This window comes from Jatropha curcas, chromosome 10 (assembly GCF_041381405.1).
Source record: "Jatropha curcas cultivar XTBG-Jc1 chromosome 10, XTBG_Jcur_1.0, whole genome shotgun sequence".
In the NCBI taxonomy this organism is placed as follows: domain Eukaryota; kingdom Viridiplantae; phylum Streptophyta; class Magnoliopsida; order Malpighiales; family Euphorbiaceae; genus Jatropha; species Jatropha curcas.
This window is the reverse complement of record NC_143160.1, coordinates 2,665,635-3,749,784: the sequence shown is the minus strand read 5'-3', so window position 1 is coordinate 3,749,784 and position 1,084,150 is coordinate 2,665,635. Positions and strand designations below refer to the sequence as shown.

Genomic DNA, 1,084,150 nt, shown 5'->3' with positions numbered 1-1,084,150 from the left:
GTATGATTACATGGGAGGTCTAGAAGATATTAGAAAGGCTAAAGTGTGCATGTATTTCTAGCTTTATTGGTTTTCAATTACTTTAGGCAAGTCCCAGAGTTCATTTCCTAATATCATATTTTTGCGGACGTAGGTACGAACTGTGATCCCAGCAAGTAATTCTTTTCAAGAGGACTGTGGTAACTTCTGTTTGCAATATGCCTTGGTTAATTTTTTTTCCATTTAACATGAACACAGCTAACTGGTCCATGTACTATATTAGTTTTCAGAATACATGCACACGGTTAATTGTTAATCTTATGGTATTCATCTTGCTGTATGTGACTCCATTCTCTTTGCAGCTCGCATTCTGCGAGCAGTAAGAATTGCTGCCCGTTTAGGATTTCGCTTTTCAAGAGAAACAGCTCATTTTGTTAAGATTTTTGCTAGCTCAATTTTGAGACTTGATAAGGTATTCAACCTGCTGTCCTTACTCTAGAGTTCTGCAAACATTAAATCTACATTTGACTATCCTGGCTGACTTAACTCTAGTGCTGAAATATCCCAGGGAAGGCTTCTGATGGAAATGAATTACATGCTAGCATATGGTGCTGCAGAAGCTTCTTTGAGGTTATTATGGAAATTTGGGCTTCTTGAAATACTTCTGCCCATTCAGGTCTGCATGTGATATTTTAAATTTTATATGCGAGTTCTTTTGCAGGTCTAATATTTCTTCAACATGCAGGCAGCATATTTTGTTCGCCATGGTTTTCGGAGACGTGACAAGAGAACCAATATGCTTTTGGTAATTTTAGTACATATTATATTTTTTATTACTTCTTTGTGATTGGTGAGAATGTGCAAGCTTAAGACAAACTCGTTTGAAGGGCTGACAGAACCAGAAGTGCCTGTAAGGTGTCAGCTAGACAGACTGTTATCAAGGTGTATGAGACAAATGTGCAAAAATCTGTGCATAATATTTGACTTATTCACTTGTTAAGCATTAGGGAAAACATTTGGGGGAGAAAGGGCCTTCTTGGAGCTGGACACTGTACTCCTTTTAAGAGTCCTAATGATATTCCAAATCCTAAACTAACCTAATGGGGGTAACTCCAAATACATTCAAGAAGATGACAATCTCCTTCACAACAATATTTCTTATCTGTCCATATAGATATAGACTTGCCTGTGTTAGACATAATGGCTGGGTTGTAGGTACATCACACTATTTTACTTTGGAAGTTACAAATTTTTTGATGTGATGTCCATTACAGGAAGGCATTTTGAATTTGTATTCTGTCTCTAGTCAAATATTCTGTTATATGTTACTTGATCATACATGGCAATTTAACGAGCAAGTCATTGAATTGTTTGTTATTCGATCTGCAGTCTCTGTTTTCCAACATGGATAAACTTCTTGCACCTGATAAGCCATGCAACAGCAGCTTATGGTAAACTTTCGCATTGGCATATTTCAATTTTATATTTCTATAAATTGCAGCAGATTTTTTGCAGGATGTTTCCAATATGGCTTGATCACTCCCGATATAATAGTTTTTATTCACGTTATTGTAGATCATGTATTTGTTGGTTGAGTGAAACCTTTTGATTGTTATGCATTTCACAAAGAAAAGGTTTTTATGTGTTGTTCCCTTTTATTGTAATTTTTTTAGCAAGTGTGATAAATATCATGTTGAAGCATTTTGCTTGTGGCACCTCAGATATATGGTGCCTTTCAAGGAATTTGTAGATAACTAGATAATTCTTCCTGAGACCATGGAATTATTTGTGGCTTCTTTCAAATTGGTGGAACCAACCAGCGCTAATCGCAAGTTTGCACTTTCAGGGTTGCGATCTTAGCATTCCATAAAGCATTATCTGACCAACCAAGGGATCCTTTGGTGGTTGCGGTATTTTGTCTTGCTGTCTATAATGGCGGAGATATATCAGAAGCGGTAAACATTGCAAGGAGCATCACCAAGCCACATGATGTCACCTTTTATGAATTATCAGAACCTGGAGTTTTGGATTCAAAAGCATTGATCAATGAGGTTATGGATCTTGCAGCATTTATTAAACGCGTGTTAAATATGATGACTGATGAATATTATGTCTCTCAAGCAATGGCAGAGTATCCTAAAGCCCCGCGTTCAGATCTAGTAAGCACTTTCCTTTCTTTTCCTCTGTTACCCTGTTTGAGGCAATGGTTTTAGGGACAAATCCAGTAATAATTTCCTGTGAAATGGTTTTCTTGTCACTAACAATGTGTAATTTGATTTAGAAGATAGTTTATATGATCTGTTTAAACAACTTCACAAAAAGTTGCAGTCTTTTTAATTTTTAACGGAAGCGTGTTAAAAAACAAAATTATAGCTGCCTCTGGCGTCAACTAATTATCAGTATCATCAGCTTCTCTTCATAAAGTGTAGGATAGATGCCGACTGATCCCTTGCATCTTTTTAGTAGTGGATGCAACTCTATTTAATGTCTTCTGCTTTATTATGACTGCTTCAATGTGTTGTGTTTGTTTTCTGTGATTAGGAACATGCCTGATTCTGTCTCTAATGTGTGCAGGTATTCATTTCATTACCCTTGTATTTAAAAGCGTGCAGGATTTTCGACTGTGTAATACAGGGTAGAGAGAAGGGATTCGTCCCTAAACAAGGTAGGAAGATAAATTATGAATTATTAGCCTTAGGAAGCTTGCGTGAGATTAGGCATACTTTTGCAAGGATCGTCTTTGATACTGTGTACCCTCCCACTTTAACATAAACCAATTCTTTGTACTCTGGCTCGACAATATTCGTGTTAAGAGAATTATTTAAAAAAGATTAAGAATAATTGGAAAAACATCACTTTTTGTTTTTCCAATCCCTAGTTTTGTCTGCGACTCTTTGTTTCTTTTTCCTTCTTAGTGGGTAGTGTGAATTAAAAAAAGGGCTTTATTCCCTTATACTGTATGAATTCAAAATTTTTGTAGCGATAATAGAAGGACAAAGCTTTCGAACTATATTCTGTCGTTTAAATTATGCTCTCTTTGAATTTTAATGACTACCATCCTCAAAGAAAGAACCATGTGGGCCAATGGTCACAGGTGAACTATTAGAATTTTATATCAACTAGGTTTTACAATAAACTTTCTGATTCAGGACTATCAAGACAGCCATAATAACAAAAAAATTTCATGCTATTTATTTTCTGTATAGAAATCGAGATCCCAAGTAACACGAACTCACAACCTAGAGACGAAGCAGGATGGTATTAAAACACTCCTTTCAGGAAGGCGTTTTCAAAGAATACAGGGCCCACCATAAACTGATCCTACTATGGAAGGCATCAACTCAATCAACTATTATACATCCATTAATGAGAAATCACCTCACAAATACCGAATAAAAAAATATCATTAATGAGAAATCACCTGCCTGATAAACAATTTATCTTCTTAGCCTATCAGCTCTACATTCAAGCCTTAGCAGCAGCAGGTGGAGTAGCACCACCAGTAGTTGGTCTATAAAAGAAAAATGTCTTATAAGTCATTTGATTGAAGTAAAGCAGTAGCTTAGTCTTTCAAATTCTAACTTGTATAATCATTATAAAGAATACAGCAAAGTGTAAGACAGTATCGGCAAAGAAAGATAACAAGAGGGTACTTACAGCCCAAAAAACACTTTGAAAGAATCGTAGATACCCCATTGGACTCCAGTAAGGGTTCCAATCATGACAATCCGGAGAGGAAGACCGCGGGTGAAGAGACCCCACCATCCTAGCTTCTTGATCGCCTGTAGCAGACCAAAGCGTTAAGGAAAGAAATGCTGGTGAAAACAGAACAAATGGAGTAGAAACTCAAGTAAAAGAAAAATATTCATAAATAGAGAAATTCACTCACATCACCAGCAGTTGCCCCCTTGGCATTGTTCAGGAAAGACACCAAATTGTCAGCAGGATGCGAGACAACAGCACAGAGAACACCAGCAAAATATCCACCAGCAAAGCTGACTCCAAGCTGCAAACTTCTACTGCATTTGTCTTTTGGAGTTGGGATTGCATATTTGTACATCAGCTCCACTATATTCTCAAAGGATGCAAATTTCATCATTGTATCTGCGAATTACCAATTTTGACTTTTAGCTTCTAATGCAAGGGGATGATTGAAATTCATGTAATGAACACATTCATTTAAGTTCATGTAGGTGTAAACGGACTAGTACGCCACTGGTGACCAGCCTATACGTAGTTCTGAACTTCCAAAGGTTTCTAAACAAATTAGACAGTAAAAGGTGGTAACAAATGAATTTTACTTTATGCACAAAAAACTATATATATGCAACATGAAATAATTGAAAATGTTTCAGCTTACATGGAATCTGACGTCCCCAGAGTGGAACCAGCCCTTTGTATAACCTGTGAGCATTAAGAATTGATCATATAAATTCCTTTACAAGAAATCCTGAAAAATTAGTTAACAATGAGAAAACAAAGGATTTCAGATACGGATGCCATACCCAGCATAGCCTTCTGCTCTGATAAACTTGGGCATCCCATCGGCCAAGCCACGTGCAAAACCAGGCTGAGTTTGCACACGAACCTTCACTGCCTCCATAGGGCAGAGAGCAACATCAGCAATCACTTCAGCAGATGCAGAACCAGCAAGATAAATCAAAGTTTTATACTTGGTTGCATATTCAGGCCCAGCAATGTCAGAATAGTACTTCTTGAAAAATTCGTAGAGTCCATATTTGAAAGCACCCTGAGCACTGTAACCAAGCAGTGTAGGAGCCCATCCCCTAAATAAACCTCTAACTCCTTGCTCCTTGAGCAAGACCCCAAATCCAGATGAGATGCTTTTGTATTTTGATGGGTCAATCTGAAATATAGATAAAATCAAATGTTACTGCAGACTGCAGTTGTCCTAGTTATGGATTTGAGCCATTTGGCCTTGTCCTCTTCATATCCGTCACTAAATATTTCTTCTTTTTTTTTTTTTTTTCCTTTTGCTACTGGTGTTCAACACCCAATCTCATAAATTTCTGACCACTCCTAGCTAAATCTCATTGCAACTGTAACTAAATAGTGCTAAAGCACACAGAGGCATTGATGTTAATGTAATAATGTTGATCATTGTCATAATTTTTTCTTTTCTTGTTTTGTTTTTCGTTAAATTTTTTTCCTTGGAGCTTTTAATATTAATTCGACGTTAATATTGACCATCCACAGAAGCCATACACACGCTTCGAAAGAACAGCTTTCAAAATAACCCCGCGATATTGGAAGGCAAAAAATCAAATAAGAAGACCTACCGTCAAAGTCCACGGCTTTGAAAGCCTTGTTACGTAACTCCCGAATGACCGAGGAACCAACCAATACAAATATCCAATTCAATTTCGCTTTAAAAAAAAAAATAATAGTGTACCAAAATAAAAAATCATAAAGGCCTTCTACAGAACTTCAAACGGTCAAACCTAAAAATCAGAACATTCAAATTTCGCATACGAACAAAGCTAACTATGTTTGCTTTGCAAATTGAAATCAACACCTTAGTTAGAAAAGAAATTAATAGAAAGCATCAAATTAAAAATGAACATTTGAAATGCCAAATTAAGAGGGAAATAATTAAGAGAACTGAAAGGAACAAATTAATTAAATTAACAACCTGCATATTGCACTTGACGAGATCGAGAGGAGTAACCGCCGTGTGAGTAAGTCCACAGCTAAACATACCACCGGCCGCAGACGCTGCGTAGAAAGCCGGTGAGTACATCTCAATCTTCTCGTTTGGTGCCGGAATCACGAAGGTCTTCGACAATCCACTGGACTGCGATGATTTAGAAATGAATGGTGATTGATACAGTCCATGGCTGGAGTTCACTGAAGAGTCCAAGTCAACGAGTCTCTTTGATGAAACTGAAGGAGAGTAGAGAAAGTTGGGGATGAGAGATTGACGTGAGTAATCGGAGATGGCCATCGAATTGAATTTTGTTTGATGTTTGAGAAACTGGTAGTGTTTCTGCTATTGTGTTTCTCCAAAGAAGAAGGCAGAAAGTGGGAGGGTGTGGCTGGTGAGGAAAGGAAGTGTATATGGCGGGAGAAAGTTTAGCGGCAACGTCTGCTTTTCAAAGGACTGCCCTCCGTTTGCGTGCCACTTATAAGCTTCTACTGAAAATGTTGCCCTTCAAGTTTTGGTTGATTTACGTAATATTACTTTTATACCTAGTTTCTAATTAGGAGGCCTTACCTAATTTGACCAACATAATTCTTGGGTTTGTCTTAGGACACGTCTGTATATTTACTCGGTTTGTTCCGTTGAATTAGAAAGTTGAGTCGCAATGTCTACTTTTCAAAGGACTACTCTGTAAATTGTGCCCTCCATCTTTTGGTTGATTTACGTAGTATTACTGTTGTTATTATACCCTAGTTTCTAATTAGTAGGCCTTGCCTAATTAGACCGAGATAATTCCTGCGTTTCTGTTAGAACGCACCTGTAAATTTAATGAACTACCATCTTGCTATTAAAAGAATAAAAGCCTCAGCCAAAGCTATCTTTTGATATTACAAAAATATTTTTTTGAAAGCTTTATTGAATCTTTTTTTTTTATTATTATTATTAACAAGTCCAATGGAGCCAAAATAATTATTGTAAAAACTATTGTGTTCGATGACTCAAATTCGAGAACTTTCACTCTTCACGTAAGTGAAAAAATCAGTCAAATTATCACTGATTGAGTTAATTGAATCTTTTTAAAATTTCATTCGGTTAATCACAAGATCCAAATAAAAGCAACACAAAAGATTTAAAAATTTTGTTTGTGGAAATATAGATAATTTCAATTTATTTTGATTATGTACTTTGACTTTTTTTAAAAAATAAATTGTAAAGTTATGTCGTAAGAGGTCATTGGTTTATGTAATTTTTCATTGTTTTTTTGACTTTTTCTTCCTCAACGAAGCAATTGTAAAATTGTTCAAGTAAATATTCCAAACGTCGTAACTTTATTGGTGGCGTATTTGCAATAATTTTCAAATATTGTAGCATTTTTAGAAGAAAGCCCATTTGAAAATTCCCAAAAGCAGCGACGCGTATGAGAATATGTTCCACTAGACAATCCAAGTCTACAAGTAACCTTGCGGGCTACGGACTTGAGGGCGTCAGCTCTTTCGCAAACAAAAGAGTCACGCCCCCTTTGACGAGTAAAGGTTGAATTGAAGCTTCTCCTGCCATTGGCCTTAATTTTTTTTAAATGTATATAAATTCATTAGATGTTTAGTAGGGTATAATAACACTGTGTGGTATAGGATCAAATTATATTTCTTAATAGCCTTTAACATATGATAGACTACTACAAGAGAAGTTGTATTTATATTATATCATATTTGATTAGCTTGGAGAATTAACACAAGGAATCTATTGATTCTCTCCCAAGTAATTAGATCATATGTCCGATGATTTGGCCTTAATTCACCAGATTAGCGCTAAGCCCCATAAGGCCACATGTAATTGCAATTAATTCCGAACATTCAACATATTGGTCCCCTTAGTAGCACCATCTTGATGAAATTAATTATATTTCCGGATCAATGATCACTAGCCCCAGCAAAATTATTCAGCCATCTAATTAAATAAGAGATTGACTGCAAGTCTAATCCATTTTATAAATACCATGAAAAAAATAAAGCAAGAAAGAGCACTACTGCTATGCTGGCTACAGGCAATTTATAAGAAAAGGCGCTTAACTTGCAGTAGCAGATGGCCCACAAATCAAAACGCAATCCAAGTACACGGTAGCACTAGATAGGCCTTGATGCTGAGGCTGAATATTCTCCACTCATTTATCACTGCTCTCTTCCTTGCATTACCCTTTTCACTTTCAAATTGCATACTTGATAAACTTCTCCCTCTAATATTCAATCCAAATTGCAAACTCCTTTAACTTTAATAATTGCTTCTGCGCCTTTGTCTTATATCCTTCACTGTTGATTTGGGTCTGTGCTTCAATGGCTTCATTTTCAGCTTCTCTTCTTAGGTTCCAACCATCGCTTCATCATTCCAAGACTAGCCTGGTAAAAAGCACTACTCCCTTGTTCCTTTCAATCACATTACACTGCTCCATTTTTACGTTTACAGTTCAGAAATTAGTTAATTTTGATTGAAGAATCAAACAATTGAGTCCCATTTGTTAAATTTATGTTATTTGTGAGCAGATAGCAAGCAGACATAGTTTAAAGTTGGTTTCAGTCAGTTGGGCAAAGATTGGGTTCCCTAGCTTAAAGACCAATGGTTTTCGCGTCTCCTGTGCGGTAATTCTACCACATTTGCCTTTTCTCGGTAATGTGACATTAATTATTCATTTTATGTATACAATTCTTGTTATTAGCAGGCAAAGCCAGCGACGGTAGAGAAAGTGTGTGACATTGTAAGGAAACAACTTGCTTTGACTCCAGAGAAAGAGCTCACCCCTGCAACTAAATTCTCAGAACTTGGTGCTGATTCCCTCGATACTGTAAGCCCTTTTATTGTTGCTAGTCAGGTTCTATTCTGTCAGTGTTATTGTTAATTTGAATTGAAAATGGCGTCATCCAAATCTACCCAGGTGGAGATAGTGATGGGATTGGAGGAAGAATTTGGCATTAGCGTGGAAGAGGAGAATTCTCAAAACATAACAACAGTCCAGGAAGCAGCAGACTTGATAGAGAATCTACTTGAAAAGAAAGCTGGAGCTGGAGCTGGAGCTGGAAGTTAAGTTTTTGGAATGCAAGGGTAGATTTGCCTTATTTTATTAATTTCACCGTCTCTCTAGAAAGCTAGCTAGCTAGATTGATTGAACTTCAAGTTTTGTAATTTATTGGTTGCGGAAGTAATGGAGAATTTTCCTTTATCGGATGCATAATGTTTAAGCATAGATTTGCCTAAACTTAAGCCATAACTATCCATTTTGGCTTTTGCTTTATAAGCTTGTCTTGCATATTCTCGGTAACAAAAACACCTACACAAGTCTGAGTACTCAAAGTTCATACTTTTCACTTCTTATATATGGGATAAAACCAAATAGATCACACAATATTAAATTTGCTTTATATGATGTATACAAAAAATATTCGTATATTAAAAAAATATTGATAAAAATAAATGAATGTTTAACATACACTTTAAAAATAAATTTTATATATATTTTTTTTGAAGGAAAAAATCTGATTAGTTAAAGTTATAAAATAATAATTGAGGGTTATTAAAAGAAAAGATTTTACACTTACAAAATTCTTTTATAAGAATACCATTGTGGGCCCAAGTGTGGATATCACAGTGCTACAAGCAAACTCAACAAAGGATTCAAAATATATTTCATCACATTTATACTCCATTTGGGAAATAAAATCAAAATGTAAAATTCATTTTAAATTTTATACATGAATTTTTTCATTTTTGAGTAATTTAAAATAAAAAATTTATTTATTTTTATTTTTAAAATATCGTTAGCATAATAATTTTAAAAGGTTGGAAAAATAAAGAATTTACATAAAATTTTAGATTATTTAAATTTATGAAATTCATTTACGTCAAATAAAGCTGATTTTATTTCTAATGAATAAAAGATAAAAAATGATAAATTTACAAAACTCACAAACTTATAAGTAAACTTTTTAATTAATTTTCTTTATTTTATTACTGATTTTTTTCAAATATTAGTTCTTAATGGCTTTGTTTTTATGTTAGCACTTATTATATCATAGAAAAAAAAAAGCAGCTTTAATTTGTTACCAACGAGATTAGAGCGGTCCCACTTGTCAGGTAAATCAGGGGATGTGTGTCGTGGTATATCCAAACGGTTGACCAAATAATACAAATTTACCGCGCCGCCAAAGCATTTCTCTGTCCGAAACGCAATCCACTGGTCACCGAGATACCGGGTGAAATTGAAATAAATCGGCCACGTCACCACATTTTCGCTTTTGGATCTATCAACCATTGGGTCCCCCCATATTCTATCGGCACAATCCCTCTCCCGCGAAACTCGCATCGGCGTCAACGCAGAATCAAACGACTTGCCGTTTTAGGCCAAATCTTCACATTGCAATTTCATTTCAACATGAGCTTCCCTTCCTCTTGACCGCGACCCAGAACAAAACCAACTTCCATCTATCTCTATCTCTCTCACCTCTTTCATTTCTCCGATTTTATCGAAATAAAAAATCTAGCTTCCTCGAGATCCTCGCTTCAGTGTAACGTACTCGCATACCTATACGTACATATCTATAAATACTTTTTCAAATGGATCGGAGGAGGACCGCAAGCCCTGTGTACTCACGGCAGTGGAGTGGTAGCTCTAGCACAGGATCGTCTTCTCCGGCCATGTCGCCGGCGCACCCTAGCTCACGGCTAGGAACAGGTATGTCTACAATCAAGCGCACTCAAAACGTTGCCGCGAAGGCTGCAGCGCAGCGTCTTGCTCAAGTGATGGCGTCGCAGACCGCTGATGATGACGAGGAGGATGACGATCTAGGGTTCCGATTTCCTCCGGCACCGCCAGCTCCATCGAGTTTCAGTAGCAGTCTTAATCATAATGGAAGCAATAATATTACACCTGCTATTTCGCTTGCCAGACCTAATAGATCTCCTTCACCTGCGGTAATTGGGAGACCTTAATACCTTATACTCTGTGCATTTGAGTTTTTATTGAACAATTTGAAATGGAGTCAATGTTATTCAATTTTAGGGGGCCTCTATTGTTTGGCGATAATGATTGAAATATCTTGGACACATATTACATTTACAGTGTTTATGCATACCAGCAGAAATTGCAGTAGTGAAACTATGGATCTCCGTTTTTTTTCTGTGATTCCAAATATTGCCGGATATATTTTGAACGCATATACAACTCAAAAAAAAGTAATGTTTCTGTCTAATTTTAGTTGAGTTGAACTTCACTTGTGAGCTAATACTTGAGTTTAGATTTCGAATTTTGATATGTTTGCCTTACTTCTTATTTAACTTTGAAAAGTTTGATTGAGGTAATTTACATATTTAGATAAATGTTATGGTTGACGTGATTAAGACTAATTGGAATTTTGATATTTTTAATTAGTTAGGTCGGAACTTTGCAGAGCATGTTCCTTCTGTACGCTCCACTTCAGCAGGAAGGCCATCGATGTCTGTGCGGACAGGGACATTGGTAACACCTAGCAAATCGTCAATAAGAACTCCAATTTCTATACCTCCCATTGAGCCTCCTAATAGGACTAGAGAAAAAAGGTTATCAAACTCTTTATCTCTTGTATTTTTGTTTGATGTGGATGAATAGCATATGTGTGTCAATGAAAACTTCTATTGAGAAAGTCTTGAGAAGTGCCAAAGTTTACTTTTAAATGTGTAATTCTATGACATATGACACTGCACATTTACCTTGATGCAATTTTGTTGAATAGCCTTAAGCTGTAAGTCTCTCATTCCAATTCAATCATAGAAAATGATTATTGTCTTATCTTAAAATGCATTTGAATTCTGTTCTGTTAATTTATTTTTTGAGAATGCTGGGTGAGTCCATGAATAGTGGACATTAGTTAAACCATTTGAAAGGAGGAGCAGCAGCATTCTGGTACCCAAATTCGTAAACCATAAGCATAAGCTGATTTTCTAAATTTGGAATAAATTTGAATTTATGCTCACGGATTTTGACTATCCATTAGTTTATTGAAAATTATTGTTGCCTATTATTGCAGGTTTACTTCAGATGTGGGACACCTCAAGACAAAAGATGCAGTAGATCAGCGCGAAGCTTCAGCTCTTCGTGATGAGGTATGCCATTCCCACCAATCATTCATAACAAACATATACAATCTTCATGATTTAATGGTGATAACTATGGATGGGATAGCTAAGAAGTATGCTTGAAGCTAACATGAAATTTTGTGCAGCTTGATATGTTACAGGAAGAGAATGAAGTTATAGTTGACAAGGTAAACAACCCCCTGCTCAAATCTAATTCTGGCCATATTCTGTGATGTTTACCATTTATGCTCGAGTTTGCTGTACAGCTTCGTCGTGCAGAAGAAAGGCGTGAAGAGGCTGAGGCTAGAGCTAGGGAGCTTGAGAAACAGGTCATTTATATCAATCAATAAGAACATTTTTCTCATTTTTAATATTGTTCTTATATGGTTATGTTGATACCAGGATGAATTGCTACAATTTTTTTACTGTTTATTACCAAGTAACCATTTTTGCTCTTAATTGTGCTTGTGAAAAGACCAATAAGGATAAGAAAAAAGGTTTCATACTGTATGAATATGTTTTTCTTATGAATACACTTAAACACTCGTTTCTATTTCCAATTCTATGTTCATAGGTTGCTACGCTTGGAGAAGGTGTATCTTTAGAAGCCAAACTGTTGAGCAGGTAAAGCCTAGTTGATTGTCTGATGTCATTTCCACTGTTTGTTGGATGTCTGATTCTATTTTTATTATGCATTTGCAGGAAGGAAGCAGCGCTGCGTCAAAGGGAGGTGAGCTGGGTTTATCGTATGGCTTTGGAATGCATATGAATTTAATTTTATTATAGTTTCTTTTTTTTTTTTTTTTTTTTTTTCAATTTTATCGTATGGCTTTTTTTTTTTTTTAATTTTAGTATAATTTTTCATATGAATTTAATTTTAGTATAGTTTCTTTCATATTTTTTTTTTTGTTTTTTTTTTTAACCTTCTAGGACATTAAAGGCCATTATGAGAGCTGTTTTCCCTGATTCACATATTCTTCTTGCTTTATGCTATTTCTAATAGTATCAATAAAGACCTGCTACTGATAAAATGCCTATTGTCATCTTCCTTTTTCTGTTTTGGTGCTAAATTTTGATTTTGCATTTGCTGTTTTCTTCAATCATATAAAATTTCTTGTTGCAGGCTGCTCTTAAGGCTGCAAAACAAACTAAAGATGGGAGAGATGAAGAAATTGCAGCCCTTCGTTCAGAACTTGAGGTATAGTATGGTAGCATCGCTGGTTCTAGCTCATTGTTATCAAGTTATGTTGCAGTACATAAGGTGCTCCACTTGTTTTAATCAGAGCCTAAAAGAGGGTGCTACAGCAGCTGTGGAACAGTTTCGAGAAGCAGAATCGGAAGCAAAAGCTCTTCGAACAATGACACAAAGAATGATATTGACTCAGGAAGAGATGGTCTGTACATTGAAACTGAAGAAAGCTTCATAATTTGTTGTACAGATTGATAATTGTGTACTATATTTGCACTTTAGGAGGAAGTGGTCTTGAAGAGATGTTGGCTTGCTCGTTACTGGGGTTTAGCTGTACAGCATGGTAATGAACAGCATGGAATGTAATGATTATATTTTTATACTCTCTTTTGGTTAATAACTTATGAATCATTATCTTTTTGCTGCCTCTTCCTTGTTATGTGTAATGTTGTCATTAAATGGGTATTTTGTTCATTGATTTTGTGACCTATTATTAAAATCCCTTTTTGTGACTTGACAGTTAACTTTATCATCCTCGGTGGCTGATTAATTTTATTTTTATTATTTTAGCTTGGTGAACTAAAGGAGCCTATTGTTAATTCGTTCGCGTTGAGTGAATCTTTAGATATTTTATTGATAACATATGCTTTCTTCTGTGGCTGCTTTATAGGCATTTGTGCTGATGTAGCATCTTCAAAACACGAGCATTGGTCCGCTTTAGCTCCTCTTCCATTTGAAGTAGTCATTTCTGCTGGGCAGAAGGCTAAGGAGGAATCTTTAGATACAGGCTAGTATATTAAATGGTTATTAACTCTTTTTCCTGTTACTGTCTGCATATGTTGTTCATTTATTGCATTTGCTGGCTTTAGCTGAAATATCCATATTTAATCAGGTGGTGATGATCCAGATAGGGGTAAACTTTCTCGTGATTTGAGTGATCTAACAGGAGAAGGAAATATTGAGAGTATGCTTTCAGTTGAAATGGGATTAAGGGAACTGGCTTCTTTGAAGGTTTGTTTTATCATTTAAATAAAAATTCCATTTTTCTTAAGTTGGTTTAGAATTCCATCGAAGCCATTACTTGTGGGTTGCATTTTTCTGAATTAGGTGAGTGCTACTTCATTTTTTCTAAGAAGTCGTTTAGTGAGTATATGTTGTTAGTGATTTTGAGAGGTAGTACGCTTCCAATTTGCCCATCTACTTGATGCGGATTCAAAGGATTTTGGGATTGTAATGGTTTATATCATTTTTTGTTACACTTGACATATGCCATTTAATTTCTTGATTTCTTTTTGAAATTTATTTTGGAAAGTGTTCCTCAACATATTCTAATTATTTTCTTCTCACCCCATTTTTAAGGTTGAAGATGCAGTTGTGCTTGCATTGGCCCAGCACAGACGACCAAGTATGGTTTAAAATCCATCTCAGATATATCTATCATTCATATGTTGTGGTTCTTTTTTATGTCCTGATCATTAATCTGGTTTATTGAAATTTTTTCTTTAATCCTATCTGTTAACTATCTGAATTTGTTAAAGTCGTGTGCATTCCCTCTTAGTGGAATGCCTTTTGTCCTTTGCTCTTTTGGATTCTCCTAGCTATTAATTCTGAGATCTTCCATCTCAGGAGAATGTTTTGAACTACTTAATAATATGTATCTATATGGGATTTAATCAGTGTAAGGGGAATTTATTTGGAGATCTATGATTTTCATTTTGAGGAAGTCCATAGCTGGTAATAAAATTTACCTTTCCTTCCTGTTGTTTGGTTTTTCAGATTTGAGATCAGTCGATCCCAAGTTTACGGAGGCCTTTGGTAAGAGCATAATCTTTTATTGTCGTCGTAATATTATGCGTCGTGACTCAGTGGCATTCCTTTTAATATTTCACCCCCTCCCTAACTGCAGGATTAAGCGAAGGGGAGGCTGAAGATGTTATTTTCAAAGAGGTTAGTTATCTTGTTTATGAATTTATTTCATTTTCTTTTTCTTCATCTCTTGTTGGCAATGCTATGAGCATTTGAAGTGGTATGAGGTTATGATGTCTCTCTTCTTTGATCACAGACAAGATAAGGGGAATTAAGGATGAAAAGATTATTTTTCTTAATATGGTTATGGTGCTTTCTCTTTTTAAAAAATGTTATGCTCTTTTGTGATCTCTGTCTCTAGGCCTAGGATGTCAAGGTTATACTGTCAACAAAGATCCAAAAAGTTATTTTTAGGCAAGAGACAAAGGAATGCTAGGCATCAGTTCTCCTATGTTTTCTCTTTTTATAACTCTGGCTTGAAAGCTTAACCTAATCCTGCCGAAGTATCCTTGATTTGATTGGTTGATGCTGCCAACAGAAATGGGTCTTGCACACGGTATGATTTTAGTGGACAATAAAAGAAGAGCATGCCTTGTACCATATTAGCATATGCAAAACAACTGTCTGTTTAAGCAATCTGATATTGCTTAAAGTTGATATTGTTAAGAGGCCCTTTCAGATCTGTCTGTTATGGTGGTTTTTCTTGTCCTTTATCCACATACGTTTAATTAAAATTTTCAGTATCTTTTAGAACTAAGACCATCATAAACATTCCTTTGGTATCTTTCTTATTCCTTTGTTTTTTTCTGGATTTCATGGAAGCCTGCACTGTTTCTCATCAGAAACCTTTCAGTTTTTGTGTTGGCTTATGACATCTTGAGATTATTAAGTTGTAAAAGAAAGTTCCATATGCTTCATCTGGAATCATGATAGTTTGGGCAGTTAATTAGTACTTTATTTAAGTTGACTAATAAATTCCTAAATTATTTGATGTGCAGGCATGGCTAACATACTTCTGGAGAAGAGCCAAAGTGCATGGTGTGGAAGAGGATATTGCAGAAGAGCGGCTTCAGTTTTGGATCAGTCACAGTGGACAGTCCCCAACATCACATGATGCTGTGGATGGTAAACTATTAAACTTTTCTATTTTATGCTTCTTTCTAGTTATTTATAATGAATTAAATATTTTGAGTAAGCAGGCACTCGTTTGGGATTTCCTCTGCTTTCCTTTATGCTTTGGCTGGAAATATATATATATATGCAGATTATGCATGACAGATATACTTGTCTCACATATCTGTCCAGTGAGGTCAAGTGTAGGATGATAGAGCCTATTTAATACAGCTTATCTACTGTAAAACTTGGACATAACTCTGTAAAGTATCTGAACCATGCATAATCAGTTTCATCAATCTTTCAATTTCTACTGGTCCATCCTGGATGATATACTGAATCAAAAATTAAACACAATCAAGCATTTAATACCTTACAAGAAAGCATAAAGCAAATCCAGAATTCACATTTCTAAATACAAATAAAATATAAAATCTAGACCCAATCTTTTGGAATTACAGTATGTCCTCATAAAAGTGTCTCTTAGGTAAAAGAGGAAAAGATGTTTTATTAAGTGGTGAGATCGATTAAAGAATGTTTTGGGTTGAAAAGTAAGGGATCTAGGTTGATTTGTATCTAAGAACTAAGATTGTGATGATATGAAGTTTAGATTAGCTTGCACCTCACTTTAGTTATAAAATTATAAACCCATTGCAGTATTGCTGCCATATTAACTTCTTGAAAAATTCTCATCCATGGTAATGGCAGTTATACAGTTATAGAACTATCATGGTGAGGAAAGGATGAGTTATAGAACTATCATTTCTAAATAATATTTCATTTTGGTGTCATTACTGTAGTTGAACGAGGGTTATTGGAGCTGAGGAAGTTGAGCATAGAGCAACAGCTTTGGGAAGCATCTCGGAAGGAAATTGACCAGCCTTCTTATGGTTCAGTTGCCAATCACAAGTCTACGGCAAATTCGGAGACCTCTTCACATTGATTGTCACGCTTGGATTAATTCAATTTTCTCGCTTAATCTGTTTAGCCAGCTTGCGTCAATTTTATGTTTTTAATTTTTGTTTTTCTGTTTTGTTTCTCATATTCCTTCTACATTCAATTTGTTTTCTAGGAATTTTCCGTGTCACGTGGCAATGTCATAATTTGATGATATATAGTTGATATTTGGTGCTAAGATCAATGCTATAATTATTGTAGCACTTGACTCAGCTGTGGAGCCTGTAATTAAGCTGTTAATATGACAAATTGGTTGGAGTGAAATGCTTCGAAGTATATTATATGATCTATTCCAAATTTACCGGGTTAATGATGGGACCAGGCAGGTATACATGATTATGATATTGGGTCGATCCTATCAATTTTCAATCCTGACCCTTTTTCTTTTTCAATTTATAATTTGTGAACATGAACTAATTCTTATTTCTCCTTAATGTTTTCGTTTTTTTTTTTATCAAAGACATCTTTAGCGTGTACGCTTTTAAATAACGTTAAAGAGAAATCCCCACTTTGGGATGCAAGGTTCATATGTATATTTCGTACATATTCATGTCCTGCCTATTAATAAATGTATTCTTTTTGTTCTTTTCACCCGAGTTACCTTTTTCTCTTTAGGAAAATTAGTTAGAATACATAAGCTGAAATATTTTAAGAGAAACGGTATAGACTGTGGAGTGCGGAAGGCATGAAAATGAAATATTGGAACCAATCTGATATGGCTGGCAAGTGTCGCATGTGACATATCAGCCACGCCTAGCCAGTAAAGGGAATGGTCTCAATAAAATATAAAAAGTGGATTAGCTTTTCCCCACTGCGAATATAAATTGATATAAAAAGGAGCCAAGTGAAAAGAAAACAATAGAAAGGGCCAAAAAAGAAAAAAATAAAGATCTTTTGCTTTCAGTTTAAGGACACCAAAAGCCAGCATGAACACCCACTCTCATCCACTATAACACATTTTTCAATCCTGATGCCCTCAACTACTTATTATATGTTAAAAACTTTCAACTCAATTTCTCTTTCTATTATTTAAAAAAGCCCAGATTAGTCAAAATACTCTATTTTTTTTCTTTTCGGAATAATTATCACTTTCTAAGAGAATTTGCATTTCTTAGCACTGAAATTGGGATATCTTCTTCCCATACAATAAAAGTTCAAAAAGACATCGTCAATTTGTATAGCAATATTAGTGTGAAACGATGGAACATAATTCCCATAAACAAATGACGCTACTATGATAAGTAATTATGCAAATAACAAGACAACAAGCCTCGTACTAATAACAATTAATCCATTTCTTGCAAGTTGGATAGCCACATAACCTGCCAAACAAAGGGATAAATTTTGTCCTCTTGCTGTTTGTTTGTTGGCTTCTTTAGCTTTTCCTTCCCTTCTTATTGTGAACAGACAAGCATAAACCCCATCTCCCTTCATCCTTTCTGTTAGGGTGGTCCAAGAAATGAGTAACATCACATATATAATATAATATAAATCCTCAATTTTTTCTTTTCGCACATTATAATATCCATGTTAGGTTAAACCCTAAATTTTCATGCTTATTAAACTAGGGTAGGGAAACCGAACCACCACAACCTTATCTCGTCTCTTTGCCATATTTTATAAAAACTCATTATTTCTACACCAATAAAGAAATTCTCTAATCTGATTTTGTCAAGCTATGAGAGGAAGAGGACCCATTAGAAGCTATTATGGGTGTTTGTGCAACTATGATGGGGAACATGTGGCGTGTTTGTGAATCTTTCTTTCTGTGAGAGAAAATTTTGGAGTAGATGAAGGATGGAGAAAGAAACCTTCATTATATTATGTTCAGAATACCCATTTTACTAAAAAGTGTTTGAGGGAACAAATTCAATGTCGTATAAGTACAAAAAGAAAACTTAAGCAAAAAGAGAGTAAGTAGAGACTGAGGACTAGAACTTTTGAAAGAAGCATCATTTACTGTGACTTGTGTACATCACAAGAAATCTCATTACTGATCATTCTTTTCTTTTTTTTTTTTTAATTGTAGATAATCTTAGCATAAATAAATCAAAATAAATAAAATAGAAAGAATAGTTAATTTCAGATTTGGTGATTGCTATAATTAAAGATGCCTAAGCAATGTGAAAAAGATTTGTTCTGTCAATGAATCTTTAAGATTTTATTTTTCCCCCTCAAAATTATAAAACAAGATTTGGGATTGTACTTGGAGATAAAAAGGAAAGGTCAAAAACCAATCAACTGATTTGTTTGGAAAAACAAAAAGGGAGTGTAAGAACTGTTGAATCTTGCCAATACCCATCAAGGATATACATAACCACATTCTTTCAAGAAGATTTCTTTTCAATTTTTTATTTATTTTCCATTGAGAAAACTAATAATAAACACAGCCCTTTTTCTCTCATTTTCTGAGAAATAGAAAGTAAGCTTATAAAGCCACTTTCTGAAAAACACAATCTAAAAGAAGAAAATAGTTGCCTAAAATATTTGCGGATTCCTCCTTGTCTTGTTGGTTTAGCACTATTGCAAAAACAAAAGAAAACAAACTTAGCAAAGAGAACTGTAATTTCCGAAAATAAAATAAATTTTAAGTCTCTTGTAAAGCAAACTCAGATTCCATTCTCTCTTTTCCTTTTCAAAATGGCAACCATATTTGCTGACTCAGCATTTTACCCTACAATAAGCACAGACAGAGACCCGAAGCCTATTAGTCATTGAGTCTCTTACACATCTCTTTCAACGCCATTTTTAGGCCTGCATACAAAAAGCAGGAACTGTAATGATAATAAAATACAAATCTGTAGCTATTTATTTAGTGCTTCTAGCCTTACCTCTGTGTCCTCCACTGAGCAACATTTTTAAACAGCCCTATCTTCCCAACTTCTTTGTTCAGACATTTCTTTTCTTGCTTTTTTTCATTTCTGCAAAATTATGAATTCTCAAACATGGAAAACCTTGGCAGTTGTTCTGTTGTGGATATCTATGGAAGTGGAATCTTCTTTATCGTCTTTATCTCATCTTGATAAGATTAGTAGGCTTCCTGGCCAACCCCAAGTGGGTTTTCAACAATTTTCAGGTTATGTTACTGTTGACGAAAAGAAGCATAGAGCTTTCTTTTATTATTTTGTTGAAGCAGAATTAGATCCAGTTTCGAAGCCTTTGGTTCTCTGGTTGAATGGAGGTTTGCTTCAAAATTGAATCAAACCAGAAAACAAAGTTACATTCTTTGAATTCACAATGTGTGATTTAATTAATTTAAAAATGGTATTTAATTGCAGGGCCTGGCTGTTCTTCTCTTGGAGTAGGAGCATTCTCTGAAAATGGACCTTTTAGACCAAATGGAAAGGTTTTGGTGAGAAATGAATATAGCTGGAACAGAGGTATAATTATTACTGTAAATCATAAAATTCAAATTTCAAGTTTTTTCTCTTCATATGTATGTGTAAACTGAATAGAAATAAACATTTTAACGTTCATGAATAATAAATGTTGCAGAAGCAAATATGTTATATTTGGAGACACCAGTTGGGGTAGGATTTTCTTATGCAACTGATAGCTCCTCATATGTGGCGGTGGATGATGAAGCAACAGGTATAATAATAAATACTCTTTATTTGTAAAGTAAGTTGACATGGAAGAAGGGCTGCGATGCCTGGTTCCTGGTCCTGGTCAGAGACCACTGTGTTAGCGCCGAGATAGATTACCCTTCAAAACGAGCTAATGGGCTCAACCTATTAAATTCAGCACCTTCATTCCTTTTGTTAAGTGAAACAGACAAAAAAACAAAATAAACGCTGTATTAAACCATTTGCAGAAAAATTGTTGCTTTTTGTTTTTGTTTTTTTGATTCTTTGACCAAAAAGGCGAAAGTTTTCTCTTGGGAAATTTATGGTTTATTGAGAAAGTAGAATTAACCTGCATTTGCTTTATGAAATTACAGATAAAACAGTGTTTTGTCTCCCCACTGTTACTCTTTGGCCCAAAACGAAAAAAGAAATTAAGAAAAAAGTTCTCTTTTTGCTGTTTTCTGAATTTGAGGTTACTGAAAGCTATTATTTACTTGCATATGTAAGCTTTAAGCTGAAGTCTCATTATGAACTTCATTTGCTACTTCACATTCTATTAAAGATTTTTTATATATAAAAAAGAAAAAAGCTTTCTTTCATAAGGCTTTTATAATATATGTATATTAGTACATGCCTTCTGAAACGATATTTCGTTTTGTTTTCTTAAGCCAGGGACAACCTTATTTTCTTGCAACGCTGGTTCAACAAATTTCCTCAGTACAGGCGTAGAGACTTGTTTATAACAGGGGAGAGTTATGCAGGTAAAATTCAATTTCCAATTTTTTTTTTGTACCAAACTGTAAGACAAGTCAATTTAATCATTGCTGCTTCATTTATTTTCCTAACTCCAGGTCACTATATTCCTCAACTTGCAAATCTTATGATTGAAATTAACAAGAAGGAAAAATTATTCCACTTGAAAGGCATTGCAGTAAGTAAAAAAATATGTATATAAAAAACCTTTCTTCATTTAACTATTTAATCCATTTAAGTAGGATTAATGATAATTTACTAGTCTATCTGTTGCAGCTTGGAAATCCTGTTCTAGAATTTGCTACGGACTTGAATTCAAGAGCTGAGTACTTATGGTCACATGGTTTGATATCAGATTCAACATACAAAATGTTCACTTCTGCTTGTAACTATTCAAGATATGTTAGTGAATACTATAGAGACTCAGTTTCAAGCATTTGTTCGCGAGTTATGAGCCTTGTTAACAAAGAAACTAGCAGATTCGTAGACAAATATGATGTTACTCTTGATGTTTGTATTTCTTCAGTACTGTCACAATCAAAAGTTCTAAGACCACAAGTAAGTTCTTTCTGCAATTTTCTTACTTCCACATTCCTTTCAAGTCTATGGTTCTTTTTGGCATTTACTACTTGAATTACTGCTTAGAAAAGCATCTAAACGTTTAACATCTAAAATAGTGTTAAAGAAAAAAGCTGTTTCAATATCAATGCTAAAGAGACTATATATAAATATGGTTGCTTACAAATCTTCATTTGCAGCAAGTATCTGAGAGGATAGATGTATGTGTGGACGACGAGACGACGAATTATCTAAACCGAAAAGACGTGCAGAAGGCTTTCCATGCTAGACTTGTTGGAGTTAGTAAATGGGAAGTTTGTAGCGAGTAAGTTGTTCTTGTCCTTTTGATATATATATATAGCAAACACAAAAACAAGACCAAGAAAGAATTTTTTATATCAGCATATAGCTCTTCAAGGTAAAATTTCTTGAATGTTACCATTTTTTTTTTTTTTTTTTTGGATTATCACAGCATTCTTGATTATGAGCTGCTCAATTTGGAAATACCAACAATCTCTATTGTTGGATCACTAATCAAGGCTGGAATTCAAGTATTAGTTTACAGGTAAACTTGAACTTAAATAAGTTCTTAATAAGATCATTTATATCATTGTTGTGTTTTATAACAACAAAAATCTTACAGTGGAGATCAAGATTCTGTTATTCCCTTGACTGGAAGCCGCACCCTTGTTCATGGACTGGCAAAGGAGTTAGGACTGAATACAACTGCATCTTATAGAGCTTGGTTTGCAGGACAACAGGTAAAAAATATATAAAATTAATATTTACCATTAAGATGTATCTAATTAAGTTAAGCATATTTAGTAATAATATTAGAAATTAATTGTACTCTTTTCTTTTTATTAAGGTTGGTGGATGGACTCAGGTTTACAGTAATTTGCTTTCATTTGCCACTATAAGAGGTGCTTCTCATGAAGTTCCATACTCGCAGCCTGAAAGATCACTTGTGTTGTTCAAGTCATTTTTGCAAGGCAAACAACTACCTGAAATTTTCTAATGTGCTTTGCTTGTGAGGTTTAAAGTTATATACTCGGAGATATTTTTGTGTACATACATTAATAACTGTGGTGTTATAGTCAGTAAAGCATTTTTGTCTTTGCAAAGAAAAGTAAAGGGAATCATCAATCAAGGTTCAAGAATCTTGTATGAGGTTTGGTTAATGTAAGATCTTTGAAGTGCAAAAATCTTTTGAGCAGTGTCAAATTCACTTCTTCTTCTTCTTCTTCTTCTTTCATTATCAAAATCATCAAACCGTGTATTCTCAAAATGATTGGATTTAGGGTTTACAGAAAAATTAAATATCTAAAATTAATATAATCTTTTTTTTTAAGTTGTTTTTTCAATAGTTAAATAAATTTCAACGAGGTAATTTCAAGAACTGTACTTAAAATCCAAGATTCAAGAAATTACTATATATTTAAGAGTGAGAAAAACTGATTGAAACAGGTCCATACATTTCCATTTGGAATAACTCAACTTCGAATTGCAATTTTCATTACTAAAGTAAGCCATTATTGCTAATTCAATCTCACTTCTTATTGTTAATAAATTGCAAAGGGGACAACTTTATCATACTTAATTGTACTGTAAGTTCAAAATTTGACTTAAAAGTTCCAAACTTTATTACTTTCCTCTAAGCAAGGGATCTCATGTTCATGTTTTTTTTTTTTTTTTTCGAACTTCAAATATAATAACGTTATTTTGATCCATCACCGACCATAGGCACTCCAGTCCCCACCAAAATAAATAAATAAAATGAAATAAAAGAGCTTCCTTTTTTCTTTTTTCAGGTAACCTTGCCCCCATTGATGGGCATGACCTGCAAGTTACCAATGGACCATACTCAAGTGTGATGGCCATGATTGCACAAAACCAACGTAGCCCTTCTCTTTCTCTTGCCACTTCTTTTGCTTTTTCATATTACTTCCTTTCTTGCCTGTACGTCCTCTGTTTCTTTCTTTCTTTCTTCCTTCCTGTCGTCCAATAATCAACCGCCAACCCCACCTGAAAAAGCGGGAACTCTACTTTTTCTGTATTATTTTCTTTTTCCTTTTCCTTTTGTCAATGGAAAAAAAACCGCCACCAAAATAAAGCAACTGCCTGCCCAATTTTGTTTCTCTAATTTGACTCTCTCTAACTGGTTGCAGTACCAGACACAATAGTTTCCTCATATTTTTCAAAAGCAAAAATAAAATCCAAATAAACCAAGAAAGAAAATAAAAAAACATGGCAAAAGAGCAAAAGGAAAGCTCTGCATCAATTATCAACACCACCCTACAGGCCCAGGTAATAACCCTTTTTTCTTAATGCATTAATCATTATTACACATATATGTATTGATACAATATACATATGAAAATCACACCTTCATACACTTTTTCCCTATCTATCACATTGTCAAATATAAATTTGAAGATCCGAGGATTTTTGGGAAATTTGATTTTCGATTCTGCGGTTTATGTATGTGGGCATTGCAGGACAAAGAAGAAGAGGGAGAACTGGACTTGGGATCCGACGAGGCTGACACTCCTTTACCTCTCACTGTCACTTCCCGGGTAATTAATATTTGATGTTTAGTTTGTAGAGAATGAATGAAATTGGAAGTAGCATCAATCATAGATGGAAAAATTATGGATTTTTGCAGGTATTGTATATGTTGGGAGATATAACATCGGGTCCAGCATATCGGTTTGCGCAATGGCTGGAATTGGTTCGTAAGAGAAGTGTGAAACATCACGCCTCTGGGTTTCCTCGCCGCCCTCACGGGCTTGACACTATGACCTCTGGGTCTTGCATTCCTCTATCTCTCTTATCTTTACATTGCCATTTTTACCATAAAACTAATTAATGATCATCGACCGTTATTTTCATTTTAATTTTAGATAATTAGGTAATGGTATTATTTTCTCACAAAAAAAAAAAAAAAAAAAAGAAGTGATGGGATTATAGGCTGCGATTTGAACTAGCCTTTGAGTTTCTGGAACTAAATTTAGATTGGAATTGTAAGCTCTGGAATTGGGATACATGCCCATTCAGAACTGAAATTTTTCTATTATTGGAATTCAATCAAAGATTTAGCCTTTGACTAGTGGACTAGATTTTTTATACAAATTAATAAAAGTAAATGGCGGGAGTTTTACAAATCTTAAGTTGTATTTGTAATTTGAGTGAAGTTAAAAGTTCTTGATTTGGTTTATCTGTGGATTCTTGTAGAACTTGCATGTTGAATGCTTTTGCAACTTATATGAATGCATAACCAACAATTGGTCAAGTGATTCCAAATGAGTTACTCGGTCCTCACCTGCCTGTTGCGGTCAAATAAGTAAACAAAGGATATTTCAAGAAGCATTTTGGTCGTGCAATTAAGGAGTTGAAATTTGGTTGTTTTATGTTTCAGTGCTAGAGAATTGCTTATTGATCCAAAGAGTGATCCCCCTCCTGAACAAGCTTCAGAGATCAGTTTATGGGAAAGGCTTGGTAAAGCAGCAATATTGGACATTGAGTCGAGCTCTTTTTCTTGGGACATGCTCTCTTCACTCCACCACACTGAGCATAGCAGTAGCACCGAACAATCTGAAGATGAAATGAATAAAGCACTTGAGGTGTGTGATCTAATTTAATTATAGCATTTATTGAGTGTCTTCAGCCTCATACTTTATTTGAAAAACCAAAAGGTGTGTGATCTAATTTAAGCATGGCTGTTGCTGAGCTTCTTCATTCCCTCCTCAAAGTTCACCCTATGGTTCACACACACACACACACAGAGGTTTACCTCGCTTCTTATTTGGATTTCTTAACTCCACTTTGTCAATTGAATAGCATGAGATGGATCATCGGGTTATTGATAAGAAAGCACTTCAGTATTCATGTAAGAAAGTAGTTAGCAAACTAGTGTGTTTTGTATTTTATGCAATATTTTTGTGAAGACTTCTGTAAAGGTGCAAGTAGCACAACTTGGGGATCACTGTGAAGAGTGATGTGTTTCGCCTGTATATGGACAATCTCTTTCCATCAGCTGCCTCAAATTTTCTTATGTATTATGCATGTAGGTAACTGTAAATTCTGGGGGAGTTGTCTTTTTTGCTTTATTCAACCAGCCTGGAATCAATGATGCTCTTCCTAAGGAAGCAGCAGCAGTCATAAAATTTTCATCTTCAAGGATGGCCACACAGTCAGAACGTCTTGGCTATGAATTTGCGAAGTGGTTAGGAGTTAGAACTCCACAGGTTATATTGTTTTTCCCTGGTATTTTGGTGATTTATTACCATTACCTAAACCTTTCTTAGACATCCTGCCTGCATTCTCTGTTTCCTTGAAGATAGTGCTTATCCTGATGATGCATTGCAGGCTAGAGTCATTCATAATTGCAGTGCTGAGTGGCTCCAGATTAAGGAGGCTGCTGAAAAAGCAAGAGACACAGCAGCTTCAGAAGGAGATGAAGTTGGTGAAGTCACGTGTTCGGAACTTCTGGAAGCTCTTGAACTTAGCCGATGCCTTCTTCTAATGAGGTGAAGTCCAATCTGATTTCTGAATATAGCTTTCTATAGTAAAATGTTAGGAACCAGACTGTGGAATTAAAAATTTTGGCCCCACCATAAATTAGCCATTAATTTGATGATGTTTATCTGTCTTCTTGTTGACTGTTACAGAGTTAGAGAATGAGTACAAAAAGGAAGTCACAAATTTTCATTGATAATATTGAAAATAATTATGAGAATCAAAACAGTTACAAGAATCCATGTATAAATATCCTTTTTCTCTATCTATGTTCCCACGATTATTCTTATTATCTTCTGTTTTCTCATTTTCTCATTCCTGTGTTCTGCTGTCTTTCCTCGTTTCCAAATGTTCTTCCATGGAGATGACTTTCCCTAACTCTGTTGTCTAATTTTGGTCAATTTACTTGCTCTAATGGCCAAAAACTCCTGTTTTGCAGTTATATTCATGGATCTCCTTTGTTGGAAAGTTCAACTGCATTTGAGTCTCGTGAAACTGCAACAGCTCTTGGTAGGGTCTTGATGTTGGACCTTGTCATCAGAAATGAAGATAGATTGCCTTGCCGACAACTCAGATGGCGTGGAAATGCAGCAAATTTATTATTGGCTGATCAAATGGCCTCTGCAAATGTAAATGAATTGGAGGATGCTTTTGATTCTGCAATTAACCGATACCGACCAAGAGTTGTTAGAGCTCTTCAGAAAGAAAGGAGGGCAACTTCTGTGGATAGTAGATTGTCCTCTCATGAGTCAGGACTGGTATCACAGGGTTCTGATCTTTCTGATGTCACGGAATCCCCAAAATCTTGTTCCAAGAGCCTGAGAAGTCAAGCATCAAACGAGTCAATATTTTCTGAACTCTACAGGAGCCGCATTGTAGCCATTGACTCTGGTGTTCCTCGGAGGCCTCCTGCTGGAAAACGTGCAAATGACCAGGCAAATTACCCAAAATTGGTCGAGTTACTTCTTAACTGTTCCGATTACGCTTCTAATTTGTTATATGATATAACTGGAGGGAAATTAGGATCTCCTTTAGAAGACCCCAACATAACTGATATACGACCAACAGAAATTACTGCAGTTGTTCAAGAATTTCGTAGTGGATTTCGTGCAGCTCTTAGGGATCTTCAAAGTTTCCATATATTCCTTCTAACACTTCACCAAAAATTGGATGCCCTATTACGAGCATTTTTAAACATTACAAATAGAACTGGGGACTTTGACAAGGAAGATATAGTGGTTCCTGAGTCACCTTTGCATGGGGGTGTTCATTGTCCTTCTTCACCAACGCCAAGTAAGGACAGGTTCCTTAATGATAATAATTCAGATTTTAGTGATTCAGAATTGCAGAGAACAGCGCCAAGATCATCTTCAGGGAATAAAGAAAATTCAGACTCTCGTTCTCCCATGGCCAAAGAAGGTTGGCATGGAAAGTTTAAGGCGAGTGGGGAGCCCCTTCATAGCCTCCGTTTGACAACAAAGCTTCGTGACATCCATAAATTTGCCAAGGTTGGTATGCTAATTATCACTATTGAATTGTCTTTATTTCACACATATTCAAGATTCTAAATTTATTGAGTTAGGCAAATGGGATTATGTGTATTCTTATCCACCTTGCTAAGCTAACCAGTGGAATCTGCGCTGCATGTGAACACACAATTGCTTTTTGAAAAGTTTGATTTTCTAGAATGAGACAAGCAAAATGCATCAAAAGTTCTAACCTATAAATGGCATTAGATATAGTGAATTTTCAGTTTGGTAGTTGTTAGGGCCATTATCTGGCATTTGGCCCAGAAACTCAGAAGGCTTGAAGTTGAAACTTTTCGCTTTGGAAGTCAAATGTCAATTCTGGCCGCCAACCACCAGATCAAACAGCCTTTTAATATTCTGTTGGTCAAAAACTGAGCGTCACTTTTTCCATTTTTGCTTGATTTGAGATGTAATGATGCCACAGCATATCTCTATTAAAACTGTTACCAAGGTTCACAAGAGAAGAGATGGATATCAATACCTTTGACTTGAGACTTTGGAAGTGGTAGAAGAAGGAAAACAAAAGGGAGCCAAGACACTCTGTTCGGGACAGACAAAATGGGGTGTGGTTGAGGGGAGAGAGGAGGTGGTAGACTCGTGTCGTGTAATTATAAACTGATCAAGAGCGTTTAAACTATTAAAGATGATATAATATATCTTTGATGGACAGAATTGGTACACTACCCTGCCAATGGCTGCACTCACATTTGATGATACGGGTAATGAATAACAAGCTTTTACTTCAGAATTGTCATATGTTACTGAACCAGAATATCATTTTGTTTGAACAAAACGGTGTGTAACTTCTAACTTGAAATGGAAATGATACAAACAGCCCTAAGCAAACAAATAAAAATTTTAAAGGAGAACAAATAATTTGATTGTGCTACGCGAAACAGCATAAGATTTGCCTTAATTAAAACATTTTATCACTTGCCCTTATCTGTCTGAACTGTCATCATCACTCTCAGGTTGATACTGAATCAAATAAAGAACTGGAACAATGGAATGAGATGCTGAGAAACGATGCTATCAAACTGTGTCAAGAAAACAATTTCAATACCGGATTTTTCGAGGGCAGTGATAGTAACTGTGTTGTTGATGCTTATGAATTGAAGGTATGTCCCACTCTGCAAATGTGTGCATGACCATGCAGATGCAGGACCTGTTTTAAACCTCTGTGCAATATAGTTCGCCTATCTCACAAATCACATTTTATCTTCTTGTTTCCCTTCCTGGGTTTTAAATACCTTGTCATTTTCAATTAACTTACAGGTCAGACTAGAACACATCCTTGAGAGAATATCATTGATTTCTGATGCTGCAAACACAGAGAAACCATCTTCAATCACAAATAGCTTGTTCATTGGTGGGGCCTTAGCTGCTCGATCCATTTATACTTTGCAACATCTAGGAATTACTCATATATTGTGTTTATGTGCCAATGAAATTGGACAATCAGATACTCAGTACCCTGATCTATTTGAGTACCGAAATTATTCAGTAAGTGATATTTTTCCTTCTCGATTTTCACCAGGTCCATCCTTTTAGGGGAGTATGCTTTTTTGTTTTAGGCATTTAACTAACTCTGTATCACTCATTTCCAATATCCCAAAAAATTAGGAAAATTTTATTTTGCATCACAGCCAAAAAAAAAAAAAATCAATAAGCAAATTTGTGATATAAACAAATTTAATGGTAATAACAAGAAGAGCTATTAATAGTTGTATTTATGGCCTCACTCTTGATGAATTTTGTAAAGATAATGATACCTATAAATCCTATGACCTTTTTCCCTATGAGAAGTTGATTTTTACTTGATGGAAAGCCTGGTGTTTTGATGTTTCTTCTGCTATGTTGTCCTTCTGGGAAAAATTTCATAACACTGCCCATTTGGCGACAATGCTTGTGATTATTTAAATTCTGAACTCCTAAACCATCACGTTCTAGCATATGTCTGGAATTTGTTAATGATAAAAGTATTCGACTTGAACAGGTATATGACAATGAAGATTCAAATATTAGCAGCATCTTTGAAGAAGCTTCTGATTTTATTGATCATGTTGAATCAACGGGAGGGAGGGTTCTAGTTCATTGCTTTGAAGGGAAGAGTAGAAGTGCCACATTAGTTCTTGCTTACTTAATGCTCAGAAAGTAAGTGCATTTTACTTGACGGGATAGATAGAGTGCCCAATGTGGCTGATCCAATGCATGTTGTGTTTCTGGTTGATGCAGGAACTTCACGCTATTACAAGCATGGAATGCCCTGAGACGAGTTCATCGACGGGCTCAGCCCAATGATGGGTTTGCGAGAATTCTATTGGATCTTGACCGAAAATTGCATGGAAAGGTGTCGATGGAGTGGCAACAACGGAAGCCAACAATCAAAGTCTGTCCAATCTGTGGAAAGAATGCTGGTCTAAGCAGCAGCTCTCTCAAGCTTCATTTGCAAAAATCGCATAGGAAGCTATCGTCGGGGAGCGTTGACAGTGCTATGACTATGGAAATACAAAAAGCACTGGATGCACTAAAAATGACAAGTGGAAGCGGAAGTGGCAGTGTCAGCCCCCAACAGTCCTCTTCTGTTATGGATGACTTGGAACTCGTATAAATTCAGCACAACTAATTTTCAGATATTCTTCTCCTGAGGCCGCCTACATTTTTTAATCCATCGTTCGCATGAAAATTTTGAAATTTATTGCAAATGATGCTGGGGCATGGGACCGGTAGGAAGATTGTAAAACACATTATTGGTTGTATAGTGGAAGGAAAATATATTATGATTTGTTACGAGCGTTGTGTATCACCAATCCTTATCACAAATATCATTATACAGTGCACAAATAAAGTCTGGAACTGCCAATCCTTTGACGGCAAGCTCCAAAATCTAAAATTGTATGATGCAACGAGACTCCTCTTACATTGCAAATGCTACAGCATTAATTTCAACACCCATCGATAGCACTCGAAAGAAATGGGAAAAACTTAGCGACAGAGGAAAGACTGTATTGCAGGTTGAAACTTTACATAACAGTAACAACAACAAAGGAGTATGGGGGAAAAAAAAAAAAAAACTTAAATATAAGCTCATCAATGACTATCCGTTTATTATAAAAAGCTAATCAAAAATACCACGATCCCACTATCTGCCACCTAATTCAAATATCCATTGGTGATATGAGTACAGCCTTCAAATCCAGCCAGCAATAAAACATTGGCCCCAATTCTACCAAGTAGTCATTTTAACAAGACAGACTACAACTACATTGCCAATTTAAGTTACGACCATGCAGTACAAGCAACGCAGCAACGTGCAGGCAAAGGTTGCTGATTCGGACGGAGCTTTAGCCTACACAATGGACAATGCATCTGGCAATGACTCGGGAGACCCACTGCTACCATTGAGGACAATAACATTTCCATCAGAATCAACATCTACAATAACTGAGTCACCTTCTTTGATATCTCCTGCAAGCATTTTCTCGGCCATGCTGTCCTCCAGTAGTCTCATTATGGCTCTTCTCAGTGGCCTTGCTCCGTAGCTTGGATTATATCCTTCCTCAACCACCCTCTCTCTAAATCTCTCGGTCACTTGGAGCTCTATGTCTTTGCCCTTCAGCCTGTCAAACACCTCCTTCAACATTATATCAGCAATATCTTTAACCTCCAGCTTAGTGAGCTGCCTGAAGACAATCATCTCATCCAACCTATTTAAGAATTCTGGCCTGAAATACTGCTTCAATTCCTCAGTCACTAGGCTCTTAATCCTATTATAACTACTGTCCTTCTCATCATAATCAAGGTCAAATCCTATCCTGCGCCCTCCCTTCTCAATAACACTGCTTCCAACATTTGAAGTCATTATCAGAAGAGTATTCTTGAAGTCCACGGTTCTACCCTTGCTGTCAGTCAATCTTCCATCTTCAAGAATTTGAAGCATCATGTTGAAGACATCAGGATGAGCCTTCTCAATCTCATCAAAGAGCACCACAGTGTAAGGTCGACGCCGAACAGCTTCTGTCAACTGCCCACCCTCGGTGTAACCAACATAACCAGGAGGTGAACCAATGAGCTTGGAGACTGTGTGTCTCTCCATGAACTCACTCATATCAAGACGGATCATGGCTTCTTCAGAGCCAAAGTAGTAGGCAGCTAGCGCTTTTGCCAATTCTGACTTTCCTACACCAGTTGGACCAGAAAATATGAAGCTAGCAATTGGACGGTTGGGATTCTTGAGTCCAACTCGGGCCCGGCGAATAGCGCGACTGATGGCTTTCACAGCTTCATCCTGACCAATGACTCTCTTGTGCAAGGTCTCTTCCATCTTAAGCAGGCGGTCAGATTCATCAGTTGATACTTTCTCTACAGGAATTCCTGTCCAAGAAGAGACAATGTGCTGAATGTCTGATTCAGTGACAGTAGGACCAACATCCCCTGCCTCAGTCTCAGCCTTGCTCATCTCCTTGCCTTTCTCCACAATAGCTGCAATTTGTGCCCTTAGGTCCATTTCACGGTCCCGTAATTCTCCAGCCTGTCCAGAATTTTATGTACTCTAATTTAGTTAAATGAAATGCTAGGTACCAGCTATAAAGAAGCAAGGGGAAAAAAAAAATACTCGGAAGATTTTGGAGAGAGAGAAAAAGATGAGAGAAAGGAGGGAGAAGAAAAAGATTTTGGAAATTTTCACATTAACTATGTGGAATCCTACTGTCATTGTGAAATCATTAACCCTCATTAAAAAAATAATAATAATAAAGTGCATAGTCCTAGGGAACAAAAATCGAGCAGAAAAAAAAATTTTACCTTCTCAAAGTCTTGGCTGCGAACAGCTTCATCCTTCTCCTTTGTTATCTGCCTGACCTCTTTCTCAAGCTCCCTAGCCTCCTCAGGGACCTATAGAACAGACTTAGACATAAACAACTTGCATAAAGTTAAAACGGGTGATCATAGAATAGCTGGGTAAAAGCTCATGCCTGTGCGTGGCGAAGGCGAACCCGAGAACCAGCTTCATCAATCAAGTCAATTGCCTTATCTGGCAGAAAACGGTCACTGAAATGGGGAAAAAAAGAGCAAACACGAGATAATAAGAAACTTTCTGCCAGATTGAGCTTACAAGTGAAGTATAATACATTGCAAGGCAGTCATATCATTCACAGGAATAGTTCTAAGATCTACTGAGAAAATAATTGCTACCTTGTCACACAACATGCTGTGCATGGCCGTACATAAAACGTGCAAGTACTCAGAGAGCGGAAAAAAAAAGGACAAAAAAAAAGGAACGAGCTATTTCATAAATTGCAAACCTGATATACTGATATGACAACTGTGCAGCAGCTACTAGGGCTTCATCTGTATATCGCAGCTTGTGGTGTATCTCATATCGTTCACGCAATCCTTTCAGAATTTGAATAGTTTCATCTACAGATGGCTCAGGTACTTTGACTGGCTGGAATCGTCTTTCTAAAGCGGGATCCTTCTCAATGTGCTTTCTGTATTCATCCAGTGTGGTAGCTCCAATACACTGCATAAGTTAAGAAAAATAAGAAACCTGCAGACACAGGTTCAAGCATAAACAGCAATATACCAACAAAGCCACAGAGACTTGGGAGCTGTGATTACTTCTCTTATATAATCAAACAAGGGAGGGAAACAAAAGAAACCGTAACCACCCCCATAAAATTGGATACAACAATGAGATGTATGATAATAAAGTTAAACAATTACTTATTAGTCTAAAGGAAGAATGTGCTGCAACGGTTAGAAGTTAAGAACAAAAAATAATAGGAAGGTTGCAAAGGACAGACTAATTCAATTCAAACTTCGTCTCATGTCAAAACTAGTTGGAAGTACTATTTCTTTTCCCTTCAAAAGAATGATGCCAAAGTTACCTGCAATTCACCTCTAGCAAGAGCTGGTTTTAATATATTGGCAGCATCAATTGCACCTTCTGCTGCTCCAGCTCCAATTAACGTATGCACCTCATCGATGAAAAGAATAATTTCATCACTTTGTTTGATTTCTTCCATTAGCTTCTTCAACCTCTCTTCAAACTCTCCACGATACTTGGTTCCAGCAACCAAAAGACCCATATCCAGGGTAATAACCTACATTATAAAGCAAAAAAAAAACAGGCCACACATATGATAAGTTTTTTACCACAATAAGATGTTAATGCCAATCTCTCAATTATGAATAACGCATAGAATTATAAGTGCATGTATGCACATGTGACCAGGAAAAAAATTAATGTCACAGGTCACTGAATCCTCTGTCCAAAACAAACAGGATACCCGGTGTTGAGCATTTATTTCACCACCATGTATGGATCACACAACAAGCAATCATTTACAAGTTGCAGAGTGCAATCCAAATACATGTCGCACAGAGAAAATTGAAAGCAATTGTTAGGTAACAAAAGAAGGCCATTCTTATATAACCAAAAAAAATGTTAAATAAAAGCACATGAAAATAACTACTGTCCTATATAGCATTCTTCAATATATATATATATATATATATATATATATACTTTGTTTCAGCTAATAGCATCAGCAAGGCCCATGCTACAACCTTTTTTAGTTATAAGCAACTAATTAATAGTACCAAAAACTCAAAGGAGCACAAAAGTAATCTGCACCTGAACACTGAACCATGTCAATAGATTGACAATTACCCACCTTCTTTCGCTCAATTGTTTCAGGGACATCACCACTTGCTATACGCTGAGCAAGTCCTTCTGCAATTGCTGTTTTCCCAACCCCAGGCTCTCCAATAAGGCATGGATTATTTTTAGTTCTTCGACCCAAGATTTGGATGACACGCTCTATTTGTGGCTGTCTTCCAACAACAGGGTCCAGCTTACCCTGAAAGAAGAAAGAATATCCCCTAAAACAATCTGAAGAATAGTTAATGCATAAAAAAAGACAGATTAGCATTCACTTACCTCCTCTGCTAACTTAGTCAAATTAGTTCCATACTCTTCAAGAGTAGGCATCTTATTGCTGCCACCTCCTGGTCCAACAGGAGCAGGAATATTCTCAGTGCTTTCACCCACCATGCGAATGACCTAATCACAACAACAAAAGACATACTTCAGTTAGTTTTAAATATCATGCACACAACCAAGGATTCAACAATAAATACAATTAGGTTAATCCAAGTAAAAAATATGCATTGTTTACCTGTGTGCGGATGTTACTGGGGTCAGCACCTAAATTTTCAAGAACACGTGCTGCTACACCTTCACCTTCACGAAGCAACCCGAGAAGCAAGTGCTCAGATCCAATATAGTTGTGACCTGAAAGATTCATGGAAGTTGGATTTTCAAGTTAAGATAACAATATTTTTCTAAGAAAAAGTTGGAAGGTAAGCATTCATATGGCAATTTATGCCTGCCTATTCCCAGAAAGTTATAAAAGCATGCATGAATTGTTAACAATAAAAAATAAAAAAGGATAGAATGCTCATAACAGCACAACAAAATTTATTGAATCCAACAGCATCACAAACACACAAAAGGTCAGTTATTGTAACCTAACGACTCCAGTAATAATAAGCATTTTGAAAAACTCACTAAGATTAAATACTCTGGTAACTGCATGAATCGGAATGGAAAATATAGTTTAAATCGGGCTCCTATATTAACCCTTAAATATTTGAATTCCAACAACAAAGATAAAGGTTCTCAGTTAAAAGGCAACGACTAGAATCGAAGACCCAAAAAAACATTGCCAACCCACTTTATGGTAGAAAGCTAAATTTGTGGCAAGATTAAGGAGGGAGGACAGAAAAAGAACCCTACCAAGTTGGCGGGCTTCCTCCAGCGAGAGTTCCAATACACGCTTTGCACGAGGAGTAAATGGAATCTCCACAGCAACAAATCCACTACCTCTCCCTATGATCTTCTCTACTTCTACACGTGCATCCTTAAGATTGATTCCCATAGATTTGAGCACCTTAGCAGCAATGCCAGTTCCTTCACCAATAAGACCCAAGAGGATTTGCTCTGTGCCAACAAAGTTGTGACCAAGCCGTCTTGCTTCCTCTTGAGCAAGCATAATTACTTTTATTGCTTTTTCTGTGAAGCGCTCAAACATAGCCCTAGGTAGAAATCGTTTAGCTTTCTGTTGCCTACGGGACATTGAGATTGCAACCCTGGAATGGAAATCTTGTCCAGATCTTAGCAATGTATCTAAACAATTTGAGTTTCGAAGGCCTGAGAATCCTCTTAATGTCAATGCTGGCGGTCGTGTACTACACATCATTTTGGTGGCAGTCCTCCTTGATGTTTCAGATTCTTGAGATAGGCCATGTTTTACCCCATGAGATAAGGCAGGAATATTAGTTGAATGAACTAGAAGCCTCGCCATGGATGCCACAAAAAGATTCTGCATTTCACGAATAATGTCTTAGAAAAATACAGGTGAAGAAATGAAGAAAAATAAAATAAAATGCATAAGAACTATGACATTGACATTCCAAACCGACAATTAGGCTGACAACCAAACATAATCATAGCAAAATGACATCATTGAAACATACATACACAAACTCCTCTTCAACAATGACATGAAGAACAGGTACTCTTTCATTGTTCTCAAATAAATTTATGACAAGTCCAGAAAGCACAATTTTCAAAGGCTGGAAAGCAAATGATATGTACAGGTGCAATACATGCAACATTATTGAAGGCAAAGTCGTTAAAAATACAACTTTTTGATCAATGGACCAAGAAAATTAATTGCAAAGATATCCCGCAAGCTATTGGGAACAAAAAAAAAAACCTGGAAAGGTATGACATTAATTCAAACAAAATATCTCCATAGACTGAAGCTTCTTAATAAGAGGCGCACATGCTTTCATTTCACTTCATATGAACAATTCAGATGTCATTACGACCTAAATAAATATCCTTTCAAACTAGAAATTTACAGGGAAAAAAAAAAAAAAGACTAAATTAAGCTCAATAACATTACCAAACCGAGCGCTCCTGTGTTTCAGCAAAATAGCCACTATAACTAGCGCCTATTCAAAAAGCAAAAACTAAATAAGACCTATCGCAATAATCCAAAAATCCCTGCAATGAATATACAATAACCACACACTTAAGACCTACACACACAGAGATTGTTCACCTGTAATATAGATAGTATTGGAGAATTAAAATCATTGGCAATTAACCAAAAATAAAACCCTAAATTGAATGATCGAATCAAAGCATGTATCAATCGAAAGCAGGTCAAAACCCTAACTTCCGAAGCTGAAATACAACCAAAAAGGAAAAAAAGAATCAAAACCTTACCTAAAACTTCAAAGAGAGAGAGATGAAGAACAATAGAAATGAAAATATAAAAAATCCAAACGGAGAAACAGACCTAAAAGGGTCTTTCTTTTTTCTTTTTCTTTTGGAGAAGAGAGAGACCCTCTTTTATGGTCGGCCGATAACCAAGGATAGATATATAGATGATGTGGTTTTTGTTACCTTTCTTCCTTCTCTCTCTAGATTTTTATTTTTTTATTTATATCCATTTTTGTTCTTCTCTGTATCTGTACCGTAAATTCCATCAACTTTCATGGACCTTCGCGTTCACCTAACGAGCTAAAACCACAAAGTCGTTTTGATAATCAATCTCACTGGCGGCTATTCACCGTCCGATTCGAAGAATACTACACGTGGTCAGTAGAATTATTTATTGACGAGCGAGCGCGCCAGCCTTATCTGTAGGTCAAAATAACCACATTGTCCGTCCTGTCCCTAGATTTTTTCATGTACCTAATTTGCCCTTCACGTGCTACGTCGCTGTGAATTAGCCGTATACGAGACTTGAATCTCATTGCTATTCTACACACTACTATAATTTTATAAAATAAAATAAAATAAATGATTTTCATTTTTTTTTTCACGCACATGTTTCCAAAAAAAAAGTTATTCAGATAAAATCCTTTAAAGGATTACAACTTCACTCTAAATTAGTAAATTTCTCAATTACTTTATAAATAAAGTTAATTGCAATGGCTTTTGATTTAATCATTTAATTTTTATCCAAGAATATAAGATGAGAAATTAACAAAAATGAATCAATCAAAATAACTTATTCTATTTGTGTTAAAAATAAGTCCAATTTATTGTAAATTGATTATTAAATAAATTGTTAATAAATTTGATTAATTACTCTGATGCATAAAGTTATGAATAAATAAATATTTTTGATATTTAGAAATTATAAATTGAAATATTTAAAAGAAATGAAGAGATATATTAGATATTATGTGGATGCTTAAAATGGCAACTTGTAACAAGTAGGGCCTTACGTTTTAGTGAATGAAATGGGTAAGCTACTTGAAATATCTTATAGGAGAATAGAGTCGGCTGCCAAAATTTGACCGTGGTGTCAACCTGAAGCCCAATCTTTCTTTATCTTTGTGACCACTACCCTTTATTTTTTGAATGTTTTTATATATAAAATGCAGGGTTCGAGAGTTGGAGTGCTCTTACCAGCAAATTTATGAACTTTCATTCACTCAAATGAAGTGACCATTATAGCATAATTACACCAATAATATTATTCTGTTTTTATGCTTATGCTTGCGATATTAGTATAATATATCATAAGTTGGTTTGACGCTCATACGGCCCGCTTCTTGTTCTTGGGTGGAATTTTGTTTTGTTGTTCAAATGAATCAACTCTCGTTTCATTTATTGTACTCGTACATATTTCAACGATACGTTGTTTTACATGTTAATTAACAATGTTCCATTTATTTCGGCCATCGAACGACAGGTCCCAACTCATTCGTTGGAACTTGAAGTGATCGGTAGGATAAAAGATAACAATATTTTCAAATAAATATCTATATTCCATTTATCTATAACTATAACTATAAATATTTTCTATCTATCTATAAGTATAAATTTATAGATCGACAATAATATTTTTAAAATTTTTAATTTTTTATAAAAAAAATAAATGTAATTTAATTCCACTGACTATATTAGTTTTACATTTAAATCTAAATTTTATCGACTAATAAATAAAATTAAAAAATATTAAAATAAAATAAAACACTTTTAATATTAATTAATTTAATACAACCTTGAGAAGTTTTATCTGATTAAAATTTTAAATTAATACCTTATTATGGAAGTTTTATCATATTTTAATTAGGAATTATAATTTTATTATAGAAGCTAAATCTTAAATTAATGCCATATTATATATAAGTCTAGCCATGTCTTATTTAGGAATTATAATTCTATTCTAAAAATTGCAATGTCATATTTAGGAAATTATAATCCTAATATAGAATTAAAATATTAAATTAAAGCCATATTGTCGAAGTTTTGTTATATTCTGAAATATAATCCTATTATATAAATTTTGCCATACCTTAAATAAAAATTATATATCCTATATCATCAAACTATAGTAGATATTTTATCTAACTACGAATTGTTTTATAATTTTATTTATATTTTATTAATTATTTCATTCAATTGATTTTTACTGGGAATTAAAAATGAAAATGAGCATTATTCTTTATAAATAAAAAAACATTATAAATCAAATAACCAGTAAGTACAATAAGAAGCAACGCATCCTGTTCATAAACACTATTTAAAATTAAAAATAAAATAAATAAAATATCACAATTTTAAATTTAGAATTGTTTTGGACATGGTGAATTTTTTTATCAACTAATATTGCTATTAAATATATTTAAAAAGTAAAATAGATATAATATATTTATTCTTAAGCCCATAAGTTGGGCTAATGAATTGATCGAGCTAAGTCCAATTCAAAAGGAGAGGAGACTAACAAAGCCCAAGGACGGCCAATTACATCAACGCTCATGCAGCCCGCTTCGCGTGATGCGGAAGCTATTCGCAGCTGTGTAAACGACAGCTCGCTTCTTAGGCACAATTTGTTCGTCGTTCAAATAGACCGAGTTGGTCCGCACGTTTTAACGTCGTTTAGTTTTCGATGTTAACAATGGAAATTTTGTCCGTCGTCCGACGACAGTTTTCCACCCGTGCGGAGCTTGTACCTTAGCATTCAAAGTAAATTGAAGGTACGAAAAAATTGTTGATATAAAGAAATTTGAGTAATGATAAATTAAGGTTTTAATCTAATTCCCAAAAAAAAAAAATTATGGTTTTAATTTGATTGGAAAAAAAAAAGCAATATAATTCAACACCAAACAAAAAATAACTCTTAAAACTATTTATTTGACACAAATGTTAAAAATCATTTTTTAAAAACTACAAAAATTTTGAGTCGAAGTACTAACGTTCAGTTCATACAATTAAGTCTCCCAAAAAAAAAAAAAAAAAAGGAATATAGCACTGATTACTGTTCCCTTTTGATGATCATAGCTTTGCCATTAAAAGTCATATTTTGGACCCAAAAAAAAAAAAAAGTTAATTTCCACCTTCTTCGTAAGCTCAGCAGTTTCAATCATTCAGATCATGTTATCGAACTGTCAAATTTCCACTATGTAGCAAAAGGAATTTATTAGCAAAAGGACAACCAATTAATAGTTTCATATATATATATATATATATTAATGTGAACCACATAATTGCTGTTCCTTGAAATGTCAAGCTGCTATCTTCTTTATGTCGATGCGTAGGTTTGGCATATAGGATAAGGATGTATCAAAGGGGTATGAAATGAAGAAATTTGGAAATATGTTGTGCGAACTATATTCACAACTATGCTGATCTTTTTATTTCATTTTTACTTTCCCGTGCTAATTAATTCCTACGTGTTGTGTTAGTATCAGCTTATTGAATCTTTATTTTATTTGATAGTACAATAACAAAATAAATTTATTTATTTAAGCTGAATTAATAACCTGTTTATTAAATAGAAAAATTTATAAAATTACGGTATATCATTTTTAATTATTCAGCAATCAAATTTTAATATCATTTTTTAATTATTAATCTCATGGGCAGTTGATTCATATTCACATCCATAATTTAGCGATTCCACAATGGATTACACGTGATATCCAAACAAATGATGGTAAGTACAAAGTGATATAATTACTAATTAAAGAGTGAATAATATAATAATGTTAATTGCAATTTCGCTTCTGGGTGCATCAAAATTTGACTTTCTAATACTAAATTATGGCACTATAAAACAACTTTTGTTTTTATATTAAGAAGCAGTTAATAGGATTGTTTTCAGTAGTAGTTTAAGATAATAAATGCATGGGGTCGAATCGATGACATGACTATAGACTTTTATCATTATCACGCAATAAACGAATTTGGTCATTTGCTCAATTTATTAATTGAAATTCTGTTTCTTTACAAAATTACTATAATGCTTTCTACGGCTATTAATATAATCTTTCCTTTTTTTTTTTTTATAAAATTATTAGTGAGTGTAAAAACAAAAGGCATTAAGTGTAAAAAGTCTGACAGGAAAGTAAGCCGAATATTGAATAGCCGCTGCTAATCACATTCCAATGGCAAAGTGTCTGGTTTAGGGATTGAAGTTCATCGGTATCCATTTTAAATTACGAATTTTAAATTTTTATGTTCGTATTCATTTTAAATAGTCATTTAAGTATTTGTATTTGAATCTATTTAAAATACTCTTTAAATCGGCAGTAATATCCATAGTAAAATTGTTTATTATAGTAGATAATGGGTTACAGGTAACTAATGTCTTATACTCGTATTTTATCTATATAAATTGCAGATAGTAATTTCACTATTTTTATATCTTAAATTCATCTATAACTATTTATATTATCATTAAACGGATCGGAATTCTAGTGTAACCTTAAAATATCATTCTCATTTCCACCCTTAATTTGAAATTTGAAAAACTTTATTACTTCAATATTTATATCCGATCCAAATGTACAAATATGTGTGCAACCTGAAAAAATAATAATAATAATTTCTTAAAATATGCTCTTTTATTATAGAGAGAATATTCTTAATTTTTATTTTTGATTAATTAAAATTATGAATCAATTCTTGTACATCATATTTACTCTACTTATATATCCGATTAAAGATGATACAATTTCTGAAATTTAAAATTATTTAATAAGAAAAATTATTGTTTGAAACTTAATAAAAAAAAAAGATAATAACAATAAATTAATTCATGCTATTGCATTAATTTTTATAATTAAAACTACATCTTCTTTGACAACTTGATTTGCCACATATACACAGAACAATATGAAACTCCCACGTTTCATGGAATGTGATAAAACTGGTGTTTCTATATTCTTCTAGTGTCTGAAGTCTGAACTAATAATAATTGTGTGAATGTGAGTGGATCCCACAGTAGTAGTTAATTATTTGCGGGGGTTGAAATTTGAATCCTTTCACCTTTTTACCGTACCAGGAAAGATGTCTTATCTTATGATCATTATCACACTTAGGAGGTTAAATATTCGGTTTTGGTCCAACAAATTATCCAACAACAATTCGAATCAAAAAATAAATTCTAAAAATATAAAATCAACCGAACGGAATAAATATGAAAAACTAAATTTAAATATAAATTAAAATAATTGAAATTTTATACCACTTAAAATCAATTTTATTAAAAAATTAAATCAAATTAAATCGAATTAGTTCAGTCCAATCTGGATTTTACTCACACTAATCATTATATATTCCATCTAACCATGAAATTCAAGAACTGTTTGTGGGTATCTCTTGCAGATTAGCTTAGCCCTGTCAGTCCGTAGGACGGTGTGAGACCCATGCATGCAACTTGCAAGTCGCAAGGCCTTCCAAACAATTTCTTGTAATAAAAATATCAGTTAGAAAAGTTAAGAACATGATAATATCATTGATTGTTAAATAAAACTTGCCTAATCTAATTTAATGCATGATGCCTCTCTATATACAAGATCAAATAGCTATGACTGAATGACTCGTTTCATGTAAATGCCAATGGTAATTTAACAACTCATGCTTCTTGGAAGATGAATAAGTGAAGGAACAAATATTTAGTATTCGAACAAAATATTCTTAACTCATTGACAGCGTGATTCCTGCTAACGATGCATGGGAACAAATATATACTCGTAAGTGAAAAATTCATATTTGATTCCAAGGATTAATTAGCTTCTTTTTTTATTTTTAATTTATGAAAAGGTTCAATAAGATAAAATAACACAATGGACAGAGACATTAAAACTGGTGAACTCTTGCTCTTCAAACTAGAAAGAAAACAATAAAATCACGCTTGATTGGCAATTAACTGTGTTAACTTGCAGCATATATATATACACACTGAAGATCGGAAAATCATTACATGAACAAAAGAAAAAAAAGTCATACATATAAAATGATTACCAGTAGAAATGAACCACAACATAAATAAAAAACAAGACGAGAACTTGCACTTTAATCATACAACTTTATTCTTATGAAGAACACAATACAAAGATAACTAGGGCCCATTGTACTAGTAACAGAACAAATTACACTCAACATTTTGTGAACATGAGAAGAACTCCTCAGCAGATACTTGAACTGGAGAAAAGAATATATATGTTATATATATGCTTAAGTCTGCATTTTCTGAAGAACAGCAGTTCTAACGGTCTCTTCATCTTTTAACCCATCAGGAACCCTAACCATAACATCTTGAAGCAACATGTCCTTAATGCTTGACACACTTCCATGATGAACTTGACACTCCGCTTCTCTTAGAGCATCCATTAACCTCGCAGCTGGATGATTAACATTAGGGGAAAGGACTCGGATCATAGCTTCTGATGATCCTAAAATTTTTACATCAACTTCTATAACTTTGGCTCTGTGACTTGAAAAAGATCTGAAGATGTCATTGCCATTGTTAAGTTTATTATGATTATTATTATTCTTGGACATTATTATTGCTTGTTGTTTAGTTTCTAGTTCATCAACTTTGGCCTTGAGTTCTTTTATATAAGTCACCGCATCTGCTAGTAAAGATGCTTTATCCATTTTCGACACAGTAGGAACTACAGATCGAAGCGAATAGAATCTATGATTAAGCCTTTCCCTGCGTTGTCTCTCCGCTTCTACATGGTTTAGATGCGTTTCTTTACCTGCAGATTGCTTTCTTGATCTTTTCTTGCATGGATACGTACTTCCAGAATCAGAAGATGTTCGACCACCTTGTTGACTATTACTAACTCCATCTTTCTTTCTCTTTATTGATGTTTCTCCTTCATTTTTCTTTTCTTGACAAGTCTCCTTTTGATGAGAATCTGAAAAAATGCCAATGTCAAGAAAACAGGAAGAAGAAGGAGAAGCATTATTACCATTCTTAGGGATTTGAAGTTGATGAGAATTTTCTACTCCAAAAAGTGATTTGCAATGTTGCACCAGACTCCAATCTTCATTAATCAAGGTTGAAGATCCAAATTCAACAACTCCATTACAGGTTGAAATACAAACCAACGTTTGTATTCCGTGCATACGAGCTTCTTTGACCCTATCACAGTAATCATATAACTGTAACTCATTATCACCAGTCAACCAAATAAAATTCCCAGAGCCAAATGCCCTACTGAGGATTCCATCCCTATCAACAGCGTAGGATCTTGTTACAGATACCGTATAGAACCACTCATAGTCAATAACATCAACATCTGCCAACCCATCCATGTCCATTTCATCACTGAAAAGAGTTGGAAACTCTTTATTGCTATTAATCATTGTCGTCTTCCTCTTTTCTGGATTGAAGCCAAATTTATTGTGGTTGCTAGCTTTGGCAGCAAATTCTTTAGCGCCATGGAAACTACCATCAGCCCATGATAAAACAAGGGAACCAGTAGCATCCTTGGTTGCTTGCCAGAAGACGGCATAGAGCCAACATTCAGGCCGGCTTTGGAGGATGAACTGAAGGCGATGATGGAGAGGAGAAGAAGAATCTTTACGAAATGATTTCAATGAAGAAGAAGAAGAAGGGGACATTAAATCCTCCATCAGTTGATATATTATATGTTGTTTTATTTGTTTGGGTAGAGAGAGTGTCTTCGGATGGTCAATATATAAGGAAAGCTGGGGAAGACACATTTGAAAACTTTTTTTGTCTTAATCTTCCGTTCACCATTAATTATCACATGGGAAGGGTAGTTTTCTGGCGTTTAAAATCAAATACGCCGGTCCAAGTCCAAGAGTTAGTAAGTGAGTTTGTTACTTGTTTTCTCAATTACATAAATAAACCGAGGACGGTGATCTTCCATTCATTGGAAAACAAAAATTCTAAATTACCTTTTGCATAATAATTTTAGAAAGCTAACAGCATGGATAGCTTTCTGCTTTGAATTGTGTTAATTTGTGAAATTTATTTAGAAATTTGGCTTTTTTTGATAGAATTTTAATGTAATTATATTCAAATTAATAGAATTTGAATTCGTAAAATTTAATTCTTTACATTTTTATACCAAACGTAAAAATTTAAATTTATAAATGTGAAATTCATTTATTTCAAAAAGGGATTAAATTCCATAAAATATAAGTAACTACTTTCACCATTCAAAACTTTATTCAAAGAAAATTAATATACTGAAATTTTAATATATATTATATACATAAATTAATGCTAAGGAATGTTTCATGTGTAATAATCAAATGTAATTTTAGTAATAATATTTACACTAAAAATAAGTTTTATGACATTACATTATATTTCATTATAATTCGTGAAATGAACAGTAACATACCTTGGATATTTGGGGTAAATTATTTGGAGGGGCCATGAAATTAAATAAAAAAGGACAAAATTAAATTTTACAGCATTACATTATATTACTTTATAACTCACAAATAAACAGTGGCGGACAAAATTATTTGGATGGGCCATGAAATTAAACAAAAAAGGACGAAAAAATTGAACACTATTTATAAGAAAATCAAAAAAACAATTTTTCCTCCAGCCCTTGAGAAGGTCTTCCACTGTGTACGAGGGAAGTTCTCTTTTTTCTTTTTTAATTCTCTTTTTTTAGGTATATCATCTAAGTATCTATATAACTCAAAGAATAATGGTATGCAATTAGTCTAACTATTTAAAATAAATTAAATCTAATTATCTAACTAATAACGATGATTATAAAATAATACTAGCAATCTTCACCTGAAATTATATATATATATATATATATCTGTGTGTGTGCGTGTGAAAATGGGAAGGGAACATTAGAATTGCCGGAAAAAGGACACAGTTAGACATAATGGCAAAATACCTTTTAATTTCATTGCTAAAAATAAAATAAAAATGATTATTTCTAAAAAATCTTTAATTTAATTGAATTTTAATTTCATTCCTAAGGTTGCTGCTTCGGAATTTATCTCTCAGTTCAGGCTGATCAATCTTTGCAATGCCTTATTATAAGGTGGTTATGAAGGTTTTGGCTTTTCGGTTGCGGCCCTTTATGGATGGGTTGATTAGTCCTTTTCAGAGTAGCTTTATTCCATGACGTACTACGATTGATAATATTATTATCACTTATGAGCTTTTTTATTTTTTCCGGAGATCTAAGTCTAAAATGAGTCATTTTGCTTTGAAAGTTAATTCAGAAAAAACCTATGATGGAGTGAATTGGAATTTTCTGCGATTTGTTCTGATTCTTTTGGCTTTCCTAATTTATGGGTTTCTTTGATTATGGTGCTTTTGCCCAGTCATCTGTGGCAGTGCTTTGGAATGGGAGTCCTTCTGGTTATTTTGTGCCTTCTCAGGTCTGCATCATGGTGACCCTTTATCCCCGTATCTGTTTGTCCTTTGTATGGAGGGGGCTATCTTTACTGATTCAGTGTCAAATGGTTAGGAAAAAGTAGGTCCTGACCCGTGCTTCGATGGGTGGTCCTCCTATTAGTCATTAGCTATTTGTCAACGAATTAATTATTCTCGGGAAAGCTTTTGTGCGACAAGCTAAAGTAGTTCATGATGTTTTGGCGGACTTTTGCGGAGGCAGTGGGCAGAAGGCTAATCTGGCTAAATCTCGCATTTTCTTCTCCAGGACGTCTCTCGTCCTATGCAACATAGGCTCCAGCAGTTACTGGGTGTGATGGTTACCTCAAATTTAGGCAAGTATCTAGGGGTTCATTTACTTTATGGGCGGTCTTCTGTGGCACTGTATCAGGACATTATTCAAAAGGTGGAGGTTCATTTGGCGAACTGAAGGTCCCGTTTGCTTAGTCCTGTTGGTAAGGAAGTTCTTATTAAATCTTTTATTTCTTCTTTACCTGTTTATACTATGCAAACTGTGTGGTTACCTTCTTCTATTTGTGGGACAATTGATAAGTTGTCTCGTAATTTTTATTGGGGGTCTACGGTGGAGAGTCGTAAGATGCATTTGGTTAGATGGAATTGGCTTATCAAGCCTAAGAAGTTTGGAGGTTTGGATTTCCGGTGTGCCTGGTTGTTTAATATTGCTATAGTGGGTAAGTTGGGTTAGAAGGTTTTTATGCATGACACGGCTCTTTGGATCCAAGTTTTGACACATAAACATTGTCATGGTCGCTCTTTTCCTTCGATCTTGTGGGGTTGTGATTCTTGTACTTCGAAGGGGTTTGTTTGTAGTTTCCAACATCTCCAGTCTCATGTTCCTTGGCGGGTAGAGAATGATTGACAAATCAGTTTGTGGTGTAGTTCTTGGTTGTTTATGGGTCCTTTGGTGGATTTAGTAGAGTCTATTTCTAGGGGTGAGGAGCAGCTTCAAGTGGACGATCTTATTCATATTAATTCTTGAGATCTTTTTGTGTTACGTATCTGTCTTTCTGATGGTAAAAATTGAAAATCAAAACTTACTATGGTTTTGTTATTGTTTCACCCTCACGTACCTTTTTCAGTTAAAAAAAAAAAGGTCATTTTGTTACTGTGTGTATATCATTGCGGGAGATAATTGAAAAGAAAGGTAATTTACAGAATTTTTGTCAATATATTAGCAAATTGAATCCCCTTTATAGCTAGAACATGAAATTTTTCACCATGCAGTAACCAATTAGGACCATGACTTCGCTTGAAAATTACAAGTGTAACATCATATAAAAAATGAAGTCTCAAAAGAAGAAAAACTAATAGAAAATGAAATTAGTATATACATAGATATATTATATAACTTATCAGACTCGGTCTTCCATGAAATAATCACAATATAATTTTTTTTTCTCAATAAATAGTTAAAATTACTATTTTATCAAAAAAAATAATATATATATATATATATATATATATTTTATGAATATATTTAGACACTCAATCTAAGTAAATTATTCTCTCATGTACATTATTCGGAGAGAGAAATTAATTAAAGGAAAAGATAATATTTTAAATGTTTAATCTGTTTCTCATAAACATATCATGATGTGGGGACAAAATCCCAAATCAACGGCATCTCTTTCTTTTTCATAAAAGTATTTATTTATAAATAATTTTAAATAACATGGATTTGTGATTTGTTGCTTAACGACATATCGTTGACGCAATAATACGGCTGTGGAACTCAAAATTCCCGAAACTCTTAAAATCCAGGAACAAAGCAGTAGATACAAATACTTGGAGGATAAATGATTTAAAGACATTAAATTCTTTAAAGGACCAAGATTTCTTTCCCAAGATAAATTTTTACTTTTAAAAGAAAGATAGGAGGCAATATAGTTCCATCACTGAACAAAAATATTTCGAAAAATAATAATAATAATTGGTATCTTCTTAGACAAAAGTATTGAAATATGGATATTCACCGAGTTTAAGTAAATATTTTTCCAAATTTAATAATCTACATCGAATAGTTATAAATTCTCATATGTTACTGCTAATCGATAAATAAACCTTGAGTTGATATTTTTATGGGTTTTTAATAAGATTTTGATTTTTGAGCTCTGATTTTAAGATCATGTTTACCAAGTTTTAAAACATCATCACGACTAAAACATTTTTTTTTTTTTTTTTTTTTTGTTCTCCTCTCCTTCTCTCTTTAAAATTTTATCCATAAATTTTAGAAAATTAATTAGTATTTGGACAAAATACTTAAAAATTAGAGATAAACTCGAAAATAGAAATAATAAAATCAAAACAAATTTAGTTACAGATCACAACCCGAAATATTTAGCAATGAAATTAGTTATTTAAATAGATAACAGATCATTAACTGAAATTAACAACAGAAGGATAAATGCAATCACCTCTTAGCTAATTCTAATGTCTGCTTGAAAAACAAAAATGATAAGTTATTAATTTTCTGTAGCCCCAGTTGTAAAATATTTATTTAACATTCATTTTTTGAACTATTTTTAATTATTTAATTTCAAGCTTAATAGTTTTATTATTAACTTTGAAGTAATTAACAAGATCACAGATTAATCAAATATTAAACTATTTTAATTTGACTGCGCAGAAAAATTTGAAGTTCTTAATTAAAATTTTACCAAAACGATTATAATTATTAAGAACTAAATTGACAAGTATGACAATTTACTACTTCAAAATATTAATTTATCTTAATTTTAAAATAAAAATTAAATTATAATCCTTGCAACACACGGATACGATTATAGCTATAACTGGTCTCGGACTGCGTTGGGTTTGGGTTTCATGCACTGTTGATGGTGCAATTTTTTCACTCATCTGGTCAGTTTTTGTGTGCCTATTCTTCTTGGGCTTTTGGGGTATTGCCCTGCTAAGGTGGTAGAATTGTCCGGGAGGCTCTTAGTTGGCTTAAGCAACAACAATTTTTTAATATTGACTTACGAATGGATTGTCGGAAAGTTTGGCAAAATATTATTTCTTCTAATTTTCTGAATAATGAGTATTGGAATCTTATTGGTGAGTATCAATTTCTTATAAATGAAACCATGGTTTTAAAGCTAAATGAGTTATCATATTATAAATAAGATCGATGGTTTTAAAGTTAAATCGGTTCATCAGCAAGCTAATATGATAACTCATTTCTTAGTTAGTACAACTATTTTTTTTGTTCACCCGATTATTTGGAGAAATCCTCCATTTTTTTTGTCATTTTTAGTTTCTAATAATTCTATTATAAGTTTTTTCACTAAGAATTGAGATCTTTAAGTTCAGTTGTATAAGGTATAGGTCTATCGGTAAGGGTTAATTTGGATCTTTTTATTAAATTTTTGTTATTTTTCAATAAAATTTATAAGTTTAAAAGAAAAAAACAATTGATCAAAGAACGGGGAAAGGCTTTAAAGCTAACAAACTAGGAAAGAATGATAGAGGGAGGGGAAGGTTTTAAAGCTAATTAGAAAAGAACAAGTGGGTAATCATAAATGTTTGGAAACAACATCAAACAGTGATTTTCACAAAACAACAAAATTTGTATTGAAACAAGCTAAGCTTTTGTGTTTTTTTATATGAGACAGGCATAGGCATAGAGGTGAAGAAAAACAAAGCCCTTCTTCGTGGAAACTGGGAAGATGTGTATTTGTTGTCTGGTATATTGCACTATTTGAAATATTGCTCTAAATTCCAAATAATTAAAAAAATAGAATAAATAATTATTTGGAAGCAAATGTATGATGATGGGGTGGGGTAACCCAAAATCAAGGGCAGTTAGTTTTCTCTGTCCCATATTCACGGGGTTTACAAGAGAAAAATTAAAGGCATCTTCCTTTTCCTTAGCCAAACACAGCCTCACTGCAACTTATTTAAGATTCATGTCAACCCTTTGCTTCAATTTTCATTTATTTCACTTCAATGTGGTCCTTTTTTTCCACTTGCCTCCTGCTATAGGTTCCAATTTCTAATTTCAAGTGTGGAGAAGACTCCAATCCCGCTACAGCAAAGTTGATTAATTAATTTTATACATATGGGAACTAAAAACAAGATCAAACTAAATAAATTTCATACAAACTGTAAAATTATCACTGATAGATTGATTGTTAATAAAAGAACTTAGCGTTATTAAATCATTTCAAAATATGTAATGCTCGGTTAAAAATTAGCATTGATTAATTATATATTTAAGGCTTATTATTCTTGCTCCGTAATTATTTATTTGTCCCCTGATCAGATAAAAACTGTTAGAGCTACTATCCTTCTTGTTTCATAGACAATTTTACAATCTCTTGTTATTTAATTCAAATACTATTCTTGATTTTCTATTCTCACTACTATCAATCTCCTAAAAAGAAATTAAGAGTTTTTGTATTATATCTTCAAGTTAATCAAAATAGAGAAATTGTCGCTAGCTAATGCTGTAAATGGTTCAAACCACACATGGCCTTTCGAGCTACCGCAATAAGTTTAACAAGTCATGTTTAATTTTTCTCGTTTAGCTCATTTAATAAATTAATCGAACAGCCTTTCAAACTTTTTCAATAAAATTAATGAATTGAGTTCAATTATATTAATCAAGTCTATTTAATAAATAAACTGAGTTTGACTTCGAACTTACAAGAAAATAATTTATTTAATTATAAAATATAAACGAGCTTATCTCAATCTTTGTTTTTAAAGTTCAAATTCAAGGCTTGGCTCAACTCAGTTTTACGGTTTAAGCATTAGCTCAAATACATTTCTTGATTACTGATTGACAGGGCAGTTACGAAATGATCAAGGAATAATAGTAATAAGGAAGGAAAAAGGTGCAAATCGCAGAAAATTGGAAGGTGGAGATAGAGAGATAGACAAGTGTAGGGATGGGGAAAGTAACCGTTGAGCAACCAAATCCAAAAAGAAAAGAAGATGGGTTTAGAGAAAGACAGACAGACAAGTTAGGGTATTGATTGGGTATTAGGTGCGGTGAAGTAAAAGGCTTCACGAGATACTTGGGACCTCTCCCTATACTCTTACTCTTCTCCTACTGCATGCTATTGCTATACTTAATACGTTAAACATAAAATTATTATTTTATGAAATATTAATATTATAATGGTTCTTTTTTAATTCATAATTAATTTAGACATAAAAAAAAAATGTAAAGTTTAATATTCTTATGAGAAATAAATTTTAGTTATATTTTAATCTAATACAAAATTTGCAAGCCTTTCATAGTACAATAATTAATGCTTTTGATGGATTAAATCCTATAGCCCATAGTTTAAATTTAGAGAAAACGGGCTTTTTAGATTTGAATTTTTAATTTCTTACACCAAGCATTAAATCCCTCAATTTGCTTATTGCAATTTCTACCCATTTTGTTAGTATATTTAAATGATAATTCCAAGTTTAGCAGGTTTAAATGGTAATTTTTTTATATTTACATAAGGTATATAGGTCGTGTTTATTTTAACAATTTACAATAATTTTGACTAATGCCCTGCACTGTAAATGGTAATTGTCAGTTACTAAACATAGAAAAAATGATGATATATAAAATAAAATGGACCCACTAGAGAAGGATAAAGTAATTAGTTTGAGGGTTAAACTTTAACCGTTTTAATCATATGATATCACTAATAATAATATTGTCTTGTAAGGAGATATTGTGCCACTTTTGGTTATTAATTATAAGGCACGTGCATCTACTAACATGTTAATTTGCTTATTTTGCCCATATGAAACCAAAAAAAAAAAATGGTATCTAATTGAATAAGCCAAATGCTAATTGGGACCACAACTTAATTAAGATGCCTTATAGCACAAGTACACCCTCTTGGACTATACTTGCCTATAACCGATTCTATGACCTCAACCATAAATCAAACCAATAAAATTATTATTTTTTTAAATTTGTTCATATTTTATTTTATTAATGAGTATATAATTATAAATACTCTTATTTCAATTGGTCCATGGGCAAAGTCATAAATCCAATCTAGACAAGTCAATTCTCATAAACTATAGTTTAAATCTTAATAATTAATGATAATCAACATTCAAGTCTTCTAATAGCATAATGCATAAATTCATAAAAAAATTTTAAGATTTTAACCTGTGTCATCTTAAACTTTGTAAATAACTTATCATGTATTTGAAATTGCAAATTGCAGTAACATTACACCTATTTCTATAGTAATAACGATAATTTTTAAGATTTTTAGCTTTATGATTTGATGTATATATAGTTAGTATGATTTTTGTAAATATAATTTGATGTATATATAGGATTATCTTTTAATCAAATACTTCGTGCTAGAATGCCTCATGGTCATGCAATAGGTGATGAAAGATGGTAGATGAAATCATACTAAAATATTTATAATATTATCTCACTATTAATAAAATGAACAAAAAATTTAACTATATTTTGAGATAAAACAAATTACGAAATATTTGTAATATGTACTAGAAGTCACGTGAGATGAAATAATACTTTGTAGCTACGTGATAAGAGCTAATCTTTCTCAACACCGGTCAACTTATTAAAAATTCCTATAGTTTAGATTTTTAAAATATTAAAAATAAAAATACTATTATAATTTTGGTTTGAACTTGTAGAGGAACTAAGCAAATTGCATCAATTAAACTAATTGTTCAGTAAAGATTAAAACTGTGGACCTAATATTTATTAAAAAGAAAAAAAATGGAGAAAAAAACACCGTAAGGGTGAATATACAGCCAAACCAGAAATGTAGTAGTGATGATTAGAGTAACGTTCAAAGAGTAGCGTGTCAAATCCTTCTCTATAATCGACATTTTTCTTCTCTGCCTCTCACAATAAAAGCCTCCAAAAAGCCATTACCCTTTCGCTTCCGCAACGTCCTCCCTCTCTTTCCTTTTGCTCCTCTTACCTCCTTTTCTTTCTCTCACAACCTTTTTCAACAATTTGTTTTGCTTCCTTCACTTTCCAGAGAAAAATATAACAGAAAATCCAGAAAAGAAAAAGACTAAAAATGCTGTCTGGACTAAACGGCGCTGTCTGGATAGATGATAAAGAACCGCAGGACTCGACAACAAACACCATTAACATTAACGACAGTAGCTGTAGTATTATACAGAGTAAACAAGAGATGGGTTCGCTTTCTACCTTCAAATCCATGCTTGATGTAGAAGACGACTGGTATGTTGCTAACACTAGTATCCAAAATCATCAAGATGGTATTAGAGATATCACATTTTCACCAAATCTCGGTGACCCAGATAATCTTTTGCTTCATTCAGTGGATTCTTCCTCTTCTTGCTCACCAACCTCCTCTGTTTTCAACAATCTCGACCCATCTCAAGTTCACTACTTTATGCATCCAAAACCCACCTTATCTTCACTTCTTAACGTTGTTTCTAATAACCCTTTAGAGCATGGGTTCGATTTGGGTGACATTGGGTTTCTTGATAACCAGGCTACTAATACAACTACAACAACAGCAAATGCCTCATCTTTACTAAACAGGGGAGGTGGAGTATTAGGCAACTTTACTGATATGAGCTCAAACAATCAGATTAGCAGTTCTAATTTATGCACTGACCCATCCTTTTCTACTACCCGGATGCTCCAATTGCCTGAAACGTGTCCTGGGTTTGCAGGATTTAGGGGTTTTGATGAGAGTTCAGGAAATGCACTGTTTTTGAATAGGTCTAAGTTGTTAAGGCCTCTTGAAACATTCCCTTCAATGGGTGCACAGCCTACCTTGTTTCAAAAGAGAGCAGCGTTGAGGAAAAATTTGGCTGACAATGGGTCTAATTTGGGGGCTTTAAGTGGGATTGAGATAAATAAAGGGAAGAGAGAAATGAGTCAGATGGGTGAAGAGAATGAGAGAAAGAGAAAGTTGGGTAATGTAGATGATACTTTTGAAGATGTAAGCATTGATGGGTCGGGTTTGAATTATGACTCTGATGAGTTCACGGAGAACACTAAAATGGAGGAGATTGGCAAAAATGGAGGGAATAGCTCTAATGCAAATAGCAGTGTCACTGGCGGCGGTGGAGATCAGAAGGGGAAGAAGAAGGGGCTTCCTGCTAAAAATTTGATGGCAGAAAGGAGGCGCCGGAAGAAGCTCAATGATAGGTTATATATGCTTAGGTCTGTAGTTCCAAAGATTAGCAAGGTAAGAATTCTTTTTCCACAATTTTCTTGTGAATTCAAGTATGTTTTTTTTTTTCCTATTATATTCTTACAATCATTCAAACTGTGTGTGTATGTGAGAGAGGGTTCTCTCTGTATAATTCTTTGAAATTTGTTCATATTTTGTTTTGCATGTTGGAAAATTAATAAAATAGTTGCATTAATGCTTCTCACATGGATACTGATATACTGGTGCTTTACTTTATTTTTTGTGCCATTTCAAGGGATACAAAAGTTGTTGCATTGCAAATTCTTCGTCCGCTCCTCTTTCATTTATTTTTCAATGAAGCATGGGCAGATATTATCATTTTTTATTCAATTTGCATATGTTTGATTTTCTTCCTTCCTCTCAATAGTTCCACTTTCCCTCTTTGAGGTTTCATGTTCCTGAAAACTTTGAAACTGTCTGTTGTCCTCAGTCATTATTATTAGTTTTGCCAACAATATAAACTCAGGAAAATTACAGAAGAATGTAGCAATTGAAGAAGGCTGTTTTTTTTTTTTTTTTCTAAAGATAATTTCTTTTTCAAATTTAGCTGAATACATTAACTATTTTTCTCAAAACTGAGCCTAGAAAAGGAATATTATTCCACTGTCCAAACCAAACTCCTAAATAAACATGTTCAGAGCTTAAAAAAATGTCCTCTGGTGTGCTTCGTTAAAATAATATGATGTGAGTTGCGTTGTTGTTGTGCTGACAGATGGACAGGGCATCAATACTTGGGGATGCAATTGAGTACTTGAAGGAACTTCTGCAAAGGATCAATGACCTACATAATGAATTGGAGTCCACTCCTCCTGGCTCTTCTTTGACACCCACCACAAGTTTTCACCCTTTGACGCCCACTCCATCAGCCCTTCCCAGCCGTATCAAGGATAAGCTTTGCCCAACCTCATTGCCAAGTCCAAATGGTCAACCGGCAAGGGTAAATTTCTCTCTTGCTGCTCCGATTTTGTTATTGCCTTTCTTGAATCCTACATTCTTGAATTTGCTTGTCCAATTTATATTTAATCTCACGATATTTAGGTTCTGCTTCTAAAATGTTCAAGGATACAAACTTGGAACTTCCTGCTTCGTACTTCTCATCCAAAAGTTTTTGAAAATTCTATTTCTTTCCATTAACAACTCTGTAACATTTGGTTCTTTATCAAGCGAAGAATGTATACTGGTGCTTAACTATTTTGTTTTCCAATGCAAGGAAACTTGTACGAAACAGTGATAGGATTTATGCCTTGTTTTTTACTTCTGGCAGAGCAACTTTAGTTCAATCAAAAAAGGAAATATAGTTTTATTAAAAATAGATTAGGAATCTCAATGATACAGTTTTTGGCCTCTCTGAAAATACTAGGTTGAAGTGAGAGTGAGAGAAGGAAGAGCTGTAAACATACACATGTTTTGCAGTCGAAGAGCAGGTCTCCTGCTCTCCACTATGAGGGCTTTGGATAACCTTGGCCTAGACATCCAGCAAGCTGTCATCAGTTGTTTCAATGGTTTTGCCATGGATATCTTTCGAGCTGAGGTACATTTTCTTCATTCATCTTGACGCTAATTTCCACATGAATAACATCTTATTCCACCATAACATGTCTAAAGAAGAAGGTAAATATATGTGTGTGTGTGTGTGTGTGTCTTGTTAACCTAAGTATCCGATATAGAAGATCCATCAATTTGGTTTCCAAAATGAATCTTACATGATTACATAATAAGGATTCAAGAATGAAGTATTTCTCACCTTCCATTTAGGGGTGAGCATTTGGTTCAAACCAAACTAAATGGACCTGAATAGGCATGGAGAAATGAACCGGAAATCAATTTTATTTCTTTGTTAGTTTATCCACAATCCTAATGTGTTAGATTTATCCCTTGTATTTTCACCAGCAATGTAAAGAAGGGCAAGATGTTCATCCTGAGCAAATAAAAGCAGTGCTTCTGGATTCAGCTGGCTTCCATGGAGTGATGTAGCTCTCATCCTGAACTTGGAGTTAAACCTGTATCAAATGGACAAGCGAGAATTCATGCAGAAGTTATCTTTTTCTCATGCCATGAGATCCTTTTGTAATACTAGTTTTCTAGCAATAGTTCTTTTGCAAGAATCAGAAATCTGTAATTTTCTGCTCTTTAAAGCATTTTAATGAAAAGTCCCTTTAAAGCATTATCATTATTTATTGTTATTTATGGACAGCCGAGGATTAGTTCACTGTCAAATATAATTGCTCATAAATAATATTCATTTGGGGCAAGAAGAAAAAATTAATTAAAAAAATGTCAACCAAACAAGCATGATTTACTTCCATAAATTTGCGCAAATCATGGACTGTAAAATCCCTTAGACTGAAATGTAGGGGAGGACCCTTGCTTGCTGGTCCTTGAGTTTATACACCTTAATGACGTGGAAATGACAGTTTATCTGCTTGATTGTGATTGCTTCCTAACTTTTTTCTTGTTTTGTAGCACATATTTTCACTGGAGATAAAAAAGAGAAAATATATTTTCATTTCTATAAGATTCAAGAAAGAATTCAGAACCTTTTCTAATCTATATATGGGGATATACGTAGAAATTTGGAGTCGAAGAATGTCTGAAGTTTGAAGTCAGAGGAGAATGAAATCTGAAAACCCAACGACAAAAACATACTACTTTTGAATCTTTTATAATGATGGCAGCCTCTTTCTTGGTCTGAAAAAATGAACTTTAAACTCCCTCCCTTTTGTCCTTGCATCAACACGCTTTTGAATAAACACAAAGTTGTACTGCGAATGCGAAGAATGAATGGTCGTGGTCGTATTAATGGTTTGTAGGACTTTGATTTTCTTCTTTCCTGTTGTTTCCCCACTACAATGTCTGTCACTGTAGGCTTGCTTTTGGAGCTTTTCCAACGTCATCTGGACTATGCATTCCCATTTTTCCACCCCACAACCACAAATATGCTTCCACTTTCTCATATTTACACCAAAATTTTGACACATACCCTATCCGGTGGAATAAAGATTCAAGATTCATCATTCAGCTTTGTTTAATTTAATTTTATTTTATTACAAGGATTTTGCATTATCCATGTTATAACAACAACAATTAGTGACTATTCATAGTCATCAACCTATTAAAAAATAAATATATATATATACGACAATAATAATTAACCCATTTGTAAAGAGTTTTTCTTTTTCATCTCTCTCAACGCAAAGTAATTCATAATTTTACATTTCGTTGCAAAATAATAGAAATTAACTACTAAATGAACGGCATAATTTCTATTTTTGTTACCAATTCACCTTCCATCCTTTTTGCCTATAAAAATCCAATACACTAATCGAGGTTAAAGACAGCAATGTAGGCCAGGCAGACTAACAATTTGACATTGATTAACCTTGCACAATAATCTCGAATAAAGCAAATACAATTCCTTCCCAGCAGATACAAGACTGACAAGAAGCATTTAGAACTGAAATCAAGCACAATGTAAGTCCCATGGATCCAATCTGATAATATTAAAGAAAAGGCGGCCTCCATACCCTATAATGGCTGCAGCTAATAAACAAGTGAATCGTTTGACTGCCCAGTTCCATAAAACCTTATCTTGAGTGGGCACGACATGAACATGCATGCTCCCCCATCATTCATCAATGTGACACCCCACCAAAGGAAACACACCACGTGCAAAGGCAGCAGTCAAGTACTGAAATCCCCATCTATTTACTGGGTTTCATGAGCCAACAGGAATGGGTCAATTCCTCCTCACAGCCACTCCCTTCTTTCCTTTAGTACACAAATTATGAGCTGCCAGCTAACATTTTGCATTCCCAATTAAAACTTCAAGACAAATACTTGCACAATCGCATCCAATAAATGAAGAGCGCCACTAGTTAAAAGAGAGCATAAGACTATAAATATGGAAACCAACAAAATGAACATTAGAAAATTGTTGGTCTGCCAAAAAAACCCATTAAGATGACGTATAAACTTACTTACATTACAATGTGGGAGAGGGAAAAACAGTTAAATGTACAAGGTGGGATGGTTTGAAAAAAGCAGGGCTACCATTGCCTTGCTCAGGATAGGGGGTATATATCATTATTATATATTATATATTATATATTATTTATATATATTATGTATAACTGGACACCAATAATACTAACTCCATTAACATGTCCAAAATTGGGTATATATCATTCTTGCCATCTATTTCTGAGATACCAACAAGCGTCCGTCTTAGAACAGGTTAAGACTCGCACCCCATCTCAAATTTCGCAACTGAAAAGGCTATAGCAAACCTTGCTTTGCTGCCTGTCTCGAAAACCTGGCACATAAGATTCACAAAAGTTAATTACAACGGTATATTCAGGAATAATTTTAAGGAGCATCAATAACCATCCTGTATTACTTTTTTAATTAAACAAAAAGATAAAGCAAAAAGCTCTTGCATTGAATATTCAGCATAGCTAATTTGTTCACAACCCTCAAAAATTACCTAGAATTTTCAAGGTAGCCCAACCTAACAATTCTCGGTGCTATGTGCTGAAGGAAGTGGCAAACGTTTCACTTCTTTTGCATCCACACCGTCCACCTCCAACAAATTCTCATCCCCCTTTGAATTCAGGGTCCCTGGATTCATCTTCTGCACCTCCTCTCTAGTGTAGATGAAAATCTTCCGAGCCATGCCAACAAATTCCCTGATTGTCAACATGGACACAATCAGAAAGACGAGACTAACCATAAGTGACTGAAAAAAATAAACGTCTAAGGCACATTTTAAACAAATGGTAAAGAATACATACTGCCAGGGATCATCTCCAACAAGCATCATATCGCCTTCATCATCCGTATACACAATCAACCAATTCCTTTTGGGAGCCAGGAGTTCACCGTCAAACTCAAACAACCTATCCAATTCAGCAATCAACTCATCATAATTGCCGAACTTAGTAAGGTCAACAGACCTACCAAGTGCAATCCCCTGCTTTTGAACCTGAAAATTAAAAAAAAAAAAAAATTAAACGATCTATTTTCGCTAAGCCAGCAATATTCATGATTTTGAAAGATGAAGATATGCAAGTATAAAAGTAACAAACCTTAGTACAACTCCTTGTCGAACCATTTTGAGCTTTGCCTTGATTGTCCCTCGTATGCAGGAGACCAGCTTGATATTGTTTCTCATGTTCATTATCATCAGCCATTTTACAACCTTTGGACTGGTCTGACCTTTGATCTGACTCTAATACATGAAGTCGATGACTTGATGAATGTGTATGATTGAGAGGCTCACTGACCATGTTTCTATGTGAGGCTGCTGGCTCGGTTGTAACTGGATTACGAAACAAGGGAATGCCAAAGAGCCTACAATTTCCTTCAGCAGGTTTCCCTGTCTCATGTTCTTGTACCAATGCAGGTTTTGGCACCAATTCTCTCGCATGAGCATGATTATCAAAATGAGACGTTTGTGGGGGTGGCATCAACCAATTTCCATGCGATTGCTCCATCCTATGAGCATTAAGCATGGGATACTCACTAAATGCACTGCATCTCATATTCCCCCGTATCTGGTAAGGCAAATCACGACCTTGTAAAGTAGCCTTTGTATTAGATTCTGATAACTTTTGCGACAGACCTGATGACATTAAAGGCCACGGACTAGCAAGCAAGTTAAACTTGCCTTCCTGATCCAAAACAAGCTTTCTGCTGGCAGTTGTAGAAGACTGGTCAACAAAGGATGAACCAAACCCATGGGAGGAATCAGCATTTGCCCCAAAGCCTGATAACAGATCCGTGTAAGTTGGCTCCTGCCTCCCAGAGGGTATCCAACTCTCTGATCCATGTCTTCTTGAAGCAGATACCACATCAATCTTCTCATCATCTATAGAAGACGGCCACATAACTGACTTTTCAGCAGTGTCAGATTCGTTGCTCTCCACAACACTGCTTCTCAAGGTCGCGAATTCTTGACCTTGCAAGACCCTTGAATATCCAATCGGCAGTGTAGGGTCTGCAGTTACTTTGGATGAACCTAACCCGACAAGAGAAATCAAGGCAATTCAAACCTTTGATCCAACAAATAGATCTACATAAGTGAACAGAATAAAATAGTAAGACTACCTTCTCTAGCAAGAACAGAGGAGTCTGGAGATGAAGGAACCATGCTGGATCGAGGTCTTTTAGGTCTGGGCACTGGAAGAGGATTCAGTGCCGGAGGAGCCAGAGCAGGCTCTATACTCCATGGTGAAACTCTATCTGGACGAGGTATAGCAGAAGTTTCATCCCACCTCACCTAAAAGCAACATTTAAAACTCCATTCAGCACTTAACGCAGTTATATAAGAGACATCCTAATAACAAGAATAATACCTTAAGGCATCTCCATTTAGATTCTGGCCACCTTGTGGAATCAGCATCTTCAATTCCAACAATTGTGCCAGTAAATCTACAAGAAGAAAATTATGTATATACAATAAAGTGATGACAAATTCTAGGAATGAAAAATAACCAACAAATGCAACTTTAAGCAGTTATGAACAAATGAAAGAGGGTACTTCTTCCAGTCACACCTTTGCTCAGGAGCTTCTTCTCCTTCAAATCTCATTTTAAACCTCATTCCAATAGAATAATTGTTCTTGACAGACTCCATATAACGATCATATGGAACAATAAACTCAGATGGGCTTGTCCTGGAGCAAAATATTTATAAGAGCATTTAAAAACAGGCAGTTGCAAATTGATTCATATAAAAAATAATTGAGTTATAAAATGCCCTCAGAATATCTGTTGCAGTTAAGTTTGCATTTCCTTGATTACCAAAAGGTCCAGAACAATCAAAAAAATGAGGCGCAAATGAAATTATACCATAACCCTCTAAAATGATAAATTGCCCAGCCTGAAAACACCATCCTATTTTGTGGCATATCCTACATACCTTGGCTTATAATAAACGGTGAACATGGTTCCTGTAGAGACAGCATGCCATGCTGTAGCAAGCACTCCTAGATGCATGCTGTGACTGGATATTACAGAAGATGGAACATTTCCCTGCTGTCTCATTGCCCGTCTGACACCAACTCTAAGTTCTCCATTCTCACCTCTGAAACAAACCACACGTCAGTACCATCCAAGCATATAACACATTGTTTGTAAAATGAAAAGATAAGCCTCATTCAAATCTCAACTTTAGGAGAAGATGCAAACCTTAAAAATATAAAGGCATCTCCAGCAACAAGCCTTTTGGAGCTAACGAACACACTCCATCCACTTTGAAGCAAGTGCCTTCGCGGTTGCCCTGGGGTTTAACATTATGTAAATGAATCATATGTATAAAAGAATGCTACAAGGATAATGAGTTTACTTCAAATTCACATGGATAAAAGCAGTTTTTTTCAAACCAAGAAAAATTTTTAATCTTAAAGGTAGTATTATTCATATGTTCACATCAGGGAGCTCTACACGTATGGTAAGTGTAGAGCTCATAATCAAGCTTTTTTATCAAGTATGGATAGTTACCTCGAAAAATGTGCCGGAAACGCCATTCATTTCCATGCAAATCCTTCGCAACCAATTCCTGAGTTGGGGGCTGCCTTGACATATCCTATCATGCACCAAAAATAAACATCAAGTTTTTTTTATAGGTTCAAGTAAAAATAAAGAAATTTGGAAAAAAAAAAAAAAAGGAACAGGAATCACTATTTATGACCAGACTTGATACTAACCAGAGGTGGCAGACATTCATCAGCATGTCGCCTAAGCACAGAAAACCCACCATGAGTGCTTGTATCTGATGCAGTCAAAGTTTTACAAAATGAATGCACATGAAATCGGGGTGGAGGTGGCTTGGGAGACTCCTTCTCAACAGCATTCTCATCTTGCTAAAATTAAGAAACCATTAAATTATCAGAAAATACAGTTCCAAATTTAACATCACTTACTTGAACACCACATATCTGTAAGTCACAATGAAAACGCACTTACTTTGGCCTCAGGAACCAGTGTCACTTGGGCATACACCTCGTCCGTATCTGGTTCGGCCTACAATCAACAGTTGCAACATCAGCCAAAGTCCAGATTCGCAAAACCCTCTTAACAAACTAAAACACCACACTACCTTCAAGAGGACGTTGATAACGCTACATAAGATCTTTGATGGAAGATCATATACTGGCATCTGCCGGTCGGCCACCTGATTTGTTGACGCCTCAACCTAACCCATCACAGCAACCAAAATTAACCCAGAAATCAAGTCAGGGAACAACAAAAACGCGGTATGATAAAATATCTTCTAAAATTCAAACATCCTACTCTAGGCTTGCATTAGCGACCAGAAACCCCTCAAAAAACAGTGCATTGAAATTTTGATAATACAAATAGACGCCAGAAATCTCAAGAGTAGACAAATTAAACCTTCGAAAGTGCAAAGGGGCATAATTGAAGGAAAATCCACTGAAAAATACTATTGGAGAACTATAGTAGGAAGAATGAACCAGACCTGTTCGATATGTCCCTGAGGAAAGTAGAACACGCGCTCACCTTCACGAGGAACGGTTACCAAGGGACCGGCACAGGCATGCCACAGCTCAGTATACAACGCAGTTTCAGCGTCTGCACAACACGCGCCGCCACGGAGTTAGGAAACACAGCAAAATGCGGAAAATGTCAAAATAAATGACTCAGATCACACAAAATTCACCAAAACTTAACAAAATCTGCAGGAATTTTACCTCTTGCCGATGCCTGACGTCTACAATGACCTTTCTGCCCCTCCACGGCGTTAGGCTCGCTATAACCGGGAGAGAAGCTCTCTCCCCTTACGTTTCCACTGTTACCCTTTATTGATATCTCCGAAGAATCCATAAATCTCTCTTCGTTTAACACAGATCTCTCATTTAAATCCTTAAATTGAAAGCTCTAACTCCTATCAACTAAGAACTTGCCTCTCTAATCAACCATTTCTAGTCTGCTACCTCTCGTTTCTCTCTCTACAAAACTTAGAAACAGAAAAGCTAATAGAAAATCAAAGCTCTACCTTTTCACCAATAAATTTCCCGATTGAACAACCAAATTTGTCTCACTTCTCTTTCTCTTTCTTTTTCTTTCTAGTCACTTCCTTCTCTATCTTCCGCAACTAGAACAAGCTCCCTTTCTCCTTCCACCTATAGCTGTAGCAAAGCTCAGCAGGACATACAGTGGCCTCTTTCTCTCTCTTCTCTCTTTCTCAATATCTTGTCTCTCTCTTCTCTATCATTCTTGTCTGTGTAAAGAGTCGAGACTTAACCAGAGTGGTCAAAAATGGGTGCAATCATTTCAACCACGGTCAATTTTTAACCAGTCTTTCAACGGAACCGGCATTCACCGGTTACTCTGACCTTTTTAGCCAGTATACTCTATTCTGGACCAGATAAAAGCGACACGATCATGGTTAATTAATAAAGGCGGCTTTCGTCATTAACGGCGTTCGTTTTCTATTTTAAGGTTATCTCCATTCTAACCTATCAACGCTCTTCTTAGGTAACGGCCGTTTGCTTTGACGTTAGTGGGAAAGCTGTTCGGTTTTTAAGGGGAAATGGCTTTTGTCGTGCTATTAACGATGTGAAGTGGGTTAGGGAGGCAAAGAAGTGTTTGGGTGCGTAGCGAACACATACCAGCGCACGTTAACGTTGTTACACTTCTTTCGTATACAATCTACCGCTACTGGCTTTCGTGCGCCTGGGGGCTGTAGGGTACCACAACCCATGCATAGGCAGCAACAGCACAGCTGTTGTCGCCCACACTGTATCGTCTCGTTAATTTATCGTGTCAGCTTTTCGCAGGATAAATTCATATCGGGCTTTTCCTCTTTAAGTGACAATTTGATCATGAATTTTGCATTTTGCCACACTACGAGCTTTTTATTTTCTAACCTTTCTTATCTTAAAATAAAAACCCACCAGAAGTCATAATCTTACGTTGTTAATTACCAAATGTCAAGTGGTCTTCCCAATTGAGTGAAAATTGAAAATTTTCAAGTTTGAGTTTTATAATAATTATAAGAGTTTTCACTCATTTTTGTGAGTTATAAGAGTTTTTCTTTATTACATAATATACGATGTTATTCCAATGCTTCTCTATACATCAAAAAAATTATTAAACGTCAATTGATTTAACTGAAACCATAGAAGAATGTGACATTTTCTTTAAATTGCAAATATACATTAATTTTTTATGTTTAATTCCGAACTGATAATTCATGATTAATTTAACATAAATTATAAATACAACATTGAGTATCTGAAAGAAGATTAAAAAAAATTTGACTTCATAAAATTAAATATGAGATCAAATAATTATTACCAAATGTTGATTAACGTTTAAAGATAAATACGTATAATATTAGTTTCAAGCATGCAATTTTTTATTAAAAAAAAAATTAAAACTTCAAGTTTCATTAACTTAAATTATCAGAGAATGAAGCTTTATAGCTTTAGTTTAAAATAAAGTAAAGTGTAATACCAACTTATATATATCCAATTAACTGATAAAAAAAAAAAAAAAGATACGTGTCTTTTTTGAAGTAAAATTATTTTTCAAAATACAACAATGTTAGCTTAATTTTAAGGGACATATTATAGAAAGAGAATTGAAAAATGGTTGCAAAATGCAAAGGTGACAAATATCTCAAATTTTGGTAGGTCAATATTTCGTGAGTTAAGAAGTCTAAATAATGTTAGACAACACATTAATTGCACAAAACATCAGCTAAAAATGCAATTGCAAAGTTGAGTGGGGTCCGTTGCACGCAATATGTTGGTCCCCCTCAATTGGAGAGAGCTATTTTTTATTCTAATCAAAATTGAATTGAATCTGCACTATTTAATTAAAACGATAATTACTTTTGGTTTGATTAATTAAAATCGATTTGACGCAATAAAAAATAAATTATTTCTACATCCAATAATTTCGCGGCAAAACGCCAGAGCCAATGCAAGATACGAAACGAGAAGACAGAAGAAAGGGGTAAATAGTAAATAGCAAGTGGAGTGGGTAAAAAATAAATAAATGAATGAATGCAGAAATTACAAGCGGAAGGTAAGGGAAAGCAAGTCACGTGTTGGTGCAAAGGAAAGGAACAGTGGGAAGAGAAGAGCAAGAAAGGAAAGTCAGTGGGGGCCCACTTGTATTGTCTGTTAGCATTTAGCAGTTGTGTATGGTCTAAAGCAACACGTAGAGGAATCTTTGTCCCAATAAACCCCTTTTATTTTTATTTTTTTTATGTATATATTTCCCAATTTTAAAAAATATAAATTAAAGAGTGGAGGACTCATTTTATCCATAATAATAATAATTGTGCAATTTCAATTTTTTTATTATTCATTGAAACTAAATGAATTAAAATAATATTATAAATTACGTGATAAAAAATAGCTAAAGATCTTACACTACTTATATAAATCATAAGACCAATCAAATTACACGTAATGTAAAATTTAATTCATGATAAAAAAATATTTAGAATTCAAAATTTATAAATTAATGATGTCTAATTTCATTAGCTTTTCCATTTTTCCATAAAGTATAAAGAATGAAAGTGTTTCGATTTTAATTTTCTCGACCATAATAAAAAATTATAATGGTCCAAAGAGTTGTTATTTTATACATAAATTTATCCCAATAGTTTACGCAAATTTTCTTGTGTCATTCTCAAATTTGTGAGACATATCATAATTTTACATTTTCACATTTCAATAATAATTATATCTCTCAGCCAAATAGAATAATTTTATAAGAGTTCAATCATAACTCTACACTTTCACAATTTATTTCGATGATGAAAATATAAGGTTATAATAAGTATTGCAAACTTAAAAGTATCTCAAGACAAACCCCTAAATTGTAGAGGTAATCTATGTATTTGGACTTATTTTAATCACCCCATCGCATAGGCAAAGATGTTTGTGCCAATAGAAAGAGAGGCAAAGTAGAATAGGAAAATTTGATGGGTCATGTAGAAGATTTGTTTAGGGCATGGGACTGAATCAGCATTGTCATATTTTGGGTGGCAAAGAATCAATTTTTATTTTTGTAATGGTTTCTGCCTATCTTTTTACATCAGTACAGTAATTCCTGTGTCTTAGTATGGTTAACAGCAACTGGCCAGCCAATAGGACACTTGCTATAGTTTCATATTCCCTGTCCTGTCCTGTCCTGTCATGGACATTCTTTAATTATTTACTTTATTTACTATCATGCAATTTGTTTTGACAATTCATTCCTGTTTTAATTAACATAACATGGTTTAATTGTGCTATTCAACCAGAAACAGAAATTCTATTCTAAAGACAATTTTCTATTAGTAGGCACAGTCTTCTGCTCTGCAAGATTTACTAAAATTTTATTTTGATTTCTTGGGTAGTTTTGCATGAGGATAGTTATGTCTCAGTTAATTGATAAGTTGATTAGTTCTTTTATCTGCCTCAAGAAGTACATTTCTGGAAAAATACATATCTCGACACATATGATTTATACGTGTTTGCGGTATTTAATGATAAACGACTAAACTAATAGTATAATTTAATTAAGAGAGTCTAAATTTTCGAAAAACTGAATTGATAATGAAAATCAAAGACAAATAATTTATACACCCGAGGAACTTAGTTTTTTTTTTTTTTTTTTTTTTCTAGTCTACTTACCAACCAAACAATTTCGTTGCTATTTCCATTACGAAAATCAATAAACTTGGTATAGGTGAGGCTCTAATATTTGTTTCTTACAAAAAAGGAGAGAAAAAGAGATGGCAAAGAAGACATGTGACAGTAGCTATAACATGAACAAGTTGAGGCCAATGATTTTAAGATAGATGATACTTTTGACAATTCGAAAGAAATTGAATTAAAATGTGCGTTTATATTTCCCATCCAACCGTCCTTTGACAAAAATAGGGAAAGCTATTTTAAGCCAAACATTTTAAAGTGAACGGTACAGTTTTGGCTTTCACTATACCACTATGCATATCAGCTCTTTACTCCATATAAATTGCTTTATTTAATTAAAAAACAATGTGTATTTCACATCATTCATACGAAAAAAAAAATTAAATGGAATAATTTTTTTAAAAATCTTATTTTTCTTTCAAATCTGTAAATAGAGTATAAATAAATTTAATTCTTGTATTTATACATTTTTTTATTTCTTTTATTGAAAGTGAAAATGAACTATCTAAATTTAGTTTTCGATCCCATTAATGGACAAACTAATGATTTTTTTTTAATGAAGTTATTTTGAACTATTCACTAATGGTTTGGTTTACGTGTAGTACGCAAGTTTTAATAATTATCTTATATAAAATAAAAAAATATTCCTCAACCACCCATTGTGTTATTAAGTAAATTTTCTTATAGGTCAAGTGGTCCATGCCACTTCTTCCGCGGTAATTAGAAGCTTTGTCCATATACAAAGACTCATATGAATTCTGCTCATCGTGGGTGCCCTGTTGATGATGATGGATTGACTCATTAACAATGAATAACGAGAAGAAGAAAAATGCAATTCTCTCATTTCTTTCTTTGAATTTTATTAATTTTTATTTTTCTAATATTAATTTAAATGTTAATTATTACTATAAAATACGCAAAAAAGCTTAACAATACCTAGCGCTCTACTTTGATTGATTGAGTTTCTTTTCCCTAATGTCAAAGTATATATTTAGTTACTTTTCTTACATTGGAAAGCAATGAAATAACAGGACACAAAAAAATAATAATAATAATAATAATTTTTACAGGAAAGGTAATTAAATTCCCTAGATTATCTTTACAAATTCCTAATTCATACGTAGATGATTAATGATTTACTGAATTAGAAAAATAGATTTAATACAAAAATTGTTTTGTAATACTATTACTTAAGCACATTAATCATCTTCAAGCATTGTTTTTTAACTTACTCAACACGGTATTTACTTTGTTATAAATGCCGCACGTGCATGGTATAAATATACATAATGAAGGTACAAGCAATCCTAATTATGCAAACCAAGCAAGCAATAAGCTATATACGGAATTAGGTAAACTTATTAAAATTAATCTTAGCCCTTTACTAGTCTAATCTCATACGTTTTTGTTTTTCCACTATCATGTTAGTTACAATGCTTCCTTTAGCAAAGACAATTGGAATTTCTCATTTCATTTCCTTTTTACTTTTACATGTATTCCTTTTTTTTTTTTTTTAACTCTTTAATTATAAAATTGATCGAGCTTATGACTGTTTTTCTCTATAAATGCTTCTTATATTAGACGGATTTTTAATCTTATAGAGATCGTCCGATCAATTTAAGCAACTCTTATCACTCAAATCAAATATTATAAATGTCAAAAAAAAAAAAAAAATCAAATATTATAGTTCACGTATATTTTTTTTTTTTAGAAAACTATCTGGTATCTGGCACAACCGATTAATTCAAATTTCAGTTCTACAGAGCCCGGTTATGGAAGTGACTCTCCCAATTCAGTTTTTTCCATTTATAACGCCAAGCTTTGAATCCAGTGTTTTTTTTTTTTCGTTTTTTTTGATAAAACATGTAATTTATCTTTTAAGCAGTAGGTTATAAAAGTTTTTAAATCTTTCAGCAAGCGTGCTTCTCAACCAAGACATACTGATTCTTCAGTTTCCAGTAAATAGTAATTCAAGTTTTAACTTCAGGTTAAAAGTTGGAGTTGGTATATGAGAAGGTAAAACATCAGCGTCGGTGACAGAATGTAAAAGTCCCGCTTGACTGACTGACCGGCGTGCGAGCGTGTGGGATTAAAAAAAAAAAAATCCAAAGTTAAAATTGTTTAAAAAGTAAAAACTAATATCTCCTCTTTACGGGTCCCACAAAATGTCGCCTATTTAGCTAGCACTAATCCGAGTTGTGGGCCCAATCTTTCTTTGCCTCCTCTCTCCTTAACAATGTAGACAATCCCTTAACCTCTCTTCCCTTGATCCCTAACCCACAGACCAAGCCCTAACCTGCCCTTAAACAACTCTTTTTATTTTTCATTTATTTGAGTCGCGCCTTGTTAACATCACCCGCGGTTTTTCCATTCCTGCCACGTCACCACTCTTTTCAACACGCTTACGGAGTCGAAATTGAACGGGACTGTGTTAGGATCTTATCTGTATTTTTATCAATTCAACGGGACCTGAAAAGGGCATACTATTAGTTAGACTTTACTGTTTACAAGAAATGGACTTGCCTTTTGTTCTCGACATGGAGCAATGAGTTTCGGACACGTGTCCTCAGTGTCCAAACAAATGACACGTGGTCCTTCGTCTAAAATGCCAGATAGTGATTTTGGACGGTTTCAAAGGGTTTGTTACGTCTTGTCACGCAGGTTGCGTGACCGGTGGTTAGGTGCAGATGGGAACGTTACGGGATGACGTTATTTATAGAAGAAATACGTCAATTTTTATTAGAAAATCAGATTAATCCAATGATTATAATTCAAGAACTCATATTAAGTAATGTGTCAGGAGCTCCTTAAATCCTTCGTACCTTTTATTAATTTCTGATGAACTTTTTATTTATAAACTTATTCATTTTTTATAAATCAATTATTTAAATACAAAAAAGAAAACCCAACACCATCCTTTTTCCCCTTTTAAAAATGGCATTACAAACAATTTATGTTGGTAATGGAAATGAAAAAAGCAAAAAAAGAAAACGAAGGTGCTTACGTGGCAAGCTTTGTGATTATCTTGAAGAAGGATAATGTAATGGGAAACAAATAAGATAGAACTTTGAATAAATAAAATAAAATAAAAAGAAAGGGAAAAAAGGAAGCAAGTAAAATAATGAAAAAGATGACGGCAATCTTGATTGGTTACAAGGAAAAGTAAAACCAAACAAGGAAGACAGACAGGTGGGGTGTTAGGCGTGAGGGTGACGGAGGAATTGAATGCACAGCCAATGATGTAGAGAGGTTAGAGGACACAGCGCTGGTTAATCATCTTTAATTAATTAAAGTTGGATTATTAAGTATTGATCAGTCACTAACTAGGGGAAATTGGAGATTTTTCTTTTCCAGAAAATGCTGTATTGGCATTTCCTGGTTTGTGTTTAATTAAGATAATAATAATAAGAAGTAATGAGTAATAAAATAATGATGACCTTTTTACCATCACTTCTTTTTCTTGGTGGGTGGATTGGTGGGGAAAGATCGAGACTGGGTCTTAAAGGTTTTGCAAAATTCTTTTTTATATGGTCCCCTTTTTGTGTATATGGCCACATTAGCTAGCATTAATTAATATATTATCTCTACTCTTTTAATAGCTTATTATTAATTTAAAATTTAAAATACATGAATTTGAATTCTCTCCCTTTCCTATTTTTATACAAAATACAATAATAATCAGAATATACTTATAAATTTAAATTTTGAGATTAATTATTTTTATAAAAAGAGTTTAAAACATGCAAATGACTTAATTTATCTTATTTAATATGAAAAAAATAATAAAAAATGAAAACCCACCACTATAAGAAATTACCTTATTTTGATAAGAGGTAAAAGTCTTTATTAACATTTAGAAGGGGGTCTACATGCCATTATCAATTTTGGAAAAATTTAAATTAAATGATCCTTTAATGAAATTATTCCCTTCTTTTATAGAAGAACTTTAACTTAATTTGCTAACAAATAGCCATGTAGGGCTTAAACATTGACCTTGCAAGTTTTAATCCATTAATTAATTAAATATTTTAATGGGCTAAAGTTAATTAATTAAATCTATTTTAATCTGATTTTAGAAAGAGACAGAAACCTAGCATGAAATTTTAGATTAGCAATAAAACCCAATTAGCAAGTAAGTCCATACGTTGCATGCGGCTATATTTTAATGATTTAATCTTTTATTTCTATATAAGTACCTTTAGTGCTTTTTATTATTATATTAATTCCAAAATACATGTTTATTTTAATGTTTATAATAAAATATAAAATAATGTATCTAATACTAATAGTATAATAATAAAGTGGGTAATAAAATATTAATCACTTAATGAAAAACAATAATTAATATTATAAAACATGTATAGTATATATTATTATCTTGCAGTAATACACCGTAAGACTTTTACGTACACATGTATAGTATATATTATCATTTTATTAATATTATAAAACATGCAAAAAAAGGTTTGATATAAAGATCACCGTCCCTAATCCATATGCAGTCTTATCTGGCGAACCATGTAGCCAGCTATTCTTGAGGGAAAATTGGAAAAGACACTAACCTTAATTAGTTTTTTAATGGGGAAAATTAACAGATTTAATTCAAACCTCCAAAATCTAGTCATTACGTTTAATTCTGAGGTCATGAGATTCTAACGCGTTGTTTTTTTTAGCATGGGAGAGAAAGTGGATTCAAATCTAGATTTATTGTCGAAAGGTATATGCACTTATCATTAGATTATGTCTTGGTGTACGAGATTTTAACACATGATACATTATTAATACTTTTATAATTTTCTTTTTTCATTTTATACATGTCTATATATTTGGACCGAAAGAGATATTTAGTAAAACTCTAACGATACTAACAATTTTAAACTTCAAACTCCAACTTTACAGATAAAATTTATTTAAAAATATATTTTAAAAAAAATTATCTACAAATGAATTCATAGTATTAACGATGAGAAGTATAATCGAATGATTTTGCATTTTCTCGAACATAATATAATCCAAAACTATTATATCATCTTTTATTCATTGTCAATTGATTATCGCAATGTCATGAGTGATTTTTTATAAACTTGAAACTTCTAAACTTCTATTATCTTCATTAGAATAATCTAAAATTTTATTTGATAACATGAATCTTATCAATTTTATGTCAATCGTTTTCATGATAACCTAAACTTTTAATTATTATCTCAAGTTCATGAATGATTTATAATTGTAACATACAAAACAAGACAGAAGAAAAGTTTATTTGATGGTTTAAACGTATGTTGGTTGAATTGTAAATTTTATAGTTAATTAATAGTATATATAGAAAGATAGACACATGGGTATGGCAACACGTGTGGTCCATGGGGTATCCCACTTTGTTGGAAGAAATTATTTGACAACCTTTTATTTTTCTCGATTGCCCTTATTGTAACTCTTTCATTCTGAGAAGGCAACATGTAAAGTCTCTTTCACAATTCCCATGTTCAAAACTGGCTTACACTCTGCAATTAGATGCTTGGTATATGCCAAACCAAACATGACTCTATCTCGAAGACCAAATCAACCTTGATTAGGATAGAACTGTCCTGAGTTGGAATTATAGAGGATTTCTTCGGACAAAGTTGTCCTAATTTACATGCATTTCTTTGTAAAATTGCAAATCGATTAAACCTGCCATTGCTATTTCTGACATATATGACTTATGATGACAGCTGCCATTTAGTTATTTGGTTCGAGGTAATGACTCTTGTATTCTCATTTTAACACTTGATATTGATTTGTCCTTAATTATAACCCAGTTAACAATAGCTCAATTCGAGCCACGTGTATAAAAACTACGATTGTTAGTTCCTTGCAAGAAAAGCTTTTCAACTCATGTCCTTACATTATGAGCCGGACAGAGTTGAAGTCCAATAGATTTTCGGAGGTAAAATAATTTAAGAATATTAAGAGAACTCAATAAATAAAGATTAAAAGAAAGGTAGTTTAGAGGCATGGCAGAAGAGTCTGTTGTTGGTGGTGGTGATGGGTTGTCTTTGATCTAAATTGAGAAATGAACACATAAATAATGCTATCCTTATCCATATCACACCAAATTTAATCCCTACAGCCCACGTGTCGTATTTACATGTGTTTTTATTTTCTAGTGTGTGCCCATAACGTGGGCCAGGTCGTGCAGGATTTTAATTTCCGTGTTGAAACGTTAAACCCATGATTTAAAAAAAAAAAAAAAAAATACACGAGAGCAAAATGGGTCATGCTTCCTTGAACACTACACAAATGACCAAAATTAACAATTTATCTAATTAATCAAACCTTAAATTAAATATAATTATTATCCCTACAAAGCAATTTAATTGGTAAAATAATAAAATACATTTATATTTAACGAACAATATTTACGGTACTAAAAATTATATCAGCAAATATAGAAAATCACGGATCTTGAAATAGGATTAATTTCTGAATTAATTATTCATTATTAAATGAAGGACAAACTCCTCGGTATTCCACTTTTATATATATTATGAATTGCTTTTGATAATCCTTTTAATTATATAAGCTCATTTGGCCGACATTGAACCAATAATTATGGTATTTAGTGAAAAAATAATGAAATTTAATATTGAAAAAATGGGATGATAACTGAATAATTCCAAATCCTAAGTTGAAGGAGTGGCATTAATAGCACATAATTATATAGTTAGAGAAAGGGAGGCAGGGCAGGGGGCACCATTTAGCAATCTGTCTTTGTCATGTAGGGCAATGACATGCTTTACTTATTGAAACACAGATACTATCAATTACTTCCTTCATAAAATTAAATCCCACCGCCCCTCTCCTCTTATTACTATTTAAAAATGTGATTAGGCGCCGGCTACGCCTTTTTTCATTATTTATTATTTTATTAATATTTATTAAATAATATTAATTAAATGATAATGAGAAATAAAAATAGAAGAAGATTAGGATGAAGACCTAATAGTTTGTATTCTGTAATGGTTTTTTTGTATATTTACAGTAAAGCTATGTACATCAATTTATACAAAGAGATGAAGACTTTCTATATACAATTTAAGGAAATATGTGGTGATTCCAATATTAACGGGATCCTATTCTTAATACATATTTATGATAAATATTTTATTCCTTAATACTCCCCCTCAAGTTGGAAGGTGAAGATCATGAACCCCCAACTTGTGTCGAAGTATCAGAAAACGTTCCTTGCCCAATGCTTTCGTAAAAATATCTGCGAGTTGATATTGTGTAGGCACATACGAAGGCTTTACAATCCCAGCTTGTAATTTTTCTCGCACGATGTGGCAGTCAATTTCAATGTGCTTTGTGCGCTCATGGAAAACTGGATTTGCTGCTATGTGCAAGGCCGCCTGATTGTCACAAAGGAGTGTAGTAGGCAAATCACATGGCACTTTCAAGTCTTGTAATATATATCGTAGCCAAACAATTTCCAAACATGTATTAGCCATCGCGCGATACTCGGCTTCTGCTGATGACCTTGACACATTTGCCTGCTTCTTTGATTTCCATGAAATAATAGAAGATCCAAGGAAAATGCAATACCCAGACACTGATCTTCGAGTTATTTGACAACCTCCCCAGTCTGAGTCACAATAAGCTTTCAGTGTAAGATTATTCTTTGATGGCAATAACAATCCTTGTCCTGGTGATCCTTTAATATACTTCAAGATGCGGATTGCTGCATCCCAATGAGGTCGCCGTGGGGCTTGCATATACTGGCTTAATGTTCTTACAGAAAACACTATGTCAGGCCGAGTTACCGTGAGATAAATTAACCGCCCTACAAGGCGCCTGTATTTGGCTGGGTCTTTTAACAATTCACCATCATCCGGTGTTAGCTTTAGATGTTGTTCCATTGGGAATTTATCTGGGCGAGCACCTGTGAGTCCCGCATCCTGTAAAATATCAAGTGCATATTTTCTCTGAGACATGTAAATGCCAACTTTGGAACGTGAAAATTCAATGCCTAAGAAATATTTCAAGTCTCCTAGATCCTTGATACGAAATTGTTTCAGTAGGCATTCTTTGAGGTGTTGCATTTCTTTGAGATCATTTCCTATTAAAAGAATGTCATCCACATAAATCAAAATAGCAGTGAATGATGAGCCATGCTGTTTTGTGAATAAAGAATAGTCTGCTTTGGATTGCTGGTATCCTGCAGATTTAATCACATGGGAAAATGTCGAAAACCATGTCCGAGAGGCCTGTTTGAGACCATACAGAGATTTGTTGAGTCGACATACAATATTCTCCCCCTGTCGACGATGCCCTGGTGGCAATTCCATGTATATAATTTCGTGCAAATTGCCATGTAAAAAAGCATTTTGCACGTCTAACTGGTGAAGGAACCAATTTCGAGCAGCTGCGACTGTAAGGAGACATCTGAGAGTTGTGAGTTTTGCTGTTGGAGAAAATGTTTCGCAATAATCGACACCTTCAATTTGAGTGTACCCTTTTGCGACAAGGCGCGCTTTATATCTTTCAATACTACCATCTGATTTGTATTTAATTTTATATACCCATTTGCAACCGATGGGTTTGTGCCCAGCAGGTAAAGATGTCAATGTCCATGTTTGATTTAATTGTAGGGCTGTGAGTTCTTCATCCATTGCTTGCTTCCATTTTGGATCAAGGATAGCTTGAGCATAAGTGCTAGGTTCTTTGGAGCCTGTAATATTAGCAAGATATGTACTATGTGTAGGAGAAAAACGAGAATTAGAAAGATAATTTTGCATGGGATACCTGGTTCCATTTGGCCGTTCTTGGACAGCGGTTGAATGATTGGCTTGAGTTCCCACCACGTAATCTTGAAGCCATGAGGGTGGTTTAGTTGTGCGGCTAGAACGACGGACATTAGGTGTGGGTTCTGCTGGAATTTCTTGGGTAGAAGAAGGAAGTAGGGCAGTTGAATTTTCAGAGTCATTGTGAAGGGTTGAAATTTCTAGTCTTGGTTCTGGTATATCAATGTCAGAGGTGGGTAAAATTATTGGTGAAGGCGGTAATGGTTTTGGAGTAATCTGTTTGTAAAAGGGAAAAATATTTTCATGGAAAGTGACGTCTCTACTTGTGAAAAAAGTTCCATTGTCTATGTCAAAGAGCTTATATCCTTTTTGATTGTGTGGGTAACCAATGAAGACACATTGTCGAGCTCGGGGATCAAATTTTTGTTTGGGTGAGACAATGGTTGCGTAGCATAAACAACCGAAAACTTTTAGGTGAGATAGAGAAGGTGGCTGATTATATAGTAGCTCAAATGGGGATTTATTTTTTAGCAGAGGTGATGGCAATCGGTTAATTATATATGCTGCAGTTAAAACACATTCCCCCCAAAATTCTAATGGTAAATGAGATTGAAATAAGAGTGCTAGTGCTGTATTTAAAATATGTCTGTGCTTATGCTCTACTACTCCATTTTGTTGAGGAGTATAGACACAAGTACGTTGAAACTCAATACCATTTTTAAGAAAGAAATTGCGCATGGAAAGAAATTCTAACCCGTTGTCAACACGAACGGTTTTGATGGAAGTATTGAATTGATTTTGCGCAAAAGTGATGAAGGATTCTAAGAGGGATTGTGTTTCAGATTTGTGATTCATAAGGAACAACCATGTGCACCTAGTGTAGTCATCGACAATGGTGAGAAAAAAACGTTTTCCAAAATGAGTTGGTGTTTTATGAGGGCCCCATATATCACAATGCAAAAGATTGAATGGAGAACGAGTTTTTATTGTGCTTGATGGAAAGGGTAACCTTGTCTGTTTAGCTTTAGGACAGATATCACAACAATTATGATTGAGAATTAAATTTTTATTGATAGATAACAATGATGATGCAAGTTGCAAACGCGCCGGAGAAGGATGTCCGAGACGCTTGTGCCATAAATTAGAATCAGCAGAAATTTGAAAAGCATGTGCTTGGTTCTTTTGAGGGGATATGTAATACAAGCCTCCGTGTTGTTTACCCGAGCCAATCATCTTCCCCGTAGCCAAGTCCTGTAGCGTTTACAAACGCTTCACTTTTACTAGAATCATTGTTGATCAAGGCAACAGCTCTAGCCAATTGTTGTATTTGTTCAGCAGTGAGGCCTTGCACAAGATTCCCATTGGATTCATTGCTGTCATGTGGCATTCGAGAAGATTCTGCCATATTTGCTGACGGATAGGAACCTTTTAAATTCTTTTTGCTTCGTTGTGGTTGGCCATTGCGTCCATTTGAGCTCCATGTCCCTTTCTTTATTCGACACTTATCTTTCGTGTGTCCGTCTTTATCGCAGTGTGTGCAATGATACTTCAAAGTTCGACATTCATCTATGGTATGACCAGATCTATTACAATGTTCACAGAACTTACTTTTCGATTGCTTCCAGTTGGAAGTTTGGCCTTGTACTGCTGCTGCAATTGAAAAGTTTTCCCCATGGTCTGAGTTCATCTGCTGCTGTGTTTCTTCTTGTACAACAAGGGAGTATGCTTGTCGAACATTAGGCAAGGGATTCATGACTAGAATGTTGGATCTTGTTGTTTTGAATGAGTCATTCAATCCCATGAGAAATTGCATTAACTTATCTTCTTCTTTCTCAATTTGATGCTCTTTAGTTTGATTGCAGACTATGGGTGAACGATATAATTCGATTTCATCCCAAAATGCCTTGAGTTTGATGTAGTATGAAGCCACTGACATCGTTCCTTGTGACATTGTTGCTATCGCCTTTTGAATTCGAAAAATAGCTGGTGCATTCTTTTGACCGAATTGGTCGCGGAGGTCTTCCCAAACTTGACGGGCTGTCTTTGCATGAACTGTTCCTGCTGCAATTTCTGGCTCAATGGAGTGACTTAACCATGTGAGGATCAAGGAATTACATTGATTCCACAATTCGAATTCGGACGGATTTTTTTCTGGTGATGGCATTTCCAGCGTGCCATCAACAAATCCAAGTTTCTTCTTTGCTCTGAGTGCGTGAATCATCGCTATCTTCCAGGATTGATAGTTGACACCATTTAATTTAGTTGATACCAACATGTGTCCTGGTTGGTCTGAATGATGAACATAATAAGGATTGGTTGAATCCATGGCAACCAACTTTGTGGATTCTTGCTCTGATACCAAAATAAGAAATGATAATGATAATGAGAAATAAAAATAGAAGAAGATTAGGATGAAGACCTAATAGTTTGTATTCTGTAATGGTTTTTTTGTATATTTACAGTAAAGCTATGTACATCAATTTATACAAAGAGATGAAGACTTTCTATATACAATTTAAGGAAATATGTGGTGATTCCAATATTAACGGGATCCTATTCTTAATACATATTTATGATAAATATTTTATTCCTTAATAAAGCGTGGTCTGATTAATTTTTTAATGTAATTATATATATATATATATATATATAACCCAAGATGTAATCAACCTCTTTAAAAAAATAAAATAGAAGAAAATTTTGAATGACTCTTTGCTTGCCTTTTTGCAACACCTAATGTAAAAACAAATAGAAAATCTTAATATAATTTAAATTTTCTGATTATGAGGCAATTAGATTGAATTAGGTTTCGATGGAAGCAGCCTGAGTCAACTCTTCCAAACTCGTAAAGCTAATTTTTGCAATTGAGTTTTATTTTTTTATTATATTACATTACATTTCATGATAGTTTACCAGTCGAAAAACTTTGAATTTTATAAAAATGAAGAATTTAAAGGATTAGATGGATAAGAGGCAGCCAGTGCTCCACACTCCTTTTTTTTTTTTTTTTTTGTTTTTTGACCCTATGCACTTAGTGGCTTGGGTTTTTTAGAATGGCAACCGTTTTCATATTATTTCTTCCTCCATCGGTATTTCCATTATCATTGTAATGGTAAAATAGAATAATGAGAATTGTATCTAGATTAAAGAATTGAAATATTGTAATCTACAGTCTAAAGAGATTGAGATGACTAACCAACGAGATTTTCAAAATTTAAATATATAATAAGTGTTGATTTTTAACCGAACATTACATATTCTGAAATGATTGAGTAACGGTTAGTCAATTTTTAATAATTTATCTAAGGATAATAAATGTTAATTTGGAAATAAAATTATATATTAACGAGCAAGGGAAAATATTATTAATCAACTAATTAATGAGAAAATAAACAATTAACGAGTGATTCTATAAAAAAAGATGGATTTCCTTTTGTGGTGAATGATTTCAAAGGTGAAGTTGTAAGTCCCCATTTCATGTGCGATACAATCAATTGGTTGTAAAGGAAATAGTGTTTTGTTCTAACACGCCACTGGAAAACGAAAGACGATATGCATGAATTTGCACCGTCAACCAACCACACACCGTTTTTATATTTTTATGTTTCTCCAAAATTTAAATTTCCCTGTATCAATATATATATATATATATATATATATATATATATATATATATATATATATATTTAAGACGCATTTTCTCATATTTTATAACATTGTTGTTAAATTATTATTTTTTTAATAATATCGGATTCTAATTTATAAGAAGAGATTTTTTAAATTTAGTATTTAGGTATATGTTCCTTTTAATCTTTCAACGTCAAAGATGTATATATGGTCCAACAGAACAGTAACTGAGTGCATATGTTTATCTTCATCGTGACTAAAACGTGTGGGAATTGCATTCCACATGGTAACTTCTCAAAGCCTCTTGACCTCCTCAATTTCAGTTGGAATAATAATAATAATAATAATATCTTCAAAAACAACCGTGGAAAATTAAATTTAAACTCTCATTTTCCATTTATTTTACTTTTTTAGCATTGGATTTATTCATGTATTTTCTGGGCACTCGTGGCATGTGGAAGCAGTCTTCCTCATTGACAGAAGTTTACGTACAATGGGCAACATTCATGCACCTTCTATTTGATGATGGAAACCATTATCTTATAGTTGAAATTCATATTTCATATTTTGCAATTTGTGATTTTCTTCATTGACAAAAATAACTCTCGTGAAAGGTACCCGGTAAAGAAAAAATATTTGTAAAATAATAACACATTCTCCCTTTCAAATACTTAAAAAAACTCACGTTTTAAACTCAAAATATTGATTAAATAAGAAAAATTTTCTATAATCTCATCCCACATATCACATATAGTATTTATAATTTTTAGCGGGAATTAATTAATATTTGTTGAATGATATTGTGATTTACGGGAGAAAGAAACATTATTGCCACTTGCCAAACGCCATCGTTCCTGAGGTTTAAGTGCACGAGTTGCACCAGGATCAAGTACAACCAGAGCACCAATAAGTGCAGCAACTCTTGCCCTTTCAGAGCAAGACAAGAAAAGCCTTTGGGATTACCGATACGTTTCGTTGCACCGAAGGATAAGATATACAGCCTGCTTAAAATATCAATTATTTTTGGTGTTTCGTTACGTTTTTTATTTTTCATAAGAATTAAAAAAATAATTCAATCACCTTAATTAAAAGGAGATAATTGATTAAACTACTCTTCAATTAATATTTATTTAATTGAGATAAAATTTAGTATATTAATGTTACTTTAATTTTCTGAAAGTGTCATTTAAATGGAATAAAAAAAAGTAAAAATTATCAAATATAACGGAGAGATTACAATAAAAAAAATAAAAAATTAGATTTCAGATGGATGACCCGTGATAGACTATAATGTAATAGACTGAAATGCATTTCTCATGCAGTATAATTTTTATATTAAAAATATATTTAATTATATTAGATTATAGTTTATTACGGTTGTAGTTTTTAGTCTCTGTCTCAAATTCGAAACTGCACCATTGATAGATTAAATTAATGTGGACTTGGCAGCCCATTGATCATTTATGTTAAACACGCGGGCCTGTAAGGTTTTGGACATCGAAGCAGATACCACATCAATCTTCATCATCTACAGAAGGCGGCCACATAACTGACTTTTCAGCAGTGTCAGATTCGTTGCTCTCCACAACATTGCCTTTCAAGGTCGCGAATTCTTGACCTTGCAAGACCCTTGAATATCCAGTCGGCAGTGTAGGGTCCGCAGTTACTTTGGATGAACCTAACCCGACAAGAGAAATCAAGGCAATTCAAACCTTTGATCCAACAAATAGATCTACATAAGTGCACAGAATAAAATAGTAAGACTACCTTCCCTTGCAAGAACAGAGGAGTCTGGAGATGAAGGAACCATGCTGGATCGAGGTATTTTAGGTCTGGGCACTGGAAGAGGATTCAGTGCCGGAGGAGCCAGAGCAGGCTCTATGTTGGAGCAAACTAAGAAATAACAGAGGAAAAAAAAGAATATTACAGTGTACTGTATTTTTATTAATTGCAAATGTTCTTAAATACAAAAAAAAGTATAACAAAAATTCCTATATTTCAGCTCAACCATGGAACATGCCTCTACGTTTAACAACTCGGCTAGAAAAATGGAAATAATGACTGAAATGTAGTAGAACAAGTCAAAAAATAACAGAAAAAGAAAAAATGCAGCAACTAAATTGGAAGTGCAGCAGCTAAGTCAACTTCTTAACACTCCTCCTTGGCTTTGATGCTGCAAACTCCAAGTTTTTCCCTTAGAAACTCAAATTTGCTTCTTTCCAAAGATTTGGTAAAGATGTCTGCAACATTGTCATCAGTTTTGCAATATTTCAGAATAACAGAACCTTCTTTCTGCACGTCTCTAAGGAAAAACAATTTGATATTAAAGTGTTTCATTTTTCCATGAAAAACGGGATTGTTTGAGATAGCTATTGCTGCTTGGTTATCCACAAACATATATGTGCCTTCATTTTGCTTCAGGTTCAGATCAAATAACACCTTTTTAAGCCATAAAGCTTGATTTGCAGCAGCTGTAGCTGCAATAAACTCTGCCTCCGCAGTTGATTGTGCAACAACTTCTTGTTTTTTACAACACCAAGAGAACATTCCTGACCCCAGATTAAAACAATAACCTGAAGTACTCTTCATATCATCAGAACCACCATGATCACTATCAGAATAGCCCTGCAGAACATGAAACTGACTAGCACCGAACTTGATTCCATGCTTCAATGTTCCTTTCACATATCTTAGAACTCTTTTAGCAACAGAAAAATGAGTTTCAGTAGCACAATTCGTAAATCGAGATAGCAGACTCACAGAATGTAAGATGTCAGGTCTTGTGGCAGTTAAATACATCAAACAACCCACTAGACTTCTGTAAAGAGTTTCGTCAACCTTTTCCGCTACATCTTCCTTGCTGAGCTTTACATTTTTACCCATAGGAGTTGTAGCAATCTTGCACTCATCCATTCTGAATTTTTTCAAAATTTCTTTAGCATATTTGGTTTGGCAAATGAACACCTCTTTCTCCTTTTGTTGAACCTCCATTCCAAGAAAATATGCCATTTCCCCCAAGTCAGTCATCTCAAAGGTCTGTTGCATATCTTTCTTGAATTTATTCACAAGTTCCAAATTGCTTCCTATAACAAGTAAGTCATCCACATATAGGGAAACAACAACAAAATTGATCTCATCACCTTTGATGTAGAGGGTAGCCTCATTGAGACTTTTTTTGAATCCCAGCTGCATCAAATGCTCATCAATTCTGCTATACCAGGCCCTTGGTGCCTGTTTCAAGCCGTATAGTGCTTTTTTGAGCAAATACACATCATCTTCTTGCTCTTTCACAACAAACCCCTCAGGTTGTTCAACGTAGATCTCCTCCTCGAGAAGACCATTTAGAAACATTGACTTGACATCTAACTGGTACACTTTCCAATCCTTTTTAGCAGCAATAGCCAGCAGCAACCTGATTGTTTCGATTCTGGCAACAGGAGCAAATGTGTCAGAAAAATCAACACCAGGGATTTGAGCATAACCCTTCACAACAAGCCTTGCTTTATGCTTATTAATAGAGCCATCTCCATTCAGGTTTGTTCTGAATACCCACTTTACTCCAATCACCTTTCTGTCATCAGGTCTTTTTACCATCTGCCACGTTTTATTTTTTTTAATCATACTCAACTCCTCCTGCATTGCAGCTACCCATTTTTTATCTCTTTTTGCCTCCTGAAAATTTTCTGGTTCCAGGACTGCAATATTGCACTTCTGATAGATTTCAGAAAGTGATCTTGTGCCTCTGATAGGTTCATCATTAACCAAATCAGTTTCGGACAGCTCTAGCAACTTTAAATCTTGACTTGGAATTATACCAGCCTGGTCTCCTTTCCAACTCCATTTAGCATCTTCCATAAAATGCACATCTCTGCTTATTAGAATTTTTCTTGTATCAGGTTGAAAAACTCTATAAGCCTTTGAAACTGAACTGTATCCCACAAAGATTCCAACTTCAGCTTTTCTGTCGAGCTTGTCTCTTTTAATCTGAGGCACATAAGTGAAACACAAGCAGCCAAACACTCTTAAGTTTTTTAAAGAGGGTTTGTAACCATACCAAGCCTCAAAAGGTGTCTTCCCATCAACTGCCTTTGTAGGAAGTCGGTTCAGCAGAAACACAGAAGTGTTAGCAGCCTCTGCCCAGTATTCTTTTGGCAACTCCTTTTCATGAAGCAAGCACCTGGCCATCTCCATCACTGTACGATTTTTACGTTCACTGACTCCATTTTGCTGAGGAGTATATGGAGCAGTGAGTTGATGTTCAATTCCAGCCTCTTCACAGAACTCACTGAAAGTTGCAGACGTGTACTCCTTCCCATTATCAGACCTCAACGTCTGAATTTTGCAGCCACTTTGTGTTTCAATCCAGTTCTTGAATTTCCAGAATACACCAGCCACTTCTGATTTGAATCTGAGAAAATATATCCAGCACATTCTGCTATAATCATCAATGAAAAGCAAATAATACTTACTCCCATTAAGTGAAGGAGTTCTATGAGGACCAGCCACATCAGTATGAATCAATTGAAGCTTTTCTGATGCTCTCCAGGTAGCTTTCTTGAAAGGAAGCCTTGATTGGTTTCCATATTGGCAAGCCTTGCATTCTGGCAGTTCAACTTCAAGATTAGGCAAATCTCGAACAAGTTCATTCTTTTGCATATTCACCACTGCTCTATGATGAAAATGACCTAGCCTTTTATGCCACACTTCTGCATTCACTGTTGTTGCTGAGTAGACTGATTGCTTTGCCTGTAGAAAATCTAGTGCAAAACTCTTCCCTTTCATGCGCACTTTGAACATATCTTCATCTTTTGAGTTTTTGATTAAGCAATGATTGCTCTCAAAAAACACTTTAAAACCATTTTCAAGAAGCTGACCAACACTTAGCAAATTTTGATTAATGTTAGGTACAAATAACACTTCTTGAATAAACTTTATACCTGTTGAAGTATCTACTGCAACTGTGTCTATCCCTTTCGCTGCGATATATTCTCCATTACCAATCTTTACTTTGGAAATGAATGACGTATCCAGCTCCTTGAATAGATCCCTGTCAAAGGTCATGTGGTTGGTGCAAGCACTGTCAATGAGCCATTTGTCACTCGAATGACTTCCTGTAAGACAAGTAGCTACAAATAGTTGCTCCTTTTCATAATCAACTACTTGAGCAACATTTTTCTGCTGTAGATCAACTTGAGCTACAACCTTGCTCTTGCATATTTTCTGATGATGTCCCTTTTTCTGGCACTTCTCACATTTCACATCAGGTCTCCTCCAACATTTTGATGGTGGATGACCCTTTTTGTTGCAGTGCTTACAAGGAGGAAAGTCAGACTTTGATGAATCTGAACCTTCCTTCTTGTTTCCTTTGTACTTCCCGTTCCCTCCTTGATTTGTTTGCACCTTTGCAGCCAATGCTCCTTCAACAGAACCTTCACTTCTCATAAGCCTTCTTTGTTCTTGAGCCTGGAAAGCATGTATCAATTCTGCCAAGCAATCTTTGACAGATTCTTAGTATTTTCCAAAGAAGAGATGGTAGCTTCAAATCTTTCCGGGACAGTAACAAGAATTTTTTGAACTATTCTTGTATCAGCAAATTCAGAACCAAATAATCGTACCTTGTTTACGATATTGAGAAGTCTATCTGAATACTCTTTAATAGTTTCAGATTCCTTCATTTTCTGCATCTCAAATTCTCTAACCAAATTCAGCACTTGCATTCCTTTGATCTTCTCATTTCCCTCGTACTCCTTCTTGAGATAGTTCCATATATCAAAGGCTGTTTTCAAGGTCATGATTCTAGTGAAAATTGAAGATGAAACTGCAGCAAACAAACAGCTTTTGGCCTTGGACTTCCTTGCCTTCCTTTCTTTGAAATTCTTCATTTGAGCCACTGTAGGATTGTCGGGTAGTGGAAGCACTTGGTAGTCTTCCTCAACAGCCTCCCAAAGATCATTTGCATCCAGGTAAGTGACGCGGAACCCTATGGAAATAAATTCCATGAACTCTATGACAAGCTTTGGAAGAGATCAAAGATCTAAATAAACTCCCCTCTATGACACCCAAAGCTTAAAGAAGCAAGAACACCAATAATAGAGTAAAAGAATAAGATAAACGCCACAAAGAATTGATAAGTTTACCTTGATTCTTGATGCAATTAGAAGAATGCAATCTCACACCCTCTAAAAACATGAACACGCCAAAGGCATGAAAGAAGAAGATTTCTCTTTGATTAATTGATTGAATAATGTTAAAAAATTACAAAATAACAAGCTATTTATACTAATCTAAGAGGTCCAGATCCTTAAAGGATTTAGAGTTAGCTAAGGAGTAGGATTTAGCAAATCTAAACCAACTAAGGATATGACTAACAAAATCATAACAACTTAAGGATTTGGATATCTAATCCAAATCTACTAAAGATTGACTAAATCTAAACAAAATAAGGCTAAATAATCAAGGGTGACCGAATTATTGGAGGCCCAACCCATTTACATAGCAAAAACTCAAAATAAACTAACTAGCTTAATGAGAGGCAGGGGCTTGCACGGCCTGGGGCGTGCCAATTGGCACAGGCGTGCTTCAATGGTAAGGCTTCCTTCGCGAGAGGCAGAGGCTTGCACGGCCTGGGGCGTGCTAGTTGGCACGGGCGTGCGCGCATGTATGAGTTTCCCTCACGAGAGGCAGAGGCGTGCACGGCCTGGGGCGTGCTTCTTGGGCATGCTATTTGGCACGGGCGTGCTTCATGCAACTTGATTTTCCTCAGCAAATCAGAGGCTTGCACGGTCTTGGGCGTGCCACTTTGCACGGTCTTGGGCGTGCCACTTTGCACGGGCATGCTAACATAGCACTGTCTAGGCATGCCATAGGCTGGAAATTCATGTTCCAACTCAACATATGCTTCCATCAATGTGAGAAACTTAAGTGTTTTCCATGCTTTCTTGAGTTCTATGTTTGAGTGGTAGCCATTCCGTATCAGTAAGCCTCCATTCTGATTGCCCAAACTTTATAATTTTCTCCATTGAACACTGGAGGTGCAATGGCATTGAAAGGAGTTTCTGCACTCGAAGCCTCCATTTTGGTGAACATACACTCAAATTCCTCACAAGTCCCTTAAGAAGAGGGCTTTGATACCAGTTTGTTAGGGCAAACTAAGAAATAACAGAGGAAAAAAAAGAATATTGCAGTGTACTGTATTTTTATTAACTGCAAATGTGCTTAAATACAAAAAAAGGATAACAGAAATTCCTATATTTAAGCTCAACCATGGAACATGCCTCCATGTTTAACAACTCAGCTAGAAAAATGGAAATAATGACTGAAATGCAGTAGAACAAGTCAAAACATAACAGAAAAAGAAAAAATGCAGCAACTAAATTGGAAGTGCAGCAGCTACGTCAGCTTCTTAACACTCTATACTCCATGGTGAAACTCTATCTGGAAGAGGTATAGCAGAAGTTTCATCCCACCTCACCTAAAAGCAACATTTAAAACTCCATTCAGCACTAAACACAGTTATATAAGAGATGTCCTAATAACAAGAATACTACCTCAAGGCATCTCCATTTAGATTCTGGCCACCTTTGGGAATCAGCATCTTCAATTCCAACAATTGTGCCAGTAAATCTACAAGAAGAAAATTATGTATATACAATAAAGTGATGTCAAATTCTAGGAATGAAAAATAACCAACAAATGCAACTTTAAGCAGTTATGAACAAATGAAAGAGGGTACTTCTGCCAGTCACACCTTTGCTCAGGAGCTTCTTCTCCTTCAAATCTCATTTTAAACCTCATTCCAATAGAATAATTGTTCTTGACAGACTCCATATACCGATCAAATGGAACAATAAACTCAGACGGGCTTGTCCTGGAGCAAAATATTTATAAGAGCATTTAAAAACAGGCAGTTGCAAATTGATTCATATAAAAAATAATTGAGTTATAAATTGCCCTCAGAATATCTGTTGCAGTTAAGTTTGCATTTCCTTGATTACCAAAAGGTCCAGAACAAACAAAAAAATGATGCACAAATGAAATTATATCATAACCCTCTCAAATGATAAATTGCCCAGCCTGAAAACACCATCCTATTTGTGGCATATACTGCATACCTTGGCTTATAATAAACGGTGAACATGGTTCCTCTAGAGACAGCACGCGATGCTGTAGCAAGCACATCTAGATGCATGCTGTGACTGGATATTACAGAAGATGGAACATTTCCCTGCTGTCTCATTGCCCTTCTGACACCAACTCTAAGTTCTCCATTCTCACCTCTAAAACAAACCACACGTCAGTACCATCCAAGCCTATAACACATTGTTTGTAAAATGAAAAGATAAGCCTTGTTCAAATCTCAACTTCAGGAGAAGATGCAAACCTTAAAAATATAAAGGCATCTCCAGCAACAAGCCTTTTGGAGCTAACGAACACACTCCATCCACTTTGAAGCAAGTGCCTTCGCGGTTGCCCTGGGGTTTAACATTATGTAAATGAATCATATGTATAAAAGAATGCTACAAGGATAACTAGTTTACTTCAAATTCACATGGATAAAAGCAGTTTTTTTCAAACCAAGAAAAATTTTTAATATTAAAAGTAGTATTATTCATATGTTCACATCAGAGAGCTCGCAACGTATAGTAAGTGTAGAGCTCATAATCAAGCTTTTTGATCAAGTATGTGATAGTTACCTCGAAAAATGTGCTGGAAACGCCATTCATTTCCATGCAAATCCTTCGCAACCAATTCCTGAGTTGGTGGCTGCCTTGACATATCCTATCATGCACCCAAAATAAACATCAAGTTTTTTTTATAGGTTCAACTAAAATAAAGAAATTTGAAAAAAAAAAAAAGGGCACAGGAATCACTATTTATGACCAGACTTGATACTAACCAGAGGTGGCAGACATTCAACAGCATGTCGCCTAAGCACAGAAAACCCACCATGAGTGCTTGTGTCTGATGCAGTCAAAGTTTTACAAAATGAATGCACATGAAATCGGGGTGGAGGAGGTTGGGAAGGCTGCTTCTCAACAGCATTCTCATCTTGCTAAAATTAAGAAACCATTAAATTATCAGAAAATACAGTTCCAAATTTAACATCACTTACTTGAACACCACATATCAGTAAGTCACAATGAAAACGCACTTACTATGGCCTCAGGAACCAGTGTCACTTGGGCATACACCTCGTCCGTATCTGGTTCGGCCTACAATCAACAGTTGCAACATCAGACAAAGTCCAGATTCGCAAAACCCTCTTAACAAACTAAAACACCACACTACCTTCAACAGGACGTTGATAACGCGACATAAGATCTTTGATGGAAGACAATATACCGGCATCTGCTGGTCGGCCACTTGATTTGTTGACGCCTCAACCTAACCCATCAACAGCAACCAAAATTAACCCAGAAATCAAGTCAGGGAACAACAAAAACGCGGTATGATAAAATATCTTCCAAAATTCAAACACCCTACTCTGGGCTTGCATTAGCGACCAGAAACCCCTCAAAAAACAGTGCATTGAAATTTTGATAATACAAATAGACACCAGAAATCTCAAGAGCAGAGAAATTAAACCTTCGAAAGTGCAAAGGGGCATAATTAAAGGAAAATCCACTGAAAAATACTATTGGAGAACTAGAGTAGGAAGAATGAACCGGACCTGTTCGATGTGTCCCTGAGGAAAGTAGAACACGCGCTCACCTTCACGAGGAACGGTTACCAAGGGACCGGCACAGGCATGCCACAGCTCAGTATACAACGCAGTTTCAGCGTCTGCACAACACGCGCCGCCACGGAGTTAGGAAACACAGCAAAATGCGGAAAATGTCAATATAAATTACTCAGATCACACAAAATTCACCAAAACTTGACAAAATCTGCAGGAATTTTACCTCTTGCCGATGCCTGACGTCTAGAATGACCTTTCTGCCCCTCCATGGCGTTAGGCTCGCTATAACCAGGAGAGAAGCTCTCTCCCCCTACGTTTCCACTGTTACCCTTTATTGGTATCTCCTTTTTGCAACACCTAATGTAAACAATGGGTAAAAACAAACAGAAAATCTTAATATAATATAAATTTTCTGATTATGAGCCAATTAGATTGAATTAGGTTTCAATTCAAGCAACCTGAGTCAACGCTTCCAAACTCGTAAAGCTAATTTTCGCAATTGAGTTTTATTTTTTTATTATATTACGTTACATTTCATGATAGATCACCAATCGAAAAACTTTGAATTTTATATACAAACATATTATGTATATTTTTTAAAATGCATTAGAAAAAAAAGGAAATAAAAAAAAGTGCAGGCCACCTTCGTTTATAGCCAGAAACAGCTAATTCCACAGCACACGCAGTGGCTATGAAAATGAAGAATTTAAAAGATTAGATGGATAAGAAGCAGCCAGTGCTTCACACTCCTTGTTTTTTTGTTTTTGACCCTTTGCACTTAGTGGCTTGGGTTGACCGCCTTTTGAAATGGCAACCGCACTCATATTATTTCTTACAGTATTTCCATTATCATTGTAATGGTAAAAATAGAAAAATGAGAATTGTATTTGGATTAGAGAATTGAATTATTGTAATCTGCGGTCTGAAAAGTCTGAGATAACTAACGAGCGAGATTTTTAAATTTTAAATATATAATAAATGTTGATTTTTTTATCAAACATCGTATATTCTCAAATGATTGATTCTTAATAATTTATCTAAGGATAATAAATGTTAATTTGAAAATAAAGTTATACATTTATGAGAAAGGAAAAATATAATTAATCAACTAATTAATGAGAAAATAAACAATTAACGAGTGATTCTATAAAAAAAGATGGATTTCCTTTTGTGGTGAATGATTTCAAAGGTGAAGTTGTAAGTCCCCATTTCATGTGCTATACAATCAATTGCTTGTAAACGAAATAGTGTTTTGTTCTAACACGCCACTGGAAAACGAAAGACAATATGCATGAATTTGCATCGTCGACCAACCACACACCATTTTTATATTTTTATGTTACTCCAACATTTAAATTTCCCCGTATGAATTTTTTTTTTTTTAAAGACGCATTTTCTCATATTTTATAACATTATTGTTAAATTATTTTTTTAATAATATCGGATTCTAATTAATAAGAAGAGATTATTTAAATTTAGTATGTAGGTATATAGTCCTTTTATATTAAAAATATATTTAATTATATTAGATTATAGTTTATTACGGTTATAGTTTTTAGTCTCTCTCCCTCAAATTCGAAACTGCAGCATTGATGGATTACATTTATGTGGACTTGGCAGCCCATTGATCATTTATGTTAAACACGCGGGCCTGTAAGGTTTTGGACATCGAAGACTTTGCGAATGGGTCTCGAATTTGGGCTAGGCCCAATTGAACTGTCAGCTGCTAGCGGGAGATCTAATGGCGTCGCTTTACCAGGCTACACAGCCTATGCTGTACGCTTGAGGACATCGAAAGCTCTATGCTCCTCTTTCCCCACCATTACAGCCACCGTAGTCTGCGGTCTCCATTGGAATTCACAAAATAATGGGTCTAATCCCATACAAAAATTTACAGTTCTTCAAGAATCGACACCGAAATGTAATTTCAAGACTCAGAATCCGCTGTCTCAAATTCATCTCGTATAGTACCAGTAACCAAAACGACAGCACGGTCAAAGAAATCACTGGATTATTGAAGGAAAACAACTGGCAACACCTCATAGAATCTTCTACTTTATCAAGTAGGTTAAACCCAGATGTAGTTATTTCGGTTCTCAAACAAAACCTGGTGAATGATCCTAAGCGCCTGTTTGGTTTCTTCAACTGGGTCCATTCGAGAGTTGGTATACCTCAAAATCTTTATTCCTTTTCAATTACTGCAGTAATTCTATGCAATTCACAGCAGTTTGTTCCTGCAAATATCGTTTTGGAACGAATAATTGAGGCCCGAATGCCGCATTTGAAGATTTTGGATTCAATTATTACGTGCTTTAGAGAGTTTAATTGGAATAATTCAGTGGTTTTCGAAATATTGATTAATGCTTACAAAAAGAAGGGGTTTTTGAATGAGGCTGCTGGTGTGTTTTTAGGAGCTAAAAACCATGGCTTTGTGGTTGGTTTGGTTTGTTGTAATTCTTTGTTGAAGGATTTGTTGAAGGGGAATAGATTGGAGTTGTTTTGGGATGTGTATAATGGGATGTTAGAGGCTAAGGTGGTTCCTGATGTATACACTTATACAAATTTAATTAATGCATATTGCAGAGCAGGAAATGTTAAGGCGGGTAAAAGCATACTTTTTGATATGGAAGAGAAGGGTTGTAATCCTAGTTTGGTTACTTACAATGTGTTGCTTGGAGGGTTCTGCAGAGCTGGAGATGTTGATGAAGCTTTTAAGCTAAAGAGGACTATGGTTGATAAGGGTTTGTTCCCTGATAATTATACTTATGGTGCACTTATTGATGGATTTTGTAAACAAAAGAGATCTAGAGAGGCGAGATTGATGTTGAAAGAGATGTATAGCGTGGGTTTGAAACCTGATCCTATTGCTTATACTTCTTTGATTGATGGGTTTATGAAACAGGGTGATATTAGAGAAGCTTTTCAGGTTAAGGAGGAGATGCTTGCTCATGGAATTAAGCTAAATCTTTTCACATATAATGCACTTATTCATGGGATGTGTAAGGTTGTTGAGATGGAGAAAGCGGAAGCACTTTTTAGTGAAATGATTGCAATGGGAATAAAACCTGATACCCAGACTTATAATTGCTTGATAGAAGGGTATTATAAGGAACAGAATGAGGCAAAGGCAAATGAGTTACTGAATGAGATGATGAAAAGTAACTTGGCACCCACTGTATACACTTGTGGTGTGATAATCAATGCTTTGTGCTGCTCTGGAGAACTTGGAAGGGCAACCAATGTGTTTCGGTATATGATTTCTAAGGGTTTGAAACCAAATGTTGTGTTGTACACTACTTTAATAAAAAAGCTTGTCCAGGAAGGTGCATTTGAAGGGGCAATAAAGATCTTAGAGGTTATGGAGGAGCAAGGAGTAGTGCCAGATGTCTTCTGCTATAATACTGTTATAATTGGCCTCTGCAAGGCTGGGAAGATGGAAGATGCAAGGAAGTACCTGGTTGAAATGGCTAAGAAGGGATTAAAGCCAAATGTTTATACTTATGGGGCTTTTATTCATGGATATTGCAAGACTGGAGCAATGCAAGAAGCTGACAGGTACTTTACAGAGATGCTAGGTTGTGGTATAGACCCAAATCATGTTGTTTATTCGGCCTTGATTGATGGGCATTGCAAGGAGGGCAATACTGCTGCATCCTTTGCAAAGTTTAGATGTATGCTTGAGCAACAAGTGCTTCCTGATGTGCAGATATATTGTATTCTCATCCATGGCCTCTTAAGGAATGGGAAACTGCAGGAAGCAACAGGGGTTTTCTCTGAACTCCTTGACAAAGGCCTGGTGCCTGATGTATTTACATACAACGCTCTTATTTCTGGCTTTTGTAAGCAAGGTGATTTAAAGAGAGCCTTTGAGCTTTATGAGGAGATGTTTCAAAAAGGCATAAATCCAAACATTGTTTCTTACAATGCCCTGATCAATGGGCTTTGCAAGTTTGGTGACATCGAGAGAGCTCGTGAACTGTTTGATGGAATTCCGAGTAAGGGTTTGGTTCGCAATGGTGTGACTTATTCTACGATTATAGATGGATATTGCAAATCTGGAAATTTAAATGAGGCATTCCAGTTGTTTGATGGGATGGCAATGGAGGGGGTTCCACCAGATAGCTTTGTTTACTGCGCCCTAATTGATGGATGTTGCAAAGAAGGAAGTTTGGAGAAGGCTCAGTCCTTATTCTCACAAATGGTGGAGAAAGGCTTGGCCTCTATTTCTGCTTTCAATGCCTTGATCGATGGCTTTTGCAGGTCAGGAAAACTGATTGAGGCTTATCAGCTATTTGAAGACCAGTTTGATAAGCATATCACTCCAAATCATGTGACCTACACAATTTTGATTGAATATCATTGCCGGGTAGGAAGAATGAAGGAAGCGAAGAAGCTCTTCCTGGAAATGCAAAAGAGGAATTTGATGCCAAATATTTTAACTTACACAACACTGTTACAAGGCTACAACCGTATAGGGAGCAGATCTGAGATGCATACCCTATTTGATGAGATGATTGCAAGGGATATTGAGCCTGATGATATGCTTTGGAGTGTGATGATTGATGCTTACCTGCAAGAAGGTAACTGGATTAAAGCTTTAAAGCTGGTGGATGACATATTGTTGAAGGATGTGAATGTGGGCAAAAACGTGTATAATGTACTAACTGATATCCTATGCACGTATAATAATGTTCCCAAACTCTTGAAATTACTTAATGAAATTGAAGAGCAAGGATATAATCTCAATCTTGCTACTTGTAGAGTTCTAGTTTGTTGTTTTCACAGAGCAGGAAGGACAGACGAAGCAGTGAAGGTTCTAGATAGAATGGTCAGGTTTGGATGGGTCCCAGCCTCCACTGATATATGTGATTTTATCAATGAAGACAGTAAAAAGTCTGACAATATTGATGATTTCTCAAAGCAAACAGTACCTGGAATTGCTTGTCAGGCGCAAGCCTGATTGTTGCAGAAGAGAGTTTGAATTGTGTCTGGACAAGGTGTTACCGGAGTCAAGATTAAACTGATAATCATATGCCTTCAGAAAATTGTGGTAGCCCTTTGGTTTAGACAATGTGCAGCTTCCTTCTTGTGAAACAAATCAAGGTGGAGATTTGTCGAATGAAAGTCACTGGGTACTCAAAAAGGTACTAACACTTTCAGTATTCTGCATCTCTTCTTCAACTGAGTTCCCCCCTCTGTGTTTTAGCAGAAAAGTTACCATTGGGCAATTACCCACTGGTTGAATGGCGACGTTGTCGTTTAAAAGATCATCAAGTCAAACTGTAAATTAGTATTCTCCCTCACCCTTGATGAAGAAAAATGGAGAAAAATAGCTGCAAAGTTATTGCTTAGCAAAGTTTATTTAAATCAGCAATGATTCTTTTAAAGCTTTTTTCTGCCTTCAGTATAGATATTACATTCGCCCTTGCAACTATAGTGATTCTACTTTTTTCAGAAACCTATTTCTAGCACAAAAAGATTATAAGAAATGTTATCCATTATAGAATCCAGTCCCCTCTTGAATTATAAAATGCGTTCTCTAACTCTCAAGTCTTTCGTAGTCAGATTTGTAGTTACTGATCCTTTGCCTTTAAGTCATCTGCAGAAGATTGGTTGTCTCTGTGGGTTCCTTTTTGTGAATGTTTTAATCATCTATAAAATTTGGTATGGTAATTTTATTTCTTATATCACAGCAAAATTGACCTTTCTGTTGGTTATTGGCTTATTGCTGCATTTTTTTCACTACTGGATTGGTTTAACAGTGAGGTTGTCATGTTTGAAGTATATATACCTAGGCGCATACTTGATTCGTGGTTTTATAGGTATTTCTTCTAACTGATGTTTCACTAGGAAGAGATTAAGTGGGGAAGGAGTAAGAAGATAAGAGAGCAGGTGAACAGGAGGTCAAGAGACAGTGAAGTCGATTTGGTTATGTTGTCAAATGCCTCAGATGAAGATGGTGATAGTGTTGCCGGTGGCATAGGGCAGCAAACATGAATTTTGCAGATGGGGCTGCTCAAGCAGTAACCGAGAATGTCACCACCCAGAACATGTTCTTGATCTTAGTTTTCACTTTATGTAGCATCTTCTATCTATGGCTTTTACCAAGTTGTTTATTCTCTTGCATTTAAGAGAGTGCCGTTATTCATTTTTCATTTGTAACGTCTGGGTTTCCTGCAATATTTAATCTGATAGTGTAAGCATGGAAGTAATGCAATAATAGCACAATGCATTTACCTCTTCTCAGCATGTCTTGTTCTTAGCTTTTCTTTTTTGCCTTACCGACTTTGCTGTCATTACTTGAAACCATTTTATTCTCCGGCTCTGGTACAGTGGTATTCTTTCCTCAGAGCAAGACTCAAGAGTAACAGTTGTCAATACTTCTGGAATCACCGGGTGAAAAATTTCCAGTAGAATATTGGATTTTCAATTTGTTGTAATAATACACATTAAGCAGTTTAAGATAACGGCATATCATAACTAGTTCATACTTTGAAAATTAAATTGTTTTGCTCAGTACATTCTTTGAGCTGAAATGCCAATAGAGACCTATATGTTATCCTCCAAACTACCCTCACTGCGCAGCATCGTTAAATGCAGAAGTTTCAGAAGAGTCCTGTTAATCTAAGTACTGGTCTTCAGATCCCTTGTTACTGGAACTCTCAGATAACTTATATACAACTGTATAATAAACTATAAAAGTGCAACCTACCAGAAGCTCTGATGGGAAAACGGAGGCAACCTGAAAGGAAGGCACCTATATACAGAGACTGAACTCATATATACTTGTGGGGGGTGAAAGATTATACATGACCTACCAATCATCTTGCCAATTGCTGGAACAACAAAGGAACCAAGTCTATGGTTTCTAGCATTCAATACAAAATATCCCTTCAATCTGCTTTCGGATGCCTAGATTCTCTGATCTTGAGCAGTCATAGTTTACTTTGTTAAAAGAACAACCAGCTCACAATCATCAAGGGGTGATTCTGACAAAAGCTGAAATGCATTATTTCCTGATGTATCAACAGCTTGTGGATCTGCGCCCCTGCGTTCATCGGATTGGTAAAATCTTTGAGCAGCTATTTTCAACTTTTAAGGAAGATAATTGAATAATTAAGGTGTGAACATTAGAAAATGGGAGAAATATAGGACCTGAAACCTCTTCTCCACGAATGCTAAATGGAACTGCAGCCTTAAATAATGGTAATAAATAAGAACTGCTTGCCAAGACTATTCTATTATTTTTCATAGGCAACTAGGCAACCTGTGATCCTCCATATAATTATCTCTAGGTGAATGAACTGAACCAATCGAATTGGTTACTAAGGCCTTATGTTAACTGTCTTAGGCTATTGTTTGAATCCTCCCTTATTCTGGTGATGGTTGAACAGATTGTGAAGGATCAAATTACTATTTATTGTGTTGCATTCACATTTTTCTAAATTGACAGTAATTTTGTTTAATAGAAAAAGAGGATGCAAAAGATCCTTCTTATACCTATGCAGTCTACCATCTAGATTTTGCATTTCAATAGGTTTCACTACCTATAGATCTATTAGAGAGGCAACATTGGGTATAGTCTTTTGATTCCTAATCATATAGGCTCCTTTACACAGAATTGGAAGCTGAGAACTTCACAACATGGAAACAAGAGCCACCAAATATTGGTTGAAATCCTAGCCAAGCCTAAAATGTTTAGCAATATGAAGAACAAGTTGATCACCAGGTGGAGGATGGAACAAATTTATTACCAAAATGCAAAAAGCAAAGGCATGAGAATCTGAAGAATCACCTTGTGAGAAGCAACTTTGCAATTACAGGTCTCTGACTAATGATGCATTGATGCAGTGGCGTCTGACCTTTCGAATTAGAAGAATTTATATTTGCACCATATTGTAGGAGTAGCTCTACCATGCCAATGTCAGCAGTTATGCAGGCGAGGTGAAGCAGAGAACATCCATCAGAAAAATCCTTTATGTTCTGATCTTCATTTTTATTTAATGGTGTTCCATAGCTTGCAAAGGGCTTGTCTGAAGTGTCACCTGCAAATCAGTCAAACTTGAGGTCAAGGTTTTCTTTATCTTCCTACTGGATTACAAAGGTTAGAGATGAGGATGTACTAAATGATGCTTGCCCATGGATGGCATTGACATCAGCCAGTGAGCAGACAATATGGCGGTAGACTGCTTTCTTGTCATTGGCATGGACACTTTCCCACATTTGTTGTGCTGCCAAAAGGAGATTCTGTTTGTCCTTGATCTTGTGAGTAAATATTTTTTCTGCATACTGCATCATGAGGAAACTGTCAATTTTGGCTCTTAAATTATTTTATCAGGTTACTGCCATAGAGGTAAAGTAATAAAAATAAAAAAAAGTTTTGTCCTCTAATGTGATTAAACTTGATGCAAACATTGTAGAGCACATCCATAACCATAACAGGCACAGAACAACTGAAGGCTGAGGAGAGGCAAATACGAAATGTAAATTGCAAGGAATTATAGGCATTTAGTGTTAGGGATTCTCACTCTCGTATTTTCATTAAATCTTTGTATGTCTGTGTGTTCTCCGTGCAAGTGCAAATGGTTTACCAGTAATATGAATGAAAGTGACAAAATCAATGATAAGAAACCACAAAGACATCGTGTATGACAGCTAAATATTTGTCGCTTTACAACTCAGTTTACATGCATTCAGAAACAACAGGAAACAGAAAATAATTGTGATTAAGGCAGTATATGTGAAACGTAAGTTTGCCTTGAGTGGGAAGCAGTCCCAGCTTCAGATCCAGGCAATTTGCTTAGCTTAAGATGAAAGTATTTATGTTTTGATCAGATTTGTAGGCCCATCGTTTGACCCTCGATGGTCTAGAAGAATCCAAAAAGGTAGCAGCCTAGAGCTTCTATTCGTATCCTAGAAGGAGGCAAATCATACCTATGATCCTTAACTATGTTGAACCCAGTTAAATACATACATATATATATATATATATATATATAAAATACAAGTTTCAGGCTATAACAATAAGGAAATCAACTAGTTCATCAGACTCCAGAGCAGCCCAGTTCAAATAAGCAATAACAAATTATTTTACTTGAAAATTGTCATGTGTCCTTCAGATGATGTTAGATATATCTTCTCTTTGATAAAAAGAAAAATCCATGGTTATAGGAGCAAGGAGACGATATGTTATTTTTTTACGATCATATTGCCATTGCCTGGTTGGTTTACGTAGGTACATTAAAGTGATAATGAAAGTGTTCAAAGGGGAAAGGGACAAAGAAACAAGAATTGTCCAACGGGAGTATTGGAACTATTCAGAATATTACCTTTGCATGAATAAAATGCTCCTTAACAGAAATAGGATCATCATGACTTGGTTTTCTCAGATGGAAAAGCTTCTGTTTTTCAGATCCTGAAAAACTAAATCACAAAAGCAACCAACTCTTAGCATAAAAACCAAAAAAAAAAAAAAAAATTGAAAGAAGAGAAAACAGTTCTAATCATATCAAATGATGCACAACTTACTCTTTAAGCATTTCATCAGCAGTAAAAGGAGTTCCTGATTGTAGTAACTCCTCCCAAATTGAGTTTGCATAAAGGTTGCCTATTGACTGAAACAAATTTAAGACGGATGGTTCCCACACTTTGACATCAAGCGTCAGTGATCTCACCTGCATTGAAAGTTGTACAAATGAATGAGCAAACAGAAAACAATGGTGATCACTGACACCAAAGAGATCCACGCCAATATATACAAAACAAATAAAAGTTACCAAAAGCAAGTTGACCATTTCTTTTCTTTTTCTTAAAAAAGGAACAAATTCTTCCTTTGTTGCTTTCTTTCTTTTCTTTCTTTTTTTAATTTAATTTTATTTTATTTTTTAAATCCAATTACTGATTGATGAAGGACTACATTAAAACAAGACTGTTACAAGGTTTGCATCTCAGGAAACCAGAAGGTCCTGATGCCTATACTCGAGCTTTTACGGAGAAAAAGTGAAGACAACCTATTTGACTATGTAAAAAGCAATATGGTTCTATATGCGAAGCTTGATAGATTACCTTTGATACATGTACACCAAGATTACGATGAACACCTGAACATTCAATGCACATGAGAACACCAAGGTTTAAGGATGCCCAGTCCGGCTCAGGTGCACCACAATCAACACATTTGTCATTTCCAGGTACTCTTCTCAATATGTCAATCGGCTTCTCACTTCTCATAACAAATTCCTGCTGTTGTGAATTTTTAGATGAATGAAAATGACTTCTGCTGGTGACATCATCAACCTCTGACTGATCAATGTCAGAAGAATCAACCATTGAGCTGCTATCACTGACAGAAAGACGATCAGCATTTCCCGCAGAAAGATGCTGACAAATAATTGATTTCTGCTGATTAACAAGTATATAATCACAGGTTAAATTTTAATAGAAAAAAAAGTTATCAATATTTACTCCTTCAGCTACTTGAAAACTCAATAATGAGGTAATCACTCCAGTAATCTTTTCAATCCAGTCCATCTGGTCCAGTGCATTCTCTGCCTGCACAGGAAGAACATACAATTGCGAATCTGGGAATCTGAATGTGCAAGAAGAAAGAGGTAACATTAAATTTATCGATGAGTTTTGAGACGAATGTTCATGCTGAACTTTAAAAAAGCACCTGCAAAGTGTAAACTTTCGTTGGTGAAATAATTCTGAAGCAGAATCTTAAATCTGACTGATCTGCGTCAACCTTTATTGTTGAGGTTAACAGGTTTACAGTGTGACGTGCAACAGATTTTTCATCATGCAATCCACCATGATAATGAGCAGAAAGCCATCGACTCAGCAACCCAGGGCCATTTTCAGTGGAAACACTCCTCTGCACAGAAGATTGACTTCCACCTGTCTGAAATAGGGTGCTCAGTGTTCAGGGAACTGCTTATGAGGCCACAATTGATGGACTTGAACAGCCCACAACATACAAGCTATCTTTCATCTAGTGACTTACAGATACCCAGCTGAAAGGTTTGCGATAATAGTAGAGCATCCCTCGACTATCAAGGACAAAAAATCTTCTCTTCCAATCACCTCTCAAATTTGAGGAACGTTTTGATAAATATCCTTGTCGAATGGTTTGAACCTGTACAAAATGTAGTCTTAGTGAGCCCCTTAATTCAAACTACTTTACCAATGCTCAGAAAATCTAACCAATTCATGAAGAAATAATATTAAAGAGAAATAGGTAATATCCACTATAGAACTACCTTCCCTTTTGCTGCAGATTGCATGGCTGCCTCTATCACTTTATTTGAACTCCTAGGGAAAGGTCGCAAACACTCTCCATTGGGAGAACTGAGGCCTCCATTTAAGGAGTGCTTACTTTCTCGATCAATCTGCCTCATGTACTCTTGCACCCTTTCATTAAGAGATGCTTGCTCATAGTTGGAGCATTCTCTGGACTGTTGTGCATAAGCCAAGACCTGTAGCATAACATCCCAGGCTTTAGTAAATTAACATGTCAGAATAGAAAAGTTTTCAGGTAGAACTTGATGCTAATAGTCAACTTTCAATAGTATCTCCTTGGGAAAGATCAACAAGGAGAGAGAACAATTTGCTGGCCTTAATCAGATCTCATGGCAACAGACAACCAGAAACTGAACAGGCAAGGAGACCCACAATTTACTGCGTGATCAGAATCCGAAATAAAAGAGAAATTTAGTTCCTTTTATGGGTAGGGCAGAGTCGGTCAGGAAAGAGTAGGGTGAAAAGTTAGAGCAGTTACTGCAATAAAATCCGCGATTTGAAACTACCCGCCAGTAAACCAAAGAACAAGGACTTGTGTGTATTTTGTCATTTATCCTTACTCCTTTTCCATTAAAAAAAAAAAGCCCTATCTCAGGTCTATATGGACAGAGTCCCAGGTTCTGATGGTTCAAAGGTAACAATTATGGAATCTTAATCATCCTCGTGACATGCTTTTTCCAGTTACTTACAATAAAATCCAATGCACAAGGCGGTTTTCAACAGCATAAACTGGTTTCAAGCTAAAAGAACGACCTGAGAAGTAAGTTGTTAAACTTTGTCTTGGTATTACTTTCTTATTTATTTATTTATTTATTTATCACTTCTTCAAAAGCACAGACACATTTGGAGATTTTACATATGGGCCTATTCTGAAAATGGAAGAACGGAAAAAACTTCTTAGCATTTTACTTAGTGAGTTTTGTTAGTCCAGGAGAGATTTAACTGTTTAGAAATACTTTATACTTTCCTCTATGCTAAGAAACTAAACTTATTCTATTACAAATTTGACAGAACACAAGAAAACTTTGAAAAACCTGGTTAATAAAAGGCTCCAGCTGATGCAATAGCTCATACCCCTGAAAGAATTGAAAATTTTCAAGTCAAGCATATGCAAAATCATACCTTCGGAAGAATCATAGAATGATTATCATATGATCATACAGAAGGATACCTGCTTGAAGTATCGAAGGTGAGCATCCATTGTTCCACTAACAGCCTCTAGAAACTCAAATCTTTTCTTGGCCTCAACAATAGAAAGAGCACTAACCTGGAAATAGAAAAACATGCAGCATATTTGATATGAAACAGCTTCTGCATTGTAGATTTATTTGATTTGCATATTCTTGTATGAATCTACTTCTACTTACCAAGTGAAAACGTGCTTGCTCAAAAGAAGATCTTGCATTGTGTTGTTCCTGGAATGTCTCTCCACCAAATTAGATGTACACTGACAGTCTACCATAATTAACTATTGATAACTTATGTACCAGAATGAATAGCGATTAGAAGTTATAAGTAGGCTCCTAATGCATATACCTCCTCTATAGTAGTAGCTACATCCATCTTTGTGCTCTTTTTCAATGACAGAAACTTATCTCGTGCCTGTGCTACAACATGCCATTGGCATTAAGCATTGCAGCCAAGGAGTCATTGGTTAATATGAATCTTCAAAATTTAAATTGCATTGATAAGATATGATTATTACAACAAATATACAATCAAAAAGAGAAGCAGCTGTAAGAAAGGAAATACCAGACCATTTTACCATAAGGAAGTAGAGATTATTTGAACACAGGTTTAGCAAGAATCAACTTAAAGATCAAGTCTTTTTGCTGCTAGAGAGATTTTAAAATTTAAAAGATATTTGAATATATATCTATCACTTAAGGTCCCTAATTCTCTAAGTTCAATTTTCTTTCCAGTTCTGGATGGTAACCAGCACCTTAAAGATACTTCTACATTAAATGAATTGCATAAAACCATGTAAGGTCCCTAATCCTATCAGTTAGTTTTTCCTTCTCATTCTGGACCTTAACCAGAATCTTAGAGATCCACCTATGGTAGAAGTGTTCAATTCAGTGAAAAACAAAGTTTTCAAGGCTATGCAACCATGTATGGCAGAAAACATCAAAATGCTTGCGTACATCCATGGAATTCAAAGAACAAAGAAGTTGTGAAAGAGATAAACAACAAAAAATAGATAAATTGGAGTCACATAACAGAAGCTTGAGACACAATACCAACCTGATCATATACGAGGGAAGCTTTGTCAAAACGTTTTCGAGCTTCCTGCACCAAATGCAACATTCTTATTGCTATAAATTTGAATCAGAGAAAATCTTCAATAACTAACCTAGTCCAAATATTGATTACAAAAAAAGCATTAGTAACAAAGTTATTCATGGATTTTTGACCTAAAAGATATGATTAAATAGCATTAGTGGGCCCAATTGAGCAACCTTTGTCATGCCAATCACTCAAATATCTCAACTCTGAAACTGCTATTTGGAATAAAAATTTGAAATGAGATGTTTAACATTGAAAAGTCAACGATCGTCTGTTTTGCATAGGAGATAATGGCCACAAGAGTTTGTGCTGGTTTTATATTTATACATATAAATGCACTACATTTTTAACACAGATATGATTACGGTAGAAAGAAAGACAGACAATAACATTACACATACAAGAAAGCATCCATGCCATAAGATATACACAGTACCTTGATGTCTTGTAGGTCAACGCTCACAAATTGTAGCAAACGATCGTTTAGAATGTGCTCAATCTGACAAATACAATTAATAATGTTAGAAAAGGAAATCAGTTTCAACAGTTTTCCATCTTCTATAACATACTTTAAAGAATATTACTCTTCTTTGGAATATGATACCTGAGACCTAAGAACTTCCTTGTATGTCCCAATTTCTCTCAAAGCAATTGTAAATTTGCTCATCACTGGGCCTAAGATAAACAGAAACATAATTCTATGATTATCAGCAAAAAAATATATACATTGAGCTATTTATTTGGCTCCTGTGGTTGTATAAAGTAAACCATAGATGTAGATGCTCGAATCAATGTAAAAAACTAGATACCTCCAAAAGCAACACAAATAGGATCATTATGCCCTCCTCCAAAAGCTTCAAGAGCACTAGCAAAAGCAACGTCGGCATCATAACCCTCTCCAAGCCCTTCTCTGAAAATTTGAGAAACCAAGTATATATAAGATCCTTCAACGCATTTTCTACAATGAAATATCAGGTCAAGAAAAGAGAAATCCAAATTTACAAAAATGGACTTACGTGTACTTTCGAGATCCTTTGACGAATTTTAAACATCGTCCTCTCAATAGCTCTGCACTTTCTTCCATGCATTGTATCTATTTGGTCAAACAATCCATCAAATGATCAAAATAAGCTACACATAACAAAATACAATATGCATAGACTTAAGAACACAGACGTCGAATTACAAAATAAACGATAAAGAGAAATACGTGTACATGCAATGTACTTAGCATAAGAAAATGCAAGATCAGTCTAAAAAGTAAACAAAAAGTTTAAACTAACGAGAAACACAATACATTGACCATTAATTTCATGGAAAAAGAAGAAGAGCACCTGTTGCCGAAACATCGGCGAATCGTCTAGTTTCGCGAAAAGCATTTCAGATTCTGTGGAGCAATTCGTCTTGCTCGTCGTTTTTGCTGTTGTTTTCAGGGAAATGGAAGGTTGAGAGAGAGGGAAGGAAGGAAAGTAAAGCAAAAAGGAGAAACAGAGAAACAGAGTTTTTGGTTTTTTTTATATAAAATTGTTTGGTTTGGGATATGCTGTGTTTTAGTGTCGAGTGACTTTTCTTTTTTGGATAAATGGGCGCAATCTAAGGAAGGAAGAAGGTTTGTTTTTAGTGTTTTGCTTAGATTAGAGTGTTTCTGTTTGCGAACTTTCATGGCGTCGCTGAAAAAATATACCCACACCCGCCTTTTGTAACCAGGAAAAAAATAATCGATCAGGAAGGCAAAATTTGGCCCATTGATATGTGTCCGAGCCCATTTTGTTTAGCCACGTGGTGGCCGAAAACGGCATTATCTTTCATTTTTTGTGTGCCAGTTACCAGCTTTCCTCTTTTTCCTCTTCTTCATCTTCCATATTTTGTTTTTTAGAAGACCTGCTTTCTTCTTCAGACTAAAATGAACTAAACTTTGCCAAGTTTGGCAACCGTTTTCCTGTCTCTTAATCTTTTAGTTTCAGAAAAAGGGTGGACATGAGAAAAGGTCAGTCATTTTTTATTTTTCTTTAGTTATTTAACTATTTAGCTGGTTCCATGTATAATTACTATCTTGATCTTTTTCATAAATTATGCCAATACATATAATACAGCTAGCTTAGTGAAGTTTATATGCTTGTTAGCTTTAGCTCTTATTTGATTTTTGGGTTTGTTTTGCATTTTCAATTTGGAGTGACAGAAAGAGAAAGAACCGGTGTCTTATATGTTTCTTCCATTTGGCCATCACTTCAACAAAATATAGATATTTGCTTTTGGGTTTTACTGTGTTGCATGGTTATTTCAATGTTGAACTATTTCCACTTTTATTGTCCATTTGGTTGAGGATTACAAAAAGGGGAGGGGATACGGGTGTGCTATATGTTGATTTGATCCGTCGAAACTGGAAAGCTTGCAAAAGGGTTATTGGTGGAAAGATAATTGCTTTAACTTAGAATATGAAAGTGATGTTTGATTTCATCTCATCTTCTTATGGGTAACATGTTGTTTTACTCTCCAAATTCTGGTAACATTTTAGTAGTTATGATATTTTCTATGGTTTTGGTACCATAATCATCCCAAATTCCAATGCATGAAAGAAGAGTATGAAAACTTTTCCTTTCTCCTGATTTTAATACTTAAATTTTTCTTATTTTCTTTTAACTGTTTCTTGCCAACTTCAGCCCAGCCAACTGGTACTTAGTTTTCATGCTCTGAAGTTGAATGCTAGAAGTTGCTCATGGCTTATCTAGAAATTATTTTGATGTTCTTTTAGAACTAGCATTTGAAATAAGGAACAAGGTAAGAATCAAGGAATGCTGGAGGCTCTTGGAGAAAAAGAGGTGGCTGAGCAGATGATGATTTGCAATGACTTTGCCAATGCCAGAGAGCATTTTCTTCGATTGCATCAGCATTTCCCTGTGAATGAAAACATTGATTCTATGTTAAGTTTATGTGACATACTAACTGCTGCCAGAGTGGAGCTTCCAGGTTGCGGAATTGATCATTACTGGGTCCTTCAGGTTTGCCCTCTTCTACAATTGATGATATTAGGTGCCGATACCAGAAGCTTGTCACCTTGTTGCAGCCTATCAGCACAAAATTCCCTTGCACCCAATTGGCTCTGAAACTTATAAAGGATGCATTTATAGTGCTTACAGACCATAAAAAGCGTTCTGAATTTGATTTGAAAAGAATTACAAGTTGGGAGAATTATAAATCTTTTGATTTGCAAGCATCAAGCTATCAAATTAGCCTAAATAAAGAGATAATAAGTACTTATCAAAATTATTCAAGTCAAGTTTGTGATGGGGGTGTTAAACCATCTGAAATGCTTCCAAAGGATGATCAAGTAAATTTGCAAGGCTTGGATAAACAACAATTTGAAATTAATGTTGGAGAAATAAATTTGTCTCTTGCTAATCTGAAGTCTGCAAGAAATATTCAGGTAGATATAGATAAAAGTGTGGACTTTGTAAAATTGCCTACTGCATTGCAGCCTACAAGTTTGGAGGAGATTTGTTCTTCAAAAGCTACGCTGCAGCAAAGGTCTTTCCATGAATTCTACAACTTTGACAGTGATAGAAGATTTCAGAATTTTGAGGTAGGTCAAATATGGGCTGCAAATTACAGAGCTAATCTGTGTCATAATTATCGGTATGCTCGAATTGATTCAACATCAAAAGCAGCAACTTTTGTTACATGGTTGAAACCAATCCCAATTAGTTATAGTGAGAGAAGGTGGTGTGACGCAGGCATGCCTGTTGCTTGTGGATCATTTGAATTGAGTTCAGAAATGCGGATGAGCATTGAGGTCAGATGGCCAGAGATTGTATCGTACAAATGTTCTTGGACTTGTGGTGCAATGGACGAACAATTTGAAATCTACCCTAGAAAAGGTGAAATTTGGGCAGTTTATAAGGATTGGATCTTGAGGATTGGTCTTACAATCCTGACTCTGTCAAAGGGTGCAAATTTGAGTTAATTGAAATGATTTGAGATTTTTCAAAATGTTTAGGGGCATAAGGAGCATGTTTGGTTAAAGTAGATGGTTTTAAATGCATCTTTGAGAGACAAACAATTGGAGGAAACCCTGTTAGCTTTTATATTCCTCCAAACAATCTGTATATTTTCTCTCATAAGATTCTAGCATATAGGTTCAAGGGCAGGGAGCTTGATAAGGTGGAGGAAGGAATGTATGAGCTTGATCGCTCAGCCTTGCCAGATTATGTTATTCAAGATGCAAAGATAAAATATTTATCTAACTTTACGTTTCAAAAACAACTAACTCCATTCAAGTCATCTCCAGAGAACAAAATTTTGATGCCCAACTGGTCTCACAACGACTTCATTTCAGGTGAGGTTTGGGCTGTGTACTTGGGAGAGGATAATACGCCGCAAAAATATGTGAGAGTAAATAATGTAACATCAGAGAATCAGGTGTGTGTCACTTTCTTAGAACCTCTACCTGTTCTTGAACATGAAATTGAATGGACAAGACAGGACCTACCTATGGTGTGTGGGATATTTAAAGTTGGTGAAAGGAGTGCCAATATAGAAATATCTCTTTTCTGTTCTGATATTTAAAGTTGGTGTGTGGGCATCAAGTGCAGAGAAAGCACAAGCGATTCTTGCTACAAAATTTACCCACTAAAAGGAGAAATATGGACTACATATAAGGGGTGGAATACCAAATGGAAGACGGTTGACTATAAAAGTTACCAATGCCAAATTGTCCAAATTGTATCAGAGTTTTCAGAAGGTGATGAAATAACAGTATCCAGGCTGGAGAAGTTAAAGGTTGCTTGACTTTCTTCCATGCGCAAAAATATGATGGATTTGACTTGATTCATAGAGTTTCAATAGCAGACGTTCTTAGTTTTTCCCATCAGATTCCAGCTTTCACAGTTCCTGGAATTGGCCAGTATGGATAGCGGAAAGTTCTTGGCATTTGGGACCACTTGCTTTGCCCAGGATGACTGGAAGATAAATTTCGGATTATCCTGCTTTATTTTATTTCAGATAGTAGTTACAAAAATATCATTTCTAAAGTGGTCTTTATTATATATGTAGAGTAAGAAGCAGGATGGGGGAACTAGTTTCCAACCTTTCATGCAGTGTCCAATTATTTCACAGTAACTCGTCAATCATCGTGATCAACCATTGATGAACTCTTTTTTTTCTGATGATGACAATAACAATTGATGAGCTTAACATAACTTACAATATAACAAATGACTTTCCGTTCACAAAGGAAACATGTTAAATTAATTAACCAATATTTTTAAATGCACAAATATTAAAAGTGCTAAACAATAGGAGAATCTATTTTAAAGCTTCCCAAGTATGATAGAAAGTGAGTGTCAGACTTTCAACTGTTAAGCGATTCCTGAGGTTTTAACTCTCTGAAATTTAATTCACTCTTCCATTTCAGGGCCAAAAAATTTAACATGCTATAACATTCCGTTCTGCTTGTTCATTGAAATCTGCATAAGCCCAAAATTTTTCAAATAACCCAAAATTAAAAAGGTCAGTCCTTGACAACAATGCAAAACCTCAAAATCCCATATCAAAGTATTCACTTGCAGCTTTTTCTCCTGGATCAGAGCCTGCTCTACAAAACTCATCGCCAGAGCCTACTTATGAAGCCTTTCTTGTCCTTCTTCATCCTGTTTTCAATAGATGGGAAATCGATATAATTATAGGCAAGGTCTAGAATGATGGGATTGCGAGGTATTGCTCGGAAGGCTGGAGGAAAGACTTCAATACGTGGAGGAGCTTTCACATGGGGATCGCCGACTACAGACTCATAGACATCAAGTTTCTCAAGCAGGTATTTCTCCACCTGATACATTTAGATTAGCATTCAAACCAAGGTTAGGCCTATATACAGCAGAGACGCATTGATATTTACTCCAATATAATGCAAGTATGAAAAATATACAGATTGCTTCACTAGACTCTGTTAAGCTGACGTATGGAAGTAAAATGCACTGACAAATCACAATTATCAATTATTTCATCATATAATATGTCATGCTTCCCCACTTTGGAATCACCCCGAATTTTCAACTTGTTCTAAGTAGCTGCAAAAGACGTGATACAAAAGGCATCAAAAGTATTACTTTCAAAACGCTAAATAATCATTACACTATAATTTTCCACCTGCTACTCTAAACATATATAGACCATATTTTGGATATCATTATGTGAAAAACAACATTAATTCAAACCTTATCAAGACCATATAAACCACCTAATACTTCTCAGAATCAAATATTGTCTCACTAACACAAATTGATCCACAAGAGTGGATGGCCACGCAATTAAGTTCCTTCAACATTGAACTGGCATTATTTATGCCAGCAGTCTGATAAAGTCCAGTTTTCAAGCATGCAAATCTGTACAGGTCAAAGATGGGAACAGACTGGTTTCATAGAGATCATAACATACATATAGCAGACCGCGTAGCTAGTACATGAAACTTAAAGCATTATTTAAGTTGAGGGTAACTTGGAACTATTAAAATGTCAGCTTATGTTCCATAGGACATTAATAAACTCATGTATAGTGATAAATATACCATGTTCCTCCATCTAAGCTAGCCATCACTTTTGCTACACAATTATAGAATTCAGAATAAATAGGTTTGGTTAAATTTATAAGCAATAAAAGTAAAAAAGGCTCAAATTCTACCTTCTTGTCACCCCCACTTAATGATATAGCAGAAACTTTTTTGGAAAGGTTCTCTGGAGCCTTCTCTTCCTCCATAATTCCTGATGCATGCTCTATGCAAATATTAGATCTGCTCTCGTTGTATAATGCCTTCAGCTCTTTGATCATTACCTGTGATATAAAATGATTAAATAATCAGATAATTCATAGAACAAGCGATATGGCACAGAAATGATATAAAATCCATGAAGCATTACTAGCTATTTTTCTAGATGACTTTTCCCTGAAAGTACAGAATCCACAGCCACAATAAAAACCGACCGCTGATTTCAGTTAATAACGCAAAATAGTCAAAAAAAAGAAAGTTATAGTTCCCTTTTCAAGAAAAATCACCTCATCGGTGTTACTAAGAGATTGAAACTTTTGTAAAGCATTCTCAGCAAGGGAACGAGCTTGGCAGTATAAAGCATATGCTTCTGGTCTCTTTCCAGCTAAACTGTAAGACTTTGCTAGGTAGAAGCACCTGCAAAGGAATAAGAAAGATAAAAGTAACTCATAAATGGTCACCTTGTTGTCTAGACCTCAAACAGAAACAGAATTCATTAAATCACATCCTTTTCTCTTGGAAAAGAAATGTTGACATAAATGTCTTCATCTAAAACAAAATGGCATGAAAATGAGCAGAAATAATATTATGAGTAACAGGAACACATTGAGAAGAAGCTCACAGAAATTTCACGGCAAAGACTTGCAGCTCACAATAGCAAGAGATCTAGAAAATAAACTTGAAAACAGGTCCAATTAAATGAAGGCAAAAGATGGTAAAGATCAATGTGTTAACAAAAGACATGCCCATCTTTGAACAAAATTATAGAATATAATGACCATACCAGACCCAAAATAGACAGATTAAGATGATTTAGTGAGACGTGTATGAAATACAGACAACACAGTGAAATTAGTAGCAATATGTCATATTAGTAGGAGCTCAGGTATAACCTTTGTGCTCGAAAAGCCAAACTTCTAAGTTCACAGTCTTCAGAAAATGCAACTTCCTCAGGTTTTGTATCTCTTCCAGAACTAACTAAGTCAGAAAGATCAGATGTATTCTGCCAAAGGTAACATGGTTAAACAGGTTAGCTACTTAATTTGGGGTAGCGACATATATCACTTGCAGCATCTGAATCAATCCTTAGGAAGAAAGCATTTTGACAATAATAGTACAGAAAGATTGTTGACCTGTAATAAAAGATCATACAAGCGAACAAGCTCCTCAGGCTTAGTAACTTTCTCATTTTTGTCATCACGGCGCCTAGTAAGTTTACTCTTTGCAATGCTAACCAACAGCTGATTACGTTCGATTGTCCGTTGTCCTAGTACAGCACTAACAGCTTTATCAAGGCCACTTAAGTCATCTTTTACGCTATCAGCATTACCTGCACTGGCCTAGAAATGTAATATGTCAGGATACAAGTCCAAAAGATTGAAAGAATGAATCACACAGCTAAAAGGCTAAGAAAAACATTAAAAAAAAAAAAAAAAAAAGGTTTCTTGACAATGCAATACAATAAGAAGAACAAAAACATCTATTGTTAAATAAAATATAGTAGAACTACAGGCTGAAATTCCATACCAAGTCACTGCGAATGCAGCTTCTAGCCTCATGATATGCAGTAAAAATTTTGTCAAAGATGGCTAATTTTTTCTCTGCTGGGAGTGAATCAGCTGCAGGACCATGCAAATCCTTCTCCAGTTCTTGAGCTGATGAGATCATCAAACAACAAACAGAATTTGAGGATTGCTCAACCAATAAAAACAATTGCAGTGGAACAAAGACATGCAAGTATCACGCATCCAACCAACTCCAAATAAGCTTCTCTGATTAGAGCAACATAAAGACAAAGATACTTATTCCTCATTTTCATTCATAGTTTGATGTTCATTCATAGTTTGCTACTCATCAAAAGACAATAGAGGAGGAGAAACAATTGCAGATCAAATACTATGGTTCTGAAGGATGAACTGGATATGGACAGTTCCAATAAGATTTCTTTCTTGAACAAAAATCCATTTTTTGATTTAGCAATTATATTACTCTGAGACAACCTTTTAAAATGGAGACCCGGGTTTTTGCATTGGATATTGGAAATTTGTGACCAAGCCAATGAAACTCTGTCAGGGAAGCTGCCTGTTGGGACCTTGCCTCTGCCATAACAGCCTAAAAAACAAGGTAAAAAAATTAAAAAAGAACACGTAGGAAATCAATTCACATAAAGTTCTCAAATCAGAATTAACATGATAGGAAAATACAAAAGTCAGAAAGCTAGAGTTGTCAAAATTATTCATTTTTTATCTAGATCAGTGATAACAAAATCATCCATTCGATATTGATGAGGCTCAGTGTGAAGTTGGTTCAATTTAAAATCTTGCTTACACTGTTCAAGAATGTAAGATAAGTTTCATTATTGAATCTATAAGGTGACCAACTACAAGATATAGTTTTTTTTTTTTTTTTAAATAAGCAGCACAAGCAGACCAGCTGCTTTGAGAACATCTTAAGCAGACTAGAGAACATAAGAAATTGCATTGAAGACCAAAAAAGGAAAAAGAAAAAAGGAAAAGATTTGGCATCACAATTGAATTCCTGCTAAAATATCAATCTCACCTCCAATTTAGATTTGAAGAGGTCTAGTGCAGGACCTTCCATCTCACCAATTTGTAGAAGGTCAGAAGTTTTAATATTTGACTCGCCAATTTTGTGTCTGCAGTATCGAATACTGGGCTCCAGCTCCTCAACACGCTCACGGCATAAAAGCTGATTCTCTAGGTCTCCATATTTCCCAAGTTCCTCATAAACAGCTCTACATGAAACATCGATCAATTCAGTCAAGAACAACACCATTTTGTCCTTTTATTGTGGTAACTAATTCATGATACAGGACCACTGTCAGTGATTTAGATTTAAGGTTGATTAGTTAAAGTGGATGACACGACAGATAAAAACACAAAGGAAGACAAACACTATCACTCTGTCTATGACAAGTGTGCCAGAATTCAACTCAACAGATTCTATAACAGAATTCCCATGTTTGGATAAATCCTAATATGGTAAAATGCAATTTAACTCGATGGTTTAGAATAAAAGAGAAGTGAATTGAATATACAGTCTCCTACAAAACTTCTACTTAGAAAAAAGAGATTTAAAGGGCATTGTATTATTTCTGTTAAACCCATAACTTAACCCAATGAATTGAACTCTTAAAAATCTAGCAAAACAAACATGATAGAGGTCTCAAGGTTCATATATTTGACTCTTTACAATTGCCACAGTGTAGACGCTCGAGTATGCCTCCCACAAAAACCCATGCTTCCCATAACCCCACCCAAATAAGTTTCTGGTTACACCAAACACTAGCTATACAATTCTAACATGAAAGCAGCAATAAAGATCATTATGAAGGATGGACCTGGCACTTATGAAATTCTTCAATGCCGTGTCCCAATTCCGATCCTGTTCAAACAATAGATTGCCATTCATATACGCAGCATATGCCTGCAAAATCGGAAAATTCAAACTTTGTTGATTTAGGATGGATAAGTAATGTCATACTTTAGCTGAAGTATAAGAAGGCTCCAGATAGGGGTTACAAATCCAGCAGAACTAGTAGAAGAATATAAGATTTTTAGAACATTTTGGTTCTATTACACAATCAAGCAGATGACTAAGGGGTGCAGAATTCACATATCCTTTGAATCCTCAAACTCATTGAAATATTACATAATTGTGACAGAATTATAAAGAATGAACTGTTAACGCAAATGCCAGAGATGCTTGAGACTTGTCTCTTAAAGCTCTAATGCATAACTGGAGCTTATTATGGTTGTTTGCTCATGAATCCATCACCAGTGGTTCAAACTCAGACAACCCCCTAGTTAGTTACCATTCAACAGCAAAGCAATGCAATTAACTATTTATGATGATTGTAACCCCAAAAGTGTCACAAAAGTGCAATGAACGGCTAGTTCATAACTAGAATTGAGCTAGCCAACAGAAAGAAAGAAGCAACATCAACCATTAGCAACCATTGGAAAAAAAAATTCAATATTAAATTCATTGAGCTTCTAACAACAAGTGCTATCCAATGAAATGGTAAAATCACTAATGCTATGCTTGGGAAGATGGAGGAAGTAAAATAAGAGTGTAAAATGACACTACTCACTTTCCTCCCAAAATGGAGAGAAAATTAGACTAGAAAGATGTAAAATAATTTATTTTACATCCTCCTTAACATTTTCAACCAAAACAAATAAGGGATTTTGAAAATTCCAATGCATTTTCACCCTCTATTTTAACATTCACCTATGTTTTACCTCCATCCAAACAGCCCATAAACGCTCAAAACTCATGCACATTATTTGCACAAAATTTTATTACAATAGTTACAGAGATACCAGAGACCAAAAAATTGCAGAAATGAGTTGAAATAACCAAAGCAAAGGCACACCTCAGCTTCCAAAGATGTTCTGGAATCTCCCTTGGCAGCACACAACCGAGAGAACAGGTCAGCCCATTTTACTGCCTTCCTCAATCTCCCAATCAAATATATGCGTTGCCGTGCATTTGGACCATCTGGAAGCTGTCGTTTCTCCATGGCATGGCTCCAAGCTCTCTCCGCCATATAAAAAACCAGATGCAGAAACCTATTTCTCTTTCAAATAAATAAATTATAAACCCAAAATAGAATTTTACTCTCACTATTTCACAAACATTAACACCAATAAACTCAAAAGGTTCACTTCCAATTTAAGAAACCAATTAGCCATAACCTTCTCCAGAAAAGGGTTTTCTTGTGATGGAATTAGGCATTGTGATAAGAAATTACCCTCAAACACATGAACTTCATATTTTTATGAGTTTTGACCCTTACTTCTGGATTAAAATTACCTCAGAACTTCTTGGCATTACAGTTTATGATTTGCAAAGATGGGAAAAAGAAAAATAAAATGAGCATTTCATTTTACTGTTGACAACATGGATCCCAACATAGAAAGCTTTTTTATGAGAATATAATGGATAATCAGCTACCAGCCTAACAAAACTGAAAAATTGGCCCAAGTCAAGTTCTAAAAATAATTACCCAAAAATGAATGAGAACTCATTCAGTAGGGTTATAAGAAGCATAAAGAGAGAGAGAAAAAAAGGTGCAAGCAAAAATGGAATCACATATACAGTGTTTGAGAAGAGCAGAATACAAGCTAAATCAACAAGACATACCTAACTTCAGTAACAGTGGATTCAGTTATAGCTCTACGACTGTATTTACCACGTCCATGGGTAAACTTCAATGATTTATATAACCTCCTCAGCCGAGCAGAACAATACCTCCTGCGCTTGAATCAAATTACTAAATTCAATCACAAAAACCTCACTACAAAAAGCTCATATCAAACAACCAGACCAATAAGCAATCCATATACCGATAGCGTGTATAATCCCCATGCCGCAAGCCATGCTGCATCTGCGCAGACTTCAAGAGCTGCAACACTGATTTTGTCAAAAAGAAAAAAATATATATTAATACCTCAAAAATGCCAATGAAATGTTAATCCATAAAAAGAGGGTCGCAATGTATTTCTGTTTATAAAGAGGAAGTTACCGTTGATTGAATATCTAGGATTGATCTGATCAGAACTGTTCGATTTTTGAGCATCAATTTCCATGGCCGTGGTTTCGCTTTCCTTCCCCATCAATCCTTCAACTGAACATTCACCAGACAAAATCACATTAATCGAAGAGGAAATGAACAATAATCAGTACTGCTATTTTATATGCGATGCATAGAGCAACAAAATTAAAGCAAAAAGAAAAGAGAAAAGGGAGATTTGATCGTTGCAGTATTGCACAGCTGTAAGATCTAATCAAATTTGGTGTGTACGTACCTGTTCCTAGGGATTCAAATGGTGGTATTGTTCTTCTGCAACTGCTGTTCTGGGACTTTGTGTAGCGTTTGTGCTATGGGTTTCAACTTTGTTATGTGCAGTGATAAGATGCAAAACGGTACCCTGCAATGCAACGTCAAGGACTGAGACGAGTCGGATCAAGCGGACAACTACGTAAACGACTAGTCATCCGTCGAAAACCGAGTTTTTGTTAAAACTGACGCGATGGAAAAGTTTCTCCACCTTGCAACTAGAGCAAAGTTTATCGGTCGTTAAGCCTCCTTTCTAACGAGTCTTGAACTAGAGCTTGCTTGGTCACGTGATCCGTAGGACTTAAGCACTTGAGCCCGAGAATGATTCGACCATGGGCCGATCGTTTGAGCAGGCTGGAAGTGGTAATTTACCGAACGACATCAACAAAAACCGCTAGATTCGGCACGGTTGATTCTCATCAATGTAGTTGTCGTTTCTTAAAATAAAGGCCGACCGTTTTGAGCGGATAATAAACGAGACGCGCCGACATATATGATATATAACAATCACTAAATTAAAACATTTATGAGAATTATGTTAATGTGGTGGTCTGGTTAGTCTTTTCAGAGATTTACGGTTATTTTTACCAATTTAGTGAGTGAAATTGAGCACTATCCACATATTTCAATCCATAAAAACTTCAAATGAATTAAAAGAAATACATTAAGTTGTCAAGAGCCATCTTTAGATCAATAACTACTTCTTAACTGAAATTAGATTTTGTTTGGCTGGTGAGAATTTAATAGAAATGAGAACAAAATATAAAGAAAAGGGACTGCCAATCAGACACTAATTTCTTGAGCATACCTAGCTAGGTTTCAATTTTTAATTGATTCTAGATCCATAATTTAACTAGAAAGAAAAAAAAATGATGATCTTGCTTCCTCATTTGTGTTTAAAAAATGAGATATGGAGAAAAATGCAATAATAAGTTTATGAAGATCAAATCAACTGAAATTTATTAATACATATAGAGAATTTACAAGCTTTTTAGTTTTGATCAACGTTCTAAGAACTTGGACCTAGACTGAATGTTTTTTGCCCTGTAGTTGATCATTTCTATTCAAAGTCAATAAGGAAGGTGCGGATTTCCATTGGAGCAAGTTCAACAGCTAATGTTAATGGATCTACAGGTCCTCCCCTCTTCACCTTGGGATTGTTTCCAAAAGAGCCTTCTACTTTCCAAACTAGTCTCTTCCTCTCCATTTCCGACCTTTCTTGGTTTGCAGATAAACTTGTTTCTGTTACTTTGTTTATCTGTTAGACATAGAAGATTGAATAAGTATTCTTTATCAGCTATAAGCAAATCAAGTTATTATCAGGAAGTCATTTTTCTACCTTCTTGTATGAGAACACCTTTTTCAATTCTACACTTGCCAAGACTGACAGATCCTTGTCCTCTCCAACCTTGAAATTAAAGCATCAAAGGAAACACAGTTTTCAGGATTCAGAATGAATTGGGAAAGAATGAAAATCAGTCTGTAAAAGGGAAAATACTGCCTAAGTAATTGATGAACTCATTCAGAGTAATCAAAACCATTATTTGAATTGTCTTCCTCATAATTGGATTTTATTGAAAGAAACAAGACATTAGACAACTTGATCAACATTTTGAAGCTGGTATGATCGATATATAAGTATGGAAGAGAAACTCCAAACCTCATACAAGTGTGCCAACCGAATCAAAACTTTTCCATCATCCAGTTCCTGCAGAGTTACAGAAAAAGTAAACTCTTCAACTAAAGAATGCAGAATCATGTATTTTTATTATTTTCGTCTTAAAAATATACTAGTCCCGTAATTGTTTCAATCGGGGAGTAGAGAGGACTTGATGATTCACTCAAAGGAACACTTATCCTCTTTGTTTATTGTTCTACAGAAATCGCGTTTCACTACTTTTTTACTTCTGGTAATTTATTTCTTCAAACAGCTTTAGGAAAACAGTTCCTCAGAACACAGAACAGTTCTCTCTCTCTCTCTCTCTTTTAATGGTAAATAAACAGGTTTATTTTGTAGTTGTTTTTGAAAAAGAACAATTTAATACTTCTGATTTCTGAGAGAAAAGGAAAAATGTTTTACCAACCAAACAGCCCTAGTAGTTGTCTTCACCCTTCCCCTATTGTCCCCACTAGCAAACTAACCCAAGGAAAAAGAAATGTGTTATATAACAAGGGGAAGAGAGAAAAACACCTGTAGAGTTATTATTGCGACATTATCTGGAAAAACATAGGAGGAATCCATTGCAGAAAAGGTTGTTACATGAGAGTTTGTCCAATTGTCTCCATTCTGGAAAAGGAGGATAATATGTGTATGAGTTACAAATAAACCCAAAAACAGGAACAAGAATGACTCAATGTCTTATATTCACCTGCTCTGCAAAGGCTAGGAGTAAGGGAGAATATATCTCCTGACCATATGATCGACGCCACTTTGCACCCTCACTTAATGGATCTATTCTTAAATAGTACTTCCCTGCGACCTGTAAATTTATGCTCATCAAGTAAGCTACATGTCACAAAATGAAAATGCACTAGAATTCAAATACTGTGCAAAATCTAAAAGCTAAAATGATTTAGCGTGTGCTTACAGTCAATCCTGTGCATTTATCAAGAACACAAACTGTTTCATTCAGTGCTTCTCCCACTCCTCGAGAATCATCTTTAACTAATCTCCTATGGGGGATTAAAAAACTTCATATTTAAATATACCCAGATTATGTCATCTGATACTCACCAATACAATATAAATATAAAATCAATTTTTCCATAAACAATAAAGCACAAGCAGCAGGAAAAAGGAATAAACCTGTGGAGCATTAGTTCCAATTGCCCATCCACGATACTCGATCCACCAACAGGCCTATCAACTAAGACTGAGAGCTCTGAACTACCATCTTTCATATAAATTCCAAGATTAATCTGAATGGAGAATAAAAATACCATGTAACTTGGTGGCCGAGGAGAATGGTCAACCATACACATCCATCTACTGTATACATGTATTAAACTTCAAATTTAATGCTTTGAGCTGTCAAGTATCAGGAAGAGGCTAAAATATTTTTTAATCACTTAATTGAAGTTACCCATGCATGCTAGGATAACAAGTTATGACGTTGTCATTCTTCTTGATCTTTCCTATAGTACTCAACAATCATAATCACAACTTGTTTATGTCTTGGAGGGACATAAGCCCATTTAATTTTGAAAAATTGAAATCAGTTTATTCAAGACGTATTCAGTATCCACCCGTGAAGATAGATTGTGTTATGAAACTTTTTTTCCCATGTAAAGATCGCGATCTAACTTTTTACAGTTGTTGAAATTTAAGAGTAAACATACAGGGTAATAATTTCCTGCAACAGGTTGATTCACTTGAAGGTCCCAGTCTTTCCTGTAGTCACGAATCTGCAAAGGAATGCTTTCTCTAAGACATATGCACAACTACACAGTTCAAAATTCCTAGAAAGAAAGTCATAAACATACCCTTTCTACAAAATCACGACCGTTTGAATCTGTATAAAATGTTTTGTTGTTTTCCAGTGTTGTTGTGATCTTGGCTATGACCTCTTTGCCAATTCCATCACCAATTGATATTGGCCCAACCTGAACTTAAGAACAGCGTTGATAAATAACAATTCCTATATGAATAAATGGCTCTTCAAAAGATTTTGCTTATAACAAGAACAAAACCACTTACAATGAACTCAACTTCAGCATGTTCTTTCTCCTTGTACACTCTGGTTATCTGTTTATTTCATGTGAGTGTCAGTTTCAGATACATCCCTCGAAGTTCTGACATTTGCAATCTAGGAGAAACTACAAGTTCATAGTTCTACATTTCTCTATCATATGCAGCGCAGGAACTTGAGGATCACTAGTGCCAATAAGAAAAATTACAGCCAAGTTTATCTGATGAGATAAATTACCTGATATATCCATGAGTTGATCCTCAGATGTAGTTCATGCAATAGAGGTCCTCGCAAAACAGTGAAAGCAACCTGAAATTGTCCAGCTCCTTAGTTTCTTGGTTTACAGTGAATATAAGCAATTTAGTCTCTGATCAAGCACTTGAGAGAGGACCATGTGTACCTCCCCTTTGGAGTCAATGGGATATGAACCATTTGGGCGAAATATGTATGCTCCTGAGGCCTTCAATAAGTTAAGCAAATAGTTACTAATAGTTTTCCACGCTTTACCATATCTAATCACTCAACAATAATATACCCATAAATCATGGTAGCAAGGAGACATGAAAAACCAATGTCAGAAGCTCCAACAAAAGGAACATAATACCTGTAAATCCTTGCTTCCATCATCTCCAGCATAATAGCTATATGATTGCTCTACGGATGCTTTGATCTTCAATTGTAAATTAAAACAAAAACTAAAGGCGGGTAAATTTTATGTATAACTAACAAATTTATCATGTTACTTAACGTTGAAGACTGAATCATTTGAGTTAATTTGCCATTTGGAAATGCCCATACAAACTGAGCCAATTTTACGTACCGAGCTTCTGCTATTTATATACCGAGTAAGTTTTCCTTGAATCCCAGAATATATTAGTTTCAAGTTCCCGGGCCCTATTTCAATTGCATCATTTTGGGTCACTTGTGTCTTGTATACTTTTTGACTCTTTGAAACAGCAGCTGTAGTCAGAAGTAGATAAACATGAACTTACATTCTCTTTCAATATAATGGGAAATTTGACTGCACAATTTTCTATCCTAGAATGAGGTTTCAAACAGAGCAGTTGCCATTCTGACCTGCTCGTTCAGTGGCTGAGGCGGAATTGGAAATAATGTAAGTGCTAAAACCAAGAGGGGGTACAAATGCAGAAAATGCCAGCCAGTACTTAGGGGTCACATTTGGGTAGCTACCCAAGTATGCCAAAGTATGGTAATTTCTTAAGCCAACAGACACATCCATCAGAGGCAATAGCTGTGATTCAACTTCTCTTCCTTCAGAATCCTTGACATTGACGTTTTCATTAATAACCTACACCAAGTTATGTAGGTTAGCTGATAAGCATAAAAATCTATATGTTACAAAATGAAGTGGTTTTTACGTGAAAAATTGGTTTCTGCATATCGCTTTCAGAACAGATACTTTATGTGTAGCTTGATGAAGAACACAATCAGAGACGTACGCATGCACATGTATTAAAGGAAACTGAAAGAAAAATGTTTTTAAGGCATCTTTCAAACTGCTATACTAGCTAAAGATCGTGAAAATGATCAAAACAAAAGCACTCACAGGAATTCTTATAACATCCTGTCTTTTCCACCCCAGAGAATTGTAGACAACCACCACCTACAGAAGAGGGTCCATCAAGGATGATATAATCCAGGTGAACTACAAATTATATGTTCTTTTCTATTTTATCTAAAAATAAGTGCAAGAAACAAAATTTCATTGACATTCTCCTTACCAGGCTTTTTCCATTTGACAGATCAACTTCTGATGCAGGACAGTAGCTTATATTCAGCAGGGGACACTGAAATAGTGAAATAAAAATAAATAAATAAAGGAAAACAAATATGAACAGATATACATGCTAATTTCTCAAGTTATATACATGCCAATTTCTCAAGTTGCGTGTATATATATATATATATATATATATATATATATATCAATTTTGTGTTTTTAGTATTGTATTTGCCTGTTGAAACTTGTTTGTTATATCTGTGCAATCAGTCCTTGAATTTGACTCTGCCATGCAGGAAAGTGATGCTCCAACTACCCTCTCAGCCTGCAAAGAAACAATTATATATTTTGTTTTGAACTAAAGCATAGCAACAGAAACTATCAAGAGAATACAGAAGAATTCGAAGTTAAACCTCCTTATATCCTATTGACAGACGCTTTGCATAATCATCAGCCACATGCTGCTTCTCCGTCCCAGTAACTGCATCATGATGTTGAGCAATTGCCAAAGCTTCGCCCAGAGAATCTGTATTTAGCCTTGCTTTACTCCTTCCCTTAAAGTGTTCCAATTGTCTTGCTGCCTGTTTTTTTCAAGTGCTCGGTAAGAATCATTTATTCAATTTCTGCCAAGATACAGTCACATAAGTCTTACCAAATAGTAGCCACTCATTTTTCTAACATAGCCTTTGATAGCAGGCCTACTTGAAAAGTACCCAGTCCAGTAAGCATTTACATCGTCTGCATATCTGACATTTTCAACAGTCAAATAGTAAATGCTTCGACAGAAAAGATTAGCAGCTAAATGTTACTCAAAGCAATTTCCAAATTTTACACTCACGGAAAATAATCATCTGTCTTTAGCGGCCAGGAATCTTTTGTTGCATATTTAGCATCCGTGTATATTGATGGAGTTGAATACAAGGCATTCACACGCCCATCCTGCGGAAATTCCAATCCAGTACTTCCATTAACATTGCAAAATATCTTGAGCAAATTGAAATCAATGTGCAAAACAAAGCTGAAACAAAATGTAAGACGAAGAATAGAGAAGAACAGGTTCTCTAAGAAAATTTAGTCAACCTTCAGAACATCACATTTTCAATTCTTTCTAAACATTACACATAACCACGTGAATTTCCCACTTGAAGAACCAATAGCATAAAATCAAGCCTATTCTGCAATCAAATGCGACATCTGAATATTCAGCGTCTCCCTAGCTATTTAGTGCACAAGTACGATCTCAGGGAAAACTAACTTGATTCACGTAATGAATAAATTTGTCCATCTGCTTGAACCACGTGTGAGCATACTGGTACTTGAAATCCGTCCCCATAGTCCACATAATGTGATTTGTTCGAGTTATGTTAGCCTGGAAAAAATAAGATAAAGAGCAGCTGTGATATGCCTTAACTAATTTGAACTCTTTCATTAAATATTCTCAACACAAATCTCTTTCTAGCTTGCAAATCCGATTTTCTAACACAAGAGTAGCTTCAAAATAAAAGAAATGAAATCTCATTGAAGAGCATCATTAAGGCAATGGTAATAAAAATTTGGAAGGTAGGTGACAAATTAACACCATAATCTTACTTGAGTCATTGCAGCAGATACAAATTCATTTACACGATCAGGCACATTGTAGTCAAACAAATTGACATCATCCTTCAAGATAACAGAACAATAAAATCACGTAAATAGTACACTAATATGCATCAAACGTGCCATCAACGCTAAGCTAATGATTTACCTGAACAATGGGAGACTCATCATCAACTTCAAAGTAGAAGTTGTCACTTGGAGGTTCATAATTCTTAGGGAATGCGCCTGCAAATATCTAAAAGAAAGTAATTTGGTGAGAGAACACACAAATCCATATCAAGAAAACAAGTTGGATTACAAAAAAAAAGTTCAATTGCATTAAAAAGAAACTGAACAAAACAATCATTTTCTTTAATGTCCACATTTAAACAGGTTCAATTTTATGATAAAACAGAATTAGAATAATTAGAAATATTCACCTGTGCAGAGGAACCGAGACTTTTAGAGCCTTGCCATACAACTTCGAGACTCTTCTTGTCCTTCCGCTTAGCTCTGTCTTGATAGTCGATTCGCGCAAAAAACAAAGAGTCAAATCCGACCTGAGCCAACAACAGTATTATCAAATAAATTAGTAGATAATGGGCGTGAAAGTGAAACTTCACAGGGCTTGTATTTTGTGAATTTACTTCCAAATTATTTGGTCCAATGTCTCATAACTTCAGCAAAAGAAAAAGTCCTAGCATCACAAACTGTTGAATTATACAAAAATGTATATACTGTTTAATATTGACCTGGTTGGAACCAAGATTTGTGGAGAAAACCATACCTCTGCCCCCAACAAATATGACTGCACTGCAGAATGTCCAAAAGGATCAATTTGCCAACCAATTCTTGGTGTCACATTAAATTCTTGTTTGATAAATCGATGCCCTAAAGTTGTTTGATCAATCATATCAATGTAATGTGTAGTAGCCTCATCATGCATGCAATAGCCCCCATTTCTGCGCACCAAAATTTGGAAACCACAAACCAAATGACGAATGCCAAGAAATTTCATTAATACATGTCCAATATCAAGCAGTGAATGAAATAAAAGTTAATGGAAGCCGCCTTGATGGGTCTCCTCACTATTTTGTTTTTGGGGAGAGCCTCACCACTCTACCCATAAGGCTTTGCAGACACAACTTAAATGCATTAAAATATACAATTGGGTGAATGAGTTCTGTTCTATACACTACATTAACTCAAGTTGACCAGAGCCGACAAGCTTCTTGACTATAGTTTGAACATCCTCGCTCTGCTCTCTCCACCAACGCTGGAAAAATGCCTGCATTTGTGGGCAAAGGGAATTTTCATGGATTTTATTATCTGCCATTTCAAGGGATTAAAAAAACTTGAAAGTATTTTTCTTCTTTCAAATTCAATGCCTCAGAGAACAAAAATTTTTCAAGTTGACAAAGTGTAATTATAGTAACCTGTTCAACATATATGAACTTGCGATTTTTATCTGCCAGCAATGCTGGCACTAAAGAATCTAATACATTTTGCACACATGCTCCCTGCACAACATTGAGCAAATACTCAGAATCTGAACAAAATGAATCGCTATCAAAATCAATTCACATACTCCAAATCAAAAGAAAGTTATACCTGAATAGAATTGTTAGATCCAACGTAGTACTGATCAATAGTCTTTAACCAGCCAACATCATCATGCGTGTGAGGCACCAAATGAACATTGATCTTCCCTGGAACAATGCCCGACGTGGTATTGTAAGATATATACTTGGATTCCACATATAAAAAGCTTGATAATATCATCAAGAAACATGCTTGAATTTCCATTATGATCGTTGTTGCTTATGAGTGATCAAAGCAGTTTCCTATAAAATACAGAGGAGAGTCAGGAAAGTAATGGTAACAGCATCAAATCCAGCGCATATCAAAGAAGACCCACACAACTATGCAATTATGTAATTTCTTTTGTTTGTTTGTTGTTGTTTGAAGACAGTAAGTGGAATTTTATTGGTACATGAAGAATAATACATCACTTCCAACAAAAAAGGACCATAGGGGTATATGAAAAAATGCTATAAAGAAATGGCTTGTTTTGTAAGTTTCTGCTGCATGTTTCAGTCTAATATAGCCAAGCTTTGTCGTCGATGGTTGACTCAAAGTATGACGTAACCAGTTAATCTTATCTAATCTACTCGAGACTCGGTCATTCCAGCTCACTCACTTCTTCACTGATTTATCTTTTAAAGTTAGTTTCGGTTAAAACGCCGGCAACAGAGGACCAACAACGACCATCGTCGGTTGGAGCCGGTGCGCGCCACAACCCTTTAACCTTTGAATACGTAATTAAGCTCAATCGTCTACTTGAAGCATTATTAATTAAGTGTATTAATTAATCAAACGCATAAATTGAAAGTGGGACCCATGAGAATCGAGAGTGATAACTCATCTTATCCGGTCCGCACAAGATAATGAAAATATCATCAAAAGATTACCAACGAACCATTTCTCCAATCTCCACGTATCTACCCTCTCCTCGCCGGCCGGAGAGAGAACAACTAAAATGGCGTATACGTCGTCTCTATTCGCTCCAAATACTTTCCACACTAACAACCTGAGATTCTCTCCGCTTTCTCCCAAACCAAAAACAAATAGAAGCATAACTGTAGCCGCCATTCCGCCTCTTACTACTGCCTCTGCGGCAGACCTATCTTCATTCGACAGTACAACACTCGCCGTCATAGGTGGAGGCTCCGTGGCTGCTTTAGCCGCGGCGTTATCCCTCACTGACCCCGAGCGTCGGCGACGGCTCCAGGCAGAGGAGGTCGGGGGCGGCGACAAGGAAGTGGTTAAGGAGTACTTCAACAACTCTGGCTTCCAGCGGTGGAAGAAGATTTACGGAGAGACTGATGATGTTAATCGAGTGCAGCGCGACATTAGGCTTGGCCATTCAAAGACGGTGGAGAATGTATTAATGATGTTGAAAGACGAAGGCTCGCTGGAAGGAATTACTGTTTGTGACGCTGGTTGTGGGACCGGATGTCTAGCGATTCCATTGGCGAAAGAAGGAGCGATTGTTTCGGCCAGCGACATCTCGGCTGCTATGGTGGCTGAAGCTGAGAAGCAAGTAAGTGGTCTCCGTAATTTCCCCAATATTTTCCCATAATTTGGATAAATTACAGAAAAACAAGTACGTAAATTATTTTGGATAATTGCATAAATATATCTAACAAGTAAGAAATCTGATACTGAGGTGTCTCCGTAAAGGAATGTTATAAGGATAGCTTTTATAATCTATTTATATATAATTTTTGTAGGCAAAAGAGCAGCTTCAAGCAGTAAACGAAAATGCATCACCTATATTACCGAAATTTTATGTGAAAGATTTAGAGAGCTTAGATGGGAAGTATGACACAGTGATCTGCCTAGATGTTTTGATACATTATCCACAGAGTAAAGCAGATGGGATGATTGCCCATCTCGCATCATTGGCAGATAAGCGACTAATTTTGAGTTTTGCACCAAAAACATTTTACTATGATCTACTGAAGAGAATAGGAGAGTTGTTTCCAGGGCCTTCAAAGGCAACCAGAGCATATCTACATGCAGAGGCGGACGTGGAGAGAGCACTGAAGAAAGTTGGGTGGAGAATAAGAAAGAGAGGTCTAATTACTACACAATTTTACTTTGCGAGACTCGTTGAAGCAATTCCTGCATAAAAAGGAAGAGAGGTTAGATTTGAATTTTTGCTTTTATTATCTTGTTGGTAGAAAATGTTAGAAAGTTAATTATTTTTGTAAAGCCCTGAATTTTACTTGTTTCACCATCATATGCTTGTATTATTTGTATCTTTAGTGTATTTTTAGATGCTCATGTATCTCATATGCAATGCACCAGGGCAAAGTTTTTTTGCCATTCACCATTAACTTGCTTATTGTCCTGGTAATAAATCCATGACATGAAACTACTCTAAGAAAGCCATCAATCCTTTTTTTATTTTCTGTTTCAACTTTCTGCTTGCCATTTAGGTGCAAGATAACTGATTCCTTGGGATTCTTAAGAACCGTACTACTGAACATAACTTGTGTTGATGAAAATAATCTCTGATACCGACACATATCATATTGGTTATTACATGAATCAGAAACCAAAAGATAGTCCAGTTTACATTGATAGGTTCATAATGATCAATTGCAATCCCTTAAAATGTATGTTCCTATGAGTTGCTTATAACTTCTCAGCAATTCTTATTAGACCATCTGTGAGTTTCTGGAGAACACCAACTAAGCTAGCGTTTTGCTCCTTCCTTTCATGCCTGTCCAGTTCAAGATTTATGTTCCGAGCTTCTAGCTGAGCACTTAGCAGGTTGCCATTCCTCTCGAAGACTTTGATCAATCGATCTGTGAGATTGGTGTCCTCACATTCATATGATGATAGTGGCCTCTTCTTCCATCCTTTCTGGGATATCAATGTACCAGGATTTTGTTCTTTGATTGTGCCTGCAGGAGAGTAGAACATATGTTTCTTATGTGCTCTGAGGCTTTAGCCCTTAGTTTGTGACCAGGGTTTAAAAAGGAGAATTTTGTATTAGTAAAAAAGGGAATGGTCTGTTTAGTTGGCAATTCAGACAAGAGTGAAGAAAATGAACGGGAAACTTACTTGAAATTGAGTTACCAGATGTCGGCTGTGTCCTTCTGGGATCCTCAGCAACAACAGTTTCCTTCTTAGAGGTCCAGCAAATTTCATCCTGCTCTAATTCTTTATAATCTGAAAATAAACCATCTACTGTAGCCTCTTCATCCTCTTCTTTCTCTGCAGCTGTCAATCTGGCTGCTACCTCATCTCCATAAGCATTCTTCATTTCTGTTTCTACAGTAATAAGTCTCAAGGGGATTGCTTCAGTAGCAAATGGCCTTCCATCCAAGAGATTATAAACTTCCCTGTCAAAGAAACCAGGCAGCCTCCTTTCTCTCCTGAGTTCATTCCTCATCTTCCAAAATGTTTCATCCTCATCTTTCCTATGCAACTCCCAATTTTTTATTTTCTTAAAATCACAGAGCAAATTACTCCATCTTTTCCGGCATTGCTCGGGTCCTCTATTGACAGCATGCTGTTTACAATATGATGAGACAGAATCCCACTTAGGTTCAATCTGATCTAACCCCAATGTAGAACTGGATCTACAACTCCGGTAAACTCGGTTTTCAACAACTTTCTTTCCCTTTATGAGAATGAAGGTTTCTTCCTTACTCCATCGAGGATGTCTTGTGGCTTTAAGTCCATTATCAAATGCCTGTTGTTGAATTTTATCAGATAGTGATGTCAACTGTTGTGCGTCAACTGAATCTGGTGCCATCACAAATGGGCTTCAGTGTCGCAAATTTGACTGCCAGGATGTTAAAAGAGTTTACTTAACTTGCAGCTCGAGTGTCTGGGAAATACAAGGTGGGTGGGGGGCAGGTATTTGGTTTGGTGCCCTTAGGAAAGGCTAAAATGGAACCTGTAACATCAAATTTAACTTCCTACTATAAATTGAACTTCACCTGCCCCATAAGTAATTAAGAGTCCAAATAAGGTTGGCAAAACTGAATGGGCACTCCACCATTCTGTCACTAGTGAATTTTTTAGCACAAATGAGAAAACTGAGGGCTAATGTAATGAAATTTCTAAATAGAGACATCACTTTCTTTTATTCCGGGGGTGGAGGAGAGTGTTGAATCTGTGAAATTAATATAATACTATCTTTAGAAAATGTATAATGGAAATGTCCTTTGAGGTTGTTTTACGATGTAGATTTTTGGCGTTACCTGTAGTTAAATTTTATGCTATAAATACGATATATATTGTCCGTTACTTCAGAATTTTCAATCTTGCTTCCATGTATGGCCCTCCTTTGTCCGTTTGTTATGCCTGTAGTTAATGAAGAAACCTTTTCAGGGGAGGGAAACCTTTTCAGCCATGTTTTCCTATGTTCTGAGGTTTTTCCCTCTGGAGGTCGCTCACAAAAAACTAAAGCTTTGTTGGAAAGAGAGAATTTTTTGGATGAGATAAAATAAATCTCTCTAAATTGGAAAGAAATCACATTGCTCGATATGAAATACAACATATTTCATTTTGTAGAGAATTATGAATAATTTTTCATTAATTAGTTGAAAGATATTCAAACTAACAACAACAAAAAAAATGGTGATACTTCTTATAAGAGTTTTTTTTTTCTTTTTTTCTTTTTTTTTTCTTTTTTTCTTTTTTTTTTTAAAAAAAGCGACTTCTAATAAATTTATTTATTGTACACTTCAATCATGTTTTACAAATTTTTACCTTTTTTTTTTTCTTTGAGATTTACAAATCTATTATTCAGAAGCTGCAAATTGGTATGTGATAGTTTTGTAAGTAACTAGATGGGCAGACAGATATATAAACTCATTCCCAGAGAAATTTATTGTATCTAATTTTATACATAAAATACTAATTTTATGTGTGATTAACATAAAATTTTAAACTAACACTTTTTAAATTTTTTAATCATATTAACCTGATTTTATAAATTAAAATATTTGAATAATCAAAATAACTGTTGAAAATATAATAAAATTAAAATAATAAAATTGAAGTGTAAATTCATAAGCATCGTTGTTAGAATAAATAAATTATCAATAAAACAAAACAAACTATTCATTGTATCATATGTCAAGAAATAGATACTTTCGCACAGATAATAATTGCTTACACCTGGCGTAGGAGACCGTTCATATATCAAGCTAGTAATTAAAAAAGGTTGTAACGCTTTTTTTTTTTTTTTTTTAATCTCAGCTCCATCTATTAACCACCTCAAACTCAAAGCAGAAATTCTTACTCCGGATTTTCAAAAAGGATAAAATAAATAAATAAATAAATATTAGTTTTTTCAAGCATCGAAACGGCGTAGAATTCCTGCGCTTTATAGCGCGAGTAAACGGCGTGTTAAATCGGTTCCCGCGCAATTCCCTCTTTTTACGATGGATAATTGATGAATTAAACCTAGATCAAAATGGAAGGAGGACATGGAAGCGATGCGGAGAGAGAAGAGGACGATTCCGTAAGCGAGCTGCTTCGAGACCGATTCAGGCTCTCGACCATCTCTATCGCTGAAGCTGAAGGTTCAGTTTCTTTACCTGAAACTCTTTGGCTTAATACTTTCCTTAGCAATCGAGTAGATTTCTTTTTCCTGGTCCAATTTCACTAGCTGGAAATAATCTATTGCAACCAGCAAAGAAAATTGGAATGGACATATCTGAACAGATAATTGCTTGCATCTCCGATTTAGCCTTCAAATATACAGGTAAAATCTCGAGCTAAACCTACTGTTTTAACTATTTCTTTTGTTAGTACAATTTTCCATGTACGGAACTAGAGATTTCCGATATTGCTCTGCCCCTATCAGTTGCGCATTTTATCTTTTTCCTGTACATATTTTAATATTTCTGTATGATAAGTTTCTTTCGATGTATAAAACTTTAGCCTATGCAACTTGGCGTTTGTCTACTTCTGACATTTGCGAGGAATGTCCGTTGTTGACTGAAGTTTGGTGATTACCTTTAGTTGCAAATATAGAAGTTTAATTATGATTGAAAATGATATGTTTACTGAGAGTGACTTTGGATTTAAATTTGATGAACTCCAATTATTTATTGAAGTTCCCTATATAGAAAGATTGATGAGATTTTAACCTTGCCGATAATTATAAGGTGGGAAATCCCGCATAATAAACCTTCAAAAGAAGATTAAGATGATAATAAATAGATAATTCAAACTATGATTATGCATTTTATGTGCACATTTATTTCAAAGGTGAGAAAGGTGTTTCCTTGATGTTCGATCTTTGTTCACATTACTGCTTTGGATTAAGTTAATGACCGCTGTACTTTTTTTGGCAATCAGAACAACTGGCAAAGGACCTTGAGCTTTTTGCACAGCATGCTGGTCGTAAATCTGTGAACATGGAAGATGTCATACTTTCCAGTAAGTTTTCTTAGTCATCCAGTTTGCATTGAACATTAATCTAATTAAAACCTTGTGGACCTCTTAATTTTCTAGTTTGATTGATCACCCCATCATATGGGTTCTTCAATGTTCTTTGGTCTAAATTACTCTGCATTTTGTTATGATGGTGATAATATAGAAAATTCGAATAGGTTTATGGAGTTGTACAGGGAGAAACTCATTTCTTATCAAAGTCGATCTCTCTGTCCTTATCCATGTCAAAAGAGGTTTGGAAGGAGAAAATCCTTTTCCCCCAACTTCTTTAACATTGATAAAGTAGCTTCCTTTGGTACCTTGGATCTGCTGACACCTCTTCTTTGGTTTCAGCTCATAGAAACGAGCATCTAGCTGCCTCAATGAGGTCCTTCTCCAATGATTTGAAAGCAAAAGAACCCCAGTCTGAGAAAAAAAGGAAGAAAATGTTGAAGAAGGAAGACAAAGCAACTACAAGTACAGTACATATTCCTGATATTTAGGAAATGGTACATATCTTTTTTTTTTTTTTTCTTTTTTTTTTTTTGAGAAAATTGTGTGTTATTGCATGCTAATTGTTGAATACAAAAGCTCACTACCTCAGTGCCAAACCTAGACTTAATGCTTCTGTGCTTTTAAGCAATTGGACTTTCCATCAATATTCTGCGTCTGTCTTTGGTCTATAGCTTTATGTTGACCTAGTGGATCCAGCCTTTTGATGATCAACTTGCACAAGAATGCAGGTGTGTAGTCCTCAACAGCTTTTGCCCTGCCAAAGTTATTTTTCTTTTATAGTTGAGACCTCTTTTGCAAACCTTGAATTCACCCATGCTATTGATGAATAACTCATCGACCTCTTACATTAATTACATATTGGCTAAAATTCTCTTACTGAATGATACTTGCAATTTCTCCATCTATTTTGTCTCAAGGAATTCTTGCATTGCAGAAGGTGAGGGAACTCAAATTCGGGTATAGAAAGTCTCTTATCTCTAATCTAATACTCAGTATGTGCACTGTTGTTGCAAGTTTGAATGCCTTGAATTACCCAATTTTTGGGCCAACGCCATACATTTGCAGTAATATATATTCTGTTCTGGCCTTTCTATTTTTGATTTGTGCCCCTTGCCTAATTCTTGCTTTGGGCCTAGGCAGGGAGGTATTGTGATCGTGTCAGCGTCCAGGGTCCATCACTCCACCTAATGAAAGGGAAAATGGTAGCGATTTGTAGTTTGTTTTTTTTTTTTTTTTTTTTTTTTTTTTCCTCAGTATTCAAAAATAATATTTTACATTAATCTTTTTTTTTTTTCATTTGGGGAAATAAATCATTGGCCTTTTACTAACTTCATAAAGATGCGCTACTTTTCAGAAATCATTATGAACCAATGTACTTTGGTTGTGCAGTCAAGGGGATGGCCATTAGAAAATGCCAACTTGATTTTTTGGTGACAAGAAGTTGTCACCTTGACAAGGCCAACAGTAAAACAAAACACTTACTTCTGTTCACATGATGCAACTTGCGTACTCTCTAAAACAATTTGGAATCAAACTTCCATGATGATATGAAATTCCCGTGAAAGAAACTTGTAAGTACTAATATCATAATGGAAAATTATATATATTATATTTGTTACCTAATTTCTTTCCTAGGATTTCCGACTTACATGTACATAAACAATCAAATTTCTTGTAAAAATAAAAGTTAGAGGTGAAATGGTTAACGCGTGCGGTTAATCAGCGACATTGATTGATTGATTCTGAAATGAGAAAGGGCGGGAAAATTGTTTGCAGTTTGTTTTTAAAGCCGCGACTGCGACTCAGTCAGTCCCAAGACCAAAAAATCTTGAAACAAGAAGGGATTTGGATGTAGTAGTACTGTAGTAGTAGTAGGTAAAGAGTAGTAGTACTAGAAGGAGAGTGCAGAATCTGAATTTTTTTTGGCATTTTCTCGAAAGCCAGCAGAAATAGCAGAATCAGAGAAAGCAAGAGTCACAAATACTAGAAGACAATTGAGGATAAAAAGTCTTTTCAGTTTTCCTCCAAACGTCACTCTTCCTCCCCACTTCAGCGCCTAAGATGAATAGATAGAGGTACTTTCCTTCTTTTTTTTTTCTGCATGATATCAGATTGAAAAAAAAAAACAAAGGAGTTAAATAATAAGTTTAATTTGTGAAATTTAACCTACTTAATTACTTAAGCTCTCTAGTTTAGTAAATACATTGTTACTTCAAACTTGATAACTTTCAAAAAAAAAAAAAAAAAAAAATTGGGCTCTTTTAGCCACTTATGATGCATCTTTTAAAACTTTTCTGCTGCTTTATTAGTCCTTACAGTACTTGCTCTTACAACATTGCATAATCAAAAGAACAGTGAGGTTATTGTCCTGTTCTCATCTCGGGGCCCATTCTACAGGAAGGTTCATGATTTACAATCACATGGCAATGGTACTTTTAAATACTACTTATATATATATATATATATATATATATATATATATATATATATATATATATATATATAAGTGTCATCAATTAAACATATCAACTAACTGGATGTGGAAGTTTGAAGTTCTAAACAAAACAAATAATAATAATTCATAGTTTTAACACTTTTATATTAATTGGAGTAGATAAGATAACCTTGGCCCATTAGAGCTGGAGGGACCAAATTTTAGGGCCTGATGATATTTATTTGCTCAAAACCTTTTTATTTACTTTTATAGTACTATCTTTTTTTTTCTTTCTTTCTTAGTTATAATGGAGGAAAACGATAAGGAGCGGACTCAATGTAATGCATAAGGACCTTTACCGCCAAACTAAAACCTACTTTCCGATTATTTAGTACTTTAATTTCCCTAATTAATTAATATTTAATATGCACTTGACAAATGATTGATTTGATGGCATTGTTTTGCTATTGTATCGTGTTCTGGTTTCGCATTGTCCCTTTCTGATTTGATGTACACCAAAGAAAAATTCAGTTCCTTTTTTCATATTTTGAGCAAAAAATAAATTTAAAAACAGTATTTTTAATCTCATAAAAATTCCCAGCAAAACCAATTTTGCCTTCTTTTTTTTTTTTTTCTTTTACCTTCTCTAAATTATAACTATTTAAATTAAAACTTAAAGAATTTTAATTGAATATCACTTTTGGAACAAATGTGAAATTACAAAATATGACTAAATAAAATAATAAAAATTTAATAGTATAATGTTAATTATATTAATACAAAATTACTGAATTGAATAACATATTCAATATTCTCCGATCTCCACCCTTCCTTTAACAGGCGAATGGTTGGACTATGAATGATAGCCCATGCCTTCTTGAGAATAAAAGATCGTGCCACTAATTAAGTGACGCGTGGATAAAACCTCTTTTTTGAAATGTCAAAAAATTGTTCTCACTCGGCTCCATAAAAAATAATGCCCACTCGGCTGTCGTTTTCATGCAATACAACCAGCTTGTAAATCTAAGACTCATCACGCCACCATTACCACGTGAACCTTTCTATCTTTAACCGTCTCTCTTTAATTCTTTTCTTTTTCCCCTCTCTCTATCGCTTTCATAACAACCGTCCGATGCGCCGGAAATTTGTTAGAAGCTGCAATTTCCAGACCTTTGCCTGTCTTATATATGCCCTAGCAGAACAAAACAATCAAATGCGGAACATGTTGTGTGCATATATTTGTATATAATAAATATTAAAAGGATACTGTAAATTTTTATAATCAAATCCCAATTTGCTAATTAAGCCAACTCTCACAATTAAATTCAAGGAACAATGGAGCTTAATTCTCCATGACTTGTTTGAAGTTTTCTACCGTAGGATCACACTGATGTAACTTTGCTTTTGCTTTAATCTCATCTTCTTTTCAAAAAAAATTCAAGGAACAATGGAGATTTTTTTTTCTTTTTTTTGCCTTATTGTCTTTTAAATAATATGATAAAGAGATTCAAATCGGTCATGACTAAATTTTATATGTATTTACGATTAAATTATATTATTATTTAATTTATCATATGCATTACAGGTGGTTGCCAAAATCAGATTGGTCTCATTAATTATTATTTATTAGACATATGATTAACACCAAGTCTAATTTCTATCTAATTTATTTATTCATTTAGAAAATTCCATTTAAGTGGCTTTCATAAAATAAAGGTAGAAAACAAGGTTAAAGGCTCAATGAACTTTCAAAATTTTCATTTGTTCATTTAAACATACTTTTAGGCCTAATTAGAATTGATAGACTATAATTAATATACTAAGGACTAGTCTGTAAATGTACAAAAATATTAAATGTAAAATAATATGATACCTCTATTTACATATTCAAAGGATTTTGTAAAACTCGGTCAAAGAATATTTTAAACGTCCGAGTGCTGCTCAGTCATTAAGCTTATGTCGAGCTCAGAATAATGATTATATACTTTCTCTATAAAAGCTTCACTGCACTCTATATGCAATAATTATTTATTCAATTTAAATTAACTAAATCTAATATTCAAAATAAAAATGATTTTAAGAGTATTACCAAATGAAAGTATTTAATAGCTATATATCAATTAAAAAAAAAATGAATCGCTGGATTTTTAATTCAATTATTCACATTAATTAATTCAGTTTGGTTATTCATATTAACTGATTTACTTCAACTTATAGTCTTAAATAATTTTTACTTTTCAGTTTTTGAGTTATTTAAAATAAATCCAATTTATCTACAAAATTTCGGTTCAGTTGATTTCAATTTAATTTCAACAACGAACCCACAATTTCACCTCCCTAAATTTATTTAATCCTTTCCCCAAAAGATAATGTCCCCATATGATCTGGCAACTCAAGACACCTGGCAGATACACAGCATAATCTATATTTTTTTATCCAACGGTTTAAATTTAAATTTATTACTAAATCCTGAGGGCTTCAATGCTTCATCATATTATCAAGAACCAAAACAAAACCCAAAAGGCAGATAAAGAATTTTTTTTTTTAGCAAATCATTATTTTTATAGTATAATAATAATAATAATTAAAAGGGGTGGATTTGCAGAGGGAAATATGAAAAGTCATTGGGTCCCATGTTTTATTTAGATCTCTCTGGCCTAACTATTTTGAGAAAAATACTAAATTTGTAATTGCAACCATATATAAAGTTAATATACTTGGTATTTCATAAAGTATTTAAAATAAATAATTTTTAAATCGTACTAATGTTTTAAAAATAAATAGTGGTTCTTTTCTTAACTTATTAAGTTCAATTAATAAAACTAAAACAAAATTAGAATTAAACCGATTCGATTATTATCCATGTCGTTAATTGGGTTTAATGTTGAAACTGATAATTTTACTAACTGGGTGAATTTAGTAACTTATCTTGACCGATCAATTAAGGAGTTTGTTTGTTAAGTAAGAACTCGAACTTGCTATTCATTGACAAGTTTCATAGTTTTCAAATGATTGATAATGTGCTCTTTGCCTTAGAAAAGGAATAAAGGATGAAAAGGATTGCAATTTCATTCAAAGAGAGCAAATACTTCAAAGAAGAGGTAATGTTGATAGGTCTAACTAACACTCCCATGTCACTAAAATAGTTAAAATGGAAATACTAATATACATAGATAAAATTTTTTTATTATAGAAACAATACCAAAAATATTTTTTGAATTTATGTAAGATTTAATTAAAATTAAATTTTTAAATCAACTTTAATGTAAAATTTCAATAAAAATACTAATTTATACTCTTTTTTAGCGGTTTAAATAAGTGTGAAATATAATAATTAATAAGAAAAATGTCAATAATTTACAGATATTAAATGATTTAGTCAATGCTCGTATTAAAGTAAAAATATGAATTAATTAATTTTTTAATTGAAAATTGATAAAAAATTATCAAATAAATTAAAAAAATTAACGTTAATTTAAATTAGAGAAAAGAAATCACAGCCACCGAGGAGACAAAAAAGTAAAGTGAATATGTGATCCTTTTTACTTAAAAACAAAAGAAAAGATTGTAGAGACAGAGTATCATAACTCTTTGAAGTTTCTTAAACAGCTTTCTAATTATATTAGCCAATAAAAGAAAAACACGTGGAATCCTGGAGTACAGTACCGCGAATAAATGCTTCTCTAATCCATTACGCAGTGACCAGCATTCAAAAATTTATGTGGGGCCCTGCCCTTTGACGACGGCTCGGCCTGGCTCTCTGCTTTAACGGCTAACGGCTTCACATTCTCTTTCTTTCCTTTCTTTTGGAGCAAAAGACAGCCTCATATGATCGGATCGGATCGGATCGGTTTGGTTATTAGGTGGCGATTGGGTATGTAAACACGTTAAAGATATAATAAAACTGATAGCTAAGCTTTTGGTAAATTGCAAACAGCCAAATCCCATTATTTGGAATTGGATTACGTTGTTCATGTTCATGTGTTGAACCATTATTCGTCCTTGCCATTTGTCATCAACACAGCACCACCTTAATTGGACTTGGAGCAGCAAAAATCTCCTTAAGAGGCCCACTTAAACCATACACATGCTCACGGAAGGACAATTTTTAAATTATTAATGAAGTTTAAAAAATCAATTTTAATTAATTCTTAAATTCAATTTTTTTTTTTAATATACGAAATCAAAATTAAAATTATCGCATTAAGTTATTTTTAAAAATAACTTTAGTAAACCAAAACTGTGGATCTATTAAACTGCCATGTTACAGGTGGCCATGCTTATATGGCAATTATTTAAAAAAAAAAAATTACTGTTTGTAGAACAGAGTGAGATTAATTTTTTAAACTATTCAGAACATGATAAGAATTGACAATCTACCAACAAATTATTAAAAATAAAATACTACGAAAAGCTGGTCCCTGCTTAATTAATCTAGTGCTTTTGGGTGTGAATTGTTAACATCTATATAGACATGTCGGATGGGGACGGCATTATGATTTTTTTAGGCAATTAAAATTACCAAGATACACAAAATTTATAAGAAATAATTAAAATAATATGCTGTCAAATATTCAACATGTAAAAAAAAAAAAAGAAAAAAGAATTATTTACGAGTCAACCTAAAATGATTGGTACTAATAATTTTTTATATTAACAATAAAAAAGAAAGAGATTGGGCATCTTAGAGGTTGGTAAGTGTCATGAAATGTTGCCAGCGATAATGGGTTTTATGTCCACACAAAGTGATAAAGATTAAAAAAAAAAAAAGTATAAAGTCCTTTAATAAATTAATTTTTATATAAATTAATATTTTTTAATACAAATGAAGGTATTCTTCGTAGAGTACACATGAGGAAGGATCCTAAAACGACAGCCTCATGAGTTTGTTCTCAAATCTATATACATTTCGTACACGACACTCATTTTGTGCAGTTTTTAGAAAGATAATGGCACGCTTTACAATTCACAAGTTTATGGATATATATTTTTTTTTTCCCTTCAACTTTTTTTTTTTAATATTTATGTATTTGAAATATAAAATAAAAGCAAATGAATTTAATATTTTTAAATTATTTTAAATATAGAAAATTTATTTAGAAATAAATTCAATCTAAAATTTTGTATTTTCAATTCATTTATATTAAATAAAATATTTATTTTTTTCCAGAAAAATAGTTTTAAATTTTGATGCGAAGCATATTCTAGTTTGTCCGACAGTGAAATCATAATGTGTTTGTTTGTTAAATGCAGAAGACATACAAATGGCATGTGACTTTATAAATTGTAACTGCCCATACCAAACTCATCCAATTTCTTAATGACTCTCTTTCTTGCATAAGTGTGGAAGAAACTCTTTCTCCCAACGACTGTGACTCACGGTTTATACCATTTTAGCATTTTTGCTCAATTTCAGGCTCGGTAGGTTTTAATTGTCTTTCTTCTTTTTATAGTTTTGTCTAATACCGTTTACCCATTTGCATTTATCGTATGCAAACTAGAAAAAAAAAAAAAAAAGTCTTTAGTGGTTAGAAGTTGGAATGCAAGATAACATTTTTAAATTTGAACCTTAACGATTTTCACATACTAAGTTATTTATTCGTAATTGCTTAAGTTATTTTTACAAAGTTAAAAAAAAAAAAACTGCAATTAACGGTCTTAATCACACGTTAAAATTCATTATAATAAGTCTTATGTAATAATTAACGTAATTGACATTTCACGTACATAGAGATTTGTAACTTTGTAGTTTTAGTGTTCACACATTGTAGAGTTGTAGCTTGCATTGATTAACAATTTAACACGCAGACACGAAAAAGAAATATCTTACTAACAATTTTTTTTTTTATCATTGTCCAGTAAGGAGATATTTGATTTCTTAAAAATAAATAAAAAAACTATTTGAAGCAACAATAGAAAGTCAAAGCTCCATAAATATAATTTCAACTTGTTACTTGTTTTAAATGCTTCCGTAACTGTATAGAAAGAGTTAAGTGTAATAAAAACTTATCGTCAAAAAAAAAAACTTATCCATATTTATTAAAATTAAATTTTTTATTTTTAATTTAGCGGTAAATCATACGACGATAAAGAAATATTTATTTATAGTATGCTTTTCAATTGTTTACAAATAAAATTAAATTAAGTAAATATTCATTAGCAGTTTTAACTTAACTAAAGATAAAATCAATTATAAGGAGATAATAGCTGTAAATTTAATTATAAAATTTAATTTCAAAATGGGATTTCATATTTTATGAAATTGTTGTAATATATCTGATTTCATTTAAATTTGAGAATCTTGTAAAATTGTTATTAATACTTAATTATTCATTCATATTATTAGGAAAATAGGAGCTGTTAAATTATTTTAGAACGACTTGGACCGGTCGAAAACCAACTCATCGAAAATAAAAAAACATTTTCGTGATTTTAAAGCATTAAAAAAATAAATAAAATAATTAGCTCGATCAAGCCAAGAAAGAAGCCACTCATCAGCTCAAAACTAGCTGGCAGTGGTCAGTACAGCCAGCCAAACACGCAAGTGTAACGCCGTCAATTTAAACGGACCCGAATCTAGGAGCACTCGACTTTCAAGGGAACGGGTCTGCGTCTGATATAATTCACTTCCGTTTATCCACAATTTCATCCACAACGCCCAACCCCCACCCCCAACCCCACACCCGCCTATTTCTTTTCTCTTCTGTCTTGTTTTCAAAGCCAACTAACATTAACATAACATAACCTCTCTTCTCCCTCTCCCTTACTGACCAAAAACCTCTCTCTAGAATTTAGCAACTTGCCGGCGAGAGGGAAATCTCGCCGGAAATTTCGTACTGACGTCTCCGGAATCTTCGTAGCTGCCGATTTCCAGCTCTGTATCGCTGGCTACGAATGATGCTGCTTCAAAAGAGAGAATAAAAGTGAATTCTGCTAATTTTGATTTTCTCTCTCTTTTTCTCTTGTTTTTTCTTTTTTAATAATTATGATTAGATAAAACTTAGAAGAAAACAAAAAGGGAAATATTCTCTTTCTTGTGTGGTGAGCAATATAGCTTGCAATGCAGGGGAAAAAGAGGTTCTCTTAGGGCACATATCGGAGATCCATTGCTCTCTCTTCTTTTTCCTTCCATTTTTATCTCCTTCTTCTTGATCCCTACTGCTTAATTGACCTTCTTCTTTCTTATTTTGTACTTCTGTCTTTCTGCACCTTCCTAATCGCGTAGTTTTGCTCAATTTCGGAGAGAGACAGATTAGTGATGATGGAGATGTATAATTTTTTTCAAGGTGCGTTTATCTTCTGTACTCTAGGTCAAATTATAGTCAAAAAACGAAACTCTTTTTTTTTATTATTGTTTTCTGCTAATAATTAATAAGTCAGAAAATTTTAGCTTAATTTTGAGACAGTTTCTGCATAATTCTGTTCTTTTAGTGGATTTCGGATCAGATCGGATTGGGGATTAGTTGAATTTAGTTCTTTAGCATCTCGGTTGCTGAATTATGTTTTTAAAATAGAAGCTGAAGTTTCCCCAACTCCCTTTTGTCTTTTAAAAGATCCCTTAATTTTTCTTTAAAATAAAAACCGTTGTTTTCCTCCATGTCTTAATTTCTGGAAATGGAAAATCTACTTCAATTGAGTCTTAAAGGTGTATGGTGGACATTTGTGGTTTTGTCTACTTTTCGTTTCTTTTTTTTTTTTATTCTTCTTTTTGTTTTCCACAAATAACTAGTAATTTGAGAATTATAAATTCTATTTAATTTCCCTTTTCCATTTTTCTCAGCAAACAAACGGTGTATTTGAGTTTGAGTTTGGTCGTTGGTTGGTAAGCCAGTGGCTTTCGTTTTCATAACACTATCCTGATCTATGGTCTTCTTAAGTTGTTAAAGAAACACGCTTTATTTTGGTATCTAACCCTTTTAGGTTGCCAATTTAATTATAAAGTGCCTACCTTTGTTCCAAGAAGAGTCACAAATTTTGGGTTTGTGCTTTCTTAAATTAAATTACAGTTTTCTTATTTTCACAAGGTTATGTTATGTTCCTGTATTGGATCGTTTGAAAGCACCGGTATTACTCTACTGTTCAAGTCTTGTTTGAATCAAAGTCTTTGTTAGCTTCATGATTTACCAGTTTGAAGATATTGATCTTCGAGTCCTTATGCAGATGAAGGGCAATGAACGTTGGACAGAGCCTGCAAATTTGATACAGCATCTCCATTGAAGTTATTGAAATTTTTGGGCGTTTAAATCACGCTATGCATTTTGAAATTATGGATGAAAGGGGTGGAAATGCCTCGTCTCACTTTTTCGAGGACTTCCAGACTCCTGCTGAGGTACTTTTAACTCGGGCAAATTTGTTTTTGATGTAATTTTTGACTTCTTTCTGCCCTTATGTGCTTGTAGCTAGCTAGTTCTCTGTGTTCCGTTGGATTATTCTCTCTGTCATTGCACCTCAAATAAGTACTCTCTCATCCTTATTTATGGGTTTAAGTAATCTGTTAGCAACTTGTATTGGGCAGAGACAAATTGGGTTTTGGAAGCCGCATTCGATGCCTGATCACCAAAGTGAGTGCCATTCAGTTTACTTTCTGAACTAATTCAATCTACAATGGTCTTTTTTTAAATGTATTCCCCAATCGTAATTGCCTTTTGATCTGAGCCCGAGCAATTTTGCTAAAGTTGGGTGTTGGGCCTTTTAGATGTGAGAAAGTAAAGTCACTAGAAACCGTGCATGTCCATACTGGATGGACTTTTTTCTATAATGACTATGGACAGTTCTGTCTAAATCATTTTAACCTCTAAATAGAATGATTAAGTGTCCGTAGTAGTTCGTTCATAAGTTTTAATGGCATTTATATGGTTAAGTAAAACTCAAAGTTATTTGTTCTTATTTAACATCTTACTGCCATTTAGGTTTACTTAGGCTTGCTATTCATGCAAGCTACTACACTAGATGAATCTTCCAGGTTGTTTTCCTGCTCCTGTTTCTGTGTTCTGTGTTCTGTAGGATCCATAATGTCTGTAGACTATATGAAATTTTACATTTCTGATCATTGAATACATGCTGGCCTTCCAGTAGGAACAGGTGGAATGGTACCGATTTCTAACAGCAAGTTGGTTGCTTCATCACCTTTCGAAAAACTTTCTCCTGGTGGGCCACTGTCTGTGGATTGTGTGCAGCTGCCACAGTCAATTCTAGCTATGGATCAAAAGGAAAAGCTATCTATTGGGGAAGGAAGTGCCTGCATGTTGAAGAATTCATGGAATTCTGTGGATCATCATACAAAGTCATGGTCAAGTTTGTCTGTGCAGCCTCCATCTTATAGTTTGGGTGGAAATAGGATGGGTATTAGTGCAACTCGTTGGGAAAGCAGCCTGTTCTCAAGTTCATTGTCTGAAGTATTTAGTGGAAAGTGTAAGTTCACCTTTTCATAATGCTAAGCTTTTTATTTGCAATTTGTGCTTTGATGCATGCTCTTCAATATCATTATTATAATGGGAAAGCTGTAGTTATTACCATCATGACCTGGTAAACACGTGTAAAACAAGCAAACATTCCCCCTATCATTCTGAATTTTTTACATGTCAAATTGGATCCCATGTCTTTTTTTAAATCTATTTCGTTTATACATTTTTTTTATGCATCTTCTGTTATAATCATTCCCTCACACATCTTCTGTTATAAACATTTTTTTTGTGCTCTCTCAAAATTTTGTATTGCTCAATGCCATCCCCTATTGCTATTTGTTCAATAATTATTCAATGCATATCTGCAGTGACATTATCGGAGAATGATGTGCAATCTCATCATTCTGCCAAACCTGTTGCTTCACCACACAAGGAAGACCAGCCTTTTGAATCTCTTGAAGAACTCGAGGCTCAGACTATTGGAAATCTCCTTCCTGCTGAAGATGATCTATTTTCTGGAGTGCCTGATGAATTGGGGCATAATGCTCATGCAAATAATGGGGATGATCTGGAAGACTTTGACCTGTTTATCACTGGAGGAGGCATGGAATTAGAAGGGGATGACCGTTTCAGCACGGGACAAAGAAACTCTGATTATGTTGGGGGAGTTAACAATGGTCAAGGAGGTTCTAATGGTTCAGTTGTTGGTGAGCATCCTTATGGTGAACACCCTTCTAGAACACTTTTTGTCAGAAACATCAATAGCAATGTTGAAGATTCTGAGCTGAAGGCTCTTTTTGAGGTGCATTTTATTCTATTTTTGTTTGGTCTTCATGCGAGTGAGCCAATCCAGCTTATCTTGTATGCTAATTTGGCTTTTGCACTTTGTTCTATCAGCAATATGGAGATATCCGAACACTGTATACAGCCTGTAAGCATCGTGGTTTTGTTATGATTTCTTACTATGACATAAGGGCAGCTCGAAATGCAATGAGATCTCTTCAGAATAAGCCATTGCGGCGTAGGAAACTTGACATACATTACTCAATCCCAAAGGTGCATTGCTTCTGTGATTATTCTTCTCTTAAACATCAGTATTCTTGACTTTGTTGTTATTTCTGTAGCTGCTTTTGTTTAAATGGAATTTCTCCTTTTTGTATTTCCATCTGACAGTTTCTTGGTGCTTTTTGGCATTCTGTTATAATCAGGACAATCCATCTGAGAAAGATATTAATCAGGGCACTCTAGTGATCTTCAATCTTGATTCTTCTGTTTCAACTGAGGAGCTATACAAGATATTTGGAGTTTATGGAGAAATTAAAGAAGTAATTTTATGAACTGAACATCATTTGCATTTTATTGAAAATAGATAAAAAGTATATCCGATTTATGCAGTTATTATTTGTGGTTAGCAGATCCGTGAGACTCCACACAAACGCCATCACAAATTCATAGAATATTATGATATTAGAGCTGCAGAAGCAGCCCTTTCTGCCTTAAACAGGAGCGACATTGGTGGGAAGCAGATCAAGCTTGAGCCAAGCCGACCTGGGGGCACAAGACGGTATGGTCACTTTTATACTTAATAGTATTTAATTATAATTAACCCTGCTAAATCTTTTGTGGGTTGTTGTTCCTGGATTTCATATTTTATTTCTGAATTCAGACGAGAAAACAATGGATTATTTCTTGCTTTATGTTTCTTTAACTTTATTGCTTCTGCCTTTGTTATGCTGTAATTTCTTGGTGACTGATGTAGCTACTTGATTGCAAGCTACATTAATACGCTACTAAGACATTTCAAATGGTTCTGTACCCTCCCAATCTCTCCTTTATTTATCTCTCTGTATACTGGTCATTAATTAAATTTTGTTTTACAGTTTGGTGCCAAAGCCTGAGCAGGAGCAAGATGAAACCAATCTTTGTCAAATCTCTTTTGATGACTTACCATCTGGACAATTGGGTAGCTGATTCTCTTTAAATTTTTGTTCATGTTTAAAAAGCTCATCTTTTTCAAAACAAAAAATTTTCCTTGTCCTCATACTCTGTCTTCTCACAGCATCATTTTCTCCTGGAGTAATTGCATCTAGCTGCGTGGATAATGGATCGACCCAAGTTTTTCCTTCTGCTATACAGTCGCCTGTGGGTTCATTTGTTGAATCTCATCGCAGTTCTAGTGTTCCAAATAACTTGCCCTCTCCAGTGACAATAGCCTCTGTTGGCAAACAATTTGGTCTTCCTGAACTTAAGCACTCTGTGGATGAAATGATGTTTGGCAACTCATGCATTCCAAGTTTCCACCCTCATTCATTGCCAGAGCATCATGACAGTTTGGCCAATGGTATTCCATATAACTCCCCAAGCTCTATTGGAGGCATGGCTCGGAGTGTTGGTTCCAAAGTCACAGAAGGAATCAATGGCAGGCACATTCAAGGAATAGGCTCAAATGGGCACCTGTTGGAACTTAATGGAGGGGGTAAGTTCAGATTATTATGTGCCTGGTTCTATTCCATATTGCTTCTTTTCCTGCATTTCTATGATGACAAGGGATGAAAGTGACTCACTAAAGGTAATCAGGAGATAGATTTTAAGGTCTTAATAGTGAAGACAGCTATTGGCTGTAAAACTGTGGTATTTGTCTCTAAAACGCGCAGAGGTGCGTTTGGTGTATGGAGATGTGAACAAGTAACGAATATGAACACACATCAGAGACATCAGATTGATGCAAGTGGGGAAATTTTTTTAACGGGAACCTAGATACCTAAAATTGCTTTCTCAACTGCTTAGATTAAGCCTGCTGAATTGAAAATGTGTCCTCAAATTAGTTTGTTTTTCAGTTGAAAATGGTTCATGGGAGCAGGAGTTATTCATCTGATCTATAATTCATGTTTAACAATTCAAGTTGCCATTCTACTGCAGAACGTGCTTGAACTTTTCTGTGACGTGTGTAATTTATAGCGGTTGCATTTTGTTGCCTTGGATATAATGTCTCTTAAGTGGTTTGCACCGGAAGTAAGCTCAAAAAGCTGTGGTCTAGTGTTTCGGAAGTGGGATTGTTTAACCTGTATATGTAGTGCACATCTGTAGTTGGCTAAAATTGTTTCAAATTTTTTGGTCGTATTAATTTCCTGTAAGATGGAGTGCAATTAATTAGAGTGTACTTTAGGGAAGTTATTGATGCAGGGTAGCGTTTTGTACCTAACATGTTATTTTACTATATAATTCAGCATCAAGATTTTAGTAGACCAAAAAGGTGCTTCTCTTGTGGGATTAAAAATCCTTATAAGAATGTGTAATTTAGACTTAAAGATGGAATGTTTCATTAATCCTACTATGCAATGAATTTGAGGCCTCTTCATTCCAAATTTACTGTTGACTCTTTATTACTCTGTATTTTCTGAAATTTTTAATGCTTTCTGAATTGAATTCGGCTATGTGATAAATGGAGTTAGAGTTTATTGTGGCTTATATCTCACTTGCCCTTTCAGTTAATTGGAATCCACCATAGCAGGGGATTAATTCTATGGGATATCATACTCTATTCTTAAGCTAATTATGTTTCTTGGGTGAGATGTTGATGCCTGAAAACAAAGCCTACTTTCTTCTTTTGTTTGTTGTAGATAGCAGAAATTTAGGACCAAAGGTCCATTATCTTTCTCTAGTGCTTATATTTTTATTGTAACTACTTGGGAAATTAATATTTTTCTGCCTTGGATATCATTTCACTTTGTAGATATGTGTAATTTTTAATTGAACCCATTATATATTCTTCAAAGAAAATTTAATTCAGTTTACTTTTGTTATTGGAGTTTTAAGTAGATAGCCTCATCTCCAGATTTACTGATCATTTTAGTAATTGTTTCTTGTCTCTCTGTAGGTTTTGGATCTTCTGGAAATGGGAGTTGCACTCTTCCTGGACATCATTATATGTGGAACAATTCCAACTCAGGTCAACAACATCATTCGAACCGTATGATTTGGCCAAATTCACCATCATTTCCCAGCGGTGTTCATGCTCATCACCTTCCACATATGGCTGGATTCCATAGAGCACCTCCAGTTATGCTCAACACAGTACCCGCACATCATCACATTGGATCTGCGCCAGCTGTCAATCCCTCGTTGTGGGAAAGGCGACAAACTTATTCTGGGGAATCTCCCGAAGCTTCTAGTTTCCATATTGGTTCTCTTGGGAGTGTGGGTTTTCCTGGTAGCTCTCCCCCACATCCTATGGAAATTGCTTCTCATAACATATTCTCTCATGTCAGTGGAAATTGTATGGATGTAACTAAAAATGGTGGATTACGCACTGCTCAGCCGATGTGCCACATTTTCTCAGGGAGGAATCCGATGATCTCAATGCCGGCCTCTTTTGATTCTCCTAATGAACGTGTGAGAAATCTCTCACACCGTCGAATTGAATCAACATCTAATAATTCAGATAAGAAACAATATGAACTTGATATTGACCGGATTTTACATGGTGAAGACAATCGAACCACATTGATGATAAAGAACATTCCAAACAAGTAAGGAAAAAGCATCCTCCATATTGTGAAATTTAGCTTAAAATGTGATTAAACTAAATATTTCTATCTGCCGTGATTTTATCATTTTAATAATAAATATGTTGGCACTTGGCTTGATGCTTTGTCTTATTGTCTTTGGAGTTGTTGGCTCACTTATTTTTCTGGTAGGGAATCCCCAGTTTTCAGAGGGTGCTTGATATCATTGAGATCCTGCTGTTCAGATAAAGGACCAAACCAAAAATGAACTAATTGAGAATAGAATAGTTTTTGGTGCTATACATCCCATTTCAATTATCTATCTCTAGTATTTTATTGTCAATGGTCATCCACTTCAATCATTTTGAACATAAGTTAAAACTTTTATTAAGTACATGGTGGTTAACATTTTATTGTAAGCCATGATTTACTTTGTTAGGTCTTTTATTTTTCTTGCCAATGGAACTTGGAGGAGCTTAGGCTGTTAAAACATGCATCTCCTTTTTCTGTCTTCTGTTGTTTCATCTTTTGATTTCTTTCCAGGTATACTTCTAAGATGTTACTGGCTGCAATAGATGAGCACTGTCGAGGAACTTATGACTTCATTTACTTGCCCATTGATTTCAAGGCAAGTGAACTTTCTGGTGGATCCTTTCACATAGACATGTATACAGTGCATTTTTATTTTAAATATTTCATTTATGTACATAATTTGAATTAACAATTATGGTTTAACAGAACAAATGCAATGTGGGCTATGCATTCATCAACATGATTGATCCTCAACAGATTATTCCATTCCACAAGGTTTGATGCAGGCTTTAGTTAAGCGATAGTAGTGTATTTCATGACCAAAGGAAGTTAAAAAGCTAACAGTATAGGCAAAAAAATCTTTTGCAGGCATTTAATGGGAAAAAATGGGAGAAGTTCAACAGTGAAAAGGTGGCTTCTCTTGCATATGCTCGAATTCAGGGAAAAGCTGCTCTTATTGCTCATTTCCAGAACTCTAGTTTGATGAATGAGGATAAGCGCTGCCGCCCTATACTCTTCCATACTGATGGTCCAAATGCTGGTGATCCGGTATGACGTTGCAATTATGCAATGTTGCTCTTGATGATATCTTAAGATCTTCTAAATGGATCACATGATTAATATTTGCGTTTATGGCTTTCTAATAGAAGAAATTATTTGTACATTGTTATGAAACAAATTTTCTCATCTATGTAGGAACCATTCCCTATGGGTACCAATATCCGATCAAGATTGGGCAAACCTCGAACAAGTGGCACTGAGGAGAACCACCACCAGGGGAACCCTTCTACTTCAGCAAATGGAGAGGATTACAATGGAACAGACTCATCATCAGGTTCCGATTGAGCTGTATGTATCCTCCAAGACGCTAACTCTAAAATCTTGTATAAGACTACAGAAGAACCATATCCACCCCAATTCTGTAAATTAGGGGTGGGCTGACAACTCTCTTTTTGGCTATAGAGAAGCTCTTTTACAAAGTTCTGGATGCCAAAGTGCACATTCAGAGCCAAGTGGGCTACATCAAAAGTTTCTGTTACAAAAATTTTCCTATCTAGGCCAAATATGAGTATAGAGAATGGCTTAACAAAGGCTTAAAATTTTGGGTAGTCATTGACTAAACAATATTGCGATGTACAGAAAGTTCCCCTAGTTGTAAACAGGCTTAAGAGGGATCTTCTGTGTCATCGTCTTCAGTTTTGTATCTCTGTGTCTCTGTAATTTCAATTTTCCCCGAGGTGTTCTGTGTCTTTGGTTCGGTTTTTGTTTATGGCCAGGTGTGATTGCTCAAGTTCAAGGAGGGTCACAACACATCAATGTATGTACCCTGGTTGTGGAAATTTTTGAACTACTCTTCTCTATTATAACCATGATGATACTATTTAACATTTTATCAACTCTTGACATCTTCTTTGGTTGCTTACTGATTCTTCATAGCCTAGGTGTATGCCTGTATTTCCTGTTCGATATCTGTGTTGGGATTTGCACGATACATGAGTATAAACACAATGCTTGCAACAAGGGAACTGCCAGTATGCTTTTATATCATTCTATTTTTCACAATATAAATGTATACACACATGCACCCAATTTTGTTAAAATGTATTATTATGTTAAAATCCTTGATATATATTAAAATAATTTACTAGGTTTTTTAATTTTTTGAAATTATGCAGCACATTGCCAAATATTGTTTTAAGTTAAAAGGATTTCACTTGGATTCATTCCGTTCCTTTTTTTATTACTTTATTTTGACTTAGTAATGAGTAATAATATCTTAAATTTTAAGGTTCATTACAATTGTATTTTACATTTTTTTTTAATTCATTAGAAGCTCAATAAATCAAAATATCATCATGTCGAGAAAATTTGAACTTGAGATCTCTTATTTTTTACATAAATAAATATATTCTAAATAAATTTGAAATCAATTACATTCCACCTTTAAAATTCATAATAAAAGAATTGTTAAAATGTGAGTTTCACGATTAAATTTGGATTGATTTAACTAGAGATGGTTACTAGGTGAAGATGTTGTGTGGAGGTCGTATTTTATCATACACATATATATATATATATATATATATATATATATATATATATATATATATATATATATATATATATGTGTCGCAATGACTCGAGTTGTAGAGCGGGTTGATTTTTTTTTTTTTTCGGTCCAATATGTGCCCGTCCCATTGGAATATGGTATAAGTTTTACCTGTTACGTTTAGGCGGGTGTAATGGATGGGCTAAAATGAAGCATCACTTAACACCTGACTGAGCTTGTACCAAAATGGCACCCCTGTAAGAAAATTACATGGCAGTACACCTTAAAGCAAAGCCAGAAGAGGGCAAAAACCTGCCATTAGAGACCCAAACCGTAAAAATACAAACTCATTCTTTCCTTAGTTGCGCTCCCTTTCTCTTTTGATGGTCTCTTCTTCTTTCAATTTCTATTATATTATCTACAAACCAGTAGTATCGATCAGTCCCGTATATATCAGTCTCATTATTTTTATACCTCTATTTTCTTTTTCTTTTTCTTTTTCTTTTTTCAATTTTGAGTTGATTCATTTACTATTTTTTGTCGGTAACAAGTTGATTCGTTTATTGATCTAGATTATTTGGGCTTTTGTACCGTGGGATTCTTCAATTTATTGACTCTATTTAGGTTATTTCCAGTTGGTTCGCTTTCTGTTTGATAAAAGTTCTTAAACACTCCCCATTTTTGAAGATTCATTTTTTTTTTCTTTTTTGGATTACTTGGAAGTGAAACATATACCCAGTTGTTAGAATCTATTTGACCTCGCCCGCTACTTCATTTTGAAGTATTAATGCTTATGGGTTTTCATTTTGACAAATGGGTATTGTAGATTTTGTGGTGCATAAGTTACGAGGTTAGTGCATGGTGATGTTTCAGTTTGACGAACAATCCAGAACATGCTCTCTCGGGTATGTATTCACAGATTCTGCTACTCTGCTACTGCCATTGTAGCGATAGTCCTATAGTGTTTCTAATTAAGCAGACGGAACCTTGAAGGGATCGCATAACTTTTGTTTCTTTCCTTTTTTTGATGCCGTGTCGTCTTCTTATATACCGAGATACCAAATGTCACCGTGCCAGAATGTCGTAGCCTTTGGCATTCGTGTGACGCTTAGAGACGCTTAGACGGAGTTCATAATTTAGACCCGTCATGTATATTTTGAGGGTCTTTGTATAACATCCGATTGGAGGACTCACCTTGCAATATATATATAAGGGTCTGCACACCGTATAAGAGCTCAAAGCCTTAGTGCATCTCAGACAGCATAAGAGTGCCTATACCCAAAAATCACTTGCTGAGAGATGCGAACTATAGCCCTCTTGCCCTATAGTGGCCCTAAAGCTCTTTCTCTTCGGAGACATCAGCCCCTTTTGATAGAACACGATGCTCACACCTTAGCTCACTAGAAGGTCCTGCGTACTGAGCCCCGGGGTGGCAGAGAGCAATACCCAGGTCTCTCCTCTCATATTCTTGGTCCAAATACCAATTCAACGTGCTATTCTTGGTATCAGCTTAAATTTTGGTAATTTGGCTCTACCTCTTCTATCAAGCGAAGTCCCAGCAATTATTCCACCAGCAAAAAATGCAGAGAAGGATTCTATCTCACCATTTCTTCTCCAAAAGACTGCATTCCCGTTTTAATCAAAACCTATTTTTCTCATCTGAAACAACTCTAACCCTAGGGTCGCACAGAGATGATCCTCTCTACACAGACATACCCAAGCCTCGCAGAGACAAGTCAGAAAGAAAGCCATATCTGACTCCAATGAAAGTGTTAATCCGAAGAGCAAAGCAAGAGAAAGAAGCTAGAAAAGTCCAGCCTTGTCGGATGCTAGAGCATCCACCTGATAATGGATTATTAGTCCCTGAACTTGTCGAGGTGGCTCACCGAGTTTATCGAGCTCGAGAATCGCTCCTTTGTGGTCTGACTAAGCTTGTTAACGTCATTCCGGTTCAACGATGCAGGTATCAATTCAATTTTGAGGTTAGGGTTTTTTACTTATAGGATTAATTTCATTAACTAAATTGCCGATTCTTGTGCTTGAAAGTTGAAATTTGATTCCTTAATTCAATGGTGTTGCTCTTAGGTTCTGCCATGAAGTTCATATTGGGCATGTTGGTCATGAAATTAGAACATGCACTGGTCCAGGAAGTGGTTCGAGGAGTAGTACTCATGTTTGGAGAAGAGGAGGAGTGCATGATGTAGTCTTTTTCCCTAAATGCTTCCATCTCTATGACCGTGTGGGTAAGCCGAGAGTTAGGCACGATGAGAGGCATAGTGTCCCTAAACTCCCTGCCATTGTAGAGCTTTGTATACAAGCTGGAGTAGACCTTGAAAAGTACCCTACAAGGAGGAGGACAAAGCCTGTATATTCTATTGAAGGAAGAATAGTAGATTTTGAGCTAGCAGTAGAAAAATATCAAATGAGCAGTACAGAATCTAATTTCGGGACTGAATTTGATGGAGTAACAACAAATTTCAAGTTGGAGAAGGATTCTGATTGTTTGAAGGAATCAAATGATAAATTTACTGACTTGAAGGTTTTAAGCATTGGGACAATGGACTTATGGTTTGAAATGATTTCAGGAGCTAAGAAGATCATGGATAAATATACCGTGTTAACTTGTGGATATTGTCCTGAGGTTCAGGTTGGTCCTAAAGGACATAAGGTCAGGATGTGCAAGGCAACCAAGCACCAGGCTCGTGATGGTCAACATGCTTGGCAAGAAGCAACTATGGAGGATCTTGTTGGTCCAAATTACGTTTGGCATGTTCTAGATCCGAATGGTCGTCTTTTGGATAACAAGTTGAAGAGGTATTATGGCAAGGCTCCGGCTGTGATAGAGCTATGCGTGCAGGCTGGTGCACCTGTTCCAGATCAATATCGGAGTATGATGAGATTGGATGTTGTTCCTCCTGAGAGAGATGAAGTTGATCTTGTTGCCTGAAATGCTGTTTTATGTTGGTAAAATGCCCATGTATTTCAAAGCTTAAACAAGCTGTGGACGAAGAAATTTTGTGTTTAAATACTTGTATACGCCATGTAAACACATCTAATAAAAATTTGTTGGATTAATTTCTGTGATGTAAATTTTAGTAATCTCTAAATTAATAAAATTTATTGTAATTCGAATTCATTCTAAACGTATCAAAAAATAAAAATCTTTTTTTAATTGATTTATTATTATTTTTTCTGTTCTTTATTCTTGCTGGAGTCATGGAACTATAAATTTTTTTTTTCCATTTCATCCTGATATATTTTACAAAATAATTTGGTAAAACTTATTACTTATATTAATTTAAATAAAAAAAATTTTATCAAAAACCCCCTAATAAAATATAAAAATATATATAATATCTTATTTTTGATAGAAATTTGATTATTTTTCTGTTCTTTTATATGAGAAAATATATTTTGTCAAGCCATATTGGAAGATCGGTATCTGTTTTTCTCCAAAGATTTAGATACGAAGGCTAAAAATTTTATCATTGGCCTATTGTTATTTTCTCTCACTGGAAATAAAAAACCACGATTGGGTTTCCTCTGCCACGTGCCCACTACTATATAGTTTCAAACTCCGTCATTTCTCTCGCGCTAGCCGAGCAAAAGCAAAAAGCTACTGTACAAAAGCAAACACGAAGAATTTCAGTTTTTCCAGAGAGAAAGGAGCGATTTATGAGCGCGGCTCCTCCGATTTTCAAAAAGCCTAAAGTAGAGCAAGACGGCGACGGGGAAGAGTTAGTCGAAAACGCCAAGTCTATGGCTGAACAAGAGAACGGAGGAGAAGGTGAAGAAGGTACGAGCAGAGAAGAGCAAGAGGAGGCTTTGGTTGCCTTGATCGAGCACCGTACTAAAGAAGTAGAACATCTCAAGAAACGTATCTCCTATTACAAATCTCAGGTTGTTTTCTTTTCTAACCTTTATGGTGGTATTGCGCTTTGGCATTTAATGGAGTCTGCAATTACATTTTGGGGTTTTTGCAATGCTGCTATTATAATGCGATCGCTACTATATTCTTATGTTAATAAGTCAGCAAGAGTAGCTTTATAATTCAATAACTCGATTAATATCATATATACTATCAATGTTAAGTTAAATCAATATAACAACAATAACAACTAAGTCTTAATCCCAAACTAGTTGGGTAGGCTATATGAATCCTTTATTTTCATTCTGCTTTGTTCATAATTAAGTTTACGTTGATGCCTTTGAGACAGTTTCCCTCTACGTGGCCCTTTGTACTAAATTTTGATATCTGATAAGGATGATATGTTACAGTGAAACTGTTTTTTCAACTAATTTTGTTATGTTGATTAATGAAAAAAAAACAGAAGATATTGTTATGGAGGGTGTACGCCGGTGCTAGTTTATGAAGTTTAATGAATTAACATGGCAAAATCTGCATAATTTTTGAGGAAATTATTGGCTACTTATTATTCCTTTGGAAATGGTTGCAGCTCCAGGAAGCAGAGAAGAGGTTGGAAGATACAGAAGCTCGATTGGCTCGCCTACGTGGAAAAAGCAATTCAATGTCATCTAAAGCTTCTCAAGGAAATGGGACTAAAAGTTTGAAGATGGAGGGAAGTAGATCAATCAGCCCTATCCATGTTACTGAATGTTCTTCTGAGAACCAATCTCAATCCAGAACAGAACTTTTAATTCCTGCTGCAAGTCCGAAGATCTTCCAACCTATAAAATCATCAGGGTCTGTTGCCAAAGCTTCTGGTGTCTCTAGCACACAGTCAAGTCCTTCCATCCACATTTCAAAAGTAAAAGCAGAAAAGTCTTACAGAAGTTCTCCTGATGTTGAAGAAAGGGGAACAAAAAGGAAGCATGGTAATACTGTCATTGGATGTATGGTCTGTTTTTATTTCATGAATCTGGTTTTTTTTCTTTTTGGATACTGGTGGTGTCATATATATGGAATTGCATTGTGGCATTTGGCATCACAGGTACTCTGTTAAATGTCTCGAATTTGTTGTTTCCAAGATTCACTAAAATTTTCTGTATATTTTTTCAGAACCGAAAGAAATACAGAAAGAACACAAGGAACTGATCCCATTGCTACGCAGTAGCACTTCACCATGCACAATCCGCTGCTATACAAACAATCACATCCCTAGTCAGCACAAGAGAAAGTTGAGAAGTCTTGCACTTTGTCCGGTAAATGATAAGCTTTTTGTGACCAGGTGATTTACCACACGACCTGAGTAATATGTGAGAGAGAAAAAGAAACTATAAATAAGTGGAATTTATGTTGTTGTGACATTATTGAAGACCTGTGAATTTGTTGTTCTCACTTTGTATTTCTAGGTAACTACCAACCAAATAACAGAAAAGGAAAAGAAAATATTGACTCCATTTCCATATTTTTTGTATCCTTTCACTTTCTGTGACTTTGATATCACTTTCCACATAACCACATGCTGTCCAACGTCCAGTGGAAAATATGTATACAATTATTCTTTTAGTTCTGAACTTATAGAACTATAAAGCACTAGGCAATGATGGTTGTCAGAAAGGTGAAATGAGTCAGCAAGACTCTGAGAAGTGCATCATAATTCAGTGGAGAAGTTGATGATCTTTGTTAGTGTTACATGTCTGTTCACATTCTGCTATTCTATTGAGGTGAAAAGGGGAACGAGGAGATGTATTAGAATTTTAAATGGATATGGAAATATATGTTTGTGATATTCAAATTCATTTGTCTTTGAATTACTGAAATCTTAGGTTAATTGTAACTCATCAAGTGCACTTGCACTCATGTTTGAACTTGAAATGGAGTTTTGTTTCTTTTAGAAGCTTTATAGTAATAGGAAGAATATACATAACTGCTTGTGGTTTAAGGAGGGGTAATTTACCTCAGGATCATGGATGTTTTCCTGTTACTGAATGCCTTTTCAGCTTATAATGTTTGCTATATGAATGTGAACAATAAACTTTTCTGGTTTTTACTTTTCTTATTCTCATGTATCTACATTGACTTCTATTGTTTTGGAATATATACAGTGCTTTGGATGGAATGATCCACTTATGGGAAGTTCAATCTCGAGGGTAAGTGTGAAATTTGGTTGTGGTTTATGCATAGTTACTTTGGTTTTTTTATTTCTCTTTTGTTTCCCCTTAAAATAGCAATTGGATAAGGATACTTGGATAGGTAACCTTTGATACCTTGAATTTATGGGAAATCTATAAATTGGAAATCGGGGTAACCTGACACCTGAATGCATTACCCTATTTCATATCTGAGTTCAAGTAGAACAGACTTCATGTACATTTTCCTGTAGAAGCCCATATAATTGCTTGACAGATGGATATGCATATTAGTGAAAAAGCACATTTACTTTCCAGTTAGTTAACTTATAGAGAAATATGTACTCCATGCTCAACTCTTTCCTAGTTATCTGGATTCTGAATAACGTGATAAGTAAACTAGTGGAATTTTGAGTGATGTTTGGCCAATAAATTTGCTAGGTTTGCTTACATGTTTTAGGAGGTTGAATAAAGGAATATGAGTTGAATCCAAGTCTGCACCACTCTTGTGGACCTTTTCTTTTCTGATTGCTAGTTAATGTTTTACTATTCAGAGTTTGGTTGATTTGGTTTTCAGTGATATGATCTATTGGTGCTTGAATTGATGACCAATTGGTTTTCTCCACTTTTCTGTTAAAGGAACTCACTCAATGAAGAAATCTTCATCCCTTTCAAGAACCCAGTTTTATGATGAATTTCATAATTATACAAGCCTCTGCTCTATTTGTCTATAGTTTCAGTGTACTAGTCTAGATCAATTATAACTTGTGAAGAAAAGCTTCCTTAACAGAAGCTAGTGCTAGGATCAACCATTTTAAAATTTTCTTTTGTAGGCTACTATCTATCCTAAAATTCTGAATAGTTGTTTTTTCTGTTTAGGTGAAACACAACGAATAAATTTCCAATTCTTCTCAAGCTTTTTTTGCATCTTTGGGACACTTCATTATCGTTGTGCTATTTGTCTCTTTGTTGACAGTGGGTGATTGGTTATAGAGAGGAACTCGTGGCATAATATTGATTTCTGTCAACTAGACAAGCATATTTATGGATTTCAGCAATGGAAGCCTCAGTTTGGCTCAGACATGCATACATTACCTAGTGACCAGATTGCAGTATCTTTCACAATTGATTTATATTCTTAGAGCTAGGGAGTGAAAATAGTATGTTAAAAATATTGCTGTTATGTACATGCTAAACAAGAGGAAGCACATAATTGCTGCAGTGTGCAAGGTAAAGAAAGGATGTTCATAATTACATTCCTACCCAAAAAAACATGCTAACTTTCCTTTCCTTTCCTCTCTGTTTTTAGTTTTCCTAATTCTAACGAGGGCTTTGTAAATGCCATTTAAAAGCTTAAAGTAAACACCGATTTTTCATTTGCGTCTAATGCATCTATAATTCTACATGCACTCTATCAGTCTGATAAGTATGAATCACTTTCTGCATGCATTTGAAGCCTTTCGATGTTTAGTAATTTTGCAGTTTTGTGATGCAGAGATTCTCATTTCCCATTTTTGTTTTTCACATAAATTGCAGATCAGGTGCCTCTCTTCTTAGTTCTACTGATTGCATGTCTTCAAAGCATAGGCGATGGCCTGAAGATATTGTTTGGCACCCATCAGGAAACAGCTTATTCTCTGTTTACAGTGCTGATGGTGGGGATTCTCAGATATCAATCCTAAATTTGAATAAAACGCAAGGGGTATGGATCCTGGCTGAGATTTTATTTCTGAATAAATATGCTAGTGGCATTTGTAAATTGTGTTCAATAACTTCTTGTACAATGATGGAGTTGACATATCCTCGATTCAAGCAATTATAAAAATTTGACCATTCTACATCCATCTAAATAGGCTTCATTTTCAGTTTAATGAATTCTTTCTATGTATTTGCTTTGGCAGAAGGCCCGTGTAACTTACTTAGAGGATAAGCCTCATCTTAAGGGCATTATTAACAGCATAGTTTTCACGCCCTGGGACAATGCCTGTTTTGCCACTGGTGGCAGTGATCACGCTGTTATACTATGGAATGAGAAAGATGACATCTCATGGAAGCCAAAGGCATTGCACAGAAATATGCATTCTTCAGCTGTCATGGGAGTTGCTGGGTTGCAGCAAAAACATATTGTACTGTCTGCTGGTGCAGACAAGAGAATTATAGGGTTTGATGTTCAAGTAGGAAGAGCTGACTTCAAGCACCAATTAGATAACAAATGTATGAGTGTTCTGCCAAACCCATGCGATTTCAATCTATTCATGGTCCAAACAGGGTGAGTTCATCCTCATTGTTTTTTTGACTTGTGCAGCTGTACCATCTTTGACTAATTTGCTGATTAATGTTCGGCCTTGCTAGTTCTTTCAGAAATCTACGTAATTAACACACTGGCTGCTCTTCCATCTGGTGTTTTAATAAGGCATGTTAGCTTTAGATTTGGAAACTGATGCCATTTTAAGATGGTAAAATTTGGGAGTTATGTTTGGTCTCTAAGTAATCCAAAGCACGCAACACATAAATTATCTTAGAGATTGCAGATTCATGAATGAAATTTATTTCCATCTTTATTTATGTCCATCTTTCCAAGAGAGAGCTTTCCTCTGTTACAGTTTTCTGGTTTTTGTCTGTCACTCGGAAGTTCTAACCTAAGAAGTGTCATGTGCAGGACCCCTGAGAAGCAGCTGAGATTGTTTGATATTAGACTTAGGCAGACAGAGCTTCATTCTTTTGGGTTTAAGCAAGAAAGCAGCGACTCTCAATCGGCTTTGATCAATCAGGCATGGTCTCCTGATGGTTTGTATCTGACATCTGGTTCAGTAGACCCTGTGATTCATGTGTTTGATATCAGGTATAATTCCAATAAGCCATCCCAATCTATAAGAGCTCATCAGAAACGGGTTTTTAAAGCAGTCTGGCATTACTCTCTCCCACTTATGATTTCTATATCTTCTGATCTGCACATTGGGTTGCACAAGATCACATGAAAGCTTTGCCAGCATTTTGGAACCTTAAGGCAATTTCTTTCATTACGTATTTTTTCTTTGATGCGCCTCCTTTTGAGAAAGTTGGGCTTTAAGAACAGCAGCCGGGAGCATGATTGGGCTAGTCTTTCAAATTTTACCTTTTGGGTGTAGGATAAGGTTACAGAAATTTTTGAGAATGAACAAATAGTTCAAAAGGGATAGATGTTAGTTGTTATTGTGGATAGCTATTCTAGGTTGCCACATGATTTGACAGGCAATTGAAACTTAGTTTACTGTAGTGCTAGATGTATTTTACTTTTCTTTTGGAAAAAAATATAGACATTTTTACTTTTCTTTTGGAAGAAAAGATACGCAATCTCAATCTCATGGAACATGTTCCTTGCACATATACCGTGCAGAAACAAGAATAGCTTGATACTGGGCCTGCTTTGAAAGTATTTCCTCGATCCTTTGCTACTCTCTCTAAATTGCTTATTCTCTCTCTAACAGAACCCACGTATGATTTCCTGAATCTCTAACTTTTATTTTGTCCTATCAAGCCTTCTTATGATATAACTAGTTACAAATATTCAGTATAAATATGAAACAATTAAGTTCAAATTGATGAAAAAATTACCAGTTGTATTTATACTTCATATTTGCATTTAAAGTAATCGCCAAAACTGAGATTTTACTAATGCCTAAAGTAGTGGTCCATTCTTAAAACTTGAAGCGAAAGAAACAGGAAAGCAATGATCTCTAACGCACGTTAAAAGGCCGTTTAAAAAGAGGGCCAGAAAACTGGAGCGACGAACGACGTTAAATGACGTCATTTTTTAAGAAGAAATAAGTTCTTTTTAAAGAAGGAACGGAAAGTACAGATAGCAAACGACGTTTTATCTTGAGCAAAGTCGTGGGTCGTTTCCAGGGGGCATCGGACTTGAATTTTTTGTACGACATGAATGACGGAAACGTGCGAACGAGGCACGTTTACTTTTTCCTACAAGTATTAACAGTGACCTATCCCCTTTGAAAAAAAAAAAAAAAAATTGTCGCTTTAAGAAACGACATTCATATATAGGTTTGGTTGTTTCGTTCTAGTTTATTAAACCACGCTCCTTTTCACCCATTTCCTTCGCGCTTAAACCGTTACTGCACAGTCGCGAACCTGAAAGCTTCTCCTTCAGCCTCAGGTAATTCCTTTTGCCCTTAGTTTGTTGCTTATATTTTCTACCATTCTAAATTTTTGCTTGTATTCTCGTTCTCTTCCTGCAAAGATGGTGAGATATTTTTTGCAGTGCGTCGTTTGATGAATTGCCTTTTTGAACTCGATTGATTGGTGCCTTTAGTCCACCTATTTAGCCAAAAAAAGGGGAAAATTGAAACGGAAGCACTGGGCAGGGGTTTATTGCGCATTGTTTAAAATAAACTTGAGGAATGCTTGTCGTTTGCTATATAATATAGGGTGTTTGATTGGTTTCACAATTATAATATGGAGTACAACACAGGGGTGCTTCTGCAGTATGTAGATTTCCTGCTCTTTTCATCTGCTTTAACAATCTAGGGCAACATAAAATTTCTGTTAAGATGGCCAACTGCTTTGCAGCATGAAACGCTTTCCCATTTGTTTTATGAATTGGTGCAACAAAAGCATAAAATTATCACTTTCTTTCTCTTTCTTGCATGCTGATTTGTGTAGTTGCATGACATTATTTTGATTATTTTTGGTAATGCATCTAGCAATTGGCTAGCTAGATTGCAGAATCCAAAAATGTATAAACCATTCTGATGTGCTAAAAACATGGTTTACATGGTGAAGCTCGTCAATCAAAGATTAAGGAGTTGTTTAGTGAAGAGAAAAAAATGTGGGCTTGTGTTTGTTTGTGGAGGATGATAGGTCTGCTGGAGAAAATAGACTCTTAATTCTGCTGTATGAGAAGCTCTTGGAGTCTGTATGATCTTTTTTTTCCCCTTGTGCTGATTTCTTCTTCATCCTTGCAGCCTGCTAAGGGCAGCTTCTAGATAGTTTGCTTGCTTATCAGCAGTAATAATTATTTTAAGTGGTCATTGTGTTTAAGGATTCTTTTTATTTTTCCTACTTACTTGTGAGAATTCATATTCTCTCAACCTTTCCTGGTCATAGTTTCACGTCTTTTCCTCCCTAATCATTTTGTTTATTAACTTTATTCTGCTTATGTTCGCCTTACTGATTCCTGGTTTTCATAATATTGACAGTTTCATCCAACAATGAGAAATGGAAGGTTGCAAGCCCCCTAATTGCCAAACAAACGGTATAGACTGAAGATAAGAAGATTCATTCTCTTCGGTCTAAACGTTTGTGTGCCCCAGTTCCTGATTTTCATGCCAGTGTGGTGTGAATGCACTGGAAGAATATAAGCTATGGACAAACTTTCTGGTTTTATATTTTTGTGTAATGGAAAAACAAAGCCAGAGTGTTACATGTACCGTGTTTTTGGGCTTCCGGAGGGACAAAAGGAAGTTGTAGAGAAGATCAAACCAGGGATGAGGCTTTTTCTTTTTGACTTTGAACTGAAGCTTCTCTATGGTCCATATGAAGCAAACTCTGTTGGAAAGCTGAACTTGGAACCTTCTGCTTTTGGTGGAAAGTTTCCTGCTCAGGTATTATTTATTTTTAGTGCACATATAAAACTGTGAGCTGTTGTTGTTTAAGATCTAAGCATAAGAAAAACAATTACCTTTCAACTTCCACACTTAATGATTTCTAAAAGTGCTTGAGGCATCATGCTGGTACATTACGATGATACACTTGTAGAGTTCAATTTCTATCTTCTTTTTTTTTTTTCCCTTTTTTGCACAGGCAACTCCTTTAGAAATTAAAAAGCATTAACCCAGTGATGGGCTCTTCAAAGATGCAAAGCAGGGTTCTATGAACATAAAATTGGTTGTTAAACAGTATGTGTTATGTGTATTTGGTACTGTGCCAATATGAGGCTTCAGGCTTTATCATCTGGCTTGCAATATCCTGTTGGGACTTTGTTCTGGGACTGCATGGGATGAATTTGTTTGGGAGACTGACCTGTTGCCATTTGTGTGACAATGAACTTAAGGTAATAAAAGGATCTTATCATAAGAATAGTGGCTAGCTAGAATGACTTTACATCTTGGAGGTTGGTGTCTTTCTAGAAATGCCGCTTAAAGGTTGTTTTTTATTCTATATTTTAATACCGTTGTGCCAAATAAAAAAAGGCAGTCAATTTATTTTATTATCATTTAGAGATTCTTTCCTGCTTGATATTTCTATCTTTTCTTTTTCTGTTTCCCCATTTCAGTTAGGTTGGAGTACACATCTCTTTGCAATCCACTTGAATGGATTTTAAGTCTCTTGACCATTTTCCTTTTGACCCTTTGCTCAGGTGAGCTTCAGAATTTGCAAGGATTATTTCCCTTTGCCTGAGAGCTACTTCAGACATGCTATCCAAGATAATTACCGTAAGGGAAAATTTAAACAGGAACTAGATGACCAGCAAGTAAGTTGCATTATCAAGTGTGATCACATGTAATTGAATTTTATCATTATTGGTAGGGATGTCTTCTGTTATTTATTTGTTGTACCTTTTAATCTAATAGCATTTGCTGTTGTTGTGCAGGTAAGGAGTCTCTTGTCGTTGTTTCGTCCACTTTTTCCATCTGGAGCAACACCTGTTCCTCCTAAATTGCCTAGTGTATCCATGCCGTTGGCAATACCGCTTCCATCCATAGAGAATCGGTTTCAGCCCCAAGGAACTCTCCCTTCACGAAATGCTCCATACGTAGCTGGGATGCAACTTGGTCATAACCCATCATTCTTGGAGTCTCAACATGCTCCATTGACGTTGCAAGGCCCACAATATCCTTGTTCTGGATCCTCAAGACAGGAACATCTATCAATGAAACTACAATCTCTGCTAGCTCCAACACTGTGTATGGAAGATCCATATGTTGCTATGATGCAGCATCATCATGCCCCACAAGCTTCAGTGAGTCATCATACTGACCAGAGGGTCTTACCAACACAACCTGCTTCATATGGAGCCAAGAGGAACATGGGCTATGGCCATCATACTATGGAGCCACAAACTCTACCAGTTCCAACTGCCTCATATTACTTCCCAGACGCTCAACAAGCATATTTGCAAGGGAACCCATACTACAGGTATTTTGTCCCCATATTAAATAGGGAAGTTAAATTTTGTATCTTGCAACCAAGCATACTAGTTTGAGGATCAAATCAGTTTTGATAATGGATTCTATAAGATGTATTTTTGTTTGATAAATTACACTGAGAATTGATCATAGTTGCGGGGCCTTCACATTGTAGGCATTTCAAAGTAATACATTTGATGTTTCAGGATGCATATGAATTTCTGAAGTTTAAGTTAATGAATGAAAAGCTAAGCAATCAGTATCTAAGCAAAGTATTCTAATGCTTTCATTCTCTACGTAATTCTGTACGAGGAAATCTTTTGAATCTTTACCTGCTTGCTTAGTTTTCAGAATAGCATGTCACGTAAAATGCATTTCTTTTCTTTTTCATTTGTTTTTATGGAACCTTTTTATATGAAAGTGATTTTTTAGTATTTCCAGTTATGGCAGGCATGGGCCTGGTGGAGAGACCTTTTATAACAATCAATACCTTGGCTCTACAAATACACATAATCAATTGTCCCAGAGGAAGCAAGGATTTATAATGCATCAGGAAAACACTGTTCAGAACTATGGTCTCAACTTGCCTGCAACTGCACATACTGTACAACATGTGCAATTGGACACCCAAGCATCAATGTCTGGACAGGCAATAGGGAATATTCCTATTCTTCCTTCATATTCACATGGTGAGGTCACTTCGACGCATTATCTTACAAGTTGAGTTTTGACCAGGCCCTCAATTTCCTGGAATATGATTTTGCCAGTTACATCTACTTTAATTTCATTACTCTACCAAACAGTGAAACTAAAGAACTCCTCCCTACCTTTAACATTAGATAGCTTATTGTGCCCCCAGCCCCCTATTGTAAATTTCCATATTCATGGGAGTTGATGTTTATACCTAGGAACTATGTAGCAATTTCTAGCAAGTAAATATATTAGTGGCCCAATTGTGGTTTTTGAAACTGAAAATCTCTACAGTACATTAATGGACCTTGACCAAGATACTGACTCAGCTTGACACAAGCCATTTTCTTCTCCTAGGTGAAGATGGAAGACTTTGGTCTCTTTAAGGACTTGACTTCAAATTAGTGCGTCAAGATTTATTTGGCCTTCTTTCCACTAGAAGCCAAAAATGAGATAGGAAATGAGATAATGTTCTAATCCAACATGAAGTTAATGACCTTAAGCCAGTCAGTGTAACTTCTAGTGGTTGACTCCTGACCTTTGTGCTCATTGACTCTGACAATTTTGGAAACGTCAAACAACCTTAACCTGCATTACCTGTTCACTTGATTTGCTGATCAGTGCAAGAATATTGCAGGGGCTTATATCTGAATGATATTTCCTCACTAGATTTGAAGTTATGATTAGATAATAAGTGGGCCATATATGCCGTGGGCAATGCTTCTGACTGAAGAATTAATCCATCCATTTATCCCACCATGCAATATTATTGTTGTTAAATGGCAAATGGGGTCAAGTTATTATGTTATGCTTTTAGGGTATTAGTAGTTAGCATGATACTGATTTGGACACCCTATCTCTCACAGATGCTTTAGCTGTATCTTGTCATGTCTGCTGTCTCCCTCCTTTTCCATATTTAAAATTTAATTTAGATTGAGAAAAAGTAAACAGGAACTTCATTGTTGGCTTAGCTTGTGGCCCCAATTTCAATTTGTTGTCCATCTCCCTAATGCTTGCCTCTTAGCAAGCACAACCTCATTCTCATTGACTTCCAGCGGCAAATGCTTGCATGCTAAAACATTTTAACTTGCCCTTTACTCGTGCTCATAGAAAACCACAAAGAAGAACAAAAGTCATGCATTGCACCTCATCATTGTCTTGTATCCTAATTGTCCAAATTAGCTGCCAACAAATTAGAACCTATTGATATAGCCTTTTATTTTGGGGTGTGGCCTCAAATTATTTTACTTGACATAGCCGCAAACCTATTGTCTTAACACTAAGTACAGCGGAGGGTTCATTTTTGTTGTCTATTTGTTGTTCCAACAATATGATTATCGTTTACGCTTTACATTTTATCATGAGCTTGCAAAAGAGATGTAGTAGTGGACACTGTACATGCCATTGCTATTATTCTCTCCTCTCTTCTTTTTAATTAATCATGAGACTTAAATATGAAATCTCATAATTTTGAAGGCTTTGAGTTGTAACTCATTGATATACATCTCCTATTTTAAGGTCCAACACGCAGGCAATGTGTGCGGCGTGGGTTTTTTGGTGTGACTTGGAAGTTATCTGTTCGAGCTATTGAACCAGTCACTGTAAATGTAGGGGAAAAGAATACATACGTTAACTTTTCTCAGAACCTATATTTAATATGAGATATTCCATGCATGAAATATGTTAATTAAAAAATAAATAAATAAATAAAACTATGTCATGTCTGCTTGTGAAGAATTTTTCTTCATTTTAGTTTCCGGTTACTGAGAAGGGGAGATGCAGGGTTAAATAGTTTTTTTTTTTTTTGTTTACTCGTATATTTTTATGTCTAAATCGAGAATGATATTTAAATAATAATTAACAGTCTTCTCGCTAGTTATGGAATCGGAATCCTAAGTTTGATGAATAAAATGATTAAATATTGGTGATTTGGTACAGTTTTCAGGTGAGGGTTCCACTAATTGCACCTATTATGAATCAAGACATGTGATTAATATTTAATTTATGATTTTAATGGATGGTTTTGAACTTCCTATTGTAATAAGAGTCTCTGCTTTTCTATCTATATTTTAAAGACCTGGAAAAGGTGAAGTCATTTTAAAATAAGTTGCAAAGATTATTGTATTGACAAATTGAGTTTTTCCCATTACTTTTTTTTTTCTTTTTTACAATAGACATTATAGTTAACTATTTTAATGGCCCACTTAGGTATAAAATAACACAAATTGAGTAATTTCCTTTGGAAACCATAAGCTTCATGTTAAATTAATTTTTAACCTTCTCAAAAAAAAAAAAAAAAAAAAAAATTTGCACCTCTTAATTTTAATTAAATCTTATACTAGAACTTTGAAAATTTATATTTTAACTAATAAACTTAAATAATTTTCTATCACAAATATACCTATTTTAGATTAAGATAGCATCTGTTTGGGAAGATTGATTAGGTCAGGATTTCATTTCTATAAATGAATTTAAAATATAAAATTTATTTGGAAATAAATTCTAGTGTTAATGAATTTTTATGTTTAGTATGAATAATTTAAAACGTGTAATTCAATTAAATTCTGCATAATCATGTATGAAATAAATTTATAATTGAAAATCTATTTGCATTTATTTACCAAAATATCATTGAAATATTAATTTCACAAAAATAAATAATAAATACCCATTATATTTATGGTATGCTATATATTTTTTTATATTTTTATTAAAATAAAGATATTAAATAAAAACAACACTAATAAAATTATTACATTTAATTTAATTATAAATATGTATATTTAACTTAAATCTCTCACATCAATAGTAATAGTAAAAATTTACCAATCGCCAATTGCCAATCGGTCCATTTCACGCCGTCGGCTATTTACCGAGCAATCGTCGGAGCCAATTTCTGTCTTTCATTAGTCAGTCAAACTTCAAGTCGTTGAAGCGCGTTAATCGGTCATAAGTCCAAAGACGGTTAATTTTTTCCTTGCCCACTCACTTTGTGCGAACTCAGGGTTAAACAAGTAAATTCGAGCAAGGTATATAGAATCTTTGAGCTACTATTCATGCCACATGGCATAATATAAATGGTTTATTTGATGAAACCTCAGATCCATCTAGATTCCAGCCCGTAGGTGATCAGAACGTACAGTCTTCTCTGCATCTAGGAAATACCATATCAGTAATCACGTTACGTACCAAATGCGCGTTTGTGTCTTTGTGCTCTCGACAAACGCGTTTTGTTTTTTTAAAAAAGTACTGCAAACGGATAGACCAAGACAGGACCAGGGAGAGAGGGAGGGACCCGCAAATGCATCAAACTTCACTAACTACACAATTCACAGATTGGATACTCTGTTTTTCTCTTTCTTCCTTACTGCCATTTTCTATTTTCTTTTGTTTATTTTTTCTTTTTAGTTTTCGTTTTCTACTATAATTGGATATTTTTTTATCGTACTACGCATATATATATTTGGGAGCTAAGCTGCTGAGTTGTGTTTAGAACCGGTGGGATGGGGAATTGTTGCTCGGACGAAGCCGGCGGGAGGGCTGCCGTCGGTGGTACGGGTACTGCTTCCGCCGGCCATACCACTACTGCTAATGACGCTATTGATTACTACCTCAAGTCTCGTGGCTTCCGTGGCATGTTCTTTCAAATCGAGGTAGTTACTAGTTTTTGACTCTTTAAGTATTTTCGGTTATTTCGTTAATAAGCTTGGATGAGGTGGTTTGAAGGTTGGTTCGGTGTAATTGGATCGGAAGCTGCAAGTAGTTATATTCTACTACTAATAAGGTTTTTGGAGTACATTTTGGAGTTGTAATTAGCTGAATCGGAAATCTAGATGTATAGGAGCGGCGTTCTATATCTCCATGTAGCGCATTGTGTAACCAAATAGAAACGGAAGATATCAAGCGGAGTGGCGTTCGGAATTTTTTATTCTTACTATTTTTGGATAGATAGCGTGGTTTTGATATAATTATCAATTTGATTACTCATGTAATAGGATAATTGTTTGATTGTTTAGCATACAAAAATTTATTTTAATTGAAATAACCTTCCGAGCTATCAAGTTTGGAGTAGAACTATAATTAACTTACTAAATTATGATTTTTCTTTAAATTAACGACGACAAATTTGGGGTGGAGTCTAATGTATTAGCATGTCAAGCTCACTTTGTGATAGCAAGGAAAACTTGTTACGCATTCATTTTCCAAAGTATTTTCGTTATTTCAATCTACGCATTGATTTCGTCTTTAGCTTACTCTTTGCATGTTTTGACCCCTTCCTGTAAAACCCGTATATATGCAGCTATCATTTTCTGCTACAAATTTGCGGGACCGGGACGTGCTATCCAAGGTTTGTTGCCTTTCTTCTAATTGCATTTTGATTGATAATTTTTTTCCTGTGCTACTGATGGATATGATGAATTTATAGTTTGTCATAAAAATTACTTGTTTAATCTTTAATATGCAGCCGTGTAATTTCCCTTGAAAAAAACTCTCACTTTTCAACTGACACAGGATTTTATTTGTTGGGAGCTCTTGGCCTTTTGCATTTCAATGCAAAGTTTACTTGATATTCTGTTATAGTGGACCTTTGAATAATTTTGAGATATTAAATTGGATGGAAGAATTCAGAAGTTCTATGACGATTTCACATGTTTGATGGATGGAGGGAACTAATTGTCTTGCGTCCCAAGCTCATCACTGGTTCTAGTGTAACATGAATGGAATGTGCTTGTACATTTGGGCCAGAAGCCTAAATCTATGTTTTAGCAGCCTAGCTAATTGCTAAAAAAAGAACAACTGTTCAGTTAATATTTGATGCTGTGTTGGAGGAAATTATTAGTTCTACAAGGCACTATAAAACATTGTTCTGTGACTCTCAGTAAAAAAGCTAAGATATCATATTATATGAAGACCGCAAGGTAACATATGTGAGAATTATCCAAATCTTCATCTTGGTTTGGCTTTTATTTCCATTTTTCATGTCCTATATAGACCTAAGAAGAAGTTCTGCCACATTATTGTACTAGTTACCCTTAACATAACACCAGATATATATTCTGGAGCTCATTTGTCTCTAACATGATGCTCTATCTCATGATATGGCCCTTGAATATGGATTTTATTAATTATTTATTATAGAAACTATAGGTGCATTATGACTTGTCACTGCTACTTATCGAGCAAGCACCAAAGATAAAAAGAATGTTGGCATTGGCTTAATCACCATAACCTCATGTTTACTCAGTTGCCATTCAAAATTTAACTCCAGATTTATTAATATTTTAGGAATTATCTTTTGTTTTTCCCTCTCGAGTTTGAATCTTCGGGAATTTGTTATTGAACTTATAGGTGGTTGTCCAACAAGAGAAGCTGTATGTAAACTCCTTTTGTGCAGACATTTTATGGCAATAGCTTTTAAGTGTTGTCCATTGCATGAGATTCTAATATACTCATTGAGGGCCGAATGCCGTCTCATTTTGTTTTTATTTTATCATTTTTTTCATATGATGATTGCATTGAGTCCTCATAAGAATCTGAAGTCAGCTTGGAAAGCTAATCTTCTGACTTTTGTTTTTCTGGGAGGAAAACCTGAAGTTGCTGTGCCCATTATCTGGACTTGATTATAAGAAAAGAGCTATATCACTAATATTGAGATCATTATTTTTGTACACTCTTAAATTGTGCAATTGCCCAAATGTTTTTTCACTGTTCTGTATCTTTTGTTTCTTATCGTATAAGTTTTATTTGCTTTAGAGTGATCCTATGGTGGTTGTTTATACTAAAGGAAGAGATGAACCACCAACAGAAGTTTTCCGCACTGAGGTAGTTCTTAATTCATTGAATCCCACATGGATTACGAAATACTCTATCACGTTCCAATTTGAAGTTGTACAAACTTTGCAGTAAGTTCAGAATGTGAAACTCATATTTTTCTCAACCAAATATGTACTTTATTGGTTTGACTATGAATTAATTGTGCAATTTACCACAGGTTTCATGTATATGATGTTGATACGCAGTTTCACAATGTAGACGTAAAGGTATATTTTTATTGTTGTGTTTTCTCTTTATTCTGTCCTTGTTATTGAAATGGAAATTGTTGTGGACGTCATGTTATCATGAAATGTATGTGAAACTATAATCTAGCTGCTCAAATTAAGTCCATTCATAAGATTTCTAAAAAAAAAATCTTAAGATGCAACTTAAAGATTCTGTGTTTCCTTTTTTTTTTTTTTTTTTTCCTTTGATGATATGTCTGCTTTGTAAAATATACTGACCTATTTAATGTCATTTTTATTCTATCAAATTGGTGATTGTGAAGCCAACTTCATTGATTTGAATCATGAGCATGAGATAGATGAATGATCATTAATATGAGTGATATTTTTTCTTCCTTTTTCTTTGGAGAAGACCTATATATGGACTTAGTCTGACATAAGGTGAGTGTCTTTGTGCCATAATTTAGTTTTTGTTGCTTGTTCTTTGTGGATGTAATGTAAGTTTGCAGAACATGTTAAGCTATGTGAAAATGTTATATGTAGAACAAAATCTGTTGAACATTCTTAAAGATGGCTAAATTTTCTTTACATCAGGTGATATTAATTTGGCATTTTTAGACATGAATTAGCAAATGTTGGGGTAATTTCCTGTGATTTATCTTTCTACTGATTATGGCCTCCCCAAGTGATTACTGTTTAAGTTACAATGTAGTTTTATATGCATGTACTACTTGAATATCAAGAGAATAAATTCAATGAAAAATATTTTCCAATTAACTCTGCTGAAAGAGTTCTGTTACTATCATTTCAGTGAATAAATAACAAATGATTTAACAAATGCAGATGCTCAAGCTAGATGAGCAACAATTTCTCGGTGAAGCATCTTGTGTTTTGTCTGAGGTATAACATTCTGCTTTCTTGTAGAATTATTAATGAATGAGAACTTTTATGTCAGTTTACTGAGATGTGGAAATCCCTGTAATTTTAATTTATCCAGAGAGACTTTTACATTCCATGATCAAAGCTGAGATCTCATTCTACATTGGGTAGACCATGAGTCCATGATAAAATGTAATGTAATAAAGAAATGAAGAAGAATAATGAAGAGGAAATCATTACATTACATTACATTCCATTACACTCTATTGTAGTCTTAACAAACATGTTGTAAGCATTTTCAGTTCTCAGTAACCAGGATCCATATATAACATTTAAATCATTGTACTGAAATTCATTTTGAATTGATTAATAATCTATAATATTGTCTCTGTCTGTCAAGATTGTGACCAGACCAAATCGAACGCTGACTTTAGATCTTGTACACAAAGATTCTACAATATCAAGCCAACCCCGATGTGGGCAGCTTGTTGTGCATGCCGAGGAATGCATTAGCTCAAAGACTACAACACAGATGACATTAAGGTGTTCGGATTTGGAACACAAGGATCTGTTCTCAAGAATTGTATGGATTACTAATTTGTATTTCTAATTATTCTGTATGATATTTTATGAGAAAGATTTATAATTTTTGGTGCATATTTTATCTGCAGAACCCTTTTCTGGTAATCTCAAAAACTGTCGAGAGTGGGATGCCCATTCCAGTGTGTAAGACAGAAGTCCTGAAGAATGATCACAGCCCAGTATGGAAACCAGTGTTTTTGAATATTCAACAAGTTGGAAGCAAGGTAAAAACAATTATTTGCTTTCAGGTTGTGATTCTGCATTACCTGGTAAAAATCCAACATCCTGTTGTTCAGGCATACCATTTTCAGAAGAAAAAGTGAAAAACAAAAAACGGAAAATGAAATTTTTAAGCATGCTTTTTTGGATTGTGGAACTTTTGATTGGTTATTTCCAATGGACATGCCTTGATTGGAATGCTAAACAATAAATTGGTCCTTCCATTTCTTTGCACTCTCTTTTTCATCGTAAAATTCCATGAGACGGAAATGGGATGTAACATTTTCTGAAACAAAATGTATTTGGAGTTCTGAATTGGCAAACAGATTTAAAAGTTCAGATTTTATTTTATCATAATCATTGGTTTTGATTTGTGCTGAATCACCTGTTATTGGTGAAGTTCTCAATTTTCCTTTATAATTTAACCTGCAGGATAGTCCATTGGTGATAGAATGCTACAACTTTAATAGCAGTGGCAAACATGATTTGATTGGGTAGACAGAGAGCTCCCTTTTCTTCTTTGATTTCTTTTGCTCAACTCTTTCTGCCTAAATGTTGATGTTGCTTCCATGGTTTTGTTAATTCACAGAGAAGTTCGAAAATCCTTAGCAGACTTGGAAAAGCTTTGTTCTACTGGGGCTGGTCAAAATTTATTTTTACAAACAGCTGTTGGGCATGATCACAGCAAGGTTCGATTATATAAGCATATTAGTTTGAATACTGAGGCTTTCTGTCTTTAGCTTAAACTTCTCAAGTGTGCAGGCACTAAAGAGCCAGCTATTTGTGGATAATTTTTCCGAAAGCATTCAATATACTTTTCTGGATTATTTGAAAGGAGGATGTGAACTGAACTTCATGGTGGCCATTGATTTCACAGGTACATGTCTTTTTAACTTAGTGTAGAATTAAAATGCCTGAATTTTTTTTTGCTACAGATTAAACTATCTTGCTCTTAACAACTTTGATCCTATAATGAAAATTATTTTTTGTTCTTTTGGTTTTACTTAGGTCCTGAATTATACATAAGCATTCTTGTGTTTTATTTTATGCTCGCTAGCTTCCTTTCGGCTCTGCCATTTCTTCTTATTTCATCTCTTGATTTGCAAAACTTGAACTGCAAAATGATCCAAATTGCTTATCATTACATATGGGAATTCAGTAATGATCCAAACGGCTTACCATTAAACATGGGGATTTGTTATATTTCATCCATAACCATTCTTTTGACATGACTGGTGGGTTATAAGTTCCCTAATATGCTATTAATGCTTTTCATTTTCATCTTCAGCTTCAAATGGAAATCCCCGCCTTCCTGATTCCTTGCATTATATTGATCCTTCAGGGCGGCCAAATGCTTATCAGCAAGTAAGAAATTCTTGCCTTCCATATTTAATTTATTTTTTTATAGCTATTATTAGTGGCCAAAATACAAACAACACTAACACAAAGAAGAACAAACAGAAATTACAGATAGAGAGGAAAAGAAGTGAGACGCTATAAAACTTTTACATGGGTCTATGAGGTGCCCAAGTCCAAAATGCCACTTACATTATTTTTGCATTTGAACTGTGAAGGAGAAAATTACAATGTCCTTACAAAGTCTATGGCTTTTCCCTTTTTTTACAGACATGTAGGGGAAAACCTGCAATTACAAAATTACTTTCATTATTAAAATCGCATCATGTTTTGCCCCTCTAACCGAAAACCCCTTCACCCAATGCTTAATTATATTCTCTAAATATGAACCACAACCTAACATGGGAATTTGTATTCAAGCAATTCTAACATGTTTATTTTGCATCCAGGCAATCCTAGAAGTTGGAGAAGTGCTGCAGTTTTATGATTCAGACAAGCGCTTTCCTGCCTGGGGATTTGGAGCACGGCCAATTGATGGTCCCGTGTCTCATTGTTTTAACTTGAGTGGAAGTACTAATCACTGTGAGGTGAAATACCTAGCACTTGTTTTATCATCCCTGATGTTCCTACTTGTACTCACTGCATGCCTATTTATTAAGCATCATATCTCTCAGGTTGAAGGAATCCAAGGAATTATGACATCATATACTAGTGCTCTCTTCAATGTTTCTTTAGCAGGTCCTACGCTTTTTGGACCTGTGATAAGCAATGCTGCACACATTGCTGGCCAGTCTATTGCAAATGGAGGGAAAAAATACTTTGTTTTGTTAATAATTACGGTTAGTGTTTTTTCTCTGTCTAACATGATTATCAAATTCCATATGATGAAATTTAGTAGCAATTTCCACTAGTAAAATTTCCACCTTTTTAAATTCTTGCACCGATTATTTGCTCTGGATATGTTGAATGCACCACTTTTAATTTGTGCACTATTATTGGCGTCTTTAGGATGGAGTTGTAACAGATCTCCAGGAAACCAAAGACGCCATAGTGAAGGCATCTGACCTACCATTGTCAATCCTCATTGTGGGAGTTGGAGGAGCTGACTTCAAAGAAATGGAGGTATCTCTCGGACGCCACTTTGAATATTTCCATTTCCATGCTGGAATATGTGATTATACAAGTTATAATGTTTTCTTTACATTCTAGATGCTGAAGTAGAAACCCAATTATCTTATTGAATTCCTCAAGATTTCTGAAGTTTTTACTGTTGTTACACAGATTTTAGATGCTGATAAAGGAGAAAGACTGGAAAGTTCTACCGGACGTGTTGCTTCACGTGATATAGTTCAGTTCGTACCATTTCGAAGTATTCAAAGTAAGAAATTTTATTATTCTGACAAATGAAAGGTCAACGATTAGTTTCAGTTCATTGGTAACACATAATAATATATTTGCAGGTCAACAAATTTCTGTGGTTCAAGCACTTCTAGCTGAATTACCAACCCAGTTTTTAACCTATATGCGATCCAGGAATATTCAACCAAATATTTGATTTGTAAAGTTGTACATATGGAAATTAATTGTCACTGTGTGGATTTCATGCAATGATTTTCCTTTTTTAAGGCCGTGGTGCCAAATGCAATCATGGTTTGTAGGTAATGAGAGGCCTCATCGTCATCTTTCTGGAAGAGGTAATATATGCAATTTTCACAGGTTTATCAATTCAACGAGACCTCATGGCAATTGGCTAGGGTTAGCTGCACCGTCTTTTGTCATGTTCATAAGGGCTGGACAAATTTTAAATTGTTGCCAGCTTGAAATGGTGGCAGCTCTTCTTTGCTCAGAACAGATTGAAATGGTGGCTTTTCTAGAGTTACAATCAGGTTATAGAACAATCATGGAAGAACTGATGCACTGAAACCAGCTAATGAACGATCAGAGAACACCCTACTCTTTGTAAGAAGGGGGAACTGAGTGGCCACCCTTACCCTTATCTTGCATAGCAAAAAAGAAAAATGTTTTGCTTTCATTGATGCCTTTTGGCGATTTGTAGTCCAAATATTTCTTGTTTTTGTCCTAAATCCACATACATTGTTCAGTTTGAAAATGATCCACTAATTTCTGTTCCACGCCTTCTTCTGTCTCCCTTAACTTTCTTTTTAATGTCATTTTTCCCTCAGTTCAATCTTTCTGAAAGTCCTTATTAATTCATACTGCTCCTTCAAAGGTTTAATTATATTATTCTAATCTTGAGGGACATTTTTCTGTTTTAGTTTGATCTCACTAGCTTCAATACAAGTTGGCAACACAGTAATTATAATTTTGGTATCGTACCTGGTTATGGATTTCTGCAGTGGATTACACTTCTTTTACATGTAAATTAGGGTAGAGGCTTCTAATATAGAAAACTCAATTAATAACCTCTTTTCTTTGCAATTCACTTGATATTTTTATTTCAAAAAATATATATTAATTAAAATTTTCTTCTTTTCTCGTGTTAATTTTAGTGTAGATTAATGAAAAAATTGTTGAAATTTGAGTAGATAGACGAAATAAAGAGAAATTTAATTAAATTAAAATATATTTTATTATAATTTTAATCGACTTAATATTTTCTACCCATCGCATAAAAACTTTAAACATCCAAATGACATGTAAAATGGTTAAGTTGACTCTATTTTCTTTTTTTTTTTTTTTTTGAGTATTGGGAGATAAATTGGTTCTATCGTTTTTGAGTATTTAGGGGGCAGAGTTTTGAATTTAAATCTATTTTTAAATCGTATATACACTCACCACTGAATTATGTCTTAGTGTAATGAGTTCACTCCATCGTTAATATTCTGTTATCGTCCCAAAAATACGGTAATGGCGTGTGTAACACATTACCAGCATATTTATATTTGGTTAATTTGAGTATGACTTGCGAAGTTGGTCGATTCCAGTGCGAGGACTTTGAACTTTGAACAAATTTTGGATCCCGTTTCCACGTCTTATTATTTGGTCTTTCATTCATGTTAAAAAAAAAAAAAAAAAAAAAAAAAAAAAAAAAAAACTCTTATTTTAATTTGAATATAATTTGGGGCTATTTTTGTCTTTTTTTTTTTTTTTTTTTTTTCAAACCGAAGGTTTAGGTTCAAGGCTGATCGTCAAGTGTCAGCATATACAAAACTTTAAGCAAAGCGACGCTTGAATGTGAAGGAACTTTTCGCAAGTAATTAAATAAAGTTGAAAGCTGCTTTCAATAATAAATATAATGTTTAATTCAAATGTCAAAAAATAATAAATATAATGTTGAAAGTTAAGTTCCACGTACGACGTCGTAAATGTAGCAAATGTGCGTAATCAGTGACCAAATACTTTACATTTTTCTAAAAACCGAGTGGTGCACGCTCAACAATCATGTTCATGCCTTTTTCGACAATTGCTGCACCGTTCAAAGTTTCAAGTTTACGTCGCTTGCATTTTAAACTTTTTTTCCTCTTAGCAATTGGAGAGTAAATTCAAATCTAGATTTATAATTAAATTATTTATATATTTATTATTAAACTATATCTTAATATGTCCATCAGCTAATAATTGATTTATATTTATATTATATATTTAGACTCTATTAAGATTGCAAAAATAACAACCATTAATTTTCTTTTATCAATATTTTTATATGATAATTTTACTTATAATTATTTAAAAATAATAAATAATTAGTAAATATTATTACAAAATTCAGTGAATATTTTTATTTTTACAACATAATTTATTTACCTTAAAAGTTAAAAATAATATATAAGATACATGATAATTTATGAAAATAATTAGAACTTTAACACTTATCTCATGCTTAAACAGTAAATAAAATTTTACTAAATAACAAGTATTTATCAACTAAAAGTTATTAGCAAGTAAATAAAATTCTGAATAGAAAAACGCATAAAACAAACGGAGATTGGAAATTTTTTTTTATTTTTTTGCCTCATAATTACTCAATCATATGTATATACATATGACATATATATCCATCCCAAGCAAGCATGGTTTCAAGTTAGAAATTTGATTTTTAAATTTTAATTAATTATGACATTATATTACTTTAAATTTAAAATATAATTCACCTACAAGCATGGTAACACAGGCTGAGCGTATGGGAAGAACTCTTCCCGAATTTATTGTCCACTAAACGCATTTACAGGGAAGGACGAATAGTTTTAACTGTGACTAAATTCCAAGTCAGATTAGACGGTCCCTAATGGGTCCGGATAGCGGTGATTACACCCAATAAAAATTCACCATATAACTCTACAATGATTTCAAGTGATGGCCCAGCTCACAAGCATAATAATGTTATTTCTCCATGTTTCATGTAAAAATAAATTAAAATGGGATCATAATCAAGTTATGATCGCTTAAAGTTTACATGCTACACAAATTTTCTGTATACAACATGTATAATCAGTTCATCATGTCACTTAATTTCAGTTTTTTTTTTTTCTTGAAACAAAGGTCTTTTTTTTTTTATTCCTGATATTATAAGTATATACTGGCTCTACGAGAATATTAGATTACAAAGAAATAAGATTTATTATTTTTAGAGGGTGAAATATAAAATAGTAAGAGTCTGTTCTTTCTTAATTAGAAATTTCGGTTTCGAATTTCAAGTATAAAGTATTTTTAAATCTCAAGAAAGACCATTTCGCAACTCTTTGGAAACTTATCAAAAGTGAAATTGGATTAATCGAATTAGTGTATTTTGGATAAGGGGCTGTAATAAGTATATATAAATATAATATTTATGTCTTCTATTTTAAAATTCTTTTATTTTTTCTGTTCTTTTTTTGAAAATTAAAAATTCTTATTATTAAAAAATGGGAAAAAAATTTAAGAGAATATATCTAAATCAACCAAGGCCTTCCTCTACACTTAATTTAAGATCGTAATATTAAGTGGAAAATATATTTTATTTAGTGAAGAAATATAGTAAGAGACATCAGACATGCATTATTTGAATGTAATGTCTTTCTTACTTCACAAATTTCTAATGACTTTTTATCTAATTACGTGAAATTACAAGTGTGATTCTTTTAATTTTTTTTTAGGATAACAGATCTTAAAATTTTTGTTCTAGATTAAAATGGAATCTAAACTGTTTTTGTAGCTAATGAATCTTACCATCCTTTATATATATATATATATATATATGTGTGTGTGTGTGTGTGTGTGTGTGTGTGTGTGTGTGTGTGCATACAAATACAATTAAGGATATCCATGAACCAACTTACCAAAATTATTGTGAAATTAATATTAAAAAAACAAACATACATAATTAAAAACTAAATATTAAAGAAAAAGCGTTATGTTTCTTTTTCTACTGAAAAAAATAAAAAGAGAAAAGAGAAAAGAGAAAAGAGAGAAAAGAAATGGCGATATTTTTTGAACTTAGACTTGGCTCTATTCGTGACTTTTGTTCACACCAATCCTTGGATTTGTAACATATATATCTAACGAAAGCCTTCAGCTATAGAGAAACCCTATCTTCTTCTTCTACGTCTTGTCCCACGACCTGCTTTGTCTTGACATGATAATTAAACCTAACAGGGCAAAATTAAATGTTTAGCAAGAAATAGTTGTGATTTTGTTTAAAGCTAGAGAGTAATATAGGAAAACTACAAAGTGGATCGTAATAATGGGAAAAGGGCCCTTCCATTCGATGAACCGGAGGAGAAAGAGGAAGATTACATCTTCCCAGTCTACTCGGCTCGATCTCAACAAGATATGACTGCAATGATCTCTGCCCTTGCTCAAGTTATGGGAAGTAGTACCCAAAATAATCCAATTCATGATATTCCATTAGCTATACCACAATCCAATACACAAGGGCTTCATCCACCACAACCACAGACAGTTCAAGACCAAGGTATAAATCTTGCACATTTATTTGATTTCCTCTATTTCTTACTTTGTATCTATGATCTCTTTTTAGAAGAAAATTTTCTTTATTAATTAATTGCTTTATGATTTCATGTGTTTCAAACTTATTACCTTCCTGTCTATGTTGCTTTTTTTTTCTTTTCAATTTTATTATTTTCACTTTAGTTCTTCTGTGTCTTATCTTTTAAAAGGAAATTAATTAGCATTCAATAATGGCTAGTAACTTTTAGAAACGTTGTTAAGTATTATTTATGAGACTTTTTTGCCCTAAATCTTCCATAATGAATAAAGATTGTCATCAAACAAGTGTGATTTATAGTTAGTACTATAAATGAGCTAAGCTTTATTGAGCTCGAGTTCGGCTTATTAAAGATATACTTGAATTTCATTAAAGATATACTCATATTTGATGTTGAGCTCAAGCAAGATCTCAAGCTCCATTTCTTTATAGTTTATAGATAGAAAAAAAAAAAAAAAAAAAAAAAAAAAAAAAAAAAAAAAAAAAAAAAAAGCCTCTTAAAGGCTTGAAGCTAAGTACGAGCTCAACTTGTTTAATTATCAAATGATTTTAATTCATTAAATTTATCGAACAAATTTGTCTGAATCAAGCCTGGATTGGCTTATGATGATTTCCAGCACTATTTATACCTAATATGCATCTATTGAGCCAGAAACTAAAAATGACTTGCCAGTACCTTATATTTAGTACTAACTATGAAAGGCAAAAACCATGCATGCGGTCTAATTTGATAGAAGGGAGCACACGGAGAAGACACTATAGAGGCGTGAGGCAAAGGCCGTGGGGCAAATGGGCTGCAGAGATAAGGGATCCAAATAAAGCAGCAAGAGTTTGGTTAGGTACTTTTGACACTGCAGAAGCTGCGGCACTCGCTTACGACGAAGCAGCTCTTAGGTTTAAAGGATGCAAAGCTAAGCTCAACTTTCCTGAAAGAGTGCAAGGCAGAACCCAGTCAGGTTTCTTGACTAATAATCGCCAACAACAACAACAACAACAACAACAACAAACCAATAACATTACACCTCCTCGACACCCACAATCACGACAAGAAGTTTTTCAGTATCCACAATATCTTCCAGGCGGCTTAATGAACTATTCTATGCCGCCTGTGGGTCCTTATTATAATGCTGGAAGAAATCCAGTTCCTTCAACAACTGCATCTTCCTCTTCAGCATCATCGGTACCTTCTCATCATGAACAAGAAGAGCTACTACTGAGACATTCTATGCAGTTTGGAAGTCCTTATTCTCATTCTAATCCTTCTACTGATCACTCATCAAGAGAATAGAAGGCAAGGGAGCTTCAAGTAATTTCTGATTATGATTTCATAGATGTTGTGTTTCCTTTAATTATCAGCTATTGCAATTTTTTGCTTTTTACCCCTTCCTAGTTCATGTATTCCCATTTGGGTAATTGAAGTCAAGAAGAGTGTTGTTTTTAGTTCCTGAGAAGAAAGAAAGAAAAAGCAGAGGCCACTACATATTGTGGTTCGTTTTTAAATGTTTGCTTCTATATGATATATGAAAATGCAGAAGATAAAAACATATATACTAGAATTAAATCTATTACCTCTATCACTTGCCTCTTTAACTTTGTTTGTGTACTTGGATATGTGCAAACTGAGACTCAAGTATGAACAGAGTCTTACTTTAAGCACTTTAACACAAACACGTAAGCGGCTGTCATCGCCATGCACTTAGAAAACCAGCTGAAAAGTAAATACACACCAACTTCTGTATATTTATATTCCCATAGCCATTCTTGCATTTAAAGTGCTTCCATGCAAGTATTTAAAGAGAGATATATATCGATCAAAGAGTATGTATATATTATATATACACATAACTCCGTATACACACACATATACATAAGTGTGTAATAGATATTTCGATCTTCTGGTATTGCAGAGTTTAGAGCTGAAAATGATGATATATAGACAGGGATTTGGTGTGAAAATCCTAAAATTGTCATGGAATTCGGCTGAGTTGACGAAGCTGAATTATTTTGATAGGACAAATGGCAAACGCGTTATGAGCGAAGTCAGCCCTTCTCACCAAGAATGACACTGAACATGCATGTGTCCAAAACATATACAACTTTAATCATTCTTCTTCTTCTTCTTCTTCTTCTATAATTTGAGCTTTTGACTACAACAGGGATTTTGTGAGATTTCTTTGGTTTCAACGTAAATATTTGTCCGATTAATAAAAAGATTAAGAGAAGACTGTTGTTTGTTAAAATATATTATGACATGTTTGAAATCAAAAACGAAAAATATGCAATAATAATTTAAATGCTTCGTGTGTTGCACATTCATCAAATTGAATAAAAAACGATATATATATGTTAGAATATGAAATCTATCGAACCCAGATATTGACCGTGTGTTTAATTAAATATAGACACACAGATAGTGCATCAATAGGAAGAATATAAAACTTAAACCTTAAGCAACTTGTTTAATAATACGAATAATTGAAGGTATTTTTTGACCGTTTAATTTCTTTTATTGGAATTAAATTTTTTCTATTTCCACATTCAAGAATATATTTATATATATATATATATATATATATATATATATATATATATATATATATATATATTCATTAATTAAATTCTTATAGTGGATATGGTCCAAACTAGTTTTGAATTGAATAATTGACGTCAAATCATGTTTTTTTTTTTTTTTTAAAAGTTTCAAATCAAAATAGTTAAAACCTGAATATAATAATTTTTTTGTTTCAAAGCGAAATAGAAATATTTTTTAGACACTTTAATTTCAATTTCTTTGAGCAAGGATAATAAAATAATTGTGCTGAAACAATAGTAAAAAATTAATCAATACCACTAGAATCATCAAATTTTGCACCAAATCTTAAATGAATAAATTATTAATGTCAGCATCAATTGGAATATAATCTGAATTAGCAATCGTAATTATAATATTGGCATATGCATATATTAACCAAATGGATAAATACCCTTTAAAAGATTGTTATTTTTTTCTTGTGAAAAAAAATATTAATATCTACATTTATCTTATATATGTTTTTATTAAATTGGTTTGATAAACCATAGATAAGCTTTAGATATTGTGTAGAAGAATGTAATTTTTTTTATTTTTTTGGAAATAAAAAGTTGTGAAAGTGTAAGTGCATTTCCAAGGAACAATCAACATCCAATGCTACCTTTTCATTTTAGTCCTTTGTAATGTGAGTTTGGCAGTCCAAGTTTTTAATCAACGTTGTTGAAGGTTTACACTTACTTAAGGTAGCTTTTCGGCACCGCTCACTTTGAAAAGCAGAATAAGACGGTGAGATCGATAATATAAACGCTACACGTGGCATGCTTTTTTTTTTTTTTTTCTTTCTTTTAAAAAAAAATGAAAGAAAACTATCAAAATGGAAAAATAATTAATAAATTGATGAGATCCCAAATTCTGCCTTTCAATCATTATTATTTCCACATTTTAGCGTCCAAACCGCGTCAAATGCAGGAATCACGTCAACGGGTGGGTCGGAGCCGATTGTGCCTATCTTACTCTACTCTGAAATAGTTCAATTTCGTCTTGTCTTTGTCCCATACTTAGATGGGAATAAAAAAATTCCATTCACTTCTTACCCTAACAGGAAATTAAAATCCTGATTCGTAGGTCCTCTCCAATTTATTTTATAAAAAATAATAAGTTCAATTTATTACAATTTCATTTTATTTTGATATTTTTATAGATTTTATTCCAATTTTGATTTTTTATTTATTAAATTTTTATCAAAATCACATAATGATTTAATAATTGAAAATATATTTTAAATGTTTACGAATTTTCATATATTATATGTTGAAGAATGATCATCTTTTGTTTTGAACTCCAAAATGCAATCCATTGCAATAAGCTGAGAAAGCGGAAACGCCATTCACGAGACAAGTAGGCAGAAAGGTAAACTAGCGTCTTGCTTTTGAAAAAATTATAATGAATGTTTAATAGGAAGAGTCCTTTTTGCAGTTTCTTTAGGGTTTTGAGTTGGAACATGTCTTGCTTTTGAGTCGGATGTTCTAGATCCATTACATGTCCTGTCTGCTGTCTTTCACTTAACAATAGGCTTTGGTGATTTTCATGTTCCCTGCAAAGTTAATAAACTGGATGCTAAATGAACTAACTAGCTACCACTTATAACTTTTCTTTCGCTGTTTCAAATTCTGAATCTTTACTTGTTACAAGTTATTTTAAGACCAAGTTATAACTACGGTATTAAAACCTTGTACTAAAACGACCCAATAGGTTATCAAATTTCTATTTAAATAAAAACTTTGAAAGTCAAGAGTATTTTTTGGTTCTATAATAAAGTCTTCAAACTTCAAAAAAAAAAAAAAGTCTTCAATAGTACACATTTCTAGATTTCTTTTGTGTAAAAAAAAAATAAAAAGAAATGAGCAAAAGGATGAAGATTTTATAGAGACGTGTCACATAATGATTGGGTTATAGAAACAGATGGTGTAGTGGAATAATGTGGAACCAATTATGACTTGAGCAACCGCGGCGGCGCCTCTCACAGCCGGTTTATAGTGATAGTGTCGGTTTTAAAGTGTCAAATTTTGCGGCAGCTATTGACTTTGTTATTGTCCATATATTCTTGCAGTGTAATTTAAGTTTGGCTTTACCTTTTCAGCTTCAAATATCTTTAACTTAATTGTACAACTTTACAAGAGTTAAGTTTAATAGTTGAGGTTGTCTTTGGAGTTTGCCCTAAATCTAATGGGGTCCAATTTTCATATCATTAACAACTTTTACAGCACGTGCACCTTTCTAATTTTGATTATATAGCTATGTGCGACTTGTGACCTGTGTTTTCAATGCTATTAGGATATAAAAAAAAAAAAAAAAAAAAAAAGAAAAAAAAAAAAAAAAGGTATCTATGACTATATGTATGATTCCATGTGAAACATCAATCTACTAGCTCAGAAACCCGAATAAAAAATTTCAAATTAATAACAATTTATTTCATAGCGTTAAAAGGCAAAAATACACGAAGAAAAAAGAAAAAATGAAGGCCCAGTGCTCCGCGTCCTCGTCCTCCTCCATGAACATCAGCATTCGACTTCACAGACGTCGGTCCAATCCACTTTTTGAACGGAAGCCCAGCTAATCAGGGAACGACGCAAGCCCAAAGACTAAGATACAACTTCAAGTTAAAAATATATGTAAAATCAAAAGACGTTAACAAGTCGAAGCCCAAAGCCCATCTGTTAAAACTGCCCCCTCAGTCAGCTCGTCTGGTTCTCCCTCCAAACGCAACTTTCCACCGGCAAGCTCATGCCCAATTAAAGGAATGCTTATGCAATATCATGAAATTAAAAGTCGGAAGATAAGTTATCAACATTTCCCGTCTCGCAAACTCTATTATCAACCAGCCATTTTTATAGCACTAGCAAGGAGTTCATAGCATTCACATGTTCCTCGGTCTATTAAAAGAAACTGGTTCTCTCAGGGCTATACCGCAGCACTAAAAATTTATTCCATTAATAGAGATTACAACCAAGGGAACAAAATTGTTTAAGAATTTAGCCTACGTAGCATTTGGTAGTCATGCTATAGTAAGATATTCGACTAACACCTATTAACTTTACATTATATCCCCAAGGTAAAGGAGAAATTTGATGAATGATAAATTCCTAGGATATCAAAAAGATGTGTAGATGCCACTTCGAACCAATGGACGCCTGAGGTGCAGACTGATGCAAAAACTCACGCATTAGTTGCGTTGTGGCTTTTCTTCTGGTACGCTGCTTCTAAGCATTCTTTGGCTCTATGAACTTTTGACTGGAGGTAAAAGCTTCCATTCTTGGCATTCTGCTCAAATAAGTTATCATATTTCTACATCCAAGCAAACAATATATTAGTACTCTAATGATAAAGAGTAACAATCAAAATGCAATTGCACCATTTTTAACACGGCTCCATGTTTATTATATATACCTTCAAGATCTCCTCCCATGTTGACTGTTCAGTGACACCTAAAATCTGCCTTGCCTCTGGTTCAGCCATGATTTCGCCTGCTCTCCTAATATTCTGCACTGTTTCTTGGGCAACACCAGATTTAGACGCATCTGCAATAGGTCATAAAGCAGTAACTTGTAAACCCAAAGAAAGCTGGAAGGTTCAAGCCAATGGACCAAAAATAAGCTTTGACAGTACACATCACTTATGAAGAGAAGTTGGCAAGAACCATACTTGCAAGTGCCTGTCGGTACCCTTGAACAAATGCCCTTGCCAAGATTCCAGAACCCATCACAAGCAAGTTCGCTAGAAGCTTAGCAGCCTGGATATAAAAATAAAATCACATTAATATATAATGATTTTTCTTCAATGTTCTCCCTTTGCTTCTGAAGTATCTGAATAGAAGCGTGCTATATCGTGCAAAACTAGAGATAAATGTAGCATCTCTATCACCAATGCTCACCCAGAAAGCGAATGACATAGTCCTACAGGAATGATAAACCAGTACTTTCCTTTCTTTCAAGGGATGGAGGATTCGCAGGTGGGTGTAGTGTAGGTTTGGATTTCTTTTTCTTTGGTTGATTGGGTGTGTATAAGTACTGTTTTCTTTTTTTTCTTTGGGGAGTTCTGGTGGTTGTAATTTAACAACTAATTACAATTGTCACAACAGTGGTTAAAAACAAACATAATAACACAAGCCAAACTAACAGAAAAATTACAAGTCATGCACAGATAACATATAACGAGGCCATATAAAATAACAACCACTTGAGATGCATAAAAGGGTGGACGCCTAAAGTTTCTTCCACCATGGATCATACTATGTGAACTTTTCACAATGCCCTTAACACTAGAGGGTGGTTCTAAATTGCTGTTCTATGAAGCAACAGCCAAGTAACTTGAAGAAAAAAGAGGCTTAAAACAGATACACCATTTGGCAGCTTACCAGCAGGCCAACAATATCTTAAACACAACCGGCAATGAAAGGAGATGGTGGGTGAAAAACCTAAAACCTATAACTGTGTCTATCAAAGTCAATAACAACCAGAGAAAAGAAGACAACGCATAGAGGGGTTTAAAGAAAAAGAAGAAAAATTTAACACATACCATCAGTTCAGGAGAAACAAATGCAACTGTTGGAACAGCAGGTACCAGAAAGATTGCTTTGAATTCTTGGAGCCTAAAACAGCACAGAAAACACATAAGCTAAGAATTTAAAATTGAATAATCAACAAACAGCAAATGTTTAAACCATGATAAGCACAACTGCAAGTTCCCCTTCGAAAACATGTTATGTTCAATCATTTTCTCTCACAATATTATCTGAATCAGGGAAGTAAGCCAACATGAAGCACCTAATAATCGCATCATAAGCCACAAAATTCAAGCTAAGCGGTTCCAACTACAATAATTGATAAAATATTTTCATGACAACGCGCATTTTTTAAATCGAATCAACTTCAAAACCAGAGAAGAAGCAACAAAGGTTAATCGTGCAAGTTCTCAGCAAAAAATAATTTAGCAAAAATCCCCAAAAAAAAAAAAAGAATGAAATCTAAAAAATAAAATAAAATTTAGATAAAAAAAAATTAAACAGAAATACAATGCATCGGAAATAGGCACAAAATGGCACTGCTTGGACGAAAGAAGCATAAAATTGCACTTACAGAAAATGCAAGTTTGAAGCTGTTTTTGGTGCTCCCTGTTGCTGATGATTTCCCTTTTTTTTTTTTTGCTTCATTAGGGTTTTAACTTTTAAGGGAACAACAACGTAGAAATGTCCGCCGAGCTATACAAGTAGAAGGGTTGTCCCCAAAAAGGCGGTTACTAACCGACCCGACCAGAGGTGAATGTATGCATGTGATTGTGCTATGTCCTGCGGGCCATATTTTTTCTTCTCGGGCTTGGACTCGTAACTTATTACCCATACGGAACAGAACCACAATTAACGTAAATAAAGGTAATGCCGCGAAATTTTTTGCCTACATTGGCAGTGTGTATTCACCTATATAACAAATTAAAATCATAAATAATGATTCGATTTAAGTGAGAGTATTTTAAATTATACACTGAAAAAAGGAAAAAATAAAACAGTAATATTTTAAAAAAAATCTTAAATTAATTTTTGTTTATCTAATTAAATGCAATTAATTTTTTATTTTTTTTCCAACCTCTTCTTACCAATTTAGCTCATTAAGCTGTTCCTTTTTAAAAGAGTAATTTAGTAAAATATTAGCCTATTAATTATCTTGCATGATTTTTTTAATCCTATTCCTAGGTGAAAAGTGCAAGAGAATCATCTAAATTTTTTCCCATTCTTGGAATGGTTTAAACTTTAGCAGAATGAAAAGTGCAGAGGTGATCGAAGTTATGCACACCTTTCACCACTTGAAAGAATATAGGGAGGGTTTATAATTAGGCCCCCATCCAGTGCTTTCCAGCCTAGTGGCCAGAGGAAAGAGAGTCCTGTAATCGCAGTATCCAGAGTCAAAAGTCAACAACTATTTGCTACCAATCTAGCAATCCTACAGCTTAATTACACAATATGGATTCAGGGAGTTATTCGCTTGTGTGAAACAGCTTGTTGAATTGCCACCGAAGGCGATGAGCCCAAAGGAATGCAAGAATTCAAGGGTGAAGTTCGCGGACCAAGCCCCTTCCTGCAACCTCTGGTAATTTGTCTGTGATCCAATGACAGCCTCATATCGACCAACTTAGGATGCCTGTTATTGCCGTCAAAGCATAGAAGCCCTTCGGGTCCCATGGGGCTTGCTAGTGCTTTATGTTTTCTTTTCTTCTTCAACAGATTCCATAATAGCTTCTCATCTTTTGCTTGCTTTCCCTCCATGCCTAAGAACTGAACAGAGAGAAGGAGAAAATCATGAAGCTTTTATACCTAAACAGGCATTAGTAAATCATGTATATGGATACAAGTATAAGTTTGTATGCTTACTAAGTAAAAGCATGTAGGACAGGGAACACCAACTCTTGTTGATTGATTCGTTTGAAATGACAGGCTTTACTCCCATTTTGATAATTTAATTTAAATATAAAACCAATAATCATAACTCATACAAGTAAACAAATTGGAAATCAGCATAAGAAATGGATCGGCTAGCCACTTGCCTTGTGCGGAGTAGAAGGTTCTGTAAATCCAGCTTCAGGAAGGGAAAAATGTCCTCTCATTCTCATCACTCTTTCTTCTATTGTCTTTAACTTGCATACAGCCTCAATTTTCCCTTCTTCTGCTACTCTGACTTTCTTCCTTGCATCCTCCAACTCAAGCCTTCCATTGCTTATCATTCTTTCCATCTCCTCCACCATAGCCAATAAGCGCACGCATGTTCCATTCTTCATATCATCTTTGAGGCTTTTCACATACTCCACCATTGGATTACACATCTTTTCTGCCAATTCCTGCATTAAGTTATTGACACCACCCTCAACTGAGCCAAGAATTGCATCGACATTGTTGAACATAACTTGAAGGAGATTCAATGTTGTGAGAAAATTGTCACGGTTTTGACTATGAACGTCAGATATATAATGAATAGCTTTCTGGAAGAGATTGTGAAGGGATGCACGGTGGTTGTCAAGGGTCTCGAAAATTTCATCTTGGTGACAGTTCACTTGGATTTCAACTTGTCTAAGGAGTTGCACTAGGTGTAACAAGTTTGTTTGTTGCTTCTCCATCAGTTCTTTGCCTGCTATGGTAGCTTTAGTAACATAACTTTCTCCCTGCAAAAATTTAGTGGATGAAACATATGAGGTGCAAGGTCAAAGAATCATTTTCTATGCTTGTCAGGTGGCCATTCTCTGACCAAGCTTAGCAATTATGAGCCTCCAGCTTTCAACAGAATTGTAGAGGCTCCAATTGCAATCTTCTAGGACCCAAAAGAAAACTTTCAGGATCAGATAACAATAGGAAATGGGCCAATATTTCCCAGCCCCAAAACAGTCAAATACTTCTTGCAGTGCATACCAAGTAAGCTAATGAGCTAAGAATCAAAGCCAGTTGGAATTTCTAATATTAGTCATAAGCAAAGATCTTAAAAGTAAAAGAAGTATGCTGCAGTGATAATATAATCATTTAACAAATAAAAAGATTACATGATTATTGAAAACATTAAGTTGAGTACTCTCAGAAAAGAAAAAATAAAACTAAATTGAGCAAAAATCAATTCCAATTTGTGGCATATGTCATAGCTCTCCTAAACTCAAAAACTAATTCTAGTATTTACCAACTGAATATCTGCATTAAAATCTTTCTTCTCCTTTATTGATTACAGGAATTTAAAATATTTACCTCCAATATTTCAATCTGATTCTCTCGCTCTCTTCTTGTAGTATCATCTAGCAATTGCGGTTCCAGTCCATTTCTCCGGCATCCCTGTCAAAAATTAAATACGATATTAAAGCCATTCTCAAATTAACTTATTTTTTTCACTAAACAGAAACTATTTACTTGAGAGAAATCATTATCAATGATAATGGTGGTTAAACGTCCTTCTTCAGCCATTTCCTTGGTTTTTAAACCAACCAGCTTTATCAACGGAACCGCCAAAGAAGCAAACACTTCTTCCGCCTGAAAAATTAAAATACCAGAGAATTTCGTGAAGAATTGAACACAAAAAACCACAAGCGAAATGAGATTAATAGGAAAATCCAACAGAGAGACGGCGAAAGCACTTCAAGTAAACCGGCGTTGATCTGAGTTTTGAGCTCGTGATAAGCGGTCTTCATTTGCTCGTGGCGAGATGTCAGCCTTTCCAGCTTGAAGAAAAGCTGTATCCTCGACGGAGACGAAGTGATTTGAGATCTCTGGTGTCGATTCACCATTTTTGGCGGGAATGAGCTCATCTATGCCCACTGCGGAATGTTTATTGAAGTCAATTTTCAAAATCGGGGGAAAAACTCATTTTGAATTCGATTCATTGGAACGGAAAGTAAAAACACAAAGGCCTACTTGTTAAATGGGCTTTTATTTTATTGGACCCAAATAAATGAGATTGACGTTCGCAAAATAACAATGAAAATAAAAAAAGCAGCATTCTGTCGTCGAACGCATTGTGTGAATTCAAAAAATACTGCAGTTTAAACGTTATGCCGTATAGTGATGGACACGTGTAGAAAAGATACGCATTCCTTTCCCTCGAATAAAAAACTTTTCCGACCACAAAAGTGCTTTTCCGTCTCCAATCCAATTGGTCCAGATACTGCCTTGCCCCAGCAGGGAAAATATCTATAGGTCAACGTCAACCTCGCAGGACCACTATTGTAATCCGATTCCGATGTGTTATTCTCTTATATTCTTGTTATTCACTTCAAACAATCATCAGAATTCAAAGAAACATCATTTCCATATCTCCTAATGGATAGTACAAACGAAGACGCTCTCCGCAGAGAGCTGGCGGAGAAACAAACGGCGATAGCGGCGCAAGCTGACGTCGTCAAGGAGCTAAAAGCGCAGGGAGCAGCGAAGGAGATTATCGATGCCACTATCGAAGCTTTAAAAGCATTGAAAGCTGAGAAGGCCTCAGTCGAGCGGCGGCTCCAAATTGTTATTCTAAGCAACACCGCTTACCAAAATGGCAACGCCTTCATTAACAAAGATGCTTTCCGTCAGGCTGTCGTTAATACTCTGGAACGGCGTCTCTTTTACATCCCTTCTTTTAATATATATGGCGGCGTTGCTGGGCTTTATGATTACGGTCCGCCTGGCTGTGGCGTTAAGTCTAACGTCCTTGCATTCTGGCGTCAGGTCAGCTTCTTTACTCCAATTGTGGAACGGTCTGATTTGACCTCAGGGAGTTTTGTGGTTAAGTTATTAAAGAATAGAAACAGCAACCGTTTCAATTCACAATGAATTTGGTTTAGAATTGTTTTAGTGTGAACTGTAAATTGTCGTCTCAATTTTGTAATTTTGTGCCGCTAATCTATGGTGGTATAATTTCAGCATTTTGTGCTGGAGGAAAACATGTTAGAGGTGGATTGCCCATGTGTGACGCCGGAAATTGTATTGAAAGCATCAGGTCATGTGGACAAATTTACTGACCTCATGGTCAAGGATGAAAAGACGGGGAATTGCTACCGTGCTGATCATTTGCTGAAGGATTTCTGCAAAGATAAGCTGGAGAAGGACCTTAGTATCAGTGCTGAGAAGGCAGCAGAATTGAATCATGTTCTTGCTATACTAGATGATCTTTCAGCTGAAGAATTAGGTAATAAAATTAAAGAGTATGGCATTACTGCTCCAGATACCAAGAACCAACTCTCTGAACCATATCCATTCAACTTGATGTTCCAAACCTCGATTGGGCCATCTGGTCTGAGCCCAGGGTAAGTATTGGTCTTTATAGATGCAAACATTAATTGTGACCTGCAAGGATTTTACATTCAGTGGTTTATGTTACTCATTTTAAATTCAGAATTATTTTTGCCCATTATTTCCACCAATGGTATGATCTGTACTAACGTGCAGATATATGCGCCCTGAGACAGCACAGGGCATTTTTGTGAACTTTAAGGACTTGTACTATTATAATGGGAGCAAGCTTCCTTTTGCTGCAGCTCAAATTGGTCAGGCTTTTAGAAATGAGGTACAAAACCAGAAACACTTTCATTTAGCATTCCATTTCAATGTGGGTCTATATATGTCCATTTATTTCATGGTCTCAGCTTATCTTACTTTGATCATTGAAAGTGATCTTGTTAATCAATTTTATGCCCCGCGCTTGTGGTGTGAAGGCTTTGCTACTTGACCTCTTCAACAAAAAGATTTTCACATGGCAGTGCTAGGATCAATGGAAGTTTTGTTGGTAGAATGTAGAAAGATGGTTATAAGAGTTCTAGCAGTATTAGTAGTTGTATCCGGTTCTTCATTTTTAGCCTGCACTTTTTTCGTTCAATCTCATTATAGTGTGCTGGAATTAGGACAGTTATATTTGTGTTATAACATTTTCACCATCACCGGCAGATATCTCCACGACAAGGCCTCCTTAGAGTGCGAGAATTTACACTTGCCGAGATTGAGCACTTTGTGGATCCTGATGACAAGTCACACCCAAAATTTCCTGAAGTTGAAAATTTGGAGTTTCTAATGTTCCCAAGGGAAGCACAAGTGTCTGGTCAATCAGCAAGAAGAATGCGCATTGGTGAAGCTGTTTCAAGGGTTAGTTTGATTTATTTCCACTTTAATTAGAGTAACACTCCCTTCATTTTTCAATTATTGCTCTGATAAGATTTTGTGGTACATCATTGACCAGGGCATCGTCAATAATGAGACATTGGGCTATTTCGTTGGGAGAGTATATCTTTTCTTAATATGTCTTGGTATTGGCAAGGAACGCTTGCGTTTCAGACAACACCTTGCAAATGAGATGGCCCACTACGCGACTGACTGTTGGGATGCTGAGATTGAATGCTCCTATGGGTGGATTGAATGTGTTGGTATTGCAGATAGATCTGCATATGATTTGCGCGCTCACACAGTGAGTGTTCAATATTTTAGAACTAGCGAGTGTTTAAAGCTTATCTTAACTTTGTCTCTACACACCAGTATTCTGTTTTTTATTTTATTTTGTCTGTTTTCTGTATGCTCATAGTGGATTTGGGATAGCAAACCCTAAATTACAGATAAATTGTTATTTTTGAATTTTATTTTTTTACTCCTGACCAGGATAAGAGTGGCGTTTCCTTGGTGGCACAGGAAAAATTTGCAGAACCCAGAGAAATAGAGGTATTTCTCACTCGATACTATCATGTTACATCCTAATAGAGTAATAATTTTATTATTTTGGACAGAATTCAATGTTTTATGCAAATGACAGGAACTTGTAATCTCTCCAGTGAAAAAGGAGGTGGGTCTTGCTTTTAAGGGTGATCAAAGGATGGTCATTGAAGCATTAGAGGTAAACAGCAAACAAGAGTAGAATCTATAATTTACAATTGTATTATTTGTTGCATATGTAGCCACTTGCCTTGGAATGACCATTTAGTGAACGGGTAAACATCTTTTAAAAAACAAGGAATCTAGTGATGCGGAACTCTAAGAATAGTGTTTTGACATCCCAAATCAGATTTGATATATAAATCTAAATCCCAAATTAGGAATTTCCTGTTAGATGGAATTGCAGATCTTGACCCACAATTCAACTAAAAGTATGAACCAAAGATATCAAGGTGAAAGATGAACGCCACAAGGATTAATTATCATTCGAAAACAAGTTCAATGAAGAACCACAGACAATTCGCCCCTCTTGAAATAAAACGCATAAATTGAATTATCCCACAATGCTTGATAGCTAAGTATTTATATGTAGGAAATCCTAAAACTAATTAAAATATAAAGCCCAATTGAAGTAGGCTCAATTATATTAATTTAAACATAAGCTAACTATAAGGCCTAAGGTCCATATATTTGGATCATGCGAACTAGCCTAGGATCTTCTTGCAAGTCGATCTCTTTATTTGGCACTTTATCATTAGGCTCAAATATCTTACCAATCCTTCAAATGTTTCCTTAACTTTCTAAGTCCTTGCCCTTGTAATAGGTCCATTTGAGAATAGAATATCCTCTTGTGCAATTAGGGTATGTGTGTTTGTATCATCTGGCTTGAGGTTATAATAGATCAAGTTATTTTTGTTTATAGAATATCCATCACTGAACTATGATCCTTCGCTGACTTTCTTTAGGCTATGGATGAAAGAGAAGCTATGAAAATGAAAGCTGCTTTGGAGTCCCATGGAGAGGTACGGTTCCGAATTTGCACTCTTGATAAGGATGTGACAATAAAGAAGAATATGGTGTCTATTTCCAAGGAAAGAAAGAAAGAACATCAGAGGGTTTTCACACCATCAGTGATTGAACCGTCTTTTGGTATTGGGCGGATTATTTACTGTCTTTACGAGCATTGTTTTTACACAAGGCCCAGTAAAGCTGGGGATGAACAGTTGAATGTTTTCCGTTTCCCTTCCCTTGTGGCACCTATCAAATGCACTGTGTTCCCACTGGTCCAGAACCCAGAATATGAGCAAGTTGCCAAACACATCGCCAAGCTATTGACTACTGCTGGAATTTCATATAAAATTGACATGACAGGTAAGTGCCCACGAGAACTATGACAAACACAGGAAGTTTCATTTTTCTAATGGATGAAAAGATAACCAACTACTAAATATCTTTGAAGAGAGGGCTAAATTGAACACCATATCTATGTTTTTGCTATCTGATAATTGACATGGTTGTAGAATTAGTCTGTCGTGCAATGTGGAGATAAGGTATGCCATAACTCAATAAGACTTATCTGAAGCAAGTTTTTCTTATTTGTCATGTCCCGTCCTCTTCAGGTACATCAATAGGGAAACGATATGCCAGGACAGATGAACTTGGAGTACCGTTTGCAATTACAGTGGATTCAACTTCATCGGTCACAATAAGGGAGAGGGACAGCAAAGTTCAGATCCGTGTTACTGTGGAGGAAGTAGCAAGTGTAATTAAAGAAGTTACCGATGGTCAAAGCACATGGACTGACGTACTGTATAAATACTATACTCCAGCGCCAGCACTTGTGTCTGAAGAGGATGAATGAAATATTGAGATTTGAAAGTTCTATACTTGAATTTTGTATCCGATTCTGTGTAAAATGACACTTTCGCGATCCAATTTTGCTATACATGCACATGACAGCACGTGTTGTTGGATTAGTCCTTTTAGCAGAAAGTATAGGCTTTCGCAGTTATGCCTTCTGTTTTGTCGTTATCAGTCAATAGTAATGCTGGGTCCTAGACTTTGACGTTAGTTCCCCTCATTTAAATGTACTAATTTAGTCAATAATTCATTAAAAAAGGAAAAAAAATGTAGTAAAATTATGAATATTCTAAAATCAATGATAATATTAATTGATTATAAGCGAAATAGTACTTACCCTTTTAAGTAGCACATTTTAAACTATGGATGTCAACTGCAACCATCCATCACAAGCCATTCATCCTAACCTACAACAATAAACAAACTGTTCTATACCTAACATATAAAGCCTTAGAAAGGCAAGTGATCGCCCCCACCAGAGACAGAGACAGAGCTAGAAGCAGTAGCACTATTGCGCTCTGCATGACAAAGTTGACGAAGCTTTGTAGGAACATACCAAATGGCTAAACGAGGATGTGCATTGAAAATGGCATCTATATCCCATCCTTGGCGTGCTGCGATGGCCACAAGTGGCTTGTAACATGCCTGTCTCCATGCTCCAACATTTTCTCCTCTCTCCTTGAAAACTCTCCTCAGTGCATTTGAGGCTTCCTCATCAAGACAGTGAAGGGCATAGCAATGCACATAGTGTCTCATTTTAGGCTTGTTGATGTAGCTCGCTCCTGCCTTCTTTGCGTACCTGAACACCTGATTCGTCACCTACATTAAAAAAAAAAATTATAGAACCAAAGACAAGTGTTAATGTAACAGTAAAGAGGAGATGACGTTTTCTGGTATGTCTGAGCAGGAAAATTTTCAATTTCAAAAAATTCTCTCTGTCGTAGAAAATCAATTATCTAATAATCATTTACATTCAATGCAGGTTTTTGTATGCTCTGTTATAGAAGCATTATAAAACCCAGCGGACAATGGATTCGGGCCCAATTCCACATCGCTGCAACAAAAGCGCTGTTAAAGCCTGAACGTGCCACGTCGTTGCACGGGCCGTAGAAAATCAAATGTTAATTGAAGAATTACAAGTAACCAATTTTCTGCAATTTAGGCCTGAAATAAATGACCGGCCCACCAGATCGTACATGACTTGTCACCTTTGCTTGGAACAGCTGTCCAAGTCTGTACCCTGGTTGTGGATCCATGAAAAGACTCGTCTTAAGGCCCATATGTGGGGCCCGGAAAAAGCAGAAATTTTAACGTCCCAGATGCGTTTTGTGTACCTTGGTGGGGCATTTTTCTCCGCGCTCTTTGGCAATGTTCTGGACTTGTATCAGGAAATCGCGACACTGTTCATAGAGATGGAAGAGGTAATCAAGACCGTTCTTTTTGCCACGTGCCACTTCCCCAGGCTCCGTCACGATAAATGGGTGCTCCCGCTGTCTCTCATACCCACCATTTTCGTCGTTCTCGTTTTCTTCATCTTGATCAATATCGACCGCCTTCCTCTGCCCTTTCCTCCGCCGCTGTTTCTGCTGTTGCTGTTTCTTTCTTTCTCCGCCTGCTACCACCTCCCATGTTCCCCCTCCGCCACTTCCCGCCGCTTCTTTCTCTTGCTGCACTGGTTCCTCTGATAACCCTGCCAGCCAAAGTAACACCACACCCACCCAAAACAAAAACAACAAGAAAATAAAAGAAAACAGAAATTAAGAAGATTAAACATACTTTTGTCGCTAAGAAAATATTTATACGTGATATATACGGTATTTATCCAAATGTAACAGTTCCGAGCTATTTTTCTAAGTATGAGAACATCGATAGCAAGACTAAGATGCAGCGCGTTGAAACTATGCAATCCAAAATAATATCAAAATATGAGATTGCACTATAATTCATTTCATAACGTAGTGTAGGTGTAACCTGAAAATTAAGCAAATAAGGAATTACTTCTAAGACTTGAATGATGCTACAAGCAACCAAATCAAGAAAGTAAAACTTTATAGCTGAAACCCTAAAGCATTTTAATTTGCATTCTTTAAAGAAAAAAAAAACTTAGATTGGTAAATGGTAACTAACCTTCTTGAGAGAGAGCATCAAGAGCAATAGTGGTATCTGCTGATAATAAATGCCTTCGCCGAGAATCTTCCTCCTCAAGCCGCCTCCTTTCAGCTCTAACCGCTGCCTTGATACCATATCTTTCTCCAACAAGAAGATCCCACCGGAAAATCTGACACAAGCTGTTCATCATCTCATCAAGCTCCTCATCTTTCATATTCAAGAGAGTGTTGACAGTGAAACCAAGCTCTGCTATCTTCGCTGCTGTGTAGTATCTTATCCCATACGCTTGAAACAACTCCTCCAGTCCACACAGCTCCCTTGGCTTCACTGCATACCCCGCCGCCGGCTGTGGCAGTTGAGCCACCGCTTCTAGCTGACGGTTTGGTGGTGGCACCAGTGCTCGGGGGTCCCACTTGAACCAACTCGCCGTGAATGCCTCTGGATCCATGTAAGTCTCTCTCTCTAAGTAAGTTGAACTGAAGATTTTGCTGCTATGAGGGTAGCCGAAGTGTGAACTGAGGATTGATAACGATATAAAGACAGGTGTTTGTTTTTGCGCCTTTATTTCCTAAACTACCCTTGTATGTTTTTTTTTTTTTTGGTTTTTTTTTTTTTTGGTTTGTTTGGTCTTGAAACTAACAGAGTTGGAGGCTTGATGATGTTTCGTTTGGACTTGACAGTTGAGATCGAACCAGTCAGATTGTATGTCATTCGGTTCCCTTGCAGTTAGTTACATTCTTTGCAAGGAAGTTCCAGTCTCCAGTCAGTTTTTTAACACCCAAGCTTCCTAATTGCTTTTTCATTTTACGTCCTCAGCTTTTGTACTTTAGTCAATTGAGTCCTTTTATTTTAATTCGATCCAATTACACCTCTCAAAATCAGACAACAAGACTTGATGAAACAATTACAGATTTTGGAAATAAAAAAAAAAAAAAAACAGAGTCCCTCTTGTACAAATATTTCTAAGTTTGATTAATATCAGAGAGGGCGATGACGTGTCTTCCTAGAGATTTAATTGACTAAGAGTATAGTTAACCTAAAATAAAATAAAAATATTTAAATGAAATTTCTGAAGGAAACTTTCTTTTTTCTTTTCCTTTTTTTATAATACACACTTGAAACATTTTAATTATTCTTTTATGGATTAACTAGACTCGAACAAGATCTAATTATTGTAGTTAAATGAACTAAGAATTCCTATGATAATACTAAAAAAATTAAACAAACGTAATCTTTTATGCATGTTTAAAACAAAGTTGATAACAAATAAAAAAAATTATCTTTATTTTTGTAAATAAAAAAAATCTTTTAGTTAAATTAGTTTGATCATGCATGTAAATTATATTTTGTTGCCATAGAAATTGAAATAAAATATAATCTTTAACAAATATTTTAAGCTTTATTTAGCTCAAAATTTTAATTTTTCTGAATTTTTTTTATCTAAATGATTTGAATTTATTTCAAAATGACATGGATTTTTAATATTATTATTTAATTTAGAGTAAAGTTTTTGTGATATTATGAAAATTTTGGTTGGACTGGCCCGTTTGATTGATTCTAGTTGTTCAGCGTATAAAACAGCTTTTTACTTTTTCGCCGTTGGATTGTTGACTGGACAGCTCAACAGTGAGATCTTAGGTTGCGGTTTACTGTAAGCATCATGCATCTCAGTGTCCCAGATAATGTCTCCTTGACTTTCTCGTTACGATATGGAGGTTTTCGATTTCGCTGGAGTTGCGTGGTCTGTCTTCGACGTCCTCGTTAGCCTTGTCAATCATTCCAAAGTGAACGAACGAAATTACCCTCTTCTTCAGACGACGACAATTTTTACCTCATCTCCCGCTCTTTTCTTTAGGACTGCAAGCAAGCTTATAAGATCTTATTTCAAAATTATATTGTAATTATCTATTTTTTTCTATTAATTATTATACTCAAAATAATTGATAATTTTAGTACTCAGAAAATCAAACTAGATTCCTAAAAGAAACACACATCTAGAGAAATAATTAATTGGTTTTGTAATTAAATAATAATTTTGTTTTGGTCCAAATAAATAAATGTTTTATTGTAAAATTTAAATACTTCTTGAGTTAGGAGATAAAATCATTGTATAAAGTCACATTTAAGGGGCAATTTAGATAATAATTTAATAATTAAACACCCACTTACAGGATCTTACAAGTTAATTTTTACATGTTACTTGGAAAAATAATTTATCAAGCGAAGTTAGGTGTTTCTCAACTATATTTTTCAAAAAAAAAAAAAAAATCAAATATGATTTTCCCGTCCTTTGCATAGCAATTTAAGGGAAAAAGAAAATATTGAAGGAAAATATATAAAATAATGTTTCCTCTCCATATTTGGACGTATGAGAGTAAAATGAGCAAAAAAAGTAATTTTAATAGAAGTGAAATATGAATTTAATCATTATTTTTTGTTTATAAAAGTATAACAAATAAGGTCAAACTGTAATTTTAATTATTCTCTTTCAAATTTTTTTTTTAAATTTTTGTAAACCACCAATATCTAGATCCTATCATCATTAATAATATTTTAATATGTATCCGGATCCTATTATCAGGAATATTTTAATCTGGCTCAAAATTTAGTCACAATTAATGTTTTTCACTCCTCTCTTAGATATATTTAATAGGATCGATCGAACCTGATAGTTCTTCATATATGCTTAAACTGCGTTATCAACTGAATCACAAGCTATAGATTTAAATTTTCTTGTAAATTGGAGAGAAAATAAAATGTAGACTCCAAAATTTATTCTCCCTTCCTATTTTCTCCATTCTCAAACAAAGTTGTTTTCCTTTTCAATTTTCGTTTCTTCATTTTTACCATCAATCCAAACATAGTGATATCACAACCATGTTTGAATACAAAAGTACAAAATGGGCCTCTGAAAAGCCACTGTGACTGAAACTCTGTGCTAAATCTGCACAATCCATTTACTGGGCAAAGTTTGCCAATTATGGGGCTAAGAAGGTAATTGAACTATATATATATATATATATAAATATTATTTTTGTTTTTTGTTGGTCAATAAAATTAAAGACATTTAAAAGTAAAATACTATTCCTTGGCTATGGAAAAATTAAAATGCAGACAAAGTACAGAAACCGTCAGGTGTTTCAGCTCAAGTCAGCTGCCGAAGCTCTTCCCGTCCCTGAAAAAGGCTGTTTTTGTACTTTCAATGAAAAAATCCAACAAAGCCAGTAATTCTTTGATTGATTTTCGTGCTGTAATCTACTACTCCCGAATCTACGTGAATCTTTGTATTAAATTCACATGTGTGGTTCATGATCTGGACTGTGCAATTATTTTGCCGCGTGTCAAAGTTTCAGTGGCCGTATCAGTGCACGGCTGCACGCTTAAGAACAAAAAAAAAACAAAAATATATCTTTTTCTATTTTTCAGAATAACAAAATCATTAGAAAAAGAAAAAAGAATAACAAAAAAAAATACAGTCAACCGCACAGTACTTCAGAACTGCCAATAGAATTACGACACGTCATGTCGCCTGTGATAGATGCTTACAACGTGACAGTTGCTTACGATGTGCCAGTTGCTCAGGCTAAAACACTAAATAGTACTCTCCCTTTTACCATCCCCTCTCTCTTCATTTTACAATATATATATAGGAAAGTATATCTTTTATGCAATTATAAGTTCACCCATCATGCTATATAAAATATATACATCTTCAACAATTTATAAGAAAAGAAGAGATGAAATATTGGAGATTTTATCCCCAGAAAAAATGACACACCCTGTAATGTTATAATTCTTAATTTATTTTTATAATTCTCATTTTTCTTTCCAATCCATTTATTTTCTTAAAAGAGCAATTTCCAATTTGACTCCTCTAAATTTTTTTTTCTCCTAATTTATTTTCAAATATAATATTATGATTTATATTAATAAAGGGTATGTTCTATCTTTATCATAGATATAACTTTTCTTAAAAAAAATTATGATATTCATATTTTAAATGAATCAATAAATAAATAAATGAGGAACAAAAATAAACAATGAAAAGACTAGTGGGCTACTAATAGCAAATTCTAAAACATAAACTTGAAAACTTTTTGAGTTTATGGGCTGCAACAAGTCAAGGGCCTAAAATGGCCCATTACTGGAAAGATCTATTCTTGTAGTCTTCCATTTCCTTCCCTCCCAAAGGACGGGCATGCAGAGGTACGGAGCAAGAAGACTCGCTGCTCAGACTCCTATGGCCATCAACAAATGGACCGGTTTCAACGATTCACTGTCATTCCCTCCTCACTCTCACCACGAAAACGGAGGTGCCCACTCGCGCTCTCTCTCTCTCTGTTTTTCGCAATCTACAACTGGGTTTATATGTATATAGTTTTTTTTTTTTATTCTTGCCTTTTCTAGAGTCAACTTTTGGTGATGGTTATGGTAATGGTATGGTTCTTAAAAATTCTTCCAGATCATCAATTGTTTTGCGATCTTCTTGAAGCATGCAAACTATCTCAAGATATAAGAACTGCAACTGAAACCCATACAAGAATCATTAGATTTGGTTATGGAACTAATTCATCTATTGCAGCTTCTCTGATTTCAACCTATGTAAATTGTAATCAACTTAATCTTGCTTATCAAGTTATCCGTCAAGTTTTCTCTTGGACCGTTAGTTTGGCGGGTTTGAATTTGGTTATTGATAGTTTCATGAGAATTGGAGAATATGAGATTGCGAAGAAGGTGTTTTGTAAAATGCCTGACCGAGATGTGGTTACATGGAATTCAATGATTGGAGGTTACGTTAGAAATGGAAAATTTGAGGAGGCACTGAGATCTTTTCAAGCCATGCTTAGCTCAAATGTTGAGCCAGATAAATTTACATTTGCATCCGTTATTACTGCATGTGCAAGGCTTGGAGCTCTTAACCATGCTCAATGGTTGCATGATTTGATGGTTCAGAAAAGAATAGAAGTTAACTTCATTTTGAGTTCTGCGTTGATAGATATGTATTCGAAGTGCGGTAGAATTGAAACTGCAAAGGAAGTTTTTGAAAGTGTCGAACGAAATGATGTTTCTGTTTGGAATTCATTGATCAACGGGTTAGCAGTTCATGGTCTTGCTTTAGATGCAATGATGGTATTCTCGAAGATGGAAGCAGAAAATGTTTTACCTGATTCTTTAACTTTTCTTGGGATTTTAAAAGCATGTAGCCATTGTGGTTTGGTTAAAGAGGGTCGCAAGTATTTTGATTTAATGGAAAATTATTATTCAATTAAGCCACAGCTTGAGCACTATGGAGCAATGGTTGATCTCTTGGGTCGAGCTGGGTTGCTAGATGAGGCTTATGCCATGATTACAGCAATGCCAATGGAGCCAGATGTTATTGTATGGAGAATACTTCTTAGTGCTTGTAGAACACACAGAAATACAGAGTTGGGGGAAGTTGCTGTTGCAAATATATCAGGCCCTAAGAGCGGAGACTATGTTTTATTGTCAAATATCTACTGTTCCCAGAATAGATGGGATAATGCTCAAGAAGTGAGAGAAATGATGAAAGAGGAGGGAGTTCGTAAGCGTCGGGGAAAGAGTTGGTTTGAATGGGAAGATGTGGTTCACCGATTTAGGGCAGGTGATAAATCTCATCCTGAAACAGAAGCATTATACAAGATATTGGAAGGTTTGATCCAAAGAACAAAGTTGGAGGGATTTGTGCCCTCAACAGAGTTAGTTATGATGGATGTTTCTGAGGAGGAAAAGGAGGAAAACTTGTATCATCACAGTGAAAAGCTGGCATTGGCCTATGGAATCTTGAAAACTAGCCCTGGAACAGAAATCAGGATTTATAAAAATCTTCGAATCTGCTATGACTGTCACAATTGGATAAAAATGGTTTCCGGGCTGTTAAGCAGAGTGATTATCATAAGGGATCGGATACGTTTTCACCGATTTGAAGGGGGCTCATGTTCTTGTGGAGACTATTGGTAGTGTGTTTTTGATAACCAGAGACAGCTTTAAGTCTTAACCAATGCTTGCACCAAAGTCTGAAATGGAAAGAAAGATTATTTTATTTCATTGATCACTTTGTCACTTGATCTGGCTTTTACAGTTTTACATAAGTGGTAGGAAGAGTTCAGAGATTGATTGAAGAGATCAATCCATGCTTCCTTTGTAGTCTATTTATACGCGCTCACAATGCATCCATGTGCTGTTTATTTATTTATTTTTTCTTGTTCAGCGTAGTATCGGACTCGACAGGTTGACCATCAAATCTATTGTTATATTTGATCAGATTCAGGATACATTTTGCTCATTGCATAGGCAAATCTTTCGAATATGGATTAATAGTTTCTTGATACACTTTATATACTACAGGATGCGGGTGGTTGATTGATTAGTTATCTTGGATAGGGACCAGTGACATTTTCCCTCCGTAGATCTCCGGAATTTGGCTCTCATCGATGTCTTCAAGTAGAGTGGACTTCAGCTTCTTGTTCTCCACAAATACTATCTGAGAGGACATCAAGGAACAGCCTCTTATTGTTAACAATCAGAAGACAGACACCTAAAATATTTCCTTTTTTTTTTTTTTTTGCCCCCTACCACATGGGAAATGGAAAATGTTTTTTTTTTTTTTTTTTTTTTTTCTAAAAAAAAAAAAAAAGAAAACTGTAATTGTTTTTTAAATTTCAGTTTTCATTTCAAGAAACCATTGTAATTTATCAAGTAAACATATCTTTATGTCCAATTCTTCTCCACAACAAAAAAAAAAAAAAAAAGGAGAGAGAGAACTCACCTTTTTCTTGGTGGTGTCGTCTATAAAGGGGTAAATGATTTTCCAAACTGCCATAAAAATGTGTGGTACATGAACCAGAAACAACTTTCCTAGCCTTTCTGGGTAGTAGTCCTGCAATAACCATTGAAAATAGTAAGTTCTTGTTTTTCTTTGCTTATAAGTTTCAAGTAAAGAAACCATAGTTACCGCCAAAATGGATAACGCAGCAAGATATCCACGAATATCGGTGTTCGCATATCCCCAACCTTCAAGATCTCCGATCCCAACAAATTTCTCTTCTCCTTCCGGCATCCTGATGCATCAAATTAATCAAGTCGTCGCATCAAATATATATATACCTCCAAAGAATATATACTAATCAAGGAATAATTAATTACCTTGAGCATACTTTATCCAGGCTGAACACTACATAACCTGCACATATGTACATACACAAGTATAATTATTAACAATATTTATAATTACTGTTTTGTTTTTACATATAACTAAATAAAAGATAATACGCTTGAATTCGTCTAAACTCTTTTTGTTTTGAAAATGTCTGGCACCAAAAACAACTGCGATAGGACGTCCTTTCTTGTCAGATCCTTGCAGAAACATTTTGTTCTGTGCAATTTCATTAGAAACTTCTGATAAAGAAATGAACCCATTTGGAACAAATTCATTTCTCCATTTAAGGTATTTGAGAAACATTACAGAAGCTTTCTGTATATCTAAATCACGTGCTCTCAGAAATCTTCTCAGTGTCAGGTCATCAACTTCCTGCACAAACATTGTAGGAATAATAAATTTATCTTCTTGTTCCTTAAAATGACAGTGAAGTTCGGTAGGTGGAAATTAAAACTACCTTTGAAGATGGATCACGAGCTTCAACTGTGTCTCTCATGAGACAGATTCTAGAGTGCTCAGTCTTTTGATAAATATCATCACTTTCTTGTTCCATTGTTGTTGTTTCTCTAGTCTTCAGTATTGGCATCATGCTTCTCTTCTTTGAAGAACAAGAGCTAGCTTGTATGGAAAAAATGCACTGATATATATATAGAGAGATTATAACATCAAAAAAAAAATGTGGTGTATTAATTTGTTGATCTCCACGTCGCAGAGTAGAAATGAGAAATTAATCCTGTTTTGTCGTGAGATGACATGTGATGTCGTATGCAAATTAAGTTCAACAGGATCCGGTCGTTAACTAGTTATTATTACTTGTCATTTATTTATTTATTTATTTATTATTTTGATATTTACAGTATGAGGGTCTTGGTTGGGTTTGATTAGATTTTTTTTCCAAGCCATTTAAGGACCTATCCTAAGCAATTTTAAGTGTATATACCCTCATATCCACTTTGTGCATTCAGAATTATTTTTTTCAAATAAATTTTAAATTAAATAATTTTTAATAAAATCTGAATCCTGAACCATAAGAAAGAGGAGCACCCATCTTTATCAATAAAAAATCCATTAAACGTAGTGATGACCGCAGGTACGAGAGCCATAAACACAATACTCTGATATTAATAGCGAAAAGGGTGGTGGTCTAGGAAATTGACAAAATTAGGTCTTGAAAGGTAACGAGTTGTTCGGTCATTTCCAACTGATTTTAATTACAAAATTAAAAAGGAAAATGACATGACAGAAAGGAGCTGAAAACAAATGGAACCAAAATTGGGTTGGAGCAACCAAGCTCCAGTGGTGTGGGACACAGTTTTCTTGCGTCCGTGAATCCAACTTTAGATTCATCAACTACCTCTACGTAAAGATATAAATGAGCTGACTCCACCTTTGTAGCTACTCACTATTTATGTAATTTTCGGACATTTTTACTTGTGTTTCAATTAATCCAAAATAGATTATGCAATTATATATATATATTTAAACAATTATATAATTGAGAGAATAATCGGTGAAATAAAAATTTATTGAAAAAAATTGTTTAATAGATTATGAAATAATCAGTCAAAACAATTATATTTTGGTTTATAGATTATGAAAAACATTGACAGTGAAATGAAAACAATTAAAAGTAATTGATTCAAAAACTTGGACCATTTGGTTTGTCCAACAGTCCATCCACCACCACACATATGTAAGCAGCAATTGCGTGGCCTTAGGCTTCAACCAATTAATGTGAGGATGGAAATGAAACAATTATTAATAATTAATTAATGGGCTGTTTTCCAAATTGCAATAAATTAATAGCTTGCAGTTGCAGATAGTTCAACAACCCACATTTTATGTCCTCTCATTTCTGCTTCTTATTATTGTGGTTGAGAGAGTAATCAGTTTTGCGATTAAAATTTTAATGCAGATATTTAAATTATATAGTCTTTTTTTTTTTTTACATGAATAATATAATTTTTTCAATTCATTTATTATTTTTTTCTTTGAGTTTGAAAGATTTTAATTTTATGAGCTCGAAAAGAAAATATTATATTTTTTTCAATTCACCCTTTTCAAATAAATAAAAATCTTTTCCCTTGATATTTTTCTCATATATTTTCTTTTCCAAGAGGAATATTTATTTTTTGCTTTTAATTTTAAAAACTAAAATATATATATTTCTTTATACGGTGTCAAATTAATTAAATTAGTTGGAAATTTATATGTTTAGGTCAGTTGCAGCCTTTTAGTCTCTGTTTGAATTGAATGAGTGGCATTCAAAACCAGCAGGCCCCCGTTCACGTATATGTATGAACTCAACAGCTCACGGCCTCATTTATAACGTACGAGTGTTGAAATTTTTTGGAAGTATTGTATGGATAATAAATGAAGTTTGATAAATAATATTAAAATTGTTTTTAAATTATAAATTGTGAGGGTTTGTCTCAAGTTAATATAAACAGGCTTAATATTTTCTTTTCTTTTTTTTTTAAATAGGGATTAAAGTCACTTGTAATAATTAAAACCTCTGCTTCTTAATGTAATAATATCTACGTAAATTTCTGTCAACCACCACGTGCATGTTGGTTACACTTTTTACAAACATGTGAAGACGAAATTCCTGCAAGTACGTGCGAGGAGAAAATTTTTAATTTGTTATTGTGAGCTTAGGAGCTGTTTGGGCCAGGAAAGAAAGGGAAGAATTACGGAAAGTCTATATGAATCTCAAAGTGGACCCAATAGAGTGAGAGAGCAAGCCCATTCTTTTTTGACCCAAACTAAAATGCATCACACATGTTCTCATGGCTGAGAAGGTGGCAGTGTCACCCGAAACTCGCAAACTGGACCCAAAATTAGCTAACGAGAATTTGACCAAGCACCGCCTCCCTCAAACCCCCATACACACAAATCAACAACATAACAGAGACAGAGGCACAGAGGCAAACAGCGTAGCCACTTGCCGGTGAGCAAAATATCACTGCAATTAATTAAGTTAGCACAGAAGAAAGAAAAAAATGGGAAGTAAAGAGCGAGCAAAGGAAAGGAGAGAAAAAAGACTCCAAGAGATTTCCCTTCTCCGTACCATTCCCTATTCCGATCACCAAAGGTACTTTTCTCCATTTTTTTTTTTTAATTTTCTTTTTCCTTTGGGGTTTCAGATCTGAAATTGTAATTTCTGTTTGGGGAAATATTCCTAGGTGGTGGTCCGCAGAAACAATTGCGGTGGTGACTGGTGCTAACAGAGGAATTGGGTTTGAGATTGTAAGACAACTTGCAGATCATGGATTGACAGTTATATTGACATCAAGAGAAAGTAGTGCTGGCCTTGAAGCTGCCAATATCTTGCAAGAATCAGGTCTTAATGTGGTATTTCATCAACTTGATATCTTAGATTCTTCGTCTATCCAACAGTTTACAGATTGGATACGAGAAACTTATGGTGGAATAGATATTCTGGTAATTGGGTTACTTTAAGCTACAATTTTTAGATGTTTATTCTCTTTTATCTGGCTGATTTTAGTTCTATTTTCGATGTTTCGCATCATTTTATTAGCTGAGAAACTATCTTGAATTTGTTTGATGTATTTATTGTTTATGTTTTGCAGGTGAATAATGCAGGTGTTAATTACAATCTTGGGTCTGATAATTCTGTTGAAAATGCCCGTATGGTTATTAATACCAACTATTATGGGACTAAAAATGTGATTAAAGCTATGATTCCATTGATGAGACCTTCAGTTGCAGGTGCTCGTATTGTTTGTGTAAGCTCACGGCTGGGTAAAGTAGGTGGAAGACGTAATGTAAGTAATGCTTTTTCATGTCTCGTATCACCCTTATATTTAAGAAATTATCTTTTAAGGGTCCTTAATGCCACATTCTCTGATCTAGCTTTATCTATACACTATTTACAACCTGCTTGCTTTGGGGGAAAATTTTGTATGTTTGATGCATGTGCAATAGAACTTTTAATAATTTATTTGGAATGGTAAATTCAAGCACATTCTGATGATGGGTTCTTGCAATTTAGTTGAATGTGTAATTTTTTGGTGCTGAATGGAAAACAGGAAGTCCATGTTCTTTATGGCGAATCACTTACCTCTCCATTCTGTTTGTCTCTTTAAAGAAAAGAGATTATGTGCTAGTTTGCTTGATGCTTTTAGTTTTAGATACCAATTGTTTAATCGCTAACTGTAGGTCACTTACCTGACAGAGGATTGGAGATGCAACTTTGAGGGAAGAATTAACTAACCTAGAAACACTATCAGAAGAACTCATTGATAGGACTGTATCTACTTTCCTTCAGCAAACAGACGATGGAAGTTGGACATCAGGCGGATGGCCTCAGAATTTCACTGATTACTCGGTGTCAAAACTTGCAGTTAATGCTTTCATTCGGTTAATGGCAAAGGAACTCTCAGACCGGCCTGATGGTCAAAAGATCTATATCAACTGCTACTGTCCTGGCTGGGTAAAGACTGCCATGACAGGTTGGGCTGGTAATGTATCAGCTGGGGACGGGGCTGATACTGGAGTATGGCTTGCCCTGCTTCCGGACCTGTCAATATCAGGAAAATTTTTTGCTGAGAGAAGGGAAATAAACTTCTGAGGCAATTATGGTGATTGCAATTGCAGGGTTTGTTGTCCAGTTCCCATCTCCTTAACTGAGAACAGATTTGTAACATTCAAAGGGGAAAGATGAAAACCAGTTAGCTTACATTTCTTGACCCCATATTTGAGAGTCTTCCCCTTTGGCTTTTATTTTTGTTCTTAATTGTTTTTCCTACCATCAATGTTCTCATTCATGCTCTGTATACAATGCAAGTGAAGGTTATTCATTTCTTCCTTAGATTTTAAAGAAATTTTACCACATAGTATGTGAAGACTATATATATATATATATATACACACACACACTTTTTATTGCAACAAAAAAGGTAAAACCAGGAAAAGACTCTGGCCCTAGCCTCATAAGGCTTCTGGACTGGTAAAAATGGACGTGGTTGCTTGCTTGATTGTACAGCAGGTTCAGTGTAGGCTTTTATTTTTCTTTGAAAGGCAAATCATATACCTTGTTAAAGGGTTAAATAAGAATATATGCAAATTTACAATTTTTTACACTAAGAATTGTACAAATTCAATTTATTCTTTTTAATAGCTTTTCATTCTCAATGTAATTCACATCCAAAAGCACGATTATCCCAAATCACACATAAAGGGAAATAAAAGAAAAATAATAATCCAAACTTATCCCAAAACACAAAAATAATGAAGAAAACATTAACTATATATTTTGGTGTATATATATGTAGTTTGTATCAGGAAAAAAAAAAAAATAGCGAAACACCCACATGGAGTGGAATTAAATTTTATGAGTGACACCGGACTTAATTCTTTGTGGATCAATTAAGGCCACGATGCGACGACCCCAACGAGGGCCTGCTAGCGGCTGCCTTCTCCGTTCCATTAAAGCCCACGACACAGCGTCTCCACGCCATCTCTTTCTCGCTTAAGATTTTAGTTTTGTAGCTCGTTTTCTGCAGAAATCACAAGTCGGATCAAGAAAAATGGCGAGCTTAAGGAAAGCTCTGGTTAGCGCCCACCGTGTCCTCAATTACTCCGCTACCCTGAGTCGGAGCTCGATTGCCACCCTCCCTCCCATTGGCGGAAGAACCCCTTTCAGGTATCAACCTAATTAATTCCCCCTCACAATTCGATATCTTGATTTGATCGTAATGAAGAAAAAGAATTTCGGTTAACTGAATTCATTTGTGTTTGTTTCTGCCAGGTCTCAATACGGTTGGTTATCCCCTTATTCAACTGTTAATGATAGTGAGACGCGATCTTTGGATATTGACCTCTCCAGTGAAGAAAGCAAAAGGCGTTTATTTAACAGGTTTATGTCGTTTAATTTATCGTTAGTTTAATTCTCTTCTGAAGAATTTGGATATTATACGCAGAAAACCTGATAATCCTGTTTTTGTGGTCTCTGTGTTAAAAGACTGTTGTATAGGAGTAAACAGAGAGGGTTCCTGGAGCTGGATTTGGTTTTGGGGAAATGGGTAGAAGAGCATATTTCTTCCATGGACGAAAATGGAATTAAAGCACTTGTTCATCTTCTTGACTTGGTAAAGTTTCTTATTTGCTCATGTCATAAATGAATTGTCTTTGCTTATTTATTTTTGTTATTTTGCTTTACTACTTAGATTATTTATTTTATTTTTCTCCCCAAACTGCATAAAGTTATTTGTTAAACTTATTAGTGAGTGTATGTGGATTCTGAAATACAAATTGCTTTAAATTTCTTTGAAGTAGATTCTCAAGCTGAACATTGGTCTGGCCTGATATCGTTATTCTTTAAGGTGGTTTTATGCCTCGAGGATTACATGATGGGTTGTTAATTCCTTGGAGAATGTATACATGCATAACTGCTTGTGCATTTAAATAATTCTTATTATCTAATTATGTGACCGTTTTTGGTGCTTAGATTGTGCTCTATTCATGCACTTGGAGAGTTGGAGTTTAAATTATAAGTTATAACTATAGGCCTTGGGCTAAATATGGGTCATAAGAGGCTCTTTCATTCAGTCTCTACCTCAATGTTGTGCTCGTATCTATGGGAGCCAGAGTATTCTATAAATGCATGCATATTAGGAAAATCCTTGCCTATACTGTTTGGAACTTGAAAAGTAGACCATTGAGCATTTCTGTCTTATCTGCATATTTGATTCCAGTAGCATTTCAGCTTGAAATATTTACTGATAAAAGAGAGAATTTTATGCTTGCTTTGACATTTTACTTTGAAATTGCCTTTGATGAATGTGAATCACTTCAAGAATAGAATTCCACACTATCATTCCTATCTGGTAAGGTTTCCTAGACGGGTTATGAGTTATGCCTTTGATGAAGGATTTAGTACGAGACGGGATTTTACTCCATTATATTTTATCCCTGCTTTAATATGTGGATTCTGTTATGCAGGAAAATCCAGATCTTTGGAAGTGGTTAACTTGTCAGGAGCAACCTCCAGAGGCAGTGAGCACAAATCCTGTGAGTTCCATTGGTGTTCATCTTGAATCTCTCTTTGCCTTGTATCATGCTGCATCCTTACGTTTTACATTTATTGCTGTAGGTGTTTTCTGCAGTTCGTGACAAGGTCATGAACAACCTCAACCGCCATGCTGCTCCAGAGACACGTGCAATACCCGGACAACCATGGGTGAGAGGGTGGGATGATATCAAGAAAAGTCCTGGCAGTCCTGTAGCTGGGAATCAGTAGCTGCCGGAATGTTAAGCTGGAAGATTATGGGTTGATACTTATCATTTGTAACAGAAGAAGATGAAGAATAGTATATAATTTGTCACATAATATCGTCTTTTCCTTCTCATAAATACTAATATGATATGAACAAGATAAATGCTGCTGGCTGTAGTGAAGCAAGAAATTTAGCAGCCTCACCTGTGGGCTCTGCCCATTTGCTAGTCAAATATATCGTTTTGTGAAATTTATGTTATGGGTTGATACTTATCATTTGTAACAGAAGAACATGAAGAGTATATAATTTGTCACATAATATCGTCTTTTCCTTCTCATAAATACTACTGTGATATGAACAAGATAAATGCTGCTGGCTGTAGTGAAGCAAGAAATTTAGCAGCCTCACCTATGGGCTCTGCCCATTTGCTAGTCAAATCCTCTTTTGAGATATCGTTTTGTGAAATAGATGTTATATTTCTCAAATTGCATGTCTTTGTTTATGCTAGTTCTCTGATTACCCACATTGTCATATTGTGAGAGGTGGCAATCCAAAATGGTTACAAGCGAGGCACAAACGGAGAAAATAAAATATCACAGGGCAATAGTATAAATAAGTCTAAATTTTGGGTGGGTAAAAATAGAAATTCTAATACTGGAACTCCTGGAACGGAAAATAGAAAAGAATTGCGAGGATAAAGCATAGACCCAATACGAGGAGAGGATAGCATATCCATGGCCTCAGTAATTAAACCGGTTTCCTTCTCTCTCCAAGTTCTTCTCTTGCTTTCCTTTTTCATTGTCTTCTCAGTAGCATCAAAGACTGCAGACCCAACACCAGCGCCATGGCCTCTCCAATTCCACTCGATACTCTTCATGAACGACAGCACCGGCCAGCTTCAGGTAACGGACCTCTGGTACGACTGGCCTAATGGCCGGAATTTCAATATAATCCAGAATCAACTAGGAAAGCTGCTTTATGACCTGGAATGGGATAATGGCACTTCGTATTACTACACCCTGGACTCCAATCAAGAATGCAAAGTCCGACATTTCCCGGTGGGTATTCTCCGACCGAACTTTCTGGACGGTGCTACCTATTTGGGTCAGAAGCAAGTTGATGGCTTTCTCTGTAACGTATGGGAGAAGGTTGATTTCATTTGGTACTATGAGGATGTGGTAACAAAGAGACCAGTGTACTGGGTCTTCTACACAGGTATTTATTATTATTATTACTATTCTGGAAACAAATAAATAGCTAAAATTTTTCATTAATTTAAATTTTATAATTGAGTGCCTTATTGGTAGTTTGTTTTTCAGGGATGGTTATTCATGTGATGACCTTCGAAGTGGGAGCAGTGCTAGAGGATGAAAAGTGGCAAGCTCCTGTTTACTGTTTTAAGGAGAACAATCCTTATCCTGTAATTGAATCTTTATCTACTGTTGGTAGTGGTGGATCTTTCAGGGGTTTGATGAGAGGAGCGTTTGATGATTAAATGGGGCAGTAATAGAATTTGCTTGTTTGTTTTCAGATTCATATCCAATGGCATTAACAGTTGCATCTTCGTAATCTATCTGTTTCAAATGAATAATAATTTTGCGTTGGACAATTGAAGACTTGAGAATATCATATTCCCAGAAGTAGGCCAAAATTGCACATAAGCCCACATTTACGGTTCAATTCTTGGCGATTCGCCAAATAATATGGAATAAAGAGAAAAATAATGATATAATTTTAGTTTAAATTTAAATGCGAAATAATTATTTAATAAAATAAATTTATAATCTTAATTATTAAATTCAAATTTACAATCAATAGACAATTTTATTTTAAAAATTTGTTCAAATTATCATAATCCTTGAATTGAAAAGTTTTAAAAAGGTTATAGATTAAAATCGCAAATACTCAAAGTTGGTTTATAAAAAAGGTGTCCTTCTCAAGGAAAACCAAAAAATTTTGGGGGGCGTAAACGTCATTCTGCAACCTAAAATGAAAGGATGAGAGCGGCCCAGGTAATCTGCCTCGCCAAGAAAAATGAAAGCTTGAGCCTTTGAAGTGGCTGACGAAGCCCAAAAGCACTTTCACTTGCTAGTCGACAATCAATTGCAGATTAATCTGGAATTACAACTGCTTACTTTCTGGTTTCATTGATCATTCAAACCAAATCCTCTTTTATCATTACAGTGGCAATCACATAAACACACAATTAGTTTGCAGTTTCTATTTCTTCGCCTCTTTGCAGCCGATTGTTTCGTTTTACGTTTCAGTTCAATTTTGGAGCTGAAGAAGCTAGTGGTTGGTGTTTATATGTGGGTTAGGATATAAAATTACTCAAAATGGGCTCGGGCTCGGATTCGGAGTCTAATGGATGGAGCCGAGCTCGAGGATTGGTGGTAAAGACGCTGGTTTTGATTGGAGGCGCGATTCTGGTTAAACGCCTAACTAAATCAACTACTCGTTGGGACCATACTCGAATTGTAACTCAATCACTTAGCGGCGAGAAGGTACTGTTTAATTATGCTATTGTCTTTTGTTTTTGGTTCATTATCACTTGCGTTGCTTTTCTAATTGAAGTGTAAATTTAATTTGTTGGGTTAGTTCTCGAGAGAACAAGCATCCAGAGATCCTGATAATTACTTCAATATTAGGTATATACATTGTCTCTCTCTTTTTTATCCTGAATTGTAATGAAATTTGATTAAGCGATGAGCCACTATCAGATTTTGCTTTGATGGTGGATTGTGGTGAGTACTTCCAATGTTTTAAGTTTTAGGAATTTTTATGTGCAGAATGCTTACTTGTCCAGCAGCGGATATGGTGGATGGTTCCAAGGTTTTATATTTTGAACGAGTTAGTTTAACAGACTCACTGCCTTCACTGATTTTTCTTTTTTGTTCATCTATTTAGTTATTTATTTATTTAGGAGATACTCCTTTTTCATTTTTTAAATTCAGTTGATCTTTTCCGTTTGGTTAGGCGTTCTGTAGGACTCCTCAAAAGCCCTTTCGACAGGTAATCTACCCCATTTTCATACTTTCGCATAAAGTTCTGAAATTTGAAAAGTTTATGGTTTGATCATGTAAATTTATGGCCATTGAATTTACATTTTGCTTATATTTGAACTTTTGATATCTTTATATCTTGATCATTCATTTTATTAAATTATGGAATTGGATGAGCTTCCAAGCAAGGATTTTGCTTGCTCTTAGCATTTTTTAATGACACTTTTTCAATAAAAAATTCTAATATACCTATATGGTTGCAGAGGTTTTATATGGTGAAGCCTTGTCCAAAGGAGTTGAAATGTGATGTTGAGGTGAGCTTATATTGCAGTTGATTGTTCTTTAAGAGCATTTTTTACCTGTTTGCCTGCATTGGGGATTAAGTACTTGAAAAATGTCTTTCCATCACATGCTAGGACTAACCCTAAGGAATCAACAGTGCTCCTAATATCATTGTTGCAATTGAAATGTCTTTCCTGGGCTAGTTATTAGTTGCAGTGTTCTTATGAATACCTCTTGTTTCCTCCTTTGCCCATTGCTGGGTTTAAATCATTCTCCTTTTTCTATTTCATGAGAGAGCATGAGAAAGTTTCTAGAAGCACATAAAACAACATGCAAATCATTTCATTCTTTCATTAATGGACAGGTGAGCTCATATGCCATTAGAGATGCAGAGGAGTACAAAAATTTCTGTGATCGCCCGAAGGACCAGCGTCCATTGCCTGAAGAAGTTATTGGTGTAAGCTTTCTAGAGACATTAAGATTTTGACTTTAATTCATCATCATTTTGGTATTTGATTCTGTTGAATGAGTTTCAGAACATTGTTAATTGTAAATACACTTTCTATCTTTCTTAGAGGTTTTAGATTAGGTACACTATCCTTCAAGTTTGAAAATAACTCTTGAACTTGCAAGTTTCAACCTCATCACCTTGAAGTTTAATTGGGTTACAAACTATGATTGTAACTGGGACAAATACTTTGAAACTTCTAACCAGCTCATATCAGTTGAAATTTTTTCTTTCTCAATAAATCCTTCAAGTATTTAAAAAGCACAGTATTTGTCCAAAATTACGTGTGACACATACCATGCTGTTGATGTCACAAATGAACATCCTTAACTTTGGGACTATTATGGAGCACTTTTAACAAGGACTTAATTGAGAAATCATTATAAATTTTGGAGGTTTTCAAGGGTATTTATGCTGGTTGTTATCTTTGATGCTACTGATGTGGACTATCAATGCCTGAAAGCATCTGTACTTCCTCTACAATGCCTATCTATTTCCATGCCCCATATTTTTTTCCTTGGTATATTCTTATTGTATATCCAAGTGAATCTGTGAAATAATCTTTTCATTTTGGTAGGCTTGTCCTTTAGGTTAATGCTGGTTGATAGGGATATTTTAGGTTCAGTCAAAATTTCCAGCAGTTGATTGTTGATAATAGCCTGTCTAATCCTTCGTTACCAAAATGGATACTATTCAATTCTGTGGGTGAATATGATAACTTGGCCTCTGCTTATTTAGTCTCATCAGTTGTCATTTTTGTGCAGGATATTGCAGAACATTTGACAACAATATATCTTAAACGTTGTGACCGTGGAAAACGCTGTTTATACGAAGGTTCTACTCCCCCTGGTGGATTCCCAAATTCATGGGTACTTGCATTTCACCCTTCCTGTTATCAATGAATTGATAATTTTCCAACATTTGCTTGTGGTTTCTGCACCTATCCCTGGAATTATAAATTGAAGATAATTGATTTTTGGAAGAAAGGGACAAGTTTAATTGTAGTCATCACTAATATTGACAGAATGGAGCAACCCACTGCACTTCTGAACTTGCAATTTTGAAAAACAATGAAATACACACCTGGGATAGGGGCTACGACGATGATGGAAATCAGGTCTGTTTCATGGCCTTGCTTTGTCTAGCGTAAAATCTATTTGAAAATGAAACGAAAGCTCATATTTTGCATTATTTTATTAAGATTGCCCCCGTCTGTAAGTTTGAAAGAGTCTATTCTGCTGGTTGCAGGTATGGGGAGTGAAGGATGGACCTTATGAGTTCAAGCCTGCACCTGCCTCTAGTGTTAATGGCATGCTTCCTGCTTTGAATTTCCCTCCTCCACATTCAATGGAGAAAAGAATAGAGGGTTCTTTTGTCTTGCAAGAATGATCACTTGCTTGCTACATATATAGCCCATGTGTAAAGTTGCAAACTTTAATTATTTTATCAAATTACAATTCTCTAACCAATAAGAGTATGTATCCCATCAATTTTTTGTTTTGTTGGGCTTGAGAGATTGTGACATTGGTGAAATCACAGACTGCATTAGTCATAGTGTTTGATAATGGAGATTTTTGAGAGATTCCAATCGTTAATAAGTTTGGGATTCTGGAGTTGTTTGATTTTTTATTTTCCTTCCAAATTACAAGATTGAAATTACTGAATCTCGGAACAAAGGCAAAATAGAAAAGGTTTATGAATTCCCTCTTATGGAATTAATAACAAGAATTGCTCTGTTCTATGAAAAACATTAACATGATAACACCTGCCATATTTCCTACGTGGATTCTGCTACCATTCAACCTTGAAAGCTACCGTTCAGGTAGAAGTATAAACCGGCAAGGGCTACAGCTCCAACTGCAATTCCTATTGGCAATGCTCGCCTGAGATAGTTTTCACGATATAAGATTCTGAATTTCAAAAAATAGTAAGTTAAAACCACAATAAGTTAGAATAACGCATACCCAATTGCCTCATCTCTCTGTAATTGTGCTTTACGTGCCTTTCGAACATCTGTTTGATTATCATTTTTGGTCACAGTAGGAGCGTAAGGCTTAAATCTCCTTTTAGGAGCACCACAAACTGCAGAAACCAAATACCGAATGGATAAGGAAGGCAATTTCAATAACCCATACGTAAAATTAATGGTACTCACCAGGGCAGAAGTACTTGTCAGGCAGTTTCTCGAAAGGAGTCCTCTCATTGTAAATATACCTGCAATTATCAGAAATTATAACTAATTAATAATTGTACAGAATAGAATTGAATCATATATGTATATATACTATTAAGCACCCGCAATCGCGACAAATATAAGCTTGCTTGGAAGCAACGCGCATGGAGTATCTCGGAGCAGAAGATGCCAGAGGCTGCTGGAGTTGATTAGAATTAGCAAGCGACAAGAGATAAAGAGAGGGAGAAAAGAAAGAAGATTTCAGGGCAAAACGATCAGATGGGGCCCGAAGACCAGCATTACTTCCATTTGGAGCTAAAAGAGAAGGAGAAGGCTTTCGAGCTTGAAGCCTCGTAGGTGCTTGCAGGGCCATTTTTTTTCCAGTTCTCTTCTCACTGAAAGAAGGAGAAGAAGAGATGTGGTGGAGATAAGACTTGAGAAATGAATAGAGAAGTAAAAATGAAATGAGTAGACAGTAGTGTGCTTTTGGCTAATTGGACAACACGTGGAAGCGTGGCTTTCACGTAGCCCACAGAAAAGACTTAGTTTTCTTTCTAGGCCTTTCTATCATTCCATTTCTATGTACGTGTCCAAGCTTTTTTGTCGCTATTTTCTTCTATTACTTTTGCCTCCCAATATTAAAAAACAAGAAGAATTTTATGTACGTCATGCATTTTTTTTTTTTTTTGGGGAAGAAAACTGATACTTGTATCAACCTGTTCCTGACATTATAGATAAACCTTTCATCTCGGTCTTCATTTCATTCTTGAAATTTCTAAAACTGGCTAAATTTAAGCATCAAGCATCCATGATCCATCCGTATGATTATGTGGTTAATACTTCAGCATGGATCGAGAGATTCAATATTCGTCTGACAATTCTGAGACCAGAATAAGACTTGACAAGCTTTCAAAGTTTTTAAGTCCAAGATCATCATAAGCTACAATGAGGTAACTAAATGAAGTAATCAGAGAGAATTAGCCCTGACGAGAAGTTCCTTTACATAAAACAAAATATTACAACCCACAACTTCTAGTAATGCCCCGAACCCTGCCAAACAATACTTTTGCATTATCCAACGTATCGTCACAGAATCAAGATTTACACTTTGTATAAGCTCTATGGGCAGCACCAAGGGAATGACTGCTCAGAATTTCTTCAAGAAACCTGATGTTATAGCTGCTACCACGGTTTCAGGTCACCAACAGGACCTGCAGTCCAGTTCAAGATCTTCTCACCTGGCTTCAAGTAAATACTTCTGTCATGTGGCAATTTACGTGCAAGTCCATTCAAAACTTGATGAAAAGCATCTCCTGGTTGGACAGGCTGTGGGAATAGCATTGCCTGTTTCATTGAGGGGTTTGCAAGCAATCTCTGCTTCCTCAGTATTACTTCAGGTGGGATTGAGGTGAGAATGGCATCTAAGTTGGGCACATCTTTCTCATCTACAAACACCCCAATTTGTTCCCATGGGATTGCATCCGCAAAAGGCAAAACAATGTCATCTGCTATGATAACAGGAATGCAACCAAATATGACAGCTTCAACCAATCTTGGACTCCATGGAGCCCAGCCAAGTGGACACAAACAAAATACAGCCCGTTGCATGTCTTCATAGTATGTTGATGGGTGCTCTGTGGATATGTCAAAAAGTGGGTTGTCCTTAAAGTTCTCCCACACTGCTGCTCGTGCGCCTCTGCAAGATTTTTAAAACATTCATTAGAGTTATACTGAAACGTCAAATGATTTATATTGAATCTTTCTTTAAATTGGACAGCTCAAGTCATAACTTCAAAGATAAGGTTTTTTACTGAGAAATTTCATCAATATGGTGCCAAAAATGAATTTGAGCCCTTCAGTGCTAGGAGAACAAAATGAAGTAATTTAAAAACATCTAACACTTTCCAGTTAAGATGTAAACTACATGTGAAATACCTTGCATAATAGCCACCTTCTGGGTCGTTTCCCACATCATAAAACAATCCTCTGAAGTATACAAAGATGGATCTAGGAGTTTTCTCAGGAATCAGGTGGGCTTGCATTTTCTGTGGAGGTGCATATGGAGGAATTGTGATTGAACCATCTTTTAAGCAAACGTGATTCCGCTGTCCAAAAGTTTGAACCAAGGTAGCGCGTTGGAGCAAGGGAAGAATTCCTCTTTCAATGGCCTTCTCTTCCTGCAAAAGCACATAGATGAGGAACCATTAAATAAGAGTAAGTACATAAGAACGAGAACCTGGCATAATATAATAACTTGATAAGGAGCACATTAGTACTATACATTGACAAATTTATACAGAACAGAGATTTGAAACAGTGTAGGGCTATCAGAATTCATAAAATCATGTCAGATTGGTTAAGATGTATTAAACAGCCTGTAGCCAGAATCTTGAGGATACAGTTACCAGGAAAGATGAACATGAAACAAATGGATTTGCTCACTTGATAATGGAAGCATGCTCCAAAGTCATGTGGTACTACAAAAAAGTGATCAGCTCCTTCAGTCCGATTCCAATATGGCCAGTTCGAAGAAATAAGCTGGATTGCACTTCTCATCATTCTTGGTGATTTGAAAGGCAAAGGGAGGCCATTTGGTGTCAAGTCACAAGTGGTGTATACAGGAGTATAAAACCAATCAGCTTCCTCGGGATTGAGAGTTCGAACAGGACTAGATAAGAGGAACCGATGCATAAAGATCTCAGCAGCAAACATGTGGGTGAGACATCTTGAATCCTTTTGTAGAATCTTCTTATTATATTTGCTTGGAAGTTCATAAACAAAAACTTTTAGTCTTCCAACAGGATCATCTTCCAAAACATCACCAGCACTACCTACATGTTACAAAACCCAATCACGCTTAAAGATTTCATGCATAGGACTTTACAGAGAGCACATTCAATCATTATCAACATAATAAACTTAACATATCCAAAAACATGCAAGTTTCGCTAGAAAGAATAAACCTCCATTTCCCTCTTTCCTTGCTTCCAGCTTTACCAAATCATGCATCCTTTCACTAGACGCGTACAGGTCTAATCAAAGATGTTTTTATGTCCACCACATAATTTTTTGATTCATAATCTCCAACTTAATACAAAATGAAGCATCAATGTAATATGGGCTTTCCAATGCTTTGGCACTTCATCTTCCTAGTTTAAGTAGTATGAAGAGCATTAAAGATGTAGGACGAAGAGCTACCTGTAGACGAAGAAAGGAAACCTATTCTCTTTTTTGCATAAACTCCTACAAATAGGCACCCATTAGCAGCGATTAACTACTGCTAGAATGGCACCATGGCATAATTAACTTGAGTTAAAATGAAATATGTACTCACTTGACATCATCTCCTTCCACCTATTTTCTTTTAGATACCTTTGTCTTCCTTAACTATATTGACACATTAAGTTTCATCCTCAATTACTATAACGCTAGATAAGTCACATTTTGTGAGGCCACTTTCAGTTAGTGGAGATGCAAACTGTGTTACTTCAGAGCTCCAAATTATTGCTATGTCATGGCAAAGAGAGGCATAGGCAGCCCACTGCTTACATGCATTCTAATTTTGGATCAGTGTTCCAAACTCGTACAATTCTTAAAGCTGCACTTAAGGAAAACGAATACATTTTTGTTTAAGAACTCATAAATTAATAACGAGACTTCAATCAAAGTCAACTGCAGAGAATATGCTTTGACTAGCGTTATACAGAAAATAAAGTAAAGCCAGTAATCAGAGCAAATCCTTAATTGAGCTTCAATTCAAGCCGATCCTCAAGAAGTCTACCATCCAAACAATATTACCTGAACTAAGAAACCAAAACCCTAACTTCAATTATTTAACCTATATCACAGCTAAAAGCTAGAAGAATAGCATAAATTCAACCATTGAAACTGCAAAATAGAGATTCATATACATTAAACATGATATATCTAACACCAAAGATATGTAGAGTACCTGAAATCCTTTCAGTGGGTTGACTCCTTCCCAACTTCACAGCACCAATACTCGATACAGTGGCCGCACATAAAAGAATACCAACAAAAGCCCATTTCCAAATCCTCATTCTTTCAAGCAGACGAGAAGGGAAATTAAAATATCAAAAGAAATCTGACGAAGAAACGGCTGAAAGAAGAATCCGAAGAAGCAGAAACGATGGTTCTCGAGGATATTAGCTGCGAGAGAAAGAAGAAGAGGAGATTACAGTTGAAATGTCACAAAAGCAGGTAGTTACAGGGGTTTTCTTTGAACTACAAGAAATGAGTTTCTTTCAATAATAGAGAAACAGAGACAGAGGAAGAGACTGATGGAGAAGGGCAAGCAAATTTTGGTTGAAGAAGATTCACATGCCGTTCTTCAATTTTTTTTTATTTAATTAATTATTTATTTATAACGGGCATTGTATTGCTTTTTATAATCTATGCGGTGGTTTGATTTGATGGAGAGTCCACCTCATTACCAGATCCCAGCTACGTTGTTCAACCTTCAACCTGCTCTCTCTCTCTCTCTGTCTCTCTCTCTCTCTCTCTCTGTCTCTTAATATATTTAATTAAATTTGCTATTTATTTTTTATTTTTTGTATTAGGAAAAGGAAAACTTTATCAAATCCAATCCATGTAATATATAGGAAAAGTATAAAATACTGGAAATGAATTACATTACACCATTTTTTTTATTTAATTGTAAAGTTCAAAGATATATTTGTTTAAAAGAGTTTAAATATAAAAAATAAAATTAATCTAAGTAATCAATTAGTTTAGAATTTAAAGGTTAAGATTACCGGCCCAAAACTTAGACCTTACCTTATTTAATAATTATAATATGTACATAATGTATAATAATATATTTAAAACCTTCAATATCAAGACATTTTGGAAAAAAAAAAAAAAATACTAATATAAAATTGCGGTTCAGTTGTCACTCAATATATATATATATATATATATATATATATATATATATATATATATATATATAGAATAAATGAAAATAAGGAAGATTCATTTAAAGTGTATTCATATAGATATGGGGAAAAATTTAATGAAAATACATATACAGTAAAACGGTCAAATTCAGACAGCTAAAATCTATTCATATACATAGGGAAAAAAATTGGTTTTTTAATTTTTAAAATTAAAAATCAATAACACAGAGTAAGAATCCAAATAAATAAGAACCAATAATATGTGCCCTACAAATGCATTTAAAACCTCAGTAATGAAAATTTTATATATTTAATATTAACTAAAACCATAAAAAATAATTTAGCTAACCTTGTAAATATTTTATTTTACATGTAAAAATAAAATAAGTTTGTGATTTTTTTATTTTTAAAAAGTAATTTAGATAACTATTTTGAACCTTTTTGTTTATAGTTTTTTCTCTTTTTTTTCTCTTTTTTTTTTTTTTTTTGAAAGGAGACACATATTTTAAGTTATTTGATTAATAACATGTTATGTACATCAGCATACTATATACTTTCAATAATCCATCAAACATTTTACATTATTAGATGAGAATAATTTTTAAAAAATATAGATTTATTCATGTTCATAATTTATATATATATAAAAGATGTTGTTTGTTTCCGATTAAATTTATTGTTTTTCATTTTTTCTTTTAAAAAATAAACAAACATATTTATTTAAACTTGTTTAACTTTTTTTTTCTTTGATTTTGAGAAAACTGTTTTGAAAACAAAAAATAAATTTTATAAAACCACAAATAGTGGTTTAGAGAATTGTGTTTTATATTTTTAATTCTACATTTCTCTTTTTTTCACTTTATAAGATTTATCTTCGTAAAATTATTGTTGTCGTTGTTGTTATTATTACTATTATTTTCTATATCTATGTAAATCTAATGTCATTTTATTTATCAAAAATACACAAATATATATATTTTTATCTCTATTCAAATTTTCATTTTTTTCCATCTCTTCTCTATTTAGTATTATTTTTATATTTATTGTTATTTTCTCTATGTATATAGATCTAATGTCATTTAGTATTATTAATCTATTATAATATTTGGATATTATATTTTTATTCAATATAATAATCAATAGTTACTGTAACATTAAAATTTTAAAATTAAATTATAAAATATTTTTAATTATTTCATTTGAAATTTTGGATTTTGTTTAAAATTTATTATTAACTAAAATCTTTAATGATTTAATAAGAGAATTTGATAATTAGAACAATTTTTCACGCTATGAATAACAAAAAAGACAAAAATAAATTTTAGGAAAAACATATCTGTTAGAAAATAAATAATCAAAAATAAAAAATTATTTCATATTTCTAATAAATAAAAAACTCAAAATAAACATCTACAAGAAAGGCGTTAATTACAATAATTCTAGAGATTAAAAGTTATTTTTCGTTTGACGAGGGAGTATGGACAACGACCTGCCCGTCATTTTCTATGAAAACGGAATGGTGGAAAAGACGGACACGCCAATTCAGCAATTAAAAGCCCCGGGCTGGTAGTGGTGGGAACTGGAAAGTGCAAACAAAGAAAGATTTGCTTCCTTCCTTACTTGGCGATTGCATTAACTACAGCTTCTATATATTGAACTGATAAGACTCTCCTCTTCTTATTTTTTTTGGTTAGAATTGGATATTCGAAATTCAGGAGCATACAATTCTCGTTTAATTTTGGGTACTTTTTCTGTTATCGGAGTTGTTTTATTTCTCAATTTTAAGTGAGTATAAACTGTGGGTTTCATTTCATTTGCTCTGTTTTCACTTCCATGGAAACTTGAAAGAATTCTGTTCTATTGCTCATCCCTTAAGTATGATCCTTCGCGTTGTTTTCCATACTCCATATTAGTCTGTTTGCTATTTTTGTTTAATTATGCTTGGTTGTTCTGTTTTAGATGTTGGATTTTCCTTTTTTTCTTTTAGTAGAGGTTATGGATAAGATGAAGTTCAATAACTGGTAACTTACTGAAATTTTTTTACTGAACTTTTACACCGCCTTTCTTTGTTAGAAATTTTGAAGGGAAAGACTTTGTCCTTCCCAAAAGGGGGGAAGGGGGGGGGGGGGGGGGAGAAGAAAAAAATTTCTTTCAAGTGCTAATTTCGAATCTGTTGACTGTGTTTATACTTTCAATTAGATAATATGCAAATGTTCCTTGGACTAACCTCAGATATTGGAATTGGCAGGCATTATGGCACACCGGTTGACCGAGAGCTTGCTTCTGTTATCAATATTGATCTTGGCATGTGACACATTATACTCACAGGCCTTACTAGAAGAGGGAAGTAAGGTAAAGTCTGCCACTTTTCGATCCCCTATGTTTGTATTGGGACCAGGATCAGTTGAGAACAGATATTATTTCAATATTAACTTCCCAAGGGGTCATATTGCTATCAAGAGTTTTGATGCTGAAGTAGTTGATGCGGCTGGAAACCCTGTCCCCCTTCACGAAACATATCTGCACCACTGGGTTGTTGCCAAATACTATAAACGTTTGGATGTGGAAAATACTGATAAGGACAAGTATATTTCAGGAAACAACAGTGGAATATGCCAGGGTCGTGTTCTTAGACAGTATTTTGGCCTTGGATCTGAAACAAGAAGAACAGATACATATGTTCCTGATCCTTATGGAATAGAAATTGGTAATCCTGCTGAAATTCCTGTAGGATATGAAGAGAGATGGTTGCTTAATGTACATGCAATTGATACAAGAGGTGTTGAAGATAGGTTGGGATGCACTGAATGTCGGTGTGATCTATATAACGTCACAGTAGATGAATACGAACGTCCTTTGAGGTCAGATTATAACGGAGGGTTACTTTGTTGCTATGACCGTACACAATGCAGAGTAACAGCAGGTTTTGAGGGTGCCAGGAGGAAACTCTACCTCCGATATAAAGTGAAGTGGGTTGATTGGGATAGTTCCATTATTCCTGTCAAAATCTTTATCTTTGATGTCACTGACAACAGGGAAAAGCTTAATGGATCAACAGGAGTCAGTCTAAGGAATGGTTGCCAGGTAGACAACTTCATAGTGTTGTTACATGAAAATTTGATCTGGTTTTTACGTTTAATATTATATATGGTATTACGTCTAACTTCATATTGAAGTGAAATTCATGATAGATGCCCAGTATGTAAATATAGATCTGTCAAATGCAGACATACTAAATTTCCAATTGCAAGTTGTTACAGTCATATGTGAAAAGGCCTAGGCTTATTAAACGATCCTTTGTTTTATACTATATTATATATATGCTCTATCCTTGGTTTTGTAGTTTATGCGCTTTCTCCACGTATCTCTGGCCTCATGTTAAAAAATATCCATGGTGTTGTGGTGCAAGGAACATCAGTAGGATTCTGTACCATATATAGACTTCCATTATACAATGATGCAGAAGCAGTTGTAATTAGAAAAGAGTGATGGATAAGTCTATCGTTTGATTAATTGAAGAGGAGGGGTATTTAGTCTATACTCTATACAACTTAAACAGTAGTGAATTTACGTCTTGAAGTTCTAAGAAACAAACAGTAAAGACGGACTTTTTTTTTTCAACAGAGTAATTTATGTTCTATTGCACAATGAATCAACGAACTTTTTTCTTTTTGTTCAGATCGAGTATGAAGTTGAGGCTTGCAGCACAACTGGTGTGACCAGTAATGGGTGCACTGACATCAAAAGGACAAGCCTAACCATGCCAACAGGTGGTTTTGTCATATATGGTGTAGCGCACCAGCACAGTGGGGGCATTGGTTCAACGCTGTATCGGAAGGTGATTATGAAACTTAAATTTCTAGTTTTTAATGCTTCCACCTTCGTGTCTACTTAATTTATGATATTACAATACTAACAAGCTGTTTATACTTGCAGCAACATCCTTTGTATGTATGAATTAGGAAATTTCAGGTGCTTGATGTATAATTTTCTTATACTCATAAGACCATGACATCTTTTCTCTATCGTTTAACGTGGACTGGAAAATAAGGGCTTTTGAGGGATTGGCCACATCCACAACATACATTGCCATGTGGAATTTTCAATTTACTTTGATATCATTTTTTCTGTGTTTCCTAGTATATATGTTCTAGATATGTTTCAATGATTGCTCTTGGATGAATCTGATCCATACAAGTTCTACAAGAAAAGTTTACTTGATATTGATATTCCCCCTTTTCTCATGTGGAACAGAATAGGTTCACTTCGTAGTGGTCTTTGATGTTACCTTGTCCATCAATCATGATTTGTGCTCCCGGCCTACAATTGATCACACATCGTAGTATTCACTTCAGAGTTTCTGATGCCATATGATAGTAACATGCTAACATGATCTGTTTGGTGAATTCAGGATGGACGTGTTATATGCACCTCAGTACCAACATATGGGAATGGAACGGAGGCAGGAAATGAGGCAGGTTATATTGTAGGAATGTCCACCTGTTATCCTAAACCAGGGTCTGTCAAGATATCAGATGGGGAGAATCTGATTCTGGAATCTAAATACAGCAGTGCTCAAAGGCACACTGGAGTTATGGGGCTTTTCTATATTTTGGTTGCAGACCGAACACCAAGGCATTCGCCTTTCTAGATTCTCTTGCAGACTGAAAACACAACTGGCAATAACTGTTGCTTCTTGGTTAAAGAAGGGGCAAGATAATGGCTACCAACCGGTTACGATGTAAAGTTGGTGTGCAGTGCAGCCTAAATCTTCATTTGGCTTACTAGCATATGAACGTAAATAATGTCATTAAACTGCTTTTGCTCTTCCCTTCTGAGCTTTTTATTCTCTTCTATGAAAGCTATATTGTTTGCTGTATTTTCTTGGCTAAAACAGGAGCTAATGTGGTAAACATAAATAAATAAACTGTTGTGCAAGAGCTCATTCTTGGTCGTATGTTCTATCCTCCTCCCCAGCATTCTAATTGTAATTTGTAGTATCTGCCCTTATGGGTTGAGCTGCCCTTAATGGGCTTTAATGTAATTTACATTTGAGAATGGAAGTGTGTAAGTCTGCTTTAATTGCAGTACTGTCTGTAGAGATTGTAGAGTATCTCTTGTTCATAACAACTAATGGCAAAAAAAGAGAGCTCCTTCTTGACTGTTAGTAAAATGAGCTATATTAGCAGTAATGAATATGATATATTTCATTTATAATAATAAAAAATTAAAATTAATCATTTGGACTTAAACTGTAATTTTCTAATTTTAGTTTCTATTATAAAGATATTGCTGCCTTATTTCTGAAACTTTTAACAATAATAAGTTGAGAGATTTTGGGACAGGTTTTTGGCACAGGGAGTGCTCAATAATTTTAGCTGACATTTATGTATATAGGTACAAGTGCTGCTACAGGGTCAATGTTTCTTTATTACAACATAAATAGGAAAAGATATGAAATGAAAGTATTTTTAAATGAGAACTTAGGCTGGCCCAGAGCCTGCCACATACAACTGGCCCCAGCCACAAGGATATCCCGTTTCGGTCCCCTGCCTCTTGGCTTTGTACTGTGATTGAAGAACTAGCCAACTACAGCAAGGCGAAAGGACAACAACAAGGCAGTTCCTTTTCTCTATCTCACACACGCAAATGCACAAACACATGGAAGACGATAGACGTTGATTGAGTGTGCACTTTGTATTCAACCATAGCCCCATCCCTCATCAATTCCAATAAATCTCATCAATCACACGTGCCAATTGAAACTCCCGATTGACACGATACAATAGTAATAATATCTGCACAATATCACCACCTCTCTACCACCATCACCTCCACTTCCACCACCTCGCTCTCACCGCCATTTGCGCACGGACTATTGCCCATTTTCACTCGTTACATTGTAAAACGAACCTCCTTTCTTCTACATTTCCTTTTGACATTTTGACTCTTCCTTTCTTGTTCAAATTCACTAATTCGAGTCAAATTCAATATTTTTTTACTTAACTGGAAAGCCGTTTATGTTTTGATTTTGTCCTTATTAATTACCTGGTCAAACACTGAGATCTGTAGTTCTAACCACTTTTTTGATGCAACTCATGTCCACTGTTGGCGTTTAAGCAAATTTGGGAATTTTATCATGTCCGGAGCGGGTCACGCCGTGGAGCGCCGCGTTCCGTTTCCGGAGATGGAGGCAAACTCGGACAGCTGTGGTTGCTGTAACCCGGTTAAAAAGCCGGGTCCTATAACCATGGATCATGTGCTGTTGGCATTGCGAGAAACGAAAGAAGAGAGGGATGTGCGTATACGGAGTCTATTTAATTTCTTTGACGCCGGGAATACTGGATACTTGGATTATGCGCAGATCGAGGCTGGGCTGTCAGCGCTACAGATTCCAGCAGAGTATAAGTACGCCAAGGATTTATTGAAAGTTTGCGATGCAGATAGGGATGGAAGGGTGAATTATCAGGAGTTTAGGAGGTATATGGACGATAAAGAGCTGGAGTTGTACCGAATATTTCAGGCAATTGATGTGGAACACAATGGTTGCATTTTGCCTGAGGAGTTATATGATGCACTTGTTAAGGCTGGTATTAACTATATTTTTGACTTTAAAATGCTTGCTTTCTTTTGGGTACTGGGGATTACATTGATCAATCCCCTCGATAGTGAAACTATAATGTTAATTCATATAGCGTGTGATTCTACAATTGTTAATTATAAGTGTGTGATGATGATGGTATGGTACTATTCATATTATAATGTCCTGATGTTGTTTCATTTATGATTGAAAGGAAATTATCATTCTGTTTGTTGGAGCCACTTGCATCCATATTAAATTTGAAAACTTTATTTGTGATTGCTGCAGTTGATCATATTGCTAGATTAGATATTCAGAATAGAAGTATAAACTTTAGTATATTAATATTAGGGTAAAAGAAAAACAGGGACAATGATGGTTGCAGTTTTCATGTGGTTAGCAAAGTATGTGTATGTATTCTCTGCATATAAACATTTCTCTCTGTAACGAAGACTGAAGCTTTAGTTCTCCTAATATATATTTTTTTGGATGGCCTCTCAAATTTTGTTATTCATATGGATTATATGCTTACTTTCTTGCTTTACAATTAGTTGATGGTGCACCATAGGACATCATTTCTGGGTTTTTGCTACCAATTTGGTTGGCATGATCCATATTGTGAATTTGTTGTGTCTAAGCTGATTTCTATGTTTGTTTCATTACAAGATGGATAATGTTCCTTGTCACCTTGTGTATGAATGAGTGAATTCATTTTGTATGGTTTTTTTTTTAGAGCTGCTTGTTGCCATCACTTTCAGTCTTCTACATCCAATAGAAAATTTTCTCGTCATTTACCCAATTATGTAGTGATATATTCCAATGATAGAACTAAGCTGTTTTATTCAGGACCCTGGTCATTTGAGTAAGCTAAGTAGCCCCTGCTTTCACGTGCGGGTGTTTAGATGTAAAGCCAACAGTTCCCTCCTCTCTTTTCCATTTCCTTTCTACTAAAATATGCACAGTCCCGAAGATGATAGGACTCTGAAGAGGATTTTGCATGATATGGTGTTTGCAGTAGCAATTTGTTAGGTTATCTAGGAGTTGCCACTTTCTTCCTTCCTTTTTTTTTCATTCCTCTGGTGCTCTAAATTGAACCTTTCTATACAAGCTCTTTTTTCTTTTCTTCTCCCCATTTCTTATACTATTATTTTATTATACTGAATTAGATGTTTCAGCGATATAAGAGAGCAGTCAAGGATTAATATATTACCCTTGGTTGAAGATTTTAGTTAATACGTGCTGTATTCTTGATTTTCCTTTTTATTTTTCTCTTTTTTTGGATATTTCTGTGTAATCCAGTATGATACATTTTGATGTTAACATGTATTTCATAAAATGGATTTACACAGAATTAATGGGTATATAAACAAGAGAAACAATGTAGCACTTTGAGCTTATGCGGTAACTGGTAAAGTATCTCCATTGGTGCTTTTTGTCAATGCTTGCACAAGTTCTTTTGTGGCTACCTTGTTGCCGAATGCCTATAACATTCAATTCATGTCGATTGTGAGATGAGTTCAGTTTGTTTTCATATGGTCTTAAGGGCTTGGTATCTACAATTGGGCCATCCAACTCTTTCATGTGCTTGAATTTTCTTGATTTGAAGTGTGCTCTGTCATCTATTGTAGTTGTGTTGAACTTTTGGATTTTATAAGGTTTTAGTCTTGGATTCGGTTGGTGATTTTGACAAAATGCAATTTGGAAATTATTTTCATCTAGTGCTATGTTGAAGTTCTTCTGAGATCAGTATGTGGGAATTTTAGTTTATTTTGAGTTAATTGTGTTTTCTGCAGTGATGGATCCTTGTGATAACAATTACTACTTAGTCTATTATATGATTATCTGAACATGCCAGTTCTTTCTATGCTTTATTGCTAGCATTTGCTAGCCCCTGGCTTTGAACATATTTGTTGTTTTCATCTTATAAGCCCTGGCAGTTTTGCTTCACAGGGATTGAAATAGATGATGAGGAGCTTGCTCGTTTTGTAGAGCATGTTGATAAGGATAATAATGGAATTATTACTTTTGAAGAATGGAGAGATTTTCTTTTGCTCTATCCACACGAGGCTACAATTGAGAACATATATCAGCATTGGGAAAGGGTATGCCTTGTAGATATTGGAGAACAAGCTGTTATTCCAGAAGGCATAAGTAAGCATGTCCATAGGAGTAAATATTTTATTGCTGGGGGAATAGCTGGAGCTGCCTCTCGTACTGCAACTGCTCCTCTTGATCGCTTGAAGGTGGTTTTGCAAGTTCAGACAACCCATGCTCATATTGTTCCAGCTATAAAGAAGATATTGAGAGAGGATGGTTTCTTGGGTTTCTTCCGAGGTAATGGATTAAATGTTGTGAAGGTAGCACCTGAAAGTGCTATCAAGTTTTATGCTTATGAATTGCTAAAGAATGTTATTGGAGATATTAAGGGGGGAAGCCAAGATGTTATAGGTCCGGCTGAGAGACTTTTTGCTGGTGGTATGGCCGGTGCAGTGGCACAAACTGTAATCTATCCGTTGGATCTTGTGAAAACTCGATTACAAACTTATGTCTCTAAAGGTGGAAAGGCTCCGAAAGTTGGAGCACTAACAAAGGATATATGGGTTCAGGAAGGACCTCGAGCATTTTATAAAGGTCTTGTGCCATCTCTACTTGGGATTATCCCTTATGCTGGCATTGACCTTGCTGCCTATGAGACATTAAAAGACATGTCAAAGAAATATATTGTGCATGATAGTGGTACATTTTCTCACGTCTGTTGTTTACCTTCTCTCTAAGTTTTATGATTCTATTGACTGTTGGGAGTCATTATTCTGAAAGCTTTACATTTGCTATAGAACCGGGTCAACTTGTGCAATTGGGTTGTGGGACCATTTCTGGAGCCCTTGGAGCAACATGTGTTTACCCCTTGCAGGTTATCAGAACCAGGTATTTTATGTTGTCTTAAACGCTACAAAGTTTTCATTTTTTGGTTGGGAAGGTTGAATCTTCCATCTTTTCTCTGTTTGATTCCAACCCGTATTTATTACCTTTGTTATCCTTCTTGATGAAGTTACTTAGTTCTTTCTTTTCAAAAAGAAATCGCAATGCTTTATTTTTTTGCTTTGTTGTTTCCTCCTCAGATTGCAAGCTCAGCATTCTAATTCTGCAGCTGCTTATAAGGGCATGTCTGATGTCTTTTGGAGAACGCTCGAGAATGAAGGTTACAGAGGTTTCTATAAAGGACTCTTTCCAAATCTTCTGAAGGTTGTGCCAGCTGCAAGCATAACGTATTTGGTTTATGAAGCCATGAAAAAGAGTCTAGATCTTTGATTGGGGAGCACCGTAGTCTTGTCTCCGATTTGTGCCTGCTGCAAGCAAAACGTATTTGGTTTATGAAGCTATAAAAAACAATATAGCTTCTTTAATTGGAGAGCATTCTATTCATGTCTCCCATTGCAACTGAACTGTTGATGATGAAAATAAGAATAGGATTACTAGTCAAGTACGCAGTACAATTATTTGAGTAATAGAATAGACGGTAATCCCCTTTTATAAATTGGGGCAAATAGTTTTGTCAGTCGAAGAGTTCTTCCAGGAAGCTTATTTGGAGTGTTGGGAAACAACAATTATACAACTTCACAAATATCTGACTGCAAGGTGATGGGTCTTCCTTTTCCTTCCTAACCCGACCTACTTTGTTTCACACGTCTGATTAAACTTGCTCTAAGATGCAACGACTTAAACTTATTTTTCAGTGCTTTTTGATGTTGATGAAATATTAGAAGTTTTATGCATGCAGCCAGCAGTAAATGGTATGGCATGTGATGATATACCTGAATGGAAGATATAAAGCATATGGAATTGAATGTGACAGCCAGTTGTTGCATTTGATTTCCTATTGCCTTAAAATTGCTATTAGGTATTATTTGAGTTTGTACTACATTTGATCTGTTGAAATGATCGACAACCTCTATGGTTTTTGCTTAATTATATTTGCTTGTTCACATTTACAAGTAAAGTGTCATGTCCTTGATAAAATCTGGTTAACCACTTAACCTTGTACAAACATGCTGATCATTTTGATATGCTCATGATTCCATAGAAGGGTAAATTTAGTTGGATGCTTTGTCATATCACGTACATGTATTGGTGTTTCCCACGTGTAAAGCTCGATGACTTAAGGGGTTGCATTTTTTTTTTTTTAATGCATTTTTGTATTTTCATTTTTTTTTTTTTTTTTTTTTTTTTTTTTTTTTTTTTATGAATATATAGGTTGCTGATGAAAAGCAGGATGCTGTACATTGGACATGAGAAATTTTGTGGTCCTTACTATATGTTAGCTGTTGCAGCAATTGATGTAATATATGATCTTTTACTTTTAAGGTGTGAATAATCAACTTTCTTTCCATCAAAGTGGAAGAAAATTAATTAAAAAAGTTTTCAGTCTCTGTCTCTCTGCCAAGTGTGTTGTTCCAGATGCTAAATTTGGTCTGGAAATTACCATTGCGGTGGCTGTACCAATATTAGGTACCGTCTGTCAACATTAGACTTTGTAGATACGGTTTAGCTTACAGTAAGATTGGCACTAATACTGCAACAGGAATCAGCAACTTTCTTGGAGAGGACAGCCTTCCATTTACTTTAGAATCGTGTTAACCTATTTGCAGCAGGTTATATTAGCTCCTAAATCTTCACAACATATTGGAAATTTCTTTCTTTTTATCTCACCCACCCACCATAGGAATGAATAATTCGATTCAATTCAGTTGAGTTCGACGGATTTAAGAAAATAATAAGTTGAATAAGGTCAATTATTTTTAAAATTTGCAAATTAAGTTAGATAGTGAATTCATTAGATAAATAAATATTATTATTATACAATATAAAAAAAAAAAAATATTGATCCATTGATCATCACACATGCTCTAAATCAATCAACCCGAGTTGGATTCAAAAAAAAAAAAAAAAAGATAGAAATTATTAGATTTAGTTGACCTGTGCTATATATATGGAGTTGGAATTTTGAACCACTCAAAATAACCGAAGAGAAGATAGTTAGCATACATCAAGCAAGCAAACATGGAGGAAGCAGCTATCGTAATACAAAGCATATATATGCATACAACAGCTATTCGTTACAAGCATCGGACAACTCCTGAGTTAAATAGCTAAAACCCAGTTTATGTAATATAATCAAAAACAGAATAAACAACAAACCCGGAAGAAAGGCATGACCTTCCCTTTGCCTCTTTGACTTGCCTTTTGTCCCCTTTCTTTCCATTCCACTATAGAAAGAGGAAAACAGAAAGGGGGAAAACGCTTACCATCTCCTTCTTTTTTCTCTTCCTCTTCCTCGACATATTTTCTTGGAGTCTACACAAAGCTTTAATTCACTTTAGAGAGAAATTGATAATTATTAAGAACTGTGGGAGCATCATTTAAGTTGCTTCTTCTGTTTCTAACATTCCATGTGTATATATAGTGGCCGTTCGAGCCAAAGAGACCTCAAAAGTGAAGAACGTAGATTCCAAATTATTTTAAATAAAAAAATATTAATACTTCTAAAAAGTCGTATAGTTTATATTCATTTTTTTTTATCGGGTCACCATTCACCCGATTGATTTAACTCAATTTAAGTTAAACAATTAAAAACATAAAAGTACTAATAATTAAAATTAGAAATTAGGTATGGTCTAGAATTAGAAGTCTCGAGTTCGAGTTCTCATCAATTTGGTGAGTCCAGGGAAGGGCTACTCTCTGTTGTACAGCCCGCAATATTATTTCGCCTAATTAGATATTCCAATACCGAAAGAAAAAATTTCTTTTGTTTGAAATAAATTAAACATATTCAATCAGATTTTGAACTATTAAATTTGCTCTTTATTGAATTAAACGGTTTGGTTTGATTCGAATTTTAAAATATTTAGAAAACCAAAAGAGATTTAAAAAGAAAATCATACTGGAAATGGACTATAAAGGCATTATTCTCTTAATGGAATGGGACATGCTTATCCCACTAAGAATATTATTATTCTTCTACTACAAATAAATTAGATGTATAAACAGAGGGAGAGAGCCTAGTCATTCTCCATGTGGAGAAAAGCAGCTAGAGAAGAGAAGAGAAAAGAAGAGAAGAATCCTTGATTTGGAAGAGTGCTTTGAAAAAGGTTTAAGTAACAAGTGGAAGGCTCCTTCTTCAAATAGACAAATTATACTATAAAAGAAAAAAGTAGTTAAAGGTAGTTTATAGCAGCATAACAATAATTGCTAATTAGTAGTTTATGGAAGTAGATATGGACTTTCCTTTTGTTTTTTTTTTATTAAGGTATAATTGTTTTACACCGTCCACGTCTTACCCAATTTGCATATATATGTCAGAATCTATGTGTCGAATAGCACTAATCCATCAAAGTGGGAAGGATTAAGCTGCTAATTGTGGAAAGGCAGTTTCTAAGTTGAAAAAAAAAAAAAAAAAGGGTTTTTCCGTAATATCCTTTTTTAAATATTAGTGGTGAGGAGGAATTTCTTGTACTTGTGTGTTTGAGTTGATTTTGTGACCATCATGTCTCTTGCAATAATATCGAAGCATGTGCATGTTTTGGATATGCTTTTCTTTTCATTCGTACAAGATAGTGGAGATGTTTCTTTTATGTACAATTTCTTTTGCTTTTTTATTCATTCCTCAAGATTTCTTTTACGGTAACAAAAAAAACTCAATTACAAACTACTAGCATTTTTCCTTGTTTTCAAGAATGTATTTGTATAGGATAAAAATTCAACATATATATATATATATATATATATATATATATATATGTTGAATTTTTATCCTATACAAATACATTCTTGAAATATATAAATATAACGGAGGGTTGCATCTAGATTAGAAATTAGCCGTAGCCATGCCATCCAAACTATGTCAGCATCAACAAAATTTCGAACTTTGGACACTAATTCAATATGTTTACATTAAGAAATTGAAAAATTTTATATTATGAATTTAGGTTGCTCTTACGCCAAGCTAATCCAAGGAAAATATATAGGACGTCTTTTTTCTTTTCTTTTTTTTTTTTTTTTTTTTACATTCTCAACAGTAAATTTATTTTGAAATAACAGTTATTTGTTGCCTTGGTGTATGAATAGGTAAGTAATTTACTATTTATTTATCACTATTGGATTGGTTTGAGTCCACCCATAATGGAAGCCCAGCCCATTGACTCTATTTAATTGAATGACTGATAACTTGACAATCTGCCATGTGTAATTTGGTGGAAAAGCCCATAGTCAAACGCGGCCCAAATTCAATTTTAGCATAGAACAAGCACACACGCGCCAGTAATTTTGCTATGAACTTGAAATCTTGGAGGCTCTGCCAGCAATGAGAAGGAAGGCACAGAGAGCCAGGGCGAGAGAACACCTTAATGCAAATCATCGATCACTTACATATACATTTTCTTTCAATTAACAATCTCATCAAACAATGCAAAACGATTCACCATCTCCACCAACTCCACGCCAACGCTATCACCAATGGCTTCCTCTCTCTTAATTCTTCTTCTCAAAAAATTTTGACCAAAATTCTCTACTCCCTTAACGCCACTGCCACTTCTAAATCATCCACTTCTCTGTTGCAGTATGCGGTCTCAGTATTCAGTGCTATCACTAACCCATCACCTTTTTGCTACAATCTTGTCATTAGAGCCCACACCCTCCATTCCTCTCCTCTCTCTGCCCTCCGGTTCTTTCTCCAGATGCGCCGTTTCTCTATTCCTCCTGATTTCCACTCTTTCCCTTTTGTCTTCAAAGCTTGCTCACAGCTTCGCGTTTTTTTTTTGGCCAATTCCCTTCATTCTCAAGCTTTTAAATTTGGGTTTATGTCGGATTTGTATGTGGTAAACTCTCTCATTCATGTTTATTCAGTTTCTGATCGTTTATGCGACGCTTATCAGGTATTTGATGAAAGTCCTCGCAAAGATGTTGTCTCTTACAATGCAGTTATTGATGGGTTTGTTAAAGTTGGTGACGTGGAAAAAGCACGGAAACTATTTGATAGAATGCCTGTGCGAGATTCTGTGTCGTGGGGTACTATTATATCGGGGTATGCCCAAGGAAGCTATTGTAAAGAGGCAATTGAATTATTTAATCTTATGATGGATTTAAAGCTTAGACCTGATAATATTGCACTGGTGTCTGTTCTTTCTGCTTGTGCGCAACTAGGTGATCTGGAAAAAGGAAAGGAAGTTTATTATTATATTGAAAAAAAAAGGATTTTATTGGATTCTTTTCTGTCAACTGCCTTGGTTGATTTTTATGCAAAGTGCGGGTGTATTACCGCTGCTTTAAAGATTTTTGAATCGAGCCCTGAGAAGAGTTTGATTACATGGAACGCCATGCTAGTTGGCATTGCAATGCATGGTGATGGCCAGCTATTACTAAAGTACTTTTCAAGAATGGTGGAGGCTGGGGTTAAACCTGATGGAGTTAGCTTTTTAGGAGTTTTAGTAGGATGTAGCCATGGTGGTCTAGTAGATGAAGCCAGGAAGCTTTTTGATGAGATGGAATCTATTTATGGTGTCCCCAAAGAGCCCAAACATTATGGGTGTATGGCCGATTTGCTAGGGAGAGCAGGGTTGATCAAAGAAGCTGTAGAGATGATAAAGAGTTTGCCTATGGGTGGTGATATGTTTGCATGGAGTGGTTTGCTAGGAGGGTGTAGGATACATGGGAATATTGAAATTGCAGTGAAGGCAGCAAAGCAGGTAATGGAATTAAAACCTGAAGATGGCGGGGTTTATTCAATCTTGGCTAATGTGTATGCCAATGCAGAGCGATGGGAAGATGTAGTGAAGATTAGGAGGTCAATGAGTAGCAATAGGATAGTAAAGAAAAATGCTGGTTATAGCTTGATTCAATTAGATGGAGTTATACATGAGTTTCTCGCAGGGGATAGCTTACATGCACAAAGTGATGAGATATACTTGGTTTTAGATGGAATTAAGGAACATCAATGTTTTTAAGGCGAGGCAAAAAATACTGTTATACTAATAGTATGCTGCAGTTAGAAGATATCTTATCTTTAGTGGGAAAAAAGACGCTTTTTTTTTTTTGAAATGAACCGTAAAGAGATATCTTACTGAGGTGCAATTTCATGAAGCTTCGGTTTTGATACTGTACAATTCTCTAATGAGTAAATATTATTACTGAAGCTTCTAAATTGCCTTACGTGATTCCAGAGCTCTACCTCCCGCTGCCACCTTCTATAAATTCAAGAACATAGCTAAAAGGCAACTCCCATAAGCAAATCCAAGGATCCATAAGGAATTACTCTGATATAAAGTTGCTACTCTTTACAAACACATCTTTCTCCCTCATCTATCCCAATCATGGCTTTCAGGTTAACTGTAAGTCCTCAATAATAAATACTTACTCTTCTTGTTAATTATTATTGCATATTGTGCTTATAGTTTCTTACTTGGCTGCTATATGTTACTATAGGGTTACTGGAAATGGATGGTGAATCGCTTAAGAGGAAGTTCAACATATGGCACCTCAACCTCACCAAAAATGAAGGCATATGTCCCAACAGCTGATTTCAGCTATAATGTTGGCGAAGAGCATGGTAAGAGTAAGATACAACTGAAGGGTGATTTTGTGCCAGTGTATATAGCCCTTGGCTTGATAACTTTATCAACTATGATGGGTCTGCACACTGCAAAGCAGCAGCTCATGTATTCACCATCTGTGCGTGTAAAGAAGAAGTTAAGGGAGACAATTCCTGAAGTTGTGTATCCTGATAAAGTGGTGGATGAGGCCCATAAATTCATTGAGAAATCATTTTTTAGGAAGGTTGCCCATATTCAAGAGTTTGAAAGTGGCCTCCAGTCTATTCCTCATCCTATTTGTAAAGATTTTCATGCTCACCCACCTCGGGTTGAAACTCTCAAGTCTATTGGAATAGATCCCACCCTGCCCTGAATCCACTCTTTCTGCTGCTTTGTAAATTTGTTTCGAGTATTCATTTTCGTTTTTTTTTTTTTTTTTTTCTAGCTCGTTCTGTACACAACAAAATTCCTGAATAAAACGATGCTGTTTCCTAAATCAATCAGTGTTATTATTTTTTATTATTTGCCAGATTGAAAGACTCAGTAAAAATTCTGATTTGCAAGTGGTTCTACTTCTTTCTATATATAAGGTTCATGACATGCAAACAAAAATAATGCTTCTGTCGTTACTCTTCTTCCTAATTTATGTATGGCGGCTGTTCCTTGTCCATGTTCTTATCCACAAGAAAATAAAATAATCTTTTATCCAAAAGCTACTGTAGCGGGATGTGACGTGTCGCTTCGTGAGCTTTCTAAGTTATGCTGTCAACTGTCACTTTCCGACAAGTGTCAATTACAAGTGTCACTCAATTTCTAGACTCTGAAACGTAGCTCCAGAATCTTCTTCTACAGATTACCCTCTGCTATATGTACCATCCCAATACTTAGCCCACGGTACCCTAACAAGAAATAAAAATTCTGTCTCGTCCAATATTTGCGATCATGGCTTTCAGATCAATGGTAGGTTTGATATCATTTAATTATCGCCTAATTTTTTAATTTTTGTTTCATTGTACTGTTAATTTCTGTAATTAAAATTTTGATGATACGATGATCTGCAGAATCTTTGGAAATCTATGGCTAATCGGTTGAGGGGAAATGCAACATATGCAACTTCAACTTCTCCAAAAATGGCGGCGTATGCTCCGACAGCAGATTTTGGTGATTCTCATCACCAAGAAAAGCATACGAAGAAGACGATAAAAGGAGAGTATGTGCCTGTTTATGTGGCGATAGGACTGATTGCTTTATCGGTCTCTCTGGGTCTGTACACTGCAAAGCAGCAGATATTGCACTCGCCGAATGTGCGCGTGAAGAAGAAGAGAAGGGAGACGATACCGGAGGTGGAAGACCCTGATAGTGTGGTGGATGAAGCTGATAAATTTCTGAAGAAGTCTTTCTTTAGGAAAGTAGCGCATGTTCAAGAGTTTGATAGTGGACTTCAAAGCTTGCCTGATGCTAATATTCATAGAGATGCATTTGCTTACAAGCCACACGCCGAGACTCTCAAGTCTGTTGGGATTGATCCTAAGCGGCATTGAGCTACGCGACATGTATACATGTTACTTTATTTCTCTTTTAAGTTTGGTTAGCCCTTAATTACCTTTTGCAGAAGAACGAGGAAGATGTGTATTTGAACTTCCTAATGTGATGTAATTACAAATTAATAATGTTTTTGTATATAATGGTGTTGCTTAGCACAGCATGTTTCTGCTAAATGGTGATTTCCTTTTCTATTACTTGTTAGATTGGAAATGATAACGATATCTCATCTTTTGGGACTAGGGCTCAGTTGTTGTTATGAATGGCAAAACCAAATGGGTTCTGTAATATTAAAAAAACAGAGAAATTCAGTTGCGGTTGCTAATGCCAAAAAGCCCAGTTGTTGATGGCAAAAAGCCAAATGAATCGATACGCGAATGGAATCGATAAAATGCGCATCCGGGGAATCGAACCCCGGTCAGTACCGTGGGAGGGTACTATGATACCACTACACCAGATGCGCCTTTGACGAGAACTACTTTCAGATAAAGATCATAATATCATAGGATAAAAGTAGAACCAGATACATTATCTTCAGAAAACTTTGCTAAAAGCATAAATCAAAATGTTAAATTGTGCAATTTTCAAATAGTTAACAAAAACTATGATGCTATGCGTACGGAATCTTTTTGGATTCTTTTTTTTTGGTTGTAAATGGGCTTTTTCTGTTGTTATAATATCATTTTATTTTGTTTTATTTATTTTAGACCGTTTTATTTTATTTTAATGAGACGAAAGTTTCGCTTCTAAGAAGAGTTTTATTATTTTCTTATTATATATTGTATTAGTGGTTGTTTTTTTATTGTATATATAAAAATTATAAAATACAGACTATAAATTAGAATGGGCACATTCATGCCATACAATAAATATTAGTTAAGTTCTTTTGCGAATAAGCTAAGAGAAAAAGAATGAAAGATACAATAATAATAAAGATATATAGAATAAAATTAGATAATTATTATAAATAAATGGAAACAAAAATTAAATTAAACTATCCAATCTAAAACTATAAAATATTCAAAAATTCAAATATAAATATGGATAATTATTTTAAATGAGTAATAATTTTAAACTTTAAACTAAAAAAGGTATCTTAATTTTCTAATATTTAGATAGTAAAATTAAAAAAAAAATAAGAATATAATTTTCATATAAATGGTAAAGTATCTGAATTTTTTAATTTATTAAATATATATTTGTTTAATTTATGAAATGTTATGTTATAAACTCCTTTCTTTATTTTAAATGTATTTAGTACAGTTAATGTTTCTTTTCTTTTTTTTTTTCCTTTTAAATTAATTATATAAATATTTACTTTGCTACATTTCGATGGTAAAGAGATCTCTCTTTAATCTTCTACACTCGGAAGCAAAATATATAAAAAATGTCATAAATAAAGAGAGACTAACCTTTCATTCACAAGTATAAAAATGACAAATAAGTATATATAGATATATGTGTATAGACGTAGATAAGAAAAAAAAGTCAAAAGTTGTAAATTCAAACATTAAAAAGTTTTAAAGTTTTAGATTATACATAGATTAGAATAAGAAAAATATAATAATGACAGTTTAACTAACGAACCATTGGAGCCTACCAACGAGCAAACTGCATAATGATAAAACTGAAAAAGAAGCAAAATTTCTATCCGGAGAAAAAATAAAAGAGGCATTAGGTCCTTTTATAATAGTAATAATGTCCTTCTCTAGCTTTTTCTGGAACAAAAACGAAGAAGAAAAACAGACTGCTCAACTTTTCTTTAAACGCAAGCATTTTCTATTAAGTTTGGTGGTTCCACCACACCAACTGATTCATTAAACCCGATTACTTACGGGTTTGTCAACTCTCACACCTAATATATCTTCTCCTTGTCATCCGTAGCACCTTACCTTACATATCTCATTACTGATATTCCAACCCAAATCTCTGCTGGCTAGTTTAAAGCTGAACTCAAAATTTTCATTTCTAGCCATTTGATGATAGCATAAATGAGAATTTCAAAAATTTCAGCAGGAAATTCAGATTATCGTATCTGGGTTCTTGGTTTTGCAGTGAGTGTAATTGCATTGATGGCAGTGTGGCAATCTTGGTTTAACGATGAGGTTTCAATTCCAAGTAATGAAGATTTTCAAGTTACAGTTACAAGTAATATCATCCCTTCAAAAGGGCATGGTTTTCCTCCTGTTCTTGCTTACTGGATTTGTGGTACTAAAGGGGATGGTAAAAGAATGCTAAGACTGTTGAAAGCAATTTATCATCCAAGAAATCAGTATCTATTGCAGTTGGATGCTGATTCATTTGACTATGAAAGGGCAGAGTTACTTGTTTCAATCCAATCGGAAACTCTATTTAGAGCTTTTGGAAATGTTAATGTTGTTGGAAGAAATTATGGTATTAACAAGGTGGGATCTTCTGCTCTTGCTGCAATACTGCATGCTGCTGCCTTGTTTCTCAAGCTAAATAAAGATTGGGATTGGTTTATTAATTTAAGCCCAGTTGATTACCCACTAATGACTCAAGATGGTTTGTATAATTATGAAATTCAATTTGCTATCATCTAATTATAGCATCTTTGATTTTAGATTAATGATGATTATATATAATTTTACGCTCAGATCTCCTCCATGCTATCGGTTCCTTACCAAAAGATCTCAACTTCATAAAATATCATTCAAGCCAATCAGAATGGAAAGAGTAAGTTTTGAACTGTGTTTTTCATTCTTCATATCTAAATTCTGAATTTTCATAATTGATTCTCTAGTTTGGCGCAGGAGGCGTAGTGTAGACCAAATTGTTATAGATCCTAGCTTATATCTTGAAAAGAGCAGTGATCTTTTTTATACTGTAGAGAGACGAAGACCAGACGCTTTTAAAATCTATGGAGGTTAGTAAATTTAGTAGTAATTACTCAATGCTAATGTCAACTTTCTCAATTAATATTCAATTACAGGTTCACCTTGGGTAATTCTTACAAGAGGTATCATGGAGTATTGTGTTCAAGGATGGGACAACCTGCCTAGAAAACTAGTAATGTATTTCAGCAATGTAGCATACCCAATCGAATCCTATTTCCATACAGTTTTATGCAACTCTCCAGAGTTAAAAAACAAAACAATAAACACTGATTTAAGCTACAATGTTGCGGAGGAGTCTGATTATGAGAAGATAGTAGTATCCAGTGGAGAAGCTGCATTTGCCAGACCATTTAAAGAAGGTGATTTAGTATTAAATAAGATTGATAATGACATCTTAAATCGCCCACTTAATGGAGTTGTGCCTGGGAATTGGTGCTTAGGCCAAGCTATAACTATGAATTATACAGAGGAGAAGAAGACAACAGAGAGTTGGAATTTATGTGAAACATGGGGCAATGTTGATGCTGTCAAGCCAGGCACTAGTGGTGTCAATCTTGCAGTTTTTTTGTCTAATCTACAAATTGATGCCAACAGTCACTGCCATCCAGAGTAGTAAAAAACTCTGCAAGATTTTCCTATACACTGGTGTAAACTTTTTTACACTAATGAAGAGCATATTTTTCTTTACCCAACTGAAGCATCCAATTTTAAAAGCACCATCAACAATGCCTATAGCAGTTCAGGCAACCAGAATAGAAAATTCTAAATGCTTTAAATTTCATTGTTGCAGCTGATAATCCAAGACATCTGTGTAAAGTCCTTCAGATGTTAAAACTTTATGAATTTGCATAATTGTGTTGTTTATGACGTCTATTTGACTATTTGATCCATCTTCAGCAAAGAATTCGTGAACAAAACCATTTATTTCAACAAAGGAGCAACCGGGTTGCTTATTTGTCTTTTGACGAGCCATACGCTTCCTTACTATGTTCATATCACCCCACCTTGAAGCTAAAGCATAAACATGGGATAGTAGAACATGTGCCTCAGACCTTCTTGGCTCCAATTCCTCAATTTTGTTGATTGCAACCTCTGCTGATTCTATATTCCCATGGCTCCTGCAAGCAAAGAGCAGGGATCGCCAGATAACAATATCAGGTTGAATAGGCATTTCCCTAATAAACTTTTTAGCCTCTATGATTAAGTTAGCACGGCCAAGAAGATCAATTATACACCCATAGTGTTCAATCCGAGGGGTAAGATGATGAGTTGCGCTCATAGCTTTGAAATATTGAAAACCTTGATCAACAAAACCACCATGACTACAAGCAGACAACACACCAAGGTATGTGACTTCATTTGGCTTAACATTGCCTGATGTTTCCATATGTTCAAACAGGTCCAATGCTTCAATGCAGTTCCCATTCATGGCTAAACCAGAAATCATTGCAGTCCATGAAAATACATCTCTTTTGATCATGTCATTGAAAATTTGGCGAGCCTTTTCAATATCTCCACATTTTGAATACATATCAATCAAAGCATTCCTGACAGAGAGGTTCATGTCAATGTCATTCCTTTCAGCGTAATTATGCACCCATTTTCCCAGATCCAGAGCTCCCATATGTCCACATGCAGAAATAACAGAAGCAACCAATGCAGCATCTGCAATTACTCCAGAAAGTTGCATCTCCCTGAATAACTGAATTGCTTTCTTAAACATATCCAACCTCGCATAACCTACTATGATAGAAGTCCAACAAACTAGATTTCTTTCAGGAATTTTGTCAAATACCTTCCTGGCATCCTCCGTTTGCCCACATTTTGCATACATGTCAATCAAAGAAGAACCCAAAAACACATCTAAAACAAACCTATTTACTATAATCAATGCATGAGTTTCTCTCCCTAAATCAAGAAATCCCAGCCTTCCACAAGCAGTGAGTGCATTAATCAACGTAACCTCATCAAACGTCACACAATTATCACCTATCAATTCACCAAATAACTTTAATGCTTCCCCATAACAATCACACTGTACATACCCAGAAATCATACTATTCCAAGAAACCACATCTCTAACAAAAATTGGAACTTCATCAAAAACTCTACGTGCTATTTTAAGTTTACCACAAAAAGAATACATTGAAACCAAAGCATTTTGCACAAACACATCATATTCAAGCCCCAGTTTAAGGCTCAAAGCGTGAACTTCTTGACCTTTATTCAGAGCCAAAAGACGCCCACATACCTTAAAAATGAATGGGAAAGTATAATTATCAGGGAAAGTTCCATTTTTTAGCATTAAATTGTAAAGAGTGATGGCTTCTACAGGAGTTGAGCTGTGAGAGTAGGCTTTGAACATGAAGTTATAGGCAAAGATATTTGGGTTTTGGATTTGAGAAAAGAGGGAGTGAGAGAAGGAGAGATCATGGGTTTTAGAAAGAGAATAGAAGAGGAGTTTGCTTGATATGAATGGGTCTGAGAAGAGACCCGAAACGATGGCATGAGATAGAATTTGATTGAAATGATCTTGGCATTTGATACTTTCTAAATTGAATTTATTACGGTTCGAGAGAAACGGGAGAGGAGCATATTTCCAAGATTTGCTCATAGATTGTGGATGCAAAGAAATCAACTCCCTAGCTATCAACTGAAAAAGAACTAAAAGCAAGTTTTAAGACATCTCCGATCTCATTCAAAGAGAATGGCGATAGGTGTACTAAAGAACGGCATGTCGTAGTATTCCCTTAATAATAACCAAATGCCGCTCGCCGGACTTGTCTTTCCACGACCATGAAAATAGGTTTATTGCAGAAAAAATGACGGAAGTTAACAGGCAGATGAAGTCAAGCTGATGCAGCTAGAATGACAAGTGATATATACCACCAAGGCAACGTCCTGTCGTTGGACGATTGGACAAGAAAAACAAAAGAACAGCACAAATCGCAAAAGAAAACCCAAAGACCGTGTTTGTTGAACGCTTGTCGTTTCAAGTTCTAGACTACGAAAGTTTGAATTTTTACCATCTCCGCGGTGTCGTCCAGTGCACGAACCCGACACCATTGAAGTGTTTATTTTACATCCAAGATAAAGTGGCCAGAATCAAACTTAGGGAGAGGGGGGGGGGGGGAGGATTTTAAAAAATTTAGGGATCAAATATCCAATCTTTTATTTATTTATTTATTTATTTTTGCAAAATCAGATTGGATGATTTGGCCAAACCCATAAAGGTTTCTCATTTGTTGCAAAATCAGAGTATCGCCCATGTTCAGGTTGTATTGCTATTTTGTTTCAATCTACAATATTAAACTATTTTTCATTTTTCATTTTTTCTTTTCCATTCGAATTTGATATCATTATCAACTTATTGTTTGTATTCCTGAAGAAAGCAATATGTGCAATTAAACCATGTGCTTCAGAAAAGATATAGCTGACTTTTGGCCCTTCAAGAGGGCATCTGTATGTTCTTGGCACACAAATTTAGTGGATATAGACTTTATCTTCATTAATAGTTAATTGTTTATCTCCATTGCTAAATCGCAGGAATATACATTGACCAAAATTGAAGAATTGACAGGAGGACAAGTTCCATCTTTAATCTCTTAAGAATCAAATCTTTGGATAATTGTGAATTTATGCCTGTGATCTGTCGCATAGTTGCTAAACCTAATCCGGTAACTATCAGGAGAGAGCTGGGCAATACACACGTCGATTCCTGGAAAATTAGATGCGAATTAATTAGATATATATGCTTCCCTTGTTTTAGGTAGGGATGAACAGAAAGTAACATAATACTCTCATGAAAGGTCACCATTTGATTCTTCCATTATTTTAAGAACTTCAGTTTGACTCTTGTTATTATCCTATAACTAATCATCAGTATCTGATCATGCACGAGGGAAAATCAAAATTTTTTATCTCTACTTTTGAAGATATGTTTGAGTAAAGATATTCTATGCAAGATTTGATTTAGAAAGCAAGTTTCTCTCAGTTTTTATGCGCTGAGACTGGGTGGTGCTGAATGTAGCTGGTTGTTTTACTGGTTGGAAAATAAAAAGATGTTAGAGTATTTTAAATTTGAAATTTTTATTGGTACTGCATGCACTATTTTATAGCTAGATGATGTAGCAAAAGAAGAATTTGCAGGCGTCATTGCCTCTTTCGTAATGTTCAACAAGTCAGATAAAAAAGCACCATTGTTGGTTCCATACTAATTATCTAAATAGAAAATTAGGGTTCTTGGCTTCTTGCTCCTGAAAAGAGTAACTACATATAACATTCTATGTATATGTATGCACGTACGTATACATTTTGCTATTCCCTTGTTGAGGGTAACAGTATATACATGTGTGTGTGTGTGTGTGTGTGTGTGTGTGTGTATATATATATATATATATATATATATATATTTGCTATGGATTCCATGCATATTATCATATATGGATAGCCAGTGGCAATTTATTTCCATTAATCATTCTCTGTTGACCTTTGCAGTGGAGAATGAGTCAATTAGGGATCTGTCTTTATCATGCATTCTCCCAAAGTATCTATACATTTCAAAGAAGCTGGCAACTAATTACTGCTTTTAGATTACAGATATATACATAGTTAGAAAAAATAGGGAAAAAAAAATCTTTAGTGAAGAATATTGACAAACAAATTGCATAATTATATGTTTATAAATTTGATGTATTTTCAACTGAGAGATAAGATAATGCAATGTAATATAAAATAACAACTGGGGTTATTGCATGTATGAAAGGATTCTGATTCTAAGAGAATAAAAATATACAGCAATTGGCCAATAATCCAGCCTATATAAACACAATGGGAGGTTTTTATATTTTGTAAACCTACAAACTAGACAATAGAATTAATTATAATAATATTGCCATACAATATTTATGGTTGGAGAAGCTTCCAATCTCCCTCAAAGGCTTCCAATATCCCACCTGGAAGCTCTATATGGGTGGGTTTGTTGGAAACCTTTGGGGGGTCTGAAGGCTTACTCCCCATCATCAACTACTCTTTACTGTGAAGAGATTTGCGGTTCCTGTCCAATAATTTTTCTGGGCGCAAAACAGCAACCAAATTATATTCAAACTTCTGAAGGTATTATTAATTTTTATACTATATTATTACTACTAATGTTGTTAAATTGATCTAACTCGGAGTATGCAGATTTAGGGGAACTTAAACACTAGTTTAAAGATTGAAAATCGTAGAATTAAAGAGAGACAAATGAGGAATCCTTGTTGAAATTCCCTGCTAGGACCAATCTTTGACGTCGTCGTCTATGTAAAGAAACATATTTGTGTAGGCGTCGAAAGCTAAGAAGTGGAGTGGAGAATCTGTTATTGAATGGAAACTTGTTCTTGACGCCCTCCGCAAAACACATAGCCCCTTGAGATTGTTAAAGGCCATATTAATTAGCGCTTGTAGTTGCCGTTTGTTTTCAGAATATATTTTGCTGGAAAACATTTTTCAAGTTTCGAGTTAATGTTTGAAGTGCCTAGAAGAATCAGCCAATGAAAATGGTTATCTCGATCAAAGAAAAAAAATTAAATATTTAAAGCAAATTAAGACTTTTAGCTTTAAATCAAAATATTTTAGCTTATGGGGCGACACGTTTTGCATTTCTTTAGTTTATGACAATATTGAGAGACATAGATTAGTTCCTGAGTTATTGAAATTAATGATGTGTTTGTTGTGATTAGTGACATACTTACGAATACATTTGTCACTACTCTTTCCACCTTCACTGGAAGTAACCATTACCGAAGGTCGTGCTTTAAACAAATGTTTTCCTTTCCTTTTCAGCCTCAAATTCTTCTTCGAATATGATAGACAATGTGCATGAAGCTTCCTCTTGATTCTGAACCTATCTTGGGAGAGTCAGATAGTCGTTGTCTCGGTTCAGAAGAAAAAGGAATTCAGAAGTGGAAAACAAATGCATCGCTATCAATCCCTCCACTTCCAACCTGCATAAATACTACAAATCAGCAATTCTTTCTCAGCAATAGTTCAATCTTCAGACATATTTTTAGTTTCAAGATTTGAAGACCTAACTTTCTCTGAACTCTCCCCCTCAACGGCTACTATAGCTTGGCAAGTGTTTCAGGGTAGCAGTTGGGGTGGCGAGTTCAGCAAAAGTTGGCTTTCAGCTTTTTAAACCCTCCACCCCTCATTTTCACCATGCTAAGGTATTGATATAGCCAATTAGCCACAGTTTCTTACATCAGGAAATGTTAATTAATTGCTATACTGCTTTGATTAAATCAGCCCATAATGATTAGACTGGTGACAAAAATATCTTTCCTTTCTATAAGGTAATTGTACTAATAAATCTCTATAGTAAAGTAATATATTCTCTTACACTGTGAAGAACTGAATTTCACCGCATGTTTGTAAGCTCTGCAATGCAAGAAGAAAAGAACCAAACCGGTTTTCCTGTTCAACGAGAGGGTCCATTGAATCCTTAAATTCTTGTACTACCAGCAGCGGCACCGTGGCACTTGTTCTTATCCCTGCAAGACACAAAGGAAATGATTTGGTTGAACCTGCTAGCTAGTTCCATGCTTGCTCTAGCCAGTTACCTGTGTTTCTTGATCAAGCAATGTTTATATATGTAATGTACTTGATTAGCAGGTTTTTTGCTCCAAATATCTTATTCATGGTAGCTAGGACATGAAGAGCCAACTGTCGCCAAAGTCCTTTCCTGCTTCCTGAAGGAAATTATACATGCAATTGTTGTCATAAATCTATGTTTTAATGTTAATTTAACCTTACAGGTTTAGCTATCTTTTTATTATACATTGTGTATTAATTGACTGCCTCCTATTTTTATTTTAGATTGTCCAAAACGTTCCTATAAGAAATTCGGATTATTTTTTTCCCGATCCTTTAATAAAATGATTCATTTTATTCAAATGCATTTTTCAGCCCTAAATTATTATGTAATTTCACGAATTAATTAAAATTTAAAACTCATTTAGCCAATTATATATAATTGAATTGAATTTCTAACATGGAAACTGAAAACCCACAAATAAAAAAAACCTACCACCAATTTTTAGTGGGTTTGGTTGGAGCACTTTTCCAATTTTGTTATATGTAATCTTCACGTATTTTTGTTAAAAAGATAAAATAATTAAAATCAACGGGTTCCCTCTCATGAACTTAACTTAATCCAATGGACTAAGAACACTTATGATATAAGCACAAAAAAAAATAATTACTGTAAAATAAATTGATCCGTTAGTTGACCAACCTACTGATGCTGGACCCTAATTGATGTCCTAAAATCATATAAGTAAACGCTGGGCCCATTTTAAACAATACAACCTAAAAAACAATGGGCCTTGCCTTCCGTAGAATATTAGACCGTTTCAAGTCCGCAACGAGGAAAATATTTTCCACAAGAACACACTGCTGGAAGTGATTACGTGGCAATAATTGATTGGTTAATCTCACGTGGCTTGTATTTTGATTGGAGGAAACAACACAAAGTTAGTCTCTCCTAAGATCTCTATAGCACTATATGTATACCCTCATTTCTATGTGTCTCGGAAGCAAATCTACCATCTAGTGATTTCTTTCTTCTGTTAGATTTTAGATTCAGATTTACAGATCAGTCGGTTAAACCTAGGGTTTAAGATCTTGGGATTGATTGGTAGGAAGAAAAAATGGGAGAAGCGAAACGCATCTCTTTGCGATTGGCTGTTGTGTTTTTGGTTGCTTGCGTTTCCTTTAATCAGCTTCTTGCCTCTGATGACGACAAGGTAATTGACGCTTTTACTCTAGAAATCATTTCGGCCGCGTTTTATTTGATAATTCATGAATGTAATGCATTGTTATGTTGAATTTAGATTTTCTACGAGTCGTTCGAGGAGTCATTTGAAGGGCGATGGACTGTTTCTGGGAAAGATGATTACCAAGGTATTAGATTGTTTTCTTTTTTTTCTTTTTTTTGGTTTTTTATGTTTATATGATCTGGTTTAAAATATTTTTTGCAATAGATTTGAAGTTGAATTTTTGTTCTGTTTTTTGCTTGCGCTGTCTATGGTATTATTGCTGATGTGATACTGTAACTAACTTGGATGTATTCAGGTTACTTTTGCTGAAAATATGCATATATGTTTTTAATTAACTTTAAAAATTACCTGGTTGAAACAGCTGCGATGTGAAAATGATTACATGTTCAGTTCCTGCAATATCAGAAAAATGATAGGTCATTATTGTATCTTTTGTGAGAAATTAGAAATTAATTGGTAGTAAGATTGTTCTACTTGCGTAATGCTGTGCTGTTTAAATTGGATTAGATAAAACAAATATATTTTTTAGTTTATTTGCCTTGATAGTAAAAAGCTGCTTCTGCTTGGTGATTAATTGCTATTAATGTATTAGAAAAAAAGAAAAAAAAGTCAATTGGGTGAGGTCTAGAGACAAAGTTGAATTATGCACTATTAAGATAGTTAATTGAATGGCTAAGTAATATCTATTTCCTAGGTAAGAAGTTGATGATTCATTTATATATTTATGTAGTGTTGAAGTCAGAATTGCCATTTTTGCTCCAATTTCTGGTTTGTATAGACACACCAAGCCACCTAATTTTGTTTTGTATCTCTTTTTGTCTTGTCCCTTTTTTTTTTTTTTTTTAACTTATTGCATTATCAGTTTCTTGTTTATTGTTTGATAGTATTTGAAGGATGATTAAAACGTTTGACATGGAATTTTGAAGGTTAAAGGATGTAGTTTGGTATATTTTTAAAAATTACCATATGCTTAAGTTTATCATGCCTATGGGTTATTTACTTAAGTTAGAGTTGTCATTAGTTCGTGAAGTTGTTTGCTAAGTTGAAACTTTGAAGGAAGTGTATTTTGACTGTTGTGGTTTGGTTTTAGGTGTGTGGAAGCACGCAAAAAGCGAGGGTCATGATGAATATGGCCTTCTTGTAAGTGAAAAGGCTAGGAAGTATGCCATAGTTAAAGAGCTTGATAAGCCTGCGAGTCTCAAGGATGGAACCATTGTTCTCCAATATGAGGTTCGTTTCCAAGAAGGGCTTGAATGTGGTGGCGCATACCTTAAATATCTGAGGCCCCAAGAAGCTGGGTGGACACCTAAGGATTTCGATAATGAGTCTCCTTATTCAATAATGTTTGGACCTGACAAATGCGGGGCTACAAACAAAGTGCACTTCATCGTGAAGCATAAGAACCCAAAGAGTGGGAAGTACATTGAACATCATCTCAAGTTCCCACCATCTGTCCCGTCTGACAAGCTTACTCATGTGTACACTGCTATTCTGAAACCTGATAATGAGCTGCAAATTCTGATTGACGGCGAGCAAAAGAAGACAGCTGATTTACTGTCAGCAGATGATTTTGAGCCACCTCTAATTCCTGCAAAGACGATTCCTGATCCAGAAGATAAGAAGCCGGAGGACTGGGATGAGAGAGCTAAAATTCCTGACCCTAATGCTGTGAAGCCAGATGACTGGGATGAGGATGCTCCAATGGAAATTGTAGATGAGGAAGCTGAGAAACCTGAAGGATGGTTGGATGATGAACCTGAGGAAATTGATGATCCTGAGGCAACAAAACCGGAAGATTGGGATGACGAGGAGGATGGTGAATGGGAAGCACCAAAGATTGACAACCCAAAGTGTGAGACATCCCCTGGTTGTGGTGAATGGAAGAAGCCAATGAAAAGGAATCCAGCTTACAAAGGAAAATGGCATGCTCCACTCATTGATAACCCCAATTACAAGGGTATTTGGAAGCCTCAGGAGATTCCAAACCCCGAATACTTTGAGCTTGAAAAGCCTGACTTTGAGCCCATTGCTGCTGTTGGCATTGAGATCTGGACAATGCAGGATGGTATTTTGTTTGGGCATATCTTGATAACAGATGATGAGAAGGTTGCTGAGTCACTCAGAAAGACAGCATGGAAGCCAAAGTTCGATGTTGAGGAGGAGAAACAGAAGGCTGAGGAGGCTGCTGCTGGTACTGATGGTCTTGCTGGCTTCCAGGTAATGTTTATGCAGCCTTAGTTTCAGATAGTTTTCATCTGGTCTGTTGCTTCCGTGATCTGAGCTTTTCAATTTCATTTAACAGAAGAAGGTGTTCGATCTCCTATACAAGATTGCAGATATTCCTTTCTTAAGTGGGCACAAGGACAAAATCCTTGTAAGTCTTCTCTTTCTCTCTGTTTTTATAACTTTTTAGTTGCTGCGGTGGATGTAGCCTGAAGTATGACTGTGCTTTATGTAGGATGTCATTGAGAAGGCAGAGAAACAACCAAACCTCACTATTGGTATTCTTGTCTCCATTGTTGTGGTCATATTCACAGTTCTCCTTAAAATAATTTCTGGTGGAAAGAAGCCAGTAAGTTTTGAAACTCTTTCTCAGTTGCTATTATTTTCTGCCCTTACTAGTGCACTTGCAGCAGCTTCTCTGGAATCTAATTACGGAGGTAATTGTGTTGCAGGCAAAAGTAGACAAACCTGCACCAGCCACCGAGACTTCCAACAAAGAAGGAAGCAGTGGGGAGAAGGAAGAAGAGACTGAGAAGGAGGATGCTGCTGCTGCTGCTCCTCGCAGAAGGCAATCCAGACGTGAAACCTAAACAGATGTTTGGAAAGGCTGATCGGTGTCCTATGAATTTCACTTTTGTTAGATCTTCAGTTTAGGGGATTTTACACTCTTGCTGGCTGGGTTCTTGGCTATTCCTAATTTTTTTTCCTTTTTTCTTTGGCTTTGTTCTGGAGCGTCCAATGTATGAAGACTGAAGAGTGTAAATGACATTTTTATATGTGAGGCTTCCGTAGTTTCATTCTCCTGCCTCTGAAGCAAAAATTAGTTTGGCAAGGATTTCAGTATTCAGAAAACACTATGTAATGATGAAAGTAGTCGGTTTAATGATTTTTCTGATTTTTGATATAATTTTCAATACCATGGAGGAAAACACTTCTTCTGTTCTGTTTTTTCTTTTCTACTACTAGGGAAAGGGAAATGGAATTTTATTTTGAAACATTACTTTGAAAGCAGTTGTGCATATTTTGGTGAGAACGTCGGACATGCACAATAACAACAGCTTGGTATTTTACCCATTTGGCGCCTGCATTTGGTCACTAGGTAAAATGATTGTAAGAACCAAATCGTGTTTCTTTAACTACTTTTACCTTTCACCTGTGTAGAACTCGAATCTAATCTTTCTACTCTCGCAGTTTTTCTATAATTGAGCTCTTCATTTTGCTTAAAAACAAATATCATTCTTTTGCTTAAACAGTAAGGATTTCAGTTCTCAAATATGGTTTATCAGAAGTTAATCCTTGGCCCAGAACAAAATAAGACACGATGACGGCTGGGTTACTCTCTTTAGGCGAAAAAATATCTTCAACACAATCTGTACCTCCAAACCTAATGTGCGAATTTTGTATGGAGAGAAGGAGAGCAACGTGTAATGCCTTTGAGCACTAGATAGGGAAAAGGGATTTCGTACGAGTAAGATAGAATTAAGTCATTGGGTTATTTGATAAGAGGGTTTGAAGGAGGGAAACGTCTTTTTCAGTCAGAAATCCTCTGACCTTCCATTTTTTGAACTTACCAAATTGGGAGATTGAAGATAGTTAAAAAAATTTAGTTTACCATGTTATCTATAAATATTAAAAAAAAATCCAAAGTGCCTCTTTATATTTCCTCAAAAAAAATTGAACTAATTTATATATTTAAATAATCATTTATAATGAGAGTATTTTTCTAATTTTCATATTTTAGTTCTAGCATTTTCAAACTCTCACATAAGTGAGAACCAATCAATTACACATAATTAGCTTAATTTTACTTTCAAATACCTGTAAACCAAAACAATACAATGTGAGAAATCATCTACACATGATTAGCTTAATTTTAACCTTTAAACCAAACAATACAATAGTACGTATAAAAACTACAGTTAAACCAATCTACATTTCCCTATAATAGATTCTACTGCAGAGAAATTTATTCAAGTGACAATTTCTGCCCAGGAATTGAAACTCGTGCACGGACGAGTGCATAATTTCAATATGCTAGATTCGACATATATGGAGCTCGAAGGAAAGAATAATTCTAATGGACGTTTGAGTGCACACTGCTTGTTTTTATTTATTATTCAAAACATCATTTCTTTTTTTTGTTTTCTTCAAAATATTTCGGTTTAGTAAATGATTTGAAAGTCTTTGACCTCTATTTGTTTTTCCAAACGTATATGCTTTCAATTTCATTTGACAAACTTTAAAAATTACCCTTTAATAGTAATAGAATATTTATTTTCAAATAAAGAAAACTTTTTTCTTAGTTTACATCCATGTTATAGATTTCTCCCACAACACCCACCCAGCTACAGTATTCCAAGAATGAGATCCAGCGATATATATCCATTGCAAAAGAAAAGCAGGCAGTAAGACGACGAGAATACTGACACACTATTAACTCCATTTCGCAGCAAAACTTGTTTATAATGTTTTCACATAGCGACTGGACCAAACTGGATTTAGTTTACCTTATTAAGGAATGTATGAAAAAATTGTCCCCTCAACTACAATGGAAATTTTAGAACAAAAAGAAAAAGGAGAAAAAAAAAACAAAAAAAACAAAACTCCAGTTTACGCTGCAACATTTGTTTACTCTCATGTTCTAAAATGGAACGACATTTCCTATAACTTAAATCTCACCTCGCGCCAATCATGTCTTCTTGTTTTTTTTGTTCCTTCCACTTAATCCAGTTTATCTAAGTTATAATCATCGGCGACCACCAGTCTTTCTAACTGGAGGGGCCATGTCTTCATCATCTGACTGGATATCTCCATATACCCATATTCCACGTCTAGCAGAGCGTGCTTCATCCTGGAACTTCTCCAAATTGTCTAGGGCCACCTGTCTTTCCTTGGAGTCCCACTTCTTCCTCTTTTCTATCCTAGCCAATCCTTCCTAAAAAGTTTGAAAGGACCCGAATTAGCAGCTATTAGACAAAGCACAAACAGAAAGAAAGTTCATTCGAGGAAGTGTACATATTTCATATAATTTACAGAAGAATGCAGTCTGTCTTTCTGTTATTTTTTCCATCTAGTATTCATTTTGACCAAAACTATTGTCAAGTTTATAACTCAAATGGCATTATTAGAATGTGAGTGAAACTTCTTTATATTTATGTAAACAAAGGCCAACTTCGAGGAAGTATGATTAAGCTATCCACACAATAAAATTCTGACATGTTCACAAAAAAAAAAAAAAAAAAAAAAAAAAAAAAAAAAAAAGGAAAGGTAGCTAGCCCACTGCCCGTACCTGTACCATGGCTGCATTTACACTGATCTCAGAATCCACAGCAACCAAAGTTACGATAAGAACTGATCCAGTTCCCTGTCCTTTGACTTTTCCTCCAGAAGTATCCCTCTCCTCTACCTTTGCCATAAACTCTTTTGAGGTGTTTAATGTATGATCACTCAAATACTCAGCTGCTTCTGGACCATAATCCTCTTCCAAGCTTGGAACCTTAATATATGCAAGACTGCACAGCTGAGCAAGACCAGGTGCCAGCGAGACTGATGGATCAAGGGGCCGTAACTGACTGTACATGACCTCCTCCTGATTTCCATAATCAATGTAGAACACCTCAAACCTGTCTTTCATGGATTCCACTGCTCCACGAGGTGCAGTCACAATCTTCACAAGTCACATAACAAGAAACAGAACAAAGAGAACATCAGCATCACAAGTTAAATGGACTTCAAAAAGGAGGGGAAAAAAGAGATGATTCTAATTGGTTAGCACTGAAAACATAAGATTGCCCCATCTATGAAATAATTGCAGTAATAAAAGGTATATGAAATGAATTCAATAGTATGAAAAACAGAAATAAAATTAGATAAGAATGGAATTGATAACTTAGCAGATAGGAGATCTGAGACTCACCATTGCTCGATTCCATGAATTATCTGCACTGAACTGAGCAAGTACAATGTCACCTTTCTTAGGATTAAAAGCGCCAATCACAGGAGCTTCTTGGAGATTCAGGGAAGCAAGTTGTTGCTGAATAGAGGCAACTTTTTGATCCCCAACAGCCTGTACATAGAACTTGCCACCACCCAGGACTTCTGAAACCACCACCTGAAAAATATATTGAACAGCAAAATTCACAAACCATGTTATGACAAAGCAGAAATATTATCCAATTATATCACAACTACCTTTAGCACTTCTTTCTGTTTGCTTTCAACAGCTGGACCATTAGAGACTTCCTCTCCTTCAACATAATTCTCCCAAATCTGCAACGAATTTTTCAGTCTCATCCTAAGCAGAGAGACAAACATTATTATGACAGCAAAATATATCACATGTCTGACTTCTTACTTTCAGTTTCTTCTTTTTTGCAGACTGCTCAGCCTGTTCAAGAAGATGAGCATCACGAATCCTGTCAAGGCCAAAGGAAGTTTGCAACCTTGCAAGCCCAGCTTCAAGAAGAACTGTTGCCATGTTAGTCTTTGCTTCCCACAGGGTTCCCAAGAACGTTCCAGTTCTATCAACAGTTTCTATTTCAATCTACACAAAATAAACATTCATCAAAAGAATGTAATTAAGTATGCAGTAAAGTAACAGGCCTAAACAGGAAGAGCAATACCTCAACATCCCTCTGCATTATCCTTCGTCTCATTAGTGCAATTGCCTCATCTGAATATGGCTCATCACGACCGGGACACCTAACACCAGAAAATGAAAACGCAATGCTGCATGTCTCCTTGGGACATAAAACCTTAAAACGGTGACCACTGAGCACATATTCCACTACAGCAGCAATTTTTCTGCCCCGGTGCAGGAAAGGCAAGTATTCTTTTGCTTTCTTGGATGATTGCTGAAAGAACCATATTAAAATTGTAAGGAGGACATCATAAACGAAGGAAAAAGAAAAAAAGATAGCATGGGGGAGGGGGGGGGGTGTTTGGTGGGTGGGAGTGCAAAACAGCAGTGTATATTCCTAACCGTGGTGAGATCTAGTATATGCGATACTGGAGACTCCTTGCCAGAATGCATTCCTTTCTTCTGAGCAATAGCCCGTGATTCAGCAGCAAGAAGGGCATCATAATAATTTGATCTTTCCTCAAAGTCCCTATGCCGAATCACAGTGGCAAAGCCACGGGAAACCATCAACTCACCAACATTAAGCCCAGGTTGCTGATTGCTACCAGTTGATGAAGCTGCTGACACTTCATCACCATCACCGTCAGAGGAAGACAACTGGAAAACTGATCCAAAATCCATTATTCTCGAGTCCCCAGATCCAGAAGCAGGCATAGCTCCATCTCCCATGGTAACCTTTCTAGAATATTCCATTTGCACATTCACCTGAAAAACATATATTGTATAATATATAACATAACATATATACAATCGTGATGAGATGTGACAGCTATAGTTTTCATACTTGCTGCCCAATAAGGCGACGTCTGAGAAGATCCTTAGCTTCCCGTGCATAGTTCTCTGGCTTTTCATCTCTGCGAGGATTTCCCATTTTCGGGCACCTAATACTCGAAAGATTGACCCGTCTTTCTGCCAATGGACTTCCATATGGGACGGAATCATCGGCCACAATGATGCAATCACCACTTACAATCTCCACTACCTGGAGGAAAAATTAGTTTGCTGGAGATCCATGCAGAGAGATAAACAATTGTGTAGAAAATAATAGTTAAAAATTTTTACCTTTCCTGTGAAGTTCTGGTCATGAATTGCTTTTGAATTTGTTGGAGGGGGCACATAGTTTGTCCAGATCCTCAAGCGGTTTTTCTTAGCTTGAAGTTCCGCATTCTTCAGCCGGCGTTTAGCATCATCTTCCATCATGTTTGCACTCCATTCAACATATTTAGCTAGACCCTGCATGTGAGAAAGAGAGAGTGTTATTCAGAATCTCTATAAAAGGAAATAGGAAAATATGACATCTGATATTACTTTCGAGTATTTTCAATGCATAAACTACTGAGAAAGTTGTCAAATCTAACAAGCTAAAAGGCAATTGATCATTCTCTACTTCTACTAGCAACTAACTTAATAAAACACAAACATTTTATAGGTTAAAGCATCAACAAGTTTTACAGGAATCATCATTTTGTATAGACTAAATAAAGACTTCTACAAACATTTATGCAACATGCACACACATGTACATAGTTTCACTGTCAAGATTCATTTTGCCATTAAAATAAGACATAAGCTTATATTTCAATCAAAGCCCCTTGTTCTAAATAACTCTCTATGCCTGACAGGGCTGTTTCTTTCCATTTATTTTCCCAATTTTTTGGCTTGGGATGAACAAACAAACCTCAAGCTCTTTAACACGAAACAGGCACAGCAGAGATATGAGAATAGATCCATACAGAAAATAGTGAAACCATGTGAAGGTTAATGTAGAGAAGCAAAGAAAGACAGGCCAATTTGCTAGCTCTACAGATATGATTAGCATGTGCAATCAACATAATCTGGCAACATTAGATCATATACATTTTCCACAAGCTCCAACGCCAAGTCCTTTGCCGATTCCCCATCCTGATAATATACTGATCCAATCAAGTTGCTGAATTTGTCAACTCCTTCCAAGACAATACGGACCTGCAAAAACAAAAGTTAGATCAAAAAGGAAAACTAAAATCTAGATGTCATGTACAGGAATCTGAAAACAGCAATTTAACTTACATCTCTATTTAATACACGTTGCTCAGTAAAGTATTTCGCTTCCAGTGCAAATGGATCAGGAGCAACTTCTGATGATGTTGCTGCTGAGACTGCGAGTCTCTGTGCTGACGTTAAAGGGGCTCGAGGTTCAGAAGCATCTCCATTTTGCTCATCAGAGTTTAGGACTTTTTCCGCAGCAGTTTCTAGTGTAGCTCTTCTACCCATTGATGGGCCCTAACTTAAACAGGCAAACAATAGATGTTTAGGGAGCATAATAATGATAGCAACAAGTACAACTATGCTAACCACAGTGTACCTGGATTCCTGCAACAAACACCTGGACAAACTGGAAATCTGGAAGCAAATACACACGAACAGTACTGCCATCACGAACTTGCTCAACAATACCTTGCATGGGCCTGCCCTTGTTTGCAGCAAGCAGACCCATGGCATCCAAGTTACTAGGATCACCAATGGCAGAGGGAGGAAGATTTCTGATGGATGCCTCAGCAGCACCAGGTGTCTATGGTAAGAAATTTGGAAGATCAGAACATTTAATGAATATCTATTTTGTACAAAGTAATAAACAAAGACATCATTGTAATTCTTCATATTAGACTTGCCAAATGCAATAGCAACTTTTCACTATTTGAACTGTTGGTATAAACAGCCAAAATTTAAAGATGAACCATATTCAATATAATCAAAACCATATCACAAAGAACAGGTATTGCAGTTTGCAGCTCCACAGAAGGTGGCCATGCATCACCTATGGATAAAATAGTTCAACATGGAGCACTCTGATATTATTTTTAGAGATCAATAATTCACTAGCCTTAAGTCCTAAATGTTTCCATTTCACTTGGAATACTAAATTATTTATATTATGATGATAGAAGCATCAGTAAGAACAATGCAACTAAGCCATTGATATTGAGGTTGATAACTGCTTTTAGAAGTTGTTGCAAGAAGCAAATTGAAAATGTTGCTTTGGGTTTTTTATGCCTAATCAACTAACCTCTAGCTAGCTACGATGAATCAACATAGCCAACACAATGCTTTTTCGCTAAACACAACCTAAGTATTATGTATAAGTTTCTTTGACACTCTATGGATAAGAACTTCAAGAAGAAAAAATAGAAGGCCAAAATTCAGATTCACAATTGGAAAGAAGAAAAAGAGAAGCACCAGTATGCCAGGAACCAACCTTACTCCATCGACCTAGACCCTTTTGCTTTGCTTGTTCTTCATGGACTTGATATTCAGCAAGAAAAGGACTGGCATCACCTTTCGGCTGACCCTGCTCCCTGACCTGCACTAGCAGATTCAGAAAATGCCCACATGGAAAAGATATGAAATCAAAACCTGACAAAAGAATATAACCTTTGCCCAGCCTTCTGAAACCATTATAGTTCCAACATTTCGGTCATCTATAAACACAATTCCAAATTCTCGGCCAACGTTTGGTGCAGTGGGATCAATCTTGAACGTGACATCCTGTTTCATAAGATTAAGATGTTAGCACATGAATCCCCCCCTCTATACCCAATATACTTTACCCAATATAAAAGCATACCCCCAACAGCAGCAAGAATAATACATTTTAGTAATATTCACCTTTCCTATGCAGAGTTTCCTCAAAAACTCTCTGCTCTCCCAGGCAAAGGGTTCATCAACACCACCTCTTCGGGCCTGGCTTAGTCATAACAATTCAAAACATTAGCCACAGGTCGAATTTAGCATTTATAAAACCAAAGACGGTGAAAATGAAAAAATGAAAAAGTCTTTCAAACCCTGAGATTGTACAACTTAGAACCTCAATATAACTCCACAAACTAGATAGCCATTCAGCTATTCACTTAAGCAAGTAATCAAAAGGCATGCAACTTACATAATAATGCACGGAAAACAAAATATAAATCACATGTTTACCAGTCTTGGAGCGACAAGATACGACAAACTAATGGTCCTCTCAGGCGGAGGGCCAGGCCTATTGCTAGACTTGGCCGTTAATACCAAAGTGTCCCCTGACGGAACAGCTTTCACTTTTCCACTGTACCATCCAGTTGAGCCTTTTGCTGTTGCCATTTCAACAACTAAGATCTACAGGCACAACAAACCAATTCAAGTAAATAAATAAAAGAGATTTGAGAAAGAAATTCAACACCTTCACGACTCTGTTCACATAATTGCACAAAAAGAGTGAATCTTTTGTTGATCCAAAAGCGTTAGCAGCTATATATATCATATAATAATCAATTCTCCATCCCGATCATCCAAAAACGAATCCATAAAACATGCTAAAATTCAAAATTAAGGCCAAAAGCAATACAGAAACTTCAGATCCGAAGCATCGAATTCATCCAAACACAAAAACAAAGCCATTGAACAGGTACATACACAAAAAAGATCTGTAAACAATCACAGTATTAGACAGCCGCACAGCTTGATCTATAGCATTCTGAGGACAATCATATATTCCTTGTAATATATCAAATAACATGTTTTCTTTTGAACAACAAGTGGATCAGGGAGCTAGAAAATTTTCACTCCACACACATAATATAATGAACACAGAGACAGATCTGCTACAAAAATGGCTATTACCTGGATCTCTCAAATGAGAGAAAGAAACAGAGGAAAAAAAAAAGTCTCTACAGTAAGAGTCGAACAGAGAGATCTTTGCCAAGTTAGACGGCGGATCAAGGAGAGAGGCAGAGAGCAAGACTCTAAAATGGGGGGGAGAGAGGAGAGATATAAATTAAAGGTAGAGGGTGCTGACAATGAATATACCCTTCCTTTTCGGGTGAAATTACAGGAGTACCAAAAGAGATTTTGACGAGCACAGCTACTGTGTTGTAACAAAATCAATAGAAAGTTTAAATATCCTTTTTGGATTTTCCAAAATTGATGTCTATCCTCCTCCTCTGTTCTAATCCTTTTTGGCCTGAATTAGGAAATAACATTAATTAATTTCTTTCTTAAAAAGAAATATTATTTTTTTTAAATAAAGGATTTGAGATTAATTTTCTGTAAGAAACTTAAATGTGTTTTTATTTGGAGGGTTCGTGCTTTGATGATGTCATTAAAGCTGTTCTTCCATTACTCACCATTGCTCCATTAACCTATAGGCCTATTAGGCAAAATTAAGATTAAATGATACTGAAAAATTAGTCATAACTCGATAATCATTTTATTTTTATATCTTAAGAGATCAAATATTATTATAAATTCAAATTTCAGATTTTAAATATTTGACTAGATAGATGGAAATGTGATTGTGACGTATGAATTTTTGAATTTAACTGATTTTTTATAATTTTAATTTTCCATTAAAATATATGATATTAGTTTTAAAAACATCAGGGCTCTTGTGTAAAGAAAATTCACTTGTAAGGGATTTCTCTTCCGATTGTAACTTTTGGTGCACACCAAAAATTTTTTTGAAAAAATTCCAATTAATTTTTTTTTTTTATATAAAATAGAGCTTTTTTTTTTGACATGATTGATAAAATAGAGCTTAGCATATTTGTAGTTTAAAAAATAATCATTATCATTAAAACAAATAAAAATAATTACTTTTTTTTAAATGTTTACCATACAATCCCTAAAAAAAGGCATTTTGCCATTTTCAGTGTAGCAAAACATGGAAAAAAAGCTGCTCACCAAACTTCAACTACACCTTCAAAGCAACATTTATTAATAAAAAAAAAATGTTAAAGATCAAAAAAAGAATTCTTACTTCATCAGGTGATCTCCATTGCTCCACATGAATTTCCCATTAATGTAAATTTTACTGATTTGGAGAAACATACATACTTTTTTTTTTCTCTTATTAATAGTAATTATATTTATGGCCCAGATTTGCAGCAGTAAAAAAAAAAAAAAAAAAAAGATTTGCCATGTAATCGTAAAAAACGCCAATTACTGTTGGATTTTACCTAAAACGCGTGGCAAGTGCCAAAGCACAACCAAAAGGACAAAATATGAGAAGAAACTGAACATTTTAAGATAGCATTTGCGCATTTGGATCCTCTAAGAATGCAGATAAAGGAAAAGGACATGACGTCAATGACTTGTTTTCCTCATCTTACCGTTTTTGCTTTACCTGAAAATAACAGAACAGATAGATAAGTTACGTACAATACGCGGTAGTTTCTTTTGCCTCTGGAATATCCGCCTTTCTTTTGCTTTAACTCGAAACAGTAATCTCCAATTCGAAAACTCTCCTCGTCAAATCAATAAAATATAGATCAAATCACGTGTTATTGACTATGTATAATTTAGTTTATTGATTCAAATAATGAATTTATCAAAAAGCATTTTCTTTTTGAGAATTGGAGAAAATTGATTTAAATGTAAATCTATTGTATATAGATTTACCGTTAGACTGTGTCTTGGTGTGCTTTAGAAAGTAATTTAATTGGTAAATTTAAATTACAATTTGATATAAATTTATTTACAATATCAAGATTAGAAATATAAAATTACTATTATTGACAAAGTTTTATCTAAATAATACTCTAGAAAATGTGTAAAACAGAAATAAAAAAAGTACAATAATTTGGCAGTGGGTGATTCAATTGAAGTTGCAGCCACGTATGGTAGTGATATCATTTAGCACTTGGTCGTATGTGGAAACTCGCACCAAACGTATGAAAAATTTATTGGCCCGTTCCACTTGGTTTACTCTTTCTGGTATTGTTAGACTGCAGTTCCCTGTTTTCAAATAAATAAATTTTCTATTGTGCTCTTGCTCGATGTTAATAAATTAGAAGTTTGAATTTCAAAAGTTATTATAAATAGAAAAAAAAAATGTAAAAAAAAAAAAAATTAGTAAACGAAAATGTATGAAGATCTTTATGTTTTAATAGACTTGATAAAAGGTATATAACCATCAAACTATATATGCATTTATTATAAGTTATATTGAAGCGTGCATCTCAATCATTGAAGCTGGGAAAACCCCTTTTCAACGGTGTCAATCGAAGAATAGATCTCCTGTCGATCAACGACCACGTGTTCTGTCAACCGTTCCTCGCAAAAACTTGAACGGCATCACTACAAGACGTTCATTCTGTAGTTTTTGAACTAATTAACATTTGTTTTACCCTCACATTCTAATACGCTTTAATCTTCTTCTTCCCTGAAGAGCTCAAAAGGTTGTAACAACATTTGCTTTGTGATGGAATCAAGATTGTGCACAAGACACTAGGGCTTCGTGGCTTGTTACTAGAAGCCATTCTGTTCTGTGCCGGCCAGAAACCTAATGTGTACAATTTAGCATTTATAATCTTCATAAAAGTGGAGAAGTAAAACCTCAAGAAAAAGGGCACCATCGTGCTACTTGTAGTGCTAAATCTTTCCTTTCATCCACTGTAATTTTCATTTCCCTTCATACATATATGAACAAAAATAAAGATGTAGACACAAACACTGTGGGATTTCCCAAACATTTATTTGTGCAACTTCCTAGGAGGGATAATGACCGTAGGTGGATCGGGTATCTTGTCATTTGGCCCAAGATTGTCAATTGGTGGATGCTGCTTATGATGATCAGTGACAGATTGGTAAGCCATTGCTAATGCCAGAGCCTGGACAAAAGGTAGACACAGTTATTCAGCTCAATAGCAAGAGTCTTACATCTACACCTTGTATGCAACACTTTTTTTTTTTTTTTTTTGTCAACAGAAAGAGGTAAAATTATTAAAACTTAACATAATTAAGGAGCTTACAATGTGATCATGGTTAGGACGAGCATAAATGCCAGTGTTGATAGTGGTTCTCCTTCGGCTTCCTCCAGAAGGTGGATTAGATATATTTTTAAATCCAGTTGGAATCACAATTACAGGCAGACCCACAAGATTCCCCAGACAAACCTTTTCCCAGTCAGTTGCATTGCCAATGAATGCGTCGACACTGAAACTCTTTTTGACTTCCTGAATTAATTTTCCTCGTGCCCTTTGCGCCTATGGAAAAGATTATCTCAATGCGAATACATGGTTTATTCTAATGCATGAAATTTATTCCAATATCGCTGACTATGTGTTCTAGACCGGATTGAGCAAAGTTTATGCCTGCTATGCTCTTAAAAATGAATGACAATGCATAATTTAAGATATTAAAATGATAAGCACTTCCAAGGTTGTCTTAGAGAGTATTGCATAAAAAAAAGGCCACGTAACTCCACCAAAGAACTTACAAAACCTTCGGGGTGACAGCAATTTTTTTTTTTTTCTTTTTTTTTTTTGCTTTTGGGGAAAAAAAAACAGAAAGAAACAAATGGGATGTATAATGCTGTTAGAAACCATATAGATGTTAAGGCTATCGATTGATCAATTGATAACAGAAAATATACCTGCACATAATCAACTGCTGGAATTACATGTGAACGACCCAACTCAGTGGGCCATTGATCTTGAGCTTCATAAACATCATCCTGACCAATGCGTTGCCACTCATCAAAGTGAGCCAACATTTCAATGTCCATTGTGAAATTTAATATTCCTTGGACAGAGTCAACAGTGTAATTCAGTTTGAAAGGAACCATATTAACACCTTTTTCCTTTAGCACATGAACAACCTGCCATTGCCGTCCCAATGAAATTCACTCAAAACTTTGATTGGAAGGGAAAAAAAATCAACAGAAAGCCGCCAGCGTCATGAATTAAGTTGGCTGATAAAAGTGGGTGCCATTCGTAATCTGTTTGTTGAACAACTTCTGAAATCAGTAATGTGACATATACAGCAAATGAATAGCCTACTAACCTCCATTTCAGCATCATCCATATATCCAACAGTAAGCTGTGTAATGTCAACAGAAAATGGATCATTAAAAGGAATATCTCTTGAGGAGACATCATCAGTATCCTTCCCCCTAATAGCATCCAGAACAACTGCACAATCTGCAGCGCTTCTGCAGAAAGGACCAAGCTTATCCTGTTAAATAAATGCAATTTAGATTCTACAATTGGCGCACAGCTAATGAATGGAGAAATACTATTGACATGAATAACGTAAGGCATCACCAAGCTTTCTGCTATGCTCATTACACCAGTTCGACCAACAGTACCAAAAGTTGGACGCAATGCTGTTACACCACAACGAGCCGCAGGGTATGTAATTGAGCCAGCTGTTTCTGAACCAATCGCAAATGGGACCATACCTGTTTATGGATAACTAGTTCTTAATTGCCAAAAAAGTTCATTAAAAAGGATACTTGTCTTGTGATTTTATTGAAATGATATTGGTTCAAGATTTCAGTGCAAACTTAAATAATTCTTGAGATTGTTGAACAAGTACTCAAAATCCTATAAAAATTTACATGATCACAATATGGAAGGGAATGTAACTTTGAAGATCAAAACCCATAAGACCAGAAGAATACCGGCAGAAGTGCAGGCAGCAGGCCCAGCTGATGAACCTGTTGAAAATTCCTCAATGTTCCAAGGGTTTCTCGTTCTACCCCCAAACCAGATGTCATCATATGCCAGTGATCCAGAAACAAGTTTTGCAACAAGAACTGCCCCTGCTGACCTTAACCTGTATTCAGCATAGCAATGAAATTGCGAAATAATTTACTTTCTGAATGCAATAAAAGTACTTTCACATTATACTCGATACCTCTTGTAAACCCAAGCTTCAATATTAAGAACTTGATCTTTGAAACTTTTTGAACCCCATGTTGTCTTGTACCCAGGTACTGCTATAATATCCTTCAGTCCATAAGGAATTCCATGGAGAGGTCCTGTAAGATGAAACCATTATTTAAATCTAGAGTCAAAGAAACAATTTCACAATACTTATAAAGAAGCAACATTAAGAATCCGAATTACAACATGAACAAAATCAAGGTTGAATCATTTTGATAATAATCAGTTTGATCTGTTTTACCAAGGTCTACAACGTTTACTAGACAAGCTTATCTTTCCCACCTATCTACCTGAAAGCCGCTTAATTAAAACCCTTTGAAAAATGCATTTCTGGCCAATGGCATTAACTTAAGAATTAAAACATCCATTTGATGGAAGGATGATACTAATACTTTGATTATGTTAATTGTGAAGAGATAAGATACCCAAATATACTCCTTTCGCAAGCAATTCATCAGCTTCTTTTGCTTGCTTATAGCCTAATTCGTCTGTAAAAGTTATCACAGCTTCAAGAACAGGATTGTACCTACGCATTTCAAGCAATTGATCATTATTAATAAAAAATAACTTGAAACTTACAATGAATAACCACCACGCTAATTTCTTTGACACACCTTTTCAACCTCTCAAGGAAAATTCCCACAAGCTCCTGAGATGTAATTTGCTTCGTCCTAATGAGTTCTCCTAGTTCAAGTACCTGCCATAGTCTAGCCAAATTGACACAGAGAGAGAAAAAAAAAAGAGAAAAAAAAAAAAAAAAAAGACATTTGATAACCCACAAACAAGTAGCAACTAATAATCTTACACTCATGAAGACAATATCTTTCTCACTTTTTGGCTTCTGTATGCCAACGGGAGCAGGATAGTTAAATCTTTTGCTTGCATTTTCCACGTGCTCAGGAGTCCACTCTGGATTAAATACTAAATAAGATGGGTTATGCAATCCTCCATTTTCAGAAGCAACTAATCTCCGATTAGCTCTAATCACGGGCAAATTAAACTCCACCGCACCCTTTGCAATCTCCATCACCTAAATGAATTTTTTTTTTTTGTTAAATAAACAAACATAATTACATTAAATAGAATAAAAAAACGAAAAATGGAGAAGTTCTACACAATCACCTTAGCATCATTGAAGAAATTGGCATCTAGAATCTTAAATGCGCATCTAAGTTGCGAAGCTTCAGTTATCTTATCTGAGCATCTGCTATTTCTCTTACTATCCTGCTCATTAACAACAATGAAACCATTAAGCCATGTAATATATACAGAAACAAGATCAAATTATCTATGATCCTGCTTATTTCTAATTGCTGAGCGTCACCTTACCTGCACAAAAGATTTACGGGAACAAGTACCAAATTTGTCTCGAAACGTTACCCATAATTTTCTAAAAGGCCTAATCTGATTTTTCAATATATTGAGGAAAACCATTACTATAGAAAAAAAGACACCAAGTTTCAAATTTTCAGAGACAGCGAGAAAGATACCATGGTCACGTTACTTTCAGCGAGAAAGCGAACGGATTGCTTTGAAATGGGCGAATCAGAGGTGGGATCGTTTTGGGAGTGTAAGCAGACACAAGACCCAGCTACATAAAACGACATGGAGAGTACAAAAACGACGCAGAGACTGAAGCGTGTCAATCCAATCGGAAAAGAAAGACAGAAGTCAACCGCCATAGCTGCCACGTTTCAGTCCTCAATGGGTGCTTTCATTGGTTTCTGCACTTATACTAGCTCATCAGATAACTGCATAATATAATACTATTAGTATTTGATCTGAGTTGTTGTCGCTGATTGGAGAGACTGAGTAGCACCGGCATTGTCAGGTCCACCGCCAAAACACGGTGCCAGTCTTTTGTAAGCTCTTTGACTTTGCTGCACAAATGCCTGTCTCGGCCGGCCATCAGTAGTGGTAAATAATCTGACCGATGCTGGTGCTATAATTAACTAACAAAAAATCGAATCTGCCGTAAATGGTAATTTGGCTGACTTTGACCAGTCCGCATCTGATTCCCATACACTTGAATGTATTTGATTCTTTTTGTCATAAATCGAATTGCCTTTTCAAAAAATAAATAAATAAATAAATCCGACATGAAAACTCTGTATTATATATACAATCCACTTGTATCAATCGGCCGAGAATATCTCCAACCTTTTTAGCCTTTTCTGGGACCCATCCGCTTCGGTTAGCGTGAGAAACTCCCTCTAAGCAATTTGCAGTTTTCTTCTCAGAATATGATCGATCTAATCCTCGAGCTTGAGCAGTGGATTCTCTAAAAAGCTGTAAGTTAATTTTGAATTGTTTCATTTGGGATGTTTGTTATTCGGCATTGTATTGAGTGAGGAAAATATTAAAATTCAGGTTTTTTTTGGTTTCTGTGCGATCGTGAACGTATTTTGAAATTTTTTATTTTTTTTGAAAAGATTTGAAATTTTTTATTTGCTGATCTTTTTTTTTACTATGTACTTTGTGCTCCATGTATATTCTAATTTATTCTTAATTTATGGGCTTAGAAAATTTCTTTTCTTGAGCGATAACGGGAATTAAGATAGGGCTTCTGGGTTCTGTAAATACTGTGTGAATTAGGAGATTACGAACTACCTAATTTTTCAATTATCAATTTTGCTTCTTTTCTCAACTTTGAGTAGCAATATTCTTCATATACCCTCAGGAAGTTCTTGAGAAAAGTATTGTTAGAATGGTTAAAAAGACTTGTTAGATTTTTGCGGTGTTATTTCTTGTGGTTCATTTTCCCAATTTTGAGATTCATTTTCACATGGGATTTTGTCATAATAAATTATTTGAGCATCAAATTTAGGAGCTTTTCTTTCATAATAAGCGGAATTGGAAGAAAATTTACCTGAGCTTTTTAAGGGAAGACAGAACATGCAAAATTTCATGAATATGTAAGGTCAAATTTTCATTTCGTTTACATTTGAGGGATTTGAAATAAGGAGGTTAAAATTTGAGAATGTGTTGGTTTCATTTATTGATTAAATATAAATTCATGAATCTAACCAATGCAAAAATTCACTTGGATGTGTGTTTGTAATAACGATAAAAAGTGTTAATTCAGATCCATCTGAAATAATTTCTGAATCAGATAATTGAATCTAATCAATTGAAACTGTCATCAAAACGGTTTGAACTAAAATCATTTTTAAGTTACTCATTTGAAATCCTTTAATGCAAATTGGCATCCACTTGGCTTCATTGAGGGTCTGATCCCAATAAACGGATAAGTAAAGAAGCACGATTCATTTGTAGAAAAGTGGTGCAAGCCGGTTTTGTTCTCCCATTTATAGTCAGTTTTTCTATAGTTAGCAACTTATTGGAAATGTTTGTTTCTTGTTCTTTGACAGTTTTCAGCATTACACATTTTATAAATTTGTGGTCTTTATAATGTCTGAAAGCATTAGCATGGGAGAGCTAATACTCTGGTAATTTGCCTGAAATTTGCAGATTGATTATCCCTTCAAACACATAAAGCTCAAGGGAAGAACTTTTCTTTGTTGTAATATTCTTCATTAATCTCACACACCATGCTTAAGATCCCAAAACATCAAGTTGCTGGTCATAAAGCATCTGATGGACTGCTTGGCCCTCTCATAGATGATTCAGGGCGCTTCTACAAACCTCTTCAGAGTGATGAGCGTGGCTCCAAAGAGGTGGCCTTCTACACATCCTTCTCTTCCAATGCAATGGTCCCAGAGCACATCCGCAAATTCTTTCCTATCTTTTATGGTACCCAACTCTTAGAAGCATCAGATGGATCTGGGTTGTGCCCCCACATTGTCTTGCAGGATGTTGTCTCAAATCTTTTGCATCCATCCATTATGGACGTTAAGATTGGTTCTAGAACATGGTACCCACAAGCACCTGAGGACTATATACATAAGTGCCTTAAAAAGGATAGGGAAACCAGCAGCTTGTCATTGGGTTTTAGGATATCTGGCTTGCAGCTATATGGCAGTGAAGAATCAGGATTCTGGAGACCTGGGAAGAAGGTTGTCCAGAATCTTAATGCAGATGAGGTTAGAGTAGTTCTGAGAAAATTTGTTTCTTCCTACTCATCTGCTGATCCAAATTTTGTACCAGATTGTGCTTTTGCATCTAGTGTTTATGGTGGTTCAACTGGGATTCTGGCCCAGCTATTGGAGCTAAAGTCATGGTTTGAGGATCAAACCATCTACCATTTCAATTCCTGTTCAGTACTCATTGTGTATGAAAAGGGGTCCATGCTTAAACGTCCAAGTTCTGGTGCTGTAGTTAAACTTGTTGACTTTGCTCATGTCACGGAAGCCAATGGTGTTATTGATCATAACTTCTTGGGTGGCCTTTGCTCTTTGATAAAGATGATCTCTGAGATTCTTACCAGTCCAGATGAGTGCCGAACCAAAAATGGTTTGCAGGACTCCGACAAGAATTGTATTTATATTGGCGACAGCAAAGGGGAGTGAACACAGCATTTCAAGGTGCTGAAAGATCTGGACAAAAATTACTTTTTGCTAGGAGAGGCCTTATTTTTCTTTTTGCCTAGCTCAATGAGACTGTCAACTAATATGCATTGACCTGTTGAATAAATTCTGCGTAGAGTTCCACGGCTATTATTTGTCCTTTTAGCCAAGTGGAAAAAAAGAAACAAACTTAACTGTAAAACCTATTTTTTTGTTCTCAGTCCATTATTCTGTTAGTTCCATTCTCATTCCAATACACAGATTTTTTCGTGATTCTGTGTTTATGTGATGGAAAAACTAAACTTATGCTATTATTGTTGTTCGTGTGATGTGGTTTTGAGGTGAAAAATGGAAAGTATGGCCTTATTATAGTTCTATTATAGTTCTAGTAGTACTACATCTGACTTCTTTAGTCGCAGACATGAAACTAGAGTCTCTCCTCGAAAATTTGAGTGCACCGAAGAGGTCTTGAAAATGTGAATGTGAGACAGAGGATTAGTAATCTGAAGTCCTCCCGTATAATAGACTCTCTAGTCTTTTTGTAGTTACCTAAACAATTAGATTCAGTGCAGGAAAGAGAATTAATAAGACAAACGGAGTACGTTAAGGCTGATTGCAAAAGCTTCTTTATATGCCACTCGACCACTTTCAGCTTTAATTTTACAATACATGATAAAGAAAAAATAGCTGCCAACTTGCCATTAAATATCATTTTGGAGCTCTTTCTCATGGCAACTGACTGAACAGCCTTTTTAAATTAAGTAATCAATCACATTTATTTAATTGCAATTAGCTCCAGTATCCTGCATCCTCAAATTACTTTCAAAATCCCAAGGTAATGTGTTGCATTCAGTGGAGTAAATTGCTTTCCTGAACAAAATCTTTATATAATGAAAATAATTAAGGACATTTCCATCGTGACTTTGATAACATTTCTTTCAAGCAATGCTATTATTTAAATCTGCTTACAAGATAATCTATTTGAAATCTAGCAGTGAACTCCAAGCCTGAAAGAAAAAAATAAAAACTTCCATTTCTTGCAATCTCTAAACAATGCACACACATATATAAAACAAATAAAAAAGCAATCAGTTATTCAAGACAGATAAAAAACACTCATCTGCTCCAAAAAAGCTAACCAAGATGAATTCCTTCATCCTCTTTTGCATGGTCTCGAGCGTTTGTATTAAAATATGCCTGGCAGACTTCGATAATCTGCAGGATGTTTGTCCAGCAGAATCTACAAGCCAGCAGACAATCTTCATCAATGGCTTGCCTTGCAAGAACCCAGCAACCATCACTCCCTCAGATTTCAAGTCATCGAAACTAAGTCGCCGTGGCAATACAGAAAACTTCTGTAGTTCCTCGACAACTATTATCACAGCCTTTGACTTTGCTGGCCTGAACACACTAGGCCTCTCAATAGCCAGAACAGACCTTGATGTGGATGGTGTAGTACCGCCACAAACCCATCCAAGAGCTACCGAGATTTTCTTTGTCGGCGCAGGAGTAGTGATTATTGGATTTGTCGACACCCAAACTCAATTTTTTCAAAAGATTCTCAAAGAAGGAGAAGTTTTTGTTGTTCCCAAGGGTATGCTCCATTTCTGCGCGAATGCTGGCAACGAGGATGCTACTGTTTACTCAGTATTCAACAGCCAGAACCCAGGATTGGTGAGTATTGCTGGTGCAATGTTTGACCCTGATCCGGAAATGATAAAGAAGCTTGTGAGAAAAATCAACTCTCTTCCTGGAACAGAAATGGAATGAGAAATGCTACACTATACGGGTGCAATCTCTTTACAACCAGTGATTAGAATGTTGAAATATAATTTGACAATGGAAGCAATGCTTCTCCTACGTTTATAAAAAATAATAATGCCTCTTTATTATTTATTATATATGCTGGTTTTACTTTCATCTTTTGTTGGATTATATGTTTTGGCTTCATGTATCGGCAACTGATGCGGTCTAAAATTTTATTTTTACAAAGCCATGTAATGTACTGGTCTAATTACCCAAAAAAGAAAACAATGGGATTTTTTGTGCTTAATTACTCCAAAGTGTCAATATCTAAATCTTCTTAATGATAAATTTTCTTCTGTTAATGTTAGAAAATAATGAAATTATAGCAACAAGCCTTAAGATCAGCAGAGTGAACTAAGTCATGGATTCACTAATAGATTAAATTATTGAAAAATATTTTTTTTTATTGGAAAGATGATGTTTTTGATCATATATTGAAAAAAAAAAAAAATTAAAGTGGATAATATTTAAAAAATTTTATTTTCATTTGTTTGGTCAGCTAGATAAGTCTAATCTTGATGGCATCTATAAGTACGGCCAAAGAAAAAAAAGAAAATAATGAAATTATTTTGTGCTCAAAATTCTAAAATCAAGAGATTTTATTATCATTTTCAAAACAATACACGGGGGAATTTCATAATTACTAAACATAGGGGGCAAAAATAAAATTCCTTACAAATTTGTTACTACCGTTTAAAATCGACATTTCATTTCTAATCATTCCGCGCCAAACTAGAAGAAGAAGAAGAAGAACAGATGGCAGTCTTATGCTTTGTGTTGGATCTATGTAGCCTATCGCCTCCATTGCTTCGGGACCTAAAGCAGGTACTAATATAGCTTCTCCCTTTCTCTTTATTGGACCTCTTTCTGGATATCGTATCGAGCTTATCTGTCCATCTATCTCTTCTGTGAAATTCTAGAGATAGTTTCCTTGTACAGTTGATTGATTCATTGATGGAATTGCAAATTTTCGTCAGTGCTTCTTGCAGCTCGCCAATTTATACGCAATTTCATCGCATTCGTCGTTTCAGCCTCCATCGGACTCCCTCAGGGACAGAATCGGCTTGTGCTATGTCTCCAATAATCGCATTTCTTCGTCTCATGAGGTAGTTTCGTCTTTTGATTCTATAGAGAAGAAAATGGTAGACAATTAGTAAATACAAATATATTGGCGTTTTTTTTTTTTTTTCCAATTTTAAACAGCTAAAAATCGCATATAGTCCTAGAGGAAATTTCAATCTCCGCGATTTCCATCATGCCGTTAACAACTTGCCTGGCGATGCCTTTTTGCCTGAGATTGACGATTCTGGAGCTCTCCTGTCAAGCGGTATCTCTCTGTGGAAAATTGTATCATGCATGTTTGTTTTTTATTTTAATTTATTTTGTGGACTGCTACTAGATGTAAAATTACCAAGCGTTTTGAGCGATCAAGTCCTATACTCCTGGGGAGGTAAAGATTTTATGAGAAAAGTGATAGTTTTGAGCTCCTGCTTAACTGAGAAAATAGACTCCGACATGAAAGGTATTCTCGCGGTAAGCCAAATATCATGCATTTTGTTTCTCTTTCATTTTTAGGCATACCGCATACATGCTTTTGCTTCTTGTTGACAAAACCTCCTGGTTTATTTTTTCGAACAGGATGCAGCAGACAAGTGTGTTTCAGTAGAGTTTGTATTGTTTGAACAAAGCGCAAGCTATCTCAGCAATGTGCAGGAAAATATCAACTGTTTTGCAACAAGTTTATCTGATCTTGATAATTGCTCCTTCCAGACCTATCTCCCAGGTTAAGTCCTCCCATCATGATCTCTAGTTTTTTCTATCATCCCATCCAAGATTGTTAATGCTTGACCGCATGATATTACCACAATTGTTGCAATAAGCTAAATTTTCCTTGAATTTAAATAGTCTTAGTTATATTTGCTAGGAAAACCAAAACAAACCAAAGTGTGAAACTCCTATATCATGTGTCATTAGTTTTGACATTAAAAATATTTGCAGATACCAGAGTATTTCATAGTCTGGTAAAAAGATGGCTACAGGATTTAAAAGATGACATGGAAGAGCCACTGCAAGCTCGTTTTATCTTTAAGTCCAACCTTGTAGGCTCTTTGAATCAAATAAGCTGCAGCTTGTCAATATCTGTCAGTCAAATTATTGATGGCTTCAGTGCTTGTCAGGTAACTATGAGAATCGCTTTATGCTTTACACATGGTTCATTTCTTCCCTGCTTCTTTTCTCATTCCATTTTCCTTCATGTCAACAAAGCAATATTATGAATCGTTTACTCTGCCCAATAGACATGCAGGTGTCATGGCATAGTGTTGGATAATGCAGTAAAAGATAAAGCTGATAGGCCTTCTTGTCCAGTTACAGGCAATGATCTTGGAACAGCTAACGTGATTGATAATTCTGTAAAAGTTGGAGACAAAACAATCTTGTTTATGCCCTCTTTTCAGAGCTCAATGAAGCTCCATCAAGTTTCTTCACCCATAGATTTCAATGTTATTGAGAGGACTAATCTGAGTTCTTTAAGTGAAGGTAATGTCATGTGTGGGATCTATCATCTGTTCTCTGTTGAATAGGACTGTCACTTTGCTTGTCCATTTTATTCTATTGTCATATAAGCAGTAAGGAAACTGTCATTGGGATGAGAGAAATTCTGCTTAATACGATAAAGCTGTTATGCTGAATTGGATTCTCTTTTTCCTCGCCATGGAGTCACATATACTGGTGTGATAGTGAAAATAATGAAATGCACACAAGCTTAAATCTGAAAAATATTGCCTCGAGCTGCAGTTTGAACAGATGACTATGTTATACATTTAAATATTATGAATAGATGGCTTCCTTTTATCAATTCATTTTACAATTTTATATTTTGACTCAGGGGTTATGTTTGGAACGTCACATTATGTAGCTCCATCAGCTTGCAATGAAATAGAAACCTCTTCAGATGAAATGTTCAAGCCTGAATTGAATTTTCAACGTATGAGGAATCCTCTCATTTGATTTCTCTTTTTTTTTTTTTTTTTTTTTTTGCACCAATAATCTATATGTAACAGAATTAGGGGTTTTCCCAGTTCCTTTGATTCACAATAGTATTATAATACCATATATGTTTTGAGCCTTAAGGTGATCCGATTTTCTGGGTGTATTTTGTGTAAATCTTTACGAACCTGTGACGTTTTCATCTTTCTAACTGAGGATGTGATTTGACAGTTTTTCAAGGGATTTGCAGTGCCCTACATTCAATGGATCAAGGGTTGATATGTTCTTCATATTGCAATGTGGAAACCATGAGAGAGACAGCATTCCATTGTTATTATATTCTTCAACCATCAGAAAATGGACCAATGCTCCTCAGGGTGAATGTCGATCCCCTTATTTCATTAACTAAATAAAATATTTGTTTCTTGTAAACAGTAAATGCCATTTCATATCATCTTTTTATTTCTCATACAGTCTCTTCCTCTCAGTTCAGTCCTTTTGCTTGTGTTTGTTTTATATTTTCTTCCTACGACTTACTTTCTTCTTTGTTCCATTTCAATAAAATACTCTACAATTTTGCAGCGTCTTGCTGCTCTAGAGGAAGTCTTGCCTAGGCCTGACATCAATCCATTCATTCATTCTTCAGTCTCTAAGGATATTCAGAATGCCATTCATGAATCTGTATTAAAGGTTGACTTTGTCCTAATTACTTCCTACTAAAATTGCCTTCTTGTTGTGGACTTCTTTTGCTTTCTTCTCTTATTTGTTTGCTTTAAGTTGAATGTAAATTTTTTTTTTTTTTTTTTCTGGGTTTGCATAATGTTTCTAGTCATGCTATGCCATAACCTCGAAAGACCAAGAAATTTAATTCTTGCTCAGTATTTTGAACTTGTTAAGAAATAGAGATTGTAGAGTGCATATATTTGGAAAGATTTTTTAAGTATTTACACTCGGAACATTTTGAGACTCTAAGAGCATCCAGTTAGTAATTTCTTGTTGTCAGTGCATGTGAATCAACTTAGAATAATTGGATTAGAAGGCTTGGCAGCTATAGGCATGACTTAGACTGCACCATTCTTAGTTATATTGCTTGAGGAAATTTTTCTACTGATTCAAACCATATACTTTTCTTAGCATGATGGTATCCGTACTCTTTTTTTTTCTTTCTTTTCGTCTGATCTTTTCCGTAAGTTCCTTTTCATCCTGAATTCCCACAGATTGAGTTGAGAGACTATAATCCAGTCCTACATGAGAGAGGGTTCCATCAAAAGCTGAACTTGCTTGTGAAAGAAAGCCTACAATTTGGGTATTGTTTTCTTTCCTGCTGATTAAAAAGTGGTATATGCTCACATATATACTAATTTTTTTGAAGTTCCAAGTTAAAGATATTCTAAATACAGGTAGAGTGAATAAAAAGTCTTAGTGCTTTAAAGAGATCACCAATCTTTTTTTTTGGGGAATTCCCTAAAATAAATTGTCTCGTTTTTCAGTTGAACTTATAAATAACAGAATTTGGACAGGACTCTTCTGTTACTATTTTTTCTTCCCAGAAGAGGCTATTGCCAAATTTCACAGTCATCCTTGTGCATTTAGAGAGTCTTGAAAACAATTTATACATTTTTTTGTTCTCCACAATTGTTTTGGCTCAGTTTTCTCACCATAGAATCCAAATTGAGTTTATTTTACATCTGCAAAAGAGAAACTTTTTTAGTTTGGGACTGAGCTTCGTTGTATTTTTCATGACTAAACTCATCAGTGGGAATGACCTCATTTCTGAAGTAATTTTTAACTTTCATAAGCTTGAGACCGAGCTTAGCTGGGTATCTGTGTTGTGTGACTAACATCATCAGTGTTTTAATTGTGTTTGGAATTTTTCCTGATATTTTCCTTGATTAATTGAATGTTCCAGGTCAATTCCACCTAAACAGAATGAGGCATCTGAACTGAACTCAAAGCAACCAAATTCATCAGAATTGAATATAAAACCAAATCGTATATTAGATACTATAGTTGTTGAAGATGAACCCTCACTGCTTAATCGGACAGTTAAAGAAGACAAAACCACTTCCATTGCAGAAGAATGGGAGCAGCTGGTTGTCAGTGAAGACCCCAGTATATATTCTCCCGCTTGTACTTCCAAGCCTAAGATTGATATATTAGTTTTATCCTCACCAGACAGTAATAAGCAGTTGGATGTAAAAACTTCAAAAATATTAGAGAGATTAGAGGTGCCAAGACAATTGAAAACAAAGATAACTTCTCCCATTCTCACAGGCAGCAGCCTCTCAGAAACAGGCATGCCAACCAAAAGGCCTCTGATCCCGTTCCAGCACACCCATGCAACAGAACAAAGTTGGAGTTCAAGCCAGTTAATGAAACCCAATTTCCAGAGGGCTAAAAGGAAACATAAATGAAAAGAAGGATCCCTTCCTGCGTAGCAGAGTTGTGCCAGGTGTCTCTGAGGTTAGTATATGCTTTCATTTTAGTAGGCTTACAATGAAAACTTTTTTTTTTCTTTGTATAGACTATCCATTAAGTAGCATGCCTGTGAAATTCTGTTATAATGATTCTCCTGAAGGCCGAAATTGAGAGCAACTTATCTGCTTCTATGAAATGGACTGCTTTCAAATATCCTTCTGTATCTTACCTGCATATTTTTGCCTGCATTCTTTTTTTTTTTTTTTTTAATTTGTGCTTGAAATCATTGCATCAGAGCCGCTAAGCTGTCCAGATTCTGACAGGTAGAAACTAAAGGTGACACCAAAATTTTTCGTAGTATATATATAGCTTTAAATGTGCTTACAGAGAGAGAGAAAGAGATAGATTTCTTGGACTTCGTAAATAGGAGCAGTGAGAACCAAAATGTAGCGAGTTTGAGTTGAAGCAGACAGGTAGACATTGTGGCTGGAAAGGAAATATACAGGTTCTTAATCTTAGGTATTGGATGAAAGGACTATTTTGGACAGGTGTGCATTTGAAGTATAATCATGCTACTTGTAGAGATCTCTGATGACAATTAATTATTAGTTTCGCTACTTGGAGTGGTGACTTCAAGAAGGATGATTAGTGAAACAGCACAGCAGCTTATCCAACATGCTGTAAATAGGATAATCTGTTCGCTTATGATAGTTCTGTCGGAACTTGGAGGTCTGTGTGCATAGTTCGATCATCATAATTTAGGAGTAGAATGGGGGATTTTCATGATTATGGCAGCAATTATAAGATAATGTCTCGTTTTGCAACATAATTATATTATGCAGATTACAATTTGTCTAAATTATTGATATTTGATAGCGTACAAAAATTTCTGTCACGAACAGTAGTGATATTGTAAAAGTTGAAAATTATCCTACTTTGGAAGGTTTAGTGGCACTTTGTTCATACCATACCATTGCAAAATACTGTCTATACATGAGTTTCAAAACAAGCTGAAAAAGCAGAACAGCAGGTTTGAATGATAGTAGGGGGTTAATTTTATCACATAAGGCTGAAACGAGAGTTAACCTGGTTGGAATAAAATGAATTTAAATTTGTTCAGTAACCTATGATCTGATCTGTAGGGAATTAGTTTCCTAACTAGAAGTCTTGAATTTAGAGTCTAGAGCGGTCATCCCATGAGGTTGGGCCTCACCCTAATCGGGCTGTCTTTTTGACATTGGATTTGGGCCATGATTGTGGACCACGCTCAGTTGAGGATTTAGCCGATGCCCGATTGTCATTTTGCGAGTACCCTGCTGCGGCCTTATACGGAGAGAACTATACTCGATTCATTGCTGTGCTCCGTCCTACTTTCTTTTTTCTTTTTTCTTTTTTCTTTTTTCTTTTTTTTTCTCAAACTTCGTGTGTTCTCTTGACATTTTGGACCTGAATTTCCTGGAGGTCATAAATTGATAAATCTTGATTCAGATATTATAAATTAATTTAAGAATATTTGACACGTTCAATTTCCTTTGAACAACAAAGAAAATGACATTTTCTTTGACATTTGTCCATACATCAACATCTCATTAATATAAATTTACATTATCAAAAAGAAAAACAAGAAATCATTTCATAATGATTAAAAAATAGTGATCCCAAAAAAATGATTAAGGATAGTGATTTGTGAAGCCGCTAACTAATAATTAACTAATATTTTTCTCTTAAAAAATAATAATTAACTAAAGCATAATTGATTTAAATAAAAAGAAATGAATTACAGTTGTCCTGCCAAATACTTTTAACATTGTCATTGCAAAATCTACAAAAAAAAAAAAAAAAAAAAAAAAAAAAAAAAAAAAGAAGAGAAGGGAGAAGGTGCTTTGCATTCCTCTTGTATATAGACATTCACATAGGTGATCACAACATGTAGCCACGCTCACATACACCTACTTTTTGTTGGTGCCTTGGTGGTGGTGGGCTGCCCCTGTCCCTTCAGTTCAATCAACCAAACGCACTATCCTTTGCGTGCATAATTTACCAAATTTTCTATCGACAAACGCAATAAACAATACATTATCATTTATCAATATTCGTTAAGGTCAACAAAAGGAGCCCAAATCTGTATAACGTGCTAGAAAGTGCGATCTTGCTGGAGCTAAAGAGGGACTCGTCAAGTGGGTTTTCTTTTTATCTCGCTTTTTCTTCTTATCCATTTAAAAATTAGAAGTTTTCTTTGTGAAAATCAAACTTGGTGTTTGTCTTGTGCGAGAAATCCAAAGCTAAGTGTCGTAGCTCTTTTGTTAGAGCTGGTGCCCCGCAGTAAAACACCCCTGCGAATAGGGAAAAAAGACAAATCAATATTTTCCTTCTATAAATAATGCATGACATAAAATAGTTTATACACCATCCTATTTGTTATACTCGGAAAATTTGTGTTTCTATTTGGACCCAGATAAAGAAATATCTCATTGTAAGAAATTATATAAAGAAGAAATAAATAACGAAAAAGATAGAGGAAACTCTTACTGTGAACTACAAACACTCTCTAACTGAAAATTTGCCAAGAAAAAGGTAATTAATCGTTAAGATAAATACTAATCTTTTAAGTAATGTCATCATTAGGAAAAAGCATTAGCACTAACGCTAACACCCATTATCAAGTAAAGTGATATCTCTGTCTTTTTCTTTTCTTTATGTTAATTGACAGAAAGAGCAAAGAAAGGAACAATAATGCAGAAAAAAGCTCTTAAACTGAAGATAAGCTTCAGAATGGAATAAAATTACTATATTTACTAAATACATGTAAATGCACTTGTCAAAATCACTATGGGCCGCTAGTCCAATAGTTGAGTTTTTATCTTTTAATGCAAAAGCTCAGGATTGAAATGTACTTACCAACTCGAGAATCTGGGTGGTTAAGGGCAATGCGCTTGTAGACATTTCGCCAATTAGGTTTGGCGAAATGGGACTTAACTCGAGTCCCAGAGACGATATCAACACCATTTTTGGCATGATGAATGGACTGAAGCATAGCAATTAGCGCAGACCTTGCATCTCCTTCTTCATAAACACTGGTGCAATAGTTATGAAGCTCTATGACATGGTTATCGTCTAATTCAGCCACTTCATTCATTATCCCTTTAAACCAATCAAAAGACCCTTGTTCCCTCGTCACCCAGTAAAAGTATGCCCTTCTTGTCTTGAAATTTTCTTTCCTTTTAAAAGTATTAGGACTTGGCGTTTTGGGTAATGTTCCATTTTCTATTGCATTCTCTTCTTCTTCATCCGTTGCCCTAATGTTACTCACTATGTCCTTTACTATACTTATCATTGGTGTTGCTCCAATTCCTAGACCCACGAGTAGAACCACTTCATATTTCTTGTAGTCTTGTGCTGGTGCACCATATGGACCATCAATCAGAACTCTTGGGAAACTGTTCATGATCATCATTACAATAATTGTAAGAATAAATATCATCTTGCACATCAAAGCAATAATTTTTCACTTTGAATTGAAAGGTAAATAATTTTCACTCCAAAACAAAAACCATTCGCATGTTTTGTTAGGTGTCCCTATAGTGGGACAAGTTAGTTGAACTTTTATGTATATGACAAATTTATCTATTTCATCAATTTTAGTTTGTTTGTTTCATTGTATTTAACTGGATTTTTGAGTGTGAAAAATCTTCTAATTGGATCATAGTTGGCAATCTGTTTCTTGGCTAATTAATTAAATTTCATAACCAAGGATTTCGGGAGTAACCAATTTTTATTAGCCTATTGTATAATTAAATAGGCATACTCTAGTCAGTCAAAGATGCTAATCCTATCTATCTGACTTCTGGTATATATTTAGTCACATGTATAGTTTGATTAGTTGATAAAGAATGCGTTAGAACCCAAATAATTGATATAGGTAGAGTGTGGTATCATGTGGCAAACAATCAGACCACTAGAAAAATCAAAGTTCGTAGTTAGCTATCAGGACCATTCTGAAGTGGACAGTCTTATATAATTCTAACCTGTAGCAAGAAAATGGGGGATAGAGATGACAGAAGATCAAATAATGGCCAACTTGTGGGCCCTTAATACAGGTGGAGAGGTGCTTTTTTTTTTGTCTTCTTTCTGATGTCCTTAATAAACAAAGTTAAAGGTTCTTTATTGTTACCCTTTTCTTAAATACTTGAAAATTTCTGGAATATTTGCGTATTTGATTCTATACCATTAATTAACTACTCCAAAAAAACTGCCATTAAGGAGTAGAAGCAAGCTAGGTAAGTTATCCTTACAAGGCTCATGTGATATTTTGCTCTTCCTGGGTAGTTACATCAGCAATGGATTGTTACACCTAATCTAACTGCCCAAGATTCGCTCGTAAACTAAAGTTGACCTTATGTAATAATGCCTTTCACGTTCACAGAATGAATTCACTCACCCTCTAAATATTGATTCCTTTTCAGATTTTAATAATAAATGTGGGTTCAACGTAAAATTTTATAACCTGTAGGCAAGCCAGTAAATATATAAAAAAAAAAAAAAAAAAAAAAACTTACTTCGGGTTGTTGTTTCCCTGAAAGCCATCAGCTCTGAGAAGTCCGCTTTTCCCAGTATCAGGTGGTTGGCAAACCTGAAAAAGAAAACAAGAATAGAAAATATTAGCCTCAATAATCGCCATGAAAAGGGGGTAATCAATAATCAATTAATAATCTCTGATTCTCCCAATGAAAAACACATGCCTGAGAAAATACTGTTCTGAGCTGCCTTGTCCAATCACCCAAAGTTCTAATGTGAACACTTAGATAATCATCTCCAGGAGCTGAAGTGATGGAAAATGGGTGCCTGTTGACATGTGAATTTTAATTACCCTTTAAGTAAAAGCAAAGCAACTACTAAACAGATCTTATAACAATTTAATAACTAATAACAAGAAAGAGGTTGAAAAAGTTCCCTACCATTCAAATGGAGAGACGGCGGCACAATTGACGAACATGTACTGTCCACTCTTGTATTTGAATCCTTGAGGCTTTGACATGTGAAGTGCCAACACATTTCCAGGGTAAATAGCCACCTTCAATGTCAAAATAACTACATTAACCACAATTTCCAAGAATGCTGTCCTTTTACACGTATTAATAGCAATAATGAAGTTATTTACCTTTTTTATAGTAACAGGCTTGATGCTAGACCTTAATGCCCTGGTCAATCTTTCACTTGCATAAAGAATTACTGGAACAGCTAAATACATCCAGGTCTGCAAATAAACAAGAAAGAGTCACTGTAATCACTAATCAAAAATATAAAATGGTTAGTTTGTAATTAGAGGAAGTTCTTGTGATTAGTCTGTAATTAGAGAAACTGCATAGTGCTTACCGTTTTCTTGTACCATTCTTTAGTCAAGTAGAGGTATTGGCCATGAACAATGAGTAGGGTATAGACTATGACAAAGAGATGGTGAGAGTACCAGAAGGCATTAAAACCAGTAAGCTTCTTTAGGAAAGTTGGCAAATTGAGCTTGTTTCTTCTAAACCAAGGAGCAGCTAATGTAAAAGCTATTGCCATCAAAACTACCATTATAATTCCAGTTACTCCCTCTACTGACTTGACAAAATGCCAATAGCTTGAAGGTTGGTCCCCAAAATATTTCTGCATAAGCTTCCATTTTTCTTCACTTGCTTGAAGAAGTCGAGGGAAGTCACATGTTAAATGAGAAATTGCATGTAGACCAACTCCCACTGAAATTGCAATTGCTATCACCTAAAGAAATGAGAAAGAAAAAATAGCATTTTAATTTATATCCAAATTTGTATTTTTATAACTCTGCTTTTTCTTTTTGAACATTAACTGAAATTTTTACCTTGTGGAAGTTGAGGTTGTCATCAAAAGGAACCACAAGACCTAACTTAGTTTTATTTCTAAGCCAGGTAAGCGTGTTTCTGCAAACAGGTAATAAAATTAAAGCCATATTCAATTTGAGTGTCTCAGCTCCTCCTTTGGCAATGCAGACACATGCTCCCATTACTTTATAAGCAGCTCGTCGTCGATACTGCACATATTTATAGGTAAATAGACCAGCCATAACCCCAATCCATAGAGCCATCACCCATACTCTTTGCCAATTATCTAAAAGGAAGTATTTGATGCTCCTGCACCATGTCTTTATTGGATTGTCATCTAGTGTAGGCTTAAGCTTTTGGCTGAGCATTTGGCTTAGATATCTGCTGTCTCCTACTCTTACAGATTGGTTTGGCCCTTGCAATAAAAGCATTTCCAGGTTCTCTATCTGGTTTTGACACAATAATCACGATGATTAGTGGGCTACGACAATAATTTGCAGAAAATTTGATAAAGAAGATACCGATTAGCTTGTGATTTTTTTGTTTTACCATGATATATCCATGTCTTTCTGGATCCAGCTCTTCCATGATCAAGGCTGCATATTCCTCTGCTTGTTTTTGGATATTTGATAGTTTATTTGCAGAAGCACTAAGAGTAATGATCTGTAAAATTACAATATAATTAAATTTAATCTTAATTAGTTCGAAATCTTCTTTTCATGTGAAGCACATGATTTGATCTACTGAAGTTAATGAAATGAATAAAAAAACTACACAACCTTTTATTTTCTGAATTAAATAAATATACCTCTCTAACTTCTTCTTCTGTGATTCTACCATCTGCATCTTTATCAACCCTGAAATTATTTCAACTACAAAATCAGAACTTGGTTATACTAATCCAAGAACAATAATCTTGAAATTAAACATTACATGTCAAAAAAGGTCTGAAGCCTGGAATCAAAACTCTGATCTGAAATTTGTTCCCAAAAATCCTTCAATTCATCTTTACTAATTGAATCGGCTTGTATGTTCCTCTTCCTAGCAAGTGCGTTAAACAACTCCCCTGCAAATTCCTTCGACTCTTTCATTCCTGCCATTACAAAAAAGTTAACATAAAATTAATTTTTATCCAAAAACAAGATAATAAACAAAAGTCGGTGTTGCCACTTATATATATACCTATACATTCACAGAAGCGCGAACGAGGAAGCAAGCCGTGGGTAGAAGCAGTAATTTCATCAAAACGCTTCTCCACTGCGGCCCATCCTGCACCTCCATCAGTCTTGCTAATGAACTCAAGTCCTTTCAAAGCATGTGCAGCCGCAGTTTTTGTTCTGTCAAGACGACTAGGAGGCTGCCTTTTTGAAAATGAAGCCAAACGCTTTATTTCCTGTCTGATTTTTGCAGAAGCATTTCTAACAATTTTAGATGCTGATCTTTTTTCTAGTCCTTTAGCTAGTAATGTCACTTCGGGATCTTCTGCAACACCATTTGCTGCTTTAACACTGTGGACTGCTACAGAATCATCACGAACATCGAGTGTAACCTCCACATATTGTTCATCTTGAGATGAACTAGATTCTGGAATGTTAAACCTTGCACTCTTTCTTGTTCCTCTTTTGTTAAGAGGTCCACTTAAAGGTCCACTGTAAGGTACCTTTTCGCCTGACAAAAGCTCTGTATCAGAATGATGATGCTGGTGATGGGGATCTTCTTCTCCCATTTCTTGAATCTAAGTTGAAGACGGCCCTTTAAAAGCTGAATTCTTGCAGACTAGATTTGTAAAGCAAATGAAAACTATAATTTTGTTTTGTGTTTTGTTTTGTTTCTTGTTCTTTTGCAGGGGGAAGTGTTTGTTTGTTATATATATATATATATATATATATATATATATATAGGAGTGGAAGTGAGAGAGATATTTTTTTTTAAAAAAAAATATTATTATTAATAATAAAGTATGGTGTGGACACATGGAATGAGTATGTCAGACATTTTATTTAATCATGTTGTAATTAAATAAAACCTTAAAGTTTGGTAGAGATTAATGATAATTATTAAAAATCAAATGAAGATTAGAAAACCATATGTTGTTGAATTAATTTTTGGCTACTTTCATTTATGTTATATTTTGAATCCTGAAAGAAACTTCCTTTTTCCTGCATAGTTTCCTCGTGGTGCTTGATTTCCAGTTTCTTCATCCTTTCCTAGCTGTCCTGGTACACATTCCCTTCACTTGCATTTAGCTTTTTTTTTTTTTTTTTTTTTTTTTTTTTTTTAATTTTAACCATCCAGTATCCGAAGTCTATTGGCTTGACTAATCCGGATTCGCGTCGAGCAGACCCATAAAGATGGCAAAGCGCTTCCTCCCGAATGTTTGTATTTAGCATTTTACTATATGTGGGATAAGATGAAATAATTGAATTTTCTGCAGAAAGTGATTTTATTATAGATGGTAAATTTGCAATTGTTATTAAAGGAAACAAGTGATTACTTAAAATAGATATTTGAAAGTAATTATACTGTGCATGGCATAACTGTGGACTGATAGCAATAGCTTTAACTAATTGATGAAATCAATTTCATTAATTTCAGGTCATCAATGGTGCTTATCGGTTTAATACCACACATGATAATTGGTCTAGTTCATGAATTGTCTTATAAAACGGATTTAGACAAGTTAATTCTATAACTTCTAAGCATTAAAATCATCAAATCTCCTACTTTCCAAACCGAAAAAGATCGTATATCTAGTTCATGTTAGCTGGTGACTTTCCATGAAAGCAATGCTTAGCTAAATTGAAGGTGTCACGACTTCACACAACCGTGTGATATTACTGGTCAAACATTGTGTATCTAAGGTTGACGACACATTAACATTGTTAGTAATTGTATTATCAGGAATTCAAATATCCCTGAACATGCCTCCTTAAATTTTTTATGAAGCTGCATTAGCTCGTGCCACCTGTCCACTTGTAACCTTCAATTCTACATATAATTTTTTAAACTTCGAGACTTTGATATATATAAAAACATATAAAATCAGATTTCAAAATGAAATTGGTCTCATAAAAAAAATGTAATTATTCATAGTCGCATTAATCATTTCTTTAACATCACAATACGTAATGTATGAGTTATGACTCAGTTGACAACGCAGTCTGGACATATAAAAAGAGCTATCGGATTTGATTCCCACCAAACACACCTGGAAGGAGGGTGAAAAACCTTAACTGTGATTAACCCCCAAGCCGAATTAGGTGATCTCAGATAATAGTGTCCGGATACAGGTGGTTTAAAAAAAAATCACAACTTGCAATTGGATTTATAAATTTAACAAGTTTATCCAATTAAAAAATAGAGAGAAAATAATTTATATTTGTTAATAGCCAAATTGGACCGTTAGTCTAATAATGTCACCCGCTGTCTGGTCTTTATTTAATCCATTAATTAATGATAAGTGTCATATATATAGTTCTTAATTAATTCATTTGATTATTTTCGAAAAAAAAATTAATTTGATTAATTTAACAATAATTAAGTGCAATAAACAACTGAAAATCCATTGTTTAATACTGATTACCGTACAAGATCTCTAAACGAATATTTTGCAATTTTCAATAAAAATATTCCAATTATTGCTTAAAGCTTCAACAAAAGATTAATTGTTGTTTTAAATTTCACTAAAAGATACAAACTCCATTATTTAATCCTATAATTATTAATATAAAATTTAATTTGTTTCAACCGCTGGACCAAACTATTTTGAGTAAAAAATTTCAGTTTTCAGTTAATTAACTAAAATTGAAATGAATAAATTTTTGAAGAAAAATTGAATCAATTAGAAATAAACTGAGTCGACTCGGAATCGAGAAGGGTGTAGATCTAAGTTTACAGCTAATAACAGTTGACAAATAAGAAATGGAATTACAAGGTGTCTTCGAAAAGAAAAGATCACATGACTCCACTCCTTCATTTTAATGGGCAATGGGCTGGCTGCCTCTTATTATTTATTTCCATGTTCGTGGTTGAAGCTGAGGTCATATATTTCTAATAATGACGTTATCATAATAATTATCTTTAGGCTAAATATCTTAGAAAATAATTAAATTACTTGAAAATATAAATGAAATAATTATTAATTTGAATAAGTTACCATCTATCTCATTTACCTACTTTAATATTAAAACTCCTCAATCTTCTTAAAAGAACATATACATTTAAATAAAAATGGTTGATATAAATAAACGGAGGAAATGATAAATAATTTTTAAACTGTACATATTTTTTAATAATCATTGAAATTTAGGAGTAAGTCTTACTTATTATTGTTGAAATTTGAAATTTATCGTATAATTATTATACTTGAGTAATAAAATTTAATGATTTTTATCTATATATTATATATAAATTTAAATTCATTTAAAATGATAAATTCAGTTTTAATTGAAATTTATAATAAATATAATAACAAACACTATGCTTTTAAATAATTTCATAATTTACGAATTTTAATATTTATATTATTCAACACTTAATTTTCAATTTATCAAATATTATATAAGTTATAAAATACTAAAATTGTTAATCCATCTCTCTCTTTTTTTTTTTTTGAGAAAAAAATTGTTAATCCATTTAATAAAGCTCGTCATTGATCATTTCATCAAAAGGGCAAAAGAAGAAAAAAGTAAAAAAGACAACAGTCCAAGTAAAACACGGGCTCAAAGCCAATAGAAGGCCGAGACAAAAAGCCCAATTGGAAATGAGGAGGGAAAATTAGAAAGTCAATTAGACCAAATTGATATCGAGGGTTTTCACGTTTTTGCTGTTACAGAGGGGAGAGAAGGATTTTCCCTCCAATTTTTGCCTCCTCTACAGAACTCCTCATACAAACCCTATGCCGTCACCTTTGTTTATTTGATTTTGTTTCTAGAAATGAAAGATTCGATCTTTTCTTCAACTAACACCAATAACAAGAGAACTGGAGAAGCTGATGCTTCACCATCAACTTCAATTTTGCCTCGCAATGTTAAGAAACCTAAACACATAACGAAATCGGCACTAATCCATCTTCAACTTTTCGATGTCCCTTTGATTTCGCATTCTGGCTCGCTTCTCGATTCAATCTGCCTTGAACCAGACCGACCGTACACTATTGGCAGAAGTCGAACTGACAGTGACTGCGATTTTTTGTTCAATGATCGCCGAATCAGTAAGCAACATTGCCAAATTTTATTTGACAGTGTCGAACGCAAAATTTATATTCTTGACGGAGCAATTCTATTGAATGGTATTAGAACTAGTTGTGTCGTTAGTGAATTTAGGAGAAGGTTATTATGTTATGGTCAGGTGGAAGCTGTGGAGGAAGAGAATGCGGAGTGTTCTACGATAAAGGCTTCTTTGAATGGAGTTTTTCGTAATGGGATTAGGGTTAAAAGAGGCATGGTTAGAGAGTTGTGCACCGGAGATGAGATTTTGCTTGTTTGTGGTAAGGATGGTTTGTGTAATTTAGGTGACCGAATTGGGTTTGTGATTCGGGGAGTTCTTTTCAAGGAGGAGGTTGTTGTGGGCTTAAATGATTTTCAGTTGGAGAGACTTAAGTTGTTTGGGACAACAACCTCCATGGGACACTCTCAAGGATCAGTGTCTAGTGGGAATAGGAACAAAAGAGTTTTTGCTGTTCGTGCAAATGAAGTTGTGTCCTCAATAAATGATTTTCCAAGACTGAAATCTGGAGGAGTAGTTGGTAGGGCGAAATTTTTGTTAAGTCAGTGCAGAAAAATATTGCATACTGATGACCCGATTTCTTATATTAAGAAATGTGCTTTGTCAGATTTCAGAGTGGAGACCACAGATGCTTGCAATAGCAAATTAAACTACAATGCAGGTTTGACCGTATATGATGCTAGTAAAGTTCGTGTGGGACATGAACTGGGAGAAACGACTGGACCATTTATTTTTCAGCAAGAAACACAGCTCTGTGAGAACTCAAACGTTGATCAAGTTATATCAAATACCAAGAGAAAAGGTGATGAAGAGCTCGTTTCTTTTAGAAGTGGCAATTTATGTCAAATAGGCATCTCTGGAGTCCATTCTGAGAGTGATATTGTGGATAATTGTAAGGATTCACCATTGAATTCTGAGGGCAAGGATAATTCCCTTCATCTTGGTGGGGTCCAAATGAAATACCGTGAACCACCTGGAAAGAAGTTTTACCTGAATCGCCTTCATTTCATGGACCATGATTCATCAATTCATCAAAATGTTATCTCATTACCAGAACTTCTTCACCCCGTGAGGAGTATTATACGGATGTTTGTTGCAACATTCACAAGTGATATTTTGTGGTAAATCTATATACTTTGCTCCTGTTGTCTTCTTTTGCTTTCATGATCTGGTAGTCTCCTGTGTAGAAAATATTGAGCCTTATTACTCATTCATTTTATAGTTAAATTTTCCGTCACAGTATTTTCAACTTCAAACCAATAATAAAAACAGTTATTGTTTTTTATGGCTGCTGCAATATGACTTCCTGGCCATTGAAATTAGCATATTTAAAATTTTGCTATTTGATTAGTATATTTCTTTGTTTAATCCCTATAATTTACCATGTTTTTCATTTTTTTTTTCTTTAAGAAAAGTACATTCTTTTTGTCAGGTTTTTATCGTATTGCGAGATTCCATGCCATCTGCCTGTAACAATTGCATGTCATGATACTGAGAGATGTTGGAGTGCCAGCCCTGATAAACGAATCTCTGTTCCATATTCAGGTTTTCCAAACTTAGTTGTATTGTAAGTAAAGTTTAATTTCAGTTGGTTGGTTTCGGTCACATGAATTTGTATTGTTTTGATATTTAACATGCATTAGTCCAATTGCTGAAATAGGTATCCCCCATTCCCTGAGGCTATAGCTTTCGGTAATGACCGCAAGAAACAAGGCATTGCCTGTCACCATCCAAAGTTGTTTGTGTTGCAAAGAAAAGATAGTATTCGTGTTATCATTACTTCTGCAAACTTGGTGGCCAATCAGGTGATTACCTCAAAGTCATTCCTTTACACCATTTAAGGTGTTCATCGGCAATTCAGCATGATATGGAATATCCACAGCATGTTAAATAATGTGTGGCCGCTTAGCATAATGTTGTCTGAATATTAAATATTTTAATGAAGAGTTTTCTATTCCAAAATCAGTTATTTCTAGGTTTTGTCGAAATGATTTTACGGGAAATGTTTGGGATTTGTTTGTTTAATTTTGATTGATGGAAATGTGTACATTTGTGTTTCTTTCTTTCTTTCTTTGTTTTTTTTTTCTTTTTTTTTTTTTTTTTTTGTCTGATATGTGCTACAATGAAAATATCACTCAATCATTTACAGTGTGCGAGATATCTCTGTATGATTGGTTTTTATGCTAATTTGGAGGAAAGCATGAATGATGCTTGCAGGATTATGTATGTTGCAGTGTTCTTTTGATTTTTCAGATTATTGCTTGCTTCTCTTATTTATCCTGCTAAATGCAACCTGTTAAATTGATTCAATGTTGCTCATTAGTTACCATGAATCTTACAGTGGAATAATGTGACCAATAGCGTATGGTGGCAAGATTTTCCTAACAGAAGTACACCAGATCTATCATCTCTTTTTATTCAAGTTTCTGATGGAGAAGTAAATCAAAAATCAAATTCTGATTTTGCTGCTCAGCTTGCTGGCTTCATTGCATCCCTTGTGGTTGATGTTCCTAGTCAGGCCCATTGGATTATGGAGTTGGCAAAATACAACTTCGAAGGGGCCATGGGTTATCTGGTTGCTTCAGTGCCTGGAGTTCATTCTTGCAGAACTCCTTATGTAAGATTTCTCATTTCTGATGCTTGCATGTATGCTTCGATGTGCATATTTTTGCTTGAGTGCAAACCTCATGCGATTGTTACATTTCTTTTGTTTGAGGAGTTCAAATCTTAATCTTTGCCCCTGAAACTGAATGACCCTAGTTTTCTCATTTTCTGCTCTTACTAGAAAAGAGGCTTGATAAAATAGACTTCTATCTTGCATCGTTGAATTCTTATCTCAGTCTTATCAATCTATGTTAGGGTCAACTGATTTGAACTTCCTGGGCTTGGTGGGAATCTCATTCTTTGCCCTTGAAACTGAATGACCTTAGTTTTCTCATTTTCTGTTCTTACTAGAAAAGAGGCTTGCAATACTTATACTTACATCATTGAATTCTTATCCCAGGCTTATCAGTCTACGCTGGGGTCAAGTGATTTGAATTTCCTGGGCTTGGTGGAAACATCTGTTGTTGGTTTAAGCCATCTTTTCCACTCTGCAGCTGACACAAATGGTGCCCTGCTTAAGCGATTAGCTGCTTTCCTTGGGAGATCTTGTGAAAATTCATATGAGATGTCAGAGATTGCTTTGAGAAGAAACACCAATGTGCCTGCAGATGTGAATGCTGTGAGCGTTCTTGTCCCCAATCCTGATCAATTTTCTGAAGGTTAACTTTCCTTGCTTAATTAAAACTTACAGTTGCAATATCATTATTGCATCAGTGACCTTTTTCCTTTCCCTCATGTGGTCTACTATTGTATTTGTGACCATATTTGGTCTGGCTTCGCAAAATGGCTGCAAAAGTAGAGTATAGCTTCACTGGAACTTCCCCTGACAGAAAACACACTGAATACAGGGCATTGCTGTTTAGATGCATTGTGACTGTTTTATGTTGCTTGGTTCTATTCTATCACCTGTCATAGCTTATTTTTATTATCTTAAATTTAATTCTTATGTTTGGTTTTGTGCGTGTTTGATGCTTGGTTGTTTCTTCATATTGTTTATACATGCATGTCCTATTGAAAGATGTGATTTCATGCTGTTAGCATCCTGCAATTGTTAGATCTGGAAATGTTTTGCTCTGGGTTTTAAATGCTTAGGGTAGTCTTACAAAAAGAACGGGTTAGGGGGTAAGACTGGCTTATACCATTTCATTTGTTGGATTAGATTGCGTTCAACTTGGTTTTCTGCCTAGACATGTTGCCAAGTGGGTTTCTCCATTGTGGGACAGTGGATTCTTCAGATTCTATGGATACATTCACCCTAAAGAAGCCCTTGCAGCTGCTTTAGGAGGAAGCAACAAGAGAGTGGAACTGATACTACATGTCTCACAGGCATGGTATTTCTATCTTTTACCTGATTATGGTTTTAAAGAAATTACAAGCTTGGATTTTGATTAGGCACAGCACATCTTAATTATATCATGCTGACTTGTGTAGGGGTCTTGCTTTGCGGATATGATGAGAATGATGCTACCAGAACATGTCGTTGCAATTTCCTCTCTCATTGCTTCAATTCCGAGGTCTATTGGCCTGTGGCGACTACAAGAGGTAGAAAATTGAAGTTGGGAGGATCAAAGCTTTTATATAAAAGATTTAGTTATTTGTAGCAAGTATAATTTTAAATGTGATTTTATGGAATGCCTTCATGCATGATCTATTCATAGAAATTTGTTTGACACTGGCCATCAGTGGTTGGAGATGTGATGTTGGCTCTAAGATATCATGTTTCTGCGGATGCCCAGATCTCTTTTTTCTCTTTTGACATGCTTTTTCATGGGGTTTTGGTGAAAGGAATGTCCTGAAAAATCAGTATACACATAACTATATGTATTAATTTTCTGTGTTTGACGCAGTAATATCTTGAACTGAATCTTAATTATGCATTCAAAATCACATCAAAAGTTTTAGGATCATGCAACCATTAATAAAAAGATTAAGGTGACAATAGAAATTAGATTGTTGGCATAAGGACATTTAGCTCAAGAATTAGTGGCTAGGATGCAATTGATTGTTTGTGAATGTCTCTGCTCTTATGATTTCTTTTTTGATTTCCACAAGGTTCTAGATCAATTCAAATGGCCCCAATTGGAACAATCTGATTTTCTTTATGGTGAGTGTCAATAGAACAATCTTAGTTCTTTTTCCAGGTATATATAGAATAGACTTTCTTTGTACTTGTGAATTCATGTAGATTCTCTTGTGAAGGCTCATCCTCCATTGGGTCATCAGTCAATGCACAGTTCATGGCTTCATTTTCAGCTGCCACTGGAAAGAGATCATTGCAACTCTTTGATTCAGAAGAATCTGATCCAGAGGTAATATGAATTGTCTCCTCTAGATATGGATGAAATATTGAGATCACAGTTGTTCGTATATTCACTAATCTAGTTTATTGATTCACTGGACAGTGGGGCTGCTGGACTGCTAGTCAAGAATTGCAAAATCCATCCATTAAAATCATTTTTCCTACAATTGAAAGAGTGAAAAATGCATGCAATGGAATCTTGCCGTCAAGACGCATTCTTTGCTTCTCTGAGGTATTGATGTCCTTCTGATCAGGTCATATTGTTAAATTATGATATTAATGGTTCTGCATGTGTTACATATCCTATTTGGAAGTAATGATGCAAATGGGTACAAGTCTAGTCTGATCAAGCAAGGGTTCCAAGTTAGCAGAGTACATGGCATTAAGTTGGAAGGTCTCCAGGCAAAAGCTATGGAGCAGCATGATTAGATTGTACTTTCTACTTTAACCCCCTAACACCATATTTTAAATGTTGAATTCATGGCTAGCAAGGGATTCAATGTTATAAGGACATGTTTGATCATATTATGTATGTGCTTAGCAAATTTTGCTGGCTTTATAAAGAGAAGTAAACTAATTGTTCTTATGATATTAATCAATAAATGGTAATATGGGACAGATATAGTCTATCATGGAGATATGTATGTGAAGGTACTTCACATTTTTGCTAGCTTTAGGGAAAGGTGAAGGTTGCTGGGGAGGATTCTTGAATAATAGTTTCTTAGATTAAAAAGTAGAAAAAGAAAGGTACACTTGTGGTCTGTGTTTTACTTGTCACAACATGGACGAAAATTGGGTTTATTTACAGTTTCCCCCCAGCTCGCTCTTTCTCTATCTTTTAATTGTAAAGTGTGAGTTTGACTTTGGAATTTGATGTCTATTTCTGTGGTTATGTTTTCTTCATTTGAGAAGGTTGTACTAATGCCATTACTTTTTTCCGTTTGTTGCAGAAAACATGGCAAAGATTGAGATCTGCGGACATTCTTCATGATGCAGTTCCTTATCCTTACGGTAGAGTGGGGCACCCAATGCACGTCAAGGTAAAAGCATTGTTTTAAAATAAATAAAATCTTTATGAAATGAATGATCTCATGAAGTCAGTTTAAGATCATATCTGGCTTTTGGAAAAACAGAGATGATGACACAAATTGTCGCCCCCCCCCCCCCCCCCCCCAAAAAAAAAAAAAAAAAAGTTTCTATATTCATTTTTGCGCATGCAAGTGTGTTCTACTTCTGATGCATGACTTCGATACCCCATTCACTTATTCACCATGGCACATACTTACACTCCGCATTATCTTTCTCCTGTCATACAAATCCTTAGTTTGTTGTTCGTATCATAGCAGCCACTGAAATTTTGTACATGAAAAAAAAAAAAAAAAACTGAAAGACAACTTAAGCAGGTGGCACGGAAACGCTTCCAGTCTAAGGCAGATGCACGTTCTTTTGGTTGGGTCTATTGTGGGTCACATAATTTTAGTGCTGCTGCCTGGGGACGGCCTATATCCAATCCATTTGGTCTAAGGTCAGATGAACCTGGGAAAACCAATTCTTCTCCGGGTTTGAGGCTTCACGTCTGCAACTATGAGATAGGTATTGTTTTTGTCTTTCCTCCATCAGGGACAAAAGACACCGGTAACAAAGATCAAGCTAACCTGGATGATATTGTTTTGCCATTTGTTGTGCCGGCTCCAAAATATGGGCCAACAGATAAGCCTGCAACAAAGCGGGCTTTGAGAGAGGCATTAACTGAACATATTGATCGAGAAAAACTTGCAGAATCAGCAAATCTAGAAGAAATGACAGAAGAGATTCCAGATGAAGAAGAGGAAGTTGTCGAGGCAGCTCACTATGCTGTAGAGGAGAAGGACGAAGAAAAAGCTTATGCTGAGATGCTATGGAGCCAGGTTGAATCCTCTCAGAGCTGTTGATTTCTGTGATAACACCCCCCCTCACAAAAAAAAAAAGATTTTCATCATAGGCCCTGTGATACAGGGAGAAGCAGCTAGTATAATCTTTATTCAAAATGACAATGGATTAAGCCCTAGAAGAAAGTGGTATAATTCTTTGTAATCTGGGGAAAAAAGCATTATTGATTTGCTGTCACAATTTTATTATTGTAGAAATTGTACATGTATATTGAGATGTTAGTGGACTGTATGCATTGTTCAATTTGAACAGTGGAGAATGACAGAGTTTGTATAGTTCGATTCCTTTTTTAGTAGGGACTGTCATCGCGAACAAGGTCAGCAATATCTCTTGTATTCATTAGTCTTTTTTTTTTTTTTTTTTTTTTTTTTTTCACGAGTTGTATTTTTAACAGAAGAAAATAAAGAAACGAATGAGTTCTAATAAAGAGCAAATTTGCTTCAGTGCTGTTGGACCTGTATTTTTTTGTGCCCATTTTTATTGGATGTGTTTCGAGCAGGCAAAATTTATTCTTGTGTTTAATCCTCTGTACTTGCTGTATGATTCTGAGAGTGGAGAAAAAGAGAACTTTTCTTCTTTTGATGCGCAACAAAAGGAATGCACCGCGGGGGTTCATTGCATCAGCACTTCTTGTCAGTTTCTCATAAATCTCTCTTAAGCCCTTGCGCTTTATATCCTTTCATCTTCAACTGTACTTTTAGCTACTCTCCTAAGTCGACTGAGATCTTCTACGACCATCTTCTAAAGTCCTGCGATGTCTTGGCCTTTGTCAAACAGATACATTCGGCTCTTGCCACTAGATGTCTCGTCAATGAAAGCCCTCACTTGGCAGCTCAAATTATCATTAAATATGCCCAATTTGGTGACCTCGCTAGCGCTAGATCATTCTTCAATGAAATTGTCCTCCCTGATGATAAATCCAGTTCTTTTCTTTGGAATACGATGATTCGGGCTTATGCGAATGCTGGCTATTGTTTCGAAACGTTGGAGTTGTATTCCCTTATGCGCAGAGCCAGTATTTCGCCTAACAATTACACTTTCCCTTTCAATTTAAGGCCTGCGCTTTGAGCTCGTTGATTCTTCCAGGGAAATTAGCTCATGGAAATGCTCTGAAGACTGGATTCAATTCGGATTTATATGTTGAGGCTGCTTTGGTGGACATGTACGCAAAATGCAATCAAATTTGTGATGGTCGCAAGATATTCGACGAAATGTCTGTCAAGGATTTAATTTGTTGGACAGCAATGATTACAGCCTATGAACAAACTGAGAAGCCTGAAGAGGCGCTCATTTTGTTCCAAAAAATGCAGCAAGATGGTCATTTGACTGATTCAGTTACTATTGTGAGTGTCGCCTCTGCTATTGGTCAATTAGGGGACGCCAAGGAGGCTCTAGCAGTTCATGCCTATGCAGTTCGTCACTTATTTCTTGAGGAAATATTTGTTGCCAACTCAATTATCGCTATGCTTGCTAAATGTGGAAATATGGACAAGGCTCGCTTGGTCTTCAATGTAATGGATGAAAGGAATGTCATATCGTGGAACTCTATGCTTTCAGGCTATACACAAAATGGACAAGCCAGTCAAGCTTTGTTACTTTTTGATGAGTTGCAAGATTCTGGGTGTGATCCTAACCCAGTGACAGCATTGGTCATGGTTGCAGCCTGCGCTTATTTGGGCTCGCACCATCTTTTAAGGAAATTCCATGAGTTTATTCTTGATAGTAATATGGAAATTGACATGAATCTTTGGAATGCACTGATGGATATGTATACCAAATGTGGAGATCTAGAAACTGCTACAGAAATGTTCAGTACTATTCATCCAGGTGAACGAAATGTTAGTTCTTGGAATGTGCTAATTTCAGGGTATGGCATGCATGGTTATGGCAAAGAAGCACTAAAATTCTTCTCAAGAATGCAAGAGGAAGGTGTTGAGCCGAACCACATTACTCTCACATCTATTCTTTCTGCTTGTAGCCATTCAGGCCTCATCGATGAAGGGAGAAAATGTTTTGCAGAAATGATTAAACTATCTATGAAACCAGAGATTAAACATTATGCTTGCATGGTTGACATGCTTGGGCGAGCTGGGTTCTTGCAGGAGGCATTTAGTCTGATTAAGTCGATGCCATCTCCTCCAAATGATTCTGTGTGGGGTGCTATGCTTTTGGCTTGCAAAATCCATGGGAATATAGAACTAGGGAAAATTGCAGCTGATAATCTATTTCAGCTTGAGCCAGACCACACAGCATACTATGTGTTAATGTCGAATATATATGCAGCATCAAACGAGTGGCAAGAAGTTAGGAAGCTGAGGCAAGATATGAAGATTAAGGGATTAAAGAAACCTGCAGCATTTAGTGTGATCGAGTATGGAAAGGAAATTCATGGGTTCCACACAGCTGATCAGGAAAACCCATATTGGCAAGAGGTTTATAGGAAAGTCGGAAGCTTGGCTGTGGAAATGAAGATGTTTGGATATATACCAGATTTATCATGTGCTTTGCATGATGTGGAAGAGGAAGATAAGGAGCACATCCTAAAATATCACAGTGAGAAGCTAGCTGTGGCTTTTGGGCTTATGAAGATTGATTCAGGAACAATAATTCGTGTAACAAAGAATCTTCGGGTTTGCAACGATTGTCACTCGGCCATTAAGATTATTTCCTACATATATGAACGGAAGATTATTGTTCGAGATACAAATCGGTTCCATCATTTTGAAGCTGGCAGCTGTTCTTGCAAGGATTATTGGTAAATAGCCATAACTAATCCTTGATGACTGAGCTTTTAGGTGAGGTAGCCTTTGAAGTCTTCCAGAAAGTTCTTGTGAAGTTTAATTTTCAAATATAAATTAAAGTTTCACCTTAACAGATGCGTAACTAGCCTTTTGCCATAAATGCCTGGTTTGTGCTGATTCAGTAAATAAAATAATGAAATGAAGCTTCATAAACTTCGTCAGAAAGTGAAGCCTAAAATGCAGCTTCCGTTGCCAGATGGTGATCAAAGCTATCAGTTGTTGATCCTGTCATTTAGAGGTAAGAGAAGACAGGCATAGTACTGCCATCAACATTTGTTACATAAATTACAGTTCACAGATTGTCCGACACTCACATCTTCCATGTAAGAACATGACTTGGTACTGATATTAGGAATGAGCCATTTTGTTAATCAAATAAATGATTTTTAAAATAGGCTATGCTATTCTATTTTAATCATTTACTTTATTCTCTATTTTTTTTAACTGGATGTGATCAGTGGTCAACGACGACTAGATTTTTTTTTTTTTTTTTGGCATATGCTTAGCCCCAAATATTTGTTGCACTTCAATTGTAGTTTCGAAAAAACCAGACGAGGTTGTTGTATTTTGATTAAGTATTAGAAATATCTTAAAATGAGATTTTTGTGTCGAAATTCAAGTTGGAAAGGTAGGCTGAACTCTATGGGGTCAACACAGACAAGCCATGAGGTTGACAACCAAAGGTGGCTTGCTAGTTGTAGACATTGGTGAAATAATGTTGGCTTCCGTGAGCGACCAGGGCTCTGAGCCACGTCTACTTTTCAGATGCTAGCAACCCAAAGTTCATGGAAATTGGACTTTTATGGAAGTACACCGTTGCATTAAATAACCCCGTAAAACCAAGAAATAGGAACATAAATTATAGAAGAAGAAAAACATAAGAAAACACGGATCATCGCTTGACGTGTTAACCAACCCTTTCTTCTCCTTTTTTCGCCTTTTATACAAAAAATTCCTTCCTTTTCTTCATCCAGTTTTTTTTCCGATACCCAGTTGGAATCAAAGCGTATATTTTTATGTATAAATTTGTTATTATTATTAACATACATCGAACAGACTGGTAATCAATTGCTGAATCATTTTTTTGACAGTGTAAAAAATGGAAGTTCTGTCTTCCTCGCCTTTATCTGTTCATTCGAGATGGGATTTGAGTCCAATTCATCCATCCCGTGCACATAGAAATGATCATCTCTTCACATTTATTTCGAATAACAACACAAACACAATTTCCTCTTCTTCTTCTTCTTGTTTTGGCATTTCTATTTCACATGAACGGCACCCACATCATCCTCTTTCTTTTAGAAGTTCTCGTTCGGGTAGAAAACGAAGATTTCTTCCAGTTTCTGCAGTTTTTGAAAGATTTACAGAGCGAGCAGTGAAAGTTGTGATCTTCTCCCAGAAAGAAGCCAGAGCTTTGGGCAAAGGCATGGTTTTTACGCAGCATCTCTTATTGGGTTTAATTGGAGAGGATCGTGACCCAAATGGGTTTCTTGGGTCTGGGCTTAAGATTGGTAAAGCTCGTGAAGTTGTTCGAAATATTTGGAGTGATGATGCAGATGCTGATGGAGCTAACGCTTCGGTTTCTGGTCGTGGTACTTCCTCCACCTCCACGGATGTGCCCTTTTCTGTTAGCGCGAAGCGGGTATTTGAGGCTGCTGTTGAATATTCGAGGACTATGGGCCATAATTTTATTGCACCTGAACATATAGCCATTGGATTATTCACCGTTGACGATGGAAGTGCCACCCGCGTTCTAAAGAGGTAATTTTTTTTTGTTAACATTCGCTTTCTTCTTCTGTAAGAGCATATGTTAATGAATATAATTTCTTCTATTGTGGCTTTATTTTATATATTTTTACATTAATATAATGGAAAAAGATTGATAATGGTATGTGGTTCAAGAGAATATATGTGCATGCAGACATATAGCTAGTTTTCCAATCATTGGTCTTAATTAATGATTTTCAGATTGGGGGCAAATGTGGATCTCTTGGCAGCTGCGGCAGTCGCCAGACTTCAAGGTGAACTTGCTAAAGATGGAAGGGAACCATCTGTGGAAGCCAAAGGTGGACGTGAAAAATTCTTTTCTAAGAAAGCTGCAGCATTAAGATCCTCTGATGGAACAAAAGGTGAAATATAGTTTCTTGCTTTCTCTCTTTAGTTTCCTAAATTTGTGCGAACAAAGAGGAATATTTTGTAATTGATTTGTGTTTGATAGAGAAAAGTGCTCTGGCACAATTCTGTGTGGATCTTACTGCTCGTGCCAGTGAAGGACTCATTGACCCTGTTATTGGGCGAGAGACTGAAATCGAAAGAATTATTCAGATACTTTGCCGCAGAACCAAAAACAATCCTATTCTTCTCGGTGAGAGTGGAGTTGGAAAAACAGCCATTGCCGAAGGACTAGCAATTAGTATTGCACAGGCAGATGTTCCTATTTTCCTCTTGGTATGTTTTTAGCAAATAATTGCTGTTCCTACTTTTATTTTCTTGAAAATATTTTTGTGCAGACATTTTTGTCTGTGATGACATACAATTTTGATTTTCCTCTTATTCTACTACACAGCCAAAACGTGTAATGTCTTTGGATATGGGACTATTAATTGCTGGTGCAAAGGAAAGGGGAGAGTTAGAGGCACGGGTTACTGCATTAATCAAAGAGATTCTGAAAGAAGGTAGCCTCATTTGGAATTACATTTCGAAATAGAGATTTTTAATTTTTGATCAATGCTCACCCATGAAATATGTGGCTTGCAGGTAATATCATCCTTTTTATAGATGAAGTTCATACACTTGTTGGGACAGGTACAGTCGGACGGGGAAACAAAGGATCTGGCCTTGACATTGCTAATTTACTGAAGCCATCTCTTGGGAGGGGTGAATTACAGGTGATTTTTCTGATATAATCATGTTAATGAAGACCTAGCATTTAAACATTCTTCATCTTAAATATATATATATATATATATATATATATATATATATATATATATAATCATTCTATTCATTTTATTGAAAGTTGCCCTGGATGATATAATTCTAAGATGTTTTTGGTCCCATAAACTCCTTGTGAAGTTCAGATTAGGAGTGGGCTGATAGAAGCTGAATATGCTAAAATGGAAAGAGGAAAATAAAATTGTGGGCGAGGTCTAAAAATTTTAAGACTTTTTTGCTTATGATAGAACAGCAACCACTGACGAGTGAAAACCAACTTTAGCTGAACCCTGTTTGTCTTCGTGAAGCTCTTTTGGGTTTTTAAAATGATTTTCATTGGGAATTAGAAATAAGCTCGTTTATAGATTACTTGTGTCTGTATGTTTAACAATACAGGCATGTCTTGCAGTGCATTGCTTCCACCACGATAGATGAATACCGGACGCATTTTGAAATTGATAAAGCATTAGCACGAAGATTCCAGCCTGTGGCAATTAATGAGCCAGGCCAGGTTGATTTCTTGCACTTCCATTTAGTTATACATTTATTTCATCACGTATTTCTTAATTATTCTACTGACATGTGCAAAAAATATTTAGGAGGATGCAGTTAAAATACTGTTGGGTCTACGTCAGAAGTATGAGGCCCATCACAACTGCAGGTTCACCCTTGAAGCCATAAATGCTGCTGTTCATCTGTCAGCAAGATATATAGCTGATAGGTATCTTCCAGATAAAGCTATTGATCTCATTGATGAGGCAGGAAGTAGAGCTCGTATTGAGGCCCATAGGAGGAAGAAAGAACAAGAAACCTGTATCCTTTCAAAGTCACCGGATGACTATTGGCAAGAAATAAGAACAGTTGGGGCCATGCATGAAGTGGTAATGATATTGTTTCTGTGGAACAATTGCACAATTCATTATCTGCTAATAGCTAATAAAATTATTAATTTCCAATTTCTAATATAAGCAGGTTCTGGCAAGTAGGATGAAAAATGATGAAAGTGCTTCAAGCACTAATTCAGGCGAAATCATTTTGGAGTCCCCTGTACCCGCCATGGCAAATGATGAGTATGATTTTTGGACTCTGCAATTATGTTTATGGACAAAAAAGGCTTTTTTTTATTGACTTTCTGCCTGTGACTCCTTTCAGACCAGTGGTGGTGGGGCCTGATGATATAGCAGCAGTGGCTTCACTCTGGTCAGGAATCCCAGTTCAGCAGCTCACTGCTGATGAAAGAATGTTTCTGGTGGGTCTAGATGATGAGCTCAGAAAACGGGTCATCGGTCAGGATGAGGCTGTTGCTGCGATAGCTCGAGCGGTTAAAAGGTCTGGGGTTGGGTTGAAGGATCCTGATAGGCCCATAGCAGCAATGATGTTTTGTGGCCCCACTGGGGTTGGCAAGACTGAGCTAGCAAAAGCTTTGGCAGCCTCCTATTTTGGATCGGTGAGGCTTCTTACATCACTCGCTCAAACTTTTTTACTTAAAATGCAATGGATAAGATTTGCTTTTCTCTTGTATTAAGTATTTTTTTCTTTATGCATGTTGTCTATTTCCATAAGACACTGGTTTGCACTTGCTGCATTATTGGAAAGTTAAAATGCTTGTTTCTATGGTTACAAAAAGAAACACTGTGTTTATCTGTCAAATGTGTAACCAAAAAGAGAAAAGAATCATGGATTTCTCATTGTAATGAGAAATTTGGTAAAATTTTGAGAACTTTAAGGGACTCAGCATCCTACAAGAATTGCTGGCACACTTGAAATTAGATTATGATCCTTAAATCTTTAATTCTTTGGTTTAACCATATGATTCTCTTTTTGCTGCTTCTTTGTCACATGTGTTGCAGGAATCAGCTATGCTGAGATTGGACATGAGTGAATATATGGAACGACACACTGTGAGCAAATTAATTGGAGCTCCCCCAGGTTATGTTGGTTATGGTGAAGGGGGTACTCTTACAGAAGCTATTAGAAGAAGGCCTTTCACTTTGGTTTTGCTTGATGAAATCGAGAAAGCTCACCCAGATGTATTTAATATCCTCCTCCAGTTGTTTGAAGATGGTCACCTTACAGATTCTCAGGTATGTGGAATACTATATAACATTTATTTCAGATAGTAATTTCGAAAAAATTGACGGTATCTAGTTCTATCCAAAACAAGGAAACATCAAGATTTCTATTATCTTTTTTACAAACTCCCAAGTTTCTTATCCTGGAAAGACTGGATTTGACAGGGACGGAGAGTATCATTTAAAAATTCATTGGTAGTGATGACCTCAAATGTGGGATCTACTGCGATTGCAAAGGGTGGACGCACCTCTATCGGCTTCTTGATCGCAGATAACGAGTCCAGTACATATGCTGGAATAAAAGCATTGGTAATGGAAGAACTCAAGTCATATTTTCGTCCAGAGTTACTCAACAGGATTGATGAAGTAGTGGTATTCCATCCACTTGAGAAGGCTCAGGTTTGTAACTGATCCTTGTTTGTTAATTGCATCAATGTCTGCGGATAGAAGTCTGTAACCTTAATTTGTCGGGTCCCTGTCTCTCTGAGGTCATACAATTGATAATTCTTCTTCCCCTTCTAGTATGATCATGAGTATTACCATTCTCTTGTTTGAACTCAAAATATTTGAGTTTTCCAGTGAACATGATTAACCCACGACAATTGAACTTTCTAAACATTGGCAGCAAGCTTAGGATTTATATTTAAGCATAGCCATTTCACACCATCGGTTTGTTTGCAGATGCTCGAGATTTTAAATCTGATGCTGCAAGAGGTGAAACAAAGGCTAATATCTCTTGGGATTGGCTTGGATGTTTCTGATTCGATCAAGGACCTCGTGTGCCAACAAGGCTACGACCAGGTTTATGGTGCCCGACCTCTTAGAAGGGCAGTTACTCAACTAATTGAAAATCCCATAAGTGAAGCGTTACTTGCTGGAGGTTTTAAGCCTGGTGATACTGCCATGGTTGATTTGGATGCTTCAGGAAGCCCAGTCGTCATTAATCGATCAGATCAGAGTATCCAGTTTTCGGATTCAAAAACTATCTTGTAATTACCTCGTATATATTTGTAACTCTTATGATGTAATCTTATAATTGTATATAACCATTTAAGTTTTGTGTTGTAACACAGGGCAGTTTATTGATTCAACTGTAAATAAGAGTAAAGCATGACAATTTTCTCCTCTTTTGGAAGAATATGTCAGATTCTGTAAAGCTTTAGCTAATATTTTCTGTTGTAATGGCCAAATAAAATCCTATAGGCTATAGATAAATTAAATACGACTAAACTTCTGTCAGTGCAAAGAAAAAAAAAACTAAACTTCTGACAGTGCAAAGAAAAAAAATTCGATATGGAATTATGGGGTTTTCATAATTTCAAAAAAGTATATAGTTTTTCTAGAGTAAACCTATGCCAATTTAAGGTTTATCACAATTCTCTGAAGTACTGTGTTGGTTGTAGTTGCTAGTTATTAGAAAGAATCTGCAAATTGTTAGAAATATGCTCCTTCCTGTTCCTGAGTAATTGGAGTGGATTATTGACGATGGAATTGTTTACTCTGTGTGGGCGGAAAAAATTCCCTATTGAAAGAGAAGTTTCTTTTCTAGCTCCTTGTTGTGCACGTGGCAGTGGGATATACGAAGCGATTCGTTGGACGGCCGGGAAAAAACGCAATAGCATTTATTAACTTATTAGTATATTATTAAAGATAATATGAATTTTAACTGTCATTAATTATTATTAAGACTAGTATTATTCAGTAAGATAAGAGGAAGGGTCCTCCTGTCTGTTTATCTCCGTCCCTTGAAAAGAAATTAGGGCACAAAATTCTCTTCAATGGCGAGACCTCCCAAGCCTATTGTCTTCAATTCAGCCGAGCACGCACCTCCCGTCGCTCACATTAAACAGGAAAACCAATCCACTTCACCTCCGCAACAACAACAACCACATCAATTGATACCTCATGTCAAAGGCGAACCGCAAGACCTTCCGGTCGTTGCTCTACAAGTACCAGATAAAGCTCAAATTTTGCAATCAATTGAACAACTTAAAAATCTCTCCACCTCCATTAACGAATTTTATCGCAGATACGACGAATTGCAGAATCATCTCGATTTTATTCAGAGTGCTATCTATGCCCACTCGAAAGAACAGCGACAACAAGAACAACCAATTCAATCGGGGGTGCCAGCTACGGCTTCGGCTCCCGCGCCGGTTCCCCCGACAACGCCAATTATTACTGCAAAGGAAAAAACAATAGAAGCAGTGGAAACAGCAAATAGAAAAACAGAAACAGACAAAGCCGTAGTATCAACAAAATCGGAGCTTATAAGTCTCTGTGAAGTTATGTGTGGTAGAGGCCTCCGTAAATATCTAACCTCGCATTTGTCCAATGTCAAGAAGCTACGAGCCGAAGTTCCTTCTGCGCTAAAATGCGCGTCGAAACCTGCTAGGCTAGTCTTGGATTGCATGGGGAGGTTTTATCTGCAGGGAAGCAGGGCTTACACTAAGAATTCTCCCATGATTCCTGGAAGAAAAGCCGGCATTTTGATTTTGGAATTCTTTCTGCTAATAATTGATAATGACATTGAGTTCGATGCCTCTGTCAAGCAAGAGGCAGAACAGGCTGCTGTGGCATGGAGAAAAAGACTTGTGGCTGAGGGTGGTGTTAGTAGAGCTAGTGAGATTGATGCCAGAGGTTTGCTACTTTTTGTTGGTTGTTTTGGCATTCCAAAGGTTTTCAGTAACGAGGATGTTTGGGATTTGATTCGGTTGAGTAGTCCTAAGCAGATTGCAGATGCTCTTCGAAGATCCCGCTTTCTTGTTGCTAGGATTTCAGGTACATTTGCTTCAGTATATTAGATTTCTGATCTTTATCACCCTTGATGCTATTCAGTTCCCCTAGTTTTTAACTTAGAAATGGTAAATCATAGTTTATATGCGTCTTGCTTCGCTTGTGATAACTGGAAAAATGTACAAAGAGGCACGAACTAGTTGTTGGGGAGCATATTGGGTATAATAAGTTTGCGTTGGTTGGAATAGTTCCCATGGAATAAACATATCATGGGTGCCAGAAAAACTGATAATCTTTGTAAACATATGGAAATGGCTCCATATCCGCTCCATGCCTTTTTCCGGCATACCACATAGCTCATTGTCTATATTTTATGATTAAAAAAGCGGTCTTTTAGTGACGTTGACTCTAAATTTTATCATGGAGCATTATTGGTGGATCCTTCTAATTTTGTTGTATCCATATGTGCAGTTTATGCTCCTAAATTTATAAATTGGCTTCTGATGACTACACAGTAAAAGATCTGCTGTGTGGACAGATACGGGCCAAACATTTTACTTAGGCTGCTGGTTGCTTGTGTGGATCCTAAATTAAGCAGAAGATATATTTTATCAAGTGTATCACAAGTCTTTACATTCTTTAGTGGCTGGACTGTTGTGGTGGATGTTATTTCACTGTGAACTTAGTTCTTCTTGGGATTCAACAGAGGTAGATACCTTGTTGCCCGCTTTTCAGTCATAAAATAGGTGTATCTCTATGAAAACATCTTATGCTGCAACGGATAACATCCAATATCAACATTAGGTTGTGTTTACATCTTGGTTGTTGTCTGGTTTCAAGGAGTTAAAAGTGTAGTCTATGGAAGGTTCCAGGCTGATGCATGTAATTAAGTATTCTGCCTATAAGTTTAATCAAATTTCATGCTATGGGAGCATATGTTAGAGATATGGACAGTCATGAACTTTCTCGTTTTATTCATCTTTTAAGGAAATTCTTTTGGTATTGGAGTCATCTTGTTCTATCCTCATTCCTGAATTTTCCTTTACTCTCAATCTTTATTCTTGACAAGTGCACTTTTGTCCAATGGCTCTTGTTTGCGGGACAGTACAGGAACTTATTTAGTTTTCAACAATTGAAAACTTGTTTTGTTCGCAATATTTGAAAAACTTGAACTGCAAATCTTGCAGTTGAGCATGGTAACTATATTAGTTATTTGAGTTGGCTACAAATATGAAAGTATTATTTTTTTTGGTCAACATAAAGGCTGCTATCCTATTGGATATTTTGTTTAAATATAATACAGAAGCAAAAAGAACTACATAGTTAAGGGGGAAGTGGCCATGAAAGAGAGATGAATCAATGTTCTTGTTGTCTACTTAACTGACATTAGAGGTTTCATTTCTCGAATGTGGCAATCTGTATCTTTCTCACTTTTGCTATGCTCTACTGGTCATGCATCCATGAGCACTGCCTGGTTAGCAGTATCAGTGGGAGGTGAGAGACTTAGAGATATAATTTGTGTCTTTGACTTTGGAGCCGTGTAGGATATGCTCTTAGTTTATGTAGATTGACTTGTGTTATATGTTTTGTCCTGCCATAGTGTTCATTATTTTTGTTATTTGAAGCAAGTTGCGTGTGATCTTATTTTTCCATCTATGAGCATTTGATAATACCATGCTTGACCTTATTCTGTACCATCTTTGACTGTCCAGATATCCTAGAGAGAATGATGAACCATGGAGCGAAAATTGAAGCTGTTGATGTAGCTTATACTTTTGGGGTTGAGAAGAAGTTTCCCCCTCAGAAACTTCTAACTTCGTTCCTTCGAGATTCTAATGAAGCATTGAAGAGGAGAAAAAGAGAAGCAAATATTTCACCTATTGTACTGGTATCCACTATATTCTATCTTAATTAAAATGCATACCATCCCCCCACCCCCCCCCCCCCCGGGTTGAGTTAATAGTTCAACTTTGTGATGACCTTTCACAGAAAGAAGCAAGTGAGAAGCAGGTGGCTGCTCTCAAAACTGTAATAAAGCTTCTTGAAGATCGCAAGTTTGATCCAACAAAGCTTCTTCCTGGGTGGCAACTTAGAGAAATGATAGACAAGTTAGAGAAAGAAATTGGTGACATCAACAAAAAGATAGCTGATAAGGTGACGCCAAAAAGAAAAGCAGATGAGAATGAGTTTGCAAGTAATTTGAGGAGTCAAGAAACAAAACGTTCAAGGTTTACTGGATCACCCTTGATATCGTCTCCAAGCATTGGGTTGCATGAACAAAGAGCTGCTGGCCATGTGGATGGGAATAGCTTATTCAGTGCTTCGTTGCGAATGAACTTGTTGGATGGTGGATTTTCTGGTCAAACCAACAATCCTGCTTCTGCGGGACCTATGCCATATGGATATAGTGTGCCGTCTTTGCCTGAACATGCCATTGGCATGGTGAAAGGAGGTGGAAGTATATTGCAAGGTGCTGGAGTGGGTCTCTCAACAGGCTATAGCGCGCCAACTAGTTCGTTTTCTGGAGTTCACAAGGAGATGCTTGACCGGAATGGGCAAATAATGGGTAGGAATGGTCCTCCATACGGATGGCATGGAGTTGGGGGAAGTTCGTATGTTGATGGACCACACGGGCAGAGCTTTGTTCATCAACCTGCATCTGGATTGTTTTCACCATCAATTGAAGGCTTTGCGGGTCTACCAAATTCTCCACCTACTGGTGGGGCTAATCGGAATTCAACCTCTGATCTATATCGGTTTGCTGATGCTGTTAAGTGAGTACATACTCAGCAAGACTGGCCTTGATTTTAGTGCACTAAACAAGTCTCATTGCCTGGTTTTGATTTGTACAGTACGGTATTTAATTCTCTTGTTGAAAATGGGTGCTTTGTAACAGAGTGCCATTCAGCATGTTAAACTTATCTGCCAATGCATTAAGTGGTCATATGGCAAACATAATCCAATTCACATTTACCTAATGTAGATATAAAATGCGTTGGTCAGATGTAAGTTTCAGGTCTTTCTGCAATACAAATCCTTTGCAAGTTGGAAAGGGGAACCTTTGTTTGGAGGGAAAAAGGCTTGTACATCATAGAAATGAGAATGGGCTTGCGAAGATTTTGAGTTGGACCCTGTTCTAAAATACAGGGCCTTATAAACTAAAGCCTAGCACAACAGACCAATTAAGCGTGGGCTGCGAAATAAAAACTCAGATTTTCCAACTCATATCCAAATGCAAGTGGTGCCGGTGCCAAGATTACCATATCATAAAATACGCACCATATAATAATACAGTTAATACAAAGAGATGTTTCAAAGTTTATATATACAAACAAATCACAAAAGAAACACAGAAACAAGAGCGATCGTGCTTCCATAGTCACGCTTATTGTTTGCAGACAAACAAAGTTTTTCGTCGGTTTTTTTTTTAAATTTTTTCCTCCTTCCATCCTTATGAAGTGAGAGAGAGAGTGAGATGTTAACTTTTTATATATACCCTAAGGAAGATGAAGGTGAAGGCAACAGTGTTTCTCAGATTAGCCGTTGGGCTCATTTTAGGAAACTCGTGCCATGGTGCTCTACAAGTAGGGTTTTACAGAGGCAAATGTGGTTTTGCAGATGTCGAAGCAATTGTTGCTGGCGTTGTCGCTGCAGGCTTCTTTAGAGACCCTACAATTGTTGCTGCACTCCTACGTTTGCAGTTCCATGATTGTTTTGTTCATGTAAGCTTTCATTAATTTCTATTTTATTTATATTTACCCAAGTAATTAATTAAAAATGGGTTTGCTCTTAATAATTAATTAAAAGCCTAACCCTCAACTATCAGGACTTGTCCTGTCCATGCAAGATTCATGTAACAAGAAGCATGGATGATGCATTGGTTGGTAATTAGCAACCTTTTGGTGAGGTTGGTGATAGTTGTTTATATGCATGATTAGTTTAAAGTAATATTTATAATAATAAAAAAATTGTAATTAAGCCTTGTATTGTATGCTTGGCAAATTAATAATTGTAAAAATTGACTGACTGTTTTGTGGAAATTAATAATGGTGAAAAAAAAGGGCTGTGATGCATCAATTCTTTTAGATGGAGTCAATAGTGAGAAAACAGCACCACCAAATCTGAGTGTTAGGGGATATGACATTATAGACCAAGCTAAAGCTGCTGTGGAGAAATCTTGCCCTGGCCTTGTCTCTTGTGCTGATCTCATTGCCATAGCCGCTAGAGATGCTGTTTTCTTGGTATATTCCCCTCTCTCTCTCTCTCTCTCTCTCTCTCTTTCAGCATATACAAGGTTTAAAATTTAGTGAACTAATGATGTTCTAGTTGCAGAGTGGTGGAGGAAGATATGAAGTTCAAACAGGAAGAAGAGATGGTCTAATTTCTGTGGCTCAAAATGTTAGTCTGTTAGGCCCTAAAATCTCAGTTCCTGGAAGCCATTGCAGCTTTCGCTGATAAAGGCCTCACTCCTTTTGACATGGTGCTTCTCCTAGGTAAATCAAAATTTACATATGTTCTTCTGAAATGGGTATCAGGGTTTCAGTCATCCTGATCTCTTGCATTACAAAACAGATAATTCTTGAGCAACTAATCCTAGTACTCGCAGGTGCTCATTCTGTTGGAGCTACTCACTGTTCTTTAATCAAAGACCGGCTCTACAATTTTCAAGGCACAGGCAATCCTGATCCAAGAATGGAGCCTTTCCTGCTAAACACACTGAGATTAAGGTGTCCTCAGGTTTCTCCAGTAGACAACACAGTTAATCTTGATCAAAATCCATTTAGTCCATTCTTGACGGACATTTCATACTACCAGAATATAATGGTACATAGAGGAATTCTTCAAATAGACCAAGAACTGGGGCTGCATCCACTGACTATGCCTATTGTGAGAAGTCTTGCTACTGCATTTGATTTCCGTTCCTTGTTTGGTTCTGCCATGGTTAAATTGGGAGCCATAGGAGTTCTTACTGGCACTCAAGGAGAGATTAGGATATCATGTAGAGCTACTAATTGACCACCTCTGTCTACTTAATTTTTAGTATTGGCTTCTGAAATTACATAAATTGTATAAATTTTTAAGCAATTGTTGCCAATAATAATGATGATGATAATAATAATAATAATAGTTGTTTAAGAGTGGCTTCAAAGTTGATAATTTATTATTATATTATTTTCTTTTGTTTTTTAGAATAAAAAAATTAGGAAAAACTTGGTATTGTTTTAAGATGATTTATCTTACGAGTTAATTATGAAAAAAATTTTAATTTTAATTTAATATGAGCTGTTAAAATTCCAATGAAAATCGCCGTCTGTGGGAATCGAACCCACGACCACATGGTTAAAAGCCATGCGCTCTACCGGCTGAGCTAAGACGGCTCGCTGTCAAGATTACTATTTTAATTTATATCCCTATTATTAGTATTAATTGTACCACGCATTACAGAGACAACGGTTTGGACGCTTTGGCGGGAGAGACATAAAAGCTATGCTTACTGGAAAATTGGTTTTTTTGGGTGTTTGATTCGTTCAAATGGATCATAGCGAGAAGACAATAGTCCAATCAGACTGGTACATTCCGAGGCGACTTCATGACAGCCCCACCAAATACGACTTTCCGGTACTAACCTCTCTCTCTCTTCGTTTTCCCTTTCTATCTTTTCAAACACAAATATAGCCAAACTCTGCTTTATTCAACAACTACTTTGCTTCTAATCTTGTTTCTTGTTTTGATTTTGCAAAGGGGGATCGGTTTATACCAAATAGGAGTTTGATGAATCTTGATCAAGCCCACAGTTTGTTGACGAATAGGACCAAAGAACTACCCAATTCCAAGTTCAGTGTAAGTCTCTTGCAACTAACTTCGGATTGTTCTTCATATCTTTCTGGAAATGGGATTTTGTTTTATAATCTAATTTGTTCAAGGTTTAGATTATTAATTAGGGTTTGCAAATGGTAATTCTCTTTGAAATTTTTAAATGGCTATTTTAATTTTTTTTTTTTTCTTTTGTGGCGATTTAGGTTCTTAGTCTTTAGATTAATGTATATGCATATTTTTTCTCCAGTGGTTCAAGGATAAAGATTCAGTAATGTATATGTATTAGGTTCTAATTTTTATTTTTTTCCCTTTGATGCAGGAATCATATAGACAGAAATTGATTGAAAGCCTAAATTTGGACACAGAAGGAAGACCATTTAGGATGTTAGTGTTCAGAGGAAGCCCAAAATCAAGTAAAAGGTGCATTAATCATATTGATGAGATGCGAGCGGAAGCTGAAGAAGCATTGAGAAATAGTACAAAGAAATATGAATGTCGTCGTCAGTTGCCTAAGGTACTCATTCTAGCTTCTTGGCACCATTTTGTTTGAATTTCTATGCCATTAGACTTTAACCTTTACTATACCTGACGAACTAGTACATCAATTTTATAACAATTGCTAGCAGGAATTAGGAACAATCAGTTTAGTTCTTTTACTTCGCTTTGTCAGGTACTTCTTTGTTTTGAGAATTTAAGTTGTCAATGAAAAAAATTTTATCTTTGAGAGAAACGTAAACATATTCGAGTAGTTGAATTTCCAATGATGATAATGAGATAATGTACTCTGCTTGCTACCATCTCTTTATCGAACTGTGCAAAAAGGTGAAATTCAAAAAAAAAAAAAAAAGGATTGTATAAAAAGGTAATTTGTGTTTTTCATTCATTTAAGTTCTTCAATGGAATCTGCAGAAGGAAGCTCGGGTTCTGGATGCACCACAGATTAAAAATGATTACTATTTGAACATGATAGACTGGGGAAAGAATAATATTCTTGCTGTTGCATTAGGCCAGACATTATACCTATGGAATTCAGAGAACAAAAACATAGTTAACTTATTGGAGGTTCAAGATGATAATGACTACCCATCAAGTGTAGCCTGGTCTGAGAATAGCAGAAGTTTGGCAGTTGGATATATGTGCTCCAAACTTCAGATATGGGATACTGAGACTTCTAAATGTGTAAGATTTGTATTCCTTCTCAATACTGAAAAGCAATTCGAGAGTTTGAATTATTAGGAATTATAATTTATATCCATTTTTGACTGACAGATTTGTTATCTAGAAGGCCATAAGGGCAGGGTGGCAGCACTTTCATGGAATGGTCACACTCTAACATCAGGAAGTCAAGACAAATCCATCATCAATCATGATGGTAATTGGATTAAATTGCTATGCTTTCTTTGTTAATTGATTATCATCAAATGTTAAGAAAATAAGATGATTTAGACTTCCATTTTTCATGTACTTTTACCTTTTCTGATAGTTAGAATGCGCCATCCAACTTCTAGTATGCAAGCGCATACCGAAGAAGTCTGTGGCTTGAAATGGTCAAGAGAAGGCAATGTATTGGCAAGTGGTGGAAATGAAAATAACATTTACATATGGGAAGCTTCCAAATTGAGCTCGTCTAACTTCTTGCATCGATTCACGGAACACAAAGCTGCGGTCAAAGCCCTTGCTTGGTGCCCCTACCAATTTAATGTGCTGGCTTCAGGAGGAGGTACAAATGACGGATGTATTAAGATATGGAATACACAGAAGGGGACATGTATTGGCAACATAGAAACCAATACACAGGCAAGTTGATGAATTCACTCTCCTCTCCCTTCTTTAACAGTTGCTATTTAAAAGACATCTTTAGGGCTAATTTTGGATTGACAACTTTAATTTAATGCTGAATTTGCTCAGATTTGTGCATTGGAGTGGAACAGACATCACAAGGAGTTATTAAGTGGACATGGGTATGGTGTGGGTGAGCTACATAACCATCTATGCTTGTGGAAATACCCCTCCTTGACTAAAATGGGGCAGATAAGAAGTCATAGCTCCAGAGTCATTGGTCTTTCTCAGGTTTGACTGCTTGAGTTAACTAGTGGAATATTTGTTCTTACAGCTAAAAATCCATGAATCTTATTTCCTTACGTTGATTTATTACAGAGTCCTGATGGATTAACTGTTGTATCAGCTGGAGGAGATGAGACACTTCGCTTTTGGGAAATATTTGGACCAGCTAGCAATAAAAACTCTGGCTTCTCAGATCTTGACAGCCTTTTATCACTGAAGACATCGCCCATAAGATAATGGCTTTTTTTTTTTTTTTTTTTTTCTATTGTTCTGGAATTTTTTCTTGTCTGGATGACGAGATTCATGCTATTTTACTACATATGTGAGGATAAGTATAGAAACCACACGCATAGGATCATAATCTCCTGGTTGTAGAGTAACTGGCAGTTTTGTATGTTTTTTGGTGTTCACGTAAGAAGAGCAGTTTTGTTAAGTATGAAGGATATAGCATTGCAGACATATCTTCTCTCTAATTTGCATCGCTTATCTTTTCTTTATAAAAACAACAAAATATAAATAATAGTAGAAGACTGTCATTCATTTATTAAACCGCCGTTCATAAATCCAATTTCCATCTGATCCAAATCCATGTTTTTCACTTTCCAGTTTCTCCTTTCAAATAATCTTGGGACCATTGCAAACTGCGATAAAATGGAATTTAGCTTGAAATCATCTCATTTCATTAATAGATTTCTACAGCGTTCACAGTTCAACAGAGGGTGTTCGTAATACAGAACCTTGACTAACTGAAAAATAGTCCCCAGTTACTCGGCCTCAGAATCTTCACTTTCACTATCCACATACAACTCTGCAGCTTCGCTGCCTGGCACACTCTCCTCTTCCTCCCTTTTCCTCCTCTCTTCTTCTTTTTCTCTCTCTGCAGCTTTAGTCTTTGCAGCTTCCAACCTTGCACTAACTGCTTCCCATGATACAAGCTTCTCTATAAAGGTTGATATATAATCAGGCCGTCGATTCTGTATAAACAAAAAAAAAAAAGGCAAAAGGTGGTTTTTAAGACCTTCACACAAGTTGAATAGATGAAAAAAGAATTATTCTAAGGAAAGAAAAATGGGGTCTCACCTGAAAGTCAAGGTAGTAAGCATGCTGTTGAAACAAAGTAAGATTCAAAAACCAAATGAGTGATCAGTTGGCTCAAATTCCGGTCACTAAAAGCAGTACTTTTAAATTTAATATAAGGGTGAAAAAAAGAGGTATACCTCCCAGACATCAATAGTAAGGAGTGGCTGCAAGAAATCAGCAACATGGTCAGACCAGACGCATATATAGCCAATAAGATAATGTAACGTGTATGTGATGCACTATGCATAAAAGATCAATTAAACAATTGTTGAGCCATAAAATACTTACAGAGTAATCCCAAACAAGTGGGTTTACAGCATTGGGACTCTTCACCACAACAAGCTTTTTGTCCTCTTCTGACGGGCGAGGATTTACTGCATTTTCGACATTGAGCCTATTTGCTTTATCTAGATGAAACAAAGGACTATGCACTAAAATTAGTATAATTTAGAGAGTAAAAAGTAGAAAGTAAAATAACTAAGCAATGCCTTCTCTAAATGAAGGGAAGGATCACTCACATGCAAGCCAAGCCCATCCAGATCCAAACTGTGTAGCTGCAGCTGACCTAAATTCTTCCACAAATTTTTTAAAGGAACCAAAGTCTCTTTCAATTAATTGCAGAAGCTCTCCTGATGGTTTTCCTCCACCACCTGGTTTCATGCATCCCCAGAAAAACTCATGGTTCCAGGCCTGCAATTGTATAAATAAATCAATAAATCCAAGTAATGCCAGAAAGAGGGGAAGATGCATATGTGAATGAACTTATGATACTTTTATTTATATCAGGTTATACATGAAAATGTCACTAATTAATTTTAGATTATTCAAAAAATCCACCACATTGTTAATGAAATTATTAAAATGAACTATAACCCAAGTTACATATAATGGTTCTAGTCAAACTCTAAACTAAGAACAACCTAAAGGTCATGATGAAAATGTGAACTTGCACCTAGCATACCTGCGCAGCATTGTTGAAAGCTGGAAGAACATCACCTTTATTGTAAGTAACAATTACAACATCTTCTAACGGCAAGCTATCTAGTTCTGTTCCTACAATTTGCTTGTTCAAGTTATCCACATAAGCCCTGTGATGCTTTCCCCAATGGTACTCCAGGGTATCCTTGCTCATATGTGGCTCCAATGCATTCTGCCAAATTAGCATCAAGGTTTAAAAATGTTATAAAACAATGAAAATTGACTATTTGAAACTAAAACAGTGAGCACATAGACATTAGATACATGAATTCTGTCTTTCAAATCTTACCAGGGGATATGGAGGAGGTTTCAGCTCAAATTTTGCAGTTACTATAGCAGAACCAGTCTGTCTCCTGACGTGCCTCTGAAGCATTCAACATTATCATGAAGAAATAAATATAATATTGAAGATAATTTTTTTAAAGCATCTAACTCGAACACTTAAGCAAATAGATGGAGCAACAAATCTGAAAGCCTGTTCCTCAATGCTTAAAATTTCTAACTACCAGCTCCGTGTGTATCCTAAATAACCAATAGACTTGTACTCTATTCTTCAATTAAAGATAAATAACACGCCAAAATCACAACTACATTTTAATAAGCTTAGATGCACCAATCCTTCTCCTAAATTTTTTGTTTTCTGGCAACTTTTTAATAAGCATTTCATCGAACACCATCGATGCACACTCTGCTAGGCGAATTTCTAAATCACAGTACACAATACCGAATGGTGTTTATGAGAGAAATAAGACGATAACTATCTGTTTTAGTTTTCTTAACTAAAGTGGACGAGAAAACGAAACTAGTATTTCGACCATATATGCAAATGCAGCTCAACTAGGCAAAAGATTTTAAATTTGGTTGTTGGTAAAATAAAAAAGTTTCAAGTTACAGCCTTTTTCTCCTTTATCAAGCTAAATTTTTCTGCGCTACCAAAACAGTACATAAGATAAATGAACACACGCATATATATGAATAGCATTAAATAATGGACTAAGCAAACCTCCTTTCTCCATTTGAAGGCACTAGTTGTTCGACTAAGCCCTCCTGCATACAACAGAGAAGTCAAACAACTGCATGAGATATTGAAGAAACAACTAAAACGAAAAGAAAGTAAGATGAATGCGCATCAGTGACAACCATGGTGGGGAAAAAGTGCACAGGTTAGTGAGGTGGCTGTAGTAGTTGTTGCTACCATTTCTCCTCTCTCTCTCTCTCTCTCTCTATATCTGATGATTGCTTCCCGTAAGATGGGAACCGTCGAACCAACGCTATTCGAACTTAAGTATTAGGACCCGAAGGTATTAAATTTATGAGATTGCAAATTAGAAATCTAAATTAAAATTTAATTAACTTGAAACAATATACTACCAGCTGCAAGTAGTATTAGTAGTTTTTTCTTCGATGGTACGATCCCTGAGGCAACGCAAGTGGGATTAAAAGGTGTTTTTAGATTTATACATTTGAAAATGTTTGGATGTTATATATTTGATTAAAATTCATTAATTAAATGTCAAATATCTATAAATTTGGATCTGAATAAAATCCATATTTTTGAATACTAGGGAGGGGGGATTTGATATTAATAATGTACTTATTACAAAATTATGTTTTGATATGCGAATAAAATCCATATTAAGTATAGATTTATCATTTTCAAAAATATTTACACTTCAAAATCTTAAATTTTAATCAAATACTTGAATTTCTTTAAAAGTATTGCATTCTTTTTGAATTGCAATCAAATAAAATAAAGATTATTATACACATTGCTTGAAGAAGATAATGGAGAGAACAAAGTTTCCCTATAATTTGCAACAACATCAGCCTCTGTAGTCAGTGGATGCTGAAAGCTGAAGCCACCTTATGGATTAAGAAATCCCTTCAGTTTCTCCAAGAAAAAATGAAATTTTCTATGCCCACACTCTTTTTCTAGGGACAAGATCCGAAGTCTTTATTTCATCCATTTTGGCAGCTACAATGAAATCATTCATACTCAGACCTCCTGCAATTCAATTAGAATTTATGGTTCAGAGCTGTATAAGAAATTGTGCAAAAACCTAACATTTAGAAATTGAATCAGAAAGAAGGTGTTGGAGGCTACTCAGAGGGAAATGTAAGGGAGAGCTTACCAATGGATGATGTCCACAGTTCAGCTCTAACCTGATTGGTATCTACCAAATGCAGATCTGGGAAATGTCCAGAAGCTTCTGCAACCTTGTAAATTCTATTGATTAGTTCAACCCCACATTTAAAATCTCTCAACTTCCATAAGCACTGTAGTTTAAGTCCATTTTCTTCCTCTAGAAGTCTCCAGCCAAGAACCTATAGATAAAAGAATAACCTTTTGAGCATAAACAAACACGGGAATGATTTATTGATGCTTTCAAAATGAAAAATAAGGAAAGAAGTTGAAATGATGCATAGGATGATTTTTTACCAAGTTTTTCTACGTTCATATTTGCTTTTGCTTTCAAAAGTAGATCAAGGCGCCCAATGGCATTGAGGCATGAAACAAGTTCAGAAAACATAAAAAATTATTGGAAAACAAGTCAGCTTTCTCTAGCTGATTCCTATTGTGGGGCAGAAAAACTACGCACTTGACAATTGAGATACTCAAAGAGGTTAATGTATTACTGTATACAATGTGGTATAGCGCACAAGATAAAGTGCTCCTTCTGACTTATTTGAAGACAGAGAAAGTAAGAATCTTGCATAGTTTCTCCGAACAACTCTCAGAAATACAATGCACATAGACCTCTTTGCACATTACCAAGCATCTCACCGGACATTGACGATTAAATGTTCAACAGAAACTCTATAAAAGAAAAAGAAAAGAAAAGTGGGATACAAGATCACCCAAATTTGCAAACGAGGAAAAATGTTCATTTCCTGTAAACAGCAAGATTCTAAAACAAGGCAATCGAAATCCTTCTATATTCTGATTCTAAAACACAACCCCAGTAACCACAAATTGGTACAGAAAAATTGCTGTTTCGTCGAGGCAAAGATTCTAAAACCACATTATTAAGCAATATGAAATGCTGCATCTGAATATGACATTTCCAGAACTGCAGATTTAATTTTCAAGGCAAGTCATTTGAAACAAAATCAAGAGAGCATTCTTCATTTCCTACTATTTAACATGGATTATGAACATGATTTAATATGTTTATTATTTGAAACAAAATTGTCAACTTCTAAAACATAACCAGCTGTAGCCTGTAAGTCTTTGAGTCGATGATGTTAATCTGTAGAGCTTCAAATATGAAGATTGAACAAAATCAGCAATATGCAGTGTAATTTTTAATTTTTGAATAAATAGTAATATTATGCCGTCAAACATATTAGTTCCAGTGTATTAGTAACTCAATTTCGCATTTCTCAAAAAGAAAAATTTCATGAAGCAATCTAATTTAAGCACACAGAACCTAAAGGAGTTTTAAATTTAAATGATAAGGGGAGAAAATCATTAGGGTACTGAAAATTCACCTTCTTCAAGAGCTTTTGAGCATCATCCTTATCTATGGGCGCTTGAAGAGGAGAGACAGGCGTGCACTGTTGCTGGGCAAGAGAGAGAGCAGAAATATTGGGAATAAGAATCTTATGCTCAGTATCAACATTTCCTACCACTTTCTCCGCAAAACCACTCTCTATTTCTGCAGGGAATGGGTCTCTGGCTCCGAAATCACCCAGCAAGTCCCCTGCCGCAGCCCGAGTTCTGACGGCACGCATTCTAGTCCGAGTCAAAACGGATAACTCGAACCGGTGGTTGCCTCGAGGAGACAATTTAGGAAGAGAGGGAAAATAGAAGGAGAGGTTAGTGGTAGCCATTGATAGAGAGTGTTCTTGCTCTACGCGAGTGTGACTTTTTGTGATGATAGGAGCTGCTTAGACCGAGGAGGAGCTGTGTCCTGTTGTAGTACTGTGGGCTTATCCGGTGGTCAGCGTTGTTTTGCTGTGGGACCTAGCCGGGGCGGGGAACGTCGTTTTTAGACTTTTTAATTTATACTACCCTATCTTCTCACTCGTTTATTCATTTTTAAAAATTTTATCAGCCGACGTGTCGTTTGCTTTGTAGTCCATTCGAAGAGTTGCGGGGAGTAAAAAGATGCGACTTCTCATTGACATTATTACGTATTACTCCCTATTAACTATCGCCTGTCATTTCATGATTCCATCTACAGAATTAGTATTTCTTTTTGCTCATTGGCAATGGCTGACTCGCATTTAGTAGAAGAAACTCCACTACCATCCATGCCATCGGCTTCCAGTTCCACGCCCCTCCATTTGTCTGGCTTTCTCAACGGAGACACCATCCAAGTAGAGGGAGACACCGGCAGTTTACAATTCTCCATGCAATTCAATATACACAGGAAGGATGTTTCTCGGAAGCACTTCAAATTTCCAAATGCGAATTCCTTTGAAAATAACCACACTACTGAGAATACTTCAAGTTTCTCTTCCTATATGACTCCAAACAGTAATTTTCACGAAATGGAAGTGGAAGATCGAAATGCGCAAGCAGACGCAGCAACCGTTGAGAACAATGAGATTCTGGAGACTGGAGAATGCAACACAAGAAACGTAGTTGGCATATTGACTAGGCTTAGAAGTGGGACTATTTCTCCAGTTAAGTATTTTCCTCGCGTTTCTGCAACTTCTTGTCAGAAGTTGAAGCGTATTAAGAAGAAGAAAGACTTGTTAGAAACCTTATTGAGAAGACACAGTCTTCCTGTGAGGCCTTGTAGTTCTTATTCTTTCTTTGTAATGGCTAATTGGGGTTCGGTTAAGAATTCTTCATTTAGTGAAGTGAGCAAGACGCTTGGTCAGATGTGGGGCCAACTTTCCGGCCAAGAGAAAAAGGTTAGCATACCAACACATTAATTATATATTTATATATATAAATATATAGCATAAGCAACGTAGTATTTTTGTTTTCAAGAACAAGCAGAGGCTCCATCATTACTCTGTTTCTGAAGTATCATTTGAATTGCATTGATATGATGTAGGTGTTCATGGACATGGCCTCGAAGGACAGTGCAAGATATAAGAGGCAATGTACGCTGTTGAAGCATTATGCTAGAAAGAGGACTGGCAGGAACAGAAGAGTGTAGTTTTTGTTATATAGTTTAACTTCTAATCATTTTTGTTTTCAATTTTTTACCAACTCTACAATGAAAAAGAGAGGGACATCAATTTCTCTGTGGTAGTCAGTTTGAGAATTAATCAAGGGTTCACATAGAGTGACAGCAAGAAAAGGGAGGCTAGTTCATTTTCAACGATAGGCAGGCCTGAACTTTGAATAAGAATATAAGATGTACCAGAATATCAGTAAAGCAATGTAATAAGCATGTATCACTCCGTGCATAAAAAAAAAAGATAAATAATAATGGCAATTATGAAACTAGCGTTGATATCATATAAATTGATAATCACCATAGAAAAATAAGACCAAAACCAAGCTTTCAAAATAAATAATTTGCTAGCAATCAGATGCCTGGTTTTGGATCTTCCAAAAAATCTGCATTTTCAGATAAAACGGAAAAAAAATGAAAAGAAAAAAAGGTAAATGATGGAAATTATTTTTTACTCAATAACTGTACATGGGAACAACCTCAATCAGATAGAAAGCTAGAAAATACAACAGTATCTCTGCTTGTTACAAGGAAAAAGGTTTTGAATACACATCGAATGGTTCGTTGGCAGTCAACTGTGGTTCCTGCAGCAAAGTTTAAATAACAAACTCAGCATAGCACAAAATATGTGATGGTTTTGCCAAAGTATGTATTATATGAACATGCATTAACACCATGTCAAACAGTTTAAGGTCTTTTACAATTTCCATAGGCATTTGACTGTATAGATCTCCAATAGCGCTATGGAAATTGCAAAGAGCAGGGGAATCAAGAAGAACAGCAACAGAACACTGTTTTATGCTGCATAACTAATCCATCCAGAAAATAGGACCTCTAGTCACCATAGGAACCCAAAAGGTAAGATATCAAAGGATTTGTATGCAGAAATCCTCAATTTTCATGGCTTTTACATTCTTTACACAGTCACTACAGCTTTTATAGTGGTGATTGGCATGCAGAAGAAAACAACAATACAAAATAGTAGTGAAAACTTACCTGTCTAAGCCCACCGGTGAGACTTCCGCCTGTTAGGAGCATTGTGAGAAGAGATGTCACAATGCCACCATCAGGCCCATTGTCCGTATTTCGAATGGTTGAGCGCATTGCGTTTAACATGTCCCCGTATGTAGTTCCATGTCCACGCTCAATGGCTTGGATGAAAGAATAAGTCATCGCACCAGTTGAAGTAATTTTTGAGAGAGCCTGACCATAACGTTGCAGAACAAACATTTTCAGTCCCTTTTGAGAAGAAAAGAAACTGCATTTTTCACTTGAATTATAAAGTTTATTCATCTGTATATGCCTAGGACTTTACCGAGGTGTCAGCAGAGGTTTGATCATCGTCACAGCCACTAAAAGAGATAGCCTCTCCACCACTTGTTCCTTTCCATATTCCAGATCGAGGGCGATGGTCCTCCCAAACGTATCTCCCACTCCTAGATCAACAATGTAAGCACAATAACGAAGGAAAGAATAACCAACAAACAATCGAGCAATATTAGGACTAACCGGTCCATTCTGCAAAGAAATGGTAAATCCAACACAGTGCCACTATGGCAAGCATCAATTATGGCGTGAAGCTTAGCCCCACGAGGAAGAGGTCTAACAATTGTGGCATTGATCTCATCATCAATAATCATTCCCTGTGTTTCAAAATCAGTTGGACAAAGTGTTTCATCATATCCATCCACCTCATCTCCCGAGTAATTCCTCTGCTGTGAACCATGACCAGAAAAGTGAAACACCAAGGAATCTCCAGGCTTGCAACCCTGGACAAGCCAGTACAATGCCATTCTCAAGTTGTGCTTGGTTGGCCGCCTATAAGGATCAGTTTCTTCTTCTGCAAATTGTCAAGTGTCGCCATCAAGATTATGGTCTATAGGTTTTTTTGGATCAATAAAACAGGAAAGAAAAGAAAAGGTCCAAAAGAGTATGATCTACATACTTCTAGACCTTGAATTGAAATTACAGGTAATTATAGAAATTGAATGGAGCAGGCCAAAAGTTAAAGAATTTAAATGAAAATGCCTCAGAGACCAAAAAGAACACGGCAATTTACTAAAAAATAATACGGCACTATTTGATATTAAACTATCCGGCGATATAAACTAAGACAAAAGAAGACAAGTAATTAAACCTAACTGAGATAAAAGCTAAAGAATTGAAAAAGAAAAAAGAAAGTACCATTGAGCATAAGAATGGAAGATTCCGGGAATTTGAACCTGTTAATCAACAAGTATTTCATACATTTGGCGTCATTAAGACATCCCTTGAGTTCATTCCTGGTGTTCTTATAAGAGACTCCGCAAATCAGAGCACGCTTGTTACCATGCGGTGAAGGTGGCGGCCCAGGTGGCGCGTGGTTGTACGGAGACGGAGCAACCGCTGGCAGATGAGGAGGTGGGGGCTGGTAATTGTGGTAACCAGAAGAAGAAGAAGAATAAGGTGGAGGTGGTGGAACGGAGCGAGGATCAGCAATTAGAGTGATGGCGTGGCAGATAGCACAGCGGATTGACTTGGCTCCTGGGGGAAGCTGCAACGGAGTATGGCAGTTTGAACAATCAACTAACATATACATGGCGATACACAGAGAGGTGAGAGAGAGAATTTGTGAGTTGAAGCTCAAAAATTGTAACAGTAGATATGTCGATGTGAACGTCAATGGCTTCGGGAAAGGAAAAGAAAGGAAATGGAAGAGAAAGAAAACTGGTTATGATCGGTGGAGAGGGAGTTGTAAAAAAAAAAAGAGGAAGAAGAAGAAGGAATTGAAGGTGGTAGGATGGAGGGATGAGGAAGGGGAGGGAAAATGGAAAGAAAGAGACGGACAAGAACTTTGACTTGCTTCGCTTGAGCGATTCAATAATTGGACGATTGGCCAAGAATTGAAATAACGATTGACGAATGAGAAAGAACCTAATGCCGTGTCCAACAGTAGGCCCACTAAATATATTAATAATAATAAAACATAAAATGATAAAAATGTATTATTCGCTAACAACATAATAACCTAATGGAGTATAACTATATAAATTCTAAAACCTTTATCTAATTCCTATTCCCCTTCTAAAAAAACATTCCTATTCAAAACTTTTTTTATTTCTTTTTTTTTTTTTTTTGAGAGAGATATACTATGATATAGACTATAGAAGTATTGTAAATTTACCACAATAACTAGAATTACAGGGCAAAACATTCAATTAAAAATTTACAAGAATAGAGGATGATATTTAGCTATATTTCTTTTTTTTTTTTTGTGTAAACCATGGATATCCGGATTCATTATTAGAAGCTGTCTAATTTAACGGTTAAAACTCTTTGTCCCTCCCTGCAGATGCAACCATATTATCTTTTTGGTCATAAGGAACTCACCTTAGTTATATAGGCTAAGGATGATTAGTTTTGTATTTCTTTATTTTAATTTGCATTTACATATACAAACTTATTGTTTTACAAATCAAAATAATTAAGGTATGTTGAATCAAAATAGATTGAATCACAATACAAATATCATTTATAAAATTGCTTTTTGTGTTATTGATAATTAAATTGTGTAAATATATTTATTAAAGATTAAGATATAAAAATTAAAAGCTTTATGAACTTAAATTAATTTGAATGAAGCTGACGACTGAAAGTGGAGTTGTTGGGAATTCACATCATCTGCCTGTTTTATAAAAATGGGAAGATTAGAAAAGCCGTCTCACGACAAAAAAAAAAAGCACGTGACAAAGTCCTGCATTGACTCTATCGTGCAAGCACTTGTTTTCTTTTCTTTACAAAAAAATTATGTGCTTAAATTAGGAGCTCAAACTTAATTTTATTTTTTATTTTTTGCTAAAATAATATAAATTTTTTTAAAAGCAAAGGATCCCTTGCAGATTTTTTTATTATTTATTCGATGCCAAAAAATTAAAATAATATTATAAATAACAAAACTTGTTGTTAGAAGTTTTTTTTTTGGTATAGTATACATCAATGTATTTATTATATTTCTCAAAGAATTATAATGTATCAAACAATTCACTTTATTTAAGAATAAATTATCATTTAAAACTTTAATAAAGGCACGATTGAAAAAAAGGAAAGAAAATCAGTTGGAAGTTATAAGGCAGAAAAAGTAATGAAGGAAAAACAGAACAAAGAGAAAATAAAGCAAGCATGGTAGAGAGTAAGTGATCCCAAGCACTATGTCAGAGAATAGAGACTAAACAAAAAAGGTTGATGGAGAACTCTATGTCAAAACTTTGGAGCTAAGGTTTCATCCATGTAGACCATCATTGTCCAGGGTTCTTGATTTGGGTTTGGGGAGGCCGATGCATGCAGTCGATTTTGATTGGTGTGTTTCGTGGGTATAGGCAAGTAATTTCCTGCATGTAGAATGTGGGTCAGTGCGTGTGGATGTAACGTGTTTGATGAAATGCTTGTAAGGCATGTGATGACTTGGACTGGGTTAATGGGAAGTTGTTTGATGGTAATTAGGAAATGGCGGCTTGGACTACAGTGGTTATCAGTTTTGCACGGAATCTGAAGCCCTCTAGAAGCAGTCCTTTAGATTGGAAAAATAAAGGGGAAATACTCAGTTTATAATTTAAATAAATCCGTTATTAAGCTTTTGACAGATGATGCTCACCCATGTGTGTTAGGTTCGCTAACAACGCGTAGGTTCCGTTGGCCGCGAAAATGGAAATGTAGAAAATGCATGATTCCTCTCTAAAAGTGCTTTCTCAATTAGTAACGTGCTATGGTGGAATTCTGTGGTGAGTTCAGGACTCTGATATATAATTTAAAATATTATTTCCGCCCATAATTGGACCTCCAAGTGTATAAAAAAAAAAAAAAGGGTTTATAGATAATTTAAAATAAAAAAATTAGGGAAAATTTGTCTAATTAGAAATAACTAACTTGAATTTAAGGATGTCAATTAGTGAATAAAATTCTAATAGCACTAAACTAAATACTCATCAATGAATATTCAGCTCTCTTGTCAACTCTCGTAATCAATAAACTAGAAAAAGAACTAGATGGATTTTTCAAAGACCACCCATTACAACAGCAGCAACTCTATTGCTGCTTTCTTGGTTTTTTTGTTTACTGGTTTAATTTTTATCTTCATGTCCAGCCCGACCGGATCCAAACCCTTCCTTTCATTCCAAGATTATAACCTTAATTGCCCATCTCCGAATGCAGTAACAATCTCTTTTCTCTTTTTCTTTTCTTTCGATTGGATTCTTGTATATATAGTATTTTTTAGAGAATCATTTACTAATTAGACTTTTACATTGTAATTGTCATTTTTGTGCATTACAGAGCGACGGGGCTAGCCATGGCTATAAAGATGACCTTGAAGCAGCTTTGGCAAAGGCATCAACTGCGAATAAGAGCGTAATAATCGCAATGGCAAACAAGGCCTATGTAGAGGGAGATAAGCCAATGCTAGATATGTTCTTGAATAGCTTCTGGCTAGGGGAGGATACGAGAGATTTGGTTAATCATCTTCTACTAATTACAGTCGATCAAATGTCGTTTGAGCGATGCAAGTTCCTCCGGCTTCATTGCTACAAACTCGAAACTGATGATGAAGGTTTTGACAGCGAAAAAATGTACATGTCCGACGATTTTATCAAGATGATGTGGAGAAGAACTCTGGTTCTTGGAGACGTGCTAAAAAGGGGCTACAATTTTATTTTTACGGTACGTTTCTTAGTTTCTAGTAGTTATCCATTAGTGCATGAACAACTAGATAGATGATCTTGCGTTCGTGATTCAAATTTTTAACGAGTAAGGCGGAAAATATAATTATCTTTTCCCGGAAATATATATTTCCAATTTATTTTCGGTTTTGGTTGCAATATTGAAAGTTGACTTAAAAAATATTAAGAATTTTAATTTAATTTGGAGATGATAAAAACATTTAGAATTATTGAAATTTTATATTAAAAAAATTTATTATTAAATATGAGAAAAAACATAAAAAAATGATACTATGGCTGGCCACAAGTGATCAGTAGTAGTTATCGATGATTAGTAGATTAAAATTATAAGCTTATAAAGTTATTTAATTAAGTTTATGGAAAACATTTTTCCCTTATTCAAATGACTTTTTTCAATTAGAAAAATATTTTATGTTAATTAATTTTCCTAAGCATCTATTGAAAAGTCTAGAAAATATTTTTTCAAACGTAATGTCAAATTGGTTCTAATATTTATTCATTCATTTTTTTTTCAAATAAAAGAAAAAATTCTATAACTTTTAACACTTTTACAATTTTAACTGGTTTTTAAAAAAAGAATCCGTTGGTTACCAATTACTTATTTCTTTTAGGTTTTCATTCAAAATTTCACCACATGAAAACAACATGCAATTGGCTAATTTACTAAGTCTAACTTTATTTTAATAAGATAATTCATTAATTAAATTTGAATTATAGAACATTATTTTTCAAATTGAGGACACCAAATTAAACTATATTTGATATAAAAATACTATTTATTTATAAATTTTAGACTTATATTTTATTTATTATAAAAGTCTCAATTTTATTTTATTTTTTTAAAGAAAATAATGAACCTAAATGAAATGTAACCCACTCCTTCAGAGTTAGTAGACACGTCAACGATTTTGAATGAAAATCTACTAATATGCCACTGTTATTTATCCATACTAGAATTTTTTTTTTTTAATTAAATTTCATTTATTGACAGGACACCGATTTAATGTGGTTAAGGAATCCATTTCCAAGGCTGAACTTAAACGAGAGCTTAGATCTTCAAATCAGTACTGATAGTTTCAATGGAAATGAGCGGTCAAAAGCAAACCCAATAAACACAGGGTTTTACATGATAAGATCCAACAACAAGACCATCTCATTGTTCGAATCCTGGTACGCTAGAAAGAACAGCTCCATTGGAAAGAAAGAGCAAGATGTTTTGAACGAGATGATGCATGAAGGTGTGTTTACAGAGCTAGGGCTTACAGTAAGGTTTCTGGACACACTTTACTTTAGTGGGTTTTGCCAAGATAGCAGGGACATCAAGGCTGTTATTACTGTTCATGCCAATTGTTGCCGAACGATAAGTGCCAAGATTGCTGATCTGACGGCTGTCATTGAACATTGGAAGGGGATCAACACCTTCCCGTCGGTCAACGGTACATCCACATTTGCAAGTTTGAAGCATGAAGCCTGCAAGAATTCGTGGATTTGACCTTCAATTTGGATAGGTTTATGAATTACATACTATTAATTGATGAAAATGGAAGTAAATTAGGTTCAGCCAAGTTTTTACTTAATTCAATTTTTTAGTATTTTTAATTAGTAACATATATTAGTATTTTTTCAGTAACACAGAATAAATATTTTTTTCCAAAAATAAAATAAATGTAGTGGAAAGACAGATCTAGTATGTACACTTTAATAGATATATAGATATAGATGCATTATATTGAAAAAAGATTTATGTTTACTAAAAAAGGAGTAATAAAATAAAGAGTGTGACCGGTGCGATTAATTTATGAATCAGTTGACTATAAACCCTAGCCTTCCAAGCTAGCGATGCGGGCTCGATTCCCGCTAGTTCAACTTGCTCGTGGTCTTGAACCAGCGAAGCATATCTATATCTATATTCCGAGAGAGGAAAAAATAATGACTATGTATAATTAGCTTTAGGGACGTTTTTCACAGTTTCAGAATCTCAAACCTCAAGAATTAGTTTTCTGACTCTAAAATAAGACGAAGAAAAAAGAAAACGAAAGCCCTCCATAGAAAACAATATATGTACAAAATAAGAAGAGGATGCAACGGACACTCATGACCTCACGTACTTTAAGGTTTCCAAGTACTGGCCTATAAATTGCAATCTTCCTAAATCAATTAACATCAAGAAAAACAAATAAATCAATCTTCACAAAATGGTTAAACACCTCTCTTTCACAGCCTTTCTCCAATGTACCATTCTTTCCATTCTTCTTGCAGCCCTCACGGTTTGCTCTAATGATGCGACGCCAATCCCTCCGGATAAATCCCAAGTACAAAGTTGGTTTGCTGCCCATGTCAAGCCACTCGCAAGCCGCAAGGGCACCCTAAATAGCACCCTCGAAGCAGCCGAAGCTAAACCAAAGACCATTAAGGTTAGACAAGATGGAAGTGGAAACTTCAAGACTATAACGGATGCTGTTAACAGCGTCCCAGCGAAAAATGCGCAACGTGTGATTATAGATATCGGACCTGGAGTTTATACTGAAAAAGTCACGATTCCAAGAGAGAAACCCTTCATTACATTTCGTGGACCACCTAAAATGGCAACCTTACAATTTGGTGGTACAGCTGCTAAATATGGAACAGTTTATAGTGCTACATTACAAGTGGAGTCTGAGTTTTTTGTGGCAGCAAATCTCATTATTAAGGTTAATCTCTTAACTTGTGTTTCTTATACTAGTTTTGTTCCTATATACACAATAATTACATTTGAATTTATGGATTTGTTGTTGGTTTAGAATACTGCACCACAGCCTGATGGGAAAAGAAAAGGAGCCCAAGCGGTAGCTCTAAGGACTGGTGCCAGCATGCAAGCTTTTTATAATGTAAGACTGCTTGGATTTCAAGACACACTGTGTGACGATAAAGGTTTTCATTTCTTCAAGGATTGTTACATCGAAGGCACTGTCGATTTCATTTTCGGAAGTGGGAAATCCATTTATCTGGTAACAAATCTTTGCTTCAAAACTCACTAAATCTGTTTACATAGATGGATCTAATATTAATTTACATATGAAATGCAGAATACACAGTTATATGTGCTCGAAGAGAAAGATGCTCAGATCATAACAGCACAAGCAAGGGAAAAAGAAGGAGAAGATATTGGGTACTCATTTGTTCATTGTGACATTAAGGGAGTAGGAAATAGAGCATTCTTGGGCCGAGCATGGATGGCTATGCCTAGGGTGGTGTTTGCTTATTCTAGTATGAGCTCGGTTGTCCATCCAGAAGGATGGTCTAATAATAACCATCCAGAACGTGAAAAGTAAGTAATGTTTAAGTTAAATCAATTTAAATCCATCAAATGAATATACATATATAGCTCATTGTTAAAACTGATGGCTGGAAAATGAAGGAAAATAGTGAAATTAGAAACTGAAATTTTTCTAGCAATAGAAATTCCAATTAACCAAGAAGCCATATCTAAAGAAAGTTAAATAAATTTTGCAGGAATCTTTATTTTGGAGAATTCAAGAACACTGGACCAGGATCAAATCCAAAAGGGCGTGCTAAATTTAGCAAGCAGCTAAGTTTTGAAGAAGCCAAACCCTTCCTTACTCTTGGCTTTATCAAGGGTTCTAGTTGGTTGCTTCCTCCTCCATAGATATAAAGAGTTTATTCATAAATATATATACACACACTATACAATAAGGACAAGATGTCTGCAAATCTCATGCACTAATTCCAATTTTTTGCTCTTGTGTTTTCCTGAGTTTATACCTTGTAAGCAAACAAGATTGCTCGAATAAATACAAATCTGGTGTTGAATATATTTTCCTTTTGTAAATGTACAATGTTGACAAGTTTTTATATTTTATGATTCTTAATTAGCTCTTGAAGATGCATAAAAACTATATTATTTTATTATGTTTAATTTATATACACTAAAAAACAGAGAAATCATTATAAAATTCTCAGGATGCAAGGATAAAAATTTTTCAATTCATGTCTTTCATATGTTTTTAGGAAAAGTTTGAAAAATTTTGAATTACAATATACGAGACTAACATAAAGAGCTTTGTTTGAACTTAATTAAACTTTTATTATTGAAATATGTAATAATAAGATTTGTTTGTTAAATTAACATTGAATGAAACCAATCAATTAACCCATAATTGTTAAAATTTCGATACGATACCGCATCATATAATGAGATAGAATAACAATTCAACAAAAATAAAATAAAATGCCTTTTAAAAGTATAAAAAAAAGACATTTACTGAAAATTTAATCCACGTATTTTGCATATATATATATACTGAAAACAAAAAAGGAGAAAGAAAAGCTACTTTGATGGGTCAATAGTTAATTAAAATATTTTTTGAACTTTGTAAATTAATTAATAATATTGATATTAGTGAAAATTAAATAAATTTATAAATGTATTTTATTAGAAGAAAAAAAATGTTGAATTCATGCCAGAATTCCATATAGAAATGAGAATGTACTACACATGGTAATTAACCATGCAGAGGAGAGGGGAGAGCAAGGAAGGGTATTCAAATTGGAATGCTAAAGAAAAAACAAAAAAAGAAATGGAGTTTGTTAAAATGAGGTTAGAATTAATGTTTTAAAAAATTATTAGGATAAAAAAAAAGGAATTTTTTTCTTAGTTCCATTCCCAGTATATTACTTTTTTTTTTTTTTTTTTTTGTGTGTAAATATATTTGATTTTTAAATAAAAAATATTCACTCATCAATTGTTTCATAGCCCATAGGCCCAGTTTAGATTTTTGATGGGCTTAGACCTAAGCCTTTGACTAGACCCTAACATTGGGTGGAATCAGTGGGCCTGAGAATAGATATACAAAAGTAGCCAGCTGAAATTCGTAAAATTACAAATTAACCTTTCTCCCCCAATCTGTCGAATCGATCAAAGGATATCAGTATCACATGCTCACGCGCACACCCACCTCCCGATCCCTAGCTAGTTTATATGTTTTATTCCCAAATTTAAAACCCCAAACCCAAACCCTATTAGTTTCAGAAACCAATTTTCCACGGGAGAAGAGAGATGGATCCGCACGAAGAGCAAGAGCATGAGGTGTACGGAAGTGAAATTCCAGACGAGGGAGAGATGGACGCCGATATCGATATGTCTTCTAGGCTTGAGGAAGATGAGGACCAGGGCCCTAACTCCAAGGTCGTTCTCGTGTTTTTCTCTTTCTCAGTTTTGTCTAAGATTATAGGTTTATTTACCTGATTTTCTCTGCATTTTCCTCATTTGAATGGATTAGGATTTGGAGGACATGAAAAAGAGACTGAAGGAGATCGAAGAAGAAGCTGGCGCTCTTCGCGAAATGCAGGCTAAGGTTGAGAAGGAGATGGGCGCTGTCCAAGGTAGACGCTTCTTATATTTGTGTGTCTATGTTATATTCTTACTTCTAAATTTGTTTGACTTGCGGAAAAGAGTAGCTTGGTTTATTCTAAATATTTGTGGATCTTTAAATTCATATTTTATCCTAGTCTATAAACTTTTGTATAGTCATAGATGTTCACTTTTAGATAGCAATGTGTGTGTAACTTGTTAATTTCAGGTGGCAATTGATTGAAATTTGGGAATTTTGAATTTATATTTCTAGCTAACTTAAGAAAGGGTACTAGCAAGTGCATAACTAGCACATTAGCTCATTACTGGATATATACTGATGTCCTTTTAAGATTTTATATTTTGTTTAACTTACAAGCATTTCCTGTTTTTCTTCTAAATTTAGATTCTACTGCATGATGCAATTCTTTAGTTAACAGTTCAACTTACTGTTGCTTATACATCTCTTTCCCCCTTTGAACTTGTGTAAAGATTCCTCAAGTGCTTCTGCGACTCAGGCTGAAAAGGAGGAGGTGGATGCCCGCTCTATCTATGTTGGTAATGTGAGGGTTAACTATCCTTATTCTTCTTGTTTTTTTTCCTTTTTTTTTTTTTTTTCCGTAGTTAGTGTCCTTGTTCTCTATGATGTTTAATTTGTTGGTTTCCACTGGTATTTGCATGAATCATTTGGATTATGTTCATCTATTTTGATATTTAAAAATTTATGTCCTGTATTTAAATAATTTAGCTGCTCAAATGGTGCTTTGTCTATTTGTTTCTGGCTAAGTCGTTGTGTCTATCAATCTCTCATGTGTGGACCAATACCACACACTGTATTATCAATTATTTATCCTAACTGATGAATTAAAAACATCTATATTAGTGCTAATGCTTATATTTTGCCATTGATTAAATCTCATTTGGGTTAGTTGTGTTCTTTCATGTTCTGATGTTTGTACAAGTTTAGAGACTTGAGCAAGCATATTTGAGAGAGTGGAATATGGTTCCAACTTCAATTATGTTTTTCACTTCAGGTAGACTATGCCTGTACCCCTGAAGAAGTCCAGCAGCATTTTCAATCTTGTGGAACCGTTAACAGAGTGACAATTTTGACTGATAAGTTTGGTCAACCAAAAGGATTTGCTTATGTTGAATTTGTAGAGGTTGATGCTGTTCAAAATGCCCTTTTGTTAAATGAATCAGAATTGCATGGCCGTCAGTTAAAGGTATTTTAACTTGTTCTCTTTGCTGGTTATTGTTCTGTGAACTTGTTTATATGATTATAGTGGTGTCTTGTTTATCCTTAGGTCTCTGCGAAGCGAACCAACATTCCTGGAATGAAGCAGTATCGAGGAAGGCGTCCAAACCCTTATTTTGGGTTCAGATCCCGAAGGCCGTTTATGCCTGCTGCCCCATTCTATCCTCCATACAGTTATGGGTAAGCATATAACCCTTTTGGTCACTTGGGATTATGAAGGAATTACGAGAAAAAATTTTATCTTGCATTTCTTTGCAATTTACTCAAGTCCATGCATGTTTAATTTCTCACGTTGTTTAATATATAATAGATGGTGTAATTTGATAATTTTTATGCCTTTTTTCAGCTGTGATTTGAACTTTTCTTGCCCAAAAAGGATATCTTAATATTTTAAGGCAGGATTAAAAGGCTTTTGGTTCACAATCTATAAGAAGGACTAAAGTTTTGAGATACTTTCTCAGTTTACAGTTTCATTCTTTCTATTAACTACGAATTTTGAATTTTGGATAGAGTACTGGACAAACCTCTTAATTGGTAAGATACATAACCAAGGTATTGCCAGTACATTGTTCTGTAGCCCATGTATGGGATTAGGTTGTTCAATTTAATGAACTATACACCTTATTCGCATCTTAAAAGGGACAGCAAATTGTTAGTTAACTTTGGGATATGATATTGTTTTCTTCATTAGCATTCATTTATTTCAATATTTTTGGTTCATGTGCATCAGAAATGAGACTGATTGTTTGTCATAGTCTTTTCTTGGGAGAAGCCTCAGTCTGGAGGCTTTTCCAGGTACTGTTGGATTAGAAGAAGAATTTTCTTCGTTGCATTAGCATTAAAGAACATGATATCTTTTCATTGGAGAGTTAGTAGTCCGTTAATCCAGACTAGAACTTCTGTTGCATGAAAGTAATTTAAAATGCTGGCTACTATGTATATATATATATATATATATATATATATATATATATATAGCCTTTTCCTCTTTGATAGCTGGAAGCTCATCCTGATGCATCTTGTGAGTGCAAAATGCAGTGAAATATGTATATTCGCAGTGATGGTTCATGTTAATTTAATCTCATGTGCAGGAGGGTTCCAAGATTCAGACGACCTATGCGCTACAGGCCATACTAGTGGAACCATTTTGAAAAGGCCATTGATTCATGGATTATGATGGTCACATCAACATTGGGGTTTAATGAAGGGACAGAAGGACTTGTATCATCATTTGCATGGCGAAGGCCAGTCTGATTTTTCTCAAATTAATAGCTTGCAGGCAGGAGTGCTAGATTCTTGTGAATCGAACAAATTACTTGCTTTATAGGGGATAAAGGGGCGCCAGATGTGCAAATGTTGTGGAATGTTATTTTTTCTTTCATGTATTTACGAATTCATGATCTAAGATTTAAAGTTTCAGTGAGGTTAAGTTCAAACTTCAGGGGTTATATGATTGGCCACGTGATGCCTTTGTAGTTCAGAAATCATATTGGCAAGTTAGTTATTTTACAGATTAGCTATGGCCTGTTTGCCTCTGGCGATTTATTGTTCAATTTCATGTTTTAATCAAACGTTACTTAACCGTGATGACTTTGGCATTTCAACTAATATATTTGACTACTCTGTTTAGCACCTTGTTTAGGGGGTGTAAAATTGAGTCGGTGTGTCCAACTCGGATTAACACAAACACAATCCATTTAGAATGTGGTAAAATGAGTTATAGTTTAGGGGTGTAAAAATGAGTTGGTGTGATCAACTGCGTAATCCGTTTAATTAAATGGATAAAGTAACGGTCCATTTAATTAAATTAATAGAATAATGGTTTAGATGAGTCAATTCGTGACACATTCATTTATATTGTGTCATGTTCGGATCATTGTTTATGATATAGATTCATTTTTAACCCTTTGGATCACATACAAATTTATTTAGCTCAATCCGGACTCATTTAATTTCCATATAATTCGTTTAAACTCAACTCTAACTCATATAACTCAAACTCAATCCTAAGTCATAGATAATTTCTGCATTAGGTAAACAGAACTCGATGGTTGAGTAGATTTGATTATTGATGTAAGAGATGCAATTAATTAGGTTACCTTAATCACGGTAAATCATGGTAGAGTGATCTTGATTTTTTGAACTGCATTGGGTTACTTCTTTCTTTGGGCCTCTGTTTCATAATCCTCTACGTTGTTGACAGAGTTTAGGGCCTCAGGCAGCCCAACCTATTCTTAGCACCAAAATAAATTAATTAAATTTTTTTTAAACGAAATCCACTGTGCTTCCGAAATCGAAACTCGCTTCCACGCTCTATCTCTCTCCCCGATTTGATTTTCTGGGAACCGCGACTTTTGAATTTATCTTATAATTGAGGTAATCTCTAGCTGTATTTTGCAGTTCCTTCGATTTCTTTTATGTTTATCTTCGCTAATTATGCTTACTCTTTTTTTTTTTTTTTCTGTAAAAGAAGGTTTCAATGGCTTCTTCTAAAGAAACCGATGATACTCTCGATAATCCATCATCGTAAGCCTCTGTTTCTCTTTATAAATTTCTTGTCAACATCCTTTTCTTTAACATTTTTTTATTTATGTTAATTATTTATTTTAGTTATTAATTTTAATATGTTGTTGTTCATCGGTTTAGATTGGGTTATATTACTTAAGTAGTTTATTTAACTTAGTGAGCTGAGCTTTTTTGCAAATTGATTGCTTTTCTGTAGAAAGTTTGCTTTTCTTTTCTCTTCTCTGTTGCAGCTTACAGCCCTCTTTTTTTTTTTTTCTTTCTCTTGGGTGGTGGGAGTAATTTTTAGGCCAAAAAACATATACAAGGATCCAGATGATGGACGACAACGATTTTTGCTTGAGTTGGAATTTGTCCAATGTCTTGCGAATCCCACTTATATCCATTGTAAGTTCATGACTTCTTTTTGAATTTCACTTTAATTTTGGCATTGAATACCCTCTTAAATCACCTGTATCTTCAGCAATAATATATCCCCTGGCCCATATTCTTTGAAATTTGAGTGTTGTAGGTTTTGCTTTCGAGTGCTTAAGTACCAGAAATGCTTAATTGCGTCAATGCATTTTTCAAACTCAAAGCAAACTGATTTTAGAGTGTCTTGTCTTCCTGATTTTTTCCCCGAGAGTTATATATGAGTTATCCCCTTTAAGATGTCAAAGCATCTGAGATATTTTTCAACCAACTTTTACCTTTTATTTCCTTCTTATATCTTGGAAGCTTCTATCAGGATGCAACTGTTAGTTAAAAAATTTAAATACATTGCACCTGTTCATTTGTTGATTTGTTGCTGTCTGAATCTTAGGAGTATGAGTTAACGAGTTCATGTATTTTAGTTGCTCTTTTATTGCTCAGGCATCAAAATTCACTTATTAGCACCCTCATTTGCATTTCATGCTGATGCTGGTTTCTCAAATTTTTTAATTGTAGATTTGGCTCAAAATCGCTATTTCGAAGATGAAGCGTTTATCGGCTACTTGAAATACCTTCAGTACTGGCAACGACCTGAGTACTTGAAATTTATAATGTGAGCTAATCTGTTAAATGCATGCCAGGGTATTGTTACTTTAACAAACTTTGGCTTTCTGATTATGAAATGAACTAAAATGATGTGAATTTTATTTTATTTTTTATTCCATTTTTTTACTTTTTTTATCCATGTGATCACCATCTGATGTGATTCCAGGTATCCTCATTGTCTATATTTTCTTGAACTACTTCAAAATGCAAACTTCCGCAATGCAATGGCACATCCTGGCAACAAGGTTAGATTCTTGTGTTTTTTTATTGCCACCTTGAAAAATAATGATGTGAATAATTATCATTTATGCTTAGATATTTCTTTAATAATTAATGCCTGTATAAGAGTTGGCTCTTTCCAGTTTACAAGCTCATTCAACTGATGCAGATTTATTTCAGATGGGATTCAAAATGGATACTCTGAGATATTAAATTTTGTTTCTGCTTTTGCTTTATATTTTTATTAATAATGTTAGCATCTGGCTCAACATTTCCTGGCTTATTAACTGATTAGTGACTGGAGACTTGATCTATGTTGTTTGCTCTTGAGGAATCGTGCCCTAGAGTTTAGTTATATCCTCATCCTGGTCTACTGCTATTCAGTGAGTATCTTGAAAGTTGCTATTAGGTAGAATCTTATGCATTTTGAGTTAGCGATAGCTCAGGACAGATGAGGTGATGGCGTCTATTTTTGTAGGGTCTTCTTGTTTCTAATTTCCATATTAAAATGACTGTCTAGAAGGATAAATTTTAATCTTTTCATTGTCCAAGAAATATGCATATTTTTTGTTTACCATCAAGTGATAACTCAGTTTTATGTTTGTTCCGGGGCAATTTTAGTCTTACTTTCTTTTATGTGAATCTTTAGGAGTTGGCGCATAGGCAGCAATTCTTTTTCTGGAAGAACTATAGAAACAACCGATTGAAGCACATTTTACCTAGACCACTACCTGAACCTGCGCCTGCACCCCCAGCTTCTGCTCCACTTCCACCTCCTGTGCAGCCAGTACCACCTATGCCTGCAACAACCATTCCTGTCCCAGCTGCTCCTGCCTCAGCACTTTCTCCTATGCCATATGGCATGGCACCTGGTTCTGCCCTTGCAAAAAATGACATGAGGAATGCTGGAATTGATCGAAGAAAAAGAAAGTATGAAATTTATTGATTTTCTGATTCATTAGTTGGGCAATTATACTGATTTCATGCTCTCTCTCTTGTCTATCATAAAAGATCATGACGTATCAGCATTCTTATGCACATGTTGCTTCTTTATTGCAGAAAAGAAGTTTAACCTGCTATCAGCTGACTATGAAAGCAGTGGGGCAAACATATCTGCTGAGGTAGCTATACATACTCGTCCATTTATTTTATGAAACTGAAAAGGTGTGACAAAATCTAGATCATGATTGTCCATTGAATGATTTGTGAATTATATGTTCTTTTTTTCTAGGCATCAATCATCTGTTTCGCAACTGTTTGATTGCCATCTTCTCATATTATGCACAGTGAAAAATTGGCTTACCCTCAAAAGTTTTGCTGAAATACTTGTCAACTGAATGAATGTCATGAAAGCCTCAAGAAATTGTCAGCTCCAAAGTTTTTAGATGCGGTCAGCATCAATCTGGAATTGCTTACCTTTTCTATTGCTGGTTTTCAGTGTATGTTTGTCTTTATATATTCTTTGCAATAATTTCAAAAAAATATTTGATTGCTCTAATCTAACTTGTTAAGTGAAAGGGATCTTTTGCGGAACTATCGGAAAAGGTATCAGAGATTAGTTAGTTTACCATCTAAATTGGCTTTTACATAGATGACTGGCTTAACTAAGATTTTAATATTGATTTTTTACCTGAAATTTTTATTGAATCTGAAGCCCGAGCTCTGTAAAATAGTGGAAACAATTTCTGCTCTGTGTGATGGAGAAGATAATATAATTCTACTCTCATATGAAAACTCCACTGAATAGGGTATGTTTGGGAGGATGGACGGAATCAAAATGGGTCAAAAATTTACCCAGCTAATAGTATATAATCAAAAAACATTTTATCCTTTTTAAGGTATTGAGTCAAAATATTACAAACCAAATACGTTTTTCACCCTTCCAAACGGTCATAATATTGGCGTTGAAACAGTTGTGTATGGTGTGGAGGAGTATTTCAATTAATGAATGACATCTTATTCACATGGGTAATATAATATTGCAACAGGCTGTTAAATAAGCGTGGAAACACGTGTATCAAAAAAATATAAAAAATAATTGAGCTGTTTTACTAATCTCCATCGCTTTCATGTTCTTGGCGATAAGAGCGTAAGATGCCATGCCACGTCATTCTGCGTCACTGCTTTCGCTTAGACGCGGCGAAAAAAACACCCGCGGCTCGCTACGTCAATCGCCTACCAAACTTAAGTTTTCTATTGAGCCAAAAAGTTGTTAAAAACTAACCAACTACTTCCTATGTGGATATGTGATTGGTGACTCAGATGAGTAACGTAAAGCACTTGATTTCCTAATATGAAAATAAATGGATCATGGTCAACGGTCCAGATTTCCCCAAAAATCCTGGACTCAGTTATATACGAATAGATTTTTCACGTCCTGAATTTCTGCCCTTCTCCGTCTAAAATTTGGATTGTCCTCTTTTGCACGTTACGCATCATTATCCTTTACACATTACGTATCATTTGTTTTGAAATTGAAAAAAAATAAACCAAAAAGTTTTTTTTATTAATATACTAAATTTATTATAGAGCTATTAATTATTAAATTCAATTATTATATATAAATAACTAAAATTTATGCCTTTTAACATTTTAGAATGTAATGATAAAAACACAAGTATTAAATTTATTAATTGTTTGAATTTTTAAAAATAATATAATACAATTATATATTTTGCACAGTACGTGGCACATAATTAGCTTTTCAATTAATAATTTAGTCAATTATGGATAACACCTCATCCAATATTCAATTTCAACTATACCCAAATAACCAGGATAAAGGAACAATAAAATAAACATGTCCTTGTATCTATTTAATTTTCTTTTTTTTTTAAGTATAGGTAAATAAAAAATAAATTGATTATGGACAGCAAAATAAAGAATAATCAAACTTTGTCATGTTTTCAAAAAAAAAAAAAAAATCAAACTTGTCAACTAAATTAACCTTAATATTTGTGCTGCCACGTAACACCTCAAAGTGAAAAATAAAACAATAAATTTAATTATTTACTTTTTTGGTCATTATTTGAAATACCAAACTAAGCAAAAGCAAATTAGAAAGGTTTAATGACAGGGATATTATTGTAAATTGAAGTTTTTTTTTTTTTTTTCCACTAAACGACTCTCTCTCTCTCTTTCAGTCTCTCCCTTTCTTTCCTCTCTTTAAAATCACGATTATCCAGAGAGTTCACACCCCAATGGACCAGTGATATACGTGCTCATTCACTACCTTCCCTTTATATTATCGGTCTGCCAATTCCCGTTTCTAATTCATATTTGCTTTTTCTTTATCCGGTTGCTAATCCATTTCAGCAGTGGCGTTGTATTTTGTTTTTCTGGATTCTATTGTTTTCAAGATTCTGTAGGCAGCAGCTATGAACGCTCTTGCAGCTACAAACCGAAATTTTCGAAACGCCGCACGGATTCTTGGGTTGGACTCTAAAGTCGAAAGAAGTCTTTTGATCCCATTTAGAGAGATCAAGGTATACAAATTAGAAAATTAGCAAAACAACTGAGTCTTTCATTTGTAATTATTTGTGGATTTTGCACAGAAGGATTCTGTTTTTGATTATGCTGTGGGTGGCTTGATCAGGTGGAATGCACCATTCCTAAGGACGATGGAACTTTGGTGTCATACATCGGATTCAGAGTGCAACACGATAATGCTCGTGGGCCCATGAAGGGAGGCATCAGATACCATCCTGAGGTGTTTGATCGCAATATTTTCTGCTTTGTATTCAAAATTAGTTTGCTGTTTTCGTGTTTGAGACTTTACCAATTAACGTGTATTGGGATGCTTCATGTTAATTGTTTAATTTATTTTTCCACCTCCTATATTTCCATCGGTGATCCATCTTGTTGGTTTTCAGATTTAGAATTTACCAAATTATGATTTCCTGTCCCCTTTCCTTTTCCAAATTATGAAGAGCGATTTCACTTGAAACTGTTTCTCCAAGTCCTCTCAGATTATTTCATAATGTTATGATTTAGAATTGATTTTGAAGTACATATTTCCTTTTGTTTCCCCCTGGAAGGTTGATCCTGATGAAGTCAATGCATTGGCTCAACTGATGACATGGAAGACTGCTGTGGCAGACATACCATATGGTGGAGCGAAAGGAGGGATTGGATGCAGCCCGAGGGAGTTGAGTTTAAGTGAGCTAGAACGACTTACCCGTGTCTTTACTCAGAAGATCCATGATCTCATTGGTACTCATACTGATGTTCCAGCACCAGATATGGGCACTAATTCACAGGTATTTTCATCTGCACTGATTTCTTTTAATAGTATATTTGTTCATATGTTCACTTTCTCGAATTTAATTAATTTAGTCATAATTAGATGATAAAATATGTAAACAGACAATGGCGTGGATATTGGACGAATACTCAAAGTTTCATGGTCACTCACCAGCTGTTGTGACAGGAAAGCCTATAGTAAGTGTTAAAGACTGTTATTTTCCAAGTGTTTGTGTGTTAAATTTGAAACTGTCATCTTAAAGCAGAATAAATAATGCTTATCTCCTCATCTATCTCTTATCCATATTTGTTACTAGGATCTCGGTGGATCACTGGGTAGAGAGGCAGCAACTGGTCGTGGAGTTGTTTATGCTACTGAAGCTTTGCTTGCTGAATATGGGAAATCCATTAAGGGTTTGACATTTGTGGTTCAGGTAATCTCGAAAAAAAATTTCATTTCTGAATTTGGTTATCATTTAAATTACATTCTTTTATGTGATTGTTATTTCATTAAAATATTGCTAATTTAACCCTTTTAATTTTCAGGGTTTTGGGAATGTGGGGTCTTGGGTAACAAGGCTCATACATGAGAGAGGTGGGAAGATTATAGCAGTGAATGACATCACCGGTGCAGTCAAGAACCTGAATGGACTTGATATACCAGAATTGCTCAGGCATAAAGAATCCACTGGTGGTTTGACAAATTTTCACGGTGGAGACTCCATGGATCCTAATGAACTGCTGGTACATGAATGTGATGTGCTCATCCCTTGTGCTTTAGGTGGAGTCTTAAATAGGTTAGCATTTTAACAAGCAACCTGTTCTATGCTTTTCAGTTTCCTATCAAAGTATTGCATGTCTTTTTCAATTTCTAATTGCTACTGCTAGCATTCCTGTTATGTTCTTGGAACTTTATTGTAGTTCTTCCAATTTTATTTCTTTTACTAACAATCACATGAACCTCAGCTAATTTTGCCTATTTGTCCCTTTGAAGGGATAATGCTTCAGATGTAAAGGCCAAGTTCATAGTAGAGGCAGCAAACCATCCAACTGACCCAGAAGCAGATGAGGTAACTTTACACCTCTGCTTTTGCTGTTTACTACAGAAAGGTGGAGAAAGATTTTTATGGTTCTTATTTATGAGATTTTGATATTGCAGATTCTATCCAAGAAAGGAGTTGTAATACTCCCTGATATATATGCAAATGCTGGAGGTGTGACTGTCAGCTACTTTGAGTGGGTTCAGGTAACATATTGAAAAACTAAGATGGATTAAAAAATATATTTTCTTCTTGATATTATATTATCAAAGTTTGAAGAGCCTATATACACTGATCATCTGAAACTCCACTTGGAGGCCTAGAATGTTATTAGATGGTAGAAAAATGAAGCCAATTGCCTGATTCCCCAAACATACGACTTCCGGTGGAGTGCCACATAAATATTCTGAATTGTTTTGCTTTATTTTTATACCTAAAAAGGATGAATATGTTCCCATATATATATATATATATATATATATATATACAGAACGAATATGTTGATCAACTTCCTGGACAATTTATTACTCAATTTTGGACATTGCTTATTTCTTAGTTCCTTATTTGAGAAGGTAGAGGACATAGTGAATGGTGCCTTGAATACTGAAAATTTCCAATTTTGCAGAATATTCAAGGTTTCATGTGGGAAGAAGAACAGGTGAATAAGGAACTTGGGAGGTATATGACTCGAGCCTTTCATAACATCAAGAACATGTGCAAAACATATGACTGCAATCTTCGGATGGGAGCTTTCACCCTTGGGGTAAACCGAGTTGCACGCGCTACTTTGTTAAGGGGATGGGAAGCTTGAATCAATGTCCTGTTAATCTCCAGTCTCGGATATAACCTGTGGACAACTGAAGGAGACAAATTGGACGCTATTGTTACCCGCTGCTGAATTGATTTTTTTCCCCTTATTTATTTATTTTTTTTTTTTGGAAAAATTACTTCTGGATTAAAGGGTGCCATTTGATAGGGTGGTTTTTATTTGAAAAGAAATGAAAATTATAAAAATTAGATTTTATTCTTTTTGAACAAAAATTGAACTTATATTCGACCAACAGGGTGATTCTTGTAATTTGTAAACCCAAAATCTTGCTTGCTCCTAGTGCAAGAATTTATTTCTCAAGTTAGTTAAAGTTCAAATTTCAAAGAAGATATAATATGTTGTTAAAAGAGTCTCTTTCAATTCTAAAGCTTTTTAGAGTTTTTAGTTAAATTCTTCCAAATAGTCTTAAATCAGATTGTACCTCTAAGAAAAAAGTTCGCACTTTGCTTTCCTTAATGGCAAAGCTGCAATTATCGATGGATTTTCCTTTTTCAGATTTTGCCATATCTTTGGAACCCAACAAAAGATTCAAAAGTCGGGTTCCAGAGAAGCCCATAATCTCACATGAAAAATAAAAGGAAAAAAAAATTGAGGAAAGATAATATTTTTTATTACAAAGGCATGGGCATATTTTCTGCTCCTATCCTCCCATTATCACTAACAGAAACACCAAACAAGCAGAAAAACAAGTCTCCTTGAAAATCCATGGCTTCCATTTCCATTTCCCTTTCTGCTTCATTGCAAAGCGCTTGCAGCTCACATCATTTCACCAAGAAACAACAGCCTCAAATCAAACCTTCACGCTCTTTGGGGTCAAAGCAGGTCACCCATGTTGTTACTCTAAATGTTGAAGATCAAAATAAGGGCTTAAGCATAGCTAAACAACAGGAGAATCCTCCTTTGCACACTCAAGAATTAAAATCAAAGAATTCTGATGACAAATCAAAAACAGAATCCTCTGCTCCAAAATTTATAGATAAGCGCTGGAAGAAGGGAACTTGGGATCTAAATATGTTTGTTAAGGATGGAAATATGGATTGGGATGGTCTTATTGAAGCAGGTAAGTAAATGCCACTTAGATCTTATATGGTTTGCTTTTACTAATTCAATCTATTCAATACTCTGTTTCTTTGGTGTTGCAGAAGCAAAGAGGAGAAAATTTCTTGAATTATACCCAGAAGCATCTACAAATGAAGAACCAGTACTGTTTAGGAGCTCTATAATACCTTGGTGGGCATGGCTCAAAAAGTCATATCTACCAGAAGCAGAGCTACTCAATGGTTTGAAGCCTTAAAAACAAAAAATTTCCAGTCCATATTCTTTCATATTGATCTTTAAAATTGGCACTTTTTTTCATAAATTTTGATGCAGGTAGAGCTGCAATGGTGGGATTCTTCATGTCATACGTTGTCGATACATTGACAGGGATTGATATGGTTGGCCAAACTGGAAACTTGATATGCAAAGCGGGTCTTTTTGTAACTGTTATTAGCATAATACTCCTTAGGCGGACCGATGATTTTCAGAGGCTGAGAAATCTAGCTGATGAAGCTACTTTGTATGACAAGCAATGGCAGGCTTCATGGCAAGACCAGGATGCAACAAGCAGTGGTGTATCTGAGAAAAATGGAAACTAATTGTTCTTGTTGTAATGTATTATTACTTGGCAGAAAGACAAAGAAAAAGTTTATATTGCTTCTTGGAATTACTCTGAAACCTGGAACGTATCCAGTTTTGTATGATGTCGAAGTTGTTAGTTAAGACAAATTGAAAGATCTCTCTTTCTTTTGTAAACTAGAACTCAAAATCAATTAATTGCTTACCATTAAAAAATGTGAAATCCTCTACTGGCTGTGGCTTATACTTCGGTTTCATGCGCTCCGATGTTCACAGTAGCTAATAAACATTTTATCTCCAAGAAAACCAACTAGGAAATAGAAGTACATGCTATATATTTGTAAAAAGGAGATTTTCGTATATTTGTTTTCACGTTAAATCATATTTTTACAATATGAGTCTATTCGGCAGAATTAATTATTTTGATAGTTATTAGTTGTTTGAATAACTTTTCATAAAATTCTAAAAGCTAAATGTTACATGAATTAACTTATTACAAAACACTACGTTAATCTTTAACAGTTAATTAGCTCTATGTTACCGAACACTATAAAAAATAATGTTTAAAATAGCTGCTGCGTACTTTAAATTCTATAATATCATTTGTTTGTTTATATATTTAAAATATATAAACAAAATAAAGGGCAATTTTTAAATAATGAAGGGATTTAAGAATTTTTATTTTCTTTTAAAAAATGTTCTTTAAATTCATGTCAACCAAACAATGGAATGTGAAATTACAAGATTTTATATTCCATTAATTAAAAAAAATATTAAAATTTTTTATAAAAAATGATATAGTAAGACAGTAACATTATATTAGCCCCGTGAGTTTGAAATTACAATTCAATGAAAATAAGATTTACGTTCAAAATATCAAAAGAAGAAAGAAGACAATTATAGTAGTTAGATGAAAGCAGAGAGGTGAGATAAGGGAATGATAACTCACATGAGAAGAATTATATTTCATTTTTTAAATATTTTTAATTTTAGTGGGAAATTAATGAAGAAGTATATTAATTTTAATATAATTATTTTTTTAAAAGCGCCTAGTAAAAGTGGTGGTAGGGATTATTCTCATTCTACGTTGTCTATTCAATTTAAGAAAACATCTTTTTCATGTGATTTCTGATATGCTATCCTTTTCAAGTTGTCTAGTAGGGCTAAAGTGCAATAAATGTAAATTAGGAGGGGAAAATAGAAAAAAACCAGACAGGGAAATACACAATGTGTTCGATGAGCTAATGTAGATCACAGAACAGAGCACCAAATTTCAAATCCAAAACCAAACAATGGAAACTGAACTAGCCAAACAAATCCTTCCTCTCTTCAGCCAATCCACAATTTATATAATCGAATTTCGCCGCCGAAATAATCCCAACCTCCACTAACCTCCACCAAAAAGACGACGCTCTAACTTACTTCTTTTTTCATTTCTTACCCCTTAACTTTTCCTTTTTGTCAATTTCACCACATACTTTCTGTTTGTTGCTCCAAAACACACAGACGTTAAACAGCTCTGTGATCCTCCCTCTCTCTCTGCCTTCTCTTCAACAAAATGCCTACTCTCCCCAAATCTCCGCCTTCGCCACCGTCTCCTCCCCCTCTTCTCCACCAGGATAACTCCGATGCCGAGCGCCGCCTCCGTGAGGCGGAGGAGCGGTTAAGGGAGGCGATAGAGGAGCTCCAACGCCGGCAGCGTAGAGTGGCTCGTGATGGTCCTTATCCGCCTTGTGATCATGCGCCTGACGAGTCGTGCGTGGCACACGCTATCGGCAATCTTTGCCAGACTTTCCTTCTCTCTTACGGCGTTAGAGTCGGTGTCGGAATCTTGCTTCGGGCTTTCAAGCTGGCTAAAAGACAGTCTTACTCATCTCTTCTTGATCTAAAGGTTTTCACTCATGGAAGTTTCGTGATTTTGCACTAGAATTTTGGTTACTTTGCTAATGATCCAACGCCTGAAAATCTAAAGGTGAATTTTTTGTTGGCAGCAACTTGTGTCGGAGAGAGATTTAATAGTGAGAGAAGAAGCATGTCGTGTAGGTTTATTATTTGGGGGATTCACGGGGTCTTATCATGCAATTAGATGTTTATTGAGAAAATTGAGAAGAAAAGAGACTCCATTTAATGCGTAAGTAGTTATATTTCAAACTTTTTAGCTTTATAATAAGATGATCCTATTCCTTATTTATGACATTGTTTAAGGGGATGATGTAGCAGCATTTTAGCAGGTTCGGTTGCAGGGTTGTCTGTTTTAGCATTAGATGATTCTAACCGGAGGCGCACTCTTGCTCTCTATCTTTTGGCAAGGGTGGCTCAGGTACCTTTACATTTTGGAATTGAACTAATAAAGTTTCAAGCTTTATTTTTTTTCTCTTTCTATGTTATTGTTTGATGCTTGTTGTCAGTGTGCATATAATTCTGCGAAATCCAAGAACAAATTTCACCTTTGGGGAAGCCATTGGAGGCACGGCGATTCTTTGCTCTTTGCTTTGGCATGTGCCCAGGTAGATCAGAGCCCATTGATATATTGAATTAAGTTATGCTTATGATTAAATGCCATACTTGTTATTTTACCTGCTATAGATTTGTTCATGTTTTTGACAATTGGAAGAATTGATCTTAAATAGAATTAGGGAGCAAGTGATTAAACAAAGTTGCATCTGATTGCTGTTCTTGGCTAAGAAACTTCTAAGAAGCTGCATATTAGTAACATAGCTCCATTGCCGGTCATGTCTTGTAGGATGGAGTGCTGGCTGGTCAAAATAGCATTGAGGATGTCATGATTAGAGTGCTAATATAAGGTGGCTTAGGTGCAAATAGGGAAAAGGGGGTTATATTTTGTGTAATGTTTGTTTGAATTGAAACAAGTAATTGGGTGTAAGTCACATGTATTTTTGTTGATTCCATGGCTCCATAAAGATGTACCTAAACCAGTGAGGAGTGTTGCAGTTCAGGTTGAAAGTTCTGCTAAGTCAGGGTAGGAATTAGGAGAGAAAGATTGCAAAATGAAGTAGGGATTTGTTGTATGATAAAAGTATCATCATGTTAGTATTTAGTAGCTTTGAGTAATTATGGATTTTGTTGAACTGACTTGATTGGATAAATGTACATTGTATGGTTCAAAGTATTTGAAAACCAAAAGGGGAAATACTATGATTTAATCTTTATTTTAAATGTGAAATGTCATATGAGAAATTTGGGGCTGTTTGCAGCCTGATATCAGACCTTAAAAACATGAAAGCTGAGGATGAATTGAACTGCCAAATTATGTATTTAGTTATTTCTATTTTTGGGTGATGTATATGTTGCCTGATTGACACTGCTAAGATCTATTACTCACCCGAGAAACTCCGTATTTTGCTTCTTCTTGTTTTTGGCAAGTGAAATAAATATTGCTACTTACAACAGTTTTGCACTTATTTGCTTATTTGGACTCCATCAACTTTCATGCCCATTTATCATTTCACTGATTGCCATTATTTTCTCGGGATATTTGAGTGGTAGCTCTCATTTCTTCCTTATTAACCTTTTCCAGGTTATGTATGCCTTTGTAATGCGTCCTGAGAGCTTGCCAAAATCATATCACGACTTTATTCAGAAGACAGGGCCAGTTGCACAGCCTGTATACAAGGCTGTGAGAGATAGCTGCAGAGGTGGCCCAGTAGACATTGCTTCATTATCAGCTTATTTATCTAGCAGAGGGAAACTAAATTCTGTGAAGCTGGAAGAGTTCCCTTCTATTATTCCTTGTAACATTATTCATCCAGACACAAATTCGTGTGTAACTCATAATGCCAATGCAGCATCAGCTACATTCAGGAAAACTTTTCCACTTTACTTCTCTTTGACTTTTGTGCCATATGTTGTTCTACACCTTCAGAAGGTAAATCTTTGACTCAAGCTAATTTCATTACTTTTGAGCTTTCCTTTTATTTGTTTTTCAATTGTGTCTAAATCAGAGGTCAATGATGTGCAAAGACACTCATTTAAGGTCTAACATTTATGTAGACATCACACTTTATATTTGTTTTGCCAAACCAGAACCATTAAGGGAATTGTGTGGTCGTGCTTAAGCAGGGTCTTGGGAAGGAAACTGAGGAAACATAATCACCTTTTAGCAAAATTCAATTTTAAATCTATGATGAACGAAACTATTTGTGGTTTTTTTTATTGTATTTAACTTCAATGATCCATGCCCAGATTCCATCTTTTTCTCTTGTTTTAATTTCAGAAAGGAATTTCTTATTGTATCCGTCTGGTTGTTAAAATATTCTTGAAGTTATTAACTTCCTCTGTTTTGTATTCAAAGGTTACACAAGCATCTCTGTGTATTGCTTCTTAGTTCATATAGATGGTTATTCAATTTATATGAGGCATACCATGGCCAACAACCTTTGATACTAACATGTGATAAACCATACTTTGTGTCCTTTGAGATGGATTTTTTATTTTGACTAGTGGATAATGGGGAATGGTTTTTTTTTGTTTCTATTTAGTCAAGCATGACGGTAATGTCTTACACCTGGGACTAATTTTATCTTTGTTTGCATATTTTTATATGATTGAAGTTCATGGAAGCACCTGCTCGTACATGTTGGCTTGCTTTTAGAGATGCAGTTCGCTCAACAACATTCTTATCTGCATTTGTTGGCATTTTTCAGGTGCTTATTTACTTGGTTTTATTTAAATTTTCTTTTTTAAGCTGGTGAATGTGTTCTTAGTATTTCATGGATGATGCAAGGGGGTGATATGTCTGCATAGAAAAGTTGCAATGGTAGACCACAAGCTTGTGTATTGGGTAGCAGGAGGAATGGCTGCCCTTTCTGTACTGCTGGAGAAAAAATCTAGACGTGCTGAACTCGCTTTGTATGTTATGCCACGAGCTGGAGATTCATTGTGGTATATTTTAATTAACCGCCACTTGCTTCCAGATGTTAAGAATGCAGAGGTATTTCTTTTGTTTACCATTGTACTCTGGATAAAACTCCCTGAAATTCTCTCAAGATTTGCCGACAACCTGTATTCAATTGAAAACTAGGTTTCTTTCTTTATTCTAGTGATTGCTTGCTTCTTTCCTGTACCAATCATTAGAAGAAGGCTACTGACTCAGTCAATGGTCCAGGATTTGGACTTTTATGTGTGGGGAAACATGAGTTTCTGAACTAACTCACTATACACAAATGACAAGTTCTACTAATAGTTGCATACAAAAGAATTACTGGCTTTCTGATGTTACAGGTTGCCCTATTTTGTGCATGCATGGGAGGAATAATGTACTACTTGGAATATGAACCAAGCACTATGTCTCCATTCCTAAGGAGTCTGATCCGTCGCTTCCTGGCAAGCAGAATAAGCAATCCAAGCCCTCCATCTAACCGAAATGCTTCCTACACATATTTGCAGACTCTTGATGCTATCAATCCACCAAAATTGCAGGAGAGCAAAGAGGCTAAAGCTTCGTCAACACAGAAATACAATCTTGAGTCTATTCCAGGGCTGTAAGTGTATTGTCGTGGCTCTTAGGCTACTGCTGCCAGAATCTCATCCCAACCATTCTTTTAAATTCAAATTATATATCAGTTATTAGAAGGCAGATGAGTTATTCTTAGTACAGTAGAATTTAACAAGGAGATCAATAATCTTTCATGCTTCAGATTATGGCCCATAGAAAAATGTTTTGTGACCCATACAAATATGTTGAGAGAGAATAGGATTTATTTTATCCAGATAGAGGGTTATATTTCCCCTTATGATTGTATTCTCCATCAGATCAACAGTTTTACTAGGAAGAGAGGCTGAAGCTTTTAAGCCATTCTGGGCTCTGGGAGGTTTTCTGCTTGTAAATAATATTTGCCCTTTTAACTATTCTCTACATGCTTTGATGCTTTGTCTTATTTTGTAATCTGAAATATTTATGATTTCTGGCTCTTCCTGCAAAAGACTCGTCTATAACAGTGATGTTAATGGATAGTAGTGAAATTGAAAAATTATAGCATTCAAATATAAGGTGTTGGCCTAAATACCCTTTAGCTGTACAAATCCAAAACTATATTAAAATTTTCATATACTGGAACGCCACTGGTCAGTTCAATTACATTAGTAATTTCGCAATTAGCATTATAAACACAAGGGTGACGGCAGGCAAACGACACTTGGCTGCACCATGGGCGTGAAGAAAAGTCTAGGAGCCATTAAAAGAGGCATGTTCCTTCTATCTACAAGAAAGTATTTCCCCCACACCAACTTATTCTTGCATCTTTTGTTCAAGAACCACATTCTCGCATAACTGTACAAGAAGCTCCATTAGTGTATGAGAATGGATACAAGATGGCTGGGGGCAGCTCAAACTGGAAACACAGATTATTTGCACCAATTACTTGTAGAAAATCCTCTCATCCTCAACAATATTGCATTATTCTCATCAGAAAATCCTCTTCATATTGCTTCCACTGCTGGACATGTTGACTTTGTCAAAGAGATTTTAAGGTTGAAGCCAGAATTTGCCGAAGAAATAAACCAATATGGGTTTAGTCCTATGCACATGGCTGCGGCCAACGGGCATGTTGAGATCGTCAGGGAGCTGGTGAAAGTTGATAGGGGACTGTGTCGTTTAGAGGGAAAAGATGAGAAGACTCCTCTTCATTGCGCAGCTATCAAAGGAAGGACTGACATAATTTCTGTAATTCTCTTGTCTTGTCCTGATTCTGTTGAAGATGTAACTGTTCAAGGAGAAACTGCTTTGCATCTGGCTGTTAAAAGCAGCCAATTTCAAGCAGTAAAGGTATTGGTGGATTGGATTAGAGAAATGAACAGGGAAGATATTTTGAGCCCCAAGGACGAGTTAGGCAACACAGTTCTGCACATTGCTGCCTGGAAAAAACAACGTCAGGCAAGTTTCAATTTTTTTGTTTTTCATTTTTTCCTGTGAATCCTAAGTGAAAGATCAGCGATCAGCGATCAGCGATCACCGTGACAAAACAGACCTGCTACTCTGATCAGCGATCACCATGACAAAACAGACAGCTGACTTTGGTGTTTTATATGTTATTTAAAATTTTTAATCTCCACCATATATCAAGATAAGTTAAATAAATAAATCTTAGGAAGACTTTAGATTGATTTGACTATATATTTACAGTTGGGATTTGTGAATTTAAGTGAAAGACCAAAAACTAACTTAAAATAAATAAAATTCATTGCAGGTGATGGATTTGCTTCTTGCTAATGGCACTAATAATGGAGGCATTGTGGAAGTGAATGCCTTAAACAACAGTGGCCTCACTGCCCTTGATTTGCTACTGATTTTCCCAAGTGAGGCAGGTGACACAGAAATGACAGAAATCCTTCGGCGTGCTGGAGCTATACCAGCGAAGGACATCAACCACTCTCCCATTTATTCATCTCAATCAGTCGATCATACCTCAATAAGCAACCCTACAAGGCCACAGACTTGTCACACACAACAGTCAAATAACTTGCTGGATTATTTCAAGTTTAAGAAGGGACGAGACTCTCCTAGTGAGACACGCGGTGTACTATTAGTCATCGCAGTTCTAGTAGCAACCGCAACCTTCCAAGTCGGAGTTAACCCTCCAGGAGGTGTTTGGCAAGACACGTTTATACCAGATCAAAATAACAGCAACAAACCCATTACCATAAAACCACATTATGCAGGAGATTCGATTTTGGCCACATCTAATCGAGTTGCATTTGCACTAATCGTTATTTTCAACTCTATAGGATTATCAGTCTCTCTTTTGATGATCAACATCCTCACAACTAGGTTCCCCTTGCAATTTGAGCTACAAATGTGCATAGTTGCAATCTATTCCACTTACAACACTGCATTAATAAGCATGTCACCAGATGAAATAAAGCTCTATGTCATATTGACCACTACAATCTTGTCTTCACTGACAACAGTCCTTATCAGTTTTATAAGACGGCATGCAAAAAAGGTTATAAAGTTTATTGTTGACAGGTTTAGTTGGTAAAATTAGTGGTTTGTGGTACATGTAAAACTATCTTTTGCCCGACCAAATGATCAGTCTTTGTTGATGCATTTTGAGGGCATTTTGTGTCAATTACTGTAACAGCTAGTGGTGGTAAAATCTCTGGTGCCTGCTTTCAAGGAATTCATTTTGTAACCGTTTGCTTGGCAGAAAATCCAGTTCAGAAGCAAATTCTCAAATGCTTTCTTTGTTCCTCATTGATCACCCCTCATACAGAGGGAACAACTGGTGTCTGAATCTCGATACACTTCTAACACAACTCAATAAGAAAATAATCACCAAATGTAAATGGCATGTAGGTGCCACTAATTGCAAACTGAATCTTGTCGACTTTTTATTATTCATCATAAAATTTACAAATTTTATATGTTTTATTACCAATCCTACAGTCAATGCCACTGAATTTACAAGTAAATATACGTTTCTGTACTGAACCCCCAATGCCTGGCCTCTTTATTTCTTCTTCAACCACTCTCTTTAAGGAATCACTTATGTCCCCCAATGCCCAAGCCAGTGATATATGAGGGCGTGGATCCTACAACAGTGCAATAACCTTTTGTGAGGGTTATAACTTAAACACAAACACATGCACAAGCATTCACTTCCTTTTTAATTGGCAGAAGAAAATGAGTATAATATCCTCACCTTATAAAATTCAGGAAGATTGTGGAGCTTATAAACCTCGTTAACAGATTGAATTTGCTTAGTAATCTGTAGAAGTTGACAGTTATATAGTAAGATTACAAGTTACAATAATTTGCAGATTAAAAAATTGAAACAATTTAAGCATAATAACAAGAGTAAATGAAGAGACCATGTCAAGCATGAAAAGGCTATCATACGGAATATGTTTATCCAGCATACCTCAGTCAATCCTCCTGTAACAACTTCTATTGAAAGGAAAGAGCGAGTCTGATCATCATTGACAAAAACCGCCCACTTACTAAAATCAATCCAATATCTGTTTGCAAAAAAGAATGTGCTATATTGGTATCTTTGCAATTTAATAAGATCAACCGAGAATGCGTAGGTAAGAGGCTATGGTTACAACTGACCTTTTCTGAAACTGAAGCCTCTGGTGAAGCATTGTAATCACGGAATCAATCTGATGCACTCTAATCGGAACAGTTCTTCCCAAACTAATGTGGAACTCTCTTCCTAATGCTACTTGTTCAAGCTTCTGATCATCCTTGCACAGAATGTCAAGTGGAACATCAGCATCCACAACATGAAGACCAGACACAAGGGATGATACCCTCTTCAAAAAGCGGACTATCTCCTTCTTTGATGCAGGCGGTATATAAACTGGAAGAACATAGTTTAATAATGCTCTAAGCGCAATGTTTAATAGCATTTCCACTGTACGAATAGAAAATAATCTAACTTCAAGAGTATAAAATCCTTTTTTGCTATTTTCTATAGACGAAAAAAATTGCAACATTTTGGGAAAAAACTGAGAGTAAAAACAAGAAAATTTGAGAGGTAGAAGAAGAAACCTGGGATGTAAACGTGCAAAGCATAGTTGCCTTCAACGTGGGGAAAGCTCCTCAGTCGGCTTGACTGGCCAGCTTGCAAGTAATCCAAGGCCCCTACATTGACAAATCGTCGAACACTTTATCAGCAATGGAAACACTCGAGAAAAATCCAGAAAAGAGTAACAAAATAAATTGGAATTAAAAGAACTCTGTGGCTACATACCGATAGAATTAGGAGGAGTGAGAAGTGATATAGGAGGAGGTGGCAAAGCTACAATTTCCGCTTGCGCATTTGAAATCGGGACAAGTTCGGTGGTTGCCGTTGTTGGAAGAGCAGTATCCGAGTCGGAATCTGATGATGCGTCGCCGTATGAGGCTATCAGAGCTTCCATTTTGTCTCTCCGGCTAGATGAAGTAAGAGGATAAGGACAGTAGCCGTCAATTTGAACCCCTGGAGTCAAACGACGACGTTAGACCACCAAATACAGGACCAAAGCCCAACCATCCAAATTCGGCCCATCGATTTGAAACTTTTGAAACGGTGTGCCTTTGGGAGGGAAAACAAAATAAAACTTCTCTTCTGCACTCTTGCGCCTTCAAAGGGTTTTCAATTTCATTTACCATTTGCCAGTCCACCTTATGCGTGGCTAAACTCAGGTCTGGAATCAATCCAGTGGCGATGCCGAAGGAAAATGGTTATGTGCCGAGTAAAGTCATCACGGCGGAGCAGAGAGCTCGAATTTCACATAACTTCAGAGCTGCAAAGGCACTCCTTTCTCGCAAACGGTGCCGTGACTCCACTCCTTTTCCCCCTCAATTGCCTATCAAGTAAGCACCTTATTTTGCCTTCTTTTATTTCGAACTTAATATCCAAATCTTTAGGAAATAATTTTTGCATTTTTAGGAAACATTGCAATTGCTATGGATAGTCGTTATACTCTGCTGTGTGTCAGTTCAAGCTAATTGATTTTGAATTTAATTACTAGGGATGCAGAGGGAATCGAATCAGCAGCTCAGGTTACTAGTATCAAGAGAGTTCCTCTTGCCGAGATGCCTATAAACACGCCTTCTCCTTTTCGTGCAAATAGCAATGAATCAACAGATGGTGAATTGTTTAGAAGTGTTTTGTCTATTGAAAAATCTGATCCTAGGACTAAATTAATCAGTGATATTTCTAGTTCAAGGACAGTTGCTGCTTCCTTAGGTGATGAATATTGTTTAGATTCTTTTAAAACCCCAATAAAGCATCCAAAATGCGTAGGTTCAAGTGATTATTTATGGACTCCTACTCTTCTAGATGATGATTTTGATGAATCCATTTTGAAAGAGATTGATGCTATATGTCAGCAGAATTCTTCTGCAAAAGAAGAAACCCAAAGCTCAAATAGCAGTCTTCCTGTGGAAAGTAAATACAATGAGGAAAATAGTGGTGATTTTGCTAGTTCAGAATCAATTACTGAAAATGAGGAGATAAGATCACAACGTGCTGTGGAATTTGGTTTTGATTTAGAATTTACAACTGAAGATAAAGATTCCCAGATAATTCAGCATGGCAATATGCCTGAAGAATACTCAAAGTACTTGCGGTCTTTGAATGATAGGCAACAAGAAGCAGCTCGTAGTGATATTTCCGTCCCTTTGATGATTGTTGCTGGTCCAGGAAGTGGAAAGGTCTCCCCGTGGCTACCCTCACACACATACCCACATAGATACTTGTATGCATGTGCACTTGAGGGTTGCACACAAACACAAGATCAAAAGTGTTTTATCTTAATTTTTGGTTAGTAAATCACATTGTTTTTCCATTTCATGGTTAGAGCTGAATTTTCTGTTTTTGATGCTAGACTTCCACAATGGTTGGGCGTGTTCTGATGCTGCTCAGTGAGGTATTGTGCATTTTTAGCTGCAAATAATGTTTGCAGCATTCATATGCTAATATCTTTGCTTCACATATTGCGTTTTCATTTTCTCGTAAAATCTAAATAAAATATTCTTATCCTTCCTTCTTGGTTCTCCACTCAAAGCTAGTTGATAATGAAAACTAATTGGGTTTTCTATCTACTTTTCTTATTGGCGTTGCTAATATATGTTTTTCTCTGCTTGTTTATTATTTATATTTACTTTTCTTTTTCTTCTCTATATGGAACATGGTCAGGGCATTAGTCCAACAAACATTCTAGCAATGACTTTCACCACTGCTGCAGCTTCTGAGATGAGAGATCGGATTGGAGCAGTGGCTGGGAAGGCAATAGCTAAAGAGCTCACAATCAGCACATTCCATTCATTTTCTCTGCAACTTTGCCGTTCACATGCAGAGAAGTATGCTCATTCTGAGACTGTAAACATTTACATGTATTTTCTGCGTTCTATTCCTTTGCCAACTCAATGAGAAATCAATTAGTGTCTGCTAGCACTCAGAAACCATGGCAGGTCATCCTAACTATTACAAGAATATATAAACATTACCATCTACTGTTGTAGATACTTGGTTTAAGTTTAAAATTCTTAAGCACCTGTGGTTTTTGCATATTGTAATTGTTGAAGTTTTTGGTTGTCTTACATGGTTCTGGGCCTTCAAGGCTTCTATAATTCTTTTAAGATCATGAGAAATTTATGGCTCATGTTATAGGTTAGGGCGCACAGCAGAATTCTTAATATATGGGCATGGGCACCAGAGAAGAGCAATCATTGAGGCTGTGCGCCTATTAGAAAAGGAAAAGACTGGTGTACAAAATCATGATGCCTGCAAACTTGCTGAAGTTTCTAATGGTATAACGTCTCCAGAGTATTTCAAGGATAAGTCGAAAAAATGGCAAAAGTTTGTGACTCAGGTTAGTGAGAATGAACTTACTTATTCTACATTGCGAAATGCTGTGGTTTACGCATCTTATAGAGTTCTGGTTTGATCTGTTCTTCCCTTTTTAAATTTACAGTCCCCACCCCCATTTGAAACTTTTATTTGCTGGAATTCAGCTAAATGGCTCGCTACATTCTTAGTTCTTGTACAGTTTGTTGAGTTGAAAATTTGTCCTTGTTCCTTGTAAATTGATCACACAAATAAATTGTTCTTTGATGATGTACGAGGGAGAGGTTACCCCTTAGATGTGTTTTTTTTTCTTTTAACTTTCGTCAAGCATTTATCTTCATTGTGTGCCAGAGATAACAACTATTCCTTATTTCTGACTGGCTAAAATCACTCGTTGTTTCGAAATAGCAGAACTATTTAGGTTCTGATTTGATGCCTGCTTGTTTCTGATAGGACATAGTGTATGAGTATGACAGTAAGGCCTATTCTACAACCACCGTCATGGATAATATTTTCAACCACTGCATTCTCTTCACCGTTACACTGAAATACTATTTATCTGTTCTCTGCATCATTCATTCATTTGCTCCATTTCAGGCTAAAGCTTCGGGAAAGACACCTGCAGATTGCCATAAAATGGGCGACAGTATGGGAGTAAGAATGAATTTCAGGTTCTGATATCATTTTGGTATTCTCGGTTTCATATCTTTAATTCTTTTACTATCTCCATATCAGGCTTCAATACTGGGGAACTACAACAACATATTGGAATCTTGTAATGCGCTGGATTACCATGACTTGGTCATCTGCTCTGTGAAGTTGCTCACTGATTACCCTGATGGTGAATATTATCCAAGTATATTCAATCAATTTATGCCACTTCTCATTATGAGTTAACAATTTTATTTGTATCCAATTCAGTATTCAAGGAGTGCCAGAATTCATGGAAAGCCATCGTGATAGATGAGTTTCAGGACACAAGTGCAATGCAATACAATCTTTTACGACTTCTTGCATCCCATAATCATTTAACTATTGTTGGTGATGATGATCAGGTCTATATTTTATTTTCTATGACCTTCCATTGCAGAAAGTTTACTTTTTATTTTTTATGGTTCTTTTTGGTGGACCCAATACCAAAGATTACTTCATTATTTATTAAAGAAACTTCAACAAATTTTCTGCAGTCAATATTCAGTTTCAACGGAGCTGATATGTCAGGGTTTGATTCATTTCGTCTAGATTTTCCAAATTATAAAGAGGTCTGCACCGTCCTTTGGCTATTGCAGATTAAATTTTTATGGTGGTTTTCTTGATTATGTAATAAAGGAGTACATCCGTAATCTCACAATTGTTTTCTGGAGTGTTGATAACATCATGTCGTTTAGGTTATTGAAACTTTTTACACCATTGTAATTTAGATTAGACTCAACCAAAACTATCGATCCACGCGCTTTATTGTTGAGGCGGCGTCTTCTCTTATTCAAAATAATATGAAGCGATGCGGTTTCAAGGATGTTGTTACTGATAATTCTTCTGGATCTAAGGTATTTGATACTGCTAAAGTAACTTATCATTCTTTTCCTCTCTTTTTACTGTTTCTAGTTGGTAACTTAATATGTGCATGGTTTGACTCGCATATTACAGATAACCATCAAGGAATGTCAGAATGACCATGCACAATGTTCATTTGTTGTTGATAAGATCTTGGAAATGTCATCCAATGGACCTCCTGCTAAACCGTCTTATGGCAGCATTGCCATACTATACCGGAGGCAGGTCAAGCCTCATAATCATATCTTTTAACTGCACAATAAATCATTAATCACCTGCGGATCAATAAAGGTTTCATTTTTCTAAACAACAGGTGTCAGGAAAAGTCTTCCAGGTAGCATTTCGTGACAGAAAAATACCCTTTAATGTTCATGGTGTCGCCTTCTACAGGAAAAAGGTTCGACCTTAATTTCTTTCCCTCCAATTTTAGTAACAGTAGTAATCCCAGCAGTGTCAATAAAGGAAATTGTTACCATGTTCTGATGAAATAATGATGTTGATTTAGATTGAAATTGTATTTTCATCACCAATTGCAGTAAGGCTGTAAACGAGCCGAGGTCTTGTTTATCTGCTAACTTGCTGTCTGACTTTAATTTTAAGAGCATTTGCAGGCGTAATGGGACTTGACGAATGGCCTATAATGCCTGGAATGTTCTTCAGAAGTCAGTTTTTGTTTGATCGTTCGGGCAAAAACAACTGTAGTATTGCGTCCACACTTTTTCTAATTAGTGCACAACTAAGTCTATCGATTGATGGTTGCTTTAACATGCATGCCAATAAAACTAAAACTAAGTTAGTGGCCAATCTGATGAGCACTAATTTGTTTTAGGTAGTTAAGGCCATTATTGCCATGCTTAAGACAACATTGCCAGGCTGTGATGATGGCCCTTATCGTCAAGTTTTCAAGGCTATGCTTCCATTTGAGAAGGATGAAAGAAAGAGGGTATGTGCTATTTTATTTTTTGTACCACTTATGTATGTGATTGTTGATTTGTTAGTTTGTGTAAGGCTATTTTACTAAAATCTCTCTTTCTGTTTACAGGTTATTGACCATATTGACAAAATCTCGACTGTTAGAAAATGCGGCTTCATATCTGCTGCAAATGACATTTTTAGTGCAAAGATTTCTGGTACCTTCAAGAGGTTTTTGCTACTCAAAATTTTCTCAACTATCTTCCATGGAACTAATTGATCTCAATTGAGTCTAAAATTATTTTGTCAACGTTCGATAAAAGAGAGTAAACTAACAAGTTTCATTTGACAATTGAAATTTTCAATTTTACAATTATTACTTTTTTTGAATGCAAAAATTCTAAATTTTTGAACATCAGAGGTTTGCTAATCTGAAATATGAGAGTTTATCTCATTATTTTAGTAGCATTTTTCTATAGAAAAGGAAAAAGGACATCGTTGTTGGTTATTTCATAAGTTCATTACAATGCAAGCTACTTGAGCATGAGAATGTCAATCTCTCGCTTAATGTGTTTCATATTTTCTTACCCTTGAACCCTGTTATTGACTACAGGAGTCAAATCAACCAAGGACGCAAAGTGTTGATGACACTAGAAATGATATCAAAACTTGTCCGCAAGGTAAATATACAAGATGCCTTCAAAAATTTTGGATTTGTTTTATGTTTTGGAATATTGATTCTCTATTGCTGAAAAGGTTTTAAAATGCTGGACACTAAAGGATTGAACCATAGTTTATTTTGACCTCATTTTAGTTAACCATCCAAAACCTTGTAACTTGCTTTGTTATATGAAACCTTGACTCAAGAAAGGTGCTTTTCATTTTCTCCAAGCTGTAGGATTTTTTAGTAGCCAGACAGTGACGGTATGGCTTTGGACAGTTTGAAACAAATTTGAAAACCAAACTGTAAATTACAAATTTGCAATTTGTATATTCTTCAAATTGAACTAATTTGTTTGACATAAAACCAAACTAAAACGATACGGTTTAGTCTGGATTTCTAAAACGGATTGGAAAAATAGATTTTATTTAAATAAAATATTCTTATAGTTCTCTTTTTTTTTTTTTTTTGCCAATTTCAATCATTTTTTAAAATAAAATTCATTATTTATATCATTCAAATTAAATGAATTGTTAGGTTTTAAGTTCTGATTCAAATGAATAACATCAATTATATTTATGATGGTCATTCAGAGTACAAACCCAGAAGAAAATCATTCGATATATCTTAATGAATGTCAAATTTTTTATAAAATTTAAAAACCAAACTGTTCTTTTCCAAGAGTCCAACCAAAGTTAATTGTTTAATTCAATTTGGTTCATTTAGTTTAACGCTTTGTCCTGGATTTCCTAAATACGGCTCTTTACTGTTGTTCAAACTGTGGGAATTTATTTCATCAAATCCTATAAATGAGTTAATCTAACTCATGGATGTTCACAGGAACAGTCACTTTCAGCAGTCATAACTTCAGTGGCAAATATAGTACCTCAGGTTTGTTTCTTCTCCTGCTTTTTAAGTCATTTGCTGTGTGAGTTCATAGATTTGCAAGTACTCTTGGAATTTGGATGGTGATAATTGAACATGAGTGTTGTTTATTTGGTAGCACTTTAGAAGCATAAGCCATTCATTTTAGTTGTAATATGGATGTTTAACTGATCTATGCCGTAACATTACAATGAGCTCGTAACTTCTCTGGTTCGGTCACCTTTTTTTTCTCATTGTAATACATTAAAATGTTGATTTGTTACTAACATATACCTTTTAATCTTAGAAATACCTTCTTGATCAGCGAGCCATAGTTGATGTTGATGGAGGGAAACTGTTGAATGAGGACAATGACCTCAGATCTGTAAGTATTTTCTGCTGACCCAGTAATCTAGTTCGTAAGTGTATCTTATTTATTTGTAATAACTAGGGATGGAAACAGATCGATGCTCGCTTAAAATGCTCTATCCAAATCCGCTTACAAATTAGGTATCCGAACTAGTTAAAAATTCATTTTTACTGCTCGAATCCGCCCTAAACCCAATTATAATTATCTGTTTAAAAATTCGAACCATTTAAATACCCATTTTGCATTAAAAATGTTTTTTATTTTAATTTACATTAAAAAGCAAATAAAAATTATTAAATCATTTATATTCACTTAATAAAAAATATAATAAAAATATTAAATATAATTATAGCATTAACTATAACTAAAAAAGTGTGTATATGTGATTTTTTATTGTAAAAAAATAATTATTTCAAATATTTTTTGAATATTTATTAAATAGGTAAAGAATAGTGGAAACTTGAGTCTTTGAATCCGAACTCGACTCGAACCCAGTACAGATAGTAAAAATTCTGTCCGAATCCGTCCTAACCCGTTTATTTACTACCTAAACCCATTAAAATCTGATAGGGTACCTGCCTTGTTGGGAAAATTTATCATCCCTAATAATAACATATAGTCCTTATAAGGATACTGGCTAAACAGAATTATTATCAAAATATAAAATGCGATTAGAATACAAGTATTAAAACTTAATGCATTCTCAAAAAAATAAAAAATAAATACATTAAAATAATTTACAAATAGAAGTGCAAATTTTTTATCTTTGTTTTTTTGGCTTAAATTTATATTCTTTGCTAGTGGAATTCTAAGGTTTATGATGACTGTACAAGGGCAGCCATGTTGCGTTCGACTGTGTGTTTCTACTGGCAGTTTGAACCCATTAAAATGCTTTGCAGGTGCTTCAGTACTTATTGGATGACGTGTCTGATTTTTTATCAATGCAATATGCTGTAAAAGAAGAGGTTGGAGAAAAAGAAGAGAAAGGTTGTCTTCATTTACTGAAAACTTTTACTGACTACGTAGCAGAGCGTGAAAAAGAAAATTTTCATTCTCGGAGACATGATAATGAAAACTCTGTTACCTTAACTACCATTCATCAGGTTGTCTCCATATTCGATAATCCTCCTTAACCTTATGAATGGAGTTTTGCTAATTCACCTTAAATTTCCTTTAATCTTGTTCTTTTTCTTCGTGCAGTCTAAAGGTTTAGAGTGGGATATTGTTTTCATTGTAAAGGTAATCGCCTGCTTCATTACTTCTTCTCAGTGAACCTGGCTATGTTTTCTTTCCATTATGACATCTATTTTCAAGCATGAGCGCTTCCCTAGATCATTAGTATAACAAATACCATAATACTTACAATGATGCCTTGTGAAGCGATTCATTCTCAATCTCTTGCCTTCTATGCTTGGACCAATGCAGGCAAATGAATCTGAGATTCCTTTGTTGCATGAGTTCAATGGCACTACAAGGGAAAATGGGACCTCAATTGAAGTAAACTTTTTCTTGCACTAAGAATTTTATCCTGTTGCTTCAATATAAATTATTTTATTATGGTGCTGTGCTAATCACCATCATTATGAATCTTTAGGAGGAAAGACGTCTATTATACGTGGCAATGACTCGTGCTCGAAAAAAACTATTCATTTTGTATGTCATGATGGATTCAAATTGGCAGGTTTAATCTTTCATATATTGACTGTACTGGTTTCTTCTTTTACTGCCACTTTTAATTAACAAAGCAAGTCAATACAGATGCTTCAACCATCACGGTTTCTCAAGGAGATTCCAGATTACCTTCGGGACATTCAGGTGCATTTTGCTGGTTTTATTCTTAAGTTGTTCCAATCTCCGCATCACCCCCTATTGGGATGGAAAAAGTCTACTTGTATTTGGTTGATGGCATGCTTGTACAACTTTTTTTGGGGGGGTGGGGGTTTTCTTTCAAAACTGGCTGAACAGGATTGTTGTTACTGCTAATTGTTTGGTTGCTGCTCATTTGATTGATCAGAGGACATTGTGAAAAATATCTCTCTTGAAAATCCTTTTCCATGCATTCACGGGATTAGATTAGGTCAAGTTTTTTAGTGTTTTTTTTTTGTTATTCATTCATTTTTTTCTGAATCAGCATATTAAGTAATGCATCCTCATGTTTTGCACTTCTTTGAAATTTGGACCCAATCCAACTGATAACAGGCCGAAGTATGTGTACAAGATTTGCAAACAAAACCTCAAGATATTCCAAAAGGATCTGTCTACTTTACCACTAATTTACCAAGAGAAAAGCAACCTTCTGACGTGGATATGGAGCCTAATGAGTTCCTGAACATTGGAATCAATAGTGCCTCAGATGAATCAACTGGGCCAGTAGATACTTGCATTGGAAATATTTTCTTAAAAAGGCATCCTTCAAATTTTGATGGTCATTTGAAGTTGTTTTCATATAGTGCTTGTGGCACAGAAAATAGCTTTAACTGTTTCCTTTTGCTGTTATACAGATTTACTGTGGAGGACAGATCAGTTGTTTCCCACTTATTCCATCATTGGGCTAAGAAGAGAGCATTCCAAAACCCTAAGAGGCTACTTGACAAGGTGACTTTTGACACTTTAATGATTTTTACCAGCTCTGGATAGTTTGAAGTTGTGGTTTAGATTTCAAAGCGAGGTGTGCCATGAGGGTTTGATTCTAATTCTAGGTGTTGTGCTCATCATGGTAGTTCCTCAGTGCATCTGTGTGTATATAGAAGTATGGACATTCAGATTCAGGCATTATATCAAATCCAAAATATTCTCCTTCATTCTTTTTTGGTTATTTGAACACACTCGAACTTTGTTGAGATTTTCCGAATAAAAAGAAGACAAAAGGGTAGATTTTTTCAGTGGAGTTTGCAAGTGAATCTTAGTTGGATCAGCAACTATTTCTCGGGTGATACCTATTTATGTGACTTTTCCCATATACACATGCGAAATTTTGAATCAGATCAAGCATTAATATTTCATTAGATGTTATTAAATATTAACCCTCTTAGAGCCTACTTGGGGTTGTGATTGAACTGCTTTTTCAGAATAGCATTATTTTAGGTGCTGTTGAGAAGTAGTTTCATACTACTGTTTAACTGGTTTGTAGTTTTTATAACTAGTGTATTTGAAATTCACTTTGAAAATAAATTTGTGACCTAGATTAATATTTTTAAAGTGCTTTCTCCGAACTAACAGCCAAACAACAATGTCGAACCCACCCTTAGTATCATTTGAATGGCTTTCTCTTTTATTTACTTTTTGTAAGGAAACTGCTTCTTCCCAGGTCAGAATTTTTTTTTTTTTCATCACTGTTGCAATTTAGTATAGTAATATAATCCTTTAGCAAAGGCAGTTTGAAGATTGGGTATGGTCTAACCTTTCCTTTGGAAAATAAAGTTGACCAAGTTGTAAAATAAACAAGTGTCCTCTGTTGTTTCTCTTGTTTTAGATAGCTTTTCTTGTACATTTCACGTTTAGGTCGGTGTAGTTGTTTCGATTTTCATGTTAATTTTATTTCATTTACATTACAGGTTGGCTTTGTTGTTGATGAACGACTAAGAAACAAGAAAAACAAGCACAAGGTGATAAAACTTGTCCACTTTCATTCGATAATGTGTTTATATTTCTTATCTTATTTTTTTTCCCTTGAACTATGATTTTGTCATTGTGTTGTGTGTAATTGTTATGACAAATTTTAGCAACACATAACTCAAAAAGTTACTTCTCATTCATATTTGGGAAAGTAAATGGGTAATCTAATGGATTCAGAATTCCAGTTGCTGAGATGATGTGTGCTCGCATTTTAAAAGCGCTGCTTCTATTGGCAGTTATGAGTGTATTCAAGATCGAATGTGTTTTTTCCTTTTTTGCATTGTTGACAGGGGGCCTAGGACTCTTGGATAACTTACCCAACTGGCCAACAATTTGGATTATGGGTTCAGAACTGCATTATGATGTTCCTGCTGCTTTGATGACTTCTATCTGTTATGAAATTGAATTGTATCGTACTTCCAATATTTGTACACTCATAATTCCAATATTTACTCGGTTACTATACCTGTTATAATCTATACAAACGTTTGCGTAATCTTTATCTATTGATAGGATCATCATTCCTGCATAACTTTTCAGGATGTTTTGCGTTCATTAAAGGCATGCTTGAGCTGTGATGAAGCATTTCAATACGCAGAACATGTAAGCGTTATGCAATTTTTTCACAATTGTTGCTGATTTCGAGAAATAACTCCCTGTTAGAATCAAATGAAGAATAGTTAGATAGATAATTTTTTTGGACCATATGCAGGTTTTATTCACTTTGTTAGTTATTTGTCTGATAGATACTGAGATGGGAGCAAATTCCTGCTGATGAACGTGCCCATTTGATGCGAGAAAAACAGGTTTATTTCAGCTCATATCTTTGCTATTCTATTCTTATCTTCTATTTTGAATCTTTTAATGGCATTTTTAGTTTGGATGCTAAAAGTTCTAAGCACAAAAATATGGTTGTGAGAAAGTAATTGCAACTCTAAACCAAGGCCATTTCCATGCTGTTGACATCATCTACGCTTAGTAAATTAGTGATTCTCAAAGGAATGTACTCTGTGGATTACCATGTTGTTTCACAGCTTTTAGCCATAATTTGAATAAAGTAATAATATGTTAAAGGTAACATTACCTGATAAAACTAATTTAAGCCAAGTACTGTCTAGGTGATGTTGCTGGACGACATAATCTTTTTACTTGTTTCAGTGGTAGATTTTTCTGTTTAGTGTATGATAACCTTGTATCAACTACCAAGAACACCAATGATGTAATTTATTTTATTTCTCATTTCAGGAGCATTTCCAGAAACTAAGGATCGAAAATTCAATGGGCAATTCTGCGCCAACGTCCAAACAGGTAATTATAATAGATTGGATGAACAAGTTAGATCAATATACAGGGTGTGACTTTTTGCATATGTACAACTTCTCAGTTAAACTACTTGAGAATGAAAATCTTGTACGATGGCAGATTGGGTATCTACAAAATTTGGGATGCACTGTGGTTCCCACGTCGCGTCTTCATGCCTCTCGTTTGATCGAGCAATATAAATCGTTGTGACTAAAGGTTCTGATCTGAAGATTGTAAACAAACGGTGACATGATCATTTAATATAATTTAAGTTACATTAGACATCCAGTAAATTATAACAATGTCTTTTTTGAATTCTGTCGAATTTTCTTGACAATTATTACCGCGGAAATGGAAAATGAAAACGTGGCAGGTTGCCACTGCATGAGAAAGTAGGGGAAGGACAATGATTAAACGTGATTGTTTATCAAATTAAGGTAAAGTATTGACATGTTCCGCTATTAGTATTACAATCCCCGCGCATTCCACCTCACATTATAATTATTGGAAGTGAAAAAGATGAATAAGGAAAAATATAGTCTTACGCTCTTCAGCCATTTGTCTCTAAAGATCCGTTTTCCCTTGCCCCATCCAAAATCTATGGCGGAGAGAATTCCACTCGTCCAGGAAAAGGTAAATCCGTGGGTTGCGTTAACTTGCCATGCCACTCCAGTGGGAATTATGATACATGTCGTCTAATCAAAGGGATCAATCCGTGGGTCATGTTCACTTGCCATAGCCATTCCAGTACAAAGGCATGTGGGACACATTACCTGCCAAATATTGAAATTCAAAGTGTATACACAAGATAGTGACACGAAAAAATCGTTTCTTGTATGCTTATGACTAAAGTAAAAACAGATGCCCACACAACTTAATTAATTGCTTAATATATGCAAAAAAATAAGTAATTTGACGTATGTCCAACCTTTCCAGATCCTGAACAATTTGAACATCTTTCTGTTTTGGGTGCTGATAATGGCTGATCACTGCTTCTGACTGTTGATACTGGTTCAATAAGAACAAGGGCTCCAGTGCTTGAACAACGAGCACAAGCAAGATATCCTGCAGTTATCCAGTATAGATAGGAAATAAGTACAATAAGTCCATTCTCATAATCTTTTAGATTAAATTCATAATACCATAATAATGATCGTTGCCATATATATTGGCTTGAATTGCAAGGAGTTATGTACTCCAGTTAGCCATATATAGGCAGGAACTTCAGCAAGTGGAAGCTATGAAGGTACTAGGAGAAATATTTTGCCAATATAGGAAGAAAGAAATTTATGGTATTTTCATTCCTAAAATACACTGACTTTACTGTCTTGTCTTATGAAGAATCAAATGGAGTAGAAAGGACACTCACTGAACAGGTAGGAGACACAGCTTCCTCATATTAGATATTGAAACGAGAGCATAAGCTCTTTCAAGCAGACATGCCCAATATGGATAAAAAAAATGGGAACTATCAATGGTCTAATTGAAACTCAAGCAGATATCACGACGATGGAAACAAAATTTTGGCGAGCATATTATATAAGAAATGCAGCTCTAAATTTTGTTAGATGGAAACTGATAGCCACAGCAGCACCATACTCATAATCTCTATCATCACCAACCCTATCTGTCTGTATTAATTACAAGTAATTTTGAAGATAGTCATCCAGATCAGAGCTGAAGAAAATGAAGCCAAGACAAAAATGCTTGCGGACACAAAAGCCAAAAGAGAGGGGGAAGAGAATCAAGGACACACCAGTTCCAAGACAATATTTGCATCTTTTATGTTCCTGCTGTTTTACATTGTTTATCTCAACTACCATCAAGGCTGAGATAACCCCAACTGCTCCTCCGGAGAATGATGCCACTATAGGATCAACCTGACTGCAGTTTACAACAGTTACGTTGGTAAGTAAATGGACCTTAAAAACAGTAGTGTCATAACATAATCTACTCGGAGACCACATCAAATACATCATGGAAACAACTAGCTCAGTAGCAATAGAATCAAATCAAACTGAAATAGTTATAATTAAATAAAAAAAAACATAAGAGCAGCCATAAGGGTCCAGCACATGACCGTACCTCAATTGCATGGGCAGATGCATACTACGGATGAAATCTTCATATGATGTTCCTCCTAGTCCCAGCTTAAGCTCCAACTGGAATGTGAAAGATCAAAAAATACGAGTCATTGTTGCACCTCCTTAGCTTAGTAGTCACAATTTGTCTTTTTAATGGGTGTCCTTGCGCATTTTCATGTTTAGACCTTGGATAAGTTCTGATCCTTATTTTAATGCAATACATGATTCATGCTGCAATTCTTTATAAAAGTTAAGTGCACATGGTAACTTACAGTTGGTGCTAAAAGGCCGCCAAAAATAATAATCCCAGCAATAAGAGAAAAACAAGTAGCATAATAAAGCTTAAGATTTGCTGCACTCTGCAAGAAAAATAGAAATTAATTGATCAACATCTTAATAGAGAAGAAAATTACATTCCTCGCGATGTTAAATGTGCAAAGATAGATATAATTACAAGTAAAACAAGTTGAAGTGAACGGAAATGATTTGCAAAGAGAAATCATTAAAAACACAGGAGAATAAAAGAAAGCTCACCAAAGGAGGCAAGAAGGGGATGAACGATGGAAAGTTGGGAAGTTCATTTTCTTGGGTTTCATTAAAAATCCCAAGTTCAGCACTTTTGATTCTCTGTTGTATCCTCAGTCTACGAACCTACATGTATAGGTATAGCATCACCAAAGGAAGAGTAATTGTTAAAGTAAAAAAAAAAAAAAAAAAAGAAAAAAGAAAGATCATCTGCCCTATAGAATCAATCTGCAAAATCTGATATTACGCAAAATCGGTAAGATCAAAGGCCAAAGCAAAAGGAGAGCTAACAACTAAGAACAGTAAAATTTCCTTTCTCTTTCCGTCCAATAAAAGATTTGAAACAATCAAATCATGTAACATAATAAACAAAATAGAGAGATACCTCCTCCATATGCAAGAAAATTTTGTTTCGCCGACTTCGAATATTATCTTGAATTTCTTGGAGTTCCATTTTGGCGAAATCCTGAACTGTTTCAGGCCCTTCTATAATACAAAAACTGCATTCAAAAGACAAATATATACTAGTTAGCAAATTTTCTCCGATTCTCTGAACCAAACAAGCAGGAGATGAGACGGTGATCATAAATTGGAAACTCATCGTACTCATACAGTTAACTCAAATCATACTCCTTACTCATCCGGTTATCATCATGTTTCACAAGTACATGAAAAGAAAGAAAAAAAAAAAAAGAAAAGAAAAGAGCAGTACCCGGCTGCGTTTGAATCCGAGTCAACAGAAGGCGTTAATGGAGAAGATTCGAACTCAGACACCATAGATCGCCATTTCGAGCTCAATTTGTGATTAACGCATAAAAATCTACAATCAGATTGATATGAGCAAGGACTGTACAGGCATAGAGGCTTTATAGGGTAAGAAACCGCTAAAACGCGGCCCAAAGTGCCCATCATCGAATTCTTCCAAATCTCAGTTTCTGTTTCTTCCTTATTGCCTGGTATATATATATATATATATATATATATATATATAGAGAGAGAGAGAGAGAGAGAGAGAGAGAGAGAGAAAAGAGAAGGAGAAATTCAGTGAAGTTCCTGTGTTAGTGTTTCACAGCGACAACATGCAAATGTTTATTGGCAGAGTCAAATGAAGAAGGAGAATAGAGACAAAAGAGTAAGCAATGGAGTTGGGCGCAATTCCTGAAGCTAAAGTATCTTTTAATGGTGCCGACGAGCCGTGGTGGGAAATGAGGTGTTTGCCACGTGGAAGGCGAACGTTGGTCGTTTAAAAAAAAATGAAATTTTGGGTGGAAGCGATTTTTGTGGGCTTCTAACATAATATCCCTTCTGTTACGTGTGTTTGATAACAGCGACGTCTTAATATGGATAAATTAATGTGGATAACATAATCTCCTATTTATTTTTTATTTATATAGCAGGCTTATTTCTCTTTTTATAGCAAAATAAATTTGTTTTATTAGAATTATAATGTCTATTTTTAAAAAAAATTATCCAAGCCTATCCCACGCAATAAACCTCTCATTCACACCCAATGAACTTATTTCTATTTTTATATAAACTAAACAGTTTATTTAACAGTATTGCAACAATAAATTCTATTTATATTTTTCTGATATACAAACTATATTAATATCCATTTATTCCCGTAAAATAACTTGAAAAAAAATATTTTTCATAATTTTTCATTGTTTGGGGTGCTCGGAAAGATAAGTTAACGGAGAATATTTTCTTGGTCCAAGAAAAATCATTTTTAAGGTAATCAACTTTCCTTTTTTGAGAGAGTAAAATATTTTTTGGACATTGAAAAACTTTATAGGTTCATATTTTTTAATTTATTAATCATCATAGTCATTATCGTCAGTCACTATCTACCACCGACCACCACCACCGACCACCAACGACTTTCATAATTTAAATTTTCTTTTTGCATTCTTTTCATAATTAACAATAAAATTTTTAAATTATAAATTTTCTATTCTTATTAAATATCAATGGAAAATATTTTTAACGTAAGTCATTGAAATTAATTTAACATTTTTAATATACAATCAAATAATAAAAAATAAGTCATTTTCAGCAAATTATTTTACGGAGACAAACGGACGTTAAATATCAATTTCTCAAAAAACCAAACGTAAATATCAATGTGAGAATTAAATGAAAAATTATTTAAGCCATATTAAATATAAGAGTATATCAAAACATTGAAATTAATTCCATGTTTAAAAAAAGAAAGTAACTTACAGGTTAGAGTAAATAAACAAAAGAAAAGTAATACTCCCTCCGTTCTATTTTATTTGCTTATTGTTCTTTTTTTGAATGTCTCAAAATATTTATAAGTTTTTTAAATTTAGATATATATAAACAATTATTTTTTCCATAATAATTTTTATAATTGTTTATTGAATGAAGGATTTTTAATATCTTAATGAGTTGTTAAGGTAAATAATAGTAAAATAACTTTTGTTAACTAAATTCTTAATATGCATATTTTGTCAAATCGTGCAAACAAAATGGAAATGAGACGGAAGAAGTATTTAATTTTAGAAGAGGGTTGGCGTATTATAGGTTTAAATATTTTCAAATCTCTGAAATATGATCAAATTAATACTTAAGTCTCACAACATTTGAATAATTATTTTGAAGGACTCAAATAATGTTGCCGTTATATTGTAAGTTCCTTCCATCCAGATTCCTACATTTTTTTTCCATTTATATGGCTGACAAGTAAATAATTACTTAAATATTAAGGGACCTAAGTGTTATTTTGATCATAATTTAGGAACCAAAAAATATTTAAACCCCCAATTAATATTCGTTTTTCACCACATATAAACGGAAAAAAAAGCTAAAAATTTGGATAGAAGGGCCTTACATAGTAACTACAATATTATTCAGATCTTTCAAAATAATTATTAGAACGTTGAGAAATCTAAATATTAATTTGATTATAAATTAGGGATGCGAAAATATTTAACCCGTGTATTATATACTGTGTTGTGCTTTTTCATTAAAACAAAAAAAAGAAACATAGAACAATGGGCGTGAAGAGTAATGGATCCGGCCCAGAGCTTCAAGTGCTTGAGCCCACAAAATTCTATTTACGGGCTTAATGACCTGTTCGCTACAGACCGCAGGTTTTATTTGTAGAAAAATGTACGGGCTGGACGCGTTGGGCCTATAAAATTAATTTACATTGAAGCCCGCTAAGTTTGTTTCCATAGCTGATGAAAATGAAACCCTAGTCGTTATTACTATAAATATACGGCCATTACAGTCCATTGGCAATAGCCGCTGGTCTCTATATTCACTGTGCCTTCATTGTGTTTCAGTTTTCTCTGCTCTTCTGATATTATTTTTAAATTTTCTTTAGTTTTTAGTTTCAATGAAAAAATGTTTTGTGGAGGAAGATGAGATCGCGGTGATGACTCAGGAAATTCAAGCTCAACAGACCGGAATGCAGGCTTCTCTTTTTTCTAGAGAACTTTGCGTGTCGACTTTCCCGCTGACCTGAGCGATCTTCCTTCGCAATCTTTAAACAGTTTTTCTCTTAATTTTTAGCCGTATCAAATTGACTTATTGTTTCTTGTTTTGGAATTGATGGAATTGGGGAAATTAAGGTTACAATGAGGATTCACAGCTCCCTCTTCTGAGTTAAGTTGAGGAAATCTGCTGGCAGAATCGAACCTAAGACTTTTAGCCATCACTGAGTAATCTTCTTCCCCAATAATTTTTGTTTCTATTTTGGATTTCGATTTATTTTGAGTTCTGTACTTTCTTTTCAAATCTATTTTTTAAGTTTACTGTTGCTGGAAATCGGAGAGTGCTATGAGGATTCACAGCTCCCTCTTCTGATCTATCATTTGAGGAGATCGGCTGGCAGAATCGAACCTATGACTTTATTTGCCATTGCTGTGTAAACTCCTTTCCTATTTTTATTGTCTTAGTTAATTTTATATCATCATAGTTGTGGATAAGGATGAAGCGATAATACTATAATCCAACACTTGATCTGAGACTTTTATTGTCAAGTGATGTTCGTGTATTGACTTCTGAATCTGCTGACGAGTGTATTGTATTGTGTGCACATTCACATGAAATTTTTGCTGACAGTTACTGCATTGTTGGATTGGATTTCACTCCAAACAACATGAATATGATTATGAAGCGTGTTTGAATGACTTGGATTTGAGTTTGTTTAAAATCTATAATTTGAAATGTCAAGCGCTTGGTTACTTGGATTTGAATGAAATTTATTTAAATGCACTTTGAAACGTGCCATTCCAAATATACTCTACACAGTAGATAAATTTAATATCTTAACGTTATAATCGTTCATTTTACTCATATTTTTATGTAGTCAGGTATGTTTATCGATTAGTGGTTGAAATGTTGTTTATTGACATGTTGCTTAGCTCTTTCATCGTATGTCTATCAAGTTGTTATTTGTACAATTGAACTACAAACGTTTCTGAATCATCAAGTGATGAATCATGGAAAATCTTAGGACACCTTCCTACATAGCTTCTTTAGCTATGGATGAGATTAACATTTCCGTTCTGATGATGATGATAACTTTACTGTTATATATTGCATTGTGTTTTCTGTGCATAGGTCGCAATGACGACATTTAAAATTCAAGCTCAACAGACTGGATTACAATCTCTCTGTATGAGAAGATTGTGTGTCGACAACCACTTCTTTTACTGAGCGATCTAATCTGCTTTTGTTGCAGTATTTGTTTTTAAGATTTGGGTATTTATGCTTTTAATTTGCATTTATGTGTTGCAAGATAGAAACATATATATTTACCAAAATGTCACGTGCATTTAGTTTTGCTGAATGTCTCTATGGTTATTTAATTTTAGATGGATGTAGCATTCAATGAAACATGTATATTCTTTTATTCTGTCAATCAACTCGTTGAAGTTTCTGTGCTTTAACCTTTTTGTTTACTATTTCTGTTTGTGAATTTCTGTTGGCTTCTGTATCAAACTACCCAACATCTGTCTATGCATTCTCTCCCACACTCAAAAGCACAAGGCTGGCTTCCGTATCTGCAGGCTTCATTTTTAAGGACTTGGCATTGCAAGGTTGAAGTGGGCATCTTTGTAGCTTGTGCATTTGCGAAGTTAGTAATTTAAAAGATTAAAATAGTGCAGTGAATCAAACCATATGAGTTGTTTGCCTCTTAGATGAAGTCACGATGCCTGTTCAGTTTCTCTGTTCTGAGCTGCCAGAGTTAAATTCCGCTTCATATGGATTGGGGATTTCTGTGGCACAATTATATGTTTTAATGAACAAGGATGCTGATTGCCTGGTTATGTAATTGGGAAGGATTTGAAATGTTGATATATCGTGCAATTGTTTAGTTACATTATACATTCAGATTGACAAATGACAAGGACTTCATTGAATTTTATGTACTAACTGAAACTTCTAGAAATGTAATACGAACCTTTCATTCTTATCATGAGTTCATTTATTATTCTATTTATTGTATTCGTGTAAAAGTTGAAGTAATTTAATTTAGCAATTGTTTGGTTTTGAACGTAAAAAATTGAAATTCACTTTTAGTTGAATATTCACGCCAAAATAAGTTTAGAAACGGACTGAATTTTTCAGTTTGGTTCACATCGGTTTGGTTTTACTCATTAAAGAAATGTTATACAATAATCGGTCTTAAATTTGAAAATCAAAATTATAAAATATTTAAAAATCGAAATTATAAAAAAAAATTGAAAATTGAAATTGAAATCGAAAAATGAAAAATAATTTGGTTTTCGATTTTTGCCAAAGTTTGGTCACACCTAATTATAGATATCCAACAAGCTAAAAGGTGAATTTTGCTTAGAATTCATGGGTTTAGATCCATAATGATGTCCCTTTCAACTTCCGGCTCATTGGCCCTTCGGTGGATCCAAGTTATATGAGGGCTATGCTGGGCTTAATACAGGGTCCAAGCCTAGGTGCTAGTGAAACCTACGAACCAGCTGTGCAAATATGATGTTTTACTCCAATTTTAAACAAAAATTAAATAATTTGCTAGTTTTGTAATATGATTTTGGGAAAATCAAATTCATAGTTTTTATATGTGATCTTGGATGCCATATGATCCTAATCGCAATACAAGGTATGGAATTTAAGCTCTCCATTTTTCTTTTTTTACAAAGAAATGTATAGCTTTCGAGTGGTAAAGTTTTTTCAAAGTCATATAAATTAATATAAAAAACAATTACAGGTTCATTGCGCTGCCCCAGTCCCATTATTATTTACATATATAAAAAAAACTGTTACTTTAAGCATTATATTGCAAGTTTATATTTTAAAATTAAATATTATTTAAAAATTAACCACTGTAGAAATATAGTATTTAAATCTAATATCGTGTTTGAAAAGAGGATGAAAGTAAAATAATGGTGTAAAAATTCACTAATCATTCTCTCAAAATAGAGTGAAAATAAATCAGAAATAATGTAAAATAAATTTATTTTACAAGATATCTCCGCGTTTTCACTCAAACGAAATAAGAAATTTAAAAAATCGCAAAATAATTTTCACTCTCCATTCTACAGCCACCTATATTTTAAACATAAGCGCATTTTAATTGGATTTGCCAAAATTGTGTCAATGAAAGTAAATTTTCCATAAATGGCGGACTTTTGACATTATGTAAAAAGATAATGTCTGTCAGTTTGAAGGTCTGAAGTATGGGCGCAACATAACTAAGCTATCAAAAAAAAAAAAAAAAAAAAATCTGATATAGGTTGGACCCTTTCCACCATCTTAATTTCCTGTCCACTGAAATCTTGTTTGCCACTTTGTCTGATTTCTCATTATTTGGGTGTTTAGCTACTAATTTTAGGTGAATCTACAAATTAGGTCATCAATGTATGAATCTCATTTTAAGATTCCACTTATGACCAACAATTAAATCACAGATGGACCATACCAGATTTCTGTTATATAACAGAATAAAATGATTGATGGCAACTTCCACTTTCTTTAGTTAATGTTCATAGCTATCTCATACTCCCTTTGGTACAAGCCACATAGCTTTACAGGAATGGACATTCTTGTGTTTGTTTGCTATTAATGTTGGAATTTAAGTTGATGCCTTACCAAAATTTAAGTTTCTGTTTTAGTATTCTTAGCCTAGTTGGGAAAGTGAGACTATGTAAGAGTTCAATATCATCTTCAAATTTTGATTATGTAAAAAAAAAAAAATATATATATATATATATATATATATATATATATATATATATATATATATATATATATATATATATTTGGATAATTTTAGAAAAAAAAAATTAACATTATTTTTGAATTGTTGCAACTAAGAATACGTCAAAAACTATAAATATATATATGTATGCACCCTCTTTCCATAAAATATTTGCTTAATAATTTAAATTATACTTTCAAATTTCCTCAAAAAATAAAACAATTTCATTTTTATTATTTGTTGATTAATGCTACATATACCATTTGAGTATGGAAGGAGAGACTTATCTATTTTTAAAAATTTCGTTGACAAATTAAACTATTAAAAAAAATTAGAATATTATCTTCCTTCTATTCGTGTGTTGTTTAAGATAATTACACAATGATTAAAAATTCATAATACAATTTTAATTAACTAATACATTTTATCTATTTTAAAATATAATTAACACTTAGTGGAGATAACATATAAAGGCAAAACTAAAAAGAATAATTAATTAATTTTTGAAAATGACAAATTAAATCGACAAGAGGAGAGAGTATTATATTTATATAACCATTTAATCAAATTTGATTAACTCGATTAATGGAAAATCGAATGCAATTTGGTCCACTTGTGAAATAATTGTGTCAAGTATGAATTATTAATATATATATATATATATAAAAAAGAATTATGGACAAGTGGATTGGGCCGAGACGATCAAGTGATCCGTTGAAGTTGAGGAGTTATGGTCCAACTTCATGTGAGATCTCAGAACGACCCCACACGGTTTGGGCTAAATGAAAAATCTAGTCACCTTTTAGGCTTATCGATTAACGACGCCTCTCTGAAGGGTGCATGTCAGTTTCAAATAGTAACGTACCTAAAGAGTGCCCTACGTTTTTAGATTTAAATATAATATATTAAAAATAGAACAATTAAGAAAATTAATAGATTTTTAAAGTGGTTAATTAGACAAATTTTTTGAAATTATATGGATATAACATGATTTGAATGTTTAAGGACTAATTGCTTATAACAAACACAAAATTTAAACCGGGTTTTAAAAACTAAAATCATTATCTATTGAACAAATTCTCCATAAAACCATACACACATCTAAATAAAAAACAAAGCAACAACTTCACATAGAATAGGGATATCACAAATTTCATAAAAGATGGAAAAGTCACTAAGAATAAAATACATCGTATAATAAAAGAATAAATAAATAATATGAACTTGAGCACTAATCAAGTATGGTATGATTAGTATTCTCACTTATATAAAGAGTGAAAGATCTCAAATTTTGACTATAAATTTTTCATTAATTTAGTGAATTAAATGGAGGGTTATCCCTATATTGTGTTTCGGTTCAGTGGGCTTCATAATGATCAAAAAATAATACGAGCTAGGCTAAAAGTTACGTAAAAAAATTATAAAATTATAAAAAGATGATGAAATTCTAAGAGACAAGTATCAACTCTTTTCCCACATCGACATGCTTAATTGTCTGCTCTGATGGAGAAAAAAAAAAAAAAAAAAAAAGTAAAGCTAGGATTCTAGTGGAAAAGAAAAGGAAGGAAGAGAGAGCACTTCAAGTCAATAAGCTTCATAAAAAACTGAAAGGAGAAAAAAAAAAAAAAATCAAGGTATTGTGGTCCAAAACATATAATTGAGCTCAGATATTTGTAAGGTGCTGAAAATATATGATGATGAAATTGCAAATACAGTTAAAAAATGAAATGTGACCTAAAAAATTTCCGCTGAACGAGAAAATAGGAAGGGAAAAATGAATACACGTTTCAGGATCATGTCATTCTATAAAATCAAGAATGTGCAAATCAAAATTTATTTCTATCACAACTCACTACAAAATTAAATGATAAGAAAATTTAAATTATTTCATAAGAGGGGAAAGTGATATATTTTGAATGAGAAAATTATTTTTTTGAGAATAATCTGAACGTTTGTAAAAAAATAAAATTAAATGGAGAGATGTGTGGATAAATTTGTCAATTCATCACTTAAAATAAAGAAATGAATGCAAAGATCTCTCTGTCCGGTTAGTAATTACTGGCATTAAGTGTCCATGCTTGTATTGCCAGATGTCCTAAGTGGGCTGGCCGGCCGGTTAAAAGACGATTAAAAGCTACTGCCACTACAACAATTCATTCTTGCTTTTGGACCAACCTTCTTTTCCATCACTTGTTTGCTTCCCCAATTTTGGTTTCTTGATTTATTCCAGCCAACATTAATTTTAATATTTATTTCAATTCTATTTTAAAACCTAAATTTACCTTTTCAATACTATTCTATTTATCCACTTTTATTTATCATTTTTAAAAACATTATTTTGTTGTTAGGAGTGAAGCCATGAAGGCAGGCAGTAATACATCTTTGATCTTAATATCGAATTTTCAACTCATGAATTAAATCTTTTGGAAAAAAAAAAAAAGGAAATAATTCCGTACTCAAGCACGTGCTTTTCTTGCCTCAGTTAGAGGCACTTATCACGCTAAAATAGGACGACCAATAAATGAATACATACATATATATGTTCTTTTATTTTTTTTAAAAAGTTATTTTATTATTTATTAATGACAATTATAAATATGTAACACGACATGGATCTACTATATGAATATATTGTATACAAAAAATATTACATTAAAATCAAGTATCTATATGTTTGGAAGTGCTATAAGTCGCAAATTTTAAATTAATTGTAAATGAATAACCCAATACTTTTTTTTTTTAATTTTTTTTTTTCTGTTTATGATAAATCTCAAAGGCAGTCATAAAGAGCAATGTCTTTAAGGTTGCTGACGATAAGAACACGTTATGTGGTCAGGAAGCAATTAACTTGAGAAATATTTTAGTCCAGGCGGTGGTGCGAATCTGAAAAACGTGTTAGTGGCCGTCACCGTGACTCTCCAGTTCAATTTCTTTTCTTTACCTCACAATTAAAATTTTTTAAAAATAAGGCCAATAAGATATATTATAGTTGTTTTTTTCACATCCTTTTTATGCTCTACACTTGTTTATATTGTATATATTAAATTAATTAAATTATTAATTTTATTATAATAGAATATTGCTAATTATACATTAGAAAATAAAGATAAAATAGAAATAATTTTTAAAAAATTTTATTTTTATTAATTTAGTCTATGGTAGAGTCATAAAACCAATCTAAATAAATATTTTTTCTCTTTTTTTAATATAAATATACAATATAAAAATTAGAAATCTTAATTTTGAATTCTTAAGACCGAAGTTACCTTGTATCAAGACTCTTTATTAAAACCTTAAAAAGGACTTGCTTTACCTATACATAACCCTTATTGTCCATTCAAGAAAATAAAAGGTGTCTTCACTATTCTGTCCCCTTGCATTTGCTGTTTAATTTTTGACTTTGTAAATTTAAATCCTATTTTCCCCCTCCAGGTCATAAATTTCACCTACATGATAAGTTTAGAAGAGAAAAACTCTTATTATACACTCTCTCCCTCCCAGAAAAACACTTCATCTTTTTTTTTTTTTATTTGTTCAAAATATATTTCACTCTTCGTTTTTACACTGCAGTTAATTTTTAAATCATTTACAGTACTTTTATTAAATTTTATATCAATAACTCTTATTAATTTTTATTTATTATTCTAATATAATAAGTACTTATATATTATTTAAAATGAACATAATAGAAAAATTATTAAATAAAACTGTTCTTTAACTATAATAATTGCTTTTTTTTTTTTAGTTTATATGAAAATAAAAAGTGACCTAACGTTTTTGCAGGAGTATCGTTATTGCGATGCATTAAATCTCTCTGTGGATAAAAAAAAAAAAAAAAAAAGACCTCTGCTACTAGCGACCTGACATGTAGAGTATGCAAAAGAGTAAATCGGATCACGGGTGGCCACTCGTCAACATCAAAACCCACTATATAAACCCACTTTCTTCATGTACCCTTATCATAAGGTGCAGTATCTCACCATAACTCACAAGCCTACTTTGCTTTCCCCTTGAAAAATATGCAGCCCAAGCAGTTTCGTTTCACTGTCTTCTTTCTGTTATTGATCATTGGAGTTTCTGTTGGTGGCACCGCTCCTGAAATGTCTACTGAGCCTAATTATGATCAGGGACAGGGTGGCTCCTCTACTGGGGCTACTGGCCACGGTCATGGCCCCAACTATGATTACAGTTGGGGCTGGGGGTCCAGTCCGGGCAGCGGATATGGTTATGGTTCGGGTTCGGGACGGTCGCCAAATGGGTTTGGTAGAGGTTTTGGGTTTGGGTCCGGGACTGGAAGCGGATCAGGATCAGGATATGGTTATGGGTACGGAAGTGGTGGTGCACATGGTGGTGGATATGGGGCTGGAAGTGGGTCCGGCAATTCTGGCAGTGGCGGTGCTGGTGAAGGAAGCGGTGGCAGTGGTGGCTCCAGTAGCAGTCACCTGCCCGTTGATTCCAGGTCCAGAGGTAAAGGCAACCACGGCAAATGATACGGATTTGAAGTCTTGGGGTTGATTTCTATCTTTATATAAGTCTCCGCATGGTGTGTAAGCTTATGACTGATATATATATATATGTATTTTTATATGTATTTTTAGTGGCTAACAACGTCTGCTTCTCTGGTCTGTAAAATTTCACTTGCCTGAAGTATTTTGTATTCCATAATCCATAACATATAGTAGAACGGAATTTAGAAGAATTTCCACGAGCAACATCATCATGCATCAAATCACCATTTTTTTTTTTTTTTGTTCATGTTTCGTTTTTGAGTTGATTTCCGAATTTTCTTTTTTGTTTCTGTATATAAATTTAGATTTGAAATTGTAAGGTTTTAATGTTTGTTTGATATTTTGAAAATTTTTTTTAACGGACTTAATTTTTTTTCTCATCTAAATAGGTACAAAATTGATCTTTATAGTGTAATTATAGAAATTTAAATATAAAAAATATACATAAATCATTGATATTATTTTAATTTATAAAATTTTTTAACAAATTCACTAAACACAATTGTTATACGTTCTAAAAAATTTATTTTTGACCAATAATAAAATTTATTATTGTAATTGGCTTATAGCATTTTTTTGTTTGTGGTAAATTTGACTATTAATTTCTAACGTTTGACTTAAAATATATTTTTAGTTTATAAACCAATTTAAAAAAGTAGTTAAATATTTGATATAATTATTTAATTAACAATTGTTTTTAAATAGTTTAAGCGGTTGGTTTATAGGAACGTTAAAACTAATTTTATTTATTATAATTACCGAAAAGGATATACTAATTAAATAAAAAAAATTAAAAGAGTTCAATAGAAACGAGGATGATATTGCTATTTTTAAAATCTAATAGGATAAGATTTTTTACTTAACATTTATTTTTATTATATAAGCATTTATATTAGTATTTAGAGTTATTCTTACGTTTCATGAAACGCTAAAAAGAATCTATCGAAAAATTTAATCGATAATCCGTCACTAAAATTATTTAATATTTTTAATTTTAGAAATAAAATTTTTCAATAAACATTTGCTAACAACTACCAACAAAAATTATTGTTGGTAAATTTTTATGTTGAAGATCTACTAGGTAAAATTAGTTTTTTTTTTTGTTTTTTTAGAATAGATAGATTGAGGGATTTGAATCCCTTGGTAAAATTAGTTATTAGTAGTTGTTAGTTGTTTGAGTAAATTTTCATAAAATGCTAGGTTAACGATTTATAAAATGCTATCTCTAAAATTTTTTTATAAAATTTTACTTTAGAATTAAAAAATTAATTCAAACATTATGGTGCCTAATACTATAAATAAATAACATTTAGTGTTTTGACTGGTTTCACTATTCAAAACGCTAAAAACTATTTAAAATGTTATTATCGAACACAATCTAAGTGCATATTATTTAGTAACATAACATTCATACCGGTGCAATGATGGAAGCAAACATGTACTTTAATGATGATATGAATGGTTACAAACCAAGGAATGAAATGAGTTTGAAACCAAAGTACTGAAATGGGTTTGAATTCATAATAAAAGCTTCACTGACGACTAAAAAATAAATTGATAATGCAAAAAATATAAAGTTTTGTAAAATATAAAAGATTGCTTGGAAATTGAAAATAATGTATTGCCAAAGATAGCAACTTTAAAGAAAAGGTGACAAAAAAAACTGAAAATGTAATTTATTTTTTTATTATACTCTCATTGTAGAGATGCTTGTTTATCTAACTCTTAAAACGCTTAGGAGGATATGTAAGTTCAATCTCCTCATCATCAAGAGTTTAGCTTCGGTTGTCCTTCAATTCTCCTTAATTGGAATTTAAAGATTAGTTTACCAAATTCACCTCTTTCTTGTCGTTCCATATTATTCTTAAGTGCAAGGGTTTCCATGTGCGAATGCTTGGTCTTGGAGTGATCGTTGATTTTGAACCATTGGATTTCCACCTTCACCTATATAGACCAAACAATCAGATGAATTCATATGGACTTGTAGCAACAATACTTGTGGCTAATTTAGTTCCATCTTCTATCGCAAGGTAATCTATTCCCTTAACGAGTTGATGATGAAGACCTATAATAAATAATTGAGCTCTAAATTGAAACTCATCACCCATCTTTACTCCTGGAATTGCGCCTAATCTTTTTATTGGGTTCATCCAATCACAAGTTTTGATTATCGTTCCAAATTATATACATAAGCACTTTGATTATCGTTCCATTCTTCTTTTTCATCATCTTTTAGGATACAACTGCATTCTTCTTTTTTATAATCGTCATCTCCTCTCAAACTTGATACACGGGCACTTTGATTATCATTGCATTCTTCTTTTTCATCATCTTCTAGGATATCGTTGCACTCTTCCTTCTTATAATCATCATCTCCTCCCAAACTTAATACACGAGCTCTTTGATTAGAGTTCCATTCTTTTTTTTTTTTTTATAATCATCATCATCTTTTTGGATAGTGCTCCATTTTTCCTTCTTAAAATTATCATCTCCTCCCAAGATTGATACACAAGCACACTCCATTTTTCTTTCTTATAATCATCATCGTGGTCTTTTAAAATTGATATATAAGCACTACAATCTATTGCAAACTTTTCCTCAATAGATGCAATATCCTTAAAAATAGAATGTAGATCTTGGTCTACTTTGGAAAGCAAGAGAGGTTCTTTGTCATAATCAACGATAATTTCCTTATGCAAGGGAAAATCTCGTCTAACAAAATCTCCTTTCAGATTTCTTCGAGGAGGATATTATGTTGGACCATATTTCGAAATATCTTGCATTCTATCGCACCCAAAAGCGGGAGCAACTCTTTGTTCTGTACATATACGTGTTGATGAACAATCCATGGAGCACCTCTAGTTCCAAAATCTATCAATAAAAGATAATATACGTGTATATTAAGATAACGAAGGCATAAAATCTTTTTGTAGTAACATTAGTAGTCTGAAGGATGAAAAGACAAATTTAGATACTTGATTGGTGGAGATAATTAACAAAATTAATAATTTAATTTGGCTAAAAGTAAAAAATTTAGCGAACACTAAATATATTAAAAGTGAAAACAAAAATAAAAATATGACTAAACATCTGTTCAGCAAAATTAACTATGTTACCCAATATTATACTGAATATTTTAAAAAAATAGCGTTTATCGTTTTAACCAATTATTTAAAAAAACTGTTTGCCGTGAAAAGCATATATACTAATTAACAAATTGAAAAATCACCATTAACATGTAAATAAAAATCAGAAGGCCAAAAAAACCATCATTAAAAAAATTAAAATAAGAATAATAAAACCTCAGTTTCGATTGATCAATAACAAAAACGCACCAGTATTCGTCTTCCTTCTCAGTTCTCTGTCATCCAATAGAGTCTGCTCGCAGCTGCGGATTTAAAGAATGATATTGAAACGTTCCCTTTTATAGGCGAATTCTGCTTGGACACCGAGAGAAAAAATTGTACAGCTTTGGAAGTTTGAATTCTAAATAGATTCGGAAATCCGTCCGTCCTTCTCTATCTCAAAGTCTTAATTTTCGTTAAACATTTAAAACATATGAACGGCTGCGATTTTAATTCCATTCCGATTAGGAACTCTTCCAGTATGATGAGCTTGGTCTTATGAATCTAACGTCTGGAATCAATTTCAATCCTTGGTATCGTATCGGACTGAATCTACGACCGTCAAGCCTTTTCATATTACTTACTAACAGTGTTTAAGTCCTAATAAGTGTGAATTTTGGATTTTCAATTTTCTTGCCTGCGAAGTCGCATCGCAAGCAAGGCTATCTTTCTTCTAAGAAAGATTTGAATTTCGAAAGCATAATTTTCTACTTGCTATATAGGAAAGAAAGTATCGAGTGATTCTTACCTAATATTCCGGACTCCATAATATTAATAACCACCTTCTACAAGTATTTCCCTGTTTTTACAAGTTAAACTGCAGATTCCTGGTCTGTGCTCTTCACAGACAAAAGAAGAAAACTAAACACACTGATCCAGAATAGCAATAGGAGAAGTATTCAGATGCAGTTCAAGCATAATTCACGTTTTCATATATTATAAATATAAAAGATGCACCATCTGGACTGGACATAAACGTGCATTTCTTCATAATTAATAAATGCAAAAAGAGAAATCGATGAGAAAAAGATGCATGAGCAGACATACTAATCATTTCATTAGCTCAGACAACATTACATTCCATATACACACTCAACATTTTATCGACCCAAAAAACTAACTTATCTATGCATGTCAGCAACACTTTGCAACAGTGAGATATTAAACATATAGTCCACCCAAAAAAAAATACCTTTCTTTTTCTATTCAGTAAAACTTTCCAACACATTTAAGAGACGAACAGAAACATTCCTTCGCCTTAAAATTCCCATTTATATGACAAAGTTCTCCTAACCTGTACTTGTAATCATACGTCAACTCCTTGGAGGGAGGCATGTTCTTCTTGGCAAGTAGCATTATGTGAGGTATTTCAGGATCATCATAGAGGACTTTTTCCACATAGAGATTAGGAGAACAACTATGATTAATGAATCTTGCAACATTACCATATTGAGCTGCATCAATAGCAGAACCTCCAATATCTTTCTCAGAGAAATTTGAAGGACGAGATTCGTATAGAGGTATCCATTCTTCTTTAAAATTGCGATCACGGCAGTTATCTCCTATGTGAAACAAATATTCATCCCTGCTGCCAACCCTTTGCTCTGCTTCCTTGGCTGAAAGAAATTCTCCAACATACTCGCAAACAAAACTTCCAGATGGAATGTATGATCTGGATTTGACACCCAATCCTTTTGATTTCGTCTTGAACACCTCGAGTTGAAACTGGATGCCCTGTTGGCTCACTCTATTAATGCAAGAATCAGAACAATTGCAAGAATTACCACATTCATAAACGTAGGGCTTTTCCTTAATAAGATGCCTGTGATTGTCATATGGAAATTCTTGCCCATTCTCGATTTTGCATTTACAATCTACGGACTTAGAGCATTGACTAGTACAATGACAACCAATTAACAGAGAATGATTGTTCAATCGCAGATAAGTTACCTTGGCAACATAAGTAAATGATGAAGGTCTCTGTTCATCAACTTCATTCACTACTGCAATCGGCATCTTCTCGCTGCCTCCAGAGATATCACTAATTAAAGGACCCCTTTTACGGGATGCTACATTTTTGTGTGTGCCTGGAAATCCTCGAGTTAGCCCCGGTTTCCCTGAAATTCTTCTCGGCCCATATTTGAAAACAAGTTTACCAGACTCCCCTCTTTCCTGCCATAACTTTTCCACATTGTATAAGCCATCATAAACACATGTGGTGGCTAAATTCTTCTGTTGATTACCTCTAAGAGCAGATAGCTTAGACCTCTTACAATTTTCAGATAGAATAACTCTTACAGGAGTTAACTTGCTTCATGCTATTTTCCCATGCATGATTTCCTCGTTCAAGAACTTGATCTTTAATTGGTTTTCCACTTTTAACATTTGGGTTTCCACCTTCACCACAGTAAATCAACACGTCAGGCGATCTCATTTCATTGGCATACCGATTGGTAGCAACAACGCTTGTGGCCACTATAATCCCATCCCTCTTCATGTAATCTATTCCTCTCTCAAACTGACAATGAACGCCAACTACGCGTAATTCAGCCCTACATTGAAATTTTTCACCAATTTCAACTCCAGGAACTGAACCCAGCCGTTTGGCAGTGTTAACCCATTTGTTTTAATCTCCAGTGCTAGCATCTCTGTAAATTTTGGGATTTCTTACCAGATTTGCTTTATTTTCCTTCAAGAGCTTCCTGAGGGTCTCACGGTACAATTTCAGAACCTTAATCACTTCATCACGGCTCGCTGTTGACTCCCCACTATAGCAATTAACATCAGCACTAGAATTAGCGGCAAATGGTTTCTTGCCCCCAACAAACTTGTCACTTGCTGGAACAACTTCCTCGGAAACAGAATAAGGATCGTTTTTCGTTGGAAGAGCGGTTTCAGGGGGAGGGTTTTCACTTTCGCTTGGGTTCGCCTCCATGGCCGAGACTTCATGTCCGTCTCGGCCATACTAGTAGGCCTTCACCACAATCTTTGGGAAATTGGCGTAAAGCGACTGGTCTTGCTCGCTTAAACTTAGTCTAGGATGAAACATGCATAATGCATAAGAAATTTTACTTCGTTTCTTGGAAATAATTAAACCAAGCTCACATTGTTAGGCATAAGCTCTTACACCTGTTATTGTGCATCAGCTCTGATACCACTTGTTGGGCGTTCATAAATTACGTGTTCACCCTCAACTGTTTAGGGGTCTACGGGACAAGCTCCGAATCATTCTTCCACTATTAAAAATAGTAAGTACACAATGAGAGTAATACAAAAATAGTGGCACTTGTTTTCCAAAAATACTCCATAATAATTTCCTCACTATTTTTCTCTCCCCTTGTTTAGGAAACCCTTCCTAAAACTACATAACGCTCACTACATTTTTTTTTCTTCGTTTCTGCTGTGTTTTGCTTGAGGCTTTGCTACCTCTATAACTCATTCATGGCTCTCCATTTTGTCAAAAGAATTGCATGCTTTATTAAACTTTCCTTTTTCTTTTCTTTCTTTCTTCAAAGAAACACGTTTTCCTTCTTTTATTTTATTTTTTTTTCAAACTGTGTGTGGGTCCCACATGTCGGAGGGACCCACAACAATTCTCTCCCTCCCAACGATATGGTGGGACTCTCCATTCCTGCTGCTTTGACACACAGCTTGGAGTTCTCATTTTGCCTTAGTTGTTCACAAAGCAAAACACTTCTGTAATCTTGACTGCTACGACACGGCTCCCCTGCAAATGTGATTGGATATCATGAAAATCCATTTCACTGCAGTCCAATGTTTCTTTCTAGGATTTGAAAGAAACCGACTCACTACTCTAACTGAGTGAGCAATATCTAGCTGTGTACAAATCATGATATTCATCAAGCTTTCAACTGCTGAAGCATATGGAATCTTTTCCTTTTCTTCCTTCTCTCCATCCCTAGAAGGACACTATTTAGAACTCAATTTAAAGTTATTATTAAGAGGATAACTAACAGCTTTAGCGTTTTCCATTCTAAACCTTTGAAGTACTTTCTCAATGTACTTCTCCTGTGACAACCATAATTTCTTGGCTCTTTGATCTTTATGCCAAGAATTTGCTTTGCTGGTCCCAAGTCTTTCATAGCAAAAGACTTACTTAGCTGTTTCTTCAAGCTAGAATTCTGACCAACAATCAATATATCAACCACATAGAGCAAAAACAATATAGTCATCATCAGAGAATTTCTTCATAGAAACATAGTGATCTAAAGTAGTCTTTCTGTAGCCTTGCTCCCCCATAACAGACTCAAACTTCTTGTACCACTGTATCAGTGCTTGCTTCAAGCCGTACAAGCTCTTCCTCAGTTTGCAAACACAATTCTCTTTTTCTACAAAATCCTCTGACTGCTCCATGTATATTTCTTCTTTCAAATCTCCATGTAAGAAGGTAGTCTTTCCATCCATTTGCTCGATTTTCAGTTCAAAACTAGCGACCATTCCGAGCACTGTTCGAATGGACGTCATTTTCATAATTGGTCAAAATCAATACCCTTTCTTTAATTGACTCCTTTCACAACCAGTCTAGCTTTGAATCGTGGTTGGGAGCTGTGTTCTTCCTGTTTGATCCTGAACACCCACTTGTTCTTCAAAGCTTTCTTGCCTTTAGGCAATTTCACCATCTCAAATGTTTCATCCTCATGCAAGGACTTCATTTCATCTTGCATGGCTTCAATCCAGCTCCTCTTGTGTTCATTTTCCATAGCTTCTTCAAAGCTTTCAGGTTCGAAAGCTTCTCCCCCGTCAGTTGTTAGTACATACTCATTGACTGGATATCTAGTAGATGATTGTCAGACTCTACTAGATTTTCTTAATTTTTGAGAACCTTCCGGTGTTGGTGGTTGAACATGAACACCATAATCTTTATCTGGTTCATTCTGATTAGGAACTTCTGGATTTTCTAACTCTGGCAGTTGTTCTGTGGAACATTTTCTTCATCTCCAATTTATCTGCGTTCTATTGGAGGGACTCTCTGTATGTCTGTTGAGTCTTCATCAGATCTATTGGAACTTTGCTTCAATATCTTCAATTGTCTGATCTTCAAAAATACAGCATCACGATTTCTTATAATCGTCTTCTGGATTAGGTCATAAAACCTATAGCCACATTGGTCTTGGCCATAGCCAATGAATACACACCGTCTAGTCTTGACATCAAGCTTAGATCGTTCATCCTTCGGGAGATCCACGAAGGCTTTGCAACCAAACACTCGCAGATGATCATAGGAAACATCCTTTCCTAACCATACTCTCTTTGGAGTATCATACTGTAGAGGGAAACAGAGTGAACGACAAACTACTGTGAGTAACGCTTCACCCCAAATTTTTAGACAACTTTGCATGTGAGAGTAAACATCTGACTCTCTCCACCAAAGTTCTGTTCATCCTCTCAGCCAAACTGTTCAGTTGCAGCGTCTTGGGAGGTGTCACTTGATGTCGAATGCCATACTCTTTGCAGAAAGCATCAAATGGCCCAGTGTATTCTCCACCATTATCTGTCCTGATACACTTCAGCTTCTTGCCTGTCTGTCTCTCAACCAGGTTTAGAAGACTTCAATGTGTATACCCAGGTCTTCCTAGAATGGTCATCGATAAATATCACAAAATATCGATTTCCACCATATGACATTATCAATGGTCCACACAAATCTGAATGAATCAGATTTAATACATTATTCATTCTAGAAGGAGGGGCAATCTTGAAAGCTACTCTGTTTAGTTTTCCCACCATACAATCAGGACACTTGTCTAGGTGAACTTCATCCAATCCAGGTAGTACGTTCTTTCTTGTCAGAGTTTTCTTACTCATGTAGCGTAGTCGTTTATGCCACAATTCAACTATACTGTCATTCTCCGCTACACTTAAAGTGTCTTGGGAGAGTTTCGCATGCATCACGTACAACTTTCGGTCTTTAGCTACCGCAAATAAACCTTTTGTGAGCTTCCACTGACCATTTCTGAAGGTGCAACAGAAACCTTCATCATCAAATCTGCCAACCGAGATTTGGACGCATGCTCCAAAGCCCGTTCCTCATTAGTCTTCTCTTCCGGTTTAGTTCAACTAAACCCAGGCAAATGCATTTTAATTACCATAAGGAGATCTCTCATTTCTCCATATATGGTAATTCCCGCCATTTAAACTGATCATTTTGCTTGTCCATTTTGCTTTGCGCAAAAAATTATCACCAACATAAACCGTATACGTGAACAGTAGTATACGTAAATAGTGACCATGAATAATAATAGTATACTCGAATAGTAACTATATACTCGAATAGTAACTATATGCATGAATAGTAACTGTATACGTGAATAGTACTATGCGTAAATAGTGCTGGGCTTAATTGACGCAGCGGAAAAATAGAAATAGGACACACAGAAATTTACGTGGTTCACCTTCAACTATTTAGGGCTACATTCACGGGACAAACTCTGAATCATTCTTCCACTATTAAAAAAATAGTAGGTACACAACGAGAGTAATACAAAAATAGTGGCATTCAAAGTGTTTTTCAAAACACCCCATAATAATTTTCTCATTATTTTTCTCTATCTAGTTTTAAGAAACCCTTCATAAAACTGTTTCATAAAACTACATAACGCTCTCTACATTTTTTTTTTCTTCGTTTCTGTTGTGTTTTGCTTGAGGCTTCTAGGAGAGTTTACTAGAGAGCCGTGTATAACTCATTCACGACTCTCCATTTGGTCAAACGAATTGTATGCATTGTTAGAATTTCCTTTTTCTTTTCTTTCTTTATTCAAATAAATACGTTTTCTTCTTTTATTTTATTTTTTTTTAAACTGTGTGTGGGTCCCACATGTCGGAGGGACCCACAACACACATATTTTTGCCTAGAGAATCGGAGAAGTGAAATTCAAATTGAAGACAAAAATTCAAACAAGCCGAGTATTACCGAAGAGAAAGCTCTAGAACAAACTCTAGCCCAAACCGCCATTAAAAGTGGAAAAAAAACGAATAAAGAAATACACATGCATATACGAATACAACGAAAACGAGAAGGACTAGAAGCAACGGGCCAGAAACAGAGAATGTCAAATGTACCTGAGAACTGTAAAGCTTAAAACCGCCTCGAGTCCTGGAGTTGGAAATCATTTATTTATTTATTTATTTTTTTGTTTTGGGAGAGCGAAAATGAAACGAAGAGTAGCATAACATGGTACAGCTGGTTTCAGTGATCACGCGCCAAGACGACTAATGTTGTGGTTGTGCCCCATTTTTAGATGCGGCAGAGTTAGTAGGGCCCATTAATTAGCTACGTGTCTGATAGTGATAAGTTATTGCTGAGAAGGCCGTTTATCCACGTCACCAATTGATTCTTTTTTTTACTTATTTATTTTTTTGAATTCAGTTTTGATGAAAATGTGAACAGTGCAGTTATAGGTAATAATAATAATATCATGATGCAGCCATAAAATGTGAAGGATCAAAATGGCAACCTAGAAGTTCTAGCACGTAATCACTTGCAGAAAATAATTACACGGTCAGGTAAGAGGATTTCTTCTCCAACCAACTCTCTTTTTCTTCTTGAACTTGAAGTTATTGAAGCATCTTTTGACAGTCAAAGAGATCAGAAAGTCATCATTGACAATGCAATTTTTTTAAAAGACGTAAAACGCATAGAGACCACTATCAATTGCAGTATTAGTTTTAGAACTAAAAATAAAAGAGGAAAAACCTCAATTGCAGTTTTTGATTTTTCTTGATATTTCTATGTACAATACAATAGAGATAAAGCATTATCTACTTGCCCAATTTGCACCTAGTTAATGGCTATTATGTCATTAAGCTCCAAATAAAATTCCAATTCACAATATCTCAAACAACTATAGCAAGTTTTGTTCAAAAGATTCACTATTTCAACTGAATTAACTGAGCAAATCTTGATAATGACAAGTTTTCCACTGTACAGAAACTGCGGGCAGTATTATACTCTGTAATAACCTTCAGCTTGCACAAAGTTCTCCCCTGTTTTGAGAAGATAAAATGCAGATTCCTGATCTCTATTATTCACAGATAAAGAGGGCATTAAACCCAGAGAGAGAGAACAGCAATAGGAAAAGTCTTTTGCGGTTCAAGCATAATTCAATTTTTGCATATATTATAAATATTAAAATAAAAGGCGCCATCTGGATATAAACGTGCACTTCTGCATAGTAACTAAAATGCAATAAGAGAAAGTGATGAGAAAAAGATGCATTACATTAGATCAAAGAACAGTACATTCTATATGCACATTCAACATTAATCCACCCAAAAAACTACCTTATCTATGCATGTCAGCAAAACTTTGCAACAGTGAGATATTAAACATTTAGTCCACCCAAAAAAATACCCTTCTCTTTTTCCATTCAGTAAAACTTTCCAACACATTTAAGAGATGAACAGAAACATTCCTTTGCCTTGAAATTCCCATTTATATGACAAAGTTCTCCTAACCTATACTTGTAATCATACGTTAACTCTTTCCAGGCAGGTATGTCCTTGTTGGCAAATAGCATTAAGTGAGGCATTTCATGATCGTCATAGATGACTTTTTGCACATGGAGATTAGGAGAACAACTGTGATTAATGAATCTTGCAACATTACCATATTGAGCTGCATCAATAGTAACTTTCTCAGAGAAATTTGAAGGATGAGATTTGCCTAGAGGTTTCCATTCTTCTTTAAAATTGCGATCACTGCGGTTATCTTCCATGTGAAACAAATATCCATCCCTGCTGCCAACCCTTTGCTCTGCTTCCTTGGAAGAAAGAATTTCTCCAACATACTCGCATACAAAACTTCCAGATGGAATGTATGATCTTGATCTGACACCCCATCCTTTTGATTTCGTCTTGAACACTTCGAGTTGAAACTGAATGCCCAGTTGGCTCACTCTATTAATGCAAGAATCAGAACACTTGCAAGAATTACCACACTCATAAACATAGGGCTTTTCTTTAATAAGATGCCTGCGATTGTCATATGGAAATTCTTGCCCATTCTTGACTTTGCATGAACAATCTATGTAATCAGAGCATTGACTAGTACAATTACAACCACTTAAAATAGATCGATTCTTCGATTGCGGATAGGTTACCTTGGAAATATAAGTGAATAGTGAAGGTCTCTGTTCATCAATTTCATTCACTACTGCAATCGGCATCTTCTCTTTGCCTCGAGATATATCATTAATTAAAGGACCCCTTTTACATGGTGTTACTTTTTTGTGTTTGCCTGGAAATCCTTGAATTAACCCCGGTTGCCCAATTCTTCTCAGCCGAAATTTGAAAACAAGTTTACCAAATTCCCCTCTTTCCTGCCATAACTCTTCCACATTGTATAAGCCATCATAAACATATGAAGTGGCTAAATTCTTCTGTTGAGGAGTATCTCTAAGAGCAGTTAACTTAGACCTCTTACAATTTTCAGAGAGAATAACTCTGACAGGAGTTCTTTGTAGCATGCTATTTTTCAATGCAAGATTTCCTCGTTCAAGAACGTGATCTTTAATTGGTTTCCCACTTTTAAAATTTGGATTCCCACCTTCACCACAATAAATCAACTCACCAGATGATTTCATTTCATTGGCATACCTATCGGTAGCAACAATGCTTGTGGCCACTATAATCCCATCCTTCTTCATGTAATCTATTCCTCTCTCGAACTGACAATGAACGCCAACCACACATAATTCAGCCCTGAATTGAAATTTGTCACCAATTTCAACTCCAGGAACTGAACCCAACCTTTTGGCTGCTTCAACCCATTTGTGTTGTTTTTGAAGAATAATTGCAGCATCTTTGTAAATGTTGGGATTTCTCACCTGATTCGTTTCATTTTCCTTCAAGAGCTTGTCAAGCATCTCATGGTACGATTCCAGAACTTTAATCACTTTCTCGCGGCTAGTAGTTGGCCCCCTAGCGGACTTCATGTTACAATGTGAGGGAGAGGCCGACTTCATTGAAACTCCTCCTTGCAAAACCCCCGGCAGAGAATATCTTGCAGGAGCTGTTTCAGGAAGAAGGTTTTCACTTTCGCTTGGGTCCGTCTCTGCCTTCGTCTCTGCCACACGAGTAGGCCTTCCATAATCTTCAGGAAATTGGCGAAAAGCGAACGGCCATGCTCGCTTAAACGTACTCTTGGTTGAAGAATGCATCACCTTGACAAAGTGCATGAGAAGTTTTAGTTTGTAATAGTGAAATATTCATCAGAAACTGAAAAAAGAAAACTCTAACACAAACCGGCATAAAAACATTTTTTAAAGAAAAATTCAAGCACAAACTGCCATACACGAAAAAATAAAAAAAAAAAAAAAAGCTAAAGAAATACAAAACAAATACAGATACAAAAAAAGGACTTGAAGCAACGGGCCAGAAAGAGAGAATGTCAAGTGAAATATGCAACTAGATCAAAAGAAAACTCTAGCATAAACCGCCATTAAAATTTTAAAAAGAAAAATCTAGCACAAATCGCCATCGAAAGAAAAAGGAAAAAAAAAAAAAAAAAGCTCGCATATAGATACAAACACACGAAAAGAACAAGAAATATTGGGCCAGAGAGAAAATGTAAAGTGTACCTGAAACCTGTGAAGCTTGAAATCGCCTCGAATCGTGGATTTGGGAATCGTTTTTTTCAGTTTTGGTATCACTGGGAGAGTGAAAATGGAAACGAAGAAGGGTAAAGTAAACAGTTTAAAAAGAAATTGAAAAAAAAGAAAGGAAGGGAGACCCAGAGTCCAGCCTAGCAGTCTTCAATTATTTTCACTTTTCAGTGATCACGCGCCGGTACGACTACTTGATATGCCCCGTTATTCAACGTGACAGAGTTAGTGGGGCCGATTAATGAGCTACGTGTCCAATGTTGACTGAAGAAAAATAAAATACTTCTCTGATAAGTTATTGTTGAGGAAGCTATTATCCAACGTCACCAATTCATTCTTTCATTTTGAATTCGGAAACAAGCCCTTCTGTTTTTTTTAGCGTTTAAACGACAACGGCACCGGTGTCCAACTGGGATTAAAACGGCGATGCTGCAGTTAATAGCTAACAATTAAATGATGCAGCCATAAATGTAAGGATTAAAATGGAAAAACAGCAGTTATAAGCTCATAATCGCGTGCAGAAAATACTTACGCGGTCGAGGACTTCTTCACCAACCAGCTTGTCAAAGTATGCGGCCGCAAAGTTTTTGCGGCTGCTGCTTCAAGAATGACTGCTAATAAATTTGAGCAGCAATTTACACATTAAAATATTTTGCCTATAAAAGCTACTTCCCCATTTGTAATTAATTGTGTGCAGATTAGCAAATCGTGAAAGAGAGTAATTGTAAGAGAGAAAAAAATAAAGGGATTATCAAAAAAAAAAAAATCTAATTTTTTGGATATTATTAGATAAAGGATTGTGAATTTTTATAAACACTTTATTTTTTTTTTCTATAAAAGATATGCGTCAGTCCAAAGATGTATACAAGATTGGCCGAACTCAGTTATTAAATAGTGTGTGTTATTATTTTATTTTGCTCCCTCATAATTTTACTTATCTGGAATTTTACGTAATTTTTATTTGACACAACTCTCTTATTCTTGAATTATAAGTTAGCAGGGGTAGCATGGTCATTCAAAGATAATACAATTTCGAGGGGTGCACAAATCTCTGAATATACAAGATTAATTCAATATTGTTATAATTAATTTCCTTGAAAATCTAATTTTCTGAATATTGAATTAATCTTGTATATTCAGAGATTTGTGTTGCGACCCCTTGAAATTGTATTATTTTCAGGAAAAGAAAATAATTTTCAAATGAATATTAATTAAGTTGTGATAACCAATCATACAAGACATACAAAATTAGAATTAGCAAATTTAACTCATTTACAAAATACAATACAAATCACAACTAATTTATCAAAAGCAAACACGTACCTATTTTGAGAATCGAAATCAATGCTTGTGATGTCTTTGAAAAAGGCTTCAACTATTGTAATTACTGCATAAACAAATCTTAAACACGCCGTATTAGTTTTGAAGTTATTATCTACTTTTCTTACATAAAATATGCATTTACGTGATGACACGAAAAACACATTTCTAATTTTTATTTTAAAATCATTATTATTTGCTTCATACAATACAATTAAATATATTAATCAATGCATCTATTTTAGAAAATAATATTACAAAATTTAATTATTACATTAATTTTTTTTTATTCCTGACGAGCTTATATTAGCTTTTAGCTGGTGAGTATTTATATAGTGCTTTAAATTAAAAGTGTTGATAAAAAAATAGTTTACTAATTAGCTGTTTAACTTAAAATCACAAAAAATGATATTAGTTCGTTAATCAACTGAATTGGGATGAAAAAAAAATGGGTATGATTGTCAAAAAATTTTAATTTAAAGCTAAACTTTAAACACTAGAAAAACTTAAATATAATATGATATTATATTCTTACTACATATAATGCGTAGCTTGTAAAATATAATATGATCAATCAAAATTAAATTAACTTTTTTTTTAACGGTAAAATTAAAATCCTTAAAGATATTCTTATCATACTTATTATATGTATTTTTTTATCAGCAAAGTTAGTTTTGTCTTATTTATATATATCGGCAAAGAAAAACTTAATATATCCAAGAAAAACTTTTGATCACACATATAATGTGTCTTCCTACTCACTTGTGGCCATCAACTTTGTGCCACCAATTCTTCGCACTGTGAAATAATTAAAGCCTAACAATAGTTTGAGCGTGCCTAAGTATTGAATTCTTCGCTACCTAAGCTTCTAACCAAAGGACTGAAATGGGTTTGCAACACGTGCACTCCTTTTTTTTTTTTTCTTTACTAATTTGTTAATTCATTCAACAATCTTTTAAGCTATTCCATTTTATCAATCTTTTCATCTTCTTTGTTTGATCCTGATTAAACCAATGGAGAAATCGACCATGATCTCTCAACCCAAGTGCTCAGAATCGAAGACCAAGCTTATACTTGGGAGTAAGCTAGCTGGATGGCTGTATTAATTTCTCATTTCTGGTCTAATTATTTTATTTTGTAACACAAATATAATTGCAGGGGAAACAATCTGGATGATCTTGGGAGTGTTATTTTCAGGACCAGGCCTTACGGGTCTACGGATGGAGCTGGGAATTCGGTTCCCGTATTAAAGAATATGCTAATATGTACTCCTCTATTCTTCTTCTCGTCATTGCTGGCTTTGTCTGCATATGCTGCTCACAGATATAGCGTACATGTTCAGGCTCAGCCACATGTAATTGGCAGCAATGCAAAATGTGCAGACTTTGTCGTTTCAATGGCTGCCGCTGTACCTGTGCGCGTACATTCGCGTTTGGAACGTGTTACTACACTTTTATCGCTGCTATCATGCACCATACAGTTGCATGCAATTATAATCCTCGCATATAAGATTTTAGATAGTAGCTTTCTCGATATGTTTTTCATATTACTATTGCAGGCTCTGTTTTACCTAGCATTAGACTATTCTTATCTAGAAGTTGGCTTAGTTTTGATTTTTTGTGGTGCTCTTATTCTTTATCACTATTACTTCTACAAATTTCCCGTTACTTTCCGTAACACGAACTCGACTTAGAGTTCATCATGATATAGTACATTGACAAATGATAAATGAATCCTTCTCGTCTTCTCAAGTACCAAAATCAATCATCGCTCTTATCATAATATGGAAACCACAAAGGCAATATGTGAGAGCACCATGTTTAAATTAATGCATAAGCATAATCGTTTTGTCATTCAATTGTGTGTATTATATATACTAATTATTTAGTAATAATGTATGCTTCAAAAAAAAAATATTTAGTAATAATAATTAACTAATTCATTTATTATTGTTGTTATCCTACTAATTTAGCTTAAAATCTTCAGATTTTCTTCTTTTGATGTGACTACTACAACATGTTTAGAACTCTCTAGGGTCAACAAAAATGGACATTCTAGGGTGATTCTTCACTGAAGCTTTCAGCAGTCGCTACGGTGGAAGTTTTGGCCCAAAACTTCTCTTCCAATTATTCTGTCTTCAGCATGTGCCTTCCATATATAACAGGAGGCATGAATTCGGACAGCATGGCCATTTCTTATAGCTGCATTCGAACAACTGGTGCGTTAGTTAATGTGCTTGGACCAAGAGCATTTGCTGAGCTTCCTAGAATAATGAAGAATGTGATTAAGATATCTCATGAAATGTCTTCCCGTGTTGGTGATGATAACGCCTCGTCCAGAGAATCTTTTATGCATTCTATTCTTGTTGCTTTGGAGGCAATTGTGGACAAGCTAGGTGGTTTTTTAAATCCTTATCTTGAGGAGGTTACAAGACTAATGGTGATTGGTCCTGATTATATTGCAGAATCCAAACCAAAGCTAAAACTGAAAGCTGATATAGTGAGAAGGCTTCTCAGTGAAAAAATCCCTGTAAGACGTGATATAACTTTTTGTTCTCTTCATCTTATCTATCATGGCTTGAGGAATGTTAAACCTAAATTTTGCTTCCCTAGGTTCGTATTGCTCTGCCACCCTTGCTGAAGGTATATTCTGATGCTGTGGAGTCTGGGGATTCAAGCGTGGCAACGACTTTTGAAATGCTACTGAGCTTAATTGGTAAGTTGGATAGATAATCTTGTTGCAGGTCTCTCCCATATGTGGGACCCACATATATTTGAAAAGAAAAAAAAAAAACACACACGTTTTTTTGGCGGTCAAAGAAGAAGAAAAAGGAAAGTAAAATTGTCATGCAATTTTTTTGACAAAAATGGTTAAAGAAAAAGGAAAAAGGAAAGTAAAACACACCTTATACACGGCTCTCTCGTAACATCTCCTATAAATAGAGGTAGTGAAGCGTCAAACAAATAGCAGAAAGAAGAGAAAAAAAAATGTAGAAAGAGAGAATTATCTAGTTTTAAGAAGGGTTTCTTAAAATTAGGTGAGGGAAAAATAGTGAGAAAATTAATTTAGAGTGTTTTTGAAAAACACTTTGTGTGCCACTATTTTTATATTATTCTCTTTGTATACCTACTATTTTTAATAGTGAAAGAATTATTCGGAGTTTGTCCCGTGGACGTAATCCTAAACAGTTGAGGGTGAACCACGTAAATTTCTGTGTGTCCCATTTCTATTTTTCCGCTGTGTCAATTTTTCTCTTGATTCTTTGCGAGGCCCAACAAGTGGTATCAGAGCTGATACCCCAACAACTGTTATCAGAGCTAATGCCTAACACATCTGTTGGCGGTAACTGTGGAAAGATTTTTGAACTCCGCTTGCGTGCTCTTGATCTTCGTCGTCAACGTCCTGTTTCAATTAAGAACATTAATATTGTTGAAACAAGTATCGTCAAGGCTACGGCTTCTCTAACAATAAAACTCACCGAGTCTATGTTCAAGCCTCTCTTCATCAGTAGCATCGATTGGGAAGAATTTTCCAACGAGGGTGCATCTGTTTTGGAAACATTTCAATTGTTTTAAGTAGTAGTACAGTCAATGATTGCTTACGTGGTGGTTTTACTAATGTTTCACTTTGGGTCAATCTCCATATGCTTGTAATCAGTGCATTTGCACCAGGTACTAACCGATAGGCATAGAACAAATATATATACATTTCTTAATTTTAACGTTTGTATGAGCAATTACATATATTATTACATTCAAAATGTACACCAATATTTTATTATGGAAAAATCTGAGAACACATGAGTAGTCGCTGGAAAAATATTTTTGACATAACGTGTAACATCGAGACTGTAATGCCTTTGAAAATCTTTTAACGGTTTCGGTATTTTTGATGTCACACCAATGATGTAATTATAAATGCAAGCAGGCAATTTCAGCAAAGCTCTACTTCCCATTATTATCAAGGGACAATATTGTAAGGAGATGTGTTTGTTTATGCTAGCTCAAAAAGCAAAGTAGATTTCTGTTTTCTACATACTGTTTATGTTTCTTCAACAATAATTCACAACACTTGCGTGATAGTAGGTACAAGGGTACAACACCTTCTCTGCATATCTGCTTATATCAGGCTCAGTTCATTTATTTTCTCATTTTCTCTACTGCAAATTTAAAATTAAAATTTTTGGGGTATAAATTAGTAATTATATTGTATTTTACCGGGATAGAACACTCAAATTTTTACCTGAAGGAACGGAATCTTTTTCACTCAAACCAATCCCGTTGATCTTCCCATATAAATATTTTTAAAACTGAGAAAATATATATTTTTTTTATAATAGTTATTCTAAAATGAATTATGGGAAAATTATTCCTATAATATTAGATAGAATAGCTAATTGAAAAGGAAAAATTAATGTACCAAGAGAAATTTAAAAAAGAACATTGGCTGAAATCATGGAAAGCCAAAAGGAGAACTTTGACTAGATGTCAAAGCAGAATTTCAAGTGGAAAAAATACCCTAAATTCCACAAGATTCAGATTCAATACAAGAGCCAGCAAGAGATCTAATGCTGAAAAATCTACTTACACAGAAATCAGTAATCCATCTTTCCTAATTATCCTAAAAAAGGCATAATTAACTAAACAGCAAGTTGCTTCTGATGGGAGGACTCATCATCATTAAAACAACAATGGATTTTTAGTGGTCTAATTGTCATATTTAGAGGAGGTTCTACTAATTGAACAGGAGATTGCATCAACATTTCTCTTTGAAGGTAAGAGCAATAAGTGTGGAAAGTAGTGGGTGCCACGTTTAATTGAAACCCTAAACCAAACAAGAAATCCACTTCAAGAACATTCATTTCTGCTGTGCTGATCCCTCCAACTTTAGCATAGTAGGCATTATTGTAATATCTGCAAAAAAAAAAAAAAAAAAAAAATCAGAAACCCATTAAACATTAATTCAAGATTTCATATATTAAAAGTTAAATATCTTCTTTTATGTGAATTTTATGGTCACATGCTCTGATGCGCATTTATGGGAAAGAACAGAGCAAAGAATTACAGACAAATTACTAAAGCAAAGAGGCCTGTGACAGTCAATAAACACAGGCAAGTAGGGCAGGGTTCTGTTAAAAGAGGGCAGAAACTTAAAAATATATATATATTAAAAAAAAAGGTAGCTAGCTAGTGAATTTTTTTTAAGAAAAACATATGAGCTTGATTGAGCTGTCACTGACTCTGAATAGGGTATAATGATAATGACACATGCTTGCAAATTGCTCTAAATAGATGGAATTTACAGGCATGCCTATGTAGAAATAGACAATATCACCACCAACTTAGGTGGTTCCATCTGTCTATTAAAAGACGGATCAGGTTTTCACATGGCTGTCTTCTTTTACTTACGGTGGTTGTTCCTACTTGTGCTCTTAATTTTGCATTCATTTTATTAATTATAGTTCATGATTATACAAAATTGGATCCTAGCTGGTAATTACTGAGTTAGGCATAAACTCGAAATGAAATGAAAAGTTATTAAAATTAATAATTCATTAACCATAATCATAGATCATTTAAATATATGCATTTTTCAAGAAAATGAATGAAGTTAAAGATTGAATTGAATTTTGAAGAGAACTTACATATCATCCATGAACTTGGCAGAAACCAAGACACTGGTAATAAGCAGTCTATGAACATTGAAAGAATTGATAGGAAGAGAAGGCTGTCTCTGGGCAAAGCGATCGAGATACACATAAGCAACCACAAAGCAAGACGGACTACAATTGGCATATTTGAAGATTCTCTCGAGATAGGTTTGAATGGATATGTTAGGCCTGGTTAAGCCATGAAAAACAGATATCCTCTGCGGGTATAATTGACTCCTAAGATCGTTAGACTCTGCCACTCGTTGAAGAAGAGAGGAGAGGAAGCTTATTACCTTAGGCATCGCCTCCGACGCTTCTAAATCTGCCATTTTTGATTTTTTTTTTTTTTTTTTCTCGGCTCTGTGTTTTTCAAAAAACACACGGCTCGGTTTTTATTTTTTGTGTAGCGTGTGAGGAATTCTGTGTAGCGTGTGAGGAATTCTGTTTAAAACGAAAGCGAAATGGCCGTTCATTAAAATGCTTAATTTACGATTATCTTGCTAACTTTTTAAATAATGGCAGGTATGTCCTTCCAAGTGGAGATGGGCCATGGGCTTTTATTTTTTACCCTTGTTTTTTGGCTACAAAATCAATAAATCATGATATAAATGTTCAAACAGATTGGATTCAACCACTGATGACATGAAAGGTGGGACTTTAAATAGTACAGTAATTAGGGAAAATTAAGATTTTAATGAATGTCTCTAAGTTGCTAATGACATGCATTAATATATAATTTATTTCTTTATTGCTGGGTAGAGTTTGGCAAGAATAGGAATATGATGACAATTATGTCCCCACAAGTCAAATTGTGTTTTTCATGCCACAAAGAGGTGCCATAGAACTTTTAAATTTGAAAGGGAAAATTAAAAATGAACTATCCTTTGTTCAATTAATTATTAAAATGTCTAATTAAAGATCAATGATTTGCTGGCCACCAAATGGAAAATAAAAAGTGATTCATTGGTTGCTTGAAAGTGTAAAAGTTGGATTTTCAAATGTATCATACTGAGGAAACTCCTATTTGTATCGAGTAATTTCTAATATAGACAGTAGACATTCTGTGTGTGTGACCACCATAGTAATCTTAAGTAACTCTCCAATATTAATAATAATGTGTATATATACTGATTTTACCAAGATTAGGATCATAATAATTAAAAATTTATGACAGTTGGCATAAATTAGAGTCTCAGAATTGAATTTTGTACTATTGATAAGGAAAGATGATGTCCATTAGTATTATTTATTAGAGATGGAGTCTACATTGGAGATTTGAGCTGTGATTAAGCAAATAATAACATTGTCTGTGTTAAAAATGGAAATGGTCCAAACCAAGTTCTAGATCTCTGATCTACATCCATTTCAATAATAATATCTTGTCTCATTTCTTTTCACTAAAGAAGTAAAGGTGAAGCCATAGCTTAACTTAAAGCAGAATTCCTATGAGGTAAAGGTGAACCCTAAACATAAGAGATGAGATGAGCAATCATCAGAAAGCCATATCTTTTGTTTCTCAACTTTCTCTTTCTCAGAACATCTGATTTAACTCATTAATTATGTAATAGATGGTTGATTTGCACCAAACAGTTAAGTAATTAGTTTAATTTATATACATATTTGCAAGGATTATTGAAAAAATAATGATTAAAGGGCAAACATTTCAAAAGTTTAGTTGGTTTATGTTAGGATTACATTGGTTACCCACCATACTAATAATTGCTTGCTGCTAGCATTTCTTGCTTTCTTGTAAGACCAGGCAAACCACAGCTAACATTCATATGTATCCATAATTTCTTCTTAAAGGGTACATATGGAAAATGTTAAAAAAAAGGCACTTAATGTCTTAATCATGAATATTAGTAATTAGTAAATAAAAACACAAGTAAGCTGGAAAAAGTCAATCTGGTTATTAAGGCTAAACAGCTGCTTATAACAAGCTGGCAACCCAGTGCAAGTTCATGCTCTGCCTTGTCTGTTCCGGCAAACAGGGTATTTAATTGCTTGTAATTAAGATTAATAATTTAATATGCTCTTGTTGCTTTGGAGTATCTTGAGGAAGTAGATTTGCAAATTTTTTTTATTATTGTAATTGAAGTTTTAATATTATTATTATTATTATTATTATATTCTAATGTTTTAATTAATGTGGTAAGATAAAATGCATTATGTTGTAGTACGACCTGAACTTAGGGACAGCCTCTTGGCTTGTGCCACGCACGTTGGTGAGGTATGTGATGCATGTCAACATGTTGTGGTAATGCGATGATAGGTGTCATTCTGTGTCGCCAGCCAAAATGTAGTGCATGTCAACAACGTTCTGATTGAGTTGGGCCAAAAACTAATAATCGGAACGGACCCGATTAATAGGGGTTCAACAAGGCCCATCCAATAATGATTAAGTTAAACTTCTCTTTGGTCTCTCCGACGTTGCCGTCTTGTCTTGTCTCCACTTTAGTCTCCTCACCAGCATTGTCTAATCAGAGCAAAACGAAAGATCGAAGTCGAAGAAAAATCGAAACATGGAGCAGAGTTTCATCATGATCAAACCTGATGGCGTCCAACGAGGCTTGGTCTCTACTCTCACTCTGTTCTTTTTACATACATGTATATATTTACAGATTATTTTTCGTTAAGATTGTTTAGTTTAGTTCAGTTTTTTAGACAATGAACTCTTTGAATTTGCTTTTCTCTTATGGCTTATGGGTTGATTGCTTGATTTTGAAAAAAATTGTACTAATACTGAAGGGAAAACTTTGACTTCAATTGTGCCAAATCGCTGTTTCGAACATTGAAGTGCTTTCTGGCTGAGAAAACTAAATAATTGTTTGGCGACTTAATTATCATGAGCTGATGGATCAGCATTCAGAACTTTCTTTTTTTTTGTGGTAACAATTGCGGAATATTTAGAAAAATGGTTTTATTGATAAAGTTATCATTTTCAGCAATAGTAAATTGTGAAATTTTGTTGAGTATATGCTGTTTTAAGGAAAAGCTAGGACAGTGAATTCTTTTGGTGTATATGATGGTTATCTGTCAATTTGTTTTGAAAGGTTGGTGAGATTACTAGCAGATTCGAGAAAAAGGGTTTCTTGCTGAAAGGTAAGGGCTCAAATTGGTTATCAACTGTAGTTTTTTCAACGCTTTGGTTTTGGAATGTATTCCATATTTTTTTTTGTTCAAATTTAAGGCTTGAAGCTTCTGAGTGTTGAACGGCCGTTTGCTGAGAAGCACTATGAGGACCTTTCATCAAAGCCTTTCTTTGAAGGTCTAGTTGAGTATATTATTTCTGGTCCTGTTGTTGCTATGGTATGGGAAGGTAAGAATGTTGTTGCAACCGGTCGAAAGATCATTGGTGCTACTAAACCATCAGAATCAGCCCCTGGCACCATTCGTGGCGATTTTGCTGTTGAAGTTGGAAGGTAGTCAACTGATAATTTGGTTCATTGGCTTATTTATTCTTCGTTCTTTTTATGTCCATTTTTCTGGTTTTATCAAGAATTGAGTTTACTTTCTCCTTCAACAATATAATTCAACATCCAATTCAGTCTTTGTATTTGTAAATTTTTTGTGGTACGTTCTACTGATTTTACTGTGAGCATATTTTTTGGCTATGAATTTGAAATGAAATATTTTGCTTTTTCCTCCTTTTGCTAGTTAATGTTTCTGATAATGTTTAATTAATTTTACTTGAAAAATCTGGCAGGAATGTCATTCATGGAAGTGATTCGGTGGAGAATGCTAAGAAAGAGATAGCTTTGTGGTTCCCTGATGGCACTGTCAACTGGCAGAGCAGCCTTCATCGCTGGATCTACGAGTGAAATTTTCTCTTCAGCAGGCTGCTTGCCATACCAGCGTCGCGTCGTTAGGGTGTTTCTCTGTAGGAACCTTGTTTCAATTACTATACGTACAATCTTAAGAGTACTAAGAATAATAATGGTGAAGGGAATATCATAATGGATCAATTCAAAAGTGTACCAACCGGATTAGAGGTGGAAAGATGATCTGAAGGCCGCAACAAATCCATTTGGATGGAAAAGAACAACCTCTTTCTGTCGTTCACTTTGTTTAATGTGATAAAAAATCCATCGTCGTTTGAAAAGAATAATTCCATAATAGAACAATCCAGGATTGCAGTAGTACAAGAAATGGAATGCGGTAAAAGACTCATTTGCTTTGAGCTAATTGAAGTCGAAGTTTGTTTAATTCAGTATAATAGAAAATATTGGAAGTAGCGCAAGCATAATTCCTAATCAACATTTGTGCATCATAAAATGCCTATTATGCCACCATAATGCCTAATCAACAGCAAAAAGCTTACTTTTAAGACAGTAATCGATCATGGGCAATTGCCTTGTACTCATGCTTCAGATGGAAAGGCTAAGTGAAGCTTAATGCTCATGGACAAGCCTTTCATTTGCCTTCCCTCTTCAATTTTACACAAAACAGATAAAAATCTTTATTTCATATATATACCAACTAATCTGCCTCAGCAACTTTACACAAATAGTAAAATGCAAACACCTTATGTGTATAGATTATTCCAGATCCATTTCCTGGAAACTTAATACAATACATGCATAACCCAGCAAACTGTATAAAAACTCGAGCACATTAATAAAAATAACTGTGGACTTAGCCATAGCATCTAATGGGATCATTGCAGCCTTTCTCAGCAGATTGCTTAAACCCAAAACGGCCCCCTTTTGCAAGGTATTGCTGGTGGTATTCTTCAGCTCTATAGAACTTCTTGGCAGGTAAAATCTCAGTAACTATCTTCCTGTTCAAAAGCTTTTGGTGCCGTTCCAGAGACTCCCGTGCTGCCTTCTCCTGCTCTGGAGTGTAATAGTAAATTCCAGATCTGTATTGTGTTCCCACATCATTTCCCTGCACACCAGGATTAACATGATATCAGAGCGTCGAATATATGTATAACTGACATCAGTTTACATTACTAGATTTCTATTTATAATTCCATGTTTCTATCCAAACCTACACGTCTTCGTGTTAAGATTAACATCTGAATTCGACGAGTTAACCAACAAAAGCATAACAACTCAAGGAAGTGAAACAACATGGTGATATGGCCGCTCAATAATTGTTCTTTTGATTATCAATTCTTCTTCTGCTTGTAGTTGCATGATAGTTCAAATCTATTACTTATCCAATTATGGTGATGCATTCAGCTGGAAAGCATATTTCTAGTAATGCAAGGAGCTAAACTTCATGTAAGGATTCATATGGACCATACGTCCATTGTGACCTTAAACTAAATTTTTTTTTCTATCATACCTATTATAGCCCAGAGTCCGATCAACTGTGACTGCCAAATTTCATATGGCTAACCCAGCGGTTGCGATAATTGCAAACAAATTTCATGCCATTTTCTTTTGAAACTAACAATAGAGTTTAATAATTAGGAAGCTATTGATGTTGACAAACCAGAAGAAATAACAGGAACTAATAGTCTGGAGAAAACAGAAGATAAGTTGCGAAAACAAAATTAAGGAGAAAAGAAACTCCGAAATTATTACCAAGGCACATGGCAGATTAAACAAACATATATATTAACCAAAACCAGTCAAAACGATAAACTTCCAAAAACCCCAAATTATCAATGATTCCATCGAATTAAAACGTGTAGCACAAATTAAAACAGACATACTGTGAAAGGAAATCCAATAAAACTCAAGAAGAAAAAATCCCATGTAATCCCATCAGAACCCACATAATATCAACCACCAGCAATCAGAAATTAGCTAGAAACATGAAGTATGCTAATTTTACCAAACCAATTCCAAGAAACTAACCTGGCGATTTAAAGTAGTAGGATCATGCCTGGCCCAGAAAACATCAAGAAGAGCCTCATAGCTACACTCCTTAGGATCAAACTGCACTCTTACCACCTCGCTATGATTGGTAGTTCCAGTACAAACATCCTCGTAAGTAGGATTATGCAAAAGCCCCTGAGTGTAACCCACCTCGGTCTTTGTGACACCAGAAACTCTCTGGAAGGCCAATTCCACACCCCAGAAGCAACCAGCTCCAAACTGGGCGAACTGCTGGCCAGGAGCCGGTACGTCGTCGTCTGGACCCTGAGGGATTGTAGGGTCCATGGTGGAAGGGTCTGGAGACTTGGTGCCGAAACCGAGTTTGTTGAGGATATTCATCGGAGGCCGATAATAGGAGATGGGTCTCGAGTTTTGAAGGGAAGTGAAGCGGCAAGAACAAAATTGGAGTTTCTTGGAGAGAGAAGAGAAGGGTTTGGCGAGGGAAGAGGAGATGAGGAGGAGCCGTGAGTTGGCGGTGGCAGAGGAGGTTGCTAGATTGTGGAGCATTTTCTTTTCGTGCGTTTATTGTGTGACGTGTTGAGTTAAGTTGTGTAGAAATTCCATTTTCAATTTCCCATTCCATTTTTTTTTTTTTTTTTTTTTTTTTGGTTTTGTGATATTCCGTCGTGTCAAATTCATTTCATAATCCTATTGTTGTGATTGGGAGTGAAAAAAAAAAAAGAAAATCTGCAATAATTAAATATAAATTAAATATATTTAAATTTTATTTAAAATATATTTAATTACATTATATACAGACATTACATTTAAAAGATAATTATACTATATTATATTTCATTTGCAGTCAATTTAATTTGTAGCTTTTTTTGGTTTTATAATTTGGACCTTTCACATAAAATATAGTTAACAAAAATAAAAAATAAAAAATCTTGCAAGAGAACAAGGAAGTTTACGTGTCACGTGCTGGCTTGAAGACCCTTTAATGTGCGAGGAGAACTGGCCAATCGTGTGGTTTAAAATTTGAAATGTGGTAGGAAGCCTGTCACTGGCAATCTTTTCGGCTTTCAAAATTACTTGACTGTACCAGATTCATAACATTATGATGTAAATCAATTATTGTAAGAATTTTTTAAAAAATATTATGATTTTATTTTTTTATTTATAATATATAATAAAAAATATCATTATTTTAATAAAGAAAAATTTATTTTCGACGGTTTGATCCATACGTACAATAGGTAAAATTTTTACCGACGGGCCTTTGCGCTCGGAAAAGCAAGACCCACCTTTGGATATGAAATTCTTTTTGGTTTTTCACACTTTTATAGAAGCTTTCCAGTACGTACAGAATACTAACACCTCAACAAGACACATTTCATTGGATGGAATATGCATTTTCTAGAAAATGCTGCCAAGAGCTATCTTTACCTATTCGAATATGATTGAAGAAATGTGCTGGACTTTGTGAAGGTCTCCTCCTCTAAGTCTCTCGACAAAGACTTTTGGCATCTCTTCAATATGCAACTCTTGAAGAGTAGTCAGACACTTCAACTCTTCAGGTAGCATTTTAAGTCCCATGCATTTGATAATTCTAAGACTTCTAAGCCTTGGCAGTGCACCTTGTTCTACATTCAACTCTTCCAACGATCCCAAGCTGTTAAACTCAAGGAACTTCAGTTGAGGAAACCCATTACCAGAAATTGCCAATTTCTCTTTACTGTATGACTGTGCTTTTAATCTCAGAACTAATAATTCTGGAAGCTTCTCAAGTGTCTCTATTGATTCTTGCTTGAGACGGGTGTGTTCTAACGTCAACTGAGAAAGACTTGGTGGGAACTCTTCTATTCTCGGTGATTGTGCTATCCTTCCTCTCAAATGCAACTTGCTCAGGCAGCGAAGAGAAGCAAGTTGAGCCAGGGATGGAAATCCAGATTGTTCTGCTCGCAGATTCAGAGATTGAAGTTGTGATAGCTCTGCAAGAGACTTGAATATGTCATCTGTGTTCAAATTTAAGTTTCCTCGAATTCCCAATTTTCGGAGACTTAATAAACTTCTGGATTTGTTATGCTTCCATCCTTCAACATGTATCTCCGTAAGAGTCTGCAAATGCTTTAGGGTGTCAATTTGAAGATAACCAAGTTCATGTCCGCACATGTAAAGATGCCGCAAATATATCATATTCCTTATAACGTTAGGAACTATCCGAAGATGAAGGTTTCCTGCAATATCAAGAGTCTGCAGGTTTCTCAAAGAACCTATTGCTGAGGGAAGCACTTGAATATTAGTCTCTTTTAATCCCAAATACTTCAAATGAACAAGGTCACCTATTCTGCTTGGAATGCTACTACAAGATATGCCCTCTAACTCTAGAACTCTTAGCAGTTTGAAATTCAAGCTAATATACTCAAGATTGGCAGCTGATAGTTCATAAACATCTGTAGGATTCCTACCACGTAAGAATTTATAACGAGCTTGACTGACAACTCTAAAGAAGAGGAGGGAACGGAGATGTGGAGAGGAATGCTCCAATGAGGACAAATGAGAGCTCGAATAGATTGGATGACGGCGCGGCCCATAACTAGATGGGGAAGAGCTTCCGTTTATATCACTAGGAATTTCAAGAAAATTCTCTATCTTTGCTTTCGAGATGGCAAGGTCTCGAAGTAGATCGTGCAAACGGCATTGCTTGACCCTGTCAACGCTCATTCTTGCAACTTGAACCATATTTCTGTCAATCAGCTCATTCAAGTAATCTTCTGCAACATCTTCCATCCTTTCTTGTTGATCCGGAATCAGACCCTCGGCAACCCATAATCGAAACAATTTCCGCGTTGTAATTGCACAATCTTCTGGAAAATGACCTAAATAAAGGAAGCAAGCTTTCAAATAATATGGCAAGTCATTGTAACTCAAAGCTAATATTGCAGAAACTCCAGTCTGGTCTCGGGCAAAAAGCGAGTACATGTTATTAAGAACTCTTTGCCATTCATGATGATTCCTTTTTCTGGAAAGCAACCCACCAATTACAATGATGGCTAAAGGCAAACCAGCGCATCTCTCCACAATCTCTTTCCCAATTTCCTCCAATAACGGAGAAAAGGTATCAGTTCCATCCATAAATGCTTTCTTGCTGAACAACTCCCAACTGTTCTCTTTGTTTAGGAATTGAAAATGATACGGAGAAGTTTGAGGGTCAGCGAGCAGAGCAATGTTTTTATTCCGAGTTGTAATCAACAATCTACTTCCATTATCTGTAGCTGGAAAAGCCTTGGAAAGGGAATTCCAGTCATTGATGCTCCATATATCATCCAAAACCACCAAATAGCGTTTCCTGCATAAGTTATCATAAAGCAATCCCTCCAATTCTTCTTCTCCCAAAGTTTGGAGTTCTTCTCCTACTGGCATAATTTGTTTTATAATTGATTGAAGTATATATCTGACATTAAACTCCTGCGATACATAAATCCAAGCGCGAGAAGGAAAACGAACCATGATTTCGCTATGATTATAGACTTTTCTAGCAAGAGTAGTTTTTCCAATTCCTCCCATTCCGACTATGGAAATAGCACGCCAACGATCTCCCGACTGCACAAGCCGGCCCACCAATTTTGCAGTCCCTTCCTCCAAGCCAACGAGATCCCTTTCCTCGCCGCGAGGAGACGATCTTCTCAATTTCCTCAGCGTCTCACTGGTACTTGTCGTTCCTTCTCCAATATTTCTGATACCAAAAGTTTCACGACTTGCAGAGATGTTGTCAAGTCTTTTGTGGATCTCCTCGAGCTTGTATGCAATCTTGGACCTAATTCTCCAGTCAGTGTAATAAGAGGTGGATCTCTTGATGAAAGGCTTTTTCCTCAAGGAATCGACCTTCAAGATGAATGTATCGATGAGATCTTCAGCTTCATAAGCAACACTTCTGATTTCGCAGACCCAATTGCGAACTCTGTCATCTTCGTCTTGCTTTGCGTCGGCGTCTCTCAAGAAGCAACGCATCCTTTTTAGTTCGTCTTCCAAGCGACTAATCTCCTTACGAACATCGGTGTGAAAGTTAATTTGGCAAAGCAAATCAGTAAGCTTTTGTGCAACGAATGATACAGCAGCTTCAGCCATGTTAGGTTTTCCAGCTCTCTTCCTTCCTCAAATAGCAATTTAAGTGTAATATTATACAGTTGATATAAGATTTTCTCGCTTCCTTTGTCATAAAAACATTAGTCTCATATATTGTTAAGAATAGAAACTAATCAAATCAATCATATTAAAATAAAACAATTTATAAATAAAATGAAAAAAATTATGTAAATAATGAATAAAAGTAATAAAGTAAAAATATATTATCAAAACTAAAAAATAAAGGCACTATTAAAAATAATATAGAAAATAAAAAAATAAAAAAATCAATCAATGTATTTTTGTTTTAGGATTTTATTCATCCTAAATAAATAAAATGGATTGCTAGAAAATTAGAATTTAATATATTGAGTTCTGTCTCTATTGAAACATTGTGTTTTTCAACAGATTTATTAAATTATTAAATAAGGAGCTTAAAAGTTGACTTTTCGTTTCTCAATTTGGTATACATTGTTTGTTTGTTTGGAATCCAAATATTTTTATATTTAAGCTAATTTAAATTTTTGTTATGCAAGTATGTTTTTTGACTACATTTCAATATAATAATAATTTAATAATTGCGTTTTAACATTTTTTATTGATGGCTTACCTAAGCCATTACGCGGAGTTCCACTTTTGTGGGGGCTGGGGCTTTTATTATCTATTAGGCTTTTTATAAAATAATATTATTATTTAAACGCCGTATAAAATCCACGTGTAAATGGTAGGACTATTGACTAGACTACTTTAAAGTAAGGGAAAATTATTATTTTATCCTTGAGGTTTGCCATAATTATTTAAGTAGTCCTTGATATTTATACATATATTTATAACGTCTCTGAGATTTGCCACCCTCATATTAATTGGTCCTTCCGTCAAAAAAATACACTTTGTCTGTTAATTTTGAGAGGAAAAGACGAAATTATCCTTTGAAAAAAATAATTATTTCGTCCCTAAGATTTTTCATAATTATTAAGTAGTCCCAGACATTTATACAAATATTTATAACGTCCCTGAGGTTTACTTCCGTCATATTAATTGGTCTTTCCATAAAAAAATACACTTTTTCAGTTAATTTTGAGGGGAAAATACAAAATTATCTTTTATAAGTTTTCATTGACATTATTATTAATCCCTTTCCTCTAAAATACCTAAAACTCAAATTTTCACCATCTTTCTCAATCCAACGCGGTCTTCATTGCCACCATCGTGTCTCTGTCAAGTATCATCTCCATAACCAGATCACCAACAAAACTAAAAGGGAAAATAATTATTTCGTCGCTGAGATTTGCCATAATTATTTAAGTAGTCCCCGTCATTTATATAAATATTTATAACGTCCCTGAGGTTACTGCCGTCATATTACTTGGTCATTCCGTCCAAAAAACACACTTTTTGCTGTTAATTTTTAATAAAATGACCAAATTACTCTAAATCCTCTAATCAATAAGAGAGAGATAAATGGATGAAGGGTGATGATGGCTTGATTGAGTTTGGATGTTGGGTTTTAGTTTTGGTGGTGTTCTAGTTATGGAGATGATAGTTTTCATTGACACGGTGGTGGCAATGAAAACCGCTTTAGGTTGAGGAAGATGGTGAAAATGTGAGTTTTAGGTATTTTAGAGGAAATGGATTAATAATATTAATGAAAACTTATAAAGGATAATTTTGTCTTTTCTACTCAAAATTAACGGAAAAAATATATTTTTTTTTATGGAAGGACCAATTAATATGACAGAAGTAAACTTTAGGGACGTTATAAATATTTGTATAAATATCGGAGACTACTTAATAATTATGGCAAATCTTAGGGACGAAATAATTATTTTTTCAAAGGATAATTTTGTTTTTTCCTCTCAAAATTAACAGAAAAAGTGTACTTTTTTTACGGAAGGACCAATTAATACGACGGTGACAAATCTCAGGGACATTATAAATGTATGTATAAAGACGGTGACAAATCTCAGGGACATTATAAATATATGTATAAATATCGAAGACTATTTAAATAATTATAGCAAATCTCGGGGACAAAATAATAATTTTCCCTTAAAGTAATTGCTGTAAGTAGTATATCCAGGAAACAGAACATAACGGTTTCCTTCCTCTAATTTCTTTTTCCATTTCCCACCTACAGCCATGAAAATTACTTGCAGCTTTGTTAATTTTTGGGTTGGAGTCCTTCTGATTCAAGTTTACATTGCTTGCTATACTGAGGCTATGACGAACAATGTCACAGATCAAACCGCTCTTTTAGCACTAAAAGATCATGTCAGTTACGAACCAAATAACGTTTTGACAAACAACTGGTCTACCATTGCGCCATTTTGCAGTTGGGTAGGTGTCACTTGCGATGCCCGTCAGAGGGTCACCAAATTGGATTTCTCTAACATGGGACTTGAAGGCACCATCCCTTCCCAAATTGGAAACTTGTCTTTCCTAGCTTTCCTATCTATTAGAAACAACAGTTTTTATGGCTCTCTACCAAACGAGTTGACTCAGTTGACTCAATTGAAAATTCTCGATTTCGGATTCAACCATTTCAGTGGAACAATCCCAAGTAGTTTACTCAAGTGCGAACAACTACAAATTTTATCACTGTCTTATAATAACTTGGCAGGAAGTATACCAGCAGCAGTTGGCAACCTGACTATGCTCAAAAAATTATATCTTGATCATAACAATTTCAGTGGTATGATTGTGCCATTTTTTCCTTTCATTGCTGAGGACTATACGTTGTTTCTGATTTTATTTTTCTTTTGTGCTAGTTATAGAAATTTTCAAAATTAAAATTGCAAGGTTTTGCAGGTAATATTCCACAGGAAATAGGTCATCTTACTAAGATGGAGAATCTAAGCATGTCAACCAACCACCTCACAGGTCAGCTAATTTCACCATATAGACGTGTAAATTTCTTCTTGTTGTTTGTACAACAATGAACTTTGATAATTCTGCAGGAAGTATACCAAGCAGTTTAGGGAACTGTACCTTGCTTCAAGAGATAAATTTCAGCGAAAATAACTTGGCAGGTAATACCCATGGAAATTGCCACCCACCTGTTTGATAAAAGTTCTCTCTTAAGCTCTACCTGCATATCATATCATTTTCACTCTGCTGTTGTTTTCTGCACCAAAGCTCAAATTTGTAAAATTAAACATAGGTTAGGAATGCAATGTTGTTAGGTTCCTATCTTTACCATCAGCATAGGATGCCAATAGTGTTAAGTTCCAATCTTCTGTGATGATTTTATAGGCTTGACCACTGTTGTGTTTTGATATATGGCCTGAAGACAATTAGCAAGACAAAATTGTGCAGCACAATCTCACATATCACTCCACCAAAACGAAAGCGTGTTAATTCTCGAAACTCATGCAGTGTATGTCTCATTGTGGCAGGTGCAATACCACTGGTGATTGGTAACCTTGGCAGTCTACAAATTCTAAGAATCACTGATAATGCCTTAAGTGGAAAAATTCCACCTGTGCTATTTAATATCTCAACAATGAAAGCCATTGTAATGTCTACAAACCACCTGTCAGGCTCTCTTCCCTCAACCATGGGCCTTTTTCTGCCTAATCTTACGGATCTTCTACTAGGGGGCAACAAACTAGATGGAATGATCCCTGGCTCTATCTCTAATGCAACCAAGCTTGGGTTCTTAGATTTATCTGATAATTCATTCACGGGCTTTATTCCCAGTACATTAGGAAATCTAAGACATCTCCAAGGACTTTATCTAGCTAACAATCATCTAACCAGTGAGTCTTCAACTCCAGAATTGAGCTTCCTCGCTACGTTGGCTAATTGCAAGCAACTGAGAAAGGTAGTGTTGTCAGGCAATCCGCTCAACATTACACTGCCAGTTTCCAGCGGCAATCTCTCCAATTCTCTTGAACAGTTTCATGCAAACAATTGTAACTATAGGGGTATCATTCCTAGAGAAATCAGCAACTTAACCAATTTGATAGCATTGAGCTTGGGAAATAATCTTTTGACAGGTAATGTTCCAAATACAATTGGAAGATTGGAAAAGCTCCAAGTTTTGTATCTAGAGGGAAATGGATTGCAGGGAACCATCACGAATAGTCTTTGTGGCCTGGGAAGTTTGGCTTACTTATCCTTTGGTGGTAATGAGCTTACTGGTTCCATCCCTGCATGCTTGGGTAATCTGACTGGTCTAAGATCTCTCAATTTAAGCTCTAACCACTTGAGTTCCACAATACCTTCTCCCTTTTGGACCCTTAAAGATATCTTGAATATTAACATGTCGTCAAATTCTCTCACTGGTATTATTTCATCAAATATCAGAAATTTGAAGGTAATGGAAATTTTTGATTTGTCAAATAATCACTTATCTGGTGAAATCCCATTCAGCATTGGGAACCTTGAGAGTCTAACACATCTCTCCTTGGCCAAAAATGAATTGCAAGGTCCAATTCCCATGTTACTTTATCATCCAAAAGGCTTGGAGTTCCTAGATCTCTCTCATAACAATCTTTCTGGAGTGATTCCGGATTCATTGGAGAAACTATTATATCTCAAATATTTTAATGTCTCTTTCAATATGCTTGAAGGGAAAATTCCTACTGAAGGACCTTTCTCGAACTTCTCAGCTAAATCTTACATAATGAACAATGGACTTTGTGGTGCGTCTCAACTACTTGTTCCACCTTGCAAATCCGGTGCTCGTCAGCATGATCAGGTTGTATTCCTTCTAAAAATACTCATACCAATTCTGTCAATAGTACTCGCTTACTACATATGCTTGTGGTTAAAATGCACAAAAAGGAAAATGCCCTCGAGAGCACCCACACTTGCCCCAGTAACATCTTTCCCTTCCACAGAACAAATTAGTAGAAGATACACATATCTAGAACTTCAGCAAGCAACAGATTGGTTTAGTGAAGACAACCTAATCGGCACTGGACATTTTGGTTCAGTATACAAAGGAATACTTAAGGACGGTATGATAGTTGCAATAAAGGTGTTTGATGTGGAAGAGGAAACAAGTTTAAGGAGTTTCGAAGTTGAATGTGAAGTTTTGCGCAGAATATCTCACCAAAATTTGATCAGAACTATCTGCATTAGCAATAGCCATAATTTTAAAGCTTTGGTAATGGAGCACATGGCAAACGGAAGTCTTGAGAAGTGGCTTCATACACACAACTACGATTTGGATATCTTTCAAAGACTCAACATAATGATTGACATTGCAAAAGGGCTTAAATATCTCCACCAAAGAAGCATCATTCACTGTGATATAAAGCCCAGTAACATCCTCCTAGATGAAAATATGATTGCATATGTTAGTGATTTTGGTATCTCCAAGTTTGTAGATTCAGTTTCAAGGATTCCATCAAGACAAAGCAAACTTATGTGCACCATTGGATATGCGGCACCAGGTAATTTTTCTTGTTCAATAGTTGGACTTATGTTGCAGGTTTTTGTCAGCATCTTTAATTCCTTTCTTGGAATCTAAATTTTGCAAGAATATTTCAAATTTAGTTCAACTTTATTTTGTCAATTCTCAAAATGCAATTAATAAAATTCAATTCTTTCTCAACTTAAAAGAAGCGATTTTATGTTTGATTTTGCAAGAAACTTGATTTCATTAGATTGGACCAATATATAGTTGAATTGGGATTTATATAATCTGTACCTAATTTTACAGGATGTTAGTATTTTTTAATTTTAACATGGATTAAATGTTTGAAAAATATTCTTACATAGTATTCAGATTAAATTATTTTGTTATTATAAATCCAATAGATTGTTGTACATCATTTCTTCTGTTTCATCAGTTTTTCGTCCTTCCTTTTTCTTTTCAGTCATAAAATAGATTACAACGGATATTGTATGGCCAATTATAATCTTAAATGCAGAGCATGGATTGTATGGAACTGTCTCCGCAGCAACGGATGTGTATAGTTTTGGGATCTTGCTGATGGAAACATTCACGGGAAAGAGGCCAACAGATGAAATGTTCACGGGTGAAATGAGCTTAAGGGGTTGGGTTATGGAGTCATTACCCAGCGGAGTAGAGAGAGTGATCGATCCCTCCTTGTTGCAGGCTGACGAAGAACGTTTTGATCATCAAAAGAGGTTCTTATCAAGTATTTTGACGTTGGCTCTAATTTGTTCTGCAGACTCGCATAACGAGAGATTACATATGAGAGATGTTGAATTACGACTTGTCAACATCTGGCGCTCGCTCAGCCGGACGGACAGCCACTTTACTAAGATGTAAAATCAACTCCGACGGAAGTATGGGTTGTGGCTTTTTCTAATTGTCAAATCAGAGAAATAGACACTTGAACAATAATATCTTTTTCCAATGCGATTGTCTATTTAATCTGCTAAGTTGACGTGTAAAAAAATAAAATAGACACTGTGAACCACACTCTCTACTTTTAGAGAGTATGTTAGACAATGTAGCTCAGGTATTTAATTTAATTTTTTTTACTATTAATTTTATTTTCTTCTCTCACGCTAAAACTTCTCAGACTCAATTTATTTTCTTTTATTTTAATTAGATATAATTTTTAAAAAATACTACACATCGTCATAAAATCTTATTCTAATTAGAATGCATTGAAGAATCCTTTTTCAAATTCAATATTCACAAACAAATTTATAGACATGTCACCGTTAACATCTTCTATTTATGCCATGTAAGTTACAATTCACAATTACATTGGAATTGCTCTAAGTAGTCAAATGAAAGCATTAACAATAAAAATAATCTCGATTCAACATTAATAATACTCTAATGTTATGTAAAGTTAGCTTCTATGATTCAGAAAATATATAGTTTTATTCAAAGAAAAATCTATCCAAGGGTAAAAAAAATAAAAAGGATGAATATCTACTTATATTTATAGATATTAATTCTATTGTTAATTATTAAAAAAAGTGAAAGGTTATTAAAATGTTAATAATATTTAATTTTATTATTTTATTTAAAAAATGAAATTCTATAAGAGTAAAAAAAAAGGAGAAATATTAATGATATACTTACATGAACATAAATATTAATGAAAAACTGTAAATTATTAAAAAAAAAGTAAGTAAAAGGTTTTCAAAAATTTTAATGATATTAATTCAAGTTGTCTATAAATTATGTTACAAAATAATTCTCTCACAAAAAAAAAAAAAAAAAAAAAAATCAATTTCAACTTAGCAATTATTTTAGTATTATGCCATATCAGCACCCTAATATCCTAAAGTTGTATCACATAAGTTTTGAAGGTTGAGTTTTTATTTATCAATATAAATAGATAGATATATAATAATAAATGCAAGATACTTTGTTCATTCATAATGAAAGATAATTCTATCAATCAGTGGTAGTTAGTTGATCTTTTCACCTATATGAGGAGTGAAAAGTCTCGTTAAAAGAAGATACTTACCGGTGTTTATTATTTCCACTTATAAAAACTTTGAAATTCTTTTTCTTTTGTTATTTGAAGCGGTAAGGAATAAATTATTGACGAGGAAGGGATAAAAAAATTAGCCACAATTAATTAGTCATGTATAACACATAATTATGTTAAAAAAAAAAAAAAAAAAAACGTTTCCATCCAAATTAAAGCAATAAATAAAATAGTTATACATATTCAAAATGAGAAACAACCTTCAGATTATTATCCTGTCAACTCAGCAATAACAACACAGTAGCCGCAAAACCAAAAAAGACTTTTCCAAGATAATTCTTTCCGCCATAAACAAACCCTGAAGAAGTAGGAATAGGGTTATTGTTCTTTGAAGGCTGAGGAAGATCATTACTTGCCCCTGGCTGCCCTTGAGGAGCAGCCACCGGAGAATCTGCTTCATTTCCTTGTACATTTACTTGAAGTTTCATTCCTCCTAAGCAATATAACCTATTCCCAGAAATAAAATACCAAGCTCCAGGTCTTGTTAATGTAACCGTCGTGTTCCCATTATTTGTATATGTCTTAATAACCTTGGTGGTGTTGCAACCGTCATAAGCTTCTTTTGTCACTTCATTCACACTATCTGACGACGAGTATTGGAAAACTATATATGTACAAGCATCAAATATTAGCATTTAATTAATAAGTTTTAGAACCCAAAAAGATTTTTAAAAAATCTGATAAATGTACTTACTTAGAACATCTCCAACGGTGAATGTCTTGTCCTGCGCCCAGGAAGCAAGATCAGTGCTAATGTCCCAACCAGAACTATCCCCCACAATGTAATTTGTAGCTGCACATGATAATGTGAAGCCTAGAAAAAGAAGAATAGAGATCAAAGAAAGCTTAGCCATTGATGTGAGAATTATAGGTCAAAAACATGAGAAACAAATGATGGGTATTGGTTGTATATATATGTGAGTGTGAGGGTTGATTAATATTAGATGACCTAACTTCCAATTTGCGTGTCTTTTTGGTTTTTTGCATTCTTTAAATTAGATTTTGCACTTTCAATCAATATTTTTATACTCGATAATAAATTTACGTAATTTTTGGGATAAAAAAAGGGTAGAGACTAGAGATTTTAGAGACCAGCTGCTGAAGTAATTGGTTAATGTAGGTGGTCTATCATGAGGAATGCATGTTCCTCCATTCTAGAGTACGATGAATGATCTAGATATGATGGGGTTAATCTATGATCAACATAAGACTATTCGTTGAGTTGGTGAGGTGGTTAGAAGCACAGATTTGTTGTTGCAAGGAGTTAAACCCCTTCCAACTCCAAACTATTGATTTTGACTTTGTAGTTTAGCAAGTCCCCACTTCCACTTGATCAATATTATTATTTATTTGTTTTTTGAAGAACTTATTGTAGAATATAAAGATTAATTTTCAATTAAAGAATAAAAGACGTTCAAACAAGGTCTAAATTACATGTTTACGATAACTAACTCGCCTAATGACCAAAGAAAAAACGGACATAGGGTTGTGGTGATGGGCCTCCAATACCTGTGTCTGAAAAGTTCGTCTCTTGGTCGCAATCAAGAAGCCCATTTATTATATATGGATCAACCCGAAACTCATTGGCCCACCTTGCAATTCAAGATACCAAAATGTTGGAGAGCGGACTGGATACTCTGTCACTGAATCTATTACTAGTATTATTATTTTAATTATTTATGTGAAAGTGCATTTTTGTCTAGGCAAGGTTGGCCACAAAAAAGAACCTTCTTCCTGCTTCTTTCATTCTTTAAAAGAAAAATAAAGATCATCCTTCATCTAAGAAACATATATATAACAGATAAGATTCCATTCATCCAATTAAACAACAAAGATACGATCCCAAAATCCAAAACATCGTTTTGCCAAAACCCAGGTTTTTGCACATTCTTTGTATTGTCATCGAATATATGAGCGTTTGACCTCATCAGAAACCCACTTGCATACCGCTGTTTCAAGGGATATTATTATATTGATTCTTTAGATATGATAGTTTTAAACTATAATAGAAGATCCAATCAAAAGCCTAACCGTTTGACCTGCTTTTGATGATGTAGCTAGACCACACTCAGTGGGATAAAAATAACCTTTGGTTATACAGCTTTTCACTTTTTGGGTTTTAGTACCTCTGGTCATGGGACTGGTGTACATTCAGATATAGCTTACAAACTTAACAAGCAAGTCGACACCGTCACGTATATAATATTTGCTAGTTGCCGGCTTCCCTCCTATATAAACCTTGTTCTCCTCTGCTTCAATTCTTAGATTGTTCCTTTATTTCTGAGGCATTTCTGCACATAATTAAGTTGTTTTAAAATGAAGGGTGATGAGAGATCATGCTCATTCACAATTGGCAATACTGCCCAAGAGAAGGGATTGTCATATTTGCCTGATTGTTATGTAATTCCATCTTCAGAACGATCGAGTTTGACTCCTGAGACTGCCATTATACCTGTTATTGACATTGCCGAATTGATACAGGATGCTGTCTGAAGGGCTTGCGTCGTCAAAGAAATTGCAAATGCTTGCCGTCATGTCGGTTTCTTTCAGGTATATATGCACTCTATTGTACTACGCTAGAAGTTCCTTCATTTCCTTCAAGATTTTGTGAATGACCCCAAATAATATTGCAAGGTAGAACTCTCCTGCGCTCACCAAAAACTCGAATACAAACTTTCTACTCTCTACTTTCCATATTTTTTTAGAACATCAAAAATCAATTATACTGTGCATGATAGCCTCTTTCTAAGAAATTTTTTATATATACTGGACAGAATATATATTTTTTTCTCTTTAATATTCAGATTGTAAATCATGGAATTTGCCAATTGACGCTGGATGAAGCTCCATCCGTAGCGACGGATTATTTTGAATTACCGACAGAAGAGAAAATGAAGTTGATGTCTAATGATGTGTATAAGCCAGGAAGGTATGGAACAAGCATTAAGGACGGAAATGACAAATTCCAATTTTGGAGGGTCTTCCTCAAGCATTATGCATATCCTCTTTCTGACTGGATTCATTTATGGCCCAACAATCCATCGCATTATAGGTAATTTCCGTTCTCCTCTCCTTCCAAAAGTATAATTTTTTAAAATTCTTACTTATCAAAATTAGGTATATCTAGGTCACATTAAAATCTTAATTATGAGATGAAATTTGCATGCAGAACGTAATAAAAAATTTGATTGCTGATATAATGAATAGATCATATTTTATTGATTCTAATTATTTAATAAATGGGAAAATGGAACTTATTGTCTATTGTTGTTGCAATAAATAGCTTATGCTTATCCATAAAACATTAGATATTCAAAATGAAACGTGAGATAATATGTTCTGCTTATTACTATTCTTAAAAATATCGAAAAGCAAATACATTGAGTTTGGACCAGGACAAATTATTATATAAAATAATAATATAATATTATTAGTGTATAATCATTTTTTTGTTAGATATGTTTATGTTCGAAGCACCCGTCTGAAAAGCCCACTACAAAATGTCATTTCCAGCAAACAAATTGATCAATTTGACCCTTCTTAATACCTTATTCAGAAAATAACCCGATCTGATATATATATATATATATATATATATATATATATATATATATATATATATATATATATATATATATATATATATATATATATATATATATATATATATTCTTTTGGTTTTTCTCTTTGACAGTCGAATTTGATTGTTTTGAGAAAATCAGAAAGCATCTCTTATTAATATATGCGAATATGTTATGTTTCAGGGAAAAAATGGGAAAATATTGTACAGAAGTGAGAAAGCTAGCCCTAGAAATAACAGAAGCCATTACAGAAAGCCTTGGGCTAGGCCCAACTCACATCACCAACAAAATGGAAGGAGGAGTACAAGTAATAACAGTACATTGCTACCCACCATGTCCAAGCCCACATATGGCACTTGGGTTGCCACCTCATTCAGACTACAGTGTTCTAACCATTGTTCTTCAAAGTTCACCTGGCTTGGAAATAATGGACGCAAGGGATGACAAATGGAAAGTAATACCAGAACGTCATGGCGTTCTTCAGGTCCATGTCGGAGACCATCTTGAGGTGCTAAGCAATGGCCTTTATAAAAGTGTTTTGCATAGAGCTACACTTAACTTTGAAAGAACAAGAATGTCAATTGCTAGCTTACACAGTCTGGGCATGGATCAGAAAATGGAACCTGCAAAAGAGCTTGTGGATGAACAAAATCCTAAGGGATATAAAGAAAGTAGTTTTAGAGATTTCTTAAAGTTTCTTTCCAGTAATGACATTGCACAAGGGAAGGCTTTCAAAAATACACTGAAGATCATCAAGACTTAGAATGTTTTCTTTTCTATGTTTTCAAAGAGAAGGGAATAAATTAGTAGCACTGGCAAATCTTTCTTTGTCGGCCAAAAAAAAAAAAAAAACAAATTATTTATTGAAATTATTAGTCCTTCTCAATTTTAAAATAAACTATTTAATTCTTAAAAATACAAAGACTAAATATTAATTATTATTAAATTGTTTAACTGAAAATAAAAACAAATTGAAGATAGTATAATTGGACGAAATCAAATATTAAAAGTAATAAAATCATCTATACTTAATTAGTTAATTGGGTTAATCCCTCCACTGTATTAAAAAAAACATCTATACTGAAAAATAAAATAATTAAATAATTAATTATGGGAAAATATGGAAATAAAAGAGTAGTAATTATCTCGGGAAAATAAATTGTCTAAAAAAAATGCTGGGCTGCTCTATATTATATCATCATAAAAAATTATTTTCATATGAAATTAAATCTCAACCGTTAATTAAAAAAAAAAAAAAATCTAATATAGCACACCTGCCTCGATGACTATAGAGACGGTCAAGGCATCAAATCATAAACACAGATTTCTCGCGAATCAAAGCCGTTTCCCGTGAACGAACCTAAACACAAGATCGAACACAAACTCTTTCACATTCTATGTCCTGAGAGTAAACGATCTCTCTTTTCCCCCCTTCACTTCTCATCCTCAATTATTAATTATTATTAGCATAATAAGAAGTAGAAAGGGGAAAAATGCATCGATCGGCGAGCTGGAACCGGGTGACCGACGATTATTTCATTCACTCGTCGCCAAAGGCAGCGACGGGGTTGAGAATGACATCTTCAATGGACGAAAATGAATTACCAGCTTATGATCCACTGATGGAAAACGTGAAAAAGGACAAGTCACGTATTAAATTTGCAGAGAATGCTATTCATGTCATTCCATTCGTGTTGCTTTTGTGTGCCTTTGTTTTATGGTTCTTCTCTAATCCAGGTATTAATCACTTAATTTCCTATCATTAATTCCTTCACATGGAGTTTAAATGTCGTTTAATATGCAGATGTGGAGGTGGGAATTAAATCCGATTCGATAACAGCCAGAATTGAAGGATTGAGAATTGAAGGAGATATCGATACTGATAGTGATGGTATTCAAACGGGATTTTTACCGATTGATTTGGGAGATATGGACGCCCCCAAACAAACGAGAGATCATGAAAAAGTTACAGAAAATTGGCGAATTAAATCTTGATAATCGTACTTTTTTACAGAAGAAATGATGATTTCTTGTGTGCTTTTGATTCAGAAACTTGTTGCCTTTCCATTTTTCATTAGCAGCTCATCTTTGATTAATTATGAAGGTAGATTACACTTGTGTGGAAATTTGTACTGGATTGGTTGAAAGCTCGTGTTTTTAACATTTTCGTTTTTTTTTTTAAATTACGAATGATGAATTTGTAATTAATGTATATATATACACATTAATTGGTATGAATGAATGATTAAATTTGAAAATAACCAATGGCGAAACTGTATACTTATAAAGTTACCTTGGATTTATATTTTATATTTTATATTTATTTCTAATTTCTAATGGGATCTAATAATAGAAGAACAATGGGAAAATTAATTGGATTTTTTTTTTTTTTTTTGAAACGGATAAATTAATTGGATTGATCATAATCCAAGTGGTCTTTCCAATTTTGTTAAAATTTAGAATTAATGTGATAATATTTACTTAAATTTATCTAAGTTTTTACACGTAGACTAAACCGATAAAAAAAAAGACGTATTAATTTTTAATGGAATTTCCACTTTAAAGCAATTTTTTATTAAAATAAAAAGCTGACATTAAAAAAAAATATTTGTTAAAATAATCAAATAACTTGGATTTTGCATTATCAATTTGCCTTTTTAAGTACCAACTTGATAGGCAAACAAACAAACTTTAAAAGAGAAATACAATATTAAAAAAAGATATTGATCTCTGATGAAGTTGAAACAAACAATAATCAACAGTAGAATATATATTATATATTATTTTTTGTAATTATTTAAAAAAAATCCGGAGATACTCAACGAATGAGTTGAGAAATAAATTATCGTGTGTATATATATATATATATATATACATATATGCAAACATTCCATGATGATGTCACCATTTAAATATTTGAAATAAGCTGTAGTAACGAAGGATGGTGCGCCCAGAAATTGAAATCGAAAATTAAGTGGAAAATAAAGAAAAAAATAAAAAATAGAATAATGAGCCAGCTGTGTTACCACAGCAATTCGTTGTATTTGTTTTCGGGTAATTAAAGGCGGGATTTGGACGGTCCAGATTTACGAACATAACATTACTCCGTAGTTGTCGGTTCCATTAACACTTCTTATTCATTTCCTTTTCTTCTTCTTCTTACTTTCACTTTGTTTATTTCTTCATTACTTACGATAATCCCCTTTTTATAGTCTCCCCTCTGTCTCTCCTCTGCTTCGCTCTTACCTGTAAATTCCAGTTCAGTTCCCGCCTGGACCGGTCCAATCCGGTCGAATTCATCGTGATGAATCCTGAATAGTGAGTCCCCTCGATCTCATCCCTTCTTTGAATTTCTACTTTTAATTTATTGAGATCCGCTTCTGAATCATGTTATGATTGGATTAGTTTTTATGTTCCGATGTCTGTTTCGATCTGTTATAGTGGTGATTGTACTTTTGATTTTTGGTTTCGACCTTTATTCAATTTTATGGTTTGTGATTCACAAAAATGGCAAACCTTAATTTGTTATTTGTCTTAGATTCACCTGAGTTTGACCTTTTAGGGTAAGATTTTATTTAGATCTCGAATTGCGATTTTCGGGTCGTGATAGATTATTGTTTCTTTTGTTTTTAATTTCTATTGTTTTTCTGTCATAGTGATTATCTGTTCAAGCTTTTGCTAATTGGGGATTCTGGAGTTGGAAAATCATGTCTTCTTCTGAGATTTGCGGTAAGCTCGATCCTCTTTAATTGCTCTCTCTCTCTCTCTCTCTCTCTCTCTCTGTTCGTTCTTTTCTTTTTCTTTTTTAGATACCTAGTTTACCTATTTAGTGAATGTACATAGGTTGAAAACTTCGTTTCTTATTCATATATCTGTTAGTATCAGCTGTGGAAATTGATTCTACATTTTTTGTTGCTATCTCTTGCCTGAAGAGGGAATTGAGGACCATTTATTAGTCTGTAGCCACTGAATCTTATTGACAGCACTAAGGAACTTATATTAAATACAATTTTCTTTTTGCTTGGATTTTGAAAATTTTTTAAAGGTTATCCTCTAGTTAATTACATATTTCTAGCTGTGTTTTTGTTTGAGATCCCAGTCCAAGTGTAATGCTGACCGTGTGAGTGCTAGAAGTAGTGGCACCTAGTTTGTTGTAAGTTCCAGCTGAAATTAATAGTAGCATTTTTGAATCTTGATGGACAAATACTGCGTGGTCTTTAAGGTAACTGGGTATTCATTAATGTAACCGAAAATGATTACTTTAGTTTAAGTTTCTATTCTATGGTTGAAATTTTTCTTTCCTATGGGTTATGGCTGAATTTATACCTATTTGCACAAGCTTATTAGTTGTCCATTTCTTCGGAACAGGATGATTCATATCTGGACAGTTACATAAGCACAATTGGAGTTGATTTTGTAAGTATTTGTAGAGTTGTAGGTTTATACAAATTGCACTTAGTTTTAAATGTGCAACACTGCAACTGAGATGATTTACTTAATTTTCTATTCCATAGAAAATCCGAACTGTGGAGCAAGATGGGAAGACAATTAAACTTCAAATTGTAAGATTCTCTTTCCTTATTTTTTTTTTTTTTTTGTCACAGAATAACTCTCACAAATTTCTTTTTGGTGCGAAACTAAATTAGAATTGTTTGCTGCGAAAGTCTTAATTTAGTCTGGCAGGATGAAGTTTTGATGAGCAGGAGTTATATAGCATGATTGTATTCTTAGTATTTTGATATTGTTACTTTTACTTTCATCTCCTGTTCTAGTATCTATTCCTTTTTTTTTTTGGAAGATTTTTATTCTTTTAAATTTCAACCATATGTTAACTGCAATCAATTTTTAACTTGTTTTCTTTGGGCCTACTGACCTTGCTGAGAAAGTAAATACCAAAAAATGATGCAGTTTTTGGGTTATTTAGTACTTATTCATTGTTTCCAAATGTGAATAGGTATATGGTGGTAATCTGTTTTTCTATTTTTCAAGTCTCTCTTGTCAGTTGTCACTGATGTTTTCTCCGGTTATCCTTTCCCAGTGGGATACTGCAGGGCAAGAAAGGTTCAGGACAATCACTAGTAGCTACTACCGTGGGGCACATGGCATTATAGTGAGTTTGTTGCCCATTTACATTATTGGCATCATGTTCATGGTTTCCGGAATATGCTTTTTAATGTTTTCACATGTGGCAGATAGTTTATGATGTGACAGACCAAGAGAGTTTCAACAACGTTAAGCAATGGTTGAATGAAATCGATCGTTATGCAAGTGAAAATGTAAACAAGCTCCTGGTTGGAAACAAGTCTGACCTCACTGCCAATAAAGTTGTTTCTTATGAAACAGCAAAGGTAAACTAATCTCCCTATCATTGCCTGTTGTTACATTTTATTTCAATTCAGCTTCTGAAAACTGATTCTTACTATTCATCTGTGTTTCAAAAGGCATTTGCAGATGAAATCGGCATTCCATTCATGGAGACGAGTGCAAAAAATGCTACGAATGTAGAGCAGGCTTTCATGGCAATGGCAGCTGACATCAAGAACAGGTAGGGTTTCGGAATGTCATTGTTATTTCTCTCTATTTCCGTATTATAAACATATTGTTAGAGAAAAGATCAGGTTGTGGTGCGAGACATTTGAGGCGAGAAACAGAACGACATGATTAGGCTTTTTAAGGATTTAACTTTTGTATTTGATTGAGTAATGCAATTCTGAGCTGCCTTGCTTTAATTTTTTCTATGTAATCCTGCAGGATGGCAAGCCAACCAGCAGCAAACAGTGCAAGGCCACCTACTGTGCAGATACGTGGACAACCTGTTAACCAGAAGTCTGGGTGCTGCTCTTCTTAGTTCGCTCTTGACTGACCTTACATGGCATGTGCATCCAGAAATGGCTTCTGAGTTGTCTTGGAACTATAGACTGAATCCACATTAAACCATAAAATGATTTGCTTTATCAGTTCTGTATGCAATTCAAAATATTTTATTGTTTTCTGTTTATCTTATTGTTTAATGTCCTGTACAAATGAAATGATGCATTGGTTGATGGTAGTAAATGGTCTTGTCATTATTTTCCTCCACAAAGTATTTCGCTTGTTAAAGTTTGCAAATCATAAATTTTTGTTTTTTGTTTTTCTTGGTAGTTAGCTTAAAATGGGTGTGTTTGAGGGAATGAAGCAGCATTCCGATATAACACTGCGTTAGCTTTTGTCCTGCTTGAATGAACTTTTGTTTTGTTTTTGACTTGTCGATGAGATTTTGAATCCAATGTAAAACACGGGGGTCGACTGTCGTTTTTAAGTGTTGCCTTTTGCTTTTTGGCTGTCTTTTAAATGTCTAGAAATTAAATTTGTTCCACTTCTTTATTTTGTATTTAACCAACCTTATAAATAAGTATTCGAGGGTTGCAAATTTCAAAAAAAAAAAAGGGGGAGGGGGCCGGGGAACGTCTTTTATAAATGAATAATGAATAAATTTATAAAAATGATTTCCAAAATAAGTCATTTCATATTACACTATTTATCGAATACAATATTTATTTTTGGTCATGAATGGACATATAAACTTTATTATCATGGGAATGGACAGCCAGTGGATGGAGGGTGAAAAATATAGAAAACTTTGTTCACGCACAATGAAGAGCATGACTAGCAAGTAGCAACCTGAGGTGAATTAATACTATATCATATAAAAATCTAAATTTTGTTTATGGATAGTAAGTGACTTGTACTCTAAGACTCTATTTCTCAAACAAAGACCAAAATTTCTCATATCACACTGATGGGACCAGAAGCCTGGGGTGACAAACTTGCTTCTTGAGGGGATTGAGGCGGAGGAGGTCCAATTTTAAGGTCCAGCTCTGGAGGATTTTCCTTTTTAGTTGGTGAAGTTGATGAACCTTGTTGCAAAAACCCGAGGGGGTACGATCTTGGCGCGGGAATACCAGAAGGGTGTGCAGTGAGAGGTACACAAGTAGCAGCAAACCTTCCTTGGCTATTAGGCGGAAAAGGGTAGGCTAATCTTGAATAATTATAATGCATCATTTGGAGTAAAGGCGCAGCTGATGCAGTTCGAGCACCCATAAAGCTCCGCCCATCGTCGGGGAATCCTAGCTGTTAAAAACATGGAAAATTCAGTATGCTGCTTTGGCTAGGAAAAATTTTCAAACTAAAAGCAAATTTTTCGTCACCAATAATAAGTACTGATCAGTACCATGTAAGGGATTCCAGTATAATTTGGAACACTGGTAGCTAAATATGCAGGACCGATCGCTGGCGTATCCAAGCAAAGATGAGGGAATCGGTTCAGAATCTGAGCTGAGGTAATAGCCTGTATAAAATAAAAAAGAAACTATTATCACTAATAAGTTCTATCAACTAATATATATACAGTTGCTTGTTAGAAGAGACATGAACCATACACGTGCCGGAATATCAGTAGTCGTCCTCAATGGTAAAGCTAAGGAGCTGCTGCTCGCCTGTTTTACTTGTGATGAACTGTTAGAAGGCAAAATTGGACGCTCCTGAGACGTCAAAACCTTCTGGAAGTTAAAATATCAACTTTAGACATATCTAATACAATAGAAGAGAATGAATTCTATCAGTGTATATGGTTAATTAACTAAGAAAAACGTACAGGTTCTTTGAGAGTCATATCAAAAAGACTTGATCTCCGTTTCTTTATATCAGCTGAAGCCTGTCTCAGATAATATTTCTGAGCATGACTAGCAACCTGGGTTGGGGTTCTAGTGGTTACAAAATTCTTCGAAATGCCTCTCCAATCACCTTTCCCCAGCTTTTTCAATCCAGCTAAAAATGTTCTATGTTCCTCCTCAGTCCAAGGCTTACCTGAGTACAGCAAAGGTACACTTCAAAACTGGCCAGAGAAAATATTATTGGAAAATTTCAGATACTTCATTTCCATTCTTGGAAATGATGGCAACAGTTGCATAATAACTCACTCTCTCTCTAACTTTACTTGGTCCAGGAATCTCTCTCTTAACGCTTCTATCATCGGTTACTCTTTCAAATTAAAGATGAAGTGGACTAACTAGCAATTCCCCTATTTTTTACTATCAAACAATTAATTTTTGTCAAACATCCTCAACTGACATCATTCACCATTTATTGACTCTGAATAATTACAGAAAATAATGGGGTGTCCTCATTTTGCCAGAAAATAAGGCAGTCTTATAACCAACAACTATTAATCAAACGAGGCAAATCATTGTGTAGCCAACGCTACTGCCTCAAAAAGAGGAACAAAAGTAATATATATATATATATATAAACACAGAAGCTATCTCTACTTCAAGGATTTAAACACAATTGCATGATAGATTAATTTGAATGCAAGTACTTTTTATGCATGTTTATGATGGTTAAAACACAGTATAAGGCTTAATAGAAATTGAGCTCAAGTGCACCAAAAGCAAAAACAACAAAATATGTAATGTATGCATGTGTGTGTGTGTGTATATATATATATATATATATATATATATATAACAAAAGAGAGCATTTTGATTACTTTTTATAAAATACAATAATTTTTTAAAACAAAAAAAAAAAAAATGCATTCGATCTCTTGCACACTAATCAGACTCCATAGCAAAGACATTGAAAAAAAGATCAAAACAAAACTCATACATACATACACAAATATATAAAAACACTTTCTGCAGAATTCCATATAAAAAGTAAACAAAACAACAAAACACAAAAACAAGATTATTAAGTGAATTCAAAATATATATATACCCTTTTTCCTTTCATTGGCTGCTTTGCCTCTTTTGAAATTGATATACCCATCTGATAGATAACCTTCATCTACATGATGATGAGCATTATTGTCGATCAAGGACTCTAAATTGCCCAAGCTTGCACTTTTTTTCATGGGTTGTTCTTGTTTTTCAAAAATATTCACCCCAAACAATTTTACACCAGCTCCTCCTTTTCCATGGTTGCAGGTTCTCGAGTTGTGACCATTCTGCCCACAATGAGAACACTTTCTTGTTCCTTCCTTCACCATATTCGATTTTATATCTAGTGGCTTCTCTATTCGCAGAGAAACCCACTACAGATATTTATCTGATTCACAGTAATCAATACTACAATCTCCATAACCTTATTAAGGTTATTAGGTATTTTATAGGATCTTCGCCTCTCTACGATAACCCACGTATCTATCTTAAAATTTGCCAATTGGAATAGGAAGATCTGGTCACTTTTAAAAAGACATAACTACCCTTTATTTAATATTTCAATCTATTAAAGTCAAAATAGAGAATCCATCTCTATTTCGGAAGTTATTTCAATGGTTGAGATTTTATCGGATTTTAGGAATAAGATTATATCAGCCATTGAATGCACACTTACTTTTATGTATACTACAGTTTGAGCAATCATGTGATGCCACGTGTGCATCCTCATAACTTCTAATTATGGAACGGTATTGTGGGATCACAAACTTGCTTTACATGCCTTTTTTAATAAATGGGAAAAAAAATTATTACTATATAATCCTGTAATTATTATTAATTATTAAATTAAAATATTGGGCTTGCCATCTATTTTTATGGTGATGGGTTAATTGTAATTAAAATAGTTAATTAATTATCCAGCTCATGATTAGCTAAAAATCCCAAAAGATTAAGATATACATAAAGATTAATGTAGGGCAGATAAAGGTAATCTCAAGCAGCTAGAAAATAAAAAATAAAAAATGCGTAAAATAAAGAATTTGATATTTCAAGAATTAATATAAATTCATATATTATCTGCACGAAATAAACATTTGGAGTGTATGCTCAAACCATATACTTAAAACAAAGTTATTTTTCAGATTGCCTAAAATGGATAAATTTGTTTTACTTCAGTTAATCACTGCCTAAATTTACGTAATTTATAATATTTCCATCACAGTTTACTTGGCTTTGAAGAAATGACTCCTCAAAGTTTGAAAATTTATAAAGATTTTCATTTCTCGTTTTATCACGGTTGGCTATTTCAGCTGAATCAGTTTGTATTTTTTTTTTTTTTTTGAGAATAAAACAATTTTTTTTATAAATTTTTAAGCGGAAAATAAAACATAATTTTTAGTACTTGGGTAAGATAAAATGTAATCTTTTATTATGATTTTTTTTTTAAATGTTAAGGAAAAGCACATTATGGCATACCTCTTGTACTTGTTTATATTTAATCTGCAGCTAATATAAATCTTAATCAATTGTTAATTACTTTGTATTTATATTATATTTAATTATATTAATCTTACAACCCTCGATAGATATTTTGTTTAATAATATTAAAATTATTTATAGAGAAAAAAGACATCAAATTTGAACCTCAATTTGACAAAAAAAAAAAAAAAAAGAAAAATATTTACAGCTCGTTTGAAATGATGGATATGAAATACATAAATTCTTCAAAATCTATTAAACATAAAATCCATAGATTTTCAATTCATAAATTTTAAATTTCATCATTTTGTTGTAAAATAAATTTCATGGATTAAAAAATATTTTCACTATAAAATTAAGTTGTTTAATTTTTATCATTAATAAAAAAAATGAAGTTAAAAAATTACTCTTATATGATTGGACTTATCCATCAAATAAAAAAAATACAATAAATCTGTAAAATGTTTAAATTTCACCACTTAAATTTTATTAGGCAAAAAAAAAAAAAAAAACTACCACTATTAAGTAATAAAAAATAAAATGTTGCAGATGTTAGGGGTTAATTTGCTAAAACTTCAAGTTGTCGGGTCGAAAATTAAACAGACAAAATCATTAAGGCTTTCATTACAATTTTAAACAATTTAAGGAATTAACTGGCGGTGCGAGTGGATAAAATGCGAATAAAAGAGGAATGGAAACAAATGAAATCATTTCTATTTTCTCGTTGTCCTCTCCAAAATCTATCTGGTGTCTCCTGGGGTCTCTCTCCTTGTCTGTCGTTTGGTCCGATTCAGAATCTATTTACTGTCGTTTGGTTCTCGATTGTTCAAACTCAAACTGTGTCCGCTTCAATTATGGAATATTGAACCAAACAACTCCCATTTCCCAGTTTCGAGAGCGCGAACCGCAGGCTTTCTTTAGGGTTTTTCTTTTTCCTTCTATTTAGATTACTCCCAAATTGAGACGAAACTATCCCCTCAATTTTAATACGCGCATTAGGTATCTGTTCTGAGCTCAAATTTTGTGCAGGTTTTTCTTTTTCTGCTGAGTGAAACTGTAGAGAACACTGTTATTTATAGCTATGAAACTGTTTACGCTGGAAATAGTGTAGCCAATAATGCCGGGCATCCCTTTAGTAGCTCGCGAAACCTCATCGTACGTTTCTCTTCTTTATAAATTATAAATCACGTGAGAAATTTTGAAGTTTGTTCTCTTTGAGCGGATATGATATGGGGGCTAATAGCAGGTATACAAGAAGCACGGATCAGATGTGCCGTGAAGATGGTCGTATGCATTTATCCGCAGAAGAGGAAATGGCAGCTGAAGAGAGTCTTTCCATATATTGCAAACCTGTCGAACTCTATAACATCCTCCAACGTCGCGCCATAAGAAATGTAAATGTTGCTTAATAGATTTGTATTTCCATGTTTTCAGCATCTCATGTTTCACTTGTATGAATATTATAGAGTTTGGAGTTCTTTTGAGTTTGGAGATTATGACTGTTGGGTGTTATAGATACGTTAGTATTCAATTTCATCTAGTTTGAACCCTTTGGTTTTCTTTTCTCATTGTTGAATTTCCGTGTAATCGGCTAAAATCTTTTGGATAGCAATATGCATTTGCTCCTTTTTCCAATTTCTTCTTGTCGCATATGTCACTCTAATTTTTTTACTTCCATCTTTATTTTTCTGATGTAGCCATCATTTCTGCAAAGATGTTTGAACTACAAAATTCAAGCAAAGCACAAAAGGAGGTAATCATATTTCAGTCTGACTTTTCTTTTTCTAAGTATAAAGGGATCAAATATAAGATAGTTTCTTGACGTTGCATAGAATTATTTGAGAAGTTGGCACTGTGAATGTCGAGGAAAATTGGTTTAGGAGTGATTTCTTTATAAAGTTTTCTTGTTCAGAGGTTATATAGCTTCGACAACTTGCTTGAAGTATACACACACACACATTCACACATACACACGTCTTCCTTTTTCAAGTTGTCTCATGGAGTCTTTGATGTGTTTCATTGGTAATTCACACGAGTTTATTCACTGAGTATTTCCATTTTGTCTTTTCTTATGGTTATTTTATTGCCTAGTAGTTTGATGATTCTGGCAGCTTTTTAGTTGTTGAAATGGTTTCTTTTCTTTAATTAAATTTACAGCGCAAGAAATTAGTTTAATTCCAGCACACAACATTAGCTTGTCACTAAACAAATTTCATTTGGTTGAATGTAGAATACAAGTGACTGTCTCTCTGTTTGTGACTGTGAATGGAAGTGCACTATCTCGTAGTCTGTTTCCATTATACATTTTATTGGCGAGAACAGCTTCAGGCATGGGAGGCACAGAGGTTATTTTTTTCAGTTTTCTATAAAGCCAAATTCATCAAGAAATTGGAATTGTCTCTTGGGTTTACTCATTCATTCTCTACTATGTTGATTTTTTCTTTTTTTGTTCCATTCCAAAATGAAGTATACTACAGTATATCGCTTTCATCGGGCATGTGTGTTGACCAAATTCTCTGGAATCGAGGGAAGTACCCAGGCTCAAGCAAATTTTGTTCTCCCTGAGATTAACAAGTTAGCATTGGAGGTCAAATCTGGCTCACTTGCAATATTGTTTGTTAGCAGTGGTATGCTTTCAAATGATTGATATTTAAGAACTTATCCATGAGCCTCATAAAAAAATTTCATCGGATTGTTTGTTTTTCTTTCAGCTGGGTCCCAAAGTTCAATGCATGGAGTTGATTTGATCAAGGGTCATTCGGGTATGGAATTATTTGCATGTTAGATATGCTTTTGTTACTTAATTGTTTCTTGGATGATAGCTTGGTGAAAAGGTAACAATGTGTGCCTGCTATGGGACAAATTTAGAAATTAACACACACGTTTTGTTTTTTGTTGGTTCCTAAATTTTTGGGATTTAAGGTATAGAACGTCTACAAGCAAGAAAATACATATTGAATTTGTCATGAGAAGTGAGAATAGATAGGATTGCTGTAAATGTGAACATTAAATTTCCAATTTGATGTGAAGAAGCAGATGTGGTATTCAGTAGACACATATGTTAAATGTGCAACTTTTCTCTTGCTAATCCATCTCATGGTTAGTAAAACGTTAACATGCTACACTGTGATCCTTTGAAATTTTTGAGAAGTATTAATATATTATGATTTTTAAGTATCTTCTTGAGAAGTTATGAGCTGCGAAATAATGATATGTTTATGGAACATGACATCTTATAAGTTATAAGCGTTTGTTTTCAAAGAGCTAAAACTTATTTGCTCTCTTTAATCTCAGTTGCTTTATTAAGATACACATATAATCTCTCCCATTTTTTTCATGGCATTTTGACATCCTATTAGATAATGTATGATGTATTTTAGCTTTGATGAAGGTTACAATAAGTCAATATTTCCTTTATGTATTGTTCCTCTGAATAAAAAGCATGCTTTATAGTTTTATGCATGTAAATAATTGTTTGGATTGCCATGCTATGCTGGTTATGGTGTGGTAATTGGTAAAATACAAATATCAAGGAAGTTGTAAAGTTGGATATGTAATCCTGCTCTTTTCTCGAAGAAGTGTTATATTTTAATTTTTTCTATCAAGTATCAAAATTAGTCTCCAGTTTTAATTGGATTTATGACACAGAAAATGTTGGAGGATGCTGCCTATTGGGCACAATACCTCTGGAATCGCTCTATATGTCATGGGAGAAGTCTCCAAACTTGAGTTTGGGACAAAGAGTGGAGGTGCCGTCGCAGGTTGACATGAAATCATGCTTCTTGAAGGTATGGCATTAGGTAACTCTGGATTGGTTATTCCTTTTATATATTTTATGGTAAAGCTCTGGTATTGGACTGCATGCCATGTGTTGGCAGCACTGAAGAACAGTTAACTTCTCCTAAGCTTGCACAATTTTCTCAAATTTTTTCAGTTTGACTTATAATTATCCAGGAGTTGTTTCATTTTTGTCATATATTTAATGTGATGCAGTTGAACTGCTATAGATATCTTATTGTTCATTTCATGCAAATTTTATTTTGTTTTCAAAAGATTCTATTTTTCTGACTTTATAAGTGCCTTTTTGTGTTTCCATGTGCAGTTAAATTATTTGAATGATGAAAAATGCCTTTCAGTTCAAACTCCATATAATTCTGAAACCGTGGTTTGTTCTCCCTTGAACTCTTCATTTTGATTTTGAATTATCTGTTTTAACCCACATTATTTGCTAGATGAACTTACTGACAGATAGTGCTGCTTTTTGGCTTTTTGGTTTTCCAAAGAATATATCACAACGAATACAAGTCAACATTTCTGCAGAAGAGGTTGGGGCCAAGGAAAAATCTCCTTATCACTCATACACATGCAGCGACATTTCTTCTTCATCATTTTCTCATATAATTCGGTAATCCTTGATGTATCATAATTTCACTTTTGTCATCCTCCCTTTCAACTCTTCAATTTCATTCTTGCTTTGTTTCTCCATTCTTAAAGTCTTGAGGTGGTAATGCGTATCTTTGGTTGCATTTCTGTGATTTGGCCCTTTGTGCACTAATAATGTAGAATTAGAACTTATTTGTTACCATTTGAAGTTCCTGATATGATGGCTTGCTGCTCCATGCATGGAACTTTGTCATATTATTACTGTTCATGTTACTATAGAATTGAAAAAGTTTGGTTATTATGTTTTTTGTGTTCCACATATAGTTTTGTTAAGTGAATAACAGTTCCCCTTTGCAATTCTTTCTGCACTATTCTTAGTGTAAATTGAGTTTACACTCTGAATAGGAAAGGTAAGATATGGTGTGTATTATTTATCAAATGTAGATTAGGTTCTCACTCGATGTTTTAATTTTCATCTCCTGTTGGTATTTTGAATATATGAAGTTCTGTGCAGTAGAAAAATTTGGCATTGGTAATATTGTTGTGTATTTGGGTTAATCCTGATTTGAGAATTTGTCTGACAATGTATAACTTATGTTTTCGTAACTTCTATTTTTTAGGTTGAGGGCTGGAAATGTCATTTTCAACTATAGGTATTACAATAATAAGTTGCAAAAGACTGAAGGTACTGTTGATTATTTAAAGACATTCTATTCAATCTTGTGTGATGTCTATTCATTTCCTTTTCCTAAAAGGTGCTTGGTTGTGGAAATGTTTCTGGAGATATGTAATCTCTTCAATGATCAATTGACTTTCCAAAGCAGAGGATTGAACAAATTTTGATCATCAATTGAAAGCCGTATAAAAATATTGCTTTCAGCTCAACTAGTGGACAATAATTGATTTATGCGATTGTAAAATCCTAGTAAGAAGGTGCTGGAATGATTAATGGAATCAGAATCATTGATTTTGAAATCTATCCTGCAGTAGTCTATTTCAGAGTGAAATGGAGTTAGATATTGATCTCAGTAGTGGTCCATTATTGTTTACCTAGTCTCAGTTTGATATAATGTGCTCCTTCAAGCTCAACGGCATTTGCTTTCCTTGATAATTTTTTTTCTAGAATATACACATTGGCCTTGGCAGGTGTCATGAATCAACTAGGAAGCATGTCTAGTTCTTGGGATTGTTTCCTTCCGTTGTCTGAATTTGACTTGTTAAGACTTTTCTATCCAACTTGGCTTATGAAGGCATGGAATATAGTGATTGTTATATATTTATGTATTAGAACTTCATGAAATATTTGGGGAAAGAGCCTGGGTTTATTTTGAGTTAGAATTTTCAATGATATAGTTAATTTTTGAATTTTGCCAGTAAGTTTTGCTGGAAGTAACTAGGTTTCAAATTTTGGCGTGAGCTGAATGATTGAGATCTTCAGCCTTGAAGAAGTATGGATTTCGTTTTTACACATTTCGGTTCCTTGATTTTTGGATATTTTGCTTTTTGGTAACTGAAATATTATGTTACTTTTTGCTTTGGTTTTTGGTTCTTCCTGAAAATGAGATTTACAAATTCTTTTTCTTATTCTTTCTTAACCTTTCGGATCTCTATCTTTCAGTAACTGAAGACTTTTCGTGCCCATTCTGCTTGGTAAAATGTGGAAGCTTTAGGGTAGGAGCATTCTTTGCTTCTTCATTGTACTTCTTTTCATTCCTTTTCCTTCTAATTAGAATCAGATCATAGTTGCTGGAGTTTGTTTTATGATGCTTTTCTTATATTTCTTTTGTTTCCTCCATTTTTCTTTTTGCTGAGCTTTATATTGGACGCTTACATTTTTCTTTTCCTCCCTAGGGTCTAAGATATCATTTGCCTTCGTCACATGATCTCTTCAACTTTGAATTTTGGGTTGGTAATCTTCAGGAATCTTAGTGAATTCCGATCATTTATATTTTCTGGATTATGACTACTAAACTAATTCCTTCGATATTTCGTAGGTAACTGAAGAGTTTCAAGCTGTAAATATATCAGTGAAGACTGATAACTGGAGATCTGAGGTTAGAATATTTTCTCCTTTAATTTGCAATTTTTCTAAGAACAATAATGTTAATTTGTCAGTAATGGCTTCTGAAGACCATAGGTGAAAGTCCCTGTTCTAGGCAAGCATTGTTTATTGCTTTGAATATTCTCGGACTATTTTAAAAGTGCAATCACTACTATCATGAAATCTGAACCATTACCAATTTTCTTTTATAGGAAACTTTGTTTGAGCTTGGCCAACTTTGATGACTAATTATATCTCCTTTAGGAATATATTCATGCAATATGTCTACACCCATTTTACTATTAAGCTAATCCTTCATAAGTAGGTCAATTAGGTTGTTCTTTGTAATCATAAGATTCTCATTATGATAGCAAACATGGTTTAGTCTGTGATGAGTGTATTAATGACCCATGATATATTTGTCAAGCAATGAATTAATTGTAAAATGTGTACACCAATTATTGTCTTGCCAGTGTTCTGTACACACAGACGTTACTTTCCCTGTTTCAAAGGGGAGATTAACTATGGGAAGTTATTTTATTTTCGGCGGGTGGGGGGAGATTCTCATGATGCTCAAGTGGCAAGCCCTTATTTTTATAAATTTGCATAATTACAGAAAATGTAATATCATTTTACAATTTCTGCTATGTATTCATAAGTCATGTATACACGATGAAATAAATACTATTGGAAAATTAGGAAGTACATGCTAACTGCTGAGTATGAAACTGAGGGAAGTGTTATGTGCTCTTGCTAACTGCTAATTATGAATTTCTTCCTACTTGCTGCTCTTGGAATTTATATGCCAACATGTTTTCTTCAGATTGTTGCTGATGGTGTTGATCCAAAGCAACAGACATTTTTCTTCTGGTAAATCAGATTATCTTCCCTGAACTCATAGGCTGGTTTGGCTGTATGTCCTTTTTCTTGATATTTGAGAATATAACGGGTTGAATTGGGTATGTGTATTTATTTGCAGCTCAAACAAACCAAGGCACAAACAAAAACAGGACCTTGTTCAAAATGCAAAGCATGTACATCCATTCATCCTTGAGTCAAACCTGCGCAATGGAGCCCCCAATATCCTTGATAAGGCTGATGGTATGCATTTATACGCCAACTCTGATGGATCATTGATGCTGCCCTCTAATTTGATTATGATAATATTTGAAGAATCAGTTTATGCATGTCAACTATATCCTTTTATTTGTTTTCTTCAATTGATTCGTTGAGGTTTAAATTTGATGAATGGTGACATGCAAGAATTATAAACACTGCAAATATTGGACAAGAAATTGAACTAGAAAACATATAACCAATTTCTCCATGAATGATCATATATCAGTTGTTTGTACATATTCCCGGAAGCCAAATGGCACTGATGAGGGAGATAGGTGGGGTTTTCTATCGTTTGGACCCTCTGAATTTTTCCACCTATTTTCTGCCATCATAGGAAATGGATTGCAAAATCAACATATTTTAGATCATTTTTCATCTAGGGTTTAAAGAACTATTTGAGAGCCATGTGGTGCTACTGACATAAAATGGGAACACAAATGACCGCTATATTTTATTTCTGTTGCATGGTTGTCTTTGCGTGCATGCATAATGTGGATGTATCTAAGATAGTGCCTGATAAGTTTTTTCATGCCTATGAGGAAATTCTTCTGTGTATATCAGTTTTTCTCCAACAGATTCATCAACAGTGTTGATCTGTGGATGATTTCAAAAAAATTTTTATTTGATTTTCTTTTAGTTGAATCTTGTACTTATTTTTTTGCATGGTTCATATCTGATGTTCATATGATGGCTCTTTTGGATGCTTGTATCTCAGGTAGGAAGGATTTGCCTATTGCCAGCTTTGGTGCTGCGTCATGTGCGGAACATGTTCCTTCCAGCTTTGATGTTGTAGGGGTTTCGGGTTCTGCACCACAAGCATATCCTGATCCTGAATGTGTTCAGTCAGCATCTGGAAATAACTTTGCACCCCCTGCCATGTTGCAATTTGCTAAGACAAGGAAATTATCCATTGAACGGTCTGACCTGAGAAAGTATGTTGCAGTTCTTCTATGTTTTTAGCATATTCTTGTTAGTTCTTTAGGCAATGGAAAAATGCATTAATTTAATTGGATGGCCATTGTCAGGCTTTGTCAGGAAGGTAAAGCATTTACTGGATGGTTTAAATGCCATGTGTGTTAGGCTGTAATAGTTGGTTGAGAATAAACTATTGACTTTTTTTTTTGAACTTAATTGACTATTCAGTATACCCATGAAATTGCTGCTACTTGTTTGTCAAATTGCTTGTAACAAGTATGGTTTAATCTAATATGATCCTTTTTCCAGCCGTACCCTCCTTCACAGAAGGCAGTTTTTTCACTCACATAGAGCTCAGGTGTGTAGTGGCTTTATCTTTTGACAAAAGTTTCATTTTTTTTCATTTGTTTTGCTTGCTAATCTATGTTTAATTCAGGTTATCATGCATATTAGGGAATTATCTGCCTTATCAGTGTTTCTTGAAATTGATCAACCCTAGAACTTGAGTTTTGTTTTTGAACTACATATTGCATTTATTTAATTGGAAGAGTTTGACATGTGTGAGCATGTGGCGCGTCCATGCATGTGACATTTTGAAATATCAACTGCTCTTATACTAGAAGACGGTTATTTCAATTTTGATTTGTCTGTACTTGTGTAGTGATATAGATATCATTTACAACATTTTTCAAATCAGAAATACTGCCATGTCCATATTTTTATTGTGGAATTTTCAGTTTAAATTCTATAAAACTGTTGTTGAGTTTATAGATCATGGTTATCTAATTATTTCCTGCTTATCTAAAGCATTTTAGATTCACTTGCCAACTTCACAAGCCATATGAATTATAAAAATTGTGTTTCTCAAATATTGGAAGTTTCTCGTAAATTTTGCAGTCATGTTTTCTTTTGTTTGATTGATTATATGCATCAAAATAATTTGAAATGAATATTTTTATTTTTGTTATTTGTTATTTGAAGCCAATGGCAATTGAGCAAGTATTGTCAGATCGGGATAGTGAAGATGAAGTTGATGATGATGTTGCGGATTTTGAAGATAGAAGGGTATGTTTCATTGTTGAAATATAATATGTTGAAATATGTTTTTGCTTGTAAGTTGGTCCTCTCCATTAGCTTTGGTGACATCTGCTTTATTATGCTGCAGATGCTTGATGATTTTGTGGATGTTACTAAAGATGAAAAGCAAATGATGCACTTATGGAACTCATTTGTGAGGAAGCAGCGGTAATCATCTCTTTATATTCTGTTTTTGATTGTCTATTGATTCTATTCTGTTTCAATTATGGTCTCTCTATGTTTGTTGCTTTTAAGATGAGGCCTGATTTGTCAGGGTGGCGTTATCTTTTGGGTTGATTGAGGTGTTGTTGGGGAGGTATGCAGGGAATTATGAGTCTTTAGTTTAATTGGCTCCAAAGAAATTTAACTCTAACCCTTTGTCTGGATGAGAGTTTTTTTTTTTTTTTTTTTAAGGAAGGAAAATAACTATGAAAATTATCTAGAGAAATGTATTTTCCCTTGTTTGGGAAAGAGGGGAAAAAAATTGAAGTAATATTTCACGCACCCTGGCCACATGTTCTGAATCTCTCCAATTTAGAGAGAAAATAATGGAGGAAAGTGAGAATTTCACTCATTTTTATTAAATTACCCAAATACTCCAAATTAATCAACAAACTTTAATCCTTTCTTAAATATCTCATTATTTAGGTGAGGATATAATTGTCGATTTTCAATAATAACATTTTCTTTTTTCCAATATTTTTCCCTTTCCAAATGAAAGAAAACAATATATATCCAAACATAAGGGTGGAAAATAATTATGGAAAGGAAGTTAACAATTCCTTATTATTTTCCCTATCATTTTCCTCCCTCTCCTTTCCAAACAAAGGGTAAGGGCAAGTGCTCTTCTGAGCAATGGCAAAATCAACTATTGTGATTTGGAGGTCATGTGTGGGAACTAGGGGAATACCCTCCCAGGGGAAGGGGAATGTTGTACCATACTAACCTCCACAGAGTGGGAAGCTTTGTGTACTCTTTTAGAATACTTCTGGACATTTAGCTCTAACTAGAGCCATAACCTGGGGCCTGATTTTTGTCAACTTTAGAGTGACTTGTTTTATTTCCTTGCTCATGTGCTTGACTTTTACGGGTCCTTCAAGTTGAATAACATCCTTACGTGTATTTTTCATCTGGGGCTCTCATTGCTACTCACATGAGTATGGCTTTTATCAGTATGTTTCTTATGAAAGGTTGTTTATGTCACTAGGATACATATTTGATCCAGGCATGTATGTAACTCAATGATGTAGTATTTAGTCTAATCTTTAGCAAGTTGATTCATTTTGGTTTATCTACAAGTTAAAGTTCATGACAAATGAGTTAAAGCTTGCCTTTTAAGATGTTGAAAGGGGCTCCTGCCCTTGTTGACATGTAATTAATTGATTGTTTGCAAATTATTGTTTTAATAATATATTTGTGGTTTCAATTTTGTCTTGTTTTGCATGGGGACAGCGTCCTGGCAGATGGCCATATCGCTTGGGCATGCGAGGCATTCTCAAGATTACATGGGCATGATCTTGTCCGAGCCCCAGCCCTACTTTGGTAATTCAATTATTTCATTTGGGAATTGCCATAATGCACATAATCCATCTAAGTTCCAGTTTAGTTCTTCTCTGCTTTTATAGGAATTTGGTTTTGCGTTGACAGGTGTTGGAGATTATTTATGATAAAATTATGGAATCATGGTCTCCTTGATGCCCGTACCATGAACAGTTGTAATATTACCCTTGAGCAATACCAACAGCAGGTTTCAGATCCTGTGAAAAGCTAAAGAGAGATGACAAAACAAACAAGTTTATTTTTGTTGGTGATCAATGAAATGAGAAGGCAAAGAGGAAATGCTTCCTTATCATTTACCAATGAAAGGCAAGGCGATTCCTGCTTTTTTCGCTCTGGAGGTTTGATGGCCTACTTTGCCTCCTGTCTTCTTGTAATTGTTATGTTGTACCATGTTTTTCCCGATCGATAATCATTTCAAAGCGCCAAAATCATTGAGAATCAATTATTATTATTATTATTATTATTATTATTTATTTATTGGTAATGATTTTAAACCTGCTTTAATTGTCATGTGATTATGTCTACTTGATAACTTTTGCTTATATAGCAGTGTATGTTGATTTACCTGAGTTTCACTTGAACGTGTGTGTATGTACTATTGTTCATACATTAGTTATATACTTTCGCAGATTTTTTTTTTTTTTTTAAATATTTTGAATATCAATGCACATTCTCTCTCTCTCTCATTTATGTATATATATATATTTATATATAATATACTATAAACTGTCTTTTAGTAGTTTAATGAATTCATACTAGCCTGGAGACCATATCAAAAGTAAAAGAAATATACAATGAGCTTTTTTGGTTTTTTTTTTTTTTTTTTTTTTTGCCCTTTCGTTTTCCTGTTTCATTGAATTCCTAGCATTAAAATGGGTGGGTCAAGTGAACCCACTGATAGTCTGATATTGACGTGGCATGGACCCCGCGGTTGCCAATGTTTGATAAAAGACAAGTTCTGACTGAGAAGGTAGTTAGGTTGTGTTGTCGTTTTGCCACCAAACCATCAAAAAACGCTCGCTGAATGTGAGGACTCGCTTTACTCGCCGAGTTCGTTTCATTTCTATTACTATCCGCAAAACGATCTTTTGTCTTTTTTTACTTACCCTGTGCCACGTGTCTGTCTGCATGCCATTTTGCTTTTATTTTATTTTATAAAACGAAAATGCCGTCATAAAGTCAAGACCTCGAGGTCATTATCGTGCCACGTTTTGATGGAAGAGTTATTTAAGGATGTTGTGGGACCCATGAATATTAATTTTAAAAAGGCTGAGCAATGATATGCAAATTATCCTGTTCGAAGTTGCAATACCACGAGCAGAGACCAATCTAATTAAAGCCACTTTGCCAAGTCTCATTAATAATTATTAGCAATACTATTTTATTTAATATAAAATGAAATTTGAGATGTAAAAAAAAAAAAAAAAAAAAAAACATTTCATTTCATTATTACCCAATTGAGATATCAAGCTGGGTTTTAAAATAAGAGAAAAAGAAAAAAGGATGACAATAAGTTTGTCACTATGTTACCAAAAAAGAAAAGAAGAAACGCTCGCCAAAATTGAAGACTAATAATACATAACACGCGTAGTAGAGAATCCCATGTCGTTTTTGTCCTAATATAAGTCGTGCGGCTTATCATCTACACGTGTGTTTAGCCATGCACTATTGCTCTTTGCCCCTTCGCCACATTTCTACCATCTTTTACTATCTTGGCCCTTCATACGCTGCCGCTTTGTCCAGTGCAAATTTGCAAAGTACGGCTTCCGCTAAATTTATATACTTTTTCACTATAGGATTGGTAAAAGTTACATTCACGCTTAGGCTTAGATTTTACTCATATTGTTATATTACCATATATATATATATTAATTTGGAATTAAAAAAAAAATTAATAGTTCCAACCATATTTGTCAATTGCATTATACATACACTCATTAATTTTAAAAATAAATTTATTAATTAAAGATAAAAAATTATTTTTTATGATAAAATTGCTAAAATTGGCCAACAAAAAAAGGGCACGGAGTTGATGAATGGAAGAGAATTGCTTTCTGCTTAGGCTAACAACTGTCTTAAAGAGGTAACAAATGTGCTCCCAATGGCTGCAGAGAAGCACTAACCATTGTCCAGGTCACACCGTAAGATGTCCGTTACCGTTAGATGAAAGGTCAGATATATGGAGTTTAAATGTAACTCATGATGGTTAGCTTTTAACTCAACAAAATAGTTGAACTTCATTGCTCTATAAATGCCATTCTTTATCTCCATCTCTTTCACTACTGCACTTGAAACTCCTCTTTCTCTTATATAAACATAAATACATTTATTCTTTATTTTCTTTCTTCATATTTTCCTTCTCTGCTCTTGTAATTATAAATAAATTCTTCTGTATTACGAAGAAATTCAATTGTGTACTATATATATACATGATATTTACAATCTTTCTTTGTCTATAAAACCCTACGAGAAGGGTTTTTTTATGTGCATGCAATTTGAATAATCAAACCCCTTTTCTTTTCTCTTCAAAATACACAGTAAAATGTTGACCGGAATCAATCCCACTGATTACACTAAATTCTACGATTTCGGCGATTATGCATTCTCAGGGCTAAATGTAACACCACCTCATTACGATAACATCCACGATGCCATCTACGGCTCCGATGAGTTCCGCATGTACGCTTACAAGATCAAACGGTGCACCAGGACTCGCAGCCACGACTGGACGGAGTGCCCCTACGCCCATCGCGGAGAGAAAGCGACTCGTCGAGACCCGCGAAAGGTTCCTTACGTAGCCATCGCTTGCCCTGGGTTTCGAAACGGGAAATGTCATAAAGGTGACACGTGCGAATACGCACATGGCGTTTTTGAGTACTGGCTGCACCCTGCACGTTACCGTACACGTGCATGCAATGCGGGGCGTTTTTGCCAGCGTAAGGTTTGTTTCTTTGCTCACACGCCGGAGCAGCTCCGATCGGAGAAGAAGTATGCGTGTCCTTTTGTATACAGGGCGAGAATGAACGGAGGGAGTGAGGAGGGTTCGACGTCATCGGGTATTAGGATGGATGAGTTGCTGAATAGTTTGAGGAATTGGAATATTGTGGATGAAGAGAAGAAAGGCGGCGGAGGAATTGAGGAATCGGAAGGTGAATTGGCTCATCTTGATTGGATTTCTGAATTGGTTAAGTGATCTTCATTTTGTGTAATTTTTGAAACTATGTTTAAATTAAATATTTAATTAGTAATTACTACTGTGATTATATATATGTTATTGTTAAGAGGAATCGGAGTATTATATTTTATTTTATATATATATATATATATATATATATATATATATGACCTTCGCTATTAGATTAATGTGTGACTCATTTTTAATTATATATAAATATATACATATTTAACCTTAGAATCTGATTAATTACATATTAGAATAAGTAATATTATTATTATTATTATTTTTTTTTTTTTTGAAAAGAATTATTATTATTATTATTATTACTATTGAGAATCACTTTTTGGCTGTCTGGTGATCTAGTGGGCTTGGGCCACAAATGGGGTTTAACTCAAGAACTGAACAGAAAATTATTTTTACAATATACTTTCCTGTGCTAATCGATTCAGGAATTATAATCAAATGCTTAACAGAAAAATACTTGTAAGAAATCACTAATCAAACAGCTTATTAAGCTTGGAAGGCCTACATTTTCCAATGTAAAGCATATGGTAAGAATAAGATCTACGTCTTCCCAATCAACAGAGCCCCAATTAAAAGGCGGAGCAGGCACAGTCCGGAGACACAGTCTGTGTTTATGAGCTAGTAACCTTTTGTGAGCGAAGACAGAGTAAAATTTAAATAACGCAGTACTTTGTTTTTGTCTAAACTTGGAAGCCGTATGGACAGAGGGCAAAGCTGTGTCGGAGAATTTAGGAAATTGCCTTGTCAAGTATTTGCTCCCTTGACTTATAATTCCAGCTTCGGCTGGGCGCCTGGATAATAAAGCTGACACAGATGAACCAGGTGAATAATCCTGAAATAGAAAATAAATAGATGTGTTTTTTTTGTACTTTTTATTATGTTTAAGTAACTCAGATTCTGACAAACAACCTGTAAATTTAGTTCAAAGTCAGAAGAAAACTGAACTTTTCTGGTCATTCTCGAAACGCAGCAATAGTTTTCCTTGTTTTCCTGCTCGTTCAGGAAGTCAAAATATAACTGAACTTTCCTGCTTATTCTTTCTGATCTATAGGAAGAGCATGCCCTTCTTATCTGCTGGTGGCGGAACTCTTCCAATACTTGTACTAAACCCGATCCATGGCTCCAGACCAGACCCTCCAATGGTACAATACTTGTACTAAACCCGATCCATGGCCCACTCATGGACCATTTGGTTTCTTTCCCACGAACCCAAATCAATATTATTAATATTATCTTCCAAATTTTAGACACTAATTGTGGATTATAAAATATGTTGCTTTGATGAATTTAAAATTGACAATAATATTAAGAGCTCAATCGTACATCGACTTGAAGAATTTAAAGATAATATTTTTTTATCAAAAATCTGAAAGGCACACGCTCCATTATAATTTTTAAACTTTAAAATATTTTGAATATTTTTATCAAAAGCCTAATATTTATGTTGGAACTTCAGTTCTGATAAAAGAGACTAATATTGTTGGACATGGGTTCACTGGCAGCAGCCCAATCATAAATCTATTCACTTTGGCAATGGACAAACTTCATCACAAACCGAAACATGATAGGATAGTGTTATACAGAAGCCGATAAAGAAAAATTTAACCTTTATTCATCTTTTCAAATGATTTCAATTTTTTTCCCCTCTACGTCCGCATATGCATATAACAAGTGTCATTTATAATTGCCACGCACCAAGACACGTGCCTCCTCCTCTTGTTCTTAAGATACACTCCAATTAATGGGAACTAATTATTAATTAAAACCAAAAAGTATGGAAACATCAAATTCATCAACAAACAAAGTAAGACTTGATTACAGAGACCTTCAACACATGACAAGAAAATTATTTTAGACAGCTCTCAAAAGAGGGAAGACCCGTTAACAAATTACATAGAAGAAACAAAAAGATTTAAGCGAAAAAAGAAATACACCAGACAAGCAATGGCCTTCCATGTTAATTAAAGGACTCATATATTTTTATATATATATCAAAGCCATTTTATGTTCTCTGCATCAACCACCAAAACCCACTTCTCTTTTAAGTCTGTTGACCTGTTACATGCTGTCCAAACTGCTCAGCTCTGTCCTTCATCTCTCTTGCCTTTCCCGCCAACTTTAAGCGTGCCTGGTCCAGACTTTCTGCTCCTGGTGGATGCTTTCCAGTAACATACCTGCAATTCATGTCTCCAATGTCAAACATTGTCTTTTTAATATTATGCGTTGAAAGAAATGAAAGGAAGTAGGCAAATTTCTTTAAACCTATAAATCCAGGACAAGACAGAAATGGCAGCGACGCCAAAACCGCCTGAGGCTAAAAACCCTGTGATTATCAAACAAACTGTGATAACCGCAGGAACAAGAACCGGACTGAATATGACCAGCAATGGAGTGGCTACGGTCAGTGCAATGACCGTACCAGCAAGGGTCAAACCGGAGAGAACTAGAAGAGATCCACCGGCAGTGACTGCAGTGGCTGCCTTCACTACTTGGTGGGATCGTGGCTGTTGGCCAACATGCTGCGACTGTGGGTGCTCCGCCATTGACGCGATCGAAGCACAGAGTAAATTCAATGGAGGTTTACGATCAGTGATATTTGATATACGGTTGTAGGTGATTGAGTTGTGAAATTACGGTGAAATTTATAGGAGGAAAGGAGAGATTGGGTCCCAAGAAGGATGGCACGTGTTGAAGAAAGAAGGGGTACGTGTTGAGGAGGTTTTCATGCAAGGGTTGCATGCAACGAAATGGATCTGTTTTAGGACACGTTTGTTTTTGTCTATTTTGAAGTTGTTGTAACAAAAACGATAAATGATGAGACAAAATTGAACAGTCAGGCATTGGCATTGCACCACAGTCACAATACACGGGGCGAATTGCATTTTACATAACTTTTAGGCTACGCTTGGTGCTCATCCACCATATCCTTATCATTTTTTCAATTTTATTTATTTATTTATTTTAATTTCAAGGTGAGTCCATATCTTCAATGTAATGATCCTATCAACAGTTGAATAACATCTCGACGAATACAACTTTGCGTTACTATTTTTAATTAAGTTCATTTTCATACAAGTGTATCAAAAAATATAAATAAATATATCTTATAATTTGCACATGTCAAGTTATTACTATAATATTTATTTATTTGCATGTGACATTTTATCTATGAAATGAAATACTCTTTTCTTTTATTCATGAAACATCTTGAAAGCTCTGCTGCTTCTCTTAATATGGGCCGACCTTGCATATATAGACGGCCCAAGCCTCAAGTTCTTTTTCCTATTTTTGGCTCTCAATTAATATTGTATTTAGATAAATCCTTTGATTAATAACTGGTATAATTACAAGATTAGTTAATTAGAATACATACTTTCGCCTTTACGCTTTACACATAGGGTAGGGATTAATCATTACAGAAAGGCTCATTTTTCTCATTCTCACTGAAAACTAATTAATAGAAACATTAGTTGGTATTAATCATTGATAATCACACTTTAATGTAAAAAACACCATTGGGTAATTTTATCTCCACTGTAAAGAAGTCAACCACTAACAAAAATGGACCGTCAAGAGCTCAATTTTCCACTAATTGTTTATTCCTTTCATATTTAATCATATCCATAATCCTTTAATTAAGCATGATTAACAGGATACGAGAATCACCATTGTGTTTGTCGAATATCATTAATAAAATTAAAATGGCTAATCATCCCTCTGTTATTACGGTTTTAATGAATATTATTATGGTTGATTAGGTAAACATTAATTAGTTCTCTTCTGTGTTAAGCTTAAGCATATGAATTTATACCAATCAACTAACCCAATTTAAAATAATAATAATGAAAAGATATATCTTCTTGGAATAAGGTAGGGAATTCATTAACCCCAAAAAAGAAAAAAAAAAAAAAGTATAGTTTGAAATTAAATTATTGAATGATTCTATTATATCTCCTTTAACCCCAAAAAAGAATAAAAAAAAAAAAGGTATTATTTTACTTTATAATAGAGAGGGGACCGTGTTCAATGTGTAACCCACTAATTATCCAGCAAATTACTACTAATTAAACTGTCTTTCCAAAATAAAATGAACTAATAATTAATGCATATCTGTTTTCAATTATTTTAAATAAATATCTTATAAAAGTTTAAAAAATAAGGATACAGATGAGCCATGTGATTTGGAAATTAGATTCTATGCTTGCTTGGATTGGATTATTTAACCAAAAACATAGTTATATATATATAAAAGAAAGAATTAAGTAATGTCAATTAAGGGTGGGTGGATCCAAATTTTCAAACAAATGATAGGCAGGTGAAGTTAGGACAAATAGTTCAGGTCCAGAGTGTGGTGGGTAGACATTCCATTAGTTATTAATCTTTATTTTTTTTTTTTTACATATATATTTAATTTATAATAGTCTCTTCATAAAATACATAAAGCTATTGTGAAAAAAAAAAAAATGTTGCTTGATTTCTATTTATATGTGGTAAAACTATTGGGAAATTTTTGATATTTAAGCATTTCGTCAACAAATAAAACTCATTTTCACTTGACTTTAGTGAAATAGAAGAAAAAAAAAAATTCCTTTGATATGGATTCCTTTCTAAGTCTAAAACAATTTTTTTGTTTTTTTCCATTCTTGATCTATGACTTGATTAAAAAGACATAGCTAACTAGGTCAATAGTTCATAAAGACTTTTGCCATAAAAATATCAAAAAAATCTACAACTTAAAGGTATATCAGCTAATAGTAAATATGATAAAGAAGGAAAAAGAGAGTAACGTTTGCTTTTCTTTTCTTTAATACATACATACATATATATATATATATATATATTAGATGATGGATGTGCATAAGCTGACATGAACGAGCATTCCATCTCGTTAACAATTTGTTATTATTAGTTGTCCAATGATCAAACTGTAATTTTTTAGGCTAATTTTTATTATTTATTTATTAGAAAAAAGCTCAATCCCCAAATAACACTGTACACTTAATTTCATCCCACTTTATCTATCAAATTTACTATTTAAAAGAAAAAAAAAAAAAGTGTTTTTTAATTAATAATATAGGATAGAAATTTGAAGATCAAGACCGAACTTAGTAAAAACAGATTAACCATTCAAATTAATGACTTCATGATTGTGTATATATGACTAATCTCAATAATGCTGGTCAATATCTCAGTGTGCATGCATCCATTGACATAGAAGAAGAAGAAGATGATGATGATGGCGACGACGACGACGACGACGACTAAAAAAACTCATTCTGTTCAGTATTCACACGCGATACATCCAAACAAGGCACAGCAAGTCAACAACCCAAACTTAAAAGTAATTAATTGACCAATAATTGTTCGCCAACTGGCATCGGTCCCACATGAAACACAACATTGTGTCTTTTTTCCTCCCTCTCCGGCTCCAACTCATTAGCTTCATCACCGGCCATAATTTTCCTTCGCTTAGCCGACGCGGCAATCTCTGTCTCACTGCGTTTACTGGTGATTCTCACCGGTTCAGGCTCATTTGACCCAATCTTGTGTGGAAAATTTAGCAGAGCCCTCGAGCCACGCATCCTAAAAGCCGCTCTATCGTAAGCCAAAGCAGCTTCCTCCGCCGTCTCGTAAGTCCCGAGCCATACTCTGGCACCATTTTTAGCCGGATCCCTTATCTCAGCAGCGAACTTACCCCACGGCCTCTGTCTTACTCCTCTGTAATGCCTTCCTTTGGAAACCTTCTGATTTTGCTTTTTTAATAAATCAGTACCCTGGCTTCTATTTTCGAGAATAGGAGTACTCTCAAGTAATGCTATATTTGAAGCAGCTTCTTGAACGAAGCTAGCCGGCTCCACCTCATCCGTCGGTTCAGTTTTAACAGCAGTCGTGGGTGTTGCAGAGGCAGGGGAGGACGTAAAATCTAACGGAGACCAACCGGAACAAACGGCATCGCTGAGGAAGTTGTATATGACCATATCTTCAGAGTCGTCGACTTTTAACGGCAAGTCGCCCCAGTTGTCCGTTAAGCAAGGAAAGAGACTGCTATAAGTTGAAGTGGGAGTAGAGCAATGGGACAAATTAGAATCGGATATGATGGCTTCATTCATTTTTAAGAGAGGGAAATTGACAAGATGCAGGAAGAACAGAGGTAGGATAGGATGGAATACGTTCAGAGGAAAATATTTATATATATAGTACAAAGAAATTAGTAGTAATTAAATTTTAAACTGTAAATAGTAACCGTCTTCCGGACATTGTGCGTAACTTCACTGTCACAAGTGGGCAAATTGAGGAGCTGTATCCTATATCTCATCTCATAGTGGTAGATATTGTTAGAGGGTGACGTCACCAGCTTGTGTAAGCCACTCGCCATGATCGTGAGACTGACGGCATTTGAAAACGAATAATACTATTTCTATTCGGTTAATTATAAAATCATTTTAATTTTTCAATAAAATATTTAATTCCTAGAAAAAATAAATATTAATTAATGACATTAATTTTTTATAATTAAAAAGAGACAAAATTTAGTAAAAATATCTAGACCACGATAAAATTAAAATAAAATAATACTATTTTGATTTTCTAAAAATGTTATTTATATCACCAATATTTAGAAAATGATTTCTGTAAATCAAAAATTTCAATTCACAAAAACATACTTATGGCGATTATAGTTATAAATTCTGACAAGATGATAATTTATAACCTTTAGTAAGATAAGCAGTGAAAAAACGACAGTGTTTTATTCCTTTTTAAAATTCAATGCTTTTTCAAAACGACTGTGTTTTATTGTTGTAGGGTTTTCAATTAGTGATCTAGCTAGCATTAGAGCTTATAAGTTCCAGATCTAAGTATTAATTTATGGGAGTAAAATTATCACATGGAAATTGTTTAATGGGATTAGTTGAAAATTAATTAATTATTATAAACAAAATGAAATTTTTTTTATTTTTATTATGAATATACTTTTTTTGTTATTATTGAAAAAGAAAAAAAATTATAATAATCGATCAAGGTGTCTTTTATCACAATATAAATTAATCATTATAATAACGAGAATCCAACGTGCTTTCTATTTCAAATATACAATGAAAATTTTCTTCTCTTACTCAAGATTTAAAATTCAGAACTCCAAATAAAAAGTCTTACGTTTCCTATATATTTCAATAGTATAATTTTGCATCTCAATACATAATGAAATTAATTACCATCCGCCACGTAGTTTATTTGCCCTAAAATGAGGAATTGTTGAGATCAGAAACAGTGAGTTGATGAGTAATGGTCAAATATTCAAAATGTTGAACTTGAAATTGAACAGTAGGTCCTGAGTTTGACTCGACGATCTAATGCTTTTTTTTTTTTCCTTTGGAAATATGATCCTGATGCTGAGGGTGCTGTGCTGACTAGTTAAGTGCCGCAACTTTTACACCTTCGTGGCCATTTTTGACTCTTCGTAGCCATTTAAGATTTAACTTTTGATTTCTTACATAATACGTTTGCCATTTTCTTGGAATTCAAATTGCAGTCATTTGGGCCTCTGATACTCCTTATTACTACTGTTGTAAATGAAACCGTTGCTCTATTACCTTGTAGGTATGTGGTATGGAAGTGAAACCTTCCGATATTTATAACTCCAGGTTTCAAACTCTTGTATATTTGCTCTTATTTAACTGTCTCTCAATGATATTATTATTACTAGTAAAAACATATATTATGTTTCATAGCTTAGTATAAACAAACAATCTATATTAGAGAAATTTATTACAAGGTTTCAGATTTGGTTATTAATTTGAAATATTAAAAAGAACATTATAAAAGTATTGAAAAAAAAAAAACAACTATAAGAGTCGTAATTTCGTAATTCGACATGCATACATTACGTATGATTCCTCTCTTTTAATTCTCTGCACGCAAAGATAAATGAATTAATTAATAAGCGCTGTAAGTAAGAAAGCCGATCAGCTCAATCCAACACATCTGCCAAATGTCAGCCCGTCGTTATCAAAGGATGTTGTTTATCTTTTTATTAAGCAATGATTTTGATTTTAAAATTTTAAATGTCATTTTCGACACGTCATGACAAAAAACAAATCCATCAATCAAATTAAAGAAGTTAATACAAAAAACCAAAAAGGGGCCACGTTCATTCCATCTGATCGATCTGAGGTGGCCAGTGGGGGAGCAGCGGAAGCAAGTTGGTGATGCTAGTTGATTGATCATATCAGATCAGATGAGCCTTCCTCTTCCTCCATGTCCGTGCAAGGCAAGTTCGTTCGTTTTGCTTTGGAAAGTTTCATTCTTAAAAAGTTACTGTCTTTTCAAGAGACAGAAATGTCAAAAGTCAATCCACATGGTTTTTGAAAACGAATTTTCAGAGACAGAGTCGCAGATTTTGGTTATTTTTCTCAAATACTTTCATGTCATACTCATATGGTACTTGGGCTGTAGATTTTTATCTCCCAGAGGGTATATCCTTGATTTTATTTATTTTTGATTCTTCTAATTAACTCTAATTTATCTAGATTGATTGGCTGGCACCTAATTAATAAGACATCTTTAATTTTATAGAAATGAATTAAACAATCATTAATGGACAGCAGCCTTATCAAAAATTTTAACTGAACTTTTACTATATCTATTTTGAATATTATTATAAAATTTATATAAGAACGCAGTGCGATAATTTTCATATTCAAAAATTGAATATTTTGCTATAAAAATTTTCACATTAATAGTGGATTTGTCGTATTTAATGCTTTTTCAAAGTTTTGGATACATTGAGCTGATTTGTAGATTTTTATATTCAACCTATTGTCGGCTATAATTATTCAAAAGATATTTTATTTTATTTGAATTATTTAGTTAGAGAAAAATGAATGGTATTGGTTATATAGACAAGACAGCTAAACGTTGAGCAAGTCCCAATTGAAGGTCAGGTATATGTCATTAACTTAATTTAACTAATAAGTTGTCGTTTAATCTTTGTTTTTCATCTCAGCTCTTTTATTTCTGCTATCTCTCTTCAGAATCATAAATAAATTTAATTTATTTTTATTTTATTTTAGTAGTATATTAGAAGAGGAGAATTCCAAGTTGAATGAAAGCAATGCTTTGTTTTGGGAATTGCAGTAATGTGGGTTAAGTCATAGTCATAGTCATAGATTAGCTAAGACACCTGTACAGGACAGCCATTTTTAAAATAAACCTTCCCAAACTCTTCACGGCTTTCTCGATCAGAACAGTCACCTACAATTCTGCCCGTGATATGCATAATAAGTTTCAAATGAATAGGAGATTTTTTTTTTTTTTTTTTTTTTAACCTCGCAGATCTTCCTGTTCGTTGAAAGTGCAGCATACAGTATACCCCTGTTTCCATGAACTTTCCAGATTGTACAGTATTCAAACTTCACTTACAGAGATATGAAATCTTAATCACTTTGGTGACAAGAATTCAAAATAAATGCATCACCTATGTGAATTGTATGCCTCGTTTTAGAACTCGAAAACCAAATCTTTTTAGGTTAAGGAAGAATGATTGAATTGCATTCTTTTGTCATAAATGTTAATTAATTCACTCTTTCATCTTTCTACTGAATCAAAAGCTGAATTGACAAAAATATACAAATGTTCAAGAAAGCCAATGATAATAGATGACTTTATCGAATTGGAATAATAAATAATTGAGGGTACCCTTTGAAATCCAAGTCCAACATATCTGCACTCTACACTCTCTCTTTTCTTTGTCAATAAAGATATGCAAAATAAAAGAAAGAAGAAAAAGGAAAATTTTTAAAATACTAAAAATGCCCTTGTTGGTCAAAGAGTCAATATGTGTGACTTTGTAGGTTGATCTTGTAAATATTAGATGCATGTAACAAAGGAAATGGAAATTTATATTAATAATTTAACAAAAATTTTAAAATCAAAAGACCCATTTGTTGCGTCAAGAACGTAAAAATTATTAAATCAACCAAATTTATTTAAAGAACATTTTGTACAAATTACAAGTGGAAAATGACATTCATCTCCTTGTCGTATGACCAGACGCATCCCTTAATTTCTTGTATACTTGGAATTTCAGGGGCTACCACTTAGCGCCAATCAAAGCATGTCTTAGTGATTTAAAATTCTTTTAAATTTATTCTTTATGAACTAAGCTTTAGCTTTTCTAATGAAAAATAATTTAATTATATACAAGAAAACTTTAAACATTGAACTAATTATGGGGCTAAATGTAATTATTTTTCTAATTTAGAGTGTACATATCTTCTTAATTGTTCTTTGAAGTAGAAAATAAAAGCCCAATAAGAAGGGGAAAGAGGGACGAAGATCACAAATCGAAAACTGGATTTACGTTAAATCAATAGAAATCCTAAAATAATATTATAGTTAAGCTGTCTGTCTGTTCTAACCCGAACCCTGCAGGAAGCAGAAGCTGTGAATTTGGACCCTCCAGTCTCCGCCACGACAATAAAAATCCACTAAAAAACAAAACAAGAAAAAGGGTATCTTTTTATATTTTAACTTTCCACTACAGGAGTTGCGAAATGATGCTTCCTCTCACCATCCGAGAACCTCACTCGAAACGCTACCGCTTCCTTATTTCTCCTCTTATATATATGCACACGTCCTAACTCTCTCTTTTCCACTCATAAAAATACCTTCTTTTCTTATCCCCTTTCTTTCAGACTTCAGTTTCAGTTTCTTTCTTGCCAGTAAACTCTCCTATTACTGCTGAAAACAAAAGAACCTCCTCTCATGGCGTCTCCCAATGAAGCTTCAGCTTTAGATCAAATTAGGCAACATCTCCTCAGTACTGACTGTGCTTCCTTTGATAGTTTCATCTCCACTAGTAATAATTTCTTTCTCAAATCTGAAATTCAAGATTTTGATTACTTGCTACCAAATCAAACTCTCAACTTGGAATTCAAGTCCCAGCAGGTAGTTCAAAATTCCAACAATTCCCCCAAATCTTCCACTTTGAGTCAGAGGAAACCCGCTATGAGTAAAATATCGATTCCTCCTCCGGCAACTATGAACGTGATGCCAGTACCAGTGGTGGCAGTAGCTGCTGAAAATAACAGGTCTTCTGATCATTCTAGTGAAGAAAAGCATTACAGAGGAGTTCGGCGTAGGCCATGGGGAAAATACGCAGCGGAGATTCGCGATCCTAATAAGAAAGGAGCTCGTGTTTGGCTTGGGACTTTCGATACCGCCATAGAAGCTGCAAAAGCTTATGATAATGCTGCTTTTAGGTTACGAGGAAGCAAAGCGATTCTCAATTTCCCTCTTGAAGTTGGTAATTGTAATTCAAATCCCCAGCGAGAATCTCAATTAACAGAAAACAATAACAATAACAACAAGAAAAGGAAAATTGAGGACGCAAAAAGTGAAGGAAGTAATGACAATATTAAGATGGTGAAGAGAGAAAATCCATCGCCGGCAGCAGCGACGGATCCATTAACGCCGTCGAGTTGGAAAGGATTTTGGGATGGGGAAGTTACTGGGATATTTAGTGTGCCACCGTTATCGCCGTTATCCCCACACCCTACCATGGGATATTCACAGCTGATGGTCGTCTGAGCAAGAAGAAGTTTGTTTGGATATTACAGTACTAAATGAGGAATGATCATCTGAAGGCGAAAAAGTCTGAGATGACGTAGAGATTTAGGAAATTTAGGGCAGTGAGCTGTTTTTTATATGGTGTGTATAATTAGGGTAGTGAAGCAGTAGTAAGCAACAAGCAAAATATACATAGTTGCTTTGCTTTTGTTGAAACATATATATATTATATATATTAAAGATTTCCAGATTGTATTTGTTCTTTCATTTCATTCATCTAAATCTTAAACCTATGAGTTTACAACATCATTGGAGAGATTGTTAGGGATTTAAATTGCCTCTATAAGTCAATTTACTCAAAATGAAATTGAATCAACCCAATTCAATTCGTGTACTATCCAATTTTAAATTCAGACTGCACGAATAGAATTTTCAAAAACCATACTTGATTGGTTAGTTGCTAATTAAAAAACATAAACCAGCGCCATCATCCTAATATAATAATTATTTGGGTTTAAATTATATATTAGTTTCAGTATATAATACAAAGAATTAACCAACCAATAAAATTTAAGAACTTAATTTTATATTATGAAATAGTTAAAGGCTGCTTGTTGGTATGGAAATTAGTTAATAATTTTTAATTACATAGTAATTCTTCTTAATTATACAAGTACTTAGCTCACAAAATGGAAGATAAGATTCAACTTTAACAAATATTTTAATAAATCTAATTTAGTAAATCTTCTTATATATGAAATTAAGCATTTAATTTGGAGATTGCTGGCTCTTGGTTATCGATAAAGATACAATTTTTATGAAATGGGTACTTGAATTACATAACGGAGTAAGTACTCTTCACAAACCTTCCCCTATCTACTTGCTAAGAGAAACAAATTAGATGCAGCACGGACATGGTCTTATGTCAATAATTTTAGAACAAGTTGCTTAAAAGGAAACTGCTTCCTGTCTTTTCAAATTAGTTAAGCTAAAAGAGAAAAACAAGTGTAATAGATATTTGCCTCCCTTTGCACAAACTTACAATATCTTCAATAACAACGTTTTCCTATGTATATAAAAAAATTTCCTTTTTTTTAGTTGGAAGGTCCAATGGATTATAAAATATAAGTGGTAATAATTTCTATAACGTGTAGGATTTGAATTCAAAACATCTCTCATAAAATGTGAGAAAATAAAATAAATACCGCTTGATTAACCGTAATTATAAATTATAAAGCCCATTAACCGGTATTAGAGACCATAAAAAAAAAGATATAAATTATATTAAAGTCATTACATCACCCCAATAGGGTAGAAGATCATTTGCCTCTATAATGACATTTATTTGTATTATAAATTGTAATTCAAAGGATTTGAATACCATTTTTATATAAAAACGTTGTTATATCAATTCATTTGTTTTATAGGTATATGTATGCTCTGTAAGGTGGGGGCACATGACCCCGTGAGTGGCAAGTGGCAGCGACGAGGAACCACATGTTGAAAAATCATCTCAACTGATATCCCATGTTTTTAAACTTTCTAAGGCTCCATCATCAAAGATAAGTTTTTTTTGACTGTGCCCTTTTTCTAAGTGCATGAATGGATGGCTCTGTTGGCACAAATTCGTACCAAACCATAGGAGCTTTTGGATCTGGTGCTGACTTGTCAAGGGAAACAATTGCATGTGGACCCCATATATAATTGCAAGGTTGCAACATATGGGCCCTACCTACGTTACACATGTTAATTATAACAAAACAATTACAAACAACAACTCCACTGTGGACATGTAATGTAATAGATGCAGTTAGCACAAGTTGTGGCTATATGCGTATCGTGGCACAAACCAAACGCTCAACTTCAAAAATTTAACCAAAAATAAATAAATAAATAAAGGGAAAAGATTTAATAATCTGTAGCATTAATGGAAATGGATAAGGCCATCTCATTTCCAGCTGCAAAACCAGGGTTAAAACCGTGTGCATGTTTATATATATCTACAGATATTTACAATCTTGATCAGATGATGAGTGAGTCCCACATCAAATTGCTACTAGTATTTGGTTAATATAAATTCCTGCTTTCTTGCTTCAACAAACTCATCGTATATCCATTTTCTTTAAGTTCTGAAAATGGCAACTCCCCAAGAATCCTCTGCTCTTGAGCTTATTAGACAACATCTTCTTGGAGACTTCACTTCTACTGATGTCTTTATTAGTAATCTTGATTCTCATATTTCTTCTCTTGTCCACAATCTCCAACCCGTTAAACTTGAAACCCAAGATGAATCTTTATCTGGGTCTGAATCCAACTCCTCTGTTTCCGACTCGTTTCAATATACCCACGAATTTGTTGACTTAAAATCTCAAGAGTATTCAGGTTCTGGTTCGGTAAAGCGGTCTTCGACACCTAAAGCCAAACCGGCTGATGATGATGAGAAGAAGCATTATAGAGGGGTACGGAGAAGGCCTTGGGGCAAGTTTGCAGCGGAGATCCGTGACCCGAGCAGGAAGGGCAGTCGGGTTTGGTTAGGAACATTTGACACTGATATAGATGCTGCAAAAGCTTACGACTGTGCGGCGTTCAGAATGAGAGGCAGAAAAGCAATCCTTAATTTTCCGCTGGAGGCTGGACGGGCTGATCCGCCAGCAAATACTGGCAGGAAGAGAAGGAGAGTCAAGAGAGAGGATGTTCCGCCGGAATCTGGTGACTTGTCACCGGTTAGTTGGGATTCCGGTTGTGTGGGAGGGGAAGGGGAGGGAGTTTTTTTTTATGAAGAGCAACCGTCACCGTTATTTTGCTGAAGTGTTAGTGTATGATTGGTGTAGAGTTTAAAAAGGGCCCCATATCGAACCTGCCCCACTTAACGCCAATAAATCGCTTGTACAGTATGTTAATATATGTATTGACTATTGAGGAAGATGTTAATATTAAGACCTTTATTTAAAGTAAATTGAGTGCATTAAATAATTTCTCTTTTTATTCTGACTTTCATGGCATTTATTATTTATTTATTTTTTTAAAGAAGCAAAAGCACTGAAAAAAAAAACCAATCACATCACACATTATACAAATTGCATTTTAAATTTTAAATATTTTATATTCAAATTCAGTTTAAAAGAAAAAGAAAAAGGAAAAAAAGTTTATAATAAATTGGCTACTAATCAATTTGAAAGTCCACATTGAATTACCAAGCTAAAATAATGTTTGACCTTTGGAAAAGAATTAAAGCATGTGAGGCAAATTCTCATACATCTCTTACATATTTCTTATTTCGAAAAGTATATAATGAAAATTCTTGCTTGAATCTTGACTTGTTTTTTAGTTGCTACTGGTTTTTCTTTGCTTGACTAGTCACTTCACTGGCTATGGAAGCCATTAACCTTATCAATTCTAACGGTACAATCATTCTAACTGGATATTGGATTCAACTCTTTGAACTCAGAAAGAGACAGACTTCCTAATTTTCATCTAGCATTAATTATGTCATACTATTGAGATAGACATTTCTCGATTCTCTTATGGGAATAGTATTCATTAGTCTAAGTTCATTCAATAAATTTTTTAATTTGGAGCCGGAACTTTAAGCTCCATTTTAATTGTATTAAGAGAATCACTGAATTACTAATCCAACAGTGAAGTGAGGTGGAAATTGGGATATCATTAGATAGACTTTTGAGTCTTGAATTGGCTTAAGAGCAGAACAAAAATGGAACTTCAAGTCAACTTGATCGATAAAGACAAGGACCTGGATGCATTTTTTTCTTTCCCTTGGAACTGGGACCGGATGTCATTTATGAAGGTTCATGTACAGGAAAAGTGGGCCAATAATTGATGGGTTGCGAAATACTGGGAACTTAGCCATCAAAACAAGGTTCTATTTTAGCCAGCCCACGTGATCAGAATAATAAATTATGGTTCTGCATAAAGAGAGATGAACAAGTTGCATCTGATTGGAGGTCCCCTCTTGGATCCAATTGCAGAAACTTTGTTTCCCAAACCTGTAAATGTCCAAATACAATTTGCCCGTCGGAAGGATTGCACTTTTATGAAACTGGTGGTACAAAACCAAGTTGTAAATGATAGGAATGGGAAGCAACTTGCAACTCTTAGGAGGACGACAAAAGATATTAGGTGTCGTATTTATAGACAGCGTTATTGGATTTTGTCTTAGATGATCTCATTATTTTTGGATTTTTTATTTTCTGGAATTGACCCTTTTTATGGTATTGGCTAATGTTTTATGTAAGGACCACAGAAAATTGAGACATATCATATCCCTAAGCTTGTATGCACCTTATTAAGAGAGCATAAATTGGTTTGAAAACCAACCTCCATTGACAATTTTTATAAAGAAGAATAGACATTCAGAACTAATCCCATTTTATTATCTCCAGTAAATTACAACCTATACTACCGTAAATGAATGAGCCATTGCAAAGTTGGCGATTAAATGATGTATGCAGTCTACCTTCTTAGAGGCAGTAAAATTTTATATTTGCTATGCTTCCCAGGACTCATCAAATTTAAACAAACTGACCTTCATGTTGTCTTGGTAACTGTAACAGTCTCTCCATCAATTGATCTTTCTTGCAACATGTCGTTGGAATTCAAGAAACTAGGCTGATTTGTAGAAGCAAGTAGTCTAGCCCACATCCTATCTGTCAACTTCACTGTGTTTGTTGCCTCAGTCACACGCTGTAATGTAGCACCGTGCCGTTAATATACATTCCCAATGGGTAAGTTGCAAAATCAATATGATGATGGCAAAATATACAGTTGAAACCTTTTTCATCCAAACTAAATTATATAATCAATTTTAGTTTGTTATTGAGCATGATAGGTTTTGGTCCTAGTCAAATTTTGATCCATTGGTTCACACATCTAAAATGAAAAACTAACGATATAGGAATCCAAAGTCTTCATCCTTTAAAACAAAGTTAAATCTGCAAAATTGCGTTCATAGAAGGTCACAGTCATGATACAACGAGAAGCAAGGGCTTACTGAAATAGGAATATAAGCATGTCTGCTGTTCACTGGTCCGACTGTGAAGCCAGTGTACCCAGCCATGGCTCCATGAACTGCACTGTGTGCTAGAAGAGTGCAATAAATGTTGTCTGATGCATTACTTGGAATGGCGCGTATCATGTATGTGGGATCTGCAGAGAGAAATGTGATTGTATGATTAAGAATCACTTTGTTCAGTATATTTGTTCTTGATTCTTAGTCCTAGAATATGCTAACTACTAGTCAATTTTCATCATAGAGACCTTTCTGATCTGACCTCAAAACGATAAGTAACGTTATTGCAAATTTTTCAAGAAAAGAATTTCCCGCACAACTTTTACGTATATATCTTCTTTGAAACAAAATCCTAACGAAACTATTCAGGAGCTAATGTTTGTATAACAAAACATCGCCTGAAATTGTTGGAAAGTGTTAGTAGAATTACATAAGGTACCACTGCATAAGAAAGGCATACAAAAAAGGTAATCCTGTATTATGGAAGGTACCTATATATTTCATGTTCACTTCCATCTTCCGAACGTTCACAAAATGATCCTGTGCCATTATATATAAATATATAAAAATTATACAATAGACGATGAGAAAGAGAACATATAAAGAAGTGAAGTGATATGGCTCAAACAAATCATAGAAGCAGCAAGACTGCATTAAATTTAGTTGTTAGATGAATTCCAGAATGTGAAGTAGAAAATGACAACCCATTTTCCTAATGGAATTAGGAGCCAGTTGGGCATGTTCTGACATCCTGCAAGAGTCATATCTAACTCCAAAATTTTCTAAGCTTTCTGTGTTGGAATGGCCAGATTGGTCCATCATTTTTTTTTTTCCAAGTTCTGTGTACTGAAATGGCCAAATCACTAAAAGATTCAAAACTTTTAGATTTTCGTTTTCATTTTTTTTCATGCTTGGCCAAGCATTTCAACTTGAACGAAATTTGCTGACCAATTCTAAGCATCATAATGTCCATCTCTAGTTTTTTGCCAATGAAAATTATTTAGCATTTGGTAATATATGAATTTAGCAAAAATTAATTCACAATGCTCAATGGTTATTATTCATGAATCCAACAAACTATGCAATTATTGCACGTATTTGGTGCTGGCCTGAACTGGCAGTAAAGGTTAGGCCAAAAATTACAAAACATTTTAAGAAGACATAGATGTTAAGGTAATTTTGCCCGTTTAAAATTAAGACTTGTGTAAAGGAATATTGCTCAAATTTATTGGTATTGATATCGAGTGAGTTTAAAGCAAATAACTAGGTGGTATAGAAAAGCTTCAGTACATGATGTATACATTCATATACAAAAATGTGTAGTTTCAATGCCCAAAAGCCTAGTGACAGAAGAGGCCATGTTACACATTGATGTATATATTCATCAAAATAAAGATCAAGGAAGAGGATGCAACTTTTTATACTCTACCTTAATTTTCTGAGATAACCAAAGACCAACGTCAAGAAGTAGCTTGTTTCCTGATGCATCTTTCTCATATGCTGCATGTGTGCTCTGAGCTACATAGTCCTGCCCAGCTCCTTCTGCTACCACAATGACCAAATGCCCATTTTCCTTAAGCCGTAGCTCAATATATTCAAACAGCCCATCTGGTCCTTCCAGATAGAATGGAGATTCTGGAATCAAGCAACAATCCTATTGCATTCCAAATACTATTAATAGTATTAGTAATACAGGTAACATTAAGGAAACATATTTCAAGCACCAAGTCTTTTCTTTATTTGGATAAGGAAAGAAATTATAGATTTATAATTATAGAAGTAGAAATGGAGCTAAATATATCACTGTGAAAAATATAGTTACAACAGAAAAAGATGCAAAAATTTCATTCACTAATTAAATAGTGAAATACTAAAATTTATCATTCTCATAAAATCCTGCACATCATGATATGCAAATTTTGTAGTAAAGTCTGTCATTATTTTCAAATGATTTTAACACTACTCATCTTGAAGGACTATGTCTATGTGCATAATGAAGATATACTTTAACATGGAAATGGTGAAAAGAGTCTTTTAACAGCTTTTAAACCAGAATGAAAACATACATTGGCAACTGGACATAAAGAAATTAACAGCCCGCACATTTTGAAAGGGCAAAAGGTGAGCACAGAATCATCATGCCACAACTCAACAAAGCACAATGACTAAGTCAATTACATTGTTTGCCAACACCAATTTTTAATCTTAAACCCGTGTGCAAACCAAGTCAGCTAGTCAATAGTAGCTCTTTTCTTTTCCAGTAAGAAGCTTCCTTATTCAATTCATAATATTTGACTCCCTAATGACACCAAAAAGTTTAAAGTGTAAAATCATAAACAACAGGAAGAAGGTTTTACCACATCTCTACTTGCCAAAGTAGCATGTGTGGCGATGAAACCTGCAAAAGTGAAGAGACAAGGCAAGGCAACAAGAGTATAAATGCGATATTGTGACAATTTTAACAGCATAAACATCCATTATTACTGTTCAGAAAACATACCACAGTATCTGCCCATCAGTTTAACTATTCCAACTCCATTTTCCACACTTTCAACCTCCACATGAGCAGCATTAATTGCTCTCTGAGCTTCCTCAACAGCAGTATCAAATCCAAAAGATTTGTCTATCACCTAAGACCACACATATAAAACATATATCATATGTAAGGATTCAATCAAAGTCAGCTCAGCCATCCCTCATGCCCAAATCATTATTAGAAATGTTTCAAGAATAATATGAGAGGCCTTGATACTTGTTTCCAAAGTGTCTTCCAAGGTTTTAATGATGATAAAGAAAGGTTCTGAACAAACATGAAACATGTTTGCAATTCATTCATCAGCATAATACCTTATTTTCACTGATTAAAATTAAAATATGTTTACAGTTGACATGTAAATAAAAGGGAGAGGCTTTTGCAAGCATTTAACTACAAAAGAAGTTTTCTACACATCAATTATTCTGCAAAAAGTTTGAGAAGCAGTAAAGCACCTTGTTTCATCTTCTGCAAGCCCAATCATATGATAGTGCAACTAAGAGAAAAGCTAGCCCATTAAAAGTTGATATATAGGATTGATATATGAATCTAATGCAGTATATGGATATGAAATGATCAATTGATTCTTGAACTGACAGGAAAAACTCAGCTCAACTGAACCAAACATTGGTTACAACTTACCAACCAGTTAGATTCATTACAGGAACACTTTTATTCCATCAAACTGTTCTTTCTGGAATATTTGGAGATCAAATACCTCTTGTAACTTAAACCATTTGTAGCCTATCTTGAATCTTTTGCTAGCATTCAGTTGATGTACATCTTGATTCATCTAAGGTTTTATACTGCACGTGGCCAAACAATACCTTTCCTCAACTGTCTCTAAATTAGCATCAATTTTGCCCATGGTTGTTTGTGGTCATTCCCCATTTTTTATTTAATTCATTACCACATATCCATCTTAATATTCATGTTTCAGACACAATTAGTGTTTACCGTGATTACCAACATCAGAGGGAGAAACCAACATCAGAGGGAGAAAATATAGTGCAGAGAAAATTAACTTTAGCTAACAAGATATTTTCCAGCAAATAAATAAAGGCAAAATCCTAAATACAAACATCTTCTATGAAGGATTACTTTTAAAAAGAGAGAGAATTTTTATTGCAGTGGAATTAAGTTTCCTCCAGGATTCTTAGCATACCTTATTTGGTGCAAAATTGTCTATCTTTGACAATAATTCTCCTTTCTATGTGCAAGTAATAAGATATAAGACAATACAGCTAGAGCTAGAAGCTGCATCAAAAACCTAAATGATGAAGTTGCCACACTTCTTTTGAGTACCTGGTTCAGATGTTTATAGCAGTGGCGAGAACACAAAGATTTACATAATGACTCATGACTAGCCAAATACCTAGATAACTGTGCATGGACTACGTTGTTTTTAACTTTTAAGCATAAAAATTTGAGCATAGTTGATAAAACTTACAGCGATATCATTATCAATTGTCTTGGGGATACCAGCAACTGCCACTCGAAGACCACGTTTCTCAACTTCCTTAAAAAAGAAGTACAAAGAAAACACAAGTCACAGAAAATAAAAATGAGAAAGCATGCCAATCTCATGTCATACCAAAATGAAGCATGCCTTATCAGAAGCAAACTAACGGAGAAAAAATTCCTCTGTTAGGAATTATTCACCTTGTAGATTAGTGCTGCTCCTTTCTGGGTGCCATCACCTCCAATAATATATACCTAGAGTGCATAAAGGTTAGTTTATCTTATAATTCTTATTCCTTTCTCTCCCTCTCCCCTTTTTTGTTCCCTGAAAAAATTCAAGTACCCCAAAATATGCACAAGAAACGTATATCCACCTGATTTATTCCCCTATCCTGAATACTATCAACTATCTTGTGGGTATCATGACCTCCTCTAGAGGTGCGAAGAAAGGTGCCACCGCGTTTATGTATGTCATTTACAACTTTAGGAGTCAACGTCAAGGTGTTTTTGGAGTAGAAACCTCTATAACCTCCCTGGATGTTTCAAAGGGAGAACAAAAAAAAAAAAAAAAAAAAAAAAAAGAAGAGATAGAGAGAGAGAAGGTAAATTGAGCAATCAAACAAGAAGAACCACAAAATAGCCATTTAGGCCAATGAAACTCACCTCAATGCCGAGCACATTATCGACACCATACATATAGTTCAATCCACAGACTATCTCCCGGATGACCGTATTGATTCCCGGACACAAACCCCCACAAGTCACAATACAAGCACGCACTTCCTCAGGCGTAAAATAGACCTACCACCAAAATCTCTATATCTATTATCACTTACAATTTCAAGAGGACGTTAAGTAAATTCAGTTAGAAGAGGGTACCTTCTCGCGAGGCCCTGCACGCCTAAAATGCACTCCTCTGGGACTGTTTCTCTGTACAACAATCTGAAGGCAAACAATAAATAGAGCTCAGAAAGACCCATCGAAATTTAGTAAAAATGCGTTCTCTACTTACCTTTTGCGCAACCACATCTTCTGATGTAACGAAACTTTGCCTGGACAAGAAAAAAATTATTAAGAATGTAAAATTTATCAGCCAAGGTTTTAAACTTTGGTTTCCAAAGAGCCAGTGAAATGAATACACATACTTGACAATGGCATATGCTTGACTCTTCTTCAATGGATTTGAATACGACTGGAAGAAGACGAGATAAAGAAGTAAGACCATCACAAGCACAAATCACAGCACAATATAATAGATAAAGGAGATATTGAAGAGTGAAATTACCGCTAAATCAGGGAGGAAATCAGTCAAGTGAGGGACATCTTCAAGGACAAAGACATCGTCAACATTACCGCTGGAAATCTGAGATCTGAGATAGTTACAATTTTGGCGCCAAGACAAGGATTTTGAGGGGAACTTTCTGGATTTGAGATTGAAGTAGCTATTAATCGGAAATGATCTCAGTTTCTGGAAGTTCGAAGGAAACAAAGGATGAAGGAGAGAGTGCGAAGAGAAGGTTTCAAAAAAAGATGAAGGGATTGACAGATCCATCTGAGCAAGCTAATAATCACTATTTGTGAAGAGAATTAAAAGAATGGAAATCACTGTAGAGAAAGGAAGTTATGTCTCTACGCCCCCAATAATTCTGGGCACCTAGTTATGCTTTGCTACATATCAGCTCTCTGCCAGTCAAATCAAGACAAGCGTACTGTTTGTGCTGAATTAAACTGTTAAATCAGTCAACAGTCTCTTACAGATTAAAAAAAAAAAAAATCTGAAAGTTTGGAATGTTTCCCCAAGATTAAAAAAAATTAATTATAGATATTGGTGACATTAGAGTTAACTTTTTCCCCCAACAAAATTACCTTCTCTCTCCAAAACTTAGCAACCGAAAGAAAAGTATTTCAACACAGAAATTAGGTTATAAATCGAATCGCCCTGAAGAACTTTTGTTCTGCAATTTGTTTCTGCTTCCCAAAGACTACGACCAGAAACAAACTTTGATTTGTTAAATGAGGGAGGATGAATAACTAGTAATATAGGAAATTTCATTTGCGATGAGGAGGAAGCTGCGATATAATAGTGATCGGCGCATAACGTTATTCAGAAATTTGATTGCGGAAAATCGGAGGAATTTGCGAAATCGGAGGTCAAAATTGAATCAGGCGCGAATAGTTGTCTTGCGAAAAAGAATTGATGTCGTAGCAATGAGCACGTTTCGAATAGTAACTGAGACGCGTGGTAATTGATGACATGGATTAGGCAGAAGTCGTATGATGTGTGAGGAAAATGAAAATGTGGCAATTCTTTTTTTCGGGCTGCATGGGAAATTTCTCCTGTTTTGGTAACGGATGACGTGGAGTAAAGATACACCTGGTGTTATTTGCTGATGTGGTGTGTGATGACATGGACAAAGAAGTAGACATCCTAATTAATTGTTGATGTGGCTGCTAATGACATGGAACAGAGAACACGTGGCAACACTTGGATGACATGAATCGAAAGCACATCTAACAAGAAGAAAATACTTTTTTTTGTGCAAATTATTGTCAGAGATTTACAGTGTTTATAGAGGAAAGTATTTTTTCTGACAGTATACAATTTATGATGATCTAGTATATGGTGATAATTAACATGTTATATAGTTCTCTCTTTTAACTCAAACACAAGGATATTGTCACAAAACCCGATTGAAAGAGAAGTCCCCTGGCTTCAATGCATGGTTAAGCTCTCATCTGATGAAGCGGATCTCACTTCCTTACTCATTTATATTACTGCACAGTGCAGTTCAACTGTAATCAGTTTGAAATGCACCGTACCGTTTAAGAAAATTACAACACCCCTAAGTGCATCCAAAGTTGCATTGAAAAAGAAGGGAAAAAAAAAAAGAGAGAAGGGATGCGGCACAGAATTTGTCATTTGACGCATTTATTGATATTTTTGGTTTTATGTAATTACAAGTAGCAATGAATGAATAAAATTTCCCTTAGTTACTGATTATAGTCACAGATTGTCGTGTTCTCCTTCACCAAGAAAGTAGACAAACTTCAACCTGCAACCATCGAGGGACTGATTTCAGCAGAGTACTCGTTGTACCTCACTATATAAGATCTTGCATCCAATGGTAAATGTGTTACATCTAGGAGGCATTTGTCTCTAAAGAAGGAAGTGGTCAATCATATGTTGTATGACGTCTGCACCTTCTATATGCATGATCTGATCCTTGACCTGCAAAGCATCCGGAATGTTTGTTCATTCAGAAATGATATAATGAAGTTCCTTTTATGTGTTTTGGTTGCACCTAAGCCTACAGAGTAGAGGCAACATTATTATACCGAGAAATGATTTCCATTTTAACATCAGTACTGCAATCAAAATAAAAAATGTGAACATGCAACTTCCAGTGCAAACAACCGTATGTACATGTATGCATCTATTTGTTTAACCATGTTTCTCAGTTTGTGCATCATATGAGAGAGAAGCAGAAAGCATGTGAAGAAACCTGTATGACGCTATGAGCGGCAAATCTATTTCTGCAGGTGTGGAAGCTAACATCTACTTTTTCCCAGGACACACGGGATAGGCCAGTTACTAATTCCTCTGCGCAAAAAAATTCCAATTAACCATCCATTAGAAGCATACATGATACACCATTGGAAGGGGGAAAAGAGCAGTCAAATATGATAGAAATGTATATGAAATGTCTTCATTTGTTGAATTGGTGAAAGGGAAAGGAAGCTAGCATAAACAAGCAAAGTGGTTGACATTGTTAGCTTCTATTTGGTGAGTCGTAATGGAATAGAAAGTAATGTAATTTAGTCACGTCTATTCCTACTGCAATGTTTATACTAGAATTCTGGAAATGCATTTGATTACATTAACTTCCATTATGGCTTACCAAACAGAGCCGTAGTTTCATTGGCACATACCTTCTAGCTTGTCAAAGCTATTATCTTCTGTCGAAATAAGATCAGATTGTTCAACATCATAGGCTTTGCAGCGTTCTTCATATACAATATGTGGATATTTTTCATTCACATAATACTCCCACTGACATACAAGAAATGTCGATAAATTCCAGAAGAAAGTCAAAATTTCAAAACATCAAATATTTTAAATAAACACACAAAGTTCCAGCACACGTACTTTCGGCAATTCATTGTTACGCCTAATCGATGATGTTCTCCAGCCCACTATATCTGTATGGTTTTTCATAAAGGAAACAGAAAAAAAATGACAACTAGAAAATTTCAGACCACACATGAATAATATTATTATAAGCACTTAAAATGAATTAAGGATACGGTCATAGCCCACATTTGAATACACAACACGACGTTTGAAAGTACGCAATGCAGACCTGCATATTGTGTTAGATGCTTTTGTTAAATTACATATATGAAAATAGAGATGACACCTTAAAAACATCAATGTCAATAAAGCAATTCATAGCAATTGGATCCAAAAGGCATACATGAAAAAACAATCACCATAATCTTCTATCATGCGTTGAAGCAATGGAGGTTTCCCCTCATCATCATCAGTAAGAAAAAGGTGTCGACCTGTTCTCTTAAATATCCAATGAATAACAAGAACTGCAGCTTTCTCAAAGGCGGGTACACCAAAGAGAAAAGGTACCTGCAAATGGATGATTTTTGAACAAAATAGATACATTGATTATAATGTAGTCCACAAAAATCTATGAATAATGATTAAGATATAGCAGTTTACATGAAATAGCATTTACATTCCAATAATTAGTAAGAAAATGGATTGTAAATTTAAAATGCATTGCAAAGAAGTAACACTAACTGCTGATACAAATCCATAAGTGATATCAACCATATTTGTAAATGATTTGGGTACCAATGTTGTCCTTGCCCCAAGGGGCAACAATGGAGCATAATTAGGTCCTCTTAACTATCCTTCCAATAAGATATCACCAGACTTGTCTAACCAATTAAAATTACCTAACACGATCATCATGATTTCTAAGTCCACTTCAAGAAAAATGAACTCTGCTCTAATTGGGCAAGAGAGAAGGAGAAGTTCTAACATGAATTCCTCTTCACGTAAAGCAGGCGAAAGATAAAACTCCAAGCTAGCAAGCAAGCTGACAGCATAGTAATCTACAACAAAGAGATCCTCATGCTGGATTACTGTTAAACTTATTATCTTTCTCCCATGAAAGTGTTTCTCTTCTTACCATCAAGGTTTTATGTGATATGAATTCAGGAACTAAGCCAACCGCAGTCCATATTCTCAAAGATAATACTATGGAAGCAATTGAGAATCACTTTACATTCTTTTAGCCCAGAATTCAGAATAATCTACTTATAAACCATTGGATTTTTTCTTCTTTCTTTTATAGTATCAAAGAATTTCAAATTACTCCATCCCTTTCTCTAAAGCGGACAAATTTTTGTGCAATCAACTTCATCATATGTTTTCTCAAGTCTTATAGAGCGTATTGATCATGTTTGAAACTTTAGATGAACAGAAATAGTTAAGATATCATACCTGTTTATTCCCTCTTGAGCCAAGGTGAGGCGTAGCAACAGTGATGAAGTTCATAGCCTCCAAACCACCTACTGTAGCCCTTAAGGTCTCTCCATTTGTATTATTTGTCAAATCATCTGCATTTTTCTCCTGGGGTGGTCTATACAATCTCCCAATCGCATATCTTGCAACAAGTCCTCCCACAGAATGAGCAACAAAGGAAATCTTTCGTAAATTTGGCTTTCTCTGAATCACTTCAAGTACCTGGAATTCATACATTCAGTTAGAAACAAGACAAACTGTGTGGCAGATGCACTTGATTTTAAAGTACTCGGATTTGGTAATTAGCAATAGTTAGAGCATGAAGTAAACATGCATCCCATATTCCATAACATTAACAAAATACCAACCTCCTCAGCCAACCGCTCGCCCATTACATCCACACCATCTAGAGTCAGCCGCGACATATTTCGTTCACTACCTATAATTCAAATAAACCAATCTTAGTATTCCATTCTTAGGGGGAAAACAGCAGCAATAAAACAAAATTTGCTTTAAATTTAAACTCAAACCCAACAAAAGAATTAATGCCAACTAAATAGGTTTTCTTTATAATTATATAATTCAGAACACCAAATACTCCTTACAATGAACAATCACTTTGTCTGGAAGATTTCGAACAAACTGCTCAGCTGCAAACTTCCAATCAGAAGCACTGCACAGAATTGCGTAAATACAGTCAGCAAATAACATAAGCATAGAGTCCTCAGCTGAGAAGATAAAACATGCTTCGCTGTTGAGATAGAGGAGAAAAGGGGAAATCAGAGTCTTAAATTCAATAATTTACAGTAACTGAGATTGAACAAAACAATACACTGCACAAATTAGGTGTTAAAATTTGACTTCATAATTTGCAAGTTCCATAAATTATGAAGTCATATGATAAAATAAGCCTCGAAGAATGTTTCAGATTGTCATTCATGAAAAAACAAAGTTAAAGCAATCTAATCCTGGAAAATCAAGCAATTAACTTGTGTTCATTAAATAAAGCCAAAATAAAAACAAATCCCTGAAAAGAAAATCAAAACAATAAATGAATATCAATAAATTTTAGAATCTGACCTTCCAAGAATCCCGTGGACCATGATAACGAGATGATCAGCAGAAGAAGAGTCAGAATCCTTACAACTCCACACATCGCAGCTTCCATTGACCGACTCCGAGGAGCAAACTCCGTTGTCTAAGCTTCCGCTTTGTAGAGTACCATTCCTTCCGTTCTCCATAGTTGCTTCGATTTTCACTTCTGTCGCTCTCAGGTCAGCTAATTAGGCATTTGAATTTGAAATCAAGAACTATAAAATCAATTGAGAGGTGTTTGACTTTGTTGAGGAATTCTCTTGAAAATTGAAGAGCTTGGATGGTTCGTTGGAACTATGGAAAAAGAGAGAGAAATGCCAGAGAGCTAAGAAAGCTAAAAGCGAAGCGAAAAGCCTACCAACTGAAAAAAAGTCGTATTGTAGCGGATCATTTCCTGCGTTGGGTCCGGTTATCCGTGACAGTACTCCACGTCAGCATTTTATTTTATTTTTTCCCTTTTATCCAATTTGCAATTTGTAGCTGATTAATCATTTAACTGTAACTATTGCTGTCCAATAATAGAAAGTCCGGTAGCATACATAGCATGGGATTTGGATGAGTATTTTTTAGATTTTTTTTTTAAAAGGGTATCTTTTTAGATTATTGCTTATAATTTTTTTTTTCTGATTTAACTTGTATTAAGATTAAGAAATTTTAATTATTATAATTTTTCTTTATTTTTTTTATATACTCTTATATAGTATTCCATTCAAATTAGATAATTTATATCAAATTGCTCTTACAATAAATTAAATTATAATTAAATATTTAATTAAGTAAATTTTTCTTAAAAGATTAAATATTTATATTTTATTTTTATTTATATCAATATTTAATCAATAATTATATAGTAATAGTAAATTTTAATATTATTTACCTATAAATAATCAAACATGACAATAATTTGAAACAAATGAAAATGAAAAATAATCTTAAAATAAAAAGGATAGGACAAAAAAAATTATGAAACAGATCATTCAAATTTGTTTAAAATTTTGTGTAAGTGTCAGCACGTCGGTGCGGCGCGTCGATGGTCGGTAACTCTGATTAGTTTAATCTGATATTGAATGATGATGATGTGCTTAAAAAATTACCGACGTTTCGCTATCCTCTTTCAGTCCTCCTTGTTCAGCCTCTCCAGCGGCGGAGGGAAAGAGGCCGCCTCAAATTTTCTTTTTAATTTACTTTATTATAAATTGTTGATTTTTTGATATTTTGTCTAATTTTACAATAAAAAAAAAAAAAATCAGCCTTCTAGTATAGTATCTTGGCTCCGTCACTGTTAATTATCGCTGATTCGATTAATGCTTTAATATGCAGTTTAAACGAAAGAGAAGTGCAAGGGAAGGATTCAAGTGAGGAAATCCTATGGCGTCAGCTGTGGAGTGCAGATATGGATGTGATGATTGAAAGATTATCAAGCAATAGCAAAGACCTGTCGAAACTTGCAAGAAAGCTCCTGCGGTTCATTTCAAGCAACAAACTAAAATTTGGGCTTCAAAAACCTGCAAATAATGTTTCTATTCTAGAGCAGAGGTGAGAAGACTGAACAGCGTTAATATGCTGATGTTGAAATCCATTTATGTCCCAACAAATGGGAAAACGACATTTATGAGCCCACAAAACTCAGTATAGATAGAGTTATCCTTTTCTTAATTACTTTGCCTAACTGATTGTCCCCAGTGAATGGTGTTTTCTTCCACACCTTTCTATTTCAGAGTTCCCTTTCCCTACTGTAAAGTTGAAATGAATTCACATGCCTCACCCACAATATTTGTTCTATAGTTTCTGGTTCTTTCTTTAGCTTTAAAGATAAAGAAATTCCAATTTAAGTAAGGAAAAGTGAGAATCAATTGTTTTTGTACCAGTTTAACCAAATTATATAAGCAGTTCCAAGAAAATTTAATTTTCTTTAAAAAAACTATAATTCTATTATTATTCTGAAAAAACTCATCTAAATCTCAAGATTTACTATGTTCTAAGATGATACCCATTGATAGGATTCGTGAAGATGGAACTCTATGATCAAGAACTTAAGATGTATACTGTAAGTATTAAACCTCGAAAGTCTAAACTGAACATATACAGAGTTTTATTTGCTGTCTAAGTCTGAACCTTTGCACAAGAAGATGTTGATTAATGCAACCCAAAGGGATGGGATGATGATTATAAGCCATGCCCAATTCCTGTATTTCCGAAAGCTTCAACACTTGGATGATCCGGGTCAAAACTGTTAGCACTAAGGTGACACTTTACGTGAAGCTTCTAGACTTCCCTAGATTCAACCAAACTGCTAGATCATGCTTCAATTCATCCTGGAGCTGGACTATATCAGAAAACTTCTCTTCGGCTTTGGATAACAGGGACCAGAACTTAAAGCAGCAAAAACATCACCATTTGGAATGGAACTACTACCAGAATTAACAGGCTTCCAATTGGTGGTGTTCGAGGTTCCGGAGCACAATTTTTGCAAAAACTTTGGCTTCAACAGGACCACTTGCAGCAGCAGCAGTAGCTCGTAAGGTCCTTGGTGCTCCTGCATTCTGTAAAAGGCTTGCGTGATGAAGCGCATGTCGTCCTCCAGGCATGGTGAACTGCAGTGATGAGAAAAACATTGTTTTTTATCATGATGGCTTCCAGTTCCACCAAATTTCTTAAGGGACCAACTTAAAATTTCTAATTGTAACATGTGCAATGTAAAATGGCAAGAGCAAGAGGTTGGCTTACTTGCAGAAGTGCAAAAGCAGAGCACGCCTTGAGTATAGAAGATTGATTCCGTAACATGGCAACAAATCTTCCAATCTCTGCCGCACTGAAAAGAAGATTAAAAAAAAACAAAAGAGATAAAGATGTGAAGTTAAGGTCAACAATTGAGCAGCTTAAATGACAACTTATGAATAAGTTTCTGATAGTCTTACTGCAATGCAGCAAGCAGTGATGAAAATTATTTTAGGAAGGACAATTGCCACATGCATTACAAAATTCAAATGGTTTTTCCAAAATTTTCTGTGCAGAGATCCTAAATCAAGCCCATCCACTGGAAAAGGCCAACAGTTCTACCACCGGAAGAAAACAGACATACTATTCATTCATCTAAAGTTTAAAAGCATGGATCAGATTCAACTGAAAAGCATACAAGGGAGCACGCAAAGGAAAAATGGGATTTCTACTCTGTTAATTCATGATATATTCCAGATAATGTTTACCAAGTTCTGTACTTACATATCTCAGATAAAATACTTCTTAATTGCAGATGAATGAAAATGCAACAACAGAATTTTATCTAAATGTTTCCCATTGTCCAGTTATATACACAGGCCATGAACTATAACTTTCAGTTATTATCAATATGTTTGTTCCTTGCAGTTACACTAATAACATTGTATGAAACTCCAAACTTGCATTAAGAAGGAGGAGGAATCATGACAAAAAAGAAACCTGCATCTCAGGAGCCCAGCTTCTGGTATCCGTGCTGCTTCCGCTACTTGTGAAAGAGCATTTGGGGTAGATGATACAACCACAGAGGCAAGGGTTTGTGAATCAGAAAATGAACGCACAAATCCTTCCACGTGTTTCAGGGAAATCCTTTTAATAACATCTAAGCTCATAAACTTTGAAGCACCTTCTGTTAAAGGTCCTGCAGCTACAATTTCATCCATTCTGCATATAACACATTCACTCTCAAAAACTTTTGGATAAGCAGACACGGAAAAATTGCCATCCTATTTATTAACCAACAAGTTGATCCCATAGTAAACAGCAGGGCACCTGTGCTAATCTCCAGCACGCGTTAATTCACTAAGAAACATTTGTGTTTAGTGTATGTTTGTAACAGATAACAAGAATTTTGAATTTTACCTCCTGTCGAAAATGTATGCCAGTGCCAATGCGGCCATAAAACGTGCCATTTTTGAAAGTGAAGAAGTACAAAGATGAACAAGGGCTGGAACTCCTCCATCTTCCGCTATGCGACGTGCATTACCAGGATTAAAAGCCAGATTCCAAATAGCCCCTGCTGCAGTCTCATGGACATCCTGGCGATTGAATCATTTCATATTTATTTCATCTTTAAGTTAAACTAAAAGTCTGGCAGCAGGCTTCTCCAGTTAAAGAAAAATTAGAGTTTTCCAAATCCCCCCTCTAAAATAATAAAAGCCAATAGTAGGACAAAAAAATAAATAAACAGAAAACAGAAAATTGATTAATTTGTTTGGGTATCTCCCAAAACCGAAATAAAAGTGAGGACTTGTTTAGTCCTTTTTCCCCATTTATCAATCAATAATTTAGTATGATAGTAGCACATAAAATTGAAAAAAAAAAAAAAAAAATCAAGAACGTTACAATTCACCAGCGTTCCAGGTTTTATTGAATATAACAAGCATGATGAACTCAAGAACAAAAATTCCTAAATGATACTGATGATTCTAGTTAATCTAAACAAGTAGTGAACTTACTGCAACATCTGAGCGAGCTAACGCAATAAGTGGAGCTACACCGCCAACTTGTCCAATAGCAACACTAAGTTAATATGAAACAAAAACAATATATTAGCAAATGTGGAACATATAGAAAACAAGCAACTTTTCCTATCAAGACTGTTAGCCGAGATTAAAATATTATCAAATGAGTTTATGAAATACAATAGGGGAATGGAAAATGAGGACAGCCTTTTGTTCGGAGTTCAGGCATCATATATTTTAACTTTGTAATTTTTTTAACATTTCTAATTTTCTTTTAAATTACACTTGTTTACAGGTAAGGGAAAACTGCGAATCAAAAGTTCAGAGAAGGCAAACCATGCATTTACAATTGCAATAGAGGAGTTGTAATGTTTCAAATTCAATCTTAACATTGCCTTCATTAAAATGAAAAGGACTAGAGGCAAGGATCTCTAAATTCAAGGCAACCAAAGCAAGACTGAGAAATTTTATATTTCATAAGGTGTAACTCAGAGCAGCATCATATTAACAAGAACTCGTTACCTGTTAGCTTCTGATACTGACAATCCCCACAGAGCACCTGCAGCCCTTTCTTGAAGACCCTGGGAGGAATTCGAGCAAGATTGTGCGAGAGAAACCTAAAACCACAAATGCACTAAACATCAACTATTGTTCATAAATGCATATGACACCATCCCAAGCCCCAAATATTATTTTAACATTTTTTTTACTTTTCTAAAAGAAACATGCATTAATATTGCAGTTAATGCCTGGTTAGACCAGAGTGTCATATTGACAATCTCAATTAGACCGATGACAACCACCATTCAAACTTAATTTTTAAGTGTCTCCAGAAAAATATAATGTGAAACAAAAGAAAACAGAGAAAAGGAGATGAAATTTGTACCAACGGTAGAAAAACAACAGAAACAAAATCATATATTGGGAGACCCTCAATGCTTGAAAGCATGTAGTATATTTTGGTGCTTTTTCTTTACTAAAAACCATTCCTACAATAAAGACCAAGATTTTGATAGTTTAGTTTTGATATATCAAATGAGTGTTCCTAATGCATAAGGCTCCCTGCTTTGTGATAGAGGGGAGGACCATCTTTTGTAAGCACCAAGTGTGAAGCAAGAAAAATTATATATATAAAAATGATTACAAGAATTGGAATAAGATTTTCCGTGCAATTGTAATGCCATACCAAAGCCACGATACCACCAGCTGCTGCTATCGCTTCTCGATTTTTGTCATCAAATGATAAATTCCACAGAGCACCAGCAGCCTCATGCCTGTTTATGGTCATAAAAATTCAAAAAAGAAAAAGTTGCAATATTAGTAGCACACTAAGTTGTGAAAAGAATTAACATTCTATGGCATTACAACAACAACAGCTACGCCTTAGTTCCAAACTAGTAGGGGTCGGCTATATAAATCCATATCTCCAAAATCCATTCTGATCAAATTAATATCAACATAAAGCAAAGTACAAGTCAGAAAAAAATTTGAAATACTTTTTGTAGAAAAAAGTTTTGAAGGGAAAATATTTGAAAATGAACTGAACTTCAAGATCATAGTTAAATTATGAGCCTATTATGCGTTAAATATTTTAAAATGGAAAAAATTTAGCACAAAGACATTGCTAAAGGAGAAGGTTGAATTAACTTGCATTATCTGAAATACATAAGCTATTTGGTTATTGATTTGAGCAAGACATTTGCCATTACTATAATATTCATACTGCAGGTAATAAGAAGAAATATAAATTACCTTACACCTTCATGTTGAGAACAAGTTAGTTGGACCAACGCTTCCAGTGCACCTGCCTCTTGGCCAACAGCAGCATTATTAATATTGCTATCTCCATGAGCAGCCAAATTTGCCAATGCACGAGCAGCCTAGTTGAGAAGATAAGAACATGTGAATGTCACATGTCATATTTAGGGTTCTCTTTCAATCTGGTAGATTAATCATATACCATTGCCAGGAAAAAGGCTGTTTATCCATCTTTGAAATGTCAACACATGGAACTTTCAGTAGTTCCACTGGTTTTTTCTTTTCTAATAAAAAAAATTGCTACTTTTTAAAAAAATATTAAAAAATAATAATTCACCAAAATAGCAGTTCCACGATTTATAATAGATATGTAACAAAGAGGTCCACAATTCTGTTTTGAATAAAGGAAAAGAACCCAAGAAGACAATTGTAGTCCTTTCTTCCTGTTTTCTGGGGTGGAGAAGGAAGCAATGGCATCATGGATCTTGGAAAGACACTTTTAAACTAACAGAAAGAATTTTTGGGGCTAGATTAGCATGATTCAAGAGATATAAGCAAAAAAGTTTCATGGTTCTAAAGGAGTATAGAAGGATAGGAAATCTAGCTTCGAAGAAGATAAGTTGGGCATTATGTTCAGGGAATTTAGCGAGGACTCGCTTCACAAATGTATTCTAACTGTAGAAACATTTCAACATAGAAAAGAGGTCACAGTTCTGATATCCATTTCATTGATTAATGAAACTTTGCCTGGTATAGCCTTCAGACAAAATGAATTTTCCGTTATGATATTAACCCAAGAAACTTTTCTAACAAGTGTGGATTACAAAGGTACTGAGTGGCTTATTTTGCATGGCAAAAGATGACAAATACTAATGTCAATGCAACCAATCCACCGGCAGCAAAAGTGGAAAGCACACAATAGTATTCATTACCATGATCTGATACTGAGAATGCCATGTTCACTTAGGTACTTCAATTGGATAAGCATTGTTTTAAAGGTGAAAATCAGGGGGCATACCTAATATCTTCATTACCATGATCTGATAGTGAGAATGCCGTGTTCGCCTAGGTACTTCAATTGGATAAGCATTATTTTAAAGGTGAAAATCAGGGGCATACCAAATATCTTCTGTTGCAAAACTCTTTTTAATAATACCAATGCATAATCTCTTGAAGAAGATCAAAAATAGCCTACTTCATTACAAAAAAAAGCAACAACCAGAAAGCTCCAAGTTCATCAACTCCATTCAAATGGCATACAAAAGTAGGTAACAAACAATATAAACAAAGTACATGTTCATTCTATTCATTCAGGTATTATAAAAATGATTATAGTATGTATATTAGAAGCTTAACTAGTATCACCTGCTCTTGCACTCCTTCAAACTTGCAGGACTTAGCAAGCATTACTAGAGCACGGACACCACCAGCCAATGCTACTTCCATGCTGCACTTGTCATCAGCAGCCAAATTTGCAAGCGCCCCAGCTGCACGTTCCTGAGAACAAGCACCAATATGGGCTCACATTTAGCCTTGCAATGCTGTGATAGTCATAGAATCATAAATTCATAAGCATAATCCCAAGCTTACAAGAACTCCATCGCTACTAGAAGGCCATTTGAAAATAAGATCAACCAAAGCTTTTATGCCACCAGCCTCAGCAATGGCAGCCTATAAACAAAATGGAGTAAATGAAGCTGTCACTTTTGAGTTCAATAAATAAGAAGACCACTTTAATTTGAATAACCTTGTGCTCTTCTCCAACAGAAAGATTCCATAGGCCTCCGGCAGCCTCTTCAGCAACCAATCTATTCATTGACCTAGCTAAATCGGCAAGGATATAAATTCCACCAATTTCAGCAACAGCCTTTGCTACTTTTGAATCGACAGATAAATTTGCTATTGCCTGCAAATCTCAACATTTTAACAGAAGGGTCAAGTAAGATTTTCAACTAGTAGGAAATCAAAATGACATGATGAGGATCATATAAGAATCAGAATTTATGCAGTGGGTACAAAAGATATTTCTGAAACCAAATTTGGCCTCAAGTCATTTCTAAAATCTCTCTCAATTTTTCCATTTGAAAATTTGCTACAAATTGTCAATAATGTTAAGAGAGATTATGATTCAAATTCCAGAGTGATTAAGGACCAATGCCTAAATACATTATCCTTACCTTTGCTGCTTCAGATTGAAGTCCCTCTTGACAAGATTTTCCAAGGTCCAAAAGCAACTTTATTCCACCATTCCGCATAAATGCCTCAGCCCTTCGACAATCAATAGTGGCATTTTCATCATCAATGACAACAAAAGTTGCAACAGCAGTAGCTGCTCTTTCTTGAACATCTTCTTCTGAGCTTTGCAATAAATGAAGCAATAATTCTGCCCCTTGCTTGACCCAGAAAAGATCAAGCTCCTTTGGATTGTTCTCTGCAATACGTAAAAGCGAATGCGAGAGTACCCATTCAATCCACAAGACAATCTCATCTAAGCTTCTATCCATGATCTTTAATTTCTTCCAAGAAGAGAAAATTTTGCTTTCATTTTCAGTTGCATCCGCAAATAAAGAGGTTATTGCCTTGGAAATGTCATTAAAAACAGTTAGCAATATTTTACCCTTATGAATGTATACCATGTCATTATCAACTTCAGCTTCAAAAACTGGACAGTTCAAGGCAAACAATACTTTAAGTTTTTCTGATGATGACAGTATTCTCCTGATAGAACTCAAACTTATATCTGTTCTTGACACATCTAACCCCACCAAATAGGGTAATTTACTCCAAACTTGCGAGGCAAAACCCCATTTGAGGTTTCTTGTTCCAGCAACTGACAGAAATCGAACGGAAGCCAGGTTTCCCAATGCCACTTCATCAACAGCATCTGATTCCATGAATGCAACATCTAGCAAATTCCTGCAGTGCCTAGCTAGAGAATTTATGGCGTCTTTGCTAACTTCTCTGACACCTGAAAGCTGAAGCCTTCTCAACAAAGGGCAGCAAAGGGCTATTGCTTTGATTGCATCACTGCTGATTCTTTCACAAGCATTTGATCCAAGTTTGAGGCTCTCGAGCATCTCATGACGAGCTGCTATGATTGAAATCGTAGCATCTGTAATATCCCGACAGAAATCACCACTGATTTCACGAAGTTCCCTAGCTTGAAGACTAATTATTGCATCAGCAGACTCTGCTCCACGAAACCTGAGCTTCCGGATATTTTTGGATCGAGATTTAAGTGACTCAGCTGCTTCAATGTCAAACTTATGAGACCGGAGGTCAAGTGAATCCCATAAACAAGGGGAGGAACCTAATGATCTAAATGTTCGACATGTTGATGACAAGCTAGCTCGGTCTCGATAATTCAAATAAGAAAAGAGTTGAATAGCTGTGTCATCAGGCAAAGTTGTCCAATCAAGGTCACCTATAGTATTCAAATGCAAACGTCCGCCATCTGTAATCTCTGAATTACTGCCTACAATTTCCTTGTTTTTGCCCAAGTGTGACAATTTCCTCCTCACCCTTCTTGTCATAGCTCAATCAAATTAGCTCTAACGTAGTGATCACCAGAAACCCTTTTGTAGGAAAACCTTCAATTTAAGATACGTGCAACTCGTCAATCAAACAAGCTTCAATTTTTTTAACCAATGCAGGCCAACAACAGCCAATTTATGAACCCATTAAAAAAAAACAACTAACCATGAAAGGACGCTCCTTTCCTAGTGTCGGATGAACAGCCTTCAATACATGAAAGGAATTCAAATATTCAATCAAACAAACTCGAATTTTTCAGGTAGTCAATATCTAGCATTGGGCAATTCTGATATTTAAGGAAGCAAATATTCAATGAAACAAACTTCAATTCAACAATCACGACAAGCTCAAAACTCAGAAATCAATGATTTAATCAAGCAACAATATTGAAGCAGAAAAAAAAAATTACAACCTGAAAAATATTTTAGATAAAAGCCAACCATCATCAAATACACCGAAAATTGAAACATAAACGAGTAATGATACCCGTATAGGCTCTGATAGTTGTTAGAGTCTACTGGGTTGGTCTTTTGAAGAGACCTTTATCCCTGTAAATATAACAAAAGCCGAATGGCGGTTAAAGTGTAAAAAGAAAGGTGTAAAATTGAAGGTTTGGATCATCTGCTTCTGATGGGTTCCTCTATAGAGACAAAAACCTTTGGCATACATTGAAGGGATTCACTTTCTCAATTGTTTGTTTATATGGAATGTGTTTACCATGGCCATGTGATTTTAGCAAATTTATAAGCTTATTATCACTTTCTCAAATATTTCTTTTTTTTTATTATTATTTCTCTATAATGAATGTAACTTAATTATTACCAAGTTTAAACATTTCAGAAACTAATAATTTGAAAATTATGGAAAATAATAATAATAATAATAATAATAATTTGAAAACATGGAAAATAATATTATTGATTAAAAATATTTGAAATATTTTTTTTAAAGATTTGAGAGAATATTTTGAATATATTAAACATACTTGAAAGAATGTACTCTTAAAATTATTATAGAAAGAGATTTAATTTTAATATATTTAGGCACTCTTTTTCAATTTGGTGTGTATATAATGTGACTATTTTTCGATAATGAATGATAGTAAAGTTATTTCTTATCATTGTATAGCTTAATCCAAATATTCTTTTTTATTTGAATACAAAAGTGCATTAATTAAATATAAAATAATGATCAATGAATGATATTTTCATTTAGAAAGTTCAAGTTCATAATATAGTCAAGTCATTTATTACTTGGTTCAACAGGTTTCTACTAAGATTTAAGTATTTACAATTTCTCAAATTTAACTTTCAATTGCAATAATGCCATTATATTTTGCAATAACATCTCAAAAAATATTTTCCAATCAAAATGCCTAACAAGTAATAACGTTTTATTATTAATCTCCACGAATTGCATGCGGCAATTGGATTCCTGTGGTTACATTCTATCAAACACCTGAACATCGAGCCGAAAGCATCTCCTGAATTGTAGTTCAGATTTGTCACAACAACTAAGATATGAGCAAGTCTTGATCTCGTTTTAACTTGTGAAGTCAAACTTAGGTTTGCCTGTTGTTGGAAATGGCATATCTATTTCACTTTCTCACTTTCTACATATGCCCAAAAATAGTCAAGAACAAGACGAGCAAATCCCAATCCCACATGATACAGATTCTATCCATGCAATTTATGGTTTCTGATTTCGTTGTCTAGTGAAATATTTGCCCAAACTCGAAGGCTCGTACCATGTAGGTTAAATGGTAAATACAAAGAAGTCATATGATCATGTTTCCATACATACATATAAATTCATCCATGCATGAGGTTTTTACCTCCAAGTGCTTGTAAATGTTGTTTGCTTTTGTTTTTTTCCTCCTCAAGCCGCTCCGCAGCTCAGAATGGCCAAAGCCTGTTCTCTACGAGCCAAACATGGAAGGCTCGAGGCAAATAACAAATGTATACAAAATTGCAAGGCAAGAACTGAAAGATATTGCTGAAAACTTGGCATTTCCTTGGAAATTTGAATTTCTTTTCTTGCCATTTTTACACGCAATATCCACTCAATTTAATTGGCAGACATGCATGGGAATTGTAAATAATTTTACAACACAGAAAAACTATAGCAGAAGTCTGAATTACAACAAACAGGAGCCTCCCACATACAACACATTGCAGCAAAACACGAAGAGAGTTACAGCTGCCTGGTTGATCACAAGTGTCATTTTACATTTTCTGTATGCTAATTGCAAGTCATCTAGATTAGAAGAGTAGAGATACCTCAACCATCTGAGCTATATTCACTAGATTCAGGCAATGGGGGCACAGCTGCACAGCAAAATGACTCCTTGTCCTTGAGGAGAAGACAACTTCCATCTGAATTCCACCTGAGATCAGTTATGTTAAACTGTGGTAGAGGATTACTCACACAGTAAGCACCTGAAGGAGTCCACATATACAAGTGACAGCTACCAGTGCATAGAACAAGTCGTGTGCATGTTGGATCCCAAGCAGCTGCTCGAATAGGATCCTTCTGCACCAAAATGGCAGTCAGCTCAAGGTGATGTATGTCCCATATCCAGAGAGCAGTTGGCATGCTATCATTACGAGTACAAATATACTGGCTGTCACTGCTCCATGACATAAGACCTATCAATAAAGGTTAAACTCATCAATTACCAAAATATAAACTAAAAGCAGAAGTTTATAACATAATTTAACTGGGTTGATGCCATTAGGGAAAAAGCAATAATAACTTTGGGAATAATGTGTTTTCCGACTCAGAATCCTAGTATTTGAGAAAGGTGAACTTACCAATTCCTTGTTTAGGGTTTGGTTTGTCAGAAGGTGGTTTCTGAAAAGGCAAGGTAATAGGCACTTCCATAACCTCATACCTAACTCTGAAGGGGCCTTCTGCAACATCTTTTTAGAAGGAAAAATGCTTGAGTTTATTAAAATTAATTCAAGATAGCAAAACGTGCAGAAATTTTACAAGGCTGTATCATAGTTTAACATAATTGATAATTATGCTTACCAGAATTGCCTTGGAGAAATTCATCACTTAAACATAGTTCAGACATATCAAGGTGCAGGGGTTCATCCACCTCCTGGCAATATGAGGACAGCAAGAACTAAGATGCTTGTAACAAATAAAATCCTCGTGTATAAGCACATTAAACAAAGAAAACCAATTACCTTGAAGACAGCAGCACAACACGGAGAACGAACAGTAGATAGATGCATGAGTTCAGCAAAAGTCTTCCAGGTCAAGTGGTTCAGAACCCGCAACATCTGATCATAACTACCCACAGCTAGAAACTGACCACAAGGAGACCAAGAAACACTTTTTACACCTAATCCACTTTCATATGCCTGGTACTTGAACAAACACCTTCCGTCTGGGGAATAAATTAGAACCTGTACCAAATTACCCAGGATGAGCTCTTAACTTTTCCATTAAGAATACAGCTTAAAATAAAACAACAGCACATGCAAAATTAACATTCTTCTGGATTAACGCTAAACCTTACATATATTTATATGCAGCGTTCCATACCAGATGTTACACAGGATTCATTTCTAAATAGCAACCTAGTGATAAGCTATGAATTATCATAAATGTCACATTTCCACCACAAAAATAGGAAGGGCAGGTTAGGGATATTTTTCTGATCCCTGAACTGATTTTTCTCATATTTGTGAAATTCAGTGCTCTTATGAAATAGAGTGTGGCCAGCATGCAATACAAAGACAATGAAAAGCATGAAGTTCACCACCTTATATTCAAGAGGAGAATCCCATATCACTATAGCGCTATCATCAGGTGACCATTCAATATCAGCCAAATCCAATGTATCCACATAAAAAGTACCCATAATCTCCCATGTATAACATGACAGCAAATTGATGTAATCCTTGCAATCACGCCTTGTACAAATTGCAGTAAATTTCCCATCTTTTGTGAATGAAATCCCCTTAGAAGCATGTTTTGGCCACTGCACATGAACACATGCTGTGTTGACAAGTGACCAAACCGTTAAACGCAATTGAAATTCTGATGTAGTTAGTATGTGCCGGCTGTCAGGACTCCATCTAGCATAAGAAATGCCAGCAGGACCTTCATCAATTTTGCATGTCCATTCAGGTTGGGTCAATGACCATGCCTGTATCATTGGTCTTTTGTAAAGACCACATAAGATGTATTCAGAATCAAGTGCCCATTCTATATAGCTTATCTTATCCAAGCATGAAAACAATTGCACAACCTGCATCACAGAATACAAATTCAAAAATTTAACAGCTATTGCTACAATTTAAATGAATAAGAATTCAGGAATTGCAAGCAACCTAAATATTCAAACTTTAAACTCAAGTTGATAATTAACAGCTCAATTAATAAATACTCTCTTCTAATTTTTGCCAACATTGTCAAAATATTCAAATCATACTGTATTCAAATTTTCTCGGGAATAGATCAAAGCATTATAGAAAAGATACCGAGAACATTTGAAACGAACTTCAGCAAGATTCAAAAGTACCTTAAAGGACAACGTATCACGAATGACCAAGCGATAATCGACGGCGACGGCGATATATCTGGCGTTGGGCGAAAAACAACAGGGACCAGTCTGCTTATAAGCCTCGGTGAACTCCATTCTCCTGATCTCTATAGCATTCTAACAAATCAAACGTGAGGATTTCTTCATTTCTAATTTGGATCTGCTAGACTGCTACTGCTCAGTATTTGCAGTTTAAATTTTCAATTTTCCATAAACTCGTTACGCGAGCGATTTTTAACAGTGGCTGTACTGTTGATTTTTACCGCAGAGATCCCGTAATGCCTTGATACTTTGTTATTTACTTTTGATTTTTTTTTTTCCTTTTCTTTTGAAAGCCTGTTGATCCTTATTAAGGCCCAAGTTGAACCCAAACATAACGCTAGATTCACTTTGGGCTCCAACAAACACACAGTTTGTTGGGCCAAATGGAAGTTAAGGCACATTTTTAGCTCAGCTTGTTAGGCTCACTACGAGCCCAAATAAACCTATTGTAAACCCATAATAGAAATTCAGGCCCAATTTTGAAGTGCCTATTATGAAAAGAAATTGTATTAGGTATTCCAGTAAGACATAAAACCATTCATTCATTTGGTATATGACATCACAAAAATCATCCCTACTCATCAAACTTTTAACTTCTTTCATTTAGCCCATATAATATTTCCCACACCACATTAATTTCTTCATCCTCTTGAAATTAATTGTTCTACTTCTTATGTCTTCTAGCTTCTGTCTCATTAATGCAAGTAGCTCTGCACATCCTTCTCCATGGTTCTTTCACTGAATTCGACAACAGCTATCCCAAGCTCTTGTGAATGCAGTGTAATTAGCTAAGACCTTGCTAGAACATCGGTTAGTGCTTTTTTAGTTTCAGCATAAGTGGCTTCTCTCTTTCAGATAACACTGCTATATTAGCACCAATTTCATCCTCCCCAACAGTAGGCTCGTCACAAAACCATATATCAAACATCATTAGTAGTAGGCCTTCACATATAGGCCTCCACATAAGGCAATGCCTTTGCTGCTCCAATTTTTTAGCCCCATGGTGATTGATGCAGCCATTTCAAAAATGGTGAAAACAACTTTAAAGTTTTGTTTGAACCTTAACTTCTGAGAGAAACAAAAAAACCAATATAGTTACAATAACTTGAAATTTAACCAACTTGTCATCTGAATGCGTCTTAGCTAAAAAGCAACAGAAGATACAAATTAATTTGTTAATGCGCTTAATTGCATTTCACAATACATGAGGCACAAAACACTAAACCATAATCTAACTAATTTAAATAGATACGTATCTTAATTTTTATAATTTTGTAAATGAAAAAAAAAAAAATATTCACTAAATAAGCAACAACTATTTATATATATCAAGATATAACTTAATGATAAATGCATATCTAACTTTAATAAATCCATGTTCAAATCTTCTTCCTCCAATACTCAATATATATATATATATATATATATATATATATATAAAATTAATTAATTAATTAAAAAAATAATTTAATCAATTACAACTTTTTCTTAAAATTAAAATTGTTTAATGACTTTGTTAATATTTATTCGATTACTTTAAACGACACTTATAACAAGAAGGAATTAATAATTGAATGTCAAAAGTTCAAAAAAATATAAATCTTAATATTTAAAAACTGACAACTGTATCAATTACTTTATTAGATCAGCGTTCAGATGATATATTAGCCAGTATTCAGGGGAAAAAAATTCTCTACATTAACAAAATCAACAAAAGCACGTCAGCCATTTCTTGATACAGAACATATATTCCTTGCACTGCTTAAGCCACGGCTATTTCTCCTAATCTCTTACTCGAACCAACTAAGCTTCAACTTGCTGGTTGTACCTAAATCCTATATAAATATGAGATTTACAATATACACTTCTCAAAAAACACGGAATTACAGATGTTAGCTCTGACCACGTGGCTGCCCGCATTCGAAAAGGGGCACCCGCTTTCCATATCATTGGAGGTATTGCCTAAGATTTTCACCACTCATGGACTCCATCTCCTTGAGAATTTCCTGTGCTAGAGATTTAACAGGTAGCTCCACATCCTCTAGCAGTTCACCCAGGAAGGGAATGGTTTCCGGCAAGAATACCAGGTATTCTTCTTTCAAATTATCCAGAAGGTGCTTGACAATTCTCAGTCCTAAAATTCGAGAACGCATCTTTTCGCTCCGAGTTTGCAGCAATACCTGAAAAGTTCAAGAAATAAAATTATATGATAAGAGCCAATCGTTAATCATTGCCAAACAACAAGAAATGTAATGAGGCTGAGAAAAGAAAGTTTCAATAATTAGAAAGGAATTGCTTCAATACACCCCCACACATGCATAAATAATTCAAACTTAAAAGATCCAACCCTTCAAATCAGAGAATGGATAAAAATGTTGCACAATAAAGGAATAGAGATTCTAAAAATCACCTCATGGTTCAGAGCTTTCCATAGAAGGTCACTTCCTGCAGCAACAGCCATTTGACCAATGCAAACTACTAACAACTCATCAACTTCTGTAACAGAAGGTATATTTGGATGCTCTCCAATAGAAGTAGGCGGTTCTTCAACAAGCTGTGAGACAAGAGGTTTCAATAGAACCTGCAATGGCATTCAAAACCATATATCAGAAAAAGCAAATGACAGTTAACGAAAGAGAATCAACGGTTGCTTCCAAAAGAACATATTGCTGCTCGGAAAATATACAGAATGAATATCAGATTATCGTCAGACATTCAAACAATAGACTCAGTCACTTCCATTGGAATATATTTGACTTGAGAGATCACAAACAAGGAATACTAAAAGCTAAAGTTTTGATGTGTTCTTAACAAAAGCAAAGTAAATCTAAACAATCAACGAATAATAAAGGACACAATGTTACTGGAATTCAGTACTTGAGTCTTCCCACATCAAAGTATTGACCATGAAATGTCAAGGTGCAAATAACAGCAAATAGTAAATGTTCTATGCCTATCTGTTAGTACCTGGTCTAAGTGCACTCATTACAAGCTTATAGAGATGGACCCAAGTGAAACATTAGTAAAACCACCACATAAGCAATCATTGACTGTATTACTCCTTAAAACAATTAAAATGCTTCCAAAACAATGAGAACAATTGACATGAATATTTAACTGACTGACCAACGGAAGATCCATCAATGTCCCAGCCCATCCCATAATGGGAGTACTAAGATACATGTCCAGTTGCACATGAAACCACGCAACAAAATCAGTCCGATGGCATGTTTTAAAACTGGAATTTGTGACTAGCCACATCAAAGAGTTTTTATGATTGTGCAAAGTTAAAAGAAGGATATCTATGAGCCCATAATGCAGCATCATAATGAGCTGTTCCTTAATATTAATATGATCAAAATTGAGACCTAAAAAGTAGATGATAGAAATAATAGATCCAACTCTTTCTTTTTTAAAATAAATATTATTGAAAGACCTCTAGCATAAACTACATGTAACAGAAAGTTAAGTGCAAAGTTAGAGATGACTAGCCTGAAAATTTGATGAGTCCAGAAATTTCGGGTTCCCGGTGTCATATAGAAAACATTTATGTAAAGCTGATATGACTAATGCCCTTAGATGCCAGTTTTTAAGTGATGATACATTGTTCTTGTCTCTTATATGAGTTCCAGCTTCCTGAACCTTGGCTTTCTTTTTCTTTCGAACACCTTTTGCATCTGCAGCATCAGAGAGATGCCGAATGCAACCCTCAAGCAAGTACTTGAAATAAGGGACAAAAAGAGACCTGCATTTGAGGGATGACTTTAGATAGCTGTCTCTTTACAGAAAATAATACTACGTAAATCATATTAAGAAACTGCCATTGGCAGCTTGTTATCATATCCTAATAAAAAGATGTTGATATAAAAAAAAATTCTCTCCAAGAACTTCCAGTGATCAATTACATGCATAAAAGCAAGATAAGGCACAGCAAAATAATTGAATTGTCATAATTTAGAGCCACAATTTGATGAACGTAAACACCAGTGACATGGACCAAGAAACAGCTATGGACAGGCAAACAATATGAAATTGTAGGTTATGCTATTGTAGAGACCGAAAAAATTAATTGGAAAATATGTATCAACTCACCTATGACTCTCAGCAAATTTATTCACCAGACCATATAACGCAATGGATCTGTCCACAGATGCACCCTCATTGGAAATTTCTGCCACAGGTGACTCTGCCCAATCGATGCTACTGATGAAGAGAGGTTTGAACATAGACTCGGTGAGTTTCATTGTTAGAGAAGCCGTAGCCTTGATGACACTTGTTTCAACAATATTAATGTTCTTAATTGAAACAGGACATTGACGACGAAGATCAAGAGCATGCAAGCACAGGTCAAAAATCTTTCCACAGTTACCGCCAACAGATGATCTATCCATCTTACCAATTAAGCTCACTAGCATTTCAAAAGTCATTGCCACGCTTGAATCCCCAGACTCCACAGCATCAGAATATACCTTCAGCAAGGGTGGCAGAGCAAGACGAACCTAGGGAAGCAAAAAATAGGCTTAACATTCCTCAAGCCATGATAGATAAGATGAAGAGAACAAAAAGTTATATAACATCTTACAGGGATTTTTTCAGTGAGAAGCCTTCGCACTACATCAGCTTTCAGTTTTAGCTTTGGTTTGGATTCTGAAATATAATCAGGACCAATCACCATTAGTCTTGTAACCTCCTCAAGATAGGGATTTAAAAAACCACCTAGCTTGTCCACAATTGCCTCCAAAGCAACAAGAATAGAATGCATGAAAGATTCTCTGGACGAGGAGTTATCATCACCAACACGGGAAGACATTTCATGAGATATCTTAATCACATTCTTCATTATTCTAGGAAGCTCAGCTAATGCTCTTGGTCCAAGCACATTAACTAAAGCACCAATTGTTCGAATGCAGCTGTAAGAAATGGCCATGTTGTCCGAATTCATGCCTCCTGTTATATATGGAAGGCACATGCTGAAGACAGAATAATTGGAAGAGAAGTTTTGAGCCAAAACTTCCACCGTAGAGACTGCTGAAAGCTTCAGTGAAGAATCAATCTCATCCATCTTACTATCAATTAACCGAACAATTTCCAGACACATTTTGTTAAAAGATTCAAGAGAACTATCATCCATATGGAGCCAATCACCATTTGATTTTACATTCAGTTCCCTTCTTCCCAGGTGCTTCCATTTAATTGATTCATGGTCTCTTAATGTCTCACAAAGAAGCCCAAGAGCCTGATTGATGTAAAGCAGAGCAAACTACATTAGAAAGATCCATTGTTATCATATATGCAAAACTAGGGATTCAAACTAATTGGAACCCCAAATATTGAAGTATCTTGTAACACATGTATTCAAAGTATTCATGTATGAATATAGTGATAAATGGACATTTCTCACATGAAATTTGCGCATTACATTATTCAGTGAGCTATTTTAAATAAGTCATTAGTTTGTCTTCAATCATATCAATTCCATTAAACTTGTCAGCATCAGATAAAAAAGTAGAGAGGAGGGCCACGGGTCTCCATTCCAATTGATTCAATATCTAAAAGTCACTTTTTGACTTGCAAACCTGATGCTTTATGGAGAAATTAGAGGGGAGGGGAAGGGGATTACCAAATAAAGATTTACTGATTTCTAATAACAGTGAAAACAAAATCTTTCCAGGACCTTAGATTAAGTCCAAAAAAAATATTATGTCTCTTTTTTGCATTTGATGACTAAGAAGATATGGCAATACATGACCACATACCTTCTTCTGCACATTTCCATCTGAATGGCCAAGCAAACTGATGATCCCTCTGAAGTATGTTGCAGGACTCATAACTGCCGTGATAGCTCTCAAGACGGTATGTGCACTCTCTTTTAATTCTTTTCTAATTATAACATGGATGCTTAATTGTTTTCTCCTTGAGTCAATGACTTGTAAAAGAGAAACAACATGCTCCATGAGCTGTTCAAGAGTTGTCTGTAAACACCAACAGTAGTCATAATCATGCTAGCCAACAGAGAAACGAAATCAGAGAGAAAGATATGGAATAACCCAGGTCCTGTTTTTTATTTTTCACCGTAACATTCAAATGTATACCCTATCTAGACAGAATCAGAGCATAGTGAGAACTAGTGTTCCAACAAAATGTAAACGATGCTCTACATGATTGGAAAGGAAAAGTGTAGCAAGCAAAACTTGAACTGCATGAAACCAGATTTGAGAGATCTATCATAACTTAATTAAAGTGGGGGTAAACAGGTCTCTGATTATGGAACCTTCAGAGAAACGAGTTAGCTTATTCTCTGGCAAAATATTTAAAATTTTCCTTGTGACCTTTGATAATCCTACAATTCCAAGATTCAAAAGATGAAGAAACACTACTTGATAATAATATCATAGTGTAACACACAAGGTCTTAAAAAATGCATTATTCTGTAAAAAAAAATTCTTAACATAGAAGCATGCATCAAAATGTTAAAAACAAATGAATAACCACCTGGATGCTATCAGAATCTTCACTTGATTCGAGCCTGAACGTGAATTCTGGTTCTTTCAATTTGTGTAAAATGAATTCCATAGTAAGCAGCAATACAATAAACACTTCTTGGCATAAATCATCAATTCCTATAATTTGAAGCAGCATAACAATGGATGGAAGCCATATCATGCATGAATATTGATCACATATCTGCACAGAAAAGGAATACTCCCACTCTCTCTTTATAAAAGATGTAAGACCATGTGAAGTATGTGCATCATCAAAAAATGGTCCTTTCCTTGAAATTGACCGAAAAAGGAGGACAAGCAATGAAGCCAAGCTATTACGTTCTCCCAATGTCCTGTGAAAAAGCATGTGAATCAAGCAAAAATTGAAAGAAACAACAGAAGACTTAAAATTTTAGTTTATGATACCTTAATAGGTATACAATAACTGTCAGCCTCCTATGCTCTGCAACTGAAGGCAACACGTTCACAAAAATCTGCAGAAAATTCAACCAACATGGAACATCGATTTCAAAGGAAACAACTCCATTGTAAAGGATGTTAACCAGAGAAGAACAATCTCGTAGATTACCTGAAGTAATTTCTCTGTGTTGTTTGTCTTAGCCAGCCAACAGGGAACAACAGAAGATATAAGATCCTCAAACACATGTTGCGAGTGGCTGTCAATCTACAAATTTGGAAGAAATTATCTTTTCAGTGGCTTCAAAGAATCTTCCAAACATCCAAAAGAAAAAAAAAATCTCTCCAAGCAGATTAGACACCTAAAAATAAGAAGGAAAATGTACAGGCAAGTGCAAGCACACGCAGGCAACTCACTCCAGACAAAAACCAGTGAATAACATTCTGTACAAAGGAAGAAGATATGTAACAAACCTGAGTAACAGTTGATTCTCCAATAACAGTAAGTATATCTAATATGTCCTCCAATATCTTGTCCGGAATGACCTTTGCAATTGAAGATAGCAGTGAGAATACATGGTTGCGTGTGACTCCATCCTTTGCAGAACGGGCACACTTAACCAACATTTTGATGTCTATTTTATTTGTTATGTCATCCTGCAATGAATAAGAGATACATCAAGTCAAACAAAGCAAACAAGTAAGCATTCCCAGCTAGTATTTTTCCAACTTTAAAAACAGTGGTATACCTTTAGAGGAACAGCATTTATAAATGAAGCAATAATATCTTCCAGCATCAATAAAAGTGCTTGTTGAACATAATGCACTGTACTGGACATGGTCTGAGAAATGCCAGACGAAACTTGGATCCACTTTTCATCTTGGGCAAGGACCCACTCATCCGAAAAGATTTTTCTCAGGAGATCAAACAGGGGTCCAATAAGAGATTCCCTACAACATTAAATTGCATTAGCATAGTAGTTATTGCAACAGCAGGCAAACTTAGAAACTAATCATTCTAAATTACACATTACTGAGCAAACCTGTTAGCCATATCTTTCTTCAGTGCCAATATGTCGAGCAAGGAGCTCAGTAAGCATAATGCAGTTACTCCTTTACAAACCACATTACAATCAGAGGTTTGATGAGCAACTGGTTTCTTTTTCTTCTTTCCATGAGCTGAATCAGTTTTATGACCATCCTGTTTAAATATAAAATCCAGTGTCTGCACCACTGTAGAGCAAGTAATCTGCAAAATCCAGAGCATATAGCTAATCAAATTACTGCACTTCCAAAAAATCACGAAATTTGTAATTCAGTTCACAAAAATTTTAGCAAACTCATTGAAGCAAAAATCCAACAAGCTTCTAAGGTCAAGCAAGAACAAAAGTCAACTTAGATCCTCCACAAGAAGAATCCAGTCTAGAATTTATTTTCTTATTCTCATACATATTTCTTTTGGTTTCTAGTTTCTCCTAGAAAGTAGACATTTGAAGGTCTAACATTAGGTGAGCATGTTCAATCAAGTTCTAGAGAACCAATCATAAATATTCCTTTGAAGGGACTTTATAAGCAGTTTACACAGAAGAGGAACTCATAAAGATCTCATGCTCATCCTGCAGCCCATATCCTAAAAAATTACAGCCTATCAAATTTAGATTCTTATTAAAGAAACACTGAAGCAAAACTCGACCAACAACTTTGAAATGCAATCCATCAAATTCAAAAGACCACACCACAACCTTACATTCAAACAGTATGACACATCATGTTATTGAAAAGCTGGATAGAACATCAAAGACAGGCATGAGTGTTTTCAATCTATTGCAATGACAACCGCAACATCTCACGTGAATTAATTCCCACAATTTTTGCCAGTATAAATTTACCCTATGACGTGTAAAGCAAATCCTTATAGAGCTTTGAAATTAGCAGAAAGAAATAGGCCATACTGTTTTACAGGGAAGAAACAGTCAAACAAAGAAGTATGTTCTTTACCAGAAAATTAATCAGCTGTCTCAATTTTGTCAATATAAGCATACTCAACAAACTCCATAACTAGTTTAATCCAAGAAATGTTCAGCAAAACACTTAAAAGCAATTGTATAAGAGAAAAATGAGAAGACAGAACAAGCTGAGAAAAAGGGACACAAACATTTAAGCGCAGCAAGGCCTCTCTAGTTGCGTTATGTATATCACCATTAGCATTTCGGAACAAAATCACAAGCTCACGAAACAGAAGCTCCTGCTCAAAACAAGGAAATGATATTAGGATGACCACTTCTAGTCTGTAAATGATAGATATCATGCAACCAAGTGATTCTTCCATTGCTATTTCACAGTTAAGTAAGAACTCTCTATGTTATTCATAATATAAAATATAATTTTATTTGTTAGTTAAGCAACACAACTTTCAGTGAGGTCATGAAACTTTGTTTTGGCAATTCAGAGCATAAATTTTCAGTCATTCTGCAAACCTACATAACAATGCTGCAGATAAAGGTTTCTCAAGAGAACTAGCACATAAATAGAGCTAACCTGTTTCTGAATTGTCAAACCACTGTAAAATTGGCCAGTTAACTTCTGCAAAACAGTAATACAAGGTTCCATGACAGCAGATTCTTCTGAAGAGAGCCCGCCCAGCTGGAAAAATCAACAAAACAAAGGGAAACATTAACACACAAGGTAAAAGCATCATATAGAATATTAGAATCATCCCAGCAAGTTGCAGATAGCTTCTTACTTGCAGAGCACTTAATAAATAATCTTCAAAAGCATATCCCTTGAATGATAAAGGCTGCGCAGCACAAATCTATTGCAAACCAGAAGATCGAGTTATCAGAAAGCAGAAGTATGAGATGAACAACACAGTAAGGTTAAGAAACACAATACTGCTGATTTACCTCCAGTAAAAGACATAAAAGTTTGACTTCAGTTCTGGACAACTTCTGGAACGACTTGTCAGCCTCAAGATAAAATTGTCTGCGTCTTCTCAGAAGTTGAGATAAAAAGGTCTCAACCTCTTCAACACACATTATGGTAGTGCCCAATCCTTTGAGCAATGATATAACCCTCAGCTGCCATAAATATTCACCCCAATCAATTTTCATACTACAAAAATTTTTTTCTAGCAGCAAGAATAGTAGAATATGATTAAGAGAAAACTGAGAAAGAAAAATTAAGATAACTTTCTGCATCTAGAAGTGGAAAAATAAGAGAACACATCGAAGAGCCAAACCTTAGCAAATGCAGAAAGTTGAAGAGCATAACCCATGATGAAAGCAAGGATTTTTTCCTTTGTAGGTTGATCAAATCTGAAAAGTTAAAAGCAAGCAACTCACTGAATAGAAATTGCAATTACGATCATAACACTAATTTATATAAAGATATACAAAAGAACCCAAGAATCATTTGAAGTTCATAACTCAGCACTGAACTCAACTATGTGTTTATCCCAAACTAGTTTGAGTCAGATACGAGGATACTTTCCTATGATCCAGCCAATGTAGGCTACATTTTCAAAATTAACCTTACATATAGCCTGGGAACAGAAGTTTCATAGTAACTTATAACTAGTAGGGAAAAGAGCATGATTGAATTCCAAGCTTACATATAGCCTGGGACAACAGTATTCAACATAAAGCATGAGGGAAATAACTAATTGGAAAATACCTTTGTTCAATATTTTGTGGCACAAGAAGACTACCACAAGATGAGCCAAGCAAAGAGGTCAATAATGAAGGTAGTAAGTTCTTGTCAGACAATATGACCCTTTTTTGTTGGACAATTAAGCCTAAAAGTTCATCAAGAAAATGACTCCAATTCGCATTGTTCCCTGTCATTCATACCAATTACAGCTATGAAGAAGTACAAACAAGGGAACCAATTTTTATCGCATCAAATTTAAATTGCAGTGACATACCATTTTTCTTACTTAAATGGTCAACTCTACGTGAAAGTGAATAGAGTCCTTCAATGCAGCCCATGGCAGCAATTCTTATATCCTGTAGGCACCAACAGATTCTAGACATCAAACCAAAAGATATACTAAAAACAAAACCAGAACATGAATCCATGAGCAGCAGATTAAAAAAAATGATTGTAGACTAAGTAATTAAATTGTTTGACTGTAACACCTGACTATCACAAGCAAGAGGAACAAGAAGTGAAGGAAAATTGGCTAGTAGTTGAAACAGCAATCTATCATCGGGCTCCAGACAAAGAAATGTAAAACAGTGAAGACTCTCAACTTGGACAGGAACAGCAACATCTGTAGAATGAAAAAAAAGTAATAAAAAAAGATGCAATTGCATAGCAAACCTTCAGCTTATTATGGCGAATTAGACTCATATTTTCCTGTACAGTCCTCCATAATTTACACAGCCAGAAAAATCAGTTCATCAAAAAGTATAAGAGAAGAAGAATATAAAGCAGTACAAAAATGAAACCAAGAACCATGGAAAAATAAAGTGCAGACTGAATACTTAATTATAACAAACGTTCAACAAGATAATATCCATTACCACTTCACTTCTACAACAACAATTATAATAATTAGAAAACAATTTAAAAAATAAAAAATAAAAAGACAAAGAAAGAAAAGAAAAGAAAGAAGAAGAGGAATACCATGTGCCTAAGCATTTTTGCATTTTGGGGGCTATAACTTTTTTCCAGGGTACCAATGTGATACTTGTGGTTTTCATCTATTATCATTCTTATTCATATTATGCTTATATAGAGTCCGTATAGTGTTAAAAAAACTCATTATATTAAAACAAATGGTTTGTTAAAAATCTGTATATGCCAAGAACAAATATTAATATCTCTTCTTCTTATATTATAGTAAATTTTTATAGACTATAGAAAGAAAAAAAAGAAGTGAGATAATGAACTTGCTCATTCACACAGATGCCCATTGATCATACTGTTAATTATTATTTTAAGACATGATGTAATATGTATATATATATATATATATATATATATATATATATATACTTCATTGACATCAGTGAAAAATGGCACTACAACAATAACAAGCAAGAAGCAAAAATACTGTAATGATTTTAAAAGGGCAAAAAACCACACCCTTCAAACTAAATAAGTGGTAAACCACAAGGTATGTTTTCCCTAACAGTAAAATATCACTCTTCCAAGCCAATTTAAGTTCCTTTGCAGTTCACATACTGTAGTACACCGAATCAAGCATCAACATCCCACAAAATGATAAGCACCTTTATTCAGCAATCTATTTTCATGTAATTAGTTCTCTCTAATTTTAATTATGTTTGTCCATAGATAGCTATATGACAGTCTTATATTAAGAAGAAAAATACATCAAATAAAAGCTGCAAGCAATGGTGAACTCATAATAAGCAGTTAAGCACCTTCATCCATGAAAAACCCAGAAAGAAAATCAATAGAAGAGATCTTGCATTTTGTAACAAGATAATGAAGATGTTCCTTGAAGACATTCTTTGAATCAGAGGTTGCAAAAAAGACAAATAATTCCCTAAGTGCGCTGCTAATCAACTTCCCATTATCATCCTGAAAGAGAAACACAAGTCAACATTTCCAACAAAAATGAGCATAGGAAGGGGAGTAGTAGTGATAACATAAAAAATTAGCCACTTATAAATGTCACTAACCAACAGCATATCTGTGGGAGCTGCTGAAAGAATAGTTTCCAATAACCTCCAGAAGAGAGAAACTAGGATGTTTGCATTTAATGCATTGACATCATTATAAAATAGCTGATCTAAAAATCTTCGGCAATCCCAGGTTATCATCTCTTTATTGAACTGTCAACCATTAAAAAAGCAGGCATACAAAAATTGAGGGGAAAGATCAAGAATAACATCAAATCAATAGAAAATGCAATACCAAACCATGTCTACTAACCTCATTCTGAGAAACATCAGCAGCAGATTTGAAATTTTCCCACTGTGCCTTTAAAACAGGGAAGCAAGTTTCAAAAAGTGCCAAACTTTGCCTACTCTCTGTCATCCAAGAAAATGCAAAACAGTCTATTGTTAGGGATCTGAAACTTAGCAGTACAAGCAATATAATCAAGCATTACAGCAACTAATGTCTAAACAAATGCATGTGCACATTACATACAACATAATGGAGCTGATCTGGCCCACACAGAAAATTTAAGTCCTTCAATGGGTTGTAAATCAACCTTAACCTCTTGCATTTATATTGTTTCTCCATTTCTATGAGAATATATTATTCTTACTTTGAAGCCACTCCAAGGCGGTTTAATGGAATTTCCAGTGCGTATGTTCCAAAAAGATAAAGGAATTAGAGAAGAGAAGGGCTAGAGGAAATAGACAGAGTAGAAGAGAGAGAATCCAGAATAAGTTGGGATGAGAAAGGCTTGAAGCAATATTGATTGTTGGAAACAAAAATATCAGCAGCAGGCAACTCAGAGGACTGGTGGTATGGCTTGATTACTGCAATGACAAAAGTAGTTCCAGTATATTGTCACCAGAATCTCACAGATTGAGAAGTTGAGTCTACTGGAGGAGGTGTTTACTAACAATGGAACCAGATGGCTTTGACAGCTTGTGAGGTGCAACAAACGTGCACCATGATTTCAGCGGCTTTTGCACCTTAGCAATACCTCAAAAGTCAATTAAGAATTCTCAAAATTAAACTACCCTAGAATGGGTTTCAAATAACATTCTACAGTACGAAAGCCCAAGGACGAACACTTTTTTACTGGAGGAGGTGTTTACTAACAATGGAGCCGGATGGCTTTGACAGCTTGTGAGGTGCAACAAATGTGCACCATGATTTCAGGGGCTTTGCACCTTAGCAATACCTCAAAGTCAATTAAGAATTCTCAAAATTAAACTACCCTAGAATGGGTTTCAAATAACATTCTACAATAAGAAAGCCCAAGGATGAACACTTTTTTACAGGAAACATACCATTCTTTTGATTCAGAAATGATTCCATCACAACCAAGAAGAAAACTGTCTTTGACAAACTGAAGTCATTGCAGCTCTCTATAATCCAAGATATATGTTCGTCAGGCTGCATTGTGAATGTTTCTGCCAAGCTGCTAATAAGCTTCATATTAACTGCAGATATGATTTCGCTTTCTAATTTCTGCATATTTTCCACATCAAAGATCAAAAGTCATGTAGCTAATAGAGAATTAAATATAAAAAATAAGAAATATCTAAAACCTAAAAACAATGGAAGTGAATGGAAGAACTACAAACTAAAAGAAAGAATGAAGATCAGCTGGAAAAACACCTCATCTGATACAATTTTCCCAAATTCATCAAGATACTAGATACCATGAAGTCACATAAGGCAATATTAGATCACTCCAGCCATCTAATGCTGTCTGATTGAGACAAACCTAATAGAGCATTTAGATCTTTGTGCCTACAAACTTCTTTAGTTATATTTAAGGATAGAAGCTTAACCAATAACGGAAATATAATGATGAAAACAAAACATTAAATTTACATTTTAAATTGCATAGTGTCAAGTAATAACAGCTGAACAAATATCCCACAATCAAAAACCATTATTCCATAAGTCCTGTCTTCTTTAAGTCCAACGCTAACTCAGACATCATTCAGACTTTTATTCCTTGTATAAAGCTTTTAAAAGACATGTTCTATGGGAGTTCAACATAGACTCTTTTAGTCCTAGTATAAAAGCTTTTAAAAGACATATGCGACAAGAAATTAAAGTTTCAACTGAATGAAGAAATTAAGCAAGTACTACACCATTTCTTCAGAGGGGATATCACTAAGATTATGGTACAGCGGCCAGTTCATTTCTTTTGCCAACTCCAAAACCTTCAAATTTATCCTCTGAGTCTGCATGCACAAACACGAACAATTAAAATCCAATAAGAATAGAAGAAAACATCTACCATGTCTTGATTGAAACAAAATGACCAACCTAGAAGCTATTTAGAGACATGAGCATGAAAACCACAGACCTTAGGTAATATTAGGAGAAAAGGAAATATCCTGGCAGCAACTTTCTTTGAATAATCACCCTGGTCATGCAAACTTGAGATAGCAATCTTCAGGAATGAAACAACAATATCACCAGCCAGAGTAGATGAAGCTGATAAACCCGCAAACGGTAGAAGCAAATTAGAAAGAAACTGTAAGTAACAGTGCAAGAAATTGCTGCAAAAGTTCAAATAAAATGTTTTCAACCAGTTGAGCTACAATGAGAAATAGAGTTTTCCAATTAATTAAGTGAAAACTTACAAGTATGTACAGGACTATGAAGCCAAATGACTATAAAAATGGTGTAAGGACAAAGCATTCAGAGCCAGTCATACTCACTTGAATTTTCGCTGATATCAAATCTTTTGAGTTGTTTATCTAATGATTCAAGAAGATCAGAAGCGTTTATTATTTCAGACAATCCCTCAAGAGACAGAACTGCTTGAATAACTGTTAGATCATCATCATCAAGCTGGCACAAAATTGCATTCTGGATAGTTGTAAATCTCTAAGAAAATAAGGCATCACTCAAGGGTGAGAATATTTCCATTCTTGGAACCAAAACAAAGTGATTGCACCATTTGACAGACAGATATAATTGTAAAGGATAAGAAATAAAGTTCAATAACTGCTGCTGCTAATATCATTTATTGAAGCAATCCACCAAATCAACCATCACACCACAAACAGACACAAAAAGTCCTTAAAAACAGTAAATCTCAATGGTAAAGTTCTGCACAAGCTGAGCAATGTTACCAAAGGGGAACAGATTGAAAGGAACAAACACTTGATCCTGAGGAGAACAATCTGTTATAAATAAATAAACAAGGGCTACAAGCCCTTCAGGCTGAGAAAATACGGGGGAAAACCAAAAATGGCAACAACAACAGATAAAAACATATGATCTATGATCTAATACTCGAGTTGATTCCATGACTATGTCTGTTCACTATCTGACAAGAAGAAACAACCTATATACTTTCTCATCATGAGAAGAGATCATTCAAGCATATTAAATAACATGTTATAGTCAGAAAGGAGTTTTTCCCGCATTTACATCCTATAATGGGACAGGCTAATGTACTTATACATTATGAGCGATTATTCAAGCATTATTAATGGGATGTAGTATTTACATAATTCTATCTTCCTAGTTACTCTTCATTTCAGACAGAGTTGTAATTAAACCCTTTCCTTACGCATATCTTTCCTCATTTGGAGTTTATTCTATTCAACTAATTGAGATTTCATCAGATCGTGAAATGGGTTTAATGTTCCAGTTTTTTACCAACAAAACAAGAAAGGGAATGGAATCATTAGTAAAACTGAGGAAATACTGCAGATGCCAGTTGTAGGAGGAAAAGGATAGCAATCAATTAATCAATGAAACCATCCATATGTGAAGGTGCTCGTAAAGTTCACAGAACAAGTTGAAGCAATTAGCTTGTCATTATGAATTCAACCAACAAAAATTGGCAAAGAAGATTCAGAATCTAAAAAAGTCAACAAACAACACCTTAACAGGCATATTTTTATCCATTTCGCTTCAACACCAGCTTCCCTATATTGACCAAAAAAATGCAAAAATTGCTGCTTAACAGAGGTAACAAGACAATATACCCAACAAATTATAATGTTTCAAACAAAAGCAAACCTTTAAATGTAGAAGCAACTTAACTATGAAAATAACATCTCAAGACAAGAACTCAGAAATCAGAATTGAGCAAATCAAAAATAGAGCATTGAAAGTAACAATTGAGTTCATAAAGAAAAACAAGTGGCCATTAACAAGTTATTTTGAACAAAATCCATACCAGAAACTATATCAGTGCATCAGGAATACTAAATATTGCAATTTTAACATGCTTAGCAGCAAAAACCACAAAGAAAATATAAAATAAAATGCTCCAAATATTACCTGTGAATCAACATCCGAGGTTTTAAGGATGCCAGATGTCTTTAAACTGGACAATGCAGCACGTCGGACCTCTGCCTATGTAACATTACAAAAGCATAAGAAGGCTTGACAAAATGTTAAAAGGAAACAACTGCCAAATATAACTGATTACTCAAGGAATTGCCAACAGATGATACCCTAGGATGGTGCAGAGCAAACCAAATTTTGGAATCTGATTTAGCCATTGAAAAATCCAAGTTCCCATCCAATATCTTACATAAAGTTTCAAATACTGCTCCATCTTTATTGGATTGACCTTTGGTATCCTTTCAACAGAAGAGGAAAGATCAGTAAAACCAACGTGTTCAAGTGAGAATGACTGAGAGAGGAACAGTAACCCAAACCTCCAAAAATTTACGAACTGCTTGATGAAGTTCCAATGGATAATTCTTACTAATAACCATCAAAATCTTCTTTGCCCAGCTCCCTAAAAAGCCCAAAATCATGGTAAGAGGCATAGAAAGAAAAATAATCATAACCAAGGTAAAAGCATATTAAAAATAAGTAGCCCCAGAATAGAGAAACATAAAGATAAAGTTGGTAGAAACGAAAGCTAAAAGCCCCAGCATCAGTACCGTAAAATTAGAAGAAGAAAAAAAATCTGGGCAGCAAATAGTAAGATAAATATACATAAGACCCAGAAATTAAACCTCTACTTAAAACCAAAGCAGTGAAGAAAGATAAGTCCCGTGTGACTGATATACCTGATTCAGAAGGGGTTGAATCAATTCTCTGTCTCATTTTTATGCAAGACATGAGGACCTTTGAGACCACTTGTTCAACAAAATTCTTCACCGGAACTATCTCTATTATGGATATCAAAGCACGACAACTTGCATCATCTTCAGAACTACCAATAAACAAAAATCAGTTTAGATTAATTACTGAAAAGGAATTCAGTTGGTCAGAAACAATTATCTCATGTTTACCTGTAGTCAACTAAAGATTCCAAAAGCACAACCAGGAACCTATCGATATTGAACTGTTTAGACAATTCTAAAAGAACCTCAGCAATATCCCTGCAGAGAATAAACAGGGTAATCAGAAATGGATAACCAGTATATATAACATTTGGCACTGTAAATTTACAAACATATAAAGCAATTAAAGCCTCACCTAGTTTCTTTTAAAAGCTCCAAGGAATTCTTTGGGAATGTATGGATTGATTGCAACTGAAAAATTGCAGAAAAAAGTGAGAGGTGCGAAGAAAGGGGCAGACTACTAAATCAAGAAATCAGTTGCAATTAACTGTTCAACATATTGTTCTTTTTACTTTCTATTTGATCTATAAAATATAGATAGAGATAACATCTGCAAATTTCAGTAAAAAATTCAGAAGAGTACTTCAACATGGAGAAGATCAGCACATTGGAATGAAAGGAGGACTTTCTCAATGCAAAGAAGTTCAGGCAAGTCAAAATTACGAGCAATGACAACCAAAGTTTCACTTCTGTCAATACAGTGTAGTTAAAAAATGTCTTCACATCATTAGAAATACAAAAATGTGATCATTGATGACGCAGATAATAAATAAGAACCATGTTGAGAAATGACAAACAAAAATCAGCAAATCACATTTAATCTTCAGAAACACAACACAATAAAAAAACAAACAAAAAAGGCAGTGTCAAAACAAGTGAATAAAATAAATTTGCCATTATCACCACATATAGTTCTGCATTCTCACATATAGTTCTGTGCAACAGATGAACTAATTGCATGTTGATTCACAAGGTAGTACCTGAACAAAGTTTATTAAAGTCATGATGGATAAACGAAGCCATTGCAGATCACTCAACTCTTTAGCATCTTCACGAACCATCTCAGAAATTGACCGAATCAAACTCTTAACAAGCTTAGGAGCCAATGAAACTTTATTTGCTAGCAAGCCCACAATCATCAAAGCACCAGCCTACATAGAGGGACAAGTATTTCCAACTTTTACCAATTGAAAAGCTAGAGAATAATTTAAGAAACAAAATATATTTGATTATTCATCCAGACTTTGAACACCATCTTTAAACTTCACCTTGTGATCTGAACCTCTTCTGGAAACAGGTTGAAGTCCAGAAACTACAAATGGAAGGATTCTCTTCACAATATCACTATTGATAACAGTCATAGAACCCAAAGATTCAATAATAACTGCCACACAAAAGCTGATGACAGGTCTTGAAGGTTGAAACTTCTTTGTTGGAGATGCCTGCAGCGAAAAAGATTCACTATCTCTTACCACCAGTAATGACAATACAGTCAAAAGAGCCCAAAACTACGAAAAGGACACTCACATAATTGCACAGAGTCTCCAAAACTCCCATGTCACGAATACATTGCTGCACTATAACATTTCTAGGAGGTGGCGCACCAGAGACTTTAACACCATCCAAAAACTTCCATTTACTATTTCTACACCAAAAAGACATAATAATTTGTTTTTGTACTGACTTAGCAAACATACAAGGAATCTCTTCTTTTGTACCTTGTGTCAATTAACTGGACTATTCGAACAAATGCGTGGGTGTCATGATAAGGCAAGGCACATAAAATCAAATCCTCATAGTTGTATACATGAATCCTGAATTTTCAAACATTGCCACATTATCATACAAATAAAAAGTTTTAGAACGTGCCAGAAACAAAAATAATAATAATAATAATAATAAGGCAGAAGAAACTTCTTACTTATATCTGCGTATCAAATACTCGAGTGTCTTGTGGGAAGCAGGAAGTTGAAGATGTCCAGAAAGCAACCTTAAGAATGAACCAATGGTTGCATTTATACGGTTGTTTTCATCTTCACGCATCAATTCTCTATTCAATTCTTTACTTTTATGACTGAACAGATCATTCTTATATTTTTCAAAACGTTCATCCACACTTACAATAGCCTCTAGACCTGAAAAGCAAATGTACAAGTGTACACAAACTTGTTTAAACAAATGATCATACAAACTCTTAAACTCAAAATGAAGTGAAGCTAAAAAAAATGCAGCTTAGCAATAGATTAAAACTGCAATTTTCTCAATGTAGACAATTAAAGTGATACAAGCTTCATTTAAGAGTTCCCCGTGAGACAAATGTAAATTTGGCGGCAAAAAGAAACAAGAAGGACGAAAGACAGCTAACCTGAAAGTGCAATACTGAGTATACTCTCAATATCGATATCGGCAGCTTCTTTAGGATCGAACAGGATAGAGGGCCGAGTGATGGGTCGCTTTTGAGGCGCGGAATCGGTTTGTATGACTGACCTAATTGCTTCCAACTGAGAGGCTATGCTCGTCGCCATGTTTTGGTTCTTACCAGGAAGAATAATGAAAATAGATTTTAGAGAAAGATAGTTAAACCCCTTAAGAATAAACCTGATAAAGTTCGATACGTTTGCCTTAAACCCTAATAAGCTCAAGTTTAGCAGGTTTGAGAATCAATAACAAATGTAGGCGGTAGGGTTTTGGAGGTGGTGTGTATTCGAAAATATTGGAATGATTCAGGGGTGCAAATGTCTTTTTATATTTTAAACCGGATCAAACCAATTGGCCAGACCGATTACCAGTAAATCAGTAACCTTTTGTACCTCATTCGTTGTAACTTCAATACATCAATACCCAAACGCCACAGACACGCGTACCCAAGTACTAAAATGAAAAATTATAATATGTTCCGTATTATTTCAAAATTAATTACTCTATCTTTTGGCAAAAAAAATTTAAATGTTTTGTTAAATGGCTTGCGAAAAGACATAAATATCCTTAAATTCCTTTTAAATTTATATTTTCTATCAAATCGAAATGAATTTAAAAAATTAAAAATTAAAAAGAGTTAATGCTACCCTCACACTCCTTCGCACGTATGGCCCGACGTTGGCTCGGTTATTCTCTCGATGTAAAGAGACTGCAATGTATTTAATTTTTGAAGGTGGGTGTAAATTTTGGCTATATTATTCTCTTGATATGCAGAGATTGCAATTTGTTTAGTTTTTTAAGCTTGGTGTAAATTTTAATTTCCGTTTCTTTATTTACAGAGGCATAGTAATGAAATAATTACTTACTTTCTCCATCTTTTTTGTGATTTTTTTTATTTTTATTACTGTTATATTTTTGTTTTTGTATTGTTTTTAGGTGCTAGCGTATAATTATGGACATTTGAAAGTATCGAGTTAGCAAATTAATTATGTGGTATTTGCTAATTAACGGGAAAAGGGCAGGGAAGAACAGGGAAGGGACAATTGACAAAAGGGTAGTTTAGTCCTTTTTTATTTTTTATAGTGAAAAGGGGAAATATTGATGAAAAGATAAATAGTTGGACGAAATCAACATATGAAAATAAAATAATGTATTTTTAAAAATAAGAGGATAAAATAATTAATTTTGGTATAATATATGGACAAGTTGATACTTTTTCCTACTAAAATTGTTCAATCAAGCAAACAAATTATTAAAAATATGACTTTGTTTGTAAACTGTTGAGTAATACGCGATTCAATTAATAGATACACCTTTTATTTCACAACAAATAAGAAAAATTAGTTATTTTAATTAAAAATGTAAATTTGCATGTATTTTTCATATTATACCTTTTTTTAACATGAAATATGATTTTATATTTATTTTTAATGTTACGTATAAATATGAATAATAATAATAATTGATTTTAAATATTAATCATTAATGTTATAATTAATTATAATATTATAATTAGAATTAAGTTGGAATATTAGTTTTTTATTGTCAATTGCAAAATATTAATTATTAAAATTTTAATTGAGTTGTTAAGTTCAAATATTTGTTATTTAATAAATCAATTAATTATGAGGAATGCATTTTCTAAATCAAAAAAAATTCTAACTATAAAAAACTGTTTCAAATTTTATGTTGAAACCATTTCTTACATGTATCCAGTATAAAAATTTAGAAAAAAAAAATTCAAAATCATGTAAAATTTTACTCTATAATATTTGAATTCCAAAAAAATTTAGCATTCAAATGTGTAGTTTTATACTTGCGCCTAATTTTAGTATTAAAAATGAGACCTTATATGTCTAAAATGGACAATTTGCCATTATAACATAATCTAACAAACTAATGAAGTCATAACTTAAAAATCATTTACGTCTAAGTTTGAACTACTTAACTTTTTTATACAAGTAATAAAAACTTAATTTTTATCATTTGATTAAAATATTTTAAATTAATTAAAATATATTAAAGTCTATAACTTCAATAGAAAAAATAAAAATTGATTACCAAAATCTTTAAGAATATCATTATAATGAATTCACAAATTATTTATGGCGAAATTCAAATAAATTTTTTCATGGCTAAAGGAAAATAAATCGGTGATGATCCGAAATTGCAATCCGAAAATAGGCTTGGTGAGAAAGCCCCATCACGCCACTTTCGGACTCTCCATTTAAGGCCGAAGGAAAACTAAACCTACCACCATAGTCAAAAATCAATGTCCTTAACCAAATCGGACTTGGAATCAACTCTAGCAACTGGCTTATTTACAGCGCAATCTCCTTTGGCAACAGAGAAAACCTATAAATCCCACCATTTCTATTGTTTCAAGCTATTGTTATTTTGATCTTGATCTCCATTAATTTCTTACAGTCATAATGCTTTCTTCGTCGGAGGAGACAGTTGCCCACAATCGCCTACTTTCTCCTTGTGCTCTCTCCCTGTGTAAGTCGATTTTGTTTAAAAAAGCTGAAGATGAGCACCCGATTGATGGGCCCTTCAAAACTCTAGATTTTGTTTATGACCCGTTAGGTATACAAATTGCTGGTTCTTGTAATGGTTTATTATTGTGTTCCAGTTTTAAATATTACTCACCTGAAGCAAAACATTACGTTTTTAATCCTACCACCAATCAATTTACTGTACTTCCTCCGCCAACTAAAAGTGCTAGTGGAATTCGCGGCAATTTTTTTATAGCTTTTGATCCTATGAGATCGCCTCATTACAAATTTATTTGTGAGAGTCAGTGCATGCTTTCTGAACCTGATTTCCGGATGGAGATTTATTCATCAGAAACTCAGTAATGGAAGGTTTCGGATGCGGGTTTCACCGTAGACGAGTCAAGCATTGCAATCCATGGTGGTGTTTTAGAATGGTGCTATTCATTGGTATACTAATAAAGGTCCATCTTTTTATTTTGATGTTGATGAAGAACAGGTCAAAGAAATGCCAATGCCTGCAATTCCAGATAAAAGTCAATGGAGGAGGGTAGAGTATTTCGGGGAATGTAAAGGACATTTATATCTGGTTGAGATTGTCAAGTGCAGGATTGATCTTGATGAGATGATCACAAGCTATATGGATCCTTTATTTTCTGAGGATCAAGTGTTCCAAATAATGTACATTGTCAAGGGAGAAAGTGATGATGATGATGGTTCGTATTTGGTGCTGCGCATTCCTACAAAAATCATAAGATATAATTTGAAGGATGACACTGTTGAGAAGCTTTGTGATTTTATTGCTCCTTTCGATCCTGGGGATGGATTGTATTATTTGGAACCTTACTATGCTTATGAATATATTCGGAGCTATTCTTGTGTTTGACCGGGTACTTAATCTTTTGGTTTGTTTCTTGCTATAATATTCGGGGAGCTTATTTCTGTCAATGAACTACTATGGATGTATTCTTAAAATGACCACATTTGTTGAGATTACTGAACAAAAGAGCTGCGTTTTAATTTATGCAGGGATGCTGTTTTTCTTGTCTTGTTCTCTGAGTCCTGTATTTGCATTATTTATTTCTTCAGAGCTTGGTCTGTCAGTACCAAGTTGGCTTGTTAGCTTGTTAGCTTGTTAGGAAAGAATCAGTACGAGGCAGAACATCTTCACATGAATAGAGAAGCAAAAAAAAAAGTCATTAACTTTTAAGCAAATAGATTAAGAGATTTCCAATGCACGGTTAACCTTTGAAAGCTCATAATCAAGGTCCGAACTTGGAAAAATAATACTCACAATGATGATTAATGGTCCGAACCAGTGGTCCGACTCTGAATGCGCCACACGTTACCAGTTAATTTATGTTAAATGGGTCCAGTGTGGCCCATAGAGACTACAGCCATAAAGCTGTGAAAAGCACAGAAGACCATTGACCAAAACTGACATTATTATAAAGTAGAGGACTAGAGAGGGCCTTAACCTTAAGTTCAAGATGATCTCTCATAGTTGGACTTTCGAACCTAAATCCAAAACCCACCCACCACCAACCATTGCCAGCTAAAATATAATAATGCTGATAATAAAGAACCCTCAATGCAAGAAAGAATGGTAATGAAATAAAACCATATGAGCTAGTATGGTTGACAAAATGAAAGCCTTTCCCCTTTAAAAATTATATTCTTAAATGCTCTAAATTGATAAAATAACCAAAGTATGAAAAATTGGTACTAAAATAATTAATATCCTACACAGTTTTCCAATATACATTTAGCAATTGAGGTCCCTCACCTGGTAATAGTAACTACTATGCCAAAACCGAAAAGCAAAAGCATCACCGAGAATAAATTAACCACCAGTTTCCAGAAATGCAAAAGTACCTCACTACAAGGTCAAGAAGATGCCGGACTTTTTGGCCGTTTTGCAAACAACATATACCAATCCAAATAGCTGAAGATGCGACCCCATATGTGTTTTGGGTTTAGAGGTACATTTGCTGAGGCAGCTAAGAGAAATACTGACACTCTTGTTGATAAAATGGCATTTTTCTAATAAACTTATATGTCTTCACAGAACAAAGCTGGGGACCATAAAAGATTCACAATCTTTTGTTGCTCTTTCTTTTGGCAATAAAGATTTTCCAAAATCCGACAATGTCAATCGCAATTTCACTATTGTTGTTGGATTTTGTTCAAAACTTCAAATGTGCAACTTTGCTTGAAATCAGTATCCTGGCTTGATTTGGTTGGAAGCTTCTGCATTAATGCATACATCACAGTTTCCACAAATCTTGTTAAGTAGCCAAAATTCTTAAACTTTTTTGCTTCTAGATAAGAATCATTGTGCTCTCTCCACATATGTCTATGCTGTCATTGTCGTCACTGCTGCCATCATCAAACACCATTTTAGAAAATCAAATTGAAGAAATTTAGCCCGCAATTAACTCCACAATGGCCTACCATCAGAACTCATATTTCCACAAAATAGATAAAAGATCTTATCTTCCAATTTCTTCAAGCTTCCAGAGAACTTGCTTAATGTTCGGTCTAAGAGAAGGCGAAGGCGAACAGCAAGCCATGGCAAGCTGAAAGAACTTCAGTACACATTCCTCAGTAACAAGTTTTTCGTTATCACTTTGATTGCTAACAAGTATGCCTGGATGGTATAAATCTGTAATTCTTCTATCAAGAACTGCATTTCTCATGTAAGTTGGTAAATGAAAATCATCATCCGGAGTTGGATTCTCATTGATTGGTTCTTTTCCCGATATCAACTCAAGCAAGATTATTCCAAAGCTATATATATCAGTTTGCTCGCTAGCATCCTTCATTTTGATCAGCTCAGGAGCTTTGTAACCATCAGCTGCAGAAGCTTCTAGCATTTCTTGTGCAGCTGTAGGATTCAAGAGTAGATGCAGGCCAAAGTCTGATATGAATGGTAGGTGACTCCCATCCAACAATATGTTTTTGGATTTCAAATTACCATGAACTATAGGCTTCTGCAATCCTGTATGAAGATAATCCAATCCTTTGGCTATGCCAATAGATATCCTATAAATGATTGTCCATTTGTGAGAGTCAGCATTTCCATCTGCTCATAAAAGAAGAAAGTTTGACCTTTTATTGCGATTTCAAAGTATTTAAAGAGCAGGAATTTACAAATTCCAGCAGCTAAAATATGTGTACAAATTGAAACACCATATTAAAATTATCATTATTTTTCTAAGAAGTGGAGAGGGAAAATGACAAAATGCAGGTGCCGACAGATATAAATTAAGGAGTGAAGAAACCAAAAAGGGTTGGCGATTTGTCTACTAAAAGATCTAAAGTAATGCAGGCAAAACAAGATTTTGAGTCCAAATCACGGAAAAGAATATTAAATGAAAATTACAGCTTAACCACTCAACATCCAAGAAAAAAACAGATAAAAATAAATGAACATACTTGGAAGATAAACTTAAAAAGGTAAAAAACAAACACCTTATTCTAGTTTATCTGATTCTCCAAGATCTATGAGAGTTAACAGATGCCAAACCAAACTAACAATGAATAAGCAACTCAATTTATCAATCAGAATTCAGGAGCATTGTTGCAGAATTTGCTAAATTTAATTTACAAGTCCAAACTCCAAAGGGTTATTGCCAATTCTATTTTTGTATATTTGTTGAGTAATTGCCAAATACCATTCAAGCTAAACATTAGTCAGAAAAGAGAATCCAAAGAACTGAGGATTAAACAACAAGAAATTTTATGTCTTATAGTTTTAATTTTTCTCTAACTCATGAAAAATAATCCACTTAATTGCGAAAAAAAAAAATCCATTTGTTAGAGAAAATATACACAGGAAAAGAAACTATTACACACCTTCTTACTTACCAAACAGCAAATCAAAATGTTGAAGAGGAGAGGAAAAAAAAAAAAAAAAAACATACCTCTAATGAACTGAGCCAGATTGCCACGTCTAAAAAATGGATGAACGAGAAGCTTTTCCCCTCTAGACCCTGCATAGAACCCCAAAAGAGGCACCAAGTTAGGATGTCTAATGCAACCCAACAACTCTATCACCTGCCCAAAATCTTTAGCCCTTGCAGTGCAAACTGGCCTCAAGAACCTAAGCAGCCTTACACAGTTGCTTCTCTGCAACAACGCCTTGTATAAAGTACCATAGTTAGATTTTCCTATCACCTCCCCTGGAGCATCAAGAATGTCAACTATTGTAAGGTCTTGCCCACCTTGAAATATCACCAAGTCCTCTGTTTCTGTTTCCTCTCCATTCCTCTGTTCAGGGCTTTCTACGTCATGGTTGCCATTCTTTGCCATTATTTTAAAATGAAGAAAGAGTACTAGAATGAGACTGATTAACAGAGTAACTGAAGTCAATCCAAGGATCAGTATTATCATATGGGTGTTATTCATTTCTACTAAGTTACGATCTTTTCCAGGTTTAGACTTTGGACTACTAAGAACTTATGAAAATGCAGGAGAGACGGAGAATTTAGAATTAATTAAGATCTGGGTACAGTGCAAATAGAGAGAGAGAGAGAAAGGAAGAGAGAGTGAAAGCTTAGTGTAAAGATTTGTATGGAAAAGTGTGAGGGAGAAGACAAGAAGATGAAGATAGAATTCAACTTTGAAGAGGGTGTGGAACCCAATAATTATATGAGCTATTAAAGAGAGAAAAAGAAGAAAAAAAATATGGTTTTAAAGAAAATTTGAAAGAAAAAAAAAAAGATCAAAAGAAAATGAAAATGGAGTTTGGATCCATGTTAGATAATTGAGGGTGTTGGATGGCAGAATGAGAAGGGAAGAAACAGCGCAATTATGGAGAGCTAAATGGGGTAAAGACAGATCTAGCCATGTGATGTTTTTATCTATTTTGACTGTCTTGCTTGGGCTCTGTTGTGAAAGTTCTGCCAAGCCATTACTGGGTTTTTTTTTTTTTTTTGACAATGATAGAGATTGTTCGTTTCCTCCATTTACAAGTTTGTATTTTAATTTTTTTTACAGGTATTATTCTTACATATCAAATCGACGTGACAAATTTCCTTTTTCTATTCCATTTCTGTTAATATGAAATATTATATTTAAGCTTTGTTATAAAATAGCAAATGATTCACATTTAAATCTCTCGTGGTTTAGTATATGATTTTCATATAGAAAAATTTTTTTATTTCAAACTCATTCTTCGTTGCAAGTAGAACAATTAAATCAATCATTAAAAGAAATAATTAGATAAATAACCTAATTTTTACTAAACTAAAAGTAATCATCAAAAGGATGGCAACGGGGGTTTAGGGGTGGCGGAATTTTTTTATTTTTTTTTAGAATTCACCCATAAAATATTAAAACATTTTTATTTTATTTCCTAAAATAGTAAATTTTTTTTAATTTCGCCTCTCCTTAACTTTTGAATTTTTTTTTTGCTCCTAACTTTAATTTCTGAGTCTGTTACTAAGGATAGTATTATTATCTAAAAGCAAAAGATATCATTACTACATGAAGATATATTTTTTTCATTAATTGACTAAATTAACCAATTTCATTTGAGTCAAATATAATTTATTTATTTCCATTGGTATTTTATTATCTTTTCAATATTAGAGCAAAATATTTGATTACAACATTAAATTTGATCAAATTAACTTTTAAAACCAAATAGTTAATTTTTTCATTTTTCTTAATAATTTTTATTAATAATTTGCTGCTTTTATTTAATAAATAAATAAATATTTATCTATTTTATTCTTAAAAATAGAAAAACCATTAACTAATATTATCACAAGGGCAGCAAAAATTATGGTTTGTTTTAGGATTCTGCATAGAGATTGGTTTTCTAACTTCACAACTTTGTCTCGTTTTCTTTTTTTCTTTCCTAACTTGGAGTATATAATGTAATAGAGCTTTTGCATTTTCCTACTTATTATTATATTATTTTTATTAATTTTAATGATCATTTCATTTATTCAATTTATCCTTCCATAACAAGAATCAAGGAAAAGAAGAGAACACAAAAAAATAGTTAAAAAAAAAAAAGGGAAAACTATTCCTAGGATGATTTGTATTCCACATGGGGGCCATTTCAGAATGTCTATACTGAAATCATTATCTATTAAACAAAAACAAAATAAAATAAAAGGATGACCGTACGATTTGAAGACGCTCCAGCTGGAGAATATAAATCAGCCTACACGTGTAGTAAACGTTGATTTGTTTTGACATAGGCTAATTCTCACCGTCGGACCAGCATAAACTTCAATCAGATCATAATCCACGGTTCACATTATCTATTGAAATATGTGAGGAAGGTAGTTGACACAAGAATGTAAATTGACGGCAGAGATTGATGAGATGTTAGTTAGGAAGACCCCACAGTACCAAAAGCCTATTTTCTGCAACGAAATCAACCGTGTGGGACCCTTTTCCGCCACGTGAGATATATCATGGTCTCCCCAAAAGTGAAAGACAAATATGCCCTACATGGTGTTCTCTGTTTTAGCTAAAGTAATGTACTTTGAAGTTATTTCGCAACCGGAGGTTATTTAACGGAACCATCAAAATTTAGGTTCTAATAACTGTATTACTTTTTTTTTTTTTTTTTTTTTTTTTTATCACCAAATAAATAAATTAAAGAGCCACCAATCAACTTTATGCGCTGTCTAATTGGCTTCTTTGGTGTTTGTATAATCAGCATCCCAATAGCCCCACGAGGCCATAATAAAAAAAGACAAAGGCAAATACACTTTTTAACTCAAAACAATCACAATTTTTATTATACTGATTGTTGGAATTGAATGTTCCCCACTACTTAATAGAGGAGAAATTCTTAGTGTTTCTAATCAAATTCTTATCCTTGTTCAATAATCAGTGGAAATCATATTCAAATCGCATTTTTTTTTTTAATTTTTTAATTTTTAGCAGGGAGAAGAACGTGAAATGAGAATGTTGTTTTCTTTTAACAAGCATGTATATTTAAACTTTTACTATTGCAATCAAAGTATTTGCTACTGATTCAATTATTTGTTGATTCGAAAAATATTGTTTTAGATGGCAAAAGAAAATCACAAAATCAAAGAATTTTTATGCAGCAAAAGTGAAAAATCAGGATCCAGGTGTAGCCAACATATAGACAGACTTATCTAAGATCCACTTATTGCTCGATGATGACTTTCAACTAGCAAATGTGTAAGTTTATAGTGCAGCTGCCTAAAGAAAAAGGCAGACAGGGACCAATATATGAATAGCCTGAATCTTAGTGTAGAAGTGGGGATGCTGCTGACAAAGACAAAGTGGTCCTCTTTAATAATGCACTCAGAGGTTGGAATCTGCGGTGCCTGTTAAAAAGCACCGCAAAAGACACCCTCATGGAGAGGATTTGAAATAGGATGTGTGAAATTGAGGATGAGTCACCACTCACCACCTCCCATGATATTGGCATCTGATGTGAACACAAAATCTAGTAGTCTCTGTCTACTACTGATAAACAGAGAGCTTACTCTATATCAGGTGAAATTATTAAATAGGATAGGAATTTGTACCAAAAATAATCAAAGTTTGTATTCAAACTCTTATAACAGGATAGAAGCTTATAGGGGAAAAGCACTCCATACTTCGCTGAAAGTGCATTGCTTAAGCATAAATGCAGATTCGAATCTCCGACTCTTAATGCTACAAGAAAAACAACTTTATTTTTTAATAAAGAATGTCACCATACAAATGTAATAGTAACATTTAGTATGGCATCATAAATTACAAGGTAAAATTATATTGGAGAATATTAGATGCCTTTACAATTTCACAATACTGATATTCCTATTTAGTACACAATTACTTACTTAGAGTCAAGTAATTCAAAGAACAGTGCTTTGTCAAGCAATGTAATACATAGGATTTGGAAGCTTGAATGAGCGAGTTGACATGGAAGAACCTAGTAAATCGCTCCATTGGTCACCAGAGTTTCCTTGAATACGATAACCTTCATTCACCATCTCATTCCTCTTCTCAGATTTGTATGTTGTTGCTAGTTTCCCATGGTCATCAGAGGCTCTACACAGAATGACAGACAAAGACTTCATTTACAATCAGAAAAAGGACTAGTAAGTAACTCAATTATTAAAACCTCAAAAGTAATTGCATTGGTTTCTTCAAGCTAGAAATTTCAATGTCCATCACGATTGAGAGAATAAAGTAACAGGAAAATAAACAAAGCACTAAAAAACTAACAGAAAATGTCAAACTATCATCATGGTAGTTTTCATGATAGTTACCAAAATTTCCCCATTTTCTCCATTTTTCCTTAACAATTCGGCATGAAATTCATGTCGAAACACAATTAGTTACTCGAGTCCTAATAGGAAAGAAGCACTGATGAAGATCACATGCAAAATAAGTTGTGATGAGAGCCTCTCCAAAGTGGACCCTCTGTTTCATCCATAACTGCTCCTTTAACCAAACATTTTTAACCCAGGAAAAGGCGAGTGTAATTAGTGCCTTGAAAGTTTGGACCTGGTTGACTCTGTCTTCAGAAAAAGTTTCTAGCTCTATGATTTGAATGCACCATCAGCCTTCAAACTGATTAGGCAACATTTAAGGAACGTTGAATTGAGTTCAAACTCAGAATCTACTGTTCCAAGTTCAGAGAAAATAAAATGAATGAGGCATAATTCCCGTGTATAATCAGTTTCCTTTTTAAAGAGAAGTATGTGGCAAAATTAATACAAAAGAGTTGGACAAAAAGGCCTTCAGATTGTTCTGATTTATAAAACAAACTTGAATGTGGCAACCTTCTGTTTCATTACTGTTTATGATATTGGTATGATACCTAAGTCCTCTATTGAATATAAACTTCTGTTTCTCCTCCAACATGAACCAACTTTCCAAGTTGGTACTCGGTATACTCCAAAAAAAAAAAAAAAAAAAAAAATCCTGTCTTTCATAACCACCTAGTTTGTACTTGGTACAACCCAAAAAAACACTCTCTTTCACAACCACCTAGGAAGGCAATCCCTAGAAGAAAATACATTCAAGGTACGGAACAACAAACAATTTAAACATGTGGACTAAATACTGGATTATAGAAAAAGGTCAATAGGTCACAATGGCTACCTATTCTACAATAGAAATATGAAACACAGTAATATGACCTCATGAGGCATCCTAATTTGAAGCATATCAAAAGAATGAACATTCACCAGAGCTAGTTTAAGGATGTACTTCCAACAAAGGAGGAGTTATTGGTCTCCCAGTTATACAAGATGTAAAGGGAATTAAAAACTACCTATGTCAGGATATCCAAGAAAGGGATCATTTTGCTAACTACTTTTAAGACAATTATTATATTTGATAGTTATGCAATGTAACATCAACACTACATTACCGTAATAATTTTCATGTGCATCCAGACATAAAACAGAATGTTTGAACAGAAAAGATGCATTGGAAGAAATCCCGCTGGAGAAGTTGCTTATGATGATAGAATGCACATCACAAAGGTGCTAAATCATCAATAAGTTTTACTCTGTTATAAACTCAGCATATTTTGGCTTAAGATAATCAATATGCATTCATTTACTGTTCAGAATGCTGGTCATTATATATAAGTAAAACAATAGCAAATGGCATATGAACCAACATATTTATCCATTATAAAAAATAACACAAAAATGAATTCAAAATTCAATCTATTGTCAATCACAATCACAAAAGCTTCCATACTCACCTCAAAATAAGTTTGTCCCAATTCTGAAACCCTGCGTTGATCAAGTTCTCTTCAGTGACACTCCTTTGCTTCTCATTGCGTCCTGTCAGCAAGAAAACCTTGAAGCCCAAACCCAGAATCTCCTTATAGAGTTTCAGACTTGGTTCTATAGCTGGTGCCATAGCCTTCTCAACCCACTTATCAAATTCCAATGGATCAAAAATCTCCAAGCTAAAAATTGCCAAAATGAAGAAGAAGAAAAGGAGGAGGAGAATTAACTATTTGTTGCAAAATAACCTTCCCAATGAATCAAATTTAACTAAGAGCTATTCGATTCTTACCCCTTTCTGATAGATATGGTACCAATAATTTCAGAGAAAATTAGATATGAAACTTATAATTTACAGCGTTCAGTTTTCAGACAATAATAATTGAAATTCAACTTCTTTACACGCATTTTCTTTATCAAAAGCTCCAAAAGATGATGATTTTAAGTTTCAATATTTTTAATTAATACTTTCTCAATCTGTTCTAAACATAATGTAGAAACCGTTGGAAGACGAATTCAAGCAACCGAAATTCAAGAAAGTCTAAATAACCCCAAAATAAACCTTACCCATAACCATGCCCAGTATAATAAGGAAGATTGGAGAGCAAAGTTTCGTCAACATCAAACACCCAAGCATCCTTGCCATCCTCATTCAACTGGACACTCTTGGCATAAACTCCAGCTTCATTCGACACTCTCTCGAGATCAACTTGATAACCTCTTCCCATCATGTAATTTCTCACATACTCTGCACAATCCTGGGGAATTGTTTTCCACGGATTCAAATTGTTAGCCTCCACCGCAAATCTCCAGCTGGTACACTGCAATTGGAGCTCATTTTCCAATTCCTTGAATTGGTTACTTTCGATTATGTTTTCTGGGTACTCGAGGATCAAAGGCCTCGGTAGAAGGTGGGAGTTGAAGTGTTCATTAGAGAATGCGAGGGGAAACAAGGAAGAGAAAAGGAATAGGATTGGAAAAATCATGATGTGTATTTTGATTGGCATTCAAAGATTGTATAGAAGTAAAACGATTGGAATTTGGGGAAGATAATTTTGACAGGAATTTATAGAAGGGAATCTATAGAAAAGTCAATCTAAAGAATTCGTCTTTTTCTTTTATTCCTATTCTTTTTTTCTCGGGAAACCAAAATGGAAAAAGGTGTTTTGATGAATAAGATTAGATAAGAGAATGTTTTTTCTTTGGTGAGGATACGAAAAAGTTTTGAGAGCCTTTGAACAGGAAAGTTACTTTGCCGGGTTTTTGGTTTGCAGAGACACAGAAATTGGGGGCAAGGAGAGAAGTGGTCCGGTAGCGTGCGTGCGAACGAAGCGAAGGAGGTGAGAGGAGATTTTCAGTAACGGCACATTGGGTTTTGAATATTCGGTTTTTGCAGCTTTTTATTGTGCTTTTTTTTGTGTTTTCTGATGTGGAGGGAAAATTGCAGGAAAAGAGGAGGTCGGGTTTAGTAAGAGGCGATGTGGAATTGCTGACGTGGCTGGGTTTGATTGGCTCGTGATGAATTTATGGTGGCCTTTTTCTTTTTGTTTCTTTAATAATTCAAAGATTGACCATATAGAATAATTTCTTTTTAATTATAATTAGCTTTCATTCATTGGAGATTGAAGTTGTGGAAATAAAATAATACTGTTGGGTTTAAATATAGTAAGGACTTTCAAGTTGAGATTTTTTCATTAAAAGGAATCAAGGAAAGATCACACCAAATTTTAATAAATTATAATTAATTATAATAATGCGATCTATATATTAATTTTCAATGTAACGAAAATTTTTGAGTTCGAATCATATTTACTATGGTAATTAAAAGAGTTTTTAAATTTGAAATTTATTTATTATGATGAATATAATATTATTTCAGTTTATTAATTACTCATATATATATCCAATTGATATAGTAAAACAAGGCGCTGAATTCTTTAAATAATATTTAAGATTCGAATCTAAATTCGGATTAATAGATTATATCAGTAGTTCGAATATTAATTCGAAGTAATCTATTGTAACGTTGGTACTGGATGGTTGGTTTAACGGAAAAAGAAACATAGACCACGATGGGTGACATTCCAACATCCTCTCATCCACCGACCACGCGTTTTTCTTTACAAAATCTTAGAATCCAGCCTAAAAAAAATTAAATTTTTTTGTCTCCAAATCCTATTGAGCGCGCGGATACCGAACGAGCTTTAATAATATCCCATGGGCTTCGGTTAAAATTGCGGCCCAAGTCCAGGCCGAGTCAAATCGGACTCATTGTAGAATACAAATTACAGTTGGGCATGAAAAATTATCCAAATCTAGTATTTTTGTCAGGCATCCAAGCCCAATGATCTGTCGTTCTAATGATTTAGAAAAAGAATTTTTACCTAGCAAACGACATGTCATCTTCCACACAACGATTTAATGATCTAAAGCTGTTCCTTTAGCTGTGTGCCAGTAGCTAACGATGTGATCTGATTGGTAAAATTTAAAAGATTGATGTTAAGATTTAAATCAACTCAATTGGCAAGGTGAACTTTACAATTTTGGGAACAGTAGAGACAGATATAATCAAACGAAACACAATTTTGGGAACAGTAGAGACAGATATAATCAAACGAAACACAATCTACTCGAATCAATGAATCAATGAGACCAATTCAAAACCCTAACCCAAGTTCTGAGTTCAAAAGCTCTCAAATCTTCATACTGGAACCACTAAAATAATTATGTACAACGTCATTGACAAGCTATATTCTCAATTTTCAAAAAGGTATTAACTAGAAAATGCATTTACAACCCCCCCCCCCCCCCAAAAAAAAAAAAAAAAAAAAACCATTCAATTCAAGCTAGGGATCTTTACAAAATTCTCCTTCATGTGCCACTTGAACAGTGAACAGGAGGAAGTCAATTATTTGTTATTGGACTTCCACTCTATGATTGCAGACAGAAGTGTGTAATTTGGTAAGACAATCTTATTTGACAAAGGCAGGTTTGTTATTGGTGATTCATCATTCTCTTCGAGCCATTTTTCGATTGCTTTGCGGTCATAAGTGTATCCATCAGCAGCAACACAAGGCTCCATCATTACATCCTGTAAAAGAAACCAAAGTTCCACATTCAGCAACACGATTACTTTGTTTATACTTTGAAGAACTTTAACTTTTTGGAAAATTGTGTAGACATTACCTTAAGTATTGGGCAGATGAAGTGGTTAGGAGGTGTGCATTGAGCACTGGAAATTATATTCCGGGCTCTATCAGCAACTTCCTTCAATCTCTCAAGTGCAGGAAGTACTTGCTCTTTCAAGTCAGGTCTGTCCTTACGGCGCAACTCTGCACAACTTAGTCCCAGTAAAGCCAATTGTTTTGTCTCTTCAAATGGCCAGTTCCCAGCTGATGAATCTAAAATCTCCGCCAAATTACCATCCTCAATAGCTGTTTCCATTATGTGTGTGAGTGCTATTGCTGGTTTTGCAGTCAGCAGCTGCAAAATTACCATCCCAAAGGCATAAACATCAGATTTTGGAGAAATCAAGCCAGTCCTTTGATACTCAGGATCTATGTAGCAAAGCGTCCCAACTGGCCCTGTGTCTTTAGACATAGTGGTTGCGAAGGAAGCATCTGAATGAAGCATTGTTGAAAGCCCAACATCACCAATTTTGCTTACAAAGTTACGATCAAGCAAGACATTAGCAGGTTTCAGATCCCGATGAATGATTGGCTTTGGCCTGGAGTTGTGAAGAAAAACAAGAGCTGAGGCTACTTCCCAAGCAATTCGGTACCTTTCAAACCATGGGATGGATGGTGTATTGTTCACCCTCAGTAGCCTCTCTTCCAAACTACCATTCTCCATATACTCATAAACTAGGCAACCATGATCAGGACAAGCACCAAGGAGGATAAGTAAGTGCGGGTGACGAATTTTACTTAAGACATCAAGCTGAAAATCCAAGAGACAGCAAAGTAAGTATTAATTTAAAATTCAAGGGTCAGGAGTCAGGACAGCTCCAATTTCCAGTGTAAGATAATTTCATTATACAATTTTTTTTTTTATGTAATGTTGTTCTTGTCAGTGAAGATCTATATTTTCTTCCATAGCAATGAGACTTCCCATACCTCCTGCTGAAATTGCTTAGAATTGCGATTCTCTTTTGAATGAAGAACTTTCACTGCTGCAGTCGTGTGATGCAAACTACACTTGTAGACAGTTCCATATGCTCCCATCCCAATTTTAAGATTTTCTGAGAATGATGAGGTTGCAGACACAATATCTTCCCATGTGAACTTCTGGTATTGCTGCACTGTACCAGAGAGAACATTGTCAAGCTTTTCCCTTTCTCTGGCTTCACGCATGGCTTTAAGCTCAGCTTCTTGCCTTTGTGAAGCTTCTCTTTCAGCACATTCCCTCATGTATTCAGCTTCCCGTTTTGCAGCTTCACTCCTTTCCTTCTCCTGTCTTGCTAATTCTTTAGCTTCCTCCTCCCTATGGTTTATTTCCTCGAGCTTTATTGCTTCCTCAAGACGGCGTTTATTAAGATCATTCAACTGAGAAAAAGAAGTGGTTGAAGAACATCAATCTATTTTGAAAGACAAAGATTCGGAATTCAAAAACAAAACTAGAACAAGTCCCATCAATCAAAATGACGTATAAGGAGTTAATTTCTGGTTGACAGGAACTGAATATCCCGTTGGATCTTGACCAAAGGAACTACATGCTTGAATTTCACCAAAACAAGGATACCAAAACTAACCTTACGAGAAGCATCAATAGCCTCGCTTTGAGCCATAGCATATATTCCTTGGACATGTCTAAGTTCAATCCTCAGCTTTTCTAGCTCAAAGTCAATATTTTTCTGCATATAAGATTAAAAAGCAAAATGTTTAACTTCAGTAATCAGTGGTCACATGCACCAGATGAAGAAGCCAAAAGAAAATGCCAATGCTACCTCACTTGCAGATGAAAAATCTGTGACTGTAAGTGCATCTGAGGAGGAAGCTTGATCAGAAACCCATGACTGGTAATCAGTTGGCAAGCTTTTCCAACTGGAACTCCGGCTGAGTGTATTTCCAATTTCCGAACTACTGGGATAAGAACTTGCTCTGTATTTCCCTTCCTCTGTGTCCAGAGACTGGCGTCTGGAATGATTGGTTTTAATGGAATTTGTTCTTGCGTGAAGAAGGCCCTGGTTTATAGTTGAGAGAGCTTGGAAGCGCTGCATCGGTAAAGAAGGAGAATGGAATTGGCAGCATGAGCCAACTGAGACATCTGCATGTTAGACAAAAACAGAAGCAGAGATATGAGAGAAACAAGTTTCTTATGTATTTCTTTTGCTGGAATTCATAGCAGAGTGAGTGTATCACAAGGAAAAAAATGCTAATTATACAGTTGATACACGAAGTTGATTATCAGCGGAATGCTGATGGACCTGAATATATGCAAGTTCTTACAATAATAGAACCATAAGAAAAGTAGCACAGATGAAAATGAGAATTAACTGATTGTTTAGCATCAAATCATCATGGATGCAGCAAAGGAATCTAATGCGGGTTTAATATCAGATATTTTACTAATGACTCGTGATCAATTAAAAGTTCCAAAGAACAAAAAGAAGGAAAGAAAAATATTACAGTTCCATTCAGTATTATCAGAGACAACAGCCAATGAGACATTTGAATCTTTATATTAACCCTTCCCCTAAGAAGTACCCTACAAAGTACTTTGTACAAGCAGATTAGTTAAGTGCATTCACCACACACAGATGCAGCTCAAATCTTAAGTACAATTACCTGTTTGAAAGCTCAGAATGTGACTTGTTGAGCTATTACTATTAGTAGAAGAACTAGTGACACTAGTGTCATCTCCAATACTTCCCTTCGTCTCCAAGTCAGATGGTCGGATGGATGACAATTTTCCTTTTGAAACAACATACACCGTACAAAAAAGTGGGATGCAAGTAGAGATTCTAGAGGACAGAATATTCCCCTCGAGTTTCCTGAAACAATTGCCTTGTTAGCTGGAGAAATTGGAAATAAGAATCCAAAACAAGTGTATAGTTATGGTCAGACCACTTTCGTTTTCTATCTCAAATCAATGTGGGTGTTATATACATACCTCGTAAACAAGCCACGAGAAGAAGCTCCTATAACAAGCTTCTTGATAGTGCACTTAGCTACTTCCTCAGCTATTGCATTGGCCACATCATCCGACTCAATTATGATTACATCTGCTTGCACCTATACGTGAGGATTTTAAAGTTCTAGTTTCTAAACGTTAATTTCACAAAATTCCTACCATTAATACACAGAGGAGAGAAAGAGAGAGACCTTTCTCCGAGTACAAGTTTTCTTAAAGGGAAGAAGCATTTGACTTCTCTGCCACTCCATTTCTTGCTTATAAGCTGCCGCTACATCATCACGTACTTGTGATATAGGAATGGAATTGCCCACTGAAAAGAAAACAAAAACCAGATGGCCAGAGAGATAGTTAAGTTTAATTATGAGTCGCTTAATCTTTCTCTTTCTCAAATTCGATGTCTAAAATTGTTTTCTAGGGAATATTCCCATGAAAACCAACAATAGAAAATCCTTCCAATGTATGTTCAAGTCATTGGCAAAAATACTAACATCATGCATATAAGAATTCTCGAGAAAAGTAGCTTACTTGGTGTAGGGACAGCGGTAATCTTTGGGCGGACATGTAACAACTTGAACACAACCTTTTCCTCGCGAATGAAATTCTCCAATGCCCAATTCACTACATATTTACTTTTACTTCTTCCATTGATAGCTATTCCAACAGTTAAAGGCAGGGCAGGAGGCAAACCAAGTATTTTTTCAGACTCGACAATTTCATTTCCCTCCATTACTATCCAGTTCTATGTAGCACCAAATTGTCTATGCCGCTGCAAGAAAAGTCATAGCAAAAGTAACGTAAAATAGAAAGTACAGAACCAACCATTTCAACACACACTGCAAAAGAGGTGGAAGATGATGTCTAAAGAGAAAACGATAAAGAATTGCGAAATTATGAAAAATAATAAATTTATTTACTTCAATCAGAAATCTTGTGAATATATCCTTTGCTCTGCAAAAGGCGACAACTTTCTAAAAGCAAATAAGTTGTATTCTGACCACCAAAATCCCAGAATTTAACTACTTCGAAATGAAGTTTTCACTTCAGCCTGCAAAGCAATGATATTCAACTCCAAAGTAAAAGGAGAAAAGAAAAACTGAAAGAAAACAGAAAGATGCAGAAAAGAAGAAATGGCCAAAGAAAGTCAGAAAACAAGAAACAGAGAAATTATACAAACAAGAAATTCAGAACATCATTTCACATGCCTTCAATAATCAAATTCAAACTTTTGAATAAATCAATAAATCAAGAATTCTGATTACTTCAGCGGAGGCAATGACGAAAACCAGAGCACCTTACAATAAAGCCAATATCCAAGGCAACCGAGCCGTGAGGCGTTAACTCGTCTCTGACAGTGACTTCTTGTTCATGCTCTTTGCCTCTTTCTATCTTTTAAATAAACAAAACAAAAAACAAGTTGAACTGGGTTTCGTTGAAACTTTGTGATCTGACGATTATTTAACAGGCAATTTGTTTTGGTTTTCTTGTATTATAGAACTTTTTTTTTCTCTACATGGGACAATTCTTGTCTGATACCAAATTTCAAATTCACTATTAAATTCTTTCCTTTTCGTCTCAACAGTTTGTTCAACTGCAACTCCTTAATTAACACTACCTGCGTACCATTTCAAGTGTCATTGAGCTAATCAATAAATAATTAAAAAATTTATTAAATGATTCATGTTATTCTATTCTAATTAAATGATTCACATTAAATTATTTTATCAAAATTTAAATTTTAATGTAAGGATCAAGGTAATTAAAGTTATGAAATTGATTACCAATGCAGAGTTAATCTAAATAGAATGAATTTGGTTACTTTAAACAAGTGACTTTAAGTACGATTGTTACGTTGAGAAGATTAATCTTGCTTAAACAATATTAATAATGACTTGGTTGATAGAGATGAATATTAAATAATAGTGAAAATTATATTCAAAAAAGGGAAATAAGATTATAATAATTTGTAACAAATGGGAAAGAAAAATAAACAAAAATTAAGAGAGAGAGAATCAAATATTTTCAATTGAATAAAAAAAAAAGGTTGCAATGGACTAAATTACATTTTTATAAACTCTCAAAATAGTTAATGCTTGCTGGTAATGAGATACCAAAACGTAAAGATAAAATTGGAAAAGAACAAATTTTAATTTTTTCTTAATCTTTGATTAAGGTAATGATTTACATGTTTTTTTGGATTACAAGTCGTTGGGATCTCAGCAAAAATATTTTGATAATACTAAACCACCCTTGTATTTATCTGAGACTTTTCCAAGCAAATCAGGGATAAACTTGTCTCTTTCTTCTTCAATACAGCCAAAAAAAAACCAGTGAACTACAACAGTCTTTTTTTGCACCGTTCATCACATGAAATGAAAGGTAATCTTTCCTGGAAAATAATTTCTGCCAATCAGGAATTTTCTTTTCTTACAGAGTCAAAATTGACGAAGACGATGTGAACCTGTTGAGTTGGTGACTTAATAAATATTTTAATGAATACAGGGCAAAGACCAAAAATGGAGAGTCAAGAGTGAGACCGGGTCAAAGTCGTTGTCCTATTAGTAAAATTTTAATCTAATTTTGAATATTAAAAATAATAAAATTAGATTACAAATACCAAATTGGTATAGAGAAATGAGCATTTGGGCCTAAGATAGAGTGCTGGGCTTGTCCATTTTGGGTATAGGCTGGGCTTTTATACAAACCAAGCCAGGCTCTTAAATCGTAAACTTTGACTATTATAATATTAATAGTTGTCTACATTAACAAACAAATTTGGAACATCATAGATAATAATAACATTATTATTATTATAAGATTAATTTTCATCGAGGTAATGAAGTCATGGTTCGATGCAGAGAGTGGTAGTCGTAAAAGAAAAGGATCCTATTGGCCTCCAAGCCGATGACTTCTTCCGCGAAAAGCCACTCCATCAGTTGAACTATTATTAGGCCGTCCTGTTGGTTGTGCTTCTTCCTGTGTAGGGCTTGTCCTGGTACCGTTGAGACGAAAGCTTCTTCCGCGGAAAGCAACTCCAGCGTAAGGATCGCTCTGCACTGGGGCATTCACTTGTGTCCCTTCACCCCAAAATGCTACCAATTTGTGACTTGGAAGAAGAAAGTTAAGGATTATGCAAATAAAATTTCCAAAATCATTAGCAAGAACAGGTTTTTAAACAAAACAAATGGAGGATACACCCAGAAAGGAGTCTTCAAAATGTATTTTCCACCAGAAAGAGGATGAAGTACTGTTAGAAAATAGTACAGATGTCCAGCAATCATTCCAAGAATATCAGGCTTCAATGGGTTCCCAAAAATCAGATCCAGTGCTAGCATTGCCCATGGAAGATAGAATCCCTTCATTTCAAAATCAATTACTAGTCCCATTCAGAAATGTAGTTTAAGTATCAACATTAAACAAGAGTAATTCCCAAGCTACCTTCAGTGAGACAACACCATATAAATTGATACGTGCATTTGGGAACTCGCGTCCCCATATATAGATGATCATGAAAACGAGGGAAACTCCCATGAAAGGAGACCACAGCAGAGGAATAGCAGCCATCACCTACATGATATCAAAAACATGAGTAAAAATGATAGTATCTTTTTAATTTTAGAGTTACCAATCTAATTACTTACCAAAAGGGAGAGTGCTCCAAATAAGAACATCCATACAAAATCTGCAGACCTCTTATCAAAAGGTCCTCTCTCCAATGAAACCCCATATTTTGCTCTGCAAAATTTAACTTTTGGATAAATTCCTCTGCTAATCAAGAGGTAATTTATTGTAGTATATGAGCATATCGTCTCTTACATAATTATAAGACGAAATGCAAAAGGGAATGAAAATGGCCCAAGAAAGAAGAAATTGGTAATCAACCTCCAAACCTGCACACTTAATTTATTACATCAGCACAACCGAGCTCCAGGATATATATATATATATATATATATATATATATATAATCTATAGATTTATACGTACCTGGAACCGCTTAATTACATCCTCGTAAAAAAGTGCTATGTTCCCGAGGTTGTAAAGACCCAGATAGTAGGCGGACGTGGTCATTAAACAGGCCACCCCATAGGCCTTGCTTACAGGTGGTAAAGAATGATAGTATCTAATGAATTTCGAAAACAGATGAATTAATCAATTTAATCAATCATACAAGATTGTTCATTCATATAATAATATTTTAGAAAATAAATATCATATGAACATATAATTATTCAAGCATGTGATTAGAGAGGGCAAGAGGGATTACTCGGCTGGTGTAGACATTTTGCAACAACTGACAGTGTAGTTGGTTTCTAAGGGTTGAAGAAATAAAACATCTTGCAGCAACTAATTGCGTTCATCGTCATTGACACCTTCAATGGTGGGGTGGGCCTCATAACATTGAATCTTCAAAAAAAACAAGAATTTGACCCTTGGAGCCGTCTGTCTTACGCTAAAAGTCAAGAGCCCCTAGAACAAGTTAATCATCTTCCAGGGCTGCATAAGTGCCACGTGTCATTCACAAATTGAAAACTGAAATTTTTTTTTTCAAATAAATAATACTCGCAAAACCAAGTGCAACAGAAGAGAAAAGTAACCTTTAACTCAATAATGTTAACGTTAAAGGTAAATTTGCATATGGTTACAGAACATTCAATTGTTCCTTTTCTTTTATTTTTTCACTCTCTTCATGTTTCCTTGACTGTGTACAGTATACATAAGTTACAACATGACATCATATCCCTAATCTTACTACTGATTTTAGAAATCTGTCCAAAGAAGTGTATAGTAACATAAAAGTTCACTATTTCTGATGCTGAGGCTGCTTGCGAAGTTATCCGAATACAAAACTGCAGTATCGAATAACTTGATTACAGACTGCGAGATCCATCTGGAAGGTAGTCTAGCTAAACTTCAGGACCAGATGCAAATAAGCTGATAAGCCCTTGAAATACTTGTGCTGAGAGTTTATGTGCAGGAAAGAGCTCACCATCCAAATTCCAGACACTCTCCTTACCAAAAGAAGTAAATGTAAACGCTGGGGTCTGTGGAAACAAAATAGTTAGAAAGTTTTCGTAAACATTGAGATACTGGACCAAATAAGTCAACTGACCTTATGGTGTTCCACAAACTCAAAATTCAGGGGCCTTCCACCTCTCTTTGCAAGCTGGGTAAGGTGCCTGCATGATTTGATCATGGTTAATGACGTAAAAGCATTAAGGTTATCCGGCAAGGCAAAAGCAATCCAAGATTCATTAATAAAATCAGATAGATGATAAAAGAGAGTTGAAAATATATAAGCAGCCATCTCTGTACATGTCTTGACATACAGCTGAGACTGCAATTATGTGATGAATAATTTAATAAGATGCATTTATGGATGTTCTCATTTATAAAGTTCTGAACTAGAAACAAATTAAGGGATTAATTGGAGGAAAATGACAAACAGCAAGCAAGTTGATTTCTTTTGTGCTTGGTCAAATGCATAGCATCACGTTATCATCTTTTTTGATTCTCTTTGTAGGCCTAATTTATTTCAGATGCCTAACCTAAAATATAATAAGCAGAAATGTGCTGTATATCCTCTGAAGTAAACTTTGTTGCCAGCAATCCATGAATCTCAATTGATAAGTATTAAATAGATCAAACATCTGTGCCAACCCAGACGACTTTCTACCTTATCAACCAAGTCAGGGGCGAAGCTGGGAAGTTATATTAAGGGGGCAAAGTATTTAACACCACAAACAAAGGGGGCAAAGTGGTTACAACTTGAAGAAAATTTTAGCAGATCCTGAGTTAGCACTTGAGTTGGATTTGCCAGTGGACCAAGCTAACAAGAGAAACCGAAGAAGGTTTTGAATTACCATAAATATAAAGCACGAGGACAGTCTCTAACCAACAGGAGATGCAGGAAACCATCGGAAAGGTGAGCATCAGCCACCAAACCATCAGGTGCTCTTTCATTTCTGTTAGAGATCACAGCAGCACCAATGCTAAGAAAATTTCCTTTGCGTCTTCGCCATCTAATTTCTTCCGGTCGTGAATAAGGTGTTGCCCTGGGACTCCTTGTAGACGTGTAAACAGGCTTTGTGTTACAGACACTACAGTTTATGCGACAAATCGCTCTATCCTTTTCAAGACCCCACACTGATTTCATTCTGCTAAGTAGATGACCTTTCTCAGCTGTTGGATTTTTCTTTTCTGCTTCAGTTTCTATGTATGCTACTTCTGCCTCATACGACCTGAACAACTTAAAGAGAATCTCAATGAGGAAAAGAGCAAAGAAATTATGGATATCAAACTCACATCGTATAATCAATTAATCATGTCGATCACAACCAGAAATTTATGCAGCTCAAATTCACCCTATGTTTAGAATACAACAATACCAATAATTGAAGGCCTGAGAAAATTCAATTGGTTTAATTCAAATTTGAAATAAAATCTACCCTGGATGGCTAGGCTGCCATGGGATTGTATGAGAAACACAATCTGATAAATAGATACAGTTGTTCAGATTTGGGGAGGCTCAAGGCAAAAGGGTTAAAAAAACTAAAAAAAAAAAAAGAAGAAAGAATTACCTGTGTCTCAAAAACACCTGTGTTCCTGCATAATCATATCGTTTGGGGCCCATCCAGCGGTATTTTTCACTCTCTGTTATAACATCTCCATAAAATCCATACCTGAAAATAATAAATGGATGAACTATGGAGTAACACAAAAAAGCATCTTAATAACGTGAAAAGGAAAGTGTATTTATTCTTTCCATCAATTTCCAGTCATCATAACTAAAAATTTGCAAGAGGTTCAAGAATAAAAGGAGGACAGGCCTTGGTAAAAAAAAAAAAAAAAAGTTAGCTATACTTGCATCAGCCATCAGGTCATGCATAGACCAAGACCAACTACCAAGGCCAGCCTTCATAAAAGAAGAGGAGAAAAACAATTGGAAACTACCCTGCAAAAGAAGCTGCATAGCGTATGCAAGGTTCAATATCTGATGTAGATGATGTTTTCCATCTCACAACTTGAGCTATATCAAGGTACACCCTTTTGCCCAAGACAATGTGCAAAGCAGATGTCATAGGATCTCGTGTTCCGGTTGTACTGCAAAATAGAAATTTTAATAGATATACTTAATTGCATCATCTAGAAAAAAAGAGGAGAAAATTAAAAAGGAAAGGAAAGGATATGACTCAACTATTTCTAGAACCAGACACATATCCCATCTTCTATTGACTCACCACAGAACGATGAGGCAAGGCTTTTTTGAAAATAGGAGGAAGAGGGGTGGGGGAAGCTATGTTTTCTGATAATTTGCTATGATCTTGATTGATATAATTTTTCAGTGCATACTAACAAGTTTTGCAAATAACACATAAACACAAGGGAATCAAGGGACATTTTCCCATTTCTTATTCCCATTTATTAATTTAGAGAGTGCTAATGATTTTATGGGCAAAAAACAAACTTGGACAAGATTTTAGAGTCGTATTTGACACAGATATTACCAGAAGCTGCTGGTCTATCAAAACCACCTAGCCAAAGTTATTGGGTGTATTTTAATTTCCAGATGAAACCCAAATACCTAAGTCTTGGAAAGCAAGTTTCTGGGGAAAAATATAAGAGATGTCAGTAAGTAGATAACAGGAAAATACCACATCGCAATTGCATCTGTTGAACCAGAAGGAATAATTCCAAACCTAAACCGTTTCCTGAGGTGATGAAACTCGACATCTTGATCTGTCGGTGGCCAGAAAAACAAAAGAATAAGAATCACATACTATGCATTGTTAAATGCAGGTGAACACATTAAATTTGCAGAAGCAAGTATTGGTACTGGCTTGATCAGCTTTTTGTTATGATGCTGCTGGAGTGGGATAAACAATTATAGAATATCATATTTCAGTAAACAATATCATGTAGCTTGATTTGGAGCTTACTAACCTGAGTGCCAAAGACCATCTTCAGATCCTGTAATTTTAGATCATGCAGTAATACATTAGAAAACCACCTGGTACAATTAGAAATTTACAATTTAACTCAGATATTTACTTGTATGGATATATAGTTGCTAAGGTACATACTGAAACTACCGAATTCTGGTCCATCACAGGTAGAACTTGAAATAAGAGGAGAACTGTCTCCATTTTCGTAAGCAGTTCCATGACACATCTCATTTGACTCATGGACTGAACCGTTGCCTTTGTTCTCATCAGAATGCCGCAAGTCTGAAGGAGATGGTGGGAAAGGGGCTTTATGCCTAGAAAGAAGAAATCCATTAAGGATTTCATTGAAGAAACCATCACCACCCTGGAAGCGGATGAAATAGCAAGGATCAGCAGTCAGAAAATAACGTTGAAATAAACGTAGCATAATGCAGAAACAGAAGAGCCCTTAAGAGGTCATATTAGGGATACAAGATGCCTGGTCTGCATTAAATTCAGCAGCCAAGTATTCACCCAAAGTTACATCAGGATCTCATCACACATTTGCCAACTGGCAGCATTAGTGTTTTCTTTTTATGAAAGTGCTAACCAACTAGTAAAAATGGAACCAAACACCACATTGACACTAAGTATAAAGATCTCAATAATCTGGAGGATGTCAATACACTTTAGTCACCGTGGTTGCATGGGATTCTGTTATTCTATCGACCTCAAAATCTTAGAATCAACTACTGCCTAGTACTAGAAAATAAAATAAATTGATCCTGAAACTTACTACAGCTATAACACCATCATATGAATTCAGTTCCTTGTTTGCAAGAGATGCCATCACATCAAATGCATGTCCTGCCTTCTGTGTCACAACCACCTGAGGATATATTCAAAAGAAATATGAACCAAGTTTATCACAAGTAATTATGTATTCCGGAAATATAACATTTACTTATATCTTCAGGGTGGCATAAGCAGTTCATAGACCATAGTCATTTCAGCTGCATGACACCTTGGACCTTTACCATTTGATTTAAGTGCAGGAGATCACGATCAAAGTAACATTGGAGGAAAAGGAATATAACAGATTATTATAGGTATGCTGACGAGATTTCACATAACTTGAGAACATCTGTTTAGAGATTCACTAAGCATGTACCTTTGTTTCAACACCAGCACGTGAGAAAACAGGAGCAACAGTTTCCCAGGTCCTACAGCCATTTGTTTTGCCACTCCTTGGATTAATGAAAACCTAATCAATAAGAAATAAAATCTGGAAACATTTTTATAACTAATTTATGCCTTCACAAGCTAAATGAAAAAACACAAATGACATAGCAATTAACTACTTGCAGAACAAACCAGAAGATTCTTTGGTCTCTCCACTTCTATCTTCAGTGAAGAATTAATTTGATTAACCCACATCTGACATGTCTCAGAATCCTTGTGACCAAAAGTGTAAGTGGTCAGGACCCACAGACAAGGCTGAGTCTGAGACTTTTGGACACCATGTACTTTAAAGCGATGCATCTGAAATAGTTTCATTTAAAAAAATTGTATAAATCAGGTGTACTCACCACATGATTTGAAAACAGTGCATAAAAAACAACAGAAATGAGAAATTGAGAACTAACCTGAGATTCATGAGACTTGCGACTCAAAATATACTTCCCAACATTAGGGTGAATTGATCCATGAATCAAACCATAGTTGATGGACTCCACACCATAAACATCAGAAAATTTTATCTCAGTTGCAACTTTGGGAACAAATTTAATTCCCAAACAAGTTGATTCATTCTGTAACTGAAAGTTTGAAAAGAATCACAAATTGAAAGTTGCAAAAAAAAAAAAAAAAAGAAAAAAAGATAAGCATAATACTAACATCCAGAGAAAACATCTACATGGCATAAGCTAAGTTTAGTTTCTAATTGTTTTCAGAAAGAAAAGAAAAAAAAAAAAAGGAAAAGAAAGAAAGAAATGAGAGAATGGAAGTTCATATGATGTATCAGAAATCAGTCCAAATTCCAATCAATCCTTTATGCATGCTCGGTCAGATCATAATGCCAATTTGCTGATAATTTGGGACTTCACAGAAATAAAGAATAGAAGAAGAACAACTTCCAGATGATTCTATTGAATTCCCAAGATTCAACTTCATGTTATAGGCGAAACCAAAAAATGGAAAGGGGAGCAAAATCAACCTCCAGGTCAACCTCTAAACAAACTTCTAAGGACTAGCACATACAACCTCATTTTATGCTGTGATATATCAAAACCATGTCATGAAAACTAAACATAAACTCTTAAACAATCTCTCAGTTTAAATTTGTTATCAAATCTCCTTGTCCCATCTAGCATCAAGAAAATGAGCTCAACAAAGCCAATAAACAAGCTCCTTTTCGTCCTCAGTGGATCATAAAACGTCAAAACAAAACAGGTACTGACTACTAACCAGATAATTCCTAGTCCTAGAAAATCAATGCAGTCACAAAGCAAACAAAAAATTCCTGAGCTCATATATGTCATTATCCCAAGGAAAAAAAAAAAAAAGGAGAAGAAAAATTTCGCTGTTGGAATCACTAAAAGAATTAACTTTACCAATCAATTCAGATTTTCATTTGAAAACAAAACATGACCAAATAGACCCACAAGCTGATTTGCAAAAAACAATATTCAATATGATTAAAAAGATAAAAACATTTTGGCTGATTTCTGTGAACTAAACATGCCTGACCAAGGTACTTACATTATCGAAGGAATCTAGCAATTTCCAAGACAACCCACCAGAATTGAGAGTGAGAAACACTTCCCCAACGTGATCCAAAAAAACAGTTGACCTCAAAAGCGGTGATGATGCTTCTCCATCTCCTACCTCTACGTTGTTCAGGTGAGATTTATCTCCTCCTCCACAGCTGCTACTACTACCATTGTCATCTCTCTTTATTTCCATCAATACAGACTTAAATTTGAACTTTTTATTTTTGCTACTAATATTTATACAATTCAACAAATTCTGAGTTCTCTGGTATGAACTCAGCCTGATTTGAAAAATGATTCAGTGAAAACTTTCACAATCTCATTTTCCGAATCAGGATCTTTTATTGATTTATTAGACAAAATGACGAATTATCTAATTGGAGACTAAGCATGGAAAAAAAATGGTCGCACATAACTATATAAATCCGAGTTACAAATCCGGATCCAATCAGTTTTACCAATATTTTGGGTCCCCATTCCTACTCTGGTATGTTTAGTAATAATATGAATAGAAATGTAAGACTTTCCTGCACCCATCCCATGCAGCAAATTAATAAAAAATTGTCATCGTTAATGTTTTATTTATCCTCATTTCAGAAGAAAATTATTTTTCATTCATTTGGATTAAAGTGGAGCTCATAAATCGGGTATTTGATACAGATATAGTTTGAACTTTTCGTGTACTTTTAAATAAATACTAGCATATCCGCCTTACTTCCAACCCGATCTCCAAGTATCTAAATCTAACCCACTAAACCGAATCCAATTGTTGACTGGTGGGTAGGGTCGGACTGGTAAGCAGCCCACAGTCTTATTATCCAAACCAAGATTTGCTCTACACAGTAAGGCCCAAATTTTGAAATTTTTACTTTTGGAATCCAAACCTGAACTTGCATTTTGTTAAAAAGATAGTCCAACGGTCATTCCGCCACAAATAAAAACGACAGAAATTTCCTGTCGTTTACTTATGCTATTATTGTTTTGACGGAAAAGGATTGGATTTTCTTCGGGCCCGTGAACGGCGGCTTCTATGTTTCATGGTGACAACAAGTTCCGGTCATCAACATGTTTAGGAGTGAAAATGAACCGAGCCGAGCTAAATATGCTAATATTTTGGCTTGGCTCAATTAATACATAGTATTGTTTGAGATTGGTTTGAGCTCAAATCATTTTTAAAGCACTTTGATCAATCTCGACTCAAATTACAACAATCATTATTGAGCTCGGCTCATTTGGATCCCTCATAAAAAATGACTTAACAAATAATAGTTTCACATGTCGTTCATCAATAAGCAAGGTTTAACAATGCTTGTTGCACATATTACAAGTTGACTTTCAATTAATTGATGTTTATAATCAAGTAAATCTAAATCAAAGAAGAACAGAAAATTAAACCAAATGAATTTAACTTTATAATAAGAAAATTAAAGACAAAAGAAAAGTTAAATTAGAAAATAAATTTGACCTTTTGGGTTATTTATAGTCATTCTTTGATATCTAATTAGTGAATAATCAAGAAGAAATTGAAAGATTTATAGTCATGCTTAATCAAAGAATCGGCAACAAGCTTAAAAAAAAAAAGTGAAATCTTTGAGTTTTTGTTCCGCAGCAGAGGGAAGATAGCCGCCACCATTAACAATAATTTATCAGTATCGTTACTCATTCCTCAGTTGCTTACAACATATTATCTAAATTTGAATCTTCTGATCGAAATTTAATAGTATCAGAATTTTATTTGAGTTGTAGTTTGCTTTACGTTTTTATCTCCGTATTTCCATCTAACCGTACATCTCCTTTTGCACATAATTGGTAAAGATACAATAGGTAAAATCATAAAATAAAAGCAAAATATACCACTTGTATTCCATGCATCAACTATTTATAATATTTAAATAATTTATTTTAGAAAAATCTATAAAGTTCATGAAAATTCGAGTCGAGCTTCTGTTTTCTCATGCTCGGCATGTTTGTAGCTTGAGCTTATATTTCTGATCAAACTCAGCTTGTGTACAATATGAAAGGATTTAAACGAGCCAAAAGCCAAGCCAAGCTCGAGCCAATCTCAAGCTACTCGGATTGTTTTACACCCCTAAACATGTTACTTGGAAGAAGCCAAAGTCCCCGCTTCTATCTATTCCATCAACTAATATCACGTCCTTGGAAACTGATGCCTAATACTACCGACCCGTCGTTTTCCCTCAAAAGGCTGAGAAGAAACAGTTTTTGATTTTTAAATGCCGATGAAGTGTTGAATCACTTAACTGATGGATGGCACGAAATAAACAAGCCTGTGAAAGTGAAACACGATTATGTTGCAACTTTCAACACTCAATTCTTTTATCTAATAACAATCTTTTACACAGCATTCTCCAAATTGTACAACTTACAGAAACATCTTCTGTTTTTTGCTACACACGCGCACAAATTAACGTAGTAATTTCAGTAAAGATCGAATGTGACAATGTGATTGGAGAATTACCAATTTATGGTATTGGATCCTCCAGAAAAATTTAATAAACTTGTAGTAATAAATTCCCACTTCAGGATCAGGGAAATACAGTGAAAACCTCCACATCGTCCATTTCTGGACTCCTCACTGAGTACTGAAATGTCCATCCATGACAAGCACCGGCATGCACACCACTCTTATTGACAGCAAAAACAGCTCCCACAAAATCTGGAAATTTTCTTGCTATTCGAGATATTGCATCCTCAGCAGCAACCCTAGGCTCCATACCTAGTCTCATGCTCTCCACGACTTGGTAACTGGGGAAAAATAAGAGGTCAACTTAGCTTCAAGCAAAATGAATCAACAAGATTATTTTAGTGAAGAAAGTAGAATAAGATTGTACGAAGAAGATATAATGCACAATTCAGTGGAATATCAAGCTTGAGCTGATTCAGAGAGGAAAGATACATAATGGCAACTTAGACTACATGAAGAAAAAGGCACATGCCTGAGCTGTGCCAGAACATGATAAATAGATTAGTAGTTTAGGGTTCATGAAAGCAGGGGAATCGAAAAAGTGGATGAAGTTGGCCTCTTACAAGCAGAGATCAAGCTGAAACGTAAGACAAACCAGTGCATATTAGCTTCAGGTTTCTAATAGCATATTTATTTCTGCTAGTGGTTCAAAGAGACAGAAAGTCTTGCTTAGCTATTTGCATGTTTTTGGAATAAAAATAACAAAATATTTAGGAAAATACCATGGAAGGAAGCGCATCATGATGTCACCATCCCCAGTTGCACCACAAGCACCAACATCATTATCAGCATAAGCTGAAGATCCTGCAATGGGTCCATCACCCACTCTGCAGTCAAAGTAAAATTTGCATTACATGGTATCTATAATATGAATGCATGTACTACATAGCAGTTGAATTTAATTGGCTTATATTTCGTTTACAAAGAAATGAACAGAAAAATATGCAATCTAATGACTCTGAACCAATAACTTGAAGCAGAGAAATACCCATTGGAAAAGTTGATAGTTTGATACACATAAAGAGGAAAAGTTCATCATCACTTTTTCCATTAATAGATATGCCCCAGAACTTCAACAATCAAAACTGAAGCAAAGAGACTCAGCTGATTATGGTTAATAATTTGTTGGCAGGTCCACTATGCCGGTCTTTTTATGGCCTCTTACTCCATCTACAACTAAAATTGTGAAGCAAACTCCTTATCTTTGGATACAAAAAAAGGAATTTCAAATGCATTATCTTGGGAGCAGAATCTTATTTGTCATGATCCAAGCTTCACACAATCCTCAAAATACACATTGCCAAACAATGTTTTAACCCCAAAGTCCATAGACTATGTATTCACCTTACCTGCCAGGGATCTTATATGTGGCTCCATTAGTTGACGTACCAACAGCTACACGCCCCATCTACACCATGAAATTAACTTTATATGTGGAAAATATAAGTGGGAAATGTGACTCCATCAAATCGAACTTGCTCTTGCATGAACTTACTTTATCAATAACAGCCATTGATATGGTGTCATGGTTGTGGCGACCAACATGAGATGATCGCGGTTCAAGGACTCCCATCAGGTTGATTTTGGGAAACTCCCCTTCATTGAATTCCGCAGTGCCCTTTGGATGGTAGGGGCCACAACTATCAGCAGGTACAACATTTTTCCAAAAATTAGGTCGGCAGTGGTTCTCCTTCCATTTGGTCCATTTCTCCATGGACTCTGTCGAACTCAGGTTTGTAGGTCCAGGGAGTCCCATTGAAATGGCAAAGGCTGACGCTGCCTCCCCGACAAGCAAAGTGTGCTCTGTGTGCTGCATCACTAATTTTGCAGCTCTGATACCATCTTTAACATACCTCATTGCAGCAACAGCTCCGACCTCCATTGTCACCTATGCATGTACTTAGCAAATTGAAGATCTCCATCATTTGTCTAATATAATCAAAGAACAAAGGAAAATATTAAGAATGAATGGCTGTTGATTAACATAACACAAGTAAGGTTATTACCCCATTCATGACCATGGCATCAATTGTAGTTTCTCCATTCTCATCTGGACTTCCACCAGGCCCCACTGTTTAAAACAGTTAACGTTGCTGATAAGCGATCTTAGCAAAGCTACACTAATGAGAGCATCTAATAAGAAATTTTCTGCTTATGATCATATAATAAACATTCACATGCAACTTCGACAAGATTATGTTTCTGTCGTACAAACCAACCAACTTTCAGAAGTGACCATGTGAAAACATAGAACTACTCTCATGGTCATTATATTGGGTTATATCACAATTTGAGAAAAATGAATCCTCCTGTAAATTCATTTCAGTACATTGTAAACTTGGAATCTGAAAATGTTGATATCAGTAGCAGTCTAGCACATGGGATTAATAAATATTAACTAGTCAGTTGAATAAAAACAACCCAAATAATTTGGGGAAAAGACTAAAAGCAACACTTACCTGTACCATCACACCTGAGTTCCTCACAAGCCGAACAACCCTCCACGATAGCATCGACAGCAGAAAGGCCACCATTAACAGCCCTCCAGGCAGCTTTGACAGCTTCTTTGAAGGGCCAGGTGGTCACTACTAGAGGATACTGCCCTGGGTTCCTATCCCCATCATCTGCTAGAACCTGATAAGCAGCAAGAATTAGAGGGAGAAGAAACAATAAATACCCACATCACGAATTGATGACACAATCAATAAGAAAATGGAGCTAAATGTGAATGCATAGGATTGGGGATCTCATTCCCATTTACTTTTCTCCATTTTATCATTTATTCAAACATAAAGCAAGTGAGAAAGAAGAAAGTTTTTGTCAATTATTATAATTACAGCGAAAAACAAGGTGAAGAGGTAGAAAATAATGGTAGGTAAGCTTCCGATGGCCATGGAATTGTTACGGAGAAAGAGAGAACACCACTCTAAATCGATGGAAACTGGAGAGTGGGAGTCTTGACTCGCTGCTATTGACAGAGGCAAAGCAAGGATAGGATAGGATAGTCTCGTGGGCCCGTTCCGCCGTAAAGGGCCAACTATAGATAGTTTTACGGTTTCTGAAAAATAATATACAGCACCTTGTCGTTCGCGGCCTCCCAAAATCTTTGGCAAACGTCTAAAATCCAACCTATTTGTTAGCGGCGAAGAACGATAGATCGTTTCGAGTTTTATAAATTTGCAAACGACTGGAAATCCTAAGTGGTCGTCTGCTTCCGGGGCTAAGAAACGAATTTTCGTTTATGGCTTGTTAACCATTTGTTTGACCTCACATTTATCTCGCAATTTTGTTTCTGGAGAGGCCAATTACTATGGAGGAGGAAATTGGTTTTAATATATATACAGTACCCTTAAATTTTTGTTTGGAAATCATTAACCCATTTTTTAAAAATTTGCGTTTCACTTAGAAAAATTTATTTTTTTAAAATTTATTATAAACTAAATTCTACAATTGTAACGCCAGCTTTTATTCATTCATTAATCTTAACTAGTTACAAGTTTATTCAAGTTAAAATTATTAGCCTTAATATAATATTCTTACCTCAATAACACATTAATAATTATGTCATATGATTAAAATTTATTTTCCATTAGATAAAGTTCTATTTCATGGTAAAAATCATGAAATACTAAGAAAATTAGCAGTGTTTATGATAGGAAGTTGGCTTTGAATCTCACCAAGTTGGAAACTTGGAATGGAAGAGTTGTTAAAAGAAACTTCTGTTAATCAAAAATCAACTCGAACCTTTTGCTCGATAGTATTTCTCGAAGCAAACCAGAGTTTCTATAGAAAGCAATTGCTGAACGTCACATTATCTTATTTATCAACCTTCTCCAAACAAATAAGTTGGGGCAAAGCAAAACAACTCTCTTTCAAATACTAAAGCTACTTTTCATGAACCATATGTTATCAAATGCTAGCGCAATATTGAAATGTTACACTAGAAAAACATTTGGATACGTTTTCCACCGTGGCTTGTCAAAAACATCCTAATAATTTTGAATACACAATTTCCTAACCACCAACATTCACAGAACCACATCGAATAGTCCCAGGTTTTTTCTAAAGCTGTAATAACCACTATCGAGCGATTGTTATATGGATGATATTCAGAAATTGAATTAATCGTTAGTATTTCAAACCGAAGGATATTTGGTCACATTGGAAATCCAGGAAACAGGTGCTGTTCAATGATCTTCAAGTTACCTCCAAACTGTCTCATTTGCGTCTGTAAAGATTGTGTTGTGCTGTTCTATGAGACACTGAATGACCTCAATAGCACTGAAGTCCACAGGTGTACCATCATCCAAGGGAATAGGAGATGAAGCATCCAGATCTTCACCCTCATCTGTAGCCATAGAATAGAAGAAAAACAAGCACATTAATTAGGGCAAATAGCTTTTACCCTTTCTATTATGCAAGCACAATTTGTAACCCATCTATCACGGTATTTCTATTTGATGGGTGAAAAGAAAATGAAAGTGCATATATTCTGAGTTTCATCTACGGAAAGAAGGTAGCTAACCAACGGGTTAACATGTGCACATTGCATATATAACAATGCAGATTCACAGAAATTATTTTCTTGTCTTCTTAGCTTCACCATTTGATATGCGAGTAGTGACTCACCTGAAAGCATGTCCCATGCACTGTAATTAGGCGCTGGGTCCCTGCTCCTCTTGGGAGGATTTCTAGATGCCTGACTCCAGTATTGCCTGTAAAATTCTGGTTTCTGCTCTTTCTGCCACATTACAACAGGGGCAATCTCCATGGCAAGGCTTCGTGCATCCATCTGCAGAAGACAACAGATTACATGTGATATTTATCAGATCCATCCACATCAACTTAACAATGCCATACGTCACTGGGTATATGTAAATCCAAAAATTTAACAAGCATGTTCAGAAGGTATTAAATGGCGGGAAAGCAGAAGGGGCATTATCATTTTGAAGAAGACTTGAGATATTCAGCTCAATAGTGAAGCAACTTACAATGAAATAGCAGAGCAAGTAGTATTTAAATTGCTTACCACTTAATGAGTTATGCACAGTTAATAAATAGAAACTATTTGAAAAGTTGAGTCCTAGACTGTTTGCTCATCAGTTCATTATGTATGCCTAACAGTGATCTAAAGTTAGGCTAACAAGTTGATTTGAGATCCATATTTTCAAAATACATGCATGCTGTGAAGGTAAAGAATCATAAATTCACATCCGTAAAATCTACATATAGAAGCATGCCAACCAGCAGATACTTGAAAAGATACCGCTTGGCGATGAGTCTGATGACCACGTGTGCACATGTATGTGCTTCTCTAACCCAACAGAAAACAAGAAAATATGCTGCAACTCATTTAATAATGCCATGCAGAAGAAAATTTTACCATCAAGCACAGTAATATACATTCATTTTGAACAACCACATAGATTACAAATCATATGCTTCTGAAAAATGATATAAAACAGAGCAGGTGAAGAAAAATTCAAAAAAAAAAAAAAAATGCAAATGGGAACCTTTTCAATCTATCCATCAAATGCTAGGGAGATGAAAATATTGAAAACATTTATTTATATATGAATCCTTTCTTATGCAGCCTCCTGCACCAAGAGGAAAGGGGGGGGGGGGGGGGGCATGCAGCTTGAACATGCACACATAAAGACACGGGGGGAAATAATGGGGATAGAGAGGGAGGGGTAGCTGTTTCTTGCCTTGTTAAGAAGTGACTTCTGGCTGACTCGGAGCAGCAGTGCTGTGATAAGCTCCAAAGTCATATAGTTGACAGTAGGAAGCTTCTTTAGGATATTTTTCATCGCATATATGCTAGAACGAGCACCTTTAATCTCATTATAGAGCTCAAATGTTGTTAGGGGTTCAGGAAGGCTTGCAAGATAACATTTTATTAGAGCTGCCACATCAAGTGGATTTACACCTTCTGGTAATGAAGCATTGGAATCTGCAAGACATTTATAACAAGAGTTAAATATAGTATCACCATGCTGAATTAAATAATTGTCATTTCTGAGAGTAGAACAGTCAAGATACCTTGGTTGTACACAGAAACCAAGTGCTGAATAACCTTTTTCTCTCCTTCAGCTTTAAACAAGTCCATTGAGTTTAATCCTAACAATGAATGCAATTAAAATTAATCCCAGTTTAGAAAGAGCACCAAAGTTATAATTGAATGTCTGATTTTCATATCAATCACCTGATAATATGAGATAATCTGCACATTTGACCAAAATGTGGGGAACAAGACTGCTGGATCGTTGCCGTTGTACAGTGACTTCAATCGGCACTCCAAATACTGAAGATACAGAGTTAATTAGCAGTAATCAATCTATACTAGCATGCACAAAGATTGGATTCAGTATGCAGCAAAACTACTTTTACTAGGATATATTAGAACCAAGCCCATACTCCCTTGCACAAAAACCTGTAAATGGATGAAGGCACCTAGAAATACTCATAATGAGTAGAAGGATTTCCAAAAAGAGAAAGCCAAACATTAGTTTCTTTAATACTAATTTTGGACAATAAATAAATAGTCAGCTACTAAAGGTAGTATTGTATGCAACCCACAGCTGAAATTCGCCCTTTTCCAGACAAATTTCCAATAAAAGAATCTGCTACTGATGGTTTCAATTTTCAACTTTCATGTAGGCAAAATGGAAAAGGGAAAAGGAAAGTGGTATTCTCATTAAACAGGGAAGACAAAGGAATTTTAATAAACTTACCATCAGTGCTGGCAATTCCCTGGAAATGGACAACAAAACGATAATGTCAAAACACGAAACTGAATGTAAAATTGAAGAGGGGGGAAGTAATGTAATAGGAGCAGCCTCATGATATTATACCTTTTGCCATCTTTCAATATCAGTGATAATTGTCTTACTTTTTTGAGCAGTCTTTTTTGCGGCCTGCCAGAAATGACAAATATGTTAAATCATCAACCTTGCTCTATACTATAAACCCATGTCAAATTTTATGCTATTGTAAGCCAGAGGAGCACCTTTGATAATTGGCTTTCCTATCTAATTTCATTAATTCTTATTTTGTATATTCTACCATTTTGTGTATTTTAAGTTCATCAAATAATTATAGAGAAATATAAACAACGGAGGATGCAATCTAATACTAGGAATTTGGTGGAAATATGTCATAAACCCACTGCTGCCTGTCCAACACAAAAATCAGGGTCTTCATACGAACTATGATGCATGGAAACTCTTAACCATGCTTCCGCATTTGCATTTCCCCCCGCATAAAATATGTTTACCCTTGTAAAATTAAATTTAAAATGTCATTTGCCCATATCGTTTCTAAGTTTCCACATCCCCATGTTACCGTTTCTATGCAACGTAGCACATGAGAAGTGAAAGATAACCTCTACAGTCTACATTATTACCTCTTCAACTTTTGTCTTCCCAACAGCAACTTTGTCCTTTGTATCTGATAAGCCCTTCCTCAAGAACATGCCAGTTGTAGCTGCTGCAGTTATCAAATTTTCCTGCAGAACATGCCTCGTTGATGGCTCCCGAAGAAACGCCCATCGACTTTTAACTGCTGATCCAAATCGTTCCGCTGCATCAGCAACATTACCTCTGGCATCCTTTGCAACTCCTCCCACATATGTTCCAGCAGATTGCCCAGCTTCTTTAAGCTTTGTCCCTGCATTAAAACCATAACTTAAGCACTAAACAACAACAACAACAACAACAACAACAAAAAGAAAGGAAAGAAAAAAGATGGCAGGCAATAAAGTCTAAAAAATACTTAGAAAGATACCTGACGAGGAAAAGAAAACAGTAGCCTTCTCCTGCCACTGAGGTGACCCAGCAGAAGGCATGGATCCAACTATGAAAGCTAATGTTGAATTTAAAATTTATATAAGAAATCCCTGTTTCCAAGCGGACCCATAAAATGAGTGTAGGCAGTAGTCAATACCAGCAGCTAACTTCAACAAATTTAAAAAGTACATAACAACAAGGACAGTTAGATTCTGCTCAGTATCAATTTCTCCACTCTTTTAAGCAGTGAAACAGATTCAGTACTCCCAGAAGTCACTCTTAGTCCTATCAGTAAAACTCAACTAAAGACAAAACATCTAACTAAACATAACCAGATATAACAGGTAACAGAAAGACAAATCACTATTTACATGCCGTGATACCATTAAAATTATGAAGAAAATCCCCTTTAGAATCTCGTTCATTGCTCTTGCTCCACGGTGATAAATATTAAGTTTCTACAGCTAAAACCAATCAATCAATCAGTCGCTGAAAGATGACCACCAGTTCAATTTTTGAATTTCATAAGCTTTGATCGTTTTCATAAAATCAATATAAGATGAGATAACTAAGCATCTAAGCTCAAAATAAAAAAATTATTTTCCCTCCATTTTCCCAGCAACCGAACAATAACAGAGCAAAAAGATCAACGATTAATCACTCAAAGGAATCGCTATTCACACAGGAAACCTAATTATATTAATCCTCCAATATAATATAAAGCCATAAACCAAAAATAAAAAAAGATGGTACCAATACAAAATCATAATTCTCACCAGAGAGAGAAGGACAAAAGAACAGCAAGAAGAAATTACCTGTTTATGTATGTCGGCCTTACAATAAAGGAAGCTGATAGAAAATGAAAAGCAGATTCGAAGGAGAGGTGTTTATGAGTCCAACAGGTAGACGAGAGGTGGGGAGAGTTCAAAAGTTGAAAGTCATTTATGATGGGCAGAGTCGAGAAAGAAAGAGAGAGAGTCCTTTTCTGGTATTTTAAGATTTTACGACTTTCTTTAAATTAGTCAGGGAGTCTGTTGAGGTCATTGCCTACTTAGGGTGGGCCACGTAGATAATTCTCCGGGAACACGCGTACAATTACCCTGTTTGGTTTTTGTTCCTTGATGCTTCTGGTTTCTAACGGATATAACGGCTCTCCGCTTGTTTCTCTTCAAAACTTCATTTTTGCAGTCCGTCTATTTTAAGATTTTATTCATAAACACCAGAACATTTTTTTTTCCTGAAATTGCTATTTTAGCTCCATTTTTTAAATTTCGAACATAAATTTGAAATAACGTTGTTCAAAAAACCAATAAAAATAAATTATCAATTAAATGAATAATTGAATTGCTAAAACCTCTTTTGATAAAATATGAGATTCCTTAGTTCAACCAGCTGTGCAGTATATTAGTTTGTAGTTAGTTGTACCTACCTTATATGTTTCCTGGAAATAAAACTAGATACAGGTCATCTCGTTATTTCATTTGTTCTTACATTATGCTTTCCATTTATGGCAAAACTAAATAGAATTACCAATTATGGGACAACATTGTTCATATTCATCAGGACCTTGTCATCTTCCAATGGGATTTTCTCCCACTTGCATAAAAATGTATCTTTGCATTTAAATCTACATTCTTTTGGTACAACATGAATTTTTACATAAAGCATGTAATTTTTCCAGATTTGAACGTCCGATCTACTGTAACTAAAACTCGAATATCATGCCAATTGAGGCTTATTCTTATCATTTACTTCTTCCCCTACAATTCTCTTCCAAAACCAGTGCTCTTTCCAAACTATATCCATTAACTCAATTGGCATATTTTTAGTCTCAGGCAACAGGAAGAACACAAATGCAGTCATAACAGCAACCCACCCTCCAAAAAAGAAGAAAATGCCGGACTTGAAGTAGCAAAGCATAGTTAGAAAAGTCTGTGCAACAACAAATGTAAAAAGGAAATTCACTGCCACAACAATACCTTGTCCTGCTGATCTTATCTCTAACTGGAAAATCTCGCTTGGTACTAGCCATCCCAATGGACCCCATGACCAAGCAAACCCAGTTACATATACACATATCATAATCAAAACCAAACTTGCATACCCTTTTCCAATACTTCCATGATCACCTAATTCAGCTGCCATAATTCCTCCAATCGCAATCTGTGACAGAAACATTTGTGCACCCCCAAATATGAACATTGCTCGTCGGCCGAGTCTGTCTACTACAAGCATTGATATAAATGTTGCAGTTGTGCCTGCAACCCCAGCTATAAGTGCAGACATGATTAGTGAGAGGCTTTCACTTAGACCAATAGTCCTGAATAGTATTGGAGCGTAAAATGAAATGACATTGATGCCTGTTACTTGTTGAAAAAATGGTATTGCTATTGCCATTACTAGTTGAGGCCTATATTTTCTCTGAATGATTTTCTTGAATGGGTGCTTAATTGAAATTGAACTTGCTCTAATGAGATCATCAAGCTCTGCTTGAACATTGGCTGTGCCTCGTATTCGTTGTAGCATAGCTTTAGCCTTTTGGTGATCATTGGATCGTTGAATTAAGCTGTTGGGTGTTTCTGGTAGGAAAATTGCACCTAGTGTTAGTATTAAGGCTGGAACTGCTGCCATTGCTAGAGAAATTCGCCAGCCCCAACCACCTTCAATTTTTTCAGTTCCAAAATTAATAAAATTAGCTGAGAGTACACCAATTCCAACACATAGCTGGAATCCATTGTTGATTGCTCCTCTATATTGTGCAGGTGCCATTTCAGAAAGGTAAAGAGGAACTGACTGCAGAAAAAATGAAAATTACTGTAATATACAATCACTGAGTTTCAATGGTACTAAAGTTGTCTCCAAATTGTGAGGTTATGAAGTCAAATTCCGGTTACAGCCTATATACCTGGTTTGCAAAGCCAACCCCAACTCCGAGCAGGACACGACCAAATATTAGCATGTACAAATTTGATGCAGCTCCATTTAAGGCTGAACCAGAAAGAAATGCAGCACCACCTGCAAGAATTGATGGTTTTCGCCCGAAGTATCTAGTGACTGATGAGGCGACAAAGGAAGCGATAAGACCAGCCAGATAGAGTGATGAAGTGAAGGAGGTTAAAAGTTGACTATCAAATTTGCAATAGTTGCTAATCTCAGTATCTTCTTTCATTTTATTGTAAACTTCTGGGAAAAATTTTCTGAGAAATGATTCCATAGATGTCACTCCACCTTCAAATTTATTGTTTAAAGAAATAACAATTAGTTTCACCTTCTGGATCACAGAGCAAGCAGCAATAACAGTTAAAGAAAACAAAACAGGTTTTGGAGGGTCTGACCTGAAATTCCAATATCATAGCCAAAAATAAGTCCTCCCATGGCAGCTACCATACAAGAAAGGATAACAAATGGGGTAATGCTGCCATTGTACTGCCTTCCTTCACTCTCTATGGCTAGTCCTCCTGCCATAGCTTAATCTCAAAGCACAGAGAGATAGAGAAAGAATCCAAACTGTAGATAATACAGAATAAAAGAGCATTTCAATTACAGATAGTAAAAGAATAGCAGTCTTTCTTGACTGATAGAGATCATCATCAATAGCATCACCGTAGAATGGTTAGTCAAAGTAAACTAATCATCTATACTGTGGACTTGATGGATGCACGCGTGGGTTAGACTCGTCAAGTTGCGGAATTTGGACTTTAATGGTTTTCTTTATAATAATCCTCGTTAAACAATACCTGCTGCTAAGTGCTAATTCACTATATGACAAATAGAAGATCAGAAAAGTTGAAACAGATGACTTTCTTTTTATCTGAGGAGGATTTTTCACATCTAGGTGGAGAATAAGGAGCAATTTTACCAATTGTATCACCAAGTACAGTTTTAGAATTTTGATAACTAGATTTATCAAAATGATGAATTTATAATCAGGAAACGAAATCTGTAATAAATTGTTCAATATTCCATTTAAATTAGTACTACAATGTCTTGCTTTCTTCAGCTAACGGAAACATAAGTAAATTACTATTTTCTGGTAAAGGACTAAAATGAAATTGTACAACAACAAAGTTTGAAAACGTAACTAATTGTATCAATTTCAAGCTGCTTCAATTTTATTACTTTCCTCGACAGTTTCCCCCACAATTCTCTTCCAGAACCAGTGCTCCCTCCACACTATTTCCATTTTCTCAAGTGGTATATTTTTCGTCTCCGGCAAAAACAAGTGCACGAAAATAGTCATCACAACAACCCATCCTCCAAAAAAGAAGAAAGTTCCGGACTTGAAGTGGCAAAGCACCGACAGAAAAGTTTGTGCAGTAATGAAAATTAAAAGAAAGTTCACTGCCACTACAATACTTTGCCCTGCTGATCGAATCTCAAGCGGAAAAATCTCACTAGGAACTAACCAGCCAAGAGGACCCCATGAGAATGCAAATCCAGCCACATAAATACAGATCAAAATCAAAACTATATAAGCATACCCTTTGCCTATACCGCCACGATCACCTAATTCAGCTGCCATGATACCTCCAACGATAATTTGTGACGCGAACATTTGTACACCCCCAAATAGAAACAGTGCTCTTCTTCCAAGTTTGTCAACTACAAGCATTGATATAAAGGTTGATAAACTACCCACACCTCCTGTTGCAACTGAAGACATAAGCGAAGCACTTTCCCCTAATCCAATTGTCCTGAAAAGTACTGGAGCATAAAATGCAACAACGTTAATGCCTGTTACTTGTTGAAAAAATGGTATGGTTATTGCCATTACTAGTTGAGGCCTGTACTTTCTTTGCATGATATTCTTGAATGGGTGTTCAATAGTTTTTGAGATAGAGCTAGCTTTGATTAGATCATCAAGTTCTGCTTGGACGTCATTGGTGCCTCGAACACGTTGCAGCATAAGTTTAGCTCTTTCATGGTCGTTAGTGCGCTGAATCAAGCTGTTCGGTGTCTCTGGGAGGAAAAGTGCCCCTATTGTTAGAATTGTAGCTGGAACTGCGGCCAGAGCCAGGGAAATTCTCCATCCCCAACCGCCTTCTATCTTTTCAGTCCCATAGTTTACGAGATTAGCAGACAGTATTCCAATGCCAACACAAAATTGGAAGCCATTGTTGATTGCGCCCCTATATCTTGGTGGTGCCATTTCAGAAAGATAAAGTGGCACTGACTGCAAAAATAAGCATATATGTCGTTTGAGGAACCAGATTTGAAAAGGAAAAAAAAAAAAAGGAAGAAGAAGACAGGTAGAGAATAACAAGTAGATATGTACCTGATTAGCAAAACCGAGACCAATTCCGAGCAAGATACGGCCAAATATCAACATATAAACATTAAAAGCAGCACCACCAAGGGCTGAGCCGGCAAGGAATGCAGCACCTGCTAAAAGAATTGATGATTTCCGCCCAAATGCTCTTGTGACCCATGACGCGAAGAAGGAAGCAACAAGACCAGCAACATATAGTGAGGACGTGAAGGAGGTCAGCAGTTGACTATCAAATTTACAGTAATTGCTAATCTTTGTGTCTTCTTTCATCTTTTTGTACACGTCTGGGAAGAATTTCTTGAGGAATGGTTCCATAGATGTGACACCACCAGAAATTCCAACATCATAACCAAAAATGACTCCTCCCATGGCAGCCATCATACAAGATAGAACAACAAAAGATGTCATTCTGCCATTGTATTGGCTGCCTTCACTTGTTAAGCTCAATTCCCCGGCCATGGCTAAACTCTCGAATTCCAAGTTAACTCACCAGTGTTTACAAGAGAGAAAGTCAAGGGCTTTGAAGCTTGGATGAACAATAGATGTAATAAATAATAGACAGAGCAGTTTTTCTTGACTGATAAAGTAGAGAGATCATCATTAATAGCATTACCGCGGAATACTGAGTCAAAGTAAACTAATCACATGTACCGTTGACCTGATGGGTGCACGGGTGGGTTAGACTCTTCAAGTTGCAGAATTGGAGTTTAATGGGTTTCTTTATAATAATCGTCCGCCAACAATATCTGCTGCTGAGTGCTAACTCAGTGTTTGACAAATAGAAGCCCATAAAATTGAAGCAGATGACTTTCTTTTTATCTGAGAAGGTTTTTTCCACATAAGCGAAGATTAGGCATGGAAAAAACCTCTCCAAAAAAGAAAAAAAATAGGGGAAAGCTGGGTACATCAACCCTTTCCAGAGCCAATATATGTGGATGTTTGGTGTATTGAGTCTCCCTTAATTGGAGTTTAAGGAGCAATTTTATCAATGTGAAATTCATAAAATGTTCAAGATTTCATTTAAATTAGTATTACTATGTCTTGCTTTCTGGTTTCTTCAGCTAGTGTAAACAAAAGTAAATTATGATTTTCTAGCAAAGTACTAAAATGAACTTGTACAACGATAAAATCTGAGAAAGTAATCCATTCTATCAACGTCAAGCTGCTTCAAACTTAGTACTTCCTTCAACAGCTTTCTGGTTTCTTCAGCTAGTGTAAACAAAAGTAAATTATGATTTTCTGGCAAAGTACTAAAATGAACTTGTACAACGATAAAATCTGAAAAAGTAATCCATTCTATCAACGTCAAGCTGCTTCAAACTTATTACTTCCTTCAACAGTTTCCCCCACAATTCTCTTCCAAAACCAGTGCTCCCTCCACACTATCTCCATTTTCTCAATTGGCATATTCTTGGTCTCCGGCAACAATAAGTGCACAAAAACAGTCATCACAACAACCCATCCTCCAAAAAAGAAGAAAATTCCAGACTTGAAGTGGCAAAGCATAGACAGAAAAGTTTGTGCAATAATTAAAGTAAAAAGAAAGCTCACTGCCACCACAATACTTTGGCCTGCTGACCGAATCTCCAGCGGAAAAATCTCGCTAGGAACTAACCAGCCAAGAGGACCCCATGACCATCCAAATCCAGCCACATAAATACAGATCAAAATCAAAACTATATAAGCATACCCTTTGCCTATAGTGCCATGATCACCTAATTCAGCTGCCATAATACCTCCAACCATAATTTGCGACACAAACATTTGCACTCCCCCAAATAGAAACAGTGTTCTTCTTCCGAGTTTATCAACTACAAGCATTGATATAAAGGTTGATAAAGTTCCCACAACCCCTGTTACAACTGAAGACATAAGTGAAGCACTTTCACCGAATCCAATTGTCCTGAAAAGTATTGGAGCATAAAATGCAATAGCGTTTATTCCTGTTACTTGTTGAAGGAACGGTATGGCTATTGCCATTACTAGTTGAGGCCTGTAGTTTCTTTGCATAATCTTCTTAAATGGGTGTTTCATAGTTTTCGAGATAGAGCTAGCTTTGATGAGATCATCAAGTTCTGCTTGGACATCACTGGTGCCTCGAACACGTTGCAGCATAAGTTTAGCTCTTTCATGGTCATTGGTGCGCTGAATCAAGCTGTTAGGCGTCTCTGGGAGGAAAATTGCACCTATTGTTAGAATTGAAGCTGGCACTGCAGCCATAGCCAGAGAGATTCTCCAACCCCAACCGCCTTCTATCTTTTCAGTCCCATAGTTTATGAGATTAGCAGACAGTGCTCCAATGCCAACACTGAATTGGAAGCCATTGTTGATTGCCCCTCTATATCTCGGTGGTGCCATTTCGGAAAGATAAAGTGGCACTGACTGCAGAAATAAGCATCTTTAAGAACCAGATTTGAAAAAAGAGAGACGGAGGCTAACAATTAGTACCTGATTAGCAAAACCGACACCAACTCCGAGCAAGACACGGCCAAATATTAGCATATAAACATTAAAAGCAGCACCACCAAGGGCTGCGCCGGCAAGGAAGGCTGCACCTCCTAAAAGAATTGACGGTTTCCGCCCAAATGCTCCTGTGACCAATGAGGCGAAGAAGGAAGCAACAAGGCCAGCAATATATAGTGACGATGTGAAGGAGGTTAGCAGTTGACTATCAAATTTACAGTAATTGCTAATCTTTGTGTCTTCTTTCATCTTTCTATACACTTCTGGGAAGAATTTCTTGAGGAATGGTTCCATTGATGTGACACCACCAGAGGTTCCAATATCATAACCAAAAATGACTCCTCCCATAGCAGCCATCATACAAGATAGAACAACAAAAGAGGTCATTCTGCCGTTGTATTGGCTACCTTCACTTGTTATGCTCAATCCTGCAGCCATGGCTAAACCCTCCACTTCCAAGCTCACTCACCACCGTTTACAAGAGATAGTAGATAAGTTAAAGCTTCAATGTAAAGTGATATAATAATTCATAGATGTAATACTAGAGCAGTCTTCATTGACTTAAACAAAATCAACATCAACGTAAGCCTTAAGTCTAATGAATTACTTAATGTAGATTTTGGACTTCATGAGCATGTGGGTGGGTCAAAATGTTTATTGGAAGTTAGCTCAGGCGGAGATTTGCCTAAAAAGAGTTAAGGAAGTCCACAATTATTACAACATTGCAGTCGACTACAGTCCAAAGTTATTGGAGGAGAATCTTTTGTGAAATTCTGTAAGAAATATGCTTTATATATGAAAATGAATAACTACAAGTTGGAGAAGACCAACTCAACTGTGCTGTATACAGTGTATACACACGGTTGACCAATAACACTGCCTTCCAATCACATACAGGCGGCTGATTAAAATATTATATCAAAATAAAAATTCATATTCAATGATGTATATTTATTGATTTATAATATTATCAATATTTATTAATATATGATTAATTTCAAAAGTCGTTCTTGCGACATATTAATTTTCAAGCTTAAAGCAATATGTTATTTGATCTCAATCAAAACATAAAAAATTCCTATAAGAAATAAAATACAAATAAGTTACTTTACTACATTTGTCAAGAACCTTATTTTTAAAATTTAAGTTGTATACTTATCTTATTATTATTATTTCGTTATTAGTTCTTACCCGTACATATAAGATAAAGACATGATTAATATTTATTTTTACTCTATATTTATATATATATTACTTATATATATATCTCTCTATGTATCTATATCTATAGGTATTGTATATCTATTTTTGTCATATATATATATATATATAGCAATATCATTATTAATATTCTATATCTATGTATATATTTATATTCATTTTTTTATGTATGTTTATCCTTTTTTTCTAAATGTATAAATAGAAATATTTTTATTTTAATAAAAAATTAATTAATTTGGTCTTAAATGGGCCATGGATCCGTTCCGATAAAATTTTCCCATTTTGTTGATAGCCGGTACGGGTCCAAAACCTTCGAGATTTAATTTACTATATTCGCTTTCCGGATTTATCCCTCTATTTTCACAGCCTCTCCATAACCAGCAAATCAAGGGTCAATTAGTTTGGTGATGGCGTAATGGGCTTCTTAAGACTCAAGTTATTGAAGCATAGCTCACTTTTGTTACCTAAACAGCTACTTGTTCCATCTCCGTCTCATTCACATTTTCATCTAAGATCATCAGTTCCTCTTCACAGTTTCACTAACCGGAGAAAACTAGTTGTGAGAGCGCTTGCTACAACAGCAACGCCAGAAATGGTCAAAGCTATTAGGGTTCATGAGCTCGGTGGACCTGAGGTCTGTGTCTCTCACTCTCTTCGTCACTTATATTCTTATCTGAAATAAATTTTATTGTCTAGGTTAATCAAATTATAAATTACACAGGCAGAATCATTTCATCTGTGAAGTAATTTATTGTATTTTGCTTTGATAGCAATTTTCTCAATTAAGCGTGAAAAAATTATGTCATTTAGGTGTGTTTTTGAATGTAACAGTGTTCATTGTTTGTTATTGTTTCACCTAAATCGTGTCTATGCTGTAATTTTTTATGCTTAGTGTTGCTTTTAGTTAGAATTTCTGTTCTGTGTTTATTAGAACAGCGGTTACTTAGCTTCACTTATTCATTTGTGTAAATGATGACATCAGGTTTTGAAATGGGAGGATGTGGAAATAGGAGAGCCTGGCCAGGGTGAAATACGTGTAAAAAACAAAGCTATTGGGCTTAACTTCATTGATGTTTACTTCAGGAAAGGGGTTTATAAGGCTTCCTCAATGCCCTTTACTCCAGGTTTGGCTCTCTCTCTCTCTCTCTCTCTCTCTCTATATATATATATATATATATATATATATATATATATATATATGTGTTTGTGTGTGTGTGTGTGTTCACTGTATGGTTACTGTCATTTCTATAGTTTTATTCATTGTTTGAGATGGCTGAAAAAGTGAAATTAGGCACTAGGTTTTGTGTGCTTTTGGTTATGGCTATCTCATAGTCCATTTATAAATGCATCACTCAATTGGATATACTTTATCTTTTCACGAATGTTGCTGTGGCAAACATGCTGGACGGAAAACCACCAATTATACACAGAAAAGGCAGAGCATTTTTCTACTTGTTGGCTGGTGATCATAGTTATGAATCTAATATTCTTCAATTTCGGCTAATTGGAATTGCACCTGTTCCTTTTCTGAATGAGACATTCTTTTGATGACATTGGTGTACGATGAATTTGGAAAAGATTTTCAAAAAACCGACATACAAAAGAACAAAAAGGGTTGGTGGAGGGGCTCTCGATTGCCAGAAGTGGACTGAAAATCCTCTTGATTAGAGAGGGGACCTGCCATGAGTAATTGAATGTTCTATAGCAAATTCTTCTGAAACTAATTATAGCTGTTTTGGAGATTGGAAGTAATGTCATGCATTTTGCAAATGATGCTTGTGTTTGCATAGTATTAGGAAGATTAAGGGGCCTGTTTGGCATTTATATTGCAAGTAGCTGAGTTTGAGCTAAAAATTAGGAGTAATCTGGTTGACCCAATAGATATATATATCATCATAGAATTTTCTATGGATCCTAAATTGAATTTGGGAAAAGCTCACATTCAAAATTTTTCTCAACCTCAGGCTCAGCTTTGAGCCCATAGAAAACTCTATTGCAATTAGCTATATATTTGGCTAATAAAATTACTGTTAAGTTTGGTCCAAAATGTGTTACTTGCAATAGCAATGTCAAAGGAGACCCAAATATGATATGGATTCTGTTTTTGGTTACTGCCATAAAAGCTTAAAAACTGAGTTGAAAACTGATAGACTTGCTTGATTGTATTGCAATTGACGGTCAATGGAAGTAAGAATTTTATAACACTCCTGGCCTTTGAAAATCAAATTTCATGAATGAAGAATAAAACGAGACTTCCCCCTTTTACTGAGGTTTATCAAGAGAATAATATAATCCATAAAGAATTAACTCAGGCATTAAAATTTGAAATTAAAAGATAGATATCCAACATTTAGAATCTTAACGTATCCAGTTGTAAATTGTCTTTTTTTATCTCTTAACAATCTGTTCTATAGTTTCAGAGACTGTAAAGTTGACCATGTATTCTTATTCTTTTTTCTATTCTACCTGTTGATATTGGGTTAATAAGCATTGGAAAGATAGTGTCACCTGAAACCATTGAAAACTGTTCTCTATTGAAGGTATGGAGGCTGTTGGGGTGGTGATAGCTGTGGGTCCTGGAGTCACAGGTATGAACGTGGGAGATATTGTCGCCTACGCGGGCCAACCTATGGGCTCATATGCTGAGGAGCAGATCCTTCCTGCAAACAAGGTTGTACCTGTTCCTTCTTCAGTCGGTCCTGTTATTGCAGCATCTGTTATGCTTAAGGGCATGACTGCTCAGTTCCTACTTCGTCGTTGCTTCAAGGTAGGTAGTATGTCTGTCTGAATATGGATTGAAGCCTTCATAATTCATACCAGGGTTGTTATCAGGCTTTTAAATTTGAAAACATAGAAATAATGCCACATGAGAAAAGCTGAAATTTGCCAGTTGATGACCTCCCTATGATTGCTCATGAATCACACGTGCATTCTTCTTGTTCTTGAACATTGCCATTGCATACACAACATGAATTTTATTCTGTGTGCATGTGAGTGGATACGTACAAGAACATGATTTTTATACTGTCTGCATGTGTGTGCATACAAGCATGCATATATATGCACCTATGCAAGACAGAATTGTGTTATGAACATGATCTTGGTTTCAGTGTGCAAGTTTTTCTCCAAACTTCTTTCAAGTTTTGGCTTCATGGACTCTAGTTTTGATTGGCTATTCCGTAAAAACACATCTTTGAAATAATTATTTGCATTAGTTGATTGTTGGTTCTTTTCAAGATGAACATCTGCCCAATTTCCTTCTGTATTGTAGGTTAAGCGTGGGCATACCATCCTTGTCCACGCGGCAGCTGGTGGAGTAGGGTCTCTGTTATGCCAGTGGGCAAATGCTCTTGGTGCCACTGTCATTGGAACAGTCTCATCCAAGGAGAAGGCCACACAAGCGAAGGATGACGGATGTCACCATGTGATAAACTACAAAGAAGAAGATTTTGTTGCCTCTGTCAATGAGATCACATCAGGCAGCGGGGTTGATGTGGTGTACGATTCTGTGGGAAGGGACACGTTTCAGGTAATCTATACTCTATTCTCCTATGAAATGGTTATTGTTTGTTTTCTGAGTTGGCATTTGTAATTGCTGGTTCATATTTATATCAGGTGCTTCTTTATGTCATCACATGTTAGAAATCAATGGCATTACATTAAATTTTATAGATCTAATTTTCCATTTTCCTTTATGTTATACCATCAAATGTTTTAAGGTATCAACCTAAGGACTACTTCAGTTGTATCATGATAGTTGCATCTAATCTAAGCGCAATTATCTCTACAAGATTTGATGTTTCAAATCATATATTTCATTTGGCTTTATTTGAGAAGGTTATACGACACATGGTAGTTAGGTATCCGTCAAAATTTAGTTAGCAGTGTAGCACTTTTAATTAATATAGATCCAAGTTGCATTTTGCTCTTAAGATTTTGTTGGTTGAGAGTTCTTATGGGCAAGTTGTGATATTCAGGGATCATTGGCATGCTTGAAGACTCGTGGGTATATGGTGAGCTTTGGTCAGTCATCAGGTACTCCCGATCCGGTTCCATTGTCAGCACTTGCACTGAAATCGCTGTTCTTGACAAGGCCTTCCCTCATGCAATATACTGAAACTCGAGATGAGTTGCTTGAAACAGCTGGAGAGGTATTTGCCAACATTACATCTGGCGTCTTGCGAGTTCGGGTAAACCACACATATCCTCTGGCTCAGGCAGCACAAGCACATGCGGACCTTGAGAATAGAAGAACATCTGGGTCAGTCGTGTTGATTCCATGAGGCTAAATGGTTAATTACCAGTTACACTGAGCTCTCCTTTGAGACAAGAAAACTGCTCTGGGTTAGTTTGCATATCAGACATGTCGGGCTGAGTGAGATAATGACTTTTTTTAATATACTTTATCCTATTATATAATAAAAAATGATTGAAATGGTTACAAAGTAAGCAGATGAGCTAGGCCAAGGCCCCAGACAACTGGGCCAAACTAAAACCAACAATGAAATGGTAAATCACTGTGGTATACATTTTCTCGAAGGATCAGTGGGATCTAACTGACTTGATTGAGCAATCTGACCGACCATATCTCGGTTAAGACGCGTCTGCTCATCAGCCTCCCTTCCCGTTCCCGGTTTAGTCCTCTTCACTTGTATTCGATCTACGTGCAACGAAACAAGGGTATATTAGATTGGGAATGGTGTCAAGCATAGTAAATGGGCTGCTTATTAAGGCCGAGAAATGTGTGTTCCTAGACCGGTCCAGTCCACATCCCCACTCACGAACGGGCCAATACTTCACTGCTACAGAAGTTGTGCTAGCTTTTCTTGTAGGTTCGGAATTGAACGAAATCTTTTTTAATATTAAGAGATGATTTGAATCTGAATATATTGTTATATTAAATAATACGTAAATATATATTAAATTTTAAAAGCTTAAATATGATGAACTTTATAAGTAATTTATAATATAGAAAAATATGTAATAGAGAAACATTAATTATATATATATATATATATATATATATATATATATATATATATATATATTATGATATTATGTATAATATATGGAATTGTTTCTGCATCAATCGCAGACCAATTCCTAATTCCTCTTTTATTAGGGGTATTGAATACACCCATAATTCTGAGCTTCATGTTACTCCTTTCAAGCGACATGTTAGGTCCGGGGCATCCCAATTCGATTAAATGGGATGACAGTTTTTCATTTTAAAAATGTAAAATCAAAATTTCGATCAATTTACACATCGCAGTATACTAGGCCCTCTAATTCTTTAAGAGGTTTATCTAAAAGATTTGCGATATAACTAGGGAGACGTTTCAAGTACCACACATTGAGTTACTGGATATATCAATTTAATGTAGCCCATTTGATATTTTAGTATCCGAGAATCAACAAACTAAACTTCGCATTGTTCACAAAATTTTGGATTTTCTTTTTCATTTCTGATTACTCGATAATTTCTACATGGGTTTGTAATGATTCGTTTTCGAGCTGTCGAGTGACGATTGCTCCATCTATTAAGAATTATTAAGAAAGGATGTAAGTGGCCTGTCTTATTATAAAGGGGTACTCTCTTCACAAAAGCAAAAGAAAGAAGTCAGTTTTCACATTATACAACTAGGAATTCCTAATATATCATTTTTTAAAATTATAAATTATACAATTATATTTCAACTATATGTAATTTGTGAGGTGGGATCGAGCCATTAGTGCCTACCCATCAATGTCACCGGAAGCATATCTAACGAGTAGTACTATAGTAGGCAAGTAGCATAAAAAAGACGGGGGGGATGGAGGGTAGAGCGGTAATTTGAGGCAACGGTTATTGAGCTGGGGACCGGAATCAAGCAACGAAAGCTCACGTGAGGAGCATCACGTATGCTAATCATTGCAAATTTGCTATATTCTCTCTCAAATGCACCATTGCTCGGTTCGCTTGTGCTCGTAACAGATTACGTTTTCTCTTTCTCACATTACACGAGTAACTTTTTCTCTCTTATTTTCTTGCTCTCCAAACAATTATTCACTCACAATCATCTTTTGATTCCAAATTTTTTTTGCACAGAAAGGTCTGCCATTTGATTCCATTTGCCTTCTCTTTGGATTTTGATCATCTTCATTGCTTGCGTTTTCTTTTATTTGCCTTTCCAATCTCTGTGTTTGATAAATACGTATCGAACTATCGATTGCAGGTTCTTAGGCTTAAAAACCATCGGAATTCATTGCTTTTGTTGAAAGGAATAAGCTTTTTACATTTTCTCTGTTTTCTTATGCTCTGCCTTTAACATTATGAAAAATCTCCAAATATAAACGTTTGAATCTTTTTTTTTTTTAATATATAATTTCACTTCTGGTTCCTCAATACAACTTTCACCTGTTTTCTCTTTGTTTCCCAGTAGCCAAACAGAGGCACTTTTTAAACTCAGTTTTTTCTCGCTTTTCAATGCAGAGCAAGAGCTTCATTTAAATCAACTGCGACTTTAAACAAATAAAGCTTTTCCAAAAAGAGTAAGCTACAACTATGCTTCATCCTTTTCAAGCTTCATCTGTATTCCATTTTTCAAGTCAAACCCTTGCATTAATTTACCAAGTTAGTGTTTGGATCACCCATTCACCCTATATACAAAGCCGCAATATTTAAAATAAAAATCCTTTACTAAACTTAGGAACCTTCCATTTTCAGTCCTTCTCTCTGCCCCAAAATTTTCTATGTCCTTGTCCTTTTTCTTTATGTCCTCTTTGCAAATTCTTCTCAATTGTCCTTTCAGAATTCAGATTATACAATTCAATGAAGGTTACAAGATTTTTTATTAAGGTTTTTAAGAGAGAGAATTAATTGTAGTCATTTTTCTGGTAGGTATTGCATTGCTGTCATGAAGATTGAAAACGCAGCTACAGGGCTCACTGTAAGTGTATCTTCTCTCTCTCTCTCTCTCTCCAAATATTCCAATTTTCTGTTAGTCATATGTTGATGCTAACCCACTCGCACTTTATTTCACGCGCCTGCACTTCCCTAACATTTTGATTCATAAGCCAATCGGACGGCCTATATGCACTACAGGAAACGACCCGCATTTAATGTTTTATTCACGCGTGCGATAGACGCGTACTTAAACCCACACGTCTGGCTCTTTTAGCATGTCGCGCTACCACCTTCAGCAAAGTTTACTTGAGAAATGATTACGAATCACAATCCGCATGATCATACATAATCAGAGAGCAAAAATCATTATAGCGTATATTCTACGTAGTGACGAGTATGAGCGTACGTAGTGTGTATACATCAATATAAAAGGATTTTGGTTGGTTAATAAAATGGTTATGTTGTATGTACGTGATGCAGGAGATATTAATGGGCTTGAAAAAGCAGCAACAAAGGCCTGAGAACGCCGTAAATGAAACAGTTCTGAGCGGACAATCGCTGCCAATATCTTCTCCTATTGGTGCTTGTTTTTGTTTGTTTTGAACAATCTGATTTGAATCGACTTTTTTCCTTGTCCATATTCGAATAACCAATCAGGATGTCCTCTCTTCTTCAACCTGATGAAAGTCCCACCAATCAGTGCAGTTTTATGCTTGCAGATCCTGCAGACCACATTAACGTAGGTTCATTCTATGAGATTGATCACTCAAAGCTTCCTCATAAGTTTCCAGATCAACTTAACTCAGTCCGGATTGTTATGGTAAATGAATAACTCTACTGTTTGTGCTTGCATGTAGTTATATTATTTGATTTGACTTTGTTTTGGTTCGTTTTCGGGTTCTATTTTCAGGTGAATGAGAAGACTAGAATGAGAGTGTCCCTGAGATTCCCGAGCGTCTACTCTCTTCGGACTTACTTCAATGAGAGTAACTGTAGTAAATCAGATGGAAAGAAGCTGCCGGCACTGGACGAAAAGTACACTATAGGAGCGGAAAGCGCAGCAGAAGCACTTTATAGGAGGATCCAGCCTCATGAAATTACGGATAAGAGAAAATTGTGGCATTTCTGGGCTGTCGCTTCGATGTTGCCTTCAAATTCTAGGTCTAGAAATACTTTTGTTTCTAAGAAAGGTTCTCTTTGGTCTGAGCTTAAAGGAACCGGAATTGTTAAATGGGGCCAGCGCCGGCAGGTCAGGTACTTGGCTAGGCATGTGGAGAATAAGCGTGACGTGGTTGTAACATGTAACGTTGTGAGAGAAGAAAAGGAAGCAGAAGAGGAAGAGAAGGAGGAGGAAGAAGAAGAAGAGAACGCATCAATGGTTGTACCTGACGAAGGCGAAGGAGATCAAAAAGAGACTGAAGAAAGTGATGGTGATGAAGAAGATGCTGATGTGAAGGCTGATAAATCACCGGAAACTAAGAGGAATCGCAAGAGAAAACACAATGGGCCTAACTATAAGACCCAGAAGAAGATCAAAAGGCCAAAACGTGAAAAGAAGAATCAAGCTGTAGTTTACAAGCAGAAGAAGAACAAAGTTCTCAAAAACTCAATTGACAGATGGTCCGCTGAGAGGTGGGGCAACGACTTAATCTTATAGTTCTTTTATCTTTTAGTTAATTGGTTGATAAACTTATTTTCTGTGATGAATGACTTTTATGCAGGTATAAGTTGGCTGAGGTGAACATGTTGAAGATAATGAAAGAACAAGGTGCAGTGTTTGGGAAACCAATTCTGAGGCCAGAATTGAGAACTCAGGCGAGGAGACTGATTGGGGATACAGGTCTGCTAGACCATTTACTCAAACATATGGCGGGGAAAGTGGCGCCAGGTGGTGAAGAAAGGTTTAGGAGGAGGCACAATGCTGAAGGCGCAATGGAGTATTGGCTGGAAAAAGCTGATTTGGTTGATATAAGAAGGGAGGCTGGCGTGCAGGATCCTTATTGGACTCCACCAACTGGTTGGAAACCTGGTGATAACCCTTCTCAGAATCCTATTTGTGCAAGGGAGATCAAGGAGCTCAAGGAACAGATTGCTAAAATGGAAAGGTAGTTAGTGGACATCATTTCCTCCCTCTCATTATCTTAATTTAGTATGCTTTTTAGTTAGTTTGTTAGTTCAGCTGATGTATATGTATAGTTAGCGCTCCCTTGTTTTTTCTGTTATTCTTGATAGCCAATTTGTGTGTGAACTGGCTAGTAATCAGCGATTGTCTTTTTGTTTGATGAACAGGAACATAGAGGAGCTAGTATCTAAGAAGCGTGAGGAAGAACTAGCTGCTGTGACCACCCCAATTTCGTCTGTTACTAGTCACAGTATAGAGCATGACACCTTATTAACTCCACTGAAGGTAAAAATCTGAACTGACCATATTTTTTTACCAACAAAAATTCTTCTCTTGACCTCTATTTGTTTCTTCTTCTTCTTCTTCTCTCTTTTTTTTTTTTTTTTTTTGGTAGGAAATGTATATTGATTTGGTGAATAAGAAGGCTAAGATTGAGGAACTATTGATGGAAATTTCACAATCTTTATGTGAGATGGAGGTACGAGAGCATGACCATTTAATTCCTAGTCTTCTTCTAAAAGTAGTGTATACTGCACAAGATCTATACAACCTAACTTTATAAAGATGGTGAATTGACCACCTGCTTTAATACATAAACCTCTTAGCCATTAACTCCTTAATTACATCTCCCCTTATATTGGCTGCTATTGATTGGGTAGTGATGTTAGCAGGCGGTGGATAGATTTTTTTGCCATCTTTAATTTAATGCTCAATTTCAAGACTTCATAACACAGAATTGAAAGTTCAACTGACTGAATGTGCTTCATGAATAATTTTCATTGTCCTTGTTAATTGATTGCTCTTGACTACTGTCTTGGTTATTAATGACACTGTTAAGAAAATGTACCGTGATGCATTAAATGATGTGAAAAATGATTAATACGATGATATTAGTGGTTGTAATTAATACAGGAAGAAATGGGGAAGCAAAAATCAACAACGGAAGAAGCAAATAGGACAGAATCATTTGAAAGACCAGCAATAAAGGGATTACCAGAATCAACACAACAAACAGGAGAAGAACACGGCAAGGCAGGAGGAGGAAATAAGACACCGCCAACAACAAAATCAGCAGTACAAACAGAGGACAAAGCAGCAAAAATAGAAAGGCTAAAGAGTGGGTTCAGGATATGCAAACCCCAAGGAACTTTCTTGTGGCCAAACATGGCTATCTCATCTCCTAATCATGTTATGGTCCAATTTGAAGACCTCTTTTCAGTCCCTACACCCCCTTCTGTCTCTTCAACATCAGCATCAAAGACCCACCTTCCTTCAGCTCCTTCTCAACACAATGGTCCCGTCCCTACTTCTCCGGTGAAGCCATTAGCTGAAAAAAGGCCTGTGAAAATTGCTCTATCCAAATCTCTCTCCTTACCAATTCCTTCTCCTCATGAGATCTACAGTGCTCAGTATGAGCCCAGCAGCATTGGCACTACATCTGCTATTAGCACCACTACCACTAAAACCACTCTAATCAACCTCAATGAACTCCCAAGCAATCAACACGACAATGGCTTTTCTCCTGGTCAGACTACTTCTACCTACCCTGTCACCTACCAAAGAAGAAGCCATCATTCTGTGACTACCACTAGTGCTACTGCTACGCCATGTGTAAGTAGTTTAAAAATCTCAGTTTAATTAATAATACCCAGTCCTGTGATTCTGACCTTGACTAATAATATGGGTCATTTCATGTTTTCTGCTTGTGTTACAGTTTATACCTGCAAATAAAGACACTAGCGATTGGGAAGGAGATGATCATCAAGGAAAGGAGGTGATAAGGTACTGTGAACAACAGCACAAAGGGTGCTGCTCTTTTAAATCTTCAGGCTTGTCAGTTGGAGTAGGTTCATGGTTGGCTATTGCTACTTCAAAGCAATCCTCGGAAAACAAATCTAAAAGGGGCTGAACAGTATTAATTATTGGGAAATTTATATTTTGGTATACACTCGTGAGATAAGTTTTTATATGTTATACCTTAGTTGATTATTGCTTCCATCAAGGAGTAAAGAAGAAAATGGGGACGAATTTTTGTTAAATAATTAATATAATTAATGATGATGACTCTTTCATTTTATGAAAGCATCCATTTCAATTCTATCAGGTCTGTGGCTATCAACCATGTGCTATTGCTAATAACTTTATATGATGTTTAGTTTGTCTAACTACTAACATTCACACTCCTCCAACTTCCTCATGCAATTGGTGCTGTATAATTTATGTATACACGACTGACTCATATACTTTAATTTCTCAAAACGCATCCAGCTCCCATTTGTAAAAAAAAATAAATAAATATTCATCATAATTTTCTTTTCCTTTCAGGAAAATAGCTTGGGACGAGGCTACAACTCTTTCTTGCTGAAATCATTGCAATAGATGTTAGGGTATTTCCCACCATTACAACCAATAAAAATCATGTCTAAAAATGGATGAAAAGCACATGGATATATTTCATTTTCTGCTATCGCTTGGCACAAAACGTCGTGCTTCAAAACCCACTCATATTCATTACAAAATGCAACCACAGAGCATACAAATTTGAAGATTCCCATCTTCCGCATTAGCATAATACAAATTTCCATTACTCACCCCTATGCATCTCTTCTCTCCTTCAGAACTAGGCAACTTGATCGCATGAACTCGATCACTAACACTAATTTCTTCACCAATTGAAAATTTCACTAAATGCCCTTTGTTAGATAATTTGTAAATTGACCCATTGAAGTAAATAGATCGATTATCCCATTCAACAACGTTTAATTCTTCCTCCAATTTCAAATCTAAAACTTTCCAACTCCCAGACTAAGATAAAAAAAACCCTTAATTGCCTATAAAAAAAAAAAATCTAATAAAACAACCTTATAGCTAGGAGATATAATAGGATCAAAAGCCAAGGAAGCATATAATCTATACCTAACACCACCCCTAATTCTCTCAAACTGTCCACTAATTTCCTCAAACTGTTTAGTTATAGGATTGCAAACAACCAAACACACTGGTCTTGGATATAGAAGTAATAGACCATTGCAACAATCTCTAGTAAATCACTTGCTATCATATGTTGCCGCAGCAATGGAGAACAAAAATTTCTCTATTATCAAAATAATGTATGTGGTAATGTGGAGAATAGAATATGAACTGCATACTAGTAACCGAAAATTCACCGTTAAATTATCCGGAAAGCAAATTTTATTATTTCATATCTTAGAAAGACACTTGAACCTTACTAGAGATTTTATAGAGGAAGCGTACACAAGATTTTTGAATTAATTCATTGAATTTGTCAATGTAAATTTTTCGCTCGTTGCAATAGTAGTCGGATTGTGCTCTTCACCTTCCAGGATTTGTATTTCTTTTGTAACACTGGTTCGTTTGTTTAGGTTAAACATAAAGGGAGGTATGTGTACTATATTGAGAATATTTATAAGTTTATGGGTGAAATCCAGAATTAAAAAAAGTACAAATAGTAAACATGAATAACGAAGGGTAAAAGAATAAATAAATGAAAAAGGAGGAGTGGGGAGAGGGAGACCCACTATCCCTGAAATTATCGTGACGGACACGCCCTCCCCTCTTCTCTCTCCGCATTTGAAATTTCTAGGGTTTTGATCTGAAAATTGGAGATGGTACTGTCGCAGAAGCTTCACGAAGCTTTCAAAGGTACAGTAGAGAGAATCACAGGGCCGCGAACGGTGTCCGCCTTCAAAGAAAAAGGTGTTCTTAGCGTTAGTGAATTCATTCTTGCCGGCGATAATCTCGTCTCTAAATGCCCCACTTGGTCCTGGTAATTTACCTCGTTCCTGATCCTTATGTTTTTCTTATTTCAGCTGGCCTTTCATTTGTACATATGGCTTTTTGTTGTTGTGCTTGTTGCTTAATTAGCCCCGATCGCATAATTCTAGTTGTTTTAAGCTCGATTTTGGGGGTTAAATATTTCGTATTTTAGTTTTAATTATATCTTCGCGAGTAAGTGAAATATCTGAATTTCGTTTTCGCATTTGGAACTTCAATTAGTATGGGTAAGAATTAGATTTTTCGTGTCGAATTTGCTATATGGATACTTTCAATGGAAGTCAAAATACATTGATAGGAATGCTAAGATAAACTTTCGGAAGCATCCTTTGATACTATTATTTGAACTCTACCTTCAATCATTTTAATTTAAAATACAATATATTGTTCTCCCTTCGCTTAATTACTATATTCTCTCTTTCCTGTATTGGAAAAATAAAGTTATTTGAACTGATTTAAGTCTTATGAAGGAAATAAATAATAGGAATTATACAATTTTTTCTTCGGTAATTGGTCTTTTTTGTGTTAAGGATGTTTTTTATCAGACATGGGTATGGTTTTTCATTCTTTCCTTGTTCCACCTGATTGTAGGGAGTCAGGTGAACCAAACAAGAGGAAGTCTTACTTGCCCCCAGAAAAACAGTTCTTGATTACTCGGAATGGTAAATAATGCCATCTCTGCCAGTTTGTGTTTGTATCAATCTCTGTCTAGTTATTATATTTATGAGTATTGTAATTATTATTAATATACATATTTGGCAATCACCAGGAATACTAGTTGTTCTTCTTTTTATCCAAAAGAACTGTTCGGGAAATTGCAAATCTCTTGGTTTTGAATGTAAAGAAAGATGCAAGTTTTAGTTATCTGAAACAGCCATTGTTTAATATTTACACAAAATTCAATTATGATAAAGTTCGACCCTAGTGGTTTTTTTATTTAACTCTAGCAAAGATTATCTATGATCACAATAAGCTCACAAGGAAGTATGGACTTTCTTTTAGTTCCTTGTCTAAGACGAGCTGCATCTGTTGAAGAAGAATATGAAGCTGCTGGAGGTGAAATTCTGCTTGATAATGAAGATAATGATGGCTGGCTGGCAACTCATGGCAAACCAAAAGGTAAATTTCTTTCCAAATTTGGATATTTCGCAACTTTGATTAATATGTTGATTTCATGCTTCATATTTCTTCTAGAAACTAAAGGTGACGAGGATGATAATGTACCTTCAATGGAAGCCCTAGAAATCAGCAAAAAGAATCCTATTCAACCGATCCCCACATACTTTGGGGGTGAAGAGGAAGAAGATATACCAGATATGGCAGACTATGAAGACCCTGACAATTTAATTGAAACAGATCCTGTAAGTTATCACTCTTTTGCACCTTTCTTGCAGATTTGTTAGAAATTTGAAACTTTTGACATTGTCTATCTACCCGATGCAGGCAACACTCCAGTCTACTTATCTTGTAGCTCATGAACCTGATGATGATAATATTCTTCGTACTCGAACATATGATGTCAGCATCACGTAAGCTTATTTTGATACTAGAGTTAGCAATGAATGTACCATTAGTCAATGTTATGATTTTTCATGGTTCTGAACTTCTGATCATCACACTTGCATTTAAATTCCTCCATTATGTTATTTTCATGTTTACAACATGTGTTCCTTTTGAAATCCATAGCATTGTTTACCAATTATAACATGTTTTTCGTCTTTATATTTCCAGGTATGACAAATATTATCAAACTCCTCGCGTTTGGCTGACTGGATATGATGAGGTTGATCACTCTTTACTAAAAATTTTTCATCTTTATCTGTTTCATAAGTTGGAAAATATCATATTCTTTTTTACGAAAGGATAATTAGTACAGAAAAACCAACATTCTGGTTCTGATCTGCATGAATTAACGGTTTGTGGAATTGATTGCTGAACATGGTTATCAGCTGCTATCAGCAACAACATGATGGATTGAACTGTTTCCGTATGTCAATTCATCCCATTGCTCAGCAGAAGGAAATGTATCTAACCAGTTGACTGTTTCTTATGACCAATGACAGTCAAGGATGCTTTTGCAACCAGAACTTGTACTTGAAGATGTTAGCCAAGACCATGCACGGAAAACGGTAAGAACTAATATAAGTGTTTTTAAAATCTACTCAAAATATTCTGCAAGAATCAGCACTGTAATGTACTCAAAAGCTGCTTATAACGTAATGGGTGCTCCTAGGCACTTTTCTAGCAATTTTATTTACTAAACCAAAGGAATCACTATTTTCGGAGACCCCAAGATCATAGATATAATTATTGATTCCTAATAATGTAGTTCTTAGAATTCTTCATGCTATAAGGTTAATTGCATGCAGGTAACTATTGAAGACCATCCTCACTTGCCAGGAAAGCATGCTTCTGTGCATCCATGCCAACATGGAGCTGTCATGAAGAAAATTATAGATGTGTTAATGTCACGAGGTGTTGAGCCAGAAGTTGACAAGTGAGTTCTGCAATTTTTTTTCTTTTTGATACAAATCTCCCAGTCTTCATTATGTTGTATTACAAGAACATGCATTGGATTATTCTTTCTTATTGTTTTTAAAATGAGGTATACTTTCTTATCTGTCACATCGTTTTTTAATCTGAATGTATCTGACTATTGGAAATATGTGCTTTGTAGGTATCTTTTCCTATTCTTGAAATTTGTTGCGTCTGTAATTCCAACCATTGAATATGATTACACAATGGACTTCGATCTCGGTGGCTCAAGCAACTGATCAGAGGTGATTTTCATCATTAGTCTACTGCCTGCCCTCATCATTGTTCTGACTATTTATAAGATGAGCATTTTAGAGGGAAAAAATTGATGAGGCATTTTTATCATTGCAATTGTTTTTGAGTTGAATGTGCTCAGTACCATTATTTGCTACTTTGCTACATTGTTGTTGTTCACTGCATGATATGACTGTTCATGGATTTTCTAATGGAGAAATACATACTTCCAAGGAGAACATGTAAGCTATATTTCAGAGTCAGGTCTTTTCTTTCTCTTTAGACATTAGTTTCTGCCTTGACCATTAAATTCGCAAGTTTTTTTAATTTCTTCCTATCAATGACTATCATTTCTTCCAAATTTATCAGCTCATAATTTTTGGGCCAGAGACCAGTCCTTGTAGCACTGCACCGTCTAGGCATCATTGCCAAGCACACTGCATCTTGCATTTCATGGATGTGTATTCTTACCTCTTTGTGATTGAAACACATACTTGACAACTTCCTGTCTTCTTGCTGTGCAAAGCTTAACACATTTGTGAAGTGTTGTTTTTTAGTGTTTTGAATTTGATGATAAATTAAGTGATGTTTGGTTTTGGCAGGTGGATGATCCAGTGTGAATTGACAAAATTATCTCGTGGTGCATTCTGTATCGATGGGCCTTCCACAACAATATTATTGTATATAAATCTAAACTTTTCTTACTAAAAGTCTATGTAACTTTATCTAGAAAAAAAAAAAAAAAAAAAAAAAGACTTTGAGCTGTGTTTGTGATGATCGTACAGTTCATGGAAATTGTAAATGGGAATATCAATATTATTCAGATTGTTTCAATTGGCATCCCATGTTGAGTAATAAGCTGAGATGTAATTCTCATATAGGTTTCATTTTCCTTTTTTTTTTTTTTTTTACTGATTTTTGTTTTCATGGAAAAGCATGGGACTAAGAAAATTTTAGCATGGTTTACGTGATCATGGACCTAATGCATAAATTTGGTCCGGAAACTCTTGAACTTTTACATATCAACTATGTCCTTTGCCTAAATGAAAGTGAAAGTGCAATATGAGGATTGAATCACTAAAAAGTGAAAGATATAATTATAACTGAGATATAAAAGTATAAGGTCATCATTAATTCTTCCTAAAATTTAGGAGAATTGCAGAAAGAATAATCTGCTAAAATTTAAGATTAAATTTATACATTAAATCCTGAATCCTAAAATTTTAACATGAATTTACATAATCACGAGTGATTTCTGGCGCATTTTAAAATGGAATGAATTGTAATTGTTCGAAGTGGAATTATTTTTTCACTACAAAATGGATGAATGAATGAATTCACTGACACCCGAGAACATGACACATGATGATATTGATGGTCCATTTCCATCTAATTACTATGTCCCTGCATTAGCACCATGCTTATTGACGTGGTCATGATTTTGGATTCCATCTCGCTAAATCCACTGAAACTCATAGATACATGAGAATTACAATTTTGGAATAGTTATTTTTGGTAAATTATTCACACCCCAACCAGAAATGGTCAAACCAAACCAGCAAACTTCTCTACTATATATATATATATATATATATATATAACTCTTCTAACCCTTCAATTCTCACCTCCACTCCACGATCTGTTTTTAACCCAGATAAAGAAAAAAAAAAAATGAAGAAGAGTCTCTTCATCTCCGTACTCTTGTACGCTTTCTTCTCTGCAGCAGCAACTGGAGACCACCATGTATATAATACTAATGTATATGTATATTTGTAGAGTGAATTCAGGATCTTATCTAATGTACAATTTTCATGGATATATTTGTTGCAGGATGATTTGTGCGTATACACATTGTACGTGAAGACAGGAACCATCTTCAAGGCAGGAACAGATTCTAACATCGGCCTTTCCCTCGGTGATCCACAAGGCCGCTTTGTGTGGATCCCTAACATCTTATCATGGGGTCTAATGGAGCCATCTCACGATTTCTTCGAGCGAGGTAATCTCGACGTCTTCTCCGGCCGTGGCCCTTGCATTGGCTCGCCCATTTGCCGTCTCAACTTGACCTCCGATGGGTCAGGGTACCATCATGGCTGGTATTGTGACTACGTTGAGGTCACGTCCACTGGTCCACACAAGGAGTGTAGCCAGACCTTGTTCCACGTTGATCAGTGGCTGGCTACCGATGCACCGCCTTTTAAGTTGACGGCGGAGCTTGATGGGTGTAGTTTGTTTGGTGCGTCTTCTAAGAAGGGGAAATTTGTTGTTGGGAATCGCAGTGGATTATCTGCTTCAGCTTCGTCACTGTTTTCTTTGGGTCTTTAATTTCATTTTCTTGGATTTCTTTAATTGTTAGCTGTTTTGTTTTTCTTCCCTAATCATGAGTAATAAGATTAAGATCGTAATTAAGGTTTTTAATTCCTACATTTGCTATGAACTTAGTAGCCATTTACTCTTTTAAATTAAGATCGTAATCAATTTTTTATATAATTTACTCTTTTAAATTTGCACCAAAAAGCCATTTTAGAGAAATACTGAATTTTTATCATATAAAAATTTTGACTTAAATCAAATATAATTAAAAATGACGAAATAATGCCAATCTAGTGGTGATTTAATTAGTCTTCTTTTCGAGTTCGAGTCCTCTTAACTATAGTTATTTTTAACGATTTGGTGAGTTAAGGGAAAGACTACCCTTATTATATAGCCTGCAATATTGTTTCGGTTATAAAAGCTTCCAATGAATAAGAAAAATATGAAATAATTGATTTAAATTAAATATAATTCAAAAATAATGAAACAAAAAATAATAAATATTTCACAAATCAAATATTTTATAATTTTATATAAAAAATATATTTCTTTTCTTTTGATGAACCTTATCCATTTTTTTTTTCCTAGACCTATTGAAAATTATGTTCCACAACAGAAACTAGCATGCACAAGAATTTGAATTTACCTTATTTTGTTTTCTTCTTGTCCAAAAATAACAAATTAAAGGAGAAGAAAATTAAAGACAGCTCTATTTCAATTATGCCGCAGGAAAGCAAACTGATAACCAACCACTCTCCTCCTACGTTTGGACTGACAAAATCAAGAAAGTGAGACAAAAAGAATTATAATATTAATATTACCACTATTAAATAAAGGGAATATTTCAATATATTTATTTTAGGACAATTTTTATTCGACAGGATGTGAAAATTAATTACAATATAAGCTTATTTTTGAATTTTGAGAAGTAAAACTTTTGAACATTTTATCTAATTGGATTATTAATAAAATTAATTTGTGATAATATCTTATCATTAAAATAATATTAAATAAATTGGAGGAATTAACTTCCTCCTTTCTTCACCAAAAGGTCCGGAACAAGGCTGGGCCGGATATCAACAAATACCCGTTGGCCCAAAGTTTACGAAGCCCAAATCCGCCAAACCCGTAAAAGCTAGATACGGATCACATATAATGCAATTCCAAATCCGATACGTGTACGGTGTTCTCTGATTGGAAGGTAAATAACAAACAATATACTATATCATTCAATCGATTCATTCCATTACTGACTGCGAACAGACCACAAGTTAAATCTGCCCTTTTGATATCTGAAAACCCTACCTTTCTCTTTCAATTTCAATGGACTCTCTAGAGCCTGCCGTGAATCCCCAATTCCAAGCTTTAGATCCTTCTCAGCCACCTCCACCTCTATCCCTAGATTTCCAGTATCAAAGTCCTCCTCCTCCTCCACCTCCATTAGAAGAACCTCAAGTTTCCGGTCCCCAAAACCCAGACAAAACCCCAACTCTAAATCTCCCAAATGTATCCGACAATGGACATAATCAGCAGATCGCCCAGGAGAACATTCCAAAACTCGAAATCCCAAAACCCTTGCTGTCTGAAAATGGTCTCACCAATACTTACAGTGGCGACAGGGACTACTCGGGCGGCGAAGAGGAGACCTCGAGCCGTCGACGTCGACGCAGCCGATGGGATCCACCAGCTGATTCAACCGCTAACAATCAGTCCTCGGACACCAGCAACAATGATACGGGTAGCGGCACCCGCAAGAGAAAATCGCGATGGGCTGACGATGAGCCCAAGCCAGGACCAGTGATTCAGCTTCCCGATTTTATGAAAGATTTTACCGGAGGTATTGAGTTTGATCCAGAAATTCAGGCTTTGAATGCTAGGCTCCTGGAGATTAGTCGAATGCTGCAATCTGGTTTACCCCTCGATGATAGACCTGAGGGAGCTAGGTCTCCTTCTCCAGAACCAATTTATGATAATATGGGAATTAGAATTAATACTAGAGAGTATAGGGCAAGAGAGAGACTGAATAAGGAGAGGCAAGAGATCATATCTCAGATTATCAAGAGAAACCCTGCCTTTAAGCCTCCTGCTGATTACAGGCCCCCCAAACTTCAAAAGAAGCTTTATATACCCATGAAGGAATACCCAGGTTATAATTTTATTGGATTGATAATTGGGCCAAGAGGGAATACACAGAAGAGAATGGAGAGAGAAACAGGAGCCAAAATTGTGATTCGAGGTAAAGGGTCCGTGAAAGAGGGAAGACTGCAGCAAAAGAGGGATTTGAAGCCGGACCCATCAGAAAATGAAGATTTGCATGTTTTAGTCGAGGCAGAAACACAAGAGGCACTGGATGCTGCTGCAGGAATGGTGGAGAAGTTGTTGCAGCCTGTAGATGAGGTCTTGAATGAGCATAAGAGGCAGCAGCTTCGGGAACTTGCTGCTCTGAATGGTACAATTAGGGATGAGGAATATTGTAGGTTGTGTGGTGAGCCAGGGCATAGGCAGTATGCATGTCCTTCACGTACTACTACATTTAAAAGTGATGTACTTTGTAAGATTTGTGGCGATGGTGGACATCCTACTATTGATTGTCCTGTGAAGGGAACAACAGGGAAGAAAATGGATGATGAATATCAGAACTTTTTGGCTGAGCTAGGAGGGACTATGCCAGAATCATCAACTAAGCAAACGGCTACCTTGGCTTTGGGTCCAGGTAGTTCTGGAAGCAATCCTCCCTGGGCTAGTAACACTGGTGGTCTTGGTAGTGCAAATCAACCAGGATTAGGAGCAAATGGAGTTAAGCCTATTAAGGAGTATGACGATACCAATTTGTATATAGGTTACTTGCCACCTAACCTGGATGATGATGGTTTAATTGGATTGTTTTCACCTTTTGGTGATATTGTGATGGCCAAGGTCATTAAGGATCGAGTTACTGGATTGAGCAAAGGTTATGGTTTTGTGAAATATCGCGATGTCCAAATGGCTAATACTGCAATTGCGAGCATGAATGGCTATCGTATAGATGGTCGAACCATTGCTGTGAGAGTCGCTGGTAAGCCACCTCAGCCTCCTGTTCCGCCAGGCCCTCCTTCATCCACTGTGCCAACATATCCTCTTTCATCTCAGCCAGTTGGTGCCTATCCGTCACAGCAGTTTACACCAGGTGGTCCTCTTCCAAATGCGCCACCTACTGGCTTTGCAGCTGCTCCTGCGAGCTATGCTGGAACTCCAGTTCCATGGGGACCTCATGTACCTCCTCCTTATGCACCTTATGCTCCTCCCCCTCCAGGATCCACAATGTACCCTCCTGTCCCGGGACAGCCAATGCCGGTGTACGGTGTTCAATACCCTCCAACTGTACAACCTGTTCCCTCTGGTGCTCCAACACAGCCAGTGACTTCTAGTGAAGCTCAGCAAAGCTACCCGCCAGGAGTGCAGTCTGAAAACAACACTTCTGCTCCACCCCCATCATCAAATATATATGGGAATTCTGTAGCTGTTCAACCTGCATATGCTACTGCCTCATTAGGTTACGCGTCTTATTACAATGCAGTTCCTCCTCCCCCTCCTGCACCAGTACCAACAACTGACCATTCACAGAGCATCAGCAATGTGCCTTGGGCTCCAAATCCACCTGTACCTCCTCCAGTTTCTTCTGCTTCCGAGAAGACAACCTATGGTGCCGATGCAGAGTATGAGAAGTTCATGGCAGAGATGAAATAACTTGATCCTTTCCGTAGTAGTTCTTGGTTCAGAGGTATATGCAAATTTTTCATATGTTTTACAATATACGTGCACGTAACATGCTGAAAGTCAATTTTTCCTTATTCAACTGATTGTTGCTGTGTCAGTCTGATCCTCAGGGTATGAAATAGGGCACATGGCATTGGCATATCCTCGTATGGTATTGCATATGTTAACTTTATTATTTTTGAAGTTCAGCCAACTAATATGATACACTAACCCTCTTATAGATGTGGAGTTCTAATGGTAGAACTGTGTTCTGTCATTGAGGAACTCTTATTAGTAAACATGTGAATATATGCCTACTAAAAAGGGTTTGCTATTGTGCGACAACTTCTTTCTCTAACTCTAGAAATTTGTTTCATTTTTTTTTTCTTATTCTTTGAACTTTAGTTGTTACTAGGAACTGGAACTTGCACGAAACGATTTTTTTCTTTGCCTCTTGCCATATTGTTTTGATTCTCACATTTGGATTTTCATGTACATCCCAAGGTTTTCTAAGAAAGAAGGTAATAAATTCGTAAGTATATGAGTCTTCCATCTCTAAATGTAATCCAGATAACAAATACCACAATCTATGATTGTGACCTTCTGTTAAATTTATGTGTTTGATTTCGTCATGACACTAACTCTTTATTCTTCTTTGGTATTATAATGCAAGCTTTGTTATGCAGCAATGGTGGATGATAGATGTATGCACACACTTTTGTCTACAGTTTCTGCGTCTGTGTCTGGAATATTCTACCCTACTGTAATAATAATAACAATAATAAGTTTCGCCATTGCTAACATGCTAGCAGTATCCACCTTATAATCATGCTAATATCTGTTAATATCTCGTGTCTACATCTCTTAACCCCTTTTTTCCTTTGCCATTATTGAATAATTTTTACAGGCCTGATGTTTCTTGGAGCAACCTGATTTCTTACCTCTTGCAATGACTTTGTTGGAAGTTTGGGACTCACATCTTTAACCTTGCTGTACTGTTATGACATTTGCAGAGATTTGGGAAGTTCTGTTGACACGGCTGCATATTGGAGAAGCCGCTGAAACTTATTAATGTTAATATTTCTTATTGTTTTGTAGGACATAATTTTGTCTCTTATTGATGCTTGTTGTCCCTTTATAATGTCTGGTCACTGATTTTCTATCCTTTTTAAGCTCATTTATGCTTCTGGAAGTTGCAACTGACGTGGTCATTATTATATTTTATTTTCCTTGGAATGTTTAACCATTTGGGTTATTTGCTCGTCATGATTTGCTCCTTATCTTTTTTCTATAATTAATACTTTGTTTATTGGGAGGATAACTGAGTTATCCTGATTGCCATTTCTTCCCTGAAGTATCCTTGGCTTGGTTTTGTCATCGTAAGGTGAGTGTTCTCTAGAATCCGAAGGTCTTTGTGGGTATGTGGAAGCAGTTCTTGATTTATACCTATATCCTGCTGCTTCTTTTTTCTTTTTCTTTTTTTTTTTTACTCCTTTTGCTTATATTATTATTATTATTCTGATGTATCTTCCTAGTTTTTATGTGGCAGGTGACAGAACTCAAAACATATATTGGGTTTTGGAGTGCTCATTTTATCTCGTAACCTGGTTGATGACTATTTTTATCTTTACATTTCTAGTTTGAAATTAAGTTTGCTGTGTCACCAATGAAGTATGCATTTAATTTAATTGATGTTATATTTTTAGATAAGAAATTGATCCAACAAGCTGAGGATATACATGTTTCAGGTTGATGGGATTAGAAAAATGCTTTTATGATGGGGAAAAATAGTCTTTGGAGCCTGCAAGACATATTAATAATTACTGATACACACACACACACACACACACACATAGTGATATAGTTGAAATGGTTGTTCTTATGTTAGGGATGATAGAGATACTTCATGTGATTTAAACTGTTTGGTTGAGCTATCTTTGTGAGGTGATTTAGAAATTATGAGCGAGAGAAGTTTGTTTAGAGAAATGGTGAGGTAATTTGGTAGAATATAGTCCATATTGGCTGTGTGGTTGTGGAACCTTGCCCCATTCTGCAGGAAGCACAGGATTTTATCTTTGCATTTTACTCTTTTAAGTTTCATTATCACATCCTCTGTGCTAATTGGCCTGCTTACTCTTTCCTCGTAAATATTCATGTACTCTATTATTGCTGTTGGGTAATTTTATTTCTTCGATAGAGTTGATTTCTTATGAACTAGAATATGGGATGCTAAAATCCTTTTCTTGTTGCTGATTCTGAATTGTTGATGAAGATTCTTCCTGTCTGGATCAGCTGTACTGAATAGGATTTATTTAAAACATGCTGTTAGTTATTTGGTTAAAGATATGGCATAAAAAATTAGGCAATTCCTATTTAGTGATTTATTAGTTAGCCATTTTATGCAGTACCTCAATAAATTTTTAGGGATCAAGTGTTGAAGGTATTGCGATCAATGTTCTTGAACTATTACTAACAAGGTTGTACATCTTCATCTAGGTATTTAAATTAAGATACTTCAAGAATTTATGTAGCATCTTCTTAAACATAATTTTTCTCGTTGATACGTCACAATCCCTTTCATTTTTTAGTTATTTATTTGGGAGTCAGGGTTGGGGTGGGTTAGGACGTTTGATGATGAGCAATAAGAGCTGTTTCCTCTCTCCTTTTAATGATCTGTTTGTCTTCACCTTGCTAATTCCAATTATCTTGTGCTTTGATAGGTTGTTCATATCTATGCGAATATAAATAAGTTGGCCTTGTATGCGGTTCATTCACATCTCATGTTGCTTAAGGCATCCAACTTAGCATGTCATTGTTTTCATGCACATAGGTTTTTCACAAATTTACAGTTCATCCAACTTAACATAATTTGTGTGCACTGGTTTTAACCATGATTTAGGGCTTTATACCTGTAGGATATCAATTTCTCACAAGGTTGATTGATCGTTTTAAGGCATTTGTGATATATTCTCATCCATCAGCTAACCTTACTATGTGTAAGTTGATCAGGATTTAGTTTGAGATGAAAGAGGTTTCCCCAGAAGGAATCTGTTACCATCACAAGCTGTGGACCCTGTCCAAGAAGATATTTGGCGTTCAGCTATTATTGTAGTGCTTCTTTAGCGCAACTGATAGGTGTGAGGAGACTTATTATATCCATAGGCCAGAAATTTCTGATTTAGGGGGCTTCTTAGCTGGTCAAATTGCTTGGCTTGCTGTAAACGGTTTTTTCTTTTGTTTAATTGATCATTACTTTTGAGTATCTTCCTCTCATATAACATCGAATGATAACATGTGGCCATTACATTTGAGTTGTATTGATTGCCCATTGGATTTATGATGTTTATGATGTTTGCAAGGTTGTCTGTTTCACCTGGTCTCCTTGTGTTCCCATTTACAGTGGAGTTGGATCATATTTTTATGATGCGTTGTCGCTCTTATACCGCCATTGCTGTGATCTTGCTGCTTGGGTTACGGCATTTATGGATTGTTCAAGTTATGGCAAATATACTGATCCCTTTCTCGCTGATTAGGAGATGTAGGATTCGCGGAAATGCACCATTGGACTCCAGTTGGAGAAATTATGTGATAAGTTGGACATGTTAAGAGTACAGGATACTTGGCAATGGTACAATTAAACTATACTGCAGAGAGCTACCAACGATTAAATCAGTTCTGTAGTATCCGATAATGATTATACAAGGGTTTAGGATGGGAATCAAACCGATGCTTGTGTTCTTGTTATTAGCAATTTTGGGCTGTTAAATTGTGGTTCTTTTTTCTCATTTAGAGTGCGACACAAATAGAATAAAGGAATAATGCGAACTTGATGGTAGTATACAATTTGCTGTGAAGATTAACTCTGTTTTTTTTTTTTTTTTTTTTGGTACAATTATTACTTTAATTTTCCATCGAATGATTACAATACCCTTTTTTTTTTTATCAAACATAATAAAACTTATTATTTTTAATTAATGAAAACTATTTAGCTTAAAAGATGAAATTTAAAAATATATAATTTTTTTAACTAATAAATTTTATTAATTAAAAATATTGAAAATTATTTCTTTATTGTATAATTAGAATTATATTTTGTTTAGAAATATGATTTTTGAGTAAATTGTAACTTGCAGCTCAAAAAACACGTTAGCGAGGAATCTAAACTTTGTGTTGCTGACAGTCACAGCACAGGATTTTTTCCTGCGCGCCATCGAAATTAAAATAATTTCATTACTAATTTTTCTGGTGATCATGATATCGGAAAAGAGTACCATATGATATAGCCTGTTTGTTTTTCTTAAAATAATTACAAAAAATTTTTATTTTATTTTATTTTATGATAAGCTTAAAAGTTGTCATTTACTTGAATAAATTGTAGTTTTATATTAGTCCCAAAAATACATTAAGAGATCATCTCATTTTAGTTTCTTTTTCCCCTTTAAAGTCCTAATTAAAATTTTAGTTCTCTCAAAAAAAAAAAAAAAGTATATATTCATATGTATAGTAGTGTCAACATTTATCTGACTCTGTAAATAATACTATTATCTTTTAGGTTGACAAAGCCAATATAAAAATTTAGGTATTATATTGTCGTTTATGTACAAACTCACTGAATCAAAACATGGTTCTATCTTCTCAAATGAATTTTATTTCCTTTTTACTGTTTTCTTTGCACAAGCACTATTATTCTGCCAATAGCTCTAAAAATGAAAATAAAGAAATAAAATACTCGAAGAAGTTTTAAGTATACGTATGGTGGATTGCAGTAGCTATAGAAACTATTCTTTCGTGCGTTTAGACTTTAGAATACCTCTTCTAAGAAAACTGGTAAAAAAACCATTTCTACAATGTTGAAACATTTACTTCAAGCACTTGGGGTTAAAAGAGGCCTCTGTTCTCTTTTATATAGTTACATTGGTGAAACCTGCCCAATGACGATTTAGCTCGATTGGCGATTAGCTATCTTTCTGCATCCAAACGTCCGCGGTTCGAATGTTGATTCAGCTTTTTTCCAATAATTTTCTTTTCTCGCCGTCTTCTTTCGCCGGAATGGATCAAGAGCAGCCATCGCCCACTCCCAGAAAGGTAGATCCGTTTATTTGCATATTCAATTATCAAAATTTCTCAATTCTGTTGAATTTCTTTCAACCCTTATGTTTGAGTCTACCAGATCTTGAATTCTTAAAAATATCATCTCGTGCAGGCTAAGTTCACCCCCAAAGCTCCGCCTCAACGAAAGCCTATACCCACCGTTACCAAATCGTATTGTGCTCTCAATTTTTCTACGTTTTACTGCAACAGTGCTTTCATTTCCCTTTTTTGTTTTTTCTTTGAATAGTTTTCACTTCCATTTATCTGAAATGAAATTATTTTGAATTTCGTTTCATTTTCGGTGTTGTCAAATGCAGTGAGGTCAATGATTCTAATAACGATGAAGATGAAGCAGCCCAGGCTCAGAAGCTCATGCGTAAATTCAATGTAATACTTCCGTAATTTTCTGTCCTCGATCAATTATCTCTGTTTCAATTATTAATTCTTCAACCCCTGCAAAATTAGAGCTTTGTGGGGATAATTATAATTTATAGTTTATAAAATTTTGTTAGGGAGGAAAATAAAAAGTAGGACTCTTTGTTTTTATTTATTTATTTATTTATTGTTAATTTCAGTTTTTTCTTCCAAAATGGACGACTGTTTATCGGTTCAGCGGTTTAGACATCTAGAAAGAAATTGTGTAAAAGACAGGCCACGAGTTCAAACTTTTATTTCAAGTTAAATAATGTGTGGACAATCCATGGGGGTTAGAGCGTTTTACTTTTATAGTCTTGTCGTTTTGGCGTGTCCATGTGTTGTGGCCTAATATACTTGGAATTTCCTCCGCAAAGGAAAACACACCTTCCTTAATTATAACCAGGAGGGAAAAACTCAAGAAACTTTGTGCGTTAGCTGGGAATAATCTTTGCTATTAGCAATTTATCAGAACTCAACATTAACATGCCATTTTGCACTAACCTGATGGTAGAACAGTTCTAATTCAGTAATTTGATTCCTTGGCATTTGCAGGAGAATCTCAGAAGAAAAGTACCTAAAGTGGAGAAAAAATGTAACTTCTCCTTAACTTTTACGTTTATGCTGTTTTCTGTTTTGTCGTTTGTTTTCATTCAGTGTAACTTTGTGCAAAAATTTCATTTTTGCTGGATGTTTGTTCCTTGATATAAGGTTACGAGATTTGCATTGGCTGTATATATTTGTTTTTAATTTTACGCCGTCTGATTTTAATTAAAATATATTGTGGTAAATTAATAAAATAATTGCCATAGGGTTATTCATTAGATGACTTTCAGTGCCAATGCTTGGTCTTATTGCAAGCTTCATTTTTTATACTTCATTTTTGAGGCCTTAGAGTTGTTCTCTTTGAAGTTTTGAAAATTTTTTCCCAAGATTCAATTTCTGTAGTACTGTACTACTGCGGTCTGTGTCAGCTCACCCCTTCCTCATATCACTGAAATCAAAGATGACTATGAGTTGTGATGGAGTGACTGTGTTGTACTAGAAAGAAACTATTTTGCATTAAAATCATGTTCAAAGTTTCAATCCTGCAGCTTCAGTGCAAGTTGCTTTTGGCCCAGGCGCTGCTCCATCAACCTCTATAAGGAAATATGGTGTTCCTGGCTGTGAGAATGCTGGTAGCAGCAGTAGGTTAGATATAAAAGATTCTGACAATGACGATAGGAGAATCGTGGTTTCATCACTTTCAACTGCTGAAGAAGATGGTGCTTCTAAGTATCATTCAGAGGCCATTGGTGTGTTACCCCTGAAAATCAAGAAAGATTATAGAGAACCATGGGTAAGAAGTTTTGTTTATGAACTTCTTGCTCTGTTTTTACTGGTTCACCTCTCCATCTCACTTACCCTAAACCCAATTTCTCTTATGTCATTGCAGGATTACAACCATACTTACTATCCAACAACTCTTCCTTTAAGAAGGCCTTATTCTGGCGACCCAGGTATGCTACCAGATGCCCTCTAGATCATGGTTTTGTTTTCATTTTCATGGTACTGAAGAAAAGTCAATTGCTTGGTTTTAGAGCTTCTCAACGAGGAAGAGTTTGGGGAGGCTGCAAGAAAATTGGAGTATAATGAGAACACTATTAAACCTGCTTCAGATCTTGGACTGCTGGTTGGTGTTTGGATTAACAAATTCTTAAAATAATTCTGAAGTGTAACCATTTGTCTAACTGTGGCATCTTTGGGATTTAAATAATTACTGGCATCTTTGGGATTAAAATAAAACTTGTAATTGGTGACAGGAGGAAAGTGACAAGGAAAGGCTTTTTTTCTTTCAACTCCCTTCTAAGCTGCCCCTTGTGAAGCGATCAGCTATTACAAAAGGAAAAGAAAAGGTCGAAGGCTCAACTCCATCACAAGGCACGAGTGCTTTAAAGAAGGAAAGCAGTTTTCAAGGGTTATCAGAAGGATATATGGGCAAAATGCTGGTTTATAGGAGTGGAGCAGTCAAGATAAAGCTAGGTGATACACTCTATGATGTAAGTCCTATCATAAAAATGTTTGTGCTCTTTCCCAAAAGGAAAAACTGCAAAGCTCTCTGAATTCAAGAGAGAACTGATGTGATGCTTTACTGGTAATTTTATCTGGTTCCTTTTTTTGTTTTTTTTTTTTTTTCCTGAGACAAGATTAAACTGTCTGCAGGTTTCACCCGGTTCAGACTGTACATTTGCTCAAGATCTGATGGCCATAGATATTGCAAGCAAACAATGTTGCACTATCGGAAAACTCAGGAAACGGGCTGTTGTAACTCCTGATGTTGATTCTCTCTTGAACTCAGTGATCAACTTGAGCTAAATGCCCGACAATACATTCAGTAGCTTAGAATGCTCATAAAGTACCGTAGTAGAATGTGTAATAGGCAAGTAGAATTGAAACAATTTGACTAGGTAGCAGGTGAAATTGCTTCCAGCATTTGTTGGATTTCATCATTGAGCCATACACAAATTACTAGAAAAAGTACATTTTTTTCCCTTGCTTGGTAACAGATCTCAGATTGAAGAATGACAAAGAAGTCTGTATTTTAAAATATCGTAGAACTACTGCTTTTTTCATTTTACAAATTGGGTCACAAAGCTTCAGTAATAAAAACAAGAACATGGATTCGATGCAAATTAAATTTGACAACTTCCTCCAGCTTAAGGCTCCACATAATAAGCTGAAAGACACTTTTAACTGACAAGAGTTTAACATTCAGAAGTACCACAACACTGTACGTAACCTGTCCACAAATTGAAGACTTTTTTGACGGTTCGATCGTCTCATAATTACCTAATTACATAAATATAGCGATGACTCTTGTACATCTTCAGCTGAAAGACTTTCAGTGTCCAGTAACCACTGGAAAGCTACCTGTCATGTCGGCAAATTATAGTCAAGCTATATGAGCTCGAGTGACAACCACCACCAGCAGAACCACCACAGATAGCAGGAAAGATGTTCTCAGCTTTTCCTCAAATGGATCTGTAGTTCCACTTTCAGTTGTTGTCTTCTCATCATTGGTTGTCTTGAACAACTCGTTCATCAGCATTGTTATTTTCTCGATTGCTTCCATGAATTTCGCTTTTGTGTTTTCAAATATCCACCTTACAGCATCCATAGTTGGGTTTGACCTATTGTGAGTCTCATCTGAGCTCTCTGTGGTAGCTGAAGTATTGTTTTCTTCTGCATATATCATAGGAAGTCCGCGTCAAAATTCAGTATTATGTGAAAATTTCAACCAGAAAATAAAGGAATTTATGTCTGCAATCTCTTGAGAATAAACAACATTCTTTGCCAAGCAAATAAACAAACAAGCAGATTTCAAGCAATAACAGATGACTGAACCAACACAATCTAGCTTATAAAGACCAACTTGAATGCTGAAAGAAACAATTTTTTGCCTAATCTTAGATGTGAGTTTCCCCTAGAAACGTTTAGTAATATTTTACTTTATACCCACCTGCATTGAAGGTCTCCCGCAGTTCCCGAACTGCCTCATTGTTCAAAACAGCATTCCAAACAGCTCTGTCTGAAGATAATGAGATGACCATCCTCTGCACATAAATGTTTTAATAAGGTTCAAAAGAAAAAAAAAAAGAACAATAACAGAATTTTTCATGCATTGGACCTTAACAAAATGCATAAAAGGAGTCTTGTTTTTGAGATAAGGGTTCCCATATGATAACATTTTTAGTATATTATTGAATAACAGTTGTCAAGTTCACCTGAATAGATGGCTCATTCTGCAACAAATGGAAAGCATCATAAACTCGGTCAGGTCCATAAGGATGCAATATTCGTGAGTGGCACAGGTTTGGAGAGGGCTCCATCCAATCTGAATCTGATCCAACTGGCGAAATATGGCGTTGCATGCTGGTTGGACTTGAAATTTCATCAACATCTTTATCCACAGTACATGAAAACTTATCTGTAACCATCTGGGAGTAGGAGGCAGCATCAAATACCCTGCAATAAAAAAAAAAAAAAAAAACCACACCAGCAGGCTTTTACAGTTGCAACATATGAATCAAGGAACCAAGATTATGAACTCAAAGATATTTATGCTTATCACACACTAATATCCTTTTCTCCATCTAAAAACACAAACGTTATCCTTCTCTTTTTTAAAAAAGAGGTGCATTTGAAGCAAATTCTCACACGCATCTCTCTCTCTCACACACTCTTTTTCCTTTTAACCTGCATTCTCACATTCAATAGGCCGAAATTCTCATATCAGCTAATTCGTAACACTAACATCCACTGCGTAAAAAACTATAGTCAATTTTACCAGCAGCCTCTGTGTTCAAAATTACATCTGTTCTTTGCCCTTGATTTTCTCCATAAACTATATGCATATTCAAGCTTTTCCTCTGTTGGTTATGCACGTCAACATCACTGGTCGCCATTGTTATCGCCATCACCCTCATTATAAAAAGCATTTCCTCATTATTGATTATAAGGATTAACTTTAGATAATCAAGCTTTATTTTTCTTGTTGGAGTAAGCCAGAGACGCGTGTCATACCATTCCTTCACCACGTCTCACCGTCCCAAACACTAATACCGACATCACCGACAAGTATTTTCTCATCAATAACGAACATAATCACTAGTTTAGCCACAAAAACAGCAATTATCTCATATTAAACTATCCTAATGGTAGTCTTAAACAGTAAGAATATCAAGCACAAACTCAGCAATAACAGTATAAGAAGAAATATATGTTCAACAATAAAAATCAATTAGACATTTAGACTAATTAATTTTCCATATGATTAATTTTTTTTTATTTTTTTTTAAAGGAAGAAGCAGAAGAAGAAATCTCACTGTTTAAGCGCAGAGACAGCACTGTTAACTTCGTCGACAGAAGGAACAGGACCCAAAATAAGATCATCAGAAACTGAAATCTCCTCTTCACTCCCATCCACAGACACCCACTCATAGTCATCATAACAGGAACCAGGATGAGGGCCAAAAGCCGGCCAATAAGTAGCATTAGGTCCTCCAGAATTGGCAGATATTGGTGTACTACAAGCAGAAAAAGGATTCCCAGGACCGGAAGCCAAGCTTAAAACATTATTAGACGAACTGAGCTTATGGGTTGACCTAGAAAGAGAAGTTGGTGAAGTAGGAGTAGTATTTGAAGATGAAGATATAGTTTCTTGAAGATTCGTGACACCAGCACGAGTAACTGTCCTACCAACTACCTTTATCATACTGCCTCCATGGCCGCCACCGCCCATGCCTTTGCCTCCACCGAACATAAGTACCGTTATCTGCTCTAAACTACTATGTGTCTGCGTATAGAGAATCCAGTTTTGCTTTGAGACTCTGTGTGGGCAAGCGAATATAAAAAAGGCAGTTTGGGAGACCTGTGGATTATTTGATGCTTACGAGGCGATTTTTTCCGGATATGATCTGAAATTGAGTTAAATTTGTGTCCTAAGTTTCTTTCTTTTGTTTATTTGTGAAATTTACCCTATATTTTTTCTATTGTTCCACAATCCTCCCTCGCCAAGCCATCACCATTCATCAATTAACCCTCCTATTTTTTTATATGGAAAATATTTATTAAAGCCACGTGTACATCCACGAGTCCGGTGAGTAAAAATGAGCAACTATAAACGTATGTAGAAAATACTGATTAATATTTTACATTATCTATAGTATTTGACTTAATAGTTTACGTGTAACATATTTTACCTTTAAATTATTTGTATATATACATTAAATATTATGAATTACATAATGAGACAATCTTTTTCTTTATTTAATTGGAGAGAAATTTGAAAGTAATGTTAATTATTAGTTTATCATTCTTCTTTTTCTTTTTTTTTAATATATCTGATTAAAATTTTCATAAGGTAATCAATCATGGAGTTAACTTATCTTTTACGGGATTCCAAAAATCTTTTATTATTTATTGGATGCCAAGCCTTTCATATCTAATTTATTACCTTAAACTTTGCTCATACGACATTATGAGAGGAGAATGCCAAATTTGGTAAATAATGAAATCATAATTGGTAAAATCTCCGTTTTACCTAGCACGTACCTTTACAAATTTCAATTTAACTTTCTAATAACAGTGAAAAATTACACTAGGTAAATATCTAAATTTAGTGAGAGTAATTGAAATATGAAGGCTGCTTTTATTTTTACCTTATTTCTATTTAGCCACATTAGAGTTTCTATTTAAAAAAAAAAAAAAACGGAACCCGTTTAGAAATTGGATGGCAATGACATGGGTAACGCAAGACAAAAATATGGTACTGTATGTGGAATATTAATTCATCTGCCAATTGTTATTTACAGAACGTTCTATTTCAGCTAAGGAAGCCCAGATTTGGACCTCTCCTCTTCTCAACATGGCTCTTTTCGCCTTTTGTTTTATTTATTTTCATTCTTTTTTTGTCTCTATTCCGATGATTAGGCCATACCATACCATCTTAAGATCCAAAAATTAGGAGGTAGCGACAAATGAATGGACTGCAATTACAAAGTCTACGCAAGTACACGTGTACCTTTCTCTATCTTCTGCTTTTGCTGCTAATAACTATTTCAAATGAATACAACCAAACACGGAATACTGAATTTCACTCCAAATTTGTACATTCAAATCCAAAAATTTCTCATTGTTCTGATAGTAAGTTACAAAAATTAATTGGATAAATTTGAATCATTTTGCAATCAAAATACTTTTAAAACCCTCTTCTTTAATTAAAACAAAATAAAATAATTAAATAAAAACATTGTTCGTTTGTAAGAATAAGAACTGATGAAGATTTGCCAGTACAAAGTAATTAAGCAAACAGTTTTTCACTCTGTGCACATGTGATGAGTAGTGGTTAGTGACAACTGCAGATGAAAACTTTTAAAATTTGTAATTTTTTCTGGAAAAATGAAATTCAGGTGAAGGAAATATTTTTCTTGGTATGCAAAACAAAACATAGACAAACATTTTCTTACCATTAGGTAGGGCTAGGAGGAAAAACTTTCTTTTGATATGTAGATGATAGGGATATAGGTGAGCATTTGGTCCATTCCGCTCAAACCGAAAATGTCAAATTTTATTTATATATAAATAAATTAAAATCGAATTGTATTTGAAATTGAATTGAATTGATCCATTTAAATTTAATTAATTTTGGATAAGTTTAAACTTTTTTTGGTAAATAAAATCAAACCAAACAAGAAAATTTTATTTTATTTATTGAAATAAAATAAAACTGAACACGAAAATATGAAACTAAATTGAATCAGTACAGTTTGATTTGGTAAATTTTTCCAACCGTGCTAATCTCAAGAGTCAAAACTGGGAAACACAATCTAGAGGGAAGGGATACCGTTCCGTCGGCATTTTAAGCGACGGGAAAGTTATTTGCGCTTAACTATACGTAAGGCCTAACAGAATTGTATACATGGGCTTTCAGTTAGGGCTTGATTTTACTGACTTGAACCCAAATCAAAGAAACCAATCCAATATAGCCTACGAAAGCTGGAAGGCCCATTTACGGTCCATATATCTACAGAAATTTTGCAATTTGTAAGGGTAAATTAGTCCTTTCATTCATCTCTAAAACCCTAATCGATACTTATATCCTCAACCAGGTTCCATCTTGGCCGAAACGAGAGAGCGAAGGAACCTCAACGAAGAACAAAGAATGGGTATGCATTTTCTTGTCTCTTACTATGCCTCTCCATTTCTTTCATGTCTAAGACATAACATGCTGTAATGCAATCGTCTCTATGTGTAGTCGTGTTGTTTTGCTTTTAGAAATCATATAATTAATCCGAATATTAGAATCAGACTCTTTATTTATCTAATTGTAATTTGCAAGCTCTCCATAGTTGGATCCAGATGTAAGACTAATTGTCGTTGCTGTGTGAAATTAGGGGCTTACAAGTACGTATCGGAGCTATGGAGGAAGAAGCAGTCCGATGTGATGAGGTTCCTGCAGAGGGTAAGGTGTTGGGAGTATCGCCAGCATCCTTCGATTGTGCGCGTCACCCACCCTACCCGCCCTGACAAGGCTCGCCGCTTGGGTTACAAGGCCAAGCAGGTATGAACAGACGGCCATTTTTGTTTTGCACTAATATCCCTTTTCATTTTATGTTGATTTATGTTTTTAGATTTTAGGACACGGGTTCCCTGCGATTTTTTTTGAGCGATAACTTACACACTTAAATGCTTCTGCTGATATTCTTAATTGTGTTTATCATTTAGAACTGGTAATTTGGAACTTTATTTTGCAAGCAATTTGGAAAAAGTAAATTAGTAATAGGTGTTATTTACTATGCTAATAGATATGTTGTTGTTAACTAGTGCTACACTGGTTTCTGGGTTTGATGCATTTGACAGGGTTATGTGATATATCGTGTCCGTGTAAGGCGAGGTGGAAGGAAGAGGCCCGTTCCCAAAGGTATTGTGTATGGGAAACCCACAAACCAGGGTGTTACCCAACTGAAGTTCCAACGCAGCAAGCGCTCAGTTGCAGAGGAGCGTGCAGGCAGGAAACTCGGTGGTCTCAAGGTTCTCAACTCTTACTGGATCAATGAGGTGCGAAAGCTGGTCTTAACTTTTTAGCTAAACTTGTTTATGAATTTGTGAGCATATGACCTTGCAATGAATGTGTCATTTGATGTTTTATCAGCAAGTATAGCCCTGGCAGAGTTTTTTGAAAACCCAGAATCAAATTTGAAGTTTAGTTTATATTTTCTGTAATTAATTAATTCTTGTTATTAGTTTGTTTGCATGCCTAATTGAAATTTTTTGTAATTATTTAAGTATTCATTGAATTTTTTTTAGGTCATTTTTAAGAAGTTAATATTTTTTTATTTTAAAAAAAAATTCTGGCAGTAACTGGTCAAAAAACCTTCCAGGTTCTGGTTCTGGTAGTTTCTTTCTGGAACCAAACCTTACAATTAAGGTTCAGGTTCTGGTTCTCCAATATGGAGGAAGGGAACTGTTGGTTTGGTTACGTTTCTGGAATCTTGGTCAGAACTAGGCTAGTATTTGATACGTGCACTGGTGATATGGGGAATTTGGGATAATTATGCTTATGTTTCCTGAAAATTTGCTTATATGGCATCTGGCAACTAGCATGCTTGAGAGCTGTGATTTATTATGGTGATCCTGATCCTAGATATTCAATATCAATGTGCTCCTGTTCTGTTATGCAGGATTCAACATACAAGTACTTTGAGGTCATTCTGGTTGACGCTGCCCACAACGCCATCCGCAATGATCCAAGGATCAACTGGATCTGCAAGCCAGTCCACAAGCACAGGGAGCTCCGTGGACTTACTTCTGCAGGGAAGAAGTACAGAGGTCTCCGTGGCAGGGGACACTTGCACCACAAGGCACGACCGTCAAGAAGGGCAAACTGGAAGAGGAACAACACACTTTCTCTTCGACGTTACCGTTGATCCGAGTGACGTTATTTGTTGTTTCTATCATCTTGTTTTTACTTTTGATTGTAGGATTTGCCTATTTTGATACCAGTGTCTCAGGCGACTTTTGTGGAACATGTTTAATTTAGCTGAATGCATTGAGGCTATTGAGTTGTTTTTTGTTGGGATCTTTATGTTACGAATTACTTAGAAGTATGTTGGATGTTTGATTGATCATATTATTAAAATATTTTTTAGCATGTTTGTGAATAGTGCTCAACACATTTATTATTTTTTTATGAAAAATTAACTAAATTGATCCTCGATCAAAGTGTTTGGGCTTAATTGATCCAAAATTTTTTTTAGGTTTAATTTAATTTCTTGGGCTATGAAAGTTTTACAGGGAAATTTTATATGCAAAATATGTCCTAGAACGTAGCATTTCAATCGTAGAAAGTTAGTTCTATCGATTCTTGGATTTAAGTTTGGAGTTGAACATACATGACAGGAGGAATCATTGCCCCATTGGTCCGAATAAATATTAAATCTCAAACGCCACAAGACACCAAAAACAACCAATTCTGAGCCTTCAACCCTTGCATCTCAAATCCCTGTGAGCTTAACGCCACGAACAGTTGGTCTCTTTTTTGGATTTTTTGGGATGTTTAGTTGTTATTATGGTGGGAAGAAGAAGATGAGCTTTTGATTCTCATTGGTTGAGAAGATGACGAGAACGGCTTTATAGCTAAATACTGGACTAAGCCTTCTAAACTTAGTAAAAAATTTTCTTTTTGCTAACGAAAACGACGCTGCATTATATTCTTGAGATTTTCTTGTTAAAGAAAATTTTAGAATTTTAAATTTTTTTTTCACAAAAATTGATTCAATTAATTTTACATTTAATTAGACACTGAGTGAAAATTCTGAGCCAAATTAAACATTTCTCCTTTATAATTCAGAAAGAAAAAAAAAAAAAACGTTTCTCCTTTAAGCTCTAAACGGCACACAGAAACGTAGAAGTAACCTGTTTCGGTCTCTGTTATTTCAACGAACTCAAAAACCGGTGCTGCTAATCCAAATTATTTCCTTGCAATCCTAATCGAAGACTATTCATAGCTCGGTGTTACTTGTATTGGCTATAAATTCAGAAGGCTTCTGTTTCTAAAAGAATGGGCAACTGATTGATACTATCGAATTCTTTTTCATGTGTGAAAGGCATCACTAGTGCAGTCTCAGATGGCCACCGATGCCAATCTATCTCGCATTTTCAAGTACCTATTCGGTTAGTTTCATCTCCTATTCATTATTATTATTTTCACGATCAAGGCTATATATATAGATTGGGACTTACGATTTTTCTGATATTGGGGGAGAAATAGCTACACAGTTCTTGTCAAGAGGAATTCCATTTATTTTCAATTCATGGATCGTGAGGCACCTCACAGAAGAGGATTATGCGGTATCATTTCTATGAACTGTTACCTGCTTGCTTTTTTTTTTTTTTTTAGGAAAATTCTTTAGTTTGTTCTTATTATCTGAACTGAAGTACTCTTTTCAATATTTTTTTTTCCTCCTTCAAATTCAGCTGTACGCAGTTCAATTTCATCTGTTTGTCACCTGTGTCTTGTTTCTTAGTCGGGAGGGGTTCCGGCGAGCTTGCATGCGAGCTGAAATTAAAAGGTATTATTCTTGATCAACTTATGGTCCTATAAATATATATTCCGTCTTTAGATTATACTTGTGTGCCTGGCCGTTCGAATTGTTCTTTTGCTCATTGCTGTTGCTGTACACTTCTGCAGTGAACTTGCTTTACAATTTGGATTTTAAATATGCATTAATTTGTATTTTATAGAGTTCTTTCATTTTTGCCTTTGCTCTTACGTCTGGCGGCAGGACACAATTTATAGTCGAGTACTACCTTAATTTCTCTTTAACATTTTATAGCGCAAATGTTAAACTGAAATAGTCAAGGTTATTGTAAAACAAATGTTAGTGAGAGAAATGCTCGAGTTGGTAAATTCTATAATGCCTGTAATTTGATGTCATCGTGGTTCTAGATAACTTTTGAACTATTTCATTTGTTAGAATATAAGATATTTATATCAGGATAAGATCTTTTATTTGGAGGTGAAGTCCCATATATTTTGATATGCCTCGTTCTTTTTCTTATGCTGCAGCGATGCTACTTCTACAGAACAACATGCAGAAAAGCTACTGAAAGTAGCTTGGATATCTTTCCCTCTTGGGATAGTCATCACAGTTGCTGCATGCATTTTCGTCTTTTGGTGGCAAGGACTAAGCTATTCTGACCCATATGCACAAGCTATCTTGATTAATGGTAATACATTTATGATAGCTTATAACCTTTGAATTACCATTTTGCAGTAGGTCAAATGATGTTTGTTTACTGTCAAAGTTTGGAAGCAGCAAGCTGAAACAGATGCAAACTCTCATGTGCATGTTCTCTAGACATGACTTTGAGTTTGTTACTTCTCTTTCTGTGTTTCAGGAGCATAACTGGCTCATGGATGTTTGAGAATTTTAGGGAATAGCTCAAAGTTACACAAGTTACATTTTATTTTAGGAAAGATAACAATATTGAGGTGACTTGTTAATTCAATAATTTAAGGAAGAGTGTCAACAACTAAATAATTCAAGTGACCAAATGGTAATCCCTGTAATTGGAAGCATTGTCATTGTAACCGGAAGATATATGCAACAACTCTTTTGCTTTCGTTGTTCTTCGTCAAAGCTTTAGCTATCTAATTATCTTCCTTTTAATAATAATTTTGTCATTTATAGCAACTGATTAAAATTCCTTTTGCAAACAACATAAAGCATGATAATCACTTCGCTTCATGTTGCAGGTGGTGCTTGTATACTGGAGCTATTAGCTGAACCGTTGTATATCCTTTCTCAGAATTTACTTCTGCTCAAACTGCGGTTGGTAGTTGAAACAGTTGCTACATTTTTGCGTTGTCTGACTATGTATTTCCTTATTGTCAGACAACCCAGCATGGTAAAACATTTAATTGGTTAATCTTTGTGATTACATGTTGTCAATTTAATAATGGCTTGTTCTAGTGAAGTACCTTGATTTTATGTTAAAAAGCTTAGATTAAAATGTTATTGTCTGTTCTTCAACTAATTCAAAGATTTCATCTGATGTTATTTTGAAACTAAAATCCTCGTTTCAGAGTTCATGAATTTCACATGTACTATCAGTTACACCCCTGTCAAGTTGCTTATAAATGTGCCTATAGTTGGGGATACCAAGCTGAAATCTTGAAGGAGAATCTCTGATCCTATCTTGTTGGATCTTCTATTGCTATTATGGCATTGCAGTTATCTATCTCCTGTCTCAAAGATTTTTTTGCAGTCTTTTTGTTATCTGCAGTAGTAGGGTCAGTGCTAGAGGTTGCTTTTAACTTACGTTGAGAATATAGTCTGCAGTTTTTTTTTTTTTTTTTAATTCTTTTGGCATATGAGTTACAGTTAATTTTTTTTTTTTTAGTAACTAATTCTTAATAAGGTACTCTGCAGTCTGCAGGACTTATCACTGAGATAAGGTTAGGGGTATTCCTTCTGTTCTGTCTCAGTGTCTATTCAAATAAGATCTTAATTTTAAATGTGGCATGACCTGCATATTTTCTTATAATTTATGTGAACTTGCTAGATGGTTTTTGCTTGGTGACTGCTGCTGTCATGAAAAATTGCCTATTTTCGCAGGAGAAAGGGATTGTTTTTGCATTGTCACAGACTGCATATGGAGCTTGCTTATTCATTGGATATTGGAGCTATTTTCTTCTTTTCCGTGTATTTAGAAGTTCTGAACTTTTCCCTTTCAGGTATAGATTCTTCTTTTATCATACCCAATTTTTCTTCAGTATGTTTTCATTGTCACTTCATGCCCCCTCTCTCCAAATGAAAAGGAAAAAAAGAGTAAGCAAGTTATTAATTGATAATAGGGAAAAAAAGTTTAGTTCCCCGAATTATGGCGAAACTAACATACAGGTCCTTATGTTTTCAAGAACTAACTGCGGAGTCCCTAAATTATAATGAAACTAACACATAGGTCACTCCGTCCGAAAAGTCCGTCATTTGTCCGTCAATTCCCATGGAATAGACATAGATAATCTTGTTTAAAAAAAAAAAAAAAAATTCGGGTCCATAAAATGACAGACTTTTTGATTGGAGGGACCTATGTGTTGGGACCCCTCAGTTAATTTTGAAAATTAAAGGACCTTTGTGTTAGTTTTGCTATAATTTGGGGACCCAAAAATTTTTTTTATGAACATTAATGACTAATGATTTAAATCCATGAGATGTAAAGAAGCTATAGGGTCTTTAGATGGTATAAATCTTGGTTGCCTTTGTGGAAAATGCCCCCTTCAACAGCCAGCTGGAAGATTCTCAGGGAAGGGCTCGACCTATTTCATATGCAGCTTCTGTTCTTTCAAGTTATTCATTGATGGTCTATATTACTGTACTATCAATTAATCCTAAAGTTGCTCATAACTGCTAGCTTTTCCTGTTTTTATCCAAGTGATTTTTTTAATCCATGTTCACTCACAGACTAGGAATCGCAATTGATTTCGATAAGGAACTCTCAAACATGTGTATGCTGTTCACTCTTCAATCCTTTCGAAAGCTCATCCTTCAGGAAGGGGAGAAGATGGTCCTTGTGTGGCTGGATACTCCATATAACCAAGCTGTATATGGACTTGTTGACAAATTAGGTATGTGGCTTGTCTAGATATTCCCTGCCTTTCTGAGTTAGAATAACAATTTTCTGATTGTAATCAAGGTTTTTCTTGAATACAAGAAACCATTGTTTTTACCACTTCAATTGAGAAACATTAATTTACATGATCTCAGTTGTGATTGTTATATCATCTAATACAGGAAGCTTAGTGGTTCGAATGGTGTTTCTTCCATTTGAGGAAAGTTCATATGCTACATTTGCTAGGTCTGCATCAGGTTCACCTCTCTCCTTTATTATTCCGTAATGGCGTTTTGTTTTTAATAAAGCCTCATATGCAATCTGGATTATGCAAGTTTGTGTGCATTCTGCATTTTCTTTTTCTTGGTAGGATAATTATCTTTTGGTAGGATACAACTTGTTTGTTTTAGTAACTTGCTTTTATGCAAGTATACTCACAGCTAATGCTATAAGCTTATTTTGTTTATCTACAAGTCCTCTGGAGTAATTCACCATTCTGAATTCTCAAATTTCTCCATATTGGTTCCCCATATTTTTCTTTTTTTCATTAAACACTTGAAAGTTTTGAAACATGCTGCTGTCTATCACAATGACTAATAATTATCCTTCTGTTGACAGGGAAAAATCCACAGGAAGGCAAGAAGTTGGGGGGCTACCTTATGGAGGCCATGAAGCTTGTTTTACTAATTGGTATTTTGTTTCTTTAGTCTTGCCATTTGATCAATTATTCTTCTTGTCCACTTAATCGATTTAATTTTCAAACTTTCATCTGACTATTATCATATTCCATGATTGAAATATTTATGTTATTTAATTTATATTGATATATATGTCCAAGGGATGTTCAAAGTTGGGGCATTTTCTCTGTACATTCTGGCTTTACTTGATCTTTCTCCCTAACAGTAGGTCATGGAGTCGTTTAAAGAATCCTCTTCTCTTATGCTTTTAGGTCTGGTGTTCATGGCATTTGGCCCAAGTTACTCTTACTCTCTCATCAGATTATTGTATGGCCATAAATGGAGTGATGGAGAAGCATCAACAGCTCTTCAATATTATTGCCTTTATATAATTGTTTTGGCTATGAATGGTTAGTAGCTGCTTGTCAACGTTACTTCTAGATATATTTGTAATCTAACACAAGCATTATGTATAACAATGCACTTCATGATATTCTTCTGTTATTCTCTCATTTTGAATCGTTTTGCTTGCTCATCATGTATTGGATGACAATGCTGCTCTATATTATGGAAGGTGATCCACAATAAGCTAGCTTTCTTAATATAGTCATATATGTATTGAAGTTGGAGATGTCTAAAACTAACTACTTTATCTGTTGGATGCCAGATTCCGTTTTTTACCTTGCAGAATATTTTGTGCAAGTGCATTAAGAATGCCTATTCCCACCTTTTGTTGTATTAAATACATCACTACTAGCATATGGTGGATAATTTAGTGAAAATTGTTTATTTAGTTTTAACTTTTGAGTCGTGAGAATGGTGGTTGTGTTATAGTTTTTGTCTAGTAGATAATGTAAACTTGTAAACGCAACGTACAACTTTACTATTTTATTCAATGAATATGGTAGCTGCTATACTTTTAGATAATATCACAGAGATTTTGATCATCCTTTGCATGTTGTATCAGGAACTTCTGAAGCATTTTTACATGCTGTTGCAACAGAGAACCAACTCAAACGTTCAAATGATTCATTGCTTGTTTTCTCAATGCTATATATAGTACTGAATGTTCTACTCATACGGTCAGCTGGTGCAATTGGCTTGATTATGGCAAATTCATTGAGTATCCTTTTTGTATTCTGTTTTTTCATGAGCCATATTTTTACAAGAGTTTCACCACAATACATGCATGATACATACAAACTGGATAGAAAAAGATGCAGTAATTCAATGTATAATAATCTATGGAAATTTGACATGTTGAAAATACCATTGTCATCAAACACAAGGAACATCCAAAGGGATGTGTATAATTTATCAACGTTTCTGTTTTTACAAATTGGGTCATCTACCCATTGTTTTCTTCCCAGGGAGAAGAGGAGAAAAAGGTTGCCACACTTATGGTTACCATCGGCAAAAGATCCCAACAATCTTGCTCTGCTATTTAGATGTTGAGACTTGATATTGCTTTAACAATTTGGTCGTGCTAGTTTCCTACAAATTGGTCTCTGGTTTCTTGACTTTTCTGAAGATATGATTTTGAGGATTATATATTCTGCAGTATTCATCAAGCATTATTTCAAGGTATGACTTTGATGCTGTAACTCTTTCACGTTTCCATTATTCTATTGACCTTTAAACTGGACTTTTTTTTTCCTTTCATCTATCTCTGCAGGGTTCTTCATTTTCTTTTCGCAGCTGCTTGCCTTCAGGTTGGATAATTCTGTTGTTTTCAGGTGTAACTACTCTCATTTCTGAGAAAATATTTCTGGACCGTGAAAACTTCTGGCCTACATTTTTAGTTCACTTTTCTATCGGTTTAACTTGCTTCTGCATATCCTCCATTTTCATGTAAGTATCCTCTTGTGTCCATTTCTTGCAACTTGTTTTCTTTTGATTTTTTTTTTTCTTTTTGTTTCTGGGATATGGAAGTTTAACAGTAATTCAACTAATCAATTTTCATAAATAGTTATCGGCGGGAAAAGGCCTTTATCAACAAAATTATATTTTCTCGTGATCATGTGGACTGAAGAATGGCTAACTGCCCCAAGAGATTTTTGAGGTACAATTGCCTCTCTTTTGATACTATAATTGTTTTCTGTGTATCTTCTGTCATTTGGTCGATTTATTTTAGGAATGCCCCTTGTCATTCATATTAACAGAAGAGGTCGTTTGATGCAGCCCTAAAACTGTAAAACATGAAGATTAGGGAGTCAAAGTCAAGACCCCTTTTATTCATTCAAGGGGATTACATGATGATAGATATATCATGTAGAAATTCAATTTCACTGCAGGATTGTTAGGAAGATAATGAACAATCTAACAACTTATAATGTTGCCACCGGATGCCCTTACAAGCTAGATTTATTGCTAATCACGCCCATTATTCCTTAGTCCTTAATGCGCCACCCTCCTTCCCTCTCCCCCCCAAACCACCTTATTCCCTCCATCTTTCTCCACATTAACTCAAACTCTGTATTTTCGGTAAACCCATTAATCTTGTTGTACTTCCATTTTGTTTTTCATTTTCCATGCTGCTAGAACTCGGTGGCGTGGAGTTTTGATGAACTTGAGCATGTGAAGTTCCTTTAAGTTTGTTCATACAAGCTGAGGTAATATTGTATTTCTCAAATTAATTACAATACATCAAAATTGAATAATAGACTGAATTCTGAGATGCATTTTTAGTTGTTGAATCTGCTGCCGCAGATTATTGAATCTTGGGTCTCTTTTTTCCCTTGCTGGTTTGTCATGGAACTATTCGGGTAATGTGAGCTCTAAAGTGGCAACATGCGTAACATTCTCTACAATGGCACTATCAGTCGACACCTTTTTTAGCTCAACCTTTTCTTTTCCTTATTGTGCCAAAAAATATTTTATCTGAACTAATTTCTTGTTGGAACATTTTAATTCGTCGATGTGGTAGGAATTAAACATTAGGGTAGCTCCTAGATAGTAACGGTATTTTTGAAGTTCAGCTTAAAAAAAAAATTAATAATATAATTATATTGCTCTGCATAATTATGTGTCTATCTCTTAGAAACATTAATCTACTAGAGTCTAGAGACAACCACTTGACTGCTATCAAAATATTCCATTACGAAGTTTACCCTGCCAATCTCTATATGATAGCAGCATTTTTTTTATTGCATAAGAAAAATTGAAAGTTGTGCAAAATATAATATTTTATTAGAAAAAGATAGTAAACGTTTAAACATCCATAATAACAATTATAATGGAGTTTTAGTCAATGGCCCCATTGTCATATGTAAAAGTAAGTTTGTCTATTATAATGTTGGTTATTATCAGATTGAACAATTTAAACTGAGAACCAAAAAGGTCTGTAGGAAGAATTTCTGTATGCCCTAACAAGGGGTAGGTGAGATGAGAAATTGGGGTTGAAAAGAAAGAAAGAAAGAAATATAGTGATTGAAAGGGCCACAGATAACAAAGTGATGATTCATAGGACTCCCACGGGTGCGTGGGTTGTCACTCTGAGAACAGCAGCACTCAGTAATTATAAGGTTTGAAAGCTTGAGAAAGAAAAAGTAAGATAAAAAGGAGCAAGGCAAGGAGAAAAATTGAAACTTACGATCATTAAGGTGTTAGAATAGGGTTTTTAGAGTTTAGACAAGTATCCAACAAACCCATGAACATAAAGTGGCTTCTATCTTCTAAAACAAAATGATGGTAGTTTGAGTTTTGCTTAAGAGGTTGGATTCCTACTGGAAAGTGGATTGTGTTTTTGGGAGGTTGGATTCCTAGTGGCAGTGGAGATTACATGACAAAACGCCTTTGCTTCACTTGTACGTATTTAGAGGGTAATGACTAATGAAAAAAGGAAAATTTTACAGATGATGTACCAAATAGCAGAGAAAGAAAATGGTCATAAATCTTTTAAAATAGAATGAACTATTTAAGATTATACATTTTAAATAAAAAAAAAATTCATAAATTTAGCACTGAAATTGTATAGAAATAGCATGTAATAGTAAGTTAATAAACTTATATAGTTTAGAATTTTCTATTTCCATAAAATTGAAAACCAGGGTGCAGGGGTGTAGCCTAAGAACTCCGAAGAATGTTTCAAGTTGGTAACAAAGTAAAAGTTAACTATCATTCTGCAGCTGCAAAGCTTTACAAAGAAGGGGAAAGGAATAAATTCCTCTCAAAAAAATGAAAAAGGAAAAACCTTGCTTTTACATTCCCTCGTACATGTTTCACTATAGATGAGATTGTCGAGAGACATAATTGTTAAAAGAAAATTTTTCCAGAAACATGTTTCTCATACACGAATCCCATGGACAACTTATAAACCTGTCATGCTTCGAATGAAACCCTAATTTTGACCATCTCAATATCTACTTGAATTTCTCTCTAGCAACTGAAAAGTCTGAGTTCGTTCATTTTGAGTTTGTTTCAAGTTTCAATGAATACACTTTAGTTCGCAAGGGGAAAAAATTAGAAAAGGCATCACTAGTCTCATGTGAGAGCCAGTTTATAATTTGGTCACAAACCCAAAACTCCTTGCCTTAAAAATACAATCATGGGAGAGAAAGGGAGTGATTAACTCTCTCTTTAACTCTTAAAAATGGTTATTAGGGCAAGTTCCCAAAAACCCATCTCTGAAATTAGTTTTAAGAATTAAAAGATAAAAACTTTGCTTTGGAAGGTCTAAATCATTTGGTTGTCTATTCTCATTTTTCTCATATACTATCAAAATAAGTGGCGGTGCCCTCTAAATATATACATGTCTTCAAGCTAAAGCATCTCTTTTATTAACAAACACCAAATGATAGAACATGACATGTAATTATGACATGGGACCCTTCTTGAAATGAAATGATCTTACTTGTTATCTTTGTTAAAAATCTCTCTTACCCATTAATTAAAGTTTCAACAAACAAATTAAAGGTTTCAAATGTGTGATTATTATTAATTTGCTATTGTTATAGTTCCGTAATCGCATAGATCTCTCTTAATTTTAACCTCTTTTTTTTTTTATTAACCAAAAAGCTTAATTAATTTTTTTGAAATTCTCATCATAAACAACAAAATCATGGTCCATACTTCATACATTGAGTGATGTAACTTTTCTCTTCCAGAAAAAAAGAATGATCCTATTTGAAAACGAGAGATATAACTAGAAAGCTACATTTAAATGAATCAATTTTGTTTTGTCTTCTTAAACAGAAATATACCCTAAACTTTATAGATTTGGGAATATTTAGGGATAGTGACTGGTTACAAACAATGCCGAATATTATAGAAGCAAAAAAAAAAAAAAAAAAAGAAATCAATGTTTTGAAATCTAGAAAATAATATTAGAAGTTTAAAATTCTAGCACCAATTTCGTTTTAATTAATTAGCGGAATTACTGAAATGCCAACTATGATGTTCCTTCCTGGATTAAAATAAAATGAGAAGAAAAAGACATGAGATTGGAGTTTCATAGGAACATATAATAAGGATAACAAAGACATTGTTAAAGACTTAAGTCTAACCCAAGTCTTGACTTAGAAGAGACTGTCACATGCATATTACACCCACCTTCAAAACCCTAATAATTTTGTTCACCACTTAAAGATTAGAGATTAGATATGTTATAATGTGAGTGGAAAAAAAATTTAAAAAAAAAAAAAAAAAAAAAAAAAAAAGAAGAAGAAGAAACTATTCATGAGTTTGGACTGTGTGAAGTCAAACACTAATAAGGAGGAGGCAAATCAGAGTACATTTAAAAAAAAATAATAAAAAAATAAAATAAAAATGGGGGATGAGTCATAGAAAGGGACCCTCTTTTCTTTTGTTGGCCCAATTGTATGCTCAAGTATGTTCAACTCTTTCATCATTCCCTGTGGGATCCTCCACTCTCACCTTTTTTATCTTTGTATTACATCATCTTGGATCTCTCTGTCTTATTTGCTTTCTTTCAAACTTGCCAGTTTATTATCTTCTTTTTTTCTTTTTTCTTTTTTTTTTTCCATTGCTATTCCAACTATAAATATTTATGAATTAATTTAAACTCGGACCCATCTCAGTGGATTAACAGCATGCTCACAGTTTAAATATTTTGTGATCCAAAAGTTCTATTTTGGTTGGCTTGTCTTGCTCCTTCTTAGTTGTTTTCCATTAACAATTTGTATGCATCAGTTTAAATCAAATTAAATTAATACAAATTGAATAAATTAATTTTTTTATATAGAAAAGATAAATCGAACATAAAATCAGTTTAATTCCTTTTTAGTTGTCACTTAATACAAAAACCTAAATAAATTAAAAATAATTCATTTTTTTTTATTAAAATCGAAACCATATTGGATTTTTTTTAAAAAAATTAAAACTAAATAGTTCGATTCAATTTGATCCGCTTTACCGGTTTCCCTGTCCTAGTAATTTGTTCACTGTCAACCTAATTAAGAGCCTACTGATATCCAACTTTACTAATTAATTAGTATGATTATAACAACCCTTGGCCAGAAAAGTTGGATTAGCCATCAATGCAATTACGCGTTATCTGAGTAAAAGCAAGGCAGCCAAATTTAACCTCTCTGATTCAACCTTTTTCACCTCTATATGTGGAATTATTCCTATGTGGATGTCCCTATCAAAAACAAAAACAAAAACAAAAACAAAAAAGGAAGCAAAGGGTTTCAACGCGCAACTATATCTATATCATCAAAGCCCATTTGATTTTGTTAATAATAATTCCAACGAACAGACACATTTCATGAAAAATTTTATTTCAAAAAGACGGAAAGCTTATAATTAACTTCACACTATCAAATTCAATCAACTGTAGCGCCACGCGGCATTAAACTGGTCACTATGCCCCGGCAATGAGGCAACAAAGCAGTAACCGAACCCACTTTGCAAAGTGCAACATTTGTTGTTTTCCTATGCCTAACTATTTGTCTATCTTTCTTTTACTTGTAAAAATTTTAGAATTTGACAGAGCGTATTATAAAATATTTACTCTCATTTTATCAAACGGTGGTAAAATAACTACTAGAATCTTGATTAGAAATTTATTTTAGATTTGAACTCACAATTTTTTTTGGTCCTAAACTGTAATTAATGATACAGCATTTACATGAAGAATTGAGATGGTAATCCAATAAAATTTAATACTTTGATATGAAATGTCTTAGTTAGATCGGATTTATAATTATTGGCAGCAGAGACCACTCCATTCCACGAGCTTATGTTGAATGTCATGAGAGGTTACTGTCTGAAATACAGGGATGTAACAACAGTACTAACCCATATCAGAATACACAAACCCCACCCCTCACATGTCTTCGACATGGACAACAGTTACTTGTGGGTCATCGACTTGAAGCTATGAAATTAACCCCCATTGACTTGTTTAAAGGTAATGAAATTTAACTTAGTTTGTTAATCAAATGTGGGAGTTGCAGAAGAAGGCAAAAGAGTTAGGATTCACATTTCAATTTGAATTCGGACAGGGTGAAGGTGACATTGGAATATACCTAGGTTTTTGGTATCCTTGAGAAATGGAATATGCTAGGCAGGAGGAACTCTTGAAATAATTGTAGTTCCTTAAATTTCATAGAAACAACAACTTAATTAGTCCACCTATATAAGGAAAAAGTAATAGGTAGGTATATGTATGCCTCCTCTATCAAATTTTAGCTGTGTGCCTAAATGGTAATTTCCATTTATTTTACTGCTTTATAAACAAATAGGCTCAATTAAAATGGTCCAGAATTCTGTACCTTCTCCATAACATTGATTTTGGACCATTCAAATAAAAATAAAAATATAGCAAGAGCAGCTTCTATATTTTGAATATCAAAGCATTGCTTGCTTATGGGAGGCTGCTTTCATTTATTCCTTTCTTTTTCAGTTTTCTTATATGGTAGCCTACCCTAAGTTCACATTTCATTTCATTATTGAAATGGAATTTTAATTTAATTATAGGGCAAATTCAATTTCTCCTTACATAAATTAATGTGCGCAACTGAGTGATTTATTTCAAATTTATAAGTCTAAGCCCATGTATCTCTTTGAAAATTAGAAAGTTTGTGCCGCAATTAATCAGCAATAGTATGATATTTTTATCAAATCCATAACTTAAACGTAACATCATTTCAAATATATTTACTCATGTCAAATATATTACAATTCATAAGAACTCCAGTATGGGAGTTCATTGGAATAACGAGAATAAAAAAAATTACGTTATATTTCATGTATGAATTAAACTCGTCTTTTTTCAAAATACACTTACTCTCTTAGAATTAAGACTTTCCTATTATCCATTGTGTTTTACTCTCTCTTAGAATTAAGGACCTTCCTTTCTCGAGTATTAGAGAGATACATATGCGAGTTGCAATTCTAATAAATTTTATATAATTCTTTTCAAGTTACGAATACAATTGTTCTTGAGCACAAGAAATTTGATAAAGATCTAGCTCTAAAGTATCTTATTCCAAATCTTTCTAAGCAATCGAACTATTAAATTTGACAAATTGTAAACACTTGAATTCCTAATTATAACACAGCCAATGGAATATATAGGGACCAACAACTAAAAGAATACAACAGTTGAATGGAGTTCTTGAGTGTGGCTATTACCCCTCTTAACTTTGGAAGTCAATATTCAATCTATATCATTTCTTATTTCTAGAAAATATTTCTGAGTATCTCATAAGCTGTGAAAAAATTCCAAGTGTACTATTGATAGTTCTTGATAGATTATTTATATTTATATGTAAAGAACTTAAAGGTTTCGTTAATTAAGGAACCAAATTCATCGGTTTTCTTTTGTGATTAATTTGCTTTAGAATTTAGCAGTTGAAATTGTTGCTTTATAAATTCAATTTCGTAAAAAAGATCAAATTGTCAAATTAAGGTAATATAAACAGTAGAGGTCGCACACCTTATGATGAGTTCAAAAACCATAGTAACTCCACATAAATCAAACTACTCCTCTACCATAGTCTAACCATAGATTCCAGATCATATCCAAATGCTATGCAAATAGAAAAAACTTATAATAATAAAGTAGAAGAAGAAGCGGCAAAATTGATTGCAAAAAGAAACACAAAACTATGTATAAGACGAACAATTGATTTCTTTTAGCATATCTCACTACTTCCATTATCATACAACGAACTATCATACAACGAACTTTCTCATGTAAACATTTCTATTTGGTAAGAATCTATGATATGGAATACTTAAAATGCATTAATTTTCGAATTTTATAATTTTTGAGTTTTCATTTCGAAGTACCAAATAAGCCAAGGACATCAGTGAAACAAATACAAAAGGAAAAAAATAAACAGATTTCAATGGCAAAGAATCTAATTGAAAAGGGTTAAACTTTATGGACAAGGTCTCTATTATCCATCATGGTAATACCTGAGCTAGAGAAAAATGAAGAACTTCCAATTAATAAATATAAACCAATATGTGTTATGGATAGTAAAATAGTTTTAAGCACTCGTTTATATAAGATTGAAGGTATTTTATAATAAAAAATCAAAAATAAATATAATAGAAAATGATTTACTCTCCAAAATAAAAGAAATATCACCTGAAAAGCATACAATCATTCATTGGCCAATTCAGCTGTTCGAGTAGAAATCACAACAGAGTTGTTCAACTCTTGCAATTTTTGGACAGAAGCAAGGCTATATTCTTCCCCAAATCATCTTCAATGAAAACAAAATTGTTGAAAAAGTCCCATAATTTAACAACATCCTCATAGAGCAAGGTCAGTGAGTCACCCCAACAAGAATCAGGTTCTGTGCTGCAAGGAATAGAAAATCCAACTATCGAAAATTAAAATTAAATATTCTTCCATACTTATGCACCTATTATTCCATAGGTTATTTAGAACCAGAATCAAATATGTCCATGTGATCTAAGATGGCAAAAGTCTACCTAAAAAAACTTTCAGTTTATATCTACAAAAACCAACATAAGGTAGCATTCAGTATCCCAAAATAAAACAAATAAAATAAATAAAATCAAAACCAAAATAAAAGTAAATTAATCTGTAAGTTACACTATACCAAGCTCGGCGCCAAGGCCTTTTGTCCCGAATACAAAGTGTGTAAGAGGCAAATAGCCGCCACATGATCTCGCGCTCGTAAACAGCAAGCTAGTGGCGGTGAATATCATCATCAATGTAATTTGATGGGCTTATTTTTGCTAGAAATACTAATTTGCAGATCAAACCTCATTTTATTATTTCTCTAATTATCCATGCCTAATAATCATATATAATTAATAAAAAAAACCTAGCATCAGTAAGAGGAGGATCGACAATGAAAAGGAAAAAGATAAATCAAGGTTCCATCTGCTTTTTGAAATGGACCTGATGGGCTAGAGTCGTCGAAGATAACAAAGTTTGACAGATTATTTCTCCAATTATCCACGCCTGATAATCACATAAAATTAATAATAATAATAATAAAAAGCTACTATCAATGAGAGGAGGATCAACAATAAAAAGGAAAAGATGAATCAAGTTTTCATCTACTTTTTGAAATGGACCTGATGCGCTAGACTCGTCGAAGATAGCAGAGTTGGACAGAAGGATCGGCTCTAGAAATGTTTTCTAGGTTGTAGTTTATAGATTACGTTTTTATATTTAACCGATGAGAAAAGTTCATGAAGAAAAAAAGAAAAATATGAATTTAAAAGTAATTAATAAATAAGAAAAATCGTAAAAAGTGATGAATAAATCAGAAAATTTATAAAAAAAGAAAAATAGGAAAGCTGAAAGAAGGAAATGCCAACTCAACCTTTTAAAGTTATTTTTTGCTTCAGAATTATATATATATATATATATATATAGATGATGATTTTTTTTAATTATACTTGATTAATTAGATGATAAATCCATTACAAATTATGACTTAAAAGTAAATTAAATGTTTTTTTTTATCATATTCTAATGATGCTGCCTAAGAATAAGTTTTGATGTTCCTATAAAAGGCTCCTTATTCAAAAAGTTAAAATAGAATTCAAACATGAAGATTTTGAATAAGGAGGACATATTTTTTTCAATTTATATTGAAGTTTTAATTAATAAAAACCGATATTGCACATTTATTTCATTTAACAACACAAAATTAAAAGTGATATTCTCAAAATAAATTATCATATAGAAACAGAATCAAAGCAATAATTTATTTGTATATTAAGTTCATCATCCAATTCTTTTTTTTTTTTTTTTGTTATGATCTCTATAGTACTTTATTAGCTATAACGGTTTATTCCATGTTTTGAAAATCAATTATATTTGTTTTAAAGATTATATTATATTTTTTTTAAAAAAAATAGAGATGGTAAGGGCAAAAAAGGCAGTGAAATAATGTTGTCTTTAGGAATTATGATAAAAAAAAAATCAGAAAAGCGTCAAGGGAAGGAATTATAGGGCGGAAATTGAGACAAAATGAAGCGAGAGGCGTGGTGGAAGGGGCGTGCTCCTTCTTCTTCCTCTTCGCAATCATCATCATATATGTTGCTGTGTGGGGTCACGCTTGTCACGCGATAGTCGATACCACCATATCCATCATCAGGCACGTGCCGTGCATGCCTATATATATATATATATATAATTCTTCTCTCCAATGGAATGGCTGTTACAAGTGAAGGGTACGAAGGGGCAAATCGATTTACGGACCCACTTAGCCACTCCCTCTCTCGTGGGCCAGGCCACCCTTCCTTCCTTCCTTCCTTCTAGTTCTGGCCTTGCTCTCTGCACTCCGCACTGCGCTCATTTATATAAAGAAGAGAAAACACAGAATTGTCGCTTGCAATTTCAAAAGTGTAAATATTCAAGTTTTATTTTTGAATGGCTTTTAGAAAAAATGACTTAAATATATGGAATAGTATTGCAAATAAATACGAATTTTATGCCATAAACCTAATTTAGAAATTTGTTTAAATTAAATTAAAGTTGCAGTACTCCTAATGGGTATTGTCGTAATTTGCTGCTTTATACAGTAGTATCCCCACGCGCCTTTAAGACGTGGAATTTTGCTTTAAACGTTTGGAATGTCTCTTTCAGTTTCAGAACTTTTGAAGTTCCATACCTTTGTGGATATATATATTGGATAATTTTAACCTGTACACCGTAAAAGCCACCCTAAAATAATGACTTAAATTTGAAATTTATTCAAATTGAAAATAAAAATTATTTGCCTTGAAATTAAATTTATATTCTGCTTCACTCCAAAGCGAAATGTTTCCGATCTATATTTTTTTACGTCTCACAGTTTTTTATTGATTGCGTTTTCAATATAAAATATTTAATCAACACGCACTCTTTCAAGATAAGATGGTTGTTTATGAACAAACCTTTTGATTGTCTTTACACCCTATCTCCTTTATTATTAAACAATAATTTAAAAGCCTTAATTGGTGATCTAGCTATTTTCATCACTCAAAAATAAAATTTTTTCTCTATTGCCTTACTGGTAGACTTTGATTCCTGTTTTTTTTTTTTTTTTTTTTTTTGAACATCTTTTACTTTGTAAATAAGTAAAGCATTCAAAATCTATCTATATATATAATGGTATAATTAGAAAATATTTTTTTTTCCAGATTTATGAGCTGTGAATCGAGAGAAATTGAGTAATATTGAAAAATCATAGACAATGATGTATATGGAAATGAATAAGAGAAGGTGATTATAGAAGAAAGAAAATAATGGAAAACGTTGGATGTTTATGGCAGTTGTTTTGTGAAAAATAAATTTTTTTTTTTGGAGTTGGTGATAAAATCAAATGATAATTAGACCCTTGGAGCAAATTCAAAATGGAGATAGGCAAGTTAATGATCTTTTCTTCAATTAATGCAAGTGAATCTTTTACATTTATCCTTGTAATAATTTTGATATTAAAAAATTATTGCAAATTAAATTTTTTATCAATTTAAAATTATTAATTCAATCATTAGAATTGAAGTTTTTTTTTTATTCTTATAACTTAACGCCACGAGAATAACTTAATTAGCTTCAGAAAAAAAAAGAAAAATTCCAAGAACATACAAAGCATCCGTTCCGTAGCACATCTAACATCTTCTTTTACCGCATTATGAAAGTATACAGCACGCGCTTCATGTGCAAAGTAAAGTAATACGGGATGCGAATTCCCGTAATGCCCTCATCGAAGGCGACTGCACATGACTTGCGCTTCAACTGAAAAAAAAAAAAGAGAATTCCATTATCCTTTTTTGCCCTTTTCTTTCTGTAGTTACACGGCTCCTCTTTTGTATTTTATTTAATAATTTTCTTAGAATTTAATAGTATAAATTATAATAATAAAAACATTCGGTTAGTGTTGGGTGACGTCAGCCAAGGTTTGCTTGTAATTCTTCCACTACGGAACTGTCCTCACAGAATCTATGTGGCGCTTCTTCTAACTCGGATTCTGTTTGTTTGTTTGTTTTTATTTGTCAACGACCGTTGGATTATATGATCTAATGCTTCGCTTTCATTTCATTCCTTTCACAAATCCACCAGTAATTTTACCATACTACTGTTTTTTTTTTTTAAGATATATTTTTATTACATTTTATGCAATAAGCAGTGCTACTATTCAAATATATTTCAGTTACAATTTCATTATAAATCACAAATTATATAAAAAAAAAATATTAGTTCAGATTTAAATTTGATTTTGAGTATAGATAAATCAGTTACAAGCTAAAAAAGCTTGCGTAGCTTATGAGCTACATCAAGATTGGCATTTATTTGAAAATCATGTTTAATTTTGTCTTTCTTTCACCCTAATTCTTTTTAAAAATTATGGAAAAAAAAGATGATTATGGTAGAAATCTTGTAATGAGTAGCTCAAATTAATCATAATTTGTCATTATAGTTGCAACAATTAGACTTCTAAAATCAGGATTATCATTGTTTGGCCAACCGTCCCCATGACTTATTATTGCATGTTTATGAGTAAGCTTAATTAATTTTAACCAAAAGCTAAATGATATATCACTCCGTTATAAATATATAAATTAAATCATCCAGCCATTTACTTTTAAATTGTAAAATTTAAATAAAATAAGAGATACTAATAACGTTTTATAATATATTTATATATTAAATTTAAAATAGCGTTTTTCCTCTCCATAAATCTATCAAATATAATTTTAAATAAATAAATTTTAAATATTTTAAACACCATTTTGAATACGCTTGATAAAATATATAAAGTATATACATCGGTATCACAGATAACAATGGGGAAAAAGATGTCGGATGGAAGTACGCCAAGACATAGATTTTTAACAATTAAAAAAAAAAAAAAAAAAAAAAAAAAGAAAAAGGAAGAAAGAGAGGAAGGATAATAGTAGATCAATCTCTGTCCTTATCTTAAGAAGTACTTTAATTGCAACATTAATTATACAAATGGTAACGATGGTAAAGCTTTTGCACAAGTCAAACCGACTCATCACAGCAAAAGCAAAACCGTAATTGTATATTCTCTGGCATACTAATTCCAAATTAACAAATGATATGGAATTTTTGTTGGACAATATGATACTGTACTACTGTCTCTGATTCTCTGTTACTGTTCATACTACTACTGAACACTTAAGGGATATTTTCGGCAATTTACATAATTTGAAACTCCCGCGCCAATTTGTTAAAAGAAAGAACATGCGATGTGTAAATTCGTTGCATCATCTCGTTCTTCTTCTTCTTCTTCAACATAAATTGTGACAGTCCACTAATCATCTACCTTGTTCAGTGTGTCATGTTTTTTCCTTTTTTTTTTTTTTTCATGTTCATTATATCAGAATTTGACGTGGATTGCAGCTTTCAGAATTGTTAATGTTTTATTTATTTATAATTTCACTTTGTTAGAGGTTCTCAAATTTTTTTTCTATATTTTGAAAACAATTATTCATTATTAATCGAAGATTAAATTTTTCATAAATATTTTTTTTGACATTAAGTATTATGAAAAATATCATAAGTTATTTCTAAATCAACCAAATCTGTAAGCTTTTCGTTTCAGATTATGTTCCTAACCTTCATTCGCTTCATAAATAATACTCCTCCAAGAAAAAATCAATTTAAAGTTAATACTTTCAATAATCATGATTATCTTGTTCTTTTTAACAATTGTATGGCAATTACTTGTGATTTTTTTAACCTGATTGCTGTTTTTTGAAAAGCAAAACTCCAAATTAATAGATCTCATATATAATGTTCCAGTTACTCAAATGGTTGATAAAGAATAGGAGGGAGTATTTTCCGTTGATCCATATTATTCCCTTATAAGGAGAGTGGTCCATGAACCTACTAATCTCAGGAAGGTTCTCACCTGAAAATCCTAGGTGGGAAATACAAAGGGAAAGAAAAATAGGAAAACAATTTTTTTACAGAAGAAAAAATATATATATTTATAAGAATATGGTGGGAAATAGAGATAACTTTCTTGGATCCTGTGAGGGCCATTGTCGCTGTTACACATATTTTACCATTTCGTTAGCCAAAGATAAAGGAAACAAGGAATGATGAAAAGTGGAAACAAAAGAAGGAAAAAGAAATCCAAGAAAACAAAAAGTATTTAGGTAGAGCCAGACAAAGGGAAAATACTGGTAAGTGAGAGAGAAAATATTTATATATATATATATATATATATATAAAAGAAAAGAAAAAGAAAACAAAGTTCTCTCTTAATCTCAGCATAACAAAGGATGGAAAAGCTGTAGAGGAGAGACTGTAGATATAGATATTAGTAGTAGTAGCAAAGAAAGAGGAGAGAGAGGGTGGTTTTCTTGAATTTTCTCTCTCATAAATTCATATTTCTTCATGCCCACCAAGAAAACCCACTGAAGCAAAACAATCATCATGAAACACCCTCTGCACCCAGCACTCTCAAAAAGTATCATCTCTCTCCATCAAAACCTCTCTTCCCTTAAATTTACTTCTCTTAACATCAAGTATCTCTCAACCAAAATCCCCACTTCCCCATAACCATGAAACCTCCTTTCCTTTTCTGTTTAACATTCTCCTTCTTCTACTTGTTCCAAACATTCATACCAGTCCTCTCTACTACTGCTCGGCCTCTTCAACTCCGTGCTCTTCTTTCCCTTAAATACTCTCTTTTAGACCCTTCAGACACTTTTCGCGACTGGGATCCTACTAAACCATCTTCCAATAAGCCTGGTTTTAAAGGCCCTGTTTGGTGTTCATGGTCTGGCATCAAATGTGACCCAAGAACAGCTCAAATTATAGCGCTTGATCTCTCTCGTCGACGTCTTTCCGGTGTGATTCCAGATGAAATTCGCCACTTGAATAGTTTGATTCACTTAAATTTGAGCGGAAATGCTTTTGATGGGCCTTTCCAATCAATTATTTTTGAACTGACTGAGCTCAGGACGGTTGATATTAGCCACAACAGCTTTAATTCAACCTTTCCACCTGGAATTTCAAAGCTCAAGTTCTTAAGAATCTTCGATGCATACAGCAACAATTTCACCGGCCCGCTACCAACAGAGTTCGTCTCTCTACGCTCCTTGGAGCGGCTCAACCTCACCGGAAGCTATTTTGAAGGAGAGATTCCGGTAGAATATGGTAGTTTTTTGAGATTGAAGTTTCTGGGCTTAGCTGGAAATTCGTTGGAAGGGCCAGTGCCACAACAATTAGGACTCTTGAGCCAGCTTGAGCGGATGGAGATTGGATACAATATGTTAACAGGGAGAATACCAGAGGAGTTCGCATTGTTGACTAATCTACGGTACCTGGATATCTCAGGTTGTTCTCTCTCCGGTAATCTCACTCAAGAACTTGGAAATTTAACCAAACTCGAAATGCTGTTACTTTTCCAGAACCGGTTTACTGGTGAAATTCCGCTGAGTTTTACAGATTTAAAAGCTCTAAAGGTTCTTGATTTGTCTGATAATCAACTCACGGGCACAATTCCAGTGGAATTTTCATCTCTGAAAGAGCTAACAAGGCTTAGCTTGATGAAAAATCAATTTAGCGGCGTAATACCAGAAGGAATTGGTGAGCTACCGAATCTTGACACCCTATGTCTCTGGAACAACTCTTTAACAGGATTTCTCCCTCAAAAGCTCGGCTCCAATGGCAAGTTACAGTGGCTAGATGTGTCGTCCAACTCTCTCAATGGTCCAATTCCACCAAATCTTTGTCAAGGAAACAAGCTATTCAAGCTCATACTCTTTTCCAACAAGTTTATTGGAAGTCTTCCAGAATCGTTAGCAAATTGTACTTCTTTATCCAGGTTCCGAATGCAAGATAATCGACTTAACGGTTCAATTCCATATGGTTTCGGGCTCTTGCGGAATTTAACTTTCATGGACCTAAGCAAGAACAACTTCACCGGCGAAATCCCTCACGATCTTGGCAATGCTCAGCAGTTACAATACTTGAACATTTCCGAGAACTCGTTCAACAGTAAATTGCCAACTAACATATGGAGCGCGCCGAATTTACAAATATTTTCGGCTAGTTCAAGCAATCTTACTGGCGAAATTCCGGATTTTATCGGGTGCAGCAACGTGTATAAAATTGAATTGCAAGATAATTCGTTGAGCGGCGCCATTCCTTGGGATATTGGCCACTGCTTGAAGCTTCTTTGTTTGAATTTGAGCCGCAATTCCCTCAACGGCATAATTCCATGGGAAATATCTACGCTTCCTGCGATCACTGACGTCGACCTTTCTCATAACTTTCTCACCGGCTCAATCCCTTCAAATTTCGACAACTGCACCACTTTAGAGAGCTTCAATGTGTCCTTTAATCGCTTAACGGGACCAATTCCTGGCTCTGGAACGATATTTCCGAACTTGCATCCGTCTTCGTTTTCCGGCAACGATGGACTCTGCGGTCGCGTTTTAGCCAAACCATGCGCAGCGGACACGTTAGCAGCCGGCGAAGTTGAGGTCCACCGTAAGCAACAGCCGAAGAAGACAGCCGGTGCAATCGTATGGATCATGGCAGCCGCTTTCGGTATCGGGCTATTTGTCCTCGTCGCTGGTACCAGGTGCTTCCACGCCAATTATAGCCGCAAATTCAACGAGGAGCGCGAGATCGGACCGTGGAAATTAACCGCCTTTCAGCGCTTGAATTTCACGGCTGACGATGTGCTGGAGTGTCTATCCATGACCGATAAGATCATAGGGATGGGATCCACAGGTACAGTGTACAAGGCTGAAATGCCAGGTGGCGAGATCATAGCGGTGAAGAAGCTGTGGGGCAAACATAAGGAGAATATCAGACGAAGAAGAGGGGTTTTAGCTGAGGTGGACGTATTGGGAAACGTGAGGCATAGGAATATAGTGAGATTGTTAGGGTGCTGCAGCAACAGGGAATGCACAATGCTACTGTACGAGTACATGCCAAATGGAAATTTAGAAGATCTATTGCATGGTAAAAATAAGGGAGAAAATTTAGTGGCAGATTGGTTCACAAGGCATAAGATAGCACTAGGAGTGGCTCAAGGGATATGCTATCTTCACCATGACTGTGATCCTGTCATCGTGCATCGCGATCTGAAGCCTAGTAATATTCTGTTGGACGGTGAGATGGAGGCTAGAGTGGCGGATTTTGGGGTTGCCAAATTGATACAAAGCGACGAGTCAATGTCTGTAATTGCCGGATCTTATGGTTACATTGCCCCTGGTGAGTACTGTTTTTCTTTCTGTCATCAAAGCTTCGTCTACTTGCATTTTTGTTTGGCTTTTATGGCAATTTTATCATATTCTTAAAGAATTTAACCAATCTAATTGTAGAAATCACAGAATTCTCTTCAGCCTTCAATGTATCTTGTTTTCATTGTTTCCCTCAGTTGATATCTTATTATCTTGGCTTATTCGTAAACTGTAGCAAGGATTGTCACGTTCTTATTCTTGGCCACCTTTGCTTTTTAGTTTCTGTTCATTTTAGTTCGTTTTGTTGCGTGATGAAATCAAATCCAATTCCACTATCTATAGTGCATGCATCATACGGATTATAGTATTGGTACCATCAGAAATATTCTTTTGATGGGTTATTTTCTTGATTTTAAGTATGAAAAAAACAACCATCCATTGATTTTTCTTTCTCTGGTAAAGCAAGTATACATATTTTAGTTTGTTCTGTTCCAAAAACAGGGCTAATACTACAGCGCATGTCATTTATTCTTTTTGGCGCGCCGCGAATTCATCAACTATTCTTGCGCATGGCGCACTATTAGGCTTGAACTGTGACTGTCTTTTTTCTTTTTTTGATTTGTTCTTGTTATTTGATTTTCTTTCAGTCCCTCCTTTTTTTTTTTTCTTTTTCTTGTCTATTTTTGTCAGAAGAATCAAATAAATACAAATGGACCCCACCCTAGAAAATGTAGATCCTTTAATCGATTATATTTTTGACAATTTGTTCTTAGTTTTGAGTTATACTTACATCATTGCTTATGTTTGTATCTTTTTGTTTGCAGAATATGCGTATACGCTACAGGTTGATGAGAAGAGTGATATTTATAGCTACGGAGTGGTGTTAATGGAGATTATTTGTGGTAAAAGATCAGTTGATGCTGAGTTTGGGGACGGTAATAGCATCGTGGATTGGGTAAGGTCTAAGATAAAGAGTAAAGATGGTGTTCATAACATTTTGGACAAGAATGCAGGAGCATCAATAGCATCCGTCAGGGAAGAAATGATGCAAATGCTTAGAATTGCACTTTTATGCACTAGCCGGAATCCGGCAGACCGGCCATCCATGAGGGATGTTGTATTGATGCTGCAAGAAGCTAAGCCCAAGAGGAAATTGCCAGGAAGTGTAGTTAGTGTTGGAGGAGGTGATGACTTAATTACTGCTGGTGCACAAAAGCCTACCGTGGAATGTTAATATGATCAATTTTACTTTACTGGCTTCACCTTCTTCTTCTCTTTTTTTTTTTTTTTTTTTTTCTGGTTTATTTTTCAAATGCTGGGGGATTGGTATAGGAGAAGTGATTTTTCTTACTTTATTTATTTCCAATGAAATTTTCAAGTGTTCTTCCTCTTTTTCTTTCTTTTTTTTTTTTTTTTTCAGGCTACTTAAATATTGAGACATAACTTTTGTTATTGACACTTAAATTGGAGTGTTAATGATTATTAGTGTGGAATATGAAATGGTGAGTGGGCCAAAAGTGGGAAAATTTGAAATCATGAGAAGGACAATCCTTCTTAGACCAGAACTTGCCATAAAAAGGTACCAAAGGGAGTATACATTAATACAAATCACCCTCTAATTCCAAATTTAAAGATGTGGTACTAAAGAAATTTTGTTGGAATTTGATAATTATAAGATTAAAAAAGAAAAGAGACCATTATTATTTTATCCATTGAAGCAATATTTCCATGATTAACCATGTGAAGTGATTATTCAAATTATAATTACCCTTTTCTTTAAAAATCTCGAATCCGCAAAAAAGAAAAACAATTTTTATTTAAATTGGAAAATACTAATACTTGCCTAGCATAACTAAAAGTGACTGAGTGCTTAGTTTGTTCACATTAAGCATAACTAATGGAAAATTAGCACAAATTAAACAAAAGACACAGTTCTGAAAGTACAATGTTAAGAATAATTTTGTCAAAGTACAATAACTTTCTAGGATGCGCACCCCCTTTATCCAGGCTGGCTGGATATTCTTAATTATAGCCTACTAAATGGATTTTATATGTATGCTGCCATTATACATATAAAGCATCTCTCAAGTATTAAACTAATCGTATTAATCATAGGCCTTGGATTGGTACCTAAAGGTAGATTTGAATTAATTTGAATGTACTAAACAGATGTAGGTACAAGAAAAGAACAGAGGGGGTCAAAACCTGAAGCCGGCAAAAGACAACCCCCAAATTATTAGGGCGACATTTTGCATCTGAACCAGGCCATTCAAACCCACCTAGGACAGAATCGAACCAAACACTAGAAGCAGACTCGTACACTTGTGGTGGTGAATAATCTTCTGTTAATTCCCATGTCACATTCAAGGTTCAACGGGTAAAGTGTCCAAAAAATTCTCAATTATTCCCTTTGATTCCTCTTGCTTAGGCCTAGGTGCCCTGAAAACATAGAGGGTCCATTCAAATTACACATCAAGATGGACCCTTTTCTTTCCAAATTTAGGGACCCAACCCTTGCAGGAATTGGGCTGTGAGCCTGTCTCTACACATCCTCCACAAGATTCTTCATTCTTCTACTAAAATGCACAAGTGTTTTTAGTATCCTTTTACTATTATTAATTGATTTGATTGTAAAAAATGTGGTTCTTATTTTTCAGAGACTCTGTTCGTTTCTTGATTCTCTGACTACTTGCATCAGCTGCACTCTAATACTTTTCTCCCATTCCTGTAAAAAAAAAAAAAAGTTCATAAATTTACCAAAAATTAGTAATTATCATTTTCTTGGGCTGGGAGTGATCTTGCTTGGGCTAAGAGAGGAGCAGCCTCCACTTTTTACCCAATCTAAATTTCTTGGGCAGGGCTCACATGTTTGAAATCTAAAATTGGGCAAAGAAAATTATATGATACAGATAAAAAATAGTATTTGGGTCTGATTCAAATGTATATATATTGGGGCTCAAACTATAGCTGTCTTCATTTGATAATTCTTGTGAAAAAAAAGATTGAGAATGTGATAGGAAAATCAGAGGAGATAGTTGCTGCAGTTGCTCACCAATAATTTAGCAAGCAATGTTACTATGGTCTCCATTTCCATCAAACTCTCCTTTTGATGTTCTAGTGTGCTTGTTAGCTCAGTAAGCAGATAAAGAATTTTTTCCACCTGCTGTACATGAAATTAAGTCACAAAAAGCATACTTTGTATTGTGTTATTTACTTGACATATTTAATTAGTATAGCCTAATATCTTAATTAGTTCATAATAAATTAATTTATTGTAAGAATATAGATTGAGAAATTTATTTATTAACCTCTGAGAGGAATTTAGTGATTGTGGCTTCCATGTTATCCATTACTTCCACTGCTGCACGCATAGCTTTATGTATGGATTCCACATCTCCCTGAAGAGAAAAAAAAAAAAAATCCATCAATAAAGAAAGAAGCTGAAGTAAAAAATTATATAAGTGATAAGATACCTTAGCCTCTTCTACTAAAGGGAGTTTGAGAGTCAAGGCTGATAATTTTCTTGTTACTCTGCCAACTGCTTCACAATTTTTTCTCTCTATTTTTGACCAATCATTGAGCATATTCATTTGTGGGTTAATGATTTGAAATAATTTGATCTCGTGCTTCACTCTTTGTATCTCGATTCTCTTTTCCAATATTGTATTCCTTGCATTGAATATTCTAAGCCAAACATGGAATAACCTATCCTGAAAAGATAAAAAGTATGTATATCAGTAGTTAATTATATATATATATATATATACACACCGTAATAATGGATTAGACTTACTTCATGAATGATTTGAACATCGATGTCGTTTTTAGGAGTCTCGTTATGTATGATTTATTCAAAAAATGGGGCTTAATTAATAATTAATTACCTCTGCAACTATCTTTACAGCGGCCAGACTAGCCTCAGTCTTTGCATTAGCAAACCTCCACTGCAATAGCCTATTATGCAAAACCCTAAACCTGCGATACTCCTCTTCTTGTACCGTAGACAGTCTCTTTTGCCTAAAATACTTCAAAACACCGGTCATACCACCACCGCGGCGGGTACCTTTGACTTTATCTACTTCTCGACCAAGCACAGCTGGGGAATCCGGCGGAAACATATTAAACATTGACCTTCCCGGCGATAACGCCCAAGCTGACGGAGACTTTGGTGCCATTTTTGACCTCTTATTAGTTGCTGGGGAATAGCGTGGGCTTCCAAGCTGCAAGAACCTAACAAACCCATCCTTGCTACCACTCTGTTGATTATTAGGCTTCTTTAGAATTACATTCTCTTGGTCTGGAATGTTTCTTGATGATCTGGTGGTTGATTTTGATCGGTTAGTGAATCTTTGGCTAGAGTTTATAGATGTTGAATTGTTTTCAGATCCGCTTCTGCTTCGAACGAGGCGTGGTGATGGCGGAGTCGGCGTGGGTGGGTTTCGGCGCGTAAGAGGGTATTCCATTAATTTCTTGAGCAGGTTTCAAGAATTAATATATTTGAGAGCTGAATGACGTGAATATGCATGGTTTTACTAACAAAAATATATAGTCAGTGAGTAACGAAGTTGATGGCACGTCGAGTAGAAGACCAGAAATGGATGTCAAATTGTCAATGGAAAGGACTCTCTTCCATGGATTCACGTCAAGGCTTCCACGACGTGGAGTTTTAATATTCGTTATTATTTTTTGTCGTTTTTCGTCAAACCATAATCAGACATTTGACATTTATTTATGATTTTGACTTACAAAGCCCCAATTAATAATGATATGTCGGGATCTTGCACTCAATTTTATATCATAATTGCGTGTTAATTTGGGAATTGGTAATTTGGTGTTGATAAAATACGTATCACGTGTGTATATATCATTATATCTTACAAGTACTGAATGCATTATAATTAAATTACTATATAGTCCCTTCTTCAGGCAAATTCTGATTAACTATAGTGAATTTTAGGGTATTAATTGTTAAAAATATATATATATATATATTTATAATATACGTTTAAATTGATGAAAAAATGAAACCAAGCGTCCATATATTGGCAATCCGCAGGGTTCACATTTGCAAAAACGTTTTGGGCCTCTTAGGTTTCACATGTGGGCTCACCAGCATAAGCCCATTATAAATACACATCTAGGCTTGATTCTTTGAATTAATCAGAATCCATAGAGATTATCTGGGCTCTAAAGTGGACTGAATCACAGCAACAGAAAAAACCTAACTCTAAACATGTGTCCAAAAAATCCTGATATGCATTTAAGAAACTAACAAATTTGTTGTAGACTAAACAGGAATCCTTTCTTTGTGTTATGGTCAATGGTCTTTTGTTGGGGCCAACAATATATTAACTGCATTTAGAAAAATCTTCAATTATCTTATATAAATTTGTCATTTTTATCCATATCGTTCAAAATAGCCTAATCCCACCTTTCAAAAAAAAAAAAAAAAAAAAAAAAAAAAAGAAAAAAGCCTATTCCTTAATTTGGTTTTAACCACAGCCAATGTATAACTAGTTAGAGGGAGGAAAGAATTACCTGTCTATGGACTCCCCTCTATATATCAAATCAATTAAAAATAATTTTTTAATTCAAACGAAAGTATTTTTAATAACACCGAAAAATATATATAATTTTTTATGTTTCTTCTATGAATATGGGAATGCATATTTTGAAAGCTTATTTAATGATATAGCTTGTATAGCTCACTTCGAACTCCGGTTAATTTAACTTTTTTTTTGTGTACTCTATTTTTTGTGTAAACCACAAATATTGGGATATTTAGACTCAATTATCAGGATTATTTAATTCAGCTTAAAACTTAATCGCAGTTAAGGCTCTTCACCACTCATTAGATCGAATCCAATATATATATATATATAATCAAATAAATGAAATGGTACTGGCTGATTGGATATGCATTCTGCTTTGACAATATTTGCACTCTAAAATACCAAAACCCTAAAGAGGGAACCAAAATGAGGAAGATAAGAAGGAAATATGCTTTCTTGACTTGTTCACCAACTGTACGAAACATGTTACAGGCAAAGATGACAAGTATAAGCTAATTCTAGTATCCATACAAAAAGAGAAAGGCCTTGATGGACTCCTCTCTGTAGAAATTTTTTACGAGTGAAACTAGGAAAAAACGGTTAGCTAAAAGCAGCAGGATAGGGAAGCAAACAAGATATCTTCACTGTAACTTATTCATATGAAACTACAGAACTCTTACTGTTTATAATAGAACTGATATGGTAATATACAGTTCTACCAAATATCATTATTCAAATGAATTATTAGTTATTTACATCTAAATGTGCACCAAACTCACCCTTTTTTACCAAATAAATAATTGTGCTTTTCACCAACATGCAATAGAGATATTAAGTAAAAGATTTAACAAAGGTAAATTCTCCAAATTAATTCAAAACATTAATCCAATGTATAAAGTTTAAAAAGACAATAGAAAACAACATATGCACAAGAACCCATTAAGAAAAAAACTTATACACGGCTGTGTTTCATGCTAAGCATCAAACAACCTCCTTTCCATGCATCAATTCCTCAGATGATATGCCTTGGAAAGTGTTGAAAGCTCTTGACTAACTTCACCATCATCCTCTGGAGCTGGTAAATTCAAATCTAACAAATCATCTGTAAATTTAACTGAAATCTTAGTATCACTATTATTATTAGAGTTGCAATTATTTCCAAGATAGGAAAAGTGAACCTTTTTATGCCCTCCTAGTGCTTGACCAGAATCAAACACCTTATCACAGAATGGGCATTTAAAAATTCTAGGTTGATCAATAGCCATAACCGCACCACTTCGGCTGCCACTGCCGCTACCTTCCACGTATAGATCATGTGTTTTCATCTTTTTATGGCTCGCCTTGTGTCCTCCCAAAGCTTGATAGGATCGAAATCGCTTCTTGCATGTCTGGCACTTATATTTGCCTTGTGATTTATTAGATCCAACATGAATCAGACCAAAGGATTCATCATCATCTTCAAAAGTTTCATCTTCGTCTTCTATCTCGTCGCGATACTCTTGAATTGTATAACTATGATCATAAGCTACTTGTTTTACTATTGTCCGTTTATCCCTCGAAAGCATAAGAAGACACATAGCAACATCTTCCTCGTTGAAAAAATCAGAGGATATAGAACTTACCTGTTCTGGTGACTCAGCCGATTTCAACACCGATTCAGCTACTTTCTCGGCCGATTTGCGCCGTCTTTTGGATCGTCTCCGAGTTGGGTTGTTATTCCTGGGTGACGACTCAGTCTCACTTTCTCCATCATTAGCAAGATTGGCTTTTGACATGAAAGGGAGTTCATGGTTAACGGATCGGTAGGACTGCATGGGGTTTTGATCGGTTAAAGGATAGTTAAAAGAAGAAGATGACGAAGGCGACGGCGATTTTGGAGACGGGTATAGTTGTGATGAGATGGGTTTTGGAGGTAAGGGTAACTTAGCTAAGTGAGATCTCATGTGGCCTCCCATGGCTTTGCCATTGGCGAAACGTCTGTTGCAGATCCTGCATATTCGGTTCTTCTCCATTGATAAGAAGTAAGGAAAGCTATCTTTTTGCCTTCTTCCAGTTTATATAATATCTGGACTCTGGAGGATTGAGGCTCAGGCTTAGGGTGGGTATATAATGTGGAGAAACTTATAAAAGGAGCAGGTGACATTGATAAGAAGAATCCGTCCTAAAAGGCACAAAATGGTAGATGCTACACTGTGATTATGATCCTTCCCTTATAATAAATTTAAATAAATAAATAAATATTTATTTTTTATTATTACTTAATTTTTGTATTACTATTTTGAAAAAAACAATTATAGACCAAATGAATCTAATTATAATAATTAGTATAAATAAGGGTATGAATGTCTTTTCATTAATAAAAATGGTATTAAAAGTGACTGCTTTTTTAAAATGGCAATCAACTATTGGGGAGTGTAATATCATATTTAATATATGGAAGTAAATATTTTCCTATTAAAAAAAAAAAAGAGTTCGAAAACATTTTAAAAGAAAAATTAAAATTAGCACACGTCAAATTGTGCTACTGCAACTTCTGATTTTTCTCTTTTTTTTTTTTTTTTTTTTTTTCTAATATAAATTTCGGTTAGGAGATATAGGTTTTGAATTCACGTGGCAGCGTCCTTCTACAAATGGATACTTCCCAAATAGGACTTAAAAAAGGTTTAAATTTTTTAAGGTTGGATCAACAAAGTTGGGCCTGGGCTTAATTCATGGATTGAATTCAACCTAATAGATTAATAAAATATACATGGTTATAATTTTTTTTAACAAGACAATTATTTTATATGTATTTATCATTAAATTACGTCTTTGACGTGTACATAATTATAGTTAGCAGGAGATTAACTGCATAATGCATAAATCAACACTTAAAATTTATATAAAAAAATTAGGGATACCTATGATGCACGGACACGAAAATGGGGAAATGGGAAAAGCGGAAACAGACATGAAAAAATGATATTTTCAAAAAATATAAGAAATGAAAATATGGGGAGAAACACATAAATATAAAAATATAAAATATAAAAATAAATATAAAAATAATTTAGAAATAGTACATTTATAAATTTTAAAGGACAATTTATAAGTTCCATGCTCAATAAAAAAAGAAAATAAAATATTCAAATGTCAAAATGGAAAAAGATAATGAAATTCTGTAAAATTTGAATTCGAAATCTAACTTTTTTAATGTAAGAAACATTTTCAGGAAGAGGAAATGGGTGTCCAATTTTCAGTATTTATAAAAACGGACCCAACGCGTTTTCAAGTATTTCCGTTTTCAAAATATTTCCAAAATGCGGTGACATCAAGTCTCTCGCGTGTCCGTACATCACAGCTTCTAATCATTGGAATAACACATAGAAAATATGAGCAGTGTGAATTGTAAAAATGAACATGCCTTTAGAAAAATTATTATAGTTTTGGGAATGAATGTCTACCCATCTTTAATTCATATGCGTGCATTGTATATGGCACTTCCAATTTTAAAATTGCACTGTCAAATTCTTAATTAGTCAACTTAAAAGTTTTAGATAACACTAAATTTTAGAGTTCAAAATTTGCATTTTTATTTTCAAAAACATCTAATATGGCATAAAAAGTAATATATTCGCCAATTAAGTGTCTGGTTGGTTTTATTGCGTTTTGTAAAAAACGTGAAATTCAAATGGAAGAGCTACTTCTTCTGTATAATTCACAATGTTATTTTTGTCTATTGAGTATCCTATCTATATGGAAGAGTGCTATATTTTAATTAATAACGAGATTCATATCAAAATTAGAATTGTTTAGCCGTAACTTAACATTTTGCAAAAAATAATAAGTTTTATATAATAATGTGAAATTTAATAATGGAATTTGAATATTTACTACAGTGAAAATTACAAATGATTATGGCAATATCGCTCATGAGAAAATGAAAGGAATTAATAGATGCACCACCGCACCGGCAACCAAAAATAAATTACATATGCAATCTGAAAAGAAAGAAAAAGAAAACTACACAAATGGATTCTGACAATTTAAAATGCAACTCATAATAGCCCAATATAAAAAGAAATGATAAGCAAATTATTAAAATCTGTTGGAACTTTTTTCGTTTTCATATTTTTCAGACAAAGTTGAAATTGTCTCTATCAATATTTGCGGTACAGTACAACTACAACTATGGTTGTCTTCTCGCTAACCACCTCTAGTTCTGTTACAATTACGATGAAACCTACTAAATAAATACAATATATATATATATATATATATATATATTTGCATGTGTTTCCATATTTGGGTCCTTCAAATAATAATGATTCTATTTTTAAATTTTTAATTTTATAAATAAAATTTTTTTACAGTCTATTTGTATTGATCCAACCAAGTATTTGTAAGCAGAAATCCAAGCATTTGTTTGACTGGCAGGTCATAATTGAATGTACCTACTCAATATTCCTGAAATGAAGAATTACATTCTTTCTTTGCTTAAAATTAAATGATGCGATCGCGTCCTGCCATGTCTATGTTTAAAATTTCATATGGCAACCACAAGACGACAACCCATGCAATTTATGCTAATAACCAATTTGTTAGACGAGGAAAGGCAAGCACAGTTAACAATTATATTGCCAAAATACAGTTACATAGACAAAATATGGCTAATGCATAAGTTTATTCATATATTTTACTTAAAAAATCTTATTACATACTCAATTTTTACTTTGATTTATCGAATACTGATTTATTAAACAGTTGAACTTGTAAAATTCGATTGATTGGAAACTCATTGGATAGTTGAAAAATATAAAAATTATTATTTCATAAATTATATTAACTGATATATTAAGCGAATAATTTGCAAGTAAATACCAAAAACACCCAAAACTATTATTGCTAGTACGAAGAAGAGTACAACGATAAAAATAATTCGTAATTTCAAAAGTATAATGAGTTTCTTTACGAAGTAAAAGTGTAATAAGATTTTTTTTTATTTATTTATAAAGTACGAAAGTGAATTCATGCATTTGGCCAATAATATATTATCAAAGGGGATGCAATTTGCAAATCCAGGTACACCATCCATTGATGGTTATAATGCGCATGTGAAGCTAATTAAAGTTATTAGTTGCACAAAATTTGTTTCTTAAAAATCTTTTGTAATCCTCGATTCCTTTTTTTTTTTAATCATATAATTGACTTCCATGCTGGTAATTGCCTGATATATCTTTTATATTAAATGAGAGATCGGCTACATTTGGAATGAAATTTGGTTATGTCTCAAATGGGATTTGGTTATATGGAATATGGATACCTCACTAAATATTGTGATTTTTTAGATATTCATGGATTTTTTTTTTTTCCCTAATGAGAAACATTACCCTAAACTTTATAATTTATTGTAAATACACTTTATTTTATAATTTTTGAAGGATATATCCTAAACTGAACTTAAAGATTGACTACACTCTAAAATTTATTTATTTAATAAAATATTATAATTCTTTATAATGCAGTTAATGTTTCTATTAAAACGGTATAAATAAATTCATAATTACACAATTTATTTATAAATAAATTTTGAATATTTATTTTTTACATTTTTATAGTTTCTGTCTGATAAACTAAGAAGTTATATTATATACTAAATAAGGTACATATATATTTAATTTTTACATATTTATAGCTTCTATTGGATAAACTAAGAAGTTATATTATATACTAGATAAGGTATATATTAAATGAGGTAAGAATATAATATCCTTAAGGATTTTTAATTTTATTATTTAATATAATTTAGTTTTAATTGGTTGTATTATATTATATAATGTATATATTAAATTTCAGATACTAATGATTATTAGAATTTTTTTTTTGAATTTATAACTCAGAGGAAGATATTCAAATTTGAATTTTTATTTAACTATATATTAATATTATACTAAATAAAAACACATATATGTACTTATAAATTTATGCTCTCTTGTATATAAGTAAATTATAGATAACATTCACCAGTAAATGTGTTCATTTATGGAATAATTTAAAATTAAAAAATATTTTCTTTCATTTCTTAAAATACTTTTAACATAATAATTTCATATTTTGAATTGAAATTCTTTTCAAAATTCTACATATTCTAGTAGAATTTTATTTACTCATTTTAAAATCCATATAATTAATTAGTATGATTTTAAATTTTCATTTTTTTTTCAAATACAAAATTTTAAATTTATAAATGAGTTGCACAAAATTTTATAAAACTCATTTATTCGAAACAAGGTGTTAGACTTTGTTTGGATTCGTCTATACATTTTTTTAACAAATATTAAGGAAGATATATTATATATTTGATATTTGTCTGTTTCCATTAAGAAATATTCAAATTAAATTGGGCGTAATAAATATTTCCATTAAACAAATAGTACGTCTTCGAAATACTGTATGAAATGCAGTTAGATCCAGACGAGCGAAACCGGCCCGATCTGCCTAGGCCCAATCACCGTCGAAAGAAGAAAAACAATAGTCGAATGATGGGGTTTTGGGGCCTGATTGGCCCATTTTTTTTATCATCCATACTTAATTGCAAAACCAACGTGATCGCAATTTTACAGTGTTGTTTCCCGCCATAATAGATACGGACGCAGCCGCGCCTTCTACTTCGGACTTCTGGTTGTAGTCTCAGTGTACTGCTTGCCATTCTGAAAAAGATCACTTCTCAGTCTCACCTTCTCTTCATTTTCTAGGGTTCGCAAGGAAGAAAAATACCGTAGACCTGCGCCATGGGCGATTCTAGGGTTTTCGCCGATTACAACCCTAGTACTTCACGGTCCAGGGCAGGTACCGTTATGCGGATCCGATTAGAGAACTTCATGTGTCACAGCAACCTCCAAATCGAGCTCTGCCCTTGGGTCAATTTCATTACCGGTCAAAATGGAAGTACGTTCTTTCTACTTTTTCTACTTAATTGTTCTTTTGTTTATACACAGAAGTGAAACGTTTGATTAAATTGGTTAAAAATTGTAATTGTATTTTTTATTTTCATTTTTCTGGGTTTTCTTAATTTTTACTTGGTGGTGTAATTATGAAGTTATGGATAGATTGTGGTTTTGGTGTTTGCAGGCGGCAAAAGTGCAATATTGACTGCTTTATGTATTGCATTTGGAAGCCGAGCCAAAGGGACTCAGCGGGCAGCTACCTTGAAGGATTTTATCAAAACTGGTTGCAGGTATCTATTCTTATCTTTTTATGAATTTTCTCCTGAGGTTAGAGCGTCGCATGTTTTAAAACTGTTATAGGAATGTGTCGCACGCCTGCTTTATATATTATAAGTTACATTACATAAATGGTATGGAGAACTGTGGAAGTTTGAAATTGGATGTGACGTTTGTTCTTTTATCTTGTCATGAATTCTGGATGACATTTCTTGGTTTTCACTTTTCAGCAATGCATCTTCAAACTTTTCCCCGACGTAGTCATTTTTCAAGAAATTAGATTATTCTATCCACTCACAGTTGCCTGACATTGTTTCTATGCAGCTATGCTGTTGTTGAAGTGGTAGTGAAAAATCAAGGGGAGGACGCGTTTAAGCCAGATATCTATGGTGATGCCATAACTATAGAACGCAGGATTAATCAATCAACAAGTTCCACAGTCTTAAAAGATTTCCAAGGTCTAAATAATTTTCTGCTAATAAATATTTTTATTTCATTTCAAATCCTTGAACGCCTTTGAGATCTTTGTAAGACATGTAATGGCAAGAAAGTTCAAAGTCTGTTTTAGATGGCATTAGACAGAGAGCTATCATGCTTTTGATCAATTAAATGCTATGAAGACCCTTTAAACAAATACATAATTATCTTGCATGGGAAGGATGTTATTTGGATTCATTTGGATGTGCTTATGTTGTTTCCATTCTTTGTATCTTCTGAACAATAAAATTTTTGCCGAACAGGGAACCCATAGATGGTTAAGCATGTAAAAGGCTCATCACTTATTGATTTCAAGTTGAATATCCTTTAGGTGCCTGAATTTCGCTATTAGTTTCAATAATGAATTTGAAAGCTGTCTAAAACAGAAAATTTTCCCGCTAGAGTTTCTGCCTACACGAGTAATCAATATTATATTCTTCATGTGAAAAAAATCTTTATCCTATTTCAGGTTGATGGATGATTTCAAATCAATGCTGTCACTTTGGTGCCAGTTGTCCTCTGAGTTCAATCCAGGGACATGAAAAAAAAAAAAAAAAATCTCACCAGATTAGCTCTTTGCTTTGGTTGTGTTGTAATGCATTATGATTGGTGAAATATGCTGTATTCATTTGTTCTTTTATTTGAATTTATTTGACAGGAAAAAAAGTTGCTAGTCGGAAAGAGGAACTTCGGGAGCTCATTGAACATTTTAATGTGAGTGCAATTGGAGTTGTCTATTGGTTTTTCTTAAAAACTGGACCGTAAAAGTGTCCAATGCAGATTTTGCTTAATATTGCATATTGCCTTTCCTAGGTCTGTTTTCAGTCTTTTTTTTTATTTTTTTTTTTAATTCCCTTGAATGGTAAACTTTGCTTATTAAGGCCACACATTCTTGTTAATGGTCAAATTAATGTTCTAAAATCATCTGAAACCAGCAGAACCTATTGCTATCTGAAGCTGGATTACTATTTGATTCAGCTAAAACTATGCATATCACAGATGGAAATTGCTATAACGTTCTTACTTTCTCCCCTTTTTATTCTGTCTCTTGATTAGCATACGAAGTTAAGATGCCGTTCAATGAAATGAAAATTTTTTTACCAGTCCCTACTTTGATGTCCTTTTTTCTTGCAGTTCTTTTTAAAAATTAAAAGTTATTCTTTATGTTGGATCTTTAATTCCTTCTACTAATATTCTGCAGATTGATGTTGAGAATCCTTGTGTAATCATGAGTCAAGACAAAAGCAGAGAGTTCTTACATTCTGGGAATGACAAAGATAAATTCAAAGTAATTTCTTGTTTTGTGCATATAGAATGTGAAGAGAACTTTGTGGGTTTTTGATTGACACTTCGTTTTTCAGTTTTTTTTCAAGGCAACTCTCCTTCAGCAAGTTAATGATCTTTTACAAAGTATTTACGAACATTTAAGGTCTGCAAATGCACTTGTTGATGAATTGGAGGCTACAATAAAACCCATAGAGAAAGAAATTGCTGAATTGCAAGTGAAAATAAAAAACATGGAGCATATAGAAGAAATATCTCAGCAGGCACAACAATTAAAGAAGAAGCTTGCATGGTCATGGGTTTATTATGTAGACAAGCAACTTGAAGAACAAAGTGTGAAGATTGGAAAGCTTAAAGAACGTATGCCCACTTGCCAAGCTAAAATTGACTGGGAACAAGTGAGTAAAATTCTTGACGCTAAAAACTATAAGTCTGCCTTTTCAATATGACAAGTCCAGTGCACATTAGATTTTCTCTCCTACCGTTAACAGGCTGTGCAAATGATGTCTTTGTTAATCACCCATTTATTTTTAATAAAGATCTTATAAAAAACGACTTTATGAGCTCTAGTTAAAGCATATCAATTTTTTTTTTTTTTTGCAGGGTAAGGTGGAGTCGCTGAGGGACCACTTTACAAAGAAGAAGGCCCAAATTGCACTCATGATGCAAAAAACATCAGAAGTGAGGAGAAAACAGGATGAATTGCAGAATTCTATTTCCTTGGTATGTTTGAACTTGGTTGTATTATTTCTTTCTAAGGAAATTGACTGGCTGCTAACATAAAATTGCAGCAGATGCATAACTTTTTTTTTTTTTTCTGTTCCCTGTCTTCTGTTGTGTAGATGCTTTTAAGTGTGTGTGTATCTCTCTCTCTCTCTCTATATATATATATATATTTGGAATTACACTAGACTAGGCATATTTGGCAAATGCTAGGAGATATTTCACTCTTTCAAGTGTTAAAAGAATTGGTAGACCCTATTGCATATTCTACACTATTATTTTTCAAGCCTCGGTACTTTTATGTGTGTGCTCTAACAGTTTTTCCTTCATTTGTTTGCATTTCATTCATTTTTGATACCCTATTGATGCAAAGACTATTTTTCTAGGCAACAAAAGAGAAGCTTGAGTTAGAAGAAAAGCATGGTCGTGCAGCCAACCACATTCAGAAATTGCTAAAACGTGCACAGTCTCTTCAACAAGAAGTCCATGATACTCAGGAGCAACATTTTAGAAACACACAGGTTCTTATGTTTGATTTCAACTGAGATGATTGCTTTATTTAATTGCTATAACTGTCTTGCCTTTTTTTTTTTTCGGTGTCTTCATTGTTTGTTATGATTATGAAGATTTCCTTATTTTATGCTTTTGAAATTAGATCCCTTTGCAGAAATATTTAAATAATAATGCTTTTTTCTTCAAATGTAATTTGTCATGAATCATGGTGCTTTTATTGTTATAATGCTAAAGCACAATACACAAAATTCTGAATTCAGTTTCTGTAATTTTATTATGTTTTTGCTTTAACTGTGCCTTGTCTGTGAAAGAGAAGAAATGCAAGTGAAATCATTTTGCCATCATATGTTGTGTGAGTGACTTTTGGGACTCCTAAAATGCTATTCATTCATTCCTCTGCTTTAGAGTCTTACCTGCTTTTTTCATGTTCACTTCTGCACTAGGTGCTATTTGTGCTACTGATATGATTTGATTTATGACAGTATGCGTAATTATGTAGATAGATTAATAAATATAGTTAGTGGGGTTCTTCAAATTTTGGAGGAAGATATCATGCTGCATATTATGATATACATGAGATAACAAATTGAATGTGGTGTGAAGAGGAATGCACAATCTTAGGCATTTTAAATAACATGGTAGGCGAGGACATTGAAAAGCTGGTAGGTTGCTTGGGAAAATACTTGCCTACATTGTAAGAATGAAAAATTAAATAGTTGTTCACTCGAATTACTTTTACTAAATAGTTGTTCATTTAGACCTATGTTTTTATGAGGTGAAATTCCTCTAATACCCATGCTTTTTCCACGGGATATTATCACATTAGTTAAGGGTAAGTCTTACAATGTTGGTTGGTTGCATCAATGGGATGGTGTGAATACTGATGCCAAATGAGTCAGGAGTTACAATGGATCTGAATGAGAGAATGTTAAGTAAGGGAATAGTAGATGGTATTTCACACCATGAAAGATGAATTAAGATTTTCTAGGGATAGAATTGGAGAGTGGATGATTGAAGAGAATCATAGTGGAAAAGTGTTCTCATATCAGAGGGATGGTGAAATGATCCTTGATCATAAATGAACAATATATTGATTCCAAATAAGGTGATGTTAATTAACAGATATGACATAGGACAACTAAGATAGTTCGTAGCAGTAGGAGATGCATGACATTTCCTAGGAAGGATACGGCACATCTAGTGTTAAAGATATTTAGAACAAAAATCTGGATAGATGTGATGGAATGAATTTAGGAGTCTAATGGAGGTGTGATGTGGTATGTAATTTCAAGTCAACCTCAATGCTGTGGTGCCAAGTGAATATAGTTGTAATTGCAAATGTTGAGGACACAAAGTTCTCATTTCAAAATCCAAGAAGAGAAGTAAAGAGTTGCAACCTTCTTAATGAGCCTTGTTCAAGTCCAAAGGTAAAATTCTGTATCATATCTGATTGATTTGCAATTAATAATGGATCTAGCTGCTAACCCAGTATTAATCTCTTAGATGGTGAAATCAGCTGTCCCATTCTTTTGCTTGATTGTAGTTTCTAGATCATTCTGATGGAGGTGATGGTTTTAGACCATGTACCTCAAAGAGGTTAAAGTGCTAAGGAAGATATCGGTATGATGACATGTAGGGATATGTCTGTGATGATAAGAGTTTTATGCCTCTTACTTCTGGTTTTCCTCCAGGCTGAAGAATCTGAAATAGAGGAAAGGATAAAAGAACTACAATGTATGGTTGATGCTGCTAGTGCCACATTACAAAGGTTAGTCTTTTGTTTACCTTATCATGTTATGTGCTCATATTTCACCTTTTTCTCTGGTTATATTTTACTGGCTGCTTAATCAAATTATAATTCAGGTTGAAGGAAGATGAACGTGAGTTATCAGAAACCGTATCCAAGGGAATGAATGAAATCAGAAAAATAAATGAAGAGGTACAGAGATGCTTGAAAAATTAAATGACTTGATCATCTGAAACATGTTGCTGATTCTTGCAATATTCTTTATCTTTTCAAGCCTCTTTTTCACATTGCAGAAGTATTAGTATTTAAGTTTTTGGTTGTATAGATAGATAATTATGAAAAGAAGCGTCATGATACCAATACAAGCATTCGCCAGCTTCGGCAACACAAAGCCAACAAGGTTCGTGCAACTATTTATATCTTGCATGGAGATAGTTGTGCATCGTAATAAAATTATTTTTTTAGGTTTATACAAGTTGTGTGCTTTTTAGTTTTTTTTCAAATGTTTGTTTCTTGTTGAGTGTCTGGATCCATATGCCAATGCAATTTCTGTTTGAAACTTGAAGTTGATTATAGCAATATAATTAACTTAGATCAGGTTTCCTTGACAGGTGACGGCCTTTGGGGGACAGAGAGTGATTCATCTTCTGCAAGTTATTGAAAGATATCACCAACAATTTGACAGACCGCCTATAGGTCCAATTGGTGTCCACCTGGTAAGCAATAACAACAATGTATATGCATGCTAGTTTATGACTGGTGTCAAGTACATAAATTAGGACTTGGATAATTGTTAATGTTATTGATCCCAACTGCCTTTTAGTTCAGGTTTAGTTGAGTTCATATGCTCTTTTGATTCAATGCAGTTTGCATTATGGGGTGAAGACCTGTTATTGATCATTACAAGTGACGATGTCTTAATTATATGTCCGAAAGTTATTTTTTTAAGCAACATTAACTACTGTGGATTCTTCCAGCCATTTGCTAATACATCTTCATTTTGGCACTGCAGACATTGGTTGATGGTGATGCATGGGCTCTTGCTGTTGAAAATGCCATTGGAAGGTTGCTCAATGCTTTTATTGTAACAAGTCATAATGATTCTCGACTTCTAAGAAGTTGTGCTAGAGAAGTAAGATATGATAACCTTCAAATTATCATATATGACTTCTCACGACCAAGGTAGATTGCTGACTACTTATATTGTTTGCTTACCAGACCTAGGTGGTTGTTTATCCTGCTTTTATCGTTTGACCTCCTTTATCCTATTGGGTTTATTTTCCTCTGTAGGTTGGCCATACCACCTGACATGCTTCCCAGGACAAATAAACCTACTACACTTTCTGTTCTACATTCTGAAAATCATATTGTATTGAATGTCTTGGTGGATATGGTAATTTGTCGGCTTCATCATTGATTCTCTCTCGTTTAACTTTGTATAGCTTTATTTTTTTTTCTCGCTGTGATTTATGCGTTTTGTAGGTGCCCTCTAAAATTGGTAGCACTTTACTTGTATTTCCAGGGTAGTGCTGAGAGGCAAGTGCTTGTAGAAGATTATGACGCAGGTCGGGCTGTTGCTTTTGACAGAAAGATCCCAAATCTGAAGGAGGTTTTCACCTTAGATGGATATAAAATGTGAGCGGTTACTATATGTTCTACACACATGCTGTAAGAGCATGTTTTACATTATATTCTACCAAGAATGCTCCATAAAGACTATGTTTGAAAAAATGTAATGGAATATAGTGAAACAAAGATTTAGTAGAATAATCAATTGAAAATTTATTGCATCTCATACCATTAGACACTATTTTGGTTCACCAAAGATGCATGGAATGGTTTAGGAAGTACTTATTTGAAGTTATAGCAGCTACTATCTGGATATCATACCCAAAGTTATAGCCCTTAATATTAATATCAGTTTATCATGCATGTTTGTTCTGGTCTTGTAGGTTGTAGTTCTATGATGCAGTTTCTGTACCCTATGGACTCTATCACTTAGTTTGGTAACATAGTTGCCACTTTTACAAGTACTTATTACTAATTCCTCCTTAGGTTTTCCCGGGGTTCAGTTCAGACAGTGCTTCCTCCAAATAAGAAGCTTAGAACTGGCCGTCTATGTAGCTCTTATGATAATCACATTAAGGATCTTGAACAACGTGCATCAAATTTTCAAAAGGAAGCTGAAGAATGCAGGAAAAGGAAACGGGAAACTGAGGCAAATCTTCAGGATCTTCAAAATGGTCTAAATAATGTGAAGGTAATAACAACAATACAATGTTTATTAGCCTTTTGAAATTATTTTAAAATTTTGATCTGCTTAATACTTTCAGTTTGACAATGTTGTATTTCAACATGTTCTTTTCTTCATATTGCTCTTTATACGTGTGCATTTTCTAGAAAATGCTATGGTCTGACTCAAGCTGTCAATGGACTAGTCTAGTGCATGTTTCACTTCAGGCTAAGAGTGTTTCCTGGTCTTGATTCTGGTGTCATCTACCAGTAACATTCCCCCACTCCCAACTAAAAAGCCAACTTATGTGGGATTCATTTTTTTATATAATATATGCATGCTTGTGCTTGCTTATATGTATAAATACAATTTTCTTTGTTTGGTGTAGCGGAGATGCTCAAGTGCTGAGCGGGATCTGGCATCCAAGAAACTAGCACTACAAGATTTGAAGAAGTCATATGCTTCTGAAAGTAGTACACCAGCTGTCTCAACTGTTGATGAGCTTCATCAAGAAATTTCAGTTTGTTCCTGTTACTATTGTTTTTTTTTTTTTTTTTTTTTTTTTTCCTTCTTTGGGGGTTTACCTAGATTTGCAATTGGTCTATTCAATATGAAGTACTTGTTCGTTCTCCGTGTAAATTTCCTTTGTTGATGTTTTCCAGAAACTCCAAGAGGACATACAAGAAAAAGAAATTGCTCTGGAGATATTTCGAGTTAGAAGGGATGAAGCTGAAGCTAAGGCTAGGGACCTGGGATTATCATTTGAGAATTTATGCGGTACACTGCTGACTGTTTATGGTTTTTGATTTTGTCCAATGTATCTCCACTTATGCATTCACTTTATTCATTATTGGGGCCAAAAATGTAGAGTCAGCTAAAGAAGAACTTGATGCCTTTGACAAAGCAGAGGCTGAGCTTATGAAGATAGAAAAAGATCTACAGTCTGCAGAAGCGGTCATCTATACTTATCCTTGTCTCCTGTCCTTAATGGTTTACTGCAATTCGTTTTAAATTGTTGTTTCTGCAAGCTTGTTTTCAATTCCTTTTTTTTTTTTTTTTTTTTTCCAGGAGAAGACTCATTATGAAGGTATAATGACTAACAAGGTCCTTCCTGATATCCAAGCAGCAGAGGCACATTATCGAGAGCTTGAAGAGACCCGGAAGGTACATTTTTATGCTATCTGTATATGTAGCAGCAGGCTGGAATAATTTGCTGACAGCTACTTCGTCAACATGTCTTTATATCTTATTCCAACATCAGTTGTGATGTTTCATGTGTAAGTTTAACAAAGGTTAGCTTGTCTGAGATGCATTTGTGGAAAACTGAAAAACTCTCCAATAGAAATGATTCCTTAGGTTTTTAAGATTAATCTAGGGACGAACAAACAGTCGGTTCAGTTTAAGAACTGGGACGGAAAAGGAAATCCGAAATTTTAGAAGCAAAATCGAATCAAACCGAAGTTGCTGTCAGAACAGATTTCATTTAAGAAACCGAGCCGAACTAACCTGAATTTAGACTATAAACCTATTAGGAATCTAACTCCTAATAGAATTCTATTTACAACTAATCCTTAACACTTCCCCTCAAGTTGGAGCATAGATATCAATCATGCCCAACTTGTTACAACGATAGTTAACCCGAGGTCCATTTAGAGATTTTCGAAGTTTACACACTTTACCCGACTCTCCCTGAGCAACAAAGCCTGGTGGTTGCTCCATGTAAACTTCTTCCTGAAGATCCCCATGAAGAAAGGCATTCTTAATGTCCAGCTGATGTAAAGGCTGATCAAAAGTAGCTGCTCAAGAAATAAATAAACGAACAGAAGACAATTTGGCGACAGGAGAAAAAGTATCAGAATAATCAAGGCCATAAATCTGAGAATGGCCCTTTACAACTAATCGAGCCTTGAGACGAGCAACAGACCCATCGGGATTCACTTTAACGGTGAAAACCCACTTACAACCAATAGCTTTCTTACTTGCTGGGAGAGGCACAAGATCCCAAGTACCATTAGTATCTAAGGCAGCCATCTCCTCTTTCATTGCTACACACCAACCAGGATGGGACAAAGCATGGACAACAGTTTTAGGGATAGAGACAAAGTCTAGGTTACTTACAAAACAACGAGATGAAGAAGAAATATGATCATAATTGACAAAAGAGGAAATAGGATAGGTACACTTGCGTTTACCTTTTCAAAGAGCAATGGGAAGGTCAAGGTCTGACTAGGGAGTGGGTGACACATGCTCAGGTTGAGTGGAGTGAACCAGATCTTCTATTGAAGCGGCAGGTGAAGAAAGTGAGTCAAGAGTTTTTGGTCTCCTGGAATAAACCTATGCAAAACGAGGGCGAGCAGATGTTGGAGCAGGAGCGGGAATAGGAGCAGTAGACACTGGAGCAGGAGGATGCAAGTTCAGGAATAGGAGCAGGAGCAGGAGAGTTATGAAATTGCTGGACAGCATAGACTCAAAGCTTATCGTCCTCCCCCTCACTCTTATATATAGAAGAAGGAAAAAATGGAGTATTCTTAAAAAATGTGACATGCAGAAATAAGATAACGGTCAAGATCGGGAGAGAAACAATGATACCCTTTTCGATGTCGAGAATACCCAAGGAAAACACAACGAAGGGACTTTGGATCTAATTTGGAAACCTGTGGACGAACATCATGAACAAAACAAGTACAACCAAAAATACGAGGTTCAATCGGGAATAGAAGCTTAGAAGGAAACAAGACATTATAAGGAATTGCACCATTAAGCACAGAAAAAGGCATGCGCTTAATCAAAAAACATGCAGTAGAGACAGCATCAGCCCAAAAATGTTTAGGGACCTTCATTTAGAATAGAGGTGCCCTAACAACCTCAAGAAGGTGTCGATTTTTTTTCTTTTTGCAAACCCCATTTTGAGAAGGAGTATCAACACAAGATGTTTAATGGAGAATACCATTCTGTGACATATAAGATTGGATGGAATTAGATAGGTTTTCTTCAGCATTATCACTGTGCAATATGCGAACAAAGGTATTAAATTGAGTTTTACTTTCGGCACCAAAGGAACAGAAAATAGAGAATATCTCAGAACGGGTTTTCATTAAAAATAACCAAGTAACACGAGAATAATCACCCACAAAAGTTACAAAATACCGAAAGCCAGTTTTAGAAATAACAGGACATGGACCCCAAACATCAGAATGAACTAACTCAAAAGGCGATGAAACCTGTTTATTGACTCGAGGAACTAAAGGTAAGCGATGATGTTTGGCAAATTGACAAGATTCACATTCTAAAATTGACAAAGACTGAAATTGCGGATACAACTTCTTTAAAGTAGACAATGAAGGATGACCCAAATGACAATGAATCTCAAGAGGAGATAGAGCACCAGCACAAGCTAGAGATAATGAAACGTGTTCATCCAGAAGATAAAGGCCACCAGACATGAGTCCTCTACTAATAATCCGCTTCGTCAAAAGATCCTGAAACACACAATATGTAAGATAAAATTTGACATAACAATTCAGCATACGAGTAATTTTGCTAAGAGACAGTAGATTAAACAAAAAACGAGTCAAACAAAAAACAGAAGACAATGGAAGAGATGGAATGGGATTGGCGGTGCCAATACACTTGACAGGAAATGTGGACCCATCAACTAGTAACATGACGATTAAATTGTTCAGGTTCTTTGAATGAGGATAAGAGACTAGGGTTACCTGTCATGTAATCGGTGCAACCAGAATCAATGATCCACTCTGATGAGGTAGACATAAGACATGAAGGAGGAGCACTGGAATTGGCAGCAGCAGTAATTGAGGAATCAGTCGAATTAGAAGGCCGGTATCTAGAGAGCTTAGCAAACTCCGTAGTAGAAATTGTTACATTGTTATCAGAAGAAGTAACTGCATAATCTTGAGTTGTCATATTTACCCTTGGTGCCTTATTTATCAGTTTCTTGTAATATCGTTTAGTGTGACCAGGTTCATGGCAATAATGGCAGATAAGAATGCTTGCCTCCCGAGTGATTGGTCCATTACTACGGTTATTTCCTCTTGTTCCTTTGTTTCCTGGTTGCCTAGCTACCTCACAAGGGCATTGTTATCAGGAGGGGAAGGCGTATGAGAACTTTCAGTACGTAGCAATATAGCGAAAGTTGAGAGGTAATATCACTGCCTGAAAGAACTTGTGATTTGGCAGTTTCAAAAACCGGAGCAAGACCTGCAAGAAAATTCATCATAGTCATTTGTTCTTGCTGCGCCTGTTGAACCTTAAAATCGAGACTAAAAGGCAATAAAATATTAAATTCCTCGTAAATCTTCTTAAATTCCATGAAATAAGCTGTCAGGGGCTTATCTTGCTGGTCGGCCCTTTAAAATCCTTTGCAGACCTCATACATACGAGATAGATTACCTTTTCTCGAGTACAAGAATTCAAGATATTCCATTAATTCTTTAACAAGCTCACAATGATTGATTAACCCAACCACTTCACTGTCAATAGAATTACGAATCAGTAGAAATAACTTAGCATCTTCCCTGAGCCAACGTTGTCTAGTGTCACCAGTTGGTGGATCATCAATTAGATGATCATCTATTTCAACACTTCTGCAAATAAATTCGAATTGTCTTACTCCAATCTAAATAATTAGTTCCCTTCAATTTATGTTCTGTGATTTTATTCATTGCTGGGATCAATTCAGTAATAGTAGTTTTAGAATCTGTAGGTTCTAGATCCATTATTAATAAAAACTAAACACCCTTCCAGCAACGCAGAAAGAGTCACCAAAAAAAAAAAAAAATAGTCTTTCAATGCAAACTGAAGTGAAAGGTAACCTGAAACATCAAATTGACAGAACTGATAATGCCCCTACCAAAACTTCGCCGGATCTGAAAAACAACTATTTGAGTTGACTGCTGACATAAAGAAATGTAACAATCTAAAAAAATGAACGAAATAGAGAAATAAAGTAAAATAGTTTATTTTGATCTTCCGATATGAAATTCTGGTCAAATACAATTGTGCCATGAGCAAGGTATAGAAGGCTTCAATGCTTCTCCAACATATGACTTCTAAGTTATGTTAGCTTAGTGGACTTCAATATAGGCTTTATTTTCCCTTTATTAAGAATTGGGCCAACACCATATTTGGGAACAAAGGATCCAAGTAGGGTTAAGCAGGATTTTGAAGCCTTTGTTATGCAGTATAAAGCTACCATTACAATGGCTTAGATGCAGCTTTCAGGAAATCTTAAGATCATATTTTCCTACCTTCCCACTTTTACTTTCTTGTTCCTAAGGTAACGTCTTAAGGGTCTTATTTCTTACACAGCAGTCAATAACCCTATCTTGCTGCAAATTGCAAAACTTAACGGGAGAAAAGAAAACATAGATTTTCAAGCTGTTTTGCATAAGCTGGAAATTATGTCAGGTCATTCAGTAATTGCAGGCGTAAGTTCTGACATTGTTATCTACACAACTACAGCTGTTTAAGGCTGGTTTCTGCAGAAAGGAGGTTATAGTCAAGAGGGATATAAGGTATTATCATTCCCACCACGGGATACCATGACAATAAAGTAGATTAAGGTTGAATAATAGTGAAATCAAGTCATTCAATCATTTGATAGAATTAGTGGACATACTCAACTTCATTGTTTAAATTAGGGTGAGCAAAATGACCGATCGAACCAATACTGTTCAGTTTGGTTGGCTTGCTCATAAGAAGTTCGGTTTTCAGTTTACTTTGGTTAAAACCTGTTAAGTGTGATATCATTTATCGAGTAAACTTGTATATTTTTATTTTTTCATGAAACATTTAGGTCAAATCCACCTAATTGGAAAAAGTTGGTTCATTTAGACAATTGATAAGAGTAAAGTTTAAACACTAAACTTAAAAATAAGAAAATTTTAGACATCAATTATATAATTGTCTATTCTATTTTTTACATGTTCTCAGTATGGTGTTTTTTAAGCTAAAGCAATGTTCCAATATTATCCACAACTGGAAAACTTTAGATGTTAGTATTAAAGTTGGTTTTGCTTCCCTATTTTCTCCATTTCTTGTTTTCCCATGGCACTGTTAAAAATTTAACTGGAACTCATTGCTATTGTGTCAAGCCAGACTTTTCTTAATGTTTTGTTGAACTGTAGGAGAGTTGTAGAAAAGCTTCAATTATATGTCCTGAGAGTGATATTGAAGCTTTAGGAGGTTGGGATGGGAGCAGCCCAGAGCAACTCAGCGCCCAATTAAAAAGATTGAACCAGAGGCTTCAGCATGAGAGCCAGCGGTATAAACATGAGCTGTCTCCATTTATCACTTGAACAATCCTCAATGATATATTTTAATTTATAAGCTTGTTTTGTATTTTTTTATTTTATATTTTATTGTGGCAGGTATTCTGACTCTATCGATGATCTTAGAATTTTGTACCAGAAAAAGCAACGTAAAATCTTAAAAAAACAACAAACATATCAAGGGTTTCGAGAAAAGTTGAAGGTAAGCTATATTTCTCAAATCTAAATAGGCTAGACCGTTATATCTCAAATTTTTTAAGGTAAGGGTTTAATTTTTCTGAGGGTGGATGTCACTGAAATGCGTCTTCATATGCATGTTTTATGCTGTTACCTAACTTTTTTTATCCTTGTAAAATTGTGTTATCTTTTTGGAGCTATATTCCTTTTATAAAAGGCGATGCCCCTTTTCTAAACTTCTATGCACTTGATTTGAAGAAGGAAAATTTATTGTTCCTTATATTCAAAATCTATGGAAAAAAATTAAGGGCACATGGAGGAAGCACTTCTAAGTTGTGGATGCTATATACAAGTTTTTATGCTGTGAATATTCTGCTTGTTTTCTTGTTTTCCTTTAGGCCAGGTGCAAGGGTGCTCGATACCAATGATTCCTTTTGTTTCTCATTCGTTATCATTAGTATGATGTTTTTTTAATGCTGAAATTGAATTTTGGGGACCAACTTATTCACTTTTTTTGCAGTCTTTTGACTCTTCTTCTTCCTCAAATTTTGAACTGCAGGCTTGTCAGGAAGCCCTAGATCTGCGATGGAACAAGTTTCAGAGGAACAGTACTCTTCTAAAGCGTCAGTTGACTTGGAAGTATGAATTGCTTTCCCTTCCCCCAAACTAGACCACTTTTTATCTGTAACTCTGAGTGGTTTGTTTTCTTTGTATCAATCCAAAGTATTTTGTTAATTATCTTGTACTGCTCTTTTCTTAACCATGCAATTTTTGCAATTAGTTTTAATGGTCATTTAGGAAAGAAAGGGATCAGTGGTAACATCAAAGTTAGTTATGAAGAAAAAACCCTTAAAGTAGAGGTAAGCAATTTCTTCTATTCATGGGTGCCTACTTATGTTAATCTCTTGCTTTTCATCTTATGCTATATCTTTTTCTCGGTTAGGTAAAGATGCCCCAAGATGCATCAAGCAGCTCTGTTCGTGACACCAGAGGTCTTTCAGGTTTGCTCCCCTCTACTTGCCCCTCTACTTGTAGCTTCCATATCTGTTTATACTATTAGAAGTTTAAGATAAGATAATAGCTAAATAGACAGATTTCATTGATTATGTGAATTTTAGAAAGAAATTGCATTTCATTTGCCTAATCATTAAGTAACTGCACATATTTTAAATGTAATTGCTCAACTTTGTCTTGGATATTTTAGCAATTCTCAAAGTCATGATATTCTATAATTGCTTGTTATTTAGGCGGTGAGCGTTCTTTTTCAACATTGTGCTTTGCATTAGCTCTTCATGAGATGACAGAAGCCCCATTCCGAGCAATGGATGAGTTTGATGTATTTATGGTAAGTGCAACTCTTTGAATGTGCATTGAGGAGTTGCTAAGTTGTAGCTATTCTTTGAATTCTCCATGGCTGGATGTGAAATTCTTAAGTGATATATTCAGATAATATCTGAAGGATTGAGCTATATATCCCTTTTCAAAATGTGGAATGATCTCTGTTAGGATGCAACTTGTGATAACTATGTTTCTTGCTTGTGTGGATGTCCAGGATGCGGTTAGCCGGAAAATTAGCTTAGACACTTTAGTGGACTTTGCATTGGCGCAAGGGTGTCAGTGGATATTTATCACACCTCATGATATCAGGTTCTTAAATTATGCTTGAAATTATAATTAACAAACTTGCCCAGAGATGATGTGTGCTGCTAGCAGGACAATTTTAAAAATCCTTTGCTTCCTCTCCTTTTACGTGGGTGGGTTTAGGTGATGTGGGGTGCTGAGATTTTCTGATGTTGGACGTGATTGTGCACAACCCTGCACAATAAAAGAAACAGTGATTAAATTGAACATTCCCTGGAATTTGGATTCAGTGCTTGCATGAAACTGATAATAGAAGCATTTGTTACAGTGCTTTCTATTATGTGATCTACTTTGTGATACTTGTATGGACCCCCAGGATCTACAGACCTGGGTCTTTTAGAATTTTCATACACAACTTAACATTGAGCTTTTTGAGCATATTCACACAAAAGTCAAATTTGGTAATCTGATGTAGGTAATTTTTCTCCAAGGTCCAGTAAAACCTCTTGATATGAACAGGAGCAAGATGTGTTCTTAGGTTTAGAAAGGAATTGATAGTGAACTTAAGTGAATTTTTATTCTCTTGAAAATTACTTAAATTACTTGTACAACTAACATTGAGACTGTTGCAGATATTTCATGCATTAACATGTGCATGGAGGCTTGCATTTATACATGTAAAGCTTTATAAATTACTCCATATTCAAGATAAAGAAACTTAGCTTCTTCAATTCACTCGGGACTTTAAGACTTATAAATTTTTATACTAATTCAAGGCTTAGAGTTTTATGTAAAATTTTTTAATGCATGTGGTGCATCAGGCAATTCATTAAGTGAGATTTTGTAATTTGTGTGATTGATTATCTCTGTTTATGCATGCTGCTAGTTCATGCTCTTGTTGTGATTGAAATTATTGCATCTTCCAGTAGCATCATCTACTTCTCTTCCTGCCATTATTTGCGATGGCTGCTTCTTTCTTTTCTTTCCTTTTATTTATTTATTTATTTAAATAATGCAATGCTGGAACTGTGTTGTCATCAAATTATTTGTCTTTGGCATCAACTCCAATTCTAGAGTTGGATATGCATGTTGCAGCAATATTTATTTAGTTACGTTGAAATCCCAGTTTATTGCTGGTTAAACCATCTTTCAGATATGTAGTTCCCATGCCATAGATTGATATGATGACCTTTTATGACTATATTGAGTCAGGAATGGAAAAAATTCTGTTTGGAAAATTGAGATGACAGATACTGTTTGTTCCGTGTTTGTACAGTATGGTAAAACAAGGGGAAAGGATAAAGAAGCAGCAAATGGCGGCTCCTCGCTCTTGATTCTACCCATACGAGTAATTCTTCCCCCATTTGTACAACTTGAAATGCTATGCTCTCAATTTGATCAGATGGTAAGCCGCTCACAAATTCAGTCATCCTAGATATATTAAAATCAGGATATCATCTTGATTACTTTTTGCTGTTATTGTGGGCCTATCTGAAGGTTTACATAGTGTAGTAATTGTCCTTTTGCACTTGTTAATAAACGCTCCATGCAATTGGAGATGATTGGATTCGACCCTTAGTTGAAATTCCAGTGTATAGTTTGTGAATATTGCTGATGCCACATTTTATAGGCATGGCATTGAACTTAGTTGAAATTCCAGTGTATAGTTTGTGAATATGAATCTAATTGTTTTTGTACTGTTTGGTTGCGTATTTTGTTGTGCTAGTTATCTTCTCATGCTAATATAAGCGGTAAAGAAACTCTGCACTATTTTGCAGACATACGAAGGTTTTGCCTGCTGGAGAACTGTATCGAACAGCAACAATGCGACAAAAATTTAACGAGTAGTTCAATGTCGTATATTTTTGTGCATGTTTAGATTGATTTGAAAATCTATTGTGCCTACGGCGTGGCGTTGAGCGTATTAAATTTGGAAGCAGATGGATCTAATGAATAATGCATATGATACCATCCATGAATTATGAGTGTCCAAGATTTCTTGAACAGGGAATGGGCTCTGATACGAGTTTCCAATTACAAGACAAAGCTGTCCGTGGTTTGAATATCCCTAAGAATTCCAGCTAAGAAAAGTGTGGGAACCTATCATTTTTCTACTGTGTTGAATATCCTTCCTTCCCTTATGTAACAACCAGTTCTAATGCATCACTTTTTGAGATCCCATTGAGTTTGAAACATGTTACTTTGAAGAAGAGGGTTTTTAGTCGTTATGTAAAAGTCTTGGAAATGTCAAATGTAAACCACACCTTTATACAGTGCATATTTTAATATCTTGGGTGGAAATAATTGAAAGCATCTCTACGGCAAAAATAACGCATTTTGATAAATTTTCAAGACAGTTAATGTATGCAAGTCGTCAAAAATAAAAACTTAATAATAGTTTCTATCATAGCTCTCTATTTATTTTTATTTGCTTTGCATTTTAGGAATTTTCAGACTCATTGCCCCTTTTAAATAAGTATGATTTGTACTGATAACGTCATAAAGCATGATCCATGAATTTGTTTCATGGGTTGCTTAAAGACAGAAAAAAAAGTTCAGATTTGCTAAAGGTTTGTGTCCCCACTTTAAAACCAAACTTTTAAATCATCAAACGGCTACTTATAACGGCTACTTTGACAAGACGTACAAAATCTCTGCCCAAAATATTATAATGTTAGCTAGCAAATATTATGTCCTTTGTTTAGTAGTTAGTAATAGTAATACTATAGTCGGGGAATCGCCAACAAAAAAAGGTTGCTTTGCTTGTGATTTCCTACCTTGTTTATTCCTGTAATTATTATATAATTTCTCTTTCAGAGCTTTTTTTAATTATAATATCCAATAATTCACAGTTTAGTTATATGTTAAGATTTCATTTATTAATAAGCTATTACCTGTCTATAATAATATAAAAGTGAGAATAAAAGGAGAATATTATAATTATCAAAAATGCCCTTACCAAATTTATGGATCGATAAAAAATATTATTAAAAATTTTAAATTCATTAGCCGAAACTATAAATGTAATTTAGTTTTTAACTCATTTTGATCCCCTATTTAAATCTAATACTATTTAATAAATAAAAAAAAATTATATATAAGGTATATATCCAGGAAGGAACCTATCCATACCATAGATATATATATATATATATATATATATATATATATATATATATATATATACACGATATCATATTTTATACTAAAAATTAAGTTATTTAAATTTAAATTATTATAAAAAATTAAAATTGGTTGATAAATAATTTTACTTTTATGAAAATATTTTTTGTCAAATTATAATAATGTATTATTATTATAAATATGTTATTTTCTTAACAAATTATTTAATTACTAGAATTGTATTTTATTATTTCATAAATGTTTTTGTCTCTTTTGCGAATTTTTGTAGATTTTTAACAATATAATTTGTTCATAATATTATAATTTATAATAAAAAATTATATATATGAATTAGATTACATTTATTTGTAATACTTGAAAATCAACGGAGAAAACTAGTTAATATTAAATTCATAAAAAGTTAGAATGTAATTAAAATTTTTTCTAGAATGTTATTAAACTTTCGGAAAATTTATTCCAAAAAATGCTAAAGAAAGAATAGAATATAGAATGCAAATCTTATAAATTTCAATATTATTTCTTGATTGGTAAATGACAACTCAAGTTTTTCTAAAAGGATTATATACAGTTCATTTTTATTCAAGTTAGTTGTTTCATCTCTGTCCTTCCTCAATATCAAATTTCCAAATCCAGAAATTTTCCAAATCCGGATAAGAGCAATCCAAAAAATTAAAACAAGAAACCTTCTTCATAGTACAGGGCTTTTTGCAGCTTGTGAGTCAATAATCACAGTAGATAACATAACATGTACCAGCAAACAGTCTCCAAATTCAAATTTCAGATAAAAACAAAAAGCGCCATTCCCATATATTAGTAATACATTCTAAATGCAAAATTGTTCAAAGTCAGGCTTCACCTGTCACCTATCACACCTCACTCAAATCCCAAAACCAGAAAGTCCATACTTTGTAGAGAGAGACAGAGAGAACCCCATAGATATATTACAAGAGATACAATAAGCAAATATACAGAGATGGGGAGAGAAAGAGGAAGCATCCAGTATCTGCTTATCCGGTTTTGAAGGAAACAGAGAGTTTACAGAGGAAAAATCAAATACTGATCTTTAATGCAGAAATGCAAAGCCTTCAGTAGTCAAAACTGAGAGAGAGAGAGAGAGTCAGAAGCCAAGGAGTAGCTGAGAAAAATCTGTAGAGAGAGGAACAGAGGATGGATGTCGTCCGTGTGCAAAAGAAGCAGAGGTAAACCTGAGTAGCAGCATTAGCACCAGCACCGGCGCCTTAACATTGCGATGTCGTTTTCATCAGAGAAGCCAACCACAGACCTTAACCCGCCGTTGAAGAAGAAGAGGTCACCAAGCTGGTCAGACCTGTGGCTCAAGAATACTAAACCTTTAAAACACGTAGTCTTTGCTATGCAACTCCAGTCTCTCTCCGGTCCTCCTACCCCCACGAAAGATTCCAAAACCAAAGCCGAAAACCTAATCCGCAATTTCGCCAAAATCGACCGTACACTTCTCTTAAGTGACGAGCTTCTCCTTAAAATCCTCTCCAAACTACCCGATTCGCAGAGAAACCCTAACTTCCTTGTTTGCAAGCGGTGGCTTAATCTCCAAGGCCGCCTCGTGCGGTCCTTGAAGGTGTTGGATTGGGAGTTCATTGAATCCGGTCGATTAATTGCGAGATTCCCAAATCTTACGCATGTGGATTTGATAAATGGTTGTATTATTACCCCTCATAATTCTAGTATTTGGTTAAACCACTGTATCCTTTACATGCATATCAATTCTGAGATTTCTGGTTTTTTTCCAAGTTGGCGAATTTGTGAGGAGAATTTATTGCCTGTAGAGATAGTTGACAGAGGGCTAAAAGCATTGGCCAGTGCTTGCCCAAATCTGCGTAAGCTTGTAGTGGTTGGTGCTAGTGAGTTAGGTTTGTTGAGCGTAGCTGAGGAGTGTTTAACTTTGCAAGATTTGGAGTTACACAAGTGCAATGACAATGTCTTGCGTGGGATTGCAGCATGTGAGAATTTGCAGATCTTGAAACTTGTAGGAAACGTGAATGGCCTTTATACCTCTTTGGTTTCAGATATTGGGTTGACCATTTTGGCTCAAGGGTGCAAGAGATTAGTGAAGCTTGAGCTTAGTGGATGTGAGGGTAGTTTTGATGGGGTTAAGGCAATTGGACAGTGTTGCCAAATGCTTGAAGAATTGACCCTCTGTGATCATAGGATGGATGATGGGTGGTTGGGTGCACTTTCTTATTGTGAAAATTTGAAAACTTTGAGGTTTCTTTCATGTAAGAAGATTGATATTAGTCCAGGGCCAGATGAATATTTGGGTTCGTGCCCCGCCCTTGAGAGGTTGCTGTTACAGAAGTGTCAATTGAGGGATAAAAAGAGCATTAGAGCCATGTTTAAGGTTTGTCAAGCTGTTAGGGAAATCGTAGTTCAGGATTGCTGGGGTTTGGACAATAACATATTCAGCTCTGCAAGTGTTTGCAGGTAATTGGTTATTCGTGCTCTCTTTGATTATTTTTGTTAGTTGGTTATGCTTCTAAGTTATTGAATTATTGCAGATGAAATATCTCTGGTACAAACTTATGAAATTCATTTTTGCATTTAGTTTACTTCAATGATTTGAGTAATTGATATGCTCTAGGAAATGCTCACTTTCAGTGACAGCAAATTATTGGTATTTAACTGCGTATATAAGGAATATGCATCCTACGGCCAGTATAGGGGACATTGTCCTATATCTGATTGACCACATTTTGGCAGTTTCTTTTTATCAAGTTGTGGAGTTGACATTCAACAAAGTCTTAGGTAATAGATTAAATAATTTTCAGAGAATTCAATAATTCATGCTATAATATTTTAGTCATAGATGGGCATCAATTTGTAACAGTGAGTTAGAAATAACGTGTAGGGTTCAAATATTTAAAAGTCATATAACAGGGAGATAATGTTTTTACTTTCTTTACAGGAGGGTAAAGTTACTATCTTTAGAAGGATGCTCCTTGCTAACAACACAAGGCCTGGAAACTGTACTTCTTAGCTTTAAGGAGCTTCAACATCTTAGAGTACAGTCCTGCAAACACATAAAGGATTGTGAAGTCTCTCCTGCTCTTTCAACCTTGTTCTCTGTTATGAAAGAGTTGAAATGGAGGCCAGATACCAAATCTCTTCTAGCATCCAGTCTTGCAGGGACTGGTGTGGGAAAGAAAGGTGGTAAATTTTTCAAGAAGTCACAAACCCTGAAGTTGCTATCTGATAATTAGCATCTGCAATGTGGCCATACGCGGATGATCCGCATGAACAATGTAAATCCTGTACTTTGACATAGGGATCATCCTGTTGTCAAAATTAGCTGGCCAGAATGATCTTACAACGATCATTCTTCTTTTAATCTTCATTTGAGAGAAGTAAGCTGACAGATAAAGGATGGCGGAAGTTTCAGAACCTGTGCTGCCCTTTCAGTGCACATTATGTGCCCTGTCCAACATAATGACAAATTGTTCAGGTAAAAACATGTTTTTGACATGTTATATCTGCCACTGGTATTCTGATATTGTAGTTTGTAACTAAACCCAGATAACTAATTAGGTTATTCCTGGTCTCAAAGTATAATAGCATTAGATCTATGGAACATCTTGTTGATTCATAGCACACTTTCAAGTTTCAGCAAGCACAATGAATGTACTATTGAATACTTTATAGACTATGCATAATCTTTCATTTCTGAAAGTAATAGACTAGAGCAGGGGAAAGGATACAGAAGGATCCTTGTTATTTGATAAATTGACAATGAGAAATATGAAATACAACAACATTATAGGTCCATCAAATATTCAAATTTCATTATCCCAAAGGTCTTCAATTGTCTTGTATGGACTTGTTGTCTGATTAACATAAACCTCTCCTCTCAATATCTTCCTCTCCTCCAATTTGTCAATGTCCAAAAGATCTTGATTATCCAATTTGAGATCCAAGGCCTCAATATTTTCCTTCATCCTGTTCTGATTGAAGCTCTTCACAATCATGCTAGACCCTTTTGATAATCCCCACTTTAAAGCAACCTACAAAAATATCAGAATTTGTTATTACCTAACCTACAGTGATATATACATCTTAAAGCCCAATTAGTAGATAAATGAGTAAAATATGTTTACCTGAGCTGGGGTTGCTTTGTGTTTGAGAGCAATGGATTTTATGACAGGATGATCAACCACAGCGGTTGAGCCCCAGGCATTTCCAGGGCCACCAAGTGGTGAGTAAGCACTCACATGTATTTTGTAATCTCCACACACCTCTCGCAGCTTGGCTTGCCTCCACAGTGGATGCATTTCCACCTTCACCATACAATTCAATTATCAAAATTCTCCTTTTTAAGGCTCATTGAACCATTACTTGTTCCAGTATAGGACAAGCGAGCGCGCGTTAAGAAATAATTAGAGGTCCACTACCAAAAGCCAAAAAAAAAAAAAAAAAAAAAAAAAAAAAAAAAAAAAAAAAGAGGAGGGGGGGGGGGTTCTGGAATATATTTTTTGTGCGGGGTAGAAATAAAAAATGTTATTTTATTTTATTTTTATAAAGATTTTTGTATTTACTAGTCTTTTAGCAGGTGCTTTGGACGTGTATAATTATATATTAATATATTTTAGTAAATTTAATGTTTAATATAATTGTCATGTATATGTTAAAATGATAAAAACCGATTTCATAATATTTGTGAATGGAAAAATTTATGAAGTTAATGGATATCAAATAAATGTAAAAAATAAATTAATTTACGTTAAATAACATATTTATAATATTTATGTATGGAAATGATTTTTATTGAATTTATATTTAATCATTTTATATTTTTCTCATATTATAGATATTTCATCACTTATATATATATATATATATATATATCATCATCCATTGACTTTTAGTCTTTAAAAAAATAATGGCTAATGTTAGAAATTGCTTAAGATATGATTAATTGGTTCATTCAACCTAGAGAAAGAGCTTTTACAAATCCGTTTGTCTAACGACTTCCACGGAACTTTCATTAACAATTTTAAATTATTTTGCCAAATATTTCTTGTGTTTGTAAATTGTTCTTCTAACCTATATTGATGTATATCAGTAACAAATCTACTCAATAGTTGATTGTCATTTGTCATTAATATTTTCTTTTTTTTTTTTTATCTATACGCTCGATATTGGTAAATCTTTCATTTATTTATATATATTAAAGAAGCAATCACTTAAAAAGAAAGTTTGAATAACGTGGAAAGTTATGGAATCTAATTCAGATTTTAACTTTGTATTTATTTCATATAATTAGTAAAATTTTTTTAAACATGAATTCATATTAACATCTGATTTGTTCCGATTTGCCATTTTAATACATGATTTTATGGTGTAAAAATCAGAGTAAGCATTAATTAATAATATGTTTATGATTGTACAGTAATAGTACAGTACCTGATTAACAGCTGGAGGAACAGAAGCAGAATCCAATAAGCTTAAGATCTTGTTGCTGGAAAAATTGCTGACACCAATACATCTACATAATCCCAAATCCAAGCATCTCTCCATTCCAGCCCATGTGGACTCAATGTCTAATAACTTGTCAAAATCTTCTTCGTTAGGCACCGGATAACTAACCCAAGGCTTCAGCTTCACTGGCCAGTGCACCAAATACATATCTACATACTCCATCCCCAGTTTCCTATATTCAAACAATAAAGATTCCATCGGAATATTTTTCAGGATTCTCTTATCCCATAATCTTGGAAACTTGTATTAATTGTTAGTTTATATTATTATCTGATCTTATATCTTAATAAAATTATGTGCAACAAAAAAGTATTTTTTTTCAACTGGAAAAAGATTTGGGCGTATATTTGACAAGAAGATCTTATGAAAATTGGGAAATTTTCCGTCGGTACTATACTGTACTTGTAGTTCTTACTCGAGAGTTTGGTTGAGAGCTGAAACAGGATCATGGTGATCACAACCCCATAGCTTAGATGTAACAAAAATGTCCTCTCTTGTCACTGTTTGATCATTAATTGCTTTTGCTAAAGCATTTCCTATGGCTGGCTCTGAACCATACACCTTTGCTGTGTCAAAGTGCCTGTAGCCCATCTGCATATACACCACAATTTATATTAGCCTCTTTAAAATCCCAGTTCTTTAATTTGTTCTTGCTGAATCTATTCTAATAGCACTTGACAAGAAGGTACTAGCTATAGGAAACTCTGCAGAGGATATATATGAAAATTAGTAGCTAAATGATCGAGTATTTATCTCATAACGCAAAAAAGACAATAGGGAGTTAAAACTTGACCATTCCTTCTTCCTATTTAAGGATTTCCAACCCAAATTGCTTAAGGTTCTTTTGATTAGCGATGAGTATAGAAAGAACTGTGCAAGCAAGAATGAAGAGCACAGTAAGCAAGTTTGAAATGAACCTGAAGGGCATTATGGACAGCAAGTTGTGTGGTCTCATCATCATTTTGGAAGGAATAAGTGCCCAGTCCAATAACTGGCATTGTAATTCCACAGTTCAGACGAACTTGATGGCTCCTCATCTCTCTCTCTCTCTCTCTCTCTCTCTCTCTCTGTGTTTTAGTTCTGAAACATACTCTATTTCTCTCCTCTATATATACACACGTCGAGTCAACTTCCTTAACGGTTTTCCTAAGATATATCACCGAATTACTATAATAATAATAATAATTTATTATAATGTTGTGAAATTTAATGTATTATATTTATGTATTAATAATAAAATATATTTTTAGAACACGTATAAAATAAATAAAATTGGGGGGGATCTTCCATGTCTCTTGGGATTTTTATCAGCTGGGCCACTCCATCGTCTCAAAGGGTAAAGGAAGGAGGTGGTGGTGGTGGTGGTGGTGGTGCAGGCGCGGGGCGGCAGCTTAAAATTAAGTTAAGCCTCCTAAACGCGTTGCCAATTTATGAGAATTAAATGTAATTAATTATAGAAGTCCACTTCATTTATGCAAATTAATGGGGGGGGTTTTGTTGACTTTGGATTTAAAGTTTAATATTTGTGTTTTAGTATAAAAGATGTAAACCAACAATTGCATTTTGACATATGAATATATATGTTTTTTTAAGAATTAATTAAGTCAATTTTTATTTCATGATTAGTTACTCTATCGTTAATTAACTAGGTGTCTATTGGTTGACTTTGCTAAAATTGGTCAAACGGATAGGCATCAAATACCTGTCTTTTCTTGCTACTGATGCATGAATTTTGTTTGAGGATTTGGACGGCATTTTTTTTTTTTTTTCTATTATATATATATATAGGCAAACTATTAAAAACTATCTAACGATATAACATGAATTTATTTCAATTTTGCATATCAATTCTCTCCTTTCATAAAATTTTTAATGTAAAAAAACTTTTACGTGAAATATTTCCTTAAATTTCAAATGAAAATTTGATAAAGGTACAAGATTTTTTTTTTTTTTTTTTTTTTATGAAAATAGCTACTGATAGACATGATATCTCTCTGAAATTTCAAAATTTTATTTGATGTTAAATATTGATTTTTCTTTTTTTGTAGACTTATTACATGTATATATACCCCCGTTAAGTCTAAATCTTGCATCATAGCTATTTGGATTGTATGCTTTTTCAGTTGAAATTAAAAACAAAAAGAAAGATGATAGCTAGTAATCTTAGGATTGATTGCTTAAAAAGGATACTGCCAAAACGATCTTATTCTTGTAGTGCATGCATATAAATATAAGAATCTGAAAAATCATGTCATGTGAAGTTGGGATTGTGTCTCATGTTTGTATAATCTCAGGCATATCCCCACACCTCCTTTCTTCATTTGTATTTTTCTGACTGATATATCTCTGTGTTTTTTACGACACAAGTTATGCTTTGGTGTAATTATTATTTTACCGGTAAGACGATCTTTACAGCGACATTTTAAGTATGGTTAGAGTCAGTCAACACTCTCCTTATGTAACTATTAAAGCATCAAAATATACTATTTGCATGGGATTTAATTATATCTTCCTTCGAACCGATTGCCAAGATTGCAAATCCCTTTTCACATCCAAATCAAATCATAAGAAAATCGATTCCCCTTAAAATTATTAGTAAGGATTCCAATTTGGACCCATTTTCAAGTTGAATTCCCCTTCACCAGTTAATTTTGATGATATCAAATTATAACATCATTGTATCATCTTGAATTTTTAATATTCATCATCATTATTATTGAATATATATCTATATTGTATATAGTTTAGCCTGAAATGGGTGACCTTAGCGTTACACAAATTGAAATTCTATGTATTATTTTAAAAATAATAATAATAATTTAAAGGTGCACTAGGCTAGAGGAATCATACAAAAAGAAGCCTATTCATCTCATTATCTGCTCATGGATCATTTCTGTATGCAATACAGGAATATTCGACAGCTACCTCTGCTCCTTTGTCTGCAGAATAAACAGAAAATATCAGTAATACTATGGAAATCGAAGGAACAATGAAAACAAAACAAGGACAAGTAAAGAGGGTACATAAATAATCACCGGACAACCACATAGATGAGTATGTATCCAAGTGAATGACAATCCAGAGAGGTCCCCTTGGATACCCATCTTCCATTAATCTACAAACCAGGATAACCTTCAGATATTCATCTACGTTGAAATTCATCCGGTTACTCTTTTAAAGTGGAATCAACCTCTTATATGTATTGTGATATCCATCTCAAGTAGCAGATCAATCTGCAAAACCTATATAGAAGATCATCAAATCAGCATTATTGTCAAATCCAACAAAAATGCCAACTCATCAACTACAGACCATTAAGTAGGGAATAGAAGGATATAGCAGATTTGTATTGTGCGAAAATGCATTGACAATCTTTTGCTGTGGATTCTGGACGCAACTGGAAGGGATCATTCACAATGCCTAAAGAAGTCATATCTTCCAATATCTGAAGCTTTCTTCAAGTGAATCCAGCCAGTTAAAACTGAGAATAGTAGAAGGTTGAATTCTCCTGACCAATCTTTTTAACAAAATTGCTAACCAAAATATACCATGTCACATCACTAGGTACAAAGTCATTATTGACACCTCTATGAAGGAGTAAAAAGGCATCATCAAACATCCCCTCTCTGCAATACCAACAGATCAAAGTATTATAAGTAATAGAATCAGGATGTATTCCTTCAACACGCAATTTCTCAAAGAGACTGAAAGCCTCCCGAATGCGTCCCATCTTGCATAAACCATTAATGAGGCTGTTGTAGGTGACAATGTCAGGAGACAATCCTCGATGAATCATATCCCTTAGAAACTCAAGTGCATTATGTACTTTACCAATTCTACACAGGCCATTAATCAATATATTGCATGAGATAGTACTGGGAGTTAGACCCTTCCCGATCATTTCTTCAAACAATCCTAATCCTTTCTCAATGGCCCCAGCCCTGCAGAATGCTTTTATTAGGCAATTGTAAGTGATTTCATCGAGAGGATACCCTCTAAATAACATATCATTCACAAGCTTAAGTGCTTCTTGAATTGCATCTCTCTGCAAAAAAGCATGAATCAGTATGTTGTAAGTTACAGTATTGGCAATAACACCCTCCAATAACATATCACGATACAATCCTAAGGCATCCTCCATCTTATCAACCTTGCACAAACCAAATATTAGAGTATTAAATGTAAATATGTCAGGCTTGAATCCTTTGCTCGACATTTCACCAAGCATGTTCAGAGCTACATGAACCTTCCCATCCTTGCACAAAGCAGATATTAGGGCATTGTACCCCACTACATTCAGACCAAGTCCCTTAGCCGAAATCTCATTAAAAACATGACAAGCTTCCTCTAGTTGACCTTTCTTGCAGAACCCATCAAGCACAATAGTGTATGTTATTGCATTTGGCTCACAACCATGGACAACCATCTCATTAACAAGATCAAGAGCTGAACCCATAAGCCCCTTCATGCAAAGCCCCTGTATCAATATATTAAATGTGAAAACATCAGGTCTATATCCATTACTTAACATCCTATCATAAAAAAGTGCCTTGGCTTTATCCAAGCGCCTGCTCTTCACATACCCATTGATCAAGATATTAAAGTGAACAGCATTTGGACCAGGGACTTTGTTCAACAATACCTGGGCTTCATCAACACAACCTGTGGTACATAACCCATGCATTAAAACTCCGTAAGTCATATCATTAGGGGTGAAACCTCGGAGAAGCATCCGATCTACCAATTTTGCTCCCTCATGAATCCTATTAAGCCTGCACAAACCATGAATGACATCATTGAAGGTATCAACATCAGGCTTGCAACCCATTAAGAACATTTCCTCCAACAGTTTCGATGCTTCACTCACTCTATCCCTCTTGGAAAGTGCATGTATGAGAGTCTGGTAGACCACTGCATCAGGCACACACCCATATCTTGTCATGTCTCTTAGTAGTGAGCAGGCATTATCAACTTCATTAACCATACAAAGTGCTTTCATAACCACCCCAAATGTGTAAACAGTGGGCAAAACACCCTTACTCAACATTTCATAAAAAATGTTGGATGCAATACTAGGGCAATTACCAGAAACCAGTACATCCAATGCAACATTGTAAGACCTAAATGTCGGTTCACAAGAAAAAACACCCTTCATATCCAACAACAACCTAGTAGCTTGACCAGGAAAACATGCTCTCCCATAATATTTCATAATACATATGAAGAGGGACTCTCTAAAAACAATCCCTTCTTCTTTCATCTGCAACAACAAGCTATCTATAACTTTAAACTCCTTATCTTCCCCGAGCTTATTAATTAACAAATAATAGACCTCAAATGTGTGGCAATAACCCTTTTGGGCACCTGCCCATTGGAATAATGCCATTGATGTGACTACATCAAGTGGCAATTCAAGAAGCTTACAGAGCTGAAATGGAGTGATTTGATTAAAAGATTTCTGAAGCTCTTTGAGGTCAAATGGCTTGAGTAATCTTTCCCAATCAGTCTCATGTTTTGACTCATCATCTTTGGAGCTGACATTACTACAATTCCTACATAATCGAGATGCAGAAAAAGAGACGTAAGAGCTTTTGGGCAAATTCTGCAGCATTTTGCCCAAATGAGCTGTGAGCTTGGCTCCTTTTAGCATTAGTGAACATAAAGAACTTGGCCATGAATCCAATAGTTTTTGGACATTTGTCAAAACAGAAATTCAATTTACCTCAAAGTTTACTTTACATAATAGAAAACTTTTCTGTTCCTGAAAAAAACAGCGACTAAAACAAATGAGCTTCAGACTAGTAATATTATACAACAAAAATAGTTTCAAAGATTGAATTAGATACCAAATTTATTGGCGTTTTACCAGCTATAAATTTATAAATACAACTGCCACTCATTGTCTTAGATCAGTCACGGGGAAAAGAACTATGCAATAAAGAATATAACCAAAAAAAAAAAAAAAAAAAATTTACAGTGGGTTACCAATATGTAAAATGGAAACAAACCGACAAAACTGCATTAAAAGGCCTAATAAGCTACAATACCCTGAACTTTGCAACTTGTTGCGATCATACAATTTTTTGACATGTATGCACCAATATGCAATTTTGAGATTAATTGCACTCCAAACACCACATTATCTGATTAAAAAATTATAAAGCTGCGGACCCACGATTGAGCTTCGGGTTAACTTCACCCAAGCTCAATTAGTGTCAAAACAACAAGGGTTAGGTTAATTTAGGTACCTTCCTTCTCTACCTTTACAAAAAGAATTTAATTGGTGCCAAAATAATTGCCTTTGATTTCAAAAACCATCAGAAGTAGCACCACGGAGCAAGTTTTGCATTTAGTTATATTGAAATGAATCTAAACTTAGTATCAACTTCGCAATCGTTTTCTGGGATTTCAAATAAGGATTTTTCACTTCCAGACTCGAATGCACCTTACTATTCAATTACCTCGACACACCTCAAAAAAATCCAGAAGAAAATTGATCAATTTTACAAAATTGCTAAGGAAACACCGATAACCCATTATCAAAAACTGAAAAATCACAAGAATTTACTAAAGACAACAGCTTAATAATCTTGTACAACAACAAATTGAAGAGAAACTTACCAGAAAAGTTCCTGACTGAGAATGAAATCTTTCTCATCAACATCGACATCTCTATTGGTGGGGTTACCCAACGAGAAAGGCACTGTGGATAGGCGGCTTCAGAAACTAGAAGGTATTGGAGACGAGAGGATGAATAGGAAACTGAGGTGAAAGAAGAAGATTGCTGGTACTGGAGAGGAAATAGAGATACTTTTCCTAGCTGAAAGTGTCTCGCTAAGGTGCCCTTCATTTCATTATACTCTCTCTCCTCTCCTTATTGCTTCCCTTCTCTTTAGGGTTTTTCTCTTCATCAATTTAGCACCTGCACCACTCGCACCTGAGGGTTCGCAGATGCGATGGAGCAGAATTGTGAGGTTTTTGCAATTGCAATCCGGTGACGTTTTACCACTAAGAGTGAATACTTTTTTTTTTTTTTGAAAACACTAACAGTGAATACTTATAAATTGGTTCAATATGAAAATGAATATAAATATAATTAAGATGAAGGTAATATGGGCCAATAAATAAATACTTATAATTAATATAAATAAAACATTTGGTCCTCTGCTCTTGTCCATTATTATTAAACTATAAATATTTAGCATCTTTAATTTTTCTACTTGATATGGCAAAAAAAAAGGCTACAACACCATTTGCACCCCAGTTTCTATCTGGGCAAGCATCCCATAAACATTCAGTGATGAAGCAAAGAAAACTTCAGCATTAATCTTTCTTATTAATATTATATATGCATAGGAACAACAATATAGTAGATCATTCTTCTACAAATATTAATTATTACAGTCGAAGATCAAAACCTAAATTAATTATAATTGCCTCCATGAGGATCATCTTGAGGTTCATTATCTATCAGCATCCTCGCCTCGTCTGCATTATATTATACAAGAGAGTGTAAATTTCATGACGATCAATATATTTTTATTTAATTAATTAAATAGCAGATCAAATTACCAGTGACAAGAAGAGGGTTTAGCAGATATCTGGACGCGGCAGAAGGGGATAGTAGAAGGAGAAGGGCAATGAAAAGCAGCGCCCAAAGATAAAACAACTTGTTAGCAGAGGCCATTCTTGAATCTGAAGAACATGGTATGTTAGTATTATTTATACATATACATATATAGCTTGTTGGTGTTTCAAAGTCTATGACAAATATTTCGGCTAAACGCGTTCATAACTAGATGGAGCGTAGAATCTCAGAACGCGCGGTCTTGTAGCTCAGAGTTTGAAAAAATGTGGCAGCACTCAATTATGTGGAAATCAGGTAATTTTCAGAGTTGCATGCGCGGGAATTAATTTGGCCAAATCATTACAAACGCGACTTGGACTTCATAGAAACGTGGGAGTAATGATCTTGATTATACGCAACTTTATCATTTAATTATTTATTAATTAGGTTCTGGAAACAAAAATGGTTTCAGTTCGTATTTTATCAAGCTATATAATATATACAGCGTACCGTACTGTACGCACTGTAAAATGAAAGGTATGAGTATGACTCAACTACAGTAATTTCCTCACTTTGAAAAGAATGTCGGTAATTTACATTACTTGTAAAAATTAGGCAAATTACTATAAAGTTTTCAAAGTTCGACTGAAATTGTTGCTTAAAAAAATTATTGAATCATGGTTTTATTTAATTAAGAGCTTCTTTGTTTGAAATAGTGATATTTTTGCTATTGATGAATAGATAAAAATACATTTATCATGATAAATTTACCTTTACCAAGAATAAATATATTTTTCTCGCCAAATAATAGTTTCGTTATATTTGTCATTACTTTTCCAGTGAAATTTATGGTTTGTCGTTTATTTTTTATTTCTCTTGCCGTTTACCATTCTTTCCTTGTTTTCTTGCTGTCGTTCTCCTGAAATTTGAAGATGGCAAAATGAGCAAAATTCTTACTTAAGAAAAGGCAAATACAAGCACAAAAAGATACAAAGATAAATGTAAGGATTGATTGATGTATGGACAAATTAGTAGTACTTCATAATTAGTTTGATTGTTAAGATATGGACTAAATAATTAACATATATACAAACTAGTGTTTAGGAATTAGTACTAACAATCAGAACTGTCCTTCATTTCAAGAAGCTGAGATACGTTTCTCATGGACGGTCGAGATTCAGGATTAGCTCTTAAACATATGAAAGCAATACTCAACAAACACGACAATTTATCAGTAAGTTGTTGATCTGTTGGAGGCGAGATACGTCCGTCTAAGACATCTTCTAAGCATATGCATCTATCAGTCAATGATTGCAGATATGATATGAGTTCTGCTGGATGCTTCCCTATCATAACTTCTAATGCCAGCACCCCAAAACTATAAACATCACATTTCTCAGTCACCGCAGCCGTGTAAGCTAGCTCTGCAATAAGTAACATAACAATGATCTGTTTAAAGAATATGTTATTATGCAAAAAACCACTCAATAAAGATTTCTTAGCTTAATTAATTACCAGGAGCTACGTAACCATATGTTCCTGCAATTGTTGTCCAATTAGATGAATACGGCTTCAAAAACCGGGCAGTGCCAAAATCTGATACAAGAGCCTCAAGTTCAGAGTTTAATAAAACATTATTGCTGGATATGTCTCGATGAATCATAGGTGGATTACAATCATGATGCATATAAGATAAAGCATGAGCAACCCCTTTAATAATTTTAATCCTCTTTTCCCAATCCAACTCCGTAGCTCCTTTCTCACTGCTTAGCATATTAGCTAAGCTTCCTTTTCCTATGAACTCGTAAACCAAAAATGCATGCTTTCTTTTGTAACAGAATCCATGGAGTTTTACAATATTGCGATGGCGTAGTTCTGCTAAAGCTACTACCTCATTGCTAAAACTTTTTATCCTTTCAACTTCTCCGTCTTTGCCAAGGTAATTCAGCTTCTTTACTGCTAACGCTTGACAGCCTGACATTTCCGCTTTGTAAACCTTTCCGGTTCCTCCCTCTCCAATGCGGTACATGTCATTGAAGTTTTTTGTAGCTTGAATAATGTCTTCATACACAATCCTGCCATTAAAGTAGCATACCGAGAATTGATCTTCTTCTCTACTGCTTGATTTGCTTTCATCTGTTGACATGTTTCTTTTGTGGAGAAATGCAAGAATACTTGCAAATGCAAGTGAAAGAAATAGCCCACCTGCCATTGAAGGAGCAATTGCAACGAATTTGTTTTTTCTATTTGTGTCGCTCTTTTCAGTAGTAGTGGTATTGCAGGGTCTCAAAGCTTGCATTTCACCACTGCATAAGTCTTTGTTGTTGCTATAAGCGCTTGGATCGACTGAGCGAAAGATGTTGCTATCAGGAATTGGACCCTCTAAGTTGTTATATGAAAGATTGAAAGTAATCAAGCTCAACATGTTACTAAGAGAAGAAGGAATTGAACCGGTAAGATTATTGCATGATAGGTTCAGTTGTTCTAAACTTGCAAGCTTTCCAAGCTGAGAAGGGATTTCTCCAGTAAGAAAATTGTAGCTCAAATCAAGTGAATTTTGCAAAGCTGCAAGATTACCAATTTGATAAGGGATTCTGCCATTCAACTTATTCTCGGCCAAGTTCAGCATTTGAAGTCTAGAACAGTCTCCTATTTGATGTGGAATTGGCCCACTTAGCATGTTCATAGAAAGGTCTAGAGACTGCAAGTTGGATAATTCTCCAATTTCCGTTGGCACCTGACCTGAAAGCCTATTATCTTTCAGGCTTAGAAGCAAAAGCTTGGATAATTTTCCAAGATTTTCTGGTATGTCACCAGAAATTTGGTTCAAAGAAAGGTCAAGTACTACTAGCTGCTCCAGGTGACTAATCTCAGCAGGAATGTTGCCACCTACCATATTCCCAGCAATTCTCAGAAGTGTCAGGTTTTGGCATTGACCCCATTTTGCAGAGAGCTCACCTCTCAACTTGTTGAAACTTAGGTCAATATAAGTGAGGTTTGGATATACTCCAAAATCTTGGTCCAAAACTCCTGTAAGTTGGTTATGTTCAAGCCTAACTCTGTATAAGGAATGACAGTTGTTTAGGCTAACAGGGATTGGACCGTAGAAATTGTTGAAAGCAGCTGTGAAATTGATTAGCTTTCCACCTTTGCATACTTGTGGTGGCAAATGGCCAGTTAAGTTATTCTCAGAAAGGTGTAGAACAGTTAATGATGAAAGATTGCCTAATCCTGAAGGCACTAAACCAGACAATTGGTTTTTGAACAAGCGCAAATCAGTTAACTTTTTCAAATTGCCTAAAGTTGGTGGAATTTCCCCTGATAATTGGTTGCTGGAAAGGCGTAGAATGGTCAACTGACTCAAATTTCCTAGAGAGGAAGGAATTGAACCATAGAAATGATTTTCATCTAAAGCTAGAAGAGACAGATTTTTCAGATTTCCTATTTCTTCAGGAATTCTGCCACCAAGTCCTGTAGTTTGAAGGAGAAAATTTTTTAGACTAACAAGGCCAGTTTTGGTAAAACTTGTTCCATCAGGGAACAAGCGGGGGTCTAGCACACCACTGATATTGTTTCGAGAAAAGTCAAGCTCATAAACCTGAGTAAGATTAGCAAGAGCAAGAGGCAAAGTTCCATTAAGATTGTTTGTAGAAAGATCAAGAAACTGGAGTTTGGAAAGTATGCCTATGTTTAATGGAATGATGCCTGTAAGCTGGTTTACTTTAAGATCAAGACGGAGAAGGTTTGGAAAGGAGGAGAAATCTAAGTCTTGGAGAGTACCTGTTAGACCTGTGTAAGCAAGATTTATTTCAGTAACACTGCCTGCTTTATTACAAGTTATTCCACGCCATTTGCAGTGATATGCAGCACTGGAATTGTCATTTTCTCTGGGTATTACCCATGACCGGAGAATTGATTGATTCCCAAGACTTGTTTTCCATTTTAGGAGGGCTAAAGCTTCCGCGGTTAAAGCGAAGCTTGCTTTACAAGAAAATGGCAAAACTATCAAAGAAACTAGAAGGACCAAAGAGACAGAAGTTCTCATAGTTGAGAATGTTCCTCTTTCTTCTGTTTGCTAAACATTTATCTTATATCCATAGTTTATGGTCGAGGTTGTGTGTGCAGACTGCGAAGATATTACTGAATCATTACAGCATATGCAAAAACAGTGTCTTAGCTGACAGTATGAACAAATATGGGGTTAATGTCAGGTACAAGAAAGACTCGGTCTGTCCAATTGTTTCAAGGCTGCATTTTCTTGTGAAAAGTATGTTTAGAAAGACTTGAAAGTGTAGCTATCACCAAAATTGAATGCGCGTTGATGCGATATAGTTTAATGTTTAAGTTTGTTGGTTGGCGGTTGTCAAATACATAATCAAGAAGAATGTTCTGAGTTTGGTGCAGAAGCATTATTGGATCAATAGTGATTAGACACGAATGAATGTATTTGAAGTAATCATGTGCTTTCAATTTTCCTAATCAAAATTATTATACACCACTAATATGCGGAATTAGTGGAGCTTAAAGATGAGTCGACGGTGCACAAGCTAATCTTTAAGTCAAGTTTTTGGGCTAGTGCAAGAACAGACGCTGTCCTGTTCATAGATTTGGGCTGCACTTATGGAGGAAAGGAAAGATCCTCAAGTTATAGTGGCTGACACAGCACTATCATTAGCCTATGAGTATTGCTACTTTTGAATCTTTCTTATTCCATTTTAGAATTTTTAGCGGCTGCTTTGATTTTTATTTGACTAATGGAGTAATAGTAGATTTTTCTTATTTCAGAATTTATTTTTCAAAAAAAAAAAAATTGAGATGTAAAGAAATATCAATAAGAACTATATATAAACAAATATTTTAGACTTGTTTTCTAATTAACGGCAAACGATCATATATCTTCTTCAGATAAACATACATTTGGACTCACTTATACAGATATTATAAAATGCTTAACTGATTCATCTTATAATATATAATTATTAACATGCTTTTTTATTTATTTATTTGAACAGCTGGTTCAACCGGTTGAACCGAGGGTCAGTCAGTTTTCCGATTCAGGTTAATCACATCCGAATTTAGTCAAACCCATGGTCAACACCAAATGAGTAATTTGATTGAACAGAATTTCATGGTTTTATGTATCGTTAGCATTACTAATACAATATGGTTAATACAAACTTTCACATATTAGCACACATTTACAAAATAAAAATACATCATCAGACATTCAAATAAATTAGTATCATTTCATCAGTGCCAGAATTCGAAGCCAAACTCTCCCATCCGCCATGTTTGCCATCAAAATCTAATCAAGCATAATAATCTCAAGTAGTTAGAGAGAGAAAAGAAAGCAGGAAAGTGATAGGAATGGTGAACTGAGGAATATCAAATTAAAGACAAACTACAAAAATTTGGAACTGAGTTAAGTAAATGTGTTACGACTAGTGACGGTATATTAATAACATATGGACTGACCAGGCATTACTGGACGTTACTTCAAAACATGTGAATCGAAATAATAAAATTCCATCAAAGTAACACAGTAACAAAACCTGATAATGTGGCAGCAATCACTTGTTCTGCTTAGCAGCAACAGTCCTCTGGACAGTTGAAACACCATCTACAAATTTCGTCCGAAAGAGGACATTGGCATTGTTGAACATGCCTTCTTTGAGTGAAACCACAATAAACTACAAGATAATTCAAAAGAGACAAGTGTAAGACAAAATATCCTAGCATATTATGCTTGAAAGCAAATTAAACATCGGGTGCCATTCCCAAGCAATAACCAAAATTCACTTTAACTCCACATTTGCTGCTAAATTATTCCCTTTGCCACTAAGTGCATCAAAAGAAAATTATTTGACCTGGGAATGTGGGAAGTGAGCTTTGATCATTCTCCCTATGTTCTGTGTGTGGCTTAAATCAAGAGCTGCATCAACCTGTCAAACGGCTCAACATTAAATCACTTGCAAATACATTCATGACAAAATTTTACTCCAAATTATGAAACCAGTAGACACTAGAACCAAAAGTAGAGTTCATTTGAAGTAGTTTCAGTATAAATAAAAAAAAAAATGTATTTTGTGTGCACATGCCTAATCTAAGACACATATAAAGTACCATTCAGAATCTCCTCAACAAAGCCCCTAAAATGACTTGTCCATTTCCTTACACGCACCTTTTATATGAAAATATTTGGATTATGCTTGAATATTTCAATTACAATGTCATAATAGATTTCAAATTCAATCCAATATGTCTAAAAGGGAAAAGCTTGGTATCAGTTTTTGCAAAATCCCAAATAATAAATGAAAAATCAACTAAAGTATACCTCGTCCAAGATATAAAGTGGGGCAGGTTTAAAGAGAAGCAGTGCCAAGATTAGAGAAAGGGCAAGCAGAGATCGTTGGCCTCCGCTTAGCTCTGACAAGGACTGTTTCCAGACACCTCCAAATGCAACACGAACCTCCAGACCATCCAGGAAACTGCAGCCTTCTGGTGGTTCTAGCTTTGCTGTGGTTCCAGGCAATAGTGTAGAGAAGATGGATCCAAAGTCACTGAAGAAACAAATTTTTTGTGGACAGATGCAGTCAAATTTTGTGAAATTGAGAACCAGAGCATCCATCACAAACATGAAGACAATGAATGGTTACTTTAAAAACGAAATGCAAAAAGGAAGAAGAAATATAGCAGATACGAAGAAAGAACTGTGCTCACCTGTTAACTTTAACCCAGGTAACTTTGAGAGTTTCTTTCTTCTTCTCATCAAGCTCTTCAATCACCTTCTTGATCTTGGACTTGTCATTCTAGTTAAACCTAAAATTAGCACAGTGAAGTGCAGCCAATCTAAGCTACAACTATTTTCATGCATATTCAGAGTAGCGTACCTCAATAATGTTTTTCTTCGACATTAAGTCATTATACTCATCCTCAGCTTTCTCAAACATTGCCATAACCTTCTTGTTCACCCTTTTCTCAAGGCTTCATAAGTGTGAAAACAGAAAACAAAAAACCAATTAGTCAGGTGTCAGGTTTCCCAGAAAAAAAAGAAAAGAAAAAGATAAAAATTTACAACTAGAACATATGCATGTGAAAAGAACTTCCATCTGAGGATTAAAATATTTAAATTTTTTTGATTCACACACCCTGATTGCTCAGCTTGTAATTTCTCAAGTTCTTCTCTTGCTTTCTTAGGATCACGAGACATGAAATCATAATCTGTCCCACTTCTTCCAAATAGTTGTTTCTCAGAAGCAATCCAGGCATGCTTCTCAATCAATTTGTCCACTTTTGTAGAGCAATCTTTTTGTTGCATTTCCATTCTTTTTACCTATTCCAGCAATTAGAAAGAGTACAATTTAGTGTCTCAAGTTGGGCTGGTATACTAGTTACCTTAACCAAAATTACCTCATTTTCTAGCTTCTTCCTCTCAAGCTTTGTCTCACTAACTTTTTGTTGTAGTTTTTGCTGCTCCTTAAGGAAGCTATTAATTTGAGAATCACATTCCTTCATCTTTAGACGGATCAATTCAAGCTCAGAATGAGCTTCATCATGAGTATTACGTACAGAAGCAACCTGCAAGAGGAAAGTAAATTGCAATAACTTCTCACTTATGAACTCACTAAAGCTTATCCAAGTTTACCTTAGACTTTTGTTCTTCCACTTCCAAATTGAGATGGTTAATTTGCATCCTCAAGGAACCTAATTGACTCTCCAACGACGCCCGTTCTTTAATGACAGCTTCCTGTTCCATAATAAGCCTCTGTTTTTCATTTTCATGTCCCTAATTGCAAAGAGAACCATGCCGAAAATGTCAAAAATCTATTCAGCCAATATGATCGTTGAAATCAACAAAGAAGGCACATGTAGTATTAAAGTTGTCGGAATAATGTTTAAATCTATTCCCTCCATCTGACAGAGTGCCCTTCCCCCTTGGACTGCCTCAAAATCAAAATGCTTCACAGAAAAGTTTTGCAAAAGTTGTTTGTAAAACATATCTTAGCCAAAACATCATCCCCAAATGTAAGTGCACCCTTTCTATCTTTAAACTTTCATTTTTTGACACTCTTTGATAGACTGAAGGATTAGCAGCATAGGAGGAAATATGATGAGAATAAAAAACCCCAAATTTCAAACTAAGTGATTCATGATAAGAGATTGGAGAACATTTGCACTTTTTATATTCTTAGAATTTTGCTAAAATGAATTGTTGACCATAACAGAAATAGAAAGCTGTGACAGTTTAGAAATCTAAACATCATAAAATGTATTGTATGCATCAGCAAAACAAAACCTACCTTGAGATCTTTTGAAGCTAACTGAACTTGAGCTTTCATAGCCTTAATCTTTTTCTCCAAGTCTTTGAGCCTGCCTTCTCGATTATTATCATGCTCTCTGATCGACTTCTCAAGCATAGACACTGTACTAACACATTCTTCATACAAATTTTGCTTTTCTTTGGCTATAGAATTTGCTTCTTCAAGCTCCTGCTCAATCTTCTTCACTAATTCACCAAGCTATTACGAACCGACAATCCAAAAGGGGAAGAAAAAGAAAAAAAAGAACAGATGAAATGGAAGTGTACTATTGCCCAACACAAAACATGCACTATGATAACATAAAAGTAAACAGGATAAACCAGTTACATGAAAGCAGTAAAAGGACAAAAACCTTATGATGTTCATTTTGCTCAGCCCGGCCCTGGAATAATGACAGGTCATACTGTTTAAGTTCCAGATGTTTCTTAAGTTCCATGAACTTTTTATGACGAGGTAGAAGCTCTGTAATCTGCAATTCCAAGACGACATAATAATAATAATAGCAAAGAAATTGAAACAGTCACAAACTTGAAATAATATTTTGAAATATCTAGAAATGGACATATAAAGGACAAGGGATTTCAAAGTCTACCTTAGCTTCAATTTCAGATAATTTTCTTTGATGTAGTAAAAGGTCTGATTCAGCATTTGCCAATTCATGGAGTTGTCTTAACAAATCACCACCACCCCTATGGCAAAAGATAAATCAATACTAAATATTTGCTAAACCAAGTAGATTTAAAATTTTGAAACCCTCTCTTAATGCAAGCTTAAGAATAATATCTAACATTATACAAGCAAACAAAAAAAAGAAATGGAACTTTGGTGACAAAAAGGAAAAACTTAAAATAACTTGAATTCATGCCCGCAAGAGTTCCATTAATCGTTAAGCAACTTACTTGCGGCTTCCACCAGTCAAAAGACCACTTGGTTGAAAAATATCACCATCAACAGTGACACTGGGAGTGCGAATTTCTCGATTAAAAGCAATCTACAAAACATCCAGTACAGAAATCCAAGTAAATAAAACTGGTCCACGAGAAAATATAGAAGAATGTTCCTGTGGTTATAGGTTTGTTAATATCAGTGACCTCAATAAAATTTAACTATTCAAAGTTCCAAATAATGTAGCAGATGAGAAAGTTTTGCCAGGACTGGAATACCTCCTTTGCAGCATCCATGGTTTTGCAAACAAAGGTTGAACCAAAAACATATTCCATAGCGTTCTGCAGTAAAAATCAATTTTTGAGAAAAATAATATTCAACAAGGTGCAACTTTGAACTATATGAATTCTTAAAAAAAAAAGTATAAAAAGATGTGTACAACCAATGTAAAGAATTGCCTATGCACAACATAGAATACCATGTAGATCCGATTTCAACTATAAATAAAAGGGAATATTGGAAGAAAGATTGGGCAAAAATCATATAAAAAGAAAGATATTTAGTGTCATTTACACTTGGGAAATTTTTCATTAAAAATGGTTAAAACAGCATAACTTTTATCAAAATTACTTAGTTGTAGACTATAAAGGACATATTATAATTATTAGGAAAAAAAAGGACCATCCAAAATATGAAATTGGACCCAGCCTTTAAAGATTTTTTATAATTTCCCTAAAAATAAATCAACAGGCCTAGCAAGCATACTCTTAAGTCCTCATCGTAGCCAACTAAAGAAAGTGCCAATTCTGCATTCCCCTTGCCAACCTGGAAACAAACGAAGAAAATCAGCGGAAAGGACAAAGAGTTCCGGACAATAAATAAAGGAAATAAAATCAAATGAATGACTAACCAATCGAATGGCAGCCTGCTGAACTCTATGGGGAACAGTATGGGATTGAATTTTGTTCAAAGGAATAATTGTTACTCTTCTCCGGAGTTCACCATTTTGAAGAAGTTGCTTTCCAGTATTTTCAGTGTCTACAACAACATTAAATAACTTGCCACCAGCAGTAACCTACATATTAAGTCAATATAATCAGCATATTAACTCAATATAAAAGTCTTCACCTATACAATTAAGCAAAAAACCTCTTGTAATTTGTTAAACCAAGAATATGATGCATGCATTGCTGACCTCTAAGGCAGTCATTGTGGAGCTATCCTTCACTTTGATAAGTTTTGCAACCACGCCTTTCACTTTTGATCTATCAAAGTTTTTTACAGGATCACGGTAGGTGAATTGAACATTTGATAATTGTGCTGAAAGATCCCGTATTTTGTCTTTCAGCTTCTGCAAAAAATCCATTTCAGATGCACGATCCTGCAGAAAATTTTGTTTTACAAAGACATTTAATAATAAGGAAACTTGTAGATAATTCAGGTGCAGGAAAGGAAATGCCACCAGAGGAAGAGCATGCAAACCTTTTGTAAAGCTTCCATCTGGCCCTCCTTATATGGAAGAGATTCCAATGCCAAATTAACATTTTCCACGTCTTTACTTCTAGCATTAAATTCATTTTCTACAGCAACTGCTTCCTCACGCTTTGACAATAACTGATGCTTTTTTTCTTTCAGCTCTTTTTGGCAATGGTTGATTTTGGTTTTCAACTGTTTCAATTCTGTTTCTGCATTTCCAACAGCAACCTTTGCTTCAGCTAGTTGATCTTCAAGGCATTTTTCCTCATTTCCACTACTTTTTCCAGCTAGTACACCCTATGCATGGCAATTAAACCTTTCTCAGAAGCAGTTTAGTTTGCACATAAAAGCAAAGACACAACAATATCTGCAGAGTAAAATCAACATGCACAACCACTTCTTACTTGGTAATCCTTCTCATGTTCTTCCAAAGCCTTAGAGAGTTCCTTGACTCTCTTTTCGAGATCAGCTGCTCCTTCTTCAGACTTTCTAACAGCAGTGGCCTTCTCTTCCACTGACTGTTTCAAGTCTTCAATACCATCGACAATCTGGCAACACAAAAATGTGAAATCTGACTCTATTATAACCAACTGGCATGGAATTTAGAGAAAGGGAAGGGGGGTTGATTTGAAATGCTGCAGGCATGCAAAGTTAAAACAGAGTTAGCAAAGATAGGTCACCTTCTCGGCATTCTCATTTTCACCCCTTAAAGTGTCCTCCTTGTTGTGCAGCACGGATACTTCGCGCACAAGATCTTGAGAGAGAACATGTACTTTATCTGACAAAGTTTTTACTTCCCCACCCATACTAGCTTCCTTTTCAGCAGTCAATTTTGATATTTTTGTCTCCATTTCCTGTATTTCCACCTGCGTCTTTTCTGTGTCACCATCAATTTCAGAAATCTTGGCCTTTATCTGTTCAACCTCACCAATTGTGTTTTCTCTAATCTCCTCTGCTTGAACATACTCATAAGCAATGCAAAATCTTTTAAGTCGGTCTAATTCAGCATTGCCATTTGCCCACTGCATGTATTGGATCCTTTCCTTCCTTAACTTCTCCAAAGCAGGAAGTATTTCTTGGTCAAGGAGCTTATTAATCTCATCAACCTTACTCTGCTTCTTCTCAAGTGTTTTCAATGCAGCATCTTTCTTTGTTTCATACATTCTAGTCCCAGCAGCCTCTTCCAACATGGATAAAATCTCAGGGGGCTTCATATTTAAGACCTTTGTGATGCGTCCTTGCATAATGAGAAAATGCGGATTGTTAACATTCAGCTGCACTGAATGGAAAAGGTTCTGAACTTGACTAGGCTGGGCAAGCTTTCCATTGATCAGATACTTGTTCCTTCCACCGACCACAATCTACGTAATAAGCAATAAATCCTTAACAAGAAAAAAAAAACTCAATTTGTATTGGATAAAATAAGCTAAGCTCACAAAGCATGAAGATAACACTCAGTAGCCTGTTCTACAAACAATGTAACAATATCACATGAACTCAAAGTGGACCTTCAAAGTAATGCATAAATTTGCATTTGCCATACAAATTCACAAAACACATAAGATGTAAGCCTTACCTGCCAGCCTTTCGAACTCTATTTTTTAAGCAATTGCAGTTCATCACTCCAAAAATTTATACAATTTCACTAAGCATTTAACTAACCTGTCTCGTCACCGTGATCTCTGAATGATCCTCATATCCAAGGGGACTCCTGTTCCTATCAGAGTTATCGAACACAATGGACACAGTGGCCTTAGTAATGCCAGCTTGCCCTTGCTTGTACACCAGCTCCTGGAGATTCGCAGCACGAACCTGCTGCAAATTTGTAATACCTAACACAAAGCAAATCGAATCGAGAATATTCGATTTGCCCGAGCCATTCAGCCCCGTAATCGCATTGAAAAAAGGATCGAAACCCTGGACCACCGTCCTCGTCGCATATGATTTGAACCCCTCTAAGCATATTTCTTTGATGTACATTCTTTTTTGTCTGAATTCATAACCCAGGAAGAATAAGAACACAACCAACTACACGGACACATATGGCCAATAAAATGAAGAAAAACCGTGAACCAGTAAATTAAGAAACTACCGAATTAGGTTACCTTTGGCGTTGTGAGCCAAAAAGCTCTGGTAGTAACTCTGATATGAAAGAAAGAGAGCTCGACACCAGAAGATCCAATTCAGCTTCCTTGAAAAATAGAACTGAGGAATTGAAAAGGTTTTGGAGATCAAAACCTAGGAAGTGACTGAGCCAGGGACGTTTCAGGGAGAAATACAAGAATTGGTGAGTTGATTTAGGAACCGGAGATGGAACCTAAAGAGGGAAGTTTCTGTGTGATTTTGAATTTGGCTGAACGGTGACCACCTTATTCCTATAGTGTAAGAGGCGGGAATACAAAATTTTTAAAGCGGCAGAGACAAGGCATACGTGTATACTGTATATTTACATCTTTTCACTGAAAATAGCTTAATTATATTTAGTGTCTAACTTTTTTTGTATTTAAACGGAAAAAAAAAAAGTTATAATTGAGTATCCAAAATACTATAATTTTTATATAAATATCTATACATATATATAATTTTGAAGTAAAAAAAATCTTCAAATAGCTTACTTGGCACTTTCTTCTTCAAACATTTCTATTTTTCTTTTTTATAATTTTTATAATTTTTATTCATTTCTTTTTCCATATTTAATCTAATATATACAACAATATCTAAAATTTTAAATAATTAGTACTTTAAAATTTTTTAATTTTGAAATTAAAACTTTCAAAACTTTTTCAATTTTTTTTCTTATTGATATCTATTTAAATGTACCTACACCTATCTATGTATACCTTAGTTCTAGTGATTTTCTTTCAGAGTAATTTTTTCTTTTTCTCTTTTATTGCTTTTCAATTCTTTGAGTTTTGATTGTTGCTTTCTTTCTTCATTCCTTTACATACATGTATGTTCAATGAAGATATATTATTACTTTCTTATTCAATTGAGATAATGTTAATTCTTTGATCTCTTTTCTTTTTTTATTCTTTTTTATATTTTTTAACTTGTTTGCTATAGTCTTTTTTTTTTTTTTTTTTTTGTGCATCCCATGATTTTTCTCCTCTTTAATCTTATTTATTCAATAATATCTTCTTATGTTACCAATTGTATGTGTCGTATGTGTGTAAGTGCAGGTATGAAAAATATCATATCGATGAAGATGAAGATAAAAGAAAAACTAACTATAAATCTATTTATGTATTTTTTTAAAATTTATTATTTTTTTTAGCAAATTGTATAAAATTGTACATTGTGAATTTTTTCATTCATTGCTTCATATTCATGTATGTTTATAATTATTTTGATTCATGTATTATTATTATTATTATTTTTTTTTTTTTGGTCCAATTATTGAGTTAGTACATGGCATACAAGTCAACTATTTCATATGATTTTGTTTGATTTGAGTTTTGAAGTTAAAACTAAGCTAATAAATTGGAAAGAGAAATATAAGTATAATATATATTTATTTTATTTATTTATTATTATTACATTATTACTTTGCTATTTACATCAAACAGTAAATTTTTGTACGATTGAAGTTATATATATATATATAGCAGAGTGAATATTACATCATTGATTTAAAAGAGAAAAAGGAAAGAATATTAAATTTAATAAATATATTTAAAACAACACAGGGATCTTATAAATTAAATTTAAATATATTTAATACATTAAAAAGGAATTAAGATGCCTTATTATTATATTTTTTTTTAAAGAGCTTAAAATAAGATTCTTATCATTTAAATTTTAATTTTAGTATCTAAATATTTAAAAAAATTATATATAATAGTTATATTTTAAAAAATTAATATTCATTTACAGAAGTATCTATATCTATATTTCAATTTTGCACTTGTATTTTTTTTATTTATTATAGCACTTAAGATATTTATTTAAAGTTTAAAAACTATTAGTTATTTAAAATAATTAACAATGTTTATACTTATATTTGAATATTTGAATTTCTTTTAGTTTTAGATTGGATTTTTTTTTTTTGTGTGTTCATTTATTTATAATAATTATCTAGTTTTACATATATATATATATATATATATATATATCTTTATTATTGTCTTCATAGATGAAATTTTTTTGTATGTCTTTCAAATTTGTAAGTTTGCAAAAAAATTTAACTAATACTTATTGTCTAGCACTTTTGTATTTTATGTATATACTTTTTTTTTTTTCCATTTCTCTAAAGTTGTAGGATTTTTTTATAAATATTATTTTTATATGTATAATAAAAAATAACCTCTAATGCAATAAGCAATAACAAAATAAATAAAGCAACAGACTTCCTCCTAGTTGATTATTAAGAATGAAAATTTACACAAATTTTTCCTGCCCATAAAATTAGAATCCCTCTAAATTGAAAATAAAATAATTAATGAATTGAGAAAATATTGCAATCCTTTTTTTTTCACTCCTCCATTCAAATACAACAGTAAAAAATATTTAAGAAAAGAAAATAACATTCCATTATTTATTTTTTCCTTATCGTCCTTTTGCCCTTGTCCAAACAAAGTATAAATGGGCCAGGCTTGTTCTGGTTATCCGCTGTTGTTAGCATATGAAGCCCACTAATGATTTTATCACTCTTGGTAAAACCAACTACCTGTCGTCGACAACCACGACAAATTGTTAAGTCGCCACTATACTATTGTCGACGACAAATGGTTAAGTCGCCACTATACTACACTACACATTAGCCATCTCGTTTGGTCTAGATCGTTCGTAAACGACAGCCTCCTTTCACGTTGTTCAAGAACGATAGCGTGCCATTTGGAACGATAAAACCGGCTTTCCGCTGGTCGTTTGGCATCAGCAACCTCAGTATCTCCTTTGTCATTCGTTAAAAACTGAGAAATCCTCTACATTATTACATAATCCTTTTACAGTTTGGCAAACTAAGTACAGAATTGCTTAAAAGATTTTGAAAAAATTAGAAATTCCATCTTGGTCTCAATTCCTCTTCCTTTTCTGTTAACTCTCGATACTGGTACCACTCTGCTCCATATTTGCCCACTGGCAGTGGAGGCCGAACAAAAATCTCGACTGGCTTCGGAACATGGACAGCCAAATGCAGTTCTTTGGCAATTTCTCCTAAATTCATATCAGGCCTTCTGAGTGATTTGCTTGCAGGTTCAATAGCAATCCATCCAAGACCAGATATAGCTATGTCACTTGCAGGTCTGCCCATGCAAAGAAAAATAGAATCACAAAGCAGATATTGGAAGTAGAGCAGCAAATAAGCCAGACTCTTCCGCGAGCTACTCAAAACTCAATATATAGCAGTACTTCAAAAAATTATTTGCTAAAAAAATTATTTTCAATGGTATAGTAATTAAAGTTCACATATTTACTGTAACAATAAGTGTTATTAAAATTTTGAATAAATTTATGCGATCATTAGTACAGACTAATCTACCTTTCTGCGTCTTCAAACTTTATTTGCAATTGACGCACAATTTCAAGTCCTTTCCAATCTTCTGCTCTCTCTTTTCCAGTTGGAGGCGTCAATAGAACTCCAAGTTCTTCCTGCAACAGTGCCACCAAAGCCTTTTTATTAACATTGAATTAAAAGAAACACTTTGAGATAGCTTTGCATCACAGCCATTTATACGATTATCTTATTATTAAAGAAGAAAAGCTTCAACGCAACCCACAAAATTTGGCTTTAAACACCACTGCTCCTTAACATCCATGCACCTGCATGAGATTATAAATGCACCTTAAAATGCAAGCACATCTACAGCTACCTTATTTCTTCAAGGTGCATGTATATATTACAGCTCAAATGCAAGGGCCCATATAAAGTGATCAAGGTGTTCACTGAGTGAGTGAGTTTTTTTGACACAGAAAATACAGGGTGACTTATATTACCAGGTAAAATTCATCTGCTTGGTCAGTGGGTACTATATGAATCTGCAAAGCCTTGGGGCCATAAAATGTTAAGCTTGTTTCTGGTAGAACCTGAAAGCACCAAGATTTGTGACATGTTCAGTCCAGAAAAAAGGCAGGGCACACAAACAAGGCTGACTACATTGAATTCATAGAATCAGAAGAAAGTAACCTTCAAGATGTCAATCCGCACAAGACCTCCCCAAAATATCGAAAACCCATTCAAGCCATTCGATTCAAATTTGTTTGCTACCCCATTTTCTGAGGCCAACTTAGCATTCTGGTGTAAAAAGCACAGTGAATAGAGTAGAAAATGTGTAATTTTAGTAAATAGAAGTGTAATTGATGTAAGCTTAAAGGACATTTTGAAGAGAACATACAGGGAAAGATTGACCCCTAAGACGACTCCGAGGAGCAAGGATAGGCAAATCTTCTGAATGAACAACCGCAGCTTGCCTGTGGTGGAGATGAACTCCAGGTGTATCAAATATTTTCTGCAGAAAATGAAAAGTTATACTGCATGTTTATAAAAAGTAATCATAAACAAGTACATTAGAAAACCAATAACTTAACACTGCATAGAGGAAACAGCCTAGAGAAACAGATAAATATATACACTAACAAGAACAGAACAATATATACCCCTCCTCCAAGGAAGGCATCAATCTGAATTGGACCTAAGGTAGTTCCAGGAACAGCAGATTGTACTGGTTTGTATTTCCGAGCAGCTGCAGCTGCTGGATCCCGTTGTGCCATCATTTCTGATGTTAAAATTTAGTAAACAGCCAAAAGTTAAAAGACATGGACAAATACTTTACCAAAGAGTGGAAGAAAAAAAAGAGCAAGAATATAAACATAAATTATCTGTACTTGGAATCAAGGTCCAGAAGACCCAAAAAGAGCACATGCATATTCAACAACAGCAGAGAGTTTGTGAAAATTATCACAATATCAGCAGAGAAACACTAGTTTCTAATTTCTTAGACTTCCAAAACATACAAACATTTACACTGCTTGATTTGAATAGTAAGAGGCCTATTCATTCAATATGCTGGACACTAAACAGGACAGCAAGAACAAAAGGGGGTTAAATGAAAAGCCAGCATCTAGTCATTTCAGATATATATATATATATATATATTGGTCTATTTAGATTGACAAGCTTTACAACCACTGAGAGCTTGAGTTCGCACTCAGCATTTCCAACTACATTCTTCATTAAAGATAATGTTTTTTCATCTTACTGGTTTCATCCTTTTCCTCCTCTTCATTAATTCTCAAACATAGATTTACCTTGGTCTTAATTAAAATATGGAAAATATATTTACTTACTCAGCGAAGCATTGATGAATGCAGATTTCCCAACATTAGCTGAACCCTGTAGAAATGGTGAAATTAACAATCAAAATGTGCTGACTCATAAACTAAGCACTATGAAAATTGCTAAATCAAGCATGGCAACCAACTTAGACCAAGTACTTCATGCTTGAAGATTGGCCAACAGTGGAAACACATGTGGCTATTATTTTGAATTTTGTCCATATGTGCATATGTAAGTTGCAGAGAGGGAGGTCACCAATATTACCCTTGCAGACCTCAAAACAATTGTATAAAGTTCATGTTCTGTCCTGCTACCAAGACAACTAATAGATTTCCATCCTAATCTGAAACTAAGAGGCAGTAAACTTTCTTTCTAGAAGTTGAAATTGTAACTCGGTCTCTAGAGGTGAGTATTACAGCAAATTGCCAGGTAAAAATGTCATAATCAATAGCATGCCCATCAATGAAGACTTCCTTCTTTCTCGTGTATGACTCCAAGTAAAACAACAATGAGATAAGTCCATAAAAGAATTAATAGCGTCATAAGCTTTCATAAGCTACATAATTTAGTTAATGCTTTTACAAATCTGACCTTCAACCATTTTGAAAAGAAGTTTATATAGTGCCCGATCAACAACAGCTTTACACCTAAACATTTAAACCCGTCAACAAGGTTAACGGAGATGTAATTCTCCTTGCTGTTCACTAAGGCTTACTTCATAGCCTCCAGTTCCGTCTGAGACTACTCCTGTATTATCTAAATTATTTATTTGATTCCAGTGAGAGGGACAAACAACAAATGCACCAACAGCATTCATAGATCAGTAAAAACCATCCTTTTTCAACCCTACTCTGCAAACCACTTTGAAGCTTCCAGTTAAGAGAGTTACCAACCAGAATATACACGTCCCGGCCCTGCACCACAAGCAGAAACACTAAGAACTTCGCTGGATGAAAATACAACACAATCATTTTGTTTCATCGAATGTAATAGCACAATAAATTCTGATGGTTAGAAAGACCTATAAGAGAAGATTCATAATTTTAATAATATGATACAGGTTAATTATGGAATTAAATTACATGTCAACATTCATTCACTTTTCTCATCCTTTAGACTAAAACAATATTGAAGGGCACAGAAGAGATGCAACCCTAATAGAAAAGGGAAATCATGTAGAGGGAATGGAATGGACAAAAGTCATTACATTAAAACGAGACAAACAGTAGCCAAAAAAAACTTGTTCTTTCATTTATTAATTGGGGGGGAACCTTTTTCTCCTTCTGAATTTCTGAGATAACTCCAGCAATTCCAACTAATGACTTTGAGCTTGTAAGATGGACGCTTAGAACACTGTCAGCAAAGAGAGTGTATCAGAAATATTCGAACCCAAGCTTATTGCTGAAAGCTAGAAATTGTTTCAAGAGAAGGAAATAGAATAAAGACATGCAATAAAAGCTTCAATGCCAATTACCTACAATCAACAGGAAGAACTTTTCTAACAAAGAATTCCAGGAAGTCAACACCAATACACCATAGCATTTAAACAAAAGGCATATATATAAAACTTACTTAAGCTTCTTTTTTGTAGTGGCCTCTACAACCCAATCACCAACACAATTAAGATCAGTCTCTTTTGGAAGGAGATCAATCTGATAGAAAATTATAAAAAGAATCTAATAAAATTTAATGCAAAAACCTTATATCCATATCATGAAGTTACAAATCACCAATACAAAGATTACCACCTTAGTTATAACTAATATTATTGGATTTGCACCAGCAAGATCACGCACACGAGCCAAAAAACTGCCATTGAAGTCCACAATATCAACCTACTTTCCCCAAAGATCATATATCAGATTCCATTCATGCATTGAAAATCTCATTTTGACTTTTGGGCGACAAGTAAATTTTCTAGGCAGTTGTAAGTTCCTAGGAAGCACTCACTAATTTGACGATCAGAGCTTTCTCATGACGCAAGTGAGACAGTTTTTCCCGAAGCTCGTCAGCTGAAACAAACTGCTTCCCTCCAGGATACCCTCCATTCCCACCGACAGCAGTTATCATATGGCCATGAGATAAAAGCTTACATCTCCCACAAAGAACAGTTCTAAGCTGGCGGTGTCTCTTCTTCTGCAACCCGAAGAAAATAAGAATAATCATAACCACTCACATTTACGATATTCCCATAGCAATAGCTCTTAAACGAACTAAATTTAACTTTTCTATGCTAGCAATTTAACAAAACCCTGAAACACCTTTCTTATCCAAAGCCAACAACAAGAGAACAGCATTTACTAGCAATACATGCTATCTACAAACCAATTCATAAGTTTCCGGAAGGACATAACCCGGAGCTTCCTGGTCCAAAGTCTGCAATGGAGCTCCACACCCGTAACAACAAGCCACCGTCATGTTAACCTTCAAAGCCTTCTCTTTCTCTTTCCCTTTCTTCTTCTTAGGCTCTTTCATTACTAGTTTAGCAGCTTTGTATGCCTTTTGGCGGTCAAGAAATTTCTCTCCCGGAGTCGGGGCAGCTGCCCCTGTACCATCGGTTTCGGGCATGGAAACGGATAATTGGGTCTCTGAAACTGGCGTTTTTTGCGATTCTTTGGATTTGCAAAAGATGGAAATAGGTTTTGCGTAAATTCTGATGAATTTAGGGTTAAAGCGTGTGAGCTGATGTGGGAGAGGGACAGGAGAGAGGAATGTAGAGAAGGTTTTAGGCGCCATTAATTACCGTTGTCAAGAGTTTCTCAGCTCTGAATCTTTTTGAGTGTTCAAGCAGAGGCGCATAGCAGAGCAAATATCATAGCAGCGAACATGTCTACATGTTGCTGTCTATGGGCTATCATTTTTGGGCTTGTGAAGCCCATTTTCGAAAATTTTTTCTAGAGCAAAGAACTGTTCAGTATACAAGTGATCTCATGATAAGGTCTGCTAAGGATGATTTAGCAAATCTTCACATATTTTTATTTTATTTTATTGATAATTTCAGTTGTATCGTACAAGCAAGCTGTTTTTTTTAAAAAAATTACATAATCAAAAACCTAACTGAGGGGCACAATCGTAAGAAATGGCAATTAGACTCTAACACCATCCGAAATTCCCCTAATAGAGTCAGGAACTTGATTAGGAAAAACAACGTTATCGTAGAGAAGCCCGGCAACCGTGGCTCCAATCAAAGGTCCAACCCAATACACCGCTTGGTTTTTAAACCTTCCAGCAACTACTGCAGACCCAAATGCACTTGCAGGATTCATTGAGCCGCCTGAGAATGGTCCTGCAGCCAACACATTGGCTCCTGCCACAAGCCCAATTGCTAAAGGTCCAATGGCTCCCGGAAGACTGCGTCTTGGATCTCCAGCAGCATAAATTGTGTACACTAAACCAAACGTTAATACACCTTCTAGTATAGACGCTCCAAATCCTGTCATTTCCTCTGCAATTGTGTAAGTTGGAAGATTCTGCAAAATTTTCACACAAAAGTTTAAACAGAATTAGGAAAAAAAATTGATTCAAATGTTCATTGAAATGATAAAATTAGGAGACGTTTAATTACTTGTCCAACAATGGCTACTTTTAAGAAAACGCAAGCCATGACAGAGGCCAACATCTGTGAAATCCAGTAGAATAGGGCAGTAGGGACACTAATGTGGCCTCCAACAGCCATACTAAACGTGACCGCAGGATTCACATGCCCACCGGAGATGTTGGCCGCTATGTAAATTGCCGATGAGAGTGCAAAACTATTTGCAGTTGCAACTATTATCAAACTGGATGGATCTGCTGCTGGCATCAATTTCCCTGTTTTAAGACAATCAAACGTTACTTCTTTTGCGAATTTTCTAAATCAGGAATCATTACACTTCGATGTTTGCAAAAATAGAAAACGGAGCAAAAGTCATAATTGAAGACATACGTGCAGCCATGGAAGATCCTACAACTGCAAACACGTAAAAGAAAGTGGAGATGAACTCTGCAAGGTATGATCTTAGAGCGTCGGGACTAACAGATTGCTGGAAGCGTACAATTAGTGATGTTGGTGCCATTTTTGCTTACCGAAAAGAAGAACAAGGAGAAGGAGATTATGATTCTGGGCGAATAGAACAGAGTTGATGAATCAAGAGAGAAAACAATTTTGAAACAGTTGCAAATAGATTACACGGAGTATCTCTCGTTATATATATGTACAAACAAAGGCAACCATTCGTGAATAGGCTTGAAATTCAAAAAATAAAAATAACCGCTAAATGCCACATGGTAAGATGCAAAGTTGCCAGTGCTGGCGGTTTATACCGTTACCATCTTTTTGAATTTGTGGAATGACCCCTGCGTAAGTAACTTCCTATCTTATGAAGCAAATTAATTCAGCAATTCTCAGACAAAACTAATTAAGTAACAATTATACTTGGTTTTAACCAGCAATTAGTATATTAAGACCATCACAAACCATTGCTTTACCTCCTTTTTTGTCGGAAGCAGAATTGTCACTTCATTTTAGCAATTCATAAAAAGCAGGAACTGTATTTTGTTGAGTATTGCAAGAAGATCAAAATGGAGGGATTGATGACAACGTGCAGGGTGGACGGAAAGAACACTCAGTTTGAAGATCCAGATAATATTGTTTAAGCTTGTCATTCCTTATCTCTTTATTGTCTGATTTCTTACAGAGCATCTGCTTATGTTTAATTTGAGAAGTTGCAAATGGAACAGACAAAGACTTCAAGTTCGTTCCTTTTTTTGTTTTTTTTAACAGAATGAAATGGAATTAACTATCTTAAATTCTTACATTCTCAGATACTACAAAGCATTAATTAATATTAAGATTCGTCAAAGGAGGAGGAAGAGGTGACCTCCTGACTGGTCGGACTTCGGTCTTGAAGAGGAGAAAAGAGAGTTTGTCCACAGAGAAGTAGACAAATCCACCACTCGAGTGAGTAACAAATGATCCAAAACTCTCCCCCACAATGCAATGCCATGCCGGCCCATACACTGCATCAAATTCCTGATACAAAGTCCAAAGTATTGACCCGTCATTTTCTATTGAACCAGCAAAGCTTCCATTATTTCAATTATATTTGAAATATGTTGCACCTAAATTCAGAATTCAAACAAAATTGCGGGTGCCAGCAAAGTAATTGATACATGATCTAAAAACAAAATTAAAAAATTACTTCAGAAGCAAAAATTTCCGCTAGAAGCAGGATTTGTAAGACTCGAGTAGCCATTTTTTAATTTTAACAGACCAAACAGAACAGAATGTTTACCTTCTTGAGACACATGGCAATACGCGTAGGATTGGGCCTCTTCTCGAGATTTGCATCCAGAGCTGCTCTGGTGAACCGAAACGCACGCTCCTGCATTGCACCGGGCATATCAGCCGATCTCAGACGGACATTTAAATCAACGGCTATTGCTGCTAGCATTGCTTGATTGGGCTGTTGTGTCTTCACCACGGATGGCACTGCTAACATGCGCCTAGGTGGACGCTGTACCATTTCTCTGCCCTTCACCACTCCCCTGATTCTCTTGCTACCATTCTCTGACTGAGGTCTCTCCATAACTGAAACAAGTCCAAGCTTTCGCCTTCCAGAGAGGGAGAGAGAAAGACAGGTGCTTTGAGAAATTAGTTCTAATTGTTAGGTAGCAGATATTTTTGAAACGTTTCAACTTTGAATTTTGACAGGACAAGCCTTTTTCTATGCATTCGTTGATTTTGGTTTTGAATAAGACAAGAAAAAGCAAGTCTTTTAGTGTTTTCTGGACGCAAAATATATGACCAATGTCATAAATAATAATATAATAAATAAAGGAACGTGGTTGGGGAATCGGGAGGGCCTCGAGGCAGTCTATTGATTTCAGCTTTTTAACTTGGGGAACTGATATTACCATAATTTGTTCCATCTATCTATCATTTGTGGGCCTGCTTCCACCATTATTAGCCACTGCCCCCTGGTGATAAACGAAAGTGGAGAGACCGGCCGACCCCAATCATTATCTTCTACTTCTTCTCTTCCCGATTTGCAAATTGGGAAATCTACAGAATTGGACAGTTCATTTCACAAAGCAATTATGTGAATCTGAGACTATTGTAGAGTGTATTCCCAATAAGAGAATCAATAATACAAGAAGCGACCATGTGCTTCGAAATTAACAACAAAAGAAACTGGAAGCCTGAAAGCGATGTTGCATACAAAATGGCATCTTGTGTAGTCAAATGAAGTAAGAAAACAGGTACAAGATATGGGTGAATATGAGAAGACAACAATACTTGTCAAAACTGAACTTCCCTACATCCAAAAAGTATCAATTCTAGCAAAGGTTCATCATTCTCGAGAGTTTCTTGTATAAGTATCTGTTCTACAGCTGGAAAATCATTTTCCATATGAAATTTGCTTATTACTAGACTTTTGTGTACTTGTGACTGTGGATTCACAAAGGCTGCATCTCTAAGTTGGTGCCTTTTTCAGAGGATGGTTCAGAATTCTGGTTCTCACTGGCGGAGTTCATCTCCTGAACAGGGGGTGGATTGACGATGGTCATTGGCATCACAAAGTTGTCTGATAGGCGTCCTTTCATCTCCCTGTGTTCTTGGCACAAAGCACACCAGTGCAAGCAGCAGTGCACCATGCATGGATCACAGGGTGAGTTCTGCAGTCCGTGAAGGAAACAAGTTAGTAAATTGCAAGCCCAGATAAAATACTGAGCCTTTGTTCAAAAGACTAGACTTTCCAATTTGAGCATAAGAGAAAAAGATAAAAGAAAACATATTCTTGACTCTAATTATCTGATTTACAGTGAGCATATATGCATTATCATTATACGATAAATATTAACACTGACAGCGAGGAAGCTAAATGATGAACCTAGTTAGAACATGCAAACAAAAAATTTCAAATGCAATCCGAAAAATTGGCCAATGAGGATGTTAGCTTGATGTTCTTATTGAAGTTGGTCAGCTGATGAAACAGCAAAGGCAGGCAATGGAAGTAATTTCGTCACAAGAGGTTGAATAAAAACATGTCAATCAAAAAGCAATTAAAAATTGCAGGAGCAAAATCATATCAGCATATTTGCAATGAATTTCAGCTGTCAACAGGCACAGAGCCAGGATAAGGAGAGGGGGGGGGGGGGTGGGCGGGGGGAGAGGAGATGGTTTTAAGCTCATTGAAAGTGCATGATGATCAAAGTTCAAGACTTATCAATGCTAAAGGAATTTTTAGAGAGAGAAGGGGAAGCAATTGCCCCCCTTCCATTACAGGTAGCTCTGCTCTGGCTGTCTGTGCATGAACTGATATAACAACATATGTCCTTGATTTTAGCATATATGCAATAAAATAAAATAACCCATCACTTCCTCAATCTCCCACATGCTTAATGCTTGGGTGGGGTATGGAAATGGATGGGATGGGATGGGCATGCAGGAAAATTCTATAAAATGCTCATTATCCTGAACAACTAAGTTCTTCTATGAAATATGCAAGATTGTGCAAAGCATTTATCTTGCAACATCTACCCAAATGTGTACCTACTAATCTTCTATATGCCCAGAAACATTTTTAAGGATCCACATGGCCCTGTAAGACAAAAAGTGTGGTAATTTAGACAACTTCATGTTACCTTGAGGTGATATTTCTTCTGTAAGGATTGCCGAGCAAGACCAGTGTAAATGCCACACATCCACCAAGCAAAAAGTAGACCCTCACAGATTAGAAATGATGTTCTTGGGTCAACACCATGGAAGATCGCTGTTGCTGCTGCCAGTGCCATTCCACCTTCAACACAAATGGCATGACAAATGCAAGGTCTAGTCCAAGGGGTATCGTCTCGTAAGCTCTCAACATTTCGCCCAAATAATACACAAGGACAAAATAGTCCTGTCCAGCCTGTTGCGTTGTGAAATAAGAAAATCATAAATTTATGTGGCTTCTGGTCATCTTCCTTCTTTAAAATTATACTAAGACACACGCTCATACACATAAGAAGCACAATGGGGTTAAACTCACAATAGACTCTCTTTGCTGGCTCAATTTATAAAAGATAAATGAATAGACAATGCAATTACTTTGTAATCTTTGGCAACTACTGCATATTTGTACATGAGAACAAAGGTCAGGATGAGAAACAAAAAGGTGATTGCAATATGTGACATCACCATTATTTGGCCTTCATCTCTTTTAATCAAAACTTGGCTTCACATTACTTCTTCAATTTGACACAGAGAAGTTCAAAACAACTTTCAGTGGTTATGACTGATAATAACAATATAACAGCCATGGATAGTTATCACTTGTCCAAATTGTCAATGTCGCTTTAACTAGCAAAGACAATTTCAAACCCACATTCTTGTGACATTTCGTGTAGCCTTAACAAAAGAAATTACACAAATTAAGCACTGATACATTGAGAAAGATTTATTAGGCAGAAAATTAATAGACATGACTATCCAGGAAAGAGATGAACAAAAACATGGCCTCAAAAAATGTTCTATATGCAGCGTATTTTTTGTAGATCAAACTTACAACTTTCAGTATCTTCAGTACAGCCAAAAATTCCGGTAGTCCAAGGCTCGTCTGCTAGAGGCTCAAAGTTTTCGGGCAGAGGCTGCCCACATTCGTTGCACTTGCGAACAGCCAACTGCCAAAGGATTATTCACACATTCAAAGATCAGATTTTTAAACAGTTTCGGCCAAAATCCCACGCAGAATTTATAAATTCGTAATATGACCTAAAACTGGTTTATAAAATAAATCAGATACACCTTTTCAATCCTCCATTGTTAAGAATTAAATTTCAACTCTTGACAAAAAACAAAAGAAAAAGTTCTGAACTGATACGGAGATAGATTGAAACCTGAGGAACTTCGATTGGCTGATTCAGCTCACCAGGCTTAATGTCCTCTACAGCCGTTTGCTCTTTCGTCAGCTTCACATATCGTGAGTGATTGCTTCCTTCTGCCATCTGATCTCACCAACCCAATATCGAACGCCCAAACAAGAAGACTCCTGATTGATCTAAAATGCGAGAGAACTCTAACCTGGACTTCAATTCTATGCTCTGTAACACTGTAAATCTGGTAAATCTGCAAAATCTATCTGAATTTAAAGGTTAAAGACAAGAAATTTCTCACAAAGTCAACTTCAATTACTTTAGTCCATAGGATTTCTTCAAATACGCTAACCAGTCACCGTCCCGCAGAGTCAGGCTTTAGACTTTAACCCGAGAATTTGAATCGTCGATCGACTAGTCCAATAAATTGATACTAGAAGATGGGCCATGACATTTTGGGCCGCCATAGTATTAAATCCTTGTAATTCCACCTCATTACATGAATTAAAAAAGATCGCCACGTGTAGAATTCTTGCATTTTCACATTATTTTCGGTTTATCCCATAATTTATTTCAAAAATTTTAATTATAGCTATCTTAACCATTGACTATAAATTATTTCATGCCAATTCATACTTACCAGCTTATCTTATTGGGATACGGAAGAATAAAAAATAAAAAATAAAAAATAAAGCAAAAGAAATGTACATAAATATTAGAAAATTACAAAAATAAAATTAAATACTAAATCAGTTTAGCATGTGGGAGTAATTTAGTTTAGAATGTTCCTTTCTAAAACTTTACATAACAAGAAATTCCATTGGAAATATGGAAAATTGAGATACAGAATAAGGAATGAAATTATTATTTTCCAAAATTTTATTTTCAATTCAAAATATTAATATATTTAATTAAATAATGTATTATAATATATGAAGATTGTTGTTATTTGAGCGGTGTTAGTGTTATTTATCAGAAACAGATAGAGGTGTTTTGGTGAGTGCATGGAAGCCTTTCAAACAATTACGTTTAGACCTTTCATCGTTGAAGCAATCGGAATTTTATTTGGGATTAAATGTTCTATTCGTTTTCAGGCCATGAAAGTGCAGGTAATTTCAATGTGATAAAGCATTCAATTAATCTTTCTTCTGTACTTAAAGACTCTGAAGTTTCTGTTTAACGGTCATGTGAAAATATAATCTACGAGCTCAAATTTTATCAGCAATAATTCTTCCTCCCATATTAAACAAAAGAAAAGCATATTAATACTGGAGCAACAAAAGAAAAAGAAGAAAAACTATATATTATATAAAATAAAATTAACTCAACCGTGCAGTTGGTGCAATATAGTAATTCAATCGCTATGATGATGATTGGATTGCAGTTCCATAGCAGATAACACCAATTAGGCTGTGATGTTTATGATTTCATATCTACGAAGGCCAATTTCTATACCAACCAGCCCAAGCAGAGACCAATCCACTAATCCCAAGAGTGACAGTATGGTTGCAAAATGGGTTGGGTTCAATTTCAGCCAATCCAATAATCAAGTCTGCAATATTAGCCGCAACTGCCATGAACCTCATAATTCTGTCTGCTCTAATCTTTCTTATATTATCTTTCACTTCTTTTGAATCTTCTTTAGAAGAAACAAGCTTTCTTTCTGCCCTTATTCCTTCTTTGATAATAATAAAGTCAGCTATAATAAAAAATATATACCCAAAAGACTCACCAAAAGCTGAAATGAAGCTCATCTTTTTTGCCAACTTCGCGTCCAAAGTTCCAATTCTTGATAACCAAAGAAAATGGTCAAAAAAGAAATAGACCATTTCTCCTGCATTAGCAAGAACGGATAAGAACCTAAAACCTGGGCTTGAACCAGGGCTTCTTCTTATTGCATTAAAGCCAGTGAGGAATCTTCCAGTTCTAAAAGCTTTTCTACTAAGACCTGAAGCAACTTCCCATTGCTTAAACCTATTTGCAATATCTGGGCTCGTGGCTTCTGCATGCCAGTGAACTAGCTTCGATACGTACTGGAAAGTCTTGACAAGCTTGTCAATGCCATCTCTTTTTGCTAAGAAGATTACTAGCTTGTCTACTGTGTCATTCATGGCGGAAGAGTGGGAGGGCTAGTGCTAGTGGTTGATGTTAATTGGTATAATTTGATGATGAAGGATAGAAAGAGTTCATTTTTGGTTTGTGGAGAATTTGAAAAAAACGAAAACTACAGAGGAGAGCCACAGGTGGATACTTCTTTTGGATAATTCTTTGCAATGAATATGTGGTTGGACATTGTTTTGCACCTTGCTACTATTTTTTTTTTTTTTCCCTTATGTTTTATAATTGTGTGGGCCCTCTTTAATTTGTCTTCTACAGAGTAAAAAATTTGATTAATATATGGAATTTTTTCATCTCGTCAATTGCATCATTCAGCTTTTAATTAACTTTATAGAACCAATTTACTTAACCTAGCATCATATTTTTTTCAAATAAACATTTTGATTAATACTGCATATGAAACTTACTTATTATATCTGATAATCTGCATTTACGAGATTCAATTAAACTTAGACAACCTGTGTGCAAAATTCTAAAACGATAAATAACTGATTTTTATTGAATAAAATGTAAAAAGCGCACTTCAAAACATTGGACAAGTCGTTCGACCGGTCTTTCCAAAAGCGAACGACAATCATTTGTACAAGGACATCGCCCAGGGCTGGTCGTTCGATTTTGTTAAATTTACTCGCAAGTGCATCTTCCTTCCAAACGACAACATGGGATCGTTTGTATAAACTCCAAATTCCGTCGTCTGCCCTGCACATTGCTGCTCCAGCCTCCAGGTCAGCCTATCATCTCTCTCCCCGAGCCCGAGTTAAAACCACACAAAAAATCCAACCAAACCCTAACCCCCACGAAATCCCCTCCCTCCCCAATCCTTAGAACCCTAGCTCCTTTTATTAAAGGCCATAAAGTTTATCCCTAAAACAGTGCTCCTTCGATCCTAAACCTCAACTTTCTGTTGTTGACGATGGACCTGCAGCGAGCTATGTTAGATGAACTGATGGGAGCTGGTATTGTGTCCTCCACAAAATTGATTTTTTTTAACACATTGAGATTGTTGTCTGCTCAAAATTTACCTGATTTGAATTTCTTAAAGCTTGCTTGTTATTGTTGTATAATCTTTTTTTTTTTTTTTCCTTTAATGATTATGGAATGGTGAATTTATCAGACCGTAATTTGACGGACGACCAGAAAAAAGAGTACAAAGAAATAACGTGGGATTCTAAGGAGGTCTGTCCATATTATATGGCTCGGTTTTGTCCTCATGACCTCTTTGTCAACACCAAAAGTGATCTTGGTTAGTTACATCTTTTTTTTTTGCCCTTAGTTTTGCTCAGTTATCTTCTTACTCTTGGAGAATCTTGGATTTGTCTACTTACTTCTTGTCTTGTTTATTTGCCAGGGCCGTGTGATAGGATTCATGATGCAAAGTTGAAAGAAAGGTGTGAGCTTTTTGTTGTGTTATGAAACTCTTTGCATTTGCATGAGAGATTGTGAAAAATTATGTATGTCTGCAAATATAGGTATTGACAAAACTATTTGTAGGATTGAAATTTTTCTATTGAATTTAGCTTCCTCCTTATACTGCTAGTTTTTTCACATTAATTATTTAGTGCTTAACATGTGTAATAAAGGCTACAAATTTAATTATCTATGCAGCCTCTGTTGTGCTAAGATGTTGCCTATTTATCTTTTTGAGATAAATAATTTAAGGATGCTGATAACTTCCTTACAACAAATGGAGTCCAAATTTTTAAATGTGTTGGCTTTTTCTTGCTTTATATTTTCTCAATTGTATTGCATGGTTATGTTTGTGTTGCAGCAGATAATAAATCTTAAGGAGGTAATAGAACCAAGTTCATTTTGTCTTCTAAGCATTGGATCCAGCTGACATGGATAAGAATGCTCTCCTGTTAATGATATTCTGAATTTGTCTCAAAGTTTAGATTGTTATATTCGCTACCTGCATTTTCCGATCTTAATGTAATGGGTGTTTTGATTAATTTCTGACTTTAGCTTTGAGAAGTCCCCAAGACATGATAGATATCTGTCTAAATTTGAAGCTGAACTTGCTCAGCGCTGTGAGAAATTGGTAGGTTCTGTACTTCAGTGTGGTTTGGTTGCTTGTAATGGTTGATCACTTGTACATTTTCTCTGACATAATTATCTTGTTATTATAGGTGATGGATTTGGATAGAAGAGTTAGGCGTGGCCGAGAACGTCTAGCTCAAGGGGAGGAGCCTGTACCACCTCCTCCACTGTCAACTGAAAAGTCTGAACAGTTATCTGTGGTAGAGGAGAAAATAAAGAATCTACTGGTGCAAGTGGAGTCCCTTGGTGAAGCTGGAAAGGTGGATGAAGCTCAAGCTCTTATGAAAAAGGTGCAGTTATTTTACCAACAAATACCAAGTACCTCTCTCAGCTGGAAAACCAAAATATTATAGCGCACGCATAAAAAAATGTCAATTTATTTAATTTGCAGGAACTTATTCTTTACAAGTACTATGAACTTCAAGAAATGACTTTTCACTGTTAAGATGCTTTGTTTTCCTTCTTGTCTTCTTTATAATTGTGGATTGATTATTTTCCTAGCTAAAACAGTTCCCAAAAATCTGGCCAGGTCATGTGGCCAACCATGATCAATTAACGCAAACTTTTGAAGTTTCATTTGCAGGTTGACGAGCTCAATGCCGAGAAGACATTGATTCAGTCCCAGAATGATAAAGTATTGATGGTTCCACAGGAAAAAAAGATGGCCTTATGCGAGATTTGTGGTTCTTTTCTAGTAGCAAATGATGCTGCTGAAAGAACCCAGTCTCATGTCACAGGGAAGCAACACATAGGTTATGGCATGGTCCGAGATTTCATTGTAGAATACAAGGTGAGTTAACATTTCTGAGAATGAATTACAAAACTTGCGATTTCTTTGTTCTTCTTCCTTTACAAGAAATGAGGAATACATTTTCCAGGAAGCTAAGGAGAAGGGAAGGGAAGAGGAGAGACTAGCTAGGGAGAAAGAAGCTGAAGAACGGAGAAAGCAGAGGGAGAAGGAAAACAAGAAGAGGAGGAAGAGGAGCGGTTCTGATGATAGGGACCGGTATCGTGATAGAGATCAAGACAGGGAGAGGGACCGCAATCGAGAACGTGAACGGGATCGTGAAAGGTCACGAGACCGGAATGGCAGAGCAAGTGGGGACGGAGGAAAGGGAACAGATTGGAGGTCCAGGAATGGAAGAGATAGTGGCAGGGATAGATATCGCGATCGGAGTAGGTCACGTTCCCCTGTTAGACATGGTCACAGGAGATCCTCTAGAAGTCCAGTTCGCCCATATTAAATGGATTATGTAGATAGATATCCAAGCTTTTAAATTAAATGAGGTAGACCTTTCCAATCTTGAAGTTTTATGAGCATGCGTTTTTGGACTCTTGAGTTCAATCAACATTATGGGTAAAATTGTTTCTTGCTATATCACAGCTTGTTGAGACTATACCTCCCTTACATCAAATATTAATAGAGGAGAAAGGTTGAGGTAGGTATGACTTGATACTGTTGTAAGTCCTTTACGTTCATCTTAGGCTTTGGCTGAATTCAATTTCTTCTATGCAATTGTTCTAGAGCATTATTTTTAGAGTCTAGTGTACCTCCGTTTGTTCTGGGGTTATTGATGGCTATCCTGTTCTCATGTATTTTAAGAGGACAGAGTCAAATTATATGCATGAATGACACTGCTGCTGATAGGGACGATGATATTATGTCTCAGTTTCGAGGTAACCATATCTTATTTCTATTATGGCCCTTACCATGCTTATCATAGATTTGATGTTTCTCATTCAAGTTGATGTATTTTTGTTTGATACTGCTGTTTCCTCCACTAAAAAATGATGAAAGTCTAAAATCCCAAAATTTATTAGGATTAACCATGTTCAATTTAAAATTATTAGGCGGGATGATCAATAAATTATATCAACATGTCGACAATCTACAAGGTAGGGGTGGTCATTGCTCCTTTCCTTGCTTTCTGAACCCATTGTTTGGTGGAACTTGAATCATTGGTCATGCGAATGAAAGGGCTTTTATTAAGACCAATGGGCTTTGCGTCGTTGAAGGTAGAAAATTGTGAAAGCTTTATAATTCATGTTCATGCAGAAATGGATTTCCTCCTTTTACAGAATAGGATATTTTTGGAGTCAATTTCAAAATCAGGTTCAGACAATTGTAGGTAACTACTACTCTTTGCAGCGTGATTTTCATGGCTTCTGAGCCGTCTGTTTAAAGCACGATTGCTTTAATGCTGTTTTTTTACACTTCTTTGATAATGCACTTCAGTGGACTGGGATGCAAGGTTATGCAACGTTGCAAAACCTGTAACTTGCACTTTTGTGGGCGGCTTGGAGGTAACTTAATAGATGTGTATGATATGTCGTATACCTTCTTTCTATTCCAGTTTGCAGGGAAGACAATTTAATCTGGTGAACCTGGATGGTATAGTAGCTGCTGGTAAATGGGTAAATGATTGGTTTGTGCAGGGAAAAATATTTTCAAATTGAAAGATACGAAGTGAGATGTAATTCTTTTAGGAACCATTTGTAAGAGCAATTTGCAGCTGATATTACTATATAATCTTGATTTGCTTCTGCCATGTGGAAATGGCTGTGGTTTCTGTACACACTATAGAATTTGAACTGGTTTATGTTATTTTGGGTTATACAAATGTCCAGTGGTCAGTTGATGGGGATTGTTATGCAGAGAGAGAAGAGAAACGGCATATTTACTAGCTTGTGATACTAAATCTTTAACCATTGATTTAATGCCACCCACTTTGATTAAGTTTACTATTAGCATGGAGATGTAGCGTTGTAATGTGTCAAAGCACATATTCCCTGCCGAAATGGTTCACATTCCGGATGCAATTGTCATGGCTAATTGGATTGTGCCTTCGTGCCATTTTAACAGCAAATGTCTCGTTGTACTCTCAACAGTTGTAAACACTGTCTGCGACATGGAATATATTGCTAGTCGGGATAATTTAGTTCATTTTTTCTTTTGTTGCAATATGTAGATAAAGCCGTTTACCAGCCAAAAGATCGCACAAAAGGATCCGGAAATGTTTCCATTGTCACCTCCTTCTCTTCAATTATTCCCTTTCCTCTCTTGCCTTAATATGTAAAATCATAAACTTAAATCTACTGAACTATAGCTATCAATTCCAATTCCCAGGTAATGTGAATAAAACCAGACGCCCCAAAAGGAGTCGGTAGGAGTTAGAATTTGGAGCTTAATGGTTCATACTCCCTCTGTCTCCAGGTTTTTGGTTTGTTATTTTGTTTCAAAATATAAGTCGTTTTGTGTATTTTAAGAAATAATAAATGATTTTTTTTCAATGTTGCTTTTATTTACACTAAATATAATAAATACTTCACAAGCAACTACTCTCTCTGTCTCAAAATATAAGTCGACTTTGATTTGTTTTTTTGTCCGAAAAATTGTGTATTTTAAAAAATAATAAATAATATTTTTTCAATGTTGGCTTTTTTTACGCTAAATACAATCAATATTTCACAAGCAACTATTGGTTTTGAGATAAATGACAATTTTATCAAATTACTTTCTTAATCCGTGTGTAAAAATCTTAAACGATTTATATTTTGGAACAAAATGAGTATTAATTTTGAGATAAAGGATAATTTAATCAAATTACTGTTGAATTTGCTATAATCTAAAATAATTAAATATTTTTTTAATCCTTATGTAAAAAATTTTAAACTGATTTATATTTTAAGACGGCAAGTATAACTGTACCGCGAAAATGATGAGGTTTGACCTGCTTTCATTTATAATAGATTGGTGGAGAATTTTGAAGCACCAGTTTGGAATCTTTGTACGGGCAAGTGAAGTACCCCATCTTTAATAAGCAAATCTTTGACGACAATGTTAGCATATTTTTCATCTGTCGACTTGATTACTTGACTGCTGCCCTCGCGAACATAGTTCATTGAACAGAGATTACAGCTCACGTTTGCTTTTGAAGTTAAAAAATTGGAAGTGCATTCATACAAAGAAAAGGCCAGAATTACAAAAACAAGATATTCCCTTTATTTCGAAAACAAAAAAAATAAAAAAGGAAACAACACACATATATTTAAAAAATTTAAGAGGAATATACTTCTTCGTAAATCTACTATAATAAAAAAGAATACGAGAGCAAAATATCCAAAATTTTTTTACTATACTTGTAAAACTCTAATCTAAACTAACGCGCCGAATTTTACACACAAGATTTGCCGTTGGAATATCAAGCTGGTTCCCTGCATCCGATTTTACTAGATGCTTCAGCTGGTCTCTAGGGGTTGAGAAGCATGTGTGAAATGTTGCAAGGATCGGAGGAATTGGCATTGACAGAGCAGAAAGCACATTACTCAAGTACTCAATATCAACAGACAGCTGCTGTGCTCCACGATCTGTTACGTACTGAATACCCCGCAATTGCTCCATGTAAAGAGCAGTGGCACCTTCCGCAACCTACAACAACGCAGAAGAGACAATTTCCTCCCATCAGATTGGCCCGAGTTATTTGCATGAACAATAGGGAAACTAAGATTTTAAAAATCGTAATGTCTTTCAAATCGATCCACCAGCAGTATAAAGCACCATAGCCAACACCAGGCACGTGTTCTTATGGACCAAAAGCATCTTATCAAAATTATGACATAATAAAAGATCTTAGAGAGGCTGTTTGCTGAGTTTTTAAAGAGGACCAAGCTGCATTGGTGAGCTTTTTCCTATCTAATTCATGCATCTTTTAACAAGCTTATTCATTTATTCCTGCCTTCGGTAGATTAGTTCACCAAACTCTCAAAAGAGTGGAGTTTTTGATACTTATCAGATCAGCATATAGTCAGGATCAGTATAGGATGGTTACCTTAAACATCCATTCAGTTGCAAAAAATTGGGCTTCATCATTGTTTGCATCACTGTTAGATATACCCTCAGCAAGGGGTTCCAACTGTTGGGGCAGAGTTAGAAGATATTCACCAACACTGGTTACATATGATTGTGGATAAGCGCTAAAGGTTGGAAGAGGGAAAGCACTCTGTTCCTCTACTGAGGACCAGATAGGCAAACGAGACACATCACTGAGGCGTTGCCGTACTTTAGATATAAGGACATCATATACAAGTTCATTCACTGTGTCAGCAAATGCTGCAACTCTCTGTGATGCAACTGGAAGTGCATGAAACCGAGGATCTTTTGACTGCAAGACAACACAAATGATTTCACTGTTATGGTCTGCGCATTGTTGAACCAGCAAACGCAAAAAAACAGGGTCTTAAAACCAAAGAAAAAGATTGCCAAATCCGAAAAACAATTTAAATACAAGGCAAAAAAGAAATTACTGCAAGGCTATCACTCTGGCATATGCATGAGCTTTCCCAGGAGAGAGAGGAATACAAATATAGGAAACTCATATACCTGATCTAAAAGGTTAAAAAGTTTCCGAGCCTTCTCAGGAACATCAACAAGCCTGACAGCTGCCACATCCAAAGCAGCCCTTCCACCCAAAGATGGTTCCCCATTTCCATCATTAGCAGCAACATGTGACTGGTTTTGGTCCAAACTGGATCCCAATACTGAAAGAGACAAAGTTGTGCTCAGTCTCCCCAGAGTAGCTCTCAAGGAAGCTTCAAAGACAGAGGATCTGCTCATTAGACAATCTGCAACAGTTAGTATCTGCAAAGCCCCCTGGACAATGGACCATTCCTCTTCATTTGAAACCAAGTCACCTTTGCGTACATTTTGGCCCCCTTCCTTTTTCTCTAAACCCACATCCCTCTTTGGATCACCAACACTATCCAATCCACAGACAGCTCTTAGTGATTTAAGGGTTTCTTGCAGGAAAGAAATATACTGTAACATTATGTCATCAAGGGCAAGAATTAGCTCGTCTGACTCAGAGCCACCCGTAAAGTTAATGCACCTCTCAACAGCTGCTTCAAGAAGTACGATAACTTGGGGAATAGACTCTTCCATTCTCCTAACTGTTTCGCTCAGTTCAATTCCCTGTGCTCCCACACCACGAGTGACAGCTCCCCTTAGGTCCACCCCTGCAATCTCAGAAGACAGGATGGCCCGTTCCATCTGTCCATACCTATACCACATTTAATCCTTTGTCAACTAGAGGAAAACACCAGCAAACATTCTTGGTGATTAATCAAGAGGCATATGTGAAGCAGGTCTGAAATGGGGTTTGCAATATTTGAACCATCATTGATACAACCAAAAATACATAGAACCAGATTTAGTGACTATCTCAGAACATTGAAAAGATGAACCTGCTATCTGTGATGGCCAAAATATTGACCTATTCAAATACAGTAATACTAGTGATGGACATAGTAGGTGACATGGCACTGCTTTTTTGGGTATCAAGCTAAATATAGACAGATTACGACAAGTTCACAAAAAGGAAGTGATGGAGGGGCTTTGTGGACAATTGAGAAATATTGACAGATTTTTATATGCAAAACTAGGTGCAGGTGTGCAATTGTGCATTTACAAATTGCCTTTGAGGTATGTGACTGAGACCACATTCACATTTCACACTTCCGTTTCTCATAAACAAAAAAACATTTGGCATCACAGTGTTCACATAAGCCATGCTCAAAAAGAAAATATGGTGCATCACTACTAATTCCTTTTCAAATTAAACTGATCCAGATTCCAAAATAAGTTTTTATTCTTGTGCTCCATATGAATCAATTAACCAAAAGGAAGCATCCAGTTTTGATTTACAGTTGGTCACCTCTGCTTAAATGATTCATAGGGAAGGTAAACAGCCTTCAGAGTGTCCAATAAAACTCGAAGTTCAGATTCTGAAAATACGTGCTGAATATTCCTTGCAAATGTCCCCGTCATGTTGTGCAATTCAATAAGGGCCTCAAGATGCTTAGTCTGAATTTTGATACCCTTAGGCATATCTCCAGATAAAATGTCTAATATACCTAAAAAAAAGGAACATACGGAAACAATAAAAAAGATTCAATTGCCAAAAACATATATCCATTTTCAAATTAAAACGGCATTTAACATAAAATTGCAAGCACACAAATGTCAACATAAAATTACAAATACTATTGTGAATATTTTATGCTCCACAACCTATAATTATAACATAGTGATGTTTTCTGGTGATAAAGAGCTTGAATCAAGACCCATACTGACTTGTAACCATTAGAATAAAAAATTATTTGTCATATAAAACTACACATCAGTTTCAAAGAATATATTTTCTACTGTGCTTTTGACCTATATACCAACCATCAAGTTATCCGACACTACTTTAAGTTGTACCTCCTAAACTGTGCCTAACCCAGCATTGTTCAAACATTTCAGGAGAGAATTCTACAGTCATGGAGCAGCGGAAGAAGCCACTCAGAATCTTCAAAAGGATAAAGTGTTTTGTTTCTTCAAGATCATTCCCTAAAACCAGAGGTAAGATCTACAGGAGAGTTATCTTACTTTACTAAATCAGCTCTTAAGAACTCAGATGCCTAGTGCTCAACAGCTACTATTTCCATGCATGAAAGAAAATTTTGCCTAAATCAGCATTGAGAAATCATAAAATAGCAGCAATAAATGAGAATTAGAAGGTCTCCTCCGATTATATAATATAGAACATTATTATTATTGTAAAAGGATGTGACATTAAACCTTTGGCAAGTGCTTTTGTTTCAGGAACAACATCTCCAGTTGCAAGATTGACACGGGAAACAAAGCTTGCCCCTATAGCTTGCATTGTCTCAATCAGTAGCTTTGGTACAAGACTCTTGTAATCATCAGGAAAAGCAACCATACACCTGTAAATTGTTCAACAAAAGGAAATAATAAAAATGAACAATGAGAAGGCATTGATATGTCATCAAAGGCAACAAGAGTGTGCTTTGACAAATATAAGATCCACTATCTAATAAGAAATAGGTTTTACACTAATAGATTTATGAGGGCATACTTTGTCGTAATAACAGATCAAGAGTAAACTAGAGTTCAATACATCCCTAGAGTTAAAAAGCATTTTCACAAAGTAAGTCAAGTGGTGATTCTAGAATCAGATTCTATTACCGAGAGTAACCATCCAATTTTTTAATGCAGATTGAGGAATTTCAGAGACTAATCCATATGTCAGACAAACCAAATAATGTCATTTTCCATTAAACTACAATAGACCACTATGGAACAACTTCTAGCCTGGCTTCTTGTTTTAACAACACATTGACAAAATTTCAAAATCTGGTTTAGATAATATTGATAATAGCAGCATATATCATATATTAGCCTAGCTGACATTTTTGTGGTTGATAAATGCATTATTATATGGGAAAAGAAAAATCAAACCATACCACTTCCATTCTTGTTCAAGATAGAGAAGCAACTCATCATAGAAACTAGGCAACCAACTTGAGAATGAAATTGTATGCAAATCAGTGTTGCTCGATAGCCTTTCCATTTCATGCTCCTCACTCGCAACCTTATTAGCTCGTTGTCTCGAGTCAAAATCTTCCCAAAGCTGTTTTATGGGCTTTAGGTGAACTTTTGTATAATGCATCTCTAGAGACTTGAATCTTCCAATTCGAATGAGAATTCCCCGCAAATCTTGTGCAATATCAACCTGCTTCATAGTAAATGGTTGAGATCAAAACAATTTATCATATCTCTAGATAAAAAGTAGCAAGGAACACAAGGAACAAAAAACAATCAGTAGCCAAACCAGATTTTGCAACAATGTATGACCTTGCGATTGGACAATGCATCCATCAGACGAGGCTGTACCATTGCATCCAACCTATCCTCTAAGACCTCAAGTTGCTTCCTCACGTTAGCAAATTCAGCAACCTAATGGATATAGTTAATCCAAAATAAATTACAAATGAAGAAAACAATAAAAATTGATGATTAACAAACACAGTGCAGGCAAAAATATACAATCTGCTAAAATACTTACCTCCCCTACGGCAGACAAGCAATGCCTCATGTTGGCCAAAGTTTCTGCAGCTCGAGGAAGATCACCGCTAGCAAACACATCTTCTACAGTTGAACTTAATTGAGTTAAACCAGCTGCATCCTGATGTGACGAAATGGAAATAGAAGAAGTATCATGTCCAAATTACATTCATGATATAAATTCACTTTCAGGAATAGTAGCAAAATTTACCTGCAAAGTCCTATACGCGGCTTCCATTCTCTGTTTGACAGTATCAACTTTAGCAAGTGCAGCTATAGATTCCGCCGAGGACCCCTCCGCCTTAACACGAAACCAAATTTATTTATGATATCACAATTAGGATCATCGATGATGGTTTTTTGGATAAGCACGTAACATTAAATCTTAATGTTCTACTATCAGATTTTGATCGTCTCCCAGAAGACTAACCAGATTAGATCAAATCAACATAAAAAATTAATCCTGCACGCATCTCCACTAAACAAGGCAGAGCTAACCTTCTTGAGCTTCTGGAGAATTGAAGAGACGGAATTCCGAAGGGAAAGGGCGTCGTCACGGAGGCGAATGACATCGCGAGTGGCACGCGGGACACGGAGGAGAGAAGTGGCACTTTGCTCTTCGAGAGAGACAGCGATCTCCTCGGAGACCATCTGAAGCTTCATTTCGAGATCCACCAAGTGCTTGTCCAACGATTCCTGCGGGTGGCGACTTTTGCAAGCAGAGTTGATCCATTTCTTAGGATCGAATTTCTCGTCCGAAAATGGACCTAGATCCAGCATCATCTTTGCTCAGTATACGGTGACTCTACTTGCTCGAGGTTGAGCAGTCATGAGGAAGAAAATAAGTTGCTTATTCGCGGAAAGGGGTAAATGTTTGAGATTTCAAAGATTTTGGGGTAGGAATTAAACAATCGCAAAGAGTTTAAGTTTTACGGTGATTAGAGAGTGTTTCATTTGTTTCTGGTTAACCGCCGAAAACGTACCTGAAACTTGCATATAGTTAACCATATACACAACTTATTATTACTATTATTTAACCACTAGGCAAATCGAGTGATAAGGGGTAAAAAACGCAATTTATTATTTACTACCACCATTTATTATATACCAAACTACCAGTCATTGTTTGATACGGTTTGTCGTTTCTCCGAATCTGGTTTAACTCGACGACAAGTTGTTTTCTTGCTCGTCCAATTTTCGCCTCCAGAGTCCAGTCCCTGCCTTCGGGAATTCTCGGATAATATACTTTCTAGAATTTTCTGTCTTCTTCCCCACTCAATGATCTGTTCTAGTACCTTCCAAATGAAAAAATCTTATAATTTCCCCTTCCAATTTCCTAAATAAAAGCCCATCCTTTCTTCTTCAATCATCAAGACATTTCTCAGCGTCTTGTTGAAAACCAGATTTCAATTTCTCATTAACTAAGCTTCTTTTCTCATTTCTCAAGTTCTAAACAATGGCGTACTCGGTTGCTCTTAAAAGGCTTGTCTCTTCAAACCTCATTCCCTCTTCTCTCCGATTGATCCGCCCAGTAGCCACGACCCCAACGGGCTCTCGCCTTTTCAACACCAATGCTCTCCGCGAGTTCGACAATGATGACAACGAGCGTGGTAGTGAAATTGATCGCCGTTCGGGTCGCTCTCTGTCCCGCCATCGAGATGATTTCTTCTCAGGTAGTCGTCTTCTTAGCCCATACTCTATGAAACACTGAAAAGAGATCTTTGTTTGTCCATTTGAAAAGGAAGGGAAAGAAAGGAATGAGGTCATATTACGGTTTTACATGTATTTGTTCTTCGTGACTGATTTTGCGGTTTCTTGCACCAATTTGAAATTTTCTCAATTTAGGATTTTTTTTACCTGCTTTCTCTGTAACCAAACAAGGTATACTATATGATCAAACAGGATAAAGTCTGTCCTTTTACTAATTCCGTTTTATCTATTGTACGCGTGCAGATGTGGTGGACCCATTCTTGCCAAGCAGGAGCCTGAGCCAAGTGCTCAACATGGTGGACCAATTCATGGACAATCCTTTATTCTCTTCCTCCAGAGGAATTGGATCCGGACTTCGCAGAGGCTTCGACGTTCGTGAGACCGATAATGCTCTGAATCTGCGGATTGACATGCCAGGACTAGGCAAAGAAGATGTGAAGGTCTCCGTGGAACAGAACACTCTAATCATCAAAGGCGAGGGAGAGAAGGAATCAGATGAGGAAGAGAGCGGCAGGAGGTACACCAGTAGGATTGATCTACCGGAGAAATTGTATAAGACTGATGAGATCAAAGCGGAGATGAAAAACGGCGTGTTGAAGGTGATTGTGCCCAAGGTGAAGGAGGACGAGAGGTCTGATGTGTTCCATGTTAAGGTTGAGTAGAAAGGAGACTGGTGTTTGAGCTTTCGGTTAAATGGGTTTTTGTGCAGGGTTATCTTAGTAGATTAACTATTTTGGCAAATAAATAGGACTGACCTACTGTGGGTAGTTAAATATCTGAAAGTGTTGTTATTTTGCTAATGACAAGTTAGAGCCTGATATATATCTGAAAATGGATTTATGTTTTGCTTTCCACAAGAGGAAAACTCAATCCCCTGAGTTTTTTTATCTCCGCTTTTGAGTAAATCCTTTTAGAACCTTAAAAGTAATTTTAAGGAAAAAATACAGAGTAATTGAGAGAGGAAGCAAACTAAACAACTCTCAATAATTTACAGACAAAAACAACATATATGAAATTCATATAAAGGAAGTTTCATAATTCATGTTTTCACATTTTAATATCAAATAATAATAATTGCCGCAACCTTAACCAAATAAAATAAAATAAAAATACAATATAAAAACATAATTTTTGATTGAGAACAAATCCAACCCAGTAGGCAGGTACAATGAGCAAAATTTGGAAAGTAAACCCAGTAACTAACCCAATTACCATCCAAAAGCCACAAATGGTTTGGGCTTTGGGGTCCTGGTTTTGCGGCTTGAATCGGCACAAGTGAAGCGCACACTGCACAGCACATCCACTTCTTTTATGGTTCATTAATTAGAGGTAAGATTATATATTATTGTTTGACATTTTGAAAACCCTTTACTTGTATTATTATATTTTAAAATCCTATCCGAATCAAATAATTACTCATGAAATCAGATTATATCAATACGTGGACCAACTAAAATAAAAACACACTACTACTTAAAATTCCAATGTCATTTAAATATCAAAAGCATATATGCATGCTTAATGTTACTTCTCATTTTGGAAACTTGTTATATATTTTTTATAATATTTTTATCGAGCTAATAGTGTTAATTAAATATATTAAATAACAATAGCCAAGTTGAGTAACTTGATTAAGTTGTTTGCTTAAGATTAAAAATCAGAATAGTATAATGTTGGCCAGTGACGTTATCCACTATCTTTTTTTTCTTTTTATTTCAATTATTGGTTTTCCATTCATGATGATATTTGAGATTTTATTATTTTTAGGCCTCTCCGGCCACCAGATTATGCAAGTCATTTACGATTCCGGACGCTATTTACGATACTTTCTTTGATGCGGTCCCTACTCTGTCCTTTTGACGGTACATCGAAAAATATGCTACAACCATTGTTTGCAAGTTCAAAAGTTTTATTATTTATTAATTATAAATCGAATTAATCTTTTCATTTATTATAACACTTGTGATTCGATACTTTGTCCTTTTAATAGTATATCAAAAAATATGTCACAATCACTGTTTATAAATTCAAAAGTTTTATTATTTGTTAATTAGATGCAATCGAGTTGATCTTTTCATTTATTATAACGCTTGTGATTCGAGTTCGAATATTTTATAATAAAAGTTTCTCACTCATTTATTGAGTCAGATATGAGGATTATTCTATTGTGTAGTCTACATTTTAACTTATTGAGACTCTCAGTGACTCCAAATAAAAAAAAAGTTTATTATTTAATTACATACTATTATAATTTATATCTGAGTTAGTGAGTTAGCCTTCTAATAAGCCATCATTCAACATTAATAATTCTCATCTCAAAAAGATTGATCAATAGGACGAGCATATATAATTATAATATCATGCAACAAAATTAAAAATACATTTTCTGTATTATCAGAATTATCAGACATTAAATGTTTAAAAAATTGTTCTCTCTCACATTAGTTATCTTGAAGTTGCAGCCTGAAAGAGTATCATTCAAAACAGAGAGTTTTTTTCTTTTTTTTAATCAATGAATGTAGAGAATATGTATGCCACGCTGGAACAGCTTTTCCTTTTCAATAACATTTGTCGTTTTCGTAATAACATTGTAATTCTGAGACTATTTTTATTATATAGTTCATCAATTTATAATTTTATTTCAAAATATTTAACTTTAAATAAATAAAAGGAAGGATTAATACTTAAATTTTATGATTTTTTAAAACTTTTTGATTGCATAATCCATCATAACACAAGATAAGAAAAAAAAAAAAAACAAAACCTTATCCTGCGGAGACATTATCCTCAATTTTTAAAATGAAGATGAACTAAACGATTTATCAAAAACAGTTGCAATACTTCCAAGTTCCAATCCTATGAACTTTCTTGGTGAAAATAATATCTCCCTGTCCTCAGTTCAATGAAACAACCGCCATACCAAAGCCGACGATTCAAACAAAAGCCAGAAAAAGAAGTTTCCTTGCGCTTTCTTAAAAGCTATTGCAATCTTATTATGTATGTGGCGGCATGGCGCTTTGACACAGACAACCATTGAGTGCCACGTGTACCTCACTCTTTCCATCATCATCGAATACGATCCGTTAATGTTGCCATGTCATGGAACTCCGGGCATCGACGTCGCCCTGCGGGTCCCGTTTTGGCAAACCGATTGTGGGCTCGGTATCTTCCTGTTTTGGACAGAGAATATACGCTTCACGTTAAGGATCATTCTTTTTGGATATGCGAATATGCTTTCTCTCCAGCAGACGCGGGTGCCTTTAATAATAAAAGTTTTAAATATAAAAACCATTGTTATTACGATAATAGCCCTCCTAAAGACAGGAAGTTACTGCAGTGCCACGGTAGTGAAGACAGTGAATTTTGTATCATTGTCGCCAATTTGCCCTCTTTAATTATGGGCCCCTAATACCAATAGTCAGTGGGTTTAGGTGACGGAGATGTCCATTAACGTCGACGGTCACGTATGGATTAGGTAGACCCAAGAAAAAAGACCTGTAGCTCTGTGGCGCTATGTTTGAAATAAAAAATTGTAGTAATTTTCAATAATGGTGATTGATTGTTATGTTACACGCAATCTATTAATAAGTATAAAGCCGTGTTTGTTTCAGATTGTTTATCTTCTTTAATGGTCCAGAATTTTTTATTTCAACTTGCTTTGGTTGAAATTTAGCTTTCAATTTCTTAACATGAACCCTAATATTAAAATTTAAGATTTCATTGGTTTCGGAATTGAGCAAAATATTGTGCTTGATGCCATACTGGGAATGGCGAACAACCTTTTTTTTAACGTAAGCAAGTTGCATTGACAAGGACAAATTTTGTTTGGGCCAACAAAATGCTGGTTCTTGATAGAAGATCCACTAGAAATATTTTTGCGAGCAGAATTAATTCACAGCTTGATGCTAAAATTATATATATATATATATAGCTGAAGCAGTGAACAGACTTGAGTAAATCCTTTTCTACAGCCCTCTGGAAGTTTGGAGATCAATTCAGTTTCTTTTTTTATTTCTTTTTTATTTTTTACTCTGAAAGTATGTTAGTATATACTTAGCATTAATCGAGATTTCTACCTATTATTACGGGGACAAGAAGTGACCCTGCCCTTGGATGTATGCAAGCTCTTGAAAATGAAAGATTATGAAACTTCAGGATTTTTTAAAGCCATGCGTAGAAAAAGAAGTATGAGTTTAAATTATTGTCTACAATCTTTTGTTTTTTTAAGCCAACAAATTTTCTTTTCTTAATTATTTTCAATTTTGAATTGAGCAGAATTATTTTCAACTTTTAAGTTATTGTCCATTTCTATTAGTAGTAATTACATATTGATTTTTTTTTTTTTTTTTGTTTCGGCAAAGATTTTTGGCACATGTATCAGGCTCAACTACAATCTCTAAAAACGCATTTACTTAGTTGCGTCATATCATATGTGCATACATATTTCTCTTTTATCCTTATGTATATGCACACTCTTATGTATATACTTATATATTCATAATTCATACAAATCACGATTTAATTTTTTTTTTATCTTAAACTAGATAGAAAATTGTGACTCAAATCAATAGCTCTTGTTGCTTAGTTTTAAGCTTGAGAGAGTTAAGAGATAATGTGTTAAACAAATGTGACTTAAATTTATAAGAGTTTTAGCTTATTCAAACAAATGAAAGATAAAATTTTTATCAGATTTTATATTTTGAGAGATAGATTGTTATTAGGGTTATAAATGAAGATTAATTTTCGCCATTGGAAGAGAGAAAAAAAAAAAAAAAAGAAAAGAGGAGGAGTGGAATCAGGGTTATGAATATGAACGTACAAATGTGTACATGCGAATATACATATGTGGAGCAAGTAAGTAAATGCACATCTTTAAATTTTTGTTGAGCCTCACACAAGCTGTGATAAAAATTTTTACCACAGTGGAGCAATGCTAGATGGCAAGAAATAGTGCAAATCTAGGAAAATAGTTTTTCGTTAGTTGTTCCCTTGCAAGAAAGATTGGAAATCTAGGAATATAATATTTTGAATATGGAATAATACTAGTATAAATGGCATCTTTTATTATATTCCGTAAAAAGGATAAACGTGCTGTCACAGCCCAACACGTTTCTTCATATCTATTGGTTAATTTAACAAAATCAAGGGCATTTCCGTAAGTTGGGATTGTAAATTCACCTCGGGCGAATGCAGAGATTTATCATGGATAAAATCGACATTTCCAATCAATAAATTATTATTAACGTTCAATTTAAGAATCCACGGGTTGCTTGCGCAGCTGCAAAATAGCTATAGCCAGCTGCTTTGTTCGTCAAGCACTGAAAAACCAAGAAAAAGGGAAGTGTTTGTTTTAGGGAGGGAGAGAGAATCAGAGTCAGAGATAGAAAGTGACACTTTCAATATTAGAGAGAAAAAAATCGATAACAGGCAATCAAGTGATCTTCAATTAACCAAGAGGTAAATGCTACTTCAGTTTATATATGTATATATCAGCAACCATATATTCTTGTATAGTTGAAAAATAACCGCTTTTTGAATTTTGTATTGACATTGCGCTTTTAAATTGAGTCTTTCTTTGGGATATAAGACAATTATTGGGAAAAGTAGTGGGTATTTCTTCTAACATCAATTATTGTTGAAAATAATTCGATTTGTTCTTCAAAATTTGTTCGTTGCAACGTATTTTTCGATGAAAAAGCATGCGCTTTTGATGATTCCCTTTGTTTTATTTCCTTTTTTTTCTTTTTTTTTTTTTTTGTGTTTCTGCTTGTTTATCAATTTGTTGATGTTTGTGATTCTTCATATGCTTTTTTTTGGATTAGTTCTATTAAATATCTATTGGACTTATTATAAGTCCATACTTGTTTAAAAGCGTCATAATTTTTCCTTGGAGAGGAGAATTTCTTTCTGCCGTTTTCTTTAATAATACTACTTTTGACCGATTCAATTTGAGCTGAGTTTGAAAACGGTTTTTTGAAATTTTTGTGAAAGCGTTTGTTTTTGGGATGAGAGATTGTGGTTTCTTTTCCCTTTCCTTTAATTAATTTTGCAAAGAAAACGATAAATTGTGTTTAACTACAAAATCCAACTCATCCCCTGTTCAATATGTTCAAATTTCAGTCACTATTTCATTTATCGGTCAGATACTACTGTGAAAAGTAATTTGTTTTGTCAATTGAATTCTCCTGTTTCATTCTTTAATTATCTTTAGATATTTTTTCAGTTAGTGTGAACTATTGCGGCTGGGGCTTTGAATTGTTATCTCATGTTAGTATTCCATTTGCCTGCTTTGCAGATTTCTGCTTTTGGTCTAAGAGAGGAAAGTGAATCGCTTGTCCTTTATTCCTAGCAGTGTAAAGATTATTCGTACATGGGTCCATTATCGGAACTAGCACATGCGGGGAATCAAAATAAACCCTACGGAATTCAATTCTTAAAATGCATAAGGAAAAACAGAGTTTCCTACAAAACCTACCAAGCCATTGTCTTGATTGTAACATTTTTTGCATACGCTAGCTACCATGCTGCTAGAAAAACCACAAGCATTGTCAAGAGCACTCTTGATCCTGAATCATCGGAGTTGGGTTTGAAGCTCTTTCCATGGAAGATCACTTACTTGAGTGAACCAGTAGAAAGAAGGCTTTCATGGAAACTAGGAGATGGTTGGGCCCCTTTTAATGGATCAGATGGTACTGCCTTGCTTGGTGAACTTGATGTAGCTTTTCTCTCTATATATGCCATGGGAATGTATTTCTCTGGACATATAGGTGATAGGATGGATTTAAGGATCTTTTTGACGATAGGAATGGTGGGAACAGGCTTATTTACTTCGCTGTTTGGTGTTGGATATTGGGCAAATATACATAATTTTTACTACTACTTGATAATGCAAATGCTTGCTGGTTTGTTGCAATCAACTGGATGGCCTTCAGTGGTTGCTGTGGTTGGGAACTGGTTTGGGAAAACCAAGAGGGGGCTGATTATGGGCATATGGAATGCTCACACCTCGGTTGGGAACATTTCAGGGTCTGTGATTGCTGCTGCAATGTTGAGCTATGGATGGGGCTGGTCATTTGTTGTTCCTGGCTTAATCATTGCTTTTATTGGCTTGGTGGTTTTTCTACTTCTGCCTGTTAATCCTGAATCCATTGGAATTGACAGAGATGAAGATGAATTGAATTCTCCAAGGAAAACTGGAGAGGAAGTCAGAGAGCCTCTTTTAGGATCAGACTCCATGGTCAAGGAGACAGCAGTTGGGTTCATTGAGGCATGGAAAATTCCCGGGGTTGCTCCATTTGCTCTTTGTCTTTTCTTTGCCAAATTGGTGGCTTACACATTTCTCTACTGGCTTCCTTTCTACATTAGCCACACAGGTAATTTGAACTCAACTGTCCTCTTTAAGCAGAATTGGAATTACTTTCTGTTGTTTATTGTCAACTTACAGATTATTGAATACTTCTTTGCAGCTATTGATGGGAAGTACTTATCCAGTGGCGCAGCTGGGAACTTGTCAACGATGTTTGATGTTGGAGGTGTGCTTGGGGGGATCTTAGCTGGGCACATTTCTGATCGTCTGGATGCCAGGGCTATTACGGCAGCAAGCTTCATGTATTGTGCAATCCCAGCTCTCTTCTTTTACCGTAGCTATGGACACATTTCCTTGACTGTAAATATTGCTCTTATGTTCATCACCGGCATGTTTGTGAATGGGCCCTATGCTCTTATAACAACAGCTGTATCAGCTGATTTGGGAACCCACAAATCTTTGAAAGGGAACTCAAGGGCATTGGCGACAGTTACTGCAATTATAGATGGCACAGGCTCTGTTGGGGCAGCAATTGGACCTTTACTAACAGGTTATATTTCTGCTAAGAGCTGGAGTGCAGTTTTTACAATGCTGATGGGAGCAGCTCTAATTGCTGGTCTGCTTCTGACTAGACTTGTAGTGGCTGAAGTGACTGCGAAAATTGAAGAATCAAGATCTCAATCATCTGCAGCATCAAGAATGCCAGCAGTTTCACTTGAAGTGTAATTTCCACAATAGGGCAGTTTGGGATTTTGTTTTGTATTGCTTCTGTGTGATTCTTGGAGTGTTTATGAGCTCCAGAGATAACAAATGTTGAGGAGAAGATCCTCTGACAGTTGTTCAAGATGCGAGATGGTGTTTTTGAACCTTCTCCATGCTTTTAGTCTGATACACATTAGCAAAGATTAGAAAAGGAATTAGGGTGGGGTTGATCCTGCCAATGTCTGAATGTACATTTTTGTTTGTATGATATATATTGATTTAACGACAGAAAAAAGAATCCGCATTTAGAGTCTTGATCTTTCTTGGATTTGGGTTTATGAAACAATGGAAATTGCGTTCTATGGCAAATCTTGGATTAAATTGGCAGTAATTGGTTAATAATTCTAATGTTTAAATTATTACCCAGTGCCTAATATCGAGATCTTTAACTAATTAGAGATTTTAATCTTTCTTTGTAAATTCTTCAAAGGGGTGCACTGTTCACGAGTTTTGCAAGAAAATGATGTAGTAAAATTGTAAATTACGCGTAAGAGTAAATTTTGACTTTTGTCTAATGTCCAAAACCTGGTTGATTGATTTCAGTTCTGCGTTTCGGCTTAACCAATGAAATGAAGTGCAAATCCCAATAAATAATTGAGCAAAAGGCTAATATAAAAATTATACATTCAGCTTCCATTAACTTATATGAGTATTAATTAATGTGAAAGTGAAACCTTGCTGTAAGAACCACAAACTAGATGCTAGTTGTTGGTTTGCAGCCACTAGAAACTGATTATTTGGTTTCAATTTAAAAAATAAATTGCCGACCTTTAAATATAATATTATTGGTTTCAATTGTTAGCGGTTTGTGCTTCACCCACGTAGGATCCCCGCAGGCCCAATAGCCATAATGTCACTGATGATCATGTTTAAATTTTTTATTAAACTCGACATTGTTCAGTGTCCTAGCAGATAATTAAATTAAAAAATTTTGAAAAAGAAGGGCAGTAGATGTAGAGAGTGCCACATTCGCATCGGACAAGTAGAAACCTTCCAGCCCTCTTATCATTTCTTAACTTTAATTTGTAGAATAGGAAGTTCCTTGTAAAAATTTGTTTTCTGATTAATTTATTTTAATAATCTCTTTAGTCAGCAATTGGCTGAATGTTATAACTTAATGAATTTCTCTAATTCTAATTCTCCATTGTCTGTTTTTCCGTTCAGCTGCGGTGGTTATTTTATTGAGATTGACATGTGCATGTTCAAATGGCTGAAATGGGCCGAAGCCTTTTTAACATGAAATGGAGCATCAAATGCGAAATGAGCAGTGCAGATTTTTGAGAAACAAAACTGGGTTATGACCTATGGATCGTTAATGTATTTGAACAATTTAATCGTACAGCTTACTGTCAAATGGCTTTGCAGAAAGGTCAGTATTTGACAATTTGCTGTTAGAAAATAAGCAACAGTCAATTCTTCATCGTTCAATAAGAAAAACAAGAGGGGAGAGAGAGAAGGGGAGGGGAGGATTCTTGGAAAAGCTACAGTCGTGTGCATAGGAGTGTATGCCCGTGTGCTTTTCAAGACGTCATTTCGTTTACGATCTGATAACCTTCACAATGAGATCTCTTTTTTTTCCAAGTCAGCTTCCAGTTCCCTTATATCTCTCTAGACAAGTTTACTGAATTATCTCGCTACGTTTGAGGTAGACAGTTAGTCACAACGGACTTTCAATTCAGATTTTGAACTCTGCAGTTAAAAGAAACTCTTACCTACAATTTTGATAATTGATATCCACTTAACCAGACAAAAAAAAAAAAAAAAAAAAAAACTTTTAATTCAGTAGATGAATCAACCAACCTTGGCAAGGGAAAACCAATTGGCAGCTAAGAAGGTGTGTGCCAAGACAGGTAGAAGAATCAGGCTGCCGGATTTTTGCAGCACAAGAATTTCACTAGCAGAGTTTCAATGATGATTCGCCTTCATGTATATGCATTTCATCACGTTATTTTTTTTATTATTTTGATGTGTTCTGGGCAAACACTGTAAACCTTCCACAGAAACTCTAATCAAAATGACAATTGACTAAGCAACCCAAATGAAATCATCTCATTGCCATGTCACGGTAAACAAATCTTCTGTCTTTCAAGGTCAGCACAGCTTTCATAAGCATGCATCTAAGAGAATGAAGATCATAAAACTCCAACTAGCATCGCATGAAGTGGGAAAATGGTCAGTTGCAAGAAAAAGAACACAAACAAATGCTCTAAACCAAAATCAAATCATATATAGCGATGGGTAGACACTCATTGTCTTACCTGCCTATTAAGAAATATCGTAATTATCGAACTATTTCATACGGCTGTCTCTGTCCATTGGACTAAGAATGTCAAATTGGAAACGCCATGTGTGAATATCCTATTGCATAATCCCAAATTAATTGGACCTACATGGATCTTTCTATTCCACCAAATTCAAGGCTAATCTTCCAAAAGATGTGGGGATAAATTCATACAAGTACATCATAACATAACAAAATTTTCAAAACATAAATAGTCCAAAGCTTTAAAACAAACAGAAGAAAGTTTCTGGCATCTGGTGAACACACAGGAGTTCGTAAGTGAGGCTGCAACTACCCAAACACTACGCAAATGCAAATCTGGAATAGCCAAAAACATAGGCATCGGATACAAAAAAAGGCAATTAACACAATCAAAACCTTTATATCCTATCTCTCACAAGTCACAACGCATGACAACCAACTCTCAAGCCATCAAATAGCATGAAGAAATTATATTCTAGCTCCATCAAGTTCCCAAATTGTATAAGAATTCATAGCTGGTTGCACCTTCCTAAGTTATAATTTTTTATTATTCAGGACCCAATTTAGTCGAAATTGCCATAAGAATTTCTTGATCTTTTCAGTATCCGCATGTTTTATTACACAAATATTGCAGTTTCACCCCCAGCCTACACATGCAGCTGAGGTGGTTTGCTTATCTATCAAACTATCTAGCAAATCTCAGTAGCAAAAAACCTAATAATGGTAGAGCCCCATTCCTTGAAAAGAAAAGTTCTAAATTCTAATCAGGCAACATGTATAGATAATTAACAGTTGCAATGTTCTTTGAATCATATGGAGATTGCAAAAAAACTGATTGATCTTATGTCTTTCAAACAAATTCAGATAATTACCTAATACGAAAGTTTTTATTTTTTCTACTAAAACCCCAAATCAAATAAATCCAAATACGTGACTATGAAAATCTGAAGGAGTTTTGATCAAATTGCAACATTCACTAAAACAATAAATAACAATTCAATAGGCGGAAAATAAGTATGAGAATTCCACTGCAAAGTTAATTCCATTAAAAATTAAACAAATTACAACTCCAATTCCAATTTGTATTCGCTATATCATAAATTGAGTATGATTGATCCGTAATTCCTTCCAGAAAGTAAAAACGAAAGGTGAAGGACCTGATGATAGTTGCGAAGCTAATCGTCGTCATTCTTACTTTTGGGCTTGCGATACTTCTCTTCGATGATTTTGGCCATGAAGAGGCCAGTGGTGGCGAGCTTCCTGACGTTAGGAACATCGTAGTTTTGAGCAATGTAAACTCCACAGACCGTTCCTGCTATGAAGGAGAAACAGCTCTTAATTATCCCCATCGACTATGCTACTCTATTGCTATAATTCCTGCCGCAATCTATTACGGACTTAAAAGCTCCCGCCGCCTCTAGTCGGAAAATTAGGCAGTCTGGAGGTTTTAGGGCGAGCGTGTTTTGGATTCTGGAAGGATCCGTCACATGAGATGCCCGGGTCCATGTCCCACCCATGGACCGGGGCAGTAGAAAGCTGCCACGTAAAAATTGAAAACACAATTGTCAGCTACGTGTAAATTTTTCATTAATGAATGCACCACGGTTACACAGTACAGTTGATGACCTCATTAATCATTAAAATTTCATATATAATATCGATTTTGGAGAGCATTATTAATGGAACGGTGTTTTAATTTATCATCTTTTAATTAAAATAAGAAAACTAATATTTAATATAGAAGAAACAATTTTGTAACGAATGTGATTCCAAGCCAGCTAGGCAAGGAAAGGACAAAAACAATGGCATTAAGTTTGGATTAGTGCTACACAAAAACAAAATTATAAATTATAAAACTATAAGAGCATATTTGTGTTATAAAGATGTCCCATTTTGAATAAATTTACAAATTTTATCTTCAAATGAGTGTTTATATATTTCATCTTCATATATTTATGAACACTGATCTAATAAATAATCTATAGTCATTTATTGTAAAATTATAAAGGTGTGAATTTAAATTAAAAATAACTTTATTTACACCATTCATTGGCCTCACCCATGAACCGAATCAATTAAAAATAATTTTTTTTTTGCTTAAATGATGCATTTATGACATTTTACTGGGAAAAAACATAGATAAAATAATAATTTTTTAAAAAACATATTTTATGATCCAATACATAAGAGATATGCAAGTCTTATCCTAAAATTAATGCAAATGTAATTTACAAAATTGAACTTTTCAGTAATTACTTTTATTTTTGTTTATCGGACATTAGAGGCAAATGATTCATGAAGCCTACTCCAATTAGTTTGACTAAAAAGGTATTTGATTAGCTGATTGATAGCTAGTTTGATAATACTAAACTTGGATTTTATTAACCTCATAAGATAATTATAGTAAATTATTTTTTAATTTAAAATAATATTTTTTAAGCTAGTATCACAACTAAATAAATCGGACACGATACTTCGTTGCTATTATTGTAGATCAAATATAAGAAATAAATATTAGGATTTGACTAATCAAATTTCAATCAACACAAATCAATGGAAAGCATAGAAGACCAAATGTGAAACAAATTGTAATTAAAATTATATAACAAACTTCGATATCTATGAATTTTTCACTTATAATAAATATAAAAACTTTCATTCACTAGTTTAGCGATGGAATATATTGCACTGTCAAACTTCAAAAAAAGAATACAAATATCTATAATATAAAGAAAGACCGTAAAAAAACAAACTATACTTAAAACTCATATATTTGGAATTTATTAAAAAAGATGTAAAAAATAAAGAAATCAAGAGAATAGAGGAAGCAGAAACTCATTATTAATTAAATATTTTGGCATATGACTATCAAATAAAATAATTTAAGTAACTAATACTGATATTTTAAATATTAGATAAAGTTAAGTTTTACGATGTTAAAATTTATAAAATCCATAAAGTCAACATTGTTTAAGGTATAGATGAGATAAGATTGGTGTATATGCTATTTGTCTGAATTAATATAATATAATTTCACATATTATTTTTGTAAGAAATGACAGAGACAATGACATAAATATAAAAATTATTTTTTATTTTATTTATTTGTGCAATGGCAAATGTATAATATAATAATGACAGTATTTTTATTTTAGGACCTGGCTTTCGCTTTCCCGCAAAAAAAGACCACCCTAATCCATCTCTCCCTCTCTTTCTCTCTCTAAAAATTTGGTCTTTTCAGTTTCTCTCTCTACGAAAAAGTGCGATGCAGAATATGACTGCCACCGACGCCGTGCTAGTTGGTTGATGACCTCCTTCTCCTTCTTCTTCTCAGATCGCAGCATCAGGTTCTTCATTTATTGCAAAGCGAATTTGTTGATTGTCGTTATTACCATTTTGTATTTGATTTAACACGTTATCTACTGATTGAGAAATGTAAATCTATAAATAATATTTTTATGCTTCCATTTACCTGATAATTTTCATTGTTGCTTGCTTGATTGTTCCGAATCATTTTGAATTCAAATCTAGGGTCTATCTTTTATCTTCGTTTTTTGTATTATTTTGGAATTGTTTATGTGTTTGCAATTGATTGAACTACGAAATTAATTGGAATTGAATAATTGCGGTTAATTGAAATTTTCTTTTTAAGCATTTGAGACTCTATTTCTATGGGTTACTTGAAATAGCCTTCAATTGAGTCGGGTAATTACATGTTTAAATTGCAATTCTCTTATTCTTAAGAAATTTATATGTATTGCATGTTTATTTTGTTCTTTTTCTTTACCCTCATCTGAAAGTAATCATTTTCTGTGTCGGATCATGATGGGTCTATTAGATGACTATTTAGTCCTTAATATACGAGCGTGCGCGTGTTTTCTGCATATACTTATTTGTTCAAATATGTTGGTTTTTGACAGTTTAAGCTCTGCACTTTGAGGCCAATGAATGATAATTGCTGGAAAAAGCTATCTAATGTAGTTGGTATTGAAAATCTGGGAATTGGTTATTGAAGAGACTTTTCCTATTGCCAATGGGTGTGGGCTATTTAGCAATTTCAGGAGTTTCCACAGTTTTGAGCTTTGTGGGTCTACAATGTTGGACAGAGTTGTCATTAGATAAACTAAAATCTGATGGCCTAATTAGTGAGAAATTTATTAGCCCAGAGAATGGCAACCACACTCTTCAGTTGTTGCTGGGCTCCTATGCCACTGTTGCACTGCTGGCAAATTTTGTCTTCAATGCATTCATTCTACTAAATCTATGCCTCAAGGTAAATTTGTTTTGGGTTTGAAGTATTAGAAGTTTACAGTTATTTTTTATTGGTTATAAACACATTGAGTGCATTGTTGGTGTCATTGCTTAAGACAGATGCAATTGTGCGAAAGACCCAAAACGAGGCCTTATCCAAACATTACAGAATATTCAGTTGAAACCTTGATCTGTCCTGTGTTTTATCCTAATCTAGAGGAATGTTTCCATTTTTTTTTTTTTTTACTGTGTGTATAACTGTAAATAGACCTAATTCAGATGCTCTAATCTTAATCAGGTTTTACACTTTATTCAGATGCTCTAATCTTAAACAGGTTTTAGACCTAATTCAGATGCTCGAATCTTAAATTGTTTTCCATATTTGACCTTATGAGCTGTAAAATAAAAGTATATACAACCATTTGCTTTTGCCTTAATATGTTGTAAAAGAACTTTTTTTCTCCTTTCTGATATTAATTGGGATATCTAATGCTTTTCCTTTTTCTAAGTGAACCAAACATGCCTTTAGTGTCTTCTCAAATTACAAAAATGTATATTAAGAATCTATACACGTAAGAATTTTACACTTGAGTTTAGCTCTATATCTAATCCTTTTCTTCCCCCGTGGTTTTGGTCATCATACATGCATTTTCTTTTTATGTATTATGATTACTTTGATGGTTATGGTTATTGTATTCAATATGCAGACTATTTTCTTTGTGGAATTATATCCTTCTGAAACTCGAAAACTAATGGAACGGCTTATTAATTATGTTATTTACAAGGTAAAAATTTCTTATTGAGCTGTTTGGTGGTACATATTTGATTTTCTTTCATATTAACATCGATCTGCTAGTTTATTTTATTTAATTGCACCGAGTCTGTAAATATTCTTCTTCTTGTGGCAACAATCGGGTTTGTTGAATAAGGAAAAAGAATCTCTGAGAAGCTCATTTAAGAGGACCAAGATCTTCCCTTTTAAGTATCGTTTTGGTCCTTTTCAAATTCTCGCAAATTCATGATCACTAGACATAGGATTACTTCTGTTCCCTTATTTTCCCCATTGTTCTGTAAACTATTCGACGGGTATTGGTTATCAGGGTTGTCAGATTGTATGTCTGAAAAGTTACATATCTATTGGAAAATTGTAACTTTGATTTGTTGGTAGCATTTATGGTTAAGCAATCCTATATTTCTGTTGATGACTGTTGGAACAGGGGACATTCCTACCGTTGGTTATTCCGGCAACAATATTTCAAGCAGGTCTGTGGTCAATCTGGTTGACTGTTCTCTGTTCTTTAAAGGTATGGAGTTTTATGATAATCATGCTATTTTAAATTGACTTTAGGCATCGTAAACTTGCTGGTTTACCTTGAATGAGTCGTATTGTATCTGTACAGATGTTTCAAGCTTTGGCTAGAGATCGACTCGAACGTCTGAATGCATCTCCTTCTGCAATGCCATGGACTTATTTTCGTGTGTATTCAGTACTATTGTTGGTACTCTCTGTTGACATCTTCTGGTAGTCTCTAGTGTCCTAATCTTTTCTTAACAAGAGTGATTTAGGAACTGCATTGATGTCCGTTTGTTTCTGTAATAGACAATTAAATGAGAAACAATGAAACTTGTTGTCCAAAATGTGTTATGAGTGTTGGTATTTCCTTAAGTAGAAAAACAACATTTGACTTTGACACGCACTGGAACAGTAATGTGTGCTCTTCAGTTAGAATGTAAATGTTCATTCAGAAGTTGCAACTTAATGTTTTTGCCTTTTTCATTAGAGAGTGCTACTTCACAATGACAAAGGACTCACGTACTTGCAAGTAGGATAGAAATATTCTTTTTCCCCCCCATTTTAAATTTTTAATGTTTTAATTGATCTCAAATACTTGGCTTCATTTTTGCATGAGTTCAAATAGGATTAGAACTGCTTCTTGGTAAGGATCTTTTTGTGTTTGCAGGATAAGGTTTTGTTTGGTGTTATGCAGATCATTGGATTCATCCATGTTTCTGTTATTGTTCTTTGAGCCTTTAAGTATTGCATTTGAGACTATGCAGGTAACATATTGGAATCACTTCTTGGTTGACTTAATTGTAGAATGAATCTGTTTCTTGATTTTGGCTCTATTGGTTGGTACAAGTAATTTTGAACAGCCAATTTTACTGTAGGCAATGTTGGTACATGGCTTTCAGTTACTTGACATTTGGCTTCACCATTCTGCTGGAAACAGCGCAAGTTGCCAAAGGTTCAAATTTTTTGATTCAATAGCAGCAGGTATTTCCTGAAATCTCGTTTTAATGTGTGAAAGTGACTATCATGGATGCTGTTTGTGGTAGTTGGTGGCAGCTCTCACACAGAGTATGCCCAAAGCATAAATTGCAGGTGTATACAATGCAAAGTAAAGTGTGTATTTTAGAAGTGAAATTCAAATTATTTGCTAGAGAAACATTTAGACCGTGCAATATGAAGTTAGTAGAGAGAGAGAGAGAGAGGGGCAGAGGGGCTGGGAGTATACATGCAATTTATGCACCCAAAAGTGACCTTTCTTGGTCTTCAATGTGTTTGAGATCCTGTCTATTACGATAATTGGAGAACATGCATAACATTGTGGATGCATTAAGAATGCCCTTCTATCAGTAATCTACTTGTCAACAATTAAGTTGTAACAACTAACAATTGTTGATTAAGAATTAAATATCCTCTGTCTATACATGTTCTTGAAAAATGATAAAAGGCTTTTTAACACCTAGTGGTTAAGCTGAAAGCTTGTTGTATTATTATCTTGAATTCTTGATTGTCCTTTGAAAAAAAGGCACTTAATGTATTTTGCTTTAGGAACCTATTTGTTACTGCAGTCGTGTGGGCCAAATGCAAGTAAACATGCATTTGGTCCTATTTTAGATTTGGGACTAATGCGAAGATCTGTATTTTGTGATGCAACACATTGTGGTGTGCAAGAATACGCTTGGTCCTAATGGTTGCTAGGATGATTTTAACAGTGTTGGTTGGTTGTCCTATTCTATTTGTAGCCAATTTATTCAATTTTTCAAGCTTGTAGTGGATTTAATTGTGGTAATAACTTATAATTACGGTGTGCAACGTAGGTTCATTGTCTGAGTGGAAAGGCATTCTTATCCGGAATTTAGGGTTTTCCCTTGACATGGCAACTTTATTGATGGCACTTGGTCATTACATGCATATTTGGTGGCTTCATGGCGTGGCATTTCATCTGGTGGATGCAGTCCTTTTCTTGAATATTCGTGTAATTACCTTATCTGCTGATTACAAAACAAAGCATTAGTATACCATGACTGGTTTAGGATTCAAATCTCACACTCCAATTTCATGTCCTGGCTACTCATTGGCTCTGTTGTTTTGAGCAGGCCTTGCTTAGTGCTATTATAAAGCGTGTAAGAGGATATGTGAAACTAAGAATAGCTTTAGGAGCCCTTCATGCAGCACTTCCTGATGCAACATCTGAAGAGTTACGAGCATATGATGATGAATGTGCTATCTGCAGGGTATTCTTAGTTCATTTCTTCCTCCTCCCCTCATTGTTTTCTTTAATTGGATCTATAAAGTGTAATGAACTGGGTGTATAACAGGAACCTATGGCTAAGGCTAAGAAATTGCATTGCAGTCACCTTTTTCATCTTGCATGCTTGAGATCTTGGTATGATTTAGAATTTTCTTTTCATTTTTTTTATTGTTGGAAATAAGTTTGGACATCTCATAGTGCTAGAGTTAATACAATGTTTAATATCATTGAATAATGCCAGGTTGGATCAGGGTTTAAACGACATGTATTCATGCCCCACTTGTCGAAAGCCACTCTTTGTAGGCAGACATGAAAATGAAGCAAGTCGTCAGAGTGGAGACATTTCAAGTGATGAGCAGCTTGCTCGTCAAATAAGTGAAGGACTTGATCGGCAGAATGGTCCTCCACCTACTGGAGTATTCCCAAATCAGACTCGGAATTCTATTGAAGGAAGCCCTTGGAGGTTCAGACCCTTTCTCAATATTCAAAATAGTCTCTCTTTTCTTCATTAGTTAGAATTGAGATCTTCTAAATTTATGACTGATAGACTTCTCTGCCACTGTTGGGCTGTTGCCATATTATCTAATATCTAACAACAATTATTTTGTTAATGTTCATTTTCTGCAATGAGTATTTGCATGAAGGCATTTGGTCTCTAAACCACCTAATATGGGTCTAATAACACTTTTTCCTCCCATTTTTGTGGTTGTGAACTTGTAATTAATTTTCTGTCGGTTGTTATTGCTGGTGGATCTATAGAAGTGCAGGTTTGGATTCAAGTTGGCTCCACACTTGGCCTAGCCAAAGTTTAGATGGAGCTGGTCCTTCTACTGCTATGAGATCAGTTGGATTGGGTAGAGTTCAAATGATGATGAGACATCTTGCATCTGTAGGAGAAACGTATGCTCAGACTGCCCTTGAGGATGCTGCTTGGAGTCTTTGGCCCATGAATCCCTCTCAAGCTGTTGCATCTGGTTCTACTGTCCCTCCTGCTACTGGTGGAAGATCAGTTGGAGGTACTGGTGGTTTACAGATAAGAACTGCCTCACGTTCTGTGAATGATAACATAGCAAATATGCTTGCCATGGCTGAGACAGTACGCGAGGTTCTGCCTCATATTCCCGATGAACTGATACTCCGGGTACATATTGGATTTCTCGAAAACATGTCTATGTTTCCAAATTGTTGCTTTAATTTGTCATGTGTGATTAGTACTTCTCTTGTGCAATATAAAACATATGTGCTTGCTTGCATGTGTACGTTGGTGGCAGGAGGTAGTGTTTGTGACTGTTTTTGCAAATATTTTTAATTTAGTTTTGCACGTCTAGTCTCTACTCACTAGGCAGGTATGACTTTAAATTTTGATGGATTGAGGCCCATTCAGTTACTAATCTTTATTGTTATCGTAGTTAAATAGCCCTATTGTTATTAACAGCTCTAGACATTGCAAATATGTGCTCATTTCCCAAAATTCAATGTGACTTGTATATTCCAACTTCATTAGAGGATATGTTACATGGGTTATGTTTTAGGGCCGCCTTCTTTCAATTTCAATATCTAGATTCCACTAGACTTTGTAATTAAGAATCCAATGTATTAAACTTTGCAGGACTTGCAGCGAACAAATTCTGTAACTGTCACTGTCAACAATCTTCTCCAAATGTGAAATGAGTAATGTAGTCAAATGGTTCAATGTGCTCCAAGTAGTCAACCTGTCATTTTGTATATCAAGTATCTGTAGGTTTGAAGCTGTGCACTAATCAGGCTATGTTCAATTACTCACAATACTCTGAATTCTCATCGCACTTTTGCCTTTTGCCAATTATCTACAAGCTTCATTCTCTGTATATACCAAGTTTATTTTACAAAAGGAGGGAAAGGCACATTACAGGGTTGGTGTTTGGTTTTCCTGCAAAAGAATAAAAGTTGCTACATATACATAGATGGACAGGTTGGCGTTTTGCTTAAGCCTCAAACAACATATTGGTTGTTGGTTCCATTGCCAAGTTGAAAGGGACAAAGCTTTGCTGTCCATTTCTGAATATATAGTGTACAATAATGGATCATGTGTAAGTAGTAGCTCTTGTTAGTTTCCTGAGGGAATTATTTGCGGGGTACCTTCACATTGTAATTTTCCTTATTTATAATGTTTATTGAGCCTTTTCTTACTCAAGTATGAATTTTTACCCTTTTGTTTCTACAAGCAATTTCTTTTTCTTCCCCCACTCCCAAAATGTCTACATTTTTCCTTTTTTTCAAATTTTACATAATGAAAATTGAATAATGGAATAAATTTTGGTATTCTTCATGTTATGAATTTCGAATTAAATAGGAATAATTTAGAGGTGAATTTAACATTTATCCATGGGTAATCCCATGCTTGAAATAGAGCTTTGGTACGTCGCCCGTATTCTTTTACCAATTTCTTTAGATGGAAGGGAAATGAGACCGCAAACAGCGGCGTCGCGGCGACCAAGAATGCTGGACATTTAGAATACACTTCTTGTATTGCCGATGACAGGCCACATCCCAAGGCTTCTTTGCCGTGCCGTACTTCCACGCCGTCAACCGGAAATCCCTGTTTATTAGGCTCCACGTCCTCAAAGTCATAACTCAGACTAGTAGCTGTTTTCAATTCTCCCTTTTATTATTATTATTATTATTATTATTATTATTTTGGCTTTCTCCAAGACGTGTACGCTCAGGTAAATGAAGGAAACCCTTTGATGAAATTGATAAGAAATAAATTAAAACTGAATTTTTTTTTAGTACTAATATTTAAAACCTTAAAATAAAACTGAGCTTCAAATCTTAATTAAACCTTAATTAAATAAATGAAAATGAAAACAATTATTTTATTTATTTAAAATTAAATAAAAAATGAAAAGAAATAAAAGTACCACAAATGTAATATGTTCAAGTTCGTTGAAGTGAGCAACTTTAATGTCTCAATCTAAGTTAGAAATTTATTCCGAAAGTTGCATGACTGAATAGTGTTTTTTTGGACCACTTATCATCCAGATTGACATAATTTAAAAAGAGATCATCTGCAGAAAGAAAACAAAAACAGTGAACTATTTGTCTGTCTGCATATTTTAAGCAAAGAAAGAAATTGAAGAAACAAGCAATTAATAGTGATACTTTGGGTGGGAAAGAGCAACAAGCACGGAGCACCACAAGCATGAAATCAGACGACAAAAATTGGAACTATTCATGAACAGAAGAAACAAACGGGGCTCTGTCCATTGGATTTGTGATCCTACTTCCTACATCTACATGTTTTTTTTTTTCTTTCCCTTGATTAAACTCCCATGATATGATTTTTTTACTATAATCTTTTTGACTATTTCACCTTAATTCCCTCTTGGTTTTGACAATTTCATTTTTTAAATTATTCCTATGATCAATGGGCATGTACATATCGAGAAAGATGTTTCAAAATGCTCTGCTACTTTTCAATTTTCAATTGAAAAAATTACATGTGTGGCTGCTATTTTTCCCCCTATAAAGAGGGTGGTAATTGGAGAGGAGTTCTAAATTCCTAATCCTTAGTCATAGGTAGGAAGAATAGTTCTAAACTCCTAATAATCCTCAATCAAAGGCCAGCTCAAGCCAGCTTCCATATATAATAATAATAATAATAATAATCACTAATTACATTCCTCAAAGCTTAATAAGTTGCTCTTCTATCTTTCTTAGTGATCTTAATTAATAAGAATGTATATTAACTTGTGGTTTGAGCTTACAAAGAAGTGATTAATTGAAGAAGAGACTATCGTATCTTTCATTAGACTCATCAATCAAATCCATATTCTGCATGTTCTGTTTTTGTCTTCTACAAAAACCTCGCAGTACAACGAATAACAAAACCTAATATCCCCTATATACATATATTATCTTTATCTTTTCCACTTTTTAATAGTCCTTAAAGAGTCATTTCTCTCCAATAATGTCGTTCATTCCCTCATTTTTCATCGTCCTCTTATGTCTTTCCATGCATGCATGTACTGCTCGCCGTTTTGGCTTAATCAAGGTTGGTATATATATATATATATATATATATACACCACAACATTTCTCATATAAATATTCTGTGTTTCTTTCTCTTTTAATTATGTGTTAACTAAAACTAGCTTTAATCTTTAATTCAGGTTGGAGAGAAGGTTAAGGAAAAACAGGAGTCAGTTGGAGAGAGCATTATTGATGGCGGTCTTATGAGATCAGAAGAACCAAATATTGACTCGATTTTTGTCAGAGAAAGTACAGGTCAAGCTCCAATAAAGCCTGTTGTTGTTCCGGTTTCTTGGAAAGTACCAAGCAAGATTAACCATCCTCCTGCGTCCTTTCACTACTCCGACTATTCTATGCCAAGAATGCGTACTCCTTCTCACAACTGATGTTTTTTTTCTTAATTTTGTTTCTGTTTCCTTCCTTTTATATATATTTATATATGTTTTTCACCTTCATTTCATAGATTAATTACTAATTACACATTAGTTGAACTTTTTCCTTTTTGTCTTATTAATTAAGTGATTAACTAGAATAACAGAGATTTAATTTAATCCCAAGCATTTTTCTACCCCTCTGCATTATTCTTGTTCTTAAATTCATTGTTGTTAATTACTAATTAGCATTTTTAGCATTTTCAAGAATGTTACTGATAGGAATGGAACATGCAGGACAAGATGAGATTTTTAAGTCTTCTTCCTTGGCCGTACCTCTAATAAAGGCAACAAATATTAAGGTAATATATATATATATATATATATATATATATCAGATCGTTCTGATTAGTGTTATCCAGGAATAATGAAAGATCAGAAACATAAAGTAATACTAATTACTTTATTTCATTTCTGCATATGAGATCAAATTAATATTGAAAATGAGAAATGAGAACAGTAAACTAAGTGATCTTCATTTTCATTACTTCTTCTTCCTCATTAAAGGTTACCAAAACGGTACACATACAGACAACAGAAGGCAACCAAAATACCAAGAAAGAAAAGAAAGAAAGAAAGAAACACAGGATTGGATTTCATTTCAAAAAAATATTCAAACCGAATTGGCTATAATATAGAATTGAGGTTTATTAATACATATATATATATATATATATATATATATATATATATATATATATATATACATATTAAAGTATAATAAGGAAATAATATGCTGTTGCTTCTGTAGGGATTAACAAGAAGCAGAGGACTATCAGTAGTAAGATTTGGATCCAATGTAAAGAAAGCTAACAAGAAGAATGTACAAGAAGATGCAGATACCACAGATTATGTCCCACCACATGAAAAACCACCCATTCACAATAGAAAAGTCTAATTAATCAATTTATACCCCCATCCAATCGAATTAACCACTCACTGTATATCGTTTTGACGACTATATATAGTATAATTGCATGAGAGGTCCACATGACTTTATCATAAAATGATTTCCTTTGCAATTTTTTTTGCCAGGAAACAATAAAGCTTTGGAATATATCTTTACTTCCGAACCAAACTTATTTTAATTTTGTGTTCGAGTAATTTTTGTAAGTATTCTAAAGGGGAGGGATACCCTTGATGTGTAGTCCATAATATTATATTTGGCCTTCAATGAAAAAAAATAATGTTCCACAGGTTTGGTCTTTTTATTTATTAAAAAAGGGGAAAAAATATCTAGATGTAATTGGTTTGCAGCTTAGAGTTGATAAATAAATGTTTACAATCAATTGCATGTTGATTACATTTTGGACATTATCAGATACTAACTGATTTAATATATTATATTATATTAAAAATAATTGATAGTAATTTCCTTTTCAAATTAATATTTATGTGATTATTTTATTATTTTATTTATAAATAACTATTAAACATTATTATAAAAAATATTTGATGACTATTTTTATTTATATAACAAAAAAAAAAAAAACCAAAGAGAGCCTAAATAAATGTGAGTTGATAGTCAATTCATGTTTCCTAGTAAGATAATGTTGAATGCTCTTTTTCAACAGCGCATAGATAAGTTTGTATCTATTTTAGTTTGATTGAAGGCTACCTTAGTTTAGGTAATGATTAACTCTTTGTTTTCTCGTACCAGTGTAGTTTTCATAGCCTCATAATTTTTAAGGTGTAAAGAGATGTTATTATTCTCACTTGGTCCCACTCCTATACTTTTCTTTTCATTTTCGTCCATCATTTTTTTTTTCTATGTATCTCTCATTGTGCTACTTGAGGGAGAAATGAATTTTCTTATATTTTGTTTCATATATAAGTATTAAAAAATTGCAAATGAACCTCTATCTTAATGATAATTAAGGAGTGATATCCATGAATCAAGAGGTTTCAGATTCGATTCTTGATCATATAATATTTAATTTAAATTTAGTAGCGCAGAATCCAAGTAAATTCTAAAACTTTCTTTCGTGTTAGTGCTTCCATGAGTCGGTGGATTGTTGCTTTCATTTGTGAAGATAAAGCTGTATATGCTTCTCTTTGATGATACTGATTGTTGCCAAATCCAATTTGGTAACTGTATTCTGACCAAAACATAACATTAATTATTATTGGTAAAGAGAATGTGACCTCAACTGTATTCTATTCTCTCAACTCCAATTATTTTCAAAGTCATTTTCATATTTCGGTCATCAATTGCTTATTTAATAAAAAATTGTAAAAAGTTGAGATTCGAATTCTATCAAATTACTTTTTTAAATTTTCGATGTATTAAAAAATATCATTTCCACATAAAGTACATAACTTTTTTTTTTTTTTCTACTTCGATGGGTCGTTGTGCCCAATTTTTTACTAATACAAACTAGTTATTTTTTAATAATAGTTATCGCATTTGAAAAAATATTTTATTTTAAAATACTTATTACATTTGTGCTTTCAAGAAGTAATAAACTCTTTTTTTCCATGTTTACCCTTTATTAGGACCAATAACTATTACTTCAATTTAATGGTTTCTTAAATAATTAATATTAAATTAAGAGTAATATAATTAATTTGCTTAATAATTTATTATAACTTAGACAAATTTAATGATTTTCTTAAGGAACATGAAATTCCAAATATGACAAATATTATGGAACAAAAGTAATAGCTATTAATTAGTACTCTCCTATCCCATCCCAGAATATAAGTCGTTTAAAGTTTTTGTACAATGATTAAGAAAGTAATTATTTCTCTTAGATTATAATAAACTCAAAGGTAATTTGACTAAATTATCTTTTATCTTAAAAATAATAGTTGCTTGTGAAATATTTATTGTATTTAGTGTAAATAAGGACAATATTGAAAAAATATCATTTATTATTTCTTGAAATACACAAAATAATTTATATTTTGAGACAAAAATAGTATACACCTGACAGAACACTAGGAGACCAAGACAGAAAGGAACAGTGTTAGTTAGCAATTCAATAATAGTATAATGCCTGTCTACCAGACAAATTCAATCAAGGAAAAGAGTAAGCCATTAATTAGAGTAGATTACCTGCAAGCTCAAATCCACAAGAAGAACATTAACATGGTCACAAATCTGTGAAAGAGAGTATTTAAAATTTAAAATCTCAATAAACATGATCAGTGGTAAATTAACATGCTCTAATCTGCTACAGACATGCCTTAATTTGATGAGATTAGGTTTGGGCTTGTATACGCAAGTCCGTTGGGCTCCAAAGGGCTTTTAATGCAAATTAATAGAGATTGCTGACACTGTGCTTATTTCAGTGGGCCCAATTTAACTTCTCATCTCCTTTACAAGAAGGGTTTCCGCAAGCTTTATTCTGGTGTTCCATTAATAATATTGAAATGGTGACTTAAAGGGGAGGCCCGGTGCCTCAACCGTCACATATATAAGCAATAACTCAACATATAACCAAAGCAACCGTCTCACCAAAAGCCACATCAACAAATAACTGCAGATTCCTACACTCACATTCTCCCCATGCCACAACAATAACAGCAACGTAGACAAACACACAGCACCAACTATGGCAACAGAGCGATACTCCATCTTGCAAAAAAGAGTTCAAGAACTCGAATCCTATCTCAATCGACTCTTTTCTCTTCCTCTTGACAGTGACAATCCATACCATGAAGAATACACTCAAGACTTTGATCAAAAACTCGACTTCTTGAAAACTCTCTTATCAACGGAAATCGTGTCCAGCCCCGAGAAGCCACAGTACCACTTGCAGCACATTGGTCAGAGAGTGTCAGAGCTTGAAACTGCTTTTCGTAAATGGAACGAGTACAAAACGCCGCCGCATGTCCATGAAGAGACGGCTTCCACGTGTTTGTGCAACGAGTCGTGTTTGAATAATACAGATGGGGAGGTGGAGCAGGAAAATATTGTGGTTGAAGGCTTGATAGAAGAGAAGGCGCCCGTGGAGAACGAGAGATCAGTTAATGTTTGGTGGGTTTGTGGGAGTTTGGGTGGTGGGGTGGTGATTGGTATGCTTTTTATGGGTTTTGTTATGTTGAAGTTTTGCGGATGTTTTTCCCATGGCCAATCTACAATGTGTCTTACTCCTACTTAATCTGCAAGAGGTTTTCTGTATGATCTTTACTTAATTGATTTCTTAATTGACTGTTATTAGTTATAGAATGATTCTAATATTTTTGTTTCTCAATTTTTAAATTAAGTTCTAGAGAATTAATTATTCAATTCTGAAATTAATTGTTTGTTTCTCAATTGGATTGAAGAATTGTTAATTATATCCAGGCTCAAGACAGGTTGATTTATTTGTTAGTTGTTAGTACTGTAAAATCATGTGTTGCGGTCCTTCACAACTTTGTGTCGTATTCTTGCACGATAGGAGAATTTTTAAAGCGAGTTCTGCACGACTTGTCGGTTATGCTGGTCGTTCTATTTGTTCTCTCTTCCTCGAACGGCAATTCAGTTTAATATATGGGAGCATCCTATCCGTTATTGAGAACGGTAAAAGGAAGCCCAGTCCATAATTGACTTTGTATCTTGTTGATCACGTGGGGTCCGACTCACAGAGCATATATCTCATTTCGCACAGTAGCCCTCCCATGTGTAATCGCACTACCAGATTCTCTTGTCTATGTAATTCTTTGACAATGACGTGGACATTTTTGTACATTTCCGCGCACGAATATGCGGCGAACAACACTTTCTACCATTTATCGACCTAGTAAGATCCATATCCACTCCGCTCACTCTTAAATATCGCAGTTGATTTAGCGCCGTTGAATTCCCAATTTACCCTGCCACCCACTTTTTGACTGTTCTGTTCCTCGTTCTGCTCACGGGCTTGTCTTTTTTTTTCTCGAAAGTGTCTTTTAATTGATGATCTTTATCTCTTAGTGAGCATCCACTGGAGCCAAAACTCGTTCAATTAAGTCTAACTTGACTCATTGTGCTTATTGTTTCAACTCGTCGCAACCATGAGCCGATTCCGGAGAATCGAGATTCTCGAGTCTCACTGCCCCTCGCTCTTTGTTAGAGAAGCTGTTTTAGCTCCCAAGGCTCTAGCTTTTCCCTCATTCCTAGTAGAAGAGGAACACGATGATCTCAGTTTTGCTCTTGATCTTTTAAACCCTAATCCCACTCCCTTTGAGCTCTTCGACCCAGTGTCGGATCTGATCCAAATCGAAAAAATGCCATCGTTTTACTCTTACAAGAGGGTCCAGCGACGACTGGGGACCGAGTTGTTCTTAGAGACCTTATGTGATCGAGTCAGCGCTCTCGAGTCTAGGTTTGACCGCTTGCTCAGCTCAGAGATCCGCGGTGGAGACCGGAAGTACACATGGACAGCAGAGATCAAGGGGCCGGTAGAAAGGAAGTACAAGTGGACTGCGGAGATCAAAGAAGCAAAGAAGACTAAAGAAGAGAAGGAGAAGAAGGTGGGAATTGAGAAGAACTACAAATGGGTTGCTGAGATTAAGGGGAAAGATGAGGAGCAACCGATAACTCGTAAATACACTTACGAAATATCCAGGGGCAATGGGGACGAGTGTAGCGGATCAGTGAAAAAAGATAAGAAGGATAAGAAGGAGAAGAAAGAGAAGAAAACAGATAATGCCGTGCGGTTGGTGGAGATTGAGGAACCCAATGATCATGGGGTTGTGGTGCTGAGGCAGGTAAAACGACTTGCATTTTAAATACTGATTTATATTCTCTCAAATGAAAATGACATTTCCGTTTTTTTCCTCTTTAGTGATAATTTCAACGTATTCAAGTAATTTATTTGACCATATTTATATTTGAGGGAAGGCGTTTGCAAAGAGAGCTGGAGTATCTAGGATTCTCAAGGGAAAGCAGAAGGAATTGTCTCCTGAAGATGCTGCATTGTTGATCCAGCTGAGTTTCAGAGCATATCTAATACGTAGATCAAAGGCTCTTCGAGCTCTTAGAGAGCTTGCTATTGCTAAGGCCAAGTTGAAGGAGATCAGAGCATTGTTCAATAATTTCTCCTACCGTAGACAAATAGCTCGTGATGCGGAGGAGCGCCAGAGGTTCTCTGAGAAAATTATTGTCCTGCTCCTCACAGTTGATGCCATTGAGGTAACACTGTTTCTCTATTTATTATTTAATTATGTAATGTTGGTAAGATTTTATTTTCCTAATTGCATCTCGTCATGTAAACCTACCAATACCTACCAATTTCTCCACAGCATGGACTTTTCCCCATAATTAAAGTTTGTCTCTTGTTAAGTACCCAAGACTTAGAAAATTGCACGGCTGAGCATATTTTTTAAATTTCAACTGCTGGAATTGTTTTATAGTTGGTTAATTTTATTTGAAAATTAGGTTAATTGATGTAGATGGCAAACTTTTTGGTTCAATGATCCCTGCATAAAGGTGCAATTTCAAACAGGGGCAGAGCTGTCCTGTAGTCACTAGTCAGTGGGGGCAATTGCCTTATTGAAATTGAGTTTCTATTGCATAAATTATAATAATTAATATTTTGGTTTGGTGCCCCCACCCAAACTGAATTTAAGCAAATAAATGCAAAATTTCTTCAAGCGAAAATAATAGTAAAATGTAAGATTCATGAAGTCTAATAATACTAGTACTTTTAACAAAACAGAAAATAATGCGCCCTAAAGCAGAAATGAATGGAATATGTTTAACCTCTAAATGCTACGCTCTTCCTTAAAGATTGAATTTTTGATCACTTGCATATAGTTTTATTACAAGAAAAAGATTATGGTTGGAGTCTTCATTTTTGAATACATTTTATATATCAGTATATATAAAATTTATTAATGCTTATTATTTTTAGATACTCCCTCTATCCGATTTTTTCCTACTTTTCTTTTTCATCCGTCTCAAATTGTTATCTTGTTCTCTTTTTTAGAGGTGAATAATATTTGAACTTTGCTACTTGGCCTTTATTTAATATGCTTCTTCTTCGACAAATAATAGCCAAACCACTAAATTATCATTAATTAAAATCTTGATATAAAGGCTGCTGGAGATTTCCCCATTGGTTCTCACATTCTCTTGCCCTCCTCCATGGACTGTGAAATCAATGGAATTTCACATTTCATCGTTTGGTTAGAAAATGTAATCCATGTATTTGAAGGTTATTCTTAGAATAAAATTAGGTGGTTTTAAATTCCATCATTAGTAGAAAATGATATAATAGAGAAAATCTCACCTCTGAGGTGGGATTTCTTTTTCTTCTAAAATAGTGGAATTGAAGCCTTATAGAATTTATTACGGCTTATTTTTTCTCAACGAAATGAAGGAATCTAACAAATTTGTGGATTTTTGAAATTCCATTATTCCAAATAGGATGCTTTAGAAGTTTGGTTCAATGCACCCTTGGTTTGGATGCATAGCTTTCTTTGAAAGACGGTAATGGAAATGTGAAATAAACGCGTATCCTGATCAATTCATTGGCAGACAAAGTTGGTGTCAAGAATTTTAAATTTCTTGATTCGATGTTCAGTTGCAATAACAAATTCCATTTTTGCTTTGGCTGGGGAGGTAGGTAGATGCATGGTTTGGCATTAAGGAGGCTTAGGTTCAAAATCTTATACTTTCTCAATTAGAAGGTAGGAATACTTTGATTTATATAGAAAGTGAGATTTTTTTTGGGACAGTGAGTTTTTTTGTTAAACAATCCATATGACTGTTAAGCTATGCATCGAGAAAGGGTGGGAAGGCAGATGAGGCTTGAGCCGAAACCTGCAAAAACTGCTTTGGGCCTGGGCCAGAAGAACTTCTGGCTTCCATAAACATGGGCTGATCAGGCACTTCTAATTGACTTACCAAAATTTAACACACCTTCAAATGGCTTTTAATTTTACTTCTCTTCTTTCAGACCTTAGAATAAGAAGAACGTGACTTTTCTTATTTTAAGTGTTTTAATGCATTTGTTTGTTTCAAATTTCTTGACCTTTTGGTCCGAAAAGAAAAAATAACTGCCATTGATTGGGCATCAAGTGTCCCATTTTCATGATGAATAGCTGACGAAGCATGCGTTTGATGCTGGTTTCTTTCTATCATCTAGATTGTCTAATATGAGTCATCTTGTATTATCACACATCTTGGAGCCGTATGAAGTATCTATTTGACCAAATGTTAGTACTTTTTGACCTCTGCCCCATCCTTGCACCCGCATCTCCCAAAACATGGTAACCAAAGATGTCGGTTCATCAGTTATTTTGACATGTTGCAATTTTAGGGAGCTGATCTGATGGTGAGAGGTGCAAAAAGGTCAATGGTAGATGAGCTGGAGGCAATGCTTGATGTGGTGGACCCTCAGCCTCCTGGGAAATTATTTTCAATGAAAAGACGGACATTTGATATGCCTGATGCTGTCATTCAGAAGGAAATAGCAGCAGGAGTGGCTCAAGTTGTGCAAATGATTAATGAAGATTGAAGAGACTCGATGCTGGGCTGCTGTCCCTTCTGAGGCGTGCTTGTGACTACATGAGTTTGTAAAAGATTGTCCCTTTTTTCGGGTTTGGGTTTAGTTGGTGTCCAGACATTTTGTTGTTGTATTGAGACATATGGAGCAGATTTGAACTAGTTGGCCTGTTGCTGTGCAATGTTTGTAGATTTCTTGTGCTCCTCTTGAAAGCTTCCTTCACTGTGTTTGATAAGGCTGTAGTAGTTTGTTGTTATAATTATTTCCATCTCCAGTTCACATGAATGTGCTCAATGACAATTTTTTTTTTTATTTTCTGAGACATGAAAGAGTTTGTTTCGCTGCTGAATTTATCCTTCGAAAAAAAAAAATGCTCTATTTTTCTCTTCACTTGTTGAAAGTTTCAAGGGGCAAATGAGCCCCAGTTGACGGGGTTATGCGTTTAGAATAGAAATTCCAACCGTTTTTGTTGGATCTGCAAACGGTATATCGCGTGAACGAGCCAGAAACAATCGGAACGCTTTAACTGCGTTTTGATATAGACAGGTAAAAAAGGACACTTGTTTCAGCATGTTTGGACATATCACTGGCTTTCCTTTGTCTGCAATTGCAATTGCAATTGCTTTCAGCTGTCATAGTTGAATACAGGGATGGACTCAGGGCACCTCATTTTCCAACATTGACTAGTCCTGAGTCGCGAGTTCCTGCCTCCCTGATCCCACGGCTGCGGTCTGTAGGAAGAAAAATACAGCACTTTCTTTCTAACTTCCGACTGAGAAAATATCTCCTCTGCTCTGCTCTTCCATTTGTTCTTTTCCGAACTGATTTTTAAAATTGACATCCAATCATCAGTTTTGGTTTGAACCAGCTATTGGAGTCGACATTATTCAACGTTGAAGTTCTCAATAATCAATTTTAATCATTTAACAATTATTTGGTTTAAAAATTTTCTGGTTATCGATATTTGAATCACAAATATAAATATTTAATTATAATTGTTAAATAATACAATAAGTTAATAATGTTTAATAGAAAATTGTAAGGTTATATTGAAAAATAATTAAAATATTAAAAAAAAATGAAAGGATCCGGACAAATATTTTAAAAAAAATAAATTATAGATTTAAACAAAGACGCGTAAAATTTATTTTGTAATAACTGGATTTCCATCCAATCTTAGAAAACTATCTAATTTTGACAAAAATTGGTTAATTCAATTCAGTTTTTTTCACAGAAAATAAAACCAAATAGCTTCACTTGACTTCATCTCTAAACTAACTTCTGGTGCTTGCTTGGCTCGATGATGGACTTTTGCGAAAGGGATCAGTCCACTAATATTTATTTTCTACATCATTTTCTTATTTATTAACACATTAATGCCATTCATTTATTACCATTAACTCTTTATTTGAATCTATTTTCCATTATTTATTATTAATGTAGCGTTCTTAACACTTCTTTTGACTATTTCATAAAATGATAATTTTAATTAAACAGATCGGTGATTCAGAGTCTTCAAAATATTAAATTAGGACTAAAATTTATATTTAAAGTTCTAATTTCAAACTTATAAAGGCTAAATTTTAATTTTGCTTTCTTTCTTTATCTTCATTTTCAACTCACAATCAAATTTTTGGAATGAGTTTTTCTTGCTATAGACCACTATTTTTCTATATCAATTATTGCTAACACATTAAATACAAAACCAAAGAAAAAATGGCACTCATTTATTACCATTATCTCTTTATTCAAATATACTATTTTCTATTACTTATTAATAAAGTGTCTTTAACATCATTTTTTATCTACCCAACCAATTCATTAATTAATGATTTTAGTTCAATGAATCAGTAATCTAACGTTTTAGGATTGAAATTGGTTTTTAATATTTTAATTTTAAATTAATGAAGAACTTCTTAAATAATGTCTTTAACGTTCTTTTCTATATTGATTTGACCAAATCATTGATTTAGTACATTTAAGAATTTAAACCATAACCTATGAATTAAGTAAATTCTTTATTGATAAAAATAAAATTATATTTCTTCATCAATCATGGTTTGAAAAACGTTGAGCACGAAATGAATATAATTTCTATAAACAAAATTTGGACCGTGTATGAACGAATCAGATAGTATCTCTAATATTATTTTTCTTTTTTATAAAAAAATAAGTTTTACAATAAGAGTGATTGCGCTGTGGTCCACATAGCTGTCCAATGCGAAAGCGCCTAACCTTTCATTTATTTTTTAATTATTTGTTCTTACAAGAAAACATGTTTATATTACCAAGTACAACCTCATCATCTACGTCATTGCCTTATGTTCTCACTTTCTAATATTTTATTCGGTTTTCTTATAATTATTTTCTTTAAATTTATTCAAATACTCATTTTTTTATTAATTTATCAAATTGGTAAAAATTTTTATAATAAAATAAAATTCAAACTCTAATTTTTCACTCGTTACATTACCGCAATGACAAACTGAATAATAATTCAATTAGGCATGTTCTGATTGAATTCTTTGTAATTACTTTGATAAGCTACCTTGCAAGATTCAGATTGTTCTAACGTGGCAGACATTAGAAACTAAATCCAAGTCAAAACGAGCATATTACTTCGAAATTAAGAATTATTGTCCTTAATTTTTTAACTAATATTATAAGTATTATTATATGAATGACACGAAAGATGCCATTTCAGGTTGGTTGGTCTGTACAGATTGCGCCCATATCAATGCTATAATTACTCGCTTTCCTTATTACAGTGGTCAGACCATTGAATTTGCACTTCTAGAACATTAAAAAAAAAATAAACACAATTTTAATTTCAAGATGCTATTTCAAGGAAGCTTACATTACCAATATAATATACACGTACGTGAAACATGTTAATTAATAATTAAAGAAATAATTATTTTTATAAAATGATGATAACAACAGCACCGATGATAATTAATTTTTTATAAGAAATCAAATGCAATCATTCATGACAGGTAATATTGTCATGTAGTAGTATTATAAACCTATTTTTTTATGACATTACTTTTAAGCAATAGAGTTAAATTCGAAAAAAAATAAAAAATAATTTTGTTGTGCAGTTGAAAATGTACATCTAAGACTAATAGATACCTTGTAGTCAAAATATTTATTAATTATAATGTGAAAATGGTTGTAATTAGAAGGTTTTGTATATATTTTAGAAATGGACTAATCTAATAAAATCTTATATTCAAGTTTTACACATAAGAAAATAAATATTCTACCGATTATTCTATTCATTCAGTTAAATTTATAGTTTAATTATTTTATATTACTTTTAAAATTTAATCTGATACCACGGAAAAAATAATTTAATCAATTATTTTTATTTTTTTATAAAAATATATACAATTTAATTGTATTTTCTTAATTTTTAAGTAAAGCGAAAATGACCGTCCAAGAAATAAGTATTAGAGAGATTCCGCTTTACCATAACCTACGGCGTTGAAATGGAAGATTCGGTAACCAACCAAACTGATAGGTGGGCCACCACCTCCCACCGCACACAGCACACAGCCCCTCGAAAACCGAAGGAAAAATTTTCATCGTTTCGCGGTTACTTCCTTCCATTTTTTATTTCCTCTTGTCAACATCTTTGACTCCGCTCTGCTTCTTTTCCTTTTTAGTTGAACCCAAAAAAGTAAATATATTAAAAAAGAAAAACTTTGTCGACAGCTCAGACTCAGCCCACGCAACGACTTCTTTTTTATTTTCTTTTCTTCTTCTGCCTCTTTCCTTTCTATTTTTTTTATATAATTTACATTTTATTTAAAAAGAGATAAATGCACCTATTCATTGGATGCCATAAGAATTAGTAAATAATAATAATAATAATAATATTCATAAGAGAATGTATATTTTGAATTCTTTCAAAAATAAATTTAATTTTATTGTATGAAATTTAATTTAAATAAGTTCACTCATATCGATCGAAATAGATATTTTTTATGTGAATCGATAAAATTTATTTTTCATATGCTCAATTGTATTATTATTGATGTTACATTCAAATTTTATTATATGATGTTGAGTAATAGTTTATTAATATTTTTTAAGTTGCAAACTGATATTAGATTTACAACCAAATAAAACAAAACTGATATATAATTGGAATTTGATAATAGCTTGATCATTTGTAGATTTTTAATTAAGTGCTAATAGACATTTATATTTCATTAAAAATAATAATATAAATATTATATATATATTTTTTGAATATTGAGAAAGGATAATTCGAATCTGATTTATTGTCAGGTCGTATATGCACTTATTATTAAATACTATATCTTTGTGTGGAAAATATTATATTCCTATCACCAAGAGTATTAAGCAATTTTCAGGACCTATCAATTATTAGGTGGAGAGGTTAAATATGGATTTTATGCTCCTTCGCGAAAGAGAAGTGAGTTTCATTGCCTTTCAGTTCTTGTCCCGTCATATCTCATCTTCTGCCACGTGGAAAAATATGTGTGGCCATCTTCTTTTATATTAAGCATTGAACCTCAAGCTATCCCCATCTAGTGCCATCTCATATAATCGTGTGGTTTTCGTATTTTAGAAAATCGGGACCTACCACCTATGCAATCTGCCACGTGGGACCATCTCTTTGGCTTTAATTCCTCACAACCACCGTCACCGACGATCACCCAGCTGTTACTCTGTTAATGAAAAGGACTACACGTTTCTAAACCCGGCCCAGCACTTAAGCGGCGGGCCCCTACCTGAAACGTGGCCACGTCAGCATCGACTCACTCATAGGTGTCGACACGCGCCTTGGCCGCAAAGTCGTCGATGCCACGTGTCGTGTCTTCTCTAAGATCCCCGGGGTCCACTATGTTTGGCCGTTTTTATTGTTTTTTATCAGTCACAAAACTGAATAAAAAATTTTCTTGATTCTTTCAGTTACTAGCAAATCAAAATTGAATCCATTCCTGGCGACGCGCGTTACGAACATCAGCAATTACTCTTAGCAATAATTGGCGCGTGTTTCACTAAAATTAACTCTCGTCTGGGCGTCGTCTTTTAAAGTTTTAATTGCGGTGTTTCCTGATTCAACAACCGAGTTGCCTTATAAAACACGTTCGTCAAAATCGAAACTCTATAAATACCCCAGGCACCCATTTAGGCTAAACTTCCTTCGACCTCTGTATTGCGTCTTTCGGTTTTGCATCGATTTGGTAATATACAATCTTTTGCTTGATTCTCGCTCTTGTTCTCTGCGATTTCTAGGGTTTTTCTCTGCACAGCTTTCTTTAGCTTTCCTTTTCGCCTCCATCATTTTGTTTCGGAGAAACAGCTCGAAAGAGGCATTTGAAGAATCAAATTTTTTTTTTAAGGTTACTTAATCTCGCTTTTTTTATTCTATTTTGACTTCAACCGGTTAGTTACCATTACTGATTTTTTGTTTTTGTGGTTATTGAAGGTACCTGCATTCCTGACGATTGCTCTGAGTTCCGTATTTCAATTCCCCTGTGGTATTAGAGCTCCTCTAAAAGATTAGGTACGTCGAATTTTAATCTTTTCTTCTTTTTAAAGATTCTATTTTTGCAAGAAATGCCGTCTCGTTCGTGTCTGCTTAAAACATCCCCAAAAAGACTTTCTCTTTGACCCTGCTTTCTGTATATGTATGTGTTTCTCTCTGTACTCCTTTATCGTCCTTTTGCTTTACTTTTTTCTTCTTTTCAATTGAATTGCTGTTTGCTACTTTCTCTTCTAGATTAATTTTTTATGTCCATATTATTTGTTCATTTATGTTAAAACGTTTTTTATTTTCATTTTTTAGTTATATGCAGGTTTTTCTGGTTTGACCGATAGGTACATGACTGGTTAATTTAGTTTTTTTCCCCAACCGCAAAAACTGATATCGTTCAACATTGATTCGAAGCTATTTATCTCTTGCTGTATTTGATTAAGCAATGACGTGATATGCTTTTTTGTTTTTATCCTTGATTTTCCCCCTTTTGAGAACATATCATATGTCAATTACAGTGTTAGTTCGCGTTGTAAAAGACTGGTCAAATGTCAATTTTTTCAAGTTGCAACAAGAATACTTTTCAAATCGTCGAATAATATATATCTTGCTTTCCAAATTGATTGCTTTGAATCTTGACCTTAGTTATTTTTACTGATTCTATTAATGGGGTTTGATTCGTATTGCGCCACAGCATGTGATATTCACTCGATACTTTTTTTGGAAATTTTGATGTTTGTGGTCACAGTAGAATGTATGATAGCAATAAAACAATGGAGATATCTTTATTTTGTATTATTATTATTATTATTATTATTGCATTTATAATGACCTATATCATTGCTGAGTCTTTTTTACGAGTTGGGTCCATATGTTTAATGATTCCCATGGTTGTATGTAGGCCCATCATGTGTAGTTGCATACGGTAATGCTTTCTCAGCCCTATGTGGGGTCTGAATGGCATTTTATTGTACACAACTACCAGATTGCTAACATTTTCTCTGCCATATATATACTATGTGGGCCAAGTTTGAGCTCTGAACACTGTTTTTTTTGTTTGTTTCTTTCTTTAACTGTAGATTTGCTTTAGTTTTCTTGTTTATTCATTATTTTGTGTGCTATAGGTAATTTAGAGTTGATTTTCTAAACTAGAAAAAAAGAATATTTCAGGCTTTCTTTTTTCCCCCCCTTAGTCACTACCTTGCTTTTATATAATTATATGTTCTTTTTCTTATTAGGTCGATGTTTAAGATATGCTTATTTAAGCTATCTTTCTCTCTTGCGTTTTTTTTTTTTTTTTTTTTGTTAAAGCAGCATGAATATTTTAGTGTTATTTCAGTATCAAGTAGGACCATAATTTTGTGCTTCAGGTAGTTGAAACAAAAGGAAGATAAGTTTTGATAGTTTAAGCTTGAAATATTATGCATGTCAGAGGATTAATTGTGCAGCCGTAATAATGTTAGGTCCACTTGATTTTCGTTTTCAATTCCTTTCGCTTCATAGAAAAGTGAAATTGAGATGCTTCTCTGTTTTTGAATGTATAAATTGGGAAGTCAGAAGAACATTGAAATTAAATGTTTTTCTGGTGCCGTAGAAAATATTAAGATATGTGCTTTCAGTAACAGTGATGGAAATCAAAAAAATTTTGTACTTAAAAGGAAAAAGACAGCAGAAATCAGGATAGATCTGTGGCTTTTTCATCCTTTCTGTTAACAACTAATTTATATCTTGTTGACGTTATGACTACTCATGTAAAAGCGGCAAACAGCGTGATGTCACAGAAGATGGAAATTATGCTATGCTTCCCAATTAGTCCCTCCATTTAGATTTGCAAAAAAAAAAAAAAAAAATCAACTGTAATTATTAAGTTGTGCTATAAATCTGTGTATTAAGTATTCCTATTAACAGGACTACTTGGCCAATCATAAGTGGCCATTCACATATTGTTTTTTGTTGTGTGCATATTGATTCTGTGAGTGATTTATATCATTTGCTATATCATGTGTGAAAGCCTATTTGATCACCATTTTGTAATTCATGTTCTGTCTGATTGTTTAGCTTTCTGTAATCATTTTGTAAGGCAGGGATTCAAATTTAACATTTAGGTTATCTATAAGTGTAGTGCATCTCATTTCTCCATATGCTTTGTTTTGGAGTGCATTTCTTAACTGTTTCACCTTTCTTTGCAGAAGTTTGACGATTTTTGAGAAAGTAATCTCCTCATTGGACTGGGATATTTGGTTGCATATTTTGATCTTCTCATATGCACATACGTGTTTTGACTAGTGAGATGACAGCCTCTGGGTAACTAGAATTTGGCTTTCTTTGAAAGTGTTCTGATAAAAAATTCATTTCATTCTGACTGACAGCTTTTTATGACAATCAGTGTTCAGGTCTGCTTTGCTTGATGGACTGCTTGCCAACTAGTTGTGACAAGAAAACGTTGAAGAGGTGGTTTTTCATTGATAAAAAGGTTGGGTGAAGAGACTTCTGAGATTTCATATTGAAACCTTCTTCAACTTCAGATTGCATCGATATTCCACCGTCAATTTTTACTTCATCTCTGTATCTTAAATATTCGTCTGCACCCATAAATCTGTTTAACAATTCTGGATCCAATGGACCTTAAATCCACTCACACTTCTCCTGTTCTAACTGACCCTGCCCCCATAAGCAAGTCGAGGCTGGGTGTTCATTCGAGTATGTTGTCATGCTCACCTTCGGGAGCAGCTTTCTCGTCAAATTTATTGCTAATCCCTAGGAAGAAAACTGGGGTGTGGTTTGATGCAATGATATCCTCATCTCCTACTCACAAGAGACTAACCAAGGGTCTCAGTAATGAGCTTTCCACATCTGACACTGATCTTGCCTATCGCACCTGGATGGTAATCCTCTTTCCTGATAAGCTGACAAGCAGGTTATCTTTGACAAATTTTTAATGATTAATTTGTGGTCACCCACAACTTTCTGATTATGCAGCTTAAATATCCATCAGCTCTTGCGTCATTTGAGCAAATTTCGAACTTTGCAAAAGGCAAAAGAATAGCTTTGTTTCTTGATTATGATGGGACCCTTTCACCAATTGTTGACAACCCTGACTGTGCCTTCATGTCTAATGCTGTAAGAATTATTTTCAGAAATGGATAATAAATCCTCAGTTACAATTCATTTGTTTTTCCAATCATGTCTGTTGTAGTAACTGTGGTCTTGCAATTCTTTTAGATGCGTTCTGCTGTCAGGAAGGTGGCAAAATGTTTCCCAACGGCAATAATTAGTGGAAGAAGCCGTGATAAGGTAATTGACAGGCTTATTTTAAACAATTCAATGACACTTTAAACTTCAATGGTAATTTTTTGCATTTGTCTGTGTTCATCTCTTCTTGGTTGGTTTTGTTATTCAGGTGTATGAGTTTGTAGGACTAAAAGAACTCTACTATGCGGGTAGTCATGGAATGGACATCATGGGCCCTGTCAGACAATCCGTGTCTGATGACCACCCAAATTGTATCAAGTCTACTGACAAACAGGTAGAGCTGTGTAAAAAAAAAAAGTCACATTATAGCTTTTCTTGTTTTAGTTGTATTTCTTTGTTCTGATTTCTCCTATGTTTAGGGGAAGGAAGTTAATTTGTTCCAACCAGCTAGTGAATTCTTGCCCATGATTGATGAGGTATGTAAATTTCTTTAGTGCACGAAGCATGAATTATGCTTCCCCCCCTCTAAAAAATTATTCCATGGTTATTTTCTAGTGTTATTTAGCATTTGGGTTTATTGACTTGAGCAGGTTTATAGCTCCCTCGTTGAGAGTATTAAAGACATCAAAGGAGCAAAAGTTGAAAACAACAAATTCTGTGTATCTGTACATTACCGTAACGTGGATGAGCAGGTAGCACTTCTTCATTCTTGTCTAACAGAAGTTACTATTTCCTTTGCTTTCTAATTCTGATTTCTACATTCTTGAATTTATTTGTAGAGTTGGACAGTAGTTGCACAATGCGTTGATAATGTCATAAAAAACTATCCCCGGCTGAGATTGACTCATGGGAGGAAGGTAATCTTTATAGCCATTGCAGTTCATGGAGATTTACAGGCTCCTGGAGATCTTTATTCGAGTTTTACCAACTGGCGGAGGTTGCACCAGAAACTTATTTGTTTTAAATTCTGTTCTGTTTAACACAATTAGGTTTTAGAGGTACGGCCTGTCATCAATTGGGACAAGGGGAAAGCTGTCACATTTCTACTTGAATCACTTGGTAAGCACCTTTTTATACCCTATCATTATTTATTTAAGTAGCTTGTTACAGAAAAGCTAAACTTTATATCATTACCATGTAATAACGTAGAATAGCAATTGTGGCTTTTTAGGTCTAAGCAATTGTGACGATGTGCTTCCAATTTATGTTGGAGATGACAGAACAGATGAAGATGCATTCAAGGTAAAAAAAACAAGCAAGTTACAATTAACGTTGGTATTCTGACAAGTGATGCGAATATATATTAACCTGATGAACTTGCAACAGGTTTTGAGAGAGAGGAACTGCGGTTATGGCATTTTAGTGTCATCGGTGCCTAAGGAAACAAATGCTTTTTATTCTCTCAGAGATCCATCAGAGGTAAATTATTATTATTTTTTTTTCTTTTCTTGTAACAGAGAGAATCTTTCAGCAAGTAACACCATTTTTTTCTGAGAAAACAATTTTCCTGATTTCTGAATGTTGTAGGTCATGGAGTTCCTCAATTCCCTGGTTGTGTGGAAGAAGTCAAGTGCCTTGTGAGAAAATATACATGAAGAATACAAACATAAAGAAGAGGCGGATACTCTTGACTTATACATGCGATAAAGAAAGGCTCTATTGTTTTTTAGGTTAACTAGAAAAGAAAAGAATACAGCCATCGGTTGCGCAGAAGACTTTGTTTTACATTCTGCATAATTACTCTTTCTTGTCTTAATTGTAAATTCCTCTCTTTAATTTTATCCAATTGTATTAATCATTAATTCTGCCATCTTTATATTCAGTTTTGATACTTCATATTTGTTAATTCTTTTATTATTAAATAAATAAAAGAATATACTTGGAGTTCTTTTCCTTTTAAGGTTTAGTTGGTCCTGTAAGTTTAGTTGCTTGTTGTTTGTCCTATATGGCAAATTTTTTATTTTTAATATGAACAGAAAAGAAAATGGTCCATATTCGATTTCATTGTTTTGGGCCAGAGAATATCGAGATGCTCAATGGGCCCTTATAAACCAAACCAGTTTTGGGGTTTGATTTGGATCTGAGTCTCACCAACAAAACAATCAAAAATGAAAAATACTTGATGACTTTACTCACATACATGTGATGTAATTAAAAATACAGCTCTCCTTTGGTGACATTGCTCGTGATGATGAGATGGCTTTGGCAGGCATCATTTCGAAGAAGTCAATTGATCTCCTACTAGTCATACTCCTTTTCTACATTCACTTTCTAACTACCATTCTTCCAAGATCTTATTACCAAAAAAATAAAAATTTTCCTGTAATCCAAAATTCATGTTCGCAGCACATGCAGTTATTATCAAAGAAGGAATTTTTTTTTTTTTTTTGAAAGAAAATGACGAAATTTTATATGAATAAAGAATTTTGCTTTATTTATGATTTCTCATCAAAATTATATTTTTCTCTAATGTAGTTTTTATATAAAAATAAATAATTAAAAATTGAACAATAACTCGCTGTTCTTTCCAAAAAAAAAAAAAAAAAAAAAATTGTGAAAATCATTGGCACTGCAACATAAGATAACTTTCCATATTAAATACGAGTATCACATGAAACATGGGTGATTGGGTGTAGAGTATTGTAGAGCCTACTCCACAATAATTTATTAGGAGACACAGATTTGGAATATCATTTGCCATTTACCTAACAATCCACCACTTTGTTGAATAGCTTCACAAATTTCATGAAAGTATTAACACCAACTCAAAAATTAATTTCATAAAAGCTACACAAATTTAATTTTTTTTATGTAAATAAGATTTTTGAATAGGAATATAATCTTATAAATGTTGAGTTATATTATACTTTCTGATAGATGTAAAATAAGAAGATAAAGATAGCTTTAGGAATATTAATATAAAAATTTTTAGAAAAATTAGATTACAATTGTCTCAATTTGAGCGAGAGACAATATATTAAATGACCTAAAATTATATTAAATGTAAATTTTTAAATGAACGTTACATATTTTTAAAATGATAATGTAATGCTTCGATATGATTACAATAGTAAAATTATAAATATATCCTTAAATATACCAATTCTCACTTGGTCAAATCCAATTTCACTTAGCTTTGATTCTTTTCTAAACTTTTATTTTTTTTCTCTCTCTTTTTTCGCCTTTGACTTACAAGTTCTCAGGGTGAAGTTTGAAGTAGGTTGACTAGAAGGTTGGAATGGCAGTGGCGGCAAACCTCCATTAGTCAATTTCTATTGCCTCATTCCATTTGTTTTATTACCTAAGCCTGAATAGTAGCTGCAGATTTGCTCTTAACATTGACATTTTGGATACGAATACTTACAGTTATACAAAATTTTGTTAGTCTGTCGTAAACTTAGAGGAGTTCAGTTAAAATAAAAACAGCTTTTGATTTGACAAAATGGATGAAACAAATATAATTTAAGCATGTAACTGTTTTTTTTTTTTTTTTCCAAATTGAATGTAAAATTATTTATGTAAGGTTTGTTCGGTAAAAATAGTTTTATCAAATATGATAATAACATTTTATAACTCCGTTCTCTCAATTCAAAATACTAGTCAAAACGTTAAAAAATTATATGAAAACCTATTAATGAATAAGGTCATAATGTATTAACTTCCATCGTTTATATGATAGACTTGTAAGTTTAATATTATTAAAAATTTTAGTTTAAAAAAATGTTATTAGAAATTTTGGATTATGATTCACTACAAATAAATTATGTCTCTTCTTCGAAGAAAAATATAATCTTTATTCTATATTCTTTTTGGTGTTACCACGAGTATTATTTCAACGTTCTTTTAGAAATAATAAACAAATAATAAATCGTAATAATTATATAAAATCTCCATAATTAACCATTTATTGAAAGATTATCATTCACCGTATATACGTATTTATATATTAATAAATTTCTAGAGTCCAATTGGAAAAGTACTTTTTGAGATCTACCAAGCGAATGGCTTAAGGACACCTCATCCCGTTTCTGTTTATTTAACTCAATTCCAACTTCTCTTCGTTTTTCGTGCTCCGCCAGTCCCCACCCCTAGCAAGCATGGACTATTCCTCCTATACTCCCTTGCCGGACCATCCGACCGGTAATAAACGCCGGCCGACCTTGAAGGTTCTATCTGCAGTATTCGCTTCTCTGATTTTTCTGCTTTCATTAGTCACATTAATCATTAACCAAAGTCAATTAGAGCCAAACGAGAACCACTTACCTCCAACAACTAAACCTACTTCGTTTTCGAATCCGGAGCCAAGAGGCGTGGCTGAAGGAGTATCAGCCAAGTCAAATCCGTCGTCTTTCAACAATGGAGTTTCCTACAATTGGACCAACGCCATGTTTTCTTGGCAAAGAACAGCTTTTCACTTTCAACCTCAGCAAAACTGGATGAACGGTAGGGAAATAAAATTTTTATTTCTGTTTTAATTGATTATTGTTATCATCTTGTGTTCTGTCAAGTTCTTTTACATTGTTCTGATTGAATCTTTTGTTTCGATTCGTGGTTGTCGCTGTTCATGGGGAATCCGTTATGTCTCCTGCTTCAGATCCTGATGGTATAAACTCATTCTACTTTACGTTCTTTTTTCCTTAATTTTGTAATTATTAGGTTTCTAATTCTAATTAACCTACTAATTAACTAATGACGTGGAGGATTTAATAACAGTAGTTCGATTTAATAAGAGTACGCTATGTGGTGAGGCTTGCGTTGCGTGAGATTAGATGCATCAGATTAGATCCTCTAAGGAGGAGTAAGGAGTTAACTTACCTTACCTGTATCAAACTGTGACCAATAACCGATGAAAATGCCATTCATATTATTTCTATTTAACACGTGTCGCTCAAGTATTTTAATCACAAGTAACTGGGAAAAGAAAATATTATTTTAGGAGCTGTGAACCAATCAATATCTAGTTGTGGGTTATTCAATGTTGGAAAGTGAGTGGGTCCAACGCAGTTTTTCTTTTCCTTTTTTTTTTTTTTTTTTTTTGGTTTGTTTTCTCTTTCAAACCTTACTTGCCACTTGCCACTATCGGATTTTCAACACAAAAATCCATTAATAAATTTATAATTTAAGATCTTGAGAAGGTTATTTCAACATCTACAGCCTATTACAAATCCACTTTAAGGAACTAAGTAAGAACAGCTTAAATTATAGCACCAAATTCCCATATTGGATCCGTGCACGAAGTTATTTTGACTATTGGTTGCGTAAGCTAATCGAGGTTTAGGTGCAATTTGCTAACCACGTGCTGAAGTTGTGAGTGCAACGATTCTCTGGTTGCAGGTCCATTGTTTCACCTGGGTTGGTACCACCTATTTTACCAATATAACCCCGATTCAGCTGTCTGGGGCAACATCACGTGGGGCCATGCTGTATCGAAGGACTTGATCCATTGGCTCTATCTCCCACTTGCGATGGTCCCTGATAAGTGGTATGATATAAATGGAGTGTGGACTGGATCCGCTACGCTTCTTCCAGATGGTCAAATCATGATGCTTTATACTGGAGACACCAATGCTTCAGTGCAGGTGCAAAATCTCGCTTATCCCGCCAACCTATCTGATCCTCTCCTCCTTGACTGGGTCAAATATCCAGGAAATCCAGTTATTATTCCCCCACCCGGAATCGAAATCAGTGAATTTAGAGACCCAACGACGGGATGGCTGGGACCCGATGGTAAGTGGAGGATTGCAATCGGGTCAAGGGTTAATAAGACAATTGGCGTTTCACTTGTCTACCAAACCACCAATTTTACGACCTATGAGAAGTTGGAAGGAGTCTTGCATGCAGTTCCGGGCACGGGTATGTGGGAATGCGTGGACTTTTACCCGGTGGCAATAAACGGTTCTGTTGGATTAGATACATCCGCTAATGGGCTGGGTACAAAGCATGTATTAAAGGCAAGTTTAGATAATACGAAAGTAGATCATTACGCACTTGGAACCTATGACCCAATAACAGACACATGGACACCCGATAACCCGAAAGAGGATGTGGGTATCGGGTTACGTGTGGATTATGGAAGATACTATGCGTCAAAGACGTTTTATGACCAGCACAAGGAGAGAAGAATCTTATGGGGTTGGATCAATGAAACTGATACTGAAGAAGATGACTTGGATAAAGGCTGGGCCTCTGTTCAGGTATACAATATTTTAACAAAGAATTGTTTATAAAAATTTGATTTGTAGACCCATACGAAGTTTGTTGCCATGCTTTACAGACAATTCCAAGGGCTGTACTATTTGATAACAAGACTGGAACCAATTTGCTCCAATGGCCTGTGGAGGAGATCGAGAGCTTAAGATTAAACAGTACTGATTTTGAAGAAATTGTGGTTGGACCCGGCTCGATAGTCCCGCTTGAAATAGGCGTGGCGACGCAGGTTTGTTTGCTAAAGTTGCCACTATCATCAAGACTAGAAATTGTTGTTTGGTTACATATTTAACCACTTAAAGCTAATATGTTTGCAGCTAGACATATTTGCAGAATTTGAAACGGAATTAATATCAAATTCTGTAGTTGAAGAATACGGATGCAATGGTGGTGCAGTTAACAGAAGCTCTTTGGGACCATTTGGCCTTCTAGTTCTTGCAGACGAAACACTTTCTGAATTGACTCCTGTTTTTTTCCGTCCCGTTAATTCAACCGATGGGAGTTTCAAAACTTATTTTTGTTCTGATGAAAAAAGGTTGGCCTTTTTTAGGTTTTAACTATGTCGAGAAATATTTATATTTAAACTCTTAATATTGTCATTACCAGATCGTCAAAGGCTCCTGATGTCTGTAAGCAAGTTTATGGAAGCACCGTTCCAGTGCTCGACGATGAAAAGCTGAGGATGAGAGTGTTGGTAAGTGACTAACTTGTATTTGAAAAGGAAAAATCTTGATTTTTTATCTTATTCTTGTCACTAAAATAACGTTGCAGGTTGATCATTCCATAGTGGAGAGTTTTGCACAAGGAGGAAGGACAGTCATCACGTCCAGAATTTACCCGACAGAAGCAATCGATGGAAATGCAAGGCTGTTTCTGTTCAACAATGCAACTTCTGTGAATGTTAAGGCAACGCTCAAAATATGGGAATTAATGCCTGCCTTTATCCGCCCTTTTCCTCTCGACGACAATTAAATTAAAACACTTATTTGTTGTATCAAATTGTTGTAACTTTGCCAAGAAAGTGCAAATCCTGATCATATATTTGATTTATTTAACTTCATTTTTTTCAAGGACAGGAGCAGAAAAATTCTTATTGTAGGCAAAAATTGCATTGTATGCCCAACGAATGGGTGAGGGAGTACTTTATCTTTTTTTGGTATTTAGTGATAATAAACTTTTTTTTTTTTCAATTTCTACTATTTACACAATTATCTACGTATTCTTTGAATATAAATACACTTTTGAATATGAAATTAATCTTGTTTTAAAATTTGTAATTATCTTTTCACGTAAGTGTTTTTCCGTTAATTGAATCTTTGACCTTATAGAAACCGTTAGCTGAATTTAGTTATATCTATTTGAGTGAACTTAGTTAAATCTACTTGAGCCGCTCTTTATGGATTAAAACTTTTTTTTTGTTTTACTTCATAACGTACCATCATATCCATCGACGGACAAATCTAGTCCATATGAGTATTTTCCTTTGCAATACTTTCAAAATTTTATACATATGAATAATTTTGTTTATACTCGGGTATATATAACCACCTATATATTAAGTTGGTTAAAAATTATTTTTTTTAAATTATGTTTTTTAGTATATAATTAGAAACATCTTTATTTTAATAAAAAATTATTTTTAATTATTAATTTGGTATATAGACAAGCATCCCGCAAGACTATTCCTTGCTCCTTTTGAAGTTGGTTATTTATACAGGCCGTATATTTTGAGCCTGCATTAGCCCAAGTTTACTGGAAATGGTTTCGAATAGGACATGTTGGCCCGAAAGAGGGTCCATCAAGAAAAGCCCACGTTGTAAAGTATTTGCCGTCCGAGGAGGATTCACTTGTTACCTCTTTAATTTCAAATTAAAATCCAATTCTAATTTTGATTTCTAGCAAATATCAATCATTCAACGAAACTAGTCCAGCTGGAAATGATGAATGTTTTGAAAGCATTTGGAAATCATTTAAAAAATAATTTCAATAATATCATTAGAGTGTGTATTTTTAAAATAATTTGAAAAAATATTTAATTTCATGCGTATATGAAAATACCTTATACAGCAAAATCTGTCAATCAATTAAGTCACTCCTACACTCTCCTTTTTTGATATTATATGCTTCACTACCTTACTGCCATTGAAGTACATCAGAGCTTTAGCTATTTCCAAAAACTTTAAATTTACGAAATGCAGAGTGAGTTTGGAACTTTCTTGAGTCTTAATATTAGTTATGTACTAGGTTTAAGATTTTTAAAATTATCTTATAAATACATGATTATTTAATAAGATTTTTATTTAGTAAAATGTAATAAAATATAATATAATATGATGAAATTTTTTTTAAAAATATTTATGTTAATAATATATTTAATTATATTTTATTACAACTTGATGAAGTGTAAGAATAAAAATATTAAAATAAAAACACAATTTCAAGCTTCAAGGAATAAACAACAATAAATATTGCTTATACCATAAGCTTCCATGTTCAATTTATTGTTGTATTGTACGAGAAATTAAAAAATAAAGTGGAAATAACTTTTTATTTTACCATGATGATTCACTGCTAAAATGATAATATTAAATTAATAAAGTAATATTCAGTGCATCTTGTAGCGGTAGCCTTTAAAATTTCTTGTTGAGTGGATGACGTGTAATCACAGTGACTAATATCTTTCTTTTCTTATCATAAATAATGCCTTTCTTTTTTCGGATATCACAAATAATTCATACGTGCGTAACAAATTCTCTCCTTTTTATATTTTTTTTTCCCATAATAAGAGGATTATTTTTATTTCTCATGCCATATTGAATTTTTTTCTATTTATAACAATTGAAAACTTAACCCCTTACCTACAAAAATCTAAAATTTAAATATTTATTTAAATTAAAAAATTTAACTCATTTAATAAATAAATCTTATTTATCACTTATGATCACATGTTGACTTTTAAAGTCAAATTTTTTCATTTAAAATATTTCTTATTATAACGTGAATAATTTGATGATACGCATGATAATCTTTTTTATTATTAAATATAATAAAAATAAAAGGAAAATCATATAATATATTGAATATTTTCATTGAAATTGCTATCTACAAAAATAGGTAATTAATTTAATATTAATATTTGAAATAAAAATGTCCAAAAAAAAACAGATCTAAATGTGAAAACCTTACCAATAAAGGCACATGGTCAAAGATGTGGTCGGATTTGAGCATGTTGTGTAAGATAGATTAAAGAACTGAAAAGGTTAACTATCTAAACAAAATTATGCCAGCTAAACCAATTACTAATTAATTTTAACCGCTAAATCGTAGGTGGCAATGGGGCCCGCAAAACCACCGCGTACGTGTAGGAAAATGCTTAAGGGTGGGGTCCATATTATTCTGAAGTTGCAATTTGTGGGTGGGAACGCGCAGGGCTTTGCATGTGAGAAATGACGCTTTCTCAGGGAGAATCGGAACGTTAGAGAAAAATCCATTTGGCGTTTTTATTATTTGAATAGAAATAAAGCGCGAGGCGCCGAAAATTGTGCATTACAGCATTACTCGCTGCCATTGACTCTTCGCTGTCGCGCTCTCACTCGCCACCGGTAACATCCGGTAAGACAATCCATCCCAAACTAAGTTATTATAGTACAATTTCTTAAATATTCTAAATGTTAAAATATTATTATCATTTAAATAAAATTATACTTATAATATAACATTTAGTATTTTCTAGTTTTAATGCTTAAAGTTAAAGGTAAAATATAACTAGTACCTAAATTATGTCTAAATTTATGCTTAAAACCTTTTTACTTTTAAATAATTTTTATTCCTATTCATTTCCATGTCTTTTTGTATAATAAAATAACTCTTAGGAATTTTTTTTAAATTATGAAAATGAAATGTTTATGTTTGAAGTAATTATTTTTTAAAATTTAATTAACGGTAATAGAAATATATTTGGTCATAAAGATAAAATGATACTTTTTTATGAGTTAAATAAGAAATCAACTTATTTTTCTTGGGATGAAGAAAATATTTTTTAACTAAACATATTTAGTTATTTTTTAACCTACAATCGTACTTTTAATCTGAAATTTTCAAAAAGGTAATTCTATTTTTCTTTCTAAACGAGAGAACGTAATATAGGAACAAATTAGGAACAAATTAAGAAAGTAAAAGTAATTAAATGAAATATTATTGGATAAGTTTTATTTTAATGTGTTTTAAAAATTAAATGAAATACATCTATTAATTTTTAAACACTTAACTGTGTAAAAGATAATATAAGGATGAAATAAATAAAATTAAAAAAAAAAACACTGCATGACCGGTTCAGCCAGTAACAGGCATATAACGCGCACAATCCGGCTACAAGATTGCATAAATGGAATTGTTTAGGGCGTGGCCTGAAATTTGTCGCGTTGCTCTTACTGTCCAAACAGAACGAAGTCCAACTCGAAAAAAAAAAAAAATGAGCCTCTCTATTTTGTGTCTGTGTGTCCTACTCAAATACTTTCCGACTATGTAAATCCTCATAAAAATTCTCTTCTAACATCGTCTCCGCTGGAATTGCTTAAAAGATCCAAAATCAATACATACACCTTATGGCTCTGTTACGGTTTTTGCTGTTTGCTTTCATCAACATTTCCCTGTTTTCGAACATTTGTTTTGCCGCAGACCCAACTGTCTCTTATGAATTGAGACTCTCTTATATAACCGTCTCTCCTCTGGGTGTTCCTCAGCAGGTTCTATTTTTACTCTCCTTCTATTTGCTGCGTTTGTTTTAGTCTTTTTAATGTGGGTTTCCTTAGAATTCTGTTCTTACTCTGTCTATATATTGCCCACTTTGGATCTAATGAAATGCTAGTAAAGTGGCTTTTGTACATGGGTTTTGCTTTTATAATGCATTTGTAAGTGATATCTTGTTAATGAGTAGGATCCTGGGTTTACTGTTATTTAATAAGATTACAGCAGCAGTTCTTGTTAATGCATGATTTCTTTATGTTGCTTCCCCTTCCTGACGCGTTTTCTTATGGTACTAATTTGTAGTTACTGTTTCAAATGTACTTGAAGCGCTAAGCTGGATTTGTTCTGTAGGAGTACTGTAATGAGTTTTCTTCCAATAATGAAGTCGACTTTTCGCTTTCTTAAGTTACTTCGGTATTTTTGACTGTTCCATAGTCGAGTACTGGGGATTTGAGAGAGAAATGCGTAGTAGTTTATGGGTTAATTCTCCTTTTCACATTATTTTTACTTTATATTGTTTTTTTCTGAGGAGTATTATGCATCTGTTTACCATGTTATTGTTTTGCTCTCTATTCAATTTATTAAAATGATGTTGAATTAGTCCTCAGTAGCTTGCTCATCTAAGATTGGTTCCTTATACCAAGAACGTGAAATTTCAATGGATTTTTACTTTTTCCCCAGCGATGTATAGGCTGTATTCTGTATTTTGTTTAAGTGATGAACGGTTTCAATTTCAACATTTCACTTATTTGGTTACTTATTCTTGCAGGTCATTGGAATAAATAAAAAATTTCCTGGTCCTGTTATAAATGCTACTACTAACTATGTTGTTATTGTTAATGTATTTAATGAGTTGGATGAGAATCTCCTAATGACTTGGTAGGTTATTACATTCTCTCTTTGAATTCTTTGTCATCATCCCTTTGCTTCTTGCTTTTGCATCCATGGGAAGAGCATTTTGTAAGAAATTTGGGATGTATGATTTGTTGTAACTTTTGACAGGCCTGGGATCCAAATGCGACGTGATTCATGGGAGGATGGTGTTCGTGGCACCAATTGTCCAATCCCTCCCAAAGGGAATTATACTTATAATTTTCAAGTCAAGGATCAGATTGGGAGCTTTTTCTACTTTCCATCCTTGAATCTTCAAAGAGCATCTGGCGGCTTTGGTCCCTTCATCATTAATAATCGAGCAGTTATCTCAATTCCTTTTCCACAGCCAGATGGGGATATTATCCTTCTGATTGGTGACTGGTATATACGGAACCATACGGTTAGTTTATTTGGTTTGGAGTTGATGCTTTCTTGTGAGCTTCAGTGATTTGCGTTGATGAATTCTGAGGGTGGCGTTTTATGGTGAATTTCAGGCACTGAGGACTGACCTTGATTCCGGGAAAGACCTTGGAATGCCAGATGGTGTTGTAATTAATGGGAAAGGACCTTACAGATACAACACAACTCTTGTGTCTGATGGTATTGAATACGAAACCATTCAAGTTGATCCAGGTAATGATATTGGTTGTAGATAGCAGGAATGTGTTAAATCATATTTCCATTTATTTAATTATTCCCACACTCGGTACCAGTTTGCTTGTTCCTCCTATTAACATGTTTGATAATTGGCTATGGAATGATTGCCTTTCTGAATCTTGTATTTTAGTTCACTATGAAATAAATTTGTTTGTCCAAACTTTATCTGAAAAATAAGTTCTATAATTTTTCTTGTGATCTTCCATGCTTACACAGATAAACTCAAATTTCATGATACAAGAGGTATGTAAGTTCAACTTTTGAAGTTTTAAATGACAATATGTTTTGCAGGCAAAACTTATCGATTTCGTGTTCACAATGTTGGGACTTCAACTAGTTTGAACTTCAGAATCCAGGGTCACAATCTGCTCCTTGTGGAAACAGAAGGACATTATACATCCCAACAAAATTTTACCAGCTTTGATATTCACGTGGGCCAGTCTTATTCTTTCTTGGTTACTATGGATCAGAATGCAACTTCTGATTACTACATTGTCGCAAGTGCTCGGTTTGTGAATGAATCACTTTGGCAAAGAGTCACTGGTGTTGCAGTCTTGCATTATTCCAATTCGAAAGGACCAGTTTCTGGTCCTCTGCCGGAAGCGCCAAGTGATGTCTATAACCAGTGGGCAGCGATGACCCAGCCAAGAGCCATCAAGTTAGTGATGACTTCTGAGACCTTGATTTGTAGTATAAAATTTCATCATTATTCACTTTTATTCAGCCCTAAGCATATTGAGTCTGGATATGATACAGCTGTATCTGATAGCTATTTCACGCAGAACTACTTATTTTCATTTTAAAACATTATCTTTATATAGCCAAAATGATCTTTTAGACATCACCTATACTTCTGGAAAAAAAAAACGGACAGAGAGAGGAAACATCTGCTTTCTCCTCTGTTTTCGTTGTAGCAGGAAAATTAGTGTGATTCATGGATTGTTGCATGATTAATGGGGAAACTAGTAGTTAGGCCTGTGAAGTTGTTTTTCATGTTTATTTAGATTTAGCAAGTTCACAACAACTCCGCCAGGCGTAATATTGCTGTTTTCACATGGATTAGGCAAAATACAACTGCAAGTGGAGCTCGCCCAAATCCTCAGGGATCTTTCCACTATGGTCAAATCAATATTACTGAAACGTACATATTAAGGAGCTTGCCTCCAGCTACAATTGATGGAAAACTACGTGCAACAGTCAATGGAATATCATTTGTCAATCCAGATACACCAATCAGGCTTGCTGACCTGCACAAAGTGAAGGGAGTGTACAAGCTTGATTTTCCCAATAAGCCACTTGATAGGCCTCTCCGGATGGACACATCTGTTATTAATGCTACATATAAGGGGTTTATCCAGGTCATACTACAGAACAACGACACCAAAATGCTGAGCTTTCACATGGATGGTTATTCGTTTTTTGTGGTTGGGTAAGAATGTCTGCTATCTTAATTTGTTTACCGCTTGGCTTTTGAAACACTTAAACGATCTGTTTGTCTCAAATGCAGAATGGACTGGGGGGTGTGGTCTGAGGACAAAAAGAGTTCGTATAATAACTGGGATGCTATTTCTCGCTGCACAGTAGAGGTTGGTTTATCTATTGGAAGGATCTGTCACTACTCACACCCAAGGAAATGACAATTGATTATATATATTCTTTACCATAAATTGCTTAAATATATATACTTCTATATATCAATCAGAATGTTAAAAAGATTTTATGTAGAGTTCGGGGAAAAAAAGAACCATCTCCAATAACTAGCTAGCAGTTTCTCTGTAATCTTGAAACATATGATTGTTACTTTCCATTTACTCCTAGTTTTTCTATTTTGTAGGTTTACCCTGGGGGATGGACAGCAATTCTTGTCTCTTTGGACAATGTCGGAGTATGGAATCTCAGAGTTGAGAACCTTGATCGATGGTATCTAGGCCATGAAACATACATGAGAATCATCAATCCTGAGGAAAATGGTGAAACAGAGATGGGTCCGCCTGATAATGTTAGATATTGTGGCGCCCTTCGTTCCTTGCAGAAGTATGTATCTCTGAAACCTTCGTACCAAATAAATCTGTGTCTGTTGTTAGTGGCATAACTAATACTACTGTTTGTTGCTTCAGGACTGATAATTCTGCAGCTATCTCTATTCTTATTAGTAAGCTGGAACTGTATATTTCTCTGCTGATGGTACTCTGTTCCTCATTTTTCATTTTCGTCTAAACTCCGGGTGGTTGGATATGACTTGAGAGTCATCTGTTATTGGCAGTGGGAGATTGGCCTGTTGTAGGTGTGATGGATGTTAAAGGATGGGGGAAACTTGCAATGCATAGTTTGGATTAGCTTTGCAGAGCTCAAGATTTTTTTTTTTAATAGCGATTGTTGTTGATGACATTTTATTTTTTGGATTTTTTTAGAATGAGTGTCAGGTTTTAATTGTAATTTAGGCCACTGGGGATCCATCATTTTTTAATGTCTCTAAACTATATACTGAATGATGATTAACCCTTGTTTCAGTACAATCTCACCTTCATACATGAATTTATCAATGGTTGTGGGCTGGATCCTGATGGGCTCTCCAAATAAGAAACCGGATAATTGACAGTCTTGTAATGGGCCCCTGCTTTTCTATTCTCCCGAGGGCCCAGGCTGATTGGTCTTTGATGAAATAATGAAAGTCATATAATCCGAAAATTAAGGTAATTTAAGCCGCAAAGCAAACAGCATCATTAGCTAGATCAGCGGTTGTTATCTAAATTTGTAGCAGAATGTTTAAATAATTACTAGCATAAAACAAGTGCAAATCAGAATTGGAAACATCTGCTGCTGATGCATATATGTTTGTGTCTCAAGTTTTGATTTGACCAATTTGACTACTGATGCATATTATCTTTAATTGATTAATTAATTAATAAAATTGGTATAAAGTACTATAAAGGAATACAGACAGAGAAGGCATGGACTTGAACATAGATTAATTGTGGATGGAAATTTAAAAAAAAAAAAGGGAAAAAGAATAATAATAGCAGAGTCACATGGAGTTGTTTGAGCCTACATGATGTTATCTTCTTTCACAAACAACAATTTTTAACAAAACCCTAATTATTGACTCACACGCCGCTTGTCCTTTGTTGGTTTCATGCCTTGAGTTAGTGGTTATTATGGACAGGATATATAGCCTTTGACTTTGCAATCTCTCTCTCTCTCTCTCTAACATGATGCGATATGAACATATGTACCTTACTTCGGAGTTGAAAGTTGAAAGTTGAAACAAACAAATATCCACGTCAAATCTTTAGCTTTTATTCTTAGGATTCCTTCTGGTAATAACTGCTTTTCTTTTCTATGGCTGTTGTCTGTTGAAGAGCCGGCCCGCTCTTTAATGAGTATGGTTTTTTTTTTCGGAAATTTCCATTTGCTTTAAAATGAACCTTCTATTCTATTAGACCACTAAATACTATATATAGCGTTTCAAAGCTGATCTTCCAATTTTCAAAGAAACCCATTCTCAGTTTGTCACTTCCCTGCTATGTATCTATAGCTACTATGTTAACTACTTAGTCTGATCCTTCTCTACTTCCAAAATCCATGCTCTATCTATCAGTCCACCTGTGCACAGTTATATCTAATGCATTTACGGTAGGTTTTTACATTTAGTTTCTTCTGTTGAAACACGGAGTTTTATATAAGGATACTCGCTTCATTGGTTGTCTTTTTCTTCATTTACCCCATTTTTTTCTTACATAAATGCTATTTTGAAGCTAGCTAGATGAAATCCATATATACATAGCTTGTTTCCTTGCTGTAAAAGTAGTGGTGCTAGGTTTTCTCATTCTGTAGTCTTTCTGTCCCAAGTTTCGTTGGTATTCCATGGTTAAATCACTCGAGTTTTTGCTAATCAACTGAAAGTAATTTTTTCTTCTTGGGTATATAGAACATGAAAGATAATTGAAAAATAATCAATACTACTAGTTAATCGTTACTTGTTTATCTGTCTCGTAAATGTTCATCGATCTTTCACTTTGAGTCAAGAAACTTATTATGCAAATCTAACATATATATATATATAGAAACTTATTATGTAGTAGTTTATATATTTTTTCTCATGACTGTCGCTCAATATTAGGTTACTATACATGTGGGAAAATTGTCATTTTTCATTGTCCGACCTGAGTAGTTTTATCTTTTAAAGTAATTTTTTTTTTTTGGCTTAATCTTAGCGGATTTGGATTTGAGGAGTGCCTTGTACGTTTAATAAGGGTATAAAGACCAAATTTTTGCATTTCTCAAACTTACCTGCAAAGCATTCTAACCATCATCAGATTACACTATCGTCAAAATCTTGGAAAAGTGCACCTTTTCTTTTCTTTTCTGTTTCCCATTGATGTATGCTTTCTTTTTGAGAATTTTCATTGATATACTTTCAGTATTTAGTTGTTGGATCATATAATAACCTGCAAAGCAAACTTAAAATTAAATGATCAGTTGAAGTACTCTTGTTAGACCAATAACTCAATTCCTTTCCATTGTCAAATTTCCAACGACACTAATACATATCTTTGTTTTACAGCAATGTAAAAAGAAAAGAAAAGCTTTATTCTAACATTGTTTCATCAAGTTGACGATACAAATATGTCTTAATCGACCACCCAGTCGATTCTATAAGCAGCACATGTGGCTACTACAGAGTTCAGGCCACTGGCTACATTAATTAAAAAAATGCCCTTACGTACAGACAATGATACTGCAACACTTGCCTAAAAATATCAATTCATCTTACAGTGACATGATGAATTTTCAACTAACTAGCTAATTTGGCTGGTAGGAATTAACTTAACTCTACGAAAACAGTTAAAGTTACATGCTTTTAGCTTTTATTATGTACATGAACTTAGATATATAGTAACTTTTTTCTTTAATTAATTACCTGAACATATTCTATGATCAATATATATACTGTTCCTTAATTTTCAATAAAATAAGTGTCACTTCCAAAACTCAATTTGACAACCAGGTGCTGACGTCGAAGCGTTATCTTTCGTCGATTCTTGCTTGTTCAATTGTCTAGCAAGCATATGTGCCTGATCTGAAGCATGGAAGATGCTGGCATTAGGTGCATTTGAGTAGTTATTATTTTGCTTAGGTACGTCGTCTTGGCTTAATTGAGAAGCAACAAACTTGTCTAGCACTCTCCAATCGGTAACTTGATCAACTAATGTTCCCCCATTATTATTATTGTTATTTTGAGTATTATAAAGAGATGGTAAGGTTCGGTCACGTGTTTGATGAGGATGCTCATCTGGTGAAGATTGAAGAGTGGTTGTCTGGTTTATGTCTAGTCCATATGCAGCAATAGAAGTGCAGCTTACAGTGGCAGCTGCAGCTGCAGCTTGAAGCAGTTTAGGGTTTTGTAGAAGTGGGAGCTGGAGAAAGTGATCGTGAGGAACCTGATACTGCAACTCTAGCTCTTTCTTGCAGGAGTAAGATAAATGATAAGCCAAATCAGTCTGTGAGTTCCGTTTTGGTGAATCCTCTTCTTGCATGAATGGAACTTGATCGTCGTACCAGCTGCTGCTTGATTCATGCTCGCTCACTTTCCTCATCGTTGTCATTCTCTTCTTGAATACTCTGCATGCAACCCACCCTTCTTCCTGCTTCAAGTATATAAACATCATATGGTATCAAACAAGGTTGTCTAGCATGAAAGAGAGAGAGAGAGAAGGAAAATAAAGCGGCAGTTTTATTTCTTTAGGTAGTTTTGAAACGTTGAATTGATAGTTGAAATACCGGGAAAAATGAATTACAAAGAATTTTTTTGTTCATTATTTGTCTTGTTTGTGAAATTATAAGTTATATTTAGACAAGAATGATTTATTATTACAATTTCAAAGTAGACAAATATCAAGTATATAAAATAAGTATTGACTGTCCTCATAAATGTCCAAAACTTTTATCAATGAATTATATCTACCTCAAGAGAAGGGAGCTATGATCTCATTTGCTATATAAATTTAGGTCAAAGATTTGAATTTAGATCTATTGTAAGATATTATATACACTTACCACGTCAAGTTTCTTAGTATGAATATACATTCAACTTTACTTTGTAACAGATAGGAGGCTGGCAATAAATGTAAAACAATAGTTAATAATACTAAATGTGAAAACTTGCCTGTGGAGTCCCATTTTCATCTGTTTCGAGGCGGTACTCGTGCATAATCCAGTCAGATTTCTGTCCATTTGGAGCACGACCTTTGTAAAAGACTAAGGTTTTCCTCATTCCAATCAAGTCATGCTTTGAATATATAGCTTTGTCTCTACCAGTTGCTTTCCAAAATCCAGCAGCAGTGGCTCTGTTCGTGCGAGTTCCTGTCGGATACTTCTTATCTTTATGACTAAAAAAGTACCATTCATTTTGATTTTCTGTTCCTATTCGACATATTTCTGTTCATGTTCATGCGTACAGAATATACAAATTGTTAGGAATTTGCATGATAAATAAATGTTGAATCCTCAAATGGATTTGAAAAATCAATTTTCAACTTAAACGTTAGCACTATATACCTTGCAGATCCCACGGCTCGATCTTATACAGATCGACATCTTTAATGACATCTAGGTCAATTCTTCTTGAATTTACTTTTTTCCTAAGGTAGTAATCCACAAGTTCTTCATCGGTGGGATGGAACCGAAAACCGGGAGGAACATGTGAGAAAGCACTCATGTTCTTCACTCCTGTACGTGTTCCATTAATTCAAGCACCATGTTAGAAACCTACTTTCATATATCAATTTGATTAGTTAATTAACTTGCTCCCATTGGTTAACTTAGCAAGTTGAACAATGTAATAAAAAATGGGGCCTAATTGAATTGAACAAGAAAAGCATAAATAATACTAAGAACAACAATAATAAGATTCACACACACACGCACACACATATGATCATTACAATTGATAAATTCTGTGAAGAACATAAGAATTAATGGCGCAACCAATTATGAAACATCAAGTTAATTCTACTTTCACCATCCATAAGGTTCTTAATTGTTTGAAGTTTTATCAAATGGTCATTTTAATACAGACAAAGTTCTCGTGCATATTAAACAGATATGCTAGTTTTAGAATTAACTAACATGAAAAATCAAATGAAATATTGATTTAGGTTGACAATGAAGATTATGCATCCCCATAGTTGTAACTGTGGACCTAGTCGGAGAAAGATTTAATGTTATTGTTACGATGATAAATGAACTAATTATGAAGTCTTCAACTTGGTTGAAAGAATTTGCTTTTCTTGAGGTCTATTTAGATTTTAGAGTACATCAGCCAACCGCTTCTCAACCCTCTAATTTTCAATTCTTTCATAAAATAGATATATATATATATATATATATTAAAATACATAATCCCAGCTTATAAAAGAAAAAAAAAGAAAAGAAAAGAAGACAAAAATTGCGATTAATAGATATATGATATGAAAAAACAAAATAAATGGAATTGATGTGATAATTCTCATACCGTATAGAAATGTTTTATATGAGTTTTATTATATGCTATGTGCAACATTAGAAAAACTTGCCTATATGATGTGATTGCCAAAGGACAAACAATAATGCAATATTACCTTTAGGACAAACAAATTATGAACGCCTCTTAGATAGGTCATGAAATTAAAGTGTAAAAGAAATACAAATGAGAAATTATTTTTCCATGAGAATTCTCGTTGTATATACATGTATATAGCATTTCAAAATCATGAAATCTTCGTGGATAAGCAGATCTGCATAAATATGAAACCCATATCCATACTCTCAAATTATTTATCTTTCAGCATAAAACACTATACTTTAAAGAAATGAGAAAAGAAAATGAAGTGGGAAGAGGGATAGAGAGCTTACTTATCAAAGCAACCGCGATTTCTAGACCTTGTAACCACAGATCTATGTTGATTGAATCTTTCCTTCAATTGAAGAAGCCGAACCCTGTTGCTCCAAAAATAGAACTACAACCCCTAAACTGGAAGCAGCTGAACTTCAGACAAGAAACCAAGAAAAAAAAAAAAAGAAAGAAAAGCAATAATGAAGATATTAATTTCCTCGGGAATTGAACCACAGAGCTTTTTGTCCTCCCGCACAAACAGTTTCTGTCGAGTTGTCGGATCAGATCCCGAGGAAGAGAAGAAAACTCCTAGAAAGGAAAGGAAAAGAAAAGAAAAGGCGAGAGAAGAATGGAAGAAAGGATACTAAGTAGGGTTATATAAGAAGGGGAAAGCGGATGAGAGAGAAAGGGCAAAAAGAAACAAAAACAAAAACAGGAACGCTAATGACAAATTATTGTTATCATCATCTTTGTAAGAAAAAAAATTATGTTCAAAATCATAAGCTCTCGTTGTCTCTCACTGTCGGATTTAGCTGAATTGGTGGACAAGATTTGGGCTGGAAAAAAGGAGGCGCGAATATTGGTTCTTTGGATAGAAACTAACCCTTATAGAAACCCTTCACTACTGCCACCTCTACCCGCAACTGATAAAGACTCTGATCAAAATATATTCTTCTTCTTCTTCTTCCTGGTCTATTATACAAGAAAGACCAATCAAGAAAGCTTAAAAGAGACAAGAAGACTCTAAAAGAAAGAAAGAAAGAAAGAAGAACAATAATTAGCATTAAAAATGGGTGGTGACGTAATGGAACAGGCACCAGCCAAAAAGTGATTATACACGAAGCTCACATAATATAAGCACTATATATCTCTCCCTCTATTGGATGTGGCATGGTGGCCCACGGTGGCCAGAACTCCATTTCCTCTTCCCTACCACATTAACAGTGATAAAATGAGAATGATGATGTTGGATCTAACCATGGCTATGGGTCTTATATATGGATGGTGGTCCGCCACCAATAGCTGTGGTCGTAGAATTGGCTAGTCTTTCTTTGTTGCCCCATCTATATTTGGGTGAACTGATTGGTGACTTCTATCATTACCCTAATAACTCATAGTTTTCCCATAAAAAAACACACACACACACACATGTATATTTCTTTATAATTATTTGATGCAACAGTTTTTCTTGCTATTGTTGAACCATCCAAGTCTGTACCTCTATTAATCTCCATAGTCATATATGTATATATATATATTAATCAATTTCCTCATTATAATTTCTCTAACATTTCGTTTTCTTTTTGGGATAGTAAATATAAATGTATATGATTATATTCTCACACTTAATCAAAAAAAAAAAAAATAATGTTAATTTTTTTCTTTTGGTTACAGAAACAATGTTAATTTAATTTTTCTAATTGAAGCTAAAATTAAAATTAATTTAATTTGTCTACTTCTAGTTAATTTAATTTGTCTACTTACCATTCACAAATTTGAGTTTTGCTTGAAAGTTTAACAAATCAAACTTGAATAAAATTTTAAGGTTGATTGTTAAAAAAAAAAAAGCTCAATCTTAAGCTCGAGTAACAAGTTAAACATATATCAGCTAATGTGATGCTCGACTTGATTCAATTCGGAATTTTAAATATTTTTAATATGCTAAAAAGGAAAAACACTTATTTACACCAAATATATGGGTCTACCCATGTACCGAAACAATAACAAGTTATTATCTCAGAAAAACTATGACAATTTTTTACGATTTTATATTATCATTTTGAGTAAAAATAAGGAAAAATTTTATCTAGACTGAGTTCATGACTCTACTCATGGATCAAACCAATGAGAATAAATTTTTTTTTTATTGAAATGAGAGTATTTCTGACCATACATTAGGAAAAAAAATAATAAAGTCCAGACATTTTTGAACAATCTTTACTATTATTGGTTTAGTTCATAAACGTGATTATGGACTCAGTTTAGTCACATAATTTCCAAAAAAAAAAAAAAAAAAAAAAAAGACTCCAATACTTTAATTTATATCAAATAGTTTTATTGAATTCACTTTGTGTATAAATGAGTTCATATACAAAGTGTAAGCAACTCGTATCGTATTAAAAATTATTATTAAACTTACTTACCACAAAAATATCTATTTGGACAACTATCTCTATATTATATTTTAACAAAGTTTGAATTAAACGAGAACCTTGAAAGGGTTTTCGTGATTGAAGATAGTCGTTTGATAATGTAATAATGTAGTTACCCCAGAATTCTATTAGAATGCTAGTAAAACTCCATAATGTCCCTACTTAACTTCCAAAACCGCTTTAACCCTATTCTTTATATTTTTCAACGTATCGGTTCTGCTCGTGACCGATACGTTTCCATGCCACCTTCCAAAGTCATAATAGCACACGGTTTTTCTATATTATTATATGCAAAGAAATATCTTTCAGCTTAGTCCCTTGTCACGGAGCTCAAGCTCCGTTCTAACCGCTCATAGTTTCATTCCCGTCCCGTTCCGTCTTTTGAAAGGAAATGCAGCAAAATTTCCAATAAAGGCTTATAATAATAAAATATGCATACAATAATTTGTGGATAGTAAGCTCAGGTTACTACCTGGCGCAATCAAACTAGGGTATTAGTGGCTATGACGATGACGATTCAAGGAATGTGACAATTCTCCAAAATGAAGCCGGCTGAGGCGGAGCCGAGCCGGAGGCAACGGTGGAAAACGGGAACCACGCGGAGGAGAGAATGATTGGAAAATGGGCACACTAATCTCTGTACGTGGCGGCTTGTTGTCTGTACAAGGCTAGCCACTATCATTAATCTCGCAACTTGCGGGTAGTAATCTATGCTGAGTTGTGCTTATGGGTCCCCCACTCTACTGGGTCTTAGTGGGTCCTACAGTTATCTTGGTGGGTTCGGCACCTTTGTCCCCCCCTCGGCAATGTGGGTCCCTTCTTTTCTATTTTTCGAAATTCATTGCCCATTCGAGCTCAACTTGTTGGGATGCGAATTCGGGAAGAAAAAAATAGGTCATAATTCAATTTGGCTGAGCTAAATAGATGAAATAATTAATGACGGAAAAGGAGCTAATTGATCTGTGTTTCTTGTTAGAAATGTTGATTTGGGAACTCAAACGTAAGTTGTTTCAATTAATCAAACATAAAAATAAAATTCAAAAAGTTAAAAAAAGAAAAAAAAAAAAAGTGAATTTGCATTTGTTTCATTAACAGTGGTTTCCAGCTTCCTAAACACACATGATAATGCCATTAATAAGCTAAAAGTAACTATATCAACATGTTAGAAATCTTTCAAGCTTTCTTTAAAGGAAACAACATTGAAATTAAGTTTTGAGATATCTCATGATTTATTGAATAACATTATTATTTTTGGTGACATATGATTTTTAGTAATTTAATTGCTAGCTTGTCCACATCTTAGATATACATTGAAGCAAAACAACATGTTTTTACATTACTATTTAACAACATCAATTGGAAATTAAGTTATAACTTGTACGCGATGTTTTTATTTTAAATTTACTTTATTAATTAAGCAAAACAAAAATATCATTGTTTTGGTTGGGAATAAATACCCATCTCCAAATACATAATTACTATTGTATAATTAATGCATTTTCTCTACTACATGTTCCTTTCTTGTAACACTAATTTATATCTCTCAGGCAATTTATATATATGGATAGAAGTAGAACTGAACCAAAAAAAAGAAAAGAGGAAGAACACGTGATGGAAGCATATGGGAGAGAACAGGCATGCAATTTTGTCCTTACCCAACTAAATTCAAGAGAATAAATGAAAAAAAAAAAAAAGAAAAAAAAAAAGGAAAAGGATCAACATTGCGCTTTCCATGATGTGGGGCTATGATTCAATCATGTGGGTCCACCGATTTCATCATTACGGCTGTAAGAACATGATTGTATCGGTCCGCACGTTTCGGGTGGAGAGTGTAGCTCCGTTAAATCTGACGTGGCACCGTTACGATGGCTGAAGTTGGCCGCAACCGATACGGGATGCTGCTTCTGTAATGCTCCTTGGGCCCCACCAAGAGATTTCTTTCACCATCATCAACCGAGGCCCGTTTCCCCCTACATATGCGGATCCTTGTGGCTTGCCCTACCTGCGAGGTTTCTATTGGTCGTTTTGTCCTCTGGAATTTACTAAACGACGAGTTTACCCTTGTTCTATTAATATTATATTCATTGTTGTTATTATTAACGGCGGTTGCAACCATGTCTTACCCTAGTCAACTAGTATTTTTATATTTTTTTTTAGTATATAGTTATTTTTGAGCCATAAAACATTCTTAATTTGATAATGAATTAGGTACACGACCACCGATCTATTAATTAATTCAATGATAATAAAAAAATATTAGATATATAGTGTTTGATAATTTTAAATTAAATGTTTAATTTAATACCTTAATTTTAAAGGTTGAATTGTTTAAGAGGTGAAAATTTTAAAATCCAAAATTGTTTAAAAATTTATTGACTTATTTTAATTTAATTAAAAATTCCGAATAATATATTAATAACATATTATCGAACGGAAAATTTTTAATTTTAAAAATTGAATGGTGCTTTCAAATTCTATCTTAACAAATCTATTATCAAAGCTTTTGCGGTTATAATTACTTATTAACAAAAAAAGTTCAATCATATATAATTTGTTTGAGGTAGTTCATTTTCCATTCTTTTTTTTTTATATATTTATATATTAAAAAAAAGGAATTTACACTTTTCAAAAAAAAAAAAAAGGAATTTGACTCGGCAATGTCATGGATTTGCCTTCACAAAATCATAAAAAGAATTCGCAACTTATGATCTATCATCATCAAGAAAGATTTTTTTTTTTTTTTTTAATTTTAAAAAAACATCCAATGAAGTATTACAGAAAGATAGGCACAATGTTTATGGCATTGTATCTTAAGGTTGAAAATATTTGTTTACATGCTCATGAAAATGGTTTTTATGTAGAAATAGAATTAAAATTTAATTAATAAAGATAAAAATTTTGAGAAACTGATTCATTTAAAATAAAGAGATCATCAATGAGAAGAAGAAGCAAAATGGCATTTATTAAGTCCATATTAATCCTCCATTATACTACACAAATATTCTTCAAGAAGCAGTTGAATTGAACTAGAGGGTAGCTGTGGAATCAAAAAATCTAAAATATCTATAGACAGTATAATGTACCTGCCAGAAGTATGATATACTCAAAAAACAGAGTATAAATACAGGTAGGCCATATGTGATAGATCCATATATTGTACATAATCATAATAATATTGTACAGAGATATAAAGAGATGACAGTTTACCAGCCTTTCATACTGAAGAAAAAAAAAATATATAATAAAATTTAATAATAAATAAAAATACCATAAGGCACAGTTCATCGGTCCTCCACAAACCTTATTATATCTTTATACCAAACCCTGCAAACGTGATAATCTCTTCAATGCTAAATTAGAGGTTATGAGAGGCAAAATGTTGTTTTTTAAAATTTGGAAGTCTTGTTCACCGTTACCAGGTTCAGCCCAAAACTTGCTAAAAAATTTCAACTCATGCATGCATTTTTCCTTATCATGCATGGAATCCACAATTCCCTTTTTTTTTTTTTTTTTTTTTTTTTTTTTTATCACTAGGAATTTCACAGGTCCTAAAATGTGAAAGGGTAAAACAGCATCGTATTTTTCATACTTTGTCCTTATAAATCAATCTTTAAGAGCATAAAACTAAGTCGAGGTGAAACATAAACGAAGGAATATTAGATTTCTGAAAGTAGTTCTTTCTGTAATGATAGTAAGATTCAAATTAAGATGATACACATGATATGATGATATGATGGCGACCCATCCATGATGGTAGGTCTTACCTAAATGTGATAATGCAACCTTATTTGAAAGTTCAAGAAGAGACTATATATATTCTGACCATTTGAATGATATAATTAAGATGTTCAAGTGATGCTATCATATCATATTTAGTACAATCACACAATTGATGTTCCAATCAATTTATTAGTCAAAATTTTCTTATTTAGTTTGCCTTTCATGTGTTGCTATTACATATTAACTAATAAACTCTACATACAAACATAGAAGTTTCAATCTCAATAAACTCTCTCTGCTAGAAAAATCAATCAAAAGCTTTGGAGCTCAAAGATGCCGAGACCAGTTTATAGCTATATCATTGCAGCTTTTGTCATATCTTAGCATCATTAATCTTTTTTCACATTCAACTAGAAGAAAGTCTTCGATCTATTAACAATGATTGGTTTTCTTTTCGTCTTAAGATGTGGGTTATTCCACATTATCCATAAGCAAAATGTAAGAATATTATTTTGATTTATAACCCACATTTTTCCTATAAAAAAATTTTATAATTGACTGAGAATATTGATGTTGGAAGGAGATATACCATGTAAGAATTTTCCTTCTAGATTTATCTCCTGAAAATGAAAAGTTTAACCTAAAATCAATAATAAGGGAGAATTTGTAAAATAGCGTTATGGTTGCATGTCACCTTCAAAATAATAATGCTATAATAAGTGTTATGATATATGAATGAGAAATGAAAACAAATAAAGGTGAAGAATGAAAATAAACCATGATTAAGATCATTTTGACTAGTTCTATATCTAGCAGACATCAACCAACCAACATAAGTGCTTTTTTTTTTTTTTTTTTTGTGAACTATAAGGTGCTTATTTTAGCCAGTCATTTTGATTTATTTATAAATATATAAATATAATTTATGTCTTCCTTAGTTTGGGCTCGTGGCACCATGTATTGGGCCGATTGGATTTGTGAAATTGTAAATTGGGTCTTTACTTTGACCTTTAAGTTTAGGTTGGCCCAATACAAATACTACAGTATGTATATATAATCAGAAGAGTCTTGTTATTACTGCAAAGAAATTATTCTGGGAACTTTCAATTAAGTACAATGAAAAATGATTGAAAAATTCAAAGAAGAAACAAATTAAAAATTACAGTTAAAAAATAATTTAAAAGAAAAATCAAAGACCGGAAGTGAAAGGGACGCTGGAGGCAGGCAACCATGATCCGCCGGCAATAAAATTAGCAACAGTAAACCTGTTAGCTTCAGTAGAGCTTGTTATAACTCTATAGCCACGCCACGTAACCCTTCCACTGGTTGAAGCAGAAGGACCCACATTCTTATACTCTCCGTAGTACAAAGTGTTTAGCGCAAAATCACCGTCCCATTCGAGCCATCCTGCTGGATCCACCAAAGAATCCAGGTAAGTTTGGAGATAAACTGTTCGAGAATACTGCTTCCATGGCCTGCCTAAATATGTTTTGAATGAGCTAAGCACTGGTTTAAGGTCTGGTGAAGCCATGACTCGAGAATTATGGATTGAAATCCCTGTATTTTGATTTGGGTCGGTTCTGCCTTGAGCTGTTACTACGTTCTTCTGCTTGTCCATTGGCCTTCTTGCGTATATCATGCAGTTTTGCAAAACGACAGCTGCGTTGCCAAATATGAAGTCTACGGTGCCGTATATGTAGCATTCTTTGTAAAATTGTCTCTGTGAGTGGACGTACAAGGTGTCTTGGTAACCCTCAAAGCCGCACCGGTAGAAGACTGAGAGATCGGAACCTGATCGGAGGGCTACTGCTTGGTGGTTTTGGGGACCGGCCGTGTTTCGGAATGTAATGCCACGCGCAATGAATCCATCTCCGGTCACAGCTGAAATTCATAATATAATTAAATTTCTTTAATAGATGGTTGGAATAATATTGGAAGAGAAAATTCTAGAGGTTCTAGAATACAATTTATTTTTCACGCTTTTACATTATCTATATGATAATGATAATCAATTCAGATGCCGTTTTCCAAATGTGACTTTTTCTTGATATCTATCTTTGTTAGAAAAATTGAAATTATCTCAAAGCAACACTTTAGAAGGAAAATAATTGATTTCATTATCTTTTAAGGTCAAGGTACTAGTACATTTTTTTTTTCACAATGAATTAATTAACTAGCTAATTTTTTTCCTATAGGTGGAAAATAAATGTTAAACTTTTACGTAGTAAGATACGTTTAACTTCAAAAAATAATCATTTAAGAAAAAAGATTTTATAAAGAGTGATATCAATAAACTTTGAGATGAGATTAATTTCATATTAAAAAAAAAAAATTAACAGCAGATAAAAAAAAAACCAAATGCTAGATTTGCTAGACTTTAATATTTTAAAAAGACCGCCATATGTTAATTAAACCAAGTCCATATGTCAACATTTTCAATAGACCGCGATATGTTAATTAATATTCAATGAAACATGTATAAACTGATCATAAATAAATAAAAATGCTAATTAACTTCCTTACCGACGGTTGCAGAGTTGAAAGTAGTAGAACCGCCTCCAACACTCCGGCTACCGGTGATAATAGTGTTCCTCAACCCATCACCAACAAGCATAATATTGATCATGTCGTTACCAATCTCAAGGTTTTCTCTATAAATCCCACTCTTAATATGTATCACAAACCTTCCACTTCCACTTCTCTTTGCAGCAGCATCAAGTGCTTGTTTTATAGTCCGGAAGTTCCCTGAACCATCTTGAGCCACCACAAGATTCGGCGACGGTGACGATGTCTGCAACAGCTTTCTATCGCCGGAAGTTACCCAATGAGGAAACCCATCTTTATATGTTTGTGGCAAAACCGATGTGGAGCTATTGTTTATAGCCAAAGTGTTACGTATTAGGCTAGAAACATTGTTAGACATAAGTGGTAACATAAAATCAGTAACCCCAAGCTCAACGAACCCAGCTTTACAAGTTTCAAGATTAGTCAAAGCTGTGCTTAACCATGTCTGAACATCGTAATCAGTGCATTTTGCGGATGGGTCGATTGTGTGGTTAAGGTTTATAATGGTGTCTTCATAGAGTTTCAAGCAATCAGCCAACGCTGCCTTTTCTTTTTCATTGCGGCATTTTTTGCCTAACCATTTGTTTTGGCTTTGAGCAGTTTGGGCTCTTTGCATGGCCAAGTCAATTGCCAACTTAAGAAAGTCGGATTTATTTTTTGGGAAACGAAAGTGGTTTCTGTTTTGAGCGATTTGGTTCATGAAATATTTGCATGGTTCAGGATTTGGGGTTTGGTTGCACCATGAATCTATGCTACTAGAGGCAACAGTAGATGATAATACTCTTGGTGAGAAGTACAAGAAGAGGAATATGATGGGTAAACCCAGCTTCATTGCCATTTGAGTAGGCTGAACGTAAAAATGTCAAGGTTATTGTTGATTGATATGAATTTGTGGAATATGTCAGTGTATATATAGGAGAAAGAAGACGAAGACGAAGATGGTGGCTCTAATGTGAAAGCTGGCTAGTTTGAATATATATGGATGAAAATGATAGTAAAGGAAAGAAATGCAAAATTTATAATTATTATAATTCAAATTTCATTTAACTTGTTTATTATTTGGAAATGTTATTTTAAATTAGGTTTAAAAAAGTATTTTAAACTTAAATATTTAACACCATTATCCTTTTCAGAGGATATTATTCTAAACTTCTAAAACATTACGTGGGGAAAACAGGCTCCATGTTTGAATGAATCGCATGCATATATTTTTGTTATCTCTTGACCTACCAATTTTCATGACTTACTGCACATTGGAAAAACTATATTCTATACTTGCCAGCGGAGCGGTGTTCTCTTCAACAATATATATATATATATATATATATATGAACTAAAACTACCATTTGATTAGGAGGAGGTGTGTTTGACTTTTCTATATCGTTGACCTTAATAGCCATTATCAATCCAATCAAAACGCGTCCCATCTTATAATCAAAAGTCACATAAAATTTAGCTAATCAGCTAGTCTGGTTAGCATTGTTTTTTTTTTTTTTTTATAAAAATATAAAGATAAGATATGGAGTTTGATTTTTTTTTTTAACGTATAAAATTTTTACTAATTTGATAAATTATCAAATTAAGAAAGAGCTATTCATATTATGTTAAGTATTTTTAGCATTTTGGAATCGATAAATATATAAAAAAATTATGGAAATCAGTGATATCAACTGACATTCCTATTACTATGAATTTTATTCAATTTTTAAACATTTGGCTTTATAGTATTAATAAAAATTTAAAACGCTTTAATTTGCCCACCGTCGTTAATTATTTATCCATGGAGATTCCTGACACTCAAAAAACAAATTCAACTATCTCAACCTTTCAATTTAATTATAATGGTATGCGTTGACCAATTTTATCATTTTGTTTTATCCTGTGTATGTCCCAAAATATTGTATCTTCGTTAACTTAAATCGTACGAAATGTCCTCAAGCCTTAAGCAAGCAAAGCCTAGTCATAGAAAGACGATTATCGGCCAATATTTACCATCTTGTCCCTCATATTATAACAAAAGCCCCAATCTTGTGAGTATGAGCCCAAATACTATTGATACTGACACTCTGATAGATACGGCCTGAACATCTTCTTCTCTGCCAGGGATAGCCCAAGCCCAACGCTTGGAAATTGGTTTTTTTTTTTTTTTTTTTTTTCAATTCATTGGAGGCTTTTAAAAGCTGAAATAACAACAATACGGGCTATACAATAGGGGGTAGTCCTTCTATTGACTCACCAAATTGGTGAAAACAACTGTAGTCTAGAGAGCTCAAATTCAAAACCTATCGCTCTTTTCATAAGTGAGAAGACCAACCAAACCATTACCTCATTGGCACTCTTAAATTGATTTAGGCATAATACAAAAATGAAATTAAATAGAAATTGAAAAAAAAAAAAAACATAATTTGGAAATCTTTAGATTTTATATCTAAAATTTCCAATCTTCGGAAATTTAGATTTCTCAAACACAGTGCTTAAATGGGCTTATTCTGTTCTTCGTTAAATGTGCTTGTGTTCAAACTACAAAGAAACAAGAGTTATGTACAAAAAATTTCCAATAAAAATCAACGAACAAATACATTAAAAAATCACAGCATCGTAAATAGGGAAAATAATATTCAAAGGCCAGAAATGAATGGAACACCGGTGCCCGGCAACCATGACTGACCGGCAATAAGTCTTGCAACGGTAAAACTTGAAGCTACAATATTACTAGTTATGACATGATATCCTTTCCACTTAACCCTCTGTCTTGTAGAAGAGCCAGGCCCAGAATTCTTATACTCCGCAAAATACAAAGTGTCAAGAGCAAAATCACTGTCCAACCATTTTGACCAACCAGCAGGATTGATAAAGCCATCGATATAAGTCTTAAGAATCACTGTTCTTGAATATTGCATCCATGGCCTCCCTAAATATGTCTGAAATGATCTCACCACTGGCTTCAGATCCGGAGCTGGTAGAATTTGTGAATTGTGGATTGAAATTCCTGTATTCTGATAAGGGTCGTTTCGACCTTGTGCTGTGATCATATTTGCTTGGCCTTTTAGAGGTTTCCGTACGTAAATTATGCAATTCTGGAATACAACTGCTGCGTTACCAAAAATGAAGTCTATGGTGCCATAGATATAGCATTCTTTATAAAATTGTCGTTGAGAGTGGACAAAGAGAGTATCTTGGTATCCTTGAAAGGAACATCTGTAAAATACTGAGAGATCTGAGGCTGATCGGAGTGCAACTGCTTGGCCTTTTAAAGGACCTGCCGTGTTGCTAAATGTAATGCCGCGAGCGACAAAGCGAAGGCCATCAATGCCTGCAAGCAGTACAAACAAGTTGGTTTTTAGGTATAATAAAACAAGAATTTAGCATAATCAGTGGAAATTAACAATTTTTGGTTTGATATGGCATGTGGGATTAAAAGATTCTTGGATGAAATCATAACAATTCACATGATAACAGTGTATTTATTAATTAAAGATTTGCACTTAGAACCAGTACTGATTATTTGTATTTGAAATAAAACTGGAATATGGATCAATTGTGAATTAAGACTCCTGTTTTTTTAGCATTATCTAGACAGCTATACTCAGCCCACCACTCAACACCTTATCCACGAGGATCTAACTCTCAATCATATTTTAGGGAGAATGGTACCAAAATACTCATCTGACACTCATTGGTAAGTATTCTGATCTGAAAACAGTTTTGGAGGCAATTTGAACCCTTGTCTTTGTGCAATAAGGGCTATTTCGAAGGCTTTTTGTGGCTCATACAATAAGAACTGCTTACTTATGTCATAATATGAAACAAAAGTTAGGAATCATTACGTTGCGAGAAGAAAGCAAACAACCATTACCCACCCATTTGTATTCAAAGTAAAATATGGCACAACAGAAAGTTTTCCCTTTTGTCTACGAACTTCAGGAAAACTTTCTCTTACCCCCTGTTTTCTTCTTTTTCTTTTTCTTTCCCTGTTTCTTAGCGTATATATAGCTAAAAAGTCCAACTAAATGCAAATATATCTCCGATTTCTTGAAACAAATCTAAAAATTGATTCCCCTTTCCATTCTAATTAATTACCTACATATATTATTATTTCCTGTTTAACCATTAAAAGAAATTGCCTACATCTATAATTATATATTTAACCTATATATATATATTTTTTTGGAAAAAAAAGGCTCATAAATCACCTATAAGAACAAAACTGGCCATAACCCATAAAACAAAAAATTCTTACCAGCAGTTGCAGAACTGTACGTCGTATAACCAGCTCCAACACTTCTGCTACTGGTTATTATGGTATTTCTCATGCCATCACCAATAAGCCAAATATTATTATTATTAACACCAACCTCAATATTCTCTCTATAAACACCCCTCTTCACATGTATAATAAACCTTGTCTTATACCTCCTTTTCGCCGCAACATTAATAGCTGCCTGAATACTCCTAAAATTACCGGACCCATCTTGCGCTACAACCAGATTAGCCTTCGCTGCTACTGATGAAGATTGCAATAGTCTCCTTTCATTCATCGCAATCCATTTTGGAAATCCTTGCGTATAATTGTTATCTTCTACAGCAAGCAAAACTCCAGTAAGAGCTAAACTATTGCTAATGAGCTCAGATAAATTGTGGGACATAATTGGCATAATAAAATCTGAAACGTTAAGGTCTAAAGATCCTGTGCGACAAGTACCAATGTTGGTTAGAGCAGTGCTTAGCCAAGTTTGTGCATCGAAATTTGTACAGCTTTTTTTCTTCTTGGATTGTAGCCCTTGTAGAGTTCGGTTTAGTTGAAGAATAGTATCTGCATGGAGTTTATAACAATCGGCCCATACGGCTCTCTGTTGATGATTTTGGCATTTTGGTCTTAACTTGAAGACTTTTCTCTGCGCGGTGAGAGATCTTTCTAGGGCTATTTCGACCATTATTTTGCGGAATTCTGATCTGTGCTTTAACGCAGAGTGTCGATGCTGCCTTCGGTTCATGAAGTAATTGCATGGTTCAGGATATGGTGTCTTATTGCACCACCAGGTTAGATTGGATTTAGAGCTTTTTGAAGCTGCAATGGAGAAAATTGAAGATAAAATGAAGAAGAAGAAAAAAATTGTCAATGGCATTACTTTTATTGCCATGGTTGTTAGGTTTTTGGATATCGGATATGGGTTTTCACTGTTTAGGATTTTAAGGGCCTTAGTATCTTAGGACGGGGTTTCTTATATAATAGAAATGAAGAAAAATTAACATTGTTTGAGAAATTTAGAATTCTTTAGGGTAAATGAATGAAAATACAAGGTACAAAATATATTAAGAAATTACACGTTGTCTTTACTTGTTGTGGTGTCCAAAAGGAAACATGCCTCTACCAATTTGGCATTTGCGTAAGTTCTTTGTTGAAATAAATTATTGTTGTAATTAGAAAGAATAGTCATTCTTGTAAATTTGACATAATTAAGAACATAGAAATGCTCGCCTTTCTGTTAAATTACTAATTAATTAATTAATGGCGTAATCAACAAACGGTGTACTATAATCATTAATGAGCCGGCTAATTAAGCAATTAAAAAATTAAATTGCTACGAAGTTTCTGTCGGTTATTATTGTAAGAGAAAAACATGTCACGTAAAAGTAATAAAAATAAATAAAACAAACCCTGAACCTGAACCCACATGTGATAGCTTAACATATCAATTTCTGTTCGACTTTGATTGTAAATTGCAAGCAATTTTATTAGCAAGTAATATATTTCCTTGTCAACGCCTTAGTCCTAATTATGATAATGATAATCAAACCGTTGAGTGGGGCTGATCCGTACACATTATGTGTCGTAAGCAAAAATAAAACTTTATTTTACCGAAGGAAAACATCTATGATAATTTTAAATTAAAATTCCTTTGCTTATTTCTCATAGCAATATTAATAATAGAAATGTATTGCTTGTGAAGTAGATTGGAAGTAAGGGTTACTTAAAAGGAAGAAGCAATACATATTCAGCTATTTACTCAAACCATGAGTTTTCAAACAGGGCATTATAGTCGGAATGACCCATGTGATATTTAGTTTGCAGGATAAGCGAGAGCGAGGCGTCTCTTCTTTATGGTTCAAGGTTCAAACTCGTCCAATTTCAAGATCAGATAAATAAATTTCCCAGAGTCACAGTTTTCTTATGATGTCGCAAATTTGAAATATGAGGCTGAGTTTGAATTTTAAACTTCATTAGTAAAAGTTCTATTCTGTAAAATAAAGAATCAAATAAAACCTTGAAAAGTTATATATATGGTTTGAGAGTTGTAGAAAGGAGAAAGTACAGAAACTGGGTTTGACTTCAGAAAATTAATGAAAAGAGATAGGAAGATGTTCGACACTTGGAGTTTAAGGGATTAGTATGGCAAGTATGCTCTGTTTTTCCACGGACTGGATGTGTCTTAACATTTATGATGATTTTTCTTGAAGAAAAATCTGCTATTCACCCATTTTTCTTGAAAAGCTAAAAAGAAGATTTGTTGCTTTTCTCATTCAAACAAGAAAATAAAAGAAAAGAAAAGGAAATGTTTCTTTTCCGATTTCCATGGGTCGTTGATACACTATTTGGCATTTTGGATTTTCAGATGAAGTTTAATCACTTCAGAAAAGAAAAAAAAAAAAAATCTCTTTCAGGAAAATACTTTTTTTAAGCAAATTTTGCTCCTTACCATATATTTTTCTTAATCAGCAAAAAGATTTAACATTGTTGATGGTGAATCAAGGAAATTAAGTTAGCTAATTCGATTGTAATCCGAGTCAACCAGCCCGGTTTTACACCCGCACCTATATTGAATAGCCAAGTAAAAAACCTGACGTATAAAAAACTAATAACCATTACAAAATGAGAAATTGCAGGAACTTTTGTACTGGCCGGATTGAGTTGATCCCAAGGCTTTAATGGAATTTTTCATTTTTTTTAATTAATTAAGGTTTTATTTAGTAAATGATAGTATTATATAATAACATTAGTAATGTTGGAATGGGGATATTATTGGTATCTTATATTTAACATATAAAGAAAGAAACAACAAATATAAAAATAAAGAAAATCAAAAATCAAAAAATGTCAAATATATTTTTTTAAAATTTCAAAATAAATAGCATGTCTATAACTTTAAAAGACAAAATGAAATATATATTATTTTGAAAAACAAAAATACATTTAATTTAATTATATATTTGAAAAAGACATAATTAGTTTTGTCCAGTGTATTTTGCATGGGCCGATGTGGCCAGATCAGTTGACTTCAAAGTTCATTTACTTTTCTTTTTAGCTGTTGAAATTAACTTTTGAAAATCGTTTTATTATTTTCCTTTTGAGAATAAAATCGTTTTATTTTTTAAAATTTTAAGATACGTGTTTTTTGGAATGAAAGCAATCTATGCGTACAAGTCATGAAATCGCAATCCATGGTAGGTCAGATTTTAAAGAAGGAAATGCTAGGCTAGGGTGCAATTGATTTGGAATAGAATGAAACGAATCTTTTTTTAATTCTATTCTAAAATATTTTTAAATTTCAAAAATTCTAAAATCAAAATAAATAAATACTACAATTTTTTTTTTCCAAAACGATATCAGAAAATGCAATTTAAATCATAGTTTAAATATGAACGAGATTCTTGCAATGTCCTTTTCCATTTTCTACAATAAAAACTAACAGAATCAGTAAAGGATTCCAATTCCTATAAGTGAATAAACATTTATAATATTGACTAATTAAGCTTCTATTTATTTAAATTTATTTAGTTAATTGTTTTTGACATAATGGGTTTTTTTATTTTATTTTTTTGTAAATACTTAATGGGTATTTATTAATGTAATTATATCTCAATACCTTTTAAATAATTTAGTTTTGAAAGATGGAAGCAGTTGTTAATCTCCTAAAAAAAAATATATATAAGTTTACTCATTTAAATATTTAAATTCAAGTTTAATTGTTATTAGTATAATTTAAATTTAGTTCATTTAATAACATGAACTCATCCATGTACGTCTTATGCAACAAGTTTTTAAAAAAACAATTTAAGCATAAAAGATCCGGAAAAATTATTTTATCGTCCAAATCAATTAAAGAACCAGTTGCTACTATGAAAATTTATATCAGTCAAGATCATTTTGAAATGGAAGAATCTAATATTATTTTTTTTAATTTGATTTTATTATTCAAAAGAATACAGATAATTTTTTTAATTTGTTAAACAATAAGCGAACTTTCTGTTAATTATAATATTAAATTTTATGTCTGATCTAATTAAGTGCTTATAATATTTTATTTTTTAATGAATTATATTTCTCAAAATTAATTGTAATTAGAACATTAAAAACAAAATTTTTGAAAATAAAATTTATTTTAGAATTTCATTTTATGTTCTACCTATTATTTGTTTTAAAAATATATTCAATCTTAAAATTTATATTCAACGTTATGTTCGAATCAAATTTTGGAATGAAATTTTAGTTTGAAACAAATATATCAAATCAAATTACACTATATTCCATCAATTGATAAATCTCTAGGAGGAAGATTCTGAAAGAATAACTTTTATTAGTTGAGCCTAAATTTTTTTTAATAATCAACATTTTCACATTAAAAATTCTCAATTTAAAGTACTCAATAATTTTTTTTTTTTTCAAAAAACTCTGCTTTAGAATTATTTTTTATTAGTAACGCCAATTAATGAATTTGTGAGTTAATAATATTAATATTCATTGACACCAATTAACCATGTTTTGATATCCAAATTATGATGATTTTTGTAACGGCAATAAGCTGTATAATGATGATTTTTCTTTTCGAATAGATATTATGATGATTTATTATTCGTTTATTACTTAATAATATGAACTACTCTAACGTGTGTTTGGTAGTCAAAGAATGAAAAGTAAATGGAAGGACGTGAACATCCCCATGATGACCTGACCATCGAGGAGTCGTCTACAAGAAGAAGAAGAAAGCCATAAACCCAAATTATTCAGTGTAACTACCAACATTCTCCGCCTTACGCAGAGCCTCCGGTAGTGGCGCTGCCGCATTCCATTTTCTTCTTATTTCAAGCAAAGTATAGTTCGGGCGCCCATAGTGACTGAATATAATATCTTCTTTCTTTTTTCTATTTTAAATTTTTAATATTATCTATATAGTTCCCTTATTATATATATAAACAGTGAAAGAAAATTAAAGTGGGCTCTATACTTATATTCACCATATCCGTTAATATATGCTAATTATAGAAAGAGGATGAGGTTAGTATCACCAAGATTGGTGATGGCGGTAGTTATTATGGTGGTGGTGAGAGTGATTGGTTCACATGATTATGGAGATGCATTGACTAAAAGCATTTTGTTCTTCGAAGGTCAAAGATCAGGGAAACTACCCCCTACCCAAAGAATGACTTGGCGAAAAGATTCTGCTCTTCGCGATGGTTTTGAGATCGGTGTAAGTCCTTCTTTCTCTATTTGATTGCTTATTGTGATGGTGAAAGCGGTTTTGCTCATGTGAGTTCAAGATTGACGACGGATGCAGATTGTCGTTTTGGCTTTCTGTTTTTGTAACTGAAATAGTCTTTACTTTTATCTTTTTTATATTACGTGTTGGTTTTTATTTGATTCTTCTTTCTTTCTTTTCTTTTCTTTCACTGTTCTCCAGCAACCAAGTCCATGTGAAACTGTAACTCTTAACAATTTACAAGCCAAAATAACTAATTTTATGATTTAATTATCAAAATTATCTTTAATTAGGTTTTTGGTTTCGTTTACTCAAATTAAGCCCATTAATTCTAGTATTAATCGATAATTCATCTTTATCAGGTTGATTTGGTGGGTGGATATTATGATGCTGGTGACAATGTTAAATTCAACTTTCCAATGGCATTCTCAACAACAATGTTAGCTTGGAGCGTTATAGAGTTTGGCAATTACATGGGTCTTGACCAACAACATGCACTTGAAGCTATTCAATGGGCTACAGATTACTTTCTCAAAGCCACAAGCATTCCTGGCATTGTATTTGTTCAAGTTGGTGATCCACACGGTGACCACAATTGCTGGGAGAGACCTGAGGACATGGACACTCCAAGAACCCCTTTTGCTGTCTCCAAAAACTTCCCTGGCTCAGAAGTTTCTGCTGAGATGGCCGCTGCTCTTGCAGCCGCCTCCATTGTGTTTAGGCCTATCAACCTTGCGTATTCTGCCAAGCTTCTCAAAAGGGCTAGAATGGTAAGTATGTGAACTTTACTTAACAACAGAAAACTATTAATAAAAACGCAGTAATTAATTTGCTCTTTATGCGTGGACAAGATTTTTGATTTTGCAGATACTTACAGAGGATCTTATAATAGCAGTCTTGGAACTTGGGTGTGTCCATTTTACTGTGACTACAGTGGCTATGAGGTAGTCCCTTGTAAGTAATTAACTCTGAATTAAGCAAAACAGAAAGTTAGATTAATTAGTATTATGCTACAGGATGAATTGATATGGAGAGCTGCATGGTTATATAAGGCGACAAAAGCACCAAATTACATGAATTGCGTTTTGAATAACAGAAATAACTTACAGGAAATAGTTGTAAAGAATATAAATGGTGTGAGCTACAGTGGAGGTAGCTTTACTGAATTCGGATGGGACAGTAAGCACGCTGGCATTAATGTACTTGTTTCTAAGGTCCGTCTTTAATTAATTTACTTTGAAGTTATACTTCAATATATATGTTTATTTTTGCTTACAGAACCCAAATGCTATTACAGTTGCTACAGCAAAGTGGTACTTCTAATTTAGATCCATTTGTCCCCAATGCCGACAAGTTTGTTTGCACTCTGTTGCCTGAGTCACCTACTCTCTCCGTCTCGTACTCTCCAGGTTTTCTCTTTTCTCTAATTAATTAAACGTCGTCGATTTGGATAATTTCTGAATCCCATTTAGTTACCGTTGATAACTTTTTCATTTTTCTTGAAATGGTTATTAATAATATATAGGAGGACTTGTTTTCAAACCTGGAGGAAGTAACTTGCAACATGCAACGGCATTGTCGTTTCTTCTTCTAGTTTATTCTCGCTATTTAAATGAGGCCAATAGAGAGGTTCATTGCGGTAGTAACGTTATTGCCACTACCAACAAGCTTGTAAAATTCGCAAGAAGCCAGGTACTTATATACAGTTTATACGGGATTATATTATATGTAATTGAGCCTTATTCATTGTTCTAAATATAATTAATTTAATTATATAAGGTGGATTATATACTGGGAAGCAATCCATTGAACATGTCGTACATGGTGGGATATGGCAACAAATTTCCTCAACGGATACACCATCGAGGCTCATCTCTACCTTCAATGGCGGATCATCCTAGTCATATTGACCGTGAAATTGGAAGTCAATTCTTTAACAGTCGCAATCCAAATCCAAACCTGTTAGTAGGTGCTGTTGTTGGAGGACCAAGTGTTAATGATTCTTATAGTGATTGGAGACCCGATTTTATATATTCGGAGCCAACTACATATATTAATGCACCTCTTGTTGGTCTCTTGGCTTATTTCAGATCACATCCATCTCCATAGTGTGATTATTATTATTTTGTAAATTTATACTATATTAGTTTATAGGTACCCTTTTCTCTTAACCGTACAGTTACAATAGAAAATTTCTTTTGAATATTGTACATAGTAATATTTATAAACAGTAATATTTTTTTTTTCTCTACTTTCCTCTTGTAAATAATAATAAAATTGTACTTGAAATATTTTATGAGAAAAAAAAATTGAATTAGGTAGATATATTATAAATTATAGATGGATAATTTTACTTATTTCCTTTTAATTGTTCTTATTTAGGTTTAATAATCTTATTAGGAATGCTGTGCATTAATACTATATATACATAAAAGATACTATATATATACAAGTTGGATATAGATGACAAATCTACATGCACTGGTTACGCGATTAAGTTGACTTAACAATTACAAACCCATTGAACTGACAACAGAAACCCATTATAAGCCTATTACAAATTAAGAAATGAGAATTGAAAATCAGAAAAGTTAAGCAAAAATGGAATCACGGGCCATGCATCTATTGCGTATCTTGAAGCACTGATCCATTTTTCTGACGTACATTGCTGTATATATATATATGGAAGCTAGCTAACTTAATTAGCTAATCTTTCACACGAAATTTCCATGATTGGATCAGCCCATACATTATATATACATACAATTGTATAGCCGCCTCTGTATTTATATGAAGCTTTTTTTTTTTTTTTTGGATTAATTGAGAGATGGGAGGCAAAACTAGTAGCAGTAGTGGTAGGAGTATGGTAATGGTGCTGTTATTGTTGTTTTTAGGAATTCTGAAAGTGGAGTCACAAGATTATGGAGATGCATTGACAAAATCCATAATGTTTTTTGAAGGTCAGAGGTCAGGGAAGCTGCCCTCCACACAAAGGATCACATGGAGAAAGGATTCTGCTCTTCGTGATGGCTCTGATATTGCTGTAAAACTCTATTTTTGTTATATATAATAACCATTTTCATCTTTAATGTTGCACCTTATTTGATAAAAAAAATAATATTTTGTGGATATATATCTTTAATGGTCAAATTATTATTACTATTCATCTTCTTGCTTTGATATTAGCCTTCTCTCTATCACGTTTTTGTATGAAATGGATCTTCTCATTTATTCAATACTTTTAGTTTTACTTATTTATTTATTTTAGGTTAATAGTTTTAAACATTGATTTATTGAAATCATATTATAAAAGTTACTGAAATTTTGGTTGTAATTAAAATTTTTAAAACTCAATCAGACAAACAAATTCAACTAATGAAATAAAATTTTGCAGGTGGATTTATCTGGAGGTTACTACGATGCCGGAGACAACATTAAATTCAATTTTCCCATGGCTTTCACAACGACGCTATTAGCTTGGAGCGTGATAGAATTTGGGGCACTAATGGGCCCAGAGTTAGGACACGCAGTAGAAGCCATTCGGTGGGGAACTGATTACCTTCTCAAGTCCACCAGCGTCCCTGCCTCTGTGGTTGCCCAAATTGGCCAACCCTATAGTGACCATAATTGCTGGGAAAGACCTGAAGATATGGACACTTTGAGAACCACTTACGTTGTTAATCGAACACATCCTGGCTCTGAAGTTTCTGCCGAAACTGCCGCTGCACTAGCAGCTTCTTCTTTGGTATTCAAGACTAGAGATTCCGCGTATTCTAACATCCTTCTCCAAAGAGCTTTCTCGGTACAATTGATTCATCTTCGGTTGTTATTCCTTGTCCTGCATGTAGTAATCTAATCTAACCTAATCTGGTTTTGTTCATTTATTATAATTGATAATTAGGTATTTGACTTTGCCAATACGTACCAAGGATCTTACAATCTCAGCGTTGGGCAAGGTGTTTGTCCATTTTACTGCGATTCCAATGGTTACGAGGTAAATAATAATTAATATGCTTGGAATAATATGAAATATTTGTTTCTTCTCTAATAGAGTTAATTAATTATGTAGGATGAATTGATTTGGGGAGCGGCTTGGCTGTACAAAGCAACTAAAAATTCCAAGTATTGGAATATCATTCAACAACACATGCAATATGTAAAATTTATGTTCAGAACACGTAAAGATAGTGTTGATTCGCTCCGGTACCGCTTTGCTGAATTCGGATGGGACTCTAAAGATGCTGGCATTAACATACTTGTCTCCTCGGTAATTCTAATCTGATCCTATTACATGCACATTATAATTCAAATTTAATTTTTAATTAATCAAGAATGATGAAAGATGCTGGCATTAACATACTTGTCTCCTCGGTAATTCTAATCTGATCCTATTACATGCACATTATAATTCAAATTTAATTTTTAATTAATCAAGAATGATGTTTAATTTGCTGGCGTAGTGGGTGATTAAAACTACCGGAGAAGATCCCTTTATTCCAAATGCAGACAAATTTGTGTGTTCCATATTGCCAGAATCACCTATCAAATCTGTCACATACACTCCAGGTACATGTAATTACATTGAACTTGTAATAAAAAGAGAGAAAAGAGACAAACTTGTCTGATAGATTTTACATGTTAATTTGTCAGGTGGGTTGCTATTCAAACCTGGAGGAAGTAACTTGCAACATGCAACCTCTTTGTCATTCCTTTTAATTGTTTACTCCACCTATTTACAACGAGTTGGTAGAGATGTTCATTGCGGCAATGTGGTGGTCACTCCGAGTAAGATTGCTAGCCTGGTAAAAAGCCAGGTAGCCACAAATTAAACTCTGACAATCTATTTAGTTTTTTACCTGAACCATTTTCTTCGAAGAAATTTGAATTATATGTGGTTGTTGCAGGTCGATTATATACTGGGTAAAAATCCATTAGGCATGTCCTACATGGTGGGATATGGCACAAAGTATCCTCAAAAAATTCATCACCGTGGCTCGAGTTTACCTTCAATTGAGAAGCATCCTGCGCATATTGGGTGTCATGAAGGAACCCCATATTTTGAGAGCAAAGATCCGAATCCAAATGTGCTTGTTGGTGCCGTTGTTGGAGGACCTGATAGTTCTGATCAGTTCGCTGATGATCGTTCTAATGCTCCTCAATCCGAACCTACTACTTACATTAATGCTCCTCTCGTTGGAATCTTGGCTTACCTTAAAGCATATCCATAGCCGTAGAACTTGTTAATTTTCATTTTCAGGTTTTTTAAGCCAGTAAGATCAAGGATGTATTAAGAAATAGGGTAAATACTATTTCTTCCCTGAGATTTGACCTTAATTGCTATTTCACCATGAAATTTAGTTTTATTAAAGTGTTTAATTATTTGGCTTGAAAAGTATAATATATTTAACACAATAATGACATTTACAACTAAAATGATTAAATAATTAACCGAAGCGCAAACCACACGGGTAAAATAATATATTTACTAAAAAAAGTGAAGTTTTAGAATCAAATTTAGAGATTAAGAGCCCGTTTAGAATAAATAAATTTTATAAAATTTAGTGGAATTCGTTTGGAAATCCAAGATGTTGCATTTTGAATGAAAAATAATACAGATTTGAATTCTACTAATTGAATTCTATGGAATTCGGTATGCCTAACTCAAAATTTTAATAAAATCGATGGAATTTGTAAATGAATTCCACAAAATTAACCATTGAAATATTTATTAACAAAAATACCCTCCACTATAAACTCAACTATTTTTAATTTTTTTTCCTTTTTATTTATTTTCTTTGGAAAATTCCAAACTATAACAATGTTTTTTTTAATCCAATAATGACGTTAGTTTATATTTTATTTTTTTTCCTTTTTGTTTTTCTTTTGGAAAATTCCAAACCAGTAATGCAGTTTTTTTTTTTTTAAGTCTAGTGATAACGTTAGTTATTATTACCATAAAACTATAAAAACTAAGCTACAATAATTGTTTTCAAAAGCAATTAAAAACACGCTAACATTCTTAATAATTTTTTTTAGCTTCAAAATCAATTACTTAAATCAACAAAATTTTTTACATCAATTAAAAATAATTATTATGATGAATGTTACTGCTTATATAATTAATTAATTAGCGTGGAATATTAATGTACTTATTTATATGAAATTTATTGTTTATATTTAAAAAAAAAATGACAAGTTATTATATTGTACAAAATAAATATAATTGGTGTTTGTTATTTATTTTTATAAAATTATTATATCAAAGACGTTATAAGAAATAAAGACAAATGAATTTTCATTTAAAAATTTATTCCATATATAACTTTGTTGAATTCGATTGAATTCCTTATTTTTAGATTGTAGCGACTTGACTGCTACCTTAGCCAATAGATAAAACTACACAGACAAATTGAACGATTGGAAAGACCGGCTTTCCTATCAAACATAATAAATTCATTTACGAATGAATTCTACTTGAAATTTATTTAGAAATAAATTCTACGACAATGATTCATTTGTTCCAAACGGGTTATAAATAGTATTTATCCCAAAGAAATAAGTACATTTTTATTTGTAGAAGAAGTGTATTTGTAAAATAATTAAGGTTTATATGAAATATATTTTTAATATTGAAATTATTAAAAATAAACTATTTTCTTTAATTTAATTAAATTGTTGTTGTTGTACTAATTCTCCCAAATCCCTTTGTAGTATGAAAAATATTTCTTTTTATTTCAACAAAAAAATCAATTAATCTAATTTGTTGATTTTCAAAAAATAATTTATCTAAAAAATATTTTTTAAACTTTCTAATATTTGAGGTGCTAAAAATTGTATTTAACAAAAAATATTTTCATAACCAAATGGAAAGAGTAAGTCATTTAAAAAAAAAATTACTTTCTCATTTTAAAAGAAAACTACTCTCCCTCTGCTTTTTAAAAAAAAAAAAAAACTTTTCCATATATTATACGTATTTATTAATTTCGACCTATAGTCATCATTATCGATTTTCACTAATCAACACCAATGGTAATTAACGCAATTTATTACTTTTATACTTTTTTTCATATTTAATAATAAGTTTTTAAAAGATAACTATCTATATTTTAAATATCTATAATTATAATTTTTCAAATACTTTCATTATTCCGACTAAATAATAAAAATTGAATTATTTTCAAAAAATCCATTTAAAAAATAAATACAATTTATTTTTCACAAATAAACAGAGTCTAAAAATAAAATAAAATAACCTATGCATTTGGTCCTAAAATTAAAATTGAAACCAGCAGCGCCAATTTAAAATTTCACTCGACTGAATTTAATATTACATGAAAATTTAAGGACCAAAATGAGCTTAAGAGCGTGTAGCCTTCATAAAGGGGGCAAAAATAAAAAAGTTTATGGGGTCAAAATTGAAAATACGAAACTCATAATTATTTCGTTTTCAGTTCATGCCTGCTAAAATCTCGAACTGGGGAGGCAAAGAAGAGGAAGGGGAGGAGAAAGAAAAAAAGGAAGATGCAGCAGAGAAAATCAGGGAGGCCATCTGGAACCGATGGCTCTGATTTCTCATATCGAATGGTTGTTGATTCCCGTAAGCTTTCTTCTTTAATTTCTTTGAATAAGGTTTTCTAATGATGTAGTTTTACCCATTTTTATTTTCTTCAATCATTTGAAATTTTTGTACTTTTCTTCTTAATTTCTCATAGGCTATACAAAGGTAGCCAAAGGGAAGTCTCGTCTATCTGCGCTGATATCAACTCAGGTGCAAATATTGTTTCATTTGATAATCACTGTTTAATCTTATTTGAGGTTTTGAATTACAAATTTTAGAGCTGTTGCAGTGATTAAGAGAATTTGTGCATTGTAAAATACCGTCAGTAATTTGACTTTTATTATCAATTTTTGGGTATTAGATCCCTATTCCAAGGGTCATTCTTGTTAGTTCAACGGGTACAGGTTCTGAAGATTCCTGGAATCCTAGTTGCAGATAGAGTCAAATGAATGTTAGTATTAGTGTCTGATTTATGATTTATGAATTTTTTCATAGTAAAGATTATCAGCACAATCTTCTTCATGGAGTTGATTTTGGATCCACCAATTGGACTTCTTTGTGTTTTCTCTTGATAGGATTTGCGTTTGAATGCAGGCCGTCATTCAGTTGATAGGACTACTAAATGCTGTTTTATCAATACCAAAAGAGAAAGGTCCCGATACACTTGCGATTTCATCTTCTGTCATTGGGTTGATCTCTCTTCTAATTGGGGAATTCGGTAGCTTACTAAATTATTCTTCTCTAATTTTCTTGAATAGTTTGAAGTTTTATGCATCTTTTATTGGTAATTGATTTTCACATTTTGTAGGCCGAAGACGCAGTAGGGTAAGTTTCTTGAGAGTTTACATCATTACATCAACTATTGCAACCCTTCTCTCACTGTTTTGTGCCGTTAGCAGCAATTCAATGTTAGAGGTAAGTTGATTCGTGATTGCTTGACAAGAAGTTTTCAGTGGCATATCTCTATCCCCTGAAAGCTGTTTTTATATAGATCTAAAATATGCTAAAGGTTATTATTGAGCCACACAAATGTAGTATGTCTCCTGCGGTACTATATGAAAATGCTACATGATAGGTTCTTATTTCTGGATGATCTATGCTGTAGCGTAATTACGTAAACTGGATGGAATTGTCGGGTGATATGAAATAGTGTCCTCATCATGTTGATATCAGGTTCTTATTTCTGGATGATCTATGCTGTAGCATAATTACCTAAACTGGATGGAGTTGTCGGGTGATAAGCAATAGTGTTCCCATCATGTTGATGTCTTTATGCTCGAGTGATATAATGCCTTCTGTCAAAATCACTCTTAAAAGTTTTACTGGTTCAGAATCTCCTGCAATATGTAAAGATACTCATATCATCATTCACACACTTCTATTAGCAAACCAAATAAATAAGCAATGAAAACATTGGAACTTTAGTATTTAATCCTGGAAATTAAGTAGTTATTGCCATCAAAATCTCAGAATAATTATTTGAATTTATTTACTAGGTTATTTGGAAGTTGAATGATTTAGAAAGAAAGAAGTTCGAACTTATCAACTCTCTTCTGCTTCTGCTCGGTAGGTTACATACCTTTATTTTTCTCTATATGCATGCTTGGACATTATAATATTATTTTATTCTTATTCTTGTGCTGTCTTCTTGTCTTTGTCTTCACAGGTTTATTTGTGCAGATATTTACTATTAGCACTGTAGTTTCTTTAATTGGTAATATGTCTCCTCCCAAGAAAGCTTCTTAACGATTCCCTGTAACACCAAAAATACTCCCAGAGTTAGAGGATAATACAGCAATACTTTTTTGACTTGCTTTATGGTTTCAAATCACTTCAATAACTTTTCTGCATTTGACATTTTGTAGAAAGTTTGATTTCCTAAATTGTTGGATGAAAATCCTAATTGATCAGAAAATTTTGAGTTTTTAGATGTCTTATGTCAGACTAGACAAACTATTAACTGGTCAAAATGAAGGTTGATTTTTTCCTTTTGTGCTTCTATTGAAAGGGGAAACTGCTGTATGGAATCCTATTGCAGTGGTGATGAGGTGGGGCTTGTAACTCATGGCAGTTGTCCCACTTGTGAATCATATGTTACCTACTAAATTGCATATCTTTACTTTGAAGATTACTAGAAATTGGAAAATAATATTTTGGTGAGTTCAATCTAATCCTTTCATGTAAATTAAATGAAAAATATCTGATCCTTCAACATTTCGGCTAAGATAGTAGAAAATTGCACAAAGTTTTTGTTTTCTGAAATTTTTGAAATATATCAGCAGGTGAATTGGTAGTTGTTTTTGTTTCTTAAACCCAATTCTTGTTTGGTATTTTTCATTCACGAGCAGCCGAACAGGCAGGATGGTTTCTGTCCTTTTCTTTTTCTTTTTGATTATTTTTCCTGGGAAACTGTCTTGCATCAGCTCCAGGAGCTCTGCGAGGATCATTCACAAGGTTTTCTACACTATGATTAAGCTAATTATTACATTCACTTTATTAGCTGGTAGTCATCATTAATTAAAGTTAATTATTTCATGAGTTGGGGTGGCGGATATGAGACATGTCATCTGTTAAATCTCAAGCTTCAGTTTTAATAAATTCAAAATTGGATTCCATTTTTGAATTACTGCCTCTATTCCACTGTAGGTATAGTTTAAGTGTGTTTATTTTTTCCACCTCATATGTAATTTTAAAAAATAAAAGAAGCATTAATTATTTTTTTTCTAACTTTATCATTATTTTTTAATGTATCTTCTAAGTAATTTTAAATATTTAGAGCAATAACAAAAGGATATTTACTCCAATCTAAATATTTTTTATTTTGTTAGAATTGAGGTTGAAAAATAATGTCTTTAATTCTTATACAATTACTTTAAACAACACTTATATGTCCGAAATTACTAATTAGTAATAATTTGAAGAACAGCTGTGAGATTACTTACGACGACAGTTTTTTTTTTTTTTTAACCTTGCGAATTTACGCCTGCCTTCTCCGTACATTACATGTATGTACCTACGCAAATACTGAAGGGTTAATCCCTTCCGAAGGAATAAGATGCTCTTCCAACCGTCACTATTATAAATTAGCGTTTGTTTCGTATTCTTATTTGAGCTCACACAAAAAACGACGGACTTAATATCACTTCATTTCGTCGTTTTGTTTATCTAATGGATCCAAATACATTTTGTCCCTACTTTCTTTATCTGTTTGCATGTGAACACATGCATGTTGCTGTAACTTGTCTCCTCTCTCTCTCATCATTATTATCAAGAGATAAGAATGCTCCAAATTTGAATAAAATGCATTCAATATTCACGGATGAACAATAGAAATTAAAACAATAAGCCAAGTTTTTATTAATTAATCCATTACACAACACAGACTTCACTATACACATTTACATATATGACATTCTGCAACTACATATTTAATCTAAAAAAGAGAGAAAAAAAAAAAAAAAAAAAAAACGTAACTTCACTGATATATGATTCAACTTAATTATATACATTATACCATTTAATATCCTCCTAATTAAGGCCTAAACATTCTTACAAGAATGTATGCTTCCCAATTACATCGATAACTATGTTCACCGACAGTATTTAAGCTATTAGCGATGGAATTTTCCGTCGCTAATAGCCGAAGTTTTTAGTGTTATAGGGACATGACGAAACGCACACATATATGTATTGGGAACAATTGACATGATGAATTTAACCATGAAGAGAGGCATAATTGTTGATCAAGGCCAAGGCATTACTAGTCAAGTGTGCGATATTCAAAATCATTTCTCTAACTAATGTCTTGGTATTCCCATTCATGGTCTTTCCTGCAAACCCGTCACTGCAAGTATTCTCATCTGTCAAAGCTGCACTAACCCATGTCTGTACGTCATTAATCATAAGCTTAAAATCTGACTCTTTATAAGTCTTCATTTCACCGATTGATTTTCTAAGCCCCTCGACTGTGTCGCTCAACTCCTCAACGCAGTCTTGCATGGCTTCTACTTCTATAGGCTTCATTCCATGGCTTTGAGAGAGTTTCGACATCATTGCTGAGGTTGATTTTGCAGACCCTAATGTAACGTTAAGAGCTGCATTGGCTAAGAGCTTAGGGCTTGTTTGGATTGTATTTGCATGGACTGAGAGAGAGGTATAACAAAGTTTTGGATAAGTAGTAGTACTACAACTTGTTCTTATAAATTCTGTGTTGGTTTTTGGGTCTAGGAGTCTAACAGCTTTGCTGGGGTTTACATGGAAATTAAAGGTTACAAAAATGATGAGAATGAATTCAGCTAAAGAATATTGAGAGGAAAAGGCTGCCATGTTGTTTAATCAAGAGCTAATGAAAAGATGAAGAAGATGATGATGATGATGATGAAAATGCAATTAAGGTTGGTTCTCTATTTATAATCACTAGTGAGGATAATAATGGAATTTAAAAAAAAAAAATACAATTATGGTGGCAAATGGGCAAAAGCAACTGGACTGGGTCCTAACGTTATGCAAAAGAAAGAGACTTGAATCCAAAAAGTTTACTACCATAGGTAGCTATTCTAATCTTACAAGTTGTATGTACTGTAGAAGAAAATCGATTTATGAACAGATGCAGTTGAAATTTCTGCTAAAAAAAAAAAAAATTCAGTAAGATATTGAATTTTTATTTATATAGAGCCATCATCTTCAAGTAGACCTACCATTATTTGGAATCATGTGGGTGGGACTGGCCAATATGGTGCAAGGAGAAAGAAAATCATTTCATCAAATCATTTAGATTAATTGCTCAAGATATTTTTGGGTGCTAAAGAAAGAAAATATCTGAACTATTAAATTATTTAGATTAATTCCTTAAAGAAAGCGAAATATTTTGGCTTCTGAGGAGTGTTTTGTGAGCTGGAGCCGAAGTGATATTTGCCAACACGTTTTGTACATTTAAATTCCAAATGAAATAATACATTTTTGCTTCAATGCATGGATATGGATATCAGCAACAAGCAACAGCAGTCAGCAGAGACCAAGTTGGCTACGCACCTTTAGGCTTTACCTGACTTCATGTTAACATCGCCTAATTGTCATTTGGACCATATTCCCCCCAATTTGTTAAGTCCACGGTTAGGCCGTCACAATTGTCCGTCCGTCCTTATCTATTAGATTGTTAAACCTCCAGTTAATTTTAGCATGTTAAAATGGTAAAACATAGTTCATCAAGTGGAAAATAAATGGGATTAGTCAACAAAAAAAAGTAGAATCTGTCTCGTCTTATAAATTTTCGAATTGCAAATATATCATACATTATTTCATTCTTTTGATAAAAACATTATTCTCTCGCCTTCTATTTAATTGATTGGATAAAAAAATAATTCGATTCAGATTGAAAAGTAATTATATTAAAAGCATTTTTCAGAATCTAAATTCCATGACAGGATTCTACGATCACCGGGACATGGTCTAGTACGCTTCGCATCACTTTTTTTTTTTGTTTTTGGGTAAATCCCTTTATATTACTCTCTAACACAGCCAAAGTAAAACAAAGGGGAAAAACAGAAAAAAGAAGGTCATAACCGTACAGTCAACCGTGCGGAGTTGTAAGCCCAACGCAGCATACGGCCCATATCTTTCGGGCCCAAATCACCAAAATACAACCGCAGCTGTGACGTTCTTATTTCTATTTCCCTTCTTTATATTCCCGAGTTCTTCTTATAAAATTTATCGTAAACAGATTTCCCTAGTTACCAGTTCAACATATTAAGCAATGCTTATGTGCAAATTAACATTTCAAGTTTCCAAATTTGAGAATCAAGACAATGATTATACTACATATGAAATCTGTTCAGACAAAGAAAAATTATAACCACGAAATATATGTAATTAATTCATGCATCTCTAATTGGTTTTAATTTTTATTCTCAGGATGTTAAATAAAAATTTATTTACAGAGGAGAAACTACGGATCCAATCTAGAAACAGAAAATGATAAAAGAAAAGAAGGATCTCAATCGATGAGACAAATTTTCTTTTGACAGCCAGACTGTTGTAACCAAACCAGTGTTGTCTGTTTTGAACAAAAAGGACCACTACCTTAACATGTAACTCATCAAGCCTATAGCTTTCCCGTGATCATTTTCATGATCCGTGAACCATCAAATGAATAATGTCAGTGCATGTGAATCACTCCTGCTCTATCTCTTCTTTTCCTAAAAGATTAGGTTTCTTCCGAATTCCAATCAGTAGTTCAACAAAATTATACCCCACAATTCCCTTTCCCTTTTCCCTTTAAGTGTAGGACACCCGTTGCACCTCCATTGCCCTTTAAATAGAATTTACGGTTAGGACTCCTTGCTCACAACCCTTCAAAAATGGAATTTTTAACAGGTTTTTTTATTCTTTCCCTATCTTTCTTCATTTCTAGGGCAGAAAATGGCACTGATGATTTTATTAAAAGTTCATGTTTGGTTACAAGGTATCCTGATTTGTGTTACCAAACACTCTCAGCTTATGCTACTAGTATTCAGGACAATAACCCTACACAACTAGCCAATGCAGCTCTCAATGTAACACTAAAAAGTGCAGAAGCCACTTCAAATATGGTTTCAAAGATGCTGAAAGCGCATAATCTAATGCCTAAAGAAGCTGCAGCCATAAAAGACTGTGTGGAGACGATGAGAGACTCAGTTGATGAGATCAAGCAATCTCTGTTGGTAATGAGCGATCTTGAAGGCCCTGATTTTGAGATGAAGATGAGCAATATACAAACATGGGTAAGTGCTGCTTTGACAGATGAGGATACTTGTATGGACGGGTTTCAAGGGAATGCCATGAACGGGAAAGTTAAGCTCAAAATAAGACAGTATGTGGAAAGAGTTTCTCAGTTAACTAGTAATGCATTAGCTCTTATTAATAAGGTAGCCAATAATTAATTAATTAGCTAGCTAAGTACATGCAATTTGTTCTGTATATATGTAATAATAGTATTTCAGTAATGAATTACTCAATCAATTAAGTTTTATTTAATTAATTAGTCATTCTTCTCTTGTTTCTCGATTATTCAAAAAATTAATCATGTGTATATATTCCATAAATCAATTAAACTCATAATTTGGGTGCGAAATCATATTTTGATACACTAATTGATCATTAATTAATTAATACGTCAATTCTAATAGCTACGTATTAAAAAAAATTCTGAAAAAATACAGAATTGAAACTTTAAAATCGAAGGGGGATGTACGGTTATTTATTTAAAAGTAAAGTTAATTTATGATGATGTGGCGGGGAATGGATGGCTAAAGAAACGGCGGAGATAATTTTCCCCGACGTCTCCACGGGCAGCGGCTTCTCTCCAGCAGAAATTCACGGTGGCTCGCCAAAGTGTTCGTGCCACATGTGATATGTTGGCGCCATAATCGAAGAATTTGACTTTTTCAAAGGCTAGATTGTAACTGTAGTTGAGATCTGATAGGGTGGAAGGTGGCCACATGGATAATCTCTTAGGCCTTGACTTTCGATATCCCTTCAATGTCAGTTTTTAACTTTTAATTCACGGCTTTAGCAACCGATTTGCTGTTCTAAGGCTCCGTCGCTGACGCTTCTTATCTGTAACGACATTACTTCCGATTAGAATTATTGATTTGAAATTTGTTTTCCTTTTTGAAGACCCAACTTTTCTTGCTGAGTTGATTTTTGACTTATGTAAAATTGATTTTCTATTAACCTTTTATTCACTTTCAACTCCCATAAATATTGGGATGCAAGAAAAAAAAAAATTCAACTATTCATAATTGAACTATATAATTCCATGAAAACTATAAAGATCAAGTTTGAGATTAACCTATAAAATGAGATAACGTTATCGTTATATCAAAGTTACGCCCTTTTAAAAATAATATTGAATGTGTAATTACTAAAACTATAAATTTCTTAAATGTAAAATAATAAAAAAACGAAAAGAACATGAAATATATATGTCAATTCAAAATGTTCATGCATGTATAATATTTCTTAAGTAAGCAATGTGAATGTTAATTACAAGAGATCTAATGTACAATCATGCATGTGCCATAAAACGCTCATGACTTAGACCTATAGTTTTCGTTTTCTCAATCTATTTTTTTCTTTTTAATAAGAAGTTATTTAACCCACAAGTAATATATATGGATCTACCTCACAGTTTTTGCTCTATAAATATTGGGACACAGACACATGCACACCCATCAATACATATCTATGATATTCTTGTACAAATTGAGAGACATGGAAACTAAAACTATTAGCCCTTGTTCAATAAACCTTCTCATCACATTTCTTCTTTCTTGTCTTCTATTAATATCAAACATCCAAAGCTCTGTAGCGGCAACACCCGTTACCACCACCAAAACTTCTAAAACGGTCTACAAAAACTACCTGAAAACAGCTTGTAATACCACCACATACCCGAAGCTCTGCTACAACTCCCTTTCTCCTTACACTTCCACGATCAAAACCAATGACCTAAGTCTTTGTAACACCGCTTTGACCATAACCGTAAAAGTTGCCAAGAACACTTCTGGGTTGATAAAAGAACTGTCGAAAAGGAAGGGATTGAGTAAGAGTGAAGCTGCAGTGATAAAAGATTGCAAGGATGAAATCTCTGACAGCATCGATGAGCTCAAGCAAGCAATAAAGGCATTGGCCAGTCTAAAGAGTTCTAATAGTACGGCATATGTGATTGATGATATAAAAACGTATGTTAGTGCAGCCATAACTAATGATTATACTTGCCTGGATGGATTTGAAGGGATGAAGGTAAGCGCTTCTTTGCAGAGCAAGATCAAGAAGAGTGTAACCAATTTTGCTAGTCTTACTAGCAATGCTTTGGCACTCATTAATAAACTAGAATACTAAATCAGTTACCTATAATTCTCTTCTTTTTTTCCTTTTAATTTTTTTTAAAGAATGTTTTCTATCTTTTGGTATACGGCTGTAATTTATAAATAATAATAAAAATATTTGATCCAAATTCGTAAATATGCAAGCTTCCATGCGAATACATGGTATTGATAAAGCATGTTCCAAAAATTTGTTCACTTTGCTCCAATTCTTGAATTTCGAATTAGTTACATTTTATTCCCCAAAAAGAAAATAAGAAGAAGAAAGTTAGTTTTGTTTATAAAAATGATACATTATATATTCAAATCTAAAAGTAGAAACTAGCGATACAGAGTGTAGGAACAAAACTTGAACATACAACATTAATACACGTGAAGACATGCAGTTCGCAAGAAACCAAACTGGAGCGACCCATTACTGGATATGGTTATCGGGTCTTCCCGGATCTCATCCACTTGGTTATATCCTTGTATGTATATCTTTAAAAATGGTGCTAGTTATACATGTTCCATCGCTCTTCAAATAAAAATTGTACAAATTATTGTTCCAATAATTATATTAATTCACTTATTTTAAATTTTTTTTCCCCCTTAAAAATTCATAGTTTAACATAATTTAATTAATAGTCTAATAATCAAAAGTATGTCTTATAATATAAAAATTGATAAATTTAAATATTGAATATGATATGTGCTAATTAAGTAATTCCCTACGCAAAGAGAATAATCCCCTTTTGCATATAGCTCGTTCAAAATTCTATACCCCAAAGGATACCAAACTCCTCTCAATTGAGAAATAAGAAGAGAAAAAAATTGTGGACATACATGGATTTAATAACGCCATAATGAGTTATGAATGCCCATACCGTAGTATACATACACGGCAAGGTAATTCTCAAATCATCGCTATAAAAAAAAAAAAAAAACAATGATAAAATCATTATTCAGTTTTTATAATTCAATGAAATTTATAAATGAAGATCTGTGTTTTGTTAAATGAAGTTTGCTTTTTTGGGTAACAAGAGCAAGAAAAGAGGCAATCTCTGAAATAGAAACCATAAGCATTAATCCATAATAATAAGTGAAGAGGCTCTGGAATATGATTCTACATATTATTACAATTTAACAGAAAATTTTAACTGATGAACTATTTAATTGAATAATAATAATAATAATAATAATAAAGTATAGAGACTATTTAATTGATTTTTAAAAATAAATATTTTCTCTTATAAATTCCGCTAAACTATAAAAATTAGATACTAATTCACGAATAAAAAAAATATAATAGAATGAAATCACTTGGAAGCATGACATTAGTTTCCAACTCGCAGGCAATGGACAATGGCTCAAATTCATATTGGGGATAACTTTGTAGCGGATGCTCAATCAGAGCCATTTCAGCCCATTCAAGTGATTCGAGTTATTATAAACTTCAAAAAGAAATATATAAAAAAAAATAAAATAAAATCGACGGCCAGCTACATTCATATACTGTACACGAGAATTTTTACATTTACACTGTGTTTGGATTAGGGAGGAAGGAAAATACCGAAGGAAAGAAAATGAGGAGGTAAAATAATGGAAAATTAAAAATATAAATTCTTTTGTGGGCCCAGAGGAATTTGTTGGATATTTTCATTCCTCTGCAACTTTCCTCAGTTCCCCCCTCCCCCCCCCCAAAAAAATAAAAAAATAAAAAAAAAAGCACTTTCCTCTCTCACTTTCCATCCGTATTTATTTTCATTCCTTCGTAAAATCCTTCCACTTCCACTTCAAACAGGCTGCTAAAGTTATCCATTTTAATAATATTAAATATCTCTCCACGTTAATAATAATAGTTATTAGGATGTTTAATTTTTATATATAACATATAAATTCAATATATAATTAGAATAACGTTCACAATAATAATTTTCATATTTTCTCAATTATCGAATATTCAATTAATTTAATTTTATAAATTAAAATAGTTAATTAAATATTTTTATAATTAAAATATTTGATATATATAATTTTATAAAAATTAAATTGTTAAATTGATTAAAAAATTTTCGAAATAAATATTTTTCACGTGAAGTATAAAGATAAATTTTATAAATTTGACCGATAAAAATATAAATATGATAAGTAAAATAAAACGAGAGAAAATAGGCCTAGAATTGAAATTTGGGAACAAAATTCATCGAATAGGGGATTTTAAAAAATAAAATAAAATAAAAATGAAAGAGGGGCATGACGACAGCATGTGGGTTGTGGCCCATTTGCCAATTTTTAAAAGATAAAATGCATGTGACATACTGACATCCACATCCTCTATTTATGCTGTTGCTGTCCACCTGCATGTGGCCTGTCCTTTCAATTACAAATAAATAATATTATTTAATCCTCGTATATTATTCAGCTAGCTTATTTATAGATGGAAATTACTATTTAGTCTTTTTAGTGAAATTAAATACTTCATTCGTTTATTTTTCCAAAATATAATAACACTTTCTTGCGGTTTGCTTTATGTCCAAAATTTATATTTTTTTACTGTCAATTTTATAAAAAGATCAAAATACTTTTTATTTTATTTATATTGCACTTTTCACATTAAAAGCAGAAATTAATCTTTTAAAATATGAATAATTATCAAAAAATTTTTTTTTTGAACTAAAATGAAAAAAAGATGAGAATAGTTTCAGAGTTGTTGGATGAAAAGATCAAATGGTTAGATGATTTTAAACTACATGTATGTATTCATGTATGTTTCGAAAAGCAGGGAGTAAGAAGTTAATTTTACTGAATTATAAGGACTAAATGGTAATTTATTCTTTAATTATTTCAATATTTTGAAATTATCATTCATCGTCTACCGGACTCAACAAACCAAATTATGGTCGTATAAATGTGTTTACCTATTGACCGGAAACAAAGGGCTCATTTTCACCGACAGGGACAATGATGCCATGGGAAGCTCACAGGTAGTCATTCAGGCGCCTAAAAGCCTTTGTCCTATCCATCACCTATGGATTAATCTAGCTTTTCTGTTTGGTCTCTAACACAGTGACTGCACGAAATCACTTCTGTCCTTTGTTTTCCTGATTGACGTTTGCGTAATTATTTGCTTCTCTCTTTTCTGTTATTTTCGTCCTTAATTCTCCGTCAATTCCTGCTGTCGATTCACTTATTTTCTTTTTCTTATTCATAAATAAATAAATTAGGGTATTTAAGTAATTGTCTTTTTCTGAAAAGAGGTATTTACGCAGTAATTGTAAAGTTACGTAGATCCTTTAATTTAACGACTTTGAAAAAGGAAAGATAAATTTATTAAATACATTAAACCTCTGTAAGGAAATAATAAATTATTTTTCATTTTCTTTTTTATAATTAAATTTAAAACCTAAGACCAGAGACCTCAGTCACGTGGTTAAAGTAATTTGCGAGCCCTTACAGAAAGTCCACCTTGTCTGCTCCCATTGCTTTTTTGAACTGAGGATTCACAAATCACGCCTCTTCTCTCTCACTCTCGCTCTCTAGTTTCGTCGTTATATAAATAGTTATATATTTTTGTCTTTTGCTAATCTATATGATTATTGAATATTATGTAGATCGTTAGTCAAAAATGTGTTATATTTCGTTAATTATTATTAGGAAAAGAAAAATAAAGACATGCATGCCATTAGCAGCCGGTGGTGTGGTGATTTGTAATTAATAATCAGTTGTTCAACTATCAGTCCCATCATAATTGTACTCTAAAATGTTCAATGAGGACCTACTTCGCCTTCAATTAAGGAATTTTTTCAGCTTTTCTTTCCTTTTCAAAAGCATTTCCAAATTCCAATAAATGCTTTGAAAATTAAATAAAATTGTTACTCGCCCAGTCACCCTCATCTCATCTCATAAATTCGACGCTTTTTAAGAGAAAATTTTCATTCTCACAAATTAAAAGAGAAAAAATTTCATAAAAATATCTAGACAACAGTATTTAAAATAAAATAACTAATACTATTCTATTTTCTAAGAGATTATATACTAAAATTATTTTCTTTTCATGATAATATCCTAAAAAGCTCTGTATTTTCTCTGTAAATTCAGAAATTCAATTGTAGAAAACTTTTTTTTTTCTAAAAAAAAGAGAATTGCAAACTTTCTCCTCCCCCCCCCCCCCCTCCCCACAAAAAAAAAAAAAGATGTGGAGTTATTTGGTGAAAAAAAAAAGTTCATTTCGATTAATATGGTTATTTCTTAAAAAACAAAATATCATAATGGCAGGAGCTGCTGGAATAGCAGAATATCTAACCCAATTGCATTTCCAAAAGCCAGAGATCATTGCTTCTAGATCTACATACAGAGGCATTCAGGAAGAAAAGAAACAAGCAAAAGAAAGGGAAAGCAGATTTGTTTTCAAATTATACTATATCACTCAAAAACCTTTATAGAAAGTAAAGTAAAACTCTTGCATACATACATACATACATACGATCAAAACTAGACCCATGAAGATGGAGTTGAGAAGTTACTTCAACAAAGTTTAACATATTTATAATCAAAGTTTTCCTTACCCAAACCATCTAACTAATGCTTGGAGGCAAACTTGTTAATCAAAGAAAGGGCATTGCTAGTGACCTGAGCAACATTAACAATCCTTGCCTTAATAGAAGCCTTCAGCTTCCCATCCAAGGCCTTACCGGCAAAGCCATCAACGCAAGTGTTCTCATCAGTCAAAGCAGCACTAACCCAAGTTTCAACATTGCTCATGTGCCATTGAAAGTCCTTACCTTTAGCGCTCTTTAATTCTTTAAAAGACTTGCTAAGTCTATCAACAGTATCATCAATCTCCTCTAAACAGTCGTTAATGGCTTCCCTTTCTCTGGGCTTAACTCCCTTGAACTTTGTGAGCTTGTACACGAATGTCCTGGTGGCCTGAGCCCTGGCTACGCTCACGGACAAGGCAGCCTCGGTCAATTGGCGTGGGTTCTGCTGAATTGAAGGAGCGTATGCTGAGAGAGATTCTACACATAATACAGGGTAGGTAGTGGTTCTACAGGAGGCCTTAATGAAATTTGAGGAAGCGGCAGTGGATCTTGCAGTGGCTGCAGATCTTGCTGTATCTAAAATGTAGAGAATAGGGATAAGTAGCGAAAGAAGAGTAACTTTTGCCATTGTTGATTACTAAATGGTTGTTTTGGTTTTGGGTAGAGGAGGTTTTGATGAGTGAATGAGCATTGAGAGGCCTTCAATTTATAGAAGAGGAGGTTGTGTTGGCTTTACAGGGGTTTTACTAGTGCAGTGGGTACTGGCTAACTTGCGCCGTGTGCACTTATAGTGAGCATATAATATTAAAAATAAATAAATTTAAGTAAAAAAATAAATGCAGTGCCCTTGCACCGGCTAGCTAATATAATGTCATTTACTCTCTCCTTTTTTTGGGGACGAAATAGAGGCAGATTGTATTGGATTTCTGGGTCAGGGAAGTTCTTGACTTATCCTACCCACGGGAATCCGATAAAAAAATTATAAGAGAGTACTATATTCTTAAACAGTACGTACCAAAATAAAATAAAAATAAAAATTTAAAATTAGAATATGTTTTTTGTTACTGGAACCTAATAATAGCAAGCCAAGCAAGAAAAAACCTATCCGTGATCATCGGATTAACTAATGGTTGACTATAGAAATTAACCATTTTTATTTTGTTGATCTACATTGATAATACTGACGCGTATGGTGAGGAAAACTCACCGTTTATGTTGACTCTGCACCACTGTTTGCTTATGGAATTTAATATTTGATAATAGTAACTGCATTTAGACTAATTTCAGACATTAGGTCGACGGCCAATTGCAATACAGCTGCTGGATCTGGATACGGATCCCAAGTCCTGAACAGGTAAATATTTGTTAAAATTACACCGTCCACATTTCTTTTTCCTCTTTAATTAGTTGCTTGCCATATAATTTTGGGACAAACAACATGATTAGATTCTGTTCATAGTCCTCAAATCTGAACACAAGAAAGTACAATCATGGAGGAAGCTAAAGTGTGTGTCCAAAAAGGGGAGCCCAAGAATTGACAACGTGAATGGAGGGAGATACAGATGCTTCTCTTAACAAAAGCAATTAACTTGATATAAAAATGCAAAACAAATTATCTAATATTTAACCTCTTGGTGGTGGCCTAGAGGTGCGGCGTCCAAAAAATATGTCGGCCAGCCGTCATCTTAAACGCTAATTCAAGAAAAATAAATAGGCTTGGCCAGAAAGGGCCCTCCAGTGCAAAGAAGTCGCACTGCATCTATTGCATTGTCAAGTTATTTGTATCCATGGGCATTACCTCAGCATCTGCAAGTAGCATAGGCATGTGACCCATATTAGCCGCCTCCTATAATCCATGTTTATCTTAATTAAATTCTTCCTTCTCAAACTCTGCCCAGCGTGTTCCTAAGTATCATTCACAAATAGTATTAACTCAAATCTATGGAAAAAGTACCTGATGAAGATGCAAGTCAGTTAAAAAAGCAAATAGCAGCAGCTTGGCTAATTACACAAAACATTCCTTCCTCTTCTGGGCGTTTGAACATGCCAAAAGTATTTCTGTACGCTCTTATTATCACAATCCTCGATCCACCATCATAGTTTTCACTTTTTTAACATCCTCCAACCTGCCTGCATCACTATAAATCTTCATCAAAAGCTCAAAATTGTGTTTATTGTCTGGCTCCAGCTCAAAAAGACTTTGAGCAGCGATCTCTCCAATATCTACATTTCCATGGAGGTAACAAGCATATAACAATGCTCCCCACGCAGTTGGACCAGCATCAAATTCCATTTTATTTGCTATTATGGCATAAGCGTCTTTGATTAATCCTGCTCTCCCATAGAGATTTACCATACAAGCATAGTGTTCCATGATTGGTTTTATTCCATACTTTTCGCTCATCAATGAAAACAACCTTTCGCCATCCGTTACTAGCCCTAAATGAGCACAGGCAGATAGTATCGACACAAATGTGATATTGTCTGGCAAAACACCATCTTTCTCCATCCTCTCAAAGTAAGTTAGTACCTCAGGGTCCTTATGATGAGCAGAAATTATAGAATTCCACGATACAACATCCCTCTCCAGCATATTATCAAACAACCAACGAGCTTGATCCAACTTCCCATTGCTTGAGTACACAACAATCAAAGAATTAGCAATGCACAAATCCCATTCCATTCCTCTCCTAAGAATCCATCCATGGATTTGAACTCCCAGCTTTAAAGAAGTTACTTTTGCAAGAACCGAGGAAATTGCCACTGAATCCAACTCAACTCCTGCTTGAAGCATGCTCCGAAAGATCGCCAATGCTTCTACTAGGAGCCCATGACGAAGGTAACCCGTAAGCATGGAATTCCACGAAACAGAGACCTTACAAGAAATCTTGTCAAATATCCTTCGAGCCTTAACAATGTCACCACATTTTGCGTACATATCAACAAGCGCATTTAGAACAAACTCATCATTTGCCAACCCCAATCGGACTATATCCCTATGTACTGCCTCCCCAACTTGAATCATACCGAGTCCCCCACAAACTTTCAACACGCGAGGAAAGGTAAACTGGTCTGGTTCAACACCTTCCTCTTCCATTTGAAAGTAAAGCGCGATGGCGTCTTCATATAGACCCAATTCAGCATATCCAGCAATGAGCGAATTCCACGCAAAAGCCGACTCATCTCTCTTACACATTTGGTCAAACAACTGGTGAGCTTCATCCATTTGCCCACATGACGCATACAACCTCAGCAATTTCGATGAGATGCCCGTGTTTTTACGTAAAAGGTTAGTGGGTATTAGCTGGTGAATCCTGATACCATGACCAATAGCATCTAACTGGTAGCAGGTTTCTAGGAGGGAAGAGAAGATTTGAGTATCGATTTTTATGCCCTTTTCGACAGAGGATTCAATGTCTTTAACGACATTCTCTAAAGCTTCTAGCTTAGTTAGAGTGTATGGTTTTTGTTTGATTAGGAGTGGGGTTGGGGATGAATTTGGGAAAGAGAGGGTGCTGCCATTTCTGTTTTGGTAAAATTGTCTCTGTCTTCGTTCTAATTGTCTCCGTTTCCTGCTTTTCTTGCTTCTATTAGAACAGAGGGTCCTTGGAGGTGTGTGGAAAGTTGGTGGTCGAAGAATGGTGGCCATTTTCTCAAAGGGTATTGAAGAATGAAGAGGAAAGACAAAATAGAGGGAGAGAACTACAACGGAGCATTTATTTATACATATGTTGGAGACAGATCAACGGTGTACGTATCAATGCAAATTTGTGGACCCATTGATATTCACCGTCCATTTTTTGTGTCCCACCGATCATGTACAATAACTGGTATTTGAAGCACTAATTCGCAGATTTCAAGTTCAAGTTCGATCAAAAATTACTAGTATGGAAAATTCTATGCAGAATGGATTCGATGGAGGATACTGAAAGAATTTTCATTGTTAACATATCGGTCGACAATCGTCTTTTACTTGTCGAGAAATGGTGATATAATCAAGGATTACCGTGACGGTGGTGGAGATTCTGTATAATCTGGCCCGGTAGATTTCTCCAGATTCCGGAAAAGTTTCATTGGAGAAAAACTTTTCCCTACTGGTTGCGGGCGGATGATGAGGCAGGTACATTCTGTTTTATCTCGTAGGGGTATTAAAAAATGGGACCCGTACCCGATTCACTGTCGTTCCTAATTTGAATTCAGAAGCTATTCGAGGAATCCATCACCATTGAACCTTTATAAGAAATCAAATAATCCGCCCATAAAGCTTAGCACGCAAAGTTTTAGTTGCAACTTGTGCTAATGCTGCATGCATTTATTTTATTTTATTCTACTACTAAACTATAGGAAAAGGAAAAAAATGGGACTCTACCCCATCAAAGGCAACAGAAGGTGAGGAAACCTGCTCATCCTGTATCATTACATTATCAGAGAATAAAAAGCAACGTCAAAGAAATTATCTTCGCATAACATGCAGAAACAACGCAACATAAAAGCTGCAAAATAGTAGAATGTGCCATCCCAACTAAATTGATATAATTATGACCTGTTTTTTTATGAGTTCTGAAACATATTTTGTGAACTTGGCTTTTCTTGAATTATAAATATTTAACAGATAACAAGTGGCAAGGGCGTCATTGCACAGCCAAGGTTCACTATCACAGTAGACAAATGCTCGTCACCTTCAAATTCCTCGACTCCTTTAACTTGGAAATTTTACCCCTATTGAGAAAGTAACGGCTTCCATACCATCTCCACTGAAGCAGTGATCCTAGCCAGATAAGCTATAGTAACTTCAACTGAATACCATGAATTTTACAATAATCATACTTTTTCAGGACTATCCTTCATTTCATTGCCTGTGGCAGAACAAATTAGCTTAGGCATTACCCTTGAAAAACAGTATGTAATAGCTTATGGGATACAGGAAAATTTTGCATGGGTAAATAGCTTTAGACGTATTGAATTTTTGCAATTTGTGCAGAACCAGTGTAATATTGGAAGCATATACGTATCGATAAATAATATTCTCATTTTAGCGTTAATAACTAATAAGTGTAGCACACGGAGTGAGTATGCTATTTCCTTGTGTATGTATCAGGCTATCAGTTATAAAGACAAACCAATGATTTTGTCAACATCAAGAAGGCCAACACAGGGCAAAGAAATTGCTTAATGATAACCAACATGGAAAAGTAGACATGAAATAATGGTAAGCACCAGAAAGGAGAATACAAAAGAGAAGACAGCATACCTCACATGCTGCAAAAACAGGGCGAACTTGATCAAAAATATCATCTACTGTTCCTACTGCATTGATCTGCACGTAGTGGCTTCATTAAGTAATAGTATATACACCAGTGAATACAAAAGACAGCCTCAGAGGCAACTGATTGTTAGGGATTTGAGATCTCATTTAGTATATACATACTTTATGCAGTTTTCCTCTCTTGGTGTAGTAGTCAATAACATGAGGATTTAATTCTGAAAATTCTTTAAGACGTGTCTTGACTGTATTTATGTTATCATCAACTCGACCCTGCAAAAAAGTAACTTCGTGCATTAAATTAAGGTGTTTCACATGGTTCGTTTGTATGGAACACTATGATTACATAATCACCTCCTTACGGTTTAGGACTCGTTTTACCATCTCTTCTTCCGGGCAATCAAAAAAAAGCACAGCGTTCGGTTCTACTCCAAGCTTCATTTCAAAGAGAGGAAAAAAAAAAAGAGAAGAAAAAGTTATAGGCCCTACAAGCAGCATATAAATCATTCAGCTTGCTAATTTATTACAACTTCACATCAAATATTCATCTCATTACCACTTCACAACAACAAATTCATCTTAAGGCTGTTTTGATTCTTCTTCTATTCATCTAAACATCAATAAGACAACTAACTTGAAGGGCTTGGTGATAATAACAAAACCTCAAGTCATACTCAAGATTGACAGGAAGTATCTAGCTACATCCTTTCTGAAGTCTGTGTAAACATCAGAATGGGAAAAAGTTATGTGAAATGTAATGTTAAAAAAAATAAACTCACAATTCGTTCAAATGTTATACGGTTCTCCTCATTTCGAGGGAAACCATCAATAAGAAATTTATAGTTGTCACTTGATTCCATCGCCTTTTTAATCAGATTGACTGTCAACTCTGAAGGAACAATGTGGCCCTCTCTAATTGTGTCCAAAATTATGTGCCTGAAATTTTTGTTACATCATTAAAAGACAAGCATAGAATTCAAAGAGGATCTTTTAAAATATTTTCACTAAAGGATGGGGCCATTTACCCATTTTCACTGTTGATTTCTTTTCTTAACAACTCCCCTGCACTAAGATGTGTGAATCCAAAAGTCTCAGCTATCTTTATACATTGTGTACCTTTTCCACTACCAGGACCACCTGAAAAAGAACTGATGTAATTATCATGCATAACCATAAAAATGAAAAATGAAATCCCAATGTTTAGTTCAGTTCTGAAAGTTGGCACGTTTGATGATATTTATATGAGCTTCTCGGTTCCTCAACTACTACACAACCTAGACAGTTATCCAAAGCTTGAAAACAGAAAGATCATCTTCTACAATTTTTTTTGCTAAGGGAACTCAATTTCTTTATCTTTAGTTGACATATGAACATTATTAACAGTGCCTCTGCCACCAACACATATCAAAATAACCATCAATCTCATTTTTACAACTTACTAGCATGCAACAACCATGTGATCTGACATATAAAACTGCATAATGGTTCTAGACATGGTAACTATCGTTATATCACTTCAGTCTGAAGAAAATTTTATTTAAGAAACATAGTTATTATAAATGCCCAATTATTACCTAAGACAAAAATTATCAATGGGTTTTTCTCTTTGAACAAAGTTCCATAATATACCGGAGTGGATATCAGAGTAGAAGGTGAATTCCAGATCTTCACTCCATATGTTGCCTGAGATTAACGCCAGAAAATGATATAATCAAATGATCATTGCAATCGATTAGAATATAGTCTTTCGTAAAACAAATATGGAGTAACAAAAACCTTTGATTTCGAATAGGAGATCAATGAAGAAAGTGAAACCACGCGCTTCCACATATTCTGCCTGCTGCCTTCCTTCTCTAGCTTTGAGCTTGTAGGCGTAGCTATGGAGATGGTTGAGCCGAATCAAGTACCCCTGCAGTTTTGAATTTTGCTAATGAGATATTACGGCGAACAAGTAACGCGCTGTTTGTGGGTCACGACCAAATCGTGCAGTGTTAGACTGACTGCGGACATGTCACATGTGGGATGTGGCTATAAATATACTTTACAGATACTATTATTATTAATAATTTTTTATTTTTTATTAATAATTATTATTAATCGTGCAGTGTTAATTTATTTTTCTTTTTTTTTTTTTTTTTCCTTCGGAGCAGTAATTTAATCCCATAAAAAGAGGCTAAAGCCCATACAGGAAAAAAGGGGTCATAAGCCCATCCAAGGTTACCCAGGCCCTGTTACAGAGAAAAGGAAAATTCAGAGCTAAGCTAATCACAAATCCCACTCTCTGGTCTCTGCACAAATAAAAAGGTTATAAGCTCGCTATCAAGATTTATCTGTAATGATTTAGTGGGCTGGGCTCCTTATGTACAAAGAATGCTTTGGTCCTAAAATCCTTTTACAGCCCATAATTTAGCTACTTGGTAGGTAGGGTAGGGCTGACTCAACAATTAAGTTCTAATAATTTAAATTGCAGTCCTCACAACTAAGAATTCACTGGAATTATCATACAAAAAAGGAAAAATGAATAAACTTAATTAGAATATTAATTATGATGTTTACAAATTATCATCCCATACATATACTAATCAGTGTAATTACCACTTAACTGAGGAAAAAAATAAAAAATAAACAAAAAAAACAACATATGTACGTGCGAAGTGCTTTACTACTCATCATTATCACAATTATAGCACATTGAATTTATGCAATATATAATTATTTTGACATCCAATCACAACTCTAATCCCACTCAAAAATTAAAAAAAAAAAAAAAAATCCACCATATATACACAATCGCATCAAATAGCCATTGTTAAGTCTTTTTTCCAATTACTAATAAGTTATTATGACAGGATAAAATCCTTTCATCGTGTTGCTTTTTTTTCCCACGGGGGGAGGCTGCTAATATATTAAATTAACTGTTTGTCCATTGCACGGGGAAAATGTGTAGCCACTTGCCAAAATAACACTCAAAGGTTTTATGTAAAAAAGATGGAGAAAAAACTCAATTTAGCCCCTCAGGCTCAACTTAAAAAAAACGTTTAATTGAGTTTATTTCGTGAACACAGGGTATTAATGCTGACGGCAGCAATGACGAAAGGCTAAAGTAAGCATCAAGGCTCAAGCTGTTTGGACTCGGTAAGAAAATGGAAGAAAGCAAAACCGTAATGCTGACGTGTCAACGCATCATTCATCTAACGAATTGGCAAGCATCCCATTTATGGACCCAACGACCAGTGAGCCAAACTCAGTGTTAGCAGCTTACGGAAGAATATCAATTTTTAGGTCCCGGGCTCCTTTCACGAGCTCATGTAGTGGGGTCCGATCTTCACGGCATCTTTCGGAAAGCTTATAATTCATATCATACACTCATCATGCGCGTGGCACGCACGCTTCTTGCAAACCGAAGGTAAAAGTAAAACGTAAAAACAGGGGCAAACTCATGTTCTTCAGTTCTTCTAATGATCGTACTGTATTTAGCATCATTTCTTGGCAAGGACCTTTTGTGTGGAATTTTTTTTTTTTTTTTTTTAATTTCCGTTAAGATACAAAATTTGACCTTGTAGATTAAAAAATGTTATTAATTAAATAACGCAATGTTTAATTTTTTTTAAAAATAACTTAATCGAGTAATTCAATATACTTTCAACTTAATATATCTTAGTTTTGGAATTATTGATAAGCTAAGTATTTTTGAATATAATACCTTTCAAGAAAAGATTTTTCTATTTTAAAATAATATTATAAATATAGATCCTTTAATTTTAAGTTTTATATAAATAATTTGAAAAGTGTAGCACACATGCACAAGATAAGCGTGAGAAATGTGGTCTCAAGATGAACAGATTGATTTGCCCTCAAGCAACGAGAAGATGAGGCAGTATATAAAGGTGGGTGAATGGGGCTTTGGTTTCCTCGGAAGTGATATAGCAAGTAGCGATGGGGAGGCAACCTTGCTGTGACAAGTTAGGGGTAAAGAAGGGGCCTTGGACTGCTGAGGAAGACAAAAAGTTAGTCAATTTTATTTTCACACATGGCCAATGTTGTTGGCGCGCCGTTCCTAAGCTCGCTGGACTTCGCCGCTGCGGCAAAAGTTGCCGTCTCCGCTGGACTAATTACCTCCGCCCAGACTTGAAGAGAGGCCTTCTCAATGAAGCTGAGGAAAATTTAGTCATTGAACTTCATGCGCTTCTAGGCAATAGGTAGAGTGATTAATCTTTTAATTAATTCTTTATTATTATTATTATTATTTAAATAAATCAATGTCACTTGATTAGCCATGTTTAGTGAACTTTCTTCTTTCTTTTCTTTGGTCTAGTTCTTGATAGAGGCAGAAATTTCAATTTATATCTGAGTGTAATTTATAATGTGAATTACAATTTTTGAATTTCCAAGAATCATCAGTAAACATTAATTACAAGTAAAGAGTATTATTAATAAATAATCTTTTGGCTTATTAATTTTAACTAAAATAAAAGGAAATTAGTGTTAAATTTAAAATATCTCAGATTAATAAGTTGTCTCTGTTAATTTAGGGCGGAGGGAATAATACAAAACAAATGCGTTATTACTTAAACTAAAATAAGATAATTGATATAGTATATTAGTAATATTCATTTTGTTTTAACCTTTTCTTTCCTTCTTTTTTTTTTTTATTATTATTTATTTATTAGATGGTCCAAGATCGCATCAAGATTACCTGGGAGAACAGATAATGAAATCAAGAATCACTGGAATACCCACATCAAGAAAAAGCTTATTAAAAAGGGAATTGATCCAGTTACACATAAGCCTCTCAATAAAATACAAGAACCAACTTCTCACAACACCACTTCTAATGATCAACCCAATTTTAGTGCTGCAGAGAATCATAAGCAAGAATTATTACCAAATAATAAAAACAGTGACCATATTCATGCCTCCTCTTCCAACTCCTCCGGCGATAACTCTAATACAACAACTGAATCATCTGAAACAAACAGCTTTAGTGATCCGTTGATGGATTATATATTATCGGAGACATTTCTTGAAGATCATTCGAATTGGAATTTTCCAGTCACTCGAGAAAATCAATGTTGTGAACTTGGATTAATACCTTCACCAAAGGATTTTGAAGATGATGAATATTTTCGACTTGACTGTTTCAATGAAATGGACTACTTGAATGTGTTAGACATGGATGACAATCACTAATGAGGCTGGAGCTTAATTAATTAAATGGAGAAAAAGAACAACTCTAAGTTAATTCATTTCTTGAATTTCAACCTTCTTCTTTTTTTCTTAACTTATTTCTTCTTCACATACCCACCAACCATAATGCAAAAACCTTGGAAAGGAAAAAGGGTGTTTTGGTTTAATTTACTCTCTTGAAATCTTGTAATTATAATTATTAAGCAACAAAATGTTTTTAAGAAAAAAAGGTTAGGATGGGTTGTTGAGAACGTAATGTAGCTCAAACTGTGGAGATACCTATTGAAGTTTTTTTTTTTTTTTTTCCTAATGGTTGGTTATGTAATTACAAATGCTAGAATATGTAATTGGTAAGAGATGTGTGGTATCAATGTCACCCCACTCTTAATTAAAAGAGTTGAGTGGTTGAAGTAGGCAAATCTATTTGTATTATAATGATAATAACAATTTGGATAATTAGAAATTTTATTTGACCAAAGATTTATACATACTTTTCCTTTTGTGTATATAATTTTCTAGTTGTTATAATAGTAATTATTAATTAACTTCAAATAATTCCTTTCAGAAAAAAAAAAGTTCAAACAATTTATCATCAATCATATATTAAATTTGTCTGCCTTCAAAATTTAGGTCATAAAGTCAAAATCCAACCACTCCCGTTTATTAAAAAAAAAATTTGGTTGTACCAAAAAAAAGGAGTATCTTTGAAAAATTTTATTCATACAGAGAGATGACGTAAAAAATTTAACTAATTATCAATAAAAATTCAATCTCAATATTAAAAAATTAATATTTAATTTCCACTATCAAATTAAATCATTTTATAAAGTTTTCAAATTTGTTTATATTTTCACATTTCAACTCTTATTTGATAGTAATAAACTATGAACAAGCATGGATCATATGAGCAATGAACTATTAAGATCAAGGCAGTATAAATTTAAGTATGTTTTTAAATAGAATATATATATATGGAGCAAAAATTAATTATTGTTTAATTTATATATTTTACATATTATAATTTTGATAAAGTATACTAATTGATCAACCCTCCATTATCCAATATTTACTTACAATATTAAAAGACTTATGAAATTTTTTTTTTTTTTTTTTTTGTTCTTTGAGAAAGGCATATTCATTTTCCAATGTCCCAATCCAAAAAGGGATTTGGTGAATGGTGGGCACCAACACTGATAGGGAGACACCCTCTACATTATTTTAAAAGACTTATGCATGTTTCTATATTCTTCACCATATTGGAGTCTTTTTGCTTATATATTATAAATTATCAAATATCATTATATGCTCCAAAAAGGCTTTCTTAAAGTTGAGGTCCAGCCTTACAATATAAGACACTTCATCTCACTTTAGTTATTTATTTGCTTATTTATAAATGCCAACAAATCTGCCAAGCTAAAATATTATCCCAAAGATAAATAAATAAAAAAGAAAAGGGATAGTGCAACCTTTGCAAATAACAAATGTTAATTTGTTATCTCCTCTCCATTTATTATACTAGAATAATATATTGATTTTAGGATCTTCTTGGGCTACTGTGATCTTTGGTGGTGCTGAAGGTCAGCTTATACTGAATTGCGTCGTCAGATAACAATTAACAAGACTATTATATGTATTATTCTTATTGATCAAGTATTGGGTTAATGGGTAAATTTAACCCTGTATTTTCAGCGATTATTCTTACAGCCTCCTGAATTTTGCGAAAAAATTCATTATACGACTCACATTTCAATAGCGTTTATATCCCTTTTCAAAAGATATGTAAAAGTGTAAATTCATTATTGAATTCTTATAAAAAATATTTCATTTTAAAAATATATATAATTATTACTGAAATATAAAAATATAAGATCACTTTTGAATCCTAACATCAAAGTTAACATCAAAGTTAGAAGGAAATCGGAAGGATATGTTTTGTTGCCGTCAAGTATTTGATGTCAAGTTATTTAAAAAAAAATGTTAATGACGGTAACGTAAACCATAATCTTAGCTAAACACCAGTCCCAGATGTGTGAAAAGCTGAGACAAAGTGGAATGCCTTTTTTGAGTTTGAAATTTGATTGTGCAATGATTTTTGTCAACAAAGTAAATGTTAGATATGAATCTTTTTTTTCTACCAACAAAATTTAAAAAGTCGTGTAAGCAATGAAACCTGTTGGCTCTTTTCTACCGCCATTAGCAATTTACCACTAAGCAACATATGCGGACAAGACATTGTAATTATCCTGTAAATTCTTTTTTAAGTTTCAGCAATAATTTGGAATGCGGAGTAGGAAGAGGTTTATTTGTATTTTGAATTTCTTTTTTCAGTATCAGAAAAAATGTTGAAATTTAGATCTACTGTCCGGCGCACATGCAGTCTCGAAATTTTTATTTTATTTTATTTTGGGAGAAGAGAGTAGAACGAGAGGCCATTTCAGTTTGAAACTTAAAAAGTTAAAAATTACCAGTTCAATCAAAACTTTTACCCCTCCTGTCCTGAACACCTGATTGAGGCGCAGGTGCATGATAAAGCAAACTAGAAGGTCGAACAGAACATTCCTTTGTTCCTCGCATGGCTATGGCTAAATGATTTTTCTATAAATAAATTTAAAAAGTTTAAACACCTAAGCTCGACAACCAATACAAGAGAAGATACCTTACATATCTAAATACAAAATTTATAGAGTTTTACAAAGCTAACAATAAATACGAGATACCTTACAGAGATAAACATTTACATCAAAATATCGAAAAAACTTGCCAATTGAAAGTTTCTGTACATAAAGGCGACCTCAATAAAAACAAGAGAAGCTATTCACACTGAAATCTATATATGTACAACTGCGAGCGGTCAAAATAGCAAAAATGGAGATGAACTCTGGCTGTGATAACCCAATTCTAAAATCCGGATTAAAATTTATACGAAATGAAAATAAGAAATTTTCACTGTTCCATTCTTGGAAAACTGGACAGCTTTTCCAGCAGCAACTGACATTCTTTTCGTCAAAAAGATCTACTGCTGTTGTAAGGAAGTATCTTCTTGAAATTTTCAGGCTGAGTTTTCCTCGTTGTCAGAGAAGCATGATCGAAACTGACTGTCCTAGAACCCTGAAGAGTTGTCAAGGAACTGATGGTTTGGAGGCAGCTGCTGCTGCTTCCCTGGTACTCTTAATCACCAGATCATAATTGATAGAAGCCAGCTGGGACAAGTTCTGAGAGCAGAAGAAGTAAAAATGATTATGACCAATACTAATTAAAACGACTTAATAGATGAATCATACGAGGATAAGTTTATCAGAGAAGTCATGTCAACAATTCAGAAATTTCCTTTAACTTATTTCTAGTGTCTCAAACTGTACCTTAAATGAGAAATTACTAAATGAGTACTTCACAGCAAGAGTGGGAGCATTAAAGTCGGCCAAGCTAACACATTCGTCCCCCTGGCACAAAACATAATAATTTAAAAAAAAAAAAAAAAAAAAAGTGGTACAAAGGTTGTATTTGAATTAGCAATCTCAATTTGCATCCAACTCATATAAGAAATTAGGCTTCTAGGCTAAGCCATTGCTGGCTTCCATTATTTCAAAATGATTTTAGATTAGTCAAGTCATCCCATTTTCGAAATCATTCTTGCTAAAATAATCATTGGCAAACCAATGAGATCAGAGCCATGGTCCAATCAACTGAACCAAGTGTGCGTAGCAATTGGTAAAAAGATTATTATATAACTAAATATCCACGTACATCCTCATCATGTGTATTGCTTAATGATCCAGTGCTGCAAGAGTCGGTCAAGTCATCAAAGTCACTGCCTCCTTGAAAAATTTCACCCTCTGGATTCCATAAATACCGGCTCATAAAATAACTTGTGTCGTATGCATCAGCTACTGGTATGAACGTAGCCTGCAGCGAATAAGAGAAACTTGGTGAGCATTCCAAGCAAGATAAATATTTTTGAAATTGAGTACATTCGTAGATAGACAACCTTTTGCCTTGCAAGTGTGTCCCAATTTATGTTCCTAAAGAAGGGGTGTTGCTTCACCTGCAAGAAAGACAAGCTGCTTAATTTTAAGATCCTCGCTACTTTTATAATGTCTTTATCAATGATTATTGGGAGTGTACCTCTTTTGCTCCTGTTGCTCCAAGCCTTTGAACTGGATTTTCAGTCAGCAATCTGAAAATGATAATCCTGAAATTGTTAAATGATCATGTTTGTACTAAAGCAGTTAGGACTCACAAACCACTGGTCAATATGTAAGACAATGGGGGTGACCATAATATCAATGCCTAAGGAATTGCAAACTCAGATATGATAATTGCTCATCAAATCCCAAGAATCTTCCATACAAACCCTAATTTACTTCCTCATCAAATAGCCTAAATTATTAATCACATGTACTTCTCATAATGCACGCTAGCAACCAAACAGCCCAATACCTTGCCTTGTCTTGATTTTGATCCCTAACTTACATCTTTGCAAACCCTAATTGTCCACATATAATTTCTACACCTCTAGTCTTCAAATAAACATGAATGCTAAGACATGAAACCTGTACTACATCAAGGTCATCCTTGAATTTAAAAATACACCAAAAAAAATGAGTCATAGGTAGCACTAAAAGCTAGTAAACTATAGAAATTCACGTATCTTACTTGTCTATCAAATCACATGCTTCAAAGCTCATCTCCTCAGGTACCTTGGGCCAAGGTATATCCCTATTCATTATATTGTCAAATATTTGCTGCAAGAAATAGGAGCCATTAGTCTGCATCAAGCTGCACACAAGTATATAATGCTTTAACATTTAAAGAACACCTCTCACTCTTAGAAGCTTAATAGACTCTAGGAATTAACAGAGCAAAAAATAGAAACGTAGATTTTGGTGCCATATTTATCAAGTTACGCATTCCATGCATTTTTCTTAGCAAGCCAGAATAAAAATATTGGAAAAGGTAGCTTATGCTAGCGTGCATTTCTTGGTGCTATGTAGTAAGGAGCCTCAAAGAGGTCCTCCGGAGGAAGGATTAAATCCTTAGGAGCCATATGTCCAGTTCAAGGATATCAATATGGAAGGCATTTATAAACAGTCACGCTGGACTATGAGGTTAAGAAAGCAACTTCAATAATGGTAGTAATTTATTGATTTGCACAGTAAACAACAGCATCACGAACGAATCAAGCTCTTCCCTGCTATCCAAAACCATTGAAGAGTTAATACTGGCATCTGTGGATGGCCTACCTGTGGAGTTTCTGCATTGAATGGTGGAAGGCCAACAAGCAACTCAAAAAGAATAATGCCCACAGACCACCAATCAGCAGTTGCACCTACAAGGAAAATATGAGGACAGATGAGACCACTGAAAACCGAAACAATAAATTCACTATTTAACTAGAAAAATAAGTTAAAAACCATGTCCCATGCCAAGAAGTATCTCAGGTGCCAAATAATCAGGAGTCCCAACTACAGAATGCTTTTGGCGCTGGTCTCTCTTCGATGAATTATGACTTTTTGTTTCGTGGTCATCAAAAAAATCAGTACTGCTGAATGATGTACCAGATAAGTCATCTGTGCTATTGATAAGACCAACCTTTGAAAGCCCAAAATCTGTCAGCTGTAAAAAAGAGATTATAGATTCCAAAAAGTGATCTGGAAATATGGCAATGCCAAGTTCAACAAAAATGCCTAAAAATTGTGGGAAACCAAGAGGAAGCATTTGACAGTGTCACTTATAGTTTATATAGAACAGGAGGCAGTTCTCATACGCATAACAACCTACTAATCTTTTCAAAAAATGACAGAGATTCAAGTTTAAGTGTCTTTCAGAATAAAACATTGGATGACAGTTATCATTCTCGAGAGGGTATGTTGAAGCTACAAAAACAACAATAATGGCGAGCTAACAAGTCGAGTTGAATAACAATATGTCATAGTAATTACAGGAGTTCAGGAAAATGTTTGCAATGACTACATCCAAACTAACAATTATATGTACACTGTACAGAAGTACAAAGAGAATAGACCATAAAGTAATCAAATTTCAGTACACTATTCCATGAATACTCATCTCAAAAGATATGGAACCTCTAATAAATTGCAAACATGTATGAAATATCACTAAAAGAATGCCAATCCTTTCAAAGACGTGGTATTTATTAATTTATTCTTTTGGTGGTGGGGGCAAAGAAATGACAAAGATTAAAATTTCAAAGTATCAACCTTAAGATGGCCATCTTGACCAATCAACAAGTTGTCCGGCTTCAAGTCTCTATGAATGACACTTAGAGAATGCAAATACTCCAAAGCAAGAACCTGGGGAGAATAAAACCAACTTTTTGTACCTTGGTAAGAAAATTTTATTGATTGATAGATGGTACACGAATCCAGGAAACAGCAAGCATAAAATTCTTACAACTTCTGCAATATACATACGGGCCATGTCTTCATCCAAGCAGCCCAAGTTTCTCAATAGTGAGTAAAGATCTCCACCATTTAGATATTCCATGACCAGATACAGATTTTCCCTACATGTGAAGGAGTAGAAAAATCTGACCTGTTTGTCATTAAACATATACATATTAGAATAACATTTTAACATTCAGTGAAACCCAATAATGCTAAGACATTATGAATTTTGCTCACCACAAAAGGATAGCGAACTGATATAAGGATGTTACGCTCTGCCAAAATACTTTCAACCGCATTTTTACGAATCATATCAGCCTTCTTCAAAACCTATAACAACATTTTGAAATTTACAAAAAAAAAAAAAAAAAAAAAAAAAGAGCTAGCTTGAGCACTTCCAAGACCCATGTAGAGAACAACAATTTGCAAATGCCAATGCATGGTTCCATGACTAGCAGCATAACCATAAAGATTATAAAAGCATATAATATCAATTGGAGTCTTTCTGACTGCTAAATATAAGTGGCATGAATGCAGACCTTTATAGCAAATAAATCACCAGTCGCTCTCTTCTTTGCAAGGAATACCCGTCCAAATGCCCCTTTGCTGATTGGTTTTATTATTTCAAAATCTTCTATAGAAGTTCTGTCCTTTGAATATGTATTAACAGGGCTTGCACGCAAGCTGCGAACTGTATCATCTTCCACAGAACTCTCTTCATCTGCCATATGATTTGATGAGTCTAATTTTTCATCATCTATCTGCGCACAGAGATGCACATATTTTTCCCTGTACGTAAATTCCAAAAAGACAATAAAGATAAAATAAGAGATAGTTTCTCAACAGTAAAAAAAAACAAAGAGCCTAACCTCACAATTGATTTGGATTACTTCTACAGATTCCATTACTATATTTAACTAGGTTTCATGTTGAGATGAATGTTTAAGTTAACCAAAATAAATAAACGATTTAGAAGGCTCTTTAACTGAAAATCAACTAATTAATCTAATATAATGCGACATGATTACATTTAAAAAAAAAAAAAAAAAATCCACCTACAAGGATAAAATATTTATTACAAATATCATTGCAGAGATAATTTTCCAACAATCCATTTATTATTTCGATCAACTATTATTTCTCAACAAGCATCAAAAAAGTGAAAACAATCCAAATCAAACATACCTAAAACACATATGCACAACACGTAGAAACACCATGGCAACCAAAATCTAAGAGTTACCCTTCCTAGTTAAATTAAATGTCACAATTGAATAATTACAAAAACTTGCTAAAGAGCTTCATAATAATGATATATTTTTTATTATTGGAAAATAAAAAGAAGCTACTTACAATAATAACTTCTCTATACGCCGTCCAAAAGTCTCTACAATGAGGCCATCCACCTTCCTATCCTGGATGGCATATTTAAGGTCTTCCAGACGGTCAAGCATACATTCCAGTGCACTATAATCATTCTCGTTCACATTTGCAACAGCACGGGAAATATCCAGCAGCTTGCTTATCTGTCATGCAATCGTACTGTTAAGAAGCCAGTGCTAACACAATTGGTCAATTAATTATAGTTGGGAATTCTCCCACCTGCTAACGTGGCATGATGAATTAAGTAATATATTAACAGAATTGATAATACAGATAAAAGATGAGTTTTATGAATGAATTCTAAACTTTCCAATTGACCGTGATGTAAACATAATGTATGTTGAATCTCAGCTTGCATGGAATATCAGTTTAATATTGCTTATGATACAAATGGATCTACATGTATGCTCAATGGTGCCTCTACCCCAAAAGAAAAGGAATATGCAAGTCTAATGCATAGATCTGATCTCCATCTCTTCTTTACTACAGCAAAATTTCTCTTTGGCAAATATTAAATTTAGTGAGAGGGCAAATATCATTGGCAACAGGCTAAAAAGGGAAATTTAAAGCATGACACAGTTGGCCCGTATGCTCTAGGCTACCAGTGCAATTTCCATTTCAAAATGGTTTCTATCTTCGCACACAGCATACCTGTGATTCTTATTGAAGCACCTCTTTTTCATCAAGCATCACGAAACTGTGCAATAAGCCAATAACCAAACTGCAAAATTATCTAAAGGTCCATCTGAATTGGAACAGCTAATAATATCTCAAGTAACTTGATTTTCTTAGTGCTGAAAAAGATGAAGTCTCAGCATTAATCAATGGTTTTACTTACTTCATAGGGCAAAGGAGTACACGATAGATTCTGAATTTAAGGACATGGCATTTGTCAAAAGATGGAAAGTAAGAAAGAAAGGCAGAAAATCATTAGCATAATGCAGAGTGAAACTTAAATGCAAAAAGATGGAAAAACCTAAATAGAGAGAACCAATAACTGAAATGAGTTGCTAGTTTCTACAAATACAAACTAATGTAGATATCTAGAAGGGTTCTCAAGACGAATTCATCCTAAACTAAGAAAGATCGTACAACATAATAACTCAAAGCAGTTATATACCTGGTTATTATTCTCATGCTCTGTAATTGTACTCCGTCCATTCAATAGCAATTCAATCTGACTGGTCCGTGGCGTTAATAATGGTGATCGAGGTGTCAAGCTTCCTGCTGATGGAGTTTTTGTATCTACATAAAGCGTCGAAACACAACGTGCTTCACATGAAATGTCTGTGAAAAAATTCAGATCTTCCATGACAACAGCGTTATCAGCATGTGGCATGACATCTATTATGTCTTCAGTGCAATGGTGAGGGAAACTGTTCCGTTTTGGTGATAAATCATATATGTCCTCGTGTATACCTGACACTGTCACTCTTTCAACCTCAAGTGCATCAGAGCTTTTTGGTGTACTTTTTGGCGTCCATGATTCCAATATCTTATCAAGAGTTTCTGCAACTCTTTCAAGTCGTTCATTTACAGTCAAGCCTTTCAAGTCACATCTATCAGCAATAGTACATATCAGAGAATGCTCCTCTACATGTACTATCGGTATTTCAACCTCACAAATACGACATATCATCAAATTACCAAATGCGACATTATGTTGGTCCCCCCAGAATCCCCAAGAAACTCTTCTCATTCCTGATGATGTAGAATGCTCTGGGGTTCCAAGATTTTCAGAATTGTCATCCCCAGCAGTTCTTGTTTCATCTTTATTATATTGCTGTTCTGTTTTATCCTTAGTAGGTGTATCAACAGCATCAGTGCCCTTCCGATTTCTCTCAGCAGGAGATGGAAGTTTCTTCCATGATGACATCCTATAGCTGCTTGTAGTTGAATCAACACTTTTAGCAGTATTAACCTCCACATTTTGATCTACTTGACCTTGTTGTATAATTAGACCATCTTGTCCTTGAGCGTGGGACTTCTTTCTCTGTTTCTCACTCACCACCTTCCCATCAGCCAATGCAGCAGGAAAATCCTGTGTTGCAACTTCCAGAATTTGTTCTGGATAAACTCCAAGGTCACTAAGTTGATGAAGACCTAAAATATGATCATCTTCACAACGACTTTCCTTCTGGAACTGCACAAGCCTAGTACATCGGGTAAGGATAAAGAGAAGGCGGGTATGCGCTTGTTTGATGATCCCCATTGGTAGCTCCTGCCGCTTATCATCTAGATTCTGGACAATAGCCTCGCATTTGCCCCAGAATTCATTAGGTGACATTTTTGAACATTTTCGAGCTACAACTAACAAATCCTCCAAACTTTCTTTCCATTCAGGATGAGAGTCCATAGACTTTTCAAGTATGCTAACTAAATCTCCAGCAAATATGCCTAAATCGGTATCAACTTCTTCCTTTAACTTGTCGAATTTTGCCCTGATTGCCACCATAATCTCCTGAAATAGAATAATCCAACAGAATAGAACAGATACATAATAAGGAAACAGAAAAACAGATCAATATACGCAAAGAATGTAAGAATACCATAATATGAATATACCTCCATATGGCCAAATGCCCGAGATTTCCAAACAGGAAATGGCCGAACTCCTTTGGAATTGAGCTCGTGAGAGAAGCTCTTGACATCTGGAGCCTTCTTCTTCCGACCACTAGTAACACGGAGTATTGCCTGGAACCGTGGAGACTGCAATTCTTTGGCAAAAGCCGCATGATTACTCTGCAAGGATACCAAAAACAACAATCATGCAATTGAAACATAAATAGCTCCTATACATGCAGACAAAACTAAAAAAAAGAAAATTTTGCATTACCTCCAATGCCGGATTGATTGATAATGGATATTTTAATGATTTCGATTGTTGCCATCCAACCTTTTTAACTGCAGAGGAAATCTTAATAAATCATCCATAACAAAAAAAAAAAAAAAAAAAAAAAAAAAAGAAAAGTACGTATCAAAATCTCAGTTAATCCTAATTAAGACCTTGATCCATGGAAGATACTTTATGAAGACGAAGGGCCAATTTAAGCCTTTTTCTTTATCTTCCTTATTTATAATATTGCTATTATTATTGCCGAGATTAGAAGGATGACCGGCAGAACAAAAACCTAAAAGAAAATGGAGACAGAGTCTGTGTCCTTGCTAGGATCCTAATTGCAAGACAAGGTATGGGACTTGTCTTGGATATGGAATTTCAATGTGGAGTTTATATGAACTTAGGCTCTCCAACTCCCAAGGTCATGACAGCCTTTATATGATTAAGGACGAGAGAAGACGCAAGAATGATCGAGGAATTACCATCTTCCTTTTGCAAACAGGAAAGCTCGCCATCCTCCTCGTGTTCAATATCGTCTTCGGGAAAATGCGCCCGGCGAATCGGAATGGGAGGGATTTTTCGAAGCTTGTATTTGCTTGGCGTGGATGAGATAGACGGCGTCGATTCTGATGGATCGTGATTGTCGGAATTGCTCGAAAACCTTGAGTTAGACATTGATAAAAGATGTTTCGTTGACGTTAACAATGTCCTTCATTGCATTTGCATTATGAGTGCTTACTGGATACGGGTTATGTGAGAGAGACAAGATTGAGGAAGAGAGGATTCGTTAGAGCGAGAAGTATGGAGGAAAAGAGGGAGAGAGGATTTAGATTAGAGAAGGAGGTTTTCGCGGGAAATGGAACGTTTGAGGGTGACACGACGGGAGATGGAGATTTTTCTTTTTCTTTTTCTTTTTCCTTTTTTTTTTTTCTTTTTTATTTTTGAGAATATGGATGGAGATTTTTCAGTTCTGCTGGATCCTTCCTTTCTCTTCTCTTTCTATAATTTTTTTCATTATTATTATTATTTTGAAAATAAACGTGCTTTCCTGCGAACAGCTTGTTACCTAGTGCGTTTGGCGTTGTTATTGTTTTGTATTGTGTTCGTATACTTCGTGTGCGGGTGAGGACTACTCCGTTGCTGCTCGGCGGCTCACCGTTCCAATGATATTTTTTTTTAATAAATTTTCGAATTTTTTTATTATTCAATAAATTTGTTAATTTTTCCCCGTTTTAGCGGGTTAATGAAGAAATACTTAAATCTGTATTTTCTTTAAAATTTTTAAATTTAAATTTTATATCTTTTTTTTTAAATAAACTTTTCCCAAAATAGAATTATTTCTAATTTTTTATTTGTTGGCTTCACCATAATTTTGTTTTAAACAACATACAGTAACGAATTGACATTATTGAATGGCGAAACATAACATAACGATAAATGCATACATAATTTGGTAATAGAGTTAAGTTCGATTCTTCTTTTTTCTAATACTCAATAATAAATAGCATTATTCACAATTATTACTTAAAGTTTTTAGTTTTTTATTTATTTATTTTTTGCATAAAAAATATTTTTTATTTTTATTTATTTATTTATTTTATAATTTGTATCATTTAAAGGTAAAAATACTAAAAAGGTAAAAATAGAGATACAATTTGAAAATAATAGAATTTTTTTTAAAGGTGAAAAGAATAAAAGTATAAGTATTAATGACACATATCGTACTTAAAAGTTTAATGTTGGTTCCGTGCTATAACTTTTGTCCTATTTTCCTTTTATATATATGATATTAGTTTTTTTTAAAGTGAATGATATTTAAAATTATTATTTTATCTCCATTTAATATTTTTCTTCTAACAATAAACATGCAGCTAAATATTATATTATTAATGAAATCTTGATATAAATAAAATTACAATATAAATTTTTAATCTTCGAGCAACACTCTATTTAATCTAATATTTAATTATAGTTTGAAAATTTTAAAGACAATTTAATATATGTCGTTTAATTTTAATGAAATATTAACATAAGTGTATATTAAGAAAAAAATAAAATAAAAATTATAATTTTATTAAATTAACTAAATTTTTTTATTTTTATATAAGTCAAACCAACCCAAATTATGGGATGGAAATGAATTTCAATTCTCAAAGTCAATATTTAATTTCACGATGAATAAATGCTCTGTAGTTTTTTTTAGGAAAATTCCCTCAACTTGGACAAAATGTTAAAATTGCTCGTAAATATATTTTTTGGGTTACATATTTTTTAAAACAAAGAAAAAAAAAATATATAAAAGATATTAAACGGCAATGGATTTTCGGAATGCAGCAAATGCACTCGGGAAGTTCCTCCAAAACATCAGTTCGGCTGTTAAACTCTAGCTGAAAGCCACTTCTCAAATCGCGAACCTCGTAACGGCAGCTGCAGGATCGCGAACCTCATAACGGCAGCTGCAGGATCGCGAACCTCATAACGGCAGCTGCAGCGAGCACAGTGCCCCAACCGCCACAGTCACAATGTCCGCTGTTATCCAGAGAGCCGCCTGGAAACTCCGTCACAGATATGTTCCCAAATTATCTAGTTTGTATCTTCCCAGGACCCGACACTTGAGCACTCAAGCAGTACGTCGACAAGATGGAGCCAGCGTGGGTCTCTATGGATTCGATCACTTGAAGACTCCCAAAGGCTTTCAGCGCTTCGTTGATGACGCCATCGAGAGGTAACTCTTTTGTTTAATTCTATACGTCGCCAGAAGCTAAAAGCAAACGAAAATATGAGGTGAAATTTACTATTATTTTTTCCTTTCCCATTTCTTGTTGCGACAGTGAGGTAACTGAAAACCTCGAACTCTAGGCTTTTTTGTTCTTGCGTTCATACGAGTTCACCTGCAAAATGCGATAGTTCTAGATTACTTCTGGTGTGGTATTTGTTTTAATGGCGATAGTTCTAGATTACTTCTGGTGCGGTATTTGTTTTCATGATTTATGACGATTAACCTAAATTTCAGCTGAAAATATCTTTACGTGTCTGGAATTCTCCTTCTCATTGATTGTGGTCTTCAGTTTAATGCATGCTAATTTGGCAACCAGAAAAGAGCATTGAATTTTAACAATTTATTCTGATAAATTCCTAGCAATTAAGGTTTATACATTTATGATTTTTATTTTTATTGCTGCTTTGTATACTTTTTGGTGAAATTTATATTTTCTTTTAGGTCTGGGGAACTAGTCGATCATATTTCTACAATGCCTTCATCAGCTGAAATTGTCCGAGCCATGGATGAGATTTCAGACACAGTATGTTCTGCACTTAGCATGTTTTTGCTTACCAGTTGTGTTAGTAATTAATTTAATTTTTTTATTTTATTTTTAGAGTGTTTTTGATGTTTGATATTGCAGGTGTGCTCTGTTGTTGACTCGGCAGAACTTTGTAGACATACTCATCCAGACAGGTCTTCTTTTCCCCACCAAATATTAATTTGTATTTGACATCATGTGTTTGAGTGATATTATTTGATTTTTGTTATTCACTGTCATTTTTTTTAGGGAGTTTGTTGAAGAAGCTAACAAGGCATCAATGAGAATCAATGAATATCTACATGTGAGGTGACCAGTAGCCTGTTTGGTCTATTGCTTTTTAAGTACTTGCCCATATAATTGAGTCTGTTATTTTCTAGGTCAAAGAGATTAGTTTCATCAGATGTTTCATATAATCGCTTTGGTGCGTTTTCTTCTTTGTTTTCAGTATCTCAATACAAATCATACTTTATATGCTGCGGTTAAAAAAGCAGAAGAAGATGGGCATTTGCTAACAAAGGAGGCTCATAGGGCTGCCCACCACTTACGCATTGATTTTGAAAAGGGTGGAATCCATCTATCTGTTGGTACACATCCTGTTGCTATTGGTTTTATATTCTTCCTCTATGCAATTTTCCACTTATGCAAATTACATTTATAAAAGAGCTCTTCTCTTGTAGGTAATAAGCAAGCTGTTTTTCCTTTGCAGAGAAATTAGATAGAGTAAATCAGCTAAACATTGACATTTTTCAGCTTTCTAGGCAGTAAGTACGATTTGTTTTTCCTTGCTGCTTTGTCTTAGGCATCCCCATGACTTCTTCTAAATGAATTGATTATCATCGTGATTTATATTTTCTTTATTTATTGGTCAGATTTGGTGAAAATATTAGTATTGATCCAGGTCAAGTGGATATATTTCCAGCATCGAGAATCCCAAAAAATATTCAACCTCTCCTAACTCCTGTTCACCGCTTCACATCTGGAACTTCTGGAGGATTGTTAAGGTCACAAAAAGAAAAAGGACTTAGGATAATAACAGAGCCACGTACTCTACTTTCTGTTCTGCATTGGGCATCAGATGATGAGGTAGCTTTCATTTTGTTGATAGTATAGATGGTAACCTTGCCTCTGACTTTTTAGAAAGCTGAGATTCCTGGATGCTAGCTCTAGGTTCTAGAATTTCTGAAACATTTTTTTTTCTCTGGCTGTTCTAGTCTTTATTTTTAAATTAAATTACCCAGTTAAACTGGTTAGAGTTTGAACGTGAGTGAGAAGATATCTTTCTCTCTCACATGTGAACATTCCCCTTTCTGTCATCCGGAATTCTAAACTTTTTTTTCCCTGTTTCAGGTTAGAAAGATGGCATATATCGAAGGAAACTCAGTTCCATGTGCAAACCTCAAAGTTCTTGATAAGCTTATTGCTGCTCGCCATGAGCTTGCTCAGGTTATTTATCATTGTAGAAAATGTTTGGCAATCATGGATAATGTGTCAGGCAGTTTGATTGTACACTTTGATGGTTATTTATTATGGAACAATCTCACATGTGATTGTATACTTTTATGGATTGTGCAATGAAGCAGCTCTCATGATTCAAAACCACATGCCCTGAATAAACGTTGTTGGTATAATGTCAGCATACATTGCCTTAACTTGATCCAAAATGAAATTGCTCTGTTCTCTCTCAAGCTTGGATGATATTATAGAGATCTCCCTCCTGATGGGTATAATTATGTTTTGGTGTCTCATAAGATAGCCTTATATACTGATGGACCCATGCATAATGTCCATGAGAGAGCCATCTCTAATCCATAATCAAAATGGTGTGGCTCTATCCAATTTATTGAACCATGGTAGAGGTCTTTGTTCTTTCGTCAAAGCACAAGGAACATTGATGAAACATGCTTGCAAACAGCCATTCCTGCTATAAAGACATAGAATTAGCTGTCTAGATTTTTCGAATATCTTGAGTTGAACAGCAAATGATCTTAAATGGTAATCAATTTCCATGTGTAATTTCTTGTAAGGTTCCATGCTTTATATGATAGTTTATAAGGTTCCCTTATTTTATTGTTCCTTGTGAGAATGCAGATTATGGGGTATAGATCTTATGCTGAATTCATGGTGAAACCGAACTTGGCTTCATCACCTGAAGTTGTGACGTCTTTTCTCTGTGAGATGAGTGAGATGATCAGACCAAAAGCTGATAAGGTATCTCAGTGGACATACTTGTGATGCATGAATTATTACTACTTTTTCACTGTGGCTGTGGTCACTGATTTTTTGCTTTAATGAGCACTTGATTTCCGTATAGGAATTTGAGACTATTCGAAACTTTAAGAGAGAAAAATGTGGTCAAAGATGTGTTAATTTAGAGCCATGGGACGAGGCATATTATACAGGGATGATGAAGTCTTCCGTTCAGAATTTGGACTCTTCGGTGGGTTGTATGTTTCTGTTTGTTCTTCATTTCATTTTTATGGGTGTATTTCTTCTAGTTTCTTGTGGATATAGAGTAAGCTGTTTAACCTTCAAGTATGAGAAGGATTAATTTTCTGTAAAAAATTCTCCCTTAATTTTCCCCATCTTCTAGTGCAGATAGTAGCATCATATTTTCCTCTGCAACAGTGTATTGAAGGTTTGAAAGTACTGGTGAAGTCATTATTTGGTGCAACGTTTCATAGTGTCCCAATGGCTCCAGGTGAATCGTGGCACCCAGAAGTGCTTAAAATGTGTCTTCATCATCCTGAAGAGGTATATAGATAGATGAATGAGTAAAGTTGTAAAGCCCTTAATATTGTTTGTTTTTATCACAAAACTCAACATATTTATATCCTATAGGTATTTAGATACTCCACGAAATTGTCTATGCATGTGATATATTGATGTAGAATTCAATAGCTTGAATTACGCATCAATTTGGTTACTTTCACATAATTCCAAATGTACACCTGGTAACTTCAAACTTACTTTCCCCTTTCCAGAATTAAGTAACATCATGTTAACTCTGTCATAGCTCCACTGGAAACATATCAAGGAGGAAGGAAAATAGAGTGAGAGGGGGGGAGAATGAAGATGAAAGTCAGTCTCTCATTTATTGGGATGGGAAAAAAACGGGACATTGAAAATGAGACAAAAAGTTGTTTTACTGTGCAGAAATTACGAGCGTATCCTTTCTATAGTTAAATATGTTGTCATAGGTGTAAATTAGTTATTTCATAAATTTTGGGAAGAAATTATTAGTGGTCGCATGTACAATTTTTCTTCAATTTACCCTTCTCAGTGTTCTCCTCCAATTTTCCTTATTTGCCTTTGTTCTGTCTGGTTCTAAATCATATCTACAGCACTTGTTGTTGGTTTCATTAACTTTCTGTTCGTTAACTGCAGTTCTCATTTATGTGCATGTTCAAGGCGCTCTGACATAGTTTACTCTGATTCGGGCATTATGCTTTTGTTTCAGGGTAATTTGGGATATCTGTACCTTGATTTATATTCCAGGAAGGACAAATATCCCTGTTGCGCTAATTTTGCAATTAAAGGAGGACGCCGCATATCTGAAACAGAATACCAGCTGCCTGTAAGTTAATAGTTTTGTCAGCATTGGTCAATTTTTCATTGTATGTCATGTTTTTCCAAATATTTTACATTGTAGCATACAATAGTTATTGTTTCCAGTGCTTTGAGTTCAACTGGTTTTAGTTGGAAACTACTACGGAATCATTTAAATAAGAATGTTCAATGGTGTTTGAAATATTAAGATGGACCAGGCGGAAAAAAAATATTTAAATTCTAACCAATTGAGACATATCCTACGAATCCCTCGAGGGAGCTGGTTTTAGTTGGAAACTACTGCAGAAGCATTTAAATAAGAATGTTGAATGGCGTTTGAAATATTAAGATAGACCAGGTGAAAATATATTTAAATCCTAACCTATTTAGACATCCTAAGATTCCCTCGAGGGAGCTTGCTGTATCCAGATCAACCTCTTTTGGTTCCAAAACCATCAGGATAGGCCTACGATCATTCATCTGTAGTCGTAATATTGGCTGTTCTTGCCTAAGTATATACTAAGTTGGAGTAGTTTTGTTGGTTTATTTAAAGAATGTATCATGAAATTGATATCATCATGGAAGACCAAACTTTTCAGTACTTCGATTCATCTGGAGGGAAAGGGTTGATTAACTCATTTATTTCCAGTGGCTCTTTACTAGGAAAATGTATCAAGTAAAGCTCATATCCTGCAGTACTAATCCAACAGAATTTATTTCCTGGCTTAAGTTGTTTTTACTTTTATGTTCTTTCATTAGCTTAATTTTGGTATACTGCAGATTGTGGCCCTTGTTTGCAATTTTTCGGGATCATATAGTTCACCTGTGAGGCTTAACCACTGGGAAGTGGAAACTCTATTTCATGAGTTTGGACATGCTCTTCATTCCTTACTCTCGAGAACGGTATAACTGAGTTCTGTGTTCAAACCCTGATGTGAAATAATTGAAATTAGGTTTCTTTTTTTTTCCATTTATATTCTCATCATTATTCTTGTAGGACTATCAACATTTTTCAGGTACTAGGGTAGTTCTCGACTTTGCCGAAACTCCTTCAAACCTGTTTGAGTAAGTAGCAAATTGTTAGTTTCAATGTTTTCATCCTTTTTTTCTTGCTGTTATGATTAGTAAATATCTTAATTACACTTTTGGAGGCAGTAGCATGATAAATACATGGATCATTTAAGAGGTCAAATAGTTTCCGTGTCACATATGCGACTTTGTTAAAACTTTGAGCCAGTAATTACCCTGAAAATATAGTCCCAAGTACTGAAGCATCCCAGTGTTGTTTCAATGTTTGGTAGAATGGTAAGCTTAGTTATGTTCAGTTTGGTATGATAAAAATCATAAAAATAATCAACGAAATTGGCAATTCATATGTTGATGAAAATCCCACATGGTCCAGTTGGATCACCTGTAAACTCTCAATTGAATTTTTAGTTGGTTTGGTTCTAGCCATCTGAGTAAACCCAGAGAAGGTAATCTGTTTCTTAGATAAGTTCGACTGTAAGTTTTATTCATGTTTCTCGCATTTGAAAATAATTACATAGCACAACTGATCATTGACCTGAAATTGATCTGGGGGCAGGTACTATGCCTGGGATTATCAAGTCCTGAGAACGTTTGCCAAGCACTATTCAACTGGTGAAATAATACCTGAGAAGTTGGTCAAGTCAATGCAAGGTGCTAGAGATATGTTTGCAGCTACTGAATTGCAACGCCAGGTTTATTTTTCTGGGCCTTGAATGAATTAACTGTTCGATGCCACGAAGTAGTCGTGTGAAGCAAAAAACATATTTAACCAAATTTTGTTTACTTGTCTGGTACTCTTTAGGTTTTCTATGCTTTGGTTGACCAAACACTTTTTGGAGAACAACCAGCTTCTTCTAGGGATACCAGTTCTATTGTTGCAGATCTTAAAAGACAACACACCAGTTGGAAACATGTCGAGGGTACACATTGGCAAATCAGATTCAGTCATCTTGTAAATTATGGAGCAGGTATATCTGGATTCATGAATCATATGCTGTTTCAATTAGTGGACAAAGTTGGCAATTCGTATTTGTGCGCGCATCTGTGAGTGATACCTGGGCATCAATACAATTATAATGAGTACAGAAAATAATGAGCCTGGCTATGGTTTGAGTAGTGTAAGGGTTGTTGATATGGGGCTTGCATGGTTTTTAATTTTGATTCTCATTTCTCACTCTATCTATAGTTAAGAAGTAATATTCTGATATGCTTCTTGTCCAAACATTGGAACTGCTTAACATGTACTTACGAGATCTTTGTACAACGTGCAGGTTACTATAGCTACTTGTATGCTAGATGTTTCGCTGCAACCATATGGAAAAAGTTATGTCATGAAGATCCACTTTCATTAACCACAGGGACTGCTCTTAGAATGAAAGTATTGCAGCATGGTGGAGCCAAAGATCCTTCAGAAATGTTGAATGATATAGCAGGAGAAGGGATTTTAAGGCATTCCAATGGAGGGATAGTTCCAGACATGACAAGCTTTTTGGACGAGTTGAGGTTGGTGGATGATCAACATTAAAAGATGGAGAATAGCAATAATTGGATAAACCTAGAGAAAAGGATATACACTCATGGGGCAAAGTATGAAGCAGACAACCAATCGTTTGATGATTTTATGCAATTTTATTCTAACAGCGCATGTGGGAAGAAGTGTCATCTGTTTTAATTCCCATCATCGGACAAAGGACCCAACCCAGCAAATATGGGCACAGCGAATGGTTGCATGCCATGGCCGCTTCAGGAACTGTGCCAACGTGGGAGTGAGAGAGTTTCATTTGAAGAGTCCTTTGAGTTTTTCTTGCGATGATAAATGATTGCAAGATGAAGTGAGATCGACTATTTTTTATTGATCACATCCATCATAACCTTTTTTATTTTGATTCTTTTGAAGGTCATTTATATCAATTATAGAACAGCAGACTTTCATATGATACAAATAATTTATAATTATGAATCGATGAGAGCAAAACCCATCAAAATCACACTGCTTGCATTTGATTACACGATCTTTATGTAAACTAACTGTCCAAAAAGAATATTGCGAATATGCAAAGATTTTTATTATAATTATTATATTCTAATTAAGAGATTTAATTAGTATTTTTTGATTTAGAATAAAAAAAAAATTTTCTTTCTAATTGAAAAAGAAAAAAGAAATTCTTCTAGAAACTCTTCATTTCGAACCCTTGTGTAGCTTATGTTGAAGTTTCCATTCTCCTTTCGCTCGTCAAGTTACTAGTATTGCACAATCCTATTAGAATCACCCTGCTCAAACTTGGATACGAGATCATTACACGGGGTTGGACAAGGAATTCAAATACGGCTTTTACAATAGGGTAAGATTTACTTACACCTACTTAATGGATGGTTTCATACAAGCTAATATGTTACTACTGTTTTATTTTTTCCAAAATATGATTAGAAATATAATCATTTGAACAAAAAAAACTATTTGTAATTAATTTGACATATAAATGAACCTATACAATATAGATAAGTCTTTCCCTTTACGCCAATAAAAGTAAGATCCCATCAGAATCACCTTCGAACTTGAATACTTCATCTTTATCTAGACTTGGATCCAAAATTCTGAGCAACATATTCTTCTATTGAGGGTTCAAAAAATAACTAGAATGTGGATTATCCACATTATCAATATCTTCAATCATGTAAGCTGAAAAAAGAATTGAAGCGTTATTCTACATGTTAATTAGAAATATAACCTTCTCTGTACGACAGCCATCCGCTTACCAACAAGCTATGAGACGCTCCGAGCCAGAATTTTGCTTTCTGCTGTCACTATCCATTCACAAATGATTGTATTCACTTCTTCTGGTTTCTCATCGTGGGGGCAGTGGCCTGAAATTTTGACCAGATTCAATGGTTAACTGCACTTTCCAAGAAAGATTGGGAATAAAAACTTATTGATGACACAACAATGGAACTACCAGCATCCAGTTCCCGAATTGCGAACCCAGGACAGTGCTCTTTGAACATGGACACTTTGGACTTGGAGTTAGAGATGGGATCTTTCATTCCCTAATTAGAAAATAAATTGAAAAACAGCAGTACATATTGCAGTTAGATTATCTAATCACAGAAAAAAACGGAAAGATAGATAAAAAAATGCATGGGTTTGTCGAGTTGCCTAGCAAGCAGAAATTACCTGTATGATTAGAACCTTTTCCTTGAAAGCTTCCAAAAGATAATTAAGCGGAAGTGAAAGGTTGAAACTGAAAATACTTTCCAGGACCACTAATACACCAGGATCGAAGGACTGTCATGTGTGTTAAGATTATGATTCCATTATGAAATTTCCAATCCCAGAAGAGTCAAATTAAGTGGCTATGATATGTTTTTACTAAGGAAGAGGATACAGCTCTTAGCATTTCATTAATAAGCCAATCATCAGCTCTCTCAGTTTTCTGCAAGGCAAGAGGATGCAAAATAAAAAATGCATGAATATTGATGCAACTGAAGAAAATCAATGTGGAATTATATGACCACTCACAGTTGGGTAGCAGTTATTCACTATTGTTCTGATGTTCAACCTCAAATAGAGCAGAAGAAGTTGGGCACCTAGCTGTGCAACCATAGAAGTTTGTCTTTCCTGAAAATAAGAGACAATTAAATGCCTGAATATGCTACTCTTTGTGATGTCAGCTTTTGAACCTGAATGAATTAATTAGACACATGGGGAGCGCTCAGGAGGTAGGGTTGGTAGATTTTAGTTCGAGATTATAGCAGTAGCGTTCTCCAGACTCCACTTGTAACACACAACCAGCCACAAAATTGAAAATAACTTGTGAAGTTGCATTTAAGAAAACAGTATCTCGGCAATTGCTACAGGGATCAAATTGGCAGTTTTTAAGAGGCAAAGGAAACAAATAAATTAAAATGGTGCATGTGACAACTTGTGATGAGTAAGGTATTCAGACTTACTTTGGTGAATTGTAGGTAACCATATCCTGGAATAACATCCCCCGCACTGTTGATAAGAACAACAGACTTTACCAAAGAAGGCCAAAAACATGCAACAATAGATACAAAATAGCCTGGAGATAGAGACCAACAACTATTTAGAATTGGAAAGAAGCAACTGGTTGATGAATTTGCTTACTATATAAATTCAACATAACACACCAAGTTATGTTTGTCAAAGTAAACAAAAAGCATACGAGAGACAACCTTAACAGAGAAATAAAGACCATCACCACAACATATATTGTGCATTGAAGAGTGGCTTTAAGGTAATTATTGAATTGGACATGTAGGTTGGAACTTTGACATACCACCGACAGAGTTCCCTACGAGATGCAATGGTTCACCAACAACTTCAATTATAAAATCTCTGAGCAATTCAGCCCACATAAGTTCAGTGTATATAACATTTGGCTTTTCTGACTTGCCAAAACCCAAAATTGTGATTGCCCAAACACAGTTTCCACCCTCAGATACACCACATATGTTGTCACGGTAATGCTCCAAAAATGCACCAAAACCATGAACTAGGAGAATAGCTGGACCTTCATCACCAACAACTGTATACTGAAAAATGAACAATAATCAAAGAAATATTAGAGGAATGTATAATCTAGTTCCAGCTAAGTATTTCAACCAAATAAAATGCATAATTTGTTCAAGAAGTGAAATAAGTAGCAGAACACAGGAAAGATAAAGAAGAAATTGATACTGACAAATTTGATCGGTTTTCATCTACAAACCTGTATTAAATACCCATTCCATCGCCATATCCTTATAGAATATCTTCCTGCATCATTTATTTGACCTTTCAGAGCCATAAGCCAATACCACTGCCACAAAGTTCACAAGAATCCTTCAATAGGCTTTCAGAAAAGAGATAGGTTACGGACAGAAATAAAAGGAAAAAAATGATTTTGAATAATATATACTAGAAAGTAGGAAAGAGAGAAAAAGAGAGAGAGAGAGAGAGAGAGAGTAATATATACTTCACAACAACCAAACATCATAGATCTAAAGCAGCTAACAATAAACACAACAATAACCTCCATTGAGCACACGGCATCAGCTGCTGCAGCAACAGTTGTTGTTGAATATCCAAAGGGTGATAGAAAGCCAGCATTTCGTTCCTTCTCGTATTTGAGTGTTTCATAATACACTCTCCTTCTGGATATGACCCCAAGACAAAGGGCAGGACCAAAGAGTGTGAGAAATGAAGCCCCATCCCGTCTTTCAGCGTCACGTAACCTCTGATGTACCCTGCCATGAGATGAAGCCAGTAAGCAAATTATACTGTTAATGTTATCCACAAAAATGTCATTTTGCAAAATCACGATGCATAAAATACAAAACTATTTTATATAATTTCTAAAGACCTCTGCCAAGAATCCAACTGCATTTCTCTTATTTTCCAGCCACAAAATTACATAATTGAGAGAGAGATGTTGGATTGGCGATGTTATTTCTTAGGAAGTTTCATATCAGTAAAAACTGAAGGTAAAAATATATGACATGTAAACCAGGGAGAAGGTCATATGTATGTCAATTCAGTGTTTCTAGTTCTATGTTGTGCTGCATTTAATTCATTGGGATGATTGTGATCTTCTACAAGATAAGAAAAAGATTATTTTTGAGTAAACTAAGAACAGATTGATCGTGGTTCATGAAAGGTTACCATATAAAATCATAAAAAACAAATAAATAAATACTGGCAAGAAAGTATAATTTAAGTATAACCAAAAAAAATAATAATCACCACGTACTCTTGCCAGTCATCTCGAGCTGTTCCTTCCAAATATCTCAAGTATGCTGCCAATGCATTTAGTATGCTATTTGTCCCTCCTCCCACAACATTTTGGTTTTGTGTGACAAAAACAGATTGATCCACTCTCTTCCTCTGACTTTGCTGGAAATTCAAATTTGTTTCCTTCAACTTTGACAGCCTCTTCTGCAATAGAGTTTCAGTTGACATCTCCTTGATTAACGTCCAACTCTCTCTCAATTTATGTGGATTTTGATTCATAAATTTTTTCAACTCATCCAATGTTGGCAGAGAACCTGATCCATGGTTCAATCATCAATTCATCATTCTCCCCAATGTTCAAAATTGCAAATCAAAGGATGTTTTGAAAATAGAAACCTATTTCCATTATTTATTTAGTTAGTTAGTTATTTTTATTTTAAAATAAAGAGAAAAAAAAATCGATTGATAGAATTAGCATTAGGTTAAGTTTCAATAGATTGGAACATTACCCCAGTCCAAATCCATTGCTGCACCAGGTAAGTTGGGGGGCAAAAGAGGTGAAGTTGGCGCTAATTGAAGTTTCTTGAAGTCATCATGTGATGCAGGAAAGCTCTTTAGATTCTACATAACACGGATGCACAAATCATATATGTTTTTAACATATAAAGTCATATAAACAATGAAGAAATGAGGTAAAGATGGTACCTTAATATCATAAAATGGAGTCCGCCAAATTACTATCTTTGGATTTCCATCCGAAAAAGGCAATCTTACCAAGCTTTCTTCAACAATTCCTATTGTCATTTTTAGGTGGTACTCTACCTCCTCTTCGGCAAATACATTGGTAGCTTTCACCTGTGCCAACAATCCCAGGCAATAAACTTAGCATAATAAACTGAAGGTTCTTGAGGTTTCTCCTCATGCCTGGACTGTAAATATCATCAGAATAAGTGAGTGATAACCTCTTGTACAAGGTCACTTATGACATTCTCCGCACTTCCAAACCTGATCATTAAATTGGATCCCTGGTCCTGTAGAGACTTCCTCAAATCTTCCAGTGCAAAAAGAACAAGTTCTAGCACATCATCAGAATAACCTACAAAATGTCAATAGAATCACTATTACTCATTTCCAAAGGGAATATTAGGAATTAACAAAAGCCTATCATTTCCACACAATAGTATTGGCAAAATCAGCTCCGGTACAATCATGTGATTAAATTTAAATAGTACATTGCAATTAAGTGATAATTAAAAAAAATGAATTGCTTAAGTAGTGGTAGGACATGATAATCATGTAATTTTATAGTTTTTTGAAGAAAAACAAATTGAATTCCACAAGTCCATCCATCTTTGTTATGTTTGGAACCTAATAAGAAATTCATTTATAATTTCACATTTTTAATAACTAAATTAAGTTCACTATAATCCTCTTACTCTCTCTGTCTCAACTTCTTCTTACAGTTTCTCTCCAAAATCCAAATGCGGATCACTAAAATTTTAAGCCTTGGCGTACATCAAACATTGAACTTACTCACACTTGAAGTTCCAATAGAATAGAATTCATTTCGTACTTTTGTCAAATTCATCTATACAAGTGAAATTCATTAGTTTCCAAAAATGGCATTCATATTTCAAACTGTATAAATGTTTAAATCAAAATTAAAATAAATAAATAAATAAAAGAAAGCATAAATTGGAATACGAAGACTCACCAAAAAGAATCCGGTGATCGAAGACATAAAGAGGAACTAAGGAAGAAAACTTAGAAGCTTCAACAAGGCCGGGGTGATCATCGACACGAAGATCCTGCTTGAACCAGAGAATCGCCGAGCCACCACTGCGGCGTCCATTGCTTGTCACTGCTGGTGTTTGAGCGGAGAGAGAACAACTGCATCGATTCCTCCGAGGAACAGAGCCAAAACTGAACTTTGGCGCATATGCAACAGAAAGAAAGCCCGGGAAGAATAGGAGGGCCATGGAAGGTTAATTGTGAGTAGGGTATATAGTCCATGAAGCAGCAAAGAGAGAAAAGAGCGTGAGGTGGAGGGGACTTTTAGAGTTAAGAGGAGGTAGCGTTTGGCATGGTTCTGGAATTGTGGAGGAGAAAAATAGTGACGGAAATTTGTTGAGGAGAGTGGAGAGAAATGAACCACGACTTTCCTTTGCTTTCCTTTGTCTGTTTGTTCGTTTGTTTATTTCTCTCGCACATACAGGCAGCTATAGCGTTGCTGTGTTGGAACTTGGAGGTGGGAGAATCTCGGTGGGGACTACATTCTATTATCAATTAGTGCCACTGGCCTGTCCTGTCTCCACTTCCGGCCGGAATGCCAATGTAATGATTCCTACTATAAATTTTTATTTTCGAATAATTTCCGAAATTGAGAGTTTTTTTTTTTTTTTTTTGAGAAGAGAGAATTATTAATTTTTACCTTATAACTTATTAGAAAAAATAAATTCGCGAAATAATTAACATTTTTATTAATTAAGATTGATTTACGTTTTGTGCAATAATAGATGTATAGATATTTATGTTCATATTTTGCAATGTGGTTGAAATTGAGTGTAATTGCAACAATATACTCCCTCCATCTCCAAAATTAAATTTTATGTTCTTTTATAATCTATTTCTCAATAATTTCAGCCATTATAACATAAGAAATTGTAAAAATAAGATATTGTTGTAACAAATTGCAAATTTTTGGATACTTATGCTTAATAATCTCTTTCTCAATAATTTCTCTGTGTCTTTTGATTCCGAAGGAATTAATTTTTTAATCTAACAGGAATGAGAAGGCACTCTCGATTGGTAGTTTAAAAAAAAAAAAAAAAAAAAAACACTTATACAAAAACAAAAAACGGGAGGCAGGCTTCTAATGCTATTCTAAAAATTTTTGGGGAGGTGACTGAAATAAACCAAAAAGCGAATGCGAAGCCAACTAAAACGGCAAATAACGGGCATTCGGTAACCGCGTAAACTCAAAATGGCGCTACAAATCTACTCTCCATCCTGTCTCACCAAAAAATCCTATCAGCATCTTCTCTACGCTCCTGTCCTCCTCTCCAAAACCAAACCCAAACTCAGAATTCAATCCCAAAATCCCACTACCGACACCGAAAACACCAAGGACTCAGCCACACTCAAGAAATCAACCGCGCGTGGGCTAGGGTTTGGGTCATCATCTCCTGCAGCTTCAACCAAAAACCCAAATAAGGCAAGTGCTAGTGATGTGACTAGTAAGAAGAAACAGAAGGGTAAAAGAGAAAGGGCATCGATAATTAGGCGGACACCGGTTGAGAAGCCATCATTTGTAAGCCAAGTGGATGAGACTAAAGCGAAGGAGCAGAGTAAGAATGAGAGTGCCTTTCTTCTTGCTTGGTTGGGGCTTGGTGGGATCATTCTTGTAGAGGGTATTGTGCTCGCTGCATCAGGTGAGTTTATTGGGTTCTATTAGAAATTATAAATTTGTTAAATCTATTGTTGAATGGATTCAATTCATCTGCGCCATCGGATAATTTAGTTAAATTGGCTAAAAACATAATTGACAAAGACGGTCAAATTGAACTGAATAATTTAGACAAGTCCAAACTAGTATTAACTTTGAGACAGCCATAATTTTGAGAGTTTAGAAACTTGATGAACGAAGTTTATCATCGTGTTGCATGACTTGGAAATTTCAGTGGTGGTTTAATTACATTATGATGAATGATATCCAAGTTCTTGTTAGACTTTTTAAAGTAATGTGGATGCCTCCTTGTTTGGGTCATCATTTGTCTAACCTTTCAGAAGTTTTTTTTGACTTGCAATTTTCTTTAAACGTTGATTATCTAATTTCCTTTTTAATTTTATGCGATGCATGTTTATCCATTACAAGGATAAAAGTCTCTCTCTCTCTCTTCCCTCCGTCCTCCCCTCTTTCTCTTTTCTTTAGTTTTTGATATATGTATTAACATGAATATTTTTTGTGCCCTTGAATAATATTTACTCTTACTTTTACTTTTTGTGCCCTGGATTTACATGTTTATCCACTCCTTTTCTGGTGAATTACTTCTTATTTTCCATATTAAACTTAACAAATTAATTTTTCTGTTGTTCTATTGGAGTTTAGTGTAATCCATTTTTTATCATCATATGAATTTTTTTTTTTCTTTTAAATGTATAGTTGTATGCTGTGTCCACTGGCAAACATGTGCACTCACACATATACACAAAAGTGCATCAGGACAGATTTGCATAATCTGTCTGTTTGCACTATAGGTAGGTCATGCCAGGCCTCATTATAGGTAGGTTTCGAATTATATTCAAGCTGAGTGCACATATTTTTGATAGTGGAGATAAGTAATGAATATTTGTGATAAAAGATGAAATTTTGGAGGCAAACAAGTTGCAGGATGTTTCTGGCACCAAACATTCAAATGTTTTGGAAGGCTTCTCTGGATGTGTTAACAATGCAAAGGCTAGGAAGATATTGTGTTTAAGAGTAATGGTACTACGGTAGAGTATAGGAATGATGCTTCAGGTTAAAAAAATAAGAAGAGCAGAGAAATTTAGAGGTGCTAGGTGCTATAAAGAGTTTGTGGGGCTCCCTCAATTTTTTTTTCCCTGATAATTCTGTGCATTATAAGATTCATAAATTCTCAAAGTGGTGAATTCTATCATTCCAATTTTAGGCACATGAACTTGGTACAGACATTCAAGATAATATTCTGTGTGCCTAATAAATTTGTTGATGAACAATGACTTTGGTCATATTTAATTCATAGCACAATGATTATGATGTCCTTGTTTAAGGAGACAGGTAGACTCTAATAGACGACAATTTTTGCACCATGGAGGTTGTTTCATTGGCTAGTTAATGAGTTTTCCTTAGTTTTTGTCTTCTTTTCCTCAGCACAAAAAAATATGCAGTCTTTCAGAGAGACATAATAAATGATCTATGGTGCTAAATTAAACTAAATTGGGATAGCCTTGAATTAAGAATACAGGAATGAGTAGGCTCTTTAACTGAACGTAGATAAATAGTCTTTTTTTCCCACTCTAATTAATTGAGGATTGAGATTTAGTGGAGCTAAGAATGCAAGAATTGCTAGGCTATTTAATAAGAGTGTGTTTAAATTCTTCACTTTTACATTTTTAGGCCAATAATTAATGATAAAAGGCTTATATCCAGCTTCAATTTACAGGTTGTTCAGCCCATAGAAAGTGGTCAATTGAGTGCTTATATTTTCCTTTTCCTTACAAATTTTGAGTAAGGCTTAATTTTTTTTTATTTTTTCATTACCTTAAGTAATAGCATGATTTGTAAAGGTAGTTTAGTGTCATAATGAAAATAACTAATTAGTTTCTCTTCAGATCTTTATGTTACAATATTGTTTCCAAATTTCAAGAATAACTTCTTAGCAATTTTTTTTTCCCCACAGGCTTCCTACCTGAAGAATGGGATAAATTTTTTGTGAAGTATTTGTATCCATCTTTCACCCCTACAGTCTTCTTGTTTGTTGCTGGGACTGTTGCATATGGGGTGTTGAAGTATCTGCAGAATGAGAAACTTAAAGACCAAAATTGATGGTTTGTAAATTTACTAATATTTCTGTTGTATGAGCAATTCTTTTATGTAGATTAGTTGTTGCTCAAAGTTGTTTCTTAGGCTTTATTTTGACATTATTGTTAACAAAGTTGTATCGTATGAGAAATTCTTAGTACTTTATTTCTTCAAAAGGAGCCATCTGCTGGTGATTTTTTCAATTTGCTGAAAATGTTCTAACTGCCTATTAGAGCAGGTGCATGATTTATCTTGTATATTTACCTGGCCATTTACATTATCCCTTATTTGTTCACATCTGTGGTAGAAACTGATATATCTGAAGTATTGACTAGTTTGCACACAAACAGTTCACAATTATTGACTAGTTTGCTCCCAAACAGTTTATACTTTTCGTTGTTCTTTTGAATGGCAGTACCTGAGCATTTGAAGTCCTGGATGTTAGTGCCATTGCAATTCACTTGTTTACAACTTTTTAAAAAGAATAAGGGGGTAAATTTGACAAGAATGTGTGCTTCTGACATAGGAGTCTCAGACTCTCAGCACCTAAATGTATCTGACCTGGTGACCAGAAAAGTAGAAAAAATTGGAACTCAATTTAACTTTTGAAGATATGCTTTAAATTACTGTGAGACAGAAGTGTTGGGAAAAAAATAAAAAAGAAAGAAAGATAGCACGAAAAGCACGAAAGCTTGTGTTTGAGCAATTGAAGATTTTTGTTTTTTTTTTTTGTCTAATTTCATTTTTCGCCAGAATTATTGTGCTGCTTTATTGTTGAGATGAAATTGATATGTTCTTTTCAACTTTTGGCAAAAATATGAAAGTAATCTTGACTTGCTGGAACTTCTCAAGTGATCTATTCGCATGCATATTATTTCTGTTTAACTGTTTGTTTCTATATTGGGCAAATTTAATGGTTAGGGTCCTTTTTCACATTATATGCATTGTTTTCTTACTTATTCTTCTTCTTCTTCTTATATTTTTATTTTTTGCCTATAGTGGCAACGCGTGGGCAGAGACAATTGTGGATTGGGTGGATATAGCAGTGTTGGCAGTTAACAAGTTTGCTATAGTTTCTGAACGCCATAATACTCTTGCTTTTATACCATTCATCTCCACAAGTACTTAAGTTCAGATTTAGTTAATTCCTTGGTTGAAGTTTTACCATTAATAACGAAAGGCTGATATGTTTTAAGTCCATCTTGCAATTAAAACATCATCTGTTTGCAGACTGAGAAGTTGTGAAAGGTTAATTTGATCCTCTACTGAAGCTGATCTCATGGAACCTTAATACTTTTGTGGCAGGTGTGGCCTTTTCCTTTCTAATATTTTGACAGTATCCAGGTATGAACTTCTGTCTCATAATAAGGTCATGTTGAATGCAGTGGTGCCGTACATTGAAACATTAAATGAAGCGGTTCATTCTTCTTCATATTGACTGCAAATTACTAGGGTCAGATTTCAAGAAAAGTAATCATTTAATAGATAATGTCTAGACGGTTGTTTAGTTATTGCTATTTCTCACTTCAGTATTAATGTATTATTTCTTGAAAACAATGGAGATGTCTTTCCATAAATGGTTATGTTGCAATACTAGCTATTGTAACAAATAATCTTGTCCTCAAGAATTCTAGGAACTTTTGGCGTCAATTTCCACATTAAATCAAACATTCATGAGTGCACATGCAAACAAAAAAAAAGTTGTAGTAAAAAAATTCACTTTACGAGTACACTTGAGGTATTTGCCATTGGGTGTCAACGTTGCGCTTCCCAATTTGTCCTACATGTATATCTCTTACCTTTTTGATGTTCATTATATTGAGTCAAGAGTCAATAACAGGTGAGAAGATAAATGAAGAAAGTGTGAAATGATAGCTTTGTTCATTAGCAATAATAACTGAGAGTATACCAGTTTGACAGAATCCAGGGAAGATAAAAGCGGAATTGTAGGCTCCAAAAGGGTGATGAGAGTTTATTCGGTTTGATTTTGCATATCTAACGTACCCTGCTAGGTAGTGTTAAGCATGAAGGCCTTCATTGATATGCACGATTGTAAGCATAGGCATTTGACATGTACCATGCATAGTCACCTCTAATATGACAGGATGAAACTGTTGTTTTCACATTCTAGTACTATATTATTGTACTGAGTTCAGTTTGTTACATTGTCTATCCTCAAAACTCTTATTATCGGTTTGGCCACTTTAACCTAAGGTTTTACTCTATTTTCGTTTTTTCTTCCTGTTGTATGTATCTGAAGTTCAAGTATCTGGCGTCACTCTAGGAGATACCAGGGATTGTTTTCATGGACCACCGAATCAGTTAGTTTTAACGCGTACGAACTGGTTTCAAATTTATCAATTGAATGCAAGCACTCTTTTGTGTCAATTCATCAAAGTTGTGTGAAAATTAGATGACACGAGCCATAGAAAAGGTCCCCTCTTCTAATTATTGCTTATCCTCCTTTATATATATATATATATATATATATATATATATATCTTTTTCCCCTTTCTTTTTCTCTCTGGTGGTTTATTTTAATTTTATTCCGTTGCTATCAATTAGACAATTAGTTCCATGATGTGGGCAGGGCAGAGAATTCTCTACTTTTTTTGCTCTTTTTCTTTTCCTTTCTTGATCATCATTTATTTCTTTACCCTGCGTTTGATGATGACACCTTGTTCTTTTTCTAGTTAATTTGGTTGTCTACGGAGAAAGAAAGAGAGATAGAGTTAATAAGAAGTTGCAACTAGCTAGCTACAGCCTATAAACAGCTATTACTTCCGTCTTAAATTATGTTTGAAGCTTTTGTGTGGCAGACCTTATAAGGCCATACCGATAGCATAGCGCCAATGCGTGGATGCATCATATCTTAATCACCTGCAACCAGAAATATTACTTTATGCACTTCATGCCTGCAAATAGACTAATTAGTCCTTTTCTCCTTGTTATTTACTTATTTGAATAATAAGTTAAGTACAAGTGAGAAATTTTTAATGCATGATAAGGGGTTTCGGGTCAAAAAGATTGTTCAGGCGCCGCTACCACTTTTCCACCGTTTCTGAATTCCAATTGAGTGTTTCTATATTACTAGGTCTTTTAGAAATTGATATTATGGTTTTCTTTATTGGCTACTGCTTTAATATTTTATATTCCTTACCTACTCTATAGAAGAGAGTGGCTCCAAATTCGTACAGGAACAGGAGTCAAACCAAGGCATTTCGTGTTTGTCTAACTTCTTTTTTCTGTTACAAAAATATTGATGATGCCACTTGAAACTAGGGAGAGCCAGCCAGCCAGCTGGTTCCCAAATTTGCTTGCATTAATTTAGTATGTTTGAATTGGACAATGAAATGAGTGATTCCTTATGTTGTGTTATGATGACATTATGAGATTAAAATCTGAATAAAAAATGAAATTAGCAGTGTCACCATCTCCTAATGTACTAAATTGGGTGTCTTTATTTTTCAGGGCAGACTCTCCTCTCCTTAAATTAATATTGAAAAAGGAAGAAAGGTAGGGAAAAAAAAAAAAGGTTCTAGCGGCAGCTTATCTTCACATCTTGTGCTGTTATAAACATTATCTCGACATCTCCATTCTCTCTGCTCTGTTTTAGGACTTCAGGTTTCAATCCTGAAAAAGACTTAACCGTGTCCAAGTTGATTAAGTATTGAGCTTTACGCACTTGATGTTGGCGGTTTTCTCCATGTCTTGACATTTTCAATGCTTTCATATATTCTCCTCTAAAACAGTGTCTTACTGTCTTCCCTGGACACTGTGCGTCTTTTATCATATCGAGGGTCTTTCTTTGTTGTGCATTTTCACATTTTCATGTACATGTATAAACATAAGGACACTTTTTTTTTTAATATAATAAGTTGGTGCATGACTTTGTACGGTAGTATAGTATCAGACCATGTCTTTATTTAGCTATTTTCTCTCTTTTCATGAGATATCAGGATAGAAAAAGAAAATTATGGAGGATAGAAATTTACGAATTATATAGAAATGAGAAAAAGGGTTGAATCTGAAGTTTTAATACATTGGTCTTACATAAGTTTACCATTACTGTGTCCTTTTATTTTAACCCAAGGATGGTGAAGAAGTGATGGGGTCGTTCACTTATTCTGGGTTACGATAGATTCCTTTATTTTGGAGTACATGACAAAGTGTGCCGCTCTGAAGAAAAGAACACCGAAAAGCATACAAAAAATTGTTATTTCAAAGAAGAAAGAGGCTAAATCAAAGGCTCGTGGCTCAAATCCCAACAAAGTTAAATATTAAAAATTTGGGAAACAAAGTAAATGTGAATGGGTCCCTTAGATACAACTAAAACCCACAGCTCGTTTGAAAATGACTCCTATTCCTCTACACCATGCTTAGGATAGGAAGCTTGGCCTGGTAATATAATCATGGAAATCTTGAGATAAGCTCCAGTGTCAACATCAATTTTGCAAACCTCTTTGCAGCCCAATTAAAACTTTTGTCTCTTTATACTGTCATTGTACAATACAATCATTGAAGCAAAATTGCACCATTCAAATTTGTTGTACAGAATTCAACCCCCCCCAAAAAAAAAAATTTAAAATTCTTACTATATAATTAAATCCATTCTATAGTCTTAATCGGTACCTTTCCGAGAGAAAATTTTATGTAAGAATTATGAATTTCGAAATGTGATAAAAGGAAAGGAAAAGTGAATGCGTATAAATATATACTTTTGACCAATGGAGAAAAAGGGATTCATATCATATTTCATGCTCAGATTATACGGTCACAATTCATAAGTTTAATCTTCAATTTTGATTAATTTTTCTTTATGGTCTCTGAACTTTTGCTCCTGAGATGCTTCCGATTCAATAATTCTTGAAAATAGGATTGCTAAACTGCCAAACAAAATAGTCTTCGCAAATCAAAAGTGGGAGGAATCGAACCTGTCAAGATTGAATCATGATTTTTCACTTTAACATTTCAATAATAAATATGTTATTCGCTAAAATAATTGAATCAGTTATTTAATTTAATTAGAGACAGTTATTATTAAAATGTCAAAGTGTAAAATCACTCTTGAGCCCTATAAAATTTGCAGGCCACAAAGAGAATAGACTAAAATTCAGAATTAAATTTATATATTAGGCCAAATTTTTTATGCATTTACTAATAAATTATGTTAAACGAATGTGAAAAGTGTACGTATAAAAATATGAAGTTGCAAAAAATCTGCTGGTACAAGTTCTGGATCTTTGATGGTGGTTGAGGCAATAAATCTGTAGAAGCACTGTCCGGAGCCCCGTATCCAGTTGCACGTTTATAGAATCATTATTGCGTACCTACAAAATTGCCAAGCATTATTCAGTTTGATCCAAATTTTGACACCTCCCATTGATAAAGATGAGAGAGGAAAGTTATTGGACATCTAGAACTGTCTTCGCGCAGGACATAAAAGCCACAGTTAAGCAAGCACCTTCCTTTCCTGTGGTTAAACTGTTGGATGTACATTGTACTACCATCTCCAAACAGTTGAACAAGATATTTTCTGAAAATATCTTTACTGGCGTCATCTACTAATTTTTAAATAAGGCGGGAAAATAAAAATAAAAATAAATATATATTTTTGTATACAAAAACAGTATACGTAAAATATTATTACACATTTTTAACAACCTTAACTACCTTAAAGCCAAATAAGCAATATTTGACAAACCCCACAAAACCTACATTCTCAAAAAAACCCATCAAAAATACAACCCATGAACATATTATAAAACCCCCAGATAACAAAATACCAAAATTACATTTTACTGATCAAGTGCGTTAGGGCCAGTACAGTAACTGACCACATGATTCCACAACCACTGTACCAAGAACCTCCGTCTGATTCCATTCATATTATACGTGGCACCATCATGACCCTCCAATAACTGTCCTGTGTAGGACCCACCGCCCCCTGTTCCATATATACCCTCGCACAAATCTGCTATCTCCACCGGGGCAGTCGGGTCCCCACCGGCGTACCAGGCGTTCACAAGCGGATTCGATGCCAGCTCAGCCATCTCGTGACCGATTACACTTATCATTCCGTCTACTCCTACGTCGCCGTTCGGTGACTTTCTCGGCTTTAGTCCTGGCATATATTCCGGCACAGCGAATGGATAAGCACACACACCTGGACAGAACTTCGCACTATTACCCACCCAAGCGTACGGCAGCGTATAACCAACAATCGAAGGGAATGTGAAATAGTGGAACCCGCATACGTTCCCACAGAAATCCTGAACGTACACATCATCGGCCGTGAGCAGAAGATATAGCCCACTTTTTGGATTTATAGGTAACGGCTTTGATCTGGCTGTGACCGCACTTTTTATCACGGACTGTATCGATAACCTCGTGAGCGATTTCCCGTGGGAATAAAACCGGTCATTTTTCTCCTCTCCTAAAACAACCGTACGCGAGATGTTATGACCGGTTTGATCAGTGTAAAGTTGTACGGTCTTCCACCAACCGGCGACGGAGGGGTGGCTAGAACGTTCAGCTGAGATCGAATTAATGAACTCGCGAATGATCTTCTTTTGAGATTTCTCCCACCTGCCGTACCAGATTGTGTGTACGGTTATGTTAGCGGTGAGCACAGGACCCATATGGTAACGCAAGTGAACGAACTCTGATGAGCCCTCATATTTTTTGGAGCCATCGTAGAGAAGATCAGAGGAGTTTGGTTTAAGGTGGGGCCATGGACGCCACCCGAAAACGGATGGGACGGCGCAGAGCAGGGAAAATACGGTGAAGACGAGTAGCACCGGAATGTGAGGTGCTGGGTTCATGGTAGTGAAGCTGAAAGCAAATAAGGACCAAGTGTTGAGCTCTTCAAAAGAGCATTATTTATATATAGATAGAAAAAGAAATTGGTAGAAGAAGACAAGACTCTGAGGAAAACATAAAATTTTTTTTTAAAAAAAAAAAAAAAAAAAAAGAAAAGAGAGAGAGAGAGAGAGAGAAATTTGAAATTTTGAAAGGGGCATTGATTTGCGGGTAATGGAAGACAGGTAGATTTTATAAAAGTGAAGGGAGAGGCAGAGGAGAGGGATAAGGGAAAAGTGGGGCCTACAAGTCAGAGGGTAAAGGGCAGGGGCATCATAACCATCATGTTGCTGGTCCTCTTCAACTCATCTGACCCTCGCCTGATTTTAGCTTACACTTTCTGTTTCCAATTGCGCGGGAAAATGTTAAGCAGGGGCAATATGGGAATTACGTCGTTTTCTTCTTCCCTTATGTCTTTAAGAGGGACCACAAAACTAGAGGTTAATTTTAGAATTTTTACGGTGAAGATAAATAAGATGATTAAGGAAATATGGGAGTAATGAGTGGCAGTTGCTGGAGGTAATTTTGCAATGGGTTATTATGAATTTATTTTCTGACTTGTCAGTGAAATCAGAAAGCATACGAAATGGGCTACACATAATAATTTGGTTGTGCGTTTTTCACCCACTCGCATATATATTAGGTCAATTTTAAAACTTCGGATCCTTCTTTTTTTTTAATTGGGACATAAGTGTTGGACTGCCGGAATCGAATTAACTTTTGGTAAATAGTGATGGGATATGATTTAATATAAATTTTATATTAAAAATATCTTTAATTATATTATATAACATTTTATTACATTCTTGACTTCATATATTGTTAATATTCATTTTATTTTTGTTATCATTTTCATATTGACTATTACTTTATTGTTGCACCAATTTTTTAAATTGATTAATAGCAAAATGCATAATTTTACTTTATATAAAAATTTCCGTGGCATCTTTAATTTTTAATTTAATTCATTAAATAATTCAATTTATAAAATCTCACCTGTTAACATTCAATTTGTAAAATGTAATCACATATCAAAATATCAAATCAATATTTTAAATTTAAAAATAAAAATTACACGTAAATAATTATCACTAGTGCGAAGAAATATGTTCATATACTTTTGTTTGTAATTAATATTTGTACCAAAATGTGGATTGAGTTATATGAAGTTAGGTTGAAAAGGAATAACTCAAATATCTGCTTTATTGATTTATTTTGTTTATTAACGACCCATAACATGACACCAACTCTAGGGATGGGTAAAGTCGAATTTTTCAAAACCTGCATTCGATTTTTTTCCAACCAAAAATATTCATTTCTGATCTGTTATCCGACCCACCTCAAGTTAATAACGCGCTGGAATTTTGTTGGTTCAGAATTTTTCTTACTTTTTCTTTAAAAAAAATAAATTATTTATACCATTTCTCTTCATATATATATAAATTGAATAAATCTTTTTTTGATGAAAAATTAAAATACAACCTTCAATATTAATAACAAAAATATAAAATAACATATAACCGGATGAAATTTTTAGTTGAAATAATGTTTAATTTAAAAAATAATAGAAAATTTAAATTTTTACCGTAATCGCAAGGGCAAAACGCGACCAATCGCTTGGGAATTGGGATCGCTTCTTCAAAAAAAGATTGACGAGACCTCTCAAATCAAATCTTAATCGGTCCAAACTATTCCGGCTGGCTTTCTTCATTTACCAAAATAGCCTTTGTACAGCACAGATAGTGACCGCATTGGGACCCACGTGTTGTTTTCTATTTCCCTTAAAACGAGGGCATTTTTGTACTTTTCACAATCCAAAATTATTTTTACCTTTTCTTATGTTTTATTCTACTCAAAAAGTAGGAAGTAGGAACCTCCTTTTCTTTTTTTTTTTTTTTTTTAGATGAAAGAAAAGAAATGAGCTTAAAGCATTAGGAAATAAACTGCCTTAAAACATTATATTGTAAACTTACCTTAATTTGTTATAAACATAATGATCCTCTAAATATTTTAAATCATCTATTTGTTTAAATCACGTGTCGCGATAGATTATAATCCAAAAGCTAACTAATACCTACCTAAAAAGTCAATGCCATGTTTAAATAATAATTTGGAAAATCTAAGTTTGATAGTTGGTAAATATTCCTTTATACTCAAATCCAACTTTAATGTGGCATTTTTTATATTCACATTAGTTTAAAAATTTGGCTTACACATTGATTGAGTTGCGTGGAGCAATGATAAGTTTTGGTATTTAGATAAAATATAATATCTACTCAAGTGGTAATTAGGCCACTTAATAAGCATATAACAGTTCAATATAGGTCTATTCGAATACGATTCATATAAAAAATTTTTTCACGTAGATTCATAAATTATTGATTGAAATTGATTGAATTTGATTAATTTGTTTCTATCATCTAGATTCTTTTAACATCCAATCCATTGGATTGCTGGAGAAATAAAGGAAAAGGGAATTCAATCACCGTTGTGCCCTCCAATGAATTTAAATCCACTACATTATAACAAAAGCCAACACTTAAAGAAATAAGAGGATTCCTATTTTTACAACTAGAGCATCTTTATCACTCTCCTAATCTAAATGAAAGTACTTTTTTACCCTTCAACTTTTTAACATTTAATTTTTAACTTCTTAAAAATAACAAGGTGAATATCCGAAACAGCCATAGTAATTTTATTGCTGCCGCTTGTTTTCCAATTGCTGGCGGGACAGTTTATGATGCAGAACTTGAGGCTTTGATTTGGGGGCTTTCTTGGAGTATTGATAAAAGTTGTTATCCCCTCCAGGTGGAAATAGATTGTATGGAACTAGTTGCTCATGTTAATCGGGCACAGTGGATTAGAGCAGGTCCTTCGGTTTTGCTGCGTGTTACTGACTTGTTGCATCTTCACTCTTCTTCCATTCATCACATATATCGTGAAGGAAATCAAGTCGCACATCTTTTGGCCACTCATCATAGATTTCATCATACTTCTCTTTCTTTTACCTTTTTTAATTTTTTACCCCATTTGATTAAGGGAATTGTATTATTGGAGGTTAGAAGGATTAAATATTTGAGATAATAAAATAAAAATATCTTTTGCTAAAAAAATAATAAAAAAATAACAAGGTGAATATTTCTTTATCCGCATTCAAAATTTTTTTTTTTTTTTAAATTGACAAATCATTACGTTATTTCCTCGTCTTTTCATTATAAAGTAGACTAAAATAATTGGGTTATTAATCTAATATATCAATATATGAATTTCAATGGAAGTTGAGACAAAAAGGTGGGTGACCAATGTTGGAGGCACTATAAGAAAAATCAATAGCAACACCTTTTAGCCCAAAGGGTCAAAAAAAAAAAAAAAAAAAAATCTGAAGTATACACTAGAGTTAAATTGCAATATGTGAAATTCAAAATAGATGAAACTATTTTTAATACACACCTTTGTTTAAAACAGGGCAATTATAACATATTAATAATTTGTCATCCTATTGATTTATCAAATTAGTGAAAACAATTATGGTCCAGCGGATTCAAACTCGAGATCTTCACTCTTTACATAAATGAAAAGACCAAGTAAACCACCGCCTGTCATATAATTTATTATCTTCTAAGTAACTATTTTGAATAATATTGCAAGCAATATCTAGTCAAGATGACTAAGTTGATGCCCTAAAAAAACAATCTTGAATTTTTAGCATCTTCACCTTTTACCTTGTAATTTCTGGTATTAATCTTTTAAAAAATATTGTAAATAGGGTATTTTCCATAAGAACCCAACGTTTGATTCAAAAAAAAAAAAAAAAAAAAAAAAAAAAGAAACTCTATGATGGCACAAGCAATATCATTAAACATTGGTTCCATAAAACCGTGTCCGGCTAAAAAAAGCCAGACTAGCTCTTCAATACCCATCAATCTATTAGAGTTTTTTGGATGATATTCAATTCGATGAAAGAAAATGAAAAAGTAAAAATATATCTTGTTTACAAAAGGGCCGTTATAATCATTTCAGTTGGAGATTGCAGATATGTATTTCATCATTGTTGTAAAATCCCAAAACGCAAGGGATTTCATTCAATCATTACATTGGAACTATTGCGATCAGTCTTAAATCCCATAATTGGTTGTTAATCCATATAAATCAGAATGCTATTATTAATTTAAAAATATTAAACCGTACGGGTTATAATTTTATTAGAACGTCTTACAATAAATTATCTAAACGCTATCACATCCAAATTATAATAATATATTTAAAAAAAAAAAGAACAAATGAAAATAAAATAAAAATTGTATTACTCACGATTGAACTAAACAACAAATGAAAACATACTTAAAATTGAAGATACTTGGTACCAATTTAAGATTGATGCGTACATTGTCGATATTAGCTGGAAATGAAAACTTGTGGGCATTGAATGTTGAGAACGAAAGGAATTGGAAGAATATACAAATAAATTCCGGTAGAATTATTAATTATACAAGTATATCATACTCTCACAAGACAAGTGGATGGATGGAGGAAAAAAGGAGGTGTTCTATGGCAAATGGCAATCACGGAGTAATTTGCGCGGCTCGCAATGATACACAGCCAAAGAAAGATAGAGGCGCTGCGCTGCACATCGCAAATCCTGAAATCCATTTCGAAACAGACACCGCCTCCTGGGGCCCATCCTTTACCAGTGACGGGGTCGGTCTGCAAAATGAAATAGAAGCAAGACGATGAAAATAAAAATAATGTTGGTGAGAAAAAATAATAACTTATTATTTTTTTTTTCACTAACTAATAATTCATATTTGAGATTTTATTACAAATTTTTTAGTAAAATACGCTTGGAAATCAAAATTATTTTGCATTAATTTTTTTTTTTTGTAAATAGACTAATAAAAATACTAAGGGTATGTTTATAAATATATTAAATAATTTATACCAAGCATTACATATATTGTTTAAAATATATAAAGTTTTGTCAAAATTTTTATTTAATGATCCAAAATACTCGCTTGTAATCATATAAAAATTACATTATTCTCTTATAAATACTTAATCTAATACTCTTGTAGCGACGCAGTTAGTAAAATACATTATATCTTTATTTATCCATTCTCTAAATTATCCAATTGTTTAATTTTACTTATGTCAGGTAACTTTTGATCTTTAAATGGGATTTGTTATAATAAAATCTTCCAGTTAATTCTTTACTCTCTATACTATTATTATTATATCTAATTATTATAATAGCTAAAATGCATGACTCATTTTACAAATTATGTGAGAATTATATTTATAAATAATTATAGAAATCAGATGATTTATTAAAATTATCACGTCCTCAATTTCGATTTTTTTTCGATTGTTTTTTTTACTGTCATTTTTATGAGCAGCTATTTGTGGGTCCCGATGTTGAATGTGAGATCACTTTTGCTTCGGTTACACACAAGAATCAACTGTAACATACAGAAGCGTGCATGGCACTGTCATTTGTCACGCGCGCATCAACTGCACAGTACGACAATATTGCGGAAACTTTGGTGTCGTTGCGGGGTCACTGGGTTACATACTTTCAGAGTTACAATATGTGAAGTTATAAACTGTAAAGCTTTGGACTCTTGTCTTTCCGTTCGGCGCGTGATTTCTACGATTCAAGGTTACATCGGGGTATTGTTGAGCAAACATAGGATTTTAGTTTAATTAGAAACAAAATGTTTGTGATTTAAAATATGATGTCTCTTGCAAAAATCTAATGCGCACTATTGTACGGAAAATAAAAATCTAGCACACGCCCTGATTATTTCCTTTTTACGGATTTTTTTTCAATTTTTAGGATGTAAATAATTAAAGCCGGTGTTTATTTTTGTAATTAAAAGAAAGTAAGGCATATTATTTTGTTGCAATTATTTATTTAACTATTTTCCAAAGTTATTATAATAAGACTGTATAAATTTTAAATTAATATGTACTTATTAATGTAAGACTAATTTTACAAAATTTTGTACTTAATGTTATTAAAGTTATGTAAATTTTAATTTTTAATTTTTTAATTACTAAATTCTTTTTAACTGGAGGTGACCTATCAGAATCTAATTATAGAAAATATTAGCATAATACTAAAAATAAAATATTTTTTTAAGGAGTATTATTTTCTCTTAATAGACTAACCCATTAATCTAGTTAATAAATAATGTCACCTACATTAAATAATTTTTTTAAAAGAAAAAGGAAAAACATTCACTCTACCATTTATAACCTTCTTTTTCCTCTCTTATCTCTTATACTTGTTTATAAACTTTTTTTTTTTATTTGTGAAACATATAATATTTACTTTTTATCATCATGTTATGACTCGGGTCATTGAATTCCAATGAATATGACATTATGCTAAAGTAAAAATCAAAGTTTAATGACTAATTCTTGTACTCGAGAAAACTCAAACTCATAATATTTTATTTCTATTATTAGTAAAAAGACCGATCAGACCACGTTCGGTTGGCAAGCAGTTATTTTTTTTATTTCTTTTGATAATAATAAGTTATTATTTTTAGTTGTTAAATATTATAACATAAATATTGACATGCACTATTTTTTTTATTTTTTTTTCACATACATAATTTCATGTGGAATGAGAATTTTGGATATTTCGTATATGGTCATAAATTAAATTCCATTCTCTGCTTCAGTTTCGCAATTGAAAGTTTTAGTTATCTCCTACCCTAAAAATGAAAAAAAGAGATAGAGAAACATTTGTAGTATTTGGTTCAACAGAAACCAAACAAGTTAATCAACTGGCTTCTTAATGGAGAAGGCCATGCAAGAAAACAAATAATCAAGCAATACCATCTCTCTTTAAACAAGTTAAACATCTCTTTAATAAAGATATAATAATAAGGCCTATTCAAAAGCTAACTTTTAGGGCAACTGTCGATCAAAATTTAGTGACAACCCAATCGAATTAAAGATGAAAGGTTCTATAATGTGGAGTTTTAGGCACTGCATTTAACAGTAAAATGCCCCACTAATATTCTTTATCAGCTCTTAAGCAAGTTTCAAACACGAGATTTAGCAGTTAGGTACCTATAAAACAAAATTTCCCACTATTCCTTCGACAATTATTTAGTTGAAGGACAGTTTCTTCATCGGAAAACACGTTGAAATAAAGCATATAACAATGGTGCTGATAAGGTTTAACCACCAATTATGGTTGATGACACGAACTGATTGAAGAGACTAAACAAAAAGAACCGAAAGAAACCAACAAAATCATCATTAAATATGTAAGGATAACAACAAAAGTAAGGTCAAAACAATTTTGCCCTAACATGAATGATTTTAAAGCTCCGGTCGAGGCTGTAAGAGCGGAGACTACTGATATTAAGTATTAACCACCTCCATCCTGTGCTAAATTGAAAAAAAAAAAAGGAGATCACGAGGACGAATAAAGTCAAGGGGAGGGTCGGATTAAGAAATTGAAGCTGGACTTTGATGCCTGGGGTGGGACAGGTAGTGGTTTTAGGAGGGACAAACTAGGGTTAATATATGACTTAAATTGGTGGATTTTGTGAAGACTGAACTCTGATGAGCTCTTTTCAACAGTGTCAGGCTCTCATTATGCTCTGTACCCAACTATTGTATTACCTGACTGTTAAGTTAAATGGAAAAGGGCTGCTTGGAATAGATGAAGATTGCTACATCCTGCAATTCATTTATTAAATGCATTCACCATCACTTAAGGAAAGAAGCTGACTAAATGGAAAATAATGTGCCCACCCGTGATATGGTGGAATCTTCAAGTTAAAGACTTGGATATTTAAACGAATTCTAAATTTTTCTAACAACATATTCCACAGTACTAAAACCTATATGTTACACATCTTCCTCGTGTGGAGAATTCCATTACATCTTCTTTACATGTGACATCTTATTCTGGATTCTCTTTATTCCATTTCTGTTGACTGTTAGTTGTAGTATTTATTTTACAAATAATTTCTCATTATTTTAATCAATTTCACGTGTAAAGTCAAGAATTTAAAATTTAAAATTACTACTGCCGAAAGGAATTTATCTAAATATCACTTTGAACCAAAAATAGAGGCATCTACATAAAAAGAAAAAAGAATAGTTATGAATAAACAAAATTGTGAATGAAATATGTAATAATTAATAGTTATCATAGAGTATAATAGGTCATGGAATAAAGAATAAAAATATATTGTGTGGAGATTTAAAAAGGCCAATGATTCTATTCCATGTACTTGAGCATCGCATATATATGATAATCATTATCTCTGCTTATTAGTTTATTAATTAATTTATTACCTCGAGCACTAATTTAATAATCATATTATCCGCTAGCTCGCCAGCACTAATTCATTCGTTGGGGCTTAGCGATTACGACCTTCTCGGCCCAGACTTTGTAACTACTCAAACGCCTACACTCTACCCAATTTGGGCCGAGAAATATTGGATTGGGCTTCAGCCGTGCGTTTAATTCCTACTGGGCTAGCCAAGAAAAGTCACCAACCACCCTTATTGCACTTTTATGTTTGTTTTTAGTTTATCTTTCGATTTTTCTCCTTTCCAGGGAGCCTGCAAACAGAAGATGCCTATTTGTGGGAGTAGATGATGAAACACACAACACCATTGTTATTCTTAAACCTGTTTTAAAAGATTGTTCATACTCTATTAAGACTTGGGACAATACAAGAAATTTTCAGTGACGTAATTCTTCGAAAAGAATCTAGAAACCTAGGTGATGGATAGAGGCAAGCATCTTTTCAAGGCTACTATCCTGAAGTTGAGAGGCAGAGGACATCTACTATAAATTACTCGACAAGAAAAGCGGTCCTATACTCCTTTTCTTTTCGGCCCACGCATATGGGGCAAACTGCAAATGGATTCTTCATTCTTCTTGCAAATTGGGTTTGCCAATTTTAGCTTCAGCCAGCCATGCAATACTAATTCACTGTTTGACCTAATACCAATTACAAAAACAATAAAAGATAGTAAATGATTTGGTATTGATTTTAAAAGGCAATATCTTATATGCTCCTTGGAAAAAAAATTTAGTAAATGGCAAAAAATAAATAAATAAATAAATTTGCTTGGTGCTGAAAATAATAATAATAAAAAAAAAAGCCCACTAGGCCACGTCACATGAACATTGAACAGAGAGGACGGTGCCTCGGCCTCTGTTTGTAATTATGGTTTATGTGCAATAATAACAAGGACATTTTATAACTAGGATTTATGGCATATTTTTGTACCTGATAATAAATTGTAATTAGTATATGAATAGCTGGCTGGCTATATCAGATATTCAGATCTGTTTTGTTCTTAAAGTTTGGTGCAACTTTCACATGCTGATGATGCTGGTTTTTTCTTGTTTGCCTTTCTTTTACCGTGGTATTTTGTATATATATATATATATATATTAGAGAGAGAATAAGAACATGTTTTAATGTTGAAATTTAAATTCTAAATTCACAATTTAGATTATTGTAAGCTTGCAAAATTAAGCTTAAGATTATCAATAAGAAACTAGTACAAATGTGATAAGAAATTGTTATCAATAAGATTAAGCTTAAACCTTTTTTTTTCTTTAAAAAAAATTTTATTTTGTCGAGCGAGGTGCGCTTCTTGAAAATCAAAATTGTATTTTCACACCACTAAAAGTTGAGGTCGCTTACAACCTCAACTAACATTTTATCAATCTAAAGAGAATTACATAAAATTAGTGCAAGTGTTGGGAAAAATAAAAAAGAAAATCTTTATACCTAGTCCGAAAGTGATTACATAAAATTTAAAAATTTGAGTCCATAAAATTTAACAAATTTTTACTTTAAGAGTAGTTAATGGTAATTTAATTTTTTTTAAAAAAATAATTAATATTCATTTAGTTGAAATAAAGATAAAGCTGAAATAAAATTAGTGTTTTCTTAATTTTTAACCCTTGAATATAAAAAAAAAAAAAAAGTTAACAACTTTCAATTTTTTTTCTTAAAAAAAAGATAAAATATGATTTACTAATGATGCGTTGTAAAGTATTTAAAGAAACAAAATGGTGCGTTGTAAAGTATTTTGGTATTTTGTTACTAATTTGCAATTTTTAAAATCAAATAAAACCCCGAAATCCCTCGCTGAGATTGCGCAGTAAAAAACGATAATCAAAGAGGCAGATAATTATAGGACGATGGTCCACACGCTTTTCTGTATCAAAAAATTAATTACTCCTCAACTTATAAGACTATGGTCCATAGTCCACACGTTCTTACATTTCACTTGAGTCTTTGTATTTAGACTTTTTTCACCATTTGAATAATTTTTTTTTTCTTTTCCGTTACACTTAAAAATTTCCTGAAGATATAAATAGAAAAATTGCTTTGAAAAAAAAAAAAAAAACACAATTGTTATTAGTGCATAATTTTTTTGAAAAAATTATTAATATAAATTAGAAGATATTTACTGGAAATTCAAATATGTGATCAAATTATTTGAAGAAAACAATAGCAGAATTATTTAAAAATTACTTAATCTAAAAAAAATTAGTTTTTGATTCCAAAAAGAAAAAACACAGTATTTCCAAAAAATAAATAAATAAACATGAACATATAACATGTCCATAATTGTTGAACAATATGTATATTAGCATATATCCACTGAAAATTCAAGTATTTAAACAAAATAATAGCTGAATTATTTAAAAGATTATTTAATCTTAAAAATTAAAGTTTGTTTCTGTATTAAAAAACAGAATTTCTAAAAAAACAATAATATATATATTCGAAAAAGCCAGCTAGTTATCTGCTTGATATCAATTTTCCATTGAATCTACCCTCTCACCTTTCTCTTCTCTCTCATTCTCTGCAACATTGGCTTTGCACAGCCAGAGGCTTCCTTTTATCTCTTTATGTAGCTATCTGTGTATTTTCTTTCTACAATCAGATAGGCATCAAAAAGGGCACAACACCAACTGCAAGCAACCAAAAAAAGATCAACCCAAAAGCAAACAAAACCCAAAATAACAACACCCATATAAAGGATAAGAACAATATACTTCTTCCTTTCTTTCATCTTCTTTTCCCCTCATATGCAATACCCATATTCATTCTTCCACATTTACATCTAAATCACTTACAAAGACTTTAACTCTTTTTTTTTTTTTTTCATTTTCTTTTTCCCAATGGACAAACCGTTATACATTAACCGCTTTCGTTACCATTTTTCAATTACCAAACTTGTTTTTTGGACCTGCATTTTCCTCGGACTTATCCTCCTCTTCTTTCTCCACTCTTCTCATTCTCCTTCCCCCTCCGATTCTGGCCACCGCCGGTTTCTCAGTGATCCTGATTGGGCGAATCGGGTAATCAAATCGGGAAAGCCCAGGTCTCGTGCAGGCGGCCTGAGAGTTCTTGTCACAGGAGCGGCTGGATTTGTCGGTACCCATGTCTGCGCGGCATTGCGTCGCCGGGGTGATGGCGTAGTTGGCCTTGACAATTTCAATGCCTATTACGACCCATCATTGAAACAAGCTCGGCGTTCTCTCTTGGAACGCGCTGATGTATTTATTGTGCAAGGAGACATCAATAACCCGACTTTGTTGAAAAAGCTCTTTGAATTGGTTCAATTCACTCATGTAATGCACCTTGCAGCACAGGCTGGGGTCCGTTACGCAATGAAAAACCCAGCATCATACGTTCACAGCAATATCGCTGGGTTTGTAAGTTTACTCGAGGTCTGCAAGTCAGCAAATCCCCAGCCTGCAATTGTTTGGGCGTCTTCCAGTTCCGTCTATGGACTCAATACTAAAGTACCCTTCTCAGAAAAAGATCGAACGGATCGGCCATCCAGTCTATATGCTGCTACCAAGAAGGCTGGTGAGGAAATTGCACACACTTATAATCATATCTATGGTTTATCGATCACTGGTTTGCGGTTTTTCACTGTTTATGGTCCTTGGGGCCGACCGGATATGGCTTATTTCTTTTTTACGAAGGATATATTGAAAAGGAAGCCAATTACGATTTTTGAAGGGCCCGATCGATTCTCGGTGGCAAGAGATTTTACTTATATTGATGATATAGTGAAGGGTTGTTTGGGTGCGTTAGATACTGCAAAGAAGAGTACAGGAAGTGGTGGGGTTAAGAAGGGACCTGCACAATTGAGAGTGTTTAACCTTGGGAATACTTCGCCTGTTCCGGTTAGTAAGCTTGTGAATATATTGGAGAAGCTTTTGAAGGTCAAGGCCAAGAAAGTTGTGCTGCCGATGCCTGCAAACGGTGATGTGTTGTTTACCCATGCGAATATTAGCTTGGCACAGAAGGAGCTTGGGTATAAGCCTACAACAGATTTGCAAACGGGGTTGAAGAAATTTGTGCGGTGGTATCTTGATTACTACACGCGAACAGGGAAGAAAAGTGATGTGTAAATGCAGCTGCTTTTTTTTTTCGTTTATGGATCTGTTCTAGGTTCATATAAATCTATATTTGATTTGATTCTTATGATATCTTACTTTAATTTTCATTTTTCACTTAGCTATTTAGCTATATACTGATATGATGATAGGGTTAATTATTGAACCACTATAAAGGAATTTGGTGGTTGATATGCATGCTTTTGGAGAATCCTTCTCAAACCATAAGCTTCTACTTGGTTTCACTCGTTGTTCATCTCTTCTATTTTCATTAGAATGTCATAGTTTAGGCATTCACTACGATGAACTCAATTGTTATTGTGCTCCTTCAGGATTATAAGTGAACTTCTTATTTTTGGGTTTCATTATTTGTCCGTAACAGTGTTTCATTATCATTGTATACTAACAGGGTGTGTATAGATGATTTTTCTGGTACTTTCTCACCTCTGCATTGATCTTTGATGGTATATGTTTTGATTTTTCACGTTTTGTGAATTGTTTTCTTAGTTGCCTGTCTTATGTTGAAAGAACTATGAGTGCCGTGGTTCGCCAAATGGTAAAATAAGTTATTGGAGGAGGCAATTTAAAGATTGAATGTTAGTTAGCGTCATGTTCAATCGAGCATAAAAGTCCTTTTTTTTTTCTCTTACTGTGCTTATACTATGAACATCGATTATCAAATGTCACGAGATATTCTTATAGTTGTTTAATAATTGGTTATATTTTTTAGCTTTTTCCCTTCATGACACATATTGTTCTACTTTCCTGTCCATTCACAATTAACTTCATCGTTTGTTTGAAGAACACTTGCAATGGTCTTTCATCTCTTTTGTTATATACAATCAAACAATTAATGTTTTGTGCGGGAATTGTAGTATCAAATGTAGAAAATGTCGTCAGATGAAAGTATGCTATAGATTTCATTGCTACCCAATTGAACTATTATTAGCAGTTTAATCTTGTTGAAGACACATATGGGATTCACAAATGTGGTCAACATCTGTGTTGGAAGTGGGAGAATTCATTTCAATTGTTTGGTCCAGTGATATAGTAGTGTCATAATTATTATTTTGGGGAACATTCTGAGAGATCAAATGGCAGATTTCTACAGGATATCATAGTATTAAAGATTACTGAGGAATAGAAAAAATAAATTTTTGAGACCTTTAATCAGTTGTGGGTGCCTTTGTGTTGTCTGAATGTTGCAAATATTTTAGAGAGCCATTTCATGATGGTTAGATAAATCTTATAGGCTAAACTTTTGCAATTCAAGTTTTATCCCTCAAAACATGATTCTGCAGTGGTTTTAAGAGTCCTGATATCCTGTATATGAGTTTTTTTCCGTGACTTCTGCTCCATTTCTTTAGAATCATTGCATCTCATCCTATAGCATGAGAGGAAGTTGGAAAAGTTTTAAGGAAAGAAGTGAAGTGTATATGTCCACTATGAAGATTATACACGAACGAGTTATGGGAACAGAGTGCCCTGCATTTGGTGCAAGTTGCTCATTAGAAAAGCGAGCTTCAAAAAATCTCAACATAAGGCATGAAAAATACATTCCCAGCCAATAAACCATAGTGTAATTATGTGAAACTTGGTCACATTTTTCCGTTTGATTGCTTGCATGTGATTTTCCTGCTAGTGCTCTTTGTATTATATCTTATCTCTATAATAGAAAATGATACTACATATGTATCTTAGCTTGACCACTTTTGAGTACTTTTTGAAGTTTTCCTTAATGGGTGATGAAGGTTGGATGCACTGTTAGCAGTCATTTTAGAAACCAAATTCTGTTTCTTATTTCTAGTTTTTCACCCACCAAAAGGACATCTAAACACCTTTTATATGCTCCCTGCGATCTATGCCCTTAGATTTAGCTACATTTCTTTTAATATTAATGTTCTATGATTTTGGTTTTAAAAAATTGAATTTGTATTATTTCCTTCTTTAACCCACCAACATATTCTTTTTCATATGCAAGGACTTTGATTTGCTAGGTATTTGCAGTTCAAATGCTGAATGTCAAATGTATCTTGTTTCTTATAGTTGTGATATGGGAATAGGTCAATCATTTATGGTTGCTACACCAAGGAAGACTTTGGTCCATCTACTCCTGGTATCTGCTATAAGTTTAATTTTGATCAATTTTCTCTTTAAAGTGAGAATTTATGCTGTTGCTTAGCTTGTTGAAATGAAAATCTAGCCACGTTGTTTATTTATAATTACGTGTGTCTGTTATTTATTAATTATGAATGACATGTTAAATTTGTCATCTTATACTTATGTGTGCGAAGAGGTAAAAATTGGCCATGGATGGAGTCCAATATATCCCTTACTTTAGTAATGTGGTTGATAGCAGTCATAATATTCAGGTTGGACTAAACTGGATTCAAGAGCTAATTAATGGCTCATAAAAATATTTGATGATTTATATTAATTAAATAATTATATTTTAAAATGATACCATGGAATGGGACTATAATCCATCATGGATTATTCATATGTTGTTTTAAGCGATATAAAAAATTAACCGGTTCAACTATGGATTAAACGGTTCAATTTGATTTTATTATTCCTTAAATTGTTTTAATGCAAAACCCACTTGAATTTAAGGCCAGTTCATCTATTCTCCAAATTGACTTGTCAGGTGAGACCGATTTTAATAACTAGGGTTTTAAGTTTCAATCCTACAAAACAAAGGTCAAAAGAAAAAGAGCAAGAAAAACCAGAAGTTATTTTGGGCTGAATGTTAGCATCCAATACAAATTGGTGGCCCATTATTTCTTAACAAAAACAAAAGCCCATGAAAAATCAATCTGGCTCGGTCCACTACTGAAAATCTCACAAGAACCCTAACCCTAATATTTGCTCACATATATAATATCTCTTAACACTATATCGGAACTTACAGATTTGAGAAGAGAGGTAGCAGGAAGCAGCCACATCAAGCACAGCTCGACTCCCCTCTCTCATCTCTCTCAGGTTTATCTCATCTCCTCTTTCGTGTATTAATTCCCGCCTTTTTCATTAATTGATGATCCTCAGTTGATTGATTTTTTCTTTTGTAATTCATATAATGGCTGTGAATGTTACGCTTTTTGCTGCTTGCTTATTTTCTGCTCTATGAATCTCTCTTTTCTTTTTGCTTTGAGGGAATGATTCTAACTAGATCTTTGTTGTGGTCTTTTTCTTTTCTCGCTTCTTAACATCAGTCGATCATGTTCTGTTCATTGAGTTGTTGTCTTCTTCTGGCTATTTTTACTGGTATTGATGATAATTTTCATTCAAAAGGAAAGCGAAAGAGAAAATGGCAGCAGCGTATGGAGCAATGAAGCCGGCCAAGGCTGGGTTGGAGGAACCCCAGGAGCAGATTCACAAGATCAGAATCACTCTGTCCTCAAAGAATGTCAAAAACCTCGAAAAAGGTTTATTCTTTTCTAACTGTTTTATCATTCAACTATTGTTATACTTTGAGCTATAGCTATACATGAAACTCATTTTAGTTGCCTCTATGAATTTAGTTTTTGCCTAATTTGTTCTGAATATCGCTGTAAGCGTTGTGATTATATAGTTATTTTTTCACTCTCTTAATCTTAAATAGCTGGCTTATTAATTGTATTACCTCTGCTTTGTTTTATAGTCTGTGCGGATTTGGTTCGTGGTGCCAAAGACAAGCGATTGAGGGTGAAGGGACCTGTTAGAATGCCTACCAAGGTTCTTCACATCACTACCAGAAAATCCCCATGTGGCGAAGGTATATACCTAATCAACTAATTACTAGTGTTTGGATTTCAATTAACCGTTGTATATTCTACAAGTTTCAATAATTTTTGTTGGCTTTGTGTTCATTTCTACTAGCATCTATATTCTTAGTGCTTCTATGACTTGTTGCACTAGATAAAGAAAATGTCTTTGACTGGGATATGAAAAAATCAGAAGAGGCTAGAAATACTGCGGTGTTCCTGTTATTGGGTATTCTTCTAGTATTTAATGTTACGGAATATCACATACATTTTTTTTGGATTTCTTTCGATGTGCTACTGTGATGGTTGCATGAGTATTGAAAGGACATTGAATTCTTATGTTCATTTGCTATTGGGATGGAATTTGAAGTCAATGTGCTCAAGAATGCTTGCCTTGCTGCAGTCTCCTACATCGGCTCCTTGTCACTATATGATGTATTTCTTGCTTTTAGAATTGTGCTTGATCTTGATATATTCAGTAATTTTTTTTGACTTGTTCAATTGATTATTTTGTTGATTTGATCACTGGATTTCCCTCTTGTGCTGCATCATAGGAATCTTACACGTTGGATAACTGGAATTTGCATCATCATTTGTCCCATTGTTTCATAGTAGTCCCTTGCTTATCATTAAACCATTGGTTATCTGTCTGGTTATTTGGGTTTTACTTTGTTAATCTTTCACATGAATTTTACTGGCTGTGATGTAATTCTAAAGATTAGTTTGCTCCTGCATAAATATCTATGAATGTTTTGTTTTGTTTGCAGGAACCAACACATGGGACAGATTTGAGCTCCGTGTCCACAAGCGTGTTATTGACCTGTTCAGTTCACCTGAGGTGGTCAAACAAATCACTTCCATTACAATTGAACCTGGTGTTGAGGTGGAAGTTACAATTGCAGATTCATAGATTTTCTATGTTTGTGCTTCATTTTTGGCTTTAGATGTTTTACTAGTGCTTTAGAAAACGTTAATTTTCTCCAGTTGATGGACCGAGTTGATGTTTGGTTGAAAATTGTTCCTTGTTATATCCCTATAAATTCTCAGTTGATATTGTTTTATGCCTGTTTTATGATAGGAGGCTGATGGTTAAGAAATTTTGTTTATTTGATTGCTCTTATATTTGAGATTTAAACTGTGCATGGCCTGTTGATCTACTTGTATTATGACAGTTTTAGTGAACGGCTTTCAAGTGTTATACAATGCTGATCAACCCATTTGGGTCCGCTTGTGGTCGCGGATTCACGGCTTGTTTTTATTTTTTTTGACTCGTCAAGATAAGTCTAGGTTCGTATTGACATTTTAAAATTTTATTATAATAAAAAGATACGCTTGAGGTTTTTAAAAAGATTTTAGTTTGTTTCACGAGTCATGTTGATAGCAAAGAGAAATTTCAATTTGCTAGTAATTGTGTAAGAATGATCTTATTCTTAATGTATTATATTGTTTTGCATCTTACCTTAAAGGTGCATGATAAATATCTCATGTAGTTATTAATTATTTTAATTTTTCTTATTTGTTTAATTTATAAAGAATAAGTTGTGTAAAATAAATTTCGTTTAAAAATATAATTTTATTGGTATTTAACATGCAAACAACTATAAGCATATTTAAAAGATACAAGAAACAGTAGAATCACGTTATTACGAAGGCAAAACGATTCAACGGTGGAAAATATTTTTGCCGTATAAACAAGATAATTAGCACTATTGCTCAACAGTAGACAATCTCGCGGTTGGGACGCACACAAGCGGGTTCCATTTTAACAAGACCAAACTTGTCATTGAAATCAAGCTTGGTCCCCTCCTGCAATTTCCACTCAAAAGAATGCAAGAGGGAAGCTAATGCCATCATGTATAATAATCTTTTCTGCCAAAGGAATTCCAGCGGCAGATCCTCCTTCCAGACCCAAATGAAGATAATTGAAATCATTTCCCTGATAATCGCCTTTTCTGGCAGCAACATTTAATATGGGCAAAACCTTTCCAGACACTTTCCTTCACCACTTCGCGAACTTTGTCTCCGAAAACTGTAGCAAGCTTCGAGACCTTATGTTGCTCATCATTTCGCGAACAAGAACCTAGCGCAGCATTCTTTGTAATTACGCCTCCTGGCTGTGTCCAGGCCACCGTATGTGGAAGCTAGTGCAGCCATGGGTGGATCACGGTTAACAAAGATTGCATCTTTGATCCTTGAACAGCCGTTTGGCTAAAGAAGTGAGCTTATACTTACACAGGTCAGGCCTATTGTGCACTGTGCATGCGTAGTATAAAATGCAAGCAATCAATTAAAAAAATTAATGGCGGTTGGTCAAGGATTTATATCAATAATTCGTTTAATAGTAACATTACCAATGCTACCAATTTCATGCAGTACCCACAAATAATTGAACAGAAAGATGCACGTCAAATTTTTTATCAATGTTGATAATAATTAAATCTGATTAACCAGTACATGTTTACTTCTGCATTAAGAGTCTCAACAAGACACGCACAAATTGTTAGAAGACACTACAAAACAACATTGCAGTTCTGAAACCTATCCGATATTTAGAGACAGAACAAAATTTTACACAGTAAGAAATGTCTAGCAGTTGAAGAATTATTAGAAACCCCAGCAATGCAAGTTCACTGATGGCCACCGTCACTTCCATGCTCCATCTCTTCTGGATCTTCAAACCGTTGATCATTGATTTGAAGCTGCAAATACCAATGATGCTATTAAGCCATTCTAAGGCAAATACATCTCGGTTTCAGGAAAATAAAAAGTATACACTCGAGTTAATTTCAAGTATGATTTTGTGGATAAATGAGTAAGCACACAAGCACAATATCATCCCTAAAATGCCACATGTATTTTACACAAGCACACACAACAGGAATAGTAATTAGACATATTTGATATTTGACTGGGAACTCAACAATTTCTATTTCTATAAAATTTTAAATGCTGAAGGGGGAAGAAAAGAGGAAGCAGAGAAAATGCAACACAGCATGACACAACCACATAACGTGTCCCATTCCATCAGCATAAGACATAAAAAAAAATATGATAGGTACATGAAGAATAGAAATGGACCATCATCATCGGCCATACCTCAAGCACTCTACGAGCTACATCATGATCCCCATTTGAATGACCAATTGAGCTTGTTGGATTTTGAGAGAAATAACATTCTGAATCTTCCAACTCTGAAATACCGGTGTGTTGTAAAATAAACTCATAATATGTGAAATATAATGCACATGTTTTATAGGGTTGCCATAAGTTAATAGGTCCAACTCATACCTGCAGTGTCATCTACCATCTGATCAGCACTAAAAACCCAATTGTGCCCCTCTTCTTCAGCCTCTAGTAGACAGAAATAAGATAGTATCAATTAAAGAGCAAACAATCAATACAAAATATTGGACCAGAAATAATCCACAAAATCTATTGCACCCACCATCAACTGGTTCAGGATTTAACTCGGCACATTCACAGAATATCTGAAACAGAGTATCCACTGTGACCCAAAGAGATGGAAAAAAGAGTTAAATATCAAGAAAGTGCAAAATAGGACATGAGAAGAATAAAACGAGCAGCCTGCCACTAAGAGAAGAACGCATACATACACTGGCTGGGATCTGATGGAACAAGCCGCATCTCTGTGATTTTTGATAGGTCCAAGATCTCACTGCTTTCTGAATCTGAACCATCCGACTCATTTTCACCATCTTCTGTCTCAATCTTCAACCAAAAGAATGTTAATCAGAACCACAACATGCAAAAGAGGAAGAAAATAACAAAAAAACCATAGAACTTTTGAACAAAAGAATTACTCGGGCACAAGTATTTTACTGAAACAGAAAAGTGAAAGGCAAGTCTAACTGTCTTCATTATGAACCTTCTGTACAGAATCTAAGGAACGCAAACCAAAATTCTCGATAGCATTTGAGAACAAACACCCGATATACATGCAAACAGAAGGTTGATTGGAGAATTACAACACAGTCTATAATACATCTTCTAAAGACTCTGAAAACAATCAAATGAAAAGAATCGAAGAAAAACCTGAGTATAAATGCAAGGAGACGAGTAAGCCTCAGGATCCCTTGAAACTGCGTGCAGCGACAGATTCAAGAAATCAACAGAATATCCTTTTGCCCTATCCACATCACTCAACCATACCACTTTCCTGAAGATAATCACCAACATAACATTTATAAAACAAGAGAGAGGAAAATTGATAATCATAAAGCTAAAATAAATAAATAAATAAATATAAGTTTACTTGGTGGAGATATAGAGAGTGCCATGAGACTCCGGCGAACGATTGCCTATGACGATGGCAACCCCAGGCTGGACGTGCATCAGCTCCTCGCCATTGTCGGTATCGAGAACGGGTTCTCCAGCACCGTCTCCTCTTCTGTCGGTGAATTGTCTGAGCCCAAGTACCATATTCGTCTGCAATTTGCCACTGTTCTTAATTTCTTCCGTGTTGAAGAGCTTTTGGTATTTCTAGGGTTTTTTAGGGGGTTTTGGGTTGGAGCTTTTGTTTTAGGGCTAGTTTTGGAATTTTTTTTATTTTCTTTTCTTTTTTCCTTTGTCATCAGTAATGTGCTAATATATAATTTTGCACTAAACAGTGACTTGAATTACAATTTCATTACAGATTACAGATTACATCATAATTTCATTCATAGGACACAATATTACTGGAAATAGAGAGATCAACTGGGGGAAGCCCATCAAGACTAAAAATTTATGTACTTATCCCTTTTTTTTTTATCTGGAAAAACCAAAAATTGGTTACTTTGATGTGGCAACACCATTTTTATGTACTAATGTGTTTCCTGATGAGTATACTAAGAGATTTGGGCGATATTGTTTTAACAAGTTATATGCATTTTCGAAGTTGGAAATTCAAAAAAGCAGACACGAGAAAGATTATAACGCTACAAATATTTGCAAGAAATAGAGAAATGCACCAAATTTTGATGGTTGTATTCATGGCAAGACAAACATATTGTTAGACAAGGCAGAGAATCTCATCGTTTAATATCGAAAAAAATGAAGTGTCCCTCTACATAGAAATTGCGAGGCATAAAAGTAACTTCTTCAAAACTTAACCTTGCGTCATAGAACATCGAATTGCGAAGCATTTATAATATCGTTTGTTTCAACCAAAAGTTGCAAATTTTAACGACGGTTAAGGTATTACATTTTCCAAGGGCTGAAGCCAGATGATAATATCAGGTTTTACATTTAGAGTAAAACTGCAAATTAGTTTGAGGCATCCTAACCATATATGAACCGTAGTTAAATGCGTATTCCAAGCCTACCGTAATAGGGATGTTTTCACAGCCCATTTCAGAAGATCAAATGAAAACTAATTGCAAACCTTATAGAGCAAAGTTAAAGAAAATACAGAAAATATCAAAACAAGGCAAAACATTTAGTTGACAAATAAGTACTTGGCTCCACTCTCAAATTAACATAATAAAATATTCTAAAACTTATCAACCATGATAAGATCTCAAAAGAGTACAACATCTACTCTGGATATCCCAAAACTTTGCTGCACAAAGTACTCCTAGCCTAGGCCACAAGTGTGCTAGCAGTGGTTGACTCGCTGCAAGAAAACATGTTTTCAGTTAGTTAAAAAAGAAAAGATTCAGTTAAAATGCAAAATGCCAGTAAGCAAGTATTATGACACGAGTAAATGCCAGGCTGATGAAGGTGGATGGCTCAATGAAGAATAGTGAAAGATTGGAAGGTAGAAACAAATTGAAAGATCTTCAAGAACAAGAAAAATGTCAATCTATCAACTCTACCAAACTAGGAAAGCACAAAAATTTGTTACTCTAGTCATCCCAGCAAGCAGCAGAAAAAAAAATTCCTAAGAAAACTTTTGTTCATGTTACAAGAAGTCCCAAGTAATGTACAAGTTGCCGAAGTAGGACTTAGCAATTTTGAACACAACACAAGTGATTTTGCTTAAACTTATGAACTGAAGCAAGAGTTTCAAATTCATAATTATGCCAAGCTTTTTCAGAATAGATGCTGAATCATATACAAGCCATAAATTAAATTCAGGTATCAAAATGAGTATCAAAGGAGCTTTGTAAACCAAATTCATAAAGGCAGACAGATATTAACAATTTTCATAATGAAACATAGAGATCAAGATCATTTGACATTAACTAAAATGAAACAAAAGCCTGGAATATCTTTTTCAAAAAGAGTTACAAGTCACAAAAAAAGCAGACAGACTTACTATTTCCAAACAGGAGGTAGCTTCTTCGTTTTCTTGTAGTATCGAGCAAGCCTGTGAATCCGGCTCTCTACAAGGATCAACCTGAACTTGGAATCCTTATCTTTTCTGTTCCTCTCCAAATGCTTCCTAATTGCAACAGCCTTCTTGATGAGATGATACAAATCCTCAGGAATTTCAGGGGCAAGACCTAACCAAACAAATACCAGCGATAAAATCAACAAAAGAATATGAAATTGTCGAAGCGAAGCAAAACTCTGAGCATTTTGCTATAGCCCGAATGAGAGAATTAAAAATAATAAAAGTCAGAAATAAACAGAATAAGAGACTTGTTATACATTGAATTCAGTTTATTCATGCCAAAGACTTCAATTTATATAAGAAATTCATTGTCTAGCACATAGTTTAGTTATCCTCGCCAGCAATTAAACACTTACTACTAAAAAGTTCATGCATGTGCCCTAAACACACAAACATGGAGAATAATATCAACTAAATTCCTACTACATTTTCCAGGCAAAACAGAAGTATATTTATTTAGGCAAATGGATTATATAAACAAAAAGAGTAACGAAAAGAATCTTACCATGAGCCTTAAGGATGCGCAAAATCTTGTTTCCAGTGACACTCCTCACCTGAGCAATACCATGAGAATCACGAAGAATGACACCAATCTGAGAAGGAGTAAGCCCCTTCTTCGCAAATTTGCAAATGTTATCCTCAACCTGAAAACAGTTCAGATTATTCCTTCTTCGCAATCTAGTTTGAAATCCTAAAGTACAAAATGTATTTGAAAAAATGTCGTCCAGCATGACCTAAAATAAAACTATAACGTGCCCGAACATGGTAATAATTTCATCATTTCAATGCTAATATCGAATTAAAATCAAATATCCAGACCATATTTCCTTCCATTAATTCTATCATGCTAAGCACATAAGAGAGTAACTGATCCAACGAGAGTGAAAGTTTAAAGAGTTGTAGAACTCACATCCTGAGCAGAGATCTTGAGCCAGCTTGGGGGAGTCCTCTTGTAAGGCAGAGCCGAAGCAGAAATACCCTTACTACAGGCAATGCAAAATACAGATTAAATGTGCATATACACACAAGGAGGAAAAACGAGAAAGACAGAAAGTGTAGGTACCCGCGACTGTGCATACGACCCATGTTGACGGCGATGAAGGTTGAGCAGTCCCTCTAACTCAGCTTCCTCTGCAACGAGCCGCAAACCCTAGATTTCCTATCGGGGGCATTTCCAGGGTTTAATATACATGCCAAATGCCAAAACGGGCCTGGTCGAAACAATATTAAGGTTAAGCATGGGCTTCAATGGTGGCCGAATTTTCGTTCGGTTTCCTATATTGTAGGCAACCCATCCATGCGAGCCCAAACCGATAAAACGGAAATTACAATTAAGGTCCAAGCCCACCATGTTTTTACACTAATTGTTTGAATGTAATTTTTATACATTAATATGTTTTGCCAATCTCCCTCTCCAACATTTTAATTTGTAATTCTAATCTCTTATCCTTATGGATTGGTATTTAATTATTCATTAGGAAAAAAATAAAATAATAATAATTTTTTAATTGATTTGATGTATAGATAGTCTCCGAAATCAAGTGAACGCAAATCTTATCCTATGCTGCGACATTCATAAGGGAAAAGTCATTCTTCAAATGCTGTCTAAAGGACTTGAAACGAATCTAAAAAATATGGGCCGTTGTAACATTTGCACATTGATGGCATGGCAAAGTTGCTCTCCTTCATCTTTTCCTTGCCGGGTTCGTCATCGTTCAGCATTTATTAGCCAACCAGCTAAGCTAGCTAACTGTTTGGACCCTTTTCAGAAAGCAAAGATGTTCTACCATTTATTGATGCTTTGGTTTGCACTGCAGATTTGCTAATTTAGTAATTTAAGAAAATTTTTAACTAGTATTAATAATTGTGAGGGGTACGCATGAGCTGTGTGACATTGATTTGCATCATTCTATTAGTAATGGTCCCACAGTCAAAATGAGTGATGAACTGTGAAACCTACTGTAATTTAATAGTAACAAAGTCTTTATATATGCGTGGGTGTGTTGAAGATGCGCCTTTTCCACTTCGCAGATACAAAAATGTTCAAAGTGCTTTTTAAAAGGCAATTGTTCAATTACAAGGTTCAACAAGCATAATAAAATATAAATGTCGCTGTTAAAAACTTTACAGGGAAGGAATAAAAAATTCCTTGCTATAAACATGAGTTAACTGCAAGCAGTCCTCTTTTATGATAATATGAGTGGGGCAATCTGCAAAGGAGTGGGCTCAACCCAATTTTTGTGCATGGCTGGACCTTAACGATCCATCCTAACTTTATGCTTCTCCAACTCCAATTTGCTTTTCCAATCTCTCATTGGAATTTTTTTTTTTCCCACTTTTCAGCCACCTTCATTCCATGTTGACGCACTGTGCCCTCAAAGCGATAGCACAAGTGTGAAAAAAAGCTCCGACCGACATGGATAGGATATCATAATTCCGTCTTACGAGTTGACACCAACATAGTGATTTTGGTCTGAAAATTTTTTTCAAATTAAGATTTCGGTTAGGCATAGACATAATAATTTTGATGTGAACAATTTTTCAATTAAAAACATAGAAAATACAATAGCCAATCAGGTGTAATTTGCTCATTTCTATGAAAAATGAGACGTCTCCAATGTTTCGTGAATCAAGACGAAATTTATTCTGCTCGGTTTCCCTTCATGTTAAATTAATAACGAATGAAAAATAAAAATAGAAAATATAATACTGGTTTGAATTATGGTATATATGGACCCCTTCTCATTTGTCACAGTGTCGTCTGGGTTTATGACATTATAATGTCTTGTTCACAAAGATACACTCTGACCACGAGATTTGTTGAATTATTCTATTTTGAAATTTTTATGTTGATTTGTCACCGACAAAGATAAGAAGTTCAGCTATGAACAGACTGACCTTATTGTATTCTTGTACAAGGCAAACCTGAACTGTTGTTGAAAATTACGTAGTCCCCGTTTGAGAACACAAATTTTGCAAAATTTAGCCAATTGTTTGAAGTGAAAATAATTTAGTAAAAAGAGATGAAATGATGTCAACAGTGATTATTTTGTGAGAACTTGATTCATGTAATAAAATACATTTTTTAAAATTCAATATATTTGAATTTAAGTTAAAAACATATTTTATAAATAATAACTAAAGACAAAATAATGTATTTAAGTTAAAATACTTTTTTTTTTTTTTTTTGGAGGAAAAACCAAAGGGAGCCTTTAGACACGTTATGGCTATATATGTAGACACTATGCACAAAATGAAGCTGAAAATCACTTTTGGCGTTTTCTAAATAATAAGAAGAGACAGCCTCAAACACAATGCCACTTCTAAAACTGTTGGTATAACACAAATACAAATACATAGGAACATGGATTTACTCGATCGCGCCTAAAAAGCAACAAATTTTAATATTATATGAATAAATAAAACCTTTTTGTGGGTTAATGTGATAATTTGATTAGTTAATCAAGTCGAACAAATTAAAAAGAAAAAGAAAAAAAAAAAAAAAAAGCTGCACTGTGCCGCCCTAGATATTCTAGCACATAGAATGCTAGAAAACTCAAAACTTACCCAACCCATCAACAGTCACTTAAACTGATCAGATATACCCAAGTTATAGTTGGATTCTTATTTTCAGTAATAAAGACTTTTGTTTTTAAAATTACATTATTTAATTTCTATATTATAAATCATGATATATTATAAAGTCTAACAGTTAGACTTTCCATTAAATGATTGTGATATATCAAAAATATTTCGGTATTCTTTGTTCTTGTTGAGTTCATAGTCCATTGTTAGAGTTGAAGTGATCGTAAAGACAACCACTCATTATTGGCGATACCCTAAAGAGAATTCGCTTATAACGGTTCGATAAATCGGTCTAATCTTAAGAATAATTATTATATAGGAATTAAATAGTATAAAATTATAAAAATTGAGGTCCTCTTTAATGCATTTCACTGATCAATAACAATTGCATAGTTCACATCGAGTATTTTTGCATTTCACAGTGATTTAGCAAAAAAACTAGTTATTAGATGATATAATGGAATCATAATATTAGGACTACGTAGTATAATTTTGAAAACAGAAATTCTTATTATTATATTTGATTAAAATCTAGCTACATAGTAATTACCCTTAATTTATGCAATGTTAATGTTGGATTCCTTAAAAAAAAAAAAAAAAAAACCATTTGAGAAGACATTATTACCAACTCAAAAGCGAAAATACTCTCATATTTAAATAGTATGAAGATGCTGATGGTAATTTGAAAAAAAAAAAACTTTATCAAGAAGAAGGGCGTTATCTGAATAGAGAAATCCATCAGGAAGGAAATATAACCATATAAAATTACAAAAGGACAAGCTTCTTAGCCAAATTGAATTCATTGGTTTATAAAATTATAGCATGAAATGCATTGAATTAAGTTTCACGTGACAATAATAACATCTACTATCTTTTTTTTTTTTCCAACAAAAAAATTAGTAAGAATTGCTATTCTGAAGAAGATGATAAAAAAAAGGTGAGAGTGGTCCAAAATCCAAATATCACATTTGCATAGTACTGTAGCTGTCAAAAAATTACAAACAAGGGACAAGTTAAATACTATCAGGGCTACGGGTAGTCTCAAACAAAACAGGTAAAGCCAGCGACCACCAAGCGCTTTTTCCTGGAAGTACCGATAAACCATTGCTATTGTAACCTTTGGTTGGTGCCAATATGAATTTATTCCCTTGCTTGGTTATTTTCCAAACCCAACTTGGTGAGGTGCATGGTCCAACTTTCATTGGGAAAGACTTTTTTTTTTTTCTTCGTTTTTATTTTTAGTTTTTAAAAGCAGAAGAAAAGTGATTTTGTCAACAGGCTTTTTTGTAATCTGATATGGTACGTGGCTTTTCACAGGGTAATAATATCAAAACTGCCAATGGGTTTCTTTTATTCTTTGTTGTGGAAAGCGTGGAATCAATTCTATTCCTTTTTGTTTTCCTATTTTGTCCTTTTAACATGATCAGTCCCGCGTTCATTTTTTCTCCGTTCACATTGATTTTCATTAAGGAGTGTTTTGGTATTATTTTTGTTTTTAATTTTTAGTTTTATTTCTTTAAATTGTAAATTTATTTTTTGAAAATTATGCTGAAAATTTTTCGTAGTTAAACTATTAAACTATTAATATTTAGCTAAATTTTAATAAAATATTAATCAAATAAAGTGTTACATGCCCATCAATTAACGATGGAGGCAAATAACCGTTAATTGACCGTAGTTAGTTAGTTAGACTAACAATAGTAAATATGATGACAATAATGTTAATGATTGCGATACACAGTAATGATACCTCATATATTTTATAAATATGAAGCTAAATAACACTGGTAGTTTCTTTCATTCGATTTTCCAATATGTTTTTTATCATTGGTGATGATATTACAGCTACGTTTCAATAGGGAACAGTGGAGAAAATAAAATAATTAAAAAATAATAAAATTCCGCTTATTTCCGTAAAATAATTTGAAAAAAATATTTTTTATAATTTTTTATTACTTTGAACGATCAGAAAAATAAGTCAACAGAAAATATTTTTCTAATCAAAGGAAAATTAAGTCATTTTTTAAGGAAAATAACTTTCCATTTTCGAGAGAGTAAAATATTTTTCGGATATTGTCAAACTTTATAAATCCATATTTTTAATTTATTAATCATCATAATTATTACACCAGTCACCATTTACCACCGGCCATTGGTGGCTACCACTCCTGTCCACCGACGGCTTCATAATTTATATATATATATATTTTTTTTTGCATTCTTTTCACATTAAACAATAATACTTTAAACTAATTTTTTCATTATTACAACTAAACAACGAAAATAAGTTATTTGAAAAATATTTTTGAAGGAAAATATTTTTCAGCAAATTATTTTCCTGCAAGTTATTTTACGGAAATAAATGATGCCTAAAACAATGATAATTTTCCTTATGTAAAAAGAAGAAGACAAATATATAAAGAGTGAAAAAATAATTATTATTTTTCTTCTAAACTTTTCTTTCTAAATTAAAAAAAATTATAATAATTTTCTCATTCCTCCTATATTGAAAACATGAAATAGAAAAACTCGCCTTCTATTTTATGTGACTGATTTTTGTGCTTAATAAATAAATTTAAGAACCTTAATACCAATTAGAGAAGAGGCTAAGCGTTAGAGGACACTGAGGTTCGAACCTTAGCTGAACAAATTTTTAGATACGTTCAATCATTATGCTCCTTTCTATTTTTTTTTTATAATATTTTCTTAATAAATTTTTAAAGTAATTTGTTCTTTTCCTTTATAATCCTAACTTTGCCCGTAATAACAAGCCGTTCAATAATAGCAAAAGAAACCGTTTCTTTTTATTTTGTTTTTGGATATTTTTAAAATTATAACATAATACTGCAATCATGAATGAACAGTAGAGTCATTAATGGTCACTGCCCCTCTAAAATTTAAAAATTTAATTACTAGAACATTAGATGTGATTTATGGGCCCATTTACTTAGCCTCTGCAATTACAAAATATTATAAAGTATATTTTCTGTTCCTCTAAATTTAAATTTTTGCGTAGGGTTGACGGTAGCATATGTTAAATTTTTACATAATAAATTCAAAATATTTATTTATATATGAAAGTAAAAACGATAAATATGTAGCTGGGAACCAGAAAGTAGAGGGGCTGGGGCTTCGAGGACAGGGACAGCAGCATGGGACGAAGCGGTGTCAGAACTCTGACATACCACAAGGTGAGATGCACGGAACACAACAGAACCGATATTTTGCCATTAACAGCTCATAAAGAGCAACCCAGGTGGTTTGAATTTCTTATGAGTTTTGATCACATGCGCTATTGTCCATTGAAGATGCGTACACCTGGAGCATCCATTGGTCACGTTTAAAATGCTTTCTATTTAAAGGAATTAATTATTTAATACGGTTTTTTTTTCTAGAGCTTACGGTGAGTTTAAGCACACATGATTCTTCCTTTTTTTGAATTTGAACTTGTCTGCAATAGAATGCTAGTGCGATGTGCCTCATTAGCACTGTGTCTTGCCACCTATGAGTTACCACGTGGCGTAGTTACTGTTATCACTTTAGGCCTTACTTACTTATATGACAGATGAACCTGAACCGTAGATTTTTCCATTTCAACTCAGGTCAAAAGTTTTCGGGTTATTCTGAGCCCACATGCCAGCACAACTGGATTAATAGAATCCAAGAGAAAAAATAGTAAGTAATTATTGGGACTTTATTATTTTTTTTACGAACTTATGGATTGATGAATTTGATAATTATGCAATTTGTCAGAACGTATGAATCGTGGTTTTCTGATTATATGTATTTGTATAATTTTCTGTATTACTAGTATAAATATTAAATCCATGAATTTGAATAATATTTTTATAAATAAGCAAACTAAAATATAAATAAAGTTTACTTTTTCCGGTTCCACTGCGAATAATTTTCAAGGCTAATTCTTTTATTTTGCTGCAAGTCTCATTTTAAAATATCAATTAAGTATTAATTATTTTTTGATTTATTATTATCTTTTAGTATATCCACTAAATACAAATTAATTATTTAGATAATTGATAGAAAATTAATTACAATAAAATTGAGATTTTTCAATCTTTTCTTAATTAGTGTGTAAAAATTAAAAAAACACTTGTACCGAAGCAGTCCATTTGTATGACATAAATCTTATAGTTGGTGAAAAAAAGGGGGAAAAAAAAGACAACCAGAAAATTGAAAAGAATTGTGTAAAAGGTGAATTAAAATGGGAGAAGGAGAAAGGCAGACAACTGAATTTTTTTGTTCAATGTCTTGATTGTTTCCATGCAAAGTGTTCAAAAAAAAAAAAAAAAAGTTCATTTTGATATGAAAGGCAATAGATTTAAACAATATAAAATCTACCTTATTTTAAAAAAATTTTCTGATATGAAAAAGGTTGGCGCCTTATTAAAATTTTTAATTGATTACTTAAATTTACTAGAAATCGAACTATTCTTAACAACAGAAACCTGAGCTATTTTTATAAATTTTGCAAATATATAAACAAAATATTTTTTTTCTATACTATCTTTCTCTTGATCCATATTTTTTAATATACTCTTAATTTCTTTTCCCACGCCTGATAATCATTTTTATTAATAATCATTGTAACTTCGCAATTGATAAGTAGCATCATTCAAACTTAAACCTATCATACTAAAAGTAAATAAATAAACTATAATTATAATTATAATAACTTGAAAATGAGAGAAAAGAATAGCATTAATAATCATTTTCCTTCCTTGAAGAAAAAAATAAAAAATAATATTTTTCTTATGAAATATATTAATAAAAAACTAATTTTTTATTCAAATTAGAGTACTTTTATTTATTTTTTTTATTTTGCAAATGATCCCTTGCTGTAACGGTAGAGATACCTAAGTTTAATTATTGACATTGTAACAATTAATTTCAATTTGCATGCTTATGGGTTCTGAACAGTTGCAACTGTCGGAGATAATGCAATCGTTTTATATAGCATCCAATTGAAAAAAAAAATTGAAAAAAATAAAATAAAAATAATTTTTGAAGAATTTTTATTTTCATTGATTGGAGATTGTATAGTCGGTTTAGTAAAGTATAATCCTAGTTTTCTATTCTAACAGTAAGAAAGGAAGACCTAACCTCATCAATAAGCAGTCAAATCGAAGTTTCTACTTCCTCTACCAACTGAGCAGAAACATAACCATGTAACCGAGACTCTTCAACACCCCATACTCATCCAACCAAAGTCAACTAATCGCACGGCTCAAAATAAAAATATTCATGTTATCTTTTACTTTTTCATTTTTCTTTTAGTTGGCACTAAAAATAAAAAAAAAATCGTATCTTTTGCTTTTCATTTTTCTTTTAGTTTTCCCATTTCGTGCATCTTTTCCACTAAATTGAGTATGGATGCCACTGCCAAACTTGTCTCTTCTCTGTTATCTTCTTCTCTTTGCACATTAGACGGAGACAGAGTACTTACTTGTTAGTAGTGAGACTAGAGAGAGAGAGGTAAGACCCGGACAGAGGAGTAGAGGACAAACGGTCCAAATAAAGAAGAAAACCTGTGACAACAGGAAAATCTGGAGAGAGGGAGAGAGGAGCTAAAACCAGGGCTGCTTGTTTGCAAAAAAGAGAGCTCATCCTCTATTATTTGGAGCTGAAATCGGAAATGACTCTTGCTGTTATTCTCTTCACTTTCTTTGTTTTCATTTCAAAGGAAACTGGGGTCCGTGCAAACTCTGAGCTAATAGCACTCATGGACATGAAAGCAGCCTTGGACCCAGAGGACAAATACATCTCTTCATGGACTATTAATGGAGACCCTTGTGGTGGTTCATTTGAGGGTGTAGCCTGCAATGAGAAGGGTCAAGTTGCTAATATTTCCTTGCAGGGAAAGGGGCTCCATGGGAAGCTATCTTCTAGTGTTGCTGGGTTAAAGAACTTGACAGGTCTGTACTTACATTATAACTCTCTGTACGGGGAGATACCAAGGGAAATAGCTAACTTGACAGAGCTGAGTGACTTGTATTTGAATGTGAATAATTTCTCCGGCGAGATACCTCCCGAGATCGGGAACATGGGGAATTTGCAAGGTAAGTTGCTTGCTTCCTAGCTTTTTTTCCCCTTCTTTCTTTCTTTCTTTTAGAGGAAACAAAACTTGAGCTTTGTTATATTAAGTATATTTATCGTTAAATGCCTTTGTTTACATGTGTGATGCTTGATTCTGTCTCTTTCTTAGATATGGATTTTCTTTCCCTTAGGCTGGACATGTGAAGTTCACAAGTTTGCTTCTCTGTTTCAATAAATGGAAAAGAATATTTACTTTTTGCTATTCTATGTATATAATTAACGCAGTTGAATTTGCTTAATACTGCTATGCTGTTTGAATTTATTTTGGGAAGTCAAAAAGAAATATCAAGTAAAGGATTCAATTTTTTGCCAACAAATAAAAAGATTAATTTTTTTTCTCAAAAAAAAAAGGGATCAATTTTGACCCCCTCTTTTCTCTTGTTGTCTTTAGTTCTTTGGTTCGGTACGGAACTGATTCGATGCAAAACTTCATCTGTTCATGATTTACCGGCTTGGTTACTTCTGGTCTGTATCCTCATGAAAAAGCTTGAATCTTTGCTATATTTCTTTCATGCTTGTGCGATTTCTGCGGGGTTTTACCAAAATAAATGAAAAACAAATATGGGAATCCTACTTTCCCAATCCACTTTCCCGTGAGGTTCTAGCTATCAAACACCCCGTTAGGATTTTGCAATCATCATTTAGGTTTTCATCTATAACTAGAAGCTCAAATACTTGCTCAACATTGTTATTCTCTCCTTCATGGGGTAATCATTTTTGTGCTAATGGGTTGTTCATATCACATAGTTTTATTTTTGCTTGCTTTGCAGTTTTGCAGCTTTGTTACAACCAGTTCACCGGAAGTATACCTACCCAGCTCGGGACATTGAAGAAGCTTAATGTTCTTGCGCTCCAATCCAATAAATTTACTGGTGCGATCCCTGCAAGTTTGGGAAATTTGGGTGTGCTAATGAGACTAGACTTAAGCTTCAATCACTTCTTTGGCTCAATTCCCACCAAACTAGCTGATGCTCCGTTGCTTGAAGCTCTAGATGTCCGGAACAACTCTCTTTCCGGCAATGTACCACTGGGTAATGATGCTATGACCAATAAGTGTCATATTTTCAATGATTTGTTCTTTTTGTTAATGTCCTCTTTTTTATTTTTTAGGAAATGTCCAAGTCTAATTTGATTTCCTCCTTTCATCTGTTGATGTAGCTCTCAAGAGACTGAATGATGGATTCTTATATGGCAACAACCTAGGACTATGTGGAGCTGGGTTTATGTATTTACAAGCTTGCAATGATTCAGACCATCTTAATCCAAGCAGACCTGAACCCTTTGGGCCTGGTTCTTCTGGTATGCCATCAAGAGAGATCCCTGAAACAGCAAATTTGCAGTTGCACTGCAACCAAACCCGCTGCTCAAATTCGTCGAAGTCCCACCAAGCTTCAGTTGTTGTTGGCACAGTTGTCGTAACTGTTGCGTTGTTGGCTATGGGAATTCTGTCATTTACTCAGTATCGTCGCCGAAAACAGAAACTTGGCAGCTCATTTGAAATTTCTGATAGTCGTCTCAGTACTGATCAAGCCAAGGGGGTTTATAGGAAGAATGGCTCTCCTCTAATCAGTCTTGAGTACCCTAATGGATGGGATCCTTTAGCTGATGGTAGGAATTTCATTGGATACGAGCAAGATGTCTTCCAGAACTTCAGGTTCAACTTGGATGAGGTGGAGACTGCTACTCAGTACTTCTCAGAGGTGAATTTGTTGGGTAAGAGTAACTTTTCTGCAACGTACAAAGGAATTCTAAGAGACGGTTCTGTGGTGGCAATCAAAAGCATTAGCAAAAGTAGCTGCAAGTCAGAAGAAACTGAATTCTTGAAGGGATTAAATATTTTAACCTCTCTGAGACATGAGAATTTGGTGAGATTGAGAGGGTTTTGTTGTTCAAGGGGCAGAGGGGAGTGCTTCCTCATTTATGATTTTGTTCCTAACGGTAGTTTGCTGCAGTATCTTGATGTGAAGGATGGTGATGGCCATGTGCTTGAATGGTCCACTAGAGTTTCTATAGTCAAGGGCATTGCCAAAGGTCAGTTTTAATTACCTTATCGTTATTATTACTCTAGATATCCACATCTTTGTGCTTGGTTTTGAAGGCTTGAGAATTTTTTTATCAATGATCAATGTGTTAAAAGAATATCGTCACAAATTGTATTTGCCGGATGAGGAAAATTAAGGACTAAAATGAAAATGTAAACTTCTTTTTTCTTTTTTTCTCTTGAAATTGGAGCCATTGTTCTCTCTTTCTCACAGTTTCTTGTGTGTATGATTATTTGATGATTTGGTGGGTAATTTGGAATGTGTTATTGGTTGATCTTTTTTACCAAGATTTGTTCATTTCCTGAACAGGTATATCTTTTTTGCATGGGCACAAAGTGAAAAAACCTGCTCTGATTCACCAAAACATCAAAGCTGAAAAGGTTCTTGTTGACCAGCGATGCAATCCGTTGCTTGCAGATTCTGGCTTACAAAACCTTCTTACAAATGACATTGTATTCTCAGCCCTGAAGGCCAGTGCTGCCATGGGTTACCTAGCTCCTGAGTATACAACAACTGGCCGATTCACTGAGAAAAGTGATGTATATGCATTCGGGGTGATTGTTTTCCAAGTCCTCTCAGGGAAAAGAAAAGTTACCAGTTTGGTACGACTAGGAGCCGAGGCCTGCAGATTTCAAGATTATATTGACCCAAATCTTCATGGGAGGTTCTTCGAATATGAAGCATCTAAGCTTGCGAGAATTGCTTGGCTTTGCACTAACGAGTCTCCTGTTGAAAGACCAACTATGGAAGCTGTTGTTCAGGAGCTAGGTAACTGCAGCAGCTGTCTGTAGTTTCCATGAAAATTTTCTTCAGCCGCTGCCTAGTCAATTTTCAAATGGGTGATGGTGAGCTGGGAATGGATCGACACTAACTGAATTCTTAGGACTCGTAGCTGTTTCGTGGTGTTGTTAACTTGTGTCCTCTTGCTGAGGATTAATTGAACTTTATTGTGACTGTTCTTGAACAGTGATTCACTTGTAATCAGCTTAATTTATGGAATATTTGATGTTTAAAGAGGTGGATTATCCTTCATTAACAACATATAAGCTGTAACTCGTCTGTTCTGGTAGTTGGCCAAATCGATGCCTCTAGATCGTTCATGAGTGATTGTTCAGGCTCCATTGATCCTGTAACATGTTAGTGGGAATGGACAACTGAGTTTGTTGCATTCGAACTCCTTTTCATGTCAAAACAAATCTATTTTAGATACTCCCTAATGTAATATGATGTTATTCTTGTCGCACCCAGGATTCTACGTTCATATCCAACCACCTTAGCGGGACCCTAAGGTACCGCTAAGGTGGTTGGTAGTGAGGCCTACAGATTTTTCAAACCCAGAGGCCATAGCTCTTCTCCATGCCCACACAAACCAGTCAATACACAGCCAGTAGTTTTTTATTTTTGGAAATTTTCCATTAAAGAAAACTGTATGCTGTTCTCAATAGACGACGAGGAAAAGATTCCTTGTCATCTGCTAAACGACGGGACAACTTTTCCATGACCTTTGAATGAGAGGGAAAAGAATTTAAGCAGAAAACCATAAATTGGACAATCACCAGCAAGCAGTCATCTAAAAATATTATAACTTGGATTAACTATGGCTATAAACAAAACAACAAAGAGAAACCATATATATAAGATTTCAGTTTAAATAATTAAATACGTTAATCCATTGCCTTTGTATCCATGTGCAAACGCAGATCTAATAATCAACATGTGCGGGGTAGCATCTATGAAATACAAAATTAGTATAAAACATTTGGCCACTTCATATACATTAATTAAGAATACTACATATAGGTATATAAAAAGATCATTTACATTTTACATTTTTGGACTCATGAAAAAACTCTTGTAATTACTCCAATTAAACTATAACCTAGTGTGCTTATTTAATTCCTATGGCCAGCAAGCATGCTTGAAAATGGAGAAAAATGAAATTAAAAACAAAATTCACTTCTACTCCCATATGCAGCCAATAAAGCTAGTATTGAAACAAATTTTAAGCTTCAACTTGCTTTCTTTGTGGGTGTCTGACTCTGAAAACATGTTCTTCACCAGTGCATTTATCTACCTTGACAACCCAATGGCTACTCTTCTTTAAATTTCCAATCTTGGCACAGCCTGCTGCTATTCTAGTTACTAGCAATCCTCCTCCAATAGGCAACAACTGGGTTTTTGACCCAGTTGACCACCACGATCCTTTATTCAATGCATTATATCCTACAACAACAGCACCATTTTGTTTCCTGCTTGCTTGAACCGCTCCAAGAATGGATTCATGGTTATTTAGGTTACAATCAATAAGCACAAAATCTGCTTCACTATATTGGGTTAATATAAGATTTTTTGCTTCTCCAACAACAAACTCAACATGACAGGTATCGAAGCCTAGGATTTGTCTAGATATTTGCAACTCCTTGCTACTGCTAAGAACGCAAACAACACGACCGCCGGTCTGATGAGCTGCAGCCACTAGGGCTAGCACTGTAGAGGTGGAAAAACTCGCACAGGCCACAACCATTAGTTGTGCATTGTTGCCTGCTGCTAATGCTGAAATGAACTCAGCTACATCTGGCTCTTTTGCCTTTTGACCCTGCAAATACATGACAAAGACCTAATTAGGAAAAATTGCCATATAGTAACTTGAACTTGATTACAATTGCTGAAACTTATAAATGTATTTGGTATCTATATGTTTTTATACTCACCATTCTCAAGGTTTTGAGGTAGGCATTTGTAGCATTCTCAGCAGACCAGCAACCCATCTTTTATTTGTTATTATGTATTTGCTCAAAAATTTTCTTTTGGATAGAATTTTGCTGAAATGATGAATGCTTTGGTCTAGTGTGGTGGACTTGTATATATATAGAGCGAACCAAGGGAGGTTGGTCAAGGAGTCTGTCAATCCAACTGGCTAAGTTAAAAAATGATATAGCATTATCAACTAGTATAGGGCTGCTCCAATAAGTTTGAGTCACAAAAATAATGGACATTTTTATTTTGCAGGACCAAGTTGCCAATTTCATGAATTAACCCCAAAAACAAATCTTTAGTGTGCTTCCAGGACAGCACCTTAAATAATATTTAATACATCTTAACATGCAGTAAACACATATTTAATCAGAATTACTCCAATCTCCAATGATTAATCCATTTTTTAGCTGCAATGTCCATTAACAGAGAGACAACAGAAATCTGCGGCAATGTGTTAGGCCTATTTGATCATTTTGGGAGACAAATGAAGCAAGACCCCATGTTAATTAGTCTTGTCAAAGAGCCAAAATCATCAAATACTTCTACTTATACAATAAAATAAAATCCAAGTTGCTGTTTAAGTACTCAATGAATAAGATTATATCAAATTAAGTAAAATAGTTTATAATATCCTGCTTATATATATTGAATGGCTCAAGAAAGTTCTTAATAAGCTGTTTTTGAAAGGTATTTGTTAAGATATCCCTTTCTTTGCTAGGTCCATCAGAACTTGATATATTTGTCGACCAGAAACAAGACTATTGGAAAACAAACACACAAAAATACACGCAGGAGAAACAATAATGAATTTCCTCCAATGATATGAAAATTTTCCATCCCTACCATCAATCATTTCAGAGCAATCACGAAGAAACTGTGTTTTCATTTTCTTTTATTTAAACTTTGATGGATACTGATATATACATTCGACTATTTTTTTTTATCTGTATGTCAATAATTATTCATGCGATATCGATGTTATCAATAGCACAAGAAAAATTTTCCAGGGATGAGATATTTTAAGTTCAAATCCCAGTTAGCCAAATTAATAAAACAAAATGGATTAATTTAGAAGAGCCGTTTTTATCTGTTTTTGAAATAATAAAGAAGGAAAATTATATATTGAATTCAAACGTTTAAGAATGAAGACAGATGAGAAATATTCAAGATTGATAATAAAAATTGGCTGGCTCTAAGTTATGCCTGCTAAGAAGCCTAACAGAAGATCTAGATCCACATCAAGCTGCTTCCCTCCCAAACACAAAGCTAACAAATCCAACCCCATCAATAACATTTTGTGTCTTCTGGTCTCTCTGCATTGTAAGAGGTCCCATTTGTCTGATTCTTGCCAGGGAGAGATGATTCATTCGTGGTTGTAATTAAATTATGTTTTCTTGTAATGGTGTTCCCAACATGATCTTATTCTTGCCAATTATTATTTACACAATAATCTCTCTCTCCTAGCTGCATTCTGATTCCATGAAATTAACAATCAGCAATAAGAAAATAAACAGCATGGGAATAAATAGAGTTAAATATAATGGAGTTGTGGGTTGAAAGATTCTGCTTCAATTGCAATGCATCCTTGCAGGAGACATGTCTGCATGGGTCAACACTCCTTAATTCTATTTTATACTCGTATTTACTCGAAAATTTTAGAAGATTTCTCTGCGTAAGTGTACGTGTGCTTGTGCGCACGTGTAGAGATGTGTCTGTGCGTTGGCTTGAGATGTTTTTCACATGTGTATCTTCTTAGGAAAATAAAGGAAGTAAAAAATGGAAGGCAATGGAGTTGTACACGACAGGAGTTGTACATGGCATTTCTACGCGTTAACCTGCCTATAAATAGAGGCAGAGGCAGAACACACAACACACAGAAGAAAGAAGAGAGAAAATGTAGCGAGAGAGTTTTCTAATTTTAGGATGGGTTTCCTAAACTTAGGGGAGAGAAAAATAGTGAGGAAATTATTATGGAGTGTTTTTGGGAAACACTTTGAGTGTCACTATTTTTGTATTACTCTCGTTGTGTACCTACTATTTTAATAGTGGAAGAATGATTCGGATTTTGTCCCGTGGACGTAGCCCTAAACAGTTGAGGGTGAACCACATAAATATCTGTGTGTCACAAGGTTACTTTTCCGCTGCGTTAATTTTCTCTTAATCGGTTGAAAGGGCCCAACGAGTGGTATCAGAGCTGATGCCCAACAAGTGGTATCAGAGCTGATTCCTAACAAGTGGTATCAGAGCTGATCCCTAATAAGTGGTATCAGAGCCGAAGGTTTCGGCAGGTCCAGCCGGTCAGATAGCGGTACCGGATCCGTGAATATATTTTGAAAATAAATATACCACGACGAAGAGAAAATTACGACGAGTCCATTGGTGTTGTCCGCTCGGAAAGACGTTGCAGAATCGACTTAGTGATGAATAGTAAAATAGTGACTCGCGGTTGATGGTGAATAGTTACTATTAGCGTTACTGTTGCTGAGCCCGTCACTGATATTCTGCACAAGTCAAAGTGAACAAGAGACATAACACAGTTGCCAGCGACTCAGAGTTGAGTGGACCAGTGTTTGCAGAGGTGAATGACATCTCAGAAAGTCCACAGTGGCCAGCGACTCAGAGCAGAGTGGGCCAATTTTTGCAAAGGTGGACGACAGACATAACACAGTTGCCAGCGACTCAGAGCAGAGTGGGCAGTGTTTGCAAAGGTTGATGACAGACATAACACAGTTGCCAGCGACTCAGAGTAGAGTGGGCAAGTGTTTGCAGAGGTGGATGACAGACATAACATGGTGGCCAGCAACTCAGAGCAGAGTGGGCCAGTGTTTGCAGAGGTGGACGATATGTCATAGCCCAGCCCATGGTCAATATTGTCCGCTTTGGGGCTCCAGCCCGTACGAGTACCCCCTCACGGTTTTGTTTTCAGGCAGGCTTTGCAACCCGCCCAAAAGGCCTCAACCATGTTCTGGAACCACCCCTCTTATGTACAGGACCACCCCCTCGTACTTAACCGATGTGGGATTTGCCTAAGGTGTGCTGGCCTTGCCACATACAGTTTTGTTTTCAGGCAGGCTTTGCAACCCGCCTAAAAGGCCTCAACCATGTTCTGGAACCACCCCTCTTATGTACAGGACCACCCCCTCGTACTTAACCGATGTGGGATTTGCCTAAGGTGTGCTGGCCTTGCCACATACACCCCCCCTTGGGGACTCAGCGTCCTCGCTGAGGTTTGCCCCACCACCGGCCAGAGGAACGAGGGTCGGCTCTGATACCAATTGTCATAGCCCAGCCCATGGTCAATATTGTCCGCTTTGGGGCTCCAGCCCGTACGAGTACCCCCTCACGGTTTTGTTTTCAGGCAGGCTTTGCAACCCGCCACATATATGTGGCAAGGCCAGCACACCTTAGGCAAATCCCACATCGGTTAAGTACGAGGGGGTGGTCCTGTACATAAGAGGGGTGGTTCCAGAACATGGTTGAGGCCTTTTGGGCGGGTTGCAAAGCCTGCCTGAAAACAAAACCGTGAGGGGGTACTCGTACGGGCTGGAGCCCCAAAGCGGACAATATTGACCATGGGCTGGGCCATGACAATTGGTATCAGAGCCGACCCTCGTTCCTCTGGCCGGTGGTGGGGCAAACCTCAGCGAGGACGCTGAGTCCCCAAGGGGGGGTGTATGTGGCAAGGCCAGCACACCTTAGGCAAATCCCACATCGGTTAAGTACGAGGGGGTGGTCCTGTACATAAGAGGGGTGGTTCCAGAACATGGTTGAGGCCTTTTGGGCGGGTTGCAAAGCCTGCCTGAAAACAAAACCGTGAGGGGGTACTCGTACGGGCTGGAGCCCCAAAGCGGACAATATTATGTGGCAAGGCCAGCACACCTTAGGCAAATCCCACATCGGTTAAGTACGAGGGGGTGGTCCTGTACATAAGAGGGGTGGTTCCAGAACATGGTTGAGGCCTTTTGGGCGGGTTGCAAAGCCTGCCTGAAAACAAAACCGTGAGGGGGTACTCGTACGGGCTGGAGCCCCAAAGCGGACAATATTGACCATGGGCTGGGCCATGACAAATATGTGGCAAGGCCAGCACACCTTAGGCAAATCCCACATCGGTTAAGTACGAGGGGGTGGTCCTGTACATAAGAGGGGTGGTTCCAGAACATGGTTGAGGCCTTTTGGGCGGGTTGCAAAGCCTGCCTGAAAACAAAACCGTGAGGGGGTACTCGTACGGGCTGGAGCCCCAAAGCGGACAATATTGACCATGGGCTGGGCTATGACAATTGGTATCAGAGCCGACCCTCGTTCCTCTGGCCGGTGGTGGGGCAAACCTCAGCGAGGACGCTGAGTCCCCAAGGGGGGGTGTATGTGGCAAGGCCAGCACACCTTAGGCAAATCCCACATCGGTTAAGTACGAAGGGGTGGTCCTGTACATAAGAGGGGTGGTTCCAGAACATGGTTGAGGCCTTTTGGGCGGGTTGCAAAGCCTGCCTGAAAACAAAACCGTGAGGGGGTACTCGTACGGGCTGGAGCCCCAAAGCGGACAATATTGACCATGGGCTGGGCCATGACAATTGGTATCAGAGCCGACCCTCGTTCCTCTGGCCGGTGGTGGGGCAAACCTCAGCGAGGACGCTGAGTCCCCAAGGGGGGGTGTATGTGGCAAGGCCAGCACACCTTAGGCAAATCCCACATCGGTTAAGTACGAGGGGGTGGTCCTGTACATAAGAGGGGTGGTTCCAGAACATGGTTGAGGCCTTTTGGGCGGGTTGCAAAGCCTGCCTGAAAACAAAACCGTGAGGGGGTACTCGTACGGGCTGGAGCCCCAAAGCGGACAATATTATGTGGCAAGGCCAGCACACCTTAGGCAAATCCCACATCGGTTAAGTACGAGGGGGTGGTCCTGTACATAAGAGGGGTGGTTCCAGAACATGGTTGAGGCCTTTTGGGCGGGTTGCAAAGCCTGCCTGAAAACAAAACCGTGAGGGGGTACTCGTACGGGCTGGAGCCCCAAAGCGGACAATATTGACCATGGGCTGGGCCATGACAAATATGTGGCAAGGCCAGCACACCTTAGGCAAATCCCACATCGGTTAAGTACGAGGGGGTGGTCCTGTACATAAGAGGGGTGGTTCCAGAACATGGTTGAGGCCTTTTGGGCGGGTTGCAAAGCCTGCCTGAAAACAAAACCGTGAGGGGGTACTCGTACGGGCTGGAGCCCCAAAGCGGACAATATTGACCATGGGCTGGGCTATGACAATTGGTATCAGAGCCGACCCTCGTTCCTCTGGCCGGTGGTGGGGCAAACCTCAGCGAGGACGCTGAGTCCCCAAGGGGGGGTGTATGTGGCAAGGCCAGCACACCTTAGGCAAATCCCACATCGGTTAAGTACGAGGGGGTGGTCCTGTACATAAGAGGGGTGGTTCCAGAACATGGTTGAGGCCTTTTGGGCGGGTTGCAAAGCCTGCCTGAAAACAAAACCGTGAGGGGGTACTCGTACGGGCTGGAGCCCCAAAGCGGACAATATTGACCATGGGCTGGGCTATGACAATTGGTATCAGAGCCGACCCTCGTTCCTCTGGCCGGTGGTGGGGCAAACCTCAGCGAGGACGCTGAGTCCCCAAGGGGGGGTGTATGTGGCAAGGCCAGCACACCTTAGGCAAATCCCACATCGGTTAAGTACGAGGGGGTGGTCCTGTACATAAGAGGGGTGGTTCCAGAACATGGTTGAGGCCTTTTGGGCGGGTTGCAAAGCCTGCCTGAAAACAAAACCGTGAGGGGGTACTCGTACGGGCTGGAGCCCCAAAGCGGACAATATTGACCATGGGCTGGGCCATGACAACGGAGTTGTACACGGCATCCCTACGTGTAGTCAAAAATGGAAGGCAATGGAGTTGTACACGGCAGGAGTTGTACATGGCATTTCTACGCGTTAACCTGCCTATAAATAGAGGCAGAGGCAGAACACACAACACACAGAAGAAAGAAGAGAGAAAATGTAGCAAGAGAGTTTTCTAATTTTAGGATGGGTTTCCTAAACTTAGGGGAGGGAAAAATAGTGAGGAAATTATTATGGAGTGTTTTTGGGAAACACTTTGAGTGTCACTATTTTTGTATTACTCTCGTTGTGTATCTACTATTTTAATAGTGGAAGAATGATTCGGATTTTGTCCCGTGGACGTAGCCCTAAACAGTCGAGGGTGAACCACGTAAATATCTGTGTGTCACAAATTTATTATTCCGCTGCGTTAATTTTCTCTTAATCGGTTGAAAGGGCCCAACGAGTGATATCAGAGCTGATGCCCAACAAGTGGTATCAGAGCTGATTCCTAATAATCTTTCTAAACGTTAGGATTAATGTTTAAAGCTGTTTTTGTCGTATTTGCATGTGTTTATAATCGTTTATGTACTGATGTATCTGTACTTGCTGATATGCTTATTGATGAAAGCAAATATGAGTTTAATTGACAATTTGGATGAAAATGAAATTAGCATTAGCAGTCAACGTGAGGAAAATTGTGGGCTTAAGCCTGTAGCCTGTAGTTGTGGGCCTTGTTGTTCTTTTTAAAAATATGAAATTGTTATACATTAATTGGATTACAGGCCCAATAAGAAATCTACTACAAGCCTTATGCACTGAGAAAAAGAAAAGAGAGGCAAGAATTACCCCAGCAGAGTTGTTGACGGTCTTTTATTACTGGGAAAAAGGACCGAAAGAGGCCCACGCAGTGATGTGAAGTGTTTTGCCGTGGCCTGCCACTACGATGCCGCGTTATTCTTACTCTCTTGAATTAGCTTCTTATTTTCTTCGCAGGGAAGCTGGAGAGAAAGATAGAGTCGGATCAAATATAAGTCAATCGATATGGGTAATGCGTTCTTTATCTTCTGTGGATGCGTTGATCAAGCCAGCGTAGGCATCATCGAGAGATGGGGCCGCTTCGAGCGATTGGCTCAGCCTGGCTTCCATTTCTTTAACCCCTTCGCCGGTCAGTGTCTTGCCGGCATCCTCTCCACTAGAATCAACTCCCTTGATGTCCGCATCGAAACGAAGACCAAGGTTTTCTTATTTTCCGGATTTCATTTCTCAATTACTCTATTTGAATTGATACGAGTACTAAATTTAGTTTTCCTTACAAATTATGCAATATAAATTATCGATGTTTCAAGAATATTATTATTCCATGAAATACAAGAAGATTTGGTTTATATTAAAAATATCGATATTCAATAGAAGGAATAGGCACTTTGTTTTCTATTTATGATTATATGATGGGACGAGCAGTTTTTGCTCTAAGAAAGAGAGGAAAAAAGGTTTATAGTTTTACTGTTGTGCAGGACAATGTCTTTGTGCAGTTACTCTGCTCAATTCAGTACCGAGTGGTCAAGCAAAATGCTGATGATGCGTTTTATGAGTTGGCAAACCCCAAAGAGCAGATTCAGGCTTATGTTTTTGATGGTAAATCTTTATAGTTATTCCCTTTATTATTATTTTTATATTTTCTTGGAGTTTCACTTGTTTGTTTCTAATGCATCTGTTTTGTCTTTTTTCAGTTGTTCGAGCTCATGTTCCAAGAATGACTTTGGATGAACTCTTTGAGCAGAAAGGTGAAGTTGCTAAAGCTGTTTTGGAGGAACTTGAGAAGGTAGTTAGATTATTCTGTTTGGTATCAGCTATGATTAATGAGAATTCTTACATGTTATATTGCATTATTGTGGTGATTATAATTTTTTGAATGCAGTTTTGCCTGCGGTGTTTAATTCCACATTGACAATTTGACATAAATACTGAAAATTGTTCCAAGGATATATTGGTTGAATCGTGGATAGTAAAGACACCATGTGAATTTGAAACTGAAACTTTACCATGGCATAGGTTATCTTATTTGAACTGCTACATCAATAGTACTTGTGACATCTTTACTTTTGTTTCTTTCTATACTATCTTAAGCTTGTCGCAGTTGTTTTTTCGATTGCTTTGTTTTTCTATTTTGATTGGGCTGTTATATGCTTCTTCTAATTGTTTATAAGGCCTTTCATATTATTGGAAACTTGTGTCTGTTTTCTGTTTTTTTGCCCCCGATATCTTATGTTGAATCATGGATCAGGTGATGGGAGCTTATGGATATAGCATAGAGCACATTTTGATGGTTGACATTGTACCTGATGCTGCTGTGCGCAAGGCAATGAATGAGATTAATGCAGGTATTGCATCTTTTCTGGATTCTTCTCTATTTAATCCACCAAACCCGTCTTCTCATCTCAGTTTTTGGAATGTAATGCTCAATATTAAAATGGTGATATGATTAGTTCTGGGAAGGAGATGGAGATTCTCGTCTCTTGAGAATGGTGTGTTAGCCTCTTATTTTTGTGGGCTGGCAGTGGGCAGACTGTCGTACCCTACTAAGCAGTGAATGGGATAAGCAACTAGAATAAATTTATACCTGCTATGCAAGCAGAAAATTCATCATGGTGATGCTATTTGAAGGATGTGTCACATTTATTTCAGCGCATACACGTTTTAGAATTTATATGATTCTGCTATGAAGAAATCAGATGACATGAATTATAGCTCTGTTATGTTTGCTGGCCATTACTGTTTTTGTACATTACAGATACTCTTCTATTATTCATATGCTCTTGCTACTAACTTAAAGTTCCTCTTGTGTTAGTTTCAGTTTAAAAATCTACCTATCTCTATGCATGGATCACGCACCAAACCAAAATGATGTTTTTGCTGATAACAAATTATGATTTTGATTATATTATCAGAAAACTTTAACTCACTTGAAATAAGTGTTATTTTGTCTGCAAATTTGATTATTTTTGAACTAACAAGGAATTCACACTGGCCAATGGTGTAGTTTCCGTTGATGGTAGTTCAGTTTAATCCCTTGCTTTAGTTTTACTGTAAGCACTTAATATTTGGTTATACACTGCAGCTGAAAGGCTCCGGCTTGCTAGTGTATACAAAGGGGAAGCAGAGAAGGTGCTCCAAGTTAAGAAGGCAGAAGCTGATGCTGAAGCCAAGTACCTTGGGGGGGTTGGGGTGGCCAGGCAGAGGCAGGCAATCACAGATGGCTTGAGAGAGAACATCTTGAACTTTTCTCACAAGGTGGAGGGAACCACTGCTAAGGAGGTGATGGATCTTATCATGATAACTCAATACTTCGACACAATCAAAGACCTTGGCAACTCATCTAAGAACACTACTGTCTTTATTCCCCATGGCCCTGGTCATGTTAGGGATATCAGTGATCAAATACGCAATGGTCTGATGGAGGCAGCCAGTTGTCAGGTGAATGTTGAATAAATTTGCCATTTGGTGGGGTACTTTGCTGGAATTTTCCTTTATTATTAGTATGTTGCGATGTTCTACATTTTTTTGTGAAACTACTATTTACGCATTGCTTGGATAGGTGGATATTATGTAACAGGATGGTTATGCTTGCCTGTAGAGTTCAAGTAGATCATTAGAAATTAACACTGAATGTAAATAACTCATTTTACTGTATGGTGTAATGGTTATAAATGCAGCGTCGCATGGAAAGCTCTATTTATATCGCAGGATTGTGCTTAATACTTGAACATATCACGCTCACAATGAGAGTGGCGGAGCAAAAGCAATGGACATTTTTTACAGGAATAAGAGATATTGTTTAATAAAACAATTTATGCTGACATTAATTTTATACAGGGGATTATTAATGCTACCAGTCCCAACTAATAGTATTGATTGCTATAATTGTATAATATGTACCATTAATTTTATGCCACGTCATGTGATGATCTGAGATAAGAGAGCACTGAAGCACGATATTGAAAATGAAACTTTGGCGGGGTGTAACCTTAAGCGAGGCACCTTCTCTCATAGTTGTCGTGTCTTGGGACCAAAAGGTCTCAAATTCCATCTCTTTTCAATCCTTTGTAATTAAATAATTATTTCTATAATTTATTATATTGTAGCATTGTAATATATAACCTATACAGTAAATATATGTATACACACTTATAGAAGAAGTTCTATAGATGTCTATTGGGCCAAAAGTCAAACGTCAATTGGACATAAAATGCAGCTAAGCTGGCCCATAAGATGCAACTCACAATTAAGTCGAAACTCTGTATAATTGGATTTGACGTAAAATTGGGTGTCCATTGCTTACAATCTGACCTACTATTATATCCAGCCAACCTTAAAATTTTCAACCTTTTTGTTTTACACACCTGCCTTCACGCTCAGGCTACAAATAGTATTTAGATAAAATCTTTTCACAGGTTTTAATGTCCTGATTTATAGGTAGAGCTTTTTCCTAATTAAGCCAATTGTCAATAAATTTTTCAACCTCCTTAAAAGAAAACAAGAATAGATTCGTAATATTTAAGGTTAATGTGTGTTCTAATTTGGATACTCAAAACAAAATATATATTTTCATTTTGGAGGATTGTAGACATATACATTTGTGTGTGTGTTTCTTTTCTTTTGGGATCACTTTATAATTATGCAGATGGAGACAACTCATGATAGCCATGCATGTAGCTAATTCATTACATTCAAATTCTTTTCTCTTAGATGAATATATATATATATATATATTTTTTAAAACGAAAAATTAGATTTAGTTACATCTACATTGCTTACCATCCAAACGATGACACGTACTTTTTGAAATAACCACACTCAGAATATTTTAACTAATACTTTTGAAAAAGATTAGAAAATTGTACATTTTCTAACAACTATATAAATTATTATTATTTTTTTTTTGTTAGAGAATTAATAATCATCTCTACTGGTTGCTTGCGGTGAAAACAGAAAGCTACATTGGTAAATTAAAGCCTACAAAATTAATCCTCATGATACAAATTGACCCACCAATCCACATAAGTCAATATACATATAGATAAGTGATTTTCTTGGACTGTTGTTCACAAGCAAATTAGAAAAAAAATGTCTGAGTGAGCAATGAAATAAGATGTTTAGGTGGATATGTTTTGAGCCGTAGAAAATGTAGATCTAATGATGGAATTAGAAGAACGTTAGAGATTATAATAATTAGGTTTTGTAATGAGTATAAATCATGATTCTTAGAGGAGATAATTGAAGAGTTGATGGACCTACTTACTAATTCTTTTTTATTTATTTATTTTTCTTGGTGGTGAGAGCTATGTTTTAACTTCAAAAGTTATGAAAAGAAAAAGGAAGTTTCTACTTTATATTATGTAGAATAAAAGAATTCAAATCTTAATTAATACTATCCTATCCATGAGGGAAGGATAAAGATTTAACTCATTTTTCATTTTTTTCTCAAAAAAAAAAAAAAAAAAAAAAAAAGAACTCAGATATCATTTCAAAAGGAATGAGAGTAATTAAAGAAGGGAATTATATACTTTGATAGTAATACATGATTGCCTGGTAAAATTTATATCATGATTATTTATGAGATTTGCAGTGAACCCCATGAAATTTAATGATGTCAAATTCAGCATAAGGGATTTCTTGTTTCATTACAATTGTTTATTAGAATGTATAATTTTTCTCATTAAAGTTGATATTTCAATTTAAATTAAAATAATGAGCAACATTAAGGCCACAATCACATAGCAATTAGCATCATTCACCGCTAGACTTGAGCAGAATCATCATTGCAAAAGCAAGAATATATATATATATATATATAAATCTGTCAATCGATGGCTGGCTACGGACAAGAGGCAACATAATGAGCAACCCAATCACATACCACACCAGACCATTACACAAGAATGCACTCTAATATTAATCTACGCTGGACGAAGAAAATTAATCATTCACTTCTCTAATTATAAGTAATAAAAAAATTATTAAAAATTGATCGAGCGTTACTGTCTATAATTTTAAACTTCTAAATAAAAAAAAAATACCCTCTTACGCAATAATTTTTATGTTAAATTGAAATTAATTACCGCACTAAAAATCAATGATAAATTCAATGAAATATTAAGATTAGATTATTAATCGTTTTCACTTCTTGTTATTATTCATCTTGGATATGGTAATCTCTTGAGTACATGATGGTTAGAATGTGACATATATCATAATAATAGCAAGTGCCTGGAAATTACTCTCAAAAAAAGGGGAAGAAAAGGGAAAAAACAGAAGGGCCACACACAATGAATAATAATACCAATCCATTTCAACATCATCTCATCTAAGCAGAGATGATGGGCTTCGAATTCAAAAACAATCAAAACTTGTATAAGTGGAAAGGAAAAAAAGATACATAAAAAAAAGAAGGTTAATGATGGGGTAGCATTGAAAGTGTGAAGATTCTTGTAGAAAGAAAAGTCCTGTTCTGTATTAATCATTATACTTTCTTCCCTTTAACAGGAGAACATAAGTGGAGCAAACAATAAATCCATACCATACCAGTAAGAAAAGCTTCCTTTTCTAGTTGGTAAGCAGTCAGCTTTACCGACAGCATCCTGTTTCTCTCCACCAAATTTACTAGCAAAAGACAAAAACCATAGGTAAATATTAGTAGATACATTCAATCTAATAATCTATTACTGATTTTGCTCAAATAGGAAAAAGGGATAAGCATAATTGACTTTCACATTTTATGCGCGCGCACAAACCCCCCTTCGGTATTTCTCCTTTTCACTGCCATGAATGTGAAGGGTAAATTTAACTATCTAAGCTCATGCATACGTGCTTGTGTGTGTGAGAGAGAAATAGGTGGTCCAAAATTCTATCTGGTTTCTACTGCTGCATGTAATCAAAGGGAATTATGGCACAGTTTTGAAGGCTGCTGAGATTGCTATCTAAAGACGTAACAAAAGGCAATGATAGTATTCCAAAACTAGTGAATTGTTTTTCCACTTATAGAGATTATACAACAGCCATTGAAAGTCTCCATAAGCCACAGCCTGCACTGTGTATTTTCCGTCTCTCTCACTTGGTCACTTGAACTATTTTCATATAAATCACGGTTTCAAAGATTTACCCACCCGTGACAGCATTTCTTTGAATGCATGCAAAGCACAACCTTGCTTGTGTGTCATAAGTTACTATCTTCCATATATTGTTTCATAAGCCAAGTTGAGAGCCTTCGGTTAACATAATCGTAGACTTCTTATAATTGGATCTTATACCTGTTATACAGTAGACAGGTGAAAAGGTCATAGGTCTGCACTTATATACAGTACTGCATCAGAGTAAATTAAGATTTAGTGTCATAAAGGTGGCCTAGTAAGAATATTGAAAAATACTAGCACCAACTACTTGGTGAGTTGTAGTCAATAATATTTGCCAAAATATAGTACCTACAAAATTAGTTCAGGGTAGTTACAATATCCCTTTCAGCCATCCTGTGCCTTCCCATGCCGACAGCCCTCCTTGCTCCTTCATTGCTCAAGACTTTTACCAATCATACTGACCCTAACTGATAGCCCTACAAAACTTCAAAATTTCAACCTTGACATCAAAAGTTTAGAAAAGCGTCCAGCCTGAAAGTAAGAGTTTCACGAGAATTGGAATGTTTAAAAGACAAGTTAACAAAGATGGTGAGATAAACATAAGCCTAAGGAACAAATAATAAAAAGAAAATAGATAAACAAGGGGGCAGAGGGACAGAGAAACAAAGGAGTGAAGGCCCATTAGTCCTCACTTTTCTTTGACCGTAACAACCAAAGCCTGAGAAAGACATCCACTCCTCATGGTGGGGCTCTACATTTTCGTAAACAGACAATCCAGGTGATACGGCAGAGTTGCATCAATGAGTTATGCTGCTTTGGGAACAAAGATTCACTCTTGAGTTCTTCCAAGCTTGACTTCAGAGATCATCCAAGGGCTAAAGCTGGCTCTCTATCTACCCAATCGAACCGGCTCAACTGAAACCTACCTGCAGCAGAACGATGCTAATCAAAATTTCAAGCCAAAAATTTTTTGTTTGGTAAGAAATATTATTTTTTGAAGGATGCTTAACTCTACAACTCAATGAGCATATAAGCACTGGCCACTACTATCTATATACCAACTACTCACTAGTTTTGATCACAGAACAGGCAGGCAACTGTGCACCATGAGATATTTCAGCACGTTTCTTTGCTGTTATTTTATTTTCAGTAAAAGGCCTGAGGTTCAAAGATGCTGCCTAATGTTTGGTCAAAACAAATTAATGCTTGATACTTATGGGTATGCTATTTTTTGTCAGGATTCTGATCCTTCAAGGTTAACTAAAATGCTCTTCTAAATAAATTTGATAGAAAATGAACATAAATCAACTAAAAAACTTTGAGAAATTCAATAATAGCGCAAGAAGACCAAGATTTAGCTAAAATTCTTAGCCTGATCATTTTTGCTGCTGAAATGGAGATGGAGACAGAAGAGGCCAGACAAGTTTATTCAATAATTTCAGACATATTTTGCCCCAAAAAAGAGTATTATACATGAACTTAAAAGTTCACTGTATCAATGATACTTCCATGTAAGCAATCCTGGCTAATCCTCAAAATTCAGGATGTCAAGACATGGCTCCATTGCCAAAAAAGTCAAAATTCTCTGATCCCCAACATAATTCTGGACTCCACATGCATACTGGTCCATTTTGATTTCATGTAATATAGCATCCTGCGCTGATACTAATTTACCATGACCACATATGACAGAGCATCATTCGTAAAATGTACCAGATGCTTATCATTTTGTGTTCAATGAGCATTTCATGCATGAAGGTTTTATGTAACACAGAATTGGTTGAACAGCAAAATTGCCTCCTTGACAAAAATTTAAAATTGAGGAGCTTACGGGAGCTATATGATAGCAGTTCAGACAAAAAGTCAGACCTATTTCTTTTGTCATCTCTTCAATATGTAAAGTGGAACCTAGATATGAGTGAAAAACTGGACCAGGGAAGGACAAATTTAATTTCTTAGAACATGAAGAAAGTGAAGACAAATTTAGTGGACACTTCAGGTGGCAAGGCAGTTCACGATTCATTGCCAGTTGATTCAGATTTGGGAAACTAAGAATTGACAACCTCTGATGATTTATCACATCTATTAAGGAATTTAATTGAAAGTCAGGTTACAACTAACGTTAAGAGGAGCAATAATTATAGCCCATAAATTACAAAGTTAGGAAGCATCGCTCTGGCATATGACTATATTCCAAAGATGGTTATGACATAATGTAGAAATAAGATAGATAGTTACAATAGCATTAGAAAAACTGGAACTGATGCTTTCTTTCAGCAGACAACAGTTTAGAGGGAAATACTATCACGCTTGAATCAGTCAATAGCGAGTTGCTGTTATGATTCCTTTTCCTCACTGATTTTATGCTATTTCTGATTTTATATATTAGTAAATATATAAAAGGATATTAGAGTAATCACTATTTGAAGGGTTAAATCACTGATGTAATGCATGATGGCATCAGAATAAATTGCTATACAAGGATTCCCATGCTGAAAATAATATATAGAAACTTGTCTGGTGAAGAACAACACTGTTGACCTCATCTTTTTAAACATATAATCATCTATGAAAAAAGGTTTACCTAGTTGAGTTTTTCATGCGACAGTCCTTATTGGACAAGGAAAATCTATGCTTCAATTAAACTTGTTTGGATGATACTAATTTAAATGTCAGCTAGGTAAGATAGTTGCTTAGAGATGGAAGAAAAGTACTTAGTAGTCCAAATTCCATATAATAGTTACAAAGTGATTTGCAGAGAATTCACAAGGTGCGAATTCAAAATACAGAAAGAATTAATCTTTTGCTGAATAAACAACTCATTTATATTGTCTATAGGCACAACAATCCTACTCCAGTAGGTGAAATAAAGCAGAATACAAAGTGATATCTTTTAGATAATAATCCATTTATATTTCCCGTAGATAGAGAAAATTCATACAAAAAATGGCTTCCTAGTTAGGATTTTATACAAAAAAAGTCCCAAAAAAAAAAAAAATGAAACTAGGAAGAAAGAAAAATAATTCTTGCCAGCGAACAAAACGAATCAGTAACCAATTTTGTGGCAGTCTAGTTATAATTACCTAGATGCTGAAGCCTGATAAAGCAATGTTTTTAATGTAGTATAAAAACCAAACAACTTACTATAACAAAACTACATTTCAGACTATTTTTATATATGTTTATAAACAGGAAAACTGGAAAATGTTTCAACTTTCAAGAATTTACAAGCAAAAAAAATCCAAAAACATGCCCGAGAAGAGATAAGTGATTCATTCAAATCATGCAGCTATGCAGTGTAGTGATACATTGTTTAAGTCCCTCCAAACACGTTCTGTCCTAATCATTCCTCTCACATCTTCAACTAGAAGTAAAAATGAACGAGAGCAAAAGAATTCAATAAATCCTACGATTCAAAATTCTACAGGAGTTAAAAAGGAAAACATTACACTGATGGTGCATCAGAAAAGACCTCGTTGAGCATGTCATCCTCACAGCCAGTCACATGGAACAGCTCTCCGTCTTTGTCCTCTTCATTTGAGAAATCCCGTCTTTCAAGCTTAGCATGAGCTGCAATGAATATCATCTTTTGAGCCCTTTCAAGGGCCACTCTTGATTGCCTGTGCATACAAACCCATTTCAAAGAAGACCAATTGCATTTGAACCCACATGAAGTTGCATGGAGGAAGATAAGCCTGATTGCAGCCTTGCCTAATGTTTTATAGTCACTCAGGCAAGTTTCCCACACTAATCTGCTGCCCTGCGGATTTGCAATTTTCATCTTTCCAGTCAAGGGGTCCCTTTGTTTAACCTGAACAGCTTGAGCATAAAGTGGATCTAGCCCTTCTGATCTCCATTTCATAAGCTCCATTAAGGCAACATGAGCTTCTTCCCTGGAAACCAGTCGAGTTATAAGCTTGTCCACATCCTTCTCTTGCTCCTGTGTCAAGCACTTGAATGGAGGAAGGTATTTTCCACTTGTGTCTCTCATCAAGTAAAGAGGGTCAAGTATAAATGCGGCGGACCATGCTGGGTGGTAGTTCTTTCTGAATCTCTTTTCAACTACTTTCTCAACATGTCCATCAACAATGTTGAATCTTGCAGACCAATCCTTCACTTTTGCTTTTAAGTCCTCCCAGAGAGGAAGGCATTGCCCTATCAATGGCCGCTCCACCTCAATCTCATGAGCCACCCCTCTAATTAGCTTCGTTAATGAATAAACTGCTTCCAATTCATTCCAAAATCCTTCATTCTGAATCATACCAGCAACTTCCGCAGCAACAGAATCATCCACACTCATCACCTTAAATGGCTCATCCAAGACAACCATTTGAAGCACACGGGCACAGCTCAATATATCCTCCAGCATCACATACATGGGCATAAAGTCCTTCGTGCATTCACATTTAGTGGAAGGAACTCGAAGCAACCCAGCATACTCGAGCTCTTGCATCCTGTACTTTTGGAAGCTGCTCCTAACTTGAGATTTATTATTTATAAAATTAGCAAGCTTGAAGCAATTTTCAGTAACGGTCTTGAAAAGTTGAAGCTCCTTACAGAAATCTTTGATCAAACTATGTAACCCCTGAACCTGACATGAGAGGTTCACCATCCATTGATACTCAATCTCCAAATTCCTCAACGCTTTGGCCTTATACTTGTCTGCAACTATCCCTACACATCTGTGCACAGCATTTCCACATATGCTCACCACCGCCTCCCACATAATCTCCTCTGCATACTTTGAAGAAACTGATCCTCCAGTTAACACTGCCTTTTGATACAAACTAGTTCCATTTGGAAGATTAATACTAAACTTAACCAAATTCTCTTCTCCACTACAACAACTTTTGTTCTTCCAGCCATTACAAGCAACTTGAAAGAACATAGCGTCTCTAATTCTAGCTTCCACTTCAGTCTTTGCCACGTGAAATCTGTTCTCGAGCCTTGCACCAGACAATTCCCTTCTTGACAAAGAAGGCAAGCCTACTTGATGAAGAAAAGCTCGAAACTTAGGGTGCTCGAGACTCGAAAAAGAGATTGACCCACAAGCCTCGTAGAACCAATCAGCAAATAATTCAAGAGCTGAATCAACCTGGTCCTTGCTTAATGAAGGACCAGGCGAAGCTTTTGGACTCTTAAGCTTCTTAATGCTATCTTCCAACATTGCTAATGCACCCAAATCCTCTTTTCCACCAGATAACACCAAATGCTGCTGTTGACTTAACGCGGAGTTAGAATAACCGAGTTCGTTACAAAAACGAGTTGACTCAACTAAAGCGAGTGAACTTAAAGGAGTGACCATGTGAGAGCTTCGCTTGCGATGATTATGCGGAGGAGACGGCAAAGACGATATAGGCAAAGGAGAAACAGCAGAATTGGGTCTCATAACAGAGTTGAAATTGGGGCAAGTCCCTCGTTTAAGATGCTCAGAGGCAGTTCTCGATGGGTTTGAAGCAGAAAAAACGGCATCACATAAGGAACACTTAAGCTTGACTGCTTTAGGAAGACCCGTGTCCGGGTTTCGAATTAAAATCGGCTCTAAATGTGCCCAATACCATGCTCCTTTACCTTTTATAGCTTTAGTTCTAATCGCAACCAACCCGTCGTATCTCTTGTTCACGACTTTGGTTGCGGTGTCCTCTGGTATAGAAGAAGAAGGGTCAGTAGGCGTTGAACTAGTTGAAGCCATTAAAACAAGTGAAGACCGCTGAGGCTATCTTTGCCGGCAATTTTCAGTTCATGCACCTTAAGCTCTTCCTATAATCCATGAAGTTAGCCGGAATTTTATGGCGGACGAGTGGCAGTTAGATAGCGAGGTTTTTGCGGGATTGTGCAGGTGAAGTTGATGTTTGAAGAGGAAAAAAGTGCGAGAAGGGACAAGAAAACAACACTACATTGACATGACATATATATATTTGTGAAAATGCTACTATGAAGAAGAATATGCGAAAGAGAGAGTGATCCAAAAATCAGAAATCAGAAATGGCGACCTTCTACAATCTACATGATGGGGTTGCAGTTGCAGAGAGAGGACATTTGCGGTTTGCTTGTTTCGTTTGACTGTTGGTGTATCTCTCTCATCACTCTCGCTCTCTCTTCTCACCTAAACAAATTCCCGTTTCAATCTTTGTTATAATAAGAATCGATGTCGGCTAGTTTTAGTTATGGACGGCTATTGAGACGGACATATAATAGTCGTCGGTCCACGTCATTTTAAGGCTGCGTTTCTTTCCAAGAAAATAATAATTTGGTTGTATTGCATTGCAGGATATCTTTTTTGATTTACGGAGGAAAGCGATTATATTTTTTTAAATATATTTTTTTTTATGTTTGTCTGCATTGGAGAAATTTCTGTATCTTAGAGTCGCATTTCGTTGTCAGCATTGCACGAAAAAATAATTTGAAAAATAATAATTCAATATTTCAAAAATTAGTACTTTTCTAAGAAAATGAATTATTTTCAAAAATTAGTACTTTTCTAAGAAAACAATTTTCTATAGAAATGTTAAAATTTTAATACTACCTCTGTTTTATAATATTTATTATATTTAAAATTTCACATTTTTTAATAAAATTATTAAATTTATCTAAGTTACAATAAATTATTAAGTAAATTGACTATATTGTTTTTATTTCAATACTAATTCTCTAAAAAAATTATTAAATTGAAGTAATAATTATTAGTCATGTACAAATGATAAACATAAAAAAATATTTATTATTCTTTGAAACTACAAATGTGACAAATATTTTAAAATAAATTATTTTTTCAAATGTAAAATGTATTATAAAAGAGAGATAATAATAAATTGTTCCATATAAATGTTTGTACTTAAAAAAGACAATCAATTGGTATTACGGAAAATTACTTTTCTTGTAAATTTAAGTTATCCAAATATATTTTCAATTACACTCGCATTATTTTTACCCATTCTAAACTCAATAAGCATTATTTAATGAAATTTTAAAAAGAAAAAATAAAGTCACATAGGTTTGATATAAATTTATTTAAAATTGGCTCCTTAAATTACTTATAGGTTTGATTAGTTATTCCTTTTTTTTAACTATTATTCTTAATAATTATGCAACTATTACAAAGATTTTTTTTTTATTTTTGTTAAATTTTCTAATCTTAAGCATCAATTATATTGTGTATTCCAAACCAAAGGAAATAAATTTAATATGTGATGTAATATCATGTTATATTGAATAAGTAAATAAATCTCAACTAATAAATGTTTATTTGTTAAATTTTTTTATAATTATTTTCTATAATTTTATCAAATTTTGAAAACAATTTAGCGCTTTCATGTCAAAAGCCATTTATACATAGTTAAAATTTAAATGAAGGTTTTTTTTTTTAAAGAAAAAAAAAAGTTATTGATTGTGAATTTTCTCCAACCGAATATGAGTCTTGCTTTTATGATTTCCAAAGGTTATGTCCTAGATATTAATAAGGTTAGAATTATAAAAAGGTTGTATGACCTAAAATATTATTTCATTTCATTTAATATTTTTTTTGTATGTAAATTTTAAAAAAAAGCATTCACATCAAATCATGAGTATATCATGGTTCAATGGACCTCTTACCCAAATTTATATATCATCACATGTTGCAAAGTAATGAATTATATGAAAAAATATTAATATGCTTCTTTTTTTTCTTTCATTGTAAATACTAAAGAGGAAAAAAAGAAGGCTCCTGAAATAGTTTCATATTTAGTCTCAAGAAAATTTAAATATACATGATTAAATGGTGGAGTTAATAGTTTTGTAAGGGCTTTAAACATTATTATTCCAAATTAAAAAAAATTCTCTCGTTCAATTGTTAAATATGTTTTTTATTCTCTCTTTTTTATAAAAAATACGGATTTTTTAAATCTCATTAATATAATATAGTTATAAAATCAATCATATTTGCTTATACTATGACATGACATAAGCATGATTAAATATATAAAAAATAATTTCATAATCAACTATTCACATTAGCATATTACATTCTTTAATCTTATAAAATTATATTTATTAAACACCTTAATTTATAAAAATTATATTTATTGAACACATCATCATAAAAATTATATTCATTAAATAATTGCAAATGATTAAAAAATAAAAAATTTGTACTCTGATATGTAAAAAGATGCAAAAGTATCACATCTATTAAATATTTATATTTAATATATATACTTTTATAAATTAAAGTGTAGCATAAATATAATTTAAATAATAGAGAAATTCAATGGACCGACGAAAAAGTTGAAATGGCCACTAAAATTTTCTTGTATATCACTGTGTCTATTTATATATTGAGTACTAAAAGAAAGAAAAATTCTGTTGTAAAATTATTCTAAGAAATAAGATCTTGTAAAATTCTGTTGAGTACTTTTCAAGAATTAAGTGGAAAGGAAAACAAAAAATAAAATAAACAAATAAGAAAACGACTACGTACTGTTAACTCACAAGTCCCAACCCACAGATCGAATGTAAATAATTGTTTATTGTGTGTGCTCTTTATCGCTAGAAAATGAACATCATGGGTGTTTGGGGCTCATTGGTCAAAACGATACAGCTAAATCATAGCTCAGTTATTTTTTTTTTTCATCGACGGAGTGGTCCAAGGGACAAAAAAATATTATGAAATATATAATAAAAATAATATTATACTTTACTTACTCAATTGATAAAATTCGAGAAGTTTCTCGTTTTTGTGTATAAATAAAAAGATCAATTAAATCACATGCTTCCGTTACACATCAAATATTTATAGTTATTGTAGGTTTATTATTATGCTTTATATCTTTTTTTTTAATTGTAATACGTTAAAAATGGAATTCAAATTAATTCTTTTAAGTTTTGTAGATGATTTCAATCATAAGTTAAATTAACTTAGTAATACCAAAGATCAGAAGAATTATACTATTTTTCAAATCCATCATCATTGTGTGTGTGATTTTTTTTTTTTTTTTTTTTTTGGTATGTGTATTATGTGTTTTTTAATAATAGGGTAAAAAAGGTTTAAAGCCAATTCAAATTGCATCAACTTAAAAAAGGAAACACACATTCACATGCAGGTGATTTTCTAGTAGAATGGCCAGTCACTATCTTTGAATTCCCCCAAACAAAAAACTCATATATCACCCATATCCTCAAAAAGGATTTCTTGGATCCTCCATATTTGATAATTACAAGTTAATGATTTAGTTCCCTCCTAAAAAATAATAATAAAAAAAAAGGTTAATTTGCAATTTAACTAGTCCAATTAGAGTTAATTTGCCCAAATGGTAAAAAAAAAAAAAATCCATGAACTTCACACGTAAACGTCAGGATTACATAAAAATGGCAGGTATGTGGATACATAAAAAGTCAAAAAGTATCCTTTGTTTAGACATGAGGAGGTGACATCTCAACCAAAAGCAAAATGGTCATGTCCAAGTCTAAAAGACTAGAAGTTTTTTTTTATATTTATATACATATTTAATTATAAGGGCCTACCCTATTTCATTAGCTCTTTTTTCTTTTCTTTTCTTCTTTTTTTTTTTTTTTTCAAAGCAAAGTAAGTTCTTTGTCCATTTATTAAGGGCCTTTGATGTTTTGATTAGATGGTTGCTTTTTTTTTTTTTTTTTTTTTTTTTTTTTTTTTTTTTTTTTTTTGGAAAATGAGGTCTAAACTTCAGAATATGGTAACAAGGATGATGCTTAATTTAGTAGCAAAAGATGCATTATGTCATCCCAAATCTCACTTTCTTCTTTAAATTTAGTTGTTAAATATTCCATACTGTATGAGTTGATTATCATGGTTTGTTAATTTGGGAAAAGACTAAACCATCGACTAATTATTTGATTAGATTCATTGCAGAATCTAATTAATAAATAATCTTTGTTCAATATTTATTTGAGACACGAGAGATTTTAAATACAATTAATTTTATTTGTTGTCTAACAGCAGTTAATATTAAGAAATAATTACATATATAAAAATATATATGATATTGAGTAAAATCTCATGCAATTGAAAATGATCAAGTTGCTTTATACTTTTTGTCCGTGTTAATTAACTTTTTTTTACTTTTAAGCGCGATTTAATCTAATGTCATTAATAAACTTGTCTATCTAATTCCACGTTAATGATTGTTTGAATTGAATTTAAATTTTTTTTAAAAAAATCTGAAACATCACATTCAAATTGTGAATTTCTTCGAAACGTCCTTGACGTTTCCATCTGCAATAAAAATTCCATTGCTTGGCTCCGAAGGGTTAGAAGTTACTGTGTCAACATTGTTCTTTATATCCTGGTGATCTGCGGTGGACGGGTAGTTGAGGACATTTTCCATTATTTGGAAATTTATGTACATCCAACAATAAGACAAAAAAGTTTACTCTATGCATAACACAAATACCCTTTATTAATATTTTGGTATAGACAAAAATTTAAATTCTCACAATTTTCTTGAAATAAAAAAAGAAAATCAAAATATAAGACTAAAATGGCTATTTTGCATGGGTTAAAGAAGCTAAGATATCAATTGCAATGGCAGGTTGTGAACTGCCAAAGAGAAAACGAAACTGTAATAAATCACCAATTGTTTGTTTCTGTTCCTAAAATGGGTTGGAGGAAATGCATCATTATTAATAATTATTTGAGACAAAAATTAATGATTATATATTTACGTATTGGTGCATGTGTTTCAATTGTTAGACTTTGTATAATTAATTATATTATATATACATATCTTTAATGTGGTGGGTATGGTGGAATCCAACTCCCAACTTTTGGAAACACACCCATCACATAACAAAATCCCTACTTTATTTTTATATTTGGACCTTACAACTAATTCAAATTTAATTGTATAATATATATTTTCCCAAAGTCCCCACGACAACGAATTTTAACCCGATGGTAGGAAATAAATTTAATAATAATAATCGATATACAAAAAATACAATTGAAAAAAAGAAATAGTAATAAAAAGAGAGAGTTTTTTTTTTTTTTTTTTTTTTTGATGGAATTATAGATTGTTTCATTGCTGCAGTATCAAAGCATGAACAATAACAGGAGGAGGAATCAAAAACCACTCCCCTACATCTGGCATAGAATGAGAAAGGTCATAGAATAGGAATTCAAATAAGCAAAATAAAATTTTACTTTTTCATTTATTTTAATAAGTTTTATGATTGGTATGTTGCCTCTTAAGATAAGAAATGTTTATGTCTAAGTGTAAAGGAGGTGTGTGTCCTTGTGTCATGCGATGTGAATTATAAATTTGTATTTTCAAAATCGAAATTATTTCTTAATTCGTGCTAAATTTATTAAACTAAATTTTTGACTCATTAAAAGATGAAATTTATTAATATTTCATGCAATATTAAGGACTCGATATTTTAATTAAGGCCTTGGAGAAAAATTAACAGAAACAACCCAATTAAAAATGTTAATGGGCCTCTATGTTTGGGTCACCTTGGGCCTCATACAGTGAATAAGGAAGTTGGCGACAGCCCAAATCTTTGTCTTTGTCTTTGTTTATACATACGACCGTTAAAGACACGTGTCCTTCCCTTGTTAGGGTTCACGATCTTCCCGTAACGCGCTGGCGCTAACCCAAACCTGAGACAGTGGTAGGGTTTAAAAAGAAAGAGAGAGAAAATAGTTAGGGTTTTAGAGAACTCAGCTTAGAGCATTTGAACTATTTTGTAGCAGAGGAGGAAGCAATGAGTTTCTGGGGTAAGTGTTGCCATCATTTTCCTTTGTATTCCCATTTCTGGTATCGTGAATTTACGATTCTCCTATTTTCTGGGTTTCCATTTCTTTTATGTGTTGATCACCGAGAAATCGTGGGAAAAATTGGAATCAGCAGTCGGATAAGTCTGTTATTGGATTTCCTGAGATTTTGAATTTTAAATGTTTTATTTGACCTATATGCTCGTTTTGATCAGGAATTGAAGTCAAACCAGGCAAACCGCACCCTTACCACTCTGATAATGTGGAAGGAAGACTTTACGTAACTCAGGTTCCAATCCCTTATTCTCTCAAAATCTTTGAGATTTAACTAGAGCATGGACTTTAAAATTGCTTGCGATTTTCTTTGAGCTTTGTACGTTTTAGAATCAGTAATTAGATAGATTAACTTTTCAAGCTATTATGAAATATTATTGGCTTTTGTGGATCTTAATGGAGTTCATTCCTTTCTGTTAATATTCTTTTGAACGTTCTGTTATCATTTATGTCTAATTTGGTTATATGTTACAGTGCTACGGAAAATTTTTCTGCTACATTGTTGAAAATTTTCTACTATCCTTTATACCTGTTAGATATTTTTCTGGTTGCTTTTGTGCTATACTGTGTGTATTTCATGGGAGGAGGGGTCTGGTAACGTTATGATAGTAATCACATTTTGTTTGATTGGATGATTGATTTTCCATGTATTAGCAACAACTGCCACATGTTCTCACGCACCCTTTCCTTTCCAGCTTTTTGCAAGATATCCTTTATTATGTGAAGGGACAAAATATAGGCTCAGATTCTTGCCATTTGCTTCAGATTTTTTGAGAATTTTTCTGACTTAACATTATGAACTTATACTATAATGTGGGATAAATTGAAAGAATTGAATGATCGTTATTGCCTTATTGAGAGAAAATGGGAAGTCACTTCACTGTCATGTCAATCATATTTGCCTTTTTATTTGTGCTAATTCTTTTGACAGCTTGAGCTTTTCTGTGATTATGATTTCTTTCTTTCTTTCTTTTTTTTTTTTTTTAAATGTTTCATTGTTATGAACTTTGAGTTTTAGTTGGGCCCACAATTAATTGAGGTGTTGAATATCTTTATAGATTTGCTATTGATATTGTTCTGTTGGTTTCATGACACTCCTTATTTATTTTTGGTTGCTAATATTTTTGTTGTCATGATTCAGGCAACATTAGGCCTCGGTTCCTCAGAAGAGAGAAGTATACTCCAGTGTTCTGTTGGGCATAAAAGTCCGATTTTCTTGTGTTCCTTGTTACCAGATAGAATTGAATCTTGCTCCTTGAATCTTGAATTCAAGGATGAATTAGTAGCCTTCTCAGTGCTTGGTTCACGAAGCATTCATCTATCAGGCTACTTTCTGTCCAGTGAAGGAGATCATCTCCGAGATGAATATGAATTGTATCCTTTTGTCTTTTGTCTTTGGGGATTTAATTTGAATTTTTGGTGGCTTTATATTCTATCTCTCCTTGTGCTCCTTCAATGTCTAAAAATGACATTGTTTGATTAAATGATTCTGTTGTTCGGTTGTTCATTTCTTACTACAATCATAGTGATTCTGGAGAGGACATTGAGGAGACAGACACAGAAGATTCAAGTGTTGATTATGACGATGAAGATGAGGATGAATATGATGATGACTTCATTGATGATGGTGACTTTGACATGCTGCCATCTTCAACTGTTCCCAATAGTGGAGGTAAAGTATGTTTGCGTAAATGTGCATGCTTGCACACAAGATTCATTTTTTTTTGTTGCTGGTACTTTATCATTTATGTTACATGATTTATTTTATGACTTTTTTAGTGGGTTCCATCCAACATGGTTTACATGTTTAATTGAATTTTTATCTAGTTCCAACACGGTCACAATTCTGAACTTTATACAAGAGGAATGTATTGGTATATAGTAAGTTTTGGGCAAAACGAAGTCACTGGCATTTAGCTAATGTGGCATGTTCTTGAAGTTGTATATAGACATTATTTAAAACATTGGTTAAACAGAATTTTAAAATTTGACAAAATTTCCCCCTTGAAATGTAATATGGATCGGATACGCCCATGGGAAAAGTTTGCTCAATATTTTTTTTTTTGTGTGTGTGTGTGTGTGTGTGTGTGTGTGTGTGTATATATATATATATATATATATATTATGCCTCGTTTTTGCTGCATTTTCTTGTTATCAATGTATAAAAGTACATGATTTTTTTATCGAAAGGTAGGTAAATTTTTGTGAGTGAGTTGCGGCAGCGGACTGAACTATTATTAAAATTTTCCTTGATTCTAGTTGTAATTGAGGAGATAGTGGACGAGGACAAACCTACAAATGGAGACGGTCGGTCTAAACAATCAAAGAAGAGGAGTAATCAATCAAGTGACCGTGAGGACCGAAATAACTCCCAACAGCAAATTGTTACTAGGAAGGCTGCTGATACTTCAGTTCTAGAAAGTGAAGATGAAGATGGCTTTCCAATTGATGCTTCACAAAAAGGCAAAGATGCTCAGGAACTAGATGGAGAGAAAGATAAGTTAGCCGAGGAAACCAAGAGGAAGCCAAGAGATGGCAGTGGGGATGCTACTGGAAAAAAGAGGAAAGTTGAAAGTGCTGACCAGGATGTACAACCAGTCAGGTTGGTAATCCCACCAGTTAAAATTATTTCTTCAAAAATAGTTGTTTTTTCTTTTTTTATTTTTATTTTTTAATTTTGTTTGTTGGCTTGATTTTAGCAAACTTAGGAGACCTTTCAGTTGTGTTATTAGGTTATGCTTCTCACAATCAGGCAGCCTGCTATTTATTGTTTCATCAGTGGTATCTATTGAACTATATGCTATATTTGATGTCAGGAAAAAGAAGGATAAGCAGAAAAAAAAGGGTCAAGGGGTAAACACTGATGAAAATTCATTACATGACAATCACAAAGATGATATGTCCAAAGATGGTATCAAGCATGAAAAGGTGAAGAAGCAGGATTCTCCTGTTGAAAATAAGCATGACCAGAGGTGAGAACTTCAATTTCATTTTATGCCTGCATGATATTTAGGGAAATTGCTTGCACGGGTGAATGCAACAAATACTGAAGATTTATTCTCCTCCATGATGCCTCATCACAATGCTTTTAAGTTTTGAGTTTCTACATCTATAATTCAATCTATCCCTATTCCCTCCTTTATTCCTACCTAGCAAAGAGGTAATATAAACATAAAACCTGACAACAGTTAAGGGTTCTTACAATGTTCAATCTATTTTATCTTACATGCTCACACATGCGTGCTGTATGTAAATATACAGTTGAATGTGCACACTCATCCGATGTATGGTTATGTCACAGGCTATTAGGCTTACACTAATATGATTCTTTTAGATTTACATAAACATGTTGCTGGATGGATTGCAGGGGTGTTGACACTGATGCAGACAATGTGCCTGGTGAAAATAACTCTGACAAGAAAAAGAAGAAAAAGAAGAAGAACAAGAAGAACAAGGATACTGGGGAAGACGTGAGTAAGGATCAAACTATTTCAGTAGCAGGAGGTGAGGCCAAATCCACTCTGGAGTTCCAGGATAAGCAATCTTCAGTCAAGCCTTCACAAGTTAGAACCTTTCCCAATGGTTTGGTTATTGAGGAGATAGCAATGGGCAAGCCAGATGGTAAAAAAGCTTCTCCTGGATGTCAGGTAACTCTTTGGCCATTGGGTGTTTTGCACATGACAAGCTTCCCAATGCTTTTTTAAGGTTGTTTATTTCAATTTCATATATCTCCTTCTTCCTATGATGTCAAATGGACAACTGACAGACGAGCTTGCTGAAATAACTATGTAAACTAGAGAAATATCTTGAAGTTGCACGAGTATTTGCATGTTTTGGAGTTGATTGATTACCTGATACTTACTGGCTTTTTTCATGGTCATTTGGTTTCTATAACCAAAAGATGCATAGATTATTTCGATGGAGTAGATTTTGAGGTTGAAGTGCATGCATTTTAGGCATTATAAGGTTTAAATGCTTAAAACCACAACTTAATTTTTGCTGGATTTTTTTTTTTTTTTTTTTTGGTACGTAACATTGGTTAATTTGAACTATTATCTGACTGGAAAGGATCTGTTATTGGGTTTCAGGTCAGTGTGCACTACATTGGAAAGCTAAAGAAGAATGGCAAAATATTTGATTCTAATGTGGGAAGGGCACCCTTCAAGTTCCGCCTAGGTACTAGAACATTTGGATAACTGATAATAGAAACTTGGTTCTTTGATGATGATAATTATTTTCTTTTTTGGTCCTTCAGGTGTAGGACAAGTTATAAAAGGATGGGATGTAGGAGTTACAGGTAACTATCTTGTTTATTAAGATTTAAATACTTGTTATTTCTCCTCTGCCCTTCGGCATTATATTTACATGTATGTATGGTTAATTGGTTACTCCTCAGGCATGAGAATTGGGGACAAAAGAAGACTCACGATTCCACCATCAATGGGGTAAGCAATAACTATAAATCAGCATAGGTTAATTTTGGGGGCTGCTATTGCATCTTTTCTTTAGGATGTTATGAATTCATTTTCTTCTACTTATACATAGTAACTGTAAGGACTCACATATAAATGGGGATCTCCAGATCAGTTGATATCTATTTGTTATCCTCTACACCCAGTTTCCCTGCTGAAGTGAACTTTTATTGTGCATGCAGTTATGGAGATAGGGGAGCTGGCAAGGCTATACCGCCAAATTCGTGGCTTGTGTTTGATGTTGAGCTGGTGAATGTTCGGTGATCCGCCGCCTGCACCTTTTTCAGTTTTGAAATCCATTTCTTATCGCAGACTTAAATGAAGCTTTGAAACTTGTTGTCTAAATGACAAGGTTGTTTACACTAGTTCTTGTTACTGTCTAATAACGCATCTGAAATCAGATTTGTTAGATGGATGAGAGCTGAAATTTTTGGGGAAGGAAAGAAATGAATGAAAACTTGAAAGCTTGAATGAAAATATCAATCATCTTATAGACCGACACAGTATGTTGTTCATTATTGTTCTCCTTTGAACAGCTTGGCTTTATCGTGTCCAATATCTATATACCGATTGAACAGTTCGGTTTTAAGAGAGAAGAATCTTTCTGTTGCTTCGTTTTAAATATAATATGGGGATCGTGTCTCACTGCTTAAGTTCAGATAGTTTATATTGCAAACCCATGCTAGCAATTCAGCAACTTGAACATTTATATTGCATAATAGCACCTAATGGGAGGGGACACTGTTATTCATTGTCATTTCAGGTATTGATATCTCAGTTACAACCAACTTTCGTCCTAGCGAAATTTCAAAATTCTCATATGTAAAAAGCATTCTCCAAACATTCAAATAAACACTGTTATTCGTTTTTAGCTAAATTAATCGCTTAGATTTTTCCGTCCTCATCCTCTTTTCTCAACGAACAATATGCTGATTCTGCATAGTACAATACTGGAACCACACTAGACGGTTTTGGAATGCCAGATTTTGGGGAGCGCATTTAATTTACCGCGGCTGGAAACTGAAGAACGAGTTAGGATTTTATTTTAAATATTTTTCTTTTCGAGGGTTTTGGTAATTGAGAAACCTTGTTGCTCATTTGTCGTTTTTTCAATGCCAGTAGAAATGGCCCTGTAGCCAACTAAGTATCAGGATCGGGCAGTTCCCAGTCTTTCGGCTTTAAAGTAGTTATAGAGAATAAGGCACCTGTATTCTGTCTTACTACAAGAAATAGTTTTAAGGCTATGATTGCTAATAATTTAGTGGAATATAAATTCAATAGATGGCTGGATCATTGGACAGGCCAGTTTGCCATTTGGCGTGTGTATACTTAAGGGATGAACTTTTCGATAATAATCTAATTGCAGCTCTAGAAATCATGCTGATACAGTTATTTTCTTTATAGAAATAAACTTAAGATCACACTAACAAACAAAATCGAACTCAAGATAATCACCCTGCTTTATTAAACCACATCCGGTGGCAGTTTTTAAATTAAACCACAAAGGATTGTTTCATCTACTTTCAACTTCCCCGCTGGCAAAAGCCCTAAACACAAAGCAAAAACCATGTTTCTGAGTACAGACGTGACGCTTATTGAGACACTGCCTAGGAAAACTAATTAGTAAAACAGTAGTGAATTAATATGGTTGCACTGGTGCTCTGAATTTTGCTCCGGCATAGACTGCAGCAGATCCAAGCTCTTCTTCTATCCTAAGAAGCTGCCGTGGGAAGATAAAATGAAGTTAATATCCCAAAAAAGCAGGAGAGTGCTGTTTAAGCTATTTTCTTGGTTGCAATGCATTTCTCTATTACCTGGTTGTATTTAGCTAGACGCTCTGATCTGCAAGGAGCTCCAGTCTTGATCTGACCCTGTTTTACAGTAAAGAACAAACAACGGAAGATGAGCTCAAGGCGACAACACTAGAAGCGTGACGAGGTAAAACACAGCAGAAATGGGCAACAAAAAAAATAAAAAAAAAAAAATTGTGATGAGGTTAGATACCGTGGCCAATCCAACAGAGAGATCTGCTATGAAAGTATCTTCAGTTTCACCACTGCAGTGAACAAGGAGAACCATGTAAGCAACATGACATTCCAGATATTAGAAAAATAATTATAAAGCCGAACTACAAAAAAATAAAGGAGGCACCTCCTGTGGCTAGCCATTACACCCCAGCCAGCTTTTTTGGACATTTTCACAGCTTCAATACTTTCAGTTACAGAACCAATTTGATTCACCTGACAGATTATAAAATAGCAAGTTAATACTTTTTAGGTTTGTTCAATTTAATTACCATGGAAATTCCCCTTTCATTTAAAATGTTAAAACAAATTCGCTTTAAAGGGAGAACATTTAGTACCTTCAACAAAAGAGCATTGCAGGTCTTCTCTTTGATGGCCTTCTCCACTCGCTGTCATAAGAGCAAAACATTTAATGTCACTAGGCATTCCATTTTAAATTCTATTCCCACATCATCACACATTATGCGGAATATATTAATCTTAAGAATTAATTAACTTAAACTCCAGGTAATCTCTTCACCTTGGGATTTGTGACAAGGAGATCATCGCCAACAATCTGCACCTTCTCACCAATTTCAGCTGTCATCTTCGAGTAGTGCTCCCAATCATCCTGATCAAAGGGATCCTCAATGGATACAATTGGATAATCAGTCACAAATGACTTGTACACATTCTTCAAGCTTTGGCCTGAAATCTTCTGTGATCCGTCATTTTTCTGCAAGAGGAAGAAATTCACAGGCTCAGACACTTGAGCATTTAAGATAACCCAGTCATTCTCAGTAGACAAAAGTGGATATGACATTGTTAAACTCATATAATCAATTCAAGCTTCTCTATTACCTCTTCCTTAAAATTCAAGTCATAGGTCTTATCTTTGTTGTCATAGAATTCCGAAGCAGCAACATCCATCCCAATTACAACCTATCAGGAGTTCCAGGAAACTAATAAGATTATAGGACGACAATAGAAATGTTTAGACATCAGGCTATTCGCCATACCTTTCCGGTGTATCCAGCTTTCTCTATGGCTGTCTTCAGCAATTCAAGTCCCTCCTTGTTTTCCTGCATATCAAACTTTATGGTTGAAGATCCGCATGAAATCATCTAGTTATAACAAAAGAAACACCAACAAATGCACAATTGTACCACCACTTAATCAATTATTCAGTTCATACTTCAAATATGCAAATAACTGGCATTATTAGAACTTAAAAGATTTAAACAGAATTACAATTCTTTTTCAACGTAAGAACTGCCACATGTATATAGTTATGAGCAACTGCAAACCTGAATATTTGGTGCAAAGCCACCTTCATCTCCCACATTGGTGGCATCCTGTCCATACTTCTTCTTTATCACAGCCTGAAAATAGCAATAAAATCACAGATAAACTATGCAGTACATGTTACCCAATATACAAAATCAAACTGAGATAAAAGATGAGAATAAACACCTTCAGGTGGTGATATACTTCGACGCCCATCTTCATAGCTTCTTTGAAAGATGATGCACCGACAGGAAGAATCATGAATTCCTGTAGAAATGAAAAACGTTAAGAACAATCAATAGTTCACACAGAGAGGCAAAAGAAACACTCAACTACGGTTTAAGTGGGTTTCTTCCCTCATTATTACCTGCATTGCCAGTTTATTGCCAGCATGGGAACCTCCATTGATGACATTGAAAGCAGGAACTGGCAGAACCAAGGACTTGTTTCCAGCAAGATTTGCTATATGCTGTTAAATGAGACAAGACAACTATTAAACTATAACAACTGCAATGAAACAGCTGATGTGCTAAACAGCACAATATACCATTACAATACATGCCTGGTAAAGGGGGATCTCCTTGACAAGAGCACCTGCTTTGCAAACAGCAAGGGAAACTGCTAATATAGCATTTGCTCCAAGCTGGAATAATCAAAGAGGGTATGAAATCACAATTAGCATAAGAGAAAAAAAGTCATTAACTGTTCAAATCAATGTCCTGCCAACAGCTTTAATCTAAAGCTGATTCACAAAGTGGGAGATTACCTTCTGTTTGCACCAACCCCATTCATTAACTGTTCCATCGAGTTGTTGTACCATAAAATTATCAAGTTGGGTTTGCTCTGTTGGGTCCTGTAAAATTTCAAAAGTCACTGACATTGAGTATTGCAGTTGAAATTCAGGAAATATACAAATTAAACGCACCAAATCCACATATTACCTTGCCAATCAGGGCTGGTCCAATAATGGAATTCACATTCTCCACAGCCTAGATATCATCGAGGAAAAAGATCACTTAAAATTGAAAATGCATCCTAGACATTCTTGCTAAACTTTTTCCCCAGTACAATAAAACAGATTACTGGCTTACTGGGATAAAAATAAGCAAAAAATAACTCCAATAATTAACAAACAAAAGCTGGCATAATCTTAGAAAAGAATCAAAACATACCTTAAGGACACCTTTCCCAAGATAGTCTGATCCCCCATCTCTCAACTCTAGAGCTTCATAGATACCTTTCACAAGAAAAATCAGACATGAATTAGTGACAACCACACGAGTTAATAAAGATCGCAAAAATATGCGGCTAAATGCGGATCAGAAAAGTTCATAACACCATCAATACGATATATAAACGGTAAGTCTAACCATCAATAGATCATGGAAAAAAAGGGTATTTACCAGTTGAAGCACCGCTTGGCACAGCAGCTCTAGCTACTTTTCCATCGGTTAGTTTGACGTCAACCTATTATTAATCAACATTCATCAGTAAATGACACAAATCACAGAGCAAGGGAAAAAAAAATCTATTTAGATTGACTCTAAAATTGCAAAAACAACTGAGACACAATAACCTATTAAAGAAAACTCTAATCTTCTCATTAAATGAAATGATAAAAATAAAATATAGATCATAAGGAGTGTAAATGTGTAATAGAAAATCCAGAACAAATGTCTGAAACAATCAGAGATCAAACGGCTGAACATGGAATAGAACTCACTTCAACAGTGGGGTTTCCACGGCTGTCGAAAATTTGACGGGCCTTGACAACCTTAATAGTAGCCATTATAGTTTCTTTCCTCGATCGGGCTGAGCTGAGGTATTTTCTTTTTCAGTTTTTTTTTTTTTTCTGAGAAAATAACAATTACACTTTGCTATTGGTGTGTTTTTGCTGGATATTTATAGATATACCAATGGGGTCACCAGAAGGTCTAAACGACGGGTAGCCAAAAAGCAAGGGTAGTTAGTGATTTTACTTTTTCTTGCCTGCGCATCAAATGGAATATGCGAAACAGGGTGCGGGCAGGTTTTTTGACCAAGAAAGCAAGAAAGCTAAACGATAACTGTAAAAGGTAAAACCGTAAAAGTGAATGATTAATACTGAGGAATGCGTTTAAAGCAGCAATTTTCCTGCACGTGCGCCCACGGGTTTTAATTAACGAACGACGGCCAATTCATGTGAGATAGCTAATTGTTTTTGAGCATTGGAAAATGGGTAATTGCCATATGGCCCATAAGTTTTGTTCAAATCTCTAGTAAAAACCTCAATTTTTCAAATTACACTATTTAATTTATGCATTATAATTCCGTTATACAACGAGGTTTAACCACTATTTTTTCTGTTAACTAATTCTGAAATATTCAAACTATTTTTGAAAATGAATATTATGTAATGTTTATTTCTATCTCTCATTGATTAGAGTTAAATGTTAATTCAAAATATAATATTTGAACAATTTTTCCGTTCGATTAGCTTTTGGAGAGTGAACTAAATCTGATCTATTTTATTTTTATTTAACCTATATATAGTTATCCCCTAGAAAAATAGGGCACAAACAGTAATTGTTCCCTTGTAAGCGAAATGCATACTTTTATATAAAAGTTCAGGTGGGAACAATCTCATTTTCTTTATCATCTAAAACATGGCTTGTGGGTCTAATTTGCAAAACCATTCAAAACAACCAAGGGAAACTATAACGGCCGCCCTTTGCTCTTTCTGTGTGTGTGTATTTTAGTCTAACCATAAACTCCATCATCACATCCATCACCCAAAACGCCTTTCGAAAACACTGCCGTTTTATTCTCTATTTCACGAGCTTGAACGCGAACGCTCCATTCATTTTACCAGCACTTCTCCTTGTTAGCGCTGAAATTTTTAAAATGCCCATATGAATATTCGTTTATTAGGGTACGTTGAAAACGACAATCAAAGAAGCAAATTTTCGAACGACAGAGTAAGGCAAGCTCGAGTCACTGGACTGGACGCCCTTTTCTCATGCCTCCTGATTGTCATATTCTGAGATGCTGAAATCAGATGCTCGCATGGAGAAAGTGAAGAGTTGGCTTTTGGCTGAGTAGAGAAACAAAGGCGATGTGCCAAGAAATAAGACAATAGAAGATTGAAGTAATGATTTCCTTTTCCTTTTATTTCAGTTTGCCATTTCATTAACCATCCAATTAAAAGTAAACCAACTTAATTATGAGTGCAACTAGCATAAGTTGTTTGAAGTCGCTCTCAGCAACCGTAGCTTATTTGAAATGTACATCTACGATTTATCTGTTAAGGAGGCTGTTCAAATGGTTATTATGACCATCTGATTTTTAATCTATGAACAAGATTATCATAGGTATAAAAAGTCCACACAATGGACAAGGAAGAGGAAACCAGTTCATCATCATCTATGTAGTATTGTTGTTGTGTGCAAGGCATGCCATTTCCGCATTGCATTTTGTTGCATATTTTGCTAGTTTTCTTTCTCTCATAAGGATTGGCCCTGCAAGTTTCTTCCATTTTATCTCAAAAAAATTAAAACAAGAAAACAAAAGAGGAAAGTAGCCGTTTTTGACTTTCTGTAACAAAAGTAAAGAGAAGAAAAGCCCAAATCACAGAGGGCCGGTGATGTTGATGTGGCGACACAGGTAAAGAGATGATGCAAAAGTTATATGGTCCCATGTGAGGTGCTTGTTCGATACAATTGACCTTTTTTTTTAATTAATCAGTGATTAATGAAAGAGAAGTCTGACCTCGAAGTTGGCTAGAAGCTTCCCCAAAAATACATTAAATACATTAATCATTAATCAAAAAGGCATAACATATGCCTGTTCCCATTAACTTTCTAACTACACCTCACAGTCTCCACTCCTTTATAACTTCTGCTACAAAAGCTTCCTCTTCAATCTTTTCTTTATCTTCAAAACACTTTTGAAGAAATTCCCACTTATATATTCCTTCTGCCACTACAACATCCATTTCTAGCTTCTTTTTATTGACGTTATTTTCTTTCTTGTACAAACATGTTCGACTTTACACTGGAATTGATCGCTCGAGCTGCTTCCAACTCTCTTATCGTATTCTGCTTCTGCAATTTGATTGTAGTGTTGATCCTCGTAGGATCAAAACCTGGTCCCAATCCCCATAAAAAAACTCAAGTTCCTCTTTTGAAAGTCAACAACCTTAACGCAAACAGAAAACAAGAACTACTTGTGGCTAAGCATTCGGTTGGTGGAAACAATATGTTAATAAATTTTAACCAAGGATCAAAATTTTTCCGGGAAGCACCTGTTGCCGTCAACGAGAATGGAAATGGAAACCACAATGATAACGATGAATTTAGAAGAAGAGTTGAAGAATTCATCGATAAAGTCAACAGAGGATGGAAGACGGAATCAAGCTTAGCATAAGATCATCGCGAACACTGCTGTGCAATGATTTCCCGAACACCTAAAAAATTATTTGTAGTTGTTGTAACAACTCTTTTACTTTTTTCCAATTGCTTTTCAAAACCTTATATTAAAGGCTTGGGACAGGTGGTGGTGTTGATTAGTTGAGAAATATTAGAGAAATTCCATACATGCGCAATCGCTCGCGCTTAATTGAGTTTTTGCTTTACCTGTTATTGATTAGTTGAATTTGAACTACTATCTGACAGGAAACGATCTGTGATTGGGTTCCAGGTCACTGTAAAATATTATAAAATTGATTATTTAATAGACTATATCAGCTCAAAGGCTATGAGTGCTGAAGGATTTCCTTCGTAGAGACGGAACTCAAGCATCGCATTAACAAACAAAATCAAACTCAAGGTATCATTCCCACATAAAAACTAACTCGGGGTATGTAAAAACAATTTTACAGAATCAGGTTTTCAACTTCTCTGCTGGTAAGAACCGTAATCTGCAATGCAAAAACCATGTTCCTGCGTACAGATTCGATGTGCTTATTAAAATACTGCCTCAAGACTAAATAACAAGATAGCGCCCGATAAAAACAGGCAGCCTGGTAGTGCCCTAATAAGGTTCAACCGGTGCTCTGAAATTTGCTCCAGCATAGACTGCAGCAGATCCTAGCTCTTCTTCTATCCTGAGAAGCTGAGGTAGGAAAAATAAAGATGTGGTCAATCAACTATCCACAGAGCAAGAAAGGGAGCTGAGAAACTATCTTCTAGCAAGGCATTTCTCTTTTTACCTGGTTGTATTTAGCAAGACGCTCTGATCTGCAAGGAGCTCCGGTCTTGATCTGTCCCTGTTTTAGAGCAAAGAACAAAGACTGGAAGATGAGCCCGAGGCAACAGCACTAGAACCAATACATAAGTGTGACATACAGTAAAACAAACTGCTGACATAGGAAACCAAAAAAAAATTGCAAAGGATGTTAGCTACCGTGGCCAATCCAACAGACAAATCTGCTATGAAAGTATCTTCAGTTTCACCACTGCAGTGGACAAGGAGAACCATGTAAGCAAAATGACATTCCGAATACAGGAAAATTAATTACAACGCCAAAAAAAAATGCACCTCCTGTGGCTAGCCATTACACCCCATCCAGCACGTTTGGACATTTTCACAGCTTCAATACTTTCAGTAACTGAACCAATTTGATTCACCTGACAGATTATGAAATAACAAGCTAAACATTTTAACTTTTTAGATCTAATTAAATATATTCACCTCTCATTTGAAAATGCAATTGAAAGGCAGAGATCCAAGACCAGCCAAAGCATCAAAACAAAACCCCTTGCAAGGGAGAACAGTTGGTGATTAATACCTTCAACAAAAGAGCATTGCAGGTCTTCTCTTTGATGGCCTTCTCCACCCGCTGTCATAAGAGCAAAACAGTTAACACCACTAGCCTAATCATTTTAAATCCTATTCTAATAGGCATCATCACAATTCACACATTATACAGAATATTTTAACTGAAAGAATTAATCAACTTAAACTTCAGGTCATCTTTTCACCTTGGGATTTGTAACAAGCAGATCATCACCAACAATCTGCACCTGCTCACCAATTTCAGCCGTCAACTTTGAGTAGTGCTCCCAATCATCCTGATCGAAGGGATCCTCAATGGATACAATTGGATAGTCAGTAACAAATGACTTGTACACATTCTTCAGACTATCGCCTGAAATCTTCTGCGATCCATCATTGTTCTGCAAGATGAAGAAATTCAGGGGCTTAGAGCCTTAAGCTTTTAACATGACCCAGTCACTTAAGCAGACAAAAGTGAAGATGACACTGTCAGAATCACATTATAAATTCGAGCTTCCATATTACCTCTTCCTTAAAATTCAAATCGTATGTCTTGTCTTTGTTGTCATAGAATTCTGAAGCAGCAACATCCATCCCAATCACAACCTAACAAGAAGTTCCAGGAAACTAATAAGACTATGGGAGGATTATAGAAATGTTTAGACATCAGGCTATTAGTCATACCTTTCCTGTATATCCAGCTTTAGCTATGGCAGTCTTCAGCAATTCAAGACCCTCTTTGTTTTCCTGCAAATCGAACATTATGGTTGAAGATCTGCAAGGACTCATCACTGACCAATGCGCAATTGGAACACTACTTATCGTTTGCTCAGTTTTCACATGCAGAATTACTGGCATTAGAACTTAAAAAAGATCTAAAAGAATTACAATCCTTTTTCAACATAAGAACTGCCACATGAACATAGTTATGAGCAACTGCAGACCTGAATATTTGGTGCAAAGCCACCTTCATCTCCCACATTAGTGGCATCCTGTCCATACTTCTTCTTTATCACAGCCTGAAAATACATGCAATAAATCACAGATAAAACATATGGTACTCGTCACCCAATATACAAAAACGAATTGAGGGAGAGGGAAAAAACAAGAAAAAACACCTTCAGGTGATGATACACTTCCACACCCATCTTCATAGCTTCCTTGAAAGACGATGCGCCAACAGGGAGAATCATGAATTCCTGTAGAAAAGATAAGTGTTAAGAACAACCAATGATTGACAGAGATAAGCAGTTGAACCACACAACCATCACTTAAGTGGGTTTTTCCATAATATTACCTGCATCGCCAGTTTGTTGCCTGCATGGGAACCTCCATTGATGACATTGAAAGCAGGTACTGGCAAAACCAAGGATTTGTTTCCAGCAAGATTTGCTATGTGCTGTTAAATGAGATGAGCCATCAATGCAAGTGTCAGAACTGCAACAAAACAGCTGAAGTGCAAAACAGCACATTATAACTATACCTTTACAACACATACCTGGTATAGTGGGATGTTCTTGACAGTAGCACCCGCTTTGCAAACAGCAAGGGACACTGCCAATATTGCATTTGCTCCAAGCTGGAATAATCAAGATGGTAAAAATCCCAATTAGCACAAGAGAAATACAAGGCATTAACTGTTCAAAATGTTCTGCCAACAGCTTTTATTTGAAGCTGATTCACCAAATGCAAGATACCTTCTGTTTGCACCAACCCCATTCATTAACTGTTCCATCAAGTTGTTGCACCATAAAATTATCAATTTGGGTTTGCTCTGTTGGGTCCTGTAAAATGTAAAAGTCACTAACATTGAGCGCCTGCAATAAGACTCAATAGCCCTTGAAATCCAGGGCATATACAAATTAAATTCACCAAGTTCCATATATTACCTTGCCAATCAGTGCTGGTCCAATAATGGAATTCACATTCTCAACGGCCTATATGTCACCAAGGTTAAGATCATTAGAAATTGAAAATGCATCCTAGACATTCTTGCTAAACTTTTTCCCCGGAACAATAAAACAGATTACCGGCTTACTTGGATAAAAATAAGCAAAAAATAACTCCAATAATTAACAAACAAAAGCTGGTATAACCTTAGAAAAGAATCAAAACATACCTTAAGGACACCTTTCCCGAGATAGTCCGATCCCCCATCTCTCAACTCTAGAGCTTCATATATACCTTTTCCACGGAAAATCAGACATGAATTACTATGCCACTGAGTGATGATTGCGAAAATTTGCAGCTAAACGCGGATGAGAAAAGTTTCGTAGCACCATCATATGATTACATAAACGATAATCTAACTATCAATAGATCTGAAAAAAAAAAAAAAACCTAAAGCAATAGAAGGGTATTTACCAGTTGAAGCACCGCTTGGCACAGCAGCTCTAGCTACGGTTCCATCAGATAGTTTGACATCAACCTATTATTCAATCAACGTTCATCGGGAAATCATACATATCATAGAAAGAAAAAAAAAACATATCTATTTAGATTGATTCTAGAATTGCGAAAAAAAAATTCGAGAAAACTCTCTGTTGCTTATTAAATCAAATGATAAAAATAAAACATATCAATCTAAAATAATATAGATCAAACGGCTGAAAATGGAATGGAACTCACTTCGACAGTGGGATTTCCACGGCTGTCGAAAATTTGACGGGCCTTGACAACCTTAATAGTAGCCATTCAAGTTTCTTCGATCGGACTGAGATTTTCTTTTCAGTTTTTCTTGAGCCAGTGAATTTAACTACACTTTCTTAGGGTTTTTCTGCGGGATATATATATATAGTAGTATAGTAGAGTGCTCACGAGACAAGGGTAGACAAATAGCAGCCGTCGATAGTGGCAAAGTGAGGGACTATTTGGTTGTGATGTGGGCGACGATTGTGGAAAAATGAATTTAATAAGATTTTGTTTCTGGTGTATTTTTCGCACACAAAAATTCAGTTTTGTCTTTTTCTTTTCCTTTTTAATTTTAAATATTTTTATCGTTTTTACAAATTATAAGATTTAAATTTGTAGCTTATTTTTAATACTGCATTTTGTAACGGTAGAAAATAAATTGTTTTAAATATGTTAAAGTTTTTGAAAATATTTTTACAAAAATCCATTATTTTCTTGGATTTACCCTCTAGTTTTCGGTTATTTATTTTATCCCAAAAATCAGTCAAATATTTATTTTAATTCAGTACGCTTAAAAAATGATTCGTAGTTATTGTAAAAAAAAAAAAAAAAAAAAAACTCCTTTTGCTTTTCGATTATTTTTCAAACTTTATAATTATATACTGAAGTGTGCGATTAGATGTCATCTTGGGCGGCAATAATGTAATAAGCAGGCCACTGGCGTGATTAATGCAACGAAAGCCTCGATTAATTTAATATGGTTTATGGACGGATACATTTTTATAATTAGCTTTAATTATCGATAATATAATTTTTTTAATTAAAACAAAGTAAATACAGGATTTAAATTCACAATTTTAAACCTTTCAAACCCTAATTAAGCACAAGGTATGTGGAAGAAAGAGGATGAATCTGCAACGAACCAAAATGAAAAATGCAGTGTAACATAAATTGTAAGAAGTCCCAACCAAGCGACTTAAAACCAAAATGTCCATCATATTTAAAATTCGTTCAGATACAAAAGTAGTTGATCAGAAAATTGACACTCCGGATTTCATACATGTACTACAACAAATAACACACACTACAAAGTACATGATGACAACAGCCACAGAATGGTCCTAACTATGAATCCCTATCTAAACCTAACAAACAAAGGGTACATTTCGGGTTAAAATCCAGATGATGTTAAACCCTAACCTGTTTTTTAATAATCGCCGGTCCACCTATATTTGTCTCTAACAAGGTAGAAATATGCCTAAATGCTGTTGAGTCTGCAGTAAAACAATTGAGATACAACCAACATATGTAAGAATGTCATCAGCTAGAAACCTCGCAGTTGGATAGGTCGGGACCTTTTGAATCATCTTCAGGAGAAGAACTTCTATTGTCAGAAGTGGAATTCCTATAGGTCGTCATAGGGTTAACAGAAGCCGAATTGTCTCCATGGAAAGGTGAAGATTGTACGTGAACCGGCTTCACTCCACCATATGCTCCTTTCATCTCTTCTACAGAGGGAACATTGACTGGAGCCACAGCTGGTGCTATTTCAGTTCTCTGCTTCTTATGTTTCTGCTCCTGCTGATGACCAGGTAGAAAGCTGCCCACAACCACCTGGTCCCCAAAAACAATTGATAAGGCATTTAACATTTGACACTCAGAAACAAATGCCTAAAAATAATTGCATGAAATAATTGCATGTTGCCCCTTTGCTCAGAAATCATTATTTTTGCTTTTATCATTTTTACATTAAAGTGAAAAGGGAAAGGCTGAAATTTTTATTCAAGAATACAGCTTGAGAATGTGGAAATATTTGATCACAATGGGCTACCACCAAAGTACCTTAAATCCCTTTTTCACTTTCCTTTGTTTCCTTCATGTAGTAAAAAAATGGTATACCTGTACAGGCCCGGCAGCTACCAACAGACCAGCAAGTCCACCACCCACAACACGACCATCTGGACCAGCCAAAGAGACACTCATCCCACCAGATCTGCTCTTTGTTCCTCCACTATCAGTAGGCATAAATGAACCGGATAAGGAAAGTATCTCAAAACGACCCTGGAAAGGTGGAAACACTGATATCAACAATCTAAATGATAATACTTTGGAAGTTAGACTTACCACATAAACAACAAAAGATTCACAAAGAATTTTGGTGTCTGTAGTTTAAAGGAATTCAACATCAGATGGCATGACATGCAAAGAGGATGGTGGAAGAGAAATAAAAAAAAAAAAAATGCTTAACAATATGTCAGAAGATGCAGAAAATGCATAGCAGGACAGTGCTAGTCTTTCTTCACTAACCCCTATCAAATACAGTCCATTTAAGCATGTAACAAGATAAAATTCAAAATACTGACCCCAAACCAAGAAACAAGTATAAAGCACAACAAGAGATCCCAAGATATTCATCCTCACAAACCATGTAGTGGTCTCCCATTTTAAGGTTCCAAGTAACAAGTATGCCATTATACCACTTAGGAGTTCATAAAATGTTTTGCCACTATATTTTCATGGCCCCCTCTGTGTGCGCACATGCATCCATGAATCCTGTCTTTTGGAAGGCAGAATAGAAAAACAAAAGAGCAGGGGTGGAAAGAGATCCCAAGATATTCATCCTCACAAATCATGTAGTGGTCTCTCATTTTAATGTTCTAAGTACCAAGTATGCCACTATACCACTTAGGAGTTCCTAAAATGTTTTGCCACTATATTTCATGGCTCCCTCTGTGTGCGCACATGCATCCATGAATCCTGTCTTTTGGAAAGCAGAATAGAAAAACAAAAGAGCGGGGGTGGAAAGATGGGGGAGGGATGCGTAAAGCGCTGCCCTGGTTGCAAAGACCAACCATAGTGCATAAAAGAAGTGTATTTTTTGGATTTGCTCTTCAAGCATACTCATTTCTCTTGCAACTCAATTATATAAACTTACACTGAAAAGAATTCGGGGCCATACCTCATAAGTCAGAGTACCCCCAGAAGAAGTAGGTTGGCGAAGTGTAACATTTGAGATTGTACCATTTGCAGAAAGAATGCAGATAGCACGAGCTCCTTGCTGAGAAAAGGACATGACCTTCATTGTAACATCCTATAAAAAAAGGACGTAAGAAACAAAGATGGCCAGAAAGAAAATTCAGAAACTATTGAGATGTTGCATGGAATCGTCCTTCTTTAACCAAAAATCAATGGGGATCAAGGCAGAACTTCAATTATAAAATAAATGATTGAGGCATGGAAAATTTGATCCATGCCTCATTGTTGTTCATAGATGGTTCTATTGATCAATGCATTTTTTAATTGTAACATGAACAAGTGAAAGTAACTCACATGATTAATTAAACATAAACCATTTATTTGTACCTAACCTAGACCTCAAGTGTGCTTGGCTAAAAATTTTTAGTTAAATAGACAACAAAACTTCAAACTAAACATGAAAATTTTTTAGTCAACAAATTACAGAGATGCCAGTCACCCAATGTCATTTCTAAGCATACCTCACCAGCATTAACTGTGATCACATGGGGTGTGAAGTTCGCACCAACAAAGTATGCAATTCTCTCCCCTACAACAAATATTTCAAGAAATTAGTACATGAACGTTATGGAACTTCACAGCTTTGCAGTTGCATAATCATACCCAAGAAGCATACAAATAACTGGACTCCACTCAAGTAAGTGCAGTAGCTGAGTTGTGACAAGGATTATTTATCTTGATTCAGCTATATTTAGCTCAAAAGTTTCAATATACATACAAATAATGTCTCAAACCTACTAGGCTAATAACATGACCAGAAAACTCTATAATAAATCAAGAAAAATAATCAGTTATCTGCATCATCGGGCATATATAATATTTCACCAACCCGCCTCCCCAGGTCAAAGGCATTATTGGCCTCTACACATCCCTTTGGTGGGACATGAACAGTTTTGCATTCTTACATGATGTACAAACTTGGTGATGAATAATTATAGAATAGAAGATATTAATCATACAATCAAAAAAATTACCATTGACTGAAAAAAACAAAAATTATCAAAGAATTATATGTTGCACAGGTCAATCAAAGTGTTTAAACTTTTTTTCACAACGACAATGACATAAAAAAAAATGCCTTCAAGCTCTTTCAGCAGGAAAATTCTCGCAATCCACTATGATTCCCACCCTACCTAGAGATCTTCAGTTGGCTCCTTTTTCTGTACTTTTTACTGCCACATTAGAAATTATTCTAAATTTATGAGCAATATTCATTCTCTAATTTGTTTTCTCGTTTTCATTTCAGACATGATGTCAATTGCAGTTGTTCATTAATCTTTGACCAGCAAGGTTTAGCAGGCATTTAATATAAAATTACTAGCTTAAGACAGATCTAGATCCACTCATCACAGCTAATAGTATATTTTGCCTGTCAAAACAAAGTGGCAACTTCAAAAATATTCTCTGATTTTCTTGCAGAACTGTGCTATTTTCCCCTCGCAAAAGGCACGAAAGTACAGTGTTCCGTCTAGAACAAAAAGATTCCTTCTGATCAGTGTCATCATCAAATATTCATCCTATTCACCTCTACCATTAACTCCAGATATGGGGAACAGAAAAATCTGAGCTAATGGTCCCACTCTCACTCTCACATCAAACCCAACAAATATACACCATATCTACAACGAAAATCCAAATCAAACCCAAAAGATCAATATAGACCCACTTCAGCTTTTAACATAACCTACCATGTAAAAGTTTTTAACAAATTTTAAAATATAATCAGCCATAACCAGCTCATTGATGTAGCAACAGATGAGCAACTCACGATCCCAAATAGAACAGTAAAACATGAAAAACATGACTAATAGTAAATAATTTCAAAAATTCAAAATTCATAAATCATAAAGTATTTACCAGTGCTCTCATACTCATATTTATATTGCTTCTTGACCGATTCTAAAGGCCGCCCTCTACCCCGCTTCCATGAAGAGAATTCTCCAGTGAGTGGAATAGACGAAGATATTGGCATCGGAGACAATGCCGTTGCTAAGTTGCCGTCGGGTCCGTATTTCCTTGGCCTTCCTCTTTTCTTCTTTACCTCCGTCCCTGCGGTCACCGGTGAGGCCGTCACTGCGGGCCCACCAAACTGGCTAGGGTTAGGGTTAAGGCTAGCATTAGCGTTCGGATTAGGATTAGGATTAGAATTAGAATTAGAATTAGGATTAGGATTAAGATTAGGATTAGAAATAGGATTGGGGTTAGGGTTTGCGTTAGGGATAGAATTTTCAGTTCTGGGGGCCACTCTGTAACTCTCTGGAGCTTCATCTCCCTTCACCGTCACCCCCGAACTTATTTCCCCCTTTGCCTCCATTACTCATAGATCACTTAAAACCCCTAAAACCCTAAAAACACTAGAACATAACAAACATCAAAGACCAAAAATTCTTTGAGGTCAAGTGCTTGAATTACAACACCCAAACGTAAAATTGTCTAAAAATCAAAGGTTTATGCTGAACATGAGCTGAAACCAGATAGTTCAGTTCCCAAAAATAGAAAAACCAAGACTTTGCTTCACAACTTCAAAGATCAGAAACAAAACAGTACGGAGTACAACAGTTGCGTAAGTTCTGTGCATTAAATCTCCGCCATTGCAGAGAATGCACAGAGCTTCAATAGATAATTTAATTTGAAACCAAAAATTTTCATTAACTTACAAAAAAATTACAGAAGAAGATGAAAAAAAAAAAAAGAGTGATTGTAGAATTTCTTCAAGGAAATGAATTTAGGGTTTTGCAGGAAAAGGAGGAGAAATAAATAAAGTAGGAAATTATGAAAAATTAAAATATAAAATAAAAAGGTATATATGATATAATATTGTGAATTTAATTAATGATCAATATTTTAATTGCAATATTCAAAGTATAAATTTTGGTTAAGAAAATGGTTCAAGTCCGTCTTGGAAATTTAATAAGAGGTGATAATAATAATTAATGGCAGAGCTAGTAATTTTTTTAATATATATTAAAAAAAAAGTAATACAATTTGTGTAAAGAAAAAGGCTTAATTTCATATTTTAAAATTTTCCCTTTAATTATTTGAAGCTTAAAAAAATAATAGTAATAAAGCTGTAAAGCTAAGGTTGGAGCCATGCCAATTTTCCAACTACTGACATCTTCTTTGTCTTTTCAGTTCAATTAAAGTTTGACTATACAAAATCTAAACTATTTGCCCCCTCATTTTGGAGAATCTACTGTTAATGCCACGGTAAACCAAAGTAAAACCAACATACAAAGTTCATATGAACTCTTCATATGGTCTAAAGCTGCAACTAACTAATTGCTGCAATAACACACAGAGTTGAGAGTAATTTAAATCACTAGTCCAAATATTTATCTTATGTCCTAACTAACGTTCCCAAAAAGTTGGCAGGTCATCTGACAATAATTTCAGTAAACATTTACCATTATGTTAATGGAAAAAAAAAATTCCATACCAAATCCAAGAAATACTAAGGTCTTGTTTGGTTCACCATAAAGTATAAAATAAGGAAAAAATTTAAAAATTATGGTTCAAATTTAAATTTAAGATAACCATTATACTGTTGTACGAAATAATTGATTAGATCTGTCCAGTTTCTCATGTTCATATAGATGCCAATTAGACTTCAAGTTACTCATGAGATGATGGCTTTTTCATGATATTAGTGAGGAAGCAACACGACTTTGAGAGGTATTCTATTTCTAAACATGAGATGAGAGTAGTTATGATCAAATCATCCGCTGACGGGTAATGTAGAGCTATTACAACTGATGATTCAACAATGAAACATTGTCCAAGTAGATGAAAGGATATTGAACAGCAAATAGGGAAAACTCAGAACTCAAGAAAGCTTTTAGTTATTCTGCACCGTGTAACAGCACTATTGAACAAATAGCTCTCAATTTTCTCTACAAGTAAATATCTATTTTCATCCCAAATTCAAAATGGGTGCCCTATAAATTTCTAATACACCATATTCTGATGAATCTCCAATCCGGTACAAGTGATCTCTCATTCTAAAAGAATTTGAAAACATATAAACGACTAAGCTTGTCCCTTACACTATAATGAATTGAATCTCACTGCACAAGTTACCTTACCAGTTACAGAACCACAAGTATACAGCCTGTCTGGCAACAGAAAAGCAACAATCTCATGACAAAGTGCTTTGGTTGCCCTCATACTCTCTCCTTATTAGCTCAAGCACAAGTTCATTCCAGGTATCGACAGGACCTGGCATGCACCAGTGTAAGCAATCCTGTGGTGGGGGACTTCCATCTGGTCCACGTTTTGTAATTTTATTTGGGTCAGGGCTTCTGTATGGACCAGGATGCCCATCATGGCGATAACCAAAGGCTTCAGTGATATCCATCAACCTCAACTTTGATTTATTTGTCATCTTCTTAATTGCACATTCAAAACCTGTTACCTGTTTTTTGTGCATTATTTCTGTAAATCCATTTTCCACCAATTCTCCTGGTGCAAGAGGTTTTACCTTTCCAGTGCATGATCCCCCAGTGTTCCAGGCCCCACCTTCATAATGATCAGGTGAATAGGAACGCACAATGGCTAACCCAGTGAAATTTGGATGGGTAACAATGGAGCTGAGAATTGTCTCTGTAGATATCCCAAATGCTTCAATATTATTGATCTTCATTGGACGAGACTTGTCTGGCCACCACAGCTGCCCTCCCACAATCTCATTTTTCAAGACATAGACAGATTGCTTGGCAAACCAATGGCCAGAAGAAAGAACAATCACATCAAAACCTGGGATGTATTCCATGAAATCCTCATCAGGAGCATCCAGGTGGAGCTTGACTATACCTTCTGGAGCAAAATCAAAAGCTTCTGATGTTTTGTGAACAAGCCAAGAGGACCATATACGGACAATCATAGTTGAGGTTGACCTGAAAAAATATCGTTGCATTCTTCTGTTCCCCCGGTTTTTTGGAACTTCTACCTGAATATTCATCAGAAATATTTTTATGAGTAACATATGCCAAAACAATAAGATTGAACAACCATGCGAACTCTGTGAACACAACATTTCACGTGTCACAACACATGAGAAAACATTTTGTTCTTATGAATGGCCACTAATCAAGTTTATCTAGCAACAAGAGCACCAAGATTAACAGGAGACTATATGAAGCTACAAATCTCCAAAGTATACTGGAGCAAGTTGTTCCACTGCCACCAATTTGCTACAAGCATTATTATATCAATAGATATAATTCACTCACATAAATAAAACATCTGTAAATCAAGTTGTGCACACACCCAATATTGAGCAAAATATTGCTAAAGGAGTAACATCACAGGAAGCAAATACTTGCCTGCCACAGAAGGCACAGCATTGATTCCATCTGGTTTCGAGCAACAGAGTCGCCAATGAAAGCTAAGGTCTTCCCTCTCATCAATTCCAAAAATTTCTTTGCCTCAAATCGCGGAAGTTCACACTGAGTGGGTTTCCAACGCCAATTTTCGTACTCCTTGTCAGGTCTTCCATTCCCCTGGCAGTTCTGCATCTGTGTCAGGACAGGACATGTGTTGTTTGTATATAGTGGCCCCACCGAATCAAAGAACCAACTTCCATGATACAGGTCACAACCTATGGTTTAACAAAAGGAGGAACAGACTAAAATATCAAAACATTAAGAAACAGGAAGGAAAAAAGAAAAGAACTCAGTAAAAAATTAAGTATTACACAAACATATTCCAGAAGAAGAACTCTTTCATCTGAACATGTATAGAGAAAAAGTGAAGCCAAATGTTTTTCCTACTCGCTTTCCCAACCCTAATGTTTCCTTACGATGAGCATGGTTCAAGCTGGTCATTCATAATGTAAAACAAGCACATTTTCTTTATTTTGTCATTCAGGCATCACCATCTCATGGATTAGACAATTAACGCCTGCTATTTCATAAAACAGCTATAATTTGCAGTCAAAATTTTAGCAGATCACAGAAGAAAGGCACATATCAGATAAAAATGCACATGGTCCACCAAATTAGTACATAGAAAGCAAAGCAAGCCTTCTTTCTATCACTTAAAAGAGAGGTTGACTGCTTTATGAATCTATGATTGAGGATACATGACAACTTTCCTCCTCTTTCAAGGCTATCTCTGGTCCCCACACCTTACCTGGTTTAGAAACCAGGACTTAACAAATATCTGTGTACCTACACACAACTTAAAAATTGGCAGGAAAAACTAGGTTCTCGCACTTGAATAAAAGATGTTAAAAATTGACCACAGATTATTATCATATGCAAGAGGTAGAAGAAAATCAAATCCCCAACCCTGATCAAAAACAAATACTGAGACTAAAAGGAAACATATTTAATAATGATAACAAACCATTTTAACAATCTAATTGGACAACCAGTTAATAATTGGATGTGAATAAAATAGTAGCTGGAAGTCAATATATGGCACTTAAGAGAAATGAATCATATCGGCAAATAAATCATGTACGGCACTTATTATCATGTCCTATTCCATAATGCATGCAAAAACATTAATCTCTTACAAAATTTCTATTATTAAAAATAATAAAATAAAATAAAATAAAAGGAGAAGATACTCGATCAATTTATATAAATTAACATAGGGAACCTGAATCAGCTGAATGGATCTGGGTTGCATTGCTGGCAGCAGATGTAACTGACTGAGGCTCTGAGTTGGAATCTGGAACAGAAGTAGCAGGGCCCGTATCCTCTATTGCCCTACCGGCATTATCAGACACAGAAACTGAACTGCCCTTTTCCTGGGTTCCTTCTTCTTGTCTCGCATCAGCAGTTGTAACTTGTTGATTAGGATCCGGTTGCAAAGACTTCTCATCAATGACATCTACAGTATCATTAACACCACTAGAACTAATGGGTTCTTCTAAACTAGATCCAGATTGGGAAGTCCTATTAATCAAATCTGCATTACTATCCAGTCTATGATCACTGTTGGTTTCGTTACCAGAAATGACAGGGGAAACCAATTTTGAGTTATTAATGCCATAAAAATACTCATGGACGGTGGAACCTATGGGGTAAGACACCAGGAGCAAAGAAGCAAGAACCAAGAAAACGGCAAGGCCTCCCACTGAGACTGCCATGGAAGAAAGCGACCGCGGTAATGCGGCCAATCCAGGAACCTTTGGTGAATCCAAAGTCATGGCTTTCCAAATCAGGTATGTTCTACGAGGAATTGCGAAACATGGAATTTGAAAATCTGTATGAAGTTAACTAAAATTTCCAACCCAAATGAATTTCCGTCGTTGAAAGTCAAAACACACTTCCGAAAATAACAATAAACCACAAACACCCGCTAAATCGAATCCAGCTTCAAAATTTAGACTAACAGGTAACTGCTACCGATATCAACTCGTCCCAGCTTCAATTCCTCAATTCGTCGATCAAAAACTATCGCATTCAGTAGCCTGGAAAAACAACAAAAAAAAAAAAAAAAAATTAATGAACGATAAGAGAATACTGCATTTAACAATTCAAAATAAAAAGAAAATTCCTATACATCTTTATAAAAGGAAAGAAATCAGCAGCATCGGTAATAAAATAGAATCAGATGACATGCATCACATAATTTAATGCAAATAAGGATTCAATAATTACGCGCAAACAAAGCAAATTCTTCATACTCCGGTTCTAAATTCTTCCCCAAAATCAAGTTAAAATTATCATGGGACAAACAATCAATAGCAGTCCAATATCGCAATATCATCAATTGCCCAATTTTTATTTTTTAATTTTTTCCTAGAAAAAGAAAAAAAAAAAAAAAAAAAAGCAGAGCTGGTGCGGCTTAATGTATAAATAAAGCTCGATAATGTTTGAAATCCGAGCAGATGGATTTGGATTCGTGAGGAAAAAGTATAAAAGGAAACGGAAACTGAAATCCGAATGGACCTGTGACTGTGAGTCATAAATTTCCCGGATTTGGTGCAAGCGAAAACGAAGACGTTTTGGTCTGTGCACAGCAATGTAGGTAATATTCCCGCGAGCGTTTGAGTATAGATGAAGAAAGAGAGCAGTGGAGGAGGGATGACCTTGGATCAGGAGAACAAAGGATTTTTAATAATTGAACTTGGGAATTTTGAGAAGGATTTTGCGGGGAATGCGGCATTCTACCCCGTTACAATCTGGTTCTTATTCTTTCGGAGATAAAACCCTCTCTTCTTTTCATTTTCCAGTTAAGAGAGAGAAACACGAAAAGTGAATGCAGGTCAATTACTGAACTGCCCTAGATTTGGCTTTTCTACCTTTTGTCTTTCCTACGTGTTTCACTGCACCGCCGCTCTGCTTGTCTCCATCGACCAAAATGGAAATTAAAGAACATATATAATGAAATCCCCAACTACTCCCACTAAGAGATTATGTTCATCTTTTATAAATAGTAAGTAAGTAACTGTTAATAGAGTTCTGAAATGATATAATGACCGTTAGCAATTCTTTACATAATAAGATATCAGTTTTCATTTTAATTTTTATCGGACTATATGCGATTATTTTCCTTTTATGTTTTTTACCCGGTTATTTTCCTATTATGAATTTATTATTTTTGTTGTTTTTTTATTATTAAATTTTGTAAACTATGGTGAACATATTATTTACGACCCCTTATAGGCTTTATTACCCTTAATGAATTTTGTAATTATTATAATGAATTGTACTCTCTTTAATGAGTTTTGAGATTGATATAATATTCATTTTTTATGCAGCAACGGATGGCAAAAAAAGTGTATAATATTTAAAGTTAATTTTCAATTATATTATTTTTTTATTTAATTTGGGTTGATGAAATATTGATAGAGTCTATTTTAAATTTAATAGTTAATTAAATAATTTTAATAAAATTACTTAATTAAAATAAAGATAAGGATGAGAAAGTTAATCTTGAAATAGGGGTTTTAATTACTTCGTCGTCATAAAAGTGTGCAATCATAGAAGGGTGATAGCTAGGTTTACAAAATTACAATGCATTCTAATGTCTTTCACTTTATTTTAATTTTCTATAATTTACAAATATTTATTTTAATTCTATGTAAAATTGATGAAATGTTTATCATCTTAATAAATTGTTTGATGTAGAAAACATAAATTATTGGATTTAAAAGTGATCAAGATATTTAATTTAGAAAATTATAAAGTATAATTCTTCATTATATTAGATAATCAAGAATTCCATCTTTAATCAACAAGTCTTCATCATAATTGAAAATTCAAAAAAATATTAGATATATTTCAAGAACATTTATTTTCCTTCTACATAAGAGAATTTTCTTTTTCTGCTGGTATTTTACGTGTATTTAGTATTTTGTTTTCTTTCTTTCATTAATTTCTATTTATGTTAGTCAGGCCGACAAAAGTGACCATTCTTCGGTCTTGCCTTCTTTTCTTCTTCTTCTTTTTTTTTTTTTTTTTTTTTTTTTCCCCACTCTTCTTCGCCATTGAAGACTGCGAGAAAATTTCAAGTGAAATAGAAATAAGTTACCTGAAATGCATATTCCAAATTACTGTGGTAAGAATGTAATAAAATTTGAAATTGTAAAAAACATCCTTCATCAACCTCGTGAACCGTGCAACTTTTACTTGCTCCTCTGGAAGTACGCGGCGTGGAAACAAGAGTCTAGACCCACGTGACAGCGCATGACTAAGCGGATAAGCGCACGTGTACTAGGAGTCTGGGTTTACCACATGAACCGATTGGCCCAAACTGTTTCCATGGGCCTGTTAGCTAGGCACTTTTGCGCAATCGAGACCGTTAAGTGCAAATACGTTCTTCCTTAAAAAAAATTATTTTCTAAAAATATAAATATACAAAATTTTTTTTTCCAATAAATTCAATAAAAATAAAATAAAATAAAAAATAGAGATAAGTATAGATTCGCCCTATACTTTAAAAAAAAAAAATTTTAAACTTTAGCCTTTTTGAACTTTTTCGCTTACTTATGCTTAGTATCTAGTCAAATTGAATTTTAATTTATAAATTATTTTATCAATTATTTTGATTTTTAAAATTAAATTAATTAAATGCTGAACGAATTATGGTAATATGTAAAAGATTATTATAAAAATTATATTAACTATTAAATTAGTATTTTATATATAAAATTTTAAAATTTAAAAAGGTAACACTATTTTAAATATCTATGAAAAAAATTTTATAATTTTAAGTGTATAATAAATTCACGAATGCTGTAATTATTTTTAAACGACAAATTGATGCATATGGCCAAAGTAAAATTAAACGGGAAAAGTAGCAATATAAAAAATATGAACATACTGTGGCTTCCTCCAACGCCACTTTTATCCTCGCCTGCGAAAGTTGCTGTCGCAGTGTAGCTTGAGGCCTTGAGATTCATAGCAAGCGCAAGGAGGATTATTAGCGTCTATGCAAGCAGGCACCTATCAACCAAACTCACTCTTAAAGCCATTCTCATAAAAAACCTAAGTCACTTTCTTTTAAACCAACCGTTGTACACCTCACCTCAACCTGCTTGTTAATGGCCACTCACACTTCCTCATTTCTCCCAATTTCACTTGCCAAATCCCAAATTTGCATAGAAAAACCCCAACAATGCCCGTTGCTATTTCCGCTGAGTTCATTTTATGGTAACAAGCTGTTGATTAGACAATCCAATTTGAGCAATTTCGTTCTTAAGTGCCATGGCTCCACGGTTGCAACAGTGCTGTCAAGTCTCCCAACCAAGCAAGTCTTGATTCTGTTGCGTGTATATTTCGATTGAATTTGATGATTCGCTTCTAATAGTTTAATTTGGCTGGTTTTTGCAGGAAACACTCTTCGGAGAAGATCCCAAAGTCCGTTATCAGTTACATATTAGTGATTGAGTTGATTATAAGTGTGTTGTTGATATTTTGACTAGTTTGTTGATTAAAGAAATCTTTTTGAGTGATTAGATGGTCCGCGAGGGCGATAAGGTCATTTGGTTTGGGAGAATTGGAGGCGAGGAAGCTCAAGTATCCAAATACTGGAACTGAAGCGCTTCTAATGGGGATTTTGATTGAAGGTTAGTCATCAATAATCATTTCTAGAGCTGTTACTTTCGGTAAGCATAGAGTATAGCTAAATTGTTCTCCGAACTAGAATTCATCACCTTATTACTGTTTGCTTGGGTAACAATATTGTAAACTCATTTTGTTTTAGTAATAAGTTTAGTGAAAACAATTAGTAATCCATTTTTGGTTATGTTAAACTTGTCTAATATCTATTAGTAATACTTATTGAAGGGTCATGGTTTTGAACTATGTGTGGGAAAGCATGACTCTCATTTATGTTTATCTGTTCTTCATCATGACATTTTCAATGGCAATATTGTCTTGACTTTACACAACCCATTTTGAACCAAGAAGTACTGCTCCTACTCTCAAAGGGTTGTTGTAGACATGTAGCATGTTGAGAGAAGGGCGCTATACTCTGAGGACTGATGATATGATGCCTATAATACTCTAAAAGACCATTGCTATGGTGGTTATACTGCCTTTAGAAACATGTTGGAGGACTGAGATCTCTTAAGTTTCTAGATGCATCAACCGTCAAGGTTAACTAGATATGCTACGACTGTGACTTAAAGATTTTTATCGACCCTTTAATGCTGATTTACAGGAACAAGTGCAGCAGCGAAGTTCCTAAGGGCTAATGGGATCACCTTTTTCAAGGTTCGAGAAGAAACCGTTGACTTGCTTGGAAAATCTGACTTGTATTATTTCAGCCCTGAGCATCCCCCATTGACTGAACAGGCTCAAAGAGCCCTTGATTGGGCTGTTGACGAGAAACTAAAGTCAGGTGCTTTCTAATGTCTTCACCGTTTGCCTCCGCCATGTGTTATTCTGTTGAGCATAAATAAGAACTGAGAAGTTAACTTGATGAAAGGAATATGCTTATGCCTGAAGTTAGTTGCAATATTTGGGTCATGGTTTTCACAATCTAAACCAGAAAAACATGTATCTTCTTGGATGCAAGATTGATATATTTTAATGAAAAGTTTGAGTTTTTAGGAACAAAACATTATTTCACCTCATGCACTTGAATGGCAATACATATAATTAGATCTTAAGGAGGTTGTCTTTGTTATCTTCTTGATGCAAGATGAATATATTTCAATAAAAAGTTTTGAGTTTTTAGGAACATAATTTTGTTTCACCTCATACAAACCATTGTTCAGTTGTATCACATATTGTCAACCTTGAGAGACTCATGTTGGATGTAAATGCAAATTTCATTGTGAAGTTATTATGATAGAGATGGAGTTTCCTTTAACTTGTGTGCTTCCTTTGTAGAATTCCACGGCTTAAATAACTGAATTTAATTTCTGCTTGCATGTGAAGAGTCAAGCTTGGAATTTCCTTTTGATTTAGTATCCAACAGGTGTTCCACAGTGTTTTTATCTACAAAAGCTTTTACTGGGTGTTTTATTATCCAATTGTCCAATGTCTGTGTTGTGGCCTTGTGGTATGTTCTTGGAAATAACCTTATCAATGTGTTCAGTTTTGCATCTGTTTTCCCTCTTCAGTTTTTCTACTTTAAAGAGTCAATAAGGGTTTCCTCATGATGAAACAAATACAATAGCTTCATGCGGTGCATTATTGTCATTAAAGTTAATGTATATGATCATATGATGATGTTACAACCGCGCACTTGTTTCTTATTTTTTGCGTCTGTGGTCTCTTACTTGATTGTTGTGGTAATTACAGGTGATGAGGGAGAAATAACCCCTAGTCATATACTTCTGGGGATTTGGTCAGAAAAAGAGTCTGCAGGTCACAAAATTTTGGCCACTCTAGGTTTCAATGATGAAAAAGCCAAAGAGATTGCTAAATCAGTAAGTTTGAATACTTATAATGTTTAGAGATAGCCTTTACAGCATTTCTACTTATGTGATCTCTTCTGCATGCAGATGAATGAAGATGTTGTCTTGAGCTCAAAATAGGGAGGCCAATAGCTTTTCTGGAACGTGTCTGGCTTGTCAAGTGTTAATCATAATACCATCTCCTGCACAGCTTCCAGAGTCTAGATAGTCCCTCCTGGTTAAGCCAGTTTGTCGTTAAGGAGCTTGTTCCATTTTTGGCATTTGTTTACAATTCTTATGTCAAATGCTTTCTCAGCTGGATATGTTGAAATTTGCATTTTTCTGTACGAGGAATTTTGAGGAATCCGATTCTCTGGCTCTATCTGCAGGGATTTATCTTCTTGCTGATTCAATCTTTAAGTTGTTGCTTTTGTTTTAATTAAATCTTCGTTTATTTCCCCGTTAGTGGTAGGAAAAATTGACAAGCTAAATTTCCTTCCTTGGCAATCAAAACCAAAAGCTCTTGAAATTTTTGAGTTGCTCTGTATCATACTGAGCAATACATCTGTAATTGCATTACAATGCACGTCCTTCTGGACTTAAAGAATGTATTTGAATAATATGTGTATGCTTCTTGGCAGAAAATGACTTTCTAAAATATAACATGGATTCTTTTTTTTTTTTTTTTTTTTTGGATCAAAGAAGTAATGAAAGGTCATGTAATTGCCTTCAGTTACCTTTTGGTTTCTATCTTTTCTTTTTCTTTTTTTTTTTTTTTTTCTGAAAGTTGCATATATAGTAAATTAAAATTTTTAGATATTAGTAATATATATACTGGATTTAGAATTTTAAAAAAGTATAAATCCAATCAAAGCAAAATGTAAACCTAGTATTTTTATTTTTAATTTAAAAGCAAATCAATGTTTCAAAATTAAATTGGTTTTGTTACGATTGTAGATGCACACGCCTACTCAAGTTTGGTGGTTCCGATGGGCCGGAGCAGAGAGTGCTTTTGGTCCTTTTGCTAGATACGCATTGAACCTTGAAGGAGAGAGACTTAAACGGTAAAATTCACCATCCATTTTTGCAATTGATCCACACTCTACTGTATTAACTTTTTTCCCCCTTCTCTGTTTTTCACATGAAAGTTCGGAAAAAAAAAAAGTAATTTAATGAATTTTGAAAATTATAAGAATAACTACAAAATATATTTTTTGATGTCGTAAATCATATAAAAAATAAGTAAACTGAAAGTGGAAAAAAAAAAAAAAAATCAAAAATGAGGCTCTCACTCTTCCACTGTTCCACAGAGAAAACTTGACCCGCCTCATTTTTGTTCCTGATTCAAACTCCCGAAGAACGAAACTGGCGTAAGTGATATTAACAGACCATCTACTTTCACTTCACTGCTTACTTCTCTCCCTCCCGCCAAACACAAATTCAGGGTAGGCCTCCATTTCTAGTCCCTTACGTTTTTTCTTTCCTTCACTCTAACCATCTCCTAGTTCTCTTCAACTCCCTCCTCTTCGTCTCTCGTCATTTCCAAACCCTAGAATTCCATACCACTGCCACAATGAGCTATGCGGCCTACAAGATGATGCACTGGTCCACTGGTATCGAAAACTGCGCCTCCGGCTTCCTCACGCATTGCCGCGCAGACTTTGTCCCCCAAATTCCTTCTGTGCAAACTGACGAGGTCGAATCTGAATGGCCAGCGAAGCGTGGAATTGGTCCAGTTCCTAACCTCATTGTTACCGCTGGGAACGTTCTCGAAGTGTATGTGGTCAGAGTTCAAGAAGAGGGCTCAAGAGAGTCCCGAAATTCCCGTGAATCGAAGCGGGGAGGGGTCATGGATGGCGTCTCCGGCGCTTCGCTGGAGCTCGTTTGTCACTACAGGTCCGTTCCATTTATATTACATTTAGATGTCTATATCCATTTGGATAAAGTTGAACGATCAGTTCCTTGATTGATCGGAACTTTTTTCGTAGGTTGCATGGTAACATCGAGTCAATGGCGGTACTGCCTATAGAAGGTGGTGACGGGTCTCGAAGAAGAGATTCCATTATACTGTCATTTAAAGATTCAAAGATGTCGGTTCTGGAGTTTGATGATTCCATACATGGGCTTCGAACAAGGTCAAGTTTGTGGTTCCCAATTTAATGGTTTATGCCTATGCTAAATTGTTTGATACGAATGAGTATGTTTTTGTCACGTTTGGAATGCATGGATAGTGTATTTCTTCTGATATTTTTGAAATTATATATTTATTTTTAGACGTTTGCTTTTCCAGCTCTATGCATTGTTTTGAAGGACCAGAATGGCTTCATTTGAAAAGAGGCAGAGAATCTTTTGCAAGAGGCCCATTGGTAAAGGTTGACCCTCAAGGCAGATGTGGCGGTGTTCTTGTTTATGATCTGCAGATGATAATACTTAAGGCTGCTCAGGTCGATTTTTGCCTTTTATTTAATCAAATATTAATCCCTAGATGGATATTTTTCCTAAAAAGAGTATTAATCGAAGACACTTCCTGTAAATCTAATAATGCATGATCAAACCTTTTGCCAAAACAGCAGTAAAGGGAGGTGTGTTAGTAGAAAGCTTCTCTTCTTCTGCTAGAAAATAGATAATCATGGGCTTTCTTGGTATCGCTTATCTAAGAAATTTGAATGTTTCTTTTCTCAAATTGTTCTTTTCCCCTTTTCTCTCATGAAAGTTTTTCACATGAAATTTTGGTTTTAGGCGGTCTCTGGTTTGGTTGGAGATGATGACACTCTTGGTTCTGGAGGTTCCGTCTCGTCCCGTATCCAATCATCCTATATCATCAATCTTCGAGACTTGGACATGAAGCATGTCAAAGATTTTATATTTGCACATGGTAAGTTGATAAATGTATGAGTTTTTGATTATAAATAAGAGTTTGAAAGGTATATAGTTATGAGTGATTGTATTCTGGATTTTGAATGTTTACATAGTTTTAGATATAGGATATGATTGTTAGGGGCTGTAACAGTTCGTGGTGGTAGAAATTTTTTTCCTGTCACTACCAGAGTGAAGAGTGCAAAACTGCTAGAGGATAAAACTATTAATCCGAATTCTCTTTAGAACTCAAATTTGACGTGGCCAAAATTATGTGATATGCAATGACCTTTAACAACAATGTGAAATGCTGGTAAAAGATGGGGATCACAATTTTGCTTCTAGCCCTTGGAAGCTGGATGAGGTGGTAAGGAATTGGGATGTGGTAGGGATAGATCATTAACTCAAGTCTAATTAAAAGAATTGGAAAAGCCAAAAGTGGTAGCACTAAAAGATGAAAGTTTCATCCCTTTACTTTTTCTGGTGATTTCTTTTGTTTGCCCGAGTATTTTATATCTGTAATGAAATTTGATGCTGAAGAGGTACTTGCTGACTGAAACAAGTGGAATTTGGATGAATGCTTTTCTAGTTTTTAGCGTTTCCTTTGGCTTGCTTCTTTGATCTTGATTACATTAGTCTAAACTGTTGTGACATATAGATTATATTGAACCTGTGGTGGTTATTCTTCATGAACGGGAGCTTACTTGGGCTGGGCGCGTCTCGTGGAAGCATCACACTTGCATGATTTCTGCTCTTAGTATCAGTACTACTTTGAAGCAGCCTACTCTCATATGGTCAGTTGTGGTATGTTGTTAACTAAAAGGAACCTCTCAGAAGAATACTGCAACATTTTGAGAAATGTCTTTAGCTTTTGACAGGATTTTAAACCTATAATTTTTCAGTGAAGTTAGGGCAAATTAATTACTATTAGATAGCATGTTGCAATTAGATAATGCTAAATATCAAAGCATCAAATTTGATTGCAGTTGTCATGAATCCTTCTGATATTTGGTAAAAGCATCTTAGCTATCAGCTATGAGGTAATTGGTAAAAATGCCTAAAACCTATACTTTCTTATTGTACTTGACATTGTACAAAGTAATAAACCATCTAGCATAGGCTGATAATGGTCATCTTGTAAATTTTGCCGTCTTTGCAAAAAGTTCTTCTTATGTCCAGTTTGTGTTTCTTTTTCTTGTCAGAATCTTCCACATGATTCTTATAAGCTGCTTGCAGTGCCATCACCAATTGGTGGTGTTCTTGTGATTGGTGCTAATACTATCCATTATCACAGTGAGGTATGCTTCATTATTGCATTTGGCACCTTAATTTATGACATTAGTTTCTGGTTGTTGATGGATTATTTGTTGCTTAATAATATGTTAATATCTTGTTTGTGCAGTCAGCCAATTGTGCATTGGCCCTTAACAGCTATGCAGTTTCTGCTGATAGCAGGTCCATCTCTCTCTCTCTCTTTCTCTCGTGCACACAACCCCCTTCCCTCCCTCTCCCACCGCATGGAGCAATGAAAATATGCATATACTTTATCATCTACCGAGTTCCTCATGTGTGGGTTTGACTTTCACTTGACTTATGTTTTATAATAAGGTTGCTGTTTTGTATTTTTCGCTTGTGTTCTTTTATTTCCAGTCAAGATCTACCAAGAGCGAGTTTCACTGTGGAACTTGACGCTGCGAAGGCAACTTGGTTATCAAATGATGTAGCCTTGCTGTCAACAAAAAATGGGGAACTCTTGTTATTGACCCTTGTCTATGATGGAAGGTAGGTTTCCCATCTTTTGATTTAACTTCTAAGGATTCTTTCTATGTTTTAAGCCGAAAGATGAGAGGTAGTGAGTTGTTACTGATGTTAGAAGTCATTGTTACTCTTTGCTTGACAAGGTTTTTACTATTTTTGTGAAATTGCAACCTATTATTCTTTTCACTCTTCCATTGAAAGAAGGAAGTCTAAGGACCAACAAGCCCTTGGCAAAATATGTTTGTCCAAATTTTTAATTTTAGTACCATAACAGTCCAGTTTAAAAAGATGCGAGTGTTTTACTTGGAGAATTCATCTAAACAGCTGAATCTTCATCTAAAAGGAAAGGAAAAGGGTTAAATACGGTAGAAAACAGGTCTTCCCTCCATTTTAAAATGGTAGCATTCATCATTTGAATTTGTGATATCATAAATAGCATGTTCTCTGTGTAGTCATATAATCAGGTGATTTTAATTGCCGATACCTCGTGTATTGACTGTTATTCTCCTCTCCCTTGAAGGGTTGTACAGAGGCTTGATCTTTCCAAATCTAAAGCTTCAGTACTTACTTCGGTTAGTTGGTATTTCAGATGTCTTATTGTATTACTTTTTGCTCTGTTATTCATTCTTTTGGTTTCACTGCCATAAAGCTTTAATCATATGCTGCTGGGACAATTTGCTGAACTTCCTTAGGATATTACAACAATAGGGAGTTCATTATTTTTTCTGGGCAGTCGTTTGGGGGACAGTTTGCTTGTGCAGTTTACTTATGGATTGGGATCTTCAATGGCATCATCTGGTTTGAAAGAAGAGGTATTGCTTGGAAGCCATCCACTTCTCTGAAGTTTTAAGTATAAGATTATACTGCATTTTCAGCTTTTAAACTCCAAGTACATCTTCTGGATCATGTGATTAATATTGACATTAATTTTATTATTCTGAGATTGCTTAGGAAAGTTACATGCTGATAAACTTTGAAAGAAATTCCTCTTCATTCTTGTTTTTGAGTCGTTTTCAGAATTATGAATTTCAGAATAATTGTGTCAAAAAATCTTTTGGGTCCTTCCTCTTTAAGTTCTGGGTAAATGTATTGCTTCAGGTTGGAGATATTGAAGGTGATGCTCCCTTAGCAAAGCGATTGAAAAGGTCACCTTCTGATGGTTTGCAAGATATGGTTAGTGGGGAGGAGCTCTCTTTGTATGGTTCAACGGCCAACAATACAGAATCAACACAGGTTTTTTAAGATCATTTCCTTTTCTATTTTTAGTCCTTTTAGGATCTCTTGGAATTGGTAAAAGGATGAATAAGAACTATTTCTACTCGAAGAGGGTCTGTAAAGCCCAGCAAATATGAAGCAAAATATCCATGACTATAACAACTTTGTCTGACAATATATTTTGATTTAGATTTGGCCAATCTACATTTGTTTTACTTGGCAATGTGTATGGTTTGTTCTTCTTCCAAAGAAGGAAAAAAAGAGAAGTTATCAATCATAATTGGCTAGAATTATTAGCAATGTGCCTTTTGAGAGGAATGCTCATGATTGGGAGACAGAGATCCTTGACCTTTTTACCCTTTTCTATTAGATGAGGATGAATATAAATGGAAAAGATAGTTTAGATGGGTAGGATCTAGACGAAATTACTTTGACAATAGGACCATTGTTATGGGGTGTAGTTAGTTCAATAGAGATGGCTTCAGTAGAGTTATGGGCTGAAGGAACATATGTAGTTGTATGATTAAAATAGCTTCTTTTGATTCTTCTTACCACGTTTTGGTTAGTCTTGAGGCAAGGGCCTTTGAGAGAGAGGAAGAACCTATATTTGAATTTACTGATGGTTTAGAATCATTCATCTTTGATATAGAGAACCTTTTTGTAAAGAATGCTTTTGTTGTTGTATATTTTGTTGATTGCCACTCCCATAGGCTATAGATATTTTAATTTCTTTTGGTACTTGAAATATTCCCTTTGATCCTCTTTTTAACACAATCATTCTTCAATTCCCTGCATTTGCAAGATCATAAATGTGCATTTGAATATTGTCGAGATTATGTCATAAAAAAAAAAAAGCTGCCATGGCTTCTATGGCATAGATATTTTTTATCTTGTCTAATGACAATTTTTCTTTGTTTATTGGATTCATATTTTGAGTGTTTTCTGATAACAATTACCTATTATCTCTCCCTTTTTTCTTTGTCTTCATGGATGCAGAAAACTTTCTCATTTGCAGTGAGGGATTCATTAATAAATATTGGTCCTGTGAAAGACTTTTCATATGGTGTAAGGATTAATGCTGATGCAAATGCAACTGGAATTGCCAAACAAAGCAACTATGAACTGGTTAGTTAGACATGTTTGTTGCCATTTTGTTTAGTTCTACATGATAATCCCGAAAAGGTCTTCAGATAAAGGAAAGTGAAAATAATGGTAACAAATTGCCTTATGCTTGGACTCTAACTTGTTTTTCTGGCCTCCCATTGCTAGTCTGGGTGCTACATGCTCATATTATTTATTCAGGATTTAACATCTGAGATATGAATTTTTATTTAGTTAAATTGTTCAGACGCTAGCAAATCTATTTTTTAATATGGTATTTCTCATTCTTTTTGGCTACTTCATTCAGGTGTGCTGTTCTGGTCATGGTAAAAATGGCACTCTTTCTGTCCTTCGGCAATCAATTCGTCCAGAAATGATTACAGAGGTTTGGCCTTAATCTTAACCTTCCATTGACCTTTTTCTTTTCTTTTGCATGTTAATAGCAAGCCATGGGTTTTAAATTTGTGCATATTGTGTCATCCGTTCATCATCATGAATTATATTCTGAATACTTAATTCCACACTATTTGCCACGCAGTAGTGGCTGGCATGACTCTAGCTCTTCTTTCTCTTTTGTAAAAATCAAAATGAATTCATAGAACTGCATTACTTAGTATCTTTCAACCCTTATGTACCTTAGGTTGATATGTGTAAATGACAATTAATCTTGTCGCAAGGGCTGTTTAGGTTATGCTACATGTACCATTTTTTATATTTATGACACGGGTTCATGACCATTTTTACCATGTCTTTATGGTTGGTTATCAATGGCATATTCTTATGGACTAAACATCATTGCTTTCCCGTGAAGATTGATGAAATACATGCAATTTGGTCCTCTAAATTTTAGTAATGCTATTTTCAGTTTTTCTTCAATCTTCCTTCATCAATTACCAAACAGATCTCTCATCAAGATGGTACCTTGTTTGTTGAAATTTCTTTTTCCAGTAATCTTTTGGTCACGTGTTATTTCTTCTATGACAGATGCACGATCAGTTCTCATGTTTATATCATCTTCACGCATGACTGTTTAGTAAATGAAATTATTATCTGTATAATTATTTATTTATATATTGTTAATCAAAGTGCATCTTATATGTGTGCTTCAATATGCAGGTTGACCTTCCTGGTTGTAAAGGAATTTGGACTGTTTACCATAAAAATTCACGTGGTCATAATATTGATTCATCTAAAATAGCTGAAGTTGATGATGAATATCATGCATATTTGATCATAAGTATGGAGGCTCGGACTATGGTATTCTCTCACTCTTATTAACAAAAACTAGAAGTTATGCACAAAATTTGTGGATTAGTTCCTTCACAGCTATTCTTGTTTTCTTTTCTTTTCTTTCTATTTTTTATGTGAGATAGTCGTCTGTAAGGCATGTAGATTGTAGAAACATAATTATATTTTTTGTGTACATTTTGGTAATTATGTTGTCTCTTTAATTTGCTCTGAAAATAGAATAAACTCGGAAGTAGGTCCTTGAATAAGATCGTTATAGTCATATAAGAGGCTTTCCAGTTTCAAAATTTTTTTACTGTTTTGTGATTGGATGTATTTGGTCTCCTTTCCTTTTATTTTTTTTTATGCCACTATTATTTGTATGTCACTGGTGTGAGTTAGACAGTTTAAGCACATTCGATAGAGTTTATTGAAACAAAGAACTATTTCTTGTTTTGGTAAATAAAACTGCAAAACAGCATGCAACATCTAAAAGGTTGCTTTTTCACATTTAACCCCAGAACTTTTCACCTTATGATAAAGTCCAATATCTTCGAGTAATTCTAAACAGTTCTTATATTTTGTGGTCCAATTCATCCAAGTTGGTTTTAGTCTTGCAAATGGAAATGTTCTTTAGTTGTACAGTCTATGCTTGGCATCATGTAATCCACTCTTGCAATGGCTTTCTATTTTCTCATGATGAACAGGTTCTTGAAACTGCTGATCTTTTGACGGAAGTTACTGAAAGCGTGGACTACTTTGTACAAGGACAGACAATTGCTGCAGGCAATTTGTTTGGAAGGTTAGACTGTACCCAGTTTTCAGTTGTTTGAATTTATTCGTTCATGGAGCCTTTCCTTTTTGTGGCATTTTATTCTTTCATTTGGTTTGTAATTTGTTGACATGTCTTGACTGTTAATTCAATCTGTTTAAAATACATTTTCTTTAAGTACCAATTTTGTTCTAAATGGACCTTTTTTTTAATGGGTTGGAATTTAACTCAAGAAATTAAATATTTGTTTATATGTGAAAATTCTCTCTATCTAATTAATGTAAAGTTTGCATTTATGATATTCTATTTTCCTGTGGGTTATGCATTGTTTTCTGCATAGAAGCAAACGTAAAAAAACATTCTATGTGTTCTGCTTCATACATTTTCCCCTTCTTTTCTCAGGCGTCGAGTTGTCCAGGTCTTTGAACATGGTGCTAGGATTCTCGATGGTACTTTTAGGACTCAAGATCTAAGCTTCGGAGCTTCAAACTCTGAGTCTGGCCCTGTTTCTGAGAGTTCCATAGTGTCATCTGTTTCTATTGCTGATCCTTATGTGTTGATAAGAATGAATGATGGAAGTATTCGGCTTCTTGTTGGAGGTATACTTCGTTTTGAATTTTTAACATGTATGATGAGTTTTGATCTTATCTTTTACTTTTAGATGCTATTTGCCATGGCATGTGCTCATGACAATATGGTCCTTATGAACTTGTCACTTGGGTGCTGCCCTGAGAATTGGATTAGGAAATTCTTGTTTGGATACTCTAGGTTTGAACCTTATATTTTTAAAAAGGGAGCCTCTTCACCTATATCTACACATATAAAAACGTTGGCTTTGCATTTCTTTCAGGCCTCCGCCACAATCTCGATTTATTTTCAAATAGCTCATTTACTCATATATAATATTTATGCCAAAACCATTTGCATCAGGAATTTGGGGTTTTTTTTTATTTTATTAGATGGGTAGGGGTTATCCCATCCTGTATAGCATCTATTGGGCCAACACCAACAATAAAAAAATTATTGAGAACTTTTTTCCTCTAATTCTCTCTTACCGTGTGGTTATCCTCGCAAAGGCATTATAAAGATTGGATCACGAACAAGAGCCTCATATGCTGCATTCTTTTCCTATTCTGCGTGTTCTACTTAGCTTTTCCTTTTTTTCTTTCTGGGTTTTAACAATGCTTGCCTTCAACTTGGAATTGCAGATCCTTCTACTTGCATGGTTTCCATAAATACTCCATCTGCTTTCGAGAACTCCAAGAAATCAGTATCTGCCTGCACACTATATCATGATAAAGGACCAGAGCCTTGGCTAAGAAAGGCAAGTACAGATGCATGGCTTTCCACTGGCATTAGTGAGGCCATAGATGGTGCTGATGGTGGTGCACATGATCAGGGAGATATATATTGCATTGTTTGTTATGAGAGTGGTGCACTTGAAGTACTTGATGTGCCAAATTTCAATTCTGTGTTCTCAGTGGAAAAGTTTATATCTGGAAAGACCAATCTTGTTGATACCTATGTGCGGGAACCACCCAAAGATACACAGCAAATGGTGAACAAAAGTTCTGAAGAAGTGGCTGGCCTAGGCAGGAAAGAAAGCATGCACAATATGAAGGTTGTTGAGTTGGCAATGCAGAGATGGTCTGGACATCATAGTCGACCTTTTCTTTTTGGAATACTGACTGATGGCACAATCCTTTGTTACCATGCCTATCTGTTTGAAGGTCCAGATGGCACTTCTAAAACAGAGGATTCTGTTTCTGCACAAAATTCCATTGACTTAGGCATCAATAGCTCTTCAAGACTAAGAAATTTGCGATTTGTTCGTGTCCCCTTGGACAGTTACACAAGAGAGGAAACATCGATTGAGTCCTCCCAAAGGATTACTATCTTCAAAAATATTAGTGGTTATCAAGGGTTTTTCCTTATTGGATCAAGACCAGCTTGGTTTATGGTATTTAGGGAGCGAATGAGAGTTCATCCACAGGTCTGACGTGTTTTCTACTATCTAATCAGTTATATTATACTTTTCTTTTTTGACATTTAAGTATTAGTCTATGTGCAAGGGTCTACTTACTGAATGCCTTTTGTCCTTCTGCTCAACATCAACCACCTGTATATAATACTTTATTTTCTTTTTGCAGTTGTGTGATGGTTCTATTGTAGCCTTCACGGTTCTTCACAATGTCAATTGCAATCATGGGCTCATTTACGTTACATCCCAGGTTTGAAATTGACCGTGATTTTTTTTTCTTGGATGATATTCATTTGCAAGAATATAGCTGTGTTATACCTCTGGTGGAGGTTCATTTAAATTTTCCTATCTTACAGGGCAATTTGAAGATTTGCCAACTGCCATCCGTCTCAAGTTATGACAACTATTGGCCAGTGCAAAAGGTCCTCCCCAACTGCCCCTCATCTACCATTCCTCTACCCTATTTACTAGTAATAGCCTGTTGTACTCATAGAAGTTCTGTCTGCTTGTTAGGTTCCACTGAAGGCAACTCCACATCAAGTGACCTATTTTGCAGAGAAGAATTTGTACCCACTTATAGTTTCAGTTCCTGTGAGTGATAATTTTCTTGCTGTTCTTGTATATATGATGTATCTGTTCAAATAAAAAAGATGATATGATACTCATGTAGAAATGGCTTGCACACCCTTATCTGGACTATTTTTGGCCAGCAGCAGCAGTTTTTTTTTTTTTTTTTTTTGGACTTTGAGTTTGCCTGTTGAAATCTCTTCTGCATGTCTGAGACCTGTTAAAGTGGTGTCTTGTTTGCTGACCAGAAAGAGAAATGCTAAGGGCGGAAAAAGCAAGGACGAGAGAGGAGGCATTGTGCTTTGGACTCTGAATAGTGCATTCCTTTCTGATATGCATTTCTTTTAGTCATCCATCCTTGTAGTTGTGTTATTGCTTTAACCATTGATTGTTCTTGTCAAAATAATTTTTACTTATTTTCTGTGTCATTGGCATTAGCTCCCCCCCCCCCCCCCCCCCCTCCTCTCTCTCTCTCTCTCTCTCTCTATCTTAGTTTACTTGAATAATAAAGTTTCTGTTGAATCATTTGTCAATGTTTTTTGTTTACTCTTCATTTTTTTTTTTTTTTTTAAAGTTTGCAATGACCACAAATGTACCTCAAACATGTAAACGATATATTGTAAATTATACCTGCATATATATAAGGATTTATCTTACAGTTTTCAGTCTGGAGCATACCCTGAATGGTTATTCTGTTTCTCTATATTCTTTTCAGGTTCAGAAACCAGTGAATCAAGTTCTTTCATCGCTGGTTGATCAAGAAGCAGGCCATCAGATTGAGAATCATAATTTAAGTTCTGATGAACTGCATAGAACTTATAGTGTAGAAGAATTTGAGGTTCGAATCTTGGAACCAGAGAGACCTGGTGGCCCATGGCAAACCAAGGCTGTAATCCCAATGCAAAGTTCCGAAAATGCACTTACTGTACGAGTGGTTACACTGTTTGTAAGTGTGCTCATTCATATTCCAACTTTTCATTCTTCTAATCTTGGGGGTGGGATGGCAGATTGAACTGTTGCCTCCTTTGTTTCTTCTTTTGAAAGTCTGTTTTTTTAAGAGATTGCAACATAAACACTTCTGTTGATTTGATTATAATTCTTTTCTTAAAGATATGAAAATATCTCCGTTGCATCCCTGTAGTTTTATGTAGTTTACTCACTTATGTAGCAATTCATTGCAGAATACAACCACTAAGGAAAACGAAACTCTTTTAGCCATTGGGACTGCTTATGTGCAAGGAGAGGATGTTGCAGCGAGAGGGCGTGTGCTTCTGTTTTCTGTTGTGAAAACTGCAGATAATCCCCAAGTTTTGGTACTTTTTTGGATTGTTTAATCTTTTTTTCTCAAATTCTTATCTTTTCTGCTTAAACTCAATCACTGTAAAAGTTCCTCAAATAATTTTTTTTCTTAATTCATGCTAATGTATATGCAATAACAATTGAGCCTTAATCCCAAACTAGTTGCGGTCGATTATATGAATCTTTTGTTTCCATATTCACTTTGTTCAATTAAGCAATTTTTGTGAAAAAATTTTGGAAAAGAGGATTTTTTTTTTTAAATCATTTGCTGTATTAGTAAATAAACAAAACATAAGACACCTAACGACAACTTAGCCTTAACTAGCTAGGGATTGTTGTAAGAATCTTTTGTCTCCATTCTGCTCTGTTTATAGCTAAATCTTCACTGATATCCAAATATCGTAGATCCTTCTCTCCATATGATTCTAGGTCTACATATTCCCTGTTCAGCAACATCCACTACCAAAGTATCGCACTTATGAACCGGGGATTATGGGAATCTACATAACATGTGGCCATACCATCTCCAACTTCTGCTACTTGCACCTTTTGTCTAATTTGGTCATTCCTAATCTTGTCCAACCTTGTATGACCTAATGTCTATATGCTAATGTCTATCTTTGCTAATATATATATATTTTTTTCAATATAAAATTTAGTCACTCTTCTTTTGCAGGTTACAGAAGTTTATTCTAAGGAATTGAAAGGAGCAATATCTGCTTTAGCTTCACTTCAAGGTCATCTGTTGATAGCTTCTGGACCTAAAATTATTTTACACAAGTGGACTGGTACAGAGTTGAATGGTGTTGCATTTTTTGACGCTCCACCACTATATGTTGTAAGCTTAAATATTGTAAGTGACCTAACATCGACATCTCTTCTTATCATTACTTTAGATAGCTATCAGCCCTGTGATTGTAGCTTGCAATCAGCATCAGATATCTAGTCTGAAGTTATACCATATTCTTTTTGGAATGATTCATGCTCCTCTTTGGTATCAGAAAGAGGGTTTGGGATTGTGGGGCAACTGAAAAATGTGACTTCTGATTAAAAAAAAAAAAATGGAGCTGGCTGCATCTAAATTATCTTGATGGCAATGGCTTATGGCTGGATTCGTGTAACCTAATTTGCAGGGAAACATCTTAAAATTTCTTGATTGTGCAACTTGTTTTTGTTAACCATTCCCAAGTTGCAGTAAATGCTTGGTTTTATTGTGAACATTAGAGGATTGTTTTTATTAAGTGGTTTCTGTTCTTTATTCTAATGGTATTGAGAAGCATGGCATGTGATTAAGTTACAAGTGATGAGAAATGCACCATACAATGTTTTAATGGTTATCTTTTTTTTTTGTTTATTGTAATTATCTAAACCTTCTTTACTAGATTTGCCTTTTCCTTTGTAACTATGAACCAGACTAATGCTCTTCATGTTATTCCAGGTCAAGAATTTTATCCTCTTGGGTGATATTCACAAAAGCATATATTTCCTTAGTTGGAAGGAGCAGGGAGCTCAACTTAGCTTATTGGCAAAGGATTTTGGTTCACTTGATTGTTTTGCAACAGAGTTTTTGATTGATGGAAGTACACTTAGCCTCGTGGTTGCAGATGAACAAAAGAACATTCAGGTCAGAACCTTCAATGTTGCATTTATTGACATTTAGTTAGACATTAATTATCAATGTTAGAAGGTTAGAATAAATCACCCATGAATAAAAAGATCAATTTGGACAATAGAACGATTGAAAAATAATGATTGTAAGTCAACTATGGGGAAATTAACTCACCTCTGAATATTTTATATGTGCCAAAATAGATATTCTATTATGCACCTAAGATGTCTGAGAGTTGGAAAGGACAGAAGCTGCTCTCAAGGGCTGAATTTCATGTTGGCGCACATGTGACCAAGTTCATGCGGTTGCAAATGCTTTCTACATCATCTGATCGAAGTGGTGTTGCACCAGGCTCTGATAAGACGAATCGCTTTGCATTATTGTTTGGTACTCTTGATGGCAGCATTGGTTGTATTGCACCTCTCGATGAGCTCACATTTCGTAGGTTGCAGTCACTACAGAAAAAACTTATTGATGCTGTTCCTCATGTTGCTGGCTTAAACCCAAGATCATTCCGCCAGTTCCAGTCAGATGGAAGGGTTCACCGACCTGGCCCTGAAAGCATAGTAGATTGCGAGCTGCTTTCTCAGTAAGTTCTTGTCTTAAGTAATATATTGAGTAGAGTGACCTGATTTAAAACTTACTGAGGTCATCAAAGTCTCAAATCTTGAAAATTAACCATTATATTTGGTACTTAGATTTGAGTGAAATTTCAGAAGAAAATTTAGTGAGGGTGGGTATTGAAATTCAATTTAAAGGGTAGAGTTAAAACTCCAACATTTTAAGGCATATGGTTCAATTTGCTATCATCTTCAAATGTAGGGGCTGCGTGTAATTTCTCCTATTTTTATTTTGATATCAGCCTATCTAACAAATTATCCTTTTCTTTTTTGAGAAATTCAATAGATTTTATGTTATGGAACTTGGTCACTAGACTAAACTATATGATTCTTCTCTGCAGTTATGAGATGCTTCCATTGGAGGAACAACTTGAAATCGCTCAACAGATTGGAACAACCCGTGCTCAGATTTTATCAAATTTGAATGATCTTTCTCTTGGGACAAGTTTCCTGTGATTACAGCTGATCTAGAAGCAATTCATTGGAGGACTAACTTTTAGAAGGACCATTTTTTGGTATTCTAGGGCTGCCAGGTGGTAAAGACTCGGGGTAAAGAGCAGCATCAGGAAAATATTTTAAGATCCCCCCATATCAGGACTGCTTACTGGTAACAGCCTTCATACAATTGTACATAGCCGTCTGCTAATTGTTGGCTAAACAAGCAATGTTTCTGAGAGGTGTAGCTTATGTAGAGAACTTCACAAGGTTCATAGAAAAATAGATTTTATAGATGGGATGTAATATCGCAAAATGAAGGCTTCTGGAGTGACAATAGATTTTATTAACCTTTAGTTTTGATTCACTGCAGAAAGTAGATTAGCAATGCCAGATATCTCATGGCAACCATCTTCGATGTGATACGATTCATATGTTGATGCTTCCCTGAACAGATTTTTTAAATTTGTTTAAGAATAAGAACTCATGAATGTTGAAACTATTCTCATTATTATTTTTACTGAAATGTTGAAATCATTTGAATAACGCACGCACACACATATACATATATTGCCTTTCCAGAAGAAATGGCCCAATTCCCTTGTTAAGACACAAGTTCTTTTATCATCTTGCCACTCATAATCTGCCATCAAATTCTCTGTAAATTGGAGGTTATATCTACTTATGCTACGTCATCTATCAAAATTCATGCATTTTGGGGCTATTCTTATTAAAGGCTAATACAACATTCAGGCTATATTTTGACAAGCTAGAATATCATCGATCAACTGCATTTCTAATTTGATTTATTTTCCATTGTAAACGAATCAAAATGGGGGTCTTCGACCAACTTCTATCAGGATCTAATCTGATGGTCCTGAAGTAGAGCCCTAGAGGCCTCTACCAAATCTCAGTTTTCTTTTGAATAATCGACTCTCTGGTATAGGATTAAGATTCCAACATATATATCGACAATGGCCTACCGGACAAAATGTGCTCCAAAGTTCAAATTGAAAAAAAAAAGGTTCCCTTCAAATACACCTTAATTCCTGCTGAAGATTCTTCCCAAATTGATAGACTGATGGCCCAATATCAATTCATATCTTCGAGATTGTTCAGTGAAACATCATCAATTAAGTAAGTCAAAGCAACCAATTGAAATAATGATGCCTCAAACTCAAACCCAGTAAAATTATAACATGCAGCAAAACGACATGCAGTACTAATTTTAGGTTAAAGATAAGTTAAAAGAGCATCTATGACTCATTGGAATCCTTTCTAATTTGTTGGAAAGAGTTGAAAATTTTACTATAGAACAGATGGGACTAAGGAATTGGGCAGGTGCTGAGCTCTTGTTGGGTTGCGTCCGTGATATGTTAGGTATGGTACAATTAATGAACAGTTTTCTGATAAAGCAATCATGAAATGGGGTCATTTTTTCAGAATATGAAATGATAGTGGGAACATTCCCTCGTGCCTCTATTGTATGACTTCAATCATCACATGATGAAGCTGCGATTTAGGGCAATGTCGTTTCGAACCAACCTTTTACTCCTGTTAGATGGAATAGTTAACACTAGGTAAGCACTATTAATTTCATATTTTAAATATTCTGAATGGACTCATTTTTAAATAATTTTACTTTGATTATTAAGACTATGGATGTCCTTATCTTTAATTAATTATATAAACCGGGATGATATTAATTCTATTAGATACAAGATTACAAATAAATTTCACTTCCATTGGAGATCGGATTCATCTATCCCCTTTTTTCTTTCTCTCCTTTAAATTTTCCCTTCCTCGTACTCTCTCCCTTGGTAAGGGCAAAAAAAGAGAGAGAAAAAAAAAAAAAAAGGAAATAAAAGATGGGCCTGGGCCTAATGCACGTGGGTATGATTGAATAATTTGGTCTACCACGTACGTACAATGATGATGACACACGTGGGCATAATTCATCAATAGGGCAGACCATCTCATCTATGACGAGATGTTTCTAATGTGTTAATAACTTTTTTTTTTTTCTCTTTTTTCATTTCATGCTTTGGGACCATTTTCTTCCAAAGAATGTCTTGCAAAAGTGGAACACTGCCCCTTCATTTGTGATGAATGAAAGGCCATAATATGTCTCCTCCTCTCATGCGCAATATATATATATATATATATATATATATATATACATACACCTACACATACAACATGTTTTTATTCATTTTAATTTCATTAATTAATATTTAATGAGCTTTTTTAGTATTAATAATTAAATAAAGACTAGCAATTTAAGGGTCCAAATTTTCAAAAGCTCTTATAGTGGGATATTAGTAATGCTGAATTAAGCTTCCATCAACTTCTATTCAAAAAGAAGAGAGCCTTTCATTTATTTTTCTTCCAATAGCCTTTGAAAGTATTCTAATGGGGCCAAATCAAGGTACGGTGGTGTCTTGACTCAATTTTTTTTTTTCTTATATATAATATACTTCCAATTTAAATGAGTTATTCTATATATGGGATTTTATTTATAGTTAAGAGTTAATTGAAGATTCTATTCTTTTTATGTCAAAGAGGTAGGTCTGACTAGTACCAACCAAATCAAAATCATATACACATGACCTATTATTTTGTTTTTGTACTAAAAGATTGAAAAGAAAAAAAAAGGGGGTCATGAGTTAATCTCTTGGCTCTATGTTGTTGGCTTCTATTCCTTATTCTCCAATTGGGGAGGGTCAAAGTCACGACGAATGCAAGCCCACATGCAGATGAAGTTTTTTCTTTCTAGGCTTTTTGAAAGCAAGCAAAATGACAATGCATATGAGATAAAGATACGAGTGTTTATATTGTACAGTATTTCTTATATGATTTCTTTCTTTCTTTTTTTTTTTTTTTTTACATTCATGGGATTTGGTATTATTTTATTTTATTTTTATATATTTGAAATTACTAAAGAGGAAGATTATTGACAATATACACAGTTTCTTTCATTAGAGATGATGAAATTGGCATGCTATAGCCTAAAGATATTTGAATTTCTGTACATCATATAATTATCTTTGTTCTTCATCGGAGAAGCCAGCCAACTACCTAGCCGGGATTCATCCATTACATGGGCTTTTAGTTATTGGATCAAATTCTTTCTTGATTTCTACCTAATATAAAAATAAATAAATAAATAGCTATAGATACTGTATATGTATAAAAGCCATGGAAGTCCAAATTAGGGTATATATATGAATAGGAGAAGCTTTTGAAAGTTGAAATATCTATGAGCGGCACCGAAAGCCTTCATAGAGAAAACGTTTTAGGAGCCATCAGCCATCTCTTTCTGCACATTTATACTTCCAACTTCCAAATGGGAATTATATATATGAACTTGCAACATCCTATGAGTCAAAAAAAAAAAAAAAAAAAAAAAACTTTCTTCTATTAATTTTGTCAAACTCCAAAAACATCATATGATTATTTGTGACTGTAAACTCATTATTAAAAAAATAAAGTCAAACATTAAAAAAATAAAAGTCAAACATATAATTTCTTATTATGGAATTGAAGCACCTTAGTGGGATTTGAACTGCTTTGCAAAGTGCAATTGCGTGATAGATAGCTAATTTAGGCAGAATAACAATCAGTTGGTACAACTAATTACATTAATATACATATATAAATATAAATAAATAAATAAAATATAAGAAAATAATTGTTCTTTTCATTGGGTTGACTTAAATTTTAGCATGGGAGACATTAATGAAGAGCGTATTCAGCTTTGACCCCAAAAATTTTTATGGCTGAAAATGGTCCTTTCGACGTTATCCATAATAATTAACCTAAACCCTCATGCCTCAACTATATATGTACAGTCATTATGGCATTTTCACAAACACTTTTTTCCCATTTCTATATCTCTGACTCCAATATTGCTGTATTACTACAACCCAAAGTGGAACACTATAACTCAGCAACTGGTGCCATTATCGCCTACACACTCATGTGGATCATTGCATCACATTCCATAACATATATATACATATATATATTTGCTCTGACCTTCAAAAATGAAGACCTCACTTGTCATGATTTTTTTCTCTTGAGTGCTTGCTGGGCTGCGTGGCACCATTAGAGCTTAGCCAGCGTGCTTCTTTGCTAGCCGCCCATGGAATCGCATTGGCCCGCATGTCCTAACCCACTTGATTGGTTCCATTTACAGATTAACAATAATAAATTCCTTTGATTAAGCCATAATACTATTGTTATCAATAGATTTATCTAGCCATGCAACTTCAGTCTATAGGAGAATCTAATTCAGCGAAATAGTTTAGTAATTGAGAATCTAATTCTATACACTAATTAAATTTATTTTTTTCAATTCAATCAAAAATAAATTATTCATGTCAATAATAAGATGATTAAGAAGTGAGAAAAATTAATATCTCGTAAGATGTTTTTCTTTTTTAGGAATTTATTAATTTTTACATGATCTTTCTAAGAAAGGTGTTCATATATATATGATTTGTTCAGAATTTGAGGATAGTAAGTTATTTGTAGAATGTAGTAAGATGGAGATCTTAATTGTGTAAATGGGTATGCTTAATTAATTAAAGATATATACAATTAATTAATAGCTTAATCGGCCAATTTTGGTAATGTGTGGTGTACTTAATATAATTGGTAGCTACGGAATCTAATCTAAGTATCTTCTTAGGGTTTGGAAATTAGTAAAATGGTACATTGGACTTGTAGAAAGAGACATGTCAATTATCTAAATGTTTTTTTATATATATATATATACTTAAATTGGACCAATGATATATATATAATAAAATCCCATTTAGAATAACGAAATGGGTGGTGTTAAGATAAGTGAATAACTAAATCTAATTAATTGTGATACATTTAGCCTTTGATGAGGAGACAAATGTTTGAGCAAACATGCACCTACCATATAATATATATCAGGGATTCCTGAAGGGCGAAACAATCTATATATAATTTCCAAAATCTCCTTATTCAATTCCTACAAATCCCTGTGCCTGCGGGCACACTATAAATACTAATGCATAGACCAAAATGTGGTTTAGAAATGATCTCAAGCTAATTAATTATGTAATCCTCCATTATATATACTCACAAAAAGAATAATCAGCTCATTTTCCCTTCATCAGCATTTTGTCTTTTTTTTTAAAAAAAAAAAAAAAAAAAAAAGTATAACTTTTGTGTTTCTTCCTGTGAGTAATTACTTCATAGAATGATGGAGAAAGGAAAAGAATAAAAAAACAGCAACTATGTCTATATATATTTATCTTATGGTTTAGTGACAGGAAGGAAGGATGAGAATAAACAAAAGCAATTGTGTTTGCAAAGAGGCAGATAGTGATAGTGAGTTACCATACTCAATTCATTTAATTTAATGGGCACATTTATCGACAATATATATATATATATATATCGTCCGACAATTAAACAAGGGTATCGTTCTTTGCCCTTCCATTGGTAGGCAAACCTTTAATAAATCAATACTATCATTTTTTTACAAGTTCAAAAAAATAAATAACCCAATTTTACTAATGTCAATATATATATATATATTTATGTAACTCTCAAAACTTGCTTTGATGAGATGACCCAAAAAATGTACAACCCAACACACTAGTCCATGTGGTTTCAATGAGTGAATTTAATTTTCTAGTATTAATTACGTGTGTGTGATTCCATACATGATGTTTATCTCTGCCTCATGTTCCCATTTCTGGTCAACTTGAAGAACACCACTCGCTAACTCTTTCAACTAATTTTCCCTGATCTGAAACCAATAAGATCTATCGATGGTAGAGATTTTGATACAACTTGTCAAGTGGCCATCATCTTCAATTAACTTCATAACTCTGAAACTTGTTTATTTGGAGTCTTATACCCTAATAAAAGATTTAATAATTTCTACTCTTTTATATATATATATATTGGTCTTCAACTTTTTAAATTTTCTGCTTTTTATGCATGCCTTAGCTATGTATAAGCACCTTTAATTTTGAACAAACAAATCAATAAAGGGTCATACTGTTATGCACTCTACAGCAGCAGAAAATTTGACTAGGAACAATGTTTGTTTAATTGCCAATGCTGTGGTCTAGATCCATTGCCAGGTATATATATAAAAGAAATATTTATCACATATTTATTTGGCTAGGCCATAGCAATATATATAATTTCAAGAGGTGAGAGATTATAATACTTCAATCACCATCTTTAGAGTGGTTGTTGAGTACTACATTTGTCCATCTATCTCAAAGTACATATATATGCTCAATCCAAATTATTTCTTTCAAACAATTTCTTTGGCTCTCATTGATCTATAATTAAATACTTGTGCTAATTCCTAGCTAATCTTGAGACATTATTACTTCCCTTCCTTTTTCTCTTGTAGTGTATGTTAAAATAAAGATATTTGCTGGAGGATTCATAATTCAAACAGAAGCAAACATATTAATTTATTCAAAAAGATTGCATTATAAAAAGTTTTAAAAGAAGAGGCCAATAATGATAATTGATAAATGACCCCTATCCTGCCTTCAAATGTGCATGGAAAGAAATAGCATCTAAGGACAAATGTTCCTTTGTGTCCAAACACATCCTCTTTTTACCGACTGGGATAATAATAATTATTGTAATATGAATTTATATAAAATCAAAACAAAAAAAAAAATCAGAAAATTCAACAAAATGAAAACTCTACGCGCTTATCAATTCGTTGGATTTAAACCATAAAAGACAAACAAATAACATGTTGGAGAAAAATGAATATACAGTGTCACGCACTACACTGCATGTGGGTGTATCTTTTAACTTTCTTATTCGTCTATTTGGGAATTGCTATTTGTAATGCTCTTTGCCTTCAACATCCCACGAGCCTCACCTCACCTCACCTCAACTCAATCTTTGCATTTCTTGCTTCTTCCTTTCTTTTATCCTTATCTCTCTGCAACTCCACTTTCAATTATTTCCAATCTCTTCCATATACTTGTGTTTCTTCACTATAAATCCTTTCTTCAAAACCCAGAATTCTACCGTTTCATCAACACAATCGTTTCTTGTAAAATATACTTGAACAAGTTAAAGATTCAAGTAAATATGGCCCTTGAAACTTGGCTTATAAAGGTTAAAACTGCAATATCTCATCGCCTGGATTCAGTAGTAACCTCTGCGCCTATACCAAAAGCATCAAAGAAATCGACCGTTGGAGTTTTAGCTTTTGAGATCGCAGGTCTTATGTCTAAGCTCTTCCATCTATGGCAATCTTTGTCTGACAAGAACATAATTCGGTTGCGAAATGAATCCATCTCTCTTGAAGGAGTTCGGAAGATTGTGTCCAACGACGAGTCGTTCCTTCTTGCCCTTGCATGTGCAGAAATCGCTGAGAATCTAAGGCTGGTTGCTAAATCGGTCTCAAGATTGAGCAAACGATGTGATGATGCTAATCTGCGTCGTTTTGAACGTCTTTTCGATGACTTCGCGAATTCTGGTCATGATCCTAATTCTTGGGTCTTGAATTGCAAAGAAATGGAAGCCAAGAACAAGAAGATGGATAGGTACGTGACAATCACAGCGACGCTATACAAAGAAATGGAGGAGTTATCCATATTGGAGAGTGGATTAAAGAAAGCCTTGCAGTATAGCGAACATGAGTCCACAACGAAAGAGCAAAAGATTATGGATCTTCAACAGAAAATATTTTGGCAAAGACAAGAGGTGAAGTATCTAAAAGAGAGATCTCTTTGGAATCGAAGCTTCGACGGTGTCGTTTCAATGCTTGTAAGGTCTATCTTCACTGTTTTAGCAAGGATCAAGCTAGTTTTTGGAATAGGACATGGATATCCAACTTCTCTACCACGTAGTCTGTCAGCTTCTGCAACTGTCCATCCAACTGAAAACCCTAATACTTGTAGCTTTGTGTCAGGGCCACTAAAAGGCTCAGAACTTGAAGAAAATAAAGATTTGAGTGATGGGTTTTTCGAGTCGAACTCGAAACTACTAAAGCCACCAGAGACTACACTTGGCGCTGCGGCTTTAGCTCTACATTATGCAAATTTGATTATAGTTATGGAGAAAATGATAAAATCGCCTCAACTAGTCGGTGTCGATGCAAGAGATGATCTTTACTCCATGTTACCAAATAGTATAAGATCTTCTCTAAGGGCAAGATTGAAAGGTGTAGGATTCTCAGCCAGCGATCCAGTTCTCGCCGGAGAATGGAGAGATGCTTTAGGTAGGATATTGGGATGGCTATCGCCTATAGCACATAATATGATAAAATGGCAAAGTGAAAGGAGCTTTGAGCAGCAAAATTTGTTGCCCAAAACAAATGTTTTACTATTGCAAACGTTATTCTTTGCAAATCAAGAGAAAACTGAAGCTGCCATTACAGAACTTTTAGTGGGTTTGAATTACATTTGGAGGTTTGAAAGAGAGATGACTGCTAAGGCCTTGTTTGAATGCGCCAACTTTAATGGACTCCTGAATTCGCAGAGTTCCAGCTAGGAATTATAGCAGTTATAGATATATGGTTTCTCTTTTTTTCCTCATTTCCCAACCTTTCGGGTTTTAATTTTTGTTTTTCCAAAAGTTTATCATGTTTGATCTAAGATTGAACTGAGTTTAATCCAGATCTTTTGAGGGTTAAATTTGTTTTCCTTCTGACCCTGATCTGTACATGTCAATATAGGAGTGTAAGTAAATGATATGATTTGATCAGTAAACTTTAATTTCAGTTTCAAAGTTTGAAACTTTCGATCACATATAATTATTTGCAGCCATGTGAAAACACTACTTCCTTCATATTGTTATTATTATAGTTATTATTGAATCAATATTCTACTTGAAGTTTATGGGTGTGGTTGGTTGGTTATGAAGTGAAGTTTTTCCGTGTCAATGCGGTTTCTGATATAAAGTCATAAACTAACTTACATACAGAAGCAGTTCGATTGTGGGGCCTACAAACACCATAGATTTGAGATCACACTGGAATCTTTTTTTTTTTTTTTTTTTTTTCTTTTAAGCACCAAATAATAATGATGTGAGGGTAGACTATATCAAAGCAACGACGAGACTTATTCCGGCTATGCATGTGATCAAAGATAAGGTGTGTAGATTTGGAACTTATCAAGATTCGAGAATTTTTTCAGTTTGCATCATAATTTTTTAAAGAGAAGGAGATATCAGGCTTTGAACCCTCATTATCTCATAATTTGTAGTTAGTTTAATTAATTACAAGATATTTTAAACAAACTTCTTTTCTTTTTCCTTTCTTTTGGTGCATATACGGTTTTGTTGATCCTCTTAGCAACCTCAAACGTTACTTCTAGAAAGAATTAGTACAAGGACCAATCCCACAGTCATCATCCAAATTTGCTTTCTGCATTTGTTTATGATTTTTCATCTGGGGGTTTCCAGCTCATGCTTCAAATATTTATTAATTGTGCCTTCTTATACATTATATTCTCTGTCTAAATGTTCCCAAAATTCTCATTTTTGTTCCCCACCACCTTATTATTATCCTTTTTTTTTCCCACCTCACATACTACTATAATGGTTTTTGGTTATTTAAACTGAAAAAGACCTCATTAGACAGAGATTATATTTTCCAACATAAATAAATATCCTCCCAATATGTGTGGCCAGCAATTTGCTGAATTAGGACATTTCTCTAACCCATACTATGATTGTGGAATTGGCTATATAGGCAGGCAAAAATTGCTGTGTGGTCCAAATTTTTAGACCGAGGCCCAATTGGCTATGTTCTCATTCAAAAGAAAGAAACAGTTTTGATGTTCAACAAAAGTAATTAACTTTTAAAACTAGAAAATACAAAGAATTAGAATGTTAACTGTAATTAAATTGAACAACTTGACGAGCAAAAATTAACTAATCAAACCAAGAATCGATATTTCTTCAGATCCTTGAATCGAGTTTATCGCACTTGATAAGTGGATTTTGCTTGATCAAACGATCCCGATCAGCTTTCTTGAAATCAAACGTGCACGAATGTTCTTTAGGGTACCGGTGAGAACCACACAAGACCTTTCCGCAACGGCATGCGAATCCTGTCAAACCCACCTTCTTGTTGCAACTTTCACATCGATTCTTCACAGTAGAAACTGCAGAAGTACTTGTCAATGTCGTTTCTCCAGTCTTGGGAGGCAAAGATAGCTGCTTATCTATCGTGAGTGCTGTCGTATCAGCAGAAGCTATTAACATTGTCGTTTCTCCAGTCTTGGTTGGTAAAGGTAGCTGCGTATGCGTATCTGTCGGTCTATCTGTCGTTAGCTGCGTATCTATAGGTCTATCTGTCGTTTTGGCAGATTCAGCTTCAGAAAGTAGTTTCTCTTTCAAATAATCCTTGTAGCACTTAGAGCACAGGCCATGATTCTGTGGTGATCCGAAGAAGCCACAGCCCCTCTTGCAAAGAGAAGAACTTGAGTTGTTTTGAGAATCCATGTCTTGAGAATCCTTCTTCTTCTTCTTCTTCTTCTGTTGATTGCTTATGATCAATTGATATGTAAACATTGACGAGGTTATCTCATATTTATACAGAGTGATTTTTATATTCGAATTGGGTTGGGAGAGGAAAAGAATTATAGAAATTACATACTGGTGTACGTTCCTGCACCTTCTCTGGAGGCGGTTTTCGATTTCCTATTCAATAGGACAACTTTTTAGATAACGACAGTTTTTTTTTTTTTCTTAGATTAAATTAATTTTGTTTATAACGAGAAGAATTAGGATTAAAGTAAGTTTAGGTAGTCATGATCGATAGTGTTTCGTTTTAACAAATCAAAATCAAACCAATTAAAATCTGAATTAAATCATAGTCAACAAATTTTCAAACTACAGTTTTAGGGGTAAGACTTGTCTATATCCAATATATGGGGTTACTCATATACTAAATCAATTGAAAGGAGATGTTAAAAAAATTATTAATGTTTTATTTTTTTTCTAGTCAAAACACTTTTGTTTCTTTTAAAAATTATTTTTGATTTATTTGGTATATGAAATGAGCCATATCGAGTGTAGGTAAGTGTATGCTTAGGGATCAGTTCAAATTCTTTATTTTTTAAAATCAAAACTAAGAGTTTAAATTTGAAACTGTGAAAAGGAGAAAAAAAATTATAAAATTGACAAATAGAATCTTTTAATTTATTTTTTTATTTCGTTAGAAAATCTTTAAATAAATTTTAATATCTTTCTTATTCTTGTTATTATTATTATCATTATTACTCATACAACTCAAACTAAAAAGAAATTAAAAAAAAGTTTGATTTGATTTCTAATTAGTACCGAGTTAGAATGGACGATGGTTTTAATATCAAAACCGGCAATTAAGAAAACCTAAATTTTTGGTTCGGTGCGCGGGTTATAGAGTTTAATTGCTGTATTCTCTCAATTTTACTTTTGCATCCCTATATATGTAGAGTTGAATTTACTCCCTCCATCCTTTAATTTTATCTTTTTTCATTTTTCATCCTTATTAAATTATTGTAATATTTCTTTTCTTTTTTTAAAATAAATAATATTTAAAATTTATTATTTTACATTTATTTAATATGTTTTTTTATCCAACAAATATTTGGGCTTGGGCTTTGTAATTGTTAGTTGTAAGAGCTTGTCAATAGCGTCCATTAGATATTTCTCGAGTCTGCCCGGTTGCAAGGCTATTGCCTATTGCAGCGACAACTGCAGTACTGATCTCATATTTGTCAGGGTCTTGAATCATATGTGAAATTTCGAATTTCTTTTCTTTTCTTTTTTCTCCCCTCGTTTGAAGTTAGTCAGATTGATAGAATTGAAATTAGATTGCTTTTGCCATTTTTAAGTCGGGAGAGTGTGCTAATTATATAGAGCAAGACAGGAAATAAACAATCATCAAACATAAAAGAAAAATCAAACTGGAATGAAAACACTAAGTTTAAAGCAAGAACAATAGCCAATAGGTAAAATCCTCTTAGTCTGAAATGGAAATTACAACAAAAACAATCTACAAGACTTTAGATTAGTCATCGTTCCCAGCTTACACTTTTGCTGGAAAGTGATATTGCATCTTCTCCTTCTCTTCATATTCAAATGATTTTGTTGTTCAAAGTAAACAAAGAATCCGGTGAAGCCCATAAAAGAGAGACAATAACTAAAATAAAAGGTGAGAATTACAGATTAGTTCACACACTTTGTTTTTGAGTGTTTGGCATTTTCCTACATTTTTCACTCTTAAATTTTTTTTCAGAAAAAAAAAGTGCTATGCCAAACACGAAGAAGAACAAAGTATATCCAATGACAAAGAAAACATCTGACGGACCACAGAAACACCAAGAAGACCCCATTTTTAATATTCGTTTTTTCTTTAAAAATTAAAAAAAAAATTATGAAACCAAACTTTGCTGAAATTTTCTTTTACTGTATTTATCTACCAATTGATTCGATAGGATCGTTTTCTCATAAAAGTCCAAAGAAATGTTTCTGAATATATTACCTGTAAATTTCAATTTTAATTTTGCAAAAAGCACTTACTGAGGAATTATCCAATACTTTCGGCCTTATCGCGTCCTACAAACGCAATACACCAATGACTCAATTGCACTTGCAGGAGATGACGAGACCAGCCAAAAGTATTGAACAATCTCCTAACTCGGATCGCATCAATTTGCAGATAAATCTAATAAAAGAAAACAATAAACCTGGCACGACTCCGAATAACCTTGTTCCTAAATTAGATTATACGCTGCAATTTATTGGCATAGCCGGCCGCCGGGTTTTGTTTGAGCAAAACCTCGCGGCCAAACGCCTTAAAATCAAAGCTGCATTTATGTTCTTCCGGGTACCGGTGTTTTCCACAAAACAAATTCCCACATCTACACTCAAAGCCCGTTAACCCGACCCGTTTGTTGCATCTATTGCACCTGTTCTTTATGCACATTGAAGAACCAAAAGAGAAATTATTAACACTAGTTTTAGAAGAAATCGGAGTTTTGAAAGTTAGACTAGAATCACCAGTAGTTGCATCACCAGAAAAAGAAAACTGTTTGGTGTTCGAGGAAGCACCAAAAAAAGAATTAGAATCGGAAGTAGTATTAGTATTGAGAGAGAGAGAAAACCGAGGCATTGAATTTGCAAAAGCGAGGGGAGAGCTCCGCGGCGGCGATGACGATGAATTCAACGGTTCCTCCTTTGATTTTGCCACGGTTGCCTTTTCGTATTCTTTGAAGCAATTTGTACAAAGATTGTTGTTTTGTGCGGATCCATAGAAACCACAACCATTAGCGCAGAGTTGCGAATCGATGCTCTTATGCGACTCCATTTGCGTGCGTTCCTTTTCTTGCTATTGCAGGGGATTTCAAGCCCTTCTTGTTTGTAAAATCTTGATCTGGATTTCCTTGTTAATGTTATTATCAGATTAACATTTTTGTATATCAACAAGCAGTCTCGGTTTACCCCTTCTAGAAAACGGAAAGCGTCAACCGACAAGAAGTTCGAAGGCCCAATAATATCTTGGGCAACGTGATTAAAGGCCCAGGGTTGCGGCCCAACATGTCATCCTATAATAATAATCTTATGACCACTTGACCAAATCCATGAAGTCGTATAGACTAGAGGAGCAGGTAGTCCTAATCTACTCTAGCGAGAAAAAATGGCACGGTTGGCTGAAGTTTAGATGAACTTTATCACACGTCTGTCATGGAATCTGCCTCTTTATAAATGTAGGAAGAGGAATGGTTCAAAGGTAGAAAACATTCAGAGATAATAGCTTCTCACTGCCGTTCCCAGAATGGCAGAAAATGAAGCAATTGGTCCTTCACAACGAAAGTATATTAGGCAACCACCATCAGTTCCATTTCTCTGGGAGGAAAGGCCAGGTGTAGCCAAAAAGGGCTGGCGGCCTGTGGTTTCTTCAGTTACCACCCTAGCTCTACCTTCTCCAGTCAAGCTTGTTGCCTCAGTCCCCTTCAACTGGGAAGAAAAGCCTGGAAAACCATTACCTTGTTTCTCAGAGCCACCACCAGAGTCGGCACTTTTAACTTCACCATCCCCTCCCATGTACTCTCAAAGTCATAATGACGAGTACAGTTATGAGGAAAATGGTGGCAACGTCTATCATGGAGATAAAGGAGGAATATTTGACTTGGATATTGAATCATTCAGTTTTGAGACAGAAGATTCTCTCAGCTCTGCACCCTCTCTCTTGGCAAATTGTCTGGTATCATCAGTAGCTGTTTCTTCTGCTGTTCCAGTGCCAAAAACTTCATCATCAGTTGACATCAACGACCAGTTTGAAATTGCTTCCTCGCCTGCCTCTGAAAGTGACGACAGTACCAACAGCTATGCAACTGGCAGATCAAGCCTTGCAGGTGCTTCTTTCTTGGAGTGTCTCTTTCCATTATATTCACCCAGTTCTGGTTTTCTAGAGAAGCATACATACTCCAAAAACAGCACCGTCAGTCCATCAGAGGTAACAGGTAGCCGTTTTGATTATGAAAGTGGTAACACCATGGCAAAGAAACCTCCAACACTCGGAGAATTGATAATGATGAGCCGAAGGAGGAGCCACCAGAGAAAAGCTGTTCAAATGGGAAAACAGAATTTGTCGATGGTAAATCTCCAGATCCTGATTCTTTCCATGTTATTAACACCTAAGACCATTTTCAGATGCTAGACTACAGAAATGCAACTACGAATAATAATAATATAGAGGGAAATGCTACCAAAATCAAAGAGCAAAAAAACAATTCAAGCCATCTCCATCTAGCAACATCCTGAAATTAAACAAAATCATGTTATTAATGATCTGATATTTTCTGTACAAGATTAAAAAACAACTCTAACTCTAGCTTCATTGCACCTGTGACAGGAATTTATAAATAATAAAGCTTTTGGCTGCTGCCTCTTTGGTGCTGGCATCAGAATTATTGAAGGATCACAGAGGAAGAGACACCATCTTTTAAGACTGAAACTGATATAGCTCAATCTCGTGTTACAAAAATAATCTGTTTGAGCTTTCAACTTCTAGTGATGTGAACATTTTACAACTTCCAGAATGTAACCATGAGTTAAATACTTGAATTGTGATAGAACAAGAAATCTGAATTTGAAGTTACCATCAATTCAGTATCTGAACATCTCCATTTAGGGATTGTTAAAAAGATCTCTAAAAGCAATGTTATAGGCAATCAAGACTGAAAAAAGAATTCACTGTGCGAGTCACATTTCAACTGGAAGATTTACAAGTTTCTGCAACTCTGCGGATCCGTTCTATGACCACGGGAATATCTTCTTGGGTTATAGTAGTAAAACAACACCGGAACCATCCCGGCTCTATGCAGTGGCATGCCGACCCAGGAGTTACATTGATCTTAGCAATATTCAACAGCTTATCCCATAAGTCAAGTTCCCCTTTCTCACTGTAAGAGGGAATTAGTTCACCCATATCAGCCCAACAGTATAAGCCAGCACTGCTTTCTGCACACTTGATTCCTAATTGCTTGAAACCTTCAACAAGTAAATGATAAATTTTCCGAATTCTCCTTATATTGGTCTCAATATATTCCTCAATGAATCCTATATCTGAAAGCATTGAAACTAGTAGCCTCTGGCTGGGAGCAGAAATAGAAGAAAATCTAGATAACCTTTTAGCTGCAGCCAAAACACTTGCGTTGTAGGAATAAATAGCCCCAACCCTAAATCCTGGAAGAGAAAGATCTTTTGAGAGCCCATATATTATGTGAACCCTGTTCTTGTCAAATTCTTCTTCCTCAAGAATTTGTGCCATGCTCACAAATTCATTGTTTCCATATACAGACCCAGCAAATATTTCATCAGAAATAATGTGGATATTTTTCTCTTGAGCAAAGTCTAGTAAATCACAAAGTGTTTCCCGCGGCAGTAAATTACCAACAGGATTACAAGGATTAGAAATCAATATTCCACGAACCTTTAATCCTCGCTTTCTAGCCTGATTGTATGCTTGTTCAAAGGCATTAACACTTAGTAGGAAATTGTCAGTGCTGCGGCAGTGAACAGGTATTAGTTCCACTCCTGTCCGCCATCTCATATCTCTGTCAAATCTGCAAATTATTTCCCAATTAATTTCAGGATTGATATCTAAATGAAAAGCTAAATGATTTAGCAGCGCCTTCTTTGGTTAGAAGAAAAAAAAAACGTTTTATGAGAAATATAAATTACCCAGGGTAATATGGTGTTGGAACAAGAAATGCATTTCCTTGGTCTGCCAAGCAGAAGCATAGAATCTCAACTGCAGGAGTTGCACCAGCAGTTAAAACTATCTGTGATGGATCAAACAACCCTGCTCTTCCCATGACCTTTGACATGAAATGTGCCATAGCCTGTTAAGTCCAGAGAGAATATAATAAATAATTGAAATGACAACAGCATGAACTGATTTCTATTAACCAATTGTAGGTGCACAGAAATTATATTCATAATTCATCAAAATGATAAACAAACAAAAGCATATGAAAAATTCAGAACTCAAAGAACCTAGGAGATGTCAAGGCAATCCATCCTACATTCCTATAAAGAAAGAAATCAACTTTCACGTCCACAATACATTGAACTGGTAGGGCATAGAATTCCCAAAAAGTGGGTGCAGTACCCTTACATAAAAACAAAACAAACCTACCAAATGTTCTCTGCAGCATGTAACAAAGGCCCCTTACCACTCGAAAGCTCTAATTTCTAAGAAACCATAAAGAAGCACAAATGGTATTAAAGTCATGACATCTCATGCTAACCTGAACATCTTGGACTGAAATGCTAACTGCCATAGCTCAAACAGATGTAAGTCTCAATAATCTATATCTAGAATTAGAATAGCTTTTCCTTCATGATTTGAACTCTCAGTAGTTAAAATCTCAATACTACAGCTTTCCAGTAAAAGAAAGGATTGACCAGAGATTACAATTCAAGCTTCCTCAGGAAATGTTACTTCTCTTATCTTAATCTAGATATTATCTAATGGCTAATGCAATTACACCACCCATCTCCCTATCTTTTCTATTTTCCACTTCTCTAGTTCACCAAACTACTATAATAGTTTAAAATTTTTTTCCATTTAGATGAAAAGGCTTTTGATTTTGTTAAGGTAAGCCTAACCCTAACAGAACAAGATTAACACGTGAATGGTAACATGAGAAATGAATTATCACATTTCTAATTTTCTATTTAGTCGTGCATTGATCAGATAACCTTTTAATCATTACTATTTATATCTAAGATTAATGTGACAAGCTCGTCCACCGATGTAAACATCCTGCATATCCAAATTTGTATTTTTAAAGCAATATGAGTTAAAAAAATTTAAAAAAATTTAAAAAAAAAAAGATATGATTCTAATGCACCTACATTACCAGGTAAGAAATTTAGTCGATAAGAAGACATGGATACTATACTTGGATTAGCAATGTTACTGGGTGACTTTAAATTTAACTTGGATTCCATGTTATGTTGTAGTGGAAGCAAGTACTTCCAGTTCTCTCAACCCACGAAATGATCCAACCAAGTAACTAAAGGCTTACTCACTAAACAGAAAAACTCATGAATACAGATGCAAGGAAAAAGAGAAGCTAAACTGAAGTCCAAAATTATAAATGACCAAAAGATTTTCTTAACCACTTTCAACTCCATCAATCCGTCGAACGGCTGGTAAGTCGCGATGCCATTAATATTCAGATCTCCATCGTCTCTTCCCACTATAGAATTTGTCACATTCTCCGCCAACCATTTCTCAATCAAATCTAAACACAACTGAGATCATCAAAACAGAAAATTAATTAACACAGACAACAAAAAGCTAAATATTAAAAGATGGAGTAAAAGAGGGCAAAACCTTACTCTATTTTCAGATAACCCAAGCTGAATAATCCCATCCGGATTATCCATTCTATCATATGGATTCTCCAATACCATATCCAACCCAATATAGTACGGTGAATCATTAGGTTTGGCAATGGACATCGCCCGATTGGATGCCCGAACCCGCCCAATCGACCCTCTGCTCGACAAATTGGACCGTGAAGAAGACCTTGGTATTTCCGCAAGGTTTGGAGATGAAGAGGAAGGGGACGGAGGGTTCGAGGAGCTTGGAGAACGATAACGTTTGAGGTAGAGCTGGAGGAAGTAGAAGAGAGCGCAAGGAATTAGAGAACCTAATATCAGGCCTCCTCTGCCTTGGACGACACCTTGAAGTGGCACTATGAGTCTCATTCCGGTGGCTCTGGTGGGTTTCGAGGGCGGGTTGTCCGTTTCGATGGATTTAGGTCGGGTCCGGGTCATTAGTTAAGCAGATGGCCCCGCTGGGATTGGAGGCCTCAAATTGTCCGTCAGGTGAAGCTTGTAGAAAGTTCGGTTGCTTGTCTAGTTAAAAGAGAGGGAAAGAAGGGATTGTGTGCTTGTTGTTGGGATTGTTTAGAGCCGTTCGTTGGAAGAGAGGGAAGATTGGATTTTTTTGGATTATTTGCTGAGGCAGGCAGCTACAGTATTGGCGTCATTCACATCATAATTAGTCAAATGATAACATCTCGACTGTCGAAGTTTTCTTTTAAAAAAGAAGGAAATGGAAAAAAGCAATACGGAGTAGAGTAGAATGAAGAAACAAGAAACAAGAAACAATAAAGAAAAAGTCAGTTTCTTCAGAGTACTTTTTTTTCCCTTTTTTTAAGGGATATATTTCATTTTTCTCAACAATGAAGGTTACATTCATTAAATTCAAATTTTAAATATTGAATTGAATTTATAACTGAAAAATACAAAATATGTTGAACTAATCATAAAATAATAGTATAAGTAAGTCTTTGAAATTTGCATTTATATTTTATTTTATATGAACTTGATTCAACATAAATTTTTAATTGGATTTGATTTGATTCTTTTTAAAATATTTTTGTTTGTTCGGTTTAGATAGTTAAGTTGAAATTGAAATAACTGGATTCCCATGTTTAACAAAATTAATAAGATTAGAGAGTAAAAAGAAGTTCTAATTAAGAAATTAAAATTAAAATTAAAATACATACAATCAATATCTCTAATTTTATTATTTGTTGTGATTGGAGACTAAGATCTTGTTCAAAAATAGTATTTTATGTATTTTTTAGTGTTTTCACTTATTATTTATAGTTTGGTGACATTAATATCTCGAGTTTGAGAGAAATTATAATTTATTACTTTTTTAACATTTGATGGAAAGCAATTAAAAGAGTTTATAGCTACTAAAATAATTAACATTATGGAATATAACATAATTTGAATTTTTAACATATATAGCTTAAACTATATTGTTAAAAATAATTGCACTTTCGATTCAAATTAAGTTTATAATTTAGAGAAAAACAATTACTCAAAGTTAAATCCAGTCATATTCCGAAAATGACGCAGCATCTTAAAGAAACAAAAAAATATTGTTCATTGCTTCGCGACCGGCTGTACATGCATAGGATATTAGGGTCAGGCCCAGGCGACTCCGAGTGGCCTTAGTCCCACTGCAGGCCCATTCCATTATTTGCAGCTTAAGATCCTTAAAGAGAGAGACTGGCAATGAATTAAAATTTTAAAATATAGTTGCAAAACGTTAAAGTTTGAACTTTTAAGCTGAAGAAACTGGAATAATGAAATGCCAATGATAGGTCATATAGTTATTAGCTAATGGCAATTGTACGAGTGTTGGAACTTGGAAGGGGACAAAGGAAGAGAATAAAGAAAAGGAAAAAGGAGTGACTATGAGTTCAATTATAACTATATTGTTATTGCCTTTTGTATGGCGGAAAAGGGTTGTTGATGATTATATAATAGGCTAGTGTTGAGATGAACTCATAATAGGATATAAAGAAACCATATAACAAAAGTTGGAAGTAACATCATTCCTTGCTATACTTTACTCTTTCATTTTCACAAGCTTCATGACTATTCATGTTTTTTTGGGATTTTCATTGCTTATATGCATAATTTTACATGATTGTCTCAATTATGGGTATAGTTTGCTCACTAAATTTAACGACAATATAATTCGTTTAAATATTTATTTTTTTATAGGAATAAATGTCAATTTGACTCCGTAAACTTATTGAATGGGATCAAAAAGATTATATTTAACCTTTTAAACCAAATTAACCCTCAATTTATTAAAATAAATAATACATATTCATATACATGAAATTTCAAAATTATTTACGCTTTTTATGCATCACTTATATAATCCGACTTTCTCCCTTCTTTTAGATTTGTGAATTTACCTTATGCTAAAAAAATATGGGAAAAAAAGGAAGTTAATTGGACTAATGTCACTGATCATTCTTGGCTATCTTTATTGTCAATAGTCAGTTTTCTAAGTTAACGAAGCCTTATCTGTGAGTAGTGTTTATGCCTGCAAGGTGTTCGTGAAATTGACATCAAGCCCGATCTTTAAAGGGTAGAAAGAAAAACAATGGTCCAAACTCTTTCATCACTAAGGGGAAAAGCACAAGAAACAAAAAACAGTGTGGTGTCAACAACATTCATCCTTTTGGCGCTCCCTCTCCCTGCTATATTCTTAATGGAATTTGAATTCATAGGAGCGTCTATGTGCCTTTTCACTTCATTTAGCAAAAGACAAACATTCTTTACCTGCACACGACAAAAAAAAGATTAGCTAGGGACAAGACTCACGAGTTGGAAAAGAAGAAACTACTTCTATTTCGCGTCACATATAGGAAGAAAAGAAGTTTCATATAGAATTATAAGCACAAGAAGGAAACTGTGAGAAATGACACTATGTATTTATTTATCGAATCATTGTCTTTGTCTTTATTTAATTTGATGATTTAAATTTCAAATTCTCTGCATTATTGATAGCTGTTCTTCTTTTTTTGATTAATTGACCGATCAAGGTCATATATCGAGCAGGCATGGGTTGAATAACAATTTTTTCTCTTTTTTTTTTTTTGTTTGTTTGTTTTTCAACATCAAAGCGAGTTTTCAAAATCTAGGTAAAAATGAAAAATGGAAGTAAATAACATTATAAAGCTTTTAATATACGGAAAACATTTTTGGCAAACAGACACAATGTAAATATCGTAAAATTAATTGTAACGCTTTAAAATTTTTAGCAGTTTTAATACTGTTTTTGTCGTATGATATATATATTTATAAATATATTACTACTTGTACCATTTAGCATATATGTTAAAAATAGTATATGGTAACATGCATTTCACAATCAATTTAATAGCATGTATTCATAACTAAAAATGGAAAAGATAGAAAACTATCCTCTATATTGATTCTGAATAGTTTCATTTCATTTTTTTTTCTTTTGTTGTATTTCCAATATTTGAATAGTTTCATTTTTTTTTTCTTCTGGCCATACTGACAATTTATAAATGAATCAGTAAAATGGGTTCCTGATCCAGCTAAAGGCATTTAATTAGACTCGCCATCTCATAAATGCTACTCTTCAAAGGAATATATATATATATATATATATATATATATACACAACATTTTAATTTTTCAGTTGTTCCGCATTATTAAAAAGAAAAAAAAGAAAATAAATTGATCTACAGATTATAGATAAATTAACATTTTAGTCCTTTCATTTAAAAAAGAAAGATCAAAGTATTAACGAAAACACAAAATCAAAATACTATGAATTCTATAATTAATTTGACTATAATTTAAAAACTAATTACTTCATCAAATGTTAAAATAGATAACTAATTAAAATATGGATTTTATATTCTTTATTTTGGAAAAAAAAATTAAAGATGTTATTAGAAAAGAATTAAGTTAAAATTAATATTTGACCATATTATATATATATATATATATATATTCTTTTAATTAATTATTTTATGTAACGTAAAAATTAAATTATGTTTTTTTAAATGAATCAAATTATTTACAATAATTTAATCAAATTATATTTATTTTTATGGGTATCATTTCAATTTTAATATATTATTTTATTACCTAAAAAAATTAACAATAAATTTATAAGATGGAGGGTATAATGGGCACAATATAAACGGTAAACAGTTTCGATGGTCGGACCCGCCAGTTCAAAAATTCTTACTCCCAGTCGAAAGCACCGAACCTATAAAATGATCATCCTCTGCTCTGTTTATTCTGTTGTTTTCTTGCATATCTCGCTGTATAACCCACCGTAATTGTCGCCGTTCACTTCGAAAAAAAAAAATTGTTTCTCTCATTTTCTCTCATTAGAGTTTTCAAAGACAAATTTTCATACCTTTCTCTCCTTCTCTACCATTCTTTCCCTCGTTTTCCCGGAAAATTTTGAGAGAGGTTAGTCGACATCATTACAACTTCTCTCTAACATTTCCGAGGAAGTTAGGGAGGGGATGGGGGCCGAGAAAATAAGAGACATCTCCTTTTTCTAAGCTTAACAGAGACAAAAAGGAAAGTAAAGGAATCCAGTTCATGTTATAATGTTTTCTTCTGGCTCATTCCTATGAATCAAAACAAAAAAATAAAAAAAAAATGATTCTCGTTTCCCGAGAAAAAAACGTATGGAGACAGAGAGGATGTGTCAGCTTTCTTCAGATAAACGAATTGTGTCAATTGCTGTTTTAAGTACCTAAAAATCTTGATAGAGATAAAAAAAAGCGACGGGATATGGATTTTGACATGGAGGAATTTTTTATTGAGCCATTTTTGGCTGGAGAAATCGATATTGATTACGAGTTTGATGCAGCTAAATATTACGATTTCACCAGGCAAGAAACTGATCTTGAGGCTCAAGAAGCTGAGCGCTGGTTCGAAACCGCAGGACGTAATCTTCCCTCGCGTAAGATTCTCTCATTTATATTTTTATGCGCTTATCGAATCTTGTTTACTTTATATCTTTATTGGATTGCTTTCGAAATCACTTTGTATCGTAAGGAATTCTAAGATCGTACATGTTGCATTTAAATGTTCTCAATTCCAAGTAAAATAAACGGTTAAAGAATTGCTTTCTGATACACAGCTTCTTTTGCTTTTGTTTGTTGCTGTGAAAATGAATCATGTGATCATTGTTTTTCAAATGATAACTTTTTGAATTTTCGTTGTTTAAGTGCAGTTTTTTATTTTATAAAAGTCTAGCTTGATTTTAGCTTTCAATGAAGGCAAGTCAAAAAAACACAGTGAACCTTTTTGAAATGCAGTTGAATTTTAATGATCTGTTCTCAATTAATTATATTTCAGTGGCTGTGCAGAAATAAAATGTTGAATTGAGTGATTATGGGTAAAATTTATCCCGATTTCAGCTAACACTTTCATACCAGCCAGTGCATGGGTCCTATTGTCATCTATTCATCTTTTTTTCTCTTTGGATAACTGTTATACACAACACAACTCCACAGTTGCATTTTCAATTTGTTTGCTTCATTTGCGTGGAATATATAGTAGTTCCCAGAGTTTTTCATTTTCTCTATCTTGGTGTTCTTGGATGATTTCCTATGCGATAATCACTCCATTTATTGTACTTAATTTGAAGCTCACTCAATATTTGTTTGTATTATTTAATTCATTCTTTGATCTCCATTTAGTTCATTACTATCAATTCTGCAGGATTAGAATCATATCGTCAAGCTAAAACCTCACCAACGAAGTTAGTCCCATCAAAACATTTAAATTTCATGAATCCTACAGCAAGTCAGTTGGCAAAGCAAAATTCCCCTCCACAAATTCACGGTGACAGATTACTCAGAAGGTGTTTATTGTATTTTTGTTAGGGCATCAGATGATTAGATCAGTTATTATCTTACAAGTTCTTCAATGTTATCTATTGGTCTATGCATAACTACATAGGTGTCAGAAGTTCTTAAAAGATGAGATGAAGGGTTCTCGAAGTTCTTCTATGAATGGAACCCAGGCTACCAAAAGGCAAAAGCTCGAGGCTGGTTATTTATGGAAGGTGCGTATAAAATTTATTCTTTCTTATTTTTTTGCGGCTTTAGTTTTTATTTGTTTCTGTCATAGTCATTGATTGTATTATAAGAACTCAATTGTAAAATTTTGCTTATGAACTAAAAGCTAAATGGTATTATAACTCGACATTCCTTTGCTGAATTATGAGGTGAAATAATGAGAAAGCCGTGGTTGAGCTAGGATTTCACCTTTCTTTTTCCTTCTCTCTCTCTCTCTCTCTCTCTCTCTCTTTATTTTATTTTATTTATTTTTTTAAGATACCATTTATATAGTGAACTAGTAAAATTTTCTGGGTTAGCCCCTAGCTTCCCCTCCCTCCACCATCAAAGACTTAAGAATATTGATTTAATTTGCTATGCAGGCTGCTTGCTTGAAGCATCAAGCTCTTTTTTCTCACAAGACCCCTAAAGTTACAATTCCAAGAGAACCTAACCTGGAAACATCTTTGAGGGCAGAAAGACATAGGTGCCATTCTTGTCATGTCACATTAGCTACAGACTTTTGTATTTGGAGGCTTTAACTGTGGAACAATGCCTGATGTGCTTTACTTTTATGTTGCGCGCTTAGGTTCAGGATTAATTTGGAGTCTATTGAAAATACAAAATCAGATGCTTGTAACTTTAAAGCAAGACCATTGAATAGAAAAGTTGGTACTTCCCGTTAGAATTTAGTTTTTTTCCCTTCCCTCTGTTTAAATTTTGTGGAACCAACAAGTTCCACAAGGAACTGCTTCAATTTTGGATATTTTCTAACTGTCATTTTGACTTCACAGATTTTCAAGGCCCCTTCAGTTCCCCTCCCTAAAAAGAGCACCCCACAACCGCCAGAATTTCAAGTAAATAGGACACACACACACACACACACACACACACACACATATATATATATATATATATATATATTTGTGCTTTTTGTTCTCTTTGGAAGTATCTCAAGTCATTTAATCAAGCAAGTTTCTTCAATAATTTTTTTATTACATGGCTTTCAGGTGTTTCATTTGAGGACATCAGAAAGGGCAATCCAGCATACAGCTACAAACGTAGGTGATTAAGAACAATTAAGAACCATCCTCTAGTTCCTAAGTATGTAAATTCATTTTCTCGTTTTACATGGTCGGAGCTAACCATTTTCTCATTTCAGGCAGCAAACACACCTAATTGTACCCGTACCCAACAGAATGAAACAATAAGTTCTAGGAGGTAACAGTTCTAGTAATTGTCGAAACAAAATGTGCCCGCAGTTTTTCTGTGTTTACTATCTTCAAGTGCCAACCATTTTCCTTGCAAGTGCAAGAATTCAGTTTTTCAAATTTACTTAGCAACTATTTTTTTGTTTCATAATTTGGTCCCTTCTAATTTTGGAGTTTAGCACCAACCCAGTCTGCTTAAGCATTATTCTTCCCATTTTACGATTGTATGAATAGTTTCCTAAAGAGGTTGCAATTCCTCTGCACAGAGTAAACCATGTTGCCGCATTAAAGGAGAAATTGGAAGCACTTGACAAATTTAAAGCTCGCTGCCTTGATAAAAAGGTGATATGAATATCTGTTTTGCCTACCGATAGTTTGTGATGTTAGCGCTAATTAACTGGTGGAACCATATTTGGCCTCACGCAGATATTTTCGAGTAAGAAGACATTATTGTCTTCCAGAATGTGCTCTGTCATTTTGTCTCATCATTTGAGTCTTTGGTTGCTTTAATCCCATGCTTTTACTTCTTCCTAGGAATGCAATCTTCCAACCGATAAAAGGTCATCAATTGAGCCGCCAATAGAATTTTTTAGTAAGGTTTGACTCGTGTCTTTCTTTACTTTCTTTACCAATTTCCCAGCATGGATCAGCACTCCCTATCCTTACTTTTTTGTGCTTGCTTAAAATGCTATCCAGCTCTCCCTGGCATCTGAAATCCACTCCAATGCCCAGTCGCGATCAAACATACGGCATCCTGAGGTTGGTTCTTTTAAGACTTTTCTTGCTTTAATAGGCTAGAAATTATTTTTGCAATCTGATTAAACGCTTAAATCATCTGAATTAAGGGCTCAAAGGAGAACGCACCAGGCTCTCTCCGCCTAGAACATGAGGTATTGCTCTTACATTCTTAATGATTTCAAAGCTCTAATTAGTGAATAATTGTCTCATATGCAATATCCAATATCCAAATGATGTAGATAAAGAATTTAGCTAAAGCAAAAAGGCCTAGTGGTAATCATTTTCAATGTGGAAGCAATCACACCGTGCCTTCAATCATACCTCAAATCAGCAGCAGGTAGCAATAGATCCAAATTCTATGACCACACTAATTTCTAGTATTATGGAGCGCTCAAAATCCTCAACGATTAACTGCCGCAGGACGCTCAGACGCTAATAAAAATCATAGCAAGGCTCTTCCACATTGTTGAAGTTTTGGCAAATCCTGTATATGAGTTATATATAGATGTCCAACCCAAACCTATAGGCGTTGTGTTCATTAGCTTCCGGAGGAAATTATTCTTGACACTCATCTGTAGAAAGTAATTGGCCTGTAGAATTTTGGAGACCGTGTACAGCATTCTCCATTAAATTTTCTGCTGGCCTCAGCATCCTTTTTCAACGTTGCTGCATGAATGTTAATTTCATCCTTGAAATTGGAAATTCAAACCAAGAAATGCACATATTCACTGTTCTTATAACAAAAATTCAAGGACCAATATATAATGTGATTAGCAAAATAAATTTATACAACATAAATAATAATTTTAGACTACAGTTAGTATCAAAAGGTTTACAAAAGAACCTAACCAGATGGACTCAGATCGTTTCCTGGTTTCATAAATTCAGTCAGTTTAGGTGAACAAAACCCGCGTCAAAAAGCACATACTCCAATCTTGAGGTAGAAAAACATCCATGTGAGCCAAAATCAGGGATTTCTCCATCCTTGTTAAATTAAAGAGTGTTCTTAGATATTACTTCACGAAAGCCAACAAACCACTGAGCATCAGAAGAGTTATTTTCTTGTTGAGCTTGCTCCTGCTTAGGTGCTGGCTGCTGCTGTCCTTTGTCAATCACAAACTTTGCATAGTCAATGCGCTTTGGTGGAGCTGAACAAGGTTTCATAGCAGGAGCTGGAAGGAAGGAAACCAAAACCCTCACAACTTCATGCATGGTTGGCCTTTCAGAAGGGTAAGGCTTTGTGCACAGCAGAGCAAGTTGGAAAGTCTTTCTAACATGGGTTAAATCCACGCATGTCACAGAAACTTCTTGATCAACAACTTCCATTACTGTATTATTGTCTGCCTTGGATAGTATCTGGAAAAGAATACACAAAAGTTACTCCAACTGCTAGCCAAATAGAGAGCCTTTGAGCTAATTCATAACTATATACTTATCAAGTAAACAGCAGTTCAATTAGACTCAAGTGAGCACCGGTTATAATGTTTATTAAGAGAACAACATGATACTTACTAGCTGATGCAAATTAGATTCATTATCCACAGCTTTCTTCCCAGTTAGAAGCTCCAAAAGAACAATGCCAAAGCTATAAACATCTGACTTCTCATTTAGCCGAGATGTGCGAGCATATTCTGGGTCAATGTAGCCAATTGTTCCTAGAACATATGTTAAGGCATGAGTTTTCGTAGTTGGAAGGCATTTGGCAATTCCAAAATCAGACAGATGAGCCTCAAAATTCTCATCCAATAGGATATTTGAAGATTTCACATCCCTGTGGATAATTCGCGGATTGCAGTCATGATGAAGATAGGCAAGTCCTTGAGCAGCTCCTACGGCTATCTTCAAGCGTGTTTCCCAGTCCAGCTTCACCTTTTTGGATGGTCCTGTTGGATGCATTAGCCAAGAACCATCAATGAGGTTGGCATGCATGTCTAAAGAAAGTTCACAAATTCAATCGCACAAGTTTGAAAAAAAATATAATTAAGCAAAAATGAGCAGGAGCTGAGGAAACACAACTAACCATGAAGGAGATCCCATAAAGAACCATTCTCCATGTAATCATAGAAAAGAAGGTTTCCATAAGGAGATAAAGCATAACCATGCAAACTGACTATGTTTCTATGTCTTATGCTGCCAATGGTCTCAAGTTCAGTTTCAAATTCTCGCAGGTTGCATGGGTACTGATTGTAGAGTCGCTTAATTGCTAGTGGTCGGGAACTTTTCAGTGCACATTTGTATACTGTGCTTGATGCACCGTAACCTACAATATACTTCTCATTTAAATTCTCAGTGTTTCTCATTATGTCATCGAAGGTGTGAATAGCCATATCCATGTGAAGAACCACAAGCTTGGGTGGACCTGAAAAAACAAACGACAATCAGGGATTGAGAAACAAAAAACTCCAAGAACAAGACAAAACCAAATAGGTACATCACACATGCCTTGCATTGTTTTGTGGGATCCTTTGATCAAGGGCTTCTGGTGATTAGATTTGTAGATTGCAACTATAACCATGGACAATAAAATGATGAAGCCCAATATCATGCAGACAACTGCCGCTCTGGAAAAAAGTGCTGAAAGAAAGTATAGTTTGAGAAGCTAAGAGACAATTCTAAATCCTTAACTCCACAAGGAATAACTATCATGCTAAGAACACATATGGATCAAATAACACTGAACAAAACCATTAATAATCAGCTGTTACCTCTAGACTTTGGTTCATAAGGGCCACAAATAGATCCCAACCAATTGCCACATAATAATGGATTTCCAATAAAGCTGGCCAGAAAAACATCAGATTAGTACAAGAATTTTCAGAAAAAGAACAAGAATCACTTCCCTCCTACCTTTCTGATGGAAACTGTGAGAAATTTCTGATAGGAGGTACAACCCCGGATAAATTGTTGTGCGAGAAATTCCTAACACATCAAAATCCATAATCAGGACATGGTGGGTTGCTTAAGGCACAAGAGCTTGGTTCTCCATTCACTTCCTCATCAGAGAACCTTATGGTTAAATAAATAACAAACATACAGAAACAGAAAGAACATACAGATTTGCAAGACTGAAACAATTGGTAAGCTGCTCAGGGATTTCTCCTTGCAGATTGTTGTTGTTCAGGACCCTGGCATACAATGTTCTCCTTGTTACTGACAGAACACTTTACACTGTAAAGAGATCAAACCCAAGGAGGAAAGTATTTCATTCTTACAGAGAAACAATGTTTTGCAATTGACCTAATTCTGCAGGAATGCTGCCGGTAACATTGTTGAAGGACAAATCACTACACAAGGAAGATGAAAAATAAAAAAGGAAAAGGCAGGATATCATCATTATCAGGGAATTAGGTTGGAGTAACAAAATGTAGATTGTCCAAGAATATACAAATGGTTCTGATTCAATGCCCTTACATAATCTGTATACTCCTGAGATTCCCAAATTCAGCAGGCAATTGGCCATTGAGATGATTTCTGCTGAAATTTCTGAGCAATCACACACCATATAGTAGTTAAATACTATCAGAGAACTTAATAGGAATAACAAAAAATCCCTAATAAAAATTAATTTCGTAAACTTACAAGGTAAGAAGGTGCTCTAGGTCACCGACAGAAGCTGGAATAGGTCCAGAAAACCCATTGCCAGACAGATCCCTGAGCATATGGTTATGCATAAGAAACTAGTTTAAGAAAATGCCACCTCCCACAACGTATCCATGTTAAGAAACTTACAATGTGTCAAGGTTGATAATACGCCCCAGCTCAAGAGGAATCCTGCCTTTGAAATTGTTTGACGAAAGGTTTCTGTAGGTTTGGGAGACCATAATTTATTCTAGTAAGAAACAGGCTCAGCTGAAATTGTGGATGACAATCTTTAGAATTTTGGCCACGAGAACTTACAGGTAAGTCAAACTCTCTAGATTCCTGAAGCCCAACGGGATAGTTCCATTTAAGCGATTACCATGCACATTGCTGAAACGCAAATGGAACATCATCAGTTGAATGCTGTAAAGTTTCAACACATAACGACATTGTTGTTTGACCTGAAAACAATATCTCATACAATTGGTTCAAAGCAGTGCAGGAACTGATGTTATGGGGAATGGGCCCTTCGAGATCATTGTTAGCAAGATTCCTGTACCACAAAATAAGAAATAAATAACAGTGGAATACAACTCACAAGAAATAAAGTGACAAACGCTTACAATTCAAATAACTGTTCCAGCTTCCCCAGTTCAGGTGGAATGCTGCCAACCAGTTGGTTGTCATTCAACTGCCTGCAAAATGTTCAAAGCTCTGAAAATCACACATTGACACAAGTAAACATGAAGAGAACTTATGAAAAGCATCTTACAGATAGCTAAGTTTCGACATGTTGCCAAGTTCTGGAGGGATTGGTCCAGTAAGCTTGTTGCCATAGAGATACCTGCATGCAAAAAAGAATATCATGTAACCATCTAAAAAGATATGGTAATATTCATTGTTAATAAAAAGAACTCACAGTTTTCCAGTATATGATAGATTGCCAAGTATTGGCGGGATTGGCCCAACTAGCTCATTCTCACTCAAATCCCTGAAAATTAACTTTCACAGAGTCACAGGAAATGAAACAATACCTTCTTCCAAGAGTGAAATTTCAGTAAGCATACTTACAAAACAGCAAGCGCCTGCATTAAACCAATCACCTCAGGAATCTTCCCTGTTAGCTTATTTCCTTGGAGTGACCTAGAAAAATAGATTAAGCACGGCTCATTTAACTGAGAATGCTTTAACCATTTCTATAAATTTTCTGTGAACTAGCCAAGACACTTTCAACTTCAAGGATATACAATTCTAATATGGTATGAGGGAATACTTACAGAGTAGCTACTTGCAAGAATCCAATATTATACGGTATCTCCCCCGTGATTTGATTGTATGATAGGTCCCTTTAATTTTCCAACAATAATTATATATCAACACTTGAATATGAACAATAAAAGATTGCACAATGATCAGAACATACAGTATCTCAAAACTTGTACAGTTGCCAATGCTATCAGGGATTGTGCCGGTAAGGTTATTGCCTCTCACATCACTAGAAAACAAAAGAAATTCACAAGTTTACTAAGCAACCATTAGCTGGCAATCAAAGAAGAGCACAGCACAACAGAAACACATAATCAAAGGATTTTTTTTTCTTTCCATTAGATGGGACACAATCAAACCGATCAGTTATGCAACTTACAAGTACCACAAGCCAGTTAACTGACACATGTCCTGGGACAACGTTCCAGTCAAAGAATTGCCTCGTAGCCCCCTGTCAAGTAATTGCAATAGTAGTCTCAAACCAAGAGCACATAATAGCCACGGAGAATGCATGTATAAATGTAAATTCCCAAGATACTCACAGATACTGCAAAACTTCATTCCAGTAGAGTAATCTAGGTATCTCCCCAATGAGCTGGTTCCGAGCAAGGTCTCTATAAGGATTATACCAGTGAGAACAATATTGGAGAACATTGAAATAATACATAGAAAGCTTTTAGTTAAGAACTCACAGAGTTTTTAGGTTTGGAATCTGGGTCAAGGTTGCTGGGATGGGACCAGTAAGCTGATTGCTCTTCAGGTTCCTGCACCCAGAATAGATTGATTTCATGGAGTCAGAGGATTATGAGAGATTACGTTGATGACGCTAACAAATATGGAAAAGAGTATGTTTCCATGGGGACAATACTAACAAGAACTCAAGTTGCTTGAGCTTAGATATAGAAAAGGGAATGTCTCCAGTAAGCAAGTTATCCGATAGATCCCTGCATTTCACATTGCGATCCACAGGTAAAATTTTTACAGTGTAAGTAAGGAAAAGCAGACTGCAACCTCCTGAACAGGGTAAATAATGCATGATAAAAATAAAGTTCGAGAAGACCCCTACATTTCACATTACGATCCGCAGGTACAATTTTGACAATATAAATAAGAAAAGGCACATTATAGCCTCGTGAACAGAGTAAATAATGTCCAACAGAATGAAATTTGAGAAGATCGATGATTACAGATGGAATAAAGAAAGACAGTTGCCAATCTCGTCAGGGATTTGACCCGTTAACTTATTTCCTTGAAAGTCTCTGCAAATTTGAAAAAACAATAAATAAAACATAAGTAATTTCATATGGGCAACACATTCTAATGAAAAGATAAAAAGCATACATGGATTGCAAGTTGCTCAACTCTCCAATGGCAGGAGATATTTCTCCACCCAAGTTCAAATTAGACAAATTCCTTCACGACAAGAGGAACACAAACAAATTAGATAAATAAAATCCATATAAAATTCGAGTGAGATTTTAGTAGTGAAAAAACTTACAGAGAAACAACAGAAAGGCTGACATTGTCGCAGAAAACACCACGCCAAGAGCAGAAATCTCCATTGTGCACATCGTCCCAGTCGAGAAGCACGTTAGCAACATTGCTGAATGATGCCTTCATGACCATCAAGGCTTTCCCTGCATCCACCATTTTCCCCTCTCATTTTCTCATAAATCACGTACTCAAAGATAACAACAAATGCAAGATGGAACCCGCAAAATTGACACCGCCATTAGACTGTAAAACTCCAACATCATACAAGGAACAGTAGCCACAAAAAAATTACACCAGCGGAAAAAAGTTGTAGAGAAAAGCATAAACAGAATTAGTATCCGAATTTCAGGTTCTGGAAGCATCATCTCTTTCTCTTAGTTCCAAAAGCAAACAATTCTCTCCTCAATGAAACAAAAATACAGAGGAGAGCAATGCTACAGTGTGAAGCATCATGTTCATGCAAACAATAATCCAAATACAGTAAGGCCAGAAATCGGATCTAAACGCAGAACACAGACAGAGAACTGAAGCAAGGGAACAACAAAAAAAAAGGTGATAAGCTCAATAACAAAGTTATTGAAAAAATAATTGAAAACCTTCGTTGTTGAGCGGTAAAGCTAGAGAACAGAGCAGCATAAACACCACCATTATCAAACACATGAAAGACACATCCATCTTCCTCTTCATCCCTTTCACTATGATGGCCTCTACTCCCTCCATTATCACGAATTCCAGGCAGCACCAAACCACACAAAGAAACAACAAACAAGAGGCAGTAAAGAAGATAACAAAGAGAAGTAACAAACAGAGAAAGGTTATGTTTGAGAAACAAAAATTGGCTTAACTGCCATTTTTTGAGAGAGAGAGAGAGTGCAGGCGCTTGGCGTGAACTGTAAGGAAGGAGTTAACACAGAGGCTTTAAGAAGAAAGAGAGAGAGTGACAGCGAAATAGTACACAGGTCGAGAGGGACAGTGTTAAACGGCGGTGAGTAGACGTTAGTGTGTGACTGTAGAAATTTGATTTGACAATGAGAGAGAGAACGCGGCCGTCATTCGTACTACCGTTTCCCAAAGTGGTTACAATTTTCGACAGCTATATCTTTTGATATTTCCCACGCTCTCTCCCTCAGAGCGTGGTCACTCAAGTTCATCGAACGGCTATCGCTTCCTTTAGCATTATTAGATCCATGTAAGGCGCGTTGATAAGTTTTCTGGGGTCGAGTTCGTTGGTTCATAACTCCCCTGTAATTCTTGTTTATAATACATACAAAATTTTATTTTTCCCTCTTGAATTTAAAACATTAAGCACGTTATAATACATTGCAACATTTTTTCATAATTTATTTTCTCTCCATATTTTTTTTTCCTGCAATATTTTCTTCTTTTCCAAATAAGTGAAGGGAAGAAAATTTGGAAGAAAGTTTATATTATTTTTCTTCTCAATTTTAATTCCTTCTATGTTTCCCATCAATCCAAAAACAATGTAAAAAGAAGTTTTTAATAATTCTTGAATTTATGCAACTCATTGAATAAATTCGAACCAGGTTCCTTGGATTAAACTTCAAAAACTTCAAACAGTTAACCAGTAGCTTTATAGATATTCATGCATGCAAATGCAATGCAAGGAAGGAACTGATGAAGCATGAAGAAAGATTCTGCAGTCATACTGCAATGGCATTAAATAAAAAATATTAGTACATAAAGCTCCAATCCAAATTGCTTTTGCTTTAATCCTATCGAAAAGGAAAACAACTTTACGAAGACTGTCGTGGAGAAAGAAAACGAAAGAAGAAAAGGAAATAAAAGAGAAAACGCAGAAAGAAGCAGGCTGAGGCAGAGGCAGAGAGGCAGGCACCAGTGTCTGCAACAACTGCAACAATCAGCACTTTGGCAATCAACAGGTTGCTCGTATAAAGCTGTCTTATGCCTCTCCTCTTTTAAACTATGCTTTTGTTTTTTATACTATTACCATATTAATTTAAAAGTTAAATTACTAATTTAATTTACTGTTTTATACTCCCTTGTTCCAATTTTCTCATGGAATTGGATTTATGTTGCTGAGCCCAATAAGAAACCCCAGCCGTTGGATTTTCCAACTTTGGGTTCATTTACCCGAAAGCATAAATTGTCTTCTCGTTTCTCCTGGACAGGACCATTTTCAGCTCCTTTTTATTTACCCAAACTACCCTCAGAATTATGAATTATCTGTTTTATGGTCTCGTCATCAATAAAATAATAGATTATTAGTAGTATATTTTTACAGATAACTTGATACAACACTGTTTGAATATGGAGTAATATTTTATATTTAAATTAAATTGATTGTTTGGGTACACTCATTGAAGATAATGAAGCAATGATCAGCAGCATAATAGAAAGCAACCAGACCTTTTTCATTGATTAGCTGGCTGAGAGGCACCACGGGGTTGTTTTGGAAGAACAAGGGAGAGGAAGTTGCATTAATGAAAGTATTTCCCCTGTTTGCCCTGTTTGGCAAACTGGGGCGTGTGGAGGGAAAGGAATGTAAATGGGAGAATTTTCCCATAGGCGCACATAAAACCATTCCCTCTAAAATGGTGTGGAGATATTACGGGGAAAAAAAAAAAAAAACAAAAAACAAATCTCTTATCATAATCTTCTTTCCCAAATTTTTCTTTCTTTCCTTCACCCTGTTCTGTTTCCAAAACATGGTGCAAAGAATCAGACCAACCAACCATCCTACGACAATTCGTAGAAAATGGCCAAAATCTCAGACCACCTACAAACCCACGCGAAAAAGACACCTGATTTATTGTAGCAATACTCTCATATCAGTCATTACACTCTACTCTCGCGAGCAGAAAACGTTCGCCGGCGACTTCTCCGCCGGGAACCGTAGTAGCCGGCAGCTTGTGTCTATGTGGACCCAACTTAGTATCTTTTTTACTCGTGGAGGGTCCCACAAGAAGCAGTCAATTGTACACATTGGGTCTCAAAAGGTTGGGATTGATGTGATTTTGGCCTTGGGCTAGCGCCAATGGCATTATATGTAAATAATTGTTTTTTTTATAAAATTTGATTGATTTTCCTTTTTTTAAAAATAAATCGTGATATTTAAAAAAGGTACAAAGACTGGAATTGTAATGATTAAGTGAGATTCTGGTTCTGTCCCTATCCAACTAAAATATGCCACGTGGAGTAGCAGAGTTCAATTTCCAATAAATTGGCTAAAGTGAATAATCCATGGTCGAATGAAGTCGCGTTTCGGTTCAGAGGGATCAAGGATGGGCACGGACCAGGGAGAACCGGTTACTGTTCAAAGATTGTTTTGGGATAAGGTTATATATATATATATATATATATTATAATATTATATTAATTTATATTATAATATTATATTAATTTTATATGCTTTTCTTTTTAAATTATTTATCTAGAATTGGAAAACCAGTAAAATAATTTATTTTATTAATTTATAATGTCAAAAAAATTTTATTTTATTTTATTTATGTACTATTCCACCCAATTTAACACAGATTATCTTTACTAATTAATCATTGAAATTATTAAAAGTGACAAATATGGGAAATTAGATACTAAGAACTAAATAAATCATAATTATAAAATAAAAAGTAAATTGGAACAAATCAATACTTTATGCCAAAAAAAAAAAAAGGTTTGAAGAGCACAATTGCAAAATGATGGACTTTCGGCCAAACAGAAGAAGATCTAATATGAAAGTAATAATAATGATAACAAACGAAGGGTATTATGTAATTATAAAGTGTGGGTCCATGAGTTTTGGTAGAGAAATAAAGATAGAGGAAATTGATTGCACCCATCATAAGACCCGTGATACCCATCCCAAAATGTTTACAGTTTACTGTTTCTGTCCTTCTCTGCCATCATTTATAATAGTACTACTCTTATAGAAAGTACTATTAACAATTCATCATTTTCGTTTAGGATATGAATATTATATGCCACGTCGGCCTACAATGAGGTCAAAGACTCAAGAACAAAACTTCACTACAACAAATTCATTAACTCGACCATGTAGCCGTTGTTGGGCTTCCGACAGAATCATAAAGACGAGGACAAAATTAACAGCTTTTATTTTTATTTTTTGTTAAATAATTAATAGCTTTTATTTAATTCATCAGGATTAAATAATGATTTATAAATTTTCAATTTCTTAAGAAAGGGCAATTAAAAAAAAGAAAAAAAGAATATTAGCCCCTTTTGTTCGACGACGACAGCGAGCGCACGGAGGAGTGTTCTCGTTTCCCTTCTAACACTGTGCTTAGAATGGAAGGATTTTATAGGAGGAAGTTGAAGGGAAAATAAGGAAAAAAAAAAAAAAAAAGAAAAAGAAAAGAGAGAGCTAGTTTCCCCTATTTGGATGTGAGTGTAAAATTAAAAAAGAAAAAAATATATTATCCAGAATCCTCCGGGGCCCACATTTCACTAATCTTTACAGGGAAAATGAGATAATTGAGCAGATATAGTAAATTACCAAAATAGTGAATGCCTCACAATCTAAATTTTGTGAATAAGAAGAGTAAAAAGGTAAAATTATAATAATATCATTTTCTTTTCTCTGCGTTTTAAAAATTTTAATACTCGAAAAATTAAGGTTTTAATACTCAGAAAGATTATTCGCAAGGACCATCAACCACAAAACATTGAAAAGAATACAGGGAAGAGCTCTTTTTCCTTTTTTTTTTTCTGACAACCACAGGAAATATATGATCAAGGCAAACGTCTATTTCCTAATAATCAAATTCAAAAATACTGAAGTCGGAAGATCATTTAACTTTTAATAGCTAGGTTCTACATTATCAATTGTTGAAGTAAGTCACACCATCGTACCAAAAGTAGGATTCCACACTGTAACAACAGTTTTTCAAGTGAAAAAATAAGGGGGAAAGGAAAACAGAAGACAGGAGGCCCACTAGAAAGATTAGTTCCAGTGGAACAGACACGTAAGAGAATGTGTTGTCTTGAATACAAAATTTTGAAGTAGAAGGAATAGCGGAGAAAAACTTCCATCATGTTCTCCAGCTCAAGACACTGGATCAGCGTTGTGCCATCCCTTGGTGCAAGGCGGAATGCTCATGAATTCATCGAACTCCTTCGCATGAACATCACAACACTTCCACTGCAATACCATAGGAAATAAAGAAAAGATTATCATTAAGGGTAGTAGAAAGAAAAGACTTTTGAGTAGTAAAATGAGGCATAACAGATACACAATTTGACGCACCCCTCTCAATCGATCATGAAAAACAGCAGGCCCAGGATGATAACTACAGGCAGTTTCATGATTATCCTTTTCTTTGAAAGTTTGACCACACCCCTGATTCTTGCAGGTTTGAGGCTGGTTTATATCAACTACCTTCTTTGGCAGTGCAGACGACACCTGTTTACCTGCATTGTTTATAACAGGAGCAGCTTGCTTGGCCTGTGAACCTAACATGGATATGATGTGTTTCAGCTTCTAAAGCATTAAAACCAGATAACTTAAAATGGATGAAAATTCAAAAATGCACAAATTGATGAATGAAAAACTGAATTTGTGTGTGCATGACATAGAAATTCACATCCAAAATTTTTATATTTTCCTTCCCTCCACACTCAAGTAGTAGACAATATCTAACATGCAGTATCCCAACAAGCAAGCAAGACAAGGGAGAGAGGGTGAAGGGGGGTAAGGATTAAGAAGCCCATGAGTAAGAAAGAGGTTCCGAGAAGCATCAAAAGTTAATAACTTCCCCGAAACTTAAACAAGGATCATGCAACCACTAGGAAGTAGTTGTCAGTTTACCAGATAAAGACAGCTTCATTAGCAAGGACAAGTCATCAATGTCAACCATAATAAATATTGCATATTGCATATGCTAAAATCAATCTTGTACATAATCAATTCCACATACACTAAGGTACTTCCATAAATTACTGCTGTAAAGAAAGTTAAAGAGCAAAACAATTCTTTTTCCTTTCCCATCATAATCTAGAAGAGAAAGAGTTATATTTGTTAATACTTTACAGGAAAATACAAAAAACAAAAATGTTCCAACGAAAAAGAAAAGCTACTAACCAAAAAAACAAAAAAAGGCATGTGTATGCTAATAAAATTACCATGATCTGAGCAAAAGAAACCCTGCTTGCACCTAGGACAAGATTCTTTAGAGGACATGTTGGTCGTAGTAGATGCAACAGGAGTAGAAATTGGAGTCTTCGGACTTGGAGTAGCCTTTGCTAGCACAGGTTTCTCAGTTGTGTGTTTACCAGTCTTACAACTTCATCATAGAAGAAACTTTGAGGAACTAATACCAACATTGGATGAAGAAAAATCAAATTGAAATAGCAAGATTGAACAAATCAAAGAAGTTTGATTCCTAAATCAAGAGGAATGCTACTAAATTTTAGCAACTATCTCAAGTTAACCTTGATCTCTAATCCAGTTAAGGTCAGCTACAAGGACCATTTTCCTCTACTCAGTTGAATTAAAGGAACAAACTAGAATAAACATACACTCAATTTCAGACACTAGTAACAAACGTGAGTCAGTTTCACAAACCTTACCACGCAAACAAATGCTGATAGTTTGATGATATTTCAAAGAGTACAAAACCCAAATTAGCAAGGGTGAAAATTTTTGACAACAGTAATGCAGCCAAGATAAAATTCATTATGAATTTTAGTAGGTATAACATATTAACAATAAATCCAACTCAACTCAGCCCCGATCCAATCTAGTTTGGGTTGGCTAGTCATTCAAGAGTTGAAATTTCAATCTATTGGTTCTAAATCATTTATATACAGCTAGAAAAAAGTTCTCCTCAAATAGCAAAAGTTTACTTGCAGGGGTGGGGACCATTCCCAATCGTCAAGAAAGGGGAGAGAGAGAGAGAGAGAGAGAGAGAGAGAGAGAGGAGAACAGGCATACCCTGGAATTTCTAAAAATAAGGTAAAATCATGACTTCTTTTCTTGCAACAACTCCATTCTTTCATTCCATCATGAAATATAGGCTGGAAAATGCATTCAAGCAAAGTGAAAGCAGTACGTCAAAGTTAATGATGGAAACAAGGTTTAAAGAGGAAAAAGAACAAGAAATCTTTTTCAAAAGAACTAAATAAATTAGAATAGATTTTGACTTACTCCCTAAGAATACATATGCCAACATGCGGTGATCCCAGTCCAACCATGCAAGATAAAAGTCAATTAGCACAATCCAAAAATATAATTATAAAAGTAAATAAAATGGACAGTGCAATAAATGTTTTCACAGTTCAATGATAACAAATATATCTGGATTTTGCAAAACCTATAAAATAAGGAGGAAAAATGCACTAAATGTTGCTGAAAACCTAAAACTACAATTTACTAGGTGCATAACAGCACAGATGAAACTGTCAACAGAACTAAAAACAGATCGCTATTCTACATGACGTATGAAAATTTAGGACGCCTCAACTCATCAACAATTTAACAATTAATGCATTGTACTCTCCAGAATGACAGTATTGGCTTGTACTCTTTCAGAATGAAAGTGTTGTAACCTAAGCCTTAATATACCCGCATATCCATTAAAGGTTTTTGCTGTACACATTACACACCTAAATTACATATTGACATTAGGGACTTTCAGAGTTTGATAACTTAGTCCTAAACAAAAGGGAGATCACAGAGATTACAAACATCATGCCATAGCTAGAAACATGCATCATTACAAAGTTGAAGAACCATTAACAAATTTTGTCCAAAAAAAAAAAAAAAGAACCATTAATAACTTTTGTTACTACTTAAAAAAGAAATTGACAAGTAAAGAGTAAAATTTTATCCACTTTTACATAAGTTGTCTAATTAACATGCAATATTCACAATGACAGCCAAATAATGGATGGTTGCCGTCACAGAGATCAATGTCGCAGAATTTGTGATTGAAACAAATGCACCCACTATATAAACCTCTTACTCCGGTCTAATACTTCACGTCAACAGTTTCAAACAATAACAAAGCGCAGGAGTGGCTGATCATGTCCTTTATTCAATTAGCTAGGTTCGAATTGTCCAAAGAAATAAACAAAAGAGCTTGATAATTCGATATATTTTTTTTTTTACTTCATCAGTTGGTACTGAAACGCTGAACAACAATTTCTATATGAAATAGAACAAAATTCAATTAGAAAGAAGAAGTGAGAGCACAGAGCAAATTGACAAAGTAAAGCCATCAGGCTTCGATTCGCGAACACAAAGTATATGAGCGTGAGTAGAGGCCATACAGTTGAAAAAGAAAAAAGAAAAAAGAATAGCAGAGGACATACAGAAGCATGGTATTGACAGGAATCTTCGGGGTTATCGTGTTCGGTGAAGAAGGCGTTGCAGCCGATTCGCTGGCACCGGAGCCTTACAACCTCCTGCTCCATTCTGTCGGTGTTCGAAAGACTCGAGTAGACTCTGATTTGTCTCCCGATCCGAGCTTTCGTAATCCTCTAGACACTGCTAAAATGTGAATGGAAAGAGCGGCGTTTAGAATTTGATTCCATTCTCCTTTGTGGAGCTCCAAGTGTCATAATCGTAACGGTTCATAAAAATTCCACAATTATTATCCTCACGTATCAACGGCTCAAGCTTTGATTTTTTTTTTTTTTAAAGAATAAAACTTTGATTATTGATTATTGATTATTTGAGCTCTGGCTGCACATCCTTTTTGCCTTGATGAAGAACGACAATTGGTAAGTATTGCTCCCAAATAGTTCAGAATTTTTTCCTGTAATTTTCTTTGTGAACAAAAGTATAGTGTTTTTAAATTCATTTTCGTGCAATTCGTAGATTAAATTATGAAGAGGTTAGAGAGTAAAAACAAAGCACACGCCAAAAAAAACCATGCAATTCAAATAGTAATAATTTTAACAATTGATATAGTTTTCACTTTTCACTTGGAAAATGTAAATAAGAAACAGAGGCACTGGCAATCCATAGAGCGGAGGAAGGGAGAGGAACTTCATAGCATAACTAATAAAATCGTAATCGCCTTGTAACACCTATCAATTTAATTCTTAAAGTATACAACTGTACTAAAGAAAGTCCCTATTGGATACATATACATATATTTCTTAAATCTGTCAATGTCTCCTAAAATTTCTTTTCCCTCTAACAAAATCGTAGTGTCTCGAGAACATGGATATGAGAAAATGCCACCAAATCACCAGCAGAATCATATATACACTACTCAAAGAATGTGGTATATAAATGAGATCTTCAAGCTGAAATGTTAATGGAACTGAAATTCCCGGTGTGTCGTCTGAAATCTAGATCACCGAATTGACAGTGAGGAGAACCCATATGCCTACAAATTACTTAAGTATTTACTCCCTGATATAACCAGAACATAAAATGCGCAAGGTTACAACACTCTGTTATGCGCTTCAATCATGGAAACTCTCTCCTGAAAGAATAAATGCAAACAACGATTGTGTCAGACATTTCCGAGTATCTTCACAACTTCTGAGCTGCAAACATAAAGAGGGAAAACAAAGTGTTGCGAACAAAGAACCAGAGCAGACATTCAACATTCCACTTGAGGTATATTCAACTAAACCATGACTCGAATAAATCATATGTCCGCCTATGACTATTTGTATTTTGTGGCAGTAAGTATGAGACTGGCTTCCTTAATGAATCCCTCAAATATTCATCGACCAAAAACATGAAGATCACATTAATTGGTTGATCATTGATGTAAACAGAGTGATGGATTCCACCAAAACTCTTGCTTCAAGGATGTTTCAGCATTTACTATAAATATGAGAAAAACTGTATTTTGTAGCCTGAGTGAAGAATATATAATATCCAGATTTTTGTTTCAAGTATATTACATAGTGGCCGTTCAGGCTTATCTCTATGCATGTATAAGCATGTGGGTGGAAACATGCACATGCACACGACACAGGGAGTGAGATAGAGAGAGTAACCTCATTCTGCGTGCTGCTTTCTGATGGAAACCATTGCAGTAGGACACCCAAATTCATGACGTTGGGTATCAATTTAAACAAAAGAGGAGTGGTTACCTGAATGAGCAGTTGAAGAAGTAAATATTAAACCTGAGAGAGCCAAAAGTATAATTAGACTTCCAAAGCCTTGACTAAGTAACAAACCAGGCTAAGAGCTGTTGTTCCGAGAAGAAGAAGATACATCTTTCCCTGCATTAACCACAAACGTGCACATGCACACACGTGCCATATGCATATATCAAACTTAGATTCTCTAATTATGCCATATATCAATATAAGACACACTGCTTAGGAGAGGTCACCTCGACAAGATGAAGATTTGAAGCACGGCTTAGGAGAACAAAAGCAAATTCTCCAATTTGAGCAAGCAATACTCCCACCTAAACAACAAAAGATGAGATATTTCTCTTTAAAAGACAAAGAAATTCACATATAATATTTACAAGTAAAATGGTTGTATCTTCTTCAGCAAGTTTAACGAACTCACATGGAATGATGTCCTAATGCCATATCCAAAGGCTTTCACAACCATAGCAGCAACAGCTGTCTTGACAACTATGACCAGAATGACAGATGCTAGCAATATATCCACATGGTTCCACAGAAAATGTACGTGTATGAGCATCCCAATACTAGAAAGGAAGAGAGCTGCGAACAGGTTACGGATTGGTTCCACCTAAAAGATAAAATGCCCACAAATTCAAAAAGGTACTGATCCCATAACATAATATAGGACAAGTAAGTTGAAATCAATTGGGCCACTAGATGAAGTTTGAGGGTCAAACCAATTATCAATTTAAATGGTTAAATTTCCAACATAATTATTAGCTCTACCTGAGCAAACTACTTTGAAATCTTTATTTAAATGCTTTGCAAACTACAATTTAAGGATTCCAGCATCTCTAAATTTATGTGATTGAGCCAGCTTTTTTAGAAGGTAAGGAACCATAGCCATTTATGATAAATGAACAACAATATTCCAATAGCTAAATTTAATTCCGAAAGAATTCACATTCAAAGAATACGAGGAGTGAAAGCCAGGAATGCTAAATGATACTATAACGCTAACAGCATTTAAAGCCAGTGAAGCATGTGCTTCAAAATCAGAGTTGAAAGCATTAAGAAGTTCAGGAGAACATTAAAATACAGAACTTTGATTTTAAATATATAGTAACACAAAGGAAATAATTTAGGATAAAATAAAATAGCACACTGTCCAAGCACAGAAGTATACCTGATCTAAAGTGTGTTGTGCAAAGTCAGTGGTAGATATCATAACTCCAGCGACAAATGAACCCAACTCAAGACTAAGACCAAGCTTATCGCTGCACTGAAATGATTAAAGGAATTCCAAGAGCATTAAAAATGAGATTAGAAAAAAAAATAACAAGCAGTACTATGCTGTGAAGACTTCATCATATACTGAAGCCCTACATGCATTGTAACTCAGAAAAATTAAAAATAAAATATTATCTTGCAAAGATTTCAATGAATAACTGCTATTGCTTGATGTCTCAATTATGAGCATATCAAGCTCTTTTCCCAGGGAATAAAATTGATGATACAAAACGTTACATTAATAAAACGCCACGTCTTAATCTGCCCCAGTTGACTTAACTTCAATGTAACTTCATTAGACAATGAAGAAATGATCAGCATGCAGGTTTTAAAAAAAATATCAGCCCTTTTGCAGTCTGCCTCTCAATAACAAAAAATTTAACGGAAAAAAAAAAAAAAAAGTGGGCATGGTTTGCCAATTCAAAGGGCCTTTTTGTTCATTTGCTTTCTAATTCCTAAAAGAGAAAATATGTTAACAAATTTAACACTCAACCCAACTAAAGGACAAGAAATTAATATTCAGCAGAAGACTAAATCCAAGTACAACATGTATGGCCAGCGAAAAATGGGAACAAATTTAACGCTTACCCAAGCAGATAATAAGCAGAAGGCTACAGCGGCAAGCTGATAAAGTTCATTTGTCTGAATCACAAAATGGAAACAAATGTGAACTTTTGAAGACATCCAAAGAAGTATCCAAGTGAAACCATAAGAAGCAAGGTAAATAAAACAATCGACTTACTTGAGATGATAGCTGCACCATTAACTTAAGAAAGCGAGGAACAAATGACCAAGACAATATAGAAGCAACAGTGAGGAATATGGACAACACCAACAGCCTGCAGTTAATAACAAAAAGAAGTTCAGATTCATTCCAGATCATCGACATAATTACATGGGGGTCATGGCTTGCAATAAGTTCAAAGCTCTATAAGTAAGAATAAAAGAAGTCACAAAGAGTGGGCCCAGACCCCCCTTCTACCCAGAAAGAGAGACACAGATAAAGGGGGGGCATGGAGTGGATGTAATTCAACAACTGCAGTAAATGATCTCTCTTTTCCAAGAAAGAGGAGAAGAGGGAAAAGATAACAAAACAAACTTACAGTTTCCCCATTGAAACCATTCCATGTATAAGGCCACTGCTGCCACCCAAGACTGGGAGCAAAGCGAATAACAAACCAACAGCACAATCCTGCAATAATACACAATGAAAGAGTAATGCAGATAAGAAAGCAAGACTTTCCACCTTAACAAGCCACAGATTAAATGTACAAAATGAACATCAAAAAATAAATAAAATAAAATAAACCTGAAAAATAAGTGTCCCAATTGTGACTTGACCATGAAGAGCACTAGTACTATTCCGTTCAACTAAAAATTTCACCACCTGATAAAAGGTTTAGAGAAAAGCATGAACTCCGAGTTATGTCATGAGCAGTATAAACACTAGTATCCGAAACTACTCTAGAAGAGTACCACTGCTGTTGATGACATTGACAGAAAGGAACCTAAGAAAACACCCTCAGACAACTTTGCTCCACACAACTGCATGGTTGATAGATGTCTACATTAGCAGACCCTTCAACAGGAATTATAGAAACTCAAGCAGAGTAAGCCAGATGCTTTAAGCAACATACCACAGCAGTTATTCCACACAAGAACATAAATATCATAATTTGAAGTAGGCCTCCAAGAACAGCAACAGGGCCTACAACTTTTAACTGCATAAAATATGAGTTAGAACAGCCCTTCTAATTTAAAGAAGGAAAACACTATCATAAATGACTATATAACCTCCAGAAAAAGCTGCAGCATATAAATGCGAATTTCCCAGGCCAAGTGTAAATTACCTTTGTCAATGAAAACTCCAGCCCTAAAGCAAAAAGAAGAAACACAACACCAAACTGGGCTACAGTTTCAACCTGTGGTGGAAGAAAAAGAGAACATGTAACAGCCATCATATAAATATTATAGCAAGAAATCCTCTACGCATGGACTTCCTAGCTGAAAAGCTGATATGCAGAAAACCCAGCAAAGGGTACTTGCTGATACTATTTATCAAAGATTATTTTGCTAGGATGGTTTGTTGAAGATATGAGTCACTTTTTCTGGGCCCTACATTCTCATTATTGACAACAATCGAGCGCTTACATCAAAACTCAACATTGCCTCAGTATAACTCCTAATAAATGAAAAAATACACAGCAAGAAGATCATATCCTAAAAACTAAGCATCAATAGTCCGTTATACACAAGGAAAGAATCTGAATCTTGCATCTGGACACAGCCTAGATTATGCACTCAGCTGGCCATGATCAACCACAATTTTTAGCAGCTAGCTACAGGTCATTTAGTACAAAATACAGCCACCTAAGAGATCTTGGCACATCCATGCACTTTTCCCACTACAGTTGAGATTAAAAAAGAAGAAATTCTTATAGTAACATGAGTGTCAGTTAATCTTTCAAATAGCTCAGTGATACGGGGACAACATCCTCACCTATAATATGTTGATGGTGCTCTAACTTATCATTTCCATAATATCCCCACATATACTATAACAAATTTGAAATTCAAGCCTAATTAATAAATAATGCAGGCTAAATTAGATGAGCACTATTATAACCGGCAATACATCCATCATAACAAATTATGTGGCAACATTATTCTGTCTTCTGGAGATATGAAAGGTGGCAGTCCAGCTAGACTCTGACATCAAGAATGTTAGCATAACAATGATGCTTAAAGGCAACAAATCCCCACTTGACAGCCCCAAAAATTTGGAGTTATCCAGAGAACACCTTTAGTGAAAAAATCTTGACTAAAAGCATACAGAGAAAATGAGCACTCAGGAAAATGGAAAATGACATACCTGTACCATTTCACTAATGAATTTTAAACCTCCTGGTCCAATCATCGAACCAGCAAGCAGATATCCCACAATAACCTATCATGCATATCCATTTCAAATTAAAAAATACCATAAATAGTGCACAAGATAAATCACAAAATAAACATGAGTATCCACCATAACCTAAGTAAACCAAAAAAAAAAAAAAAAAACTACCAAATGCAAGCAATTCAATAACACATGTAGATACTTACTGGTTGTCCCAAACAAGAAAAGACAATTCCAGCAATTGCCGCAGAAACTATGACAACTACTAAATCTGAAATCAATCTGTAGAAATGTCAAACACGATGTATTAAAGTATAAATCTCACGAGGTATAAATAACTAGAACTCGACAACTTCAAGCATTGTATTAGGTTAAAAAGGCAAGAAAAAGAAAAAAGAAAACCCTAGGTGACTGGTTCAGGAAAAAAAAAAAATAGAAAGGTGTGCCTTCCTTGAGCCTTAGGCGCAAAAAAGGGACATGCCTCTACCCAGAGGCGACAGCCTGAGTGAAGTCGCCGGCCTGAGCAGTGTTAAGGCGCCTCTTTAATAACTATGAGACTAGGCACAAATGTTCAACAGCTCATCATTTAATGGACATCAGAGAAGCAATTGCCATTGTATAAGAGTCATAAATAGATTTAAAAGATATTAACCTCAAATCTACTTGAAGTACTGGATATTTGGATTTCTTATTTGACATCACGAATACATTGTCCTACAATTAATAAGAGAATCATGTTATGAGAGATCTAAATTGATAATAAGAACCGTTGGACCCTGAATCTGTTCATAAGATTCTGGATAAAGAGCTCATTACTGACTTTCAGCACACCTTTTTGTCAATAAGCGTTGTCATGTCCTCAGAATCTTCATTTTCAAGTGAAAATACATCTTGTAACTGAAATGCTTTTGTCCCACTGACAAAAAAATGAGAGAGAGGAAAAGAAAAGAAATAAGGACATATAAAATGAGACAGTTTTGTCATTGAACAAAACAAGGTGCAAAAACATATCTTGGCACATATTGTCATAATGCAGCAATTTTGCACCATAACTACATCATATTCCCTTACTTAGTCACTTGTGTATCATTTTTCTTCTCATGAGAGATTTTAGCTACAGTTTCCAATACAGCCTGTAAACCACAAACAAAATTTCTATTTAGCATAAATAACATAATTAAATAGTATTAACAGACAAACAACAACAACTTGACTAGAAATCTAACACATGAAATGCAAAAAAGGAAAGATTTTAATTCTGTCATGTATGAGGCATAAAAATAAATATGGTGTGTCACAAATGTTACTTTCCCCATTAACTGTTAAAGGTAACATATAAAGCCGGTTCTTTAAAGCTGTTTGAGCGTCATGACTAAAACTAGAACCCCGCCATATTATTTTGCAATTCTTTCTGTGTATGCACACAGCAGTAATGCTAAAGCTTTCAGAACTTCTTTAACAACAGTGAATAAGCAAACTGTGGTTGGATGCATTGCATTTTGATCCAACATATTTTAAGGAAAAGTTAAACATACCTGTTGGTCAGCCACACTGCTGTTGAAGTTGCTTCGATCAGAACCTAGGAAAAGAGAGAACAAATTTAAGTTAACATCACCCAAGCGGCATCCATGGAACCAAACAACTATTAAAAAATGATAAACAATCCTATGGCAAGCAATATTAAGCCAAAAACACCAAACTGGATTCTACACAGAGGATTTAGAGATATTTAACAACCTAATGGCAGGGCATGGAAAACTTGCTTCCTTTCCAAGAACAGAAGCCAATGTCATGATTTTCAAACCAACACAGTCTATCACAATTTGACAATGAGATACGGAGGCATAACAATGTCAAAAACCTCAATGAAGAAAGTGGTTTGGGGGTCTCATCTTTATCAAAGTCTGCAAATTCCAATTGCTAGAGAATGGGAAATGACGTTCTAGTTGATCAGCATAGGTCTCTGCCAATTCACACTTAGCTTCTCATAAATTTGTGATACTTCTTTTGAAGAAGTATGATGGTCCTTATGGCTGCTCAGTTACTCTCATTATACTGGCTTCCTGAGATGTTGTGTTCAGCTAAATATTAATCCATGGCAAATGTTCCATTGCCTTAAAACTTTTAAAAATATAAAGTCTAATTAGTTGTATTCAGGGTTCGGATTGTCCAGTGCTTCCAAAGATCAAAATAACATTTCATTTCTATTGAACCAGAAATGTGATCTTAAGCTTTAGATTTTGACATCATTACAGTTAATATTTGATCAGGTTCATTGGATAACTTTTCACTTTTGTTAGAGTACTGAAATTTGAGCATTCTCTGCAGGAAGCATTAGAGTGCCCTTTTTTTTTGTGGATAATTTCAAGTATCGAGTGACTCTACATGTCACGATCAAGCAAATTGTAATCAAAAGTCCTGGATAAAAAATTTAAAAAAAAAAAATGAAAAGGCTACTGAAATTATTTAGTTATGTTAAAATCGTTCTAAAGGACATGGGCTTTGATTCCGGCAGCACTTGTTTTAAAACATCACCTCCTTTTAATCCCCATAAAGGAAATCAAAAGCCTAAGACAATAATCTCAATTTTTGTTTATTTTTTTATTTATTACTATTATTGTTATTATTTTTTTTTTTTTTTACAAACCATATAATTGAACACAGAAAACTGAGCTCACCCAAGCACAATAAAACACCATATTTCCTTCGCTCTGTGTTCATTTTCTGCCCAGATTTCAGACCTTCTCTAGCATGGCAAATTGGTAATCCAATTCACATTTAACAAAGTCATAGATATCACAGATCTAAATAGCAATCTAAATTGTGAATTTCACTCTCATATTTCCTCAGAAGCACTTGTTTCAGTTATAGCATTCTATCTGTTTCATAAACTCCACAGAATTCCTTTTTCATTTTTCTGAATCGCTAGCCTTCTTCTAATTAAGCGCCGCCATTTCTTCTATTACTTTTTATTTATTTATTTGCTTATTTTATCGAGTAAAACGCAGCATCAACTAATTTGAGTCTAAAAACCTAATAAAATGAGGTATATGTGTCCAAAAAATCATTACATAAATAATGGGACTGAACAAAGAAGTAAAAGCAAAAGCTCCTAACCTTCAGGCTGATCATTTTCAGAGAACTCTTTCTCCAGAACCCGATCGAACATTTTCGCTATACTGCCTTCTCCATTATCAGGCGCCGAGGAATTCAACAAATTCCCGTAAAACCGCTCCCTGGTCTCCTTGTCAGATCTTGCGGACACACAAATCGCTGAGTAGGCCAACAGCAACAACAACCAAAACCAGAAACCAAACACTGCCCGTTTCGCTTCAAAGCTCGCCATAGATTGTAGCAATCTCTCTCCTATAAGTTGGGAAGCAAATTAAAATCCAAGGGAGAGGGAAAGGGAAATTCGAAGTAACAATGCGAGATCGTGGAGGCTTATTTGATCGAACTTGAAAGGCTTAAGCCGTGCTTTTCTTTGTTTTTCTTTTGTGCTTATGAACGACTGGGATTTAGCCACCCAAGGCGTGCTCGCATGGGACTTTGTATATTGGTATAACTATCGTTAATTGTGGTCATGTGGTGCATTCGCGTCATTTTGACGTTTTGCAGCTGTAAAAGTAGCTTCTGTCTTGGAGTCTCCTGTTGCATTTCAATGCCGTAAACGAACCAATGAAGTGATTGTTTGCTATTGACTCCCTCCCACCATTACAAGTTTAAAATAATTAATAATTAATTAAATTATCATTTATTAATTGTCTAAATAATTAATACGTCCTTTGTCTATGAAAAAATAGCTCTAATCATAAGTATATAATTATATAGATATTATGATTAAATCCTAATTTTTTTCTAATATATTCTTACATTTTTTTCATTAACCAGAAATGAGAAAGGATAATGTTTGTTGATAAAAAATACATAACAAATAGAGATTGAGTAGGATTATTCTTTTATAAAAAGAATATATTCCATATAAGTAAAAAAAAATAATAATACAATAAAAGGAATACTTATATAGCTAGTAAAACTGTTTATTTAAATTATTTCTTCCGGTTTCCGTTCAATTTGCTAATGGAAGATGCAATTTCGTTATTGCCATCCTTTTCTCTTCTTGTTTTATTGGAGATTGGAATTTAACCAGCTTCTTTATACTATCTTTTAAAATTGCGGTTGATCAAATCTGGACTTTCTCTTCTAAGGAAAATGCGATGTAAATGAACCAAATCCATATTAGCATGTTCATTGGGCAATGATTAACTAATAATTAGTGTGCTTGTGAGGTGGTTATTATGTCACTATCGTTAGTTAGAACTTAGAGAACAAAACATGAGCGATAGAAATAACAGTAAAGATTAAGGAGAATTTAAAGGACATGCAAACAGTCTAACAGAAAACTAAACAAAATCCATAATTCAAATTCCTAACTTCAAATGTGCGCTTTTTTTTTTTTTTAATTCAAAACTTGCTTTATTTATTAATTAATCAAATCAAAAGTCAATACATCTATATCTATCTATCTATACTACATATAAAAATGACAATGAGAGAAAATAATGAGATCGCCGATATTGTCCTTTTGAAATTTAAAATATCATAAAATAACTTTAGTTTTAACGAATTAAAAAATTTTAACCTAAAAATATATATAATATTTTTATAATTTAATTGAATGTTTTTTTTATTTTTTTAATATATAAATATAATATAGATAATTAAGCATTTTAAAATTTTAAATTCTTACTATTATTATCTTCTTTTGTCTAATAATATTTTATTTCATTATATTAGTATGTAAATTATTAATAATAATTTAATAATTTGTTATTATTATTATTATTTATAGTCTAGCTTCAATATTATTATTTTAAATAATATATATAAACAAGGCATTTGCAATTTTTTTTTTTTTTTGAATTTATGTCTAGATGATTTAGATTTGATTTAAAAAGGATATGAGTAAATTTCTCTACTTACAAAGTATACTCTCATTTGATTAGCCAAAAAATAAGATAAAAATTATTATTTTTAAACATCTCAAATTTAATTAATTATGTTGATATCTTATGTAATTCAAGTCCTATTTCTATTAAAGAATATAGTTTTATTAATAATTTTTTAAAATACTTTCATGATTTTGATTGGCTACAAAAATAAAAATAAAAATTTATTATTATTTATAAATATTTAATTTTATTTATTAGATTGTTTTCTTACTCTATTATTAACGTATATTTATTTATTACGAGTGAAAGTTATTAACAAAACTTATAAATTAATTATAAAACGTATAAATAGAAGCTTTATGATGATTTTTATAAATCAATTTAGTTTTTCCTTAAAAAAGAAAATCAAAGTAACTAACGTGTAATAAAAATTGTATGAATCAGTATGTTGATATAGAATCAAAAAAATATTGACTATATATAAAAGTGTAATATAATTTAATCACTCTATTTAAATAAGAATTTATACTTTGATATTATATAAACAAAAAATAAATAAGTATAAGGAATGAATATATAACAAATATAGTTAACGTACAACGCACGTCGTAAAGAAGATTAGTCATAAATAAAAATATGGATGGTTAAAGTTAAACTCCCAATCCACTAAACTAGACAAAAAAACATATGCTCGAGCTAATGAATGCGCTTCAATAATTAAATTTCATGAATTCTAAACACAAAATTTAAATATATCCTTACAATTAAAACTCATTCACCATAACCTTGATCTGATTAACCCATTTATATCACATAAATAAATAGAATCTGTTTTTTAAAGTTAAATTTATTATTAGTAATTTAAGTGAAATGAAAACTAATTTGCATAATATGAAGAATGCTCATAAAATAATAATTTTCATATAAATGTTTTATTTATTTATTTGTAATAAAGTGACCCAAGATAAAAAAAAAAGTAAAAAAACAATAATAATAATAATAAAGAAAAGAAGTGAACTGAGAAACACAATTGTAGGTCCACTTGGAAAATATCGCGGTGTCAGCTACAGACGACTCTAATAATAACATATTCGGAGAGGTTGTCGTTTATAAAACACTGGCTAATGCATTGGCAGAAATGAAATGACTAGCCTCTCTCTGTCGTCGAACGACAGGACGTTGGTTTTACCAACAACGCATAAGACCATACCTGTCATCTGTGGACACGTGTCTTACCCGATTTCCACAGCACTTACAAATCAAAGCAGCAGAGCGTGCTCTCCACAAGTTCAACTCTCAAACCCACTTGCCAAGGCCAATATTATCAAGTTTGACAGCCAGCTACCTTCCTTCAATTGACGACTGTGAGATAGAGAAACCGATATCTACTGCAATGGCGACAATTGCGTGTGGTTTGGCTGCCGGTTTCTGTTACAGCAAATCGAGAGTCGATGGTCTCAAGCCAATTAATTATTCTGCTGCGACACCAAGGCGTATGGTGGCTGTAAGAGCTGAAGCTCAAGCTATCAATCCAGAAATTAGAAAGGACGAGGAGAAGGTTGTGGACTCTGTTCTCGTTGCTGAACTCTCTAAACCCCTCACTCCTTATTGCAGGTTCTGACTTGATTCACTTCATTATTTATTTATTTTGGTCTGATAAATATTTGGTTCTCCATTTATTTTCTTGAATAAATATATGTATCACAACAATACCAATGAACGATTTGCAGGTTATAAATCAGACAGGAATTTAATTGAAATGGCGTAACTATTTTATTAAAAAAACAATGTTTTAGTATTAATCAGATAGAGTTGTGATAGAATTTCCTTTCCAAATTTATAGCTATGTCATCATATTTCTTGAATTCACATGTTTTTCAATATCAAGCTTCAAATGTATCCTTATAGACCAAGTTCAGCATGCTAGATCTTGCATAAGCGTTCCTATTTATACCAGTTTAAAACAGATAAAGTCACCCCACTGCTGTATAGAAATTTTGATAAATTGTTACTGTTATATGGTAGATGTTGGAGGTCAGGAACTTTCCCTCTATGTGATGGAAGCCATGTAAAGCACAATAAAGCTACTGGCGACAATGTTGGACCTTTGCTCTTGAAAAAACAGAAAGAGTAAATATTTTCTTTCTTATTTTCATTGTAGTTTAATTTTCATGTATGCATGGAGACAATATCAATTTTTTGTTTGTCATAACACTGTTGGCTCATTCCATGCTTGACTTTGTTCTTACTGTACTCTCTAGAGTTGTTGCCATTTATCTCTTGTGCAGAATGTAAAACTGCAGCTTATTATGAGTTGAAAAACTGCGAAATAAAATAGTTTTGAACTTTTTCAATTGATAAGCAGCTGTTCTTTTCCCCCCCTTTCCCCTTGAGCAACAGAACATGGAACGTTTGCTTTTTGTGCTTCATATAGGCAAGACATGCTTTATAGTGGTTTAGATATTGGTCTTCTATATTGTTTACAATTTGGAAAAAGGTACATAAGCCATTTTCTTTTGATCAATGATATATCCGAATTCTAGAACTCCTTTCTTCAAATTAATGAATGATGGAGGAGGAGGGGGCCTGTTGTACCCCTGGCCTTCATAATTTCCAAGGAGCCCATCTGCCATGGAAACCCCACTTCCTTTCTCCCTCTTAACTTAACCCAAACAGAATTCCTAGCTCCCTCCCTCCCTCTCCCTTGTCTCTTAGTTTGGTTGTTGACTCTTTTTGCTGTTATATTTAATCAAGATGTCATCAGCCACATTGGAACTTACATAATCACAGTGAACGGGGATTGTCACTTTTTACATATCCGAATACTATAACCCCTTTCTTCCAAATTAATAAGATGATGGAGAAAGATGGGCCTTTGTACCCCTGACCTTTATTATTTCCAAAGTCAAAAGAACCCCATGTGCCATGGAAACCCCAGCTCCTTTCTCCCGCTTATCTTAACCCAAACAGAATTACTCCTACCTCCCCCCCTTTCCCTTGTCAGTAAGTTTGATTGTTGAGTTTTTTTGCTGTTATATTATTACTTGAGATGCCATCATCCACATTGGAACTGATATAAACTAAATCAGGAATAAAAGCATTGAATAGAAATTGTCACTATTTCCCTATTGTCTGGCTAGCATAGGTGTTTTCTGTAAAAGAAGTTGATTTCCTCTCTGAATTTTCAAAATTATACCTCGTATATGTTCCAAATTAGAACCATTAGACTAATCCTATGTGCTACTTAACAGCGAGAAGATAAAAATGTCAATATTCTGTTGGGTTTCAAAAGATACGAGTCCAACTTTGTCTGTCATCGGAATCAATTGAAATAATAAACTACAACGGTCAAGAAGTGTATCTATTTATTTGCACAACTTACTGAAGTCTTGCCCAAAATCTTCATATCTATGGTGTCAAAATCTTAAGCAGTTTAGCACATCAAGTGGAGTTATGGACTTGCTCTAACCAAGTATAATGAGACTATGAATTCTATTCGATGAATGATGTCAGTTCCATCCAACTAAACTTTTAAATGTTTACTCTGCCTTTGAACTATGAAGGTCTTTTTTTTTCATTCTCAAATCTCAAGAAAGTGACTGACTAGTTAAAAAATTGACAAACATAAGGTCCAATCTGTATACCATTGCCTTAAATTTTTAAAAACTCCAATTCATTAGTTTATTTTCTCGCCCTATGTTTTTCTGTAGTTGACGATAACAAAGAATCGGTGCTTGGATGACAAAGTTGAGATATTATTGATAAAATAAAATAAAATAAAATACAATTATAATGATAACTGGCTGCTAATATACAAAGAAAAAGACAAAAGGCCCACAATGATTAAAGCCAATGAAAGATGCTAAACAATAAAAAAAGATTGATAAAGAAGATAAACAAAACACGCTTTTGTCGCACTTATTTTAACGGGCAATCACCCACAATAGGCAAAGCCAGTTAATGGGGTTTGGAATTATTCCAAATAAATGGTCTAAAATCATGGTTTTAGACTTGCCCTTCTCAATTTCAATATTCAAACAAGTTTTGCAAGTTGTAACCAATCAATTTCAAAACTAAATAGTTTTTGCCTATCAAAAGAAGGAGGAGGATTTTGAAAAGGGCAAATTTACAGGACACCAATTTGCGGTAAATCAATTTGTCAAGAACACCTAATCAACTTTTTCTTTTTTTTCTTTTTTTTTTTTTGGAAAATAAGAAAACCTAATCACTTGGTTTAGTGATGTTAGGAAGAAGAAGAGAAACTTTGATTCCCCCCGTTAGCAATTAGGATTGCTAAAGAATCTAAGCACATACGCAAGTTCTCTTTTGTCGGTAGAGATCAAACCTTAATTAATGCATTAACGTACTATATTATGTACTAACTACTCCAGTTGAAGCAAAGGGGTTTTCATATACATGAAAATACAATGGTGTCCGAATCATTACGTTTCCTTAAATCTTTGATTGTCGCGTAAGAAAAAAAAAAATTTCTTGTTACATGTGTAGTTCCAAGAAACTTTATAGTGAAAATCTGCTTAAACTGTATTACTATTGTAATAGTATTATTCATCTCTAGCAGGAAAAATAACTGATGGCAAGAAATAAAAAATAAAAAAATGATATGTCGCTTAAATGGGGCCCAGTTTTAAATTCTTAACCAAGTGATGCTGCCGAGTGCCAAGTGTTCAGTTAAGGCCAATTTTCAATACATAAGAGTGGATTGCTGGTTTTTCGCGACGATACGCATTGTATGATTACGATTTCTGTCGGCAGTAACATGATGCTACACGTCGTTTCTCTGAAGTCCGAACTCCAGTTCAGCTACCTATCCTTTCTCTATCGAGACAACTAGTCCTTTCCCACCGTATCATCGCTGCTTATTAATAGTATTTTATTTTATTTCTTTTCTTTTTTTTGTTTCCTCGATTTTTTTTTTTCCTTTTTTTCCCAAGTTTAAACAAAACGAACTCGTTTGGTCAATCACGACAAATCTGAACAGATGTCCAGGTCCTCCGCTTGGGTCCACTTCTTAGAAACACGTGGCGAAATTGCTTAACGGGTCAACTTTTTAAATGAGAAAAAAAGAAAACTAAAAGGAAAATAAAATTTTAAAAAAACTGTCGGTCGGTCCTGAGGGATCTTCAACGTGGGCCGTGGCTTCGCGACAGCATACACGCGTCATTTGTGGTGTGTTAGAATTAGAATAGAACCGCCTTTGAGTTGTCAACACAGTATGAAACTCAAAACTCAGTATTAACCCGACTAAAAGAAATAAAAACACAGGAGGCTCAATGGTTCCAGATAACAGCGTTATAATAAAGGGTAACATTTTTATTTGAATCACTGAATTAATAAAAAATCACCAAATTGATAGTATTAGTTAAATTATAATTAATAAAATGAAAATTGTAGAATATTAAATTCTGAAAGGAATCAATCACAATATGTTTTTATCTTATAATTACAATTAGTATTTGACTGTTTTATCGGTCGGTAAATCACTAATTTAATTAAAATTATTGGTAGTTTAATGGTTAAATGTGTTTCTTGGAGTGCAGATGTTTTACAATAATAACAATTATAAATCAAAGGATAAACACTTAACTATATTTCTATTAGGTATTTAATTTAGTTCTAAAATGAAATTTTGAACCAATGTAAAATATAAAATTTTAAATTTTATGGTGAATTGCATTCCATTTTTGAAAAAAAAAAAAAATTAAAGTTTTGTTTAAATAGTAAAAACTTTAAATTTTAAAAAAATAAAAATATGAAAAGTGTGAAAGAAAACAATTCATTTTTATTTTCGTTGTTTTCCATCTTTGACGACCATACTGAAACTTTAGTATTTTTAAAATGTAGTATTATTTTTCATAAGTAAATTAATTATAAACTCAACATTTATTTATTAAGCTGATTCCCTTTCAAAAAATTTTAATTAATATTATTAAAAATTTTTAATTAATATTATTAAACTATAATTTTTATTTTATTTTTTAATATTATGTTTATGTTAATATCTATAAAAATTAAATTATTCTTAAAATTAATCAAATAAAATTTTATCGAAAAACTAAAGATTAATATGTTAATTTTATTTATATCAAGATTAACGTAACTAGTAATAATATAGTAAATTGAAGATTATAATTATTGACAAAATAACATATTAAAATAAAGATAAATGGTAAATTTAAAATATTATTAAAATAATAAATTTGAAATATTATTCATTTCTAAAACACGAAACAATCAAAGAGTAACAATTTGGGATGAATGAAAAAAGAAAATATGACAAAAACTATGGGATGGATGCTAAATATATTTACATATAGTGAATTTCAAATACATTGTTTTGGTAGTTAGTGAAGAAATTTAAAATAGAAAAGAAAAAAAAAGAAGAAAAATAGAAATTGGTTTTTATTAGAGTAAGAACTTAATCTTACTAATTTGGTAACTAAATTGAAAGGTATTCCAGAATTCAAATTGAAAATATCCTGAATTTTTTTACAACATAAAAGCAACGGCAGTTTCCAATACTAGACTAGACGCTGTAATTCATTCTCATGAAACTATTATAGTAGGTTTTAATTTCTGATTTACGCCGATTAAATTAGAGTGAAAAGGAAATAAGACAAAAAAAGGGAAAAAAAGAAAAAGTTTTAAAAGGAAAATAAATATTACTTTCCCTTTTCACCTTATTTTTTTCCTTCTCTGCAAACAAGATATTTCTTTCTTATTGGTTTCTTTTTTCTTGTATTTTCTACGTGACTACGTCCAAACACATTAGGAAAAAAAAAAAAAAAAAAATGCAGAAACTGAAAAAGGAAGCAAACGGAAACCTAGCTTTTTACAGTTAATACGCGAGAGTAAAGCCACATGCGCATGCCTGTACACGTGCTAAGCAAGCAGCCGGTTATCTAGCCGCATACGTGCTAGCGCCTCCTAGCTTTTTATCACCGATGCCTCACTTCGCATTTCCTCATGCGAAAACCTCCAGAAAGCTCAAAACACAGCGCAGCAATAAACGCCCCATTTCAAACCCCCACGCTCTCTACCTCACCGCTCACCGCCCCCCGCATCTTTATAGCTTAGAAATAAACAAGAAAAGCTTTTGCAACGTAATCAACAATTTTTACGGTCCGATCGTCGCCGGAAAAAACTGAATCTCCATAATTCTGATGCTTTCCGTTTCCAGTCCGCCCACGCAGGAACCCTACATCAGAAAACCCAGAAGCCCGCCAGACGGCGTCCATCCTTGCAAGAATTCATTCAACTCGCTTTACTCTCTCCTTTCGCATTCCTACTTTAATCAATCACGCGCATGGCTTCTCCTCTCGGTTCTCCTTTTCCAGATCATCCTCTTCCTTAGCCTCCGTTCTGTTCCCCTCTCTTTTTCCCACCGCCACCATCACTTCCCCTCTCCCTCCACAGCCCCCCACCACGTTAACATCCCTACCCCCACCATTATCAGTTCCACTGAAGTCACTACTGCTGCTGATGATATTGATGAATGTGGATTAGGAAGAGTCTTCGTATATGATCTACCCAGTGCGTTCAACACTGAATTAATTCGAAGTTGCGATGGTTTAAATCCATGGAGTTCTAGGTGTGATGCGTTGGAGAATGACGGTTTTGGCCAGAGGGCTACCGGACTTTCTGGGATTGTGCCGGAAAGTCTGGCACCGGCCTGGTACTGGACCGACCAATTTGTTTTGGAGATTATATTTCATAATCGGATTTTGAAGCACAAGTGTAGGACTACAGAGCCAAAGAATGCAACTGCGTTTTATATACCGTTTTATGCAGGACTTGCGGTGGGAAAGTTTTTGTGGTTTAACTACACTGCCAAAGACCGTGATCGGCACTGTGATAAGATGCTGAAGTGGGTTCAAGATCAACCGTACTACAATAAATCAAACGGCTGGGATCACTTCCTCGCGATGGGGCGTATCTCATGGGATTTTCGACGGTCAAAAGAGGAGGATTGGGGTTCCAGCTGCATTTACATGCCAGGTATGAGAAATATTACTCGCCTCTTGATTGAGCGAAATCCGTGGGATTATTTCGACGTCGGTGTGCCTTACCCAACTGGATTCCACCCGAGATCAGACGCCGATATCCTGCAGTGGCAGGAGTTTGTCCGTACGCGTAATCGTACGAATCTCTTCTGCTTCGCCGGAGCCAAACGCCGCTCTATCAAAAACGATTTCAGAGGTCAATTGCTAAGCCACTGTCACAACGAGTCGGACTCATGCCGAGTCGTGGACTGTGGCGGAGCTAAGTGCTCTAACGGCACATCGGCAATTCTGGAAACGTTTTTGGATTCCGATTTCTGTTTGCAGCCGAGAGGCGATAGTTTCACTCGCAGGTCCATTTTTGATTGCATGTTAGCCGGTTCGATTCCGGTTTTGTTCTGGAGACGAACCGCTTATTACCAGTATGAGTGGTTTTTACCTGGTGAACCGGAGAGTTACTCTGTTTTTATACACCGAAACGATGTAAAAAATGGCACCTCCGTGCGCAAAGTGTTAGAGAGTTACAGTAAAGAAGAGGTAAGGAAAATGAGAGAAAAAGTAATCGATCATATACCCAAATTCGTATACGCAAGATCCCACAATGGGTTAGAGAGTATAAAAGACGCATTTGATGTCGCCATAGATGGAGTATTAAGGAGGTTCAAGGAGCAAGAGGAGGATGGTTACAAATGGTAATAACAGTGATAATTATGAGGGTATATCAGGGAATCTAAATTCCCAAGTTGTAGAATAGATTATTTTTATTTCTTCTTTCAATTTTTGATAAAATTTCCTCAGAGTGAGGCAGATACTCATACTGTTATACCCGTATTGATTTGGTTGTGAAGAGAAAAGATTCCAGAGTTGCAGGTATTGTGTGGTTGGTGGTGGAGGTAAATTTAATAAGAGACCGCAAGCAGGACCACTGAACCACCAACTCGATGGTCCTCTTATCTTTGTTAATTGGTATACACATATTACTTGGATGAACGGCCATGATCAGCTACCAGAATATTAAACATAAATGATAAGGTTGAAGGTAGTAATAATGTACAAAAATAAGTTCAATTTTTTGCAAATTTACATTTACATGGGATTCAAATGTATCTATTTATATTCAGTTTTGTTAATTAGATTCGCTTTTGTTGCTCATCACTGTTTTAGTGTGATAGCTGTAACACACATTATATGTACGCATCCATAGCGTTGCTTTTCATTTTTATGATATTATGTTGAAGAACAATTATTATTATTATTACTATATTGGAATCTCACTTTTTATCTTTCTTCCTTTTTTTTTTTTTTTTTTTTTGTACTTTTCCTCTTCAAATATATTGGAATTGGCTCTATTTGATTATTTTAATTATCCTGGGAGAACACAATTGGTAATTAACTGTATATATGGGGTAGTACAATAATATATATAATAATATCCGTTATGAAGAAGCATTCTTGGAAGCAGGACTTATAAAATCTGATGGAAGTCTCATATCAGGTTAAAATTGGCTCTATTTGATTATTTTAATTATCCTGGGAGAACACAATTGGTAATTAACTGTATATATGGGGTAGTACAATAATATATATAATAATATCCGTTATGAAGAAGCATTCTTGGAAGCAGGACTTATAAAATCTGATGGAAGTCTCATATCAGGTTAAAATGGAAGATGACAACGATGGAAACCGACACAACATTATTCATTTAGAATTTATTTTAGCCTTTTGCGCATGTATGTATAATCATTTGAATGGGTTGGGCACATAATAAAAATAGTATTCCCAACAGAAAAAAGAACACTGATCAATTGTCATCCATAAACACAATCATGCTTTAGAAGATCATTTGGCAGGTGAATAAATGTTTTTGGTAAAAAAAAAAACAGAAAAGAGAAGAAAGACAAATATATTTCGAGCAGCAATCTAATTGCATGGATCTAACTATTTTAATTTGCATCCTATTGCTATGCAGAAGGAATCGTTTTCTCTATATTTAGGTAACGGTAAAATGAGTAGTTGAGCGCTCCTTTCTCGAACTGGACTTATCAAAGTTAATGGAAAGAGGCATACTGACGGCGACAATCAAGGAAATACAGGCTTAGATTTCATGTCATTACTCTTAACGAGTCCTCGTTTCTGACCAGGATACGTACGTTGTCGGCTTAATGACAACTTGAGAATTGTGCTCTACTTAACTATACGGTCATCAAAACATTAAAAAAAAAAAAAAAAAAAAAAAAAAACGCATGACTACTGCTTTGGGAGATGCGGGTTTTAGTTTTAAAACTGTGAGATTTTGATTTCAATTGATAGTGAATTTTAAATAAAAATACTCTTAAATTTCCTTTTCTTCAAAATTACCTATTTTTTTTGAGAAATATACTTTTTATCAATTGAGAAGTATAATTTGAATTTGTTTATATAAATCAACTTTTTAGATAATAAATTATTCTCAAATTATAAAAGATGATATAAATTTAATTAATTGGACATGGCTATAAGAAATTGAATTTTAAATTGCGCAGTTTAAATTGAATCAAGTGAATTGGAATTAATTTTGTTTCATGAGCCATCAATTCATATTTTACAGAACTTATTTAATTACTAATTTTGACTTTTACCCGCATTATTATATCTAAGATCATCCAAAAATCTAGTGAAAAAAATATTGGGTATAATAATAAAGCATTTTTCGATTGCAACTAAATATGTGGTGCATAAAGCAGCATGTGTTTCACGAATTGATTGCACAGATTTTTGTGCCCTAAAACAGAGGTAGATATCATCCTTCACTCACCAGAAGAAATTGTTTTTCTTCATTATTAGTATAGTTTTGTTTTCTGTTCTTTTTCTTTTGGTTACAGTTGTGAGTCTGTATATTTATCATACATTAATTTCAACAATAAGAAAAAAAGATTCTAATTGTTGCGTGGTCATCGTCATTTCTTGATACGTTCCAATCCTTTGACCCTACAACATTAAGCATTGCCAGCTGCCATATTTGTAGAATGAATGAAGCAGGACCATATGCAGATATGGTATTATTGATCATCATTTTTTGGGCTACTCATACGTTTTACCCCAAACTTTTTGCAAAGTTGCAATTTCACCCTGGAACAACCTTTGTTATTTAAGTTACCCTAAATTCAAAATTAAGGTGTAATACTATAAATTAGTGAGACCCACGTAAAACTCAAACTAGAACTCAGCTTACGCACACCGTTTCAATAAATAAAAAATCACAACAAATCTGTAAATCTGCGAACTTCACAAAAGACCATAAAATTATTTACATTTTCAATTGACACTTTAAAATGTATAATTTGTTTTGTCTTTTTTCTTTCTTTCTTTTTCCTTTTCAATCTATTTAGCTGGAAATGGTTAAATGACAAATAACATGTTGATCTCAATTATTTTAGTTTATAATTAAGTATATAATCTGCATCAATCACAAAATGGAAGTGACACCAATTTATCTTATCAATAACTTTATCACAAAAGGAATATATATTATTAAATACCAAAGAAACTACCAAAATAGAGAAAAATTCAAGGTGTAACAAACTCAGAACGCGTTCAATGATTTGCTTAAAATTATTTGCTAGCTACATAATGCATTAATTAATTATTTATACCTCCTATGGCACAACGCAATCAGCTGAAAGGCTTGCAGCTATGATATATAACCAAGCCTTTTCACCTCACTAAAAATATTATAGATAACCAAAAAATATATACAACTAATTCAATAGCATAACTAGATAACTACAAGAAACCAAAAAATAGTGATAGATGACCAATACCACTTCAGCCCATACACTTTTTGATACAAGTCTCTCTAAAAAACCAAAAAAATAAGGGAAAAAAAACATAAATTCTGTCTCAACAGGCAATAATTATTATGTTTTTTCCTCATATTGGCTGCAACCAAGTTGTAACGTGCTCAATATTTGTTCTTTTCTTTCGTTTTCAAACTGACCTATTAGTGATAGACATGCGATAGATAAAGGTGATGAACTGTTCCTTCCTTCAGCTTCACACACTACACTAGTGGCTTATCTCTACTCCTACCATCTATCCTCATGCAAATCCGCCGCTATAATTCTATTCCGGCGACAATGAAAAAATTCAAACACCTTTTCAAGTTACGCAACTCTGTTAGTTACTGCAACGCATGCCTCTACTTCATCATTTCTCTTCCTTTTCTTCACCTTTACCTCATCTTCACCTCTCGCGCTTCCTTCTCTCCTAGCTATGGATTCTCCATCTACAGAAACCCTTGTCCTTTCGGCATGGTTTATGTCTATGACCTTCCGTCCATGTTCAATCAAGATTTATTAACCAATTGCCATGATTTGAATCCCTGGAGCTCATCTTGCGAAGCAATATCCAACGGTGGGCTTGGCAAGAGAGATGAAGAGCTTGAAGAATTCTTGCCGGAGAGTCTTGCTCCGGCATGGCGTCGAACTGATCAGTTTACGTTGGAAGTTATTTTTCATAATAGGGTTCTTAACCATCAGTGTAGAACTTTAGAGCCAGATTCCGCTACAGCGTTCTACATTCCTTTTTATGCTGGACTAGCGGTCGGAAGGTATCTATGGGCTAATTCCAGTGCGGAGGAACGCGATAGAGACTGTGAGCTGCTGTTAAATTGGATCACGGATCAACCCTACTGGAAGAAATCTAACGGCTATGATCATTTCATCTCACTGGGACGCATTACTTGGGATTTCCGGCGGAAGAGCGATGAAGAATGGGGGTCCCGCTTCTTCAGAATGAACGGCATGCAAGGTGTTACACGACTCTTGATTGAGAAAAACCCTTGGGATCATCTTGATATCAGTGTACCTTACCCCACTGGATTCCACCCAAGATCAGCCGCAGACATTTTGCTTTGGCAAAACTACGTCCGTACGTATAACCGCACAAAACTCTTTAGCTTTGTAGGAGCAACACGTGGAAAAGTGAAAAATGATTTTCGAGCATTGCTACTGAGTCAGTGTCAAAACGATTCATCAGTACCCTGCCGGGTAGTGGATTGTGCAGAGACTCGGTGCAGTCACAGCAACTTGGAGATTCTTGATGCGTTTTTGGACTCCGATTTTTGCTTGCAGCCTAGAGGAGATAGCTACACGAGGCGGTCGGTTTTTGACTGCATGGTGGCTGGGTCAATCCCGGTTTTTTTCTGGGAGAGAACCGCTTATGATCAATATGACTGGTTCTTGCCGGATGAGGCTAAGAGTTACTCAGTATTTATACACCATAATAAGGTGATGAATAGAAGGACAACTATAACAGGAGAGCTTGAGAAGTATAGTAGAGAAGAGATAAATAAAATGAAGGAAAAAGTTATCGAATATATACCAAAAATTGTATATGCTAAGAGGGGCTTGGACAATGTAAAAGATGCTTTTGATATTGCCATTGATGGAGTCTTGAGGAGATTTACGGGACAATAGAAAGCAAACTGAAGCCTTAAACTCTCATTCTTCTTTCTGCTATGTATTTTAGGATCATTATGGTTGGGAAAATGTTGGGCTATCACCAACTCCGCCATTTCTTTTGTTATTTCTTTATTTTTCGAAGTGTCAAATTTTACTATATGTTAGATAATTTGTGATGTATTGAAAAAAAAAAAAAAAAAAAAACTTGAATTACATAATAAAGCATATAAGAAATGAAAGGCGAGTCCTCCTTACAAATTAATAAATTTCATTTAAAGGAAAGGCTATTAGACCATAATTATTCTTCGAGTCTATTAGCACTTCTGTAATTTCATAAAAGATAAATATTTAATAATCAAAAATACCATAATTAAAAGATTTTCACAGATTATATTCGACTCATTAGTAATCTTTATTACAAATTTATAATAACTAAATGCCAATTGTTATAAAACAAATTCGTATGTAATATGTGCATGTATATATAATTACTCATGAATTTATATGTTTATATATTTCAAATTTCCATAAATTATCCAAAGAAACAGAAGATGAAGTTGGCATAAAACTTGTCTGTCTATAGGTTAAATTTTATTTTTTTTTTCCTAATAGATATATGTAAAAAGAATATATTATAATTTATACTGAATCGAAGCCATGCTACAATTGAAATAGACTTACACAATAATTAAAACCCATTAAAAACGGTACAATCCATATGAAATAAAAAAAAAAATTACAAATTAAACAACGTTGACTATGGGATAGAGCCCATGGTCTCGGCCATCTGGGCTTCAAAAACTTTGTCTTACAAATACATGTCTCTGAACTGGGCTAAAACTACTTCAATTATGGGCCAGTATAGAATTTCAGTCTTTACTTTACTTTCTTAATTCATGGTTAATTGGCTGATTACTACCATCTAATAAAGGGTTAACCGGTGGATTCATGGTCTTAATCACGTCAACCAGGCATGATTTTTAAACAATTTAATAAAATTGACGTTTTAAACAACGAAAGAAAATAATATATCCAAAATTTCCTGTTTTCGTTAGACGCATCTCCTTTATGTATTCTCTTCCTTCTTCCCTCTTCCCTCGCGGTTTCCTGCGCAAAGACGAAATGTTTAAACCCGTTTATTCTCTTCTATTTTACTTTGCCTTGCTATTCATCCAATCTAAAGCCGAATCGATCAGTCTGAAGCCTCAAGCTCTCGACTCTTTCAATCTCAGTTTAATCCAGGTAATCCCCAACTCCTCCTCATCATTTTTGATTCTGAGTTGTTAGTTTTCTGCTTTTAATTCTCTTCCTTTTTTTTATTTATTAAATAGAATGTGGGAAGTTGCTCTTACCGAGTGATCGTATCAACAAGCTGCTCCTCGCCCAAATACACCCGAGATCAGATCAGCCTTTCTTTCGGCGACGCTTATGGCAATCAGGTTCGATTTTGGACTCGATTGCTCTTTTAATTTAACGAATTTATTTCTCCTTTAAAAAAAAAAAAAATTTCTCGAGAAACTAACAAATCGTATACTACAGATTGCCTTGTATTAGTTTTCTTAACACGGAAGACTCCAAATTTTCTCCTTTGTATCGTTGTTCATAACTTCACATGATAAGCTTTCTAAAAGTCCATTATTCACTTTGACCTGTGTTCATAAATGTGGAGATGACGTGTCCATGGCTGAGCCGTCCATATATATTATGCGTTTTATTTTCCTTGAAAAAAATATTGGCAGAATTTTGATTGGAAGAAAAAGTTATAGAATTATAAAAATATAAAATTTATTTGGAAAATGCTTTGTTAAAATGCCTGTGGTTGAGATGGGATAAGGCTGAGGCCCAGCCATGGAAATATTTATGTGACGAAAAACTTGAGCTTGTGAAGTTATTTGACTTGGATATGTATTGGTCAGATTTATGCACCAAGGCTGGATGATCCATCATCAAATACATTTGAAAGGTGTTCCTCTGATACATTTCAGATAAGTGGACCATGTGCATATCAAATATGCTATGTCTATCTTTATAGAACAGGACCTGATGGCTGGAAGCCAGAGAGTGTGAAGATTTATGGGTATAATTCAAATCCTGTTAGGTTTGACTATAACACTTTTATTCCCAGTAATACTTGGTATGGATTTAATCTGTGTCAAAGTGCCTCCTCTGCACAAATACAAAGAATTCCTGGATGGTTTATGGTTCTGATTCTATCGGTTGCCATTGTTGTATTGTGATTCTGCTTCTACAGAATTTAAATTAGGACTTTGTTGTAATAATGATACTAATAATTTAAGTGTGCAGTGGATTGGACCATCAGAATTTTCTAATCTAAATGTAAAGATACAGCTAATTGCTATTGTTTGAGAACAATAATTTATATGCAAGTTGTGATTTAATGTGAATTGCCTTGGTGTATCATCTTCTGAATTTTTGTAGCTGAGAGCTAACAGATTGCCTTGATTTGATTACAGAATTAGCTTTTGTAATTTTTATTTTTTGAGATCTCATGCAACTTGCAGCCCCTACCCATTCTAATATCACAGTGTGATCTGAATTTCAACTGTTTAATAAAGTCAGCCAGTCAGTGCCTGGAAAGTTTAGTAGCAACTTTTTCAGTGTGTAGGTGCTGAGCAGTAAAAGAAAGATGTGAAGAGGAAAAGAAATCGGTATATTGTGTTTTCAAGTATTTCTATCTGCGCTGCAGCAATCTGACAATTGGTTAGAATAATAGTAGTAAGATGGTGTTTGTTATATGGCTGATAGCTGATTTGTATCCAACAGATTGTAAATGTCTAGTAAATTTTTTTAACTTTTATGTAGGAGCTATAATTTAAATATTGTTTTATTTGAACTTCATTAATTTCAAAAAAAATGACTAGCAATAAAAAATTTTCGAATTAATATTTTAATATAATCATTTTGCTCATTGTTATTTAAAAATAATAATGTTTTCCTTATATAACAAATTAGAATAAATTTACTTTTAAAATAAAAAATATATACATTATCTATCATAATGTATAGAAAAACAATTATTTCTTTAATGATAATTTTATATTTTAATAACAACCGCCGTTAATATTTTATTAAACACAAAAATTCATCATCTAAGTGCTGTCAACCACTAGTTATCAGCAACAATTGTTATTCATAGGGTTTGGCTTGTGCGGACACTAGAATCAATCACCATTATTCACACGTATAAACAATTAAACTAAACTAGCCTTAAAGGGTTAAATTAAATTATCAGATATCACTCCATTTAACACTTTCACAGTTTAATTGTTGAAAAAAAAAATCGTGGACTGAAAGTGAGAGCACCAATGGACATCAATGAAAATTCTAGTTTTTCTGAAACACTACGGATTGGATTTCAAGCAAGTGGTTTTATTTTTTATTTTTTAAATTCAAAGTATTCTACCGTTTGTGCGTTGGTATTTCCTTACGTACCCAAAAAAAAAAAAAAAAAAAAAAAAAAAAAAAACTGGAGGACTCGGGTTGGCTGGGTTGGGATAACCGGACAAGTTCGAATTCGTCGCTTTGATAGACAGAGATTGGGCCGGTCTGTGGTTACACGAGCCATGCCCAACCACCACTAGTTGAGCCTTTAAATGTTAATAAGGGAAAAGTAAGGAACAAGTGACTATAACAAAAATCTTAGGACGTGATATTTTATTTTTATTATTTTAATATTGGTCAACTAATTCCAACCAGTCAAAGCACACAAAAAGAATTCTAATCTAACGGCGAATACCCAAATTACATAGGGTTTCATGATCTGACGGCCTCACATGGATCCGCCACTAAACCATAAAAACGCAAACCCTAACGTTTCCTCTTCCTCTTGCTCTCCTGCTTCTGCAACTCACTGCCAAAACCCTATGTAGCAGGAGAAATCGCACAACTCTCAACCCTCTTTTCCTCACCTCACAATCTATATACACACACACGATTATATTCTAAGCTCTATTTGTTTCACTCTAAAATATCATGCCATCTATAGCTCTGGCCAATAATTCATCCGATTCTAAGGACAAGAAAGAGAGGAAGATGAAGAAGAGAATAGTTCTGCAAACTTCATTGCCTGACTCTGAAACTCCAGGCAAGAAGAAGAGTTTGATGGTCTCTGATGCTGAAGAGGAAATATTTTCGGAGAAGCAGAAGAAGAAAGAGAAGAAGAAGCGAAAAGCTGTAGATACCGAGCCTGAAGATGAAGAAAAAAGCGAGACGAGCTCGGAGCTAGTAGAGCCGGTGAGTTTGAAGGCTGATAAGTCGAAGAAGAAGAATAAAAAGGCAAAACTTGATGAAGATGAGGAGGAAGAGGGAGAGAGAGAAGTAGCTAAGGCTGAGGATCCCAATGCGACTTCGAAGTTTCGAATATCACTGCCTCTTAGAGAGAAGCTTAAATCCAGAGGGATAGAGGCGTTGTTCCCAATTCAAGCCATGACCTTCAATGATATTCTTGATGGGTGTGACTTAGTTGGGCGTGCACGGACTGGTCAGGTATGATCTCTCCCGTGCTCTAGTTGCGATTTGTTTCTCAGTTATTGTTGGTATTGTAAATTTTTGCAAATTATTATTTGATAATTAGTTGTCCATGCCATATCAACATTCTGCAGGGTAAAACTCTGGCTTTTGTACTGCCTATTTTAGAGTCTCTTACAAATGGGCCTGCAAAAGCATCGAGAAAGACCGGTTATGGCAGGCCACCAAGCGTGTTGGTTCTTCTACCCACCAGAGAATTAGCCTGTCAGGTATTTAGCAATAGAGGTTACTTCTATACATTCATGGGAAGCCTTTTTTCCTTCATTTTATTAATACTTTTTTTGAATGTTGAAAGGTGTATGATGACTTCAAAGTTTATGGCGAGGCATTGGGTTTGACAACTTGCTGTTTATATGGCGGAGCTTCATACCATCCTCAAGAGACGAGCTTAAAGAGAGGGGTGGATGTAGTTGTTGGAACACCAGGCCGCATAAAGGTGAGGTTTTATTGTAATATTATTCGAGTTCCTGTAATAAGGGCTGGTTCAATTCGGGTTGTATTAGAACCTGTTGCAACTTTTTGGCTTTTCTGTCCAGTTCACCAACAAATTCACGGAACCTTTCTTACGTTTAGTGCTCTGCCCACTTCTTATACAGCTTGCACTTATAATCCGAATTCTCAATGTGAACAGCCCTACCTGCAATGTCTTTGCAGATGCCTGTTGATTATATATATATATATATTTGAATTTTGTATCTGTTTTATGTATTCATTTAACATTTCAAACTTTTATGGAAATTCTTTATAGGATCACATAGAGAGGGGCAATATTGACTTGAGCTTACTCAAGTTTCGGGTCCTTGATGAGGCTGATGAAATGTTGAGGATGGGCTTTGTTGAAGACGTTGAACTTATTCTTGGTATGTAGCTTCTTATGAATACATTTAATTGATTGTTGTTGAATATGGTGAAATGGATCAATGTCATTGTAGTTTTTTTTTAACCACATGTAAATGTTCCTGTACTTTTCAGGAAAAGTTGAGGATGTAAGCAAAGTTCAGACGCTTCTCTTCAGTGCCACTTTACCAGATTGGGTGAAACATGTTCGTTTCTTAGCCACAATATAGTGCTTGTTATGATTTGCAGTTCCTTTACCAACTTGCCATTTATTGAATTTGGCCTTCATTTTTTTTTTTTTTTTTTTGTATTACCAGATTTCTACTAGATTTCTTAAACCATCTAAGAAAACCATAGATCTTGTTGGCAATGAGAAAATGAAGGCTAGTACCAATGTGAGGCACATTGTTCTACCCTGTTCTGCTTCAGCAATATCGCAGCTTATTCCAGATATAATTCGTTGTTATAGCAGGTTACTTGTTTTTTTTCCTGCACTTCATTTTCATTGTGATAATTTAATAATCTTTTGCTCTTGTTGAAAAATATGTTTACTCATTTATCTGGTGGTTGCTTTTGATTCAGCGGAGGGCGTACAATTATTTTCACAGAGAAAAGGGAATCTGCAAATGAGCTTGCTGGTTTATTGCATGGAGCACGGGCTTTACATGGGGAGATACAACAGTCTCAACGCGAGGTATTGATTGTGTTCGCATTCAACTGATATCATCTAGACATGTCTCCATAAGCAGAATGTGGCAAATTTTATAGCATGCGTGCTGATCTTTTTGGATAATTGATTTGATGATATATTTGGTATATAAGATGTTTCTAAGGTTGGAATGGGCTCAAACAGAATTCCAGAGGTCCTAATTTTGTCTCGTCCTCATCTGCTTTTGACTATCAATAAACAATATATTTGATGCCTAGGACGTACTACTTCAATACCTGTGTAGAGCGCTGGGCATGTTATTTTGTCCAGCACAAGCCCAATGATCGTCCTTGCTATGTAACATTCCAACAAACAGTAGGATCTTGTTGATATTTTAAATGGAAAATGGAAAGGAGGGTGATAGAACTTAATTTGTTAATTCTTAGATTTGCTTTGCTAATTTCTGACATAATGCCTCCAGGTCACCCTTTCTGGGTTCAGGTCAGGCAAATTCATGACATTGGTAGCTACAAATGTGGCTGCTCGGGGACTGGATATAAATGATGTGCAATTGATCATCCAGGTGTGTTTTTATTCATTTCTCCTGTGTTCATGTGTGCTTACATCAGGAAACTCTTTCAATGTTTTCTTCTTATTACATATTCTTACACTAGTGTTTGAGCTATAGTGTGAACCTCCGCGTGATGTAGAAGCTTATATACATAGATCTGGACGCACAGGAAGAGCAGGTAATTGTTGATGTTTGACTGCTCTCTTTTAAATGCTTGGTTTATTGACATGCGGCTGAGAGTTATTCATCACATATAGGCAATACTGGAGTTGCTGTAATGCTCTATGATCCAAGAAGGTCTAATATATCAAAAATTCAAAGAGAATCTGGTGTAAAATTTGAGCACATTACGGCCCCTCAGGCTGCTGATATTGCGAAAGCTGTTGGTGTAGAAGCAGCGGAAAAAATAACTCAAGTTTCTGACAGGTATGTTTCCTTTTAAAACTAATTGATCTGTAATTGGATTGCTCTTAATTTCTGATTTGAGATCAAATATTGCAGTGTGGTCCCTGCATTCATGTCTGCTGCAGAGGATCTGTTGAATAACTCGGGTTTGTCAGCTGTAGAACTACTTGCAAAAGCCCTTGCCAAGACTGCTGTGAGCCCCCATCCCCTTTTCTGTCTCCCTTCTCTTTGCTCTCTCAAACTTTATGATTTTTACCTCCTATTTTTTTGGAAGTGTTAAGCCGTAAAATCTCTCATATCCTGATACATGTGCAGGGTTACACCGACATAAAGAGCAGATCACTTCTAACATCGATGGAGAACCATGTTACATTACTCCTTGAAGCTGGAAAACCTATCTACACGCCATCGTGAGTGCATGCACTTTAGTTCTGTCTCATAAATATTTGAGTCCTTTAAATAGTAGTTTAGGAAATTAGAGTATTTGATGTGGGCGAAATTGTACTAGAGTGCTTATTCTTCCATGAGTGTGCCAAAAATGTGGCAGTTTGAAATACATGATGAGGTTCCCCAAACTTGATTACCTTAGATAAGTTACTCTGTTATGGCGGTAGTTATCGGATTATTGGCTTACCTATCATGAAAATTGTCAGATTTGCTTTTGGTATCTTGAGGAGATTTTTGCCTGAGGACAAGGTTGAGTCAGTGAAGGGTATGTCCCTTACTGCTGATGGCAACGGTGCAGTGTTTGATGTGGCTGCATCAGATGTGGATGCATTTCTTGCTGGTAATATTTTTTGTTTCCAGGTTATCTTTTTACAGAAATTACCATTAGCCAAATATCCACCTCAGCTTCTTTAATTGCTTCTCAATCTTTCTCTTGATGTTTATTGATATTGAATCTTACAGGTTGTTGATATTGACTTCCATTGTGTTTCCCACTGGTTGGCTGCAGGTCAGGAAAATGCTGCTAATGTCAGCTTAGAGGTGTTAAAAGAATTGCCTTCCTTACAAGAAAAAGACCAATCAAGGGGAAGGTTTGGTGGTGGAGGCCGAGGACGGGGTGGCTTTAATGATAGGAGTGGTGGTAATAGGTTCTCAGGGGGCAGAGGTGGTAGGGGTGGAGGATTTTCTGATAGAAGAAATAGCTTTGGCGGAAGAGGTCGCAGCAATGGGAACAGATGGTGAAGGACCATAAATTTATCTCAGTTCATGGGTGATTTTTTTAGCATTTCTTAACATAATGGCTACCGGGTGAAGCATTTTCTGATAATGAAGAAAATATGCAATTATACGGTCTGGATTTTGTTAATATAGGATTTGTATTTTCTTTTTGGGTGCTCCCTTGGCCTTAAGGGTCCTTTTTTTTTGAAATCTTATTTGTTCTTTAGTCCTATTATTTTAAACTTATTAGGATAAGCCAATATGTTTATTTGATTTTCTGGGGAATTTTGCTGTCTCCCCATGTGTTTGAACTATGCTGGAAAAGACTAAGATGCTACAAGATGTATTTCTATTATTATTATTTATTTGAAATGAATTTTTAATTGTTTAGCGTTGTGGATTTTTTTACAACAAAATGCAATGTTGGTGAACTCTAATCCCATTCCTGTGGATTCGTAATTTTTGAACTCTGTATGTAAGAGGAGAAAATGGGAAGGAAAATGGTAAAAGGAATTTAAAGAAAGTTTTCACTTGTTACTTGTTAGTGTAGAGTTGTAGCGCCATAAAAATTTAGTAGTAGAGTCAACAGTGCCCGTAAATGGACTGGATTCTGTATGAGAGATCCGACCCGATCCATTGATAGTGGCACACCCAACGTCCACCGATTCAGAGCTCTAGTCACTTCCAGAGGCGTTAACCTCACCAATTTATCAAGTAAGGTAAGGAGTTATCGATTGTGCAGATGATCATGTTATTTATGCAATAGAGCCTCCTAACGAACCAAAACAAAAAAAAAGTGCGGGTGTTTAACCTGTCCCGGAGGGCCGGAGTCGACAAGCATGCTCGCCGTTTCTCAATAACCTTAACTGTTTCCAGTCTCTACCAAACAAAATTATCTGCGCACCTGCGATCATGGGAAGCTTCAGGAAAGCTAAGCTCGCGATCGGCGCTTTTTCAAGTATAGCTCCGAAAATCATTCCCAGAGCTCCATTTCAAGAGTCTACTTCGAGAATCTTCCAAAATGGGTCTTCACACTCTTCTTCTAATCCAGCTAAGTTTTCTGGCTTCTATCCATATTCTTCTATTTCTCAGAGATTTGGACTAGGTCTTCAAATGGGTATTAAAAGAACAGTAAATTATAATAATAATCCATTTCGCGGCGGTGGTGTTGGTAAGAGATTTTACTATGTAGACCGATCCCAGGTATACCATTTTAAGCCGAGAGGCCCTAGCAGATGGTTTCAGAATCCGAAAACTGTACTGATCGTTATTTTGGTGGGTTCTGGTGCTTTTGTCACTATCTATTTTGGTAATTTGGAGACTGTGCCTTACACAAAAAGAAAACATTTTGTGCTTTTATCTAAATCCATGGAGAAAAAGCTTGGAGAGGAGCAATTCAAGCAAATGAAAGCGGCAATGAAGGGAAAAGTTCTCCCTGCAATACACCCGGACAGCGTTAGGGTCCGCTTAATTGCAAAAGACATAATTGAGGCATTGCAAAGAGCTTTAAGGCCGGAACATGTATGGAGCGATTTAGAGTATGCATCTCCAGAGAGTGATCTAGCATATGAGGGTAGAGCTCATGAGACATTGAAGGCACTGACTGAGAGTGAAGGGAAAACTGAAACTAAGTGGTATAAGGATGATGAGATCCTCGATGACAAATGGGTTCAAAAGAGTAGAAAGAAGGGTCAAGAGAGAGGATCAAAAGCAGAAACTTCACATTTGGATGGGTTGAATTGGGAGGTTTTGGTTGTTAATGAACCTGTTATTAATGCTTTTTGTTTGCCTGGTGGGAAAATTGTTGTGTTTACTGGGTTGCTTGAACACTTCAGAACTGATGCAGAAATCGCAACAGTTATTGGACACGAGGTTAATTTGCTCTACACATCTTTTTTCGAGTTTTCTATGATTGTTTATCTATTGCTGGATATTAGTATAAATAATAATTAGAAATTTGGTTGAGGAAGATTTTTCTTTTTCTGTTTGTCATTTAAAAACTAGGTTGGGCATGCTGTTGCTCGACACGTTGCAGAAGGGATCACAAAGAATATGTGGTTTGCCATCTTGCAACTTATTCTTTATCAGTTTATCATGCCTGATCTAGCCAACACGATGTCTACTCTATTTTTGAGACTTCCTTTCTCCCGGAGGTGATTTTCTTGGCCTTATTCTCTTTAGTAACCTTTGGCTTGGTTTGTGTAATTTTATCTTGATGTAAGTTGAATTTTTTTTCTTTTAATATTATGGCTGGAAACACCAGTTATTTTGCATATCCTATTTCTCAAAATATTTTTGAGATGATGACTTTGTAGTCTTTGTTCGTTGAGTTGCCTTTGGAAATTCTTAGAATAACAATCTAATATTCTCCATGGGTACATGATATGATCATCTACGCATTTAATGTCATGGCAAATGTAATTAGATACAGATTTGTGGGTGTTATTCAGTATGAAACTGCTCATTTGGAAGCTAGAAAGTTGTTACTGTCAATCCCATGTGTTTCATTTCTTTTTGGCTTTTGTGATTGTAATGGAGATTGTTGGAAACATGATCAAAGCAGTCTACAATGTGTCGGGACTATCTTGGTTGTCCATTAGCATTTGCAATTTGATCAGGACAGCAAATAAAAGAGTTTTTATTTCAGTGGCAAATGGTTATTATGTTATCCTATAGATTGATGGACCTGTCAATCATGCGGATTGATAGTCCCATCTTGCTTAGTTGCCCACTTGCTAGTCTGATGGAGGTAAAAAGATCGTTTGGTGTCCTTAAAAAATACCTGAAGGACAAATAGATTACATCTCATATTATGTCCTGAAAAAATCGTTAATCTTGGCAATTGTATGCAGCAGTCTTCAAATATCTTGAAGGCAAAAGACAAGGGTAAATCATAAGCACTGGATCTAGTGGAGGCCCGGTTGGCTTTGAGTTTAACAGAACCATGTAGAATTGATCTTTTAGCCGTTTATATGCAGCCAATCACCCAATTGGTTTTCTGGATATAAGTTAATGCATTATTTCTTAAGTTCATCTTCTCATTTTAAAACAAGTAGATGTTCTTCTATGAAACTCCTCCTTTCCATATTATGTTGTTTCTGATTTTTGCTGTATGATTGTCAAAGTTAAAGATTGGGGAAATTACTTTTCATGATTGTAATATGCAAAGGAAAATAATAACCACTGCCCTTTCCTAGACCAATTCTGAAAGAAAAGTCTTCACGTTTTGTTCTATAGAACTCATACAGAGAGATGAAATACTTGTGCACACTGGCAGGTCTACATGGTAAAGAAGGGAGGGGTGGGGGGTTGTTTTGTTAAAAAAAATTCCTTGAGCAAAACCCAGGTTTGAACTCAAGCTAATAGTAATTTTACTGTCCCTTTAGCTATCTTTTCCCCTTAATGTATGTCTACTCTTCCTTTAAGTAATTTTTATACTTGCCCCCACTTACTCATGAATCCTAGCTTTGCTCTTAAGCGTCCTGAATATCTAAGATTGTCAATGTTATTTTTGTTGATTTTGTGTTTACATGCCAAGTTGATTGTACAGTTGTCAATGTACAGTTGTTTTCACTGCTTTTCTCCCAAGTTACATGTTTAGTTAATTTTTGTAGAGCTAGCTTGATTGTAAGCAATTCCAGAATGCAGAATAGTAATATAATTATAGATATGCAAGAGCTGACCTTGTTTCTTGTTTTCCTTTTCAGGATGGAAATAGAGGCAGATTATATTGGGTTATTATTGATGGCTTCTGCTGGATATGATCCTCGAATTGCACCTAAAGTGTATGAGAAATTGGGGAAGATCGCTGGTGGTTCATCATTGCAAGATTATCTTTCTACTCATCCATCTGGAAAGAAGAGATCTCAACTGCTGGCTCAAGCTAAAGTGATGGAGGAAGCACTTAACATCTACAGGGAAACACTATCTGGACGAGGGGTCGAAGGCTTTCTTTAGATTACCTCCAAACGCACAATCATTACAGTTAGAAGCAATACTTGCTGGAAAGTTGCTTAGTCTGTTATTTATATAAATTCTCCAGTCACCTTTTCTTGTACCCGGCAGAAAATTTATCATTATAATACAAATGTAACATGGGCACTGCGGCTACAGAAATTTTTTCTTTTCCTCTCAATTGAGTCTGTTTTCTTGGGAATTTGTTCTTTTGTCCTCTTAACATATGTTTTCTTATTGGCGCTTTCTGTATTATGCTCGTCCTTTGGTTGCTTACTAGATTTTACTACATAGCACAATTATTAGGCATGGGATTGGTTTGGATTAAGTTTCTTGTTACATTCAATAAAAAATATATATTTTTTGGTTAGCACCTAAACACCATAAGTTACTAGCAAAATCATTTTGGTGCATCAGTAGTTAGTTACTTTTGCCAAGATTTCCCGCCTATTTTTAGTAGAAAAACTGACTGTTTGTTTTCTGTCCCAAAAGATATGCTTGAACCTCAACAGCTCTCTCTCAGGAACATAATCTTGCGCTTGATAGAAGCATGCAAGAACCCTACCCAACTTAAACAAATCCATGCCCATATCTTAACATGTCCCAACTACATCCAACAAGAACATTTCTTAATTTCTCGTCTTCTCTTCTTTACCGCCCTTTCAGATTCAGGTTCACTTAGCTACTCCTCAGAAATTTTTCGAAGTATAAAAAACCCAAATGTCTCTATCTATAACATCATGATCAGGGCCTATGCTTCTAAAATTGACGGGGATTATGATACACATTTGTGTCGGGCTATAGTACTATACAAGCAGATGCTCACTCATGGTGTCTCACCTGATTGCCTCACTTTTCCATTTCTTGTAAAAGAATGCACGAGGAGCGTTGCTGTAGGCACAGGCGGAGGTATTCATGGACAGGTTAGCAAGCTTGGATTTTGTACTGATCTGTTTGTTCAAAATTCACTAATAAGTTTTTATTCGGCATGTGGGCTCGTAAAGAGTGCCAGGAAGTTGTTTGATGAAATGTCTAACAGAGATGTTGTTTCTTGGAATTCGATGATTATTGGATCTTTGAGAAATGGGAGTCTTGACGAGGCACTGAATTTGTTTCAACATATGGATAAGAGAAATATTATTACATGGAATTCGATTATAACAGGGTTTGTTCAGGGTGGTCGGCCAAAGGAGGCCTTGGAATTTTTTTATGACATGCAGTGTTTGAGCGATGAGATCAATATGGTTAGACCTGATAAGATTACTATTGCTAGTGTACTTTCAGCTTGTGCTTATCTTGGTGCTATTGATCATGGGAAGTGGGTGCACAATTACTTGAGGAGAAACGGTGTAGAATGTGATAAGGTGATCGGAACTGCATTAATTGACATGTATGGTAAAGGCGGTGGTCTGGAAAGAGCTTATGAAGTTTTCAGGGAAATGCCTGAGAAGGACACCTTGGCATGGACGGCTATAATTTCAGTGTTTGCACTTCATGGATATGGTAAGAAGGCTTTTGATATTTTCAAGGAGATGGAAGCAAAAGGGGTGAAGCCTAACCATGTTACATTTGTTGGATTATTGTCAGCTTGTGCTCATTCTGGATTAGTAGAGATAGGAAGATGGTGTTTTGATGTCATGAAACGGATTTACTTGATTGAACCGCAAGTGCATCACTTTGCATGCATGGTTGATATGTTTGGTAGAGCTGGACTATTTGAAGAGGCAGTGGCACTTATTAGAAACATGCCAATGGACCCTGATGTATTTGTTTGGGGCGCCTTACTGGGGGGATGCCAAATGCATGGTAATGTACAATTAGGAGAAAGAGTGGCACAATGTTTAATCAATTTGGAGCCTCGGAACCATGCTTTCTACCTGAACTTGTGTGATATGTATGCAAAAGCTGGTAGATATAATGATGTGAAGAGAATTAGAGCCTCAATGAAAGAACAAGGAATTAAAAAGGAAATCCAAGGCTGTAGCATGATTGAAGTTAATGGAATTGTATATGAATTCTCAGTAATGGGCTCCCCTGATGTTGTGATGGAGGAACTGCTTTGTTTATTGATTGCATTAACTAATGAGATGAAGATTAAAGGTAATGTATAATGAATGATGAGACGCCAATGGAGCCATGCATTTATGGTGATATCTGGTCGACATACAAGCGAATTGTTTACCTTTCATTCATTTTGGATTATAAGAAGTTATTAATCAGCTGTCTAAAATCTCCGAGTGAAACAGCTGAGAGAAGTTTATTCCTGGAGGAGCCTTATTGCAATATAAGATGAATGATAGGCCCTCGATGCGCTGCAACTGTATAAGACAAAGGGAGCTGAACAGAGATGCATGCTTTATGGAGGTAAATCTGTCAATCTTTCTCTGTAAATATTACTGATGTCCTTAATCAATATTCAATAGGAACTCCACTGGATACAATTCTTTTTGCCTTTTTATTCTTGTTAGCAAATTGTATCATATTAATTGTTATTCAATTGCTTCATTCAAGCATGTAGGTAAAGAGTAGATGAAGGATGTGGCTTCAATCAAAAGAAGTTAATTTGCTTTTCTGTCTTTATGTTTTATGGTTTCTAATGCAAGCGTGTGAAAATACGTCACAGCTTATCTTCAAAAGATGCTAACTGCGAGATATAAAAGACTAATGCATCCATCAAAAAAGTGCAAGCAAAACAAAAACGAAGGGCCAAAAAGATCCACTCACGCTCAATGCTATGCTGAACTTTATCTTTGTATATGGTCCAATGAGGAAAACTTCAAATGATATGATGCTTTTTGTCCTCTGATCACGAAATGCTATGCTATCACTTCAAATTATATGATGTTCGTCCTGAAGCATAGAATATTAAGCAGTTCCTTTCTGGAATCTGCTTTTGAATTCTCTATGCAACGTGTTTCACAGTGACTGCTCTACTCTTTGCTTTAAAGCACGCATTTTCTTTTCATGGGATTTTTTTTATTGTCGCCATTTTGTAGTCCAATTAGCATATTTATTTGTCTCTGTGTTTGTCTTTGCACCTAAGAATATATTCTTTTACAGAAAGGAACAATAGGATTTGCAGATCAAGGATTCGCATTAGGTCTATGTTTTAGAATTTTCAGGCACAAGGTTATCTCTGTAAACATAGGCAGTGAGTAGATTTAAGAGAAACGACAAGTTTCAATGGTTCTAGAGAGGTGACAGACAAAAGAACTCTGTTGCAAAGAGAAAAACAGAATTGCGTCGGTGCTAAAGTGCGGTTGTCCCCAACCTTCAACAGATGTGACCTATATGGATGAAAAGTTACATCAAGAGACAATTTTCAGATCATCATCTTTATAATCATCGAATTGGGTTTGAAATTGTATATAACCATTTATCAACTAACAGTTAGAAGCTATCATAAATCACTAAAGAAAATAGACCTTCATATATTAATGGGTAAATTTGTTTTTTTTTTTTTTTTTAAAGTCCCTTATTTAAATAGCTAATTACTAATTTAAACTCAAAAAAAAAGAAAAAAACAAGTATGATTTGAAATTATATAATTTTCACGGTTGGGCATTTTGTTGGTCAATACTTACGTACCTCTCGTATTGTTATGAAGAAAATAGCTTAAAAATAATTTAAATATTCTAAATTTTGTCGCTATCAGAAAGAAGAATGGGCAATTAAGAAATATGAGAACGTTTCTTACACTTGAACTTCAAAAGTTAGCAAGTTTGTATGGTGTGGAGGCAGACAAGTCATAAAGCCAACCTCACATGGCTTGCAAAACCCATTACCAAATACTGGTAATTTCATGTTTTGTCATTTAATTAATTTTATTAGCAATTATTACGCTACTAATTATCCAATAGCAAGCAGCGTAGAGCTCCAAACCTTAGAATATTAATTTTCAGCACTTCAAAGGAACAATCTCCTTTAGATATTGTTAAGGCAAGGGAGAATCTATATATCCAATCTCCGTAATGCAAATTAATTAATTAGGTGGATACGCAATCATAATTGGGAATCATAACCTATTCTTTTTAATTCTGCCAAGCTCAACAAATCTACGCTACGAATTTTCCAAAAGCAAGTGCAGCTTAACCCTAAAGATTTGTGTATGACTTTATCATAATATTATTATGTTTTCTTATTTTATTTGATTATTGTATATAATCCTTTTTCTTACTTTTTTGTAGATTTTTTTTTTTTTTTAAAGGCGAAAATCATAATCTTTGCCGATGCAAATTAATTACTTAATAGTAAAATCTTCGGAATCTGTCTTTTCTATTTTTGTGTTTATACTTTCAATATTTTGACATTAGTGAATAATGAATGAGGAGATAGACCTAAAAGACAAAGTAAAAGCTAAAGCTAAAGCAAAAAATAAAAATTAAGAAAGTGAAGTAAAATGACATTGCTTTATTATTGTAATTTATGCTCATTTTGGCTTCCAAAAGGGATCATAATGCAGACCAATAGAAGAAATCAATGGCACTCCTCTTGCTTCCAATATCTTAATCTTCACAATTTGCCCATTAGCTACTACTTCTTGAAGCCTATGGAGCCTTTTGTACCCAACTGTAGTCCCTTTAGCAACTGTCTTGCCATCCACATAAATTTCATGCCGTTTGATCCTTTGACCCAGACCAATTGCTTCTTGAATCCTTATCACGTTAAATCTCAACCCTCCTTTGCATCTAATCTCAATCCAATCGCTCTCTTTTTCTTCATCTCTCGGAACCCAATAACTCCACAAATGGTCATCGTCTACGACATTTTCTGGCCCAAAACCACCCTCCTTACCTCCTCGTTGGCTACTTACTTTAAAACTGCATTTCTCTGCTAAATTTGTACCAAATATTGTATTAATTGCGCCTCTAAATTCCTTCAGCGTTTGTACGTCGGTGTCAGATACGAGGCCAGTTGAATTGGGCGGCACATTGAGCAATAATACACAGTTTCTTCCCACGGACTTGTAGTAAATCTCAAGTAACTTGCTGAGCTTCTTGGGTGACTCTGCTTTATGCCAAAACCATCCGTTTCTAATCGAGACATCACATTCTGCTGGTACCCAATCTGTCCCTTTTGGGTCGCCGGTGTTAAGATAGCTGCATTATTGAAATGCCACTGTTAGCTAATCAATAATTACTGGAGTCCTGGAGAGAAATTTGTTTGATTGGGATTTGGGTGTAAAAAGATACATACTCAACAATACTTGCGTTGCCGATGGAAAGAGAAGTTCGATTAATGGTGGACCAACATGTACTTGAAGCAAATCCATTTTCATTTCCAACCCATCTGACATCTGGACCAGCATCGGAGAATATATTGATTGAGCTCTGCAATTCTTTCACCATGGCGAACCAATCCCAGAAATAATATGACATGTTTGGTGCATTTGAACCCTTCGCCCCATCAAACCATATTTCTTTTTCTTTCCCATATCTGCATGTATACCCAGAACATTTTTCACTTATATAATTGATTAATTCAATAGACAGCCTACAAATTTAATTTCAGTTTCTTTACTTACTTGGTTAATAGCTCTTGCATCTGGCCCAAGTAATATTCATTGTACTGCAAATCATGGGCATATCTTGAATCGTGTCGGTCCCATGGCGATAAATAAATACCCACATCCATTCCAGCATGGTTCTTGGCTGCATTAACAAGTTCTCGAACTACATCGCCATGGCCATTTTTCCACGTACTGCTTGCTACAGAATGGTCAGTGTATTTACTAGGCCATAAGCAAAACCCATCGTGGTGTTTTGCAGTTAGTATCATCAAAGAAATTCCAGCTCCAGCTGCTGCATTAACCCATTGATTGGCGTCGAGTCCGACCGGGTTAAAAATGGCCGGGTTTTCATGTCCAGTGCCCCATTCGGAGTCGGTGAAAGTATTGACTCCGAAATGAAGAAACATGATGATTTCTCTTTGTTGCCATTTCAATTGAGAAAAAGAGGGGAGTGGCAGGATTGGTAAGGGTGGCGTTGGAATTTGTTCCCTTCTAGAGATTGCAAATTCAGAAAATTGAACAAATGCAGTAATCATTATGCATAAAAAGCACCATAGCTTAGCCATAATGGGTTTTGATGTGTAAATTAAATGATTGAAAGAGAATATAAATGGTGAGAGATCGGGACAGACTATATATAGAGGGACCGAACAGAAAAAGGAAGGAGAAGAAGATTCTGTGGATTGAACGAAGGCCAAAAACTAGAGAAGAAAAGGATGAAAATAATTATGGTTTTAATTGGAATTTGTCATTTGTTATGGTACTTTTGTTATAATGTGTTTGTTTCCTTTTCAACGTAGCTATTATTCACGGGTTGCTGATGATGCATCTACGTCTCATTTCTCAAACCAGTATGAAATAGATGACTGTGGTTTCACTTTTCACTTTTTGTCACCAACTTCTTTCTTTTTATTTTTTTACCCCTCGCATCCTTTTTGTGGCCAAATAGTTGGTGGGAAAAGACAACAATTGCCCACGTGGCATTTGATGGAGGTAGGAATAAGTGAATAAAGCCTTTGGACCTCTTATCCAATCAGCAATTCATTGATAGATTTCTATAATCTTAAACCTCCCTTTTCTTACTTACTCAAATAGTCAAATGTGAAACGCTTCTCTAGTCAATACTAGTTAACTTATAAATTTCTGAAATTTACTTTCATGTGACTATTGTATTACTTGTGAGGTCTTTGAAGTACTTTTTTTAATCTCTTAAGAATAGACTTATTTTCATTTTTGCACACTACTTTCTCTATAAATAACTTTACATTTAAATTTTTTTTCACGTCTTAAGAAAATTATTTAATTTATCTAATTTATTGAGTAAATTAATTATATTAGTATATTTAATTTATCTAAGATTTAAACAAAAATGGCGGCAAGAAATAAAGAGATAGAGATTTTTGGAAATTATAATAATTATTATTTTTCATTTGTAAATGTAAAAATGAAAAAAAAAATTTATCATTTATAAATTTTACTCATGTGATAGTTTATTATAAACTGAGAAAGTAATTAATGTTATTTAAATACTAATAAATTCTATTTTCCTCTCACCAACTCTTTTTCCACCGAATGATTAAGGGAGAAAGGAGAATGGAAATACAAAAATAGAGACGCATGTAGAAGCGGATGCACTTTATGCTTGTAAATACAAGAATAAGGTTCACGCCTCACGGACCCATCCAATCAACGATACGTAGCGGATTTGCTGAGTGCACCTTTCTTCACTAACTCATACGTGTCATTTTTTTGTTTATTTAATTTGTTCACTGGGCTGGGTTATTGGACTAGGCTTGTATTCGGGTTGGTTGTGACGGTCCAATAACTTTTTAAGAAAAAATCAACTCTGATCTTGTCAGTGCACTTTATCATTAATTTGAGATTGTTGACATTTCTTTTGCATTGTCTATTGCACGATTAGGGGGTCAGTAGTCCTGATTAATTCAAATATTTTTGAATTCACATAAATGTTCCTATCCTCACTTTACAAATATATATATATATATATATATATATATATATATATATATATATATATATATATACTATCCTGATATGTTCATTTCAATATCTGGCATTTACGCTCTGGCCTTTTTTGACTTCTGCATTCTATTTCTACCATTTCAACAACTATAATTAATCCTTCATCATCTAAATTAATCTGGTAAAGATTATTTGACACAAACGATATATTCTCACCGGAACAAGATATAGCAAGAAGTAACCCTAATAAGCAGGTGTATGTCTGACTTGGAAATCGGAATACCAGCGTAGCTGGTTTTAGCCCCATCGACTCCCAACCTACAATATTTATGATCTCCAGACTCTATGAATCTTTATTGTCGATCACACATTCCAAAATTTTCTCTTTTCATTTTCTTTCCCTTTTTTTCTTGGTATAAGCAATTTCTTTCCCTTTAAAACCAACTTGGGAAATTTTTTAATTATTTACTGACAAAAACATGAGCGATCGCAAATGATCCGTAAAATAAATAATTTTTATTTTGGTATATGGATCTTGTAAGTTTAAACTCTAAACTCTGTATAATGCACACCGTCTTATGCCTATCACTGACGCTGGCATCTACACTAGCCAGGTCCAGTCACCAATTATTTTAGTCAGATTAAAATTAATTGTACTGTATAAGAATGTCCTTTTTTTTTTTTTTTACAATAACCTCCAGGCTACAAGGCATAAGCCCTTCTCTTCTGTTTCCGATCAGACCTTATTAGGACTACCACTAGACAAATTCTTCCCCAAGCTCCAAATTTGTCCATCTCTAATGGATTTGTCTGTTGCAACATTCCTTATTTTTCTAGTCCTTTTGTTTTCTAGTTTCATTGTCAAAAATTACGTTTTAAAATCCTTTACAGTTTACCTCATAGATTTCTCTTGTTTCAAACCACCCAACTCCTGCAAAGTTCCTTTCTCTGTATTTCTTGAACATGCATCCATGATCGAGTCGTTTGATAGTGAAAGCGTTTCTTTCATGGCTAAAATCCTCAGTTCTTCTGGGCAAAGTCAAGAGACCTATCTTCCTCCGGCATTGCACTGCATTCCTCCTAAAACTAACCAACAACAATCCATAAAAGAAGTACAGATGGTTCTTTTCCCTATTCTACAAGATCTTCTTTCTAAAACTAAAATATCCCCTCGTGACATCGATATACTTATTGTAAATTGTAGCGGGTTTTGTCCGTCACCTTCCTTATCATCCATTATTATTAACAAATACTCCATGAGAGCTGATATTAAAAGCTATAATCTTTCTGGTATGGGGTGCAGTGCAGGAGCCATTTCCATTGACTTGGCTTTTAACCTTCTCAAAGTTCAAAAGAATGCTTACGCGCTTATTCTTAGCACCGAAATATTATCAACCGGTTGGTATTCTGGCCACGAGAAATCTAAGTTACTCCTTAACTGCCTATTTAGAATGGGAAGCGCAGCAATTTTGCTCACAAATAAAAATGAAGCTAAAAAATCATCAAAATACAAGCTTTTTTGCACAGTAAGGGCCCAAAGAGCTTCTGACGACAAAAGTTATCATTCGGCGATTCGCGAAGAGGATTCCAATGGAAGACTCGGGGTTACGCTTAGGAGGGATTTACTTCAAGTGGCTGGAGAAACTCTCAGGCCCAACATAACAATTCTTGGTTCACGTATTTTGCCTTTCCCAGAAATGCTACGATATATCGTTTCGATAATTCAAAACAGGTACATTGATAAATCAGGACAGGTATACGTGCCAAATTTCAAGAGGGTGATACAGCATTTTTGCCTGCCCACTTCAGGGAGGCCGGTGATAAAAGAGATAGCAAAAGGGTTAAAGCTTGGTGATAGAGAAGTGGAAGCTGCATTGATGACACTGCATAGGTTTGGCAATCAATCTTCTTCATCGATTTGGTATGAACTTGCGTATATGGAAGCCAAAGAAAAAGTGAAAAAAGGCCACAAGGTGTGGCAGTTTGGGATGGGAACTGGGCCTAAATGCGCTAGTGTCGTTTGGGAGTGTTTAAGGCCCATTATTGGAGAGTCCAAGAAAGGCCCATGGGCTGACTGTATTGATCGGTATCCAATCTTGGCCGTTGATCTAGGCATTTAAACTTTTTTTTTTCTTTTTGGGCGAGATTATATATATATAAACACTAGAAAAACACCCATTGCACGGAAATGTTAATTTATATAATATATGTTAATTTTCCTTCTCTGTGTCATTAGTTGGTTGATCCTAGCGGTATATAAGGATACATAGACGAATCAATTTGAGAGCAGGGGATTTGAGAAGGATATAAACTACAACAACAACAACAACATAAAAAATAAAAAATAAAAAATGAGCAATTTTCAAAAATGAAACAATTATATCTATTTTCCTTTTAAAATTAAAATGGGGAGTAGTTCCATTTCTATAAATTACTAGCATTTTAATATTACAATCTTTTTTTTTTTTTTTTTTTTTTAAGAATACAATCTTTTGTCTTAGCTTTAATTATATATCCGTATGTTGATTACGTTCAGGCAAGCTACCAGAACAAACTAAGCTAAATAGATACGCAAATACGAATTTCCTATAATAATCCATTTGGAGAATGAAGAACGAAGAATATACAGTTGTTGACTGATTAAATGCAAATAAATGTGTAATCACATCAGGCCATATATACATAGCGTCATGTATAGATTTTCTAAACTTATTAACTGAAAAAAAAATAAAATTTATGAGCTAAAATTAAAGCAGGGCAGAAGAGATCGGTGGTCAAATTTTTTGAAAGGCTTTGGTCTCTTTAAGGTCATGAATAGCCGATCAGAACCCAAAGTGCATGCGTGAGAGCTTTGAATGCAGATATTAAATGTGAAGTAATTGTTCGTTCACAAGTACGGGTAGGAGTTAACTCTTCTCTTCCTCACACGTCTCTCTATATTTCTGCATGTAAACAAACAAGTGTTCGATAGGTACTGGTGATAGCATGGCGGTGCACCATTTACTAGACCTGGGTGCTAGCTTCTTTGGGACTCTGCATTTCCAAAATTCCAATCAGCATTTTGTCTTTGCTTTGAGATTTTTTTTATTTTTATTTTTTATGGGCAGCCAGCAATGTAGATGAAATTAATTTTCGTACTAACCACAATATAAAGTGCTAGAAATACTTGCGGTGAAAAAAAACATTTATCTAATTTTTTTAATATCAAAAGCATATTCAAATCTTACATGAAAAATCTTATGAAATTCTAAATTTTGGGATGGATCTATGCGTTTAAACGTATGGATTTTGACAACATTTCATATTTCTCCACAGTCACCATAATAATAATAATTTTTTTGATATTTTTGGATTTAATTTACAAAAAAAAGAAAAACCCAACAGTTTACTAGAAAACAATAATAAAAATGAATTAGAGTTTGTTAGTAAGGAGCCTATACCTATACCTATACAGCTGAATTTCCTGGCTTCCACCAAACCTAGTTGCCCAATTTTAATGTGCAACAAACCCTAGGAACAAAACGGACATGTGGATTCGAGGGAGATAAAAGTTTCTTCAAGAAATAAAGTTGAGAATTAAAGACTCCAAGTGTCAACAACCTACCTATCAAAGGAAAAAGTATTGATATTTTGCTATCCTGGTGCAATGCCAGTTTGGCACGGTCCTCAAGCTGTACTGTATGGACTATGGAGGGAGCCTAACCCCCACCTCAATACAATAATTGGAAGTACTGTAGATGTTTTGTTTTTTTTAACTATGAGATATTTATGTACAAAGAACATGTTAAAGACGAAGCAGATATGGGTTTAAAAAATAAAATTTGATCCGCTCTATTTATATATATATTTAAAACAAAGTCTAAATGTTTTCTAAGTTTTCATAATTTTTTTGAATAAAACTAAGTCTATAGATTTAATTTTATGGACAGATATAGGTATTAGAAAACCCGTCTCCCGTCCCTAATTTAAGCAGACTATTACACATCACAAAATCGAGAAAACAATTTGACCCGTGAAGAATAAAAATACAAAATCAAACATGAGACCTAACAGTCTTGGAACATTTAACTTTGCATTCCAGCTATGCAAGTTCTGAACCATTGATTGCCTGAAAATTGCAAAACTGTACATTTACAATAAATAACCCTCTCGTCTGGTGTTGTATTTATGTTGACATTTGTATTTCTCAGTACCAGTTTATATAAAACCAAGGGAAAATTACTAAAAGAAAAGCTGAAAAGGTCTATATCACTTTCAGTCTTCGTACTGCTGGGAAGGTCTTTTTATGATCGGTTGTTTCATACAATAAATGATACTATTGTTTTAATTTCTCATCAGAAAACACATTTCAAAACACAAATTTTCATTATAAAACTAAAAAATAATAAAATATCCTAACGAGTGAGATGAGACGACAGAAATTCATTATCCGTTCGAACTCTGAATATAAAGTTTTTTTAAATACTCGGGAGGAAGCGTTTTGTCCCCTTTTATGGGTTTGACAGATGCGAATCTAGATTAGTCAGGTCAATGAACTTCGGATACCAAATAATTAAAATAATAAAATATCATTTTTCAAGGCCATATATAGATTTAGTGTATAGTACAAAAGTTTGGAAGATGACATTTATGTAAACATAATAAAAAAGAACAATATTTTCCATGATATTAATAAGCATATTAGTCCGCTGGCATTTCTATATCATTTAAATGTTGTTAAATGCTATAACCTAATTCCTTTTCAGGCGATAATCAAGAAAGAAATATGATTCCCAATTGTCCTTATCGGCTTATTCCTCTCTTTTTATTTCAATTTTTTTTCTTTTGTTTTTTTGTCAGATAAAGCATTTCCTTCTGATTTCTGTGTCTTCAACATGAAAGAAAGTAGGGTCATTATCACGTAAGACAGTGATTTTCAGCTTTCCTCACATGGCACTCTTGAACCAAGTGTCTGGTAGTTTACTGGGGTAAATTATGAATTATTATCCCTGTAACTGTAAATAATGAAATATTCATTATATTTGCAAGACAAAACGACATTTAGCAATTCTGAATCTCTTAGAAAGTAGAAACAGATTAAAAGATAGTATGTTTTTTACAAGAAAATTAAGTCACTGAGTTATTTTTTTACCTAATAACGGTGCAGGGATGCCTCTTCTACAGGTTTCCTGTGAGTGTAGGGACCACATAATAAGACCTTAGTACCTTACAAAGACGGAAAAACCAAAACACCATTGAGGAATCTGTATATAAGACCATGACTGTCTCCCACAATGCCCATAATCTGTTGAAATCAAGATTGAAAGTTAACACAAGCTAATATAGTAACAGAAATGAGAATCTTTACATTGATTAACAGCAGGATTAGTCGTTAGATGGCTTTTCTTGTGACCCAAAATGAGAAGAATGTGCTAAGGGTCTAAACACCAAAAGAATTGAAACCATTAACAAAGTTAATGAGAAAAAAGAAAAACAGGGTTCTGCAAATGTCCATAACCAAATTAACTACTGTCACCACCAACCAACTCTCCTTCCAACGATTGGCATTCATGAAACAACCAACCACCATAATTACCACCACAAGAGGACATTGTAAAGGACCCTTCCATCCTTTCTGATATTTGATATTTCAAGCCTCAAGATACCATCTCCATAAGACTCTCTCCTGCCTTCTTCTTCTTTGACATCTCTTCTTTCTCAATCTATAATGCCTCAAAACCTAGGAAAATGGATGTTTTTTATTGTTTCAAGCTATCTAGCCTTCAATGTTGTCTCGTCCTCAAAAAATCCATTGACCAGAAAGACTTACATTATTCAGATGGACAAGCATGCAAAGCCAGAATACTTCTCTAATCACTTTGATTGGTACTCCTCCAAAGTACAATCGGTACTGTCTACACCTGAAAATGAAACCAATGAATCTGATAATGAAGAGAGAATAATTTATAGCTATCAGACTGCTTTTCATGGTGTTGCTGCAAAGTTGAGTGAAGAAGAAGCAGAGAGGCTAGAGGAAGAAGATGGTGTGTTAGCCATCTTTCCAGAGACTATATATCAATTACACACGACAAGAAGCCCCATGTTCCTTGGACTAGAACCAGAAGACAGCACAAGCGTCTGGTCTGAAACAATTGCAGATCATGATGTTATAGTAGGAGTGCTGGACACAGGAATTTGGCCGGAGAGTGCCAGCTTCAATGACACAGGCATGACTCCAGTTCCTGCTCATTGGAAAGGAATTTGTGAGACAGGCCGAGCTTTTCAAAAGCACCATTGCAACAGAAAAATTGTCGGTGCAAGAGTATTTTACAAAGGATATGAAGCTGCTACAGGAAAAATCAATGAGCAAAATGAGTATAAATCTCCAAGAGATCAAGATGGTCATGGGACTCATACTGCAGCCACTGTTGCTGGGTCCCCTGTACATGGTGCAAATCTACTAGGCTATGCTTACGGAACAGCAAGAGGAATGGCACCTGGTGCAAGAATTGCAGCTTACAAGGTTTGCTGGGCCGGTGGATGTTTCAGCTCAGATATTCTGTCAGCAGTTGATAGGGCAGTGGCTGATGGAGTGAATGTGATATCAATTTCTTTAGGCGGAGGAGTTTCATCTTACTATCGTGATAGCTTGTCCATAGCCGCATTTGGGGCAATGGAGATGGGCGTCTTTGTTTCTTGCTCCGCTGGAAATGGAGGACCTGACCCTGCCAGCCTCACAAATGTGTCACCATGGGTCACCACCGTTGGCGCTAGCACCATGGACAGAGATTTTCCAGGCACTGTCAATCTGGGAACAGGCAGAACTCTAAAAGGTGTTTCGCTCTATAAAGGCCGGAGGACTCTGTTGACAAACAAGCAATATCCTCTGGTATATATGGGCGATAATTCTAGCAGCCCTAGCCCAAGTTCTCTGTGCTTGGAAGGAACTTTGAATCCTCATACTGTTGCTGGAAAGATTGTGATATGTGACCGTGGTATTAGTCCAAGGGTACAAAAGGGACAGGTGGCTAAAGATGCAGGAGCAGTAGGCATGATTTTATCAAACACAGAAGCAAATGGAGAAGAACTGGTTGCAGATTGTCACCTACTTCCAGCAGTTGCGATCGGGGAGAAAGAAGGAAAATTGATCAAACATTATGCTTTAACTGCAAGGAATGCGACTGGAACTCTAGCTTTTCTGGGTACTAAGGTGGGAACTAGGCCATCTCCAGTAGTGGCAGCATTTTCATCAAGAGGACCAAACTTGTTGAGCCTTGAGATTCTGAAGCCTGATGTCATTGCTCCAGGCGTGAACATAATTGCTGCCTGGACGGGCGACACAGGTCCATCAAGTTTGCCGACAGATCGCCGAAGGGTGAAGTTTAACATACTCTCTGGAACTTCCATGTCATGCCCGCATGTTAGTGGAATTGCTGCATTGCTCAAGGCTAGGCACCCAGAATGGAGTCCAGCTGCAATAAAATCTGCTCTAATGACAACAGCTTATGTTCATGATAATACCCAAAAGCCTTTGCGAGACGCCTCGCAAGATGTTCCTTCCAGTCCATATGACCATGGTGCAGGGCATATAAATCCAATGAAAGCTCTTGACCCAGGTTTGATTTATGACATTGACGCACAGGGTTACTTTGAATTTCTATGCACACAAAGGCTATCACCGACGCAGCTTAAAGTTTTTGGCAAGTATGCAAACAGAAAATGCCAAAAATCTCTAGCAAGTCCAGCAGATTTAAATTATCCAGCTATTTCAGCTGTTTTCCCAGACAACACATCCATTTCAATTGTCACCCTTGGAAGAACTGTTACCAACGTTGGCCCTCCAGTTTCAACATACCATGCAGTTGTCTCCAGATTCAAAGGCGCAACTGTTAAAGTTGAGCCAAAAACCCTGCATTTCACCACCAAAAACCAAAGATTATCTTACAAGATTATCTTCACCACAAAATCTCGGCAAATGATGCCTGAGTTTGGGGGATTGGTATGGAAGGATGGAGTTCGCAAAGTAAGAAGCCCCATTGTACTCACATGGTTGTCACCAATATAAATTTGCCGCTTGATTCAACATTGTTCCTTAATAATCAATGTGTTCTGTTAAGAGCTAGGGATGCTCACTCATTCTTATTAACAGCAATGCAATTTCTTTCTTCCGTCTTGAGATCCATCCCCAGATAATAGAACAGTTCAAACTTTCACTTCAACTAGTTCTGTAATTTGCATGCATACACATGCCCAACTTTTGGCCTGACTGTACTCGGAATAGATATAACCTAAGCATTAAGTGTTATAAACAAAAGGTACTCTAGGTGGACATTCAATATTATCAGGATAGCAAATGCATTCTTCTATATGCAAGCTAAGGTACTCCACAACTGACTTTTACATTCTCTTAATACAGTGACACAGAGGACTTTCAAAGATTTGTGCCTCTTTTCCAACTACTCTAGTTCATAATGGTCTTCTACATTCTTCTATATGAAAATGCAGTTCAAGTTACACAAAATTCAGTATGAGACCTCAGGGTTACTCTGCTGTTTGTAAACCATTCAACCAAACAATAATAATCATCAAATATATGGTCAATGATCCTGCTATAATAAAGATTAATTATTTTCTTTTGTATGTGCATGTAAAACAAAGGCTATCTATTTCACATTCATGTTTATCCAGAGCACGGAACTGAATGATTCAAGAACAATTTTTTCATAATTGCATTCTCAACATCAATTTCAAAAATATATTTTAGAAAAGGAAACTTTTAATTACATCAAAGAGATCCTGTTTTTTCAAGCTTCTTTCTCATTAATAACAAGACAACAAATAACTAAGTTCTCCTAAATGATCATCATTTCATCTTCTAGAGAATTTGAAGTCTTTGACATTACACATGATCATCTCCGTTATGTTACGCCTAAATGTTACAATTCATGTCTTTTGCTCTCAAGCTAAATGGGACTTTAATTATCAAATTCTACTTGTACAAAACGGCAAGGGGAAGAAGGAAACTTCTAAAGCACCTATCTACATAGCAGTTGTCATTATTTGCCCAATAGAATTTCCCAGGTCAATGATGTTCTAACACTCAGAATGAGATCCATTCACTTGGATTGAGATGGAAAGCAAGTGCAGATGCTTTTGGATATATATTAAGGAAAATATTAATCAGTTAATTGTAATTATCTTTACCATCTGTCATTGTATATCCTTTCTATAAATATGAGATTGACATAGCTTAATTACAGGATGAGATAGCTTAATTATAGGATGAGATTGATACTTGTACTTGTATAAATTATGCACTTTTCTAATAAACATCACAACACTGTAAACCATTATCCTTTTCTTTATTTTAGATGGTATCAGAGCAACTTTCCTGGTGCTCTTGAAGCTTCTGTTTTCTTTCCTTTTCCATAGTCAACAATGGGCGACGAATCACCAAAAGCCCGTAACATGGAATCATCAAAGGCTGGTAATATGGATCCTTCGCATTCATATTACGTTCATCATTCAGATCAACCTGGTCACATGCTCGTACCAGTTAAATTAAATGGAGAAAATTATCGATCATGGAGTAAGGCTATGATTCACGCTCTTACTGCGAAGAACAAGTTAGGGTTCATCGATGGGTCGCTAGAAGCCCCGTCCCAAGAAGAAAAACCAACGGAACTCGCATTGTGGAATCAATGCAACAGCCTAATACTTTCTTGGCTTACTCATTCTGTTGAATCAGACCTGGCAGAAGGTGTCATTCATGCCAAAACAGCATACCAAGTTTGGACAGACTTCAAAGATCAATTTTCCCAAAAGAATGCACCGGCAATATTCCAAATTCAGAAATCTATTGCAACAATCTCACAAGGCTCTATGTCCGTGGCCTCATATTATACCAAACTCAAAGCTTTATGGGATGAACTCGAAAATTATCGAGATCCCTACACTTGTAATCATGCCAAGGCACATCAGGAACAACTTCAGGAGGACAGGTTGATGCAGTTTCTTATGGGTCTGAATGAATCATATAAAGGGGTAAGGTCAAATATCCTCATGATGACACCATTACCCAATGTACGACAGGCGTATTCCCTGGTAATTCAAGAGGAGACACAGAGACAATTGTCATCAGAACCCACTGAGAGCTTCACCATTGCCGCGAATATCCAGAGCAAGGCATCCGGGATCAAAAATAACAAAACGTGTGATCATTGCCATCGTTCTGGTCACACAATTGAAGAATGCAGAACTTTGAAATATTACTGCAAATTCTGTGACAAAGGCGGACACACGGAGGATCGCTGTAGGCTGAAAAACAACAAAGGTGGACCACCGCAACAGAATCGAGGTTCACGAAGCAAGCCACAATCTGCGGCAAATATGGCAAAAAATTCGAGCATGAATGATGACAATTCCCTCATGGGTTTTTCGCCTGAATATCTTCAACAATTGGCCAAAGCATTATCTACCATGAATCGGAATTCCTCTTCTGGTAATAGTGATATTTTTGCAAACGCAGCAGGTTTGTTTTCAACATTCATATCTCATGTCAATTCTATTTTTACCAATTCTTGGATTTTAGATAGTGGTGCCACCGATCACATGACATCGCACCCTTCCCTCTTGTCAAAACGTCAACCATCTTTCTCTCACACAGTAAATTTACCAAATGGCACATCTGCGCCGATTACACACACTGGCAACATGGTTTTCAATCGGGATATAACACTCAAAAATGTCCTATGCGTACCCACTTTTCGCTTAAACTTAATATCAGCCAGCAAAATTACAAAAGATCTTAATTGTTCTGTCACCTTTTTTCCTGACTCATGTATTTTGCAAGACTTAACGACGGGGAAGATGATTGGCTGGGGTAAACAACATGGGGGACTCTATTACATGATGCGGGATTCCATTTCTCCAGCTTCCTTCCAAGTCTCAAATAGTCCTGATTTATGGCATTCACGCCTCGGACATGTTTCTTTTTCTCACTTCAAATTACTTTCCTCTTCATTACCAATTAATAAAGAAACAGTCTCATTTCACAATAATTGTAGTATTTGTCCTCTTGCAAAACAAACGAGATTGCCTTTTCCAATTAGTTCTATCACAACTAAAATTCCATTCGAATTATTACACTGCGATATATGGGGACCTCATAAAGTTCCTTCGCATTCTGGGGCACGTTTTTTTCTCACCATAGTTGACGATTTTACTCGTTGTACTTGGGTTTTTCTTATGAAACAAAAATCAGAAACATCCGACTTACTCATCAAATTTATTCAGTTTACAAAAACACAGTTTAACACTTCCGTTAAAATCATTCGCACAAATAATGGGAGTGAATTTCAGCCTTTACAAAATTTCCTTCTCAATCAAGGCATCGAGTTCCAAAATACATGCGTTTATACTCCACAACAAAACGGAGTAGTCGAACGCAAGCATCGTCACATACTAAATGTGGCACGTTCTTTATTTTTTCAATCACATGTACCTCTTAAATTCTGGGGGGAATGTATTCTTACAGCCGTATATTTAATTAACCGGCTTCCAACTCCTCTTTTATCTAATCAATCACCATATGAAAAGCTCTACAAAAGGCCACCCTCACTTGATCACTTGCGAATTTTTGGTTGCCAGTGCTACGCAACCAACGTTCACCCAAAAGGAAAATTTGATCCCCGTGCCATTCGGTGCGTTTTTATGGGATATCCTCATGGCAAAAAAGGTTATAAATTATATGACCTCTCTACACAAAAATTCCTTATTAGCAGAGATGTCTACTTCCAAGAGGATACTTTTCCTTTTGCGTCTCCAAATAATATGCAGTCATCACAATCTTCTCCTAATCCTGTGGCACATAATTTTCCTTTATTGCCAATTTTCCCAGAAGCAGAATCCAAGATATCCGAACCACATATTACGTCAGATTCATCCCCACCCCTGCATAATTCAGCGCCATCTACATCTCCACAAGATTCTCCTTTATCTCCAGCGCCATCTACATGTCCACAATCTCCTCAAAACAACCGCCCTTTGCCCATTAATTCCACTTCGTCATCACCACAATCTTTCCCTTTGTCAGAATCTTCCAGCTCTTCACCACCTCAACTGAATGACAATTTCCAAAATCTTCATCGCTCAACTCGCGACCGCCAACCTCCAGCCTGGCATCAAGAGTACTTCATGTCTGTTGCAGTCAATCATTCATCCCCTCGCACAAGTCCACGTCGAAATACAAGGTATCCTCTGTCTCATTATCTATCTCTTTCACAATTTTCATTATCTCATCGTGCCTTTTTAGCCAGTATAACATCCCAGGTTGAACCTACCACCTATTCCCAAGCTGTCCAATTCCCTCATTGGCAAGCAGCTATGGATGCTGAATTACAAGCATTACAGCGCAATAACACTTGGTCTCTTGTTCCTCGTCCCCCCGGTCACAAGCCTATCGGCTGCAGGTGGGTTTACAAAATAAAATATCATTCTGATGGTACAATTGAGCGATATAAAGCTCGCCTCGTTGCAAAAGGATATACACAGGTAGAAGGTCTCGACTACAAGGAAACCTTTTCTCCTACAACAAAAATGACAACTCTTCGTTGTTTACTTACTATTGCTGCTGCCAGAAATTGGTTTACTCATCAATTGGATGTACAAAATGCTTTTTTACATGGAAATTTGCAGGAAATTGTCTACATGGAACTGCCTCCCGGATTACGCCGACAGGGGGAGAACATGGTTTGTTGGCTCAATAAGTCCCTTTACGGGCTAAAACAAGCATCCCGTAATTGGTTTTCTACCTTTTCTGAGGCATTGGAATCCGCCGGTTTTGCACAGTCAAAAGCAGACTACTCCTTATTTACCAAACAGCAAGATACATCCTTCACTGCAGTACTTATTTATGTAGACGACATCCTTGTGACAGGGAATAGTATGCAAGAAATCATGGCCCTTAAACAATTCTTATTCAAGAAATTTTTAATCAAGGATCTGGGAAAGCTTGGTTATTTTTTGGGTATAGAATTTTCTCATTCTAAAAAGGGTATTTTTATGTCCCAACGCAAATATGCGCTAGATATTTTGGAAGATTCTGGCCATATAGGTTCACGGCCGGAGAGCTTCCCAATGGAACAAAATGTTAAATTAACGCTCACAGATGGAGAAAAATTACATGATCCAACAAGGTATAGACGATTGATCGGTCGATTGATCTATTTAATGGTAACAAGACCGGATATTGTTTATTCTGTCCGCACATTATCTCAATACATGCATGAACCAAGAAAACCACATTGGGAAGCAGCCATTCGGGTTTTAAAGTATATTAAAAGTACTCCGGGACAAGGTTTGCTGTTGCCGCGTGAAAATAATTTGAAATTGTCAGCCTTTTGTGACTCAGATTGGGCAGGTTGTCGTACAACACGACGTTCCATTTCAGGTTATTGCATATTTCTGGGAAGTTCATTGATCTCATGGAAGTCAAAGAAACAAACTAATGTTTCTAGGTCTTCGGCAGAAGTAGAATACAGATCTATGGCAAATACATGCCTTGAGTTGACTTGGATCCATTATTTGCTTCGTGATCTAAGAGTAAGTCAGACGGGGCCGGCATCTTTGTTTTGTGATAATCAAGCAGCATTACATATAGCGGCGAATCCTGTTTTTCATGAACGAACAAAAAAGATTTCGTTGAAATTGTTCGTTTGGAAATTTACACATCGAGATAGATTGTCACATTGTTAGAGAGAAGTTACAGTCAGGATTGGTCAAACCACAATATGTTCCTACACGATTACAGTTAGCAGATATCTTCACAAAGGCTTTGGGACGTGAACAATTTCAGTTCTTGAGAAGCAAGTTGGGAATACAGAACATACACTCTCCAACTTGAGGGGGAGTATTAAGGAAAATATTAATCAGTTAATTGTAATTATCTTTACCATCTGTCATTGTATATCCTTTCTATAAATATGAGATTGACATAGCTTAATTGCAGGATAAGATAGCTTAATTATAGGATGAGATTGATACTTGTACTTGTATAAATTATGCACTTTTCTAATAAACATCACAACACTGTAAACCATTATCCTTTTCTTTATTTTAGATATACACTTCACAGCATAGCAGCCACTTCAGTTGCACCCTCACTTTTTTTGAGCTGATAACAGTTTTTCTTATTAATAGAAACAACATTCTTCAATCTTAATAGCTTCTTCTGATATTCATGGTTTTTTCTTTACCACTCACATTTGACGCCATCTAGAACAGTCCTATCATTTTCTGGTACAATTTTTATTAATGGTGAAGAATATGTAGTTCCATAATCCCTAATATTCCATTCGGTGCAAACAGGCCCTAAATCTTGAACTCTACCATTTTCCATAAGCATCTAACATAAATGCTAAAGAGGTTCGGAAAATTGAAATGTGTATTGTTTTCCCCTGACCTGCGCATATTGTTGGTCTGAAGCGTGTGGGATCGTGCTGTATATCAGCAGCACTGCCACTAACTCCTAATCGTTGAAAATTTTGGGAGAAATTCTGTAAATTTTCCTTGATAAAAATTAAGAAGTAGAAAAGAGAAAGAACCAAAACAGAAAGGCGATGAGGAATAAGCGACAGAAAATAGGCCAACTGAATGTTTGCAGGCGGCATGTCGTCTTGCTATCACGTGCTACTATTAGTAAATACGAATTACTCGTTCAGTTCCGCTTTCACTATTCTCCAAACCACTGAACTACATGTCGTTATTAAAAAAATTTCTAATATTGAAATTTTTTTTGGGTTATTTGGCGTCTCAAAGCGGGGAACATATTTTCAAAAAAATGAAAAACCAAAAAAATTTACGTTTTAGCAGTTAGATTCCAAAACATCAACTTTATTAATTTAGAAAAGCAAAAACAAAAAATTGAAACAATATAAAAATAATAAATTAATAATAAATTCTAATTAAATTATTCCTCTAAAAAAATAAGTATTTAAGGTTTTATTAATTCTCTAACCCTAAATATTATATACATTTTTTTTTTCAAGAATCATAGTGTAGAATATTAGAATATTAAATCAGTCATCTTTTAATGAATAGACATTTTTATTTATCAGGTTAAATCTTATGAATGAATTAATAAATTTTAACAAAAGGGAGGAAAGAAGTGCTTATTAAAGTTTTAATAGTTGAACAAAATAATTTCTTTCTTCAAACATTTCATATAGATTTCAAGAAAAATATACCATTTTTTATTATCCAAACATGAGTGTTCATGAGCAAGGTTTTAAAAATTGAATTAATTAATTCAAAAATTAGAGATTAATCTGGTATAGCTTGACTCACAAAAATTTAAAGAAAAAAAACAGATTAAACCAATAAAAAATTTAAAAAATGGTTGACCAAATTAAATGCATTAATATCATTTTTATCATCTCTTCCCTTCTCTTATTCTTCTTCTCTTTCGCATACTCTCTCTTTATTTTTTATTTTTTATTTTTATTTTTTGAGATAAACACAATCATTTCTCCTTCTGTTTTATTTTCTTTTATATATCAAATCAATTAAAAAAAAAAAAAAAAAAACTCATCGAGATTACTCAGGAAAATTAGCAAAAGAGATTTCGTTAACCTTGATAACATTCAAATTAGACAGGTTATCTTTCTTGATTATACTCGTAATAGTGGACTAGTGATTTAAATTATAAGAATCCATTGTGAACGAGCAAGTTTCAGAAAGATAAACAAAGAATTTAACCATGAAATTGCTTAATTTGTAGTTGTTTAATCCTTTCGAAATGTGATCAATTGGAAAATCTTACTCTTGAAGAACGTCATAGGTTATTTTATCGTCATCCTCGCTGACCAATTGGATTAAGGAGACTAGAAAGAAGAGAACTGGAAAGAGAAAATCCATCTTGACATGTAAAGGAGATCTAAGGGCTTTTGTAAATGAATTTTATAGAGTTAATTATAATTTACCATTTTACTTTATTAAACTTTACTTTTTGAGTAAACAATAATTTCATTTTCATTTTCATTTTCATTTCTTTATTTTTTAAATGAATGACATGTTTTTGGTTGGCTCTGCAATTTCTTTAAATGGATAACAAATACTTTTTACATTTTTCTTACATGGATTATGCGTATTTGATTTTGCTTACATGGATGGCATATGTCTAGTGTTTGATGAGACAGAGTCTAGTTCTTATATAGACCATGCTTGTCAAATTCGCCTCATAGGCTTATACTTTCCTTACATGGGCGATATATGTGTTTCCGTTGTAAAGACTTGTTTAATTCTTTATATGAATGACATACTACGTTTTTCTTCCATGGATGACACTTATCTAAATTTTTATAAAAATAATATGTGTTTAATTGCTGTACGCTTTTCTTACATGAATAATATTTATTTAAATCTTTATAAAAATGATACGTATTTAGTGAATTTTTCATTTTCCTTATATGAATGGCACTTGTCTAAATCCTTATATAAATAACAGTATCCAGTCAATTTCATACTTTATTTATAAGAATGACTCGTATATAATATTTTTGAAGAATTAAAATTTATATTATTATTGAGAATAGATTTGAAAGTTTAACCCATTTTAACAATAATAAGACCACTTACATTAAACTACCGTGACAATTTTATTAATAATAAGTTAGGCACATAAAGAGTACATGTGGCTTTATAATCTTGGATCCTGGGAAATTGTGGTCTAAAATAATGATATAAAAGTTTAATTCCCAAAAACTAAAATATGTACAGATTTACAACTTTTTTTCCATATGGAAATTGATTATGGCAGATGATTTTATTGTATAAGTTTAGTGACAATAAATTGGAGAAGCTGAATTAAAACTTATACCAAATTGATATGATTTCTTATTCTTTTGTGGTTTTCAATACCATTTTGATGTAAATATGATCATCAAATGACTATAAATAATTGAATTTTTATTTAGAAAACCCAAAAAAAAATCTTGCTTATTGAAGGTTAGCTTAGGTTGAAGTTGTGAACTTTATATAGTTTTCATGATAAATATTGTTTCAGAGAAATAATTCTATACTTATAACTATATCATTACTTTTTTAACTTCAAATTATTTATGAATATGCTTTTTAAATTTTTATAAATAATTGTGAATAAAGAGGAATTAAAAAATGATAACATTATTTGATAGGTCAGATGCCAACTGCTGATCCGAGTGTGTTAGTATTTTATACCTGTCAAATACTATCTACTTTCCAAGAAAAAGCCAGCAACTGCACGGCTACCAATCAGACCTTTTGACCCAAATGGTCACTGTCATAATCAACCATCCACATCTCTCCCGCATGACATTTCTCCAACTTCCACGTGTCGCCCCACAGCTACTTTTTTTTGTTAAGAAAAGGTCGTCTCACAGCCGGTGGTTTAAAGCGTCATCGTGTGAGCTAATCCATGTGCGCTTTCATTATGATGCGAGTACAGGAGAACCGCTTTCACAGTCCTGTGACGCTAGCTTTCTCTCTCTTTTCATAAAATTTCCTAGTGTATCCACCGGAGCATACTCCTTGTTTATGCTGCCACGTGTGTACGGCATCGCAATTCCAGGAGAGAGAACTTTTGAGAAAAATAACACTGTCGCGGGCCACCTGCTTTTTTATTGGCCCACTTGTAAACTGGAAACTGCTTGGCCTCCCTGTTTCAATTCATCGTCGCAACGTGTCCAATATCCATATCCCGAAAATTTCGATGTATCGCCATTAAGCAATTTCAGTTGGAGAAAGGAAGAAATTAGAGGGAATTTCTAGCAAATTTCTTGCCTACACATTGTGGATGGGAGGTTGTATACTTTTATTAGATATGGATACTTGATGGACACGTGGCATACGGGCAGAGAGCGGTGGTCGGTGATGGGTATAGAGGGCATGCTGCCCTCGTAGCTGGCTTGCCCAGGAAGCTTACACGAGAATTTGAGAAAACAAAACACGTTGCTTTTTCTGTCTTTCGTCTCTCAGAAACGGAAACAAGAAAAGAAATCTTCCTGTATGCCTCTCTTTCTATAGACTGCTTTTGTCCCGTTATAATTAAGAATTTCCGGTAATGATTGCCTCTGGCGACATGACGTGCGCTACGATTTCCTTTGGAAAGGTTTTTCAATGACGAACGTATGCAAAAGCATGCTGAGAGACAAGGACCACGATTCACCAGCAAAATGCCGGGAACGCCGTCGCAGGAGAATCGAGATGAGGAGGCTTGCTTCGATACCGGCCTCTGGTACGCCTCCTCCGTCAAGTGAGAATCATGTGGAGAGCTCGAGCTCGAGCTCGACCTCGAGTTGTGTCGCCAATGGGAAGCGGATTCGGACTTCGGAAATGGTAGATTTGGGGGGCTTAAACTCGTCAGTTTCGCACGGAGATGAAGTGGAGGAACAGGCGGTCGAAACGCCAAGCGGACCTCCGATGGATTGTCCAGCTTTTGGTACTATGGCAGTGGCCGGAAGGTCACGTGAGATGGAAGATGCAATAGCTGTTTACACAAGCCTTTGCAAGCCGGCGATTAATCGACGGGGACCTGTGCATTTCTTCGCTGTTTTTGACGGTCATGGCGGTCCTCACGTAATTAATGAAATTCGCTATCTAAATTTACATATTATCTCGTTGATTAATTATCTCGAAGTTAGGGCAATTTTGTCATTTGATTAATAGGCGCTTGAATTTGGTATGCAGGTGGCGGCATTATGTAAGGAGAGAATGCACGTGTTCTTAGAGGGAGAGCTGATGCGCGTGGACCACCACAGTGGCAGTGGTGAGAACCGAGATGGTAGCAGCGGCAACTCGAGGGAGCTTGACTTTCAAAGGGATCAAGATGAAGGAGAGAAGGGATGGGAAGAGATGTGGAGGAGAGTGTTGAAGAGAAGCTTCCATAAAATGGACGAGGCGGCGTTAAACACGTGCGCGTGTGGGTGCGTGGGGTTCGAGTGTGGTTGCCATCCCATGGAGGTGGCTCTTGGAGGGTCGACTGCGGTTGTAGCTGTCTTAACTCCAGAGCATATTATTGTTGCCAATTGCGGTGATTCACGCGCCGTCCTCTGCCGAGGCGGGAGGGCAATTTCGCTCAGTTTCGATCACAAGGTTAGTTTTGTAATTTGACAGCAGTACCATTGGCAAGTTAACTGTACGTCTCTCTACCCAGTGTTTGCGCATACTTTGCCACCTGTTGTGTGCAACACCACGTGGCGTTTGTTTTGTGGACAAGGCTAATTTATTGTCTTCTTGTGGTAGGATAGGATTTCTTTTTTTGAAGTTTCGTCATGAAAAATTACCTGGATTAATTTTGTTGGCAGCCCATCACTTGTTTTACAATTTACATCTTTCTTTTTCTGATGGCTCTCAATTACAGAGTTTTTCAAGAGTTTAATTCGTCGAGTTTAGTAAACCGAGTTGGGGACTGAGGAGTCTTTTTCTTTTAAATGTGCAAAGACGGGCTTTTCTTTCTCCTAATATCGAGTGAAGTGGTGACACGCATATCATTCTGCCCCAATCCAAAAACATAGCGTTCCTTTCCAGGATATAATCGACTTTGGAAAGTTTATCGACCATCGTTATATTTTCCATGCTAGGCAAAGTGACACTCGTTTCAGTTAGCAATTGCATGGCTTACCTCTTGGAATTTTTTTTAATTCTTGTTCTTCTCTTACATGTAGAATTTGATGGCCGGTTGGCTGAGTTACTTTCTTTCTTTTTTTACTTTTTCTGAACTTTACGTTAATCAATTTTTGAATTTTTTTTCTTCAAACTTGCTTGTAGCCGGATAGATCTGATGAACTTGCAAGGATTAAAGCCGCTGGTGGCCGTGTCATATTTTTAAATGGGGCTCGAGTTGAAGGAATTCTTGCTATGTCCCGAGCTATAGGTAATCTGTTCTAGGATTGACTGAATCATTGGTCTCCTGTCTGGAGTTATAACTCTTAATTATGTGAAGCATCTCTACAAAACATGGTCTGAACATCATACAAATTTATGTCTTATCACATAACATTTGCATGTACTCAAGTGATTCTTTTATGAAGATATAAGTTTTAATTTTATCATTTGATAATGAACGCGCGAGAATATCAAGCTTCAAAGTAATCTTGTAATCTGTGTTCTTATTTAAATGTACTTGCTCTTTTTGATTTGTTCCAAATTGTTGGATGTAATGGAGGTGTATTCATGTTTGGTATGTCTAATTCACACTAAGAGTCTTAGATGATCAGAATTCATTTTTGGTATGTCTAAGTCACACTTGGTGTATTCATATTGTATCAACATTTCTCTGGACAAACCATGTTTGGGAGTGAGTGCAAAATATTCTGCTTTAAAATATTTAATATTATCAACATAGTATATGATTAATATATTGCAGAGTGGCAAGGAAAGTATGTGATTTTCCCTTCTGAAATTATTTTCCATCTGTTTCATGCTAGATCGTGTAATTAATGTACTTGTTCCTTTATTTTGATTATTATATCTGCTCCCTATGTGAATTAATTGTTCAGTTTGGCAGAAGTGGAGTCTATTTATATCTATTTCAGCTACAGTTATCTGTCTTTATTCGCACTATATATATTTTTTCTCCTTACTTTTTAGCTTATAAAATACTTGGATGCTGAAATTAGAGGTGCTTCTTTATTTCTTAGGATGCTAACAAAATTACTTAATTCATAATTTCTGCTCTCCTTTCATTTATGTTCCCCAAAAGCAAGCAAATGCTTGTTTATTCTAGGACAAATTATTTGCAAATGAGCCAAAGATTTGCCTTTTGAATTGTGGTTATGGAACCATACAACATTGTAAAATTCAATTAGTTTCAGGATCAACATCATAGTTGTTACTCCTCTAATCTTTGTTATTGGATCATACACTCAACTCAGTTCAAGGTTCACTATAGATTTCAATTTTCTTTTGCTAGTTGTCGACATGTTGCAATCATTCTTTGAGTGGGTTGAGGACTAGAAATACCAAATACGTAAAGTTCCTATTGAAGTATGGAAGGCACAAAGGACGTTGGAAGATCAAACAAATGAACTCTAGCGACGAAATTGTTAATCTGTCAGTCTTTTTAATATTGACCTATGGAGTATAAGATCTCTTATTCTTGTTATAAGATCATGATTGGATCCGCATATATTTGGTAAAAGAAAAATATTCTTCTTTGAGAATAAATGTGAATTGTTTTTTCATATTTGTGAGGCTTACCGCCAACCCAATAGGTATCAAGGGTGGGATCTCCAAGTTAGAATCCCAAGTTTCAACAATCGAGCCATCATTTAACAATGTGGTATATTATTTTTATTTTCTTTATCGTGAGTCGAACATCAAACAATGACCAATAAATGCAAATTGTTTTTTGCATTTGTGACACCTCTACTCCAACCCAATAGGATTCAAGGTTCGATCTCCAAGTTTGAATCCCGAGTTTCAATAATTGGGCCATCGTTTAACAATGTGGTGTATGATTTTTATTTTTTTGATTGTCAATTAAAGATCAAGCAATGACCAATAATTGGTTACTTCTTGATGTTTGACTAAAGTATGCTACGATTTTTATTTGAAGGGGATACCAACTACATTTTGCAAGTTTGGAAGGGGTCAACCTCCTTGATTCTCTCATAGTATAATCTTCTTCTTCTTTTCTTGTTTTTTTGAGCCCCTTTCTCCTTGATTCAAAGTCAATTCTACTAGCAATGAGAAAAATAATTGGTAGCTAAATAATGAATTGAAATATCGATAAAACCATGAACTTCCTATTATTTGTTAGGTGTAATGTTTTGCTTGGGTTTATAACAAGTATTCTTTACTTATTTTACAATGGAGTTCAAGGAATGTCGTACAATAAGTTACAATATCATCATAATAAAATTTTTTACCATGTGAAGTGGTGCAAGTGACATGACATGCATGCCAATAAGTTGCAATGCTTTGAACATTTGGGTGAAATAAGGATAGAGAGGGATGGAGTTTCACATATTTTTGGCATAGTAGGCCCATGTAAGGAGGTCCACATGGCGGGGCATTACCTCAAGTGTAGGGTGCCCTTGATAATTGCATCATTATGCCTAGGCTATGAGTGCTCTCAGTGCTCTCAGTGTTATAGATAATTCAATGTGTTTATCGGTGCTTGATCATGAGATGTGGATCATCTAATGCTACGATAATCATTCTAATTGATATTCTTTCTTTAAAAGGAGAAGTAACAAGGAATGCTATTCATGATGTATCACTACTCCACTTATGTCTAACGAGATTTTGAATCTTAATTCTATTGGATCAAGTAAGGATAAGAAAGGATATTTGATTGCTATATGCCTGCATGAGGTGCTACGTTTAGTATATTAGGTAAAAAAGGGAAGTCATTAACAAGCATTCTATAGTTGCTTGAGGTATTGCTAAAAGCACTAGCTGCATTGGTCCTCTTGATTCATGTAATAAAATTTGCTCAATCAAAATAGTTATTCTAATTTTTGTTAGAGGTTGAACAAATGTAAGTGTAATCCTAACATCGTTATCTTTAATATGCTTCAAGTGAGCTTAGATGCACTAATGTTATTATTAGTGGATTTAAATTCATCAAACAATGGCAGCATTTGGCATCAATAATATTATCAGCTTCATCAGTTAGCTAGTTTTTGCGACCGCAAGGAAAAGTTAAAAAATACAGCCATCGTCCATAAGTGATTTACATTGGGAGAGGCTTGTGAGATCAAATATCCTATTAGTATTGATAAGTTTGCTAAGGTGCAAGGCACGAAGCCTTGATCAATGTCCCATAATCAAAATGTTTAATTTACTGGAGGAATTTTCTTTGCTTCAGGACTAAACAACGTATGCAAGGCATGTGCACTACTTCAGAGTTTACGTGAGCCTTACGGCTTTGGGTATGAAATGGCTTGTGCTGTATTTAGTAACTAGGCATAAAAAAGAATGCGGACGTCACATAGTTTTAGTGTGAAAAGTTGCACCTTGAGGAAGCAAATGGAAATAAAGTTCGGCAAACGTGGACCGAGATCGAGCCAAATTAGCCTCTTGTTTTCTTTCTCCAAGCTTTTAATCTTACTTTCATTTAATGTCTCCTCCCTCCCTCTCCACTCTTATCTCTCTCTTTTGTCATCAATTATTCTTATTGGCAAATTTCATACATGTGCAACACTGCATTTTAAACAATTTATGCTTGTTCCTTATGTTTCATTGCTCTATCTCCTCATTGTGTGTATTTTTGAAATCACTTGTAGAATATGTATATGAACTTGTTACATTGTTGGAGCTGCCTGAAGTTGGTAAATATGATTACTCTTGTGTACATCTGTTTTTGCTGGCTATTATAAGACCAAATTTCCACCTTGGTACAGATATTGCAAGTGTAGTGCAAAAACTGGATAAAACTTATTCTGGTTACTTGTTATCTGAATGCTTGTACATTGTATGTCTTATTTAAGCCAATTTGCTTATTTCTTTTATTTTCTGGCATACTTCAGTTGCATGCTTCTTTATTATTATTATTATTATTATTATTATTATTATTTTACTCTATGAGTGTGTTTAGCCACTGAGAATTTATGTAACTTCATGAGTGTACGTCATATAAGTTAATGACTGCATATGTTATTTTCACTGTTAAGAATGAGATGCTTTGATGATTGTCCCATTAAAGTTACTATGCATCCCTTGGGCAAGAAACTCATTGATGACAAACTACTACATAAAAATTGAGCTTGTTGGCTTTGATTTGGGATTTTGGCTTATGTACCAATCTGCTGGTCAAACCATGGAGCTGCCAAGTGAGTGCTGAAATCTGATGAAAGCTACAAATACAAATATGTCACTAGTTACTTTTTTTTATTTATTTTTATTGCTTTTATTTTTATTTATTGTAAGAAATCTTGCCATGGGTACAAATGCTGATGCATTTTCTCAGAAGTGTTAAGTGTTGATTATTGGTTCTTATACCTTAGATGTTATGTGAAATAACTTTATGATAAATTTCAGTTGCTTTTGTTATATTGCCTTGCAAATGGTTGTGGAATTGATGTTAGCGCGTCCCAGCAAAATGTGTAGCCTTTTCAAAGTTGTGCTCAGGTGGTGCAAGGATGGATCTTGGGTGGAAATTATGTCTAGACCTCCATATTCTTGAAGTAGACTAAAATATGTGCAGGCATGTGGGCACACCTTTTCAATAATTCTATTTGGGCTGCGAGTTTCCTGTCATGTGGCCGAAATTGAAACTATTGCTTCTTTGATTTAGACTTTGGTAATGAAATCATTTCTGCAAAATGTTCTATGCAATTTATTCTTCTTTGGTTTTTCTGGAGGAAAAGGAAAGTTCATTGCACTTGCTTGGGTGGAAATCCTTCGTCAGCTGGTGTATGTTACTGTCTTAATGATAAAAAGCATGAATATTTTAGCATTTTTGCTCTACAATTATGTGACAGTTTGATGTTAAATGCATATTATTGCCTCCTATACTTGATTCAACATTTAATCAGTTTGGAATTTATTTTGGTGATAGTAGTATTGTATTTTTTTTTTTAATGCAGAAACACATATATATGATTGGCAAGGGCGCTTATAAGATCTATAGAATGATGAAGTAACGCCTGCTTACATCTTTGCTTTAACCTTCATTATCAGGTGACAAATATTTAAAGCCAGTTGTGACAGCAGAGCCTGAGATTACTTTCACAAAAAGAGAAGCTGAAGACGAGTGCTTAATTCTTGCTAGCGATGGGTTATGGGATGTTTTGTCAAGTGACTTGGCTTGTGAGGTAGCTTGTAAGTGTCTACGAGAAGGAAATCCTCCTACTTTTGCTGCAAATGCTGGGTCCCAGATAGAAGATGAAAGGATTATGGCATCATATCCATCTCGAAGCACATTGGCTGCCCAGTTGCTCACTCGCCTTGCTTTAGGACGAAGAAGCTCTGACAACATCAGTGTGATTGTTGTTGATCTTAAGAGGAGCTGAGGACATAAAACAAGTCTGGGATGAGATGGAATGATAGATTCAATGTCAACATCAAGTGTGTATAAAACAGCATGCATACATAGGTTTTATTGGAGTAGCAAAATCTTTTAAATGCATTAAAAATGGAGTCTCGTTCTCTTTTAACTATTTCGGGCTTTTATTTATCATCGTGAAATAAGATTTGGTATTTTGGTGTGATTTGCAACAACATATTTGCTGCCTTTTCTAATTCAGGGTGGCATGTGTGATGGATCCATGCATAGGTTTTGGCCTTTCATCAGTCGAACAACTAGCACTGGATACCAGGATTATTTTGTTTACTGTAAATGTTTGGAGGTCTCAATTTTTTACTCTTTCCATTCTGGTCATCAGGATTCCTATAGGCTATAGTGCCTGTCTAGGTAAGGTGAGACCCCTTTATTCTGTTATTGAAGTTGCTCCATTTGCCAAGAGTTTGTTATTATAATTCAGACACGCTACAAACACGGTATGAGAGAGAAGACGTTCCAATTGTCCAGTCGGGTGGAGTTCCTCTTCCTCAAATTAGGATTTAACGTTCTCGGGAGCACTCAAGAATATTATTAAATATTCACTGTAAAAGATATCAAGGAGACTTATTATCGTTGCGCGTAAATCAGATAAAAATATCTGTTACCGAAGAATTCACGCGATTGAATCAACATCGACTTTTATACCTAACATGTTTAGACTAGAAGTTGCAAATTCCATTTGAATTTTCTCTTTCTTTTAAATTTATCCGTGTTTTTAAACTCGATAAACGAAGTCTTTTGTTATTATGATATAATAAAATGATACTGTTATTGGGTCAGAATCATAATTTTATTTTTTTATTTTTTGGAAATTTGTATTAGCGAGTCTTCCACTATCCGGTGATTTCAGTTGGGGTATACATTACATACAGGTGACAGATATTTTGGGAGGGAGAGTGGGGACGGTGCCACACTTTGGTATAGGTGATACTTTGTTTTATTATTTTATTTTTCGGAAAATATTGAATCTACTTTAACAGCAACGTCCCAGTTTTCGATTGGTTACTTGATGCGTGTTACCAAAAGATCAAGACCCCACGGTTCCTTATGCTCATCGTCTTCAGCTGATCATCGCCTTCTTTTCAATGATTGCTGATCAATGTCTACCATAATTGGGATCCGTGAAGTTATCGTCGATGACTTATATTCTCCGGCGAAGGAAAAAGCTGCCGGCAAAGGTTCCTTCGGTAGCCGTTGGGCGCCTCTATTGCGCCGAGCTCGCCAACTATTGGTCACAGCTAGAGTGAAGCTTGTGCTGAGCCTCTGTGCCCTATGCGTTGCCGTTTTTATGATTTCCTGGACTAGCTCTTTTATGGGCTGGATCCCTGAAGACCCTTCTCCTTCTCTGTACCTCCTCTTCCTTGAAAGTGTTTGATTCCATTAATTTATTCAAGTCGAATTGCGTGTTACGTATTTAAATTTCCAAATTTTCTTTTTTGTGGACAGGGGAGGCTATACAGTACTGATTAACACCTGGAAGGGAAATTCGCTTCTTAAGCAATCCGTCACTCATTATGCGTCCTGTGGTGGCACCGATGCATTACATGTGGTTTGGAGTGCGACTGATCAACTATCGGAGAACTTGCAAACTTATCTCAAAAGGGTTGTTTTCTCCAAGTCACAGACGGTCCTAAAACCCAACTTTAAATTATATATTAACAAGGAGGATTATTTAAAAAATAGGTTTAAGCCCTTTGCTGACCTTAGAACTCATGCGGTTTTCTCGGTTGATGATGATGTGATTGTCCCGTGTTCAGCTTTGGATTTTGCTTTCTCTGTGTGGCAGAGTGCACCTTCTACCATGGTGGGATTCGTACCTCGTATCCATTTGCTGGATGGCCAGGTTGGTTCTGTCGTTTGCTTTTTATACTTGCCGTTGCATTCTTGCTTTCTTTTGCTGCAGTTTGGCTAACCATTAATGCCTATATGCGATGTATAGCAGACTCCTGAAACCATGACACATTTTCTTGTTTGTGTATTATATTCTTCATTTCTCTGCGTTGACTTTCAGCAATTTGATGGTTGTAATCTGGAAGTTTTCTGATTTTAGTGTTTTGTGGGGGTTGAATGTGTTAAAATATCCACATTGGTTGGAAGTTAAAAATATAAGTTGGCGCAAGTGTTTTAGTTCATTAGACCCATCGCAAGTCCAAAGTTAATGTTCTGCACTTTTTCATTTATTTCTTGTGCCAGTTAGTTACTTCTTAATTCAAAATATAAATTCAAATTAAAAATTTGATGAAATGAACTTACCTGTGTTTGCTATAAATGAATTTGAACTTTAGAAATTCATTTTTAAATATTAGAATTTGAATTAGTTATAAGTTCATTTTATAAAATTTAGTTTTCATGAGTGAAATGAATGTCTTCATTTATACCAAATATGATATCATGGTTTCCAAATGAATTTTATAAAATTTAATTCATCTATATCAAGTAGAGGCTTAATGGAAACCTATTTTATTTGAAAAAGAATCAATGGAAACTAGAATAAAAGGGCCAATGCTTAAAAGTTCTTCAAATCTGGAAATAAGAATTCAGAATTTGCTGGCAATAATCTTCAGATCTATTTTCACCTTCAAGTTTCCTGTCTAATTAATTTGGTATTGTGCAAGCCAGCTACTATCCTATTTTTAACTTCGTGCCCCACTGAGTTTGAGAATTTTAAATATAATTAATAACAAGGTTCATAAAGATGGTGCTTTTTATGTTCACTTGTTTTGCTATTATAGCATTGATAGTCACCTAGTGGTATTCAGAGGCAGTGATTATACTTCTGTTTTCTGGGATTTTGTCACTGTTGACTGCATAGTTTAAAAAATAAGTTACTGGTTGTTGCCTTTCTTTTCTGGGAACCAAAGTTCAAATCCATGTTGAACAGGAAAACTTTTGTCCAAAAGTTTACTGTTCATGCATTCTACTATGGTGAGATGACGCAAGGTTGTGAAGAGAGGAGCATTACTCCGTAAATTACAGTGGAGAACAATCGAAATGTTAATTGATTCTGGATTTGTAGTAAAATACATTCATTGTTCGGCGTCAAAGCATGATTGCCTCCTTACTTGGGCAGAATAAGCATTTATCATCGAGGCAATTTATGTGGAGAGTGTCTTTACTTTTTCAGGATAATGGATGCATCATTTTCCTGTTTGGCCAATTCATTGAGTAGGGTGTAATATGCTTTTGTGGTAGATAGTTTGATATTAGACTTTCGCAGCTAGTTAGTACTCTGCATTTCTTTGACACCAGAAAATGCACATAGTTTCTTATTTTTAGCTTCATAAATAACCTGATTTGACTTTTTATCCCTATGTTATTCAGAAGAATGGTGTCCCATATTACAAATATGGAGGATGGTGGTCAGTTTGGTGGACAGGTGCTTACAGTATAGTTCTCTCAAAAGCTGCTTTCTTTCACAAGAAGTACTTGGACTTGTATACTCACTCAATGTCGCCGTCCATACAAGACTATGTTTCAAGAGAAAGGCATGTTTACGACTCCTCTTTTCGGTTTTTCCCCCTTGTATTTTGTCCTTGAAAGAGAAGATCAACCTATTTTTCCTGTTCTCATGCAGGGATTGTGAAGATATTGCAATGTCTTTACTAGTTGCCAATGCTACAGGCGCTCCTCCAATATGGGTGAAAGGTGATGTCTTTTTCTTCCTTTTTTTCTATGATAATTCATTCCATTATAATATTTGCATACCATTGGATGTAACTGTAGATTTTTTTTTAGAGGTCCTAATTAATACGCCTTTGCGATTTTAAGCTTGCCAGTTGATTAACAAAGTTGATTTGGAACAGTTACAAGTATGCTTAACACATTAGAACTAGCTACAACTCCGAATAGTTCGTAACAGCATGAATAAAATTTAAAGATAGAATAAAATAAAATCCTACCTGGGCAGATTTGCCAGTTTTTCTGTGTTGGAGCCTGCTCTTCCTACCTAGCTGTTTGTTGTAAGATTAACTTTGTGACAGCTTGTTTCAAAGGCTTCACGAGTGGTAAAGGGATTTTTGGCTTCGTAGAAGAACAAAGCTTCAACTTGAGTGGATTTCTAAAGGCAAGAAGTTGTTTCTAGATAACCATTGGTTCCAAATGAGAGTGCAATTTTCATTTAACTTACTGGATAATAGCTCTGTAAATGTTGATCCCTTCTCCTTTGAGGATGCGTATCTTCCTGAAATTAGAAAATGGTGAATTTAATTGTGGAATTAACTTGACAGGGTTGTAGATTATCATTCATGGTTCTCTCTGCTAATTTCTGTTCTTACTGTTAGATCTTCAAAGTTCAGAGTCTTAAACTCTTAACGTTAGTTATTCTTTATTGAAATAGTAATTATGAACTTTTCAGGGAAGATACATGAAATTGGATCCTCAGGCATGAGTAGTTTGAAAGGTAATACTAACAGGAGAAATAAATGTCTCAACGACTTGATTTCCCTATATGGAGCTGTGCCTCTTGTTTCAACTAACGTAAAAGCTGCAGATGCAAGACAAGAATGGTTCTGGTAGTATCATTAACTTGGGTCAAATATAAATTTTCTTGTTCAGAATTTTTTTCCAACTCAGAAAAACGCAGCATCTGGAAGTTTGAGACGTGGCTGTCGTTTAAATGCTTAAAATGTGGATCAATTTAGATTGTTTTAACGTGTAATTTATGTGCGAGTGTATCTCTGTTTTTCTCATCCCTTCTTTTGAGGTGAATAGATCCGTCGTATGGACCATGGTACATAGATGCACAGTGCATTTTAGACTTTGTTTAGCCAGCACTAATTACTGATTAGTCGGTAAACTAATAAGTCATCAATTCAATTAAATTATACAGCCTGTTTGATTTGATTAATTAGATAACAACGAAAATTAGTTTGAAAAAAGTAGGCTGCTTTTCTTTTTCCTGCTATGATTGCCATTGTCATCGCTCTTTGTTTTTTTGACCATCGCTGAAGTCCAATCCGGAAAAGTGTTTGGTATAGTCTAAAACCATTCTATCTAATTTACCAATCTAATTAAGCTCCCACCATGTTCCTTTGAACGGCAGTTGTCAGTCGATTGTATTGGTTAATGCAGGTGGTAACGATAATAAATAAATAAATAAAACTACGTGTTAAGATTATTATACAATATAAAAATAATCATTGAAAATAAAATAATACACGTGTGAGCCATGTAAACTCTGCAAGTTTTTCTTAGATTCGTGTCCTATATATTCTCCATATCTATCGTATGTATTATATTACCCAAATCAAAGAATTGCATATGGTTCCGTCACCGACCGGCATTTACATAATTGCATTTTTTGAACTAAAGAAAGGAAAATATATATTCATATCGGTCCGTTGAATATAATTTTTTTTATGCATTAAAAATGGATTAATTTAAACAAAATGCAAAAGAATAAAGCAAGCAAAACAAAAGATTAATTAATTTGTTATTTATTTGTCAAAAAGAAGAAGTCTGAGAACAAATCTCGTAAAGAAAGAGAAAAGTAAAAGGTCAAACCTAATAGAAGAAACAAAAAGGGCAACAGATATTATAGTGGGGTGTGGAAGAAGCTCCAAGTTGGAACAACCAAATAAAGAAGCTCCAAACAAAAACCTAACTCCACTTTCTCTTTATTATTTTATTTCAAACTGGACGGTGAGTTAATGTATGGCTTTTTTGGCACTAAACTTACCCTAATGGGCTCTGTTCATGCAATTCCTCCCATTCATCTAATCTAATTATTCGTATCACTAATTCCCTGTTTAATACACTAATTAATTATACTGCAATATATTGACTAATCTGTCCCTTGTTTATTAAGGTTTCTTATATTATGTAGATGGTGTCAAGGAAAATTTGTGTTAATTTCCTTTTTTTTTTTTTAACTCAACTGTTGATCTACTAAAAGGTGGACGTCATTGGGGCATTAATTGAAAAATAGCACAGACCCGTAGCTTTAGCCGTAAGCCGACATTGAGAGAGGAAAAGCGAAAATAGCAAAATTTCAACAGCTGATGGTGTAAAACTTTGAATCCATCCATCGCACTGCAACCTCCTTCCTCCTCTTTGCCATGAAACCTTCCTTTCGCTTCATCTTACCTTTCTTATTGTTTTTTTCATAGTTAAATTACGATGCCATCTCGTCCAATTCCTCCATTACTTCTCGAATCTCCTTCTTTAATCCTTTCGCCCATTGTTACTTCCCCTCCTATACCGACGCCGTCTCCCATTCAGTTCCGACACCACCACCGTCATCTTTCTTCTCGTCTACTCCCTCCAATAACCGCCGCCACGGCTGCCTTTTCTTGCCTCCTCATCTTTGTTATCTGCTTCCGTAAAATCAACAGGAAGCGTACTGTCCCTTCTGACTCTAAACCGCCTCACCGGTTCTCTTATTCCACCCTCCGCCGTGCCACCAATTATTTTTCTCCTTCTCTTCGCTTGGGACAAGGTGGCTTTGGCTCTGTTTTTCGCGGTACTCTACCTAATGGGCAACTGGTCGCGGTCAAAGTCATGGACTCGGGCTCTCTCCAGGGGGAGCGCGAGTTCCAAAATGAGCTCCTTTTCGCCTCGAAACTCGACTCTCCTTATATCATAGCTGCTCTTGGCTTCTCCACCGATAGGAAATACCGCCCGATGTTGCTGACTTATGAGCTCATGCCGAATGGCAATTTACAGGATGCCCTTCTCCATAGAAAGTGCCCCGAGTTGATGCAGTGGAAGAAAAGGTTTAGCATTGCAGTTGATATTGCTAAAGGGATTGAGTATCTTCATAGTTTGGATCCGCCCGTCATTCATGGCGATGTAAAGCCAAGTAATATTTTGTTGGATCAATGTTTCTCGGCCAAGATTGCGGATTTTGGATTGGCGTGGCTAAAAACAGAGAATCAGAATCAGTGCGAGGTTAGAATCGAAGAGAGTGATGCCGAGAAGGTTAACGGTGGATCTGAGATGAGGAAAGCTGAATTAGATAGCAATAATGGAGTTCCGGTTGAGGATTATGGATCTGTTGTAGAGACCGAAAGCGTGACTACTGGGTTTGAAGAGTTCACGCTGGGAGTGGATCAGTCACCAGAGAGCCTTCTTCGGGGACCAATTTCTATTTCTGCAACATCGCCGGAGACAGTAGAGGGTGTAACTGCCTCGCCGGAGACAGGTGGCTTGGCGGCGCCACCTGAGGCCAATTTTGATGGGGTTAGTGTTGAGAGTGGAAAAGAAATGATTACTGGAGGGAAAATGAGAGAGATGAAGAGTCAATCTGGAAGGGACTGGTGGTGGAAACAAGAAAATAGCGGTGTGGTGGAGAATGGGGCTGTGAAAGACTATGTAATGGAATGGATTGGAACTGAGATAAAGAAGGAGAGGCCAAAAAGTGATTGGATCGAAGCTTCATCATCAAGTAATCAGCGAATTGTTAAAATTGATAAAAAGAAGAATCGGAAACGTTTGGAATGGTGGGTTTCCTTAGACGAGGACAAAGATGAGAAGATTTTAAAGAAGGAGAAGAGAAGGCAGCCAAGGGAGTGGTGGAAGGAGGAGTATTGTGAAGAGTTGGAGAGAAAGAAGAAGAAAAAGAAAAAGAAAAGGAATATGGAGATGACCAGCAATGGCAATGGAGGAGGAGAAGACTGGTGGCCAAGAGATGAGGAATTGTATGTTGAGAGGAAAAAGAAGAAGAGAAGTAGGAGTAGAAGTAGCAGAGGCAGTCTTGACTGGTTTAGTGGTGAGCTTTTTAGAGGTAACTATAACAGCCATGATTCTTTAAGTGGAGAAATACCAAAGAGTAGTGGAATTTGTAGTACACCGAGTATGAGAGGAACCGTTTGTTACGTTGCTCCTGAATATGGAGGTGGTGGCAGTTTGTCAGATAAGTCTGATGTGTATAGTTTTGGAGTTCTATTGTTAGTTCTTATTGCTGGAAGGCGTCCCCTTCAGGTTACAAGCTCCCCTGTGTCGGAGTTTCAGCGTGCAAATCTAATACATTGGGCTCGCCATCTTGCACGCTCTGGGAAGCTTCTTGATTTGGTTGATCAGTCTATACAGTCTTTGGATAGAGAACAAGCTTTGTTAGGTATTACTGTTGCTCTTCTTTGTTTGCAAAAATCACCTGCTCGCCGGCCTTCCATGAAGGAGGTTGTAGGGATGCTCACTGGCCAATTGGAGGCACCTCAATTACCAATTGAATTCTCACCTTCACCGCCCTCACGCTTTCCCTTCAAGTCCAAGTCATTCAAGAAGGTAAGATGAGTTTTTATCGTCAGATGCCGATTTCGGTGAACAGTGGTAAATGTTGCTGGCCATTTTTGTGGATTATACATGTAAATAAATAAATATAAAAAAAAGAGGAAAAAGAAAGAAAAGCTTGAAATGGCTTTCTCTTGCTCTGATGTTGATACTAGTCTGGTCTACCATTTGCATCACTAACATGAAAAGATTAGCTAACACAATTTGGTGACCCCCCACTCCATGTTTGCTCCAACGATGAGTTTTAGGTATGTGATTTAGTACTTGAGTATGCCTTTTTAAACATGGTCTATGTTAGAAACTATTGGCATTGGCATTGTTGATACTTTTACAAGCACCAACAATACAGATACATAGTAATGTCAATACACTTCTTATTTAGTAACTATACCAATATAATCCTGCTTCCAGAAACTGGAATTCTGCACTTGGATAAAAGGGGAAAGAAAAAGAAAAAGGAAAAAGAGAATCAAAGCTATTCACTTGTCTAACAAATTTTTGTTATTTTAGAGCTCCGACTCCTGTTAGAATAGGATCCCTGCTTGTTGATGTTTCGATTTAATGATTTATGGCTCTTTATGGTGGAAAAGGTGAGATTCAATCATCGATAGTGCTGGGTAATTTGCTGTCGCTGTTAGGGTGCATGGTCCCAAGCTTTTAATGCAAGCTTGAATTTTTATGGTAGGTTAGGAAGTTGACATGTTTATTGGTTGCCTAGTTGAAGAATTGGAATTCAGCATGACTTAGCTACCTCCTCCTTGCACCCACCCCCGAAATCCCACGAGAAAAAATGATTGGGAATGGCTGATTTGCAAATTGCTACTAGTATCCTAGGTGAAAGTTGAATTCTTTTGAATGTAATCCCAGACTCATGATTTTCAAATTCAAGCACATAAAGAAAGAATATATCAAATTCTTTGTTGACCCCTGTTATGTTGTGAACTGTCCATCAAAAAATGCCCGATCTTTATATATATGTTTGTTTCTTTGAAGAAGAGAAATGCAACGGCTTTCACATAGTTCTTCATTATCCCACTGATCTTCGAACAGAGAGTGTATATTATAATTTTTATCAGAAATCGTATACCCAATATGCTGATAAGCTTTCTTCTTATTTTTTATCCTGATATGAACGATTAGGAATATGACCTCTGATAACTATGCAATCCACTTTTGTTTTCTGGTGTTAAGACTTGTAAAACTGTCCTGTACAATTTCCACTTACAGAGTAGAATCCAGTTTAAACTTAAATAGAACACTTAATTAAGTGTGAACTTGAAATTGGAAGACACGATGCCTCAATGGAAAAGTCAATAGTCAAAAAATCTGCAAAACAAGATTAAAACAAAAGGGAACGAAATCCACCACCATCTTCTTCTCTAGTATAAGATTTTAAAAATCCTAGGAAGTTTCCAGTTTGCGTAAAAGTTATCACAGTTAGTGAAATAGTCACCCCTTGATCCAGATGTGACAACGATGTAAGCGTCGATGATATTAAAGATGTGGAGGGAGAAGGATGAATAACAAGTGCAAAGATATAAGAATAGACAGAGAGAGAGAGAGAGAGAGAGGAAAATGTAATTAGAGACTAAAATCGAGTTGGTAATCAAGAAGATATCTTTTTTTTTTTTTTTTTTTTTTTTTTTTTTTTCTTGGCATTCGAAGGAGCTATTAAAGAACAAGATTGGTTGTAGTTAATAAATACACCCATGTTTGAGTTATACGATCGAGTAGGTTACATTAAAGATAAGCAAAACAGCTCAGAATTAATATGGGATTGGACATTCATATATATGTATATATATATATATATAAAGAAGAAAGAAATATGTATTGGGCTTACTTAAAATTAGATTAGATGCAAGTCGACCATATTCACTTTTAGCCCAAATCTCCTAGTCCCAAAACCCAAGTTTCAAACTTGGAGCAGACTAGCTCATCCTCTCCTAAATCTAGAAATAGGAAATTCAGAAGAGAGATGGAGTGTTCTTCTTGTAGTTAAGTGGATTAGGAATTCGAAATTGAAATTCTCTAATTTTTTTTTTTAAGATTTTGATTTCTTTTATTTACATTTTTTTTAAAATTTGAGGCTGCATAGATTCCTTTAAAGTTTGAATTCAACATAATATATATAAGTTGGTTCTGTACCAAATCACAGTCAGCATATCTTGAGCACATGATTTGAATGAATGCCTTTATCTTTGATTACTCAAATTTTCAAATAAATCTCTTTTTTTATTACATATAATCCCAAATAGGTTTAGCAACTATTAATTTTATTTTTATATATATTTTTAATTTTGATGCTCTCCTCTGACACCTCATCTGTCAAAGTCTCCTATTTGTTCTTATATCTCTGTGCTTCTAAGGATACCAAAGCTGGATTTCTCTTCAATAATAATATAAACAACAAGTACAACCAACCCTAGAAACTTTTTTTATTTTATTTTATTTGATTATTTGTTTATATATATATATATACAGAAGAATAAAATCCATTATAATTCGGTTGTTATAACTTAGAATTGACTAATTGAACCCAACCAGAAGTGACTCAAACTATGTACTTGTGGACTTTGTAGGAAAACTATTTCTATATATAATTTTTTAATGGAACTATATATATAAACTTCCTAATCAAATTTATCATAATTATTACAAACATTTAACCCACTTGTCTAATTTATATTTAAGATGTAATAATCTAATTTAGACATTAGCAGCATATTCACTTTATAGTAATCGTTTTTTAAATTAAAATGTGACTTATCAAATTAGAGTCGCTCTTTAAGTAATTTTTTAAACTTCTAATAAGCAAAATTGACACTAAGCAGGCAAGATGCATGATTATAGAGACAAAAAAAAAAAAAGGGGGAAATCCCAATATTAATGGAAATAGACCCATGATGACATGAGTGGTTGGTGCACAAATGCAATACACGCCCGATATAATTAGCACTAAACATATCTATAACCACTATATTATTAATATATAATCATTAATTAAGGAAGATGACAGAAGGCATAATTATTGTGATCTTATAATTAATTATTTTCCTAAAACGCACTTTTGTACAACTCAGAAGGGGTAGCAATATCAGATAAGGGGACTGTTCCATATCTTCACGAAATCTTTTTCCCCTTTTGAGGCTTCGGTTGGTTCATGAAAGTGCACCATTTCTTAGCTCGTGTCATTTAATTTAATTAGAGGTCGCAGTTACATACACTGTATGCACTTGCCTTTGCATCTGTTCCATAACTTTTACATTCTATTTAGAAAACAAAGCGAAAAATAATAAGAAATTGTCAGTTTTTTTCCATAATTATTCTTCACTCTTGTATTTGAATATAATGAAGTAAATAAAATAAATTTATTATTCTTTATTTGGAAAATAAAAAAAATTTTAAATAAAGAAAATGTTGTTATTGAAAATTGATAATTATACTCTTATGTAACTTTAAACAATAAAATGTGGTTCTAGTTATTAGACTATATAGTCACTAATGAAATTAAAAAATATCAAAAAATTTTTAAAGAATAAAATGTAATTCTAGTTATTTCGGGTATTTAAATAATTTAATAAAAATAAGTAAAATTTTTATTTTTCTCCATTATCTTCTCTCTGAATTAGAGAATTTCAAAATATATAGAACATAAAAAATTAAGTGAAATAATACTCAATTCCTCCCCTTTTCTAAGCAACGAAAAACATGGTTTTCTAAATATTTTATATGGTTATCCTTACTTCAAAAAATATACTCCCATCTTAAAGAAGGGACCTATATGTAATACTATGCAATTAGCTTGAGGATGTGCGACGAACATTACGAAAATAATTATATCCGCATAAACTGCGTATATATATATGGAGAAGGCGATCAATCATATATTTATATGGACAGTGTGTTTACTCTTAACCCTAAGGATAAGGTGAAAGTGCTACTTCCTTCCTTCCTTCCTTCCTTCCTTCCTTCCAAGTCTGAAAACAAAAACAAAAATAATTGGAGTCAAACCAATAATGGCACTCTTATTACAACACGCTTGACACATGACACAATACTTATAATCTAACGGATATTTCGCTCTCAAAATTGATGCAAAACCTAGAACAATATTAAATTATTCATAATGTGAACGCAAATACTGGAATTTACTTTTGTACAAAGCTACAGTCCCATAGAACCAAAGCTTTTATTATGTGGCCGGTTAGGTCAGCTTTGTCCATTTGAATTATACAATTACAGAATTATTAAAAACGAGTCAGAATTTAAAATTATGGGTAATGCTAGATTAGAGAAGATGATGGAATCTCTGCACCAGTAGAAGATCTTTCAATCACATACCCTAACAGAAGTATTCGCTTCTTTAACCTCCAGCCCCCAGCTACTTGCCACCTTACATACCTAATTACTCTCCTCAAGCTCTCTAATTATTTTTCTTCTTTTTTTTTTTTGGAAAGCCATGTTTCCTTTACACCAAGGCAATGAGCTGTGCTTTCAGATTTCTTCTAATCCTCACAATCAAGAACAAATCCCACAAGATCTGATTCTGGCTCAGTCTGCACTCTATTGTCATGGCACTGCTGATATAACGGACAATATGGGAAAAAGTAGGCGGCGAAAATCGATTTCTATCGACAATAATGATGAGAGTGCTACTGCGATGGATAAGAGAATTGGTAATAAGAAGAAATTGATACATAGGGAAATTGAACGTCAAAGAAGGCAAGAAATGGCTACTCTTTATTCATCTCTTCGATCTCTACTCCCTCTGGAATATATCAAGGTCTCAACTTTCCTACTTTTTTGCTTCTTGTTTATAGTTTCTACTATTGCTTATTATTATACAGGACTTACAAAAATTTACTGTGTGCGTTTAATTTTTACAAATTCATCTAGAATATGGGTAGTGTTATGTCTGTGGTTCTCATTAATTTCTCAAAGAAAACTGCTTTTCTCCTATAAAGTTTATTGGGATTGTATACAATTATGCGCAAAGATAAGTTATGTTGATGGGGACTTTCAGGGTAAGCGTTCGACATCTGATCACATGAACGAGGCTGTCAATTATATAAAGCATCTGCAAAAGGGAATCAAAGAATTGAAAGCAAAGAGAGATCACTTCAAGCAGCAAAATAATTTGACAGGCATTCCCTCGCAAATTGTTAGTGGAAGTTCAAGCAATTGTACCTCCCCAAGTAAAGAAGTCATAGTAAGGCCCTGTTCGGGAGGAATTGAGATTGTGCTCAGCAGTGGGTTAAGGGAGCAAGACTTGACCCTATCAAGACTTCTTCAAGTCTTGCTTGAAGCTGAAATTTCTGTGGTTAATTGTGTTTCCACCAAAGTAAATGAAAGGGTATTTCACACTATCCAGGCTGAGGTATATATATATGTATATATATATTTTAATTATTAGTTTCATTAGGTTTAGGGTTTTATATATTTGTTCATGTGTTTTGATGAAATTTTTGTGCATCTAATTCATTAGCTTCGGATGATGTTTACTCCACAGGTCAATGATCCAACTTGCTTAAATCTATCCAAGTTGCAGCAGAAATTAACCCCACTCGTTCCTCGATATAATGATTGTTGAAGGATCATAAATCACCTAGCTTCTTCCACTGTAGAATTCTAACTTTTTACTCAAACACTTAACTTGGTTTTGCTTGATAAATTAGATGCTGACTTGATGATGGTTTTGCTTATAAAAATAACTTGAGATATTCCTTCCTCTCGTTAACTTGTGTTGCTCTTTGAGAAAATTTGGGAAAATGAAATTTTTACATTCCTTTAATTTTATCTCCTAATTTAGCAGTTTGAGAAATATTAAAGGCATTAGGATCGATCTTTAAGCACAGTACTGTGTGTGCATATGCTTATTGGATCTCCAAGAACTTAACTCTTTGTGGTTGGATGATTTGGCTATTATTAGCTAAATCTTAGGACTTTTATTGTTGAGCATTAAATTAACGGCATAAAAATTTGAAGTTTCACTTGCTTCCAAATAATAGTCACATTGAATTTCTAAGGTGAAACTTGTTGTGTATAGATTTTTTACTGCTTTATATATATGCATGCTAAGATAAGTTGCAATATATTAGTTTTTCCTTTTTAATGAGTCTTTGCCTGTATGAGAGTATAATTAATTACATTATGGTTTCTAAACTCTAGCTAGAGATACTTAGAAGAAGATATAGTAGCTAGGTCCAGTACATTACACACACACATAGTAAAAGGAATAATTGACAAATTATCTTTCAAAATCTCTTCTAAGTTTTAGTCTTGAGCTTGTTTCTATGAAATTATGACAGAGTGGATTATTTTTGCTTGCTTATATATAATTTTATTTCCATGGTTACATCTATGCCTTCAATTACTCTTTGTTTTCCTTCATATTTTGCATAATGTAAAAAAGGCTGCTTATTTTCAATGAATTAGGCAGTGTAAGGGTGACCCAATGCATGCAGCAAAAATCTTTTAAGTTTTAGCTGGTCTTGAGCTTATTTCTGTAAAATTATATATTTTTAGTAGTAAGGTGACTCAATGCGTAAAATATTTCATATGTATGAGCTCTAAAAAACGAAGGATTGTACGTAACCTTTCTCTTAAATTATAAAGAAACTTTATGTAGCTTAAAGCCTTGACCTCCATGTCAAATTATTGATAAAATTAATTAGCTTTTAGGCTGTAGTTTTATTAAATTTATCATCATAATTAGCTAGGTGATGTTGAACTCTTTTGATTAATGTTGTTTTACTTTGTTTTTCTTTCTTATTTTCGCATGCATGGTTTCGGCATAGATAAGTGAGTGATCTCCTGAATAGAAAATGTGAATGCTTTTTGGCATATCCATAAAATATATATGTGTTAGTTATAGAACAAATTAGTAACAGTGGCACCAACCGGCAGAGACATGGTTTATGCGTTGTGTTGAACCCTTCCAGCTATATACATGATTGAGTTTATTAGTTTTAAAATGCCCAAAATCTCTATATACATTATATGGTAGGATTTGATGCCAGCTTGTTAATATCTCTTCTTAACTATTAATTTCCCTTTGATTACTTGTACAACACCTTTAATTAAATTAAAACCTCCAAGAGATTTGCTGCAGAGGCAAGCACTGGTTACTGATATTAGTGATGTATGCCCACGTGCTGCATGCAAACCCCACTCATCTACTGTACTGAACTGGTACATATATGCTTGTCTTTATATGTGTATATATAAGCTCTATCCAAATAATAAAATGGTTTCTTCTGCTTCTATCATTATTCTTTGTTTTAATATTTTTTTCAAAGATGGATGCATTTCTAAGATCAAAGCCAAACTAGGATGGAGTGGTGGATATATGTTCATCCATCTCCGCTACTTCATTCTGGCTCATGGATCAATAGTTGAAGCTAAGCCACAACAATCAGACAGAAGTTTTGTGATATTCAGTTTAAGCATATATATATATATATATATTACTGTAACCCTTCCTTGTTGCCCTTGTTGTGCTTCTAAAAATGTCAGTTTTGGACTATATTACTGTAACCATTTGGTATTTTAGTTTTAGGTGTAGCTACAATTTGTAATGCCAGACACTTGTATTTCCTGTAATTATTTGGTGAGTATTCGTTTTTGGCATTTCAAAATTGCATTTAAAAAAAAAAAAAACTGCATATTCTATGAGAAGTGATATTGTATTTTCCCAAGATTAATTCAACAGATGTTATCCTTTTGAAATGAAATTTCAAGTTACTTTTCAACAGAGGTCCTTTGGCTGCCATTAATTTCTATATTTTAATACCGTGCTGCTTCTTCAGTTTTTAACAAACTCTCTTATCTTATATTGATCAAATTTCATTTGTGCTAATTTGGAAGAATAATTATTGTATGCTTTAATTTGATAAAAGAAGAAAATTAATATTGATAGAGGTTTTAAGTGGTAGAAGTACATTTTTTTTTTTATTGAAAATTAACACATAAAACCAACA

General features: G+C 34.7%; 196 protein-coding genes, 4 long non-coding RNA genes, 9 other non-coding genes and 2 pseudogenes across 332 annotated transcripts in view; 121 read left to right on the top strand and 90 right to left on the bottom strand.

The window, feature by feature from the left end:
- Window positions 1-2,989, top strand: part of LOC105648737 (uncharacterized) — a 5,405-nt gene extending 2,416 nt beyond the window's left edge. The window contains exons 7-14 of the mRNA XM_012235222.4: window positions 1-43; window positions 134-179; window positions 342-451; window positions 548-655; window positions 725-784; window positions 1,369-1,430; window positions 1,826-2,138; window positions 2,554-2,989. The exon at window positions 1-43 is cut by the window's left edge and continues 30 nt beyond it. Of these exons, the coding sequence (XP_012090612.1) occupies window positions 1-43; window positions 134-179; window positions 342-451; window positions 548-655; window positions 725-784; window positions 1,369-1,430; window positions 1,826-2,138; window positions 2,554-2,751 (940 nt within the window). The 3' untranslated portion in view covers window positions 2,752-2,989. The remainder of the gene's footprint in view (window positions 44-133; window positions 180-341; window positions 452-547; window positions 656-724; window positions 785-1,368; window positions 1,431-1,825; window positions 2,139-2,553) is intronic.
- A 159-nt stretch (window positions 2,990-3,148) lies between these two features.
- Window positions 3,149-6,170, bottom strand: LOC105648736 (mitochondrial phosphate carrier protein 3, mitochondrial). The gene is made up of 6 exons (XM_089715348.1): window positions 5,633-6,170; window positions 4,485-4,846; window positions 4,340-4,383; window positions 3,869-4,083; window positions 3,637-3,761; window positions 3,149-3,490 (listed from the first exon to the last, which is right to left on the bottom strand). The coding sequence occupies exons 1-6, from the start codon at window positions 5,942-5,944 to the stop codon at window positions 3,445-3,447; spliced, it is 1,104 nt and encodes a 367-aa protein (XP_089571474.1). The 5' UTR covers window positions 5,945-6,170; the 3' UTR covers window positions 3,149-3,444.
- A 1,628-nt stretch (window positions 6,171-7,798) lies between these two features.
- LOC105648735 (acyl carrier protein 1, chloroplastic) lies at window positions 7,799-8,857 on the top strand. Of its 2 annotated transcripts, none has more exons than XM_012235218.4 (4): window positions 7,799-8,037; window positions 8,179-8,274; window positions 8,352-8,477; window positions 8,568-8,857. In XM_012235218.4, the coding sequence occupies exons 1-4, from the start codon at window positions 7,972-7,974 to the stop codon at window positions 8,715-8,717; spliced, it is 438 nt and encodes a 145-aa protein (XP_012090608.1). In that variant the 5' UTR covers window positions 7,799-7,971; the 3' UTR covers window positions 8,718-8,857. The 2 variants fall into 2 exon arrangements, with proteins under 2 accessions (XP_012090608.1, XP_012090609.1); XM_012235219.4 differs by having other exon boundaries at window positions 7,803-8,037; window positions 8,355-8,477.
- Window positions 8,858-10,058: 1,201 nt separating this feature from the next.
- LOC105648734 (coiled-coil protein) lies at window positions 10,059-17,069 on the top strand. 2 transcript variants are annotated; one of them, XM_012235217.4, is made up of 17 exons: window positions 10,059-10,600; window positions 11,058-11,224; window positions 11,692-11,767; window positions 11,887-11,928; window positions 12,007-12,069; window positions 12,315-12,364; window positions 12,443-12,470; window positions 12,864-12,938; window positions 13,024-13,134; window positions 13,212-13,272; window positions 13,600-13,716; window positions 13,822-13,940; window positions 14,289-14,334; window positions 14,706-14,744; window positions 14,836-14,876; window positions 15,734-15,860; window positions 16,649-17,069. In XM_012235217.4, the coding sequence occupies exons 1-17, from the start codon at window positions 10,244-10,246 to the stop codon at window positions 16,789-16,791; spliced, it is 1,662 nt and encodes a 553-aa protein (XP_012090607.1). In that variant the 5' UTR covers window positions 10,059-10,243; the 3' UTR covers window positions 16,792-17,069. The 2 variants fall into 2 exon arrangements, with proteins under 2 accessions (XP_012090607.1, XP_020540773.1); XM_020685114.3 differs by having other exon boundaries at window positions 10,462-10,600; window positions 11,062-11,224.
- A 2,503-nt stretch (window positions 17,070-19,572) lies between these two features.
- LOC105648732 (serine carboxypeptidase-like 45) lies at window positions 19,573-22,906 on the top strand. Its single transcript, XM_012235215.4, has 10 exons — window positions 19,573-19,986; window positions 20,084-20,185; window positions 20,301-20,396; window positions 21,040-21,132; window positions 21,223-21,302; window positions 21,401-21,682; window positions 21,883-22,007; window positions 22,155-22,247; window positions 22,326-22,443; window positions 22,551-22,906. The coding sequence occupies exons 1-10, from the start codon at window positions 19,737-19,739 to the stop codon at window positions 22,698-22,700; spliced, it is 1,389 nt and encodes a 462-aa protein (XP_012090605.1). The 5' UTR covers window positions 19,573-19,736; the 3' UTR covers window positions 22,701-22,906.
- Window positions 22,907-23,490: 584 nt separating this feature from the next.
- Window positions 23,491-30,519, top strand: LOC105648730 (dual specificity protein phosphatase family protein). 2 transcript variants are annotated; one of them, XM_012235211.4, is made up of 11 exons: window positions 23,493-23,989; window positions 24,181-24,258; window positions 24,348-24,490; window positions 25,101-25,305; window positions 25,753-25,929; window positions 26,051-26,211; window positions 26,640-27,708; window positions 28,701-28,847; window positions 29,005-29,232; window positions 29,726-29,883; window positions 29,965-30,519. In XM_012235211.4, the coding sequence occupies exons 1-11, from the start codon at window positions 23,930-23,932 to the stop codon at window positions 30,338-30,340; spliced, it is 2,802 nt and encodes a 933-aa protein (XP_012090601.1). In that variant the 5' UTR covers window positions 23,493-23,929; the 3' UTR covers window positions 30,341-30,519. The 2 variants fall into 2 exon arrangements, with proteins under 2 accessions (XP_020540718.1, XP_012090601.1); XM_020685059.3 differs by lacking the exons at window positions 28,701-28,847; window positions 29,005-29,232 and having other exon boundaries at window positions 23,491-23,989.
- A 185-nt stretch (window positions 30,520-30,704) lies between these two features.
- Window positions 30,705-37,258, bottom strand: LOC105648731 (chaperone protein ClpC, chloroplastic). Of its 3 annotated transcripts, XM_012235214.4 has the most exons (11): window positions 37,031-37,229; window positions 36,705-36,753; window positions 35,531-36,116; window positions 34,911-35,026; window positions 34,673-34,795; window positions 34,407-34,592; window positions 33,618-33,833; window positions 33,033-33,250; window positions 32,703-32,778; window positions 32,533-32,622; window positions 30,705-32,260 (listed from the first exon to the last, which is right to left on the bottom strand). In XM_012235214.4, exons 3-11 carry the CDS (start codon window positions 36,096-36,098, stop codon window positions 31,079-31,081), a joined length of 2,775 nt encoding a protein of 924 aa, XP_012090604.1. In that variant the 5' UTR covers window positions 36,099-36,116; window positions 36,705-36,753; window positions 37,031-37,229; the 3' UTR covers window positions 30,705-31,078. The 3 variants fall into 3 exon arrangements, with proteins under 3 accessions (XP_012090604.1, XP_012090603.1, XP_012090602.1); XM_012235213.4 differs by lacking the exon at window positions 36,705-36,753 and having other exon boundaries at window positions 37,104-37,258; XM_012235212.4 differs by lacking the exon at window positions 36,705-36,753.
- A 5,890-nt stretch (window positions 37,259-43,148) lies between these two features.
- Window positions 43,149-44,703, bottom strand: LOC105648893 (transcription factor bHLH14). Its single transcript, XM_012235393.4, has one exon. The coding sequence runs from the start codon at window positions 44,690-44,692 to the stop codon at window positions 43,283-43,285; it is 1,410 nt and encodes a 469-aa protein (XP_012090783.1). The 5' UTR covers window positions 44,693-44,703; the 3' UTR covers window positions 43,149-43,282.
- An 8,800-nt stretch (window positions 44,704-53,503) lies between these two features.
- On the top strand, window positions 53,504-56,632 carry LOC105648729 (transcription factor ICE1-like). The gene is made up of 4 exons (NM_001319930.1): window positions 53,504-54,652; window positions 55,371-55,595; window positions 56,019-56,189; window positions 56,549-56,632. Exons 1-4 carry the CDS (start codon window positions 53,504-53,506, stop codon window positions 56,630-56,632), a joined length of 1,629 nt encoding a protein of 542 aa, NP_001306859.1.
- Window positions 56,633-58,001: 1,369 nt separating this feature from the next.
- ARF2 (auxin response factor 2) lies at window positions 58,002-63,909 on the bottom strand. Its single transcript, XM_089715704.1, has 15 exons — window positions 63,369-63,909; window positions 63,137-63,249; window positions 62,756-62,851; window positions 62,623-62,679; window positions 62,364-62,519; window positions 62,158-62,242; window positions 61,846-61,936; window positions 61,577-61,741; window positions 61,212-61,331; window positions 61,012-61,087; window positions 60,764-60,935; window positions 59,743-60,674; window positions 59,449-59,639; window positions 59,142-59,343; window positions 58,002-58,970 (listed from the first exon to the last, which is right to left on the bottom strand). Exons 1-14 carry the CDS (start codon window positions 63,499-63,501, stop codon window positions 59,166-59,168), a joined length of 2,565 nt encoding a protein of 854 aa, XP_089571830.1. The 5' UTR covers window positions 63,502-63,909; the 3' UTR covers window positions 58,002-58,970; window positions 59,142-59,165.
- Window positions 63,910-86,913: 23,004 nt separating this feature from the next.
- On the bottom strand, window positions 86,914-90,220 carry LOC149492940 (auxin response factor 2A-like). Of its 2 annotated transcripts, none has more exons than XM_089726990.1 (12): window positions 90,067-90,220; window positions 89,647-89,780; window positions 89,415-89,527; window positions 89,033-89,128; window positions 88,900-88,956; window positions 88,641-88,796; window positions 88,438-88,522; window positions 88,125-88,215; window positions 87,856-88,020; window positions 87,492-87,611; window positions 87,292-87,367; window positions 86,914-87,215 (listed from the first exon to the last, which is right to left on the bottom strand). In XM_089726990.1, the coding sequence occupies exons 2-12, from the start codon at window positions 89,690-89,692 to the stop codon at window positions 87,147-87,149; spliced, it is 1,074 nt and encodes a 357-aa protein (XP_089583116.1). In that variant the 5' UTR covers window positions 89,693-89,780; window positions 90,067-90,220; the 3' UTR covers window positions 86,914-87,146. The 2 variants fall into 2 exon arrangements, with proteins under 2 accessions (XP_089583116.1, XP_089583117.1); XM_089726991.1 differs by lacking the exon at window positions 90,067-90,220 and adding an exon at window positions 89,882-90,025.
- A 964-nt stretch (window positions 90,221-91,184) lies between these two features.
- On the top strand, window positions 91,185-95,672 carry LOC105648726 (Pentatricopeptide repeat (PPR) superfamily protein). 3 transcript variants are annotated; one of them, XM_012235205.4, is made up of 2 exons: window positions 91,185-94,567; window positions 95,278-95,672. In XM_012235205.4, exon 1 carries the CDS (start codon window positions 91,291-91,293, stop codon window positions 94,381-94,383), a length of 3,093 nt encoding a protein of 1,030 aa, XP_012090595.1. In that variant the 5' UTR covers window positions 91,185-91,290; the 3' UTR covers window positions 94,384-94,567; window positions 95,278-95,672. The 3 variants fall into 3 exon arrangements, with proteins under 3 accessions (XP_012090595.1, XP_012090594.1, XP_012090596.1); XM_012235204.4 differs by having other exon boundaries at window positions 95,274-95,672; XM_012235206.4 differs by having other exon boundaries at window positions 95,246-95,672.
- A 208-nt stretch (window positions 95,673-95,880) lies between these two features.
- AGD1 (ARF-GAP domain 1) lies at window positions 95,881-104,832 on the bottom strand. The gene is made up of 20 exons (XM_012235203.4): window positions 104,342-104,832; window positions 104,024-104,100; window positions 103,817-103,917; window positions 103,612-103,682; window positions 103,444-103,506; window positions 102,966-103,010; window positions 102,258-102,323; window positions 102,089-102,136; window positions 101,893-101,988; window positions 101,756-101,797; window positions 100,682-100,897; window positions 100,426-100,557; window positions 100,096-100,323; window positions 99,888-99,974; window positions 99,489-99,803; window positions 98,952-99,097; window positions 98,753-98,846; window positions 97,547-97,712; window positions 97,219-97,468; window positions 95,881-96,471 (listed from the first exon to the last, which is right to left on the bottom strand). The coding sequence occupies exons 1-20, from the start codon at window positions 104,384-104,386 to the stop codon at window positions 96,366-96,368; spliced, it is 2,394 nt and encodes a 797-aa protein (XP_012090593.1). The 5' UTR covers window positions 104,387-104,832; the 3' UTR covers window positions 95,881-96,365.
- A 6-nt stretch (window positions 104,833-104,838) lies between these two features.
- LOC105648892 (uncharacterized) lies at window positions 104,839-108,154 on the top strand. Its single transcript, XR_016322990.1, has 2 exons — window positions 104,839-104,994; window positions 105,760-108,154. It is a non-coding gene; the product is annotated as an uncharacterized LOC105648892 (transcript).
- Window positions 108,155-108,373: 219 nt separating this feature from the next.
- On the bottom strand, window positions 108,374-115,883 carry LOC105648722 (signal recognition particle-related / SRP-like protein). The gene is made up of 14 exons (XM_012235202.4): window positions 115,599-115,883; window positions 115,316-115,417; window positions 115,137-115,203; window positions 114,934-115,044; window positions 114,164-114,359; window positions 113,126-113,211; window positions 112,324-112,519; window positions 111,765-111,876; window positions 111,292-111,419; window positions 110,898-111,104; window positions 110,658-110,767; window positions 110,052-110,181; window positions 109,680-109,829; window positions 108,374-108,828 (listed from the first exon to the last, which is right to left on the bottom strand). The coding sequence occupies exons 2-14, from the start codon at window positions 115,404-115,406 to the stop codon at window positions 108,607-108,609; spliced, it is 1,806 nt and encodes a 601-aa protein (XP_012090592.1). The 5' UTR covers window positions 115,407-115,417; window positions 115,599-115,883; the 3' UTR covers window positions 108,374-108,606.
- A 680-nt stretch (window positions 115,884-116,563) lies between these two features.
- Window positions 116,564-124,602, bottom strand: LOC105648721 (putative alpha-mannosidase At5g13980). Its single transcript, XM_012235201.4, has 29 exons — window positions 124,250-124,602; window positions 124,075-124,158; window positions 123,838-123,926; window positions 123,426-123,600; window positions 123,079-123,198; window positions 122,808-122,894; window positions 122,651-122,722; window positions 122,316-122,429; window positions 121,899-121,999; window positions 121,713-121,806; window positions 121,474-121,641; window positions 121,296-121,385; window positions 121,062-121,127; window positions 120,887-120,943; window positions 120,397-120,628; window positions 120,140-120,279; window positions 119,924-119,989; window positions 119,720-119,779; window positions 119,557-119,628; window positions 119,328-119,375; window positions 119,114-119,233; window positions 118,970-119,035; window positions 118,437-118,549; window positions 118,219-118,303; window positions 118,000-118,110; window positions 117,822-117,917; window positions 117,291-117,338; window positions 116,970-117,038; window positions 116,564-116,888 (listed from the first exon to the last, which is right to left on the bottom strand). Exons 1-29 carry the CDS (start codon window positions 124,442-124,444, stop codon window positions 116,691-116,693), a joined length of 3,036 nt encoding a protein of 1,011 aa, XP_012090591.1. The 5' UTR covers window positions 124,445-124,602; the 3' UTR covers window positions 116,564-116,690.
- Window positions 124,603-125,076: 474 nt separating this feature from the next.
- Window positions 125,077-132,244, top strand: CHLM (magnesium-protoporphyrin IX methyltransferase). 9 transcript variants are annotated; one of them, XR_016322795.1, is made up of 8 exons: window positions 125,077-125,741; window positions 125,932-126,345; window positions 130,532-130,612; window positions 130,961-131,115; window positions 131,293-131,349; window positions 131,539-131,578; window positions 131,762-131,823; window positions 131,976-132,244. XR_016322795.1 is itself a non-coding variant. In XM_012235197.4 (3 exons), exons 1-2 carry the CDS (start codon window positions 125,178-125,180, stop codon window positions 126,331-126,333), a joined length of 966 nt encoding a protein of 321 aa, XP_012090587.1. In that variant the 5' UTR covers window positions 125,077-125,177; the 3' UTR covers window positions 126,334-126,345; window positions 126,938-128,482. The 9 variants fall into 9 exon arrangements, 3 of the variants coding, with proteins under 3 accessions (XP_012090587.1, XP_089582660.1, XP_012090586.1); XR_016322793.1 differs by having other exon boundaries at window positions 131,539-131,823; XR_016322794.1 differs by having other exon boundaries at window positions 131,293-131,578.
- On the bottom strand, window positions 126,706-127,970 carry LOC105648891 (trihelix transcription factor ASR3). Its single transcript, XM_020685139.3, has 2 exons — window positions 127,274-127,970; window positions 126,706-127,113 (listed from the first exon to the last, which is right to left on the bottom strand). The coding sequence occupies exons 1-2, from the start codon at window positions 127,968-127,970 to the stop codon at window positions 126,842-126,844; spliced, it is 969 nt and encodes a 322-aa protein (XP_020540798.2). The 3' UTR covers window positions 126,706-126,841.
- Window positions 129,427-132,244, top strand: LOC105648720 (Histone superfamily protein). The gene is made up of 5 exons (XM_089726535.1): window positions 129,427-129,750; window positions 129,861-129,932; window positions 130,532-130,612; window positions 130,961-131,823; window positions 131,976-132,244. The coding sequence occupies exons 1-4, from the start codon at window positions 129,642-129,644 to the stop codon at window positions 131,107-131,109; spliced, it is 411 nt and encodes a 136-aa protein (XP_089582661.1). The 5' UTR covers window positions 129,427-129,641; the 3' UTR covers window positions 131,110-131,823; window positions 131,976-132,244.
- A 7,467-nt stretch (window positions 132,245-139,711) lies between these two features.
- ML1 (MEI2-like protein 1) lies at window positions 139,712-148,892 on the top strand. Of its 5 annotated transcripts, XM_089726834.1 has the most exons (16): window positions 139,712-140,341; window positions 141,080-141,119; window positions 141,216-141,384; window positions 141,571-141,616; window positions 142,128-142,466; window positions 142,828-143,261; window positions 143,357-143,515; window positions 143,668-143,784; window positions 143,875-144,023; window positions 144,340-144,422; window positions 144,519-144,935; window positions 146,337-146,988; window positions 147,508-147,592; window positions 147,703-147,771; window positions 147,865-148,044; window positions 148,192-148,892. In XM_089726834.1, the coding sequence occupies exons 3-16, from the start codon at window positions 141,307-141,309 to the stop codon at window positions 148,339-148,341; spliced, it is 2,958 nt and encodes a 985-aa protein (XP_089582960.1). In that variant the 5' UTR covers window positions 139,712-140,341; window positions 141,080-141,119; window positions 141,216-141,306; the 3' UTR covers window positions 148,342-148,892. The 5 variants fall into 5 exon arrangements, with proteins under 5 accessions (XP_089582960.1, XP_012090584.1, XP_012090581.1 ...); XM_012235194.4 differs by lacking the exon at window positions 141,080-141,119 and having other exon boundaries at window positions 142,131-142,466; XM_012235191.4 differs by lacking the exon at window positions 141,080-141,119.
- An 852-nt stretch (window positions 148,893-149,744) lies between these two features.
- On the top strand, window positions 149,745-152,681 carry APO3 (APO RNA-binding protein (DUF794)). The gene is made up of 2 exons (XM_012235190.4): window positions 149,745-151,508; window positions 151,631-152,681. The coding sequence occupies exons 1-2, from the start codon at window positions 151,126-151,128 to the stop codon at window positions 152,490-152,492; spliced, it is 1,245 nt and encodes a 414-aa protein (XP_012090580.1). The 5' UTR covers window positions 149,745-151,125; the 3' UTR covers window positions 152,493-152,681.
- A 421-nt stretch (window positions 152,682-153,102) lies between these two features.
- LOC105648715 (transducin family protein / WD-40 repeat family protein) lies at window positions 153,103-158,883 on the top strand. The gene is made up of 7 exons (XM_012235189.4): window positions 153,103-153,445; window positions 154,003-154,381; window positions 154,566-154,734; window positions 155,555-155,599; window positions 157,115-157,280; window positions 157,480-157,847; window positions 158,238-158,883. Exons 1-7 carry the CDS (start codon window positions 153,221-153,223, stop codon window positions 158,554-158,556), a joined length of 1,671 nt encoding a protein of 556 aa, XP_012090579.1. The 5' UTR covers window positions 153,103-153,220; the 3' UTR covers window positions 158,557-158,883.
- A 306-nt stretch (window positions 158,884-159,189) lies between these two features.
- LOC149492939 (uncharacterized) lies at window positions 159,190-165,317 on the top strand. 6 transcript variants are annotated; one of them, XM_089715641.1, is made up of 6 exons: window positions 159,190-159,728; window positions 160,771-161,175; window positions 161,931-162,044; window positions 162,165-162,709; window positions 163,132-163,388; window positions 164,908-165,317. In XM_089715641.1, exons 2-6 carry the CDS (start codon window positions 160,936-160,938, stop codon window positions 165,048-165,050), a joined length of 1,299 nt encoding a protein of 432 aa, XP_089571767.1. In that variant the 5' UTR covers window positions 159,190-159,728; window positions 160,771-160,935; the 3' UTR covers window positions 165,051-165,317. The 6 variants fall into 6 exon arrangements, with proteins under 6 accessions (XP_089571767.1, XP_089571769.1, XP_089571771.1 ...); XM_089715643.1 differs by having other exon boundaries at window positions 159,191-159,728; window positions 163,150-163,388; XM_089715645.1 differs by having other exon boundaries at window positions 159,197-159,728; window positions 164,921-165,317.
- A 1,323-nt stretch (window positions 165,318-166,640) lies between these two features.
- BON1 (Calcium-dependent phospholipid-binding Copine family protein) lies at window positions 166,641-174,556 on the top strand. The gene is made up of 16 exons (XM_020685046.3): window positions 166,641-167,042; window positions 167,690-167,737; window positions 169,144-169,292; window positions 169,382-169,430; window positions 170,232-170,288; window positions 170,668-170,850; window positions 170,939-171,073; window positions 171,501-171,562; window positions 171,658-171,757; window positions 171,831-171,945; window positions 172,357-172,433; window positions 172,874-173,011; window positions 173,099-173,263; window positions 173,433-173,546; window positions 173,706-173,802; window positions 173,885-174,556. The coding sequence occupies exons 1-16, from the start codon at window positions 166,893-166,895 to the stop codon at window positions 173,977-173,979; spliced, it is 1,734 nt and encodes a 577-aa protein (XP_020540705.2). The 5' UTR covers window positions 166,641-166,892; the 3' UTR covers window positions 173,980-174,556.
- Window positions 174,557-178,193: 3,637 nt separating this feature from the next.
- On the top strand, window positions 178,194-179,942 carry LOC105648714 (Integrase-type DNA-binding superfamily protein). 2 transcript variants are annotated; one of them, XM_037639692.2, is made up of 2 exons: window positions 178,194-178,335; window positions 179,106-179,942. In XM_037639692.2, exons 1-2 carry the CDS (start codon window positions 178,194-178,196, stop codon window positions 179,654-179,656), a joined length of 693 nt encoding a protein of 230 aa, XP_037495620.2. In that variant the 3' UTR covers window positions 179,657-179,942. The 2 variants fall into 2 exon arrangements, with proteins under 2 accessions (XP_037495620.2, XP_089571773.1); XM_089715647.1 differs by having other exon boundaries at window positions 179,103-179,942.
- On the bottom strand, window positions 178,813-180,501 carry LOC149492938 (uncharacterized). Its single transcript, XR_016318533.1, has 2 exons — window positions 179,938-180,501; window positions 178,813-179,294 (listed from the first exon to the last, which is right to left on the bottom strand). It is a non-coding gene; the product is annotated as an uncharacterized LOC149492938 (long non-coding RNA).
- A 3,347-nt stretch (window positions 180,502-183,848) lies between these two features.
- Window positions 183,849-186,197, bottom strand: LOC105648713 (Protein Transporter, Pam16). Its single transcript, XM_012235187.4, has 5 exons — window positions 186,034-186,197; window positions 185,474-185,546; window positions 184,601-184,688; window positions 184,346-184,476; window positions 183,849-184,243 (listed from the first exon to the last, which is right to left on the bottom strand). Exons 1-5 carry the CDS (start codon window positions 186,105-186,107, stop codon window positions 184,115-184,117), a joined length of 495 nt encoding a protein of 164 aa, XP_012090577.1. The 5' UTR covers window positions 186,108-186,197; the 3' UTR covers window positions 183,849-184,114.
- A 503-nt stretch (window positions 186,198-186,700) lies between these two features.
- Window positions 186,701-189,297, bottom strand: JHL07K02.14 (uncharacterized). The gene is made up of 5 exons (XM_012235186.4): window positions 189,056-189,297; window positions 188,832-188,951; window positions 188,673-188,756; window positions 187,493-188,104; window positions 186,701-187,223 (listed from the first exon to the last, which is right to left on the bottom strand). Exons 1-5 carry the CDS (start codon window positions 189,224-189,226, stop codon window positions 186,918-186,920), a joined length of 1,293 nt encoding a protein of 430 aa, XP_012090576.1. The 5' UTR covers window positions 189,227-189,297; the 3' UTR covers window positions 186,701-186,917.
- A 264-nt stretch (window positions 189,298-189,561) lies between these two features.
- LOC105648711 (glycine--tRNA ligase, mitochondrial 1) lies at window positions 189,562-194,113 on the top strand. The gene is made up of 9 exons (XM_012235185.4): window positions 189,562-190,127; window positions 190,323-190,705; window positions 190,848-190,965; window positions 191,343-191,537; window positions 191,632-191,856; window positions 192,045-192,104; window positions 192,196-192,276; window positions 193,061-193,466; window positions 193,715-194,113. The coding sequence occupies exons 1-9, from the start codon at window positions 189,738-189,740 to the stop codon at window positions 193,954-193,956; spliced, it is 2,100 nt and encodes a 699-aa protein (XP_012090575.1). The 5' UTR covers window positions 189,562-189,737; the 3' UTR covers window positions 193,957-194,113.
- Window positions 194,114-194,240: 127 nt separating this feature from the next.
- Window positions 194,241-196,685, bottom strand: LFY (floral meristem identity control protein LEAFY). Its single transcript, XM_012235184.4, has 3 exons — window positions 196,083-196,685; window positions 195,290-195,645; window positions 194,241-194,774 (listed from the first exon to the last, which is right to left on the bottom strand). The coding sequence occupies exons 1-3, from the start codon at window positions 196,510-196,512 to the stop codon at window positions 194,406-194,408; spliced, it is 1,155 nt and encodes a 384-aa protein (XP_012090574.1). The 5' UTR covers window positions 196,513-196,685; the 3' UTR covers window positions 194,241-194,405.
- Window positions 196,686-200,230: 3,545 nt separating this feature from the next.
- LOC105648708 (Tetratricopeptide repeat (TPR)-like superfamily protein) lies at window positions 200,231-202,346 on the top strand. Its single transcript, XM_012235181.3, has 2 exons — window positions 200,231-200,377; window positions 200,527-202,346. The coding sequence occupies exons 1-2, from the start codon at window positions 200,263-200,265 to the stop codon at window positions 202,041-202,043; spliced, it is 1,632 nt and encodes a 543-aa protein (XP_012090571.1). The 5' UTR covers window positions 200,231-200,262; the 3' UTR covers window positions 202,044-202,346.
- Window positions 202,101-203,868, bottom strand: LOC105648709 (uncharacterized). 3 transcript variants are annotated; one of them, XM_012235183.4, is made up of 6 exons: window positions 203,699-203,865; window positions 203,355-203,613; window positions 203,229-203,265; window positions 203,038-203,143; window positions 202,852-202,962; window positions 202,101-202,566 (listed from the first exon to the last, which is right to left on the bottom strand). In XM_012235183.4, exons 1-6 carry the CDS (start codon window positions 203,828-203,830, stop codon window positions 202,450-202,452), a joined length of 762 nt encoding a protein of 253 aa, XP_012090573.1. In that variant the 5' UTR covers window positions 203,831-203,865; the 3' UTR covers window positions 202,101-202,449. The 3 variants fall into 3 exon arrangements, with proteins under 3 accessions (XP_012090573.1, XP_012090572.1, XP_089571642.1); XM_012235182.4 differs by having other exon boundaries at window positions 203,373-203,613; window positions 203,699-203,862; XM_089715516.1 differs by having other exon boundaries at window positions 202,852-203,143; window positions 203,699-203,868.
- A 2,118-nt stretch (window positions 203,869-205,986) lies between these two features.
- Window positions 205,987-208,075, top strand: LOC105648706 (NAD(P)-binding Rossmann-fold superfamily protein). Its single transcript, XM_012235180.4, has 4 exons — window positions 205,987-206,335; window positions 206,427-206,685; window positions 206,835-207,029; window positions 207,440-208,075. Exons 1-4 carry the CDS (start codon window positions 206,244-206,246, stop codon window positions 207,833-207,835), a joined length of 942 nt encoding a protein of 313 aa, XP_012090570.1. The 5' UTR covers window positions 205,987-206,243; the 3' UTR covers window positions 207,836-208,075.
- Window positions 208,076-208,571: 496 nt separating this feature from the next.
- SDHAF2 (succinate dehydrogenase assembly factor) lies at window positions 208,572-210,823 on the top strand. Its single transcript, XM_012235179.3, has 5 exons — window positions 208,572-208,909; window positions 209,015-209,122; window positions 209,228-209,354; window positions 210,208-210,276; window positions 210,359-210,823. Exons 1-5 carry the CDS (start codon window positions 208,794-208,796, stop codon window positions 210,503-210,505), a joined length of 567 nt encoding a protein of 188 aa, XP_012090569.1. The 5' UTR covers window positions 208,572-208,793; the 3' UTR covers window positions 210,506-210,823.
- A 334-nt stretch (window positions 210,824-211,157) lies between these two features.
- Window positions 211,158-212,091, top strand: JHL07K02.7 (uncharacterized protein At4g14100). Its single transcript, XM_012235177.4, has 2 exons — window positions 211,158-211,697; window positions 211,790-212,091. The coding sequence occupies exons 1-2, from the start codon at window positions 211,217-211,219 to the stop codon at window positions 211,975-211,977; spliced, it is 669 nt and encodes a 222-aa protein (XP_012090567.1). The 5' UTR covers window positions 211,158-211,216; the 3' UTR covers window positions 211,978-212,091.
- A 350-nt stretch (window positions 212,092-212,441) lies between these two features.
- Window positions 212,442-215,872, top strand: CRL (crumpled leaf). Of its 3 annotated transcripts, none has more exons than XM_012235174.4 (9): window positions 212,447-212,986; window positions 213,081-213,130; window positions 213,272-213,314; window positions 213,459-213,494; window positions 213,748-213,798; window positions 214,131-214,223; window positions 215,039-215,143; window positions 215,299-215,391; window positions 215,523-215,872. In XM_012235174.4, exons 1-9 carry the CDS (start codon window positions 212,819-212,821, stop codon window positions 215,661-215,663), a joined length of 780 nt encoding a protein of 259 aa, XP_012090564.1. In that variant the 5' UTR covers window positions 212,447-212,818; the 3' UTR covers window positions 215,664-215,872. The 3 variants fall into 3 exon arrangements, with proteins under 3 accessions (XP_037495575.1, XP_012090564.1, XP_012090563.1); XM_012235173.4 differs by having other exon boundaries at window positions 212,449-212,986; window positions 213,272-213,332; XM_037639647.2 differs by lacking the exon at window positions 215,299-215,391 and having other exon boundaries at window positions 212,442-212,986; window positions 213,272-213,332.
- Window positions 215,873-215,957: 85 nt separating this feature from the next.
- JHL07K02.5 (Rubredoxin-like superfamily protein) lies at window positions 215,958-216,900 on the bottom strand. The gene is made up of 4 exons (XM_012235176.4): window positions 216,570-216,900; window positions 216,430-216,488; window positions 216,239-216,356; window positions 215,958-216,157 (listed from the first exon to the last, which is right to left on the bottom strand). The coding sequence occupies exons 1-4, from the start codon at window positions 216,818-216,820 to the stop codon at window positions 216,073-216,075; spliced, it is 513 nt and encodes a 170-aa protein (XP_012090566.1). The 5' UTR covers window positions 216,821-216,900; the 3' UTR covers window positions 215,958-216,072.
- A 417-nt stretch (window positions 216,901-217,317) lies between these two features.
- GUT1 (Exostosin family protein) lies at window positions 217,318-220,919 on the bottom strand. 2 transcript variants are annotated; one of them, XM_012235171.4, is made up of 5 exons: window positions 220,902-220,919; window positions 220,400-220,617; window positions 218,890-219,278; window positions 218,383-218,624; window positions 217,318-218,143 (listed from the first exon to the last, which is right to left on the bottom strand). In XM_012235171.4, exons 2-5 carry the CDS (start codon window positions 220,506-220,508, stop codon window positions 217,630-217,632), a joined length of 1,254 nt encoding a protein of 417 aa, XP_012090561.1. In that variant the 5' UTR covers window positions 220,509-220,617; window positions 220,902-220,919; the 3' UTR covers window positions 217,318-217,629. The 2 variants fall into 2 exon arrangements, with proteins under 2 accessions (XP_012090561.1, XP_012090560.1); XM_012235170.4 differs by having other exon boundaries at window positions 220,894-220,911.
- Window positions 220,920-222,870: 1,951 nt separating this feature from the next.
- JHL07K02.3 (stress up-regulated Nod 19 protein) lies at window positions 222,871-226,453 on the top strand. Its single transcript, XM_012235166.3, has 4 exons — window positions 222,871-223,108; window positions 223,615-224,450; window positions 225,046-225,204; window positions 225,778-226,453. The coding sequence occupies exons 2-4, from the start codon at window positions 223,620-223,622 to the stop codon at window positions 226,015-226,017; spliced, it is 1,230 nt and encodes a 409-aa protein (XP_012090556.1). The 5' UTR covers window positions 222,871-223,108; window positions 223,615-223,619; the 3' UTR covers window positions 226,018-226,453.
- Window positions 226,454-226,856: 403 nt separating this feature from the next.
- On the top strand, window positions 226,857-231,912 carry LOC105648698 (calcium-dependent mitochondrial ATP-magnesium/phosphate carrier protein 2). The gene is made up of 4 exons (XM_012235164.4): window positions 226,857-227,956; window positions 229,897-230,682; window positions 230,781-230,871; window positions 231,066-231,912. Exons 1-4 carry the CDS (start codon window positions 227,506-227,508, stop codon window positions 231,253-231,255), a joined length of 1,518 nt encoding a protein of 505 aa, XP_012090554.1. The 5' UTR covers window positions 226,857-227,505; the 3' UTR covers window positions 231,256-231,912.
- Window positions 231,913-235,258: 3,346 nt separating this feature from the next.
- LOC105648697 (Pentatricopeptide repeat (PPR) superfamily protein) lies at window positions 235,259-237,026 on the top strand. The gene has a single exon (XM_012235163.4). It carries the CDS (start codon window positions 235,347-235,349, stop codon window positions 236,940-236,942), a length of 1,596 nt encoding a protein of 531 aa, XP_012090553.1. The 5' UTR covers window positions 235,259-235,346; the 3' UTR covers window positions 236,943-237,026.
- Window positions 236,996-238,023, top strand: LOC105648696 (uncharacterized). The gene is made up of 2 exons (XM_012235162.4): window positions 236,996-237,326; window positions 237,421-238,023. Exons 1-2 carry the CDS (start codon window positions 237,309-237,311, stop codon window positions 237,898-237,900), a joined length of 498 nt encoding a protein of 165 aa, XP_012090552.1. The 5' UTR covers window positions 236,996-237,308; the 3' UTR covers window positions 237,901-238,023.
- Window positions 238,024-238,330: 307 nt separating this feature from the next.
- Window positions 238,331-239,245, top strand: LOC105648695 (uncharacterized). The gene is made up of 2 exons (XM_012235161.4): window positions 238,331-238,487; window positions 238,589-239,245. The coding sequence occupies exons 1-2, from the start codon at window positions 238,470-238,472 to the stop codon at window positions 239,066-239,068; spliced, it is 498 nt and encodes a 165-aa protein (XP_012090551.1). The 5' UTR covers window positions 238,331-238,469; the 3' UTR covers window positions 239,069-239,245.
- Window positions 239,246-239,461: 216 nt separating this feature from the next.
- Window positions 239,462-239,532, bottom strand: TRNAG-CCC (transfer RNA glycine (anticodon CCC)). The gene has a single exon. It is a non-coding gene; the product is annotated as a tRNA-Gly (tRNA).
- A 1,349-nt stretch (window positions 239,533-240,881) lies between these two features.
- Window positions 240,882-242,794, top strand: LOC105648694 (beta-glucuronosyltransferase GlcAT14A). The gene is made up of 4 exons (XM_012235159.4): window positions 240,882-241,595; window positions 241,688-241,766; window positions 241,844-241,956; window positions 242,023-242,794. Exons 1-4 carry the CDS (start codon window positions 241,061-241,063, stop codon window positions 242,538-242,540), a joined length of 1,245 nt encoding a protein of 414 aa, XP_012090549.1. The 5' UTR covers window positions 240,882-241,060; the 3' UTR covers window positions 242,541-242,794.
- LOC105648693 (pentatricopeptide repeat-containing protein At2g29760, chloroplastic) lies at window positions 242,417-244,825 on the bottom strand. The gene has a single exon (XM_012235158.4). It carries the CDS (start codon window positions 244,539-244,541, stop codon window positions 242,706-242,708), a length of 1,836 nt encoding a protein of 611 aa, XP_012090548.1. The 5' UTR covers window positions 244,542-244,825; the 3' UTR covers window positions 242,417-242,705.
- Window positions 244,826-249,475: 4,650 nt separating this feature from the next.
- Window positions 249,476-252,874, top strand: LOC105648692 (calnexin homolog). Its single transcript, XM_012235157.4, has 6 exons — window positions 249,476-249,711; window positions 249,799-249,868; window positions 250,835-251,961; window positions 252,047-252,118; window positions 252,203-252,316; window positions 252,420-252,874. Exons 1-6 carry the CDS (start codon window positions 249,616-249,618, stop codon window positions 252,555-252,557), a joined length of 1,617 nt encoding a protein of 538 aa, XP_012090547.1. The 5' UTR covers window positions 249,476-249,615; the 3' UTR covers window positions 252,558-252,874.
- Window positions 252,875-254,387: 1,513 nt separating this feature from the next.
- TUDOR1 (TUDOR-SN protein 1) lies at window positions 254,388-261,399 on the bottom strand. Its single transcript, XM_012235156.4, has 17 exons — window positions 261,242-261,399; window positions 260,567-260,737; window positions 260,252-260,326; window positions 260,018-260,131; window positions 259,842-259,946; window positions 258,951-259,157; window positions 258,656-258,868; window positions 258,464-258,571; window positions 257,669-257,839; window positions 257,391-257,588; window positions 256,949-257,311; window positions 256,590-256,820; window positions 256,322-256,510; window positions 256,159-256,236; window positions 255,884-256,078; window positions 255,257-255,634; window positions 254,388-254,902 (listed from the first exon to the last, which is right to left on the bottom strand). Exons 2-17 carry the CDS (start codon window positions 260,720-260,722, stop codon window positions 254,714-254,716), a joined length of 2,970 nt encoding a protein of 989 aa, XP_012090546.1. The 5' UTR covers window positions 260,723-260,737; window positions 261,242-261,399; the 3' UTR covers window positions 254,388-254,713.
- A 2,555-nt stretch (window positions 261,400-263,954) lies between these two features.
- On the bottom strand, window positions 263,955-268,192 carry LOC105648689 (Amidase family protein). 2 transcript variants are annotated; one of them, XM_037639672.2, is made up of 13 exons: window positions 267,777-268,192; window positions 267,616-267,690; window positions 267,409-267,510; window positions 267,092-267,316; window positions 266,901-266,983; window positions 266,712-266,812; window positions 266,258-266,381; window positions 266,022-266,176; window positions 265,663-265,799; window positions 265,403-265,573; window positions 264,993-265,217; window positions 264,370-264,603; window positions 263,955-264,228 (listed from the first exon to the last, which is right to left on the bottom strand). In XM_037639672.2, the coding sequence occupies exons 1-13, from the start codon at window positions 267,966-267,968 to the stop codon at window positions 264,091-264,093; spliced, it is 1,962 nt and encodes a 653-aa protein (XP_037495600.1). In that variant the 5' UTR covers window positions 267,969-268,192; the 3' UTR covers window positions 263,955-264,090. The 2 variants fall into 2 exon arrangements, with proteins under 2 accessions (XP_037495600.1, XP_012090545.1); XM_012235155.4 differs by lacking the exon at window positions 267,616-267,690 and having other exon boundaries at window positions 267,777-268,190.
- Window positions 268,193-268,422: 230 nt separating this feature from the next.
- On the top strand, window positions 268,423-270,994 carry LOC105648688 (inositol polyphosphate multikinase beta). Its single transcript, XM_012235154.4, has 2 exons — window positions 268,423-268,577; window positions 269,758-270,994. The coding sequence occupies exon 2, from the start codon at window positions 269,838-269,840 to the stop codon at window positions 270,753-270,755; it is 918 nt and encodes a 305-aa protein (XP_012090544.1). The 5' UTR covers window positions 268,423-268,577; window positions 269,758-269,837; the 3' UTR covers window positions 270,756-270,994.
- An 872-nt stretch (window positions 270,995-271,866) lies between these two features.
- LOC105648888 (RmlC-like cupins superfamily protein) lies at window positions 271,867-272,805 on the top strand. The gene is given in 2 exon segments (XM_012235389.4): window positions 271,867-272,510; window positions 272,513-272,805. Coding segments are annotated over 2 exon segments (672 nt in total). The 5' UTR covers window positions 271,867-271,895; the 3' UTR covers window positions 272,570-272,805.
- A 388-nt stretch (window positions 272,806-273,193) lies between these two features.
- LOC105648687 (uncharacterized) lies at window positions 273,194-278,734 on the top strand. The gene is made up of 12 exons (XM_012235153.4): window positions 273,194-273,383; window positions 273,536-273,664; window positions 273,762-273,885; window positions 273,958-274,091; window positions 274,197-274,341; window positions 274,557-274,735; window positions 274,856-275,096; window positions 275,446-275,544; window positions 275,778-275,923; window positions 276,129-276,236; window positions 276,764-276,852; window positions 277,456-278,734. Exons 1-12 carry the CDS (start codon window positions 273,315-273,317, stop codon window positions 277,958-277,960), a joined length of 1,968 nt encoding a protein of 655 aa, XP_012090543.1. The 5' UTR covers window positions 273,194-273,314; the 3' UTR covers window positions 277,961-278,734.
- Window positions 278,735-279,696: 962 nt separating this feature from the next.
- LOC105648686 (respiratory burst oxidase homolog protein C) lies at window positions 279,697-285,671 on the bottom strand. The gene is made up of 12 exons (XM_012235152.4): window positions 284,984-285,671; window positions 284,735-284,894; window positions 284,610-284,658; window positions 284,351-284,464; window positions 283,822-284,247; window positions 283,338-283,721; window positions 283,123-283,218; window positions 282,920-283,035; window positions 282,704-282,806; window positions 282,521-282,594; window positions 280,863-281,401; window positions 279,697-280,297 (listed from the first exon to the last, which is right to left on the bottom strand). The coding sequence occupies exons 1-12, from the start codon at window positions 285,525-285,527 to the stop codon at window positions 280,188-280,190; spliced, it is 2,715 nt and encodes a 904-aa protein (XP_012090542.1). The 5' UTR covers window positions 285,528-285,671; the 3' UTR covers window positions 279,697-280,187.
- Window positions 285,672-288,600: 2,929 nt separating this feature from the next.
- On the top strand, window positions 288,601-296,179 carry LOC105648685 (forkhead-associated domain-containing protein / FHA domain-containing protein). Of its 3 annotated transcripts, XM_020685189.3 has the most exons (13): window positions 288,602-290,148; window positions 290,460-290,594; window positions 290,688-290,832; window positions 291,369-291,644; window positions 292,032-292,290; window positions 292,791-292,957; window positions 293,063-293,173; window positions 293,684-293,735; window positions 293,831-293,940; window positions 294,034-294,162; window positions 294,881-294,970; window positions 295,334-295,523; window positions 295,641-296,179. In XM_020685189.3, exons 1-13 carry the CDS (start codon window positions 288,737-288,739, stop codon window positions 295,859-295,861), a joined length of 3,297 nt encoding a protein of 1,098 aa, XP_020540848.1. In that variant the 5' UTR covers window positions 288,602-288,736; the 3' UTR covers window positions 295,862-296,179. The 3 variants fall into 3 exon arrangements, with proteins under 3 accessions (XP_020540849.1, XP_020540848.1, XP_012090541.1); XM_020685190.3 differs by lacking the exon at window positions 295,641-296,179 and having other exon boundaries at window positions 288,601-290,148; window positions 295,321-295,459; XM_012235151.4 differs by having other exon boundaries at window positions 288,603-290,148; window positions 295,334-296,179.
- A 131-nt stretch (window positions 296,180-296,310) lies between these two features.
- Window positions 296,311-299,054, top strand: LOC149492937 (pentatricopeptide repeat-containing protein At4g33990 pseudogene; annotated as a pseudogene). The gene is made up of 2 exons (XR_016322885.1): window positions 296,311-298,654; window positions 298,735-299,054. The product of XR_016322885.1 is annotated as a pentatricopeptide repeat-containing protein At4g33990 pseudogene (transcript).
- Window positions 299,055-299,344: 290 nt separating this feature from the next.
- Window positions 299,345-304,833, top strand: ERD1 (Clp ATPase). The gene is made up of 12 exons (XM_089726698.1): window positions 299,345-300,421; window positions 300,629-300,789; window positions 300,879-301,108; window positions 301,227-301,335; window positions 301,418-301,548; window positions 302,004-302,105; window positions 302,194-302,475; window positions 302,567-302,664; window positions 302,747-303,041; window positions 303,445-303,678; window positions 303,832-304,065; window positions 304,348-304,833. The coding sequence occupies exons 1-12, from the start codon at window positions 299,760-299,762 to the stop codon at window positions 304,657-304,659; spliced, it is 2,850 nt and encodes a 949-aa protein (XP_089582824.1). The 5' UTR covers window positions 299,345-299,759; the 3' UTR covers window positions 304,660-304,833.
- A 526-nt stretch (window positions 304,834-305,359) lies between these two features.
- FRI (FRIGIDA-like protein) lies at window positions 305,360-309,460 on the top strand. The gene is made up of 3 exons (XM_089726699.1): window positions 305,360-306,447; window positions 308,115-308,290; window positions 308,392-309,460. Exons 1-3 carry the CDS (start codon window positions 305,445-305,447, stop codon window positions 309,178-309,180), a joined length of 1,968 nt encoding a protein of 655 aa, XP_089582825.1. The 5' UTR covers window positions 305,360-305,444; the 3' UTR covers window positions 309,181-309,460.
- A 117-nt stretch (window positions 309,461-309,577) lies between these two features.
- Window positions 309,578-311,538, top strand: LOC149492934 (peroxidase 60-like). Its single transcript, XM_089726700.1, is given in 5 exon segments — window positions 309,578-310,124; window positions 310,464-310,643; window positions 310,735-310,833; window positions 310,835-310,895; window positions 311,009-311,538. Coding segments are annotated over 5 exon segments (966 nt in total). The 5' UTR covers window positions 309,578-309,908; the 3' UTR covers window positions 311,419-311,538.
- Window positions 311,539-311,707: 169 nt separating this feature from the next.
- TRNAK-UUU (transfer RNA lysine (anticodon UUU)) lies at window positions 311,708-311,780 on the bottom strand. The gene has a single exon. It is a non-coding gene; the product is annotated as a tRNA-Lys (tRNA).
- A 97-nt stretch (window positions 311,781-311,877) lies between these two features.
- Window positions 311,878-314,742, top strand: LOC149492932 (cell division cycle 20.2, cofactor of APC complex-like). Of its 2 annotated transcripts, none has more exons than XM_089726696.1 (8): window positions 311,878-312,021; window positions 312,145-312,243; window positions 312,539-312,733; window positions 313,129-313,398; window positions 313,489-313,591; window positions 313,703-314,016; window positions 314,128-314,289; window positions 314,405-314,742. In XM_089726696.1, exons 1-8 carry the CDS (start codon window positions 311,935-311,937, stop codon window positions 314,498-314,500), a joined length of 1,326 nt encoding a protein of 441 aa, XP_089582822.1. In that variant the 5' UTR covers window positions 311,878-311,934; the 3' UTR covers window positions 314,501-314,742. The 2 variants fall into 2 exon arrangements, with proteins under 2 accessions (XP_089582822.1, XP_089582820.1); XM_089726694.1 differs by having other exon boundaries at window positions 314,377-314,742.
- Window positions 314,743-314,940: 198 nt separating this feature from the next.
- On the bottom strand, window positions 314,941-317,595 carry FSD2 (Fe superoxide dismutase 2; the record flags this gene model as incomplete). The annotated part of the gene is given in 9 exon segments (NM_001308697.1): window positions 314,941-315,257; window positions 315,364-315,387; window positions 315,501-315,527; window positions 315,652-315,770; window positions 315,882-316,053; window positions 316,325-316,513; window positions 316,631-316,705; window positions 317,345-317,388; window positions 317,482-317,595. Coding segments are annotated over 9 exon segments (918 nt in total). The 3' UTR covers window positions 314,941-315,047.
- A 427-nt stretch (window positions 317,596-318,022) lies between these two features.
- LOC105648677 (Transcriptional coactivator/pterin dehydratase) lies at window positions 318,023-320,253 on the bottom strand. Its single transcript, XM_012235143.4, has 3 exons — window positions 319,834-320,253; window positions 318,474-318,666; window positions 318,023-318,346 (listed from the first exon to the last, which is right to left on the bottom strand). Exons 1-3 carry the CDS (start codon window positions 320,173-320,175, stop codon window positions 318,255-318,257), a joined length of 627 nt encoding a protein of 208 aa, XP_012090533.1. The 5' UTR covers window positions 320,176-320,253; the 3' UTR covers window positions 318,023-318,254.
- A 275-nt stretch (window positions 320,254-320,528) lies between these two features.
- LOC149492931 (uncharacterized) lies at window positions 320,529-321,750 on the top strand. Its single transcript, XM_089726697.1, has 2 exons — window positions 320,529-321,207; window positions 321,354-321,750. The coding sequence occupies exons 1-2, from the start codon at window positions 320,557-320,559 to the stop codon at window positions 321,456-321,458; spliced, it is 756 nt and encodes a 251-aa protein (XP_089582823.1). The 5' UTR covers window positions 320,529-320,556; the 3' UTR covers window positions 321,459-321,750.
- Window positions 321,751-321,914: 164 nt separating this feature from the next.
- On the bottom strand, window positions 321,915-324,351 carry LOC105648678 (metacaspase-1). Its single transcript, XM_012235144.4, has 5 exons — window positions 323,664-324,351; window positions 322,989-323,319; window positions 322,795-322,915; window positions 322,476-322,682; window positions 321,915-322,063 (listed from the first exon to the last, which is right to left on the bottom strand). Exons 1-5 carry the CDS (start codon window positions 324,055-324,057, stop codon window positions 322,004-322,006), a joined length of 1,113 nt encoding a protein of 370 aa, XP_012090534.1. The 5' UTR covers window positions 324,058-324,351; the 3' UTR covers window positions 321,915-322,003.
- A 2,069-nt stretch (window positions 324,352-326,420) lies between these two features.
- On the top strand, window positions 326,421-328,798 carry LOC105648885 (uncharacterized protein At1g28695). The gene is made up of 3 exons (XM_089726693.1): window positions 326,421-326,665; window positions 326,787-327,170; window positions 328,182-328,798. Exons 1-3 carry the CDS (start codon window positions 326,501-326,503, stop codon window positions 328,680-328,682), a joined length of 1,050 nt encoding a protein of 349 aa, XP_089582819.1. The 5' UTR covers window positions 326,421-326,500; the 3' UTR covers window positions 328,683-328,798.
- A 560-nt stretch (window positions 328,799-329,358) lies between these two features.
- Window positions 329,359-331,004, top strand: LOC105648676 (putative pectinesterase 63). Its single transcript, XM_012235142.4, has 4 exons — window positions 329,359-329,880; window positions 329,971-330,177; window positions 330,256-330,497; window positions 330,683-331,004. Exons 1-4 carry the CDS (start codon window positions 329,386-329,388, stop codon window positions 330,834-330,836), a joined length of 1,098 nt encoding a protein of 365 aa, XP_012090532.1. The 5' UTR covers window positions 329,359-329,385; the 3' UTR covers window positions 330,837-331,004.
- A 1,104-nt stretch (window positions 331,005-332,108) lies between these two features.
- On the top strand, window positions 332,109-335,314 carry PABN1 (polyadenylate-binding protein 1). Its single transcript, XM_012235141.4, has 6 exons — window positions 332,109-332,375; window positions 332,470-332,572; window positions 333,033-333,103; window positions 333,575-333,766; window positions 333,848-333,978; window positions 334,890-335,314. The coding sequence occupies exons 1-6, from the start codon at window positions 332,247-332,249 to the stop codon at window positions 334,933-334,935; spliced, it is 672 nt and encodes a 223-aa protein (XP_012090531.1). The 5' UTR covers window positions 332,109-332,246; the 3' UTR covers window positions 334,936-335,314.
- Window positions 335,315-336,035: 721 nt separating this feature from the next.
- On the top strand, window positions 336,036-339,055 carry MED31 (SOH1 family protein). Of its 3 annotated transcripts, none has more exons than XM_012235139.4 (8): window positions 336,036-336,174; window positions 336,272-336,324; window positions 336,611-336,708; window positions 337,249-337,345; window positions 337,505-337,583; window positions 338,207-338,487; window positions 338,617-338,678; window positions 338,789-339,055. In XM_012235139.4, exons 2-7 carry the CDS (start codon window positions 336,278-336,280, stop codon window positions 338,627-338,629), a joined length of 615 nt encoding a protein of 204 aa, XP_012090529.1. In that variant the 5' UTR covers window positions 336,036-336,174; window positions 336,272-336,277; the 3' UTR covers window positions 338,630-338,678; window positions 338,789-339,055. The 3 variants fall into 3 exon arrangements, with proteins under 3 accessions (XP_012090529.1, XP_012090530.1, XP_020540859.1); XM_012235140.4 differs by having other exon boundaries at window positions 336,058-336,174; window positions 336,269-336,324; window positions 338,845-339,055; XM_020685200.3 differs by having other exon boundaries at window positions 336,058-336,174; window positions 336,269-336,324.
- Window positions 339,056-340,710: 1,655 nt separating this feature from the next.
- LOC105648884 (glutamate dehydrogenase 2) lies at window positions 340,711-343,863 on the top strand. Its single transcript, XM_012235137.4, has 9 exons — window positions 340,711-341,042; window positions 341,153-341,266; window positions 341,595-341,816; window positions 341,923-341,997; window positions 342,117-342,233; window positions 342,346-342,596; window positions 342,794-342,869; window positions 342,959-343,045; window positions 343,465-343,863. Exons 1-9 carry the CDS (start codon window positions 340,935-340,937, stop codon window positions 343,648-343,650), a joined length of 1,236 nt encoding a protein of 411 aa, XP_012090527.2. The 5' UTR covers window positions 340,711-340,934; the 3' UTR covers window positions 343,651-343,863.
- A 236-nt stretch (window positions 343,864-344,099) lies between these two features.
- Window positions 344,100-345,508, top strand: LOC105648672 (hypothetical protein). The gene is made up of 3 exons (XM_012235136.4): window positions 344,100-344,728; window positions 344,811-344,948; window positions 345,040-345,508. The coding sequence occupies exons 1-3, from the start codon at window positions 344,374-344,376 to the stop codon at window positions 345,303-345,305; spliced, it is 759 nt and encodes a 252-aa protein (XP_012090526.1). The 5' UTR covers window positions 344,100-344,373; the 3' UTR covers window positions 345,306-345,508.
- A 952-nt stretch (window positions 345,509-346,460) lies between these two features.
- Window positions 346,461-351,227, top strand: LOC105648671 (Mitochondrial import inner membrane translocase subunit Tim17/Tim22/Tim23 family protein). The gene is made up of 8 exons (XM_012235135.4): window positions 346,461-347,176; window positions 347,277-347,416; window positions 347,506-347,605; window positions 347,694-347,792; window positions 348,824-349,171; window positions 349,857-349,949; window positions 350,030-350,236; window positions 350,527-351,227. Exons 1-8 carry the CDS (start codon window positions 346,844-346,846, stop codon window positions 350,788-350,790), a joined length of 1,584 nt encoding a protein of 527 aa, XP_012090525.1. The 5' UTR covers window positions 346,461-346,843; the 3' UTR covers window positions 350,791-351,227.
- A 139-nt stretch (window positions 351,228-351,366) lies between these two features.
- Window positions 351,367-353,479, top strand: LOC105648883 (Ankyrin repeat family protein). The gene is made up of 2 exons (XM_012235385.4): window positions 351,367-352,177; window positions 352,491-353,479. Exons 1-2 carry the CDS (start codon window positions 351,599-351,601, stop codon window positions 353,280-353,282), a joined length of 1,371 nt encoding a protein of 456 aa, XP_012090775.2. The 5' UTR covers window positions 351,367-351,598; the 3' UTR covers window positions 353,283-353,479.
- Window positions 353,480-353,609: 130 nt separating this feature from the next.
- On the bottom strand, window positions 353,610-355,215 carry LOC105648669 (U6 snRNA phosphodiesterase-like protein). The gene is made up of 6 exons (XM_012235134.4): window positions 354,999-355,215; window positions 354,797-354,889; window positions 354,356-354,605; window positions 354,165-354,261; window positions 353,946-354,011; window positions 353,610-353,835 (listed from the first exon to the last, which is right to left on the bottom strand). Exons 1-6 carry the CDS (start codon window positions 355,165-355,167, stop codon window positions 353,638-353,640), a joined length of 873 nt encoding a protein of 290 aa, XP_012090524.1. The 5' UTR covers window positions 355,168-355,215; the 3' UTR covers window positions 353,610-353,637.
- A 121-nt stretch (window positions 355,216-355,336) lies between these two features.
- On the top strand, window positions 355,337-367,251 carry SRS2 (P-loop containing nucleoside triphosphate hydrolases superfamily protein). 9 transcript variants are annotated; one of them, XR_002286041.3, is made up of 29 exons: window positions 355,337-355,603; window positions 355,762-356,446; window positions 356,620-356,661; window positions 356,931-357,094; window positions 357,405-357,606; window positions 358,179-358,235; window positions 358,317-358,422; window positions 358,503-358,636; window positions 358,769-358,843; window positions 359,003-359,128; window positions 359,229-359,360; window positions 359,449-359,532; window positions 359,965-360,078; window positions 360,178-360,278; window positions 360,661-360,727; window positions 361,549-361,599; window positions 361,880-361,957; window positions 362,842-363,045; window positions 363,143-363,181; window positions 363,368-363,439; window positions 363,537-363,623; window positions 363,701-363,757; window positions 364,142-364,347; window positions 364,444-364,537; window positions 365,497-365,547; window positions 366,098-366,160; window positions 366,270-366,363; window positions 366,803-366,865; window positions 366,980-367,143. XR_002286041.3 is itself a non-coding variant. In XM_012235132.4 (29 exons), the coding sequence occupies exons 1-29, from the start codon at window positions 355,455-355,457 to the stop codon at window positions 367,067-367,069; spliced, it is 3,453 nt and encodes a 1,150-aa protein (XP_012090522.1). In that variant the 5' UTR covers window positions 355,337-355,454; the 3' UTR covers window positions 367,070-367,251. The 9 variants fall into 9 exon arrangements, 4 of the variants coding, with proteins under 4 accessions (XP_012090522.1, XP_020540795.1, XP_020540796.1 ...); XR_002286042.3 differs by having other exon boundaries at window positions 366,942-367,016; XM_012235132.4 differs by having other exon boundaries at window positions 366,304-366,363; window positions 366,980-367,251.
- Window positions 367,252-367,266: 15 nt separating this feature from the next.
- Window positions 367,267-370,620, bottom strand: LOC105648668 (orange protein). Its single transcript, XM_012235133.4, has 8 exons — window positions 370,181-370,620; window positions 369,854-369,968; window positions 369,478-369,594; window positions 369,216-369,302; window positions 368,945-369,021; window positions 368,616-368,743; window positions 367,788-367,924; window positions 367,267-367,632 (listed from the first exon to the last, which is right to left on the bottom strand). Exons 1-8 carry the CDS (start codon window positions 370,378-370,380, stop codon window positions 367,555-367,557), a joined length of 939 nt encoding a protein of 312 aa, XP_012090523.1. The 5' UTR covers window positions 370,381-370,620; the 3' UTR covers window positions 367,267-367,554.
- Window positions 370,621-372,708: 2,088 nt separating this feature from the next.
- LOC149492930 (uncharacterized) lies at window positions 372,709-374,917 on the top strand. Its single transcript, XR_016318597.1, has 2 exons — window positions 372,709-373,363; window positions 374,511-374,917. It is a non-coding gene; the product is annotated as an uncharacterized LOC149492930 (long non-coding RNA).
- Window positions 372,862-372,967, top strand: LOC119369733 (small nucleolar RNA Z107/R87). Its single transcript, XR_005177304.1, has one exon. It is a non-coding gene; the product is annotated as a small nucleolar RNA Z107/R87 (small nucleolar RNA).
- On the top strand, window positions 373,064-373,161 carry LOC119369699 (small nucleolar RNA R30/Z108). The gene has a single exon (XR_005177272.1). It is a non-coding gene; the product is annotated as a small nucleolar RNA R30/Z108 (small nucleolar RNA).
- On the top strand, window positions 373,418-373,509 carry LOC119369740 (small nucleolar RNA snoR31). The gene has a single exon (XR_005177311.1). It is a non-coding gene; the product is annotated as a small nucleolar RNA snoR31 (small nucleolar RNA).
- Window positions 373,923-374,017, top strand: LOC119369731 (small nucleolar RNA snoR31/Z110/Z27). The gene has a single exon (XR_005177302.1). It is a non-coding gene; the product is annotated as a small nucleolar RNA snoR31/Z110/Z27 (small nucleolar RNA).
- On the top strand, window positions 374,061-374,163 carry LOC119369734 (small nucleolar RNA Z107/R87). Its single transcript, XR_005177305.1, has one exon. It is a non-coding gene; the product is annotated as a small nucleolar RNA Z107/R87 (small nucleolar RNA).
- A 5,631-nt stretch (window positions 374,918-380,548) lies between the features above and the next one.
- LOC105648666 (uncharacterized) lies at window positions 380,549-381,377 on the top strand. The gene has a single exon (XM_012235131.4). The coding sequence runs from the start codon at window positions 380,698-380,700 to the stop codon at window positions 381,166-381,168; it is 471 nt and encodes a 156-aa protein (XP_012090521.1). The 5' UTR covers window positions 380,549-380,697; the 3' UTR covers window positions 381,169-381,377.
- Window positions 381,378-385,330: 3,953 nt separating this feature from the next.
- LOC105648882 (histone-lysine N-methyltransferase, H3 lysine-9 specific SUVH5 pseudogene) lies at window positions 385,331-387,397 on the bottom strand (annotated as a pseudogene).
- Window positions 387,398-392,528: 5,131 nt separating this feature from the next.
- Window positions 392,529-395,118, bottom strand: LOC105648665 (histone-lysine N-methyltransferase, H3 lysine-9 specific SUVH5). Its single transcript, XM_020685173.2, has 2 exons — window positions 394,910-395,118; window positions 392,529-394,492 (listed from the first exon to the last, which is right to left on the bottom strand). Exon 2 carries the CDS (start codon window positions 394,487-394,489, stop codon window positions 392,699-392,701), a length of 1,791 nt encoding a protein of 596 aa, XP_020540832.1. The 5' UTR covers window positions 394,490-394,492; window positions 394,910-395,118; the 3' UTR covers window positions 392,529-392,698.
- A 2,148-nt stretch (window positions 395,119-397,266) lies between these two features.
- On the top strand, window positions 397,267-400,249 carry LOC149492929 (uncharacterized protein At3g06530-like). Its single transcript, XM_089726822.1, has 5 exons — window positions 397,267-397,352; window positions 397,412-397,673; window positions 398,312-398,782; window positions 398,866-398,982; window positions 399,334-400,249. The coding sequence occupies exons 1-5, from the start codon at window positions 397,267-397,269 to the stop codon at window positions 399,826-399,828; spliced, it is 1,431 nt and encodes a 476-aa protein (XP_089582948.1). The 3' UTR covers window positions 399,829-400,249.
- Window positions 400,250-400,681: 432 nt separating this feature from the next.
- LOC105648664 (cyclin-U4-1) lies at window positions 400,682-402,319 on the bottom strand. The gene is made up of 2 exons (XM_012235129.4): window positions 401,898-402,319; window positions 400,682-401,166 (listed from the first exon to the last, which is right to left on the bottom strand). The coding sequence occupies exons 1-2, from the start codon at window positions 402,230-402,232 to the stop codon at window positions 400,893-400,895; spliced, it is 609 nt and encodes a 202-aa protein (XP_012090519.1). The 5' UTR covers window positions 402,233-402,319; the 3' UTR covers window positions 400,682-400,892.
- A 2,000-nt stretch (window positions 402,320-404,319) lies between these two features.
- LOC105648663 (nucleoside diphosphate kinase 1) lies at window positions 404,320-406,109 on the top strand. Its single transcript, XM_012235128.4, has 4 exons — window positions 404,320-404,476; window positions 404,957-405,005; window positions 405,094-405,325; window positions 405,610-406,109. Exons 1-4 carry the CDS (start codon window positions 404,426-404,428, stop codon window positions 405,722-405,724), a joined length of 447 nt encoding a protein of 148 aa, XP_012090518.1. The 5' UTR covers window positions 404,320-404,425; the 3' UTR covers window positions 405,725-406,109.
- Window positions 406,110-406,538: 429 nt separating this feature from the next.
- Window positions 406,539-408,241, bottom strand: LOC105648662 (peptide methionine sulfoxide reductase A1-like). The gene is given in 2 exon segments (NM_001307969.1): window positions 406,539-406,790; window positions 407,714-408,241. Coding segments are annotated over 2 exon segments (780 nt in total).
- A 638-nt stretch (window positions 408,242-408,879) lies between these two features.
- On the bottom strand, window positions 408,880-411,896 carry LOC105648661 (putative disease resistance protein At1g50180). The gene has a single exon (XM_012235124.4). It carries the CDS (start codon window positions 411,803-411,805, stop codon window positions 409,124-409,126), a length of 2,682 nt encoding a protein of 893 aa, XP_012090514.1. The 5' UTR covers window positions 411,806-411,896; the 3' UTR covers window positions 408,880-409,123.
- Window positions 411,897-413,902: 2,006 nt separating this feature from the next.
- LOC105648881 (uncharacterized) lies at window positions 413,903-418,289 on the top strand. Of its 2 annotated transcripts, none has more exons than XM_012235382.4 (5): window positions 413,903-414,494; window positions 414,611-414,682; window positions 414,760-414,831; window positions 415,198-417,204; window positions 417,685-418,289. In XM_012235382.4, exons 1-5 carry the CDS (start codon window positions 413,942-413,944, stop codon window positions 418,047-418,049), a joined length of 3,069 nt encoding a protein of 1,022 aa, XP_012090772.2. In that variant the 5' UTR covers window positions 413,903-413,941; the 3' UTR covers window positions 418,050-418,289. The 2 variants fall into 2 exon arrangements, with proteins under 2 accessions (XP_012090772.2, XP_020540852.1); XM_020685193.3 differs by having other exon boundaries at window positions 417,631-417,827.
- Window positions 418,290-419,303: 1,014 nt separating this feature from the next.
- Window positions 419,304-420,100, bottom strand: LOC105648880 (Cupredoxin superfamily protein). Its single transcript, XM_012235381.4, has 2 exons — window positions 419,930-420,100; window positions 419,304-419,839 (listed from the first exon to the last, which is right to left on the bottom strand). Exons 1-2 carry the CDS (start codon window positions 420,087-420,089, stop codon window positions 419,454-419,456), a joined length of 546 nt encoding a protein of 181 aa, XP_012090771.1. The 5' UTR covers window positions 420,090-420,100; the 3' UTR covers window positions 419,304-419,453.
- A 2,020-nt stretch (window positions 420,101-422,120) lies between these two features.
- Window positions 422,121-423,579, top strand: KUOX1 (KAR-UP oxidoreductase 1). The gene is made up of 2 exons (XM_012235123.2): window positions 422,121-422,287; window positions 423,000-423,579. Exons 1-2 carry the CDS (start codon window positions 422,127-422,129, stop codon window positions 423,577-423,579), a joined length of 741 nt encoding a protein of 246 aa, XP_012090513.2. The 5' UTR covers window positions 422,121-422,126.
- Window positions 423,580-424,107: 528 nt separating this feature from the next.
- On the top strand, window positions 424,108-425,077 carry LOC105648659 (hypothetical protein). Its single transcript, XM_012235122.4, has 2 exons — window positions 424,108-424,553; window positions 424,621-425,077. The coding sequence occupies exons 1-2, from the start codon at window positions 424,310-424,312 to the stop codon at window positions 424,809-424,811; spliced, it is 435 nt and encodes a 144-aa protein (XP_012090512.1). The 5' UTR covers window positions 424,108-424,309; the 3' UTR covers window positions 424,812-425,077.
- Window positions 425,078-425,923: 846 nt separating this feature from the next.
- LOC105648658 (GTP-binding protein YPTM2) lies at window positions 425,924-428,898 on the top strand. Its single transcript, XM_012235121.4, has 8 exons — window positions 425,924-426,134; window positions 426,473-426,545; window positions 427,185-427,232; window positions 427,331-427,378; window positions 427,855-427,926; window positions 428,009-428,164; window positions 428,258-428,361; window positions 428,568-428,898. The coding sequence occupies exons 1-8, from the start codon at window positions 426,121-426,123 to the stop codon at window positions 428,662-428,664; spliced, it is 612 nt and encodes a 203-aa protein (XP_012090511.1). The 5' UTR covers window positions 425,924-426,120; the 3' UTR covers window positions 428,665-428,898.
- A 390-nt stretch (window positions 428,899-429,288) lies between these two features.
- LOC105648879 (myb-like transcription factor family protein) lies at window positions 429,289-431,965 on the bottom strand. 2 transcript variants are annotated; one of them, XM_012235380.4, is made up of 5 exons: window positions 431,574-431,965; window positions 430,450-430,661; window positions 430,235-430,354; window positions 430,027-430,143; window positions 429,289-429,926 (listed from the first exon to the last, which is right to left on the bottom strand). In XM_012235380.4, exons 1-5 carry the CDS (start codon window positions 431,842-431,844, stop codon window positions 429,582-429,584), a joined length of 1,065 nt encoding a protein of 354 aa, XP_012090770.1. In that variant the 5' UTR covers window positions 431,845-431,965; the 3' UTR covers window positions 429,289-429,581. The 2 variants fall into 2 exon arrangements, with proteins under 2 accessions (XP_012090770.1, XP_020540829.1); XM_020685170.3 differs by having other exon boundaries at window positions 430,235-430,336.
- A 1,731-nt stretch (window positions 431,966-433,696) lies between these two features.
- EMF2 (VEFS-Box of polycomb protein) lies at window positions 433,697-444,593 on the top strand. Its single transcript, XM_012235120.4, has 22 exons — window positions 433,697-433,916; window positions 434,024-434,149; window positions 434,241-434,388; window positions 434,692-434,747; window positions 435,225-435,339; window positions 435,462-435,621; window positions 435,706-435,756; window positions 436,643-436,782; window positions 437,097-437,159; window positions 437,278-437,399; window positions 437,998-438,062; window positions 438,996-439,048; window positions 439,229-439,282; window positions 439,372-439,431; window positions 440,242-440,288; window positions 440,398-440,519; window positions 441,253-441,469; window positions 441,762-441,810; window positions 442,434-442,517; window positions 442,618-442,697; window positions 443,982-444,071; window positions 444,177-444,593. Exons 2-22 carry the CDS (start codon window positions 434,112-434,114, stop codon window positions 444,298-444,300), a joined length of 1,938 nt encoding a protein of 645 aa, XP_012090510.1. The 5' UTR covers window positions 433,697-433,916; window positions 434,024-434,111; the 3' UTR covers window positions 444,301-444,593.
- A 1,813-nt stretch (window positions 444,594-446,406) lies between these two features.
- On the top strand, window positions 446,407-447,376 carry PEI1 (Zinc finger C-x8-C-x5-C-x3-H type family protein). The gene has a single exon (XM_012235379.4). It carries the CDS (start codon window positions 446,632-446,634, stop codon window positions 447,280-447,282), a length of 651 nt encoding a protein of 216 aa, XP_012090769.1. The 5' UTR covers window positions 446,407-446,631; the 3' UTR covers window positions 447,283-447,376.
- A 1,674-nt stretch (window positions 447,377-449,050) lies between these two features.
- LOC105648656 (oleosin 1-like) lies at window positions 449,051-449,906 on the bottom strand. The gene is given in 2 exon segments (NM_001308684.1): window positions 449,051-449,465; window positions 449,554-449,906. Coding segments are annotated over 2 exon segments (414 nt in total). The 5' UTR covers window positions 449,835-449,906; the 3' UTR covers window positions 449,051-449,332.
- A 2,647-nt stretch (window positions 449,907-452,553) lies between these two features.
- On the bottom strand, window positions 452,554-453,463 carry LOC105648655 (ethylene-responsive transcription factor 2). Its single transcript, XM_012235116.4, has one exon. It carries the CDS (start codon window positions 453,399-453,401, stop codon window positions 452,637-452,639), a length of 765 nt encoding a protein of 254 aa, XP_012090506.1. The 5' UTR covers window positions 453,402-453,463; the 3' UTR covers window positions 452,554-452,636.
- Window positions 453,464-457,943: 4,480 nt separating this feature from the next.
- ERF5 (ethylene-responsive transcription factor ERF105-like) lies at window positions 457,944-459,107 on the top strand. The gene is given in 1 exon segment (NM_001308682.1): window positions 457,944-459,107. A coding segment is annotated over 1 exon segment (825 nt). The 5' UTR covers window positions 457,944-458,055; the 3' UTR covers window positions 458,881-459,107.
- A 1,720-nt stretch (window positions 459,108-460,827) lies between these two features.
- On the top strand, window positions 460,828-461,832 carry LOC105648652 (ethylene-responsive transcription factor ERF106). Its single transcript, XM_012235114.4, has one exon. It carries the CDS (start codon window positions 460,995-460,997, stop codon window positions 461,664-461,666), a length of 672 nt encoding a protein of 223 aa, XP_012090504.1. The 5' UTR covers window positions 460,828-460,994; the 3' UTR covers window positions 461,667-461,832.
- A 765-nt stretch (window positions 461,833-462,597) lies between these two features.
- On the bottom strand, window positions 462,598-470,050 carry PFK4 (phosphofructokinase 4). Of its 4 annotated transcripts, XM_020684960.3 has the most exons (15): window positions 469,165-470,042; window positions 469,025-469,071; window positions 468,892-468,931; window positions 468,759-468,821; window positions 468,543-468,680; window positions 468,254-468,412; window positions 468,081-468,134; window positions 467,869-467,937; window positions 466,386-466,515; window positions 466,243-466,283; window positions 465,315-465,539; window positions 464,377-464,425; window positions 463,868-464,022; window positions 463,403-463,560; window positions 462,598-462,863 (listed from the first exon to the last, which is right to left on the bottom strand). In XM_020684960.3, exons 1-14 carry the CDS (start codon window positions 469,429-469,431, stop codon window positions 463,405-463,407), a joined length of 1,593 nt encoding a protein of 530 aa, XP_020540619.1. In that variant the 5' UTR covers window positions 469,432-470,042; the 3' UTR covers window positions 462,598-462,863; window positions 463,403-463,404. The 4 variants fall into 4 exon arrangements, with proteins under 4 accessions (XP_020540619.1, XP_012090503.1, XP_020540620.1 ...); XM_012235113.4 differs by lacking the exon at window positions 462,598-462,863 and having other exon boundaries at window positions 463,229-463,560; window positions 469,165-470,041; XM_020684961.3 differs by lacking the exons at window positions 462,598-462,863; window positions 468,254-468,412 and having other exon boundaries at window positions 463,229-463,560; window positions 469,165-470,045.
- A 729-nt stretch (window positions 470,051-470,779) lies between these two features.
- Window positions 470,780-474,868, bottom strand: LOC105648650 (alpha/beta-Hydrolases superfamily protein). 2 transcript variants are annotated; one of them, XM_037635870.2, is made up of 11 exons: window positions 474,502-474,868; window positions 474,027-474,094; window positions 473,790-473,860; window positions 473,401-473,643; window positions 472,355-472,518; window positions 472,185-472,240; window positions 472,027-472,079; window positions 471,810-471,930; window positions 471,383-471,480; window positions 471,018-471,108; window positions 470,780-470,932 (listed from the first exon to the last, which is right to left on the bottom strand). In XM_037635870.2, the coding sequence occupies exons 1-10, from the start codon at window positions 474,660-474,662 to the stop codon at window positions 471,037-471,039; spliced, it is 1,107 nt and encodes a 368-aa protein (XP_037491798.1). In that variant the 5' UTR covers window positions 474,663-474,868; the 3' UTR covers window positions 470,780-470,932; window positions 471,018-471,036. The 2 variants fall into 2 exon arrangements, with proteins under 2 accessions (XP_037491798.1, XP_012090501.1); XM_012235111.4 differs by having other exon boundaries at window positions 470,780-471,108; window positions 474,502-474,867.
- Window positions 474,869-475,454: 586 nt separating this feature from the next.
- LOC119369572 (uncharacterized) lies at window positions 475,455-477,804 on the top strand. Its single transcript, XR_005177112.2, has 2 exons — window positions 475,455-476,052; window positions 476,517-477,804. It is a non-coding gene; the product is annotated as an uncharacterized LOC119369572 (long non-coding RNA).
- On the bottom strand, window positions 476,539-484,980 carry LOC105648649 (protein ARABIDILLO 1). 4 transcript variants are annotated; one of them, XM_020685035.3, is made up of 14 exons: window positions 484,681-484,980; window positions 484,434-484,472; window positions 482,912-484,324; window positions 482,482-482,640; window positions 482,325-482,405; window positions 482,091-482,231; window positions 480,729-480,856; window positions 480,163-480,250; window positions 479,499-479,593; window positions 478,971-479,034; window positions 478,375-478,550; window positions 477,955-478,176; window positions 477,244-477,328; window positions 476,539-477,110 (listed from the first exon to the last, which is right to left on the bottom strand). In XM_020685035.3, the coding sequence occupies exons 3-14, from the start codon at window positions 484,265-484,267 to the stop codon at window positions 476,937-476,939; spliced, it is 2,769 nt and encodes a 922-aa protein (XP_020540694.2). In that variant the 5' UTR covers window positions 484,268-484,324; window positions 484,434-484,472; window positions 484,681-484,980; the 3' UTR covers window positions 476,539-476,936. The 4 variants fall into 4 exon arrangements, with proteins under 4 accessions (XP_020540694.2, XP_020540695.2, XP_020540693.2 ...); XM_020685036.3 differs by having other exon boundaries at window positions 484,755-484,980; XM_020685034.3 differs by having other exon boundaries at window positions 484,434-484,980.
- A 1,280-nt stretch (window positions 484,981-486,260) lies between these two features.
- LOC149492928 (Transducin/WD40 repeat-like superfamily protein) lies at window positions 486,261-489,085 on the bottom strand. 2 transcript variants are annotated; one of them, XM_089726561.1, is made up of 6 exons: window positions 488,806-489,085; window positions 488,044-488,532; window positions 487,463-487,684; window positions 487,302-487,374; window positions 487,082-487,180; window positions 486,261-486,916 (listed from the first exon to the last, which is right to left on the bottom strand). In XM_089726561.1, the coding sequence occupies exons 1-6, from the start codon at window positions 488,920-488,922 to the stop codon at window positions 486,549-486,551; spliced, it is 1,368 nt and encodes a 455-aa protein (XP_089582687.1). In that variant the 5' UTR covers window positions 488,923-489,085; the 3' UTR covers window positions 486,261-486,548. The 2 variants fall into 2 exon arrangements, with proteins under 2 accessions (XP_089582687.1, XP_089582686.1); XM_089726560.1 differs by having other exon boundaries at window positions 487,082-487,189; window positions 488,806-489,083.
- A 1,391-nt stretch (window positions 489,086-490,476) lies between these two features.
- On the bottom strand, window positions 490,477-509,158 carry LOC105648647 (ARM repeat superfamily protein). 3 transcript variants are annotated; one of them, XM_012235105.4, is made up of 39 exons: window positions 508,842-509,158; window positions 508,398-508,611; window positions 508,195-508,290; window positions 508,004-508,121; window positions 507,745-507,918; window positions 507,457-507,627; window positions 506,832-506,887; window positions 506,645-506,734; window positions 506,420-506,565; window positions 506,060-506,142; window positions 505,853-505,981; window positions 505,677-505,751; window positions 504,098-504,266; window positions 503,740-503,870; window positions 503,522-503,614; window positions 502,706-502,886; window positions 501,669-501,766; window positions 501,416-501,568; window positions 501,155-501,314; window positions 499,904-500,037; window positions 499,690-499,771; window positions 499,440-499,602; window positions 499,006-499,081; window positions 498,671-498,844; window positions 498,511-498,579; window positions 498,306-498,410; window positions 497,923-498,012; window positions 496,811-497,016; window positions 496,517-496,718; window positions 496,242-496,424; window positions 495,940-496,035; window positions 495,777-495,844; window positions 495,361-495,703; window positions 494,625-494,840; window positions 493,451-494,104; window positions 492,961-493,367; window positions 492,361-492,613; window positions 491,279-491,449; window positions 490,477-491,048 (listed from the first exon to the last, which is right to left on the bottom strand). In XM_012235105.4, exons 1-39 carry the CDS (start codon window positions 508,999-509,001, stop codon window positions 490,815-490,817), a joined length of 6,423 nt encoding a protein of 2,140 aa, XP_012090495.2. In that variant the 5' UTR covers window positions 509,002-509,158; the 3' UTR covers window positions 490,477-490,814. The 3 variants fall into 3 exon arrangements, with proteins under 3 accessions (XP_012090495.2, XP_020540628.2, XP_020540629.2); XM_020684969.3 differs by having other exon boundaries at window positions 504,098-504,248; XM_020684970.3 differs by having other exon boundaries at window positions 504,098-504,230.
- A 1,886-nt stretch (window positions 509,159-511,044) lies between these two features.
- Window positions 511,045-512,435, top strand: LOC105648646 (uncharacterized). Its single transcript, XR_016322978.1, has 2 exons — window positions 511,045-511,393; window positions 511,886-512,435. It is a non-coding gene; the product is annotated as an uncharacterized LOC105648646 (transcript).
- A 643-nt stretch (window positions 512,436-513,078) lies between these two features.
- Window positions 513,079-516,309, bottom strand: LOC105648645 (putative kinase-like protein TMKL1). Its single transcript, XM_012235103.4, has 2 exons — window positions 515,313-516,309; window positions 513,079-514,471 (listed from the first exon to the last, which is right to left on the bottom strand). Exons 1-2 carry the CDS (start codon window positions 515,794-515,796, stop codon window positions 513,879-513,881), a joined length of 1,077 nt encoding a protein of 358 aa, XP_012090493.1. The 5' UTR covers window positions 515,797-516,309; the 3' UTR covers window positions 513,079-513,878.
- A 2,737-nt stretch (window positions 516,310-519,046) lies between these two features.
- On the bottom strand, window positions 519,047-522,545 carry LOC105648643 (HAD superfamily, subfamily IIIB acid phosphatase). The gene is made up of 3 exons (XM_012235102.4): window positions 521,691-522,545; window positions 521,096-521,305; window positions 519,047-519,423 (listed from the first exon to the last, which is right to left on the bottom strand). Exons 1-3 carry the CDS (start codon window positions 522,128-522,130, stop codon window positions 519,246-519,248), a joined length of 828 nt encoding a protein of 275 aa, XP_012090492.1. The 5' UTR covers window positions 522,131-522,545; the 3' UTR covers window positions 519,047-519,245.
- A 1,183-nt stretch (window positions 522,546-523,728) lies between these two features.
- LOC105648642 (U-box domain-containing protein 35) lies at window positions 523,729-528,798 on the bottom strand. 4 transcript variants are annotated; one of them, XM_037636359.2, is made up of 11 exons: window positions 528,461-528,798; window positions 528,173-528,303; window positions 527,784-528,024; window positions 527,447-527,568; window positions 527,235-527,356; window positions 526,910-527,115; window positions 526,069-526,388; window positions 525,874-525,975; window positions 525,239-525,667; window positions 524,310-525,062; window positions 523,729-524,214 (listed from the first exon to the last, which is right to left on the bottom strand). In XM_037636359.2, exons 3-11 carry the CDS (start codon window positions 527,983-527,985, stop codon window positions 524,032-524,034), a joined length of 2,439 nt encoding a protein of 812 aa, XP_037492287.1. In that variant the 5' UTR covers window positions 527,986-528,024; window positions 528,173-528,303; window positions 528,461-528,798; the 3' UTR covers window positions 523,729-524,031. The 4 variants fall into 4 exon arrangements, with proteins under 4 accessions (XP_037492287.1, XP_012090488.1, XP_012090489.1 ...); XM_012235098.4 differs by having other exon boundaries at window positions 528,518-528,798; XM_012235099.4 differs by having other exon boundaries at window positions 528,550-528,798.
- A 1,174-nt stretch (window positions 528,799-529,972) lies between these two features.
- LOC105648641 (derlin-1) lies at window positions 529,973-531,700 on the bottom strand. Its single transcript, XM_012235097.4, has 7 exons — window positions 531,523-531,700; window positions 531,243-531,378; window positions 531,072-531,145; window positions 530,897-530,990; window positions 530,694-530,822; window positions 530,451-530,611; window positions 529,973-530,361 (listed from the first exon to the last, which is right to left on the bottom strand). The coding sequence occupies exons 1-7, from the start codon at window positions 531,537-531,539 to the stop codon at window positions 530,142-530,144; spliced, it is 831 nt and encodes a 276-aa protein (XP_012090487.1). The 5' UTR covers window positions 531,540-531,700; the 3' UTR covers window positions 529,973-530,141.
- Window positions 531,701-531,831: 131 nt separating this feature from the next.
- Window positions 531,832-538,565, bottom strand: ACD5 (Diacylglycerol kinase family protein). The gene is made up of 13 exons (XM_012235095.4): window positions 537,941-538,565; window positions 536,827-536,997; window positions 536,555-536,722; window positions 536,352-536,444; window positions 535,977-536,069; window positions 535,340-535,565; window positions 535,200-535,226; window positions 534,911-534,995; window positions 534,210-534,359; window positions 533,837-533,938; window positions 533,120-533,497; window positions 532,369-532,435; window positions 531,832-532,300 (listed from the first exon to the last, which is right to left on the bottom strand). Exons 1-13 carry the CDS (start codon window positions 538,142-538,144, stop codon window positions 532,163-532,165), a joined length of 1,902 nt encoding a protein of 633 aa, XP_012090485.1. The 5' UTR covers window positions 538,145-538,565; the 3' UTR covers window positions 531,832-532,162.
- A 1,693-nt stretch (window positions 538,566-540,258) lies between these two features.
- On the bottom strand, window positions 540,259-543,536 carry LOC105648639 (N-terminal nucleophile aminohydrolases (Ntn hydrolases) superfamily protein). 3 transcript variants are annotated; one of them, XM_012235092.4, is made up of 7 exons: window positions 543,274-543,536; window positions 542,896-543,070; window positions 542,443-542,507; window positions 541,932-542,324; window positions 541,786-541,844; window positions 541,159-541,263; window positions 540,259-540,717 (listed from the first exon to the last, which is right to left on the bottom strand). In XM_012235092.4, exons 1-7 carry the CDS (start codon window positions 543,328-543,330, stop codon window positions 540,498-540,500), a joined length of 1,074 nt encoding a protein of 357 aa, XP_012090482.1. In that variant the 5' UTR covers window positions 543,331-543,536; the 3' UTR covers window positions 540,259-540,497. The 3 variants fall into 3 exon arrangements, with proteins under 3 accessions (XP_012090482.1, XP_012090484.1, XP_020540851.1); XM_012235094.4 differs by lacking the exon at window positions 543,274-543,536 and having other exon boundaries at window positions 541,932-542,335; window positions 542,896-542,970; XM_020685192.2 differs by lacking the exon at window positions 543,274-543,536 and having other exon boundaries at window positions 541,932-542,365; window positions 542,896-542,956.
- An 806-nt stretch (window positions 543,537-544,342) lies between these two features.
- Window positions 544,343-549,226, bottom strand: LOC105648637 (small G protein family protein / RhoGAP family protein). Its single transcript, XM_012235088.4, has 10 exons — window positions 549,039-549,226; window positions 548,222-548,333; window positions 547,842-548,104; window positions 547,291-547,353; window positions 547,171-547,189; window positions 546,642-546,740; window positions 546,479-546,556; window positions 546,145-546,389; window positions 545,066-545,228; window positions 544,343-544,784 (listed from the first exon to the last, which is right to left on the bottom strand). Exons 2-10 carry the CDS (start codon window positions 548,280-548,282, stop codon window positions 544,639-544,641), a joined length of 1,137 nt encoding a protein of 378 aa, XP_012090478.1. The 5' UTR covers window positions 548,283-548,333; window positions 549,039-549,226; the 3' UTR covers window positions 544,343-544,638.
- Window positions 549,227-549,671: 445 nt separating this feature from the next.
- On the bottom strand, window positions 549,672-551,749 carry LOC105648876 (hexose carrier protein HEX6). The gene is made up of 3 exons (XM_012235378.4): window positions 551,559-551,749; window positions 551,129-551,451; window positions 549,672-551,016 (listed from the first exon to the last, which is right to left on the bottom strand). The coding sequence occupies exons 1-3, from the start codon at window positions 551,686-551,688 to the stop codon at window positions 549,943-549,945; spliced, it is 1,527 nt and encodes a 508-aa protein (XP_012090768.1). The 5' UTR covers window positions 551,689-551,749; the 3' UTR covers window positions 549,672-549,942.
- A 415-nt stretch (window positions 551,750-552,164) lies between these two features.
- Window positions 552,165-554,196, bottom strand: LOC105648636 (hexose carrier protein HEX6). The gene is made up of 2 exons (XM_037636106.2): window positions 553,499-554,196; window positions 552,165-553,396 (listed from the first exon to the last, which is right to left on the bottom strand). The coding sequence occupies exons 1-2, from the start codon at window positions 553,949-553,951 to the stop codon at window positions 552,320-552,322; spliced, it is 1,530 nt and encodes a 509-aa protein (XP_037492034.1). The 5' UTR covers window positions 553,952-554,196; the 3' UTR covers window positions 552,165-552,319.
- Window positions 554,197-554,559: 363 nt separating this feature from the next.
- Window positions 554,560-556,595, bottom strand: LOC105648634 (hexose carrier protein HEX6). The gene is made up of 2 exons (XM_012235083.4): window positions 555,941-556,595; window positions 554,560-555,874 (listed from the first exon to the last, which is right to left on the bottom strand). The coding sequence occupies exons 1-2, from the start codon at window positions 556,391-556,393 to the stop codon at window positions 554,798-554,800; spliced, it is 1,530 nt and encodes a 509-aa protein (XP_012090473.1). The 5' UTR covers window positions 556,394-556,595; the 3' UTR covers window positions 554,560-554,797.
- A 934-nt stretch (window positions 556,596-557,529) lies between these two features.
- Window positions 557,530-561,625, top strand: LOC105648633 (GroES-like zinc-binding alcohol dehydrogenase family protein). The gene is made up of 5 exons (XM_012235082.3): window positions 557,530-557,810; window positions 558,159-558,300; window positions 559,717-559,943; window positions 560,448-560,705; window positions 561,154-561,625. Exons 1-5 carry the CDS (start codon window positions 557,592-557,594, stop codon window positions 561,457-561,459), a joined length of 1,152 nt encoding a protein of 383 aa, XP_012090472.1. The 5' UTR covers window positions 557,530-557,591; the 3' UTR covers window positions 561,460-561,625.
- Window positions 561,626-564,720: 3,095 nt separating this feature from the next.
- Window positions 564,721-568,235, top strand: SWI1 (SWITCH1). The gene is made up of 7 exons (XM_037636241.2): window positions 564,721-564,882; window positions 564,973-565,694; window positions 565,784-566,167; window positions 566,352-566,469; window positions 566,579-566,662; window positions 567,097-567,795; window positions 567,899-568,235. The coding sequence occupies exons 1-7, from the start codon at window positions 564,721-564,723 to the stop codon at window positions 568,091-568,093; spliced, it is 2,364 nt and encodes a 787-aa protein (XP_037492169.1). The 3' UTR covers window positions 568,094-568,235.
- A 1,458-nt stretch (window positions 568,236-569,693) lies between these two features.
- Window positions 569,694-573,582, top strand: ATG3 (autophagy 3 (APG3)). 2 transcript variants are annotated; one of them, XM_012235081.4, is made up of 10 exons: window positions 569,694-569,971; window positions 570,571-570,641; window positions 570,982-571,098; window positions 571,183-571,340; window positions 571,423-571,508; window positions 571,711-571,762; window positions 572,043-572,108; window positions 572,349-572,476; window positions 572,657-572,759; window positions 573,351-573,582. In XM_012235081.4, exons 1-9 carry the CDS (start codon window positions 569,811-569,813, stop codon window positions 572,751-572,753), a joined length of 936 nt encoding a protein of 311 aa, XP_012090471.1. In that variant the 5' UTR covers window positions 569,694-569,810; the 3' UTR covers window positions 572,754-572,759; window positions 573,351-573,582. The 2 variants fall into 2 exon arrangements, with proteins under 2 accessions (XP_012090471.1, XP_012090470.1); XM_012235080.4 differs by having other exon boundaries at window positions 569,695-569,971; window positions 571,174-571,340.
- A 756-nt stretch (window positions 573,583-574,338) lies between these two features.
- LOC105648874 (PLAT domain-containing protein 3) lies at window positions 574,339-575,166 on the top strand. The gene is made up of 2 exons (XM_089726651.1): window positions 574,339-574,491; window positions 574,579-575,166. Exons 1-2 carry the CDS (start codon window positions 574,420-574,422, stop codon window positions 575,071-575,073), a joined length of 567 nt encoding a protein of 188 aa, XP_089582777.1. The 5' UTR covers window positions 574,339-574,419; the 3' UTR covers window positions 575,074-575,166.
- Window positions 575,167-576,274: 1,108 nt separating this feature from the next.
- Window positions 576,275-582,168, top strand: LOC105648631 (splicing factor-like protein). The gene is made up of 2 exons (XM_012235078.4): window positions 576,275-578,821; window positions 579,704-582,168. Exon 1 carries the CDS (start codon window positions 576,385-576,387, stop codon window positions 578,785-578,787), a length of 2,403 nt encoding a protein of 800 aa, XP_012090468.1. The 5' UTR covers window positions 576,275-576,384; the 3' UTR covers window positions 578,788-578,821; window positions 579,704-582,168.
- Window positions 582,169-583,597: 1,429 nt separating this feature from the next.
- On the top strand, window positions 583,598-586,846 carry LOC105648630 (uncharacterized). The gene is made up of 9 exons (XM_012235076.4): window positions 583,598-583,881; window positions 584,000-584,058; window positions 584,205-584,274; window positions 584,857-584,896; window positions 585,396-585,640; window positions 585,737-585,800; window positions 585,882-585,973; window positions 586,104-586,340; window positions 586,504-586,846. The coding sequence occupies exons 1-9, from the start codon at window positions 583,789-583,791 to the stop codon at window positions 586,654-586,656; spliced, it is 1,053 nt and encodes a 350-aa protein (XP_012090466.1). The 5' UTR covers window positions 583,598-583,788; the 3' UTR covers window positions 586,657-586,846.
- A 9-nt stretch (window positions 586,847-586,855) lies between these two features.
- LOC105648628 (uncharacterized) lies at window positions 586,856-589,745 on the bottom strand. Its single transcript, XM_012235075.4, has 4 exons — window positions 589,167-589,745; window positions 588,066-588,306; window positions 587,801-587,894; window positions 586,856-587,523 (listed from the first exon to the last, which is right to left on the bottom strand). The coding sequence occupies exons 1-4, from the start codon at window positions 589,601-589,603 to the stop codon at window positions 587,234-587,236; spliced, it is 1,062 nt and encodes a 353-aa protein (XP_012090465.1). The 5' UTR covers window positions 589,604-589,745; the 3' UTR covers window positions 586,856-587,233.
- Window positions 589,746-591,895: 2,150 nt separating this feature from the next.
- LOC105648627 (large ribosomal subunit protein eL15) lies at window positions 591,896-593,992 on the top strand. The gene is made up of 4 exons (XM_012235074.4): window positions 591,896-592,007; window positions 592,236-592,402; window positions 592,702-592,899; window positions 593,523-593,992. The coding sequence occupies exons 1-4, from the start codon at window positions 592,004-592,006 to the stop codon at window positions 593,766-593,768; spliced, it is 615 nt and encodes a 204-aa protein (XP_012090464.1). The 5' UTR covers window positions 591,896-592,003; the 3' UTR covers window positions 593,769-593,992.
- Window positions 593,993-594,670: 678 nt separating this feature from the next.
- On the top strand, window positions 594,671-601,813 carry LOC105648626 (lipid transporter). 2 transcript variants are annotated; one of them, XM_020685164.3, is made up of 15 exons: window positions 594,671-595,014; window positions 595,112-595,191; window positions 595,318-595,412; window positions 595,910-596,070; window positions 596,600-596,751; window positions 597,462-597,580; window positions 598,308-598,471; window positions 598,638-598,712; window positions 599,074-599,145; window positions 599,405-599,542; window positions 600,100-600,255; window positions 600,664-600,716; window positions 600,808-600,983; window positions 601,102-601,194; window positions 601,674-601,813. In XM_020685164.3, exons 1-14 carry the CDS (start codon window positions 594,969-594,971, stop codon window positions 601,160-601,162), a joined length of 1,548 nt encoding a protein of 515 aa, XP_020540823.1. In that variant the 5' UTR covers window positions 594,671-594,968; the 3' UTR covers window positions 601,163-601,194; window positions 601,674-601,813. The 2 variants fall into 2 exon arrangements, with proteins under 2 accessions (XP_020540823.1, XP_012090462.1); XM_012235072.4 differs by having other exon boundaries at window positions 594,672-595,014; window positions 601,314-601,813.
- A 12,994-nt stretch (window positions 601,814-614,807) lies between these two features.
- On the top strand, window positions 614,808-619,137 carry PXY (Leucine-rich repeat protein kinase family protein). Its single transcript, XM_012235071.4, has 2 exons — window positions 614,808-617,778; window positions 618,572-619,137. Exons 1-2 carry the CDS (start codon window positions 615,111-615,113, stop codon window positions 618,979-618,981), a joined length of 3,078 nt encoding a protein of 1,025 aa, XP_012090461.1. The 5' UTR covers window positions 614,808-615,110; the 3' UTR covers window positions 618,982-619,137.
- A 1,207-nt stretch (window positions 619,138-620,344) lies between these two features.
- On the bottom strand, window positions 620,345-622,210 carry QWRF7 (QWRF motif protein (DUF566)). The gene is made up of 5 exons (XM_089715784.1): window positions 621,632-622,210; window positions 621,221-621,457; window positions 621,056-621,145; window positions 620,800-620,907; window positions 620,345-620,472 (listed from the first exon to the last, which is right to left on the bottom strand). The coding sequence occupies exons 1-5, from the start codon at window positions 622,208-622,210 to the stop codon at window positions 620,401-620,403; spliced, it is 1,086 nt and encodes a 361-aa protein (XP_089571910.1). The 3' UTR covers window positions 620,345-620,400.
- Window positions 622,211-624,130: 1,920 nt separating this feature from the next.
- On the bottom strand, window positions 624,131-625,480 carry LOC105648624 (C2H2-like zinc finger protein). Its single transcript, XM_020685162.3, has one exon. The coding sequence runs from the start codon at window positions 625,309-625,311 to the stop codon at window positions 624,304-624,306; it is 1,008 nt and encodes a 335-aa protein (XP_020540821.1). The 5' UTR covers window positions 625,312-625,480; the 3' UTR covers window positions 624,131-624,303.
- Window positions 625,481-629,889: 4,409 nt separating this feature from the next.
- On the top strand, window positions 629,890-647,953 carry LOC105648623 (structural maintenance of chromosomes protein 6B). Of its 7 annotated transcripts, none has more exons than XR_005177134.2 (29): window positions 629,891-630,226; window positions 630,410-630,515; window positions 630,826-630,959; window positions 631,637-631,692; window positions 632,180-632,266; window positions 632,340-632,660; window positions 632,866-632,985; window positions 633,372-633,506; window positions 635,190-635,266; window positions 635,362-635,437; window positions 635,571-635,645; window positions 635,857-635,961; window positions 636,258-636,427; window positions 636,536-636,638; window positions 636,768-636,880; window positions 637,301-637,505; window positions 637,867-637,998; window positions 638,141-638,255; window positions 638,347-638,432; window positions 638,547-638,642; window positions 643,625-643,761; window positions 643,868-643,970; window positions 644,505-644,584; window positions 644,727-644,805; window positions 644,889-644,946; window positions 645,193-645,290; window positions 645,498-645,592; window positions 646,803-646,931; window positions 647,305-647,953. XR_005177134.2 is itself a non-coding variant. In XM_089726931.1 (29 exons), the coding sequence occupies exons 2-29, from the start codon at window positions 630,070-630,072 to the stop codon at window positions 647,365-647,367; spliced, it is 3,237 nt and encodes a 1,078-aa protein (XP_089583057.1). In that variant the 5' UTR covers window positions 629,896-629,959; window positions 630,034-630,069; the 3' UTR covers window positions 647,368-647,953. The 7 variants fall into 7 exon arrangements, 5 of the variants coding, with proteins under 5 accessions (XP_089583056.1, XP_037492011.1, XP_089583058.1 ...); XR_016322974.1 differs by having other exon boundaries at window positions 647,284-647,953; XM_089726931.1 differs by lacking the exon at window positions 645,498-645,592 and having other exon boundaries at window positions 629,896-629,959; window positions 630,034-630,226; window positions 647,284-647,953.
- A 1,408-nt stretch (window positions 647,954-649,361) lies between these two features.
- LOC105648621 (RNI-like superfamily protein) lies at window positions 649,362-652,289 on the top strand. The gene is made up of 2 exons (XM_012235064.4): window positions 649,362-651,130; window positions 651,612-652,289. Exons 1-2 carry the CDS (start codon window positions 649,920-649,922, stop codon window positions 651,904-651,906), a joined length of 1,506 nt encoding a protein of 501 aa, XP_012090454.1. The 5' UTR covers window positions 649,362-649,919; the 3' UTR covers window positions 651,907-652,289.
- A 106-nt stretch (window positions 652,290-652,395) lies between these two features.
- Window positions 652,396-655,242, bottom strand: LOC105648622 (NAD(P)-linked oxidoreductase superfamily protein). Its single transcript, XM_012235065.4, has 5 exons — window positions 655,096-655,242; window positions 654,594-654,769; window positions 654,104-654,350; window positions 652,798-652,977; window positions 652,396-652,704 (listed from the first exon to the last, which is right to left on the bottom strand). Exons 1-5 carry the CDS (start codon window positions 655,213-655,215, stop codon window positions 652,477-652,479), a joined length of 951 nt encoding a protein of 316 aa, XP_012090455.1. The 5' UTR covers window positions 655,216-655,242; the 3' UTR covers window positions 652,396-652,476.
- Window positions 655,243-656,948: 1,706 nt separating this feature from the next.
- On the bottom strand, window positions 656,949-661,221 carry LOC105648872 (Pentatricopeptide repeat (PPR) superfamily protein). Of its 8 annotated transcripts, none has more exons than XM_020685103.3 (4): window positions 660,800-661,221; window positions 658,821-659,939; window positions 657,214-658,655; window positions 656,949-657,117 (listed from the first exon to the last, which is right to left on the bottom strand). In XM_020685103.3, the coding sequence occupies exons 2-3, from the start codon at window positions 659,826-659,828 to the stop codon at window positions 657,654-657,656; spliced, it is 2,010 nt and encodes a 669-aa protein (XP_020540762.1). In that variant the 5' UTR covers window positions 659,829-659,939; window positions 660,800-661,221; the 3' UTR covers window positions 656,949-657,117; window positions 657,214-657,653. The 8 variants fall into 8 exon arrangements, with proteins under 8 accessions (XP_020540762.1, XP_020540759.1, XP_020540761.1 ...); XM_020685100.3 differs by having other exon boundaries at window positions 657,214-657,420; window positions 657,491-659,939; window positions 660,800-661,220; XM_020685102.3 differs by having other exon boundaries at window positions 657,214-657,411; window positions 657,491-659,939; window positions 660,800-661,220.
- Window positions 661,222-662,745: 1,524 nt separating this feature from the next.
- Window positions 662,746-666,417, bottom strand: LOC105648871 (uncharacterized). Its single transcript, XM_012235373.4, has 2 exons — window positions 663,261-666,417; window positions 662,746-663,169 (listed from the first exon to the last, which is right to left on the bottom strand). Exons 1-2 carry the CDS (start codon window positions 665,788-665,790, stop codon window positions 662,859-662,861), a joined length of 2,841 nt encoding a protein of 946 aa, XP_012090763.1. The 5' UTR covers window positions 665,791-666,417; the 3' UTR covers window positions 662,746-662,858.
- A 402-nt stretch (window positions 666,418-666,819) lies between these two features.
- On the bottom strand, window positions 666,820-674,810 carry LOC105648619 (structural maintenance of chromosomes protein 2-1). 2 transcript variants are annotated; one of them, XM_089715590.1, is made up of 22 exons: window positions 674,533-674,810; window positions 674,090-674,417; window positions 673,108-673,788; window positions 672,832-672,975; window positions 672,434-672,724; window positions 672,147-672,332; window positions 671,862-672,026; window positions 671,717-671,776; window positions 671,230-671,292; window positions 670,966-671,057; window positions 670,659-670,755; window positions 670,419-670,535; window positions 670,046-670,264; window positions 669,391-669,531; window positions 669,156-669,323; window positions 668,894-669,078; window positions 668,636-668,729; window positions 668,466-668,554; window positions 668,080-668,305; window positions 667,613-667,687; window positions 667,298-667,435; window positions 666,820-667,050 (listed from the first exon to the last, which is right to left on the bottom strand). In XM_089715590.1, exons 2-21 carry the CDS (start codon window positions 674,405-674,407, stop codon window positions 667,316-667,318), a joined length of 3,531 nt encoding a protein of 1,176 aa, XP_089571716.1. In that variant the 5' UTR covers window positions 674,408-674,417; window positions 674,533-674,810; the 3' UTR covers window positions 666,820-667,050; window positions 667,298-667,315. The 2 variants fall into 2 exon arrangements, with proteins under 2 accessions (XP_089571716.1, XP_089571717.1); XM_089715591.1 differs by lacking the exon at window positions 674,533-674,810 and having other exon boundaries at window positions 673,108-673,809; window positions 674,090-674,226.
- A 2,482-nt stretch (window positions 674,811-677,292) lies between these two features.
- NOA1 (P-loop containing nucleoside triphosphate hydrolases superfamily protein) lies at window positions 677,293-682,517 on the bottom strand. The gene is made up of 13 exons (XM_012235062.4): window positions 682,026-682,517; window positions 681,651-681,836; window positions 681,449-681,535; window positions 681,273-681,352; window positions 680,972-681,053; window positions 680,594-680,614; window positions 679,712-679,757; window positions 679,022-679,140; window positions 678,760-678,873; window positions 678,552-678,659; window positions 678,362-678,451; window positions 677,907-678,016; window positions 677,293-677,670 (listed from the first exon to the last, which is right to left on the bottom strand). The coding sequence occupies exons 1-13, from the start codon at window positions 682,434-682,436 to the stop codon at window positions 677,421-677,423; spliced, it is 1,704 nt and encodes a 567-aa protein (XP_012090452.1). The 5' UTR covers window positions 682,437-682,517; the 3' UTR covers window positions 677,293-677,420.
- Window positions 682,518-682,653: 136 nt separating this feature from the next.
- On the bottom strand, window positions 682,654-684,174 carry TIP5;1 (tonoplast intrinsic protein 5;1). The gene is made up of 3 exons (XM_012235371.4): window positions 683,626-684,174; window positions 683,266-683,510; window positions 682,654-683,170 (listed from the first exon to the last, which is right to left on the bottom strand). Exons 1-3 carry the CDS (start codon window positions 683,753-683,755, stop codon window positions 682,787-682,789), a joined length of 759 nt encoding a protein of 252 aa, XP_012090761.1. The 5' UTR covers window positions 683,756-684,174; the 3' UTR covers window positions 682,654-682,786.
- Window positions 684,175-684,424: 250 nt separating this feature from the next.
- Window positions 684,425-685,727, bottom strand: LOC149492927 (uncharacterized). Its single transcript, XM_089715336.1, has 2 exons — window positions 684,974-685,727; window positions 684,425-684,711 (listed from the first exon to the last, which is right to left on the bottom strand). Exons 1-2 carry the CDS (start codon window positions 685,265-685,267, stop codon window positions 684,517-684,519), a joined length of 489 nt encoding a protein of 162 aa, XP_089571462.1. The 5' UTR covers window positions 685,268-685,727; the 3' UTR covers window positions 684,425-684,516.
- Window positions 685,728-685,873: 146 nt separating this feature from the next.
- On the bottom strand, window positions 685,874-688,982 carry LOC105648616 (PLAC8 family protein). Of its 2 annotated transcripts, XM_012235060.4 has the most exons (5): window positions 688,855-688,982; window positions 688,560-688,771; window positions 688,229-688,343; window positions 687,327-687,592; window positions 685,874-686,357 (listed from the first exon to the last, which is right to left on the bottom strand). In XM_012235060.4, exons 2-5 carry the CDS (start codon window positions 688,665-688,667, stop codon window positions 686,139-686,141), a joined length of 708 nt encoding a protein of 235 aa, XP_012090450.1. In that variant the 5' UTR covers window positions 688,668-688,771; window positions 688,855-688,982; the 3' UTR covers window positions 685,874-686,138. The 2 variants fall into 2 exon arrangements, with proteins under 2 accessions (XP_012090450.1, XP_037491873.1); XM_037635945.2 differs by having other exon boundaries at window positions 688,560-688,932.
- Window positions 688,983-689,804: 822 nt separating this feature from the next.
- PEX11B (peroxin 11B) lies at window positions 689,805-690,819 on the bottom strand. Its single transcript, XM_012235058.4, has one exon. It carries the CDS (start codon window positions 690,644-690,646, stop codon window positions 689,969-689,971), a length of 678 nt encoding a protein of 225 aa, XP_012090448.1. The 5' UTR covers window positions 690,647-690,819; the 3' UTR covers window positions 689,805-689,968.
- A 529-nt stretch (window positions 690,820-691,348) lies between these two features.
- LOC105648613 (LUC7 N terminus domain-containing protein) lies at window positions 691,349-694,395 on the top strand. Of its 4 annotated transcripts, XR_002286036.3 has the most exons (9): window positions 691,349-691,609; window positions 691,768-691,896; window positions 692,002-692,041; window positions 692,616-692,691; window positions 692,780-692,980; window positions 693,274-693,480; window positions 693,569-693,977; window positions 694,075-694,129; window positions 694,294-694,395. XR_002286036.3 is itself a non-coding variant. In XM_012235057.3 (8 exons), the coding sequence occupies exons 1-7, from the start codon at window positions 691,567-691,569 to the stop codon at window positions 693,932-693,934; spliced, it is 1,062 nt and encodes a 353-aa protein (XP_012090447.1). In that variant the 5' UTR covers window positions 691,349-691,566; the 3' UTR covers window positions 693,935-693,977; window positions 694,075-694,228. The 4 variants fall into 4 exon arrangements, 2 of the variants coding, with proteins under 2 accessions (XP_012090447.1, XP_012090446.1); XR_001047584.4 differs by having other exon boundaries at window positions 693,569-694,129; XM_012235057.3 differs by lacking the exon at window positions 694,294-694,395 and having other exon boundaries at window positions 694,075-694,228.
- Window positions 694,265-695,634, top strand: LOC149492926 (uncharacterized). The gene is made up of 4 exons (XR_016318469.1): window positions 694,265-694,367; window positions 694,747-694,819; window positions 694,927-694,994; window positions 695,127-695,634. It is a non-coding gene; the product is annotated as an uncharacterized LOC149492926 (long non-coding RNA).
- A 1,036-nt stretch (window positions 695,635-696,670) lies between these two features.
- On the bottom strand, window positions 696,671-702,571 carry EYE (conserved oligomeric Golgi complex component-related / COG complex component-like protein). The gene is made up of 10 exons (XM_012235055.4): window positions 702,094-702,571; window positions 701,807-701,896; window positions 701,597-701,716; window positions 701,386-701,487; window positions 700,995-701,263; window positions 700,309-700,454; window positions 699,401-699,599; window positions 698,071-698,746; window positions 697,520-697,852; window positions 696,671-697,119 (listed from the first exon to the last, which is right to left on the bottom strand). Exons 1-10 carry the CDS (start codon window positions 702,376-702,378, stop codon window positions 696,841-696,843), a joined length of 2,499 nt encoding a protein of 832 aa, XP_012090445.1. The 5' UTR covers window positions 702,379-702,571; the 3' UTR covers window positions 696,671-696,840.
- Window positions 702,572-702,905: 334 nt separating this feature from the next.
- Window positions 702,906-704,192, top strand: LOC105648611 (23.6 kDa heat shock protein, mitochondrial). 2 transcript variants are annotated; one of them, XM_012235054.4, is made up of 2 exons: window positions 702,906-703,268; window positions 703,549-704,192. In XM_012235054.4, the coding sequence occupies exons 1-2, from the start codon at window positions 703,052-703,054 to the stop codon at window positions 703,965-703,967; spliced, it is 636 nt and encodes a 211-aa protein (XP_012090444.1). In that variant the 5' UTR covers window positions 702,906-703,051; the 3' UTR covers window positions 703,968-704,192. The 2 variants fall into 2 exon arrangements, with proteins under 2 accessions (XP_012090444.1, XP_020540789.1); XM_020685130.3 differs by having other exon boundaries at window positions 702,906-703,271.
- A 4,381-nt stretch (window positions 704,193-708,573) lies between these two features.
- G3PP1 (putative glycerol-3-phosphate transporter 1) lies at window positions 708,574-711,627 on the top strand. Its single transcript, XM_089715624.1, has 3 exons — window positions 708,574-708,762; window positions 709,601-710,678; window positions 710,772-711,627. Exons 2-3 carry the CDS (start codon window positions 709,676-709,678, stop codon window positions 711,335-711,337), a joined length of 1,569 nt encoding a protein of 522 aa, XP_089571750.1. The 5' UTR covers window positions 708,574-708,762; window positions 709,601-709,675; the 3' UTR covers window positions 711,338-711,627.
- Window positions 711,628-714,659: 3,032 nt separating this feature from the next.
- On the bottom strand, window positions 714,660-715,122 carry LOC105648609 (uncharacterized). Its single transcript, XM_012235052.4, has one exon. It carries the CDS (start codon window positions 714,983-714,985, stop codon window positions 714,812-714,814), a length of 174 nt encoding a protein of 57 aa, XP_012090442.1. The 5' UTR covers window positions 714,986-715,122; the 3' UTR covers window positions 714,660-714,811.
- Window positions 715,123-716,789: 1,667 nt separating this feature from the next.
- On the top strand, window positions 716,790-723,599 carry RIN3 (RPM1 interacting protein 3). The gene is made up of 13 exons (XM_012235051.4): window positions 716,790-716,983; window positions 717,557-717,909; window positions 718,595-718,672; window positions 719,105-719,191; window positions 719,288-719,409; window positions 719,849-719,945; window positions 720,057-720,162; window positions 720,993-721,150; window positions 721,272-721,409; window positions 721,494-721,561; window positions 721,668-721,889; window positions 722,186-722,567; window positions 723,036-723,599. Exons 2-13 carry the CDS (start codon window positions 717,670-717,672, stop codon window positions 723,090-723,092), a joined length of 1,755 nt encoding a protein of 584 aa, XP_012090441.1. The 5' UTR covers window positions 716,790-716,983; window positions 717,557-717,669; the 3' UTR covers window positions 723,093-723,599.
- Window positions 723,600-725,073: 1,474 nt separating this feature from the next.
- On the top strand, window positions 725,074-727,064 carry LOC105648869 (uncharacterized). Its single transcript, XM_089726692.1, has 4 exons — window positions 725,074-725,459; window positions 725,578-725,803; window positions 726,106-726,170; window positions 726,620-727,064. Exons 1-4 carry the CDS (start codon window positions 725,376-725,378, stop codon window positions 726,764-726,766), a joined length of 522 nt encoding a protein of 173 aa, XP_089582818.1. The 5' UTR covers window positions 725,074-725,375; the 3' UTR covers window positions 726,767-727,064.
- Window positions 727,065-729,290: 2,226 nt separating this feature from the next.
- On the top strand, window positions 729,291-730,051 carry LOC149492925 (uncharacterized). The gene has a single exon (XM_089727000.1). It carries the CDS (start codon window positions 729,426-729,428, stop codon window positions 729,972-729,974), a length of 549 nt encoding a protein of 182 aa, XP_089583126.1. The 5' UTR covers window positions 729,291-729,425; the 3' UTR covers window positions 729,975-730,051.
- Window positions 730,052-730,714: 663 nt separating this feature from the next.
- BAG7 (BCL-2-associated athanogene 7) lies at window positions 730,715-734,564 on the top strand. The gene is made up of 3 exons (XM_012235050.4): window positions 730,715-731,544; window positions 731,678-731,968; window positions 734,100-734,564. The coding sequence occupies exons 1-3, from the start codon at window positions 730,849-730,851 to the stop codon at window positions 734,295-734,297; spliced, it is 1,185 nt and encodes a 394-aa protein (XP_012090440.1). The 5' UTR covers window positions 730,715-730,848; the 3' UTR covers window positions 734,298-734,564.
- A 4,867-nt stretch (window positions 734,565-739,431) lies between these two features.
- Window positions 739,432-744,791, top strand: ATTPPA (Haloacid dehalogenase-like hydrolase (HAD) superfamily protein). Of its 4 annotated transcripts, none has more exons than XM_089715603.1 (14): window positions 739,432-739,663; window positions 739,750-739,827; window positions 741,990-742,082; window positions 742,184-742,682; window positions 742,777-742,917; window positions 743,020-743,091; window positions 743,198-743,323; window positions 743,409-743,465; window positions 743,580-743,681; window positions 743,769-743,846; window positions 743,979-744,048; window positions 744,161-744,231; window positions 744,316-744,408; window positions 744,517-744,791. In XM_089715603.1, exons 4-14 carry the CDS (start codon window positions 742,416-742,418, stop codon window positions 744,568-744,570), a joined length of 1,131 nt encoding a protein of 376 aa, XP_089571729.1. In that variant the 5' UTR covers window positions 739,432-739,663; window positions 739,750-739,827; window positions 741,990-742,082; window positions 742,184-742,415; the 3' UTR covers window positions 744,571-744,791. The 4 variants fall into 4 exon arrangements, with proteins under 4 accessions (XP_089571729.1, XP_089571727.1, XP_089571728.1 ...); XM_089715601.1 differs by having other exon boundaries at window positions 741,990-742,101; XM_089715602.1 differs by having other exon boundaries at window positions 741,987-742,082.
- Window positions 744,792-747,006: 2,215 nt separating this feature from the next.
- LOC105648604 (acid beta-fructofuranosidase 1, vacuolar) lies at window positions 747,007-750,386 on the top strand. Of its 2 annotated transcripts, XM_012235041.4 has the most exons (7): window positions 747,007-747,432; window positions 747,584-747,592; window positions 748,324-749,183; window positions 749,264-749,425; window positions 749,514-749,731; window positions 749,803-749,890; window positions 749,968-750,386. In XM_012235041.4, exons 1-7 carry the CDS (start codon window positions 747,087-747,089, stop codon window positions 750,166-750,168), a joined length of 1,884 nt encoding a protein of 627 aa, XP_012090431.2. In that variant the 5' UTR covers window positions 747,007-747,086; the 3' UTR covers window positions 750,169-750,386. The 2 variants fall into 2 exon arrangements, with proteins under 2 accessions (XP_012090431.2, XP_089571765.1); XM_089715639.1 differs by lacking the exon at window positions 747,584-747,592.
- A 3,214-nt stretch (window positions 750,387-753,600) lies between these two features.
- Window positions 753,601-757,988, top strand: SKS2 (SKU5 similar 2). The gene is made up of 9 exons (XM_012235040.4): window positions 753,601-753,941; window positions 754,712-754,821; window positions 754,945-755,215; window positions 755,310-755,448; window positions 755,764-756,130; window positions 756,536-756,901; window positions 756,980-757,058; window positions 757,307-757,506; window positions 757,590-757,988. Exons 1-9 carry the CDS (start codon window positions 753,801-753,803, stop codon window positions 757,687-757,689), a joined length of 1,773 nt encoding a protein of 590 aa, XP_012090430.1. The 5' UTR covers window positions 753,601-753,800; the 3' UTR covers window positions 757,690-757,988.
- Window positions 757,989-760,041: 2,053 nt separating this feature from the next.
- LOC105648602 (NAC domain-containing protein 7) lies at window positions 760,042-764,317 on the bottom strand. The gene is made up of 4 exons (XM_089726863.1): window positions 763,366-764,317; window positions 762,031-762,201; window positions 761,635-761,910; window positions 760,042-761,113 (listed from the first exon to the last, which is right to left on the bottom strand). Exons 2-4 carry the CDS (start codon window positions 762,188-762,190, stop codon window positions 760,452-760,454), a joined length of 1,098 nt encoding a protein of 365 aa, XP_089582989.1. The 5' UTR covers window positions 762,191-762,201; window positions 763,366-764,317; the 3' UTR covers window positions 760,042-760,451.
- A 5,965-nt stretch (window positions 764,318-770,282) lies between these two features.
- On the bottom strand, window positions 770,283-772,780 carry LOC105648599 (putative pectinesterase/pectinesterase inhibitor 17). Its single transcript, XM_012235033.4, has 2 exons — window positions 771,742-772,780; window positions 770,283-771,099 (listed from the first exon to the last, which is right to left on the bottom strand). Exons 1-2 carry the CDS (start codon window positions 772,619-772,621, stop codon window positions 770,408-770,410), a joined length of 1,572 nt encoding a protein of 523 aa, XP_012090423.1. The 5' UTR covers window positions 772,622-772,780; the 3' UTR covers window positions 770,283-770,407.
- A 1,474-nt stretch (window positions 772,781-774,254) lies between these two features.
- LOC105648600 (putative pectinesterase/pectinesterase inhibitor 33) lies at window positions 774,255-777,085 on the bottom strand. 2 transcript variants are annotated; one of them, XM_020685014.3, is made up of 3 exons: window positions 776,486-777,085; window positions 776,024-776,362; window positions 774,255-775,096 (listed from the first exon to the last, which is right to left on the bottom strand). In XM_020685014.3, exons 1-3 carry the CDS (start codon window positions 776,922-776,924, stop codon window positions 774,402-774,404), a joined length of 1,473 nt encoding a protein of 490 aa, XP_020540673.1. In that variant the 5' UTR covers window positions 776,925-777,085; the 3' UTR covers window positions 774,255-774,401. The 2 variants fall into 2 exon arrangements, with proteins under 2 accessions (XP_020540673.1, XP_012090424.1); XM_012235034.4 differs by having other exon boundaries at window positions 776,024-777,083.
- Window positions 777,086-781,089: 4,004 nt separating this feature from the next.
- LOC105648601 (endoglucanase 8) lies at window positions 781,090-783,412 on the top strand. Its single transcript, XM_012235035.4, has 7 exons — window positions 781,090-781,250; window positions 781,622-782,029; window positions 782,111-782,203; window positions 782,276-782,473; window positions 782,557-782,668; window positions 782,785-782,951; window positions 783,039-783,412. The coding sequence occupies exons 1-7, from the start codon at window positions 781,095-781,097 to the stop codon at window positions 783,366-783,368; spliced, it is 1,464 nt and encodes a 487-aa protein (XP_012090425.3). The 5' UTR covers window positions 781,090-781,094; the 3' UTR covers window positions 783,369-783,412.
- A 658-nt stretch (window positions 783,413-784,070) lies between these two features.
- On the top strand, window positions 784,071-786,606 carry LOC105648597 (endoglucanase 8). Its single transcript, XM_089726855.1, has 7 exons — window positions 784,071-784,302; window positions 784,654-785,061; window positions 785,161-785,253; window positions 785,329-785,526; window positions 785,720-785,825; window positions 785,910-786,073; window positions 786,164-786,606. The coding sequence occupies exons 1-7, from the start codon at window positions 784,087-784,089 to the stop codon at window positions 786,485-786,487; spliced, it is 1,509 nt and encodes a 502-aa protein (XP_089582981.1). The 5' UTR covers window positions 784,071-784,086; the 3' UTR covers window positions 786,488-786,606.
- A 2,082-nt stretch (window positions 786,607-788,688) lies between these two features.
- Window positions 788,689-790,805, top strand: LOC105648596 (jagunal-like protein). 2 transcript variants are annotated; one of them, XM_020685018.3, is made up of 6 exons: window positions 788,689-788,856; window positions 788,972-789,027; window positions 789,412-789,535; window positions 789,626-789,642; window positions 790,314-790,383; window positions 790,484-790,805. In XM_020685018.3, exons 1-6 carry the CDS (start codon window positions 788,781-788,783, stop codon window positions 790,561-790,563), a joined length of 423 nt encoding a protein of 140 aa, XP_020540677.1. In that variant the 5' UTR covers window positions 788,689-788,780; the 3' UTR covers window positions 790,564-790,805. The 2 variants fall into 2 exon arrangements, with proteins under 2 accessions (XP_020540677.1, XP_012090421.1); XM_012235031.4 differs by having other exon boundaries at window positions 788,694-788,856; window positions 789,626-789,732.
- Window positions 790,806-792,275: 1,470 nt separating this feature from the next.
- On the bottom strand, window positions 792,276-793,212 carry LOC105648595 (Plant invertase/pectin methylesterase inhibitor superfamily protein). The gene has a single exon (XM_012235030.4). It carries the CDS (start codon window positions 793,141-793,143, stop codon window positions 792,532-792,534), a length of 612 nt encoding a protein of 203 aa, XP_012090420.1. The 5' UTR covers window positions 793,144-793,212; the 3' UTR covers window positions 792,276-792,531.
- A 1,739-nt stretch (window positions 793,213-794,951) lies between these two features.
- LOC105648594 (pectinesterase inhibitor 9) lies at window positions 794,952-795,828 on the top strand. Its single transcript, XM_012235029.4, has one exon. The coding sequence runs from the start codon at window positions 795,174-795,176 to the stop codon at window positions 795,732-795,734; it is 561 nt and encodes a 186-aa protein (XP_012090419.1). The 5' UTR covers window positions 794,952-795,173; the 3' UTR covers window positions 795,735-795,828.
- Window positions 795,829-797,023: 1,195 nt separating this feature from the next.
- Window positions 797,024-797,804, top strand: LOC105648868 (pectinesterase inhibitor 4). The gene has a single exon (XM_012235369.4). The coding sequence runs from the start codon at window positions 797,041-797,043 to the stop codon at window positions 797,695-797,697; it is 657 nt and encodes a 218-aa protein (XP_012090759.2). The 5' UTR covers window positions 797,024-797,040; the 3' UTR covers window positions 797,698-797,804.
- Window positions 797,805-802,063: 4,259 nt separating this feature from the next.
- Window positions 802,064-802,912, bottom strand: LOC105648593 (21 kDa protein). Its single transcript, XM_037636018.2, has one exon. It carries the CDS (start codon window positions 802,827-802,829, stop codon window positions 802,242-802,244), a length of 588 nt encoding a protein of 195 aa, XP_037491946.1. The 5' UTR covers window positions 802,830-802,912; the 3' UTR covers window positions 802,064-802,241.
- A 309-nt stretch (window positions 802,913-803,221) lies between these two features.
- Window positions 803,222-805,850, bottom strand: OTP70 (Tetratricopeptide repeat (TPR)-like superfamily protein). Of its 2 annotated transcripts, none has more exons than XM_020685016.3 (2): window positions 804,156-805,850; window positions 803,222-803,547 (listed from the first exon to the last, which is right to left on the bottom strand). In XM_020685016.3, the coding sequence occupies exon 1, from the start codon at window positions 805,848-805,850 to the stop codon at window positions 804,276-804,278; it is 1,575 nt and encodes a 524-aa protein (XP_020540675.1). In that variant the 3' UTR covers window positions 803,222-803,547; window positions 804,156-804,275. The 2 variants fall into 2 exon arrangements, with proteins under 2 accessions (XP_020540675.1, XP_020540674.1); XM_020685015.3 differs by lacking the exon at window positions 803,222-803,547 and adding an exon at window positions 803,624-804,007.
- Window positions 805,851-806,702: 852 nt separating this feature from the next.
- Window positions 806,703-809,474, bottom strand: LOC105648866 (P-loop containing nucleoside triphosphate hydrolases superfamily protein). Of its 2 annotated transcripts, none has more exons than XM_037636016.2 (8): window positions 809,241-809,474; window positions 809,039-809,147; window positions 808,490-808,601; window positions 808,244-808,400; window positions 807,819-807,899; window positions 807,630-807,737; window positions 807,453-807,518; window positions 806,703-806,969 (listed from the first exon to the last, which is right to left on the bottom strand). In XM_037636016.2, exons 1-8 carry the CDS (start codon window positions 809,292-809,294, stop codon window positions 806,901-806,903), a joined length of 756 nt encoding a protein of 251 aa, XP_037491944.1. In that variant the 5' UTR covers window positions 809,295-809,474; the 3' UTR covers window positions 806,703-806,900. The 2 variants fall into 2 exon arrangements, with proteins under 2 accessions (XP_037491944.1, XP_020540676.1); XM_020685017.3 differs by having other exon boundaries at window positions 806,703-807,057; window positions 809,241-809,473.
- A 1,885-nt stretch (window positions 809,475-811,359) lies between these two features.
- MYB99 (myb domain protein 99) lies at window positions 811,360-813,129 on the top strand. The gene is made up of 2 exons (XM_012235027.4): window positions 811,360-811,663; window positions 812,135-813,129. Exons 1-2 carry the CDS (start codon window positions 811,401-811,403, stop codon window positions 812,652-812,654), a joined length of 783 nt encoding a protein of 260 aa, XP_012090417.1. The 5' UTR covers window positions 811,360-811,400; the 3' UTR covers window positions 812,655-813,129.
- A 2,137-nt stretch (window positions 813,130-815,266) lies between these two features.
- Window positions 815,267-824,224, bottom strand: IRE (AGC (cAMP-dependent, cGMP-dependent and protein kinase C) kinase family protein). The gene is made up of 17 exons (XM_020685013.3): window positions 823,760-824,224; window positions 823,275-823,342; window positions 823,004-823,180; window positions 821,559-822,899; window positions 820,409-820,581; window positions 819,595-819,844; window positions 819,293-819,385; window positions 819,063-819,203; window positions 818,870-818,962; window positions 818,063-818,264; window positions 817,892-817,977; window positions 817,305-817,393; window positions 816,774-816,825; window positions 816,637-816,693; window positions 816,396-816,554; window positions 816,011-816,091; window positions 815,267-815,863 (listed from the first exon to the last, which is right to left on the bottom strand). The coding sequence occupies exons 1-17, from the start codon at window positions 823,950-823,952 to the stop codon at window positions 815,771-815,773; spliced, it is 3,348 nt and encodes a 1,115-aa protein (XP_020540672.1). The 5' UTR covers window positions 823,953-824,224; the 3' UTR covers window positions 815,267-815,770.
- A 1,370-nt stretch (window positions 824,225-825,594) lies between these two features.
- LOC105648591 (Zincin-like metalloproteases family protein) lies at window positions 825,595-833,145 on the top strand. Of its 2 annotated transcripts, XM_012235026.4 has the most exons (17): window positions 825,595-826,002; window positions 826,498-826,579; window positions 826,682-826,734; window positions 826,829-826,883; window positions 827,028-827,166; window positions 827,289-827,343; window positions 827,452-827,665; window positions 827,930-828,025; window positions 828,671-828,790; window positions 828,894-829,019; window positions 829,178-829,333; window positions 830,040-830,156; window positions 830,909-831,031; window positions 831,126-831,193; window positions 831,714-831,849; window positions 831,960-832,125; window positions 832,429-833,145. In XM_012235026.4, the coding sequence occupies exons 1-17, from the start codon at window positions 825,800-825,802 to the stop codon at window positions 832,680-832,682; spliced, it is 2,163 nt and encodes a 720-aa protein (XP_012090416.1). In that variant the 5' UTR covers window positions 825,595-825,799; the 3' UTR covers window positions 832,683-833,145. The 2 variants fall into 2 exon arrangements, with proteins under 2 accessions (XP_012090416.1, XP_020540649.1); XM_020684990.3 differs by lacking the exon at window positions 825,595-826,002 and having other exon boundaries at window positions 826,509-826,579; window positions 826,656-826,734.
- Window positions 833,146-833,463: 318 nt separating this feature from the next.
- Window positions 833,464-839,115, bottom strand: LOC105648590 (DNA photolyase). Its single transcript, XM_012235024.4, has 15 exons — window positions 838,603-839,115; window positions 837,851-837,984; window positions 837,594-837,743; window positions 837,398-837,509; window positions 836,908-837,202; window positions 836,191-836,404; window positions 835,888-835,977; window positions 835,456-835,711; window positions 835,106-835,218; window positions 834,675-834,773; window positions 834,541-834,588; window positions 834,330-834,440; window positions 834,112-834,202; window positions 833,915-834,022; window positions 833,464-833,837 (listed from the first exon to the last, which is right to left on the bottom strand). The coding sequence occupies exons 1-14, from the start codon at window positions 838,865-838,867 to the stop codon at window positions 833,922-833,924; spliced, it is 2,079 nt and encodes a 692-aa protein (XP_012090414.1). The 5' UTR covers window positions 838,868-839,115; the 3' UTR covers window positions 833,464-833,837; window positions 833,915-833,921.
- A 691-nt stretch (window positions 839,116-839,806) lies between these two features.
- LPA2 (low psii accumulation2) lies at window positions 839,807-846,326 on the top strand. Of its 9 annotated transcripts, XR_002286050.3 has the most exons (6): window positions 839,807-840,319; window positions 842,309-842,456; window positions 843,430-843,551; window positions 843,661-843,735; window positions 843,816-844,864; window positions 845,902-846,326. XR_002286050.3 is itself a non-coding variant. In XM_020685152.3 (4 exons), exons 1-2 carry the CDS (start codon window positions 839,872-839,874, stop codon window positions 842,452-842,454), a joined length of 594 nt encoding a protein of 197 aa, XP_020540811.1. In that variant the 5' UTR covers window positions 839,807-839,871; the 3' UTR covers window positions 842,455-842,456; window positions 843,736-843,774; window positions 845,902-846,326. The 9 variants fall into 9 exon arrangements, 2 of the variants coding, with proteins under 2 accessions (XP_020540811.1, XP_089571692.1); XR_005177154.2 differs by lacking the exon at window positions 843,430-843,551; XR_005177152.2 differs by lacking the exon at window positions 843,816-844,864 and having other exon boundaries at window positions 843,661-843,774.
- A 1,693-nt stretch (window positions 846,327-848,019) lies between these two features.
- On the bottom strand, window positions 848,020-849,376 carry EXL3 (EXORDIUM like 3). The gene has a single exon (XM_012235022.3). The coding sequence runs from the start codon at window positions 849,252-849,254 to the stop codon at window positions 848,229-848,231; it is 1,026 nt and encodes a 341-aa protein (XP_012090412.1). The 5' UTR covers window positions 849,255-849,376; the 3' UTR covers window positions 848,020-848,228.
- Window positions 849,377-860,094: 10,718 nt separating this feature from the next.
- Window positions 860,095-862,071, top strand: LOC105648587 (UDP-glucuronate 4-epimerase 3). The gene has a single exon (XM_037636169.2). The coding sequence runs from the start codon at window positions 860,477-860,479 to the stop codon at window positions 861,719-861,721; it is 1,245 nt and encodes a 414-aa protein (XP_037492097.1). The 5' UTR covers window positions 860,095-860,476; the 3' UTR covers window positions 861,722-862,071.
- Window positions 862,072-864,548: 2,477 nt separating this feature from the next.
- LOC105648586 (Ribosomal protein S10p/S20e family protein) lies at window positions 864,549-866,555 on the top strand. The gene is made up of 4 exons (XM_012235020.4): window positions 864,549-864,688; window positions 864,998-865,131; window positions 865,347-865,460; window positions 866,217-866,555. Exons 2-4 carry the CDS (start codon window positions 865,014-865,016, stop codon window positions 866,357-866,359), a joined length of 375 nt encoding a protein of 124 aa, XP_012090410.1. The 5' UTR covers window positions 864,549-864,688; window positions 864,998-865,013; the 3' UTR covers window positions 866,360-866,555.
- Window positions 866,556-867,835: 1,280 nt separating this feature from the next.
- Window positions 867,836-870,031, bottom strand: LOC105648585 (nucleotide-sensitive chloride conductance regulator (ICln) family protein). Its single transcript, XM_012235019.4, has 7 exons — window positions 869,723-870,031; window positions 869,503-869,626; window positions 869,064-869,178; window positions 868,895-868,954; window positions 868,738-868,800; window positions 868,546-868,640; window positions 867,836-868,148 (listed from the first exon to the last, which is right to left on the bottom strand). Exons 1-7 carry the CDS (start codon window positions 869,887-869,889, stop codon window positions 868,077-868,079), a joined length of 696 nt encoding a protein of 231 aa, XP_012090409.1. The 5' UTR covers window positions 869,890-870,031; the 3' UTR covers window positions 867,836-868,076.
- A 783-nt stretch (window positions 870,032-870,814) lies between these two features.
- LOC105648584 (small ribosomal subunit protein uS15) lies at window positions 870,815-873,004 on the bottom strand. Its single transcript, XM_012235018.4, has 5 exons — window positions 872,850-873,004; window positions 872,697-872,769; window positions 872,292-872,430; window positions 871,709-871,895; window positions 870,815-871,063 (listed from the first exon to the last, which is right to left on the bottom strand). The coding sequence occupies exons 1-5, from the start codon at window positions 872,870-872,872 to the stop codon at window positions 871,030-871,032; spliced, it is 456 nt and encodes a 151-aa protein (XP_012090408.1). The 5' UTR covers window positions 872,873-873,004; the 3' UTR covers window positions 870,815-871,029.
- A 7,731-nt stretch (window positions 873,005-880,735) lies between these two features.
- Window positions 880,736-884,541, top strand: LOC105648583 (Leucine-rich repeat protein kinase family protein). The gene is made up of 4 exons (XM_012235016.4): window positions 880,736-881,448; window positions 882,256-882,516; window positions 882,644-883,516; window positions 883,837-884,541. The coding sequence occupies exons 1-4, from the start codon at window positions 881,025-881,027 to the stop codon at window positions 884,316-884,318; spliced, it is 2,040 nt and encodes a 679-aa protein (XP_012090406.1). The 5' UTR covers window positions 880,736-881,024; the 3' UTR covers window positions 884,319-884,541.
- Window positions 884,542-885,295: 754 nt separating this feature from the next.
- LOC105648582 (DUF1442 family protein (DUF1442)) lies at window positions 885,296-886,351 on the bottom strand. Its single transcript, XM_012235015.4, has 2 exons — window positions 886,239-886,351; window positions 885,296-886,123 (listed from the first exon to the last, which is right to left on the bottom strand). The coding sequence occupies exons 1-2, from the start codon at window positions 886,293-886,295 to the stop codon at window positions 885,530-885,532; spliced, it is 651 nt and encodes a 216-aa protein (XP_012090405.1). The 5' UTR covers window positions 886,296-886,351; the 3' UTR covers window positions 885,296-885,529.
- A 6,661-nt stretch (window positions 886,352-893,012) lies between these two features.
- On the top strand, window positions 893,013-895,835 carry LOC105648581 (SPFH/Band 7/PHB domain-containing membrane-associated protein family). Its single transcript, XM_012235014.4, has 5 exons — window positions 893,013-893,335; window positions 893,614-893,734; window positions 893,830-893,921; window positions 894,384-894,480; window positions 895,218-895,835. The coding sequence occupies exons 1-5, from the start codon at window positions 893,141-893,143 to the stop codon at window positions 895,586-895,588; spliced, it is 876 nt and encodes a 291-aa protein (XP_012090404.1). The 5' UTR covers window positions 893,013-893,140; the 3' UTR covers window positions 895,589-895,835.
- Window positions 895,836-898,426: 2,591 nt separating this feature from the next.
- Window positions 898,427-905,428, bottom strand: LOC105648579 (uncharacterized). Of its 12 annotated transcripts, none has more exons than XR_016318449.1 (5): window positions 902,679-905,428; window positions 899,922-900,155; window positions 899,578-899,760; window positions 899,263-899,406; window positions 898,427-898,759 (listed from the first exon to the last, which is right to left on the bottom strand). XR_016318449.1 is itself a non-coding variant. In XM_089715355.1 (1 exon), the coding sequence occupies exon 1, from the start codon at window positions 904,919-904,921 to the stop codon at window positions 902,675-902,677; it is 2,247 nt and encodes a 748-aa protein (XP_089571481.1). In that variant the 5' UTR covers window positions 904,922-905,428; the 3' UTR covers window positions 902,480-902,674. The 12 variants fall into 12 exon arrangements, 1 of the variants encoding a protein (XP_089571481.1); XR_016318448.1 differs by having other exon boundaries at window positions 899,578-899,713; XR_016318455.1 differs by having other exon boundaries at window positions 899,263-899,459; window positions 899,578-899,705.
- A 5,377-nt stretch (window positions 905,429-910,805) lies between these two features.
- FKBP53 (FK506 BINDING PROTEIN 53) lies at window positions 910,806-915,984 on the top strand. The gene is made up of 11 exons (XM_012235008.3): window positions 910,806-910,960; window positions 911,173-911,246; window positions 912,153-912,385; window positions 912,538-912,683; window positions 913,271-913,613; window positions 913,828-913,983; window positions 914,379-914,658; window positions 915,100-915,187; window positions 915,267-915,308; window positions 915,408-915,456; window positions 915,666-915,984. Exons 1-11 carry the CDS (start codon window positions 910,948-910,950, stop codon window positions 915,745-915,747), a joined length of 1,506 nt encoding a protein of 501 aa, XP_012090398.1. The 5' UTR covers window positions 910,806-910,947; the 3' UTR covers window positions 915,748-915,984.
- A 941-nt stretch (window positions 915,985-916,925) lies between these two features.
- Window positions 916,926-920,722, bottom strand: LOC105648575 (enolase). The gene is made up of 17 exons (XM_012235003.3): window positions 920,497-920,722; window positions 920,177-920,240; window positions 919,946-920,010; window positions 919,715-919,762; window positions 919,540-919,626; window positions 919,336-919,416; window positions 919,141-919,242; window positions 918,960-919,040; window positions 918,794-918,868; window positions 918,506-918,568; window positions 918,348-918,428; window positions 918,028-918,222; window positions 917,846-917,896; window positions 917,635-917,723; window positions 917,488-917,539; window positions 917,298-917,354; window positions 916,926-917,203 (listed from the first exon to the last, which is right to left on the bottom strand). Exons 1-17 carry the CDS (start codon window positions 920,560-920,562, stop codon window positions 917,123-917,125), a joined length of 1,338 nt encoding a protein of 445 aa, XP_012090393.1. The 5' UTR covers window positions 920,563-920,722; the 3' UTR covers window positions 916,926-917,122.
- Window positions 920,723-922,657: 1,935 nt separating this feature from the next.
- Window positions 922,658-923,405, top strand: LOC149492924 (uncharacterized). Its single transcript, XM_089715665.1, has one exon. It carries the CDS (start codon window positions 922,791-922,793, stop codon window positions 923,175-923,177), a length of 387 nt encoding a protein of 128 aa, XP_089571791.1. The 5' UTR covers window positions 922,658-922,790; the 3' UTR covers window positions 923,178-923,405.
- Window positions 923,406-923,555: 150 nt separating this feature from the next.
- LOC105648577 (enolase) lies at window positions 923,556-927,344 on the bottom strand. Its single transcript, XM_012235007.4, has 17 exons — window positions 927,156-927,344; window positions 926,892-926,955; window positions 926,647-926,711; window positions 926,417-926,464; window positions 926,225-926,311; window positions 926,026-926,106; window positions 925,825-925,926; window positions 925,646-925,726; window positions 925,472-925,546; window positions 925,212-925,274; window positions 925,053-925,133; window positions 924,734-924,928; window positions 924,541-924,591; window positions 924,291-924,379; window positions 924,156-924,207; window positions 923,962-924,018; window positions 923,556-923,864 (listed from the first exon to the last, which is right to left on the bottom strand). The coding sequence occupies exons 1-17, from the start codon at window positions 927,219-927,221 to the stop codon at window positions 923,784-923,786; spliced, it is 1,338 nt and encodes a 445-aa protein (XP_012090397.1). The 5' UTR covers window positions 927,222-927,344; the 3' UTR covers window positions 923,556-923,783.
- Window positions 927,345-928,343: 999 nt separating this feature from the next.
- On the bottom strand, window positions 928,344-932,915 carry LOC105648574 (AT-hook motif nuclear-localized protein 2). The gene is made up of 5 exons (XM_012235002.3): window positions 932,052-932,915; window positions 930,656-930,723; window positions 930,118-930,249; window positions 929,058-929,219; window positions 928,344-928,772 (listed from the first exon to the last, which is right to left on the bottom strand). The coding sequence occupies exons 1-5, from the start codon at window positions 932,506-932,508 to the stop codon at window positions 928,479-928,481; spliced, it is 1,113 nt and encodes a 370-aa protein (XP_012090392.1). The 5' UTR covers window positions 932,509-932,915; the 3' UTR covers window positions 928,344-928,478.
- Window positions 932,916-934,000: 1,085 nt separating this feature from the next.
- YLS7 (trichome birefringence-like protein (DUF828)) lies at window positions 934,001-938,407 on the bottom strand. 2 transcript variants are annotated; one of them, XM_089715678.1, is made up of 4 exons: window positions 938,096-938,407; window positions 936,798-937,614; window positions 935,512-935,790; window positions 934,001-935,135 (listed from the first exon to the last, which is right to left on the bottom strand). In XM_089715678.1, exons 2-4 carry the CDS (start codon window positions 937,348-937,350, stop codon window positions 934,330-934,332), a joined length of 1,638 nt encoding a protein of 545 aa, XP_089571804.1. In that variant the 5' UTR covers window positions 937,351-937,614; window positions 938,096-938,407; the 3' UTR covers window positions 934,001-934,329. The 2 variants fall into 2 exon arrangements, with proteins under 2 accessions (XP_089571804.1, XP_089571805.1); XM_089715679.1 differs by lacking the exon at window positions 938,096-938,407 and adding an exon at window positions 937,805-937,958.
- A 2,058-nt stretch (window positions 938,408-940,465) lies between these two features.
- Window positions 940,466-943,409, top strand: LOC105648571 (Double Clp-N motif protein). The gene is made up of 6 exons (XM_012234999.4): window positions 940,466-940,898; window positions 940,982-941,008; window positions 941,108-941,217; window positions 941,814-941,993; window positions 942,902-943,029; window positions 943,105-943,409. Exons 1-6 carry the CDS (start codon window positions 940,693-940,695, stop codon window positions 943,135-943,137), a joined length of 684 nt encoding a protein of 227 aa, XP_012090389.1. The 5' UTR covers window positions 940,466-940,692; the 3' UTR covers window positions 943,138-943,409.
- Window positions 943,410-944,256: 847 nt separating this feature from the next.
- CPSF160 (cleavage and polyadenylation specificity factor 160) lies at window positions 944,257-958,938 on the top strand. Of its 2 annotated transcripts, XM_012234998.4 has the most exons (26): window positions 944,257-944,892; window positions 944,985-945,131; window positions 945,287-945,440; window positions 945,736-945,871; window positions 946,511-946,656; window positions 947,055-947,150; window positions 947,255-947,307; window positions 947,503-947,634; window positions 948,131-948,182; window positions 948,303-948,422; window positions 948,709-948,843; window positions 949,822-949,950; window positions 950,234-950,311; window positions 951,043-951,183; window positions 951,861-951,955; window positions 952,328-952,524; window positions 953,134-953,918; window positions 954,076-954,156; window positions 954,263-954,328; window positions 954,420-954,497; window positions 955,189-955,419; window positions 955,655-955,786; window positions 956,449-956,625; window positions 957,211-957,396; window positions 957,585-957,970; window positions 958,343-958,938. In XM_012234998.4, exons 1-26 carry the CDS (start codon window positions 944,570-944,572, stop codon window positions 958,455-958,457), a joined length of 4,371 nt encoding a protein of 1,456 aa, XP_012090388.1. In that variant the 5' UTR covers window positions 944,257-944,569; the 3' UTR covers window positions 958,458-958,938. The 2 variants fall into 2 exon arrangements, with proteins under 2 accessions (XP_012090388.1, XP_037491951.1); XM_037636023.2 differs by lacking the exons at window positions 944,257-944,892; window positions 944,985-945,131; window positions 945,287-945,440 and having other exon boundaries at window positions 945,740-945,871; window positions 946,489-946,656.
- Window positions 958,939-965,298: 6,360 nt separating this feature from the next.
- Window positions 965,299-967,196, top strand: LOC105648569 (protein PSK SIMULATOR 1). Its single transcript, XM_012234997.3, has one exon. It carries the CDS (start codon window positions 965,304-965,306, stop codon window positions 966,957-966,959), a length of 1,656 nt encoding a protein of 551 aa, XP_012090387.2. The 5' UTR covers window positions 965,299-965,303; the 3' UTR covers window positions 966,960-967,196.
- Window positions 967,197-968,240: 1,044 nt separating this feature from the next.
- On the bottom strand, window positions 968,241-969,131 carry LOC105648864 (zinc finger A20 and AN1 domain-containing stress-associated protein 1). The gene has a single exon (XM_012235366.4). The coding sequence runs from the start codon at window positions 968,982-968,984 to the stop codon at window positions 968,370-968,372; it is 615 nt and encodes a 204-aa protein (XP_012090756.1). The 5' UTR covers window positions 968,985-969,131; the 3' UTR covers window positions 968,241-968,369.
- Window positions 969,132-970,382: 1,251 nt separating this feature from the next.
- LOC105648568 (zinc finger A20 and AN1 domain-containing stress-associated protein 1) lies at window positions 970,383-971,766 on the bottom strand. Its single transcript, XM_012234996.4, has one exon. The coding sequence runs from the start codon at window positions 971,764-971,766 to the stop codon at window positions 971,179-971,181; it is 588 nt and encodes a 195-aa protein (XP_012090386.1). The 3' UTR covers window positions 970,383-971,178.
- Window positions 971,767-972,141: 375 nt separating this feature from the next.
- ACS12 (1-amino-cyclopropane-1-carboxylate synthase 12) lies at window positions 972,142-977,039 on the bottom strand. Of its 3 annotated transcripts, XR_005177233.2 has the most exons (6): window positions 976,314-977,036; window positions 976,092-976,226; window positions 974,646-974,806; window positions 973,306-974,527; window positions 973,169-973,219; window positions 972,142-973,024 (listed from the first exon to the last, which is right to left on the bottom strand). XR_005177233.2 is itself a non-coding variant. In XM_037636356.2 (4 exons), exons 1-4 carry the CDS (start codon window positions 976,752-976,754, stop codon window positions 973,672-973,674), a joined length of 1,590 nt encoding a protein of 529 aa, XP_037492284.1. In that variant the 5' UTR covers window positions 976,755-977,039; the 3' UTR covers window positions 973,221-973,671. The 3 variants fall into 3 exon arrangements, 2 of the variants coding, with proteins under 2 accessions (XP_037492284.1, XP_012090384.1); XM_037636356.2 differs by lacking the exons at window positions 972,142-973,024; window positions 973,169-973,219 and having other exon boundaries at window positions 973,221-974,527; window positions 976,095-976,226; window positions 976,314-977,039; XM_012234994.4 differs by lacking the exons at window positions 972,142-973,024; window positions 973,169-973,219 and having other exon boundaries at window positions 973,221-974,527.
- Window positions 972,235-973,567, top strand: LOC105648566 (hydroxyproline-rich glycoprotein family protein). Its single transcript, XM_012234993.3, has 2 exons — window positions 972,235-973,056; window positions 973,315-973,567. Exons 1-2 carry the CDS (start codon window positions 972,235-972,237, stop codon window positions 973,423-973,425), a joined length of 933 nt encoding a protein of 310 aa, XP_012090383.1. The 3' UTR covers window positions 973,426-973,567.
- A 3,527-nt stretch (window positions 977,040-980,566) lies between the features above and the next one.
- LOC105648563 (protein TPX2) lies at window positions 980,567-984,967 on the top strand. Of its 4 annotated transcripts, none has more exons than XM_037636121.2 (14): window positions 980,567-981,255; window positions 982,020-982,161; window positions 982,260-982,365; window positions 982,741-982,844; window positions 982,953-983,025; window positions 983,152-983,214; window positions 983,368-983,418; window positions 983,520-983,578; window positions 983,835-983,910; window positions 984,103-984,165; window positions 984,265-984,327; window positions 984,414-984,458; window positions 984,546-984,643; window positions 984,727-984,967. In XM_037636121.2, exons 1-14 carry the CDS (start codon window positions 981,084-981,086, stop codon window positions 984,740-984,742), a joined length of 1,131 nt encoding a protein of 376 aa, XP_037492049.1. In that variant the 5' UTR covers window positions 980,567-981,083; the 3' UTR covers window positions 984,743-984,967. The 4 variants fall into 4 exon arrangements, with proteins under 4 accessions (XP_037492049.1, XP_037492050.1, XP_012090378.1 ...); XM_012234988.4 differs by having other exon boundaries at window positions 980,568-981,255; window positions 982,947-983,025; XM_037636122.2 differs by lacking the exons at window positions 982,741-982,844; window positions 982,953-983,025.
- Window positions 984,968-985,052: 85 nt separating this feature from the next.
- LOC105648565 (LRR receptor-like serine/threonine-protein kinase ERL2) lies at window positions 985,053-991,570 on the bottom strand. Its single transcript, XM_012234990.4, has 27 exons — window positions 991,242-991,570; window positions 990,650-990,788; window positions 990,493-990,564; window positions 990,339-990,410; window positions 990,024-990,095; window positions 989,844-989,915; window positions 989,694-989,765; window positions 989,531-989,602; window positions 989,309-989,380; window positions 989,163-989,231; window positions 988,957-989,028; window positions 988,805-988,876; window positions 988,658-988,729; window positions 988,509-988,580; window positions 988,367-988,438; window positions 988,204-988,275; window positions 988,036-988,107; window positions 987,886-987,957; window positions 987,718-987,789; window positions 987,519-987,590; window positions 987,360-987,431; window positions 987,154-987,225; window positions 987,012-987,085; window positions 986,749-986,880; window positions 986,327-986,665; window positions 985,819-986,189; window positions 985,053-985,662 (listed from the first exon to the last, which is right to left on the bottom strand). Exons 1-27 carry the CDS (start codon window positions 991,363-991,365, stop codon window positions 985,300-985,302), a joined length of 2,979 nt encoding a protein of 992 aa, XP_012090380.1. The 5' UTR covers window positions 991,366-991,570; the 3' UTR covers window positions 985,053-985,299.
- A 3,846-nt stretch (window positions 991,571-995,416) lies between these two features.
- On the bottom strand, window positions 995,417-999,182 carry PBS2 (cysteine and histidine-rich domain-containing protein RAR1). Its single transcript, XM_012234986.4, has 6 exons — window positions 998,956-999,182; window positions 997,790-997,792; window positions 997,577-997,659; window positions 996,766-996,926; window positions 995,891-996,096; window positions 995,417-995,785 (listed from the first exon to the last, which is right to left on the bottom strand). The coding sequence occupies exons 1-6, from the start codon at window positions 999,055-999,057 to the stop codon at window positions 995,690-995,692; spliced, it is 651 nt and encodes a 216-aa protein (XP_012090376.1). The 5' UTR covers window positions 999,058-999,182; the 3' UTR covers window positions 995,417-995,689.
- Window positions 999,183-999,650: 468 nt separating this feature from the next.
- Window positions 999,651-1,008,480, bottom strand: KEA5 (K+ efflux antiporter 5). 2 transcript variants are annotated; one of them, XM_012234985.4, is made up of 20 exons: window positions 1,007,999-1,008,476; window positions 1,006,417-1,006,460; window positions 1,005,953-1,006,014; window positions 1,005,713-1,005,797; window positions 1,005,534-1,005,595; window positions 1,005,088-1,005,163; window positions 1,004,855-1,004,929; window positions 1,003,833-1,003,904; window positions 1,003,620-1,003,703; window positions 1,003,459-1,003,527; window positions 1,003,292-1,003,369; window positions 1,003,086-1,003,174; window positions 1,002,725-1,002,821; window positions 1,002,571-1,002,624; window positions 1,001,879-1,001,974; window positions 1,001,132-1,001,320; window positions 1,000,947-1,001,024; window positions 1,000,789-1,000,833; window positions 1,000,606-1,000,701; window positions 999,651-1,000,079 (listed from the first exon to the last, which is right to left on the bottom strand). In XM_012234985.4, the coding sequence occupies exons 1-20, from the start codon at window positions 1,008,225-1,008,227 to the stop codon at window positions 1,000,038-1,000,040; spliced, it is 1,722 nt and encodes a 573-aa protein (XP_012090375.1). In that variant the 5' UTR covers window positions 1,008,228-1,008,476; the 3' UTR covers window positions 999,651-1,000,037. The 2 variants fall into 2 exon arrangements, with proteins under 2 accessions (XP_012090375.1, XP_089582928.1); XM_089726802.1 differs by lacking the exons at window positions 999,651-1,000,079; window positions 1,000,606-1,000,701; window positions 1,000,789-1,000,833 and having other exon boundaries at window positions 1,000,947-1,001,051; window positions 1,007,999-1,008,480.
- A 2,629-nt stretch (window positions 1,008,481-1,011,109) lies between these two features.
- On the top strand, window positions 1,011,110-1,012,194 carry NEET (2 iron, 2 sulfur cluster binding protein). Its single transcript, XM_012234984.2, has 2 exons — window positions 1,011,110-1,011,447; window positions 1,011,859-1,012,194. The coding sequence occupies exons 1-2, from the start codon at window positions 1,011,227-1,011,229 to the stop codon at window positions 1,011,965-1,011,967; spliced, it is 330 nt and encodes a 109-aa protein (XP_012090374.1). The 5' UTR covers window positions 1,011,110-1,011,226; the 3' UTR covers window positions 1,011,968-1,012,194.
- A 4,474-nt stretch (window positions 1,012,195-1,016,668) lies between these two features.
- On the top strand, window positions 1,016,669-1,019,112 carry LOC105648556 (xyloglucan galactosyltransferase XLT2). Its single transcript, XM_012234978.4, has one exon. The coding sequence runs from the start codon at window positions 1,017,015-1,017,017 to the stop codon at window positions 1,018,545-1,018,547; it is 1,533 nt and encodes a 510-aa protein (XP_012090368.1). The 5' UTR covers window positions 1,016,669-1,017,014; the 3' UTR covers window positions 1,018,548-1,019,112.
- A 2,462-nt stretch (window positions 1,019,113-1,021,574) lies between these two features.
- Window positions 1,021,575-1,023,464, top strand: LOC105648557 (xyloglucan galactosyltransferase XLT2). The gene has a single exon (XM_012234979.4). The coding sequence runs from the start codon at window positions 1,021,934-1,021,936 to the stop codon at window positions 1,023,308-1,023,310; it is 1,377 nt and encodes a 458-aa protein (XP_012090369.1). The 5' UTR covers window positions 1,021,575-1,021,933; the 3' UTR covers window positions 1,023,311-1,023,464.
- An 825-nt stretch (window positions 1,023,465-1,024,289) lies between these two features.
- On the top strand, window positions 1,024,290-1,025,700 carry LOC105648558 (embryo-specific protein ATS3B). Its single transcript, XM_012234981.4, has 3 exons — window positions 1,024,290-1,024,537; window positions 1,024,627-1,024,734; window positions 1,025,212-1,025,700. Exons 1-3 carry the CDS (start codon window positions 1,024,364-1,024,366, stop codon window positions 1,025,530-1,025,532), a joined length of 603 nt encoding a protein of 200 aa, XP_012090371.1. The 5' UTR covers window positions 1,024,290-1,024,363; the 3' UTR covers window positions 1,025,533-1,025,700.
- A 1,425-nt stretch (window positions 1,025,701-1,027,125) lies between these two features.
- PRH75 (DEAD box RNA helicase (PRH75)) lies at window positions 1,027,126-1,031,859 on the top strand. The gene is made up of 14 exons (XM_012234982.4): window positions 1,027,126-1,027,801; window positions 1,027,918-1,028,052; window positions 1,028,139-1,028,279; window positions 1,028,592-1,028,703; window positions 1,028,816-1,028,886; window positions 1,028,998-1,029,152; window positions 1,029,263-1,029,374; window positions 1,029,811-1,029,912; window positions 1,030,018-1,030,078; window positions 1,030,158-1,030,326; window positions 1,030,402-1,030,498; window positions 1,030,621-1,030,715; window positions 1,030,959-1,031,092; window positions 1,031,261-1,031,859. The coding sequence occupies exons 1-14, from the start codon at window positions 1,027,289-1,027,291 to the stop codon at window positions 1,031,491-1,031,493; spliced, it is 2,130 nt and encodes a 709-aa protein (XP_012090372.1). The 5' UTR covers window positions 1,027,126-1,027,288; the 3' UTR covers window positions 1,031,494-1,031,859.
- Window positions 1,031,860-1,032,012: 153 nt separating this feature from the next.
- Window positions 1,032,013-1,035,625, top strand: LOC105648555 (Peptidase family M48 family protein). The gene is made up of 3 exons (XM_012234977.4): window positions 1,032,013-1,033,341; window positions 1,033,474-1,033,622; window positions 1,035,177-1,035,625. Exons 1-3 carry the CDS (start codon window positions 1,032,382-1,032,384, stop codon window positions 1,035,424-1,035,426), a joined length of 1,359 nt encoding a protein of 452 aa, XP_012090367.1. The 5' UTR covers window positions 1,032,013-1,032,381; the 3' UTR covers window positions 1,035,427-1,035,625.
- Window positions 1,035,626-1,035,782: 157 nt separating this feature from the next.
- On the top strand, window positions 1,035,783-1,038,677 carry LOC105648553 (pentatricopeptide repeat-containing protein At5g66520). Of its 3 annotated transcripts, none has more exons than XM_012234976.4 (2): window positions 1,035,783-1,037,787; window positions 1,038,047-1,038,677. In XM_012234976.4, the coding sequence occupies exon 1, from the start codon at window positions 1,035,918-1,035,920 to the stop codon at window positions 1,037,532-1,037,534; it is 1,617 nt and encodes a 538-aa protein (XP_012090366.2). In that variant the 5' UTR covers window positions 1,035,783-1,035,917; the 3' UTR covers window positions 1,037,535-1,037,787; window positions 1,038,047-1,038,677. The 3 variants fall into 3 exon arrangements, with proteins under 3 accessions (XP_012090366.2, XP_012090365.2, XP_020540722.1); XM_012234975.4 differs by having other exon boundaries at window positions 1,037,942-1,038,677; XM_020685063.3 differs by having other exon boundaries at window positions 1,037,935-1,038,677.
- Window positions 1,038,678-1,039,813: 1,136 nt separating this feature from the next.
- Window positions 1,039,814-1,041,690, bottom strand: LOC105648552 (alpha-L-fucosidase 1). Its single transcript, XM_012234974.3, has 3 exons — window positions 1,040,948-1,041,690; window positions 1,040,620-1,040,859; window positions 1,039,814-1,040,522 (listed from the first exon to the last, which is right to left on the bottom strand). Exons 1-3 carry the CDS (start codon window positions 1,041,496-1,041,498, stop codon window positions 1,039,853-1,039,855), a joined length of 1,461 nt encoding a protein of 486 aa, XP_012090364.1. The 5' UTR covers window positions 1,041,499-1,041,690; the 3' UTR covers window positions 1,039,814-1,039,852.
- Window positions 1,041,691-1,043,668: 1,978 nt separating this feature from the next.
- Window positions 1,043,669-1,045,125, top strand: LOC105648863 (3-ketoacyl-CoA synthase 5). The gene has a single exon (XM_012235365.4). The coding sequence runs from the start codon at window positions 1,043,716-1,043,718 to the stop codon at window positions 1,045,033-1,045,035; it is 1,320 nt and encodes a 439-aa protein (XP_012090755.1). The 5' UTR covers window positions 1,043,669-1,043,715; the 3' UTR covers window positions 1,045,036-1,045,125.
- Window positions 1,045,126-1,048,212: 3,087 nt separating this feature from the next.
- On the top strand, window positions 1,048,213-1,051,070 carry SBT1.3 (subtilase 1.3). Its single transcript, XM_012234973.4, has one exon. It carries the CDS (start codon window positions 1,048,623-1,048,625, stop codon window positions 1,050,957-1,050,959), a length of 2,337 nt encoding a protein of 778 aa, XP_012090363.1. The 5' UTR covers window positions 1,048,213-1,048,622; the 3' UTR covers window positions 1,050,960-1,051,070.
- Window positions 1,051,071-1,060,390: 9,320 nt separating this feature from the next.
- Window positions 1,060,391-1,068,099, top strand: AHG1 (Protein phosphatase 2C family protein). 2 transcript variants are annotated; one of them, XR_016322820.1, is made up of 5 exons: window positions 1,060,391-1,061,506; window positions 1,061,618-1,062,022; window positions 1,062,698-1,062,803; window positions 1,065,744-1,067,177; window positions 1,067,558-1,067,697. XR_016322820.1 is itself a non-coding variant. In XM_020685061.3 (4 exons), exons 1-4 carry the CDS (start codon window positions 1,061,048-1,061,050, stop codon window positions 1,067,887-1,067,889), a joined length of 1,302 nt encoding a protein of 433 aa, XP_020540720.1. In that variant the 5' UTR covers window positions 1,060,413-1,061,047; the 3' UTR covers window positions 1,067,890-1,068,099. The 2 variants fall into 2 exon arrangements, 1 of the variants encoding a protein (XP_020540720.1); XM_020685061.3 differs by lacking the exon at window positions 1,065,744-1,067,177 and having other exon boundaries at window positions 1,060,413-1,061,506; window positions 1,067,558-1,068,099.
- Window positions 1,068,100-1,068,243: 144 nt separating this feature from the next.
- LOC105648549 (glycosylinositol phosphorylceramide mannosyl transferase 1) lies at window positions 1,068,244-1,072,675 on the top strand. Its single transcript, XM_012234970.4, has 5 exons — window positions 1,068,244-1,069,286; window positions 1,069,386-1,069,782; window positions 1,071,261-1,071,424; window positions 1,071,514-1,071,584; window positions 1,072,294-1,072,675. Exons 1-5 carry the CDS (start codon window positions 1,069,039-1,069,041, stop codon window positions 1,072,452-1,072,454), a joined length of 1,041 nt encoding a protein of 346 aa, XP_012090360.1. The 5' UTR covers window positions 1,068,244-1,069,038; the 3' UTR covers window positions 1,072,455-1,072,675.
- A 1,122-nt stretch (window positions 1,072,676-1,073,797) lies between these two features.
- LOC105648548 (receptor-like serine/threonine-protein kinase At4g25390) lies at window positions 1,073,798-1,076,371 on the top strand. The gene has a single exon (XM_012234969.4). It carries the CDS (start codon window positions 1,074,057-1,074,059, stop codon window positions 1,076,169-1,076,171), a length of 2,115 nt encoding a protein of 704 aa, XP_012090359.2. The 5' UTR covers window positions 1,073,798-1,074,056; the 3' UTR covers window positions 1,076,172-1,076,371.
- Window positions 1,076,372-1,080,323: 3,952 nt separating this feature from the next.
- LOC105648547 (transcription factor bHLH118) lies at window positions 1,080,324-1,083,434 on the top strand. Its single transcript, XM_012234967.4, has 3 exons — window positions 1,080,324-1,080,954; window positions 1,081,195-1,081,548; window positions 1,081,681-1,083,434. The coding sequence occupies exons 1-3, from the start codon at window positions 1,080,631-1,080,633 to the stop codon at window positions 1,081,759-1,081,761; spliced, it is 759 nt and encodes a 252-aa protein (XP_012090357.1). The 5' UTR covers window positions 1,080,324-1,080,630; the 3' UTR covers window positions 1,081,762-1,083,434.
- The last annotated feature ends 716 nt before the right edge of the window (window positions 1,083,435-1,084,150 follow it).

Excerpts from the sequence above, each read along its gene's own strand:
- JHL07K02.7 (XM_012235177.4), top strand. The coding sequence starts at position 211,217 with ATGGCCTCAGTAATTAAACCGGTTTCCTTCTCTCTCCAAGTTCTTCTC. Across the intron at positions 211,698-211,789 it reads GTACTGGGTCTTCTACACAG|TTTGTTTTTCAGGGATGGTT; the intron begins GTATTTATTATT and ends CCTTATTGGTAG.
- LOC105648577 (XM_012235007.4), bottom strand. The coding sequence starts at position 927,221 with ATGGCTACTATTAAGGTTGTCAAGGCCCGTCAAATTTTCGACAGCCGT. Across the intron at positions 924,929-925,052 it reads ATTTGAATTTTAAGGAAGAG|AACAATGATGGATCGCAGAA; the intron begins GTAATATGGAAG and ends TTCATCTTGCAG. Across the intron at positions 924,208-924,290 it reads GTAATGGCTAGCCACAGGAG|TGGTGAAACTGAAGATACTT; the intron begins GTGCATTTTTTT and ends TGTCCACTGCAG.
- LOC105648730 (XM_012235211.4), top strand. The coding sequence starts at position 23,930 with ATGGCAAAAGAGCAAAAGGAAAGCTCTGCATCAATTATCAACACCACC. Across the intron at positions 25,930-26,050 it reads TAGGAGTTAGAACTCCACAG|GCTAGAGTCATTCATAATTG; the intron begins GTTATATTGTTT and ends GATGCATTGCAG. Across the intron at positions 29,884-29,964 it reads GCTTACTTAATGCTCAGAAA|GAACTTCACGCTATTACAAG; the intron begins GTAAGTGCATTT and ends TGGTTGATGCAG.
- LOC105648583 (XM_012235016.4), top strand. The coding sequence starts at position 881,025 with ATGACTCTTGCTGTTATTCTCTTCACTTTCTTTGTTTTCATTTCAAAG. Across the intron at positions 881,449-882,255 it reads GAACATGGGGAATTTGCAAG|TTTTGCAGCTTTGTTACAAC; the intron begins GTAAGTTGCTTG and ends CTTGCTTTGCAG. Across the intron at positions 882,517-882,643 it reads TTCCGGCAATGTACCACTGG|CTCTCAAGAGACTGAATGAT; the intron begins GTAATGATGCTA and ends CTGTTGATGTAG.
- LOC105648631 (XM_012235078.4), top strand. The coding sequence starts at position 576,385 with ATGGACTCTCTAGAGCCTGCCGTGAATCCCCAATTCCAAGCTTTAGAT.
- CHLM (XM_012235197.4), top strand. The coding sequence starts at position 125,178 with ATGGCGTATACGTCGTCTCTATTCGCTCCAAATACTTTCCACACTAAC. Across the intron at positions 125,742-125,931 it reads TGGCTGAAGCTGAGAAGCAA|GCAAAAGAGCAGCTTCAAGC; the intron begins GTAAGTGGTCTC and ends TAATTTTTGTAG.
- ARF2 (XM_089715704.1), bottom strand. The coding sequence starts at position 63,501 with ATGGATTCTTCGGAGATATCAATAAAGGGTAACAGTGGAAACGTAAGG. Across the intron at positions 62,520-62,622 it reads CACTGGTTCCTGAGGCCAAA|CAAGATGAGAATGCTGTTGA; the intron begins GTAAGTGCGTTT and ends TCTTAATTTTAG. Across the intron at positions 60,936-61,011 it reads CTAAATGGAGATGCCTTAAG|GTGAGGTGGGATGAAACTTC; the intron begins GTATTATTCTTG and ends TGTTGCTTTTAG.
- LOC105648647 (XM_012235105.4), bottom strand. The coding sequence starts at position 509,001 with ATGGCGACGAGCATAGCCTCTCAGTTGGAAGCAATTAGGTCAGTCATA. Across the intron at positions 505,752-505,852 it reads TTGCTCTGCACCATCCTAGG|GCAGAGGTCCGACGTGCTGC; the intron begins GTATCATCTGTT and ends AATGTTACATAG. Across the intron at positions 499,603-499,689 it reads CCATTTAAGTAAGAAAAATG|GGAACAATGCGAATTGGAGT; the intron begins GTATGTCACTGC and ends TATGAATGACAG.
- NEET (XM_012234984.2), top strand. The coding sequence starts at position 1,011,227 with ATGGCGACAATTGCGTGTGGTTTGGCTGCCGGTTTCTGTTACAGCAAA. Across the intron at positions 1,011,448-1,011,858 it reads CCCCTCACTCCTTATTGCAG|ATGTTGGAGGTCAGGAACTT; the intron begins GTTCTGACTTGA and ends GTTATATGGTAG.
- LOC105648734 (XM_012235217.4), top strand. The coding sequence starts at position 10,244 with ATGGATCGGAGGAGGACCGCAAGCCCTGTGTACTCACGGCAGTGGAGT. Across the intron at positions 12,939-13,023 it reads CCCTTCGTTCAGAACTTGAG|AGCCTAAAAGAGGGTGCTAC; the intron begins GTATAGTATGGT and ends TGTTTTAATCAG. Across the intron at positions 14,877-15,733 it reads AAGATGTTATTTTCAAAGAG|GCATGGCTAACATACTTCTG; the intron begins GTTAGTTATCTT and ends TTTGATGTGCAG.
- LOC105648594 (XM_012235029.4), top strand. The coding sequence starts at position 795,174 with ATGGAATTTTTAACAGGTTTTTTTATTCTTTCCCTATCTTTCTTCATT.
- PXY (XM_012235071.4), top strand. The coding sequence starts at position 615,111 with ATGAAACCTCCTTTCCTTTTCTGTTTAACATTCTCCTTCTTCTACTTG. Across the intron at positions 617,779-618,571 it reads TTATGGTTACATTGCCCCTG|AATATGCGTATACGCTACAG; the intron begins GTGAGTACTGTT and ends TTTTGTTTGCAG.
- LOC105648584 (XM_012235018.4), bottom strand. The coding sequence starts at position 872,872 with ATGGGTCGTATGCACAGTCGCGG. Across the intron at positions 872,431-872,696 it reads TCAAGATCTCTGCTCAGGAT|GTTGAGGATAACATTTGCAA; the intron begins GTGAGTTCTACA and ends AACTGTTTTCAG. Across the intron at positions 871,064-871,708 it reads CTACCTCCTGTTTGGAAATA|CGAGTCAACCACTGCTAGCA; the intron begins GTAAGTCTGTCT and ends GTTTTCTTGCAG.
- LOC105648575 (XM_012235003.3), bottom strand. The coding sequence starts at position 920,562 with ATGGCTACTATTAAGGTTGTCAAGGCCCGTCAAATTTTCGACAGCCGT. Across the intron at positions 920,011-920,176 it reads GCCAAGCGGTGCTTCAACTG|GTATCTATGAAGCTCTAGAG; the intron begins GTAAATACCCTT and ends TTCTTGTGAAAG. Across the intron at positions 919,627-919,714 it reads GACCAGCCCTGATTGGCAAG|GACCCAACAGAGCAAACCCA; the intron begins GTAATATGTGGA and ends GAAATTTTACAG.
- LOC149492939 (XM_089715641.1), top strand. The coding sequence starts at position 160,936 with ATGGACAAACTTTCTGGTTTTATATTTTTGTGTAATGGAAAAACAAAG. Across the intron at positions 161,176-161,930 it reads GTGGAAAGTTTCCTGCTCAG|GTGAGCTTCAGAATTTGCAA; the intron begins GTATTATTTATT and ends CCCTTTGCTCAG. Across the intron at positions 162,045-162,164 it reads AGGAACTAGATGACCAGCAA|GTAAGGAGTCTCTTGTCGTT; the intron begins GTAAGTTGCATT and ends GTTGTTGTGCAG.
- LOC105648568 (XM_012234996.4), bottom strand. The coding sequence starts at position 971,766 with ATGGAGTCGCATAAGAGCATCGATTCGCAACTCTGCGCTAATGGTTGT.
- FRI (XM_089726699.1), top strand. The coding sequence starts at position 305,445 with ATGGCGAGACCTCCCAAGCCTATTGTCTTCAATTCAGCCGAGCACGCA. Across the intron at positions 306,448-308,114 it reads TCTTGTTGCTAGGATTTCAG|ATATCCTAGAGAGAATGATG; the intron begins GTACATTTGCTT and ends TTGACTGTCCAG. Across the intron at positions 308,291-308,391 it reads ATATTTCACCTATTGTACTG|AAAGAAGCAAGTGAGAAGCA; the intron begins GTATCCACTATA and ends GACCTTTCACAG.
- LOC105648664 (XM_012235129.4), bottom strand. The coding sequence starts at position 402,232 with ATGGCAGATTTAGAAGCGTCGGAGGCGATGCCTAAGGTAATAAGCTTC. Across the intron at positions 401,167-401,897 it reads GCCAAGTTCATGGATGATAT|ATATTACAATAATGCCTACT; the intron begins GTAAGTTCTCTT and ends TTTTTTTTGCAG.
- LOC105648736 (XM_089715348.1), bottom strand. The coding sequence starts at position 5,944 with ATGGCCATCTCCGATTACTCACGTCAATCTCTCATCCCCAACTTTCTC. Across the intron at positions 4,384-4,484 it reads AGAGCAGAAGGCTATGCTGG|GTTATACAAAGGGCTGGTTC; the intron begins GTATGGCATCCG and ends TAATGCTCACAG. Across the intron at positions 4,084-4,339 it reads CTGGGGACGTCAGATTCCAT|ATACAATGATGAAATTTGCA; the intron begins GTAAGCTGAAAC and ends GGTAATTCGCAG.
- LOC105648686 (XM_012235152.4), bottom strand. The coding sequence starts at position 285,527 with ATGGGAGAAGAAGATCCCCATCACCAGCATCATCATTCTGATACAGAG. Across the intron at positions 284,659-284,734 it reads CTTCAGACCTTTTTTGACAT|GGTTGATAAAGATGCAGATG; the intron begins GTAATGTTTAAT and ends AAATAATTTCAG. Across the intron at positions 282,807-282,919 it reads GCCGTCTCTCCATTTGAATG|GCACCCATTTTCCATCACTT; the intron begins GTAGGGAACTTT and ends ACATGTCAACAG.
- LOC105648563 (XM_012234988.4), top strand. The coding sequence starts at position 981,084 with ATGGATTTTGACATGGAGGAATTTTTTATTGAGCCATTTTTGGCTGGA. Across the intron at positions 982,366-982,740 it reads AGGCTGGTTATTTATGGAAG|GCTGCTTGCTTGAAGCATCA; the intron begins GTGCGTATAAAA and ends TTTGCTATGCAG. Across the intron at positions 983,579-983,834 it reads GAAACAATAAGTTCTAGGAG|AGTAAACCATGTTGCCGCAT; the intron begins GTAACAGTTCTA and ends TCCTCTGCACAG.
- LOC105648694 (XM_012235159.4), top strand. The coding sequence starts at position 241,061 with ATGAGAATTTCAAAAATTTCAGCAGGAAATTCAGATTATCGTATCTGG. Across the intron at positions 241,596-241,687 it reads CCCACTAATGACTCAAGATG|ATCTCCTCCATGCTATCGGT; the intron begins GTTTGTATAATT and ends TTTTACGCTCAG. Across the intron at positions 241,767-241,843 it reads AGCCAATCAGAATGGAAAGA|GAGGCGTAGTGTAGACCAAA; the intron begins GTAAGTTTTGAA and ends AGTTTGGCGCAG.
- BON1 (XM_020685046.3), top strand. The coding sequence starts at position 166,893 with ATGGGGAATTGTTGCTCGGACGAAGCCGGCGGGAGGGCTGCCGTCGGT. Across the intron at positions 167,738-169,143 it reads ACCGGGACGTGCTATCCAAG|AGTGATCCTATGGTGGTTGT; the intron begins GTTTGTTGCCTT and ends TATTTGCTTTAG. Across the intron at positions 173,547-173,705 it reads CTGACTTCAAAGAAATGGAG|ATTTTAGATGCTGATAAAGG; the intron begins GTATCTCTCGGA and ends GTTGTTACACAG.
- LOC105648604 (XM_012235041.4), top strand. The coding sequence starts at position 747,087 with ATGGACTATTCCTCCTATACTCCCTTGCCGGACCATCCGACCGGTAAT. Across the intron at positions 749,184-749,263 it reads AAGGCTGGGCCTCTGTTCAG|ACAATTCCAAGGGCTGTACT; the intron begins GTATACAATATT and ends CATGCTTTACAG. Across the intron at positions 749,732-749,802 it reads TTTTGTTCTGATGAAAAAAG|ATCGTCAAAGGCTCCTGATG; the intron begins GTTGGCCTTTTT and ends TGTCATTACCAG.
- LOC105648652 (XM_012235114.4), top strand. The coding sequence starts at position 460,995 with ATGGCAACTCCCCAAGAATCCTCTGCTCTTGAGCTTATTAGACAACAT.
- NOA1 (XM_012235062.4), bottom strand. The coding sequence starts at position 682,436 with ATGGCGCCTAAAACCTTCTCTACATTCCTCTCTCCTGTCCCTCTCCCA. Across the intron at positions 678,452-678,551 it reads TGCGGATTGACATCTTGAAG|GTTCTACCAGAAACAAGCTT; the intron begins GTTACTTTCTTC and ends TGGTGCTTTCAG. Across the intron at positions 677,671-677,906 it reads AAGTTTGAAGACGCAGAAAG|ACCTGCAAGTGACATAGCTA; the intron begins GTAGATTAGTCT and ends TTGCATGGGCAG.
- LOC149492940 (XM_089726990.1), bottom strand. The coding sequence starts at position 89,692 with ATGGAGGGGCAGAAAGGTCATTCTAGACGTCAGGCATCGGCAAGAG. Across the intron at positions 88,216-88,437 it reads TTTCCAGCACATTTTTCGAG|GGCAACCGCGAAGGCACTTG; the intron begins GTAACTATCACA and ends GTTAAACCCCAG. Across the intron at positions 87,612-87,855 it reads ACCGTTTATTATAAGCCAAG|GACAAGCCCGTCTGAGTTTA; the intron begins GTATGCAGTATA and ends ATTTTGCTCCAG.
- LOC105648655 (XM_012235116.4), bottom strand. The coding sequence starts at position 453,401 with ATGAATGAAGCCATCATATCCGATTCTAATTTGTCCCATTGCTCTACT.
- LOC105648735 (XM_012235218.4), top strand. The coding sequence starts at position 7,972 with ATGGCTTCATTTTCAGCTTCTCTTCTTAGGTTCCAACCATCGCTTCAT. Across the intron at positions 8,038-8,178 it reads ATCATTCCAAGACTAGCCTG|ATAGCAAGCAGACATAGTTT; the intron begins GTAAAAAGCACT and ends ATTTGTGAGCAG. Across the intron at positions 8,478-8,567 it reads GTGCTGATTCCCTCGATACT|GTGGAGATAGTGATGGGATT; the intron begins GTAAGCCCTTTT and ends AAATCTACCCAG.
- LOC105648650 (XM_037635870.2), bottom strand. The coding sequence starts at position 474,662 with ATGGAGAACGGAAGGAATGGTACTCTACAAAGCGGAAGCTTAGACAAC. Across the intron at positions 472,519-473,400 it reads GCTCAAGAGGGAATAAACAG|GTACCTTTTCTCTTTGGTGT; the intron begins GTATGATATCTT and ends ATCCATTTGCAG. Across the intron at positions 471,109-471,382 it reads CCGCTCATAGCGTCATACAG|GTCAAGGATCAGATCATGCA; the intron begins GTTTCTTCACAT and ends GATGCTTTGCAG.
- LOC105648558 (XM_012234981.4), top strand. The coding sequence starts at position 1,024,364 with ATGTATTCTCTTCCTTCTTCCCTCTTCCCTCGCGGTTTCCTGCGCAAA. Across the intron at positions 1,024,538-1,024,626 it reads TCAATCTCAGTTTAATCCAG|AATGTGGGAAGTTGCTCTTA; the intron begins GTAATCCCCAAC and ends TTTATTAAATAG. Across the intron at positions 1,024,735-1,025,211 it reads GCGACGCTTATGGCAATCAG|ATTTATGCACCAAGGCTGGA; the intron begins GTTCGATTTTGG and ends TGTATTGGTCAG.
- LOC105648678 (XM_012235144.4), bottom strand. The coding sequence starts at position 324,057 with ATGTATATGTTAGTTGATTGTTCAAACTGCCATACTCCGTTGCAGCTT. Across the intron at positions 323,320-323,663 it reads TTCCATTCTTATGCTCAATG|AAGAAGAAACTGATCCTTAT; the intron begins GTACTTTCTTTT and ends GACAATTTGCAG. Across the intron at positions 322,064-322,475 it reads TCACCGGTGGGCTTAGACAG|GAACCACAGTTGACTGCCAA; the intron begins GTAAGTTTTCAC and ends ACTTTGCTGCAG.
- ACS12 (XM_012234994.4), bottom strand. The coding sequence starts at position 976,754 with ATGACCCGGACCCGACCTAAATCCATCGAAACGGACAACCCGCCCTCG. Across the intron at positions 976,227-976,313 it reads TTGGGTTATCTGAAAATAGA|TTGTGTTTAGATTTGATTGA; the intron begins GTAAGGTTTTGC and ends TGATGATCTCAG. Across the intron at positions 974,807-976,091 it reads GATTGATGGAGTTGAAAGTG|GCTATGGCACATTTCATGTC; the intron begins GTTAAGAAAATC and ends TGGACTTAACAG.
- LOC105648624 (XM_020685162.3), bottom strand. The coding sequence starts at position 625,311 with ATGGAGAAGAACCGAATATGCAGGATCTGCAACAGACGTTTCGCCAAT.
- LOC105648721 (XM_012235201.4), bottom strand. The coding sequence starts at position 124,444 with ATGGAAATTCAAGCATGTTTCTTGATGATATTATCAAGCTTTTTATAT. Across the intron at positions 123,199-123,425 it reads CATATTTGTTGGGGGCAGAG|GTCGGATTTGACTCTTTGTT; the intron begins GTATGGTTTTCT and ends TTGTTGGCTCAG. Across the intron at positions 118,304-118,436 it reads TTGGAACTAATGCTCCACAG|GAGATTAGTTAAAGATGATT; the intron begins GTTTATTCCTTT and ends AATCCCCCATAG.
- LOC105648581 (XM_012235014.4), top strand. The coding sequence starts at position 893,141 with ATGGGTAATGCGTTCTTTATCTTCTGTGGATGCGTTGATCAAGCCAGC. Across the intron at positions 893,336-893,613 it reads GCATCGAAACGAAGACCAAG|GACAATGTCTTTGTGCAGTT; the intron begins GTTTTCTTATTT and ends ACTGTTGTGCAG. Across the intron at positions 894,481-895,217 it reads AATGAATGAGATTAATGCAG|CTGAAAGGCTCCGGCTTGCT; the intron begins GTATTGCATCTT and ends TATACACTGCAG.
- LOC105648643 (XM_012235102.4), bottom strand. The coding sequence starts at position 522,130 with ATGCCAATCAAAATACACATCATGATTTTTCCAATCCTATTCCTTTTC. Across the intron at positions 521,306-521,690 it reads TATACTGGGCATGGTTATGG|CTTGGAGATTTTTGATCCAT; the intron begins GTAAGGTTTATT and ends GGCAATTTTTAG. Across the intron at positions 519,424-521,095 it reads TGGGACAAACTTATTTTGAG|AGCCTCTGATGACCATGGGA; the intron begins GTGAGTATGGAA and ends CATTCTGTGTAG.
- AGD1 (XM_012235203.4), bottom strand. The coding sequence starts at position 104,386 with ATGCTTTTCGCGAAACTAGACGATTCGCCGATGTTTCGGCAACAG. Across the intron at positions 104,101-104,341 it reads CGCCGATGTTTCGGCAACAG|ATACAATGCATGGAAGAAAG; the intron begins GTGCTCTTCTTC and ends TTGACCAAATAG. Across the intron at positions 99,975-100,095 it reads CGAAAGTTTACACTTTGCAG|GCAGAGAATGCACTGGACCA; the intron begins GTGCTTTTTTAA and ends CTTCCTGTGCAG.
- LOC105648876 (XM_012235378.4), bottom strand. The coding sequence starts at position 551,688 with ATGGCAGGAGGACTAGCCATAGAGAGTGAAGGAAGGCAGTACAATGGC. Across the intron at positions 551,452-551,558 it reads CTATGATATTGGAATTTCAG|GTGGAGTGACATCTATGGAA; the intron begins GTCAGACCCTCC and ends ATAAATTTGAAG. Across the intron at positions 551,017-551,128 it reads GGGTTGGCTTTGCAAACCAG|TCAGTTCCTCTTTACCTTTC; the intron begins GTATATAGGCTG and ends TTTTTTCTGCAG.
- LOC105648587 (XM_037636169.2), top strand. The coding sequence starts at position 860,477 with ATGGACAAACCGTTATACATTAACCGCTTTCGTTACCATTTTTCAATT.
- KEA5 (XM_012234985.4), bottom strand. The coding sequence starts at position 1,008,227 with ATGGCGAGCTTTGAAGCGAAACGGGCAGTGTTTGGTTTCTGGTTTTGG. Across the intron at positions 1,003,175-1,003,291 it reads TTGGGACACTTATTTTTCAG|GATTGTGCTGTTGGTTTGTT; the intron begins GTTTATTTTATT and ends GTATTATTGCAG. Across the intron at positions 1,000,080-1,000,605 it reads AAAGCAGCACGCAGAATGAG|GAGAGAGTTTCCATGATTGA; the intron begins GTTACTCTCTCT and ends TTATTCTTTCAG.
- PBS2 (XM_012234986.4), bottom strand. The coding sequence starts at position 999,057 with ATGGAGCAGGAGGTTGTAAGGCTCCGGTGCCAGCGAATCGGCTGCAAC. Across the intron at positions 996,927-997,576 it reads TTATTTTTAGAAATTCCAGG|TTGTAAGACTGGTAAACACA; the intron begins GTATGCCTGTTC and ends TCTATGATGAAG. Across the intron at positions 996,097-996,765 it reads TTTCTTTTGCTCAGATCATG|GTTCACAGGCCAAGCAAGCT; the intron begins GTAATTTTATTA and ends TATCCATGTTAG.
- LOC105648864 (XM_012235366.4), bottom strand. The coding sequence starts at position 968,984 with ATGTTTACATATCAATTGATCATAAGCAATCAACAGAAGAAGAAGAAG.
- LOC105648659 (XM_012235122.4), top strand. The coding sequence starts at position 424,310 with ATGCATCGATCGGCGAGCTGGAACCGGGTGACCGACGATTATTTCATT. Across the intron at positions 424,554-424,620 it reads ATGGTTCTTCTCTAATCCAG|ATGTGGAGGTGGGAATTAAA; the intron begins GTATTAATCACT and ends TTTAATATGCAG.
- G3PP1 (XM_089715624.1), top strand. The coding sequence starts at position 709,676 with ATGGGTCCATTATCGGAACTAGCACATGCGGGGAATCAAAATAAACCC. Across the intron at positions 710,679-710,771 it reads TTTCTACATTAGCCACACAG|CTATTGATGGGAAGTACTTA; the intron begins GTAATTTGAACT and ends ACTTCTTTGCAG.
- CRL (XM_012235173.4), top strand. The coding sequence starts at position 212,819 with ATGGGCTCGGGCTCGGATTCGGAGTCTAATGGATGGAGCCGAGCTCGA. Across the intron at positions 213,131-213,271 it reads GATAATTACTTCAATATTAG|AATGCTTACTTGTCCAGCAG; the intron begins GTATATACATTG and ends TTTTATGTGCAG. Across the intron at positions 215,144-215,298 it reads GTGGATTCCCAAATTCATGG|AATGGAGCAACCCACTGCAC; the intron begins GTACTTGCATTT and ends TAATATTGACAG.
- LOC105648868 (XM_012235369.4), top strand. The coding sequence starts at position 797,041 with ATGATATTCTTGTACAAATTGAGAGACATGGAAACTAAAACTATTAGC.
- LOC105648658 (XM_012235121.4), top strand. Across the intron at positions 427,379-427,854 it reads AGACAATTAAACTTCAAATT|TGGGATACTGCAGGGCAAGA; the intron begins GTAAGATTCTCT and ends ATCCTTTCCCAG. Across the intron at positions 428,165-428,257 it reads TTTCTTATGAAACAGCAAAG|GCATTTGCAGATGAAATCGG; the intron begins GTAAACTAATCT and ends GTGTTTCAAAAG.
- LOC105648871 (XM_012235373.4), bottom strand. The coding sequence starts at position 665,790 with ATGAGAACTTCTGTCTCTTTGGTCCTTCTAGTTTCTTTGATAGTTTTG. Across the intron at positions 663,170-663,260 it reads ATATGGTTACGTAGCTCCTG|AGCTAGCTTACACGGCTGCG; the intron begins GTAATTAATTAA and ends TACTTATTGCAG.
- LOC105648645 (XM_012235103.4), bottom strand. The coding sequence starts at position 515,796 with ATGAATAACACCCATATGATAATACTGATCCTTGGATTGACTTCAGTT. Across the intron at positions 514,472-515,312 it reads TCTGGCTCAGTTCATTAGAG|ATGGAAATGCTGACTCTCAC; the intron begins GTATGTTTTTTT and ends TTTTATGAGCAG.
- LOC105648668 (XM_012235133.4), bottom strand. The coding sequence starts at position 370,380 with ATGATGGGCACTTTGGGCCGCGTTTTAGCGGTTTCTTACCCTATAAAG. Across the intron at positions 369,303-369,477 it reads TCCCCTTCTTGCCTCCTTTG|AGTGCAGCAAATCTTAAGCT; the intron begins GTGAGCTTTCTT and ends TTTTTCTTGCAG. Across the intron at positions 368,744-368,944 it reads CATCTGCCCATGCAATTGAG|TCAGGTTGATCCTATAGTGG; the intron begins GTACGGTCATGT and ends TGTAAACTGCAG.
- LOC149492932 (XM_089726694.1), top strand. The coding sequence starts at position 311,935 with ATGGATCATAGCGAGAAGACAATAGTCCAATCAGACTGGTACATTCCG. Across the intron at positions 312,022-312,144 it reads CCACCAAATACGACTTTCCG|GGGGATCGGTTTATACCAAA; the intron begins GTACTAACCTCT and ends GATTTTGCAAAG. Across the intron at positions 313,592-313,702 it reads ATCCATCATCAATCATGATG|TTAGAATGCGCCATCCAACT; the intron begins GTAATTGGATTA and ends CTTTTCTGATAG.
- APO3 (XM_012235190.4), top strand. The coding sequence starts at position 151,126 with ATGCAGAGAAGGATTCTATCTCACCATTTCTTCTCCAAAAGACTGCAT. Across the intron at positions 151,509-151,630 it reads ATTCCGGTTCAACGATGCAG|GTTCTGCCATGAAGTTCATA; the intron begins GTATCAATTCAA and ends TGTTGCTCTTAG.
- LOC105648726 (XM_012235205.4), top strand. The coding sequence starts at position 91,291 with ATGGGTCTAATCCCATACAAAAATTTACAGTTCTTCAAGAATCGACAC.
- LOC105648669 (XM_012235134.4), bottom strand. The coding sequence starts at position 355,167 with ATGGAAGCTCTGATAGCCTCATACGGCGACGCATCATCAGATTCCGAC. Across the intron at positions 354,890-354,998 it reads CACTCCTCCTAATTCTATCG|GGGCCTTGGATTACTTGCAA; the intron begins GTATGTAGCCAC and ends TTGTCAATGTAG. Across the intron at positions 354,012-354,164 it reads TTACAGGAGGATTGACTGAG|ATTACTAAGCAAATTCAATC; the intron begins GTATGCTGGATA and ends CAACTTCTACAG.
- LOC105648893 (XM_012235393.4), bottom strand. The coding sequence starts at position 44,692 with ATGGAGGATTTAATGTCCCCTTCTTCTTCTTCTTCATTGAAATCATTT.
- LOC105648866 (XM_037636016.2), bottom strand. The coding sequence starts at position 809,294 with ATGTGGAAGCGCGTGGTTTCACTTTCTTCATTGATCTCCTATTCGAAA. Across the intron at positions 808,602-809,038 it reads ATTGATAATTTTTGTCTTAG|GTGGTCCTGGTAGTGGAAAA; the intron begins GTAATAATTGGG and ends GTTCTTTTTCAG. Across the intron at positions 807,519-807,629 it reads AGAGAGGAAAACTGCATAAA|ATCAATGCAGTAGGAACAGT; the intron begins GTATGTATATAC and ends CACTACGTGCAG.
- LOC105648590 (XM_012235024.4), bottom strand. The coding sequence starts at position 838,867 with ATGGCCCTCCTATTCTTCCCGGGCTTTCTTTCTGTTGCATATGCGCCA. Across the intron at positions 837,985-838,602 it reads CGATCACCGGATTCTTTTTG|GTTATTCTGATGATGTGCTA; the intron begins GTGAGTCTTCGT and ends GACATTTTGTAG. Across the intron at positions 837,510-837,593 it reads CTCCATTTTATGATATTAAG|AATCTAAAGAGCTTTCCTGC; the intron begins GTACCATCTTTA and ends CGTGTTATGTAG.
- LOC105648874 (XM_089726651.1), top strand. The coding sequence starts at position 574,420 with ATGAAGAAGAGTCTCTTCATCTCCGTACTCTTGTACGCTTTCTTCTCT. Across the intron at positions 574,492-574,578 it reads CAGCAACTGGAGACCACCAT|GATGATTTGTGCGTATACAC; the intron begins GTATATAATACT and ends TATTTGTTGCAG.
- LOC105648692 (XM_012235157.4), top strand. The coding sequence starts at position 249,616 with ATGGGAGAAGCGAAACGCATCTCTTTGCGATTGGCTGTTGTGTTTTTG. Across the intron at positions 249,712-249,798 it reads TTGCCTCTGATGACGACAAG|ATTTTCTACGAGTCGTTCGA; the intron begins GTAATTGACGCT and ends TGTTGAATTTAG. Across the intron at positions 251,962-252,046 it reads ATGGTCTTGCTGGCTTCCAG|AAGAAGGTGTTCGATCTCCT; the intron begins GTAATGTTTATG and ends TTCATTTAACAG.
- LOC149492929 (XM_089726822.1), top strand. The coding sequence starts at position 397,267 with ATGGAGAAATCGACCATGATCTCTCAACCCAAGTGCTCAGAATCGAAG. Across the intron at positions 397,353-397,411 it reads AGTAAGCTAGCTGGATGGCT|GGGAAACAATCTGGATGATC; the intron begins GTATTAATTTCT and ends ATATAATTGCAG. Across the intron at positions 398,983-399,333 it reads TAATTGGTAAGTTGGATAGA|AAAACACTTTGTGTGCCACT; the intron begins TAATCTTGTTGC and ends GAGTGTTTTTGA.
- ERD1 (XM_089726698.1), top strand. The coding sequence starts at position 299,760 with ATGGAAGTTCTGTCTTCCTCGCCTTTATCTGTTCATTCGAGATGGGAT. Across the intron at positions 300,422-300,628 it reads GCCACCCGCGTTCTAAAGAG|ATTGGGGGCAAATGTGGATC; the intron begins GTAATTTTTTTT and ends AATGATTTTCAG. Across the intron at positions 303,679-303,831 it reads GTCACCTTACAGATTCTCAG|GGACGGAGAGTATCATTTAA; the intron begins GTATGTGGAATA and ends TGGATTTGACAG.
- RIN3 (XM_012235051.4), top strand. The coding sequence starts at position 717,670 with ATGGGTGTGGGCTATTTAGCAATTTCAGGAGTTTCCACAGTTTTGAGC. Across the intron at positions 718,673-719,104 it reads TTAATTATGTTATTTACAAG|GGGACATTCCTACCGTTGGT; the intron begins GTAAAAATTTCT and ends CTGTTGGAACAG. Across the intron at positions 719,192-719,287 it reads CTGTTCTCTGTTCTTTAAAG|ATGTTTCAAGCTTTGGCTAG; the intron begins GTATGGAGTTTT and ends GTATCTGTACAG.
- LOC105648891 (XM_020685139.3), bottom strand. The coding sequence starts at position 127,970 with ATGGCACCAGATTCAGTTGACGCACAACAGTTGACATCACTATCTGAT. Across the intron at positions 127,114-127,273 it reads ATCTGGTAACTCAATTTCAA|GCACAATCAAAGAACAAAAT; the intron begins GTAAGTTTCCCG and ends ACTCTCCTGCAG.
- JHL07K02.5 (XM_012235176.4), bottom strand. The coding sequence starts at position 216,820 with ATGGCCCTGCAAGCACCTACGAGGCTTCAAGCTCGAAAGCCTTCTCCT. Across the intron at positions 216,489-216,569 it reads TATATTTGTCGCGATTGCGG|GTATATTTACAATGAGAGGA; the intron begins GTGCTTAATAGT and ends TGATAATTGCAG. Across the intron at positions 216,158-216,238 it reads CAGAGAGATGAGGCAATTGG|GCGAGCATTGCCAATAGGAA; the intron begins GTATGCGTTATT and ends AAACTATCTCAG.
- PABN1 (XM_012235141.4), top strand. The coding sequence starts at position 332,247 with ATGGATCCGCACGAAGAGCAAGAGCATGAGGTGTACGGAAGTGAAATT. Across the intron at positions 332,573-333,032 it reads GGAGATGGGCGCTGTCCAAG|ATTCCTCAAGTGCTTCTGCG; the intron begins GTAGACGCTTCT and ends ACTTGTGTAAAG. Across the intron at positions 333,767-333,847 it reads TGCATGGCCGTCAGTTAAAG|GTCTCTGCGAAGCGAACCAA; the intron begins GTATTTTAACTT and ends GTTTATCCTTAG.
- LOC105648722 (XM_012235202.4), bottom strand. The coding sequence starts at position 115,406 with ATGGGGAAGGAAAGCGAAACCACGGCCATGGAAATTGATGCTCAAAAA. Across the intron at positions 115,204-115,315 it reads TCCTAGATATTCAATCAACG|TGTTGCAGCTCTTGAAGTCT; the intron begins GTAACTTCCTCT and ends TGACAAAATCAG. Across the intron at positions 113,212-114,163 it reads GAACATCTTTGGAAGCTGAG|GCATATGCTGCGTATATGAA; the intron begins GTGTGCCTTTGC and ends CCGATTTTGCAG.
- SRS2 (XM_020685136.3), top strand. The coding sequence starts at position 355,455 with ATGCCGAAGGAAAATGGTTATGTGCCGAGTAAAGTCATCACGGCGGAG. Across the intron at positions 356,447-356,619 it reads CTGGTCCAGGAAGTGGAAAG|ACTTCCACAATGGTTGGGCG; the intron begins GTCTCCCCGTGG and ends TTTTGATGCTAG. Across the intron at positions 366,161-366,303 it reads CATTTCAATACGCAGAACAT|ATACTGAGATGGGAGCAAAT; the intron begins GTAAGCGTTATG and ends TTTGTCTGATAG.
- LOC105648623 (XM_089726930.1), top strand. The coding sequence starts at position 630,070 with ATGGGCGATTCTAGGGTTTTCGCCGATTACAACCCTAGTACTTCACGG. Across the intron at positions 635,646-635,856 it reads GGCAACACAAAGCCAACAAG|GTGACGGCCTTTGGGGGACA; the intron begins GTTCGTGCAACT and ends TTTCCTTGACAG. Across the intron at positions 643,762-643,867 it reads CTTCAGCATGAGAGCCAGCG|GTATTCTGACTCTATCGATG; the intron begins GTATAAACATGA and ends TTATTGTGGCAG.
- LOC105648713 (XM_012235187.4), bottom strand. The coding sequence starts at position 186,107 with ATGAAGCAAAAAAAAAAAAAGGGAAATCATCAGCAACAGGGAGCACCA. Across the intron at positions 185,547-186,033 it reads GCTTCAAACTTGCATTTTCT|GCTCCAAGAATTCAAAGCAA; the intron begins GTAAGTGCAATT and ends GTGCTGTTTTAG. Across the intron at positions 184,244-184,345 it reads CATGGGAGGAGATCTTGAAG|AAATATGATAACTTATTTGA; the intron begins GTATATATAATA and ends GCTTGGATGTAG.
- FKBP53 (XM_012235008.3), top strand. Across the intron at positions 913,984-914,378 it reads GAAAATAAGCATGACCAGAG|GGGTGTTGACACTGATGCAG; the intron begins GTGAGAACTTCA and ends GATGGATTGCAG. Across the intron at positions 915,188-915,266 it reads ACCCTTCAAGTTCCGCCTAG|GTGTAGGACAAGTTATAAAA; the intron begins GTACTAGAACAT and ends TTGGTCCTTCAG.
- LOC149492925 (XM_089727000.1), top strand. The coding sequence starts at position 729,426 with ATGGCAACAGAGCGATACTCCATCTTGCAAAAAAGAGTTCAAGAACTC.
- LOC105648579 (XM_089715355.1), bottom strand. The coding sequence starts at position 904,921 with ATGGCTTCAACTAGTTCAACGCCTACTGACCCTTCTTCTTCTATACCA.
- LOC105648709 (XM_089715516.1), bottom strand. The coding sequence starts at position 203,830 with ATGATGCCAATACTGAAGACTAGAGAAACAACAACAATGGAACAAGAA. Across the intron at positions 203,614-203,698 it reads CTCGTGATCCATCTTCAAAG|GAAGTTGATGACCTGACACT; the intron begins GTAGTTTTAATT and ends ATGTTTGTGCAG. Across the intron at positions 203,266-203,354 it reads GAGTTTAGACGAATTCAAGC|GTTATGTAGTGTTCAGCCTG; the intron begins GTATTATCTTTT and ends ACATATGTGCAG.
- LOC105648636 (XM_037636106.2), bottom strand. The coding sequence starts at position 553,951 with ATGGCCGGGGAATTGAGCTTAACAAGTGAAGGCAGCCAATACAATGGC. Across the intron at positions 553,397-553,498 it reads GTCTCGGTTTTGCTAATCAG|TCAGTGCCACTTTATCTTTC; the intron begins GTACATATCTAC and ends TTATTTTTGCAG.
- LOC105648714 (XM_089715647.1), top strand. The coding sequence starts at position 178,194 with ATGACTGCAATGATCTCTGCCCTTGCTCAAGTTATGGGAAGTAGTACC. Across the intron at positions 178,336-179,102 it reads ACAGACAGTTCAAGACCAAG|AAGGGAGCACACGGAGAAGA; the intron begins GTATAAATCTTG and ends CTAATTTGATAG.
- LOC105648637 (XM_012235088.4), bottom strand. The coding sequence starts at position 548,282 with ATGCCTTCTGCTGGGTCACCTCAGTGGCAGGAGAAGGCTACTGTTTTC. Across the intron at positions 546,557-546,641 it reads AGATTATCTCATATTATCAG|GATTAAACTCAATGGACTTG; the intron begins GTGATTGATATG and ends ATTCATTGTTAG. Across the intron at positions 545,229-546,144 it reads AGAAGTCACTTCTTAACAAG|ATGGATGCACGAAGCCTTGC; the intron begins GCAAGAAACAGC and ends TGTCTTCTGCAG.
- MYB99 (XM_012235027.4), top strand. The coding sequence starts at position 811,401 with ATGGGGAGGCAACCTTGCTGTGACAAGTTAGGGGTAAAGAAGGGGCCT. Across the intron at positions 811,664-812,134 it reads CATGCGCTTCTAGGCAATAG|ATGGTCCAAGATCGCATCAA; the intron begins GTAGAGTGATTA and ends TTTATTTATTAG.
- JHL07K02.14 (XM_012235186.4), bottom strand. The coding sequence starts at position 189,226 with ATGAGCTCATTCCCGCCAAAAATGGTGAATCGACACCAGAGATCTCAA. Across the intron at positions 188,105-188,672 it reads ATCAGATTGAAATATTGGAG|GGAGAAAGTTATGTTACTAA; the intron begins GTAAATATTTTA and ends AAATTTTTGCAG. Across the intron at positions 187,224-187,492 it reads AACCTTCTACTCCGCACAAG|TTCTTAGGCATGGAGGGAAA; the intron begins GCAAGTGGCTAG and ends CTCTCTGTTCAG.
- LOC105648666 (XM_012235131.4), top strand. The coding sequence starts at position 380,698 with ATGCAGCCCAAGCAGTTTCGTTTCACTGTCTTCTTTCTGTTATTGATC.
- CPSF160 (XM_012234998.4), top strand. The coding sequence starts at position 944,570 with ATGAGCTATGCGGCCTACAAGATGATGCACTGGTCCACTGGTATCGAA. Across the intron at positions 945,132-945,286 it reads ATACATGGGCTTCGAACAAG|CTCTATGCATTGTTTTGAAG; the intron begins GTCAAGTTTGTG and ends TTGCTTTTCCAG. Across the intron at positions 948,844-949,821 it reads ACAATACAGAATCAACACAG|AAAACTTTCTCATTTGCAGT; the intron begins GTTTTTTAAGAT and ends TCATGGATGCAG.
- LOC105648628 (XM_012235075.4), bottom strand. The coding sequence starts at position 589,603 with ATGTTCGGTGGAGGCAAAGGCATGGGCGGTGGCGGCCATGGAGGCAGT. Across the intron at positions 588,307-589,166 it reads GCTGTCTCTGCGCTTAAACA|GGTATTTGATGCTGCCTCCT; the intron begins GTGAGATTTCTT and ends TTTTTATTGCAG. Across the intron at positions 587,895-588,065 it reads AGAATGAGCCATCTATTCAG|AGGATGGTCATCTCATTATC; the intron begins GTGAACTTGACA and ends ATTTATGTGCAG.
- LOC105648621 (XM_012235064.4), top strand. The coding sequence starts at position 649,920 with ATGTCGTTTTCATCAGAGAAGCCAACCACAGACCTTAACCCGCCGTTG. Across the intron at positions 651,131-651,611 it reads AGCTCTGCAAGTGTTTGCAG|GAGGGTAAAGTTACTATCTT; the intron begins GTAATTGGTTAT and ends CTTTCTTTACAG.
- LOC105648634 (XM_012235083.4), bottom strand. The coding sequence starts at position 556,393 with ATGGCTGCAGGATTGAGCATAACAAGTGAAGGTAGCCAATACAACGGC. Across the intron at positions 555,875-555,940 it reads GTGTCGGTTTTGCTAATCAG|TCAGTGCCACTTTATCTTTC; the intron begins GTACTAATTGTT and ends TTATTTCTGCAG.
- IRE (XM_020685013.3), bottom strand. The coding sequence starts at position 823,952 with ATGTCTAACTCAAGGTTTTCGAGCAATTCCGACAATCACGATCCATCA. Across the intron at positions 818,963-819,062 it reads GTATGTATATTGCAGAAGTT|GTTCTTGCTTTGGAGTATTT; the intron begins GTAAGAATTTTA and ends TATTCTCCCCAG. Across the intron at positions 816,092-816,395 it reads GCAATACACATGATGAGGAT|GGGGACGAATGTGTTAGCTT; the intron begins GTACGTGGATAT and ends GTTTTGTGCCAG.
- OTP70 (XM_020685016.3), bottom strand. The coding sequence starts at position 805,850 with ATGGCCACCATTCTTCGACCACCAACTTTCCACACACCTCCAAGGACC.
- EMF2 (XM_012235120.4), top strand. The coding sequence starts at position 434,112 with ATGCCGGGCATCCCTTTAGTAGCTCGCGAAACCTCATC. Across the intron at positions 434,748-435,224 it reads CAAGCAAAGCACAAAAGGAG|AATACAAGTGACTGTCTCTC; the intron begins GTAATCATATTT and ends GGTTGAATGTAG. Across the intron at positions 442,518-442,617 it reads CGGATTTTGAAGATAGAAGG|ATGCTTGATGATTTTGTGGA; the intron begins GTATGTTTCATT and ends ATTATGCTGCAG.
- LOC105648693 (XM_012235158.4), bottom strand. The coding sequence starts at position 244,541 with ATGAGCAAATCTTGGAAATATGCTCCTCTCCCGTTTCTCTCGAACCGT.
- LOC105648883 (XM_012235385.4), top strand. The coding sequence starts at position 351,599 with ATGAGAATGGATACAAGATGGCTGGGGGCAGCTCAAACTGGAAACACA. Across the intron at positions 352,178-352,490 it reads CCTGGAAAAAACAACGTCAG|GTGATGGATTTGCTTCTTGC; the intron begins GCAAGTTTCAAT and ends AATTCATTGCAG.
- LOC105648642 (XM_037636359.2), bottom strand. The coding sequence starts at position 527,985 with ATGGAGGGAAATGAAATTGTCGAGTCTGAAAAAATACTTGGTTTGCCT. Across the intron at positions 527,569-527,783 it reads TACCGCTGTCCCTACACCAA|TGGGCAATTCCATTCCTATA; the intron begins GTAAGCTACTTT and ends TTTTCTTTTCAG. Across the intron at positions 525,063-525,238 it reads CTAAGCAATTTCAGCAGGAG|CTTGATGTCTTAAGTAAAAT; the intron begins GTATGGGAAGTC and ends TTGGATTTTCAG.
- LFY (XM_012235184.4), bottom strand. The coding sequence starts at position 196,512 with ATGGATCCAGAGGCATTCACGGCGAGTTGGTTCAAGTGGGACCCCCGA. Across the intron at positions 195,646-196,082 it reads TGATGCTCTCTCTCAAGAAG|GGTTATCAGAGGAACCAGTG; the intron begins GTTAGTTACCAT and ends TTTGGCTGGCAG. Across the intron at positions 194,775-195,289 it reads GAGAAAAATGCCCCACCAAG|GTGACGAATCAGGTGTTCAG; the intron begins GTACACAAAACG and ends TTTTTAATGTAG.
- PRH75 (XM_012234982.4), top strand. The coding sequence starts at position 1,027,289 with ATGCCATCTATAGCTCTGGCCAATAATTCATCCGATTCTAAGGACAAG. Across the intron at positions 1,028,053-1,028,138 it reads CCAGAGAATTAGCCTGTCAG|GTGTATGATGACTTCAAAGT; the intron begins GTATTTAGCAAT and ends GAATGTTGAAAG. Across the intron at positions 1,028,887-1,028,997 it reads TACCAGATTGGGTGAAACAT|ATTTCTACTAGATTTCTTAA; the intron begins GTTCGTTTCTTA and ends TTGTATTACCAG.
- LOC105648880 (XM_012235381.4), bottom strand. The coding sequence starts at position 420,089 with ATGGCTAAGCTTTCTTTGATCTCTATTCTTCTTTTTCTAGGCTTCACA. Across the intron at positions 419,840-419,929 it reads CACCGTTGGAGATGTTCTAA|TTTTCCAATACTCGTCGTCA; the intron begins GTAAGTACATTT and ends GTACATATATAG.
- LOC105648711 (XM_012235185.4), top strand. The coding sequence starts at position 189,738 with ATGGATAGTACAAACGAAGACGCTCTCCGCAGAGAGCTGGCGGAGAAA. Across the intron at positions 191,538-191,631 it reads TTGGTGAAGCTGTTTCAAGG|GGCATCGTCAATAATGAGAC; the intron begins GTTAGTTTGATT and ends ATCATTGACCAG. Across the intron at positions 192,105-192,195 it reads CAGAACCCAGAGAAATAGAG|GAACTTGTAATCTCTCCAGT; the intron begins GTATTTCTCACT and ends TGCAAATGACAG.
- LOC105648557 (XM_012234979.4), top strand. The coding sequence starts at position 1,021,934 with ATGCAAATCCGCCGCTATAATTCTATTCCGGCGACAATGAAAAAATTC.
- PEI1 (XM_012235379.4), top strand. The coding sequence starts at position 446,632 with ATGTTGACCGGAATCAATCCCACTGATTACACTAAATTCTACGATTTC.
- LOC105648613 (XM_012235057.3), top strand. The coding sequence starts at position 691,567 with ATGGACCTGCAGCGAGCTATGTTAGATGAACTGATGGGAGCTG. Across the intron at positions 691,610-691,767 it reads AGATGAACTGATGGGAGCTG|ACCGTAATTTGACGGACGAC; the intron begins GTATTGTGTCCT and ends TGAATTTATCAG. Across the intron at positions 692,692-692,779 it reads CTCAGCGCTGTGAGAAATTG|GTGATGGATTTGGATAGAAG; the intron begins GTAGGTTCTGTA and ends TTGTTATTATAG.
- LOC105648586 (XM_012235020.4), top strand. The coding sequence starts at position 865,014 with ATGGCAGCAGCGTATGGAGCAATGAAGCCGGCCAAGGCTGGGTTGGAG. Across the intron at positions 865,132-865,346 it reads TGTCAAAAACCTCGAAAAAG|TCTGTGCGGATTTGGTTCGT; the intron begins GTTTATTCTTTT and ends TTTGTTTTATAG. Across the intron at positions 865,461-866,216 it reads AAAATCCCCATGTGGCGAAG|GAACCAACACATGGGACAGA; the intron begins GTATATACCTAA and ends TTTTGTTTGCAG.
- LOC105648599 (XM_012235033.4), bottom strand. The coding sequence starts at position 772,621 with ATGGCAATGAAGCTGGGTTTACCCATCATATTCCTCTTCTTGTACTTC. Across the intron at positions 771,100-771,741 it reads TTTCAACTCTGCAACCGTCG|CTGTGACCGGAGATGGATTC; the intron begins GTAAGGAAGTTA and ends TATGAATTTCAG.
- LOC105648732 (XM_012235215.4), top strand. The coding sequence starts at position 19,737 with ATGAATTCTCAAACATGGAAAACCTTGGCAGTTGTTCTGTTGTGGATA. Across the intron at positions 20,397-21,039 it reads GGTGGATGATGAAGCAACAG|CCAGGGACAACCTTATTTTC; the intron begins GTATAATAATAA and ends TGTTTTCTTAAG. Across the intron at positions 22,008-22,154 it reads AAATGGGAAGTTTGTAGCGA|CATTCTTGATTATGAGCTGC; the intron begins GTAAGTTGTTCT and ends GGATTATCACAG.
- KUOX1 (XM_012235123.2), top strand. The coding sequence starts at position 422,127 with ATGAAGTTGATGTCTAATGATGTGTATAAGCCAGGAAGGTATGGAACA. Across the intron at positions 422,288-422,999 it reads AACAATCCATCGCATTATAG|GGAAAAAATGGGAAAATATT; the intron begins GTAATTTCCGTT and ends GTTATGTTTCAG.
- LOC105648685 (XM_012235151.4), top strand. The coding sequence starts at position 288,737 with ATGAAAGATTCGATCTTTTCTTCAACTAACACCAATAACAAGAGAACT. Across the intron at positions 292,291-292,790 it reads TCCTGATCAATTTTCTGAAG|ATTGCGTTCAACTTGGTTTT; the intron begins GTTAACTTTCCT and ends TTGTTGGATTAG. Across the intron at positions 294,163-294,880 it reads GCATTCTTTGCTTCTCTGAG|AAAACATGGCAAAGATTGAG; the intron begins GTATTGATGTCC and ends CGTTTGTTGCAG.
- LOC105648574 (XM_012235002.3), bottom strand. The coding sequence starts at position 932,508 with ATGGAGGCAAAGGGGGAAATAAGTTCGGGGGTGACGGTGAAGGGAGAT. Across the intron at positions 930,250-930,655 it reads TCACAGTTAATGCTGGTGAG|GATGTTACAATGAAGGTCAT; the intron begins GTATGCTTAGAA and ends CTTTTTTTATAG. Across the intron at positions 928,773-929,057 it reads TAGCTGCCGGGCCTGTACAG|GTGGTTGTGGGCAGCTTTCT; the intron begins GTATACCATTTT and ends TTTGGGGACCAG.
- LOC105648633 (XM_012235082.3), top strand. The coding sequence starts at position 557,592 with ATGGGCTTCTTAAGACTCAAGTTATTGAAGCATAGCTCACTTTTGTTA. Across the intron at positions 557,811-558,158 it reads ATGAGCTCGGTGGACCTGAG|GTTTTGAAATGGGAGGATGT; the intron begins GTCTGTGTCTCT and ends TGATGACATCAG. Across the intron at positions 560,706-561,153 it reads TGGGAAGGGACACGTTTCAG|GGATCATTGGCATGCTTGAA; the intron begins GTAATCTATACT and ends TGTGATATTCAG.
- BAG7 (XM_012235050.4), top strand. The coding sequence starts at position 730,849 with ATGAGCCGATTCCGGAGAATCGAGATTCTCGAGTCTCACTGCCCCTCG. Across the intron at positions 731,545-731,677 it reads GGGTTGTGGTGCTGAGGCAG|GCGTTTGCAAAGAGAGCTGG; the intron begins GTAAAACGACTT and ends ATTTGAGGGAAG. Across the intron at positions 731,969-734,099 it reads TCACAGTTGATGCCATTGAG|GGAGCTGATCTGATGGTGAG; the intron begins GTAACACTGTTT and ends TTGCAATTTTAG.
- LOC105648569 (XM_012234997.3), top strand. The coding sequence starts at position 965,304 with ATGCTCTTTGCCTTCAACATCCCACGAGCCTCACCTCACCTCACCTCA.
- LOC105648596 (XM_012235031.4), top strand. The coding sequence starts at position 788,781 with ATGCAGCAGAGAAAATCAGGGAGGCCATCTGGAACCGATGGCTCTGAT. Across the intron at positions 789,028-789,411 it reads CTGCGCTGATATCAACTCAG|GCCGTCATTCAGTTGATAGG; the intron begins GTGCAAATATTG and ends GTTTGAATGCAG. Across the intron at positions 790,384-790,483 it reads CTCTCTTCTGCTTCTGCTCG|GTTTATTTGTGCAGATATTT; the intron begins GTAGGTTACATA and ends TTGTCTTCACAG.
- LOC149492927 (XM_089715336.1), bottom strand. The coding sequence starts at position 685,267 with ATGGAGAGACCTCAGTCAGAGAATGGTAGCAAGAGAATCAGGGGAGTG. Across the intron at positions 684,712-684,973 it reads TTGCCATGTGTCTCAAGAAG|GAATTTGATGCAGTGTATGG; the intron begins GTAAACATTCTG and ends ACTTTGTATCAG.
- LOC105648688 (XM_012235154.4), top strand. The coding sequence starts at position 269,838 with ATGCTTAAGATCCCAAAACATCAAGTTGCTGGTCATAAAGCATCTGAT.
- LOC105648689 (XM_037639672.2), bottom strand. The coding sequence starts at position 267,968 with ATGGCGGTTGACTTCTGTCTTTCTTTTCCGATTGGATTGACACGCTTC. Across the intron at positions 265,218-265,402 it reads TGGATGATGCTGAAATGGAG|GTTGTTCATGTGCTAAAGGA; the intron begins GTTAGTAGGCTA and ends CGGCAATGGCAG. Across the intron at positions 264,229-264,369 it reads GTCCTAACCATGATCACATT|GCTCTGGCATTAGCAATGGC; the intron begins GTAAGCTCCTTA and ends CCTTTTGTCCAG.
- LOC105648593 (XM_037636018.2), bottom strand. The coding sequence starts at position 802,829 with ATGGCAAAAGTTACTCTTCTTTCGCTACTTATCCCTATTCTCTACATT.
- LOC105648619 (XM_089715590.1), bottom strand. The coding sequence starts at position 674,407 with ATGTACATCAAAGAAATATGCTTAGAGGGGTTCAAATCATATGCGACG. Across the intron at positions 672,333-672,433 it reads AGATGGAAGCTTTACAAAAG|GATCGTGCATCTGAAATGGA; the intron begins GTTTGCATGCTC and ends AATTTTCTGCAG. Across the intron at positions 669,079-669,155 it reads GGAAGAAGCTAGAAAATGAG|GTAAAAAGAATGGAAATGCA; the intron begins GTAATTTTGGTT and ends TTGCTGGAATAG.
- LOC105648731 (XM_012235213.4), bottom strand. The coding sequence starts at position 36,098 with ATGGCGAGGCTTCTAGTTCATTCAACTAATATTCCTGCCTTATCTCAT. Across the intron at positions 34,796-34,910 it reads CCAGTAACATCCGCACACAG|GTCATTCGCATGGTGGGTGA; the intron begins GTAAACAATGCA and ends TGTTGTGATTAG. Across the intron at positions 34,593-34,672 it reads TGACTAAGTTAGCAGAGGAG|GGTAAGCTGGACCCTGTTGT; the intron begins GTAAGTGAATGC and ends TTCTTCTTTCAG.
- LOC105648720 (XM_089726535.1), top strand. The coding sequence starts at position 129,642 with ATGGAAGGAGGACATGGAAGCGATGCGGAGAGAGAAGAGGACGATTCC. Across the intron at positions 129,751-129,860 it reads CTCTATCGCTGAAGCTGAAG|CAAAGAAAATTGGAATGGAC; the intron begins GTTCAGTTTCTT and ends TATTGCAACCAG. Across the intron at positions 130,613-130,960 it reads GGAAGATGTCATACTTTCCA|CTCATAGAAACGAGCATCTA; the intron begins GTAAGTTTTCTT and ends CTTTGGTTTCAG.
- LOC105648602 (XM_089726863.1), bottom strand. The coding sequence starts at position 762,190 with ATGAGTGCTTTCTCACATGTTCCTCCCGGTTTTCGGTTCCATCCCACC. Across the intron at positions 761,911-762,030 it reads CGAGCCGTGGGATCTGCAAG|AAATATGTCGAATAGGAACA; the intron begins GTATATAGTGCT and ends GAACATGAACAG. Across the intron at positions 761,114-761,634 it reads AAATGGGACTCCACAGGCAA|AAGGGTGGGTTGCATGCAGA; the intron begins GTTTTCACATTT and ends TGAAGCAGGAAG.
- LOC105648626 (XM_020685164.3), top strand. The coding sequence starts at position 594,969 with ATGGCCACCGATGCCAATCTATCTCGCATTTTCAAGTACCTATTCG. Across the intron at positions 595,192-595,317 it reads TCACAGAAGAGGATTATGCG|CTGTACGCAGTTCAATTTCA; the intron begins GTATCATTTCTA and ends CTTCAAATTCAG. Across the intron at positions 596,752-597,461 it reads TTGTCAGACAACCCAGCATG|GAGAAAGGGATTGTTTTTGC; the intron begins GTAAAACATTTA and ends CTATTTTCGCAG.
- LOC105648595 (XM_012235030.4), bottom strand. The coding sequence starts at position 793,143 with ATGGCAGCCTTTTCCTCTCAATATTCTTTAGCTGAATTCATTCTCATC.
- LOC105648585 (XM_012235019.4), bottom strand. The coding sequence starts at position 869,889 with ATGGTACTTGGGCTCAGACAATTCACCGACAGAAGAGGAGACGGTGCT. Across the intron at positions 868,641-868,737 it reads GATGGTAGATGACACTGCAG|AGTTGGAAGATTCAGAATGT; the intron begins GTATGAGTTGGA and ends CCGGTATTTCAG. Across the intron at positions 868,149-868,545 it reads TAGCTCGTAGAGTGCTTGAG|CTTCAAATCAATGATCAACG; the intron begins GTATGGCCGATG and ends TGGTATTTGCAG.
- MED31 (XM_012235139.4), top strand. The coding sequence starts at position 336,278 with ATGGCTTCTTCTAAAGAAACCGATGATACTCTCGATAATCCATCATC. Across the intron at positions 336,709-337,248 it reads GAATCCCACTTATATCCATT|ATTTGGCTCAAAATCGCTAT; the intron begins GTAAGTTCATGA and ends TTTTAATTGTAG. Across the intron at positions 337,346-337,504 it reads GAGTACTTGAAATTTATAAT|GTATCCTCATTGTCTATATT; the intron begins GTGAGCTAATCT and ends ATGTGATTCCAG.
- LOC105648687 (XM_012235153.4), top strand. The coding sequence starts at position 273,315 with ATGGCAGTCTTATGCTTTGTGTTGGATCTATGTAGCCTATCGCCTCCA. Across the intron at positions 273,886-273,957 it reads TGGAGCTCTCCTGTCAAGCG|ATGTAAAATTACCAAGCGTT; the intron begins GTATCTCTCTGT and ends GACTGCTACTAG. Across the intron at positions 274,092-274,196 it reads ACATGAAAGGTATTCTCGCG|GATGCAGCAGACAAGTGTGT; the intron begins GTAAGCCAAATA and ends TTTTTCGAACAG.
- QWRF7 (XM_089715784.1), bottom strand. The coding sequence starts at position 622,210 with ATGGAATACCCTCTTACGCGCCGAAACCCACCCACGCCGACTCCGCCA. Across the intron at positions 621,458-621,631 it reads CTGTAAAGATAGTTGCAGAG|GATAGGTTATTCCATGTTTG; the intron begins GTAATTAATTAT and ends TTATCTTTTCAG. Across the intron at positions 620,908-621,055 it reads TCACTAAATTCCTCTCAGAG|GTGGAAAAAATTCTTTATCT; the intron begins GTTAATAAATAA and ends CATGTACAGCAG.
- ML1 (XM_012235191.4), top strand. The coding sequence starts at position 141,307 with ATGCATTTTGAAATTATGGATGAAAGGGGTGGAAATGCCTCGTCTCAC. Across the intron at positions 141,385-141,570 it reads ACTTCCAGACTCCTGCTGAG|AGACAAATTGGGTTTTGGAA; the intron begins GTACTTTTAACT and ends TGTATTGGGCAG. Across the intron at positions 144,423-144,518 it reads CTTACCATCTGGACAATTGG|CATCATTTTCTCCTGGAGTA; the intron begins GTAGCTGATTCT and ends GTCTTCTCACAG.
- SKS2 (XM_012235040.4), top strand. The coding sequence starts at position 753,801 with ATGGCTCTGTTACGGTTTTTGCTGTTTGCTTTCATCAACATTTCCCTG. Across the intron at positions 756,902-756,979 it reads TATTCGTTTTTTGTGGTTGG|AATGGACTGGGGGGTGTGGT; the intron begins GTAAGAATGTCT and ends TCTCAAATGCAG. Across the intron at positions 757,059-757,306 it reads TTTCTCGCTGCACAGTAGAG|GTTTACCCTGGGGGATGGAC; the intron begins GTTGGTTTATCT and ends TCTATTTTGTAG.
- LOC105648565 (XM_012234990.4), bottom strand. The coding sequence starts at position 991,365 with ATGGAGGGAGTAGAGGCCATCATAGTGAAAGGGATGAAGAGGAAGATG. Across the intron at positions 990,411-990,492 it reads TTGAGCAACTTGCAATCCAT|AGACTTTCAAGGAAATAAGT; the intron begins GTATGCTTTTTA and ends TCAAATTTGCAG. Across the intron at positions 988,276-988,366 it reads TGCACTGCTTTGAACCAATT|CAATGTGCATGGTAATCGCT; the intron begins GTATGAGATATT and ends TTTGCGTTTCAG.
- JHL07K02.3 (XM_012235166.3), top strand. The coding sequence starts at position 223,620 with ATGGCACACCGGTTGACCGAGAGCTTGCTTCTGTTATCAATATTGATC. Across the intron at positions 224,451-225,045 it reads GTCTAAGGAATGGTTGCCAG|ATCGAGTATGAAGTTGAGGC; the intron begins GTAGACAACTTC and ends CTTTTTGTTCAG. Across the intron at positions 225,205-225,777 it reads GTTCAACGCTGTATCGGAAG|GATGGACGTGTTATATGCAC; the intron begins GTGATTATGAAA and ends TGGTGAATTCAG.
- LOC105648639 (XM_012235092.4), bottom strand. The coding sequence starts at position 543,330 with ATGGCCATCGGAAGCTTACCTACCATTATTTTCTACCTCTTCACCTTG. Across the intron at positions 542,508-542,895 it reads ACTCAGGTGTGATGGTACAG|TGGGGCCTGGTGGAAGTCCA; the intron begins GTAAGTGTTGCT and ends TGTTTTAAACAG. Across the intron at positions 540,718-541,158 it reads ATGATGCGCTTCCTTCCATG|TTACCAAGTCGTGGAGAGCA; the intron begins GTATTTTCCTAA and ends ATTTTTCCCCAG.
- LOC105648600 (XM_012235034.4), bottom strand. The coding sequence starts at position 776,924 with ATGGCAATAAAAGTAATGCCATTGACAATTTTTTTCTTCTTCTTCATT. Across the intron at positions 775,097-776,023 it reads GTACAGTTCTGCAACTGCTG|GCATTGATGGCCTTCGCTTT; the intron begins GTAAGAATTTTT and ends TACTGCTTGCAG.
- LOC105648672 (XM_012235136.4), top strand. The coding sequence starts at position 344,374 with ATGGCTTCCATTTCCATTTCCCTTTCTGCTTCATTGCAAAGCGCTTGC. Across the intron at positions 344,729-344,810 it reads GGATGGTCTTATTGAAGCAG|AAGCAAAGAGGAGAAAATTT; the intron begins GTAAGTAAATGC and ends TTGGTGTTGCAG. Across the intron at positions 344,949-345,039 it reads AGAAGCAGAGCTACTCAATG|GTAGAGCTGCAATGGTGGGA; the intron begins GTTTGAAGCCTT and ends ATTTTGATGCAG.
- LOC105648884 (XM_012235137.4), top strand. The coding sequence starts at position 340,935 with ATGAACGCTCTTGCAGCTACAAACCGAAATTTTCGAAACGCCGCACGG. Across the intron at positions 341,043-341,152 it reads TCCCATTTAGAGAGATCAAG|GTGGAATGCACCATTCCTAA; the intron begins GTATACAAATTA and ends TGGCTTGATCAG. Across the intron at positions 343,046-343,464 it reads GCTACTTTGAGTGGGTTCAG|AATATTCAAGGTTTCATGTG; the intron begins GTAACATATTGA and ends CCAATTTTGCAG.
- LOC105648553 (XM_012234976.4), top strand. The coding sequence starts at position 1,035,918 with ATGCTTGAACCTCAACAGCTCTCTCTCAGGAACATAATCTTGCGCTTG.
- ACD5 (XM_012235095.4), bottom strand. The coding sequence starts at position 538,144 with ATGGAAATAAAGAGAGATGACAATGGTAGTAGTAGCAGCTGTGGAGGA. Across the intron at positions 536,723-536,826 it reads GCAAGTCTCATGAATCTCAG|ATGCATCGCTTTAAAGTACA; the intron begins GTTAGTTCTCAA and ends AAACTATTTCAG. Across the intron at positions 534,360-534,910 it reads ACAGATGCAATTGCGATGTG|TACAACCGGAACACGAGATC; the intron begins GTATTTTCCTGT and ends TCTATTTTGCAG.
- LOC105648582 (XM_012235015.4), bottom strand. The coding sequence starts at position 886,295 with ATGGGTTGCTGGTCTGCTGAGAATGCTACAAATGCCTACCTCAAAACC. Across the intron at positions 886,124-886,238 it reads ACCTCAAAACCTTGAGAATG|GGTCAAAAGGCAAAAGAGCC; the intron begins GTGAGTATAAAA and ends ATGTATTTGCAG.
- SBT1.3 (XM_012234973.4), top strand. The coding sequence starts at position 1,048,623 with ATGCCTCAAAACCTAGGAAAATGGATGTTTTTTATTGTTTCAAGCTAT.
- LOC105648676 (XM_012235142.4), top strand. The coding sequence starts at position 329,386 with ATGGTTAAACACCTCTCTTTCACAGCCTTTCTCCAATGTACCATTCTT. Across the intron at positions 329,881-329,970 it reads CAGCAAATCTCATTATTAAG|AATACTGCACCACAGCCTGA; the intron begins GTTAATCTCTTA and ends TTGTTGGTTTAG. Across the intron at positions 330,178-330,255 it reads GTGGGAAATCCATTTATCTG|AATACACAGTTATATGTGCT; the intron begins GTAACAAATCTT and ends TATGAAATGCAG.
- EXL3 (XM_012235022.3), bottom strand. The coding sequence starts at position 849,254 with ATGAACCCAGCACCTCACATTCCGGTGCTACTCGTCTTCACCGTATTT.
- LOC105648556 (XM_012234978.4), top strand. The coding sequence starts at position 1,017,015 with ATGCTTTCCGTTTCCAGTCCGCCCACGCAGGAACCCTACATCAGAAAA.
- TUDOR1 (XM_012235156.4), bottom strand. The coding sequence starts at position 260,722 with ATGGCAACAGCAAAAGGCTCAACTGGATGGTACAGTGGAAAAGTGAAA. Across the intron at positions 256,079-256,158 it reads AACAGAAAGAAGTGCTAAAG|GTGGTGGTTTCAGAAGTCCT; the intron begins GTAGTTGTGATA and ends TATATTTTTCAG. Across the intron at positions 255,635-255,883 it reads ATTCATGGAATCGAGCAATG|ATTGTGACTGCACCTCGTGG; the intron begins GTGAGTCTCAGA and ends TGACTTGTGAAG.
- LOC105648601 (XM_012235035.4), top strand. The coding sequence starts at position 781,095 with ATGGTGGTGGTGAGAGTGATTGGTTCACATGATTATGGAGATGCATTG. Across the intron at positions 781,251-781,621 it reads GCGATGGTTTTGAGATCGGT|GTTGATTTGGTGGGTGGATA; the intron begins GTAAGTCCTTCT and ends CATCTTTATCAG. Across the intron at positions 782,952-783,038 it reads TAAAATTCGCAAGAAGCCAG|GTGGATTATATACTGGGAAG; the intron begins GTACTTATATAC and ends TAATTATATAAG.
- LOC105648881 (XM_012235382.4), top strand. The coding sequence starts at position 413,942 with ATGAAAATTACTTGCAGCTTTGTTAATTTTTGGGTTGGAGTCCTTCTG. Across the intron at positions 414,683-414,759 it reads GTCAACCAACCACCTCACAG|GAAGTATACCAAGCAGTTTA; the intron begins GTCAGCTAATTT and ends ATAATTCTGCAG. Across the intron at positions 417,205-417,684 it reads CATTGGATATGCGGCACCAG|AGCATGGATTGTATGGAACT; the intron begins GTAATTTTTCTT and ends TCTTAAATGCAG.
- LOC105648555 (XM_012234977.4), top strand. The coding sequence starts at position 1,032,382 with ATGGGAAGCTTCAGGAAAGCTAAGCTCGCGATCGGCGCTTTTTCAAGT. Across the intron at positions 1,033,342-1,033,473 it reads CAACAGTTATTGGACACGAG|GTTGGGCATGCTGTTGCTCG; the intron begins GTTAATTTGCTC and ends TTTAAAAACTAG. Across the intron at positions 1,033,623-1,035,176 it reads AGACTTCCTTTCTCCCGGAG|GATGGAAATAGAGGCAGATT; the intron begins GTGATTTTCTTG and ends TTTCCTTTTCAG.
- LOC105648566 (XM_012234993.3), top strand. The coding sequence starts at position 972,235 with ATGGCAGAAAATGAAGCAATTGGTCCTTCACAACGAAAGTATATTAGG. Across the intron at positions 973,057-973,314 it reads GAAAACAGAATTTGTCGATG|GAATTTATAAATAATAAAGC; the intron begins GTAAATCTCCAG and ends CACCTGTGACAG.
- LOC105648706 (XM_012235180.4), top strand. The coding sequence starts at position 206,244 with ATGGGAAGTAAAGAGCGAGCAAAGGAAAGGAGAGAAAAAAGACTCCAA. Across the intron at positions 206,336-206,426 it reads CCCTATTCCGATCACCAAAG|GTGGTGGTCCGCAGAAACAA; the intron begins GTACTTTTCTCC and ends AAATATTCCTAG. Across the intron at positions 207,030-207,439 it reads AAGTAGGTGGAAGACGTAAT|AGGATTGGAGATGCAACTTT; the intron begins GTAAGTAATGCT and ends CTTACCTGACAG.
- LOC149492931 (XM_089726697.1), top strand. The coding sequence starts at position 320,557 with ATGGCTGACTCGCATTTAGTAGAAGAAACTCCACTACCATCCATGCCA. Across the intron at positions 321,208-321,353 it reads TTTCCGGCCAAGAGAAAAAG|GTGTTCATGGACATGGCCTC; the intron begins GTTAGCATACCA and ends GATATGATGTAG.
- LOC149492928 (XM_089726560.1), bottom strand. The coding sequence starts at position 488,922 with ATGGAGTTCACCGAGGCTTATAAGCAGACTGGTCCCTGTTGTTTTTCG. Across the intron at positions 487,190-487,301 it reads ATTTCTCCAAGGCAATTCTG|ATGTTGCAGAAGGCCCCTTC; the intron begins GTAAGCATAATT and ends CCTTCTAAAAAG. Across the intron at positions 486,917-487,081 it reads AAACCCTAAACAAGGAATTG|GTCTTATGTCATGGAGCAGT; the intron begins GTAAGTTCACCT and ends CTTTATTGATAG.
- LOC105648549 (XM_012234970.4), top strand. The coding sequence starts at position 1,069,039 with ATGTCTACCATAATTGGGATCCGTGAAGTTATCGTCGATGACTTATAT. Across the intron at positions 1,069,287-1,069,385 it reads GAAGACCCTTCTCCTTCTCT|GGGAGGCTATACAGTACTGA; the intron begins GTACCTCCTCTT and ends TTTTGTGGACAG. Across the intron at positions 1,071,585-1,072,293 it reads TCCTCCAATATGGGTGAAAG|GGAAGATACATGAAATTGGA; the intron begins GTGATGTCTTTT and ends TGAACTTTTCAG.
- LOC105648627 (XM_012235074.4), top strand. Across the intron at positions 592,403-592,701 it reads TGGGTTACAAGGCCAAGCAG|GGTTATGTGATATATCGTGT; the intron begins GTATGAACAGAC and ends TGCATTTGACAG. Across the intron at positions 592,900-593,522 it reads ACTCTTACTGGATCAATGAG|GATTCAACATACAAGTACTT; the intron begins GTGCGAAAGCTG and ends TCTGTTATGCAG.
- LOC105648872 (XM_037635943.2), bottom strand. The coding sequence starts at position 659,828 with ATGCTAAAAGGAGCCAAGCTCACAGCTCATTTGGGCAAAATGCTGCAG.
- LOC149492924 (XM_089715665.1), top strand. The coding sequence starts at position 922,791 with ATGTTCGACTTTACACTGGAATTGATCGCTCGAGCTGCTTCCAACTCT.
- LOC105648671 (XM_012235135.4), top strand. The coding sequence starts at position 346,844 with ATGCCTACTCTCCCCAAATCTCCGCCTTCGCCACCGTCTCCTCCCCCT. Across the intron at positions 347,177-347,276 it reads CATCTCTTCTTGATCTAAAG|CAACTTGTGTCGGAGAGAGA; the intron begins GTTTTCACTCAT and ends TTTTGTTGGCAG. Across the intron at positions 349,172-349,856 it reads TTGTTCTACACCTTCAGAAG|TTCATGGAAGCACCTGCTCG; the intron begins GTAAATCTTTGA and ends ATATGATTGAAG.
- EYE (XM_012235055.4), bottom strand. The coding sequence starts at position 702,378 with ATGATGCTGGATCTAGGTCCATTTTCGGACGAGAAATTCGATCCTAAG. Across the intron at positions 699,600-700,308 it reads AACAAAAGCACTTGCCAAAG|GTATATTAGACATTTTATCT; the intron begins GTTTAATGTCAC and ends CCTTTTTTTTAG. Across the intron at positions 698,747-699,400 it reads TATGAATCATTTAAGCAGAG|GTATGGACAGATGGAACGGG; the intron begins GTGACCAACTGT and ends AATGTGGTATAG.
- LOC105648697 (XM_012235163.4), top strand. The coding sequence starts at position 235,347 with ATGCAAATCATCGATCACTTACATATACATTTTCTTTCAATTAACAAT.
- LOC105648641 (XM_012235097.4), bottom strand. Across the intron at positions 531,146-531,242 it reads ATGTAATTAAGCGGTTCCAG|GTTTGGAGGTTGATTACCAA; the intron begins GTACGTATAAAT and ends TTAAGTGTGCAG. Across the intron at positions 530,823-530,896 it reads TTGGAGCACTCTCCCTTTTG|GTGATGGCTGCTATTCCTCT; the intron begins GTAAGTAATTAG and ends GATATCATGTAG.
- SDHAF2 (XM_012235179.3), top strand. The coding sequence starts at position 208,794 with ATGGCGAGCTTAAGGAAAGCTCTGGTTAGCGCCCACCGTGTCCTCAAT. Across the intron at positions 209,123-209,227 it reads AAAAGGCGTTTATTTAACAG|ACTGTTGTATAGGAGTAAAC; the intron begins GTTTATGTCGTT and ends CTGTGTTAAAAG. Across the intron at positions 209,355-210,207 it reads TTGTTCATCTTCTTGACTTG|GAAAATCCAGATCTTTGGAA; the intron begins GTAAAGTTTCTT and ends TCTGTTATGCAG.
- LOC105648552 (XM_012234974.3), bottom strand. The coding sequence starts at position 1,041,498 with ATGGCTAAGCTATGGTGCTTTTTATGCATAATGATTACTGCATTTGTT. Across the intron at positions 1,040,860-1,040,947 it reads ATGCAAGAGCTATTAACCAA|ATATGGGAAAGAAAAAGAAA; the intron begins GTAAGTAAAGAA and ends GTATACATGCAG. Across the intron at positions 1,040,523-1,040,619 it reads GGCAACGCAAGTATTGTTGA|CTATCTTAACACCGGCGACC; the intron begins GTATGTATCTTT and ends TCAATAATGCAG.
- ATTPPA (XM_089715603.1), top strand. The coding sequence starts at position 742,416 with ATGGACCTTAAATCCACTCACACTTCTCCTGTTCTAACTGACCCTGCC. Across the intron at positions 743,092-743,197 it reads GTGGAAGAAGCCGTGATAAG|GTGTATGAGTTTGTAGGACT; the intron begins GTAATTGACAGG and ends TTTGTTATTCAG. Across the intron at positions 743,466-743,579 it reads TCTTGCCCATGATTGATGAG|GTTTATAGCTCCCTCGTTGA; the intron begins GTATGTAAATTT and ends TGACTTGAGCAG.
- LOC105648708 (XM_012235181.3), top strand. The coding sequence starts at position 200,263 with ATGCAGAGGTACGGAGCAAGAAGACTCGCTGCTCAGACTCCTATGGCC. Across the intron at positions 200,378-200,526 it reads CTCTCACCACGAAAACGGAG|ATCATCAATTGTTTTGCGAT; the intron begins GTGCCCACTCGC and ends AAATTCTTCCAG.
- LOC105648863 (XM_012235365.4), top strand. The coding sequence starts at position 1,043,716 with ATGGATTTGTCTGTTGCAACATTCCTTATTTTTCTAGTCCTTTTGTTT.
- SWI1 (XM_037636241.2), top strand. The coding sequence starts at position 564,721 with ATGTCCTCTCTTCTTCAACCTGATGAAAGTCCCACCAATCAGTGCAGT. Across the intron at positions 566,470-566,578 it reads CCTTATTAACTCCACTGAAG|GAAATGTATATTGATTTGGT; the intron begins GTAAAAATCTGA and ends TTTTTTTGGTAG. Across the intron at positions 566,663-567,096 it reads AATCTTTATGTGAGATGGAG|GAAGAAATGGGGAAGCAAAA; the intron begins GTACGAGAGCAT and ends TAATTAATACAG.
- LOC105648611 (XM_020685130.3), top strand. The coding sequence starts at position 703,052 with ATGGCGTACTCGGTTGCTCTTAAAAGGCTTGTCTCTTCAAACCTCATT. Across the intron at positions 703,272-703,548 it reads AGATGATTTCTTCTCAGGTA|ATGTGGTGGACCCATTCTTG; the intron begins GTCGTCTTCTTA and ends GTACGCGTGCAG.
- LPA2 (XM_089715566.1), top strand. The coding sequence starts at position 839,872 with ATGGCGCTACAAATCTACTCTCCATCCTGTCTCACCAAAAAATCCTAT. Across the intron at positions 840,320-842,308 it reads TATTGTGCTCGCTGCATCAG|GCTTCCTACCTGAAGAATGG; the intron begins GTGAGTTTATTG and ends TTTTCCCCACAG.
- ATG3 (XM_012235080.4), top strand. The coding sequence starts at position 569,811 with ATGGTACTGTCGCAGAAGCTTCACGAAGCTTTCAAAGGTACAGTAGAG. Across the intron at positions 569,972-570,570 it reads AAATGCCCCACTTGGTCCTG|GGAGTCAGGTGAACCAAACA; the intron begins GTAATTTACCTC and ends ACCTGATTGTAG. Across the intron at positions 571,509-571,710 it reads ACATATGATGTCAGCATCAC|GTATGACAAATATTATCAAA; the intron begins GTAAGCTTATTT and ends TTATATTTCCAG.
- LOC105648649 (XM_020685034.3), bottom strand. The coding sequence starts at position 484,267 with ATGACAAGAAGGGTGAGGAGGAAATTGTCACACTTGGGCAAAAACAAG. Across the intron at positions 480,857-482,090 it reads TGCAAGAGCAGGTGATACTA|GCTGCTCGTGCATTGGCAAA; the intron begins GTTAAGCTTCTA and ends CTTCTCAACTAG. Across the intron at positions 480,251-480,728 it reads TCTCAACATGAAGGTGTAAG|GCATGAGGCTGCTGGTGCTC; the intron begins GTAATTTATATT and ends GACCATAAACAG.
- LOC105648663 (XM_012235128.4), top strand. The coding sequence starts at position 404,426 with ATGGAGCAGAGTTTCATCATGATCAAACCTGATGGCGTCCAACGAGGC. Across the intron at positions 404,477-404,956 it reads ATGGCGTCCAACGAGGCTTG|GTTGGTGAGATTACTAGCAG; the intron begins GTCTCTACTCTC and ends TTGTTTTGAAAG. Across the intron at positions 405,326-405,609 it reads TTTGCTGTTGAAGTTGGAAG|GAATGTCATTCATGGAAGTG; the intron begins GTAGTCAACTGA and ends AAAATCTGGCAG.
- LOC105648616 (XM_012235060.4), bottom strand. The coding sequence starts at position 688,667 with ATGGCAGAAGGAAGCAATCACTCACGATATGTGAAGCTGACGAAAGAG. Across the intron at positions 688,344-688,559 it reads AGCCAATCGAAGTTCCTCAG|TTGGCTGTTCGCAAGTGCAA; the intron begins GTTTCAATCTAT and ends ATCCTTTGGCAG. Across the intron at positions 687,593-688,228 it reads TACTGAAGATACTGAAAGTT|GCTGGACAGGACTATTTTGT; the intron begins GTAAGTTTGATC and ends ACAACGCAACAG.
- LOC105648622 (XM_012235065.4), bottom strand. The coding sequence starts at position 655,215 with ATGAGGAGCCATCAAGTTCGTCTGAACTGTGGAATTACAATGCCAGTT. Across the intron at positions 654,351-654,593 it reads GCTCTCAACCAAACTCTCGA|GAAACTGGGGATGGAGTATG; the intron begins GTAAGAACTACA and ends GTTTGAATATAG. Across the intron at positions 652,705-652,797 it reads ACAAAGCAACCCCAGCTCAG|GTTGCTTTAAAGTGGGGATT; the intron begins GTAAACATATTT and ends ATATTTTTGTAG.
- LOC105648548 (XM_012234969.4), top strand. The coding sequence starts at position 1,074,057 with ATGCCATCTCGTCCAATTCCTCCATTACTTCTCGAATCTCCTTCTTTA.
- LOC105648571 (XM_012234999.4), top strand. The coding sequence starts at position 940,693 with ATGGCCACTCACACTTCCTCATTTCTCCCAATTTCACTTGCCAAATCC. Across the intron at positions 941,218-941,813 it reads AATGGGGATTTTGATTGAAG|GAACAAGTGCAGCAGCGAAG; the intron begins GTTAGTCATCAA and ends GCTGATTTACAG. Across the intron at positions 943,030-943,104 it reads CCAAAGAGATTGCTAAATCA|ATGAATGAAGATGTTGTCTT; the intron begins GTAAGTTTGAAT and ends TTCTGCATGCAG.
- LOC105648869 (XM_089726692.1), top strand. The coding sequence starts at position 725,376 with ATGTCGTTCATTCCCTCATTTTTCATCGTCCTCTTATGTCTTTCCATG. Across the intron at positions 725,804-726,105 it reads CTATTCTATGCCAAGAATGC|GACAAGATGAGATTTTTAAG; the intron begins GTACTCCTTCTC and ends TGGAACATGCAG. Across the intron at positions 726,171-726,619 it reads TAAAGGCAACAAATATTAAG|GGATTAACAAGAAGCAGAGG; the intron begins GTAATATATATA and ends TTGCTTCTGTAG.
- LOC105648597 (XM_089726855.1), top strand. The coding sequence starts at position 784,087 with ATGGGAGGCAAAACTAGTAGCAGTAGTGGTAGGAGTATGGTAATGGTG. Across the intron at positions 784,303-784,653 it reads GTGATGGCTCTGATATTGCT|GTGGATTTATCTGGAGGTTA; the intron begins GTAAAACTCTAT and ends AAAATTTTGCAG. Across the intron at positions 785,062-785,160 it reads TTCTCCAAAGAGCTTTCTCG|GTATTTGACTTTGCCAATAC; the intron begins GTACAATTGATT and ends ATTGATAATTAG.
- LOC105648879 (XM_012235380.4), bottom strand. The coding sequence starts at position 431,844 with ATGGTGAAGGAAGGAACAAGAAAGTGTTCTCATTGTGGGCAGAATGGT. Across the intron at positions 430,662-431,573 it reads AGCCAATGAAAGGAAAAAGG|GTAAGCCTTGGACTGAGGAG; the intron begins GTATATATATAT and ends TGCTGTACTCAG. Across the intron at positions 430,144-430,234 it reads CTACTGATATTCCGGCACGT|GCTATTACCTCAGCTCAGAT; the intron begins GTATGGTTCATG and ends TATTTTATACAG.
- LOC105648591 (XM_012235026.4), top strand. The coding sequence starts at position 825,800 with ATGTCCGCTGTTATCCAGAGAGCCGCCTGGAAACTCCGTCACAGATAT. Across the intron at positions 831,032-831,125 it reads ATTCCTTACTCTCGAGAACG|GACTATCAACATTTTTCAGG; the intron begins GTATAACTGAGT and ends TTATTCTTGTAG. Across the intron at positions 831,194-831,713 it reads ACTCCTTCAAACCTGTTTGA|GTACTATGCCTGGGATTATC; the intron begins GTAAGTAGCAAA and ends ATCTGGGGGCAG.
- GUT1 (XM_012235171.4), bottom strand. The coding sequence starts at position 220,508 with ATGAGGATTTGGAAATGGGCTTTTGTTGGTATTCTTTTATGTGCGGCC. Across the intron at positions 219,279-220,399 it reads ACCCACTGAAAGGATTTCAG|GTAGTGCTGGTGATGTTTTG; the intron begins GTACTCTACATA and ends TGTAACATGTAG. Across the intron at positions 218,144-218,382 it reads GAAGGTGGCTATTATGCAAG|AGGCGCACGAGCAGCAGTGT; the intron begins GTATTTCACATG and ends AAAATCTTGCAG.
- PFK4 (XM_020684960.3), bottom strand. The coding sequence starts at position 469,431 with ATGGATCTGTCAATCCCTTCATCTTTTTTTGAAACCTTCTCTTCGCAC. Across the intron at positions 469,072-469,164 it reads ATTTCCTCCCTGATTTAGCG|TCGTATTCAAATCCATTGAA; the intron begins GTAATTTCACTC and ends GTCTTCTTCCAG. Across the intron at positions 468,932-469,024 it reads CAAGCATATGCCATTGTCAA|GCAAAGTTTCGTTACATCAG; the intron begins GTATGTGTATTC and ends TTTCTTGTCCAG.
- AHG1 (XM_020685061.3), top strand. The coding sequence starts at position 1,061,048 with ATGACGAACGTATGCAAAAGCATGCTGAGAGACAAGGACCACGATTCA. Across the intron at positions 1,062,023-1,062,697 it reads CGCTCAGTTTCGATCACAAG|CCGGATAGATCTGATGAACT; the intron begins GTTAGTTTTGTA and ends ACTTGCTTGTAG. Across the intron at positions 1,062,804-1,067,557 it reads TGCTATGTCCCGAGCTATAG|GTGACAAATATTTAAAGCCA; the intron begins GTAATCTGTTCT and ends CTTCATTATCAG.
- YLS7 (XM_089715678.1), bottom strand. The coding sequence starts at position 937,350 with ATGACTTTGGATTCACCAAAGGTTCCTGGATTGGCCGCATTACCGCGG. Across the intron at positions 935,791-936,797 it reads GATCCATTCAGCTGATTCAG|GTTGTGACCTGTATCATGGA; the intron begins GTTCCCTATGTT and ends GTTAAACCATAG. Across the intron at positions 935,136-935,511 it reads GTGCCTTCTGTGGCAGGCAA|AAGTTCCAAAAAACCGGGGG; the intron begins GTATTTGCTTCC and ends ATATTCAGGTAG.
- LOC105648609 (XM_012235052.4), bottom strand. The coding sequence starts at position 714,985 with ATGGGGATAATTAAGAGCTGTTTCTCCTTCATAGCAGGAACGGTCTGT.
- LOC105648885 (XM_089726693.1), top strand. The coding sequence starts at position 326,501 with ATGGATTTTTCAAAGACCACCCATTACAACAGCAGCAACTCTATTGCT. Across the intron at positions 326,666-326,786 it reads ATTGCCCATCTCCGAATGCA|AGCGACGGGGCTAGCCATGG; the intron begins GTAACAATCTCT and ends TGTGCATTACAG. Across the intron at positions 327,171-328,181 it reads GCTACAATTTTATTTTTACG|GACACCGATTTAATGTGGTT; the intron begins GTACGTTTCTTA and ends ATTTATTGACAG.
- LOC105648677 (XM_012235143.4), bottom strand. The coding sequence starts at position 320,175 with ATGGCTACCACTAACCTCTCCTTCTATTTTCCCTCTCTTCCTAAATTG. Across the intron at positions 318,667-319,833 it reads CTCAAAAGCTCTTGAAGAAG|GTTCTTGGCTGGAGACTTCT; the intron begins GTGAATTTTCAG and ends TTTTATCTATAG. Across the intron at positions 318,347-318,473 it reads ACTGTGGACATCATCCATTG|GAGGTCTGAGTATGAATGAT; the intron begins GTAAGCTCTCCC and ends ATTGAATTGCAG.
- LOC105648665 (XM_020685173.2), bottom strand. The coding sequence starts at position 394,489 with ATGCATTCTTCAACCAAGAGTACGTTTAAGCGAGCATGGCCGTTCGCT.
- LOC105648715 (XM_012235189.4), top strand. The coding sequence starts at position 153,221 with ATGAGCGCGGCTCCTCCGATTTTCAAAAAGCCTAAAGTAGAGCAAGAC. Across the intron at positions 153,446-154,002 it reads TCTCCTATTACAAATCTCAG|CTCCAGGAAGCAGAGAAGAG; the intron begins GTTGTTTTCTTT and ends AAATGGTTGCAG. Across the intron at positions 155,600-157,114 it reads TGGGAAGTTCAATCTCGAGG|ATCAGGTGCCTCTCTTCTTA; the intron begins GTAAGTGTGAAA and ends CATAAATTGCAG.
- LOC105648661 (XM_012235124.4), bottom strand. The coding sequence starts at position 411,805 with ATGGCTGAAGCTGCTGTATCATTCGTTGCACAAAAGCTTACTGATTTG.
- LOC105648547 (XM_012234967.4), top strand. The coding sequence starts at position 1,080,631 with ATGTTTCCTTTACACCAAGGCAATGAGCTGTGCTTTCAGATTTCTTCT. Across the intron at positions 1,080,955-1,081,194 it reads TCCCTCTGGAATATATCAAG|GGTAAGCGTTCGACATCTGA; the intron begins GTCTCAACTTTC and ends GGGGACTTTCAG. Across the intron at positions 1,081,549-1,081,680 it reads TTCACACTATCCAGGCTGAG|GTCAATGATCCAACTTGCTT; the intron begins GTATATATATAT and ends TTTACTCCACAG.
- LOC105648729 (NM_001319930.1), top strand. The coding sequence starts at position 53,504 with ATGCTGTCTGGACTAAACGGCGCTGTCTGGATAGATGATAAAGAACCG. Across the intron at positions 54,653-55,370 it reads TAGTTCCAAAGATTAGCAAG|ATGGACAGGGCATCAATACT; the intron begins GTAAGAATTCTT and ends TTGTGCTGACAG. Across the intron at positions 56,190-56,548 it reads TGGATATCTTTCGAGCTGAG|CAATGTAAAGAAGGGCAAGA; the intron begins GTACATTTTCTT and ends TATTTTCACCAG.
- LOC105648698 (XM_012235164.4), top strand. The coding sequence starts at position 227,506 with ATGTCCGGAGCGGGTCACGCCGTGGAGCGCCGCGTTCCGTTTCCGGAG. Across the intron at positions 227,957-229,896 it reads TGATGCACTTGTTAAGGCTG|GGATTGAAATAGATGATGAG; the intron begins GTATTAACTATA and ends TTTGCTTCACAG. Across the intron at positions 230,683-230,780 it reads ATATATTGTGCATGATAGTG|AACCGGGTCAACTTGTGCAA; the intron begins GTACATTTTCTC and ends CATTTGCTATAG.
- PEX11B (XM_012235058.4), bottom strand. The coding sequence starts at position 690,646 with ATGAATGACACAGTAGACAAGCTAGTAATCTTCTTAGCAAAAAGAGAT.
- LOC105648630 (XM_012235076.4), top strand. The coding sequence starts at position 583,789 with ATGTTGATTCAGCTTTTTTCCAATAATTTTCTTTTCTCGCCGTCTTCT. Across the intron at positions 584,897-585,395 it reads ACCTAAAGTGGAGAAAAAAT|CTTCAGTGCAAGTTGCTTTT; the intron begins GTAACTTCTCCT and ends TCAATCCTGCAG. Across the intron at positions 585,974-586,103 it reads CTTCAGATCTTGGACTGCTG|GAGGAAAGTGACAAGGAAAG; the intron begins GTTGGTGTTTGG and ends AATTGGTGACAG.